This window comes from Jaculus jaculus, chromosome 12, assembly GCF_020740685.1.
Source record: "Jaculus jaculus isolate mJacJac1 chromosome 12, mJacJac1.mat.Y.cur, whole genome shotgun sequence".
NCBI classification, from domain to species: Eukaryota; Metazoa; Chordata; class Mammalia; order Rodentia; family Dipodidae; genus Jaculus; species Jaculus jaculus.
In genome coordinates, this window is record NC_059113.1 from 61,734,836 (window position 1) to 62,880,911 (window position 1,146,076).

A 1,146,076-nucleotide genomic window follows, 5' to 3' on the forward strand; every position below is an offset into this window, starting at 1 on the left:
CCCCAGTACCCACATAAGCGAGATGCACAAGGTGGTGCATGTGTCTGGCATTCGTTTGCAGCAGCTAGAGGCCCTATTCTCTATCTGCCTCTCTCAATCTCTGCTTCCTTCTCTCTGTCAAATAAATAAATATTTTTTAAAAAGCCAAAAACCAAAGCAAAACAAAAACCAGTCATTAAAAAAAAAAAAGTGCATGCTGGGGAGATGGCTTAGTGGTTAAGGCACTTGCCTGCTAAGCCTAAAGACACATATTCAACTCTCCAAGTCCCACATTAAGCCAGATGCACAGTGACACAAGTGCTCAAGGTTGCACCATACACACAAGTAGGCACACGCATCTGGAGTTTGATTGCAGTGGCTGGAGGTCTTGGCCTGCCAATTCTCTCTCACACTCTCATATATATAAAAAATAAATAAATAAAGGCATTCTGTTGAGCTTGCCTCAAAAAAAGGGGGGGGGCAGCTGGACATGGTGGTGTATACCTTTAGTCCCAGCACTTGGGAGGCAGAGGTAGGGGGATCACTGTGAGTTCTAGGTTACCCTGAGACTACAGTGAATTCCAGGTCAGCCTAGGCTAGAGTAAGACCCTACCTAAAAATGGGGGGTGGAAAAGTAAAGAAAATAAAAGGGCTAGAGAGATTGCTTAGTGGTTAAGGCACTTGCCTACAAAACCAAGGACCCTGGTTCAATTCCTCAGTACCTATATAAAGCCAGATGCACAAGGTGGCACATGCAATCAGGAGTTCATCTGCAGTGGTTAGAAGCCCTGGTGTGCCCATTCTCTCTTTTTTAAAAATAATGATTTAAAAAAGAAAACATACTTCAACTGCTGCCATGCTTATGGACAGAAAAGTACCCTTTATACACTGCTGGTGGGGATGTAAACTAGTCCAGATCATGGAAATTAGTGTAGAGGTTTCTCAAAAAATAAAAACCACACACTTGAAAAATATCTCTTGGGCTGGAGAGATGGCTTAGCAGTTAAGGCACCCATCCTCACTCTGTCTTCCTCACCCCTCTCTGTCCGTAATAAATAAATAAGAGTTAATCTTAAAAAAAAGCTCTTTAAAAAAAAAAAAGATCTATCAGCAGGGCATGATGACACATGTCTTTACTTCCAGCACTCACTAGGCTGAGGTAAGAGGTGGTCCAGACCAGCCTGGGCTACAGTGATATCCTATCTCAAAGAAAAATCATATGACACAGCTATAACATTCCTGGGCATTCACTTGAAAGACTCTAAGACAATATATCAGAGATCCTGAACACCATTCTTTTTTTTTTTTTTTTTTTTTTTCCGAGGTAGGGTCTCACTCTGGTCCAGGCTGACCTGGAATTAACTCTGTCATCTCAGGGTGGATTTGAACTCATGGCGATCCTCCTACCTCTGCCTCCCAAGTGCTGGGATTAAAGGCGTGTGCCACCACGCCCGGCTCTGAACACCATTCTTTATTATAGGAATATTCACAATTCCTAAGTTATGGAATTAACCTAGGTGAAAATGTGGCATATATACCCAATGATTTTTTTTTTTTTCCAGTCATTAGAAGAATGAAGTCAAGTCATTTTCAGGAAAATGGTTGCTAAAGGGGATAATTTCAGGCAATTCAAGCCAGTTTCAGAAAAACAAATTTTTTTTTCATTTGTGGTTCCTAGGTTTTACATACTCACATAAAATCATATGTATATGTAATCTGAAAGTGGAAATGAAATTTTCTAGGGGAATAAAGGGAAAAGGGGAGAGTCGAGAAGAGGAAGAGTAGGGAAAAGAGAGATGCTTAATTGCAATGCATACTTGTAAGGAAAAATTTTTAAAAATTTTTTTTAAGGAAGGTAAGAATGGTACAAAGCAGTCCCATTTGTCCTAGCAGCTGAGAGTCTGGGAGCAGGGACTTCTAGGACTGGAAAGCAAGCATGAGGCTTGGTAGCAGGCAGAGGCTACAAATCAGATGAAGGAATTTGGCTAATGTGCGGGACTTGGGTTTAATGGAGAGCGGGCGACCCCTGGGAGCAGGGCTCGGTAGTGATACTACAGGACTCAGATGGGGAGGGGAGGCTGTTTAAGATGGGAGTAGCTGGCCTGTCAGTTTTCTTTTTACAGAAGCTAACTGTCCGGCATGATGGATTCCTGGGATCCCAGAACGGCTAGGATGGAAGGGACCTCGAAAAAGGAACTACTGTCACGTGCCCAGTGCTACAGCTGAGTACAGTCGTGAACATTATCGTAACACTCCTAGCTCTGCTTCGAGGTAATATCCACTTTTCAGGTGAGAAAGCTGAGATCTGCTGACTTCCCGGGGCGGGAAGGGGATTCTGTCTATTCCAAAGCCTTTCTTCTGGGGTCTCAACGCCTGTAATACACAGATTCCCAGAGGTTTGGGAGAAGGAGCATCCGGCATGAGGGGACTTTCAGATGCGAACCACGCCTCCCTTTTTAGGATTGTCTTCCTTGAAAATATGCAATCCTCGCCACCCCGGAAGGATTCCTGGATGGCCCAGATGTTTCTCTTTCACCTGCACTGTCACTATTGGTGACATCCATTCTCCTCTCCTGGCGAGCCAAAGCTCGGGATACCATTTCCCTGCGGGACTTGCAGAAAGGGAGGCGCGGAGAGGAGCAAAGACTTTCCGTGGCCGCGGTATACTTCCACAGCCAGCACCCTTTCTCTGGCGAGCTCAGGAGGGGACTACGTACCCCAGCAGGCACTGTCACCGAGGGGGCTAGGTGGCCATCTCTCTTGTAGTCCTCTCCCCCATTCCTGCAGGGCATGGCCTTATTTTTTGGACTACAAATCCCATGAGGCCGCCCCACTCCTTCAGCCACCCTCTAGGCCGTAGTCCCCGCCCCGCTCCCTTCCATTGTCTGGACCGGCGATACCCGAGGGCAGTCGGGGAGACTACATTTCCCGGCAGGCTTTCGGCCACGAGTGCGGGATTTTGATAATTCAGGCGGGCGAGGTGCTCAAGGTGTTAGGATGAAGCGACCAGAGAAGGATAGGTAACCTGCCATTTTTATGGTAGTCCCTTTATCCTTCTGGCTGTTCCTTTCTTAAGGAACTCCGGAAGGCTAGGAAACTACTATTCCCATCGCACCTCATAAGCTCGATTTACCAGTCAGGTGTGCGGTCCTCTTCCGCCATCTTGCTTGTAGTCCTCGTTCCTTTTCACCTTTCCATTGTTCCTGACGAGTAGAAATGGCAGCGGGAAGGCAGCAGATGGACTGCGACTCCCGTCAGGTACCACACACGCGGAGGGTTGTGGACCGGAGGGCGTGTGAGTGCCTGGAAAGGAGGTCGGGTGGGGGGAACAGGGAGAAGGCCATCTTGTTTGTAGTCATCATTCCTGCTCCTGCTCTACGTTCTGCAATGGGGAGCCTCGGGGCCACCGGACTATAACTCCCGCCATGCTCGGCTCCGGTCGCGGCACGCCTTCTGCCATCTAGTTTGTAGTGTTCGCTGGCCCCAGCGTCTCATTGCTCCCTCTGTAGCTCCAGTGTCCGCGGGACTACAACTCCCATTGTGCTTTGCACGCGTTCGTCCTGGAAAGTCGAGGTGGTGGAGGAAAGGAGGGGATAGGGGGCGGGGTTCCTTTGGGAGAAGGAGGGAGTAAAACGGAGGAGGAGGAGGAGGGAAAGAGGGAAGGGAGGGGGAAGAGAGGAGGAAGGAGCTGAGGAGGGATGAGAGAAGCGATCAGGGCCCGGGGCCGAAGCAGCGCAGGGCCGGGGGACCAGGGGGGCTGAGACACCCCAATTGCCCCCTCCCCTTTCCTGCCTCCCCTCCATCCTTTCCTTCCACCCTCCCGCTTGAGGAGGGAGATTTATTCAAATTTTATTTAAATCCCTATCTCTCCAGGGTCGCGTGCTGGGGGGAGGGGGAGAGGGCGGGGGCGCGCACGAGCTGGGGGGGCGGGGCCGGAGCAGCTTCCTTCACCCCCCCTTTGCTCGCCCCGTAGCCGTAGGGCAGGGGGCCGCAGTACAGGGGCGGGCCCAGGGGAGGGGGGCAGGTTACCGCGACCCCCCCCCTCCCCGGGAACCGGCGGAGGGCGGGGCTTGAACCCCGGAAACGGTGGGGGGGCCCAGGCTTGTCCCTGGACCCCTGGGCAGTGGGAGCTGGGAAGGGGCCAGTTAAAGGGTCGGGGGCGCTGGGGAGTGGTGGGGGAGGGGAGCTGGGACTCGGACCCGGGACTGAGTGGGGCCCGGGCAGAAGCTGAGCACCCTGCGTCCGAGGAGCCCCCGTTGGCCTGGGGGGGCTGAGGGACTGAGCCCCCCAGAGCAGGACCTCCCCCTGGAAGGGCCGCGCCGCAGCCCGTGGGAGGGCCTCGCCCCCGGCGCTCCCCATCTCCACTCGCCACCGTCCCGGCCTCCGCCGGAGGGAGGGGCCGAGCGCCCTCGGGGGGCCGTGGACCCCGGCGTTCTGAGCGTTCCGCGCCCCGCGCCCCCCGGCCCCCCCGCCGCCGATGGCCGCCGACCCGCCGGGAGCTGCCGAGAAGGGAGAGATGGCTCCCGGGACACGTGTGAGGTGGGTTCATGCAGCTCCTCCTCACCCCCAGACCTGGGCAGCTCCCACTCCCATTCATCCTCAGCCCAGCCCAGCCTCTCCCTGCCTTCCCCGCCCCCAGCCTCACCCTCTCTTTGCTCCAAACTCATCTCCACCCTCCTCATAACCTCTCAACCCTGGGGACCTGGCCTTCCTTCCCAGACCCTGCTGCCCCTTGCAGATTTCCCCCCCCCCTCCTGCAGTCGCCGCCCTCTAGGCCCCTCCCCTGGAGCGCTGGAGGGCCCCTTACCCCATTGGATGGGTCTGGAAGTCCTTGGAAAGGGGGAAGCCGGTGTAAGATCTGACTGGGAAGAGACCCCTCCAGGCCTGCTGAGTCCGTGTGGGATCTTAGAGGATCTGGTTTCCATGGGCAGGGGAGCCCCAGGGATTCCATACAATTAGGGATGAAAAGCAGCCTGGTAAGCTTGGAGGGGTATAGGGGGAGAATCTAAAACTGAGCCATCCTGAATTTTATAGAGATGTCAGTCTGGATTCTAGGATCCAAGGGAACCTGGGAGATTGCCCAGGTTGCCTGAAGGATTCTAGAGGATGTCTTGGAGCAGAGGTACTTGTGTGGAGAGCAGTGGAGTTGAGATTTTGTGCTGAGGAGGGGCACTGAAGAAGCATTCCAGGGGTGTCATCACCGGGAAGTTGTGAGCACAGTGTCATTAGGGCTGGGGGCAGGATCGTATTGCATCTGGTGAGAGCCCAAGTTTGAAGGGATGAGAGGTTGGATGGCAATTACCTATGAGAAAGAGAAAAGAGGTAAAAAGGAGTCAGGTGCTTCCACCCTAGCATCTGAAGTTCAATCTGTGAATACCTGGGATGTTCTGTTTGTATAGATTACAACTAGAGTTGGGACTTGCTGAACGAAATGTTGCAGAAGAGGAGCCTGTGGCCTTTCCTAGGAGCTTTGGCTTGGAGATACTAGAGAGGCCTCAGTGCCCCTCTCTGAAGGAGTAATAGAGGAGAGAGATCAGAGGAGGCCTTGAGTAGTGGGAGTGGCCCTCCACCCTCTTTAAGACACACAGGAGGGGTTGATCTCTGTTTCCCTGGGAAGGAGGAAGGCAAACTCTGCCTGCCCAGGGTTTTGAGGAGCTTGCTGCCGGGATTCTCCCAGACCAGGTTCAGCGGACCTATCTGACCCTGCCGCTATCTGCTTACAGCCCTCGGCGTTGCTGACGCCCCCAATGTCGTCGAGCAGCCGGGGGCCGGGGGCCGGAGCGCGCCGACGCCGTACCCGCTGCCGCCGCTGCCGGGCCTGTGTGCGAACTGAGTGCGGGGACTGCCACTTCTGCCGAGACATGAAGAAGTTTGGGGGGCCCGGGCGCATGAAGCAGTCGTGCCTGCTTCGGCAGTGCACTGCGGTGAGTTCTACCCCTGGGGGGCATACTTCCCCAGCACAGCACCATCAGCACTGACCTAACTACTCTCCGGGTGCCTGGTGGATACTCCCTAAAGTGTCCCTACAGGTGCTGCTTGCCCCATTCACCTCCTGTCTTCCTTCACTAGTTTGTGTTGAAGTCTGCTTTTGTCCTTATCTCCAAGTTGGGTGGGGTAATGTCATGGTGCCTAAAGATCTGCCCCAGGACCACAGAAAGTCCAGCCCCTGCTGCACGCCCTTGCCTATCTCCAGACCTAGCTTCATGGAGTATCTCTTGCCATTCTCTGGCCTCTTTCTCATCCTCTATATCTTGGATTTGATGCCAGGCTTTTCTTTTGTGTGACCTTGAGCTAATAACTTTGAACTTTAGATACCTTCTCTGCAAAATGTTTCCTTTGTTGAGTTGCAAAGATTAAACTAAAGTGGATATGGATGGGCCCAGCACACAGTGGCTATTAGGAAAATATGGTTTCCTCCCCGCCTTCCTCATCGTTTGAGCAGACTTGAGTTCCAGAGAGGCCCTTCCACAGCAGTCATGAAGAGCCAGCTGCAACCCCTTCCCACACTACTGCCTTTCCTCCTTCAGTCATTCTTTCCATGTTGTACTTTCACCCCAAGGCCCTTTTTTCTTTTCCTTTGTTCCCAACCCCTTGTTTTGCTCTAGTCCAGGCTAACCTGGAATTCAGTATGTAGTCTTAGGGTGGTCTTGAACTCATGGTGATCTTACCTGCCTACCTCTGCCTCTCAAGTCCTGAGATAAATAGTGTGTGCTGCCACGCCTGGCTCTTTTTTTTTTTTGAGGTAGGGTCTCATTCTAGCTCCTGCTAACCTAGCATTCATTCTGTAGTCCCAGGTTGGTTGTAAACTTACAGAGCCAGGATCAGAGGTGTGACCCACTACACCCAGCTCTGATCCTCCTACCTTCTTCCTTGATCCCAACTCATAGCCTTCAGCATTCCTGGTGAAATTCAGTGTTACTATTGTCCTCCCCAAAGTCACATTGTCTGGAGACTGTTCCATTTCCCCTAGGACTAGGCAGCTGGCTTTGCTGTACCAGGAGTCTTGCCCAAACTGTGTCACTGTGGGATGTAGGCCCATCATTGGACTGCCCACTGGGCAACCTCAGAATCACCCAAGTGACTCCTGAGTCTTTTCTAGCCCACTCTGAGAACAGTCATTATTGCTTGAAGTCTCTTTCTCCAAGCCAGCTGTAATTTCAGTTCACTGGCCCTCAGTCTAGCAGTAGCAGTCAACACTGATAAGAGCTATGTACCTAATGCCCCTCATGCAGTGTCTTGTTCTTACAGCAGTTCTGCAAGGGAAATGTCCTTAGCCCTATTTTATAGATGTAGGAAGAAAGAATGAAGTTAAATTAGCCAAATTTAGTATTTGGCCCAGCTTTGCCTTTGGGTTTAGAACCTTATCTTGCAGTTAATTAGGGCTCCCAGAAGGAAGTCTTTTCCTTGCTGCTTTGTTTTGGGGTACCTAATGCCCCTTCTTTCTCAACAGCCCGTGCTCCCACACACAGCTGTATGCCTCTTGTGTGGAGAGGCTGGGAAGGAGGACACAGTGGAGGGAGAGGAAGAGAAGTTTGGTTTGAGCCTCATGGAGTGTACAATCTGCAATGAGATCGTCCACCCTGGCTGCCTGAAGGTGATAACATTGGGGACCCTGGAGCTCAGGCTGGGGCAAACTATCAGGGAGCAAGGGGGGCGGGCTACACTACATCCAGGCTTATACTGGCGCCCTCTATTGATCTCTGCTCTTTTGCCTACAGATGGGGAAGGCTGAGGGTGTCATCAATGCAGAGATTCCCAACTGTTGGGAGTGCCCCCGCTGCACCCAGGAAGGGCGCACCAGCAAGGTAGAACAAGACCTGGGCTAAGGGCAGGGTGGGGAGTCTGGAGCTAAGCTGCTTCACTATCCCCGCCCCCCCCCCCCCCAAAACTGCTTGCTCTCTCTAGGATGCAGGAGAAGGGCCAGGCCGCCGAAGGGCTGACAATGGTGAGGAAGGTGCTAGCTTAGGGAGTGGATGGAAACTGACAGAGGAGCCACCACCTCCACTACCCCCACCCAGACGAAAGGGGCCCCTCCCTGCTGGCCCTCCCCCTGAGGATGTGCCTGGGCCCCCCAAACGGAAGGAGAGGGAGGCAGGGAATGAGCCCCCCACCCCAAGGAAAAAGGTGAGTCCTAAGGAATGCTTGCTAGGTCCTGCCCAAGAGATTTTTTTTGAGAGTCCTATCTCTGGGGGTGGATTCCCTGGGAGGTTTGTGGGATATGTAGTTCAGGATTAGTTGTGGGGTGTGTATAGCGCATGCTCACTATGGAGCACTAGTGAGAGGTGAGTGAGCAGCTGGCACAGGTCAGGAGCCTTTGGGAGACCTGAGTGGGTTAGAGAGGAAGGACAGAGCATGCTCAAACTAACTGCTACAGAGGAGGAGGGAGGGGCTGGAAAGAGCCTGAAGGGGAAGAAAGAGGAGATGAGAGCATGCTCAGTGAGCCAAGACACTGGTTACAAGGTGAGCATGCCCAGAGTTCTCCCTGGGTTGGGGGGCTTCTGGGTTTTGTAGTCTTCTAAGTTTGGTGTATAGTAAGGTCCTTAATGGGGTCTCTTTCTTCCCCCATATCTCCTTCTTGCCATTGTAGGTGAAAGGAGGCAGAGAGAGGCACTTGAAGAAGGTGGGTGGAGATTCCTGCCTCCTCCGAGGAGTGGACCCAGGCAGCCCCGGCCTTCTGCCCCCCAGGGTTCTGAATCCGAGCCAGGCATTCTCATCCTGCCACCCCGGGCTCCCTCCCGACAACTGGGAGGTGTGCGGGGGACCTCCTCCCCCCCTTCCTTGCCCCACCCTCCATCATGGAGACCAAGTTCTTTCCCTTCCTGCTTACCTTGTCTTACCCTACCCCACACAGTCCCCATATATCTGAATCACTGGGAAGTGTTGGATGGGAGAGTGGGTTGGGTCCAGGTCACAGGACCTCCTGATTTCCAGGCAGCTTTTGGGGTGTCACCTGGCCTATTGGTTTCATTTTTCCAATCCTTAAGGGAAAAATAACTGAGTTTAAATTTCTGTCCAACCACTGCTTCCTGATAGTCTTGGCAGCTAATTACCTGCTCTGGGCCTCACTTTCCTCATTTGTGAAATGGAGATGAAACTCCCTACCTTATCCTCCTACCCCATAGCACCAGATAAGTCTTAGTCAAGAAATGGGCTTGCAAACTAAAATTTATCTAGGTTCAAGGAGAATGAGGCCCAGAGGTTAAAAGATACACTTGAGGTTATTTTGCACTGACAGTCTAAGCACAAGAGTCTGCTTGACTATGTTCCTCTGCCTTTTTTTTTTTTTTTCTTAGTTTTTTGAGGTAGGGTCTCAGTCTAGCTTAGGCTGACCTGGAATTCACTATGCAGTCTCAGGGTGGCTTCGAACTCACAGTGATCCGCCTACCTCTACCTCCCGAGTGCTGGAATTAAAGGCATGTGTCACCATACCCGGCTTCCTCTGCCATTTTTTGACTTGTTCTTGGGCAAGTCACTTAGTCTTTTTTGTTGTTTTGAGGTAGTGTCTCACTCTGGTCCAGGCTGACCTGGAATTAACTATATAGTCTCAGGGTGGCTTTGTACTCAAGGTGATCCTCCTACCTTTGCCTTCCCAGTGCTGGGATTTAAGGTGTGCACTTCCATGCCCAGCAGTTTTCTTTCTTTCTGTCTTTTTTTTTGGTCTTTCGAGGTAGGGTCTCACTCTAGCCCAGGCTGACATGGAATTCACTATGGAGTCTCAGGGTGGCCTCGAACTCATGGCAATCCTCCTACCTCTGCCTCCCGAGTGCTGGGATTAAAGGCGTGTGCCACCACGCCTGGCTTTTTTTTTTTTTTTTAATCTAAAAAGAGTGGCCTAACTATATTAGATTACTGTAGAGACATAAGCAATCAGTGGGCAGTGGTGGTCCACACACAAACAGATGATCCTTGTTACTCATTGTGGATTGTCTAGTCTAGCCATTCTGTGTTGTGGAAGATGAAGTGGTACCTTCCTCGTCAACACAGTTGAAAAGCACTTAACATAAGGTCTCTAGAAGGCTCATGAGCCATTGACTAACCCACCAGACTTGAAATTCCTTGAATTAGTACCTTCACATTGCTGACAGAGAAACTGAAATCCAGAAATGGACTAAAGTCTTACATTGTTCAAGAGCAATTTGGAAGTCAGGACTATGTCCCCTGGACTGTTTTGTCCCTGGTGGCTCCAAAGTGGTTGGGAAAGTGTATTCTAGGTCCTAGAATAGCCTCATTCTGTTTCCTTGCAGAAACCAAAGCCACCTTTGGCCTCCGCTGAGGGCCCAGCAGTGCCCTCTCCATCACCACAGAGGGAAAAACTGGAGCGTTTCAAGCGGATGTGCCAGCTGTTGGAGCGGGTGCCTGATACCTCTTCTTCCTCCTCGGACTCAGATTCTGACTCCGACTCATCAGGCACATCGCTGAGTGAGGAAGAGGCCCCTGGGGAGGCCCGGAATGGGCGCCGACCAGCCCGAGGCAGCTCTGGAGAGAAGGAGAACCGTGGGGGGCGGCGGGCTGTACGCCCTGGCAGTGGGGGGCCTTTGCTCAGCTGGCCCCTAGGCCCTGCCCCTCCACCACGGCCTCCACAGTTGGAGCGGCATGTGGTACGACCCCCGCCTCGAAGCCCTGAACCTGACACGCTGCCTTTGGCTGCTGGATCCGACCACCCCCTTCCCCGAGCCGCCTGGCTTCGTGTCTTCCAGCACCTTGGGCCTCGAGAGCTATGTGTCTGCATGCGAGTCTGCCGGACTTGGAGCCGCTGGTGAGTAGCTAGTCAGGCCTGAGTCTCATTGCTGCCATGCTTGTTGCTTGCTGGGTGACCCACAATAAGTCTCTCCCTGGTGTATCTCCATTGCAGTGCTATCCTTTCTTTGTTGCTGTGAGCTCATTTAACTCTCAGCAGTTCCATGAGGACCATATTATTCCCCCTTTCAGAAAAAGCTGAAGTCTAAGGTCACCTAGAGAGGAAGTGGTAGAACCAGGAATTTCCTTTTAGTGGTAGCTTTTAGGTATATTGAAGGTTAGTATATGTTAAGTATAGTTTTCTTATTTTATTATTATTGTTACTATTACTGGTTCTTTCAAGGTAAGGCCTCACTCTAGCTCAGGCTGACCTGAAGTTCACTCTTGTAGTCTCAGGGTAGCCTTGAACTCCTACCTCTGCCTCCCAAGTGCTGGGATTAGAGGTGTGCACCACCATGCCTAGCTCAGTTTTCTTACTTTTTATGCTCTCTCTTCTGAGGACAGTATTAACTGTTGGTCCAGTTTGCATATGAGAAAGTCTTGCTGGGGAGCCCCTGCAGAGGCTCCTTGAACTTCCTCATTCAGGCCATCCTCCTGTCTCCCTTTCGTCCACTGCCTCCTGAACCCTGAATAGAAATGCGGGTCATCTTCCCAAGCCTATCTTCCTCACTGATCCTCCCCCAGCAAGCTTCTTCCTCCTCCATTAAGCTCCCACAGCATGCTGTTCCCCTAATGGAGCACACAGAGGCCTTTGGCATGTTGACAAGCTTTCATTCATTTCATGTTCCCATCAGTTGCTGGGGTGGGGACACATACTGTGTATCGATTTTTATCTTCATGTCCCCAGCATGGAACAAAGGCAGTGTAGATATTCAAGAAATGTTTTACTAAATGAGTAAATTCAGGCTTTTTCCCAGGACTTGTTGTGGGCTGAGCTATTTCTGTTTTTTTTCAAGGTAGAGTCTCTAGCCTAGGCAAACCTGGAATTCACTTTGTAGTCTCAGGCTGGTCTCAAACTCAGAGCAATCATCCTACCTCTGCCTCCTGAGTGCTGGGATTAATGGTGTGCCACCATGCCCATGAGAACAGAGCTGCTTCTTTTTTTTTTTTTTTTTTTTTAACCTGGAATTCACTATGTAGTCTCAAGGTGGCCTCAACCTCATGATGATCCTCCTACCACTGCCTTCCAAATGCTGAGATTAAAGGCGTGTGCCACCTTTACATGTGCATTCCCAGCCCTCAGGAGGTTGAGGCAGGAGGATTGTGAGCTGAAGATCAGTGTTGGCTACATAATGAGATTTTTGTCTCAAAAAAAAAATTGTGATGCCGGGTGTGGTGGCGCACGCCTTTAATCCCAGCACTCGGGAGGCAGAGGTAGGAGGATTGCCATGAGTTCAAGGCCACCCTGAGATGACAGAGTTAATTCCAGGTCAGCCTGGACCAGAGTGAGACCCTACCTCGAAAAACCAAAAAAAAAAAAAAAAAAAAAAAAAAAATTGTGCAGCTGATTTTGTTCTTCATAATAGCAACAGTGTGAAGCTGCAGTACAAGATAGTAGCTGAGCTAAAACTCTTACTGACTTCTTTGGGACGCGGTGGTCTTAGAGGGCCGGTACTTGCTGCAGGTTCTCACAGGACCAGGGAGGCTATGTGCAGGTGCTGAGACAAATGCCTGCTATCGATGTGGTTTTCCTCTCATGAGTTAGGCCTGGGCTCGTTTCTTCTTTTTTTTTTTTGGTTTTTTGAGGTTGGGTCTCACTGTAGCCCAGGCTGACCTGGCAATCACTATGGAGTCTCAGGGTGGCCTTGAACTCACAGCGATCCTCCTACCTTTGCCTCCCGAATGCTGGGATTAAAGGCATGCACCACCACGTCTGGCTTTTTTTTTTTTTGAGGTAGGGTCTTGCTCTAGGGTCACCCGGAACTCAGTATGTAGCCCCAGGCTGGCCTTCAACTCATGGTGATGATTCTACCTCAGCCTACCAAGTGATGGGATTAAAGGCATGTGCCACCATGCCCTGTTGTCCTCCTCTTTAGTGCATGTGAGTGCATATGTGTGGAGGCTTGAGTACCACCTTAAGTGACAGCCTCAGGAAAAACTGTCTATGTCTTTTCTTTTTTCTTTGTTTGTTTCTTTCTTCCCTTTTTTTTTTGCCCAGAGCTCATCAATTTTGCCAGACTATCAGTAATCCTCCTTGTCTTCACCAACTCAGTGATGGTATTGCAGGCACATGTTAGTACTCCCCAGTATTTGAACTCAGGACTTCATGCTTGCAAGGCAAGCACTTTACTGACTTAGTTATCTCCCAAACCTCCTGGGCTGGTTTCTTCATTTTCCTATGTAGTTTCTTTCTTCTTTCCCCATCCCTGCTCTGTGCTGGGGATTACTGGGGATTGAACCTATGGCCTGGCATATGCTAGGCCAGTGCTCTACCACTGAGCTACTTTGTTTTTACTTATTACTTTTTTGGTGTCTGGTATATACACGTGTGTGTGCAGAATGTGCTTGTGTACATATGCCAGAGGTGCAGGTATACTCTCCCTCAATCTTTGAGATGGAATCTCTCATTGAGTCTGGGCTCATGCCATTATTTTCAGTTAGACTAGCAAGCCTAGCAGTTCTCCTGTCGTCCGTCCCCCTTTCTCCCCAGTTTATGGGCATGTGTGGCCGTGCCCTGCTGTTTACATGGGTGCTAGGGATCAAACTTAGGTCCTCATGCTTGCACAGCAAGTGCTCTTGACTGCTGGGCCATCTCCTTAACTCCATCTTATAGGTTTTGGGTTTTTTTTTGTTTGTTTCTTTGGTTTTAGAGGTAGGGTCTTGCTGTATCCCAGGCTGACCTGGAACTTACTCTGTAGTTCCAGGCCAGCCTCAAATTCACAGGGTTCCTCCTACCTCTGCTTCCCAAGTGCCACCATGCCTGGTCCTAGGTTTTATTTATTTGTTTATTTATTAGAGAGACAGAGAGAATGGGTGAACCAGGGCCTCTTGCTACTGCAAACAGATTCCAGACACATGCACCATGTGCATCTGGCTTCCATGGGACCTGGAGAATTGAACCTGGTCCTTAGGCTTCACAGGCAAGTGCCTTAACCACTAAGCCATCTTTCTCTTCAGCCCCCCTCTGCCCACTATTTTTTCTTTTATAAGGCCTTGCTAAATTACCAAGGCTGACCTTGAATTTACTAAGTTCAAGACCCATATATATCTTGAATTTGTGATCCTCTCAATGAATTTGTGATCCTCTCAACTTCCCAGGTGCCTAGGATTGTAGGCCTGGCCTCCGTTTCTTTTTCTAAAACTGGGATAGTTGTCATATCATAGTTTTTTGTTTTTGTTTGTTTGTTTGTTTTTGAGGTAGGGTCTCACTTTGGCCCAGGCTGACTTGGAATTCACTATGTAGTCACAAGCTGGCCTCCAACTCATGGCAATCCTCCTACCTCTGCCTCCCGATTGCTGGGATTAAAGGTGTGCACTACTACGCCTGTCTACACACATCATAGTTTGTTTATTTATTTATTTTTTTTGTTTTTTTGAGGTAGGGTCTCACTCTAGCTCAGGTAGACTTGGAATTCATTATGTAGTCTCAGGGTAGCAATCCTCCTACCTCAGCCTCCTGAGTGCTGAGATTAAAGGCGTACGCCACCATGCCCAGCACATCGTAGTTTTTGTAAACTCATACATATAAAGAACTGTGAAGAATTCTTGGCAAGCAGAAATAACAAATACTTATGGCAGACCTGTACTCTTGAAGTTCTGAGTGAGTTTGCAGCATATGTGGCAGTTACAAACGTTGGGATTGCTCTCCTTGAGGTATTTACTCACTGGTAACATGTTCGTTCATTCAGGCCTCCCTCTCAACCAGTTCTGTGCTTGGCATGTGGGACCCAACACTGAAAGGAAAGGACCAGGGAGAATACTATGGCTCAAATTGGCAAAAGGCTCTGGAGTCTAGGCTATGTCTTTTATCAACTGTGACTTTAGACCATATATTCTTTTAAGGCCACATATTTCTCACTTTAGTCCTCAGGACCTGAGGATTTTGGCTCTTAGGAAGTCTCTGCTCCAGGATACCAAAGTCCAGATGGTATAGTGTTTGCATATAATCCATGCGCATCTATAGTCTTTAATATCTAAAGCACTCATGGTTTTTATTTTTGTTTTTTTGAGGTAGGGTCTCAGTCTATCCCAGGCTGACCTGGAATTCACTATATACTCTCAGGGTGGCCTTGAACTCACAGTGATCCTTCTACCTCTGCCTCTGAAGTGTTGGGATTAAAGCGTGTGCCACCACACCCAGCTCTAGCTTGTTTATAATCCCTAGTACAATGTAAATGCAATGTGAATAGTTACTATACCATATGGGGAGTAACAAAAATCTACTTTCAATACAGAAGCAGTTTTTCTTTTTTACCTTTTTTTTCAGAAGCAGCTTTTGCTTTGAATATTTTCTATCTGTGGGTGGTTGAATCCTCAGATGCTGAAGCCAGGTCTATTTACCTGTGGGATTTAATGAGGTGGTTCCTACAGAGCACTCAACACAGTGCCTGAGGGTACCCAGCACTTGATAAAAGATGCCTGTAGGTGAGCAGGACCAGTGAAGGGCAGGCCTGGAAGGCCTGTGGTGATCACAGTGTGAGGGAAGCTCTGCCAGATCTGAACTCTGAAGCAGGAGAAGGAGGAATTCACGTTGAGACTTTGTGGTGGGGAGGGGGTGAGTGGGGAGATAAGGTCTTGCTGGGTAGCCCAGGTTGGCTTTGAACTCAGTCTTCCTGCTTCAGCCTCCTTATTAAAGACATTACACCATCATTGTTTGCTTAAGACCTTTTTATGAAAAGAATGGCAGCCGGGCCTGGGGCACAGTCCTGTAATTCTAGTCACCAGAGAGACTGAGGCAGGAGGATCACAAGTGTGAGGCCAGGTTGGGCAATTTATTGGAACCCTATCAAAAAATAAAAAGAAGACTAGGAGCCAGGTGTGGTGTTGCACATCTTTTAATCTCAGCACTCAGGAGGCAGAGATAGGTTTGTCATGAGTTCAAGGCCACCCTGAGACTGCATAATGAATTCCAGGTCAGCCTGGGCTAGAGCAAGACCCTACCTGGAAAAACAAAATGAGGAAGGAAAAAAAAAAAAAAGGATTAGGAATAAGGAATATGGCTCAGTGGTAGAGCATTTGCCTGTGCCAGAACCTGGGTTCAATTCTGCAAAAACTGAAGGGAGGCTGGAGAGATGGCTTAGCAGTTAAGGTGCTTGCTGGCAAAGCCAAAAGACACAGGTTTGATTCCCAGTACCCATGTAAGGCCATATGCATAAGGTGGCCCATGTGTCTGGAGTTCATTTGCAGTGGTGAGAGGCCCTAGCGTACCTTCTTATTCTCTCAAAAACAACTAAAGGGAACTAGTTAACTAGTTAGACTTGGTGACTCAGTGGCTATTGGGGCAACCTAGGAATCTGCATGGGCAATAGCACATCACAAAGGAAGAGCAGGTTCAGGAGACAGTGAAGAACTAAGATTTGACCTGCTTAGTCTGAAAGTGGGCCAGTCACACCACTGCTAGGATAGCAGCTGGGTCTGCTGGTCTAGTGCTCAGAGAAAGGTAGCAAGTTTGGAAGTTTTTAACCTATAGGTAGGTACAGCTTTGAAGAGAACAGAGAAGAATGTATGAGCTAGAAAAAGCAGAACTCAACAGAGATGAAGAAAGGAATTACGCCCTACAAAGAAGAGACAGAGGGAGGAAGGAATGATGAGCAGTGGGGTTGTTGATAAGACATTTCTAGGAGATTAAGCACCAATTGGTGGTAGTTGAACTTTACTATACAAAGGCCTTGAGGGGCATGGGGAGATAACCCATTTTGTTTAAAAATGCATGGCTTGCAAGCATGAGGACCTGAGTTCTGTTCCTAGTAGCTATGTAAAATGCTAGGAGTGGTGGTGGTTGAGTACCTGTAATCCCAGGGCTGGGAAGGCAGGGAGGATCCTTGGGGCTCCATAGCCAGCCAGACTAGCCTAACTGGTAAGCCAGGCCAGTGAGAAACGAGACCTTGTCTCAAAAGGAAGTAGATGGGGCTGGAGAGATGGCTTAGCAGTTAAGGAGCTTGCCTGCAAAGCTTAAGGACCCAAGTTTGATTCCCTAGTACCCACATAAGCCAGTTGCCTAAGGTGACACATGTGTCTGGAGCTTGTTTGCAGTGGCTAGAGGCCCTGGTCTCTCTCTCTCTCTCTCTCTCTCTCTCTCCACCTTTCCATTTGTCTCACAAATAAATTAAGAGAAAAAAAAAGTAGGTGGTGTACCTGAGTAATAACCTGAGGTTGTCCTCTGGCCTCCACAGTCAAGCACACACATGTACATCCCCCTATACACATGCAAAGAAAACAGTCTTAGCTGGGCGTGGTGGCACACACCTTTAATTCTAGCACTTGGAAGGCAGAGGTAGGTGGATCACCATGAGTTCGAGGCCACCCTGAGACTACATAGTAAATTCCAGGTCAGCCTGAGCTAGAGTGGAACCCTAACTCGAAAAACCAAAAAAAAAAAAAAAAGTCTTGGTGAACTGGGCTAGTAGTAGCTCAGTAGTAGAGGTGAGTGCTTGCTCACCTAACATTCAGGAGGCTCTAGGTTCCATCCTCAGAAAAACACACACATACACACATAGACCCACAAAAGGCCTTGGTGTCCTTGGACATCAGCTCCAAAGGAGGGACTTGATCCATTGATTCATTCTGATTTCTACGATGGCACCTGGAATTCACTAGGTACTATGACAGCATTGAAGAAGTGGACCTAAAAAAGGAAATCAGAATAGTGTGGAAAGAGGTGGAAGAGGGTGTAACTGGAGAGAAGCTTGTAGGTGGGAGAGCAGGATGTTTCAGGCTTTCCTGTCTGGTGACTTCCATCTTTTGGAACTGGGAGGCAAAGGGATCCAAGAGCCAGAGGAGAGAAGGGTGGGTAGAATGGGGTGGAGGTGTTGATGTGCAAGGAAGACAGTTGCAGTTTTCAAGAACATGAGAAAAGAAGGCAGTTATAAAGGGGGATGGAACACACAGTCAAGGTCAGTTGGGATGCTTGGAGATGGACAAATTGGAGGACACTTGTGTGAGGAATCACAGAGAGCTCTGGGGGAAGGACTAGTTGTAGCCAGTTCCCAGGAGGTAGTGAGTTTGCAGGAAGCACTTAGGGCTGGGCCAGGTCTATGTTCCCAGGGAATTGGAATGGAGGGTTTGCAGGTGGGTGTTGTGAGCTGATGGCTTAGGTTGGCTGGAGTCAAGGAAAACATGGATGGGAACTTGGACATCCTGGCCTGCCTGCCCAGCACACCAGTGCCCCTTGCTTCTAAGAGTGCTTCCTGCCACTTGTTTTCGTCTTGCTCTCCAGCTTGGAAAGACATTCATGGCTTTTTCCTGCCCTCAACAAAACTTCCAGTTCCTTTGGACATGAGCAGGGCCTGGTGACTGCACTGAGCCCTCTGCTGTGCCATTCCTTTGTCAGCAAGGCAAGTTCTGAAGAGCTCTCTCCTCCTATTCTATGGCTTGGGAATTGGAGGTCCCCAGAGAGCAACTGACTTGTGTGAGGTCTTCCCTAAGTGTGGAGGTGACAGAGGGTTTTATTTAGCTTGAAGCTTGGGTGAACACTTTCTAGGTCCTAAAATGTCACACCAGGGGCTTTGGAGTATGCCTGCTTTAAAGAAGTAGCTTCTAGGTAGCAACTCTTGGCTCTGTAGCCCAGGCTGTCCTGAACTCACTATATAGACCAGGTTGGCCTTGAATTCATGGTGAGCCACCTGCTTCAGCCTCCTGAGTATTAGGTTACAGGCATGAATCATTATTTGCTTTAGCCGAGGCTGACCTGGAATTCACTATGTAGTGTCAGGAGTCCTCAAACTCACTGTCATCCTTCTACCTTGGCCTCCCAAGTGCTGGGATTAAAGGTGTGTGCCACCATACCCAGCAAAAAAGCTTTTGTTAACCAAATTAAAAAAAAAAATACATACTTTATTTCTTGAGAGGAGAGAGAAAGAGAAGCAGCTAGAGAGAATGGGCATACCAAGTCCTCCAGCCACTGTAAATGAACTCCAGATGCATGTGCCACTTTGTGCATCTGGATTTATGTGAGTACTGGGGAATTGAACTTGGGTCCTTTGGCTTTACTGGCAAGCACCTTAATCTCTAAGTCATCACTCCAGACCTCAAATTATTTTTTAAAATATTTTATTGGCCGGGCATGGTGGCACATGTCTTTAGTCCCAGCATTTGGGAGGCAGAGGTAAGAGGATCACTGTGAGTTCGAGGCCACCCTGAGACTACATGGTGTATTCCAGGTCAGCCTGGACCATATATATATATAATTTATTTTGGGGGGAGCAGACAGAGAGAAAGAACAGGCACACCAGGGCCTCCAGCCACAGCAAACAAACTCCAGACACATGTGCCACCATGTGCATCTGGCTTATGTGGGTTCTGAGGGATTGAACTTGGGTCCTTGGGCTTCTCAAGCAAGTGCCTTAACTATGCCATTTCTCTAGCACTAATTTTATTTTATTTTTGGTTTATTTTTATTTATTTATTTGAGAGCGACAGACAGAGAAAGAGGCAGAGAGAGGGAGAGAGAGAATGGGTGCGCCAGGGCTTCCAGCCACTGCAGACGAATTCCAGATGTGTGCACCCCCTTGTGCATCTGGCTAACGTGGGTCCTGGGGAATCGAGCCGTGAACCGGGGTCCTTAGGCTTTACAGGCAAGTGCTTAACCGCTAAGCCATCTCTCCAGCCCTATTTTTTAAATTATATATTTGAGAGCAAGAAACAGATAGAGAATGGGTGCATCAGGGTCTCTAGCCATTGCAAATGAACTCCAGATGCATGTGCCACCTTGTGTATCTGGCTTTACCTGAGTACTGGGAATTGAACTGGGTCATTAGGCTTTGCAGCCAAATATCTCAATCACTGAGCTATCTTTCCAGCCACCCCAAAAGATGTTTTTTTTTTCTGTTTACTTATTTATTTACTTATGAGAGAGTGAAAGAAATGGGCACACCAGAGCTTCTAGCCACTACAAACTCCAGTTGCATGTGCTACTGTGTGCATCTGGCTTATGTGGGTTCTGGGGCATTGAACCTGAGTCCTTAGGCTTCACAGACAAATACCTTTTAACTGCTAAGCCATCTCTCCAGCCCTTATTTTGTTTGTTTGCTTGCCCAGGCTGACATGCATTTCAGTTTGTAGTCTCAGCGTGGTCCTGAACTCATGGCAGTCCTCCTACTTCTGCCTCCCAAATGCTGGGATTAAAGGTATATGCCACCAGGCCTAGCTCAAGAAAAGATTTTTATAAAATTATTGTTTTATATTTACTTATTTGCAATCAGAACGAGATAGAGAAGACACAAAGAATAGGCATGCCAGGGCTTCCAACTGCTGCAAATGAAGTCCAGATGCATGTGCAACCTTGTGCATCTGGCTTAACTTGCGCACTAGGGAATCAAACTCTGCTTGTTAGGCTTTGCAAGTAAGAGCTTTAACCACTAAGCAGTCTTTCCAGCCCTAAAAATCTTTTTATTTATTTATTTGCAAACAGAGATAGAAGAGAGACAGAATGGGCACACCAGATACTTAAGCCACTGCAAACAAACTCTAGATGCATGTGACACTTTGTGCATTTGGCTTTATGTGGATACTAGGGAATTGAACTTTGGTCATTAGGCTTTGCAGGCAAGTGCCTTAACCACTGAGCCATCTTCCAGCAACCCTTCCCCCCCCTCCATTTTTTCTTTTTTCTTTTTAGAGGTAGAGCCTTGCTCCAGCCCAGGCTGACCTGGAATTCACTATGTAGTCTCAGGGTGGCCTAGAACTCACAATGATCCTCCTCCCTCTACCTCCTGAGTGCTGCATTAAAGGCATGTGCCACCATACCTGTCTCCCTTGTTTTGTTTTTTTTTGCAGGAAGTTTTCACTCTAGCCCAGGATGACCTGGAACTCTGTAGCCCAAACTGGCCTCAAACTCAAGTTGATCCTTCTATCTCAGCCTCTTTTTTTTTCCTTTGAAGCAGGCTGACCTGGAATTCAGTATGTTGTCTCTGGGTGGCCTGAACTCATGGCGATCCTCCTTACCTGTGCCTCCCAAGTGCTGGGATCAAAGGCGTGTGCCATCATACCCGGCTATCTCAGCCTCTTGAATGCTGGGATCACAGGCATGAGCCTCCCACACCTGGTTTATTGGCTTTTTTGAGAGATTTCCTTCCTATGTTGCACAGGGTGGTGTCAGACTCTTATATGTGAATGTGTGTGCGCTTGTATGTGTTCAGAGGTCAGAGGACAACCTTGTATATCATTCTCAGGTGCTCTCCATCTTCTCTGAGACAAGGTCTCATTGACCTGGAGCTTTCCTAATTAGGCTAGACTGGCTGGCCAGAGAGCCCCAGGGATCCACTGTTGCTGCCACATCTCCAGCTGTGGGATGACAAAAGTGTACCACCCAGCTTTGTGGACTTTCTTCTTTGCAATGTAGAGCTCAGGTCATCATGCTTTGATGGCAGGCACTGTACCGACAGCAGATTATTTTCAGCCCTGGCTTGTTAAACAATACTTTTTGTTTGTTTGTTTGTTTTAGCAACAGGATCTCATGTACCTGAGGCTGGCCTTGAACTCCTGATCCTCCTGTCCCCATGCTGGGATTATAGGCATTTATCACCCCACACCCAGCATAAGCCGATCCTGGTTTTATGTGCAAAGAGGGAGTAATTTAAAGATAAAACTCATGTTAGTTGGGCGTGGTGGCGCATGCCTTTAATCCCAGCACTCGGGGAGGCAAAGGTAGGAGGATTGCCGTGAGTTCGAGGCCTCCCTGAGACTCCTTAGTGAATTGCAGGTCAGCCTGGGCTACAGTAAGACCCTACCTCAAAAAAAAAAAAAAAACACCTCATGTCTAGTATTGTGGTGCATGCCTGTAATCCCCGCATTCTGGAAGCTGAGGGTGACAGGTAGGAGGATCACCCTAAGTTCAAAGCTATATAGTTCCAGGCCAGCCTTTATTATAGTGTGAGGCATCTCAAACCAAAACAAATAAATAAAATCAACCCCAAAGGACAAACTCAAATTCTCTAGAGAAGTTGGCAGCAAAATGATTGGAATTTTCGAATGCTTTTCTTCCAACCCAGGGCTTTCTAGACCTCTTACTAAACTTCCCTGATTGTCTATCTAGTCCAGTGGGAAATTCTTAACTTTGAAAATACTGAACTAGAAAAAAAACTTCTAGCTGAATCCAGAAGAACTTTAGGGTACTACAAAGTGTTTATTTTATAGCTTATCTTTTTTTTTCTTTTCCTCTCTCTCTCAAGGTAGGCCTCACTGTAGCTCAGGCTGACTTGGAATTCACTGTGTAGTCTCAGGGTGGCCTTAAACTCACTGACATCCTCCTCATCCTACCTAGGCCTCCCAAGTGCTGACATTAAAGGTGTGCACCACCATGCCTGTCCTATAGCTTATTTTAAGAGAGGTGGGGAAGGGTTCCTTGATAAACTGGCTGGGAAGTCCTCCCATTTAGTGCACATTGGAGTTCTTGAAATTTTTGGAATGCTAGTGTCACTCTGCTTGTTTATCTTTGTTCACACTACATATACTAACATTTGTTGTCTTAATGGGACCCAGCAGGCCTTCCATAAACATTGAAAAATGCAGCCAGGTGTGGTGGTGCACAGCTTTAATCCTGGCACTCGGGATGCAGAGGTAGGAGGATTGCCATGAGTTCGAGGCCACCCTGAGATTATATAGTGAATTCTGAGACTATATAGTGAATTCCAGGTCAGCCTGGGCTAAAGTGAGACCTACCTGGAAAAACAAAACAATAAATAAATAAATAAATAAATAAAGATTGAATAAATGCAAAATGAAGTGTGAAAGGGGAGAGTGCTCAGTGGAAGCTTTAAGTGGTTCTGTCATTCAACATATGTGCAGCAACTAACCTGTACTTTGTTACCTGCCTGCAATATGTTGGAAACCGTGGGTTTAGAAATGAAAAGATTGTCCTTGTGGAGCTTACATTCTAGTGGGAGGAACCCCATAATCCAATAGTGAGAATGTACCAGGTCTTTAAGTCTAGCATTAAGAGGCTGACTACCTAGGTGGCAGAGTAGTAAAGATAAGAGGTGCCCCAGAACCACCATAATTGAGGTAGGGGCTGGGGGCCGCTTTCAGATTTCTTTGACTAGCTGTGCATGGTGGCTCACACCTCCAATCCCAGCACTCAGGAGAGGTAGGTAGGTGGATTGCCACGAGTTCAAGGTTAGCCTAGAGTGAGACCCTGCCTCAAAAACAAAAAAGATCTTTTGGCATTACATCAAATAGTGTGTATGGTGTTTGTGTAACTATTTGGCAAAATGCTTTCTAAGCTGTAAGGCACATGAACTGTAATTACCTCATTTGATCTTACAGTAGCCCTGTAGGCAGGCAGTCTTGATTCATTATCTCTACTTCATTACCTGGTCTTCTCCAGCCCAGGGAGAGGAATAGACTTGCCCAGGGTCTTGCACTGTTAGTGATGAGATGGGGTCTCAAATTCAGTGCCCCAGGCTAGAGGTCAGGAGCTTCTTGCCACCTAATTGTCTCTGTAGGACAGTAGAGAACTGGGATGAACTGTGGAGAAATGGGCATTGTAGATTCCCTGAGTTGAGGTTGAGGATGAGGATTCTGTCGCCTCCCTGCGGCCTGCAGGTGCTACGACAAGCGTCTGTGGCCTCGTATGGACCTGAGCCGAAGGAAGTCACTGACTCCACCCATGCTCAGTGGTGTGGTGCGTCGCCAGCCCCGGGCCCTGGACCTTAGCTGGACAGGTGTCTCCAAAAAGCAGCTCATGTGGCTTCTGAACCGACTGCAAGGTAGGGCCAGTGGTGAGTCAGGACTAATTAGAAATAGAGGCCAGCCTGGGATGAATTCCTAGCATCTACTTCCTACTGTCCCTTCTCCAAGGCTTGCAGGAGTTGGTGCTCTCTGGCTGCTCCTGGCTCTCCGTCTCTGCCCTGGGCTCAGCCCCACTGCCTGCACTGCGGCTCTTAGACCTCCGCTGGATCGAGGATGTTAAAGATTCCCAACTTCGGGAGCTGCTGCTGCCTCCACCAGACACTAAACCAGGTGTGGCCACCATGTTCTCATAGTGGATGTGTTGTCCCCTGAGGTCTCTTCTGACATATGCTGGATGTTAGAAAGTATTTGAAAAAAGGGAAGAACATGGGTTTGATTAGGAAGGCCCATGCTGGCTTTTTTTTTTTTTAAGTGTTTATTTTTATCTGAGAGAGAGAGAGGAGGGAGAGACTGGGCACACCAGTTGCTTTCAGCTGCTGCAAACGAACTCCAGATGTATGCATCACCATGTACACGTGGCTTATGTGGGACCTGGGGAGTCGAACCTGGGTTCTTTGGCTTTGCAGGCAAACACTTTAACTGCTAAGCCATGTCTCCAGCCCTCATACTGGCATTTTTTATTCTGCTGTGAGCTTTGAAGTGTCTTGTGTGTTTGTGGTTTGTTCATATATTTATGCATGTTTACATGTGTTTAGGTGCATATGTGTGCAGGTAGAGAGCAGTGCTTGACTTTGGTTGTCTTCATTTCCCTACCTTATTTACTGAGGCAGGGTCTCAATTGAACCCAGGCTCACAGCTTTAACTAGAGTAGTTAGCCAGTTTGCCCTGGGGATTCCCTGTCTTTGCCTGACTGTTGATATTACAGGTGTTCCCACTGTGCCCTTTATGTGGGTGCTGGGGACACGAAGACCCTGCTTCAGGAAAACAAACAAATAGACTGGATAGATGGCTTAGCAGTTCAGGCACTTGCAAGCAAGGCTCTCACATGGTCAAAGCTGGTATAGAGAGATAGTGAGGAATATGAGGGTAAAGTGCAGCAGTCTGGGGGTGGGAAGGACTGGAGTGTTGATTCTCCTCTGCCTGAGCAGGGCAAACAGAGAGCCGTGGTCGGCTGCAGGGGGTGGCAGAGCTGCGCCTGGCAGGCCTGGAGCTGACCGATGCCTCCTTGAGGCTCCTGCTGCGCCATGCTCCCCAGTTGAGTGCCCTGGACCTGAGCCATTGCGCCCATGTTGGAGACCCCAGTGTCCACCTCCTCACAGCTCCCACTTCCCCTCTCCGAGAAACCCTGGTGCACCTCAATCTTGCTGGTAAGCCTGGTTCCCTGTCCGTTTTGCTGGCCTGTTGCGTTTATGGCTAGTGCTTACTACTTGCTCACCTACCTGGTCTCAGCTCTCTACTCCACCCCTAGGTTGCCACCGCCTCACAGACCACTGCCTCCCACTGTTCCGCCGCTGCCCACGTCTACGCCGCCTTGACCTACGCTCCTGCCGTCAGCTCTCACCTGAAGCTTGTGCCCGGCTGGCAGCTGCCGGGCCCCCTGGCCCCTTTCGCTGCCCAGAGGAGAAGCTGCTTCTCAAGGACAGCTAGTTGGGTGCACCCCCTTTCCCCAGGACTTGCCTGGATTTCTGGCCTTCATTTCACTCCCTGCTGGGAGGCCAGGTTACCCTCCTTATGACTGGGACACCTAGGTTTTATATCTTGGGATTCCTGCCCAGGGACTCCAGCCAGCCTCCCTCTTCTCTTCCCCTGCACTGGTATCTCTAGGGGTCTTTTCTCTCCATCTCCTCCTCCTCCCGCCTGCTTCATTGTCCATCCCCTGGGGGAGTGGGTCAGAGGTACAAAGGGGTGCTGAGCCAGAGGGATGGTGGGAGGGGGGTTAAGGTGCAAGTCTTGAGTGGGGAAGATTGGGGGTGGAGAAGGGTATCTGCACCACAGGATACTGGAAACCCTCGGCTGAGGGAGGTGGAAGGATGGGTGGGGGGAGGGCAGAAAGCAGAACAACAAGGGGTCAGGGAAACAAAACAAGATACTTGGAGTGGGGGGTGGGGGTGGGAGCCAAAAAGGGAGCAGTTGGGGATCCAGGTGTCAGGTAGGGGTGAGTGGAGCCCAGGGCCCAGGAGGAGGCAGCAGTTGGCTGGCGTGGGGGCAGTAGTATCCCTCGGTGGGTTTACCCCTCTCTCTCCCTCTGCCCAGATTTAGTCTCTTTCCCCTCCCACCCTGACTCTTTGAACGTCACTGAAAATGGCAGCTATTGCTAGGAGTGGGGGGGGGCCACGGGCCTACCTGCTGTTCAGCTCGTGGCCCAGGGGAGTGGTGAGGGGTAACCCAGCCCCTGCCTGCCTCTCCGCACAATACTTGAACATTCATCTGTACTGAAGTGTTACTTGAACCGGGGGAACCTCGGACCTGGGGAGCCAGAGGGTGATGTGACGGGACCAGTCTGGATTGAGAGTGGACTGGGGGGGGCACCTAGTTTGGGTTGCCCCACCCTCCAGTTCTCTGCTTCACTGTCCTGAGCAATTTTGCCCCTCCTGATCGGAGTTGGAGGGGGGCCAGCCTAATGATGGGGAAGAGGAGGATGGGGTTCCTCCGGACTGGTTCTTCGCAAGTCTTTCGGCATGGAAACTTGTATCCCTATTTGCCCAGGGAACTGCCACTCCAGGTTGCCGTGGAAATAGCAGCCAATGGACACCTCCCAATGTCAGTGCTAGGCTGATATGGCCCCTCTTAGCTGTCATGGGAATTTAGTAACATACTCTCTGCGTCCTTACACATGCCCTGCCATCCTTTCCTCCAGCTTGGGGCTGGGGGTCTCAGGAGCCAAGGGGAGGAGTAGGGGCCAAGTGTCACCCAACCTAGGTCTCCAGGGAAGCGGATTGTACCTAGTAGGGGAGGGAGGGATCTATCCACATACCTCAGGTAACAGGAAGGTGCGCGGGTTGGGGATGGGGAAGGGACTGGGTGGACCAAAGGCCGAAGGGAGGGGGTTGCCTAGGGATGGCGAAAGGCTTGTGGAAGCTGGGAGGAGGCAGCCCGGCAGAGGGGCAAGTGGATCCAGCCGGGCTGGGCCCCTGGACCCCAAGTCTGTACAATATGGTTTGCTATAAAACTCAAAACCTTCCAGCCGGGTCACTGAGTTTGTGTATCTGTCTGTGGTGGTGGGGTGCGTGCCGCGGGCTCATTTGCGGCTCCTTGAGGTGCCTTTGGAGAAAGCAGTCACCTTTCCTGGATTAACTCTTCAGAGAGGGGCTTGGAAGTCTGGATGCCAAGTATATTTTGGAATAGCCGGGGTGTTTACATTGGTGACTCCAGAGCACCCTAATATTTCTGGTGAACTGGGGTTACAGGGGGATCCATTTCCTTCGGGCCAACGACTGCGGGGGTTCGAGTCTCCCGGCTCCACCCATCTTCTGGCCGTCCGGGCTCCGCCTCTGCCCTAGTTCCTGTTTCGGCCTCAGCTATCCCGCTTTGGCCCCCGGGGCTCCGCAGACTCCTTGTTCCCCCGCCGGGGCTGGCAGCGTGCTCGCGCGCTGCGCCTGGGGATGGGGTCTTTGCCGAAGTTAGGCCGGCCCTTCTGGGGTCTTCGAGGCGCCTCGGCCCCCCCGTGACCGCCCTGCGCGCTTGGTGCCGCTGTCCCCACAATGAAGGGCAGCGAAGGGGACACGGGCGAGCAGGCCCCGCTGAACCCGGAGGTGGATAGCCCGGCGGGTTCGGCCACGTACCGGGATTTCGTGCACCGCGGCTACCTGGACCTTATGGGGGCCAGCCAGCACTCCCTGCGGGCGCTCAGCTGGCGCCGCCTCTACCTCAGCCGGGCCAAGCTCAAAGCCTCCAGCCGCACGTCTGCCCTGCTGTCGGGCTTCGCCATGGTGAGGGGCGCATGGGGGCGGGAAGGGGGTTGTGAGAAAAGTAAATGGATCCCTAAGGACGATGGGGAGGAGAAAAGAAGGGATGGGTTTTTAAAAGAGGAAGGAAGAAAAATCCCAAGGGACTTGAAAAAGGTCCCTTTATACTGGCGGAGGGTTGTAGGCATGATTTAGGGATATACGCAGGACTGTGAGGAAGATTAGCTCTAAAGGTGGCATGCAGACGGAGGTAGAGCATTCAGTGAGAACAAGTATGCAATGAAGGGGAAACTGGTCGAAAAAAGTCGTATTCTGGCTCAACTAAATCTGGGAAGGGAGGGCTGTTATTCACTGGGTTAAGGGGCAGGGAGAGTAAACTGAATAGGAGAGTGGCCTAACTCCAGGAGGGCCCATTCCAAGGAAGGGAGCTCCCCTTTAAGGGGTTTTCGAAGAATGCTCAAATTGTCCCAGAACCGATGAGAAGACATGATGTCAGGAAGGAGGCCTCAGCCCAGGTCAAGAAGCTGATAAGCAACTGGCTGATAAACTAGGTGTGGGAGGATAATATCAGCTAACGGTCCCAGCAGTGGCTTCCGGAAGTGGGACTGAGGGAGATCCCTGGATGCAGTCACCTGACAAAAGTCCTGACTCCTCCTCACCTATGGATAGCTCTGTGACCCTGGACCAACTTTATTCCCGTGCCAGACAGTGAAAAGTTGTATGCTCATAAAGGTTGCATTCTCTCTTGTCTGCCCAGGAGGAGAGATGGTTCTTGACATCAGGAACCCAAGATCCAGGTGTGTCAGCAAGATCTACGTACCAGAGCAGGCTCAGACCAAAGTGATAACTAGATAGCTGTAGAAACTGATTCTCCGCCAAAGACTGAAGGGAAGGGTGTAGAATGAATCTTTGCCCAGAAGAAAGGAGAAAGTAGATATGGGGGAGGGGGTAGGATGTGGGCATCCTTTGGGAATTGGAGACCTTAAGTGGGGGTCATAGCACTAGGTGACTTGGGTTTGTACTCATTGTCTGTCTGTGCCACAGCCTCTGTATTTTAATGGAGTTTATAGCCCAGTTCCTAAATGAATGACACCCAGGGACAGGAAGTCCAGTGCCCCATCATTACCACAAAGGGTGTGTAAGCCATTCATGGACTTGGTTAAGAAAGACCAACTTTTGCTGGACCTGGTGGCCTTTAATCCCAGCACTTGGGAGGCAGAGGTAGGTGGATTGCTGTGAGTTCAAGGCTACCCTGAGACTACATAGTGAATTTCAGGTTGGCTGGGGCTAGAGTAAGACCCGGGGGGTGGAGGGAGCACACCTTTAATCCCAACACTCAGGAGGCTGAGGTAGGATCGCTGAGTTCAGCCTGAGACTACATAGTGAATTCCAGGTCAGCCTGGGCTGCAGCAAGACCCTACCTCAAAACACCAAAAGTGGGGCTGGAGAGATGGCTTAGCGGTTAAGCGCTTGCCTGTGAAGCCTAAGGACCCAATCTAGCCTGCTGCAGGACTTGTAGCTAGCTGGGTGACACTTTAAGAGCCAGAGCTTTTTTCCTAGGATCAACAGGCTGAATGTATAGGTTCTGGGGGAGTGGCTGGTCCCCGTCCTGGCAAGGAAGAAAGGTCTGGGCTAGGCCCTGGGAGAACCAAAACTAAACCTGACCCAGAGCCCTGTTTGTGGAAAACACTTGTTGATATCCGCCAAGGCCCAATTTCCCAAAAATACTCAGCCTTATCTTACCTCATGACCTTCCTGCACCTTCCTCTTAGCACCACGGCAATCTGATTGCATCTTCAAGAACCAGAAATGAGTGGGGCCTGGTGGCCATCCTGAGACTACGTAGTGAATTCCAGGTCAGCCTGAGCTAGGGTGAGACCCTACCTCAAAAAAACAAACAAACACAGAAATGGGTAAAATGCAGGTAGTCTGGATTATAATAACATTACCTACATTGTATCCATGTGTTATTAAGAAGCAAGAACTGTGCCTCCAGGCTTTTTATGTGCATCATTTTTTTCTATTTATGAAATTAGGTGCCACCATATGGCCATTTTGCTTTTTTTTTTTTTTTTGAGGTAGGGTCTCCCTGTTGCCCAGAGAACTCACCCTATAGTCCCCAGGCTGGCCTTGAATTTAGTGATCCTCTTACCTCTGCCTCCTACATGCTGGGATTAAAGGCGTGTGCCACCATGTCTAGTTTATTTGGCCATTTCCACAGATGAGAAAACCAAGGGCCCTTCTCAAGGTCACTTAGCAAGATAGTGAAGTATTTGAACTTAAACAGTTTAAATTTAGAGTCAAAATTAATTTAGTGGGTGTGTGCATGTACATATGCATCTGTGCATGTAGAGGCCAGAGTACATCTTCTCTGTCATCCTCAGGAATACCATCCACCTGGAACTCACCAGTTAGGCTAGATTGACTGCATAAACAGCCCCAGGGATGCTCTTGTTTTCCTTCCCAGTGCTGGGATTACAAGTGGTGCCTGGCATTTTCTGTGGATTCTGAGGATTGAATTTAGGTCATCATACTTCAAGGAAAGCACTTCACTTATTGAGCTGTCTCCTCAGCCCCTAGAGTGTAGATTTATACATGCCTAGAGTAGGGTCATCACTCAAATTTATAAAGGTCAGGCAGGTGACATGAATGCCAGGCTCACAGGTGAGGACATGTAATCAAGAGACACACACCCTGGGCTGGAGAGATTGCCTAGTGGTTAAGGAGTTTGCCTGCAAAGTCAAAGGATCCTGGTTTGACTCTCTAGGACCCATGTAAACCAGCTGCACAAGGGGCACAAGCATCTGGAGTTCAATTGCCATGGCTGGAGGCCCTGGGGTGCCCATTCTCTCTCCTTTCTGTCAAGTAAATAAATATTTTGAAAAGGAGATACACACTCCAATCTGTCCAAAGGGAACAACTATGATTAAGTTTTTATTTATTTATGAGAGAGAATGGGCACCCCAGTGCCTCTTGCCACTGCAAATAAACTTGAAGACACATGCACCACCATGTACATCGGGCTTATGTTGGTACTGGGGAGTTGAACCTGGGTCCTTAGGCTTCACAAGCACCTTGACCACTAAGCCATTTCTCCAGCTCTATGGATTTTTTTTATTGACAACTTCCATAATTGTAAACAATATCCCATGGTAATTCCCTCCCTCTGCCTACTTTCCTCTTTGAAGCTCCACTCTCTATCATATCCCCTTCCCTCTAATCAGTCTCTCTTTTATTTTGATGTCATCATCTTTTCCTCCTATTATGATAGTCTTGTGTAGGTAGTGTCAGGCACTCTGAGGCCATGGATATCCAGGCCATTTTGCATCTGGAGGAGCACGTTATAAGGAGTCCTACCCTTCCTTTGGCTCTTACATTCTTTCTGCCACCTCTTCCACAATGGACCCTGAGTCTTGGAAGGTGTGATTGAGATATTGAAGTGCTGAGTACTCCTCTGTCACTTCTCAGCACCATGGTACTTCCTGAGTCATCTGAAGGTCACTGGCATCTGAAAAGAGAAGGTTCTCTAACCAACAGTGAGAGTAGCATTAATATATGGGTATGAACATTAAGAGAAGTGCTTGCTGGGCAGTTTGGTGAGCACACTATATACATTTAGCCAGACAGCACCAGACATTACACCCCTAGGGCTCATGACTACCCCGTTGTAGGTTTTCCATATCAGGGATGTATTTCCTCCCATGGAGTAGGCCTTCAGTGTGCCACCCTTTGGTTCATTTGATATGGCTGGCCAAATATAAGGCTTGCAGTTGAATATCTTCACTGGTGATTTCTCTCTCTCCCATTGAACTGCATGCAGCATAGCTTTTTCGAGATTTCTGTAGCTCAGCTCCAGCCTATGACTGAGTTTTGATAGCTGCCATGTTCAAATATGGGTCTGGCATAATCAGATCTGCTAACTTTTCACAAGGAGGCAGAGATATTTATATGAAACTGATTTTTTGATTTTAAAGTTAGCAACTTGTTCAGTTTTTTAAAAAACATCGTGCAAGCCAAACAAAACATGAATGCAAACTGGCTTTGGTTCATGGTATGCTGTTTTGTGAACCCTGGTCTTGGACTTTAGCATCAATTATAATAGTGATGCAAACATTTACCTAGTGTTTAGCATGTGCTTGGACTGTTCTTAGGATTCCATGTGTGTCATCTCATTTTTTTCCCCAGTAACTTTATCATGCAGATAGGTGTTATTATCAATCCTTATTTTCCAGGCAGGAAATTGAAGCACAGAAATGGTGTAAGATTACACACCTGGCTGCTGGCTGGGTTTACTGGCACACACCTGTAATCCTAGCTACTTAGGACACTGAAGCAGGAAGATACTGAATTTGAGGTCAGTCTGGACTACATAGCAAGACACTGCCTAAAAATAATTACGCAGGGCTGGAGAGATGGCTTAGCGGTTAAGCGCTTGCCTGTGAAGCCTAAGGACCCCGGTTCGAGGCTCGGTTCCCCAGGTCCCACGTTAGCCAGATGCACAAGGGAGCGCACGCGTCTGGAGTTCGTTTGCAGAGGCTGGAAGCCCTGGCGCGCCAATTCTCTCTCTCTCCCTCTGTCTTTCTCTCTGTGTCTGTCGCTCTCAAATAAATAAATAAATAAATAAATTAAAAAAAAATAATAATTACGCAGATTGTAGTGCCAAGAAAAAGCCCAGGTGAAGCAAAGGTAGGAGGATCACCATGAGTTCAAGGCCACAAGGCCACCCTGAGACTACATAGTGAATTCCAAGTCAACCTTGGCTAGAGTGAGACCCTGGGGGTGGGTAGGGGGTGGGGGAGAGGAAGAACCCAGGCAGCTGAGTTTGTTTTCTCTGTGTGTGTGCGCATGCGCATATGATTCCACCAGCGTCTCTTGCCTCTGCAAATGAATGCTCATCCAGCTTTACATGGGTGGCTGGGGAATTGAATCTGGATGGGCAGGCTTTGTAAGCAATTGACTCTAGCCACTGAGCATCTTCCCAGTTTATTTTTGAGGAGAGAATGAGAATATGAATGGATTCATCTACTTAGGTACTGGAGATTTTTATTATTATTTTTGTCTTTTTGAGGTAGGGTCTCACTCTAGGTTAGGCTGACCTGAAACTCACTATGTAGTCTCAGTGTGGTCTCCAATTCACAGTGATCCTCCTACTTCTGCCTCCCAAGTGCTGGGATTACAGGCGTGCGCCACCACGCCCAGCCTAATTTTAATTTTCTTTTTATTGACAACTTCCCTAATTGTAAACAATATCCCATGCTAATTCTCTCCCTCCCCCCACTTTCCCCTTTGAAACTCCACTCCATCAGGTACTGGAGATTTGAACTCCAGGCCAGCACACCTTGCAAGCAAGTTTCTTTAACTGCTAAGATATCTTCCCAGTCCTGTTTTGTTTTCTTTTGTTTTGAGATAAGATCTCACAATCTAGCGTAGGTTGCCCTTCCAATTGAGATTCTTCTGCCTGAGTTACCCAAGTGCTAAGATTTATAGATATGTAAGTGTTTATATATGTCTTTATAGGATTTCTAGGTACCACACCCAGGCTGAGTATGTGCTTTTTGTTTGTTTTCGAGGTAGGGTCTCACTCTAGCCCTGGAATTCACTCTTTAGTCCCAGGCTGGCCTCAAACTCAGTGATCCTCCTACCTCTGCCTCCCAAATGCTAGGATTAAAGATGTGCACCACCATACCTGGCATCAATCCTCTTAATAGCTTGGTGGTGAAACCAAGGTCCAGGTCATAGCAGAACCTTTCATGCCTATAATCCCACTTCTCAGGAAGCTGAAACAGGAGGATCACAATTTCAAGGCCAGCCTGGACTACATAACGAATTTCAGGCAAGTCGGAACTATAGCATGAGACTTTCTTAAAGCCAAAACGGGAGGGAGGACTGGTACTGAGGAGATGGCTCTGTGGATAAAGAGTGGAAGAGAGCAGAGACCTGAGGTTGTCTTCAGACCTACACAGGTGTACATGGCATAGTAGGGCTGTACACATTCACACATAAAAGTTTTCTTTTCTTTTTTTAAAAATTTATTTATTTGAGAGCAACAGGCAGAGAGAGACAGAGAGAGAGAATGGGTGCACCACTGGGCTTCCGGCCACTGCAGACGAACTCCAGATGCGTGTGCCTCTTTGTGCATCTGGCTAACATGGGTCCTGGGGAATCAAGCCTCGAACTGGGGTCCTTAGGCTTCACAGGCAAGTGCTTAACCACTAAGTCATCTCTCCAGCGCTTTTTTTTTTTTTGAGGTAGGGTCTTGCTTTAACCCAGCCTGACCTGGAATTCACTATGTAGTCTCAAGGTGGCCTCAAACTACGGCAATCTTCCTACCTTATCTTCCCAAGTGCTGGGATTAAAGGCATGTGCCTCCATGCCTGGATCAATTTTTCTAAAAAAGCCCAAAGAAAGGCTGGAGGGATAGCTTAGTGGTTAAGGCATTTCCCTGCAAACCAAAGGACCCAGATTCAATCCCAGGACCCGCGTCAGCCAGATGCACAAGGGGGCGCACACATATGGAGTTTGTTTGCAGTGGCTGGAGGCCCTGGTGCACCCATTCTCTCTGTCAAATAAATAAATAAATAAATAAATAAATACTATCTTAAAAAGCCCAAAGAAAAGATCAAATATCTTCTTTCTACAAGGCACTATTCTACAGCTTAAATATACAACAATATGTCCAAATTTGCAAAATAAATAAAGTGACTGGGACTCACTTTATCCCTTCTTGTGCCCACAGGTGGCCATGGTGGAGGTACAGCTGGAGAGTGACTATGACTACCCACCAGGCCTGCTAGTGGCCTTTAGTGCCTGCACTACCGTGCTTGTAGCAGTGCACTTATTTGCACTCATGGTCTCCACATGTCTGCTGCCCCACATTGAAGCCGTGAGCAACATCCACAACCTCAATTCAGTCCACCAGTCACCACATCAGCGACTCCACCGTTATGTGGAATTGGCCTGGGGCTTCTCCACTGCCTTGGGAACATTTCTTTTCCTGGCTGAAGTTGTCCTGGTTGGCTGGGTCAAGTTTGTGCCCATTGGGGCTCCCATGGACACAATGGCTCCTGTAGTGTCTATGTCTCAAGTGCCACCAGCGACCTCCTTCACTCCAGCTGCCAACCTCCCACCATCCTCTGCTTCTGCAGCCCCATCAGGGCAGCCTACCAAGGCCTGCCCATCCTGGCAAGCATGCGGTAGTGGTGCCTATGGGCCAGGGTGGCAGGCAGCTATGGCTTCCACGGCAATCATGGTACCTGTGGGACTTGTGTTTATGGCCTTTGCCCTACATTTCTACCGCTCCTTGGTGGCCCACAAAACAGATCGCCACAAGCAGGAGCTGGAGGAGCTGAGTCGCCTGCAGGGGGAGCTGCAGGCTGTGTAAGCCTGGCTTTAGCCAGCTTCCCTCCCTGAGAAGCCCCAAGAGTCTATAGACATTTTATTCTCTGCCCCTTGGCTGGAGTCACTTACTGTGGTTATTCACAGGTAGAGTCCAGATTCCTGCCCAGTCCTACATTCCTAGGGATGTTCCCTGTCAGGGTGTCCCAGTGGGTTTTGTAAGCTTCACTCGATGTTGGCTGGAGGAAAAGGAAGTAGAATTTTGTCAATTTAAGGATACTGGGGTAAATGGACAAAGGAAAGGAGGCTCTCCAGGGATCTTTGGTGCTGACCTTCAGCTGTTTGTTGTTCTACATGAGGTCAGGCTAGTTACCTGCACAGCTGTGCCCCCCTCAAGGCAGTCAACCCTTGCTTCATTTGTGTAGAATTATTTTATAGTTGGGGGGATTTTCTGTCATAATTTTAGTGGATTTCACATTCTCTTTTGGCTGCTGTAGAGCATTTGGATGTTTCTACAGTAGGCATAGGTCCAGCCTTTCCTCGGAGCCCCTCCTCACTTAAGAGGCCCATGGTGGTGCTTGCCTCACTGACCTAGGCTTGCACACTTCTATACCTGGTTCTCACCCTCCTTGGCCTGTGCTGAGGATCTGTGCAGCTGGCTTGACTTTTTAGCAAGGGTTGGATGAGGAGATCTTGAGGTAGATCTAGCCCTTGGAGTTCTTCTGACACTGAATTTTTGATGCACCTTGTTTTGTATAATAAATTGTGTTTCACAGATGTTCCTGTAATTATGTAATTAAATGGGGTAAAGAGAAGACTTTTTGTCTCTAAGAGCCAGGTGGAGGCAAATGAATGGCTCTGGAGTGGTCCAGGCCTCATCCTCATCAGGTGCTGACAAGGGATAACAGCTTCTGAATGTGGAGACAGTTGTTCCAAGGGTAAGGCCTCTAAATTTTTGGTCCTGTGCTCAGGGTCTCTACTTCTTCCACTGAAGATTGTTTTGAGTGGCCACTGTATCCTAAAGGCTTTTCATCAGTGATCTCAGTCATCATAGCCACCTCAAGAGATGCTTGTCTAAACTGAGCATAGTGGCACATGCCTTTAATCCCAACACTCGGGAGCCAGAGGTATGAGGATCACTGCGAGTTCAAGGTCACTCTGAGACTAAATTCCAGGTTAGCCTAAGCTAGAGTGAGACCTTACCTCAAGAAAACAAAAACAAAAACAAAACAAAACAAAAAAAAAAAAAAAAAAGAGAGAGAGAGAGAGATGCTTGTCTTAAGATAGGGACAGGAAGCCCAGGAAGGTTCATGACCTTGCCCTTAGCCACACAATCAGTCAGTGATGCTGAACTTGGATTACAAAGGCATCTCTGATTAAAAAGAATCTGTACCTTTCAACTGTGACAAAAAGAAAGAAACATTTGCCCGCACACACCATTAATCCCAGCACTCAGGAGGCCATGGTAGAAGGGGCACTGTGAGTTGCTGTCAGTTTGAGGACAGCCTGATACTACATAGTGAGTTTTAGATCAATAGCCTGGGCTGAAGTGTGACCCTAGCCCAGGGAGTCGGGGGAGGTTATAGCTTCATTTAGATTTTTTTTCAGCCTTATTTACTTCATGATTTCTTTTGCTTAAGATGGTGAATTTGCATCAAGCAGACTGCAAATCTCTTTTGCACTGTTCTTAAGTCTTCATTAAGTCTTCTGTGATAAATTACCATTCATTCATTTGGAAAGAATCTTAGGGAGGTCATATAGTGAGGGACTGTTGTAGAAAGCCAATTTAGGGGATTCTCAACTCAAGACAGAGGGAGTGCCTGCGATCACACCAGATTACAAATGTGCTCAGCTTTAGGTTGACTGAGCTCCAGGTTCCCAAGTGAAGCCTGAGCTGGGACTGTCCTAAAGCTCATTGAAACCCAATGAATACAGGGAGCCCCCAGCTGAAGACAGCAGGAACTGGATTCTGGATGACTATTCCTGTCAGACCTTTAGTTAACTTAGAGGCAGGGTCTCACTTCTAGTCCAAGCTGACCTGGAACTCACTCTGTAACCACCCAGTGCTAAGATAATAGTCCTGAGACTATTCTCATCATTTTCTCTGCCATCATGGAGCTTCCATCTTGAGCCGATAAGCCAAAATAAATCCTCCCCCCCCAAAAAAAATAGTCCGCTGGACCTTTAACATTACAAGACCCACTTAAGGGCCTTTCAAAATAATTTGAGGAAGAAAGAGGCAGAGATAATGGGCGAGCCAGGGTCTCCAGCTACTGTAAATTAATTCCAGAGGCATGCGCCACCTTGCGCATCTGGGTTATAACCCATATATGGGTACTGGGGAATTGAACCTAGGTCCTTAGGCTTCAAAGACAAGCACCTTAACTGCTAAGTCATCTCTACAGACCCATAAGAGCCTTTTTTAAAAAAATTTATTTTATTTGAGAGCGACAGACAGAGAAAGACAGATAGAGGGAGAGAGAGAGAATGGGCGCGTCAGGGCCTCCAGCCACTGCAAACGAACTCCAGACGCGTGCGCCCCCTTGTGCATCTGGCTAACGTGGGACCTGGGGAACCGAGCCTCGAACCGGGGTCCTTAGGCTTCACAGGCAAGCGCTTAACCGCTAAGCCATCTCTCCAGCCCCCATAAGAGCCTTTTAAACCCCTTTAGGTTATCAGAGAGCCTTGAGACAACCTTAAATTTTAACAGCAGTGGTGGGCTGAACATGGCCGAACGCGGTGTCTCTTACTTTTTTTTAAATTTTTTACTGTGGGAAGGGTCGCCTTTTACACTCTTTACACTTTTATTTGTCAGATGGGTATCTTAAAACAGGTCCAAGGGGGATGTCTCTCGGTTGGTAGGGTGCTTGCTTAGCATGCACAAAGCTGGGTTCTACCCCAGCCACCGCATAAACCAGGTGTGGTAACACTCCTGTAACCCGCGGTGGAGACAGAACAAGGAGTTCAAAGCGATTCTCCTTTAAAACAGGTTCAGCCGGGCACGACTTTAATTTCAGCACTACGGAGACAGGATGGCTGTGAGTTCGAGGCCAGCCTGAAACTACAAAGTGAATTTCAGGTCAGTCTGGGCTAGAGCGAGACCCTACACCCAGAAAAACATACACACAAACAGGTCCAGGTAAAATAAGGGGAAGACACCGATTCCCCCTATTATATATGCATCTCCAGTTAAAGTGCCTGAGTCACCGCTCCAGGTCGTGTTTTTCACTCTCCAAGCCGTCCTGGATTCCGGTGGGTTCTACAGGAAGCTCCCCGCTAGACGCACACATATACACGCGCGTCCACGCCCCTTACGCAGGCTTTGGCCCCGCCAGATCAAGATCCGCAGATTCGCTACCCTGTCTTCTCAGGAATATCTGCGAGCTTTTCCTTGACTGGAAATTCTCATCGGACTCTGAAACTACTTTTAAGCTTCAGCCATTCCACCCTACGTCCAAGTGGGCCGCCCCTTGAGTTGTGCTAATAAGCTCTAGGAAAAGCGGCTGGATCTGCCAACGGGGCTTTAACGCAGGTGAAGAGGAGATGGCTGAAGTCTCGAACAGTGGCGAATCTGCAGAGTCTCAGATCATTGGGCTGCGCAAGAAAGGGGCAGGGTAAAGAAGCAAAGGAGCGCGCATCCTGTTCACCGAGTCGCCCCGCCCTCCTCGCGAATCTGCGTCTGTTCAACGCGCCACTCAGACCGTCCCAGCTTTGGCTGGCCTCCTCCCCTCAGCCCCGCCCCTTTTCCTCAGGGGTTTGTCGCAGTTTTTGTCGCCGCTGATTCGCCAAGAACCCCAGGTCGGAGCAGCTGGATAGGGGTGGTGAAGCCCACTCTCCGGGGGATGCAGCCCATCTCCACGCTCCCTGGGACACAACTCCCGAGGCTTATAAGGCGTTGGCCGAGGCAAAGCCACTACCTTTGGCCCCGAGGATCTCCCGTGAGCGTCGGTGGCGAAAGTGCGAATGCAGACGCTGTGCCCGCTGGGCCTTGTGCAGGTGGCGGTGGTGTTTGGTGCGCGCGCCGGGGAGGTGGTGGTGGTGGGGGGGCGCCGCCGCCGCCACCGCTGCGGGGCCGGGTCTCGCGCTGCCGCCGCCGCCGCCGCCGCCGCCTCACACCGCTGAGGTGCTGCGCGCGGTGGGGGGAGGGGGAGCCGCTCGCCACGAGCGGGTGAGTAGGGCTGTGGCGCGCGTGCGCGGAGGGGGGGTGTTACAGAACCCTCCCGGGCGGGAGGAGAGGGCAGCGGCGCGCGTTATCCCCCCCCCACCCCGCCCCGCCTAGATTCAGGGGCCGAGGCTGGGTCTCAGGCTCGGTCTCGCGGTGTTTTCAACGCCCCGAAGAGGTGCCACCTCTAGTCCAGAGGAGCGGGGCGCGGGGACGGGAGCGGCTGTGTGGGAGCGGGAGCCCGGCTCGGCCCGGGCCGCTGGCCGGTGAGGAGGCGGGAGGGGGCGGGGCCTGCAGGGGGCGGGGGAGGGGTCTTGCGCGGAGGCCAAGTGGGGCGCGCTAGGGAGAGCGGGAAGGTAAGGGGGCGCGAGATACGCCAGGGGCGGGAGGGCAGAAATGGGAGCTAGAGAGAGAAGGGAGTGTTGTCGTAAGCCACGGGACTTGAGGCCAAATCTGAGGGAGCTGTGGGTCAGGGTGAGGTGTGGAAACTGGAGTGATGAGAGAACCTGGAATCTGGGCTAGCCAATGAGGGGACAGCAAAGGAGTCAGGCCTAAGTCCTGGACCCCCATTGCGTATCTCTCTTCTCCTGACAGTGTAAATGAGCAAAGATGGACCAGGAAGGTGGGGGAGATGGGCAGAAGGCCCCGAGCTTCCAGTGGCGGAACTACAAGCTCATCGTGGATCCTGCCTTGGACCCTGCCTTGCGCAGGCCTTCTCAAAAGGTGTACCGCTATGATGGAGTCCACTTCAGTGTCAGTGTGAGTGCCCCGCATTGTTCCTTGCCTTTCATTGACCTCAAGGATCCCCTTCCCCTTTCGAGTCTTCCCCACCTAGACTTCCCATACTCAGAATTTGCTTTCTAGAAAACGAGCAAGCTTTCCCGCTTCTGCAAATGCTCTTCCACTGAGCCATACCCCTCTTTATCCCAGTCCTGCATGTGGGTCTTCACATGGGCTTCTTAGAGCTGATCAACCTGGTTTTGTTCTAAGGTTTTCATCCCGGTTTTGTCTCTTCCTTCTGTCTTTACTAGGACTCAAAGTATACACCAGTTGAAGACCTTCAAGACCCCCGTTGCCATGTCAGGTCCAAGAACAGAGACTTCTCCCTCCCAGTCCCTAAGTTTAAGGTAGGTGTCTGGTGGTCTCCTGGTATGGTGATCCTTGGAGAGTGTGAGGGTCCTGGCACTCTGATCTTCACATAGCCTGTTAACAAGAATGTTCTAGTGAAAGACTGACAGCCAGATCTAATAGCCTCTGGGTCTGTGAGACTATGCTTTGGACATGAAGTGTACTTGTGCAACTGAGATGTTTTCAGTATGTCCCTGGTGGCAAGTGTGTTGACTTCTTGAAGGATGAAGTAAAGACAGATTTAGCTGCCATATCCATCACTATGTAGTCTGAGACAGGGCAGAGCATGACAATGGGATATCTGTTCCATTCCCTTTTCAATAATGGACTGGCAAGGCCATTGCCTTCCTGGAGTCCTCTGTTTCTTACCTCTCATTTGGATATATGGTCCTCTATCTTGATTTCTAAGAGCATTCCATTTCCCAATCTATACAGGCTTTGGACTAAATCTAGAGAATTGATCTTAGTTTCTTTCACTAATTCTTGTTTTGATTTTATTATTCCTAAGTATTTATTTATTTGAGTGAGAGAGAATGATAATGGGCATTCTCGGACCTGTTGCCACTGTATGCAAACTCCGGACACATGTGTCACTTGTGCATCTGGCTTTACATAGGTACTGTGGAATTGAACCTGGTCTGGCAGGCTTGTAAATAAGCAATTTAACCACTGAACCATCTCTCCAGCCCCTTGATTTTATTTTTTAATTTTCAGTAATTCTTCTGAGTAGTTTGAGAGTCCTCTGTCCTTCAGTTTTTAAATTTTTATACTTTTCCTATACAGTTTTAGATCTACAGCTAACTTGCCTGGATGGTGATAACTTCCAAATACCTGTTTCCAGCCAATACAACATCTATTTCAAACTCCAGAGATTTCAGTGAATTGATTATTCCATCAATCCAATCCAATCCTGCTCCTCAAGACTCTTCTTTTTTTGGGGGTGGGGTGGGGGGAACGGCAGGGTTGGTCTCTAGCCCAGAATGGCCTCAAACTCAGTGACCTTACTTCATCCTCCTGAGTGCTGGAATTCAAGGCCTGAAGTACCTCGCCTGGATTTGCTGTCCTTTTTATTATTTTTTTTATTTCTTTCTACTAATAAATAGCATACAAGCTACTCAGGTGTATACATAGTATATAGGCTAGGAATCTAGGAATTAACCAGTGGTTTTGATTTACCTTTGTGTGTGTGGTGTAATGCATGTGCCTCGTTTGCATGTGTGTGTAGGCCAGAGAAGAACATCAACTGTCTTTTATTGCTTGCTTGCTTGCTTGCTTGCTTGCTTGCTTTCTTTCTTTCTCTCTCTCTCTCTCTCTCTCTCTCTCTCTCTCTCTCTCTTTCTTTCTTTCTTTCTTTCTTTCTTTCTTTCTTTCTTTCTTTCTTTCTTTCTTTTTTGGTTTTTGAGGTAGGGGTTTCACTCTAGTCCAGGCTGACCTGTAATTTACTATGTAGTCTCAGGGTGGTCTCAAACTCATGATGATGTTCCTACCTCTGCCTCCCGAGTGCTGGGATTAAAGACATGCGCCACTATGCCTGGCTTCTTCCACTTTTTAAAAGATATTCTCTCTCACTGAACCTGAAGCTGCACTTTTTGGCCAGACTGACCAGCCAGCCCTAGTGATCCTCCTGCCTCCTGTCTTCATACACACCCCCATCAGCACTGGGGTTACAAGGTATGCACAGCCTGGTCTTTTTCTTTTCTTTTCTTTTTTTCTTTTTTTTTGTTCTTGAGGTAGAGTCTTGTTCTAGCCTAGGCTGATCTGGAATTCACTATATAGTCTCAGGCTGGCCTTGAATTCACAGCAGTCCTCCTTTGGCCTCCTGAGTGCTGGGATTAAAGACAATCCTCCCCATGCCTGGCTTTGTTTTATTATTATTACTGACAACTTGCATAATTATAGACAGTAAACCATGATAATTCCCTTCCCCCCTACTTTGCTTTTTATTTACTTTGCAGTGGAAGGGAGGAGGAGAGAGAGAGAATGAATGAATGATAATTGGTGCACCATGGCCTCTTGCCACTGCAAATGAACTCCAGATGCATGTACATTATGCATCTTGCTTTACGTGGGTACTGGGGAATCAAACCCAGACACACATGCATTGCAAGCAGCACCTTTTATTGCTGAGCCATCTCCCTAGCCCTTGCCTGGATATTTTATATGGGTGTTGGGGATCAAATTTAGGTCTTTATACTTGTGCAGCAAGATCTCCAGCCCCTTTTTATCTATTCCCCTTGCCATTAACAAAGCTTTGTGTGTGTGTGTGTGTGTTTGCACAAATGCTCACTTTTGCCTGTGAAAATGAATACCCCTCTGGGTTTATGTGAGTGGATGGAGAATTGAACACAGGCTGGTAGGCTTGCAAGCAAGCACCTTTAACCACTGAGCTATATTTCCAGCCCCTCATGCTTTATCTTTGCTGTCATTTGTCTCTGGTTTTATTGTTTATTCCTAAGTCTATTTGTGGGCATGTGCACATGCATTTATTGATCTAGCCAAGCTTTATCACTGCCTTGATACAACATCCTTGTATTATATCCACATCATATCCTATGTAAATTTTAGAAAATACCAAATTGTATTTAGTTCCATGTCTTCTTAAAATTCTTGTTAGTGTGGTGAACTTCAAGCCCAGTAAGAATGATACCATCTTAAAAAAAAAAAAGTAGGGGGCTGAAGGGCTCAAAGAGGTACTTGCCAGTAAAGCCTAATGACCTGAGTTTGATTTCCCAGTACCCATGTAAAGCCAAAAGCACAAAGTGACACATGTATATGGAGTTCTTTTGCAGTGGTTAGAGGACCTGGCATGCCCATTCTGTCTTTTCTCTCCCTATCACTCTCTGTTTGCAAATAAATAAAAATAGAAAAGAACGATGGGCTGGAGAGATGTCTTAGGGATTAAGGTGCTTGCCTGTGAAGCCTAAGGGCCCATGTTCTACTCTTCAGATCCCACATAAGCCAGACACACAAGGTGATGCAAGCACACAAGGTCGTACATGTGCACATGGTGGTGCACATGTTTGGAGTTCGGTTGCAGTGACTTGAGGCCCTGGCGCACCATCTCTCTCACTCTCATTGAAAAAAAAAAAGGCCAGTCTGTTGGACTTGCCTCAAAAAAACAAACAAAACAAAACAAAAAAAAACCAGTTAAAAAGATAAAAAAAGAACGATATCATCCTTTTGAATTCTTCCCTGAGTTTGCTTTACGCAAAAGTATCCTTGACTTCTCAACATTTGGTCTTTATTTCTGATGACAATGTCACATTTCGATTCCATATATCTGGCTTGTTGAGTTGTTTTTCAAGATAGGGTCTCATATTGTGGTCCCAGGCTGGCCTTGAACTCATAGCAATCATACCTCAGTCTCCCCAGTGCTGGTATTAAAGGTGTGTGTCACCATGTCCAGCTTGTTTTACCTTATATTTTTACTTATTTGCATGCATGAGTGTGTGTGAATGTGACAGGGTCTCTTGCCACTGCTGCAAACAAACACCCAATGCTGTGCCATGTATTTTTATTTGTGAGGAGAGAGAGAGAGAGAGAGAATGAATATGAATGAGGATGAGTAATGGGCAAGTCAGGGCCTCTTGCAGGCTGCAAACAAACTCCAAATGGATGTGCTACTTTGTGTATCTATCTTCCAATGAGTACTGGGGGATTGAATCCAGGTTGGCCTTGAGCTGAGGATCCTCTTGCCTTAGTCTCCCAAGTGCTGGGTATGCATCTACCATGGCCAGCAACGTCAACTTTTCTAAATGGGAATCTCCTGTTTTTTGAGGTAGGGTCTTGCTGTAGCCCAGGCTGACTTCTGTAGTTTCAGGGCAGCCTCATACTCCTACCTCTGCCTCCTAAGTGCTGGGATTAAAGGTGTATGCCACCATGCCTGGCTCTTAGCTTTTTTTTTTTTTTTTTTTTAATTTTCCCCATCTTTATGTTTCTAGTGTATAACTATGGTAGTCAGAAGCTGAGCTCAGTGTATTATTTCCTTGCTGCTAACTTCCTGTTGGTTCTTCAGTTTTGTTTGTTTATTCTAGTTCTTGCTGTTTTGTGGTGAAAGAAATTGAAGGAAGGAGGGAGTCAAGACTGATAGAGCCCTTGTGACCCCTTTCCCTTGCCCAGTGGTTTCCCAAAACCTCTGTCTTGATTTCATGGCTCTTGCTTAAAATTTCCCAAAGGATAAGGAAACTCTGCTCATTATAGAAACACAAGACCAACTCTTGTCCTTTCCACAGCTGGATGAATTCTATATCGGACAGATCCCACTGAAGGAAGTGACTTTTGCAAGGCTCAATGACAACGTGCGGGAAACCTTCCTGAAGGATATGTGCCGAAAGTATGGTGAGGTGGAAGAGGTAGAGATCCTCCTTCACCCCCGTACTCGCAAGCACCTGGGTCTAGCCCGTGTGCTCTTTACCAGCACTCGGGGTGCCAAGGAAACTGTCAAAAACCTCCACCTTACCTCCGTCATGGGCAACATCATCCATGCCCAGCTTGATATCAAAGGTGAGGGCTCTCCTGCCTGCTGCTTAATGGTGCTCTCCAACATAGGTTGTACATACATGCTACTGAGCTCAGACAAGCAGTCAGGGTCATGATTCCTTATCTAAAACTCAGGGTCAGATGTGTTTACCTAAACTTAAAATTTTAGGGAAGAATTATGGTACTTTTTTTTTTGAGGTTGGATCTCTAGCCCAGGCTGGCCTTGAACTCACAGTGATCCTCCTACCTACTTCTGCCTCCCAAGTGCTGGGATTAAAAGCATGGGCCACCACTATGCTTGGCTTTAACATCTAATGTTTGTTTTTACTTTTAATATTTTCATTTATTTACAAGCAGAGAGAAGACAATGGGCCTGCCAGGGCCTCCAGCCATTGCAAACCCAAGATGCATGCACCACTTTGTACATCTGGCTTTACATGGGTTCTAGGGAATTGAACCCAAGTTATTAGGCTTTGCAGGCAAGCACCTTAAACTGCTGAGCCATCTCTCCAGCCCTCTAATGTTTTCATGCCATTGACAGCATTGTTGGGATAGCATCCTATAGTCAAGCACATGATTTTGTCCATAAAAACTTGTATGAAAGGGCTGGGTATAGTGGCAATATTTTTTAGTTTTTTTTTTTTTTTTTTTTTTTTTTCCGAGGTAGGGTCTCACTCTGGCTCAGGCTGACCTGGAATTCACTATGTAGTCTCAGGGTGGCCTCGAACTCTCGGCAATCCTCCTACCTCTGCCTCCCAAGTGCTGGGATTAAAGGCATGCGTTTTTTAGTTTTTTTTTTTTTTAGTGGCAATATTTTTAATCACAGTACTTGGGAGGCAGAAGTAGGAGGGTTGCTGGGAGTTCGAGGCCACTCTGAGACTATATAGAATTTTAGGGCTGCATAATGTGAAACCCTTTCTCAAGAACAAAGATAAATGGGACATCGTGGTGCATGTCTTTTATCCCAGCACTCAGGAGGCAGAAGTAGGAGGTCACCCTGAAACTGCATATTGAATTCTTGGTCTGCCTGGACTAGAGTGTGACCCTTTCTCAAAAAACCGAAAAATAAAAATAAGAAAGATAAATGAAGCAGTCATAAACTGCTTTCAAGGAATTACATGGTGAAGTTGGAATCTGTGACAAACTGTAGCTTACAGTGCCATCTAAAGGGGATAGCTGTTAGTTGGTGTTTGCAAGTGACAATGATTACAGGCATGCACCACCACACTTGTCCTTGTGTTGGTTTAATTTATATATATATATTTTTAAATTTATTTTAGACAAGGTCTCAGGTAGACCATGTTGACCTTGAACCTACTACACAACTGAGGGTGTTGAACTTCTGGTCCTCCTGCCTCTCAAGTGTTAGTACTACAGGCTTGTGCCACCACATCTCGTTTATGTGATGCTGGGGATTGAACCCAGTACCTGTGCATGCTACACAAGTACTCTACGAGTTAGGCTATATAGCCGTGGATGGCCTGACTTTCACTGAAGCCCAGTTTTTTGTTTTGTTTTGTTTTTTGTTGCTGGTGTTTTATTTTTAAGACGGGGTCTGGCATGTTTGGAACTCACTCTGTAGCCCTAGGTTGTCCTCAAACTCAGTTATCTTTCTATCTCAGCCTCCTGAGTGCTGGGATTAAAGTGTTGCCATGCCTGGCTCTCTTTTTAGTTTTTAAGTAGAACATCCCTCTAGGATCTTTTTGTTTGTTTTTTCAAGGTAAGGTTTTGCTCTATCCCAGGCTGACATGGAATTCACTATGTAGTCTCAGGGTATCCTCTAACTTATGGTGATCCTCCTACCTCTTCCTCCTGAGTGCTAGGATTAAAGCCTGTGTTTTTTTTTGGGGGGGGGGGGCTAGTTTTTTGAGGTAAGAGTCTCACTCTAGCCCAGGCTGACCTGGAATTCACTATGTAGTCTCAGGGTGGCCTTGAACTCACAGCAGTCCTACCTCTGCCTCCCAAATACTGGGATTAAAGGTATGTTCTACCACACCCGGCTTTTAGCTAGATTCTTTAAACAAGGCAAATCAGACCCAACTATATTCTAGATTTAGTTTTCAGGCTGCATTTCTCCAGCGTTAGTTTATAGGTTAAAAAACATGGAGGGGATTTAATGTCAGACAAAACTAGATCTGAATTCCAGTTCTTCAACTGACTGATTTTATGTCTTTTTTGCAGGTCAGTTTTGTTTATAAAATAGGGGTACTGATTTTTCTTTCATTGATTGCCCAGGGAAGTAGCATATGTATGCTTGTATGACACATGTGAAGTGTTGTAAAATATGGTGGTTATTTTTTTTTCTCATTTGGATTGGGCATTGAACCCAGGTCTAGCCAAGCACTGTACTACAGAGCCACATCCCCAGCAAGTGTGTGTGGGTGTATGTATGGGTGTATGTGTGTAGGCCAGATGACAACCTTGAGTGTCAGTCCTTAGGAATGTTGTCCACTTTGCTTTGACTCAGGGTCTCCCATTGGCCTGGAGCTTGCCAATTAGCAAGTGTACTATCATGCATGGCCTTATTACTTGGGTACTGGAGCTTGAACTCAGGTCCTTATGCTTGTAAGGCAAGCACTTTACTGACTGAGCTGTTACTCTAGCCCCAGGCTGACCTGGAATTCACTAGGTAGTCTCAGAGTGGCCTTGAACTCATGGTGATCCACCTACTTCTGCTGGGACTAAAGGTGTATATCACCATGCCCAGCTTTACCTAAATTTAAAAAAAAAAATCTTTATTTGTTTGTAGAGCAAGAGATAGAGACCAAGAAAGAGAGAATTGGTGTGCCAGGGATTCAGCCACTGAACTCAAGCTCCAGACCATTGCACCACCTAGTGGGCATGTGCAACCTTGTATTTACCTCGCCTTTGTGCATCTGGCTTATGTGGGATCTGGAAAGTCAAATGTGGGTACTTAGGCTTCATAGGCAAGTGCCCTAACTGCTAAGCCATCTCTCCAGCCCAGTTTTTAATTTTTTGAGACAAGGCCTTAATATGTAGAACAGGCCTCTAGCCTCTGCAAATAAACTCTAGATACATATACCACTTTGTGCATCTGGCTTTATGTGCACACTGAGGAGTTGAACCTGGGTCTATAGGCTCTGTAGGCAAGTGCCTTAACCTCCCAGTCATCTTTTCAACCCCTAAAGTGTTTTTCAGATTTTATTTATTTGAGCCAGGCATGGTGGCACATGCCTTTAATCCCAGCATTCAAGAGGCACAGGTAGGAGGTTGCCATGAATTCAAGGCCAGCCTGAGACTGCATAGTGCATTCCAGGTCAACCTGGGCTAGAGAGAGACCTGACCTAAAAAAAAAAAAAAATTTATTTAGAGAGAGAGGAGTCAGATAGAGAGAATGGGCACACCAGGGCCTCAAACCACTGCAAACAAACTCCAGAAGCATGTGCCCTCTTGTACATCTGGCTTATGTGGGTAGTGGGAAATTGAATCTGGGTCCTTAGGCTTCCCAGGCAAATGCCTTAACCACTAAGCTATCTCTCTGCCCTACCCCCCCAAGGTTTTTTTAAATAATAGTTAAGAGGTAGAGACATGATGGCACACACCTGTAATCTGAGCACTTGAGACAGGCTGAAGGATTAGTTTGAGGCCAACCTTGGCTGCATGGTTAAATCCTATCCCAAAAAATCCATAAAACCCAAGTGTCATGGTACACACCTATAGTCCCAGCACTTGGGAGGTGCAGGCAGAAAAGAGCTTCCTCAGCTACAGCTAGGCTGCATGAGACTCTTTTTTTTTTTTTTTCTTTTAATTTTTTTGAGAGAAAGAGAATGGGCATGCCAGGGCCTTCTGCCAATGTATATGAACTCCAGACACATGTTGTCCTTTGTGAGTCTGGTTTTACATGGGTTCTGTGGAATCAAACTTGGTTTGGCAGGCTTTGCAAAACACCTTTAACAGCGGTGAGCCATCTTTCCAGCCCAAGAGATTCATTCATTCTTTCTTTTTTTTGAATTTTTTTTTTTGGTTTTTCAAGGTAGGGTCTTACTCTAGCCCAGGCTGACCTGGAATTCACTATGGAGTCTCAGGGTGGCCTTGAACTCATTGCGATCCTCCTACCTCTGCCTCCCAAGTGCTGGGATTAAAGGCATGCCCCACCACGCCCGGTTCTTTCTTTTTTTAAAATTCATTTCTCTATGTATTATTTGAGAGAAAGAGGCAGATAGAAAGAGAATGGGTACACCAGAGCCTCTAGCCACTGCAATGAACAAACTCCAGATGCATGCGCCACCTTGTGCATCCAGCTTTATCTGGGTACTTGACAATTAAACCAGGGTCCATAGGCCTTGCTGGTAAATGCGTTAATTGTTGAGCTGTCTCTCTAACTCCCAAGAGATATTTCTTATTTTAAAAAAAAACAACAAAAAACAGGGGCTGGAGAGATGGCTCAGTGGATAAACTGTTTGCCACCCAAGTACACCCATCTAAATGTTGGGTGGGTATGGCAGCCCTTCTATGAACCCAGTACTTGGGAGGTTTTTTAATTTACTTACAAGTGGAGGAAGGGAAATGGAGAGATTGGGTATGCCAGGGCCTCTAGCTGCTGCAAACAAACTTCAGATGCATATGCCACTTTGTGCATCTGGTTTTTCATAGGTCCTGGGGAATCAAACCTGGGTTGTTAGGCTTTGCAGGCAGGTACCTTAACCATCTGAGCCATTTCTCTATCCCCATGGGACATTTTGACAAGATCCTTGGGGTAAGCTGACCAGTGTCTGTATTCAAGTGAGAGACCCTGCTTCACTAAATAAAGTGGAGAGCAGTCCAGGAAGACACTTGATGTCAACCTCTAACACACACACACTCACACACACACACACACACACACTTGTACATGTGTATGTGCATACCACACACGTGTGTAAAAAAGAAATCTATAAAAGAAACAAACAAGGATGTTTCCAAAGATAGAGATAAAGTAGGAGCTCTGAAATTCAAACCTAAGATTAAGACATGGGAAATGAGAAGATGCATGAAGCAAAAACAGGATCACTAAATCAGGAAAGAGCTGTTTTCTCTTTTCTGTTTTTCTTCAGGGCAGGGTCTCACTCTAGCCCAGGCTGACCTTGAACTTACTGCATTTCTACCTCAGCCTCCCAAGTGCTGAGACTAAAGGTGTGCACTATCACGCCTAGCCTGTTTTCTCCTTCTGACTGTTGATTCTCACTTCTTTCCTAGGACAACAGCGAATGAAGTACTATGAATTGATTGTCAATGGCTCCTACACCCCTCAGACTGTGCCCACTGGGGGCAAGGCCTTGAGTGAGAAGTTCCAGGGTTCTGGTGTTACAGTTGAGACGGTGAGAAGCTTGTGGCTGCCACAGCCCCAGCCATGTGAACACAGTGCCTGATCTTGAGGAGCAGGAGCCGTTCTGGGGAGGTTCTAGAATTCATTATCAAGTATAGGAAGAACAGAAAAAAGATGCTTAGATGTTTCTAAAAGATGAGGAACTAATAAGAATTTTGGGTAGGGGCAGGGCAGGGTTTCAAATGGTGCCTGATCTCTTTTCCTTTCTCCTTGCCCCACTCTCCCTCAGACTGATGTCCGCCGCCGCTCTTCCTCTGACACAGTTGCCTACCCAGCAGGCACTGCTGTGGGGAGCACCCCTGGCAATGGCACCCCTTGCTCCCAGGATACAAGCTTCTCTAGTCGACAAGATACCCCATCTTCCTTTGGCCAGTTCACCCCTCAGTCCTCCCAAGGAACCCCCTACACATCTCGGGGCAGTACACCCTACTCTCAGGACTCAGCCTACTCCAGCAGGTACACAGCACACCCCATCTGGGACCTTTGCCATCAAATTGTGGGAGCTGCCACTGAGAAACAGCCCAAAATCTCTGAGGGAGTTAGATAGAAACCATTTGTTTTAATCTCCCTGTGGATTCAGCCCAAAAATTACTGTGTTCAGGGACAATAGCTTAGAATCTGATGTTTTCTTGTTCTTTTGGGGGCAAATGTGGAGGGGCTCTTGATATGAGAATAGGACAGGTTTGGTCTTGTAGAGATGAGTCCAGCTAACTGCTTCTTTTTCTGCAGTACTACTTCAACCTCCTTCAAGCCCCGAAGATCAGAGAACAGCTACCAAGATTCCTTTTCTCGCCGCCATTTCTCTGCATCTTCAGCCCCCACAACTGCCTCTGTTGCCATCTCAGCCACCACAGCAGTCACTACTGCATCTTCCTCCTCTTCCTCCTCATTGTCCTCATCTTCCTCATCATCCTCTTCTTCCTCGGCTTCTCAGTTTCGTGGTTCTGACTCAAACTACCCATCATATTATGAAAGCTGGAATCGCTACCAGCGCCATACTTCATACCCACCCCGCCGGGCAACAAGGGAGGACCCCCCTGGGGCCCTTTTTGCTGAAAATACAGCTGAACGCTTCCCACCTTCCTACACCTCTTATTTACCCCCTGAGCCCAACCGGTCCACTGATCAAGACTACCGGCCTCCTGCTTCAGAGGCGCCACCCCCAGAACCTCCAGAACCTGGTGGAGGAGGTGGGGGGCCCAGCCCTGAGAGAGAAGAAGCCCGGACTTCCCCCCACCCAGTGTCACCAGCTCGTTCTGGCTCCCCAGCCCCAGAGACTACCAATGAAAGTGTGCCCTTTGCTCAGCACAGCAGCCTGGATTCCCGCATTGAAATGCTGCTAAAGGAACAGCGCTCTAAATTTTCTTTCCTGGCTTCTGACACAGAGGAGGAGGAAGAGAACAACAGTACAGGCCCTGGGGTTAGAGATGCAGGGAGTGAAGTGGTTTCTGGGTCAGGTCATGGTCCTTGCACGCCCCCTCCAGCTCCAGCTAATTTTGAAGATGTGGCACCAACAGGGAGTGGAGAACTGGGGGCTACCAGGGAGTCTCCTAAAGCCAATGGACAGAGCCAGGTGAGCTTGCGGCCAGTAGTAGGTGGTCTGGGATCCAGGAAGCAGGGTTATTATAGCTGGGGAAGAGGGAAGGGACTTTGTCAAGAACAAATTTGGAGGGGAAGCTCAGGGAGCACAAGCAGGAGCTGTCTATAACTCTCTTGCACTCCACAGGCTTCCCCATGTTCTTCTGGAGAGGATATGGAGATCTCTGATGATGACAGGGGTGGCTCACCCCCTCCGGCCCCAACACCTCCCCAGCAACCTCCACCACCGCCACCACCTCCTCCCCCTCCCTACCTTGCTTCCCTTCCCCTTGGTTATCCTCCCCATCAATCTGCCTACCTCCTTCCACCCCGTCCTGATGGGCCACCACCCCCTGAGTACCCACCCCCACCCCCACCACCACCCCACATCTATGACTTTGTGAACTCCCTGGAACTTATGGATCGACTTGGGGCTCAGTGGGGAGGGATGCCTATGTCCTTCCAGATGCAGACTCAGATGTTAACTCGGCTCCACCAGCTACGACAGGGCAAGGGATTGACTGCTGCCTCAGCTGGTCCTCCTGGTGGGGCCTTTGGCGAGGCCTTTCTTCCTTTCCCGCCCCCACAAGAAGCAACCTATGGCTTGCCCTATGCTCTGTACACACAAGGGCAAGAAGGCCGTGGAGCATACTCCCGAGAGGCCTATCACCTGCCTTTGCCCATGGCCGCTGAGCCTCTGCCCTCTTCAGTCTCGGGAGAAGAGGCACGGCTGCCTCTCAGGGAGGAAGCAGAGCAGGCAGAAGGCAAGACTCTACCATCAGCAGGCACTGTGGGCCGTGTGCTAGCTACCCTAGTACAAGAGATGAAGAGCATCATGCAGCGAGACCTCAACCGCAAGATGGTGGAGAATGTGGCCTTTGGAGCTTTTGACCAGTGGTGGGAAAGTAAGGAAGAGAAGGCGAAGGTAAGGAGGGCTAATGCTGGGAACTGTGGGGGGCTTTGCCAGAGGAGGTAGTCCCCTGGTTCCTCCAGGTTGCCCAGTTTAAATTAGGAAAGAACATGAAAGCAAGTGCAAAGTTAGGCTGTGGGCACATGAGCATGGGAGTTGGGAGGAGGAGGGGACAGAGCAAAGACAAGTATAGGTCTGAATTAGATCATTCTCCTGGCTCCTTTGCTTTCTTGCTGGGTGTAAGACCCTTAAGTCATTTGGGGCTTGTTTTCATTTCTACCATTTGCAAAGTAGGACACATAATAGCTGTTTCCTCACGTAGGATGGGCAGATTAAATGAGCACACCTTAGAAATACGGGGCTAGTAGGACAGAAATAAGGTTTAATAGAGGAGTAAGTTGATGGCCTTCTGTGTTCCTGGGGCCTAGAAGTGGTTTCTGGGATGTGGGTTCTGTGGCTTAATCCCCCTTATGTTTACAGCCATTTCAGAATGCAGCCAAACAGCAAGCTAAGGAGGAGGATAAAGAGAAGATGAAGCTCAAAGAGCCAGGCATGCTGTCCCTTGTAGACTGGGCCAAGAGTGGAGGTGCTACAGGCATAGAAGCCTTCACCTTTGGATCAGGGCTTCGAGGGGCTCTGCGGCTACCTTCTTTCAAGGTAACCAGGAATGTGGTCTTGCTCAGTAAGGTGAAGAAAGTTGGGGGGCCTCCCTTCCTTGGGGAAATGGTGGAGGATGGGCAAGTTCTAAATGGGCTTCGTTTATCTCTTCCCTACACCCAGGTAAAGCGGAAGGAACCATCAGAAATTTCAGAGGCTAGTGAGGAAAAGAGGCCCCGGCCCTCTACTCCAGCTGAGGAAGATGAAGATGGTGAGTGGGAAATCGGACAGTGTTACAGGAAGCAAAAGGCAGGCTGAAGTAGTCAGGGCGTCTTTAAGGGCCAGGCAGATAACTTCAGTATTTAGAAACAGACCTTCAAGGGTTCATCTACTCAAGTTTATCATCTAATGCTTTTGTTTTATAACCTTTGTCCTTAGTATGTCAAAGTCTGAGCTGTCTGCCTCAAAAAAGAAGGAAAAAAAAAAGAGAAAAGGATGAAAGATGAATGGGTGGGATGTATTACAGTTTGCATAAGATGTTAGGTGAATGTGTTCTTGTTTATGTACTGAGCTTCAGCTTCCAGTCTGGAAAGTAGGCAGTAGTATGTGTGAATATGGAATAGGAGAGCAGTAACTTTTGGTTGATGGTAACTACTCTGACTTCTTGCAGATCCTGAGCGAGAGAAGGAGGCTGGGGAATCAGGACGCCCGGGGACCAAGCCCCCAAAGAGAGATGAAGAGAGAGGCAAGACACAGGGCAAGCACCGGAAGGCCTTTGCTCTGGACAGTGAAGGGGAGGAAGCATCCCAGGAGTCTTCCTCAGATAAGGTAAGGAACCAGGTATGCTGCCTCTATCAGAAGTCTTTTTTTCCTGAACCTCTTTCCCCATAGCCAGCTTTCTGTCTGGTCTGGAGTCTTAGTAGAAGGAAGCAGTCCCCATTTGTCCTTAATTCTTTTTCTTTTTAAATATTATTTATTTATTTATTTGAGAGTGACAGACACAGAGAGAAAGACAGATAGAGGGAGAGAGAGAGAATGGGCGCGCCAGGGCTTCCAGCCTCTGCAAACGAACTCCAGACGTGTGCGCCCCCTTGTGCATCTGGCTAACGTGGGACCTGGGAAACCGAGCCTCGAACCGGGGTCCTTAGGCTTCACAGGCAAGCGCTTAACCGCTAAGCCATCTCTCCAGCCCTTAATTCTTTTTTTTTTAAATGTGTATATGTGTGGGTGTGTGTACATGCTGAGGACACACGTTAATGTTGATATCTTTTTCTATCATTCTCCACTTTGATTTTTTTTTTTTTTTTTTGCAGTAGGGTCTCCCTCACTCTATCCCAGGCTGACCTGTAACTTACTCTGTACTCCCAGGCTGTCTTTGAACTCAGTCTCCTGAGTGATGGGACTAAAGGTGTCCCACCATGACTACCTTACTATATCCTTTGAAAAAGCATCTTGTATCTTTCACTGAATTTAGAGCTAGGCAATTCAGCTAGACTAACTGGCCAATGAATCTCGGGGGTTCCCTAACTCCTCCCACCACTGGGATTGCAGGCACACACCACCATGTCTGCCATTCTTACGTGGGTGCTAGGAATCCAAACTCAGATTCTCATGTTTGCATGGCTAGCAATTTATCCACTGAGCTATCTCTCTAGTCCCCCATTTCTCCTTTTTTTTTAGGATGAGGAGGAGGATGAGGAAGATGAGGAAGATGAAGAGCAAGAGGAAGCTGTTGATGCCACCAAGAAGGAGACAGAGGCATCAGATGGTAAGTGCAGACACTTGGATAGAATGCTGGCTTGTGTCTATGGTCATACTACCCTGAATCCTGTCTGATCTTGGAAGGTAAGCAAGGTCAGGCCTGGTTAGTACTTGGATGTGAAAATTCTGGTTTGGGCAGGCATGGTGGCACATGCCTCTAATCCCAGCACTAAGGAGGCGGAGGTAGGATTGCTGTGAGTTTGAGTCCAGCCTGGGCTAGAGTAAGACCCTACCTCCAACCTCCCCCTTCCCCAAAGAAAAAGAACTCTGGTTTGGAAAGGAAGGCATTAGGCCACTTGCCGTTTTTTTCCTGAACTTAAATAATCTTCCTGCTACACCTCTGGCCACCCTTACCCTTTGCATTGAAAGATCTTATAGCCACATCCTTTAGAAACCTGGGCCCTGGGCTGGAGAGATGGCTTAGTGGTTAAAGCGTGTGCCTGCAAAGCTAAAGGACCCAGGGTCAATTACCCTGGATCTACGTCAATCACATGCACAAGGTGGCACATGCATCTGGAGTTTGTGTGCAGTGGCTGAAGGCTCTGATGCCTCTCTCTGTCTGTCTGTCTGTCTCTCAAATATTAAAAAAAAAAAAAAAAAAAGTGTAAAAAAAAAAGCTGGGGGCGTTGTGGCACACACCTTTGATCCCAGCGCTGGGGAGGTAGAGGTAGGAGGATCACCATGAGTTCGAGGCCACCCTGAGAATACATAGTGAGTTCCAGGTCAGCCTGAGTTAGATTGAGACCCTACACCTAACAACCAGAAAAGAAAAGAAACCTGGGCCCTTTGGAAGCATTAATCCCAGAACTCAGAATGCTTCCTTCTGCTTGCTTCTTTTGAAACAACTCTCCCCTACAAGCAGCTCAACAAAGACTTCTTTTCCCAAGTCCTAGAGAAGAGGGTTGTGTCTTCTCTGGCCCCTTAATGCTGCCAGGCTGGACCTTCCCCCATTGAGCACTGTTGTTTTATTAATATTATCGTTATTTTGGTTTTTTTGAGGCAGGGTCTCACCTTAGCTCAGGCTGACCTGGAATTCACTATGTAGTCTCAGGGTGGCCTTGAACTCATGACTATTCTCCTACCTCTGCCTCCCAAGTGCTGGGATCAAAGGTCTGTGCCACCAACACCTGTCTATTATTTATTTATTTATTTATTTTGAGGTAGGGTCTCACTCTAGCCCACGCTGACCTGGAATTCACTATATAGTCTCAGGTGGCCTCGAACACTCGGTGATCCTTCTACCTCTGCCTCCCGAATGCTGTGATTAAAGGTATGTGCCACCATGCCTGGATTTTTTTTTAATGAGAGAGAATTGTTGTGCCAGGGCCTCCAGCCATTATAATTGAACTCCAGACATGTGCATCACCTTGTGCCCATGTGCAACCTTGCGCACTTGAATCACCTTATGCATCTGGTTTATGTGGGATCTGGAGAGTTGAACATGGGTCATCAAGCTTTGCAGGCAAGCATCTTAACCACTAAGCCGTCTCTCCAGCCTCTTTATATATTTTATTATTATTTATTTTGAGAGAGAAAGAGGCATAGAGAGAGAGAGAGAATGGGTGTACCAGGGCCTTCGGCTGCCGCAAACAAACTCAGATATATGTTCCCCCTGTGGTGCGTGTGTAGTATTGTGTGCTTATGTCACTCTGTGTCTGGCTACATGGGACCTGGAGATTTTGGTCATGAGTTCTTAGGCTTCACAGGCAAGCACCTTAACTGCTAAGTCATCTCTCTAGCCGTCCCTTTATTTTTTTTATGAGAGAGAGAATTGGTGTGTCAGGGTCTCCAGCCACTTGCAGAGGCATGTGCCACTGTGTGTATGTATGGCCTTGCACTTGTGTCACTTTGTGCATCTGGCTTACATGGAATCTAGGGAGTTGAACATGGGTCCTTAGGCTTCTCAGGCAAATGCCTTAACTAGCAAACCATCTCTCTAGCCCTTGAGCACTATCCTTTAAGCATGCTCACCAAACTGTCTCTCCCTCTTCCTTTGTGAAGACAGTCTTCTGACCATTTGAAGACCTTTGGCTCCCATGTCCACTTGAGTTGTAGGTACATTCTTTCAGAAATAAATATTGAAGCTCCTATGTGCAGGTATTTTGTAGGAACTTAGAATGTGGTTCTTGGCTTTTGAGAGCTTGGTGGAGACTTGACAAACTAGTGAACAAATCCTATCATTTTAGATATAGAGTTTTGAAGAAATGAAATAGGGTAGTGGGGTAGAGTGGTAGGGTAGGCAACCTGAGAAAAGCTCGGGGTAGAGTGATAAGATGGGGGACCTGAAAAAAGAGTCAGTTTGCTACATGGTGGTCAGTGAATGTCTGAGGTACTCTTTTAGTAGAGGCCAGGATGATAAATGGACCTTGTTACTGAAGCAGAGGGCTGGATTATCTGCTAAGAATGAAAGCTACTCATATGTGCTCCTTTACTTTCATCCTATCAGCTGTACAGTTGTACTTCCTAGATGCCTTTCTTTTCTTTTCCTTTTTTTCCCCCCCTGTTGTTTTTTTGGAGGCAGGGTCTTATGCTGGCCCAGGCTAACCAGGAATTCCCTGGCTCAGGTTGATATCAAACTCATAACAATGCTCCTGTCTCACCCTTCTGAGTGTTGGGATTGTAGGTGTGAGCCTCCATGCTCAGTTGCCTTCCCTTGACTCCTGTGGAGCCCAAGCTGGCCTCACTTTCATGAGTCTTTTAGTACTAGGATTACACTTAGAACCCAATCTCTCATAGTATAGAACATGTAATGTTTTGGAGCCTTTTACAAATTATTTTTATCATACAAAGTAATAAATTTTATTGTAATGTTTTCATACATTTATCATATTAGATATTATTCTTATTTCCCCCACATTCCCCTTTCCCCCCTTATTGGTCCCCTTTCTCTCCCAACTAGTTCCTCCTGCTTTCATGTCCCATATATCCATTTCCACCCACCCTTTTAGGTCTCTCCTTCCCCTTTCATAGTCCCCTTTCTACTTTCAAAGCACATAATGTTCATTCTCCCCAGAAGCCTTTCTCAGAATTCATTGTCCATGTGATTCCTTAAGGACCTACCTTGGTCATCCAAGCAGACTGTTTGCCAGTCTCCAAGTCTTTATTCTCTTGCCTTTGACATTGTTGTTCAAACCCTATTTCTCTGTGCAGGGATCTTTTATTATTCTTTATGTCAGCATCTTCTTAAGGAGAGCTTCCCTCCTTTCCTCCTCTAGGCAGAATCCAGGGTTCCCTTTCACTATCCTCCCCAGCCACTCAGACTAATGTTTTTCACCTATGGACAGATTTTGCTTATCTAGCTCCTTGACATCTTAGATTTCCAACAGCTGGCCTAGACCCTAATATCCAGACTACTGAGTTAGTAAATGATTCCTCAGCTTGATCAAGTAAGGGTCTTCCCACCTTGCCTGATTGCCCCTTTGTATTTCTAGATGAGGAAAGCGATTCGTCCTCCAAATGTTCTCTGTATGCTGATTCAGATGGTGAAAATGGTAGCACGTCAGACTCTGAGAGCAGCAGTTCCTCCAACTCCTCGTCTTCGTCATCTTCCTCCTCATCCTCATCATCCTCTTCATCATCAGAGTCCTCCTCCTCCTCCTCTGAAGAAGAAGAAGAAGAAGAAGAGGAGGAAGAGGAGCATCCAGCAACCATTCCCTCAGCCTCATTGCCCTCTAGAGAAGTCCCGGAGCCCCTCCCAGCTCCTCCTGAGCAGCCTGAACCCAACAGGGGTGAAGGTTCCCCCATCACACCTCTCCCTGAAAAGGAGACCTCTCCAGCAAGGCCTACAGGTAGGTGGTATGGGCTAGTGACAGGATCTCCTTATGGTTTTTTGTCAGTGTCTGAGAGAATGGTGGAACCTGCATTAATTAATTTTATGTAAGGGTGTATGATGTTTTTTGGAAAAACATACAAAGAAAAAGACTATATATCTTTATGTTTGTTTGTTTTTTCAAGGTAGGGTCTCATTGTAGCCCAGGACAACCTGGAACTCACTTTGTAGTCCCAGGCTGGCCTTGAATTCACAGCTGTTCTCCTACCTCTGCCTTCTGAGTGCTGGGATTAAAAGTATGCACCAGGGCTGGAGAGATGGCTTAGCAGTTAAGCGTTTGCTTCTGAAGCCTAAGGACCCCGGTTCGAGGCTCGGTTTCCCAGGTCCCACGTTAGCCAGATGCACAAGGGGGCGCACGCGTCTGGAGTTCGTTTGCAGAGGCTGGAAGCCCTGGCGCGCCCATTCTCTCTCTTCCTCTATCTGTCTTTCTCTCTGTGTCTGTCGCTCTCAAATTAATAAATAAAAATTTAAAAAAAAAAAGTGTGCACCACCATGCCCAGCTACTGTGTATCTTTTAAAAATATTTCTAGGGCTGTAGAGATGGCTTAGCCGTTAAGGTTCTGTCCTGGGAAGTGGAAGCCTAAAGACCCAGATTTAATTTCCCCAGTACCCACAATAAGCCAGATGCACAGGTGGCATATGCATCTAGAATTTGTTTGCAGTAGGGCTGGAGAGATGGCTTAGTGGTTAAGGCACTTGGCCTGCAAAGCCTAAGGACCCATGATTGATATCTCTCCAGATCCCACGTAAGCTAGATGCACAGTGAGGCAAGTGCGTGCTTGCACATTCCTGCTGAGGCCCTGGTGTGCCAATTCTCTTTTTCCTCCCCCATCACTCTCATCCTGTCTTTCAAAAATTGTTTACAGTGGACAGAGAACCTGGCATACCCATTCTTTCTATCTGCTTGCTCCCCCTCAAATTAATAAAAATAACATATTTAAAATTATTTTTGTTTATTTGAGAGACACAGAGTGTGAATATGGGTGCTCCAAGGCCTCCTTCCTGCTGCAAACAAATTCCGGACATGTGTGTACTTAGTGCATTGGGCTTTACATGGGTCCTGGAGAATCAAACCTGGCTATCATGCTTTGCAAGCAAGTCTCTCTAACTGCTGTGTTGCCTATCTCTCCAGCTCAAGATTATTTACTTGAACTTTCCCCTTGAAGGCATTCCAGTCGTTAAGCCAGACTGCCAAGTGATTTACCTAGTAGACCTAGGTTTTTGTGTGCTAGTGAAGTAAAACATGTCTCCTCCCACACAAGTTAAAATAAAGATTCCTTAGTAAACTTAGCAAGCAGACTCCTCCTAGTTTTTTTAAGCTCATCCCTGAAGGTGTAGTGAATATGTATAAGCAATTAAATTGGCAGTTAATTAGCCCAGAACTTAGTTCTACCTTTGCTTTCCTTTGTAGATTGCACAGTCCCTTGTTCTATAGTACAGGCATATAACTGTACTGTTGTATGCAATAACTGTTTATTCATGCAGTAGTTTAATGAGCATTTACCAGTGCCAGGAGCAGGTGCCAGGATGATGGTATGTCCAGCAGGCACTGTTTTCACCCTGTAAAGCTTGCAGTTTACAGGTAAAGATGGGCCAGTTAGGGAGTAGATGCTTGAGAAAACCTGTAATTGCCAGTGAACACCATGAAGGAAAAATACAGAGTACTCAGAATCTTGAGGACATCCTGCTAGCCAGGCGTGGTGATGCACGCCTTTAATCCCAGCACTCAGGAGGCAGAGGTAGGAGGATCGCTGTGAGTTTGAGGCCACCCTGAGACTCCATAGTGAATTTCAGGTCAGCCTGGGCCAGAGGTGAGACCTGACCTTGCAAAGAAAGAAAAGAAAAAGAACATCCTGCTAAAGCACAAGGAGATGAGCATGTGCATCGCAGAAGAGAGGTGTTACATAGGCTGTACCTGAGGCAGGTAAACAACAGATAGGAAAACCTGAGAGAAAACTAACCTTTTAGTAGGCTGAGAGCTAAGATTGGTGGGTAGGGTGAAGGCCAGCTTATGCAAAATGCAAAGACTATGTTAATTTGGATTTTACTTGAGAGTAGGAGAAAGCCCTCTGAGGACCAAGACCACATTCCCTATTGAGAATGATGATGCAAGAAGGCTATTAAGACTGTGAAAAGAGGGAGGGACTTAGAGTATCCTTTAATAGAATCAAATTTCAGGGATTTTTGTTTGTTTGTTTTTGTTTTTCAAGGCTGGGTCTTGGTCTGGCTCAAGCTGACCTGGAATTCACTATGTATTCTCAGGGTTTGGTTTGGTTTGGTTTTGAGGCAGGGTCTCACTCTAGTCCAGGCTGTCCTAACTCATTCTGTAGCCCAGGATGCCCTGGAATTCATAGTGATCCTCCTATCTCGGCTTCCCAAGAGCTGGGCAACAGAAAGCCACAGGCCACCTAGAGGGCATCAATCTCTGTGAGGCAGGAAGGAGAGGGCTATGTCCACATGTGTACCTTTGTGGCAAGAAGAGATTTGGCAGAGGTAAGGGAAAAGGCAGGCTAGCAGTAGAAGGTGTGAAAGGATGCAGGTAAGGTAAAGTAGATGTTTAGAGTGATGGGCAGGGAGTGAAGTTAGGGTGAAGTCAAGACAGTGGATGACTTGCTAGCATTATTTGCCAGGAAAAGAAACAAGTGAAGCTGCGGTTAAGAAGGAAACTGCTGAGGTTAGTTTGCATTGAGTTTGAGATAGTCTGGACCTCCAGGTAGAAATACTGGCAATTGGGTCATAGGTCTGAAGCCTTGGAAAAACTGGCTGGAAATAGGTAGATGCATGTGATAAATGTCTGAAAGGGAGTGTAGATAAATGTGGATTCACTTGTATAAAACTTGAAGAATATATGGTATGGAGGTGGGTTGCAAAGCCTGGAAGCCCTGTCACAAGGATTTAGTGGGCAAAGAGAAGAGGTTGGAAAGGAAATGAGAAGAAGTGAGGAAGGATAAGTTTTGCACATCAGTTAAAGTGCTAGTTTAAAACGAAGAAGTAAAAACAATGTGTGGAGGTCTATGTCTCTGTAATCCTAGCCCTTGGGAAACAGAGGCTAGATGATCACAAATTCAAAGTCATCCTTAGCTATATAGTCAGTTCATGCCAGTCTGGGATATGTATGAGTCCTAATTACAAATAAACAAATAAGGGACTGGAGAGATGGCACAGCAATTAAAAGCATTTGATTGCAAAGCCTGATTATCTGGGTTTAATTTCCCAATACCTACGTAAAGCCAAATGCACTAGGTGATACATGCACCTAGAATTCATTTGCAGTGGCTGGAGGCCATGGTATGCCCATGCTAACTCACTGTCTGCTGCTTTCTGTCTGTCTCAAATAAATAAATAATATGAAAGGTTGGGGGAGGAAAGATTGCCAGGCTTGGTAGTGCACGCCTATAATCCCATCAGTGGGAGACAGAGGTAGGAGGATTGCCATGAGTTCAAGGCCAACCTGAGACCACTAGTGAATTTCAGGTCAGCCTGGGCTAGAGTGAGACCCTGCCTCAGTGGGGTGGGACGGTGGAGGGGGAGGGGGAGAAAGATTATCCTGGCATGATAGTCCCAGCTGCCTGAAGGCTAAGATAGGATCACTATTTGAGGTCAGCTTGGGCTATATGGTGAGTTCAAGACTAGCTTGCGCAACTTAGCAAGATTCACTGTCAAAATTTCAAAAAGGACTTGGGGAATAATTGTTCATTAGTAGCATTTGCCTAGCATGCATGAGGCTCTGGTTCAATCTCCAGGATCACAAAAATAGCTAAGTATATAAATGACAGAAATATATCTTGGATCTGATAGGTCATTGTAGTTATTGGTGACTTTACCAATTTCAGTTCAGTGGTTCAGACTGAAGCCAAGTGTTGAGGGATGAGGCAAGGTAACAAAGATAGCCAGTTTTCTGAAAGAGTAACCTGGATAGAAGGTTGCATGGCTGATGCTGAGAACCCATGAGAAGGCTTAGAAGGATAGCAAAGCACACACTCCCTCCAAAGATAATCAGCCTTGTAAATGGAAGCCTAATTAATGAAGGCTCATTTATTGTCTAGTTGACTCGAAGCCAACTCAGTTTAAATCAAAAAAAAAGAAAAGTTGGATATGGTAACATATGCCTGTAATGCCAGCACTTAGGAGACAGAGGCAGAAGAATCAGGGGTTCAGGGTCATCCTCAGCAATATAGTGAGTTTCAGGTCAGTCTGGGCTACATGAGACCTATCTTAACCATTGCCCACCCCACCTCCACCTCTCAAAAAAAAAATAGAAAATGGGATTTACGGATTCATTCCTGACCTATGCCTGTCTGGCAGTAGACCCCCAAAGACAGGGATTAGAACACTTGCCTTTCTTTTTCCTTTTGTGTGTGGTTTGTGTACCTGTGGTGTATTCATGTGTATGCAGATAAATGTGCCCTGTGCAACAGTACTCCTGCCTCCCTCCATGGCCCTCAACACTGGGGTTACAGGCCTGCACAGCCATGCCCACTTCAGGAGAGCAAACTCAGATCCTTACTCTGGTACTGCATGCACTCTTAAATGAGCCATCTCCTCAGCCCTGCTTGTCTTTCTTTTGTTTTCTAGTCTGGTTTATTCTCTTTTTGGTTTTTCGAGGTAGGGTCTCACTGTGGCCCAGGCTAACCTGGAATTCACCATGTAGTCTCAGGGTGGCCTCAAACTCGTGATGATCCTCCTACCTTTACCTCCAAGCAGAGCAGCTGGAGGCCTGGGCCAAGTCCCTGAGGCCTTCCAGGTATAGTTTTCCACTGTCTGAAACCCCAGGTGGTGTTCACAACCTAGGATTCAACAGGTTGAGGGTCTTGCTCAGGATTCCCAAGTTAGGAGCGTCAGCTTGGGCCATTGGCACAAACTGATCACTCTCTGCTCAGGCCAGGCTTAATACTGGCTGCTTTTTCATTCTGAAGTGGTAGGACCAGATATGAAACCTGAAGCCACAGTGTGTTCAGGGCAGTACTGGGCACCAAATTGAAGCATAAACTCCATCCAGATTGCCTGGGCACATATGACCTTGGGCAACTGAGGAATCTCTCTGTGGCTAACTTTCTAATTTGAGATAGGGTTGGTAGCCCCTCTCAGGGAACTACATTGTTGCATGTGAAAGGCTCAGTGTAAGGTGCACTTATGGTAGCCATTAATTTGCTGCAGCCACTTCAAGCTGGCATTTAAGAAGTGCCAGCCTTCTGCATCTGCAAGGAAAATATTACTAGTGAGGTAAGGCTTCATGAAGTCAGTGGCTTTAAGTTGAGAGTAGGAGTTGCATCATATCTTTGGGAGGTGAGCTGAGGGGGTTCAGCAGCAGTTCTCAAAGGCATGTCTCTACCTCAACCTACCGGTCATATTTTGGATCTGTTTCAGGCTGCTTTAGTGTAGACTTTCTTCTGACCTCAGCACTAAGTTTAGTGTTAGGAAAGGAGGAGGAAGGCAAGTTCCTTGTTGGTTTGACATGCCTTTGTGTGTAGAGTATGTGTGGTATGTGTGTGTGTGCGCACGCGTGTGTGCATGTGCAGATGCATGCACACACATGTAGAGGCTCGAGGAAAAGGTTGGATATTTTCTTTTCACTCACTTGTTTCCTTGAGATGGAGTCTCACTAAACCCAGATCTGGACATTTTTGCTATTCAGTCAGCAAGCCCCAGCAATACTCTGGCCTCTATCCCTCAGGATTGGGGTCAAATATGTGGTTATGCCCAGCTGTTTACATGGGTGCTGGAGAATTGAATTCAGGCAGTCTCAAGCCCTCTCATGCCTTCATGCTTGCGCAGCCAGTGCTGAGACATCTCCCAGCCTCCCCCACCTTCAAAACATTTTGTTACATGCAAGCAGGGGGTGGGGAGCAAATGAGAGGGGAATAGACGGGAGAGAATGAATGGGAGTACCAGGGTGTCCTGCCACTGCAAATAAGCTCCAAATGCATTTGCAACTTTGTACATCTCCCCAGCCTCCCACCCAACCCCCACCTTTTTGAGGCACTATAGCTTAGGTTGGTTGGTTTTGAATTCATAGGTGGTTCTAATACCTCTACCTCTGGAGTGCTGGAATTACAGGTGTGAGCCACCACACCTTGCTGGAAGAAAAAGGGGTTTTGTTTGTTTAATATACCCCAAGCCATCTCTCCAGCCGTTATAGGTTTATTTTTGTTGTTGTTGATGTTTGTTATTTGGAACTCATTCTGCAGCCCAAGCTGGCCTCAAACTCATGGTGATCCTCCTATCTCAAAACTTTTGATGGGATTAAACGAGTGCATCACCATGCCCAGCTTGAAGGCAAATGAACTCCAGATGGCATATACCACTTTATGCATCTGGCTTTATTTATAAGGGTATTAGGGAATTGAATCCAGGCGGTCAGACTTTGTAGGTAAGCACTTTAAGTACTGAGCCATCTCTCCAGCCCTGCAGACAAGTTTTTATAAAGCATTTAATATAGACTTCCAGCTTCTTATTTTAAAAGTTTTATTTTAGCCAGGTGTGGTGGCTCATGCCTTTAGTCCCAGCACTTGGAAGGCAGAAGTAGGAAGATCACCATAAGTTTGAGGCCACTCTAAGACTACATAGGGAATTCCACTACAGCCTGGACCAGAGGATCTCGCTGTAGCCCAGGCTGACCTGGAATTCCCTATGTAGCCTCAGGATGGCCTCAAACTCATGATGATCCTCCTACCTCTACCTCCCAAGACGTGCCTCACCACACCCTGTGACAGTTTTGTTGTGTATATAGAGTATGTATGTGTATGATGTCTGCACATGTGTGTGCAATATGCATACCCCATGCTGTGCTTGCAGAGGCCAGAGGAGAATATTTGCTGCTGTTTCTGATTGCTCATCTATGTATTTCCTTGAGAGGCAGTCTCCCCTCAATCCCAATCTGCTTTGGGTAAACAAGCCCCAACTGGTTTTTTCGTATTTTTTTTTTAATTAATTAATTTATTTATTTGAGAGCGACAGACACAGAAAGACAGATAGAGGGAGAGAGAATGGGTGCGCCAGGGCTTCCAGCCTCTGCAAACGAACTCCAGACACTTGCACCCCTTGTGCATCTAGCTAACGTGGGACCTGGGGAACCGAGCCTCAAACCGGGGTCCTTAGGCTTCACAGGCAAGCGCTTAACCACTAAACCATCTCTCCAGCCCCGTATTTTTTTTTTTTGTTTGTTTTGTTGTTGTTATTGTTTTTTTACCTGGGTTCTGGGGAGTCAAACTCTGTGTTCTCCAACCCAGAAAGGCTCTCAGGCTTATGTGGCAGTTGATCTAAAGTAAGCATCTTATTACTGTTGTTTCTGTTTCACCTAGACCAAAGAATGTTATAGTTGAAATAATGGATATTTTAATTCATTCTAACTAGTGCGTGTGTGTGTGTGTGTGTGTGTGTGTGTGTATATTTGTTGTTGTTGTTGTTATTCAAACTAGGGTCTCACTCTGGTCCAGGCTGATCTGGCATTCACTGTGTCGTCTCAAGGTGGCCTCGAACTCACAGCGATCCTCCTCTCTGTGTTTTCTGAGTGCTGGGATTAAAGGCATGCACCACCATGCCCAGCTTTAGTTAATAATTATAAAGTGCAGCCGACAAAAATTGTCTTGGTCTGTTTGCCTCGTTTTTGGATGTGGTTTTATCATCATCACCAGTCTACATTCAGACTACATTCTCAGTGTTTGTGGAAGCCCTTCCCTCTCAGTCTTGCAAGCTTGGCTGTGTATTTTATTTAGATGTTTTTCTTCCACGGGACAAAAGCTCCCTGAGGATGTTGGAAATATGTCTGTATGTCTGCTCAGCCAGTTTTCTTCATGCCTGGCATTGAGGTTCAGTCTGTACTTGTCACCTGGATGAATGAGCAGGTACAGAATCCCATCCTGCTCAGGGACACCACAGTTCTGACAATAGTATGAGTAGATAGGGAAAAGCAAGCAGAGTGTTCCCTGAGTAAGAAGTTTGTCTGCACATCAGCGTGAGTCTGCTAGGCAGAAGCTGAAGAAGGGGCACCCCCTGGTAAAGCGAGGCAGCTCCAGTGCAGCTGAGCCCAGGTCTTCTGCCCTGGATGACTGTCAGATGAGGTTGACATTCTGGCCTCTTCCCATGTTCTTTCCCAGGTCCCTCTGAAGAGCCACCACCCAGTATGCCCCAGCCTCCCCCAGAGCCACCAGCTGGACCCCCAGTCTCTACACCCCGCCCAGATGAGCGCCCTTCTTCCCCTATCCCTCTCCTGCCCCCACCCAAGAAACGCCGGAAAACTGTCTCCTTTTCTGCTGTGGAGGAGGTGCCAGCTCCAGAACCACCCCCTGCTGCCCCGGTACAGGCCAAGTCTCCTGGCCCAGTCTCTCGCAAAGTCCCCCGGGGCATGGAGCGGACCATTCGCAACCTGCCCCTGGACCATGCATCTCTGGTCAAGAGTTGGCCTGAGGAGGTGGCCCGAGGGGTTCGCAGCCGAGCTGGAGGCCGAAGCCGCTCCAATGAGGAGGAAGAAGCTGAGCCAGGGACAGAAGTTGACCTAGCGGTGCTGGCCGATTTGGCCCTGACCCCTGCCCGATGTAGGTTGACCTCTCTGCCTACTGGTGACGACTCAGAGGCCACTGAGACTTCAGATGAGGCTGAGCGCCCAAGCCTCCTGCTCAGCCACATCCTGCTGGAGCACAACTATGCCCTGGCCATCAAACCCCCATCTGCCTTGACAGCACCTCGGCCCTTGGAGCCATCTCCTGCCCCTGCCACGCTCTTCAGCTCCCCAGCTGATGAGGTCTTGGAAGCTCCTGAGGTGGTAGTGGCTGAGGCAGAGGAGCCAAAGCAGCTACAGCCACAGCTGCAGCAGCCAGAGGAGGAAGGGGGGGAGGAGGAGGAGGAGGAGGAGGAGTCTGAATCTTCAGAGAGTAGCAGCAGCAGTAGCAGTGAGGAAGAGGGAGCCATCCGGCGACGCAGCCTGCGTTCCCATACCCGGCGCCGGCGGCCACCCCTCCCACCCCCGCCACCTCCTTCCTTTGAGCCCCGAAGTGAGTTTGAGCAGATGACCATCTTATATGACATTTGGAACTCAGGCCTGGACTTGGAAGATATGAGTTACCTGAGGCTCACATATGAGCAGTTGCTGCAGCAGACCAGTGGTGCTGACTGGCTTAATGACACCCACTGGGTCCATCACACAAATATCCTGAGCTGCAGAGTTGGGTCTGCCTATGCCAGGGGGCTGGGGTGTGGGCACCTTCCCCAGGATCAGAGCAAGGTATATTATCTTCAGGTCACTCCTAGGGCTCTATTGACCTCCCTTTCACTCTAACTTGCTGTGCCTTTTCCAGCCTTTGGGGTCACCTCTGGCTGCCCAGCTCTCTTTTCTTCTGCCTTGTGTCTCTTGAGCTGGACTGTCTGATCTCATCTGACCCTTAACAGTATTCTCACTAGCTTGTATCCACTTCCCTTTCTTGTAGCGGGGTAGACAAGGTGGGGGCTTCAGGATATAGGCCAGTGAAGGATTTGTTCTCTTTAACACCCTGCACTCACCAACCTAAGCACTCCAAAGCGAAAGCGGCGACCCCAGGATGGCCCCCGTGAGCACCAGACTGGCTCTGCACGCAGTGAAGGCTATTACCCCATCAGTAAGAAAGAGAAAGACAAGTACTTGGACGTGTGCCCTGTCTCAGCCCGGCAGCTGGAAGGCGTGGACACTCAGGTAGGGCTCTGTCTGAGGTCTAGCCCACTCACTACCTCCTACCTATCCTGATGCTTACCTCCTCTCTGGTCATACTTTTTGCAGGGGACTAATCGGGTGCTTTCTGAGCGACGATCGGAGCAGCGGCGGCTGCTGAGTGCTATTGGCACTTCAGCCATCATGGATAGTGACTTGCTAAAGCTAAACCAGCTCAAGGTGAGGGTGAGGTGAGGTGGCCGGGTGAAGGCTGAAGCAAAGAGCTGCCCCTGACGGGATCCTGTGGTCCCCAGGGTGTGTGTGTGGGGGGAGGGGAGTAGACCTGGGAGGTCTGCAGGAAAGACAAGGAGCTGTGTTGTGTGAGGCGTTAGCAGTGCAGTCTTCCTTCTGCCTCCCTAGTTCCGAAAGAAGAAGCTCCGATTTGGCCGGAGCCGGATTCATGAGTGGGGTCTGTTTGCCATGGAGCCCATTGCAGCTGACGAGATGGTGATAGAATATGTGGGCCAGAACATCCGCCAGGTAAGGAAGGCTCCAGGCCCAACTGCTGATCTGATTAGCAGCGTGGATTTCACATGAAGACCCTTTGACCATTGGGACAAAGCCCACTCATCCCCATCCCAGTTCCAAGACCAGGTTTAAGTGGTTCTGGGTAGGACCCAGACTGCCTTCAAGTATGCAGGGAACACTGGACAGTAACAATGATACAGGGATGTTAAGGGAGGCAGAGGTTTGGGGACATAGGCCAGGGCCATAGGACCTCCCAGAGACAATGGTTTTCAAGGGGAGAGATTTGTGCTCCTGTTTTCAGGACAGCATGTGCAAAAGCCCAGAGCCAGCATGAGGTCGGTATGCCTGGTGAGGAAACCTTTAGGCCAGTGAAAGTCACATAGGCCTAAAGGTACAAAAGCTGACTCCTCAGAACCCATATTAGTCAGTGTGGTCCTATGGAAAGAAGCCTGAAAGCAGTCTACCAAGGACTTGAGAGGCTTCCTAATAGCCCAGTGGGACTGTGGCATATCTGGGTCAAGTTGTGGACTGCGCAGTAGCAGCAGAGGTGACAGGCTGTGGGCCCAAGGTGGTTGACAGTATCAGGTAGTGACTTGGCTATGCAGGCTGAAGGCAAAGGTACTGAGGCCCCCTTAGAACACCACCCTAGCAGCTAGGAGTGTGATGGGACCCCAGTGAGGTGGGAGAAGCAGAAAGAAGAGTGTGATTAAGATCCTGGCATGAGTTGGGCATGGTGGTGCACACCTATAATCCCAGCACTTGGAGGCAGAGGTAGGTGGATCACTGTGAGTTTGAGGCCACCCTGAGACTACATAGTGACTCCCAGTTCAGCTTGGGCTTAGAAAGTGAGAGCCTCCCTCACAGTGGGGGGGAGGGGGTGTCGTGGAAAGCCTGGCTTGGCCAATACGTTTAGTCACAGCCCTGGGAGGCTGAGGCAGAAGGCTCTCCATGTGTTCCAGGGAGGTCTGGGCTACTCAAGATTTGTTCCAGGGCAGATAGATGAGGTTCAAGTCCCTCAGAACACAGATGAAACCCAGTAATACCACTGGATGGGTGGACTGTGGCCGGGGATAGACACCTGGAAGAAGCTCTACTCAAGGGTAGGAGCTAGAGAAATGGCTCAGTGGTTGGGAGCACTTCCTGTGCTAGCCTGAAGGCCTAAGGAGGCCTGAGACACAGCTTGAGTTCAATACCCAGGACAGCTGGGCATGGCCAGCATGTGTCTGTAATCCCAGTCCCATAGGGGAGCAGAGACCCCAGTTATGTGGAAGAAGAAGAAAGAGGGGCTGGAGAAATGGCTTAGTGTTTAAGGAGCTTGCCTGCAAAGTCAAAGGACCCAGGTTCAATTCTCCAGTGCCCACATAAGACATATGCACAAGGGGGTGCACACATCTGGAGTTTGTTTGCAGCAGCTGGAGGCCCTGGTGCGCCCATTCTCTCTTCTCTCCCTCTGTCTCTCTGCAAATAAATAAAGAAAAACAGAGTATTTTTTAAAAAAAAGAAGAAAGAAAAACAGGAAGCTCAGTAAGAAATAAGAATGGTTGCAAGAGTGGTTGAGAGGGACACCCTACATTCTGTTGGGGTACTACCAGCGAGCACATGAGGTGCATATAAGATGCACCACATTACACACAAAAGTGGAGGGGAAAAAAAGCTTTAAAATAGTTTTTAAAAGCTAGCGGCTAGAACTCTACAAGGGGGTGAGGTCCCCCACAGCGTGCGTGCAGACACATTGCCTGCTTCCTCAGAATAAGATGCGCTTTCCCAAACAAGGCTGTGGTCCTGGCACAGATGACCTGCCATCTGCTCTCCCAGCTGCCCAGCAGGTGCCTGTTTGAGAGGGGTTATCCTAGGAGAGAAAAGTAGGATTCAGTTCTTGATGTGGCCATTGTCATTTCAGAAGCTGTCTCAGCCCCACAGTAGGCTGTGGGTTCCCCAGTTACTAGGCAGATGCTCTTGGAGAAGTTGTGGTGACTTTTCTGGGTTATGATGGTAGGAGCAGAAGGCAGAACTGCAGGCCCTTGGAGCTGGTGGGATGGGGCTGAGGTCTGTGAGCCATGTATCTCACCCTCCAGATGGTGGCTGACATGCGGGAGAAGCGCTATGTGCAGGAGGGTATTGGCAGCAGTTACCTGTTCCGGGTGGACCACGACACCATCATTGATGCCACCAAGTGTGGCAATCTTGCCAGGTTCATCAACCACTGTTGCACGGTGCGCTGAGGGCTGAGCCGAGGGTGGGCGGGAGGGGTGAGGGGGACTACAGCTCATACTGCGTCCTTCTGCAGCCCAACTGCTATGCCAAGGTGATCACCATTGAGTCTCAGAAGAAGATCGTGATCTACTCCAAGCAGCCCATCGGTGTGGATGAGGAGATCACCTATGACTACAAGTTCCCGTTGGAGGACAACAAGATACCCTGTCTGTGTGGCACTGAAAGCTGCCGAGGCTCCCTCAACTGAAGTGGGGCAGGACTGGTGCCCTCACTCCTATTTATTCCCCTTGGTGCCCTGAGCCCTAGCACCCCCAGCCTTAGTGGGCTCAGCCAGGCCCACATGCCCCCATCACCACATGTGAGATGGGGGGCTCTAAACCCAGCGAGGGAGCTTCAGTCCCTTGAGGCAATCTGCCTCTCCCATGTCCCTTCCCACACACCCTCATTTTTTCTTTGCGGAGAAGAAGCTGTAAATGTTTTGTAGCTGCCAGCAGCTGTTTCCTGTGGAAACCTGGGGTGCCGGCCTGTACAGATCCTATTCTTGAGGGGCTGCACAGCCCTCTACTTTGTGTTAACGGGGACATCCCCTTCTGCCCTATGTGCATCCTCCCCAGTTTAGGGGGTCTCTAGGGGCAGTGGCCATGTTCTCCCCCCAGGGGGGCCCTGGGCCCCCAGTCCTGGGGACTCTGTGCCTGGAACCCTGCCTCATCTTGTGTCCCTGCCAGACCCTGTGGGTCATCCTCACACCATGGTGTCTGGAGGCTCTGGCTCAACCAGGCTGGGGTGGGGATGGCCTTCTTGTTGGGCTGGAGTGTACATATGTTAATAGTGCAAACCCAACGCCACATTTTTATAATTGTGATTAAACTTTATTGTACAAAAGTCCTTGGTCAGTATCTTTGGGGAAGACCAGGCAAGGGTGAGGGGTTGATGGCTGGGTGAAGCAAGACAAAAAGCAAAAATGGGTGACCTTAAGTTCAGGGTGGGTAAGAGGGGTGACCTACAGACCCAACCAGCACTACTGCTAGGGACCAACCACCTAACAGGATGTGACAGCCTGGTCAGTAATGCCCCAACAGAAGCCAGCCAGAGTTGGGCTAAAGTCCGGTCTCCCTTCCCTTAGAACCACAGCTGCTGGTGGACCTCCAGCCTACTTGGAAACCATGCAGGAAGGAAGAACTGAGATCATGCAGCAGGGATGAGGTCACCCTGCTTGCCTGTGTCCTAAGGGCCCTAAATCTCTGCACCCACTGGGCAGGATTTGTCTTCTGCATCCTCTGCCATTGGAGGGCCAAGTGGCCACCAGGGGGCACCCTGTGGCAAGTGTACCCCACCTTTCCCCAGGGGTGGAGGCTGGGCTGGTGGCGTCCCTGGAATGGGCCAGCAGGGAGGAGGAGCAAACTGAAGAAAGGAAGTGCCTGTGTATCTGGCTGTCCAGCCCAGGACCAACCGTACAAACTTATCTGGTGGCCAGTTGGGGTTCCCTGGGACAGTGACTACAGGTAGGCAAAAGTGATACCAGGGGACCCTGCTCACCTTCCTTCTCCAGCTCTACTTCCTCACCCCCCCCCCACTTTGAGGCAGTCGCACTAGCCCAGGCTGGCCTTGAATTCCTTTTACCTCAGCCTCCCAAGTGCTGGCATTTAAAGGTGTGAGCCACCACACCCAGCTCTTTTTTAAATTTTTTTGTTAATTTTTGTGGGGTGGGGGTTCAAAGTAGGGTCTCGCTCTAGCCTAGGCTGACCTAGAATTCACTATGCAGTCTCAGGGTGGCTTCAAACTCACGGTGATCCTTCTACCTCTGCCTCCATGCCCAGCTTCTCTCCCTTTTTGTTCCCAGACCTTTCTCCGTCTACCTCAAACCTCAAACTCCTTTCTACACCCCAGCCCTTAGCCGTCCTAGTGACTCAGCAGTTGGCAGGGTCAGAGGGCAGGTAGCCTGACTGGCACCCACAGCTGCAGCCTACAGGCACTACTCCACCTACCCTACCCTTGTCAGTGTGCTTGCACCAGGCCCCTTCTAGGAAAAACAGGAACAGGTGGCAGCAGGCATTCTCTTCTCGCAGCTGGGCATGGCAGAATCTGCACCGGTCCCGAAGCTGGTATACCTGGTCACAGGTGGCTGTGGCTTCCTGGGGGAGCATGTAGTGCGAATGCTGCTGGAGCGGGAGCCAAGGCTCCGAGAGCTGCGGGTCTTTGACCTGCACCTGAGCCCCTGGCTGAAGGAGCTGAAGACCGGTGACTGGAGGGCATGGGGGCAGTGGCAGGAGGGTGTACTTACTGACCTAGCCCCTCCCAAACTGGGATGTCCCCTCTTTGTGGAAAAGATGCTTCCTGTTTATGTTCTTTAGTCCACATGGATGGGATAAGTGAGTCACTGGGAACACTTGGCTCCTGAGGGTATAGGGCCAATCCCAGCAGTGGCTGATTGGCCCAACTCTGAAACTGCCTCTGGCTTCTCTTCACCAGGGCCTGTTCAGGTGACTGCCATCCAGGGGGATGTGACTCAAGCCCATGAGGTGGCAGCAGCCATGGCTGGAACACATGTAGTCATCCACACAGCTGGGCTGGTGGATGTGTTTGGGAGGGCCAGTCCGGAAACCATCCATAAGGTCAACGTGCAGGGTGAGGTGCTCTCTACCTGTTCTGATCCCACACGTGACAACTATCATGTGTGTCCTGATCATGCCCATTTGTTGTCAACTCTGCACTTCTGTCATTTTCCCGTGACAACCTCTTTTACTGATAGTCCTGCCTCCACACCCCTGCTGTCCTGACCTCCCTCAGCCTGTGGTAGTTCTCATGGATCTGAAATGAAGAGGAGAACTATGCCGAGGGACTGAGTCACAACTTGCATCCACCCCTTTCTCCCACAGGCACAGAGAACGTGATTAAGGCTTGTGTGCAGACTGGAACACAGTTCCTGGTCTACACAAGCAGCATGGAAGTTGTGGGACCTAATGTCAAAGGCCACCCCTTCTACAGGTGAGTGAGCAAAGGCCCCTTCATTTAGAACCCACTTCTCAGCACTGACTTTCCTTCTTCCTACTAGGGGCAATGAGGACACTCCATATGAGGCAGTACATAGGCACCCCTATCCTCGCAGCAAAGCCCTAGCTGAGCGACTGGTCCTGGAGGCCAATGGAAGGAAGGTAAGACCCAGAAATGGGACTTGGGGTGCTGAAGAAAGCAGAGACAGAGTCTGACTCCTGGGTTTCTTTGCATCCCACTTCCAGCTCAAGGAGGCCAGGGTAGAGAGGTGTCTTAGCAACATGTGCATTTTGCCACCAGGTCCGCGGGGGGCTGCCTCTGGTGACATGTGCCCTTCGTCCCACGGGCATCTATGGTGAAGGTCATCAGATCATGAGGGACTTCTACCACCAGGGCCTGCGCCTTGGGGGTCGGCTCTTCCGGGCCATCCCAGCCTCTGTGGAGCATGGCCGGGTATATGTGGGTAAGGACAGGGGTAGGCAGGAGGACCTGCTCTGGCAGTGGGTGGGCTCTACGAGGGCAGATGATGATGATGTAGACATTATCTGCATGGGCACAGAGGAAAGAGACCCATGCACTTGGGAAGGCTGCCATAACACACACTTTGCCGAGCTTCAGCCTTAGGAGCAGCAGCTTTTCAGAGGAGGAAATGGGCTAGCTTACATACAGAGCCACCCAAAGCAAGGACAAGTTCCCCATGTAGCCAGTGGCCACAGGGTCTGAGGGTAAAGTAGCCTTGACCAGGCTGTATTGAGATGTGGCCCAAATAGGGGTGGTTAGTGCATGCACTGGACCATAAGACCTGTGTGTATATGGTCACAAGATCCCTGGGTGACATATCCCTCTTCCCCTGCTCTCTGACAGGCAATGTTGCTTGGATGCATGTGCTAGTGGCCAGGGAGCTGGGGCCGCGAGCAGCACTGATGGGCGGCCAAGTGTATTTCTGCTATGACAGGTCCCCATATAAGAGCTACGAAGACTTCAACATGGAGTTCCTGGGCCCCTGTGGGCTACGGCTGGTGGGCACCCACCCACTGCTGCCATACTGGCTGCTGGTACTGCTGGCTGCCCTCAACGCCCTACTGCAGTGGCTGCTGCGCCCGCTACTGCTCTATGCACCCCTGTTAAACCCCTACACACTGGCTGTGGCCAACACCACCTTCACCGTCAGCACCGACAAGGCGCAGCGCCATTTTGGCTATGAGCCCCTCTTCTCATGGGAGGATAGTAGGGCCCGCACCATTCTCTGGGTACAAGCCACAGAAGGTTTGGCTCAGTGATGGCAGGGCTGAGGCCTAGAGGCCACTGTGGCATATCCTCTGCATCCTGAGATCTCACTCTGGATGGGTAAAGATGGTTACTTTCCAGAGTTGGAGGCTCTGGTGCCCCGCTGGCTGACATGGAACCCTCCCAGACTAAGCCCACAAGCCTTGGGTTTTGTTCTGGTGCCTCCAAGTTCTAGGGCAGGGTTTGGGGACAGGAGCATCTTCAGTCTCAACCCAAGTGAGGAACTGATGCCCAGGTGGTCTCACTACCCTATCCCATTTTGACCTCAATCAGGAAGTAGCCAAAATTCCAGAGTCCCATACTGGTCTGGTGATATCTTCAGACCTGGCTCCTCCTACTTGTGCCTCTCCTAGGAGGCCCTACTTCCATTACTTAAAAAAAAAAAAAAAGTATCACCTTTAGATATTTATCTTTTAATTTGCCTTAAAGAAAGCTGAGGAAATCAGTTTGTGCCTTTCCATGTCTTGCCCCCTCTCCCAAGTTCAGCTCCTGCATTATTGTTGGCTCTCAGCCAGAGAATGCCAGTAATATTGTACTTGGCCAAGCCTGGATTAAACTCCTTTTCCAAGCCTGTGTTCACCACTGGTCCAGCTCCCTCCCTATGTGTCTCCCCTCACCAAGTCGGCGAGCCCCATGTGGGGACAGAAGGAAGTGAGCACACAGCAGGCCCGCTGTTGGATTGGTTGCTATTTCTCCCATCCCACAGGGCCCAACCTGGCCCAGGGTGGGGTTGGGGGGACTCTGGGGACAGGACATGCAGGGCTGGGGTGGGGGCAGAATTTCCTGTATTTTATCCATTTGCAACTTGGTCACCAATAGAGAGAAATGAGACTCTGAGGGCTAACAGGAGGGTGGCTAGGCTCTGGGCCCCCAGCCAGGTCCCAGGAGTCCTATCCCCTCTGGGGAGGGGAGGGAAAGAGCTTCTAGAAACCAGGAACAGAGGAGGGGGCAGGGGCTCATGTCAGCAAACACAGCTACATCACGTGACACGCCAGCGACACAGAAACACACGCCAACGCACACGGCTGCACAGCGGGGAAAGGGGCAGGTTGGGGAGAAGGGGATCAAGGGCCGTCCATCTTGTCCTCTGTGGGGGGGCTTGGGGGGACAGGGTGAATGCATAGAATACATCATGTATACACGCTCAAGGTATGGCAAGAGCGCACATTGACCCACAGGCACATGAGATGGACAGTGTGCTTGGAGGAGGAAGGGGAAGCCCTGGCTGGGCCTGGAACCGCCACAGGGCACACATGGGCTTGATGGCTGTAGGTATATGGAGGTCAGGCAGCACACACTTGTCTGAGAACATGCAAAAGACACCAGCCCCCAGACAACTCTCTTGGACACACATACAGACAGCAGCCAACAAGCTGTGTGGGACTTTTAGAAAGCTAGGGCGCACAGCAGCAGACCCTCAGAGACTCCTCATCCACCGAGACCCAGGGGTGGGCAACTATGGGCACAATGCCACTTGGAGGTAGGAGCAGCAAGCCAGTCATGGTCCTGTCCTCCTGTGAACAGCAAGGCTGGTGATGATGTTGGAAACACAGGCTGAAAGGAGAGGTCCTGGTTGGGCAGAAGGTAAGAAGAAGGGGGCTGGCTGCGGGGGCTTGCTCCAAAGTCTGGGACAGGAGCAGGACAGCTGTAGTCAGATTCCCTGTCCTGAAAAAGGGCATTCTGGAAATGGATAGGGAGGGTCTCTCCTCAGCACAGCTGGTGTGGGGTTACATATGTGTGACTACAGTGGTACACAGCACGATGGTCGGGACACAGACAGCCAGGCAGACATGAGGTCAGCCATTGGAGCTGGCTGAGATGGTGTCATGTTCTGAAGGACTGCACCTGCAGGGTCTCTCTCACATATACGAACACACACACTTCACGTGGCAAGGAGTTTGCGCACAGTACCAGTTCAAATGTATGCCCCACCTCAGGGCAGGGCACATTCATGCAACATGTTCCTAGGCCATCAGGTGAGGTACCTCTATAGCATTGTCTTTTGTCCCATGTACCTCCTACCTGCCACCAAACATGATCCACAGACCACATGGTTTAGTCGTTCCCACTCCTTTTCTGACCACTACAGAACAGGCCTGTCCGCGCCCTACCCTCTGTGTCACCACAGGATGGGAGTGGCTGTTTCAGCAGCAGAAGCATCCAAGGGATGGGCCCCAGGGTTAGCCCACCCTGAGTGGTCACTCTTTTATACCTGAAATCAAGTTGCCCAAGCCCAGTTTCCTGAGGAAGAGTTCAGAGCATCAAGGGAGCAGAAAGGACAAACACTGTATCACCTCATCAGTCTCATCCCTCCAACAGTCCTTCATGGGAGAGAGGTGAAAATGGAGGCTGGCCTGAGTGGGCACTATGCTACCAGTGTGCTTGTGCATGCCCAGCTAAGGCCACCTTCAATGAGACCTCCTCAGCCTTGGCATGCGTGAGCACACTGAGGCGTGCTAGCTGTCACAGGCTGGGTTCTGTTCTTGGGCAGAAACACAGAACAAGATAAGAATCTGGGCATATGTTCACAGGGCTGGAGCCGTGGTAGGGCAGAAAGCTCCACTCGCACGCTGTTCTTGTAGCAGTATGTCTGCTCCTACCAGACACTGGTCAGCTGCTCTGGGGGGAGGAGAGGGGCAACTAAACATGAATAAACAAACCTAAGTGGGCCACATGCCCTCAAAAGTTAAATGTGTATGATACACAGAAACACAGTATAGAAAGGCCTGAGAGATCCACAGGTACACACACACGCACTGCCATATTCCACGTAGCATAGAAACACAAGGATCTGTGCCCACCCAAAACTGGTATCTAGTCCACAGTGGGGAGGGCTCTGTTGGAGAAAAAAACCTAACAACACTTCACATACACCCACGCATACATGCACACACATATGTCTGTCACATAATCTACTGGGAAAAATACACATTTACACAGATTGAGCCAGGTCATTTACCCACATGCTTCCACTCTCCCCACTTGAACTCCACAGCCACACACACACAAACACACACGTGATGCAGCCGCCGGGGTGAGTCAGGAGAGTTTGTTCGGTATCACACAGGATGTGAGCTACAGTCTCTGGATCCTCCAAGGATGTGAACATCTCTGTACACACTTCCTGTCCCATTCGTAAGAGACAGGTGTCAATGGATGAATTACTGCTGCATTAGGTCAGTCACTCACACAGAGTTCCATGTACACAAATTGTATGGCCACAGATCTGAGACAAATACACACGTGCGCACACACACCACACGCTCACACTCACACACAAGACAGGTTGGGGCATGGTGAGCTGCTGTGTTACACTCGGCCACAGTCTACACAGCAGCCCAGGTGGAAGGGGAAGCTGAGACAACACAGAATGGAGGTGGCGGCAGGAAGAGTGACGCAGAGCATCTACATATCTACGCAAGTACACACACGCTGGGGTGTCCACACGTCTCGAGCATGTGCCGGCAGCATGCATGTTGGTGTGCATGTGTGATCACGCCTGCTGCTATCTGCGTGCGGGTGTAGGGAGGGTCCGTGGCAGGGCAAAGGCCAAAGGACTCCAGTTCTGCCATGGGAGGGGGGGGGGGCTGCCTGGGTTTGTTTTGGGAATGAGCTTGGAGCAGAGGATGGAGTGAAAGAGTGGTTGGGGGTATTGCTCCCAATGTGGGGGGAGGGACCTGGGAGAGTGAGGGCATGGGGCCTACAAGCCCAGCGTCCCCCCAATGGATGACGCCAAGACTACCCCCAGCACCACACAGCAAATGATGATCATAATTTTCTTCTGTATGTAGAAACATGTGGTGTTTGTGTGTGTGAGAGACAGACCAACAGACAGATGTGGTGTGTGTGTGAGAGATAGAGTAATATGGTGTATAAATGAGAAAGAGAGGGAGAGATGGGGGTGTGAAAGATAAAGATGTGGTGTGTGTACGTGAGAGAGATATGGTGCGTGTGAGAAAGACCAGACAGACAGCAGGTGTGGTATGTGTGTATGTGCATTAGAGAGAGAGAGAGAGAGAGAGAGAGAGAGAGAGAGAGACAGACCAACAGACAGACAGATGGGGAAGAGTTGGGGGTACAGGGTGTGAGGAAAAAGAGGGGAGAGAAAACAGAAACAGTAAGAGGTCAGAGCCAGAGATAAGGCCTCTCACCCATTTCATCACTGCCTGCCCCACCCTCTAGTTCCCCACCCCCATGAGGCCACTGGCCCTGGCTCACCCTCCGAGCCTTGCTCTGATATTTCACAGCTTTCTTGGTGTCGGACACAGCTCGCTCCACATAGTCCACGGAATGTTCCACATTATATTCAATGCGGTCGATCATCTCACCCTGCAGACAGAGGAAGAGGTGGGGGATGATCAGGAGAGAGGCAAACCGGGCCTCAGGGAGATGCGGGGGTGGTGGTCAGGACCCATACCTGGCTTTCCACAAGCATGGCCATGTCCACAAACATGTCATGCAGCTCACGGATGCTGGTTTCCAGCTTGATGATCTCATTGTGCCTCGTCTCAATCTCGTTTAGCGCCTGCTTTGTCATCTGTGAGTCCATTTTGATCTAGGGTGTTGGGAGGAGGGGAAGCTGTGATCACCCTTGCCAGATCAGAGCTTCAGCTCAGCAGCCAGAGGACATGAGTTCAAATCCAGATGTTATTTGCTAGCTGTAGCCTTGGGTAAATTATGTACCTTCTCTGGGTCTACTATCCCCACCTGGAAAACATGGATCATAACAGCGCCCACCTCGAAGGGCTGTGCAATTGAGTGAGTTGATCTATATTCCAATTGGGGCAGCCCCCTGGATACGCAAGCACTAAAGAGAAATTTGTTAAACTACAAGAAATAAAACTTGTACCTTGCCCGAGGGCTTCCTGTAACACACACACCAGGGAAGCCCAGGGCAGAGAGATGGTCAAAGGCAGACAGGGTGATGGAGGAGACACAGCAGGTAAGAAAGTAGCAAGCAGGCAGGGAAGCCCCGATGAGAAGGAAGTGTGCCCACAAGTTGCCCACAGCCTGCACGAGATGAGGCAGGGGATAAATAATAACAAAATGCAGCATCGTCTTCAAGAGTCAGGGGGAAGGGCTCACAATCACAACCCTCTCCTGCCCACAACTCCTAAGCTGGGTCACTTGCCCTCCACATTAAGCTATTCCTTCACCCTGAAGCTCACAGCCTCCCTAATACCCCAGGCTACACACTTTAACCGTAACAGTCAAGACTCAGTCTAACTTCCTGCCTATATCTGCTCTCACTGTCTGTGTCTGGTCAGTCCATCTTCCCACATCCAAAAGCTCTTTGCCTGTTAAAGTACATCTCAATGACACCTTCCCCAGGAAGTCTTCCTTGACTTCAGTATTAATAACCTTCAAGCAGCACCCAGGGTCTACCTGAAGTTTCCATAGTCCTCAGCCAGAAACAGGAATTGGTTTCTTTGCCATGATGGGGAGCCAGTTGCCAGGAGGTTAGCTCTTGTCACTGAAGCAGCCCTCTTGGAACTGCCCACTATGCTACCTGCCCTTTTCACGTAGAAAGACAGATGGCCTGGGCAGAGCTGTAGCAGTACAGTGGTGTCTTATCTAACTGGCCCACAGCCAATTTGCTCAAATTAATCCAACAATGATCAACTATTCAAATGCCAATTTACTGAAAACTATTAGTAACAGTGCACACTTTATACCTGGTCTAGACCCATTTTCCAGAGCCTCAGAGGTAGAAATGGAATCAGGTCTGGGCAGGCTGGGACAAAAGTCCACAAGGAGAAAGGAGAAGTTAGGTTCAGGGAAAGCCCATCCACTCACAGGGCACAGCAACGTGCAACACTTAAGTGAAATAAAAGTCTGTCTTTGTTTTTTTTTTAAGTCTTCAAAAATGAGTCATGCTGAATGACGTGCTTCAGGGAGGGGGCAGCAGGGAACTGAAGTACTGAAGGGTTCTGACTCAGAAATTACTTGGTGGGATCAAGTCGTTGGCTGACTATTTCACCTTCTGGCCCAGTTTTCCTCATCTGTGAAATGGGCTCCCTTGTGAAGGGGTGGGGAAGGTTAAATGAATTAATAGGTGAGTGACAACCAGGCATGGTGGCATATGCCTCTAACTCCAGCTTGAGACCAACCTGGGTTACATAGTAAAATCTTGTATAGATGAAAACAGAACAGCAAGTCTGGTGGCCCACGCCTTTAATTCCAACTCTAGGGAGGCAGAGGTAGGAAGATCACCGAGTTTGAGGCCCCCTGAGACTACATAGTGAATTCCAGGTCAGCCTGGGCTAGAGTGAAACCCTATCTTAAAACAACAACAACAACAACAACAACAACAAAAACCCACAAACAAAACCAGAAGGCCAGCAGTCATGGCACATGCCTTTAATCTCAGCACTCTGGAAGCTAAAGCAGAAAGGACTGGTGTGAGTTTCAGGCCAGGCTGGGGCTATAGAGTGAGATGTGCTTAAAAAAAGAAAGCCACTGTGGTACTGCGCGCCTGTCCCAGCACTCAGGGAAACAGAGGTAGGAGTACTGCGCTGAGTTCAAGGCCACCCTGAGACTACTTAGTGAATTCTACGTCAGCCTGGGCTAGAGCAAGACCCTACCTCAAAAAAACAAAACAGGGCTGGAGAGATGGCTTAGTGGTTAAGCGCTTGCCTGTGAAGCCTAAGGACCCCGGTTCGAGGCTCAGTTCCCCAGGTCCCACGTTAGCCAGATGCACAAGGGGGCGCACGCGTCTGGAGCTCGTTTGCAGAGGCTGGAAGCCCTGGTGCGCCCATTCTCTCTCTCCCTCTATCTGTCTTTCTCTCTGTGTCTGTCGCTCTCAAATAAATAAATTTAAAAAAATAAAAACCCCCAAATAAATAAATAAATATTTTTAAAGGGATGGCTTAGCAGTTAAGGCGCTTGCCTACAAAGCCAAAGAACCCAGGTTTGATTTCCCAGGACCCACATAAGCCAGATACACAAAGTGGCACATGCGTCTGGAGTTCCTTTGCAGTGGCTGGAGGCTCTGGCACAACCCTTCTCTCCCTCTCTCTCTCTCTCTCTCAAATAAATAAACAATAAAAATATTTTTTAAAAAAGGGGGGGCGGGCTGGAGAGATAGCTTAGCGGTTAAGCGCTTGACTGTGAAGCCTAAGGGTTCCAGGCTCCATTTCCCAGGACCCACGTTAACCAGATGCACAAGTGGGCACACGAGTAGTTCATTTGCAGTGGATGGAAGCCCTGGCGCGCCCATTCTCAATCTCTCTCTCTCTGTCTGTTGCTCTCAAATAAATAAATAAACAAACAATAACAAAAAAACCACATAAACTTTCTTAAGAATTCTGGAAAGGGTTAGAGATGGCTTAAAATGGTTAAGGTGTTTGCCTGCAAAGGCAAAGGACCCAGGTTTGATTCCGCAGAACCCAAGTAAGCCAGATGCAGGAGGTGGTGCATATGTTTGGAGTTCACTCATTCTCTCTCTGTCGCTCTCAAATAAATTATAAATAAACAAATTTAAAAAGAAAGAAAGAAAAGAGAGAAAGAGAGAAAGAGAGAAAGAGAGAAAGAAAGAAAGAAAGAAAGAAAGAAAGAAAGAAAGAAAGAAAGAAAGAAGGAAAGAAGGAAAGAAGGAAAGAAAAGCTGAAAGCCTTGTGATGTGCCCGGCACACACTGTTGCCATTTTAAAGAGGTGCCTTCCTACCCCGACCCTATGGAGTTCCTCAGATCCTGGTCCAGACTTCCCACTACCTTACTATAATTGCAGGGTGAACTTTGGAGCTTGGGGAGGAGAGGCACATCTTCCCCCAAGGATCCTGCCGCCCCGCCCCGCCCCGGGACTCACATCATCCGTGAAGATGGCCAGCTTCCCGCTCTCCAGCATGTCTTCCAGTTCTTCGTTGGTCGTGGTCCTGCCAGCTGTAGGGAGAAAGGACTCCTCACTCAGGGAGGAGCCTGAAGCGGGGGAAGTAGGGGATAGGGGTGCAGGACCCTGGGACCCACCCTCCCGCTGGCCTCGGGAGGCGTTGGATAGTCGGGGGAGGTTGGGGAGGTGAGGGGCACACGCACTGATTTCCAGCTGCCTTTGGATCCGGTCCTTGCAGCGGTCCCGGTACTTGGACTGGGTTGCGTTATACTCGGTCATTACCTCCACGAACTTCCGGGAGAGTGTGGAGTGCTGGGGAATGGGTGGGAGACAGGCACACCAGGGAGTCAGGGAGTGGAGGCCAGGAGAGGAGGCAGCGCACGGGCGGTGATGGAGAGTAGAATTACTTTACTCCTTCTGCTTGGCTGATGAAACCGCCCCCCAGCTCCGCCGCCACCCAATTCAATCCCCTATTTCCTAGAGCACAGCCTCACTCTAGGCAGGTACCCAAGGCCACCTAGACACGTCCAGGCCCCGCCCCACCCCGCGCCTTGGAGGCGGTCATCCACCCCTCTCCACCAGCCTACCTGGGTCTTGCGGATGCGCAGGTCCGCGGAGGAACGGTTCAGCCCTTCTTCTTGCTCAATGCTTTGCTCGATGGCTGCGAGAGAAAGGACGTAGTGACTGGAGACTTGGGGCCTATAGGGCAGGGGTCTGGGGCAGAGGAAGGTTCCAGGCCTGGGAAGAGATGCCATGCCCATGGAAGGGGCTAGCAGAAAATCCAGGGCGAGGTGTATTTGAAGGCCAACAAGTATACAAACGGAGTCCTGGAAGCAGGTAAGGGAAGACTGAGGGTCAAAGATCACTCGGTAGATGGGTGGAAGGATTTCGTCTCAGAAAGTGCCACCAGCCAGGAAGGAATGGATGTAAGCCAGCACACTGCTGGAGCGGGTTGGGGAGGCAGTCTCCGCTTCCTACAGCCTCCGAACAAGGGCAAAACCCACTTGCAGTGTTTTTGTTTTTTTCTTTTCGAGGTACAGTCTTGCTCTAGCCCAGGCTGACCTGTAATTCACTATGTAGTCTCAGGGTGGTCTCGAACTCACAGCAATCCTCCAACTTGTGCCTCCTACGCCCAGCTGTTTTGTTCAAGACAAGGCGGTGCTATGTTGCCTGGGACTTGTGGACTCAAGGATGCTCTCACCTCAGCTTTCCGAGGAGCTAAGACTACAGGCAAGCATCAAGACACTGCTACTCTGTGACTTTTTGGGTGGTCATTCTTGCCTTGGAGAATTCTAGAGCTGCCAGGCATGGTGGTGCACACTTTTAATCCCAGCACTAGGGAGGTAGAGTTAAGAGAATTAGAGAGTTTGAAGCCAGCCTGAGACCACATAGTGAATTCCAGATCAGCCTGGGCTAGAGCAAGACTCAACCTAGAAAGAACAAAAAACAAAAACAAAAATTCTACCTAGGCATAGTGGCACCTGACTTTAATCCCAGCACTTTGGAGGCAGAGGTAGGAGGATCACCATGAGTTCAAGGCCACTCAGAGTACAGAGTGAATTCCAGGTCAGCCTAGGCTAGAAAAAAAAAAAAAAAGAAGAATTCTAGAGCTAACAGAAGAATGTTTGAACAAAGAAAACAGCTCTCCTGACCTGCAAGGTGATTCCTGTTCTAGGAGTTCCCATTTCTTTTTATTTATTTACTAATTAATTTTTTGGGAGGGGTACGGTTTCAAGGTAGAGACTCCCTCTAACCCAGGCTGACCCAGAACTCACTCTGTAGTCCCAGGCTAGCCTTGAACTCACAGCAATTCTAACTCTGCCTTCCAAGTGCTGGGATTAAAAGCATGCGCCACCACACCCAGCCCAGGAGTCCCAATTTCTAAAAGGTGTTTTGAAAAGTGCACAGACTTGACAGGAGCTCCTGCTTGTGGGTCATGTACTCCTAACTCCATCATCCAGATTTTCTACTAAAGACTGAGGACACGTCAGATCAGAAAATGCAGCGGGGTGAATCAGCAGACCCACTCAGAACTCACAGGCCTCTGGGCCAGTCCTGAGTACATCACTTCTTTGTTCTGCTGGCCACAGGGGGTCTTTACTGTTTTTTTGTTGACTATTTTCAGTGAGAAATAGAGACGGTTTATTAAGAAAAGCACTTCGGGGCTGGAGGGATGGCTTAGTGGTTAAGGCGCTTGCCTCTGTGAAGCCTAAGGACCCAGGTTTGATTCCCCAGAACCTACATAAGCCAGATGCACATGGTGGCACATGTGTCTGGAGTTGGTCTGCAGTGGCTAGAGGCCCTAGTGTGCCCATTCTCTCTCCAATAAATAAATAAATAAATAAATAATAGAATGGAAGTGGGCAAGTGGTCCAAAGAGCTACAAAAGGTAAGGAGCTATGAAAGGTAAGAAGTTCTCATCTCTTGTAAACTTTTTTTTTTTTTTTTTTGGTTTTTTGAGGTAGGGTCTCACTCTGGCTCAGGCTGACCTGGAATTCGCCATGGAGTCTCAGGGTGGCCTCGAACTCTTGGTGATCCTCCTACCTCTGCCTCCCGAGTGCTGGGATTAAAGGCGTGCGCCACCACTCCCGGCTCTTGTAAACTTTTTAAAAATTTATTTGCGAGTCAGAAGGAGAAAATGGGCTTGCCAGGACCTTTGGCTGCTGCAAATCAACTCCAGACACATGTGCTACCTTGTACATCTGCCTTATGTAGGTCCTGGGGAGTCGAACCTGGGCCCTTTAGCTTTGCTGGCAAGCGCCTCAACAGCTAAGCCATCTCTCCAGCCCTCTTGTTAACTTTTTACAACAGTCCTGAGAAGTGAATAGTATCAACTGATGCTTTGAACTACAAATGGAGGTCCAAGTGGGTGAGCCAACTCACTCCAGGTCACACTCATGCCATCAGCTGGAAGAGGATGAAGAAGACAAGGATTTTATTTCCTGCTCAGTTGCTTCTTAAACTACTGACACTTTTATTTATTTACTATTATTATTTTTGGTATTTCAAGGTAGTGTCTTGCTCTAGCCCCGGCTGGCCTGGAATTCACTCTGTAGTCACAGGGTGGCCTCGAACTCACGGCAATCTTCCTACTTCAACCTCCTGAGTGCTGGGATTAAAGGCATGCACCATCACACCTGGCTAATTTTATTTATTTGAAAGAAAGAAGCAGTGAGGGAGAATGGATGTGCCAAGGCCTTCAGCCACTGCACACAAACTCCAGATGCATGTGCCACCTTGTGCATCTGGTTTATGTGGGTCATGAGGAATAGAACCTGGGTCCTTTTGACTTTGCAGGCAAACACCTTAATTGCTAAGCCAACTCTCCAGCCCTTTCTTTTTTCTTTTCTTCTTTCTTTCCTTCTTTTTGCTTTTTATTATGAAAATATTTTTTTCTTTTTTTTTCTTTCTTTCTTTCTTTCTTTCTTTTTTTTTTTTTGGTTTTTTGAGGTAGGGGTCTCACTCTAGCCCAGGCTGACCTGGAATTCACTATGTAGTTTCAGGGTGGCCTTGAACTCATGGTGATCATCCTACCTCTGCCTCCTGAGTGCTGGGATTCAAGGCGTGCGCCACCACGCCTGGCTCATGAGAACTTTTCTTTTTGGCAGTTTCATTATGAGTTCAGGCTGGCCTGGAACGTGTGCTCCTTCTGTCTCAGCCTCCCCAGTGCTGGGGTCACAGATATGCAACACAATGCCTGACTGCAGCCTTTTAAAAACTGTGTATGTGCATGCACATATGGCACATTATGTGTTCATTTGTGTGTGGCAAGTGTTCACACATGCATGTACAGGTTACAGAGCGACTTCAGGTGTCACCCTCCACTTTATGTATGTACTAAAATTTTTTTTTTCACATGTGTGTGTATGTGCTCCAGATACATGTGCCACTTATTTGGCTTTATGTAGGTAATGGGGAATTAAACCTAGACCAGTAGGCTTTACAAGCAAGTGCCTTTAACCACTGAGCCATTTCCCCAGCCTTACTTATTTGTTTGTTTGGTTGTTTTTTCAAGGCAGAGTCTCATTCTAGCTCAGGCTGACCTTGAACTCACAGTGATTCTCCTACCTCTGCCTCCCAAGTGTTGGGATTAAAGGCGTGTGCCACTATGGTTATTTATTTTTGAGATAGGATCTCACACTGAACCTAGAGTTCATCAGGTTAGCTTGACTAGCTAGTAAACAAACCTCAGGGACACCCAACATTTTACATGGGTGCTGGAAACTGAACTCAGGTCATCATGCTGAGCCATTTCTTGAGGCCCCAGCCTAATTTTTTTTTTAAAGATTTTTTAAAAAATTTTTTATTTATTTATTTATTTGAGAGCGACAGACACAGAGAGAAAGACAGATAGAGGGAGAGAGAGAGAATGGGCGCGCCAGGGCTTCCAGCCTCTGCAAACGAACTCCAGACGCGTGTGCCCCCTTGTGCATCTGGCTAACGTGGGACCTGGGGAACTGAGCCTCGAACCGGGGTCCTTAGGCTTCACAGGCAAGTGCTTAACCGCTAAACCATCTCTCCAGCCCTCCCAGCCTAATTTTTATAGTTTACATTTTAGGTTTTATTATTTATTTTGAGTTTTTTGAGGTCTGGTTTCACTCTAGTCCAGGCTGGCATGGAATTCACCATGTAGTCTCAGGGTGGCCTGGAACTCATGGTGATCTTCCTGCCTCTTCCTATCCCTGCCATGCCAGGTTTATTTATTTATTTTTTGTAAGACTTTATTTGGGGGAAAATATTCTGCTGTCAAGTAGAAAACTGCCAGGTGTGGTGGTACACACCTTTAATCCCAGCACAGGGAGGCAAAGGTAGGAAGAACGCCATGAGTGTGAGGCCAGCCTGAAACTACACAGTGAATTCCATGTCAGCCTGTGCTTGACAGAGACCCTTCCTCGAAAAACAAAAACAAACAAGCCAGTTTGCCATTGCTTCAATTTCTCTTCCTCTGCTGATGAGCAAGCTAAGGACAGGGGAGTTTTCACAGTGAGTTGAAAGTGGGGGTTGGGTTCCTCTGCATAGATTAGCACTATGATCCCAGGTTGGGATATTATCTATTACAACACACTCATCTGAGTGCAAAGGACTTGTTTTTACATGTCAGCACCAGAGGCTCACAGACAGCTTCCCAGGGAGTCTGCAGGACATGAAGCTTGTGTCCTCATCTTCCTGGGCCAAGGTCAGTGGTCTTGGGGACAGGCACCCAATAAAAGCTCCTTTCTCCAAAACCTTACAATGGGCACTGAATGATGGAGGTGTTTAGCAAATGTTTTCTGATGCTGACTTACCATGAGCACACCAAACAGCAGCTCATCAATATGCTCCCCCCGCCCCACCCCCACGCCAGCACTTGAGGAGGTTCCCGACCCACAATGCTCTGGGGGTAAGTGCTTGTTACCAGCACCCCCAAGTCCTTAAATTTGAGCAAATACATGAGCATTTGGCAAGGCCCTGCTGAAAGCATGCCAGCTCCTGATGGTCAGCCACACAACCAATCTGCCCCGAATGAAGGATACCAATTCAGAAGCATTTGCCAAGCCTACCTACTGGGCACTGAGCATTGTGCTAGGGACCCTGTTCAGGACAGACGAGGACTCAAGGAAACCAAGATGCCAGAAAGAGTATTTCCATCTTCCTGCTTGCCTTCCTTTTTTCTTTTCCTGCCTTCTGACTTTTTTTTTTTTTTTTTTTTTTTGTCTTTTGAGGCAGAGTCTCACTGTAGCCCAGGAGAGCCTGGAACTCACTCTGTAGTCTCAGGCTGGCCTCAAACTCATAGCAATTCTCCTACCTCTGCCTCTCAAGTGCTGGGATTAAAGGCGTGAGCCACCAAGCCGGGCTTAACTCTTTTTATTCTTTTTCTTTTTGTTGTGTGTTATGTGGTGTGTGTGCATATGTACATGTATGTTCATATGTGTGTGGGTATGTGTGCACCTGTGCATGCCTGTAGAGGCCAGAGATCTCCTTTGAATATCTTCCTTCATTGCTCTCAACCTTATTTTTTTTCTTCTGCTTAGTTGTTGCATATGTGATAAGTGCATGTTCATGTGTGTAAATGTGTGTTCCTGAGTGTGAGTCAGAGGACAACTTTCGGGTCAGTCCACCTTTGATGCAGGATCTTCATTCTTCTCCACTCCATTCTTTTGCAAGCTTTTGGGAAATTCTCCTATCCCTGTTCCCCAGATTTCAGAAATGCATCAGTTTCTGGCTTTTTACATAGGGTCTGGGGATTTGAACTCAGGTACTCAGGCAAGCATTTTATCCACTGAACTGTCTACTCAGCCCTTCCACCTTATTTAATTTTTCTTTTCCGAGGTAGGGTCCCACGCTAGCCCAGGCTGACCTGGAATTCACTCTGTAGTCTCAGGGTGGCTTTGAACTCACAGGTGATCCTCCTACCTCAGCCTCTGAAGTGCTGGGATTAAAGGCGTGCACCACCATGCCTAGCCCCTCCATCTTATTTTTGGGACAAGATCACTCACTGATTCACTCAGAGTAGCTATTCAATAAGCCCTAGGGGATGCTCTTGTCTCCTCCCAATTGCTGGGATGACAAGTGCACACCACCATGCCTGACTTTTTTGTTTTGTTTTCTGAGGTAGGGTCTCTATCACGGGCTGACCTGGAATTCACTATGTAGTCTCAGGCTAGCCTTTAACTCAAGGTGATCCTCCCATCTCAGCCTCTCGAGTGTTGGGATTAAAAGTGTGCACCACCACACCTTACTTTTTGAGTCAGGGTCTCACTGAACCTAGAGTCCACCAATTCAGCTTAGACAAGCTAGCCAGAAAACCCTGGGGATCTTCCTGTCTCTGCCTCCCCAGTGCTAAGATTACAGGGACAGGCCACCATCTCAGCTTCTTACATGGGTGCTAGAGATCTGAACTCAGATCCTTAGGCATGTGCAACAAGAACTTTACCTTCTGAGCAGTCTTCCCCGCCTCCATGCCTGGCTTCCTTATATGGCTTCTGGGGTCTGACCTCAGGTCTTAAGCACTTTACCCACTGAGTAATCTCCCCAGGTCCCTCCCACTGTTACTTTTTTCTTTTGCGGTAGGGTCTTGCTCTAGCCCAGGCTGACCAGGAATTCACTATGTACTCTCAGGGTGGCTTTGAATTCACAGTGATCCTCATACCTTGGACTCTTGAATGCTGGGATTAAAGGCATGTGCTACCACACCCTTGGCAATTTTGGGGGGGGGTTTCAAGGTAGAGTTTCACTTTAGCCCAGGCTGACTTAGAATTCACTACATAGTCTCGGGGTGGCCTTGAACTCATGGTAATCCTCCTACTTCTACCTCCTGAGTGCTGGGATTAAAGGAGGCATGCACCACCATGACTGGCCCTGGCAATTTTTTAAGACAGGTGTCTCCGTGTAGCCCACACTGGTGGAACTTTAGATCCTCCTGTTTTAGCATCCTGGAAGCTTGGATTACAGGTATATACCACCATTTTGGGCTGGACGTCTATATATTTGTGCGTGTGTGCGTGCATATGATGGGTGTATGTGGGGTGTGCACATGCCACTGCATGTGTGTGGAAGTCATAAGACAATTTTGGGTGTCAGTCCTCACTTTTCACCTTGTTTTGAGACTGTTCACCACTGTTCGGAGCAGACCCATGAGCTTCCTGAGGATTCCTCTGTCTCCACCTCACCTCACCCCGCTGTGCTGGGATTACGGACACTTATGCTAGGGTTGAGCCGCTCTCCGTGGGTGCTGGGGATCTGAGCTCAGGGACTCATGCTCTTGCAGTGAGTGCTTTATCCTCTGCGCCTTCTCCCCAGTCCCCGAGACCAGCAAAGCTCAGATGCAACTGGATGAAAACCCTCCTCCTCCTCAGTTTCATGATGTGCTTGTCTCCGAAGAGTCTGCTCAAGGAGGCAAACCTAGGTTTGGGTACTTTGTCACTGTTTAGGAGTCTGGCTCCCAGAAGCCTGGACACACTCCTTACAGAAAGCCTGTTTGGTCCAAGGGAAGGCAGATGTCTCTTTCTCTCCAGTTACAAGACTGAATTCCTCACCTTTCAACTTGGACCGGACCTTGTTTGCCGTCTTTTTGATGTCTGCCGTGAGGTCCTCCAACTCCTGCTTGGTCTCTGGGGAGAGGGTGAAGAGAGCAAATAAGAGGCCTAGAGAGGACCTAGGAGCCCTCCCCCCGACTCCCAGACACAGCACTCACTCTCGTCTGGGTTGGGGGCGGCCAGGATGGCGCTGTGCTGCTTTTTCACCTGCTCCACATCCTCTGACAGTTTCTCAATGCAGCCTCGGATCTCTTCCACCTGGAGCAGGAAGTTGGCTACAACTCAGCCAAATTGTTGGGCCAGGCGAGGGGAGCCAAGAGAAGTAGTTCATGGAAAAGACCCAGACCAGGAAAGGTTGATAAAAGGTCAAGGAAAGGACAGGAAAAAGGAACGCACAAGGAAAAGGAAGTTGTTGGTGAGGGGCCAGGCTCTGGGTCTAGGGCCGTGGGTGACTCATTACCTGTTCAAAGAACTCATCCATGAAGTGGTCTCGGTCCACATGGACCACCTCCTCTTCATCATCACTGTCTTTTGCCTGGGAAGCAAAGCAAGGCCCAATCCATAAGTAGTCCCAAAGGCTGCCTCTCTAGATCTCTGGTGTACTGCCTCATCTCTTGCAGAAAAGGGGTCTTGGGAAGGGTTCTAAGCAGGCTGGATGGCAAAGGCACCAACAGTCAGAATGAACACTGGGTATCTTGTGGAAGTAATGTCCTGGAGGCCAAAGTACCTGAGAGCCTAAAGGCTGCCTTGGAAGGAATCAGCCAAAGGGACCTTTTGGGATGGAAATGGCCTCATGGGTTCAGCTTCTCCTTAGAAAGATATGTCATTCAAGGCAGTTGCTACTGACCACTGGGCATCAATAAATTTCAAAATTTTAACAACCAGCTAAATGTCAGCCTTGTACTAATTGGCTCTGGGCTCCAAGAAGTGTTCTAGAATGGTGTCCCAGGAGCCTGAAAATCCTTCTACCCCTCAAGCAGCACCTGCTCAGGCCTCAATTTGCCCTCTTTTCTTCCCCCTGCTTTCACCCAGCCAGCCATGTCCCCTGTGGAAGGTCACCTCACTGCCAGTGCAGGCGCCAAGCTGAGCAAGCACTGTCACGTCTAGGGAAGGCTGAGCTTGTAGGCAGCACCCTAGCCCTCCTCCTTCCCGCACCTTCCTCCTCTCGCCCACTCTGCTAAGGCTCTGGGCGACTCTTCTTCCCTGTGCACTCACTTGTTTTCATCCAGCCCCTCCCAACTGTACGCCCACCTACTCTCCCTTGCTTGGATTTCCCAGTTGCAACTGCAGCTGCTCAGCCCTCCACCCTCAGTGCTTAGAGACACAAAGGGATTTACCCACCCACACTGCCGTCGCCCACGCCAGGCAGACCGGTGACACAGACAGAGGAGCTGACACACAGGCACACAGAAACAGGCCTCCCCCGACACCCACTCAGAGACACACTGACATGTTGATGTTCACAGCACACAGACCCACAGCAGAGCCTCACACTGACACGTGGACACACAGATCTATAGCCGTGCTCCCAGGGAGAGGAGAGAGGGCAATGCAGGCTTACTCGCCCAGCCTCTCTGGGCCTCAGGTCTGCATACTCATCCAGAGTGTGGTAGAGGGCACAGAGGACCCTGGCCACCCCAAGGGGACAGTTTGAGACCAGACAGCTTCATCGAGCCTGGATCCCTAACTCGCCAAAGTTGAAATTTTTTGAGTTCAGCCCAATTTCCAGAAAGAATGTAGTCAGAGCTCAGAATGTTTCCAGGAGAGCCTGAGTGAAATCCAGACAGGATCCAGACAGCAGCTACCTAGAAGTAGAGCCACTGGGACCTAAAGCGGAGAGCAGACAGAGACAGGCTCTCCCAGAAACCAGACAGGCTAGGAATGAACTAGGGAGGCTTAGGCACATCCCAGACAGCTCAGATCGAATCTAGACAGAGCCAGATGAGACCACAGTGACACCCAGACACCAGAGTCTTGGGGTCAGCAAAGACTACAGCTCTGAGAAAGCCAGTGCAGCCCAGAGACCTTCCACGCGAGCCAAGCCTGAAGCTACTGGCCTTCTTCCTACCGGGCTCCGCACAAACACAACTCCAGGGTCTCAGGGACTCTATTAGGACTTCTGACTCCTCAAGCCAGACCCAGGACTGCCCCAGGCACACGTTGACCCTCAAGAGCCCCTGGAATGCAAGGAGCCACTGGCTTCTACGGTGTTTTCCAACTTCTCTGTATTCCTACCCCTTCTGTGCTTTCTCCCACTCAGCCTCAACCAGTTCACACAGGGAACGAAACCCCCAGTGGCCCAGGTGCCTGGCAATCTTCCTCATGCCTCTTTCTCTTGCCCATGCCAACCAAGGAAGTCCTTCCTCAAGTCTAATTTCACTCTCTCCTGTTGGTCCCCAAGCCACTTCCTTACATTCTTCCTGGTGTGTCCAAACTACCTGTTTACTCATTCTTGGGAGAGGAAGAAAGGTAGAAGAGCCTAAGTAGGATAATAATTACAAAGAGAGCCGCGAGCTAATAACCCTCTACGTGTACAAACACCTTTACACTCATATCTCTTTTGATCCTGGCCACCATAGCCCAGTGAGAAAAGCTGAGCACATTGTGTCCCCATTTCACAGATGAGGGAACATTAGGAAAAGAGAGTGACATGCCCAAGGGCACAAGGCTGAACAGGGCATCCAAGACCTGCTTCCCCCAAGGCTCCAGGCTGGATTCCTCCCCCAGCTACTGTCTTCCACCACTTCCTTTCCCTTCCAAGCCAGCTTTCCCTCAGGTCTCTCAGTAAAGCACTGTGCCCTGAAAACCTAGCCAAAAAGTGGCATTGGTTAGTACCTTCTGAATGAGTCTTACAGTCTTGTTACGTGTGTGTGTGTGTGTGTGTGTGTGTGTGTGTGTGTGTGTGTGTGTGTTTGGGGGTAGGGTCTCACTTTAGCCCAGACTGACCTGGAATTCACTATGTAATCTCAGGGTGGCTTCGAACTCATGGTGATCCTCCTACCTCTGCCTCCTAAGTGCTGGGATTAAAGGCATGTGCCACCACGCCTGGTTCTTGTTATCTATTTTTTAAAACTTTATTTTTATTTATTTATTTATTTGTTTGAGAGAGAGAAAGAGATAAAAAGGCAGAGAGAGTGAGAGAAAGAATGGGCATGCCAGGGCCTCCAGCCACTGTAAATGCACTGTAAATGAACTCCAGACGCATGCGCCCTCTTGTGCATCTGGCTTACGTGGGTCCTTTGGCTTTGCAGGCAAATGCCTTAATTGCTAATCCATCTCTCCAGCCCCTTGTTATCTATTTTTTTTTAATTGTTTTATTTGGGGAAAGTGCTTCTTACAAAAGGGAAGCTGCAAAATACAGAGACCTCAGCCACAATTACTTGTTCTCTTAACATGGAAGAACAGGTAGGTTCCAAGGACTCGAAGCAGATGGGCAATCAGGAGTATTCCCAAGTTATTTTTAGGAAACAGCAATAAAATGCACCTTGTTATCTATTTTAATCTTCATCAGAATTCTGTAAGATGGCTCAAAGGTTAAAGGGACTTGTTTGCAAAGCTTGCAGGCCAGGGTTCAATTCACCAAGTATCCATGTAAAGCCAATTGCACAAAGTGGAAGATGCATCTGGAAATTGTTTGCATTGGCAAAAAGGCCCCAACACATCCATATTCTAACTCTCTCTCCACCTCCTGGAAAATAAATTTTAAAATATATACTTTAAATTTTATTTATTTATTTGTTTGTTTGAAAGGGGGAGAGAGAGGGTACAAATGAACTCCAGATCCATGTATCTGACTTTATGTGGGTACTAGGGAATTGAACCTGGGCTAGCAGGCTTTTCATTTATTTATTTGAGAGAGAGAGAGAGAGATAAAAAGGCAGAGAGAAGGAGAGAGAGAATGGGCACGCCAGGGCCTCCAGCCACTGTATGTGAACTCCAGACACATGCACCCCTTGAGCATTTGGCTTACTTGCCCAGTAAGCAAGCACCTCTAACCACTGAACCATCTCCCCAGCCATATACATATATGTGTGTGTGTGTGTGTGTGTGTGTGTGTACACACATATATATACTTTTTTTGTTTTTTTGAGGTGGGGTCTTACTGTGGCTCAGGCTAACCTGGAATTCACTATGTGTCTCAGGGTAGCCTCAAATTCATGGCAATCCTCCTACCTCTGCCTCCTTAGTGCTAAGATTAAAGGCATGCACCACCAGGCCTGGTCTATAAATACTTTTTTTGGTATTTTATTTATTTATTTGAAAGAGAATGAGAGAAAAAGGCAGATAAAGATAGAGAGAGAATGGACACACCAGGGCCTCCAGCCATTGCAAATGAACTCCAGACACATGTTCCACCTTATGCATCTGGCTTTATGTGGATAATGGGGAATCAAACTCTGACACCTAGGTTCCTAAGCTTTTCATGCAAGTGCCTTAACTGCTGAACCATCTCTCCAGCCCCTAAAAATATGTTTTTTTATTAATTCTGTAAGGAGGGCTGGAGAGATGGCTTAGCAGTTAAGGTGCTTGCCTACAAAGCCTAAGGACCCATGTTCAACTCTCCAGATCCCACATTAGCCAGATGTAAAGGTGAGGCAAGCACAAGGTCTCACATGCCCACTAGGTGGCACAAGCATCTGGAGTTCAATTTCAGTGGCTGAGGCCCTAGTGTGCCAATTCTTTCTCTAATAATAATTAAAATAATAATAATAATAATAAATTCTGTAAGGAGCTGAGCTTGTCTATGCATTCTGCATAGATTTATCCATTTAATTCCTGCTCTTCTTTTCTTCTTCTCTGTCTCTCTTTCCCTCTCTCCAGGGCCTTGTACATGCTCGGCAAGTCCTCTATCATTTTTTTGGGTGGGGGTTATTTTTGTTTTTCAAGGTAGGGTCTCACTCTAGCTCAGGCTGATCTGGAATTCTCCATGTAGACTCAGGGTGGCCTCAAACTCATGGTGATGTTCCTACCTCGGCCTCCAGTGCTGGGGTTAAAGGCGTGCACCATCATGCCTGGCCCCCAAGTCCTCTATCATTTAGTTATAGTCCTAGCTCTTGGTTTTCTGAAACAGGGTCTCACAGAAGCTCAAGGTGGCCTTGAACTTGGGATCCTCTTGCCTCTAGCTCTTGAGTGCTGAGATTACAGGACAATACTATAGGACTTATCAACTTAACGCTTATAACAGTTTCCTGAAGCAGATATTATAGCCCCCTTTTATAAATGGGGGAATAACAAAGAGAAGCCCGAGAACCTGCCCCAGGCCAGCATCTCGAAAGCCATGTGTTCTCTAGGCCCGTGTCAGTGGTTGCTGAATGGCAATCATGCCTCCCTCACATAGCAGAAAGAAGCAATGAGACAGGCAGGAAAAATGCCTAACACTGCAAGAGGGAGGATGAATATTTGGTGAGGGTTGATTTTTTGAACCCTTGTGTCTGCCATGCTATAGGTGAGGAGACAGGCTCAGAGAGGCTACTTAATCTTCACAGCACATACAGCAAGGAATGAAACCTGAATGTAGTCATATCCTAACATTGTTTCCATCCAAACTGCTGGCAGGACTATGTAACCTAAATTGGCTTCAAACTTGGGACAATCCTCCTACCTCAGCCTCTTTAATGCTGAGATTACAAGCATGAGCCACCATGCCCAGCTTGCAGTTTGTTTGTTTTTTAAGATCCTTTTTAATTTTTGTTTTCCAAGGTAGGTCTCACTGTAGCCCAAACTGATCTGAAATTCAATGTAATCTCGGGGTGGCCTTGAACTCAGGTATATGCTGCCACACATGGCCCTTTTTATTTTTACTTTTTATGAGGGAGAGAGAGAGCATTGGTGCACCCAGGCCTCCAGCCACTGCAATTGAACTCCAGACGCGTGCATCACCTTGTGTGCTTGTGCGACCTTGTACGTGTGTCATCTCGTGTGTCTGGCTTACATGGAATCTGGGGAGTCAAACATGGGTCCTTAGACATTGCAGGCAAATGCCTTAACTGCAAAGCCATCTCCTCAGCACCCCTTTATTTCAAACGTTTTTGTTGTTGTTGTTTTTATTTAGTTTTTTGAGGTAGAGTCTCACTCTAGTCCAGGCTGACCTGGAATTCACTATGTAGTCTCGGGGTAGCCTTGAACTCACAGCGATCCTCCTATCTCTGCCTCCCTAGTGCTGGGATTAAAGGTGTGCACCATCACACCCAGCTTTTAAAAAATAATTTAATTTAATTTATTTATTTGAGAGATAGAAAGAAGCAGATAGTGAGTGAGTATATACATGTCAGGGCTTCCTGCCACTGTAAACAAATTCCAGATCCATGCACCACTTTGTGCATCTGGATTTATGTGCATACTGGGGAAATGAATCCTGGTCATCAGACTTTGGTGAGCAAGTGCCTTTAACTGTTGAGTCATTTCCCAGCTCCCCACCTTTTAATTTTTTAAACTTATTTATTATGAGAGAGAATGAGTACAGGTATGCCAGGGCATCTTGCCATTGCAAATGGACTCCAGATGCATGTGTTACTTTGTGCATCTAGCTTTACCTGGATACTGGAGAATCAAACCCAGGCCAGCAAGCTTGCAAGGAAGTGTATTTTTGTTTGTTTTTGCGTTTTTGAAGTAGGTTCTCAATATTTATCACAGGCTGACCTGGAATTCACTGTGTAATCTCAGGTTGGCCTTAAACTCACATCAATTCTCTTACCTCTGCGTCCCAAGTGCTGGGATTAAAGACATGCGCCACCATGCCTGGCCTGCAAGCAAGTGCTTTTAACCACTGAGCCACCTCTCCAGACCTGTTTGTTTTTGTAGCACTGGGTCTCACACATGCTAGGCAAGTGCTCTGCTATTAAGCTACATCTCCAGTACTTTTTTGACTTTGGATTTTTTTTTGGGGGGGGGTGAGGTTTTTCAAGTCATCTCTCCAGTCTCTCTTTTTTGGAGGGGGTGGGTTTTGAGGTAGGGTCTGCTTCTAGCCCAAGCTGACATGGAATTCACTAAACAGTCTCAGGCTGGCCTCAGACTCATAGTGATCCTCTTACCTCAGCCTCTCGAGTGTTGGGATTAAAGATGTGCACCACCATGCCAGGCTCTTTTTTGAATTTTTTGTTTATTTTTAAGAAATATTTATTTATGCCGGTTGTGGTGGGGCATGCCTTTAATTCCAATACTTGGGAGGCAGAGTTAGGAGGATTGCTGTGAGTTCGAGGCCGCCCTGAAACTACATAGTTAATTACAGGTCAGCCTGGACTATCTTGAAAAAAACAAAACAAACTATATATATATTTGAGAGTGAGAGTGAGACAAAAAGGGAGAGAGAGAGAGAGAGAGAGAGAGAGAGAGAGAGAGAGAGAGAGAGAGAGAGAAGAATCCTAACCACTAGACCACCAGGAAGTGTGAGAGAGAGAGAGAGAGAATGGGCATGCCAGGGCCTCTAGCCATTGCAAATGAGCTCCAGACATAGGTATCACCTTGTGCAATTGGTTTAGCATGGGTGCTCGGGAATTGAACCTGGGTTGTTAGGCTTTGCAGATAAGCACCTTAAAGACTAAGTCATCTCCCCAGCCCTGGTATTTCTTATTTAGTCTTTATAACCACTCCATAAGTGAAACTGAGGCACAGAAAGATTATATAACTTGCCTAAGATTGTCCACTTAATGGGGTGCTGGTGAGTGATAGGGGATTTGAACCTGGGTGCTCTGCTTGTTATTGCCCACCATCTGCTAGCCACCCGGGAGGACTGGAGGGGACTGAGCAGAACTCCTGCCGCATTCTGGAGCTACCTTGGCCATGGGGACATCCAATCCAAGCCTTAAGCTTCTGTGTGGTCTCCTCATTCCACATCGGTAATACAAGGGCTCTAGTGTGTATGTGTGTGTGAGAGGGAGAGAGGGGGGCAGGAGAGATACAACAGGCAGATACATAACTGGAAGGAGAGGGACAATGTGGGCCAGCAAGTCAGTGACCAAAGAGACAGATGGCAAGGTGGTAACATAAACACAGTGGCAGAAAAGACTGGAATTGAGTGATGAAAGAGATGCATGCACGCCTGTGCACACTACCACACGGCCCACACAGGATCCTCAGGGTGCAAATGCCATGTCATCTGATATAGAGGCAGCACCCTCCACGCCCCTCCCACTCCTGCCCATCTGTCTCCCTAGTCTGGGCTTCTTTTCCTTCCCCTCTCCAATAGCCCAGCCTGGCCCGTCACCCCACCTCTTCCTCCACCTTCTCACCTGACCCACCCGGTCCCTTCCCCACCTTCCTGCTTCACGACCAAGCCACTCAGTCATCTAACGAATATGTCTGCTCTGGGCCAAGCTCACTTCTGAGAGGGTGAGGGCGGCTTACTCCAGAGAGGCGATGGTGCGGTGTGGGGAGGTCGACAATGAAAAATGGACAGGATGGTGCCTGAGCGTGAGAAATATCAGGATGGGGGATAAACAGGAAGATGTAGAAATATGTATGGGAGAGGCTTTATATAGGGTGGCCAGGGAGGTAGGTGGAGTCCTGAAATGGCCAAGTGAGCAATCATATGGAAGAAACTGGATTCGAGGCAGAAGGAACAGCAAGTCTTCTGGGGGAGATGAAACAATGTGCAAAGCAGGGGTACGTACACCTGATGTGCCTGAGCGACTGGAGTATGGGAACCCATCACCTGGGGGTCTCCCTCCATCTCTACCTACTCTCACAAGTTGGGGAGGCCTCAAATTCCAGCAGGTCTCCCTGTCCTCTCATCTCCCCCTCACCCTTCTTCCCACTCTCCATTTCCCTACCCTCCCACATGATGTCCCCACAACATGTCTCTCCTACCCCCCCAACCCTTTGTGCCACTTCCCTTACTCCTCACCTTCTGTTTCTCTTCTTTCTTTCTTTTTCTTTTTTTTTTTTTTTTTTTTTTTTTTGTTTTGTTTTTCAAGGTAGGGTTTCACTTTAGCCTAGCAGACCTGGAATTCACTATGTAGTCTCAAGGTGGTCTCGAACTCATGGTGATCCTCCTACCTCTGCCTCCCAGTGCTGGGTTTAAAGGTGTGTACCATCACGCCTGGCTCCTCACCTTCTTCCTTTTCTTTTATTTATTTGAGAGAGAGAGAGCATTCGAAAGAGGCAGATAGAGAAAGAATGAGCACGCCAGGGCCTCCATCCACTGTAAACAAACTCTAGACGCCTGCGTCACCTTGTGCATCTGGCTTATGCGGGTACTGGGGAATTGAACCTGGGACCTTGAACTTCGCAGTAAGTGCCTTAACTGTTAAACCATCTCTCTAGCCCTCCTCACCCTCTTTCTTAGGCCCTTCCTGACTCCCTCTTTGTATCCTAGGATACCTATACAGCTGAGGGACTCCCCACCATAAGTTCCCTCCATATCCAGCCCTGTACCCCTGAATTCCCAACCAAAGGTATTTGGTGAACCCACAACAGATAGACACCACCAGTTCTGTTATCAAGAATTATGTGACCTTTGGCAAGTCAGGATTTTTTTCCTCTGGTCCTCAGTTAACTCCAAAACAACTCCTAGGGGCTCTGCCCTGCCCATCTTGGAAGGCTCATTGTGATGCTCAGAGAAATGCACCCGCAGGGCGCTGTGCCGCCAGCACCGGACCTTCTACTCTTTTACACATTAACTACTTGTTGTTGTTGTTTTTTTGGTTTTTCAAGGTAGGGTCTCACTCTAGCCCGGGCTGACCTGGAATTCACTATGGAGTCTCTTGGTGGCCTTGAACTCACAGCAATCTCCTCCTACCTCTGCCTCCTGAGTGCTGGGAGTAAAGGTGTGCACCACTATGCCCAACCACATTAACTACTTTTAGTACTCAGGGTTTCCCTGTGAAACACACGGTAATACTCCCAGTTTTCTCATGAAGAAACTTAGGGTCTGGGGCAGCTGAGTGAAGAATGCCTTCCTATTGTGTGTGTCTGAAGCCCTGGGTTTGGCACCAGCACCACACACACACACACACACACACACAAACACAAAGGCAAACAAGCAAAAACGTGAAGACCAGACAGGTTAAGAAACTTGCCCAAGGTCACATGATGTGCAGTAACTAAGTTAGAATATGAGCCAAGACAGTCTGGCTTTCAAATCTGTGCCCTCAACGGCTGTACAACAGACAAGAACTCCCTGGGAACACTATGGAGCCCTAGAAAGACAATCAGGCCCTGGGACTAACGTCCCTGGTACCTCCCTTTCCCATGTCCCCAAGTCTTCCTGTGCTACTGAGCCTCTCCTGCCTTTCCACCACTTGGCTCTCGACTCTGACAGGGAGACCCTTATACCCCAGACCTCTGCTCCTGTGGACCACACCTGGCCCCTCCCATGTCCCCAGTTTCCCTAAGCAGTGACTAATGCCAAAGCTATCAGCATTCACTTAGCCTCCAATACCACTCACATCTAGCACCAGGATCCCCCAGCAGCCCAGCCACAGGTTTCCTCACGTCTAGGCCAGGAGCCCTGACTCACTCAGAGTAGCACTCCCCACTCATGTCTCTCCCTCCCTCTATTTAATTATACCACAATTCCACCCCTACCTCATCCCGACCCACTTCCCATTTCTCTGGGCTTGAGAGGCATGGGACGGTCTTCACTGCTGGGGATTTGAGCTCAGATTTGGCTTCTGTCCTTTCTGAACTGTGTGATCAAGACAAGTTCTTTAGTCCTTCTGGCTAGAAAACGAGGCAGCCTCTTTGGCTACCTTACCAAGAAGTTGGTGGGGATCTAAGGGGATCACCATGGCAACTGGTTTTGCAAACCACCTGGAGAGGAGTTTAGAGCACAATCCTGAAGCACTTGGTCTGGGTTTGAATCCTGCCTCTTTCTATCTATGTGACTTTGGGCAAGTTACTTGACCTCTCTGGGCCTTTGTTTCTTTATCTTTGAGATGAGATCATACTAGTACCAATCTCATAGGATTGCTGAAAAGATACAAACGATTTGGTATGTATAAAACAGTTAGAACTGGGCTAGAGAGATGGCTTAGTGGTTAAGGCGCATGCCTATGAAGCCTAAGGACTCAGTTTGATTATCTGGGTCCCACGTAAGCCAGATGCACATGGTGGCGCATGCATCTGGAGTTCGTTTGCAGTGGCTAGAGGCCCTGGCATGCCCATTCTCACTCTCTCTCTCCCTCTCTGTGTCTCTAATAAATAAATAAATAAAATATTTTAAAAATATATTTAAAAAGTTAGAATTAGTGTTGGTCATTGCCACTGCTGTTTTCCTCATACAGTAAGTAAGTCTTTAAATTCCTTTCCTCAATTGCCAACGTCTTCCACTTTCCCACTAGTGAACCTGTCTCTCAAGACAGTAGTCAGTTGCCCCTTCCCTGTGTCTCTCATAAGGCTGTGTCATTTCCCCTACCCCAGATGCCACCTTTGGGGGCTCTACAGAGATAGAGTTTTTCTTTTTACTTTTTTTCCTTTTCTTTACTCTCTTTCTCTTTCTCTTCTCTTCTTTTCTGTCTTTCTTTGTTTTTTTTTGTTTTTTTTGTTTTTTGTTGTTCCCAGTGGCAAGGCTTGTGTATTAGAGGCCAAGAAGCATAAACCCATGTCAACCTGGCAACAAGGAAGCCCAAATTCCTGTCTGACCCTCTCCTAATGCTTGCTTAATGACCTTGGGCAAATCCTTTCGCATTTCTGCACCTCAGTTTCCTCATCTGTCAAATGGAGGAACAGCCCCCTTAGACAACAATCCATAGGTTCCTGACATAACCTACTGCGTGAGGACACAGTGGCCACTAGCCAGGGCCAGTGCCTTTATCATATCACTGCCACCTCCACTTCCTTGGGCCCAAAGTCATGTCTCCAAATGTCTCAGCATCCTCCCTGTCCCCCAAACTATTTTCATTAGGCCCCATCCCAACTCCTCTAAAGAGCAGCCTTCTCTCCCAGATGTGCTGGTCAGCGTCCTGGAGCCTGGCCCCCAGGCAGCCTGCTCCCATGCCCCAGTTACCCCAGCACAGCAAGCTGGTGCCACACAACCCAATTCCTTAGCCCAGTGCGTGGATCCTCCTCTCCTCTCCCACCACTGGAGTCCCCCAGCTTGGGCCCTGGCCCTGGAACACGAGTCTCCCCAGCCACCCTTTCCCTATCTCTGAGTGGTACCCTCTCCCCATAGAGCAACACACACACACACACACACACACACACACACACACACACACACTACATTCACTGCCAGGTGTTGGCATCTAGTCTCAACCTGTGTCCTTTCCTAGAGCATCCCCCAAATCGGAATGCTGAGGGACCAGCCGAGCCAGTAGCCACCTCCATCTTTCTAATTTGGCAAATCTACTCCTGGGATGATGTTGTTCCCCAATCCTCTCTCGACATTCATCCTCTCCCACCCCCAGGTTAGACCCCAGGGCCTTTCTGGGCATGTGGGCTGCCCAGGCCCCTGAGATCTCTCCTGCCCCCTTGTGTCTTCATGGCCTCCAACCCCTTCCAGCCCTTGTCCCCTAGTTGCAGGTTCATTGGAGATATCAGGTGTCTGGAGATGTTGGGGTTCCCCGGCTTTTAACCTCCAGGCTCATCATTCACCCCCACGTCTGTCTTGCACCTCCCCCACCCCATCCTCAGGCGCCCCCCAAATATGGGGTCCCGCCCCCCCTTCTATCCCATCCCCATGCTCACACTCCGCAGCTCCTGAGTCCGATCCTTCATCCTGCGACGGCTCCTCCTCCTCCTCGTTGTAGTCCCCCTTGCTCCGCTGCTGCTCTCTGCCTCCCACCTCGGTGCTGGAGGCCGGGGTCTGGGGGTGCGGGGGGCTCCGGGCAGCCGAGGGGTCCTGCGGGCGGTGGGCACAGCCAGGGGAGGGGGACTGAGGCCAGGCAGGGGCAGGGGCCTGGGCCGGCTCGGCTCTGCCTGGGCTGCGGTGGCGATGCGGCACAGGGTTGGATGGAGGGATGCGGGAGTCGAAGCGCGGGGGAGGGGGGCGGAGGGAGGTAAGGAGGAAGGGAGGGAGGGGGGAGCCGAGAGGGGGCGGGGAGCAGGGGGCATGCGCAGCGCCCAGAGCTGGGGGCGCTTGGGGGTTGTAGTCCGGGGAGGGGGACCCACGGAAGGGGGGACTGGGGAGGCTGGGCGTGGGGGAGGGGGAGGAGAGGGGGAGGACAGAGCTCAAGAATCAGGGAGAGATGCGGAGGGAGACCTGGTGATGCGAGGCAGGGACTGAGATGCTGGGTGCTGGCGGGTGCGGGGGGAGGGGGAAATGGCAGAAAGATGGGCTAAGAGAATAACCCCGGTGAGGCGATGTGCATCCCTTCACCAAGAGACATAGTGTATGTGTAGTGTCTCTGTGTGAGTCTGCGCAGGACCACCTCCCTTGGTGTCTCTGTGGCCCTGCAGGAGACTCTTTAGACACTTGAAATAGCAAGCTTGACCCTGTGTGTGGCTTTTTTTTTATGTAAGGAATCAACCAAGCTCTTGCTTGCTGGGAGGGACATGGGGCTTGTTATACACACAGCTCCCCTCCCTACCAGTGAGAAGTGGTGGGGTTCATAACTCCTAAGACCTTCTGGCCTGGCTTTAGATAGCTGTGACTGATAAAAATGAAATTTGTCCTAGACTAGGATTTAATACAATTGTAGAGTGCTTGCCTAACATACCTGCAAAGCCCTGGGTTCCATCCCCAACACCAGAAAAAGAAGAGAGAGAGAGAGGGAATGAAGAAGAAAAAGGGAAATGTGTCTTTGTTGGGAAGGAAAATCTGGAACCCCAGCAGCCCCGAGGAACTATGCCCTCTGCTCTTTCGTGCCACCCTTCCCCTTTCCATCCGCTCCTCTGAACATCACATCAACTCTCATCTCCCCTGATGTGGGGCTTAAGCTCCCAATAGGGCCATGTTGACCCTGTTTTTGCGAATACCCAATGACCACCTTGATGCCAAACCATCAGCATGTCAGGGCCTTACCCTCTGTGACCTTCAGGAACACCTGAACCTGAAGACCTCCCTGTTGTGAAAACTTTCCCTTCCTTGACTCCCCGTCTGCCTCTCAAGCCCGCGCCCCATCTCCCGATCTCCTGATGCTGCTGTCTACCAGCCTTCTCTATGACTCTTCAACGTCAAAGTTCCCTGGGCACCATCTAAGGTTCTCATCTTTCTTGCTTTCTTTATTATATTATATTACAATATATTACATTATGTTACTATTTATTTGAGAGAGGAGACAAATAGGATGGGCACGCCAGGGCCTGCAGCCACTGCAAACTCCAGACACATGTACCACCCTGGGCATCTGGTTTCACATGGGTCCTGGGGAATTGAACACAGGTCCATTGGCTTTGCAGACAAATGCCTTAACCACCAAGCCATCTCTCCAGCCTGGTTCTCATCTTTTTTGCTCCACCTTTCTGTATCCTCAGCCTGTACTACCCACATCTGTACCTATGATCAGATGCCTCTGCTCAGAGAAAGGCCCACTATGTATATGAGTCTGACACCAAGAACACAGAGACAAGACATGTCAAAGATATGAGTAATCCGTCACTATAATGGGCAGTATAGTGAGGAAAACTAGGACTCTGATGACAGAACCAGTACATGTTGGTGGCCGCGCTCTCTCTGAAGTGCCTTGAACCTTTCTGTTTTCCATCAGAGGTGGCATCTCTACCATGCAGCCACTCAGTGCAGATAGAAAGCTGTCCTTGGCTTTCTCTCCTTCATAGACATGCTGCCATTTTCTGAACACCCACCATATCCTAGTCACTACATGGTGGCTCCTATGAGCTCTTAACCACTGGAGACTGGGCTTCAAAGGGCTAAGCAATGTGTCCAAATCCATAAGGTGGGCTCTTGTGGGTAGCTTTCTCTCCCTCTGGTGCTGTGGATGGAATGTAGGGCCTGTTGCCTGCTGAGTCTCAGCTCTTATTGGCAGCTTTTGATCTCAAAGCCCATTCTTGTAAAACCACAGTTCTTGGTCCTCTTTCACTTGCCACATCCAGAACTTTCTGGTGGACTCCATCTCCACCACTTCAGGTCATCTTGACCCTCCTGATCTTTCTTTCCAGGGAACTTCCTCACTGGTCTCACTTGAAGGCCTTTTCCTTCATGTCCCTCTTCCTTCCTGGTTACTGGCATGATTGTTCTCCCAAAAGTGCTAAAATCCCAACTCTCTGTACCAACATCTCTCATGACTCATGACTTCTGATAGTATACTCAAAAGCTATTCTAGGGCTGGAGAGATGGCTTAGCAGTTAAGGCATTTGCCTGGAAAGCCAAAGGAACCCAATTTGATTCCCCAGGATCCACGTAAGCCAGATGCACAAGGGGGTGCATGCGTCTGGAATTTGTTTGCAGTGGCTGGAGTCCCTGGAGTGCCCATTCTCTCTCTCTCTCTTCCTCTCTCTTAAATAAATAAATAAATAAATAAATAAATAAATAAATAAATAAATAAATTTTTAAAAGGTATTCTAAAAACTGACATGAGGGCTGGAGATATTGCCCAGTGGTTAAGGCGCTTGCCTGCAATGCCTAAAGACCCTGGTTTGATTCCCCAGTGCCCATGTAAGCCAGATGCACAAGGGGGTGCATGCGTCTGGAATTTGTTTGCAGTGGCTGGAGGCCCTGGCATTCCTATTCCCTGTCTGTCTTCTGTCTTTCTCTCTGCTTGCAAATAAATAAATAAATAAAAATATTTTAAAAGTCGGGCGTGGTGGTGCACGCCTTTAATCCCAGAACTTGGGAGCCAGAGGTAGAAGGATCACCATGAGTTTGAGGCCACCCTGAGACTATATAGCAGATTCCAGATCAGCCTGGATTAGAGTGAAACCCTACCTCGAAAAACCAAAAATAAATAAATAATAATAATAACTGGCATGAGGGCTGGAGAGATTGTTTAATGGTTAAGACACTTGCCTGCAAAGCCTAAGGATCCAGGTTCAATTCCCCAATACCCATGTAAGCCAGATGTACAAGGTGGTGCATGCATCTGGAGTTTGATTGCGGTGGCTAGAGGCCTTGGCATGCCCATTCTCTCTCTATCTGCCTCTTTGTCTCTCTCTCAAATAAATAAATACATATTTAAAAATAAATAAAATAAAAACTTAATTTTTTAAATTTATTTTTCCCCATTATTGTAAACAATATTCCACGGTAATTTCCTCCCTCCCCCACTTTCCCCTTTGAAACTCCACTCTCCATCATATCCCCTTCCCCTTTCAATCAATCTCTCTCTCATTTTGATGCCATGACCTTTTCCTCTTATTATGATGGTCTTGTGTAGGTAGTGTCAGGCACTGTGAGGTTATGGATATCCAGGCCATTTCAAGTCTTGGGGGAGCACGTTGTAAGGAGTCCTACCCTTCCTTTGGCTTTTACATTCTTTCTGCCACCTCTTCAGCAATGGACCCTGAGCCTTGGAAGGTGTGATTGAGATATTGCAGTGCTCAGTACTCCTCTGTCACTTCTCAACACCAATGTACCTTCTGAGTCATCCCAAAGTCACTGCCATCTGAAAAGAGAAGGCTTTCTAGCCAAAAGTAAGAGTAGCATTAATATATAAGTATGAACATTAAGAGAAGTGCTTATTAGGCAGTTTGATGAGCATAGTATATACATTTAGCCAGACAGCAGCAGACATTACACCCCTAGGGCTCATGACTACCCCTGTTGTAGGTTTTCAGTATTGGAGATGTATTCACTCCTATGAAGTGGGCCTCCAGCCAAATTAGAGGGTGGTTGGTTTCTCCCATAACATGTGCCACTATTGTACCCATTGGCTCATTTGGCATGGCTGGCCAAATATAAGGATTGCAGTGTCCACTGTTGGGATTGTTGTCACTGGTGATTTCTGTCTCCCATGGAACTTCATGCAGATGTGTGTGCCCCCTTGCGCATCTGGCTAGCGTGGGTCCTGGGGAATTGAACCTGGGTCCTTTGGATTTGCAGGCAAATGCCTTAACCACTAAGCAATCCTATATGGTGTATTTTAGAGAATGTTCCAAGTGCTGATGAAAAGAATGTATTCTGCAGCATTTGGATGAAATGTCCTGTATATATCTATTAGGTCCATTTGTTCTATGACCTCATTTAATCCAGATGCATCTCTGTTTATTTTTTTGCCAGGATGACCTGTCAGTTGATGAGTCAGGTGTCAAAGTCACCTACTACAATTGTGTTTGGTGTAATCTATGACCTTATTTCTAATCGCATTTGTTTGATGAAGTTGGGAGCTCCCATCTTAGGTGCATATATATTTAGGATTGTAATGTCCTCCTGTTGGGGTGTGCCTTTAATCAATATAAAGTGACCTTCCTTATCTTTCCTAACTAATGTTGGACTAAAGTCTGCCTTGTCCGATATTAGGATAGCAACCCCTGCTTGTTTTCTAGACCCATTTGCTTGAAACACTGATTTCCAATCTTCCACTGTAAGATAGTGTCCATCCTTTGTAGAAAGGTGAGTTTCTTGGAGGCAACAAACTGATGGATCCTGCTTTCTAACCAGTCTACAAACTTGTGTCTTTTGGTTGGGGCAATGAGGTCATTGATATTAAGTGTTATTATTGAAAGGTGTGTATTTATTTTTGCTATTTTTCTTGTTTTGTAGTTCTTCCAGTTTTACCTCTGCTTTCTTGTATTAACTAGTATTTGAGTATGGTTTGTTTTTTCCAGGTTCCTTATATGTGTGCTTTTCTTTCTCTTCAGCATGGAGGATCCTTTCAAGTATTTTCTGTAACGCTGGTTTTGTCTTCAAATATTCCTTTAGCCCACTTTTGTCATGGAATGTCCTTATTTATCCATCTGTTTGAATGGATAGCTTTGCAGGATAAAGTAACCTTGGTTGACAGGTGTTATCTTTCAGAACTTGGATAGATCATTGCAAGCCCTTCTGGCTTTTAAAGTTTGTGTTGAGTAAAATGCTGTAATTCTGATGGGCTTGCCTTTGTGTGTGACATGATTTTTCTCTCTAACTGCTTTCAATATGTTTTCTTTGGTTTGTAGTGTTTGGTAGTTCTATTATAATACGGTGAGGAGAGGTTATTTCCAGGTTTTGTTTGTTTGGTGTTCTAAAGGTTTCCTGTATCTGCACTGGTATCTCTTTGCCAATTTGGGGGAAGTTTTCTTCTATGATTTTGTTGAAAATGCCTACTATGCCTTTGGAGTATAATTCTTCTCCTTCTACTATACCCTGAATTCTTATATTTGATCTTTTCATAGTGTCCCAAATATCTTGAGATTCCCATTTATACTTTCCTACTAGCTTGCCCTTCTCTTTGTTGGACTGTATTAGATCTGCCACCTGGTCTTCTAGTTTAGATATTCTGTCCTCTCCTTCAGCCATTCTACTGGTGAGATTTTCTACAGAGTTTTTTATTTCATTGACTGTGTTTTTCATTGCTAGTAATTCTGACTGGTTTTCTTTATTATTTCTATCTCCTTATTTATGTCTTGTATTCACCTCCTTATTTCATTAAATGGGTTTCCTGTGTCTTCCTTCATTTCTTTTATTTCCTCTTTGATATCTTTAAACATATTTAGAATCATTCTTTTGAAATCTTTCTCAGGCATTTCCTCTAATTCAGTCTCACTGGAGGTCATTTCTGATGCATTAATAATTTTGATGGATTTATATTTCTAGATTTTTTTGCATTTCTTGTATTATAATGTACATATTTTTGCATATTGGATTAATTTAATGCTTGGATTTGCTAATTTTCTGTAGTATTATTAGATGTATCAATCAATCTGATGTTATATATCTTCAGGGTAGGAGCTTAAGGTGCTAGGTGTGACTCTTAAGACTCTCAGAGTAACTATAAAAGTGACCCTAGATGTTGGGTTTGCCTGCTATGAGAGTATTCAAGTAGGCTGGGTGGAACAAAATACAGGCAGATTCTAAAATTTAACAAAACAATGTACACTTTCAATGAAAAACAACACAGAGTTTTTATGCAAGAGTAGGTATTATGACAACCAGAGCTTCTAACAAACTCATAGTCCTTTAGGATGTGTGTTGCTCCCCCACCCTTAATCCTGTCAACTAGGAGGCTAAAATTTCTGGTCTGTTGAGGGTTCCAAGGCTGCTTGTGACCAAGTGAGACCCTTCCCTAATGAAAGACAGAAGGGGAAACAAAGGCACTATAAATCAGGAAGCTACAAATTACAAGCCCCAAATATAGCTTATTTAAGAATGGCAAATCCAACCATCCATCAGATTTAACATATAATTTATCCTGACATGGAAGGTGCAACTAGCACTTCCAATTCAAGCCTACATGCCAGGCTTATTTGGTGGGTACTGACTTGGTGTAAAACCAGTTACCTTTGGGGATGGTTTTGGTCTCAATTATGTGTGCTCCTGCTTGGGTCCTTCTTTGGTGCACTGTGGGCTCCGGTAGGCTGGCTGGCTTGCTGGATTGCTGCTCTCATCACCTGTGCCAGGTGCTGTGTAGGTGATCTCCTTTCCTCAGGTCTCTGGTGCTTGCTGGTGCTTGTGCTGGCAGTGAGGGAGGGGAGGCTCTGGATGGTGGCTGAAGTTCTCCCACTGGTCCTCTTCCTCACAAGCTGCTCCTTCATTCTCCCCTGCTGTCCTCCCTTCACATTTCTTTTTTTTTTTTTTTTTCGAGGTAGGGTCTCACTCTAGCCCAGGCTGACCTGGAATTCACTATGGAGTCTCAGGGTGGCCTCGAACTCACAGCGATCCTCCTACCTCTGCCTCCCAAGTGCTGGGATTAAAGGCATGCGCCACCACGCCCAGCCTCCCTTCACATTTCTTGAGTTTGCTCTGAGGCTGGTGTGTGGAGAATCCCCTCACCTGGCTGTTCCTGCAGCTCAGGCCAAGCCTAGTGGCTGTGGCCACACAGAGCTGGTTCTGCCACTGCTGGAGCTGCTTCTGCCTGCTTCTGTGGACTCTAGATGCTCTGGATCTCTCCTACTTCTCCGTTGCAATTGATTTTTTCTTTTACTCCTCCCTTTTTAGTAGAAGAGTGTATTTTACTGGGTTTATTTTTGGCTTTTTCTCCCCTAGGCTGCTTTGGCAAAGTCCAGACTGACCTTTGTTTTAATGTGAGCGAGTGAGAGAGAGAAAGAATTGGTGCTCCAGGACCTTCAGCCACTGTAATCAAACTCCATACATGTGCGCCAGCTTGGATGCATGTGTGACTTTGCAGGCTTGTGTCACCTTGTGTGTCTGGCTTGCATGGGATCTGGGGAGTCAAACATGGGCCCTTTAGCTTTGCAGGCAAGCACCTTGACTGCTAAGCCATCTCTCCAACCTTAATTATTTCTTTTTTTATAATTTATTTTTATTTATTTATGGAGGGGGAATGGGTACACCAGGGCCTCTAGCCACTGGAAACAAACTCCAGATGTATGCGCCACCATGAGGGTTCTGGGGAATCAAACCTGGGTCCTTAGCCTTCTCAGGCAAGTGCCTTAATTGTTAAGCCATCTCTCCATAATTATTTTATTTATTTATTTATTTATTTATTTATTTATTTATTTATTTATGTTTTTGGTTTTTCAAGGTAGGGTCTTACTTAAGGTAGGTTGACCTGGAATTCACCATGTAGTCTCAAGGTGGCCTCGAACTCATGGCGATCCTCCTACCTCTGCCTCCCGAGTGCTGGGATTAAAGGCGTGAACCACCACACTCCCTGAGTATCTCAATTTAAAAAGATATGCAGCTGTGTGTGGTGGTGCACGCTTTTAATCCTAGCACTCGGGAGGCAGAGGTAGGAGGATCGGCATGAGTTCGAGGCCACCTTAAGACTACATGGTGAATTCCAGGTCAGCATGGGATAGAGCGAAACCCTACCTCAAAAAATCACACACACTAAAAAAGTTAAAAAGACATAAAAGAACAATGTGGGGCTGAAGAGATGGTTCAATGGACAATGTGCTTGTTGGGCAAGCAGGAAAACCTGAGTTCTGGTCTCCAGAGTTTCACACCTGTAACTCCAGCACTTGGGAGGTACATCCCTGGGGTAAAGTGACTAGCTTCACTAGAATCTATGAGCTCTGGGCTCAGTGAGAGACCTTATCTCAATGGATAAGGTGGAATGCAGAACAGGACACCGATATTGACCTCTGACCTCCACATGCACATGCAATATGTGCACGCATGGATACACACTCATCCACACACATGTGCCCATCCACATATGAAATGCAAACACACATGCATGCACACACACCACATATGTACATATGCAGAAAAATGAAGATAATGATACTTGGTGTTATTCTGGTCCCTTCATCTGTCCTTCCCATCCTATTTCAAATTTTAAAAATTATGTATTTATTTGCAGGGAGAAAGAGAGAGAGAGAAGGAAAGAGACAGGAAGGAAGAGAAAGAAAGAAGGGATGGGAGAATGGGTGTGCCTTGCTCTATGTGGATCCTGGGAAATTGAAGCCAGGTCCATAGCCTTTGTAAACATTGCCTTTAACCACTGATCCATCTCTCAAGCCACTACTTCAAGTTTTATTCCATGAAGTCCTTAGGATTTGGTCACATGTTACTCATTATTCCCACTGCCTCATTGTGGTGGTTTGATTCAGGTGTCCCAAATAAACTTAGGTGTTTTTTTTTTTTAATTTTTTTTGTTCATTTTTATTTATTTATTTGAGCGTGACAGGACAGAAAGAGGCAGAAACTGAGAGAGAGAGAGAGAGAGAGAGAGAGAGAGAGAGAGAGAGAGAGAGAGAGAATGGGCATGCCAGGCCCTCCAGCCACTGCAAACAAACTCCAGATGCATGCGCCCCCTTGTGCATCTGGCTAACGTGGGTCCTGGGGGATTGAGCCTTGAACTGGTGTCCTTAGGCTTCACAGGCAAGTGCTTAACCACTAAGCCATCTCTCTAGCTCCTTAGGTGTTTTTTGTTTGTTTGTTTTTGGTTTTGTTTTTTGTTTTTTGAAGTAGGATTTCACTCTAGCTCAGGCTGACCTGGAATTCACTATGTAGTCTCAGGGTGGCCTTGAACTCACAGTGATCCTCCTACCTCTGCCTCCCAAGTGCTGGGATTAAAGATGTGCGCTACCATACCTGGCCTAATTTAGGAGTTTTGAATGCTAGGTCCCCAGCTGATGACAATTTGAAAATTAAAGCTTCCTGGAGGCAGTATATTGTTGTTGTGGGTGGGCTTATGGGTGTTATAACCAGCTTCCTCTTGCCAGTGTTTGGCACACTCTTCTGTTGCTGTTGTCCATCTGATGTTGGCCAGGAGGTAATGTCCACCCTCTGCTCATGCCATCATTTTCCCCTGCTATCATGGAGCTTCCTCTCGAGTCTGTAAGCCAAAATGAACCTCTTTTTTCCCACAAGCTGCTCTTGGTTGGGTGATTTCTGCCAGCAATATGAACCTTAGTGCAACACTCATCAAACACTCATGGGCCTATTTAGTGCCTATCATAGTAATGATGATCATTATATGCTAACTTAAAAGTTAAAAAAAATAGGGCTGGAGGGATGGCTTAGCAGTTAAGGCATTTGCCTGCAAAGCCAAAGCATCCAGGTTCAATTCCCCAGGACCTATGTTAGCCATCTGCACAAGGGGACGCATGCATCTGGGGTTCCTTTGCAGCAGCTGGAGGCCCTGGCATGCCCATTCTCTCCCTCTCTGTCTCTCTTTCTTTCTCTCTCTCTCCCTCTTTCTCTGTCAAATAAATGAATTTTTTAAAAGTTTAAAAAATAAAAAATAATGGCTGGAGAGATTGCCTAGCAGTTAAGGCTCTTGCATGTAAAGCCTAAGGACCCAGGTTTGAGTCCCCAGATCCCACATAAGCCAGATGCACAAAGTGGAACATGTGTCTGGAGTTCATTTGCAATGGCTAGTGGTCCTGGCACACCATTCTTTCTTTCTATATGCCTCTTCCTCTCTCTCAAATAAATCAATTAATTAAATATTTTTAAAGCCATGCTTTTAATCCCAGTACTTGGGAGGAAGAGGTAGGAGGATCACCATGAGTTTGAGGCCACTCTGAGACTACATTGTGAGTTCCAGATCAGCCTGGAATACAGTGAAACCCTACCTCGAAAAGAAACAAGAAAAAAATAAAAGGCTTAGCAGCTTGCCAGCAAAGCCAAAGGACTCAGGTTTGATTCTCTAGGACCCACATAAGCCAGATGCACAAGGTGGCACAAGCGTCTGGAGTTCGTTTGTGGTGGCTGGGGTCCCTGTCATGCCCATTGTCTCTCTCTCTCTCTCTCTCCTTGCAAATAAATAAATATAGATAAATTTTAAAACATTAATAAAAGGAATATTTACAAGTAATTGCCAGGCATGGTGGTACACACCACTCAGGAGGCAAAGGTACGAGGATCACCATGAGTTTGAGGCCACCCTGAGACTACATAGTGAATTCCAGATCAGCATGGGCTAGAGTGAGACTCTACCTCAAAAAACCAAAAAAAAAAAAAAAAAGAATATTTACAAATAATCATATATCACTTACATAGTCTTCATGGTATTCTAAGCTCTGTTTTGTAGGTACTAACTCATTCAATTTTCCCAATCAGTATCTGAGTCTTCTGCTATTATCTCCACTTATAGATGAAGAAACTGAAAAACAAAAAACTTTCTCAAGGCAGGAGCTGAGATTCAAAGCAGACAGAAATCCCCCAAAATGGTCCCCAGAGCCTTTGACCCTGCCCTTCGTCTCCAAGGAGCTCTGGGCACTCAGTGGCTCTTGGCCCGCTCTTCATCCCTGGGGATCTGGGCATACCAGCAAGCCTTTGGCATGCCCTTCTCTGTAGGAAGCTCTGTACACCCAATAGTTTTCAGCATGCCAGTCAACTCTGGTGAGCCAGGGGTGATGGTGCATGCCTTTAATCCCAGCACTGGAGGCAGAGGTAGGAGGATGGCCATGAATTTGAGGCCATCCTGAGACTACATAGTAAATTCCAGGTCAGCCTGGGCTAGAGCTAGACCCTTCCTTGGAAAAACCAAAAGAATGAAAATAAATAAATAAACGAACAAACAGGCTAGAGAGATTGCTCAGTGGTTAAGATGATTGCCTGCAAAGCCTGACAACCTAGGTTCAATTCCCTAGTATCCACATAAAGACAGATGCACGTGAATCTGGAGGTTCATTTGCAGTGGCTGGAGGCCCTGGCATGCCCATTCCCTCTCCGTGTATCTCTTTTCTTGCAAATAAATAAATAAAATACATTAATAAGTATCTGGGCATGATGGTTCATGCCTATAAACCTAGCACACAGGAAGCTGGGGTAGGAGGATTTTCATGAGTTTGAGGCCAGCCTGGACTATAGAATGAGTTCCAGCTCAGTCTGGGCTAGGGTGAGACCCAACTTCAAAACAAAACAAAACAAAACAAAAATTCTAGAAACAGAATCTAAAAGAATAGATATAAGTATATTCAGTCTAAGAAGAAAGCAAACTAAATGAATCCAGTGCAAACATTCAAATGACAGTTGCTCCAAATTAGGAAGGAGAGAAAAGATAGGAAAGAAGAATTAATAAGTAGCTAGGAATACTGGAGAAAATGAAACTGAAATACTGGAAATTAAAAGTACAATAAATCAAATAAAAAGCTCCATGGAGCCAGGTGTGATAGTGCATGCCTTTAATCCCAGCACTCTGGAAGCAGAGGTAGGAGAATAATGGTGAGTTCTAGGACAGTCTGAGACTACATAGTGAATTCCAGGTCAGCCTGGGCAAGACTCTACCTTGAAAAAATAAAAGTCTCGGGCTGGAGAGATGGCTTAGCGGTTAAGCGCTTGCCTGTGAAGCCTAAGGACCCCGGTTCAAGGCTTGGTTCCCCAGGTCCCACGTTAGCCAGATGCACAAGGGGGCACACGCGTCTGGAGTTCGTTTGCAGAGGCTGGAAGCCCTGGCGCGCCCATTCTCTCTCTCTCCCTCTATCTGTCTTTCTCTCTGTGTCTGTCGCTCTCAAATAAATAAATAAATAATTAAAAAAAAAATCTCCATGAGGGTCTGGAAAGATGGCTTACCAGGTAAGGTGCAAAGTCAAAGGACCCAGGTTCAACTTGCAAGGACCCATGTAAACCAGATGCACAAGGTGGCACATGCATATGGAGTTCGTTTGCAGCAGCTGGAAGCCCTGGTACACCCATTCGCTCTCTTCTTTCTCTCTCTCTTTCTCTCAAATAAATAAAAATAAAATATTATTTTAAAGTTCTTGGAAGGCTGGGCATGGTTGTGCACGCCTTTAATCCCAGCACTTGGGAGGCAGAGGTAGGAGGATCACCGTGAGTTCAAGGCCACCTTGAGACTCCATAGTGAATTCTAGGTCAGCCTGGGCTAGAGTGAGACCCTACCTCAAAAAAAAAAAAAATCAGAAAAAAATATACACTATTAAAAAAACCCAATACACTATTGAATGTTGAATGGGTGGTTGAAGAAATGAAAAAGGAAATCAAGAAATTCCTAGAAATGAGTTGGGCTTGGTGATGCACACTTTTAATCCCACTTGTGAGGCAGAGGCAGGAGGATCTCTGTGAGTTTACGGCCACCCTGAGACTACATAGTGAATTCCAGGTCAGCCTGGGCTCGAGTGAAACCCTACCTCAAAAAAAAAAAAAAAAAATTCCTAGAAATGGATGAAAACAAAAACATAGCATACTAAAATCTTATGCGAAGGGCTGGGGAGATAGCTTAGTAGTTAAGCCCTTGTCTGTGAAGCCTAAGGACCCCAGTTCAAGGCTCAATTCCCCAGGTCCCATGAAAGCCAGATGCACAAGGGGCATGTGCATCTGGTGTTCGTTTGCAGTGTCTGGAGGCCCTCACATGCTCATTGTCTGTCTGTATCTATCTCTTTCTCTCTCCCTCTACAAAATAAATGAATAGTGAATTCCAGGTCAGCCTGAGCTACAGTGAGACCCTACCTTGAAAAACAAAAAAATATTTATTTATTTATTTGTGAGAGAAAGAGAGAGAGAGAGAGAGAAGCAGATAGAGAGAAAGATAGTGGATACACCAGGACCTCCAGCTGTTGCAAATGAACTCCAGATGCATGTGCCATGTTGTGCATCTGGCTTATGTGGGTCCTAAGGAATCAAACCTAGGTCCTTTGGCTTTGCAGGCAAGCACCTTAACTGCTAAACCATCTCTCCAGCCCTGGCACGTGCCTTTAATTGCAGCACTGGGGAGGCAGAGGTAGGAGGATCACTATGAGTTTGAGGCTGGCCTGAGACCACATAGTGACCACATCCTGGGCTAGAGTGAAACCCTACCTCAAAAAAGACAAACAAACAAAACAAAACAAAACAAAACAAAACAAAACACCTGGCCAACAACTTTTATACTTAGAGACAATAAATCATGATATTTTCCTCCCCTCCCCCACCTTCCCCTTCACAGCTCTGCTCTCCATCATATCACCTCCCTCTCTCCATTAGTCTTTTAATTTAATGTCATCATATTTTTCCCCTATTATGAGGGTCTTATGAAGGTATTACTAACCATGGCAAGGTCATGGATATTGAGGCCAAGTTCTGTCTGGACAGTTGCATTGCAAGGAGTGGTACCCTTCCTTTGGCTCTTACATTCTTTCCACCATCTCTTCTGCAATGGACCCTGAGCCTTGGAGGGTGTGATAGAGATGTTTCAGTGCTGGACATTCCTCTGTCACTTCTCAGCACTATGTTGCCTTTTGAGTCATCCCAATGGTCACTGCCATCTGAAAAGAGAAGCTTCTCTAACCAAAAGTGAGAGTAGCATTAATATATGAATATGAACATTAAGTGTAGTGCTTTCAGAACAATTTGGTGAGCATAATGTATGTATTTATCCAGACAAGAGCAGGCTTTATACCCCTAAGGCTCATGGCCTCTCCTACCATAGGCTTTTGATTAGGTTTTCAGTATCAGGCATGTATTCCCTCCCATACAGTGGGCCTTCAGTTCAATTAGAGAGCAGTTGGTTTCCCCTAGAGCAGACTTGCCACTATTGCACTCGTTCAGTCATTTGGCCTTTCTGGCCAAACTTGGGGCTTCCAGTGTCCCCTGGTTTCACTGCTGATGACTTCTGTCTCCCATAGGGCTGCATACAGTGCAGCTTTTTCCAGCTTTCAGATGGATGGTCTACAGGGAGAAGGTTTTCTGCTTAGCACCAGCTTGAGTTTTCAGTGACTTCACATGCCTGAATGGCAAGCATGTGAAGTCTTCAGTAATAGGGTCTTACCGTCTCTTTCTCAAGGGAAACCAAGGGCCTTGGCAATAACCTGTAATGTTTTGGAGGCAACAGGGACCTCCCTGGACAACAACTCACTGGAAGGTACCCCATCCCAGGCACTGAAAGTTTTCTAGTAACAATCTATGGCTTCCGGATGTGCCATTATTCAAAAAAGTGGGTTTTCATATGTCTTATCAAGAATTGATTGACCTTCCCCCACCCTGCCCTTCCTTCATACAATCTCTTCCCCTGGCCTTGCTTAGGCCTTTCCCCTCCCTGTAATTTGTTCTTCTACTTACATACATACAATACCATCCTCTGAAACCCTTCCCTCTGCCCCCTCCCTCCCTCATAGCCTTTTTCAAGCTTATTGGCCTTTGCTACCGATTTTTTTTTTCAGCTCACACACAAGTCTATACATTTGCAGCTAGGATCCACATATGAGAGAGATGCAACAATTATGCTTCTGATCCCAGGTTACCTCACTAAGCATAATCCTTTCCAGATCCATCCATTTAATTTAATTTTTCTTTAGCACTGAATAGAACTCCATTGTGTAAATGTACTACATCGTTATTATCCATTCATCCATGGAGGGACATCTAGGCTGGTTCCATTTCCTAGCTATTGTGAATAGAGCAACAATAAAATGTGCAAGTATCTCTAAGGAAGTGAGAAGAGTCATTAGGATGTATGCCTAGGAGTGCTATAACTGGATCATATGGTAAATTGAGTTTTAGCTGTCTCAAGAACCTCCACACTAATTTCCACAATGGCTGTGCCAGATTACATTCCTACCAAGAGTGCATAAGGGTTCCCCTTTGTCTAAGACACATCCTCACCAATATTTTATTGTCATTTGTTTTCTTGATGTTAGCCATTCGGACAGGAGTGAGATAGAGTCTGAAAGTAGTTTTAATTTGTATTTCCCTGATGGCTAAAGACATAGAACACTTTTTTAGATGTTTATATGTCATCTGTATTTCTTCTGAGGAGAACTCTCTATTTAGTTCCATAGCCCATTTTGAAATGGGTTATTTGATTTCTTATTGTTCTTTTTTCTTCTTGTTTTTTTGAGTTCTTTGTATCCTCTGGATATTAGTCCCCTGTTAGATGTATAACTGGCAAAGATTTTCTCCCATTCTGTAGGTTGCCTCTTTGCTCTATTCAGTGTCCTTTGCTGTACAAAAGCTTTGTAATTTCATGAGATACCAGTGGTTGATTAATGGTTTTATATCTTGAGCAATTGGGGTTATATTCAGAAAGTCTTTGCCAAGACCAATGTGTTGAAGGGTTTCCCCTACCTTTTCCTCTAGCAGTTTCAGAGTTTCAGGTCTGATATTAAGGTCCCTGATCCACTTGAATTTAATGCTTATGCATGGAGAAAAACAAGGATTTATTTTCATCCTTATATATATAGATCCAGTTTTCCCAGCACCATTTGCTGAAGAGGCTATCTTTCCTCCAATGACTATTTTTGGCATTTTTGTCAAAAATCAGATGGCTATAGCTGCCTGGATTAACATCTGGGTCCTCTATTCTGTTCCATTGACCTACATGTCTGTCTTTGTGCCAATACCATGTGGTTTTTGTTACTATGGCTTTGCAATATAGCTTAATATCGGGTATGGTGATACCACCAGCCTTATTTTTGTTGCTCAAAAGTATTTTGGCTATTCGAGATTTTTTGTGCTTCCAAATGAATTTTAGGATTGTTTTTTCTATTTTTATGAAGAATGCCATTGGAATTTTAATGGGGATTGCATTAAATGTATAGATTGCTTTTGGCAAGATTGACATTTTTCAAAATATTGATTCTTCCAATCCAAGAAGATAGGGTGTCTTTTCATTTCCTGTGTCTTCTGAAATTTCTCACTTGAGCATTTTTTTTTTTTTCACTTGAGCATTTTTTTAAAAAATTATTTATATATTTATTTGAGAGAGGGAAAGAGGAAGAGAGAGAGAGAGAGAGAATGACCTCCAGACCCCACAAATGAACTCCAGACACATGTGCCACCTTGCGCATCTGACTTATGTGGGTCCTGGGGAATCGAACAGAGGTACTTTGGCATATTTTTTTAAATGTTTGTTTATTTTTATTTGAGAGCAACAGACAGGCAGAGAGAGAAAGAGGCTGAGAGAGAGAGAGAGAGAATGGGCGCACCAGGGCCTCAGCCACTGTAAATGAATTCCATCCAGATGCATGCACCACCTTGTTTATCTGGCTTACATGGGTATTGGGGAATTGAGCCTCGAACCGGGATCCTTAGACTTCACAGGCAAGCACTTAACCATTAAGCCATCTCTCCAGCCCCTAATAACATATTTTTTAAATTTATTTATTTGAGTGAGAGAGACAGAGGCAAACAGAGGAGAGAATGGGTATTTCATGGCCTCCTGCCACTGCAAATGAACTCCAGACACATGTGCCACTTTGTGCATCTGGCCTTACATGGGTACTGGGGAATTGAAGGTGGGCTATCAGGCTTTGCAAGTGAGCATTTTTAACTACTGAGCCATCTCTCAAGCTCCAATAACATATATATGTGTATATATATGTGTGTGTGTGTGTGTGTGTGTGTGTGTGTGTGTGTGTGTATATATATATATATATATATATATATATATATATATATATATATATATATATAAAATTTGAAATTCACTATGTAGTCTCAGTGTGGCCTTGAATTCATGGTGATCCTCTTACCTCTGCCTCCCCAGTGCTGGAATTAAAGGCATGCGCCACCACACCCGAACTACCAATAACATATTTAAGATTTTTTAAAACTGGTCGTGGTTGGTGCATGCTTTTAATCCCAGCACTCAGGAGGCAGAGGTAGGAGTGAAAAAACAAAAAATCAAAAGAAATAAAATAATTCTTTTGAGGATTGGACCTAGGCAAATGCTCTACTGAGCTGTGTCCCAGCTATAAAAGATTTATTCTTAGGCAACATATATTTTACTAAATTTTCAGTGTAATTTACTGTGTGATTTATGAAGACAATTTATTCTAAGATTGTTTTATTACTCCAGCAAAAAAATACATACATACATACATATATATATATATATATATATATATATATATATATATATATAGGCAAATATATATATGTTGGCAAACAGAATACAAGAATATATCAGAAAGATCATTCACCCTGACCAAGTAGTCTTTATCCCAGAGATGCAAGTAAAGAGAGAGAGGGGCACCAGGGCGTTTAACCACTGCAAATGAATGCCAGACACATGTGCCATCTTGTACATCTGGCATTATGTAGATACTGGGGAATCAAACTTGGGTCCTTAGGCTTTGCAGGCAAGTACCTTAACCACGGGGCCATCTCCCCAGCCCCAGGTCTTGTTTTTGTTTCATCTTGTTTTGGTTTGGTTTTTTAAGGTAGGGTCTCATTCTAGCCCAGGCTTACCTGGAATTCTCTATGCAGTCTCAGGGTGGCGTTGAACTCACAACGATCCTCCTACCTCTGTTTCCCAAGGGCTGAGATTGAAGACATGTGTCACCAGTCCAGCGTGTTTTGCTTTGTTTTTGAGGTAGGCTCTCACTTTAGCAGGCTGACCTGGAACTCCCTCTGTCGTCCCAGGCTGGTCTTGAACTCATAGCAATCTTCTATCTCTGCCTCCTGAGTGCTGGGATTAAAGGTGTGTGCCACCATGCCTGGCTTGTTTTGGGGGATTTATTTTTTTTCTTGAGATAGGGTCTCACTCTATTAAAGAAGTACACTATCACACCTGGCCCCAGAGACTTTTTGTAACTGCTTCTTGGTCAATGCCTTCAAAATAATATCCCAAAGTAGCCGGGCGTGGTGGCGCATGCCTTTAATCCCAGCACTTGGGAGGCAGAGGTAGGAGGATCGCTGTGAGTTCAAGGCCACCCTGAGACTCCATAGTGAATTCCAGGTCAGCCTGGGCTAGAGTGAGACCCTACCTCAAAAAACCAAAAAAAAAAAAAAAAAAAAAATCCCAAAGGGTGGCATATTCTGGTCTTCTATGGATGTTCAGATCAGGTTGCTTCTTTCCAAATGTAATGTCCATCAGTCTTTCATCATCTTATTCCTCTTAGCACATCTAGGCCTGGGAATGGGGTGGTGCAGGTTGTTAACAATGACAGGGAAATGCTCTTCCTGGGAGTATCAGGCATACAGCCTGGCCTACCTGGAATACTGACATTTTTTAAAATTTTTATTAACATTTTCCATGATTATAAAATATATCCCATGGTAATTCCCTCCCTCCCCACCCCCACACTTTCCCATTTGAAATTACATTCTTCATCATATTACCTCCCCATTACAATCATTGTAATTACATATATACAATATCAACCGATTAAGTATCCTCCTCCCTTCCTTTCTCTTCCCTTTATGTCTCCTTTTTACCTTACTGGCCTCTGCAACTAAGTATTTTCCTTCTCACGCAGAAGCCCAATCATCTGTAGCTAGGATCCACATATGAGAGAGAACATGTGGCTCTTGGCTTTCTGGGCCTGGGTTACCTCACTTAGTATAAACCTTTCCAGGTCCATCCATTTTTCTGCAAATTTCATAACTTCATTTTTCTTTACCACTGAGTATTTTTAAATATTTTATTTTTATTTATTTGAGAGAGACAGAGAGAAAGAAAAAGAGGCAGAAGGACAGAGATAGAGAGAATGGGCACACTTAGGCCTCCAGCCACTGAAAATGAACTCTAGATGCATATGCCACCTAATGCATCTGGTTTTTGTGGGTTCTGGGGACTTGAATTTGAGTCTTTAGGCTTCACAGGCAAGTGCCTTAACCACCAAGCTATCTCTCTAGTCCTCATTTTCTTTTTGGTATATGCTTGCATGTTCCCATATGTGAATGCTGCTGTACACATGCCACCGAGTATGTGTGGAGCTTAGAGGGCAACTTTTGGATGTTGGTCCTCACCTTCTACTTCATTTGGGGCAGGGGCTCTCATTATTCACTGTTTTGTGCATCAGGCTAATTGGTCTGCAAGCTCCTGGGAAATTCTCTTGTCTTCACCCCCCCCCATGTTACCTTAGATGTGCTGAGATTACAGAAGCCAGCCACAACCTCCATCTTTTATGTGGGACCTGGGGACCCAAACTCAGGTACCTGTGCTTGTATAGCAAAACTTTTAGCCACTAAGTAATCTCCCTAACCACACACTGTTTTCTTAAACAATAGTATGCTTATTGCTTTTCTGGAACTTATTATATGTGTCATATAAGAAATATTTAATAGAGGTCATAATTTTAAAATTATTATTATTGTTGTTTTTTGAGATAGTCTCACTCTAACTCAGGCTGACCTGGAATATTACTATGTAATATTACTATGTAATATCAGGGTGGCCTCGAACTCACAGTGATCCTCCTACCTCTGCCTTCCCAATGCTGGGATTAAAGGCGTGTGCCACCACACCTGGATTTCTTTCTTTCTTTTTTTTTTTTTTTGGTTTTTCGAGGTAGGGTCTCACTCTGGCTCAGGCTGACCTGGAATTCACTATGTAGTCTCAGGGTGGCTTCGAACTCATGGCAATCCTCCTACCTCTGCCTCCCGAGTGCTGGGATTAAAGGCGTGCGCCACCACGCCCGGCTTTGGATTTATTTATTTTTAAGACAGGAACTCATGTAGCCCAGGCTGGCCTGGAACTTACTATGTAGCCAAGGATGACTTTGAACAGATCTTGCTGCCTTGACCTCCCAAGTGCCTGGTTTACAGGCCTGTGATGACATGTTCAGCAGAGGCTCCTCATTAGCTAGAGAACTTCCCATCTACTGATGATCAAGTTCCTGATTTTCAATCAACAATGCAGATGAATATGTAGATGTACTGAGTTACATTCCATCTCTTTCTGGGCTCACTGGCACACACCTATGATTTAAGCACTTAGATCACGGAAGCACAAGGATCAAGAGTTCAAGGCCAGCTTGGGCTACAGGAGCCCCTGACTCCAAAAAGAAAGCAAAAATGAATAAGCCCAGGACTGGACAGATGGCTTAGTGGTTAAGATGCTTGCCTGTGAAGCCTAAGGACTGAGGTTTGATTCCCCAGTACCCACATAAAGCCAGAATCTTAAGGTGATACATGCATGTGGAGTTCATTTGCAATGGCTAAATGACCTGGCATGTCCATTCTATCTGCCTCTCTCTCTCTCTCCCTCTCACATAAATAAATCAAGTATTTTAAAATAAATAAACCTGGTTTATGGTCTATGTGGAGAGTTTTAGTACAGACAGGGATATATAGTGACATCTTGTCAGAAAATTAAAGCAGGGATGGAAAGATGGCTTAGCAGTTGAGGTGCTTGCCTATAAAGCTTTAGGACCCAGGTTCAATTCCTCAGTACTCATAACCCAGATGTGCAAGGTAGCTCATGCATCTGGTGTTCCTCTGCAGTGGCTGGAGGTCCTGGTGTGCCCATTCTCTTCATCTCTATCTGCCTCTTCCTCTCTCTCTCTCTGTCTCTTAAATATATAAATAAAAATAAAATATTAAAAAAATAAATTAGCTGGGTGTAATGGCACACAGCTTTAATCCCAGCTCTTGGCAGGTAGAGGTAGGAGGATTGCCATGAGTTCAAGGCCACCCTGAGACTACACAGTTAATTCCAGGCTAGCATGGGCCAGAGTGAGACCCTACCTGAAAAAAACAAAATAAATAAATAAATTAATAATAATAGCTGGGTGTGGTGGCGCACACCTTTAATCCCAGCACTCGGGAGGCAGAGGTAGGAGGATTGCTGTGAGTTTGAGGCTACCCTGAGACTCCATAGTGAATTTCAGGTCAGCCTGGACTAGAGTGAGACTGTACCTCAAAAACAACAACAACAACAACAAAATAATAAAATAATAAACTGGGCATGGTAGCACACACCTTTAATCCCAGCACTTGGGAGGCAGAGGTAAGAGGATTGCCATGAGTTCAAGGCCACCCTGAGACTATGTAGTAAGTTCCAAGTCAGCCTGAGACCATACCTCAAAACAAATTAGTTAATTAATAAAATAAATTCAGGACTGGACTTCTGGGAAAGATGTCTATGTAGTAGCCATGCCAAAGCAGCCTAGAAGAAAAATAAGCAAAAAAAAAAAAAAAAAAATAGCAAAATTAACTCTTCGACTGAAAAGTGAAGGTGTATGAGGAATTATCAACCACAGTAGAAAAGCAGGAGAGACCAAGATCTTCTGGAGGAAACTGGCCAGAATTCCACTGAGGCCCTAGTGGCCTGGTCTGCACTCTCACCTGGCCCACAGAGCCACAGGAGCAGAAACCAGGTAAAGGGATTTTCCACTCACATCAGCCTCCTCACAAATTCAAGAAACCTGAAGGGGAAGACAGCAGGGGCCAGCTGAGCAGCTGCTGAGGGAGAACACAAATGGGACCAGCTGAGCAGCTCCAGTACAACTCCAGGCATCCTGCACAGAGAGGGGCTGAGGTGGGCATTCAGCATAGGTGAGATTGGAAGCCATCCCAAAAGGTAACAGGGCCTAATTACACAAAATCAGGTATATAGGCCTACTCTGGAAGTGCTAATCTCACCTTCCATGTCAGGGCAGGTTATGTGTTAGATTAGTTGGATATATTCTTGGTCAGCTTTATCATTCTCAAATAAACTGTATTTTGATTTTGTTGCCTTTGATATTTCCTGATTTATAGGGCCTTTGGTTTTTTCATCTGTCATTATTGGGGGCAGGGTTTCACTTGGCCCCACACTAACCTGGAACCCATTTCAGACCAGAAATCTCAGCCTCTCAGTTGCCAGGATTAAGGATGTGGGACAGCACACACCCTTAGGGTCTTTGGCTTTATTAGATTATCTATTTGTTGTAATCCCAACTCTTGCATACTCTGTGCCAGTTTTGATTAAATGTGTATATTGCTCAGTTGGATATTAGAATTTGCCAGTAATTTGCCCCACCCAGCCTACTAGAATACTTGCATAGCAGGAAAACTCAACACCTAGGGCCACTTCTACTGTACTGTGGGAGTAGTATAAGAGCCACACCTGGCTCCTTAAACTCGTACCCTGAAGATAAAGTCAGCTTTACATGCCTAAGAATACTGCAGATAAGAAAAACAAAGCATCAAATTAACACAAAATGCAAAATTTTCTACATTATAATACAAGAAAATGCAAAAAATAAAGATAATTAAATTCCACCAAAAAATATAAATCCATCAAAAAATGACCTCTGGTGAGACTGACTTAGATGGAATGCCTGACAAATACTTTTATAAAATTATATTTATATTCAAAGAAATCAAAGACAAAAACAAACTACTAAAGGAATCCCAAAATAACACAAGAAACCAACTTAATGAAGCAAGGACATCAATACATGAATAAGAAAATAGAAATAATGAAAAAATACCTATCAAAAATACTAGAAATGTAAAACAGAGTAAGTCAAATAGAAAACTCTATAGAAAGTCTCACCAGTAGAATGGATCAAGGAGAGGACAGAATATCTAAACTGGAAAATCAGGTGGAAGATCTAATACAGTCTAACAAAGAGAAGGATAACCTAGGGCTGGAGGGATTGCTCAGCAGTTAAGGCACTATCCTGCAAAGCCAAAGGACCCAGGTACAATTCCCCAGGACCCATATAAGCCAGATGCACAAGGTGACGCGTGCATCTGGAGTTCATTTACAGTGGCTGGAGGCCCTGGTGCACACATTCCCCCCCCCCCTCCAGCTCTCTCTGTGTCTCTAATAAATAAATAAAAATAAATAAAAATTTAAAAAATATTTAAGCCAGGCGTGGTGGCACACACCTTTAAAACAAAAAGGAGAGAGAAGGACAAACTAATAGAAAAGCATGGATAGGAATTTCAAGGCATTTGGGACACTTTGAAGAGGTCAAACATAAGAATTCAGGGCATAGTAGAAGAATTTTACTCCAAAGGCAGAGTAGGTATTTTAAACAAAATCATAGAAGAAAGTTTCCCCCAAGTAGGGAAAGTGATGCCACTACAGATACAGGAAGTCTTTAGAAAGCCAAATTGACAAAATCAAGAAAGAACTTCTCACTGTCATATTATAATTAAACTACAAAACACATAAAACAAAGAAAATATATTTAAAGGAGTTAGAGTGAAACATCAAGTCACGCACAAAGGCAAGCCCATCAGGATCACAGTACATTACTCAACACAAACTTTAAAAACCAGAATGGCTTGGAATGATGTATTCCAAGTTCTGGAAGATAAGAACTATTAACCAAGGTTACTTTATCCTGCAAAACAATCCATCCAATTGATGCAGAAATAAGGACACAAAATACTTGAAGGGATCCTTCATGCTGAAGAGAAAGAAAAGCACATGCACGAGGAAAAAGGAAAAAAAAATAAACCATATTCAAACAATAGTTAATACAAGAGAGTAAAGGAAAAACCAGAAGAGCTAAAAAAAACAAGAATAGCAAGAATAAACACACACCTTTCAATAATAACTTTTTGTTTGTTGGTTTGTTTTTTCAAAGTAGAATTTCACTCTAGTCCAGGCTGACTTGGAATTCACTATGTGGTCTCAGGGTGGCTCATGCCTTTAATCCCAGCACATGGGAGGCAGAGATAGGAGAAGGCTATTCTAAAGCTACAGAATGAGACCCTGCCTCATAGAAACAAATGGGGGCTAGAGAGATGGCTTAGCAGTTAAGCACTTCCTTATGAAGCCTAAGGACCCTGGTTTGAGGCTCCATTCCCTAGTACCCATATAAGCCAGATGCGTAAAGTGGCACATGCATCTGGGGAGTTTGTTTGCAATGGCTGGAGGCTCTGATGCACCCATTCTCTCTCTCTCTCTGTATGTCTGTCCCTCTCAAATAAATAAATAAACAAAAATTTAAAAAATAACAACAACAACAAAAATAAGTGTGACCCTTCCATTTGTTGCCTCCAAGAAACTCACCTTTCTACAAAAGATAGGCACTATCTTAGGGTGAAAGGATGGAAAATGGTATTTCAAGCAAATGTGCCTAGAAAACAAGCAGATGTTGCTATCCTAATATCTGACAGGATAGACTTCAAACCAACATTAGTTAAGAGAGACAAAGAAGGTCACTTTATATTGATTAAAGGCACACTCCAACAGGAGGACATTACAATTCTAAACATGCATGCACCTAACATGGGACTCCCTATTTAATCAAACACTAAAGTCACAGATAACAGCAAACATAATTGTAGTAGGTGATTTCAATACCCCACTCTTATCAACTGACATGTCATCCCAGCAAAAAATAAACAGAGAAGCATCTGGATTAAATGAACTTGTACAACAAATAGACCTAACAGAAATCTATAGAACATTCCATCCAAATACTGCATTCTTTTCAGCAGCAGATAGAACATTATGTAAAATAGATCAAATATTAGGACACAAAGCAAATCATAACAAATACAGGAAAATTGAAATAATTCCATGTATTTTATCCGATCACAATGGGGTTAAACTACAAATCAATAGCAAGAAAGATTTGGGCTGGAGAGCTGGCTTAGTGGTTAAGCGGTTGCCTGTGAAGCCTAAGGACCCCGGTTCGAGGCTCGATTCCCCAGGATCCACGTTAGCCAGATGCACAAGGGGCGCACGTGTCTGGAGTTCGTTTTCAGTGGCTGGAGGCCCTGGCACGCCCATTCTCTCTCTCTCTCTCTCCCAATCTCTCTCTCTCTCTCTCTCTCTGCCTCTTTCTCTATCTGTTGCTCTCAAATAAATAAACAAAAAAAATTATAAAAAAAAGAAAGACTATAGAGTATACACAAAATCACGGAAACTCTCCATACACTAATAAATGATGAAGGGGTCAGTGAAGAAATCAAGAAGGAAAACAAAAAATTCAGAGAATCAAATGATAATGGGAATACAACATACCAAAACCTTTGGGACACAATGAAGGCAGTCCTAAAAGGAAAATTTATAGCTTTAAGTGCATATATTAAGAAATTAGAGGGCTGGAGAGATGGCTTAGCGGTTAAGCGCTTGCCTGTGAAGCCTAAGGACCCCGGTTCGAGGCTCGGTTCCCCAGGTCCCACGTTAGCCAGATGCACAAGGGGGCGCACACGGCTGGAGTTCGTTTGCAGAGGCTGGAAGCCCTGGCGCGCCCATTCTCTCTCTCTCTCCCTCTATCTGTCTTTCTCTCTGTCTCTGTCGCTCTCAAATAAATAAATAAAATATTAAAAAAAAAATTAGAAAGGTCACAAGGAAACAACTTAATGCTTCACCTTAAGGTAACAGGCAACAACAAGGCAAACCAGAAATCAGTAGACAGGAAAAATAATAAAGATTAGGGGAGAAATTAATGAACTAGAAATCCAAAAAGCAATCCAAAGAATCAATGACACAAAGAGTTGGTTTTTTTTTGAAAGGATAAACCCTTAGCAAATCTGACCAAAACAAAGAAATAAGAGATAACAACTTAATAAAATTAGAGATGCAAAGGCACTACCACAACTACTATCACAACAGTTACCAGAGAAATTTTAAAAAAATCATAGGGACATAGTACAATAACATATATTCCAGTTTCAAAATCTGAAAGAAATGACTTCCTTGATTTATATGACCTCCCAAAATTAAACCAAGATGAGATTAACCACTTAAGTAGACCTATAACATGTATAGAGATCCAAGCAGTTATAAAAAATATCCCAACTATGAGTTGGGCATGGTGACACACACCTTTAATCCCAGCACTTGGGAGGCAAAGGTAGGAAGATCACCATGAGTTTGAAGCCACCCTGAGACTACATAGTTAATTCCAGGTCAGCCTGGCCAGAGTGAGACCCTACCTCAAAAAAAAGAAAAAAAAACTACCAACTAAAAAGAGTCCAATAGCTGAGTATGGAGGCACACGCCTTTAATCCTAGCACTTGGGAGGCAGAGGTAGGAGGATTGCCCTGAGTTCGAGGCCACCCTGAGACTCCACAGTGAATTCCAGGTCAGCCTGGGCTAGAGTGAGATCCTACCTCAAAAAAAAACCAAAACAAAAAAAATCTCAAAAGAGTCCAAGTCCAGATGGATTCACTGGTGAATTTTATCAGACCTTCATGGAAGAACTAACACCAATTATTCTCAAAGTTTTCCATATAATAGAAAAAGAAAGAATCCTACTGAACTCCTTCTATGAAGCCAGCATCACCCTGATACCAAAACCAGGCAAAGATAGAACAAAAAAAGAAAATAACAGGGCTGGAGAGATGGCTTAGCAGTTAAGCGCTTGCCTGTGAAGCCTAAGGACCCCGGTTCGAGGCTCAGTTCCCCAGGTCCCACGTTAGCCAGATGCACAAGGGGGCGCACGCGTCTGGAGTTCGTTTGCAGAGGCTGGAAGCCCTGGTGTGCCCATTCTCTCTCTCTCCCTCTATCTGTCTTTCTCTCTGTGTCTGTCACTCTCAAATAAATAAATAAAAAATATTAAAAAAAAAAAAGAAAATAACAGACCAATCTCCCTCCTGAACAGAGATGCAAAAATTCTCAACAAAATTCTGGCAAACAGAATACAAGAATACATCAGAAAGATCATTCATCCAAACCAAATAGGCTTTATCCCAGAGATGCAGGGATGATTCAACATATGCAAATCGATAAATGTAATACATTATATAAATGGACTGAAGGACAAAAATCACATGATCATCTCATTAGATGTAGAAAAGGAATTTGACAAAATCCAACATCCCTTCATGATAAAAGTCCTACAGAGACTGGGAATAGAAGGAACATATCTCAACATAATAAAGGCTATATATGACAAAACTACAGCCATAATACTAAATGGGGAAGCATTTGAAGCTTTTCCACTAAAATCAGGAACAAGACAAGGGTGTCCACTGTTCCCACTTTTGTTTAATATAGTACTAGAAGTCTTAGCCATAGCAATAAGGCAAGAGACACACATAAAAGGGATATAAATTGGAAAGGAAGAGATCAAGTTATCATTATTTGCAGATGACATGATTTTATCCATAAAGGACCCTAAAGACTCTGTCAGCAAACTGTTAGAGCTGATAAACACCTATAGCCATGTAGCAGGATACAAAATAAACACACAAAATTAGTAGCTTTCCTATATGCTAACAACAAACACACAGAGAATGAAATCAGAATCACTCCCATTCCCAATTGCATCAAAAGAAAAAATAGGGCTGGAGAGGTGGCTTAGCAGTTAAGAACTTGCCTGTGAAGCCTAAGGACCCTAGTTCAAGGCTCAATTCCCCAGAACCCACATTAGCCAGATGCACAAAGGAGTGTATGTGTCTGGAGTTAGTTTGCAGTGGCTGGAGGCCCTGGCACACCCATTCTCTCTCCTCTCTCTCTCTCCCTCTTTCTCTGTCTGTCACTCTCAAATAAATAAAAAACTAAGCAAAAAATTTTAAAAATAATAAAGTACCTTGGAATAAACCTAACCAAGGAAGTGAAGGATCTCTACAATGAAAACTAAAACACTCAAGCGAGAAATTGCAGAAGACACTAGGAAATGGAAAGACATCCCTTGTTCTTGGATCAGGAGAATCAATTGTGAAAATGGCAATCTTACCAAAAGCAATCTACACATTTAATGCAATCCCCATTCCAATGGCATTCTTCACAAAAATAGAAAAAACAATCTAAAAATTTATTTGGCAGCACAAGGAAACCTCGAATATCTAAAACAAATTTAAGCAATAAAAATGAGGCTGGTGGTATCACCATACCTGAATTTAACCTATATTACACAGGGCTATTGTAACAAAAACAGCATGACAATGGCACAAAAGCAGACATGTAGATCAATGGAACAGAATAGAGGACCCAGATGTAAGTCCAGGTAGCTAGAGCCACCTGATCTTTGGCAAAAATGTCAAAAATACTCATTGGAGAAAAGACAGCCTTCAGCAAATGGTGCTGGGAAAACTGGATATGTATCTATAGAAGGATGAAAATAGATCCTTCTCTCTCTCCATGCACAAGAATTAAGTCCAAATGGATCAAAGACCTTAATATCAGGGCTGGAGAGATGGCTTAGCGGTCTTTAAGTGCTTGCCTGTGAAGCCTAAGGACCCTGGTTTGAGGCTTGATTCCCCAGGACCCATGTTAGCCGGATGCACAAGGGGGTGCACACATCTGGAGTTCGTTTGCAATGCCTGGAGACCCTGGCCCACCATTCTCCCTCTCTCTCCCTCTCTCTCTTTCTCCCTCTTTCTCTATCTGTCGCTCTCAAATAAATAAAAATAAAAACAAAAATAAAAACCTTAATATCAGCCCTGAAACTCTGAAACTGCTAGAGCAAAAAGTATGGGAAACTCTTCAACTAATTGGTATTGGCAAAGACTTTCTGAATATAACCCCGATTGTTCAGAAAATAAAACCACAGATTAACTGCTGGGACCTCATGAAATTACAAAGCTTTTGTACAGCAAAAGACACTGTTAATAGAGCAAACAGGCAACCTACAAAATGGGAGAAAATCTTTGCCAGCTATACATCTGATAAAGGATTAATATCTAGGATATACAAGGAACTCAAAAAATTAAATAATAAGAAATCAAACAACCCAATTAAAAATGGACTATGGAGGGCTGGAGATATGGCTTAGCGGTTAAGTGCTTGCCTGTGAAGCCTAAGGACCCTGGTTTGAGGCTCGACTCCCCAGGACCCATGTTAGCCAGATGCACAAGGGGGCGCATGCGTCTGGAGTTCGTTTGCAGTGGCTGGAGGCCCTGGCGCTCCCATTCTCTCTCCCTCTCCTTATCTGCCTCTTTCTGTCCCTCTCTGTCTCTCTCAAATAAATAAACAAAAATTACAAAAAAAAGGGCTATGGAACTAAATAGAGAGTTCTCAAGAGAAGAAATACAGATGATATATAAGCATCTAACAATGTTTTACATCCCTAGTCATCAGGGAAATGCAGATTGAAACTAAATTGAGATTCTATCTCACTCCTGTCAGATTGGCTACCATCATGAAAACAAATGACCATAAATGCTGGTGAGGATTCAGAAAAAGAGGAACCCTTCTACACTATTGGTGGGAATGCAATTTTGTCCAGCCACTGTGGAAATCAGTGTGGAGGTTCCTGAAACAGCTAAAAATAGATCTACCATATGACCCAGTTATAGCACTCCTAGGCATATATCCTAAGGTCTTCTCTCACTACCTTAGAGATACTTGCTCAACCATGTTTATTCCTGCTCTATTCACAATAGCTAGGAAATGGAACCAGCCTAGATGTCCCTCAACTGATGAATGGATAATGAAAATGTGGCACATTTACACAATGAAGTTCTATTCAGCAGTAAAGAAAAATGAAGTTATGAAATATGCAGGAAAATGGATGGATCTGGAAAGTATTATACTTAGAGGGAACCTGGACCCAGAAAGCCAAATGTCGCATGTTCTTTCTCATATGTGGATCCTAGCTACAGATGGTTGGACTTTTATGAGAGTAGCAATAAAACTTAGTAGCAGAGGCCAGTAAGCTAATAAGCAGATATAAAAGGAATAGAAAGGGGAGCTTAATAGGATGGTATTGTGTATATGTAAGTAGAAGAACAGATTAATGGGGGTGAAAAGGCCTAAGTGAGGTCAGGGGAAGAGATTGAATAAAGGAAAGGTGGAGGGAGGGCTAATCAAAATGGAAGAGGAGCCAGGCATCATGGTGCATGCCTTTAATCCCAGAACTTGGGAGGCAGAGGTAGGAGGATCGCCATGAGTTTGAGACCACCCTGAGACTAGTAGTGAAATTCAGGTCAGCCTGAGCTATAGTAAGACCCTACCTTGAAAAACTAAAAAAAAAAAAAAATAATAAAAATAAAAATAAAAAATCTAAGAGAGATAAATAAGTCACAGGGAAACCCACTTTTTTGGACAATGGAACAATCAGAATTCATAGATTGTTATCACAAAAATTTCAGTAAGTTGTTGGCCAGGGAGGTCCCTGGTGCCCCCAAAACATTACAGGCCATTGCTGAGGCCCTTGGTGTCACACCAGGAATAGATGGTAAGACCCTATTGCTGAAGACTCCACATACTTGGGCTGAAAGGCCACTGAGAAATCCTGCTGGAACTGAGCTGATAACCTCCTGCATGTAGACCAGCTGACAGAAAGCTGGAGAAAGCCACATTGCATGAAGTTCAATGGGAGAGACAGAAATCATCAGTGAAGATACTCAACAGTGGACTCTGCAAGCCTTAAATTTGTACAGCCAGGCCAAATGAGCCAACAGGTGCAATAGTGGCATGTCTGTTATGGTGGAAACCAACTGCCCTCTAATTTGACTGGAGGCCCGCTCCATGGGGGGGAATACATCCCTGACACTGAAAACCTACAACTGGGGTAGTCATGAGCCCTAGGGGATGTAACGTCTGCTGCTGTCTGGTTAAATGTATATACTATGCTCACCAAACTACCCAGTAAGCACTTCTCTTAATGTTCATACCCATATATTAATGCTACTCTCACTTTTGGTTAGATAACCTTCTCTTCTCAGATGGCAGTGCCCTTGGGATGACTCAGAAAGCACCATGGTGCTAAGAGGTGACAGAGGAGTGCTGAGCACTGCAGTATCTCTATCACACCTTCCAAGGCTCAGGGTCCGTTGCGGAAGAAGTGGCAGAAAGAATGTAAGAGCCAAAGGAAGGGTAGGCTTCTTTACAACATGCTCCTCCAGACACAAAATGCCCTGGATATCCATGACCTCACAGTGCCTGACACTGCCTGACACTACCTACACAAGACCATTATAATAGGAGGAAAAGGTAATGACATCCAAATAAAAGAGAGACTGATTGGGGCAGGGGATATGATGGAGAATGAAGTTTCAAAGGGGGAAGTGGGCAAAGGGAGGGAATTACCATGGGATATTGTTTATAATTATGGAAATTGTCAATAAAAAAAACAAAACAGGGCTGGAGAGATGGCTTAGCGGTTAAGCGCTTGCCTGTGAAGCCTAAGGACCCCGGTTCGAGGCTCGGTTCCCCAGGTCCCACGTTAGCCACATGCACAAGGGGGCGCACGCGTCTGGAGTTCGTTTGCAGAGGCTAGAAGCCCTGGCGCGCCCATTCTCTCTCTCTCCCTCTATCTGTCTTTCTCTCTGTGTCTGTTGCTCTCAAATAAATAAATAAAAAATTAAACAACAACAACAACAAAACATTAAGCCAGTCATGGTGGCGCACACCTTTAAATCCCCACACTTGGGAGGCAGAGGTAGGAGGATTGCCGTGAGGTCGAAGCCACCCTGAGACTCTGTAGTGAATTCCAGGTCAGCCTGGGCCAGTGTGAGAACCTACCTTGGAAAACAAACAAACAAAAACATTTAAAAAACGGGCTATGGAACTGAACAGAGAGGTCTCAAAAGCAGAAATACAAATGGCATATAAACATCTAAAATGTTTTATATCCTGAGTCATCAAGGAAATACAAATTAAAACTACTTTGAGATTCCATTTCACTCCAGTCTGAATGGCTGTCATCAAGAAAACAAATGATAAGCCCGGAGTGGTGGTGCATGTCTTTAATCCCAGCACTTGGGAGTCAGTGGTTGGAGGATCACCATGAGTTGAAGGCCAACCTGAGACTACACAGTGAATTCCAGGTCAACCTAAGCTAGACTGAGACCCGACCTCAGAAGGAGAAAGAGAAGGAGGAGGATGAGGAGGGGGAAAAGAAGAAATGCTGGTGAAGATGCAGAAAAAGAGGAACCTTCTACACTGTTGGTGGGAATGTAAACTGGTACAGCCATTGTGAAAATCAGTGTGAGTCAGATGTGGTGGTGCACGCCTTTAATCCCAGCACTCAGCAGGCAGAGGTAGGAGGATTGCCATGAGTTTGAGGCCACCCTAGACCACATAGTGAATTCCAGGTCAGCCTGGGCTATAGAGATACCCTACCTCAAAAAACAAACAAACAAACAAAAAACTTAAAGAGCATATGAATAAGCCATATGGAAACATACTTTTTTGAATGATGGTGCACCCAGAAGCCATAAATTGTTGCTAGAATAATTTCAGTGCCAAGGATGGGATAATTTCCAGTGAATTGTTGACTAGGGAGGTCCTTGATGCCCCCAGAACATTACAGGCCATTGGTTTCCCACCAGAAGTAGATGGTAAGACCCTATTGCTGAAGACTCCAAATGCTTTACGTTACCTCATGAGGAAAAGATGATGACATCAAAATAAAAGAGAAACTAGCAAGTCATGGTGGCACACACCTTTAATCTCACCAATTTGGGAGGCAGAGGTAAGAGGATCACCAAAAGTTTGAGGCCACCCTGAGACTACATAGTCAATTCCAGGTCACCCTGGGCTAGAATGAGACCTTATCTCAAAAAACCAAAATAAATAAATAAGAAAAGATAGACTAATTGAGAGGGGGAGAGAATATGATGAAGAGGAGATTTGTAAAGGGGAAAATGGGGGAGGAGAGGGAATTATCATGACTTATTGTCTATAATTATGGACATTGTCAATAAAAAAATCAGGGCTGGGGCTGAAGAGATGGCTTAGTAGTTAAGACGTTTGCCTGAAAAGCCAAAGGACCCCAGTTCAACTCTCCAGGACCCACGTAAGCCAGATGCACAAGGGAGCACATGCGTCTGGAGTTCATTTGCAGCAGCTGAAGGCCCTGGGGTGCCCATTCTCTGTCTCTCTCTCTGCCTCTTTCCCTATCTCTCTCACTCTCAAATAAATAAAGTTAAAAAAAAATCAAGGGAGGAGAGATGGCTTAGCTGTTAAGTGTTTGCCTGTGAAGCCTAAGGACCTGAGTTCGATCATTCAGTACATACATAAAGCCAGATACACAAGGTGGGTCTGTTTTTTTGTTGTTGTTGTTTGTTTGTAGTCTTAAGTAGGCCTCAAACTCACAGCAATCCTCCTACCTCTGCCTCCTGAGTTCTGGGATTAAAGGCATGTGCCACCACACCCGGCTATTTTTTGTTTGTTTGTTTTAGTTTGGGTTTTTTAAAATTTTTTTGTTTATTTATTTGAGAGCAACGGAAAGAGAAAGAGGCAAATAGACACAAAGAGAATGGGCACACCAAGGCCTCCAGCCACTGCAAACAAACTCCAGATGTATGTGCCACCTTGTGCATCTGGCTTACATGGGTCCTGGGGAATTGAGCCTCGAATCGGAATCCTTAGGCTTCACAGGCAAGTGCTTAACTGCTAAGACATCTCTCCAGCCCTTGGTTTTGTTTTTTTTTTGAGGTAGGGTCTCACTCTAGCCCAGGCTGACCTGGAATTCACTATGGAGTCTCAGGGTGGCCTCGAACTCATGGCAATCATCCTACCTCTGCCTCCCAAGTGCTGTGTGTTTTGGTTTTTAGAGGTAGAATCTCACTCTAGTCCAGGCTGACCTGGAATTCACTATGTAGTCTCAGGGTAGCCTTGAACTCATGGTGATCCTACTACCTCTGCCTCCCGAGTGCTGGGTTTAAAGGTGTGTACCACCATATCCACTGCGTCTGGAATTCTTTTGCAGTGGTTGGAGGACCTGGCGGGCCCATCCTCTCTCTATCTCTCTATTTTTTTTCTCTCTCTCAAGTAAATAAATAAAATAAATTTAAAGCCAGTTGTGGTAGCACACACCTTTAATCCCAGCACTCAAGAGGCTGAGGTAGGAGGATCACCATGAGCTTGAGGCCACCCTGAGACTATATAGTGAATTCCAGGTCAGCCTGGACTAGAGTGAGACCCTACCTCAAAAAAAAAAAAAAAAAGGAAAGGAAAGGAAATAAACCCACACTCCAAACAGTATAACACTAATACAAGCTGACCATAGCCTATGTGTAAAATATAAGACAACAAGCCAGGCATGGTGGTGCATGCCCTTAATCCCAGCACTCGGGAGGCAGAGGTAGAGGATCACTGTGAGTTCAAGGCCACCCTGAGACTACATAGTGAATTCCAGGTCAGCCTGAGCTAAAAGTGAGACCCTACCTCAAAAAAAAAAAAAAATGACAATGACACTTCTACGAGAAGCAAAAGAGAGGGCTGGAGCGAATGCTCAGCAGTTAAGGTGCTTGTCTGCAAAGCCTAAGGACCCAGGGTTCAATTCCCCAGTACCCATGTGAAGCCATATGCACAAAGTGGCACATGTATCTGGAGTTCATTTGCAGTGGCTGGAGGCCCTGGCACACTCATTCTCTCTCTCTCTCTTCCTCTCCCTTTGCAAATAAATAATTTTTTTTTTCAGAAAAAGAAGCATGCCAGGTGTTGTGGCGCATGCCATTAATCCCAGCATTTGGGAGGCAGAGGTAGGAAGATCACTGTTAGTTTGAGGCCACCCTTAGCCTACATAGTGCATTCCAGGTCAGCCTGGCTCTAGAGTGAGACTCTACCTTGAAAAAGAAAAACATCTATAAATAAATAAAATTGCATTTGTCATCAGGGCATGATGAGACATACCTTATGGTCTCAACAGTTGGGAGATTGAGGCAAGAAGATGACTGACTGGGCTACATAGGAGACCCTGTCTTTAAAAATATATATAATTCCATTTCTCCATCCTTTGAAATTAGTGTGGAATTGTAACTTGCTTTGAGTAAAATATGCTGGGAGCAATATACAGATCCAAGGCATGGAGTTAAGAGGCACTGCAGCCTCCATTTTCATCTTTGAAGAGACATGAAGTCATTCTTCTATGAATAAACCCAGGATGAAATGTCACATGGAGGGAGAAGCTTCTCTACCCAGCCAGCTTAGCCATCAGAACTATGATCTGACACAGGAGGATGAGTGAGCCTATCTTGGGTCATCTAGCCCTAGCAGAGATGCCTGATGACTATACCACTTGCATAATCAAAGCTAGGCTAGCAGAAACACCCCTCAGCCACCCTCAGAATCTGAAAAAACAATAAATGGTTGTTTCAGCTTGCTTCAAGTAAAGTAATTTCTGGGAGAAGTTTCTTATGCCACATATTTGCAGAACAGGAACTGCTTGTTCAAAATGTATATGGAGGCCAGGAGTGGTGGCACACACCTTTAATCCCAGCACGAGAGACAGGTAGGAGGATTGCCGTGAGTTCAGGGCCACCATGAAACTACATAGTGAATTCTAGGTCAGACTAGGCCAGAGTGAAACCCTACCTCAAAAAAACAAAAACAAAAAAACATAAACAAAACAAAATGTATATGGATTTATTATTTTATTTTATTTAAAAAATTTTTAGGGGAGGGGATATGATGGAGAATGGAATTTCAAAGGGGAAAGTGGGGAAAGTGAGGGTATTAACATGGGATAATTTTATAATCATGGAAAATGTTAATAAAAATTGAGAATAAAATAAATGAAAAGAAAAATATTTAAACATTATCTATTTTATGTATTTATTTGAGACAGAGAGAGAGGTACAATGAGAATGGGTGCACCAAGGCCTCCAGCCACGCAAACAAACTCCAGATGCATGCACCACCTTGTGCATCTGGCTTATGTGGGACCTGGAGAATTAAACCTGGGTCCTTAGGCTTCGTGGGCATATGACTTAACCTCTAATCCATCTCTCTAGCCTGGATTTACTATTTTAATAAATATTGTTTGATTTGTATCATTTTGTATTTCTACCAACAATGGGGTACCTGTTTCCTCAGTAGTCATAGTGCAAAAGTGTTAGCCAGGCATGGTGGCACCTATCTTTAATCCCAGCACTCAGGAGGCAAAAGTAGGAGGACTGCCATGAGTTTGAAGCTGCTATGAGACTATATAGTGAATTCCAGGTCAGCCTGGGCTAGAATGAGACCCTTATCTCAAAAAACAAACATAAAAAATGTTTAGTCAAACTTAGGAACTTAACCTAATGTAATAAAAAGTAATGTTTCAGTGTTGTTTTACTCCTACTTTTTGGTGCTTGGGATTGAGTTCAGAGCCTTGTGCATGCTAAGCAAGCACTGTTACTGCTCCAGTCTCTTGTTTGTTTATGTGAACTATGTTCTCCACGCTGGCCTAGAAGTCACCATCCTCTTGCCTCAGCCTTCAGAGTGTTAGTATTTCAGGCATGTGCTGCCTTCTTTTAGCTCTAGTTTTTATTTCTACAATCATGTATGTTTAAAGCCTTATGGAAAACTCTAAGTAGCAGGGAGATTGCCACTGATATAAAAATTATATATTTCCCAGTTTGTTGTTTTTTTTGATTTTTAAAAATATTTTATGCAGCTTCTGGTTAAGATGGTGGCATAGGAACCATGCCAAAGGGAAGAAAAAGCCAAAGAAAACCCAGCAACATACACACTTTTACTAAAAAGTGAGGTGTATAAAAAATTAAAATGGGGGCTGGAGAGATGGCTTAGCGGTTAAGCGCTTGCCTGTGAAGCCTAAGGACCCCAGTTCGAGGCTCGGTTCCCCAGGTCCCACGTTAGCCAGATGCACAAGGGGGCGCACGCGTCTGGAGTTCGTTTGCAGAGGCTGGAAGCCCTGGCGCGCCCATTCTCTCTCTCTCCCTCTATCTGTCTTTCTCTCTGTGTCTGTCGGTCTCAAATAAATAAATAAATAAAAATTAAAAAAAAAATGGCAGCAAGAAATAGGAGAGATCCAGACCATCCAGAGCCCACACAGGCAGGCAGAAGTGGATCTGGCAGCGGCGGCTCCAGCTCCAGCAGTGGCAGCAGTGGCAGTGGTAGCAGCAGCAGCAGTGGCAGAGAAAGCAGCGGTGGAAGCGGCAGCTCTGGCTCCGGTTCCAGCTCTGGCAGCAGCGGATCCAGCAGCAGCAGCAGCAGCTCCAGCAGCAGCAGCTCCAGCAGCGGCACTGCTGGTCGGCAGGGACACAGTTGCCAGGCTCGGTTTGCCCTGCAGGAAAAGCCAGTGCCCAGCTCCAGAAAACAGAACAGCAGTCCAGTGACCCAGTCAGCCTACTTGAACCCATAGGGCATCAAAGAGGGACACAAGCAGAGCACAGAATAACTGAGACCAAAATCATCCAAAAAGGTAACTGGGATTGTGCCAGGGAAGGGTCTTATTTGGTCACAAGCTGACTTGGAACCCTCAACAGACCAGAAATCTTAACCTCTTTGTTGATAGAGGATCTGGTTGTTATAATACTTACTTTTGCATAAATACTTGATGCTGTTTTTGATTGAATGTGTATATTGTTTAGTTAAATTTTAGAATCTATCTATATTTTATTCCACTCAGCCTACTTGAATACTCCCATAGCAGGCAAACCTAGCCCCTAGGAACACTTTTGTAGATACTCTGAGAGTGTTAAGAGCCATACCTAACATCTGAAGCTCCTACCCTGAAGATATATAACATCAGATCAATTGAATACCCAGCTAACTAGAAAATCCAAGCATTAACTTAATCCAAGATGCAAAAATATATACATTATAACACAGAAAACACCAAAAATCAAGACAATATAAATCCACCAAAAAGTATTAATGCATCAGAAATGACCTCCAATGAGAACAAGTTAGAAGAAATGCCTGAGAAAGATTTCAAAAGAATGATTGTAAATATGTTCAAAGAAGTCAAAGAAAGCAAAGGAAATCAAAGGAATCAAAGAGGAAATCAAAGGAGACACAGGATACCAATTTAATGAAGTAAAGAAGTCAATAAAAGACATAAATAAGGAAATAGAAATAATAAAGAAAAATGAGTCAGAATTACTAGCAATGAAGAACACAGTTAATGAAATAAAAAACTCTGTGGAAAATCTCACCAGTAGAATGCATGAAGGAGAGGACAGAATATCTAAGCTAAAAGATCAGGTAGCAGACCTAAGACAGTCCAACAAAGAGAAAGACAAACTAATAGAAAAGTGTGAATGGGAATTTCAAGATATTCGGGACACTATGAAAAGATCAAACATAAGAAATCAGGGGCTGAATTTTACCAGACCTTTAAGGAAGAGCTAACACCATTGCTTCTTAAGCTTTTCCAGGAAATAGAAAAATAAGGAATTCTACCAAACTCCTTCTATGAGGCCAGCATCACCCTGATACCAAAACAAGGCAAAGATAGAACAAAAAAAGAAAAGTACAGACCAATCTCCCTCATGAACATAAATGCAAAAATTCTCAACAAAATATTGGCAAACAGAATACTGGATTAAAAAGCAGAATCCTACAATTTTTTGTCTCCAAGAAACTCACCTTTCTACAAAGGATGGACATTATCTTAGGGTGAAAGGTTAGAAACTGGTGTTTCAAGCAAATGGGCCTAGAAAACAAGCAGGGGTTGCTATCCTTAATTATCTGACAAGGTAGACTTCAGTCCAATGTTAGTCAAGAAAGATAAGGAAGGGGCTGGAGAGATGGCTTAGTGGTTAAGCGCTTGCCTGTGAAGACTAAGGACCCCGGTTCGAGGCTCAACTCCCCAGGACCCACGTTAGCCAGATGCATAAGGGGGCGCATGCATCTGAGTTCTTCTGCAGTGGCTGGAGGCCCTGGCATGCCCATTCTCTCTCTCTCTACCTGCCTCTTTCTCTGTCTGTCACTCTCAGATAAATAAATAAAAATTTTTAAAAAAAATTAAAAAAAAAGAAAGATAAGGAAGGTCAGTTTATATTGATTAAGGGCACACTCCAACAGGAGGACATTACAATCCTAAACATATATGCACCTAACATGGGGGCTCCCAAATTCATCAAATGCTATTAGAACTAAAGTCACAGATAACACAAAATCAGTAGTAGTGGGTGACTTCAACACCCCACTCTCAACAATTGACAGGTCATCCCAGGAAAAAATAAACAGAGAGGCATCTGGACTAAATGAGGTCATAGAAAAAATGGACCCAACTGATATATACAGGACTTTTCATCCAAATGCTGCAGAATATACATTCTTTTCAGCAGCACATGGAACAGTCTTTAACATAGACCATATATTAGGACACAAAGCAAATCTTAACAAATACAGGAAAATTGAAATAATTCCTTGCATTCTATCTGACCACAATGGAATCAAACTACAAATCAATAGCAAGAAAGACTATAGAGCATACACAAAATCATGGAAATTAAACAACACACTACTAAATGATGAATGGGACAATGAAGAAATCAAGAAGGACATAAAAAATTTATAGAGTCAAACGATAATGAGAACACAACATACCAAAATCTCTGGGACACAATGAAGGCAGTTCTAAGAGGTAAATTTATAGCTTTAAGTGCTTATATTAAGAAATTAGAAAGGTCACAAGTAAATGATCTAGTGCTTCACCTTAAAACCTTGGAAAAAGAAGAAAGAGACAAACCAAAAATCAGTAGACAGGAAGAAATAATAAAGATTAGGGCAGAAATTCATGAAATAGAAACAAACAAACAAAAAAAAAAAGAATCAATGAAACAAAGAGTTGGTTCTTTGAAAGGATAAACAAGATTGAGAAACCCTTAGCAAATCTGACCAAAAGAAAGAGAGAAGAGACACAAATTAGTAAAATTAGAGATGAAAAAGGCAATATTACAACAGATACCATAAAAGTTCAAAAACTCATAGGGACATACTATAAAACATATACTCCACAAAGTATGAAAATCTGAAAGTCATGGATGATTTCCTTGATTTATATGACCTACCTAAATTAAATCAAGATGAGATTTATCACTTAAATAGACCTATAACAAGTATGGAGATCAAGCAGTTATCAAAAAACTCCCAACTAAAAAAAGTTCAGGCCCAGATGGATTCACTGCTGAATTTTACCAGACCTTCAGAGAAGAACTAAGACCATTGCTTCTTAAGATTTTCCAGGAAATAGAAAAATAAGGAATTCTACCAAACTCCTTCTATGAGGCCAGCATCACCCTGATACCAAAACAAGGCAAAGATAGAACAAAAAAGGAAAAGGACAGACCAATCTCCCTCATGAACATAAATGCAAAAATTCTCAACAAAATATTGGCAAACAGAATACAAGAGTATATCAAAAAGATCATTCACCCTGACCAAGTAGGCTTTATCCCAGAGATGCAGGGATGATTCAATATACGCAAATCTATAAATGTAATACATTATATAAATGGGTTGAAGGACAGAAATCACATGATCATCTCATTGGATGCAAGAGAAAGCATTTGACAAAATCCAACATCCCTTCATGATAAAAGTCCTACAGAGACTGGGAATAGAAGGAACATATCTCAATATAATAAAGGCTATTTATGACAAGCCTACAGCCAACATATTACTAAATGGGGGAAAACTGGAAGCTTTTCCACTAAAATCAGGAACAAGACAAGGGTGTCCACTGTCCCCACATTTTTAAAATATAGTACTGGAAGTCTTTGCCACAGCAATAAGGCAAGAGAGGTACATAAAAGGGATCCAAGTTGGAAAGGAAGAAATCAAGTTATCATTATTTGCAGATGACATGATTCTATAGATTAAGGACCCTAAAGACTCTACCAGCAAACTGTTAGAGCTGATAAACACCTAAAGCCATGTAGCAGGATACAAAATAAATATACAGAAATCAGTAGTATTCTTATATGCTAAAAACAAACATACAGAGGATGAAATCAGTGAATCACTCCCATTCACAATTACATAAATAAATAAATAAATAAATAAATAAATAAATAAATAAAGTACCTTGGAGTAAACCTAACCAAGCAAGTAAAGGATCTCTACAATGAAAACTATAAAACACTCAAGTGAGAAATGGCAGAAGACACTAGGAAATGGAAAAACATCCCTTGTTCCTGGCAGAAGACACTAGGAAATGGAAAAACATCCCTTGTTCCTGGATTGGAAGAATCAATATTGTGAAAATGGCAATCGTACCAAAAGCAATCTACACATTTAATGCAATGCCCATCAAAATTCCAAAGGCATTCTTTATGGAAATATTAAAAACAATCCAAAAATCCATTTGGAATCACAAAAATCCTCGAATATCTAAAATAATACTGAGCAACAAAAATAAGGCTGATGGTATCACCATACTTGATTTTAACCTATACTACAGAGCCATAGTAACAAAAACAGCATGGTACTGGCACAAAAGCAGACATGCAGATCAATGGAACAGAATAGAGGACCCAGATGCAAGTCCAGATAGCTATAGCCACCTTATATTCGATAAAAATTCCAACAATACTCATTGGAGAAAAGACAGCCTCTTCAGCAAATGGTGCTGGGAGAACTGGATATTTATCTGTAGAAAGATGAAAATAGATTCTTCTCTTTCTCCATGCACAAGAATTAAGTACAAATGGGTTAAAGACCTTAACATCAGGCCTGAAACTCTGAAACTGCTAAAGGAAAAAGTAGGGGTAACCCTTCAACATATTGGTCTTGGCGAAGACTTTCTGAATATAACCCCAATTGCTCAGGCAATAAAGCCACAGATTAACCACTGGGACCTCATGAAATTACAAAGATTCTGCACTGCAAAGGACACAGTGAAAAAAGCAAAGAGGTGACCTATAGAATGGGAAAAAGTCTTTGCCAGCTATACATCTGATAGAGGATTAATACCTAGGATATACAAAGAACTCAAAAAATTAAATAATAAGAAATCAAACAAGCCAATTAAAAAATGTGCTATGATTGGCCATCCAGGCCAAATGAACCAATGGGTGCAATAGTGGCATGTCTGTTATGGGGGAAACCAACTCCCCTCTAATTGGACTGGAGGCCTGCTCCATGGGAGGGAATACATCCCTGATACTGAAAACTTAAAACAGGGGTAGTCATGAGTCCTAGGGTTGTAACGTCTGCTGTTGTCTGGCTAAATGTTTATACTATGCTTATCAAACTGCCCAGTAAGCACTTCTGTTAATGTTCACACCCTTATATTAATGCTATTCTCACTTTTGGTAGAGAATCTTCTCTTTTCAGATGGTAGTGTTAGACGACTCAGAAGGTATCATGATGATGGAAAGAAATGACCACAGTGCTCAGTACTACAATATGTCAATCACAGCTTCCAAGGCTCAGGGTCTAATGCGGAAGAGGTAGCAGAAAGAATGTAAGAGCCAAAGGAAGGGCAGGACTCCATACAACATGCTCCCTCCAGACACAAAATGGCCTGGATATCCATGGCCTCACAGTGTCTGACACTACCTGCATAACACCATCATAAGAGGAAGAAAAGATTATGCCATCAAAAGTAACAGAGAGACTGACTGGGATGGGGAAGGGATATGGTGGAGAATGGAGTTTCAAAGGGGAAAGTTGGGGGAGGGAAGGTATTACCATGTGGTATTTTTTATAATCATGGAAGTTGTTAATAAAAATATTAAAAAGAAATATCTTATGCATTTATTTATTTATGAGCAAGAGAAATAAGTAGCTATATATGGAGAGAATGGGTATTCCAGATCATCTAGCCACTGCAAACAAACTCCAGATGCATGTACCTCCTTGTGCATCTGGCTTTATGTGGGTACTGGGGGATCAAACCTGTGTCCTTTGGCTTTGCTGGCATGTGCCTTAACTGCTGAGCCATCTCTCCAGACCCCTCCCTTGATTTTTAAAAAATATTTCTATATGAGAGAGAGAGAGAGATTGTACATGGATACAACAGAGCCTTTTGCTGCTGCAAAGGAACTCCAGATGCATGCACACTGTGAATCTGACTTTACATGGGTACTGGGAAATCAAACCTGGGATTTTTCAAACAAGTGCTTTTAAGTACCAAATCATCTCCTCAGCCCTTTCTCTTGATTTTTGTTTCTGATATTTTCCATGCATAATTTTTTCAAAGATATATGATCAAGAAATATAGCTGGGCCTTCACAAGACCTTCATAAGAGGAGGAAAAGATCACGACATCAAAATTAAAAGAGAGACTGATTGAGATGGGAAGGGGATATGATGGAGAATGGAGTCTAAAAGGGTATAGTGGGAGTGGGTGGGAGGGTATTACCATGGGATATTTTTTATAATCATGGAAGTTGTTAATAAAAATTTAGAAAATAAATAAATAAATAAATAAATGAAATTGATCTTTTTATAAGAAACCAACAATAATATATATATATAGGGGCTGGGATGTGGCACATGTCTTTAATCCCAGCCCTTGGGAGCAGAGGTAGGAGGATCACCATGAGTTCAAGACCACCCTGAGGCTACATAGTGAATTCCAGGTCAGCCTGGGCTAGAGTGAGACCCTATCTCTAAACAAATAAACAAAAGGATTTTACATTCCCCTCTTCTTCCTCACCCCTTTCTTCTGAGACAGGTCCTCACCATATAGCCCAGGCTGGCCTCAAAAGTGCAGTGAACTTTTTGCTTCAGCTTCTTGAATACTTGGATTTTGGATTCTAGCTATGCTAACCCATACCTAACTAGGATTTTGTCTTTTTTTTTTTTTTTTTTTTTGGTTTTTCGAGGTAGGGTCTCACTCTAGCTCAGGCTGACCTGGAATTCACTATGTAATCTCATGGTGGCCTCAAACTCACAGCAATCCTCCTACCTCTGCCTCCTGAGTGCTAGGATTAAAGGCATGCATCACCACACCCAGCAGATTTTGTCTTTCTTATAGTTTTTTAAAAAATATTTTTATTTATTTGAGAGAGAAAGAGGCAGATAGATAAAAAGAGAGAATGGATGTACCAGGGTCTCTAGCCCTGCAAACAAACTCTAGATGTATGTGTAACCATGTGCATCTGGCTTACATGGGTACTGAGGAACTGAACCTGGGTCCTTAGGTTTTGCAGGCAAGCGTCTTAACCATTAAGCCATCTCTACAGCCCTTTTATAGTGTTTTGATGGAAATTATCCTGAAAAATTATATGATCTATTAATTTTTTTGTAGTGTGGGGTATCACAGGACTTTTTACATGCTAGGCAAATACTGTACCCTGAGCTACACCCATCCCATCCATCACCTTTAGAATAAAGCAATAGGGGCTAAAGAATGGCTTACTGGTTAAGGCGCTTGGCTTAAGGACCCAGGTTCAATTCCTCAGTATCCACGTAAACCAGATGCATAAGATGGTGCATGTGTCTGGAGTTTGTTTGCAGTGACTAGAGGCCCTGGTGTGCCCATTCTCACTCTCAAATAAATAAATAAGTGAATAAATAAATAAAATAAATAAAATTTAAAGATAGAATAAAGGAATGGCTTAAGCAATTTAGTGTCACCCATGTGAAGAGCACACACATGAGGAAGACAAGCCAGTCTGGAAGCTCTTTATGGAGAAATTATGCTTACTGTTTGTTAGATGCTGGTCTTCAGGTGCTTGTAGGACCTCTAGAAGGGGACACCCAGCTCAGGACCCCAGGAGGCCAGCAGACGGATGTTACTTACAGCCACAGCTGATGTACATAACTGGAAGAGGAAAAGGTCTCAGATGCAACTAGGGGGTAGTCAAGTTCCATTCTCCAACACACTCATGAAGAGAGAAGTATAGGGGTTTCATCTCTGTGGCCCTGGTGTTAAGGAAGCAGCCTTGGCATCAGAGATTCCTCAGAGATTGCCATGATTGGGATGGGGAGGCTGCTAAGTGACACATGTGGTAAAGCAAACAGGGAGAGGGTGAAGGACCAACATCTGTCCCAGCAATCAGTCCTAAGAGAAAGAAAGAGCCTACACCAAGAAAGATGGGGCTCAGTCAGGTGTGTTGTCGGCCCCTTCCTTCATCAAACAATCCAAAGCAGGATATCAGTAAGTGGCAGCAAGTCCTTGGGAGCCAGCCCTGCTATTTTCTTTTCTCCCCTCCCCACTCTACCCAATCCCACCCTTCCCCTTAACACCCTTATCTTTTTAAACATATTTTTTATTATTTATTTGAGAGAGAGAGAAGCAGGGCGTGGTGGCACACGCCTTTAATTCCAGCAGTTGGGAGGCAGAGATAGGTGGATCATCATGAGTTAGAGGCCACCCTGAGACTACATAGTGAATTTCAGGTCAGTCTGGACTAGAGTGAGACATTACCTCAAAAAAAAACCAAAACAAACAAACAAAAAAGCTGGGCGTGGTGGTGCACGCCTTTAATCCCAGCACTCGGGAGGCAGAGGTAGGAGGATCGCCTGAGTTCGAGGCTACCCTGAGACTACATAGTGAATTCCAGGTCAGCCTGAGCCAGAGTGAGACCCTGCCTCGAAAAACCAAAAGAGAGAGAGAGAGAGAGAGAGAGAGAGAGAGAGAGAGAGAGATAAAGAATGAAAGAGTGAAAATGGGCATGCCAGGGCCTCCAGCCACTGCAAACAAATTGTAGACACATGTACCACTTTGTGCATCTGGATTATATGGGTAATGGGGAATTGAACCTGGGTCCTTAGGCTTAGTAACTGTTAAGCCATCACTCCAGCCCTTAACTCCCCTCTTTTATCCTTCCCTCTTTCCCCCTTCTGGATGTGCCAGGGATTGAACCAAGAGCTTTGTGCATGCTAGGCAAACACTCAACACTTGAGCTATAGTCCCATCCCCTAGCTGGAGGTCATGGTATAGTGGTTACAAATACAGACTCAAGTGCTGTACTATCTGCCTTCAAATCCTGACAATGTCATTTACTAGGGGCATAACCTTCAGCAAGTTACTTCACTGGGCTGCAGAGTACTAAGACTAAAACTGTGTGTCACTGTGCCCAGTTCAATGGATTTTTTTATTTGGTTGGTTTGTTGGTAGGTTTTTTTGAGGTAGGTTCTTGCTGTAGCCCAGGGTGACCTGGAATTCACTACGTAGTCTTAGGGTGGCCTTGAACTCATGGCAATCCTCCTACCTCTGCTCCTGAGTCCTGGGATTAAAGGTGTGCACCACCATGCCTGGCTAATGAATTTTTTTGAAACAGTCTCATATAGCCCAGGCTGACCACAAACTCATTATGTAGCAGAGAACTGACTTTGAGCTGCTGATCCTCTTTCCTCTGCCTCCTCCAGAGTTCTGGGATTACAGGTGTGTACTACTATACCTGATTTAGGGAATGTTGGGGTCCAGGGTTTCATGTATTCTAATCAACTGAGCTACATCCCCAGCCCTTATTTTATTTCTTGAGACAGGGTCCCGCATAGTCCAGGCTGACCTCAAACTTGATACATAGCTCAGGTTGGCCTGGAACTCCTGCTTCTCCTGCCTCTGCCTTTTTTTTCTCCCCACACTTTTTAATGTATGGTGTCACACTAGCCCAGTCTGATTGGAGTGCTGAAATCCTCAGAGTAACCACCACCATCACAAGATGGCAACAGACACTCATATGGCATCAGTCCATAGCAGGCACTGTTCACATAAACCATCTCATTTATTCCTCACAACAATAACACTAGGAGTCTGGTATTCTTCTTCCCATTTTTTTTTAAGGCAGGGTCTTACTTTAGCCCAGGCTGACCTGGAATTCACTATGTAGTCTCAGGCTGGCCTCAAACTCATTGCCTCCCAAGTGCTGGGATTAGAGATGTGTACCAATATGCCTGGTTCCCACTTTTCAGATGGGAACTGAAACACAGAGAGGTTAAATAATCTGCCCTGTAGAGGTGAATGAACAGGGATCCCCAGCTCAGGTCATGTAGCTCCAGTGTTAGTAGGACAGGTCCTGCAGGTAGACAGGACAGGACAGGTTGCTAAGCCTCAGGATCGGGCAGACTGGACTACGTAGAGACCAGAGGAATATGGGCGCCCAATAGCTACACACCCAAGACTCACTATACTCAGAGGGTTTGGGAGGAACAAGTGGCTCAATTGTGGAATGCTTCCTCCCCAAACCTAGTCTGTCCAAAGGTCTGTCTGCTCTACACATTAATCCACAAGGCTTTGAGTTCAGCCTTCTGGAACCCTGACTCATCCATGATGCCTAAGTTTGTGATTCCACAAATGAAATAATAACATAACCCTGAGATAAGCTAATAGAGGCCCCAACAACTCCATATTGCAGCTAAGGGCTTAAGAAAGCAAGTCATCAAGAGGTGAGAAACAGGCAAATGACACTAGATGGACCCAGAGAGAGCTGCAGTCCACAGAAGGAAAGCCTGAGAGGGGAAGCTCTCACCAAGTTAGAAGACCCTTCCTTCCTCGTCATTTTATTTTTTTGTTGGGGGGGGGGTGGAATTTGAAGTAGGGTCTCACTATAGCCCAGGCTGACCTGGAATTTACTATGTAATCTCAGGGTGGTCTTGAACTCATGGAGATCCTCTGCCTCTGCCTCCTGAGTGCTGAGATCAAAGGCATGTGCCACCATGCCCAGCCCACATCTTTCTTAACCTTGCTTTCCTTTTCCTCCCCCCCACCCCAGGTAGTGTCTTGGTCTAGCACAGGCTGACCTGGAATTCACTCTGTAGTCCCAGGCTGGCCCTGAACTTACCAATATGCCATGCCTGACTTAACCTTTCTTTCTTTTTTAAAAACATATTTTATTTATTTATTTGAGAGAAAGAAGGGGAGAGCGAGAAGAGAGAGTGAGAGAATGGGCGCACCAGGGCATCCAGCCACTGCAAACGAACTCCAGACACATGCACCTCCTTGTGCAGCTGCATATGTGGGTCCTGGAGAATCGAACCAGGATCCTTTGGCTTTGCAGGCAAATGCCTTAACCGCTAAGCCATCTCCCCTAACCTTTGTTTTTTAAAAAATATTTTTAGCCGGAGTGGTGACACATACTTTTAATCCCAGCACTTGGGAGGCAGAGTTAGGAGGATTGCCATGAGTTTGAGGCACCCTGAGACTACATAGTGAATTCCAGATCAGCCTGGGTTAGAGTGAGACCTTGCCTTGAAAAAACAAACAAACAAAAAATTATTTATTTGCAGCACACCAGGGCATCTTGCTACTGCAAACCAACTCCAAATGCATGTGTCACTTTGTGCATCTGGCTCTATGTGAGTACTAAGGAATCGAATCTGGACCTTCAGGCTTTGAAAGCATGCCTTTAACCTCTGAGCCATTTCTCTCAGCCCCCTTTCTTTCTTTTACCTATTTGTTTGTAAGGAGAGAGAGACAGGGAGAAAATGGGCATCTCAGGGCCTGTAGCCACTCCAAATGAACTCCAGATGCATGTGTGACCTTATGCATCTGGCTTTATTGTATTGGAGAATTGAACCTGGTCCTTAGGCTTTGCAGGCAAGTGCCTTAACCACTGAGCAATCTCTCTAGCCCCTTTTCTTTTTGTAAAACATATTTTTTAATTTATTTGCAAGCAGAGGAAGAGGGAGAGAAAGAGACACACAGAGAGAGGGGGGAGGGAGGGAGAAATGGTACTGTGGATATGCCAGGGCCTCCCACGACTGCAACTGAATTTCAGATGCACATGTGTTACTCTGTGCATCCGGTTTTACATGGTATTGGGGACTCAAACCCCGAGCATCATGCCTTGCAAGCAAGTACCCTTATCTGCTGAATCATCTCCCCATCCCTATACTCTTTTTTGATATTGTGTAAATTTTACTTTGGCAAGGCAGAAACTACCAGACCTGTTGTCAAAGGGGAATTAAGTTTCAGAGAGGAGCAATGAAGTTTTCAAGATCACATGCAGGACTAGGAGTCAGGTGCCCAAGTGCAGTTCCATTGTAGCACCCAGAGAGAAAGAGGGAAAAGGGACATGTGGGGGAGTAGGAAATAAGTGGCAGTTAAAGAGAGGTAGAAGCTGATATGGAAGACCCCAAAGCAGAGAAATTCCTCCTCATGAAATCTAGGAAACCTCACCAGGCAGAGGTGGGCCTCCTGAGAAGCCTTCCTTCTGGTGGGTTCATCAGCCTGGTGCCATCCTCACTTCCTCATTCTCAGCCAGAGCCAAGATGCATTCTAAAGGGAAAATGATCAAAGCCCCAAACACAGATCAGTTAGCATCTGACAGTTTCCCATCTTATAACCACAGAACTTCAGAGCAGATTATATTCATAAAGATAAGCTCACCCTCCTTCTGTCACCCATTGTACAGAGATGGGACATCAAGATTTAGAAGTAAGAAGTGACTCTCTAAAAGTCCATAGCAATTCAGGCTCAGGAATCTCAGCTTCCTGATTAGGGTGCATTAGACACGGGGCCCATTGCTTCCTTTGCTTAAAACTTCTCCCAAGAGACCTACTATTCGTTTTTGACTATGCTGACACTTGCTGAGAGACCTTGAGACTCCTCCTATACAGTGAGTCCCACAAGTGCAGGGGTTTTGCCCTTTGGTTCCTGTGTCTGGCCCATAAATAAGTATCAAATGAATACAAGCTAGAGTGCTGGGGTTAGAGAATGAAACGGTACAGTCAAAGAGGTTGAAGTCTTAAACGTCTGGGAGCCATGGGCCTTTATTTTCAGGCACATGAAAGGCTAAAATTCTGATCATGCCTTCTTGTGAGGGCCCATTATGTGTTAGGTAGGTACTGAACTTGCAACTTAGGATTCAGTTTAAGAACCTCGTGTGGGTGTAGGTGGCAGAGGGCAGCTCGCTGAACATAATACAGTTTCCTCAGCCTGAGCTGCCCTGGAATGGTCTCTGCAGGGCATCGGCCGCCCACCTGTCAGAGGCTGTGCCAGGAGGATGCGGAGAAGAGCTCTCTACCTCGGCTGAGGTCACTTTCCACCCCCAGATTCTCTTCTCTACGAAACCCTGCAATTATGTGCCGCTGAAGTCTCCGATCTCATTATTTACTGACTTTCAAGGCCCCATGATCCTATCAGCCTGAAATTCTTAAGTCCTCAGTCTGCCCACGCTCCTGGACCCCGAAAGAAAAAACCGAATTCTCCAAGGGTTCCCCCCCAGCCACTGCCTCAACAGGGCCCTGGGACAGGCAGTGCTCCTCTCCGCCCTCTCCGGACCCGCAGGGGTGTAGCTAGGACGCAGGGTGTCGGGGACGTGGAGGCTGGAGTCCCAGAGTCAGCGTGCACCCAGCCGGGACACGTGACAGTCTCGCACGGCCAGTGAGGCTGCGGCCGGCCCAGTCACGTGACAGGGGCGCCATGGGGTGATGTGAGGTGCGAGTCTCTCAGGTTACGTATGAATGACGCTTTCCCATCCATTTTGGCAACTAGATTTCCGTTCGAAGACTAGACGTTCGGGTAAAGGGGGCGGGCGCTCGCAGTCAGGCAGCTTCACTTCCGTTCGGGGAGCCCCAGCTTCCGACCTCCGCCTTTCCCTGGGGCGAGGAGGAGCCGAGGCCTCGCGCGCATGCGTGGATTCACCCCAGAGGGGCGGGGCCGAGGCTGCGGGAGCGGGGAGGGGGGGTCAGAAAAGGGAATTCCAGCCTGGGGAACTTTGGGGGTCCTGCGGCCCACGCCTTCCCCGCGCCTGTGGATGGTGCAAAGGGCGGCGCCTCTGCCAGCTCGGGGGCGGTGCTGGGGTCCGCGGGGTGAGGGAGGGCAGTGTCAATGCGCGTGGGACACGGGGCTTTCAGACTTAGGTCTTGAGGCCCTCGGGGCCCAAACTCCCCGGCCGGCATGCGCGACAGGACCCGCGAGCTGAGGCAGGTGAGAATTCGGGGCTGGGGGCGGGCGGACGGACGGGAATGAAGGAGTCCTGGTCTTCGGGTCTGGGAGGGGTGGCTGACAGCCAGAAAGGAAAGTCCCGGAAGCCTATGGGTCCTGCGGGGCGAGAACCGACGCGAAGAAGTGCCAATGACTCCGGCCCTGGCAGGGGGATCACAGCTCGGACGATGAGGACGAGGTGCGAGTCGCGCTGGTGGTGCAACCGGGTACCGCCCGGCTGGGGAGCCCGGACGACGAGTTCTTCCAGAAGGTAAGGGGCTGGCGTCCTGGCCTAAATTCTTGAGGGGACAATAAGGCCGAGGAATAGGGCAGACTGGAGTACTATATATCTCCTCAGCTGCCTGGGTCATCCCTAGGTCCAGACAATTCGGCAGACCATGGTCAAGTTGGAGAATAAAGTCCGGGAGTTGGAGAAACAGCAGGTCACCATTCTGGCCACGCCCCTTCCCGAAGAGAGTAAGCAAAACCCAGGCTCAACATGCTCAGCCCAGTGGATTTTGGGGGTTGTAGTTTCATATAGGAGGTGGCCAAGGTGTTTTTTAAGGTAGGCGCTTCCAGCTTTCCCTTGTTTAGGCATGAAGCAAGACCTGCAGAACCTGCGTGATGAGATCAAACAGCTGGGCAGAGAGATCCGGACACAGCTGAAAGGTGAGCTTCTAGGAGCTCAGACGGCTCATCCCCTCTGCTCCTGACCTGTTTGCGGTATATCTAGAAAGTATGTGGCCCAGAGAGGCCAGTGATATATCCAGATCGCACAACAGGCTTGGGTCTATAATCTCTGTCCCTGACGTTCCCTGACACCCACAGCAGGGAAAACCATAGCACATGCCTGCCTCCCAGGTTCATTTTACTTTATCTTATTTTTAATTTTTACTTATTTGCAAGTGGAGAGACATAGAAGAGAATGAATGAATAAATGGGCAGACAGGGCTTCTAGCCACTGTAAACGAACTCCAGGTGCATGTACCATTTTGTGCATCTGGCTTTACATGGGTACTGGGGAAGCGAAGCTGTGTCATTAGGCTTGCAGGCAAGTGCCTTAACCACCGAGCCATCTCTACAGCCCCTTATTTTATTATTTACAGTGAAATCATTTTTGCTATAGTTCTTGCAGCCCAGTATGTATTCTTTATTCTTTGGGTAGACAGATGGAGGTTTTGTTAGGAGGCCTATTCACACTTGTGGGAACCTCATCCCTTCTCTCCTCCTCATCCATTGTACACTGAGCTGTATCCTTGGCTCCTAGTCATTTGTAATAAAAATCTGTAGACAAGAACCTCCCTGTTACACACACATGGCTCTTGTTCTAGGTCAATATTATTTTAGAAGTCTTGGGTCAAACCTTCCCTTAGCCCCATCCTTGTATTTCCTCTACAGCCATAGAACCACAGAAGGAGGAAGCTGATGAGAATTATAACTCAGTTAACACAAGAATGAAAAAAACCCAGGTGAGCTTCATTATCCTCTAACTACATTTCAGCATGGTGTTCATAAATTATTAAATGGTGACATATGAAGCAAGGTCTTTTAGAGATCCTCAAATCCAGGATCCTAATGATTTTCTATTTTATTTTATTTTATTTTATTTTATTTTATTTTATTTTATTTTATTTTATTTTATTTTATTTTATTTATAAGCAGGAGGGGGCAGGAAAGACAATGGGCACACCAGGGCCTCTAGCCACTACAAATGAACTCCAGATGCATGTGCCACCTTGTGCATCTGGCTTATGTGGGTACTGGGGAACTGAACCTGAGTCCTTAGGCTTCACAGGCAAGCACCTTCTTTTTAAAAATTTTTGTTTATTTGTGAGTGACAGAGAGAGAGAGAGGCAGATAGAGAGAATGGGCGCGCCAGTGCAAGCGAGCTCCAGATGCATGTGCCACCTTGTACATCTGGCTTATGTGGGTCCTGGGGAATAGAGCCTTGAACCAGGGTCCTTTGGCTTCGCAGGCAAGTGCTTAACCACTAAGTCATCTCTCCAGCCCCTGATGATTTTCTAAATGGGAAAATTAATTCTTGGACAGAGGAAAAACTCCCTGAAGATGAAGAACTCTGATCTCCTAATGCTCAATTCATTATAACACCGCACTTCCTTCATTCAAAGATAATTATGTCCCAGATGTGATTTAAGCTTGGCCATGAGAAACCTTCTAAGAACTGAGATGGGGAATTTGGATTGAATAGGAGACAATGACTTATTTATTTATTTATTTTGGTTTTTTTGAGGTAGGCTGTCCTCTAACCCAGGCTGACCTGAAATGTAGTCTCAGGGTGACCTTAAACTCATGGCAATCCTCCTGCCTCAGCCTCCTGCGTGCTGGGATTAAAGGTATGCCCTACCACACCCGACCCGAACACAGACATTTTTTTGTGTGTAGGACTTGGTGCCTAATGGCTCTGCCCAGTGAAGTAGAGAGAGAAGTAAAAACTGACTGGTGGGCTGGAGAGATGGCTTAGCAGTTAAGCTGTTGCCTGTGAAGCCTAAGGACCCCGGTTCAAGGCTCGGTTCCCCAGGTCCCACGTTAGACAGATGCACAAGGGAGTGCACGCGTCTGGAGTTCGTTTGCAGAGGCTGGAAGCCCTGGTGCGCCCATTCTCTCTCTCTCTCCCTCTATCTGTCTTTCTCTCTGTGTCTATCGCTCTCAAATAAATAAATAAATAATTTAAAAAAAAAACTGACTGGTAAGAGATATTCTTGGTCCCTTGAATAGAATTAAAGAAATCAGGAAGAGGGGCTGGAGAGATAGCTTAGCAGTTAAAGTATTTGCCTGCAAAGCCAAAGGACCCAGGTTCAACTCCCCAGGACCCACATAAGCCAGATGCACAAGGGGGTGCACACATCTGGAGTTCCGTTGCAGTGGCTCTAAGCCCTGGCACACCCACTCCCCCCACCCTCTCTCTCTGCCTATTTCTGTCTTTCAAATAAATAAATAAAAATAAAATATTTTTTAAAAATTAAAAAATAAATCAGGAAGAGGAACTCGCCTGGGACAACATCTTAGTAAGGCAATTTGAAGTGATCTGAGTGGTTCTGTCTGGGTACTCAGTGAGAAATAGTTGGGGTTTTTGGAGGTCAGGGTTGGAATGGAGCTCATCAAAGATCCCAAGTAAGGTAGAGAGGTTTGAGCATCTTGAAAGAGTACAAGAGGATGAGATGAGAAAAGGTGAAGGGTGGAGAGGTAAGAGGAGAGAGGGGAGAGAGAAGAGGGTGTGCCCATCATGACACAAGAGAGCCAAAGAGAGCAAGTTGAAGGATTTTTTATTTATTATTTATTTATTTACTTATTTTTTGGATAGGGTTTCACTCTAGCTCAGGCTGACCTGGAATTCTCTATGTAATCTTAGGGTGGCCTCAAGCTCACTGCGATCCAACTACCTTTGCCTCCCAAGTGCTGAGACCTGGAATTCTCTATGTAATCTTAGGGTGGCCTCAAGCTCACTGCGATCCAACTACCTTTGCCTCCCAAGTGCTGAGAATAAAGGCATGTGTCACCATGCCTGGCTAGGAATTAATTTAAAAAAATATATATTTTAGTTTTATTTATTTATTTGACAGAAAGAGGCAGAGAGAAAAAGGGAATGGGCACACAGGGCCTCCAGCCACCACAAACAAACTCCAGACACGTGTGCCACTTTGTGCATCTGGCTTATGTGGGTCCTGAAGAATTGAATCTGGATCCTTTTGCTTTGTAGTCAAACACCTTAAGTGCTAAGCCATCCCTCCAGTCCTAGGAATTAATTTAAGTTTTGTTGTTGTTGTTGTTGTTGTTTTAATGAGAAAGAATAGACATGTCAAGGCTTCTAGCCACTACAAATGAACTCTAGAAGCATGCACCACCATGTGCTTCTTGCTTATGTGGGTTCTGGGGAGATGAACCTGGATCCTTAAGCTTTGTAGGCAAGCACCTTAACCGCTAAGCCATCTCTCCAGCCCTGAAGAAGAAATTCTTTAAAGGTGAAGCTTATTTAAGGCATCAGGAGAGGAACAAGAGGGCAAAACACCTCAGAGAGGGCACATGTGGTAGTTCCTAGTATGAGAGATGAAGTGCTCAGAGGGGCCTCATGGACCTGGACAGCATGATGACATCCAGGTATACAAGCTGTAAGGTATTCAACACATTGAATGCCTATGTGCCATTCTCTTTTAAACCAAAAATTCCTACCAGGTGGGGCAAGAAAATCACCAAGTAAGTAAATAATTTTAGGACATAATACGTGTTTTAAATATTTTACTTATTTATCTGAGAGAGAGAGAGGGAGGCACATAGAGAAAGAATGGGTTCCCTAAGGCCTGCTGCCACTGCAAATGAACTCCAGACATATGTGCCATGCGGCTGACAGCCTCAGGTCGCTGAAATGAACTTTCAAATCAGGCATAATTATGGAGGAAGGGATATTTATTGAAGCTTACCGGTTCAGGGGAAGTTCCATAATGGCAGAAGAAGCTGTCCCCCTTTCACAAGCTCAAGCAGAGAGAGAAACCAACACCATCATCAGCACAAGCAAGCACACTTCAGTAACTCCAGGCAGAGCTCAAGCACTCTGCATATCTTCAGGCTGGAATTCCAGATGCACCCCCACACCTTAGGGCTGGACCCTAAGATGTGCCCAATGATACCTCCTCCAGTCAGGTGGCTGCAGATCTAAATTTCAACCTTAATAAGATGCTGAATATACTAGGGGACATCCATTTAAACTATCACATACCACCTTGTGCATCTGGCTTTACATGGATATTGGGGAATACAACCTGGGTTCTTTGGCTTTGCAGGCAAACAAATGCCTTCTCCACCAGACCATCTCTCCAGCCCTGGACATAATAAATTTTAAGTAAATACTAGCAGGGAAAAGGGATGGAAAGTGTTGGGAAAGGACTGTCACTTAAATGAGAGTGATTGAAAGAATAAAGCTTTGTGGTTTAGTGTGTATAAGGCCCTGTCTTCAATAACTAACACTACAAAAAATTTTTTTATTTTGGTTTTTCGAGATAGGATCTCCCTCTAGCCCAGGCTGACCTGGAACTCACTATGTAGTCTCAGGGTGGCCTCAAACTCAGGGTGATTAAAGGCATGCACCACCATATCTGGCAATTTTTTTTTAAATAAGGAGCCAGGGGACTGGAGGGATGGTTTAACTGTTATGGTGTTTGCCTACAGAGCCAAAGGACCTAGGTTCGATTCCCCACTACCCACGTTAGCCAGATACACAAGGGGGTGCACGAGTCTGGAGTTCGTTTGCAGTGGCTAGAGGCCCTGGCATACCTGTTCTCTCTCTCTCTCCCTCCCTCATTTCTCTGTCAAATAAATAAAAATAAAATATTTAAAGTAAGGAGTCAGGTGTGGTGGCACATGCCTTAATCCCAGTGCTTAGGAGGCAGAGGTAGGAGGATTGTTGTGAGTTTGAAGCCACTCTGAGACTGCTTAGTGAATTTCAAGTCAGCCTGGGCTAGAGCAAGACCCTACCTGGAAAAAACAAAACAAAAAGAGAGGGTAAGGATTATGATCATGGTATATTTATGTTTATGGAAGTTGTTAATTAAAAAGCTTTAAAAAGCCAGGTGTGGTGGTGTTCGCCTTAAATCCCAGCACTCGCGAGGCAAAGATAGGAGGAAGATCATCATGAGTTGGAGGCCACCCTGAAACTACATAGTGAATTCCAGGTCAGCCTGAGCTAGAGCGAGACCCTACCTCAGAGAAACAAAAAACAAACAACAAAAAAATTTTTTTTTAAATAAGCAAGGGCTGAGGACATAACTGAGTTGGTAGAGTGCTTGCCTAGCATGCACAAAGCCACAGCACTGCATAGCCCTAGGCTTGGTGGTACTTACCTGTAATCCCAACACTTGGGATGTGGAGGCAGAAGATCAGGAGTTCAAGGTTTTCCTAAGCTCCTTTGCTACATAATGAGCTCAAGGCCAGCCTGGGTTACATGAGACCCTGTCTCAAAACCAACAAACAACTAAAAAATAAGGAAGGTGAAGAAAGGCTCATTCAGAAGATGACATGGTGGCACATGCTTATTAATTTCACCACTTGGAAGCAGAGGAAGGGGGATTCCCATGTCAAGCCAGCCAGGCCAGGGCTACATAGAAAGAGCATATCTCAGACAACAAGCAAGGTGACATTTGAACAAAGGCTTCAGGGTGTTTGTGGGTAATGAGTGTTCCAAGCAGAAGGAGCAAGGAGTGCAAACGGCTACAAGTGTGCTTTGTCCAGGGAACATTGAGGAGACCAGGAGGAAGAAAGAGAACAGTGTTAAGAGGTAAGGTTAGAAGGGTGATAGGGGCAGGAACAGAGCACATTAGAGTCATGTGGGCCCTGGTAAGTAAAGCCATTTGCTTTCACTCTGTGGAGTGAGGGAGCCTATCAAGGACATTATCAAAGGTGGTTATGGCAGTAGACATCCATGACACCTCCTGCTGTTGCTTATTGGACTCTGAGGATATCAAGGGCCAGATAGGCAGATAGCCTCCTGAGGTACTCAGGTGATTCTCTATCCCTAGCATGGGGTCCTGTCCCAGCAATTTGTGGAGCTCATCAACAAGTGTAATTCAATGCAGTCCGAGTACCGGGAGAAGAATGTGGAACGCATCCGGAGGCAGCTGAAGATCAGTGAGTTGGGGTTCCCTGTTCCATGGGCCTAAGGAACACTGACTTAGCCCTGAACTGGCCTTTTCTTGCTCAGCCAATGCTGGAATGGTATCTGATGAGGAGCTGGAGCAGATGCTGGACAGTGGGCAGAGCGAAGTGTTCGTGTCTAATGTGAGTGCCCACCACTAGCGTTTTTCCCTAGGTGTCCCATCTTTGAATCCTGGTGCCTTTGCATTGAGGGCAGACTAAGGCCCAGGAGGGAATGAATTGGCATGCCGGAACTCATTTGTCAGGGTCTGGCCTTACTGATAGGCCAGAAGGCTGCTCCAGAATCTCAACAGGAGCTTCAGACCTGCTGCTAATCTCCTTGTGACCTCTTTGCCCATTCTTATCCACCCCTCAGATACTGAAGGACACTCAAGTGACACGACAGGCCCTAAATGAGATCTCAGCTCGGCACAGTGAGATCCAGCAGCTTGAGCGCAGTATCCGTGAACTTCATGAGATCTTTACTTTCCTTGCTACTGAAGTAGAGATGCAGGTGGGTGCCCCAGGCAGCCCCCAGGGAGGAGGCTGTGCACAGTCCAAATCCCTAGCTATGATTGGGGGGTGAACTCCACCCTTGCACACTCTCCTGGGCTTTTCTGTTGTTTCAAGCTCAGCTGTGCCCCCAGGTTGCCTTTCGGTCCTTGGCCAAGTTCCTAGGATTGTGTCTACTTCCACACCTATTCAGACGACCACTCCTTTATTCATAGCATCCCTTCAACTTGAGCCTAATCCTGGTGTGGCCCTGATCATGGCTCCTTCTCTTCTGGCAGAATCCCCATTTAAGTTGTTAGAGTTCTAATGGAAGTTTTCTCTAGAGGGCCCACCTCCTAAAATCTCTCAAGGTTATGGTAGTGCTCCTTTGGGCCTGGTTGTGGTGGTGAGATAAGCGTCTCCCCCTGTTCTTGAGGACCTGAATTTAGCCATTTCCTTCTGCAACAGGGAGCCATGGGAAAGAGCGCTCTTTCAGTAAAAGTGCCAGGACCTTAGGCTGGTAGTGCCAGGAGGAGGCAGGGACAGAGAGGGAGACAGGCCTAGAAGAATGGGTGGATTCAGAAAGATTTGTGAGGGAACAAAAGTTCACCATTTATGAAAAAAGGTACTAACCAGATAACACCTTTTGCTGTAGGCCTCCACTGAAAACAGAGGTTATGTGTAACAAGGGAGAGATTACATGATAGAAAGGGGCCTGGAAGCCATTCTAGGAATCTGAACATTTGTCAGAACTGGTCCTGCTAGATCTTTGTTTATGTAGTTTTTGTTTTTTTTTTTCTGCCAGGAATGCCCATCAGTCATCTTGGGCTGGGATGGGCAAAGTAGCTGATAGCTCTCCCTGCCTGGTCTTCCTTGCCTGCCTGAAGTACCCCATTTTCTGAGCAGGGAGAGATGATCAACCGGATTGAAAAGAACATCCTGAGCTCAGCAGACTATGTGGAACGTGGACAGGAGCATGTCAAGACAGCCCTTGAGAACCAGAAGAAGGCGAGGAAGGTGAGCCTTCGACCCTGGCCCCAGCCTTGAGTGCTCTTGAATGACTTCCCATGACTCCTCCTCTCCCACAGAAAAAAGTCATGATTGCTATCTGTGTATCCATCACTGTCCTCATTTTGGCTGTCATCATTGGTGTCACCACAGCAGCTGGATAATGCCACGCATTCCTGGTGAGATATGGTAAGCCTGCCCCATCCCTAGCATCAGCCTTCCCTCCTCCCCTCAGACCTGTTTTTCTCTTGTTTCTTTACAGTGGGCGCACCAGGACCCAGAGCCTAGCCTTTCCTCTTGGCAGGTGCAGGGGCAAGGCCAAGCCTCCAGTGTGATGCTGTCCTTACACTGCCCCTGTGCAGAGGGGCAGATGGTTCTTCTGGGATTGTCGGCTGCTCCTCCATGGGGGTCTCCTTCAAGCCACAGTGCCTAGAAGAGAGCCTGCTGTGTCCTGTTTGGTTGGGACACATGGTTTTGTAAAAAAATTAAAGAAAAAAAAGTTTGGAGTCCCTGTGCCTATGTGTTCCTGGAAGGGCTGGCCTTCAGGTATCTATTCTGTCTACCTCCTGGCCATCCCTGGTCCAGGCCCAGCCCAGTCAGACTCAAATCAGGTTTCCCTAGGTATGTGACTGCAGTAGGCTGGCTCTGCCCAGTGGGTGGGGTAGGCTGAAAGAGATAACACCTACTGCTGGCTCCCAGTTCAGTGCTATCCTACCACTGGGTCCACATATCCCTGAAGCAGGTGTGCTATAATGTTGTCCTTTGAGAAGAACTGTCATCTTTGTCAGAAGCTGCTGGGACTCTTCATGTGAAACTCTAGAGATTTGGATCTATTGATATTCCCTTACAGAAGGGTGAGGGAAGATGCATCAGACCCTTGCTGATCTTGGGTGCCCTCTGTCACTTGTATGCCATGATGTACCAGATCTTCTGGCCCCAAGGAGATGGTACATATATAGGGTAGACTATCAGGTGATTGGGATCTCTATACTAGGATGAGACTTTTTAGAATATTTATTTATAGCCGGGTGTGGTGGCGCACACCTCTAATCCCAGTACTTGGGAGGCTGAGGTGGAAGGACTGCTATGACTTTAAGGCCTGTCTGGGGCTACAGAGGAAGTACAAGGTCAGCCTGGGCTGGAGTGAGACTCTTATCTCAAAAGGCAAATTTATTTATTTATTTACTTATGAGAAAGAGAGAATGGGTGCACCAGGGCCTCCTGCTACTGCAGATGAACTCCAGATGCAGGTGCCACTTTGTGCATTGGTTTTATGTGAGTACTGGGTAATTGGTAATCTGGACCATCAGGCTTTGCAGGTAATTACCTTTATTGAGCCATCTCTCCAGTCCTTAAGCTGAAACTTTTTTATGCTATGGCTACTTTGGGGTCACCTGTAAGGAACCCCTCATTTGCACTTTGTAAAGCCAAATAAACTCATTGGTTTGCCAGGTGGAATTGGACTTTAGTTTGTCATGGTTGTTTTACCTAGGGGAGCAAGTTTTTCTTGGTATCTCCCCAGAAAAATATACCAATACAACAGGCCAGGGCTGGAACATAGATGAGGTATATGTAAATAAGAGAGATCAGTGGCATTCCTGAGGTCAACAGGAAGAGGTATCATGAAAACGTCTTTGAGTAATTAAGGTTATTATTTTGAATATAGCAGACAGGGTCTAGTCTCAGGACATTTATTTGGAATATTAAATGCAGTACAAAAGGCAACATAATAAGACATCACCAGGCAGAGGGACCCAAGGCCCTGTGACCAGAGATGGGCACTGCTTTAGAAACTCGTAACCCCAGCATAGCGTGCCTGATTTATGGGGATTGTCCAGTACAAACAGGTAAAAGAGACAAAGGAGGCTAGACTCTATGGAAGGCATGTGAGCTGCAGGCTCTCATTCTAAATTTCTAGGGTTTTTAGCCCCCATGCCTAATTCCTGGAGAAATACGGTTCCTGTTTAGGACATCTGCTTCAAAAGGTAAGCTGCTTGTGGCTCATGTCTGTCTGGGAGTGGGTAATACTTGACTCATTACCTCAGGGTCTGGAGGTCACATTGCAGGCATCTGTCCCAATGTGTGGGTGTGGGTGTGTTTATTTACTTATTTGAGAGAGGCAGATAGAGAATGGGCATGCCAGGACCTCTAGCCACTGCAAACTCCAGATGCATGCATCACCATATGCATCTGGCTTAAGTGAGTACTGGGGAATCAAACCTGAGTCCTTAGGCTTCACAGACAAGCACCTTAACCACTAGGCCATCTCTCTAGCCCCACTGCTCAGGCTTCCCCATGGCTACTAAACCTCTCTGACTATAATATCAGTACTGTTTGCAGTGTCATGAGTCCTGGAAGGGGTGGATGTTGCTGGTACACTCTTGGATCAGTCCCTGGACATGGCTTAAGGGAGGGACAGGATGGGAATTGGGTCCCAGGACCTGACTAAGTGGACCTCTGTCTCCATCTGTGGCTGACAGCTAACTGCAGCACCTCCTCGTGGCTTTGGAGTAGCAGCTGACTACCTACATAGTTTAGAATTTGCCTGCTACTTGGCTGGCATTGTGTGGGGTGTGCCTTGGTCTGTATTGCTCAATGGATTTAGGTTGATGTGTTAGTTGCCCCTTCTCTCAATGTAAAGCAGCTTGTTAGCCAGCTAATATGGGCCAGGCCTCAAATTGGGACCTTAGAAGCCATTGAATCACTCTGATGGCTTGCTTTAGGTATTGGGCTGGCTCAGTAATTAGGGCTTTTTCTGTAGACTATGCAAACCCTTGGACATTTAAAAAAAATTTTTTTAAGTTTATTTACTTATTTAAGAGCATCAGAGAGAGACAGCCAGAATGGGTGCACAAGGGCCTCCAGCCACTGCAAATGAACTCTAGACGCATGTGCCACCTTGTGCATCTGGCTTACATGGGTCCAGGGGAATCAAACCTGGGTCCTTCGGCTTTGCAGGCAAACGCCTTAACCGCTAAGCCATCCCTTCAGCTCCCCTTGGACATTTGAAGAGTGGAGTCCCAAGTTTGGAACAGACTTAGCAGAGACGTGAACAAATGCAGTTGCACAGGGGTGTGCGTGGTTTCCTTTCCCTAGGAAGAATGACTTCAATGAGGAATCTTGGCTGGGCAGCAGTGAGCTCAGTTTGCAAGAAACAGAGTTTTGGTTAGCTGTGACCTTTTTTGTTGTTGTTTTGGAGGTGGGGTCTCTCTGTAGCCCAAGATAACCTGCAATTCACTGTGTAGTCTCAAGGTGGTCTTGAACTCACAGTGATCCTCCTACCTCTGCCAAGATTAAAGGCATGAGCCACCACACCTGGCTAGCTATGCCATTTTTCACATGTGCCTGTATTACAACCTGTCACTTCAGCTCACTCAAATGTTTTGTAGTTCAAAATCTCAAGAAAAGCTGTGTATGGTAGCACATGTCTGTAATCTCAGAAACCAAGAGGCTGTGAAAGGAAAACAAACAATGAATTCAAGGTGAGCCTGGGCTTCATAGTAGGCCCTGTCCAAAACCAAAAGCCGGGAGTGGTGGTGTGTGCCTTTAATCCCAGCACTCGGAAAGCAGAAGTAGGATCACTGTAAATTCGAGGCATCCCTAAGACTACATAGTGAATTCTAGGTCAGTCTGAGCTAGAGTAAGACCCTACCTTGAAAAAAACAAAACAAAACAAAAACAAAGCCGGGTGTGGTGGTACACACCTTTAATCCAAGCACTAGGGAAGCAGAGGTGGGAGGGTCACCTTAAATTCCAGGCCACAGTGAAACTACATAGTGAATTCCAGGTCAGCCTGGACTACAGTGAAACCCTACCTTGAAAAAACAAATTAAAAATAAAAATGTTTCAGAGATTGAATTTCTAATAGGTAATAAAGCTGAACTTGAGGCTGAAGAGATGGCTTGGTAGTTAAAGGCATTTGCTTGCAAAGCCTGATGGCTTGGGTTTGCTTTCCCAGTACACACATAAAGCCAGTTACGTAAAGTGGCTCATGCCCAAGAGGCCCTGGCATGCCCATCTCTCTTTCCTTGCAAATAATATTTTTAAAGCTGAACCAGCCAGGCAGTGGGGGGATAGGAGAGGCTGGGTGTAGTGACACATGCCTGTAATCCTAGCACTTGGGAGGTGGAGGCAGGAAAATCAGGGATTGAAGGCCAGCCTTGGGTTACATAGTGAGTTATAAACCAGCCTGGGTTATGTGACACTGTTGCAAAGCAATACAAAACCCTAGAATCCAGTCTGGCATGGACATGCCTTTAATCCCAGGAATTGGGAGGATTGCTGTGAGTTTGAGGCCAGCCTCAAACTACAAAATGAGTTCCAGTTCAGCCTGGGCTAGATCCTATATTGAGACCCTACTTTGAAATACCAAAACAGAGCCAGGCGTGGTAGGGCATGCCTTTAATCCCAGCACTTGGGAGGCAGAGGTAGGAGGAGGATCACCATGAGTTTGAGGCCACCCTGAGACTACAGAGTGAACTCCAGATCAGCTTGAGCTAGAGTGAGGCACTACCTTGAAAGAAAAACCAGATGCACAAAGTGGTGCATGCATCTAGAGTTCATTTGTGGTGGCTAGAGATCTCCTGGTGCAATCATTCTCTCTCTCAAATATATATATATGTATGTATATAGTATCTCAAATGTATACACACACACATATATATAGCTGAGAGTTTGAGCCACCCTGAGATTACATAGTAAATTCCAGATCAGCCTGAGCTACAGTGAGACCCTACCTCGAAAAAAAAAAAAAAAAGTTGAGCTGGAGAGATGGTTTAGTAGGTAAGACACTTGCCTGCAAAGCCTGAGGACCCAGGTTTGGTTCCACCATCACCCACATAAGCCAGATGCACATGGTGGTGCCTGAGTATGGAGTATATTTGCAGTGGCTAGAGGCCCTGGTGTGCCCATTCTCTCTCTTTCTATCTGCCTCTTTCTCTCTGAAAAAAACTATTAGAAGTTGGGAAATTGTGGCATGTTGGATAGTGGTAAAAATATCTGGTTAAACTGAAGGCTTGGAATAACTATAACAATGACCATATGAACTTTGGGGAAGAAAATATTAATAAATACCTTTGCTGCAATTTTGTGCATTTGACAACTTACTATAAGAAAAGGAACAGGGCTTGGTGGTACATACTTGTAATCACAACACTTGGGAGGCTCAGGATAATTGCCATGAGTTTGAGGTGAGCCTGTCCTACATAGCAAATACCAGGCTAACAAAAAATTGTGTGTGTGTGTGTATGGGTGGAGAGAGAGGGAGGGGGAGAGAGAGAGAGATGAGTATTGTGAAAGATGCCTGTAATCCTAGAACCAGGAAGGCTGAGGCAGAAGGATCACCATCAGTTTAGGCTACATAAGACCCTGTCTCAAACAACAAAACAAAGGCTGAAGAGATGGCTCAGAGGTTAAAAATGCTTGATAACAAAGCCTGCTGATTTGGGTTTGATTCTCCAGTACCCATATAAAGCCATATGCACAAAGAGGCCCTGGTGTATGCATGTTCTCTCTCTCCTCTCTCTGTCCTCCTCCCCTCTCACAAATTATATACATACATGCATATATATATATATATATATATATATATATATATATATATATATATTTTTTTTTTTTTTTTAAGGTAGAGTTTTCATTCTAGCCCATGCTGACCTGCATTCACTATGTAGTCTCAGGGTGTCCTCAAACTCACATCAATCCTACCTTGGCCTCCCAAGTGCTGGGATTAAAAGCGTACGCCACAATGCCCAGCTCTAAAATATTTTATTTATTGTTTGGTTTTCCGAGGTAGGTCTCACTCTAGCCCAGGCTGACCTGGAACTCACTATGTAGTCTCAGGGTGGTCTCAAACTCACAGCAATCCTCTTACTTCTACCTCCCGAGTGCTGGGATTAACGGTGTATGCCACCACACCTGGCTAAAAAAAAAAAATTTTTTTTGTTTTCTGAGGTAGGGTCTCGCTCTAGCCCAGGCTAACCTGGAATTCACTATGTAGTCTCAGGGTGGCCTGAAACTCATGGTGATCCTCCTACCTCTGCCTCCCAAGTGCTGGGATTAAAGGTGTGTACCACCATGCCTGGCGCTAAAAAATATTTTTGAAACAAGGAATAAGATGATAGAAAAATTGCTTAGTTTTAAAGCAGAAATTGAGAAGAGTAGAGAAACTCCAAGTGTGGCTTTTTTTTGTTTTGGTTTTGATTGTGTGTAGGCTGGTATATGTGCCCCAGAGGTGCCCCATGTACTCTGTGCATGCTTGCCTTTAGTGGCCAGAGCAGAACATCCTGTGTCCTGCTCCAGTGCTCTGTTCTGATTTGAACATAATCTCTAGTGATCCCAGAGCTTGCTGTTTTTCTCATGAGCTCCGGTGATTCCTGGATCTCTACTCTTCTTTGGGACTGAGGTCATAGTCATGCATAGCCATGTCCTATCTAGCTGGAGATTCAAATGGGCAGACTTGGGCCCTCATGCTTGTGCATGAAGTTCACTTAGCCTCTAAACCATCTCTCTAGCCCTCTCCCCCTTATTTTTTTGAGGCAGACTAGCCTAGGCTAACCTCAGACTCACTCTGTAGCTCAACCTGGTCTCAAACTCATAGCAGTCCTCCTATTTTAGCCTTCTGAGTGTTGTTACAAGCATGAGTCACAACAGAACTGTAAGCCTCTGCCTTTTTTTTTTTTTCCAAGTAGGATTTCTAGCCCAAGCTGGCCTGGAATTCACTCTGTCATCTCAGGGTGGCCTCAAACTCACAGCGATCCTTCTACCTCTGCCTCATGAGTGCTGGGATTAAAGGTGTGCATCACCATGCCCGGCTGTAACCATATCACATTTAAAAAAACATTTTATTGCCGGGCGTGGTGGCACACACCTTTTCCCAGCACTTGGGAGGCAGAGGTAGGAGGATCGCCATGAGTTCAAGGCCACCCTGAGACGACAGAGTGAATTCCAGGTCAGCCTGGACTAGTGTGAGACCCTACCTCGAAAAACGAAAAATAAAAATTAAAAAACATTTTATTGACAACTTCCATACATAATGGGCAATATACCAGGACCATAATCCCCTTTCACCACCTTCCCTTGTCCTCCTCCGGAAGTCCTCCATTGAATCCATTCTTTCCAACTACTCTCATTTACTTATTTATTATTTTGTTTTTTGAGGTACGGTCTCATTCTAGCCCTGGCTGACATGGAATTCACTATGTAGTCTCAGGGTGGCCTGAAACTCATGGTGATCCTCCTACCTCTGCCTCCCAAGTGCTGGGTTCAAGGTGTGCACCACCACGCCCAGCTTCTCTTTTATTTTGATGTCTTTTTTTTTCCCTCCATAATATTATGCAGGTCTTGTGTAGTAGGTAATGTCAGCCACTGTGAGGTCATGAATGCCATGTCCATTTTGTATCAAGCACTCTTTATCTTCTTTTGCTCTTTAATTCTTTCTGCCACCTCTTTTGCAGTGGTCCCTGAGTCTTGGAGGGTGTGACAGAGGTGTCTCATTTAGTGTTAAATACTCCTCTGTCACTTCTCAGCACTTTGGTGAATTTTGAGTGCCCACCATCTAAAAAAGAAGCTTCTCTAACCAAAAGTGAGAGTAGCATTAATATATAGGCATAAACATAAGTATTTAGATAAACTGGAGAGAAAACTTTATGTATTGGATGTTAAATGTTTGATGAAAAAGATTGTTAGAGAGTGGTTACATGGATTGTAAAGTAAAAGTATGTAGATGAGATGGGTAAGCTTAAACAGAAGGTTAAAGACAAAGTACTTAATCAGATCACAGACTTCTTGAGATATAAAACGACTATTAGCCTAGGGCTTGCATCAGACTAACAAAGCATGGCCCTGGCTGGTAGCAGGTTGCTATGGTATTCAGGTTCACTCATTGATGGTAATCTGGTCATCATATTGGTCATGAAGGACTAAATTTAGAGTAGCCAACCAAGTTAGCTGGATTCCTGTATTTGTCAACCTTTTAACTAAATCATAAGGTTAAAATTGACACAATAATATTTAATTCTTTCCTAAGGTTATTATATCTAAAACGCTCCCTCAAAAATAAAATAAAAATCTCACAGAGGAACTATTTACTTCCCCCCCCCCATTTTATAAGGTAAATAGACCACATTTGAAACATTAAAAAGTATTTATCTGTCACACACTTAGAATACTATTTACTTCATGGTGAACAATAAAAAAAAAATTCTAAGCTAAGTTCTGTTGTGATTTAAGATGTAATTCCTCAATTCCTCCAACAATCAGTCCTAATACTTTAGATTTAACTTACATCATTACTGAACAGGTTTACCAAAATATCACAGACAGAATTATAGAGTTGGTTAAGGTTCAAATACTTAAAGATTGTGTCATAAACTTTTGTGTTTGTTAAGAGATTAAAAATATTTCTTTTGGGCTCAACAGTTAAAGGTGCTTATTTGCAAAACCAGATGCACATAGTGCAACATACATTTAGAAATTGTTTTGGAAATTGTTTGCAGTGGCAAGTGGCCCTGGCATGCTCATTCCTTCTCTTTTCCATGAGACTTGTCTCCTTTTTTCATTAGGTCATGGCAATTTAATCCAATTCATCTATTCTTTGGGTATGTTAAATATAGCTAAATTAATAATCTTAAATTGCTGTTCTAGTTTTGGGGTAATTGGTACTTGCATTGGTATACAGACTAGCCAAAGTTGCTTTCAAACACAGATGCCAAGTTTTTATACTGTCTTGTTTATTTCCTGGCGCACAATTTCTAGATTAAACCAATTGCCTTAAAGTTATTGATAAAATATTGTTTTAAGGGCTACTAAAATGTTCTGCCTATACTTATAACTGACAGATGCTTAAAGGATAGAATGTAGGTGGGTGTGGTGGTGCACACCTTTAATCTCAGCACTCAGGAGGCAGAGATAGGAGGATCACCGTGAGTTCGAGGCCACCCTGAGACTACATAGTTATTTCCAGGTCAGCCTGGGCCACAGTGAAACCCTACCTCGAAAAACAAAATACAAAAACAAACAAAAAAGGATAGAATGTGTATGCTTTCTATGTCCCAGATATAGCTTACACTGTCACCTGACAACTAAACTTTAAACTATTGTGTCATTCTCTAACCAGATCTCCTTTGCTAATCAGATATGTACAGTCTCTTTGAGTAATTAGCCATATATAGAAGCCAAAATCAATTGGAAACATTGGAGTTAAAAGGATAACCAATCTTTTGGTTCTTGCTCCTGGGTCTAGAGACCACAGGAGATGATGGGACACTTAAAACTTCTAGCTGCTGGTAAATTACCTATCTTCTTGATCAGAGAGGATGTGGAGACCCAGAAATGAATTCCAAGTCAGTGTATCTGCAACAGGAGAGTCACAATGGAGGAAAATCAGTCCTCCAGACTTTTCAAAAGAGGGAGGACCACTTGGTCAGCACAGCCTTGACTTATCCTAGCAGATAACAATGCTAAGAGTCATAGAACTTTTCACAGGTCCCTGAAAGTCTCTCCTACAGAGCCATTATTGACCTCCAAAATATACAGTTAATTCTGGCAGCCTACATGGTCTTAAGCACCCAATTAGAAAAATATAACTACAATATAAACAATGATTTGGATTAATAGGCTCCTCTGTATGATGCTGACTTACAATTCTAAACTCTAACATTAGCTCATGCTTTCTGCCTCTACATGTCCCTGATTAACTTCACCTACCCTGACTCCAGCTCTTCCCACTTGCCTTAGCCAGAATCAGAGCTATTCCTTGGGCCCCCTCCTTCCTTAGCCCTTACCGTATCTCACGCAGGGATAAGTACACTGCCACCCCAATGGACACTCAAACTTAAACTCTCTTGTGTTCCTACTCTTCCCCTGATCCCCAAATGCCCTTCTGCCTCCTCTCTCTTTCCCCAAGCCCTGTCTCTATCCTTTATTTCTGAATGTTCATCCTCCTTTTATGCCTGGCATTTCGATGTTATAGCCGTTGACCAGGGTAACAACCTCCTTTATTCTCCCTCCTGCTTCTCACGGGGTACCCAGAGCCCATCGCCCTCACCTTCTCTATAACAGGTGTCTGCCAGCAACTGCCCCGAAGCCAGCACAATACAGGGATAGTATGAGAGAAGTCTTTGCTTTGCTCAGGACCAAGTCGTAACAACATGCTACACTGGCACTACCAATCTCACCACTCTGCCACCTCTAGCCACCATGAGACTGGATGCTTCTATCTCCCAAGTGCTGTGATTATAGGCATGACCCCACACAACTGACTGTGCTTTTAAATGACAGAATAGGCCAATTTATAGTTAGAAAGTAGCTCTGATTCATTACGGTTCAGAGGTTATTGCATGAATGCAAGGTGGGGGACAAAGTGACAGTCAGTGAGTTTAACTTGTTATAGAGGGATAATGTATTCTCTCTCTTTTTGAAGTAGTGTCTCTTGCTGTAGCCAGGCTGACCTGAAACTCTGTAGTACCAGGCTGGCCTTAAACTCAATATTCCTCCCACTTCAGCCTCCCATGTTTTAAGAGCACATATTCTAAAATTAGATTGTGATGGCTGCATAACCTTGTGAATAAACTAAAAATCAGAGTTGTACACATTAAACAAATAATTTTATAGTGCATGAATTACATCTTTTGGGTGTGTGTGTGTAGACACACATATGTATGTGCTAGAGTGAGACCCTACCTTGAAAACCCAAAATAAATAACGGCTTACCGGTTAAGCATTTGCCTGTGAAGCCTAAGGACCCTGGTTTGAGGCTCGATTCCCCAGGATCCATGTTAGCCAGATGCACAAGGGGGCACATACATCTGGAGTTTGTTTGCAGTGGTTGGAGGCCCTGGTGCACCCATTCTCTCCCTCTCTCTCTCCCTCTCTCTGCCTTTCTCTCTGTTGCTCTCAAATAAATAAATAAACAAAAATTAAAAAAAAATCTTAAAACGTTGGATTGAAAAAAAAAAAAACAAAACGTTGGATTGGACAGGCATGGTGGCTACCTCCGATCCTAGCACTCAGGAGGCTAAAGCCAGATTGCCGCAAATTTAAGGCCAGTTTGAGTGACAGAGTAATACCCTGTCTCAAACCAACCCATGTAATCAAAATAGACTCTTCAGGGTGCTCAGATTAGGATATGGGATACATGGAGCATCACAGAGGGAGGACCAAAGGATCTACTTTTGTCTGGACTCAAAGGACAGTGGATTTGCTGTACATACATGGGGCCCACTATTCTTTACTGTTGGATACCCAGTGGTATTTGTTGATTAGCATTTATGATATCTTTTTTTGTTTATTTTACTTATTTGAGAGTGACAGAGAAAGAGGCAGAGAGAGAGGAGAGAGGGAGGGAGGGAGGGAGGGGGAATATGAATGGGCACACCAGGGCCTTTAGCCACTGCAAATGAACTCCAGACGCATGTGCCCCCTTGTGTGCATCTGGCTAACGTGGGTCCTGGGGAATTGAGCCTCGAACCGGGGTCCTTAGGCTTCACAGGCAAGTGCTTAACCACTAAGCCATCACTCCAGCCTCATGATTCTTTTATTTCTGGGTTGGAGAGATGGATCAGTGGTTAAGGTGCTTACCTGCAAAGCCAAAGGATCCAGGTTTGATTCCCCAGGACCCGTGTAAGCCAGATGCTCAAGGTGGCACATATGTTTGGAGTTCGTTTGTAGTGGCAAGAGGTCCTGGAATGTACATTCTCTCTCTCTCTCTCAAAAAAAAAAATTAATAAAGATTCCTTTTTTCTTTTTGAGGTAGGGTCTCACTGTAGCTCAGGCTGCCTGGAATTCACTATGTAGTCTTAGGGTAGCATCAAAATCACTGTGATCCTCCTAGCTCTGCCTCCTGAGTGCTGCTAGGATTAAAGGCGTGCACCACCATGCCTGGCTTTTCTTTTACTTTTTTTGGTGGGATGAGGAAAAATTCCTTTTTTAAAAAGTATTTTAAAGGCTAGGCATAGTGGTATATGCTTTTTGTTTTGTTTTGTTTTTGAGGTAGGGTCTCACTCTAGCCCAGGCTGACCTGGAATTCACTATGGAGTCTCAGGGTAGCCTCGAACTCATGGCAATCCTCCTACCTCTGCCTCATGAGTGCTGGGATTAAAGGTATGCACCACCACACGTGTGTGTGTGTGTGTGTGTGTGTGTGTGTGTGGCAAGCTGAGAGAGGGGGAAGAGAGTGCAAGAAATAGAAAATGAGAATGGGTGCACCAACTTCTTGCCACTGCATATGAACTCCAGATGCATGTTCCACTTTGTGTCTGGCTTTATAAGAGTACTGGGGAATAAAACCTGGGTGGTAAAGCTTTGCAAGCAAGTGCCATTAACTGTGGAGCCATCTCTACTAGAGCCCATGCTGAACTGATCTGTAGTCCCAGGCTGGCCTCCAACTCGTAGAAATTCTCTTACCTCAGCTTCCAGAATACTGAGATTAAAGGGATCGGCCACCATGACCAGCTTTTTTTCCCCCCTTAACTTAAAAAATATATATTTTATTTATTTACTTTGAAAGATTATGGTCGCATCAGGACCTCCAGCCACTGCAAACAAACTCTAGATGTATGTGCCACCACGTGCTTCTGGCTTTACACGCATAATGGGGAATCAAACCTAAGTATTTCGGCTTTGCAGGCGTTTTAACCACTGAGCCATCTTTCTAGCCCCATACTGTTCTCCCCTACCCCCTAAATTTTGTCTGCACATCTTATCTTTTTTTGTTTGTTGGTTTTTCTACGGTCTCTCTCTCTAGCCCAGGTTGACCTGGAATTCACTATGTAGCCTCAGGGTGGCCTAGAACTCAGCTACCTCTGCCTCCCGAGTGCTGGGAGTAAAGGCTTGTGCCACCACACCCAGCAAATTTTACCCTTATTTTATGTTTTTCCTTTGACACTGTTTTTCTATACTCTAGGCTGGCCTTAAACTCCTGATCCTCCTGCCTCCACCTCCAAATGTTAGGGTTACAGGCATGTATTATTTGGCTGACACGTTTTTTTTTTTTTTGGTTTTTCGAGGTAGGGTCTCTCTGTAGCCCAGGGTGACCTGGAATTCACTATGGAGTCTCAGGGTGGCCTCGAACTCATGGCAATCCTCCTACCTCTGCCTCCCGAGTGCTGGGATTAAAGGCATGCTCCACCACGCCCATCTTTGGCTGACACATTTTTAGGAGGCATCTTTTTATTTTTTTTCCTGTGTATATGGTGCTGAGGATTGAATTCAGAGCCTCACACTTGTCATTTTGTTAAAGTTATATATTAGCCTTTTCCCCCCACTGATTTGAATAATCACATGAATCATAAAATGAATTTACAAAAGTTGGATGTATCCAGGCATGGTGATGCACGCCTTTAATCCCAACACTTGGGGAGGCAGAGGTAGGAGGACCACTGTGAGTTCGAGGCCACCCTGAGAATCCATAGTGAATTTCAGGTCAGCCTGGGCTAGAGTGAAACCCTACCTTGAAAAAAAAAAAAAAGTTGGATGTGGTGGTGCCTATACTTCCAGCACTTCAGAGGCAGTGAGTTCAAGGTCAACCTACCTATATAGCAAGACTCTTATCTGAATAGCAAAAGAACAATAGCTGGGTGTGGTGGCAAACCCCTTTAATCCCAGCATTTGGGAGGCAGAGGTAGGAAGATTGCTGAGAGTTGAGACTACCCTGAGACTACACAGTGAAGTCCAGGTCAGCCTAAGCTAGTGAGACCCTACCTTGGAAAACAAAAAACATCAGCAACAACATGGACTGGAGAGATGGCTTATCTGTTAAGGCACTTGCCTATGAAGCCTAAGCATCCAAATTTAACTCCCCAGAACCCACATGTCAGATGCATATAGAGGCACATTTGTCTGGAGTTTGTTTGCAATGGCTAGAGGACCTGGTGTGCCCATTCTCTCTAATAAATAATATAAAAAAAGATATTTTGGAAAACAAACAAAGAGTTCAAAACTTAACAGGCTACAGAGAGAGTTCAAGTGTAGTCAACTTAGCAAGACTTTCTCAAAATAAAAAAGGGAACCAGGCTGACCTAGAATTTACTATGTAGTATCAAGGTGGCCTCGAACTCATGGCGATCCTACCCTAGCCTCTTAAATGCTGGGATTAAAGGTGTGTGCCACCATGTCTGGTCCTGAAATATGGTTTCCAATTAGTATAATGTACAAGTAAGATATTCAGCCTCAGCTTATCTGTAAAAGTATAGAAGGGCTTACTACTCAGTAAAGTTTCCATGGTCCTAAGTGTGGAGTCAACAATGCTTAATAGATTTGTTCACAGAAGTATTTAATGCCTTTACTGTATCCTAATTTTTATTTTTTGTGTGGAGTATGTGTGCTGCGGCTATGTGCAGATGAGTGCACGTGGAGGCCAGAGGAGAATGTTCGAGAATTTCTATCACTCAGCATATTTCCTTGAGACCAAGTCTCTACTGAACCCAGAGCTGCCATTCTTTGATCAAATTGACTGACCAGCGATCCCTGGTCATTTTCTGGCCTCCATTCCCCATAGGACTGGGGCTACCGGTATGTATGGCCATGCCCAGCTATTCATCTGGGTACTAGGGAATCATCAAGAAGTACCAAGGACACAAAGGACTTCCTGTACTTACTTAGGAAGCATTCCATCCCAAGATCTTCCTAGGGGTTGGGCATGATGGTGCACACCTGCAATTCCAGCATTTGGGAGGCTGATACAGGAGAAGTATGAGTTCAAGGCCAGCCTGGGCTATAATATCCAGCCTCACAATACAAATAAACCCACCAAGTGCCTTCTGATTTCTAATGTGTTAATCTAGGTCTTCATTGAATCTTATATAGTGCCCAAACTCGCACCTACTCACCCCAATCAGAACACAGACAAGGACTCAGTGTCAAAAATGAATGCTTTAATGAGTGTGTCTCACAGCTCTTGCCAGCCTCCAATGTTCCTAGCTCTCTTACTTGAGTGACAGCTGAGCTAGCTGTCCAGGGTAGGACTTGTGGTCTAGATTGGGCTGGGTCAAAAAGCAGTTCAAACAAACCTGTGGGGGCTGGGCTCCCAGGAGTATAATGGAAGGGGATGCAAGGGATACGAGCTTCAGGCTGGCCCCTCTTCAGGCATTCCTAGCAAAGCCACAAGGGGCTCCAGGGGCATGGGGGTCCCAAGGGGCACTGGGTGGGTGCGTTCATGCTTGCGTAGGTCACTGGCACTCAGGAAAGCCTTGGGACAATGGGGGCAGGCGTAGGGGCGCACAGAGTTGTGGGTACGGCTATGCTTACGTAGCCCAGCCCGGTCTGAGAAGCTCTTACCGCACTGGGTACAAGGAAAGGGCCGGAGCTCTGGATGTGAGCGCTCATGCCTGCGCAGCAGTGTCAGTGTAGAGAAGGTCTCTTTGCATTCTCGACAGACAAACTGTGGGGGCTTCTCATCAACCTCCTCTGCCCCTCCCAAGGAACCAGGAGCCTCCCCAACGCCAGCATCCTGGCACTCCACATGCTCCACAGTCATGCCCACTACTTGCCACTGGGTGGCTATCACACCACCTGACTCAGGTGGTATCCCAAGCAGCCCTGCTGGAGCGTCTCCCAGCCCTGCACCTGCTACAGGGGCAACTGAGCCCTCACCTGCAATGCCCACAGGCAGCGCCAGCCCCACAACCAACTCGGGGTGGGGGGCAGCCCCTGTGGCCTCACTTCGATGGGTCCGCTCGTGCTTCCTGAGGCTTGACGACACCACAAAGGATTTTCCACAGGCATTGCAGTGGAAAGGGCGCTCACCCGAGTGCACGCGGCTGTGCTTTGTTAGGCTAGCACGCTCAGCGAAGGCTCGCCCGCACTCCTCACAGCGGAACGGCCTCTGGCCCGAGTGCACCAGCGCATGCCGCTTGAGATCCCAAGACGCCACAAACGTCTTGTCACACTGCAGGCACTTGAAGGGTCGGTCGCCCGTGTGCACCCGCCGGTGCATGGCCAGGTCCGCCGGCTGCCGGAAGTCCTTGCCACACTTCTCGCAGCGGTAGGGCTTCACACCCTCGTGTGCCCGCTGGTGGCGGCGGAAGCTTGAGGGGTCGGAAAACATGCGGCCACAGCGCGGGCACAGGAAGGGCTTCTCCCCGGAGTGCGTGCGCTCGTGGCTCTGGTAGGAGCTGAGCTGCGTGAAGCCCTTGCCGCAGGCTGGGCAGCGGTAGGGCTTCTGTGCCGCGTGGATACGCTGGTGGCACGTGAGCGAAGAGGACCGGGAGAAGCTTTTGCCGCACTCGGAGCAAAGGAAGGGACGCTCACCGGTGTGAGACCTGTAGAGGACCAGACATGAGGGTGGCAGCCCATGACAGGGACAGCCCAGCTGTCTGCCTGGGCTGTCATTTAAAGACCTAAACATCCGTGGAGGCCTCTGCACAATTTCCTAAGAGCCCGGGGCTGCACTCTAGGATAAGAAACCTTCAGCTAAGTAGTACCTTTGTACACACACCTGGGCAGACCATCAGGTCCAACCATACGCGGACCCACTGAGGACCCTGTGGGATGCCCTTTCTACTGGCATGACCTGCTCCCAGGGCTCCATCCCTGGGCCACGGCTGCTCCCACCAAGCTGACCACCCCTGAGGCTCTCAACTTTACCCATATGCCCAGCCCCTGACTCCCACCAGCCTATTTGGTGTTGGTTAAACCCCAGCTCTCACTGGTCAGAACAGCCCGGTTCCCGCTCAGCTCTCACCGCTCGTGGTTGCGCAGGTCCTTGAGCTCGGCATAGGCCTTTCCGCAGCGCTCGCAGCCGTAGGGCCGCAGTCCTGCGTGAGTGCGCCTGTGCTTGCGGAACACGGAAGGGTCGGCGAAGCTCTTGCCGCAGTCCGTACACACGTAGGGCCGCTCACCAGTGTGACCGCGCTGGTGGATCTTGAGCTTGGAGAGCGCACCATAGGCCTTGGGGCAGTGCGTGCATCGGAAGGGCAGCTCACCGGCGTGTGAGGCCAGGTGCACGCGCAAGCACACGGGCTGCATGAAGCGGCGGCCGCACTCCGGACAGGGAAAGGGTTTTTCACCCGTGTGGCTGCGCCCGTGGCTGCGCAACTCAGGGGCTGTCTTGTAAGCCTTGGGGCACAGGGGGCACACATACGGACGGGGCTTAGCCACTGAATCTGATACCTTGTCCTCACTGGCTTCCTCTGCCTTAGATTCTGAGTCCACCTTTAGTTGCGCCTCAGCCACCTCCTGTGTACAGTCTGCAGGTGTATGTGTGGCAGCATGACGGGCTGCCCTGGGAGCATTTGGAAATGTCTTGGTACAGGACAGGCACTTGTAACGCCGGCCAGAGCGTTTGTAGCCTGGGGCTTGGGACCTGGCTTCTGCAGCCTCCACCTCCATGACCTTGGAGAGCGGGCCTCCTCTGTAAGAGACACAAAATTAGAACAAAGCCACCTCCTTTGAAGCCCTTCTCTCTATAACCCTCTCAAAAGTAACCATATCTTATCTGCATTTCTTACCTGGGACTGCTCAGCTTAAACTATGGGACCTCCGAATTATCCTTCCTGCCAACTGTTCCCTGTTCAGATATCCCCTGTAATTGCTCATTGATAGTAGGAGTGAGCTATCTGGGGGACTTAGAAAGGCCATTAGAGGAAACAGGATTACCAAAGATCCACCTATACTTCATTCACCAGCCTCTCAGTTTTTCCAAACCCTCTAGCATTCCCTGAAAGCCTTCATTCCCATGGTATCACTTCACTTATCTTCCTCTGCTCTGTCCAATGACTGTCAGGACACAGGATAAGCAAAAAACTGCCAGGCTTAAAGGTCTCCAAATATCCAGGGAAGACAAACCTGGGACAAACCTGAAGGCGGAGGACCTATAGGGCTATAATGTGGTGGTAGGTGCTCTGTGGACGTAACAGATGCTTGTATATGTATGCTGCTTTCCCCTTCATTGGTCAACTTTAGAGAAGCAACTGTTCACAGAGAATTCTGACTTGCATAGCTGTAAGGGAGTCCACCTCACACAGGAATTGTGGTCCTCTGCTCTGGAATCTCTTAGCATTACCCTCAAAACTGGTGATGAAGAGCTCACTCAAGGCAGACTGAGCTTTTGCCTCTTTCTCAGTCACAACTGATATGTTTGTTCTAGTGAGACGGCCAGGGGCCCAAGCTCTAGTGAGGTCTCTACTTTCTGGTCCTGAGCCCAGACTTCATCCACACAGCTGCTCCTAGGATCATATTTGGGAAGAAATAGGATTAACAGCTGCATTAGTCTTAACACCAGCTCATCCTCCCAGGGGGATGAAGGGAAGAGGATTACAGCAGATCCACTTAAGGACAGCTCAGCAGCTACAAATGGAATGGATAAGTGAGGGGCAGAGTAAGGAGAGCCAGGTATGTCCAGAGAGGAGGCCCAGGTTCTATGTCCAGTCCTGTGGAACTTACTAGCTTTTTGTTTTGTTTTGTTTTTGTAAGGCAGGGTCTCACTCTATAGCCAGGCTGGTTGGGTTTGATCTCAAACTCATGGCAGTATGCCCCAGCCTCCAAAGTGCTGGGATTATAAACCAATACAATAGGCAATAATAAATATATATTTTTGTGGTGCTTGAGATCAAACTCAGGGCCTTGTGTATGAGAGGAAGAAAGAGGAGGAGGCAGCCCACATTTATTAAACACCTGCCACCTTCCAAGCAGCATCCTAAGCTTATTACATACATTAACTCACCCTTCACATCAACATAATGAAAAATGTTCTTTCAATGATAAAGGAAGCAAGGTCCAGAGAAACAGCACAGCATTGTGATTATAAGCATTCTGAAGGCACAATGCCCAGCTTCGAATCTTGTCTCCAGCACTTCCCTGCTGATGTCATCTTGTGCAACTTGAGGAACATCTTAGCACCTGTCTTCTCATCTGAAACATGGAGATAAACTATAGTAACTCACAGGTTAAAGGAGGAATGGATGGCCAAGATAATTGCTGTCTTCAATTAATGAATCTTCTCAGAGCCCAATATTTTGCTGAGTATGCTAAAATGGGAATTACTGGCCCCATTTTATAGATGAATAAATGGAAGTTTCAAGAGTGAAATGCTTGCCCAGTCACACAGCTAGTAACTCATGCAGCTAGACTTGACTCTAGGAGTTTAATTTGTTTTAGGGCCCTTGCTCAGAAGTCTAGGACCTTCCCCACAGAGCACAGAAAAGTCTGACTTCAGGTTGCACCTTGTTTTCTCTCACCCTTCTAGAACTGCTGAGACCAGACCCAGCACTCTGTCTCAAAAGGCTTACTAGTCTAGTTTTAAGCTCTGGCCCCTATTCTGGCCCTTGCAAGCTCTAGGCTGTCCTATTCCTATCTGTGAAATGGAAGCCAGGCTGCTGTAGGAGGAAATCCTTCCTAAGGTACTTCCCAGGAGAAATGGTAAGGGACTGCCTGGTAGGCACCCAGCCACATGAAGACAGGTAGGTGTTAGGTCAAACCTTACTGACTATTGGTTTACTAAATACTTTTCCATCCACCACTCCCCAAAATGATGTTTCTTGGGGCCTGAGAGATGGCCCAGCAGTTAAAGGCGCTTGCCTGCAAAGTCTAAGGACCCAGGTTTGATTCCCCAGTACCCCACATAAGCTGGATGCACAAGCTGGCGCATGTGTCTGGAGTTTGTTTGCAGTGGCTGGAGGCCCTAGTGCACCCAACTCTATCTGCCTCTCTCTCTCTTTCAAATAAGTAAATAAATAAATAAAAATATTTTTTAAAATGATGTTTCTTCAAGTGAGGTCTGCAAATACTCGCATCAGAATAATCATCTAAAAAAAATATGTGTAATCCCAACACTTTGGGCTCTGATGTAGAAGGATCATGAGTTCAAGACCAACCTGGGCAACACAGCAAAAGCTTGTCTCAGAAACTAAAAACAAAAGCAAAGTAAAGCAAACAAACAAGAATAATCAGCCATGGAACATGAGGTAGGACACTGCCTGAAAGATGTGAAACACTGGGCTCCATTCCCACCACAACCACATGGAAAACAACCACCACCAACCAAACATGCAAAAAACAAAAACAAAACCTTAGGGTTTCACATACTCCTTAGGAGGGGAACATTTTCATAACATCTTTTTAGATGTGATATAAAACCTCACAAGGCAAAAGTATACATATCTAATTAAGATGCCTAGAGTCAAACTCAAGCCTCCCATGCCCAGGGCTGGACTCTCTGTACTACTCTTGTATCCATTTTTTTCTTTTTTTCCAAAGTAGGGTCTCACTCTAGCTCAGGCTGACCTGGAATTTATTATGTAGTCTCAGGGTGGCCTTGAACTCACGGAAATCCTCTTACCTCTGCCTCCTTGTGCTGGGATTAAAGGTGTGCACCACCACACCCAGCTTTTTTGTTTTGTTTTGGTTTTGGGTTTTTGTTTGTTTGTTTTTTTTTAATTTTTTTTTTTTTTTTATTTGAGAGTGACAGACACAGAGAGAAAGACAGATAGAGGGAGAGAGAGTGGGTGCGCCAGAGCTTCCAGCCTCTGCAAACGAACTCCAGACGCGTGCGCCCCCTTGTGTATCTGGCTAACGTGGGACCTGGGGAACTGAGCCTCGAACCGGGGTCCTTAGGCTTCACAGGCAAGCGCTTAACCGCTAAGCCATCTCTCCAGCCCGGGTTTTTGTTTTTTGAGGTAGGGTTTCACTCTAATCCAGGCTGACCTGGAACTCACTATGTAGTCTCAAAGTGGCCTCAAACTCACAATGATCCTCCTACCTCTGCCTCCCGAGTGCTGTTTATTTTAATTTTATTTTTTATTTGAGAAAGAGGCAGAGAGAGAAAGAGGGAGAGAATGGACACACCAGGGCCTCTAGCCACTGCAGACAAACTCCAGATGTCTGTGCCCCCTTGTGTATCTGACTTACGTGGGTTCTGGAGAATCTTACCGGGATCCTTTGCAGGCAAACGCCTTAACTGCTAAGCCATCTCTCCAGCTCCGTTTTTTTTGTTTGTTTGTTTTTGTTTTTGTTTTTGTTTTAGTAGGGTCTCACTCTAGTCCAGAGCAGACAGGGAATCCACCATGTAGTCTCACACTGGCCTCAAACTCAACTTATGTCCATTTTTATTTTATTTCTTTATTTACTAATTTATTTATTTTTATTTAGAGAGAGAGAGGGGCAGATAGAGAATGGACATGCCAGGGCCTTCATCCACTGCAAGCAAATTCCAGATGCATGCACCACCCTGTGCATCTAGCTTACATGGGCTCTAGGTAGGGAATTGAACCTGGGTCCTTTGGCTTTGCAGGCAAGTGCCTTAACTGCTGAGCCATCTCTCCAGCCCCTTATTTATTTAGTTAGTTATTTGCAAGCAGACAGAGATAGAGAGAAAAGAGATAGTCAACAGAAAATGGGCATGCCAGGGCCTTCAACTGTTACAAACAAACTCCAGATGCATGGGCCACTTTGTACATCTGGCTTACATAGGTACTGGGGAATCAAACCTGGGTCCTTGCAGGCAAGCACCTTAAGCACTGAGCCACCTCTCAAGCCCTGTGTCACTCTGTGTTACTCAAGGTTCTTAATCCAAATCAAGGCACGAAGACTAGTAAAGCCAGGTGTGGTGGTGGTGGTACATGCCTTTAATCCCAGTAATCTGGAGGCAGAGGTAGCAGGGTTGGTATGAGTGGCCACCCTGAGACTACATAGTGAATTCCAGGTCAGCTGGCGCTACAGTGAGAGAAAAAAAAAAAAAAAAGACTAGTATTATTCTGTGATAAAACAAGGCCTCAATCTAAGCCCCTACCTATCTCTCTGGAACTCCTCACCCCCTATCACTAGGCTCCACCCAGCCAGGACTCCAGTCTTCATCTCAAAGACCTCAATGCCTTTCCACCTCTAGGTATTTGCACTCGTAGTTCTCTGTGTATACCTCCAACATATCTTTACTTTACTTTTTTTTTTTTTTTTTTTTTTTGAGGTAGGGTCTCACTCTAGCCCAGGCTGACCTGGAATTCACTATGTAGTCTCAGGGTGGCCTTGAACTCACGATGATGATCCTCCTACCTCGATAATCCTCCTACCTCGGCCTCCCCGGTGCTGGGATTAAAGGCGTGCACCACTACTCCCACCTCTGTGCTTCTGTGTAGCTGTCTGACTCTTGGACTGTTTTTGGGTTTTAGCTCCCAGGCACTTCCTCTATGAAGGCTTTCTTAGCCACCTTTCTTTTTGGCTAGGGCTTAGTCTCTAGCTCAGGCTAGCTTCATATCCTCCTGCTTCAGCCTCCCCAGGTTTATGGGAATGTACCCCAACATGTCAGGGTGGCCTTGAACTCACAGTGATCCTCCTACCTCTGCCTCAGAGTGCTGGGATTAAAGGCGTGTGCCACCACACCCGGATATAGATATAGATAGATATAGATATATCTATATATATGAATGAAAGAGAGCAGGAGAAACAGTGAGAGAGAGTAGAGAGAGAACTGTCATGCCAGGGCCTCCAGCCAGCCACATACATCATCTTGTGTGTCTGGCTTATGTGGGATCTGGGGAGCTGAACATGGGTTCTTAGCCTTTACAGGCAAGTGCCTTAACCACTAGGCCATTTCTCTTTATTGTTTTGTTTTTCGAGGTAGGGTCTTTCTTTAGCCCGGGCTGACCTGGAATTCACTATGTAGTCTCAGGCTGTCTTGAATTCAGTGATCCTCCTACCTCAGTCTCTCTAGTGCTGGGATTAAAGGTAAGCACCAATATACCTGGCTGATTGCCTTTCTTTCTTTCGTTTTTAAATATATTTTATTTATTTATTTTGAGAGAGAGAAAGAAGAAGAGGGGGAGAGAGAGAGAGTGAGAGAGAGAATGGGCTTGCCAGGGCCTCCAGCCACTGCAAATCAACTCCAGATGCATGCTCCCCCTTATGCTTTGGCTTATGTGGGTTCTGGAGAATCGAACCTGGATCCTTTGGCTTGCAGGCAAATGCCTTAAACGCTAAACCAATTTTCTACTACTCCCTGACTGCCTTTTTAAATAATGCTATCTGCTAGCCTGGAGAGATGGCTCAGCAGTTTAGGTGTTTGCTTGCAAAGCCTAAAGGCCTGGGTTTGATTCCCTACTACCCACATAAAGCCAGATGCAGAGGGACGCATGCATCTAGAGTTCATTTGCAGTGGCAGGAGGTCGTGGCATGCCCCTTTTCTTTGTCTCTCTCTGCTTGCAAATAAACAGATTTAAAAAAAATGCTATCGGTACCCCTACTAATTAATCTTTTACCCTCCTCTTTAATTAAAAAAATTTTTTTAATTTATTTGAGAGAAAATGGGCGCACCAGGATCTCTAACCACTGCAAATGGACATGCCACCCTGTGCATCTGGCTTCACATGGGTACTAGGGAATTGAATCTGGGTCCTTTGGCTTTGCCAGCAAGCACCTTAACTTCTAAGTCATCTCTCCAGCCCTCTTTAATTCTTTACCTTTAAAAAAAATACTTTATTTATTTATTTGACAGAGAAAGTGGGAAGGGGAGAGAAAGAGAGAATGGGTGAGCCAGGGCCTCCAGCCACTGCAGACAAACTCCAGACATGTGAGCCCCTTGTGCATCTGGCTAACGCAGGTCCTGGAGAATCAAACCTGGGTCCTTTGGCTTTGAGGGCAAACGCCTTAACCACTAAGCCATTCCTCCAGCCCAAATTCTTTAACCCCCACCCGCTTTTTTTTTTGTTTTTTCTCACTGTAGCTCAGACCTGGAATTCACTATGTAATCTCAGGGTGGCCTCAAACTCATGGTGCTCCTCCTACCTCTGCCTCCCAAGTGCTGGGATTAAAGGTGTGCGCCACCATAACTGGCTTTACCTTTTTTCAAAAAAAAAAAAAAAATTTACTTATTTGCAAGCAAAGAATGACAGAAAGAAGAAAGAATGGACATGCCAGGGCCACTTGCCACAGCAAATAAACTCCAGATGAATGTGCCACTTTTGCATCTGGCTTTACATGGGTAATGGACAAATGCTTTTAATCACTGAGCCATCTCTCCAGCACCATCTTTAAATTGTTTTATAGTGTCATCAGATTTTACTCATAGGTTTAGTACCGTGGGCCAAGTATCATCCCTAGCATTTTGTACATATTATTTAAGCTAAACTTGCTTAGAAGCTTGTTATGGGCTAAATGTGTTCTTCCAAAAAATTGTATATTGAAACTCTAATTCTCACTGTGACTATATTTGCCTTTATGGAAGCAACTAAGATGCGTAATGGTGCATGTCTTTAATCTTAACACTCAGGAGGCAAAGGTAGGAAGATTACTGTGAGTTTGGGGCTAGCCTGGGACTACTACAGAGTGAGTTTCAGGTCAACCTGGCTTACAGTAAGACCCTACCTTGAAATCAAAAAAACAAACAAGCCGGGCGTGGTGGCGCATGCCTTTAATCCCAGCACTCGGGAGGCAGAGGTAGGAGGATTGCCGAGAGTTCGAGGCCACCCTGAGACTACATAGTGAATTCCAGGTCAGCCTGAGCCAGAGTGAGACCCTACCTCGAAAAAAAAAAAAAAAAAAAAAAACAAGAAACAAGAAAGAGTAAGTGATAGTGCACACCTTTGGTCCCAGCACTTGGGAGGCAGAAGTAGGAGGATCACCATGAGTTCAAGACCACCCTAAGGCTACATAGTGAACTCCAGGTCAGCCTGGGCTAGAGCAAGACCCTACCTCAAAAAACAAAACAAGAGTTGGAGAGATGGATTAGTGGTTAAGGTGCTTGCCTGGAAAGCCTAAGGACTCAGGTTTGATTCCCCAGTATCCACACAAGCCAGATAAATAAGGTGGCACATGCTTCTAGAATTTATTTGCAGTGGATAGAGGCCCTAGCATGCCCATTCTTTCTTTATGTGCCTCTTTTGCTATCTCTCTCAAACAAATAAGTAAATAAAACATAAAAAGAAGATGGGTTAGGGAGATGGCTTAGTGGTTAAGGTTAAGGTTTTGCCTGCAAAACCAAAGGACCTCGGTTTGATTCTCCAAGACCCACGTAAGCCGGACGCACAAGGAGGCATATGTTTAAAGAGTTCTTCTGCAGTGGCTGGAGGTCCTAGTGAACCCATTCTCTCTCTCCCTGTTGGCCTTTCTCTCCCTCACTCTCTCAAATAAAAAATAATTAATTAATTTAAAAAAAAAGAACCTGGCATGGTGCACACCTTTCATCCCACAGCACTCAGGAGGCAGAGGTAGGAGGATTGCCATGAGTTTGAGGCCACCCTAAGACTACATGGTGAATGCCAGGACAGCCTGGGCTACAGTGAGACCCTACTTTGAAAAACAAAAACAAACAAAAAAAAGGGTAAGACTTTGGTGTAATAACAGTGTTATAAGAAGTGCTGGAGAGATGGCTTAGCGATTAAGTGCTTGCCTGTGAAGCCTAAGGACCCCGGTTCGAGACTTGATTCCCCAGGACCCACGTTAGCCAGATGCACAAGGGGGCGCATGTGTCTGGAGTTTGTTTGCAGTGGCTGGAAGCCCTGGCACACCCATTCTCTCTCTCTCTCCCTCTGTCTGTCACTCTCAAATAAATAAATAATAAAAAAAAGAAGTGACACAATAGGGCTGGAGAGATGGCTCAGCAGTTAAGGCCCTTGCCTGCAAAGCCTAAGGACCCAGGTTTGATTCCCCAATACCCACATAAAGCCAGATACACAAAGTGGCACATGCCTCAGCTAGGCGTGGTGGCACATGCCTTTAATCCCAGCACTAGGGAGGCAGAATTCAAGGCCACCCTGAGACTACATAGTGTATTCCAGGTCAGCTTGGGCTAGAGTGAGACCCTACAACAACAACGAAACAAAAAATAAAATAAAATAAAAATAAAAATAAAAATGAGTATTTGAGGGCTGGAGATGCAGTTAAGGCACTTGCCTGCAAAGCAAAAGGACCCACATCGATTCCCCAGCACCCAAGTAAGCCAGATGCACAAGGTGGCACATGCGTCTGGAGTTTGTTTGCATGCCCATTCTCTGTCTCTTTCGCTCTTTTTCAAATAAATAGAATTTTTTTTAAAAAAGATCAGTATTTAGCCAGGCGTGGCGGCACATGCATTTCATTCCAGCACTCGGGAGGCAGAGGTAGGAGGATCACCGTGAGTTCAAGGCCATCCTGAGACTACATAGTGAATTCTAGGTCAGCCTGAGCTAGAGTGAGACCCTACCTTGAAAAACAGGAGGAAAAAAAAAAAAAAAGATCAGTATTTGAAGCCAGGTGTTGAGATTCCCCAATTTCTTACTGTCTGTCTCTCTGACCTGGTTAGCATTTACACATTTTATTACTTGGTTGCTAATTCTCTGTCTCCAGAACCAGGGTCCAGGCTGGTGAAGAACCAGGGAACTTGACTATCTGCATCCTTTATGCCCAAAGCTGATTGGTCACCCAAAGCAAACAATGAATCTAATTTTATATGGAATTCAAGCCTCCATCTTCTCTACAGTAAGCGTTTGTGATACTCAATCAATAGTTAAAGCTGGGGGTGGGGGAGGTTGTGTGATAACAGGACAGGGGTCAGCAGGTGAAGTCAACAAGGAAGCACCTAAATCTCATCTTTTGAAGTCAACCCATAAGCTTCACAGACATTGAGATATTTGGTGAATTGACAGAACTGTGTAGGGATGAACGCTTAATCATATCCTAGGCCTAACACTAACACAACATGATCCCCATTTACGTTCCCAGCCTCAATATCAATGGTAGTATCCCTCTGGTCATCAACCTGAACTCCAACCACAATTTGCAAACTTTACCACCTCCATATGCAATTCCTTCTGCTCTGGAGCCCTCGTTTGTCTTCTTTCTCCCAGGGGAAAATTCTTTGAATCCTTTCAATACTCTCTTCCCCACTGCCCTCAAGAATATTTCCTGGGCAGTAGAGGTAAGGGTCCACAGCGTTCTGGGCCTCAGTTTCTTCAGTGAAATGGGGCCCATGCATCATATGAGAGTTTGCAGGGTGTTAGGGCCTACCAGACGCTCTGAGGAGTGGCCGAGAGCTGCACAAAGCCAGCGCTCTTCGCTCTCAGCAACCGTCTATGAGTGAGTATGCTCGCTAGACAGGTTGACCCGCAGGGCGAAGCCCCAGGCTGACTCATTTCGAAATAAAACCATGGAAAACGTAGCTTTCTCAAGACAAAGTGAACAAAGAATGAAGGAATGAACAAATGAATGGACAGAGGGTCCAGAGCGGGACAAAGGCCTGCAAGATGGCGTTCTTTAGGACCGCGGGAGGGGCGCCCAGGGCCTCCGAGAGGGAGGGGGTCCACAAACGCCCTGGACTTCCCCGGGCTGGCTACGCCACAGAGACAAAAGCTCGAAACATAGCGGGCTCTAGGACCCCTGGGCCCGCACGGAGCAAGGCCGACAATCCTATCTGGAGAGCCTAGGCGTCCACAGCAGCTGACCGGCGGGTTCTAGGACCTGCTGGTCCGGGAGCCTCTCCCTGCTCGCCCCGCCCGCGCGGCTCACTCCGGGCCAACTCAGTCGTCCCTCGGCGCCCATGGGGAAACTGAGTCCAGCTGAGGTCGTGTCCATGCAAAGGCTGTCGGGGCCCTTACCATTTCCTGCAGTCGTCTCTTACCTAGTCAGACTTGGGATCGTTCCGTAGCGTCGGCATGGGCCCCCAGGACTGACGGAGCTCCGGAACCTGCCGGAGCGGGTAGGCGCTAGGACCCTGCGGGGGCCAGGGGAGGCGGGGCCGCGAGCCAGCGGAAGTGGAAGGGAGCTCTCCGGTGTAGGGAAAGGAAAAGCTCTACGAACACCTCCAAGCCTCCTGGAGTCAGGAAATAGCTTGCGAGCAGTAACGTCAGGCAGATAGATGGCATCCAGCCGCCAGATGACCAGAAGCGCCTCCTAGGCCCGTTTATATTCCACGTTAATGAAGATTCTCCCGGCGGCCTTTGGAAGTCTTGCAGGGGGCCTCTTGAAAAGTGTCACCAATATAATATGGCCCGAAATGCACCATCCCCCTCCCTTCTGCGCTTAATATTCACCGGAACGACTTTAGTAGTTGGGGACGGAAATGTGGCTTACGCTAGTACGTAAAGACGGTGCTGTGACCTGCATGGGCGGAGCCAGGGTTGCTCCCACTGCAGAGCATGGGACCCACGCTTTTACTTCCAAGCACTCGGAAGGCTGAAGCAGGAGGAGTGCCGCGGACAGTCTGTGATACTTAATGCAACGCTGCCTCAAACCATCACCAACGTAAACGAGAGTTGTGCCTACCCACAACCTATTGCCGGAACAGTGTGTTGTAGGACGGATGTTTGCAGGAGGGACAGGAAGTGTTAGCAAGGCGGAAGTTTCCGGGGGAAGCTTTTGCACCTAGGACACTTCCTGTTTCCTACTAACAATAGGAAGTATCCTCGGAGCTTGGGGTAGAATAGCTGTTCCCTGTCCCCTCTACCTCTTTCCCCTTTCCCCTTCTTCAGTCCCTTTTCCCCTCCTCTACCACTCCCGGGAACCCTGGCCGAGTGTGCGTGTGTGGGAGCGCGGGCGCACCTCAGGGAGCGCGACTGCAGTTAGGTGAAGGGTCCCAGTGCGCAGGCGCGCTCCCGTTCGCGCTCCCCAACGGACGCGCCCGCGGCGGGAACCAGAAGGGGCTGCTGGTGAGAGGTAGGGGTCCTGGAAGGAAATTGGCAGGAGAGAGGAGTTACGTTAAGAAGACCCTGTTAGTGGCTTAATAGGGAAGGGGGACTAGGTGAGTATTCTGGGGCCAGGGTCAGTGAGAAGGGTTAGAGTCGGAAATAGGAGTTGTATTGGGGTCCCATGGGACTCAAGAGTCGGCGAAAGCTCAGATGTGGGAGGCATGAAGGGCTGCTACTAGGAAATCAAGGACTTTGGAATGAAGACTGCCTTTGTCATTAGGTTTGTTCATGTGTGAACAGGGGTGATGGAGGCATTGCAGGATTGTGAGAATTTAGTGACAGACATGATTTACTTACAGTGCTACTTGGCACTTCGTGATGCTCAGCATGAGTTACTATCAGTATTAAGAGAGATAGTAGGAGAGAAAATGAGAAATGATGGTGACAGTAAGGTAAGCCAAATGTGGAATAAAAAACGGTAGGGGATGAAATGAAATAAATACCAACATGAAACGGGATTGGACATTCAGATTGGAAGATAATTTCCGTTCAAGAGAAGTAGGTAAATGAAGTGCCCTACACATTGTTTTAGAAAGGAGTGTGACACTGAAAACAGGCTAGTGGAATAGAGGGGAAAGCCACCCCTTTCAAATGAACTGCTAGCTACCCTGTATACCTGCAGCTATCAGCTAGAGAAAGTAACTACTTTTTTCTGTGTTTTCAGGCTGTTCTATTTCTTTTGTTGCAAAGCCTGGCTGGGCATGGTGGCTTACTCTTGTAATCTCAGCACTGGGAGCCTGAGGTAGGAAGACTGTCATGAGTTCAAGGCCAGCCTCAGCTACATTCCTAGTCAGCCTGGCTTACAGCCTTGTCTCAAAACAAAAAACCTAGGAATAGGTATGGTTTCCTTTTAAGATGTCACAGGTTTTTGTTAGTTTTAGAATTAGAACAGAGGATTAGGAACATAAGATCTTACTGGATGTGGTCTGAAAAACAAAGTAGGTCTGCAATCAGAAGTAAGTTAGATCTCTTCAGACTTTGTTTCCTTATCTGTACTTCTAGAGATGGCTACCCAGGTGTGTTTGGCTTGCCTCCTGCAGGCTGCATGCATCCCAAGATAGCTATGAATATGGCACAACACATTTGTAGATGACAATGCCATGTCACAGTGTCAAATAGTTGGACATCCCTGACTGTCTTTTAAGCCTAGAAAGAACCTTTTTTAAGAATTTGGATTCTGGGTGAGGAGGGGCACACCTTTAACTCCCATACTGGGGAGGCTGAAGTAGGTGGATTACAGTGAGTTCAAGTCCAGCCTGGACCACAGAAGGAGTTCCAGGTCAGCCTGGGTGAAAGTGGGACCCTGGTCAAAAAAAAAACAAAAACAAAAAACAGTAGCTGGATGTGGTGGCCTATACCTTTAATCCCAGCACTCTGAGGCAGAGATAGGATGTTTGCTCAGAATTTGAGGCCACTCTGAGACTACATAGTAAATTCCAGGTAGGCCTGAGCTAGAGTAAGACCCTACTTCAGCCAGGCGTGGTGGCGCACACCTTTAATCCCAGCACTCAGGAGGCAGAGATAGGAGGATCGCCATGAGTTTGAGGCCACCCTGAGACTACATAGTGATTTCCAGGGCAGCCTGGGCTAGAGCAAAACCCTACCTCAAAAAAAAAAAAAAAATTCTAATTAAAAAAAAAGAATTTGGGAAGTTTCTGTCTAGTGAGATTTCTAATGATGGTTAGAAAGCAGGTCCTTAGGTATTGATGGTTAGGGAACTTCTCAGTTACCTTTGCTGAGTTTGTTGCTCCTAGAGCAAAAAGCAAAGTCAACTCAGGCTTTCCTTTTGACCACTGCCCGCTCTTCCTAGGCCTTGGCCCTCTACCAAAGGAAGATGCTGATACAAGCTGTCTATTCCTCCTGACCATCCAATTTCTGCCACATTGCTCCATGGAGGACACACCCCTCTCATTCAGCTGCTCAGACTGTCAGTGCCACTTTCCTAGCCTCCCAGAATTGTCACAGCACCGAGAACTGCTCCATCTCTCTCCCAAACAGGACAGTGAGGAGGCTGACAGTATTCCTCGCCCTTACCGCTGTCAGCAATGTGGGCGTTGCTACCGTCACCCAGGGAGCTTGGTCAACCACCGCCGGACCCATGAGACTGGCCTGTTCCCCTGTACCATCTGTGGCAAGGACTTTACCAATCCCATGGCTCTCAAGAGCCACATGAGGACTCATGTTCCTGAAGGCCGCCGCAGAAGCAGGCCTTTACCCCCCAAGGAAATCACTCCCCACATGCAGAGTGAGACAATGTCTCACAGGCTTGGCCCTGGGGAAGGGCAGCAAAATAAGACAAAGCATGCAGGAGAGATACCCAAATGTGAATCTGGAGCTGAGTTCAGGGCAGCTTCAGGCCCTTGGGAAGATACACCCAAAAGACAAAGACAAGTCTTAGAAAGCCATCCAGGTCCTGAGGCAGGTGGAAAGCAACAGGGGCTCACCACTGACTCTGCCCCAGCCCAGCCTCTTCCTGCTCCCGTCAGCAGCCTCCTTAGCAATTTGGAACAGTATTTGGCTGAATCAGTAGTGAACTTCACAGAGGGTCAGGAATCTACTCATTCCCCTCCTGCAGAAGAGGAGCGAAGGTACAAGTGCAGCCAATGTGGCAAGACGTACAAGCATGCTGGGAGCCTCACCAACCACCGCCAGAGCCATACCTTGGGTATCTACCCTTGTGCCATCTGCTTTAAGGAGTTCTCTAACCTTATGGCTCTGAAGAACCACTCTCGACTCCATGCCCAATATCGGCCTTACCACTGTCCCCATTGCCCTCGTGCCTTCCGGCTCCCCCGGGATCTGCTAGAACATCAGCAATCTCATGAGGTAGAAAGGCAGGAGAGGCCATGGGAAGAGAGAGAGATGCCCACTACCAACGGGCACACAGATGAGAGGAGTTGGGACCAATTACCTAAAACACACATGCTGAATGGCTCTGGGGAGCTAGAAGGTAGCATGGAGGAGTACCGGCCTTTCTGTTGTGGGGACTGTGGCCGTACTTACCGCCATGCTGGGAGCCTCATTAACCATCGAAAGAGCCACCAAATAGGAATCTACCCTTGCTCAGTCTGTTCTAAACAGTTGTTCAATGCAGCTGCTCTAAAAAATCATGTTCGAGCTCATCACAGACCCCGGCAAGGAGCCGAGGAAGATGGGCAGTCATCAGAGCCACCAGCTCCCCTGATGTTGGCCAAGACCACCCATAAAGAAGAGGAGCTCCCCTCTACCACCCTGGACCATCGCCCCTATAAGTGCAATGAGTGTGGTCGGGCCTACCGCCACAAGGGGAGCTTGGTGAACCACCGCCACAGCCATCAGACAGGAGAATACCAGTGCTCACTCTGTCCCTGCAAGTACCCCAACCTCATGGCCCTGCGAAACCATGTGCAGACACATTGTAAGAATGCTTGCCGAAATACAGACCCGGGGACTGAGGGTTCTCCCTGCCATATCAAGGAGGATCTGCCACCTGACCCAGTGGGAACAGAAGCTGCACACCACACAGATGAGGGGCATGGGTACAAACATGAAGAGGAGGCCACCAGTAATACCCCAGTAGGTACAATAGCACCACAGAGATGTAGCATCTGTGAGATGTTCTTTGAAGATCCTGAGAGTCTTGAACGTCATGGCCTGACCCACAGGGCAGGAGAAGGGGGAAATAAGACAGAGACCACAGCATCACCTCCTAGAGCATTTGCCTGTCGCGATTGTGGAAAAAGCTATCGCCACTCAGGTAGCCTTATCAACCACAGGCAGACCCACCAGACAGGGGATTTCAGTTGTGGGACCTGTGCCAAGCATTTCCACACCATGGCTGCCATGAAGAGCCATTTGCGACGTCATAGTCGGCGGTGGAGCAGGCATCAGAAGTGGACTGGCAATACTGGTGGAGAAGAGGCCAAACTGAAACCTGGGCTGTCCTGGGCTGCAAAGTTAGAAGATAATGAGGGCCTGGATTCTTCCCAAAACCCTTCAGGAGAAAGTCCTTGTGTGACTGAAGGCACCTTGGAAAGTCATGGGAACTGTTTGCAGACTGCATATGGAAGCAACAAATGTGAACTTGAGAGGGACGAGTCCTGTTTCCAGGGTGATACAGAGAGCAGAGGCACTGAGAAAGGACTAGAAAGGAAGGAGGCCTGTTTACTTGACAGCTTCCTAGGTGATGAGGAAAATGGTGAGATTCGTTTTTGTGATAGTCTCCATGAGGTGGACAGTGACCAGAAACCAGCTACTTGCCAACCCACCTCCTCTTCCCACCCTGCTGAAACTGCTACTGACTGGAAGGCTGAAGATGCTCATACCTGCTACGATTGTGGCCATTCTTTTCCCCATGTCACTGGCCTGCTGAGCCATAGGCCCTGCCATCAACCAGGCATCTATCAGTGCTCTCTCTGTCCAAAGGAGTTTGACTCTTTGCCTGCCCTGCGCAGTCACTTCCAGACCCACAAACCAGGGGAGGCAGCCTCAGCAAAGCCTTTCCTCTGCTGCCTGTGTGGTATGATCTTCCCTGGGCGTGCTGGCTATAAGCTTCACTTACGCCAGGCTCACAGAGCTGCAGGCATGACTGAGTGTTCAGAGGAGGAAGGGGAAGAAGAAGGGGGAACAGAAGCAGTCTCCACCCATAGCCCTCCCCTGCAGGTCTCAGAAGCAGAGCTGCTGAATCAGCTGCAGCGGGAGGTGGAGGCACTGGATGGAGCAGGTTATGGGCATATTTGTGGCTGCTGTGGCCAGACTTATGATGACTTGGGGAGCCTGGAACGTCACCACCAAAGTCAAAATTCCAGCAAGACCACAGATGAGGCTCCTAGTTACTTGGAAGCATCAGGTGATGCCATGGAAATAGTTGCAGATAGTGCTTTTGAGGGCACGGTGACTTCTGTCTCTGAAGAGGGTAGAGACACAAAGTCTGAAGAAGGAGTAGGTAGTACAATTGGAGACAGCCTTTGCATGCAAGTTGGTGAAACTTTTCTCAAGCCCCACCCTCGCCCCTTCCGTTGCAATCAGTGTGGCAAGACCTACCGCCATGGAGGCAGCCTGGTGAACCACCGCAAGATTCACCAGACTGGAGACTTCACCTGCCCTGTCTGTTCTCGCTGCTACCCCAACCTGGCTGCCTACCGGAATCATCTGCGGAACCACCCTCGCTGCAAAGGCTCAGAGCCCCAAGTAGGGCCCATCCCAGAGGCAGGAGGCAGCAATGAGCCTCAGAATGTGGTAGAGGAGGGGCTGGAACAAGCAGGAGTGGGGCAACTCCAAGAAGAATTTAAAGTGGATCCCCTGGGGGAGGTAGCAAAGGTGAAAGAAGAGGTTTGGGAAGAGACCACTGTGAAAGGGGAGGACCTGGAGCAGAGGTTGGAGACAGCAGAGAAAGGCTGTCAGACTGAGGCTAGTTCTGAGCGACCCTTCAGCTGTGAGGTGTGTGGCCGTTCCTATAAGCACGCAGGCAGCCTAATCAATCACAGGCAGAGCCATCAGACTGGCCACTTTGGCTGCCAGGCCTGCTCCAAGGGATTCTCAAACCTCATGTCCCTTAAGAACCATCGACGCATCCATGCAGACCCTCGGCGTTTCCGCTGCAGTGAATGTGGAAAAGCCTTTCGCCTGCGGAAGCAGCTAGCTAGCCACCAGCGGGTCCACACAGAACGACGGGGGGAGAACAACCAAAAGCAGATTCGGGATGATCGGCCCTTCCGGTGCGGGCAGTGTGGCCGGACCTACCGCCATGCCGGCAGCCTCCTGAACCACCGGCACAGTCATGAAACGGGCCAGTACAGCTGTCCCTCCTGTCCCAAGACCTATTTTAACCGCATGGCCCTGAAGGACCATCAGAGACTGCATTCTGACAGTCGGAGGCGGCGAGCAGGACGTTCCCGGTGGGCACCAGTGCGCTGTACCCTCTGTAGCCAAGGCTTTCCTGGCAGGGGATCTTTGGAGCGGCATCTGCAGGAGCATAGGGAGACCAAACTCGAGCTGGCCAGTCTCCAGGGAAGCCCACATGGCACAGAGGGCAGTGAGAGGAATCAGGCTGACAACCAGAAACTAGAGAGCAGACCAGTTGGTGTTGAATCAGTTCCCCAGTTGGAGCCCAGTCAGAGCCCCAACAGAGCTGTAGGTTCAAATTGGGGGGTGGGGAAGGTAGATGGGTGGCAAGAAGAGGGGGGACCAGTGAATCACAGCGGTGGCTGGGTTCCTCAGGATCAAGTATTAACCAAGCCAGAAGACAAGTTGAGGGGGTATAGCTCAGGGGTAGAGCATTTAACTGCAGAAGACAAGTTGGAAGACAGTGTCCCCAGCAATCCTTGTCACCTTTCCAACAGCCAGTCTAGTGGTTCTGTTTTGAGCTACATTGATAGCTGGGACAATGGAGGTGGCAGCAGCTCTCAGCTCCAGTCAGAGAGTCAGTACTTTCACTGCAGCCAGTGTGGCAAAACATGTTGCCAGCCAGGTAGCCTCTTGAATTCCAACATTCACAAGCCGGATTGCCACTACTGCCTACTCTGCTCCAAGGAGTCCTTGAATCCTGTGACCACTGAGGGCCACCACCACATGACATCCCAGACTTTTGCTTGCCCTAATTGTGGCAAGGCTTTTCAGTCCCACTATGAACTGGTCACACACCTGCAAACTCATGCTGGGGACCATAGTCAAGTGTTGCATCAAATAGAGAAGGTCCAAGGTTTCCAAACTGGGAGTGTGGAAGATAAGATGGGTCTCTCTGGTCCAGAGGAAGCTCAGGAAACCCCATCAGAGCCTCTCAGAGCTTCAGAAGAGAATGGTGAGCCAGCCAGTGGAGGGCAAGGAGTAAATACCACAGCATGTAAAAACGAGGAACGGCCCTTCCGCTGTGCTCAGTGTGGGCGTTCCTATCGCCATGCTGGCAGCCTGCTGAACCACCAGAAGGCCCACACCACTGGCCTCTACCCCTGCTCCCTGTGTCCCAAACTTCTACCCAATCTGTTGGCTCTCAAGAACCATGGCAGGACCCATACAGATCCCAAACGCTACTGTTGCAGTGTCTGTGGCAAGGCTTTCCGAACAGCTGCCAGGCTGCAGGGCCATGAGCGGGTCCATGCACGCCAGGAGGGGCCTTTCACTTGCCCCCATTGTCCTCGCCACTTCCGCCGCCGAATCAACTTCCTACAACACCAGAAGCAGCAGCACCAGGAGTGGACAGTGACTAGCTCTGGTATGAGGGATGAATGGGCTGGGCAGAGAATTGTGGAATCCCAGAAGGAGGTGGGCGTAAAATGGAAAGAGAAATTGGAATCCAGGGTAGGTGAGGAAAGCAAGGATTGAGAGGCAAGGGACACATGGAGTCCAAGAGGTGGCAGAGGACCTGGACATGGAGAGACATACAATTAAGAATTTTAAGCTGCTGAGATCTGAATCCTGGACCAGGAAAAATGTACATTGGTGGGTTGGGCAGTGTAAGGGGCAGAGGCAGCTGTATGGACTCCTCTTGTAGCCAAGGGAGAATGGCCTTTTTCAGTTGTGTGGGGGGGGGGCAGATAGCTGGATGTCATTTGGCTGCCACATCAGGAAACTCTCCTGATTCAGCTAATGATTTCCAGAAGAGATGAAGCCATTGGTTGTGTTTAGGTTCAGAGCTTTCTTGGAATGGGCAAGGAGGCATAACAGTAGGGTGGATCCTGGGTAGGTGGTGACCTCCACCTGGGTTGCTTTATTCTTTCATTGCTGACTTAGTGGAAACTGTGTCACTGGTCAGTATTCCCTTGTTCCTTTTCCCTTATAGTTTGTCTTTGCTCCTTTTTTCTTGGAAATGAGACTTCTGGTCTTTTCCTATGATTATTGCCCCACAGCTCTTTCTCCCTCTGCAATAGAGCTTTTTAGGATCCAACCAAATCTCCCTCTCTGCCAGCATCTCCCCCTCCCCCACGCACCCACACACACTGAACTGAAGGACTGAGTCACAGATAATTATTCCTTTGAAGCCAAGTCCAGCTGAGCAACACCAGTTATTAACCCCTATCTCTCATTCTCTGTCAGAGCAGATCTCAGTGTAGATTGGCCCCCACCCAGCCCATCAAAGGATGGGACAGCCTGTTTCCTCAATAAGCTGTGAGTTCATGCTGTACTTCTAGAAAGAAGGACCCATTACATCTATTGGCCACCAAGAGTGCTTTTTTTTTTTTTTTTTTTTTTTTTTTTTTTGCAAACTGAGAAGCCCTTGACCAGAGCTTGTCAGAGAAGGAGAGGATGGTGGATGATAGAAGGTCCCTGAAAACTGAAGGAATGGCGCTCAGGATAAAAGATTTCTTGTAACTTTAAGGGAAATGAGTGAGAAACCAATTAGTCATGGCTGAGGAAATAATTGGGGAGATGTAAGGTTCCTGAGGGTGTGTGTGTTGCTGGGCACAGAACCCAGGGCTTCATATATGCTAGGTAAGTGCTCTATTACTAAGCTGTATATCCCAGCCTCTTGTACTCAGTGTGCCTCCTAGGAGGACCATGTGGGTGGAGGGTGACCTGCAAAGTTGGAGAGGTTGGTTCTTCCCCCTCAACCAGTGACCTCCTCTCCTCTTCCTAGGAGCCTCAGTGGCACCAGCAACTGGCAGAGAGGACTCATCTTTGCCCCTTCCACCTACTCCTCCAGCCTCGCTCCTGGACCCTTCACCCCAGTGGCCTGCAGACATCAGCTTCTCCCCCTGAACTTTGTCTCCAAAGAATAGTATGTTGGAGAGGTTGCTGTAGGCAAAGAGGGACTTGATCTCCACATTTTACTCAGGAGTAGCTTGGGCATCCCCACCTCTCTCATCTCCTCACTAAAGGGACCCTGACCTGACTTCTTTCCCAAAATGGACATGGGATAGTCCTCATGTACCTGTTCTGGAAGGACCTCCTTTCCCAGCCTTTGTCACATACTGTCCAGGGCCACCCTCACTGGCAGGTTCAGGGGGAGGCAGATTCAGAGAGCACCACAGGTGAAATAGTTGCCTGTGGAAGAGCAGCCTTTTGCTACAGTTTGTAACTTATTTTTTAAAATCTATTTTGTAACAATTTATTTAAGTTTTAAAAAAAATTGCTTCCTTCTCCCCCAAAATTCACAACAGGTGGCTGGTGTGCTTGTGTCTGAGGGATGGAGGATAGGGAGAGCTAGGGACACCTCTGTTAGGGAGAATTGCTGCGTGGGAGCATCCATGAGTGACATCCCTGTCCTGCAGGGTGGGCATTCAGGGTAGCTTCTGGCCTATGGCAGGCTTCTTCCCAGCCAAACAAGCTGGTGGGCCTACCCCAGGGTTAAGAACCACAAGACAGGGAGGAGAAGGGCAGGGGTGTTGACATGGAAGTTGCTTCACTTTTCTGGCGTCCTGTGAGTAAACTATAGAGTCAACAGTCGACAGCTGGCTGGTTGGCCTGTCAAGAACAGGAATAAGGGTGAGGTTGGCCCCATCCTCTGCTTTGCAACTGCCCTTGAAGGAGCAGAATCCATCTTGGCCCCTGTGGTCTATGGGAAAATTGAAACTCAAAGAGGTCAGGACTTCTCCCTATAGCCTATGTAGGTCTGTCCCCTGCTGCTATCCACCTTAGGCAGGTAGACACAGGTCAGAGCAGCACTGTCCATAGTTGGAGAGAAGTGGAGAGAGAGTGAGCAGGGTTGCCCCAGGAACACATACTTGAATTGGCTAGGCAGCTTTCAGCCTCAGGTTCTGGCTCTTCAGCAAAGTAGACCTGCCAGTCCAAATTGCTAACCCAGTCCTCATAGGCAGGGAGTGCTGCAAAAGCTGCAGGCCTTGCAGGGCCTTGGCAGGTGTCTCCAAAGCTGTGCAGTCCAGCCAGGAACCATGTACCCCTAATCTCATGTACCAGTGGTGCCCCAGACAGGCCCTGTCAGGGGAGGTGACATTGGATGACTTCCTTTCCTCTTGGGCCCCTCCAGGAGGTGGAAGGAACTAGGCTGTGGGAGCTGAAACTTGGGCGGGTTGAGGGCAGCTAGCAGAAAGGGTTAGTTTCAGGTAAGAGAGAGGGCTAGCAGGCAAGCCTGGCAGAAAGTTTGCTCATGAACTGTTGTATTGAGAGAATGCTAGGGATCTTCTGGGTAGGGTTTGGGAAATGAACTCACCTCACAGGGTGGTAGCTCACCCACAACACTGGCACATACCATCCCGGGCAGAATGGGAACACCATCACCTCCAGCAGCTGCATGTAGCCGGTTACAGGCCATTGGTCCCAGGAGTGTCACAGGCACTGCCTGGGGGTAGCTGATACCTGAAAGGCAAAGACACCCAGCTTCCCCAGTGGCCTTCAAGCTGAATGGACAGTGGCAGGTGGCCTTGTCCTACATACCTGCTCCTTGGTGGGCCAACCCCAAAACCCAGCCATGTTCACCATCAGGCAGGTGATGGTCAGCATAAGGCAAGCAAAGGGGCCTTATGCTAGGGCCCAGTGCCACAGGCTGAGCCAGCAGCAATAGTGCTATATCATAGCCACCCTCTGGGTGGGTGTAGGCCCCATGAAGAATGAGTTGCTTCAGGCTCTGTTCCTCTGGTCCAGCACCCAGTCCTACACGCCATTCTTCCAGGGTCTGGCGCCTGTTTAGAGGCAGCATTGTTAGATAGCACCGAGTGACAAGACTAGGGCAAAGGGCATAAAGGAGAGGGACCTAGGGCTCACCCGATGAAACAATGAGCAGCAGCCAGCACCACCCCCTCTGACACCAGGGCTCCACCACAGGCCAGCCTCCCTTGGTATTTCAGCCTGACATCCCAGGGCCATGGGGAGAGGCCTCCTGTCTGGGGTCCTTCACTCCTCAAGGAGCCGCATGCTGAAACAGGTAAATTACATCACCTGAATTGTTAGGTGCTCATTTTATACCAGGCCCTATGCTTAGTGCTTCCTATATGCTAACAAATCTAATGTCCTTGTCTAAGTTGACTTTTATTACTCATTACCAAAGTCTTATTACCATATAGATTAAATTGCATAGCTCTCTAACCAAAAGCAAGTAGCCAAGTTGTATTCCAGTCAGGCCTACATTTAAACCGAGATGGTCTTAACAACACTGCCCCAGCCTTTTAGAAAGTCTCTGATCCACTTCCTTCACCCCACCCACCTGCATTTCTTCAGACCTGGACTGGCTCCAGAATGCCTAGCTCACAAGTGCCTCTCTGAACATCCAGAACTAGCTTCCTTCCCAGGAATGATTTTGCATGCAATTTGCATTCAGTTTCTATCTTTTTGGTTTTTCAAGGAGGATCTAAGTCTAGCTCAGGCTGACCTGGAATTCACTATGTAGTCTCAGGCTGCCCTCGAGCTCAGGGTGATCCTCCTACCTCTGCCTCCCAAGTGCTGGGATTAAAGGCATGTGCCACCATGCCCCGTGGCATTCAGTTTCTTAATGCCAGAATTGAGTGGGAGCCTTGCTTTGTCTCATTTCATTAGGTTTCTGCCTGGGAATTTGCAGTTTTTTCCCCCAAAACCAGTCAGGTCTCAAAGATATTCTTTCATGAACCCAAATTTGTAAAGCTTTGAAGTATCTACCCCTCAGCCCCAGTGGGCAGTATCCATCACAGAGGCAGACAGGGCCTTAAAACAACCTTTAGCAAGCAGTATTTGAGCTAGTTTGCTTCCCTGTAGCTTCCATCACTACCCAGAAGTCCTCGTGCAGACTTGACATCTCCACACACTCCACCCCTATACTCCCTCTTCATACCTACACAGCTGTCCTCATCACTGGTCTCCATAATCCCTGGATCCTGGACCAGGAAAGCTGCCCCCTGAGCTCGGGACTGCAGCCAGGAGCTGTGAGCAGTCATATCAGTCAGCAGCACAGGGGTGTCCTCTTGGGCACATCTTGATGTGAAGCTGATGATCCCAACTTGGACCCAGTGTCCATCAGGTTCACGGCACAACACAGGGCCACCAGAATCCCCCTGGGGCCACGCAAGAGAGCCAAAGACATGAGCCCTAGCCCTGGCCAAACACACTCTGGCTGTAGCACTGCCACCCTTGTCTGAATTGAGCCCTCAGCCCAAAACCAGATCTTCCCTTCCTCTGCTCCCCATCACACCTGGCAGGGTCCCTGCACCCCAGGCTGGGCACCCCCACACAGCATCCCAGGCCTGGCTGGGCTGGCCAGTAGCCGCTGGTGCAGGCGGTTGTATAGACAGTTACATGTGGGGCGACTGATGAGACGCAGGCGCAAATTCCGTAGGGTCCTGGGAGCTAGCAAGAGATGAGAAGCTGAGTCTGGCTTGGAAGCAAGGGAGACTGGGGTTCAGAACAGTTGGGAGCTGAACTTGTGTTTCCCTGAGCAAGAAGAATGCCTGACTGGGCTTCTGTCTTGCAGTGCTTACCATCACTGGTATCCTGATCCCAGCCAGTGGCCCAGCAAGAGGATCCAAAGGGGAAGCGATGGGTGGGTTGGGGCAGGCAGAGGGTTGTGTGGGTTGAGGGATGGGTGAGCTGGAGTAGGGCCAGGTCTGAGCCCTGGGTGTAGTGGTTATAGGCCTTAGGCAACTGCACGGCAGCAACCCCCACCTCCTCAGCCCCTGGGCTCAGCTCCTCCTGCTGCAGAGAACCCAGGACCACGGACCAGGAGCTCAGTTCTGTTGCAGGCACCCTGGAATAGGAAGGGTAAGGCCCAGAATGCTAAATGCAAGCGGAGACAGTGACAACTTTGAAAATAGCACAGGTAGGTGGAAGATGAGTAGATACCACTCCATGCCTTTAAGCATAGTCTTTCCCTTCTTTCAGTCTCAGCATACTCATTTGTAAAGCTTCTACCATTAAAGGTTAAGATTAACCTGGTAACATGTACCTGGTACATGACACATTTTATATAAATGATACATTATTCAAGGGGTGGGGAACAGTCTTGGGCTTGTGAATAGATCCACCCCCAAAGCCAGAGACCCTGTCTGACCCCATGCATGACTCACTTTTCAAAGCAGTGGGCAGCAGTAAGGACCCAGGTTTCAGCCACCAGGGAGCCACTGCAAATATGCACTCCCTGCCTCCTCACGCTGGCCTGCCAAGGCCATTCATTAGGTGCTGTGTTGCCCTCCTGAGGCTCAGGGGGACCAGGGCCACGCTGACCACAGGCTGTGGAGATATGAGTCCTGCTGTCTGCAGACCCCTGTCCTCTCACCCCAGGCCCCATGTCCCCATAGCTTACCATGATGAGTTTCTTGAAGACCTGGAAAAAGAAAGACATAGGTAAAATGTAGAGGTGCCCTTAACTGCTAGGTCCAGGTTTGAAGGATGGGATTGAGTTGAGGAACAGGTCCTGGGTCTTTACCTAGGACTGCCTACCTCACCAGCCCATCCCAGAATGAAAATATTTATATGAGGTCAAAATGCAGCTTTTATTGGTGCTCATTCAGAGTGTACACTCAGCCACTAATTCTCTGAGCTGTGCTCAGCACTCCTAGGCCTGAGGAGCAAGGCCTGGGGTTTACCTTGGGACCAGGCCAACTTTCCTCCAGGTTTCTGAACCCCTAACTCCTGCCCCCACCACTGAGTAGGGAGGTGGCCTATATATGTAAAGAGTATTAGCTTAATTGTTCTTCAGCTGTGGAGGTCTAAGAGCATGGATTAGAGGACTATGTCATGTCCAAGTGGGGTAGGGTCCTGAGGTGAGATCTACTTACCCATCCTAACAATCCAGATTGCCCACCTTCCTAGAGGCCACCAGAACACCTACCAGAGGGTCCCTCTCCTGCCTTTTCCCCATCCTGAGTTCACTGTCTATTTAGCCAGAGAGCCAAGTTGGCATGGGGAAAAGACAGACCTAAGCCAGTGGGGCCAGAACATGTTTGAAGTCACTGACAAGGGCATGATACACACAAAGGCAGGACCACAGACGATTACAATCACTGCAGATACAGACTGATTCCTGACAGAAAATCCCACCTATTTTGACAAGTGGCCCCAGAAAAGCCAGAGGATATCCATAAGTAGACTGGCCCCTCATGCACACCAAGTTACAGGTTGCTGAAATGTAGACCACCATGCCACTCTCCCTCACACATGGGTATCTTACCTTCTATGAGGACCACAGCTCCCAGGATGAGCAGCTCTGGTCCCCAGTTTTGCTTCATGCTGCTCCAGGCCACTCTGGCACCTGTCCCTTGGTGCTCAGAGAGGCCACCCTGGTCTCCCTGACTCCACCTCAGCTCCACCCTCTGCCAGGTAGTAGTCAGGTGTTATTTCTCCTAAGCTAAAAAGAAGTTAACAGCTTTTAGCTTGGGGGTTGGGATTGTGTGACCCTGGATCCCTCTTTGGGCCTCCATCAAGGGGCCCAAGGGCCCCAGTTCAAACCCAGTTCCTTCACTTCAAGTGACCTTGAACAATTAACTTGTGTCTTGTCTAAGTTGTTGAGTATAAAACTGCTTAGAAGCTCAGTGTAGTAGTGGATATCTGTGATACCAGCACTTACAGGCAGAGATGGGATAGTGGGGAATGAGGCCAATCTGGACATATTCCAGGCCAGCCTGGGCTATACAGAATATACAGGATGATCACTGTGCGTCCAAAGCCAATGTGTTTGGGTGAGCCTGGGCTAGACTAAGATCCTGCATTAAAAACACACACACATACACAAAGCCAGGTGTGGTGGTGCACACCTTTAGTCCCAGCACTCAGGAGGCAGAGGTGGTAGGATCGCTGTGAGTTCAAGGCCAGCCTGAGACTACATAGTGAATTCCAGGTTAGCCTGGGCTATAGTGAGATCCTACCTTAAAAAAGCAAACAAACTGTGTGTGTGGAAGAGAGCCTGCCTTCTAGGCAAGTTGTTCCCAGCATGGAGATATCATCTGTGAAGAGAACATTGGGCAGACCACCCTACATTCCACCTTTCATTTCAGCTTTGCTGTCTTTTAGGCCAAGGCCAGGTAGGTTTCTTCCTCTTCAGATCTGCTTCAGAGGCAGCATGTATAGGGTTTAGGTGTTAAGGGATGGGTTTCTTTGCTACTTGGTAGCCATGAACATTTGGCCAAATCTCAGCATATCTGGGCCTGCTGTGTTCCCAGAAAATAGTCATAGTATTGCCCTCCTTCCTTGAAAATGCTGGAAGTCTTGGGAGGGAAGAGCACAAACACTTAGGGTACATCCTGTTTGCCTTCCAACTCCTCAGGCCAGCCCAGACCATTCAGGAATCTGAACCCAACACAAAGACAACCTTGCATGAATAAGTAGTTTGCAGCAAAGATTTTGGAGCCAAATGACCCAGGTAAATTCAGATTCTGAGATGGGGATGTATGTAGCTCAGTGTTAATGCATTTGTCTTATTATTATTACACTGATTACAAAAATAAACACACACAAAGCTGGGCATGGTGGCACATGCCTTTAATCCCAGCACTCAGGAGGCAGAGGTAGGAGGATCACCGTGAGTTCAAGGCCACCCTGAGATTACCTAGTGAATCTCAGGTCAGGCTGGACTACAGTGAGACCCTATATCGAAAAAAAAACAATAAAATAATTTAAAAAAACACAAAACAAATACAAACTAAGATCTCCATCTCCTTTATTCCTTCCCAACACTAGATATAATTTTAGCATCTCAATCTCATCAAGATAAGAACAGTGGCAATACCTAATATGAGAATTAAGTATAATAACATGAGTTCTTAATGTACATGTAGGCAAAGGCTGGACTACAGAAAGAAATTTCAAAGAAGCTTGTCCTCCAGGTATGTGCCAGGCTCCCCATGGGCAGCAGGGCAGGCTGCCAGCTTGTTTCCCGGGGGTGGAAGCTGATGATGTGCTAGACTTTGCTGACTCAACGTGCTGGAGATGACACCACAGCAACCCTTCCCAGACAAGCCCGCCCCTCTCCTTCTGACTCACCCACTTTCAGAGAAGACAACACTAGGGGAAGCCCAAACCCCCAGGGTCCTTGGCAGATAGGTGGTTTAGACTTGGAAAACTCCTTTAAGAAATTTTATTGCTCAGAACCTCTCCTTCCTGGGCAATGGAAAAGCAGCCCTGAAGTCAGAACTAGAGGCACATTTGGCTCACTGTCTTGTAGTGTTCTGAAAGAGATTGAGGAAAGGATACAGGGCTTCCTAGGTACCCAGACAGCAACTTTTTGGGTAAGCATTTTTGCTTCATGTGCTGAAGCAAAGCAGGTGAGGTCAGCCTGGCATGGGGCAGGAGCTCATTGCTTCTTGGCTTTGGGTTCTGACACCTCCTGGAAGCTGAGCAACATCAGCCCCACATTGATGGCATAGGTGGTAATGCAAACGATGCAGAGGTCATAGAGCACAAAGAACAGGATCCAGGCCAAGTAGACAGAACCAATGAGGGACAGGAGGGAACTCAGCACCAGTAAGGTAGAGGCCCACCGTTCCCGCAGGCAACCTGTAGAATAAAAGAGGATCTGTAATGACTTCCCAGTGCCACCAGACAAGTGCACATGGGGAAAGATAGGCTCTGGTAGGCCTCCACCAAGACCTTGGTTCTCCAGTTTAACCCTCGGGCCCCAAGTAATTCTGCTGAGTTCTACATGAGAAAAACAAAGGTCATCCTTATACTCCCCTCAAAGAGAAATTCCCAAGCTGAATGTGCTGGCACATATCTATAATCCCAGCACTTGGGAGGTCGACAGACAGAAGAATCAGGAGTTCAAGGACAGCCTAAACTACATACATGAGACCTTGTCAAAAAGAAAAATCTGAAATAGCATGGAGGCATACGCCTTTAATCCCAGCACTTGGGAGGCAGAGGTAGGATCATGATTTCGAGGCTGCCCTGAAACTACATAGTGAATTATATATCAGCCTGGGCTAGAGTGAAACCCTGCCTCAAACAAAAAAAAAAAAAAAAGCCACACACAAAGAAAAACAAAATAAAACAAAAAGATCTGGGCTGGAGAAATGGCTTAACAGTTAAAGAGCTTGCCTATAAAGCCCAAGGACCCAGGTTCAATTTCCCAAAACCCACATAGGTCAGATGCACATGGTAGTGCAGGTGTCTGGAGTTCATGTGCACTGGCTAAAGGCCCTGGCATGCATGTATGTATGTATGTATATGTGTATGTGTGTGTGTATATGTGTATATATATATATATATATATATATATATATATATATATATATATATATATATATTTTCTTTTTTAAGAGATCTGGGCATATTGGTGCACACCTTGGAAGCTGAGGTAGGAGGATTTCTGAGTTTGAGGCCAAATTGGGTTACAGAGTGAGTTAGCCTGGCTAGAGTGAGATCTTGCCTCAGGAAAACAAAAGGACAACAACAAAATCGTGAATATTTTCAACAAAATTAGGACCCTGGAAAGTCTTTAAGGGCCCTTCAGCCTGTAACTCCCTAAACTCTTGTTAGTGCCCTCCCTGTCTGCCAGGGGGATGCTCAGTGATGAACAGCTGGTGGTCAACTGAGTAGGTCACCAAGACATTGGGTGGGGCTGAGCAGGACCGCGGAAGAAGTGGGGCCAACTCACCTAACAACAGTTGTAGAGTGTAGAAAATGCAGCCAAATACGCTGTTTGATTGGTTGAGGACGCTGTCTGCTCCCAGCACTTGCTCCACCAGCCCAAAGCCCCGGCCCCACCTGCTGGAGATAGGAGGACACAGCAGTGTCAACCTAGGATTTTGGACTCTGTCCTGAAGGGTGATTTGCAAGAAGCCACTGGAGCTATCCCCCTTCCAAGCCCACCCAGAATCCAAAGGTTGATGACCTCCTGGCCTTTGGCTACATCAGGAGTCACTGCCCATGTCATCATGCCATCAATGACTTTACTTGGCAACGGTTGATCCTGCTTAACTGCGTTACCGAAACTGGAAAATTTGGGGCACGTTCTTTTTTCTCTGAACACACAAATCTTCCTAATCACCCACTTCCTTTCTCCATATTCCGTTATCCTGTTAACCATTAACACGTAGCCTTCAAGCGCTGCCAGAGTAGCCAGCTTGTCCTCAAGCATGGCAATGCTCCACTACCTCCTCTCAACACATGCTTAATCCTGACCAACGTTAGTGTTTCCCTTTCCCGGTCAGTTATTTCTTGCCATCCGCAGAATGTCGCCAGCTCGCAGCATATCTGCCCCTTTCCCCTGCCCCGCACTGATTTGGTTCATGAGTATGTCTGGGTGGTCCAGCCCCTGGGCCGGCCCTCAGGGTCCATTCCCCCGACACCGCGACCCCAGACTCCCCAAATCATGTAGCAACCTGGCCCCCCCTCCCCCGGACCCTTTGCTTTCCTTTTCCACGCACCGAGAGGAGAAGACGCGCGAACAGCTGATTGCAGCGCCCACGTCGCAGAAGGCGCGGTAGTCGCGGTCGCGGGCGCGCGCCGCCTTCACGTGCAGCGCGTAAAGGGAGAGCGCGAAACCCGCGACGCACAGCGCCAGCCGCACCCAGCCCGGGCGCCTCCAGGTGAGGCCCATGGCTACCACCCCGCCCCCAGCGGCCGAGAACCCGCCACGGGGCAGGGGCGGGGCCAGCCTCAGTCACGCCCCCCCCCGGCCCGCTATTGGCCCGCCTCCTTCGGTAGTCCCGGATCCAATTGGTTGTTCTTGGCTGGCAAGTTCTGAATACAGCGAGGAATGCTGGACTGGGAAACTGGATCGAAGGACCTTAAGGCGTCTGTTCGGCATGATGGGAGTTGTAGTTGGAGAGGCTGCAAGCCATCAAGGGAAATGGAGTCTTTAGCGCTCTGAGAATGATGTTAAAATGATTAATGGACTAGGGCTCGGTGTTGGAGCGCTCGCCACGCTGTAGTTCTGATCCCAGAACCCACGTGCAGCTGAGCGCTGTGGTCCGGTCTCTGTGGGCGAAGACGTGAGAATCGCAGAAAGCAGCGGCCAGCTAGCTTGGCAAAACAAATGGAGTGGTGATCATGCAAGGACCGGCGCCCCCAAATTGTCCTCTGACCTCCTGCAATGCACTCACGCCCTTCCACACACACGTCCTACCACTGCACTCTCGCGCTTAACACCCACACACAATGTCTCTCTGACCTGCGACTGCACTCACGCACTTACACACGCCTTCTACCACCACACTCAAGCTCTTACACACACACTCTGACCTCCTACCACTGCATTCACGTGCTTAACATCCACACACACGCTCCCTGACCTGTAACCGCACTCATGAACTTATACACACACACCTCCTACCACTGCATTCACGTGCTTTACACACACTCTGACCTGTGACCACACTCATGCACTTAAACACACAGACCACCTACCACCGTACTTGTGCTCACACACACAGATTCTGACCTACCACCAATCACATGCTTACACACACACTGCCCTCCTACCACCGAACTCACTCGCACACACACTGACCTCCTGTGACTGCATTCACACACTGTCATACACACACACACTCTGACTTCTTGCGACCATACATGTTTACACATACACTTGCTGACCGTGCAACCACTCACACACATACACACATTCTGATCTCCTGTGATTGCATTCACACACTTACATGCACACTCTCTAACCTCCTGCAACCAAACTCCTGCTTACACACACTCTCTCTGAATTGTGACCACACTCACACGCACACAGACCTCCTGCAACCACACTCATGCACTTACACACACTCTGACGTGTGACTTATATATGCCCTGACTTCCTGAGACTGTACTCATGCACTTACACACATACACACACTCTGACTTCTTGAAACCACACCCACATGCTCACACACACACATTCTGACCTCTTGCAACCACACCCATGCACTTCTACACACACTGATCTCCTGTGGACCACACCCATGCACTTAAAAACATACACACTCTGACCTCCTGGATAGCACTCACATGCTTACATGCTGACCTCCTATGACTACACCCATGCACTTCCACATACATGCACACTCTGACATCCTGACCACACTTACATGCTTACACACATACCCTAACTTCCTCTGACAGAACTTATACACATACACACTCTAACTTCCTCCTACAACTACATTCATGTGTTTATACATATACACACACACTCTGACCTCCTGTGACCACATGCACATACTTACACACACACTCTGATCTCCTGTGACTGCACACGCACACACACACACTGACCTCCTATAACCACACTCACACCTTTACACACATACACTCTGACCTCCTGCAACCACACTCATGCATTTACACACACTTTGACTTCATGTGACCACACTTAACACACATACACACACTTTCTAACCTCCTATAGCCACACTAACACACTTACACACACTCTTACCTTGCAACCACACTCACATGCTTACACATGCACTCTGACCTCCTGTGACCGCACACACACATCTACACATATGTAAACACTCTGACTTCCTGAAACTGAATTCATGTACTTACACATGTACAGACACTCTGACCTCCTGCAGCTGCAGTCACATACTTACACACAAACACACACTGACCTCCTGTGATTGCACTCACATGTGTTTACACACACTCTTTCTCTGACCTCCTGCAACCACTCTCACACACACACTGACTTCCTGTAACCACCCTCATGTGCTTACACACATACACACTGACCTCTTGCGACTGCACTCAAGCACTTACACACACATATATATACTGTCACCTTTTGCAACAACACTCACATGCTTACACACATACACTCTGAGCTCCTGTGACCACACTCATGCACTTAGACACACACACATACAAACACACACAGACAGGTGCAACCATCAGTGTTTAGGGCTGCCAAGCCTCATTCTAAGCATCCTGGACCTTACAGAGTCCAGGAAATACTGTGATGCAATTCAGGAAGCAAGTATTTCCCCTGAAATTATTTCAGACATAATTACCAGGTTGATCAGCCACCCCTCCTTCATAAGAGGATTGCTGTTTGAGTTTGAGGCCAGGCTGGGGCTACAAACAGAGTTCCAGGTTAGCCTGGGATAGAGTGAGACCCTACCTCAAAAAAAAAAAAAAAAAAAGGGCTGAAGAGTTTGCTCAGTGGTTAAAGGCTCTTGTTTTCAAGGCCTGATGACCTGTGTTTGACTGCCCATACCCACAAAAGCCAAATGCACAAAGTGGTACATATTGTTCATAGTGGCAAGAAGCCCTGATGTGCCCATATTTTTTAATTTTCTCTCTTCCTCTTTTCTTCTCTCCCTCCCTCCCTCCCCCTTTCTCTCTGTCTCAAACAGATAAAATATGTAAAAATTACTTTAAAGAATATTTTAGCTGGTTGTGGTAGCACACACTTTAATGAACATAGATACAAAAATTCTCAACCAGAATACAAGAATGTATCAGAGAGCTGGAGAGATGGCTTAGCAGTTAAGCCTTGCCTGTGAAGCCTAAGGACCCCTGTTAAAGGCTCAATTCCCCAGGACCCACAATAGTCAGATGCACAAGGGGGCGCATGCATCTGGAGTTCCTTTGCAGTAGCTGGAGGCCCATTCTCTCTTTCTCTCTATCTGCCTTTCACTCTGTCTCTTATTCTCAAATAAATAAACAAAAAATTTAGAAAAAACAATATATCAGAAAGATCATTCATCCTGACCAAGTAGGCTTTATTCCAGAGATGCAGGGATGGTTCAACATATGCAAATCAAATAATGTAATACATTGAATAAGGGGACTAAATGACAAAAATCACATGATCATTTCATTAGATGCAGAAAAAGCATTTGACAAAATCCAACATCCCTTCATGATAAAAGTCCTCCAGACACTGGGACTAGAAGGAACATATCTCAACCATAGCAAAGGCTATTTATGACAAACCTCCAGCCAACATAATACTAAGTGGAGAAAAACTTGAAGCTTTTCCACTAAAATCAGGAACAAGACAAGGGTGTCCACTGTCCCACCTTTAATATAGTACTGGAAGTCTTAGCCATAGCAATAAGGCAAGAGACGCACATAAAAGGGATACAAATTGGAAAGGAAGAGATCAAGTTATCAATATTTGCAGATGACATGATTCTATACATAAAGGACCCTAAAGACTCTATCAGCAAACTGTTAGATCTGATAAACACCTATAGCCATGTAGCAGGATACAAAAGAAACACATAGAGATCAGTAGCCTTCATATATGCTAACAACAAACACACAGAGGATGAAATCAGAGAATCACTCCCATTCACAATTGCATCAAAAAAATAAAGTACCTTGGAAGTGAAGGATCTCTACAATGAAAACTTTAAAAAACACTCAAGGGCTGGAGAGATAGCTTAGTGGTTAAGCGCTTGCCTGTGAAGCCTAAGGACCCCGGTTCGAGGCTTGGTTCCCCAGGTCCCACGTTAGCCAGATGCACAAGGGGGTGCATGCATCTGGGAGTTTGTTTGCAGAGGCTGGAAGCCCTGGCGCGCCCATTCTCTCTCTCTCCCTCTATCTGTCTTCCTCTCTGTGTCTGTCACTCTCAAATAAATAAATAAATAATTTTAAAAAAAGAAGTCAATTAAAAAAAAAAAACACTCAAGCAAGAAATTGCAGAAGACACTAGGTAATGGAAAGACATCCCTTGTTCTGAGATCAGAAGAACCAATATTGTGAAAATGGCAATGTTACCAAAAGCAATCCACATATTTATTGCAATCCTCATCAAAATTCCAATTGCATTCTTCACAGAAATATAAAAAACAATCCAAAACTTAATTTGGAAGCACAAAAAACCTCAAATATCTAAAACAATTTTGAGCAAAAAAAAATAAAGTTGGTGGTATCAACATACCTGATTTTAACCTATACTACAGAGCCATAGTAACAAAAACAGTATGGTGCTGGCACAAAAGCAGACATGTAGATCCATGGAACAGAATAGAGGACCCAGATGTAAGTCTGAGTAGCTATAGCCATCTGATATTGGACAAAAATGCCAAAAATACCTGTGGTGGTTTGATTCAGGTGTCCCCCATAAACTTAGGTGTTGTGAATGCTAGATCCCCAGCTGATGGAGATTTGAAAATTAATGCCTCCTGGAGGGAGTGTATTGTTGGGGGTGGGCTTATGGGTGTTATAGCCAGTTTCCCCATGCCAATGTTTGGCACACTCTCCAGCTGCTATTGTCCAGCTTGTGTTCGCCAGGGGGTGATGTCCAACCTCTGCTCATGCCGTCATTTCCCCCTGCCATTGTGGAGCTTCCCCTCAAGTCTGTAAGCCAAAATAAATCTTTTTTTCCCAGAAGCTGCTCTTGGTTGGGTGATTTCTACCAGCAATGTGAACCAGACTGCAACAATACTCACTGGAGAAAATACAGCCTCTTCAGCAAATGGAGCTGGGAAAACAGGATAGGTATCCGTAGAAGGATGAAAATAGATCCTTATCTCTCTCCATGCACAAAAATTAAGTCCAAATGGACCAAAGACTTTAATATCAGACCTGCAACTCTGAAAATGCTAGGGGGAAACGTAGGGGAAACCTTTCAACATATTGGTCTTGGCAAGGACTTTCTGAATATAACCCCAGTTGCTCAGGCTCTAAAACCACAGATTAACTGCTGGGACCTCATGAAATTACAAAGCTTTTGTACAGCAAAGGACACTGTGAATAGAGCAAAGAGGCAACCTACAGAATGTGAGAAAATATTTGCCAGCTATACATCTGATAGAGGATTGATATCTAGGATATACTAGGAACTCAAAAAATTAAGTAATAAGAAATCAAACAACCCAGTTAAAAATGGGCTATGGCAGTAAGCACTTCTCTTAATGTTCATACCCTTATATTAATGCTGCTCTCACTTTGGTAGAAAATCTTTTCTTTTCAGATGGCAGTGACCTTGGGATGACTCAGATGGTATCATGGTGCTGGAAAGAAGTAACAGAGGAGTGCTCAGCACTGCAATATTTCAACACCTTCCAAGGCTTAGGCTCTATTGTGGAAGAGGTAGCAGAAATGATGTAAGAGCCAAAGGAAGGGTAGGACTCCTTACAACATGCTCCCCTCAGACACAAAATGGCCTGGATATCCATGAGCTCACAGTGTCTGACACTACCTACACAAGACCATCATAATAGGAGGAAAATATCACGACATCAAAATAAAAGAGAGACTGATTGAGAGGGGGAGGGGATATGATGGAAAGTTGAGTTTCAAAGAGGAAAGTGGGGGGAGGGAGGGCATTACCATGGGATGTTGTTTACAATCATGGAAGCTGTTAATAAAATATATATATATAAGCCTGGTGTGGTGGCACACGCCTTTAATCCCAGCACTCGGGAAGCAGAGGTAGGAGGATCACTATGAGTTTGAGGCCACCCTGAGACTACATAGTGAATTCCAGGTAAAATGGCCTGGCTATTCATGACCTCACAGTGCCTGACACTACCTACACAAGACCATCATAATTGGAGGAAAAAAATCATGACATCAAAATAAAAGAGAGGAGGTGGCTCTCGTGGAGTCAGCTAGCGCGAGGCTGGGGAGTGCTGAGCCGTGCGTCGTGCCCTGCGCTGCCCAGACGAGCGAACGATACAGTCAGGATGGCTACAGGTGACCCCAAGAAGCCAAAGGGCAAGATGTCTGCCTATGCCTTCTTTGTGCAGACTTGCAGAGAAGAACATAAGAAGAAAAACCCAGAGGTCCCTGTCAATTTTGCAGAGTTTTCCAAGAAGTGCTCTGAGAGGTGGAAGACAATGTCCAGCAAGGAAAAGTCCAAGTTTGATGAAATGGCGAAGGCGGATAAAGTGTGCTATGATCAAGAAATGAAAGATTATGGACCAGCTAAAGGAGGCAAGAAGAAAGAGGACCCCAATGCCCCCAAAAGACCACTGTCTAGATTTTTCTTATTCTGTTCGGAATTCCACCCCAAGATCAAGTCTACAAACCCTTGGTGTACAGTCTGAATCAGGAGAGTCACAATTGAGGAGCAATCAGTCCTCCTGACTTCCCAAAGAAGGGAAAACTACTTGGCCAGCATGGCCCTGACTCATCCTAACAGACAAAAGACATCAGTAAGCTATGGGGCTACTTCTGTGTCCCTAAAGTCTCTTTGGAGAGCCATTAGTGACCTCCAAAACTAATCCTTAATTAAATGTGGCTATCTACATGGTCTTAAACACTCAGAGAGAAATGTATAACCAAAGATAAAAAAATACCTTATATATATAAATGGCCTATTAAGTAAAACAAGAGCTTTCCAAGAGGGGAAACAAACATTAAGACATCTTGTCCCCATAGTTTTAATTCTATAATAAAGAAAAACAAATAGAGATGTTCAAAGGGTTATTTTCAAATCTAAAATATGTAAATATGTAAAATATATAAATAATCTGGGAGACTGGGTGTCGCCATCACCGCAAGACACTGGAACCCCGCCGGAAGGGATTCTACGTCTTCATCCTGACCACACCTACCACCATGAAGATGGACGGAATTGCCACTTGGATTCATCACACTCACATCCGACCAGCAGATCCACTAGCTGAACCTGAGGACTATTGGTCACAATGGAAACGCAGCACCCCACTCAAGCTTCAACTCAAATGCTCCTGATCCTGACTGTGCTCCTAACTGTATGTATTATGGCAGCTACTCCCCACCAAGTTTATAATCTGACCTGGCTAATAACCAACACTGCCACGGGGGAAATTCTTGCCCCACAGGGAACCTGGTTTCCTGATTTGATCTTCGACCTCCATCAACTAATGGGTGACTCATGGGACTCTGTGGCGAATCAGGAAATTTCTTATTTCTATGTAGTCCCTGGGCCCTTAGGGAAAGCAAGAATCAAAGGGGGCTGTGGGGAATCTAAGGCCTTCTACTGTGCTGGCTGGCAATGTGTATCTACAGAAAGGGTATATTGGAAGCTGCCTACTAAGGGGGACCTTATCACCATGACACAGAACCAGACCAGGGACCAAAATGGACCATGTTACCGCCCTCCCTTGAAAGGCAATGAGACCTGTAATTTTGTTTCTCTCAAGCTTACAGAAAAAAGGGAGACAGGTGTCCTGGGATAATGGAAAGACCTGGGGAATAAGACTGGATGTTACTGGGTATGATCCCGGTGCCTTATTTACTGTCCAGTCGATGACAACATTTCCCAATGCAGGCCTGGTAGGGGTAAGAACAGGCATTGCGGCACTCACCCTTCAAGGAAAACATCAAGTATAGACTTAGACATTCAGAGGCTGGAAACATCCATTACTCACTTAGAGAAAAATGTAGATTCCTTAGCTGAAGTTGTATTAGAGAATAGACAGGGATTGGACTTATTATTCCTCCAGCAACGGGGACTATGTGTGGCCTTAAGGGAAGAATATTGTTTTTATGTCAACCATTCAGGTATAATTAGAGACTGGCGAAGGTACAAGAGAATTTGAAAAACAAAAGAAAAAAAAATGCTGATAGAGGATGGTTTGAGTTATGTATGGTTCAGTCATTCCCCATGGTTGACAACTCTGCTGTCTGCTTTAGCAGGGCCATTACTTTTATTTTTGTTACTAATCACAATGGGACCTTACATTATTAATAGATTAGTTGCTTTTGTTAGGGAACGCATTAATACAGTACAGCTTATGGTTTTAAGATCACAGTATATACCACTAGACTCCACTCAGTAATTCAATTGGGACCCAAGATTGGTTCCTCATGGTACAAAGAGAGGGGGGAATGAAAGACTCAGGAACCAGATGGACACCATGACAGGCTTCAGAGTCCTCAGTAGGCCTAAGTTTCTGTTTCCTGGCAAGATCTAAGGGTGGGTTTAACAGTTACTGGAAACTGATTATGCCATAAGATAAGTTTAATTCCACTAGCTCCAGCCCACCAACTTTGCCTGCCAAAATCCTAAGCCAACCAGAAGAGTGCACTGTTTAAATCAACCCATCATGTACCCATCCCCTTTTTCTATGGTCAAATCCCTATAAAAACCCTACCCTCCCACTACTCGGGGCTCTTGTATGGATCCACTGCATTGGTGAAATCAAGAGACCAAGCTTAAGCCTGAATTAAAAGCACCTTGTCCTTGCATACGTGTTTGGTTCTCCTTGGTGGTCACTGGGGGTGCCGAGAACTGGGCATAACACAAGCACCTTAACCTTTAAGCCATCTCTCAAGCCCTTGTTAGGGTGCCACCTTACAAGTGCATTGTCCAGCACCTCAAGCCTTCTGATCCCTGCAGATGTGATTCTCCTGGCTGCACCTCATGAGAGACCTTAAACCAGGATTGCCCAGTTCATTGTTCCAGATTCCTGACTGAAGAAACAGTGCAGGTCATGAATGTTTGTTTTAAGATGTTGTGTTTTGGGGATAATTTATTATCTGTATAGACAATATGGGCCAATCTAGCTGCTCACAAGGCAGTTGAGGACTCCAGCACATGGGCACCAGGAAGGTGAGTAGAAGCTGCCTCTTTTTTTTTTTTTTTCTTTTTGAAGTAGGGTCTCACTCTAGTCCAGGCTGATCTGAAACTCACTCTAGTTCCAGGTTGGCCTTGAACTCACAGCAATCCCCCTATCTCTGCTTGGGATTAAAGGCTTACACTACCACTCCTGGCCAAAGATGCATCAGTTTTATTTATTTTTAGAGAGAGAAAGACACAGATGGGGCAGGGGGGGAGAAAGAGTCTCCAGCCACTGCAAATGAACTCCAGACACATGAGCCATCTTGTGCATCCGGTTTACGTAGGTATAGGAGAGTTGAACTTGGGTCCTTTGGCTTTGTAGGCACTAAGCCATCTCTCCAGCCCAGCTGCATCACTTTTTATGGACTAGTCTTAGAAGTCATGCTGTATCCCTGTCACTCTAATCACAAACCAGTCCATTTCCAGGGAAGATACAGGAACTCACTTCCACTCCCCGCCCCACCCCCAGGTAGGGTCTTGCTCTAGCCCAAGCTGACCTCGAATTCCCTATGTATTCTCAGGCTGCCTTCAAACTCATAGTGGTCCTCCTACCTCTGTCTCCTAAATGCTGGGATTAAAGGTGTGCGCCACCACACCTGCAAAACTCTCTCTTTTTTTTCGAGGTAGGGTTTTGCTCTAGTCCAGGCTGACCTGGAATTCACTATGTAGTCTCAGGGTGGCTTTGAACTCACAGCAATCCTCCTACCTCTGCCTCCTCAGTGCTAGTACTTGAAATAAAGGCATGTGCCACCCCACCTGGCTGCTCATTTCTTGATGCAAGTAGTGTTAGAGTTGTGTTGTAAAGAGTTCGTGTAAAGGGACGGGGTAGATGGCTCAGAGGTTAGAGTCACTTGCTTGTAAAGCCTGTCAGTCCAGGTTCAATTACCCAGCACCCATGTAAAGCCTGATGCAAAGTGGTGCGTGTGTGGTACACATGTGCCCACATAACATAGACAGATAAATAAACAGGAATGATGTACAAAAGAAGTTCATGTGAGAGGGGCCAGTTTTGGCAAGTATAACCAGTCACATTGGGCAACATTATTTCTTCCATATCTTCTCTTACTACCTGCAGGACATGCCTTCCAAGCTGTGATCTGAGTTAAGTTCTCTCCGAGTCCAAACCCCACAGTAGAACCCCCTCCTGGTTGTCATCACTGGGATATCTCACAGGCCTATTAAGTGCAGCACACTGAAAGTGAACCCCTGACTTTGCCCATTTATTCCTCCTCTTGGGTTTCCTATTTTAGGAATGGCCCCTTCATCCACCCACGTCACCCTTCCTGGATTCTTACTCCTAAAGCAGCATCATTTCCCACCTAGACTAGTAGCAGTGGCTTCAACATTGTTCTCTCACATACTTGTCATTGCCCCAGGCTTCATTCTCCACAAGAAAAGTAGCATGGTGCTGAGGTGTGGCTCAGTGGTAGTGTACTTGCCTAGCATGTACAAGGGTTTGGGTTCAATCCTCAGTACCACAAAAAAATAAAGCATACTTTTGCCAGACTTGGTGGTGCATTCCTTTAATCCCAGCATTTAAGAGGCTGAGGTAGGTGAATCAGAATGAATGAGTCTGAGGCCAGTCTGGCACTACAGAGTGATTTCCAGGTCAGCCTGGGCTGGAGTGAGACCCTACCTCAAAAATAAGGGGCTGGACAGATGGCTCAGCAGTTAAGGCACTTGTCTGTAAAGGCTAACAACCCAGATTTTGTTCCCCAGTATTCATGTAAAGCCAGATGCACAAAGTGGCTCATGTATCTGTAGTTTGATTGTAGTGGCTAGTGGTGCTGGCCCAGTAATTCTGTCTGTCTATCTGTGTGTGTGTGTGTGTGTGTGTGTGTGTGAGAGAGAGAGAGAGAGAGAGAGAGAGAGAGAGAGAGAGAGAGAGAGAATGTTTCTCTGCTTGAAAATAAATAAAACATTTTAGGGAGTCAGGCATGGTGGTGCATGCCTTTAATCCCAGCACTGAGGGGGTAGAGGGAGGAGGAACACAGTGAGTTTGAGGTCAACCCAACACTGCATAATGACTTCCAGTTCAGTCTGGGCTAGAGCAATACCTTACCTCAAAAAACCAAAAAGAGGGCTGGAGGGATGCCTTGCCTTAGTGGTTCAGGTGTCTGCCTGCAAAGCCAAAGGACCCAGGTTTGATTCCCCAGAACCCATGTTAGCCAGATGCACAAGGGGGTGCACACATCTGGAGTTTGCAGTGGCTGGAGGCCCTGGCATGCCCATTCTCTCCCTCCCTCCCTGTTTCTCTGTCAAATAAATAAATGAAAATAAAATATTTAGAAAAAAAAAAACCAACCAAATTTAGGAGCTAGAGTGCTGACTTAATGGTTAAGGCACTTGCCTGCAAAGCCTAAGGACTGGAGTTCAATTCCCCACTACCCACATAGAGCCAGATGCACAAGGCGGTGCATATATCTGGAGTTCCTTTGGCAGTGGCTGGAGGTCCTAGCATGCTCATTCTCTCCCCCTTCTCTCTCCCTCCCTTTTCTTCTTTTTTTTTCTCTCTGTCTCTCACCTTTAATCCCAGCACTCAGGAAGCAGAGATAGGAGGATCACTGTGAGTTCGAGGCCACCCAAAGACTACATGAATTCCAGGTCAGCTTGGGCTAGATAGAGTGAGATGAGTCTCACTCTATCCCAAGCTGACCTGGAACTCATTATGTAGAAAAAAAAAAGTTAATCAAAAGGAAGTAGAGCTGTAGTACTGCAATATCTCTATCACACCTTCCAAGGCTCAGGGTCTAATGCGGAAGAGGTGATGGAAAGAATGTAAGAGCCGGGCTGGAGAGATGCTTAGTGGTTAAGCACTTGCCTATGAAGCCTAAGGACCCCGGTTCAGGGTTCAATTCCCCAGGACCCATGTAAGTCAGATGCATAATGTGGCGCATGCTTCTGGAGTTCGTTTGCAGTGGCTGGAGGCCCTGGCACACCCATTCTCTCTCTCTCTATCTGCTTCTTTCTGTCTCTGTCTGTCTCTCTCAAATAAATAAAAATAAACAAAAATTTTTTTTTTAATTTTTATTAGCATTTTCCATGATTATAAAAAAAAATCCTATGGTAATTCCCTCCCCCCCCCACTTTCCTCTTTGAAATTCCATTCTCCATCATATTACCTCCCCATCTCAATCTAAAAAAAATTGTTTTAAAAAAAGAATGTAAGAGATGCTGGGCGTGGTGGTGCATGCCTTTAATCCCAGCACTCGGGAGGCAGAAGTAGGAGGATTGCCATGAGTTCAAGCCCACCCTGAGATGACAGAGTTAATCCCAGGTCAGCCTGGACCAGAGTGAGACCCTACCTCGAAAAACCAAAAAACAAAAAAAGAATGTAAGAGCCAAAGGAAGGGTAGGACTCCATACAACGTGCTCCTTCCAGACACAAAATAGTCTGGATATCCATGACCTCATAGTGCCTGACACTACCTACACAAAACCATCATAAGAGTAAAAGATCATGACATCAAAATTAAAAGAGAGACTGATTGAGATGGGGAGGGGACACAATGGAGAATGGAGTTTCAAAGGGGAAAGTGAGGGGAGGGAGGGTATTACCATGGGGTATTTTTTATAATCATGGTAGATGTTAATAAAAATTTGAAAAAAAAGTAGAGCAGTTAAAGCTCTTGCCTGCAAAGCCAAAGGACTCAGGTTCATTTCTCTAGGACCCACGTAAACCAGATGCACAAGGTGGTAAGGTGGTGCATGCATCTGGGGTTCATTTCCAGCAGCTGGAGGCCCTGGTATGCCCGCTTTTTTTCTATCTCTCTCAAACAAACAAACAAACATATATATATGTGTGTGTGTGTGTGTGTGTGTGTGTGTGTGTGTGTGTGTGTATACATGTAAAAGGAGGAGCAGTAGGAGGAGAGGGAAAGAAAAGTAAGGACTGTGGAGCTGGCTAGGGGCTTAAAGGTGCCAGCGCAGCCTCTATTCACCAGCATCCACATAAAGCCAGACCCGAAGTGGTGCATTCTTGTGGCACTCATTTGCAGTGTCAAGAAACCCTGTCGTACAGGCACATATACACTCCCCCACACACACATGAAAATAGATAAATGAAATTTTATTTCTGTTTTGTCTTCTTTTTTTTTTTTGAGGTCAGGTCTCACTGTAGCTCAGGCCAACCTGGAATTCACTATGGAGTCTCAGGGTGGCCTCGAACTCATTGTGATTCACCTACCTCTGCCTCTCGAGTGCTGGGATTCATTTACAGTACCACCATGCCTGGCAATAAAATTTTATTTTAAAAGGAGTAGAGAGACTCGGTCCTCCAGCCCGAGGCTCTGCGACGTGAAGCCGAGGGGGCCGCGAAGTTGATATTGTATATATGTAATTACAATGATTGTAATGGGGAGGTAATATGATGGAGAATGGAATTTCAAACGGGAAAGTGTGGGGGTGGGGAGGGAGGGAATTACCATGGGATATATTTTATAATCATGAAAAATGTTAATAAAAATTAAAAAAAAAAAAAGTGTGCACCACATCATGGCAAGCCACTTCCCCATCTGCCATCTTCCCACAGCATCCAAGACCTGAGACAGCAACAGCCTGCCCAAACTCCCTCCCCTTGCGTTGGCAGGGTTGGTCATGCACCTAGGCCCTGGTGAGGGGCAGGTCGTTGGCCCTGAGTCTGGGAGTTAAGGCACTACCAGAAGAGAAGGCTGCCCAGCCCTCCTCCAGCCTGGACCCCAGGGCTCACTGTTGCTGAGCCCATGTCAAACTTGTTCCATGTTTTTGTTTAGTTCCTTTGTAGCTCCCCCACCCTTTCTGGTGATTGATGTAGAAAAGAAAGCTAGCTGTTCAGAGCCCTTGGAAGTAGGGAGGGGAAGTCAAGGTAAGGCTGGAGGGGCAGGGTTTGCCAAAGGCCTGGGCAGCGTCTTCAGATCATCTGGCACCCTCTGGATGGGAGCCCCAAGGAAGCCTCCTGTGCAGGGTCCCTGGGCTCTGCTAGTCCCACCCTCTCCTCAGCCGAGGTGATGGCAGAGGCAGAACAGAACTGCAGCCCGCTTCTCACTGGAGAGGAAAACTTGTGATCGGCTTTGCGGAGAAGGTTCCACCTTACGCTCGTAGTACATTATCTTACCATGTGCTAGGATATCACATTCAAAAGGACAAAAAAAAAAATGTAAAATACTTAAAAGGAGTAGAGAGATGTACAAGGTGGCACAGGCATCTGGAGTTTGTTTAGAGTGGCTAGAGGCCCTGATGTCCACATTCTCGCTTCTCTATCTCTTTCTCTCTCTCAAATAAATATAAAAAATGTTAGTCAGGCATGGTGGCACACACCTTTAATCCCAGCACTCAGGAGGCAGAGGTAGGAGGACTGCTGTCAGTTCGAGGCCACCCTGAGACTCCATAGTGAATTCCGGTCAGCCTGGGCTAGAGTGAGACCCTACCTCGAAAAACCAAAAAAAAAAAAAAAATTAATAAATTAATAAATACAAATAAAATGTTCTATTTTATTTGTATTTATTTATTTGAGGGAGAGAAAGAGGCAGATGGATAGATAGATAGATAGATAGATAATAGATCAATAGATAGAGATGGAGAGAATATGCATGCCAGGACCTCCAGCCATGGCAAACAAACTCCAGATGCATACATCACCTTGTACATCAGGCTTATGTGGGTCCTGGGGAATTGAACCTGGGTCCTTTGGCTTTGCAGGCAAGAGCCTTAACTGCTAAGCCATATCTCCAGCCCAAAATATTCTTTCTTTCTTTTTATTTATTTCTTTTTATTTTTATTTTTTTTTTAAATTTTTTATTTATTTGAGAGCAACAGACACAGAGAGAAAGACAAATAGAGAGAGAGAGAGAGAGAGAATGGGTTAATGTGAGTTACCTGGGGAACCGAGCCTCGAACCAGGGTCCTTAGGCTTCACAGGCAAGCGCTTAACCGCTAAGCCAGCTCTCCAGCCCTTATTTTTATTTTTATTTTTTGGTTTTTCGAGGTAAGGTCTCACTCTGGTTCAGGCTGACCTGGAATTCACTCTGTAGTCTCAGGGTGGCCTTGAACTCATGGTGATCTTCCTACCTCTGACTCCTGAGTGCTGGGATTAAAGATGTACACCACCACACCTGGCCCAAAATATTATTTTTTAAAAAATTTTTATTAGCATTTTCCATGATTATATAAAAAAAATCCCATGGTTATTCCCTCCCTCCCTCCCTTCACTTTCCCCTTTGACCAAAATATTCTTTAAAAAAAGAGAAAGTGGGCTGGAGAGATGGTTTAGCGGTTAAGCACTTGCCTGTGAAGCCTAAGGATGCCGGTTCGAGGCTCGGTTCCCCAGGTCCCACATTAGCCAGATGCACAAGGGGGCACATGCATCTGGAGTTCGTTTGCAGAGGCTGGAAGCCCTGGCATGCCCATTCTCTCTCTCTTCCTCTATCTGTCTTTCTCTCTGTGTCTGTCACTCTCAAATAAATAAATAAATAATTTAAAAAAAATTTAAAAAAAGGAGAAAGTTTTTCGGCCAAGCATGGTAGCTCATGCCTTTAATTCTAGCACTTGGGAGGCAGAGGTAGGAGGATTGCCGTGAGTTTGAGGCCACCCTGATACTACATAGTGAATTCCAGGTCACCCCGGGCTAGAGCAAGACCCTACCTCAAAAAAACAAAAGAGAAGTTTGGAGGGCTGGAGAGATGGCTTAGCAGTTAAGTGCTTGCCTATGAATCCTAAGGACCCCGGTTCAAGGCTTGATTCCCCAGGATCCATGTTAGCCAGATGCACAAAGGGGCATATGCATCTAGAATTCGCAGTGGCTGGAGGCCCTGGCATGCCCATTCTCTCTCTTTTATCTGCCTCTTTCTCTCTCTGTCGCTCTCAACTACATAAATAAAAATGAACAAAAAAATTAGTTAAAAAAGAGAGGTTGGAGAGATTGCTTACTGGTTAAGGTACTTCCCAACAAGCAAAAGGACCCAGGTTTGATTCCCCAGTACCTACCTAAAGCCAGATGCCCAAGATAGCACATGTGTATGGAGTTCATTTGCAGTGGTTAGAGTATCTGGCATGCCCATTCTTTCTCTCTCAAATATATATATTTAAAGGGAGTAGAGCTAGAGAGATGGCTTAGCAGTTAAGGCTCTTGTCTGAGAAGCCTAAGGTCCCAGGTTCGGTTCCTCAGTACCCACATAAACCAGATACACAAGGTGGTGTAGTTGTCTGAAATTCATTTGCAGTATCTGGAGGCTTTGGCATGTCCATTCTGCCTATCTGCCTCTTTTTATCTCTCTCTCCTTTCAACAAATAAATAAATAGCCTGGTGTGGTGGCGCATGCCTTTAATCCCAGCACTCAGGAGGCAAAGGTAGGAGGATTGCCATGAGTTCAAAGCCACCGTGAGACTACACAGTGAATTCCAGGTTAGCCTGGGCTAGAGTGAAACCCTACCTCAAACTCCCCCCTCCAATAAATAAATAAATAAAGCATTTAAAAATATTTATTAGGGCTGGAGAGATGGCTTAGCGGTTAAGTGTTTGCCTGTGAAGTCTAAGGACCCCGGTTCCAGGCTCAGTTCCCTAGGTCCCACGTTAGCCAGATGCACAAGGGGGCGCACGCGTCTGGAGTTCGTTTGCAGAGGCTGGAAGCCCTGGCGCACCCATTCTCTCTCTCTCCCTCTATCTGTCTTTCTCTCTGTGTCTGTCGCTCTCAAATAAAAAAAAATTAAAAATAAATAAATAAAAATATTTATTAGCCAGGGCGTGGTGGTACACACCTTTAATCCCAGCACTGGGGAGGCAGAGGTAGGACTGCTGTGAGTTAGAGGCCAGCCTGAGACTACATACTGAATTCCAGGTCAGCCTGGGCTGGAGCAAAACCCTACCTTGAAAAAAACAAACAAACAAACAAAAAAAAATTGATTGATTTGAGAGAGAAAGAGAAGCAGATCAAGAGAGAGAAAGGGCACACCAGGGCCTCCAGTCACTATAAATAAACTCCAGACGCATGTGCCACTTTACACATCTGGCTTAAGTGGGCAATGGGGAATTAAGCCTAGGTCCTTAGACTTTACAGGCAAGCGCCTTAATGGCCATCTCTCCAGTCCCTTTAAAAATTTTTGTATTTATTTATTTATTTATTTTTGTTTGTTTTTCCAAGTAGGGTTTCACTTAACCCAGGCTGACCTGGAATTCACTATATAGTCTCAGGGTGGCCTCAGTCTCACAGCAATTCTTCTACCACTGCCTTCCAACTTCTGGGATTAAATGTGTGTGCCACATGCCTGGAAATTCTTTTTTTTTTTTGGTTTTGTTTTTTTGTTTTTTGTTTTTAGAGGTAGGGTCTCACTCTAGCCTAGGCTGACCTGGAATTTACTATGAAATCTCAGGGTGGCCTCGAACACAGAGCTGCATATCCACTCTAGGTCGCCAGGGGCAGCATAGAGTTCAGACTCACCATTGTGCATGAGCGTCGGGTTAAATGAGGTGAGGAGGTTGCCAGAGGCCTTCTGTCCTAGTGGCAGCTGTAGCCGCCGCCTCCCACGACTCCTGTCCAAGCAGCAGTCACATGAATACCAGCTCCTGGCACGCAACACACACTCAAGAGTCCTTTGCTTTACCCAGAGGCAGTCCTCCTCTCCAGGAACACCCTTCCCTCTTCCTTCTTTCATGAGGTAAAGCTGTGCCTGCCTCCAAAGCTGAGTGGCCTCCTGCCTTTGCATCAGGATATTGCCATCAATTTGTAAAAGAAAGTGAAACCCAGAGATTCTAGCAGTCTCCGAAAGTGCCTATCCAGTCTTTCCCCCAAGTTCGTTAGGCAGATCATGGTGAGGCATTCTATCTCCAAGTTTACAGAAGACTGGACATTCTCCAAGGATGCCCCCTGCTGCTTCTTTTAACTCTTTAATTTTTTAAAAAATCTTTTAAAATAGTTTCTTTATTATTATTTATTTACAAGGGGAGAAGGAGGGAAAGAATGGGCAAGTCAGGGCTTCTAGCCACTGGAAACAAACTGCAGATGCATTTGCCACCACGTGAGTATTGCGGAACTGAACATGGATGGCAGACAGGTGCCTTAACAGCTGAGCCATCTCTCTAGCACTCTTATTTATTTAATTAATTTATTATTTGTTTTTTCGAGGTAGGGTCTCACTCTAGCTCAGGCTGACCTGGAATTCACTATGTAGTCTCAGGGTGGCCTCGAACTCATGGCAATCCTCCTACGTTTGCCTCCCAAGTGCTGGGATTGAAGGGGTGCACCACCACACGTGGCCTTTTTAAAATTATTTATTTATTTATTGTTGTTTTTTTTAATTTTTATTAACATTTTCCATGATTATAAAATATATCCTATGGTAATTCCCTCCCTCCCCACCCCCACACTTTCCCATTTGAAATTCCATTCTCCATCATATTACCTCCCCATTACAATCATTGTAATTACATATATACAATATCAACCTATTAAGTACCCTCCTCCCTTCCTTTCTCTTCCCTTTATGTCTCCTTTTCAACTTACTGGCCTCTGCTACTAAGTATTTTCATTCTCACGCAGAAGCCCAGTCATCTGTAGCTAGGATCCACATATGAGAGAGAACATGTGGCGCTTGGCTTTCTGGGCCTAGGTTACCTCACTTAGTATAATACTTTCCAGGTCCATCCATTTTTCTGCAAATTTCATAACTTCATTTTTCTTTACCGCTGAGTAGAACTCCATTGTATAAATGTACCACATCTGCATTATCCACTCATCTGTTGAGGGACATCTAGGCTGGTTCCATTTCCCAGCTATTATAAATTGAGCAGCAATAAACATGGTTGAGCATGTACTTCTAAGGAAATGAGATGAGTCCTTTGGATATATGCCTAGGAGCGCTATAGCTGGGTCATATGGTAGATCAATCTCTAGCTGTTTTAGGAACCTCCACACTGTTTTCCACAAGGGCTGGACCACATTGCATTCCCACCAGCAGTGCAGAAGGGTTCCTTTTTTTCCACATCCCCGCCAACATTTATGATCATTTGTTTTCATGATGGTGGCCAATCTGACAGGAGTGAGATGGAATCTCAATGTAGTTTTAATCTGCATTTCCCTGATGACTAGTGACGTAGAACATTTTTTTAGATGCTTATATGCCATTCGTATTTCTTCCTTTGAGAACTCTCTATTTAGCTCCATAGCCCATTTTTTGATTGGCTTGTTTGATTCCTTATTATTTAACTTTTTTGAGTTCTTTGTATATCCTAGATATTAATCCTCTATCAGATATATAGCTGGCGAAGATTTTTTCCCATTCTGCAGGTTGCCTCTTTGCTTTTTTCACTGTGTCCTTTGCGGTGCAAAATCTTTGTAATTTCATTAGGTCCCAGTGGTTAATCTGTGGTTTTATTGCCTGAGCAATTGGGGTTGTATTCAGAAAGTCTTTGCCAAGACCAATATGTTGAAGGGTTTCCCCTACTTTTTCCTCTAGCAGTTTCAAAGTTTCCGGTCTGATGTTAAGGTCTTTAATCCATTTGGACTTAATTCTTGTGCATGGTGAGAGAGAAGAATCTATTTTCATCCTTCTGCAGATATTTATCCAGTTTTCAAAACACCATTTGCTGAAGAGGCTGTCTCTTCTCCAATGAGTATTTTTGGCATTTTTATCGAATATCAGGTGGCTATAGCTACTTGGGCTTACATCTGGGTCCTCTATTCTGTTCCACTGATCTACATGTCTGTTTTTGTGCCAGTACCATGCTGTTTTTGTTACTATGGCTCTGTAGTATAGGTTAAAATCAGGTATGGTGATACCACCAGCCTCTTTTTTGTTGCTCAGTATTATTTTAGATATTCAAGGTTTTTTGTGATTCCAAATGAATTTTTGGATTGTTTTTTCTATTTCCATGAAGAAAGCCTTTGGAATTTTGATAGGGATTGCATTAAATGTGTAGATTGCTTTAGGTAAGATTGCCATTTTCACGATATTGATTCTTCCAATCCAGGAACAAGGGATGTTTCTCCATTTTCTAGTGTCTTCTGCAATTTCTCGCTTGAGTGTTTTAAAGTTCTCATTGTATAGATTCTTTACTTCCTTGGTTAGGTTTATTCCAAGGTATTTTATTTTTTTTGATGCAATTGTGAATGGGAGTGATTCTCTGATTTCATCCTATGTGTGTTTGTTGTTAGCATATATGAAGGCTACTGATTTCTGTGTATTTATTTTGTATCCTGCTACATTGCTGTAGGTTTTGATCAGCTCTAACAACTTGCTAGTAGAGTCTTTAGGGTCCTTTATGTATAGAGTCATGTCATCTGCAAATAATGATAACTTGATTTCTTCCTTTCCAATTTGTATCCCTTTTATGTGTGTCTCTTGCCTTATTGCTATGGCTAAGACTTCCAAAACTATATTAAATAGAAGTGGGGACAGTGGACACCCTTGTCTTTTTCCTGATTTTAGTGGAAAAGCTTCCAGTTTTTCCCCATTTAGTATTATGTTGGCTGTAGGCTTGTCATAAATAGCCTTTATTATATTGAGATATGTTCCTTCTATTCCCAGTCTCTGTAGGACTTTTATCATGAAGGGATGTTGGATTTTGTCAAATGCTTTCTCTGCATCTAATGAGATGATCATGTGATTTTTGTCTTTCAACCCGTTTATGTAATGTATTACATTTATAGATTTGCGTATGTTGAACCATCCCTGCATCTCTGGGATAAAGCCTACTTGGTCAGGGTGAATGATCTTTTTGATATACTCTTGTATTCTGTTTGCCAATATTTTGTTGAGAATTTTTGCATCTATGTTCATGAGGGAGATTGGTCTGTAATTTTCTTTTTTTGTTCTATCTTTGCCTGGTTTTGGTATCAGGGTGATGCTGGCCTCATAGAAGGAGTTTGGTAGAATTCCTTCTTTTTCTATTTCCTGGAAAAGCTTAAGAAGCAATGGTGTTAGCTCTTCCTTAAAAGTCTGGTAAAATTCAGCAGTGAATCCATCCGGGCCTGGGCTTTTTTTAGTTGGGAGATTATTGATAACTGTTCTGATTTCCATGTTTGTTATAGGTCTATTTAAGTGATTAATCCCATTTTGATTTAATTTAGGTAGGTCATATAGATCAAGGAAATCATCCATTTCTTTCAGATTTTCATACTTTGTAGAGTATATGCTTTTATAGTATGTCCCTATGATTTTTTGAATTTCTCTGGAATCTGTTGTGATGTTACCTTGTTCATCTCTGATTTTATTAATTTGTGTCTCTTCTCTCTTTCTTTTGGTCAGATTTGCTAAGGGTTTATCAATCTTGTTTATCCTTTCAAAGAACCAACTCTTTGTTTCATTAATTCTTTGGATTGTTCTTTTTGTTTCTATTTCATTAATTTCTGCCCTAATCTTTATTATTTCTTCCCATCTACTGATTTTTGGTTTGCCTTGTTCTTCTTTTTCCAAGGCTTTAAGGTGAAGCATTAGGTCATTTACTTGCGACCTTTCTAATTTCTTAATATAGGCACTTAAGGCTATAAATTTACCTCTTAGAACTGCCTTCATTGTGTCCCAGAGATTTTGGTATGTTGTGTTCTCATTATCATTTGACTCTATAAATTTTTTGATTTCCTTTTTGATTTCTTCATTGACCCACTCATCATTTAGTAGTGTATTGTTTAGTTTCCATGATTTTGTGTATGCTCTATAGCCTTTCTTGCTACTGATTTGTAGTTTAATTCCATTGTGGTCAGATAGAATGCAAGGAATTATTTCAATTTTCCTGAATTTGTTAAGATTTGCTTTGTGTCCTAATATATGGTCTATTTTAGAGAATGTTCCATGTGCTGCTGAAAAGAATGTATATTCTGCAGCCTTTGGATGAAATGTCCTGTATATATCTGTTAGGTCCATTCCTTCTATGACCTCATTTAGTCCAGATGCCTCTCTGTTTATTCTTTCCCTGGATGACCTGTCAATTGATGAGAGTGGGGTGTTAAAGTCACCCACCACCACTGTGTTTGGTGTTATCTGTGACCTTAGTTCTAATAGTGTTTGTTTGACGAATTTGGGAGCCCCCATGTTAGGTGCATATATGTTTAGGATTGTAACGTCCTCCTGTTGGAGTGTGCCCTTAATCAATATAAAGTGACCTTCCTTATCTTTCTTGACTAACGTCGGACTAAAGTCTACCCTGTCTGATATTAGGATAGCAACCCCTGCTTGTTTTCTAGGCCCATTTGCTTGAAACACCGTCTTCCAACCTTTCACCCTAAGATAATGTCTATCCTTTGTAGAAAGGTGAGTTTCTTGGAGACAACAAATTGTAGGATCCTGCTTTTTAACCCAGTCTGCAAATCTATGTCTTTTCGTTGGGGCATTGAGACTGTTGATATTAAGAGATATTATTGAAAGGTGTGTATTTATGTTTGCCTTTTTTTTTTTGTGTGTGTGTGTGTTTCTGGTTCTACCTGTGCTCTCTTCTGTTAACTGGTATTTGAGTATAGCTTGTTTTTTCTAGGTTCCTTATATGTGTGCTTTTCCTTTTGTTCAGCATGGAGGATTCTATCAAGTATTTTCTGTAGAGCTGGTTTTGTCTTCAAATACTCCTTTAACCTGCTTTTGTCATGGAATGTCTTTATTTCTCCATCTATTTGAATGGATAACTTTGCAGGATAAAGTAACCTTGGTTGACAGTTGTTATCTTTCAGAACTTGGAATATATCACTCCAAGCCCTTCTGGCTTTAAAAGTTTGTGTTGAATAATCTGCTGTAATCCTGATGGGCTTGCTTTTGTAGGTAACTTGATTTTTCTCTCTAACTGCTTTCAATATTTTTTCTTTGGTGTGTGTGTTTGGAAGTTTGATTATAATATGGCGAGGAGAGGTTCTTTCTGGGTTTTGTCTGGCTGGGGTTCTAAAGGCTTCCTGTATCTGTATTGGCACCTCTTTCCCAATTTGGGGGAAATTTTCCTCTATGATTTTGTTGAAGATGCCTACTATGCCTCTGGAGTGGAGTTCTTCTCCTTCTACTATGCCCTGAGTTCTTATATTGGATCTTTTCGTAGTGTCTCGAATATCTTGAAATTCCCACTCATACTTTTCTATAAGTTTGTCTTTCTCTTTGTTGGACTGCATTAGGTCTGCCACCTGGTCTTCTAGCTTAGATATTCTGTCCTCTCCCTCATCCATCCTACTGGTGAGATTTTCTACAGAGTTTTTTATTTCATTAACTGTGTTCTGACTGGTTTTTCTTTATTATTTCTATTTCCCTATTTATGTCTTGTATTGCCTTCTTTATTTCATTAAATTGGTGTCCTGCCTCTTCTTTGATTCCTTTGATTTCCTCTTTGATTTCTTCTTTGATTGTTTTCATGTGTTCTTTGACCTCTTTGAACATATTTATAATTATTCTTTTGAACTCTTTCTCAGGCATTTCCTCTAACTCTTTCTCACTGGAGGACATTTCTGATGCATTAATACTTTTAGGTGGATTTATATTGTCTTGCTTTTTAGTGTTTCTTGTGTTATAATGTATATATTTTTGCATCTTGGATTAAGTTAATGCTTGGATTTTCTAGCTAGCTGTGTATTCTTAGCTGTATCAATTGATTTGATGTAATATATTTTCAGGGTAGGACCTTACGGTATTAGGTGTGGCTCTTAAGACTCTCAGAGTATCTACAGAGATGTTCTTAGGGGTTGAGTTTCCCTGCTATAGGAGTATTCAAGCAGGCTGAGTGGAATAAAATACAGGTAGATTCTAAAATTTAACTAAACACTTTACACATTCAATCAAAAACAGCCCCGAGTATGTATGCAAGAGTAGTTATTATAATGACCAGATCCTCTATCAACAAAGAGGTTTAGATTTCTGGTCTGTTGAGGGATCCAAGTCAGCTTGTGACCAAGTGAGACCCTTCCCTGGTGCAATCCCAGTTACCTTGGGTGATTTTGGTCTCAGTCAAGTTGCTGCCTGGGTCGTCGGGATGCTGTTCTGATTTCTGGAGTTGGGCACTTGCTTTTCCTACGGGGCAACCTGAGCCGCTGCTGCTGCCTCTGCTGCTGCTGTAGCTGCCACTGCTGGAGCCACCACTGCTGCTGAAGCTGCTGCTGCTGTGTCCACTGCCGCTGCTCCCCCTGAAGCTGCTGCTGCAGGATCTGCTGCTGCTGCCGCTCCTGGGTCTGCTGCTGCTGGGGCTGCTGGTACCGGTGCTGGAGCCGCTGATTTTGCTCCCGAACTCTGCTCCTGCTTGGGTCCCGTTGTCAGCCCAAGTTGGCGTGGCCGGGTCCCAGGCCGCTGCTCTGTTCGCTGGAGCTGGGCTCAGGCGGTGGGGGAGGGGAGGGAGCCGCGGCTGCTCTGGTTGTCTCGCTGCTCCACGTGTTCTTCTACCTCGCGGTCTGCTCCTCACTGCTCACTGCCGCTCTCCCCTCACGTTTCCCGAGTTGCGGAGAGCGCGGTGTGAGGGGAAAATCCCGCACCTGGCTTTTCCTGGGCTCGAGCCGAGTCTGGCGGTTTTCTGCCGTGCCGCGGCTGCGGCGGTTGGCCGAGCTACCGGAGCCGCTTTTCCCGCCTGTGCAGGCTCTGGATGCTCTATAACTCTTCTACTTCTCCACTGCCGCTTCAATTTCCTATACACCTCACTTTTTAGTAAAAGTGTGTATTTTGCTGAGTTTTTTTTGGTCTTTTTCCCCCCTAGGCAGCTTTGGCGTGGTACCTACGCCGCCATCTTAACCGGAAGTCTCTAAGATTCAGTTTTTAAATCTAGTAAGTTCCTTATTTCTTCATGTTTATCAAATGAGGAAACAAAGAATGCAGAAACAATAAAAATCGAGTCTATTATTGTTTTTTTTGAGGTAGGGTCTCCCTCTGGGTCCAGGCTGACTTGGAATTAACTATGTATTCTCAGGGTGGCCTTGAACTCACAGCAATCCTCCTCTGCTTCCTGAATGCTGGGATTAAAGGCATGCGCCACCTTGCCAGGCTTCTTTTTTTATTTTTTAAAATTGAAATGCTAGCCAGGCGTGGTGGCACATGCCTTTAATCTCAGCATTTGGGAGGCAGAGGTAGGACCCTGAGACTACATAGTGAATTCCAGGTCAGTCTGGACTAGAGCAAAGCACTTTCTCAAAAAACCAAAAAGGACTAAAGAGATGGTTTAGTGGCAAACAGCTAAAGGCATGCGCCACCACGCCTGGCTTTTTTTTTTCATTATTTTTTTTTTAATTGAAATACTAGTTGGGCTTGGTGGCGCATGCCTTTAATCCCAGCATTTTAGGAGGCAGAAGTAGGAGGACTGAAGTGAGTTTGAGGCCACCCTGAGACTGCATAATGAATTCCAGGTCAGCCTGAGCTAGAGAGACACTACCTCGAAAAATAAAAAACACAAACAAGGGCTGGAGAGATGGCTTAGCGGTTAAGCGCTTGCCTGTGAAGCCTAAGGACCCCGGTTTGAGGCTCGGTTCCCCAGGTCCCACGTTAGCCAGATGCACAAGGGGGCGCACGCGTCTGGAGTTCGTTTGCAGAGGCTGGAAGCCCTGGCGCGCCCATTCTCTCTCCCTCCCTCTATCTGTCTTTCTCTCTGTGTCTGTCGCTCTCAAATAAATAAATAAAAAATAAAAAAAAACACAAACAAACGACAACAAAAACAGCGTTGGAGAACTAATGACTTAGCCTTTAAAGGCAATTGCTTGCAAAGCCTGACAGCCTGGGTTCGATTTTCCACTACTTACTTAGAACCTGATGTACAAAGGGGCACATGTGTCTGGAGTTCATTTACAGAGGCAGGAGGCCCTAGTGCGCCCATACTCTCTCTCTCTCCCCCTTGCTCTCTCAACAAATAAATAAATAAATAATAAAATACTAAGCCAAGATATAACAAAACAAAGCAAAAAAAGGGGGGGCTGGAGAGATGGTTTAGCAGTTAAGGCATTCGCCTGCAATGCCAAAGGATCCCGCCTTGACTCCCCAGAACCCACATAAGCCAGATGCACAAGGGGGCACATGAATCTGGAGTGTGTTTGCCATAGCTGGAGGCCCTGGTAGGCCCGTTCTCTCTATTTCTCTCTCTCAAATAAATAGATAAAATATATTTGAAAAAAAAAAAAAAAGCCCTTCAGTGGTTCCTAACTCCCCCAGGGCAAATGCGGATGTTTTGACTCTCAGGAGCTGCAGGTCTCATTGAATTCCCTCCCAGATATCCTGTAGCTACTGCCTTAGGAGGATATCCTTCAATAGATCATCCCTGCTGCTCTCCGTCCTGTCCCGTTCTTCTTGAGCTGCACCAGTGCTCAGTCCTTACCTGTTGCTTGCACAGACTGTAGCACCCAGCCATGGTAACTTCCAGGCAGGCATGAGTAATACCTAAACGTGTTAATCCCAAGTCTGACACTGCTCTAGGCAGTTTGCAGACATAATTCATATAATCCATACAATTCGAAGATTAATGCTTCCTCATTTTTTACCAGTACCAAAATTAAAGCACCTACATGTCAGCTAACTTGCTTCAATGTTTAAAGGGCTAAACTAGAGTTTGAAGCTGGCAGTCTAGTTTCCAGCTAAGAGATGAAGCAGGAGGATGGGATCTCGGAGGAAGACTCAGTTTGCTCGGTATACTTTACATCTAAGGGGGTTTCCCCGATCTAGCGTTTTGCTCTTAGGGAGTTCATCTCCTAGAGGTCATGGATAATTTCGGGAGCCGTGGGGGAGGAGAGGAGAGGGGAGGGGAGGGGAGGGAGGGGAGGAGAAGAGAGCGGAGGAGGAAGGGAGGGGAGGAGGAAGAGAGGGGAGGTGAGGGAGAGGGTTGAGAGCAGGGGCTTGGCCAGGATGGGCTGGAGTCTCGGGAGTCAAACTACAACTCCCAGGAGGCACTGGGAGCCCACGGCCCGCGCGACATTACAACGGGAGAGGGCGCAGTCGGGCTCGGGCCGCCGGGCGGGTGGACGGCTTGGGCGGCTCCGCTCGGACCCGGGTCCAGGCTCTGGCTCGAGGTGAGTACTCAGTCACCCGCAGACCCGGGCCGACGCTCGGCCGCGCAGTCCGCATCCGCCACCTCTGCGCTGAGTGCGCATGGGCGCGGGGAGGGGCCTGGCATCCACCATATGGGGGACCCAGGCCGGACTCTGGGACACCGCGGAGGGAGCGCTCACGTGGGAACCGCGGGCCGCATCGCTCGCACGCTGCTCTCCGGAGCACGGCGCTGTGAGTCGCACGTCCGCAGACCAGACAGGCTTCAGGGTTCGGGATCTCACATCTCTGAGTAGGGGTCAGACCCGCCCCCTAAACGAGGGTGCCCAAGAACAAGGCAGACCCGCTAGATGTACCTGAGGACCCTTCCGCCCTCCCCGCAAGCCACTAGGTAGAAAGGAGAGCTGTTGTCCAGGCTTGGCCTGTGTGTTTGGGAAGGTAGTTTAAGGGAGAAGAGGTTGCCCAGGGCTGAGGATTCTGGTGTCCACGTGGAGAGGTGGTACAGGCCATCTGAATTTGGATCCTTTCAACTCCATCCTCTGCCTCTCCAATAGATGGGAGCAACTCTCACTGGACTGAGCTTGTCAGCAGCATCTTTTGCTGACCGTCAGCCTTGAAGTCCTCGAAGAATTCCTGACCGATCACACTCTTCTTGCCCTGCCTTGAGATCGCCTCTGTGTCGGGTCCTCAGCCCCAGTGGCTGCCCAATCCAACGAAGGAGCGGGACCATGATACTGACTTTGATGCTGGGCTGCAGTCCTCGGGGCGGGCCTTCACTTCGACCCCTCTTGGGGACCTCACTGTCACTCCGGGCCCGCTCAACATCAGCTACGGACACCCACCATGTGGAGCTGGCACGAGAGCGCTCCAAGACTGTCACTTCCTTTTACAACCAATCTGCCATCGACGTGGCTGCAGAGAAGGTGCGTTGCCGGGCTGGACAGCAGGGTCAGGAACTGGATGGAGTGTGTTCAGGGAAAGGGTAGAAATAATGTGTTTGGGTTGGGGTATAGGAGGTCTTTTGCTCAAGGTCCATCTACCCTTTCAGCCTTCAGTCCGCCTTACTCCCACCATGATGCTATATTCAGGCCGCTCACAGGACGGCAGCCACCTTCTGGTAAGGCTCCCATTCCTTTCTTCGCCTCTCCTACAGGTGCTCTAGCCAGCTGCTCAGGCCCTTGCCTTTTTTTGTTACAGAAAAGTGGTCGCTATCTGCAGCAGGAGCTGCCAGTGAGGATCGCTCACCGCATCAAGGGCTTCCGTAGCCTTCCTTTCATTATTGGTTGCAACCCTACCATACTACATGTGGTAAGGTAGAGGGGACCTTCAGTCTGTGCACACTGCCCACGATGTAAGTGAGGAGCCCAAGCCCAGAGTGGCACAGACTTACCTGCCAAGGTGTCAAGGATGCATGGAACTGAGCCCCAAGCCTTCAAAGGCCAAGGCTACATATTCATGGAGGCTGAAAAAAAGTGGGGGTGTGCATTGGGTTGGGTGGTGATTCCCCCAGAAATAGGTATGGGTGCCTGTTTTCTACCTAGTGCAATTCTTATACTTCTTCCACACAGCATGAGCTATACATTCGGGCCTTCCAGAAGCTTACAGACTTCCCACCGGTGAGGATGGGCTGAGCAGAGTGAGGGGCTGAGAAGTCAGGGTTGGACCACCTGTGCTCATGACTCTATGCTCTGCAGATAAAAGACCAGGCAGATGAAGCCCAGTATTGCCAGCTGGTGCGACAGCTGCTAGATGACCACAAGGATGTTGTGACCCTCCTAGCTGAGGGCCTTCGTGAAAGCCGGAAGCACATACAGGTTAGGGGCGGCAAGGATAGGCTTGGTGAAGTTAGGGGGCTGAAAAGGACACAGGTTTCTGAGGTTCTACTCTTTACAGGATGAAAAGCTTGTTCGTTACTTTTTGGACAAGACGCTGACTTCAAGGCTTGGTATCCGCATGTTGGCCACTCACCACCTGGCACTGCATGAGGATAAGGTGGGACTCCGAGACCTGAGAGCAGCCTAAGAACGTTAAACGTGTAAAGAAAACTGAGCCATGCCCCATTTAGGCTGGGCATCAGCTTCGAGGCATTTGGCGGCTGAGGTGGGGTGGAGGTGTTGCTAGTCCTGACTTTCTTTCTCCTGCCAGCCTGACTTTGTTGGCATCATCTGCACTCGTCTCTCACCAAAGAAGATTATTGAGAAATGGGTGGATTTTGCCAGGTGAGGCTGGAATGGTGCCAGGTATAGATATCTGGGGGCAGAAGGTTTCTGTCAGAGTACTTGCTTGGGACAGGGTTTCTTTTATGTTTTGGTTTGGTTTTTTTGAAAAAGGGTCTTACCCAGGTGCCCAGGTTAGCTCAGGACTTTTTTGATTCTCCTGCTTTAACCTCCCTAAAGCTGGGATTATAGGGTTAAAGTTTCTCAACATTAGCATCTTAAGTCAAGGTGATGTTTTTCTAGCACATGGCTGTCCTCTGTATTTTAAGCTGTTTAGCAGGATCTTTGGCTTCTATTTACTTGATGCCAGAAATGCTCCTCAGTGTGACAAGCAAATACATTGCCAAGTGTCCCTTAGCAGAGCAGAATCATCTCCACTTGAGACCTACTACTCTAGGGGCATTTGCCTGAACCCTTCTATCCACAGACGCCTGTGTGAACACAAGTATGGCAATGCTCCCCGTGTTCGCATCAATGGACATGTGGCTGCCCGCTTCCCCTTCATCCCTATGCCACTAGACTACATTCTTCCTGAGCTGCTCAAGAATGCCATGAGGTGGGCAGGCTGCATGTGTTGGGTGGGGGTGGAAGGGATATAGGAACTGGGCTGCTACCACTACTTCTTTCCCTCCTGTGTAGAGCCACAATGGAGAGTCATCTAGATACTCCCTACAATGTTCCAGATGTGGTTATCACCATCGCCAACAATGATATTGATCTGGTCATCAGGTTTGCCCAAGTGGAGCTGGGCTGGGTTGATGGGTGTTTTGGGCACTATTTATAACTTGCTGTGTAGGACCTTGAGCCAGTACCTTGAAGTATGGTCAGAAAAGATATTCTCTAGTCCTGAGATTGCTAGAAGATGGACAGTAATGGATCTGGAGTTTGGTGAGGGGCCTGGAGTTGAGAAACCAGTCTTTTTTTTTTTTTTTTTTTTTTTTTTTTTGAGGTAAGGTCTCACTCTAGCTCAGGCTGACCTGGAATTCGCTATGTAGTCTGAGGGTGGCCTCGAACTCACGGCGATCCTCCTACCTCTGCCTCCCAAGTGCTGGGATTAAAGGCGTGCGCCACCATGCTCAGTGGGAAACCAGTCTTTGATAAGAATAAATGTCAATAATACTAATAAAAGAATAAATGTCAAGTCCTGTGAAAAGATATAAGCAAGCTGTTACCTAGATACAGGTGAGACTGTAGAACAGTAGATTAAACAAAGCATGCTCAAGGGTTTGTTTTGGGTGGACTACATTCTATTTTTGGATGGAAGGAACAAGAAATAAGACTGCTCTGGCTAATCGGGGGCAGTGAGACTTAATCAAACCTCATCAAGCCCATGTTGTTGACATCCTGCCAGGATTTCAGACCGGGGTGGAGGAATTGCTCATAAAGACTTGGATCGTGTCATGGATTACCACTTCACCACAGCTGAGTCCAGCACCCAGGACCCCCGGATCAGCCCACTTTTTGGCCACCTGGATATGCACAGTAGCAGCCAGTCAGGACCCATGCATGGGTGAGACCCCACCTGGCCCAGATTGCGGGGGGGGGGGGTGTTGGCCAGGACACTCAAGCCTCTGAGGCACCTATCCTATCCTCCTGCCTGCCCCTAGTTTTGGCTTCGGGTTGCCCACATCGCGGGCCTATGCGGAGTACCTCGGTGGCTCCCTGCAGCTGCAGTCCCTGCAGGGCATTGGTACAGACGTCTATCTGCGGCTCCGCCACATCGATGGCCGGGAGGAAAGCTTCCGAATCTGACTCCATGGCTTTGGCCTGCTTGTCTGCTGTACCTCCTGCCAGGACCATCTGGGGCCAGCAGGATGCCACTCTGTTCCAATCACTACTGCATCTTGGGTCTTAGGGCCCCAGACAGATGGACTTACATGGAGCTGGGCACCACTCCTCCTTAGAAGGGCCCATTGCTTCCTTACCTCCAGGCCTTGGAGGGAAGGAAGCTGGGGCCTCTGAGGCCTCTAGCTTCAGCTCCTCTGTCCTCAGTCCTGGGGAACTCCTACTCTGACCTGCTGTTTATTATTAAAGTTTGCATTTTGAATGCCCCCTGGGGCCTGTGTGTGAGAAGGGCAGAGCTACTTTTTTGGCCCCTTCTTGGGTTTCCTGGGCCATAGGATGTAAGCTGGTTCTTGTCCTAGTCTCTAACTATCCTGCCACCCTGGCAGACGGGAAAATTGGCCCCAAGGTTCTTGCCTGTTTGATTTGGCAGGAGTGGGGGCCAGTTTGGATGCTTCTGCTCATTTAACAAATAATTGTGGGCTGCAGACAATATTAGAGGCCCAGGTAGTTCTGACTCTTCCTTTCCTGGCAGTCACAGGTTTTAAAGGTGAAGGTCACCAGATTGAGTAGCCACCTGAGCCTGAGTGAGGTTAAAAATACTGTCTGCTAGCTCTGTGGCCAAGACAAGGAATAAGGTTGTACGCCAGCAGGCTACCAACAGAGACCTGGATGTCGCACCACAGAGAGAGGACTCTTCTAGGGAGGGCCAGGGGCTTGGGCAGAAAGGACTCTAGCTAGCAAACTTAAACAGAACTTCCTATGTGGAATTGAACTTCTGATGAAGTCTCAATTGAAAACACCCTATTCACTTTTTTTTTTTCCCCCCAAGGTAGGGTTTCACTCTAGCCCAGGATGACCTGGAATTCACTGTGTAGTCTCAGGCTGGCCTCGAACTCATGGTGATCCTTCAACTTCTGCCTCCCAAGTGCTGGGACTAAAGGCGTGCACCACCGCATTGGGTTTACTTCTAGTTTTATGCGTTGTTGAGGATCCATGTTTAATTTGGTGTGTGTATCATATGTGGTGTGTGTACAGATGCACGTGCTGTATGCATGTGTGTAGAGGTGAGGACTGTGTGTCCTTTCCTATCACTCTTCTACCTCATTTCTTTGAGACAGTCTCTCACTCAACCTGGTGCTCACTGGTTTTCAGCTATACTGGCTGACCAGCAGGCCCCAGTGATCCTCCTGTCTCTGTCCTACCCAGTGCTGGGGTTTCAGGCAAGTATGGCCGTGCCCTTCTTTTTCTTTCCTTCCTTCTTTCTTTTTTTTTAGGTAGGCTTTCACTCTAATTCACGCTGACCTGAAATTCACTATGTGATCTCAGGGTGGCCTTCAACTCATGGTGATCCTATTTCTGCCTCCCAAGTGCTGGGATTAAAGGTGTGCACTACCACGTCCGGCTCTTTTTCTTTCTTTGTTAAACGTGGGTGCTGGGGATCTAACACGGGTCCTCATGCTTGTGCAGCAAGTGCTCTTGCCCATGAGCCATCTCCCTGTTGCTGGGGATTACATGCTAGACAAGCACTCTACTAACTGAGCTACATGCTATATCTCTAGTTTCTGTTTTTCCCTTTATTATTATTATTTTTGAGGTAGGGTCTTGCTTTAGCCTCGACTGGAATTTACTATGTCATTTCAGGGTGGCCTCAAACTCATGGCGATCCTCCTAGCTATGCCTCCTAAGTTCTGGGATTAAAGTCATGTGCCACCACGCCCACCCTAATTTATCGTATTTTTACTCATTTGTAAGCAGAGGAAACAGAATCAACATGCCACAGCTTCTAGCCGCTGCCAACAAATTCTGATACATGTGCCACTTTCTTCATCTGGCTTCACTTGAATACTTGGGCTGTTAGGCTTTGCAGGCAAGTCCCTTAACCACTGAGCCATCTCTCCAGCCCCTCCCCCTTTTTTCCTAAAGGTTTTTTTAAATTTTATTCATTTGAAAGAGAGAAACAGGCAGAGAGAGAGAGAAAGAGAATGGGTGCGCCAGGGCCAAACGCACGTGCCACCTTGTGCATCTGGCTTCCTTTTATTTTGAGATAGAGTCGCATGGTGTAGCCCTGGATAGCTTGAAACTCACTATATAGACCAGGCTAGCCTTGAACTTGCTCTGATCCCTCTTGGCTCTACCTCCTGAGTGCTGTTAGGACAGACCTCTGTCTCTTGATTTCATGCCTGAGTCCTGACAGTTCACTTGAAGCTTGTAGGCTGATACCATCTGCTCCCTCTTTCAGATGGAATAGTTGGGTTGAATAGAGATAGGAAATTGTATCTGGAGGGCAAATGGCAAGTAGTAGGAAGCCACAATGAGAAAAGCTGAAGAGGCAGCGGCAGCCAGGAGAGATGGAGCTTGCAGCACAGGCCTTAGCCTGGGAGCAGTAGGAAAGGGATGGTAAAGCTGAAGTCCCTAGGAACTGACCCAGAAAAGGTTTGTGTCCAAATGATTTGTTTATAAAGAGGCTGGTGGCGGTGGGGAGGGGGCGCATGAGGGAGATCCCCTTCTGCACTGAAAGCAAAAGGTGCTTTCAAAAGGGTAGAGGAGCCGGGCATGGTGGCGCACACCTTTAATCCCAGCACTCGGGAAGCAGATGTAGGATTGCTGTGAGTTTGAGGCCACGCTGAAACTACATAGTGAATTCCAGGTCAGCCTGGCCAGAGTGAGATCCTACCTCGAAAAAAAAAAAAAAGAAAGAAACTAAAAGGGTAGAGGGAAGTAGGTAGGGAAGAAGGCAAAAGTTCAGAGCTAGTAAACTATTCCTCAAAGGAATATTAGGCTCCAGGTCATTGATTAATTCCTTCATTTGACAGTTAATTGTGAAAGTTTGTATTGGGAGATGGGGATGGAAAAGTACTTAAATAGGCTCAAATCTGTTTTCAGCTTTTTCAAGCAGAGCCCGGTGTGATGGTACACGCCTGAAACCCCAGCACTCCTAAGGTTGAAGCAGGAGAATCCTGAGTTCAAGGCTAACCTAGGGTATAAGTCCAGATCTTGTCTCAGTAATGACAAACACCCTTAGCCAAGTGTCAAAGAAGAGTCTCAGGTGCTGGCCTTAGAATGTGCTGACAGGCAATCGAAGTGCACAAGAACAGCACAAAAGGATCTGGTGCAATCCCTACATAGTTCTAGAAGTTGTAAGATGTTATAAGTCGCTATTTGATTGGAGGAGACACAGTAAGGTTGATGCATGCAGTAACTCTGGTCCTTAATCAGGAAGACCATAATTGATAACTGAAATGTCAGGTAAAGTGTCAAGTGAGGTATCTGCATCTTGAAGCTAACAATTCTGAAAATGGGTTGGGAGAGAAGGCATTACTTTGTTTTCAAGGTAAGGTCTCGCTCTAGCCCAGGCTGGCCTGGAATTCACTATGTAGTCTCAGGGTGGCCCTGAACTCACTGTGATCCTCCTACCTCTGCCTCCCAAGTGCTGGGATTAAGGGTGTTCTCCACCACACTGGGCTCATTTGTTTTTTTTTTGAGGTAGGATCTCACTCTAACCCAGGCTGACTTGGGACTCACTGAGATCCTGCAACCCCTGCCTTCCAAGTGCTGGGATTAAAGGCATGCATCACAACACCCAGCTAAGGCACTTCAATTTTGTTGCCTGTCTTATTTTTTTTTCTGTTTCTTATGCTGCTAGAACCCTAGTGTTCACTGAAGCTCCCACAGTCCTTCCCAGTGTTCTGTCCCAGTGATACCTAGCTGTCAGATTTCCTGAGCTGTAATCTTTTTTTTTTTTTTTTTTTTTTTTTTTTTAGGCTGAGAAAACTGACTTTATTTGTATTCCACCTTTTGCTAGCTTCCCACAGCCATATCCACATGGACAAGGAGCCCGAGGGTAGTGCCTATTTCTAGATTTTGGTGCCTAAAAGATATTTGCAAACATGTGCTCTGCAAATGCTTTTTTCATTTAATATGTTGATCCATTTGGAACAATCAGTTTTGTAGGTAAAAAATAATGATCAAATATTGACAGCTTTAATGCCCAAAATAATATAATATGCTTTTCTCTCTGTATGGTCATTCTGTGTTCTACTTTCTGATCAGAAAGCCTTTTGTCCTACTCGATATTTATAATATTTCTTCCCTGAACATTTATGACAACCACTCACCCCCAAGCATTTTCTAGCTAGTGTCTCTGTGAGTCTTCTATTAAATTCAAGGCATACTATCTTTCTCTTGTTCTGAGCTGTAATCTTTAAGCCCCGTCCTCAAGCCTTTTGGATCTCTTTTGGATTTTTTTTTCCCCCCTGAGGTAGGGTCTAACCCAGGTTGACTTTGAATCAATTTGTAGTCTCAGGTTGGCCTCAAACTCACATCAATCCTCCTACCTCAGCCTCCGGAGCGCTGGGATTAAAGTTGTGCATCACCATGCCGAGCAAAAGGATTTTTTTTTTTTCCTCCAGACAGGGTCTCACTGTAGCCTAGGTTGACCTGGAACTCACTTTGCAATTCCAGGTTGGCCTCAAACTCAGAGATTCTCCTAATTCTGCCTCCCAAGTGCTGGGATTGAGGGTGTACACCACCACATCCAGATGGAGAGTTGTTTTGAAGCCCAATAGCCTAATTATAAATCAAAGAACTGCCATAAAATGGCTAAAGTGGATGTTTATTGAGTACCTATTCTGCCTGGTACTGTGCTGGTGCTGTTATATACTATCAGCACAGGCTGGGTCTGCTTACCACATGGCAGAAGCCAATCAACAGGTGAGGTGGGGGTAAAGAACTTTATTAATTTAATCAATCAGTGAGTGAGGTGGTGGTCAAGAACACTTTATTCCTCAAAGATAGCTGATGAGAAGTTGGCAGAAATTTAAAAAAAATTATTGACAACTTCCATAATTGTAGACAATAACCTATGGTAATTCCCTTCCTCCTCCCACTTTCCCCATTGCAACTCCACTTTCCATCATACCCCTTCCTCAGTCTCTTATTTTGATGTCATGATCTTTTTCTCCTATTATGATGGTCTTGTGTAGGTATTGTCAGACACTGAGAGGTCATGGATATCCAGGCCATTTTGTATCTAGAGGAGCGCTTTGTAAGGAGTCCTACCCTTCCTTTGGCTCTTACATTCCTTCCACCACCTCTTCTGCAATGGACCCTGAACCTTGGAAGGTGAGAGAGATTTCAGTGCTGAGCACTCCTCTGTCACTTCTTCTCAGCACTATTGTGTCTTCTGAGTCATCCCAAGGTCACTGCCATCTGACAAGAGAAGTTTCTCTAATCAAAAGTGAGAGTAGCATTAATATATGGGTATGAACATTAAGAGAAGTGCTTACTGGGCAGTTTGGTGAGCATAATATATACATTTAGCCAGAGAGCAGCAGATGTTACACCCCCTAGGGCTCATGACTACCCCTGTTGTAGGTTTTCTGTTTCAGAGATGTATTCCCTCTCATAGAACGGGCCACTAGTCCAATTAGAGAGATGTTGGTTTCCCCCATAACAGATGTGCCACTGTTGTACCCCTTGGTTCATTTGGCCTGGCTGGTCAAATTTAAAGCTTGCAGTGTTCACTGTTGAGTATCTTCACTGGTGATTTCTTTTTCACATTAAACCACATGCTGCATAGTTTTTTCCAGCTGTCAGCTGTTTTACATGGAAGTTTTCAGCTTAGCTGCAGCAGGATTTTTCAGTTACCTTGCAGCCCAAATTTGTGGAGTCTTCTGCAATAGGGTCTTACCATCTATTTCTGGTGGGAAACCAAGAGCCTCAGCAATGGCCTGTAATATTTGGGGGCAACAGTGACCTCTCTGGCCAACAACTCACTAACAGCCTACAATGTCCCATTGTCCAAAAAAGTAGGTTTCCATATAACTTATTCATAACCTGTTAGATTTTGATTAGCCGTCCCTCCACTTTTCCTTTACTGTCTCTTTCCCTGATCTTCCTTAGGCCTTTCCACCCCCATTTATCTGTTGTTCTACTTACATATATACAATACCATCCTATTAAATCCCCCCTCCCTCCCTTTCTATTCCCTTTATATCTCTTTTCTAGTTTACTGGCCTCTGCTACTGAGTTTTCTTCCTACTCACACAGAGGTCTAGTCATTTGTAGTTAGGTTCCACTTATGAGACAAATGTGACATTTGGCCTTCTGGGCCTGGGTTACCTAAGTGTAATGCTTTCCAGGTCCACCTTTTTCATTTTGCTTTATTGCTGAGTAGAATTCAATTGTATAAATGAGCCACATCTTCATTATCCACTCATCAAGTCGAGGGACATCTAGGCTGGTTCCATTTCCTAGCAATAAACATGGTCGAGCAAGTAACTCTAAGGTAGTAAGATAAGTCCTTAGGATATATGCTGAGTCATATCATAAATCTTTTCTTAGATGTCTCCAGAACTTCCACACTGATTTCCACAATGGCTGGACCAGATTGCATTTCTATCAACAGTGTAGAAGGGCTCTTCTTTTTCTGAATCCTCACCAGCGTTTGTTGTCATTTGTTTTCATGATGGTTGCCATTCTGGTGGGAATAAATGGAATCTCAATGTAGTTTTAATCTGCATTTCCCTGATGACTAGGGATGTAGAACAATTTTTTAGATACTTATATGCCATCTGTATTCTTTTGAGAACTCTATTTAGTTCCATAGCCCATTTTTTGTTATTTACTTTTTTTTTTATTAACAACTTCCATAATTGTAAACAATATCCCATGGTAATTCCCTCTCGCCCCCCACTTTAGCTTTTGAAACTCCACTCTTCATCATACCCCTTCCCCCCTCTCAGTCTGTCTTTATTTTGATATCATCATCTTTTCCTCCTGTTATGATGGTCTTGTGTAGGTGGTGTCAGGCACTGAGGTCATTGATATCCAGGCCATTTATGTCTGGAGAAGCATGTTGTAAGGACTCCTACCCTTCCTTTGGCTCTTACATTCTTCCTGCCATCTCTTCTACAATGGACCCTGAGCTTTGGATGGTGTGAGAGAGATATTTCAGTGCTGAGCACTCCTTTGTCACTTCTCAGCACCATTATGCCTTCTGAGTCATCCCAAGGTCACTGCTATCTGAAAAAAGAAGATTCTCTAACCAAAAGTGACAGTAGCATTGATATGTGGGTATGAACATTAAGAGAAGTATTACTGCATAGCCCAGTTTTAAAAATATTTTTTATTTTTATTTGAGAGAGGGAGAGAGGCAGAGTGAGAAAGAATGAGTGTGTCAGGGCTTCAAGCCACTGCCAGTGAATTCCAGACGTATGCACCACCTTGTGCATCTGGCTTACATGGGTCCTGGGGAATCAAACCAAGTTCCTTTAGCTCTACAGGCCAGTGCCTTAACTACTAAGCCATCTCTCAGCCCAGTAGCCCTTTTTTTTTCTTTAAAAAATTTTTTATTTATTTATGTTTAGTTTTTCAAGATAGGAGTTCCCTCAAGTTCAGGCTGAACTGGTATTCACTATGTAGTCTCAGGGTGATCCTCCTACCTCTGCCTCCTGCCAATAGCCCATTTTTAAAATTGGATTGTTATTCCTTTTTTGAGTTCTTTGTATATTTCATATATTAATCCTTTGTCAGATGTGTAGGTAGCAAAGATTTTCTCCCATTCTGTAGGTTGCCACTTTGCTCTATTCACAGTGCTTTTGCTGTACAAAACCAGTTCAGTAGGCTTTACAGGCAAGTGCCTTAACCAATGAGTTCTCTCTCCAGCCCTCCCAGTTTATTTTACTTATTTATTTTGATTTCACTCTAGCTCAGGCTTACCTGGAATTTACTGGGTAGTCTCAGGCTGGCCAGGAACTCATAGCGATCCTCCTAACTCTGCCTCCTAAGTGCTGGGATTAAAGGTGTGCACCACCATGCTCAGCTATTTTTAAAATTTATTTTTTTATTTACATGAGAAAGGGAAAGAGGCAGAGAGAGAGAAAGACAATGGGTTTTGTTTATCTATTTATTTTTCTGAGGTAGGGCCTCACTCTACCCCATGTTGACCTGGAATTCACTATGCAGTCTCAGGGTGGCCTCGAACTCACGGTGATCCTCCTACCTCTGCCTCCCAAGTGCTGGGATTAAAGGCAATGTGCCACCACACCTAGCTAAATATATCTTTTTAAGTTTTATTTTTATTTATTTGAGACAGAGAGTGAGAATAGGCGCATGAGGGCCACTAGCCACTGCAAAGGAAGTCCAGACACATGAGCCACCGTGTGCATCTGGTTTAAGTGGGATGTGGAGAATCAAACCTGGATCCTTAGACTTACCAGGCAAGCGCATTAGTCACTAAGCCATTTCTCCAGCCCCCTCCCCCCCCCCTTTTTTTTGTTGTTTAAATGGGCCCACCAGGCCTCTAGCTTCTGCAAAGGAACTCCATCTTGTGCATCTGCTTTACGTGGTCCTGGGTAATCAAACTTGAGTCCTTTGGCTTTGCAGGCAAGTGTCTTAACTGCTAAGACATCTCCAGCCCCTTAAATATTTATCTGAAAAAAAAAATTTTTATCTGAGAGAGAGAAAAGGCTGAGAATGGACACACCAGGGCCTCTAGCCACTGCAAACGAATTCCAGACCCATGCTGGCATACTTGGGTACTGGGGAATGAACCTGGGTGTTTAAGCTTCACCGGCAAGTGCCTTAACCGCTAAGCCATCTCTCCAACTCCAAACTGCAGCTTTAATAAGAAACTCAGGAAATAAAGGCAAACTAATAGAGTACACCTGACATCAGATGTAAATTTCAGTTCAGCTGGTAGCGTGCCTGTTGGCAGGTATGAAGTCCTAGGTTCCACGCAGAAAGCAGACGCAGTGGTGAATGTTGTAATTCCAGCAGTTGGAAGATAGAGGCAGGAGGATCAGCAGTTCAAGGTTGTGCTCTGATACACAGTTCAAGGCCATCCCCGGATACAGGAGACCTTGTCTCAAGAAGAAAAAAAAAGCTGGGTGTGGTGGCACACGCCTTTAATCCCAGCGTTTAGGAGGCAGAGGTAGAATCGCCATGAGTTCTAGGGCCAGCCTGAGACTTACAGAGTCCATTCCAGGTCAGCCTGCGCTAGAGTCGATTCCTCCCCCCCGCAAAAAAAAAAAAAAGTGCGGCTCGTGGTGCACGCGTTTAATCCCAGCACTCAGGAAGAATCCTCTGGGCGATAGACCCTGTCGCAAAGTAAACAAAAACAACCCACAATCAGGATCGAACCGGTCCCCGCATCAAGCGTCCAGCCAGTAGCGGTGATACTGACTCGGCCGCACGACACAATAAGTTCCTGCCGAGTCACAGCCTGCGTCACCGCTGCCCGCGCTGCTGACCCGGAGCTAAAAGGCACGGGCGCCACGCTCTTACGTCAGTTCCGGCACGGCAATGGCGGCGCAGGGAGCAGCGGCGGCGGTTGCAGCAGCGACTTCGGGGATTGTGGGGGAGGGCGACCCCGGACATGGGGAGAATGTGGCAGTCGAGGGGACTGCTCCGTCCCCCGGCCGCGTCTCTCCGCCGACCCAGGCGCGTGGCGAACCGGAAGTCACTGTGGAGATCGGAGAAACTTACCTGTGCCGGCGGCCGGATAGCACCTGGCGTGAGGGCTGGCTCCAGGGCCTGAGGGCGGGGTTTAGGGAGGGGAAGGGCCCGGAGTTCGCGCTCCCTGGGGCCCAGAGGTGGGGCCGGACGTAAGGTCTCAGAGATGTCTTCCCCAGAGAAACCCAGCCCAGTAAAGGGGCTATCACCCCATTATGGGATTATGCCCAGTGCCTACATTTCAGATTGTTAGTGTGTTACTGAGGACTCTTCTTGCCCAGGATCAAGCCTCATTTCTTTCTTAAAATTCTTTTCTTTTTGTAGACTTTATTTTTATTTACTTATTTGAGAGAGAAAGAGGCAGAAAGGTAAAGAGAGAATGGGTGTGCCAGGCCCTCCAGCCACTTCAAACGAACTCCAGACACATACGCCCCTTGTGCATCTGGCTTACGTCGGTCCTGGAGAGTCGAACCGGGTTCCTTTGGCTTTACAGGCAAACACCTTAACCACTAAGCAATTTCTCAAGCCCTCCTGTCTTTTTTTAAAAAAATATTTTATTGGGCTGGAGAGATGGCTTAGCGGTTAAGCGCTTGCCTGTGAAGCGTAAGGACCCCAGTTCGAGGCTCGGTTCCCCAGGTCCCACGTTAGCCAGATGTACAAGGGGGCGCACGCGTCTGGAGTTCGTTTGCAGAGGCTGAAAGCCCTGGCGCGCCCATTCTCTCTCTCTCCCTCTATCTGTCTTTCTCTCTGTGTCTGTCGCTCTCAAATAAATAAATTAAAAAAAAAATAAACTGCCTTACTTTAAAAAATATATATACATTATTTACTTATTTTGAGAGAGAGAGAGAGACAGGCAGAGAGATTGGGCACGTCAGGGCCTCCAGCCATTGCAAACGAACTCCCAACGAAATCCCCACTTTGTGCATCTGGCTTATGTGGGATCTGGGGAGTGGAGCATAGGCCCTTAGGCTTCGCAGGCTAGCACCTTAACTGCTAATCCATCCCTCCGGCCTTCATTTCTTTCTCTCCCCCTTCCTCTCTTTTTGTTGTTAAGTATATTTTATTATTTAAGAGAGAGAACAGGCGGGCTAGGGCCTCCAGCCACTGCAGACAAACTCCAGATTCATGTGCCCCTTGTGCATCTGTCTTAAGTGGGTCCTGGAGAGTCGAACTGGCATCCTTTGGCTTTGGGCTTTGCAGGCAAACACCTTAACTGCTAAGCCATCTCTCTAGCCCCTTTTTCTTTATTTTTTAAAATATGTATGCGTGTGTGTATATATTATTATTTTATTGTATTGTATTTGGTTTTTCAAGGTAGAGTCTTACTCTGGCCCAGGGTGACCTAGAATTAACTATGTAGTCTTAGAGTGTCCTTGAACTCACTGCAATCTGCCTACCTATTCCTCCCAAGTGCTGGGATTAATGGTGTGTGCCATCATGCCCAGCTAATGTATGTGTGTGTGTGTGTGTATTTTTTTTTTTTTTTTGAGGGCAACAGAGATAGAAAGAGGCAGATAGATAGAGAATGGGCACACCAGGGCCTCCAGCCACTGCAAACGATCTCCAAATGCATGTGCTGCCTTGTCTATCTGGCTGATGTGGGTCCTGGGGAATCAAGCCTCAAACCAGGGTCCTTAGGCTTCACATGCAAGCGCTTAACCATCTCTCTGGCCCTAATGTAAAACTTTTTATTGACAACTTGTATCCTTACAGACAATAAACCATGATAACTCCCTCCACTTTCCCCTTCACAACTCCACTTTCCATCATATGCCCTCCCTCTCTCCATTAGTCTCTTTTATTCTGATGTCATTGTCTTTCTTCTATTATGAGGGTCTTGTGAAGGTATTGGTAGGCACTGCGAGTTCGTAGATATTGAGGCCAATTTGTATCTGGACAGTTGCATTGTAAAGAGTGGTACCCTTCCTTTGGCTCTTAGATTCTTTCCGCCACCTTTTCTGCAATGGACCCTGAGCCTTGGAGGGTGTGATAGAGATGATTCAGTACTGCTCTCTCCTCCACTTCTTCTCAGCATTATGTTGCCTTTTGGGTCATACCAATGGTCACTGCCATTTGAAAAGAGAAGCTTCTCTAACCAAAAGTGAGAGTAGTGTTAATATGTGAATACAAACATTAAGTATAGTGATTTTGGAGCAGTTTGGTGAGCATAATATATGCATTTAGCCAGACAAGGGCAAGCTTTGCATCCCTAACACTCATGACCTCCACTGCCATAGGGTTTTGATTAGGCTTTCAGTACCATGCATGTATTCCCTCCCATAGAGTAGGCCTCCAATCCAATTAGAGAGCAGTTGTTTTCCCCCATAATAGACATGCCACTATTGTACCTGTTTAGTCATTTGGCCTGTCTGGCCTTTTTCTTGCTGACTTTTTTTTTTCTTTGCATTATATCATGCCAGCAAAGAAGACCTGGACCACAACAGGACATTTCCTTTTAATGTTTCATTTCCTTTTTTCATTCCCAAACCCCTTAGAATGGTAGTGATTTTTGTGACCTCTCCATTGACACCCCTAGCAAAGGCCATTGCTAGGCTAGGCCTTATGCCTCTGATTCCCTGTGCCCTCTATTTGGAACATGCTGACCTTCCTTTCTCATGCTCACCTGGCTGTCTTTTATCACCTGTCATCCCATTCTTAACTTCCTCAGGCAGGGTTGTTGCCCTCCACATGTTCCCGCAGTAGTTTTTCAAACCTCTGCCAATGGTATATGTAACAGGTTGTAATTTTCTGTCTCCCTCTATGGAGTTGGGAACTTCTAAAAGGATGTAGATATTTTGTGATTAAAAAATGTGTCTTGTCCTCTCTGTCTAGCAACAGTATAACAGAGCCAGGCATGCAGTAGTTGAATAGTTTGCTGGTTGCCTGCACCATGATAAGATTTTGAAGCTTTTTTTCTGTCAGAGGTAGACACTCCTGTTTTCCAGGAGAAGAAATTTAAAGAGATTTAAAGGCAAAATAGCTTGAATCAGTTACATGCAGCTAGAAAATTGGTAGCCAGAATTATATATAAATGTCTATTGTCTTGTGCCCCAAATGAATGGATGAATAAAGTGAGCATTAAATTTGGAGTCAGGCTTACACTCAGTTAAATACCAGCTTTAAAAAAAAAAACAAATAGAAGAAAAAAATAAATATCAGCTTTTTATCACTTTTCAGCCCTGTGATCCTCTGTAAGCCTTATAAATTTTTCTCATCTGTAAAATAGTAACTGCCAACCTGGCCTACCTCACTGGGTTGTGGCAGTGAATTAGTGCAATAATGGTTGTAGACAGATGGATCTGGAAATTACCCTTCAGTCATATCCCACCTCTTTATTTTGAGGAAGGGTCAGACTTCTAGCCCACTAGTCCAGGTTGGCCTTGAACTCATGGTGATTCTCCTTCCTCAGTCTCCTGAATGCTGGGATCAAAGATGTTAATCACCAGAGTCTAGCTTAATCACAAACTTATTTTCCTTCACAGATTCTGCAGAAGTGATCCAGTCTCGAGTGAATGACCAAGAGGGCCGAGAGGAATTCTATGTACACTATGTGGGCTGTGAGTGTTTGGGGCCCCTGAGCCTGTGTGGGAGGAGGAGGGAGCAGGTCAGTACCCTCATGGCCCATCCTAACAGTTAACAGGCGACTGGATGAATGGGTAGACAAGAACCGGCTGGCGCTGACCAAGACAGTGAAGGATGCCGTGCAGAAGAACTCTGAGAAGTACCTGAGTGAGCTGGCTGAGCAGCCTGAGCGCAAGATAACTCGAAACCAGAAGCGCAAGCATGATGAGATCAACCACGTGCAGAAGGTCCAGGCCCCTTTCCTTCCCAAAGGCCCAGGCACTTCTGCCAAACCCCTTAGGTTTCTTGGGCTCCATTGTCAAAATGACACCAACTCCTTCTTAAGCTCTTGGAGTATGCCAGTTTCCTCAGAAAACTGAGGCTCAGGAAAAAGGCTTGTTTGCTGTCTCACAGCAAGGAAATGGCATGGCTGGAACTGGTCTCTGATAGCCTCTTTTGTCCCCTACTGGCTTTGTCGTATTATACAAAACAGTATGAAGCCCAAAAGGAAGGAAAAGAATCATTTTGATCACTTGGGTACAGCCAAGCACTATGCTGAATACTGGACATGTTTGAGCTCCTCCCTGATGGTCCAGCACAATAGGGAAAATTATTTCTCATCACTCAGAAAGTTAAGTAACATGCCAAGGTCCCACTGCTAGTAAAATGAAGAACTGGAGTTAGAATAATTATTCCAATTGTTATTAATTTGTGATCCAAAATATTAGAGTAAATATACTTTAGTACATGATCTCAACCATGTTTTAACTGCCCTGTGAAATAAGCATTATTTTCAGTTTACAGAGACAGCACCAATAGGTTTAGGAACCTCAGTACCTTAAATACGATTATTTTATTTGTGCACATGTGTGTATGAATGGATGTGCAAGGACCTCTTGACACTAAATATATGCCAGACAGATGCCTACACCACTTTTTTTTGGGGGGAAAGGGGGGTTTGAGGTAGGTTCTCGCTTTAGCTCATGTTAACCTAGAATTCACTGTGTAGTCTCAGGGTGGCCTCGAACTCACAATGATACTCCTACCACTGCCTCCCAAGTGCTGGAATTAAAGGCACATGCCACCACACCCTGGCTTTACGTGGGTGGCTGGAGAGTTGAACTTGGATTGGCAGACTTTGTAAGAAAACACCTTTAACCTCTGAACCATCTCCCCATGCCCCCTATTGATTTTTTTTTTTTTTTTTTTTTTGTTTTTCGAGGTAGGGTCTCGCTCTAGCCCAGGCTGACCTGCAATTCACTGTGGAGTCTCAGGGTGGCCTCAAACTCATGGTAATCCTTCTACCTCTGCCTCCCAAATGCTGGGATTAAAGGTGTGTGCCAGCATGCTCGGCTGAAACTTTTTTTTTTTTTTTTTTTTTTGAGGTAGGGTTTCACCATAGCTCAGGCTGACCTGGAATTCACTATGTAGTCTCAGAGTAGACTTGAACTCACGGTGATCCTCCTACTTCTGCCTCCCGAGTGCTAGCATTAAAGGCATGCGCCACCACGTTGGGCTCCCCTATTGATTTTGACATCTTGTAGATACTCATCCAAAACCAGAGTTGTTTTGTTCTGTTTTTTTTTAATTTGTTTATTTGTATGTGCACATATGTGTATAGATGCACCAGGGCCTCTTGCAGCTCTCGTGCAGCTGCAAGAATGCCAAATACTTATGCCACTTTTTGCATATGTGGTTGACTTGGGAATTGAACCAGGGCAAGTGCCTTTAACCTCAGCCTCCTTATTTTTTTTTCTTCAATTTTTAATTTAAATTTTATTTATTTGCAAGGAGAGAGAGGGAGGGAGGAAAGAATGGGTGTGCCAGGGCCTCTTGCGGCTGCAAACAAACTCTAGATGGTATTCATCTGCCTTTACATGGGAACTGGGGAATTGAATCTGGGTCACCAGATTGCAAGCAAGTGCCTTTAACTGCTAACCATCTCCTCAGCCCTGTTTTTCTTTTTTTTTTGTTTTGGGTTTTTGAGGTAGGGTCTCATCTAGCCCAGGCTGACCTGGAATTCACTATGGAGTCTCAGGGTGGCACCGAACTCACTGTGCTCCTCCTACCTCTGCCTCCCAAGGGCTTGGGATTAAAGGTGTGCACCACCACACCTGGCTTCTGTTTTTATTTTATTTTTAAAAAATATTTAAGGTATTTATTTGAGAGAGATAGGAAGAGAATGGGCATGCCAGAGCCTCTAGCCACTGCAAACAAACCCCAGATGCACGTGCCACCTTGTGCAACTGACTTACATGAGTACTAGGGCTCAAACCTGGGTCATTAGGCTTCACAGGCAAGTGTCTTGCTTTTTGAGACAGGGTTTTATGCCCTGCAAGCTGGCCTTAAGTTCCCTTTGTAGTAGAGGATAGCCTTGAATTCCTTATACTCCTGTGTCTACTTCTCGAGGACTGGGATTACAACTGAACTACCATACCTAGCATTCTTTTTGTTATTTTGAGGCATGGTCTCATTATGTAGCTTAGGTTGGCCTTGAACACTTGTCACCAAATTAGACTTCCCCTGGGGGTTACTTTCCTCTCACTCTGAGCCTCCATTTCTCCAGCCCAAGAATTAAATTTTTAATGACTTTGAATTTAAACATTCATATATGACTAGGGACTGTTGGGTAGTGTAGGTTGTTCCTCGGCTTGAAAAAAGATGTGCCTCTGCTGGTAATTGTAGATAGTAATGGATGGACTGAGCACTGGTGATAGTAGGTAGGTTATAAAATGATAGCAAGATCCTTCAGAGCCTAATTAATGACTTTGGGTTTAAGCTGGTCTCAAACTCAATATGTAGCCAAAGATGATGTTGAATTTCTGATCCTCCTGCCTCTACCCCCAAGTGCTGAGACCATAAGGTGTATGCCACCCATACCTAACTCTTAATTTATTATAAATAAATTGTAGCATTTAAGGAAAACAAGTGTTTTGTAGTTCTTTAATATATTTGCAGAAGAGGATTGTGCATTGTCTTTTGTTCTTGTCTTTGTAGGAATTGGACAGATTTGGGGTACTCTGCTGAGTACCAGTTCTGTGACCTCAGGCCTCTTGGTGCCTCAGTTTCCTCTTGTACAGTGGAAATGATGAGGACTAAATAAAATAATACCTGTGGAGTGCTTATCACTTGGACTAACTGGTGGCTGTCAAGTAACCTCCACTCCTCCCCTTCCACTGTTTCCTACTGTGTGAAATTAAATAAAAATGCTTTAGCAAGGCCATGCCTGGTGGCACATACTGAGGTAGGGAGAATTTCTAGTCAGTTTGGAGTTCAAGGCCAGTGTGGGCCTCATACATCCTCTCTCAACCCCCCCCCCAACAGAAGAATCTAGTTAAATATTCTGGGTGGGGAGGAGGTGGGAAGAATGTTGGACCTTTCAGGACAGGAATGCTCACACAGCAGTGTTCCACATGATGGCTCACAAGGATGCACTCCTGATCTGGGCTCACCTAATTTGTGTTTTCTGCCAGGTTGAGGTGAGCACTTCCTAGCAGCACGTGTGGAAGCCTTAAGTCTGGGAAAGGAATTTTATAGCTATGAATCTGAGGGGGCTGAGATGAGGCATAGAGTCTGAGGATGTCTAGTCAATTGTCTAGACCTAAGATGGTGGCTGTGATTAGAGTGGGTCAGGGAATTCCACAGGAACTGATTCCAGAGATGGGGAGATAAGAGTTGACATCACCATTAGGATTTGGTCGCTGGTTATACCAGTCTGAGGGAAGAGTCTTAAGAGCAGTCTCTGGAAAAAAAAAAAAAAAAAATACTGTGTGCCAGGCATGGTGGCACATGCCTTAATCCCAGAACTCGGGAGGCAGAGGTAGGAGGATCACTGAGTTCAAGGCCACCCTGAGACTACATAGTGAATTCCAGGTCAGCCTGGGCTAGAGTGAAACCCTACCTCAAAAAAAAAAAAAAAAAAAAAATCTGTTATCAGTTGCAGGCAGTAATGGCCCCAGTAGGATGGGGACCTTCAGTGGGAAGGAACTCCAGAAGCAGAAGCAGTCCCACCAAGGCCTAGTGTTAGGTAGGGAAATCCAAGTCAGCAGCAGTACCTTCTTTGGGCTTGGAGGGTAAAATCTTCCAATTGCAGTAGAGCCACATGGTCCCAGTGCACAGCTGAAGTTCTTAATCCAACTGAAGCCAGTCCTGATTCTAGTCCTGTTCATTTGGCAAGAGGCCCAAATTTGGGTAGTGGAATTTTGGGGGTACACAAGCAGATAGAAGAGTAACTCAGACTAGTCAGGCTCACAACTAAGAAACAAAGTTAGCAGTTTGTGTGACTATTGTCATTTGTTGATTTATAAAATTTTTTTGGTTTTTCAAGGTAGAGTCTCACTCTAGCGCAGGCTGACCTGGAATTGAACTCACGACTGTCCTACCTCTGCCTCTTGAGTGCTGGGATTAAAGGTGTGTGCCACCACGCCTCCTGCCCTGCAAATGAACTCCAGATTCATGGGGCATTTGTGTATCTGGCTTTACATGGGCACTGGAGAATTGAACCCAGGTCATCAGTTCTTATACGCAAGCACCTTTAACCACTTAGTCATCTCTCCTGCCCAACTATTGTCATTTAGAGATGAGGTCTGGAAGAGAGTAAGGAAACATTGTGGGTTCTGGGACAGGAGGTGTGGCCTGACCTTGTTCATTCATCTATATCCACTTCTTGCTCAGACCTATGCAGAGATGGACCCCACCACAGCAGCCTTGGAGAAGGAACATGAGGCGGTAAGCAGGGGCTGAGGAGCTGACTGAGTCATTCCCTACCCTCCTTTGTTTCTCTTGAGAGCTATGCACTGCCCCCTGTCTACAGATCACCAAGGTGAAGTATGTGGACAAGATCCATATTGGGAACTATGAAATTGATGCCTGGTACTTCTCACCTTTCCCTGAGGACTACGGAAAGCAGCCCAAGCTTTGGCTTTGCGAGTATTGCCTCAAGTACATGAAATATGAGAAGAGCTATCGCTTCCACCTGGTGAGGATCAGCTTGCCTGGGGAGAAAGGCAGGCGCAAGGCCCAGGGCAGAAGGGATGGTCCAAAGGAGGGAGTACAAGGAGGAGCTGCCCAGGGGTCTAGAGACTTGGATTTTGCTGGGTGCATAGTGACACATGAGTGTAATTGAGCACTTGGGAGATGGAGGTAGGAGGGTCAGTAGTTCAGAGTTGTCTTTTGCTACAGAGCCAGTTTGAAGCCAGTTAGGGATATATGAGATCTTGTGTCAGACAACAAAATACAGAGACTTGGATACTGGGCCTGGCTTTACCAGTGCTGGTAGGGTGACCTTGGCCAACCTAACAGCCCCTCCAAGATTTCAGTTTTTCTTCTCATATTGAATGGGGCAGAAGTCACTCAAGTTCCTTGCCCTTTACCACATATTTATCAGCCTGCTACTGGCCTCTATGCAAAGGAGGAAACGCCATATAAAGCCTGAAACACAGGTGTTACATGCGTCTGGAGTTTGTTTGCAGTGGTTGGAGACCCTGGCATACCCCTATTCATTCATTCATTCTTTCTCTCTGCTTGAAAATAAATTTTTAATTTTTTTGTTTGTGTTTTGTTTTCCAAGATAGGGTCTCACTCTAGCCCAGGCAGACCTGGAACTCACTATGTAGCCTCAGGGTAGCCTTGAACTCATGGCAGTCCTACTTCTGCCTTCCAAGGGCTGGGATTAAGGGCATGAGCCACCTTGCCTGACATTCTTTTTTGTTTGTTTTTTCGAGGTAGGGTCTCACTGTAGTGCTGGCTGACCTGGAATTCACTGTGTAGTGTCAGTATGGCTTCAAACTCACAGCAATCCTCGTACCTCTACCTCCTGAGTGTCGGGATTAAAGGTGTGTCCCTTCTCCCCATCTTCTAGGGCCAGTGTCAGTGGCGGCAGCCCCCAGGGAAGGAGATCTATCGTAAAAGCAACATTTCTGTGTACGAGGTGGATGGCAAAGACCATAAGGTGAGCTCTAGTCACTTTCTAGATGATCCTCTCCACTAGGTGGAGGCCTGCCCTCAGCATTTGCTCACTGTTGGCCAGTGAGGTCTTGTGATGCCTGGTGCTTACTGAACACAGCTGAGTGGTGCTCACTTCAGGTCTGCTCTCTCTGTCTCTAAGGGCTTCTCTTCTGATGTGAGTACTTCACGTTTGGGTAGTTCTGGATCCCGAGGTGGAGCTGGTTTTGTCTGTGGTTGCTCTTTTTTATTTTTTTGGTTTTTCGAGGTAGGGTCTCACTCTGGTCCAGGCTGGCCTGGAATTAACTCTGTAGCGATCCTCCTACCTCTGCCTTCGAGTGCTGGGATTAAAGGCATAGTCACCACGCCCAGCTATTATTTATTATTATTATTATTATTTTGTTTTATCTTTATAAACAGTCTTCTCTTTGTGACAGATGTTTGGTTCTGCCTGGAAAGGAACTGCTTTGTTACAGATTAGTACTCAGTGCTACTGTTAGCCGAGTTCCTTATTCCTGGCAGAATGACTTCAGTGGGGCAGGGAGGGGCCTTTGGGACCTGTTCTTTGCCATTGTTGAGACTTAGCCTTTGCTTGCTCAGTCTGCAAAGGTCTCAGCAAGTGTCTCAGCTTCCCTTGGAAGGGCCTCGTATGCATAGTACAAAAAGAAGAGGGCAGGCTTCTCAGTGGCTTGTGTGGTTTTATTTTATTCATTTATTTGACAGGGAGAGAGAGAGAACGGGTGTGCCAGGGCCTCCACTGCGAAAGAACTCCAGATGCATGCACCACCTTGTGCATCTGGCTAACGTGGGTCCTGGGGAATAGAACCTGGGTCCGTTGGCTTTGCAGGCCAATGTCGTAACCACTAAGCCATCCCTCCAGCCCGGATTGTGGTTTTATATCACCTGGTGACTTCCTGGCTGGCTTTAGAGAAGTTATTTAACCTTGTTTTGTTCCTGCTTCCTCATGCATAAGACAAGAGTCATAATTATTTACCTAACCTGTTCATTGGAATAAATGAAACCTTAAATGTTAGGTATGTAGCATGTTCCTGGCATGTAGAAAGCACTTAGTAAACAAGATCTTTGTTATTAGTGATTTGTTGCCTGTTGGGTAGCTTTGTGCTAAGGGAATACTCTGAGCCTGGCCCTTGCCTGCTGCTCTGCCTTCCTAAGTGGCAGAATGGGTGGAGTGGCAGAAGATGGCCCTGTTGGAAACCAATGGAGTTTTGAGGCCTCAGAGCAACTGGCAGTAGTGGGCTCACACAGCAACCTTGTGCTTGCCTCACCTTTGTGCATCTGGCTTACATGGGATCTGGAGTGGGATCCAACCTGGTTTCTTAGGCTTCATAGGCAAGCACCGTAACCACTATGCAATCTCTCTATCCTCTTTTCTTTTTTAAAAAATTTTATTTTTTTGAAAGCGACAGACAGAGAAGGAGGCAGATATATAGATAGAGAGAGAGAGAGAATAGGAGCACCAGAGTCTTCAGCCACTGCAAACGAACTGGCTAACATGGGTCCTGGGGAATCGAGTCTCAAACTGGGGTTCCTTAGGGTTCACAGGCAAGTGCTTAACTGCTAAGCCATCTCTCTAGCTCTCTTTTTCATTTTTTGAGGTAGGGTTTCACTCTAGCCCAGGCTGACCTGGAACTCAGGTCATTTCAGGTAATCTCAGGGTGGCTTTGAACTCATGGCGATCTTCCTACCTCTGCCTCCCTAGTGTTGGGATTAAAGGCTTGTGCCACTATGCCCAGCTCCCACTTACCTTTCTGGGCTTCATAAACACATTTGTGTTCTGAAACACAAGTCTGAAAGCTTGAACCCACTTATGTCTGTGAACCCCCTGGCCTTTATCCGACACTCAGTCCAGCTCTGTGCTAATGGCTTATTTATTAGCCTCTTAAGACTCCAGTTCTAAATCATGTGTTCCTGGGAGGAGCCTCGTTCCTCCACTGCTATCTGGAGTCAGCCAGGCACTTGCAGAGATGTTTAGTGGCTGCTCATTCCTAGGCTGGGTGAAAGTCTTATACTTGCTTGCTAAGCCTGTTTCCATCTCTCACCCATCAGATTTATTGTCAGAACCTGTGTCTGTTGGCCAAGCTTTTTCTGGACCACAAGACATTGTACTTCGATGTGGAGCCCTTCGTCTTTTACATCTTGACAGAGGTAGACAGGCAAGGAGCACACATTGTTGGCTACTTCTCTAAGGTACTAGATCAGAAAGTCTGTGGGGGGAGGTTACAAACTACAGTGGGGGCCAAACCCCTAAGGTCCTGAGCACCTCATGGCTCCCATAGGAAAAAGAGTCCCCAGATGGAAACAATGTGGCTTGCATTTTGACACTGCCCCCCTACCAGCGCCGTGGTTATGGGAAGTTTCTCATTGCTTTCAGTGAGTAACTGCTGGTCTGTCTAGGTGTGTGTGTGGGGGGGGGGGGTTGGCGGTGGCTGTGGTTGGAGGTGCTGGGCAGGTGTGGGAGTAGTAGATCCTTAGGATCCTCTTTTTTTCACTGCCAGGTTATGAACTCTCTAAGCTAGAGAGTACTGTAGGCTCCCCAGAGAAACCACTATCTGACCTGGGCAAACTTAGCTACCGCAGCTACTGGTCCTGGGTTCTGCTAGAGATCCTGCGAGACTTCAGAGGCACACTGTCCATCAAAGACCTTAGGTAAGGAACTTAGTCTCCAACCGGGTCCAGGGCACACTGTCCAACAGTGACCTTGTAAGGGGATCCCTAGAGTCCTCTAGGTCTGGGTTCCCTTAACATTAGCTATGGAACCTCTCTCCTGTCCCTTTTACTGTCTCCAGCATCTGCTCTAATCCCTCTCTATAGCCAGATGACCAGTATCACCCAGAATGACATCATCAGTACCCTGCAGTCCCTCAACATGGTCAAGTACTGGAAGGGCCAGCATGTGATCTGTGTCACACCGAAGCTAGTAGAAGAACACCTTAAAAGTGCCCAGTATAAGAAACCACCCATCACAGGTGGGTGGGGGAAGGGCCTCTGTGTGTGTGTGTGTGTGTGTGTGTGTGTGTGTGTGTGTGTGTGTGTGGCTGTTGAGGGTGGCAGTGAAGGCTACTAGAAGCCTAGGCCTCTTTTTTGCTGTCATATGATCCAAAACCAGTCAGACCAGCTCCCAGTATTACAGCCTGGGGCAGGCTACTCATTCCTAGGTTTCCCTCCTCCTCCCCAGGACTCAGGATGTCCTTTTGTTCTAACCTGAAAGTGGTGAAACCTGGCCTGGGCCCAGAGAGCACCCAGGTGTGAACAGACCTGGGCCAGAGGTCCTGCTTGCCTCTCATGCCCCTTCTCCCCACAGTGGACTCTGTCTGCCTCAAGTGGGCACCCCCCAAGCACAAGCAAGTCAAACTCTCCAAGAAGTGAGTGGCCTGTGTCCTGCTGCCGGATCGTGCTTCCTTGCATCTAGCCTGTAAATATGTACAGACCTGTTTCATCCTTTTTTAATAAAGTAAATTCTGCTGGTGACTCAGTTTTCAGAGGTGAGAAGGACATGAAAAGAAGCAACAGAGACAAGAGGTGAATCTTCATTTCACACACAGCCAGTTGTGTTCAAAACATTTACTCCTTGTTCCTTTATCCCTCACTCTGATCCAACCCCATTGGAGCTCCAGTGGGGGCTCAGTCCTCCGAAGTTCAGGAGTTGGGCTTAAGGGGGCCTTGGCAGCCAATGGGACAAGGTTGGGGTCTTTTCTGTCTCAAATCCAGGCAAACTCAGAAGTCAGGAAGAAGGCAAAGTGAAAGGCTCATCAGGCAGGGTAGTGAAGACCTTGAGCTAGCCTTTTGCAGCAGCCATTGAGGCAGCTGCTCAGACTTCCAGAAATAGGTAGATGTCAGGGCTCATCTTCATAGCTGAGGCTTCTTAAGAGCTCCATAGGAGCACAGCAATAAGCTGCAGACAGTAGGTGGAGGTGACCAGAAGTACTGGTCCTGTTTCACAGGCTTTAAGCCTTTTGGTCCTAGATTATAGTTCCAAAGAGCAAATCTAGAAGAATGGGCTCAAAGATCAGAGTGGTGCTCTGACCTCCCACAGAGTCTCGGGCTAAGCCAGACCAAAAGTTACTGCTGGGGCCAGGAAGGCCAGGAACTTTCTAGAAAACAGGCATAGGTTCTTGGTTGAGTGTACTGTCCTGGAAGCATGGCAACTTTCAGAGTGAGCAGTTCAGTGCTCATGCCAAGGGCAGAAGAGGACCAAGGACAGAGCCAGTGGTAGGAGGAGGTTGGGCCTTAGCAAACCCTGGGCTGGAGCTGAGTTGAAGGCCAGATTGCCTTTGTTGCACAGGTGACTGTCAGGCTGGGACTCCAGGGTTTGGGGTACTACACGAGGCTGAAGTTCTGCCACATGGTGGTGGATCCAGGAAGCATAGCTAGATGTCATGGTGTACACACCAGGCCTGTTGGGGGCTCCACAGGCATCACCCCAGCTCACAATGCCTGCCAGGTACCAGAGGCCCTCTACAGGGCAGGAGAGAGGGCCCCCAGAGTCACCCTGTGGAGAAAAGCCACAAAACAGCTAACAGGACCAGACTTGTGGACAGCAGTCATCTATGCCAGCTCCCAAGATACACTTGTCCTCTCTATTTCCTGGGCCCCTTGCACTTACCTGACAGGCATCCTTGCCCCCCTTCACATAGCCAGCACACAGCATGTCCTGCTGGATAGTGTGGGGTTCTGCAGGCTTAGCATTGATATTGTATAGGCAGCTACAAGTCTCACGGCTGATCAAGGGCACTTCAAGCTGCTGCAGGGGCCTGGGGCTCTGGAGGCTCACTGTGAGGACAAAAAGTGCTTTACTCAGGGTCCCTACCCTCAACCTCCTCACACTGCCTCTAGGTATCCAGCGCCCCACCTCACCTGAGGGGGCCACATGACCCCAACCTGTGACAGTACAGTTGAGGCCATTGGGAAAAGAGGCGTTGGCTGCAGGGAGACAGATGGGCTGGATAGAGCGGGAGAAGGTGATGGGGCTGTTGAGGCGGAGGAGTGCAATGTCTCCCTGGGAACCTTCCTGGCGGTAGCTGGGGTGAGAGATGACCTCGGCCACAGTACGGACCACAGTGTCACTACTGAAGGTGTCTAGTTGGTGAGCTCCCAGCTTCACCTCATAGTCTTCTTTGTAGTGTTCTCTGAAGGCAGAGAGGCAAAGGTTAGGACCTGGGAGACTACTTTTTGTTCCCTCCTTCCTGCTGCATTATGGGGTCTTTCCCCAGGTTCTGGTCCCAGACAGTATTTTTAAGGCCTAGTTTTATCCTATGACCTTAACCCTTCACCTTTACCTCTGACTGGTCCTTTTAGATTTTATTGAGATTCTTAACCCAATCCAGGAACCCCAACTTCTGACCTGGACTAACCCATGAACTTTGATCTCTAGCCCACTTTCTAACCTCCCCTTGCCCCTCAACCCGGCTAGTACCTGGGAAAGCAGTGAGCAGCAGACAGCACCCACTGCTCAGACACGAGGGACCCGCCACACACATGGACGCCATCGTAGGTGATGCTGACCTGCCAAGGCCACTGACTGGGGTTTGCACTGTTACCACCTGTGATGCGTGCCTGGATGATTATGCCACAGCGGGCTGCTCAGAGAGGAAGGGAAAGTGGGGTCAGGCCCTTCTGTGGACCCTACACCAGGTCCTTAGTCCTACCATTCTGTCATATCTGGGGAGGCCTGGTTTAGAGCTTGGGAAGTGGGTTCAGATTCAGCCACCTTTTTGAGGTAGGGTCTCGCTCTGGCCCCGGCTGACCTGAAATTCACTATGTAGTCTTAAGTTGACCTTGAACTCACAGCAATCATCCTGCCTCTACCTCCCAAATTCTGGGATTAAAGGCATGTGCCACATCTGGCTTCAGCCACCTTTTTGTCCCTGCTCCATGGCTCACAAGTGTAAGTGGTTCTGCCCTTTGCAGTTTACTACCCATTACACTGTTGAGGTCTTAGGGCAGCCTGCTTTCTATCCAATCCACTCCTTACAGATACGAAGATCTTCAGGAACCACATGTCTGGCCAAGTCACAGCCCTGCTATGCCTTTCTACAACTCCACACTGACCGACCTTAAGATGTATTCCAGGCCTGGAGAGATGGCTCAGCAGTTAAAGGCACTTGCTTGCAAATCCTGATGGCCCTGGCTTAATTTCCCAGTAAATGCATAAGGCCAGATGCACAAAGTAGCACATGCATCTGGAGTTCATTTGTAGTGGGTGGAGGCCCTGGTGTGCCCATATTCACTCTCTGCCTCTTTTTGTCTCTCAAAGTCAATATATATATATATATATATATTATTTATTTATTTCTTTTGAGGTAGAGTTTCACTCTAGCCCAGGAATTCACTATGTAGTCTCAGGGTGGCCTCGAACTCTCAGCAATCCTCCTACTTCTGCCTCCCGAGTACTGATATTAAAGATGTGCACAACCACACCCAGCTAATCAAAATATTGTTTAAAGGATGCATTCCAGGGCTGGAGAGATGGCTTAGCCTATGAAGCCTAGTGACCCAGGTTTGACTCCCCAGAACCCATATAAACCAGATGTACAAGGTGGCATACACATCTGGAGTTGGTTTGCAGTAGCTAGAGGCCCTGATGCACCCATTATCTAAAGTAATAAAATATTAAGGTCGAAGCCGGGCATGGCGGCACACACACTTAGTCCCAGCACTCGGGAGGCAGAGGTAGGAGGATCGCTGTGAGTTCAAGGCCACCCTAGGCCAGAGTGAGACCCTACCTCAAAAAAACAAACAAAAAAAATATATACACATATATGTATATTATATATATTAAGGCCAGATATGGTGACACACACCTTTAATCCTAGCACTCAGGAGGCTGAGGTAGGAGGACTGCTATGAATTTGAGGCCATCTTGAGACCACATAGTGAATTCCAGGTCAGCCTGGGCTGAAGAGAGATCTTACCTCAAAAGATGAAAAAAATGCATATGTAACAAAATATAAGTTTTTCAAAAAGTAAAAAGATGATGCCAGACATGGTGGCACACATGCCTTTAATCCCAACACTCGAGAGGCAGAGGTAGGAGGATCACCCTGAGTTCGAGGCCACCCTGAGACTACATAGTGAATTCCAGGTCAGCCTGGGCTAGAGTGAAACTACCTTGACAAAGCAAACAAACAAAAAAAGCCAGGTGTGGTGGCACATGTCTTTAATCCCAGCACTTGGGAGGCAGAGGTAGGAGGATCGCTGTGAGTTCGAGGCTACCCTGAGACTACATAGTGAATTCCAGATCAGCCTGGGCTAGAAAAAGGAAAAAGATAGGGCTGGAGAGATAGCTTAGTGGTTAAGGCACTTGCCTTCAAAGCCAAAGGACCTTGGTAAGCCAGATGCACAAGGTGGTGCATGCATTTGGAGTTTGCAGTAGCTGGAGGAGGACTTAGCACGCCCATTCTCTCTCTCTCAAAATAAATAAATAAAAAGATGCATTCCAGATAGCCCATGGCACTACCATTTATTTCATCCATCCTTCTGGACACTACATGTCATGTACAGTGGTCCATAAACTGCTCAGCTCTTGATCTTTGCTCACCCATGACCTTCTATTTTGAATGTCTTTCCTATCCTTCTCAGCTGGTCTGTGGAGACCATGCAAAGGGCAGTCCCTCCACAGTCTGTCCTGTCCTAGCCAGCTGAATCAGGTGCATTCCTCTAAGCTGCCAGGGCCCCATGTTTCCCCCACAGTGCTCAGACAACAGTTCCTGGATCTGACTTCTAACTACAACAACCTGGGTGTTTCCAGGGACATCCCCCGCCGCCTTCCTCATGCTGGGCACATAGAGCTATGGATATAGCTGAAAAAATTCACGGGACTCTGGTCACGTGGAGGGCAACTTTCCAGGAAAACCTCAGCCTGCTGAGGCCACAGTTTGGAGTAGAGCCTGAAAGCTGTTTCATAAAGTCACCTTCCTCAAAGCAAAGAAAATAGCCATCCAGACTTCACTTCCTCATAATCATGACAATGACTACCATTTAGTGAATGTTGCTTTTTTGAGTCCAGGCCCCAAAGGTGCTTTTACTACATTTAATCTAGAATCTTCAGGATATCCCTAGGAGATAAAACTGAAGGCTTTTTGTTTTTCAAGGTAGGGAGTCTATCTTAGGCTGACCTGGAATTCACTATATAGTTTCAGGGTGGCCTCAAAGTCGTGGGGATCCTCCTACCTCTTCCTCCTGGATGCTAGGATTAAAGGCCCTATTTCTGGTGCCGGGATTAAAGGTGTGCTGGTATGTGCCACCACACTGGGCCTGATGACTGTTTTTGAAGTAACAAAAAAAAAAAAAAAAAGGCTGGAGAGATGGCGTAGCAGTTAAGGCGCTTGCCTGCAAAGCCAAAGGACCTCAGTTTGATTCCCCAGGACCCATGTAAACCAGATGCACAGGGTGGTGCATGCATCTGGAGTTCATTTGCAGTGGCTGGAGGCCCTGGCATGCCCATTCTCTCTCTCTTTTCCTCTGCCTTATTCTCTCTCTCAAATAAATATAAAGTTTAAAAATTATTAAAAAACAATTGTGGTGGCACATGCCTTTAATCCCAGCACTCAGGTGGCTGAGGTAGGAGGATCACTGTTCAAGGCCACCCTGAGAATACATAGTGAATTCCAGGTCAGCCTGGGCTAGAGAGTGAGACCCTACCTCGAAAACAAACAAAAAAATTAGAGGTTAAAAAAAACTGGAGCTTTGAAAAGTGAGTGGACATGGTTACTAAATGGTACTGCCCAAACTGAAAACTAGCCTGCCTCAAAGCTGGCTTGTATGGTCTGTTTCCCTCAGAACCATCTCAAGTACCTATTCTGGGAGTCAGACTTCAACTTAATAGCTGCATGCCCTTGGACAACTCACTGCTTCCCTACACTTCAGTGCCTTCATCCATAAACTGAGGGCCATAACCCCACAGAGCTGCTAGGACATTTAAAAGAATATAGGTGGGTGAGCAAGTTCAACAGGGTTTCAGAAACTCCTAAAACCCACCAGGGAACTCTGAATCAGGGTCCCAGTGCTTCCCCATTTCCCATTTTTCCAGTAAGCCTCACCTTCAGCCCCATCAGCTCCTGGAAAGAGAAAGAAGAAGGTGTAAGCAAGAAGGCCAGAACTCCCAAACCCCTTGGTACCTGCCACTTCCCTTTTCCGGCCTCTTAGGGTTTGTTGGGAGAGGAGGATAAGGGGTAGAGAAGCCACAACTTAAAATACGATAAGGAATGGCCTTCATAAGAAAGATATGCCTATTCCTCACCAAACACAACCCCTCCACAGTCCCACTCCCTGCTCATCTGTACTCACCCATCCCAGACTGGAACAATCCAAGAAAGAGCAGAATGGCCCAAACTTCCAACTGCCCAGGCCCCAGGCCCGCCCTCTGGGCCATAGCCCAGGACAAGGGCCCCTAGGGGACACCAGATAGACAGGTTTGAAAAGGCAGGATCTGGATGTGAGCTCAGAAGTAAGGAATCCCAGGATCCAGGCTGGGAAGTTGAAACAAATGTCTGCAGCTGGCTTCTCAGGCAGGAAATGGCCACGGGTTGGGGGGTGGGGGCGACACACGCTTAGAGTCTCTGTAGTGACCAGTAAGGACGTGTCTCCCACATAGCCTGGCTGAGAAGAGCCCTCCCTAGAGTTTCTGCGCCTAGGTGGAAGGCACCTACCTGCAGGCTCCTCCCTCGGCCCCGCCTTCCTGGCTCAGCACTGCTGGCTTTTCTGGCTTCTGAAGTGTGGAGTCCATTCAGATCCCCAGGCAATGGGAGGGTGGGGTGGGACTAGACTAGATGCCGGTCAGTCAGACTGCAGCCTAAGGCAGAGAGCTGGAAATCTTGAGGGCTGTTCTCAGGTCTTTCTGGTCTCTTGAACCAGTTATGTCCCCCAGGGCCTAACCTATCCTTTGTCATTGTGGGGCCACAGCCATTGCTCCCGAGCTTAGGCCAGATGGGTGCCCCAGGCCAAGGCTATTCCATGCCCTCTCTGTAAGGCCTGTAACTTTCCTGCAGAGGGTTAACATGTTTGGCTACTGAGAATCATCCAACAAGTATTTCTTGAGTGCCTACTGTATCTCCACACACAAGGGGCAAAACTGATATCATCTGTGACCTCCCTGAGCTTATGGTAAAGTAAGGATGACAGACTTAGATCAAATAATCACAAGCAATTATAAAATAATTTCAAACTAGGAGTTGTGACATGAAGGAAGTGGAAGGGTAGATTCTTATATTTGCACTGTAGATGCAAAGGTCCTACAGGGATAACTTTTGAGAACTGAGCCTCAATAGGGTTTGAAATGATGCTAACAAAAGTAAAGCTGAGGAACTCTAGAGAAGGAAACGTTCTGGAGTAGAGGGCACCAGTGGCAGAAATTCAGGGAAAGTAGGCCTGTGTGACTGGGGTCATGTCCATCCCCTGCCAGTATGAAACTGTGGCACTTGGAATATATGTTGGGTCCAAGCTTGAGAAAACTGTCCCTAGCTGGACATGATGGTGCATACCTTTAGTCTCAGCACTATGAATTCGAGGCCACCCTGAGGACTACATAGTGAATTCCAGGTCAGCCTGGGCTACAGTGAAACCCTACCTCAAAAAAGAAAAACAAACAACAACAAAAACAGAAGAAAAAAGAAAATAGACCCTTTGTTCCCTATCCTCTTCCCAAAAGCCTGGGCCTCTGGCCTAGGCTGAAGATCAGAGAATTCTTTTTTTTTTGTTTGTTCATTTTTTATTTATTTATTTGAGAGTGGCAGACACAGGGAGAAAGACAGATAGAGGGAGAGAGAGAAAATGGGCGCACCAGGGCTTCCAGCCACTGCAAACGAACTCCAGACGCGTGCGCCCCCTTGTGCATCTGGCTAACGTGGGTCCTGGGGAACTGAGCCTCGAACCAAGGTCCTTAGGCTTCACAGGCAAGCACTTAACCGCTAAGCCATCTCTCCAGCCCTCAGAGAATTCTTAAAGGGGGTGGGTGTGAGGTGTCAAGTTGAAAGGGAGGGGCAGAACATTGAGGGTCTTGGTTGAGTTTAGGGAGAGGACAGAGCAGTTTCAATGTGGGGGAGGCATCTGGGTGTAGAGAACAGGTGGGTACGTACTCCCCTGGGGGCCATCTGGGGAAATATTACTATGGTATCTGGCAGCTGAAGAAAAGCCTACTCCTCTAGTAATTTCTACCCTTCTCAGCCTCCCAGTGCAAACTTCCAATTTACCTCCAGGTCTCCCACCCCATCCTCTTCCTATACAGCTTTGATGTTGGTACTCCAGCATTAGAAGTGGTCCCTCTAGGTAAACTTTTCTTCTCCAAGCACCCCCTCCTTTTTAAGTTTAGGAAGATTTTATTATGTGGCTTAAGAAAATGAAAGAAAACAGCTTTTGCAAAACAGGAACGGGGAGTGTCCCCAGAAATGAGAAAACTTCTGCCCTTTTTTCTGTACTTAAATATCACTTATTCTAAGATTTCCTGATCCCTTGCTAACAGTGTCCATGTGTATTTCCCAGTGGACTGGGAGTACTTGGTAGGCTTATGTTCCAAACTCCAGTTGTCAAGCCTTGCTAGTTAGCAGGGAATATGGGTTGAATCAATGTAGGGAGGAGCACAGATTAAGTGATAGGTAGGTACAGTGGAGGGATTTACATGTAAGCGACCCAAATCCTGGGCTCACAGGTAGGATATATACACGTGTGGTCCCTTGAAGGGTGCAATGGTCATGAGTGTGTGCTGAGGACTATAGGGTTGTGCATCATACATTAGGGAATATATTTGAGGCTAGACCTCATATCCCAAGTCTCTCCTGGACTAGTGGGTGGGGCAGCAGGGTTCAGAGCCAGGACTGAGGTATGGTGCAGGTGTTGGGGACACTAATTCTAATGGTAAGGTGACACGCAATCAGCTGGCCATGTAACCGCCCCCGCCCAGAGGTAGGAATGAGGGAATAGTTGCCACGTTATCAGGGACACATTTCCTGGGAGCCCAAGGCCTGACTCACCAGGAAGGAGGGGCCCTTATCCCTGGGGCTTCCCCTTTAGTGCAGAGGTGTTCCAGCCCCTCAGACACTCCAGGAATGCCACACAAGACCACGTGTCTGTATTTACACCTTTATTGTGGGCTCCTCCCCCACCCCCAAAGATTTCCTGGCCCAAGATACCCAGCACTGAGGTACAATTAGCTGAAAGCTGTTGCAGTCTAAGTGAATGAGGGAGGCCCTCTCCAGGCCTGGGAGCTGCCTGGTTGAGCCACATTCCACCCTCCTGGGTGGTGGGAAGGAGTATCTGAGAATCCAGATTTTCTCACCCCTGGATCAGGACAGCCAGTAACAGCAGGAACAGAGGAGTAGCCTTAGGAGAGCCAGAGTCCCCTGCCAAGTCTGGGGGGCAGAGGTCACTGCCTCCAGGAGGCCAGTAAGGAGAGCCACCAGGGTTCAGGAAGTGCGCCTCTCCCACAGTTTGGGAGATCCAGGCCTCTTCAGGGCCAATGGCTGTGAACAGCTCACGGCTCCCACGAACAGCCATACCCATGAGGACCCAGTGACCTCCTTCAGTCTGGCACAGGAGAGGTGGTGCTGAAGTCACCTGTAGAATTGAAGCCAAGGCTCAATGGGTCTGTTACCCTTCCATCTGGTCCCCTACACCTTCCCCAGGGTCTGACCACAAGCACTGCTGTCTCTACCCTTAGACACCCTGGGCCATGGTCTCTTCAAGGTCTAGCCCAGAAATACTTCCCATTTGGAACCCAATGGCAAGAATTTCATTCTAGGGTCGAGTTGTCCAGCACTGCCTCTCCCTTCCCTGGACCAGGATGCCCAGGCCCCTGTACCTCACACCTGTCCTCTTGCCCCTCAGCATAGAGGACGCAGAAGGTTCCAGGGGGAAGAATGCCCTGATAGAGGCAACGACATAGTCGTGGTGTCAAGATGGAGACAGTAGCAGCTACAGGGACTAGAGGGAGGAAAAAGCGAGTTGTCCCAGGGTTCTGGCCTCAGGTCACTCCTCATTCCCTTGTCCCAGGGCTCTTACCTCGGTCTTGTGAGTTCTTCCAGCCCAGTACCCAGCAGCTGTCCCTTGGGGGGACACCCCCTGGGTGTAGACAGACAGGTAGAGCTGATGGAGAGGGTTCTATCCGAGAGCTCAGCTCCAGGAGAGCCAGAGGGGGCCCAAGTCCCAAGTGCCTGGGCAGACGTATGCTGATAACCAACCGGGATACCTGGTGGCCCTGTGGCAGGGGACTGGCCTCTGACCGTCCCAGATACACTTCAATGTAAGGTACTGTTGTAGCGCCTAGTCTGCTGGAACAAGAACAGTATTAGCTCCAGTTTTTCCTATTGCTGGTAAAGTCCGTCCCAGTGCAGGAGAAAGGACAGAATAGGCTTCTACAGTTGTACTAGTTGCTTCATGATTCTTCTTCTGTTTCAAACGTACACACACACACACCCACAGTGTGCTATATGACCCCCGAGGAGGGGGAATTCACAGACCATTCTCCCACCTTTTTTGCCTCTTGAAAAGAGAAAAGACCCACCTGAGGATACAGTGAGTGGCTGCTAGGACCCAGCCTGGAGCCACCAGGATTCCAGTGCAGACTCGGCCACCAGTCACATGGACCTCTGCCAGCCAGGGCCATAGCACACCAGCTGCAATGGCCTTAGGCCTTAGGCCACAGGCTAGGGAAAGGAGGCGACCACTTCAGCAGGCTCTTCACCGCTGTCCCCTGAAAGCCCTTCCATGGATCTAAGTGTCTCCAGAAGCTTCTAAAGCCCCCCAAGACCTCTGCTCACCACCATGCTCAGTGTGTGGGGGACAAGTCTGTGTCTCAGTTTCATCCCCCTCAGGGCCCCAGTCCCAAATTAGCTGGTCCTCCAGGTAGGCTCCCTGAGTCACATGGCTGATCCAAGGGCCATGGGTCTGCAGTGGGGAGAAGGCTCGAGGGCGGAGACAGCCACTTGGGAAGTCTCTGATTCCAGCCAGGAACCACGTCCCTTCCTCGCGGCACAGAAGGCTCCAACTCGAACCATTCTGCAGCAAGAACAGTACGAATGTAAGCGCCGGCTACATCGGGGCTCCCGGGCCTTTCCTGAACTCCCGGATTCTCTTCTCGCTGACACGTCCTCCCTCCTCCGGGCCAAGCTCCGCCACACTCATTTGTGTCGTCCTCTAACCGTCACTTCAGGGTTCTCCTTAAACCTAAAGGAGAGAAGCCCTCACCCCTGCCCAGCATCCCCCTCCACCTAAAATTCCTCGGGGCCAGGCTCCGCCCCAAGGAGCGCACGGCTCCCGACCCCGGCGTCCCCGCCTCTCCGGACCGAGCAGGACGCGGCTTCCACAGGCCCGCCCCTGCCGCTCACCCAGCAGCGGCCCGCTTCCTCCTCCTCCCGGTAGGTGGGGCAGAGCGCGTGCGGCGGGTCTCCGGGCGGCGGCACCGACGCCCCCCGGCGGCCGTACAGGCAGTGACACCACCAGCCGCTCAGCAGCTCCGCCTCCAGCTGCGCGCCGGGAGCAGGCGCGGGTTCTGCGCATGACACAGCGAGCTCAGGCTCGGTGGAGCCCGCCCCGCGCGCCCCCGCCGCCCGCGCGCCCCCGCCGCCCGCGCGCCCCCGCCGCCCGCGCGCCCCCGCCGCCCGCGCGCCCCCGCCGCCCGCGCGCCCCCGCCGCCCGCGCACCCCCGCGGCCCCAGCGAGCCAGGCGGCAGCGGCTCCCGGGCAGGAAGTAGTGGTCGGGGTGGGGCAGGCACACGGCGCGCGGGGCCGCGCTCAGGTTCACGGGCGCGCTCAGCTGCAGCAGCACCAGGCCCGAGGCGTCGTCCCACGAGGCGTTTTCGTGAGCCACGAAGTGCGCTACCCGCTCCGGCCCGGGACGCGAGGGCAGGAACACCCTCCAGGCTTCGAGGTCGAGGGGTGGGCTGTCGGAGGTGATCCGGCTGTGGGATGGGGAAACTGGGGACGTGTGCTGCTGCAAACCCGGACCTCTGGTTTAGTCTGCACCTCCAGGGCTGGAACTTTCATCCTGGGCTGGATCCTGGGTCCCCCAGACTCCCCGCACTCTGGAGCGAACCTATATTATCCCTGTACTCGCCCTCCCCAGGGCCCTCATTTTGTACCGGTTCCTACAACCTTCGAATGCGGACCCCGCACTCCAGACTGGTACCTCCCCCAGCCTAGAGGAAGGGCTGAGTCAGGCAGGTAGTTTCTCAGGCTGATGCGAAGGGGGGCTACAATGTGCCTGAGACCTGGATTCTCACTCACTCCAGAAAGCAGCTGGCGGGTGCCAAGACCCAGCTTTCAGACACCAGCGCCCCATGACAGGGTCTGGAGCCTGGCACCATCACCTGGGCTTCCCAGGGCCAGGTCCCGGGCCGTGGAGCCTTCCCACACTCTGAGAAAGGAGAGGCCTGGGGTCAGGAGGTCTGCAGTCTCTACAGTAAGAATTTAACCAGTCCTCTTCATGCGCGGGGTTCCTGACCTCACCTGGCAGAGCAATAGTGCAGTTCTCCCTGGGCTCCTGTGGGCCTGCCTGGGACTTCTGGGCCTGGCTCAGGAAGGCAGGTCCAGGCTCCGAACCCATCACTTGTTCCTGTATCCATGCCTCAAATGGAGCCACAGCAGTGAAGACCCCAGGGCGGTTCCTTCGGCCACAGCCAAAGCCAAAACTAGTGATTCCCACCTGGAACCAGCGGCCACCATCTTCACAGACCAGAGGTCCTCCTGAGTCACCCTAATGGTAGATAATGTGTCAGTGTATCAGCCCACCAGTTCATATTGGCCTCCTTGAAAAGATTCTACACTTCGTTTTGGCCCAAAATACAGCCACCTTCTCGAAACCTTCCTTGGCTGGGCCTTGTCCTCCTCAGTATTCCATACAATTCTAGGCAAGAAAGCCTAGTAAAGGAGAACCACTGAGCAGCCAGGGTCAAGAGCAACCAGCCAATGCGTCAAAGAGAACCCAGCTGGTCTCCTTCAGAGGCGAATGATCTTTCCGAGTAAATAGCTAAAATAAAATCTGTCTCTGGGGCTGAGAGATGGCTTAATGGTTAAGGCACTTGGCTACAAAGCCAAAAGACCCACGTTCGATTCCCCAGGTCCCACTTAAGCATAAGGTGGGGCAGGTATCTGGAATTTGTTTGCAGTGGCTAGAGGCCCTGGAATGGAGTGCCCATTCTTTCTATCGGCCTCTCTCTGGTGGCAGCAGAGGCAGTGGGTTTGTTTCTACAAACACTCATACTCCAAGGGTTAGCTTTCCTTTCAGGCTCTGCTCTAAAAGTAGCTAGCTTACTCATGGGCAAACAAATCTAAGAGTTTCTGTAACTCCAAGACCATGCCCCACAGCAGGGCAAGATTCTGCTTCCAATTAAAAAAAAATAGACAAAAATTAAAATCTGTCATTAATTTCTAATGTTTTTTGTTTGTTTGTTTTTTTGAGGTAGGATCTGACTCTAGCTCAGGCTGACCTGGAATTCACCATGTAGTCTTAGGGTGGCCTTGAACTCACAGTGATCTAATCCTACTTCAGCCTCCCATATTCTGGGATTAAAGGTGTGTGCCACCACGCCTGGCAATTCTAATTTCTTTTTTTTTTTTTAATTAATTATTTATTTATTTGAGAGCAACAGACACAGAGAGAAAGAAAGATAGAAGAAGAGAGAGAGAATGGGCACGCCAGGGCCTCCAGCCTCTGCAAACGAACTCCAGACGCTTGCGCCCCCTTGTGCATCTGGCTAACGTGGGACCTGGGGAACCGAGCCTCGAACCGGGGTCCTTAGGCTTCACAGGCAAGCGCTTAACCGCTAAGCCATCTCCCCAGCCCGCAATTCTAATTTCTAATGTTTCCAGATCATACCTCCAAATTTTTGTTTTGAGCTGGGCTTGAGCCCAGGTCCTTTACTCTTTGGATAAGCTTTCTGTTTGGTTTTGTCTTGTTTTGTGACAGGGCCTCATGTATTCAAAGTTGGCATTGAATTCTATTTTTAAAAAATTTTTCAAGGTAGGGTCTCACTCTAGCCCAGGCTGACCTAGAAGTTACTATATAGTCTTAGGGTGGCCTTGAACTCACGGCAATCCAAAGTGCTGGGATTAAAGGCATGTGCCCCCCCCCCAAAAAAAAAAATGTGTGTGCCACCACGCCTGTTTCCCTTCTTTCCCTTTCTTACCAGTGTCTCACATATCCTAGGCTGGCCTCAAACCTGCTGTGTAGCTATGTAGCTGAGGATCATCTTGAATTCCTGATCCTCCTGCCTCCATTTCTACAGTATTTAAATTCTAGGTGTGCACCACCACCACATCTGGCTTATGCAGTGCTGGGAATCTTGAACCCAGGGCTTTTTATTTTTATTTTTGTTTTTTTGAAGTAGGGTCTCACTCTAGTTCAGGCTGACCTGTAATTCACTATGTAGTCTCAGGGTGGCCTCAAACTCTGTGCCTCCTGAGTGCTGGGATTAAAGGCATGCATCACCATGCCCAGCTTCCAGTTTTCTTTTTAATCTGTGTGTGTGTGTATGTGTATACATACATGTGTATATGTATCAGAAGACAACCTTGGGTGTCATCCTCAGGAATGTCATTCACCTTTTCTTTCTTTTTAGGTAGGGTCTTGCTGATCTGAAATTGCTGTGTAGTCTTCTCAGGGTGGCCTTTGAGAGAGAGGCAGATATATATAGAGAGAGTGGGCGTGCCAGGTTTCTCAGCTACTGAAAACACTCCAGGTGCATTCACCACCTTGTGCTTCTGGTTTACCTGGGTACAGGGGAATCAAACCTGTAGGCAAGCACCCTAGCCACTAAGCCATCTTTCCAGCCCCTCATCCACCTTTGGATACAGGGTCTCTCACTGCGCTGGAGAGCATCAATTAGGCTAGACAGTGAACTCCAGAGATCCTCTTGTCTCCACCTCCTCTGCTGGGATTACAGGTGTATGCCACTACACCTGGGTTCTGGGAGTTGAACTCAGGTCCTAATGTTTACTTGGCAAACACTTTACCCACGGAACCATGTCCCCCAGCTTGCTTGTTAGCTTTTATTTTCTCTCCCCCTCTGCCTGTCTTTGATGTTTTCATTCCCTCTTTCTTTCTTTCCTTCTTTTTTTTTCTTTGAGGTAGGGTCTCACTCTAGCCCAGGCTGACCTGGAATTCACTATGGGGTCTCAGGGTGGCCGTGAACTCACAGTGATCCTCCTACCTCTGCCTCCGGAGTACTGGGATCAAAGGCATGCGCCACCATGCCCGGCTCCCTTTTTTTTAAGTAGGGTCTTGATCTAGCCCAGGCTGACCTGGAATTCACTATATAGTCTCAGGGTGACCTTGAACTCACACTGATCCTCCAACCTCTGCCTTCTGAGTGCTAGGATTAAAGGCATGCATCATCAAGCCCGGCTTGTCTTTGATCTTTCTTTCTTTCTTTCTCCCTTCCTTCCTTCCTTCCTTCCTTCCTTCCTTCCTTCCTTCCTTCCTTCCTTCCTTCCTTCCTTCCTTTCTTTCTTTCCTTTCTTTCCTTCCTTCCTTCCTTCTTTCTCTCTCTCTCTCTCTTTCTTCCTTCCTTCCTTCCTTCTTCCCCTCCCCTCCCCTCCCCTCCCCTCCCCTCCCCTCCCCTCCCCTCCCCTCCCCTCCCCTCCCCTCCCCTCCCCTCCCCTCCCCTCCCCTCCCCTCCCCTCCCCTCCCCTCCCCTCCCCTCCCCTCCCCTCCCCTCCCCTCCCCTCCCCTCCTCTTTCTTTCTTTCTTTCTTTCCTTCTTTCTTTCTTTCTTTCTTTCTTTCTTTCTTTCTTTCTTTCTTTCTTCCTTTTTTGGTTTTTCAAGGTAGGCTTTCACTCTAGTCCAGGCTGACCTGGAACTTACTATGTAGTCTCAGGGTGGCCTTGAACTCATGGCGATCCTCCTGCTTCTATGTCCAAAGTGCTGGGATGAAAGGCATGTGCCATCATGCCCAGCTATTGACTTTGATGTTGCTGAGGCAGGGTCTAACTCTTGTCCAGGCTGGCCTTGAACTTACAGGTGTCCTCCTATCTCAGCCTCCCAAGTTCTAGAATTAAAAGCATGCACCACTATGCCTGCTTTGCCTTCCTTCCTTCCCTCTTTTTTTTTTAAATAAAATATTTCATTTATTTATTTATTTGAGAGAAAGAGAGAGAGGATGTCACACCAGGGCCTCCAGCCACTGCTAATGAACTTCAGACACATGTGCCACCTTGTGCATCTGGTTTTACATGGGTCCTAGGGAATCAAACCTGGTCTTTTGGCTTTGCAGGCAAGTACCTTAACCACTAAGCCATCTCTCCCAGCTCTTCTTTTTCTTTTTAACCCCAAGGTGGAGTCTCATTCTAGCCCAAACTGACTTGGAATTCATCCTTGGGATGACTCAGAAGGCACCATGGCTCTGAGAAGAAGTGACAGAAGAGTGCTCAACACTGCAATATCTCTATCATACCTTCCAAGGCTCAGGGTCCATTGCAGAGAGGTGGTGGAAAGAATGTAAGAGGCAAAGAAAGGGTAGGACTCCTTACAACATGCTTCTCCAGACACAAAATGGCCTGCATATCCATGACCTCACTGTGCCTGACACTACCTACACAAGACCATCATAATAGGAGGAAAAGATCATGGCATCAAAATAAAAGAGAGACTGATTGAGAGGGTGAGGGGATGTGATGGAGTGTCAAAGGGGAAAATGGGGGTAGGGAGGGAATTACCATGGGATATTGTTTGCAATTATGGAAGTTGTCAACAATAAATAAATAATTAAAAAACATACACCACCACACCTGGCTTTCCCCTTCCTCCCTTTCTCCTTCCCTCCCACAAGAGGCTGGCCTTGAACTCATGATTCTCCTGCCTCAGCCTTCTGGATCCTGATATAGGCACATGTCACCATGCCTGGCTTCACACATTATTCCTATTTATTTATTTTATTTTATTTATTTTTTGTTTATTTATTTATTTAAGAGCGGCAGACAAAGAGGCAGATAGAGACAGACAGAGAATGGGCGCGCCAGGGCTTCCAGCCACTGCAAACAAACTCCAGACGCATATGCCCCCTTGTGCATCTGGCTAACATGGGTCCTGGGGAATTGAGCCTTGAACCGGGGCCCTTAGGCTTCACAGGCAAGCGCTTAACTGCTAAGCCATTTCTCCAGCCCTATTTATTTTATTTTTGAGAGAGAGAGATGGAGAAAGGGAGAAAGAGGCAGACAGAGAGAGAAAGAGAAAAAGAGAATGGGTATACCAGAGTCTTTCAGCCATTGTGGATGAACTCCAGATGTGTGTGCCCCCTTGTACGCATGTACAACATTGCATGCTTACATCACTTGCATCAGGCTATACATGGGAACTGGAGATTTGAACAAGCATTCTTAGGCTTTGCAGGCAAGTGCCTTAACCACTAAGCCATCTCTCCAGCCCCATTTATTACCATTAAAAGATATTCATAGGCCGGGCGTGGTGGTGCACGCCTTTAATTCCAGCACTCGGGAGGCAGAGGTAGGAGGATTGCTGTGAGTTCGAGGCCACCCTGAGACTCCATAGTGAATTCCAGGTCAGCCTGGGCTAGAGTGAGACCCTACCTCAAAAACCAAAAAAATAAAAAATAAAAATAAAAGATATTCATGTAATTATTTATGTATTGAGGCAGAGTTTCACTCTATCCCAGACTGATCTGGAATTTACTCTGTAGCTCAAGCTAGCCTTAAATTGGCAATGTTCTTTCTATCTCAGTCTCCTAAGTACTGGGATTATGGGCATGAGCCACCACACTTGGACTTTTAAAAAATATTTTTTATTTATTTATTTGACAGAGGAAGAGGGAGAGGGCGAGAATGGGCACACCAGGGCCTCCAGCCATTGCAAACAAACTCTAGATGTGTGTGAACCCTTGTGCATCTGGCTAATGTGGGTCCTGGGGAATAGAAGCTGTGTCCTTTGGCTCTGCAGGCAAACGTCTTAACTGCTAAAACATTCCTCCAGCCTTTTTTTTCTTTTTTAAATATTTGATTTTTATTTACTTGAGACAGAGAAAGAGAATGATAAAGGGGGAGAGAGAGAATGGGCACACTAGGGAATCCAGCTGCTGCAAACAAACTCCAGATGCATGTGCAACCTTGTACATCTGGCTTACGTGGATTCTGGGGAATTGAACCTGCGTCCTTTAGCTTTGCAGGCAAACATCTTAATCGCTAAGCCATCTCTCTAGCTCGGATTTGCTTTGTTTTAAAAAAATATATTTTTAGGGCTGGGGGGATGGCTTAGCAGTTAAGGCATTTGCCTGCAAAGCCAAAGGACCCTGGTTCAATTCCCCAGGACCCACGTTAGCCAGAGGTGCAAGGGGGTGTACATGTTTGGAGTTCATTTGCAGTGGCTGGAGTCCCTGGCATGCCCATTCTCTCTCTTCCTGTTTCTCTGTCAGATATATATATATATATTAGTGGCTGAAGAGATGGCTTAGTGGTTAAGGCATTATTTGTCTGCAAAGCCAAAGGAACCAGGCTCGATTACCCAGAACCCACATAAGCCAGATGCAGAAGGTGACACATGTATCTAGAGTTCTTTTGCAGTGACTAGAGGCCCTGGAGTGCCCATTCTCTATCTCTCTCTGCTTGCAAATAAATGAATAAATACAAAAATAAGTGTTTTTTGTTTGTTTGTTTGTTTTTGTTTTTCGGTGGTAGAGTCTCATTCTAGCCCAGGCTGACCTGGAATTCACTATTCAGGGTGGCCTCAAACTCATGGTGATCCTCCTACTTCTGCCTCCTAGGTGCTAGAATTAAAAGTGTGCACCACCACACCCAGTCCATAAATTTATTTATTTGCAAGGATAAAGAAAAAGAGAGAGACAGAATATGAATGAGCATGCCAGGGCTTCTAGTTGCTGCAAACAAACTCCAGATGCATAGATGCATGTTACTCTTTGTACATCTGGCTTTATGTGGGTTCTGGGGAATTGAACCTGAGCCATTAGGCTTTGCAAGCAAGCACTTAATCTCTGAGCTGAGCCATCTCTTCAGCCCTGTTTTTTGTTTTTAAACACTGGCCACATTTCAAATGTTCAGTAGCCATATGACTAGCAGCCATCATACTGGACAGTACAGATACAGAATATTCCTATCACTACAGGAAGTTCTATTGGATATTATAATCTGGAGGAAGAATTTGTATGGCTTGTAATCCTATTTGAAAAAATAGGGGATTTGGCAGGCCATGGTGGTGGTGTACGCCTTTAATCCCAGCCCTCGGGAGGCAGAGTAGGTGAATCACAGTGAGTTTGAGGCCGTCCAGGGACTACAGAGTGAATTCCATGTCAGCCTGGGCTAGAGTGAGTCACTCCCTGCCTCAAACAAACAACAAAAAAAGTAGGGGATTATGTTCATGGGTTTCTGGAAACTCAGAATTGGGAAGGACATTGAAGACCATCTACTTTAAATTCCACCAACTCCCATGAATGCTAGGGTGCTTTCAAAAATGTGTTGGCACATGCCTTTCATCCCAGCACTTGGGAGCAGAACTAGAAGGATTGCTGTGAGTTCAAGATCACCTTGAGACTACATTGTGAATTACAGGTGAGCTTGGGCTAGAGTGAGACCCTCGAAAAAAAAAAGGTATGTTGGGGATGGGTCAGAGGTTAAATGTGCTTGTGTGCAAAGCCTTCTGGCCTAGGTTTGGTTCCTTAGCACCCATGTTAAGCCGGATTAAAGGCATTTGCTTGCAAACCCTGTTGACCTGGGCTCAACTCCCCTGCACCCATGTAAAGCCAAAAGCAAAGTGGTACATGTATCTGGAGTTTGTTTGCAGCAGCAAGGGACCCTGGTATATCTGTACACACATACAAAACCAAGCTGAACTGGAATTCACTATGTGGTCTCAGGGTGGCCTCGAACTCATGGCAATCCTCCTACCTCTGCCTCCCAAGTGCTGGGATTAAAGGCCTGCACCACCATGCCAGCTCTATAAAATTATTTTTCTAGGTATACGTCATTAAAGGAGAGTTTCTGGACAAAATGCTTCAAATATACTATGTTTTGACCTTCAACAAGCTATCTGGAAAATTCTCTCTGTGAAGGATTCACTCATTTTCCCAAAAACTATTTGTTGAGTATCTATTAAGTAACAGGTGCTATGCTATGGGCTAATATTAATAATAGCAATACTTATTCAGCCTCCCCCTTTTTTTTTTTTTTTTTTTTTGGTTTGTTGAGGTAGAGTCTCACTCTGGCCCAGGCTGACCTGGAATTCACTGTGTAGTCTCATGGTGGCCTCAAACTCCCCCCTTTTTTTTCCAAGGGGGTCTCACTCTAGCTCAGGCTGATCTGGAATTCACTATGTAGTCTCAGGGAGCCTTGAGCTCTTGATGATTCTCCTACCTCTGCCTCCCAAATGCTGTGATTAAAGGCATGTGCCACCATGCCCGGTTTATTAAGCTCTTACTAAGGACCAGGTATTATAGTAAATGTGATGATACCATGAAACAGATTCCACTATCATCTCCATCTTCCCAAATGAAGTGAGCACATGGAAGTTAAGTAACCTGGCTGAAGCCACACAGTTAATAGATGGTGGCACTGGTGTCCTGGGCCTATGACCTATACTCTGGTTCTTTGCTAAATTATGCAGCTATGAGTAGTTGTGTACATGTCTTCAGTGCCAGCTTTTATCTATCTATATATAGTCCTTGTGTCAGTCCCACCCATTGACAATGTTTTGAGCTTTTTTTTTTCGAGATAGGGTCTTATGTAGCTCAGTCTGGTCTCAAACTTGCTATATAGTTGTGACTGGCTTTAACTTCCTGATCCTCCTGCCTCCTTCTCTCAAGTGCTGGGATTATAGGTGCCACAATACCAGGCTCCACTGACAATCTTTATATATATATATGTATATATATATGTGTGTATGTATGTATTTTGTAGCACCAGAGGTTGAATCCAGAGCCTCCCACATGCTAGGCATGCAGTGGACTACTGAGCTACTATGCCCTCCAGCCATGGTTCTAGGCTTTTTTGCAGATGAGGCTCAGATGTTTGTCTGCCTCCTCCCTGCCTCCTATGGGTTAGGGACCTGGCCCTGCCAGGTAGCTGCAAAATCCTCTCCTCACCTGGCAGGTGTCCTTGCGTCCCTCTGGATAGCCAGCACACAGCATTCCTGGCAATAGCTGGAAAGTCAGGTTGAAGGGTCCAGGCCGACTGTAAAGACACTGACAGGCAGCCTCTCCCAGCAGCCTTAACTCTACTTCCTGTAGCACCCAGGGGAGAGGCAGAGGGTCTGAGGAAAGAACCAGAGAGCAGATACTATGTGAGGCAGGTATGGAATGCCCAATCTCTAGGGCTCAGCTTTGCCCCCTTCACCTGCCTCCTGTGTATCTCCATGCCCCCTATAGAAGCTGGGGATGGAGCTCTGTTGGTAATGTTTGCCTAGCATGCTGGGTTTAATTCCCATCCACACATGGTGACACACCTGTATTCCAGCACTCTGGAGACATAAATAAGAGGATCAGTGATTCAAGGTAGGGGCTTCCCTTTCATGCCCAAGACCCAGGGGTCAACCCCTGGTGCACGTGCGTGCACACACACACACATGCACAAGAAATTCAAGGTCAAACTCCATATGCCTCTTTGGCTTTGACCTACCATCTCATTTATCACATCTCCTCTTGCTCCTATCTGTTTTCTTTCTGTGTCCTCATCTCAGATTTGGACTCAGCAAGCAACCAATGAGGGCTGATCATAAAGGTTGCGCAGTGCATGAGAGTCCCCATCCAATAAAGATACATGTAGAAGCTAAAATCAATAAGCTCTCAACCCTGCTATAGAGCTGTATTGGTCCACAGTGAGAATCTTTTCCACAAATGTGCCATATACAGCAGATAAACTATTATATCGAATTCAAGGCATTCTATCTGAGCTTTAGGATAAAAATCTGGCTCTCATTTCTGACTCACTTCTCAACTTTCCTTCTCCAATTGTTTCCCAATTCATGTGTGGCTTTTCAGTATTCTTATTACAATGCTCCTAGTACAGGCAGCATATTCTTGGATGTGGATAATTAACCCAGCCTCTTGACTTGTCTCTTGCCTAAGCAACACTGCACTTGCTATTTCCTGCTAGCTCCTTCTAAAATCAGAGTTCAGCTCTGACTTTACAAAGAGCATCAAGTGGGTTCTGCGGTCTTAACCTCGGGCCTCTGTGCATTGGATCAAACTTTTCATCCTCTTGGGATTATAGGCATATACCACTATGTCTGGTTACTATCCTATGTTAGATGGAAACAAAGTCTATGCAGCCAGAAAGGGGTAGAAAAAGGCACAGAGGGCTGGAGAGATGATGGCTCAGCAGTTTAAGTGCTTGCCTGTAAAACTTAGTGAGCTGAGTTAGAGTCCCCAGCACCCACATAAAGCCAGATGCACAAAGTAGCACATGCATCTAGAGTTCATTTGCAGTGGCTAGAGGTCCTGGCACACCTGTTATCTCTCTGCTTAATATTAAAAAAAAAAAAAAAAAAAAGGCTGAGTGTGGTGGTGGCACATGCCTTTAATCCCAGCATTCGGGAGCAGAGGGAAGGAGGATCGCTGTGAGTTTGAGGCCACCCTGAGACTACATAGTGAATTCCAAGTCCGCCTGGGCTAGAGGGAGGCCCTATCTTGAAAAAGAAAAAAGGAAAAAAAAAAAAAAAAAAAAGACCAGACAATTAAAAGGCATAAAGAGGTTCTTCTTCCAGACCTACCCAGAATACTGTGGGGACAAACCGTGGCTGAACTTGTCCTTGGAACTCAGTCAGGAAAAGTTTGTGGGTTGTGCTGGGGTCCCTAAGCTAATGGGTGACTCTGTCCCTCATGTGACCTTAAGTCCTTCAAAGTCCAGCCTCAGCATCCTTGAGAGTGTATGCCCTAATGCTCCCACCTGGTATCTGGCCTTTCTCCAGGGCCTCAGGCTGGCCTTTGTCTTTCCCCTCTTGCTGCACTATATCCTCTCTGCACAAAACCTGCCCAGATGGGCTGGAGAGATGGCTCAGGTGTTAAGGCACTTGCCTGCAAAGCCTAGTGAACCAGGTTCGATTCCCCAGTACCCACATAAAGCCAGATGCACAATGTGACACACATCTAGAGTTCCTTAGAAAATCAAACAAGGGCTGGAGAGATGGCTTAGCGGTTAAGCGCTTGCCTGTGAAGCCTAAGGACCCCGGTTCGAGGCTCGGTTCTCCAGGTCCCACGTTAGCCAGATGCACAAGGGGGCACACGCGTCTGGAGTTCGTTTGCAGAGGCTGGAAGCCCTGGCGTGCCCATTCTCTCTCTCTCCCTCTATCTGTCTTTCTCTCTATGTCTGTCGCTCTCAATTAAAAAAAAAAAAAAAATCAAACAAAAAAAAACCACCTCTCCAGAAATCTGTTTTAGGGGCCAGTGTCAGGATGCTCTGCCCCTCCACCTTCTTCCTATGTACTTACAACGACTCTTCTCTGCCACCTGTTAACTTGATGGAAGAGCAGGGCCTGTGGCATCTCCTTCACCAGACACCCTCCAAAGCCCCCAATCCCAGAAGCTGATTGGAGCTTATGTAGAATATTAGTGGGTAATATTTACTAGCATGACAAGGTAACACTAGGTGACGGAAGTAATGGAGAATGGAAAAATGGTCTGTTTTCCCTTACACCTTCTAACACAGTATTTTCTGAGTTTATTGTTTGCCTGCTTAGTATGATGCAATCTCTGAGAATTTGGGCATTTTTTTCATTACATTCACTGCTGTATCTCTCGTGTCTAACACAGCGCCAGACACATATCCAGTGAAAGAATGACAATGAATGGGGTGAGTAGGAAGAGAAGGAGATGAGGAGGGTGGTTAGCATGGGAGAAGAGGGGATGGAAGAAAAAGAAGATGGGAACACATCAACACGTACTATGCCAGGTGTTGGGTTAGTGGCCTCACACGGATTGCTGAAGGTAAAAGTACCTAAATGCAGTAGTTATGGCTATGCTAGGCACTGTTCCATAAGCTTGGGAGTTTTCTCATTTAATCCCCATGAAGTGGACACTACTATTTCCCTCATTTTACAGGAAAGGAAATGTAAGGGTGAAATGTTTGGTCTCGAATAGCATAGCTTAGGGCTTGCCTGTGAAGCCTAAGGACCCCGGTTCGAGGTTCCATTCCCCAGTACTCACGAAAGCCAAATGCACAAGGTGGCTCATGCATCTGGAGTTCATTTGCAGTGGCTGAAGGCCCTGGTGAGCCCACATTCTCTCTCTCTCTCTGCCTCTTTCTTTGTCAGTCTCAAATAAATAAATAATAAAAATAGCATAGCTTGGAGGTGGGAGGCCGACCTAAATCCACAAAAGAAAGAAGCTGGGAGGTTAGGTAAGAGGTGTGTGGCTGGAGGGCCCCTGGGGAGGAGGATAACTGGAAGAAGAGGCAGCATTTTCCAGTGGCCCATCAGAACTTAATTTCCCATGTTCTAACTGGTCCCCACCCCCTGCCCGAACCCCAATCGGAGGCAAATGCAGAACTCCCTTCTGGTGACAGCTTACTGAGGGGCCCAGCCCTTAGGACTCATGCCCATGGCTGCAACATCTTAACACCCGGGAACTGTCCCCGGGGTTGGAGCATGCCCGACTCACCCGCCTCTTGAACATCTCCCCAGCCCGTGGCCCGACAGGTCTTGCCGTGAGCGAAGTGGTGCGAGGCGCGGGGAAGACAGACGGGCCTGACCCCTGGGCCCAGCCTGGCGGGCGAGGCCAGGCGCAGCAGGGCCAAGTCGGAGCCCAATTCCACTCTGCTGTAGTTATCGGGCACCAGGATGGCAGCCACAGCGTGGACTTGAATGTTGTCCAGGGGCCCGTCATGGGAGTGCACCCCCAGGAAGACTGACCACTCGGCGGCGGGCTCCAAGGTCCCATTCCTGTTCCCCGGGCCAGGCCAGGGCGGGATGGGGACTAAGTTGGCTCAGTAGAGGGGCACACCCTCCTGGGGTTGTGGAATCAGAGCCAAGGGGAGAGGCGGGGTCAGTAAGAACCCAGGGTCCTTAATCAGTGAGGTTGAGACTAAATCCCAAAGGGGAAGGGAAATCCGATTTGGAGATGGAGGTGGAGATATTTAGCCTCAGGAGTGGTGGGAGGAAACCTCACCGAGCACCTAGCATGAACCCGGGGGCAGGAAGCCGAAGTCAGAGAGGCTCAGCTCCAAATTAGCTTGAGAAGGGACAGAGGCAGGAGTCCAACTGAGGTGTGGGGTTGGCCTTTGAAGAAGGGTGGACAAGGGTTGTACTCACCTTATGAAGCAGTGAGCTGCAGAGAGGACCCAGGAGGGGGCGATGAGGGAACCCCCACAAATGTGGCCTCCGCCTTGATGCAGGCTCACCTGCCATGGCCAGCTGCCTGGCTGCACATCTGAGCCCCCCACGATGCGGGAAGAGGGCTCAGGGAGGCCACAGTCTGGAATGGAAGTCAGTGCCGTACTTGGGTTCCACAGGCCCAGGTAACTCAGGGCAAAGCCCTTTCTCCACATGGCTTCAGTTTGTCTCCCTGAATATGACCTCGGCCCTGCTCAATTTCTGTGCACGTCCACCTCCCTCATGGCCCAGGCAGCCTGAACCTCCTTTAAATGCGCAGGTGGCCCATGCTTCTTCCTCACCTAGGTCTGCAGGATTTTCCTGGGTAGGGCTGACATCTGGGAGCCAGAGGGCCGGGAGAGAACAATGCTAGTCACTTTTGAGTCCTGAGATTGTCCAGCCCCAACTTCCCTGCCCTTTACCCACCCCTGCCTTCCCAATTTCCAGTCCTTTCAGTTCTGCCACCCTGCCCACACCCAGGCTCTGGGGCCTAACTCTCTTTGACTATGCACATAACTTTCCCCAACCCAGCTGCCTACCTGAATGCTGGAAGCCTCCTGGGAGGGGGCTGATGGCTGGGAAGACAGAGAGAGGTGGGAGAAGGCACTTAGGCGTGGCCCTGACTCCATCCTCTCAATTTTACAGTTACTCTGTCTCTCCATAGCACCTAGGCTCCCTTTTCCCTTCTTCTGATACATGAGTCCCCGCTCTCCTGACACCTCCCTTCCCTCCTTCGGACACCCTCTCCATTTCCTCCTCTGACACTCCACTTCCTTTTCCCTCTGACAACCCATCCCTGACCCCCCCCCCCAAAAAAAAAACCTCCAGCAAAGGACTTAGGCATCCTGCTTTTCAGCTCACTAGAGACTGCCATCCAGTTTCCTTGCAGCCCTATCCCCTGAGGTTACCGACAATCACAAGTGACAGGAACAGGTGCTGGGACATGGCCCCCAAGTCAGCTGGAGACCCAGAGGTGGGTGAAAGGCTGCTTCCTGCCACCACTCTGTCACTGTCCAGATAGTAGCTAGTGACTCGTGATAGTCCCAAGAGCAGCCCCACCCTCCCTGGCTAGAGCCTATCTGTGGGAATCTGAGAGGATCTGGGGCTGGAAGGGGGAAGAAGGGAGCCTGAAGGCTCCACCCAGAGCCCCAATGCATCTCACATCTCTGGAGGTGCAGAGGGGAGGGGGACTGCGGGTTGGGGTGAGTAGGGGAGGTGCCTTAGCTCTAGGACACCTGTTGAATGTGGGATAGAAGAGTAGAGAACCCTGAGTGGGAAAACCAAGAGAACAGCTGGGGCACTAGGAGTTTGTGCTTGGAAAAGCAAGGCTGGCCTGAGCAGCGACCTTTGGGGACAGGTGAAGTGGCCCCTCATTGGCATGACTCACCAGAGACCTCACCTCTGTTTGGGGTGTGGCTGCCCCAGTGGCTTAGCCTTTTCTTCTCACACAGCTCTGGTTACTGGAGTGGCTGGCCAGGGCTGGGACAGGCACTCTAGGGAATTCAATTCCATCCCAACAAAGGGATCACAGATGCCAGCTGGTTGGTCAAAGTCCCCAGGTGCTGGAGGTGGCTGGGCTGACTGGGAAGGCTGAAAAAATTCTACTTTCCTCTGCCAGGGTGGAGGATTGTCAGGATTGTCATATGCTCTTTGTGTGAGTGAGAAAGTCTCTTGGTGTACTGCATATCATTAGGAGCCCATTTGAAAAACCAGATCAGCAGGTGTGGTAGTGCACATCTGTAGCCATAGTGCAAGAGGTCCTATCTTAGCACATTTTAGGTTGCTAGAACGAAATGCAGCAGAATGGGCTGTGTAGAAAGAAAGAAATTTACATCTTACAGCTCTCAGGCTGGGAGCCTGTTACCAAGGTGACCAGAAGGGGCGAATTTTTGTTTTTTTTCAAGGTAGGGTCTCAGTCTAGCTCAGGCTGACCTGGAATTCACTATGTGGTCTCAGGGTGGCCTCAAACTCATGGCAATCCTCCTACCTCTGCCTCCCAAATGCTGGGATTAAAGGCGTACGCCCCCACGCCCAGCTGATTTTTTTTTTTTTTTTTTTTGAGCTAGGGTCTCATAGCCTAGGCTGGCCTTGAACTGGTTGAAGATGACCTTAAACATCTGATCCTCCACCTCCTGAGTGCTTGGATTATAGAAATGCACCACCATTCTTGATTTTAATATTTTTTAAATTGAAAGATTTTTTAAGTTTATTTGAAAGCAGAGATAGAGAATGGATGCACCAGGGCCTCTAGCTATTGCAACTAAAAACAGATGCATGAGCCACTTTGTGCATCTGGCTTTACATGGGTACTGGGGAATTGAACCTGGGTTGTTAGGCTTTGCAGGTAAATGCCTTAACTGCTAAGCCATCTTTCCAACCTATATGTATATATTAACAAGATCTTGCTATGTTATATAGGTCAAGCTAGCTATATGTCCTAGGCTGGCCTTGAACTTGAGATCCTCCACTCTCACTCAGCCTTCCAAAGTGCTGGGATTAGAATCTTGTGCAACTACAGTCAGCTTCCCTCCACCCTCCTCCCTTTCCCTTCTTGGTGACTTCTTATGTTGCCCCATCACCATGGAATAGAATGTAGGCTGGATTTCGACCCAAGTGATGATCACCCTGAGTAGCTGGCATTACAGGTGTGGGGGCTATTGTAACTAGCTCCACGTTTTCTTTTACTATTATTGGCATGGTGGGGCAGGGCTCCGCTGGGAACCTATCTCAGTTGTTAAAGTGCTTGCCTTACTAGTATGAGGACCTGAGTTTGATCATCAGACCCCACGTAAAAATGCTGGTCATGGTGGTATTTGCTTGTGATGCTAAGGGGTAGGGTGGAGATAGGAGAAATATTGGAGCTCACTGGCCAGCTAGTGTAGCCTAATTCATGAGCTCCAGGCCAGTGAGAGACCTTGTCTCAAAAAATTGTGGACTGAGCCGGGCGCGGTGGCGCACGCCTTTAATCCCAGCACTTGGGAGGCAGAGGTAGGAGGATCGTGTGAGTTTGAGGCCACCCTGAGATTATATAGTAAATTCCAGGTCAGCCTGAGCTAGAGTGAAACCCTACCTTGAAAACAAAACAAAAAATGATTGTGGACTGTGTTTCTAAGGAATGACACTGGAGGTTGTCCTCCAGACTCTATACATACATGCACACATATGCACTTGCATACTCATGAACATGCACACACATATACATACATAAAAAATGCTGAGGGGAGCAGGGCATGGTGGCATATGCCTTTAATCCCAACACCCAGAAAGCTGAGGCAGGAGGATCACTATGAGTTTGAGGCCAGCTTGGAGCTACAGAGTGAATTCCTGGGCTAGAGTGAGACCCTACCTTGAAAAAAACAAAAATTGGAGGGGTGTGGTGGCGCACATCTTTAATCCCAGCAGTCAGGAGGCAGAAGTAGGAGGATCACTGTGAGTTCAAGGTCAGCCTGAGACTATATAGTGAATTAATAAATTTCAGGTCAGCCTGGGCTAGAGGGAGATCCCACCTCAAAAAACAAACAAGGCAGGCGTGGTGACGCACACCTTTAATTCCAGCACTGGGGAGGCAGGAGGATTGCCATGAGTTCGAGGCCACCCTGATACTCCATAGTGAATTCCAGGTCAGACTGGGCTAGAGTGAGACACTACCTCAAAAAAAAAAAAAAGTTGGTGGTTTGCTGGGTGTGGTGGCACACGCCTTTAATCCCACCCAGCACTCAGGATGCAGATGTAGGTGGATCACTATGAGTTCAAGGCCACCTTGAGACTACATAGTGAATTCCAGGTCAGCTAGAGTGAGACCCTACCTCAAAACCACCCCCCTAAAAAAATAAGTTGGTGGTGCTCTGTTGTCCAGGCTGACCCTAGATTCCTGGCCAAATTATTCAGTGTCCTCAGATTCCCGAGTAGCTGCCACCTTGCCTAACTGGGTTCCACTTAATCACATTATTGCATCCGGTATTAAGTTTCCAATATTGTAACTTTAAACAAGCACCTGTAAGTACTGAACCATCTCCCCAGCCTTGAGGGACCCATTCAAACCATAGAAGACCCATGATGTGCTCTCAGATAGAAAAGGGTGGAGAGTGGAAATGGAGTGTCAAACCACAAACTATCCACATGTATCTATCGTATGCATGGATTATGGGTATGTGTGCCGCTGAGCCCACCTCCACAGTCAGTCCCTATTGTTTTTCCCTAGGTGCCACTCTAGCCCAGGCTGGCCTGGGACTCACTCTATAGTCTTTAGCTCTCGGCTTCTATTTTTTTCCTTCTTTTTAAAAGAAAATATTTATTTATTTATTTAACAGAGAAAGGCAGATAGAGAGAGAGAATGGGTACACCAGGGCATTTAGCCACTGCAAAAAAATTCCAGATGCATGTGCCACCTTGTGTAACTGGCTTATGTGGGTACTAGACAATCGAGCCTGGGTCCTTAGGCTTTACAGGCAAGTGCCTTAACGGCTAAGCCATGTCTACAGTCCCCTATTTTTTTTCTTTCTTTAGCTTCTATTTTCTTTTTATTTTTCAGGCAGGGACTCACTGTAATCCAGGCTGACCTGGAACTTATTCTATAACCCAGGCTGATCTTGAGCTCAGTGATCCTCTTATGCCTTAATTTCTATTATTTATTTATTTATTTTGGTTTTTCAAAATAGGGTCTCACTTTAGCTTAGGCTGACCTGGAATTCACTATGTAGTCTCAGGTTGGCCTCAAACTCATGGTGATCCTTCTACCTCTATCTCCTGAGTGCTAGGATTAAAGGTGTGCCCACCACACTCAGATCTAGTTTCTTTTCTTTCCTTCTTTCTTTCTTTCCTTCCTTCCTTCCTTCCTTCCTTCCTTCCTTCCTTCCTCCTCCTCCTCTTCCTTCCTTCTTCTCTCCCTCCCTCTTTCTTTCTTCTTTCTTTCTTTCTTTCTTTCTTTCTTTCTTTCTTTCTTTCTTTCTTTCTTTCTTTCTTTCCTTCCTTCCTTCCTTCCTTCCTTCCTTCCTTCCTTCCTTCCTTCTTTCTTTCTTTCTTTCTTTCTTGTTTGTTTTTCGAGGTAGGGTCTCACTCTGGTCCAGGCTGACCTGGAATTAACTCTGTCATCTCAGGGTGGCCTTGAACTCATGGCAATCCTCCTACCTCTACCTCCTGAGTGCTGGGATTAAAGGTGTGCGCCACCATGCCCGGCTCTCTATTTTTTTTTTAATATTTTAGTTTTATTTATTTTTTTATTAGAGAGAGAGAGAGAGAGAGGGAGGGAGAGAGAGAAAGAGGAAGATAGACAAAGAGAGAATAGGCATGCTAGGGCCTCTAGCCACTGCAAATGAATTCCAGACTGTGGTGGTTTGATTCAGGTGTCCCTCATAAACTTAGGTGTTCTGAATGCTAGGCTCCCAGCTGACGGAGATTTGGAAATTAATGCCTCCTAGAGGGAGTGTATTGTTGGGGGCGGGCTTGTGAGTGTTATAGCCAGTTTTCCCATGCCAGTGTTTGCCACACTCTCCTGTTGCTGTTGTCCACCTGATGTTGGCCAGGGGGTGACGTCCACCCACTGCTCATGCCATCATTTCCCCCTGCCATCATGGAGCTTCCCCTTGATTCTATAAGCCAAAATAAACCTTTTTTCCCAAAGACTGCTCTTGGTAGGGTGATTTCTGCAGCAATGTGAACCTGACTGCAACATGGTACATGCGCTACCCTGTGCATCTGGTTTATGTGGGTTCTGGGAAATTGAACGTGGGTCCTTTGGTTTTGCAGGCAGGTGCCTTAACTACTAAGCCATCTCTCTAGCTCCAGTTTCTACTTTTCGGTGGATTTTTTTTTTTTTCCTGTTTTGTGGGGGGGTGGAGGATGTGTTGCAGATGGAACACAAGTGGTAGGAAACATTGAGCTACATCCCCAGCCTCCCAGCCTTGTATATCTGTTTTCTTTCTTTTCTCTCTTTTTTTTGAGGTAGGGTCTCACTCTAGCTCAGGCTGACCTTAAATTCACTCTGTAGTTCAGCATGGCCTCGAACTCACAACAATCTTCCTACCTCTGCCTCCCGAATGTCTTTTTTTTATTTTTTTTTCCGAGGTAGGGTTTCACTCTAGCTCAGGCTGACCTTAAATTCACTCTGTAGTCTCAGGGTGGCCTTGAACTCACAGCAATCCTCCTATCTCTGCCTTCTGAGTGCTGGGAATAAAGGTGTGCACCACCACACCTCGCTGCTTTCTTTTGTTTTTAAATATAATTTTATTTTTAAATTTAATTTTTATTTATTTTTTTGTTTTTCAAGATAGGGTCTCACTGTAGCTCAGGCTGTCCTGGAATTCACTATGTAGTCTCAGGGTGGCCTCAAACTCATGGTGATCCTCCTGCCTCTGCCTCCAGAGTGCTAGGATTAAAGGTGTGAGCCACCATGCCTGGCTAATTTTATTTTTTAAATGTATTTATTTGAAAAGGGAGAGAGAGAGAGAGAGAGAGAATGGGCACACCAGGGCCTCCAGCTGCTGCAAATGAACTCCAGATGCATGCGCCTCCTTGTGCATCTGGTTTATGTGGATCCTGGGGAATCGAACCTTGTTTCTTTGGCTTTGCAAGCAAGTGCCTTAATCACTAAGCCATCTCTCCAGCCCTCTGAACATTTTTGAAAGGGCTAAGGGCATAACTCAGACCATTTATGACCATTCATGAAGCCTTGAAAAGTTCCATCCCCAGCACCTACATACATACCCACCTCCACACACCATATATGGTCTATGAACATTGAGTTTTCCTGTGTCTGCCTTTCCTCTTGCTATCACTGTGCTAGGATTATAGAAGCCCACAAGGGCTTCCAGTGCTTCTGGCTTTGTTTATTTTTGTTTTTTTCTTCCAGGTAGGGTTTCACTCTAGCCCAGGCTAACCTGTACTTATTCTGTAGTCCCAGGTTGGACTCCAACTCAGCCAATCCTCCTACCTCTGCCTGAGTACATCACCACACCCAGACCCCTCCTTTTAAAAATGTATTTATGGGCTGGAGAGATGGCTTAGCAGTTACATGCTTGCCTGTGAAGCCTAAGGACCCCGGTTCGAGGCTCGGTTCCCCAGGACCCACGTTAGCCAGATGCACAAGGGGGTGCATGCATCTGGAGTTCATTTGCAGTGGCTGGAGGCCCTGGCGCACCCATTCTCCCTCTCTCTCTCTATCTGTCTCTTTCTCTCTCTGACTGTTGCTCTCAAATAAATAAATAAAAATTAAATTAAAAAAGGTATTTATTTTTAAAAAACATTTTATTTTTTTAATTTATCTGAGAAAAAGAGAGAAAGAATGGGTATGCCAGAGCCTCCAGCCACTGCAAAGGAACTCCAGACCTATGTGCCACCTTGTGCATCTGGCTTACATGGGTTCTGGGGAATTGAACCTGGGTCCTTTGACTTTACAGGCAAATGCCTTAACTGCTAAGCCATCTCCAGCTCTTTCTCTCTCTCTCCCCCCTTTCTCTCTCCCTCTCTCTCTCTCTCCCCTTCCTCCCCCTCTCCTTCTCCCTCTCTCTCTCTCCCTCCTCCCCCTCTCCCTCTCTCTCTCCCTCTCTCCCTCCCTCCCTCCCTCTCTCTCTCTCTCTCTCTCTCTCTCTCTCTCTCTCTTTCTTTCTCTCTGTGTATGTGTGGGGGTGGGTGCTCTAGGGTTTCTTGCCACTACAAATGAATGCCAGATTCACCATTTTTGCATCCAGCTTTATGTGGGTGGTTGGGAAGTTGAATCTGGACGTGCAGGCTTTGCATTTTGCAAGCAAGTCCCTTTAACCTCTGAACCATTTCCCCAGCCTTCCCTCTTTTTTTTTTTTTTTCAAGGTAGGGTCTCACTTTAGCCCAGGCTGACCTGGAATGCACTCTATATTTTCAGGGTGGCCTCGAACTCATGGTGATCCTCCTACCTCTGTCTCCCAAGTGGGATTAAGGGAGTGCGCCACCACTCCTGGTTTACTTTCTTTCTTTTTTAATGAGGTAGGGTCTTGCTCTAGCCCAGGCTGACCTGGAACTTCCTCCTATCTCAGCCTCAGAGTACTAGGACTAAAAGGCATGCTCCACCATGCCCAACACCCCCTCACTTTTTTTTATTTTAATTTTTTTGAGGGTCATAGGGTCTCCCTATGGCCTAGGCTGACCTGGAACTCATTATGTAGTCTCAGGGTGACCTTAAACTCACAGCAATCCTCTACCTCTGCCTCCTGAGTGCTGGGATTAAAGGTGTACACCACCATGCCCTGCATTTTTCCCACCTTTTTTAAAAATTTTATTTATTTACTTTATTTATTTGAGAGAGAAAGGGAGAGAGAGAGCTCCAGATACATGTGCCACCTTGTGCATCTGACTTACGTGGGTCCTGGGGAATAGAACCAAGGTCCTTTGGCTTTGCAGGCAAGCACCTCAACCACCAAGCCATCTCTCCAGCCCATCCCTCACCTTTTATAAAAGACAGGATCTTGTTTGTAGTCCAGGCTGTCCTCAAATATCTTCCTGTCCCCATCTAGTAACAATGATTCTTAACCCTTTCCCTACCCTCAATAGATCTGGAGAGTAGTCCAATTCCTGTATCTTGCCGACTCACTGGATTTGAATTGTTTTGCTTGTCCTCTGTTTAAAACTTTTATTATTTATTATCTTAGAGAGACAGAGAAAGAAGTATAGAGAGAGAGAGAGAGAGAGAGAGAGAGAGAGAGAGAGAGAGAGAGAGAGAGGGAATGTACATGCCAGGGCCTAGCCACTGCAAACAAAATCCAGATGCATGCACCCTTATGCATCTGGTTTACCTGAGTTCTGGGGAATTGAGCCTGGGTCCTTAGGCTTTGCAGGCAAGTACTTTAACTGCTAATCCATCTCTCCAGACCATTGTTTGCCTTTTTTGTTTTGTCTTTTTTTAAACTGAGTGTCATGTAGCCCAGGCTAGAACCTGCTATATAATCCAGGGAGATTTTGAAGACCTTTTTCTCCTGCTTCTATCTCTCAAGTGCCAGGATTAGCAGGCAATTTACTTAGTGTTAGGTCAGGACAATATGGAGTCACTGAAGACAGCAAGAGGGCGACAGATACCAGGGAGTGGTCATCCACTTTCTTCAAGGAGCCACCCAGCCATCATGCCTTCCTTGCCTAACAATGCCCAAGGTCTAGGTTTTCTGCTCCCTTATCTCTCAGGTCACCTGGTTACTGTTCTGGTGTCACACCCTGCCTATTTTAGATCTCCCCTAAAGAAATCTTTTTTCTTTTTACTTCTCCCTTCCTCATCTTCCCCCAACTGATATAGCCCAATATCTGTAATTGCAAGTTGACTGCTCCCTCTGCTCTTGAGAGTCAGTCCTGGCAGCCCCCTCCGCCCCACCGCCCACCAATAAAACCTTCCACCTTTGCCTCAGAGTGGTCTGTGTGGTCTTGGTCACTCCTGAACCTTACACTTAGAAAGATGTAAAATGAAAACTGATAGTGTGTATGTCATTGTTACAAAACCAGGAGCTGAGATTACAGGCATGAGCCACACTCCCCCAAAGCCTGATTTTTGTGGGAGGGAGTGGCACACATCCACCTCAGGAGACATATTGGAAAGCAAATGCTTCCCCGGTGATTCTGATTTCTGTCACCCCACAGTGCTCTAGCGTGAGAGGCACTGCGGTCAGCTTCCTTCCAGATTGATTTTCATGGGCTGCTTAACGTCAACCAGTGAGACACCATAATCAAACCACTCACACAAAATCAAACCAGGAGTGGTAGCACATGCCTTTAATTCCAGGACTTGGGAGCCGGAGGTAGGAGGATTGCTGTGAGTTTGGGGCCAGCGTGAGACTACAGAGTGAGTACTGGGTCAGCCTGGACTAGAGTGAGACCCCACCTGGGAAAAAAGTCATAAATTATGACTCAGCAGTTAAGTGTGCTTCCTGCACTCGCATGAGGACCTGAGGGCCAGAGACCACCAGAGTGCGAGTCTCCAGATCCTTGTAAACATGGGGACATGGCCACAGGAACCTGCCACCTGTCCCACAGGGGAACAGAGATTCAAGAGTGCAGCGCTATCAGAGCCCTGGGAGCTCTGAAATCAGTAAAGACACTCTGGCAAACAAGACCTCCTGCAAAAGTATGGCGAGAGGGCCGGAGAGGTTGCTTAATGGCTAAGGCACTGCCTGCAAAGCCTAAGGACCCAGCTTCAATTGCCCAGTACCCACATAAACCAGATGCACAAAGTGGCACATGTGTCTGGAGTTTGTTTGCAGTGGCTAGAGGATCTGGTGTGCCCATTCTCATTCTCATTTTTTTCTCTCTGTCTCTTCCTCTCTCTGTCTTAAATAAATAAATAAAATTTTAAAGTATGGAGTGAGGCACCAGTCATTCTGCTTCAGCCATTGAAGGCAAGACTCCCCCCCACCCCCCGCAGGCAAGGATATGGGACCATACCACACACTGCACTATATACACACAAGTGAAAAATAAAAGTAAATCACGGGGCTAGGGATTTATCTCAGTTAATAAAGTGCTTGCAAAACTCTGAGTTCCATCCCCAGCCCCCCATAAATGGGGCATGGTGGTATGGTAGAAAAGAAGCTAAAAGTTTAACTGATTCATTGAGTTACTTTAAGAATTAGTTGCTGAGGAGCTAAAACTTATCTTTGTCAGCAGATAGAAAAATCCCAAAGAAGAAACTGTCCAGAAAGAGACCAAAGGGATGATAAAGAAAGACAGTTTAGACGAAAACAAAGTAAAATGGAGTTCATTGTTTGGGTGGCCTGACTACAGAAATGATTGATATGCAAATTGCCACATCTTGTTTGTTCACTTACCACTTGGCTATGAAAACTATATAATGGAAATAAATTCTTAGCTCCAGCCAGAGCTTCTTTGGAGGGCGACCTCAAGCTCCTTGGCCCCCCCCCCAGTAATAGACTCCTCCACTTTCATTCATACTCGCTTTGGAGTGATCTTTTCAGAGAATTTCTATGACTCATGAGGTGAAGGGCTACATGTGTAAGGTCTTCCTGAACTACATTCCGAGTTTGAGGCTACATAGAAAGTACAAGGCCAGCATGGGTTACATGAGAACCTGGGTCAAAATAATCACATATGAGCTGGGCGTGGCAGCACATGCCTTTAATCCCAGCACTCGGGGAGTCAGAGGTATGAGGATCGCCATGAGTTCGAGGCCACCCTGAGAGTACCCCCAACCCCACCCCCCAAAAAAAAGAAGACAAAAAAAAGAGAGAAAGAGAAAAGAGGAAGAAAGGAAAAAGGAGAAGGAGAAAGGAGAAAGGAGAAGAAACTTGTGGGAGGTGCCTCTGGCTAAAAGAGGCTGTATACAGTTCTCTGTTGGCTTGATTAATGGAAGGGGAAAATATAAACCAGCTGATGTGTTGAGCTCTGAAAAGCCCAGGCGTGAGGTCTAGTGGAACTTCCTGAGCCTAGCTAAAGTTTGGCCACCTGTCTCTGGCCAGCTAGGACTCAGCAAGACTCCTAATGGCTTCTGGCCTGCCACCTCCGCATGGCAATTGTAATTACCATTTCAATAGTTACAGTTTACTATTGGCACTTACCTCTACCTCCCCATCCTAAAATCCCCGCCTTTGTCCCCAACATGACATAGGCAACTGCTCAGAGTAATAAAGCAAGTTTTTTCTGCGAGTTCCTACATCGAAAAGACTCCCGACTCAGTGTGGTTTTTCTCCGGTGGTCAGGAGAGGTCTGGGTCGTCCGATGCTCATCATCCCCTCAACCCCTAGGGAGGAACCAGCAGGCCTGGTCCTTCCCTCGGCACTACCTGTCTGCCCGGCATGATGTATGTATTTTCTAATGTAGCTATAATACATTATCAAGTGGCTTAAAGTAACACAAATTTTTTATTTATTAATATGGTTTGTTTTTTGTTTGTTTTTTCCAAAGTAGGGTTACACTGTAGCCCAGGCTGACCTGGAATTCATTATGTATTCTCAGGGTAGCACTGACCTCATGGGGACCCTGCTATGTCTGCCTCCCAAAAAGGCATGCACTACCATGCCTGGCTTAGTCTCAGAATTTTTTTTTTTTTGTTTGTTTGTTTTGTTTTTTCAAGGAAGGGTCTCACTGTAGCCCAGGCTGACCTGAAATTCACTATTTAGTCTCAGGGTGGCCTTGAACTCACAGCGATCATCCTACCTCTGTCTCCCAACTGCTGGGATTAAAGGTATGCGCCACCATACCAGGCTTTTTTTTTTTTTTAATGTCCTTTTGTTTATTTTTATTTATTTATTTGAGAGAGACAGACAGAGAAAGCAGCAGACAGAGGGAGAGAGAATGGGTGTGCTAGGGCCTCCAGCCATTGCAAAGGAACTCCAAATGGGCCACCTTGTGTATGTGACTTACATGGGTATGGGGGAATTGAGCCTCAAAGCAGGGTTCTTAGGCTTCACAGGCAAGCGCTTAACCGCTAAGCCATCTCTCCAACTCCTTTGTTTTTGTTCTTTGAGGTAAGGTCTCTGTTGCCCAGGCTAACCTAGAATACCAGATCAGCCTGAGCTAAAGTGAGACCTTACCTTGAAAAACCAAAAAAAAAAAAATTTTTTTTTATTTTGCATGCCTGTATATGTGTTTGGATACATGTTCACATGTGTGTGCATACATGTGGAGGCCACAGGTTGGTGTTGGATATCTTCCTCAGTTGCTTTTAGGAGGTGGAGGCAGGAGGATTAGGAGTCATCCTTGACTACTTAGTGAGTTTGAGACCAGCCTGGGCTATATGAGTTTTCTCAAAACAGAAAAAAAAAAAAAAGGGCCTTTAATCCCAGCACTCAGGAGGCAGAGGTAGGAGAATTGCCTTGAGTTTGAAGCCATCCTGAGACTACATAGTGAATTCTAAGTCAGCCTAGGCTAGAATGAGACCCTACCTTGAAAAACCAAAAAAATTTATTCTAGAGAAGGTGTGGCGGTGCATGCATTTAATCCTAGTATTTCTGAGGCAGAGGTAGGAGGATTGCTGAGTTTGAGGCTACCCTGAGACTACATAGTAAATTCCAGGTCAACATGGACTAGAGCAAGACACTACCTTGAAAAAAAAAAGGCAAACCATTACATCAGATATACCAAGAAATTCCTGTTATGCAGCTTCTGAAATCTCAGCCAAAGTACTGATAACTTTTAACATGTGGAAAAACAAAAGCATACTTTAGCAAATTTTTTGATATTGCATTTACTGATAAAAAATAGTACAGATAGTTTCTTTTTTAAAAAATGTAATAGGTTACATTTTTTTCTGGATTAAATTTCCTAATAAAAACACTGATGATTATCACTGACCTAGAAAAAAGGTATTCTTAGCCAGGCATGGTGGCATGCTTTTAATGCCAGCACTCATGAGGCTGAAGTAGGAGGATCCTGTGAGTTTGAAGCAAAACCAGAACACTCTGGTTTCTAAAACTGTTAAAGTCCCTGGAGGATGTACCGTGTAAAGTAGTGGATACTCAGTTAAATTGGAAGTTTGTTTGGTTTCATTTGTTTTGTTTTTTTTGAGGTAAGTGCTGGGATTAAAGGTGTGTGCCACCACACCTGGCTTAATTTAATTTAATTTAATTTATTTACTTGATTTATTTTTATTTTTTTGGTTTTTCGAGGTAGGGTCTCACTCTAGCCCAGGCTTACCTGGAATTCACTATGGAGTCTCAGGGTGGCCTCGAACTCATGGCAATCCTCCTACCTCTACCTCCCAAGTGCTGGGATTTAAAGGCGTGCGCCACCACGCCCGGCTAATTTATTTACTTGAAAGAAAGAGGCAAATATATATAGAGAGAATGGGCATATCAGACCTCTAGGCACTGCAAATTAACTCCAGACACATGTGCTCCTTTGTGCATCTGGTTTATGTGGGTACTGAGTCCTTAGGCTTCACAGGCAAGCACCTTAACTGCTAAATTATCTTTGCAGCCCTTATTTTATTTTAGTTTTTATGTTTTTTCAAGGCAGGGTCTCACTGTAGCTCAGGCAATCCTCCTACCTATGCCTCCCTAGTGCTAGGATTAATGCCTGGCTATTTTATTTTTTTGAGGCAAGCCCAACAGACTGGCTTTTTTTTTTTTTAATGAAACAGAGTAAGGGGGAGAGAGAGAGAGAGAGAATGGCACACCAGGGCCATTGCAATCGAACTCCAGACGCATCACCTTGTGCACATGCGCTGTTGTCTGGCTTATGTGGGACCTGGAAAGTTGAACATGGGTCCTTAAGCTTCCCAGGCAAGCGCCTTACCACTAGGCCATCTCTCCAGCCCCCTTATTTTATTTTATTTATTAATTATTATTATTTTGTTTTTTTGAAGTAGGGGCTCACTGTAGCCTAGGCTAACCTGGAATTCACTACATAGTCTCAGGGTGGCCTTGAACTCACGGTGATCCTCCTGCTTCCTACCACGCCCGGCCTCATTTTTTTTTTAAAGCAGGGTCTCACTCTAGACCAGGCTAACCTGGAACTCACTCTGTAGTTTAGGCTGGCCTGTAATTCAGATCCTCCTACCTCAGTTGTTAGGCTTTACAGGCAAGTGCCTTAACCATTTGACCATCTCTCCAGCTCTGATTTTTTAAATTAAATTATTATATTTATTGAGGGAAGTATAGAGCCAAGGAAAGGCACCCACATAGCTAAGGAACCCATGTGGAAGGCCTGGAAAATAATTTTTTTTCTTTTGGTTCTTCAAGGTAGGGTTTTACTCTAGTCCAGGCTGACCTGGAATTCACTCTTCACTCTGTATTCTCAGAGTGGCCTCCAACTACTCACTGGCGATCCTCCTACTTCTGCCTCCCAAGTGCTAGGATTCAAGCTTGCACCACCATGCCTGGTTTAATTTTTTTTTTTTTTTTTTTTGAGGCAAGGTCTTAAATATCCATGGCTGGCTTCAAGCTCCATATGTAGTCAAGGATGACCTTGAAAGTCAGGTGTGGTGGTGCTCGTCTTTAATCCCAGGAATTGCTATGAGTTGAGATTACATATTTAGTCTGGACTACAGTGAAACCCTACCCCGGGGGGGGGGGGGGAGAATGACCTTGAATATTTGATCCTCCTGCGTCTACCTCCCAAGTGTTTGTTCAAGTGCTGGATTATAGCTTTTTTTGTTGTTGTTTGTTTTTTCAAGGTAGGGTCTCACTCTAGCCCAGGCTGACCTGAAATTTACTTTGTATTCTCAGGGTGGCCTCGAACTCACAGTGATCCTCCTACCTCTGCCTCCTGAGTGCTGGGATTAAAGATGTGTACCACCATGCCCGGCTAAGTCCTGGATTATAGATATGTGCTGTGCCACCACACCAAATATTATTTATTTATTTATTTGAGAGAGGGGAGAGGGCCAACCAGGGCCTCCAGCCACTGTAAATGAACTCCAGACGCGTGCACCTCTTTGTGCATCTGGCTACTGTGGGCTAACTTGGGTCCTGGAGAACAGAACAGGGATCCTTTAGTTTTGCAGGCAAATGCCTTAACCACTAAGCCATCTCCCCAGCCCTCTTTCTTTCTTTTTTTTTTTTTTTTTAGGTACGGTTTCACTCTAGCCCAGGCTAATCTGGAATTTACTATGGAGACTCAGGGTGGTCTCAAACTCAACGATCCTCCTACCTCTGCCTCCGGAGTGCTGGGATTAAAGGCGTGTACCACCATACCTAACTACACCAGTTTTACACAGTGCTGTAGAACCAATTCAAGGCTTCCTATTTGTTAAGCAAGCACTCTACCAACTGAGCTATATCCTCAGCCCTTTTCTGTTTGTTTGTCTGAAGCTGATTTTTAAACTTTTTGTTTGATTTTTCACTGTAGGCCAAGCTGGCCTGAAATTTACTATGTAGTCTCAGGGTGGCCTTGAACTGGTGATCCTCCTGCTACTGCCTTCTAAGTGCTAGGATTTAAGGCATGCGCCACCACACCTGGCTGGAAATCATTCTGTAGTCCAGACTGATCTTGAATTCACAATAAATCTCCTACTTCAGCCTTCAGAGTGCTGGGAATAAAGGCATGAGACATCACTCTCAGCCTGATGTTGGTTGGATTTTTTTTTTTTTTCGTGGTAAACTGGGTTTTCAGGTAAGCAAATAATTTTTAGTATATGTCTAAACTGTTTCATGAAATGCAGTTATATAAACACAGATGAGCCAGGCTTGGTGGCGCACACCTTTAATCCCAGCACTTGGGAGGCAGAGGTAGGAGGATCACCATGTGGAGGCCACCCTGAGACTGAATTCCAGGTGCGCTAGAGCAAGACCCAACCTCAAAAACCAACCAACCAAACAACAACAAAAAAAAAACAGATAGCTGTGAGTACAAAATGACATAGTGAATTACAGGTCAGCCTGAACTAGAGGGAGACACTACCTCTGTGAAAAACTAAAAAAAAAAAGAAAAAGAAAATTCAAATTTAAAGCCAGAAGTGGTGGCTTCTCCCTTTAATCCCATCTCTGTCATGTCTCCATTGTATTTACTTATTTAGTTTTATTTGAGACAGAGAGACAGGGAGAGAATGGGCACTCAGGGCTTCTAGCCACTGCAAACGAACTCCAGATGCATGCACCACCATGTGCATCTGCTTTACATAGGACCAGGAGAATCGAACCTGGGTCCATAGGCATCGCAGGCAAGTGCATTAACAGATAAGCCATTTCTCCAGCCCCATTTAACCTATGCTCTGTGTCATGTAGTGGCACAAAACTTTAATCCCAGCACTCTGAAGGCAGAGGTAGGAGGATCGCTGTGAGCTCAAGGCCAGGCTGGAATTCCAGGTCAGTCTGGCCTAGAGTGAGACCCTACCTCAGGGAAAAAAAAAAAAAAAAAAAAAAGAGAGAGAGAGAGAGACTCGCCTCGCCTCGCCATGCAGGGTGGGTGCCCGCGCCGGCAGCGAGCGTCCGTCCGCGGGGGCGGCGCAGCCTCAGCCCCCGGCCCCAGGGCCTTTCCACGGCGGCCCAGCGGCTCGCCTGCGCTGCGGTCCGTCGGGGACTCGAGTCCCATAGAAGTCTCCACTTCCTGGAGCTGTGGAGCTAGAATGGAATCACCATAATATATAATTGAAAACAGAAGAAGAAAGTCCTTTGAAAAGAATTCTAAAGTTCCTGTTGTTTCAGACAATGGATGAGCATGCAAGGGCCACCTGTTCCTCAGTTTCAACCACAGAAGGCCTTTCAACCGGATACGGGCTACAATACATTAGCCAACTTCCGAATAGAAAAGAAAATTGGTCGTGGACAATTCAGTGAAGTTTATAGAGCAACCTGTCTCTTGAATGGAGTATCAGTAGCTTAAAAAAAAGTGCAGCTATTTGATTTAATGGATGCCAAAGCACGTGCTGACTGTATCAAAGAAATAGACCTCTTAAAGCAATTGAACCATCCAAATGTAATTAAATATTATGCATCATTCATTGAAGATAACGAATTAAACATAGTTTTGGAATTGGCAGATGCTGGTGATCTCTCCAGAATGATAAAGCATTTTAAGAAACAGAAGATGCTGATTCCTGAAAGAACTGTCTGGAAGTACTTCGTTCAGCTGTGCAGTGCATTGGAGCACATGCACTCTCGGAGAGTCATGCATAGAGATATAAAACCAGCTAATGTGTCCATTACAGCCGCTGGAGTGGTTAAACTTGGAGATCTTGGTGTTGGTCGGTTTTTCAGCTCAAACACTACAGCTGCACATTCTCTAGTGGGTACACCTTATTACATGTCTCCCGAGAGAATACATGAAAATAGATACAACTTCAAGTCTGACATCTGGTTCCTTGGCTGTCTACTGTATGAGATGGCTGCATTACAAAGTCCTTTCTATGGTGACAAGATGAATTTATACTCATTGTGTAAGAAGATAGAGCAGTGTGACTACCCACCACTCCCTTCAGATCACTACTCAGAGGAACTACCCCAGTTAATGTGTGCATCAACCTAGATCCTGAGAAGCGACCAGACATCACCTATGTTTATGATGTAGCAAAAAGGATTCACACATGCACTGCAAGCAGCTAAACTCTCAAGATCATGAAGAACAAAACCAAAATAATTTAAAGTATTTTTGTGCAAATCATGCCTCCCCAATATTGTCTGGGTGTTACAATGAATATTTCAGAGCTCATGTGCTTTGAATCCTTAACCAGTTTTCATATAAGCTTCATTTTTTAAAAAATTTTATTTATTTATTTATTTGAGAGCGACAGACACAGAGAGAAAGACAGATAGAGGGAGAGAGAGAGAATGGGCATGCCAGGGCTTCCAGCCTCTGCAAACGAACTCCAGACGCGTGCGCCCCCTTGTGCATCTGGCTAACGTGGGACCTGGAGAACCGAGCCTCGAACCGGGGTCCTTAGGCTTCACAGGCAAGCGCTTAACCGCTAAGCCATCTCTCCAGCCCGAGCTTCATTTTTCTACCAGTCTGAACCACCTTGCAAACCCAAACAAATGACTTTGATATAATTATATTGCATGTTAGAATGACAAATGTAACATGATAGTTCTCAGTGGCTAAAGATTTTAGAATTATTTGGAGTTTTCTGCTGATGAATTGTGTTCTGATGTACTGTCAATGTCAAATATTGAAGCTCCACCTCAACACATAGAGATGCAGACCTGAGGAAAGACACCCTTTGGCTTGTTGGCTTTTAGTCAGATTGAAATGAACACAATTGTGAGCTTTTGTGGACTTTCTTTCTTTCTTTCTTTCTTTTTGTTGGAGGGCAGGGGTTGAGGGATATGTTTTAGTTCTTAGCATTATACCTTTCACAGGTAATTCTTATGTATACATAAACTATTTGTGAAACACTTATTTGTGAAATTCTTAGTTGATACATTCAAAATTCAATGATTAAGTGTGAAAAGATAAGGCTACAAAGTGTAAGTAAGACACTGAAAAGTCATGTGTTTTAATATCTTTGATATTCTCTTTGCATTCAAATGGTATACATGAACCCATTTAAAAAGTGGTTAAGGATTTGTTGGGTTGGTGTGGTAGCAATTTTTAAAGTTGAACATTGCCCAAGGCTTTTTTGTGTGTTTTTATTATTTGTACATTTGAAAAATATTCTTGGAATAATCTTGCAGTACTATACTTCAGTTTCTTTATAAATATAAGTGCATTTTAACTTATAAGTGTACACTATACTGTAAGCATATGTTTTTATTCATAGATCTTTATTGAAGGTTTGATTGGTCCCCTACAGAAATTTTTTTATATTCAAGTTACTTTCTTATTTATATTGTGTGTGCACTTTATTCATTAATGTTTCTAATTTCCCGAGAACATAATTCTTTTAAAAGATATTTGATATGTCAACACTTTTCTCGGATTGAAACATTCTTTTTTAACTTTAAAATTTGGGTCACTCTGTATGTTTGTATTTTGTCTTGTCAGAGAGGGAAAAGGGATGTATGTTAAAATGTGCCTGTGAATGTTGAGAGTTTTGTCATTCGATAAGGTTATAGTTTTAGAATATGTGTAAGGACATGAAACCTGGGCATTACTGCATCTAGAATTGTTCTAAAAACAACATTTCTTTTGAGAGGCTTTGGAGCAAAGTCCTGGGTCTGTGCATGAAGAGGACAGTGGTAAGAAATCTTATTTTAGTTGAAGGAAATGGGCAGAGTCTAGTGAATGCTCTTATGGAGATAAGTTTTCCGTAGATGCCTTCATATTAATAGCAACGCGTTTCCTCACAGAAGCATGAAGCCAAAAGGCTGAGTGGTAGTCACTGCTACAGAACACTGTGTGTGTCATGATAGGACCTTGGGATGGCTTAGCCTGCCAATTTCGAAACCTCACATTTAGAGAATATCTGCTGTACTAGATGTAAGTTGTGGTTTTGATTTTTCACATACTTTTATTACTACATTTATTTGAATACTTTTAAATAATTTGGAAACTTTCAAAATGCTCATGCGTTTTTAAATTTTAATTGTTATGTGTGATATCTGAAGGGTAATCTCATCTTGGAATAAACAAAAGAAATGTGGTTGATTTTGTTAATAAAGGCTGGATGCGCCGGGCGTGGTGGCGCACGCCTTTAATCCCAGCACTCGGGAGGCAGAGGTAGGAGGATCACCGAGAGTTCGAGGCCACCCTGAGACTCCATGGCGAATTCCAGGTCAGCCTGAGCCAGAGTGAGACCCTACCTCGGAAAAAAAAAAGGCTGGATGCATCCCAGATTTTACATTTTCACTGAACATCAGTGGGCTATCCCAGAAGTATGAGTAGAGTTACATGTATTGACCATTTGTGTCATTTTATTTTAGTGTAATAGAATTAGCTGAGGTGAAATGTCCTCTACTTGGAACAGGGAGTCTTCTTTGTCTTGCCCCCATTAAGAACATGTGGATCTAGTATTCATTAGCTTAACCCCTCACAGTGACTTCAAAGTAAGGAGTAAAGCTCTTCTTAGTAAAACTGTCCACTAAAAAGCAATAGCTGAAGAAGTTAATGGTCTGGAAATCCATTATTATTTCCTACATGTGGAAACTTTATTTTAGCTATATCTTTTTAATTCAAGTTCATATTTTTTCTTAAGAAACCGCTGTGTAAAACCAAATTCAGCTTTGAATGGGATTATTTCAAAGAATTATGGCAATAATTAGAAGTTCTAATCTTTATAATCACCAATATTCCCCTTATATTTCTACTTATAAGTAAATTTTATATTAAGTAAACATTTGATTTGAGTGGCAGGTAAGACAAAACGTTCCACTTATTCTAGACCTTATTCAAACATTGGTACCAGGTAACCAGGAGAAAATGTGGAGTAACTTTGTTTTGTATGCTGAGATTTAGAGGTTGTTGAACAAAGGGTATCCCTGTATAAACAAAGTGCTAAACAGTGTGCAATGAGTGTAAATTTAGTAAGAAGGCTGGAGAGATGTAAAATACTGCAGCCATCTCATGAATGCTCTGCCATCCTACATAGTATCTATTACAAAGCACCTTTCTTGTATCCACACATTGCTGTCAACATTTACTATATTCATTATAACCAAAATGCTGTTATTCACATTAAATGTTTATTCTTTAAAATGAATGTATTGTTTATAACTCACAAAAGCATACTCTATGCCTTATATCTCAATAGTACTGTAATATGAACTTCTTTTGTGAAATACTTTTATTTTCTTATGCTTTAAATACACGTACAGAAAGATTCAGTTGTTAGCTTTGAAAGCTGTACAATATCATAATATAAATATATAAGAATAAAAAATGAATACTAAAAAAAAAAGAGCTTGTTGACTGGTAGAGCAAGACATCTCTGGAGCTTCCCACTGTGCATGGAAGAGTATGCTTCTCTCCCCTAGAAGCTGCCTGAAGGGTCTACTGCCTACTTCAGTTGCCTGCTCTCCAGAGATCAGGCTGGCACCAGGTCACCACCTGTACATCTTATGATCAGTGACCACCTACTGGAACCAGAAATTGTCCCAAGAGGGGTAGTCTTCCTATAGCCCAGGCTGACCTGGAATTCACTATGTAGTCTCAGGGCCTTATTCTAATTGTAAAAATGATTGTAAAAAAAAGATTGTTATATATAATGAAATTATATCCAAGTAAAAAATTCATATGGATTCTTCCACCAGTTAGTACTTTTCAACAAGCATGTGGGTTCACCCCTTGTAGGCACTGGCAGGACAGCACTTCCTGCCCCCTTGTGGTTGGAGAGAGCTATGAATTTGGGAGTATTTTGAATTTAATTTTTTTGAAGCAGGTACTGACTGTAACCCAGGCTGACCTGGAACTCTACTCTGTAGCCCAGTCGGGCATCAAACTCATGGTGACCCTTTTACCTCAGCCCCCTGAGTTCTGAAATTAATGGTGTGAGCCACAATGACAGACTCCAACATTTGTGTTTTTCATTTTTTAAACAGTTTATTTATTAACCAGACGTGGTTGTCCACACTTTTAATCCCAGCACTCAGGAGGCAGAGGTAGGAGTTCAAGGTCACCCTAAGACTACATAGTGAATTCCAGGTCAGCCTGAGCTAGAGTGAGACCTTACCTCAAAACAGGTGGGAAAAAAGGGGGGGGGATTTATTTATTTATTTGAGAGAGAGAGAAAGGGAGAAAGAATGGGTGTGCCAGGGCCTCCAGCCACTACAAACACACTCCAGACTCATGTGCCACCTTGTGCATCTGGCTTATGTGGGTCCTGGGGAATTGAACCAGTGTACTTTGGCTTTGCAGGCAAAGGCCTTAACCGCTAAGCCACCCCTCTAGCCCTGTGTTTTTCATTTTTTAAAAAAGATTTTATTGGCTGGCATGGTAGCCAATGCCTTTAATCCCAGCACTCAGGAGGCAGAGGTAGGAAGATCCCCATGAATTCGAGGCCACCCTGAGACTACATAGTGAATTCCAAGTCAGCCTGAGCTAGAGTGACACCCTACCTCGAAAAAAAAAGAAAAAAAGATTTTATTTTTACTTATTAATTACAATAATGGAGAGAGAGGGAGGGAGGGAGGGCAAGAGAGAGAATGGGCACACCAGGGCTTCCAGCCATGTACGTGCCTCCATGTGCATCTGGCTTATGTGGGACCTGGAGAATCGCACCTGGGTTCTTAGGCTTCACAAGCATGTGCCTTAACCACTAAGCCATCTCTCCAGCCAGTGTTTTACATTTTTTATTAAAAATAATAGCCAGGTGCCCAAAACATTATAGGCCATTGCCAAGGCCCTTGGTTTCCCACCAGGAATCGATGGTAAGACCCTATTGCTGGAGACTCCACACATACTTGGGTTGCAAGCCCACTGAAAAATCCTGTTGGAACTGAGCTGATAACCTCCTCCATGTAGACCAGCTGACAGAAAGCTGGAAGAAGCCATTCTACAGGTAGTTCAATAGGAGAAAGAGATACCACCAGTGAAGATACTCAACAGTGGACACTGCAAGCCTTATAATTGGCCAGCCAAGGCAAATGAGGCAATGGGTGCAATAGTGGCATGTCTGTCATGGTGGAAACCAACTGCCCTCCAATTGGACTGGAGGCCCTCTCCATGGGGGTGACTACATCCCTGATACTGAAAACTTAAAACAGGGGTAGTCATGAGCTCTAGGGTTGTAACATCTGCTGACGTCTGGATAAGTGTATATACTATGCTTATCAAACTCCCCAGTAAACACTTCTCTTAATATTTATACCCTTATATTAACGCTGCTTTCACTTTTGGTAGAGAATCTTCTCTTTTCAGATAGCAGTGACCTTGGGATGACTCAGAAGGTATCATAGTGCTGGAAAGAAGTGACTGGAGTACTGAGTAACATCTCGATCACACCTTCCAATGCTTAGGGTCTAATGCGGGAGAGGTGGCAGAAAGAATGTAAGAGCTAAAGGAAGGGTAGAACTCCTTACAACATGCTCCTCCAGACACAAAATGGCCTCAATATCCATGACCTCACTGTGCCTGACACTACCTACACAAGATCATCATAAGATACGAAGTACTAGAAACGGGACTTGGCCATGACAAGGTTGGGCGCAAAGATGCGCTTTCGGTAGACGGGCGGAGTGCGGCCCTTGGGCACGGGCAGACAGTGCCCCACTACCTTGGACAGAAAACAAACAACAACAACAAAAATAGCCATGCATGGTGGTGCATGCCTTTAATGCCAGCCCCGGAGAGGGGGGCAGGGGTAGGGGTAGAAGGATCACTATGAATTCGAGGCCATCCTGAGGCTACATAGCAAATTTCAGGTCAGCCTGGATTAGAGTGAAACCCTACTTCCAAAAACAAAACAAAACAAAACAACAAAAATATTATTATTGAGCTAGGTATGGTGGCACACGCTTTTAATCCTAGCACTTGGGAGGCAGAGGTAGGAGGGTCACCGTGAGTTCAAGACCACCCTGACACTACATAGTGAATTCCAGGTCAGCCTGGACTAGAGTGAAACAAAAATATATTTTTTTTGAGTGAGGTGGGTGCATGCCTTTAATCCCAGTACTTGGGAGGTAGAGGTAGGGGGATCTCCATGAGTTCGAGACCACCCTGAGGGATGGCTAAATGGCTTAGGTGCTTGCTTGCAAAGCCTAATGGCCAGGGTTCAATTTCCAGTACTCATGAAAAACCAGGTGCACAAAGTGGTACATGTGTAGGTTATTTGTAGTGGCAAAAGGCCCTGGTGCATATAGTTTTTTGAGGTAGTGTCTCACTCTAGCCCAGGCTGACCTGGAATTCACTATGTAGTCTCAGGGTGGCCTCGAACTCTTGGTGATCCCCCTACCTCTGTCTCCTGAGTGCTGGGATTAAAGGCATGTACCATTATGCCCAGCTGCAAATAGTCATTTTTAAATTAAAAAATATTTTTTAAAAAAATTATATCTTATCCATAGAGCAGCATCCCTTCTCACCTCATTTTGGGCTTTAGGCATGTTGATATAATTTACAGAGCATAGGTGGCTTGTGCATTCACTAAAGCAAGGAGGCTGTTCTGCTTGTACTTCCCTCCCTGTACCTTTTCCCCTTCCCCTTTCTGCAGCAGACACAACCAAAAATAGTCTCTGAAGTTTATGGCTCCCAGAGGGGTCCCAGCTTACACCGGTCTACACAGCTGGAATCTTTGCTGTTGGGACTTATTTTTTGTATCATCACATTTATGAAGCTTAGAGTTAGCTTCCTTTATCTTTGTTAAGGGAGACCTCTCTCTCTCTCCCCCCTCTCTCTCTTTCTCTCTCTCCCTCCCTCTCTCTCTCTCTCTTTCCCTATCTACCTACCTATCTATCTATCTATCTATCTATCTATTTGTTTTGTTTCTTCGAGGTAGGGTCTTACTCTAGCCCAGGCTGACCTGGCATTCACTATGTGGTCTATGGGTGGCCTCATACAGCGATCCTCCTACCTGTGCCTCCTGACTGCTGGGATTAAAGGTGTGGGAAACCACAACCAGCTTGGACTTCTTTTTATAAAATACAACGTTTAGGAGAATAAATGAGAGGGGGAGGAGAGAAAAGAAGGGGAAGAGAGGAAAAATGAAACAAAGAAACCAAGAGAAAAAAAATATGATTGAGGCAAAGTAAAAATCTGGATAATAAGTGGAGGGGCTCACGAGGCCCAACCCCCCTCCAAGGATCTATAGACATTTCATGGCTGCTGGGAGCAGAGAGACATTTTTTTTATTCAGTGGTGTGGCCACTGCCAAGTTGCCCATGCTCCCATAAGAAACCCTAAATAAGCATGTTGGATCACTGTTCTAGCCAGTCTCAATTGTCAACTTGACTGTGTTAGGATTCAACTAAGAAACACTGGGCCAGTCTGTGCCATCGTTTAGGACTAATTGAAGGATGAACACCTACCCCAGAGTGCGCAGCCCTTTTGGCTGCAGCTGAGGTATCCAGAGGTGTGCCAGAAACTCAGGGCTGCTTTTGGCTGCCTGTCTGCTCCTTGCTGGTGTGTGCAGTCCCCTGTTGCCTCCATCCTTCACAGACACCCTAACACAGCTTCTTCAACCTCCCCATGTGGACTGAAGACCATGGGCTGTCCAGGAACCCGCCACCCTTCACTGCTAGATTGGGAGTGTTAAGGCATCCAGTCTGGTGGACTGAGAAGCTCCTGGATTCTCAGCCTCTCCACTGTGCAAACATCAAAGGACTACCCAGCTCATCTTGTGTCATCCCATCTAATAAACTCATTTTGTAATGTGTACTCCTTCCCTTGATTATGTTCCTCTAGAGAACTGACTAATAAAGTCACCAGAGCCAAAACAAAAGAAAAACTAGTCATGAAGACATTAGGTTGACTAGCTGGAAAGAAGGGGGTCAGTGGGAATGGAGGATAAGAGAGGGTAATGGGCTGTATAGATAATCACAACACATTATATACTTGTATGAAAATATCATAGTGAAATAATAATAATTACTACTATTATCCTCTTTTGCACCCCCCCCCCCCGAGGCTGAACTGGAATTCAAGGGTGGCCTTGAACTCATGGTGAGCCTCCTACCTCTGCCTCCCGAGTTCTGGGATTAAAGGCATGCACCACCACGCCTGGCCTTTTTTTGATTTTTTGAGTTGGAGTCTCACTCTAGCCCAGACTGACCTGGCACTCATCCTATAGCTCCAGGCTGACCTTGAATTTATGGTGGTCCTCCTACTCCTTCTTCCCAAGAGCTGGGATTAAAAGTGTGAGTGGAGAATCAGTTTATTTTCACAACAGCATGGACCCAGGGGTATCTGTTTCAAAGCCTGGACCCTGATTTTTGGTGGCTTATCTTGGGCTATTTTTATTATTGTTAATTTTTAGAGTTTAGAGTTCAGAGCTTGGTCCTAGTGCCAGAAACCTTGAGTATGTGATAGGCAAGTTTTACATAAATAGGGTTGGGGTTAATTAGCAGACTGATGCCTGCAGCTGTACTATGGAGATAAAAAGGAAACACAAAGCTGGGCATGGTGGCCCACACCTCTAATCTCTGTGCTAGGGAGGCAGAGATAGAAGGATCAGCGTATGTTCAAGGCCACCCTGAGACTACATAGTGAAGTCCAGGTCAGCCTGGGCTACAGTAAGACCCTATCCCAAACCGTCCCCCCCACCTGCCAAAAAAAGAGGAAATACAAGATGATTTACAATATGAGCAGCAATTCAGAAATAGTACCAAAACCATAGTGTCAGTATAAGACCATGCAGTACAGGACATAGCTTTGGGGGTAGGGACTTCTAAATTTCCTTTCTCCAACTTCCACCTCACAACCCCTGAGCCATCTCCTCAGCCTGACCTTGAGCTTCTGATCCTCCTGAGATTCCAGAGTGCTGCTGGGATTGCAGGCATGAGTCACCATGCCTGTTTTAAGTGGTGTTGGGAATCAAACTCAGGACATTGTGCATGGTAGGCAAGTACTCTACCAATTGATCCACATTCTTAGACCCTGTTTTTGTTGTTTTGAGACAGTATTTCCCTACGTACCCAGGCTGGCTTTGATCTTGCTGTGATCCTCCCCCTTCTGCCCCTGTCTCTTAAGTGCAGGGATAAGGGATGTGTGCCTCCATCTCAGGCCAGACTGGATTATTTGAACCATTTCAATGTCAATATGATTTCTTTTAAGCCAGAAAAGAGCAGTTCTGAAGTACAACCCCTATGAATTACAACTCCATAATTTCTCTGCATATATAGATACATATAGACATAGACAACATATGTAATATATTTTATATTCAGACTATTTTAAGATTGCTTAATAGGATTTTGCATATTGTGAAATAATTATTTTATTTTTCTTTTTAGGCTTATTTTTCACTTTTTTTTTTTTTTTTTTTTTTTACAAATAACTACTTCCCTGAGTCTGCTGCCTCCATCTGCAGGTCTTGCCAACCTGTTCCTCCTCTCTCCTCCCCTCCTTTTCTTCCTCTTCCTTGTTCTCTTCCTCCCTTTTGCTCTTTTAGCTTCCCCCACTGCCAGGCCCCCAGTGCCAAGACTGGGTGAGGATTTTTCTCCTGGAGGCAATTAGCACTCTGACTTTTCTTCACTTTTTTTAATTAACAACTTCCATGACTATAAAAAAATACCCCATAGTAATACCCTTCCTCCCTCCACTTACCCCTTTGAAACTCCATTCTCCATCATACCCCCTTTCCATCTCAATCAGTCTCTCTTTTACTTTTTTTTTTTTTTATTAATTTTTTTTTATTTATTTGAGAGAGACAGACACAGAGAGAAAGACAGATAGAGGGAGAGAGATAGAATGGGCGCGCCAGGGCTTCCAGCCTCTGCAAACGAACTCCAGACGCGTGCGCCCCCTTGTGCATCTGGCTAACGTGGGACCTGGGGAACCGAGCCTCGAAACGGGGTCCTTAGGCTTCACAGGCAAGCGCTTAACCGCTACGCCATCTCTCCAGCCCTCTCTTTTACTTTTGATGTCATGATCTTTTCCTCCTCTTATGATGGTTTTATGCAGGTAGTGTCAGGCACTGTGAGGCCATGGATATCCAGGCCATTTTGTGTCTGGAGGGAGCATGTTGTATGGAGTCCTGCCCTTTCTTTGGCTCTTACATTCTTTCTGCCACCTCTTCTGCATTAGACCCTGAGCCTTGGAAGCTGTGATTGAGATATTGCAGTACTGAGCACTGAGGTCATTTCTTTCCATCACCATGATACCTTCTGAGTCGTCCCAAGGTCGCTGCCATCTGAAAAGAGAAGATTCTCTACCAAAAGTGAGAGTAGCATTAATATAAGGGTGTGAACATTAACAGAAGTGCTTACTGGGCAGTTTGGTAAGCATAGTATATACATTTAGCCAGACAACAGCAAACGTTACACCCCTAGGGATCATGACTACCCCTGTTTTAAGTTTTCAGTATCAGGAATGTATTTCCTCCCATGGAGAGGGCCTCCAGTCCAATTGGAGAGCAGTTGGTTTCCACCATGACAGATGTGCCACTATTGCACCCGTTGGCTCATTGGCCTGGCTGGCCAATTATAAGGCTTGCAGTGTCCACTGTTGAATATCTTCACTGGTGATTTCTCTCTTTCCCATTGAGCTGCATGCAGAATGACTTCTTCCAGCTTTCTGTCAGCTATTTTTCACTTTTTATTTATTTATTTATTTTGGGTTTTTCAAGGTAGGGTCTCACTCTGGCCCAGGCTGACCTGGAATTCACTATGTAGTCTCAGGCTGGCCTCAAATTCATAGTGATCCTCCTACCTCGGCCTCCTTAGTGTTGTGATTAAAGGTGTGAGTAACCATGTCTAGCCTATTTTTGGCTTTTGAGGCAGGGTCTCATTCTAGCTAAGGCTGACCTGAAACTAAATCTGTAACCAAGACTGGACTCAAATTTATGGCAATCTTCCTACCTCAGCCTCCCAAGTGCTTGGATTAAAGGTGTGCCTGGCCAGTTAATAATTTTAAAGAGCCACATAACTATTGCCCATGGGATAAAATAAACTATGCCTCTCTCTCTGATTTTATACTATGCTATTTTTTAGTGGCTTTTTTTTCTCTCTTTTTTGGTGGTACTATGGAAAGTCTGAGGGCCCTGTGGATGCTAGGCAAGTGCTCTACCACTACACTACAACTTTCATCCCCCTTTTTACCTTATGTTATTTTTATTTATTTGACAGAGAAGGAAGGGGAGGGTGATGAGAAAGAGAGAGAGAGAATGGGCACACTAGGGCCTCCAGTCATTGCAAACGAACTCCAGACGCGTGCGCCCCCTTGTACATCTGGCTAACGTGGATCCTGGAGAATTGAGCCTTGAACCGGGGTCCTCAGGCTTCACAGGCAAGCGCTTAACCACTAAGCCATCTCTCCAGCCTGCCAACAAAATCATTTTTTAAAAAATATCTTTGTCAGACATTTCATCTAAAACAGTCTCACTAGGGGTCACTTCTGATGGCTTTATAATTTTTGGTGTGATTGTATTGTCTTGATTGTTTGTGTTTCTTTTATTATAGTTGTATTAGTCAGGGTTCTCTAGAGGAACAGAACTGCTAGAATAAATTATTTTAAAAGGGGAATTTATTGGATTAGTTTACGGTAGTCCAATAGCAGTTGCAGGCCAGAGAATCACAGAACCTGGTAGCTGCTCAGTATTCGTGTCCAGATGCCTCAGCCATCCCGACCCGGCACTGCAGATGGCGCTGGAAAAGCCTGGAGGCTTCCTGAGGAGCGGCTGAGTTTCAATCCATGTGGGTCTTTAGTTGATGCTGGTCTTCAGTCCGCTCTGGTCTTCAATCCACGCTGGAAGGCAGCAAGCAGCTCCAGCAGCCAAGTGGAAGGAAGGAAGTGGCTCTTTCAACCAGAGCTTTCTTATATGAAGTCCCCCTCTGAGAGGGGCCTCCCAATCTGGGTAAGGGCTCACTCTGGGGCTCACTTTGGGGGAAAGACTTCCTCCTTTAGTTGATCCTTCCTGGAAGCAACCTCCAAGACCCACCTGAAAGGGATTTCTGTGGATTACTAAACAGATCAATTGGACAACACCTTAACTATCACAGTAATGTAGAGATTTTTGCATCTTGAGTTAATTTGATGCTTGGGTTTTCTAATTATCTACAGTGTTCTTAGTCATGTAAATCCAACTTTATATACATTCAAGGCAGGAGTTTAAGGAGCCAAGTGTAGCTCTTGTACTCCAAGAAAACAAGAGAGCCGGGTGTGGTGGCACACGCCTTTAATCCTAGCACCTTGGAAGGCACAGGTATAAGGATTGCCATGAGTTTGAGGCCACCGTGATACTACACAGTGAATTCCATGTCGGCCTGAGCTACAGTCAGACCCTTCTCAAACAAACAAAGAAATAAAGAAAGAATGAAATAAACACATAAACAAACAGCAAAAGTAACCCTACGTGTTGAGTTTGTCCCCTGCTATTCAAGTATTCTAGCAGACAGGGTGGAGCAATTTACTGGTAAACTGTAAAGTTCAACTGAGCAATACAGATATTCGATCAAATTCAGCACAGAATATTTATGCAAGAGTGGGCATGGAAACAGATAACTGCATAAAGCCAAAGTCCCTAAGGGTGTGTACTGTTCTACGCCTGTAATCTTGTCAATTGGGAGGTTGATATTTCTGTTCTGAAATGGGTTCTGGTCAGTCTGGGTCTGAATCAGACCCTGTCCCAGTAATGACAGAAGCAAAAGACAAATCATATAAATCATGACACAGCCTTGAAAGATCTGGAAACAGTAAAAAGAGAAACTCTGGCTCCAAGTAAAAGCAGGGGGCTGAAGAGATGGCTGTGGTTAAGGCACTTGCCTAACGACCTATGTTTGATTTCTCCGTACCCATATAAAGCTTGATGCATACATGTAGAGTTTGGTTGCAGCAGCCTGATGCACTCATTCTTTCTCTCTGCTTATAAATAAATAAAATATTTTAAAAAAGAGAGCAGGGCTGGGTGTGGTGGCTCACACCTTTAATCCCCGCACTCAGGGGAGGCAGAGGTAAGAGGATTGCCGTGAGGGCACCCTGAGACTACATAGTGAATTCCAGGTCAGCAGCCTAGACTAGAGTAAGACCCTACCTTGAATAACAAAACAAAAAACAAAAACAAAACAAAAAAAAAAAACACAAAAAACAAACCAGCGTGTGTTAGTGGGAGACCCTATCTCAAAAAACCAAAAAATATTTAAAAAAATCTTTTTTTTCTTTGAGTCAAGGTCTTGCTCTGGTCCAGATTGATTGGTCTCAAACTCACAGTAATCCTCCTACCCCAGCCTCTTGAATGCTGGGATTACAAGTGTGCACTACCATGCCTGGCTCAAAAATGCCATGACTTTATGCTGCCTTTAGTTGCCTTTTTGCTTTGGAAGTTTGAACTCACAGCAATCCTACCTCTGCCTCCTAAGTGCTGGGATTAAAGGCATGTGCCACCACACCAGATTTAGTTGCTTTTTTTTTTTTTTTTTTTCGTTTTTTCAAGATAGGTTTGTGTTCTAGCCCAAGTTGATCTTGGATTCAGTATGTAGTCTCAGGCTGGCCATGAACTTGCAGTGATCCATCTACCGCTGCTTCTCAAGTGGAGGATTGCGGTGGGTTTGAGGCCACTCTGAGACTACATAGTAAATTCCAGGCCAGCCTGAGCTAGAGCGAAACAAACAAAAGTGTGTACCACTATGCCTGGCTTAATTGCTTTTTAGTTTGTTTGTTGTTCCAGGTGGTGTCTCACTCTAGCCCAGCCTGACCTGGAATTCACTGTGTAGTCTCAGGCTGGCCTCAAACTCACTGCAATCCTCCTACCTCTGCCTCTGCTGGGATTAAAGGTGTGCAGCACTGTAAGACCCCCAAAACGAGGACCCCACGCTCTGCCCGGATACGGCGACACCCCAAATCACTCACGAGAAGCGGTCTTGATGCAAACTGCAAGAGGATTTTATTCCAAGCGTGCTGGGGCCCACAGTCGTACACTGCGCAGGGGTAGAGGACTGCAGAGCGCCGAATGCAGGAACGGGACAGTTTTTACAGGGTTTCTAACAAAGCCTGTGCATTAGACCAATCATTTTTTTAATATCAGGAGCCCGCGGGGTGCGAGCCAGTCAGTTTGTGCCACTCCATAGTTTCTAAGCCAATTAGTTTAATTTGTTCAAGCCCCTCGTGGACCAATCAGTCTCCTATGACCTTGGTGGTCAGCATTTGCGCAGGTCCTTGGGTGGGGGTAGCAGAGTGTGGTATCAGTCTCCTATGACCTTGGTGGTCTGAGGCAGGCTGCTACGGCTTATGGTGCGGGCTACTAAGGCTTACAGTGTGGGCTATTAAGGCTTATGGTGCAGGCTATTTACAGAAACCAAATAAGTGCTTTACTTTATTACTCATTTCCCATCCTTGAGGGCTATCTCATGCCATTTTTACCTTGTTTTATATTAGGAGCAGGCTCTGATATAATGGGGAGAGGGATTCTTTACTTGCTTCCAACAGAGAGTAAAGCCTGTAGTTTGAGGTATGCAGGGGCCCGCTTAAGCTCCCTTTGGAGCGTGATAGTATTTCTGGGCTTCTCAATTCTTGGGCCTTTCAGCACCACGCCCGTCTGGGGTTTAATTGCTTTAAAAAAAATTTATTTATTTATTTGAGAGAGAGAGAGAGAGAGAGAGAGAGAGAGAGAGAGAGAGAGAAGGGGAGAGAATGAGAGAGAAAAAGTAGAACATGTGTCCTTAGGCTTTGCAGGTAAGTGCCTTAACAGCTAAGCCATGTTGTTCATTCTTATTTATTTGAGAGTGACAGAGAGAGGGGGAGGGGTGGGAAGGGGCGCGCCAGGGCCTCCAGCCACTGCATACGAACTCCAGACTCATGTGCCCCCTTGTGCATCTGGCTAACATGGGTCCCGGGGAACCGAGCCTCGAACTGGGGTTCTTAGGCTTCACAGGCAAGCGCTTAACAGCTAAGCCATCTCTCCAGCCCGCTGAATTTTTATTGTTTTCTTTTCTTTTTTTTCTAGGTAGGGTCTTACTCTGGCCCAGGTTGACCTGGAATTTACTATGGAGTCTCAGGGTGGCCTTGAATTCACGGCAATCCTCCTACCTCTGCCTCCCGAGTGCTGGGATTAAAAGCGTGCGCCACCACACCCGGCTCCCTAGCTCTGATTTTTAAAAAAATATTCTTATTTATTTGAGAGGAAGAAAGAAGCAGAGAGGAGAGAATGGCCTGCAGCCACTGCTAACGAACTCCAGATGCATGCGGCTCCTTGTGCATCTGCTTACATAGGTCCTGGAGAGTCGAACCGGGATTCTGTGGCTTTGCAGGCAAATGCCTTAACCACTAGGCCAACTCTCCAGGCCTGATTTTTTTTTTTTTTTTTTTTTTGTTTTTTCGAGGTAGGGACTCACTCTGGTCCGGGCTGACCTGGAATTAACTCTGTCATTTCAGGGTGGCCTTGAACTCATGGCAATCCTCATACCTCTGCCTCCCGAGTGCTGGATTAAAGGTGCGCCACCGCGCCCGGCTTTTTTTTTTTTTTTTTTAATGAGAGAAATGAATTGCTGCCCACTGCACTCAAACTCCAGATGCGTGCGCCACCTTGTGCACGTGCATGGACTTTCTCATGCATCACCTTGTGTGTCTGGTTTATTTAAATTTATTAGCAAAGGATTATTGCCAGGGCAGTTTGGCTTGTACTTAAAAAAGCTATAACGCTTAAAGTCATGCCACCACTCAGTTAACTAGATCTGTTTTGCTAAAAGCAACGGTGACCAGTTGTGCTCTGTATCCACCCTTTACTTGAAGACTGTTGTAACTGTCCTTCTGGGTGCTCATATTGGCTTCTTTTGGAAAAGCAGATTTGCCGAAAGTTCATTTGAATTTCACTTTTTGTTACTGCTCTCACAGAAAGTAGATAGCCTTTAACACTGTAAAGCCATCATATAACCAACAAAAGAAGAATTTTGCACTCTTATTGACCTGGATTTGAGATACCAGCCTTGTTATGATCATGCATCCTTACTTTGGGTATTTTCTTATTTCTAAAAATGTTGACTTCATTTAAAGGTGAAAGTGGGGGGAGTGAGGGCATTGCCATGAGATATTTCTTATAATCACGGAAGGTGTTAATAAAAATTGTTTTTGGAAAAATAAATAAATAAAAAAGAAATTTAAAAAATTTAAAAAAAAATGTTGACTTCACCAACCGCTGCAGACTGACTGAGGACTCTTGGTCCCCACAATGAATACCAATAATCCCAGTGAAGAAGACCATCAGCAGAATTGGTGTGTAGGAGAGAGGTGTCTAAGAGTACATTTTATAAAACTCAGTAAATATTAAAATTAACAATAAATATGTAAAAACTGTTGCCACCATTTTTTTTCTTTGGTGGTACTGGGGATAGAACTCAGGACCTTAACAAGCAAGGTACGGGTTTTATCACTAAGCTTTTATCCTCAGCTCTCATAAAATGGAGATACTCTTCCCTTCTTCACAACACTATGATGGGGAAAGTGGGCTGCCTGTCATCCAGGAATGTGGAGGCTGAGAACAGGAGGATCAGAAATTCGAGGTCAGCATGAGCTACACAAAAGCACTGTCGTCTCAAAAAACAACAACAAAAAAAGGTCCAAGCAATCAATTGTCAGCCCTTTTTGGGGCCCAAGACGGGGTTGAACTAGTGAGGGTTTGGCGGGAGACCAGTGCTGGTCTACACTCCGGCCCAAGGAAAAGCCCATCCATTCCTTCAGGTCAGGTCAGAATGCACACGCCCGTCCATCTCTAACCCTAACCCTCCAAGGGCAGTGACCTCAACGCTGCCAGGAAAACCCAGCCGAAGGGCGGTGGTGGGATGTCCGCCGTCCTAGCGTCCGGCGGGCGGGCGGGCGGCGGGAAGGAAGGAGGACCGAGCGCGCCCTCGCGCGGGAGTGAAAGTGGAAATCCCGGTTCCCACACCAGGACTTCGGACCTCACACTAATTCCGCATGGGAACACTCGGCCACCACGTCCCGCCCTCGGCGGGTACTTCGACTATACCATGTGTCTCCAAAGGGGTGAACGTGAGCCGACGCCTAGTCCTATAGAACGAATGAGGATTATTTATCAGAAGAATGACCATGTATTATAGGCCATCGTGTCTGTTAGTACTTATTTTTTTCTTGTTGTTAGCCTGGATTTTTATGTTCTTTGGAAATCTTAGTACTCAGGATCTTCCTCCCCCTTTCTTTTCCCAGGTGGTCCGTCCCGAGTGCTGACGTAGCGGGGAGGCGTCCATAAAGCGGGACGCAGGAGGCGGAGCTGTTCACTTCTCGCCGCGTCCGTGCCTGCTCGCTCCGAGTCTTCTTGCTGGGGGGCCTGCGCGCGCGTGCGCGGACATGGCTTCAAACGGTATGTAGAGACGCGCGGCGGCGAGGGCCTGCCGATCCGGTGCCTCTTTTTCTCGTCCTAGGAGCTTTGATCTTCCTTGGGTCTTTGGCTGGGGCCGGGTCGGGCTCTGGCGGGAAGCTGCGGGGAGGAAAGCCAGGGGCAGCGATGTCGCCATTTTGTTTCGTTCCCCTGACACCTTTGGCGCCGAGCCCGAGGTCCTTCTTTGACAGTGCATATACTTGTGAGTGTTGAGGGCGAAATTCGTGATCGTTAGAAGCGTGAGGGAGCGTGGAAACGCTCTGTCCCCTCCGCCCAGCCCCCTCCCAGCCCCACGCTCAGGCCCGCTTTGTCGCAGTGCTGCATCCGGGCACTCGGCGCGCGCACGCGCGCTGTAGGCCCCTCCCCCTCCCTGCGCGGATCCCCGGGCCCGCCTCGTGTTGCCTGGGCTTTTTGTCGCGAGACCCTCTGCGGAAGCTCGGTTAGCACTGCTCTGGTTTTTGCCTCCTCGCTCCCTATTCCCTCGGGAAGGGGCGGGATGTTGCTGTTCCCGCCTCTGTTTCCACGAGGCCGTGGGCGGAGGCTCTGGCTCGGGTTTGGGTGCAGCAGAATGGTTTCGGAGATGGGGCAGGAGGATTGACCTGGACACTTGTGCATTTACCACTTAAATTTTACTTTTGAAGGTAGAAATTCAAAGGAATGGCCCCCGGAGGCCACACCTTCTCGATGGCGTTTGGCTTTATGCGGGGGTAGTGCCTCCTCTTCCTGTTGTAAGCTGATCTTATCTTTCCCCAGTGCGACTTTAAAGTGTTGTGTTAAAGTGCGTTCTGAGCCGGTCGTGGTGGCGTATGCCTTTAATCCCAGCAATCAATTCGGAGGCAGAGGTAGTGGTAGGAGGATTGCCGTGAGTTCGAGGCCACCCTGAGACTACATAGTGAATTCCAGTCAGCCTGAGCTAGAGTGAGACCCTGCCTTAGGGAAAAAACATCAGCAGCAAATAAAAAAGAAAAAAAAAAAAACCAATTACTTGAAGCCCCAGATCTGGAGACTTGAATGGCAAGTTGAATATAACCTCCTGAGGCCAAAAGGATTCCTTGGCTTTATATTTAAAACTCCTCTTTGCTTTAAGCGCTCCACTGTTAGCTGCTGGCTGGATAATGGCTTTTAAAAAGAATGTTTTTATTTGACAGGGAAGGGGAGGGGGGGAGAGAACGAATGGGCACACCAGAGCCTCTAGTCTAGCCACTGCACACGACCTCCAGACCAATGCGCCCTCCTGTGCATCTGGGTCCTGGCAAATCGTACGTGGGTTCTTTAACTATGCAGGCAAACACCTTAACTATAAGCCATCCCACCAGCTTTACTTATTTGAGTGCGAGAGAGAACGGGTGTGCCAGGTCCACCAGCCACTGTAAACTCCAGATGCATGCGCCACCTTGTGCAACAGGCTTACATGGGGCCTGGATTATCAAACCTGGATCCTTAGGCTTTGTAGGCCTTGGCTGCTGAACCATCTCTCCAGCCTGGATAATGACTTTTTTAGGGATAGAGAGTTTGGTGCTGAAAAGTGTAATATTCTGAACACTGCTGCTGTTAGGTACCTCTGACTTAGAAAGGTACAGTACTCTTATACCTGGTAATAATGACTTTCCTATAGAGCGGGTGTGAAATGAAATGTGTAAGTCAGAGTGTGGTGTTGCAGGCCTGAGTCTTTGAGCTTTCCGGTCCCCCCCCCTTTTTTTTTGAGATGGACTTTACTAGTCCAAGACAGGGTCTTAGCCTAGGCTAAGTAGCTGAGGTTGACTTTGTACTTTTGAGACTCCTGAGAGCTAGCATTACTGCATGACACCACGACTATCAGTTCATGCGTGTCTTCTTGGCAACTGAGGTAATTCCTTGTCCCCGTTTTTTGCAGTGAAGTTTTGTTTCCTAGGTTTTATTTCATCTGAAGGCTCCCAGTATGAAAGTTGATGGACTTAGCTTTATTCCATTGAGTATCAACTACAGTTAATTCTTTGTATTTTCCTTTTTCAGACTATACTCAACAAGCAACCCAAAGGTAAGTGCTATTTCTGGGCTTCTCAGACTTTGTAGAGGGCAAGAGTGGTTGCTAAACTTTTAGTTTTCCGAGGTAGGGTCTTGCTGTAGCTCAGATCTTACCTGGAATTCACTGTTTTTTTTTAATATATGCTTTTGTTTTTTCTTTTTCTTATTGCCCTGTTTTCCTCTCCTAGCTATGGGGCCTATCCCACACAGCCTGGGCAGGGCTACTCTCAGCAGAGCAATCAGCCTTATGGACAGCAGAGTTACAGTGGTTATGGCCAGTCAGCAGATACTTCAGGATATGGCCAGAGCAGCTATGGTTCTTCTTATGGACAGACCCAGAACAGTAAGTCCCTATTAGTGAATCATGCTATTTCTACTTTCTCTTTCTAAATATATTTTGTTTATTTTATTTGAGGAGAGAATGAGAATGGATATGTCAGGGCCTCTAGCTGCTATAAATGAACTCCAGATGGATGCATGTACACCACCTTGTACCTCTGCTTTCATGTGGGTACTGGAGAATCGAACCTAGGTCCTTTAGCTTTTCAGTGCCAAGTTTTTCATCGTTTTATTCTCCCTTGCTTAATCTGTAAATTTTAATTCACTTTTTTCTAAGGTAGGCTCTCATTCTAGATCAGGCTGACCTGGAATTCACTATGTAGTGTCAGGGTGGCCTCGAACTCATGTCAATCCTTCTACCTCTGCCTCCCAAGTGCTGGGATTAAAGGGGTGTGCCACCATGCCCTGCTTACTCCCCCCCCCCCCCCACAGGTAGGGTTTCACTCTAGCTCAGGCTGACCTGGAATTCACTATGTAGTCTCAGGGTGGCCTCAAACTCATGGTAATCCTCCTACCTCTGCCTCCTGAGTGATGGGATTATAGACATGTACCACCACGCCCAGCTTTTTTTAAAAAAAAATTATTTATTTGAGAAAGAGGCAGAGAGGGGGCGTGCCAGGGCCTCCAGCCACTGCAAACGAACTCCAGACGCATGTGTCCCCTTTGTGCATCAGGTTTACATGAGTCTTGGAGAATCAAACCGGGATCCTTTGGCTTTGCATGCAAATGCCTTAACTGCTAAGCCATCTCTTCAGCCCTCTGCTTAGTCTTTAAATTCTTTGAAGTCATGGTTTCTCCCACCCCAGGGTCTCACAGTGATTCTCCTACCCCTGCCTTTTGAGTGCTGGAGTTAATGGTGTGTTCCACCACAGCTTTGTTTGACTTTACTTTTTATAGTGGACTTTTTCCTATTCTTCCACCCCCCCCCTTTTTTTTTTAAAGGTAGGGTCTCTATCCCAGGTTGACCTGGAATTCACTATGTAGTCTCAGGGGACCCTTGAACTGATGTTGCTCTTCCTACCTGTGCCTCCCAAGTGCTGGGATTAGAGGCATGCACCATCACACCTGGTTTAGAAATTTTGCTCTTTAAGGGAAAGGACATTCTGTTTATGAGTGACAGACAGTGAAAGGCAGAGAGAGAATGGGCGAGCCAGGGCCTCCAGCCACTGCAAAGGAACTCCAGATTCATGCACCATCTTGTGCATCTGGCTTATGTGGGTACTGGGAATCTCCTCAAACCGGGGTCCTTAGGCGGCCTTGAACTACGTCTGCCACCTGAGTTCTGGGATTAAACGCATGCACCGCCATGCCCAACCTGGCTTAGAAATTTCTAAAAAAAAAAAAAAATTAGGGTTGGGAAAATGATGCTTGCTTACAAGCCTGCCAGCCTTGGTTTGATTCTCCAGTATCCACATAAATCCAGGCACACAATGTATGTATCTGGAGTTTGTTTGAAGGGGCAAGTTGCCCTGGTGCACTTATTCTATCCTCTCTTCTCCTCTGCAAATAAATATAATATTAAAAATCCTGACTGAAATTTTTTTCCCTTTTGTTGACAGTTTCCATAATTATAGACAATAAACCATCATGGTAATTCCTTCCCTCCCCCGACTTGCCCTTTTGAAACTCCATTCTCCATCACATCCCCTCCCTCTCTTAATCAGTCTCTCTTATTTTGATGTCATGATCTTTTCCTCCTATTATGATGGTCTTGTGTAGGTAGCATCAGACACTGCAAGGTCATTTGTATCTGGAGGAGCACATTCTAAGGAGTCCCACTCTTCCTTTGGCTCTTAAATTTTTTCCGCCACCTCTTCCACAATGGACTCTCAGCCTTGGAAGGTGTGATAGAGATGTTGCATTGCCGAGCACTTCTCTGCCACTTCTCAGCACTCTGGTGCATTTTGAGTCATCCCAAGCTCATTGCAATCTGAAACTTCTCTAAATAAAAATGAGAGTAGCATTAATATATGGGTATGAACATTAAGAGAAGTGCTTACTGGGCAGTTTGGTGAGTATACTGTATTTGTCCAGACTCCAGCAGATGTTATGCCTCCTAGGGCTCATGACCACCCATTGCAGATTTTCAGTATCAGGGATGTATTCCCTCCCATGGAGTGGGCCAATTAGTGGTGGTTTTCCCCATGACAGACATGCCACTGTTGTACCCATTGACTCATTAAATTTAAGGCTTGGGCTGGAGAAATGGCTTAGTGGTTATGAGCTTGCCTGTGAAGCCTAAGGATCCTGGTTCTAGGCTCGATTCCCCAGGACCCACGTTAGCCAGATGCACAAGGGGTCACACGCATCTGGAGTTCATTTGCAGTGGCTGGTGGCCCTGGTGTGCCCATTCTCTCTCTCTCTCTCTGCCTCTTTCTCTGTTGCTCTCAAATAAATAAATCAAAATGAACAAAAAATTAAAAAAAATAAATTTAAGGCTTGGAGTGTTCTGTGTTGAGTATCTCCACTGGTGATTTCTCTCCCACTGAACTGCATGCAGTGTAGCTTTTTTTTTTTTAAATTTTTTGGCTCATTTATATTTATTTATTTGAGAGCAACAGGGAGAGAATGGGCACACCAGCTCAGTTCCAGCAGGATTTCTCAGTGACATTGCAGTCGCAATTATATGGAGTCTTCCCATCTATTCTTGGTGGGAAACCAAGAGCCTCAGCTATATCCTATGTTTTGGGGGCATCAGGGACATCCTTGGCCAAAAACTCGCTGGAAGGTATCCCATCCCTGGCACTGAATTTTCTAGTAAGTCTTATGGGTTCTGGGTGGGTCACTGTCCAAAAAAAAGGTTTCCATTTTACTCAGTCATACTCATAGATTTTCATTAACGTTCCCTACACCTTTCCTTTACTTAGTACTAACTCTTGCTTAAATATTTATTTGAGCCAGAAGTGGTGGAATATGCCTTGAATTGCAGCACTCAGGAGGTGGATCAGTAGGATCTCTGTGTTAGAAGCCAGCCTGAGACTATGTGGTGAATTTGGTCAGCCTGGGCTAGATTGAGGCCCTACCTTAAAGAAATATTTGAGAGGAAGACCGAGGCATATAGAATAGGCATGCCAGGACCTCAGATCACTACAAACAAACTGCAGATGAATGTACCACTTTGTGCATCTTCCTTTATGTGGGTGCTGGGGAAATTGAACCTGGGGCATTGGGCTTTGCAAGCATCTTTATTTTTATTTTTGTAAAATTTATTTATTTTAAAGGCATGCACCACCATGCTTGACTTCTACCAGCAACTATCTTTAATTGCTAAACATCTCTTCAGTCTCCAGGTCGTGTTTTCTTTTTCTTTTTCTTTTTTTGTTTCTGTTTTTTTGAGGTATAGGCTCTCCCTGTAGCCCAGGCTGATCTGGCACTCTAGTCCCAGGCTGGTCTTGTACTCACAGTGATACTCCAACCTCTGCCTCCTAGCTGCTCAGATTAAAGGCGTTTGCTACCATGACTGCCTACCAGTTTTTTATTTTGCTATGTGAGTAGGGCATGCATGTTTGTGTGCAGACAGGCACTTGTGAACTGTCTTCCTCTTGGAGGAAGATTCTCATGTATCCCCCTCCAGGTTGGTATCAAATACCATCAAGCAGAGGATGAACTTGAAGTTGTGATCCTCCAGAAAGAAAAGGTTCTCTAACCAAAAGTGAGAGTAGCATTAATATATGGATATGAACATTAAGAGAAGTGCTTACTGGGCTGTTTGATGAGCATAGTATATGCATTTAACTAGACAGCAGCAGACATTATATCCCCTAGGGCTCATGACTATCCCCGTTGTAGGATTTTAGTATCAGGGATGTATTCCTTCCCATGGAGCAGGCCTCCAGTCAAATTAGAGGGTGGTTGGTTTCTCTCATCACAGATGTGCCACTTTTTCGCCTATTTCCTCATTTGGCCTGACTGGCCAAATATCAGGCTTGCAGTGTACACTTGCTGGATATTTTCACTGATGATTTCTCTCCCATTGAACTGCTTGCAGCATGGCTTTTTCCAGCTTTCTGTCAGCTGGTTTTTTGGGGTAAGGTTTCACTCTAGCTAAAGTTGACCTGGAATTCACTATGGAGTCTCAGTAGCCTCAAATTTAGGGCAATCCCCCTACCTCTGCCTCCCAAGTGCTGGGATTAAATGTGTGCATCACTGTGCCCAGCTGGCGGCTGCTTCTTCTTTTTTTTTTTTTAAGTTTATTTGCAGGGGGAGAGAGACAGATAGACTGGGCATGTCAGGGGCCTCTAGCCACTGCAAATGAACTCCAGATGCATGCATCACTTTACATCTGGCTTTTTGTGGGTACTGGGGAATCAAACCCGGGTCGTTAGGCTTTGGCAGGCAAACACTTTAACCACTGAGCCATCTCTGCAGCCCATCTTTTGGCTTTTATGTGACATTTGAGATCTGAACTTTTTGTCCACTGGGCCATCTTCCCTTGCCCTAAGGCCCAAACTTGTACTTCTAAGCTGATATGAGTGAACATCGAGAAATGTTTTCTTCATTCCCTACTGTTTGTCTTAAAACATTGGTGATTCTTGATTTCTCTGTAGCAGGTTATGGCACTCAGTCAGCCCCCCAGGGATATGGTTCCACTGGTGGATATGGCAGTAGCCAGAGTTCCCAATCTTATGGGCAGCAGTCCTCATACCCTGGCTATGGCCAGCAGCCAGCTCCTAGCAGCACCTCAGGAAGGTAAGGTGTTAGGGGTGAAATAACTGTTCTAAAGAGATTGGATGGACTAACAGTGAAAGTGCCTGGACATTTAGGGTTTTGATTATGAATTTCTTTTTCTCTCCTTAGTTATGGTGGCAGTTCTCAGAGCAGCAGCTATGGGCAGCCTCAGAGTGGGGGCTATGGCCAACAGTCTGGGTATGGCGGACAGCAACAAAGCTATGGACAGCAGCAAAGTTCCTATAACCCCCCCCAGGGCTATGGACAGCAGAACCAGTACAACAGTAGCAGTGGAGGTGGTGGAGGGGGTGGTGGAGGTAAGAAAGTCTCTTCAGCTTATATCCTGTAAGGTTTTGCCTTCTATTTGGCCAATATCCTAAAATGGTGGCTTTATTTGCTAGATCTCTTCCTGTATTCTTTTTATTTTCTGACATTTTTGAGCCTTTTATAGCCCACCCTCCCCGTCCTTTATTGCTGAGAATTGAACCTAGCAATTTGTGTATGCTAAGCATGATAAATTTTTTGTTTGGTTTCTTGAGGTAGTGTCTTGCTGTAGCCCAGGCTGGCTTTGAATTCACTGTGTAGTTTCAGGGTAGCATTGAATTCAAGGTGATCCTCGTACCTCTCCGCCTCCCAAGTGCTAGGATTAAAGGCATGCACCATGACAACTGGCCATTACTAAGCATTTTTTTTTTTAAAAAAAAAAAACATTCTTGGGCTGGGCATTGTGGTGCATGCCTTTAATTCCAGCACATAGGAAGCAGAGAGAGGTAGGAGGATCATCGTGAGTTTGAGGCCACCCTGAGACTACATAGTGAATGCCAGGTCAGCCTGGGTCAGAGTGAGGCCCTAACCTTGAAAAAACCCCCAAAACAATTCAAAACAAAAAATCCCATTCTTGCTTTCTTTACAGGCAACTATGGTCAAGATCAGTCCTCCATGAGTGGTGGCAGTGGTGGTTATGGCAATCAAGACCAGAGTGGTGGCAGCAGTGGTGGCTACGGGGGAGGACAACAGGACCGTGGGGGTCGTGGCAGGGGCGGTGGAGGTGGTTACAACCGCAGCAGTGGTGGCTATGAACCCAGAGGTCGTGGAGGTGGTCGTGGAGGCAGAGGCGGCATGGGGTAGGTGTCTCGTGTGCCAGGGAGTACTTCTGGGTAGCGTGGAGGGTTGCATGGATCTCCCAAGTCAGTCCCTAGTGCATGGTTTATATTGTTGTTCTTTGGGTTTATGTAAGGGCTTCAGTTTGTGGGCAGTGACTGTTTCTTTGTACATCCCCGTTACATTTTTTGTGAGAACTTGGAAGCCTAACCATCTACACCTTGAGTAGAGATTTGAGTATTGATGCTTCTGTTTCTAATGGAGTCATTGATAATTATAGGCAAGAAACATGGACATAATGACATCTCTGCAGGGGAAACTGATGATCCCACTTCTGGGATAAATGTTAGGGAAATTTGTGTATTTATATGTGTCCTCAAGGGAGTTGGTAATGATTAACCTGACTTTAGCTTCTAGGCTGTATTCTGTAGTCATTTGAATCCACGAGTTTGATTTGCACTAATTTGACTGACTGATGTGTGTGACTTGATTATGGAGTCCTCTGACTGAACGGTGCACTCTGATTGTATGGTGCAGACCTTTGGGGCAAAGACAATTGACAGTGGTTTCCACATATTTGTTCCACTGTCTGCCTTTCCTTGGTTAGTTAAAAACATAGCTTGACCAACTGGATCTTTCTTTCTCATTGAAGTAAAACCTTAGATTTGATGTTAAAGCATTGTCAAATCTGTTGATATACAAAATTTAAAGGACACTACTCTTGTCTCCCTTGAAAAGGGGAGGAATGTAGTTGATGCTCCTTTTCTTTGGAGAAAGGTTTTTAAGAATTTGTGCATGGTAAGTATGGAAGTGGGTGGGGGCAGTCTCAAGAAAACACAAAAATAAGGTAAACTGTGTGTGTGTGTTTAATGCAAAACTTGAAAAAGAAAAACAACTGTTATGTGACTGTTAACTTGCTCTGCATTTTATGTGCCACAGGTATGAAAGGTGACATTGCAAAATACTCGGCTCTTCTCACAGTGTAGAAGGGGTGACCCCAGGGGGTATAGGGTGATCAAAACCAGCTCAATAGTTAGGATAGGGCTTAGCTAAGTTTGTCTTGCTTTAAGGGGAAATTGCCTTTGGTTATGACTTTTTATGGAATGGGGTTGGGTCTGCTTGCTGCTTTCAAAGCAAAAACCACAAAAAATGTGTTCAGGGCTACCCCAGCTTGGTGTGAATTGTCTTCTGGGTAAATTGGGGGTAGAGGTACTGGGTTGTCCACACCTTGCAACAAGAGGAAAAAAACATCTACGTCGGAAGAACAACCAAGGAAAAATGGGTCATTTTTTTTCCAGAGGATATAGATAATACAACTTTTAAAGCAAATTCTTAATTGTGTCTGAGAAATTGCACACGTGTGTGTGATATACTCAAAGGTCAGACCAAGGGGTGGTCAGGTAGGGATGTATTTTAGTAGACACTTGTATCTTTCCCAAAACACCTACCCATGTTTGGGGATTGTTAAAACAAAACAAAAAACCAACAAAAAAACAAAAACAAAAACACCCTTTCGTAGCCGTTGGAAGCTTCATGTCCTTTCTTCTAACTTGTCTTCTCCAGCGGAAGTGACCGAGGTGGCTTCAATAAATTTGGTGGTAAGTGAACAGAGTTTCCAAAATTCCCAACTCTCAGCAATGCTTTGTCTGATTGTTCATTTGCAGATGTCTTAGCGTGTTAGCTTTAAGTGTCAAAGGTTTTGGAAGTGTTCTGAAGTGTCCATAACCACCTCCAGAAGGGGATGGGGTGGGTAGTATACCAACTACTGTCAGAAGTGTGCTAACCTGGGGGTACCCAGGGTTAAGCTTCATAGTCATCTGCTACCAAATTGGTTTGACTCAGGTGAATAGAAGTATCTACTTTGACCGGTGTTGCCTTGCTTGGCACTTAGTGACCACCATCATTAGCCAATTGGAGAAGAGTGTGTTGGAATATGTGGTTCCAACTTGGCTTTAGGATCCTTTTGATAAAGTGTGTCCAAGGCTAGTGTGAATGTGTGTGTGTGTATGTGTGTGTTTGTGTTAACAACCTCCAAGTATTTTCATTCTGGGAAAGGGATATGAAATGCCTTTCCCTGAGGATGATGAAGACGGTATATATTAAGTATTGAGTGTTGTCAATGCAATTCTACATACGTACTCAGATGGGCAAATAGAAACTAGATCTGGGAAGGAAGGTGTGGACTACTTCAAAAAAGATTGGGAGCATGTGTGGCTCATGGGAAATAACCAGGTCTTATACAGCATAAACTGAATTCATGGAAAAATTAGAATTTGAGAAGTCTCCCAGTAAGCTGGAACTTTTCTGGTTTGGTTAACAAAAAGGTTTCTTGATTTGTTCAACATTTAAAGCCAAAGGCTTGGGTTCATGACTTAGGTGTCATTGTGTACAGATATAATATTTATATATGATGAATTTAGTTAAACATTGGTTAAAGATGTCTCTGGAAAAAAAAATAGAGGCTGCATTATGGAAATTAAGATTTCTGGTCTGTTCCCTGGGACATGCTTTAAAAAAATATAATAGCTATTATGTGTCTTATTTTCATGTGGCTTTGGGGAAACTTAACATGGTTTTAAGAATGGTTTCTAAAGATGACATTAAAAATTGTTACACAAGGGTTAAGTGTCTTTGGTATTAAAAGTTTGGAGAAACTGGATGAATGCACATCACATTGCTGGTGGTGAGCCCATGTCTCTCTGGTGAGAGAAGAGGGACAATCTATACAGTAGGCTGGTTGACTTAAATGGGTATTATTACAGATCCCCTCCAATCTGTGCTGAGGACATTTCCCAGCCTGTACTGGGGGAGACAGTCTTCTGAACTGGAGTTTTTCCTTTGGGGACTCAAAATAACAGATCTTAAGGCTTGTTTCTTCCCTTTACCTGTGTAGGCTGTTCTCTTCTGGGCAGGTCCCAGGATAGGGTTTGGAGTAAGGCTGGGAACACTTTAATCTGGTATATTGTAAGAATTTGAATTCAGTATTAATTTGTTTGTTTGTCCTTTCCTGTTGGCTAACAGCTCCTTTTCCTTGTTTTTGTTTTTTGTTCTTTTTTTTTTATGTCATTAAGGCCCTCGGGATCAAGGATCACGTCATGATTCTGGTGAGTCCACTGTTGGCAAAATCGAGTCTAGACTTTATCTAGCTGTTTGTTGAAACTAAAAAGTAACTGAAAGAGAGCAAAGGTAGAAAAGGGAAGGGAGATTAATATACATAGTCATCAGTGGCAACAAGTATGTATCAGAAGTACTTGATAAATAACTGGGTTCCTCTCCACCAATTTAGATCTGAGAATTTGCATTTCCCAGGGATGCTACTGCATCTGTAGATAACTTTGCTCATTTACAGCAGTGCTGTAAGTTTGCCACCTTGTGCATCTGGCTTACATGGGTCCCGGGGAATCGAACCCAGGTACTTTGGCTTTGCAGGTTAGCGCGTTAATTGCTAAGCCATCTTCTCAGCCCGGTGCTCTTTTTTTGTATGTGTGCTTGTATGAACACATCCAAATTGTTGAACAAATTCCAGTAGACAGAAGACCTGATTATGTCTTATATAAAGGGAAGCATTTAATGTTACGACTGTATTTGTACTTACATACTTTTAATTCCAGTTTTTTAAAACTTTTTTTATTTGAGAGAAATGGCGGGATGGGGGACAGTGGGCACGCTAGGGCCTCCAGTCACTGCAAATGAACCCCAGAAGCATGTGCCAATTTGTCCATCTGGTGTGTGTTGGTAATAGAGAATTGAACCTGGGTCCTTAGGTTTCACAGGCTAGTGCCTTAACTAAGCCATTTCTCTAGCCCAGTATATACCCCCCCCAAAGGTAGTGTCTCACTATAGCCCAGGGAGACCTTGAACTCACTGTAGTTCCAGGCTGGCCTTGAACTCAGCAATCTTCATAACTCTGCCTCCCAAGGGGTGGGATTAAAGGTGTTTGCCATCACACCTGGCTATGGGTACCCTGTGTCTTGGGTGAAAGTTAACAAAACCAAGTGCTGGTGGTCTTAAGGAACTAACGCCTGAGCATTTGGTTTTCTGTATTAGTAAGAAAGGATAGTTGTAAGGCTAAATATAAAGTACGTGGCAGTAAATGAAGACACAGGTACTAAAAATTTTGTGGGGGAGGTTGTCTAGCCAAAATATTTAACTGTATGGCTTACCCTGAATCTCCTGAAAATGTCCCTTGTAAACTTTAATATCAAGTACTCGAAGTTAGATAATTGAGTCAGTTTGGTATGTATCTTTTTCAAACTTTGTTTTTCCTTCTAACCCTTTCCTCTTGTGTTAAATAAACAGAACAGGATAATTCAGACAACAACACCATCTTTGTGCAAGGCCTGGGAGAGAATGTTACAATTGAATCCGTAGCTGATTACTTCAAGCAGATTGGAATTATTAAGGTACTTGTGGTATAGACGATTTACTTTAAAATACATGGGACATAGAAAGAAGTCACCAGGAAGAGGGGAGCTGAGAGTTGGGAATGGTAAACCTCAGTATTGTACAGAGTGCACAGGTAAATTGTGAACCAATCTCAAACCAAATATTTTTTGGGGGAAAATGCATCTGTGCTGAACTTGTCTAGATTCATTTTTCTTAAAATTATTTATATATATATATATATATATATATATATATATAAAATTTCAGAGAGGGAAAGAGGTAGAGAGAGAGAAAGGAAGAGAATGGCACGCCAGGGCCTCCGGCCAGTGCAAATGAACGCCAGATACAAGTGGGCCCCCCCCATGCATCTGACATACTTAGGTCCTGGAGAACTGAACTGGGATCCTTTGGCTTTGCAGACAAACGCCTAAACCGCTAAGCCTTATTGCCCCTTTTTTTCCTGAGGTAGTAGTGTCTATATCCTAGGCTGACTTGGAAACTTGGAATTCACCATGTACTCAGGGTGGCTTGGTATCATGGTGATCCTACTACCTATGCCTCCCGAGTGCTGAGGTTAAACCTTAGACTCATCTTTTTTATTAAAAAAATTTATTTATTTTAAGAGATGGGGGAGAGTCATGCCAAGGCCTCCAGCTGCTGTAAACGAACTCCAGATGTGTGTGCCCCCTTGTGTGTCTGGCTTACATGGGTCCTGGGGAATTGAACCTGGGTTCTTTGGCTTTGTAGCCAAGGGCCTTAACCACCAAGCTATTTTTTCCAACCCCTTAGACTCTTTGTTTTTTCGAGGCAGGGTCTCACTCTAGTTCAGGCTGACCTGGAATTCACTATGTAGTCTCAGGGTGGTCTCAAAGAATTTACATCAAATATTACAAGCAGTTTGCAAAACTTTCCTCTCATTGGAGGTTGAACCCCCTGTGCCCTTGTGATTGTTGGGAAAACTCTTTACTATTGCAATATACACCTCTAGCCTTTTGGGATTACTTAGAGTGTATACAGGAGGTTTTATGTAGGTAATGTGCAAATATTAAATCAACTTCATTTTGCTTTATTCAGACAAATAAGAAAACTGGACAGCCCATGATTAATTTGTACACAGACAGGGAAACTGGCAAGCTTAAGGGAGAGGCAACAGTTTCATTTGATGACCCACCTTCTGCTAAAGCAGCTATTGACTGGTTTGATGGTAAGTCTAAAAAAGCTGGTGGAGGGGATAAGGGTAACTTGCAGGCTCCATTTTGTGAGATTCTTTTGAATCTTCTAGGTTTTGTTATATATGTAATTTCTGTATAATCTTCTGCATATATTCTTTTTCAGGAAGAAAGTCCTATTATAGCAAATGATTTTTGTGTCTACAGTTCCTTGAGTCAAAATTTTTTTTTTTTGCAGTGGGGGGAGGTTGAAGGTAGGGTCTCACTCTAGCTTTGGCTGACCTGGAATTTACTATGTAGTCTCAGGGTGGCCTCAAACTCCTCACTCCTACCTCTGCTTCCCAAGTGTTGGGGTTAAAGGCATGTACCACCATGTCCGTCTATGTTAAATGTGTATGGGTGTCAAACCTTAGGTCTCACAAATCTTAGGCTTTCTACTACTGAGCAACATCTCAGGCTCAAAAAATCTTTATTTATATAGTGTTTTTGAGGTAAGAACTCATTGGTGCATGCTTACCTAGAACTCACTAGCTCCAGTCCTGCCTTCCGAGTGTTGGGATTAAAGGGATTCACTGCCACACCTATCAAAAATCTTTTAATACTTCATTTTTCCAGGTAAAGAATTTTCTGGGAATCCTATCAAGGTCTCATTTGCTACTCGCCGAGCAGATTTTAACCGAGGTGGTGGAAATGGTCGTGGAGGCCGAGGGCGCGGAGGTGAGCTACTTACTTATATCTGCTGATAAAAAGGTGATTGGACTAAGATGGAAAGGGTAGGCTAACCAAATTATGGGAAATAAGATACATATTTGTATTTGTCTTAGGACCCATGGGCCGTGGAGGTTATGGAGGAGGTGGCAGTGGTGGCGGTGGTCGAGGAGGATTTCCCAGTGGAGGTGGTGGTGGTGGAGGACAGCAACGAGCTGGGGACTGGAAGTGTCCTAATCCGTGAGTGAAACTTTTTTTATAACTGTGCCTTTTGATTATAGAGTAGACCTAATATGGTTGTTTTCTAAGTTAATGAATATCAAAGCCACACTGTTGATGGAATATTGAGTTCATAGTTTTCTTAGGTAAGGTTGGTTTTTATGTAGTCCTCTCCTGGGGTGTGCTGTCTAAGACACCCATTGAGTGTCTGGAACCTTGGATAGTGCAGAGCCAACCCTGTGTGTTTGAATAAGCACTATGATGCTGAGATAGTAGGTCTGCAGCAGACACACCAAGTAATATGTGTAGCAATGAATTCATGTTGTGGACATGATGGAGTGGGGACTACTGTGAAATTTAAAACCAATGAGTTTTTTCTAGTTTCTTTTTGTAAACTGGTTGAACTGTGGGAAACAAGCCATGGAAAGGGAGGGAGGAGGACTATTGTAGTGGGGAGAGGTAATGGATAGCTTCAGTAATCATTAGTTGTTCCTGAGAAGTAAGCCTTTGAAGTCTGTTGTGAATCCTAGGTCTTAACTACTTGTTCCATCAAACTAATTGTCTTCTTTCCTTAGTACATGTGAGAACATGAATTTCTCTTGGAGAAATGAATGCAACCAGTGTAAGGCCCCTAAACCAGATGGCCCAGGAGGGGGACCAGGAGGCTCTCATATGGGTAAGAAAAGAGGCAGACATGGTATTAAGGACCAATAAAAAACCTTTGTTTTCAGTTTATGAGATTAGGAGGTAGGTAGATACGTGGATAAAGATATAATCATATTTCTTTTGTTTTAGGCGGCAACTATGGAGATGACCGACGTGGTGGCAGAGGAGGCTACGATCGAGGCGGCTACCGGGGCCGTGGCGGGGACCGTGGGGGCTTCAGAGGGGGCCGGGGTGGTGGGGACAGAGGTGGCTTTGGCCCTGGCAAGATGGATTCTAGGTGAGTAAGTCCCTAATTGAAACAAAATAGAGAAATTGGACACAAGTCATCAAAGTTATTATTTATTTTTGGTTTTTCGAGGTATGGTCTTACTATATAGCTCAGGCTGATGTGGAATTCATAATGTAGTCTCAGGGCGTCCTCCAACTCAGGGTGATCCTCCTACCTCTGCCTCCTGAGTGCTGGGATTATAAAGACATGTGCCACTATGCCTGGCATAAAAGGTTTTTTAAAAAATACTTAGAGTGAGAGAGAATGAATGAATAAGCATGCACACACAGGGCCTCTAGCCATGCTGAACTCTGGATGCATGAACCACCTTGTGCATCTGACCAACTTAAGTTGGTCCTTGGGCGTCAAACCTGGGTTCTTTGGCTTTATAGGCAAGTGCCTCAACCACTAAGTTATTTCTTCAGCCCCTCATGAAAGGTTTTTATTGAGAATGTGGTTCCTTTTGGAAAAGACTTGATTGTAACTTTGAGTAAGGAGGGAAGAAAGAAAATTAGGAGGGACTAGTCTTTTTTTTAGTTTTGTTTGGTAGGAGGAGCAAATAGGATATTTTGGGGTTGTGAGTGGATGTGCTGGAGACAGGAATTCTAATCAATACTTTTGTTTTCCTCATGCAGGGGTGAGCACAGACAGGATCGCAGGGAGAGGCCATATTAGCCTGGCTCCTGAAGTTCTGAGCAGCTTTTCCTCTTCCCAGTGTTACCCTTGTTATTTTGTAACCTTCCAACTCTTGTTCACCCATGGATTTTTTTTGTGTGTGTGTGTGTGTGCGCGCGTGCGTGTTGGACTACCGCAATTGTAACCATACCTCTGGGTCTCATTAAAAACCATCATTTTAGTTAAAATTTTGTTTCTTCCCCACTCTTCACTTTGTGAAGGATGTGTGTGTACATCAGGAATGGATGGAATATCCGGAAGTGGAGTAACCTGTTTTTGCCCAGCAGGGACTAGAAAAAAGTGATCTATTATTACAGAAGGGAAAGAAGGACATGTATTCTTGAGTAGGTTGCTGGGCAGAAGGTGAGTGACATTTGTTTTCAAGGAAAAGAGTGTAGGTGCCTTCAGAGGCACAGTGATTAAATACTGCCTGAATCCAGAGGTCTTGAGTGTATTGTTATTCTGAGGGTTTTTTTTTTTTTTTTGTTGCTGTTGAAGAAAAAAAGAAAAAAAGAAAAGGCCTGGAGGGATAGCTCTACACAGTTAAGGCATTTGCCTGCAAAGCCAAAGGACCCACGTTCGATTCCCATGGTAGACAGGGGAACGTACACGTCTGGAGCTCATTTGCAGTGACTGGAGGCTCTGGTGTGCCCATTCTCTCTCTCCCTCTTCCTCTGTCAAATAAATCAAAATATTTTTTAAAAATTAAAAAGATGAAGATTGGGTACACTAGGATCTCCTGTCATTGCAAACAAATTCTAGGCACATGTAGCTGGATTTACGTGGGTACTAATCATACCTTGGCTGGCACGCTTTGCAGGCAAGAGCTTTTAACCTCTGAGTCATTTCTTCAGCCTTCCCCTACCTTTTTTTCTTTGAGGTGGTGTTTTTCTTGTCTGCATGCTTCAGTTTCCTGTGTGTTAGGATTACAGGTATGAGCCACTAACCTGGTTGGAATCTAAGATATCATGCATTATTCCCTCTTACGGTTCTGAGATTTCTTGCTATGTATTCCAGGCTACTTTGTTTTTGTTTTTAGTGGTAGGTCTCACTCTACTTCAGCCTGACCTGGAATTTGCTATGTAGTCTCAGGGTGGCCTCAAACTCATGGCGATCCTCCTACTTCTGCCTCCCGAGTGCTGGGATTAAAGGTGTGCACTACCACACCTGGCTTCCAGGATACTTTTAACTTGTAGCATATATGGCACATGTGCTTCAGTCTCCTGAGGGCTGGGGTTATGTACAGGTCTGCCATCATGCCTGGTAAAGGATGTCTTTTCAAGGAGATGGTAAGGAAAGGTAGGGTCATTGAGTTAAAACAGTGCCCTCAAAATTCTGCATCTGTAATGTTTAGTAAATGTTCTTGCCAATCATTTGTTGAATATTCATTCAGAATATAGAACTGAAAATTAGCCAGTCATACTGCTTTATGTTGTTACCAGCACTGAGGGGTTGATGGATTGAGTTGAAGCCCAGCCTGGGCTGTATAGTGAAAAACCCTGTCTCAGAATAAACCAAAAAAAGCAAAAGAAACCCAAACCAGACATAGTGGCAAATGTCTTTAGTCCATAAATTCAGCTTGGGACTACAGAGTGCGTTCTAGACCAACCCTACCTAGAAAACAGCAGCAAAAAAAGTTGTTGGGCGGGATTGGGGAGATGGCTTAGTGGTTAAGCGATTGTCTGTGAAGCCTAAGAGATGACTTAAGATGGCTTAAGGTCCTTGGCTGGAAAGCCGAAAGACCCAGGTTTGATTCTCCAGGACCCATGTAAGCCAGAAGCACAAGGTGGCACATGCATCTGGAGTTCGTTTGCAGTGGCTAGAGGCCCTAGCACACCCATTCTCTATCTGCCTCTTTGTCACTCTCAAGTAAATAATAAAAATAAACAAAAAAATTAAAAGATTTATAAATTAAAAAAATGTTGGGCATGATGGAGGAAGATCAGGAGTTAAGGTCATCTCAGCCTGTAGTCTCAGGCTGATCTCAGTGATCCTTCTACCTCACCTTCCAAGTGCTGGGATTAAAGGCTTGTGTCAGTCACCATGCCCAGCCCCACAGTCTTGATTATATTTTTGATCCATAGTCCCACTGGAAGGGTCTTGCAAACCTGGTACTGTGCAGCCCAGGCTGGCCTTGAGCTTGCATGAATTGTGCTTTTAACTTCTCAAGTGCTGATAGGACATCCATGCACTACTAAGCACAAAGTAGGATTGGGTCATGGCACTTGGTAACAGGCAATTACCATAAGCATAGCTTGCCTTGCAAATGTGCAGAGACACAACCTAGGAAGCACTTTCTTAAAAGTTTTTATTGTACTAGGGATCATAATTGGTCTTGTACATGAGCACCCAAGAACATGTATGAAAGGTAAAAATTGGGCTGACATAGCTATGAAGGGCTGGGAAGCAGTTAAATGCGATTGCTTGGAAAAGCTCAGTAAATAAGTATGCAAACCTAAAACCAGTAGTCCTGGCTCAGCCTCCTCCTGAGTGCAGTTACAGAGGTGGGCCATCTTGCCTGTGTTTAACCAAACCTTCCTCTAAAAATTTGGGAGAAAGAGCACTGCAAACAGACTTGAATGTGCCACTATGTGCATCTGGCTTATGTGGGTACTGGGGAATTAAATCCTGGGTCCTCAATAGCTAAGCCATATTTCTAGCCCCCCCCCCCCCTTTTTTTGAGGTGGGGTCTATCTCTAGCCCAAGTTGACCTGAAATACACTATGTAGTTTCAGACTGGTCTTGAACTCACAGCAATTCTCCTACCTTTGCCTCCTGAGTGCTGGGATTAAAGGTGTGCACCACCATGACTGGCCTTTTCCTTCCTCCCCTCCCCTCCCCTCCCCTCCCCTCCCCTCCCCTCCCCTCCCCTCCCCTCCCCTCTCCCCCCCTCCCCTCCCCTCCCCTCTTCCCTTTCCCTTTTTATTTTTCTTTCTTGTCTTAAATGCAAGTTGTATAAGACCTCAAGCATGGGAAGGTCTGTGTCCCTCCCAAGCCTCTAACTTATCAGTGCCTGGTTTTGGTACTGTAGTATTTAAAAGGCTGCCTTGCCCCCCCTTTTTTTTTTTGGTTTCTGAAGTTTCTGAAGTTCTGGTCTTGAGCGCAGCTATGTAGATGACCTTGAATTTCTGCTCCTCCATTTCTCAAGTTCTTGGGTTATAGGCATTACAAGCACATACCACTATGTATGGATACTTTTTAAAATTTTACTCAATTTATTAGAGGCAGAGAGAGGGTGGGCATGCTAGGGCCTCTAGTTGCTGCAAACGAACTCCAGATGCATGTGTCACCTTGTGCATCTGGCTTACGTGGGTCCTGGAGAATTGGACCTGGGTCATTTGCAAGCAGGGAGAATGAGCGCATCAGGGCATTTTTGCCACTGCTATTAAACTCCAGATGCATGCACCACTTTTTCACCATGGGTGCTGGGGATCTAAACCCCAGGCTGAGGCTTTGCAAGCAAGCACCTGTAACGCTGAGTCATCTTCAGCTGTCATGGTGGTTCTCGTAGCAGACCTTAGGCTTTTTGGTGGTTAGCAGCCAGAGGGTTAGACAACATGTGGAGTTGCTAGTATTTGGGGGGGGCAGGATCCACTTGGAGGAAGGCAGTTTTGATGAGGTGTAACTGGAATGTGTCTTTAGCTTAGATTGTAGTGTTGGTTTTGGATCTTGGAGCTCTGTCAGAAGGAAGGGCTTTAGGTGGGAATAATTGAGGGCTTTTGTCTGGCTAAGCACAATGAAGGAATATGAACTATTATTGGAATGAATGGTATTCAATGGTATGGAGCTTGGCATCTTTTTTTAATTTTAATTTTTTTTTAAACACAAAGGTGGGCTTACATCCCCTCTACCCAGTCCCATTTTCCCTGAGTGAGGGCTGTCCTCAGTGATGGTGGTGGTATTGATGTTGACTGTTAGGTAATTAAGGTCTAAGTCAGTCACTGTTGTAGAGGGTATATCTTTGAGGCAGGGTTTCAAGTTAGCTGAGGTTGCCCTGGAACATTAGCTCAGGCTGGCCTCAAAGAGATAATATAGCTGGAAATGGCCTTGGGTTTCCTGCCCACCCTTTCCCCTCACCCCAAGGCAGGTACTATGGCCCAAGCTGACCTCAAATTCATGGTTTTCCTACTTCAGCCTCTGCTGAAATTTAGGTGTAAGCCACCATGCTTAGGTGGAGAACAGTTCAAGGGTTGGGTTTTGGAGTGTTAGAAGATGAGTTGAATGCTGGTGAGATGGCTTAGTGGTTAAGGAGGGTGCCTGCAAAGGACCCAGGTTTCATTCCTCGGGTCGCACATAAGCCAGATGCACAAGGTGGTACATGCCTCTGGAATTAAGTTTCAGCTGCTAGAGGCCCTGGTGTACCCATTCTCGCCCTCTTTCTCAAATCTTTAAAACAAAATTGAAAATAGGATAAGATGAAACCGTTTCTAGATGGCAGTCTGTCCATCTAAACCTCCAAGGGGTGGCAGTGTTGCACAAGTGGAAGTGCTGCTGCTCCTTTGGAGTCTCTTAGGGCTTTACAGAAACTTAGTCTGTTCATCAGTTTAATGGGGCTTTTTTGTTTAGCTTTGGTTTTTCTGGACGTTGAGGAAAATCTGGTCCATCTTAGATACTTCCTGCAAATCTGTCAGAAATGGCCTAAACCAAATCCTTTCTAGGTTGAGTATCTTAAATTACTAATTACTGATTTAGGGAGGATTTTGTGAATGGTGAGTTTTATTTAGGGGAAATTGGTATATAGACATAGCAGCTCTTCAAATAAGAGACCAGAGAGGATTGAGAAGTAGTGAAGGACCTTGAGATCAAAGATAAGTCATACATGCAGTCAAGGTGAGGTGTCTCAACATTAATCAGGAGGCAAACAATAAAATGCCAGGCTGATATAAGTTATCTCCCTTTCCCAGCTAGGCTGGGAAGGAGAGACATTGGGTATTCAGGCCAGGTCACAGGGTAAAAGCTGCAATTAATTGAGTATCTTATCCAGAATACTTGGCAATTCACTTTTTTGTTTTTGAGGTCGGGAGGGTCTCTAGACAAGCCTGAGCTTCTAGTTCCAGGCTAGTCTTGAATCGACAGCTAGCCTCCTTTGTCTCTCGACTGCTGGGATTAAAGGTTTGTGCCACTATGGTTGGCTCAAAATAATGCATTTTTTTTGGTAACTAAATTTTTTTTTAAAAAATTTTTATTAGCATTTTCCATGATTATAAAAAAAATCCCATGGTAATACCCTCCCCCTCACTTTCCGCTTTGAAATTCCATTCTCCATCATATTACCTCCCCATATAAATGCATTTTTAATGTGTGTCTGTATATATCTGCATAAAAATGTGTATTTTCCTTAATTTGAATCATGTGACAGTCCTATTAAACAGAAGTGTAATTCAGGTCCAGGTGAGGCCAAGCTGTCATTCTAATATATATTTTTCTGATTGTGCTGATTGAGTAGCTCAGACCTACACTGCAGAGTTGGCAGCTTAGTTCCTGCTCAGTTCTCCCCATCCTCTAAAAAGGAGGAGAATTGACACAAACCTTTAAATAAACCGTGGAACTAAGGAGGGAAGGCTGGGTCTTAAATATGGGTTCTTGAAATTGGCACAAGCCTAACCAGTGCTGGCTTAAATCTGCTTGCTTCAAATACTTCAGAAACTTGAATGGAAGGTTTGAGCAAGGAGTGTTTAAAAGTGTTTAAAAGCTAGGCTGGTCACACCTGTAATCTAAGTACTTAGAAGATATTGGGGGAGAGAGAATTGGCATATAACCGCTGCAAACGAACTCCAGATGCATCTATTGGATGAGTCCTTTATGGAAATAGACTACAACACTAGTTTGCATTGTCCCAGAGACACTAAAACTGAGCCAGAAAGAAGACTTGGTTTGAGCATTCTGGGGCAAGTAGATTTCAAGGCTGTCCAGAGCTGGACTGAGTGTGTGGTGCCACAAGTGAGCACGGGGTGTGAGTAGATACAGGTGGGATATTGTAAGGTATGAGTGGAAGGGTAGGAGAAGGGAAATTAGATAGGATCAAGGACTGGGCTGGAAAAAGTTTAGATGCCATACTGTTTTAAGTGAGATGGTCAGTTCCCATTACCATTTTTTGCTTCCCTAGCTTAGAGGTAGGTTAGAGGCAGAGAGGAGCAGTTAAGAGGCCTGTAGCAGGCAAGAAGCCTAAGCCTGGTGGATGTTGGAAAATGGGTTGAAATATCTGCCTTCTTTGTATCTGCTGGGTGCTTTGCAAATCCTCTTCTTCAAGGTCAGAAATGGTTGTGTACAAAGTACTCGGGATATGTCACTAGGACATTGCATCTCTGCCACTTGGGAAAGTCCTTTTATATTTCCTGAGAGAAATGTGCATGTCCTTATGTAGGCAAAAATGCTATCAAGAGTAGTTGCTACCAAATCTCGTTTACTGGAAGTTTCTGTGGTTGGCATATTTTTTTTCTGGCCAGAGTGTAAACTGTACTTCGCTTTTGCATGACATGGGCCGGAAGAAGCACTGAAGGCTGTCAGTGCCATGAGGAAACCCAGAATTATACTTTTATGATGGTTTGTGTTCTTTGTTCCTGAGTTAAGATGGTGTTCTACCTCTTTCCTGAAAATAGGTGGGTGTCTGGGAGATAGCTCAGTTGGTGAGTTATTTTCTGGAAAGCACAAGGACCTGAATTCCATTCCCAATATTCGTGTTAGAGGTGGGGAGGGCTGGGGAAATAGTTTAGTGGTTAAGGCTCTTGCCTGGGAAACCTAAGGGCTGAGCTTCTATTCTCCAGTACCCATGTAAGCCAGATGAACAAGCTGGTCCATGCCTCTGGAGTTTGTTTGCAGTGGTTGGATGCCCTGGTGCACCCATTCTCTCTTTCTCTCTCTCACCCTTTATCTCAAAAAGAAAAAAGCTCAGGCTGAAGAGATGGTACAGTGGTTAAGGCATTTGATTGCAAAGCCTAATGGTTAAGGTTCAGTTCCCCCAGTACCCATGTAAAGCCAGATGCATGAAGTGGTGCATGTATCTGAAGCTCATTTGCAGCTGCTAGAGGCCCTGGTACACCTATTCTGTCCCTGCTGGTGGTACATCCCTTTAATCCCAGCACTTGGGAGGTAGGAGGATTGCTGTGAGTTCGAGGCCACCCTGAGACTCCATGGTGAATTCCAGGTCAGCCTGGGCTAGAGTGAGACCCTACCTCAAAAAAAATTTTTTTTAATTTTAAAATTGGCACACCAGGGCTTCAGCCACTGTACTTGAACTCCAGACGCTTGCACCAACTAGTGGGCATGTGTGACCTTGTGCTTGCTTCATCTTTGTGTGCCTGGCCTATGTGGGTTCTGGAGCATTATACATGTGCCCTTAGGTTTTGTAGGCATGCACCTTAACGGCTAAGTCATCTCTTTTAGTCCTTTTTTTTTTTTTTTTTTTTTTTAAAGCTGTGATTTCCAGTGCTAGAGAGGCAGACATAGGTTCCCTGGGACTTACTGGTCATCCAGTCTAGCCTACCTTACTGGTAAGCTCCAAACCAATGAGAGTCCCTGTCTCAAAAAAGTGAAGGACACAATATTTCTGAAGGTAATGCCTGAAGTGGTACTCTGACCTCTACCTGCACATAGATAAATGTGCATGTGCACACATGTATTAAAATTAACACTTTTCTTTCTTTGTGAAGAAAAGTTGAAGGTGTAGCAAATCTTAGGTAGGCTGATGTACTTGCAAATACCTTAGGCAGAATTGTCCCACACAGTTGCAAGTGCCTGTGTAAATGACGCTGTTACAAATTTTACCTGTTACAGAGTTGTTAGTAGCTCCTTGAGATAATAGGAAGAGACTCCAAGAATATCTTGGAGAGGATTTTCTTTCTTTTGAGTCCTAGGCTGGCCTCAAACTCAGCAATCCTACCTCAGCCTCCCTGCTCAAGCCACCACACCTGCTCATTTTGGGAATCTAATGCACTAGTAACAGTGTGAACAGAATTTAACTTGAGCCTGTGTGGCATTCTGGTGTTGGAAATTGAACGCCAACAGTCTTGGGGCTTGATAAGCATGTAGTCCACCACTGAGCTACACCTTCCGTCCAATGTAGCTTCCCTTAGAACGTGCCTCCATGTGCAGCTGGGGAGTAGGAAAGACAAGCACAAAGTTTTAACATGGTATTGTTTATATGTGCACAATGTGGGGGCTCTTGTTGGAGACATCTCAGCTCTGTTCCAGGTCAGCCACCAGGTAGGGCTGGGTGTCCCGCAGGGCCTGGAGGAGCAGGTCCTTGCAGGTCAGGTTCCAGGCTGGAGCAAAGCTGAAGAGCCTCCTCATTTTGGTTGGATTGGTGGTCTCAGACCGCACTGCCTGGTACTGTTCCTCAGTAAGCACCTTGCCATATAGGGCATCCAACACACCGTCGATGTCTGTGACCCGGACAATGAGTGCTTGCCGGTGCTGGTCCACGAAGTGTGGTGCTGAGGGCCAGAAGAACTTGCTAAGTACTGCTTCAGAGATTACTGAATGCAGTCTGAAGGGGGGAGGTCAGGGGAGGCCACCTACCAGAACTACTGGTACTCTACAGATTGGTGAAGCAGGCTCCCTCCCAGAGTGGAGTGGGTAGGTGGGGTTAACCCAGCCTGTTTTGGCCTTGGGATAACAGAATTGTGTACGGGTGTGGTGCACTGGGCTTGGAGGGGAGGCCTCACCTGGCCGGGCTGCCATCTGTGAAGGCACACTGATTGCAGCTGGTACAACCCCAGAACCTGTAAAGAAGGTAGGTTACAGCGTTTCTAAGCTGGGGGCCTCATTGCTCAGGTTGCCAAATTCAAGACCGCACTGGGAAGCTTTGCAAGACAACAAAAAAAAACCCAGCAGAGGTGCTTTTTTGGGGGCGGGGCGGGTAGGAGGAAGAGAAAGAAAGAGCCCTGGGACAAGCTTGCACGTTGGGGGGTGGGGTGGGGTGGGGGAAGTGGAGGGTAGTTGACACTCACTCCGGACAATGACTGTCTGCAGCTGCTCCGCCATCTCCTGCATGCCCATGTCTCGCAGTACAGTTGCTGTGAGCTCTGTGCTATAAGCCTCTAGATAGAAGCTGACGAGCTTATCCGTGAGGTCCACGGCGTCCATCTGCTGCAGGGCCCCCCGTGGTAAGCGTCCATAGCCGGCCCGCAGTGGAACCGACAGCAGCTTCAGCTTGAACTTCTTGAGCTCGTCGGTGGTCAGGTCTTCAAGCGCGTTCAGGATGGCATCACGGGCCCACCCCATGGCTCAGGGGCTCCAGGCCACTTTCGCCTCTCAGTGGTTACTGCCTGCCGACCAGGAAGACTGGTTCTGCTGGGCGGGACCTGGGACTCCCTACCCTCGCCCCCACTCCTGGCTCCACCCCAGCAGGCGACTAACTTGTTGGTTCTTGATCTCTAAAGCTTCCTGTATTGGTTCCTTGGCTTTGCCAGGGATGCTAAAGTTGGAGTTTTCTGAATGGTTTGGGAAGTGGGGCCTGGGAGATGCCAGAAGTAGGTGGTTCTTATCTTTTTGAGCTTGCATTAGCTGACACAAACCAGGAATCTACTTGCTCTGAGTTTAGAATCCTGGAAATGGCAATTCCATGGACCTTTGGGTCCTCTCCTATGTAAGAGTTTTAGAATCATAATAGAGCCAGTAAGTCCTCAAATTCCACATACTTGGGAGAAATGTGCAAAAAAGTAGCTGTTTTTATTTAAAAACCTTTTTTATGAGGGGGGGTGGGTAGGGTCTCACTCTAGCTCAGACTGACCTGGAATTCACTATATGGAGTCTCAGGGTGGCCTTGAACTCACAGTAATCCTCCTACCTCTGCCTCCTGAGTGCTGGGATTAAAGGCGTGCGACACCACGCCCAGCAAAACTTTTTTTTTTGTTTGTTTTGTTTTTGACGCAGGGTCTCACTCTAGTCCAGACTGACCTGGAACTCAGTGATCCTCCTCCTATTCCTGTTGGGATCAAAAACATAGCTGTTTTATGTCTTGGCCTTAGTTTCCATCTGAAATGAATTACTCAGCTATTTAAATGTGCCATTCTTCATCCCATCTTTCAGGTCCTACAGATCAGCTGGAGGGATCCATTTTGAAATCCCTCAAGGAGTGGAGTTTGGAGGTTCTGATGGGTTGTAGAGACAAGTGCATCCTGAAACTTTACCACATGCTTCCTGAGAGTCAGCATTTGCTCTCAGGAATTAAATTTCTTGGGAAGCCATAGCTGAGAAAACCAACTATAGGGAGACCTGGATGGGCAACCATACACTCTGGAATGTGACCCAGAAGACCAAGTGCTTGGATGGCATTGGAGTCTGCACTTTACACAGAATTCTGTCATGGATGTGGGAGGGGCTTATATGCTCCCACCCCTCCTGGAATGTGCTCTTAACATGGCCAGGAAAATGCTGCTGGCCCAGCACCTGTAAAACCTGCCAGCTTTGTTTTATACTTTCCCTCTGTCTCCAAGCTCCAGCCACACTGGCCTCAGTTTCTCATATGTATCAGGCTCAGTTACCTCTCCAAGTCTTTGTACAAGTTGTTCCCTCAACCTTGAAATCTCTTACCTCTGTACCTAACTTGGGCTTCAGATTAAATGCCACTTCCTTTTGGAGATCAGGCTTGAGTCCTTCCCAGTGTAGGTTCACAGTACTAGTTAGTATTGTACTAACTATATATAGTTATATATATATTGTACTAACTAAATATAGTACTTGTAGCTGTTCTAGCAGTTTTTGCTAGTGCTGGGGATTGTACCCAGGATCTTACCCACACTAGACAGCACTCTATTATTATTTTAAATAGGGTGTCACTATGTTGCCTATGCTAATCCCGAATTTGTGATCTTCCTGCTCCAACCAATGCTGGAATTGCAGGAATGTGTCAGGAACACCTGGTTTAAGGTTCTGCTTTTATTCAATTTTTTTTGACAATGTCATATATGTGTACAATATACTTTTAAAACATTATTATTTTTTTATTGTTTTTTGAGGTAGGGTCTCACTCTAGCCCAGGCTGACCTGGAATTCACTATGGAGTCTCAGGGTGGCTTTGAACTCACAGCAATCCTCCTACCTTTGCCTCCCGAGTGCTGGGATTAAAGGTTTGCGCCACCATGCCTGGCAAATATATTTTATTTTTAGTAATTAGTTTTATATTCAGTGAATACAGTCAGTTTGGTACCAATATGAGGCTCATCTGTGACTTACCCCCTCCCCTTGGCCCCTCTTTGTTGAGGTATATGGGTCATGAATTCTGGAGTTAGCTCACAGTTATGTGTAGGATAAATATCTCTGCATATTATGACCCAACATGTGGCTCTGAATTCTTTCTGCCCCCTCTTCTACAAAATTTCCCTGAGCCATGTTGGGTTCACTTTTGGTCTGCTTCAATGATGAGATGTTCCCTCAATCTTGAAATCTCTTACCTCTGTACCTGACATGGGCTTCAGATTAAATGCCTCTTCCTTTTGGAGATCAGGCTTGAGTCCTTCACTTCCTTCTGTGTCTGGATCTCTCTGATTTGGTAGGAGTTGATTTTTCTCTGTGGTGATCTCCTTCACCCTTGTACTGGTACCTGGTTCACCAAGAAAACAACACCCTTGCTTGTTTCACCAATTATTCTTAGTTTCAGCTGGGGTCCTTCCTACACCTATTAAATTCTCTATTAAAAAAAGTAAGGGGGTTGCCTGAATAAACTGCTGTAAGAAGAACTGGTGGTTGTGTCTTCCTTGCTGGTTGAGGTGGACGCGACAAGTGGTGGCCCGTACGGGGAACCCGACTCCCCCACCGAAGAGTTCAGAACTTACAACAGTCAGGGGTGTGCGCAGGATTGGCAGAATGGAGCATATTCCTCTTCGGAATGTGGTTCTTCAAGGTTGTTTGTACTTTGAATGTCTTCAAATTCTTCCACAGTCATATGAATGATCTGTGAATGACATTACTAATGCAGCATCATTACCACCACTGTCCTCGATGCCAGCAATGATGTGGTTTATATCCACAATGAGTTGTTGATCAGAGATTTACAAGATCTCCCAAAACAAACAAGACAGACTGCTGCCAGTGCACTTGATTATCCACCAGAGATTAATGGTTAGATCCTACTGCTGAAGACACTGTACACCATCAGCATGGCCATGGAGAGACCTGGGTGGAATCTGGAAGAGAGCCAGTCCCTGGAATATTAGTGCTGCTGGAAGGTGCTGTATGAGCTACAGATGTTTAACTTCTGTCTAAGCAAGTCTAAGCGATTCAGAAGCAAACAATCTGCCTGACATGATGCTTGGTCAAGTACAATAGTGGCACACAGCCATGGTGATTAACCAATTGCTCCTGGATTGGCTAACAGATCAGCTCAATGGAAAGGAAACCATATCTGGAACTGGGAAACAAGTCAGAATCATATAAGATAATGATTCTGCTTTCCAGTGTCAAGCTACCATAACCTTGGGCTATAAGAGAGTCTACCCCCTTTAAATTCTCTCTAAATCAATAATGGCTATCCCATTTATCCAGTGCTGACTTCACTCTCCACTGGAGAATCTGCTTCTCTTATTCAGATGGGAGCTGGATCTGAGGAGACAATTGAACCAGTGCACTCCATCCCGGCCCCAGCTGAAACCATAGAGGAACTGGGGAAATGAGCAAGAGTGCTGCTTTCTTAGTGATCTGATATCAGCACAAGGGTGATGGAGAAAGACACTGGGGACTCTCAACACCTAAAAAACCAGAGATCCAGAGGCTCCTAAGTGCCTATCACTGAAGTAGACTTAAAATGCTCCCAGCATGGCTCAGGGAATTTTGTGGAAGAGGGGGTGGAAAGATTGTTAGAGTCACAAGTTGGGACATTTTGCAAGAGACATTGTCTCCCCCCCATCCCAAATTGCATGACTCACAATCCTCATGGGGTTGACCTGCATCCCCAAAGAGGAAGGCCTTTTCAGAAAAGTGACATGGTGGATGGAAAGGATGGTACAAACAAAAATGTTGCTTACATACTAAATATGTCCCTGTCTAATAAAAATTGAAGAAAAAGGTGTTTCTTTTCCCAAATTACATTTGTAAATTGTCCTGAAGAACATCATGCTGATACTGGGAAGAGCTGAGTACTATCTCCATGATAATTGGAGCTCCACTGTCTTGAATGTTGGTGAAGTTCTGACCCAGAATGTATTTGAGTCTAGTCTCCACTTAGAACACTTTTCTCCTGTTTCCTTTGATTCTTAGCCACATTTCATTACCATCAATTTTGTCACATTTTATCTGAGTCTAAGAATTGTTCTGCAATGCCAACTAATTTGTAGAATTAAAAATCCAAAATGATATTAGTCCAAGCTTCCTTAGAATGTAACCTAGGCTGTCAACTCTGACTCCAAAGACCTTTGAAGGCTTCTGTAGCTGTTGCTTGGTGTGACAGAACACTTATACGCATAACTGAGAAATTATGAGTTGGCATTGTCATTTTTAGAAGTATTTACATATTAGGCTAGAGGAATACAACTCAGTCCTGTATGTATTAGTTTCTTTTTTTTTTTTTTGTTTTTCAAGGTAGGGTCTCACTCTGGTCCAGGCTGACCTGGAATTAACTCTGTCATCTCAGGGTGGCCTTGAACTTATGGCAATCCTCCTACCTCTGCCTCCCGAGTGCTGGGATTAAAGGCGTGTGCCACCACGCCTGGCTCTTAATATTTTTTTTTTAATTGGGAACTTCAATATATAAACATATTCCAAGATGCTTCATTTAGAAAAAAAGAACATAAGCCCCAGAATTTCTTTGCTATTCATTATCACCTTGTATGTGGCTTACCTTCATGCATGTAAGTAAAAGTCATAATATGCCCAACTCATAAGCTGAGATATAATTTTCTAGTTGACTGATCTGACAACATAATATAGAGATATATTGGGATGTACAGATATTTGATAGGAATATAATAATTAAATAAGATATAGTTTTAAGTAATCTTTTTGTAGGGAAAGAATATGTTTTTACTTTTAGTATCCTTGAGTGTATTTAATTCGAACCATGTTTACTGGCAGTTGACAATAAACTAAGCCCAGATCCATGGTCATTGGTACATTGTGCATTTGCATCTGTTTTCAGGTAAACAGACTTGTAATTTGAGCCTTAAGAGCCTGGGTTCCTTTATCCATCTCTGAGTCTTCAGTGTTTATCGTAGCCCCACACCTTTAAATTTTTTAAGGTATTTATTTGAGAGAGCAAGAGAGGGAGAAAGAGAGAGACAGAGACAGAGAGAAAGAATGGGCATGCCAGGACCTCCAGCCATTGCAAATGTATTCCAGACACAGGCACCACTTTGTGCATGTAGTGGGTACTGGGGAAATCAAACCTGGGTCCTTAGGCTTCACAGGCAAGCATCTTAACTGCTCAGCCATCTTTCCAGCCCCCAGACCTAGGCTTTTTGAATAATCTATGGGTTAGATTTAATCAAATACACATGCACATACACATACGCACACACACACACTCCTTTACACATTCTCTGTGATTTCTAATTTTTGCTTTTCTTTGAAGCAAAATGTAGAAAAATTGATAATCTAAGGCACTGTAGGGCCCTCATACCTCATCACTATGCAGGGCACTTTGTCCTACTTACAGAATAGTTATTATGTGAGTTTCATATCTGGTGTGTGTGCTATTTTGTCTTTGTGCAAGTGTTTCAGTGTGTGTTTTGTTTGTTTTCTAAATAGTTAAAAAATAACAAGATTCAGTGTTAGAAATGTCTAGGAAATCTTCTGTCATTTATTTTCTACGTGATTTGTAGTGAATTAAACAGTGTCCAACATTAATTCACCAAGAGTAAAGGAGAGCTACTAAATTTCTGTTGAAAAGTTTTGTGCACAACTTAATACTGGAAGAAGGCCATGACTTAAAAAATCGTGAGTGAAAAGTTCTGTGTTCATGAGAGATATTCCCAGTGAAATGCTTGTGGAGTTTGGAAGAGGCAGAGATTAAATACACAAGAGTCCATGGATTGAGATGTATGAAGTTAAAGATTACTATGCTTCTTTAAGGTACTAAAAATAAAATATGGCTTTAAGGTGTTTTAGACCATTAATACAGGGACCCTGGACCTCCACAAAAGTGGTCTTATTATAATTACAAGTAAAAATGGGCTGTCATACCAGCATAAAGAAGGATAATGTGTTACTTTGTATGGTATCCTGTCTGAAATGGAAGTCCATGACAAATTCCTTAGAGTGTATCTATGTGTTTTGTTATGCTATCTTTCTGAAAATTGTCTCCCTTGATTTATCATGTTTTATTCTTCTCAGCTGAGCATTCAAAAAATGGAGGTAAGAGATTAATAAAGGGTAGGATATAGTGCAAGAACTTGTGCTAGGGAGGCTCAGATGAGTGATGTTCTATGTCTCTGGAGGTTCTGATAATAGATTGACCATTCGTAATAATGCTAAATACTTGGTTGCTCTCATGAAGTGGTTCCCACCTAGAATTTATATAACAGTAAAGAGTGCTGGACAAACATAGAAAATGTGCTTATATATAATTGAAAAATGTTCATTAGTTGACTTCTTTTTTCTTGCCTTTTTGTGCTAAGGGCTTGTTGTAACAGTACTAAGATTCTGAATTGTATTTAGTAGTGTAAATAATTTTATAGGGGGCTGGAGAGATGGCTTGGCGGTTAAGCTATTTCCTGTGAAGCCTAAGGACCCCGGTTCAAGGCTCTATTCCCCAAGACCCATGTAAGCCAGATGCACATGGTGGCGCACACGTCTGGCGTTTGTTTGCAGTGGCTGGAGGCCCTGGTGTGCACATTCTCTCTCTCTCTCTCTCTCTCCGTCTGTCTGTCGCTCTCAAATAAGTAAATAAAAATAAACAAAAAAAAACAATAACTTTATAATTGTACAGATAAAATCAATTCAAACTAAAACAATTTCAGCGCCTAGAATAGTGGTTGGAATTAAAGCAGGACCAGGAGCAAGATGGATTTTCTTACAGCCTCCAGCCCGGGACAGAGGTCCAGAGAGGACATGGACATCACCCTGTCTGTCATTGACCCACTGTCATCCAAGATGGCTGCAAGCACACTTTCCAGCAGCATCTTTCTGTTTTGTCCTCAGCTTAGCACACCCAGAAGGACTGGCTCCTCCTGAGTCAGCCTCTCCAGTCCCAACCAACCAATCTGTTATCTCCCTTACATGTCTAGTCTGATGAAGAGACTCAGCCTAATTTGAAATTTGATCCATAGCAAGAAGCTTTCCCAGCTGCAGGAGAATATTTTGCCTGGGTATTTTCCCACTTACTTTCTACATGTATTTTGTTTCTTGATGTTTTCCTATTTCACTGTGTGTGTGATCTCTCTTTAAGCCCTGAGTACTTTACTATCTTTTGTTTTAGTCTTTTCTGACCCCTATGTGAATGAAAAGGTGAAAGGGATTTTTTTGGCTTAAGGTTTCATCTTTTGCGCTCTCTCTCTCTCTTTGTGTGTGTGTGTGTGTGATCACCAGAGGTATTTTTCTATATGAAGGTGATTCTTTCCATCTTTCCTCCCCTTTGGAAAGTGGGCAAAGGGGAGAATTCCCTTCCATCTTGAAGCCTTTCAGCTAGCCTTCCCTCTGCATCCTAATTCTCCCTAAAATAAACCTCATATTTCACAATTAAAAAAAAAAAAAGTAAGGGAAGCCAGGTGTGGTGGCGCACGCCTTTAATCCTCCCAGCACTTGGGAGGCAGAGGTAGGTGGATCACCATGAGTTTGAGGCCACCCTGAGACTATGTAGTGAATTCCAGGTCAATCTGGACTACAGTGAGACCCTACCTCGAAAACCAAAAAGTAAGGGTAATCTCATTAGTCTGGTGCTAATTTACTCTCTGTTGGAGAATCTGCTTCTCTTTTTCAGATAGATGTAGATCCTAAGGAGAGAGCCACCCCATCATACCTGCCTCCCACTCCTGCTGAACCCTTTCTTTTGAATTAGTCCCCTCCTATTTTCATTTTTTTTTCCTTTGACCCACTGGGTTTAATTGGGGGTGGGGTTATTTACCAAAGCATGGGCAACTTTCCAGTGACTATACCACTGGAAGAAATGACTCCCCTTCCTCTGGCAACCACTAGCTGAGAAGGCAGCAACTACTCATGGATGGTTGGGCCTTATGAGTCCCTCCCTTATCCATGATGGAACGTTGATGGCTCCAATATATTTTTCTTTTTTTTTTTCCTTTAAAGATTTATTTATTTATTATTTATTTACTTAAAGACAGAGAGGGAACAAGAGAAAGAGAGAGAGTGGGAATGGGCATGTCAGGGACTCCTAGCCATTGCAAACGAACTCCAGACGCATGTGCCACCATGTGCTTCTGGCTTACATGGGACCTGGAGAATCGAATCTGGGTCCTTAGGCTTCTCAAACATGCACCTTAACCACTAAACCATCTCTCTAGCCTGATGGCCCCAATCTAATGCAGGTAACTGCAGTGAGTTCATGAATGCAATGACCATGGCATCGCCAGAAGAGTACTCATAGCACTCCTCCCCATCCTCTGGGCTTTTAACACTCTTACCTGCTCTCCCATGATGTTCCCTAGGCCTCGGAGAGAGTATAAGTGTTCTGTTTAGGGCTGAACCCTCAATAGTCACTTATCAATAATGACCAGTCATGAATTTATTAACTACCACCTCATTACAAAAAGAAGCTTCTCTAACTAAGACTGAGAGCAGCACCAATCTATGAGTATAGAAGACAGTCTGATAACCTCTTAATTTAACAAAAGAACAGTAGTGATTCCCTCCTGGGACCCAGGACCTCCCTAGCCAAAACCTTTTGATAATATAGTACCAGGCATCACGAACCCTTCCTGTGGAGCAGGCCTCAAACCTAATCAGAAAGTACTTGTTACCTTCATAATAGTCATGCTACTGTTTTGCCAATGGGCATATCTTGCTTGGTAGGTTGGTATTGTAGCACACCAAGTCCACAGCTGAGTAAGACAGTTGACTTTTCTCCCCCCAGCAGCCTGCATACCACCTTCCAGCACTATGAAAGCTAGCCAGCAGGGACAGAAGCTTCTAGCTCAGCTACTTCTTGTTTTCTTTATGGTCTGCAGCCAAAGTATGTGGCTTCTTTAGCAATAGGGGCTTACCATCTAGTTCTGGAGGGCAACCAAGACCAATGGTAGTAGTCTGTATTAATTTGGGGGTCTTTGGAGCCTGCGTGATCCATGTGATTCCTATAGTAGCTGTACTAGTTCATACCAACAGTGAATAAGGTTTTCCCTTCCTCTAATCCTTACCAGCATTTGTTGTCTTTTTTTTTTTTTTTTTTCTGAGCTAGAGTCTCACTCTAGCCCAGGCTGACCTGGAATTCACTATGTAGTCTCAGGCTGGCCTCAAAACTCACAGCAATCCTACCTCTACCTCCTGAGTGCTGGGATTAAAGACATTTGCCACCATGCCAAGCATTTGTTCTCACTTTGTTTTATTGTGTTATTATTATTATTATTTTTTGAAGTAGAGTCTCACTTTACCCCAGGCTGACCTGGAATTTGCTATGTAGTCTCAGGGTGACCTAGAAGTCTTGGTGATCCTCCTACCTTTGCCTCCCAAGTGCTGGGATTAAAGAAAGACATGAACCACCACACCCAGTGACCTAATAATTCTTTTTTTTTTTTTCCAATTATTTTGTGTGTGTGTGTGTGTGTGTGTGTGTGTGTGTGTGAGAGAGAGAGAGAGAGAGAGAGAGAGAGAGAGAGAGAGAGAGAGATGGAGGGAGGGAGAGAATTGGCCTACCAGGGCCTCTAGCCACCATAATCAAACTCCAGACATGTGTGCCACCTTGTGTGTCTGGCTTATGTGGGGTCTGGTTAGTTTAACATGGGTTCTTAGGCTTTGCAGGCAAGCACCTTAACTGCTAAGCCATCTCTCCAGGCCTAAAAAAGTGTTTTTTTTTGTGTGTTTATATTCCAGGTCTCTTGCTGCTGCAAACAAATGCCTGTCTGGCTTTATGTGGGTGGCTGGGGAATTGAACCTGGGTTGGTAGGATTTACAGTAAGTGCTTTAAACCACTGAGCCATCTCCTCAGTCTCCTGTTTTTGTTTTAATTTATTTTTTATATTTTTTACTCCAGACACTGCCTTGTGCATCTGGTTTATGTGGGTCTTAGGGAATCAAAGTAGGGTCATTTGGCTTCACAGGCAAATGCCTTAACTGTTAAGCCATCTCTCTAGTCTCCCCCTTTTTTTTGAGGTAGGGCCTCACTCTAGCCCAGGCTTAGCTGGAACTCGCTATGTAGTCTCAGTGTGGTCTTGAACTCATGGCAGTCCTCCTACCTCTGCCTTCTGAGTGCTGGGATTAAAGGCATGTGCCACCATGCCTGGCTCCCATTTTCTCTTTTAAAAAAATTTTAAATACTATGTTTGTGTTATGTATATGGGTGCTGTGTGCTATGGTGTGTGCATGTAGAGGTCAGAGGATAACCTTCATGTGTTGGTGCTCTCCACCTTATCTCCCAGTGGGAAGGCCAAACTAGCTGGCCTATGAGCTTTGGGATTGTTGACCTGCTTTCCATTGCTGAAGGTATATTGGGATTACAAATATGTGCATCACCTTGTGCCTGGCTTTCTGTGGGTGCTGGGGCCCAAACTCCACAGTTTCCAGCTTTATATAGCAAGTACCTTTAATCACTGAGCCTCCTGTCTAGCACTCATTAGGCTTTTTCTTTTGTGTATAGCCATTCTAACTGGAGTGATATAAAATCTCAAAGAAGTTTTAATTTGCATTTCCCTGATAAATAAGGGTGTTGTAAAATGGGAGGAGGTAGGGAATTACCATGGGCCATTTATTAGCTACTTATGTTTCTCCTCTTCTTTTATTTTTATTTATTTATTTATTTTGGTTTTTTGAGGTAGAGTCTCACTATAGCCCAGACTGACCTGGAATTCCTTATGTAATCTCAGGGTGGTCTCAAACTCATGGTGATCCTTCTACCTCTGCTACCCTGAGTGCTAGGATTAAGGCATGCGCCATCGTGCCTGGCTTCCTTTTTTTAAAAGCAGGGTCTTACAGGAGCTCAGGCTGACCTCTAACTCACTCTTTAGCCCAGGCTTGAACTCATTCTCCTACCTTAGCCCCTCCAGTGCTGGGATTAAAGGCATGTCCACCACACCTTGCTCATATTTCTTCTTTTGAAAACTGTTCACTTCCACAGCTCATACTTGCTTTTTATATCCTTTTTTTAAAATTAATTTATTTTCTATTAACAGCTTCCATGATTGTAAACAATATCCTATGGTATTGTTCTCCTTCCCCCCACTTTCCCCTTTGAAACTCTACTCTCCATCATATGCCCTCCCCCTCTCAATCAGTCTCTCTTTTATTTTGATGTCATGATCTTTTACCATCCTATTATGATGGTCTTCTGTAGGTAGTGTCAGGCACTGTGAGGTCATGGCTATCCAGGCCATTTTGTGTCTGGAGGAGCACATTGTCAGGAGCCCTACCCTTCCTTTGGCTCTTACATTCTTTCTGCTACCTCTTCTACAATGGACCCTGAGCCTTGGAAGTTGTGATAGAGGTATTGCAGTGTTGAGCACTCCTCTGTCACTTCTTCCCAGAACCATGATGCCTTCTGAGTCATCCCAAGGTCACTGCCATTTGAAAAGAGAAGATTCTCTACCAAAAGTGAGAGTAGCATTAATATATGGGTATGAACATTAAGAGAAGTGCTTACTGGGCAGTTTGATGAGCATAGTATATCATTTAGCCAGACAGCAGCAGATGTTACACCCCTAGGGCTCATGGCTACCACTGTTGTAGATTTTCAGTATCAGGGATGTATACCCTCTCATGGAGTGGGCCTCCAGTCCAATTAGAGGGCAGTTGGTTTCCACCATGACAGATGTGCCACTATTGCACCCGTTGGCCCATTTGGCCTGGCTGGCCGAATATAAGGTTTGCAGTGTCCACTGCAGAGTATCTTCATTGGTGATTTCTCTTTCTCCCAATGACTTCTTCCAGCTCTTTGTCAGCTGGTCCTCATACCTGTTTTTGTAAAGGAAACTGAAAGTTAATAATTTTCTATTTGGAGGAAAAGCTATGAGCTAGTCAAGGAAATTGGAAATAAATTCTTTTTTTTTTTTTTTTTGTTTTTTCGAGGTTAGGTCTCACTCTGGTCCAGGCTGACCTTGTCATCTCAGGGTGGCCTTGAACTCATGGCGATCCTCCTACCTCTGCCTCCTGAGTGCTGGGATTACAGGCGTGCGCCACCATGCCTGGCTTAAATTCTGTTTTGAAACAAAATCAAAAGACAAAACAAAAGAAGAACAGAAACAAACAAAATTTCAGGGCTGGAGATGGCTCAGTGGTTAAGTGTGCTTCTGTACAAGTATGAGGGCCTGTGGAGTCCTGAAACTGCCGAGTTCCAATCTCCAGACTGCACGTAAACAGGGGGCCATGGCCGTGTAGCCCTGCTCCCACAGAACTGCAAAGACCCAAGGATCATCAGAGCCTAATAGTTCTAGAATTAGTAAAAATGGAGCTTGGGCCACAACAAGTCCACTGATGTTCTACTCCAGTCATGACATGTGAGCAACCCCACTGCGGGTGAGCTATGGGATGCCTCAAGGACACATACATGTGGATACACCACACACACACACGAGCAATAAGTAAATAAACATAATTTTTTTTTTTTTTTTTTTGGTTTTTCAAGGTAGACTCTGACTGTAGCCCAGGCTGACCTAGAATTCACTATGTTGTCTCAGGCTGGCCTCAAACTCACAGCGATCCTACTACCTCTGCCTCCTAAATGCTGAGATTAAATGTGTGCACCACCATACCTGGCTCTGTTTTTTTTTTGTTTTTTTTTTTAAGAGGCAGAGTGAGACACAGGGAGAAAGAGAGAGAAAGAATGGATGCGTCAGGGCCTCCAGTCACTGCAAACAAACTCCAGATGCATGCATTATCTTGTGCATCTGGTTTATGTGGGTCCTGGGGAATTTGAACCTGGGACTCTTGGCTTTGCAGGCAAGTACCTTAACCACTAAGCAATCTCTCCAGGCCTGATAAACAAAATTTTAACTTTTAGCTATGTGTGGTTCCACACCCATATTCAATCCCACCACTCAGAAGGCTGAGGTAGGAGGATTGCCAGAAATTCAAGACTGGGCTACAGAGTGAGTTTCAGGTCAGCCTGTATTAGAGTGAGATCTTGTCTCAAAAAGACCAGGAGGGGCTGGAGAGATGGCTTAGCGCTTGTCTGTGAAGCCTAAGGACCCCAGTTTGAGGCTCGATTCTCCAGGACCCACGTTAGCCAGATGCACAAGGGGGAACATGCGTCTTGAGTTCCTTTGCAGTGGCTGGAGGCCCTGGCACACCCATCCTCTTTCTCCTCTCTTTCTCTCTCTATCTGCTTCTTTCTCTTTCTGTCACTCTCAAATAAATAAATAAAAAGTAACAACAACAACAAAAAAGACCAGGAGGCACTGGTGCACCAATTCTCCCTCTCTCCCTTCCTCTCTCAAATAATTCAAAAAGGAACAGAAAGGGAGAGATGGCTCAGAAGTTAAGGCATTTGCTTGGGTTCGATTCCCCAGTATCCATGTAAAGCCCGATGCACAAGATGGTCCATGTGTTGGCAGCATGAGGCCCTGGTGAGTCTATTCTCTCTCTTTCTCTCCTTGCAAATAAATAAACAAACAATAAAAATATTTTAAAGCCAGGTGTGGTGATGCATGCCTTTAATCCCAGCACTTGGGATGCAGAGGTAGGATACTTGCTGTGAGTTTGAAGCCATCCTGAGAGGACATAGTGAATTCCATGTCAGCTTGAGCTAGAGTGAAACCCTACTTTGAAAAACTAGAAAACCAAACAACATATGTATATGTATATACATTTAAAAAAGGAAAAACAAGCCGGGCGTGGTGGCGCACGCCTTTAATCCCAGCACTTGGGAGGCAGAGGTAGGAGGATCGCTGAGAGTTCGAGGCCACCCTGAGACTACATAGTGAATTCCAGGTCAGCCTGAGCCAGAGTGAGACCCTAACTCGAAAAACCAAAAAAAAAAAAAAAAAAAAAAAAGGAAAAACAAAATACCTCTTCCTCAAATAAATACCTCTTCCTCAAATGTGAATTGAATATCCTGGTTCTGCACCTTGAGGGGTGTGAGGTACATGAAGGAAGAACTGTATTTGCATAAATTACAGCATAGCTTCTAGTTTTACCAATCATCAGGCCTTATTTAAATGAGGACCAACCACAGGCCTCATGGTTGTTTCTCTTGCTCTTTTTTTTGTTATTATTATTATTATTTTTGTTATTATTATTATTATTTTTGTTTTATTTTTTATTTTATTTTATTTCTTTTCATTATTTTTATTAAAATTTTCCATGATCACAAAAAATATCCCATGGCAATACCCTCCCTCCCCCTCTCTTGCTCTTGATACAAGAAGTTCTTTTTAAAAAGAATGGAAGGAGCTGGGTATGGTGGCACATGCCATATGGTGGCAGAGGTAGGAGGATCGCTGTGAGTTCGAGGTCACCCTGAGACTACATAGTGAATTCTAGGTCAGCCTGAGCTAGAGTGAGACCCTGCCTTGAAAAACCAAAAAAAAAAAAAAAAAAAAAAAAAAGTAATGTTTAAAAAAGTTATATGCTTACCTGGCAGAGAATATGCCATGGTCACGAAGGTGGTTTTCCCAGGGCGAGGCTTATCCATTGCACTCTGCATGTGCTGACCCCTGTGATTTCCCTAAATGTGGAAACTTGACTGCATAATTTGTGGCAGTGGGGAACTGCACTTGTGCTCTTCCCTTTAAAAAAAAGTTATTTAAAATATTTTATTTTTATTTATTTATTAGAGAGAGGAAGAGGGAAAGAGGCAGGTAGAGAGAAAGAGAGAATGGGCATGCTAGGGTATCCCCCCACTGCAAATGAATTCCAGATGTTTGGAGCACCTTGTGCATGTAGTTTACATGCGTCTTGGGGAATCGAACCTGGTTCCTTTGATTTTGCAGGCAAGTGCTTAATCACTAAGCCATCTCTTCAGCCCATAGAAAGTTATTTTGATTTTCATGTATTTGTTGAGACTGCTTTGTGTGTTAATATGTTATCTATTTTAGAGAAAGTTCTATGGGCTGCTTTGGAGAATGTATATTCTATAGTGTTTAGGTAGAATATTATACAGATATGTTTAGTCTGCTATGTGATGTCATTTAAAACCAATGTCCCGCTGTTCGATACATGCATACATACATGTATCAGAGAAAGAGTGAATATGGCCTCACCAGGACCTGCCATCCCGCATCTGGCTTTATACAGGGGTTGAGGAATCAAATCTAGGCTATCAGGCTTTGCAAGCAAGTAAGCGCTTTTAATTGCAAAGCCATCTCTCTAGCCCATTTCTGTTTATTTTATGTCTGGATGACTTTCTATTGGCGAGAATGGGGTACCGAAGTCACCTATTACTGTGTTGGGGTTAATCTGTGACTTTATATCTGGTAGTATATGTTGTATTAAATTGGGTGCACCCGTGGTTGTGTGTTTAGAATTGTAATGTTCTCTTGGTGGATTTTCCCCTTAATCCACGTTTTGGATTTACTTAAAAAAATTTTTTTTATACTTTATTTATTTATTTATTTTTGGTTTTTCGAGGTAGGGTCTCGCTCTGGCCCAGACTGACCTGGAATTCACTATGTAGTCTCAGGGTGCCCTTGAACTCATGGTGATCCTCCTACCTCTGCCTCCTGAGTGCTGGGATTAAAGGCGTGCGCCACCATGCCTGGCTCTATACTTTATTTATATGGGGAGGGGTAGAGGGAATGGGTGCTGCAAATGTACTCCAGATGCATTCACCACCTGTGCATATAGCTTAGGTGGGTACTGGGGAATCAAACCTGGATCCTTAGGCTTCACAGGCAAGTGCCTTAACTTCTAAGCCATCTCTCCAGTCTGACTTTATTATTATTATTATTATTTTAATATTTTTTGTTCCTTTTTTATTTATTTATTTGAGAGCGACAGACACAGAGAGAAAGACAGATAGAGGGAGAGAGAGAGAATGGGCACGCCAGGGCTTCCAGACACTGCAAACGAACTCCAGACGCGTGCGCCCCTTGTGCATCTAGCTAACATGGGACCTGGGGAACCGAGCCTCGAACCCGGGTCCTTAGGCTTCACAGGCGAGCGCTTAACCTCTAAGCCATCTCTCCAGCCCTTATTATTATTATTATTATTATTATTATTTTTTGAGGTAGGGTCTCACTCTAGCCCAGTCTGACCTCTGACTCTGTAGTTGTAGGCTGGCCTGAAACACACGGCGGCCCTCCTACCCTGACTCTGAGCGCTGGGATTCAAGGTGTGTGCCACTATGCCCAGCTTTTGACTACATCTCTTGAGCCTTTATTTGGGATAGAATAGTCTTTTCTGTAAGTAAAACCAATAGAACACACTTAACTGAAACTTTGGAGCTGCAGAAAAACACGCTGAAAGAGGGAGAGAGAGAGAATAGGGAGAACATGTTGGATGTCTTGGAAAGCAGTGGGTTGTGCCTCACACTCAGTTCTTGGTGTTCAAGGAGGGAAGAATATGGGTTAGGGTGGTGGTGCAGAACTTTTCTGAACAGATTACTCCAACGCCAACTAGAGTGAAAGTGGAGGAGTTTTCCTTCCTGGGGAACGAAGTTGGGATCGCTCTCCAAAGTAACTTTGGTATTAAACAGATTTTACTTTCATTTTATAGTGTTCTTAGCCAAGGGGAGGGGTTTGCAAGCAAGCGGGCAGCTTGTTTACAGAAGGAGGATGTGACAGTTAGCTTGTCTGTATGGTTCAAAACAATTTTTTAAATATTTATTTATTTATTTTTATTTATATATTTGAGAGCGACAGACAAAGAGGAGAGAGAGAATGCATGCAGCAGGGATTCCAGCCACTGCAAACGAACTCCAGATGAATGAGCCACTTTGTGCATCTGGCTTATGTGGGTCCTGGGGAATCAAGCCTTGAACAGGGGTCCTTAGGCTTCACAGACAAGCACTTAACTGCTAAGCCATCCTTCCAGCCCTCAAAACAACTTTAAAAAATCTACCTATGAATCAGCATGCATATGGATCATGTAGTTGGGTCACCCTAACCATGAGCTCTGTTTCACTCTATTTTAGTCTAAACTGTCCTTCCCTCTTATCATCTCTCCGGGTTCTCCCCTAGACAATTCTCTCATTGGAATTCCTTCAGCTACTGACAGAGATAAGTTCTGCTCCTTAGCAGTTATCTCTTACAGTGGCTTAGAGCATCAGTCCAACTTTCAGTTATAGTGGTGTGATGCATGTTCCTTCCCCGATTTTGGGGCACCGTAACTAGGATCTTTTTGTGTGCAAATAGCATCCGACTACTTACATCTAACTCCCACATGCATTCAAAATGAGACATGGAAGGCTGGAGAGATAGCTCAGCAGTTAAGGCACTTGCTTGCAAAGACCCAGGTTTGATTCCCCAGCACTCATGTAAAGCCAGATGCACAAAGTGGCACATACATCTGGAGTTCATTTGCACTAGCAGGAGTCCCTGGCACACCCTTTCTCACTCTTTCTCTCATGTATATTCACTCTTTTTCTGCTTAAAAATAAATAGGGGGCCGGGCGTGGTGGCGCACACCTTTAATCCTAGCATGTGGGAGGCAGAGGTAGGAGGATCGCCATGAGTTCGAGGCCACCCTGAGACTACATAGTGAATTCCAGGTCAGCCTGAGCTGGAGTGAGACCCTACCTCAAAATATTAAGACAAAACCAAAAAAAAAAAAAAAGGGGTTGGGCTGGAGAGATGATTTAGTGGTTAAGGCACATCCCTGGGAAGCCTAAGGACCCAGTTCGATTCTCCAGGTCCCACATAGGCCAGATGCACATGGTGGTACATGCATCTGGAGTTTGTTTGCAGTGAGTGGTTAGAGGCCCTGGTGAGCCCATTCTTTTTCCCTCTCTCTGTCTCAAATAAATAATATCTTAAAAAAAATAAAAATTTAAAAACAATGTAACATTCTTTAAACAAATGAGACATGGTAACTCCTGGCTGGGATGGTCACCTGGCATCTCAGGTTGATTTAGTACTTTGGTGAGATGTGACAGAGAAAGAAGGAATGGAGGGATTGGGAAAATGACACTATTGCTGTTACAAAGCTGAAAGCATCAATTCTGAAGCAATGTTAGGCTGGGTCTCAACAGGAACTAGTGATATCTTAGTGCATGTGTTGTATGGCCACACTGCAGAGTATGAATTGAGGAGAGAACAGTTCTGGAGGACCTATTTTATTTGGAAAAGATGTAGTAAGGGCCTCCTAAATGAACAATCCCATTGTAATTACTTTTCTGTTATCAAGCTTCCATTTAAAAAAAGTATTTTATTTATTTGCATGGAGAGAGGAAGGAGAGAGAGAGAGAATATGGGAGCACCAGGGCCACTAGCCACTGCAAATTAATTCCAGATTCATGTGCCACTTTGAACCTGGATCATTAGGCTTTATAGGCAAGTGGTTTAACCATTGAGCAATCTTTTCAGCCCAAGCTTCAGGTTGTTTTGAATCTTAACTGTTTTTTAGGCATTGTGCTAAGCACTTAAAATGTGAAAGCTCACTTACTCTCCCAGAAACCTCATGAGGCTTGTGTATTTCCCCCTTCCTTACAGGGGGGAAGACAGGCTCTTCGAAGTTGCTCTGAAAGCCCATTTCTGACAAATGGTGAAATACAAGTTGAAATCCTGTCAATGTGTCACCTAAGCTCAGATTCCACACAACATCCCCAGGTCCTACTCTGTCCTAAAACTTGACATATTGCTTGGAGAGATTATGCATACAGGAAGTAAATGACTCAGACTCTCCGGAAATATCATGTTGCAATAATGTAATGATGGTATTAACTTCTTATTTGAAGAATGCTCTAGAATTTACAAGACATATTCAGAAGATATAGAATGGCAGGGAAAACAGGAATTGAGGGACATTAGTCTCACTCAGATTTGTTGCCGAGACCTTCTGTTTCCTTGCTATGTGATTTAGAGAAGTAATGGCTTCTCGGTTGTATCCTGTGCCAGTGTGTTTTGCTCACTAACTTCTAGGGAAGCCCATGCAGTGAGAGGGGCTGGGACTTGCCTGCTGTCCCCTAGGAGACAGAGGACAAGCTTATGTCCCTTTAGACTGCTAGCGTGGCTTCCACTTGGGGAAGTAGAAATGTGAGCCTTGGTGCTGGAGAGATGGCTTAGTGGTTAAGACACTTGCCTGTGAAGGCTAAGGGCCCAATTTTGATTCCCCAGTACCTATGTAAACCAGCTTCACAAGGTGGTGCACGTGTATGGAGTTTGTTTGTAGTGGCTAGAAGCCCTGGTGTATCCATTCTCTCTCTCACATAAATAAATAAAATATTTATTTATATATTTTTGTGGTAGGGTCTCAGTTTAGCCCAGGCTGACCTGGAATTCACTATGTAGTCTCATGGTGGCCTCAATCTCATGGCAATCCTTCCACCTCTGCCTCCCAAATGCTGGGATTAAAGGCATGTACCACCATGCCTGGCCTTAAATTTTTTTTTTTTTTTTTTTTTTGTTTTTTCAAGGTAGGGTCTCACTTTAGCCCAAGCTGACTGGGATTCACTATGTAGTCTCAGGGTGGCCTTGAACTCATGGTGAACCTTCTACCTCTGCCTCTTGAGTGCTGGGATTAAGGGCATGTGCCACCACGTCCAGTTTAAATGACTTTTTTTTTTTTTTTTGGTTTTTCAAGGTAGGGTCTTATTCTGGCCCAGGCTGACCTGGAATTCACTATGTAGTCTCAGGCTGGCCTCGAACTCACAGCAATTTTACTTCTGCCTCTTGAGTTCTGGGATTAAAGGCGTGTGCCACCACGACCGGCTTTTTTTTTTTTTTTTTTTTTTTTTACAGAAATGTGAGCCTTGAAGAAACTACAATGCTCACTTCTTGGACCCCACCTCCCACCTCATCTTTTTGGATTAGGTCCTCACAGAAGTGAGCTTTGACCCTTGGCAGAAAAGAACCTCCTGATCTTGGCTCAGGCTCACCCTAGCCCTCTTGGATGAGAGCCAGAATAGTTGGGGAAGTAAAATGCCTCCTGGGAGTGGGGCATGGTGGCTCACATCTTTAATCCCAGCATTTAGGAGGCAGAGGTAGGAGGATCGCAGCAAATTCAAGGACACCCTGAGACTACATAGCAAATTCCTGGGCTAGAATGTGACCTTGAGCCTCCCCCCATAAAAAAGCTTTCTGGGTTTTTCAACTGCATCCTCTAACCCACCCATGGTCCTGCCCAGTAGAGTAACTCTACTAGAGCCTGGGTGCTTCTCCTGGGGCCAGAAGGACCACACACTTCCAGGACATCAGACAAGTTACTTAACTTCTCTGTCTTATTGGTTCTCTGTAAGATAGGAGGAGGGGTTGTTACAAGCTAAGTGAGGTAGGGTTGTTAGAATATCTAAATAAATTAGAATTGTGAAATGCTTGGAACAGGCCTGGTATGGAATTTCTGAGCCTCAGTTTTCCATTCTGTTAAGTGGGGATAATGTAAGTGAACTTATAATGTCGTAAGGAAGATGCATTAGAAAAATTAGTGAGAATAATTAAAATAATACCAACCTCCAACAATTGTTGAACATTGAAAGGTGTTTGTCATGGTTCTTTTTTTTTTTTGGCATGGTTCTTTTAAGCTCTTTGGTTGTCATGTGTGATGTCCCACTTCTGTGATCCTTGCCAGGCTGATGGAGAAGGATCTCAAATCTGAGGCTGGTTGAGGCTGCATAGACAGTTCTAGGCCACATAGGGATACTGTATATCAGACAAACAAACAAAAACCAAAGATGAGGGCTGGAGAGATGGCTTAGTGGTTAAAGCAAAGCCAAATGACCTCAGTTCAATTTCACAGGACCCATGTAAGCCAGATGCTCAAGGTGGCACATGCATCTGGAGTTGGTTTGCAGGGGCTAGAAGCCCTGGCATGCCCATTCTCTCTCAACAAAACAAAACAAAACAAAACAAAACAAAACAAAACAAAACAAAACAAAACAAAACAAAACAAAAACACCCAAATACGAGACCCTGTCTTAAAGACCCAACCTGTTAAACCAAAGAACTAGTTGTTTGAATCTTCATGATAATCCAATAATCATTTTTTTTTCTTTTTCAGAATTTTATTTTTTTAATTTTTATTTTTTGGTTTTTCGAGGTAGGGTCTCACTGTGGTCCAGGCTGACCTGGAATTAACTCTGTCATCTCAGGGTGGCCTTGAACTCATGGCAATCCTCCTACCTCTGCCTCCTGAGTGCTGGGATTAAAGGTGTGAGCCACCACGCCCGGCCAGAATTTAATTTTTTTATTAACAACTTCCATGACTAAACAATATCCCATGGTAATTCCCTTACCACCCTGACACTTTCCCCTTTGAAATTCCATTCGCCATCATATTACCTCCCCATCTCAATCATTGTACTTACATATATACAATATCAACCAACTAGGTACCCTCCTCCCTTCCTTTCTCTTCCCTTTATATCTCCTTTTTAACTTACTGGCCTCTGCTACTAAGTATTTTCATTCTCACGCAGAAGCCCAATCATCTGTAGCTAGGATCCACATATGAGAGAGAACATGTGGCGCTTGGCTTTCTGGGCCTGGGTTACCTCACTTAGTATAATACTTTCCAGGTCCATCCATTTTTCTGCAAATTTCATAACTTCATTTTTCTTTACCGCTGAGTAGAACTCCATTGTATAAATGTACCACATCTGCATTATCCACTCATCTGTTGAGGGACATCTAGGCTGGTTCCATTTCCCAGCTATTATAAATTGAGCAGCAATAAACATGGTTGAGCATGTACTTCTAAGGAAATGAGATGAGTCCTTTGGATATATGTCTAGGAGTGCTATAGCTGGGTCATATGGTAGATCAATCTCTAGCTGTTTTAGGAACCTCCACACTGTTTTCCACAAGGGCTGGACCAGATTGCATTCCCACCAGCAGTGCAGAAGGGTTCCTCTTTTTCCACATCCCCGCCAACATTTATGATCATTTGTTTTCATGATGGTGGCCAATCTGACAGGAGTGAGATGGAATCTCAATGTAGTTTTAATCTGCATTTCCCTGATGACTAGTGACGTAGAACATTTTTTTAGATGCTTATATGCCATTCGTATTTCTTCCTTTGAGAATGCTCTATTTACCTTCATATTCATTTTTTGATTGGCTTGTTTGATTCCTTATTATTTAACTTTTTGAGTTCTTTGTATATCCTAGATATTAATCCTCTATCAGATCTATAGCTGGCGAAGATTTTTTCCCATTCTGTAGGTTGCCTCTTTGCTTTTTTCACTGTGTCCTTTGCAGTGCAAAATGCTTTTAATTTCATGAGGTCCCAGTGATTAATCTGTGGTTTTATTGCCTGAGCAATTGGGGTTGTATTCAGAAAGTCTTTGCCAAGACCAATATGTTGAAGGGTTTCCCCTACTTTTTCCTCTAGCAGTTTCAGAGTTTCAGGTTTGATGTTAAGGTCTTTAATCCTTTTGGACTTAATTCTTGTGCATGGCGAGAGAAAAGAATCTATTTTCATCCCTCTGCAGATATATATCCAGTTTTTAAAACACCATTTGCTGAAGAGGCTGTCTCTTCTCCAATGAGTATTTTTGGCATTTTTATTGAATATCAGGTGGCTATAGCTACATGGACTTACATCTGGGTCCTCTATTCTGTTCCACTGATCTACATGTCTGTTTTTGTGCCAGTACCATGCTGTTTGTGTTACTATGGCTCTGTAGTATAGGTTAAAATCAGGTATGGTGATACCACCAGCCTTATTTTTGTTGCTCAGTATTATTTTAGGTATTCGAGATTTTTTGTGATTCCAAATGAATTTTTAGATTGTTTTTTCTATTTCCATGAAGAAAGCCTTTGGAATTTTGATAGGGATTGCATTAAATGTGTAGATTGCTTTAGGTAAGATCGCTATTTTCACAATATTGATTCTTCCAATCCAGGAACAAGGGATGTTTCTCCACTTTCTAGTGTCTTATGCAATTTCTCGCTTGAGTGTTTTAAAGTTCTCATTGTAGAGATTCTTTACTTCCTTGGTTAGGTTTATTCCAAGGTACTTTATTTTTTTTTGATGCAATTGTGAATGGAGTGATTCTCTGATTTTATCCTCTGTGTGTTTGTTGTTAGCATATATGAAGGCTGCTGATTTCTGTGTATTTATTTTGTATCCTGCTACATTGCTGTAGGTTTTGATCAGCTGTAACAGTTTGCTAGTAGAGTCTTTAGGGTCCTTTATGTATAGAATCATGTCATCTGCAAATAATGATAACTTGATCTCTTCCTTTCCAATTTGTCTCCCTTTTATGTGTGTCTCTTGCCTTATTGCTATGGCTAAGACTTCCAAAACTATATTAACTAAAAGTGGGAACAGTGGACACCCTTGTCTTGTTCCTGATTTTAATGGAAAAGCTTCCAGTTTTTCCCCACTTAGTAATATGTTGGCTATAGGCTTGTCATAAATAGCTTTTATTATATTGAGATATCTTCCTTCTATTCTCAGTCTCTGTAGGACTTTTATCATGAAGGGATGTTGGATTTTGTCAAATTCTCTGCGTCTAATGAGATGATCATGTGCTTTTTGTCCTTCAACCCGTTTATATAATGTATTACATTTATAGATTTGCGTATATTGAACCATCCCTGCATCTCTGGGATAAACCAAAGAACTAGTTGTTTGAATCTTCATGATAATCCAATAATCTTTTTTTTAAAAATATTTTTGTTTTATTTAGATGACAGAGAAAGAGAGAGAGAGGGAGGGAGAGAGAGAGGGAAAATGGTGCCAGGGTCTCTAGCCACTGCAAACAAACTCCAGATGCATGTGCCACCTTGTGCATCTGGCTTATGTGTCCTGGGAAATTGAACTGAGGTCCTTCGTCTTTGTAGATAAACACCTTAACCACTAAGCCATCCCTCCAGCCCAACCTAATAATCTTTATAATAACACATGATCACTCTTTAAAAATATTTATTTGAGCTGGGCGTGGTGGCGCACGCCTTTAATCCCAGCACTCGGGAGGCAGAGGTAGGAGGAGCGCCGTGAGATCGAGGCCACCCTGAGATGACAGAGTTAATTCCAGGTCAGCCTGGACCAGAGTGAGACCCTACCTTGAAAAAACAAAACAAAACAAAACAAAAAGTATTTATTTGAGAGATACAGAAACAAAGAGGCAGACAGAAAGAGAATGAATATAGATAGGTGTGTCAGGGCCTCCTACTACTGCAAATGAACTCCAGAAGCATCTGCCACTTGGTGCATCTCACTTTGTGTGGATACTGGGTAATCTAACTAGGGCTGTCAGGTTTTGCAAAGTAGAGCCTTTAGCGCTAAGCTATCTCTCCAGTCCTGACCTCCATTTGATATTAAGAAGAAAATCATGATTTGTGTACAAGATCACAAAACAAGGAAATGAAACTCAGTATTTGAAGGTAATAGTGTTAGTTTATACTTCCTATGCCATTGTATGTCACACACTGTCCCTGTTTATGTGGAACTTTGATTCTCGAATTCTCATGACAGTCTCACTGGCCTGGTGATGTACTTATACTTTAAAAATTTTATTTTTATTTATTTGCAAGGAGAGAGAGAGGGAGAGAGAGAGAGAGAGAGAGAGAGAGAGAGAGAGAGAAAAGAAAACTGGAATTAGGGCCTTTTGGTGCTGTAAACAAACTTCAGACACATGTACCACTTTGTGCATCTGGCTTTATGTGGGTACTGGGGAACTAAACCTGAGTCCTTTGGCTTTTCCAGCAAACACCTAAACCACTGAGCCTTCTCTCCAGCCCTGGTTTTTTTTTTCGAGGCAGGGTCTTACTCTGGAGCTCAGGCTGGCCTTGAACTTGTGGCAATCCTCCTGCTCCAGTCTCCCTGGTACTAGGACTACAGATGTGAGCTACTGCACCTGGCTTACTCATGACATTTCTTTTTCTGGGGTGGGTGGGGGAGGGATGAAGAGCGGGGGTTGAGGTAGGGTCTCGCTCTAGCCCAGTCTGATGTGGAATTCACTATGTAGTCTCAGGGTGGCCTTGAACTCACGGTGATCCTCCTGCCTCTGCATCCAGAGTGCTGGGATTAAAGGTGTGTGCCACTGTGCCCTGCTTCATGACATTTCTTGCTCCAGCTATTGAGAAATTTTCCTTTGGGATAAATTGATACTTCTGAGTTCTGTGGACCCAGGGACCTAGTCTCAGGGTTAGCAGCACTGTTTCCCCAGCTGCCCCTTCATCTTGTCCTGCTACCTGCTTCAAACAGTGTTCATTCCATGGGTCAGAGGACAGATTTGGGTATGTCAGAGAGGGATTGAATTGACTGTCACTTCTCTGTCTGGAGGCCCATTCTTGTGAATGAGGCGTTCAAGTCTAGAACTTTTCAGCTTCAACTTGGCAAAGGTGAAAACATTATATGGGATCAAATTACAGATGCTGTGTTTGAAGCTAAATCAAGTGGCTTGTGTTTTCAGAGACCAGCTCTAAACAATGCCCTTGTTCCCATAGCCTCCCTGTTATAATCCCAAGGACAAGTTTAATCTGTCAAAAATGTTAGTGAAGGCAGGTATGGTGGCTCATAACTTTAATCCCAGTCCTTTGAGACTGAGGTAAGAGAATTGCCATAAATTCAAGACTAGCCTGGGCTACAGATTGAGCTCCAATTTAGCCTGGTATAGAGTGAGAACTCAATTAAAGAGACAAAAATAAAGTTAGAAGAAAGAAGAAGTCAAAGACATAAAGATAGAGTAGGGGAAATAAATTTTTTGTGGATTTTTTCAGTGTCATGGTAGAGAACACTAGTTTCAATCAGATGTGGGTTTATAGAACACTAAAAGCCCAGCATGGCAGAATAAGGCAAAGAGTCCAAAGTTGGAGATAAGAATTGGATATTTGTAGTGGGTGACTTCAACACCCCACTTGCATCAATTGACAGGTCATCTGGGCAAAAATTAAACAGAGAGGCATCTGGATTAAATGAGGTCATAGAACATATGCACCTAACAGATATCTACAGAACATTCCATCCAAATGCTTCAGAATACACATTCTTTTCAGTGGCACATGGAACATTCTCTAAATAGACCATATATTAAGACACAAAGCAAATCTTAACAAATACAGGAAAATTGAAATAATTCCTTGCACTCTGTCTGATCATAATGGGATCAAACTACAAAGTAATAGCAAGAGCAGCCATAGAGCATACACAAGATCATGGAAACTAAACAATGCACTATTAAATGATAAATAAATAAATAAATAAATAAATAAATAAACAAACAATAAAGAAATCGAGAAGGAAATAAAAAAATTCATAGAGTCAAATGATAATGAGAACACAATATACCAAAACTTTTGGGACACAATGAAGGTAGTCCTAAGAGGGAAATTTATAGCTTTAATTGCCTATATTAAGAAATTAGAAAGGTTGCAAGTAAACAGCTTAGTGCTTCACTTTAAGGCCATGGAAAAACAAGAACAAGGCAAACTGAAAATCAGTGCATGGAAAGAAATAATAAAGATTAGGGCAGAAATTAATGAAATAGAAACCAAAAAAATCCAAAGAATCAATGAAACAACAAGTTGGTTCTTTGAAAGGATACACAAGATTGATAAACCCTTAGCAAATCTGACCAAAAGAAAGAGAGAAGAGACACAAATTAATAAAATTAAAGATAAAAAAGGCACCATCACAACAGATACCAGAGAAATTAAAAAATCATAGGGACTATAAGAACATATGCTCCACCAAGTTTGAAAATCTGAAATGGATGATTACCTTGATTTATGTGATTTACCATATTTAAATCAAGATGAGGTTAACCACTTAAACAGACCTATAACAAGTACAGAGATCCAAGAAGTTATCAAAAATCTCCCAACTAAAAAAAGCCCAGGCCCAAATGGATTCACAGGTGAATTTTACCAGACTTTCAGGGAAGAACTAACACCAATGCTTCTCAAACTTTTTCATAAAATAGAAAAGGAAGGAATCCTACCAAACTCCTTCTAAGAAGCCAGCATCACCCTGATACTAAAACCAAAGATAGAACAAAAAAAAAAAAAAAAAAAAAAAAAGAAATGACAAACCAATCTTCCTCATGAACATAGATGCAAAAATTCTCAACAAAATCTTGGCAAACAGAATACAGGGACATATCAGAACGATCATCCACCCTGACCAAGTAGGCTTTATCCCAGAGATGTAGGAACGTTTCAACATATGCAAATCAATAAACGTAATGCATTATATAAATGGACCGAAGGACAAAAGTCACATGATCATCTCATTAGATGCAGAAAAGCATGATTAAAGTCCTACAGAGACTGGGAATACAAGGAACATATCTCAATATAATAAAGGCTATTCATGACAAAGCTACAGCCAACATAATACTAAATGGAGAAAAACTTGAAGCTTTTCCACTAAAATCAGGAACAAGACAAGGGTGTCCACTGTCCCCACTTTTATTTAATATAGTACTGGAAGTTTTAGCCATAGCAATAAGACAAGAGACACACATAAAAGGGACATATATTGGAAAGGAAGAGATCAAGTTATTATTATTTGCAGATGACATGATTCTGTGCATAAAGGACCATAAAGACTCTACTTGCGAACTGTTAAAGCTGATAAACACTTATAGCCATGTAGCAGGATACAAAATAAACACACAGAAATCAGTAGTCTTCCTGTATGCTAACAACAAACACACAGAGGATGAAATCAGAGAATCATTCCCATTCATAATTGCATAAAAAAAAAAGTACCTTGGAAGGGAAGGATCTCTACATGAAAACCTTAAAACACTCAAGACAGAAATTGCAGCAGACACTAGAAAATGGAATGACATCCTTTGTTCTTGAATTGGAAGTAGCAATATTGTGAAAATGGCAATCTTAGTAAAGGCAATCTACACATTTAATGCAATCCCTATCAAAATTCCAGTGACATTCTTCATGGAAATAGAAAAAAAAAACAATCCAAAAATTAATTTGGAAACACAGATCCATTTTAAATATCTAAAACAATTTTGAGCAACAAAAATAAGGCTGGTGGTATCACCATACCTGATTTTAGCCTACATTACAGAGCCACAGTAACAAAAACAAAATGGTACTGGCATAAAAACAAACATGTAGATCAATGGAACAGAATAGAGGACCCACATATAAGTCCGAGTAGCTACGGCCACTCGATATTTGACAAAAATGCCAAAAATACTCATTGGAGAAAAGAGATCTTCTTCAGCAAATGGTTCTGGGAAAACTGGACATGTGTCTCTAGATGGATGAAAATCGATCCTCATCTCTCTCTATGCACAGTAATTGAGTCCACATGGATCAAAGATCTTAATAACAGACCTGAAAAACTGCTAGAGGCAAAAGTAGGAGAAACACTTCAACATATTGGCCTTGGCAAAGACTTTCTGAATACAACCCCAGTTGCTCAGGAAATAAAACCACTGATCAAAGGCTGGGACCTGTTGAAATTACAAAGCTTTTGTATAGCAAAGTACATTGTGAACAGAGCAAAGAGACAACCTACAGAATGGGAGAAAATCTTTGCCAGCTACACATCTGACAGAGGATTAATGCGTAGAATATACAAAGAACTCGAAAAATTAAATAATTAAAAATCAAACAACCCAATTAAAAATGGGCTATGGAACTCAATAAAGAAGAAATACAGATGGAATTTAAACATCTAAAAAAATGTTCTACACTCCTAGCTATCAGGGAAATGCAAATTAAAACTACATTGAGATTCCATCTCTCTCCTGTCAGAATGGCTACCATCATGAACTAATGACTAATGCTGGCGAGGATGTGGAAAATGAGGAACCCTTCTACACTGTTGGTGGGAATGCAATTTGGTCCAGCCATTGTGGAAATCAGTGTGGAGTTTCCTGAGAGAGCTAAAAATAGATTTACCATATGATCCAGTTATACCACTCCTAGGCATATATCCTAAGGACTTGTCTCACTACCTTAGAGATACCTGCTCAGTCATGTTTATTGCCACTGTATTCACAATAGTTAGGAAATGAAACCAGCATAGATGTCCCTCAACTGATTAGTCGATAATGAAGATGTGACACATTTGTACAACGGAGTTCTACTCAGCGGTAAAGAAAGATGAAATTCGCAGGAAAATGAGTGGGTCTGGAGAGGATTATATTAAGTGAGGTAACCCAGGCCCAGAAAGCCAAACATCACATGTCTTCTCTTATATGTGAATCCTAGCTACAAATGATTGGACTTTTATATGTATGTTGAAATAAAACTAAGTAGCAGAGGCCAGTAAACTATAAAGGGAGGGAGGAGAAGAGGGGACTTCATAGGATGATATTGTACTTATGTAAGTAGAAGAACAGCTTAATGGGGGTGAAAAGGCTTAAGTGAGGTCAGGGGAAGAGACTGAGTAAAGAAAAGGTGGAGGGGGGTAGTCAAAATATAAGAAGATATGAATAAATTATATGGAAATATACTTTTCTGGACAATGGCACACCTAGAAGCCATAGATTATTATTATAAAATTTTCAGTGCCAGGAATGGGATACCTTCCAGTGAGTTGTTGGCCAGGGAGGTGACTGATGCCCCCAAAATATTATAGGCTATTAATGAAGCTCTACGTTTCCCACCAGGAATAGATGGTAAGACCCTATTGCTGAAGAGTCCACATACCTGTGCTGTAAGGTCACTGAGTGAAGCTGGAGTTGAGTTGAAAGCCTCCTCCATGTAGACCCACTGACAGAAAGCTGAAAAAGGCTACACTTCATGCAGTTCAATGGGAGAGAGAGAAATCACCAGTGAAAATACTCAACAGTAGACACTGCAAGCCTTATATTTGGCCAGCCAGGCCAAATGAGCCAACAGGTATAGTGGCAAGTCTGTCATGGTGGAAACCAACTGCCCTCTAATTGGACGGGAGGCCCGCTCCATGGGAGGGAATACATCTCTGATATGGAAACCTACAAAAGGGGAAGTCATGAGCCCTAGGGGTGCAATGTCTGCTGCTGTCTGGCTAAATGTACATACTATGCTCACCATACTACCTGGTAAGCACCTCTCTTAATATTCATATCCATATATTAATGTTACTCTCACTTTTGGTTAGAGAACCTTCTCTTTTCAGATGGCTATGACCTTGGGGTGACTCAGAAGGCATCATGGTGCTGAGAAGAAGTGACAGAGGAGTGCTCAGCACTGAAATATCTCGATCACACCTTCCAAGGCTCAGGGTCTGTTGGGGAAGAGGTGGTAGAAAAAAATGTAAGAGCTAAAGGAAGGGTAGGACTCCTCACAACGTGCTCCTCCAGAGGCAAAATGGCCTTGATATCCAAGAGCTCACAGTGCCTGACACTACTTATACAAGACCATCATAATAGGCAAATATGATGACATCAAAATAAAAGAAAGACTGATTGAGAGGGGAAAGAGGTATGATGGACAGTGGAGTTTCAAAGGGAACAGTCGGGGGAGGGAGGGAATAACCATGGGTCATTATCAACAATTATGGAAGTTGTCAATAAAAAAATAATAAAAAAAGAATTGGGAACTGGAGAGATGGCTTAGCGGTTAAGGTGCTTGCCTGCAAAGCCAAAAGACCTTGGTTCGATTCCCCAGGACCCACGTAAGCCAGATGCACAAGGTGGCGCTTGTATCTGGAGAGATTGCTCAGTGGTTAAAGCCACTTGCTTGCTAAGCCTGATGGCCTGGTTATGATTCCTCAGTACCCATGTGGGTACGGATGCAGAAAGCACCACATGCATTTTGAATTTGTTTCCTGGGTTGGGAGCCTTCATATACCCATTTCTCTCTCTCTCTCCTTGCAAATAAATAAGTAAAATATTTTTAAAATAAAAAATAAAAAGAATTTGAAACATGGGCTCGGTATATAGCTCAGTGATTAAGGCACTTGTCTGCAAAGTCTTACAACTCAGGTTTTATTCCCCAGTACCCAGGGAAAGCCAGGTGCACAAAATGGTGCATACTGGGCGTGGTGGCAGAGGTAAGATCACCATGAATTCAAGGCCAGCCTGAGACTATATAATGAATTCCAGGTCAGCCTGGGCTAGAGTGAGACCTTCTGTTGAAAATGCAAAATAACAAAAAAACAGACAAAAAACCCACAGGATTGGAGAGATGGCTTAGCGGTTAAGGCATTTACCTGAAAAGCCTAAGGATCCAGGTTCAGTTTCCCAGTACCCATATAATCCAGATGTGCAAGGTGTCATATGTGTCTGAAATTCGTTTGCAGTGACTAGAAACCCTGGTGTGCCCATTCTCTCTCTCCCCCGCCTCTTTCTGTCAAATAAGTAAATAAATAAATTAATGAGCTACTTAAAAAAACAAAACAAAATGATACATTCATCTGGAATTTATTTGCAATGGCATTACGCCATGGTGTACCCATTCTCTATCTCTCTCTCAAATAAATAAATAAAAATAAAATAAAATACAAGGCTAAAGCCAGGCATGGCAGCACATGCCTTTAATCCCAACACTTGGGAGGCATAGGTAGGAGAACTGCTGTGAGTTCGAGGCAACCCTGAGACTACATAGTTAATTCCAGGTCAGCCTGAGCTAGAATGAGACCCTACCTTGAAAAACAAAAACAAAAACAAAACAAAACCAAAACATACAAGGCTGGCAGCAGGCATGGTGGTGCACACCTTTAATCCCAGTTCTATAGAGGGTGAGGTAGGAGGATTGCTGTGAGTTTCAAGTCAGTCTGGGTTAGAATCAAACTCTGCTTTAAAAAAGAAAACCAAGAAGTTAGCTGGGAGTGGTGACATATGCCTTTAATTCCAACACTTGGCAGGCAGAGGTAAGAGGATTGTTGTGACTTCCACATCACCCTGAGCCTAGTGAATTTCTGGTTAGCCTGGGTGAGAGTGAGACCCTACCTTGAGAAACAAAAACAAAAAACAAACAACCCCCCCACCCAAGAAATTAAGAAAAATAACAAAACAAAAACAAGAGTCTGGCAAGATAGATTGCTTAGTGGTTATAAGCACTTGCTTGTAAAGGCTGATCTCCTGGGTTCGAGTCCCCATTATCTATGTAAAACCAGATGCACAAAGTGGTACATGCATCCAGAGTTCATTTGTAGTGTCAGGAGGCCGTGGAGCACCCATTTTTTCTCTCTCTCAAATAAATTAATAAAAATAAAGCAAGAAATGCCATTAATTATAAACTAGCTAGAGGTGGTTCTGTTGAATTGACAAAATTTGTATCTGACTTGTGGGAAGCATTGTAGATTTACTCATTTATTTTGCATGTATATGATTTCACTTGCAAAAATATGAAGAGTGGGATTTTTTCCTTCAACTTCAGTATCATTATTACTTAAATAAAACATATAGTTTAGGGCTGGAGAGATGGCTTAGTGGTTAAGGTGCTTGTCTGCAAAGCCAAAGGACCCAGGTTCAATTCCCCAGTACCCATCCAGATAAACAAGGTGAAGCATGTGCCTGGAGTTCATTTGCAGTAGTTGGAGGCCCAGGAGTGCTCAGTCTTTCTCTCTATCTGATTCCCTCCCATCTGCTCTCCCAAATAAATAAATAAATATTAAGAAAACATATCATTTCCATTTCATTTGATTTTCTTAGAATACAGTTTTTTCCCCTTGTGTGTGTGCATGCGTGCATGTGTGTGTGTGTGCATGCAGATGGTGTGGTGTGGCATCCCATATGATTGCATACAGCAGGTGTGTGTGGGGGAATGTCACTTGCCTACAGTGGCAGGAGAATGGCAACAGGATCCATTGGTCTGCCTGAGGGTTCTTGGATCTCTGAGCCCCCCACCCTCAGGGTTCTGGGGTTACAGGAGCATGTGGCCATGTCAGCTGATTATGTGGGGTCAGATTTTAGGCAATCCTGAGACTTCTCAGGCCCTCATGCTTGCACTTAACCACTGAACCATTTCTTCAGCTCTGTTATTTTTATTTATTTATTTTTGTTTGTTCGAGGTAGGGTCTCATTCTAGCTCAGGCTGACTTGGAATTCACTATGTAATCTCAGGGTGGCCTCGAACTCATGGTGATCCTCCTATCTCTGCCTCCTGAGCGCTGGGATTAAAGGTATGTGTCACCACACCTGGCTTGCTCTTTCTTTCTTTCTTCTTTCTTTCTCCTTCCTTCCTTCTTTCCTTCTTTCCTCCCTCCCTCCCTCCTTCCCTCCTTCTTTCTTTCTTTCTTTCTTTTGATGCAGAGTTTCAACTCTAGCACAGGCTTATGGTGATCTTGGCACCACAGCCTCCTAAGTGCTAAGAGTAGAGGTGTGCACCAGCAGGCCCTGGGGAAGAGTAAATCCTTTACATGGACTGTGGGGGCTTCACGAGATTCCCCATCATCCTGCTGTGAAGGGCAGCTCACACAGCAGCAACAGAAATTGGGAAAGACTCAAGTGTAGATACACTTGTTTTGGAAATGTCCTCTACCATGTTCCGAGTGTCAGATTAAAAAAAAAAATTATTTATTTATGAGAGAGAGAGAGAATGGGTGCACTAAGGCCTCTAGCCACTGCAAACAAACTCCAGATGCATGCACCCCCTGGGCATCTGGCTTACGTGGGACCTGGAGAATTGAACCAGGATCCTTTGGCTTTTCAGGCAAATACCGCTAAGCCATCTCTCCAGCCCCAAATTCTTTTTTTTTTTTTTTAATTGACAACTTCCATAATTGTACACAATATCCCATGGTAATTCCCTCCCTTCTCCCACTTTCCTCTTTGAAACTCCACTCTCCATCATATCCCCTCCCCCTCTCAATCAGTCTCTCTTTTATTTTGATGCCATTATCTTTTCCTCCTATTATGATGGTCTTGTGTAGGTAGTGTTAGGCACTCTGAAGTCATGGATATCCAGGCCATTTTGTGTCTGGAAGAGCACGTTGTAAGGAGTCCTACCCTTCCTTGGCTATTAACATTCTTACCCCTACCTATTCCACAATGGACCCTGAGCCTTGGAAGGTGTGATAGATAGGTGTGATGGGTATTGCATTAAATGTGTAGATTGCTTTTGGTAAGATTGTCATCTTCACAATGTTGATTCTTCCCATCCAAGAACAAGGGATGTCTTTCCATTTCCTAGTATCTGCAATTTCTGTCTTGAGTGCTGGGATGAAAGATATGTACCACCATGCTTGGCTTCTTCTTTTTTTTAAAAATTTTATTTATTTATTTGAGAGAGAGAGAGGAAGAGAGAGAATGGGCATACCAGAGCCTCTAGCCACTGCAAACAAACTTCCAGATGCAAATGCCCCTTGTACATCTGCTTATATGGGTCCTGTGCCAGAACCTGCTGGCTGAAAAGGTTCGAACCTGATGGGGAGTGAGGATTAAAGAAAGACAGGAGAAAGAATGAAAGCAAGGACTCAAGTCCAGCACTGAAGCACCGTCTATTTCTCAGCAATCCTTTTTAATATCTTCTTACAGTTTGCCCATGTACAAAAATTCCATGACTTTCACACAAGTTTCTATCAAAACAACTTCTTTCTGTTACAGAGTTATGCACCTCGACCACTTCTCAGTACAAAAAAATTATTCCAAGGTTGGGAGAGAAACAAACCCTCTGTTCCCAGCAATACAAGCATAAAGGTTCAAGGAACGGTCAGCTCTTGCCAGTAACACTGAATGTACATAATCTTGCTTACTTGCAGATGCAAAAGTCTTGTTGCCAAACAGCCCAAGGCTACAGATTCAAGACCCTCCCAGTGGCCCCCAACAGTCCTGGGGAATTGAACTTGGGCCCTTAGGTTTCACAGGCAAGCGCCTTAACTGCTAAGCCATCTCTGCAGCCCTCCTGTCAGTTCTTCTCAGCACTCTGGTGTCTTTTGAGTCATCCCAGTGGAGTGACAGATTTCTTAGTGGCTTTGTCTTAGAGTACAGACAAGGTGTAGTTCCTGCAGCACGTAGACTGAATGTGGTCGTGGCCTTTTTATGACAAGACTGTTGTTCCTTCTTGCATTTATTTATTATTTATTTTTATTTTTTACATTTTGGTTTTTCGAGATAGGGTCTCACCTGAGCCCAGACTGACCTGGGATTCACTATGTAGTCTCAGGGTGGCCTTGAACTCCTGGTGATCCTCCTACCTCTGTGTTGCAGTCCGGTTCGCATTGCTAGTAGAAACCACCCAACCAAGAGAAGCTTCTTGGAAAAAGAAGTTTATTTTGGCTTATAGGATTGAAGGGAAGCTCCATGATGGCAGGGAAAATGATGACATGAACAGAGGGTGGACATCACCCCCTGGCCAACAGAAGGTGGGCCATAGCAACAGGAGATTGTGCCAAACACTGGCATGGGGAAACTGGCTATAACACCAATAAGCCTGCCCCAACAATACACTCCCTCCGGGAGTCATTAATTCCCAAATCTCTGTCAGCTGGGAATCTAGTATCTAGAACACCTCTTTATGGGGGACACCTGAATCCAACCACTACATTCTGCCCCTGGCTCCCATAAACTGATAACCATACATGATATAAAATACAATGCATTCAGTATGATTTTAAGAGTCTCCATAGTTTTTATCAATTCTAGTGATGTTCAAACATCCCCATAATCCAAGATTTTCCAACTGAGTCATAATACCAAAAAATAACTTCAAAAACCCATACTGGCACAAAATAAACACACTGCAAAAGATGGCATTGGGCATAGCAAAGAAATATTCATGCAATACATGATTTAAAACAACCAGGGCAAATACCAAACTCTGCAGCTCCAAGTCCAACAACTCTAGCCAGTGACAAATCTCCAAGTCCGATAATTCTAACCAGCAACAAGTCTCTGGCATTCCAATTCTGCCCCTCCAGCTAGGCTACTCACAGCCCTTTAATCCCAGCGCTTGGGAGGCAGAGATAGGAGGGTCACAATGAGTTCAAGTTCACCCTGAGACTACATAGTGAATTCCAGGTCAGCCTGGACTAGAGTGAAACCCTACCTAGAAAAACCAAAAACAACAACAACAACAACAACAAATCCAAAAGAAAAAAAAAACCCAATCCCCCAAACACGCACATATATAAATGCCAATTATTTGTGAAGGATGTGTTTAAAATGATTTTAAATGTGTTTTTATTTGCAACACTTTATTAATAAACCTGTTATCATGGTTGTTCCAGTCTGGTGACAAAGAAACTCCTAAAAGGACTGGAGAAATGGCTTAGTGGTTAAGGCACTTGCCTGCAAAGCCAAAGAACCATGGTTCAATTCCCCAGGACACACGTAAGCCAGATGCACAAGGTGGCGCATGCATCTGGAGTTTGTTTACAGTGGCTGGAGGCCCTATTGCACCCATTCTCTCTCTCTGTCTCTCTCTCCCTATCTGCCTCTCTCTAGAATAAATAAATAAATAAATAAATAAATAAAGTCTCACTTTAGTAGGGTGTATGTCTATTTGCCTATGAATTTACTAAGTTTAGTCATGGTGGTGCACATCTGTAGTTCCAGCAATTGGGAAGCTGAGGTGGGAGAACCCCAAGTTCAAACCTGGGATAATAGCAAGACTCAAACAACAACTAACCAACAAGTGCCAACACTTTAGATCAAGACAGAATGAGAGAATTGTGTAGCCATCCTGCTGCTCCTGTAGTGTGATAATGAAACTCTGAGATTAAAACAAACCAAGAAGCTTGGAAAGGAGTCACTGAGATCATGGCATTGAGCATAGATCTGAGGAGGAAGGGGAGTGAGCCATGCATATCTGGGGTGAAAGGGCATTCTAGGCAGGGATGGTGGTGTCAGGTGCAAAGTTTCTAAGGAAAAAGGGGGGATGGGGTGAAAAACAGGTCAGAGCAATGAATTGGGCCAGATAGGATAGAACCTTATAGGCCACAAGGAGGACTTTGGTTTTTATTCTGAATTAAATTTAAACTGACATTTGAAAGATAAGCATATAATGGCTTAAGGCTCCCAGGGTAGAACTGAACTCTGGGCTGCAGACTCGGGATTTGGTTCATTTATTTATTGAACTATCTGCCATCATTCTCTAAACATTTAGAGAGGCACTTTGCGCCAGGGCTTATTGCTAGGAGCTAGGGAGAAAATATGGTCCCCTTAGCTCTGGGCGAAAAAACAAAATAAAAAAACCTTTCAGGGTTTGAAGAATTCCTGCCTTCTCAGGTGGGGATATTACTGCCAATGTGACTTGATGGGTGACCTTGGGAAATGAGTTAGTGACTAACCACAGACAAGAAAGAAGGAAGCCAGAGAGTATGGAGGAGAAAGTAAGAAGAGGGAAGCCTATCCCCATTTGATTTTGCATGTATTCATGTGTGTGTGTGTGTGTGTGGCTATATGTGCATGTGTGTACATATGGAGCCAGAGGTTGATGCAGGGTGCTTTCCTCAATCAAGTTTGTGTGTGTGTGTGTGTGTGTGTGTGTGTGAATAAAAACAAAAACAAAAACAGCTAAGTATGGTAGTACATGCCTTTAATTCCAGCACTCAGGAGGCAGAGGTAGGAGGATCACCATGAGTTCGAGGCCACCCTGAGACTACATACTGAATTCCAGGTCAGAAGTGCTCACTTGGCAAAGCCTGTTAGCCCAGGTTCAATTCCCCAGTACCCATGTAAAGCCAGACATATAAAGTGGTGCATGCATCTGGAGTTCTTTTGCAGTGGCAAGAGACCCTGACACACCCATACTTTCTCTCTCAAATAAGGAAATAAAATTTTTTGGGGTGTGTGTGTGTGCATGCAAGTACACACATGCCATGTCCATGTGTGTGGAGGACAGATGAAAATGTTGGCTGTCTTCCTCTATCACTCTTTCACCTTCTTTCCCTGAGACAGAGTCTCTCATTGATCTTGATCATCATTCTTAGTTAGCATGACTGAACGGGAAATTTTAGCAATCCTTTTATTTCTGCACTCTCAGTACTGGGGTTACAGACATGTGTGACCATGCATGGGGATCAAACTCAGATTCTCATGCTAGTATTCTTACACACTAGCCAGCTTTCCACATTAATTATTATTATTACTATTTTGGTTTTTGGAGGTAGGGTCTCACTCTAGCCCAGGCTGACCTGGAATTCACTATGTAGTCTCAGGGTGGCCTCGAACTCACCGCGATCCTCCTACTTCTGCCTCCAGAGTGCTGGGATTAAAGGTGTGTGCCACCATGCCTGGCCTGTTATTTATTTACAAGGAGAGAGAGAGAGAGAGAGAGAGAAAGAGAGAAAGAGGAGGAGAAGAGAAGAGAGACAGAGATAATGGGCATGTCAGGGCTGCCAGCCACTGCAAATGAACTCCAGACATATGTGCCACTTTGTGCATCTGGCTTTATGTGGGTACTGGAAACCTGTGTTATTCGGTTTTGCAGACAAGTGCCTTAACCATTGAACCATCTCTTCAGCCCTGTTTTTTTAAATACTTTATTTATTTATTTTTATTTTTTATTTTTTTGTTTTTTTGAGGTAGGGTCTCACTCTAGCCCAGGCTGACCTGGAATTCACTATGGAGTCTCTCAGGGTGGCCTTGAACTCACAGCAATCCTCCTACCTCTGCCTCCCGAGTGCTGGGATTAAAGGCATGCGCCACCACGCCTGGCTACTTTATTTATTTATGTATTTATTTGAGAGAGAAAAGGGAAGATTGAAAGAGAGAGAGAGAAAGAGAGAGAGAGAGAGAGAGGGAGGGAGCGAGGGAGGGAGAGAACGGTGACTCTAGGGCCTCTAGCCACTGCAAATGAATTCCAGACACATGCTCCACCTTGTACATCTGGCTTTATGTGGGTACTATGGAACTGAACCTGGGTCCTTTGCTTTGCTGGCAAGTGCCTTAACTGCTAAGCCATCTCTTCAGCCCACTTATTTTATTTTATTTTAGAGAGAGGGAGGGATAGATAGAGAGAGAGAGCAAGAGAGAGAGTGAGAGAGAGAAAGGAAGGAAAGATAGAGAATTGGCATACTAGGGCCTCAGTCACTGCGATCAAGCTCCAGACACTTGCGCCACCTTGTAGGCTTGTGTGACCTTGTGCGACCTTGTGCTTGCCTCACCTTTGTGGATATGGCTAACAAATCTGGAGAGCAGAACATGGGTCCTTGGGCTTTGCAGGCAAGTGCCTTTAACCTCTCCAGTTCCCTCTTTTTTTTGAGACAGCATCTCACTTTGTAACTTAGCTCTCCTGAACTCATTCTGTAGCCCAAGCTGGTTTTGAAGTCATGGCAATCTGTCTGCCTCAGCTTCCTGAGTGCTAGGATTACAGGCGTGAGCCACCATGCCCAGCCTCCTTCACCTTGTGTGTGTGTGGGGTGTGTGGTGTGTGGGTATAGTGTTTGCATGTGTGTACCCCATCTGCACCCCTGCAGAGACCAAAGGGGAATGTCTGGTGTTCTTTATTTCCTTAGATGGAGTCTTTCATTGAATTGGAGTTACAATTTTCAATCAACCCTACCTGATGTACATGTGGCCACACCAAGCTTTTTACATGGATGCTGGAGATGGAGCTCAGGCCCTCTTGGGCCCTCTTGCCTCTGCAGCAAGCAGTATTGACTGCTGAACCATCTCCCCAGTCCCAACTTATTTTTTTTTCAAAGTAGGGTTTCTCTCTTGCCCAGGCTCACTATGTAGTCTCAGAGTGGCCTTGAACTCATGGGGATCCTCTTACCTCTGCCTCCCAAGTGCTGGGATTAAAGGTGTACGCCAACATGCCTGGACCCACTTGCTTTTTGTTTTTGTTTTCCCCACTTCCTTTTTTGAGACAAGGTCTCTCATCTAACTCAGAGCTCACTGATTTGGCTAGGCTAGCTAGCCAGCAAGCCCCAAGGATCTTTCCATTTCTGTATCCTCAGAGGCGCACACCACTGTGCCTTACTTTTATGTGGGTGATTTTGAGGCAAAGACTTTACCAAAACTGAGCCACCTGGACATCACCCTGATTTTCTGCATTCTCTGTGGTGTAGGAGTCTCTGTCTCTCCACCAACATTAAGCTCTGGCTCCAGCCTAGCCTGGAGAGAGGACAGTGGATGGGCCAGAACAGGTGGCCTGGACTTGAGCTGTCTGTCTACTGACTACTCAGTACTCATTTTTAGAACAGTTTCCAGAAATGATGGGAGGAGATGGGCAGGACGGCTAAATATAGCTCCGGGGCCTGTGCATTATCTGGAAAGGTCTGCCCTCTGATATGTGCCTCGCAGTCGTGCTGTTCACCCACTGCCAGCTGCCCCTGAGTCCAGCTGTCCTTGCCCTGAGCCGCCGCTTGTTTCTTGCTTGCATGTGGACACAACTGTGAACCCCTGTTCCTGACTGGTCTTCCTGGGCATTTCTTGGATCTAAGATCTCCCACCAGACCTGTAAGTCCATGGGCCTGGCTAAACGGGGAAGGGGAAGAAGGCTGGGGATGCTCTAGAGTTCAGTGAGAAGAGGGCTGGGATTTGGGCTTCTAGATAATTGGGGTCTGTGGTTGAGGTCAAGATGTAGGGAAGAAGCTGAGGCCTGGGGCTAAGACCGGGTCAAGTACAGTGGGCCAGACGGTAATCTCCACATATGTTTAGGAAATGGGGGTAAACAAAGGTCCCATGGAGCCATATTTTTGTTGGAGACCTAGTTTTGGTGGTGAGGGCAGTAGATACTACCTTTAGGACTAAGACTTAGTCTCCCCTTGCCTCGCGGTCATAACCAAAATCCCCTCCAGTACAGGATGTGAGATCTACATAGGCTCATGGCTATGTGGTCACAGACCTGTTTGGGATTAAGTCGTAGCTCAGTCCTCTGGTCTGACCTTCCTCCTTCTCCCAGGCTCACCATGTCCGCTGCACCGGGCCTCCTGCACCAGGAGCTGTCTTGCCCGCTGTGTCTGCAGCTATTTGACGCGCCCGTCACCGCCGAGTGTGGCCACACTTTCTGCCGCGCCTGCCTGGACCGCATGGGGGGCGAGCCTGGGGCGGATGGCACGGTGCCTTGTCCCTGCTGCCAGGCGCCCACGCGGCCTCAGGCGCTCAGCACTAACCTGCAGCTGGCGCGCCTGGTGGAGGGCCTGGCGCAGGTGCCCCAGGGCCACTGCGAGGAGCACCTGGACCCTCTGAGCATCTACTGCGAGCAGGACCGCGCCCTCGTGTGCGGTGTGTGCGCCTCTCTCGGTTCGCACCGCGGTCACCGTCTGCTGCCCGCCGCCGAGGCCCACATGCGCTTCAAGGTGCGGGACCTCCCCCAGCAGGGGTCAGGGTGGGCTGGGGTTGCTGGACAGAGCGGGCCCCGTCCCTAGGGAGGTCGCTGTGTTGAGGATCGTGGGTGCTCAGGGTGGCTAGAGAGAGTGGGAAGCCTAGGTGGCCAGGCAAAGGAAGAAGTCCGGAGGAGCCGCGCCGGGGCGGGCTGGGATCCTGCGAAGCTGGATTTGCCCTTCGCAATCGCTCCAGCAAGTCTGGAAATAAGGGGGCAGCGTCTCTTGAACCACCCTTCCCGAGTCTGGCGAATCAAACCGGGACTGAGTCACTGGCTTTTTCACCGCGAGAGGGACGCTGCCTGCCTGGGGTGAAGTACCTCCGAGGCTCCCAAACTTGCGCTGGCCTGAGGCAGCCAGAGGATCCCCAGTGGACAGGGGAAAGCAAGAAGAGAGGCCAAGGCTCTCGACACTCCAGCTCAGGCTGTTTTCTGGTGGGATCTGGAAGTCCCGAAACTCTCAGCCTTTACACAGATGTTCTTTTCAATATTGCGACCCTGAGCGAGGCCAGGAGGATGGATACACAGACATAAATTCTTACATGTCATGAATGTGACAAATCACACGCAGCAGATGTGTGTGCAACTGCTATGAAATATCTGTTGGTCTGTGGAGTAGCAAACAACAGGTGCAGGGGCGAGGGGAGGGACGTGGGATAGTCTGGAGGCCAGAAGCGGCCTTCCTGTCCTGCCGTTGTCTTGTGCAGCTGCTGGACATGCAGATGGGGCGTCATCAGCGCCCAGTCTCCTAGACAGGTTAGACTTCCTCGGGTCTATATTAAAGTCCCTCCCCCATTTTCTCCCACTCTATTCTTAAGTGCAGCCCAGTACTGGCTGTGACCCCCCCCCCCCCCCCCCCCCCCCCCCCCCCGCCAGCCTAGGGCAGGGCACTTCTGCCCAGAGCCTGCCCAACCCAGGTTCCCAGAACTCTCAATCCTGCTCATCTTTATCTGTGAAGAGAGAACAGACCAGATTGAGTGATCCGCATCAGCTAGCACCAAGCCTCAGGAGTCTGAAGGGGGTCCAAAGGAGTTTGGAGGAGGAAGGAGACAGGAATGCTTTGGGGCATAGGCAAGCTAGAGCGGTTGGGTCGGTTCCCACATACCAGATTCGGAGTGATTGAATGGGGTCGTGGGTGTTGGGGCCTCACGAAGCATCTCCCCCAGTTCCTACATGCCCATGTCGTGTGGCATGGCTGTCGCGAGTTCAGCTCCGTAGTCCTCACAGTAGAAAGCCACCAGCTTGTGGGTGAGGGTCATGATGTCCAGCGCCCTGAGCACCCCCCCCCCGCCGCGGAACGTGCCTCCCCCAGCTTCAGCTTGAACTTCTTTCTTTTTCCTTCTCCTCCTCCTTCTGGTTTTCGAGGTAGGGTCTCACTCTGGCCCAGGCTGACCTGGAATTCACTATGTAGTCTCGGGGTGGCCTGGAACTCACTGGCGAGCCTCCCACTTCTGCTTCCCGAGTGCTGGGATTAAAGGCGTGAGCCGGGTTTGATCTTCTTGAGCTTGTCTTTTGTCAGAACCACCGCCAAGAGCCCTCCAGGAGGAGACTGATCTGGCAGCCCAGTCCTGTGGTTTCCCCTAGATGGGAACACCACCGAGTGGCCCCCAGTTTCTCCTAGCGTGGGGCAGAGGGTGCCAATTGATTAAGGCAGGGGCCACTGCCATTGTGCAGAGGAGGACACTGAAGTGGGGAGTCAAGGAGGCAGGAAGGCAGAGGACGCTTTGGCTGGATCCCTTAGAGCTAGCTCCCCATGCTTGCATTTTATTTTTCTCAATTTTTATTAACATTTTCCATGGTTATAAAAAAAAAAACCTCATGGTAATATCCTCCCTCCCTACCCCCACTTTCCCCTTTGAAATTCCATTCTCCATCATATCCCCTCCCCATCTCAATCAGTCTCTCTTTTATTTTGATGTCATGATCTTTTCCTCCTCTTATGATGGTCTTGTGTAGGGAGTGTCAGGCACGGTGAGGTCATGGATATCCAGGCCATTTTGTGCCTGGAAGAGCATGTTGTAAGGAGTCCTACCCTTCCTTTGGCTCTTACATTCTCTCTGCCACCTCTTCTGCATTAGACCCTGAGCCTTGAAAGGTGTGATCAAGATGTTACTCAGTACTACAGTCACTTATTTTCAGCACTATGATACCTTCTGAGTCATCCCAAGGTCACTGCCATCTGAAAAGAGAAGATTCTTTACCCAAAGTGAGAGTACATGCTTGCATTTTAAGAACTCCAAACCAACAGTCCACAGATAGGCTTATTGATCAACGCAGTGGATATATATATAAAATTGCTTGTCCCCTGAGCTGTCAGTGGCGTACAGAGGCTAACAAGCCCAGCAAGAGGGGAAAGTCGTTACCATCGCACCGCCCCTGCCTCCTCCTCCCTCATTCTTTTCAACAGGGTTTCCTTGTATATAAGGCTGGCATGGAACCTACTATGTAGAACAAGCTGGTCTTGACTTTGTGATCCCCTTGCCTCAACTGCCCCAGTGCTGGGGTTACAAACATGCACCAACCCCACCTAACATCATTTCCTTTTTTTCACCCATCTCTCTCCTGGAAGCCTGCTGTGTGCCAAATGTCATATGTCTGTCTGATGGGCAGGGTTGGGGGAGCAAAGTGCATTTATGTTATCCTTGTAAACATCTGCATCGGGGATGACTGCTGAGGGATGGGATGTGGAAAGTAAGGCCAAAGAAGAGTTAAAGAACTAGATCATGGGAAGAGAGGGTACCCAGACCTTAGGGAGAAGTATGGTCAGGGACTGGAGGTATGCAAATGGATCTGGGTCTGGGAAAATGGCTGGAGGAGTTTTTGACATTGAGAATAAACTACGGAGGGCAGGATTAGGGGGAGATATGTGGAAGTTTGGGAAGAATCTTGTCATTTCTTATGCCTTGCCCTGCCTCCACCCCCAGGCACAGCTCCCACAGCAGAAGATGCAGCTGCATGAGGCCTGTATGCACAAGGAGAAGAGCCTGGCTGTGCTAGAGCACCAGTTAACGGAGGTGGAGGTGAGGGGCTGGCATGGTGGAGCCTCAGGACTGTGGGTCCAGGCTGAGGGTCCCCAGTCAAGGATCTTTCTTCATCCTCACCTCAGGAGACAGTGCGTCAATTCCGAGGAGCTGTTGGGGATCAACTGGGGAAAATGAGGGTGTTCCTGGCTGCACTAGAAGGCTCTTTGGACCGTGAGGCAGAACGAGTTCGGGGAGAGGCTGGTGTGGCCTTGCGGCGGGAGATGGCAGGCCTGAACTCTTATCTGGAGCAGCTGCGGCAGATGGAAAAGGTGCTAGAAGAGGTGGCCGACAAACCACAGACTGAGTTCCTTATGGTGAGCACTGAGTGACCTCCTCACCCTGCCTCTTGTCCATGACTGAGGCTCCAGGGACCACTTTCCATTGTCAGATGGACCCTGAGGCCCAGAGAAGTGAAGGGATAGGCTAGGGTTTCATCTCCAGTGGGCCTCTGTTTGGACACTGCATAAGGATGATATATCTAAATGGGCACCATTCATATCACAGACATTATAGGCTTGTGTATTTAGTAGGACAATCTTCTAACAGGTGTATTTGAGCTTCTGTGATAGGGGTGGGGCACCTTTTCCTACTTTGCATGAAAGTACTTGTCCAGGGTTGGGGAGATGTCTCAGAGGATCAAGGCATTTGCTTGCAAAGCCTATCAGCTCAGGTTCAACTCCCTAGTACCCACATAGAGCCAGATGCAGAAAGTAGCACATGTGTCTGGAATTTGTAGCAGCAAGAGGCCCTGTTGCTCCTGTACTTTCTCATTCTCACATAAAATAATAAAGAAAGAAAGAAAAGAAGAATAAGTAATGTCCAGAGGTAGACTTTTTTTTTTTCTGGTCTTTTTGATCCCCTGCTTAGCATTCTCAGTTGTCCACCCCATCCTCAAGTGTCTCCAGAGTCCACTCTGCCTCATTTACCTCCTTTCTTTTTTTCTTCCTCCAGAAATATTGTCTGGTGACCAGCAGGTAAGACCAACTTGGCTCTGTTCCTTTGCCCAGCTTATCCTAGCTGGCTCACCCTCAGCTCACCATGAGCCTTTGCTGACAACCATCTCTGTGCACTTTATGTTGAACACAGAAATGAGACAGACCTGTGGGCCTCATAAACTGGCACCACAGTGCAGTTGTGGGCACATCATAGGTGTCATTTCAAGGCTGCTGGGGAGGAAAAGGGATGGCCAGGACAGAGAAGTAGACACTGGAGTTGGGTCCTGTAGGAATGGCCAGGAGCTGGGAGATAGCTCTGTACTATAGACTAGTAGAAGAGCTCAGCCTGGCCTTGAACTCACTAATTAGCCCAGGCAGGCTTAGAACCAGAGATTCTTAGCCTCTCAAACTTGGGGATTATTGGCATGTACCACCACATCTGGCTTCAAACATTTTCAAATGTACATTTTATGTTCAGTTGTACTAAATACATTCAGAATGTATAGCCATCACCTTCATCCATATCCAGAACCTTTCCAAATTCCCAAATTGTGACTCTTATGGACAAGTTAAGGCAAGAATGTGATGTGGGGGGAGTCCCCCACCTCCCACTCATCTCTCTACCTCCAGGCTGCAGAAGATCCTGTCAGAGTCACCACCACCCGCACGTCTGGACATCCAGCTGCCTATCATTTCAGATGACTTCAAATTCCAGGTGTGGAAGAAGATGTTCCGGGCTCTGATGCCAGGTACTAGGAGGGACAGCTCTGGGTGTAACTGTGGGGTTGGTGGGAAGCCTGAGACATAGAGAGGCCTTCTAACTCCAACTCAGAAAGCCATGAGGTTGGGGACATGGCTCAGTGGGTAAGAGTGCTTGCTATACAAGCATGAAGGCCTGAGAAGGCCTCAGACTTCCTGAGGGCTCATGTAAATAGCTGGGTATGGCCATGTATGCCTATAACCCCAGTCCTTTGGGGAGCAGAGACCAGAGAATTGTTGGGGCTTGCTGGCCAAGTAGTTTAACCAAAAACAGCTGGTCTTGGTTCAGAGAGACATGCACATGGATGAGCAATAGAGGACCCCTGACATTCTCCTCTGGCCATTGCCCATGGAGCATACATATCTGCACACACACATGCATACACCCCACACACATGCAAAAAGGAAAAAAAGAAGAAACAAACAAAAAAGCTATGGAAGAAGTTGCCCTTTACCTCTGGGGGTTCCTTCTTGCAGTTTTCTAACCCAGCCTGGAGGCCTTTGGGAGATGCAGGAGTGGCATGGGGAGAAGACTGCTTAGCTCAGGAGTGCTGCTATGATGGGTCTAAGCCACGACTCCCTGTCCCTCTCTGGCCACTGAGATGATTCTTGCTAATTGGGGGCTGAGGTTCTGTAGAGCTCCTGGAACTCTGGGAACTGGCCTGAGTCAAACACTGATTTAGGTCTATGTGACTGGGGAGCTCAGGGCTCAGCCCTCCCTCCCAAGGGCTGGAGCACATCTGGGTGCTGCAGCCTATGGGACATGCACTCATCGATGTTCAGCCCTTACTGCTTCTTGGCTGGCTGGGGTAGGAATGGAGGGAACCCCTGTTCTAAGGTCCAAAAATCAGATCAAGACTGGCCCACTGTCCTGCTCCATAACCTTGGGCCTTCTCTGGGTCTCAGATTACCATCACCTATCTTATACCAGTCCTGCCCACCACCATGAAGAGACCTAATTATGGGCTCCTTGTGCAGTGAGCAAGGGGAAGCCCGGAGAGGTGTGGTCTTTGGCAAAAAAAAAAAAAAAAAAAAAAAAAAAAAAAAAGGAAGAAGAGGGAGCTGAAGCTGAGGGAAGGCTCCGCAGGCTGGCCTGACTCTTGTCTCTCTGGCAGCGCTGGAAGAGCTGACTTTCGACCCCAGCTCTGCGCACCCGAGCCTGGTGGTGTCCCCGTCGGGCCGCCGCGTGGAGTGCTCCGAGCAGAAGGCCCCGCCCGTGGGAGACGACTCGCGGCAGTTCGACAAGGCGGTGGCGGTGGTGGCCCAGCAGCAGCTGGCGGCCGGCGAGCACTACTGGGAGGTGGAGGTGGGCGACAAGCCGCGCTGGGCCCTGGGCGTGATGGCGGCCGACGCGCCGCGCCGCGGCCGGCTGCACGCCGTGCCCTCGCAGGGCCTGTGGCTGCTGGGGCTGCGCGACGGCAAGGTCCTGGAGGCCCACGTGGAGGCCAAGGAGCCGCGGGCCCTGCGAGCCCCCGAGCGGCGGCCGGCCCGCGTGGGCCTCTACCTCAGCTTCTCGGACGGCGTGCTCGCCTTCTACGACGCCAGCGACGCGGACGCGCTGGAGCCGCTCTTCGCCTTCCACGAGCGCCTGCCCGGGCCCGTGTTCCCGTTCTTCGACGTGTGCTGGCACGACAAGGGCAAGAACGCGCAGCCGCTGCTGCTCGTGGGGCCTGGCGGCGAGGAGGCCTGAGCCCGGGCGCCTGGGGAGAGGCGTGGGTGGGCGGGGGGGGCTCGGTTCCCCGAGTCAGGCCCCGCGGGAGGCGGTTGTGGGGCTGGGCACGGGGCTGAGGGGGAGAGGTGTGCAGGCTGGGAAGGACAGGGCGGGGCTAGCGAGCGGTCAGCTCCACGTCACTGTGCGCAGTATCCACAGCGAGGGAAGACGCAAGGCAGGTCAGCGAGGAGCTCTCAGTCAGCGTCCAGCGGCTCCCGGACGAAGCTGGGTTGAGGGAGGGAAGAACGAGGGGTCAGGTTCTGCGAGGACTAAGGGGAGGGGCTTGGGAAGGGTGACAGGCTGTACAATCTGTGACTGTGACCCACATGGGCCACAAGCATGCCAGAATACGCACAAATGTGGCGCAACACATTTGTAGGTGACTAGGACATATCTATCTCAATTTCAAAAGGCTGGACACCCTGCTTTGAGAGCTAGGAGTCTCTTCAGCTCCACAACCCTACTCCTCCTTATCAGTGCAGTTTCTGCTTGCATCAGATTGCCTCGGTGCACCCCTATAATCCCAGTACTCAGGAGGTTGAGGCAGGAAGGTGGTGAGTTGAAGGCTCACTGGGGCTACATTGCAGACCTGTCACAAGCAAGCAAGCACAGAACAGGGACTTGATAAAACACTTGTGTTTCTGGTACAATATATCTAGGGCAGGTCAAAGATGGTCATTTTGGGGCTGGAGAGATGGCTCAGGTTAAAGGCACTTTCTAGCAAACCCTAATGGCCTAGGTTTGATTCCCCAGTGCTCACATAAAACCACATGCACAAAGTGGCACATGCATGGGGAGTTCGTTTATAGTGGCAGGAGGCCCTGGCATGCCCATACTCTCTCTATCTGCCTTTTTCCTTTCTCTGTCTCTCTCTGTCTCAAATAAATAAACCAAATATTTTAACAAAAAGATGGTCATTTTCTTCTTTACATTTTGAACATGGCCTTACTATGTGGCCCGGGTTGGCTTTGATTTCATTATGTAGTCCAAACTGGCTTCAAATTCTTGTTCCTCTCTCTCAGCCTCTGGAATGCTGGAATTAAAGGTCTCAGTCCCATCATCTAGTAAGGATGATCACTAACAAATTTGTAGGTGTTCCTGATTTTGCTGGCACCAGGGGGATCACACTGTATACCACTAGCAGGCAGTGAAAATGGAGGCGCGAAGCCAAAACATATCCCTCTAGTCAGCCAACATTTAGCCTCTTTTTCTTTCCCCCGAGGTAGGGTCTCACTCTGTACTCTCAGGGCAGTCTTGAACTCACGGCGATTCTCCTACCTCTCCCTCCCGAGTGCTGGGATTAAAGGTGTGCACCGTCATGCTCAGCCTCAACATTTAAACTCTCATGGAGAAAATCAACTCTCCTTGCCTCTGGAATATGTTTTCTGAGCATTCTGGACACTGAGGGAATCTCTTGTGTTTCCCACTAGGAGGAAGAGCCTGATGCTAACCCCTGTGGGCTGCTGCTTGGGGAGACTAGAAGGCTCCTTCTAGGGCTCCCAGAATTGGCTTTTACTGTCTTCCTGCTGTTTCATACTCTCTTTGGTTTTCAAATCAAATCCAAGGCCCATTTCTTGGACTCTGGCGAGACCACTGAGGCCCAGAATGACCATTCCTGCTCAGTGCAGGCAGGAGAGGCCTGTGGGGCCTTTGCTTACCTTCTTTCCTACTTCCTCCTGGAAGTAATTGAGGGTCTCTAAACTCTCAGGGTGGGCCTGTTACTGTGTGTGAAAGGCCTAAAGTCCCTTGACAAACTGGTACCCATGGAAGATTTTCTTCAGGGGTGGTGGGTATGGGACTTAGAAGACCAAAGGATGATTGTTGGCATAAGAAAGACTTAAAATCTGACTGGAGAAGGGGGCAGGCTTGAGTGTGTCTTCCAGACAAAAGCTTGTCAGAGTCTGGCTTCAGGAGACAAAGGAAGGATTAATTTCAGCAGCTCTTTTATGCTGGCAAAGAAAATAATAAAGTTAAAGGATAATTTAGTTGCAAAATTCTGGTACCATTAAGAAACTATTGGAAAAAAGAGAAAAGAGCTATTATAATCTGACTCTATTAAATCTATGTGAAGAGACAAGTAATTATTAGACAAGTGTCCTCTTAATTTTCTATGTTGACTCATCTATTTTATTTTTCCTAAAAATACTTATGTTCAGTTCCCATCGTGAGGGTGGGAACAAAAACAAAAATCTCAGCCACAAATTTACTTAGGTGAAACTGATAAGATTTGGTGTGTTCAGGTTGGTATGGACATAGTAGGTGAAACTTGTACTCAAAGCTTGCAATAACTCCTTGCTGTCTATATGGAAAAGCCCATCTTTGACTTGACATCCAAGATGCCCTGCCAGTGTATGGGCATTTGGCCCCACTGAAGCCTGGTGGTCCCAACACTCCCTGTCTATATCATGGAACTCTGGTATAAAGGCCTCTCATACCACTTATCTTTTGACACTTCTGAGATGACTTCTGCATTATTAGTCTGAGGTCTCTAGAGGATGAGAACCCATAGAATGGATATTTGTTATAAAGAATATTTGTTAGATTAGCCCGGTATGGTGTGTACACCTTTAATCTCAGCATTTAGGAGGAGGCAGAGGTAGGTGGATCACCAGGAGTTCTAGGCCACCCTGAGAGTACATAGTGAATTCCAGGTCAGCCTGGACTAGAGCATGACTCTACCTTGAAAAACCAAAAAAAAAAAAAAAAAAAAAAAAAGAATATTTTTTATTTTGATTTGGCAGTCCAACAATGGCTGTCTGCTATCTGGAGAATCTGAGAATCTGGTAGCTGCTTAGTCCATCAAGCTGGATGATTCTGCAATCCCACTCTGCCACTGAAGGCCTGGAGGATTCTTGGAGACTTTCCAATATACATTGGAACATTGGAAGGTTGAAGAAGCTGGTTCCAGTGTCTGCAAAGGGTGGCTGCAACAGGATAGATGCATGCAGTAGCAATTAGCAAGGGCAGCGAGGCAAAAGGCACTGTCACCAGGTGTAGTGGTGCATGCCTTTAGTCACAGCACTTGGGAGGCTAACGTGGGAGGATTGCTGAGTTCAAGGCCAGTCATTCCAGGTCGGCCTGGGTTAGAGGGAAACCTTATCTCTCCCTCCTGAAAAAAAAAGGCACTGTCATTTCCTAGCGCCTGCTTATATATAAGCAGCCACCTGAGGGGCTGCCACTCTGGAGGAAGGTCTTTCTCCCTCAATTAATACTTCCTGGAAACACCCTCACAGACCTGCCCAGGAAATGTGGTGTCTCTTTCTTGATTACTGTTCTATCAAGTTGACAACAGAAATTTATGACCATAGTTTTTCTTATTCCGCTTGAAAATTAATAATAAAATTTTTGTGGGTGTGGTGGTACACTTCTTTAATCCCAGCACTTGGGAGGCAGAGGTAGGATTGCCATGAGTTCAAGGTCACCCTGAGACAACATAGTGGATTATTTTTTCTGAGGTAGGGTCTCACTCTAGCCCACGCTGACCTGGAATTCACTATGTAGTCTCAGGGTGGCCTGGAACTCATGGTGAGGTCCACGTTTGTTTACATGGGCTCCTGTGCCACTTTGTGCATCTGGTTTTACATGGGTACTGGGAAATTGAACTCAGGTCCTTAGGCTTTGCAGGAAAGTGCTGAACCATTTATCTAGCCCCTCTAAAAGGTTCTTTTTTTTTTTTTTGAGGTAGGGTCTAACTCTAGCTCAGGCTGACCTGGAAATCACTGTGTTGTCTCAGGGTGGCCTTGAACTCACGGCGATCCTCCTACCTCCACCTCCCGAGTGCTGGGATTAAAGGCTTGTGCCACTATGCCCAGTGGGTTTTTTTTTTAAATGTATTTATTTATTTGGCAGAGAAAGACGTAGGAGGAGAGAGAGAGAATGGGCGTGCCAGGGCCTCCAGCCACTGCAAATGAACTCCAGACGCGTGCACCCCCTTGTGCATCTGGCTAGTGTGGGTCCTGGGGTAATCAAACCTAGGTCTTTGGATTTGCAGGCAAAGGCCTTAACCACTAAGCTATCTCTCCAGCCTCTAAAAGGTGTTTTGAATGATGAGAGTGCCAGCCTCATGAAGGTATTAATTACTTCCCTCAAGACTGGATAAATTTCTCTCTTCTCTCTCTGTACTTACAGAGTCACAGGTTGATGTTGGATGTCTTCCTAAATTGCTGTTTACCTTATTATTATTATTATTATTTTTTCATTTTTGAGGTAGGGTCTCACTCTAGCCCAGGCTGACCTGGAATTCACTATGTAGTCTTAGGGTGGCCTCAAACTCATGGTGATCCTCCTACCTTTGCCTCCCAAGTGCTGGGATTAAAGGCATGCACCACCACACCTGGTTTACTTTATTCTTTGAGGCAGGGTTTTTTTTTTTTTTTTTTTTTTTTTTTTTTCCTGAACCTAGAGCTCACAATTCAGCTAGATTAGCTAGCCAGTAATTCCCAGGGCTTCCCTGTCTCTTCCTCCCTGGGATTACAGGTACCCTTCCCACCACCTTGTCAGGCATTTTACATGGATCCAAACTCAGGTCCTGCTCTATGAACGTTTCCTGGGGAGAAGTAGACAAGTATCTGCTCTCTCAAATAGTGCACCAATGACAGACCAAAGCAACAATTCTACCCAGTGAGCTTGGGGACCCAGTAACTTTATTGGGCTTACTTACAGACATGGTAAAGAGTCACTTACAGAGCATGAATGACCCCAAAGCAGCCATAGCACTGAAAGATCTCACCCCAGCATGGATGACAATGTCCCCATAGCTGCATAGATGGAGTAGTCCTTCTTCAAACCTGACCAGAAGAAAGAGAGAAGAGACACAAATTAATAAATTTTGAGATAAAAAGGCACCATTACAACAGATACCAAAGAAATTCAGAAAATCACAAGGACAAACTTTAAGAACATAATACTCCACTAAGTTTGAAAATCTAAGAGAAATGGATTATTTCCTAGGTTTATATGACCCACAAACACTAAATCAAGGTGATATAAGCCATTAAAATAGACCTATAGCAAAGTACAGAGATCAAGCAGTTATAAAAAAAAAAATCTCCCAACTGAAAAAAGTCCAGGCCCAGATGGACTCACTGGTGAATTTTACCAGATCTTCACAGAACTAACACCAAAGCTTCTCAAAGTTTTCCATAAAATAGAAAAGGAAGGTATACTACCAAACTTCTACAAAGCCAGCATCACCTTGATACCCAAACCAGACAAAGACAGAACACAAAAAAGAAAGTTACAGACCAATCTCCTTCATGAACATACATGCAAAAATTCTCAACAAAATATTGGCAAACAGAATACAAGAATATATCAGAAAGATCATTCACCCTGACCAAGTAGGCTTTATCCCAGAGATGCAGGGAAGGTTCAATAAATGCAAATTGATAAATGTAATACAATATATAAACAAACTGAAGGACAAAAATCACATGATCATCTCAGTAGATGCAGAAAAGGCATTTGACAAACTCCCATGGTAAAAGTCCTAATGAAACTGGGATTAGAAGGAATATATCTCAACATAATAAAGGCTATTTATGACAAACCTACAGCTCACATAATACTAAATGGGGAAAAACTTGAAGTTTTTCCACCAAAGTCAGGAACAAAACAAGGGTGTCTACTGTCCCTGCTTTTATTTAATAAAATACTGGAAGTTTTAGCTATAGAATAAGGCAAGAGACACACATAAAAGGGATACACATTAGAAAAGAAGAGATCAAATTATCATTATTTGAAGATGATATGATTCTATACATCAAGGACCCTAAAGACTACCAGAAAACTGTTAGAGTTGATAAACACTTGTAGCAACATAGCAGGACACAAAATAAACAGAGGAATCAGTATTCTTCCTACATGCTAATAACAAACATGCTGAGGATGAAATCAGGGTATCACTTCCATTGATAATTGCCTCAAAAAAATATAAAGCACTTCAGAATAAACCTAACCAAGGAATTAAAGGATCTCTATAATGAAAACTTTAAAACACTCAAGAGAGAAATTGCAGAAGACACTTGGAAATGGAAAGACATCCCTTGTTTTTGGGTGGGAAGAGTTAATGTTGTGAAAATATCAATCTTACCAAAAACAATCTCACATTTAATGCAATCCCCATCAAAATTCCAATGGCATTCTTCATGGAAATAGAGAAAACAGTCCTAAAATTCATTTGGAAGCACAAAAAAAAACCTTGAATAGCTAAAACATTTTTTTTTAAGCCAAAAAGTTTTGAGCAACAAAAATAAGGCCAGCAGAAGAGATTGAGTAAAAGAAGGGTGGTGGGAAGATTAATCAAAATTTAAGATGTTATGAAAAAGCCATGTGGAAACCTCCTTTTCTGGATAATGACACATCCAAAAGCCATCAACTGTTACTGGAAAAATTTCAGTGCCAGTGATGGGATACCTTCCAGTGAGTTGTTGGCCAGGGAGAATTCCTACTGCCCTCAAAATATTACAGACCATTGCCAAGGCTCTTGGTTTCCCATCATAAATAGATGGTAAGACCATATTGCTGAAGACTCCACATACTTTGGCTGCAAGGTCAGTGAGAAATCAAGCAGGAGCTAAGCTGAAAACCTCCTTCCTGTAGACCAGCTGACAGAAATCTGGGAAACGCTATGCTGCATGCAGCCCTATAAGAGAGAGAAGTCATCAGCAGTATTAACAGCGGACACTGCAAGCCTTAAGTTTGGCCAGCCAGGCCAAATGAGCTAATGGGTGTAATAGTGGTGTGTCTCTTATGGGAGAAACCAACCACTGTCTAATTGGACTGGAGGCCTGCTCCATGGGAGGAAATACATGTCTGACACTGAAAACCAAATCAAAAGCCTATAGTGGGGAGGTCCTGGGTCCTGGGGGTGTAATGTTTGTTCTTGTCTGGATAAGCTCTTGTCTGGCTAAATACATACTGCTCACCAAACTGCCCTGTAATTACTTTTCTTATCCATATATTAATGCTACTCTCACTATTGTTTAGAGAAGCTTCTCTTTTCAGATGGCATTGACCACTGGGATTATTCAAAAGGCACATTAATGCTGAGAAGAAGTGAAGAGGCGTGTTCAACACTGAAACATCTCTATCACACTCTCCAAGGCTCACAGGGTCCATTGCTGAAGTGGTGACAGAAAGAATGTTAAGAACCAAAGGAAGGGTAGGACTGCATACAATGCAATCTTCCAGACACAATTTGGCCTTGATATCCATGACCTCAGAGTGCCTAGTACTACCTATACAAGACCGTCATAATAGCAGGAAAAGATGATGAAATCAACGTAAAAGAGAGACAAATGGGGATATGATGGAGAGCAGAGTTGTGAAGGGGAAAGTGGGGCGGGAATAATCATGGTTTATTGTCTACAATTATGGAAGTTGTCAATAAAAATTTTTAATAAAATAAAATAAAATTATTATAAAAAAGAAACTGGACAGAATATGAGGGAGGGTACAGTTAGGGTGACTTTTTACCCTGAAGGTAAAAAGGGCAGGAAAATTTGCGCTTGCTAGAAATCAAAGATGATCTGATTTATTATCTCTCTTACAGAGTTCCCCAGACATGTTTTTCTACAAACAGTCAGGACCCCTCCTGGGAGGGAGGTCTTTCATAGGATTTAAACATTGTGGTTGGTCAAGTTCAGCCTCTGGATCTTGGTGCCAGGGCGAGCCTCTTCCTGAGACAGCCCCTAACCCTAACCAACCAGCTGGCCCTCTGGTTCACCTGAGCTGGAAGATAGCCCAGCTCCACAAAAGGTTATAAATATCTTTGCAAGGGGAAGGCAGGCTCTCTGACCACTTGGGAACGTCCAGCTGTGGGTGAGTTTTTCTCTTGGCTGGGCCTGGGCTGGCCTTTACTCTGCACATGGGCTCCTTTATCCTCTCCAGCTCCCCACATGGCAGGAGCTCCTTGAACTTTCTTTTTCTTTCCATGCTTTTTTCCAGGCCCTCCACCTAGGATATGTAGCCACATGGGTGCCTTTCTTTGGCTCTTTACTTCCCTCAGTAAAGATAACAATTTAATAATTATCCTTCTCACCCTTCTTTTTAATTTTTTAAATATATTATATTATATTGTATTATATTATTTATTTATGATAGCGAGAAAGAGGTAGAGACAGACTGGGTGTGCCAGGGCCTCTAGCCATTATAAACGAACTCCAGATGCATGCGTCCCCTTGTGCGTCTGGCTTACGTAGGTCCTGAGGAATGGAACCAGGGTCCTTTGGCTTTGCAGTCAAGAGACTTATCCACTAAGCCATCTTCTCCAGCCCATCTGTCTTATTTTTTATTTTTTTATTTTTTGGTTTTTCAAGGTAGGGTCTCACTCTAGCCCAGGCTGACCTGGAATTCACTCTGTAGTCTCAGGGTGGTCTTGAACTCACAGCAATCCCCCTACCTCTGCCTCCTGAGTGCTGGGATTAAAGGTGTGCACCACCATGCCTGGCTACCATCTGTCTTTGTTTTTTTGTTCAATTCTTTGATTAAAATTAGAAGTGAGACTGGGGTTTGGGGTCCAAGGACTTTCCTGAACCCCTAGCATCCCATTACAAATATATTTTGTTTACATTTAAAACTGTTAGAATTAAATATACATGTTTTCAGACATAGCTTTCTAAATTTTCAAAGACTAGAGAGATGAAGGAGCAATTAAGAGTGCTGTGCTTAAGCATGAGCCTGGGATGCCCTAGCCACCGGAGTTAGATTCTTCCAAAACTCACATAAAAAGCTGGGTGTGGTCATGAATGTCTGTTGAGGTCAGGGTGGGGCAGAGACAAGAGAATCACTGGAGCTCAGTGATAGGAAAAGCATCAACTGCAGGTGGAGGAAGAGACCATACGAAGGAATATTCCTTGAGCAATGGGGAATGGCACCCAAAGTTCTCTTCTGACCACAACAAACATGCACACTGCTCACATCTGCACGTGCATGTGCATACATCACACATAACACACCACACACACACACACACACACACACACACACACACACACACACACAAGTGCATGCACGCGTGCCTAAAAATGTTTTAATTATAGTTTTCTGGGTTTTCATTTAAAAGAAATATAAAAGATACAATATATTTATTTTTTCTATTTTTTATTGACCAGTTCTGCGTGTGTGTGTGTGTGTGTGTGTATCATGATCACAATCCCCTCCAGCTGTCTTCCCCCTCCATCCCAAATCCCCCATCCACTGAATACCTTCTTTCCAACAGCTATGGGAAATTTGGGTAAATCAAGTCAATGAGGCTAATCAGGCAGATCCACTCGAGAGAGGAGAGAGCTTTCTCTTTATCCCATAGACTCCTGTTGGCTAGTGCCAGAAGAGACAGAAGCCAGGAGCACTGGCTATACTGGGGTCTTACACCTCTTATAACTTCAAGGTTTTTCCCATTCTTACCTGATGGTCAGTAATCAGGTCTTACGACTACATGAGGAAGAGCCTCCCTGAGATTTATGATCTTTAGGTAAACAGTTAAGACATTTCTTTCTGACAAGAGCAAGACCAATTACACATTACTCTTTTCCCAAGATAAGGTACTTTCAATCTGGTTCAAAAGGGTTAGGCTCTGAGAGTCAGTTTCTACTTATACATTAAAAGTGAAACCATCTGTTTTAACACTATTGTCACAAGTTCCTGTTATCTGTTAGCTTTTTTGATCTTGTAACAAATTGTTAGAGAACCTCTCCAGATGCATGTAAGAGTCAGCCTGTTTGACAAAAAGTCTTGAGATGCATGTTTTTATAGATATATGGCTTAGTATATTTCTTTTTAAAATATATTTTACTTAATTTATTTATCTAGTTATGAGAGAGAGAGAGAGAGAGAGAGAGGGAAAGAGGTAGATAGAGACAGAAAGAATGGGCATGCCATGGCCTCTAGCTACTGTAAACGAACTCCAGCCGCTTGCACCACCTTGTGCATCTGGCTTTACGTGGGTCCTTTGGCTTTGTAGGCAACTGCCTTAACATCTCTCCATTTCCTTTCCTTATTTTTTAGGTCTTTCTTTCTTTCTTTCTTTCTTTCTTTCTTTTTTTTTTTTGGTTTTTCGAGGTAGTGTTTCACTCTAGCCCAGGCTGACCTGGAATTCACTATGTAGTCTCAGGGCAGCCTTGAACTCACGATGATCCTCCTACCTCTGTCTCCTGAGTGCTGGGATTAAAGGCATGTGCTACCACGCTTGGATTTTTTAGGTTTTTCGTGGTAGGGTTTCACTCTAGCCCAGACTGACCTGGAATTTACTATGTAATCTCAGGGTGGCCTTGAACTCATGACAATCCTCCTGCCTCTACCTCCCAAGTGCTGGGATTAAAAGCATGTGCCACCACACCTGGTTTTCCATTTTCAATTAATATATTTCTTACAGATATATAGATTACAAAATTAATACAGGCTGGGAACATCATAAGTAGCCAATATTTCTTCATTACAACTAGTTTTTCTTTTATTTTGAGGTCATCAGTTTTTCCTCTTCTAGTATGCAGGTCTTGTGTAGGTGGTTTCAGCCACTGTGAGGTATGAGTGCCACAGCCACTTTGTGTCTGGAAGACAGTGTTGCAATGCCCTCCTCCCCTTCCTTTGGCTCTTATGTTCTTTCAGCCACCTTTTCTGCAATGTTCCCTGAGGCTTGGAAGGTGTGATAGTGATGTCATACTTGGTGCTGAACACTCCATTGTCTCTTCTTCTCAGCACTTTGGTGAGTTTTGAGTGCCCCTGTGGTCACCACCATCTTAAAATAAAACCCAAAACAAAAAATAAACCTTCTCTAACCAAAAGTGAGAGTAGCATTAATATATGGGCATAAACACAAGTATTTAGAGGGTAATTTGATGGACACAATATATGTGCTTAGAAAACAGTAGTAGACCCCCCCCCCAGGGCTTATGATCTCCTCAGCCATAGACTTTAAAAAAGTTTTTTTTTTTTTTAAATTGAAAACTTCCGTAGTTATAGACAATAAACCATGGTAATTTCCTCTCCCCACTTTACCCTTTTCAACTCCATTCTCCATCATTTCCTCTCCCCCCTCAATTAGTCTCTCATTTATTTTGATGACATCATCGTTTCCTCCTAAGTCATAAACTTAAGTTTTTCGTATTTAGTTGCAAGCAGAGAGGGAGAGAGAGAGAGAGAGAGAAAGAAAGAGAGAATAAGAGCATACCAGGGCCTCCTGCCACTGCAAAAAAAACTCCTGATGCATGTGCCATTTTGTGCATCTGGCTTTACCTGGGTACTGGGGAATCAAACCTGGGTCATTAAGTATTGTAAGCAAGATTTTAACCTTTAACCTTTGAGCCATCTCTCCAGCCCACCATAGGCTTTTGATTAGATTTTTGGTACCAGGCATGAATTCTCTCCCATGGAGTGGGCCTCAAGTTCAATCAGAGAGCAGATGGTATCCCCCATAATCATTGCACCAATTGGCACGTTTGGCCTGGCTTGTCAGCTGTCATATTTGCAGTCATAAAACACTGCTGATTAAGGCCATTTATGACTTTTCTCGCCAACTAGGCTGCATAGCTCTTCCCAGCATCCTGAGAGCTGGTCAACAGTCAGAGGGCATTCCACTTAGTTCCAGCTTGACTTTGCTGTGTTTTGAAGCCCAGGCATGTGGTACCTTCAGCAATAGTGTCTTAAAAAGATAAAATATATTTCTAATAAAAGGCTATATTAAAGGTTACTGGGGGCTAGAGAGAGAGAGCTCAGAGGTAAAGGTGCTTGCCTGAAAAGCCTAATGACCTGGGTTTGATTCCCCTGCATCCAGATAAAGCCAGGTACACAAAGCACACAAAGGTTGATGCATCTGAAGTTTGTTTGCAATGGCTAGAAGCCCTGGCACATCTGTTCTCTCTCTTTCTCCTTGCAAATAAATAAAATAAAAAATAAAAATGGTTGCTTAATTTATGATTACTTAATAAATAAAAATAAAATAAATAAAAAATAAATAAAAATAAAAAATGGTTGCTTAATTTCTGATAACTAAATATAGTTAAACTTTTTTTGCATATGTGTGTTGTGTGCAACCACGTCCAGCTAGGCTAGTCTTTTTTTTTAATGTGAAAGTGAGAGAGAGTGCAAGACGGAGACAGAGAGAGAGAATTGGCATGCCAGGGCTTCTAGCCACTGTAATCAAACTCCAGATGTATGCACCACCTTGTGTGTGTATGTGACTTGCATCACCTTGTGTGTCTGGCTTCCAGGGGATCTGGAGTCGAACGTGGATCCTTAGGCTTTGCAGGCAAGCACCTTAATCGCTAAGCCATCTCTCCAGCCCATGAACAGTTTTTGATTTAGCTTTATGTGTATAGTTGGGGACTTGAGCCCAGGCCAACAGGCTTTTCAAGCAAGTGCCACTGACCACTGAACCATCTTCCCAGCCCACTTTAAGATTTTTTTTAAATTTGCAAGCAGAGAGATAGATAGATAGATAAAGAGAGAGAGAGAGAGAGAGTGAGCGAGCACAAGAATAGGCTCACCAGGGCCTCCTGCCACTGCAAATGAGCTCCGGATGCATGGAATGACTTTGTGCATCAATCAAGGCCTTACATGGGTACTATGTAATTGAACCTGGGCTGTCAGGCTTGCAAGCAAGTGCCTTAACCTCTGAGCCATCTCTCCAGCCTCATTTCTTCCTGCTGAGGTAGAGTCACACTTTAGCCCAGGCTGACCTGGAATTCACCATGTAGTCTCAGTGTGGCCTCAAACTCATGACAATCCTATCTCTCTGCCTCTTAAGTGCTGGGATTAAAGGCGTGTGCCACCAAGCCAGGCTTGTTTTGCTTTTAAGTAGGGTCTTACTCTAGCCCAGGCTGACCTAGATCTCATTCTGTAGCCAGGCTGGCCTTGAACTCATGGCGATCCTCCTACTTCTACCTCCCAAGTGCTGGGATTAAAGATGTGTGCCATCACACCTGGCAAGGTATATTTTTTTTTAAAGGCTATGAGTTAAACTAAAAAAAATGACAATTATATTATTAAAAAACTATTTATTCATTAGGGAGAAAGAAAGAGGGAGATAGATAGATAGAGAGAGAGAGAGAAAGCAAGCACACCAGGGCCTCTAGCCACTACAAATGAACTCCAGATGCATGTGTCCCCTTGTGCACCTGGCTAATGTGAGTACTGGGGAATGGAGCCTGGGTCCTTAGACTTTGCAGGCAAGTGCCTTAACTACTAAGCCATCACTCCAGCCCAGTTATATTATTAATGGAAACTAAATTTGTAAGATTAAAATGTAAGATTTCCTAAATACTGTTCTATTTCTGATTATGGAGAAGATAATAATAAATTGTTAAGATTCGTCAAAGCTTTGAGCATTTTCAGTTTGACACACTTTCATTAGACTAAAAAAAAAAATCCAAGACTTCCTTTACTCTCTATACCAAATAAGTAAAAACTTTGAGCCATCTCTATTAAAGACTATTGGCTGGGCTGGAGGGATGGCTCAGCAGTTAAAGGTTCTTATTTGCGAAACCTATTGCCCAGCAAAGTGGAGCATGCATCTGGAGTTTGGCTATAGCATCAAGAGGCTCTAGAGCACCCATTTATTCTCTTCCTCTCCATATCAAATAAGTAAGTAAGTAAGTAAATAAATAAATATGAGAAACAAAAATTAAAAGCAATTATTTGTGAGGACAGAGAGAGAGAGAGAGAGGGAGAGAGAGGAAGAGAGAGAGAGAGAGAGAGAGAGAGAGAGAGAGAGAGAGAGAGAGAGCAGGTGAGCAAGAGTGAGCTTGGGTGCACCAGAGCCTCTTGCCACTGCAAATGAACTCTAGGTGCATGCATCACTTTTTTTTATGATGGCTCTGTAGACTAAATTACATCTCTCCGGTGCTGGAAAGGTGGCTCAGAAATGAAAGGTGCTTGCTTGCAAAGCATGACTGTCCAGGTTCAATTCTCCAGTACCTACTTAAAGACAGTCTGGAGTTTGTTTGGAGTGCCAAGATGCCCTGTGTGTGTGTGTGTGTGTGTGTGTGTGTGTGTGTGTGTGTGTGTGTGTTTCTAGCTCTCTGCTTGCAAATAAATGAAGGAAAAAAGTACTTAAAATTCTCTCTCTCCCCAAAGACATGCCTTCCTAAGCCTATTCAGTCTCATGTAGGAGTAAGCCTCCTGGCAACACGGGGCACAGTGTGATGTCATGTTTGGCCAGAAGGGCTCCAAAGGCTGCAGTTCCCAGAAGCCACTCCTGTCATTGGAATTTTGGTGATTGTGGAGGTTAAGAGCCAAAATTATCTTGGGCTGTATTAGCCTTTTAAAATAGTCAACATGTTATCTTTTGTGTGTGTGTGTGTGTGTATGCTTTGACATCTCTATGACCACTCTTTATTCTGGGTTATGATTCATCTAGGCATACTTTATTCCCCTCCTCCTTCCCTTCTCCTCTGCCTCCTATTCCCCTTCTTTTCTCCTCTTTCTCTTCCCCCTCTTCTTCTTTCCCCTCTTTTTCTCCCCCTTCCTCCCCATCCACTACTTCTCCTGCTCCTCTCTCCTTCTCCTCTTCTTCTTTCTCCTCCTCCTTTCGAGACAAGTTCTCACTGTAGTCTAGGCTGACCTGGAACTCAATTCTACAGAACTCAAACTGGTGTTGATCCTCTGACCTCAATTGGGATTAAAGGTGTATGCCGCCATACCTGGCTTGGTGGATCATACTTCTTTTTTTGTTTTTTGGTTTTTTGAGATAGGGTCTTGCTCTAGCCCAGGCTGATCTGGAATCACTATGTAGTCTCAGGGCAGCCTCAAACTCACAGTGATCCTCCTATCTCTACCTGGGATTAAACATGTGCATGACTACACCTGGCTTTTTCCTTTTAAACTTTTTTTTTTATTGACAACTCCCATAATTATAGACAACAAACCATAATTACCTCCCCTCTCCCACTTTCCCTTTCACAAATCAACTCTTCATCATATCCCCTCCCTCTTAATTAGTCTGTCTTTAATTTTGGTGTCATTATCTTTTCCTCCCATTATAAGGATCTTGTGTAGGTAGTAGAAGTCACTGTAAAGTCATGTATATTGAGGCCAAATAGTGTCTGGAAGATTACATTGTAAGCAGTCTTAACCTTTCTTTGGCTCTTAACATTCTTTTTTTTTTTTTTTTTTGGTTTTTTCGAGGTAGGGTCTCACTTTAGCTCAGGCTGACCTGGAATTCTCTATGTAGTCTCAGGGTGACCTCAAACTCACGGTGATCCTTCTACCTCTGCTGGGATTAAAGGCATGAATCACCATGCCTGGCTTTAACATTTTTGCTGTCACCTCATCTTCAATGGACCTTGAGCCTTGGAGGATGTGATAGAGATGTCTCAGTGCTGAATACTTCTTTTCAGCACTATGATGCCTTTGAGTCATTCCAGTGGTCAACTACCATCTGGAAAGAGAAACTTCTCTAACCAAAAGTCAGAGTAACATTAGTATGTGTGGGAAAGTTAAGAAAAGTGCTTACAGGACATTTTGGTGAGCATAATATATATATTTAGCTAGACAACAGTAGGCATTCCACCCGTAGGGCTCATAACCTCCCCTGCAATAGGCTTTTGATTTGGTCTTCAGTACCAGCCATGTATTCTTGAAGAGCCAACCTGACAGCATTTTAACAGTAGGAGACATTTTGATATAGTGACTAGGTTAAGTTTCTGTTTCTCTAAGTTTCTATGTTGGAGCTAGGGCCACAAATTGTTCCCTGATTACTGTTCCCAGGATTGTGTAGTCATAACATTCCTGAAAGTAGTTTAACTGTAACGGCTGGTCTGCGTCTGTCACTACGCTTGCTTGCCTCTGAAACCCCCTTACCCTGTGATTTCTATGGTTTTTCCCTATAAAAAGAACCCAAGAAGCTGACTTAGGGCTGCTCTATACACCCCCGCCTTAGAGAGGCAGCTGCCGGACCAACTCTATTGTGCACAATTAAAAGCTTGCTTCAATTTGGCCATAATTTGTGGTTGGTGGTCTTCTTGCAAATTCTGGGTTAACATTCTCTCCCATGGAGAGAGCCTCCAGCCTCATAAGAGAGTGGTAGGTTTCCCCCATAAAAGACATGCCATTATCGCATCCATTGGCTCATTTGGCCTGGCTGGTCAAACTTAAGGCTTGCAGTGTTCACTATTATTTATCGCCACTGATAACTTCTCTCTCCCATAGGGCTGCATGCAGCATAGGTTTGTCCAGATTTCTGTCAGCTGGTCTACAGGGAGGAGGTTTCCAGTTCAGCTTAGCTTGATTTTTCAGTGACCTTGCAGCCCCACCATGTGGAGTATTCAGCAACAGGGGTTTACCATCTATTTCTGGTGGGAAACCAAGGGCCTTTGCAATGACCTGTAATGTTTTTGGGGTACCAGGGAACCTCCCTGACCAACAACTCACTGGAAGGTATCCCATACCTAGCACTGAAATTTGTCTAGTAACGATCTATGGCTTCTGGGTGAGCCATTATCCAAAGAAGTAGGTTTCAACATGGCTTATTCATACCCTTTTAAATTTTGATTAACCTTCTCCCACCCTTTCTTTATTCAGTCTCTTCCCCTGACCTCACTTAGTCCGTTCCATCCCTAGTAATCTGTTCATCTAATTACATATATACAATACCATCTCCTTAAGTCCTCCCCTCTCCTCCCTCCCTTATAGCCCCTTTCTAGCTTACTGGCCTCTACTGCTGATTTTTATTTCAACTCACATACAAGTCTATACATTTGTAGCTAGGATCCATGAGAGAGAACATGTGGTGCTTGGCTTTCTGGGCCTGAGTTACCTCACTTAGTATAATCCTTTCCAGATCCATCCATTTCCCTGAACATTTTGTAATTTCATTTTTCCTTACCACTGAATAGAACTCCATTGTATAAATGTACCACATCTTCATTATACATTCATCAGGCTGCTTCCATTTCTAGCTATTGTGAATAGATCAGGAAAAAAACATGGACGACCAAGTATCTCTTAGGTAGTGAGAAGAATTCTTAAGATATATGCCTAGGAGTGGTATAGCTTGGTCATATGGTAAATCTATTTTTAGCTGTCTCAGGAACCTCCACACTGATGTCCACAATGGCTGTACCAGTTTACATTCCCACTAACAATGTAGAAGGGTTCCTCTTTTTCAACATCCTCACCAGTATTTATTGTCATTTGTTGTCTTGATGATAGCCATTCTGACAGGAGTGAAATGGAATCTCAAAGTAGTTTTAATTTGCATGTTCCTGATGGCTAAGAATGTAGAACATATTTTATTTTATTTTATTTTTTTGGTTTTTCGAGGTAGAGTCTCACTCTGGTCCAGGCTGACCTGGAATTAACTCTGTCATCTCAGGGTGGCCTTGAACTCATGGCAATCCTCCTACCTCTGCCTCCCGAGTGCTGGGATTAAAGGCCTGTGCCACCACGCCTGGCTTTAGAACATATTTTAGATGCCATCTATATTTCTTCTTTTGAGAATTCTCTATTTAGTTTCATAGCCCATTTTGATTGGGTTGTTTGATTTCTTTCCATTTAGTTTTTTGAGTTTTTTGTATATCCTGGATATTAATTCTCTGTAAGATGTATAGCTGACAAAGATTTTCTCCTATTCTGTAGGTGGCCTGTTTTCTCTATTCACAGTGTTCTTTGCTGCACAAAACCTTTTTAATTTCATGAGGTCCCATTGTTTGATTAGTGGCTTTATTCCTGAGCCACTGGGGTTATATTCAGGAAATCATTGCCTATGCCAATATGTTGAAGGGTTTCCTCTACTTTTTCCTCTAGCAGTTTCAGAGTGTCAGGTCTGATATTAAGATATTTGATCTATTTAGACTTGATTCTTGTACATGGAAAGAGAGAAGGCTTTATTTTCATCCTTCTACATATAGATATCAAGTTTTCCCAGAACCATTTGTTAAAGAGGCTATCTTTTCTCCAATGAATATTTTTGGAATTTTTGTTAAAAATCAGATGGCTATAGCTCTAACAATTTGCTGGTAGAGTCTTTAGGGTCGTTTATGTATAGAATCATATCATCTGCAAATAATGATAATTTGATATTTTCTTTTCCAATTTGTGTCCCTTTTATGTATGTCTCTTGCCTTATTGCTGTAGCTAAAACTTCCAGTAGTATATTAAATAAAAGTGGGGGGCCAGAGAGATGGCTTAGCGGTTAAGCGCTTGTCTGTGAAGCCTAAAGAGCCCAGTTCGAGGCTCGATTCCCCAGGACCCCTGTTAGCCAGATGCACGAGGGGGCGCACATGTCTGGAGTTTGTGAGGGGGCGCACATGTCTGGAGTTTGTTTGCAGTGGCTGGAAGTCCTGGCATGCCCATTTTCTCTCTCTCTGTCTATCTGCCTATTTCTCTCTCTCTCTCTCTGTCACTCTCAAAAAAAAAAAAAAAAGTGGGGACAGTGGTCAACTTTGTCTTGTTCTTAATTTTAGTGGAAAAGCTTCAATTATTTCCCAATTAGTATTAGATTGGCTATTGGTTTGTCATAAATAGTCTTTATTATGTTAAGATATGTTCCTTTTTTTTTTTTTCCCCCTGAGGTAGGGTTTCACTTTTGTCCAGCCTGACCTGGAATTCACTATGTAGTTTCAGGGTGACCTCGAACTCATTGTGATCCTCCTACCTCTGCCTCCTGAGTGCTGGGAGAGATATTTTCTTTCTAATCCTAGTTTCTTTAGGACTTTTACCATGAAGGATGTTGGGTTTTGTCAAATGCCTTTTCTGCATCTATTGAGATGATAATGTGATTTTTGTCCTGCAGTCCATTTATATAGTGTATTACATTTATTGATTTGCATAAGTTCAACCATCCCTGCATCTCTGGGATAAAGCCTACTTGGTCGGAGTGAATAATCTTTCTGATATATTCTTGTATTCTGTTTGCCAATATTTTGTTGAGAATTTTTGTATCTATGTTTATGAGGGAGATTTGGTCTGTATTTTTCTTTTCTTGTTCTATCTTTACCTGGTTTGGGTATCAGGGTGATACTGGCTTTGTAGAAGTTTGGTAGTATTCCTTCCTTTTCTATTTTATGGAAAACTTTGAGAAGCATTGGTGTTAGTTCTTCCGTGAGGGTCTGGTAAAATTCACCAGTGAGTCCATCTGGGCCTGGACCTTTTTTTTAGATGGGAGATCTTTTTTTTTTTTTCTTTTGAGATTTTTTTTTTATAACTGTTTGTTCTCTGTAATTGTTATAAATATCTTTAAATGGTTTATCTCATTTATCTCATCTTGATTTAGTTTTGGTAGGTCATATAAACCTAGAAAATCATCCATTTATCTCAGATTTTCAAACTTAGTGGAGCATATGTTCTTAAAGCATGTCCTTATGATTTTCTGAATTTCGTTGGTATCTGCTGTAATGGTGCCCTTTTCATCTCAAATTTTATTAATTTGTGTCTCTTCTCTCTTTCTTCCATTCAGATTTGGTAAGGGTTTATTCAACTTGTTTATTCTTTCAGAGGACTAACTCTTTGTTTCAGTGATTCTTTGTATTTTTTTTTTTTTTTTTGGTTTCTATTTGGTTAATTCTTGCCCTAATCTTTATTATTTCTTTCCATCTACTGATTTTTGGTTTGTCTTGTTCTTCTTTTTCTAAGTCCTTAAGGTGAAGCATTAAGTTGTTTACTTTTGACATTTTTATTTCTTTTTTTAAATTTTATTTTATTTGCAAGGAGAGAGAGAAAGAGAGAATGGGTGTACCTAAGATCATAAACAAACTCCAGATGCATGTGCCACTTTGTGCAACTGGCTTTATGTGGGTATTGGTGAATAGAACCCAGATCATTAGGCTTTCTAGGCAAGCACCTTAACTACTGAGCTACCTCTCTAGCCCTCCCATTTTCTTCTTCTTCTTTTTTTTTTTTTTCCTAGCTAGTGTCTCACTGTGGCTCAGCCTGACCTGGAATTCACTATGTATCTCAGGGTGGCCTCTAACTCTCAGCGATCTTCCTACCTCTGCCTTCCAAGTGCTGGGATTAAAGGCATGTGCCACCATGCCCAGCTCCTTTTTAAATATTTTATTTATTTATCAGACAGAAAGAGAGAGAGAGAGAGAAGAAGAAGACGAGAGAAAGGAGCAGATAGAAAGAGAGAATAGGCTCACCAGGGCCTGTAGCCACTGCAAACAAACTTCAGATGCACGTGCCCCTTTGTGCATCTAGTTTATGTGGGTATTGGAAAATTGAACCTAGATCCTTAGGCTTCACAGGTAAGTGGTTTAACCCCTAAACCATTTCTCCAGCCCTCTAATTTCTTAGTATAGGCTCTTAAAGCTATAAATTTCCCTCTTAGGACTGTCTTCATTGTGTCCCAAAGGTTTTGTTATGCTGTATTGTCATTATCATTTGATTCTATGAATTTTTTGATTTCTTCAATGACCCATTCATCATACAGTAGTGTACTGTCTAGTTTCCATGATTTAGTGTATGCACTATCATTATTCTTGTTATTTATTTGTAGTTTAATTTCACTGTGATCACACAGAGTACAAGGAATTATTTTAATTTTCCCATATTTGTTAAGATTTGCTTTGTGCAGTGACACATGGTCTATTTTGGAAAATGTTCCATGTGCTTCTGAAAAGAATGTATATCCTGCAGTATTTGGATGGAATGTTCTGCAGGTATCTGTTAGGTCCATTTGTTTCTATGACATCATTTAATCTAGATGCCTTTCTATTTATTTTTTGCCAGGATGAGAGTGGGGTGATGAAATCACCCACTAAAATTGTGTTTGGTGTTAACTGTGACCTTAAATCTAATAGTGTTTATTTGATGAAATTGGGAGCATCCATGTTGGGGGTATACATGTTTTAGAATTGTAATGTCCTCCAGTTGAATTGTTCCTATAATCAATAAAGTGATCTTTCTTTTTCTTTTCTTTGTTTGTTGTTTATTTTTATTTATTTGAGAGCAACAGACAGAGAAAGAGGCAGACAGAGAATGGGCATGCCAGGGCCTCCAGCCACTGCAAATGAACTCCAGAGGCATGTGCCCTCTTCTGCATCTGGCTTAACATGGGTCCTGGGGAATAGAGCCTCAAACCTGGGTCCTTAGGCTTCACAGGCAAGAGCTTAACTGCTAAGCCATCTCTCCAGCCCTGCTTTATTTTTCTTAATTAATGTTGGTTTGAACTCTATCCTGCCAGATATTAGGATAGCAACACCTGCTTGTTTCCCAGGCCCATTTCCTTGAAATACCATCTTCCATCCTTTCACCCTAAGATAGTGTCTGTGTGATCTTGCACTTGTGTCATCTTTGTGCATCTGGCTTATGTGGGATCTGGAGAGTTGAACACAGGCCCTTAGGCTTCCTAGGCAAGTGCCTTAACTGCTAAGCCTTCTCCCTATCCCTTTCTTGTTTGTTTTTTTTTTTTAAATTTGGAGAGAGACAGAAACAGAATCTTTTAAAAATATTTTATTTAGTTAGTTATTTTTATTTATTTATTTGAGAGAGAGAGACAGAAATAGGGAGAGAGAGAGAGAGAGAGAGAGAGAGAGGGAGAGAGGAAGAGAGAGAGAGAGAGAGGGCGCACACCAGGGCCTCCAGCTACTGCAAAAGAACTCCAGATGCACGTACCCTCTTGTGCATCTGGCTTATGTGGGTTCTGGGGAATCAAAGTTGGGTCCTTTGGCTTTGCAGGCAAGCCTTTAATCACTAAGCCATCTCTCCAGCCCTTAAGATATTTTAATTTTTTTTGGTTTTTCAAGGTAGGGTCTCACTCTGGCCCAGACTGACCTGGAATTCACTATGGAGTCTCAGGGTGGCCTTGAACTCACGGCGATCCTCCTACCTCTGCCTCCCGAATGCTGGGATTAAAGGCATGTGCCACCAAGTCTGGCTCTATTTTCTTTTTCTTTCTTTTTTATTTTTTGTGTTGAGTAGTTTAATCATAATATGGTGAGAAGAGTTTCTTTCCTGGTTTTGTCTGTTTGATATTACAAATGCATCCTATATCTGTACTGGCTTCTCTTTTCCTATTTGCAGAAAAATTTTCTCCATGATTTTGTTGAAAATACCTACTATACCTTTAGGGTGAAATTCTCCTTCTACTATACCCTGAATTCTGTTTTACTTTTATTTTATTTATTTTTTGCTTGTTTGTTTATGTTTTTCAAGGTAGGGTCTTGCTCCAGCCCAAGCTGACCTGGAACTTACTATGTAGTCTCAGGGTGTCCTTGAGCTCACGGAAATTCTCCTACCTCTGCCTCCTGAGTGTTGGAATTAAAGGCATGTGCCACCATGCCTGGCTCTGAATTTTTATGTTTCATCTCTTCATACTGTTCTGCATGTCTTGAAATTTCCATTCATACTTTCCTATAAGTTTGTCTTTCTCTTTGCTGGACTGTATTAGATCTGCCACCTGGTCTTCTAGTTTAGATATTCTGTTCTTGCCTTGATCCATTCTATTGGTGAGATTTTCTACAGAGCTTTTTATTTGACTTACTATATTTTTCATTTCTAGTATTTCTGATTGGTTTTTCTTCAGTATTTCTATTTCCTTACTCGTGTCTTGTATTGACCTCCTTATTTCATTAAGTTGGTTTCCTGTGTTCTCCTTCAGGAGTTTATTTTCTTCTTTGATTTGTTCTTTGCTTTCTTTGAACATAGTTATAATCATTCTTTTGAAATTTTTGTCAGGCATTTCTTCTAAATTAGTCACACTGGAGGTCACTTCTGATGGATTTATAATTTTTGGTGGACTTATATTGCCTAGAGTTTTTTGTGTGTCTTGTATTGTAATGTAGAGAATTTTGCATCTTAGGTTATTTTGATGGCTGGGTTATCTACAGTGTTCTTAGATGTGTAAGTCTGACGTTATATACCTTCAGTGTAGTTGCTTATGTTGCCACTTGCCACTTAGATTACTCTTTGAGTAACAGCAGAAGTGACTCTAGGTATTGTGTTTGCCTGATATGCAAGTATTATATCTAGCAGGCTGAGTGGGGCAAAATACAGGCAAATTCTAAAATTCAACTGAGCAATATACACATTCAATCAAAAATAGCTCAGAATATTTATGTAAGAGTGGATAAACAGAAAGTCCAACAAAGTCAAAGTCCCTAAGGGTGTGTATTGTCAAACATCCTCAATCCTGTCAACTGGGAGGCTGAGATTTCTGGTCTATAAAGGGTTCCAGGTCAGCCTAGAGCCCAGTGAGACCCTGCCCCAATGAATGACAGAAGAAGGAGACAAAAGCAGTATGAATCAGGTAGTAACCAAAGGCAACCCCAAAATACAGCATATTTAGGAATGGTAAAGCCTACCACCCATCAAATCAAACACATAACCTGCCTTGACATGGAAAGGTTTGATTACCACTTCCACTACTAGGCTTTGTGGCAGGTACTGACCTGGTGTGAATAGGCTGTTACCTTTTGGGATGGCTTTGGTCTCACTTAGGCTGTGTGCTCACTTGGGTCCCTCTTTACTGTGCTGTGGGCTCAGCTTGGCTGGCTGGGTCTGTAAGTCCACTGCTCTGATCACCTGTGCTGGGTGCTGTTGTAGCTGAGTTCCCTTCTCCAGGTCTCCAGTGGTTGCCGGCATTGGCGATTGGGGGAGGGGAAGTTGTGCAGGGTGTTTGAAGTTGTACTGGAGCTGCGTAGCTGGTCCCTATGAGCCTCTTCCTCACAAGCTGTTCCACTGATCCTTGCTGACTTCTTTTCTTTGTAGATTTTTGACTTTGTGAGGAGGCTGGTGTGACCAGAGAGTGGCCGTACCTGAGTTCTGCTCCTGCTGCTGAGGCATAGCTCTTCTCCTGGACATACTTCTTTTTAAGATAGATTTATTCATGAGACCTTGCATGTTCCTTTGTGGTAACATAATGCTTTTGAATGCCAGTGTTCACATTTGCTGAGATTTTTCTACTTTCCAACATTATGAGTATGTATACGTCTCTGACCATGCCAGATCAGTCCTTACTTTGCCTATTTTTTCAGTTTAAAAATTTTTTTATTTTTTTATTTTATTTTTTTTAAATTTTTATTTATTTATTTGAGAGCGACAGACACAGAGAGAAAGACAGATAGAGGGAGAGAGAGAGAATGGGCACGCCAGGGCTTCCAGCCTCTGCAAACGAACTCCAGACGCGTGCGCCCCCTTGTGCATCTGGCTAACGTGGGACCTGGGAAACTGAGCCTCGAACTGGGGTCCTTAGGCTTCACAGGCAAGCGTTTAACCGCTAAGCCATCTCTCCAGCCCAATTTTTTTTATTTTTATTTATTTATTTGAAAGAGAGAAAGAGGCAGAGAGAGGGTAAGGGGGAGAGACACAAAGAGAGAATGGATGCACCAGTGCAACCAGCTACTGCAAATGAACTCCAGATGCATGCGCCACCCTGTGCATCTGGTTTACATGGGTCCTGGGGAATCAAACCTGGGTCCTTTGGCTTTGCAGGAAAATGCCTTAACCACTAAACCCACCTCTCCAGCCAAAATTTTGCCTACCTAACATAGCCAATTTATCTCAACAGATCTATTTCCAAAAAGCATTTTGATTCTTATATTCACAGGCCCCTCTCTTGTATCTGCATACTTGACTCATCTAGATCACCCCCGCCAACAGACTTCCTTGTCCTTCTAGTGAAAGAAAACATTACGGACTTGTGACTCAGACACCCTGAAATGGGGAAGTGTCATGACCCTGTGATGCCGATCCAGCCAGAAGTAGTCATAGATGTGATCATGACCTCCCAAGCCTTCCCTCCTCTCCCTTTCCTATAAAATTGCCTCTCTGTTCTGTTTTATGTAAACTAAAAGGCTAGAAGGTATGCACCCCAAAGTCCTCTCCCTCCTCCCGTCTGGACATACTCAGACTAGGTATGAATTTTGGAACCACCTCCTGTTATGGCAACTGAAGATACCTTTGGGCTGAGAAAATAATTCCCTCTTCCCTCTTCCCATACATCGCCCAAGGCCCCTCCCTTGAAGGGCAGTTTCCTTCCTCTTCAATCTCTTTCCCTTTTGGCTTTTCTTCTCAGTGGTGCATACTCCTTTATCTCCCTATTTCTTTCTCTCCTTCTCTTGGGCCCTGTTGCTCCTTTCTTGGTGCATGCCCCCTCTCTTTCCTCTATCTCTCTCTCCTACCTGTTCATTCTGTCTTTCTCTCTCCCTCTCTATATTTCTCTCTCATCCATTACAATAAAGTCTCAAGAAGCTCAATTACTACTAATTATAGGTGATTGATTGCAGAGGGATGTTTTACAAAGAAAGTGGGAAGAGAGCACACATAGGAATGTATACTTTAGGGGACATATAGAGTTTTGCAACATGGATATGAAAGCAGGAAAGAAAATAAGGAGAGACACATCCATCAACAATTAAGTGAGCTTTCATCATGGTCATGAGGAGGATATCCAGAGTGGACACCTCCGGCATAAATGCTGAGCCCCAGACTTCCAAATTCCCATAGCATCCCTGCTGTCCAGTAACAGACTGCATATTGTTGACAACCATGCCTTTAAATTGTTTATGAAACAACGGGTCTAGTAGTTTAGTCTCCCTTCTCCCCAGGGACATGCGCACGCCCCCCCCCCCCCGCCCCGAGGAGAGGACGCCTGTGATTTCAGAGTCTTCCATCCCTCCAGACACTGTATGTCTCCCTCTCCTCCAGCATCGCTGCCTCCGGGTCCAGAGCTAGTATGCCTGGCCTGGTTTCATTCTCTAGTCTTGTCTTTGCACCACTCCTCTGGTAGTTTTTGGATATTGTTAAGCAAATCAATGTCTATCTGAACACAAGGTCTGTGAGTCAGCCTGATAAAATAAAATAATAAAGGTAGTGAAACAAACAAACAAAAAAAGACTCAAGAAGCTATTTGTCTTGGTGCCTGTATCCCAACTCCACAATCTAACTGTATTTTTTCTTTTTTTCCTTTCTTTCTCTCTCTCTCTTTCTTTTTTGATGTTTTGTTTGTTTTTCAAAGTAGGGTCTCACTCTAGCCCAGGCTGACCTGAACTTCACTATGTAGTCTCAGTTGGCCTCAAACTTATGGTGATCCTCCTACCTCTGCCTCCCAAGTGCTGGGATTAAAGGCATGCACCACCATGCCTGGCCACTTTTTTTTTTTTTAAATTTTTAGGATGAATTCCAAGCATTTTTAAGGTACTAACAACATTTTAAGAATTCTTATTTATTTATTTGAGAGACAGAGAGAAAGAGGGAGACAGAGAGAGAGAGAGAGAGTGAGAGAGAGCAAGTAAGTATGGGCATGCCAGGGCCTCTTGCCACTGTAAATGAACTCCATAAGCATATGCCACTTTATGCATCTGGCTTTATGTAGGTACTTGGGAATTGAACCCAGGCCATCAGATTTTGAATGCAGTGCCTTTAACTGCTGAGCCATATATTCAGCCCCTTTAAAAATTATTTATTTATTTATTTGCAAGCAGAAGGAAGAAAGAGAAAATGAGGGAGAGAGAGAGAAAGAGAATGAGCAGGGTAGGTCCTCTAGCTACTGCAAATGAACTCCAGATGCATGTGCCACTTTGTGCATCTGGCTTTATGTGGGTACTGGGGAATGGAACCGGATTGTCAGGCTTTACAAGCAAACCCTTTTAACCACTGAGCCATCTCTCCAGACCCCCAAGTATATTTTTATTTATTTATGAGAGGGAGGGATGGAAAGGAGGGAAGAGAGAGAGAGAGAGAGAGAGAGAGAGAGAGGGAGGGAGGAATGAATGGGCACAACAGGGCCCCTTGCTGTGCACACAAATCCATGCTGAGATTTCAGTTGTGGGCCATCATGCCTGGCTCTTCTTTTTTGAGTTCTATGGGTCAGGAAATCAATGATTGTTAGGATTCTATGGTCAGATGTCAGTTAGAGCCACCTGAAGGCTTGGCTGGGGCTGTAGGATCCAATTTTAAGTTGGCTCACTCACATGGTGGGTGACTTGACTTCCTTTCAGCGTCCTCATGGAATGGTGGCAGGCTTCTTTTCGCTTTCAGAGAGCATGACCCAAGGACACCAAAACACCTTCGTAACCTAGTTGTGACAGTCACACATACTCACTGCTGATGTCTTCTACTGTCATATAATCAGTCATGATTCAGTGTGACATGGATGAATATCATGAGAGGAAAAATGTTAAGGGGCCATTTTGGATGCTGGCTATACCATAGGGAATGGAATTCAATATGCTTGGTCTTTGAAAGGTAAATGTAGTGCTAAAACATCAATTATGGATTAAATTGACAAGAGGTGAGGAGGTAAGACTTAAATTGTAGTGGCATTTTTTTTTTTTTTTTTCTGAGACACAGTCTAACGTAAGGTCTAACATAGTCCAGGCTGACATCAAACTCAGTATGTACTCAAGGCTGGTATTGAATTCCTGATCTTCCTATGTTCACTTCCCAAGTTCTGGGGTAACAGGAATGCACCACCACGTCTGGCTTCTGAAATGTTAGGTTTTTTTTTTTTTTTTTTTTTTTTTTTCTATTTTGTTTATTTTTCAAGGTAGGGTCTAACTCTAGCCCAGGCTGACCTGGCACTCACTCTGTAGTTCTGGGCTAGCCTCAAACTCACAGAAATTCTACCTCTGCCTCTTGAGTGCTGAGATTAAAGGTGTGCACCATTGCACCTGGCTTTTTTTTTCCCTCTTGAGATAGTGTCTCACTCTCGCCCAAGCTGACCTGAAATTCACCATGTAGTTTCACAGTAGCTTGGAACTCATGGCAATCCTCCTACCTCTGCCTCCCAAGGGTTAGGATTAAAGGTGTGTGCCACCATGCCTGGCCTTGTTTATTTATTTATTTATTTTTTAAAAAATTTATGAGCCAGGCATGGTGGTGCACGCCTTTAATCCCAGCACTCAGGAGGCAGAGGTAGGAGGATCACCTTGAGTTCAAGGCCACCCTGAGACTACATAGTGAATTCCAGGTCAGTCTGGGCTAGAGTGAGATCCTACCTCGAAATCCCCCCCCCCCAAAAAAAAATGTATGTGTGTGTGTGAGAGAGAGAGAGTGAAAGAGCAAATTGGTGCACCAGGGCCTTAGCCACTGAAAATCAACTCCAGATACATGTGCCACCTTGTGTGCATGCACCACCTGTGCACATGTGTTACCTGGAAGAGAGAGAATGGGAGTGCCAGGGCCTCTAGCCACTGCAAATGAACTCCAGATACACATGCCACCTTGTGCATCTGGCTTACATGGGTCCTGGGGAATTGAACCTGGGTCCTTTGGATTTAAGGCAAACACCTTAACCACCAAGCCATCTCTCCAGCCCCACAGCTTAATTTCTTAACTTCCATGTGAAGGCTCAGGGCAGGTCCTGTGCCTCCCACATGAGTGTATGTTTCTTCTAAATCTCTCCACATGACTCTCTGCTTGAAAATAAACAAATAAGGGGCTAGAGAGATGCCTTAGCAGTTAAGGTGCTTGCCAGCAAAGCCTAACAATCCTGGTCCAAATTCCTAGTACCCACATAAAGCCAGATGCACAAAGTGGCACATGTATCTGGAGTTCGTTTACAGCATCTAAAAGCCCTGACATACCCATTGTCTCTGTCTCTCTTTTTATATTTTAATTAATTATTTTTTATTGACAACTTCCATAATTGTAAACAACACTATCCCATGGTAATTCCTTCCCTCCTCCCACTTGCCCCTTTGAAACTCTACTCTCCATCACATCCCCTCCCCCTCTCACTTCCCACACATTCTGGAAGAGTACCCTGCCGCTGGGCTGGTTTTGCATCTGGAGTAGAAGGTCAGCACCCCCGCACTTCTCGTTGGCCAACTCTCGGAAGAAGTGGCCCACACCGGGCAGAGTGACATCATCTCAGTGGAAACAGTAGCCCAGAGAGAGGGAGGTGTAGGAGGCCCGCAGGTGCAAGTTGACCAGGCAGTTGATGGCAGCCTCCACCTCAGTGGAATAATTTTGATGAATCTGGGAGGATGTGGCTGGTCTGGCAATAAGGAATTAGAAGGTTCTGGATGGCCCCGGAAGATGTAGACAGCAAGGAGATGGTCCCAGTGGTGATGACTGGAGAGATTGGAAGGTAGTGGGCAATGGGGGGGGGGGATAAAAGGAGGATGTCCCCAGGTCTGTTCTGTCCAAACCCTGTTGAAGCAAGACAGTCGCAGGTGTCCTCGGGTGTGCCTAGGATCCTTCTTCTTTTTTTTTTTTTTTTTCGATGTAAGATCATCTCACTTTAGCTCAGGCTGACCTGGAATTCACTACATAGTTTCAGGGTGGCCTCGAACTTGCGGTTATCCTCCTACCTCTGCCTCCCAAGTGCTGGGATTAAAGGCGTGCACCACTATGACTGGCAGTATCCTGGTTTTTAACCCAGTCTGCAAACCTATGTATTTTGCTTGGGGTATTGAGGCCACTGATATTAAGACTTGTTATTGAAAGGTGTGTATTTATTTTTTTCTATTTTTCTTGTTTTGTAGTTCTTCCTGTTTTGTCTTTGCTCTCTTGTATTTATTAGTATTTGAGTGTGGTTTGTTTTTTCCAGGTTCCTTAGATGTGTGCTTTTCTTTCTTTTCAGCATGGAGAATCCTTTCAAGTATTTTCTGTAGAGCTGGTTTTGTCTTCAAATATTCCTTTAGCCTGCTTTTGTTGTGGAATGTCTTTATTTCTGTGTCTATTTGAATGGATAGCTTTGCAGGTAAAGTTACCTTGGTTGACAGTTGTTATCTTTCAGAACTTGGAATATATTGTTCCAAGCCCTCTGTATTTTAATGATTGTGTTGAGTAATCTGCTGTTATCCTGATGGGCTTGTCTTTGTATGTGACTTGATTTTTCTGTCTAACTGCTTTCAGTATATTTTCTTTAGCTTGTATATTTGGTAGTTTAATTATAATATGGCGAGGAGAGGTTCTTTCCAGGTTTTGTTTGTTTGGTGTTCTAAAGGATTCCTGTATCTGCATTGGCATCTCTTTCCCAATTTAGGGGAAGTTTTCTTCTATGATTTTGTTGAATATGCCTACTATGCCTTTGGAGTGAAGTTCTTCTCCTTCTACTATACCCTGAATTCTTATGATCTTTTTATAGTGCCCCAAATATCTTGAAATTCCCAATCATATCTTCCTATTAGTTTGTCTTTCTCTTTGTTGGACTGTATTAGATCTGCCACCTGGTCTTCTAGTTTAGATATTCTGTTCTCTCCTTCATCCATTCTACTGGTGATGTTTTCTCCAGTTTTTTAGTTCACTGACTGTGTCCTTCTTTGCTAATATTTCTGACTGGTTTTTCTTTATTATTTCTATTTCCTTATTTTTGTCATATATTATCCTTCTTATTTCATTAAATTGATTTCCTGTGTCTTCTTTTATTTTCATTTATTTATTTCTTTGAGAGAGAAAGAAGGGAGGAGAGAGAGAGAGAGGGAGAGAATGTGCATGCCAGGGCCTCCAGCCAGTGCAAACAAACTCCAGGTGCATGTGCTCCCTTTTGCATCTGGCTAACATGGGTCCTGGAGAATTGAACCTGGGTCCTTTGGATTTGCAGGCAAATGCCTTAATTGCTAAGCCATCTGTAGCAGACAGATTCAGGTTTGGTGAGATGAACTTCCAGACCAGGCACAGTTATGGTGGAAGGGATATTTATTGAAGCTTACAGATCCAGGGGAAGTTCCATAATGGCAGAAGAAGCTGGCCTGTCTTCACAGGCCCAAGCAGAGAGAGAGAGAAGCACAAGCTTAAAAGCCAAAAGCCATAGCACACTTCAGGAACTCCAGCTAAGCAAACTTTGCATATCTTTAGATTGAAATCTGAAACCCACCACCACAGCTTAAGATCACCCAGTGACATTGCCTCTAGCCAGGTGGCTACAGATGCAAACTACAAACAATAAAAAACTGAATATATTGGGGACCATCTATTCAAACCATCACACCATCCCTCCAGCTCTCCTGTGCCTTCTTTGATTCCTTTGATTTCCTTTTTGATTTCTTTGAACATATTTATAATTATTCTTTTTTTTTTATTTGGTTTTTCGAGGTAGGGTCTCACTCTAGCCCAGGCTGACCTGGAATTCACTATGGAGTCTCAGGGTGGCCTCAAACTCACGGCGATCCTCCTACCTCTGCCTCCCGAGTGCTGGGATTAAAGGCGTGTGCCACCACGCCCGGCAGGACTATAATTATTCTTTTGAAATCTTTCTCAGGCAATTCCTCTAAATCAGTCTCACTGGGGGTCATTTTTGATGCATTAATACTTTTTGGTGGATTTATATTGTCTTGATTTTTTTTGTGTGTTTCTTGTATTATAATGAAGAGATTTTTCATCTTGGATCAATTTAATGCTTGGATTTTCTAATTATCTGCAGAATTATTAGATGCATCAATCAATCTGATGTTATGTATCTTCAGGAGCTTAAGGCGCTAGGCATGGCTCTTGAGACTCTCAGAGTAACCACAAAAGTGACCCTAGGTGTTGGGTTTGCATCCTATGAGAGTATTCAAGTAGGCTGAGTGGAACAAAATACAGGCAGATTCTAAAATTTAACTAAACAATGTATACATTCAATGAAAAACAGCAGAGTATTTATGCAAGAGTAGGTATTATGATAACCAGATCCTCTAACAAAGTCACAGTCCCTAAGGATGTATATTGTCCCACACCCTTTCCTATGATCTGGGAGGCTAAGATTTCCGGTCTGTAGAGGGCTCCAAGTCAGCTTGTGACCAAGTGAGACCCTTCCTCAAATGAATGACAGAAGAGGAAGCAAAGACACCACAAATCAGGATGCAACAAATGAGCAGCTCAAAATATAGCTTATTTAAGAATGGCAAATCCAACCATCCATTAGATTTAACATATAATTTACCCTGACATGGTAGGTGAAATTAGCACTTCTGATGCAAATCTATATGCCAGGCTATTTGGTGGGTGCTGACCTGGTGCAATTCCAGTTACCTTTTGGGATGGCTTTGGTCTTGGCTATGCTGTGCACCTGCTTGGGTCCCTCTTTGCTGTGCTGTGGGCTCAGGTATGCTTGTTGGGTCGCTGGATTGCTGCTCTGATCACCTGTCCTGGGTGCTGTGTAGGTGAGCTCCCTTCCCCAGGTCTCTGGTGCTTGTTGGTGCTTGAGTTGGTGGTGGGGGAGAGTAGGCTGTGGATGGTGGCTAAAGTTCTCCCTCTGGTCCTTGTGATCCTCTTCCTCAGAAGCCCCTCCGTTGGTCCCTGCTGTCTTCCCTTCACATGTCTTGAGTTTGTGAGGAGGCCAGTGTGATTGGAATATCCTCTCACTTGGCTTTTCCTGTGGCTCAGGCTGAGCCTGGCGGCTGCAGCTGTGCAGACCTGGTGTCAGAGAGACTTCTCCGGAGATCTGGAAGATTCTAACCCTGAAATGAGACACAGACAGCTATTTGATGCAACTGACAGCTTTATTCTGCAGTCACACAGTTTTCATAGAGAGATCAGAATTATACATTAGTTACTAAGTAAGATGTTTAAGAGAAAAAAACATGTTTATGCTCTAAGTACAAGGCGACCATGACTGGGGCCTTCAGTAAGAACACATGTCTGGGAGAATGGGCATAAAGACTAAACAGCAAGGTAAAGATTAACAGGTCAGCTAAAGCCAGGATGGAGATTCGGCCTCTTTTGAACAACTGCCCAGGGCTCTTGGCCTTTCGCCATCATCCTTGGAGGACCTTCTCCTCCTCAGACTGGTGTTCTCAAGTTACCTTCACATCTGGTATTGCCACTGCTGGAGCTGCTTCTGCCTGCTTCTGTGGTCTCTAGACGCTCTGGATCTCTCCTACTTCTCTGCTGTGGTTGATAATTTATTATACACCTTCCCTTTTTAGTAGAAGAGTGTATATTGCTGGATTTTTTGGGCTTTTTCTCCTCTAAGCTCCTTGGCATGGTTTCTACGCCACCATCTTAACTGGAAGCCTCTGTCTCTCTTCTCTCTCTCTCTGCTTTCAAATAAATAAATAAGTAAATAAATAAATAACAAATAAATCTCTCCACATGAGCTTTTAGAGCCAGTCTGCTACATGCTTGTGACTTTGCTCCAGCCTTATCCTAGATCCCAGTTTTCCTTAAATTGAATCTCACAATTTATAATTTCTCCTTAAATAAACTCAACAATTCATAATTTTCTAAAAAAAAAAAAAAACAACAACTTAACATTTGGAGCTGGAGATATGGCTCAGCAGTTAAAGGCTCTTGCTTACAAAGCCTGAAGGCCTAGGTTCAGTTTCCCAGTACCCATGTAGAGCCAGATGTACAAGGTGGTATATGTATTTGGATTTCATTTGCAGTGGCTAGAGGCCCTGGTGTGCCTGTTCTCATTCTCTCTTGCTCTCTAATAGATAAATAAAATAAAATCCATTGCTTTTAAAAAGATTTTAAGGGCTAGAGAGATGGCTTAGTGGTTAAGGCACTTGCCTGCAAAGCCAAAGGACCTAGGTTTGATTCTCTAGGACCCACGTAAGCCAGATACACAAGGTGGCACATGCATCTGGTATTTGTTTGCAGTGGCTAGAGGCCCTGAGCCTGCCCATTCTCTCTCTCTCTCTCTCTCTTTATCTGCCTCTTTCTTGCTCTCTTTCAAATTGTATTCATTATTTATTTATTTATTTGAGAGAGAGATATAGAAATAGGTAGGCGGAGAAAGAAAGAAAGAAAGAGGCAGAGAATGGGTACACCAAGGTTTCCAGCTATAGTAAAAAAACTCCAGATGCTTGTGCCCCCTTGTGCATCTGGCTTATGTGGGTCCTGGGGAATTGAACTTGGGTCCTTTGGCTTTTCTGGCAAGTTCCTTAACTGCTAAGCCATCTCTCTAGCCCATAAAAAATATATGTTTTTTTTTTTTTTTTAAAGAAATTAAGCAGTAATGACAGGCAAAATCCTGAGACTACATAGTGAATTCCAGGTCAGCCTGGGCTAGAGTGAGACCCTACCTTGAAAGACACAAAAGACAAAAAACAAAAAGCAAAAACAAAAACAAAAGCTTTTAAACACCAAAGGAGAGCCAAGCACTGTAGTGACACACACCTTTAATTTTAGCACTTGGGAAGCAGAGGTAGAGGGCCACTGTGAGTTCAAGGCCACCCTGAGACTACATAGTGAATTCCAGGTCAGCCTGGGCTAGAATGAGACCTTACCAAAGAAACAACAGCAACAAATCCTAGTACTTGGGAGGCTGAGATTGAAGAATTGCAATGAGTTCAAGACTAGCCTGGTCTACATAGTGAATTACAGGTCAGTGTAGGCTAGAGTGAGACCTTGCCTCAAAAAAAAAAAAAACCAAAAAAAAACCCTAGAAAAACAAAAACAAACAAACAATACAAAAAACAAAAATAGGATCCATGAAGGTGGAAGCTACAGTTCCCAGGGGTCTCTAAGGAACAATCTGGAGAAATATGCAAAACAAAACAAAACAAAACAAAAGGATCATTCTCAATCACTGGAAACAAAGCCCCACCCAGGACAGCAGCAATAGCAGAAAGAGAAGTCAGATAAAACCTGCCCCCTCGTTGCTGGGTGCTTGGCTCTGGCAATCCACAGAGCAGAAGTAGGCTGCCACTTTAAAGATTTCTGCTGTGGCAGCAGCTCTGGGAGCCGCACGACTGCGCTGACCTGACCAGCAGGTCCTCACGGTTCTTAGTTACTTCTGGTATAAATACCTGACCAAAAGCAGCTTAGGGAAGGAAGAGTGTTCAATTTGGCTTATATTTTCGATAAAAGAGTTCCATCCTGGAAGGCATGGCAGGCGGGAGCAAGAAGCTGGTATTGCACTGCAGCCTAGCCAGGAAGCAGAAAAAGAACAGGATGCGGAACCTATGAGGGGACATTTTACATTCAATCCACCACACACGTTAGCTTCTGTACAGGCACCAAACCACACTCAGGACATTGCAAGAGCCGCACAGGGCGGGGCCAGCCAGAGTCCTGCAGGAATCCACAAAGCTACGACTCCACCTCGGAAGCTTGTCCCAGACTTGGACAACACTGGCAAACCAGTGATCCAGTGGAAGTCTCAGAAGGGAATGGTGGAGGAGTCAGCACTCCAGCAGCTGGGGAAGGAGTGCAAGAGTCCAGATAAGAGCCAACAATCAGGCCAGCCAGTTTTCATGCCTTGTATCTCGGCTGTGCTCTCTCTCCCTCTATACCTATCCTGTATTTAATACCCAGCATCACCTTAGCAGGCCTGCTTGGCCCACTCTGCTCTTGCCATTTATTGCTTCTTTGTCTTTCAAAATATTATTGCAGAGAGATGGGGGAGAGAGAGAGAGAGAGATCACCAATCTAATGTGCAAGTCCCAGTACAAATAACATGAAAACCAAGACAACATATCATCTTCCAAATCTACCAATCCCTGGTGAGACAGATTTAGGTGAAATTCCAGTCAATAAATTCAAAAGAATGGTGCGGAGTATGTTCAAAGAAATTTAAGAGGCCAGACATGGTGGCACATGCCTTTAATCACAGCACTTGAGAAGCTGAGGTAGAGGATCACTGTGAGTTTGAGGCCCCCCTGAGACTATAGAGTGAATTTGAGATAAGCCTGGGCTAGAGCAAGACCCTATCTCAAAAATCCAAAAAATACCATATCTCAAAAAAGAAAAACCAACCAAACAAACAAAACAAAAGACACAGACTAGCAGATTAGATTAGAAAGCAGAATCCACAGGGCTGGAGAGATTCTTCAGTGGTTAAAGGTACTTGCTTGCAAAGCCTGATGGCCTGGGCTCAACTCCCTATTACCCACATAAAGCCAAATGCACAAAGTGATACATGCCTCTACAGTTCATCTGTAAAGGAAGAGGTCCTGACTGGTCCACACACACTCTCTCTCAACTAAATAAAGAAAGAATAAAGAATAAATAAAGAAAGAAATGGGATTCACACCTCACAATAAAAGTACACTATCTTAAAGTGAAAGGGTGGAACAAGGTATTTTAAATAAATGAAACCAGGAAATAAACAGGTATCACTACTCTAATATCTAACAAAATAGACTTCAACTAAAGTTAATCAGAAGAGATGAAGAAGGTCACTTCATACTGATTAAGGGAACAATCTTTCAAGAGGACATTACAATTCTAAGCATATATCACTTAACACAGGTGCACTTAATTTCATAAAATAAATGCTACTAGATAGAAAGAGATTAATCTCAGCACAGTGATAGTTACTTTAATACCCCATTCTCACCAATAGATAGATAATATAGACAAAAACTAAACACACAAAACTAGTAGCATTTTTTACATACCAATGACAAACTCACTGAGAAATAAATCCTGGAAGCAATCCCATTTACAATATCTTCAGAGAAAAAAATAAAATACCTAGCCAGGCATGGTGGTGCATGCCTTTAATCCTAGCACTTGGGAGGCAGAGGTAGGAGGAGTGCAGTGAGTTCAAGGCCACCATGAAATTACATAGTGAATTCCAGGTCAGCCTGGGCTAGAGTGAAACCCTACCCTGAAAAACCAAAAAATAAAATAAAATAGCTTACGGGGCTGAGAAGATAGCTCAGTGTCTAAAGGCACTTGCTTGCAAAGCCTGCCAGTGCAATTTCAGTTTCCAAGTCACTCACGTAAGCTGTATGCAAAAATTCATTCTGCAGCAATAGCAAGAGGTCCTGGTGCATGTGAGTACATGCTCACATACACATGTGCAAATAAATAAATAAAAATTAAAAATAGTGCTGGAGAGATTGCTCAATGGTTAAGGTGCTTGCCTGCAAAGTTCAAGCCAGGCTCAATTCCCCAATACTCATGTAGGGCCAGATGCACAATGTGGTATATATATCTGGATTTCATTTGCAGTTGTGTCTATTCTCATTCTTTCTTTCAAGTAAATAAATAAAGTGAAATCCATTGCTTAAAAAAAAAATTCAAGGGCTAGGGAGATTGCTTAGTGGTTAAGGCACTTGCCTGCAAGGCCAAAAGACCCAGGTTTTATTCTTCAGGCCCCACATAAGCCAGATGCACAAGGTGATGCATACATCTGGAGTTTGTTTGCAGTGTCTGGAGTCCCTAATGTGTCCATTCTCTCTCTTTCTCTCTGTGCCTCTTTCTCTCTCAAATAAATAAAAGAACAGGAGAAGGTATATTTAATTTTTTAAAAAATTAATAGAATACTTCAGTGAACCTAACCTAAGTGAAAGACTTCTACAATGAAACAGTGAAGAAAGAAACTGAGGAAGACACGAGAAGATGGAAAGACCTTCCATAATCATGGATTAAAAAAATTAATATTGTGAAAATAAGCATCCTACCACAAACAAACAACCTACAGCTTCAGTACAATTTCAACTAATATTCTAGCACCAGTATTCACAGAAATAGAAAAAACAATCTAAAAACTTATGTGAAAGGACAAAAGATCCAGGACAACCAAAATCAATCCTGAACAAAAAGAATACTTGGGCTGGAGAGATGGCTTAGCGGTTAAGCGCTTGCCTGTGAAGCCTAAGGACCCCGGTTTGAGGCTCAGTTCCCCAGGTCCCATGTTAGCCAGATGCACAAGGGGGCGCACGCGTCTGGAGTTCGTTTGCAGAGGCTGGAAGCCCTGGTGCGCCCATTCTCTCTCTCTCCCTCTATCTGTCTTTCTCTCTGTGTCTGTCGCTCTCAAATAAATAAATAAAAAATTAAAAAAAAGAAGCACATATTTATATGGTGTTTCTTAAAAAAAATAAAAATAAAAATAAAGAATACTGCTGGAGGTATTACTATATCTGATTTCAAGTTATTCTACAGGACCACAGTAACAAGAACGTCATGGTACTGGCACAAAAACAGACATGTGGATCAATGGAACAGAATAGAAGATCCAGATGTAAATCCATGCAGCTACAGTTACCTGGGTTTTTAGAAAAAGATAAGAAATTATGCATTGGAAAAAAGACACCATCTTCAACAAATGGTACCAGGAAAACATGGAAATCTACACATGGTAGAATAAAGCTAAATGAAGTCCAACATCTGTAACCAGTGACAAAGTCTCTGGGTTTCCAACTCCCCCCTCCAGCTGGGCTGCTTACAGCCTGGGGAACAAACCATCCCACACCGGCAGCTCTCCTTGGCAGCTGTTCCATGGTCCTGGCTCGGACCTCCACTGCGGCTCACAGTTCATACTCATGGCTTCACTGGGATCTCCAACAACCCTGCCTTATATCACACAATGGCCATTTCCAAAAAACAAACCACATTACAAATCCATCTGTTCTTTCCTGCATTTGTTATACTTCCATAGTACCAGTTGGGCTACCACTTTTTGTTAACCCAGGGGGACTAAAGGCAACTTTGGAGAGCAAGAAAGTCCTTTAATATTTAGGCCCCTATTTTCATTTTTTAATATTTTAGTTTATTTATTTATTTATTATTGTTGTTGTTTTGTTTTTTGAGGTAGGATCTCATTCTAGCCCAGGCTGAGCTGGAATTCACTATGTAGTCTCAGGATGGCCTGGAACTCATGGTGGTCCACCTGCCTCTGCCTCCCAAGTGCTGGGATTAAAGACATGTGCCACCACACCCAGCTATTTGATAGAGAGAGAGAGAGAGAGAGAGAGAGAGAGAGAGAGAGAGAGAGAGAGAATGAACATGCCAGGGCTTCCAACCACTGCAAATGAACTCCAGACATGTGTACCCCTGTGCATCTGGCTAACTTCGGTCCTGGGGTATCAAACCTGGGTCCTTTGGCTTTGCAGGCAAATGCCTTAACTGCTAAGCCAGCCCTCTAGCCATTATTTATTTATTTGAGAGTGAGAGGAGAGAGAAAAAGGGAGTAGAGAGTGTCAGGGCTTGTAGCTACTGCAAACAAACTCTAGATGCATGCCCGCCCTTGTGCATCTGGCTTATGTGGATCCTGGGGAGTTGAACCTGGGTCCTTTGACTTTGCAGGCAAATACCTTAACTATTAAGCAATCTCTCCAGCCCTAGGCCCATATTTTCTTTTCTTTTTTTAAAAAAGAATAAATAGGTCTTACTTACTTTATTTATTTATTTTAAAAAATATTTTATTTTTATTTATGTATTAACTTGACAGAGAAAGAGGGAGAGAGAGTGAGAGAATGGGCATTCCAGGGCCTCTAGCCACTGCAAACGAACTCCAGACACATGTGCCCCATTGTGCATCTGGCTAATGTGGGTCCTGGGGAATCGAACCGGGGTCCTTTGCCTTTGCAGGCTAATGCCTTAATGGCTAAGCCATCTCTCCAGCCCTTTTTTTTTTTTAATTGACAACTGCCATAATTACAGACAATAAACCATGGTAAGTCCTTCCCCTGATTTTCCCCTTTGCAACTCCACTCTCCATCATACCCCTTCTCCCTCTCAGTCAGTGTCTCTTTTATTTTGATGTCATCATCTTTTCCTTCTATTATGATGGTCTTTTGTAGGTAGTGTCAGGCACTGTGAGGTCATGGCTATCCAGGTTGTTTTGTGTCTGAAGGAGTGAGTTGTAAGGAGTCATATCCTTCCTTTGGCTTTTACATTTTTTTCTTCCCCCTCTTCTGCAGTGGACCCGGAGTCTTGGAAGGTGTGATAGAGATGTTTCCGTGCTGAGCACTCCTTTGTCACTTCTCAGCACTGTGGTGCCTTCTGAGTCATCCAAAGTCACCACCATCTGAAAGAGAAGCTTCTCTAACCAAAAGTGAGAGTAGCATTAATATATGGGTGTGAACATCAAAAGAAGTGCTTACCAGGCATTTTGGTGAGCATAGTATGTATATTTAGCCAGACACCAGCAGAACTCTAGGGCTCATGATTTCCTGTTGTAGGTTTTTGGTCTTAGGCTTGTATTCCCTTCCATGGAGCAGGTCTCCAGTCCAAGTAGAGAGTGGTTGGTTTCTCCCATAACAGACATGGCACTATTGCATCCATTGGCTCACTTGGCCTGTCTGGCCAAATTTAAGGCTTTCAGTGTCCACTGTTGTTTATCTCCACTGTTGATTTCTCTCTCTCCCATGATAGGCCTCTGCTTTCAACACAGTCAGCCTTCTTCCTGCTGTCCCAATGCAGAACAGGTGGCTCAGTCTCAATTGTGACAATCCCTCAAACAATTGCAGCTGAAACAGGCTGATATCTTTTGACCAACTTTCACTTTTTTTTGTTTTTTTTTTTTTGAGGTATGGTCTCACCCTACTCCAGGCTGACAAAGCTCTTTCTTTCTCTTGTAAGCCAAGTCTCACAGTTCTTTCTCTGTTTAGGTCTCTCAATCTCTGACCATAGTGGTCCATAAAACTCTGGTTATAGAATTCCAAGGTGTCTCTTAGGTTTCAAATCCTTCCACATTACTCCTGCAGATTTGTTCCAAAAGGCCAAAGACACACAGTCAGATTTCTAGCAGCAACAACCCTACCCTCTGGTGTCATTTTGTTTTTTTGAGGCAAGCCAAAAAGACTGGCCTTAAATTTTTTTTTAAATTTATTTTATTTCACTTTACAAACAGAGAGAGAGAAAATTGGCATACCAGGGCCTCCAGATGCTGTAACTGAACGCCAGACATGTGTGTCCCCTGTGTGCATGTGCAACCTTGTATCACCTTGTATATCTGGCTTACATGGGCTCTGAAGAGTCTAACATGAGTCTTTAGGCTTTGCAGGGAAGTGCCTTAACCACTAAGCCATTTCTCCAGCCCAGGTGCCTTTTTTTTTTTTTTTTTTTTTTTTTTTTTTGTAGTAATCTGCTTGTTGCTGGGATAAAGCATCTGACCTAAAGCAGCTGATGTGAGAAAATTATTTTTCTTTGACTTACTATCTTGAGGGGAAGCTCCATGATGGCAGGGGAATGCATGGCATGAGCAGAGGCTGGACATTGCCTCTGCTCATGCCATTCACACCCCTAGGCCCACCCCCACAACAATACACCTCCTTTAGCAAGGCTCCACCTCCTAAATTGCCATCAATTGGGAACCAAAAATTCAAAACATATGAGTTTATGAGGGGTATCTGCTCCAAACTACCACATTCTTCTTTCTTACTATTCACAAAAATAAATTCCAAATGGATTAAGAACCTCAGTGTAAGATCTGAAAGTCTGAAACTGCTACAAGAAAAAGTAGGGCATATACTATATGATATAGGTATAGGTAAAGACTTTCTGAATAGGACTTTGGTGTCATAGGAAATAAGGTATATGTGCTTCAGATAGCCACCCAGTGGTCTCTGGTTGTATAAATTAGCTTGTGGTACCAGAAGATCCCATTCTCCAGTTGATCTTGATTGCTTGAGTCCAACAACATGGAACAGAAATTGTGAGAACAGCTGTAATCACTGTCTAATAGGTATAAATGTGTGTTCAAATTTCTTCCAGAAAATGGGAGTTCAGCTCTGGGAAGTGTGTGGTCTGAACTGAAATTGGAAGGTGCTCATGGAGCCTGAGGCTGCTCCTAGTGTGACTCTCCACTTCCTGAGAGACTGCGAGTCTCCCTCACGGTCTGTCTTTCTGACATTTCTGAATAGACTCCAGTGCCTTCTTGGTACCTCTGCTCTTTCAAACTTGGTTTGCTCCTGGCAATATTTCCACACTCTCCATAGAAGCTGTCAGCCTCTGCTTATTAGCATTTCCCTGAAGCCCTTGCATACTGCTTGTTACATCTCATTGGTCAGAATGGAAGCGAGGCAGTTTAGGGTGACTGGGTCCTGAAAACAAAAAGCAGGAATGTCCTTGGGCTTGCCCTTAGGAGTTTCCACTTTGCTAGAGATCAGAGAAGAGTTGGTTTCTCCTTACTTCTTTCCCAAAGGAGTTCCTAGACCTGTTTTTCTACAAATAACCTGAGCCCTTCCCTGGTGAGGAGTGTTCCCGGAAGGTTTAAATCTGATCCTGATATTGTGATTGGTTAAACTTAGCTCCAAAATGTGGCATCATGGCTGGTTAGCTCAGCCCCCATTCTGAATCTATAAATGACCCCAATTTGGGTCACAGGGTGGGCTTTATCCTCTCTCACCTCCCTCATGGTGGGAGCTCTCTATACTTCCTCCTTGTCTCTCATAAAATTGCTCTAATCCTTACCCTCTGGCCTATGGATTTTATTTTATTTTAGCTTTTTTTTTTTTTTTTTTTCGAGGTAGGGTCTCATTCTAGCTCAGGCTGACCTGGAATTCACTCTGTAGTCTCAGGGTGGCCTTGAACGTTCAGTGATCCTCCTACCTCTGCCTCCAGAGTGCTGGGATTAAAGGCATGCGCAACCACGCCCAGCTTATTTTAGTTTTTTTTTAATATATATTTTTTGAGGCAGGGTCTCGCTCTAGCCCAGGCTGACCTGGAATTCACTATGTAGTCTCAGGCTGGCCTTGAATTCACAGTGTTCCTCCTAGTTCTACCTCTGAGTGCTGGGATTAAAGGCGTGCACCACCACCACACCAGGCTGGCCTATGGACTTTTTTTTTTTTTTTTAGATTTTATTTTTATTTATTAGAGACAAGAGAGAGAGAGAGAGAGAGAGAGAGAGAGAGAGAGAGAGAGAGAGAAAGAATGGGCATGCCAGGGCCTCTAGCCACTCCAAATGAACTCCAGATGCATGTGCCACCATGTGCATCTGGCTTATGTGAGACCTGGAGAATCAAACCTGGGTCCTTAGGCTTCACAGGCATGCCCCTTAATTGCTAAACCATCTCTCCAGCCCTGTCCTATGGATTTTAATTTTTTGCATTCATAAGACAAGAACCTGGGGTACCCTAATTTTGTTGGTGCATTGGAGTATATGTGTATTAACAAGGAACCCCAAAATTACCATTTCAGTAGCACATGGCCACTCTTAGCTGCAAGGCTGGCTGAGAAGCCTGTAGGTAGTTTTCCAGTGTTTCTATAGGAATGAGGTACAGGAGGGAGAGTTGGAGTTAATCCATTACAGTATCTTCCCCAGAAAGTGGAGGTCGTATCTGTAAGGTTCAAGGTTCAAGAACAGAAGACTGGGGCTGGAGAGATGGTTTAGTGGTTAAAGCATATTCTTGCAAAGCCCAAAGACCCATATTCAACTCCCCTGATCCCACTTAAGCCAGATGCATTAGGTGATGTATGCACAAGGTTGTGCACGTGCACAAAGTGGCCCTTGTGTCTGAAGTTTGAATGCAGTGGCTGGAGGCCCTGATGTGCCACTTCTCTCTCTCTCTCTCTTGCTTTCTCTCTTTGTCATAAAAAGAGTAGAAGAACAGAGATGAACTGTTTCTTGGGACCAAGATTTTATTTAATGTTACACAAGAGAATGGTGGGATCCAGAGTGAAAGGGAAGAGGCTTAGGAACTCAGAGTAAGGGGAAGAAGGAGGTTTGTTAAGGCTTTCCGGGAGGGAGGGGCAGGGGATGTTGCACGATGAGGGTGGGTCTTCCATGGAACGTGGAGGATATGAAGCAGGGTGGTGGCTAGGGGAGGTAGCATTCCTTCCAGTAGCCCTGGGGTTGTGAGCCTTGGTCAATTTCCACAACAGTAGGGATTCCAAAGTCCTAGACCTGGTCACTTGGGGCGTGTTGCATGTTCCAGTTGTGGAAAGGGGAAAAGAGAGGCCACTTTCTTAAAATCTAACAATATTAATAATCTGCTACAGTGGTTGAGATGAATACGTGGATTGGGAGAAGGCTCAGTGGTTAACGGCACTTGCTTTCAAACCGTGATGGCTCAGGTTGGATTCCTCAGTATCCATGTAAAGCCAGACACATAAAGTGGCATGGATCTGGAGTTCATTTGCAGCGGCAGGAGGCCCTGGCACGCCCACACATGCATTCTCTCTCTCCTTCCCTCTCATAAATAAATAATTTTTTGTTTTTTTGGTTTTTCAAGGTAGGGTTACACTCTAACCCAGTCTGACCTGGAATTTATTATGGAGTCTCAGGGTAGTCTCGAACTCACAGCGATCCTTCTACCTCTGCCTCCCAAGTGCTGGGATTAAAGGTGTGTGCCACCATGCCCGGCTCGAAAATAAATATTTTTTTAAAAAGGCAAAGGCTGGAGAGATGGCTTAGTGGTTAAGGTGCTTGCCTACACAGCTGAAGGACCTAGGTTCAATTCTTCAGGACCAATGTAAGCAAGATGCACAAGGTGGCACATGTGTCTGGAGTTAGTTTGCAGTGGCTGGAGGCCCTCATGTGTCCATTATCTCTCTCTCTCTCTCTCTCTCTCTCTTTCTCAGATAAATAAATAAAAATAAAGCTAGATGCTTAAAGAGGCACATGCATCTGGAGTTTGTTTGCAGTGGTTGGAGGCCCTGGCATGCTCATTTTCTCTCTCTCTTTCTCTGCTTGCAAATAAATAAATAGAATATTTTTAAAAAGATAAAAAAGGTTGGGCGTGGTGGCAGAGGTAGGAGGATTGCCATGAGTTCGAGGCCACCCTTAGACTACATAGTGAATTCCAGGTCAGCCTAAGATAGAGTGAGACCCTACCTCAAAAAAACTTAAAAAAAAAAAAAAAAGATAAAATAGCCAGGCATGGTGGCACATGCCTTTAATCCCAGAGGTAGGCAGATCATTGTGAGTTCAAGAACAGCCTGGGAATACAGAGTGAGTGCCAGGTCAGCCTAGGCTAGAGTGATATCCTACCTCAAAAACAAACAAAGGTAAAATGTATGCACATATGTGTGGAAAGTCATTTGCTACTGAGTATGGAAGGTCTCATAGAGTACATATCTAATTTGTCCCACTTCATTTTCTTTACTTTTCTTTTTTTCTTTTTATTTTTATTAACATTTTCCATGATTATAAAAAAAAATATCCCATGGTAATTCTCTCTCCCCACCCGAGACTTTCCCCTTTGAAATTCCACTCTCCATCATATTACCTCCCCATCTCAATCATTGTACTTACATATATATAATATCAACCTATTAAGTACCCTCCTCCCTTTTTCTTCCCTTTATATCTCCTTTTTAACTTACTGGCCTCTCCTACTAAGTATTTTCCTTCTCACGCAGAAGCCCAATCATCTGTAGCTGGGATCCACATATGAGGGAGAACATGTGGTGCTTGGCTTTCTGGGCCCGGGTTACCTCATTAGTATAATCCTTTCCAGATCCATCCATTTTTCTGCAAATTTAATAACTTCATTTTTCTTTACCGCTGAGTAGAAATCCTTGTATAAATGTGCCACATCTTCATTATCCACTCATCAGTTGAGGGACATCTAGGCTGGTTCCATTTCCCAGCTATTATAAATTGAGCAGCAATAAATATGGTTGAGCACATACTTCTAAGGAAATGAGATGATTCTTTATGATATATGCCTAGGAGTGCTATAGATGGGTCATATAGTAGAGTAATCTTTAGCTGTTTTAGGAACCTCCACACTGATTTCCACAATGGCTGGACCAGATTGCATTCCCACCAGCAGTTTAGAAGGGTTCCTCTTTATCCACATCCCCGTCAACATTTATGATCATTTGTTTTCAAGATGGTACCCAATCTGACAGGAGTGAGATGGAAACTCAATGTAGTTTTAATCTGCATTTCCCTGATGACTAGTGACATAGAACATTTTTTTAGATGCTTATATGCCATTCGTATTTCTTCATATTTTTTGAGAATGCCTTATTTAGCTCCATAGCCCATTTTTAATTGGGTTGTTTGATTCCTTATTATTTAAGTTGTTGAGTTTTTTGTATATCCTAGATATTAATCCTCTATCAGATCTATAGCTGGCGAAGATTTTTTTCCCATTCTGTAGGTTGCCTCTTTGCTTTTTTCACTGTGTCCTTTGCAGTGCAAAATCTTTGCAATTTCATGAGGTCCCAGTGATCATCTGTGGTTTTATTGCCTGAGCAATTGGGGTTGTATTCAGAAAGTCTTTGCCAAGAACAACATGTTGAAGGGTTTCCCCTACTTTTTCCTCTAGCAGTTTCAGAGTCTCAGGTCTGATGTTAAGGTCTTTAATCCATTTGGACTTAATTCTTGTGCATGGCGAGAGAGAAGAATCTATTTTCATCCTTCTGCAGATATTTATCCAGTTTTCAAAACAGCATTTGCTGAAGAGGCTGTCTCTTTTCCAATGAGTATTTTTGGCATTTTTATTGAATATCAGGTGGCTATAGCTACCTGGACATTCATCTGGGTCCTCTATTCTGTTCCACTGATCTACATGTCTGTTTTTGTGCCAGTACCATGCTGTTTGTGTTACTATGGCTCTGTAGTATAGATTAAAATTAGGTATGGTGATACCACCAGCCTTATTTTTGTTGCTCAGTATTATTTTAGATATTCGAGATTTTTTGTGATTCCAAATGAATTTTTTGATTGTTTTTTCTATTTCCATGAAGAATGCCTTTGGAATTTTGATAGGGATTGCATTAAATGTGTAGATTGCTTTAGGTAAGATTGCCATTTTCACAATATTGATTCTCCCAATCCAGGAACAAGGGATGTTTCTCCACTTTCTAGTGTCTTCTGCAATTTCTCGCTTGAGTGTTTTAAAGTTCTCATTGTAGAGATTCTTTACTTTCTTGGGTAGGTTTATTCCAAGGTACTTTTTTTTTTTTTTGATGCAATTGTGAATGGGAGCTATTCTCTGATTTCATCCTCTGTGTGTTTGTTGTTAGCATATATGAAGACTACTGATTTCTGTGTATTTATTTTGTATTCTGCTACATGGCTGTAGGTTTTTATCAGCTCTAACAGTTTGCTAGTAGAGTCTTTAGGGTCCTTTATGTATAGAATCATGTCATCTGCAAATAATGATAACTTGATCTCTTCCTTTCCAATTTGTATACCTTTTATGTGTGTCTCTTGCCTTATTGCTATGGCTAAGACTTCCAAAAGTATATTAAATAAAAGTGGGGACAGTGGACACCCTTGTCTTGTTCCTGATTTTAGTGGAAAAGCTTCCAGTTTTTCCCCATTTAGTAATATGTTGGCTGTAGACTTGTCATAAATAGCTTTTATTATATTGAGATATGTTCCTTCTATTCCCAGACTCTGTAGGACTTTTATCATGAAGGGATGTTAGATTTTGTCAAATGCTTTCTCTGCATCCAATGAGATGTTCATGTGGTTTTTGTCCTTCAACCCGTTTATATAATGTATTACATTTATAGATTTGTGTATATTGAACCATCCCTGCATCTCTGAGATAAAGCCTACTTGGTCAGGGTGAATGATCTTTTTGATATACTCTTGTATTCTGTTTGCCAATATTTTGTTGAGAATTTTTGCATCTATGTTCATGAGGGCGATTGGTCTGTAATATTCTTTTTTTGTTCTATCTTTGCCTGGTTTTGGTATCAGGGTGATGCTGGCCTCATAGAAGGAGTTTGGTAGAATTCCTTCTTTTTCTATTTCCTGGAGAAGCTTAAGAAGCAATGGTGTTAGCTTTTCCTTAAAGGTCTGGTAAAATTCAGCAGTGAATCCATCTGGGCCTGGGCTTTTTTTAGTTGGGAGATTATTCATAACTGTTCTGATTTCCATGTTTGTTATAGGTCTATTTAAGTGATTAATCTCATTTTGATTTAATTTAGGTAGGTCATATAAATCAAGGAAATCATCCATTTCTTTCAGATTTTCATACTTTGTGGAGTATATGCTTTTATAGTATGTCCCTGTGATTTTTTTGAATTTCTCTTGAATCTGTTGTGATGTTACCTTTTTCATGTCTGATTTTATTAATTTGTGTCTCTTCTCTCCTTCTTTTGGTCAGATTTGCTAAGGGTTTATCAATCTTGCTTATCCTTTCAAAGAACCAACTCTTTTTTTCATTAATTCTTTGGATTGTTCTTTTTGTTTCTATTTCATTAATTTCTGCCCTAATCTTTATTATTTCTTCCCGTCTACTGATTTTTGGTTTGTCTTGTTCTTCTTTTTCCAAGGCTTTAAGGTGAAGCATAAGGTCGTTTACTTGCGACCTTTCTAATTTCTTACCACTTCATTTTCTTTGTTATTTTTCTTAAGTATTTTATTTACTCATTTGCCAGAAGAGAGAGAGAGGGAGAGAGAGAGAGAGAGAGAGAGAGAGAGAGAGAGAGAGAGCGCACACCAGGGCCTTCTGCCCCTGCAAGTGAACTCCAGATGCATGTGCCACTTTGTGCATCAGTCTTGACATGGTGTTGCAGTCAGCTTTGTATTGCTGGCAGAAAACACAAAACTAAGGGCAGTTTATAGGAGAAAAGGGTTTATTTTGGCTTATAGATTTAAGGGGAAGCTTCATGATGGAAGGGAAAATGATGGCATAAGCAGAGGGTGGACATTGCCTCCTGAGCAATATCAGGTGGACAACAATACTGGCCAAATACTGGCAAGGGGAAGCTGGCTGTAACATCCATAAGCCTACCCCTGAACAGTATTCTGCCTCCAGGAGGATCCAATTCCCCAATTGCCACGAGCTGGGGACGTAGAATTCAGAACACATGTTTGTGGGGGACACCTGAATGAAACCACCACATTCTGCTCCTGACCTCCATAAACTGAGAAGTAAAATGCAATGCATTCACCCCAACTTTACAGTCCTCACCAGTTATTGTCAATCCCAATAATATTTAAATATTCCCATAGTCCTAGGTCTTTAACTGAGCCAAAAAAACCCCAACAAAAACAAAACAAAACAAACAAGCAAGCAAGCAAGCAAGCAAACAAACAAACAAAACCAAAACCCTTAGTGGCATGGAACAAACATGCCCACTGCAAAAGATGGCATTGGGTATAGCAAAGAAATATTCACTCAATACAACATTTAAAGCATACAGGGCAAACATCACACTCTAGCGCCAAGTCTGGCAACTCTTACCAGTGACAAGTCTCCAAGTTTGATAATTCTAATGAGTGATGAGTCTCTGGAGTTCCAATTCCGCCTGCCCAGCTAGGCTACTCACAGTCCCAGAAAACGTCCTCTGGTGCCTCCAGCTCTACCTGGCAGTCATCCTGTGGATCCCTGGGTCTTCGGGGGCCACCTGCAGTTCCCCCAAAGATGTCCAGGCAACCATGGTGAGCATGATGATGAAAGACTCACTTTCGGGAGACAGTCTCTGTGAACAGCTTGCTTTCATCAATAAGGAAATGGATTTGTAAGCAGTTGAGGGTCCTAAGGGGATTGGATGTACAAGGTTGTTTGCTGATGCCTAATTAGCATATGGGGACATTCATTCTAGCATGTAAGCAATGGTAGGGTATAAGGGGATGGGCTGTGTAAAGGTTGCTGGCTGATACCATATAAGGAGTTTCCTAGGCAACTGGCCGGAAGTCACAGGGCAAAGCCTAAGTTCAGGTGTGCCGGGCTTGGAGAGGGAGTGGCTTCCTGTAGCCTGGGGGGTCCTTAGCTTTACCTAGCAGCTCAGGCCATCTAGTGAAGACTCCAGCCTGTGCCTGGCAGTGCCCAACATCATCCCATAGCCCTGGCCTGGGTCTCTAGTGCAACCTGTGGTTCATCCACATGACTCCATCAGACCTCTGCACAGTCACTCCAACAATCCTGCTAATATTCACAACACATAACTTTATGGGGGACACCTGAATCACACATGGATACTGAGGAATTGAACCTAGGCTATCAGGCTTGACAGCTGTTGCAGTTAGGTTCTTATTGCTGGTAGAAACCACCCAACCAAGAGCATCTTGTGGGAGAAAGAGGTTTATTTTGGCTTACATGCTTAAGGGGAGGTTCCACGATGGCAGGGGAAAACAATGGCATGAGCAGAGGGTGGACATCACTCCTTGGGCCACATAAGGTGGACAACAGGAACAGGAGACTGTGCCAAACACTAGCAAGGGGAAAGTAGCTATAACACCCATAATCCTGCCTCCGACAATACACTGCCTCCAGGAGGCTTTAATTTCCAATTGCCATCAGCTGGGGAACCTAGCATTCAGAACATCTAGGTTTATGGGGGACACCTGACTCAAACCACCATATCCCGCCCCTGGTCCCCATAAACTGGTAACCATACACGGTGTAAAATGCAATGCATTCATCCAACTTTAAACATCCCCATAGTTTGTTTTTTTTTTATCAATTCCAATGATGTTCATACGTCCCCATAGTGCAAGATCTTTTAACTGAGCCATAATACCAAAATATCCCCCCCCCCCAAGCCCATAATGGCACAGAATACACATTCACACTGCAAAAGATGGCATGGGGCATAGCAAAGAAATACTCAAGCAATACATGATTTAAACAGGGCAAACACTAAATTCTGTAGCTCCAAGTCCAACAACTCTAGCCACTGACAAGTCTCAGGAGTTCCAATTCTGCCCTTCTAGCTAGGCTACTCACAGTCCTGGAAAACTTCATCTGGGGCCAGCAGCTCTCCTTGACAGCCATCTTGTGGTCCTGGCATCTACACTGTAATCCACAGTTCATCCTCACGGCTCCATCTGGTCTCCATGCAGACATCCAGTAAATCTGCTTCACACTGCTTATGCCATTTCCAAAATACGGGACCATATTGCAAACTCAATGACCCTCTCTTTCCTGCATTTCTTATACTCCACAATACCAGGTAGGGTGCCAATTTGTTAACCCGGGGCAGTGTGTGTGGGGGAGCAGGTGGATAAAGCAGACTTTGAAGAACAGGACACTCCTTGAGCACTGAGGCCCCTTCAAAAGAGTCTACATTCTTCCCGTTGTCCCAGTGCAGTTCAGCTGGCCCAATCTCAAAGGTTGTAATCTCTCAATTGCAGCTAAACATGCAGCAGTTCACCCAAAGATTTTGTTTTTCTGTGCCATATCCCTCTGCTCACACCAGTTCATTTCTAAGCAACCCTGTACAACTTCTCAGGACATGGGCATAGCAGCAAGCCTCACACAGACTGCTAGTCCAGTCCAAGCAAAGCCTTTTCACCCTCATAAGCCAAACCTCACAGTCCATAGTTCTTACTGCATTTCAGGTTTTTCAACTCTGACTGGAATAGTCCATCAAGCTGTACTCAGAACTGCAAGGCATCTCTTAGGCCAAGGTTTCAAATCCTTCCACATTCCTCTTGAAAATCAGCTCCAAAAGACTGAAGCCACACAGTCAGGTGTCTAGCAGCAATCCCACTCCTCAGTACCACATTACTGTTGCAGTCAGTTTGCATTGCTGGTAGAAATCACCAGATCAAGAGCAGCTTGTGAACAAAAGAGGTTTATTTTGGCTTACAGCCTTGAGGGGAAGCTCCACAATGGCAGGGGAAAACGATTGCATGAGCAGAAGGTAGACATCACCCCCTGGCCCACATAAGGTGGACCACAGGAACAGGAGACTGTGCCAAACACTAGCAAGGGGAAAGTGGATATAACACCCATAAGCCTACCTCCAACAATACACTGATTTCAGGAGGCTTTAATTTCCAATTGCCATCAGCTGGGGAACCTAGCATCCAGAACACTTAAGTTTATGGGGGAAACCTCACTTAAACCACTGCAGCAACCAAGTGCTTTTAACTATAGAGCCACCTCCTCTTCAGCACTGTTTTGTGTTTTGTTTTTTTATTAATGCAGGGCCTCATTCTAGCTCAGGCTGACATAGAACTCACTGTGTAGTCCAGACTGGCCTTAAACACATGGTGATCCTGCTACCTCAGCCTCCCAAGTGCTGGGATTTAAAGAATGAGCCACCACTCTTGGCCCATTCAGTTTGAAGGAGAAAGATGACTTTTTATTGGCAGTCAGCCCAGGATAAAGGCCCACAGAGAACATGGATGCCACCTTGCCTGCCCTGGCAGGACTAGAACCTGTGTTTGATAATTTTTTATCCAAGATGGCTACAAACAACACTCCTTGGCACAAATTTCATGCTTCCTGTTCAGCTCAGTACACCTGGGTGGGGGGATTCCTCCTGAGTCAGCCTCTTGAGTCTACCAACCAATCAGGTCTCTCCCTAACACATAAAAATGATGGCCAAGCTCATCCTAATTGGATGTCTGACCCATCCAAAAGCGCACGGCACATGTGTCTAACTCTCTGTTGACCATTTATTCTCCTGGTTTTTGCTTTAGTAAGCCTATCTGGGAAGGGAGTAAAATTTCTTGACTAGGCACTTTACTGTGTTTTTGGTGCTTTCTGTTTTGTAATATGTATGATCTTTATCTTCTCTCTCTCTCTCTCTCTCTCCATATATATATATATATATATATATACACACACACACACACATATACATATACATATACATATATATATATGTATTTTTTAATTAAGTAGAAACTGTATGGACATATCATGTTAGTACCCTCATTTCCTTCCTACCTTCCCCCACTCCACTGAGGCGCTCCCCCTTAGTTGGATTGCTGGTATTCTCCATGGGGTTGTGGGTTATGAGTTGTGAGAGCAGCGGTCTGTCATTGTATAGGGGGCAATACATCTGTATATTCCCTCCCAGTCTGTGGCTCTTACAATCTTTCTTCACACTCTTCCACAAAGTTTCCTGAGCCATGGTGTGTGTGTGTGTGTGTGTGTGTGTGTTTTAAAAAATATTTTATTTATTTGAGAGAGAGAGAGAAAGAGAGGGAAATATATAGAGAGAAACAGTGGGCATGACAGGACAGCCAGCCACTGCAAACAAACTCCAGATGCATGCACCACCTGTGCATCTGGCTTACCTCAGTACTGGGGAATCAAACCTTGATCTTTAGGCTTTTCATGCAAGTGCCTTAACCTCTAAGTCATATCTCCAGTCCTGAGTGTATTTTAAGTCTACTTCAGTGTTGAACTGTCAACACCTTCTGGATTTCTTTTCTTTTCCTTTTTAAACTATTTTTTAAGGACAACATCCATAATTATAGAAAATAAACCATGATAATGCCCGCCCCTAGCCCACTTTGCTTTTCACAAACCTACTCTCCATCATATCCCTCCCTCTTTCAATTAGTATCTTTTATTTTGATGTCATCATCTTTTCCTCCTATTAAGAGGGTCTTGTGAAGCTGGTGCTAGGCCCTGCAAGGTCATGGATATTGAGACCAGTTTCTGTGTGAATGATTGCATTGGAAGCAGTCCTACACTTCCTTTGGTTCTTACATTCTTTCTGCCATCTCTTCCTCAAGTGACATTGAACCTGGGAAGGTGTGATAGAGATGTTTCAGTGCTGACCACTCCTCTGTCTCTTCTTCTCAGCACTATGGTGCCTTTTGGGTCATTCCAGTGATCACTGCCATCTGAAAAGAGGAGCTTCTTTACCCAAAAGTGAAGCCAGACATGGTGGCACATGCCTTTATTCACAGTACTCAGGAGACAGAGGTGGGAGGATCTCTGTGAGTTCAAAGCCAGCCCGGGACTGCAGAGTAAGTTTCAGGTTAGCCTGGGCTAGAGTGAGACCCTATCTTGGAGTGGGGGAAGCAAAAGCAAAAGTGAGAGTAGCATTAATATATGGATATGAATGTTTAGAAAAGCATAATATATGCATTTAGCCAGACAAGAGCAGGTATTACATTCCTAGAGCTCAGGATCTCCCCTGCCATAGGCTTCTTATCAGCTTTTCCGCACCAGGAATGTATTTCCTCACATAGAGCGGGCCTCTAATCTAATTAGACAGCAATTGGCTTCCCCATAACAGTAATGCCACTATTGCATCCATTTGGCCATTTGGCTTGGTTGGCCAAACTTAAGGCTTGCAGCATCCACTGTTATCACTGATGACTTTTCTTTCCAATAGGGCTGAATACAGCGTACCTTTTTTCCAGCTTTCTGTCAGCTGGTCAACAGGGAGGAGGTTTTCAGCTCAGCTCCAGCTTGATTTCTCAGTGACCTTGCAGCCAGAGCTGTGGAGTCTTCATCAGTAGGATCCTACCATCTACTTCTGGTGGGAAACTAGGGTCTTAGCAATGACATGTAATATTTTGGGGACATCAGGGGCCTCCCTGGCCAACAACTCACTGAAGGTATCCTATACCTGGCACTGAAATTTTTCTAGTAACATTATATGGCTTCTGGGTGTGCCATTATCCAAAATAGTAGGTTTCCATATGGCTTATTCATACCTTCTTAAATTTTGATTAATCCTCCCCCTGCCCTTCATTTCTTCAATCTCTTCTCCTGACATCACTTAGGCCATTACATCCCCAATAATCTGTTCATCTAATTACATATATCCTTAAGTCCTCCTTTTCTCCTCCCTCCCTTATCACCCCTTTCTAGTTTGCTGGCCTCCTCTACTGAGTTTTACTCCAACTCACATACAAGTCTAAACATATGTAGCCAGAATCCACATATGAGAGGGAACATGCAATGTTTAGCTTTCTGGGCCTTACCTCACTTAGTATAATCCTTTCAAGATTCATTTATTTCCCTAAAAATTTCTTTTTTCTTTGCCACTAAATTTCTTTACCACTCTATTGTATAAATGTCCCACATCTTTTTAATCCATTCATTAGTTGAGGAGCATCTAGGTTGGTTCCATTTCTTAGCTATTCTGAATAGAATGGCAATAAACATGGTTGAGCAAGTATCTCAAGGTAGTGAGATGAGTCCTTAGGATATATGCATGGGAGTGGTATAGCTAGGTCATATGGTAAACCCACTTGAGCTTTCTAAGGAACCACCACACTGATTTCCACAATGGCTCTACCAGATTACATTCCCACCAACAGTGTAGAAGGGTTCCTCTTTTTCAGAATCCTTATCAGCATTTTTTGTCATCTGTTGTCTTGATGGTAGCCATTGTGACAGGAGTGAGATGGAATGTCAAAGTAGTTTTAATTTGCATTTCCCTGATGGATATTGATGTAGAACACTTTTTAGATGTTTTTATGCCATCTGTATTTCTTCTTTTGAGAACTCTCTATTTAGTTCCATAACCCATTTTTAATTGGGTTGTTTAATTTCTTATTATTTAGTTGTTTGAGTTCTTTGTATATCCTAGATATTAATCCACTGTCAGATGCATAGCTGGCAAGGATTTTCTCCCATTCTATACGTTTCCTCTTCACTTTATTCAGTGTCCTTTGCTTTGTCATTTCATGAGGTCCCAGTGGTTGATTAGTGGTTTTATTTCCTGAGCAAGTGGGGTTATATTCAGAAAGTCATTGCCCTCTAGCAGTTTCAGTTTTAGGTCTGATATTCAGGTCTTTGATCCATTTGGACTTGATTCTTATGCACGTGGAGAGATGAGGATCTATTTTCATCCTTTTAGCTATAGATAACAAGTTTCTCCAGCACCATTTATTAAAAAGGCTGTCTTTTATCATTTTTGCTGAAAATCAGATGGCTATGGCTTCCTGGATTTACATCTGGGTCCTCTATTCTGTGCCATTGGTCTGTGGGTCTGTCTTTGTGCCAGTACCATGCTACTTTTGTTGCTCTGCCTTATAATATAGCTTAAAATCAAGTATGGTGATACCACAAGCCTTATTCTTGTTGCTCAAAATTGTTTTGTCTATTCGAGGCTTTTTTCAAATGAATGTTAGGATTGTCTTATTCTATTTCTTTTTTTAAATTTTTTTAAACTGATTTTTATTTACCTATTTGAGAGTGGCAGACAGAGAAAGAGGCAGATAGAAAGAAAGAGAATGGGCGCGCCAGGGCCTCCAGCCACTGCAAACAAACTCCAGATGCGAGCGCCCCTTGTGCATCTGGCTAATGTGGGTCCTGGGGAATTGAGCCTTGGACCGGGGTCCTTAGGTTTCACAGGCAAGCACTTAACCACTAAGCCATCTCTCCAGCCCTGTCTTATTCTATGTCCATGAAGAATGCCATTGGAATTTTGATGGGTATTGCATTGAATGTATCAATTGCTTTTGTTAAGATTGACATTTTCACAATATTGATTCTTCCAATCCAAGAACATGGGATGTCTTTCCATTCCCTAGTGTCTTCTGCAATTTCTGTCTTGAGTGTTTCATAGTTTTAATTGTAGAGATCCTTCATTCCCTAGGTTAGGTTTATTCCAAGGTTCGTCCTTCCTCCCTCCCTCCCTCCCTCCCTCCCTCCCTCCCTCCCTCCCTCCCTCCCTCCCTCCCTCCCTCCCTCCCTTTCTCTCTCTCTCTCTCTCTCTCTCTCTCTCTCTCTCTCCCTCTTTCTTTTTTTCTTTGTTGAGGCAATTGTGAATGGAAGTGATTCCCCAGTTGCATCCTCAGCATGTTAGTATGTAGGAAGGCTACTGATGTCTGTGTGTTTATTTTGTATCCTGCTTTGTTGCTAAAAATGTTTATAAGCTCTAACAGTTTGCTGGTAGAGTCTTTAGGATCCTATATATATATAGAATCATATCATCTGCAAATAATAATCTGATCTCTTCCTTTATAATTTGTATCCCTTTAATGTGTGTCACTTGCCAAACTGTTACAGCTAAGACTTCTAGTACTACATTAAATAAATGTGGGGACAGTGGACTCCCCTGTCTTGTTCCTGATTTTAGTGGAAAAGCTTCAAGTTTTTCCTTAATTAGTATTGTGTTGACTGTATGCTTGTCATAAATAGCCTTGATTATGTTGAGATACTTCTATACCCAGCTTCTTTAGGCCTTTTTTTTCTGAAACATGCACAGAGTCTTATTTATCATGAACGTTAATGCTAATGTTTACTGCAGAACAGAGTAACAGAAGAGAGTGCAGGCAGGGTATTAGTAGGGTTCAAGGGTCTAGCATATGTAGTACACAGTAGGTTGTTCAGGAAGGACTTGTCATGTCTCAGAAACCAACTTTTGGTACAGTAGATTCTCAATGAGTCGTTTTTATACAGATGTCTCCTTTGTATTGTCATTCTACATTTTGGCAGAGATATTACTCCATCATTAGAGGGTAGGTAATTGGTAGGGGTCCCCTACCCCCTGAAATAGAATAGTATTCTTATTAGAATTTCCTGATACTGGGCATTTCCAGTGTGCAAACTGATAGGGCATGGTTGGGAAGATGAGAAACTGTGGTCATCATGTAGTGGGGATAATAGATTCCATCGTTGTTGCTCCTTGCAGCCTGGGGGTTCTCTTCATCACCCTCTCCATTAAACCCCTTAACATGCAGAATCCTCATTCGCTACACAACGGTGCTTTTACCAGATTCTCCAGCACCTCCACGGCCTGCCCTCCAACACCAGTTGTTCACAGGAGGGGGGAGGCTGGTCGATGGAGAAAGGGCTTTGGGGCCCACGGACAGGTGCTCAGGTTTGGTTTTTGGGATTTCTGGCCTCCATCAGCGCCTGCAGGCAAGTGGTGATAGCCAAGGCTGTCTCCTGGCAGTGGGCAATGACTGGGGTAAGGTCCCACTGCCCCAAATTGGCCGTCTTTGACCTGGGCTCCAGGTTCAGAGCCTTGGAGTGCTGTGCACGCTTGCAACTTCCTCAGGAGCAGTCTCTTTTTTAAGGACTTTTATCATGAAGGGATGTTGGATTTTTGTCAAATGCCTTTTCTACATCTATTGAGATCATCATATGATTTTCGTCTTACAGTCTATATATATAGTATACTACACTTATTGATTTGCATATGTTGAAGCATCCCTGAATTTCTGGAATAAAGCCTACTTGGTTGGAGCGAATGATCTTTTTGATATATTTTTGTATTCTGCTTGTCAATATTTCTTTTGTTGACAGTTTCCGTAGCTATAAATAGACCATGTCAATTCTTTCCCCTCCCCCTTTCCCCTTTTGCAACCCCACTCTCCATTATACCCCTTTTCCCTCTTAATCAGTCTCTCTTTTATTTTGATGTCATCATCTTTTCCTTCTGTTATGATGTTATGTTATGTGGAAGGTGTGATAGAGAGAGATTTCAGTGCTGAACACTCCTGTCTCACCTCTTCTCAACACTATGGTGCCTTCTGAGTCATTCCAAAGTCACTGCCATCTGAAAAGAGAAGCTTCTCTAACTAAAAATGAGAGTAGCATTAATATATGGGTATGAACATTAAGAGAAGTGCTTACTGGGCAGTTTGGTGAGCATAGTATACACATTGAGCCAGACAGCAGCAAACGTTACACCCCTAGGGCTCATGACTACCCCTGTTGTATGTTTTCAGTATTTGGCATGTATTCACTCCTGTGGAGCGGGTCTCCAGGCCAATTCGAGAGTGGTTGGTTTCCCTCATAACAAACATGCCACTATTGTGAGTATTGGCTCATTTGGCCTGGCTGGCCAAACTTAAGGCTTGCAGTGTTCACTGTTGTTTATGTTCAGTGGAGATTTCTTTTTTCCATGAAATTGCATGTAGCATAGCTTTTTTCCAGCTTTCTGTCAGCTGGTCTATACAGAGGTAGTTTTCAGCTCAACTCCAGCAAGGTTTCTCAGTGACCTTACAGCCCAAGTAGGTGGAGTCTTCAGCAATATGGTCTTAATATCTATTCCTGGTGGGAAACCAGGGTCTTGGCAATGGCCTGTATTGTTTTGGGGGCATCAGAGACCTCCCTGGCCAACAACTCCTTAGAAGGTATCCCATCCCTGGCACTTAAAATTTTCTAGTAACCATATATGGATTTTGGGTATACCATTGTCCAAAAAAGTAGATTTCCATATGACTTACTCATACTCTCTTAGATTTTGATTAGTCCTCCCTCACCTTCTTTATTCAATCTCTACCTCTGACCTCACTTAAGCCTTTCCACCCCTAGTAGTCTGTTCTTCTACTAACATAAACAATACCATCCTCTTAAGTCCCCCTCATCCCTCCTTTTGTATTTCCTTTGTATCCCCTTTGTATCTTACTGGCCTTGGCTACTAAGTTTTATTCCAACTCACATAGAAGTCCAAATGTTTGTAGCTAGGATCCACATATGAGAGAGAACATGTGATGTTTGACTGTCTGGGCCTTATACACACTAAGTATAATCCTTTTCAAGTTCATTCATTTCCCTGAAAATTTCATTTTTATTTACCACTGAACAGAACTCCACTGTATAAATGTACCACATCTTCAATATCCACTCATCAGTTGAGATATATCTAGGGTGGTTCCATTTCCTAGCTATTGTGAATAAAGCAGCAATAAACAGTGTTGATCAAGTATCTCTAAGCTAATGAGATGAGTCTTTAGGATGTTTGCCAATATTTTGTTGAGAATTTTTGCATCTATGTTCATAAGAGAGATTGGTCTGTATTTTTTTTTTTTTTTTTGTTCTGTCTTTGTCTGGTTTTTGTATCAGGGTGATACTTCATAGAACAAGTTTGGTAGTATTTCTTCTTTTCCTATTTTATGGAACAGTTTGAGAAGCATTGGTGTTATTTCTTTTGTGAAGCTCTGGCAAAATTCACCTGTGAATCCATCTCAGCCTGGACTTTTTTCAATTGGGAGTTTTTTTTTTTAATAACTGCTTTGATTTCTGTGCTTATTATAGTTCTATTTAAATGTTTTTTCTCATCTTGATTTAATTTGGTAGTCATATAAATCAAGGAAATCATTCATTTCTTTCAGATTTTCAAACTCAGTAGAATATATGTTTTTAAAGTATGTCCTTCTGATTTTCTGAATTTCTTTGGTATCTGTTGTAATGGTGTCTTTTACATCTGTAATATTATAATTTGTCTCTCTATCTCTTTTTTATTATTATTGACAATTTCTATAGTTACAGACAATAAACCATGATAATTTCCTCCCTCCTCACTTTTGCCTATACAACTCTACTCTCTATCATATCCCCTCCCCCTTTCAATCAGTCTCTCTTTTATTTTGATGCCATCGTCTTTTCCTCCTATTATGATAGTCTTGTGTAGATAGTGCTAGGCACTGTGAAGTCATGGATATCCAGGCCATTTTGTGTCTGAAAGAGTACACTGTAAGGCTCCTAACCTTCCTTTGGCTCTTATATTCTTTCCTCCACCTCTTCCTCAGTGGACCCAGAGCCTTGGAAGATATGATAGAGATGTTTCAATGCTGAGCACTCCTCTGTCACTTCTGAGCACTATGGTGCCTTTAGAGTCATCCCAGTGGTCTACCATCTGAAAAGAGAAGGTTCTCTAACCAAAAGTGAGAATAGCATTAATATGTGGGTATGAACATTAAGAGAAGTGCTTACCAGTTGATTTGGTGAGCATAATATATGCATTTAGCCAGACACCAGCAGGCATTACACCTCTAGGGCTCATGACTTCCTCCATCACAAGTTTTTCAGTATCAGGCATGTATTCCCTCCCATGGAGTGGGCCTCCATTCCAAGTAGAGAGTGGCTGGTTTCCCCCATAACAGCCATTCCACTATTGCACCCATTGGCTCATTTGGCCTGGCTGGCCAAATTTCAGGTCTGCAGTGTCTACTGTTGTTTATCTCCACTGATGACTTTCTCTCTCCAAATGGAGCTGCATGCAGCATAGCTTTTTCCAGCTTTCTGTCAGCTGGTATACACACAGGTAGTTTTCAGCTCAGCTCCAGAAGATTTCTCAATGACCTTGCAGCCCAACCATGTGGAGCTTTCAGCAATACAGTCTTAATATCAATTCCTGGTAGGAAACCAAGAACCTCAGCAATGGCCTGTAATGTTTTGGGGGCATCAGGGACCTCCTTGGCCAGCAACTCACTGGCACTGAAATTTTTCTAGTAAGAATCTGTGGTTTCTGGGTATGCCATTGTTCAAAAAGTTGGTTTCCATATGAGTTATTCATACCCTCTTACATTTTCTTTGTTTTTTTTTTTTTTTTTTTTTCAAGGTAGGGTCTCACTCTAGCCCAGGCTGACCTGGAATTCACTATGGAGTCTCAGGGTGGCCTCGAACTCATGGCAATCCTCCTACCTCTGCCTCCTGAGTGCTGGGATTAAAGGCGGTGTGCGCCACCACAACGGTTTCTTTGTTTTGTTTTTCAAGGTAGGGTTTCACTGTAGTCTAGGCTGATCTGGAATTCACTATATAGTTTCAATGTGGTGTTGAACTCATGGCGATCCTCCTACCTCTGCTTCCCAAGTGCTGGGATTAAAGGCATGCACCACCATACTGGGCTCCCTGCTAGATTTTGATTAACCCTCCCTCCACCCTTCCTTTACTCAATCTCTTTTTCTGACCTCACTTAGGCCTTTCCACCCCCAGTAATCTATTCTATTTACATATGTATAGTACCATTCCCTTAACTCCTCCCCTCTCCTCTCTTCTTTATAACCCCTTTCTAGTTTACTGGCCTCTGCTACTGAGTTTTATTTCAACTCATATATACATCAAATGTCTGTAGCTAGAATCCACATATGAGAAAGAACATGTGACATTTGACTTTCTAGGCCTGGGTTAACTCACTAAGTATAATCTTTTCCAGGTCTATCCATTTCCCTGAAAATTCCATGATTTCATTTTTCTTTACCACTGAATAGAACTCCATTGTATAAATGTACCACATCTTCATTATTCACTCATCAGTTGAGGGACATCTAGGCTCATTCCATTTCCTAGCTATTGTGAATAGAGTGGCAATAAACATGGATGTGCCAGTATCTCTAAAGTAGTGCAATGAGTCTTTAGGATATAAGCTTAGGAGTGGTATACCTGGGTCATATGTTAAATCTATTTTGAGCATTCTAAGGAATCTCCACACTGATTCCACAATGGCTATACCAGATTACATCCCCACCAACAATGTAGAAGGGTTAGTCTTTTTCCACATCTGCACCACCATTTATTATCATTTGTTGTCTTGATGATGGCCATTCTGACAGTAGTGAGATGGAATCTCAGAATAATTTTAATTTGCATTTCCCTGATTGCTAAGTATGTAGAACATTTTTTAGATGTTTATATGCCATCTGTATTTTTTTCTTTTGAGAACTCTATTTAGTTCAATAGCCTATTTTTAAACTGGGTTGTTTGATGTCTTAATATATAGTTTTTAAAGTTCTTTGAATATCCTGGATATTAGTCCTCTTTTAGATGTATAGCTGGCAATGATTTTCTCCCATTCTGTAGGTTGTCTCTTTGCTCTGTTCATGGTGTCCTTCTGCACAAAAGCTTTGTAATTTCATGAGGTCCCAGTGATTGGTTAGTGGTTTTATTTCCTGAGCAACTGAGGTTACATTCAGAAAGTCATTGCCTATCCCAATATGTTGAAGGGTTTCTCCTACTTTTTCCTGTAGCAATTTCGGAGTTTCAGGTGAGATATTAAGGTCTTTGATCCATTTGGACTTAATTCTTATGCATGGAGAGAGATAAGGATCTATTTTCATCCTTCTAGAGATACATATCCAGTTTACCAGCACCATTTGTTAAAGAGGCTGTCTTTTCTCCAATGAGTAATTTTGGCATTTTTGTCAAATATCAGGTGGCTGTAGCTGCCTGGACTCACATCTAGGTCCTTTATTCTGTATCACTGGTCTACATGTCTGTTTTTGTACCAATGCCATGCTGTTTTTGCTACTATGGCTCTATAATATATCTTAAAATTGGGTATGGTGATACTGCCAGCCTTATTTTTGTTGCTCAAAGTTGCTTTGGCTATTAGAGGGTTTTTTTTGTGCTTCCAAATAAATTTTAGTTTTTTTTTTTCCTATTTCTGTGAAGAATGCCATTGAAATGTTGATGGGGATTGCATTAAATGTGTAGTTACCTTTGTTAGGATTGACATTTTCATAATATCGGTTCTTCCTATCCAAGAACATGAGATGTCTTTCATTTTACTAGTGTCTTCTGCAATTTGTATCTTGAGTGTTTTAAAGTTTTCATTGTAGAGATTCTTCTTTTTTTTTTTTTTTAAAGAAAGGAAAGAGGTTTTTTTCCGATTTATAGTTTCAAAGGGATATGTTGCATCATGGTAGGGAAAGCATGGTGGCAGGGGCAGGAAGAAGAGCTGGTCACATTGCACCCACAGTCAGAAAGAGAGAAAGAAAAGGAAGAGGACTATAAAACCTCAAGACACATGCACCCCCAATGAACTACTCTCTCTAGCAAGGCCCAGTGTCCTGATTCCACACTTTTACCAGATAACACCACTAGCTGGGAACCAAGAGTTAAACACATGAGCCTACAGGAAACATCTCACAGTCAAACTCCAACTTTCTGCCATTAGACCCTGTATAATCATTATCATCTCATGATGCAAAATGCATTTAGTTCAACTTCAAAAGTCTTCATAGGTACGTCTTTAATCCCAGAACTCAGGGGGCAGAGGTAGGAGGATTGCCTTGAGTTTGAGGCCACCTGAAAACACAGAGTGAATTCCAGGTCAGTCTGGGCTACAGTGAGACCCTACCTAGAAAAAAAAAAAAAATCAAAAGTCTCCATAGCCTTTTACACTCCAAATACTTTTCAAAAGTCCATACTATCTTCTGAGACTCAGGCCATTCTCTCTTTTTCTCTCTCTTTTTTCTTTTCAAAAAATTTTTATTTTTTTTAATTTTTTTAAATTTTTATTAACATTTTCCATGATTATAAAATATATACCATGGTAATTCCCTCCCTCCCCACCCCCACACTTTCCCATTTGAAATTCCATTCTCCATCATATTACCTCCCCATTACAATCATTGTAATTACATATATACAATATCAACCTATTAAGTAGCCTCCTCCCTTCCTTTCTCCACCCTTTATGTCTCCTTTTCAACTTACTGGCCTCTGCTACTAAGTATTTTCATTCTCACACAGAAGCCCAGTCATCTGTAGCTAGGATCCACATATGAGAGAGAACATGTGGTGCTTGGCTTTCTGGGCCTGGGTTACCTGACTTAGTATAATACTTTCCAGGTCCATCCATTTTTCTGCAAATTTCATAACTTCATTTTTCTTTACCGCTGAGTAGAACTCCATTGTATAAATGTACCACATCTTCATTATCCACTCATCTGTTGAGGGACATCTAGGCTGGTTCCATTCCCCAGCTATTATAAATTGAGCAGCAATAAACATGGTTGAGCACGTACTTCTAAGGAAATGAGATGAGTCCTTCGGATATATGCCTAGAAGTGCTATAGCTGGGTAGATCAATCTTTAGCTGTTTTAGGAACCTCCACACTGATTTCCCCAATGGCTGGACCAGATTGCAGTCCCACCAGCAGTTTAGAAGGGTTCCTCTTTTTCCACATCCCCGCCAACATTTATGATCATTTGTTTTCATGATGGTGGCCAATCTGACAGGAGTGAGATGGAATCTCAATGTAGTTTTAATCTGCATTTCCCTGATGACTAGTGACATAGAACATTTTTTTAGATGCTTATATGCCATTCGTATTTCTTCCTTTGAGAATGCTCTATTTACCTTCATATTCATTTTTTGATTGGCTTGTTTGATTCCTTATTATTTAACTTTTTGAGTTCTTTGTATATCCTAGATATTAATCCTCTATCAGATCTATAGCTGGCGAAGATTTTTTCCCATTCTGTAGGTTGCCTCTTTGCTTTTTTCACTGTGTCCTTTGCGGTGCAAAATCTTTGTAATTTCATTAGGTCCCAGTGGTTAATCTGTGGTTTTATTGCCTGAGCAATTGGGGTTGTATTCAGAAAGTCTTTGCCAAGACCAATATGTTGAAGGGTTTCCCCTACTTTTTCCTCTAGCAGTTTCAAAGTTTCCGGTCTGATGTTAAGGTCTTTAATCCATTTGGACTTAATTCTTGTGCATGGCGAGAGAAAAGAATCTATTTTCATCCCTCTGCAGATATATATCCAGTTTTTAAAACACCATTTGCTGAAGAGGCTGTCTCTTCTCCAATGAGTATTTTTGGCATTTTTATTGAATATCAGGTGGCTATAGCTACATGGACTTACATCTGGGTCCTCTATTCTGTTCCACTGATCTACATGTCTGTTTTTGTGCCAGTACCATGCTGTTTGTGTTACTATGGCTCTGTAGTATAGGTTAAAATCAGGTATGGTGATACCACCAGCCTTATTTTTGTTGCTCAGTATTATTTTAGATATTCGAGATTTTTTTGTGATTCCAAATGAATTTTTAGATTGTTTTTTCTATTTCCATGAAGAAAGCCTTTGGAATTTTGATAGGGATTGCATTAAATGTGTAGATTGCTTTAGGTAAGATCGCTATTTTCACAATATTGATTCTTCCAATCCAGGAACAAGGGATGTTTCTCCACTTTCTAGTGTCTTCTGCAATTTCTCGCTTGAGTGTTTTAAAGTTCTCATTGTATAGATTCTTTACTTCCTTGGTTAGGTTTATTCCAAGGTATTTTATTTTTTTTGATGCAATTGTGAATGGGAGTGATTCTCTGATTTCATCCTCTGTGTGTTTGTTGTTAGTATATATGAAGGCTACTGATTTCTGTGTATTTATTTTGTATCCTGCTACATTGCTGTAGGTTTTGATCAGCTCTAACAGCTTGCTAGTAGAGTCTTTAGGGTCCTTTATGTATAGAATCATGTCATCTGCAAATAATGATAACTTGATCTCTTCCTTTCCAATTTGTATCCCTTTTATGTGTGTCTCTTGCCTTATTGCTATGGCTAAGACTTCCAATACTATATTAAATAGAAGTGGGGACAGTGGACACCCTTGTCTTGTTCCTGATTTTAGTGGAAAAGCTTCCAGTTTTTCCCCATTTAGTAATATGTTGGCTGTAGGCTTGTCATAAATAGCCTTTATTATATTGAGATATGTTCCTTCTATTCCCAGTCTCTGTAGGACTTTTATCATGAAGGGATGTTGGATTTTGTCAAATGCTTTCTCTGCATCTAATGAGATGATCATGTGATTTTTGTCCTTCAACCCGTTTATGTAATGTATTACATTTATAGATTTGTGTATGTTGAACCATCCCTGCATCTCTGGGATAAAGCCTACTTGGTCAGGGTGAATGATCTTTTTGATATACTCTTGTATTCTGTTTGCCAATATTTTGTTGAGAATTTTTGCATCTATGTTCATGAGGGAGATTGGTCTGTAATTTTCTTTTTTTGTTCTATCTTTGCCTGGTTTTGGTATCAGGGTGATGCTGGCCTCATAGAAGGAGTTTGGTAGAATTCCTTCTTTTTCTATTTCCTGGAAAAGCTTGAGAAGCAATGGTGTTAGCTCTTCCTTAAAAGTCTGGTAAAATTCAGCAGTGAATCCATCCGGGCCTGGGCTTTTTTTAGTTGGGAGATTATTGATAACTGCTCGGATCTCCATGTTTGTTATAGGTCTATTTAAGTGATTAATCTCATTTTGATTTAATTTAGGTAGGTCATATAGATCAAGGAAATCATCCATTTCTTTCAGATTTTCATACTTTGTGGAGTATATGCTTTTATAGTATGTCCCTGTGATTTTTTGAATTTCTCTGGAATCTGTTGTGATGTTACCTTGTTCATCTCTGATTTTATTAATTGGTGTCTCTTCTCTCTTTCTTTTGGTCAGATTTGCTAAGGGTTTATCAATCTTGTTTATCCTTTCAAAGAACCAACTCTTTGTTTCATTAATTCTTTGGATTGTTCTTTTTGTTTCTATTTCATTAATTTCTGCCCTAATCTTTATTATTTCTTCCCGTCTACTACTTTTTGGTTTGCCTTGTTCTTCTTTTTCCAAGGCTTTAAGGCGAAGCATTAGGTCGTTTACCTGTGACCTTTCTAATTTCTTAATATAGGCACTTAAGGCTATAAATTTACCTCTTAGAACTGCCTTCATTGTGTCCCAGAGATTTTGGTATGTTGTGTTCTCATTATCATTTGACTCTATAAATTTTTTGATTTCCTTTTTGATTTCTTCATTGACCCACTCATAATTTAGTAGTGTATTGTTTAGTTTCCATGATTTTGTGTATGCTCTATAGCCTTTCTTGCTACTGATTTGTAGTTTAATTCCATTGTGGTCAGATAGAATGCAAGGAATTATTTCAATTTTCCTGAATTTGTTAAGATATGCTTTGTGTCCTAATATATGGTCTATTTTAGAAAATGTTCCATGTGCTGCTGAAAAGAATGTATATCCTGCAGCCTTTGGATGAAATGTCCTGTATATATCTGTTAGGTCCATTCCTTCTATGACCTCATTTAGTCCAGATGCCTCTCTGTTTATTCTTTCCCTGGATGACCTGTCAATTGATGAGAGTGGGGTGTTAAAGTCACCCACCACCACTGTGTTTGGTGTTATCTGTGACCTTAGTTCTAATAGTGTTTGTTTGACGAATTTGGGAGCCCCCATGTTAGGTGCATATATGTTTAGGATTGTAATGTCCTCCTGTTGGAGTGTGCCCTTAATCAATATAAAGTGACCTTCCTTATCTTTCTTGACTAATGTCGGACTAAAGTCTACCCTGTCTGATATTAGGATAGCAACCCCTGCTTGTTTTCTAGGCCCATTTGCTTGAAACACCGTCTTCCAACCTTTCACCCTAAGATAATGTCTATCCTTTGTAGAAAGGTGAGTTTCTTGTAGACAACAAATTGTAGGATCCTGCTTTTTACCCCAGTCTGCAAACCTATGTCTTTTCGTTGGGACATTGAGGCCATTGATATTAAGAGATATTATTGAAAGGTGTGTATTTTTGTTTCCTTTTTTTTTTTTTTTTGTGGTTCCAGTTCTACCTGTGCTCTTTTGTGTTAACTAGTATTTGAGTATTGCTTGTTTTTTCTAGGTTCCTTATATGTGTGCTTTTCATTTTCTTCAGCACGGAGGATTCTATCAAGTATTTTCTGTAGAGCTGGTTTTGTCTTCAAATACTCCTTTAACCTGCTTTTGTCATGGAATGTCTTTATTTCTCCATCTATTTGAATGGATAACTTTGCAGGATAAAGTAACCTTGGTTGACAGTTGTTATCTTTCAGAACTTGGAATATATCACTCCAAGCCCTTCTGGCTTTAAAAGTTTGTGTTGAATAATCTGCTGTAATCCTGATGGGCTTGCTTTTGTAGGTAACTTGATTTTTCTCTCTAACTGCTTTCAATATTTTTTCTTTGGTGTGTGTGTTTGGAAGTTTGATTATAATATGGCGAGGAGAGGTTCTTTCTGGGTTTTGTCTGGCTGGGGTTCTAAAGGCTTCCTGTATCTGTATTGGCACCTCTTTCCCAATTTGGGGGAAATTTTCCTTTATGATTTTGTTGAAGATGCCTACTATGCCTCTGGAGTGGAGTTCTTCTCCTTCTACTATGCCCTGAATTCTTATATTGGATCTTTTCATAGTGTCCCGAATATCTTGAAATTCCCACTCATACTTTTCTATAAGTTTGTCTTTCTCTTTGTTGGACTGCATTAGGTCTGCCACCTGGTCTTCTAGCTTAGATATTCTGTCCTCTCCCTCATCCATTCTACTGGTGAGATTTTCTACAGAGTTTTTTATTTCATTAACTGTGTTCTTCATTGCTAGTAATTCTGACTGGTTTTTCTTTATTATTTCTATTTCCCTATTTATGTCTTGTATTGCCTTCTTTATTTCATTAAATTGGTGTCCTGCCTCTTTTTTGATTCCTTTGATTTCCTCTTTGATTTCCTCTTTGATTTCTTCTTTGATTGTTTTCATGTGTTCTTTGACCTCTTTGAACATATTTATAATTATTCTTTTGAACTCTTTCTCAGGCATTTCCTCTAACTCTTTCTCACTGGAGGACATTTCTGATACATTAATACTTTTAGGTGGATTTATATCATCTTGCTTTTTAGTGTTTCTTGTGTTATAATGTATATATTTTTGCATCTTGGATTAAGTTAATGCTTGGATTTTATAGCTAGCTGTGTATTCTTAGCTGTATCAATTGATTTGATGTAATATATTTTCAGGGTAGGACCTTACGGTATTAGGTGTGGCTCTTAAGACTCTCAGAGTATCTACAAAGATATTCTTAGGGGTTGAGTTTCCCTGCTATAGGAGTATTCAAGCAGGCTGAGTGGAATAAAATACAGGTAGATTCTAAAATTTAACTAAACACTGTACACATTCAATCAAAAACAGCCCCGAGTATGTATGCCAGAGTAGTTATTATAATGACCAGATCTTCTATCAACAAAGAGGTTTAGATTTCTGGTCTGTTGAGGGATCCAAGGCAGCTTGTGACCAAGTGAGACCCTTCCCTGGTGCAATCCCAGTTACCTTGGGTGATTTTGGTCTCAGTCAAGTTGCTGCCTGGGTCGTCGGGCTGCTGTTCTGATTTCTGGAGCTGGGCACTTGCTTTTACTACGGGGCAAATGAGCCGCTGGTGCTGCCTCTGCTGCTGTTGTAGCTGCCACCACCGGAGCCACCACCGCTGCTGAAGCTGCCGCTGCCGTGAGCACCGCCGCTGCTCCCCCCGAAGCCGCTGCTGCGGGATCTGCCACCGCTGCCGCTCCTGGGTCCGCTGCTGCTGGGGCCGCTGGTACCGGTGCTGGAGCCGCTGAAGTTGCTGCCGAACTCTGCTCCTGCTTGGGTCCCGCTGTCAGCCCAAGTTGGCGTGGCCGGGTCCCGGGCCGCTGCTGTGTTCGCTGGAGCTGGGCTCAGGCGGTGGGGGAGGGGAGGGAGCCGCGGCTGCTCTGGTTCTCTCGCTGCTCCAGGTGTTCTTCTACCTTGCGGTCTGCTCCTCCGCTGCTCGCTGCCGCTCTCCCCTCACGTTTCCCAAGTTGCGGAGAGCGCGGTGTGAGGGGAAAATCCTGCACCTGGCTTTTCCTGCGGCTCAAGCCAAGAGACTGGCGGCTTTCTGCTGCGCCGTGGCTGCGGCGGTCTAATTGATTTTTTTTATTGACAACTTCCATAATTGTAGACAATAGCCCATGGTAACTCCCTCCCTCCCCCCACTTTTCCCTTTGAAACTCCACTCTCTATCATATCCCTTCCCCCTCTCAATCAGTCTCTCTTTTATTTTGATGTCATGATTTTTTCTTCCTATTATGATGGTCTTTTGTAGGTAGTGTCAGGCACTGTGAGGTCATGGATATCCAGGCCATTTTGTGCCTGGAGGAGCACATTATAAGGAGTCCTACCCTTTCTTTGGCTCTTACATTCTTTCTGCCACCTCTTCTGCAGTGGGCCCTGAGCCTTGCAAGATGTGATAGAGATATTTCAGTACTGAGCCCTTCTTCTCAGGACTGTCACTTTTTCTGAGCACCATGGTACCTTTTGAGTCATCCCAAGGTCACTGCCATCTGAAAGTAGAAGCTTCTCTAAACGAAAGTGAGAGTAGCATTAATATATGGGTATAGAAACATTAAGAAAAATGCTTACTGAGAAGTTTGATGAGCATAGTATACAAGCTTTGAATTTTTTCAGTCTTTCCTTGGATCCTAACTCACCCTGAAATAAACCTCATAACTCATAATTTACCTTTCTCAGAGTCAGATTTTTTCAATTCTTTCATAATTAGTTAAGGATCCAAAAGTTGGGGTTTACAGGCTTGAGATCTCCTGCATCTTTATGGAATCTCTTCTTGGACACAAAAATCCTACATAAACTTAATTTTAAAAGTGCCATCTGAGGCTGGGCATGCCTTTAATCCCAGCACTGGAGAGGCAGAGGTAGGAGGATTGCCAGGAGTTTGAGGTTACCTTGAGACTACATAGTAAATTCCAGGTCAGCCTGAGCTAGAGTGAGACCCTATCTTGAAAAATAAAAGTGCCATCTGAGTCAGGTATGGTGGTACATACCTTTAATCTCAACATTCAGGACACAGAGAGGTAGGAGGATCACTTAGAATTCGAGACTAGCTTGAAACTACATTATGAATTCCAGGTCACCTGGACTACAGTAAGAGCCTACCCTGAAAAACAAACAACATAAAAAGTGTCATATGGTGGCTCACACCTGTTATCTCAGCAATTGGGAGGCTGAGGCAGATGGATTACTGTGGGTGACTCACACCTTTAATCCCAGCACTTGGGAGGTAGAGAGAGGAAGATCACTGTGAGGTCCTGGTTAGCTTGGGCTAGAGTGAAACCCTACCTCAGGAAAAAAGAAAAAGAGATAGAGAGAGAAAGGCATCTAGAGAAAATAATTTTAAAAAACAAAAGATAGGCTGGAGGGATTAAAAAAGCAAAAATTGGGGCTGGAGAGATGGTGTTGCATTCCGGTTCACATTGCTGGTAGAAATCACCCAACCAAGAGCAGCTTCTGGGAAAAAGAGATTTATTTTGGCTTATAGGCTCGAGGGGAAGCTTCACGATGGCAGGGAAAAACGATGACATGAGCAGAGGGTGGACATCACCCCCTGGCCAACATAAGGTGGACCACAGCAACAGGAGGGTGTGCCAAACACTGGCATGGGGAAACTGGCTTTAATACCCATAAGCCCGCCCCCAACAATACACTCCCTCCAGGAGGTGTTCATTCCCAAATCTCCATCAGCTGGGAACCTAGGATTCAGAACACCTAAGTTTATGGGGGACACCTGAATCAAACCACCACAGATGGCTTAGTAGATAAGGTACTTACCTATGAAGCCTAAAAACTCATATTCCAATCTCCAGGTCCCATGTAAGCCAGACACACAGTCATGCAAGTGTGCAATGTCGCACAAGGGGGCACATATGTCTAGAGTTCCTTTTCACTAAGTAGTCTTAGGGTGGCCTTGAACTCATGGTGATCCTCCTACTTCTGCTTCCCAAGTGCTGGGATTAAAGGCATGTGCCACCATACTCGGCATATATATATTATTTTTTTTTGTTTTTTTTTTTTGAGGCAGGGTCTCGCTCTAGCTCAGGCTGACCTGGAATTCACTATGTAATCTCAGGGTGGCCTCGAATTTACAGTGATCCTCCTACCTCTGCCTCCTGAGTGCTGGGATTAAAGGCATGCACCACCACGCCCAGGAATATATTTTTTCAATGTAAAAAAAAAGCTGGGTTTGATGATGCATATCTTTAATCCCAGCATTCAGGAGGCAGTCTAGGAAGATTACTGTGAATTTAAGATAACCCTGAGACTACATAGTGAATTCCAGGTCAGCCTGGGCTAGCGTGAGACCCTACCTTGAAAAACCAAAAAGGAAAAACAAGCAGAAAGCTATGATGTAGAAAATTATCTAATGCTGCATTGTCTAAAATAGTAAAATACTATTTTTTTTAGCTTAGTTAATTATTTTTTTGCCCATTGAAATATGATTATGAATCTTTTTATTTATTTATTTGCAAGCAGAGAAGAGAGACTGACAGAGAGAGAATGGGCATGCCAGGACCTCTTGCCAGTGCAAATGAACTCCAGACGCATGTGCTCCTTGTGCATCTGGCTTATGTGGGACCTGGAGAATTGAACCTGGGCCCTTAGGTTCACAGGCAAGTGCCTTAACCACTAAGCAATCTCTCCAGCCCTCTTATTTTATCTAATATTGTCATAATACTATTTGTGTAATGAATACAATCAGGACAAAGATGTAGTTAAAATGCCTTTTTATGGCATTGGAAAGATGGCTCAGTCAGTAAAGTGCTTTCCACACAAGCATGAGGACCTGAGTTAGGATCTCTAGTACCCACATAAAGGCTGAGCATCGTTGCATGTTCTAGGAAACCCTGTACTAGGGAGGCAGAGATGAGAAGATCTCTAGGGCTCATTGGCTAACTAGTCTAGCCAAATTAGTGAGCTTCCGGATCAGTAAGAGACCTTGTATCAAAAATAAGGTAAAGGGGTCTGGAGAGATGGTTTAGCAGTTAAGGTGATGCCTGGGAAGCCTAAGGACATAGGTTTGATTCTCCAGGTCCCATGTAAGCCATATGCACAAGGGGGCACATGCATCTGGAGTTTGTTTGCAGTGGCTGGAGGCTCTGGCATGCCCATTCTCTCTCTCTTCCTCCCTCTCTAATAAATTAATAAAATTAAAATCTTAAAAAAAATAAGGTCAAGGGCTGGAGAGATGGCTTAGCAGTTTGGCCTGCAAAGCCAAAGGATCCAGGTTTGGTTCTCCAATACCCACATAAAGCCAGATGCATGAGGTGGCACATGTGTCTGGAGTTTGCAGTGGCTAGAGGCCCTGGTGTGCCTATTCTCTTTCTATATATATCTGCCCCCCCCCCTGTCAAGTAAATAGTAAAATATTAAAAAAAAAATAAGGTAGGGCTGGAGAGATGGCTTAGAGATTAAGGTATATGCCTGTGAATCTAAGGACTCAGGTTTGATTTTCCAGGTCCCATGTAAGCCAGATGCACAATGTGGCACATGTGTCTGGAGTTAGTTTGCAGTGGCTGGAGGCCCTGGCTGTGCCCATTTTCACTCTTTCTCTCTCCCTCTCTCTGTCTCAAATAAATAAATAAAATGTAAGAAAAACAAGGTAGAAAGTGATTGAGGAAGACCTAACATTGACCTCTGGTCTCCATGTGCACATAAATGTGTACATACATGTATGTGTGCGTGCGCATGCCCACACACATACACAGAGCTCTTTAGGCCAGGCTCAGTCTCTTAAGAATGGAGCATGGTTAACATGTTGGGCCACACTTGATCCGTTCTCCACAAATAACTTCTTCTCTGGAGTTGGGAGTTGTTCCTTGACAGATACATCTATGCAAATGAATGCACGCAAAACATGCGTGGTTCTGATTCCTCAACTAGTGCAACTTCCTTCCAACCCTGTTAGCCAGTTTGCCCCATGTCTTGTTCAGGTCATACCCTGAACTACTTCTGCTTTCTAAAGTAGGAGGCAGGAGGAACTATTTCAGAGGTGGTGCAATGCTCTGAAAGTAACTGCTAGCCAACCATGCTTAGTTAGTGTGCCCTTAGGAAACTGCTGAAACTTCTATGAAGTTCATGGCATAGAGAATGTGTTTCAAAGGCTTTGCATATCACAGAGGACCAGAAAGGAGAGAGATTGGGCAAGGATAACATATTCCCTAAGGGCCTGACCTTACTGATCTGCTTTGTCCAGCTACGCCCAACTCCAAAGTTCCACAGCCTTCTAAAATAGCACTACTAGGAGCCAGGGTGTGGTGGCACATGCCTTTAATCCCAGCACTTGGGAGGTTGGAGTAGGAGGAGGATCTCCAGGAGTTCAAGGTCAGCCTGGGGCTACAGAGTGAGCTCCATCCAGATCAGCCTGGGCTCAAGGGAGATCTTACCTGGGAAAAAAAATAATAGCACTACTTGCTGGAGAAAAAGTGTTCAAAAAGTGATTATGTGGGAGACAATTCACAGAGCACACTGCAAATACTTAACCTATTGGCTGAGGATGTGTGAGGCAGAGACTTTCCTGGAAATATGATGTCAGTGAATTGTTTCAGGAGAGTGTACCCCATGTGACATGTTTCCTCAAATGTGATTGGAAGGGTTCAAATATAGATAATTTGTTCACACAAATGACCTGTTTGATGTACAGAACAAGAACCATTAGGGACTTCAATTGTCTCTGTAGTAGACTGTTGCAAAGAATGGTCTGTTGCATCTTTACTGGTCAAATCATTCATCCCTGGCTGGTGTGGCTTTGTCTGTGTGTTTGATGCCATGGTGGACAGGCTGAAGTGGGCAAGATTGGGAGAGATCAGCAGTTCAGTGTTAGATAAACTTGATTTGAGATACCTGTTAGACATCTAGTGGGCAGGTGAGCACCTGGGTCTGGCACTCAGGTGGAAGGTCTGAGATGACCCAATAAGTCTGAGAATCACCAAGAAGGAGGGACTATGATGGTGGAGGGGTGTTGGGGCACCAGAGACCAAATTTACACATTTGTTCAAGGAAGTAGTGGTCACATGTCAAAAGCTATTGCTGAGTCACTAAAGATAAAGGCTGCGAATTGATCTGTGGAGTTAGCTAAGTTGCTTGGCGACTTTGATGAAACTGTTTTGTTGGAGTGGGGCACTAAGATGGGGCAAGATCTTGGTTTGGGAATGGTTTCAAAGGGAAAATGGGAAAACAAGACATAGTAACATAGACAGCTGCTTTGGAGAAGTTTTGTAAAAGAGAAGAAAAAAAAAAACAGGGCAATGGTTGATGGAGGAAGTAGAATCAAAGAAAGACTTCTTTTCATTAAGAGAAGTATTATTTCTGATGGTAATGTATTTTCTCAATCTTTCTGGCTATCATGTATCCTAGGCTAGTCTTGAGCTCACTAAAAATGTCTAAAGATGACCTTAAACTCCTGATCCTCTTGCCTCTACCTCCCAAGTTCTGAGATTACAAACATGTACCCCTCTGCCCAGTTTATGTGGTGCTGAGGATGAAACTCAGGGCTTCACACATGCCAGGCAAATACTTTGCCAACTGAGCTACATCGCAGCCTCCCCCTCTTCTTTTCTTTTGGATTTTTGAGACAGGATCTCACTGTGTTGCCTGACTGGCCTTGACTGTGGCTGTATAGACCAGGATGGCCTCAAACTTGTGGCAATCCTCCTGCTTCTGCTTCCTGTGTGCTGGGATTCCAGATGTGTACCACCATGCATGGTGCCAAGACCACAATTTTTATTAAAAAAAAATTTTTTTTTTTTGGTTTTTTGAGGTAGGGTCTCACTGTAGACCAGGTTTACCTGAAATTCACTATGGAGTCTCAGGGTGGCCTCGAACTCATGGCAAGCCTCCTACCTCTGCCTCCCGAGTGCTGGGATTAAAGGCATGCACCACCATGCTCGGCTAAAAAATTTAATTTTTAAAAATGTATTTACTAGAGGGAGAGAGAGAAGAGAGAGGAACAGAGAGAAATATAGAATATGAATATGGGCATGCCAGGGCCTCCAGTCACTGCAAATGAACTCCAGATATATGCAACACCTTGTGCATCTGGCTTCTGAGGGTACTGTGGAATTGAACCTGGGTCCTCTCACTTTGCAGGCAAACACCTTAACCATTAAGCTATTTCTCCAGCCTCCCAAGACCACTTTTTTTTTTATTGTATAATAGTTTTATTTTTCTCATTTACTATTTTTACATTTTATGCACAAATATTTTTATCTGAGTAAAAATAGAAAATAACTGTTTTATGTAAAATTACAAAAAACACAAAGAAATACATAATTGTTATAATGACAGTATAAGTGTCTTTATTTAAAGAGTAAAAATGTATGCAAAAATCCTCCTCCCTTTTACAAAAGATTTTTTTTTCCTGGGAATAAGTGAAATATTGAAGTATCAATATTTTTAAGTCCATTAGATCTGAAGACATTGAGTTAGTCAAAGCTTTCACAATTATGAATTTTGCATTTTTGTGCTATTCCAAAGACAGACTAGTTCTTTATAAAAGGCAGTAGCATAAAATGATAAATGCAGAAAATGACCTCACCAAAATGTTTTGAAGGTGCAACCCTTTAAAAGAAATATCACACTTGAACATCACTATTATAGAGAAGCGGCAGCCAGGGCTACAGCTGTGACTGGCTGGGCAATTCCATGGAGTTGCATCTTTGCAAGTTTCTTTTGTTCACATTCTGTGACCAGACGGTTCAGTTCTGCTGCACTGTACCCAATAAGAGTCTTCAAGTCACAAACAAACTTGTACACAAATCTCTTGCCTTGAACTTTACAAATCATGTCCCCATCATGATAATACCGTAATGCACGACTGAGTTTCTCATAGTTCATTGTAGGCTTGTTTTTACGTTGACCCCATTTTTGTGCAACCAGTTCAGGCTGGTTTAGCTTAAACTCTTCTTCATCGCCAACCCAGGAAATACAGTCTCGAGCACCCTTGTCAGTGAGAAGTTCCAGCAAAAATTGCCACAGCTGGATTTGACCATTGTTTCCTGTTCTGTTCCCTGGTGAACTTCGATCTTCTGAAATCCTTGGGGCTCTCTGTACCTTAGCTGCCTTTGCACTACTGTTTATAACCTTTATGGTGGTTGGGGTAGCAGACTGCACTGAGGCTGGGATAATCTGCACAGGTTGATCAATTGTAACTATCTCATTCATCTGCTGCTCTTGGCTTGCCAAGACATATTTTCGAAGAAGCTCCAGATGACTCCAGAGAATTTCTCCCCGAGGGACCCGCTGAAAAAAATCTTCTTGGTTGAGACTACATAATTCTCTTCCCGAAATGTTGAGTGTGGTGAGGTCTATATCAGTCATGCTGAACTCCTTCATTACCCAAACCACCCAATGCAGGACTTGGTCTGTGGACCACTATATAGGATCATAGGGTATCCCAAGGCGCTCCTGTTCTTTCCTATACCCTTCCAGAGCAGCAGCCCATCTTGTCACTTGCTCTGAGGTTTCATCTGAAATGGTTGTAATGTGTTTTGTGCCATCAAGAGTTATCACTTGGGCTTCTTCAACGAGATGTGCTTCTGCTTCTGCATGGTGGGCATCGGGATCAATTACCACTTCAACAGTTTCTGCAGTTTTCACAATTTCAAGAATGTTTAGCTTTGGCTCAATTCCTTGGTAAGAAATGACCTGTACACTAAGCTGTACAGTCCCATCTGTTTTTACTCCCTGGTCAAACAAGCTTCGTTCTGGATCCAGCTGGATATCTTGCAGACAAATTTCATGAGCATCCAAAGAACACTGAAGTCTTGGTTCTAGCAATTTCTTTAAATTGCCTATGGGCTCATTGATGTCTATGGCCTGACTTACACATTCAGCTGGGGTGTAGGTCTGTTCCACAATACTCTCCTCTGTGCACTCTGGCTTCTCAGTTCCATCGATCTCAATTTCTATCAGCTCTTCTGCTTCTCTTTTAGTCATGGCTGAAGTATTTTAGAAGCTTAGTCCCTCTACTTCCTCCTCCTGTTTGGCTTCTGTGTCACTTACAGGCGTCCAGTCGCAGACTCTTCGAGGCCCCAAGACCACTTTTAATACCACCTGTAATTCCTACAGCTGCCTGATCTTTAGCCTTCAGAAAGAGACTAAGTTTACCAAGTCTCCCCATTAGGAATTTACCAACCATCTCATGAAAATCCACACCAGAGTTTCCATGCAGAGAAGCCAGGCTTCAGTTGTGGCTATAACACTTTTTTCTTTTTTGAGATAGGGTCTCACTATGTAATCCAAAATATACAAAACAGAAACAAGCAGAGAAATGGTTGTACAATAATTGTTGAGGGTATTAGTATTCTATCCACAATCACGATAGAAAAGCCAAACAGAAGCCAGGCATGGTAGCACATACCTTTAATCCCAGCACTCAGGAAGCAGAGGTAGGAGAATGTAAATTTGAGGCCAGCCTCAGACTACAGAATGCGGAACTATAGGTCAGCCTGGGCAGAAGAGACACACAAGGAACTGAGCATGGTGGCTCATGCTTGTAACTGAGGTAGCAGGATTGCTACAAGAACAAGGCCATCCCTGGCTACATACTGAAACCTTGTCTCAAAATACAATGAAGGGACTGGAAAGATGGTACAGCAGTTACAGATGAGTAACATTACCAAAAGTTATGGGATGCTGGCCAAATTTAAGACTTGCAGTGTCCACTGTTGAGTATCTCCAATGGTGATTTCTCTCTTTCCCATGGCACTGCATGCAGCATAGCTTTTTCCATATTTCTATCAGCTAGTCTACATGGTTTTCAGCTCAGTTCCAGCAGGATTTCTCAGTGAGCTTGCAGCCCAAGCATGTGTAGTCTTCAACAATATCTTACAATAAACTCTTGGCAGTAAGAATCCTCAGGCAATGGGTTTTAAATCTTTTTTCTTTGTTTGTTTGTTTCTTTTCTGAGGTAGGGTCTTCTCTAGCTCAGAGCTGACCTGGAAACCAGGAATATAGTCTCAGGGTGGCTTAAATCTTATTTATTTATTTTGTGTTTTTTTTTTTTTGTTTGTTTGTTTTATGAGGTAGGGTCTCACTGTAGACCAGGCTGACCTGGAATTCACTAAGTAGTCTCATGGTGGCCTTGAACTCATGGTGATCCCTGTTGCCCTTGCCTCCTGAGTGCTGGGATTAAAGGCATGCACCACCGTGCCCCACTTGAACTTATTATTATTATTATTATTATTATTATTATTATTATTATTTTTCTGATACTTCCTTAAATTTTTATTAACTTCAATAGTAACACGTATTTTTCATTTATTAGCATTTTTGAAAAGCACACATGCATACAATTAATTATAACATTTTCATACTTGTATCCAATGTAATTAGATTTACCCCTCATACCCTCTTTTCCCTCCTCCCATCCTCTCCCTTTCTTTTCCCAAAGAGCTCCCTAATTTTAACTTTCACATTTGTGGAATTTTGACAATGTTTTATAAGTTATTGATTCTCACCTCATCCCAAATTGGGCTAACAGGGACCCAATTCTCTTAAATTCGATTTAAAAGGCCCAGCGATTTTTCAGTTTCCCTAATTTATGTTTTTTTTTTTTTTTTACATAAATGGTACATATTTTGCCAGGTGTGGTGGGCGCAGGCCTTTAATCCCAGTATTCGGGAGGCAGAGATAGGAAGATCACTTGAGGCCAACCTGAGACTACATAGTGAATTCCAGGTCAGCCTGAGCTAGAGTGAGACCTAACTAAAAACCTAAAAAAATAAAATAAAATGCTACATATTTTGCATAAACTTTTGGAGCCCGTCATGGTGGCAAACGCCTTTAAACCCAGCACTCAGGAGGCAGAGATAGGATCACTGTGAGTTAGAGGCCAGCCTGGGACTACAGAATGAGTTTTGGGTGAACCTGGGCTGGAGTAAAAACAAAAACAAAAAGAAGGGGCTGGCGGGATGGCTTAGTGGTTAAGGTGTTTGCCTGCAAAGCCAAAGGACCCTGGTTTGATTCCCCAGGACCCACGTTAGCCAGATGCACAAGGTGGCGCATGCATCTGGCGTTCGTTTGGTGGCTGGAGGCCCTGGAGTACCCATTTTCTCTCTCCCTTCTCTCAAATAAAAAAATTAAAAAAAAAATTTTTAAAAATCAGCATAACGGGCTGGAGAGATGGCTTAGTGGTTTAGCGCTTGCCTGTGAAGCCTAAGGACCCCGGTTCGAGGCTTGGTTCCCCAGGTCCCACGTTAGCCAGATGCACAAAGGGGGCACACGCATCTGGAGTTCGTTTGCAGTTGCTGGAAGCCCTGGCTTGCCCATTCTCTCTCTCTCCCTCTATCTGTCTTTCTCTCTGTCTGTCACACTCGAACTTATTATTTTTTAGATAAGATCTTGCTATATATCTGAGGTTCACCTGGAATTTGTGATCCTCCTGTGTGCTGGCATCACAGGAGTGTACCACCATGCTGGACCTTGGGCTGCATTAATCTTTAGGACATACACAGAGGAAAGCAAACCCTAAGGCTGTTTAGGTTATTGTTCATAATACTCTGGACAATCCCAGAAGTCAATTGCTCCTTTCGGATGGTGACTTTGATGACTTGGGGCAGCAGTCAAGGAGGCAAGGGAGGCAGGCCGTGTTGTGCCAGGGGGCAGGCAAGCAGGGCGGGTGCTTGCTGAGCCTCCACCTTCTTTCTTTGAACGTCTTACAGCATCTGCCTCTCACTTCTCTTTTACTGCTCTTCCTGGCTTTGGTGGCTTCCTTGCAGTGGCTCAGTGGTGCCTGCAACTCTGTTGGTCATACTTCTTCCAGGTTCCTTCTCCTTTCAGCCATGGCTTTTAAAGTTCTTCTGTTAACAGGTACACAAGGGTCTTTGGGAGGAACTGTCGGGTGGAGAAGAGGGGAAGGTTTGGGCCTGAGACTGGAAAGAAAGGGTACAGAGTATGAAAGAATTAGACAGGAGAGGCAAAGAGGTTTGGGGAAGAATAAAATATTTAAGGAGAAGCAGAAAGTAGACAAGAGATGAACAACTAACTTCTTTGTGTCTGCAAGACTGTTTGGCCTCCCTTCACTTCCCAGATGAGGCCGCTGAGGCCCAGAGAGGAGAGTGATAGGACCAAGGTGCACAGAAGGTCTGACTCCCTTCTGAGAGTGTTTCCTCTTGGGTTCTATCTTACTATCAGGGCTAGTTAACAAGGACCAGGTGTAAATGCTTGTCGACTGACTAAGTGATTTTAGCTTGTTTCCTTTCGTGTCTAGTTTGTGGAGAATAAGTCAAAAAGGGAAGGAAATGCTTGAGAGTTGCATAGGAAGGAAGGTTTCTGAGTTCATAGGAACTTGATTGTTGGGTAAATCATTGTGGTTTTAACAGTGGAAGAAGAGGAGGGCACTGTGGGCTCAGATGGGGATGAGCTGCATCTCATGTGAGGTCTTTTGGCAATGAGTTAGCAAATATGGCCTGTAGTTTAGATATGGCCACAACCTGTTGTTGGTTTAACCTGCAAAACATATTGAAGATGGGTATTGATCATCAGCTTGATGACAGAGGACACGAAGTTTGAGTCCTGGCTAAGTGAAATGCCACTCAAACAATTGTCTCATTAGTGAGCCTGTATTACAAAAATTGTGATTAGTAACTATATTCTGAATTCAGTTTATGAAAAATTGGTAGAAACGGACGCTGGGGATGTAGCTAAGTTGGTAGAGTACTTGTGCAGTATGCATGTGGTCCTGGATTCAATCCCTAGGGCCCTATAAACGGGACATGATGACACATGCCTGTAATCTGAACACTCAGAAGGATCAAGAGTTCAAGGTCATCCTAGACCACATTTTGAGTTTGAGGCCAGTCTGGGCTATATGAAACTCTGTCTCAAAAAAATAAGGGGAAACGTATTTCTCTTGTTATATAAACACCTATGTAATGTACCTTATTTGTTTGTCTGCAAAGCTTGAAGTATTAATTATGTGGTTCTTTCCCCTTGATTATTTTGTTTGCAACATCTTCCATTGTTGAAAGTTTTTTTTTCTCTCTCTCTTTCTTGTGTTTTTTGAGACAAAGTCTTACATGTAGCTCTGACTTTTCTAAAATTTATTGTCACTATGCCTCTGCCTCCCAAATACTGATATTATAGATATGTGCACCATATAATCCTCTATTGAGTGCACTGGCTCCAGGAGGCATGGTCCCATGCCTGTAATCTCAGTACTTAGGAGGTAGGATGATCCGAGTTCAAGATCATTATCCACAGCTATGTAGCAGTGTTCTAGGCCAGCTTGGGATATATTAAAACCCTAACATCAAAATAGAAAAGAGATGGAAAGAAGAAGGGATTCAATGAAGGTTGGATTGGGGAGGGAAAAGTGGGAGCGGTGAGAGGGAATTATCACGTTTATTGTCTATACTTGTGGAAACTGTCAATAAAAAGTTCAGTAAAGCAAAAATGTTGTCAAAAACAAAACAGAACAAAAGAAGCTGGATGTGGTGGTGCACCTCTTTAACCCTAGCACTCGGGAGGCAGAGGCAGGAGGATCGCTGTGAGTTTGAAGCCAGACTGAGACTACATAGTAAACTATAGGTCAGCCTGTACTAGGAGACCCTACCTAGAAAAACAACAACAATAACAAAAAACCCAAGAAAACAAAACAAGACAACAAAAAACAGAGAGAGAGAGAGAGAGAGTTGGGGGGGGAGAGAGAGAGAGAGAGAGAGAGAGAGAGAGAGAGAGAGAGAGAGAGAGAGGGAGAATGTGTGTTAGCTAGCACCTGTGCCAGGACTCAGGAAGCCAGGAGGCAGGCAAGCAGATGGGCCGTTGGCTTCTGGTGAATGCTGGCAGGGATGACGGTGAGCAGGAAGGTGCCCTGCTTTCTTAACTGCGTTGGCCGCTACTTGACCCTTATCTCTTGTTCTCCCTTCAGTCTTGACTTCATGTCATGGGTTCAACCTGGACACTGAAAATCCTGTGATGTTCCAACAGAGTGCGAGGGGCTTTGGACAGAGTGTGGTCCAGGTTGGTGAATCCCGGTAAGAGCCTCAGGGGCAGCGTCCTGTCTCATGCGCTTTCCTAAGCGTAAGCTGGTAAAAGTAGTTTCCGGTATTGATTTTTTTTTTTTTTTTTTTGCAACACTGGGGGTCAAATCAAGGCCTCCACAGGCTAGGCCAGCGGTCTATCCCGAAGTGACACCCTATTGCTTGATTGGGTCAGTAATGAACTTCTAGGGTTCCTAATTCCAGAGTTGCAAGAGGGGGTCAGAGCCAAACTCTCTACTTCCCTCCCTAGAAGGGACCCTGGCAAATGGTTTCTTGTTGTTTCAAAGTACAGATTTTTAAAAGTTTTATTTATTATTATTTAATTTTTTATTAGAGAGGAGGGGGAAGAAAACAAGACAATTGATACACCAGGGCCTCAGCCAGTACAATTGAACTTCAGAGACTTGTGTCACCTAGTGGGCATGTGTAACCTTGCTTGCCTCACCTTTGTGCAGAGGCTTATGTGGGATCTGAAGAGTCAAGCATGGGTCCTTAGGCTTCAGAGCAAGCATCTTAACCGCTGAGCCATCTCTCCAGCCCTAGTTTTATTTTTTAAAATATTTTATTTCTATTGATTTATTGGTTAGCTGGTGGGGTGTGGTGGCACACGCCTTTAATCCCAGCACTCCGGAGGCAGAGGTAGGAGGATCACTGTGAGATTACATAGTGATTTCCAGGTCAGCCTTGGCTAGAGTGAGACCTTGCCTCAGAAAAAAAAAAAAAAAAAAAAAAAAAGGCCTAAAAAAACCAAAAAAAAAAAAAAAAAGTATTTATTGATTAGCGAAGAGAGAGAGAAAGAGAGAAAGAATGGGCATGCCAGAGCCTCCAGCCATTGCAAACGAACTCCAGGTGCATGCACTATTTTGTGCATCTGGCTTATATGGATCCAGGGAATCAAACCTGGGTCCTTAGCCTTTGCAGGCAAACACCTCAACCACTAAGCTATCTCTCCAGCCTCAAAGTACAGATTTTTTAAAAATGTTTTTTATTCATTTTTATTTATTTATTTGAGAGTGACAGGCAGAGAGAGAGAGAGAGAGAAAGAGAGGGGAGAAATGGGTGCACCAGGGCCTCCAGCCACTGCAAACAAACTCCAGACATGTGTGGAATCGAGCTTTGAACTGGGGTCCTTAGGCTTCACAGGCAAGCGCTTAACCACTAAACCATCTCTCCAGCCCAAAGCACAGACTTTTTTAAAAAATCTGTATTTATATCTATCCTGTAACTACTACTTCCATCCTCTGATAGCATGAGTTCTGCTCAAATTATGGCCTACTTGAAAATGACATTGTAAATAAATTTCACTGAATACAATTCTGTCCTTTCACCATCCACAGACTAAACAGCTGTGGCACTGTATGATCCACAAAGTCTAAAACATCTACTTTTACAGAAATATTTATGAATAATCTTTTCAGAAGAAGTAACCAGCTTGCTTCAGGGATTGGTTCCCTGTCACTGTCTTCTGTGCCCAACATATGCATGGATGCTGGGGACCCGAACTCAGGCCAGCAAGCACTGTCTCTCCTGAGCTAGCCCCACTCCTCCAACTCTTAATACAACCTCATGATTATACCAGATAAACACTCTCTCCTTCCTCCTCCTCCTCCTCCTTCTCTCTCTCTCTCTTTTGAGATAGGGTCTTGCTCTAGTGCAGGCTGACATGTAATTCACTATGTAGTCCCAGGATTTTTTTTTTTTTTTTTTTGTGAGATGGACTCCTTATACAGCCCTGACTGGCCTCAAACTCAAGACCCTCCTACCTCAGCCTTCTGAGTGCTGGGATTACAGATTACCACTGCATCTCATTTACTTGTTGTTACATGTTTGCAACATATTCCATTGTTGAAAAGCACTGCAATTTATCTTATTCCCCCCCACCTTTTTTTTTGGTTTTTCGAGGTAGGGTCTCGCTCTAGCCCAGGCTGACCTGGAATTCACTATGTAGTCTCAGGATGGCCTCGAACTCATGGCAATCCTCCTACTTCTGCCTCCCGAGTGCTGGGATTAAAGGCATGTGCCACCACACCCGGCTATGAGTTCATTCTTTATGGCATATTCAACTCCATTGTGTATATATGCCACATTTAGGTGTATCTAGATGCCAGCCTAGATGTTGGTTCTGTATGATGGCTATTATATGTAATGCTATAATAAACATGGCATTCAGGCATTTCTGTTGTATGCTGATTTTGATTCTGTCAGGTATATACTTTAGAATGGCATAGCTGGATAATAAGATAGCTATAATTTTAGTACTTTGAGGAAATTATATTGATTTATATAGTGGCTTGACTAATTTACATTTCTACCAACATATGTAATGGTTCCTTTTCTCCTGTGTCCTTGCTAACATTTTTGTATTTTCATAATGATAGCCATTCAGACTGGGATGAGCTGGAGTTTCCATGTAGTTTTGATTTGTACTTCCCTTAAAAGGGCTGAATATTTCTTTGTATATTTATTGGCCTCTTCTCCCTCCCCTCCTCCGATCTTCTTCCTGTTTTTCTTCTTCCTTCTCCTGACAAGGTCTCTTGTAGCCCAGTCTGGACTGAAACTTGCTGGGTAGCTGAGAATGACCTTTAACTTCTGATCCTTCTGCCTCCACCTCTGCAATGCTGGGATTGAAAGCATGTGCACCACAGCCTGATTATGTCAGTGCTAGGGATTGAACCCAGGGCTTGCCAGGCAAGCATTCTACAAACTGAGCTACATACCCAGCTCCTTTCTCTAACTTATTTGTGCAGAGCAGCCACAGTAATACTTCAATTTAGCATTGATTAAGTCACTGTGGTTCCAGACCTCATGGGGTTTATGAGTGCCTCCATGCTTGAAGACACATAGAGGTAACTACAGTCCAGGGGAACAGCTGCAGACAGCAGTGCTGGGAGAAAGGAGTCTGCAGACCTCCCTTATTTAAGTAGGGTTCAGGACATACTTACTTTTGTCTGTGTACTTTGTGTGGTGTAATATGTAGCGTATGAACATGTATATGCAGAGGCATTCACCCCATATAGCACACAAGCAGAGGCCAGAGAAGAATGTACTGTGTCTTCCTCTATTGTTCTTTTCTTGAGACCAACTCTCTCACTGAACCTAGGGCTGCAGTTTCTTCCCTCTCCCCCATCCCATGTCAGATGGGCTGACCAGTGAACCCCAATGACTTTCCTGTCTGCACCATCCACAGGACCAGGGTTACATGCATGCATGGCCACACCCAGTTTTTTATGTGGCTATTGAGGATTGAAATCGAGTTCAATTATTCTTTTTTTTTTTTTTTGGTTTTATGACGTAGGGTCTCACTGTATCCCAGGCTGACCTGGAATTCACTCTGTAGTCTCAGGGTGGCCTCAAACTCACAGCAATCCTCCTACCTCTGCCTCCCGAGTGCTGGGATTAAAGGCGTGTGCCACCACACCCGGCTAAGTTCAATTATTCTTAACTCATAAAGTCATCTCTCTACCTGATAATTTACTTTTACTTTGCATTTGTATCAGAAATTTGTGGAGTTGATTGAGCCCAATCATATACATACCACTTCCACTTGATGATGGACTGCTGCTGCGTACATCCAACTTTATGGCCTGCTGCGTCCGACAGCACACAACCCATAATGGGCTGCTCAGGTCTTACAGTAACTTGATGGCCCATTGTCGTCTGTTCAGTTTCCACTAAGACCCAGTTGCAGTCAAGGAGCTGTCTCTCAAAGGCAGAATAATTGTCTGCAAATGACTGCAGGGCCTTTCTCCAAAACCCCAAAAGCCCCTCCTGTGATTCTCTTATGGGGGCTTGCCAAAGTCTCTATACAGCATTCCTATCTGCCACTGACACCTCATGTACCACTAATTCTTCTGGGTCATATGGCCCAAGTGGCAGAGTAGCCTCACCTGTGGAGAGCTTTCTCATTTTCTGGACCCCACTAAAAACTAGCAGATTTCTGAGTCACTTGGTATATGAGACAGATGAACATACCCAAAAGTTCAGAGGTAGGATACCTTTACATAACACACACACACACACACACACACACACACATATATTTAATTTTTTTGTTCATTTTCATTTATTTATTTGAGAGTGACAGAGAGAGAAAGAGACAGATAGAGAGAGATTGAGAATGGGCGCGCCAGGGCTTCCAGCCACTGCAAATGAACTCCAGATGCATGCGCCCCCTTGCGCATCTGGCTAACGTGGGTCCTGGGGAATCAAGCTTCGAACCGGGGTCCTTAGGCTTCACAGGCAAGCGCTTAACCACTAAGCCATCTCTCCAGCCCTACACACACACACATATATGTATATATATATAAAATTTCTTTTTTTGCTTTTTCGAGGTAGGGTCTCACTCTGGTCCAGGCTGACCTGGAATTAACTCTGTCATCTCAGGGTGGCCTTGAACTCATGGCGATCCTCCTACCTCTGCCTCCCGAGTGCTGGGATTAAAGGCATGCGCCACCACGCCTGGCCCTATATATATTTTTTAATGAGGAGATTTAGCAGTTTTAAAAGCTAAATAAGATGTCCATCCAATCTATAAGCCGGTTTTTGAAATTACTTTAGCTATATTTAACATACTCAAAGAGCAGAGGAACTGGATTAAACTGTCATGATCTAATGAAAAAAGGAGACAAGTTTCATGGAAAAGAGAGGGAATGAGCATGTCAGGATCACTTGCCATTGCAAACAATTTCCAAATGTATGTTCCACTATGTACATTGGGCTTTGCAAATAAGCACCTTTACTTGCTGAGCCAAAAAAGAAATATTTTTAATCTCTTAACATACACAAAATTTTATGACACAATCTTTAAGTATTTGAACCTTAACCAGCTCTATGATTCTGCCTGTGGTAAAACTTGTTCAGTAATGACATAAGTTAAATCTAAAGTATTAGGACTGATTGTTGGAGGAAGTGAGGAATTAGATCTTAAATCACAACATAACTTTGTTTAGAATTTTTCTTTTTACTGTTCAACATAAAGTGAATAGTTTTCAAATATGTGACAGATAAATACGATACTGTTTAATGTTTCAAATGTGGTCTATTTACTTTATAAAATAGAAAAAAAAGTAAATAGATCCTCTGTGAGATTGTTTTTGAGGCAGCGTTTATTTTTTTGTTCATTATTTATTTATTTATTTGGGAGCGACAGACACAGGGAGAAAGACAGATAGAGGGAGAGGGAGAGAATGGGCGCGCCAGGGCTTCCAGCCTCTGCAAACGAACTCCAGACACGTCCGCCCCCTTGGCCATCTGGCTAACGTGGGACCTGGGGAACCGAGCCTCGAACCGGGGTCCTTAGGCTCCACAGGCAAGCGCTTAACCGCTACGCCATCTCTCCAGCCCTGAGGCAGCGTTTTAGATATAATAACCTTAGGAAAGAATTAAATATTATTGTGTCAATTTTAACCTTAAGACTTAGTTATAAGGTTGAAAAATAGAGGAATGTAGTTAACTTGGTTGGGTACTCTAAATTCAGTCCATCACAACCATTATTATGACCAGATTACCATCAATGAGTTAAAGTTAAGTTTACAACCTGAATACCGTAGCCACCTGCTACCAGCCAGGGCCATGCTTTGTTAGTCTGATGCAAGCCCTAGGCTAATGATAGTCTTATATCTCAAGACGTCTCTTAAATACTTTGATTATGTACTTTGTCTTTAACCTTCTGTCTAAGCTTACTCATATCTTCATCTGCATACTTTACTCATACCTTCATCTACATAATTTTATTTTACTTATTTATTTATTTTTAAAGCATTTTTGTACATTTTTATTTATTTATTTGAGAGCAACAGACAGACAAAGAGGCAGGTAGAGAGAGAGAGAGAGAGAATGGGCACACCAGGGCTTCCAGCCACTGCAAACGAACCCCCTTGTGCATCTGGCTAACTTGGGTCCTGGGGAACCGAGCCTTGAACTGGGGTCCTTAGGCTTCACAGGCAAGTGCTTAACTGCTAAGCCATCTCTCCAGCCCATAATTTTACTTTATAATCTATGTAGCCACTCTGTAACAATCTTTTTCATTAAACATTTAACATTCAGCATTTAAAGTTTCCTCTCCAGTTTAATCAGTTCATCTCATAACTACCAACAAAAACTTTTATTGTCCTTACCATAACACTTTTAATATGACAATTTTTTCCCCTCAAAAGGCCCTTTGAAATAACTTTTTAAAGAAAGAGTAGATCTGCCGGGCATGGTGGCACACACCTTTAATCCCAGAACTCAAGAGGCAGAGAGGTAGGAGTATCACCATGAGTTTGAGGCCACCCTGAGACTCCATAGTGAATTCCAGGTCAGCCTGACCTAGAGTGAGACCTTACCTCAAAAAAAAAAAAAAAAAAAAAAAAAAAAAAAGGAAAAGAGAAAGAAAAAGAAAAAGAGTGGATCAGATTTGACTTATGCAATTTACCCAGAATAAACATAGGAGCTTTGTTTCTTTTTTTTTTTTTTGGTTTATTTATTTATTTATTTTTGTTTTTTCGAGGGTAACCAGAAGCCTCCTATCCAAGTCATGAGCACCAGGTGTAAGGTTCAGGAGTGACCAAGACCATGGAGGCCACTCTGAGGCAAAGATGGAAGCTTTTATTCAGGAAAAACATCTCTCCAGTCTAAGATAGAGGTGTTTTTTTTTTTTTTTTTATTGTTGTTGTTGTTTTGTTTTTTCAAGGTAGGCTTTCACTGTAGCTCATCAAGCTGACCTGGAATTCACTATGTAGTCTCAGGGTAGCCTCGAACTCACGGTGATCCTCCTACCTCTGCCTCCTGAGTGCTGTGACTAAAGGCATGCACCATTATGCCTACCTCCAAGTTAGAGTTTTAATAAAATATTAGAGTCTGTTGAACATAAATTCAGACTATCTTAACTGCTAAGCCATCTCTCCAGACCCTTCTTTTTTTTTTTTTAATTTTTATTTATTTATTTGAGAGTGACAGACACAGAGAGAAAGACAGATAGAGGGAGAGAGAGAGAATGGGCGTGCCAGGGCTTCCAGCCTCTGCAAACGAACTCCAGACGTGTGCGCCCCCTTGTGCATCTGGCTAACGTGGGACCTGGGGAACTGAGCCTCGAACTGGGGTCCTTAGGCTTCACAGGCAAGCGCTTAACCGCTAAGCCATCTCTCCAGCCCCAGACCCTTCTTTTTTATACAGATATTACTAGCTAGTGAAGAAGTAGGTTTCCATATGGCTTATTCATAACATCTTAAATTTTGATTAACCCTCTTCCCACTCCATCCTCTCCTCCACCTCCTCATCTTATTCTTTTCCTTTGTTACTTTATCCAAAGTTTCTTGAAGCAACTGACTATCATCATTGTATTTCTTTTTTCTAAAATATTTTAGCCAGGCATGGTGGATCATGTCTTTAATCTCAGCACTTGGGAGACTGAAGTAGAAGGATCAGTGTGAGTTTGATGCCAACTTGAGACTACATAGTAAAATCCAGGTCAGTCTAGGCAAGAGCAAGACCCTTCTTTGAAAAAAAAAAGAAAGAAAAAAGATTTCTATTTATTTATTTGAGAGTGAGAGTGTATGGGTGTACCAGGGTCTTTCACCACTGCAAACAAACTCCACACACATACATACTTTGTGCATCTGGCTTTAGGTGGGTATTGGGGAATTGAACCTGAGCTAGCAGGCTTTGTAACCAAGTGTCTTTAACTGCTGAGCCATCTTCCCAGCATCATTATATTACTTTCCCACAAACATTCAAAAGTTTTATATTCAGAGTCACTAAATTCCTTGCTCCTCACAAAAGGTGAATCAAGGGCTGGAGAGATGGCTTAGCGGTTAAGCGCTTGCCTGTGAAGCCAGATTCTCCCAAAGCCACATAAAGCCGGACATGGCAGTCGATGCCTATCACACTAGTGCACTTGCAGCAAGGTGGGAGGCAGAGACAGGAGAATGCCCAGAAGCTGGCTGGCCTGCTGGCTTGATATGTGCGGCGGGGAGCAAGAGGCCCTACCTTAGACCAGGTAGTGTGGGGGGCACGCACTGACACTTGAGGTGGCCCTTTGCACTCCACATACATGCTGAAGCATGTGTGCTTGTGTTCACACACATGACCATGCACACACATACACATATCACATACATGGCCATGCATGCACACACATACATCATACACACTACACACAAGAAATTAAAAACAGGTAAGGTGGCTGGCATTCCTAAGAAATGACACTCAAGGTTGTCCTCTGACCTCCAAATGCATATACACAAGTGTACACATGCAGCTACACACATATGTGCACCTCCCACATGAACATGCATATACACACATATAAAAACAGAAAATAGATGGTTTAGTAGTTAAAGCACTTGCCTGTGAAGCCTAAGGACCCAGGTTTGATTCCCCAGTACACATGTAAGACAAATGCACAAAGTGTCTCATGCATCTGGAATTTGTTTGCAGCAGTAGGAGACCCCAACATGCCCATTCTCTCTCACTCTCTCCCCCTTTCTCTCTCAAATAAGTAAATCAATAAAATGAAAAATATTTAAGCTGGGCGTGGTGGCGCACGCCTTTAATCCCAGCACTTGGGAGGCAGAGGTAGGAGGATTGCCATGAGTTCGAGGCTACCCTGAGACGACATAGTGAATTCCAGGTCGGCCTGGGCCAGAGTGAGACTACCTTGAAAAACCAAAATAAATAAATAAATAAATAAAATCAATAAAAAATTAAAATGACTATGTATGAAGTCTAAATCTTTTTTAATACTGGGAATTGAACCCAGGGCCATAAGCATGCTAAGTAAGCACTATACCACTGAGCTATTGTATCCTCAGCTCTGAATATCCATCTTGTTGTGGTTTTATGTCACTCTTAGAAAGAGCTTTCCCATTTTATGATATAAATTTCCTCCATTTCCCCCCCCTTTTTTTTTTAAATTTTTTTATTTATTTATTTGAGAGTGACAGACATAGAGAGAAAGACAGATAGAGGGAGAGAGAGAGAATGGGCGCGCCAGGGCTTCCAGCCTCTGCAAACGAACTCCAGACGCGTGCGCCCCCTTGTGCATCTGGCTAACGTGGGACCTGGGGAACTGAGCCTCGAACCGGGGTCCTTAGGCTTCACAGGCAAGCGCTTAACCGCTAAGCCATCTCTCCAGCCCCCCCCCCCCTTTTTTTGAGGTAGGATCTCACTCTAGCCCAGGTTGACCTGGAATTCACTATGTAGTCTCAGGGTGGCCTTGAATTCATGGCAATCCTCCTACCTCTGCCTCCCGAGTGCTGGGATTAAAGGTGTGCACCTCCACATCCAGCTCATTTTTTCTTTCCTACTTATAGGATGGAAGAATCCATGTGAGGGTCCCACATTTCTCTGGGTGGTAGAACTTCATATGACATTCTTTATTTTTTAAAAAAATTGTCTGAGAAAGAGAGAGAGACAGTGAGAGGGAGAGAGGGAGGGAGAGAGAGAAAGAGAGAGAGAGAGAGAGAGAGAGAATGGGTGCACTAAAGCCTCTTGTCACTGCACACAAACTCCAAACACGTGCCCCACGTAGTGCATCTGGCTTTACATGTGTATCAAGGAATTGAACCATGACTGGCAGGCTTGCAAACAAGCATCTGTAATTGCTGAGTCATCTCTCCAGCCCCCAGAACTTTCTTTTTATTTCCCTCTCTTTCCCCAGGGTGGTTGTTGGAGCCCCCCAGGAGACAAAGGTTGCTAACCAAACAGGTGGCCTGTACCAGTGTGACTACAGCACCAACAGGTGTGAACCCATCCACCTGCAGGGTGAGTCATGGCTCTGCTTGGGGCCCCAGGTCAGGAGTCTACCTGTGGACACACGTGTATTTGTCAGGCATTCCTGTGTCTGGGGGATTTGTGGTAGACAAAGAGCATGTGGCTCCCTAGCCTCTGCTTTATCTGTAGCTCAAACCACTTCAGACAGCCCCTTTATGCATGTTTCTAATGATCTGAGTGCTTCTTGACCAGTCAGACTTATGTCCACCAGGCTGAAGTGAGGGCGGCTCCATTCTTAAAAAAAAAATCAGTGTATATTGTCAAAAGAATGGGTGTTATTATGACATTTTAATAATGTGTAGAATGCACTTTAATCCCTTCTCCCTCCTTAATTCTCGATTGTCTCCTCCCTCGTCTTTCTAGGCTCCACTTCAATTAGTCTTCCCTTTAAAGTCTAGATTCCTTATATGAAAGAAAACATGCAGTATTTGTCTTTCTGAGTCTGACTTGCTTGGCTTAATATGATGATCTTCAGTTCCACCCACTTTCCTATAAATAACATAATATCCTTCCTTGTGGCTGAATAAAACTCCGTTGTGGGGCTGGAGGGATGGCTTAGCAATTAAGGCGTTTGCCTACAAAGCCAAAGGACCCAGGTTTGATTTCCTAGGACCCACGTTACTCAGATGCACAAGGGGGCGCATGCATCTGGAGTTCGTTTGCAGTGGCTGGAGGCCCTGGCACGCCCATATTCTCTCTCTTTCTTTCCTTCTTTCTCTGTCAAATAAATAAAATAGAACATTAAAAAACCCCTTCATTGTGTAATATGCCACATATCCTTTATCCATTCACCTGTTACCTAGCATCTAGGCAGATTCCTAAGATCTTGGCTATTGTGAATATGGGTGTGCAAGTATCTATCATATGCCTGCCCAGCTTTTACACAGCCCCTCACATTGTGCTGATTATGACCATGCAATATCTCTTCAGTACCCCCAGAGGCTGTGAATATGTCCTTGGGCCTGTCCTTGGCTGCAGCGACCAACCCCTCCCAGTTGCTTGTGAGTTGCTCTGGGTCATAAGAAGATGTTGGGGGACCTGAGGGCTGATGGGCTGGGGCTCTTATGGAAGGTAGAAGTGCTGGATTGGGAAGGCAGGAGGAAGGAGGGCCGCTTCCACTGCTATTTTTCCCTTAGGCCTGTGGCCCCACTGTGCACCAAGCATGTAAGGAGAACATGTACGTGAATGGCTTCTGCTTCCTGTTTGGCTCCAACCTGCGGCAGCAGCCTCAGCAGTTCCCACGGTTCCTCAGAGGTAGGTCCCTTTTGACAGAGAGTACAGGGTGGGCAGGACTGGAACGGTGGCTGCTCATGGTCTATGGGGTAACTCAGGGCCTGGGTAAAGGAGGATGAGGAAACCTGGGTCCTTTGAGGAGAGAGTTTAAGGGAAGTGTATTTTTTAAAAAAATGCCTCATTAGCCACTCAATTCTGGGGAAGAAAAAGGATCAGGCCACCTGACTTCATAGATATAGCAGCCAGTGTCCTTAGAGCAAGTGCCCAGATCTCCCGGGTACAGCATTTGGTGGTGCAGATGTATAGTTCCTGATTACTTCCTCAATTCCCCTCCATCCGTTCTGCCTGCCATAGGCTCTGGCTCCGTCAAGTCCTTCCTGCTGCCTCTTCTCCATGCATTCTACCAAGCTGTCCTTGGGGATGTTGCACTGGCGATTCCTTTATCCTGGGAGACCCTTTTCTCAAATCTCAGCTGACATCCCATCATTATCACCCGTGTTCTATCTTCCCAGATGTGCATGGTTCATGCATGTAAACTCAGCACCTGTGGCTGAGGCAGGAAGAGTGGACTCAAGGCCAGTCTGAGCTATATAGCAAGACTGTCTCAAAACAAGATCACCTCAGGGCTGGAGAGATGGCCTAGTGGTTAAGGAACTTGCCTGAGAAATCTAAGGACCTAGGTTCAACTCCCCAGGACCCACACACGTCAGATGCACAAGGTGGTGAATGCATTTAGAGTTCGTTTGCAGTGGTTGGAGGCCCTGGCATGGCTCTTCTCTCTCTCTCTCTCTTCTTTTTATTTGCCTCTTTCTCTGACTCACTCTCTCTCTCCTCTTTATTTGCCTTTCTCTCCCTCTCTCTCTCTTCCTCTCTTTATTTGCCTCTTTCTCTCTCTCTTAAATAAATAAATAAAATATTAGACTGAAGTTTTTTTAAAGCTCACCCCTTGAAGGCCTTTCTGATCATCCCACCATTACTCCTCACTACAACGTCCTGTGCTGCCATCTCACGCGGACTCTCAGTTTACCTATTTGTTATCGTTCCTTTCTTCTGTAAGGCAGGCTGCATGAGAGCAAGAATACTGTCCAACGTGTTCAATAGGCCCTTGTATCTATTGCTGTTGGACAAATTTAGCAGTTTAAAACCACAAACACCATCTTAAAATTTTGGTGAGTCAGGAATCTGGGGATGTCTTAGCCATTGCCCCTGAGTCTCTCATGAAATTGAAGTCAAGTTGTTCTACTAGGGCTTTGGTCTCATTTGAAGGTTTGACTTTGGAAATGTCTACTTCCAAGTTCATGTCCATCACTGCTGAACCCAGGACCTTGGTTTCTGTGGGCTGTTGGTTAGAGAGACTCCCTCAGCTGCCCGTCACACGGGCTATTCCATACTGTAGCTTACAAAATGTCATCTGGGCTCTCCTTAGAGCCAAGGAGAAGGGGATGCAGTGGGGTTTGGGAGAGGGCAGAGAAAGAAGGAAGAGAAACAAGAAGAGGGGATGGGACAAGAAGAGAGAAGAAGGGTGAAAAGGAGGGATATAGGAAGAAGGAGAAGGAAGGAAGGCAGGGAGACAGAATCCATGACAGAACTCTTATCTTTTTCTCCCCGATCTCAGAATTAACATCTCATTATTTCTGCAGCATTCTGTTCCTTTGAAGTGAATAAAAAATATAGCTTAAGGGCTGGAGAGATGGCTTATTGGTTAAAGTACTGCCTGCAAACCTAAGGACCAAGGTTTGATTCCCCAGTACCCATGTAAGCCAGATGCACATGGTGGCAAATGAACCTGGTGTTCATTTGCAGTGGCTGGAGGCCCTGGCATGCTCACTCTCTCTCTGTTCCTTTCTCCCTCCATCTCAAGTAAATAGAAAAAATAAAATAAAATACAGTTTAGCCGAAGTGTGGGGGTGCATATCTGTAATCCTAGTATGTGGGAGGTGAAGGTAGGAGGATTAGAAGCTCATGGTCATCTTTAGCTACATAGTGAATTTGAGGCCAGCCTGGTGTACATGAAACTTTATCTCAAAAAAATAAAACAACCAAATAAACCAAAAAGTATATCACATACTTAGGGGAAGGGGACTATATAAGTGTGTTATTATTAGAGGTAGAAATCATAGGGAGTTTGGTGGTTGCCTGCCACACCCCTGTTCCCTAAACATTTTCTTTTTTAAAAAATATTTTATTTATTTATTACAGTGAGAGAGAGAGAGAGAGAGACAGACAGACAGAGAGAAAGAGAGGGAGGGAGTGAGGGAGAGAGAGAGAGAGAGAGACTGGGCATGCCAGAGCTTCTAGCCACTGTAGACAAACTCCAGATGCATGTGCCACTATTAGCATTCGGCTTATGTGGGACTTGGAGGATTGAACCTGGGTCCTTAGGCTCCGCAAGCATGCTCCTTGACCATTAAGCCATCTCCCCAGTCCCATCCTAAACATTTTCTGATTGAAAGAGAATGAGGATTGAATACCTACTTCAAGCTGCTTTCCTCCAGTGCTTGGCCAGTTTTCAAGTTGATTGTGGAGCCAAAGGTGTATATATCTTTTTTAAAAAAGTTTTTATTTATTTATTAGAGAGAGAGACAGAGAGAGTGGGCATGCCAGGGCCTCTAGCCACTGCAAATGAACTCCAAATGCATGTGTCCCCTTGTGCATCTGGCTTACATGGGTCCTGGGGAAATCGAACCTGGGTCCTTTGGCTTTGCAGGCAAATGCCTTAATCACTAAGCCATCTCTCCAGCTCCCCCCTTTTTTGAGGCAAGGTCTGTCTTGCTCTAGCCCAGGCTGACTTGTAATTCATTATGTAATCTCAGGCTGGCCTCAAATTCACAGCAACCCTCCTACCTCAGCCTTCTGAGTGCTGGGATTAAAGGGATGTGCCACCACACCTAGCTCTTTCTTTTTTAAAAAACTTATTTATTTATTTATTTGAAAGCAAAGGGGATAGGTACACCAGAGCCTCCTGCTATTGCAAATGAACTCCAGAGGTATATACCACTTTTGTATCTGACTTTATATGGATACTGGGGAGTTGAACCCAGGCCATCCGGCTTTAAAAGCAAGTGCCGTTAACTGCTGAACCACTTATCCAGCCCCAAAAGCAGATATTTCTTCCTTTTATTTTTCCTTCTCAAACTCTTTGATAATCATCCTTCCCTCTCATAGAAAAACAAAATCTCTCATTCATTTTCCACATTTCCATAATGGCTCCATCCTTGGAAGTATTCCACTGGTTTCAAAGAAAGATCAGTTTCTTCTTTTGCCGTAACAGATTCCCCCACTCTAGCTTTGAGACTCCCTCAGGCCTCAGCTAAGGAGTCCACATTTCTAATCCTGTTGTCAGGGGCTCTCCATATCTTTTATGCTTGCAGACATGCACAGGAGATGACCCAGACTAAGGTCAATGAAGCCAATTTCCTCCTATCCAGGCCCTTCCTCACCTTCTGCCATCTCTGTTCTCTTTCAGCACTAAATTTCTTTTCTTTTTTTATTTTTATTAACATTTTCCATGATTATAAAAAAATATCCCATGGTAATTCCCACCTCCCCACCCCCACACTTTCCCCTTTGAAATTCCATTCTCCATCATATTACCTCCCCATTACAATCATTGTACTTACATATATACAATATCAACCTATTAAGTATCCTCCTCCCTTCCTTTCTCTTCCCTTTATGTCTCCTTTTTACCTTACTGGCCTCTGCTACCAAGTATTTTCCTTCTCACGCAGAAGCCCAGTCATCTGTATCTAGGATCCACATATGAGAGAGAACATGCAGCACTAAATTTCTTGAAAGGCTTCTTTGGCCTTGTTTCTCATGCAGCCTACTGTAGTGGGTCCTTCCAGCACCAATCTGGCTTCTTTTCATTGGTTATTCAGGGTTCTTTATAGATATCATCACTTTAACAAGAATCTCTCTCAGAAGGGTAGGCAGACAAGCTTCAGTCATTGGGTTTTAGAGCTGTCTGTGTCATGTAGGTGTCCAGCTCAGCATTCAGGCGTCCTTAATTGCTGACATATGTGCATCCATTTGGTTGCCCCTCTGCTCCTTGTTTACACCGCAGCTTCAACCTCCATGCTTTCTCTCTTTCTGACCTGTCATATCCTGACCTCTACCACTGACTCTGCCAAGACCCATGGCTCTACCTACCTCCACTGTAGCCTTTCCTAGAGCCTCCATTACCCCAAATGCCACCTTTTAAACGGAGAGCTACAGTTTGGGAGCTATAGTTCACCTACCTTAGAGCAATGTTCATCCCTTGATCAGGGTTCTGCTGGCATGACCCCTTATGTAGTCCTTCTCTAGGCAAGCCTCTTGAAATTGTGGACTGGCTAACTCCTCCTTGTTGACCTGGCCAGGGTCTCAGTGGTTTGGCCTAGCTGTGCCTGGATGTTACTCTCATCTGGGGTGTCTTAGAACTCTTCTGCGTAACACTGCAAAAGGTTCTTTCTCTACCTTCTGGTCCATGTTCCATTTCTGGCATTGGGTCGCTACTGCTGTCGCTGTTAGATCTGAAGCCTGAACACTTGGTGGCAGTGGTTGTTCCTCAGGATGTTAGTAAAGTGCTTGTTTAGAGACATTTTGGTGGTGTTTTTATCATGACTTTGGTTCTGACTGTGCAGCCATCTTCAGATGCTGAACAACTAAGGAAATGATGCCAATGTACCTCTTGGGGCTTCTATCTCAGCTGTAGCAGGCTGCTAGATCTGATGAGCCGGCTCCTGGAGGCACCAAATTGGGCTCCCAGGAGAAGGGTGCAGCCACCACCTGGCTTGGGGATGGTGGATCACGAGGTGGGCAGCAGTTCAACCTCAGTGGTGGGAGGATGCCAGTCAGCCCTGGAACAGAACATACACTTGCAGGCATTGGCTTCTTCTCTGGGGGAGCAGAGTCATGTGATTCCAGCAGCTCCTTCAGCTGGACTTAGTGCCTGTGAGGACTGTGGGTGTCCAAGGTGGTGGTAGCTGACAGCATCTTCTTACAGAGCTCACTCCACCCCCAGGGAGAAGTCCCAGATAGTTCCACACTGATCTTGGCTGGGGTCTGAGGAGTGGGGCTCAGGTGTGCCCTTCCATTCTCTGTGTAGCAAGCCTGGGATTCTGTGCTTTCCAGAGTGTCTGTCATATTGATGCACTCTGGCACCCGCTTTTACTTTCATCCAAATTTGGTGTTTGTGGCTCTGGCCTTTTTTGTGTGTGGTGAAGGAGAACTAGGAGCTTCTAATCAGTCATCTGGCTGATGTTCAAGAAATCTGTTCATGATTTTATCTTGGTACCTTGTCCACCTGAGAGCTGACATGAAAGATGCATTTCTAATTACTTAATTAATTCACACATTTTTTTTTTTCTTGCCTAGAATGTCCTCAGCAGGAGAGTGACATTGCCTTCTTGATTGATGGTTCTGGTAGCATCAACCCCAGTGATTTTCAGAAGATGAAGGAGTTTGTCTCAACTGTGATGGACCAGTTCAGAAAGTCCAAAACCTTGGTGAGGGCCAATGGATAGGTTAAGGAATATGTTAAATAAGACTGTCAAATGCATGTCAACCAGGTATTAGAGACATTGCCAAATTCACAATCAGTTGCTATGTTATTTCATGATTTTTTTTTCTGTTTTTTAAAAAAAATATCTAAAAAACTTTCTTGCCAGGGCCTCTTACTACTGTAAACAAACTCCAGACACATGGGCCACTTTGTGCATCTGGCTTTGCATGAGTACTCAGGAATTGAATCCAGGCCACAGGCTTTGCAAGGAAGCGTCTTTAATAGCTGAGCCGTTATCCCAGCCCCTGTCTGTTTTGTTTGCATGCAGCATCAGCATGCTTTTACCTCTGTTAAAGCCGGGGTTCTGACTAATTGATAGGGATGGGCCTGGGCCATGAAGTCCACATAAGGCTGGAGCTGAGGAGGACTTTGGAAATGGGGCTATTTCACGGTTTGAGCGGCACGCGTCAGGAGGCATCTTCCCCGGCATAATGCCAGTGTCCTGTCCCCAGTTCGCCCTGATGCAGTACTCCGAAGACTTCCGGACTCACTTCACCTTCAGCAAATTCAAGAAAAACCCTAGCCCAGGGTCACTGGTGACCCCAATAGAACAGCTGTTTGGGAGGACACACACTGCCACGGGGATCCACAAAGTAGTGTAAGTTCTTCCCACTTTAATTTAAAAAGTTATTTATTTATGAGAGAGAGATGGAGAATTGGTGTGCTAATGCCTTCTCCTGTTGCAAACTGACTCCAGATGCATGTGCAGTTTGTGCATCTGACCTGATGTGGGCACTGGGGAATAGAACCTGGGGACATCAGGCTTTGCAAGCAAGTACCTTTAACCACTGAGAAATCTCCCCAGTCCTCTCGTTGCTTTTTTATTTTGGCATTTTTTTTTATGAGAGCGAGAGAGAGAGAGAGAGTGAGTGAGAGAGAATGAGGAAGAGAGAGAGAGAGAGAGAGAGAGAGAGAGAGAATTGGCATACCAGGGCCTCCAGCTACTACAATCGAACTCCAGATGCATGCAACATTTTGTGTACATGTGTGACCTTGTATGCTTGAGTCACCTTGTGTGTCTGGCTTATGTGGGACCTGGGGAATAGAACGTGGGTCCTTAGGCTATGCAGGCAAGCACCTTAACTGCTAAGCCATCTCCAACCCCCCCTTTTTTTGTTTCTTTGAGCTAGGGTCTCACTATAGCCCAGGCTGACCTGGAATTCACTGTGTAGTTTCAGGGTGACCTTGAACTCACAGTGATCCTCCTACCTCTGCCTCCCAAGTGCTGGGATTAAAGGTGTGTGCCATTACGCCTGGCTCCCACTTTACTTTTGGTGGAAGAAGGAGGAGGATATTAAGGCTGAGAGGAATTGCTGACAGGGGTGGGGTAAAGTATTCTCCAGTGGGGGACCAGCAAGGGAAAAAGTTTGAGGGGAAGACTATTTGCAGAATGTTTATGAAAATACAGGTTGAGAGTAAAAGTGGCAGTGAAAAGGAGGCAGCAAGGGAAAAGCCTCTGAAGGGAGAGGTTGGAGGGATGGGTTGAGTCTATTGTAGAGATGTGGCTCAAGGGTAGAGTGCTGGCTCCTCATGTGCGAGGCCCTGGGTTTGATCCCTAGCAAGGTAAGAACAAAACAAAATAGAACAAACAAAAAAAGCAAGCAAATAAAAATGGCTGAGTCCAAGCTGCCAAAGCCACCCTTGTAGCTGATGTGGATCTATGGTGGATCGTAAGGCAGGGACACCCCATATCTCTTTTTAAAGTTTGCTCTGCTTTGGATATACAGGTAAAAGTGGCTGTAGGGTTTGGACAAGAGTGTATAGGAAGATGAGCTAGAAATCTGGTCAAGTATTCTGGGAGAGGTTTGGTGAAGATCAAACAAGTCGATTTCCTTGCATGTTTTTCTAAATGAGTGGGCTGGATGTGATACTGTATGTCTGTAATTCCACCATTTTGTAGGTGGAGATATGAGAATGGCTTGAGGTCTGTCAAGACTGCCACAGACAAGCAATAACTCAGGGCCACATAAGGCCCAGCTACATCTGTGTCTGTCGCTCATGACATCTTCTCCCTCATGTTCATAGATTTCTGTGTAGTTGTGCCTGACTTTGTTGTTCTCTTCTGTCTTCTATCCATAGAACAGAACTTTTTCAGAGTACCAGTGGAGCCCGAGAGAATGCTGTTAAGATCCTAGTTGTCATCACAGATGGAGAAAAGTTTGGCGATCCCTTGGACTATGTGGATGTCATCCCTCAGGCAGACAGAGCTGGGGTCATTCGCTATGTCATTGGGGTAGGAAATGGTTCTGAGATGGGTTCTGTTTTGATGTGCCCTCCCTTCAGTGCGTAAATATTAGTAATTAAAGGGTCATTTCTAGCCCACATATCCCACTGTCACATAGTGTGGTGGTTTGATTGAATGTGAAGGTGACTGCAACATGAATCTATTGTCACAATGCTGTATGTGTAGCATATGATCCCCAAGATTCATTAGTTTAATAGAATATCACCTATGGGTTGCCTGGTAATTTTTCTGGTCTCAATTACACATCTGTAATCAATAGAGATTAGTGACCCGATGTGCTATCTTGCCTGGACCCTCTCCATTTCTAGTTGCTAGTTCTGCTTGTCTGTTGGACAGATGGCTTTGATGAGAATAAATGGGGTAACTCGGCTCTTTGCTCCCAGGGTTCATTCTCCAGTAGACTAGCCTGAGCATTCTTTAAGATGAAGACAGAGAAGTAAGAAATGGGAAATGTTGTAGATGCTTTTGCAAGTCTCTGTTTTCATCATATCTGATAATAATCATGGCAAAGATTGGGAAGAGGCTTGGGTACAGGAAGAGGTCAAGCATGAGGATCAAGTGTGTTGTCTACCTTCCACAGCACAGTATATGACACAGAGAAAGGTACCATCATAAGTACATAGTTTGGCATAGAAGTGCCTTTAGGTTTTCCTTTCTCTGGTGGCGGGTGGGGGCTGGGGAGACAGACATTACACCAGGAAGCCTGGTATAGCAAACGGGTCAAACGCTGTGAATCTTTCCCTGTACCTTGTACCACCTGTCCAACTACCCCTGGTGGCCCTTTGTAGTGGTCTTCTGGTGAGCAATCATATGACAGTGTTTCAGATTTTTCCCTAGGGGATTTTCTTTGCTAGATGATACTCCTTCCCCGAAGAGTGTCTGATTTGACTTGTGTTCCTTGGTAACAGGTCGGAGATGCCTTCAACAGTGACAGATCCCGCCAAGAGCTTAATGCCATTGCATCTAAGCCAGCTCGTGATTATGTGTTCCGGGTAAACAACTTTGAAGCTCTGAAGACCATTCAGAGCCAGCTTCAGGAAAAGATCTTTGCAATTGAAGGCGAGTCAGACATCCGTGTTCCCAGAGTAGCTTGCCGTGCAGATTAGACCTTCCTACTTGATGTCTTGACCCTGGGTGCCAGTTCTTTCCAAGCCACTTGGGGCAAACTTGGTCCATTCCTTTGAAACAAGTGACGTTAGGTTTTTTTGTTTTGTTTTGTCTCACTCTATCTCAGGCTGACCTGGAATTCATTCTGTAGTCTCAATCCTCCTACCTTTGCCTCAAGTGCTGGGATTAAAGGTGTGCACCACCATGCCTGGCTTGAAGCTAGATTTTTGTCTCTAGTTTTTCAGGTCCAAGCTGTAAGATGCTGAATTGTAATGTAGTGGAGTCAAATTCTATACAATATTTTCCTCAAAATTTGAATGTTGTCAACATTGTTTGGTGTATCGTTGCATTCCCTTTGCCTGGAATATTACCTGCTGCATAGAAGGTGCCTAATAAATGTTATTTATTTATTTAAGAGACAGAGAGGGAGGAGCAGAGACAAAGAGAATGGGTGTGCCAGGGCCTCCAGCCGCTGCAAACAAACTACAGACACATGTGCCGCCTTGTGCATCTGGCTTACGTGGGTCCTGGGGAATTGAACCTGGATCTTTTAGCTCTGCAGGAAAGCCCCTTAACTGCTAAACCATCCCTCCAGCCTTGATAAATGCTTTTTGAATCATTTTACAAATTAGAGAATTTTGTTGTTCTTAGTTTTTTTGCGAGTATGTTTTATTTTGAGGCAGGGTCTCACTCTAGCCCCAGTTGATCTGGAACTCACTTTGTAACCCAAGTTGGTCTTGAACTTATGTTGATCCTCCTATCTCAGGTTCTTGAGGGATGGGACTAAAAGATATATGCCACCATACCCAGATGGGGCATGTTTTTGAGACAAGGTCTCATTTTGTAGCCCAGGCTGACTTCAAACTTTCGGCAGTTCTCCTGCTTCAGTCTTCTGAGTGCTGGGATTACAAATTATAAATCAATGACTTGCCAAATTATGAAATACCAGATATAATCTGGATTTATGGCTTCTATTGAAAAGTTGCAAGGTTAGTCACCCTCGGGACCATATTCTCATTTGTGAAAAGGTAGCTGGAGCTGCAAAGCTGCTATCCCTTTAAGGACTATCTGCTTTCCAGTTCAACAACAGACCTTGTCTGAGCCTGTTTCTCTGGCAGCACTGAGTTCTGGCGTCTGTTCTATGGTCTTGTGGTTGTTTTCATGTAGAAAACTGTTCTCCTTACAGGTACACAGACAGGAAGTACCAGCTCCTTTGAGCATGAGATGTCACAGGAGGGCTTCAGTGCTGCCATCACTTCTGTAAGTGGTCTTCCACTAGACAGGGGATAGGGATGTGGGCAACAAGAGAGAAGAGGTTTGGGAGCTTCTCTGTGATGGGTTCTTGTAGGGCAGTTCCTTTTTTCTTATGCATGTGTGTGGGTGCATGTTTGTGAGTGTATGGATGAATGTGTATATGTGTGCCTGAGAGGCCATAGGACAACTCAGATGTTGACCTTTAGGAACAGTCTTCCTTTTATTTTATTATTTGAGACAGACAGACAGACAGAGAGAGAGAGAGAGAGAGAGAGAGAGAGAGAGAGAGAGAGAGAAAGGGAGGGAGGGAGGGGGAGAGAGAGAGAGAATGAGTGGGTGCGCCAGGGCTTCTAGCCACTGCAAATAAACTCTAGATGCATGTGTCACTTTGTGCATCTGGCTAACATGAGTATTGGGGAATTGAACCTGGATCCTTAGACTTCCCAGGCAAGTGCCTTAACCACTAAGCCATGTCTCCAGCCTCCCCCCCTTTTGTTTTGGCTCTAGCCCAGGCTGACTTGGAACTCACTCTGTAGTCCAGGCTGATCTTGAACTCATGGTGATCCTCATACCTCTGCCTACTGAGTGCTGAGACTAAAGGCTTGTGCCACCATGCATGTCTGGCTTGCAATTGTGATCTTACTTTTTTTTTCCGAGGTAGGGTCTCACTCTAGCCTAGGTTGACCTGGAACTCACTATATAGTCTCTGGGTGGCCTTGAACTCATAGCGATCCTTCTATCTGTGCCTCCCAAGTTCTGGGATTAAAGGCATGTGCCACCATGCCTGGCTTGTGATCTTCCTTTTTTGAGACAGGATTTCTCTTATCAGTTTGCTGGTGATTTAGTGACAGGATTTTTCATTGTCCTGGTGCTTGCCAATTAGGTTACTGTGATCTACCTACCCATTGCTGGGCTTACAAACATGTGTCACCATGCCTGGCATTTTTGCATGGATTCTGGAGATTCTGGAGACTTCAGATTGTCATGCTTGGCAGGCAAGCTTTTTCCTGACTGAGCCATATCCCCAGCCAAGGAGTTTCCTTTCTGACTGGCAGCCATAGTCTCTTCTTTCCTCTCAACCCTGTTCTTCCTCAGAATGGTCTCTTGCTGGGCTCTGTGGGGAGCTTTGACTGGGCAGGTGGAGCCTTTCTCCATACATCAAAGGATGGAGTCACCTTCATCAACACCACCAGAGTGGATTCAGACATGAATGATGCTTACCTGGGTAAGTAGGGAGGGCAGGGGTCGCTCAGAAGGGGTTGGAATGCCATGTAATTCAACTAGCATAGATGCTATTGGATCTTTCATTGGTCCCTGGGGTAGCTACAAAAGCAAAAAAGATCAAATTTAATCTTAGGTGCATCCATAAACAGGGCGTAGTTACCCAAACCACCAGGCATGGGACTGCACTACTGTTGCTATTCAAGGGTGGGCCTGCATAGTGTAAGGGGAGGAGTGGAAAGGTCTGCCTGGAAAGCACTTTTCTTTTCTTTTCTTCTTTTTTTGTTTTTATTTATTTATTTGACAGCGACAGACAGAGAGAGAAAGAGGGAAGGAGGGAGGGAGGGAGAGAGAGGGAGAGGGAGAGAGAATGGGCGCACCAGGGCCTCTAGCCACTGCAAACAAACTCCAGATGCATGTTCCCCCGTGTGCATCTGGCTAACATGGGTCCTGGGGAATCGAGCCTTGAACCAGGGTCCTTAGGCTTCACAGGTAAGTGCTTAATTCCAACATGAAAGCACTTTTCTTATTAAGGCACCATTTTTAGGTTATGCTTCTGCAGTCATCTTGAGGAACCGAATCCAAAGTCTGGTTCTGGGAGCACCTCGGTACCAGCACACTGGCTTGGTGGTGATGTTCAGACAAAATTCTGGTATCTGGGAGCCTCACACTAATATCAAAGGCATCCAGGTAAGTAGAGAGAGTGAAAAGTGGAGCAGCAATGACCAAGGACCCAGGGGCTGAGCTGGTCCTGGGCGGGCGCTGCTGGATGTTATGGAGGCAGCTTTCAGAGGCTTCCAGCTGGACAGTCCCAGGATCTGCTTGACATTGAGAATATTGTGTCTTGTCTTTTTTTTAAAGTTATTTAATTTTATTTATTTACAAGGGGGAGGAGAGAGAGGGAGGGAGAAAGAATGGGCATGCCTGGGCCTCCAGCCATTGCAAACCAACTCCAGACAAATGTACCACCATGTGCATCTGGCTTACGTGAGCTCTAGCTAATTGAACCTGGGTCTTTAGGCATTGCAAGCAAGTGCCTTACCACTAAGCCATCTCTCTAGCTCAACTTTTCTAATAATAAATAGTACATTTGACCCACACAGAACTATTGATGACTCTTGCTGTATCTAGAGCTGGCATTTAACCATACATAACCAATATAGACATATTAGTTACTAAAATAATGAAATAATTATATCTATTGTTAAATGGCTGCTTCTCTAAGATGCCCCAAATAGAAAGGCTCATGTTAAAGTTCATATGGAAATGTAAGAAACCTATTCACTTTTGGGGTTCTGTTATCCTGACTGCCTAGCCAATTTCTGTCTCCTGTCAGAGGTAGGAGGATTGCTGTGAGTTTGAGGCCAACCTGAGACTACAATGTTACAGGTCAGCCTGGGCTCAAGTGAGAACCTCTGGGTGTTGGAGTGTCTTTCTATACTGTTGGCATTAGGAGCTATGCCTTAAACACATATAAGGGAGTATTAGTAACAGTTTTTAATAAAAATTGAGGTTTACAGGGATGGTCTGTAGCCATATTCAAAGTGCCAAGTGATCAGCTTCTTTAAGGTTCCCATTAATATATACTGTCAGAGGGTAATCCCAGGGACTTGGGCAGATGGAGTCAGACTGTTCTAGGACTATCTGAGCATGGACTGACTGTAGATGAGAGAAGATAAAGTCAACATAACAATAAAGCACATGCTCTAAAAATCAACAGAAGTTTTTACTATCAGAAATTATTCCTACCAGAAATGAAAGGCATAATTCTCCTTTACCATGAAAGTCTAGAAATCTATTTTTGGAACTATTTACCAAATGGCACAGTGGTGTCTGATGTGGTCTGAACCTGTTTTTATAGATAATGTAAAAGAGATGAGACATTACCAGAATTATCATAACAAGTAAACTTGATAATGGCATAGATGTTGCTGAGTTATTGTGAACACCTCCATCCAAAGTTACAGTCACACTGATTTGTACAGTTGTCATTATTATTATTATTTTCATTTTTAGTTCTGTCCATGAAAGGCTGGGTTGTCATGCAGTACACAGTTAGAGTAATTTTATTTGGTTAGTTTGTTTGAACTTGTAAAACAGGAGAGCCTAGATGTTGAGCTGGATCCCTGGAAACACAGAATTGTTTTTCCCCTCCACTGGAGCAAGAGTTCTTCAGATAGAGACCCTTTGCTTTATTTCAGTAAGTCCCATTATGAACCCACTTGTTAGGAAGGGAAGCTGAGCTGCCACCTCCTGGGGAAACAAGAATGTTTCTAGGAGATGTAGAAATTCTTTAGAATGCCTAGTTGAAGTTCCTGAAGTGGTTAACAAACCCCCTCCACACCACTTTTCTTTCTTCCTTTCTTTTTTTTGGATTATCCTGGACAGAAGAACCACTTTAGTCTATGAGGTTTAAAAAATCAGCGAAGCCGGGCATGGTGGTGCACACCTTTAATCCCAGCCCTTGGGAGGCAGAGGTAGGAGGATCGTGGTGAGTTCAAGGCCACCCTGAGAGTAGATAGTGAATTCCAGGTCAGCCTGAGCTAGAGTGAGACTGTACCTCGAAAAAAAAAAGTCAGCCAAAAGGAATGCAGGTCAGGGCAGCGCAGTGCAAGCAAGAGCTGCACTCCTGTCTCCGTCATTGCAGACAGTTTCACTTCCGGTTTTCTTTAGTAATTCTTCCTGAAATGGCTCAGGAATAGTTTTTGCAAGTGCCCATGTGGAAAGTCTAGTAATAGAGACCTGTTCGTTTTGTCTTTGTGCCTTTTAAGATACATCTGTACTTGCTCCTACATTTCAATATCTAGAACACCCTCTTCAGGGAAACATGGACAAACCCTAATTACCCAACCCAGCATATGATATAAAGTATCTTGTAAAACCTGTGTGTCCACCTCTATTAGCAAGAATTTTAAAATAGAAACAGAATGCTAATGTGAAGTAGCTTGATCCATTTGTTACCCAACCTTGAAAAATGACCTTTTCAAGCTCATCACAACCTTAGCGGCTAAAAGGATAAAAAGGGACTTACCAATGGCATCTTTATTTGAGAGTCCAGAGTTCAAGTCCCTGTTCAGGCACCACTTGTCTCAGACAACATGCTTGCCTTTGGCCAGCACGGGGGTGGGCAGGAGAGGAGAACTGGTCCCAGTTCCTTGAAGACACATGCCTCTGGAGCAGAAAGGCTGGCTGGGGAGAAGACATTGTCGGGTAATGCACGGCCTCCCAGCCCCAGCATGGTGCTTTTATTAAGAGAAATATCTTTTCTCTTGATAGTAAGAAGACAATGAAATGTGCACTACTTGATATATATAATTGTTTTTTGTTGTTATTTGTTTGAAGTGGGATCTCACTCTATTCCAGACTGATCTGGAACTCACTATGTAGTCCCAGGCTGGCCTTGAACTCATGGTGATTCTCCTGCCTTTGCTTCCCGGGTGTGGAATTAAAGATATATAAAAATATATTTTATTTAGTTGTAAGGAGAAAGAGGGGAAGAGGACAGGTAGGGGGAGAGAGAGAACATGCCAGTACCTCTTGCAACTGTAAATGAACTCCAGATGCATGCATCACTTTGTGTATCTGACTTTATATGGGAACTGGGGAATCAAACCTGGGCTGCCAGGCTTTGTAAGTAAGTGTCTTTAACTGCTAAGCCATCTCCCCGGCTATGTACACACACACACATACAGAGAGAGAGAGGGAGGGAGGGAGAGACTTTTTGAGGTAGGGTCTTGCTGTAGCCCAGACTGATCTAGAATTTACTATATAGTCTCAGGGTGACCTTGAACTCATGGTGATCCTCCTACCACTGCCTCTTCAGTTCTGGGATTAAAGGCATGTGCCACCATACCCAGCCCCTATATTTTTTTTAAATGATAGAAATTGGTGTTGGTTTAAATTTCTTTTGCATGAGTGTGTGTAGTATGTGTCGTGTGGTGTATGGGCAGACATGTGTGCCCCATGAGCATGTGTGTAGAGGCCAGAGGAGAACGCTGGGTGTCTTTATCAGTCATCTGCATATTTCCTTGAAACAGAGTCTGTTTTTCTCTGTTAACCTGGAGCTGCTATTTTCATGATCCCCAGTGATTCTCCAGTTTCTGCTGTCCACAGAACTGGGGCTGCAGGTATGCGTGGGCATGGCCAGCTTGTTATGTGGGGGCTGAGGAATCAGACTCAGGGCAAATCAAGCCCTCTTAGTCCTTCACGCTTGCACAGCAAGCACTCTTTATCCATTGAACCATCTCCTCAGCCCCAATTTTAAAAATGCATTATTTATTTGTTTTTGTGTATGTGTAGGTATTCATGTGTGTACATGCACATATGTGGGTGGGTGCATGTGTGTGGAGGCAGAGGTCAATGTTGAGTATCTTCCTTAATTGCTTTCTACCTTGTTTATTTATTTTTCTTAATTTTTAAATTTTTATTAACATTTTCCATGAACCTTGTTTATTTATTTAGTTTTTTGAAGTAGGGTCTCACTCTAGTGCTGGTTGACCTGGAACTCATTCTGTGTCTCAGGCTGGCCTTGAACTCATGATGATCCTCCTATCTCTGCCTCCCAAGTGCTAGGATTAAAGGCATGTAACACCACGCCTGGGTCACCTTATTTTTTTGATAAAAGGTCTGTTACTGAACATAGAGTTAATTAATTTGGCCAGACTAGTGGGATCCTCCTGTCTGCCTTTCCTGCTCTGGGATTACAGGTGTGTGTATCAAGGCATCTGGCTTTTTAAAAATTTATTAATTAGCTTTGTACCCAGCGAATAAGGTCAATTTGTACCATTATTAGGCTAATCAATGACCTACCTCCTCCCCTGGCCCCTCCTTGTTGAGGTATATGGGTCATACATTCTGGAGTTAGCCCACAGTTATGGGTAGGATAAATGTCTCTGCATATCATGACCCAATATGTGGCTCTGACTTTCTTTCCACCCCCTTTTCCACAAAATTTCCCTGGGTTCATTTTTGGTCTGCTTCAGTGATGAGGTTTTGGGGGCCTCTGGGTCTCTGGATCTCTGATTTGGTAGGAGTTGATTATTTTCTGTGTTGATCTCCTTCACCCTGTGCTGGTATCCAGTTCATCAGGAAAGCAGCACCCTTGTTTGTTTCGCTAATTTTTCTTAGTTTCAGCTGGGGCCCTTTTGAGGTATGATGGGGTGACTCTCTCCTTAGAATCTTCATCTATCTGAAAAAGAGAAGCAGATTCTACAATGGAGAGTAAGTTAACACCAGACAAATGAGATAGCCCTTACATTTTATAGAGAATTTAATAGGTGTAGGCCCTCTTATAGCCCATGATTGGTGGTAGCTTGATAATGGAGAGCAGGCTCAAGTTTGGATATGGTTCCGACTTGTTTCCCAGTTCCAGCTATGGGTCCTGTACCACTGAGGGGATCAGTTAGCCAAATCAAGATCAGTTGGTTCCCCACCATGGCTGTGTGCCACTATAGCACTGTGTGAGCATAACGACAGGTTATTTGCTGCTAAGTAGGTTAGACCATGAGTTGCTTGGACAGATATTGGTCATTTTCCCCCAGTTGCCCATGTAGCACCTTCTGGCACTAGACGTGCTGACTGTCTGAGGACTGACTCTATTCCAGCTTCCAGCCATGCCAATCCATTTTATGTGTCAACCACATAAGGTGTCTTCAGCAGTTGGTCTTACCACTAACCTTTGGTAGGTCATCAAGTACTCTGACAGAAATCTGTCTTTCTTTTAGTAAACCTTGTAGGTCTCTGATCAAAAGCTCATTGTGGATGATAGCCACATGCTGGTACTGGGAGTTGCAGGTCAGTGCCCACTAAGAAAAGGAATAAAAAGATAATTAACAATAAAGAGTCGGAGAGAAGAGAGAGAGAGAGAGAGAGGCTGTAGAAGATTAAGGTCAGTCTTCATCATACCCCCTCCAGTGTCTTGTGGTTCAGGTATTCCCTCTAAGGGCCTGGTGAAGGTTCAGCCATTTGGTCTGCGTTTTAGGATGTAGAATTTTCTGGTACCATTGCCGTTTGGGTCTAAATTTGTGTTTCCCACCTCCTCCATTGCCCTCCCCTCCCACCCCACCCATCCTATTGTTTAGTCCACGAGATGCTTGCTGGGTATGTAAGGCATCTTGGGTAGATTCAGGTTAGGTGCTGTAGATGAGTGAGACTATGTGGTGATTTTTTTTTTTTTTTTTTCCTGTGATTGGGTAAGTTCACTGAGAATGATCTATTCCAGGTTCAACCATTTTTCCTCAAATTTCATTGTGTCACTCTTTCTTACTGCTGTATAGAATTCCATTGTGTAGATATACCATATCTTAGTTATCCATTCTTCTAGTGATGGACATCTGGGTTGATTCCAGTTCTTAGCTATTACGAATTGAGCCACTACAAACACGGTTGAGCAAATCTCTCTGGCCTGTGGTTTGAAGGTTTTAGGGTAGATGCCCAGTAAGGGAATAACTGGATCTGTTGGTATCTCTATAGTCAGCTTTTTCAGGAGTCTCCATATTGTTTCCAAAGTGGTTGTAACATCTTACATTCCCACCAACAGTGGATGAGTGTTCCTACTTCTCCACATCCTCACCAGCATTTATTTTCATTTTATTTTTTTAAATATTTTTTTATTAATTAGTTTTGTATTCAGCAAATACAGTCCATTTGGTACCATTATTAGGCTCATCTGTGACCTACCCCCTCCCCATTGGCCCCTCCTTGCTGAGGTATATGGGTTATGCATTGTGGAGTTAGCCCACAGTTACGGGTAAGATAAATGTCTCTGCTGCATATCATGACCCAACATGTGGCTCTGACATTCTTTCTGCCCCATCTTCTGCAAAATTTCCCTGAGCCACATTGTGTTCATTTTTTTTTTTTTTTTTGGTTTTTTGAGGTAGGGTCTCACTCTAGCCCAGGCTGACCTGGAATTCACTATGGAGTCTCAGGGTGGCCTCGAACTCACAATGATTCTCCTACCTCTGCTTCCCAAGTGCTGGGATTAAAGGCGTGCGCCACCACGCCGGGCTCTGGGTTCATTTTTGGTTTGCTTCAGTGATGAGGTGTTGGGGGCCTCTGAGGCTCTGGCTCTTTGATTTTTTGATTTCATTTGATTTTTTGATGTTTGCTGTCCTTACTGGGGTAAGGTGGAATCTCATAGTTGTTTTAATTTGAATTTCCCTGATGATTTGGGAGATTAACATTTTCTTAAGTGTGTGTTTGCCATTTGTATTTCTTCCTCTGTGAACTGCCTGTTCAGCTCTTTGCCCCACTTTGTGGTGTGTGGCTTTTTACTGTTTAGATTTTTAGTTCTTTGTAGATTCTAGAGATTAGGCCTCTGTCAGTTGGATAACCAGCAAATATTTTCTCCCATTATGTGGGAAATCTATTGGCTTTGCTTATTGTATGCTTGTCTGTAAAGAAACTCTTCAGCTTCATGTGATCCCATTGGTTGAATGACAATTTAAGATCGTGAGCTACTGGGGTTTGTTCAGGAACTCTTTTTCCATTCCTATATCATGGAACGTTCTTCATATATTTTCTTCCAGTAGTAGCTGAGTTTCTGGTCTTATATTGAGGTCTTTGATCCATTTGGACTTGAGTGTAGTGCATGGCGAAATGTGTGGGTCAAGTTTCAATTTCCTGCATATGGTTATCCAGTTTGTCCAGCACCATTTATTGAAGATGCTGCCTTTCTTCCAGCCTGTATTGTTAGGGCCTTTGTCAAATATCAAGTAGCTATAATTGCTTGACCCAAAGTCTGGGTCCTCAAGTCTATTCCATTGGTCTATACTACAGTTTTTATGCCAGTACCATGCTGTTTTTATTACTATGACTTTGTAATATAGCTTTAGATCAGGTATGGTGATGCCTCCAGAGGTATTTCTTTTGCTGAGGATATGTTTGGATATGCGAGGCCTTCTGCCTTTCCATATGAAATTTGAGATAATTTTTTCTATCTCTGTGAAGAACACTGTTGGGATTTTAATTGGAATTTCAATAAATCTGTATATTGCCTTTGGTAGGATTGCCATCTTCACAATGTTAATTCTGCCTATCCAGGAGCATGGGAGGTGTTTCCATTTTCTCAAGTCCTCCTCAATTTCTTTTTTGAGTGTTTTTATGTTTTCATTGTATAGATCTTCCACTTCCTTGGTTAACGTTATTCCAAGGAATCTGTCTTTTTTACATAGTTCTGGGGAGCTAAACAGGTCCTCATACTTGTGTGGCAATCACTGTATTGATTGTGCTATCTTCCCAGTCAAGTCAGTTTTAAATTATAACTTATGTCTTTAATTGATGCATAATAATTGTACATCTATCTATACACAGTACAAAGTGATATTTTGAAATTTGTATATAATGTGTAATGATCAAGTCAGGATTATTTGTACTTCTCTCATCTTAAACATTTAGCATTTCTTTTCTAAAAAAATTTTTATTTATTTGAGAGAGAAAGAGGCAGAGAGAGAGAGAGAGAGAGAGAGAGAAAGAGAGAGAGAGAATGGGTGAGCCAGGACCTCCAGCCACTGCAAATGAACTTCAGATGCATGTGCCCCCTTGTGTGTCTGGTTTACGTGGGTCCTAAGGAATCAAACCTGGGTCCTTTGGTTTTGTAGGCATGTGCCTTAACTGTTAAGCCACCCCTCCAACCCACATTTATTATTTCTTTGTGCTTCAGATCCATCTACGTTGCTGAAAATGTCAGTATAACATTCCAGTGTGCATATGCACCACATTTTATTTGTGCATCAATCACTGACGGGCACTATGCTAGTGACTTTCTTGTTGCTGTGACAAAATACCCGAGCAGAAGCAGCTTAGGGAAGGAAAGGGGTTAGTTAGGTTTGTGGTTTCTACAAGGTATATTCCATCATGATAGGGGAGGCATGTCAGGAGCAGAAGCCACTCAGTGGAGTCAAGATGCTGAAGCGCAAGAAGTGGGACTCAGCTACCAAGCCTCCAGGCCTGCCCACAGTGACCCACTTCTTCCAACAATGTTCCACCCAGTGGTTCCTCAGGCTTCCCAAACAGTGCCACCAGCTGGGGACCAAGTGTTCAAATTCAAACACACGAGTCTCTGGGGGACATTTTACATAAAAACCACATCACACAGCTTGGCTGATCCCATCCATATTTTGGCTACTCTAATAGTAAATATGGAATGTAAATGTTCCTCAAAATACTGACTTTTGGGGGCTGGAGAGATAGCTTAGCAATGAAGTGCTTCTCTGGGAAGCCCAAGGACCTCTGTTCCAGCCAGATGCACAAGGTAGCGTATGCATCTGGAGTTCGTTTGCACTGGCTGGAGGCCCTGGCATGCCCATTCTCTCTCTGTCTCTATGTGCCTCTTTTTCTTTGTCTGTTGCTCTCAAATAAAAAAAATAAAAAGGAACAAAAAATATTTAAATAAAAATACTGACTTTTTTTTGAGTATATTTCTAGTAGTAGGATTGCAGGATTGATAGTTCTGTTGTGTGTGTGCTGTGTGGTGGTGGTATGTGGTGTATGCACGTGTGTGTGCAGATGTGTGTGCCTGTGCACCTGCAGAGGCCAGAAGTAAACATCAGATGTCCCTCCTCCATTGCTCATTGGGTGTTCACTGGAGATAGTGAATCTTATACTGATTCCAGAATTTGAGGTTTTTGTAAGTCTCAGTAATTTTTTTTAGTCTCCCCACACACTGGGGTTACAGATGTGCAAGGACACACCCAGCTGTTTATGTGAGTGGCTGGGGAATTGAACTCAAGCAGTTTCAAGCCCCACCTCAGGCTCTCATGTTTACACCAGATACTTCCTTAGCCACTGAGTCATCTCTCCAGCCTGGTTTTAGTTTTGTTTCTTTGAAGAGCCTCCATATTGTTTCCCACAATCACTGCTCTGATTAATGTTCCTCCAGCAGTGAATAAGAGTTTCTCTTTCTCCACAGCCTCCCAGGGCTTGTTCTCTAGGCTGACCTGGAATTCACTATGTAGTCTCAGGGTGGCCTTGAACTCATGGCAACCCTCCTACCTCTACCTCCCGAGTGCTGCTTTTTGTCTTTTTGATAAGTTATTGCTAAGGCAAGATGACATCTCATTGTGATTTAACCTACATTTTCCTGATGATTAGTGTTGAGGGTTTTTTCATAGGCTTGTTAGTCATCTGTATTAACTTCTTTAAATAGATGCCAGTTCAGATCATTAGCCAATTTATAGACGAATTATAGTTATGTTGTTGACTTGCTTGAACTCACTATGCAGTGCCAGGCTGGCCTTGAACTCACAGTGATCCTCCTACCTCTGCCTACTCTGCCTACCAGTGCTGGGATTAAAGGCATGCACCATCATGCCTATCTTAGGTGGTTTTTTTTTTTTTTTTTTTTTTGCTATCCTTCAATTTGTAATCCTATTGCCTTAGTTTCCCAAGTGTTGGGACTACAGGTTTGTGCCATCACACATAGCTGTGATAGCTTTGTAGTATTTGTTTTATTTAAATTCTAAATTTTTAAATTCTAAATTTTATTTACTTACTTCTGTGTGTATGTGTGCATGTATGGCATGGTTTCTTTTTAAAAAATGTTTGATTTAATTATTTATTTATTTGACAGAGAAAGAAGGAGAGAGAGAAAGAGAGAGAGAGAGAGAGAGAGAGAGAGAGAGGGAGAGAGGGAGAGAGGGAGAGAATGGGTGTGCCAGGGCCTTCAGCCACTGCAAATGATCTCCAGACGTGTGCGCCCCCTTGTGTATCTGGCTAACATGGGTCCTGGGGAATTGAACCTGGGTCCTTTGGCTTTGCAGGCAAACACCTTAAGCACTAAGCCATCCCTCCAGCCCTGCCATAGTCTCTTGACACTGTAAACAAACACTAGACACTTGAGTGATTTTTGTGTCTGGCTTATGTGGGTGGCTGGGGAATTGAACCCCAGTTAGTAGGCTTTGCAAGGATTTATAACCCCTGAGTTACCTCCCAGCCCCTGTGGTATGTTTTGAAGCCAAGTATTGTGATGTTCTCATCTTTTTTTCTTTTTGCTCAGGATTGTTTCACTATTTGGGGTCTTTTTTCTTCCATATGATTTTTAGGATTAAAAATTTTTATGAAGTTTATCAATGGTGTTTTAATGTAGATTTATTCTTCTAATTTATAATATGAAGATATTTTAGTTAAATTTATTACTTGGTGACTTTATCATTAAAATATTTGTATTCATTTATGAGAGACATATATAGAGAGAGACAAAGAGAAGAATGTGAACACTCCAGGGCCTCTTACTGCTACAAACAAAAATCCAAATGCATGCACCACTTTGTGCATCTGGCTTTAAGTGGGGACTGGGGAATTGAACCTGGGCCAGCAGGCTTTGCAAGTAAGCACCTTTAACTGCTGAGTCATCTCTCCAGTTCAACTTTATTACTTCTCATAGCTATTCCAAATGCTATTTGTTTCTCCATGCTTTGTTCTGCTCATCTATTGTTGGTGCATAGGAATGCTACAGAGGTTTGTATGTTGATTTTGTGTCCTGTAACTTTACTGAATTAATTTATGTGTTCTAACAGTATTTTTGGTGGTGTCTTTAGGTTTTTCTCTACATAAGATAATATCAACTACAGATTTGACTTCCTCCCCACCCAAATTTGGATGCCCTTTGTTTATATTTTTTGCTTAAACTCTCTGGCTAGGACTCCTCATACTATGATGAATGGGAATGGTGACAGTATTCACTCTTGTTACGTTCAGATCTTAAAGGAAACATTTTCAACTTTTTTTTCCGTTCAGTATGACATTTGCTATGTGCTTGTCATAGCTTTTGTTGTATTGAGATTTTTATTTTTATTTTACTTACGATAGAGAGGAAGGGAGGAGGGAGAGAATGGGCACGCCAGGGCCTCTAGCCATCGCACACAAGCTTCAGATGCATGCACCACCTTGTGTGCCTGGCTTTACGTGCTAGGGAATCAAACCCAGGCCATCAGGCTTTCCAAGCAAGCCTTTAGCTGTTGAGCCATCTCTGCAGCCCAAGATACTTAAAAAAATATTTATTTATTTATTTGAGAGAGAGAGAGAGAGAGAGAGAGAGAGAGAGAGAGAGAGAAAATGTGTGCACTGACCCTCTAGCCACTGTACATGAAATCCAGACACAAATGCCACTTTGTACATCTATCTGGCTTATGTGGGTCCTGGAGAATTGAACCTGGGTGCTTAGGCTACATAGTCAAGCATCTTAACCACTTAGCCATCTCTCCAGCCCCCAAGATATTTTTTATAGCTAATTCATTGAGAGTTTTATTATGAGGGAATGTTGAATCTTATCAGATGGTTTTCCTGCATGTATTGAAATGACTTATTTATTCTCCTTCCCTCCCTTCTTTCCTCCCTTCCTGCCCACCTTCCTTCCTTCCCTTTCTCCTCCTCCTTCCTTTCCCCTTTCTCCTGGGGAATGCTTCCATTTTTCTGAGATGGTGTCTCTCATTGGCCTGGGAGTCATCTGTGAAGCTGGGCTGGCTGGCCAGAGAGTCCCAGAGATCTGCATGCTTCCACCTCCTCAGCACTGAGATTACAAGGTGCATCACAATACCTGGCTTTGGTTTGAAACCTGGGTACTTGGGATCCAGCTTGGGTTCTCGTGCTTGTGAGGCAAGCGCTTTACCCATGAGCTGTCTCCCCTGCCCCTGTAAGACTTATTACTGATCAGTCTCACCACTACATTATTGGTCTCTTCTGCAATATGATGAGTTGAGACTTCAATACTCCCTTTTCAACCATGCACAGGTCATTCAGAGAGAAAAATCAACAAAGGGATATTATAGTTAGGTTGTATTATAAACCAAATAAACCTAATTGATGCTTACAGAAGAGAGACAGGACATAAGCATGCACTTATTTCAGGGAAGAGCTGGAAAGAGATAGAGTGAGGGATGTCTGGGGAGCGGGAACTGCCCCTGAGGGGCGGGCCTTGGGAGATGTGTGGAGGTGTGGGCTGGTGCTGGGGAAGGAGCCAGGCTGACTAGACCCTGTTGAGACCTTTGAAATCCTGATTTGGCCGTTTGTGAGTGAGAGGAGCTCTGAGACCCTAACAGACTTCACAGGGGCCAGGGGTGGCAGCACGGAGGCTCCTTCTGCAAGCACCTAGCGATCAGCAGATCCTCCACCTTCATGCAAATATCACGGATCTTCACTGGGAAGGACTGTTTTCTTTTCCAAGACCATTTGTTATAGGTAATTACTATAATCAGACTGTGGGCTCACAACACACAAATCAAGTGGGCTGTTGCTTCAAGGGTGTCCACAGCCTGACATTCTTACTAGGTGAGGTACTTCTCTTAAGACATAGTTTTTCTTGAACTATACAAATATGTTTGTCAGAGAGCTTCATTCGCCACTTCTAGTCCTCTGGCTCCTCTCCAGTACTTTTAATTATTTGAGGAAATGACACTTTGAAGCTTCCGTGTCCAATTCTCATCATTTAAGGAAGTCCTTATGACTGCTGACTATGGGGTTTGGTGGCTTCCTGTAGTGATAAGGTTTGATCTTCCTCCCTTCCTTCCTTCTTTTCTTTCTATTAAAAAATTTTTTTTGTTCATTCTTATTTATTTATTTGAGAGTGACACACAGAGAGAAAGACGGAGAGAGAGACAGAGAGAGAAAGAGAGAGAGAGAGAGAATGGGCTTTCCAGGGCCTCCAGCAACTGCAAGCGAACTCCAGACATATGCGCCCCCTTGTGCATCTGGCCAACGTGGGTCCTGAGGAACCAAGCCTCGAACCGGGGTCCTTTGGCTTCACAGGCAAGTGCTTAACTGCTAAGCCATCTCTCCCGCCCTTCTTTCTATTTTTTTTATTGTTAGTCTTTTTTTTTTTTTTTTTTTTTTTTTTTTTTTTTTAGGTAAGGTCTTGCTCTAGCCCAGGCTGAAGGCTGACCTGGAACTCATTCTGTAATCCCAGGCTAGCTTTGAACTCACAGTGCTCTTCCTACCTCTGCCTCCCAAGTGCTGGGATTAAAGGTATATACCACCATGAGAGGGTTATTTATTTATTTATTGTGAGAGAGAGAATGAATGGGCACATAAGGACTTCTTGCCACTGCAAATGAATTCCAGATGCATGGTGGTGACTTGGTGCTTCTGGCTTACAAGACCCAATTTCTTTTTTTTTTTTTTTAAGATTTATTTTTACTTATTTATTTATTTTTAATTTTTTGTTTAGTTTTATTTATTTGGGAGTAACGGGCAGAGAAAGAGGCAGAGAAACAGGCAGAATGGGCTCACCAGGCTCACTGCAAACAAACTTCAGATGCATGAGTCACCTTGTGCATCTGGCTTACATGGGTACTGGGGAGTCAAGCCTTGAACCAGGGTCCTTAGGTTTCACAAGCCAGCGCTTAACCACTAAGCCATCTCTCTAGCCTCAATTATTAGAGACAGAGAGAGATAGAAGGAGAATGGGTACACCAGGGCCTCTAGCTACTGCAAGTGAACTCTAGATGCATGCACCACCATGTGCATCTGGCTTATGTGGGACCTGGAGAATCGAACCTGGGTCCTTAGGTTTCACAGGCATATGCCTTAACCACTAACCATCTCTCCAGCCCACAAAATCCAAATTTTTTTAAGATTTAACAATTACTAAAGCACCAATACAACAATTACTAGAGCAACCAATACAATGCAACTGCTAGATATTTATTCAAGAGAAATGAACACAGATATGTGAAAACCTCTATACAAATGTTTGTGATAGCTCTATTATTAATCATCCCAAAGTAGAAACAATCTACATGTTTTTCAGTGAGGGACTGGATAAACACACCTATATAATAAAATACTAGCCGGGCATGGTGGCGCACGCCTTTAATCCCAGCACTTGGGAGGCAGAGGTGGGAGGATTGCCGTGAGTTCGAGGCCACCCTGAGACTCCATAATGAATTCCAGATCAGCCTGGGCTGCAGTGAGACCCTACCTTGAAAAACCAAAAAAGATAAATAAATAAAAATAAATAAATAAAAATAAAAATAAAATACTAGTCAGCAGTAAAAAGGGGTATATTATTTATACATGTAGCAACATTAGGTAGATTTTAAGGCAAAACATAGGTAGATTTCTAGGCAAAAGAAGCCAGCCTCTAAAATATATGCATCAAATAATTCCCCTCATACAACAATCTAGAAAAGAATAATCTGCTTTGCAGGGAAGGAAACAGGTCAGTGGCTGGCTGATTTCAGAGACAGCTAGTCATGAGGAGAGGTTGACTGTGAAGGGATAGTTTGGAGATGAAATAATTTTATATCTCGTCTATGGTAGTGGTTATATAATTTATATGTTTGTCAAAATCCTAAAACTATATACTAAGACAGCTGAATTTTATTGTAGACAAAATTGAAACCAGCAAGCATGACCTCATGATGAAGCTTAAATGCCTATTTTGAGTTGTGTTCTCCTGCAAGGAGATGTGAGGCAGAGATTGAGATGTCATAAGCATGACATCCCTCTAGGATTCCTTTTTGTTGTTGTTATTGTTGTTTTTTATTAATTTTTTGTTCATTTTTATTTATTTATTTGAGAGTGACAGAGAGAGAAAGAGGAATGGGGCATGCCAGGGCTTCCAGCCACTGCAAACGAACTCCAGACGCGTGCACCCCCTTGTGCATCTGGCTAACGTGGGTCCTGGAGAATCGATCCTCGAACCGGGGTCCTTAGGCTTCACAGGCAAGCGCTTAACCGCTAAGCCATCTCTCTAGCCCTTTTTTTTGTTTTTTTGAGGTAGGCTCTCACTCTAGCTCAGGCTGACCTGGAATTCACTATGTAGTCTCAGGGTGGCTCAAACTCACCGCGATCCTTCTACCTCTGCTTCCTAAATGCTGGGATTAAAGGCGTGTGCCACCTCACCTGGCTCACCACTTAACCTTTTCTTGCTCTCCTTCCTTCCACACAGCTTCCCCCAGAGCAGTACCATGCTTCTAGTACTAAGCAACGACCAAATCTTTGTTGAATAGATGGATGGGCAACTAAATGGAGGGATTTAGTAAATGAGTCCTGCATGTTTACATTGAATATATTAAAACCATTTTACTAGTAGGTTGGCATTTTTTTTCTCAGTGTCACACAAAAATTCTCAGGTGGCAATTTCTTTTTCAGTACAAGGTATTCAAAATTGCTAGGCAAGTGCTCTGTCATGCAACTCTATTCCAGCCCTACAGCTGCTCTTTCTAATGCAATCAAGTTGATCCCTTATTGTCCAGACCATCAACTAGAACTTTTTATCCTTTATTCACCACAAAGACTTCTAATATGTGGGCTTTTATATCTTATATTTCTTCTTTAAAATATTTTTATTTATATTATTTATGTAGGGCTATTTATTTAGTCAGAGAGTGGTGTGTGTGTGTGGGGGGGTATATCAGGGCCTCTTGCCACTGCAAACAAACTCCAGATGTATACTTTACATAACTGGCTTTATGTGGGTACTGGAGTATTGAACCTGGGCTATCAGGCTTTGCCAGCAAGTGCCTTTAACCACTGAGCAATCTTTCCAGCCATATCTTATATTTTCAAATCGAACATTTTTTGTTGCCTTAATCTCCATGGAATATCATTTGGAATAAATGTGACCTTACTGTCCACTGACTCTGTAATCAGCACCTCTAGCTAGTAGCACATTCAAATCATTCATTGTGCTAGAATGTGGTCTTCAGTTCTATCATCTTTATCATCATTATCATCATCACCACCACCACCACCACACACACAAATGAAAAGGCTTTCCTCCAGCAGGCATGACTTTTCTTTTTCTCTTCCTCCTTCCACCTCCTCTTTTTTTTGGAGACAGTCTCACTGTGTAGCCCAGCTAGGCTTTGAACTCAATCCTCTGCCTCCTGAGTGCTGGGGTTATAGACATTAGCCACCACACCTGTTATAAGTTCTTCACAGGAGAAAACCTTTACATCTTCTGTAAGATAGGAGGAGGTATATGATCCTGGGTGCATCTTTTTCAGATTGGCTCCTACTTTGGGGCCTCCTTGTGCTCTGTAGACATGGATGGAGATGGCAGCACTGACCTGATTCTCATTGGAGCCCCCCATTACTACGATAAGACCCGAGGGGGGCACGTGTCTGTGTGTCCCTTGCCCAAGGGGGTAAGTGGCACATTGGGATTGAGTGGTGGGTGTGGATGTGGGATGGAGGGTTGCCTAGGTTTCAACCTTCATTGTTTCTGTTCAGCAGAGGGCTCGGTGGCAGTGTGAGGCTGTGCTCCGTGGTGAGCAGGGCCACCCCTGGGGCCGCTTTGGGATGGCTCTGACAGTGCTGGGAGATGTGAACGGAGACAAGTTGACAGATGTGGCCATTGGAGCCCCAGGAGAGCAGGAGAACCGGGGTGCTGTCTACATTTTTCATGGGACATCAGTTGCCAGCATCAGCCACTCCCATAGCCAGGTAAGGCTTGATCATTGATCCGGCATTACATTAACTTCTTTGCTCATCAGTCCCCTTTGATTCAATATTCCCACAAATGCCAGGTCAGTTTTTCTTATTCCCCTTTTGGAACCTTCAAAAATAGTAACACCTTTCACAGACACCTCAAATGCTATATGCTTTCTCTCTGCAACAGCAAGAGGTGCTTGGGGCATGCTCACTCCAACTTTATAGATGAGGACATAGAAACCTAGAGACAAAATATAGCAGTCTAGAGAGGTATTATGATGTAAACCCCTGGCTATGGAGTTCCACTTATACCAGATAAATCAACTCTAAAAATCTGTTGCCATTCTTGTGAATCTCAGTCCTTACTGGGTGACTAAGAGTCCTGGTTTCCCCATATCTGTCCCAATTTTAGTATTGAAAGTGCTCTATCATAGAAAACCCATGCAGTTTTATACTTAAAGGACTTTACTGCTTCATGGGTGGATTTTTTGGAGTGGGGGAAGGTCTCATGCTTGATTTAAAATTCTGCTATTGGTTTGGAGAAATATCAGTGAAGATACTTGCCTGAAAAGTCTAGAGGCCTGGGTTCGGTTCTCCCATACTTATGTAAAGCTAGATGCACAAAACGGCGCATGTATCTGGAGTTCTTTTGCAGTAGCTGGAGGCCCTGTGTAGTAGACAGCCTCATGTTGCTGAGGTAAGTTTCCAGCTACAGAGGAAGTGGTTTACTGAAGACAGAGGAGAAGTTTCACAATGGCCAAAGAACCTGGCCCACTTTTACAGGTCCAAGCAGAGAGAGAAAAGCCCCCACCAGCAAACAAGCACACTTCAGGATCTCTGGGCAGAGCTCAGGCACTTTGCATATCTTTAGGCTAGGATTCCAAGTCCACCACTGCACCTTAGGGCTGGACCCTGAGATCCAACCAGTGACATCTCTTCCAGATCTAAATTATAAACTTTAATAAAATTCTGAGTTTTATTCCAACTCACATAGAAGTTCAATCATTTGTAGTTGGATCTATATATTGGGAACGATCCATTCAAACTACCACATCCTGACAAGCCCATATTCTCTCCCTCTCTGTCTCTCTTCTCTCTGTCTCTGGGGTGGGCTTTTTTTTTTTTTTTTTTTTTAAACTGGAGCACTTTTGAAGAAAGTGACCTTCCATCCCCAAGCAATCATTAATTGTCAGTTGTTCCTAAGGGAACAGTGAGGCTTCATGAGCCCCTCCCTCATCCATGATGAGATGCTGACAGGTCCAGTCTTATGCAGGTAACCACAGCTGCCATGAGTTCAAAGCAACAGCCATGTCATGTCCAGAAGACAGCGTTTCACAGCTCCCCTTCCCATCCTTCAACCATTACTTTTCTTCTACCCTCTCATCCACAATGTTCCTTGAACCTTGGATGGGGTGACATAGATGTGCCTTGTATGGCTAAGCCTTCAACAGCCACTTGTTCTCAACAGTTTGATCAGTTATGAGTCTTTGTATTTGCTGCTGCCCACTTCAAAAAAAATGTTTCTCTAACCAAGGCTGAGAATGGCACTCATCTATGGGCATAAACATAAACATTTAGAAAGCATTTCAACAATGATCATTTAGCCAAACAGTAACAATAACTTTACACCTAGGGCTCATGGCCTCTTTAGCTATAAGCTTTTTTGAGACAAGGTCTTGCTATGTAGCCCACATTGGCCTTGAACTCACTATGTGGCTCAGGCTGACTGGAGCTTGTCATTCTGCTACCTCAGACTACTGTGTGCTAGAAGTGAGGATGAGAGCTGTCATACTTAGCCCTTGATAATGTTTGGACAAGGGAATCCAGCATTTTTCTTTTTGTACTTGGTCTTGCAGTGCCCTTGACCTGCGGGGCCAATGTTACGCGGGGTGGTCGAGGAGGGCTGCAACCTGAAAGAACGGGCGGGAAAGAAGAAGGAGACCAAGCGGAGGTTTTGTCAAGGTCTCGTTTAATGTTGGATTTTTTAGCCTTTTTATAATCAGTCAGCAGGCAGGGGGGTCAAGCAGGGGGCACAAGGAGGTAGGGCCACCTGGCCGTAATCTTTTTGGATCATCTTGGAATGGAACGTCTTGTGACATTTTCCCGGAGCTGTTGTTTGCCCTCGGGGAGGGGCCATATGAAGTCTGTTAGTTCTTCTTTTGTCCTAGGGCAGTGAGGGGCCATATGAAGGCTGTTAGTTCTTCTTTTGTCCTAGGGCAGTCAGGTCATGGTCTCTGACATTGCAGACTACATGCACACCCTGATAAGTGATCATCCTAAATTCTGGCCTCAACAACTGTTGTTCTCTCTACAAGGCTCTATTTTCTTTTTCTTTAAAAAAAATTGTTTGAGAGAGAAAAAGAAATTGCAAGGTATATAGAGAGATAAAGAATGGGTGCACCAGGTCCTCTAGCCACTGCGAATGAACTCCAGACACATGAGCCACTTTGTGCTTCTGGCTTTACGTGGGAACTGGAGGATCAAATTCAGGTTTAGGATTTGGATTTGCAGGCAAGAACCTCAACCACTGAGCCATCTCTCTCCAGTCTTTTTTTTTTTTTTTTTTGGCTCTGGCTCAGGCTGACCTGGAATTAACTATGTAGTCTCAGAGTGGACTTGAACTTATGGCAGTTCTCCTACCTCTGCCTCCCGAGTGCTGGGATTAAAGGCGTGCGCCACCATGCCCAGCTTAGCCTTCTTTTCTTTTAAAAAGTATTTATTTACTTGCAAGACATTAAAGGGATGGAGGGGTGGACAGAGGGAGAGAATGAGAATGAGAGAGAGAGGGAATGGGCACACCAGGGCTTATTGTCCTAAAAACAAACTCCAGATGCATGTACCATTTTGTGCATTTGGCTTTATGTGGGTACTGGGGAATTGAACCTGGGTCACTAGGCTTTGCAAGAAAATGTCTTTAGCTGATGAGTTATCTCCCCAGTCTGGTAATTTTTTTTTTAAACCTACAAAATAAACCTCAATATCCACACACTTATACAAGCACATGGAAACAAGCAGGAGAGCACTCTATGTGTGGCCCTCATGCACATGTAGGTGGAACCGTGGCCTGACTGTTGAACAACCTCCCAAGCAGAAAATGCCCAGAACTTCCCTGAAAAATCTCACCCACTTGTACTCAGAGTGCCCCTGTTCCACTGCTCCATTGATTATATGTCAAGGTTGTTCCTTCAAACATGTGGTGGAAGGTCCTCTAGAGGTGGTAGCAGTCAACAAGACAGGAGAGTTGTATGACTGGGCATCTCTGTATAGGTTTGGGGAGTCAGACCTGGTCTTTCAGGCTTTGTAAGCAACAGCCTTTACGTGCTGAGCTCTCTCTCCAGCCCCAAGGCTTTCTTTCCTACCAAATGCAGCTCCCTGTCTGGAGGGATCCTCACAGTCTTGTCCTATCTCACCTGTGTTGCCATCTTCTCTCCACCTCCAACTAGCTGAGCCCTCTGGTCTAGTCTGATTTCTTACTCTTTTCTAGCTTCGTATCTTCCTTTCTTTCTCTAAATGTTTTTTTTTTTAATATTTTTATTTATTTGCAAGGGGAGAGAGAAAAAAATGTGTGTGCACATGCGCGAGAGAGAATGAATATAGGTATGCTAGGTCCTCTTGCCACTGAAAACTCCAGAGGCATGTACCACTTTGTGTCTCTGGCTTTAAATGACTACTAAAGAATCAAACCTTGGGGCTGGAGAGATGGCTTCATGGTTAAGGCATATGCCTGCAAAGCCAAAGGACCCAGGTTCAATTCTCCAGGTCCCATGTAAGCCAGATGCACATGGTGGCACATGCATCTGGAGTCCGTTTGCAGTGGCTAGGGGCCCTGGTATGCCCATTCTTTCTCTCTCCCCTCCCACCTGTGTCTCCAATAAATAAAAATAAATCTTTTTTTTTTTTTTTTTTTTTTTTAAAGAATCAAACCTGGGCCCACAAGATTTTCAAGCAAGTGCCTTTAGCTGTTGAGCCATCTCCCCAGCCCTAAATGTTTTTATTATGGTAAGAATGCTCAACATATGGCCTATCCTCTTAACAGATTTGAAGTATACTATATAGTATTGTTAGCTGTTCGCACAGTGTTGAGCATGTGGTAATGTAGAGCAGTGGTAATCCTCCCAGCTTTGGTCTTTTCTCAAAATTAACTCCAGTCTTCATAGTTATACATAAATGTTATTATTACAACTTGGTCTATTGAGACAGAATTTTACTAGCCCAGGCTATACTTAAATTTGCAATTTTCCTGCCTCACCCTTCTGACTGTTCTCCATAAATTCATGTGTTCTGAATGCTGTGTCCCCACTTCATGGCAATTTGGGAATTGGGACCCTGCTGGAGGAGGTGTATTGTCGGGGTGGGCTTAGGGGTGCTCTAGCTAGCTTCCCTTTGCTAGTGTTCAGCTCACTCTCCAGCTGCTACATGCCACCTGCTGTGGTAAGAAGGTGATATCCAGCGCCTGCTTGACTATCTTTCCCCTGCCATCATGGAGTGTGTCCTTAAGACTGTAAGCTAAAATAAATAACTTCCCTTCCATCAGCTGCTTTTTGGTGGGTGCTTTATGCCAGCAATGAGAGGTAACTGCAATACTCAGCAACCATTAGCGCCTCAGGGAGGAAAGGGTTTATTTCAGGCTTACAGATTCCAGGGGAAGCCTCTTCATGGCAGACGAGGCTGGCTCACTGCATACATCCACAGCAAAGAGGCAGAACCAATAGCTAGCACTCAAGCTGGCTCTCTACATACCTTAGTGGGGTATGACTTACGATCCACCCCCCAGTGACACACCTCCTCCAGCAGCGCTCTGCCTCTGAAGACTAAATAAGAAGCTTAATTTTTTCTTTCTTTTTTGGTTTGTCGAGGTAGGGTCTCACTCTAGCTCAGGCTGATCTGGAATTCACTATGTAGTCTCAGGGTGGCCTCGAACTCATGGTGATCCTCCTACCTCTGCTGCCTGAGTGCTGGGATGGCCACCACACCCAGCAGGAAACTTAATCTTAATCAGAAACACCTCAGGCTATGGGGACATACATCTACATTCAAATCGCCACAGGGAGGTATTCTTCATCATGTTAATGGGCTCAGTATTGTGCAGGTCTCATGCAGGTTACAACCGTCACCATGAGAACATGAATGCAATGGCTACTTCCTGTCCATAAGACATCATTTCAAAGCCCTCCTTCCCATCCTCTGGCTCTTACAATCTTTCAGCCCCTTCCTATGCACTATTCTCTAAGCCTTGGAAGAGGTGGTGTAGCTACTTCATTTAGTGCTGAGACTCCACAGTCACTTATTCTCAGCCATTTGGCCGGTTTGAGTCTCGCTAGTAGTCACTGCCTACTGCAAAAAGAAGCTTGTCTAACCAAAAGTGAGCACATTTTACTCATTTATTTTAACTTTTTGTTGACAACCTCCATAAATACAGACAATAGACCATGATCATAATCTCCTCCCACCACTCTTTCTTTTCCCCTCCCAAATCTCCTCTCCACTAAATCCCTTCTTCTTTTTAGTCTCTCTTCTATTTTGATGTCATTTCCCCCTCCTGTTATTCAGGCCTTGTCTAGGTAGCATCAGCCACTGTGAGGTCATAAATACCATGTCCATGTTGTGTCTGGAATATAGTATTGTAAGCACTCCACCCCTTCCTTTGGCTTTTACATCCTTTCTGCCACCTCTTCCTCAATGGTTCCTGATACAGGCATCTCAGTGCTGAACACCTACTGTCTCTTCTCTGCACTTTGGGGAGTTTTGAGTTTCCCCAGTGGCCACTGCTATGTGAGAAGTGAAGCATCTCTAACCAAAAGTGAGAGTAGCGTTAATATATGGGCATAAACCTAAGGATTTAAAGGGCAGTTTGGTGGGCATAATATATCCATTTAATCAGACAACAATAGCAGTTTTCTCCTGAGGGCTTATGGTGTTCCCAACTATAGGCTTTTGGTTAGGTTTTCCATGCTAGGTATTAACTGCTTCCCATGGAGCAGACCTCAAGTCCAATGAAAGCAGTTGGTTTTTCTCATAATAAACATGCTGCCATTGTGCCAGTTGGTACATTTGACCTGTTTGGCCAGCCAGAGAACTTGCAGGACCCACTGGTTAACACTGTTGATGACTTTTTCTCTTTCTTTTCTTTTCTTTCTTTCTTTTCTTTTTTTTTTTGGTTTTCTGAGGCAGGATCTCACTCTAGTCCAGGCTGACCTGGAATTCATTTTATATTCTCAGCCTTGAACTCATGGCAATCCTCTTACCTCTGCCTCCTGAGTACAGGGATTAAAGGAATGTGCCACCATGCGCAACCTAACGCTGCTGATGACTTTTGTCCCAATCGTCTGCTTAGGTCTTTCCAGGATCTTGACAGCTGGTCAACAGGGAGGGGGTTTCCAGCTTAGCTCCAGCTTGATTTCTGTGTCCTGGAGCCCAAGCATGTTGAGTCTTCAGCAATAGGGTCTTATCATCTAGTTCTGGAGGGCAGCCAGAGCCTTGGCAATGGCTGTAATGTTTTGGGGGTATCAGGGACCTCCCTGACCAACAACTGAAAGATACCCTACCCCTGGCAGTGAAATGTTCTTGTAACAATCTATGGCTTCTGGGAACACAATATTATCCACCTGCACAGGGTACTTCTGTCCAAATTTTCTCTTTACAACACACACATATATATATTATTAGCTAGCAAAGAAGTAGGTTTCCATATGGATTATTCATAACATCTTTAATTTTGATTAGCCCTGTCCCACACTATCCTCTCCTCCCCTGATCCCACTTTACCATTCTACCCCCAGTATTTTGTCCTCTACTTACACATTTACAAACCATCCCCTGACCCCTTGCCTCATGGGGCCTCCTTTTGCTCATTTGTTTTTTAATTTAATTTATTAGTTTTCTTTTCAGTAAATACAGGCAGTTTGGTACCATTATTTAGGCTCATCTGTGATCTACCCCCTCCCATTAGACCCTCCTTGTTAATGAAAATGGGTCGTGCATTGTGGAGTTAGCACCCAGTTATTAGTATGACAAATGTCTCTGCAAGTCATGACCCAACATGTAACTCTGACATTCTTTCCGCCCCCTCTTCCGCAAGATTTCCCTGAGCCATGTTGGGTTCATTTTTGGTCTGCTTCAGTGCTGAGGTGTTGGGGGCCTCTCAGGCTTTGGCTCTCTGATTTGGTAGGAGTTGATTTTTCTCTGCGTTGATCTCCTTCCCCTTTGTGCTGGTATCCGGTTCACAGGAAGACATCACCCTTGCTTATTTCGCCAGTTGTCCTTAGTTTCAGTTGGGCCCTTTTTGAGGTATGTTGGGGCAGCTCTCTTCTTAGGATCTGCATCTATCTTTTTTTTCCCTTGTTGTTTGTAGTGCAGCTAGGCGGTCGCCATCTTGACCGGAAGTCCCCTTTTGCTCATTTTAAATTATGTTTTCTTGCTGTTTAATGATGTGACTTCCTTTTATATTTTATTTTATTTTTGTTTTGTGTTTTGAGGTATGGTTCCTCTCTAGACAAGACTACCCTGGAACTCACTTTTAGCCCATGCTGGCATCAAACTCATGGTGATTCTCCTAACTTAGCCTTCCGAGTTCTGGAATTAAAGATGTGCACCACCACACTTGGCTTTCCTTATACATCTTAGATATTAATTTTTTTTTTTTTTGTTTTTCAAGGTAGGGTCTCACTCTAGCCCAGGCTGACCTGGAATTCACTAGGGAGTCTCAGGGTGGCCTCGAACTCACGGCAATCTTCCTACCTCTGCCTCCTGAATGCTGGGATTAAAGGTATGCACCACCATAAGCCCGGCTTAGATATTAATTGTGATTGCAGAAGCCTATCACTTCTTCTGGCTTTTTATCTGGGGTTTGGGGATGAACTTGGGTACTCAGGCTTGAGTGGCAGGTACTGTATCTGGTGAGCCATTTCCTCAGTTCTGTTTATTTTTCATGAGAGTGTCTATCATGTGCTTTGATGCTATTCCCTCCCCACTATGCTCTCCTTTCGCCTCCTGCTGGTTGCTTTTCTTCCTATTCCCAAATTCACCCCCTCTGCTTCCCAGTCATGTTTATATTAAGCCTAGATTCTGCATGTGAGAGAAAACATGTAATATTTCTCTTCCTTGGCTTGACTCATTTCACTTACTACAATGATCTCTATTTCTATCCATTTCCCTGCAAATGATAATGTTTATTCTTAATAGCTGAATAATATTCTACTGTGTGTGAAGATGTGTAATATGTCATATTATCATCATCCATCTGTCTGCTGATGAGCATCTAAGCTGGTCCTGCGTCTACCTGTGCAGGTTTCTGTGGAGTGCTGGTTTGTATTCCTTCAGCTAGATATCCAGTGGTGTTGTACCTGGATCACATGATAGCTGCACTTTCAGCTTATTTTTCTTTTTGTTTGAGGTAGGATCTTACTGTAGTCCAGGCTGACCTGGAACTCATCCTGTAGTCCCAGGCTGACCTCGAACTCACAGCAATCCTCCTACCTCCGTCTCCTAAATGCTAGGATTACAGGCGTGTGCCACCTTACCCCCCAGCTGTCTTCAGTGTATCAAGGAACCTCCACACCAATTTCAACAGTGGCTGCGCTAATTCACACTCCCACCAACTGTGTATAAAGTTGATTTTTTTTCCCACATCCTGCCTAGCATTTGTTGTTATGTGATTTCTTGATAATTCTGACTAGAGTGAGAAGAAATCTCAATATAGTTTTTTTTTTTTTCAAGGTAAGGTCATCTTACTGTATCTCAGGGTGGCCTAGAACTCACTGTGATCCTCCTATCTTTGCCTCTCAAGTGCTGGGATTAAAGGTGTACACCACCATACCCAGCACTAATTTTTATTTATGTATTTACTTGAGAGAGAGAGAGAAAAAATACACGCCAGGGCTTCCAGCCGCTGCAAATGAACTCAAGATGTATGTGCCACCTTGGGCATCTGGCTTATGTGTCCTGGGTATTTGAACCTAGGTCTTTAGGCTTTTCAGGCAAATTCCTCAACTGATAAGCTGTCACTCCAATCCTCAATGTAGTTTTAATTTGCTTTTCCTAATTGTGGAAGATGTTGAATGTTTTTTCATATTTATTGGGCATTTGTAATTCTTTTGTATTTTTAAAAATTTTTTGTCGCCTAGACTGACCTGGAACTCACACTGTAGTCCCAGACTGGCCTTGAACTCACAGTGATTCTCTTATGTTTCTGCCTTCTTAGTCCTGGGATTAAAGGCATCCAGCTATATGCCTGGGTTAATTCTTCTTTTGATAATGTCTGCTCAGTTTATTAACTCATTTATTTCTGAGCCCATTAATTGGGTTATTTGATTCTTTTGGCATTCAATTATTTTTTATGTGTACATGCATGTTTGGTGTGCATGTTTGTATGCATGTTCACATGTGTGTGGGCATACATGTGTACACATGCATGTGAAAGCCAGAGGTTGATGTCTGGTACTTTCCTCCATCTCTCTCCACCTTATTGTTTGAGACAGAGTCTCTCACTGAACCTGGAGCTCACTGATTCAGCTAGACTAGCTAGTCAGCAAGCCTATTAGATCTCTTGTCTCTGCCTCCCACAGTTGGGATTACAAGCAGTTCCTGGCTTTTACATGGGTGTTTGGGATCTGAACTCAGATCTCTTCATGCTTGTGTGGCAAACACTTTACTGACTGAACCATATTTCCAGACCTCAATTTTTTTTTTTTCAAGGCAGGGTCTCATTCTAACCTCCAAAGTGTTGGGCATGTATTATCATGCCCAGCTAGACCTCAATTTTTTAAAAATATAGTCTGGATTTTAATCTACTATCAAATGAACATCTAGCAAAGATTTTCTCCTATTCTGCCTCCTCGGTCTGTTTCCTTTGCTGTGTAGAAGCCCTTTAACTTCATGCAGTTCTGTTTGCCAGTTCTCGTTCTTCTCTTGGGCTACCATTGTCCTGTTGGGGGAGTCATGCCTAGACTAACATACTGAAGCACTTTTCCTGTGTTTTCGTCTACTAGTTTCACATTTTCAATTCATAAATTAAGGTCTTTGACATAATTTTAGTTGAAATTTGTCATGGTGAGAGAAGGATCTAGCTTTATTCATTTGCATCTGACTACCCAATTTTTCTAGCACCATTTGTTGAAATGATTGTTGTTTCTCCAATGTATGCTTCTGGCATTAAAAAACAACTTTTTGAGGCAAGCCCAGCAGACTACCTTTTTTTTTTTTTAATGTGTGTGTAAGAGAGAGAGAGAGAGAGAGAGGGAAAAAGAGAGAGAGAATTAGTGTGCCAGGGCCTCCAGCCACTGCAATTGAACTCCAGCCCTGTGCGCCCCTTGTGCACATGTGCGACCTTGCGTGCTTGTGTCACCGTGTGTCTGGCTTATGTGGGACCTGGAGAGTTGAACATGAGCCCTTAGGCTTTGCAGGCAAGTGCCTTAACTGCTAAGCCATCTCTCCAGCCCTGTTCCTGGCATTTTTGTTGAAAAATGATGGCTCTAGCTGCATGGCTTGTTTCTGGGCCCTCTATTCTACTCCATTGGTCCTTGTGTCTTTGTCCTAGTACCATGCTATTTTTATTATTGGACTATGTAATTTTCTTTATGTGTGTGTGTGTGTGTGTGTGTGTGTGTGTAATATGGTGGGGTATGTGTGTATTGTGTGTGTATGTACCCATTTGGCAGCCCATGCACTCACCTGTGGTGGTATATGCTCACCTGCAGGGCTGGAGGGGAATGTCTAACGTCCTTCTTCATCACTCTTCTGCCTGTTCTTTCCTCACTGGAGTCTCTTACTGACCCTGGAGCTTACTGTTTTTTTTTTAAATATTTTATTATTTATTTATGAGATGTATATATAGAGAAAGAGAGAGAAAGAAGGACAGAGAGAGAATGGGTACACCAGGGCCTCTAGACACTGCAAATGAACTCCAGATGCATGTGCATCTTGCTTAAATGGGTTCTAGGGAATTGAACCTGGGTCCTTAGGCTTCATAAACAAATGCCTTAACCACTAAGCCATCTCTTCAGCCTGAGCTTGCTGTTTTATCACAAGACCTGGCAATGCTGTAGTCTCTACTTCCCACAGGACTGAAATTACAGATGTGCATGGCTATGCCCAGATGTTAAAGTGTGTTCTAGGGATTATGTACTCTCTCAGGACTCCTCCAGCTCTTGTGCTTGGACAGGAAGTGCTCTTGACCACTGAGCCACCTCTGTAGCCCTGTGGTATTATAGGTATGCAGTCTCTTGTTGCTGAGAACTACTTTAACTACTTGGGGTATTTTGGAGTTCTCTGTGTGGTGCTGTGCTGGCTTGGCAGAGGGCAGTGTGGTCAAAGAGAAACCTGCCTTTTTTCTTTAAAAAAATATATGTGTGTGTGCGTATGATGTGTGTATTTGTGTGTGGGGGCTCATGTGCTATGGTTTGTATGTGGAGATCAAGCAAGTGTGCTTTTAACCACTGAGCCATCCCTTCAGCCCATATATATGGAGATCAGAGAACACCTTCGGGTGTTGGTCCTCGCCTTCCACCTTGTTTGAGGCAGATCTCTTGTTGTACTGCTGCATATGCCAGGTTTAGCTGGCCTGCAATCTCATAGGTACCCTCTTGTCTCTGCCTCCCATCTTGTTGTGCTACTACAGATGCGTACAAATTCCATACTTAGGTCCTCATGCTTCTGTGGCAAGTACTTCGTCCACTGAGCATCCCCCCAGCCCGATTGTATTTTACAAAATTCTTTAGGAATAGCCAAGCCTAAGAAACATTTATTTTATGTAATTCTCCTGCCACTGTAAACAAACTCCAGACAAATGTACTACTTTATGTGTCTGGCTTTATATGGGTACTGGGGAATTGAACCCAGGCTGGCAGGCTTTGTTAGCAAGTGCCTTTAATTGCTGTACCATCTCCCTAACCCCATGCTTTACAAAAATCTCTATCACAAGAGATCTCCTTTTTACAATTATATGAATACTGGAGTACTGTTTACTTGCATTGCTACTTGTTTCTCTATGTAGATGAATTTGAAGGCTTTAGTTTTAAAATTTTAGTTTAATTTAATTTTTTTGAGGCAAGCTCAACAGACTGGCCATTTCTTTTTTTTTTTTAAATTAATTATTTATTTATTTGAGAGCAACAGACACAGAGAGAAAGACAGATAGAGGGAGAGAGAGAGAATGGGCGCGCCAGGGCTTCCAGCCTCTGCAAACGAACTCCAGACGCGTGCGCCCCCTTGTGCATCTGGCTAACGTGGGACCTGGGGAACCAAGCCTCGAACTGGGGTCCTTAGGCTTCACAGGCAAGTGCTTAACCACTAAGCCATCTCTCCAGCCCCTGGCCATTTCTTTCTTATACAAGAAAGCAAGAGTGATCAAGACAGAGAGAGAGAGAGAGAGAAAGAGAGAGAATCGGCACATCAGGGCCTCCAGCCACTGTAATTGAACTTCAGATGTGTGTGCCACCTTGAGCACATGTGCAACTTTGCACACTTGCATCACCTTGTGCTTCTAGCTTATGTGGGACCTGAAGAGTTGAACATGATGGGTCCTTAGACTTTGCAGGCAAGTGCCTTAGCTGCTAAACTATCTCCTCAGCCCTTACTTTTATTTTTATTAGAAAAGCTCTATTAGTTTGTCATGTAAATTTATAAGTCTAAAGTGAACAGTGAATGGCTTAATTCCTCCCTTCAAGGATTCTTTATATGTGAATGTGAGCATATGTGTACATATGTTATGTGTGTTCATGTGTGTATACTGCACATGTATTTGGAAGCCAGAGGACAATGTCAGGCCTCCTTAGGAATGCGATTCACCTCCTTTTACACAGGGTCTCTGTGGTAGTTTGAATGTATGGCCCCTAATATATTCAGGATTTTACTAAAGTTTGTAACTTAGATCTGCAGCCACCAGGCTGGAGGACATATCATTGGGCAGATCCTAGGTTCCAGTCCTAAGGCATGGAGGTGGATTTGGAATTCCAGTCTAAAGATACGCAAAGTACCTGGGCTTTATCAGGAATTCCTAAGTATGCTATGTGGTGTGGCTTTTGAGTTTTTAGCTTTTGGCTTTTCTCTCTCTCTGCTTAGACCTGTGGAAACAGGTCAACTTCTTCTGCAACTATGGAACCTCTCCTGGATTTGTAAGCATCAAATAAATATCCCTTCCTCCATAACTGTCCACGACTTAGAAGTTCATTCCAGTGACCTGAGCCTGTCTGCTTCAGTCTCTCACTGGCCTGGAGGTCACCAATCAAGTGAAATTAATAAGGGGGTCCTCCTGTCTTCACTTTCCCAGCACTGGGATTAACATGCACCATTTCATCCAGCATTTTCACATAAGGTCCGGGGGTCAAACTCAGTACAAGGCAAGCTCTTTATCAATTGAGTTGTCTCTCCAGCTCTCTAGTCTATATCTTGAAGTGGTTACCCTACCTTCTCCTATAGTAGTTTCAGGCCTTACATTAAGGTCTTTGATTCATTTGGAGTATATTTTAAAGGCCAGGTATGGTGGTGCACACCTTTAATCCTAGCACTTGGGAGGCTGAGGGAGGAGTATCAGATGAGTTGGAAAGTTTGAGGCAAGCCTGAAGCTACAGTGAGTCCCAGGTCAGTCTGGATTAGAGTGAGACCTTGCCTTGAAAACACAACAAAAAATTCTGGAGTGTATTTTTTGCAGAGTGAGATATGGGGATCTAGTTTTATGATTCTACAGATGGATATCCAGTTTTTCTAGTACCTTTAGTTGAAAAAGATGTCACTTCTCAAGTGACTATTTTTGGAATATTTTGAGTCTGGCTTATGTGGGCAGCTTAATAATTGAACCCAGTCAGACAGGCTTTGCAAGCATATGTCTTTAACCAATGAGCACTCTTTCCAGCCCGATCTTTGGCATCCTTGTCAAAAGTCAGGAGGCTGTAGCTGTGTGTGTGTGTGTGTGTGTGTGTGTGTGTGTGTGTGTGTGTGTATTAGTCTTTTATTCTATCACATTGATCTATGTGTCTGCTTTGTGCCAAGATGAGGCTGCTATTGTTATTATGGCTTATGCAGTTGTAACATTTGAATAGCTGTTCAGCTTCACCAGCCATCAGAGAAATAGGACTCAAAACCACTTTGAAATTTCATGTCTGCAGGCATAATGGCAGTTGGTTATTAAGGAAACCAATAACAAATGTTGGCAAAATTGTGGACCAGAGGGAACCCTTATACACTGTTGATGGGAATGTAAACTGGTCTAGCAATTATAAAAGTTAGTATGGGGGTCTTTCAAAAAATTAACAATAGATCTTTTATAGGACCCAGCTATACCATTTCTGGACATATACCCAAAAGTCTCCAAGTTGACTTATCACAGAGATTTTGTTTATCAGTTTATTTCAGCACTATACATAATAGCTAAATTATGGATTCAACATAGGTGTCCAACACAGAGGAAAGGATAAGGAAAATGTGATATATAATGGAAGTCCCACTGTCTCATCCTGTGATCTCTCTACTGGGTATACATTCAAATTAAATAAGATCATTTTACCAGAAAGGCTGGCACTTCCATGTTATTTGCAATATTATTTATAATAGCCAAGAGATGAATTCATTGGTGGGTGGAATGAATACAAAAGGGTTAGCTGGGTTGTAGAGACTGCTCAGTGGTTAGGTGTGCATCCTGCACAAGTATGAGAGCTCGAGGCAGAAGAGCAATGGGGAAGGACACCCAGTGCTCCACTCCAGCCTCTGTAAGCAAGCCGCCACACTACAGGAGAGTGTATAGGGTGCCATAAGGGCACATAACTTGCACACACCATACCACACAACACACACTACATTACACACATGCACATGCAAAAAATATTTTAAAAAAGGTTTGTTACGCCGGGCGTGGTGGTTCACGCCTTTAATCCCAGCACTCGGGAGGCAGAGGTAGGAGGATTGCCATGAGTTCAAGGCCACCCTGAGATGACAGAGTTAATTCCAGGTCAGCCTGGACCAGAGTGAGTCCCTACCTCGAAAAAAAAAAAAGTTTGTTACTTTTTGCTTGACTTTCCTGGGGAGAGATATAAACAAATGTCTGTTGATCCATACAGGGCACTGATGATAGACTAGAGGAATGATTTCACCCATCTAACTTGTCTGTTGACCCCAGATAGGGCACTGACAACAGACCAAAGGAATGATTCTATTCTTTTAACTTGGCTATTGACCCAGATAGGGTGCTGATGATAGACTAAAGAAATGATGGTGAATGAGTTTATTGAACTTACTTACAGGAGCATGTGGTGAATGGTTACTTAGTAGAGTGTGGGTGACCCCTAAATAGCTGTACCACCAAAAAGTGAGCAGTGGCTCTTCTTTATTCTACCAAGACAGGTTCTCTCACGCAAGCCTAGAGCTTGCTAACTCAGCTGGTTTAGCTAGCTAGCTTCTCCTGGAGATCCCCCATCTCTGTCTGCCTCCTGTGCACTGGGATTATAGGTAGCTACTATACCCATCCAGCATTTATATGGGTTCTTGGGGTCAAAAGTCTGGTCCTCAAACTTGCATGGCAAGCAGTTTATTCAATGAGCCATATTACTAGCCCTTTATTCTTGATATTTTCATACATGTACATAATGTGTTTTGATCACATTTTCCTTCATTACACTGTCTTATTCCCCTTCTATTCCCACTTCCCAACTAGCTTGGGTATCATCTTGAGGTTGATAAGTTCTAAGTTACTTGAATTCCTTCAAAAGTCATGGGAGATGAACTAGAGTAAAGCCCAAAGCATCTCTGCTCTGGCCACCTTGGGTGACTAAATCATATACTTGCCTACTATTTCTCTCCTTTTCTTTCCTCCCCTTAGCGGATTGCAGGCTCCCAGCTTTCCCCCAGGCTCCAGTACTTTGGTCAATCCCTGAGTGGGGGCCAGGATCTCACAATGGATGGACTAACAGACTTGACTGTGGGGGCTCAGGGAAACATACTACTGCTCAGGTGAGAATACTGTTTTGTTTTTTTGGTTTTTTTTTTTTTTTTTTTTTAGTTTCTTGAGGTAGGGTCTCACTCTAGCCCAGGCTGACCTAGAATTCACTATGTGGACTCAAGTTGGTCTTGAACTCACAGTGATTCTCCTACCTCTGCCTCCAGAGTGCTGGGATTAAAGGTGTGTGTCACCATGCCCAGTGAGAACACTTTTGAAGCACACCATGTATTTCCTCTCAGAAGAGCTTCCTTGTTGCCTGATGTTTCCTGATGACCCTCTGTTGTCCCTCTAGGGCCCGGCCTGTGCTAAGACTTGAGGCCACCATGAATTTCACTCCCAGCAAAGTGGCCAGGAGTGTATTTGAGTGTCAAGAACAGGTGGCAGGAATCAAAGCTGCTGGGGAGGTCAGAGTCTGCCTCCGTGTCCGCAAGAAGACGCGGGATCGACTGAGAGAAGGTGAGGAATGGGGGTAAGTCTCCAGGTTAAATGATGGATGGCACTGGTGGATGGCTCATCCTGGTCTGCCAGCCTTCAGGCAGAACATTCTGACCGGTGCTTGCAGACTTCTTTAAGCTTGCCTAAAGTGAGCAGCCTACTCCTCTTGGTGGGTGGGGGCAGCAAACCTTATCAGAGTCTACCCACATGGCACTTCCTTATTCTGCAGCTCTACAAAGAGGCAAGGAAGGGCCCTAGGCCCATAAAGAAACTAGGTTCATTTTCAAATGAGCGAGAACTCAGTGGATTGAATTAAATACAAATTCACAAAGCATTCAGCTCTGTGTTTATGTCACCAGTGTCCTTGTCTCTGTTCTTTTTTTATTATTTATTTTGCATATGTGTGTATACACATGCATGTGTTTGTGTGTGTATGAGAGTACAGGTACATGTGTAGGCATGCATGCCATGGCACACATGTGGAGGTCAGGTTGTTCTTGCCACTATACCTCATTTGAAGCCACCTTTCTCTCGATCTCATTCTGCCGTTGTTCTCTTTGCTGCACTTGCAAAGAGCGTCTGCAAAATTCTCTGTCACTCTATATCTTGCTTTTGGAGTTCTGGGATTACAGAAAACTGCTTTGGTCTCCAACTTTTTCCTTTCTTTTTCTCTGTGTACAGCACAGTGCCGTGTCTGACGTGTGGCCTGTGCACATGTATGTGCGTGCCCGTGTGCTGCTCCTTGCGCTTGAATCCTGCAGGGTGCACTCACCTGTGGTGGCCAGAGGGGTGTACAGTGTCTGCTCCATCACTCTTCCACCCTTCTTACTGGAGCTGTAGTTTCTTTTGTTTTAATTTTTAAAATTTTTATTTATTTACTTTATATAGAGAGAAAGAGAGAATAGGTGTATCAGGGCCTCTAGCCACTGTAAACAAACTCCAGATGCAGGCACCACCTATGCATCTGGCTTACGTGGGTCCTGGGGAATTGAATCTGAGTCCTTTGGCTTTGCAGGCAAATGCCTTAACTGCTAAGCCATCTCCCCAGCCCTTGAGCTGTAATTTCTTACTGATCCTGGAGGTTGACATTTTTTTAATGAGCCCCAGTGATTCGGCCATCTCTACTCCCTATGGGACTGGGGGTACAGATGTGCACAGGCACCCCAGTTGTTTTTTATTAAGTTTTTATTTTATTTTATTTATTTGAGGGAGAGAAAAAGAGGCAGATACCTTTATAGAGAGAGAGGGAGAATGGGCATGCCAGGGCCTTCAGCCACTGCAAACAAACTCCAGATGCAGGTGCCACCTTGTACATCTGGTTTAGGTGGATCCTGGGGAATCGAACCTGAGTCCGCTGGCTTTACAGGCAAATGCCTTAACTGCTAAGCCTACTCTCCAGTCTACCCCCAGTTGTTTAAATGGGTCCTGGGGATAGAACTCCAGGGGTCTCTTTGGTCTCTTCAGGCCCTTATGTTTACACAGAAAGTGTTCAAAACCACTGAGCCATCTCTGTAGCCCCAGTTTCCATCTTTTTAAAAAAGTTTTTGTTCATTTTTATTTATTTATTTGAGGGCAACAGAGAGAGAAAGAGGCAGATAAAGAGAGAGAGAATGGGCGTGCCAGGACCTCCAGCCACTGCAAATGAACTCCAGATGCATATGCCCCTTTATGTATCTGGCTAACGTGGGTTCTGGGGAATCAAGCCTTGAACTGGGATCCTTAGGCTTCACAGGCAAGTGCTTAACCATTAAGCAATCTTTCCAGCCCAGCTTCCATCTTTGTACATGGAGTCTAAGGATCAAACTCAGGTACTCAGGGTTAGACAGGAAGCACTTTTTCCACTGAACCATCTTACTCCTTGTCTGTACTATATTATTGAAAAGTAGAATTATGCTTTGGATGGGAGAATAGTAATGACAATACTAGAAAGGAGCGAGTGGAGAAAAAAAAATTCCTAGTATAAGTTTTAACTGTTCTGAAAAAGTTAGGCCTACCAACATGGCTAACAATAGGGATATTTTGGAGAGTAGAGAATTGTAGAGCAGGCAGCCCAAAATCCACTTAGAAATTCCATGTCACTGTCTGGCTCCTAAGCTCTGAATCCCCAAGTCAATACTTTAGACAACCTAATAGCAGAATGGTTACTGGGGCTGTAGCTCAGCAGTAGAGTAACTGCCTAGCATTAGGAAGACTTTGGGTTTGATCCCCAGCACCACAAAAACAAACAACACCCACCTCTCCAAACCCAAGAACCAGTAGAAAATAAAACTGAAAAGCTAATGAGCTGAGCATAGAGCAAAGATCTCTGGTGTGCAGAGTCAGAAATTTAAGGGGGATTTTTATAAATACCTTGGTTTGTCCATCTAGACTGACCATCAAACAAGAGAAATACATAAAGACATGGGTAGTTAACTCATAAATTAGAGAGTCCTGAGATGAATAAAATAAAAACTATAATTAACATTCAGGAAAACAGGAAAGGATGGAGAACTTGAGTAAAGACTTGGAATTCATAAAATAGTTAAAGTGAAAATCTAGCATTGAAAAATACAAAGATTGAAATGAAGAATTTATAGATTAATAGTTGATTGCAGAATAAAATCATAAGCTTGGACTTAGAGGTTAATGTACTTGATGGCAAAGCCAAAGTTTGATTCCCCAGTACCCATGTAAAGCCAGATGCACAAGGTGGCACATGCATCTGGAGTTTATTTACAATGGCCAGGAGGCTCTGGTGTGCCCATTCTCTCTCTCTCTCCAATAAATAAATAAATAAATAATATTTTTAAAATCATAAGCTATGTATGAGATATATGTAGGATAAGATATATATGGGGTATAGTACAAGATTTAGCAAACATAATTGGAGAGAGAGAAAGAGGACAAGGGGGTGAGTGATGAAGATGTGAATAAGAACTAAACAGTGGTTAAGAATTTTCCAAAACGGATTCTTTACAAAACCAAACAGGATAAATATAAAGGGAACCATAACAAAATACATTGTAGTCAAATTGTTAAATAACAAAGACAAAGCAAGAGAAAAAGAAAAACAGGTAGAAAGACAAAATAACTTCCTGGTCACTAACTTCATAAGCACTATGTCATTTCTTTTTCACCACTGGAGATATACGGCTATTACTTTTACTTTGAAAATAAGGAGTTAAGACTCAAGAGAGGTCACATAATGTCAGAATCATACAACTGGGACTAGAGAGATGGACCAGGCATCCCTGCCTGCCCGACTTACTGCTAGCTACCCTTCCCACAGGTGATATCCAGAGCATCATCACTTATGACCTAGCCCTGGACCACAGCCGGCCCAAGGCCCGTGCCATCTTTGAAGAGACAAAGAACAGCACACGCAGACATACACAGACCATTGGGCTGGCACAGACGTGTGAGACCTTGAAGCTGCAGTTACCGGTGAGCAGAAGAATGGCAAATCCCTGGGCTGATCATGGGTGGCCCTGTGATGCTGAAGAGGGCAGATTCCCAAGTTCCTACTATCTCCCAGGGTTGTGTGAACAACTCTGTGAACCCCATTATCCTGCGACTCAACTATACTCTGGAGGGGAGGCCCTTGTCCTCTTTTGGTGACCTTCGGCCAGTTCTAGCCATGGATGCTCAGAAATCCTTCACAGCCCTGGTGAGTCTGGGAGCTAGGACCCTGCAGGGGCATGGAAGAAGCCTGTGTGTGTGTTTGTGTGTGTGTGTGTGTGTGTATTGCTAAAGCTTATTTCTAGCCCAGGCTGACCTAGAATTCACTATGTAGTCTCAGGGTGGCCTTGAACTCATGGCGATCCTCCTACCTCTGCCTCCTGAGTGCTGGGATAAAAGGTGTGTGCCACCACACCAGACTTGCTAAAGCTTGTTTGATTTTTATGTCATTCTACTTAAACATTTTATTTTGTTGCTTTGTTTCATGATTTCTGTTCCTTTCATTAATGGTGCCACATTTTAATTTTAGTTTCCCTTTGAGAAGAATTGTGGCAATGACAGCATTTGCCAGGATGACCTCAGCATCACCTTCAGTTTCATGGGGTGAGTCTCTTTTCCTCATTCAAACCTGAACTACCACGTGCTCTTCTATTCGTTTCCTAGTCCCTGAGCCTGCCCAGGGAAGCTCCTTCAATGATGTTTGCATGTCACAAGGGGACTGCTCCTTTGGCTGTCACCTTGCCCCAAGTGCTTGTGTCCTCTTTCCACGAAAGCAGACTTATTGCAGGAGCCACTTGGCACCTTATGGCCTGTCTTATTTTTTAAAATATATTATTATTATTATGTTACTTAGTTCTTTGCAAGCAGAGAGATAGAAAAAAAGTAGAAGAGATATAGTCAGAAACAATGGGTGACCTACACAAGACCATCATAAGAGGAGGAAAAGATCATGGCATCAAAATAAAAGAGAGACTGATTGAGATGAGGAGGCTTTATGATGGAGAATGGAGTTTCAAAGGGGAAAGTGGGGGAAGATAGGGTATTACCATGGGATATTTTTTATAATCATGGAAGTTGTTAATAAAAATTTGAAAACAAAAACAAAAACACCCCAAACAAACAAACAAAAAGAATGGGTGTACCAGGGCTTCCAGCCATTGCAAACAAACTCCAGATAATGCACCACTTTGTGCATATAGCTTTATGTGGGTCCTAGGGAATCAAACCTCAGTCCTTTAGCTTTGCAAGCAAGTGCCTTAAATGCTAAGCCATCTCCCCAGCCCTGGCCTGTCTTATTGCTCTCATAGCTTGGATACTTTGGTGGTGGGAGACTCCCAAGACTTCAACATAAAGGTGACTGTAAGAAATGAGGGTGAGGACTCCTATGGGACTCAAGTCACCATCTACTTTCCACCTGACTTGGACTTCCGGAAGGCATCAGTGGTCCAGGTAGCCAAATCCTCATCTCTCTGACCTCCTCATCTCTATGGCTAGAAGTTGACAATACCACGTTTGTCTCCCTTGCTTCCAGAACCAGCACTCACAGAGACCTTGGCACCTGGGCTGTGGGTCTAGCTCTTCCCCTGAAGGGCAGAGGACTTTGAACAGCATCACTTGTAGTATCAACAAACCCATCTTCCCTGGTAACTCACAGGTCTGTGCCCCAGCTCCGGCTTGTTTTTTTTTTTTTTTTTTTCCTGTCTTCTTGTAGAATTTTCCTCTTCTTCTTCCCTCTCTTCCTATACTTCTTCCTTTTAAGAACAATAAGCTCCTGATTATAAGCCAGCTTTTTAAGGCTCATCTATTTAAAGTACTGCTCTGTGACTTTTAGTATACTTAGAAAGTTGTAACTGTCATCCTGATTGATTTGAGACCTTGCTAATGAGCCCCAAGTCCTTCCCCAGCTCTGGGCAAGCTCTACTCTACTTTGTCTTGGATGCCTCCTAATATAGAAATATACAGTACGTGGTCTTCTGTGATGGATGTCTTTCAGTGAACACCATGTTTTCAAGAGTCATTCACCTATCAGTCGTTCATTTCAGAACAATGCTTTATTGTTGTCTGAGCCATATTTGTGCATTCATTGGTTGGTGAACAATTATGTTATTTCTTCTCATCTGTTTTATTATTGTTTTCATTTTATAACTGTAGATCACCTTTAATGTCACATTTAATGTGGACACTGATGCTTCCCTTGGACACAAACTGCTCCTCAAGGCCAATGTGACCAGGTGCCTATTTATGACCTTCCAGTCATCCTGCTTTTTGAGGCTCTGTCCCTGCTCAGGGTGGATCTTTCGCTTCCACATATAGTTTTGTGTTCAGAGACTCATTTAATTAAACACTACATGCCTCCATGTAGAGGACATGTGGGGGACAGTGGTAGCTAAGACAGCTATGATTCTTGCCCTGATGAAGGTTATAATTAGTTAAACAGACAGACAAGGAAGCATGGTTATAATAGAGTGTGAATAAATTATCAAGTTGGTAGGGACATACCCATTGTTGTAGAAAACTTGGTATTCAGAGAGGACTCCTGAAGAAAATATATGTAAGTTTTGAGTCAGCCAAATAAAGGCATGCACAGAGGGTGGACATGAAGACAGAAAGAAGGAAGCACACTCTAGACAGAAAGAAGGAAGCACGCTGGGCAAAACCTGGAGCTTTACAAATGCTTAAGAATGGCCCAGGCATATGCTTAAGGAGTTAATAGTGGTTAGGTACAGGCCATGACACAGAATGACTGGTGAGTGCTCGTAGTGAGTTTTCAGTCTAACCTGTAGGAGTGACATGACTGTATTTATTTGCACATTAGAAAGACTACTCTCTAGGAGGCTGGGGACTAGAGAGGGAGCAATTAGAAGGCTGCTGTAGCCATTGGAGTGAGTAGGGATGGGCCTGGTAAAGCAGGGTCAGGAAGGTAAAGAACTGTGGGTCTGAGACTGATTGGAAGTGGAGGGAGGGTGAAGGAAGGGCCGAATCTCAGTTCTCAGAGCCAGTTAAGCTCTCTCTTTCCCTTCAGTGAGAACAACGTGTCCAGGACCCACAAAACTGAGTTCCAACTGGAGCTTCCTGTGAAGTATGCTGTGCACATGGTCATCACCAGGTGCTTCTCGCCCGGAGTCCTCCACATAGGCTGGACACAGCCAGCTGTGTTATCTGTGTTCATGAGGTTGCTTGTGCTTGTGCTTGCGTGTGTATGTGTGTGTACATGTGTGTCTGTGTGGAAAACCTATGTGTGTGCATGTATTTGTACATGCATGGTATGCTTGTGTGAGGAGAACAAACCCACCACACTATATGTATGACAAATATAGCCCACGCACCATTCCACACCATCCCCTGCCCATGTTCCTATTGCCTCTTTACTGCTCAGTCCAAGACTCCTGCTTAGGACGCTGTTATGTTCCATCACCTTCTGTCTCTTGTTTCTTCTGTAGCAGTGAGATTTCTACCAGATACCTCAACTTCACAGCCTCAGAGATGAGCAGTCAGTTTATACAGCATCAATATGAGGTGAGGAGCAGTCAGTTTATACAGCATCAATATGAAGTGGGGATCAGGGGGAGCCTGGGTCCTGAGGGGCTACCTGGGAAAGGAGTTGATGTGATGAGTATGCAGAAAGTAGTTGTAGGAAGTATGCATATAATGTCATCTCCAAGATTACTACACACACACACACTTGCACTCATGAGCAAGGAACTTATTTTCCCTCCATAAGGACTCTGAAAGGCACAATTTCTATCCCTCATTTACAGATGGAAAAACTGAGGAGCAGAGTTGTTGATAAAATATGTCTAAGCCCTCCTAAATAACAAGTGAAAAAGTCAGAACTTAAGATGATCCTGTCTTTCTTGAATGTGTGTTTAGTGGCTACTCTCTCTGGTCTCCAGAAGAGGCAGGATGCTTGGGACTTACTCAGGTGTCCTGGGCTGTAGGGAGTAAGGAGCTGATTGCAAGGGCTGGCGTGGGCACAAGACCAGAGCCCTGAGCTCCTCCCCCTTCCTGGTATAGTTCAATAACCTCGGCCAGAGAAGCCTCCCAATCAGTGTGGTTTTCTGGATTCCTGTGCAGCTGAACCAGGCGTCCATATGGGACCACCCCCAGGTCATCTTCTCCCAGGTGAGTCCTGCTGAGCCTGCAAGGTGAGTGCAACTCCTTTCTCAATGGCCCAGGTCTTTTCTAAGATTTCTGTTTCCTACATTGGATTGTTGAGCCTCCTCAGGCCCTCCCCTGGGCCTGTGCTCTCAGTCTCCTGAGAACAGACTCAGAGCCCTCATTTCTCTCTCCTTAGTGTCTCTCTTTCCTCAGAACCTCTCTAGTGCATGTCACACTGAAGAGAAATTACCTCTGCGCTCTGACTTTCTGGATGAGTTTAAGAAAACTGCTGTGCTGGTAAGAAGGAGTTGGGGAGATGGCTCAGCAATTAAAGGTGCTTGCTTGCAAACCTGTTGGCACCAGCACCCACATCAAGCTGGATGCAAAAGTGATGTAATCCCAACATGCCTGTTGGAATGAGAGGCAGAGTCAGGAGAATCCTGAAACTTTCACTGCAGCCAGACTGGAGCATGTAGCCTCCAAACACAAGACCCGATCTCAAAGAAGGAAGGAGAGGACAAACATACTGAGGTTGTCAAACATACATACACACATGCATAAATTTTAAAAAAGAAGACACTTCACTCTACCCTTATGACACCCACCATAGTCTGCCAGCTTCCTTGATCATCTGCCTCCCTCCTCCCTTCTCCAGAACTGCTCCATTGCTGTCTGTAAGAGAATCCAGTGTGACATCCCATTTTTTGGCATGTGGGAAAAATTCAGTGTCACCCTCAAAGGCAACCTCTCGTTTGACTGGTATTCCAAGGTACGCAGGGTTCTGAGGCCTTCCTGCGCATGGGCGTGATGCTTCAGATCCCCAGCCTGCCTGCCACTCTGCTCTCTCCACAGACTTCCTATAACCACTTTCTGGTGGTGAGCACAGCCGAGATCTTGTTTGACAACTCTGTGTTTGCCCTGCTCTCAGGACAGGGGGTATTTGTGAAGTCCCAGGTACGGTCTCGGCCATGGAGTGTCTGTTGGAAGGAGGTGGAAGCTGGACTTGTGGAGATCATCACTGGGGGGGGGGGGGGAGAGAAGCAGATGGGGAGGGGAGTGACGGCTGGAGTGTTGGGGGTCACAAGAAGTGGTTAGTCCTTGAGTTCAGGGAAGCACAGATCTGATTAGAAAGCTGGAGTGTGTCTTCCCTGATGTGCCTCTATTCTCCTCTTTTTTAGACAGAAACTAAAGTGGAGCCATACAGAGTTCACAACCTTGTACCACTCATTGTGGGCAGCTCCATTGCAGGGCTGGTGCTCCTGGCCCTTATCACTGCTGGACTGTACAAGGTAACCCTGGCTGGCCCTCTCTCTGCCCTCCCCTCCCCCTTCTTGTTCAGTAGCTTCATTATTGAGTTGGACTCTCAGTATTGCTGCTGGCTTCATGACCCTGGGCAAGTCAGGACTCCCTACAATTCATTATCCTCAGTTGTAAAATAATCATATCAATTCCATTTTTCAAGGAAAATTGGTTCAATATATGTAGAGCAACTTAATGGCTCTGGTACAGAATGACCACATATAATTCTTTTATGTTATATTTTGTATTTCTTTCCTGGCCCTGGCATTGATGCAGTTTATTTCTCTACATCACTTTCCCCAGGTCCTTTTATACTCTGTTCCATTTTTAAAAATGTATTTCTGTGTGTGTGTGTGTGTGTGTGTGTGTGTGTGTGTGTGTTTCAAATGAACTCCAGATACATGTGCCACTTTGTGCTTCTAGCTTTATGTGGGCACTGGGAAATAGGAGTTTTGCAGGCAAGCTTCTTTAACCACTGAGCCATCTCCCCAATCCCAAATTAGTTTTGACTTTTATTTTCTTTCTTTTTTAAAAAATTCATTTATGCCCTGTTAATTTGTGCCCTTTTGGGGCCTTTTGTCTTCCTCTTGCTCTGCATGGCCTTCACCTGGCCCCTGTGGCTCTTTCCCTCTGTTTTTGCCTCAACAGCTTGGCTTCTTCAAACGGCAGTATAAGGACATGATGAATGAAGCTGATCCTCAAGCAGCCCCACCTCAGTAATGACCTCATCTCCATGGAGTGGCCGCTCCAACAGCAAGCAGGACTTTGGTCAGACCAACATTCTGGTCTCTAGGCTGCTGGACAGACAGTCCTTTAGGAGACTGGGGAAGTGATGCCTCATGCAGGAGAGACCTGTTCAGGTCCTTCGTCTCCCCTCTCCCTCCCTCCCCCCCCCCCTCTTTCTCTGGTTTTATGAGGCTGGGACATTTCTTGCATGTAAGCAATGGATTTATTACAACCTCTTAGGGAGAAGGGGCTTTCTTAAGCTTCCTTGTGTGTGAGGACATGCTGATGGGCCCTCTCCTGAGAGAGGCACTGGCAGCCCTTGTGGGTGAGCAAAGGGAAATGATATGGCTGCTGCCCTTGCTGAAGGAAGTGAGACGTCCTTGCATGGGTGATCCATAGATGTTCAGGAGCTCAAGCAGCCAATACTAAGAGACAGAAGAAGCCAAGCAAACAACAGAGAAGTGGTAAACAGCTTATCCAAGTGCATTTCACACTAGAGCTAATGGGCCCAATAAAGAAGTCCAGTGAAAAATAGCATTCTCCCTTCACCTATTCATTTGTTATTTAGTGTTACTTTTAACTTTTGAATCAATAAACCTGTCCATAGTCTAAAATTCAAGAGCATATTGTGGAAAGCTAAGATGTAGATAAGTGGTAGAGCACTTGCTAGGGTGTGCAAGGCCTCAGATGCATTCTCTACCACCGTAAAACAAAAATAAGGCAAAACAAAACCCCCACAAGAATGTATGGTGGAAAAATAATCTCCCTTCCTGGTTATTCAAGTCCTTTTCTTAGGGGTAATCAAGGCTATACATTGGGTCTCTTTCTGAAAGATTTTAAATATTTATGAACACACACACACACACATGCTATTTCATATAAATGGTAAAACATTTTATACTGTTACATATCTTGTCTTTTCATTAATAGGCTGAAAGTATTTCACATCAAGACACACATTACTTTTTTCATCCTTTACTATAGTTGTATAATATTCTGTTTTGTGAATATACCATATTTTGATCCATTCTCCCTTGGTTATATCACTTCCAGTTTCTTGCTGTTAAAAGACAATGTTGAATTAATAAATTGAGCATACCTCATTATTACATATGTGTAAAGGTACTTTATTAGATATATTCCTAGAAGTTTGGTATCTACCTGAAACAAACCCAAAACATGGGTTTGAGAGGAAGCCAGGTGGTACAGGACTTTAATCTCTTCTCTTATGAGGCAGAGGCAGAAGGGTTGTGAGCATAAGGCTGCCTGAGTAGCAGGATGAGCTCAAGGCCAACTTGAGTAACGTAGCAAGATTCTGCCTAAAACATATTAATTATTTAATTTTGGTGGCTGTAGCTCAGTGGTAGAGCACTTACCTAGCATGCATGAGACATTAGGCTTTATCCTCAGTGCTCCCACAAAATGCCCCATAGGTAGGGGCAATGATCTGGGGAAGGAAAGGCAGCTGGTGGGCTGGAGTGATGCCTTAGTGGTTAAGGCTTCTGCCTGCAAAGCTAAAGGACCCAGGTTCAGTTCCCCAGGACCCATGTAAAGCCAGATGCACAAAGTGGTGCATGTGTTTGGAGTTCATTTGTAGTGGCTAAGGGCCCTGGCGTGCCATTCTCTTCCACCCTCCTTCCTGTTCCCTCTCTAAAACAAATAGAAAGATATAATATTTAAAAAGAAGTAAAGGAAGGAAGAAAGAGAGAGAGAGAGAGAGAGAGAGAGAGAGAGAGAGAGAGAGAGAGAGAAGGAAAGAAAGAAAGAAAGAAAGAAAGAAAGAAAGAAAGAAAGAAAGAAAGAAAGAAAGAAGGAAAGAAAGGCAGGCAGGCAGCTGGTAATGGTATATTACCTGTGGAATGCCCCTGTGAGGCCCTAGTATTTAATCCCACTGGGAAGTTCTGGAAGACTGTGAAGAACCTCAGTATTACCCCAGGGCAGAAGGAAGTGGACTACATACATACTACATTTACACATAGTTATTAAGCATTGCTGCTGGTGGGGAGCAGTGTTCATCCTCTGACCCTTTTTACCTGCAACAAATGTGAACACAGCAGACTAGTGGACAGGAGTGAGACAGAGGTGCTACTAGCTGGAATTCTGATGAAGTAAGAGCCCAGACTTACCTGGAGCTACCTCTGTAGCCCCAGCCTGGCCTTGAACTCACTGGAATCCTTCTACCTCAGGCTCCGCAGTGCTGAGGCTAAAGGGATGTGCCACCATGTGTGGTTTTGTGTTGTATAGCAAATTCTTCTGAATTAAGAAAGTCCCTTTGAAGGGAGGAGGAAGTCAAGAGGCCAACAAATCTGGGAGAACTGACGCTTAAAAGGTCATGGGTTATAGAAGCCATAAACAATTTTCTTTGAATTGAAGCACTCCCTCCTGTGGGAAAGAGGGAGGCTGAGGGAGGGGGTCAAGTCTGGGGGAAAGGTCATAAGACCCCTCCATAAGGTGATATACAGATTAAACAACTGCTTGGGGAAAGATACTCTCCCATCTGCCCTGCCAAGCTGCCTGCCAGTAGTGTAGTGTGCTGGAGACTCCACCAGTGGAACTGCCTGAAGGTTGTGTAGTGTGTTCAAGAGACACAGCTTCCATGAGTCGCCACTTGTGCTGGGGTGGAGTTTGGGGTATGCAGCTGCTTTTGAGTCATGGACTCCTATAAGCAACCCCACAGTCTGCTCTGTCAGTCACCCCAACTGTGCCCTACCTGGGGTGAATATGTAAGGGTCCAAGAATCGCTGAAGAACGACCCCAGACTCAAATAGTATGTAAAAGCAAAGAGCCTTTATTCTGCAGAATCAGCCAGCATGCAGGGGTTGACCATTCATTCAAAATGGCAACCCCAAGAGAAGCCCTCAGGCTCCTTTAAGCACAACTAAGGAAGGTTTTGGCAGGCAATTAGTCCTACCGTTTGATTGGCTAATTTGAACAAGGGTTGCATTTGATTGGTTCTAAGATCTTTGAGCCTGGGTTTTAAGGGGAATTCCCAGTAGGTGAGGTAACCCTTATTATGATTGGTCTACAATTACATCTATACATCCTTGATTGGTTGGGGCCAAGAGGCCTTGAATTTCCGGGAAGTGACTCAGCTTTTCTCCAGCCAGGACAGTCACTGATTAATGGCCTTTTGTTCTAATTTTAGGCCTAGGGAGGTGTTTTGCTAAAGCCTATTATGGCATTGATTTAGTTCTTTCATTTCCCTCCTTGAGTATGGTCTCATCTCAAATCCTTGAGCTGTTTCCAGAGGTTGATATTGTCACCTTAGGACCATTAGTTGTACTGTGGCTAAGCATTCTTTAACACATTTAATTAATGCATTGATGATACATGGTCTACAAGTAAGAGTGAGCAACAGGAGAATAAGTGGGCCCATTAGGGAGAAGATCAGGGTTGTTAGCCAGGGGGACCACTTGAATAGTGACTTATACCAGCTTTGGTTTTCTTGTCCTTTTTTTGGTCCTTTCTTTTAGTCTCTTCTGGACTATGGCAAGGCTATCCCTAATAACACCTGAATTGTTGACATAGAAACAACATTGCACTCCTAAAGCCTGACAGAGTCCCCCTTGCTGTAGGAAAAGTGTAGTCCCCTTCTGTTTTGTAGTACCACCTCAGCCAGTGAATCCAGGGACCAACTGTTGTGAGTGATGGACTGACTTTTCTAATTGGGCAAGATCAGAATCTATTAGGTTAGTTAAGGCCTGATAAGTCTGGTCTGCTTTAATTAAGGCTGTAGTACCAGTACCAATCCCTGCATCTATACCAGTCCCTACCAAAGATGTAAGAAGGATTGCTGATATTCCAAAATCACATTTCTATCTATAATGATGATATTCTAGGGTTTCTATATAATCATCAAAGGGGAGGTGGTAAACCTGCAGAAACAGAGTAACTAGGATACATAGATCAGTAGTGTTTTGAAGGATCTGCAGGTGAATACAAGGAGTTAGTCCCATAGTGCATGCAAACCAAGTTCCATTAGGGGGCAGCAGATAGGAGTTACCAGTGTCTGCAGTAACAGTGTGATTACAGAGATGTTTGAGTTGGGCAAAGTTATCCAGTTTTCTTCCTGCACCTAGTACACATAGTCCTTTCCCAGTGACAGAGTGTAGGGTAAGGACTGGGGATTTCCCCATGAACATCATGGTGGGCCTCTCACTGGGGTTGACAGAATTCCTGTAGTGGCCCAGCCAGTACAGTCAGGGGGTCGTGGGTCTAAGCAAAGCCAACAGTCCTCCCTAGTGAGGTTAGTAGTGGAGTTAAGGAACCCATAAGTGAAGTTGGGTTACTGTAACTCAAATGCCGGGAAGCATCTGAAACCTTGGGAGGTGGCATAGCCAAGGGCATATTGGTGCTCCTGGCAATAGAACCATCAAGGATTGGGGAAGATAACGTGAGCTGTTGTGGGATGGGAGGTAAGGTCAAAACAGGATTTGGTCCAACAGGTACTACAGCAGCCTGGGTGGTCTCTAATGGTTGGACATGAAGTTGTAGGGTGACTAATGTCCCTGGCTCCTTTCCTGATATGTATAACATTAATCCCCAGTTTTTATCAAGTTCCCATTTAGTGGTAATTTCCCCCTTATCAGTAAATGTAATCAGTAGCTTATTACATCATTGGGATAGCAAGAGATCCTAATAACAGTGATGTGATGTCTTTATGGGGGGGGGCAATAGATAGTTCCCGTGGAGTCACATCCTCATGAGCCACAGTAATATGATTCTGTGCCACCACAATTAGCTTGTTGCTCGGGGTTTCTATCATGACCAGGGCATACATAGAAAACCTGTCCTTTCATATTAGTTCAGGTATCAGGTGAGTTACATCCATAGGCTGGGGAGGTATCGAGTTCCCCACCATCAGCTATGTATGCATAATCCCAGGAGTCTCCTACTAGGTCACATAAATCAAATATCAAATTGGGAAACCAGGTTCCAGGAGGTGCTAAATGGGAAGTAGAGTTGACTATTTTCCCTGTGTCCATTAGTGAGCATCCATGTGAGATTATAGGGTTGATGTGGGTTTACAACAATAGAGGTTATTAAACAACAAGAGATTATCATTACATGAAAAGATTTAGCCATCATTAAGTCTTAGTTTCTAGCTTATGAATCCTTAGTTTGAGTGGGTCTTGTGAATGTGCAACGGAACACCACAGTCCAGGCTTTTCTTCAAGGGTGCAGTCATCTGGGTGGTTTGCCTGTGGGTCAATAGGCTTCATGTGAGAGTGGTGTATCCAGGTAGGAACTCCGTCCACTTTGATTGCAGTTGGAGTGGTCAGGACCACAGTGTACAGTCCTTTCCAGCCAGGTTCAAAAGTCTCTCTCTCTGGTGTCTCTTGGTGAGCACTAGATTTCCTGGCTTGAATCCATGGGATGTGGGTGAAGGTGTCTTCTCATAAATGGCCTGTAGCTGAGGCCAGAGTTGTTCTTGTACCTGGAATAAAGCTTGTAAGGAGGAGAGGAATCTCTTGTCATCAAATTCAGTTAACATTTCTGCTTTTATATTTGGTAACAAGGGTGGAGGTCTTGCATACATGATTTCAAAGGGAGTCAGCCCCATGGTATAGGGGGAGTTTCAAACTCAGAAAAGGGCAAAGGGAAGGAGACATTCCCAGTCACTTCCAGTTTCAAGGGTTAATTTAGTTAGGGTCTCCTTTAAGGTCCGATTCATTCTTTCTACCTGTCCTGAACTCTGGGGACAATACACACAATGAAGCTTCCAATTAGTCCCCACAATTTTAACTGCATCCTGGGTTACCTGCGAGATGAAGGCTGGCCTATTGTCTGATCCCAAAAGAACAAGTAAACCATACCTTGGAATGATGTCATCTAATAGTCTTTTAGCCACAGTTGAAGCTGGTTTGGAAAGGCTTCAGTCCAACCTGAAAAGGTGTCTATAAACACTAGTAAATACCTGTACTTGTACAAACCAGTTTTTATTTCTGTAAAGTCAATTTCCAAGTTTATTCCTGGCCGGGTCCCCCTTTCCCTAGTTCCTGACTGAGAAACTAAGCTTTGTGCATTTACCAGGCAGCAGGCATGGCATCAGGCTATGGCTTCTGTTGTTTTTTGTCTCAAGTCAAAAACTTTAAGGTGGGCCCGTCTAAGTAAGTCCTCAATCTTCTGTCATCCTAGATGAGTACTCTGATATATTTGTCTGATGAGTTGGCTATCAAAGTCTGACGGGAGGATAATCCTTCCATCAAGAATTTTATGCCATCCTTGTTCTTTATAGGCTGCTGTGCAAGTCTCAGTCCTCCATAGATCTGAATCAGTGTGGGTTGGTTAGCAGACAGATTCAGGTTCGCTGAGATAAACTTCCAGATCAGGCACAGTTATGGAGGAAGGGATTTATTAAAGCTTACACATCCAGGGGAAGTTCCATAATGGCAGAAGAAGCTGGCCTGTCTTCACAGGCCCAAACAGAGAGCATGAAGTACAAGCTTAAAGGTCAAAAGCCACGGCACTCTTCAGGAATTCTAGCTAGGCACACTTTGCATATCTTTAGATTGAAATCTGAAACCCACCACCACACCTTAAGATCACCCAGTGACATTGCCTCCAGCCAGGTAGCCAGCAGATGCAAACTACAAACAATAAAGAACTGAATATATCGGGGGCCATCTATTCAAACCACCACAGTTGGCATTTCTGGCAAGGTGGGTGCCACCACTGGAGGTAATTTTGCCACTAGGGAAGTAGCAACCTGGAGGGCTGCCTCTCATGCTACGTTGTCAGCTGTGTTGTTCCCTTTGGAAACAGGATTCTCCCCTTTCTGGTGACCAGGGCAGTGCATGATTGTTATTGCTCTGGGGAGCCATATAACCCACAAGAGGTCCAGAATTTCCTGTTTATTTTTAATGGTTTTTCCTTCTGCTGTCAATACTCCTCTTTTTTTTTTTTTTTTTTAATAAATGGCACCATGAACAAGTACCATTGCAAAAGCATAATGGCTGTCAGTATAGATATTAAGTCTCTTTCCATGGCCTAGTTGCAATGCCTTGGTCAGGGCTATCAGTTCAGCTTTCTGTGAAGATGTACCTGGAGGGAGGGCTTCTGACCATAAAGTTGTTTCTTTCATTGTCACTGCAGCTCCTGCATACCAGACACCATCCTTAAGGAAGCTGCTTCCAACTGTATACCAGGTCAGCCCTGCCCCTTGAAGGGGAATGTCTTTGAGATCTGTTTGGGTCCCTTGTAAACTGCTCAAGATCTCCAAGCAGTCATGTATGGGACTGTCTAGATCTGGGTCAGGTAACAGCATTTTGGGATTGAGGGCCTGACTGATGGCAAATTGAACCTGTGGGGGGGTTGAGAAGAAGAGCCTGATAATGAGTCAGTCTGGCATTGGTCAGCCCCTTGTCAGGGGGCTGCTTTAGCACTCCTTCAATAGTGTGAGGAGTAGTCACATTAGAGGGAGAAGTGTAGAGTTTATATTCTTCCTCCAGTGACATAGTTAACACATGTATAGGACCATTCTGGTTAAGAACCTGTACTCCCTCAGGGTTGAAATGGATTTGTGCCCCCATTTTAGTCAAGAGGTCTGGCCCCAAGAGTGGATATGGGCACCCAGGGATGACCATGAATGAATGGGTTACCTGTCCCATTCCTAAGTCCACTTTTCTTCAGGTAGTCCATGAGTATTCATTTGTCCCAGTGGCCCCCTAGACCCATGTCTTTTTGGTGGACAAGGGTCCCATGGGCTGTTTCAGAATCAAATGTTGGGCCCCAGCGTCAACTAAAAAATCTACTGGTTTCCCCTCCACCTTCAAGGTTACCCAGGGCTCATGGAGGGGCGTGAACCCTGACACCCTCAGTCACTGAGTTCTCCTATCTCCCAAACTTTAGGACTCTTTGTCTTTCTTTTGTGGACATTCATTTTTCCAATGTCCCATCTCTTTACAATAAGCACATTGGTCCTTTTGGAGATGGGGTCAGTATGACCCTTCCCCTCTTGATTAGGGTGTTGGTCTGCCCCTGTTTCTCCCATAAGCCATGTTCTTCAATTCCCTTGGGTCAGAATTTCCTGTGGCAGCCAATAATATTTTGGCCAGGCTTGTCTTCTGGAGTCTCCCTGTTATTATAAACTTTTTCTGCTATTGCTACTAGCTCTGACACTTTCTTACCCACAAAACCATCCAGTCGTTGGAGCTTTCTGTGGATGTCTGTCACTGCCTGGTTGACAAAAGGCATGTTAACGGCAGACTATTTTTCTCTTGCTTCCGGGTCCAGAGGTGTATAGGTCCGGTAGGCTTCTAGTAGCCTCTCTAAAATGGCCCCCAGTCACAGGTGGCTTCTCTCCACAGGAGTCAATTTGCTCAAAATTATGTGGATTTCATGACAGAATAAAAGGAAAACAGAGTGTTTTAAAAATAAATAAATAAATAAAAATAAAAAGCTTCCTCCATACTTTGTATAACCTGTCCTACCTTAAATAAATTTATGGGCTTCCTAGCAGGCTCTCGTTGACCCCCCATTAGAGTTTGGTGGTAGGCTTTGAGTCTCTCCTTACTTTCAAGGCTGTTGGAGTCCCAGTCAGGGTAGGTCAGGGGAAAAGCCACATCTATGATGGCCTTCATGACTGTGGGTTGACTGTTAAGTCCAGGAACTAGCTTGTGAGAGGTGGCTAGAATTAGCTCTCTTTCCTCTGTTGTAGAGAGAACCTGAAAAAGCTGTTGACAATTGTCTCAAGTGGGCTGGGGAGTTATCATTATAGAATTTAACAAGTCTAAGAGGGCCAAGGGTTTCTCAGAAAATTTTGGATTCTGCATCTTCCACTTATACAGGTCACTGGTAGAAAAAGGAATATAAGTCACAAACTGTTGGCTGTCCTAATTTTTTTTGGGGGGGGGGCGAGGGGTTGTTGCTTGCAAAGGCAGTGCGACCACAGTGGAGTCTGCCTGTCTTGCAGCTGGAGCTCGTGTGTGGGGAGGACTGATCATGTTTCCTCCTTCTTCCCCAGGACCCTGATCAGCAGCTTTCGCTTATGGTACAGGCGGTGCGGGGGCAGATACATAGAGAGGCTGGTAGAGATCCTCCTCGGGGACAAAGGGAGGCAGGACTGCCGGATTATGATCTACCAGCAGTTTTGGTTGCCTGATAGGCAGTATGGCTGGGGCTGGCAGAAAAGCATACTTACAATCATTCTTATGAATTCCCTGTCTAGCATTTCATTAATTCAGTCTAAGTTGTGGTCATTACTTTTGGATAAGTTATATTGTTTTCATTGTTTGTGTTTCTTATATTCCTGAATTAAAATTTTTCCCATCTTGGGTTACTTCATTGTTTGGATTTTTTTTTAAATTTATTTATTTATTTGAGAGCGACAGACACAGAGAGAAAGACAGATAGAGGGAGAGAGAGAGAGAGAGAATGGGCGCGCCAGGGCTTCCAGCCTCTGCAAACGAGCTCCAGACACGTGCGCCTCCTAGTGCATCTGGCTAACGTGGGACCTGGGGAACTGAGCCTCGAACCTGGGTCCTTAGGCTTCACAGGCAAGCGCTTAACCGCTAAGCCATCTCTCCAGCCCTGGATTTTTTTTTTTTAATCAACTGTGTTTTCAGACATGTAGGTCCAAAATTACATCTTCAGAGTAGGAGATCAAGGTGCCAAATATGGCTTATATTTTAATTCCAGAGCAACAGTAATAGTGACCCCAGCTGGTGGATATGCCTGAAATGCAAATATCTTCATAGAGAAATAACAACAGTGAGCTGATGGGTAAAGGAGCAAGGCTGATGTGAAATCTGCTGGAGTTTGGGTTACATAGAAGTGGGAGGGGTATAGAGTTAGGATGAGGATTAGTATTAGCTTTGAAAAAGATGGCACAAGTGTCTAGTTGGAATACTGTTTGGTGCTATAGGTTTTATTTTTAAAAACATTCAATATTTACTTATTTGAGAGAGAGAGAGAATGGATGCACCAGGGCCTCTAACCACTGCAAATGAACTCCAGATGCATGTGCCACCTTGTGCATCTGGCTTACGTGGGCACTGGGGAATTGAACCCAGGTCCTTAGGCTTTGCAAGCTCTCCAGCCCCTACTGTAGATTTTAAAGGTTGTTGAGGCTATGGAAGGTTGAAGTTATGGAAAATAAATAGGGGAAGATAAGGAGGAGAAAATGTGGAAAAGATGTTGGAGAGAGAGGGAAAATATATAAATTGTATGTGCGAAGAGTAATAGAGACATCCAAGTGATAGACTGGGTGAAGAAAAATACAGAACAAATTTGAAACCCAACTGAACAACATACAAACACCAACAAAACAAGCATGGAATATGCATAAGCTCAAGGCTGTCCTGAACTGCAGTGCCTTCTAGGTCAGCCTGAGCTAGTGAGATTGTGCCTCAAAAATAAATAAATAAATAAATAAAGACACTAAAATTAAGAAATAGCAAAAGTGAGGGCTGGAGAGATGGCTTAGCTGTTAAGCACTTGCCTGTGAAGCCTATGGACCCCAGTTCGAGGCTTGATTCCCTAGGACCCACATTAGCCAGATGCACAAGGGGCACACACGTCTGGAGTTCGTGTGCAGTGGCTGGAGGCCCTGGCACACCCATTCTCTCTCTCTCTTTCTATCTGACTCTTTCTCTCTGTCTGTCATTCTCAAAAAAATAAATAAACAAAAAAAATTTTTTAAGATTTTTTTTTTTTTTTTTTTGCTGATTGCTGGATTGCAAAGGTTCCTAAGGGAGATCACAAATGACTTAAATAGGGCAGATAGTTTCCAGACAGAGAGTGACAAAGGTAAGGCTGACAGAGAGGACAGAGGCATTTTGTAAGTCAGGGTGGAGAATTTCAGTTTTATTCAACATGCAAGCAGAAGTTATTGACGACTGATGAGCCTTTGGTCCCTTGTAGTCTTAAGATGCCCCACATAAGGTCCCTGATTTATTTTTATTTTTGGTGTTTATATATGTATTCATGTGTATGATTCCATGTCTGCACATTCCATGGCATGTATGTTGTCAGAGGACAACTTCAGGTGTTGGTCCTCACTTTCCACCCTTTTTGAGGCAGATTCTTTCATTGTTCACTACTGTGTTACCAGGCTAGCTGGCCTGTGGGCTTCTGGTCAGTTCTGTGTCTATCTTTCTTCTGATTGTAGGTGTGATGGGATCACAGAAGTCTGTGCTACAGAATCCAGCTTTTTATGTGGGTTCTGGGGATCTGAATTCAGGTTCCCATGCTCCTGAGCCATATCCTTAACCCAAAGTCACTTTTTCTTTTGAGGAAGCCCAACAAACTGGCCTTTTATTATTACTAATTGTTTTATTATTTTATGAGAGAGGGAGAGAATTGGTGTGCCAGGGCCTCTAGCCACTGCACCCAAACTCCAGACACATGTGCCACCTAGTGTGTATGAGTGACCTTGCACTTGCATCACCTTGTGCACCTGGCTTACATAGGATCTGGAGAATTGAACATGTATCCTTAGGAAGCACAGGCAAGCACCTTAACCACTGGGCAACTTCTCCAGCCCAATCTTTTTTAAGTATTTTATTTATTTGAGAGAGAGAAAGAGAGGGGGGGATGGGCACACCAGGACCTCCAGACACTGCAAACGAACTCCAGATGCATGCGCCCCTTTGTGCAGCTGGCTTATGTGAGTCCTGAAGAGTAGAACCAGGATCGTTTGGCTTTGCAGGCAAATGCTTTAACCACTAAGCCATCTTTCCAGCCCAGCCCTTCTTTTTTTAATGAGAGCAAGCAAGTGCAAGACAGAGAAAGAGAATGAGTGTGCCAGGGCCTCCAGCCACTGCACTCGAACTCCAGATGCATGTGCCCCCTTGTGTGCATGTGCACCCTTGTGCATGCATCACCTTGTGAGTCTGGCTTACGTAGGATCTGGGGAGTCAAACATGGGTCCTTAGGCTTTGCAGGCAAACACCTTAATTGCTAACCCATCTCTCCAGCCCCCAAAGTCACTTCTTGATAGCTTTATACAATTTTATTCCTGGCCTAAAATCTGTTAACATTTTTCTCCTTAAATATGAAAGTCTTCCAAGCTTCAAGTCTTTATAACTGATCCAGGAAGGGAGAGTGCCTCTGGATCTGTGGTAACCTGTATTGCTCAGGTAACTGAGGTCCTTTAGCCTTGAGATCCACATTAGCATTGTTGGGTTAGAAGTGTTTGCTGAATTCAACAGGATAGATGCTTTGGGAAAGGTTGGGAAATCAAATCCATTCAAGCATTAATTACACCAGTATGACCACAAAATTACTAACAAAATAGGTCACAAGCAGGTCACGGTGGCACATGCCTATGATTCCAGCCCTCGAGAAGCTAAAGTAGGAGGATTACAAGTTCAAGACCAGTCTGAACCACAGAGTGAGACCTTGTCTCAAAAAATGAAGAGCTGCCTGGCATGATGGTGCATGCCTTTAATCTCAGCACTCAGGAGGCAGAGGTAGGAGGATTGCCATGAGTTCGAGGCCACCCTGAGACTACATAGTGAATCCCAAGTCAGCCTGAGCTAGAGTGAAACCCTACCTTGAAAAACTGAAAAAAAAAAAGAAGAGCTACTGGGCATGGTGGTGCACACCTTGATCCCAGCACTTGGGAGGCAGAAGTAGGAAGATTGCCATGAATTTGAGACCACCCTAATACTACATAGTGAATTCCAGGTTATCCTGGGCTAGAGTGAAATTTCTGCCTTGAAGGAAAACATACACACGCACACACATGCTAGGGCTACAATGCAAGGCTCTGGGTTCCATCCCTAGTACCACACACACAATAAAAGGCCATTAATGCCTTGTGATAAGCAGGGTAAGCCAGAAAGCACTATTGCTTTTATTTTGGGAGATTTTTCCACTTCATAATAAATGAATCCCTTCGGTATTTATCTTCTTTTTCTTAGTAGTAGAATTCATATGTCAGCCACCACAGAAGATTGATATAATTCCCTGAGTTTTGGCTGCTATCTTTTGCAGTGTGACGTTGCTGATTCTTTCATAGAGTGGTGGAGTCTATTTCTCTACTGCTGTGAGTCCAGGCTGGTCTTGTGGGAGATGTGGGAGATGATAGATCCTGGAGAAATGCTACAGCTTCTGACATCACACTCTGGGAACACTGAGACCATAATACCATGATCTGTTCTGCCTACTGGAGAGCAGGTGGCCACATAGAGAGGTAGATGACAGGTATTACAAATGACCATATGTCAGGATATCATCACACCTTAGCTTCTAACAGTGGTCACAACTACGAGATGCACGTGTGAGGCCATTGTGGACCTTGCAGTCCAGTCCAGTCATCTGAAAACCTAAGCTGTGGGGAAGCCCCTTGGAACTCCTTACGTTGTCATCTCACAGAACTGTGATGAGTGGCACAACACCAGGGTCTCGGTTTTCTGCGTTTTGGAGTGGTTTCTTATGCCAGAATGGATAATTCACATGGCCACCTAACTTCACAGCATCTTTCCTGGCTTTCATTGCTGTTGGGGTGGACAGATATCTAGGCTCTGGCTATAGGGATGTGAGTGGACATGAGTGAGAGACTCTGGGTTCAGGCTCTTTGAGATAAGGAGCTTATTTACCATATTGCCAGCAGTTGAAAAGCAGCATCATGGTGTGTCATTTTGAAGCCAATAATGCCAGAGTGAGACAAAATGAATCCAGATCCTCATTATGAGGAGCTATGAGCAACTACCTTGTTAGCTCCAGGCCATATATAGGAAATCATAAAATAAACACTGCAGTAGTAAACTAAACTTACATACTTACATACTTGATTCCTTACATAACAAACCAAGTCTGACAATACATGGGACTTATAAAAACCTAACTTAAAAGTACATTTTTGGGCTGGAAGCCACTCCCGCGAGGTCCCGGGCCCCAGGGTGCTCGCTCAGGTAAATATTTCCATAACCTTATGGAGAGAAAGGACAAAGAGACATGGCTTGATAACATTTCTGTTACATTTCTTTCTTGAAGGACTTGCACAGAAATGAAACTCTGGATCACCTGATTAGTCTGAGTGGGGCAGTCCAGCTCAGACATCTCTCCAATAACCTGGAGACTCTCCTCAAGCGGGACTTCCTCAAACTCCTTCCCTTGGAGCTCAGTTTTTATTTGTTAAAGTGGCTCCATCCTCGGACTTTACTCACGTGCTGCCTCATCTCTAAGCAGTGGAATAAGGTGATAAATGCTGTACAGAGGTGTGGCAGACTGCGTGTAGAAATTTGGGCTGGCAGACAGATGATTCTGTTCAGGACGCTTGGCACTGGAAGAAGGTTTATTTGACGGCTATTCTGAGAATGAAGCAACTTGAGGACCATGAAGCCTTTGAGACCTCATCATTAATTGGACATAGTGCCAGAGTGTATACACTTTCCTACAAAGATGGACTTCCCTATACAGGGTCAGATGACTTGTCTGCAAAACTATGGGATGTAAGCACAGGGCAGTGCATTTATGGTATCCAGACCCACACTTGTGCAGCGGTGAAGTTCGATGAACAGAAGCTTGTGACAGGCTCCTGACTGGCCTGCTGGGAATGGAGTACCGGAGCCAGGACCCAGCACTTTCGGGGCCACACCCAGGCAGTGTTTAGTGTGGACAACAATGATGAACTGGGTATCTTGGTGAGTGGCTCTGCAGACTTCACTGTGAAAGTATGGGCTTTATCTTCTGGGGCATCCCTGAACACACTCACTGGGCATTTGAAGTGGGTCACCAAGGTGGTTTTGCAGAGGTGCAAAGTCAAATCTCTCCTGCATAGTCCTGGGGATTATATTCTCTTAAGTGCACACAAACATGAAATCAAGATTTGGCCAGTTGGGAGAGAAATCAATTGCAAGTGCTTAAAGACGTTGTCTGTCTCTGAAGATAGAAGTATCCGCCTGCAGCCAAGACTTCATTTTGATGGCAAATACATTGTCTGCAGTTCGGCCCTTGGTCTCTACCAGTGGGACTTTGCCAGTTATATTCTTAGGGTCATCAAGACACCTGAGGTAGCAAATTTGGCCTTGGTTGGCTTTGGAGATGTCTTTGCCTTGCTGTTTGACAACCGCTACCTGTACATCATGGACTTGAGGACAGAGAGCCTGATTAGCCGCTGGCCTCTGCCGGAGTACAGGAAATCAAAGAGAGGCTCCAGCTTCCTGGCAGGCGAAGCGTCCTGGCTGAATGGACTGGACGGGCACAATGTCACCGGCTCGGTTTTTGCCACCAGCATGCCTGACCACAGTATTCACCTGGTGTTGTGGAAGGAGCACGGCTGACACCATGAGCCATTGCCACTGACTGACTTTGGATGCCAGGGCTGTGGGTTTTGGGTGCAACCTCTGTGGCAGCCGACTGCATGAACCAAAGTTCTCACCTAATGGTATCATCACGCAGTGCACAATCATTTACTGATGTTATCCAGGGGCCAGGGCTTGGGTGGGGAGGGCTTGTTTTATTGACATACACCGCAGCTTGCTAATGGGGCACACCGTTGACTTCATTTGTACTTAGTTATGTTGGTCAGTATAAGAGGAAACATTTTAGGGTTTGTCATTCTTGAGTGGAATACTAGTTTTAAGTAAAGAAAGTTAAATGATTCATTAATCTGCTAACTGGTTGCCTATGAAATCACAGTCTCTTATTAAAAGCTTTTTACCATAAAAAAAGTACATTTTTGTAGCCAGGGATGGTGGTACACACCATTAATCCCAGCACTCAGGAGGCAGAGGTAGGAGGACCTCCATAAGTTCAAGGCCGCCCTGTGACTACATAGTGAATTCCAGGTCAGCCTGGGCTACAGTGAGACCTTACCTCAAACAAACAAACAAAGTACATTTTTGTAACAAGGCTTTATGATGGTGTTGCTACCACCAAACGCTACCATTGAAATGTTAACATTTCAATCCCCTCCCTGTTATCACTATTTATGATGTGACCAGAACCCCAAGTGGAGGGTCTGGGAGTGTTTCCCTCCATCCATAATGGATGGATGACCATAGGCTGCTGGGCTGTTTTCTCCTTTGGAAAGTATTAGTCACTTTTCTTGTCACTGTAACACAATATCTGACAGAAACAACTTGAGGGGAAATGACTTTATTTTTGCTCCTGGTTTCTGGAATGTCTGTCATGGCATAGATGACATCCAGAGCAGAGAAGGTCACATATGGTGGCTAGAGAAGAGACGGGGGTGCTGTTGTTCTGTTCTTAGTTACCCTGGTGCTATTCCAGGCCCCCAGCATGTGGGCAGTGTGCCCACGCTCAGTGTCTCCCCACTCTCAGTTAGTCATCTCACAGACATCCCACAGTGTGCCTCACCAATCTTCTGGTGAGTCTAAATGTAGTCACATGTACAATGAAGATTAACCATAGACTTCACTTGATCACCAAAGTTTATCCTTAATAAACTTTCTTTTTTATTTTTGGTTTTTCAAGGTAGGGTCTCACTCTAACTCAGGCTGACCTAAAATTCACTATGGAGTCTCAGGGTGGCCTCGAAGTCACAGCGATCCTCCTACCTCTGCCTCCCTAGTGCTGGGATTAAAGGTGTGCACCACCACGCCCAGCTCTTAGTAAACTTTGATAAAAGAGCATTATGGGGTAGGCCCTACACCTTTTCTTTTTTATCCACCTGCTTACAGAATTTCCTGATAGAGAATTTAACTGTGATCCTATGGCCATATCACCCTGAACGTGCCAGGACTCATCTGAGCTTGAAAGCTAAGCAGGGCCAGGCCTTGTTAGTTCTTGGATGGGAGAAATTAACTGTGACCTGTTTCCCTGTAGATGTGGGTGAAAGCTGATACAGGTGAAAACACTGGCTTTGCTTTTGCAAATTCTTAGCTCTTATCCACTTACAGCTTAGGAAGGAGATTTTGATGTGGCAACTCCTGGGCCCCTCTTTGAAGAGCTGTCTTGTCTGAATGGGAGAGACTTCTGTCCCTGGATGGTGGGGTGGGTAGGAGAGACGTGGGAGTGTAGTTAGGGTTAGTGACCGGCAAGCACAGGTAGTACTAATAGCTGGACTCTAGTCTCAAAGTGGGAACCAGTCTATGTGATTCATGTTCCCCAGCCTCCCGTTGGGATCAGGCTAAAGTAAGATTGTGGTGGAGACCTCACCGTTACTTTGCTTACTTCCTTGCTCTATTCTTTGTCTCTCACTTCCATCTCCTAAGAGCCTCCATCAATGAACTACCATTCAAATTCTCATCTCAGATTCCATATCTAGAAAGCCAGGCCCAGGAGATTGAAGAGAGCTCTGGCCCATCTGTCTTTTTCTTTTTCTTTTTCTTTTTTTTTAAATTTGAGAGTGACAGACACAGGGAGAAAGACAGATAGAGGGAGAGAGAGAGAATGGGCGCGCCAGGGCTTCCAGCCACTGCAAACGAACTCCAGACGCGTGCGCCCCCTTGTGCATCTGGCTAACGTGGGACCTGGGGAACCGAGCCTCGAACCGGGGTCCTTAGGCTTCACAGGCAAGCGCTTAACCGCTAAGCCATCTCTCCAGCCCCCATCTGTCTTTTTCTATATAGCTCATATCACAGTTTGAAAAAAGTTCAAGTTCATTTATTTCATTGCACTGGCTACATGATCAAGCCCTTGAGGGCAAGAGTGTCTGCTTTGTTCACTATTGTATTTGTAGGTCTTGGGCTGTGCCTAGCATCGGACAGGAACTCAATGGATACTTGTTAAATGAGTGAAGATTGTGACAAGATGAGTCAGCTAATTATAAGAAAGTGATTGGGGGCTGGAGGGATGGCTTAGTGGTTAAGCACTTGCCTGTGAAGCCTAAGGACCCTGGTTCGAGGCTTAATTCCCCAGGACCCACGTTGGCCAGATGAACAAGGGGGTGCATACATCTGGAGTACGTTTGCAGTGGCTGGAGGCCCTGGCGCACCCATTCTCTCTCTCTATGTGCCTCTTCCTCTGTCTGTTACTCTCAAATAAATAAATAAATAAATAATAAACATAAATTTTTTTAAAAGAAAGTGATTGGAAAAGGTAAGAAGGAAACTAATGGAAGATAAAGTTTATAGTTCTTTGTACAGATTCATCTCAGTATTGACTTATTTCTCTTTGTCTCTCAAATAAATCGATATTATTAAAAATGGACAATAGACCTGAGTAGACATTTCTCACAAAGAAGGTATACAAATGACCAGTGGAATATGAAACCATGTTTAATACCACTAATAGGAAAACAAATCAAAACCACAATGAAAGGAAGGAAGAAGGATGGTGGATTAAAGGACCCAGTGCTCTCCTAAATCTCTTGAGAGCCAACCAACATAGCAGTGTATAATGCTGAAATGCAACATTTCAAAGTTAGTGATGAGATAAAGCCTGGAATTATTAGATTTTAGAATTAGAAGAGAAATACTGATTCCAAACACTGACTGTTCCATGGCATTGGGGTGGGGGGGAGAGCTTCCCCATCAGTAGGTCTATGTCTCCAGTCTCCACAAGAACAGAACAAAGTGCCATACAAACACAATGCAAGAAGACAGGAGACCTGATGTCTTTGAGTAAACTTGCATCAGAGAACAGGTTTGCTGCAGTTTCTAGCATATTTATGCACTGTTGTAACGGGAGCCATCTTAAGAAGGGTCTTGTAATCCGACTTGACTATAGGAGCTCAGAAACCCTGCATTTTTGTATCTCCGAAGTCCCACCACATCTCTTCTGTATTGGTTCAGCTTGCAGCTACCTCAAGACAGTGTGGAGTCAAGTGATTGTGACCTTGACACAAGGTCATAGAGAATCCATGTGGTTGGAAGTAGCTGCCATTTTGAGAGAAACAGAAGAGCATTCCACTTACAATAATGGCCAACCCTGTGAAGTGGGGCTAGAGCAGCTGGGTGTGGATTCAGCTTTGCAGGAGCTGCACAATGCTGCCTCTGAGAGCACCAGGGTGGGGCTGACTGATCTCTGGCTTCTAATAGTCACCCTCACAGTGCAGGCTTGAAAGGAACCAAGCAGAGATCTTGGAAATGAAAAGCTCAATGAATTGAATAATAAGCCAGCTGAAAACTTCACCAATAGACTAGATACAGTGACATGAAAAGCTAGGCTTGAAGACAAGATTGACATTCAGACATCACTAAAGAACAAAAGCAGCTGGGCATGGTGGTGCACGCCTTTAATCTCAGCACTCAGGAGGCAGAGGTAGGAGGATCATTGTGAGTCTGTGGACACCTGCAGACTGCATAGTGAATTCCAGGTCAACCTGGACTAGAGCAAGACCCTATCTTGAAAAACAAACAAACAAAAAGACCAGAACATAGAAGATTTTGGACACAATTCAGGGTTTGGGCATAGAATAATAGGTCTACATGAGGGAGTTGAGATACAGGCTATAGTCATAGGAAACCTACTTAGTGAAACAATGTCAGAAAAAAACAAATCTTAGGAAATGTATGGACATTCAAGTACAAGAGGCAAAAAAAAAAATATTTTATTTAGCCAGGCATGGTGATACATGCTATTAATCCCAGCATTTGGAAGGCAGAGGTAGGAGGATTGCCATGGATTTGAGGCTACCCTGAGACTACCTAGTGAATTCCAGGACAGCCTGAACTAGAGTGAGATCCTACCTCAAAAAAAATTTATTTCGACTTCCGGTTAAGATGGCGGCGTAGGTACCACACCAAAGCGCCTGGGGGGAAAAAAGACCAAAAAACCTCAGCAAAATACACACTTTTACTAAATGTGAGGTGTATAGGAAACTGAAGCGGCAGCGGAGAAGTAGGAGAGATCCAGAGCATCCAGAGACCGCACAGGCCGGCAAAAGTGGCCCCAGCAGCTCCGCCAACCACGGCGGCGGCAGCGCACCAGAAAGCCACCAGACTTGGCTCCAGCCACAGGAAAAGCCAGGTGCGGGAGCTTCCCCTCACACCGCCCTCTCCGCAACTCAGGAAATGTGAGGGGAGAGCGGCAGTGAGCAGCGGAGGAGCAGACCGTGAGGTAGAAGAACACATGGAGCAGCGAGAGAACCAGAGCAGCTGCAGCTCCCTCCCCTCCCCCACTGCCTGAGCCCAGCTCCAGCGAACACAGCAGGGGTCCTGGGACCTGGCCACGCCAACTTGAGCCGACAGCGGGACCCAAGCAGGAGCAGAGTTTGGCAGCAACATCAGCAGCTCTGGAACTGGTACCAGCGGCCCCAGCAGCAACAGACCCAGGAGTGGCAGCAACGGCAGACCCAGGAGTGGCAAAAACAGCAGACCCAGAAGCAGCAGCAGTTCCAGCAGCGGGGGTGCTGATCTGCAGGGTTACAGTTGCCAGGCTTGGTTTGCCCCGCAGGAAAAGCCAGTGCCCAGCTCCAGAAATCAGAACAGCAGCCCGACAACCCAGGCAGCAACTTGACTGAGACCAAACTCATCCAAGGTAACTGGGTTTGCACCAGGGAAGGGTCTCACTTGGTTACAAGCTGACTGAGATTCCTCAACAGACCAGAAATCTTAACCTCTGTGTTGATAGAGGATCTGGTTGTTATAATAACTACTCTGGCATACATACTTGGGGCTGTTTTTGACTGAATGGGTACAGTGTTTAGTTAACTTTTAGAATCTACAGGTGTTTTATTCCACTCAGCCTACTTCAATACTCCCATAGCAGGAAAACTCAACCCCTAGGAGCACCTTTGTAGATACTCTCAGAGTCTTAAGAGCCACAGCTAACACCTTAAGCTCCTATCCTGAAAATAAATAACATCAAATCAATTGATACAGCTAAGAATACCCAGCTAGCTAGAAAATCCAAGCATTAACATAATCCAAGATGCAAAAATATATACATTATAACACAAGAAACACTAAAAAGCAAGACAATATAAATCCACCTAAAAGTATTAATGCATCAGAAATGACCTCCAGTGAGAACGAGTTAGAGGAAATGCCTGAAAAAGAGTTCAAAAGAATGATTGTAAATATGTTCAAAGAAGTCAGAGAACAAATCAAAGGAGTCAAAGAGGAACTTAAAGAGGAAATCAAAGGAATCAAAGAAGATGCAGGACACCAATTTCATGAAATAAAGAAGGCAATACAAGACATAAATAAGGAAATAGAAACAATAAAGAAAAACCAGTGAGAATTACTAGCAATGAAGAACACAGTTAATGAAATAAAAAACTCTGTAGAAAATCTCACCAGTAGAATGGATGAAGGAGAGGACAGAATATCTAAGCTAGAAGACCAGGTGGCAGATCTAATACAGGCCAACAAAGAGAAAGACAAACTTATAGAAAAGTATGAGTGGGAATTTCAAGATATTCGGGACACTATGAAAAGATCAAATATTAGAATTCAGGGCATAGTAGAAGGAGAAGAATTTCAATCAAAAGTCATAGTAGGTGTTTTCAACAAAATCATAGAACAAAATTTCCCCCAAATTGGGAAAGAGGTGCCAATGCAGATACAGGAAGCCTTTAGAACACCAGCCAGACAAAACCCAGAAAGAACCTCTCCTCGCCATATTATAATCAAACTTCCAAACACACAAACCAAAGAAAAAATATTGAAAGCAGTTAGACAGAAAAATCAAGTTACCTACAAAAGTAAGCCCATCAGGATTACAGCAGATTATTCAACACAAACTTTTAAAGCCAAAAGGGTTTGGGGTGATATATTCCAAGTTCTGAAAGATAACAATTGTCAACCAAGGTTACTTTATCCTGCAAAGCTATCCATTCAAAGAGATGGAGAAATAAGGACATTCCATGACAAAAGCAGGTTAAAGGAGTATTTGAAGACAAAACCAGCTCTACAGAAAATACTTGATAGAATCCTCCATGCTGAAGAAAAGGAAAAGCACACATATAAGGAACCTAGAAAAAACAAGCAATACTCAAATACTAGTTAACAGAAGAGAGCACAGGTAGAACCAGAACCACAAAAAAAAAAAAAAAAAAAAAAGGCAAACATAAATACACACCTTTCAATAATATCTCTTAATATCAACGGCCTCAATGCCCCAATGAAAAGACATAGGTTCACAGACTGGGTTAAAAAGCAGGATCCTACAATTTGTTGTCTCCAAGAAAATCACCTTTCTACAAAGGCTAGACATTACCTTAGGTGAAAGGTTGGAAGACGGTGTTTCAAGCAAATGGGCCTAGAAAACAAGCAGGGGTTGCTATCCTAATATCAGACAGGGTAGACTTTAGTCCGACGTTAGTCAAGAAAGATAAGGAAGGTCACTTTATATTGATTAAGGGCACACTCCAACAGGAGGACATTACAAGCCTAAACATATATGCACCTAACATGGGGGCTCCCAAATTCGTCAAACAAACACTATTAGAACTAAGGTCACAGATAACACCAAACACAGTGGTGGTGGGTGACTTTAACACCCCACTCTCATCAATTGACAGGTCATCCGGGGAAAAAATAAACAGAGAGGCATCTGGACTAAATGAGGTCATAGAAGGAATGGACTTAACAGATATATACAGGACATTTCATCCAAAGGCTGCAGAATATACATTCTTTTCAGTAGCACATGGAACATTCTCTAAAATAGACCATATGTTAGGACACAAAGAAAATCTTAACAAATTCAGGAAAATTGAAATAATTCCTTGCATTCTATCTGACCACAATGGAATTAAACTACAAATCAGTAGCAAGAAAGGCTATAGAGCATACACAAAATCATGGAAACTAAACAATACAATACTAAATGATGAATGGGTCAATGAAGAAATCAAAAAGGAAATCAAAAAATTTATAGAGTCAAATGATAATGAGAACACAACAAACCAAAATCTCTGGGACACAATGAAGGCAGTTCTAAGATGTAAATTTATAGCGTTAAGTGCCTATATTAAGAAATTAGAAAGGTCACAAGTAAACGACCTAATGCTTCGCCTTAAAGCTTTGGAAAAAGAAGAACAAGGCAAACCAAAAGTCAGTAGATGGGAAGAAATAATAAAGATTAGGGCAGAAATTAATGAAATAGAAACAAAAAGAACAATCCAAAGAATTAATGAAACAAAGAGTTGGTTCTTTGAAAGGATAAACAAGATTGATAAACCCTTAGCAAATCTGACCAAAAGAAAGAGAGAAGAGACACAAATTAATAAAATCAGAGATGAACAAGGTAACATCACAACAGATTCCAGAGAAATTCAAAAAATCATAGGGACATACTATAAAAGCATATACTCCACAAAGTATGAAAATCTGAAAGAAATGGATGATTTCCTTGATCTATATGACCTACCTAAATTAAATCAAAATGAGATTAATCACTTAAATAGACCTATAACAAACATGGAGATCCGAACAGTTATCAATAATCTCCCAACTAAAAAAAGCCCAGGCCTGGATGGATTCACTGCGGAATTTTACCAGACTTTTAAGGAAGAGCTAACACCATTGCTTCTTAAGCTTTTCCAGGAAATAGAAAAAGAAGGAATTCTACCAAACTCCTTCTATGAGGCCAGCATCACCCTGACACCAAAACCAGGCAAAGATAGAACAAAAAAGAAAATTATAGACCAATCTCCCTCATGAACATAGATGCAAAAATTCTCAACAAAATATTGGCAAACAGAATACAAGAATATATCAAAAAGATCATTCACCCTGACCAAGTAGGCTTTATCCCAGAGATGCAGGGATGGTTCAAAATACGCAAATCTATAAATGTAATACATTACATAAACGGGTTGAAGGACAAAAATCACATGATCATCTCATTAGACGCAGAGAAAGCATTTGACAAAATCCAACATCCCTTCATGATAAAAGTCCTACAGAGACTGGGAATAGAAGGAACATATCTCAATATAATAAAGGCTATTTATGACAAGCCTACAGCCAACATATTACTAAATGGGGAAAAACTGGAAGCTTTTCCACTAAAATCAGGAACAAGACAAGGGTGTCCACTGTCCCCACTTTTATTTAATATAGTTTTGGAAGTCTTAGCCATAGCAATAAGGCAAGAGACACACATAAAAGGGATACAAATTGGAAAGGAAGAGATCAAGTTATCATTATTTGCAGTTGACATGATTCTATACATAAAGGACCCTAAAGACAAAACCTACAGCAATGTAGCAGGATACAAAATAAACACACAGAAATCAGTAGTCTTCATATATGCTAACAACAAACACACAGAGGATGAAATCACAGAATCACTCCCGTTCATAATTGCATCAAAAAAAAATAAAGTACCTTGGAATAAACCTAACCAAGGAAGTAAAGAATCTCTACAATGAGAACGTTAAAACAGTCAAGCGAGAAATTGCAGAAGACACTAGAAAGTGGAAAAACATCCCTTGTTCCTGGATTGGAAGAATCAATATTGTGAAAATGGCAATCCTACCTAAAGCAATCTACACATTTAATGCAATCCCTATCAAAATTCCAAAGGCTTTCTTCATGGAAATAGAAAAAACAATCCAAAAATTCATTTGGAATCACAAAAAACCTCAATATCTAAAATAATACTGAGCAACAAAAATGAGGCTGGTGGTATCACCATACCTGATTTTAACCTATACTACAGAGCCATAGTAACAAAAACAGCATGGTACTGGCACAAAAACAGACATGTAGATCAGTGGAACAGAATAGAGGACCCAGATGTAAGCCCATGTAGCTATAGCCACCTGATATTCGATAAAAATGCCAAAAATACTCATTGGAGAAGAGACAGCCTCTTCAGCAAATGGTGTTTTGAAAACTGGATATATAATCTGCAGAAGGATGAAGGTAGATTATTCTCTCTCTCCATGCACAAGAATTAAGTCCAAATGGATTAAAGACCTTAACATCAGACCTGAAACTCTGAAACTGCTAGAGGAAAAAGTAGGGGAAACCCTTCAACATATTGGTCTTGGCAAAGACTTTCTGAATACAACCCCAATTGCTCAGGCAATAAAACCACAGATTAATCACTGGGACCTCGAAATTACAAAGATTTTGCACTGCAAAGGACACAGTGAAAAAAGCAAAGAGGCAACCTACAGAATGGGAAAAAATCTTTGCCAGCTATATATCTGATAGAGGATTAATATCTAGGATATACAAAGAACTCAAAAAGTTAAATAATAAGGAATCAAACAAGCCAATCAAAAAAAATGGGCTATGGAGCTAAATAGAGAGTTCTCAAAGGAAGAAATACGAATGGCATATAAGCATCAAAAAAAATGTTCTACATCACTAGTCATCAGGGAAATGCAGATTAAAACTACATTGAGATTCCATCTCACTCCTGTCAGATTGGCCACCATAATGAAAACAAATGACCATAAATGTTGGCGGGGATGTGGAAAAAAAGAAACCCTTCTACACTGCTGGTGGGAATGTAATCTGGTCCAGCCATTGTGGAAAACAGTGTCGAGGTTCCTAAAACAGCTAAAGATTGATCTACCATATGACCCAGCTATAGCACTCCTAGGCATATATCCAAAGGACTCATCTCATTTCCTTAGAAGTACATGCTTAACCATGTTTATTGCTGCTCAATTTATAATAGCTGGGAAATGGAACCAGCCTAGATGTCCCTCAACAAATGAATGGATAAGGAAGATGTGGCACATTTATACAATGGAGTTCTACTCAGCGGTAAAGAAAAATGAAGTTATGAAATTTGCAGAAAAATGGATGGACCTGGAAAGTATTATACTAAGTGAGGTAACCCAGGCCCAGAAAGCCAAGCTCCAAATGTTCTCTCTCATATGTGGATCCTAGCTACAGATGATTGGGCTTCTGCGTGAGAATGAAAATACTCAGTAGCATAGGCCAGTAAGTTAAAAAGGAGACATAAAGGGTAGAGAAAGGAAGGGAGGTGGATACTAAATGGTTGATATTGTATATATGTAATTACAATGATTGTAATGGGGGGGGGTAATGTGATGGAGAATGGAATTTCAAATGGGAAAGTGTGGGGGTGGGGAGGGAGGGAATTACCATGGGATATATTTTATAATCATGGAAAACGTTAATAAAAATTTTTAATTAAAAAAATTTATTTATTTTCAAGCAGAGAGCTAGAGAGAAAGAGAGAGAATGGGTATGCTAGGGCCTCTTAGCCACAGCAAATGAACTCCACATGCATGCACCACTTTGTGCATCTGGCTCAATATGGGTACTGGGGAATTTAACCTGGGTCATTAAGCTTTGCAGGCAAGTGCCTTAACCACTAAGAAATCGCTCCAGTCTTGCTTTGCCTATATCTTGAAGTGTTTTCCCTATGCTTATCCACTAGCAGTTTCAGATATTAAGGTCTTTGATCCATTTGGAATTGATTTCTGTGTAGGGTGAGAGATAAGCATCTAATTTCATTCTTCTACATGTAGATAACCATTTTTCCAGCACCACTTGCTAGAGGCTGGCTTCTCTCTGCTGTGTACTTTTGACATTTTTGTCAAAAACCATGTGGCTGTAGCTGCAAGGATTTTATCTGGCTCTTCTATTATGTTCCATTGCTCTACATGTCTGTTTTTGTGCCAGTGCCATGCTGGTTTTGTTACTATTGCTCTGTAATATACCTTGAAATGAGGTATGGTGATTCCTCCAGACTTATTTCTTTTGCTTTGAATACTTAAGGTCTTTTGTGCTTCCAAATAAATGTTAAGTCTTTTCTTTCTATTTATGTAAAGAATAGTATTAGAATTTTGATAGAATTTAGATTAAGTTTGCAGACTGCTTTTGGTAAGAGACCCATTGTTTTTACAATATTGATTTTTCCAATCTATGAGCATGGAAAGTTTCTTTACTGAGTGACTTAAAATTTTCATTTTACAGTTCTTTCGCTCCCTAACCTAGATTTATCTCAAGTCATTTTTTAAAAATATTTTTCATTTTTATTTATTTATTTGACAAAGAGAAAGAGGGGAAGAGATAGAGAGAGAGGGTGAATGGGTGCACCAGGGCCTCCAGCCACAGCAAATGAACTCCAGACACATGTACCACCTTGTGCATCTGGATAACATGGGATGTGGAATCGAACCTGGGTCCTTTGGCTTTGCAGGCAAATACCTGAACTGCTAAGCCATCTCTCCAGCCTTATCTCAAGGCATTTTAAAAAAATATTTTATTTTTATTTATTTATTTGTGAGAGGGAGAGAGAGAGATACAGAAATAGGAAGGTAGTCAGAGAGAATGGGCATGCCAGGGCTTCCAGCCACTGCAAACGAACTCCAGACACGTGCGCCCCCTTGTGCATCTGGATAATGTGGGTCCTAGGGAATTGAGCCTTGAACCACGGTCCTTAGACTTCACAGGCAAGCGCCTAACTGCTAAGCTATCTCTCCAGCCCTCAAGGCATTTTTTTGAGACATTTGTGAATTAGATTGTTTCCTTGATTTTCATCCTCAGCATGTTTGTTATTGGTTATAAGAGGCATACTTAGTTTTGTGTGGTAATTTTGTATCCTAACATTTTGCTGAAAGTATTTATCAACTCTAAAAGTTGTCTTTAGGCTCTCATGTATAGAATCATATCATCTGAAAATAAGGATAATTTGACTTTTTTTTCTCTTTGTATCCTTTTATTTGTGTATATTATCTTACTGCTCTAGCCAAGACTTCTAGCAAGACTTCTACTAAGAGTGGATAAGTGGATATTCTTTTTTCTTATTCCTGACTTCAATGTAAATTCATTGAGATTTTTCCATTTAATATAATGTTGGCTGTAGGTTTATCATGTATAGCTATTTATTATGTTGAAATACATTACTTATATTAATGTTTTCTTTGGAACTTTTATCAGGAAGGGATGTTGGATTTTGCCAACAGTCTTTCTGCATTCAATGAGATGATCATATGATTCTTGTTCTTGATTCTATTTGTATAATCCTCTATCAGATATATAGCCATATATATATATATGCATCTGGCTCAATATGGGTACTGGGGAATCTAACCTGGGTCATTAAGCTGTGCAGGCAAGTGCCTTAACCACTAAGAAATCGCTCCAGTCTTGCTTTGCCTGTATCTTGAAGATTTTAGTATATATCTTGAATGATATATATATATATATATATATATATATATATATATATATATATATATATATATATATATATATCTATATCTTCCCATTCTGTAGGTTGCATCTTTGCTTTATTCACAGTGTCCTTTGCAGTACAAAATCTTTGTAATTTCATGACATCCCAGTGGTTAATCTGTGGTTTTATTGCCTGAACAATTGGGGTTGTATTCAGAAAGTCTTTGCGAAGGCCAATATGTTGAAGGGTTTCCCCTACTTTTTCCTCTAGCAGTTTCAGAGTTTCAGGTCTGATGTTAAGGTTTTTAATCCATTTGGACTTAATTCTTGTAAATGGAGAAAGAGAGAATCTATTTTCATTCTTCTACAGATACATATCCAGTTTTTCCAACACCATTTGCTAAAGAGGCTGTCTTTTCTCCAATGAGTATTTTTGGCATTTATTGAATATCAGGTGGCTATAGCTACCCAGACTTATATCTGGGTCCTCTATTCTGTTCCATTGATCTACATGTCTGCTTTTGTGCCAGTACCACGCTGTTTTTTGTTATTATGGCTCTGTAGTATAGGTTAAAATCAGGTATGGTGATACCACCAGCATTATTTTTGTTGCTCAGTATTATTTTAGATATTCAAGGTTTTTTGTGATTCCAAATGAATTTTTGGATTGTTGTTTCTATTTCCATGAAGAATGCCTTTGGAATTTTGATAGGGATTGTATTAAATGTGTAGATTGCTTTAGGTAAGATTGCTATTATCACAATACTGATTCTTCCAATCCAGGAACAAGGGATGTTTTTCTGTTTCCTATTGTCTTCTGCAATTTCTCACTTGAGTGTTTTAAAGTTCTCATTGTAGAGATTCTTTACTTCCTTTGTTAGGTTTATTCCAAGGTCCTTTATTATTATTATATTTTTGATGCAATTGTGAATGGGAATGATTCCCTGATTTCATCCTCTTGTGTGTTTGTTGTTAGCATATAGGAAGGCTACTGATTTCTGTGTATTTCTTTTGGATCCTGCTACATGGTTTTAGGTTTTGATCAGCTCTAACAGTTTGCTAGTAGAGTCTTTAGGATCCTTTATATATAGAATCATGTCATCTGGAAATAATGATAACTTGATCTCTTCCTTTCCAATTTGTATCCCTTTTATGTGTGTCTCTTGCCTTATTGCTATGGCTAAGACTTCCAAAACTATATTAAATAAAAGTGGGGACAGTGGACACCCTTGTCTTGTTCCTGATTTTAGTGGAAAAGCTTCCAGATTTTCCCCACTTAGTAATATGTTGGCTGTAGGCTTGTCAAAAATAGCCTTTATTATATTGATATATGTTCCTTCTATTCCCAGTCTCTGTAGGACTTTTATCATGAAGGGGTGTTGGATTTTGTCAAATGCTTTCTCTTCATCTAACGAGATGATCATGTGGTTTTTGTCCTTCAATCCATTTATATAATGTATTACATTTATAGATTTTCATGTATTGAACCATCCTTGCATCTCTTGGATAAAGCCTACTTGATCAGGGTGAATGATCTTTCTGATATATTCTTGTATTTTGTTTGCCAATATTTTGTTGAGAATTTTTGCATCTATGTTCATGAGGGAGTTTGGTCTGTAATTTTCTTTTTTTGTTCTATCTTTGCCTGTTTTGCTATCAGGGTGATGCTAGCTTCATAGAAGGAGTTTGATAGAATTCCTTCTTTTGCTATTTTATGGAAAAACTTAAGAAGGAATTGTGTTAGCTCTACCCTGAAGGTCTAGTAAAATTCAGCAGTGAATCCATCTGGGCCTGGGCTTTTTTTGTTTGGGAGATTTTTGATAACTGTTCAGATCTCCATGGTTGTTATAGGTCTATTTAAGTGATTAATCTTATCTTGATTTAATTTAGGTAGATCATATAAATCAAGGAAATCATCCATTTCTTTCAGATTTTCATACTTTGTGGAGTATATGCTTTTATAGTATGTTCCTATGATTTTTTGACCTTCTCTGGCATCTGTTGTTTTCATCTCTAATTTTATTAATTTGTGTCTCTTCTCTCTTTCTTTTGGTCAGATTTGATAAGGGTTTATCAATCTTGTTTATCCTTTCAAAGAACCAACTCTTTGTTTCATTGATTATTTGGTTTTTTTTTTTTTTTTTTTTTTGGTTTCTATTTCATTAATTTCCTCCCTAATCTTTATTATTTCTTCCCATCTACTGAATTTTGGTTTGCTTTGTTCTTCTTTTTCCAAGGCTTTCAGGTGAAGCATTAGGTCGTTTACTTGTGACCTTTCTAATTTCTTAATATAGGCACTTAAAGCTATAAATTTACCTCTATAACTGCCTTCATTGTGTCCCAGAGATTTTTGGTATGTTGTGTTCTCATTATCGTTTGACTCTATAAATTTTTTGATTTCCTCTTGATTTCTTCATTGACCCATTCATCATTTAGTAGTGTATTGCTTAGTTTCCATGATTTTCTTGCTATTGATTTGTAGTTTGATTCCATTGTGGTCAGATAGAATGCAAGGAATTATTTCAATTTTCCTGAATTCATTAAGATTTGCTTTGTGTCCTAACATGGTCTATTTTAGAGAATGTTCCATGTGCTGCTGAAAAGAATGTATATTCTGCAGCCTTTGGATGAAATGCCCTGTATATATCTGTTAGGTCCATTCCTTCTATGACCTCGTTTAGTCCAGATGCCTCTCTGTTTAATTATATGCGGATGACCTGTCAATTGATGAGAGTGGGGTGTTGAAGTCACCCACTATCACTGTGTTTGGTGTTATCTGTGACATTACTTCTAATTGTGTTTGTTTGATGAATTTGGGAGCCCCCATTTTAGGTGCATGTATGTTTAGGATTGTAATGTCCTCCTGTTGGAATGTGCCCTTAATCAATATAAAATGACCTTCCTTATCTTTCTTGATTAATATTGGACTGAGTCTACCTTGTGAGATATTATGATAGCAACCTCTGCTTGTTTTCTAGGCCCATTTCCTTGAAATACTGTTTTCCAACCTTTCACCCTAAGATAATGTCCATCCTTTGTAGAAAGGTGTGTTTCTTGGAGACAATAAATTGTAGGATTCTGCTTCTTAATCCAGTCTGCAAACCTATGTCTGTTGGTTGGGGCATTGAGGCCGTTGATATTAAGAGATATTATTAAAAGGTGTGTATTTATGTTTGCCATTTTTTTTGTGTGTGTATGTGTGTGGTTCTGGTTCTACCTTTGCTCTCTTGTGTTAACTAGTATTTGAGTATTGTTTGTTTTTTCTAGGTTCATTATATGTGAGCTTTTCCTTCTCTTCGGCATGGAGGATTCTATCAAGTATTTTCTGTAGAACTGGTTTTGTCTTCAAATACTCCTTTAGCCTGCTTTTGTCATGGAATGTCCTTATTTCTCCATCTGTTTGAATGGATAACTTTTCAGGATAAAGTAACCTTGGTTGACAGTTGTTATCTTTCAGAATTTGGAATACATTACTCCAAGCCCTTCTGGGTTTTAAATTTTGTGTTGAGTAATCTGCTGTAATCCTGATGGGCTTGCCTTTGTAGGTAACTTGATTTTTCTGTCTAACTGCTTTCAATATTTTTTCTTTGGATTGTGTTTGGTAGTTTGATTATAATATGGTGAGGAGAGGTTCTTTCCAGGTTTTGTCTGGCTGGTGTTCTAAAGGCTTCCTGTATCTGCATTGGCACCTCTTTCCCAATTTGGGGGAAGTTTTCTTCTATGATATTATTGAGGATGCCTACTATGCCTTTGGAATGAAATTCTTCTCCTTCTACTATGCCTTAAATTCTTCTGTTTGTTCTTTTCATAGTGTCCTGAATATCTTGAAATTCCCATTCATACTTTTCTATTAGTTTGTCTTTCTCTTTGTTGGCCTGTATTAGATCTGCCACCTGGTCTTCTATCTTAGATATTCTGTCCTCTCCTTCATCCATCCTACTGGTGAGATTTTCTACAGAGTTTTTTATTTCATTAACTGTGTTCTTCATTGCTAGTAATTCTGACTGGTTTTTCTTTATTATTTCTATTTCCTTACTTATGTCTTTTATTGACTTCTTTATGTTGTTAAATTGGTGTCCTGTGTCTTCTTTGAATCCTTTGATTTCCTCTTTGATTCCTTTGATTTCTTGTTTGACTTCTTTGAACATATTTACCATCATTCTTTTGAAATCTTTCTCAGGCATTTCCTCTAACTTGTTCTCACTGGAGGTCATTTCTGATGCATTAATACTTTTTGGTGGATTTATATTGTCTTGATTTTTGGTGTTTCTTGTGTTATAATGTATATATTTTTGCATCTTGGATTATGTTAATGCTTGGATTTTCTAGTTAGCTGGCTATTCTTAGCTGTATCAATTGATCTGATGTTATATATTTTCAGGGTAGGAGACTAAGATGTTAGGTGTAGCTCTTAACACTCTCAGAGTATCTACAAAAGTGTTTCTACGGGTTGAGTTTGCCTGCTATGGGAGTATTCAAGTAGGCTAAGTGGGACAAAATACAGGTAGATTCTAAAATTTAAGTAAATACTGTACACATTCAATCAAAAACAGCACCGAATGTTTATGCAAGAGTTGGTTTTATAACAACCAGATCCTCTATCAACAAAGAGTTAAGATTTCTGGTCTGCTGATGGTTCCAAGTCAGCTTGTGACCAAGTGAGACCCTTCCCTGGTGCAATTCCAGTTACCTTTTTGGATGATTTTGGTCTCAGTCAAGTAGGCTGGCTGGGTTGCTGGACCACTGTTATGTTTTCTGGAGCTGGGCACTGGCTTTTCCTGCAGGGCAAGCTGAGCCTGGAAACTGTGGCCCTGCAGACTGGCACTGCCACTGCTGGAACTGCTGCTGCTGAAGCTGCCACTGCTGGATCTGCCATTGCTGGAGCTGCTGTTGCAGGTGCCAGAGCCACTGCTGCTGCTGCTGGAGCCAGAGCTGCCGCTTCCACCACAGCTTCCACTGCCAGAGCTGGAGCCACCACTGCCAGAGCTGCTTTGTCCTGCCTGTGTGGGTTCTGGATGCTCTGGTTCTCTCCTACTTCTCAGCTGCCGTTTTAATTTCACATACACCTCACTTTTTAGCAAAAGTGTGTATTTTGCTGGGTTTTCTTTGGCTTTTTCTGCCCTAGGATGCTTTGGCATGGTTCCTATGCTGCCATCTTAACAGAAGTTCAAATCTTAATAAATACAAGAAAATTGAATAATTCCTTGCACTATCTGATCACAATGAGCTTAAACTACAAGCTATAGAGTCTCTGACCATTTGGAAACTTCCATATCTGGGTGAGTTTTTCTTTCAGCTGGGCCTGGTCTGTCTTGCTATAGTCCAGGCTGACCTGAAATTCACTATGTAATCTCAGGCTGGCCTCAAATTTATGGCAGTTTTCTTAACTTTGCTTCCTGTGTGCTGGGATTAAAGGCGTGTACTACTTTTTTAGGGGGGGGGGTTCTGATACAATCTTGAAAAGGAAAATTATGATTATTATATTAGGGGAGAAGATGAGAAGCATGTTTTCTGGCTGTGAGCATGAGTTGGGGGTATTTCTACTGCTTCTCCCCACTTTGGAGAAAACTGGCTTGCTTTCTCTTTTTGCTGGAGGTTAGGATCACTATCTCTGGTTAAACTGAGGGGAATGAATGACATTTCCAGGCAGGCAGACAGGCCTCCTTTGGGACTGGTCACTGTTATGCCCAGTTCTCGGCACCCCCAGTGACCACAAAAAAGAACCAAACATGTATGCACAAAAAGGGGGGGAGGGCAAGGAGCTTTATTTCAGGCTTAAGCTCAGTCTCTTAACTTCACCAACACAGTGGATCCATACAAGAGCCCTGAGTAGTGGGAGGTTAGGGTTTTTATAGGGATTTGAACATAGAAGAAGGGGATGGATACATGATTGGCTGGTTTAAACAGTGTACTCTTCTGATTGGCTTAGGATATTGGAAGGCTGGGGCTAGGGGAATTGAACTTATCAATGACTACAGGAATGTATGGCATAATCAGTTTCCAATGAGTGTTAAACCCACCTGTACCAGAAAATAAAAACTTAGACCTTGCCAGGAAACAGAAACTTAGACCTACTGAGGACTCTGATGCCTGTCATGGCATCCATCTGGTTGCTGAGTCCTTCAGTCACCTTTCTCCCCTTGGCTCCTCTGCCTAACCTGCTGCCTGCTGCATGGATTGGAGCCCTATTGAAATGTGTTATCACCTGATCCAAACTGGGATGGTGCCAGGCAGGGCTCTTTTGTAAAGGTGACAACTTTTGAAGGGAGATGCATTTGGTTGAACTTCTCCAACCTCCAGGCCCAAGGCTAAACTCCTCTGGAGCTTGGGAACTGGTTCTGCTGAGAGACCAAGAAGAAGTAACATGCTGCATCTGGCTTCTGTGACCTCTCTTAATGGCTGGACAGTGGTGCTGTCATTTTAAATCAGACAGCCATTTTGAGTAAATAAAGAGCCCAGGCCTGACTCAGATGAGAAACTAGCTGACTAATGTGCTATTTTTGCTTCTGTATCCATGCTTGCTTAGCTATAGCCCCCCCACCCCCGGGAAGCCTCCACCCAAGGACATTCCAGAGATACCTAGCCATGGAGGCCCTGGCCTCTTGCAAAAGATACATTCTGCAAACAAGTTACTGACCTAAGATAAGTAGATTGGAGTTCCTGTGTGCACCCTGTCTGACATTCCCACGTGCACCCTCTTACAACCAATCATTTAAAAAGTCACAATATGATGTAACCTCGGTGGTCTTTTTCCTTTATAAAAACCCCTTCCCTCTGAGGGTCAGGGCTTTCTCCCTCACTACTGCTGTGCTGTTGGGAGCCATGAACCAAACCTGGGCCATGTTAACAGAGACTGCCATATAACAAGTTAAAGTTTCTACTTCCTCACCTAACTCACCTAATACTCAACTACCAGAAACAAAGACTGCCATATAGCAAGTTAAGCTTCTACTTCCTCACCTAATATTCAACTACCAGAAACAATGGGATCGTACACCTGGCCAAACATTCCCCCATCCTGCTGGTAGCTAATGAAGAAACAAAGGCATTGCGGTTTAACCAGTAACTCTGTGATCTTTGCCCTAACTATGTCCCCTTCCCCCTACAACTCCTTGCCCTGACCACGTCCCCTTCCCCCTACAACCCTATATAAACCTACATGTAAGAATAAACTCTTGAGGCCGTGACAAACATCTAGCATGGTCTCCTTCTTGTGTCTGTTTGCCTACTTTCATTCAGGTTGATTTTCACCTTGCTTCTTTGTTCGACTCCCCGCTGGCCGGGGCAAGTGGCGCCCGAACATGAGGCCCAAAGAAAGACCTGAATGTCGCTCCAGTGGACGGTCGTCCCAACCATTAGACCGCCACCCCACCGGAGGGGTGAGTGAAGATCTGCATAGAGGTCACTACAGGCAATACACCTGTAAAACAGACCTGCACTGTGATCGACGCAGAAAAAGCCCGCCTGTGAAACTGATCCGTTTGAGGTAAGTGACGAATTTTAGGCAATTAAAGTGAAGACTATTGAGTCTTTTTTTTTCCAGGCACAAGAACTGCGGGACTTCCTTTTTTCAGTTCTTTTCCTCCTTTTATTTTTGGTTGGTGCCATCGCGTGGAATTGCAACACAGCGACAGGGCAACTGAAGCCTCTTGGCCAGGGCTACCCTCTGGCATTGGCTGAAGGCCCCTAGCTCCCTGTGCAAATCCTGACAGCCCATGCGGGTGTTGGCAAAGACCTCCTATCTAGCCTCTCTTCCTATCAACAAAACTGGGTACGCAACAGCCAGTAAATGCTCTTAGAGTGGCTGCCAGCTCTTAACATTGTGGTTAGGCTCACTGTAGGCCCACTGGGGAACCCCCCTGTGCCAGTTCTCTGACCGGGAACGTTGCCCTTTGGTCTTGCCATTTCTCCTCTTTCCCTTTCTATCATGGGACAGATCCTAAGTAAACAGGAACTTTTTATCCAGGGACTTAAACACTCCCTTAAGACTCGTGGGGTAAAGGTTAAGAAAAAAGATCTTGTTTGCTTTTTCCTCTTCTTAGAAAATTTATGTCCATGGTTTCCCCAGGAAGGTACCATTGATGAAAAAAGGTGGAAGAGAGTGGGAGATTGTTTAAAAGATTATTATAGAACTTTTGGCCCTGAGAAAGTCCTGGTTCAGATCTTCTCATATTGGAACTTAGTAAATGATGTTCTCCAAGTTTACCGGAGTCAACTGGACGTTACTAAAGTTGTTAGGGATGGAGAATTCTTTCTTAAAAGTAATCTTAAAACTAGCCAGATCCCTTCCACTCATAAACTAACTTCCCACCCTCAGGATTCCCGCATGGCTGCAGCAGAGGCAGCTACAGCTCCCTCCCCCGAAATGCCTTGTCTGCCAGGCAGCAGCAGCCCTGAGGCAAAGGCGCTGGGCGGGACAAATGGTCCCCCTGCGCAGAGCCCTTCTGTCATTGCTCCTACATCTGAGGATGATCCACCTGTCCCTAAATCTACTTATCCTATTCTCTCCAAATCTAATATTACCCCCCCCCCATGTACCTCCTTCCCTAGATGAGGAATCAGAGTCAGAGGGTGAAGCCGCCAAGTATCATAACTCTGACTGGTCACCTCCTACATCCCCCATAGCAGACCCCCCCCCCACTCATCTTCGCATACCCGAGCCACATCAGCCTTGTGCCCCTGTAACCCTTGACTGTGATTTAGAAGCAATAACTCGACAGGCGTTCCACCAACTCTCCCGGGAAGCCCAATCACTAAAACCCTCCTTGCAGTTAAAAAAGAAAAGGCCACCTTACTTAAACAACTCCATGACTTAGACTTAGAAATCTGCCCCTGCTCCCGTCCCCATCCAACAACAAAGACTAAGATCAAACCTCTTAAGATCCTTCATGCATTTCCTATAACATGTGCTCAAGCTAAAACAAAAAGCAATTCCTTAGGCAGCCTACCACCTGAATCAAGCGGGGCTAAATCTGGATCAGAGGAAAAAGAATCTGAAAAAGAGGAACCCTCTGAACAATCTTCCTGTTCAGATGCGGACAGTGAGCCACCTACTGGCAAAAATATTGTTATTAAGCCCCAACAGTATCACTCTTTAAAATTTAAACATATCAAGGAACTAAAAAATGCTGTTTCCCCTATGGACCTACTGCTCCCTTTATCATGTCCTTACTAGAGGCCCTTAGTGATGATTGGTTTTTGGTAAAGGATTGAAAAATACTTGCCAAGGCTGTCCTGACATGAGGAGATTTCCTCCTGTGGCAGACTGATTATACTGAGAGATGTCGGGATACTGCCTGCCACAACGCGTCTGCTGGATCCTCTCTAAGTCCTGGACGCTAGATAAACTTTTGGGCAATGCTCCTTATGATACTAATCAGGACCAGGCAAAATTCTCCCCTGGGTTACTCTCACAAATCCAACATGCTGCCCTTAAGGTGTGGCAAAATCTCCCATCTAAAGGAACTATGACTTCCTTGACCAGAGTAAAACAAGGAGCCAATGAGCCATATAGCGACTTTGTCGGGAGGCTCACTGAGGCTGCAGAACAGCTTATGGGAAGGGGAGAAACAGATAATGAATTCATAAGACATCTCGCCTTTGAAAATGCCAATTCAGCCTGCCAGGCAGCCATCCGCCCCTCCTGCTGTGGTAAAAGTATCTCTGACTTTATCCAATTATGTGCAGATGTGGACCCTACTTCTCGCAGCATTGGGTTAGCGATAGGAGCTGCCCTGAAAGGTTTCACACAGGGAAACAACAATAAAACTTGCTTTAAATGTAAAATGCCAGGTCATTTTTCCAGAGAATGTACCACCCCTAGGGCTATATGCCTGCCTCCTTCCTCCCTCTGTCCACGCTGTAAGCGTGGCAAACATTGGGCCTCTGAGTGTCATTCTAAAACAAATATCCAGGGAAACCCCTTACCACAAAAGCAGGGAAACTTAACACAGGGCCTACCCCAGGGCCCCAGGATGATCCCCGGACAGAACCCTGGGGCTATCAGGTTCGTCCCCCAGTCTACCCAAAGTGTGACATCTCCGCCCTCTCCCAGGCAACTGCTGGCAGTGCAGGACTGGACCTCTGTTCCGCCTCCAGAACAATACTAATGCCAGAGGGGCGTACTCAGGTCTTGGCCCCAGGAGTTTTTGGTCCCTTGCCAAAAAACACTTTTGGCCTTATCTTGGGACGTGCCAGTTCAACCATTCAGGGCCTTGCCATTTCTCCAGGGGTCGTTGATAATGATTATACTGGGGAAATTAAACTCATGGCCACCGCCCTTCAGGAGACTATTATCATTCTTCCTGGACAACAAATTGCTCAGTTAATACTATTGCCCCTCAATAATAAAGCACCCTGCCAGAAACAAAAGAGAGGTCCCTATGGGTTTGAGTCATCAGACATTTATTGGGCACAAGAGGTCACTCAAGCAAGGCCCCTTCTTAAATTAAAGTTAAAAGGAAAAACCTTCGAAGGTCTTATAGACACCGGTGCAGATGCCACAATTATTTCCAGTAAAAATTGGCCTGCATCTTGGCCTCTCACTGCTTCCATGACTCATCTCAAAGGAATCAGACAGGCCTCTAACCCCTTACAAAGCTCTGAAGTCATTCAATGGGAGGATGAGGAAGGAAACCGAGGCACTGTTCAGCCTTATGTGGTTACAGGCCTCTGGAGCTGAGACATCCTCTCTCAAATGAAACTTATTATGTGCAGCCCTAATGAGTTAGTAGCTCACCAAATGCTTAACCAAGGCTTCTGCCCAGGACAGGGACTGGGCAAACATTCACAGGGAACAAAAGAGCCAATACCAGTTACTATAAAGACTGATCGTGCTGGAATAAGCTATAAAAACTTATCCTAATGGCTGTTGACATGCCTGTACCCCATGCAGATAAAATATCTTGGAAAACAACAAAGCCTGTCTGGGTTGCTCAATGGCCTTTGGCCTCTGAAAAATTAACTGCAGCCACGATGTTAGTGCAGGAACAACTTGCTGCAGGCCATATTGAACCTACTACCTCTCCTTGGAATACTCCTATCTTCGTTATAAAGAAAAAGTCTGGAAAATGGAGATTGCTCCAGGACCTCAGAGAAATTAATAAGGCCATGGTACCTATGGGGGCCCTACAACCAGGCCTCCCCATCCCAGTAGCAATTTCTGCAGGATATTGTAAAATCATTATTGACCTAAAGGATTGCTTTTTTATAATTCCCCTGCACCCTGAAGATCAACAGCATTTTGCATTTAGTTTACCTGTGGTAAATTTTAGAGGCCCTATGCAGAGATTCCAATGGAAAGTGTTGCCCCAAGGGATGGCTAACAGCCCTACGCTGTGTCAAAAATTTGTGGCCCAAATTATAGATCCATTTTGACATAAATGGCCTTCTTTATATATAATTCATTATATGGATGACATCCTGTTGGCCGGTCCTGATCCCACTGAACTCCTTATTTGCTCTCAAGAGCTTTCTGAGGCCCTTACCGGGGCTGGTCTTCAGATAGCTCCTGATAAAATTCAATTAAAACCCCCTTACTTATTCTTAGGCTTTGAACTTTTTCATAACAAAATTCTTTCACAAAAGATTCAACTTAGGACTAACCATCTAAAAACTTTAAATGATTAACTAGGTTCCTCTATTTGTCAACCTTTTAACTAATTCTTAAGGTTAAAATTAACTCATTAATATTCTCTCCTAAGGTTAGTATATCTAAAACCTTGCCTCAAAAAAAAAAAAAATCACAGAAAAATTATTTACTCTTCCCTCCCCTTTTATAAGGTAAATAGACCACATTTGAAACATTAAACAGTATTTATCTGTCACACACTTGAAAACTATTTACTTCATGGTGAGCAGTAAAAGAAAGTTCTAAACAAAGTTATGTTGTGATTTAAGATGTAACTCCTCACTTCCTCCAACAATCAGTCTTAATACTTTAGATTTAACTTACATCATTACTGAACAAGTTTACCAAAGTACCACAGACAGAATTATAGAGTTGATTAAGGTTTGAATAGTTTTAGATTGTGTCATAAAATTTTCTGTATGTTTGGAATTCAATATAGTTCTACAAAATTTATTTAGAAGACATTCAAAATATTTCTTTTTTGGATCAGTAGGTTTGATTCCCCAGAACCCAAGTTAGCCAGATGCACATGGTGGAACATGTGTCTGGAGTTCATTTGCAGTGGCTAGAGGCCCTGGCACACCCATTCTCTCTCTCTCTTTCCCTCTTTCTCTCTGTCAAATTAATTAATTAATTTTCAAAAAGATAGAATGTGTATGCTTTCTATATCCCAAATATAGCTTACACTGTCACCTGACAACTAAATTTAAATGTTAATATAAATATTAATCAGAATGATTTTAAACTATTGTGTCATTTTCTAACCAGATCTACTTTGCTAACCAGATATGTTCTGCACACTTTTAACTAATCTGTTTTGCTAATCAGATAGGTACAGACTCTCTGAGTGAGTAATAACCATATGTAGAAGCCAAAATCAATTGGAAACATTGGAGTTAAAAGAATAACCAATATTTTGGTTCTTGCTCCCAGGTCAAAAAGCCACAGGAAGATGATGGACACTTGAACTTCTAGCCTCTGGTAAGTTACCTATCTTCTTGATTAGAGAGGATGTGGAGACCCAGAAATGAATTCCAAGTCAGTGTATCTGCAACAGAAGAGTCACATTGGAGGAAAATCAATCCTCCAGGCTTCCCAAAAGAGGGAGGACCACTTGGTCGGCACAGCCTTGACTTATCCTTGCAGATAGAATTCCTCACAGGTCCCTAAAAGTCTCCCTATTGACCTCCAACATATACAGTTAATTCTGGCAGCATATATGGTCTTACTCACCCAATGAGAAAAATGTAACTATAACCTATAACTACAATATAAATAGTGATTCAAACTAATAGGCTCCCCTGTCTGATGCTGACTTACAATACTAAACTCTAACATTAACTCTTGCCTTCTCCCTCTGCCTATCCCTGATTAACTTCGCCTACCCTGACCCTAGTTCCTCCCACTTGCCTTAGCCAGAATCTGAGCTATTCCTTTGGCCCCCTCTTTCCTTAGCCCTTACCCTATCATCCAGGGATAAAGTACATCACTACCCCAATGGGCACTCTCAAACTTAGACTTTCTTGTGTTCCTACTCTTTCCCTGATCCCAAAATTACACTCTGCCTCCTTTCTTGCCCCAAGCACTCTATCCCTTGCCTCCGAATGCTCATCCTCCCTTTCCACCTGGTGTTTTGATGTCTTAGCTGTTGACAAGAATAACAAGCTCCTTTATTCTCCCTTCTGTCTTCTCACAGGGTGCACAGAGGTCATCTCCCTCACCTTTTGTATAACAAGTGTCTGCCAGCAACTGCCCTGAAGCCAGCTCAATACAGGGATGGGATGAGAGAAGTCTCTGCTTCACTCAGGGCCGAGACTAACAACACGCTACACTGGTGCTATCTATCTCACCACTCTGCCACCTCTAGCCACCATGAAACTGTCTCCTTATCACCTTCCCTGAAGAGAGACCCATCAACTGCATTATCCAGCCTCTCCCATAAGAACTCATCACCCTTACAGTCAGCATGAAAAAAATTAAACGTTCTTCTCTTATCATTAACAAAAGGCTGGAATGTTAGGTCAGGACAAAATGGAGTCACTGAGGACAGCAGGAAGGCTACAGAGTCATAAGAAATGGGTAATCCACAATTCCTCAGGGAACTGCCCAACCATTATCCCTTCCTTGCCTAACAATGCCCCAGGTTTAGGTTTCCTGCCTCCTTATCTCCCACCTGGTCACTTCTGGTATCATATCCTGTGGCTAATGTAAAGAACAAAGGAATTCTTTTCACTTCCTTACCTTCCCCCAACTGAAAAGCTCTATATAGCCCACTATCTGTAATCTCAATGTTGACTGTGCTCCCTGCTCTTGAGAATCAGTCCTGGAAGCTTGTGTTTTCCTCGAATAAAAGCTTCCATCTTTGCCTCAGAGTGGTCTCATGGTCTTGGTCACTCCTAATGTTTACACTGTCCTATTCAATTGGAGACTTGAGACCCCACCTCCTGAGAAGAGGGAGCCACCAGCCAGAGACTGTGGGTCTCTGGCCACCTAAATGAGGCAGAGACTGAAACTGTTCCAGCCAAGCCCAGAGCCTAGGCACTTGGCAGTGTCACGAGCACTCTCAAAGATGATTGGTTGAGAGGATTCTGCCAGCGAAGGCCAATGATACTCAGACAGTGGTATACTTGCAAAGGAGTTTACTGGGATGAAAGCCACGCACAAGCAAGTCCAAACTATCACAAATAATATTATAGCTAATATAATATATAACCAAGGTATATTCATCGCTACATTACTAACACAAGAATATTTCTAACGAGTCTAACATGTATACGACCTGACAACGCGAGATTTGAGTTGCGACGTTTTACAACGTTTTATGAACTGACCAACGCGAGGTTCGAGCTGCGACGTTTTACTTTTGGTTTGCTGTGCTTCAAGCCGAGTCTTGGTCCGCTGGCGTAAGATAGTGCTCTGGCTTATGGATGATCATTCGGACAGAGTGTCGGGCTGATGAATTCGGATCGGTGATGTTTCTCGCGGGGGTCTCAGTCAGGACTGCTGAGTAACCTTTCAGTCAGTCATAGTGTCGGGGAGACTGAGACAATGGTTGCTGAGCAGCTGGGGTTTTTATACCTTCCAATGCTTATCTAATAGTTTCACACACACATCTGCTAATCTCTACTATGTCACTGCACACAGAGTTTTGCTTACAAGCTTTGACTTTGCATGTTTTACTCTCACAACAAACTTGTTTATCCTAAACTGGCCCTGGACCATATGCTGGTCCTTACATGCTCATAACATTCCACCCCCTGACACCTGAAATGTAATCAACATGAAAGGTGTCATGTACTGGTTATCCGCTTTGAATAGGATACCAGAGTTGTCTCACAGGACTGGGGTTTACAGAGTCATACGGTCGTCTATCTGATGAGCTTGTAATGTTATCAAAGGGTCTGTATAATTTTATTGGTAAAGCAAGCATTTTCATTCCTTATTTCATTAATTCCTAGAATGTTAGAGGGCGCTGTTAAGCTTGCAGCTTCTATATCTATAAGCTTATCATCAACTTGCAAAAACACATTTATTAGTGGTGCATCTCTATGAGAATTTTCTCCTTGTATAGAAATATATTTTTTTAGCTTTTTCTTGATTAGGGTGACTAGTAATTATACTAATCTGGCTACCGGTATCTAGTAGCCACTTGGTAGGTATTAGTTTATTTTTTAATTTTATGGGAATTTTTACAAACGGTCTGCTGTCATAGTTTCCTAGATTTATCTGGAAAACCTTGGTTGGCGGGGTTGGAAATTCGCACGGTTTGTTATTTGTCTGTGCGGATTCTGCCCAGCAGGGGGCCCTGATGGGCCCCGTCATCCTAAAAAAGGTCTAGAATAATTTGGTCTACCACAGGGATAGTTTCTTTGGCCAAAAACACGGCGAAAGGGGCCCGTGGGTCCCTTAGGCCTTATAGGCATTGTATTTCTATTTCCAAAGGGTCTTATTTTAATATTAAAATAAGGTTTGGGTCTGTCCTTGTTCCCATTAAACCTCTTCCTGGGAAGTGTCCGTGCCTTAACTTGAAAGGACACTACATTTTCTGCTTCAAGTTCTCTAAATCCCTTAAAGAACTGAATAGCATCAGCTATAGTTTCTGCACCTTGTAAGTTACCTACAAGACTCATTTTTAAATGTTGTGGGGCGCTCTTAATGATGAGCCTTCTAAAAGCAGGTAATAAAGGTGAGGCTTGTGGTGTCTCTGCCTGATTATACACATGATATAATACTCCCAGTTTTCTACAAATTTGTATTGCGTCTGAATATGAATTCCACCTTCCTGCAGTTTCAAATTGAGTTAAATCCAAAGAGGGGAAAGCTAATCTCCAAGCTGCAGTTAGCCAGTCTATCAGGGAATGGGTGTCACCCTTTGAAGTTTCCAAAACATATTCTAAAGCTTCATGAATGGAGGAGTTTTCAATAATACCTCTAATTTTTCTCATTTCTGTTTCATGAAACATCACTGTGTCTGCCCCCTTTTCCCATAATTTTACTAAATATTGGGCATCCTTTAGTCCATTCTGTGCATAATCCCTCCTTAAATCAGACAATTCTTGGGGACTAAAGGTTCTGGACTCCTCTATGCAAGTTCCCGGTTTAGTGGGGGCTTTAGACCAATTAGGAGCTAATCTTTTTATAGCTCTACCCATGGGAGTACTTTTCATAGTAGTAGTAACCAGGAAGGAGTAAGAAGCACCAGAAGGGTTGATCAGGTCCTTCTGATTCTTCACAATATTCATAGCTAGCCTTTTGCCCATTATTCTGTCCTTGTCTAAATCTTGCACAGATTTCATTAATACTGCCGGCACCTGTTTTTTAGAAACTGATTCCACAAAGGGTTTTATCCAAATCAATATTAATTGGCTCCATTCCTATCCTAGACTGTACTGCTTCAGGAGTAGTTCTCCATTTGTCTTCCTCTTCTGAGGAGGGAGGTTCTCCTGTGACTGTAGAAACCTTTATTCCCTTCAGCTTTTGGATTAGGGAATTCATATCCACAATAGGTCTGATAACCAATAAAGAAAATTAACTTCTCGTTTGCGAATATACCAGGTCAAATTCAATGGATTTTCTAGCCTTATTAACTGTTCAAATTTTAAATCAGCTCTTCTTTCAACCCTTTTGCTTAGAAATCTCTACATAAATTCTGACTAGTGACTCAGTTCCAATGCGCATCAACCCGCTCTTCCCCAGTTTCCTGGGTTGGCTTTGTGGCGTCGAGTTAATGGTACTTCCGCACCCTTAGGGAGGGTGGTGTTTTCCCGGTCGGGTTTTCCCAGCACCAATACCTGCTCTTCCTCCTGTTACAGAGTTGGCTTCGTGGTGGTTGATACTAACCTGTCGGTCACTCAGTCATACACTTAGTTTCAATTTCAAAGCTAGGATTTCTAGAAGCTATAATTTGAGATTGACCTTCTAATTATGGCGGATCTTGCCGACTACGCCAACTGTCGCGAGCACTCTCAAAGATGATTGGTTGAGAGGATTCTGCCAGCGAAGGCCAATGATACTCAGACACTGGTATACTTGCAAAGGAGTTTACTGGGATGAAAGCCACGCACAAGCAAGTCCAAACTATCACAAATAATATTGTAGCTAATATAATATATAACCAAGGTATATTCATCGCTACATTACTAACACAAGAATATTTCTAACGAGTCTAACATGTATACGACCTGACAACGCGAGATTTGAGTTGCGACGTTTTACAACGTTTTATGAACTGACCAACGCGAGGTTCGAGCTGCGACGTTTTACTTTTGGTTTGCTGTGCTTCAAGCCGAGTCTTGGTCCGCTGGCGTAAGATAGTGCTCTGGCTTACGGATGATCATTCGGACAGAGTGTCGGGCTGATGAATTCGGATCGGTGATGTTTCTCGCGGGGGTCTCAGTCAGACTGATGAGTAACCTTTCAGTCAGTCATAGTGCCGGGGAGACTGAGACAATGGTTGCTGAGCAGCTGGGGGTTTTATACCTTCCAATGCTTGTCTAATAGTTTCACACACACATCTGCTAATCTCTACTACGTCACTGCACACAGAGTTTTGCTTACAAGCTTTGACTTTGCATTTTTTACTCTCACAACAAACTTGTTTATCCTAAACTGGCCCTGGACCATATGCTGGTCCTTACATGCTCATAACAGGCAGGAAAGGTGTTTTCAGCAGGCCTGGGTTCCACATGCCTCCTCCCACAAGTTGAGTTGAGGTCTATGGCTGTGTAAACTGGGCGGGGAAGGTAACCATGCTGTTCCTCAGGAAATACAGGGACACAAACGGAAAGACATGCATGTGATGGTGCTTGCTAACTGCCATGATTTTCTGCTAAATTGATCTATGACAAATATATCCTTTTTTTTTTTTTTTTTTTGGTTTCTCAGGGTAGGCCCAGGCTGGTCCAGGCTGACCTGGAATTAACTCTGTCATCTCAGGGTGACCTTGAACTCATGGCGATCCTCGTACCTCTGCCTCCTAAATGCTGGGATTAAAGGTGTGCCCCACCATGCCCTGCTGACAAATATATCTGTATATAACTGTAAATCATTTATTCATACAGGTATTCACAGTAAAATCGGCTAGGCCTGGTGCCACAGATCTATTATCCTAGCGATTTAAGAGGCTGAGACAAGAGGATTTCCAATTAAATGCTTAATCTCACATTTGAAAACCATGTGATTTTTAAGTTGTTTGGTAAATATAAGTACATAATTCTGAAACAATCTCTGGTGAATAGGGAAGCCCTCTTAGGCCACTCAACCATCTTGACATTCTCCAGGAGCTTTAAGAGAATAAAGATTAACATAAAGGAGCTGGGCGTGGTGGCGCACGCCTTTAATCCCAGCACTTGGGAGGCAGAGGTAGGAGGATTGCCGAGAGTTCGAGGCCACCCTGAGACTACATAGTGAATTCCAGGTCAGCCTGAGCCAGAGTGAGACCCTACCCTGAAAAACAAAACAAAACAAAAAAAAAAAAAAAAAAAAAAAAAAGATTAACATAGAGCAGTAACTATGAGCCTGAGGGCATGATTCCAGTTTTGACGTCTATTGTTAGTCTTGCCTTGAGGTCAAGGTGCCTAGCTACTCCATACCAACTTCATTTGGTGTTTGGTCATGTCCTGCCCTTATCTGGTGCTCTGCCCAAATTCTGCTTTTGTAAATTGTGCTTGCTTGCTCTTGCAAAAGATAATGGGGTAGGGGGATGACTGAAGAGTGGGATGTAGGGCATTGTAAAGAAATGTGGATTTTGCCTTTAAAAACTCACTGCAGAGGAAGGATGGGGCTGCTCTCCTCCTTGATGTGATGGGACAGATGCCAGATGGCTTAATAAAGACTCTCGTTTTTAATTTTATTCTGGTTGTCTTCTGTTCATTTCTGGTCTGGAACTCACTATAATTCTAATTTGAAAAAAGAAAAAAAAGCTATAGAACATACAGAAAATCATGGAAACTAAACACTACACTACTAAATGATCAATGAAGAAATCAAGAAGGAAATTTAAAAATTCATAGAATCAAATGTTAATGAGAACAAAACACCCCAAAACCTTTGGGACACAATGAAGGCAATAAGAAGTAAATTTATAGAGTTAGATGCATATATTAAGAAATTAGGGGGGAGGGAGGGTATTACCATGGGATATTTTTTATAATCATGGAAAATGTTAATAAAAATTGTGCAAAGAAAAATAAAATAAAACAACAGGGCTGGAGAGATGGCTTAGTGTTAAGCACTTGCCTGTGAAGCCTAAGGGCCCTGGTTCAAGGTTCGATTCCCCAGGACCCACGTAAGCCTGGTGTACCCATTCTCTCTCTCTCTCTGCCTTTTTCTCTGTCTGTCGCTCTCAAATAAATAAATAAAAATAAACAAAACATTTTTAAAAAATAAAACAACAAAAAAAAAAGCCAGACAATGAGATAAAAAAAAAAAAATTAAAGCCAGACATATGGCACATGCCTTTAATCCCAGCACTTGGGAGGCTGAGGTAGGAGGATCACTGTGAATTTGAGGCCGCCCTGAAAATACAGAGTGAATTCCAGGCCAGCCTAGGTTAGAGTGAGGCCCTACTTTGAAAAATGAAAAAAAGAAAGAAAGAAATTAAAAAGGTCACAAGTAAACAACTTAATGATTCACCTTAAGGCCTTGGAAAAAGAAGAACAAGGCAAACCAAAAATCAGTAGATGGGGGACTTCCGGCCAAGATGGCGACTGCCTAGCTGCACTACAGACAACAAGGAAAAAAAAGGCAAGTAGTCAAGGGAAATTAGAAATTTTTTGCAAGAGGGAGGGCACAGATTGGGGTAAAAGAGGGAAGCACACAACCCCGCGCCCCACGCCCCACCACCCCGCCCACTGCGACCCGCCGCATCGGCGCAGCCCAGCGCCCCAGCGGCCCTGCGCGCACAAAGCCCCATACGAGCCGGTGGCCCCGCGTGCCCCACAACCCCCGCGCCCCACGCCCACGCACACCCCCCACCCACCCGCCCCACACGCCCCTCCCCCCCGTGCGCCCCACGCTCCCTATCCACATGCAGCAGGTGCGCCCCGAGTGCTACGCAGCCTCCCGTGTCCCGGGCGCCCAGGCGTGCCCTGCGCCGCCCACCCCCCACGCGCCCTGAGACCCCGGCACCCCACCCCCGCACGCCTCGAGCCCCACCCCCACCACGCGCCCCACGGGCCCTATCCACATGCGGCAGGTGCGCCCCGAGCGCCCCACAGCATCCCGTGCCCCGGGCGCCAGGCGTGCCCTGCGTCCCTGAGCCCCCCGCACGCCCCGAGACCCCCGCGCCCCACCCCCGTGCTCCTCGAGCCCCCCCACCCCCCACGCATCCAGAGCGCCCCGCAGCATGCCGCGCCCCGTCTTACGACCCGCAACCCTCTCCCCCGCGCGACCTGCCCGCACGAGTCCAGAGCACCCCGCAGCGTCCTGCGCCCCCCGTGCGCCCCGCCCTCCCCACACACCCGTGCTCCTAGCTGCCCCACCGCGTGCCGCCCCCCAGCGCAACCCACGCCCCCACCACCACGCGCCCCGGGGCATCCAGCACACCCCGAACCCCATGAGCCCCCGTGGCGCCCCCTGACCCCCCGCACCCCGCCCCGGCGGCTCCCGCCCCCCTCCACTCTGCGCACCCCTCATCCCCCCACCGCACACAGCCCGCATGCCCCCACGCATCCTGAGCGCGCCCCTGCGTGCCTAGGTGTGCCCCGCGCCATCCCCCGCGTGCCCCGCTACCCCCACGCCACACCCCAGCACGCCTCGCGCCCCCCCCGCCCCCCCCCCCCGCGTGTCCTGCGCCCCAGTGTGCCTCAGCGTGCCCCGCCCCCCTCCACGCCCTGCACCGCCTGTGCGACCTCCGCGACCCCCCCCACGCGCCCCGCCCCCCCCACGTGTCCAGAGCACCCCGCGGCGTCCTGTGGCCTCCCGCACCCCGGTGTGCCCTGTGCCCCCTCCCCCGTGCAACCCGCGCCCCCCCCACGCGCCCTGCACCCCTAGCCCCCCGCACACCATGGTGTCCCATGTGTCCTGTGCCTCCCACACGCTCCCCCGCGCCCCCCTGCGCGCCACGTGCCCCCCCGCGTGCCCCACACCCCCCCTGCGCTCCCCAGGCGCCCTGCGCCCCCCCGTGCCCCACACAACCCCCTGCATGTACACCCCCCATGCCCATGGTGCGCCCCTTGCCCCCCCCAGACAAACCAGAGCTCCCCACGCCCCACGCCCCTCCAGGGCACCCCACCCCACACCCCCTGAGCCCTGCCGCCTCCCGCACGCCCCACCCTGATTGTCCGGTGCATTCCGCGCCCCCCCCCCACTGCATGTCCCACTCGCTCCATACACCCTGTCGCACCCTGCGCCCCCCGTCCTCCCACCCGCCCACGCACCCTCCGCCCATCCTGCGTGCCTGTGCTCTGATTGGGCACCCATCAGTCACGCCTGCCAGCCTGCTGTACTAAAGCTGAGGCCTCCTACCTCGCCCTTGTTCTCTGATCCTGTGAGTAGACCAGCCACGTGGTGCTCGGTTCGCAGGCCTGTGGGGACCACCCCTGCCGTGAATAGGTGGCTGCCAGATCCCCTGCTGTTGTGCTCACATCACTTGCTGCCAGTCATCCTCTGCTGTGTCCTGATTCCGTACCCACATCATCTGCCTCTGCACTACAATTGCACGTGCAGCAGGCCCACTCCCACAGCAAGAACCACACAAGTCCACACTGAGTCACTAGCGCCAGCGCAGGTGCCATCCCCTACCTGTACATCACCACCCATCCCCCATTCCCCTGAGGCGGGAGAGCACAGACTGTTTACAGACCCCAGTGTACCCAGCCAGAGACTGGGCACCTTCAGGGCTTGCTACCTCAGTCCCCTTTCAAGCTCAAAGGTAGGCAGCTTAGGTGCATTACTGGGTGAGAATTTAGGCAACTTTGGTGCCCCTGTCAGGCTATAGATAGGCGGCTTTGGCAAGAGTGAGCAAAAACCCAAGCTGCTTGCAACTGCCCCAGGCTGCCTTGGATTTGCATTAAGCTAGATCCCAGGCTGCTCCACCCTCCTACCTGCCCATACACTGACATGGGTAGACCACAGCGCAAAAGAAATAACACGAAAAATAAAATGGAAGAAAATCCAGACAGATCACCCAGTCCAACAAGGATCACAACTAACCAAAACACAAATAACCAAAACATAGAAGAGTGTTTAGGATCAGAACATCAAGTGGAAGCAATGAACAATGCAACCCTGACCAAACTACTGCTAGAACTGACAGGAAAGCCACAAAGGATAGATAATCGTATGGATGCTACCATCACTAAGCTAGAGCAATATGATAAGACACTGGAAGGAATTCAAAGAGAGCTAAGAGAGTTGAGGGAGAGTGAAAAAAAAGAGGACCTTAAAAATTATCTGGCCACACTAAATGAAAATATAAAGAAATGCAAGGATGATTTCCAAGAATCATCAAGAAAATCAGAAAATGAGACAAAAAGGGAGCTGGACAAAGCGATGGAAGTGATACATAGGAAAGTAGTAGAAAATGCAAACTTAATTGAACAAGTCCAAAACTCACTAGAGGCTCTCAAGAATAGAGTCAGTGAAGTGGAAGATAGAAATTCTGATCTGGAAGACAGGATGGAAGAAACAGTTCGAGAGTCCAAAAATTTCACTAAGTTCAAAAGTTCCTGTGAACAGAACATGAGAGAATTGTGGGATACACTTAAACGTCCTAATATCAGAATCATTGGAATACCAGAAGGAGAAGAATTTCAGACCAAAGGCATGGAGAACTTATTTAACACAATAATTGAAGAAAACTTCCCCCGTCTCTTAAAAGAAAGGCCCATCAAGACTCAAGAAGCAAACAAAACTCCTAACCGACTAGACCAAAGGAGAAACTCCCCAAGACATATTATCATTAAGACTCTAAACATTGACACCAAGGAAAAAATCCTAAAAGCAGCTAGGGAAAAACAGCACACCACTTTCAAAGGAAACCCCATCAGAATTACTTCAGACTTCTCAATGGAAACCCTGAAAGCTAGAAGGGCCTGGAATGAAACTCTCCAAACTCTAAGAAACTATGGCTTCCAACCCAAACTACTCTACCCGGCAAAAGTCTCCCTTATAATAGATGGTGAAAGGAAAAATTTCCATGACAAAACTCAGCTTTACAATTATATGAACACAAAACCAAACCTACAGAAAGTACTCCAGGAAATTCTCCACAGAGAAGAAACAAATAACCAAACACAAATGCCTACAAGAAGCAGATCACACCAACCAAACCCAGAGTAGATAGAAAAAAAAAAAATTAAATTCCATGGAAATGCCAACACACCTCTACCACCACAACATGATAGGGATCAAATCAAATCTCACAGTCATCACCCTAAACATTAATGACCTTAATTCACCCATCAAGAGACACAGGCTAACAGGGTGGATCAAAAAATTAGACCCCTCAATCTGCTGCCTTCAAGAAACCCACCTTACCACTAAAGACAGAAACCTCCTCAGGGTGAAAGGGTGGAAAACAATATTCCAGGCAAATGGGAATAAGAAACAAGCAGGTGTAGTTATATTAATATCAGATAAAGTTGACTTCAAACCAAAAACAATCAAAAAATACAAAGAAGGCTACTTCCTACTTATAAAGGGAACAATCCATCAAGAGGATATTACAATCATAAATCTGTATACACCAAACACAGGGGCACCACAGTTCATAAAAAAAAAAAACATACTTGACAATAAAAGAGAAATAACCACCAACACCATCATAGCTGGGGACTTTAACACACCATTATCAGTAATAGACAGATCATCCAAACAGAAGCTCAACAGGGAAGTAAGAGAGCTCAACAAAACCATAGAGCACTTAGACCTAACAGACATCTACAGAACTTTCCATCTCAAATCCACACACTAAACATTCTTCTCAGCAGCCCATGGAACATTCTCTAAAATAGACCATATACTGGGTCACAAAGGTAGCCTCCACATATTTAGGAAAATCGACATAATTCCCTGCATGATATCAGATCATAATGCTATATTCCTAGAAATAAACAACAAAAAAAACCAACTAGAACCCCAACGACAACTGGAAACTGAATAGCACACTCTTAAACAATAAATGGATAGTGGATGAAATAAAAAATGAAATTGCAAAATTCTTGGAATTGAATGACAATGAGAACACATCATACCAAAACTTATGGGAAACAATGAAGGCAGTCCTCAGGGGAAAATTCATAGCACTCAATGCCTTCATAAAAAAGACAGAAAGATCCCAAATCAATAGCCTAACCATCCACCTAAAGGCATTGGAAAAACAAGAAAAATCCAACCCAAAGAGCTCCAGAAGGAAAGAAATAATTAAAATCAGAGAAGAAATTAATGAATTGGAAACCAAGGAAACAATTAAGGCAATTGACAAAACAAAGAGCTGGTTCTTTGAAAAAATAAACAAGATTGACAAACCTCTGGCCAATTTGATCAAGCAAAAAAAGGAGAGACTCCAAATTAACAAAATTCAAAATGAAAAAGGAGAGATCACAACAGACATAAGTGAAATCGGCAGAATCATCAGGACTTATTTCAAAAACCTCTACTCCACAAAACTGGAAAATGTGGAGGAGATGGATAAATTCCTGGATGCATATCATCTACCAAAGCTAAACTCAGAGCAGATCAACCACCTCAATGAACCCATCACACTCATGGAGATTGAAAAAGTAATAAAAAACCTCCCAAAAAAGAAGAGTCCAGGACCAGATGGATTCCCAGCCAAATTTTATCAAACCTTCATGGAAGAACTCAAACCAATCTTCCTAAAACTGTGCCACACAATTGAAGAACAGGGAAAGCTACCCAACTCCTTCTATGAAGCTAGTATCACCCTAATCCCAAAACCAGGCAGAGATGCCACAAGAAAAGAAAACTATCGGCCTATTTCCCTAATGAACATAGACACAAAGATCCTCAACAAAATACTCGCAAACCGAATCCAACAACACATCAAAAGCATTATCCACCTTGACCAAGTGGGATTTATCCCAGGAACACAAGGGTGGTTCAACATACGAAAATCTGTCAATGTAATACACCACATAAACAAGCTTAAACATAAAAATCACATGATCATTTCGATAGATGCAGAAAAGGCCTTTGACAAGATACAACATCACTTCATGATCAAAACATTGGAGAGAATTGGCATGGCCGGTTCACATCTTACCATAATAAAGGCAATATACAAAGCTCCAAAGGCCCAAATAATACTTAATGGAGAGAGACTGGAGGAATTCCCATTGAGATCAGGAACAAGACAGGGATGTCCTCTCTCACCTCTGCTTTTCAACATAGTTCTGGAAGTCCTAGCCCAAGCAATAAGGCAGGAGAAGGAAATAAAAGGGATACAATTTGGAAAGGAAGAAGTTAAGTTAGCTCTATTTGCTGATGACATGATTGTATATGTAAGAGACCCAAGAGACTCCATCCCAAAACTCCTGAAGGTGATTAACTCCTATAGCAAAGTAGCAGGATACAAATCAACACACAAAAATCGGTAGCATTTCTGTATGCAAATGACAAAGACACAGAAAAAGAAATAAAGGACATAGTCCCATTTTCAATAGCAACAAAAAATAAAAAATAAAATACCTTGTAATAACGTTAACCAAGGAAGTAAAAGAACTATACAACGAAAATATAAAAACTCTCAAAAAAGAAATTGAGGAGGACTTGAAAAGATGGAAAGACCTCCCATGCTCCTGGATAGGCAGAATTAACATTGTGAAGATGACAATCCTACCAAAGGCAATATATAGATTTAACGCAATTCCAATTAAAATCCCTACAGTGTTCTTCACAGAGATAGAAAAAATGATCTCAAATTTCATATGGAAAGGCAGAAGGCCTCGCATATCCAAACATATCCTCAGCAAAAGAAATACCTCTGGTGGCATCACCATACCCGATATAAAGCTATATTACAAAGCCATAGTAATAAAAACAGCATGGTACTGGCATAAAAACAGGAGTATAGACCAATGGAATAGACTTGAGGACCCGGATTTTGGGCCAAGCAACTATAGCTACTTGATATTCAACAAAGGCCCAAACAATATAGACTGGAAAAAAGATAGCATCTTCAACAAATCGTGCTGGACAAACTGGATAACCACATGCAGGAAACTAAAACTTGATTCACACATTTCACCATGCACAACACTCAAATCAAAATGGATCAAAGACCTCAACATAAGACCAGAAACTCAAAAACTACTGGAAGAAAATTTAGGAAGTACTTTCCATGATATAGGAATGGAAAAAGACTTCCTGAATAAAACCCCAGTGGCTCAAGTTCTTAAACAGTCACTCAACCATTGGGATCATATGAAGCTGAAGAGTTTCTTTACAGACAAGCATATAATAAGCAAAGCCAATAGAATACCCACAGAATGGGAGAAAATATTTGCAGGTTATCCAACTGATAGAGACCTAGAATTTGCAAAGAACTCAATAGTCTAAACAATAAGAAGACAAATACCCCACTCACAAAATGGGGCACAGAGTTAAAAAGGCAATTCACAGAGGAAGAGATACAAATGGCAAACACACACCTAAGAAAATGTTCATCATCCCTAATCATCAGAGAAATGCAAATTAAAACAATTATGAGATTCCACCTTACCCCAATAAGGATAGCCAACATCAAAAGGTCAAATGAAAATAAATGCCGGCGAGGATGTGGAGAAGCAGGAACACTCATTCACTGTTGGTGGGAATGCAGGATGGTACAACCACTTTGGAAAGCAATATGGAGACTCCTGAAAAAGCTGGCTATGGAAATACCAACAGACCCAGTTATACCATTACTGGGCATCTACCCTAAAACCTTCAAACCAAAAGCCAGATAGATTTGCTCAACCATGTTTGTATCAGCTCAATTCATAATAGCTAAAAGCTGGAATCAACCCAGATGTCCATCATTAGAAGAATGGATAACAAAGATGTGGTATATCTACACAATGGAATTCTATACAGCAGTAAGAAAAAACGACATAAAGAAATTTGAGGAAAAATGGTTGAACCTGGAACAGATCTTTCTCAGCGCTTACGCAATCACAGAAAAAAAATCGACACATAGTCTCACTCATCTGCAACACCTAACCTGAATCTACCCAAGATGCCTTACATACCCAGCAAGCACCTCATGGACTAGACAATAAGATGATGGGAGCGCGGGGAGGGAATCAAAGGGTGGAAAACAGTAATCTGGACCCAAACAGCATTGGTACCATAAAATTCTACTTCCTAAAAGACAGACCAAATGGCTGAACCTTCACTAGTCCCTTATAGGAAACACCTGAACCACAAGACACTGGAGAGGGTAGGATCAAAACTGACCTAAATCTCCTACATCTTCCCTCCCTCCCTCTCCCCCTCTCCCCTCTATCTCTCTCCTCTCTAACTCTTGTATATTAGTTATCTTTTTCCTCAATATCTTAGTGGACACTGACCTGTAACCCCCACTTCCAGCTTGGGCCTACCATCCACAATGAGCTTTTGATCAGAGAAACCTACAAGGTTTCCCAAAACAATGACAGACTTCTGTCAGAGTACTTGATGACCCACCAAAGGCCAGTGGTAAGACCCTATTGCTGAAGACTCCATACGCAGCTGACGCGTAAAATGGAATGACATGGCTGGAAGCCAGGAGAGAGTCAGTCCCCAGACAGTCAGCGTGTCTAGTGCCAGAAGGCACTACATAGGCAACTGGGGGAAATGACCAAGAGCTGTCCAAGCAACACATTGTTTAACCTAATTAGCAACAAATAACTGGATGTGATGCCCACACAAGTGCAATAGTGGTACACAGCCATGGTGAGGAATCAATTGCTCTTGATTTGGCTAACTGATCCACTCAGTGGTACTAGACCCATAGCTGGAGCTGAGAAACAAGTCAGAACCATACCCAAACACAAGCCCACTCTACAACATCAAGCTACCATCAATCACGGGGTATAAGAGGGCCTACACCTATCAAACTGTCTATCAAAAAAGTAAGTGTTATCTCAATTTTCCGGGTGCTAACTTACTCTCCATTGGAGAATCTGCTTCTCTTTTCCAGATAGATGCACATCCTAAGAAGAGAGCTGCCCCAACATACCTCAAAAGGGGCCCAACTGAAACTAAGGACAACTGGCGAAATAAGCAAGGGTGATGTTTTCCTGTGAACTGGATACCAGCACAAAGGGGAAGGAGATCAACGCAGAGAAAAATCAACTCCTACCAAATCAGAGAGCCAGAGCCTCAGAGGCCCCCACCACCTCAGCACTGAAGCAGACCAAAATGAACCCAACATGGCTCAGGGAAATTTTGCGGAAGAGGGGGCAGAAAGAATGTCAGAGTCACATGTTGGGTCATGATTGCAGAGACATTTATCATACCAATAACTGGGGGCTAACTCCACAATGCACGACCCATTTTCATTAACAAGGAGGGTCTAATGGGAGAGGGTAGATCACAGATGAGCCTAAATAATGGTACCAAACTGCCTGTATTTACTGAAAAGAAAACTAATAAATTAAATTTTAAAAAAATCAGTAGATGGGAAGAAATAATAAATGTTAGAGCATAACTGCAAAGGACACAGTGAAAAAAGCAAAGAGGCAACCTACATAATGGGAAAATTCTTTGCCAGCTATATATCTGATAGAGGATTAATATCTAGGATATACAAAGAATTCAAAAAGTTAAATAATAAGGAAGCAAACAAGCCAATCAAAAAATGGGCTATGGAGCTAAATAGAGCATTCTCAAAGGAAGAAATACGAATGGCATATAAACATCTAAAATATGTTCTATGTTACTAGTCATCAGGGACATGCAGATTAAAACTACATTGAGATTCCATCTCACTCCTGTCAGATTGGCTACCATCATGAAAACAAGTGATCATAATTATTGGTGGGGATGTGGAAAAAGAGGAACTCTTCTACACTGCTGGTAGGAATGCAATCTGGTCCAGCCATTGTGGAAATCAGTGTGGAGGTTCCTAAAACAGCTAAAGATTGATCTACCATATGACCCAGCTATAGCGCTCCTAGGCATATATCCGAAGGACTCATCTCATTTCCTTAGAAGTACGTGCTCAACCATGTTTATTGCGGCTATGGTGGTTTGATTCAGGTGTCCCCATAAACTTAAGTGTTCTGAATGCTAGGTTCCCAGCTGATGGAGATTTGGGAATTAACACCTCCTGGAGGCAGTGTATTGTTTGGGGGCGGGTTTATGGGTATTATAGCCAGTTTCCCCTTGCCAGTGTTTGGCACGCTCTCCTGTTGCTATTGTCCACCTTATGTTGGCCAGGGGGTGATGTTCACTCTCTGCTCATGCCATCGTTTTCTCCTGCCATCATGGAGCTTCCCCTTGAGTCTATAAGCCAAAATAACTGCCCCCCCCCAAAAAAAAATCTGCTCTTGGTTGGGTGATTTCTGCCAACGATGTGAACCTGACTGCAACACGGGCTATACATCTGACAGAGGATTAATATTCAGGATATACAAATAACTCAAAAAATTAAATAAGTAAACAACCCACTTAAAAAATGGGCTATGCGTGCCTTTAATCTCAGCACTTGGGAGGCAGAAGTAGGAGGATCATTGTGAGTTTGAGGCTACTCTGAGACTACATAGAGAATTCCAGGTCAACCTGGACTAGAGTGAAACCCTACCTCAAAAAAACAAAAAAAAAGGGGGGGGGTGGTTGTGGAACTAAATAGAATGTTCTCAAAGGAAAAAATACAGATGGCATGTAAACATCTGAAAAATGTTGTACATCCTTAGCCATCAGGGAAATGCAACTTAAAGCTACTTTGAGATTCCATGTCATTCCTATGAGAATGGCTATCATCAAGAAAACAAATATATGCATATATATATATGACAATATATGCTGGTGAGGATGCAAAAAAAGAGGAACCTTCTACACTGTTGGTGGGAATGTAAACTGGGATAGCCATTGTGGAAATCAGTGCTCAACATAGATATAACCCAGCTATAACACTCTTACGTATATATCCTAAGGACTCACCTCACTACCTTAGAGATACTTGCACATCCATATTCATGCAGCAGCTCTATTCACAATAGTTAGGAAATGGAACCAGTCTAGATATCTCTCAACAGATGAATGGATAATGAAGATGTGGCACATTTATGCAATGGAGTTCTATTCACAGTAAAGAAAATTGAAATTATGAAATTTGCAGGGAAATGGATGGATTTGGAAAGGATTATTCTAAGTGAGGTAACCCAGGCCCAGAAAGCCAAATACCACGTTTTCTCTTATATGTGGATCCTAGCTACAAATGTTTAGACTTCTATATGAGTTGGGGTAAAAGTCAGTAGCAGAGTCCAGTAAGCTAGAAAGGGGCTAAAGGGAGGGAGAAAGGGAAGGATTGTATATATGTAAATAGATGAATAGATTGCTGGGGGTGGAATGGCCTATGTGAAGTCAGGGGAAGAGATTGGTTGCTGAAGACTCCACATGCTTGTGTGCAAGTTCACTGAGAAATCAAGCTGGAGCTGAGCTGAAAACCTCTTCTGTGTAGACCAGCTGACAGAAAGCTGGAAAAAGCAATACTGCTTGCAGTTCCATGAAAGAGAGAAGTCATCAATGGAGATAAACAACAGTGGACACTGCAAGCATCAAGTTTGGCCAGCCAGATCAAATGAACAATGAGTACAGTGGTGGCAAGTCTGTTATGAGGAAACCCTCCACTCTATAATTGGACAGTAGGCCCACTCCACAGGAGGCAATATATGCCTTGTACTGAAAACCTATGATGAGAGAGGTCATGAGCCCTAAGGGTGTAACACCTTATGGTGTCTGGTTAAATGCACATACTATGCTTACCAAACTGCCTAGAAAGTACTTCTCTTAATGTTTATACACATATATTAAAGCTACTCTTATTTTTTGTTAGAGAAGCTTCTGTTCAGATGGCAGTAACCTCTGGGATGACTCAAAAGTCACCCTAGTGCTGAGAAGAAGTGACAGAGGAGTGCTCAGCACTGAAACATCTCTATGACACCCTCCAAGGCTCAGAGACCATTGCAGAGGAGGTGGCAGAAAGAATGTAAGAGCCAAAGGAAGGGTAGGACTGCTTACAATGCAATCTTCCATACACAGCATGGCCTGGATGTCCATGACCTTGCAATGCCTGGTACTACATTCATAGAACCCTCATAATAGGAGGAAAACATGATGACATTAAAATAAAAGAGAGACTACCTGAGAGGGGGAGGGGATATGGTGGAGAGTGGATTTGTAAGGGGAAAGAAGTAGAGGGGAGGGAATTATCATGGTTTATTGTCTATAATTATGGAAGTTGTCAATTTAAAATGTTTAAAAAAGAAAAACAAAACAAATAGATCTATCAAAAATTAAAAAGAAAGAACTGTAGAGATGGCTTAGCGGTTAAGGCACTTGTCTTCAAAGCCAAAGGACTCAGGTTCAATTCCCCAGTGCCCACATAAGCCAGATACACAAAGTGACACATGCATCTGGAGTTCATTTGCAGTGGCAAGAAGTTCTGGCATGTTCATACTCTCCCCCCTCCCCACATCCCTCTCTGCTTGCAAATAAATAAATAAATAAATAATAAAAAATAGACAGATATTAGGCTGGTGAGCTGGCCCAGTGGTTATAGGTGCTTGCTTGCAAATCCTGCTGCTGGCCAGGGTTCAATTCCCAGTACAACCGAGGGGGTAAGGTCATGATGGGGATCCAAAGCAGACCAAGATAGCTGCTTGCATTAGGAACAGAGACTGATCACCTCCAGGGGAGCTGCTCTAAATTAGCCCAGCAGGGAGCCATTAAGGGGATTTTGACAGCCAGGGAGTTCCCATAAGGGGGAAGGAAGTTGAAATTTTAACCTCTGTGTGGATATGTGAGTGAGCGGGCAACTCAGTTTGCTTGTGCTCTGAGTTTGAGTTTGTAGTCCTACAGCTGGGCATCCTTAAGATACCCACTAAGGCCACAAGATTTGAATGGCCAGTGGCATAAGGTCTCATGGTGGGATTTGAATAGATTCCAATATATGCACAAGGCGATGCATGCATCTGGAGTTTGCTTGCAGTGGCTGGAGGTCCTGAAATGCCTATGTTAAGAAAAAAAAAAAAGGCCGGGCATGGTGGTGCACACCTTTAATCCCAGCACTTGGGAGGCAGAGGTAGGATTACTGTGAGTTTGAAGCCACCCTGAGACGACATGGTGAATTCCAGGTCAGCCTGAGCTAGAGTGAGACCCTACCTCAAAAAACCAAAAATCAAAATGTAAAATAAACAAACAACAGCAACAACAACAACAAAAAACCCTACACTGAATAGCCAAGTGTGGTGGTACACACCTTTAATCCCAGCACTCAGCAGGCTGAAGTAGGAGGATCACCATGAGCTAGAGGCCAACTTGGGCTAGAGTGAGACCCTGCTTCAAAACAAAACTAAAAACCAAAACAAACAAACAAACAAACAAACAAAACCCAGTATTAAGGCTAGTGATGTGATTCATTGACAGGGTGCTTGCCTAGCATGCACAAAGCTGTGTTCCATGCTGGGACCAAAGCAGCACTCAGGAGTTGGAGGCAGGAGGATCAAGATTTTTTTTTTTTTTTAAAGTTTATTTTTATGTATTAGAGACACAGGGAAAGAGAGAGAGAGTGAGAAGGATGGGCCATGGCCTCTAGCCACTGCAAATGAACTCATCACTATGCCACTATGTACTTGTGGCTTATGTGTGACCTGGAAAATTGAACCTGGGTGCTTTGGCTTTGCAGGCAAGATCCTTAACTGCTAAGCCATCTCGCCAGCCTAGGATCAGGATTTTTAAGGCCATCCTCAACTATGTAGCAAGTTTAAAGTCAGCCTGGGCCACATGAGAGACACTGATTCAAAACCAAAAAACCTACATTGAGATTCCAGTCAGAATGGTGTCAGTAAGAAACCTTTACACTCTGTGGGAAGACAAATTAGTCCAGCCATAAGGAAGTCAGTGTGGCAGTTCCTCAAGAAACAAAAAAATAGAACTACTGAAGGAGGATAGGAGAAAGCTAGCTTTAAATATATATATTTTATTTATTTATTTTTAATTAATTTATTTATTTGAGAGTGACAGAGAAACAGGCAGATAGATAGATAGATAGAGAGACAGAGAGAGAATGGGCATGCCAGGGCCTCCAGCCATTGCAAATGAACTCCAGAAGCATGTACCCCCTGGTCCATATGGTGAACATGAGTCCTGGGGAATTGAGCCTCGAACCAGAGTCCTTAGGCTTCACAGACAAGTGCTTAACCACTAAGTCATCTCTCCAGCCCTATATTTATTGATTGATTGATTGATTGATTTGACAGAGAAAGAGGGAGAGACAGAGGAAGAGAATGCGCATGCCAGGGCCTCCAGCCACTGCAAACAAACTCCAGATGCATGCGCCCCTTGTGCATCTAGTTCTGGGGAAACGAACCTAGGTCCTTTGGCTCTGTAGGCAAATGCCTTAACCACTAAGCCATCCCTCCAGCCCAAGAGAAAGGCATGCACCACCATGCCCAGCAAAGCTAGCTTTTTAAAAGTGGTTTCAGTCAGGGATTGAGGCCTGAAGAGAATTAGGAGATGCCACCCCTCATGCCACCACACCCTGGCACCAGAACTAAACTCTTGACCAAAATAGAACTCTGTCTGATCAAGACTGATATACAGTGCTCCCTGCTGCCCACAGTCTAGCATGCTACCTGGAAGGGCTGACCAGGTGGGCCAACTCTAGGATCCAACCACAAAAACTAGAAACCAATCTGGTCTTCCCCTTGCATATCTGCATCCGATGCTGTGCTGGTTTGATAAGGTGTCCCCCATAAACTTAGTTGTTTGGAATGCTAGGTTCCCAGCTGATGGAGATTTGGGAATTAACACCTCCTGGAAGGCGTATATTGTTGGGGGCAGACTTGTGGGCATTATAGCCAGTTTCCCCTTGCCAGTGTTTGGCACACTCTATTGTGCACCTTATGTTGGCCAGGGGGTCATGTCCACCCTCTCTGCTCATGCCATCGTTTTCTCCTGCCATCATGGAGCTTCCCCCTTGAGTCTATAAGCCAAAATAAACCTTTTTTTTTTCCCCTACTGCTCTTGGTTGAGTGATTTCTACCAGCAATGTGAACCTGACTGCAACAGATGCTATAAAAGCTACTGCCTTTCGGGCTCTCCCTCTCTCCTGACACAACCCCTGGTATGTGTGTCATATTGTTTGCTGTCGCTGGATTCTCTCTCATTTCTGTTTGGCTACACGGTGGTGACTTCCCCTCTCACTGAGCCTGGCTGGATGTGTGTGAGGGGAAACAGAATCTTGTTTCTTGGTCTGGATGGTTTTTCTGCTTGCCTGTGTTGTATAGTTTGGGGTAACTTCTCACTTTGATTACTTGGATTTCCCCCACGTCCCTAATCTACCATGGGGGTACTCTTACTAACTCGAGGCCTGCTACCTGGGTAGTTTCCTTAAACTCGGAGTAACCAAGAATGTAATTCTCTTCATTACTCATTTCTCTTCCAAATTGCTTGGTCTCTGCTTTGAGATTTTCCCTGGTGGATGCCGTGTGTGTTCTCAGTCTCCTGCATACACATGTAAGTTCTACCCTCCATTTGCTTGCCACTGGACTCCAGTTTTTGCCTCAAAACTTCAATTTCTCGTAAGTGAAGCTTATAAACTATACAGTATTTCCACATGAGAGCATGTTTCCTAAATCACATAATTTATGATTTCTCCTTTAAATAAATCCCATAATTTGTGATTTCCCCCTAAATAAACTTAGTAATTCACAATTTATCCTTCTTGAGTCCATCTTTATTAATTCTTTATTAAATGTAGGACAGAACCCAAAACAATGCTGAAAGACCCTCCCTGAACCCCCAAATCCTGCATCACTACATCCCTTGCTTCTGGGAATGATGTAGTTAAGAAACACTATGTGGCTGCCTTGGAGGCTGAGAACTACATGGATGACTGAGAGGGCTCTGGGAATTCAGCCAGAAGAAAACATATTGCTGGGAAAATCCAGTTACAGTTGGCTGCTTCTAGTACATCTCTGCTCTGAGCTTGCAGGTCAGACTCACCTGTTCTTTCAATCTTGTTGTTTCAATAGAATTCTAAGTTATAACTAAATTTTCAATAGGCAATTAGTTTAGGAAACTCAATTATGGAGACAGTCCAAACATAGTTAATCCCCCCAAATCCAGCCTTCATTTGAATTTCCCATTTTTGGGTCTCCCACCTATTTTCCTGATTAGGTGCTGTTCTTGTTTGTGATTAAGCCTACCTGATTGTTTTTCTCTTTGCTATACTTCTGGCTCCCACACAATGAAGCTTGTTGCATATGTCCACTTACTCTCTCCTACTGGGTTTTTAATGGTCTCCTCTTGGCTTGGAGACAGCAACTCTAAGTAATAATCCAAATCAGCAGAGAGGAGCTGTTCTATAAAGGTTAAAGCTATGCTATGATACCAACACATGACCCATCCATATAAAGTTTCTACTTAATGAAAAAAAAAATGAACTTGCACATAAAGAATTGAACTCTCATTAAAAAAAAAAAAATCTATGCTATTTTCATGAAAATTAATAGGACTGGATGGACTTCCGGTTAAGATGGTGGCGTAGATACCACGCCAAAGCAGCCTAGGGGGGAAAAAGACCAAAAAAACTCAGCAAAATACACACTTTTACTAAAAAGTGAGGTGTATAGGAAATTGAAGCGGCAGCGGAGAAGTAGAAGAGTTCCAGAGCATCCAGAGCCTGCACAGGCGGGAAAAGCGGCTCCGGCAGCTCGGCCAACTGCTGCGGCTGTGGCGCATCAGAAAGCCGCCAGACTCGGCTCCAGCCGCAGGAAAAGCCAGGTGCGGGAGCTTCCCCTCACACCGTGCTCCCCGCAACTCAGGACACGTGAGGGGAGAGCAGCAGTGAGCAACAGAGGAGCAGACTGCGAGGTAGAAGAACGCTTGGAGCAGTGAGAGAACCAGAGCAGCTGTGGCTCCCTCCCCTCCCCCACCGCCTGAGCCCAGCTCCGGCGAACAGAGCAGCGGCCCGGGACCCGGCCACGCCAACTTGGGCTGACAGCTGGACCCAAGCAGGAGCAGAGTTCGGCAGCAACATCAGCGGCTCCAGCACCGGTAACAGCGGCCCCAGCAGCAGCAGACCCAGGAGTGGCAGCAGCGGCAGACTCGGCAGCAGCAGCGTCAGGGGGAGCAGCGGCAGTGGACACAGCAGCAGCAGCTTCAGCAGCAGTGGTGGCTCCAGCAGTGGCAGCTCCAGCAGCAGCAGAGGCAGCAGCAGCGGCTCGGTTTGCCCCGCAGGAAAAGCAAGTGCCCAGCTCCAGAAATCAGAACAGCAGCCTGACGACCCAGGCAGCAACTTGACTGAGACCAAAATCATCCAAGGTAACTGGGATTGCACCAGGGAAGGGTCTCACTTGGTCGCAAGCTGACTTGGATCCCTCAACAGACCAGAAATCTTAACCTCTTTGTTGATAGAGGATCTGGTCATTATAATAACTACTCTTGCATACATACTCGGGGCTGTTTTTGATTGAATGTGTACAGTGTTTAGTTAAATTTTAGAATCTACCTGTATTTTATTCCACTCAGCCTGCTTGAATACTCCTATAGCAGGGAAACTCAACCCCTAAGAACATCTTTGTAGATACTCTGAGAGTCTTAAGAGCCACACCTAACACCTTAAGGTCCTACCCTGAAAATATATTACATCAAATCAATTGATACAGCTAAGAATACACAGCTAGCTATAAAATCCAAGCATTAACTTAATCCAAGATGCAAAAATATATACATTATAACACAAGAAACACTAAAAAGCAAGACAATATAAATCCACCTAAAAGTATTAATGCATCAGAAATGTCCTCCAGTGAGAAAGAGTTAGAGGAAATGCCTGAGAAAGAGTTCAAAGGAATGATTATAAATATGTTCAAAGAGGTCAAAGAACACATCAAAACAATCAAAGAAGAAATCAGAGAGGAAATCAAAGAGGAAATCAAAGGAATCAAAGAAGATGCAGGACACCAATTTAATGAAATAAAGAAGGTAATACAAGACATAAATAAGGAAATAGAAATAATAAAGAAAAACCAGTCAGAAAAGTATGAAAATCTGAAAGAAATGGATGACTTCCTTGATCTATATGACCTACCTAAATTAAATCAAAATGAGATTAATCACTTAAATAGACCTATAACAAATATGGAGATCCGAACAGTTATCAATAATCTCCCAACTAAAAAAAGCCCAGGCCCGGATGGATTCACTGCTGAATATTAACAGACTTTTAAGGAAGAGCTAACACCATTGCTTCTTAAGCTTTTCCAGGAAATAGAAAAAGAAGGAATTCTACCAAACTCCTTCTATGAGGCCAGCATCACCCTGATACCAAAACCGGGCAAAGATAGAACAAAAAAAGAAAATTATAGACCAATCTCCCTCATGAACATAGATGCAAAAATTCTCAACAAAATATTGGCAAACAGAATACAAGAGTATATCAAAAAGATCATTCACCCTGACCAAGTAGGCTTTATCCCAGAGATGCAGGGATGGTTCAACATACACAAATCTATAAATGTAATACATTACATAAACGGGTTGAATGACAAAAATCACATGATCATCTCATTAGACGCAGAGAAGGCATTTGACAAAATCCAACATCCTTTCATGATAAAGTCCTACAGAGACTGGGAATAGAAGGAACATATCTCAATATAATAAAGGCTATTTATGACAAGCCTACAGCCAACATATTACTAAATGGGGAAAAACTGGAAGCTTTTCCACTAAAATCAGGAACAAGACAAGGGTGTCCACTGTTCCCACTTTTATATAATATAGTTTTGGAAGTCTTAGCCATAGCAATAAGGCAAGAGACACAAATAAAAGGGATACAAATTGGAAGAGATCAAGTTATCATTATTTGCAGATGACATGATTCTATACATAAAGGACCCTAAAGACTCTACTAGCAAGCTGTTAGAGTTGATCAAAACCTACAGCAATGTAGCAGGATACAAAATAAATACACAGAAATCAGTAGCCTTCATATATGCTAACAACAAACACACAGAGGATGAAATCAGAGAATCACTCCCATTCACAATTGCATCAAAAAAAATAAAGTACCTTGGAATAAACCTAACCAAGGAAGTAAAGAATCTATACAATGAGAACTTTAAAACACTCAAGCGAGAAATTGCAGAAGACACTAGAAAGTGGAGAAACATCCCTTGTTCCTGGATTGGAAGAATCAATATTGTGAAAATAGCAATCCTACCTAAAGCAATCTACACATTTAATGCAATCCCTATCAAAATTCCAAAGGCTTTCTTCATGGAAATAGAAAAAACAATCCAAAAATTCATTTGGAATCACAAAAAACCTCGAATATCTAAAATAATACTGAGCAACAAAAAAGAGGCTGGTGGTATCACCATACCTGATTTTAACCTATACTACAGAGCCATAGTAACAAAAACAGCATGGTACTGGCACAAAAACAGACATGTAGATCAATGGAACAGAATAGAGGACCCAGATGTAAGCCCAAGTAGCTATAGCCACCTGATATTCGATAAAAATGCCAAAAATACTCATTGGAGAAGAGACAGCCTCTTCAGCAAATGGTGTTTTGAAAACTGGATATATATCTGCAGAAGGATGAAAATAGATTCTTCTCTCTCGCCATGCACAAGAATTAAGTCCAAATGGATTAAAGACCTTAACATCAGACCTGAAACTCTGAAACTGCTAGAGGAAAAAGTAGGGGAAACCCTTCAACATATTGGTCTTGGCAAAGACTTTCTGAATACAACCCCAATTGCTCAGGCAATAAAACCACAGATTAGCCACTGGGACCTAATGAAATTACAAAGATTTTGCACCGCAAAGGACACAGTGAAAAAAGCAAAGAGGCAACCTACAGAATGGGAAAAAATCTTCGCCAGCTATATATCTGATAAAGGATTAATATCTGGGATATACAAAGAACTCAAAAAGTTAAATAATAAGGAATCAAACAAGCCAATCAAAAAATGGGCTATGGAGCTAAATAGAGAGTTCTCAAAGGAAGAAATACGAATGGCATATAAGCATCTAAAAAATTGTTCTACGTCACTAGTCATCAGGGAAATGCAGATTAAAACTACATTGAGATTCCATCTCACTCCTGTCAGATTGGCCACCATCATGAAAACAAATGATCATAAATGTTGGCGGGGATGTGGAAAAAAAGGAACCCTTCTGCACTGCTGGTGGGAATGCAATCTGGTCCAGCCATTGTGGAAAACAGTGTGGAGGTTCCTAAAACAGCTAGAGATTGATCTACCATATGACCCAGCTATAGCACTCCTAGGCATATATCCAAAGGACTCATCTCATTTCCTTAGAAGTACGTGCTCAACCATGTTTATTGCTGCTCAATTTATAATAGCTGGGAAATGGAACCAGCCTAGATGTCCCTCAACAGATGAGTGGATAATGAAGATGTGGCACATTTATACAATGGAGTTCTACTCAGTGGTAAAGAAAAATGAAGTTATGAAATTTGCAGAAAAATGGATGGACCTGGAAAGTATTATACTAAGTGAGGTAACCCAGGCCCAGAAAGCCAAGCGCCACATGTTCTCTCTCATATGTGGATCCTAGCTACAGATGACTGGGCTTCTGCGTGAGAATGAAAATACTTGGTAGCAGAGGCCAGTAAGTTAAAAAGGAGACATAAAGGGTAGAGAAAGGAAGGGAGGAGGATACTTAATAGGTTGATATTGTATATATGTAATTACAATGATTGTAATGGGGAGGTAATATGATGGAGAATGGAATTTCAAATGGGAAAGTGTGGGGGTGGGGAGGGAGGGAAGTACCATGGGATATATTTTATAATCATGGAAAATGTTAATAAAAATTAAAAAAAAAAAAGAAAATTAATAGGACTGGAGAACATTATGTTCAGTGAAATAAGCCAGGCTCATTTCAGCAGGGTGTGGAGGCACATGCCTTTGATCCCAGCACTTGGGAGGCTCAGGTAGGAGGATCACCATGAGTTGAGGCCACCCTGAGACTATATAGTGAATTCCAGGGCAGCCTGGGCTAGAGGATGACCCTACCTCACAAAAAGGAGGGGGGCTGGAGGGATGGCTTAGCAGTTAAGGAGCTTCCCTGAAAAGCCAAAGGACCCAGGTTCAACTCCCCAGGACCCATGTAAGCCAGATGCACAAGGGGCACATGCATCTGGAGTTCATTTGCCGTGGCTGGAAGCCCTGAAGTACCCATTCTGTCTTTCTTTCTCTCTCTCCCTCACTCTCCACTTGCCTATTTCTGTACCTCTCTCAAATAAATAAATAAAAACAAAATATTAAAAATGACAAGTATCAAATGTTTCCTCTTACACTGGAATCTAGGTAAAAGATGTATGAAAATGAAAGGGAAGCTATTAGAGAGGGAGAGGGCGATCAAGGAGAGGGGTGAGCAAAGGGGCATCATTAAAAGATGGATACATTCAATAGTATGTTATAAGAGTTATGAAAATGTCACAATAAAACTCATTATTCCACATTATTAATACGTGCCAATAAAAAAATATGATAAGATGTCATCTGACTCCAGATAGAATGACTGTTATCAAAAAGACAATAGAGGGCTGGGAAGATGGCTCAGCAGTCAATGGTACTTGCTTGCAAAGCCTGAAGTCCAAGGTTCAATCCCCCAGTACCCACATAAAGCCAAGTGCACAAAGTGGTACATGCTTCTGGAGTTCATTCACAGCAGCAACAGACCTTGGTGTGCCCATTTTCTCTCTCTCCCGCTATCTCATCAAGTAAATGAATTTTTTAAGAAAGACAAAAGCACTGGCAAGTCTACAGCAAAAAGTGAGCTTTCATCATTGTTGGGAATGTAAACTAGTATAGCCTTTTTTTTTTGTTGTTGTTTGTTTGTTTGTTTGAGGTAGGGTTTCACTGTAGCCCAGGCTGACCCGGAATTCACTATGTAGTCTCAGGGTGGCCTCGAACTCATGGTGATCCACCTACCTCTGCCTCCCAAGTGCTGGGACTAAAGGCATGTGCCACCATGCTCAGATTTAAATTTTTATTTATTTATTTGCATGTGTGAGTGCAAAGGTTTCTTGTTGAGCACATTTGGCTTTGTGTGCGTGCTGGAGAATTGAACCTGGTCCACCAGACTTTGTAAGCAAGTGTCTCTAACTGCAAAGCCATTTCTCTAGCTCCTACTTTAAAATATTATAGAAGCCAGGCATGGTAGCGCATGCCTTTAATCCCAGCCCTTGGGAGGCAGAGGTAGGAGGATGGCCGTGAGTTCGAAGCCACCCTGAGACTACATAGTGAGTTCCAGGTTAGCCTGGGCTAGAGTGAGACCCTATCTCCAAAAACCAAAAAAAAAAAAAAAAAAAAGCAAAGTTAAAATATAGAAGTCCCTCCCCTCCAGTCAAAATAGAACCATAACCTGATCTAGCAAATCCACTGCTGGGCACACAGCCAAAGGAAAAGAAATTAGTATGTTGCAGATATTCACTATCCCATGTTCATTGCAGCACTATTCACAACATCCAATAATTGGAAATGACAAGCAAAAAAAGGAAATCTGACACATATGGTGGAATACTAACAACCATAAAAACTCTATCATTTGTGATAATGTGGATAGAAATGAAGGTCACTATGTTAGATGAAATAAACCAAGCATAGAAAGCAAATATCACATAATTTCATTCATATGTCAAATCTGTGAAAACTTATCTCAGAAGCTCAAAGGAGAACGGTGGTTTTGGAGGCTGGGGACAATAGAGAAGGAATTGGGAAAGGTTAATCAATAGCCACAGTTATAATTAGACAGGAAAAATAGTTCTGGTGTTGTTTCATAGGAGAGTGACTATAAATAATAACGGGCTGTGCATGTATGTATGTGTGTGCATATGTATTGATTTAGTGAAATAGGGTCTCACTATGCAGCATAGACTAGCTTCAAAATCATGATCTTCTTGCTTCAGCTCTCAAAGCACTTGATAACAAGCATGAGATACCAGGCCTAACTTGTACTGTACATCTTCACAAAGCTAAAAGAAATGGACTTAAGAGAGATGGTTTAGTGGTTAAGGCACATGCCTGTAAAGTCAAAGGACCCAGGGTTGATTCCTTAGGACCCATGTAAGCCAGCTCCACAAATGACACATGCATCTGGAGTTCATTTGCAATAGCTGAAGGCCCTGATGTGCCCATTCTCTTTCTCCATCTGCCTCCTCTGCCCCTCTGTCTCTCAAATAAACAAATAAGTTTTTTAAAGAGTTTAAAAATCTATGGGCTGGAGAGATGGCTTAGCAGTTAAGCGCTTGCCTGTGAAGCCTAAGGACCCTGGTTCGAGGCTTGATTCCCCAGGACCCACATTAGCCAGATGCATAAGGGGGCGCATGCATCTGGAGTTCATTTGAAGTGGCTGGAGTCTCTGGCACGCCCATTCTCTATCTATCTATCTGCCTCTTTCTCTCTCTGTCGCTTTCAAATAAATAAAAATAAACAAAAAATTTAAAAATCTAAAAGAGGACTGGAGAGATTGTTCAGTGGTTAATGGTGTTTTCTGAGAAAACCTGGTGGCTAGGGTTCAATTCCTCAGTACCCACGTGAGGCCAGATGCATAACACAGTGCATGGGTCCAGCGTTCATTTGTAGTGGCAAGAGGTCCTGGCATGCTCATATCCCCATGCCAGGGCCTTGAGCCACTGAAAATGAACTCCAGACCTATGTATCACCTTGTGCATCTATCTGGCTTACAAGAATACTAGGGAATCAAACCTGGGTCCTTGGGCTTCCCAAGCAAGCGCCTTAACTACTAAGCCATCTCTCAAGCCTCAGGGTATTTTTTGAAACAGGATCTCAAGTAGCCCATTCTGGCCTTCAACTTACTATGTAGTCAAGGCTGGCCTTGGACTCTTTTTTTTATTTTAAAATATATGTATTTGTTTATTTGAGAGAGAGAAAGAGGCAGACAGAGAGTGAGTATGGGTGCACCAGGGCCTCCTGCCACTGCAAATGAACTCCAGATGCGTGCACCACTTTGTGCATCTGGCTTTACAAGGTTACTGGGGAATTGAATCCAGGCCATCAGGCTTTGTAAGCAAGTGCCTTTAACTGCTAAGCCATCTCTTCAGCCATGGTCTTGAACACTTGATTCTCATGCCTCTACCTCCAAAATCCTGTGATTACAACTGTGTGCTACCATGCCAAGCTAGAATGATTTACTTTTTTAGAGCGAGGGAGAGAGAGAGAGAGAGACAGAATTGGCATGCCAGGGCCTCAGACACTACAATCGAACTCCAAACACTTGTGCCACCTAGTGGGCACGTGTGACCTTGTGCTTACCTTGCCTGTGTGTGTCTGGCTTACATGAGATCTGGAGAGCAGAACATGGGTCCTTAGGCTTCACAGGCAAGTGCCTTAACCTAAGCCATCTCTCCAGCTCTAGAATGATTTTTGTTTTAAGAAAATTCTGGGTATAGAGTTTCTCTTCAAAGATAGAGAAGTGAGGCGTTGCGTGTGGCAAGAGGAGTATTTAAAACTTAAGGGAACTAGATTCAGATACAGTTGGCAAACATGAAGTAGAAGTGGAAAAGTGAGAAATCCAGCCCCAGGATTCTGCCCACCAGGTTTCTGTTCAGAAAATAAATCACCAAGTAGGCAGACTCAACAGTTTTTGGTTTCACTTAACTAAGCAAAGTTAGACTTGAACCTAAATAGCAGCAGTATTGACCTGATTCCTCCACCCTCATGGGGTCCCCCCAAATGCCATGGCAGACACCTATAGGAGCCTTCTTCACCAGATCATCTGAACTTAGGGACACAGTCAAAACACAGAGCATTAGGAACGCCAGCAGTGGGAAGGCCTGGCTGTTCTCCAAACCCTCCAGGTGTTTTCTCTGCCCTGGGTTTTTGTCACAGGCTCAACCTGGATCTGAACACCCACAGTTCAAGGTATACTTAACTAGGTATGGCTAACTCCTAGCCCCATAGTGCCAGGAAGATGAAAACTTGGACAGCTAGCCATTTCTTCCTTATGCAAAACCACCTATGCCCATCTTTCTCTGAAAATGTCATGATGAGTCTCTGAAAGAAAGCTGTAAGTTTCAGATACTCTAATGTTCTAATTGTATGCTCACTGCTCTCATCTGTAAAATGGGTGAGTTGGATTAAGCACTTGTTCTACACTTTCATGATATTGGCAAAAGTGAGCTCTTATTTTCAAAAAAAGTATTTTATTTATTTATTTGAAAGCAGAGAGGTACACACACACACCAGACACACAGAGAGACACAGGATGAGTATGGATGTACCAGGGCCTCCTGCCACTGCAAATGAACTCCAGATGCATGTGACACTTTGTGCATCAGATTTACATGGGTACTTGGGAACTGAACCCAGTTCGTTAGGCTTTGCAAGCAAGCCATCTCTACAGCCCCAAAGTGAGCTATTTTACCTTAACTTTTCTCCACTTAGCATTCACCCTGAGTGATCATGAAGCATCACGGACATATGTTGGGTTGCTTATGAGAAGAGGTAGGGTCTTAATCTTTTATGTCTCCTCTCTGAAGAGAGGGATCAAGAGAAACACTGGGTTTTGTGGTGTCTTTGAAGGCTGGGGCCTATCTTACATGCTCCAGCTCACAAGACCAGCTCAGAGTCTCCAAACCTTTTTTGGTCTTAAGCCATTTCTATTTGCCTAGAATTTGGACCATGTATCATTTCTCTCCAGTGGCCTTTACTGTTCCCTTTTCCTTCCTGGAACTCAGTCCTTCACCTGTTTCTTTTCTTCAGCTCAATGAAGACCTTCTCATAGCCGAAGTGTTTTGAAGTCTCTGCAGCTGCTCACCTCTAGGTGACACCATCCATATTCCTGATCCTTAGTCTTGGTCATCCTTGGTCACCTTGTCCCCATCCTGTCCTGGCATGGCCTACTCCAGAACTTTATGAACTGAAGCTTTCAGGGAAAAAGCCACACTTATGTTAACAGTTCTCCAAGGCTGAATGACTTAGGCCTTCATGAATGTAAAGAGTTCGAATGTTGTTGCTCCAGAGTCAAATGATTTGGGGCTATTATTAGTTCAAGTAATAGCCATTCGTTGCTCACCTTTGTGTCTGAGCTACAATCCTGTGACTATTACTTGAAATCCTTGAAATGTATTAACAGCTTCCACCAACCCAAAAGCTAAGAATGTCATCAGACAGCATCTGCAACTGGCATAGCTTTGTTGTAACCTGCCCACCAGATGTTTCCATCAAGGGATTTGAAAAGTCCCTTGATTTATGACTTCATTTTGTCCCATAACTGTAGAAACCCAATGTAACTGGGACATGTTAGCTGGGGCAAACGGAGCCTGGGTTCCTCTGCCATGGCCACTCATATTTGGCTTATTCCCTTTGAAGGGAGAGCTATGCTTGCATTGACAGTCTGCTGCATGAGACAGGAACTTCTTAATTTCCTCCCTCACCTGACACCTGGCAGCAAGTCACAGCTTTACCCTTCTTTGCTCCAGTTGCTCTTTCATGATGCTCTTTTTTCTTCTGTGCTTCCACTTCTCCCACCCTGTAATGACTGCTCCTCTCTCCATGGGTTCTTCATATGTGGACACAGCTGGTTTTTCCATGAGACTCATTGCAGACACATCTTTTTCCTACCTCCTTCCTCATACTCTCACCAGAATTTCCACTTAAGCTGATGGATCCAACATGCTCTCTCCTGAGGTTCACATCCACATGTCAGGTGTGTCTCCTGGGGGCTACACTCACCTGTCACATAGTCATTATGATGCAGGGATGAGAAGACATAGCCAAGAGAACTCTTGTGCACTCTTCTATGCCTCTCAAACTTCCCCCTGTTGTAGCACAGCTTCTTCATTTGTGCATAATGATCATCCCACTGGCCATCCTGGGGCAGAGATAACCTTCCCCTCAGAGCCCTGGCAGTGAAATAAGCCAAACAATACAATGATAGCCACATTTATGTTAATGGTAATGGGGCTGTTAACACACTCTAGTAGCAGAAGGGAGGTTAGCAGAACTTGGCCTGGGATTCACCCTCCAGCTGCTCACGGTGCTGGTAGACTTGGTAGTATATACAGGAGGAGGAAGTCGACTAAAGGTAACTGTGTTCTGGGAATACAAATTTAAAGTTCTATATTTTATTTTTATTTATTAATTTGAGAGAGAGATACAGAATTAGGCAGGTAGAGAGAGAGAGAGAATTGGTATACCAGGGCGTCAAGCCACTGCAAACAAACTCCAGATGCATGTGCCCCTGTCGGGAGCCATTTTGGCTGGACTTGTATCCATAGCTCTGGGCTTCTGGCAGCAAGACCTTAGCAAAACTATAGCACCTACATGTAAGCAAGATCATGCATATTCAGTGTCGGAAGCCATTTGGCTGGCCTTAATAGTCTTTTGTACTGAGAAGTGATTGAAGTGCAAAAACTCTGTAACAGGAAGTTTTTTTTTTTTCTTTTGATAGAAACTTGTGTGGGACTTATGGAACTTTTGTCCATGGAAAAACTGTTTGTAAGAAGATATAAAAAGAAATGCTGTGAAGTAAACCTTGCTTCAGTCCTGGCTTGAGTCCTTGCTTCAGCCCTGGACTGGAGTCCTTGCTTTCAGTCTTTCTTCTGTCTTTCCTTAATCCTCACTCCTCATCAGGCTCAAACCTTTTCTGCCAGCAGGCTACAGCATGCCCCCTTGTACATGTGGCTTACATGGGTCCTGGGGAGTTGAACCTGGGTCCTTTGGCTTTGCAGACAAGCACCTGAACCAGTAAGCCATCTCTCTAGCCCAAATACAGATCTAGATTACCCCAAATGCCATGTTCCAATGTGGTAACAGTTTTATGAAGTTTATGAAGTAAAAGAACAAAGAAAATCATAACACAATACACAGAAAACCATGACAACACAATAATTTCAAATACTTTAGTGGAATCATCAGGTAGGTGGATCACAACAAAGTGAAGAAATCTCTGGTAAGGGCCTCAGATGCTAGCTGATGACATTATTAGCCTTCCGGTTGATGGAATCCAGGGATCTATCTATCTTTATATTCCAAATGGGTTTGCCTAATAGTCACAAGTATAGGTGAGACACAAAGGTGGGAAGATAATGGCTATTTAAGGGGACTAAAATAGCCTGGATCTGTGACATTCTCTCCTCCTTCAGTGCTATCTAGTGCAGGGACAATCACCACCATCCTATCTCAATGAATAGCCCTCCCTGTCCACTAACCCACCCACAGGTTAGAATCCCTCTCCTGGATAATCTGTCTTTAGTAATGTGGAGATCAAGTTAATTGGTAAAAGGGTAATCTTTGCACAGGCTAAGCCTGGGGACATGGAAAACTAGGAGCCTGAGCGTGGGTGGGGCTCCTTGAAGATGGGAAACTCACAGCTTCCCCAATGATTTCCTGATGAAATAAACCGAAACAAACAACTCATGATCTGATCTGATACAAACTCGTGATCCTTCTTATGCTCAGACTCTCCGTTGCTATGCCTGCCTGAATCTGAATAAAAGCTGCAAACACAGTCAGTTCAGGGAGCTCGGGAGTGCATCCCCTGACCCTCCACTAAATCATATTTTGGGGGCTGGCGAGATGGCTTAGCAGTTAAAGTATTTGTCTGCAAAGCCAAAACCAGGTTACCCAGGTCCAATTCCCCAGGACCCACATAAGCCAGATGCATAAGGTGGCACATGTGTTTGGAGTCCGTTTGCAGTGGCTGGAGGCCCTGGCACATGCCCTCCCTTTCTCTCTCTCTCTCTCTTTCTCTTTCTCTCACTCAAATCAATAAAATAAGTAACATTTTAAGAAAGCTAAATCATATTTTGTCTGGTGTGTATTCATTTCACATTTATTCAAACACCACTAGACAATGTCGCAGCAAGTGACACTTGAACAGGGACAGGATAATTTCAGGAGGTGTGAAATCCAAGGAAATAGAGAATACCATAAAATAAATAAAACAAAGGGGAGCTCCACAGCAGAACCATTAATAATGGGGGGTTTCTGCCTGTCCTTGGGAAGTGTGGATCAGTCATAACATGGGCAGTCATTATCCACAGATTAGAAAGGATGTATTAAGATGGTTTAACACTTGTTGACATCCTCCAGGGCCCAAGTCTCAGAGGAGCAGCTCTTGAAGCTGCTGGAGACAGTAGTTAAAATTAATTTTGGAGGACTGGAGAAATGGCTTAGCAGTTAAGGCGCTTGCCTGCAACGCCTAGGGACCCAGGCCTGATTCTCCCGGTCCCATGTAAGCCAGATGCATATGGTGGTGCATATATCTGGAATTCATTTGCAGTGCCCAGAAGACCTGGCACATCCATTCTGTCTCTCCTTCCCTCCCTTTCTCCCTCCCTCTCTTTCTCTCTCTCTTCCCCTCTGTTTCTAATAAATAAATAAATAAATTTTAAAAATAGATTAATTTTTGGTTTCTGGACAATGGCACAGTAGATCTAGCATTGTGGGCTCAAGTAGAGATAGAGTATGAGATGGGCCCATGATAAGGGAAACCTCCAATGTCATCCCTCTCTGTCAGCTCTGCTCTCAGACCCAGGTCCTCCTGGTATGTGTGGGGGAACAACCTTCTCTTCTTCCCATTAAAGTCACTATTAGTCAGGTCTCCCCACCTTGCCTGGGCCCAAGACAGTAACCAAGTCCTCCTTCACTGTGCCACAGCAAATAGAAATACCTTTCTTTTTCTTTCAAACCTGTCTTGGATAATGTTGCTTACCTCTTTCGACAGTGCACACCTGGCTTTTCTGATGGGATATTATGCAGGCTGATTCTCAAAATATTCTAACCACTTTCCCACTCTCAAGAGAGCAACTGGAAATACCGTGGGAGAGCTCCTCTTAAAACAGAACATTCTGGATTCAAAATATTTTTAAAAATTGGCTTTCTTCTAAATTTCTCTGCTTCTTAAGAACCTGATAAGCCTTTAAATCTGGTTTCTTACTAGGTGCTTGAAAGACTTTCCCTAGCTTTCAAGGAGAGAATAAAAGGATATAAAGCTTTGACCTAAAATGTTTAAAAATATTTTTTCTTTTTTTTTTGGTGGGGGGGTTTCAAGGTAGGGTCTCACTTTAGCTCAGGCTGACCTGGAATTCTCTAAGTAGTCTCAGAGTAACCTCGAACTCACGTTGATCCTCCTACCTCTTTCATTTTTACAGTAGGGTCTCCATCTAGCCCAGGTTGACTCTGTAGCTCAGGATGGCTTTGAACTCAGGGCCATTCTCTGACCTCAGCCTCCCAAGTGTTGGGATTAAAGGTGTGTGCCACCATGCCCAGCATTGCCTTTTTTTAAAAGGACCACAAGGCAAGGTAGTACAAACCTATAACCTGGTATTAAGGAAGTATAGCCAGGCACGGTGGTGCACACCTTTAATACCTGCATTTGGTAGTCAAAGGTAGGAGGATCACTGTGAGTTCAAGGCCACCCTGAGACTGCATAGTGAATTCCAGGTCAGCCTGGGCTACAGCATCTCCAGACACTACCTCAAAAAGAAACACACACACACACACACACACAAGCATAATCAGGAGGATCAGGACTTCAAGGCCATCCTCAGTTACATGAGATCCTATCTCCAAATAAACTGTTAAGGGACTCTTTTTCTTTCTTTTTCTTTTTGCAGGCAGTCTTGCTTCTACCCAAGGCTGGCCTCAAACTCATGGTGACACTCCCTCAGCTTAAGTGCTGGAACTGGAGGCATTTTTACAGGCTCAATGCTTTTTGTTTGTTTGTTTGTTTTTGTTTTTTTCAGAAGTAGAGTTTTACTCTAGTCCAGGTTGACCTAGAACTCACCATGGAGTCTCAGGGAGGCCTTGAACTCACAGTGATCCTCCTACCTCTGCCTCCCAAGTGCAGGGGTTAAAGGCATGCATCACCACACCCAGCTCAATTTTTAAAAAATGTTTATTTATTTATTTATTTGGTTTTGTGTTTTTGAGGTAGGGTTTCACTCTAGCTCAGGCTGACCTAGAATTCACCATGTAGTCTCAGGGTGGCCTCGAACTCACAGTGATCCTCCTACCTCTGCCTCCTGAGTGCTGGGATTAAAGGCGTGCGCCACCACACCCAGCTAACTTGTTCAGATTTTTATGTTAAATTTCCACAGTGGAGATTACGAAAGATGCCACTCCAGAAAACAATGACATTCAAGAATCTGGGTAAACCTATTGATACACAAATGATGGCTTTGTTGCTAGCTCTTAAACTAATGTTTTATATTTTTAAATCAATTTTAACTTACAGTGTAACATTAAAATATGAAGATTATTGCCTGTTTATCTGTGCGTTCCTCCTTCAAAACAGTTTTGGCTGTGGTCTAAATCTTCTGTTTTATTTCTATTAAAAAATACCTGCTTAAGGTATACATTTAAGATTAAAATTGAAAAAACTAGCCAAACTTACAGGGTGTGGTGACATAAGGCTGTAATACCTACTTTTGAAAGACAAAAGTAAAAAGATTTCTCTGAACTCGAGGCAGGCCAAATTGATTTTCAGGTCAACCTGGGATAGAGTTAGATCCTACCTCAAGTTTCAACAAGTTTGTAGTTGGAGACTGGAAAAGACAAAAAAAAAAAAAAAAAAAAATTACATTTAACCTATACATTTTTGCCAGGCCATATTGAGTTGTTTTACTACTAGAGACATTAGAAACTAACTATATAAAAGAACCAGTTTTAAAAGCATTCTGTAAGCTACATCATTTCTGTAATTGTATAACGTGGGGTTTTTTTTGTGGTTTTGAATGATAGCCATTAAGTTAACAAACATAAGACAATTTCAATAGGAATTGCATTGCCCTTTTTAGTTCCTTAATTTAGGAGAATTATTTTGAAAGGCAGGATGGAAAATTTTAAAGTAAACTTAGTGAAGAAATAGCTGGTTGCTACAGGTAGGGGACAGCCTGAACTGTATATTCAGAAGTAAATCAAAAATAGGCTAAAAGATAGGCTGCGGATGGCCCAAGATATGGGTTGGCCGGGTCAACCTAAACTTTATGTCCCGGGAAGAGGATAAACAAAAATACAGTTTTGAGAAAAACCAAAATAATAAAATAGTTTCCCAAGACAGCCAGACTAAGGACTCTGGTTATGCACAAATAAGATATGTAGACATAACTGTATAAGCTTGGCAAATACCCTTGTGAGACCCCCTCCCCTTTCCCTTCCTTGCTAAAAGCCCTATAAAAAGAAACACCCAATAGGGCTCAGGGTCGACTCCTCTGTCTCCTACATGAGATACGTGTCGACCCCAGAGCTCTGGTTTCCCAAATAAAGCCTCATGCTTTTGCAGCAAGTTGGGTCTCCCGTGTGTCTTTGGGTGCGTGCTATCTCGAGACTTGAGTGAAGGTCTCCCTCTGGGGGTCTTTCAATTTTACTTCCATGAGTACAGATTTTTTCAAAAATTTGTGTGTAGGTTTTTCATTCATAATTGGTTTAATTTAAAATAGTTAGGCTTATTGGACTTTCATAAATTAAATACAATCTTTATGCCAAACTTCCTGCTACAATAACAAATGGCTTATTAAACTACCTACAAACAACATACAATGTTGCACCAATATTTAAAAACAAGAATTATGGCAATATATCCATAATGTTTTCCAGTTAACTGTTAAACTCTTGTCCAATAACAAGTTGGTTTATATGGGCAGTATGATTTATTATTTATTTTTAAAAATAAAAAGTCATAGATAAAGCTGTTAATTTGGCTCAAACTCTTTTTAAAACATAATGTAATTAAAAATTTAAGCAACAAGAGTAATTAATCTTAATTGAGATTTTATTCTATAAATTACTATCTCAATTTTAATTTCGCAAAAAGTCCTTATTGCTTAGGCTGGCTCTTAGAACATGGCTTCTGCTTCAAGATTTTATTCTCTAGCTGGGCGTGGTGGCACATTCCTTTAATCCCAGCACTCAGGAGGCAGAGGTAGGAGGGTCGCCATGAGTTTGAGGTCAGCCTGAGACTACATAGTGAATTCCAGGTTAGCCTGAGGTTGAGTGAGACCCTACCTCAAAAAACAAAACAAAACAAAACAAACAAACAAAAAAAGATTTTATTCCCTCATAGACAAATGTCTTCACCCAGAGGGTGTTATATGACATTTTATTTTTTCTCTAGATATAACATAAAGCCATCTTGAGGTAGAAAATACCTTGGCCAGGTAGCTACTAGAACATTAACACAAAACAATACAGTGATACAAGGTCTTTAGTAATTAGTAATGGAAGTAGAACTATTGACAACTCCATACTGGATGGAGAAAGGGGATCAGCAGACCCTCACCTGAGTTACAATTGTTCCCTCCCATCTGCCCTCCCTCAATGTCAGAGTTTTACAAAAGACTTCTAACTTCTTATAGCTGATGCCCTATCTTTAAGATTACTGAATGCTATAAAAATCATAATAATTAAGGTAATTATTTAATTTTAAAACTGACTCATGAAAAATTTTAAAACTACATAGTTTATTTGGCCTTTGCAGTGGTCTTTGTGGTTAAGGGTGATGTACATTGTCTATACTACTGATGTAGTAACATTGACTCACAAGTGAGTACTCATATACATTAAATATCAGTTAGATTCTTTGTCACCAGCCACTTGTTATACTGTTCTGTGTTTATGTTTTATGTAGTTTGTCTTTTATTTATTTTTTTATTAACAACTTCCCCATGACTATAAAACATATCCCATGGTAATACCCTCCCTCCCCCCACTTTCCCTTTTGAAACTTCATTCTCCATCATGCCCCCTCCCCCTCTCAATCAGTCTCTCTTTTATTTTGATGTCATGATCTTTTCCTCCTATTTTGATGGTCTTGTGTAGGTAGTGTCAGGCACTGTGAGGTCATGGATATCCAGGCCATTTTGTGTCTGAAGGAGCACGTTGTAAGGAGTCCTACCTTTCCTTTGGCTCTTACATTCTTTTTGCCACCTCTTTTGCATTAGACCCTGAGCCTTGGAATCTGTGATAGAGATATTGCAGTGCTGAGCACTCCTCTGTCACTTCTTACCAGAACCATGATGCCTTCTGAGTCATCCCAAGGTCGCTGCCATCTGAAAAAAGAAGGTTCTCTACCAAAAGTGAGAGTAGCATTAATATATAGGTATGAACATTAACAGAAGTGCTTACTGGGCAGTTTGATGAGTATAGTGTATACATTTAGCCAGACAGCAGCACACGTTGCACCTCTAGGACTCATGACTACCCCTGTTGTATTTTCAGTATCAGGGATGTATTCCCTCCCATGGAGCAGGCCTCCAGTCCAATTAGAGGGCAATTGGTTTCCACCATGACAGACTTGCCACTGTTGTACCTGTTGGCTCATTTGGCCTGGCTGGTAAAATATGAGGCTTGCAGTGTCCACTGTTGAGTATCTTCATTGGTGATTTCTCTCTCTCCCATTGAACTGCATGCAGAATGGCTACTTCCAGCTTTCTGTCAGCTGCTCTACATGGAGGAAGTTTTCAGCTCAGTTCCAACAGGATTTTTCAGTGGCCTTGCAGCCCAACTATGTGGAGTCTTCATCATTAGGGTCTTACCATCTATTCCTGGTTGGAAACCAAGGACCTTGGCAATGGCCTGTAATGTTTTGGGGGCATCAGGGACCTCCATGGTCAGCAACTCTCTGGAAGGCATCTCATCCCTGGCACTGAAAATTTTCTAGCAACAATCTATGGCTCTTGAGTGTTCCATTGTCCAAAAATGTAGGTTTCCATATGACTTACTTATGTCCTCTTAGATTTTGATTAGCCCTCCCTCTGCCTTTCCTTTACTCAGTCTCTTCCCCTGACCTTACTTGGGCCTTTCCACCCCCATTAATCTATCCTTCTACTTACATATATACAATACCATCCTATTAAGTACTCCCCCTCCTTACTTCCTTTCTCTTGACTTTATATCTCTTTTCTAGCTTACTGGCTTTTGCTACTGAATTTCCTTTGTACTCACGCAGAAGTCCAATCATCTGTAGCTATGATCCACATATGAGAGAGAACGTGCGATGCTTGGCTTTCTGGGCCTAGGTTACCTCACTTAATATAAACCTTTCCAGATCCATCCATTTTCCTGTGGATTTCATAACTTCATTTTTCTTTACTGCTGAGTAGAACTCCATTGTATAAATGTGCCATGTCTTCATTATCCACTCATCAATTGAGAGACATCTAGGCTGGTTCCATTTCCCAGCTATTGTGAATTGAGCGTCATTAAACATGGTTGAGCAAGTATTTCAAAGGTAATGAGATGAGTCCTTAGGATATATGCCTAGGAGTGCTATAGCTGGGTCATAAGGTAGAAAACAGACCACGCAAAAATATAATTTAAAAAGACATGTTTAGGGCTGGAGAGATGGCTTAGCTGTTAAGCGCTTGCCTGTGAAGCCTAAAGACCCCAGTTCGAGGCTCGGTTCCCCAGGTCCCACATTAGCCAGATGCACAAGGGGGCGCACACATCTGGAGTTCGTTTGCAGAGGCTGGAAGCCCTGGCGCGCCCATTCTCTCTCTCTCCCTCTATCTGTCTTTCTCTCTGTGTCTGTCTCTCTCAAATAAATAAATAAATAAATAAATAATAAAAAAAATCTATTTATAAAAAGACATGTTTAGATCAAAAAGGACACATGGTATATTAAACAAACATGTTATTTAAACAAAAAAAAGGGGGAATAAGGGCTAAGGCCCTAGCCACCCATGACTAAGCTACATGCTACATGTTAGATTGGGATGGGCTCCCAAAATGGAGTCACCACAGTCAGCAGAATGGTTTTCTGTTGACAGTGACAGAAGTCACTCAATCTACTCTGTACAATTAATATATGCCTCCCCCCCACAAAAGAAGATAATGGGGCTGGAGATATGGCTAAGTGGTTAAGACATTTGCTTGAACAGCCTAACGACCTGAGTTATGGGCTGGGGAGATGGCTTAGTGCTTGCCTGCAAAACCAAAGGACCTAGGTTTGGTTCCCCAGGACCCATGTAAGTCAGATACACAAGGTGGCACATGCATCTGGAGTTCCTTTGCAGTGGCTGAAGGCCCTGGCATCCCCATTTTCTCTCTATATATATCTGCCTCTCTGTATCACTATCTCTCAAATAAATAAATAAGTAAAATAAATAAATTAATTAATATTTTAAAATATATTTTGACACCAGGATCTCGCCAACAATATGTCTTGGCTTAATCCATCTTCCTGGTTTTCAAATACTTGGCCTTCCACTTTGGTGGCCATTGGATTAATTATCTGTACTTTGTTCTTTGTACAGTTGGAGGGATCAACTTAAAAAATACTTACTTGCGAAAAAAAAAAAAGAAGGCTGGAGAGATGGCTTAACAGTTAAGCGCTTGCCTGTGAAGCCTAAGGACCCCAGTTAGAGGCTCGATTCCCTGGGACCCACGTTAGCCAGATGCACAAGGTGGCACATGCATCAGGAATTCTTTTGCAGTGGCTGGAGGCCCTGGTGCGCCCATTCTCTCTTTCTCTCTCTCTCCCTTTCTCTCGCTCTCTCCCTCTTTGTCTCTCTGTCTGTTGTTCTCAAATAAATAAATAAAAATAAACAAAAAAAGAACACTTACTTTCCAGCAACTACAATATGTCTGGTTCATCAGACTGCTTTTAGAAGAAAAAGAAAAGGGAAATGTGGAAATCAAGTTAATTGGCAAAAAGCTAATCTTTGCATAGGCCAAGCCTGGGTACATGGAAGACTGTGAGCTTTGGATGGAGCTTCTTGAAGATGAAAAACTCACAGCCTCTCCAAAGATTTCCTGATGAGGGCTGCAGAGATGGCTTAAGGTGCTTGCCTGCAAAGCCTAAGGAGCCAGGTTCGATTTCCCAATCCCCACATAAGCCAGCTGCACAAAGTGACACATGCATCGTTTTTAGTGGTTATAGGTCCTGGTGCACTTTCTCTCCCTCCCTCTCCCTCTCTCAAATAAATAAATAAATAAAATATTTTTTTTTTAAATTTTTATTTATTTATTTATTTGAGAGTGACAGACACAGAGAGAAGGACAGATAGAGGAAGAGAGAGAGAATGGGCGCGCCAGGGCTTCCAGCCTCTGCAAACGAACTCCAGACGCGTGCGCCCCCTTGTGCATCTGGCTAACGTGGGACCTGGGGAACTGAGCCTCGAACCGGGGTCCTTAGGCTTCACAAGCAAGCGTTTAACCGCTAAGCCATCTCTCCAGCCCAATAAAATATTTTAAAAAGATTTTCTGATAAAATATACCTAAGCAAACAAATTATGATCTGGTCTGATGCAAATTCATGATCCATCTTATGCTCAGACGCCCCATTGCTTTGCCTGCCTGAATCTGAATGAAAGCTATGAGTAAGTACATGGGCTGGAGAGATGGCTTAGCGGTTAAGCACTTGCCTGTGAAGCCTAAGGACCCCGGTTCGAGGCTCAATTCCCCAGGACCCATGTTAGCCAGATGCACGAGGGGAGCACGTGTCTGGAGTTTGTTTGCAGTGGCTGGAGGCCCTGGTACACCCATTCTCTCTCTGTCTCTGCCTCTTTCTCTGTCTGTCTGTTGCTCTCAAATAAATAAAAAATAGACAAAAAAAAGCTATGAGTACAATCAGGGGGGAGAGTGCTCAAATACATCTCCCTGACCCTCCATTAAATCATATTTTGCCTGGTGTGTGTTCATTTCTTGTTTATCCAAGAAATTGCTGGGCGGTATTACAGCAAGCAGCTTCATTTTCTAACTCCTTCTCTCCCACCTATCTTCTTTTTAAAAATATTTTTTATTTATTTGCAAGCAGAGAGAGATGGAATGAAGAGACAGAGAGAGAGAGAGAGAGAGAGAGAGAGAGAGAGAGACAGAATGGGTGTGCCAGGGCCTCCAGCCTCTGCAAAAAAAACTGTATATGTATGTGCCACTTTGTGTATCTGGCTTTATGTGGGTACTGGGAAACTGAACCCAGGTCACTGGACTTTGCAGGAAAGAACCTTAACCATGAACCATCTCTCCAGACCTCCCACCAGTACTTTTTTTTTTTTTTTTTTTTGGTTTTCTGAGGTAGGGTCTCGCTCAGGCTGACCTGGAATTCACTATGTAGTCTCAGGGTAGCCTCGAACTCATGGCAGTCCTCCCACCTCTGCCTCCTGAATGCTGGGATTAAAGGCATGCACCACCATGCCCGGCACCCCCCACTTTTTTGAGGTAGGGTCCCTCTCTGGCCCAGGCTGACCTGGAATTCACTATGTAGTCTCAGGCTGGCCTAGAACTCATGTGCTCCACCCCACCCAGGGGGACAGAGAGAGAAAATGGGCATGCCAGGAACTCTAACAGCTGCCATTGAACTCAAGACACATGTGCCACTTTGTGCATCTAGCTTTATGTGGGTACTGGGGAAATCAAACTCAGGTCATTAGGCTTTGCAAGCAAATGTCTTAGTCACTGAGCCATCTCTCCAGGCCCATTATCTTCTTTGGGGGGGGATATATTAATTGTACAAAGAAGTAGACTTCATTATGACATCTGCATTCTTTGGTTATATTCATTTTCTTTGTTATCCTCTTATACCCACCACCTCCTTTCCCCTTTCCACAAACCTATCACCTCTGCTTCCTCCATAAATTTGCATGTAAGAGAAAAGGAGAGGATACTGCCTTCTCAGTTTGGTTTATTTTGTTTGACATGATGGTATCCAGTTCCATACACATTCTGACAAAAAAAAGATATGATTTCATTCATCTCCACAGCTGAATAAAATTGCACTGTGGGGCTGGAGAGATGGCTTAGCAGTTAAGGCTTTTGCCTGCAAAGCCAAAGGATCCGGATTCAATTCTCCAGGACCCACATAAGCCAGATGCACAAAGGGGCGCATGCATCTGGAGTTCCTTTGCAGTGGCTGGAAGCCTTGGCACGCCCATTTTCTCTCTTTCTCTCTCTCTCTCCCTTTCTCAATCTGTCTGTCACTCTCAAATAAATAAAAAATGAACAAAAAAATTAAAAAAATTCCACTGCGTACATATGCCACCTTTTCTTTATCCATATGTCCAGGTGATTGGCTAATTCCATAATTTTGCTACTGTGAATGACGTTACAGTTTTCTCACTCCTCAGGCAGTCTCTTGAGTACTCGCCTCTGCCTTCAGGATGAAATCTTGTTTTAATTAAGGGGACTTCCAGGTCCCAGGGCCTACTTCCTCTTCCTCCCTTGCCCACAGCCTCATCTATCACACCCACCTCCCACTCTCACAGTTCCCACCACTGATCTCACAAACAGGCCCTCTGGGTCTCCTCCCTCCCCCACAAGGGGCTCTCCCTTCTGAAACCCACTTGCATGCGCCTCTCCACTTCAGTTGCCTAGAAGACTCAACTTAAGTGCTGTAATTACCGATTTTCAGGGTCAAGCTCGTTGTCCCTGGATCATGATGAGTGATGGGGGAGGGCAGTTGAAGGACCGGCAAGCAAAGGAAAACGCTCCGTGGGGGGATGGGTCCCATCCTGGGAAAATGGGCGGCTGGTCAGTATTCTGGACTAAGACTTTTATGCCCTAAGAAGGTCTTTGACTGGTCTGTGCCTAGATGTAAATCAGGCATCGAGTTAACATGATTTTTTTGGTTAAATTTAAGTTATGTAGAGACCTTGGTTGATGGGTTGGTGGGTGAGGGAGAAAAGCTAAGACTTGTAAAAGCCCCACCAAAAAATTCTTAAAGGAAAAACGAAGTAAAGAGAACCGAAGTCTGCCCCTGATTGCCATCTTGGTCAGCCAGGTTTGGGTTTGGGCTGGAGTTACCCTCAAGCCTCTCCAGGGCGGTTGACATCTTTTGAACCTGTTCCCTAACTGGCAGCTGACAAAAAAGCCTATCTTACTCATAATCTCTATTATTTCCTTCTCCCAACAGGCAAGCCCTAAAGGAAATGGGAAGGTGACTGCTCTTTTTTCAAACTGAATAGGGTCACAGGCTGTAACAGCTAAGATTTCCTTGAAGGAAAGTTTTTTCTATTTTCCATTTTGGTCCAATGTCTTATCCCGACCTCTGTGTAGGCCTTTTTCTTTGGTCTTTTCCTTTTGAACCTGAGGTAACATTTGCAGGAGATAAACAGTAAAAACATTGTGGTTATTATTAAGACATTAAAGAACACTATGCGCCCCAAAGAAGTTAAAGTATTATATGAGGGAAACATACATTTTAGTCAGCCAAAGCTTGAAGCTTAACTAAGCTGTCTCTTAGTTGTTTATAAGTTGAATTCTTTTCCTGTGGACAGGCTAAGGCAGGTGGCTCCAACAAAGCCTAGTTTAGCTATTTAAAGGCTAATCTGTGTTCTGGGTCCCAGATAAGAGATTTGGGGTTCTTTTACCAATTGGTATAGGGGTCTGGCAACTTAGTGATGTCCAGGAATCCTCTGAGCTGTATGGGGGTCCTAGGTAAAGAATAAGAAAAAATGGACCCAATTATTTCTTCTCCTCATTGTTTAGTCCCTTCAGCTAGTATCAGAGTAGGTAAAAGGCATACAGAGCTGAGCTTTAGATGTTGAAACCTTGTGTTCCTTGTCAGCAAAGAAGTTTAGGAGGGACCGGGTTCCATTCTGTGAGCTGTCTTCAGTTTGGACACAAAGGAAGATGTCATTTGTATGTTTTAAAAACTTGAACCTCTGAATAAACAAACTAAACAAGTTTCTGTGAAAGGACTTTGCCAAATATGTGAGGATGGTCCTAAATCCTTGTGGTAACACAGTCCAGTGGATTGGTCTAATGGTTCTTCAAAGGCTAATAGATATTGTAAGTTTGTGTCCAATAGAAACCAAAAAAAAAAAAAAAAAAAAAAGCATTCTTCAGATTAGGAACAGTGCACAAATTTGTTTCTTAAGGAATTTGAGCTAATAATGTATAAAGATTAAGTGCTATTGGAAGACTGAGCATTACAGCCTCATTAATGAGACAGAGATCTTGTGCTAACCTCCATATACCATTAGGCTTTTGGACTCCTAATATCAGGCTACTTCATGATGCTAAAAGACCTTGAGATTTAAATTTTTCTGTTATTGGTATCAGGTCTTTAAGGGCTCCTGGTCTTTAAAATTATCCCACACAGTGAAAAATAGTCTCTCTAGGAAGACATCTCAAACTTGTTGCCACCAGAGATGATCAGAGAGCCCAGAAGATGGAGAGGAAGCCCTGCCATCCAGCAAGGAAGGGCTCAGGAAGTCCTGTAGAGAGAACAGAAAAGGCAGTTGTGGTATCCTTGCTGAGACTAGTCATTGTCTGTCAGGATAATGAGATTATGCTCCAGTGGGACCTCATCTTCCACATACTGTGACAGTGCACATGGCAGCCAAGAAGAGACATTTCTTTCTGTATGTCAAGGGTAAGATCTTGCCAGGTACCGTCTTCAGGAGATAGAACCCAAGGGATAATCTACCTCTTCAGAGTGGGGTCTGTCCACACATTCGTCACCCTATTTCCTCATGTACATCAAGAACACTTAAGGGATCTGGGACCTACAGTCTTCTTGAACACCACTGTTTCTCTTCCCCATTTCACACCACTTAACACTAGAGGGAAAGTACTATGGACTAAAGAAGTGTAGCATCCCAGTGATGACCAGGGAGGAAGAAAAGATCACCAAGACTTTCCCTCAACTCATTGCCAACTTCAACACACTTCTTCCAAGTCTGCTCCAGTGACTCTTGACAGAGATGTCAGAGATGTCTTGGGGGAAATTGTCATTATCTCCTGAGGACATACTCCAATTTGATAGGAAAAGAGACTTGTTCCAGTACCAGACATCTAGTCAGGCTGTTGGGGCCTGGCTTCTACCAAGAGACCTTTGGGAAACCCATGAGGGGTAACGTTAGCTACCTTCATGGCTTTCCCTCGGGCCTGTACATCTGGGGGTCATTCTGCAAGTAGTCTGGATCCTCTTCCTGGCCAACATTCCAGACTCCAAATGGGGTATGGGGATCCCCCAAGGAGAATTCTAGGGAAGCTCACACCTGAGTCTTTGAGATTGGCAGTCGTGATAATCACATTTGTCTGGCTTATGGGCACCTGAAGTGGTAGTGAAAGACATTACTTATAAGGACAACTTAAAAGATTGTAGATTTAGCAAATTACAGATTTCAGTGGAACCTCACAAATATGCATGTTACTGATTTCCAGGGTTGAGTTCATCGTGCCTAGATCATGATGGATGAGGACATCAAAGGGCAACATGCAAAGTTGTACTGAAAGCGGAAGTTAAACATGCGCTCAGCAGCAGAGAGGGTGTCCTGGGACAAATGGGTGGCTGGCCAGAATTCTGGAATAGTTTTATGTACTAAGGAGCTTGGTCTATTCCTATGTGTAAATTGACATCCAGTTGAGATGAGATTTATTGGTTAAGTTTAAATGTATATAGGAACTTTGATTGGTTGGTGGGTCCTGGAGAAAAGCTCAGGCTCAGAAACAGCCCTCCTGTGGGAAAAAGACTCACCAAAAAACTCCTAGAAGGAGGAAGAAACAGGAAGTAAAGAGCACAGAAGGCTTCCCCTGGTGTGTGAGTCAGGTTTAGGTTTAGACTGGAGTTGCCTTCTAGTCTTGCCAGAGCAGGTTGACATTCATATTCTTTGGGACCCATGTCTCTAAGTAACTTCCTACAAAAGAAAGCTACTTTGCTCCTAATCTCTGTCCCTCCCTCCTCCAGGCCTTTCCGGACCCTCTCCGCCTAGTGTATCGTCCTCTTGTCTCCGTGCCTCCCTTCTCCTAGCAACCACCTTGCTGTTTATCCATCCATCTGGCTTCTGTGTTGATCTCCAGGGATAGGGCTTATAGCTTTGTTTTCTTTTCTACCTAGCAAAGGTTTCATGTAATCAGCCTGCAATTAGGCTTGTTAAGTGATGAATAAATAGCTGAATGAATTAAGAAATACCTACTCCATGCTCCTCTTAGGGGTCAGTTGCTCACTTCTTAGCCAGACCAGAGTAGAGAACTCCCATTAGGGTCCTGAAGAGATGGTATCTGCTCCCCTGTTTTCTAGGCTTGCTGAAATTTCAAAATCAGAGGGAAGCTTCTGCCAATGGAAAAGGGAACTGAGAGGGGTAAACAGGGCAGGAGGAGATTTTTACCCACTTAGGCAAACATTGACAGGACCAGAGAAGTGGGCTAAGTCATTTCTAATTAGAAAAACCACTGGGAGTATATGGGCTGCCTCAGTCCCTTTCTTTGCCCATTTGGGCTATAATCTCCCCCTCCCTGTGAGTCATGCTGACAACTTCCCTTCTGGCCTCTGACCACCTTTCTGCTCACTTGCTTCTTTGGTGCCTTGGTCTGGCTGTTCCTGAAAGAACTCAAGAGTCCTGTGTCTGGCCTCTAGTCATGAGTAACACCTGCATACTCTTCCTTCTACTGATGGGTGAGCCTGAGTCCTGAAGATATGTGGGGGGTGAGGTCCTGGTTTTAGAGAGATGGGGGATCTGTAGCTGGGTGTTGTGGCATACGTCTTTAATGCCAGCAATTGGGAGGCTGAGGTAGTCGGATGACTGTGAGCTCTTGGTTAGCCGGGGACTAATTCCAGGTCAGCTTGGGTTAGAGCAAGACCATACCTCAAAAAAAACCAAACCAAAATAAAAAATTAGATATATGGATCTGGATAAGATATAAGGGTCTGGGTAGGGAGAGAGAATTGAAATTAGCAGGGAGGCTGAGACAGAGTTTGGGACCTGGAGTTTGTGGAAGGAAAAGATGTGACCCAGCTATACCATCCTATAGGACTGTATGACCTACCACTAGAGATACTTGCACATCCATGTTTATTGCCTCATTATTCACAGCAGCAATGAAATGGAACCAGCCTTGATGTCCATCAACTGATGAATGGATAATGAAAATGTATGCACAATATGTACAAGGGAATTTTATTTTGCTATAAAGAGAAATGAAATGATGAAAATTGCAGGAAATGGATGGTCCAGGAAGTATATTAAGTGATATGAAAGAATGAAACTCAGAAAGACAAAAATCACATTCTTTCTCATACGCAGATCCTACCTTTTAATAGTTTATGTGTGTGCATATAAATGGGTGTGAGTGTGGGTAAAGGCTATGAAACTAGAAAGGAGACCATGAGAGGGGGAAAAAGAGATGCTGAGGAAGGGGAGAGGGCAATAGAACCTGTGACATGAAAGTTGAAATGAAGTGGACAGGGTACAAGGGGGTAAGGGATGGGAGAGAAGAGGAAGGAAAGGCAACAAAAACAAATTTTGTTGAAAATGTTGTAGTGAGGCCTAACACTGTGTATGCTAATTAAAATAAAAAGAATCAACTTGGGGAGGATTGAAGGGATCCAGGTTGGCCTAATAATCCACAGATTTCTAAAGTAAGCAGAACAGTCAGCTTCTTCCTGCTGTGTACATGTCTCTTAAGTTTTCTTAGACTCTCCCTCAGGAAGCCCCAGCAGTAGAGTTGGGGAAAGGTTATCTTCAGAGCTTGAGAGTCACTCTGAAGGAACAGGGGACTGTGTGCTCTATGGAGGACAGAAGTCTCTGCCCAGGGATATTGGGCCTAGAAGAGAGACACGGGAGCCTCTGAGGAGTCTGTTAGGGTGAGGCGGTGGTCACACAAGAAGAGCTCTTCCCCAAAGTTTCTTTTCTTCCCCAGCCTTCTCTTCTTCTCTTGCCTTCAACTTGGACACAGAACAGCTGATAAACTTCCACATGGATAGCAATGGGTTTGGACACAGCGTGGTCCAGTATGACAACTCCTGGTGAGGACTGGGTAGCACGTGATCTTTGGCTCTCATCCCTGCTCATCCCCGTCCTTCTCCAGCCTCATGTCCCTGCGGCATGATCTGCACATTTTTATTCTGTTGGGTATGGCAGCTTATATTGTTGAGAGGGAGAGCAGGCCAGTTCCCTGAGAGGCTCAGAATAAATGCCCTTTTAGAAGTGGAGCTTCATTAGGAGAGTTAGTATACCATAGAGGAACAGACAGAGCCTCCAAAGCCAAAAAGACAGCAGCTTTCTCTGGTTTCTAAAGAACAAAATGAATTATTTTACTTTTATAGAGTTCTTGAAGGAAGAGGAAGTTCTATGCCAGGTGACTCAGCCTACCATGTTAGGAGCTGCAGAGGCAATATTAAAGAAAGAAAGAGAGAAAGAGAGAAAGAGAGAAAGAGAGAAAGAAAGAAAGAAAGAAAGAAAGAAAGAAAGAAAGAAAGAAAGAAAGAAAGAAAGAAAGAAAGAAAGAAAGACTGGTCCTTAAGGTCTTTAAAAGGTTGTTCTGCTGCCCTGTTCCTGTTCACATCATGGCAGGGGTGGGAAAAATTGGGGCTGGAGAGATGGCTCAGCAGTTGAAGGCACTTGCTTACAAAGCTTGACCACCTGGTTTGATACCTCAGTACCTACGTATAGCCACATACACAAAGTGGCTCCTTTGCAATGTCAACAGGCCCTGGCACACCCATTCTTATTCTCTCTCTCTCTCTCTTGCACACATGCTCTTTCTCTCTCTCTCAAGTAAATAAATAAAAATTTAAAGAGAGTATATTATATTATAATAGATATATTATAATTTATATGAAAGTTGTCTCAGTTGGGACAAGAGAGTTTCTTGGAGTTTTTGTTTTTGTTTTTCAAGGTAGGGTCTCACTGTAGCCCAGACTCACCTGGAATTCGCTATGTAGTTTCAGGCTGGCCTGGAACTCACAATGATCTTCCTACTCTGCCTACTGAGTGCTAGGATTAAAGGCGTGCACCACCATCCCCAGCCTCTTAAAGGGTCACATCTATGTTCTAATAGCAACTTTCTCCATATTATGAATATATAGACTGAAAATAGGCACTATTTTGCTATTAAATAATTGTGAACACTTACTAAATGTCAGACACTGTGACCTGCATGTCATAAGTAGGCATTAATTTAGTTTTATAATACCCTTATACAGAATAGGCCAGCCAGCAAATATTTATTCAGTGCCTACTCTATGTCATAGATGTTGGGTGTATGTCAGAGAATAAAGCAGAGCAAAGCCCCACCCACACAGAATTTATTTATTTTTATTTTTTATTTTTTGAGGTAGGCTCTCACTCTGGTCCTGGCTGACCTGGAATTAACTCTGTAGTCTCAGGGTGGCCTTGAACTCACGGCGATCCTCCTACCTCTGCCTCCCAAGTGCTGGGATTAAAGGCGTCCGCCACCACACCCATCCCCACACAGAATTTAAATGTTTATGAATCCCCATCTCTCACAGAGGTGAGCTGACTGGAGCTGCTTTGAGCTCTAGCCTCTGTGCTCTTAACTGCAGTATTCCTTGTTTCCCTACAGGGTGGTGGTTGGAGCCCCCAATGAGATAACGGCCACCAACCAAATGGGTGGCCTGTACAAGTGTGGCTATCTCACTGGCAGGTGTGAGCCCATCCGCCTGCAGGGTGAGTCACTAACCTGCCCACAGCCTGATGCTGAACTCGCCTGCCCTGGGCCCTGGGCAGAGCCCAGTAATCCCACTTGCCAGCTGCGGTCTGTCTGCAGACCTAGGCCTCTGGCAGGTTTTTCCACCCCTCTTTGGCTCCCCTGCCTGTTCCAGCCCTGCATGCTCCCAGCTCCTGGGTGCTTCCTTATTCCCCAGGTGGAGGTGAGCCTCCCAGCTCTTACACAGTCTCCCCTGTTCTCTGAGGGTGACCATGCACATGTCTGTCTCATTAGTGCCTCCAGAGGCTGTAAACATGTCCCTAGGCCTGTCCCTGGCCGCTGCTGCCAAGCCCTCCAGGCTGCTGGTGAGTCTCCCTGGATCACAGAAGGGTCTTGAGGGAAAGAGCGGGGATTTGAGGCTGGTGGGCCTGGAGTCTTGTAGAGTGTGGACCTGTTGGGATGGAAGGGTGGGTCAGAACCTAGGAGGCCCCTACCATTAACTTTCTCTGTCCCAAGGCCTGTGGTCCCAGGGTGCACCATGCATGCAAAGAGAACACCTACTTAACTGGATTCTGCTTCCTGCTGGGCTCGTCCTTCCTGCAGGATCAAAGGTTCCCAGCTGCCCTGCAGGGTGAGTGTTGAGGGCCACCTGCTTCTTTGGGATGCCTACACCCACCCAACTGGGGGTGCAATGGGATCACACGCTTTTGCCAAAATGGATAAAAGAGAAGTACTGGGGGAAAAAATGTTGCTGGGTGGCGTAAGAGCTGCAAACACAGCAGAGAGCCACTGCCGGCTTGAGCCTCTCCTGCTCCTACCCTGTTCTCCTGGAAACCTTCCCTATAAAGTTACCCTCTCTGTCAGTCTGTTCATCTGTCAAATGGGGTTCGTAATATACTCAAATGTGAAATTAACACAAGTTGACCCATGACCAGAGTCTGGTATAGTGCCTGGGATTAGTTGAGAGTTCCATTAATACAAGATGTGATTACTTCTAGAATGAAAATAAAGGGGGTTAATTTTCCTTCAATGATTATAGCACTCTGGGTAGGACTGAAGTTGTGTATATGTATCTTTGCATCTGTATATGTTTGTGTATGTCTATGAGTATGCATATGTGTACATGTGCGTGTGTGCGTGTGTGTGTGCGTGTGTGCGCGCGCTTGGGCAGGTTGAAGGAACAGGGCTTGGCTTCTCTGGTGCCCATGGAGATGAAAGATAAGGATGTGGAAGTGAGCTTTTCAGACCCACCCCACAATAGACTGAGGGCACTCCCTGGTTTCACATTCACCTTGAAGCCCTTGAGGAAATGGATGGGTGTGCTTCCAGCACATTCCTGGGCCTAGACTCCATCCACAGGTACTATCAGAATACTAGTCTCTATTCTGGAAGACCCTGGGACAGAAATTGTAAGCTGGGAAGAATGGGATAAGCTGGAAGATTCTGCTTTTATCCAGGAAGGGGAGCAGGGCCCATATTGAAGCTGGTGCCAGAAGACAGCCAGTGTGGGGCTCTTAAAATACTGAACAAAAGTACAGTTCTGCACGGACCAGTGAGGAAGGACACTGTGAGGACCAAGGTTATCAATTTCCCCAGAGTGTGCAAAGCAGGATCAGGACATCGTTTTCTTGATTGACGGCTCGGGCAGCATATTGCCCAATGATTTTGAAACAATGAAGCACTTTGTGAAAGCGGTGATGAGCCAGTTCCAGAGACCTAGTACCCAGGTGAGTTCCTGGAGAAGGGAGGCAAGTCTCCCAGATCTGCTGCTGGGAGGCTTCTGGGGACGCACTAGGAGTCTGGAGGAAGAGTAGTTGCAGCCCCAACCCCATACTGTTCTCCTAGTTCTCGCTGATGCAGTTCTCCGACAAGTTCCAGACACACTTCACCTTCAATGACTTCATCTCCAGTTCTAACCCTTTAAACCTGCTGAATTCCGTACTCCAGCTGAAAGGGTCCACACACACGGCCACAGCCATCCAACAGGTCATGTGAGTGCAGACTTCCCACACACCCTTTCCAAGAGCACCCAGGTCTCCCCTGGGCTATATCTGCCTCCCCAAGAAAAGAACAGCAGAGCCTGAAGTGCCACTCACGCTGCCCTGGCCCACTGGGGGTAGTTGAGCGGGACTGGGGCCTCCCAGGAGGAGGAAGAAGTCCTCATTTGCACAAAACATCAGAAATAAACGTAGTTTTCACCACAGGCTTTTGGACCTTCTTCTTTCTTGTCAGAAAACACCTGTTCACTGCCCGCAGTGGAGCCCGGAAAGATGCCACCAAGATCCTCATTGTCATCACCGATGGGAGGAAAGAACGTGACCGACTGAATTATAAGGATGTCATTCCCGTGGCAGAGGCAGCAGGCATCATCCGCTATGCAATTGGGGTAGGGCAGGAAGATGAGCACCCATTATGCCCTCTCATCACTTACTTCCTCTGGAGACTGTTCTCAAGGGTAGAAAGCCCTGGCTCTCTCATTCGCTGGCTTCAGATGAAAACTCTGGGAAGTCTAGGAGCTATGGTCCCTTTCCTTGAACCCCTTGATGCTTTCTTTGAAGACATCTGTTTTAAGACTAACTCTGCAGTGTTCTTGGAGGAGATCAGCAGATGTACTGTATTATTCTTCTCATCACTGACCAAAATAACTGGCAGAAACAATTTGATGAAGGACCATTTACTTTAGCTCACCCTTTCAGAGGGTCTCCACCAGGTCTTGATGGAGAAGGAAGAATGGAGTCCAGAGTGGTAGGCGTGTGGGGTCACAGCTCTTCATATTGTGACAGACCAGGAAGCAGAGGAAGTAGTCCAGAATGGGGTGGGGCAATATAACCTTCAAAAGCTCCCCATAATGTCCTAGTTCTGCAGCTAGGCCCTACTTTCTAAAGGCTCTACAGCCTTCAAAATAGCTCCACAAGTCAAGGACCAAAATATGAGCCTGAAAAGGGCATTTCAGACCCATACCATAATTATATATGGAATAATACACTTTTCATGTTCACCAAGTTGATCTTTGTTGTGGACAGGTAGGAAAAGCTTTTCATAGTTCATATTCTTGGCAAGAACTAATGGACATTGCATCGATGCCCTCCCGCGAGTATGTATTTAATGTGAAAAACTTTGGTGCCTTGAGGGATATTCAAAACAAGCTGAAGGAGAAGATCTTTGCCATTGAGGGTAAGTCAGCAATGGAGTGTCAGAAATCCTCAGCCATCAGGCCTTTTCCTTTCTGAACCTAGACCCCCATGTGCTAGGCTCTAACCTTTAATGCAGGCACTGGTCTCTGATCTTAGAGTCTTCTAAGAAGCCTTCTCTCTTAAACCCAAGAATCATGCTTTCCTCAGGTACAGAGACAGTTAGCAGCAGTTCCTTTGAATTGGAGATGTCCCAGGAGGGCTTCAGTGCTGCCTTCACACCTGTGAGTGGGGCCTCTTCACAGGACGGCATACGATGAGGGAGAAGAGGGAACAGTGTGGGGCAGGTGGCCATTGAGTAGCTGTGAGAAGCAGGCCTCCCTCAGGTTAGGCTGACATCCTGCTCAAGCCTGCTCAGCCCTGGAATCCTTTCTCCTAGGATGGGCCAGTTCTGGGGACCGTGGGGAGCTTCAGCTGGTCTGGAGGTGCCTTCCTATACCCTCCAAATACGAGACCCACCTTCATCAACATGTCTCAGGAAAATGTGGACATGAGGGATGCTTACCTGGGTGAGAAGAGGCCAAGGGGTGGGAACAAACTGCCTGGGAATGGTTGGAGAAGCCTTGGAACTGAGGCCTGGACTCCTCAGGTTACTCCAGCGAGCTGGCCTTCTGGAAGGGGGTCCAGAGCCTGATCCTGGGGGCCCCTCGCTACCAGCACACCGGGAAGGTCATCATCTTCACCCAAGAATCCAAGCGATGGAGGCCAAAATTCGAAGTCAGAGGGACGCAGGTTGGTGTGGAGGGAGCCAGAGTAGAGGATGGGGGTGGGTGGGCAGTGTGGCCAGGGGTGGAGAAGGAGATGAGGGGGCTTTGGGGTCCACAAGGGAGGTCCTGGTGCTGGGAGAGAGGCGGAACCTGGTCCAGAGGGGGCATCTGGCAGGGCAAATGGATGACTTCAGCTCTGCCCTCCAGATCGGCTCCTACTTCGGGGCCTCCCTCTGCTCCATGGACATGGACAGCGATGGCAACACTGATCTGGTTCTCATTGGAGTCCCCCATTACTATGAGCAGACCCGAGGGGGGCAGGTGTCCGTGTGTCCAATGCCCGCGGGGGTGAGTGGCTGGGGGTCGTGGCCTGGGCCGTGTCAGGGTATGGGCTGGGGAATGGCTCAGGTCGGGCCTGACACTGACGTTGTTCTTCAGAGGAGCAGGTGGCAGTGTGAGGCCATTCTCCATGGGGAGCACGGCCATCCTTGGGCCCGCTTTGGGGCAGCTCTGACAGTGCTGGGAGATGTGAATGGAGACCATGTGACAGATGTGGCCATCGGGGCGCCTGGGGAGCAGGATAACCAGGGTGCTGTTTACGTATTTCATGGCGTCTCAAGACTGACCATCAGCCCCTTGCCTAGCCAGGTGAGGCCGCGCCACTGTTTTCTACTACTGTGGCAGCATCCTCTTGTTTTTCTCCTTCTTCCACACTGACAGCTGGATAGTTCTCCTCTGTGACTTTGACTTCTTTGCCAAGCACTAGGTATATAAAACTTGTAGAACTAAGAAATGGAAAGATGTCTGGTACATATCCTGCTTTGCACTGAGACTTGAGCAGTTTCTCAGCCAATTTTACAAGGTACACAGCCCATGTAGGAACTCATTTTTTTTTAATATATTTATTTATTTATTTATTTCTTTGAGAGAGACAGACACAGAGAGAGAGACAGATAGAGGGAGAGAGAGAGAATGGGCGCGCCAGGGCTTCCAGCCTCTGCAAACGAACTCCAGATGCATGCACCCCCTTGTGCATCTGGCTAACGTGGGACCTGGGGAACCGAGCCTCGAACCGGGGTCCTTAGGCTTCACAGGCAAGCGCTTAACCGCTACGCCATCTCTCCAGCCCTAGGAACTCATTTTTAAAAAAAAAACATCCTACTATTGTTCTTTATTTGTCTGCTCTATGTTTTTATTTTATTTATTTATTTATGAGAGAGAGGCACAGATAGGGAGAGAATAGGCATGACAGGGCCTCCAGCCACTGCAAAGGAACTCCAGACAAATGTGCCACCATTTGTGGATTCTGGGAAATTAGACCTGGGTCCTTTGGCTTTGCTGGCAAATGCCTTAACCACTAAGCCATCTCTCTAGCCTGAGAAACCCATTTTATACCTGTGACTTGACCAGTGTAAGGTTAAAGGTGGATTGATCTGGAATTGTGATGAAGGTTGTTTTCAGTCTTGTGACTTCAAACACAGTGCTCAGTCTTAGTGTCCCTGTTGCTCATCAGGTCAGGTCTAGTTTCTAGCTGTCTGAGTCTCCTGGTCCTCCTACCCCTTCACTTTTCTGGATTGTATATAGTTTTGCTTGTTGTCAGTGATCCTTCCAAACAACTATCTAGGCAGGAGTCCTCCACACAGTGGAGCAAAGTTTCATGAGAAGGAAGGGTTACTTTCCTTGGCAAATGTCAAGAAAGCCAAGTGGAGAAATAACTCAATAGACATTTCTCCAAGAAGATTGCCAGGAGGCTAATAAGCACATGGAAAGGCAAATGTTCAACATCATTAGTCATCAGGCATCAATCAATCAGAACTATGGTGAAGTACAACTTCATGCTCATTGGGATAGCTAGAATTAAGAAGGATAGGGGCTGGAGAGATGGCTTAGAGGTTAAGCGCTTGCCTGTGAAGCCTAAGGACCCCGGTTCGAGGCTCGGTTCCCCAGGTCCCACGTTAGCCAGATGCACAAGGGGCGCACGCGTCTGGAGTTCGTTTGCAGAGGCTGGAAGCCTTGGCGCGCCCATTCTCTCTCTCTCCCTCTATCTGTCTTTCTCTCTGTGTCTGTCGCTCTCAAATAAATAAAAAATGAACAAAAAATATTAAAAAAAAAGAAGGATAGGCTGGAGAGATGACTCAGCAGTTAAGTTGTTTGCCTGCAAAACTTAAGGACTCAGACTCAACTCCCCAGAGCCTACATAAGCCAGATACACATAGTGGCACACACATCTGGAGTTGGTTTGCAGTGGCAGGAGGCTCTGGCATGCTCTCTCTCTCTCTTATGCTCTCTTTCTCAAATAAATAAATAATATTTAAGAAGGATGATTGTGTTGGTGGGTACCCACATACACTGCTGGTGGAAATGTAAAAATGGTATAACTACTTTGGGAAACAATGTGTCAGTTTCTCAAAAGATTAATTATAGAGTTGTCATGTGATCCAAAAATTTTACTTTCAAATAATCAAAACCATATCTTCAGCATTCTTTATAATAGTCAAAAGGTAAGAACAACCCAAATGTCTGTCAATGACAATCTGATAAATTAAAAGTTTACCCAAGCAGTGGCATATTGTTCTACCATAAAATGAGGTTCTGATACAGGCATGGCCTGACGAACCTGAAAACCCCATGTTAAGTGGGAGAAACCCATCACAATGATCACATATTAGATGGTTACCTTTACATAAAGTGTCCAGAACAGGCAACTCTATAGACGTAGAAAGTAGATTTGTGGCTGCCTACGTTGGATATAGGGGAAATAAGGGTATGGGGTGGCTGTTAACAGGTGTTGAGTCTTTAGGAGAGGTAATGAAAATGTTCTAAAATTATGGTAATGATTTCACATCTCTGAATATAGAAAAACCACTGAGTTGTATATGTTAAAGGAGGGAATTGTATGGTGTGTGAATGATAGCTCAAAAAGGCTGTTACTTCCCCCTTCAAAAAAGTATAAGGAAGGTCTCTATAATTCTGTCAGTGCTTGTATCTGTGCAATGCTGGCCAGGCCTCTCGTCATGATGGTTAATCTTGATTAAAGTGTGTGTGTGTGTGTGCACGTGCGCGCATGTGCGCATATCTCTCTATTCTCTGTCTCTTCCTCCCTCCCTCCCTCCCTCCCTCCCTCCCTCCCTCCCTCCCTCCCTCCCTCCCTCTTTCCTGGATGCCATCTTGTGAGAGGCTGTGCTCTGCCGTGCCTTTCCTACCAGGTTGGACTCCTTCCTCCTTGAAGTTGTTTCATCAGTGAGAAAAGTGACAAGTCCACTTACTTCTGTGCTCCATTTCATCGTCTGTAAAATAGTAATTATAATAGAACTAACCTCATCCAGCTGCTGCTGTGAAAATGAAATGGGTTCTTAGAACAGTACTTACTGTATAATAGACATGATAGATTATTGTTAAAATTATTAATAGCTTAACAACTAAAAGGGATCTAAAGAAGGTGAGAAACCTTGATGAGAATGACATGAAAATACATTCATTCCATGAAAACTTGTTTAGTTTCCCCTTTCCAAATGGTTTAGAGGTATATCTGGGTAGACCCTTGATTATAGACATCACTAGGGTTCTACCCATAGGTCTGACTTGAAGAGGAAGCCTTTCTGGATTCACTGATCCACCATGAATTTTCCCTTCTTCCTATGCCAACACATGTTCCATCATATACTTCATTTTGTCCTCCACAGGTTCATACACTAAACATGAGCATATAGCCGTAAGGTTAGTGTTCCTGTGTGGACTTTGGTGTTGACTGCTTGACTGTACTGTGCTATTTCTATTTCCATCAATCCTTTCTAGATTCCCTCAGCAATTGGTAATTTCTTGTTTTTATTTTTTGATAATTACTCGTAATATCTGCTAGTTTCAACAGTGCCAGAATCTTAGTGCATATTCTCTGATGGATTAGGAATTACAAGAGTAATGGAAATAAAAGGGAATGGACCCACCGGGAGTAATGACACCTTAGGAAGGTAGAATCTTCCTCTAGGCATAGTCACTGCCCATCCCACCTGTGTCCCTCGTTGTCCTTTGAAAATATAGCCAAAAGCAACTTGGGATTGCAGTCAGAGGATCTAATTTCCTGTTTGAAGACAGCTTCTAAAAGGCTATGTGAGGTTGGCAAGCCCCTCAACTTCTCTCCTTTCTCTGTGAAATGAGAGAAGGGACAAGATGAGCCCCGAGATCCCTTCTAACCTTTATACCCATCGCAATATGTTATCAACTCTTGACCAGGCTCAGGTGCTAATCTAAGAACTATATGAGTGAACTTATCTAATGCTTGTAATCTTAGGTTGTTATCTTCCCATGTTAAAGATGAGAGAATTGAGGCATAGGACAGTTGAATCCTTGCCCAAGGCCTCCTGGATCATAAGTTAATTGAAACCAGGGACTAACTAAATGAATAAATGAAACTCAGGTCACCACACAGCCTTATAATCTCCCTTTTCTTCACTTACTTTTAGCCCCTTATTTTTCCAGTTCTCATGTCCCCAGCATGATCTCTGCTTTTCAGGCCCTTCTCTGTGACCTCTTCTCACCACTTTCCCCCTCTTTCTGTGCTCACATTTTTATTTCCTTGTTTCTCTTGTTGCTTACTTTAAACTTGACCTTCATCTTTTTAAAAATATTTTTTTTGTTTATTTATTTAGTTGAGAGCGACAGAGAGAGAGAAAGAAGCAGAGAGAGAGAGAGGCTTCACAGGCAAGCGCTTAACCGCTAAGCCATCTCTCCAGCCCTTGTCCTTCATCTTGTTTGTGTTTACCTAACTCACAGTTCTGTAGACTAAGTCAAACAGCATGGTGATGGTTCTCACAGCAGGCAGTCATGGCAGAGGGTATCATGGTAGGAGCATGTGGGGCAAGGAGAGATGACATGGAAAGGCAGGAAGCTAGAGATACAGGAGCAAGACCAGTCTTGTTTTGTTTTGGTACAGGCTGTCACTATGTAGACCATCTGGCCTCAAACTAGTACTCTTTCTGCCTCTGCCTCTTAAGTGCTGGTCTTTTAGACATGTGTCCCCACCCCAGAGGCATCTTCTAGGAACTTACTGGGATTGCATTAAAAACTACTCACTCTCTCTGAGGGAAATGGCCTCAATGACCCAATCCTACTAGACCCCTCCAGGTTCTGTGAAGCCTGCAGGACTCATTTCTTAGGGAACAAACCACATGTAAACCTTAGCATTCCTTCCCATAACTCACCATGACTTGTCTTCTTTTCTGGACAGAGGATTGCAGGATCTCAGCTCTCCTCTGGGCTTCAATATTTTGGGCAGTCACTAAGTGGGGGTCAGGACCTCACCCAGGATGGACTGGTGGACTTGGCCGTGGGATCCCGTGGACATGTGCTACTGCTAAGGTGAGAATAGCTTTCCTCGGACACTCTCCATCGATCCCAGGTCCAGATTAGTAACCCCTTCCCAATTGCAGGCTGTGCTCCCAGGAGCCAAAGGTCTCTCCTCAGCTCAGTGTTCTGCCAGCAGGACCAGACCGCTCCTCAGAGTGTCGGTGACCATGCACTTTACACCCTCAGAGATTGCCAGGTCTGTGTTTGAGTGTCAGGAACAAGTGAACTCTGACCAGGAACTGGGTGATGCCACTGTCTGCCTTCATATTTATAAAAACCCAGAGAACCATCTAAGTGAGTCCTCTTCCCTTTGACCCTACTTCTGGAAGTCTCCAACCCAGGACTGTTGTTGGGTGCCTTGTCCTTTGGCTACTGAGCAATATCCGTCTCTTTCAACCCTCCCTGTGCCCTATTTCCTTGCAGGTAATCTCCAAAGCTCTGTGACTTTTGACTTGGCCCTTGACCCTGGCCGCCTGAGTCCCCGTGCCATCTTCAAGGAGACGAAGACCCGGACTCTGATTTGAGACAAAGTTCTTGGTCTGAACCGACACTGTGAAGCTGTGAAGCTGCTTCTCTCAGTGAGGGAGCTGCAGGGCTTGTGGGGGTGGCTGTGGGTGGGAGGCCCTTTGGAGCTAGAAGAAGGCTAGACAGAGAAAGAACAGGGCATGTTCTGAGCTTTCCTGTAGCTCAGCCTTAGCTCAGGATCTGGCTTTCAGGTGGTGCTTAATACATGCTGATTGAATGAGTGAATGAATGACATGGTTGGCTGCGACTGCAAGGGGTCACCCAGCTGGATTTCAGGAAAGAAAATAGGGCTGCTTGGGAGAACTGCACAACTTCAGACTGATTTGTTGAGGCATTTCTTGAGCTCTGCTCTTCTGAGACTGGCCTACAGCAGGAGACAAGACCCTCATTGTCCATGGGGAGTTCCTTGGTGATGGAAGGAGACTCAAAGCGTACATGTTTGTAGGTAATGGATGTCAGGAAGGGATAAATGCTAGGAAGAAAGATAAAACCAGAGAAGAGAGCTGGAGGCCTCTTGGAGGAGTGCAGAGTAAGAAGACACTAAGTAACGTGATGGAGCTATACTGGAAGTACAGGGCAGAGGTTGTGCATGACGGCATGCTAGCAAGAAGAGACACTGGGACTGGACCAGACAGTAACTTTGTGAAGGGCTTTCTTTAACACCTTCTCCTCAATGCCTCTCCTATAGGCCTGTGTGGAGGACTCCGTGACCCCCATCACCTTGCACCTCAACTTCTCTCTCGTGGGCATGCCCATCTCTTCCTTCCAAAACCTCCGGCCTATGCTGTCTGCAGATGCCCAAACATACTTCATGGCCTCTGTGAGTCAGCCTTCTATGGTACTGGGGCCTCCCATAGGGGTTGTGTGGGCTCTGAATCTCCAGAAATCCCCCATGTCGCCCTTTCCTCAGCTTCCTTTTGAAAAGAACTGTGGAGCTGACCACATCTGCCAGGATGACCTAGGCATCACCTTTGGCTTCTCAGGGTGAGATTCCAGCCCCTGGATCAGCCCATGGGGCCCCAGCCTCTCTCCCAGGACCTGGAACTCCTGCCTCTGGCTCCCTAACACTCCTACCTGAGGCTTAGAATCCAGGTAAACTGCTCCCTCTCTGTTTCTTCCACTCATTCAGAGAATTATGCCTTCCTCCCACCCCATACCCAGCTTGAAGACCTTGGTGGTGGGAAGTAATCTGGAGCTGAATGTAGATGTGACAGTGTCCAATAATGGGGAAGATTCCTATGGAACCACAGTCACCTTCTTCTACCCAGCAGGGCTGTCCTATCGAAGGGTAACAGGAAATCAGGTATTGTTTCTGAGGAAGGAAAGTGTGGGTGGGTCGAAAATTAGCATCAGCCTGTCTTAAGTCCCAAGTCCAAGCTAAGGCTTGTCCCTGCATATGTGATGTTCTCCTTTGGGCATTTCATTTAGAAGATATTATCAGAAATGAGTTCCTTGAAGGCCAGTATTATAGAAAGAAAGAGTACCTAACTTGAACTTCTTTTATGCCATATCAAATCAATATTTCTCTTTTTTTTTCATTTATTTATTTGAGAGAGAGAGAAACAGGCAGATAGAGAAAAAGAGAGCGAGAACGGGAGTGCCAGGGTTTACAACTTCTGCAAATGAACTCCAGACACATGCACAACCTTGTGTATCCGGCTTACATGGGCCCTGGGGAATCGAACCTGGGTCCTTTGGCTTTATAGGCAAGCACCTTAACCACTAAGCAATTTCTCCAGCCCCTATATTTCTCTTTTAAAGAACAACCTATCTCAACCTTCACACATTGTATTGTATTTTAAACTATTTAATTTAATTATTTTATTTAAGTTTTTTTGGTTTTTCGAGGTAGGGTCTCTCTCTGCCCAGACTGACCTGGAATTCATGTGTAGTCTCAGAGTGGTCTCAAACTCTAATTTTATTTTTTTTATATTTTTAAATTTATTTATTTGAGAGCGACAGACACAGAGAGAAAGACAGATAGAGGGAGAGAGAGGAAATGGGCGCGCCAGGGCTTCCAGCCTCTGCAAACGAACTCCAGATGCGTGCGCCCCCTTGTGCATCTGGCTAATGTGGGACCTGGGGAACCGAGCCTCGAACCAGGGCCCTTAGGCTTCACAGGCAAGCGCTTAACTGCTAAGCCATCTCTCCAGCCCTAATTTTATTTTTTGAGAAAAGTTCTTGCTGGCTTGGAACTCACTATGTAGCCCAGATTGCCCTCAAAACTCATAATCCTTGTACTTTGACCTTGTAAGTACTGGTACTAAATGCATAAGCCACTTAATTTAACTTAATTTATTGGTTATTCTGACTTGGGGCTTGCCAAGTTTTTCTATAAAGGGCTAGAGAGAAATATGTTAGTTATGTGAACCATATAGTTTCTGTGATAGCTTCTCAACTCTGCACTTGTTCTATGAAGCAGCCATTGATGTGAATGTACATAGCTTTAATCTAGTAAAATTTTATTTATAAAAATAGATGTTGAAAAAAATAGATGATGAGCCAAGCTCTGTTATAGAAAACAGAACTATGACCACAAGAAGTACAAGAGAAAGTTTTCTACAATTTTATTATGAAAAAAAGTTTACTGCTGGGTGTGGTAGTGCACACCTTTAATCCCTGCATGTGGGAGGGAAAAAGGATTGCCATGAGTTTGAAGCCAGCCTGAGTCTACATAGTGAATTTAGGCCATCTTGGGCTACAGAGAGACTCTACCTCAATAAACCAAAAAAAAAAAAACGTTTTGGGTCTAGGAAGATGGCTTAGCAGTTGAAGGAGCTTGCTTGCAAAGCCTACTGTTCTGGATTCAGTTCCCAAGCCACTCAGAAAGCCAAATGCAAAATGTGGTGAAAAAAAAGTGGCACAAGTGTTTGGTATTCATTTATTTTGGCAAAAGGCCCTGGCATTCCTATACACATGCATGCACACATGCAAGACATGCATACACACAAATAGGTAAATAAAATTTACATTTTAAAAGCATTCACTAAAATGTAGACTAGTTCAACCAACCTAAAAACATGGTAGTGTTTCAACAACGACACTCATCAGCATTTTGACCCATTTGCTCCATCTCTGTTTTTCTCTTTTTGTTCTTTTTATTTTATTCTTTTGAGATAGGGTCTCATATAACCTAGGCTAGCCTTGACCATACTATGTAGACAAGGCTGGTCTTGAATTCCTGATCTTCCTGCCTCAGCCTCCCAAGTGCTAGGATTATAGATATACACCATTGTTGCACTCAGGTTCACACTGCTTGTAGAAATCATCCAACCAAGAGCAGCTTGTGGGAAAATGAGATCTATTTTGGCTTACAGGCTTGAGGGGAAGCTCCACGATGGCAGGGGGAAATGATGGCATGAGCAGAGGGTGGACATCACCCTCTGGCCCACATAAAGGGGACAATAGGAGCAAGAGAGTGTGCCAAACACTGGCAAGGGGAAATTGGCTATAACACCCATAAGCCTGGCCCCAACAATACACTCTGTCCAGAAGGTATTAGAGCCAGGTGTGGTTGCACATGCCTTTAATCCCAGCACTCAGGAGGCAGAGGCAGGAGGATTGCCATGATTTTGAGTCCACCCTGAGAATACAGAGTGAATTCCAGGTCAGCCTGAGCTAGAGTGAGACCCTACCTCAAAAAACAAACAAAAAAATAAGTGGTTGGTTACTCCTATGCATATCTCTTTTTTAATATTTTATTTATTTGACAGAGAGAAAGAGGGAGAGAGAGAGAATGGGTGCACAGAGACTTCAGCCACTTCAAAAGAACTCCAGACTCATGCACCACCATGTGCATCTGGCTAACATGGGTCCTGGGAAATTGAACCTGGGCCCTTTGGCTTTGTGAGCAAACACCTTAACCACTAAGCCATCCCTTCACCCCCCAATAAGCACATATTTCCAGAAGAGTTGAGTCCTCAGCTGGGTAGGATTGTTGATGATTTTTCTCCCCTAGAAGTTTTCATAGCATCTTCCAGTAACATGAAAGCTACCAAGCAAAGAGGAAGATTCCAGCTCAATTCCAGCTTGATTTCCCCATGTCCTATAATGGAAGTATATGGTAGCTTCAGCAATAGAGACTTACCATCTAGTTTTGGCGGGAACCAAGAGTCATGGTAATAGCTGTTGTTTTAAGAACCTCTGCAACCTCTCTGACCAACAACTCACTGGGAAGTATTGTAAGGAAAGTGTAAGAGAGAAGCAAAAGAGAACACTGGACTTATCTCTACAGACTGTTTGAGGTACAGCAAGGGGCAGCAGCCTTCACCCCAGGGATGAAGGCTAGAGCACTGAGCCAGGCTGAGATTCAAGCTTTTAAGGAGGATCCTAAGAAAAAAAAAGAGTGGACCAGGTACAGTAGTTAAGGAACTTGTAGCTGTTTGTGTCCTTGCTCAGAACAGGCTTCTTCAGCAAGAATTGTCTAGGGAGGATACCCCAGATGGTGTCTGTTCCTTCAAGGCCTCTGAGCTAAGGGAGTACATCAGTCAAGGAAGTGTCAGGTTTGTCTGGGGCTGAATGCCTCTGACGTTTCTTTAAGGCCTTCTAGTCTTAGGGATAGTTATTAACTCTTTAGTTCCCTCTGGTTTTCAGGGAATCCTTTTTCAAGGAACATTTCAGGTATCTCATCCCTGGTATTATAATGTTTGATTAACAGCCTATAGTTTTTGGAAGCCACATTATCCTTCCAGATAGGATACCTACATTTAAACATTAAAACTGGGGCTGGAGAGATGGCTTAGTGGTTAAGGCACTTGCCTGTAAAGCCTGAGGACCCATGTTTGACTCTCCAGATCCCACCAGATAAACAAGGTGACACAAGTGTGCAAGGTTGCACATGTGCACATGGTGGTGCACATTTCTGGAGTTCAATTACAGTAGCTGGAGGCCCTGGTGTACCAATTTTCTCTCTCTCACTCTTACTCTCTCAAATAAAAAAGGGCTAGTCTGTTGGGCTTTCCATCCAAAAAGAATAAAAAAGAAAAGAAACATTCAAAATTTTTGTTTATTTTTGCTTTTTGTTTTTGGTTTTTGAGGTAGAAAGAGTCACACTCTAGCCCAGGCTGACCTGGAATTCACTGTGTAGTCTCAGGGTAGCCTTGAACTCACAGCAATCCTACCTCTGCCTCCCAAGTGCTGGGATTAAAGGCATGTGCCACCACGCCTGGCTAAAATTTTATATTTTAAATTGGCTTGTCATGTAGTAAGTAGGTTTATATAGTTTATTCATATGTCCTTAGGTTTTGTTAATCTTTTCTCCACCCCATCCCTGCTTAAATCTTTTCTCTCTATTTCCCCCTCTACTTTCATATCACATGGATTCCATTATCCATCTGCTAAACCTCTTTTCCACCTCCACTCCCATGTCTTCTCTCTACCTTCCTGGTCTCCATACTCACTGTACTTATACACACACATCTAGAAGTTCGATGCCAGGATCCACATATGACAAAGAATATATAGAGTTCTGTCTTTCTGGGCCTGGGTACCTCACTCCATATAATATTTACCAGTTCCAACTATTTTCCTGCAAATATTTCATTTATCTGAACAAAACTCTAATACCCATTCATCAGTTGATGGTGCATCTGGGCAGATTCCATTTCCCAGCTGTTGTGAACAGCTCTCTCAGCAGCCATCTTGTTTACTCATCTGGCTTCTCCATAGAGCCCAGGGACAAAGCCTGTGGTTTCATGTTTTCTTCCCTGTCTAACATAGGGCTATATAATCAGCCCTCAATTGGGCTTGTTCAATCAATGATGAATAAACAACTGAGTGAATTAACAAATGCCTGCTCCATGCTCCTCCCAGGGGCCAGCTGTGAGAGAGACAAAGAAGAAGCCACAGGAAATGCTGCCCAGGCCAAGAGGGCTTAGAAGGCTTCCTGGAGGAAGTAGCTCTTGAGTTGAGTCTTGAAGTGCTGGAGTGCAGAGACTTCAGGAATGCATTAGCTGCTGTGGGTCTGAGAGGAAAGAAAAAGAAGGAAGAGCACTGTAGAACAAGTGGTTGGCACTGGGTGGGGTGAGGAAAATAAGGAGGGGCGTGACTAGGAAGGGGGATCTGTAAGAGGAAAAAGTTGCAGAAGGATGAGCGAATGTTGGCTAAAGGTAAACTAGAGAGAGATGGGTGAGAATGTGCTATCAGAATGTTGAATAGCCTTGTCTCTCAGACAGCCAAGGCTCAGAGTCCCTGCAAGCCAAAAGGGTTATGTTCTTTAGGACAGAAAAATGCAGAAGGAAAGAGTAAGTAGAAAAAAGAAAACTGAACAAAGCAAGAAACAACACACATGAAACAAAAATAAAACATACATACACACACACAGATAATAGAGGCAAGAGTAGTGTATGGTGAAGCTGGCCTGCTAAAATGACATTGGGTGTTAAAAACAGGATAGGTAACCAGGTATGGTGTGGTGCATGTGTTTTATCCCAGCACTCGGGAGGCAGAGGTAGGAGGATCACTGTAAGTTTGAAGCCAGCCTGAGACTACATAATGAATTCCAGGTCAGTCTGGGCTAGAGTGAGATCCTACCTCGAAAAACAAAAAACAAACCAACAAAAGAATAGGATAGGTGAGGCTGGAGAGATGACTCAACTGTTAAGTGAGCTTCCTGCACAAGCATGAGGGCCTAGGGGTACTGACACAACCTGAGTTCAAATTTCCAGAATACATTTAAACAGCTGAGCGTGGCCACACACATTTGTAGCCTTAGTTCTGTTGGGAGTGGAGACCAGAGAATCATGAACAGCAAGCTCCAGAATCAGTAAGGAAAAAGACAGGTGGGTGATTGCTGAGGGACACCTGATACTCTCTCTGGCCACTGAAGGTGAGTGCATGAGATGCCATGACACAACACATGCACACGCATACATCACACATTACACCAAACCCCATACAACCTACCGCATACATCATACTACACATCACACCCCACCCCACACCACACACATCACACTACACACCATGCCACATATCATACCACACATCATACCATGCATCAAACCACCATCACATCACACCATACATCACACCACATATCACACACATCACACCACACCCCACACCAAACATCACATTAAACCACACATCACACACACGACACTCCACACCACACACATGCAAAAAATAGAGCCAGGATAAGTGTAGAGGGAGAGAGAGATGGGTGAAGATGTAGGATTTGATAAACAACTGGCCTGATTACTAGCTTTCATCTGAACTGTCTGGAGTTCCTTGCTCAGCTCTTGGAAGGCTTTCTCCTCTCTGGTACTTCCTGTGGGATAGGCAGTTCCCTTGAGTCTCCAAAGTCTTAGTTCTGCAGATAGGACACTGCCCTGAGTTCTGTTACAAATTTCCATGGCCTGGTTGGGTGGCCATGTGTCTCTTGGATTCAGAAGTCCTTACCACACCACAGCTAACACCACATTCTGTGTGTCTCGGGCCTGCCCTCACTACTTCCTGTGGGTCTAAGCACACTAGCATGGATAGAGAGGGTGATGTGTGCCACCGAGTTTCCCAACTTTAGGGTCACTCACCTTTTCTCTGGAGCCCAGTCCTTGCGTGGTAGGTCCATGGTAGTCTTCGTGTTATACTTTGGTCCATTCCCTTAGTGCTTTCTCTGGTGGGCTGTGGCAGGGCAGGAGATGAGGACTTTGTGCACTGGAAGTCCCTTGATTTTAAATTTCCAAACCGCTCATCTGATGCTTGCCTGAGCTCTTCTGAGAACTTTCCAAGTTTAGGTTTGTATTTCCAATACCTCCAGGCACTGGAGTCCCTTGGCATTTTGTTCTGCAGCCAAGGGTTCAAAGCTGCTGTAAAACATATATCGGCTATTGGGTCATGGCCTGTCTCCTTACTTCACTCTGTAGTGAACAGTGAGGACATCGTATGTGTTCCAAAGCCATCATCTCACCCAATGAAATGAACTTGTCTCCTTCGGCTTATTTGACCCAGGATATAAACTAGGCCCACACGTTACATTTGTCTCTTAGGTATGCCATGCCTTTTATCAGCATCCCTAGCAGAAGCACATTTAAGTTAACATATGAAAGAATGTACTCAAAAAGCAATTACTAGAGTGTGAGGGTCTGAAGAGATGGCTCAGCAGTTAAGATGCTTGACTGCAAAGCCTAAGGATCCAGGTTAAATTTCCCAATGCCCACATAAAGCCAGATGGACAACATGGTTCATGCATCCGAGGCTCATTTGCAGTGGCTGGAGACCCTGGTGCACCCATTCTGTCTGTCTCTCTACTCTTTCTTTGCTTGCAAATAAAACATTTAAAAAATTCTCTTAGAGTGTGAGGGCTGATTGCTTCCTCGTGGAGGATCATTGTGAATTTGAGGCTAGCCTGGGCTGCATACCAAGTTCCAAGTCAGCCTGGGATATAGCATGAGACCCTATCTCAAAGAAACAAAAACAGCCCGGCATGGTGGTGCACACCTTTAATCCCAGAATTCGGGAGGCAGAGGTACAGGGATTGCTGAGTTCAAGGCCAGCTACATGGTGAATTCCAGATCATCCTGGGCTAGGGAGAGACCCTGTCTTGAAAAACCAAAAGGAAAAGAAACAAAAACAAAATGACAAAGAATTAACAAGGAAGGAAAGGGAGGAAGCTCTAATAATTACAGATTTCCACAGTGACAGGAAATTTGACCAGGCAGTGTCTAAGGCAAACACATCTTTAAGGTAGATGTCAAGAAACTATCCTTGTATCACAGAATCTTTTTGAAACACCAATAAATACTCATCTGCTTCTCTTTGCCTAGAACCAGCTGCAGAGGCACCCCCTGCTTCTCACGTGTGACAGTGTGCTATCTAGGACCCAGGGGACCTGGAGCACCAGCTGCAGCATCAACCACATCATCTTCCGAGAAGGCACACAGGTCAAGCTGGCTTCTGCCCACCTGTCACCTGTCCCCATCCTGCGTCAGTCCCCCACAACCTTTTCATTTCCCTCTCTCCTCAGATCGCATTCCTAGCTACTTTTGATGTCTCCCCAGATGCGGTGCTGGGAGACCGGCTGCTTCTGACGGCCAATGTGAGCAGGTGAGCTAGACCAGGCCCGGGGGTGGCCTCGTTCTTACACCCCACCTTCTCTGAATGAGTCTTTCCTCTGACCCCAGTGAGAATAACACACCCAAGACCAACAGAACCACCTTCCAGCTGGAGATCCCAGTGAAGTATGCTGTCCACATGGTGATCCGCAGGTACACACCCTGGGAACTCAGAAGTACTCTTCGCCTTCACTCTAACGGGAAGCAGGGGGAGGCAACAACCAACAGTGACCACCTGGGACAATTTCTGCTTTATTTCCTTCTTTCCAGTAGTAGGTGATATTGATAACCACTTGCTGATGCATGCTTATTGTGGGCTGTAACACCGTTATCATTATACCCTGCAGCTAGTGTAGGTTAAAGCTCAGAAGGCTTTCTGAAAATTTCCAAGATTCCCTAGGACACATAAAACATACGCTGTCTTTTTTATTAAGTGCTCAATATATATATGTTGAGTAGGTACAGAAAATTTCTGTAAACTGTTACTGTTTTCTCTCTATTTCAAAATTGTATGTACTTAGTTTTGGTTGACAGCCCCTCTGCTTTAGCCTCTCCCTGTCCCGTTCTCACTCCCGCCACAGTACTTTCACTGTGAGATCATGGAAGTCCGTCTACCTTTCCTACTCCGCTCCCTTGAAGCCTCTTTTAAAAGAAAACGTTTTTAAACTAAAAGTTTTTATTAACTGATTGTTGTCGGGGGGAAGGGGTGAGTGTAGCATGGCACATATGTGGAGGTCAGGGGATATCCTTAACGTGTCTGTGCTCCGTCTCTTTTGTTTGTTTGTTTGTTTGAGGTAAGGTCTCACTCTGGCTCAGGCTGACCTGGAATTCAGTAGGTGCTCCATTTTTCTACAACCAGAAGCATCGAATTGCATCTGGCTTTATGTGGATGCTTTGCAAGCAAGCACCTCTAATTGTATAAGCACCTCCCCAGCCCCTGAAACCTCTCTTGTTATTTACTGCTACTTGTTTTCCTTTTCTAACATTTCATTGACAATTTTCATATGTGTACATAATTTATTTTGATCATGATCCCTTCCCATTTTGCTTTATTTTGTCTCACCTCCTCGATCTCGTTTCTACTGAACTTACAGAGCTCCTTTCCAGCAGTCCCTTTAAAACTTCTAAAAATTATTTTCTTGATGATAGTTATTCTGACCCAGGCAAGATGGAATCTCAAAGTGATTTTAATTTGCATTTCTCTGATGGCTGAGGAGATTGAGTACTTTTAAAAATACTTATTGACTATTTTTATTTCTTCTTTTGAGAATTCTGTTCAGTTCCTTAAGACTGCTTTTGATTGAGATATTTGTTTTGGAGTTGTTTAGGGTTTTTTGTTTTGTTTTGTTTTAGTTCTTTGTATATTTTAGGAATTAATCCTCTGTGAGATGTATAGCTGGCAAATTTTCTCCCATTCTCTAGTCTGCTTCTTCACTTGGTTGACTGTTTCCCTTGCTGAGACAGAAGGGTTTATTTTATTTTATGAAGTTTCATTGATCAATTGTTGCTCCTACTTCCTAAGTGACCAGAGTCCCACTCAGAAAGTCCTTCCCTGTTATTATATTTTGAAGTATTTCCCCTACATCTTCCTCTAGCAGTTTCAGAGTTTCAGGTCTCACATAAAGACCTGAAGATCTTAATTAAGGTTTGTGATCCATTTGGAGTTGATTTTTGTGCAGAGCGAGAGACAAGGATCTAGTTTAATTCTTCTATATGTGGATATCCAGTTTTTACAGCACCATTTGCTAGAGGCTGTCTTCTCTCCAATATATATTTTTGTCAAAAATCAGGTACCTAAGCCAGGCATGGTGGCACACACCTTTAATTCCAGCACTTGGGAGGCAGAGGTAGGAGGATCTCCATGAGTTCAAGGCCACCCTGAGACTAGTGAGACCATACCTAAAAAAACAACAACAACAAAGTCAGATAGCAGGAGCTGCATGGGTTTGTTTCGTTGATCTACATGTCTGTTTTGTGATGGTACTGTGCTATTTTTGTGACAATGCTTCTGTAATATACCTTGGTATCAAGTATGGTGATACCTGCCATCATAAATTTTTTACTCAGGAATTACTATGTCTATCTGAAAGCCTTTTGTACTTCCAAGTGAACTTTAAGATTTTTTTTCTATTTCTGTGAAGAATTGCATTTGAACTTTGATAAGGGGCTATATTAAATCTGCAGGTTTCCATTTTCACAATATTAATTCTTTCAGTCTATGAGTTTGGGAGGTCTTTCCATCTTCTAGTGCCTTCCTTAAGTTCTCCCATAAGTGTTTGACAGTTTTCATTTGAGGTCATTCACTTGCTTGGTTTATTTCAAGGTATTTTTTAGGGAATTGTAAATGGGGTTGTTTCTCTGATTTCTTTTCAGCTTGTCTGCTATTGGTATATGGAAATATTATAGATTTTTGTATGTTAATTTGTATCCTGCCACTTTACTGATGGAATATTTGTGGTTTCTTATGTATATAATCATATTACATGCAAATAAGGATACTTTGACTCCTTCCTTATTTGCATTTTATTTCCTTTTCTTGTCTTGTTGTTCTAGCTAAACCTTAGACCAGTATATCGAATAAGAGTGGAGAAAGTGGACACCCTGTCTTCTTCCCTGACTTTGGTGGGAGTGCTTTGAGGTTCTCCTCACTTGGTGTACTGTTGGCTATAGGTTTGTCATTTGTAACTTTTATTATGTTTAGATATGTTCCTTCTATTACAAGTTTTTCAGAACTTTTATCACAAAGGGATGTTGAGTTTTGTCAAATGTCTTCTCTACGTCAATCAAGATGATCATGTGATTTCTGTCTTGAATCTATTTATATGATGAATTACATTTATTGGTTTGTATATTGAATTATCCTTACTTTTCTTGACTTTATTATGATAATGATATTTTTGATGTATTCTTACATTCTGTAAGCAAGTATTTCATTGAGAATTTTTGCAACTACATTCATCAGAGACATTCATCAGAGAGATTGCTCTCTACTGTTCTTTTTTTTTTTTTTAAATTTCTTAATTTTTTTTTTATTTATTTATTTGAGAGCGACAGACAGAGAGAAAGACAGATAGAGGGAGAGAGAGGGAATGGGCGCGCCAGGGCTTCCAGCCTCTGCAAACGAACTCCAGATGCGTGCGCCCCCTTGTGCATCTGGCTAACGTGGGACCTGGGGAACCGAGCCTCGAACCGGGGTCCTTAGGCTTCATAGGCAAGCGCTTAACCGCTAAGCCATCTCTCCAGCCCTCTCTACTGTTCTTTTTTGGTTGTGTCTTTACTTAGTTTGTCAGGATAATGCTGGTTTTTGTAAAAGAGATTAGGTTTGTTCCTTTTTTTTTGTTTGTTTTTTTTGTTTTTCAAGGTTCAAGGTAGGGTCTCACTATGGCCCAGGCTGACCTGGAATTCACTCTGTAGTCTCAGGGTGGCCTCAAACTCATAGTGATCCTCCTACCTCTGCCTCCCAAGTGCTGGCCACCATGCCCCGCTAAACTATTTCTTAAACTAGGAAAGAAAGGAACATAGCCAAGCTTGGTGGCGCACGCCTTTAATCCAGCACTTGGGAGGCAAAGATAGGAAGATCACCATGAGTGATCACCAGATTAGCCTGGGCTAGAGTGAGACCCTACCTTGAAAAACAAAACAAAACAAAACAAAAAGAAAGTGTAAGGGCTGGAGAGATGGCTTAGCAATTAAGTTGCTTGCCTGCAAAGCTTAAATTCAATTCCCCAGTACCAACATAAGCCAGATGCACAAGGTGGCACATGCATCTAGAGTTCATTTGCAGTGGCTGGAGGCCCTGGTGTACCCATTGTATCTCTCTCTCTCTCTCTCTCCCTGCCTCTTTCCCTATCTCTCTCTCAAATAAATAAGATATTGTTTTTTAAAAAGCAATACTTTTAGAAGCATCAGTGTGAGTCTTTGATGATCAAGTGGAAGTCAGCAGTGATCCATCTGGCCTTTTTTGTTGTGAGATGTTTATGGTTGCTTCACTTTCACTGCTTGTTATAGAGCTAATATAAATTACCTTTAAACATCTATAAATTCAGTTCAGTTTTAGAATTGCCAGTTTTGTGGGATATGTTTTAAAGGTATTGCTGTAGGCAGCTCCACATTGCTGGGATGAATATTCAACCAAACACAGTTTTATGGGAGGAATGGGTTTCTTTCAAGCTTGCAGATCCTGGGGAAGTTCCATCTATGATGGAAGAAGATGTTTCCACTCATAAATCCAAGGAGAGAGAGAGAGGCCACCACCAGCCAGCAAACAACAGAAAAAGGAGAAAGCCCACAAAAATCTGCCAGAGCTCAAACTGCCCTGCACACCTCTGGGCTAGAATCATGAATCATGTCTGTCCCCAAACACACCTTTGGGCTGGACCCCAGGATCTGCCTGGGGAGATACCTCCTCCAGCCAGGCAGCTGGAGACCCAAGTTATAAGCTTTAATAAAACACCTGAGTCTATGGGAGACATTCATTCAAACTACCACAGGTATGTCTTAGTGGTTTTCTAAATTTTATTACTATCTGTCTTTATGACCCCCTTTTCTTTTTTCTTTTTTTTTTGAGGTAGGGTCTTGCTCCAGCCCAGCCTGACCTGGAATTTACTATATATTCACTTATGCTGGCCTCTAATTCACAGTGATCTTCCTACTTGTGCCTCCCGAGTGCTGAAAGATGTGTGCCTCTACACCCAGCTCCCCTTTTCTTTTTCTTTTTTTTTTTTTAATATTTTATTTATTTATTTGGGAGAGAGGAAGAGGCAGATAGAAAGAGTGAATGGGCACACCAGGGCCTCTAGCCACTGCAAACAAACTACAGATGCATGTTCCCCCTTGTGAATTTGGCTAACGTGGGTCCTGGGGAATCAAACCAGGGTCCTTAGGCTTCACAGACAAATGCCTTAATCACTAAGCCATTTCCCCAGTCCCCCCTTCTTTTTTTTTTTTTTAAAAAATTTATTTATTATTTGAGAGAGAGAATGAGCACACCAGGGCCTTCACTGCCAATGCAAATGAACTCCAGACAAATGAGCCACTATGTACATCTGGTTTTACATGGGTACTGGGGAATTGAACCCAGACCATCAGGATTTGCAAGCAAGCATCTTTAACTGTTGAGCCATCTCTCCAGTCCCCCTCGCTTTCATCTCTAATTTTTTTAACTTGGCTTGTCTCTTTCTTCCAGTTTCTTTTGGCTAAGGGAATATATCCTGTTATCTTTTCAAAGAACCAACTCTTTGTTTCATTTATTATTTCTATCAATTTTCATTTCTATTCATTTCTTTCTGCCCTGATCTTATTTCTTTCTACCTACTGATTTGGGGGTTGGCTTGTTCTTGTTTTTTCCGTGTCCCTAAGGTGAATCATTTAAGTTAGTCATTTGAGATTCTCACTTATTCCTTTGGGGGGGGGAGCATATGTGCATGCATGTGTGTATGTATGTATATACATGTATGTGGGCACCAATGTGTGTATGCAGATTGTGTGCATGTAGAAGCCAGTGGTTGATGTCATGTGTGCTTCTCTGTCACTCTCCTCTCTGCTATCACTGAGGCAGTGTCTCTCACTGGAGACCTGAGCTCATGGATTTGGTTAGTCTAGGTGACCAGTTTGTCCCAGGGATTTCTTGTCTCTACCTCCTGTGTGCTGGGATTATAGGCAGCTGCCACAGCCACCCAACATTTATGTTGGTGCTAGAGATATGAACCTTGGTTCTCACACTTGAATAAAAAGCAGTTTACCAACTGAGCTATCACCTCAGTCTTCTCTGATTTCCTTTTCTAAAATATTTTATTTTATTTATTTATTTTTGTTCATTTTTTATTTATTTGAGAGAAAAGCAGAGAGAGAGAGAGAGAGAGAGAGAGAGAGAGAGAAAGACAGAGAATGGGTGCGCCAGGGCCTCCAGCCACTGCAAACGAACTCCAGACACATAAGCCCCTTTGTACGTCTGGCTAATGTGGGTCCTGGGGAATCGAGCCTTGAACCAGTGTCCTTAGGCTTCACAGGCAAACGCTTAACCGCTAAGCCATCTCTCCAGCCCTATTTTATTTATTTATGAGAGAGAGAGAGAGAGAATGAGCACTCAGGGCCTCCAGCCACTGCAAGTGAACTCCAGATGCATGCACCACCATCTGGCTTATATGGGAACTAAGGAATCAAACCTGGGTCCTTAGGCTTTGCAAGCAAGTACCCTAACCACTAAACCAACTCTCTAGTCCCTGATTTCCTTTTAAATTTTTTTTTTTTTTGATTTTTCAAGATGGGTTCTCACTGTAGCTCAGGCTGACTTGGAATTCTATGTATATATGTAATACTATGTGTATATATGTAATACTGTGTAGTCTCACAGTGGCTTGAACTCATAGCAGTTCTCCTCCTTCTGCCTCCCAAGTGCTGAAATTAAAGGCATGTGCTACCACACTCAGCTTAATTTTTTTTTTTATTTGTGTGCATGTATGTATGTTTGTGCCAGGGTCTCTTGCCCCTGCAAGCAAACTCCAGACAAATAAGCCACTTTATGTATGGCTTTATGTGGGTGCTGGGGAATCAAACCTGGGCTTGCAGACTTTGCAAGCAAGCACCTTTAACTGCTGAACAATTTCCCCAGCCCATGATTTCTTAATGTAGGGAGTTTAGAGTTATAATCATCCTTCTCAGACGGCTTTCATGGTACCCCATAGATGTTGGTATGTTGTATTTTCATTTTCATTTGTTTCTGGAAAGTTCTCCATTTCCTTCTTGCGTTCTTCAGGGATCCATTCATCATTCAATAGTGTGTTAATCTCTATTAATATGTTCTATAGTTCCTCATATTATTGAGTTATAGTTTTATTCCTTGGTAATCAAATAGAATAGAAGGACTATTTCAGTTTTCCCATATTTACTAACTTGTTTTGTGTCTTAATATATAATTTATATTAGAGCAAGTTCCATGGGCTACTGAAGAATGTGAAGAATGTGTTTGCATGGAATGTTCTGCAGAATGTCTGTTAAGTCCATTTGATCCATAGATCAAATGCCATTTAATTCCGATAGTTCGCTATTTATTTTTTGCCTGGGTGACCTGTTGGTGAGAGTGAAGTATTGAAGCCATCCTTTGTTGTTGTGCTAGGGTTTACCTGTAACTTTACCTCTAATCCTATACATCTTATGAAACTGGTGTGCTCATGTTTAGTGTGTGTACCTTAGGATGATAATGTGGACTACTAGCAGTATTCAGCGACACTCTATATAATCTTCTGCCTAGCTTTGGTTTAGGATTGATTTTAGCCGATCTTAAAACAGGGACCCCAGGCATGGTGGTGCATGCCTTTAATCCCAGCACTCTAGAAGCTGGCATAGAAGGATTGCTGTGAGCTTGAGGCTAGCCTGGGCTACAGATTAAGCTCCAGGTAGCCTAGGCTAGAGTGAGACCCTGTCTTTAAGAGAGGTGGGGGAGGGGGGATACCTGCCTGTTTCCTAGTGTCATTTGCTTGGAAAATGTTTCCCATTCTTTCACCCCAAGAGCACATCTGTCCTTATGGTGAGGTGCAATTCTTGGAGATATCAGACAGGTCCTGCTAATGTGTGTCTTTTGGATGGAAAACTTGAGGACATTAAAATTCTGAGTTATGGGCTGGGGAGATTGCTTAGTGGTTAAGGTACTTGTCTGCAAAGCCAAAGGACCCAGGTTTGATTCCCCAGGACCCACATAAGCCAAATGCACAAAGTGGCACATGTATCTGGAGTTTGTTTGCAGTGGCTGGAGACCCTAATGTGCCCATTCTCTCTCTCTCCCTCTCTCTCTTTCTCTCTCTCTCTCCCTTCCTCTCTCTCTTTCTCTCTCAAATAAATTAAAAAACATATAAATATAAATAAATAAATAAAATTCTGAGTTATTATTAAAATGTTTGAATTATTTCCCATCATTTTGTTGATTTTATAGTGTTTGGGGTTTCCCTATTCTTCTCTTGCTTAGCTATTATTCAATCCTGCTTTGTTCTTCCCTGTGGCATCATGGATGTTTTGTCTTTCTCTTCAGTCTAGAGAATTCCTTCAGGTATTCTGCAGTGCTACATTTGTGGACATGAATTCCTTGAGCCTGTTCTTATCAAGGAGTTTTCCTTTCTCCTTCAGTTATGCTGAAGAGTTTGCTGGGTATCAAAGTGTAAGTTGTCAGTTATTAATCAAAACCAAATACATCATTCTAAGCCCTTCTTAAATAGCTTATTTATTTATTTGAGAGAGAGAGAGAGAGAAAAAAAAATGTGTGTGCCAGGGCCTCCAGCCATTGGAAACTCCAGACATATACGCCATCTTGTGCATCTGGCTTATATGGATACTGGAGAATTGAACCAGGGGCCTTAGGCTTCAGAGGCAAGCACCTTAACCACTAAGCCATCTCTCCAGCCAAGTTCTAAGTTCTTTTTAGCTTAAAGTTTCTGCTGAGAAATCTCTTCTTGTGACGGGCCTTTCTGTGAGTTGGTGTTTCTGTCTCGCTACTTTCTATATCCTTTCTTTGTTCTGAATTTTAGTAGTTTAATTATGATGAGGGGAAGTTCTTTTCTGGGTTTATCTATTTGGGGTTCTAATGCCTCCTAGGCCTGGATTGGCATCTCATTCCCTAATTTAGGTGAGAACGTTTTCTATGCCTTTGGACTATAACTCTACCTGCTTTTATGCCCACAGTTCTTAAGCGTGGTCTTTTCACGGTATTGGGAATATCTGGAAAGTCCTGTTCATGCCTTCTTTTCACTTATCTTTGTCCTTGTGAGAATGTTCCAATTCCTTCATATTGTCTTCCAGTTCAGATATTCTATCTCTTCTTTGATTCTATCAGTGAGACTTTCCAAAGAGCTTTTTATTTAACTTGTGTTTCATTTCTAGTACTTGAGTTTGCTCTCCCTCTCCCCCCCCCACTCCACCTATTACATATGTATGAATATGTGCATTTGTATTTGGAGGTCAGAAGATAACCTCAGGGTGTCAGTCCTTACCTTCCACCTCATTTGAGACTTGGGCTGAGCCATGCTGCCAACTTTCCTGGTTTTCTAGCTTGGAGAAACTTGTTTTCTGGCCCACAAGCATCAGGAGTCTCCAGACTCTGCCTCCCATTGCTGTAGGTGTGTGGTAATGACACACTTATATGTTACTTGTGTCCAGCATTTTTATACTTTTGTTGTTTTATTCATTTGTGAGAGAGAGAAAAAGAGACAGAAAGAGAGAGAGAGAATGGGAATACCAGGGCCTCTAGCCACTGCAAACAAACTCCAGAAGCATGTGCCACCTTGTGCATCTGGCTTACATGGGTAATGGGGAACTGAACCTGGATCCTTAGGTATCACAGGCAAATGCCTTAACTGCTAAGCTATCTCTCCAGCTATAAACATTATAAACTTTCATAATTATAGACAATAAACCATTATATTCCCTCCCCTCTCCCACTTCCCTTCAAAAATCCACTCTCTATCATATTCCCTTCTCCTCTCAATTAGTCTCTTTCATTTTTAAACTTTTTTATTGACAACTTCCATAATTATACACAACAAACCATGATAATTCCTTTTCCTCCCCCACTTTCCCCTTCACAAATCCACTCTCCATCATATTTCCTTCTCTCAATTAGTCTCTCTTTTATTTCGATGTCATCCTCTTTTCCTCTTATTATGGGGGACTTGTGTACCAGGCACTGCGAGGTCATGGATATCTAGTCCATTTTGCATCTGGAAGGCTGCATTAGAAACAGTCCTACCCTTCCTTTGGCTCTTACATTGTTTCTTCCACCTCTTCTACAATGGACCCTGAGCCTTGTAAGGTGTGATAGAAATGTTTCAGTAATGAACACTCCTTTGTCACTTCTCAGCACTATGTTGCCTTTGGAGTCATCTCAGTGGTCACTGCCATCTAGAAAAAGTATGTCTTACCAAAAGTGAGAGTAGCATTAATATATGGATATGAACATTAAGAAAAGTGTTTACAGAGCAGTTTGGTGAGCATAATATATGCATTTATCCAGACACTGGCAGGCATTACAACCCTAGGGCATATATTTCCTCCCATGGAGTTGGCCTCCAGTCCAATTAGAGAGCCATTGGTTTTCCCTATAACAGACATGCCACTATTGCATCCATTGGCTCATTTAGCCTGACTGGCCAGACTTAAGGCTTGCAGTGTCCACTGTTGTTTATCTCCACTGATGACTTCTCTCTTCATAGGGCTGCATGCAGTGTTTTGTCCAGCTTTCTATCAGCTTGTCTATAGAAAGGAGCTCAGCTCCAGCTTGATTTCTCAGTGACCTTGCAGCCCAAGCATGTGGAATCTTCAGCCATATGGTCTTATCATCTATTCCTGGTGGAAAACCAAGAGACTTGGTAATGATCTGTAATGTTTTGAAGGTATCAAGGACCTCCAGGGTATCTCATCCCTGGCACTGAAATTTTTCTTGTAATAATCTATGGCTTCTGGGTGTGCCATTGTCCAAAAAAGGAGGTTTCCATATGGCTTATTCATAACATTTTAAATTTTGATTAACTCTCCCCCCTTCCTTTACTCAGTCTCTTCCCCTGACCTCACTTAGGGTATCTAATTTTATTTGGGTTGAGAATCTATGCTCTGGTCATCAGGCTTGAACAGCAAGTGCTTTTAACCACTGAGCCATTTCCTCAGTTGTTTCATTTTTATTCACTATTTCTATTTCTTCATTGAATTATTCTTTCATATTTTATTTTAATTACTTCCTTATTTCAATCAGCTATCTGTGTTCTCATGAGATTCATTCAGGAGTTTGTTTTCTTCTTTGATTTCTTTGAACAGACTTAGAATGATTCTTCTGAGGTCTGTTTCTAAGCTTTCATCACTGAAGGCCATTTCTACAGGAGAGAGAATTTTTTGGAGAATCATGTTGCCTTGATTTTTCATGTTACATATATTTGGTGTTGCAACCATACAGTTTGCCTCCTTTTTTTCCATTTGTCTGTCCAGCCTGCCTCAAGGATTAGAGTGGTGAGCTTGAATTTGGAATATGTACACAAAAAATAGGTACCAAGGAATGGGACGTTGAGGGGAGAAGTATTATCAACTATCACATAAAGAGCTTTTGGCCACTGAGTCTCCAGGCTTGGGCCCAAATAGGTCTCAGGACTTGTGACACTGAGACCCAATAATCTGTTACTTGCCCCCTCCAAGCCCAGGCCAGGAAAAGCCAAGAACAGAAAAGAAGGGTTCCGTGGAAGGGAGTTGAGAAGGAGCAGGGAGTATAGTCAGTTGTATCTCAACCCAGGAAGGACTGAGGGAAAACCTGGCTGTAGCTTGACACTGAATGTGGCCCTGCTCTCCCAGTGAACCATGCATGGCTCCTAAGTCCTTTCGCTGTAACTATTCAACCCCCACCCCACACAGCCCCAGCTCTGTCTCCTACGGGTGGTTCCTGAATGCTCCTGATTCCTACCTTGAAACTGGTGCTAATCCCTACTCCCTCCTTTAATGCAACTCAGCCACATACCTCATTCAATGCCCTTCCAAGACCCCATCTGCCCCATCTGCCAGAGCTAGTTCTTCCTCAGAAGTCCCAGTGGGGACTTCATGCTACTTCTCTCTCCAGCCATGAACAATCCACCCCTTGGTACCAAGTTTTGTAGCAGACAGCTTCAGGTTCACTGAGATGAACTTTAAGACCAGGCACAGTTATGGAGGAAGGGATATTTATTGAAGCTTACAGATCCAGGGGAAGTTCCATAAATGGCAGAAGAAGCTGGCCTGACTTCACAGGACCAAGCAGAGAGAGAGAAGCACAAGCCACAAGCCAAAAGCCACACAGCATACTTCTGGAACTCCAGCTAGGCACACTTTGCATATCTTTAGATTGAAATCCGAAACCCACCACCACACCTTAAGATTCACCCAGTGACACTGCCTCCAGCCAGGTGGCTAAAGATGCAAACTACAAACAAATAAACAACTGAGTATATTGGGGGCCATCTATTCAATTCAAACCACCACAGCTAGTTCTTCCTCAGAAGTCCCAGCGGGGACTTCATGCTACTTCTCTCTCCAGCCATGAACAATCCACCAAATACCTCAACTTCTCAGCCTCAGAGGAAGCAGGGAGTGGTGTGGCTGAGCATAGATACCAGGCAAGTGTGGAGACCCAGGAACTTGGGCTGGGGCTGGGGCAAGGAAACTAGAGAGTAGGGACAGATAAGCTTGGCGTGGGATTCTCCCTCACTGTCCTTGGTACAGGTGAATAACTTGGGACAGAGAGACCTTCCAGCCAGCATCAACTTCTGGGTGCCTGTGGAGCTGAAGGGAGAAGCTGTGTGGACAGTGGTGGTTTTCCACTCCCAGGTACTCCAGGCTGTGTATGGATCCTCAACTAATGCCCCTCATTCATGTCACCTGTGTCCCTCTTGAATGTCTGATATTATGACTGAGATATTGTTCTCTTCTAGAACCTGTCCATTCAGTGCTCTTCAGAGAGACTAGTCCCCTCACAGCCTGACATCCTGACTCACATGCAGGGGAGTCCTGTTCTGGTGAGGATGGCTCTGTGTTGTTTCTCGTATAGGACATATTATAGGACTTTATCTCACCTTTTGAATGTCAGGTGATACCTGCTGAATGGCCAGCTTCTATTCAGAAGTTGCTTCTCTCAAATCTTACATGCTCTCAACTGCCCTTAGACTCACCTTCCTCTGATCTAATTCTATTTCTCCGTCCCCAGGACTGCTCCATCGCTGACTGCCTGCACTTCCACTGTGACATCCCCTCCTTTGGCATCCAGGAGGAGCTGGACTTCATTCTGAAGGGCAACCTCAGCTTCAGCTGGGTCAGCCAGGTGTGTGGCCACAGCAGAGTCCCTCCACTGGCCCATGTGTCTGATGGGTCTGTTGCTTCCTTAGGCCAGGACATTTCTGGACCTCTGAGCTCCCCCTAGATCCAGTCCCAACTCTACCCACCTCTTTCTTTCACAGACATTTCAGAAGAAGGTGTTGGTCAAGAGTGTGGCAGAAATCACATTCAGCACATCTGTGTATTCCCAGCTTCCAGGACAGGCGGCATTTCTGAGAGCCCAGGTAATGACCATGTGGAAGGTAGTGTCCAGATGGATAAGAGGGCTCCTGATGTTCAATCTGTGCTGATGGCTAGGCAATTAGTAAGCCTGAAGGGAGGAGGGATGAAGGTCCCTGGGCAGGACAGTATCCCCAGGGCTAAGAGTGCTTCTGTATGTCACCCCAGGAGCTGGCCTGGGCAAGGAGGGGAGGGCATTAAAGGCTGGGACCTGAGGGGACAGTGAGGCAGGGTGAGACCTGATGCTTTCTGGTGATGGGCCACCTTCACTTCAGTTGGAGACAGTGCTGGAGAAGTACAAGGTCCACAGTCCTAGGCTCCTCATCATGGGCAGCTCAGTGGGAGGGCTGCTGCTGCTGGCCGTCATCACAGCCTCCCTGTACAAGGTGAGCGTTTTATCTTTACCCTAGTAGCAGAATTCAACCTGCTCTTCCTACAGGACAAAAAGCTCATTCTGGATCATGAGACACATTCTCACAACTGAGCTTCATGTGAGAAACTCCATGCCCCTATGAGATCACCATCTGCACTTACCCCTCCTATTTGTGCTTCCCTATGACTCTCAGACCCCTCCTCTTCTCTCCCTCCCTCCCTCCCTCCCTCTCTTATCTCTGTGTGTTCCCTTGCCAGTAGACCGTAACATAAAGCACAGGCCAGAGTTTGAATGTTGACACCAGCACAAAATCTGCTGTAGATCTTGATTGTTTTTAGTGTAAGGCTCACAGAATGTCTGTTTCTAAATTATACAATATACACAGGTTAATAATGGTGTGCTTTGAAAGTGGTGGAGGCTCCAGAAATGGCAGCCCATTTCTCTCCCCCATTCATTTCTTTTCCTATTCTCTGTCCATTTCTTTATCCTAGATTTCTTCTCCTTCTTTTCTACAGGTTGGCTTCTTCAAACGCCAATACAAAGAAATGATAGAGGAAGTAAACGGACAGATTGCCTCAGAAAATGGAGCATCAGACCCCCAAGTAGCACAATGAGAACCTACTTTCTCTTCTCCTTTGGACCTGCTCTTAGCTCTTGTATTCTCCCATAAGTCAGGCATAAAAGGAAAGAAATATTCTACACACTGGGGCTGGGGAGATGAGTTAAAGGCACTTGCTTGCAAAGCCTGCTGGCCTGGATTCAATTTTCCAGTTCCCATGTAAAGCCAAATGCACAAAGTGTCACATGTGTCTGAATTCCTAGAGGCAAGAGGCCCTGATGTTTCCATTCTTCCTCTCTCTCCCTCTCTCCCTCTCTCCCTCTTTCTAATAATAAAAATATTTTTAAAAAAATACTTCACACAAGTAAGGCTGAGACCAGACTGCCTTTGCTCTTGCATCTTGTGTGGTGTAAAGGGCCTCTTTTTGTTTGTTTGTTTGTTTTGTTTTGTTTTTGTCAAGGTTTCAAATGAAAATCCTGAGGATTGTGTTCCTGCCATGGCCCAGAGAACTTCACGTGGAGTTTCTAGTTGAGAAAATATAGACTCGAGTTCCTATTCCCAAATCTCCCTTCCTCCACTCGGCTTTGTTCATTGCAGACTTGAATAAGTCACTCGTCCCCATCTATCCTCAGTGGCTGTCTCATACTCTCAAGATAAGTCTCATCTTCGCAGGAGGAGTCTCATGTGCTCATGGTAATTCTCATATGCTCAGCATAAGCCTGAGTTCCATCTCCAGAAGGTGGGCTTCAGAGCAGAGCATGAGATGCTCTCTGGGTTTCCTTATGCTCATTTCTAGTAAAATACTGTCAGCTTCTCTTTGATAATCTCAGTTAATCTTTCTTAAACTGAATTGATAATATGCACCTAGTAATTTGTAGACCTGGTTTCCAGCATTAGTGCTGCTGGCTAAAAGGGACAAGTGTCCTGTCCATTCAGAAGAGACACTGTCCCAATACTATTCACTTACCTAGATCCAAACCAAAGGTGCCCCATGCTACTTTTTTGTATGCCTTTTCCTGGGGAAACATAAACAAACGTCTGTTCACCACAGATGGGACATTGGTGGCAGACAAAAGAAAGGATTCCACCCTTGTCTAGTGTGGTGGTTTGATTCAGGTGTCCCCATAAACTTAGGTGTTCTGAATGCTATGTTCCCACACGATTTGGGAATGAACACATCCTGGAGGCAGAGTATTGTTGGGGGTGGGCTTCTGGGTGTTATAGCCAGTTTTCCTTTACCAGTGTTTGGCACACTCTCCTATTACTATTGTCCACCTGATGTTGACCAGGAGGTGATGTCCATCCTCTTCTCATGCCATCGTTCTCCCCTGCCATCATAGGGCTTTCCCTCGAGTCTGTAAGCCAAAATAAACCTTTTCTCCCACAAGCTGCTCTTGGTTCGGTGATATCTGCCAGCAATGCCTACCTGACTACATCTAAATTACTGAACCAGCGATTTACTTTGGTTACTTTAAGGCAGATGATAAGGTATTACTTAAGAACTTTAGTGACTGCAAGTCAGCTGCATCACCAAAAAGCCCTGGATGGATGACACCTTAGGAAAGTTGCATTTCTGGAGCTTCCTGCCCAACTTGCAGGCAGCTCCAGAAGTTTCCTCCCCAGTAATTGTTTACTTATTGTAAAATCTTGGCTCTGGGGAGCCTCATGAGTCTGGTAACTTTCTGAGCTTTCATGTAAGTTTCATGAGCTTCCTGAGTCTCCTTATTTTTGTTGGTTTCCTGGTCATAGGAGACTACCTCTTCTTCCTTGCTCCAAGAGAGAAAGCTTTAATTTGCAGGTAATAGCTGCCCCAAACACCCTCCTTGCCCCAAATTCTCAATTCTTTCCAGTTCTACTTCTTTGATGTCTCCTGAGCTTTAGAGAATATGGTGTAAATGAATTATTTTTTTTTCCTTTTGCCATTTATAGCAGAGCATGGGGCTGCTACAGTAGTCACTTATTCTGAATAGCTGGACCAGTTATGAGTCTCTACAGTAACCACTACCCACTGTAAAAAAGAAGCTTCCCACTACAGCTGAGGCTGACAGCAACAGTATTCTATGGGCATCAACAAATATTTAGAAAGCAATTCAATAGGCACATCACATCTGTTTAACAAAACAGTAGCAGTGGTCTCCCTACTGTGGCCAACTATGAGCTCCTCAGTCACATGTTTTTGCCTTGGCTTATAGTACCAACTATAGATTCCCTCCATGCTAGGTCTTATATCTGATCATCAAGGAGTTCTAACGTTGAACCCATAACAGCTGTGTCCCTGTTGTAGAAATTCTCTGGAAAGATCACTCCAAGGCCAGTGAGAGTGAAAGTAGAGGAGTTTGTTTCCCAGGGGCACAGGAGCTCGAGGCCACCCTCCAAGTCTGGCCTGAGCTGAGACTTTATGTCCATTTTGTACTTTTCAGAGCCAAGGGGAGGGGTAAGTGAACAAACGAGATGTGGCAATTTGCATATCAATCATTTCTGTAGTCAGGCCACCCTAACAATGAACTACATTTTATTTTACTTTGTTTTAGCCTAAACTGTCTTCCCTTCTTATCGTCCCTTTGGGCCCTTTCTGGACAGTTCTTTCTTTGGGATTTTTCCATCTGCTGATAAAGATAAGCTTTAGCTCCTCAGCAATTAGCTTTTACAGTAACTCAGTGAATCAGTTCAACTTTTAGCTTCTTTTCATCACCATTGCACCAGTGGGAACATCTTGCCTGGTATGTTGATAGTGTAGCATGCAGAGTATGTCACTGAAAGAACTATTGGTGACAGTTCTCCCCCGCCCCCCAGCAGCCTGCGTAGCCAGCATTACAAAAACTAGCCAGCAGTGGGGTAGAGGGGGGCTTCCAGCTCACTCCCAGCTTGAGTTCTTCACATCCTCCAACCAATGTGCAATGTCATTAACAATCGAGACTTATCTAATTCTGGCACGCAATCAACAACAAAGCCTCTATGATTTGTGAGGCATCAGGAGCCTCCAGAGCTAACAACTTATAGGGAGGTAGTCTATCCCTGACACTGGGATTTTTTTTTAACCCAATAATGTTATGGCTCCTGAGAGTGTCCACCACCCCTATGCAATGAGCCTTCATTCAAATTCTTTAACTGCTGTTACTACTGCCCTTCCAGGTGCCTTTCCAAATCTAGAAGACACTCAAGGGTGAATATTACTTGATAAAATTTTTATTAATCTCTGAAGGCCCAGTGACATCTATATCAAGAAAATTGCCAGTTGGTCTTGAGATTTGAGCAGCTGAGGGTGTGACAAGATGAAATGATTCCCCAGTACTCATGTAAAGCCAGGCGCGTGCACCTGTAATTGTGTGCAGCCGCAAGTGGCCTGGCACACCCGTTCATTCGTATCCCCTTGCTCTTTCTCTCTCCAGCACACATGCAAGTAAATAACATTTAGAAGATAACAAATCAGGAAAAAATAAAAGGTGATGGAGATAGCAGCAAATGGATCCTAGTTCTAATTTAGATCACTTTTATTATACTAAACAATACATTATTTGTCTTCCTGATGAGTAAAAAGCACTTGCAGGTCAGTGAAAGTTTGTGGCTCACATTTTATCTGAAAATCTAGAACGACTCTACACAACTGCCCAAATGTCCTGAAAAAGCAAGAGAATGGATAGTTACATAACAAGAGAAAATATTTGCACACTGTTCATCCAACAAGAGACTAATATGCAGAATATGTAATCTCAACACCACAAAAAAAAAAAAAGATCTGATGAAGGGAAAACAAATGGATTGAAGGAGTCCTTCTCAGAAGAAGACAAACAACAGCTAATGAGAATGTGGAGAAACGGGGAAACTGCTGGTGCAGTGTTTGCCATGAAAAACAATGAGACTTCAACCAGCCACAAATAGAACTACCATATGATCAGCATTCCGCTCCTGATGCCAACTCACAGGGTGTGAAACAATTACATGGAATAAATACCTGCATTCCTACATTCACAATAGTCAAAAATGGAATTGAGAGCTGGAGAGATAACTCAGCAATTAAAGGTGCTTGCTTGCAAAATCTGATGGCTCAGGTTCAATTCCCCAGTCCCCATATAAGACCATATGCACAAAGTGATATATGTTCCTGGAGTTTCTTTGCAGTGGCAGGACACTCTGGAGTGCCCATTCCCCACTCCCTCCCTCTTTTCATTCTCTTCTTTTTATCTGCTTGCAAATGAATATATAAATAAATAAAATCTAGATATTTTTAAATGGAATCAACTAAGGTTTCCATAAACAGATGAGTCAGCACAAAATACACACTGCACTTTTGCTTAGCAATAAAATGAATGTATTCCTGTTGGTGGCAATATGTATGGAACTAGAGGATATCAGATTAAGTGAAATAGACCAAATACATACAAAAAAATATTGCTTATTCACACCGATTTATGGAAGCTAGAAAAACTGACTATATAGAAAGAGAGAATGTAAGAGTGGCCACTAGCAGCTAAGAAAAAGAAAAATCAAGAAACTATGTCCCCCTGTGCCAGAGGGAGCACACTGGAGTGAGTATGCCATAGCTCTCAGTTCATTCTGTACCTCCCAGTTGCCTGGAAACCAGTACCTCTGCTGCTGGCATTGAGCTGCCTGAATCCTGTGAGAAGGCTACAGGTGCCTTTTGCACCTGACTTCTGATGGGCTCCTGGGTCCCCAGTTCCCTGCTTCCCTGTGCCAGAGGGTGTGCACTGGGTAAACCAGAACTCCCAGTTCATTCCCCAATTCTCTGTTCCCTTGTCCTGGAGGGTGCTCACCACTATGGGAACTGGCCTTTAGCTCCTGGCCCCCTCATTTCCTGGTTCCTGGTTCCCCAACCCATGGTTCCTCTATGCTGAAGAGTGCACACAAATTCAGTGAGTAGGCCCCAAATCCCCATTTCCCACCTTCTAGTTCACCAGGTACCCCTGTTGTATTTGCAACCTCCACAACCTGCACATCTGTGATTATAACCCCATCCTACTCCAGTGTGGTAAACCTAAAACAGAACTCTCACTAAACAGCCTACAAGGACAAATCCTTGCTTTTTCCTTAATAAGACTTTTACCCTGAGGTGGGTAGATCACAATACACTCACACACACACACACACACACACACACACACACACACACACACACACACTGTGGTGGTTTGATTCAGGTGTCCCCCATAAACTTAGGAGTTCTGAATGCTAGCTCCCCAGCTGATGGATATTTGGGAATTAATGCCTCCTGGAGGGAGTGTATTGTTAGGGGCGGGCTTATGGGCTTTATAGCCAGTTTCCCCTTGCCAGTGTTTGGCACACCCTTCTGTTGCTGTGGTCCATCTTATGTTGGCCAGGGGGTGATGTCCACCCTCTGCTCATGCCATCGTTTTCCCCTGCCATCGTGGAACTTCCCCTCGAGCCTGTAAGCCAAAATAAAACTCTTTCACAGAAGCTGCTCTTGGTTGGGTGATTTCTACCAGCAATGCGAACCGGACTGCAACACACACACACACACACAGAGAACAGAAAACAAAAATCAAATAGAGCTCTTAAAAACTTCTCTATAATCCCTCACTAAGTGAGTCAATCATGTGGAGAACAGAACCTCTGAGCTGAAAGACAAGACAGAAAAAATTGATTGGGAGTCCAGAAACTTTGCTAAGTTCTAAAAAATCATGCATTCACAAGAGAACTTTGGAATACCCCTAAAATGACCAAAAATCCAGATCATGGGTATACAAGGCAGGGAAGAAATCTGGACCAGCAGCATAGAGAAAATATTCAACAAAATTATTAAAGAAAATTTTCCCAATCTCAGAAAAGAGAGACCCATCCAGATACAGGACACTACACAAATAGTTCTAAAGAAAAAACTCTCCAAGGCACATCCTAGTTAAAATTCTAAACAATGAAAACAAAGTCAGAGTGCTAAAAGCAGCAAGAGAAAAACAACTCATTACATACAAAGGCAATCCATCAGAATCTCCTCAGGTTTTTCAGTGGAAACCATGAAAGCCAGAAGGGCCTGGAATGGAACACTTCAAAGCCTAAAAAGCTATGGTTTCCAACCCAAAATAGTGTACCCAGTGAAAGTATCCCTTACAGGGCTGGAGAGATAGTTTAGTGGCTAAGCCCTTGCCTGTGAAACCTAAGGACCCTGGTTCAAGGCTCGATTCCCCAGGACCCACGATACCCAGATGCACAAGGGGGTGCACGCGTCTGGAGTTCATTTGCAGTGGCTGGAAGCCCTGACACACCCATTCTCTCTGTCTACCTGCCTATTTCTGTATCTCTCTCTCTCTCTCAAATAAATAAATAAAAATAAAATATTTTTAAAAGTATCCCTTACAATAAATGGAGAAAGGAAAACTTTCCATGGCTAAAGCCAGCTCTATGATTATATGAACACAAAGCCAAACATACAGAGAATACTTCAAGAAATATTCCACACAATAGGGTCAACCTACCAACCTCAAGAGCCTACAAGAGGACAAACATGGGGCTTGAGAAATGGCTTAGCGGTTAAGCGCTTGCCTGTGCAGCCTAAGGATCCTGGTTCAAGGCTTGATTCCCCAGGACCCACATTAGCCAGATGCACAAGGGGTGCACATGTCTTTGCAGTGGCTGGGGCCTTGGTGTGCTCATCTTCATTCTCTCTCTCTCTCTCTCTCTGCCCCTTTCTCTCTCTGTCTATTGCTCTGAAATAAATAAAAATAAACAAAAAAATTAAAAAAACAAGAAGACAAACATGATAACCAAAACTAGAGCAATCATGTACAAAAAAAAAAAGAAAGTACAATGCACCAAACCCCATAAACCCTCCAGCATGGCGGGGATTAAATCATACCTCACAGTTATAACTTTAAATATTAATAGACTTAACTCACCCACAAAAAGACAAAAGTTAACAGGGTGGCTAAGACATCAGTGAAACTGGAAGAATCATGAAAACAGATTTCCAAAACCTTTATTCCACAAAATTGGATAATCTGGAGGAAACAGACCAATTGATGCACATACCACCTACCAAAACTCAGTCCAGAGCAGTTCGATCTCCTAAACAAACCCATTACATCCATTGAGGTTGAAAATGTAATCAAAAACCTCCCCAAAAGAAAAAGTCCAGGACCTGATGGATTTTCAGCCAAATTCTACCAACCCCCTTTTTCTCAAGGTATTTCACATAATCAGAGAATAAGGAACCCTTCCCAGCTCCTTATATAAAGCTATTATCACCTTAATATCAAAACCAGAGACACAATAAGAAAAGTATGAACTTGAAACTTCCGGTTAAGATGGCGGCGTAGGTACCACGCCAAAATAGCCTGGGGGGGGAAGACCAAAAAAAACTCAGCAAAATACACACTTTTACTAAAAAGTGAGGTGTATAGGAAGTTGAGGCGGCAGCGGAGAAGTGGAAGAGTTATAGAGCATCCGGAGCCTGCACAGGCGAGAACAGCGGCCTGGGGCGGCTCAGCTACCCGCCGCAACCGCGGAGCGGCAGAAAACCGCCGGACCCTTGGCTCGAGCCGCAGGACAAGCCAGGTGCGGGAATTTCCCCTCACACCGCGCTCTCCGCAACTCGGGAAACGTGAGGGGAGAGTGGCAGTGAGCAACGGAGGGAGGAGCAGACCGCGAGGTAAAAGCACACGATACAACCAGAACAGCCGCGGCTCCCTCCCCTCCCCTGCCGCCTGAACCCAGCTCCAGCGAACACAGCAGCGGCCCGGGACCCGGCCACGCCAACTTGGGCTGACGGCGGGACCCAAGCAGGAGCAGAATTTGGCAGCAACTTCAGCGGCTCCAGCACCGGTACCAGTGGCCCCAGCAGCAGCGGACCCAGGAGAGCAGCGGCTTCGGGGTGAGCAGCAGCGGTGGACACAACAACGGCAGCTTCAGCAGTGGTGGGGGCTCCGGCGGTGACATCTACAACAGCTGCAGAGGCGGCGGCAGCGACTCAGTTTGCCCCGTAGGAAAAGCAAGTGCCCAGCTCCAGAAATCAGAACAGCAACCCGACGACCCAGGCAGCAACTTGACTGAGACCACAATCACCCAAGGTAACTGGGATTGCACCAGGGAAGGGTCTCACCTGGTCACAAGCTGACTTGGATACCTCAACAGACCAGAAATCTAAACCTCTTTGTTGATAGAGGATCTGGTCATTATAATAACTACTCTTGCATACATACTCGGGGCTGTTTTTGATGGAATGGGTACAGTGTTTAGCTAAATTTTAGAATCTACCAGTATATTATTCCACTCAGCCTGCTTGAATACTCCTATAGCAGGGAAACTCAACCCCTAAGAACATCTTTGTAGATACTCTGAGAGTCTTAAGAGCCACACCTAATACCTTAAGGTCCTACCCTGAAAATATTTTACACCAAATCAATTGATACAGCTAAGAATACACAGCTAGCTAGAAAATCCAAGCATTAACTTAATCCAAGATGCAAAAATATATACATTATAACACAAGAAACACTAAAAAGCAAGACGATATAAATCTACCTAAAAGTATTAATGCATCAGAAATGTCCTCCAGTGAGAAAGAGTTAGAGGAAATGCCTGAGAAAGAGTTCAAAAGAATAATTATAAATATGTTCAAAGAGGTCAAAGACCACATGAAAACAATCAAAGAAGAAATCAAAGAGGAAATCAAAGAGGAAATCAAAGGAATCAAAGAAGAGGCAGGACACCAATTTAATGAAATAAAGAAGGCAATACAAGACATAAATAGAGAAATAGAAATAATAAAGAAAAACCAGTCAGAATTACTAGCAATGAAGAACACAGTTAATGAAATAAAAAACTCTGTAGAAAATCTCACCAGTAGGATGGATGAGGGAGAGGACAGAATATCTAAGCTAGAAGATCAGGTGGCAGACCTAATGCAGTCCAACAAAGAGAAAAACAAACTTATAGAAAAGTATGAGTGGGAATTTCAAGATATTCGGGACACTATGAAAAGATCCAATATAAGAATTCAGGGCATAGTAGAAGGAGAAGAATTCCACTCCAGAGGCATAGTAGGCATCTTCAACAAAATCATAGAGGAAAATTTTCCCCAAATTGGGAAAGAGGTGCCAATACAGATACAGGAAGCCTTTAGAACCCCAGCCAGACAAAACCCAGAAAGAAACTCTCCTCGCCACATTATACTCAAACTTCCAAACACACAAACCAAAGAAAAAATATTGAAAGCAGTTAGAGAGAAAAATCAAGTTACCTACAAAAGCAAGCCCATCAGGATTACAGCAGATTATTCAACACAAACTTTTAAAGCCAGAAGGGCCTGGAGTGATATATTCCAAGTTCTGAAAGATAACAACTGTCAACCAAGGTTACTTTATCCTGCAAAGTTATCCATCCAAATAGATGGAGAAATAAAGACATTCCATGACAAAAGCAGGTTAAAGGAATATCTGAAGACAAAACCAGCTCTACAGAAAATACTTGATAGAATCCTCCATGCTGAACAAAAGGAAAAGCACACATATAAGGAACCTAGAAAAAACCAGCCATACTCAAATACCAGTTAACAGAAGAGAGCACAGGTAGAACCAGTAACACACACACACACACACAAAAATGGCAAACATAAATACACACATTTCAATAATATCTCTCAATATCAACGGTCTCAATGCCCCAACGAAAAGACATAGATTTGCAGACTGGGTTAAAAAGCAGGATCCTACAATTTGTTGTCTTCAAGAAACTCACCTTTCTACAAAGGATAGACATTATCTTAGGGTGAAAGGTTGGAAGACGGTGTTTCAAGCAAATGGGCCTAGAAAACAAGCAGGGGTTGCTATCCTAATATCAGACAGGGTGGACTTTAGTCCGAAGTTAGTCAAAAAAGATAAGGAAGGTCACTTTATATTGATTAAGGGCACACTCCAACAGGAGGACATTACAATCCTAAACATATATGCACCTAACATGGGGGCTCCCAAATTCGTCAAACAAACACTATTAGAACTAAGGTCACAGATAACACCAAACACGGTGGTGGTGGGTGACTTTAACACCCCACTCTCATCAATTGACAGGTCATCCAGGGAAAGAATAAACAGAGAGGCATCTGGACTAAATGAGGTCATAGAAGATATGGACCTAACAGATATATACAGGACATTTCATCCAAAGGCTGCAGAATATACATTCTTTTCAGCAGCACATGGAACATTCTCTAAAATAGACCATATATTAGGACACAAAGCAAATCTTAACAAATTCAGGAAAATTGAAATAATTCCTTGCATTCTATCTGACCACAATGGAATTAAACTACAAATCAGTAGCAAGAAAGGCTATAGAGCATACACAAAATCATGGAAGCTAAACAATACACTACTAAATGATGAGTGGGTCAATGAAGAAATCAAAAAGGAAATCAAAAAATTTATAGAGTCAAATGATAATGAGAACACAACATACCAAAATCTCTGGGACACAATGAAGGCAGTTCTAAGAGGTAAATTTATAGCCTTAAGTGCCTATATTAAGAAATTAGAAAGGTCACAAGTAAACGACCTAATGCTTCGTCTTAAAGCCTTGGAAAAAGAAGAACAAGGCAAACCAAAAAGTAGTAGACGGGAAGAAATAATAAAGATTAGGGCAGAAATTAATGAAATAGAAACAAAAAGAACAATCCAAAGAATTAATGAAACAAAGAGTTGGTTCTTTGAAAGGATAAACAAGATTGATAAACCCTTAGCAAATCTGACCAAAAGAAAGAGAGAAGAGACACAAATTAATAAAATCAGAGATGAACAAGGTAACATCACAACAGATTCCAGAGAAATTCAAAAAATTATAGGGACATACTATAAAAGCATATACTCCACCAAGTATGAAAATCTGAAAGAAATGGATGATTTCCTTGATCTATATGACCTACCTAAATTAAATCAAAATGAGATTAATCACTTAAATAGACCTATAACAAACATGGAGATCCGAGCAGTTATCAATAATCTCCCAACTAAAAAAAGCCCAGGCCCGGATGGATTCACTGCTGAATTTTACCAGACTTTTAAGGAAGAGCTAACACCATTGCTTCTTAAGCTTTTCCAGGAAATAGAAAAAGAAGGAATCCTACCAAACTCCTTCTATGAGGCCAGCATCACCCTGATACCAAAACCAGGCAAAGATAGAACAAAAAAAGAAAATTACAGACCAATCTCCCTCATGAACATAGATGCAAAAATTCTCAACAAAATATTGGCAAACAGAATACAAGAGTATATCAAAAAGATCATTCACCCTGACCAAGTAGGCTTTATCCCAGAGATGCAGGGATGGTTCAACATACGCAAATCTATAAATGTAATACATTACATAAATGGGTTGAAGGACAAAAATCACATGATCATCTCATTAGATGCAGAGAAAGCATTTGACAAAATCCAACATCCCTTCATGATAAAAGTCCTACAGAGACTGGGAATAGAAGGAACATATCTCAATATAATAAAGGCTATTTATGACAAGCCTACAGCCAACATATTACTAAATGGGGAAAAACTGGAAGCTTTTCCACTAAAATCAGGAACAAGACAAGGGTGTCCACTGTCTCCACTTCTATTTAATATAGTTTTGGAAGTCTTAGCCATAGCAATAAGGCAAGAGACACACATAAAAGGGATACAAATTGGAAAGGAAGAAATCAAGCTATCATTATTTGCAGATGACATGATTCTATACATAAAGGACCCTAAAGACTCTACTAGCAAGCTGTTAGAGCTAATCAAAACCTACAGCAATGTAGCAGGATACAAAATAAATACACAGAAATCAGTAGCCTTCATATATGCTAACAACAAACACACAGAGGATGAAATCAGAGAATCACTCCCATTCACAATTGCATCAAAAAAAATAAAATACCTTGGAATAAACCTAACTAAGGAAGTAAAGAATCTATACAATGAGAACTTTAAGACACTCAAGCGAGAAATTGCAGAAGACACTAGAAAGTGGAGAAACATCCCTTGTTCCTGGCTTGGAAGAATCAATATAGTGAAAATGGCAATCTTACCTAAAGCAATCTACACATTTAATGCAATCCCTATCAAAATTCCAAAGGCTTTCTTCATGGAAATAGAAAAAACAATCCAAAAATTCATTTGGAATCATAAAAAACCTCGAATATCTAAAATAATACTGAGCAACAAAAAAGAGGCTGGTGGTATCACCATACCTGATTTTAACCTATACTACAGAGCCATAGTAACAAAAACAGCATGGTACTGGCACAAAAACAGACATGTAGATCAGTGGAACAGAATAGAGGACCCAGATGTAAGCCCAAGTAGCTATAGCCACCTGATATTCGATAAAAATGCCAAAAATACTCATTGGAGAAGAGACAGCCTCTTCAGCAAATGGTGTTTTGAAAACTGGATAAATATCTGCAGAAGGATGAAAATAGATTCTTCTCTCTCGCCATGCACAAGAATTAAGTCCAAATGGATTAAAGACCTTAACATCAGACCGGAAACTTTGAAACTGCTAGAGGAAAAAGTTGGGGAAACCCTCCAACATATTGGTCTTGGCAAAGACTTTCTAAATACAACCCCAATTGCTCAGGCAATAAAACCACAGATTAACCACTGGGACCTAATGAAATTACAAAGATTTTGCACCGCAAAGGACACAGTGAAAAAAGCAAAGAGGCAACCTACAGAATGGGAAAAAATCTTCGCCAGCTATATATCTGATAAAGGATTAATATCTAGGATATACAAAGAACTCAAAAAGATATCTAATAAGGAATCAAACAGGCCAATCAAAAAATGGGCTAAGGAGCTAAATAGAGAGTTCTCAAAGGAAGAAATACGAATGGCATATAAGCACCTAAAAAAATGTTCTACGTCACTAGTCATCAGGGAAATGCAGATTAAAACTACATTGAGATTCCATCTCACTCCTGTCAGATTGGCCACCATCATGAAAACAAATGATCATAAATGTTGGCGGGGATGTGGAAAAAAAGGAACCCTTCTGCACTGCTGGTGGGAATGCAATCTGGTCCAGCCATTGTGGAAAACAGTGTGGAGGTTCCTAAAGCAGCTAGAGATTGATCTACCATATGACCCAGCTATAGCACTCCTAGGCATATATCCAAAGGATTCATCTCATTTCCTTAGAAGTACATGCTCAACCATGTTTATTGCTGCTCAATTTATAATAGCTGGGAAATGGAACCAGCCTAGATGTCCCTCAACAGATGAGTGGATAATGAAGATGTGGTACATTTATACAATGGAGTTCTACTCAGCGGTAAAGAAAAATGAAGTTATGAAATTTGCAGAAAAATGGATGGACCTGGAAAGTATTATACTAAGTCAGGTAACCCAGGCCCAGAAAGCCAAGCGCCACATGTTCTCCCTCATATGGGGATCCTAGCTACAGATGACTGGGCTTCTGTGTGAGAATGAAAATACTTAGTAGCAGAGGCCAGTAAGTTGAAAAGGAGACATAAAGGGTGGAGAAAGGAAGGGAGGAGGATACTTAATAGGTTGATATTGTATATATGTAATTACAATGATTGTAATGGGGAGGTAATATGATTGAGAATGGAATTTCAAACGGGAAAGTGTGGGGGTGGGGAGGGAGGGAATTACCATGGGATATATTTTATAATCATGGAAAATGTTAATAAAAATTAAAAAAAAAAAAAAAAAAAAAAAAAAGTGACAAGACACACAAAAAAAAAAAAAAAAAAAAAAAAAGAAAAGTATGAACTTGAATGCAAAAATCTTGAACAAAACTTCCAGGTAAGATGGTGGCAGAGGAGCCATACTAAACCAGCCCACAGAGGGATTTAAGCAAAACCACAGCAAAATACTCTCTTGTTCTGAAAAGTGAAGGAGTGTGGGTTATTCTTAGACTTAGCAGGGAAGCAGGAGAGACCAAGATGCACCAGAAAGGAGGAAAATGGCCAGAATCACACTGAGGCACTCACAGCCCACCAATCCATGCGACCCCCGCACCCTCCTGCCAGGCACCGCCCCATCTGGCCACCAAGCTGCATCAGTAGAGACCACAGGAGGGGATTCTCAACCTCATCAGCCTCCTTGCAAAGCCTAGAAATCTGAAGGAAAGACAGCCGAGATCAACTCAGGAGCTACTGACAGGGACGCAGGCGGGACTCTGTGAGCGACTCCAGGCTCCTGCCTCTCCCCTCCTCCAACGTCAGAACCACGGACCTCCAGCATGCGGACCCTGGTGGCGGTGTGTGCGTCACAACTGGTCAGACTCCAGCTCCACAGCACCACACGGAGGGATTGAGGTGGGCACTCAGCATTGGTGAGACTGGAAGCCACCCCAGAAGGTAATGAGGCCAACTGACAAGAAAAACGGCGACAAAGGCCTGCATTGGAAGAGCTAATCTCTCTTTCCATGTCAGGAGAGGTTATGGGTTTTGGGTTACATATTCTTGGTTGGCTTTACCATTTTCAAATAACCTGTACTTGGGGGTTGAATAGTGTTGCCTTTTATGCTTTCAGATTTATAGGGCCCTTGTCTTTTGCTTCTGTCATTATAGGAGGCAGGGTCTGATTTAGATCCAGGATGACCTGGAACCCACTTCACAACAGAAATCTCTACCTCCCAGCTGACAAGATTAAGGGTATAGACATGATGTCTTCTGCTATGTTTCTTGAAGCCTTTTTGTTGATGTTTTGTTTTTGAGTCAGTGTCTCACTCTGGCTCAGGCCGACCTGGAATTCACCCAGTAGCCCAGGCTCACTTCAATCACGGTAATCCTCCTTCCTTGGCCCCCCAAGTGCTAGAATTAAAGGTGTAAGCCACTATACCCAAACCATTGTTGAATATTAACGTTTATGAATTACTGTTATAGTGTTTAAACTTGGATATGGACTTGTAAATTTGTCTTAGTATTGTCATTTGGTGGCAGCTTCACATATTGGAATTTGCGTGCATTCTTTGAAGCCATTTAAAATATTAATTTAATGCTAAAAAAAATTAAGGGTATATGACAACACACACCCTTAGGGATTTTGCCTTTATAAGACTATCTGTTTGTTTGAATCCCCACAATTGCATACTCTGTGCTGGTTTTTATTGAATGTGTATATTGCTCAGTTGAAGTTTAGAACTTGCCAGGAAATTGTTCTACCCAGTCCACTAGAATACTTGCTTAGCAAGCAAACTCAACATCTAGGATTACTTCTGCAGTTGGATTGGAATACGAGAGTTACACCTGGCACCTTAAACTCATACCCTGAAAGTATGTAAAGGTAGATTGCCACATCTAAGAACACTGCAGATAAGTAGAAAACCCAAGCATCAAATCAATTCAGTATACAAAAGTCGCTACATTATAATACAAGAAACACAAATAATCAAGACAATACAATCCCACCAAAAATTATAAATCCATCAGAAATGATCACCAGTGAATGCTTGACAAAGATTTTTTTAAAAAATGAATGTATCTATACACAAAGAAGAAATGAAAGGAATCAAAAAAGAAAACAGGGGCTGGAGAGATGGCTTAGCAGTTAAGGCATTTGCCTGCAAAGCCAAAGGACCTAGGTTTGACTACCCAGGACCCACATAAGCCAGATGCAGAAGGGGAGCATATGCATCTGGAGTTCATTTTCAGTGGCTAGAGGCCCTGGTGCTCCCATTCTCTCCCCCCACCCCTTTCCTTGAGTATTTCTGTATATCTCTCTCTCAAATAAATAAATAAAATTTAAAAAAGGAAACAAAGGAATTAAAGAAGAAAACAAACTCCTGAAAGAGAACACAGGAAACAAGCTTAATGAAATGAGGTCATTACAAGACATGAGTAAAGAAATAGAAATACTGAAGAAAAACCAGGCTGAAATTCTAGCTTTGAAGAACACAGTCAAATAAAAAACTCTGGAAAGTCTCACCAGTATAATGGCTGAAGGAGAGAACTGAATATCTAAACTAGAAGACCAGGTGGCAGACCTAATACAGCCCAACAAAGAGAAAGACAAACTAATAGGAAGGTATGGGTATAAGGCCTACTCTCATCTGGATAAATGCATATATTATTCTCACCAAATTGTCCTGAAAGCACTGTGCTTAATGTTCATATTCATATATTAATGGTACTCTCACTTTTAGTTAGAGAAGCTTCTTTTTTTTCAGATAGTGGTGACCACTGGGATGACCCAAAAGGCAACATAGCGCTGAGAAGTGACAGAGCGGTGTCCAGCGCAGAAGCATCCCTATCACACCTTCCAAGGCTCAGGGTCCATTGCAGAAGAGGTGGTAGAAAGAATGTAAGAGCCAAAGGAAGGGTACTACTCCTTACAATGCAACTGTCTGGACAGAAATTGGCCTCGATATCCATGACCTTGCAGTGCCTAGCAATACCTTCATAAGACCCTTTAATCCTAGCACTCAGGAGGCAGAGGTAGGAGGATGGCTGTGAGTTCAAGGCCAGCCTGAGACTACATAGTGAATTGCAGGACAGCCTGGGCTAGAGTGAGACTCTACCTTGAAAAACCAAAAAGAAAAAAAATTGTGGGCTATGTGCTGGAGAGATGGCTTAGTGGTTAAGTGCTTGCCTGTAAAGCCTAAGGAACCCAGTTCGAGGCTCGATTCCCCAGGACCCACATTAGCCAGATGCACAAGGGGACGCATGTGTCTGGAGTTCATTCGCAGTAGCTGGAGGCCCTGGCGCGCCCCCCCCTCTCTGCCTCTTTCTCTGTCTGTTGCTCTCAAATAAATAAAAACAAACAATAAAAAAATAAAAATAAAAAATTGTGGGCTGGAGAGATGGCTTAGCAGTTAAGGTGCTTGCTTGCAAAGCCAAAGTACCCAGGTTCCATTCCCCAGGACCCATGTAAAGCTGGATGCACAAGGTGACACATAAATCTAGAGTTTGTTTGCAATGGCTAGAGGTCCTGGCGTGCCCATTCTCTCTCTTTCTCTCTCTCCCTCTTGTGTGCTACCTGAAATAAATAAAAGTTTGTTGAGGTAGTGGAGATTGAGCCCAGGGTCTTGTGCATGGTGGGAAAGTTCCCTACCACTGAGTAAACCCTCAGCACTTGGTTTTTCTAAGACAGTGTGTCCCAATTTCTTATGTATTCCAAGATGGCTTTGAATTGGTGATCCTCCTGCTTCAGTGTCCTGAGTGGTGGGATTCCACCATGGCTCTGGTAGGTCTGGAGCCTCCTGAAGTCCCCTGAGGATGCTCAGAGTTTGAGGAGCATCAGCACAGCTGTAGTAGGAGAGCAAATCTTAGCAACTTTGCACTGGAAGGAGGGTCTGGAAGGAAAGTGTTTACAGGGCAGTGTGTGGTGTTAGCAAGGATCTGACTCCTACTGCATTTGGCTCTTGTTCTTTAAAAATTATGGGAAATGAGTCACTTTTGCTGAGACAAGTGATAATTTAATCAAGGCAAAGTTGGAAACTTGTATATTTGTTGAAATCAGCAAAACGTTGGCCTCAAGCAAGAGGAAGGCCAAGTTAAAGATGGTATGTGAAATGGGATGTTATTCAAGATTGGGTCGCAAAGATAAGATGTGGTGAAAATGGAGGAAATTAAAAACACCTTAAATTTTCTCATTAAAGAGAATCATGGGAAATTCATGTTATCGTTCCAAAGAAGTACAGTCACCCACAGAGCCAGTGCTGCGGCCTGCCAGCTGCAGGTGCTTGGCAAAAGCAAGGGGGCGGGGAGAAAGCCTGCTGCCCTGACATTCTGCGGAGGAGTTAGTAAATCAGCTTCTGGGGCAGCAGCCCTGGCTCTTGCAGGTTCCTGCAAGAGCATCTTTCACACAGGGATATCAATCAATAATCAGTTTATTCTGTGTGCTAAGTCTAAGCTCAAGACAATTAAGGTAAAGCCTTTGTTTAGAAAACTGATCCCCAGGGCTGCAGAGATGGCATAGAGGTTAAGGCTCTTAGCTGCAAAGCCTCAGGACCCAAGTTTGATTCTCCAGGCCCCATGTAGACCAGATGCAAAAGGTGGTGCACGCGTCTGAAGTTCGTTTGCAGTGGCTAGAGGACTTGGTGTGCCCATTTTCTCTCCCTCTCCCTCCCTCTAATAAATAAAAACTTTAAAAAGAAAATGACCCCCAGGTTGGGGCCTGGAGAGATGGCTCAGCAGTTAAACGGTGCTTGCTTGTGACATCAAACAGCCTGGGTTTGATTCCCCAGTACCCACGTAAAGACATGCACGAAATGGCACATGGGGTGGGAGGCCCTGGCGTACTCATACTCATGCTCTCTGCCTTCTCCCTCAAATAAAAATAAGATAAAATAAAAAGAAAGATGATCTTGGGGCTGAAGATAGAGCTCAGTTGGTAGAAGACATGCATGAGGTCATAGACTAAATCCTTAGCACAACAAAGCAAACAAGACCAGAATACAATTTTACATTGTGTATATTTGATATTAAAATAGATGTTGTATTGTACCATGCACCTTATGCTGTGGGTAGAGATTTTGTCATAGATTATTGACCCTTAATATCTGTTTCTGAGCTTTTCCATACAGGGCTTTTTCTCGTGTCTTTGAAAAACATTTACTTACTTGTGCTTAATTTTGGTACATTTTGGACATGCAGAGAATTTCAGAGGATAAATAATTCATTTCTCCACCTGCCATATTCTTCCCCATTTAAAAAATGTTCACATTACTGCAAGGAGAGGCGCAGTGGTCTCTCCTGAGCATGAAGCCGACACTGGGTGCTGGCTTGTGCGAGTGCCGTCGCCACTGATGATTGCTCCTCTCCCCTGGCAGAGTGGGAGAGGACGCAGTCTGAATGGAAAAGGAAGAGGAGAAAAAGAAAAGGAGGGGAAAAAGTATTAACATTTTAAGTGTTAATCACTAGATTCAACAAGTGTTAAACAAAAAACTCCCTCATGTCACCATGAGGTAACTCCTCATCTGATTTCTAGCTTCATTGATTAGATTTAGATTTTCCATTCTTCACCTTTCTATGAAAGGAATCCTGCATTGTATATTTGAGTTCATCTGCTGCACATTTATGTGGTCTGTTCTCACTGCTATGTCTGTTGTATGAACTTATCACTTTGGTTATACATTCTCCTGTTTTATTTCCCTTTTTTGTTTGTTTGTTTTTGTTTGTTTTGTTTTGTTTTCTGAGATAGGGTCTCACTGTAGCCCAGGCTGACCTGGAATTCGTTATGTAGTCTCAGGCTGGCCTCGAACTCACAGCGATCCACCTATCTCTGCCTCTCAAGTGCTGGGATTAGAGGCATGCACCACCACACCCTGCTTTTTTCCTATTTTGAAACATTTTGTTGTGTAATCCAAACTGATCTAGAATTCACTATATAGCCCATGCTGGCCTCAAACTTATGATCCTCCTGTCCCAGTCTCCCAGAGTGCTGGGATTTCAGGTGGGACTACCATAGCCAGCCAAGGGTGGGGTCCACTTTTTAAACCAACACCCTGATCTAAGGTAGACTACCTCTACCTCCCACACCTTTAGCCCTCTGTGCTGTGCTCTCCAGGTCCCACTCAGCTTCAGCCTCTATCCATCTGTCCAGCTTCCTCTTCTACTTCCAGGCTGCCAGGGAGTCCAGAGTCCACAGAGAATATGTGTACCCTTCCTCCCAACTAGTACTAGCTGGCTCACTACAGCTGGAGGAGAGTGGTCTCCTCAGAGAAAAACTCCACTTCCTATAAGTAAGTGGTGGCAGAGAAAGTGTGAGGCATTTCTTCCCAGAGTGTCTTTGGCCTTTGCCCTTACATCTGTTCTATGATAACCAAAGCCATGTTCCCCACCATGCCCCTCCTCCTGCCCCTTTAAGGCCCTGAGTCATTATTTTAACTCCCTGCCCCCAGGCGGCCAAGAACCCTTGCAGCCCGCTGTGGTCCTTGGCAGCCCTCTACTTTCTCCCAGGGCACTGCCCAGCCATGGACAGCAGAATGGTGCTCCTCCTGAGTGGTGAGTGGGGTACTCAGAGCTAGGAAGAGGCTTTGCAGAGGAGGTCTTGGGGTACAATGGGATGCTATGGATTATCTCCTATAGCTCTCAGGAGGAACCAAAGGCAGGACAGGGACCTAGTGTCAGTGTGCCTTGTGAGGAGGCATGGCTTGGAATCTGGAGGGATGTGACCTGAATGAAGCTGAAGGGAGATGGATTCAGAGTTATGCCTGTGTGCAGAAGGAACTGACACTCTAAAGAGCCATGTTTTCCAAATCCTCCCATTCATACAGAACATGGTATGAGAGGGAAGGCCACAGAAGCCACCAATTTGGAGCAGGGATGGTCAGATACCACTTCTCTGTGTCTAGATGTCCCAGCAAATCCTGATCCATAATTTGAAATCTGTGTTGAGCTCACTGTCCTGTAGTATTTAAAACTCAAAGCCACACAAAACCAGACTTTTGCGTATCTTTAGAAAATGCAGATCTAATGGCTCTGAGCACTGGGCTTGCTCACGGTTCCCCTCTTTGAGTTAGCATAGCTCTAAGAGTCCTCCATTCCCTGATGCTCACTTTCACCCACTGCTATTACTGCCGTCCCCAGGCATTTGAATCTGGACTCCTTCATATCCTTCCACTTCTCAGGTCATAGTTGCAGCTTCAGACTCAGAAACCAAGTCACTTGAAAGAGGAAGGTGTGTATGTGAGGATCCTGGACATCTGATTGTAGTAGAGTCACAGCTCTTTCTGTCACCTGACCAGACACATAACGGTTTTAGAGTTTCCCTGTTCTTATGGTTGATGTGTTGACTCTTAGTGGAATGGGGAAGAAAGATAGTTGCTTCCGGGTGGGAGGAGGCCTTTGAAAGGTAAGGACACCCCCCCCCCCGGAGGCTTTGGGGTTTTGTCTTGAGGGACTAAGGGAAGTGACCTGAATGATCAGGAAAACAGGCTGTGATGCTGTCTGCACTAGTGAGTTGTGTTATCCAGGGTCAGTCAACAAACAGTAATGAGCTGCTAGAGGCCAGGCCCTACACTAGACAGTGAAGGACAAGATGAAATCGTTCCTCCTTAGATAACCAGGCAGGAACATGGAAATTATACAATTATAACTAATTCCTGACTTCTAAGTCTGTTCCCCAACCTGGATCTTGTCTATGTATAACAAGAAGACAGGGCAGGACAGTCTTTAGGTTGGTACCTATATGCTCTGGATCAGTGTTTGATATAATTTTAATAATGTTCTTTCACTTTTGGGAGATCTCAGTTTAGACAATAAGTTTTATGGTCACCCTCTCACTAAGGGCCATTCCTAGCTGAGCCTGGGGAAATAAGTCTATAATTCCAGATACTCACAAAGCTTGGTATGAGGACCAAGGCCTGCCTGGGGCAGAGTGAGTTCAAGGCCTGTTTTGGCAACTTAGTGACAGGATGTCTCAAAATATTTTTAAAAGGGATAGAGATTTTTAAAGAGATAGTTCAATGATAGCATATGTGCCTAGCAAGCCCAAGGCCCGAGGTTCAGTGCCAGTACTACACAAAGGAGGGGTATTCCTTATCTAACATATCAGGAGGCATCGGCCCAATTCTAGACCCTGGATGTCCTCTAAACTGTCTTTGAGAGGACATTTTCCTGGATGCTACATTTGCATTGAGTTTTCTTTGGTTTTGAGACAGTCTTTTTTTTTTTTTTTTTTTTTAGTAGGAAAGGAGTCTTTATTAGCCAGCCAGCAACCACATCCAGGACTTGGGAGCCTGAATGCAGTACCAGGCTGCCCTTCAGGGCTCCTTGTTTTAGGAGAAATCCATAAGATTGTACATCTTACTTTCACAGTTCAGTAATCATAATCACAATCAAGAGTTACTTTCAGTTGAGTTTAGAAAAAAACAGAAACTTTTCCAGAATCTTCTCTCCCTGTATTTTCCCTCTCCTGCAACCACAAGCAAGCAGCAGTTAATACAGAAGCTAAACATTTAAAAACATCTTGTCTTGTGGTGCAATTATTATGTCAAAGCAAGCCAAGCATAAAGTACAAGTGCAGGTGAGACCATATCCTAAGGTCCCAGCTAAACTGAACTTCCTCATATATGTTCCCAATATGGAGTCACTTCGAGACAGTCTTACATGTAGCCCTGGCTGGCTTAAAACTCACTATGTAGACTAGGACAGCCTCAAACTTGCAACAATCCTCTTGCCTCTGCCTCCAGAGTGCTGGGATTACAGGCATGTGCCACCATATCCATCGATTTTGGTTATTTTTGAGGAAGGAATGGAAGGAGGCAGGGAAGGGAAGAAGGACCACATAGATAAAAACCAGGAAGCACAGTGGAAACACAGCAGAAGAAAAGGGATCAGTTGGTATTTTGGGGCACATAGCAACTGAGGCTGGTATCAAAAAGTCAGGGGCTGATCGTGCATGGTGGTACACACCGTTAATCCCAACATTCAGGAGGCAGAGGTAGGAGGATCGCCATGAGTTCGAGGCCATCCTGAGACTACATAGTGAATTCCAGATCAGCCTGGGCTACAGTGAGACTCTACCTTCAAAAACAAAACAAAACAAAAGTCAGGGGGCCAGAGGGAGTGTGACTTCTCTGATAACCTCCAACCCCACCACACCCTATTTTCCTCAGTCCTGGCTTCTTGTCATGGGTTCAACCTGGATGTGGAGGACCCCTTGATCATCAGAAAGAATGCAGCTGGCTTTGGGCAGACCGTGGTGCCATTTGGCAGCTCTAGGTAGGAACCCCTTACCTGCTCCCCACCCCAACCCCCTTTTAGTCCTGCAGGCAGGTGACTACTGGTGGTACCTGGGAGAAAGTGTGGTCTAAAGCTGGCCATGTTGGAGCACGCCTTTAATCCCAGTACTCGGAGGCAGAGGTAGGATGATTGCTGTGAGTTCGAGGCCACCCTGAGACTACATAGTGAATTCCAGGTCAGCCTGGGCTACAGTGAGATCCTACCTCAAAAAAATAAAATAAAAATGTGGTCTGCATGAGAAGTCTTACCATGTCTTTTCTGAGGCTCCATGCACTACTTTCATTATTAATGTAATCCCAGGAAAAACTATAAAACAACCCTGGGAAAGACCTGTCCTTGAAAGGGTACCTTGAACCTACCCTCCACATTGGAGGCTTCTTGGCATGTAACCAGGGTAGTTGCACAGAGCCCATATCATTAAATGTATGCTTTAACGTTGTGCTCTCAGGCTTTTGAAATTCTTAAGGATTTTATCTTTGCATTTGTATTTGGTAACAAAAGAAGGATGGGAGGATGGACATGTGCTCGGGGCTTGGGTCTCTGGCTCATGATCTGCCTATGGCCCAGAACCTCTCTGGGAAGCTCCCTTATCCCTGTCTACTGGCTGCTTGCTCTCTTCCGGTGCACAAACTGGGCAAGGCCAAGGTCGGGTGCACTCACCCCATGAGTATGCTTGAGCTTGAAGGAGTGAACACTACAAGAGACGGGAATAGACCCCCAACTCCAAAAAGCCCCACCTTGCTATTTTTACCCACAAACTATATACATGGCACTGCCTCCAAGAGCTCCCATTTACAGATGGGGACCCAAAGAGTTCAAGTCACAAGTGACCAATTTAATCAACATGTGAGAGACACAAGAAGAGAGAGGACAAACCCCCAAGAGGAAGTCCAGGAGGCTCCATGGAGGGGTGGTATTGGCAGGGAGCCTCAGAAGACAGGGTTCAGCTGGCCAGCTGAGATCCCCAGAAGCCACTGGATTCTAAACACACAGCCACCTCTTCCTCCAGCTGACAAGCTGAAGAGATGGAAGCAGATGCCATATGCTAGGTCCCAAAATATTTTTTAAATATTTATTTTTAGTTTTATTTATTTGAGAGAGAGGCAGACAGAGAGATAGAGAAAATAGGTGTGCCAGGGCCTCCTGCCACTGCAAACAAACTCCAGACACACGCACCACCTTGCACATCTGACCAAGATGGGTCCTGGGGAATTGAACCTGGGTCCTTTGGCTTTGCAGGCAAGCACCTTAACTGTTATGCCATCTCTCCAGCCCTTGTTTTTAAAATGTTAACACATAAAACTGTAGTACAAAAGCCTGAAGAGTCCAACTAAGTGATGTTTTCGTATACATGTGTGCTGGGGTGTCTGCTGCTGGGATCAGGACCTGCCCCAGTTTACCTGGCCCTGCCTTGCCTAGCCAGCAACCTTCAAGCAATTTGAATTTGAAGGTAATCACTGTTTCCACATCCACCACCATCAGTTTGTTTTCAAGTTCCATTAGCAAAATGAAATATAGCCAGACATACTGGCAGAGGACGATAATCTGAGCACTGAGGAAGCTGAGACAGGAGGATCATGAGTTCAAGGCCAGTCTGCGCTATGTAGTGAATTCAAGGTTTTTAGATCACATAGGCCAGTCTATGCCATATACTGAGAATCTGAATAAACAAACTGGATAAAGCTGTTCATTGATTACTGTTTGCCAATAATTATATTAAATAATATATAGTTGGAAATATTCTAATTTTTACAGAGTTACTGTTTGTCTGGATTTCTTTTGAGTCATAATTGAAATGCTGAAAAGTGGAATTACATGTGAGGAATGAGTTGGGAAAAGAAAAGCCATTCAGACTGGTAGTTCACTTTGCTCTCCATTTGGGCCAGCAGGTCCTGCCACCCCATCCAGGCAGGTTTTCCTCAGCACAGTCTTGGACAACTCATGAATCATGATATACAGCAGGACTGCAACTTTCGGGAAAGCATTGGCTTTCTAGAAAGAACCCTTAAATGCTCATTGAAGTAAGGAAGCCTTGCCTGGCTGATTAAAACGTATAGTATTTCTCTAGCTTTCTGGTAGTGGTGAGGAGTTTGTTGGTATTATAAAATATTTTGAACTTTTTTGTTTTAAATTTCCTTTTAAGGGTCTGGGAAGATGGCTCAGTGGGTTAGAGCCCTTGTCACACTGAGAGAGCCTTATTTGCCCTGAGTTTGATTCCCCAGCACCCACATTAATAGCTGGGCATGGCCGTATGTGCCTGTAACTCCAGTGGGAATGAAAGCACCAACCAGAGAGGCACTGGTCAGCCAATCAGCCTGAAAATGGCAGCTGCAGATTCAGTGAGAGCCTCTGTCTTCAGGAAACTGAGTGGAAGCAGGCTAAGGAAGGACACCCAGTGCTCTCTGGCATGAGTGCTCCCGGGGTGGGGGCATGTGCGCCCGTGCACACCACACTACATGCACGCTTACACATACCACCACCACACAGTACTACACACACACACATACGCGTATGTGCACATACACAAAAATTATTTCCTTTTAGGGAGTTTTGCAAGTAAACTATTTGCATTTATCTGATGCAAATATGGATTCTGCCTTAAATTTTCCAACTCAAATTGCTTACATTATATTTAAATTTGTCCAATTAATTACAGAATTACTTCTTTCCACATAAGGCCATTTTCATGCAAGTATATAGTGTGCTTTGAATAAACTGATCCCTATATCACACTATCATCCCTCTCACTCCTCCCATGGCTCCCCTTTATTGTACAGATAACTTCACGTCTACCTTCATGATGCCAGCACAAGCAGAAAATCATCTGTTTTAAAATTTATGACTTCAGAAAAAAAAAACTATGACTTCAGGAAACTGCTCCATTGAACTTGAGGTCAATTATTTCCCGGGTGGCTCAAAATGGCAGACTCTTAGAAACACAGTGTGTTTCCTTGATGGGGAGAATAGCATCTTGAATCTTTTGGTGTGAAATGTTTTTTTGGTAAATATTTTTCTATTTAAAACAAAATATATTTAATTTATTTGTGAAGAAGGAGCGATATGGGCATGCCAGGGCCTCTTGGCACTACAAAGGAACTAGAGACACATGCTCCACTTTGTACATCTAGCTTTACATGAGTACTGGAGAACTGAACTTGGGCTACCCTGCTTTGCAAGTAAGTACCTTTAACCACTGAACCATCTCTCCAGTCTGGTAAATGTTTTTCAAAAAAACACAAAATATACCCAATACACACCTATCTATACAACCACATGAAAACAAGCAAGCGAGCACCCCAATGTGGCCCTTATGCACATGTGGGTGGAATTTTGTTTTTTTCAATATAGGGTGTCTCTGTAGCTCAGACTGACCTGAAATTCACTATGTAGTCTCAGGGTGACCTTGAACTCACGACAATCCTCCTACCTCTACCTCCCAAGTGCTGGGATTAAAGGTGTGCGCCACCACGCCCAGCTTGACCTAATATTTTAATAGTCTCTAGAGTAACAAATGCCAAGAACTTCCCTGCAAGTCTCACCTACTTGTACCCAGAGTGCCCCTGTTCCTAGTGCTCCACTGATTGTATGTCATGGTTGTTCCTGCAGACTCGTAGTCGGAGCCCCTCTCGAGGTGGTAGCAGTCAACCAAACAGGACGGTTGTACGACTGTTCACCTGCCACTGGCATGTGCCAACCCATCTTGCTGCACAGTGAGTGACTTATTCCAGGCATTAGAACCCTCAGCTCTCCTGACGTGCCACCCTCTCCACCTCCAGTAGCTCCCAGTTGAGCTTAAACCCTTTCAGTGCAAGTGTGCACTTCAGTGTGACCATGTGTGTCTGCCCTTTCAGTCCCCCCAGAGGCTGTGAACATGTCCCTGGGCCTGTCCCTGGTGACTGCCACCAACTTCTCCCAGTTGCTGGTAAGGTCTCTGGGTCATAGGAGGATCATGAGAATCACGACCGGGATGGAAGAGGATGGGGTAGAGACGGAGGTAAAAAAGGAGAGGGCACTGGGGGCCCCGTGTTCATACACCAAGCCTCTATCTCCAGGCCTGTGGCCCCACTGTGCACAGGAGGTGTGGGGAGAACACATATGCAAAAGGATCCTGCCTCCTGCTGGGCTCCCGCATGCAGTTCATCCGGACAGTCCCTGTTGCCCTGCCAGGTAGGTGTTTGACAAGGACTCCAGGGAGAACACACTAGCACTGTGTGGGCAGAGCACCCGACCTCCTCTGAGAGCAAGCCTGGGAGTGGCTGGCAGCATGCTCTAGCGTGGCACGAAGGAGCCTTGGGTTCTGGCTGGGCCAGAGGAGCACCCATGCACTGGCTACGGGAGGTAGGGCGGTCTCCGTTGCTATAAGTGCCTAGACATTTCTTGGATGTCAGAGGATAGACTTTTGATGACAAATTCACGAAGGTGGTAGGTTTTAGTGGTTTATGGCTGCCAAGATGCTCCAAACAAACTCTGTCCCTTCTAAGGAGGTCAAATGTCAAAGTTGCAGAAAGTGTGGAGCACAATGTGTCCATGTCAGTACCTTCCCCACAGAACGAGCCTAGGAACACCATAGTCCCGTCTCTTTCAGAGTCATTCTACATAATGGTTGTGTCTAGATTCAAGTTTTCCATGTATTTGGGTAAAACTTTCATTCTCTGGACTTCAGCTTCTTCACTGGTAAAATGAGCTTAATGCTTATGTATTATACAGATTGGAGGGTTTAATTATATGAAGAGCTTAGGCCTCTGCCTAGCAATAATCAGTGACAGTTTTCATGAATAATCTTTTGGCAAAGGACTGAGTGTTTGAACTGAGTGATGGGTACAGATAGACCGCCTCATCTTTGGCCTAAGAAGGGAAAAGGGGCCCCGCAGAATGCTGACTGAGAGCAATGCTTTAGACTAGAGGTTTTGGTGCAAGATGTAGTGAGTGTTTACTAGAAGTAGCGGCAGCACCACCCCCAGACCAAACTGTGAGAGCAGAATCTCCACAGGAAACAGAGAAGGGGTGGCCAGAGCTCCGAGGAGTGGGACAGACTATGTCCAGACTGAATAGGTAAATTTCTTCTCACATATGTCTCTGGAAGTCACAAGGTGGGGTGCGAAATGAAAGTGAATCCAGGATGTACTGTGTCATTGCTGAAACAAACACCTGGCCAGAAGCAGCTTATGGTTAGGAAAGGGTTTATTTTTGGCCTCCAGCTTCGAAGGGAAGCTTTATAATGGCAGGGAAAGCTTGGCAGAGCAGGCAGCTGGGCATTGCATCTTGTCTCACCAACAGGAAGGAAGTAGTCTGAATCTGCTAGCTAGTGCTGGCTGGGCTAATAAACCTCAAGGTCTGCCCTCAGTGACACCCCTCCTCCAGCAAGTGCCTACCTCCTAGAGGCTCGACAACCTTCCCAAATTGCCACCAGCACTCAAAATACATGAGGCTTAGGGGGACATTTCACATTCATACCACCACACAGGAGCAAAACCTGGTGCAGGAAAGGCAGGTAAGGGCAGAAAGACTAGGAGTCTGCTGAGTTCAGGAAGTGCTGGGTGCCTGGGAGGCATCCCCTCATTGCATCCCAGGTAGTGGGCAAGTTGTTCCCATTTAACAGACAAGAAAACTATGGACACTGGATGAAAGAGGCTGAGTCCAGAACTTGAGTCAACCTTACCTGGATGGTTTATTGTTTTCTATAAGGTGCTTAGCTCCATCCAAGTACTTGCAACAGCCTACTGAACCAATAAAAGGGGCAATGAACAGAGGAGACATTATAAGAGAACTTGTCATAGACCTTGCCTGACAGAGAATGAGAATGGTGATTTTGTTTTGCAGTTGGAAAAATGAGTAGAAATGCAAAATATCAGCTTCCCAGGTGTGGGCAGGGTAATGGATAAGACGGGAGCTCCTGAGGGTTCCCAGCCTGCCGTGTGGACGGCTGGTCTTTGTGGTTCTTGCAGAAGCAAGAAGAAGAGCAGTGGGTCCCTGCTTCTCCTCGGACTCTCAAAGCCCTAGTTGGTTGATCAGGCAGCGTGGGAGGGGAAGAGGTGAGAGGACAAGGCTTTCTTACTTCGGTGAGCAACAAACAAGTTGCAGCTCTGAGCCACCTTGGGGCTGTGGTGTGACTCTTGCGAGTGGTAGTCAGCTGTCTTTCAGTGTCAGGATCACACAGGATGTGGCACTGGTGGAGGCAGCAACAGCCTCCTGCACACAGCCTACAAGCCTGGGGACAATCCGAAATGCCTTGTCTATGTGCATGCGAGGTGTCTTTCCTATTACAGTGTCAAGTCCATGAAGGAAGAGGTGGTATATTTTTGAAAGCTAGGGTTGTGTGGCCAAAGTTCCCAGAAAAAAAAAAAGTGATTTTGGCATTCTTATAGGAATATTCTCAAGAGCAGTGCCTGTGAACCCGAGGGAAGTGGGCTGGGCAGAAGGCAAGACGAACACTCATGCAATTCTTCCAGAAGCTGCCCGGGCTCCATGCAGCTGGAAGTGACTGCCTCAGTGTTGAAAGGGGATAGATCTGGGTGACGCACCCTGCATTCACTGCAGGTGTGTCCCACAGGCCTAGATATTGCCTGGCATGTGTGATGATGGTGACAGCAGCTAGCCCTTACAGAGGGCAGGCCCTGTATTAAGCGCCTTATATACTTTTTATAGCATGATGTGATAGGCACTCTTTTTATTTTCATCCTACAGACAGGAAAACTAAAGTCCAGAGAAACCCAGCAACTTGCCTGATTTCACCCACTGAGAAGTGGCAGAGCTTGGGTTCAAGGCCAGCCACTCTGGCTCCATAATTACACTTGAAACCATTTTGCTAAACTGCCTTCTGTGTGTTCTGCGACATCTAGAGTGTGTGTTTTATAAGGATTTGTTGACTGGACGAATGCAGAGCCAACCTGGCCCCTGGCCACTACTCCCTCCCCTACCAGAGATTCCACGGAGGGGAAAAGAAGCAGGGGCAGCAGATTTGGGCCTCCTTGGTGGCGGGGTCAGAAATGGATGGAAATACCAAGTCTGGGCCCCTGACTCTGCTGAGGAGAAAGGGTGCTGGGCCACAGGCGATGGTGGGGCCCACACATGTGACTCTGGTTCCGCTTTTCTTCACTGCAGAGTGCCCAGAGCAAGACATAGACATTGTCTTCCTGATTGACGGCTCTGGCAGCATTGACCAAAATGACTTTAGACAGATGAAGGACTTCGTCACAGCCATGATGGTCCAGTTCAATGACACCAACACCATGGTGACTACTGAGCACTGGGCACTGTGCGTGTGTGTGTGTGCGTGTGTGTGTGTGTGTGTGTGTGTGTGTGTGTGTGTGTTGCCAGGTGGGCAGGTGGCACAGAACTGAGAAGGATGCCTGGCACCACTGGTCAGGAAAGGTAGTTCACGGGAAAAATTCAAGGTCAAAGTACTAGTGCAGATTCCACTTGAGCCCTGACCTAGGAAGTCTTTCTATGGCATTTCATTTGTACCCACAGGTCATATACTGTTTAAAAATACTGGGAAAAGTTGGGCATGGATTATGGTGCCTGCTTGCAATCTCAGCATGGGGAGGCTGAGGCAGGAGGATTGTGAGTTTGAGGCCAGCTAGTCTACACAACAAGACCCTGTCTCAAAAGAACAGCATTTAAGGCTTTTAAAACAATTTTTCTATGAAGCCTCTCTGACAGTAACACAAGCAAGTGAATGCAGTTGGTTTTTTTTTTAATTTTTATTAGCATTTTCCATTATTATAAAAAAAATCCCATGGTAATTCCCTCCCTCCCCCACCCCACTGTTTTTTTTTTTTCTAAATAATACATGCCTTTTGTAAAAATCACAAAACACAAGCAAAAAAAAAAATAGAAAGTTCACTAAAAATAACAGGCTGGTGGATATAGCTCAATGGTAGAGTACTTGCCTAACATGCACAAAGCTCTGTGTTTAATCGCCAGCACTGGACAAATAAAAGGAAAGAAGGGAGAGAGGAAGAGAGGGAATGGGGGAGGGAATGGGGGAGGGAAGGAAACAGGACCATCCCATGTACTGAGCCCAGGCTTTCCTCCTTGGTCTTTGCAGTTCTCCCTGATGCAGTACTCAAACATTCTGCAGACTCACTTCACCTTCTCTGAATTCTGGAACAGCCTGAGACCTCAGAGCCTGGTGGATCCCATCATCCAGCTGAAAGGCCTGACATTCACAGCCACTGGCATCCAGCAAGTGGTGTAAGATCCCCTTCCTTCTTGCTGTTGATCTTGAACTTGGTGGACACAGCACCTCCTAATGCCGAGTCAGCATAGTTCTTCCCAAAGACCGTGGTAGGCTCTGGGGAAGGGCCAAAGGGTGGGAGAGGCTTTAGGCAATCCTAGGGTTTATTTCCTAGGTATAGGACTGGACTCCTGTGCTGGACCCTAGGAACCCATCTGCAGCAGCCACAGGGCTAGGCTTTGCTTCAGACACACCTAGGTGACCATCCTCACACCTCATTTGCTACTTGAGTAACCCTGGGTATGACTGACACTGTCAGCCAATTTTCCAAGGATGGTAAACTCACATCTTGCTTGTGAAGATTCAGTGGGTGCTTGGGTGAGAAGTGCTCAAGCCAAGGCATACAGGAGGCACTACATAAATAAAGACAGAGCTCAGAGATCGTTTCCAACTATAGTCTTTACATCTTGTCCCCTATTTGCCAAGCTCAACACCTTCTTTTCTCATTCATGCATGCTGTCTGTGTTAATGGGACACTCTGTGTCCACCTACCCCTGACACCATGGGGTCCCTGTAGAACTGCCTTAAGGTGGTAAGACTAACAGAGGATGTGGTTCTCCTGGGGAGGAGCTTGGCTCCTCGGCTTCCTGCACCACCCTTGGTGCTTGAGTGGAATGTGGGAGGTGTCACCCCACACAAGATACTGCAGCTGAACATACCCTCTTTGCTGTGGGGTAGCTCCTTTGCCTTGAACACTAGCCCCTGGGAAATGAAAAACCTGGCAGGTTTAAAGTCACACAGGACCACTCCTTCTTGGAGCCCCTTCCTACATCCTCTGAGTTTTCCCACATGTGGACCTGGGAGGATAAATGAGGCAGGGTGAGAGAGTGGCTCTTAACCAACCTGAGGCCTACTTCCCATATCCCAGAATGCACTGTGTCTCCCAGCAGCCTTGCTAGATCCTAGAGACAAACCCATCTTAGGGCTAGACTCAGCCACTGCTGACATGATAGAAATTTAAGTATTACCCACCCTCCCTAGATTAGACCACCTTATACTATTTTATCAACAAGAGGTATTATATGCCAGTAAACCACAGGGCATTTCCATCCTCGCTTTTATTCAGACTGTGTATGTGATCACAATCAGGGCAGAAACTAGTTTCATCACCATCTACCCCCCTCCTTTTTAAAATCTTGGTCTATACCCTGTTCCATATTTTTGCTACTGTTTTTATTTGAAATGGCTTTGTACTTTTTAACAAAGGGTTGAAAGAGCTGTGTTATGGTTTACTAAGTGCCTACTCTCATGTGGTGCACTTAAGTTCTTTCCAGTATCACATTTAGCATGTGTGTTGTTGGGGGTGTGTGTGCGCGTGTGTGTGTTCTGAATATACACAGCTATGAGAACTATAGTTCTGATATTAACTAATGCTCACCTGTAGGTCATTCAATGTTAACGTGATCTTTCAAATAATTGGATGTTATTTGTTACCTATTGCTGCTTGACAATCCTTTATCAAATTGGTAGCTTAAACAGCACAGTATTTCCATAGTTCCAGAAGAGGCTGGTAGGTCTGCAAAGGGTCTCTCGTGCAGCTGTGGCTGATGCTTGAGGCTAGCAGAACTGGCTGGACAGCTGGACTCAGCTGGAGGAGCTAGACCTATCTCTCTGCATAGCATCTTTCTGTGTAGCTGCTGCAGGTTCCAAAAGGTAGCCAGAGCTCTCTCACTGGGGTGTAGAGGCTCTCCAAAGTGTAAAAGTGTGGCTAGGGATCTAGTTCAGTGGTTGAATGCCTGCCTAGCATGCCCAATCCTCTAGGCTCAGTCCCCAAAATCCTACTGCATACTACAGATGAGTGAGTCATAGGCCAGGCCAGGGTCCCTGTGGGAAGAAGATCAGCTATGATTCAGTTGTAGACAATTGTAGAAACCAGCTTTGGCACAATTATTATCCTCAGCTTGCATGGGAGAAGCAGAGGTTCAGAGAAGTTAAATAATATGCACTGTCTGACTTCAAAGCTTCTATTTTAAGCCATACTGCCTCTTCCTTGGGATAAACATCAATGGCAGAATTTTAGGAAAAATATTGCTAATACCTTTATTATGGGTCTTTTTAAAATTTTTTTAATTTGTATTCATTTATTTATTGAGAGAGAAAGAGAGAAAGATAGAGAGAGAATGGGGGCACCAGGGCTTCTAACTACTGCAAACAAACTCCAGATGCATGCACTACCATATGCATGCCAATACGTGGGTTGTGGGGAATTGAACCTGGGTCTTTAGGCTTCACAGGCAAATGCCTTAACCACTAAATCATCTCTCCAGCCCTATTATGGATCTTTATAGTCATTACAACTTTTCCAAAGGGGAATGCTTTTCCTTATTTTTTTTCCTTTTCTATTTTCTTTCTTCCCTGCCTTTTTTGGGGAGAGGGGGAGCAGGTATGCGCATGTGCTCGTGTGTGTGATTGTGTGTGTGAGACATGTCTCACCATGTAGCCTAGCCAGTCCTGGAACACATGATCTCCTATAACAGTCTCCTGAGTGCTGCAGTCACAGGCCTTCATCACCATACCCAACTCTGAATCACTTTTACACTATGCCTGATAGCCTGGCATGTCCTGGTATCAGAACTTTCCAAACTATCCAGATGGGCTTCTGGTTTTGGAAATGGTCTTTCCAATACCCGTTGTGTCTCAATAGTAATTTCCCTTAACTTCCTGACAGGAAAGAGCTATTTCATAGCAAAAATGGTGCACGCAAAAGTGCCAAGAAGATCCTAATTGTCATCACTGATGGGCAGAAGTACAGAGATCCCCTGGAATACAGTGATGTCATCCCCCAGGCAGAGAAAGCTGGCATCATTCGCTATGCCATTGGGGTACAGCCTCTTCCTCATCATTTCCCCAGATCCAGCATGCCCCTTACTCAGGTGAAGGGCTGGTGGGCTTATCCCTCTCTGCAGGTGGGAGATGCCTTCCAGGAACCCTCTGCCCAGCAGGAGCTGAACACTATTGGCTCAGCGCCACCGCAGGACCATGTGTTCAAGGTGGACAACTTTGCAGCACTTGGCAGCATTCAGAAGCAGCTTCAGGAGAAAATATTTGCCATTGAGGGTAAGAGGAGACAAGCTTGATCCTTGGAGTCAACGAAATCTACCACAGTCTTGAAGGGTTGTTCCTACCCAAGATTACTCCTCAAAAATTGTGGCTAGACCTGTTCTCCCCACTCTCCTTGGAGTTCATATGCTTAGAACCTAAGTGCCATGTCTCCCCACAGGAACCCAGTCAAGAACAAGTAGCAGCTTTCAGCATGAGATGTCACAAGAAGGTTTCAGTTCAGTTCTCACAATGGTGGGTGATGTGTGAACCTGACAAATAAGCATCAACTCTGGGCCTGCTGTGCATGGAGAAATGTGACCCCAAAGTGGACAGAAACAGATCCTGACCTCAAGCTCACTCTCTGATCAAGCAGGGACATTAGACAGTGCTTTGAGTGCTGGAAACAGAATGGAGCCAGACATGGCTCCGACTGTCATGGAGCACATTAGTCAAGTTGTAGAGACAACATACAAGACACTTTGGGATTATACCAAGTATTTGAATAGAGAAAAAGGGTAAGGTGAAGCTGAATGAGAAAGGGCCAACTTTGGACAAATCTGGGGAAAGATTGCTCTACTTAGAGGAAAGAGCAAGTGTCAAGGTCCTGGGGCAGCAACAACACTACTGTGTTAGAGAAAGAAGGGCTTACACAGCAAAAGCAGAGAGCAAGGAGCAGCAAAGAAGGACCAGAGGAAAACAATGCAACAGAACTTATCTGAAAGTACATGCATGGTCAAAGCATCCAGGGGCATTTGCTTTCAGATAATTTGGGAAGGAGTAAGGTGTGGTAGAAATACAATCATATTGGTTATTATTACTTGGTCACTGGAGCTAACTCAGAGGTACTTGGAAGTTCATTAGACATTTCTTTCCATTTTGTATATTTCTAAGTTCTCAATAAAGTTTGAAGACATAATAACCAAGATCTATTAGGGGGCTAGAAAGGTGGCTTAGCAGTTAAGGTGCTTGCCTACAAAGGCTAAGGACCCATGTTCATCTCAGATCCCACATAAGCCAGGTGCACAAAGATGAGGCAAGCACAAGGTTGCCCACTAGGTGGCACAAGCGTCTGGAGTTTGTCTTCAGTGGCTGAGGCCCTGGCATGCCAATTCTCTCTCTCTCTCAAAAATAATTTTTTAAAAAAAGACCTACTGGGGAGGACTAAATATTGTTCCCTGAAGATGCCATGGAAGACCTCAAAAGGAAGTGGTTAACTTGATGTTGACTTTTCCAGAATGGAGCTGAGAGAGGGGCGACAGGTAGCCAGGCCAAAGGCTGTCTTTGGAAATGGAAGATAACTGCATAAGTTCAGCTGGGAAAGGACCTAGATGACATCTCAAGGGATTTGGTTGTCCAGGAGAATGGTACTGACACACTGGGTTCCAGGAACCCTATGCTAGGGTGGAATAGATGCCAGAAGGGTAGAAGGAGGCAGAATGCACCATGGGTGAAGGTGATGGGGTTGACAGGGGCAGTGAACCAAGAGATCTTAGAAGTTAGGGTATAGTACGCTGCTGGTAAAAACTAGAGAAGAAGAAAAATCCAAATAATGAAAAGTATTACGGGCAGGCCTCCCTCGGATTAGGCTGACATCCTGCTCAAGCCTGCTCAGCCCTGGAATCCTTTCTCCTAGGATGGGCCAGTTCTGGGGACCGTGGGGAGCTTCAGCTGGTCTGGAGGTGCCTTCCTATACCCTCCAAATACGAGACCCACCTTCATCAACATGTCTCAGGAAAATGTGGACATGAGGGATGCTTACCTGGGTGAGAAGAGGCCAAGGGGTGGGAACAAACTGCCTGGGAATGGTTGGAGAAGCCTTGGAACTGAGGCCTGGGCTCCTCAGGTTACTCCAGCGAGCTGGCCTTCTGGAAGGGGGTCCAGAGCCTGATCCTGGGGGCCCCTCGCTACCAGCACACCGGGAAGGTCGTCATCTTCACCCAAGAATCCAAGCGATGGAGGCCAAAATTCGAAGTCAGAGGGACGCAGGTTGGTGTGGAGGGAGCCAGAGTAGAGGATGGGGGTGGGTGGGCAGTGTGGCCAGGGGTGGAGAAGGAGATGAGGGGGCTTTGGGGTCCACAAGGGAGGTCCTGGTGCTGGGAGAGAGGCGGAACCTGGTCCAGAGGGGGCATCTGGCAGGGCAAATGGATGACTTCAGCTCTGCCCTCCAGATCGGCTCCTACTTCGGGGCCTCCCTCTGCTCCATGGACATGGACAGCGATGGCAACACTGATCTGGTTCTCATTGGAGTCCCCCATTACTATGAGCAGACCCGAGGGGGGCAGGTGTCCGTGTGTCCAATGCCCGCGGGGGTGAGTGGCTGGGGGTCGTGGCCTGGGCCGTGTCAGGGTATGGGCTGGGGAATTGCTCAGGTCGGGCCTGACACTGACGTTGTTCTTCAGAGGAGCAGGTGGCAGTGTGAGGCCATTCTCCATGGGGAGCACGGCCATCCTTGGGCCCGCTTTGGGGCAGCTCTGACAGTGCTGGGAGATGTGAATGGAGACCATGTGACAGATGTGGCCATCGGGGCGCCTGGGGAGCAGGATAACCAGGGTGCTGTTTACGTATTTCATGGCGTCTCAAGACTGACCATCAGCCCCTTGCCTAGCCAGGTGAGGCCCCCCATCTTTAGTCTTCATTCTATTGTTGACAGACATATGGGTGAGAGAGACTCAGCCTTGAGGTCAGCCCCTAGTTGTATTAGCAGTCACTTGCTGTGTATCCTTAGGCAAGTGACTGACGCAAACTTGGTGATCCTCAGGTTTTTTTTAAAAAAAATTTCTTTGAAACATAGAAATGATCAAGCCAAGTTTCTTGTGAGAGATAGCACAGTGAGCAATAAGCACTTCATTCATCAACTATTTGTGGATGACCATGACAAGTGATCAGTAAGTGAATCTGTTACAGTCCTAAAGTGATGTGGTGTTTTTGTTTTGTTTTGCTTGTTTTGTTTTGATTTTTTGAGTGAGGCAGAGTCTCACTTAAGCACAGGCTGACTTGGAACTAACTCTGTCACCCAGACTGATTTCAAACTCATAGTGATCCTCTTACCTCAGGCTCCCAACTGCTAAGATTAAAGGAATGTGCTACCTTGCCTCTTTAAATTGCTGCTTTCTCTTCATTGTTAACCTAATGAATTTGACCAAAAGAGTCTCCTCCCCCATACCTTCACCTCACCTTTTCCTTTTTGTTTTTGGTTTTTCGAGGTAGGGTTTCACTCTAGCTCAGGCTGACCTGGAATTTACTATGTAATCTCAGGGTGGCCTCGAACTCACAGCAATCCTCCTACCTCTGCCTTCCAAGTGCCCAGCCACCTCATCTTTTCATTCAGATATGCTTTCCCTACAGACTCTTTCTAAATATCTTTTCTCAACCTTTTGTAACCAGCTGTTTTAGAGGGAAATGTGGATAGGGGTTAAGACATGGGGTCATTATTTAGTCCAGGCTGCCCTGAAACTCTCCACCCTCCTAGCTCAGCCTCTCAAGCACTGGAATTACAGCTTCAGCTACTCATTTCCACTTTCCCTTTCCTCCCTAAACAGCGGGTCCCTGGCTCCCAGCTCTCCTCTGGGCTCCAATATTTTGGGCAGTCACTGAGTGGAGGCCAGGACTTCACCCAGGATGGACTGGTAGACCTGGCTGTGGGGGCCCAGGGACATGTGCTGCTGCTCAGGTGACAACTCCCCTACATGCCATCCTTACCCAGTGTGCATCTGAGTCATCAGTGCCACTCCCCACTCTCCTCCCAGAGGTCAGTGTCCTGCCCACAGCCCCTGCTTATGTCTCTCAGGAGTCTACCTGTGCTGAAAGTGGGGATATCCATTAGATTTGCTCCTATGGAGGTGACAAAGTCTGTGTACCAGTGCTGGAAAGAGGTGCCCATTGCCCTGGAAGCTGGGAAGGCCACTGTCTGTTTCACTATCCAGAGAGGCTCTCTTGGCCAGCTAGGTGAGTTTCTTCCTAAACTTAGTAGGTCCATTCTCACCCCTTATAAGCTGCTAAGGTTTTGGACAGGACAGAGTGAGCCCAGGAATCCACATCTCCCCTCATCCTCACTCAGCTGTCTGAGTCAGAAGCCTAGATCCTTCTCTCACCTCCTTCCCACATCCAGGCCTGTAAGTTCCTGTTCAGGAAGATCTGGAGCCTCTCCAGCATGCCCACCTTCCCTTGAGCTATCTGTCTCTTGTTTCCTACACCAAAGCAATGACACTGTGGGTGGCTCCCATATCCATTCTTACAACCTCTCACCCATTATCCACATAGGAACTAGACTTGATTGATCCTAAAATGCAAAACTGAGGATCTTTGCCTTGCATTTATAAAAAGCCAAATACTTCCTTCTGCCATCCTAGGTCTCACTCATCCCACTCCTATCCCCCCAAATGCTCTGTAAATGTGCCAGTCTTCCTCTCCCATGAGGTCTTAGGTGTTCTTTCTCTTCTTTATTCAATTCTTGCTAAACCTCCAGGTCCCAGCTGATCAAGTCTGAGCTGGTATGCTTTCTAGTTCCACCAGGAGAGCCTACCATGTTGTGACATTGTGGCCCATGTGTTTGGGCTCCTTTCCTAGACTGTGATCTTTATGAGAGCAGGGAACGTATCTATTGTCTGTCTACCTATATCTACTTAGCTATCTATCTAATCTATTTTATATATCTGTCTATCTTCTATCAATTGTGTAATCCCAGAACACAGAAACAAATACATGTATACAGAACATTCTAGACTCTCTTTGCTTTTCCATTTTTATTCTCCCTCCACTTTAGGTGACATCCAAGGTTCTGTCAGGTATGATCTGGCACTGGACCCAGGCCGTCTGATTTCTCGTGCCATTTTTGATGAGAGCAAGAACAGGACTTTGACTAGAAGAAAAACGCTGGGGCTGGGGGATCACTGTGAAACAATGAGGCTGCTTTTGCCAGTGAGAAATTTGGGTTTGGGAAAGGGGAGAGGGAAGATGAGCCCAAGACTAGCCCCTGCTCTCTACTGTGTGTGGTGGGAAGGGTCAGGATCCTGGGGCTGGAGAGAGGAAGGCTGTGGGTAGGAAATGTGGCTTCATAACAGATGGGACACAGTCAAGGATGCTCTGGTGATGGGAGTAAGAAGGACAGTGGTTTTTGGAAAATCCATTCTCTTTCAGGACTGTGTGGAGGATGTGCTGAGCCCCATCATCCTGCGCCTCAACTTCTCCCTGGTGAGAGATCCTGCCTCACCTAGGAACCTGCGCTCTGTGTTGGCAATGGGCTCACAAGACCTCTTCACAGCTTCTGTGAGTCTTCTAATGGACTTCCAGGGATATGATAGCTTCACTGTGTCTCCATGTTCTTAGGAACCCATAATAGCCCCCAGCTGCCCACCAACCACATCCAATCCAAAATGCTTCCACTCAGCTTCCCAAGCCCTGCCTAGCTTGTACATTTGTGCACAGCCCAGCTGGTTACCCATTCTTCCCTGATATAAACTCTCTACTTCATGCTCTGCAAAGCCCTCTCAGCTTCTCTCATTCTTATCTAAGAGCTTGTGTCTTTCTTGTAATTCCCATTTGAAAAGCATTTCCTTCTACCACCTGAAGAAAGCTGCCATCCCATCTCCCTCTTTTTTTTTTTTTTTTTTTTTTTTTTTTTGAGATAGGGTTTCATTGTAGCCCAGGCTGACCTGGAATTTTCTATGTAGTCTATAGTCTTATGGCCTTAAAAATCACAGTGATCCACCTACCTCAGCTTCCCAAGTGCTAGAATTAAAGGTGTGTGTCATCTCTCCCTCTTGAAAACCATACTCAGGAACTCCTAGATCCCACTTTCCCTGGCCCCCAAGTATACTATGATCATGCCTGATCGAGAATCAAAACAACCTGCATCTGTATTTGTGGCTTTGTTGGGGACTGTGTATTTCCTGAACACAATAGCCATATCTAATTCACCTGTGGTTTCACTTGCCCCGAACTGCCACTCAGCCAAAAATTGTCCCATTACTGTCACTCAGTAATGTTTGCTGTATAATCGCTTCAGTGTGCATTGAATTTGGCTCAACTAAACTTGTTCTCTGAATCCAAGATTGTGTTTATCATTCTTTATATTCCAATTTCCAAACCCACCTTTGTTCCTGGGGGCAGAGGCTTGCTGATAGTCAATGTTGACGAGGGCTTCCAATGAGGGGTCAGGAGAAAGGTTAGAACCAGGGATGAGAAGAGAGCAAGCTGTTTCACTGCAGCTTCCCTTTGAGAAGAGCTGTGGGCAAGATCACCTGTGTGAGGGCGGTGTGAGCATCAGCTTCAGCTTCTCGGGGTAAGTGTTCTTTCTCCCCTTTCATATGGACACACCTGAGTCCTACATCCTCACAGGTGGACAGTGCTTGTGATCCTCTTTGGTGTTCTAATAAAATGAATTTGGTTGGACTTTGGTTAGTTTATGATTCATGAGTTCCCACCATCCTGCCCCTGATCCAATTCCAACCTGTTTCCAATGAAGTCATCCTCTCTGGCTTGAATTTCCCTGCTCAGCCTGCAGACCCTGTTGGTGGGGAGCTCCCTGGAACTCAATGTGACAGTGACTGTGTGGAATGAAGGGGAGGACTCCTATGGAACTGTGGTCAACTTCTACTACCCAGCTGGACTGTCCTATCAACGAGTGTCAGGAACACAGGTAAAGAGCTCCCTCGGGATCTAGTTGGCAGGGGCCTTGTGTTAGTCTATTTTCCATTGCCAATAACAAAATAACACAAACTGAGTTATAAAGAAAAGATGACGATTTTGGCTCACTGGTCTTAGAAGTGGTACTATCAGACTTTGAATTGTCAGTCTGGTGGTCACAGTACTTCCTTTGTTTAAACTTGTTACTCTACTGAGGCTGCACAGCTTTGTACATACTTCCTGGTCCTCTGTGTCTTTTGGGAAGGGTCTATACACATGCCTATATATTAAAAATTGACTTGTGTGCTGGGGAGATGGTTCAATGGTTAAAGGCACTTGCTTACAGGGTGTAGCAGACAAGCTTCAGGTTGCTGAGATGAACTTCCAGACCAGGCACAGTTATGGAGGAAGGGGTATTTATTGAAGCTTACAGATCCAGGGGAAGTTCCATAATGGCAGAAGAAACTGGCTTGCCTTCATGTCCAAGCAAAGAGAGAAATACAAGCCTAAAAGCCACATTGCACAGCACACTTTAGGAACTCCTTCTAGGCACACTTTGCATATCTTTACATTTGAATCTTAAACCCACCACCACACCTTAAGACCCGCCCAGTGACACCGCTTCTGCCAGATAGCTACACATGCAAACTACAAACTAATAAAACAGTGAACATTTTGGGGGCCATCTATTCAAACTATCACACAAGGTTTGATTCTTCAGTACCCACATAAAGCCAAATCATAAAGTGGAACATGTGTCTGGAGTTGGGTTGCAATGGCAAGAGGCCCTGGCATGCCCATAGTCAGTCTCTCTTCCCTGACTCCCTCTCTTTCCCAGAAATAAGTATTTTAAAATTTGATTTGTAAGAGTTCTTTACATAATCTAGTTATTAATCTTATTCTAATTTGTGCAAATAACTAATCACCTGCTTGTTTTCTCTTTTCTAAAGGATGTCCTAATTTGAATGTGGGTGATTTTATCCATCTTTTCTTTTGTATTAAGTATTTTGTGTGTGAGTTGTATTTAAGAATTAAGAAGGGCTGGAGAGATGGCTTAGTGGTTAAGCGCTTGCCTGTGAAGCCTAAGGACCCCGGTTCGAGGCTCGGTTCCCCAGGTCCCACGTTAGCCAGATGCACAAGGGGGCGCACGCGTCTGGAGTTCGTTTGCAGAGGCTGGAAGCCCTGGCGCACCCATTCTCTCTCTTCCTCTATCTGCCTTTCTCTCTGTGTCTGTCGCTCTCAAATAAATAAATAAATAATTTAAAAAAAAAAAAGAATTAAGAAATATTTCCTGGGACAGGGGTCTAGTAGAACAATTTGTCCAGCATGTATGAGTAAGTGAGGTCCTAGTTTCATTTCCCAATCTGAGAGACAAAGAGCCTCCCTACCCCAAGGATATGAAAACAGTGATACTACCTTTTAAGAGCTTTGTAGTTTGTTTGTTTGTTTTTTTCTCCACATGCAAGTCTTTAAGCCAGCTGGAATTTATTTTAGTGTATGTGTAAGGTAGAGACTTTTTTGGTGTGGGGTGGCTTGTTCGCAGCATCATTTACTGACTGTCTTTCCCTGCTGCTCTGCAGTGCCGCCGCCGTGGCATGCCAACCCTGCATATGCACAGGTGTAACTTGTTTGAATTCATTCTCCTCCTTGCAAGCAACCTCGTGAGCGCCCCCTGCGCCTGGCATGTGAGGCGAAGCCCGCGGAGGACGAGGACCTGAGGAGCTGCAGCTGCAGCATAAACCACCCGGTCTTCGAAGAAGGCTCGGAGGTCGGCGCCCTCCCAAAGCCCCAGCCCTCACCGCTGCTTCTCCTCGAGCTGACCTGCTCTTGTCTCTCACTCCTCCATGACCTTCTCCATCTCCCTTCCCCTTTCTTCTTCCCTCAGGGCACCTTCGTAATAACATTTGATGTATCTTTCAAGGCCACCCTGGGAGACAGGTTGCTTGTGAGGGCCAATGTGAGCAGGTGAGCCCAGGTCAGCTTTGGTGTGTCTCTCACCCTCCAGTCTCAGCCCCCGCCCCCATAATCACCTCCTGGATCTCTTCACAATTGCGGTCCTCTTTCTCTCTCCAGTGAAAATAATAACCCTGCAACAAGCAAGACTACTTTCCAACTGGAGCTTCCAGTGAAATACATGCTGTACACAGTGATCAGCAGGTGCCTAATCCTTAGTCCTTCTCTTGGACCTTGACCTTCATCTAAGCCTGTCACATCCCACCCCCACCCAGCCCAGCCTACTCTCTTTGTGAGGAGCATCTGGACTAGCCTGTTTTACCATGCTGGGCGACCTGAGGCAGGTCCTTATAAAGGAACAACGTTTACTTAGCTCACAGTTCTGGAGGCTGACAGTTGAAACAGCATAGTGCCAGGTCTGGCAAGGGTCCTCGTGACTATATCACCTGATGGCAGATGGCACTCTAGTGGCAGAACTGTGGGCTACGGGGTGAGGTCATATGGCTAAGACAGGAAGGCAGAGTAAGTGAAATGGGCCAGTCTTGCAACTTCTCAGTAGACCCTGCCTCTTAAAGGTTACACCACTTGCCAACATCTTCATACTGAGTGCATGCCAAGCTCCCAACATGTGAACCCTTTGGAGAATAAACTCAGATCATGTCCAAACTATAGCACTATAGGACTTCTGCTTCCTCCCATAGAAATTCCTGTGTGGGTTCCCAGCCATATTTATACCACAGCATGATAAGACCATAGAATTCTTGTTTCTTCTCTGACAAACCGGCCTGCTGGTGGGAATATGTACCTTGTCATCACCATGCACATCCTCCCCTTGCCCCAGTATTCCTTTCCCACGAAGTTAGTCCTGTCCTTGGTACTAATCATGACCACACTAAGTGCAGCTACTAGACTGAGATCGAGCCTTTTCTGGGCACTCTGCAATGGAAAGCTTAAGCCCAAAAGGATATGATCTATCACCACATAAAGGCAAGGAGCTGGTCATGGTTTAATTCCAGTTCTTTGGAGGCATAAGTTGGAGGATGGCTGAGTTTGAGTGCAGTCTAGACTACTGAGCAAGTTCCAGGTCAGCCTAGGCTAGAGTAAGACCCCACCTCAAAAATAAATAAATAGGTCTTGCCGGCCAGGCTGGGAGGGAGCTGTGGAGCGGCGGGACGCTTGCAAGGTGTCATTCTCCGATTGTCACCCTCCCCATCCTCCGGCATTGCCCAGGTAAACAGGCCAGTGGCAGGCCGGGACAGGTGGGGGCTGGCGCTAGGCGAGGAAGGGCCGTGGAAAAGGAGCAGCCAGCTGCAGCAGCGCCCAGGCAGAGAACCCACACCCTAAGGGTGCAGGCCGGCTGGGGCAGGGCAGTGCCAAAGCCCAGTATGCAGCCTGCACGAATTGCACTGGAAGAAGGGCACTGAAGGCCATGTCCTAACTAACAGCTATGGTACACTGACAACAGGCTTGAAATGGGTCTTTGTTGACAGGTCTTCATTTGAAGACCACTCTGCAGGACGGGCCAAAGAGACCAGCCAGGTGTGGTAGCTTAAGACTTTAGTACTGAGCCAGAAGGCTGGCTGTGAGTTTGAGGGCAGCCTGAGATAGAGGAAGACCCTGTTCACCCACCCCCACCCAACAAAAAAGAGAGAGAGAAAAAAAAACTGAGACCCTCTTACAGAGATGATAACAGGGGGGTGAAACTATGCAAAGAATGTCTTTTTAGTCAAAGAACTTTGAGGTGTTTTTCCTTTAATTTTACTTTTAAGTCACGCCTGTAATACGAGCACTTGGGAGGCAGATGTAGGAGGATCACTGTGAGTGCAAGGCCACCCTGAGACTACATGGTGAATTCCAGGTCAGCCTGAGCTAGAGTGAGACCTTGCCTTAAAAAATCAAAATAAGTAAATAAATAAATAGCCAGAAGTGGTGGTGCATGCCTTTAATCCCAACATCTGAGAGGCAAAGATAGGAGGATCACTGTAAATTCAAAGCCACCCTTAGACTATGTAGTGAATTCCAGGTCAGTCTGGGCTAGAGTGCGACCTTATCTTGAAAGACCAAACATAAATAAATGAAATTAATTAATTAATTAAAGGAAAGGTCAGAGAAGAAGATAGCTATGAAAACCTGCTCTGAAGTCCTCTAAGAGCCCAAGGCTGTGGCTGACCACAGGAGAGTCAAGTGCAATGCTGCTGCTATGGGTTCTGAAGGCGGGCGGGTAAGCAGGGACAGGTTAAGATGGCTCTGCCAAGGGCTTGTTCACATGACTGTATGCTGTATGCCTCTTTGAAGACTAAGGAAGGCTGGGTGGTTTGCTTATATTTGAAAAGAGGTTTAGAACTGGAAGACTGTTTGGTAAGTAAATAGAAGAGCAAAGAAAAAGGGGGTTGTGTGGGGACCAGAGAAGAGTTCTGGTGAGCACACTAAGAATAAACCCTAGCATTTGCAGAAAATTCACATACCACTACACCACAGCTCTATCACAAGTCGTCACTGTTATTAGCATGTCTATTTCAAGGAGGAAAAATCTATAGTACTCTAGTAAGATTAAATTTCTTGTCTCAAGTTACTTTTTTTTGGTAGGAAATGGTAAACTTGAGATATGAACTCACGCAATCTGTCTCCAGTACCTCTGTGTCCTGAGGCTGGAACCCAGTGTCCAGTGCATGCTAAGCAAGTGCTCTACCACATCCTCAACCCCTCTGTGTTCCTCATCATCAAGCTGATAAACTGCTGGGGCACACAGAGTTTCCTGGGTGGCTTATCTGGCTTCTGGGTGCTAGTGAAAATTACAGGTCCTTCTTGTCTGCTTGATTCTACTGAGGTTTTAGACATGAAGCTCTGAGCAGGCAGGTATTATGGCTGAAATATTGAACTTCCAGGGCCATCAGATAGCCTGGTATATGGCAAATGTTTGCTGAAAAGAGCCATGACTATGCTAGATGTGTTGGTTTACACCTGTAATCCCAGTGCTTGGAAGGCTGAGGCAGGAAGATTGCTGTATGTTGGTGGCTAGTCTAGGCTATACAGTGAGTTCCAAGCCATCCTGAGCTACCTTGTGAGACCATAGCTCCAAGAAAAATCCATACATGGATAGATACATGGTTGGAACCCTCTTGTGGCCTGAAATATTGTCCCCTCTTGGCTGGAGTTGATGTACTTTCTTCCTGTTATTTACTTGCCCCAGTATGACCACATCTATTTTCGTCATTGCTGTCACTTCATAGAGTAAGTACCTTTAGGCTTGGGCTTACTTGTTCTGGCAGAAGACTGAAAGAATTTTGTGAGGCCAACCATGTGCCTACTAGAAAAAGTAGTATGAATGCTTTTTCCCATTGGAAAATGTGAAATTTTATGAGCGATGCTGTTTAAATTGGATCTCTAAGTGAAAATTCCCAGAATGGGAGAAAGGATATTCCAAGCAGAAGAAAGAGCCTAGGCAAAGCCATGGGAATAAAAGAGCCAGGGGCATGAAGAGAAGAACAGGTAGTTCTGGGTGACTGGGGCAAGGGACACTGTAGTAAGCTGGCATGGAGGCTGCAGAGGTACATAGAAACCATTATTTCTCTGGGTCATCTGTTGGGTCCAAAGGAGCTCTCTGCAGCAGGCTTGGGCCCAGCTGGAGATGGTCTTAGGGCTGCTTTTCACCAGCATGTTCCTTCTCTCCAGGCAGGAAGATTACACCAAGTACATCAACTTTTCATCTTCTGATGGGAAAAGCAGGAAAGAGGTCGAACATCGGTATCATGTGAGAAGTTAGGGGATATTTATGTCAGGCTCAGCTCAAGATGGAGAAGACCAGAGGGCTACATGGAGGAAAGATATAGGATTAGGGATGCTCTAGGAACTGCAAATAATGTTTTGTCTTGATTTCCTGCAGGTAAACAACCTGAGTCAGCGGGAACTGGCCATCAGCATTAACTTCTGGGTGCCCACCATGCTAAACGGTGTGGCTGTGTGGGATGTGACTGTGGAGGCTCCTTCACAGGTGCCAGCCTGTATTTTCTCTCCCCAGTATCTCTTTCCACAGCACCACCACTCTCTTTCAGGGAAATTTCCATCCTTATGTGGCTAAGACTCCCCCCCCCCACCTCTCTCCTAGAGTCTCCCCTGTGTGTCAGAGAGGGAACCTCCCCAGTGTTATGACTTCCTGATCCGGATTCCAGGGAGTTCTGTACTGGTGAGAAAGACCCTCATGACCACTGCAGGTCCAGCCTACACTGGGGGATGAAGGCTTTTGTAGGCATATTGTCATTGTGCATATTTCCTGCCCCATATTGGACAGCTTTTGTTTTCTCTTTTGGTCCTACCTAAATGAAGATCCCCCTCACCTTCCTTGCCCTCCTGTCCCCAGGACTGCTCCATCGCTGACTGCCTGCACTTCCGCTGTGACATCCCCTCTTTTGGCATCCAGGAGGAGCTGGACTTCATTCTGAAGGGCAACCTCAGCTTCAGCTGGGTCAGCCAGGTGTGTGGCCAGCAGCAGAGGCCCTCCACTGGCCTATGTGTCCGATGGGTCTGTTGCTTCCTTAGTCCAGGACATTTCTGGACCCCTGAGCTCCCTCTAGATCCAGTCCCAACTCTACCCACCTCTCTCTTTCACAGACATTGCAGAAGAAGGTGTTGGTCAAGAGTGTGGCAGAAATCACATTCAGCACATCTGTGTATTCCCAGCTTCCAGGACAGGAGGCATTTCTGAGAGCCCAGGTAGTGGCCATGTGGAAGGTGGTGTCCAGGTGGATAAGAGGGCTCCTGATGTTCAATCTGTGCTGATGGCTAGGCAATTAGTAAGCCTGAAGGGAGGAGAGATGAAGGTCCCTGGGCAGGACAGTATCCCCGGGGCTAAGAGTGCTTCTGTATGTCACCCCAGGAGCTGGCCTGGGCAAGGAGGGGAGGGCATTAAAGGCTGGGACCTGAGGGGACAGTGAGGCAGTGTGAGATCTGATGCTTTCTGGCCTCTAAATCAGATGGAGACGGTGCTAGAAGAATATGAGGTCTATGATTTCATCTTCCTTGTGGTGGGCAGCTCAGTGGGAGGTCTGCTACTGCTGGCTGTTATCACAGCCATCCTGTACAAGGTGAGCGTTTTATCCCTTTCCTCGCCACCAGCATTCCTCCCCCGACTGCGAGATAGGGTGGTATAGTGAGAACCTGACTGTGGTATCAGGCAGGCCTAGGCACACCTACACTTATACTTACACTCTGTCACTTACAGCTTAATTTTAGGGAAGTTGTTTGACCTCTCTTGGCCTGTTTCTCATTTTTGAAATGATTATAAGTCTTACCTCACAGTTTGTCTACTGTGGGACCAAAATGAAGCTATGGTATGTGTGTAAATCTGTCTGGCTATGAATCTGCTTGTCTCCAACAGACTGGATGCTTAATTAATGACTGCTTGGCACACAATTTCTCTCAATCTATGACAGTTGTTCACATGAATGTTCTGGTAAACAAACAAGTTTGCTTCTTTCCCTTCTCTTCTCTTTTAGCTGCTTCTTCCCCTCAGCTCTCTTCCCTGCCCTCTTACTCACTTTCCTGATTTACCACTTCTCATAGCTTGGCTTCTTCAAACGTCGGTACAGAGGAATGCTGGGTGGTAAACCTGAAGACCCTTTCCTAGCCAGTGGAGTGGATTTCAGCGGTGAGACCCCACATTTGCCTACACCTTAGCAACCCACCTTCCTGCATATCTCCACCTCCAAGAGCCAGTCTTGGGTCTGCCTGCAGCTCTTCCCATGGAAAGAAAACTTCTGCATAGATCTGGACTCACCTGGGTGACCTGTCAGATGCTATGCCACCAACTGAGGAATTGAAAGACTTCTGTGCTAAACTTCTTTAGTGCTCATTCACTTTTCTCAGGAACAAGCATGGTGTCAGCTTAAATTTCCTTTCCTTTTTTTTCCAGGTAGGTTCTCACTCTGTAGTCCCATGCTGGTCTTAAGCTCACAGTGATCCTCTTACTTCTGCCTCATAAATTTTCAATAGATAACAAATGTTATGAAACTAAAATGTTTATTTGTATGAATATTATAAAGTACATAAATAAAAATAAAAATGTTACCTAATGAATGGGATGATCCCTCTGTGCAATGTACATGACTTCTCTGTATCTTTGTTTCTAAATATCTTTGTGATTGCATAGCATAGAATGTTTCTTGCCTCAGTTCCCCCTATGTGACCTATGTAACCTTGTGACTTCTTATAATAACCTTCCCCCTTGCTTAACAGTATGTATTTTGGGGTTTAACTCCAACTCCTGTTTTTACTATAAACATCATGTGGTTATTTCCAATAAAAGCTGACTCTCAAAACAGATCAGGGCTGCATCTTGAGATCCCAAACTCTGGGATGCAGACCTGGTGCACCAGCTTTCTTCTTTTTCTCTCTTTTTACCCAATAAAACTTTGCCTCACAAAAAATAAAGAAAAAGAAAAAGAAAGTTCAGGGGAAAAAAAAATACTTCACATTTTCCTTGTAATGGGAGAGGTTGAGCCCAGAGACAAAGTTCTAAGAATACATGGGGGACCTACTTGGGTGTATAGAAAAAAGAAAAGTCACTTACTTCCTTAGGTACCTGGGACCTGAGGGTATCTTTTCCTTTCTTTTCTATTTTATTTATTCACAATTTTCATACAAGTATATAATGTATTTTGATCATGCTCCTTTCCTTCTTCTCTTCCTCGGAATCCCTTCTTTCCAACCAGTCCCTTGCCTACTTTGATGCCTTTGTGTGTGTGATTGTGCCTATGTGTGTGAGAGACAGACTCACTGAGTTTAATTAAGGATGCCTGTGTAGACATGGTGAGGAGTTATTTACCAGAGCACTGTGGCTACACCACTGAAGAAAATGTTTGGCCGGTCGTGGTGGCACACGCCTTTAGTCCCAGCACTCGGGAGGCAGAGGTAGGAGGATCACTGTGAATTCGAGGCCACCCTGAGACTCTATAGTGAATTCCAGGTCAGCCTGAGCTAGAGTGAGACCCTACCTCGAAAAACCAAAAAAAAAAAAAAAAAAAAAGAAAGAAAATGTTAGCCTCCCCTAGTAACCATTAGTGGACAATCAACTCCTCAGGGAGGGACAGGGGATCATGCTTAAGGCATTTTTTTTTTTTTCCTTTGCGGTAGGGTCTCTCACTCTAGCCCAGGCTGACCTGGAATTTACTATGGAGTCTCAGAGTGGCCTCAAATTCACAGTGATCCTCCTACCTCTGCCTCCTGAGTGCTGGGATTAAAGGTGTGGCCTGGCTCCGGCCTCTTTTCTTCTTTTAATATTTTATTTTATTTATTAAGAGGGAGAGAGAAAGAGGCAGAAAGGGAGATAATGGGTACTCCAGGGTCTCTAGCCACTGCAAACAAACTCCAGGCATATGTGCCACCTTGTGTATCTGGTTTACATGGGTCCTGGGGAATAAAACATGGATCCTTTGGCTTTGCCAGCAAGTACCTTAACAACTAAGCCATCTCTCCAGCCCTGGCCTGTTTTCTTGATGACAGTGAAAGCAGTATTGGGGGAGGGTACAAGAAAGTGTGTGTGTGTGTGTGTGTGTGTGTGTGTGTGTTGCTCATGGGTTATTTGGGTCCTAGGAGGTGAATGAAATGTCTAGAGCTCATTTAACAACAATGTCCTCTTGAATGATCTCCATAATCCAGGAGAGACAGTCTCCAGAAAGAAGAGTCTGATCTCCACAATAACAACGCAGAAGACTCCTTAAAGGTCATCACAGAAGACGACCAAACTACACCAAATCCAGTACTAATTCCAGAACTTCATACAGGGTCTGTTGGGATTAGGGTAACCCCAGGCAGCCAGCATCCATAGAAGCTTTCACTTAGGGCTGAGCATATCAAGAGAGAAGCTATTTTGGAATATGCAGCCTTGGGTTCCCGGGGGCCTCCACTCAGCTGTCTGAACTTGAGTATGTCATTTAACGACTGAAAATCTCTTGGAGCCAGGATTCTATCTTGCGCACAGTTCCCGAGATACAGGGTAGCCTAGAGATCTCTTTGTTAACAAGTGGAAGAAGGGGCGGGACATCCTACCTACCAGTTCAGGAAGGAAGTCCTTTGAGCATTTTGCTTCTCAGCTACTGGGGACCCGTTTGTGTGACCTGCATGCCACCCCTGTACACATGCCCCTGCGTGGTCCTGTCCTGCCCGTGGTCCCCAGGAGTCCAAGAACACGAAAGTTCCATGCCTTTATTGAGTTTGGGGTACTGCACTGGGGCTTCAGCGGTGCTCATAGCCAGTGGGCAAAGGGTTGACATGGGGATTGTGGAAGAGCGTGTGGTTGCCGTCCCCCCAGGAGTAGGGCTGTGGAGAGAGGGCAGACAGGGAAGTCAGTGCAATTCCTCCTGGGGACCCCCTGCACCCCCAGACCCATCCATCCAAGGTCACTGCAGTTTCTTTTGGGGGACCCCTCCACCACTGGTCTCATCCCGTCAAGGTCAACAGAGTCCTCCCTGGGTGGGGTCTGAACCCTTTGGCTCATCCCCCGGAGGTCCTGTGGACTGCCTGGTCCATCAGGTAGGTACCTTAGTGCGGATGCGGAGGTGGTGATAGGGGATGAACTCGGGACGCTCACGGTGGCCTGCGTGCAGCCAGCAGTTGAGTGTGCACAGGGCCACTCCAGGGAGCGCCAGCACGAAGGTCAGCAGGCGCCAGGTGCCAGCTGTGGGGAGCAAAAGCGAGGGTGAACAAGAAGCAACCATTGGGCCTAGAGGTCTGGTTGGGGGGCGGGGGACTGATGGCAGGTAAAGAGTGTCTCCAGCAGGGGCAGGGGGAGGCGAGAGGACGTTAAGAGAACAAATAGCAGAGACAGTAAGTCACAGAGTCAGGCCCAGGCCTCACTCACCTCCTGCTCCTCCATGGTCTCCTTTGGCTGCGCTGGCCAAGCCCCGGCTCAAGAATCTCAGAGGCAGAGCCATTGCAAACGGAAGCTGAGATGGCATTGTCCTTTCGCTCTCCTTCACCTAGGCCTAAAGTCTCCTCCCTTCTTTCTGAGCCAATCACCTGTTGAGTCTGGAACATGGATGCTATTTTTAGGGGTATTCTGTATCTAAAATAGGCCTTGGCTGGAAGGAGAGCTATCCAGACAGCTGATATGCTGGGGCTTTTATTTTGGCAAGGGAACATTTAAAGTAAAACACACGCCTGGCATGGTGGCACATTCCTGTAATCCCAGCACTTAGGAGGTATAAACAGAAGAATCAGAGTTCAGGGCTGGAGAGATGCCTTAAAGATTAAGACACATGCTTGTGAAGCCTAAGGACCCAGGTTCAGTTCTCCAAGTCCCACATAAGCCAGATGTACATGGTGGCACAAGTGTCTGGGGTTTGTTTGCAGTGGCTAGAGGCCCTGGTGTACCCATTCCTTCTCTCTCTTTCTCTCCCTATCTCCAATAAATAAATAAAAATAAAAACTTTTTTAAAAAATCAGAGTTCAAGGCAAGCTTAGTGAGTTCCAGAAGGCCAGCCTGGGGTACACGAGACCCTGCCTTCAAAGAGCAAAATAAATAAGTAAAATATGGTATTCTCTTTTTTCTTTTTAAAGTATTTATTTAGGAGAAAGAGAAAGAGACAGTATGGCTGCACCAGGACCTCTTGCTGCTGCAAATGAACTTCAGATGCATGCTTCACTTCATGCATCTGGCTTTATGTAGGTACTAGGAAATTTAACCCAGGTTGTCAGGCTTTGCAAGCAAGCACCTTTAACTGTTAAGCCATTTCTCCAGCCCTATTTAAAAAAAAAATATTTTAGCTGGGCATGGTAGCACACACTTTTAATTCCAACACTAGACCTACACTAGGAATGGTTTTTTGAGATAGGATCTCTCTCTGGCTCAGGCTGACCTGGAATTAACTATGTAGTCTTAGCGTGGTCTCAAACTCACAGTGATCCTCCTACCTATGCCTCCCAGGTGCTGGGATTAAAGGCATGTGCCACCACACCCGGCTTCCAAAATATATTTTTTAATTGTGTGTGTGTGTGTGTGTGTGTGTGTGTGTGTAGACATGCCAGTGTCTCATGCCTGCAAACAAATGCCAGACACATTCACCACTCTTTGAATCTGACTTTATGCGAGTGCTTGGGAATCAAACCCCAGCCATCAGGCTTTGCAAGTGCCTTTAACCACTGAGCCATCACCTCAGCCCACTATTCTTTTAAAATTTTTTAAATTAATTTATTTGAGAGGGTGGGGGAAAGAAACATATAGAGAGAATGGGCACTCCAGAGCCTCTAGCCACTGAAAATGAACTCCAGACTCATGTGCCACCTTGTGCATCTGGCTTTATGTGAGTACTGGGGAGTTGAACCTGGGTCCTTTGGCTTTGCAGGCAGCCCCTTTTAAATTTAGTTATTTATTTACAAGCAGAGAGAAAGAGAGAGAGGGAATGAGAATGACAGGGACTCTAGCCACTGCAAATGAACTCCAGACACATGCACCACTTTGTGCATCTGGCTTTATGTGGGTATTGGGGAATCAAACTCAGGCCTAGAAGCTTTGTAAGCAGCACCTTTAATGGCTGAGCCATCTCTCCAGCACACTCCCCCCCCCCCGTTCTTTTTAATAATGGCATGGTGGTGTATGCCTGAAATCTCAGCACTTGGAAATTAGAAGCAGAATAACCATGAATTAAGATGCTGAGGCAGGAGGCTTTGATGAAGGATTTGGGGTCCAAAGAGACATTAAATTCCATAAAGATGCAAGAGATTCCTGGCCTGTGGAGCCCAACTTTTGGGTCCTTATCCAAGTGAGCAAAGACTTGAAAACATGAACTCTGAGAAGGGTAAATTATGAAATATGAGATTTATTGTAGAAAGACTTAGGATCCAAGGCTGGAGGGATGGCTTAGTGGTTAAGGCGTTTGCCTGCAAAGCCAAAGGACCCAGCTTCAATATTCCATAACCCACATTAGCCAGATGCACAAAGTGGTGCATGTGTCTGGAGTTTGTTTGCAGTCGCTGGAGGCCCTAGCATACCCATTCCCCCCCCCTTGCTGTCAAATAATTAAATGGAAAATAAATTTTTAAAAATGAGTTGGGATCCAGAGGGAAAGATAGTAGAAAGCCTCAACCAAAAAGATTCTCCCCCTTACTAACCTGGGAAGGGGAAATGGAGAACAATCTTCCTCAAATAGGGAAAAGTTTGGGTAAAAAAAGAAAGAAAAGAAAAAGAAAGTCTGTTCAGTGCCAGGGATGGGATACCTTCCAGTGAATTGTTGGCCAGGGAGGTCCCTGATGGCCCCACAACATTACAGGCCATTGCCGAGGCCCTTAGTTTCTCACCAGGATTAGATGGTAAGACCCTATTGCTGAAGACTGCAAATACTTAGGCTGCAAGGTAACTGAAAAATCCTGCAGGAGCTGAGCTGAAAACCTCCTTCATGTACACCTGACAGAAAGCTGGAAAAAGCCACATCACATGCAGTTAGTTCAATGGGAGAGAGAGAAATCACCAGTGAAGATACTCAACAGTAGACACTGCAAGCCTTATATTTGGTCAGCCAGGCCAAATGAGCCCACAAGTGCATTACTGGCATGTCTGTTATGGGGAAAACCAACTGCCCTCTAATTTGACTAGAGGGTTAGTCAAATTCCATGGGAGGGAATACATCCCTGATACTGAAAACCTACAACAGGGGTAGTCATGAGCTCTAGCAGTGTAACGTCTGCTGCTATCTGGCTAAATGTATGTACTATGCTCACCAAACTGCCCAGTAAGCACTTCTCTTAATGTTCACACCCATATATTAATGCTACTCTCACTTTTGGTTAGAGAACCTTCTCTTTTCAGGTGGCAGTGACTTTGGGATGAGTTAGAATGCACCATGGTGCTGAGAAGTGACAGAGGAGTGCTCAGCACTGAAATATCTCTATCACACCTTCTAAGGCTCAAGGTCCATTGCAAAAGAGGTGGTGGAAAGAATGCAAGAGCCAAATGAAGGGTAGGACTCCTTACAATATGTTCCTCCAGACTCAAAATGGCCTGGATATCCATGACCTCACAGTGCCTGACACTACTTACACAAGACCATTATAATAGGAGGAAAAGATTATGACATCAAAATAAAAGTGAGACTGAGTTTCAAAGGGGAAAGTGGGGGGAGGAAGGAATTACCATGGGATATTGTTTACAATTATGGAAGTTGTCAATAAAAGAAAGAAAGAAAGGAAGAGAGAGAGAGAGATGGAAGAAGGAAGGAAGGAAGGAAGGAAGGAAGGAAGGAAGGAAGGAAGGAAGGAAGGAAGGAAGGAAGGAAAGATGGAAGAAAAGGATGAAGAAAGGAAGGAAAGAAAGAAAGTCTGGTATACTAGGTCTGCACCCCAGAGGTAATATCAGAGGGGCAGCAGCCCTGAACTGTTTGGAGTGTCAGCTTTTATTGTAAATAACCACATGATGTTAGAAAAAAAGCAGGATGGTAGTTAAACCACAAATCACAATTTACAGGTAACAATAACAGCCATAAAAGTAAAAAAAGAAAAGGAACTTGTAAACAGATCTGTTGGTCAGTTACAGGTAGTACCATCTGGGTTTTGGGGGGATGAAAGGTAGGCCTGTGACCAGGAGTCACACTATCTTAAGGAGTTTGCTCAACAATGCAGGCCCCAGGAAATGCTATGCATCCCAGCCGAGCCTCTTGTTTACCTGCCATTAGTGGAGCCTCCTACAGAGAAGGGACTTCTAGATTTCTCTAGGCTATGTATAAAGAAATGTAGAGAAATATAACATTTTGCTCTCTTTATACCACAATAGTCACTTAGTCTCAGGAGCTTGACCAGTTCAGTCTCTGTAGTAGACCTTTCATTTTAAGAAGTGCTCTTCCAGAGCTGGAGAGATGGCTTAGCGGTTAAGCGCTTGCCTGTGAAGCCTAAGGACCCCAGTTCGAGGCTCGGTTCCCCAGGTCCCACGTTAGCCAGATGCACAAGGGGCGCACGCGTCTGGAGTTCGTTTGCAGAGGCTGGAAGCCCTGGCGCGCCCATTCTCTCTCTCCCCCTCTATCTGTCTTTCTCTCTATGTCTGTCGCTCTCAAATAAATAAATAAATAATTAAAAAAAAAAAAGAAGTTCTCTTCCATAACCAAGGCAGAAAACAGCAGTAATAGTAGCAATACTCCACGGGTGCAAGCACAGGTGTTTATAAATCAATCTGATAGGTACATCATATTCATTCACAAAACAGTAGCTGTTGCTTCCCTGTTTGCCCAGCTCTGCCGGCAGACAGGTAGTGCTGAGGAAGGACCAGGCCTGCTGGTTCCTCTCAAGGGGCTGAGGAAGAGGGTGGATGTCGGACGACCCAGAATCTCTCCTAGTCACCAGGGAAAAACCACACTGAGTCAGGAGTCTTGTCAAAACAGAAACTCACAGGAACTCGCTTTATTGTTAAAAGCAGTTGCCTATATCATATTGGGCACGAAGGCAGGGATTTTAGGATGGGGGAAGAGGTAAGGGCCAATAGTAAACTGTGACTATTGAAATGATAATTCCAACTCCTGAGCAGAAGTAGCAGGCCAGAAGCCATTAGGCGTCTTGCTGAGTCATAGCTGGCCAGAGACAGGTTGCCAAACTTTAGCTAAGCTCAGGAAGTTCCACTAGGCCTCACGCCTGGGCCTTTTAGGGCCCAACATCTCCCCCTTTTGTCTTTGTAAGAGCATTAGCCACCATGGCCCCTGTCTTAGGTTGTCCCCCTCTGGGGATCTTACCGGTCACTGGGTACAATGTGTTTAGCTCACTGAGAACCCACTCCATGGCCTGTCGTAGGTTGTTTCAGTCAGTCTGAGATCTTACCTGTCATTGGTCACATGGAGGGCAGAGGAGGTGGCAGTGGGTCATCTGAGGAACTTAATTCCTGAGTTGCCAGCCTGTGTGGTAATGTATCTCAACCTGATGGAGTTTTATTACCTCTAGCCACTGGTGAATGAATTGTGTAATTTTGTTAATTACACAAGGCCCAACGGTGAGGGTAAGAAGAAGGGGAAGGAGGGCCCTAAGATAAGGGAGGATGTAGGGTAAGAGGCCATGTAAACCCATCCACAGTGGGCTGTCCTGGGGATCTCCAAGTCTTCCTGGAGCCTCTTAATCTTGTCCTGGATGATTCCTGATTTATTGGCATAAAAGCAGCATTTTTCCTGTAAAAACAAGTATATACCTCCCTTTTCAGCCATTAGTAGGTCTAATACCCTCCTGTTTTGTAGGACTACCTCAGACAGGGAATCTAACTTCCAGGAATGATATCTACATCTGGCATTAAGGTGGCTAGGGCACAAAGGCCCGTCCAATTGGTGGGCAGAAAGTCATAGGCCATCCCACCTCCACAAACATAAACCATTCCAGATGGCGGGCAGCATTGAGCACTGGGCTCAGTTGTGTTAAAAGTACAGAAGGAAGGATGAATGTATCCCACATCTATACTGGAAATATTAGGGGAGGACCAAAAACACTCAGCAAAATACAAACTTTTACTAAAAAGCGAGGTGTATAGGAAATTGAAGCAGCAGCGGTGAAGTCCAGAGCATCCAGAACCCACACAGGCCGGCAAAAGCGGCTCCGGCAGCTCGGCCAACCGCCGTGGCGGCAGTGCACCAGAAAGCCGCCAAGCTCGGCTTCAGCCACGGGAAAAGCCAGGTGCAGGAGCTTCCCCTCACACTGCGCTCTCTGCAACTTAGGAAACCTGAAGGGAGAGTGGCAGTGAGCAACGGAGGAGCAGACCGCAAGGTAGAAGAACACGTGGAGCAGTGAGAGAACCAGAGCAGCTGCAGCTCTCTCCCCTCCCCCACCGCCTGAGCCCAGCTCCGGTGAACAGAGCAGTGGTCCCGGGACCCAGCCACACCAACTTGAGCCGACAGTGGGACCCAAGCAGGAGCAGAGTTTGGCAGCAACATCAGTGGCTCTGGCACCAGTAACAGTGGCCCCAGCAGTAGCAGCTCCAGTCACAGCAGCAGCGGCAGACCCAGCAGAAGCAGACTCAAGAGCGCCAGCAGCAGCAGACTCAGCAGCAGCAGCTTCAGTGGGAGCAGCGGCAGTGGACACAGCAGCAGCAGCTTCAGCAGCAGGGGTGGCTCCAGCAGTGGCAGCTACAGCAGCGGCAGAGGCAGCAGCAGCGGTGGGTCCAGCAGCAGCACCTTCAGTTACAGGCTACAGCAGCGGCAGCTTGAGCAGCAGCAGTTCCAGCAGCAGGGGTGCAGATCTGCAGGGCCACACTTGCCAGGCTCCATTTGCCCCGCAGGAAAAGCAAGTGCCCAGCTCCAGAAATCAGAACTGATGACCCAGGCACCAACTTGACTGAGACCAAAATCATCCAAGGTAACTGGGATTGCACCAGGGAAGGGTCTCACTTGGTCGCAAGCTGACTTGGATCCCTCAACAGACCAGAAATCTTAACCTCTTTGTTGATAGAGGATCTGGTCATTATAATAACTACTCTTGCATATATACTCGGGGCTGTTTTTGATTGAATGTGTACAGTGTTTAGTTAAACTTTAGAAACTACCCATATTTTATTCCACTCAGCCTGCTTGAATACTCCTATAGCAGGGAAACTCAACCCCTAAGAACATCTTTGTAGATACTCTGAGAGTCTTAAGAGCCACACCTAACACCTTAAGCTCCTACCCTGAAAATATATTATATCAAATCAATTGATACAGCTAAGAATACCCAGCTAGCTAGAAAATCCAAGCATTAACATAATCCAAGATGCAAAAATATATACATTATAACACAAGAAACACTAAAAAGCAAGACAATATAAATCCACCTAAAAGTATTAATGCATCAGAAATGTCCTCCAGTGAGAAAGAGCTAGAGGAAATGCCTGAGAAAGAGTTCAAAAGAATGATTATAAATATGTTCAAAGAGGTCAAAGAACACATCAAAAGAATCAAAGAAGAAATCAAAGAGGAAATCAAAGGAATCAAAGAAGATGCAGGACACCAATTTCATGAAATAAAGAAGGCAATACAAGACATAAATAAGGAAATAGAAATAATAAAGAAAAACCAGTCAGAATTACTAGCAATGAAGAACACAGTTAATGAAATAAAAAACTCTGTAGAAAATCTCACCAGTAGGATGGATGAGGGAGAGGACAGAATATCTAAGCTAGAAGACCAGGTGGCAGACCTAATACAGTCCAACAAAGAGAAAGACAAACTTATAGAAAAGTATGAGTGGGAATTTCAAGATATTCGGGACACTATGAAAAGATCCAATATGAGAATTCAGGGCATAGTAGAAGGAGAAGAACTCCACTCCAAAGGCATAGTAGGCGTCTTCAACAAAATCATAGAAGAAAATTTTCCCCAAATTGGGAAAGAGGTGCCAATGCAGATACAGGAAGCCTTTAGAACCCCAGCCATACAAAACCTGGAAAGAACCTCTCCTCGCCATATTATAATCAAACTTCCAAACACACACACCAAAGAAAAAATATTGAAAGCAGTTGGAATTATTAGGGGAAGGCGGGGCCCAAATGCCCAGAGGAGACATTGGGAAAAGCTGGATGAGGGAGAGGAAGGTGGTTGAGCAAGTTTTTAAGGTCGTATGGGCAACTGTACTGCAAGCAGCCGGAGGGGCCCAGATTGGAGGCAAAGCCAGCAATCCTCCACAAGGGAGGGAGTTATTTAGTTTAGCAGAGTGAAGGACCATTTTAGAAACAGTCCTCAGGGGTGGGACACTCCCTAGAGAAGTGATTGTCAGTGTCCCCTTGCTGGGACAAATATTTTAGGTCTCTCGCTGGTACCCAAATGGGTCTTTTTTCATCTTGAGGGAAGACACATCCAAACCCTCTCCCTGCTGTGAGGAGTGGATCAGGCCCTCTCCAGGCCCCAGTCAATGGGTCCCTCCATCTTACCCAGATAGAACTGTAGCTAACGGATGAGGACCAATGATTTTGAAAAGGGGATAATTGTTCATCTTCTTTAGAAAAATTTAATATTTAGGGTAAATAATGCCTTTTTTAGTTGGTGTGTAGGGGTAAGGATTCCCCCTTTTGTTTTTGTAATTGAGACTTGAGAGTATGATTATATCTTTCAACGATAGCCTGGCCCCGGAAGTTGTATGGGATGCCTGTGGAATGTGAGATTTTGCAGGTCTGGAGAAAATCTATAAAGGCCTTGCTTACGAAGCAGGGGCCATTATCTGTTTTAATATATCAAGCAGCCCAAAAGTGGCAAAACATTGAAGCATATGACTAATGGCATGTTTAGATTTTTCCCTGGCATGTGCTGATGCCCAGCAGGCACGGGAAAAGGTATCGACTGAAAGAAAAATATATTTAAGCTTTCCAAATGGAGAATAGTGTGTAACATCAATTTGCCAAAGATGATTAGGGCAGAACCCTTGAGGATTGCTTCCTGTAGTTTGAAGGAGGGGCACTTGGAGGAAAGTCTGACAGGACTTACAAGTCCAGACAATTGTTTAAGGTCCTTGACTGGTACCTGTGGAAACCTGTGCTTGAGACCTCTCCAGTTGACATGGGTCAATAAGTGGAAGCATGTAGCTTCTACAATAGTATTACACTGAAGCATTGAAGTCATTTTATCAGCCAAATTGTTTCCTTTAGAGAGAAATCCCAGTAAGTTTTGATGACCCCTGAGATGTTGAAGAAAAATGGGGTTAGTTCTTTGAGTAGGGAACGAGCTTGAATCATCAGAGATATAGGGTTGGAGTCCAGTCTAATATGGGCCTCAACCAGGTTGGGTAATAAATTAGCAACATAAAAGCTGTCAGAAAATAAGTTAAATGGCTCTTGAATAGTGTCCAAAGCTAGAACGACAGCAAATAGTTATTTGAATTGTGCTGACCCCTCAACTTCATGGGAGACTGACTTCATGGGCATAGGCTCTTTTTCCTGTTTTAAGGGAGGGTAAACGACTAGGGAAGCCCCCAGGCACCCTCCATTGGTAAACACGGTAAGAAAGTCAGGCTTAGGTTGAGACAGAAAAAATTTAGAAGGCTTCCATTCTAACCTGGAGAAAGAACTCATCCATTTGTAGGGGCCATAATGGCAATCAATTTTACCTAGAAACCCTCGAGGGCTGTAGCAACTCTGTTATTATTTATCTGAAGCCAGGTGAAATCAGTTATCTTAAAGGGAGTGACAGTAAGGTGAAGTTCTGTGCCAAACAACTGGACAGAGGTGTCTCTGCCCTTGATAAGGCAATCAGAAACCTGGTTAGTTATAGAATAAACTCTGGGGACCCCACCAATTGAGAGGTGGACCCATGGATGGGCTCACCTTCCTGGGCCAACAGTGCGGTGCATAATGTTTCCCCAGAGAAAATGTAGAGGGAGATGGGCAAATCAGGATTGAACCTCTTTAGGGTCACAATATTTATAGCCTGTTGTACCTTATGAAAGATTTGTTGATGACAAGGAGACAAAATTACCTGAGAGGAGTAGTTAAGATCCTTTAGGAGGTCAAACAAAGGGGATGGCTCTTCAGTAGTTATGGGTATCCAAGGCCTCATCCAGTTAATTTCTCCCAAGAGTTTCTGGAGTTGAGGCAAGGTGTAAGGATCCTGAATATAAAGTTGTGGTTTAACAGGTGAAACTGTATCTAGGGTAAGGATTGAGCCCAAGATCTTAAAGGGAGGTACAGTTTGAACTTTCTCAGGAGCTACTTTAAAGCTGTGAGTATGAAGGATAGTTAGACATTGGTGGGTAAGGTCTTGGAGTGTGGAGGAATCTAGGCACCCAAGAATAATATCATCTATGTAAATATAAAACAGGGTATTGGGGAGATTGATAAGAGAAGAGAAAATGGATGACAGGTAATATTGACAAATGGGTGGGCTATTAGCCATGCCCTGAGGTAAGACAGACCATTCAAATCTCCTATCTGTGCCATTAAAATTAATTGCGGGTATAGAGAATGCAAATTTTTCCATGTCTCCTTGATGAAGAGGGATAGAGAAAAAGCAATCTTTAATGTCAATGATAGTAATATGGTATATATATTGGGAATAGCTGGGATCCATCCATAGGAGTCCCCTCTGGGGGATTCCGAAGGGGATCATGCGTTCATTGATCTTTCTTAAATCATGTAAAAATCTCCAGGACCCATTAGGCTTTTTTATGACAAAGACAGGAGAGTTTCAGGGACTAGTGGAGGGATGGATATGTCTGGCCTCCAACTGTTGATCAATAAGTATGTGGAGTTGGTGTAACTTAGAAGAAGGGAGAGGCCACTGCTCAACCCATATAGGATCGCCCAGTCTCCACTGGATTTTAAATGGGGGGGAGCTGTGCAGTGGCCCTTAGAATTGGGGGTGTTCATTGGACTAATTGGGGTGACATTTCCTCCCTTCCTCAAACTATTGTTGATTTTTTTTTAATCTAACAAATCATTATAAAAGGCCTTATGGTCAGTAGTGATGAAAGCCTTGGCAGCTCCAAGGATGTCTTGCCCCAGTAACTTAGCAGTGAGCCCAGTCACCACAAGAGGGCAGACTTTTCCCCTGTCCCCACCTGGGTCAGTCCAAGGGAGCCACGTGGCAGTCTCCTAGGAGGTGGACTGCCCGCCAACTCCCAGTAGGGGAGGGCCAGGCACAAGCTTCCAGGAGAGGGGCACTTCCTCCTTTCTCAGGACTGTTTGGTTTGCTCCAGTGTCGATGAGAAGTTTGAATTTTTTATTGCCAATATTTAAAATAATTTTGGGTCTAAGGCCAGGGACCAGGGGGATGGTCCAATGGGCTTTGATAGTCTCTTTCCCCTTATTTAACAGGGCTGGGGGGAGCTCCGGGAGGAGTTTAAAGGCTTTCCCTGTATGTCAAACTTTGACCAACACTCCCTAGCCCAATGAAACCCCTTATTGCATTTAGGGCAGTGGGTGCGAGGGGTGCTGGTCATCTCCCCAGAGGGCGGAGGAGGCTTTGTCTTGTTGGGGCACTCCTTTTTAATGTGGCCCTCGTCCCTGCACCCAAAACATGTTGAGTTTTTAGGATTTAATTGTAATGCGCAGATCGTAGTGGCCAAATCTCTGTTTACTTTCCTGAAGGGTGGCAGCCATGGCCCTAACCTGATGGGAAATAGTGCCAACATCCTTGGTGGCTATAATCCATCTACTCATGGAGTTGTCCCTGATACCTGCACAGGCGAGGCGGTGATCGGCTGTCATCCCTTCCCAGACCAACATTTAGTAAATTGATCCCATAATGCCCTGGGGGAAATTTTCTTTGGTGCCTTTTTTCCACCCTATCTATAAATGTAGCCAAGTCCTCAGATGGTTTTTGAGTAATACTCATAATGGGGGTTTCAGAGGGTCCCTCATCAAGCCTTTTCCATGCTACCAAGCCCAGTGTCCTGACCTGGTCCCTATACGGGTCAGGGATAGCCGCCTGTTGAGTGCCTGTAGCATATTGATCAGAGGTACCGGAGAGCATCCTAAAAGTTATTGGCACAGGGGGGGATGTAGACTTTGCTTTCATTATGCCTGTGTATGGCACTCATCTCTAAAAAAGGCACACCACTTAATGTATAGGGGACCCGACAAGACAGCCCTGACTAGATTTTTCCAATCTTGGGTTGTACAAGTTTGATGGGCAAGTCCCATCTTGGGTGTCAGCCCAAGTAGTGTTGGGTCCATCCTCCAAAACCACCTTTTTAAGCTCCTTAAGGTCCTGAGCTTCCCACAGATACCAGGCAGCAGGGTGATTGCCCGCAGGATTTAGATTGATGGGAAATAAAAAAGTAGTTTTATTTTCTGGCTGCTTGGCGGCCAAATATGAAGGAGGGGCTGAGGGGGTCTTGGCGGCTCAATATGAAGGGGCACCAGAAAGGGTTAATCAATGGAGGAGGTGGAGGAGGTCCCCTGGAAGGCCAAGAAGCACTCTCAAAGGGATCAAGTGAGGAGTATAAAGATGTATCCTTTTTCGGGGGTTTTAAAGCTGTATCTCCAGGAGGAGTAGCCAAATCAGGCTCTTCTGTCTTTTGTTTATGTTTGGTTGCCCTTGGAGGGAAACAGTCCTTGAGGGCCAAGATCGTAGGGAGGACCCCTGAGGGGGCTATTTGACGCTTCTCCACATGTGCCTGCCAAACAAGGGCCTCTACCCTATCCCACGTGTCCTAATCAAAGAGATTTACTTCCAGCAGCCATGGCGCCAGCTTGAGAAGGCAATCCTAGGTCTGTCGAGCCTGATTGTCAGTCAAATTAAGCCCTCTACTCTTTAAGAGTGCCCTGAGAGATTCTTAGGCATGATTGGATTTAGAGGTAGACTGTCTCTTATTATAAAGTTGAGAGAGAAATGTCCATAAAATTAGGGCAATAGCAACCCACAGATACACGAGTACAACACAACCACAAGGATCCAAAAGATAGGTAAACATGTTGTACAAAAGCCGCAGATGCAGCTCTAGGCATTTGGGGCCCACCTTTCAGGGCCCAACAACTATTGGGGCCTATGATCTCCTCAGCCACAGACTTTTGACTGGGTTTATAATACTAGATATAAGCTCGTGCAGAGTGGGCCTTGAATCCAATCAGAAAGCTGTGGTGCCACGACTGCATCAGCAAGCACCTTTTGCCTGGCATGTTGATAATGCAACTTAGCAGGACCATCTGGGACAATTCTCCCCCAGCAGCCTGTATAACAACCTCAGGCACTATGAGAGCCAGCCAGTGAAAGAGGAGCTTCCAGTTCAGTCCAAGCCTGATTTCTCTGTGTCCAACAGCCAAGCATACAGTATCATCAGTAATAGGGTCTTACTATCTAGTCTAGGATGCAAACAACAGCAGTGTCAATAGCCTTTATCATTTTGGGGTCTCAAGGGCCTCCTTGGTCAACAGCTTTTAGGGAGATAGCCCATCCCTGGCACTGTGATCTTTATTTAGCAAGCTTATGGCATCTGGGTATGTATTTTCTCACCCATGTAGGAATTCTAGGTAAGAATGCCTGCAAAGCCCAATACAAGATGAAAAGATTCTACTGCCTGCATCAACTGTTTTCTCAAAAGAGCAATGTTAGGGTGGCAACATAACTAGGAGGCACTACCTTCCTATCTGGTTTTCCATAATCCCATTTTCCATAAACTCCGCCGCTTCCTTACTCTTATTTCTATGGGACTGCCTTGCATTTCTCCACCCCTGGGGGCTTGTTGGGGCCCATTCAAACTGCTTGGCCCAACCCAGTGCCAAAGGAGAGTGAAGCCACTCTTTAGCCTGCTGCTGAGCCTACCCTACATGTTGGTTTCTACTATTTGACAGGCTTTGAAGGGCCAGTACTGTGGGCAAAGCCTTGGTTATTGTCTCTCCCTCAAGCCACACCTGATTGCTGTGACCTCAGACTAGGTGAGCAATTTCCACCCCCAGCATACCCTTTTTCAAAATAGAAATGCACATGGCTCGCTCTGGGAGCATAACTTCCCACTCCTGGGTCAAGCTTAGTCTTTTTCACCTGCACTGGTCTATCATTTATGCCTTCTGAGAACTATTCTGCTGGCTTTTAAAGTCTTCCAGGAGCTCACTAGCACTGGATTCAGATTTCTGTCAATTTTATCTTTAAGAACTCCAGCTTGGGCTGGAGAGATGACTTAGGGCTTAAGGTGCTTGCCTGGAAAGCCTAAGGACCCAGGCTTGTTTTTGTTGTTTTTTTTTTTTAATTTTTATTAGCATTTATTTCCATGATTATTAAAAAAATCCCATGGTAATTCCCTCCCTCCCCCTCCCACACTTTCCCCTTTGAAATTCCATTCTCCATCATATTACCTCCCCATAACAATCATTGTACTTACATATATATAATATCAACCTATTAAGTACCCTCCTCCCTTCCTTTCTCTTCCATTTATGTCTCCTTTTTGACTTACTGGCCCCTGCTACTAAGTATTTTCATTGTCACGCAGAAGCCCAATCATCTGTAGCTAGTATCCACATATGAGAGAGAACATGTGGTGCTTGGCTTTCTGGGCCTGGGTTACCTCACTTAGTATAATCCTTTCCAGGTCCATCCATTTTTCTGCAATGAGATGATTCCTTCGGATATATGCCTAGGAGTGCTATAGCTGGGTCATATGGTAGATCAATCTTTAGCTGTTTTAGGAATCTCCACACTGATTTCCACAATGGCTGGACCAGATTGCATTCCCACAGCAGTGTGGAAGGGCTACTCTTTTTCCACATCCCCACCAACATTTATGATCATTTGTTTTCATGATGGTGGCCAATCTGACAGGAGTGAGATGGAATCTCAATGTAGTTTTAATCTGCATTTCCCTGATGGCTAGTGATGTAGAACATTTTTTTAGATGCTTATATGCCATTCGTATTTCTTCCTTTGAGAATGCTCTATTTCGCTCCATAGCCCCCCCCTTTTTTTTCAGAATAATTTAACTTTATATAAACCACTGTTTCAAAGACCAGATTCAAACAGGCAGGAAATTTACACTGAGCCACAATCATAAGACAGGTTTCAATGTATCAAAAGCATACTTAGCACAATTATCAGCATGACTGTTTCTTAGTAATAACATTTTCATGTACCCAGATAAAGTTAAGTTCAGACATGGAAGTCCGACATACAAACACATTAAATGTACTGGCATTAAGTCCCCAACCTAAAATAAAGCCTTCTCCAAAAAAGCTCCCACAAGAAAAGTTTTAGTCAATATATCACTACTTTTAAGAGAATTCCTCTGATAATCACTCTTATTTTTAAGATACTGTTTGAAGAACTTTATCTTTCTAAAAACATAATGAAATCACAAATAGCAAATTAAATAGCAGTCAGAGACCAACCCCCCACAGAAGGCATGAACCACTGGATAACATGCACTGATTCCTCAGTGAATCATGCTGAGCACTAGTCTAAGAACTTGCCTCATCTCTCTATTTTCCTACACAGTGTCTTATTACTGTATAGCCTATGCATAGCCCATTTTTTGATTGTCTTGTTTGGTTCCTTATTATTTAACTTTTTGAGTTCTTTGTATATCTTAGATATTAATCCTCTATCAGATATATAGCTGGTGAAGATTTTTTCCCATTCTGTAGGTTGCCTCTTTGCTTTTTTCACTGTGTCCTTTGCAGTGCAAAATCTTTGTAATTTCATGAGGTTCCAGTGATTAATCTGTGCTTTTATTGCCTGAGCAATTGGGGTTGTATTCAGAAAGTCTTTGCCAAGACCAATATCTTGAAGGATTTCCCCTACTTTTTCCTCTACCAGTTTCAGAGTTTCAGGTCTGATGTTAAGGTCTTTAATCCATTTGGACTTAATCTTTTTTTTTTTTTTTTTTTTTTTTTTGGTTTTTCGAGATAGGGTCTCACTCTGGCTCAGGCTGACCTGGAATTCACTATGGAGTCTCAAGGTGGCCTCGAACTCATGACGATCCTCCTACCTCTGCCTTCCGTGCACTGGGATTAAAGGCGTGTGCCACCACGCCTGGCCATTTGGACTTAATTCTTGTGCATGGCAAGAGAGAAGAATCTATTTTCATCCTTCTGCAGATATTTATCCAGTTTTCAAAACACCATTTGCTGAAGAGGCTGTCTCTTCTCCAATGAGTATTTTTGGCATTTTTATCGAATATCAGGTGGCTATAGCTACCTGGACATTCATCTGGGTCCTCTATTCTGTTCCACTGATCTACATGTCTGTTTTTGTGCCAGTACCACGCTGTTTTTGTTACTATGGCTCTGTAGTATAGGTTAAAATCAGGTATGGTGATACCACCAGCCTTATTTTTGTTGCTCAGTATTATTTTAGATATTCGAGGTTTTTTGTGATTCCAAATGAATTTTTGAATTATTTTTTCTATTTCCATGAAGAATGCCTTTGGAATTTTGATAGGGATTGCATTAAATGTGTAGATTGCTTTTGGTAAAATTGCCATTTTCACAATTTGATTCTTCCAATCCAGGAACAGGGGATATTTCTCCACTTTCTAGTGTCTTCTGCAATTTCTCGCTTGAGTGTTTTAAAGTTCTCATTGTATAGATTCTTTACTTCCTTGGTTAGGTTTATTCCAAGGTACTTTATTTATTTATTTATTTATTTATTTATTTATTTATTTATTTATTTTATGTAACTGTGAATGGGAGCTATTCTCTGATTTCATCCTCTGTGTGTTTGTTGTTAGCATATATGACGGCTACTGATTTCTGTGTATTTATTTTGTATCCTGCTACATGGCTGTAGGTTTTGATCAGCTCTAACAGTTTGTTAGTAGAGTTTTTAGGGTCCTTTATGTATAGAATCATGTCATCTACAAATAATGATAACTTGATTTCTTCCTTTCCAATTTGTATACCTTTTATGTGTGTCTCTTGCCTTATTGCTATGGCTAAGACTTCCAAAACTATATTAAATAACAGTGGGGACAGTGGACACCCTTATCTTGTTCCTGATTTTAGTGGAAAAGCTTCCAGTTTTTCCCCATTTAGTAATATGTTGGCTGTAGGCTTGTCATAAATAGCTTTTATTATATTGAGATATGTTCCTTCATTTCCCAGTCTCTGTAGGACTTTTATCATGAAGGGATGTTAGATTTTGTCAAATGCTTTTTTGCGAGGACCCAGGTTTTGATTGCCCAGTACCCACATAAGCCAGATGCACAAGGTAGCACATGTGTCTGGAGTTCATATGCAGTGGCTAGAAGACCTAAATTGCCATTCTCATTCTCTCTCTCTCTCTCTCTCTCTCTCTCTCTCTCTCTCTCTCCCTCTCCCTCTCCCTCTCCCTCTCCCTCTCCCTCCCTCCCTCCCTCCCTTCCTCCCTCTTTCTCTCTCTCAAATAAAATAAATAAAAAGAACTCCAGCTGGACACAAATCTTGCCACGTTTTCCTATGAGTGAGCCAAACTGACTCCTTTGTCTGCTGGGCTTTTCTTTCATCTCCTCTAGGTTACATAGGTTAAATTCCAGCACCTTTACCTCACCCACTCTTTTATCAAATTTATGTGCCACATCAGAAACTAATACTGAAGATGCCACATGTCCTTTTCCCTTTGAAGCTCTATTTTTATTTTTATTTTTTTATTTACTTTTGGATTTTTGAGGTAGGGTCTCACTCTAGCCTAGGCTGACCTGAAATTCACTATGTAGTCTCACAGTTATCCTCCTACTTCTGCCTCTTGGGTACTGGGATTAAAGGTAAGCTCTTTTAAGTTTCCTTTGCACAGCTAGGCCAAATGATCCAATGGGTACAGTAGTGGCACATCTGTCATGGTGAAAACCAACTGCCCTCTAATTGGACTGGAGGCCCACTCCATGGGAGGGAATATACCCCTGATACTGAAAACCTATGACAGGGCTAGTCATGAGCCCTAGGTGTGTAATGTCTGCTGCTGTCTAGCTAAATATATATACTATGCTCATCAAACTGCCCAATAAGCACTTCTGTTAATGTTCATACCCATATATTAATGCTACTCTTACTTTTGGTAGAGAACCTTCTCTTCAGATGGCATTGACCTTGGGATGACTCAGAAGGCCTCATGGTGCTGAGAAGAAATGACAGAGGAGTGCTCAGAACTGCAATATCTCTATTACCTTCCACAGGTCAGGGTCCATTGCGGACGAGGTGAAGGAAAGAATGTAAGAGCCAAAGGAAAGGAAGGGTGGGACTCCTTACAACGTGCTCCTCCAGACACAAAGTGGCCTGGGTATCTATATCCTCACTGTGCCTGACACTACTTATACAGGACCATCATAATAGGAGGGAAAGATCATGACACCAAAATAAGAGACTGATTGAGAGGGGGAGGGGATATGATGGAGAGTGGAGCTTCAAAGGGGAAAGTGGGGGGAGGGAGGGAATTGCCATGGGATATTGTTTATAATTATGGAAGTTGTCAATAAAAATATTTTTTAAAAAAGGCATGTAGGTGCATGCTTTTAATCCCAGCACCCGTGAGGCAGAGGTAGGAGGATCACTGTGAGTTCAAGGCCACCCTGAGAATACAGAGTGAATTACAGGTCAACCTGGGCAAGAGTAAGACCCTACCTTGAAAAACAAAAATAAATAAATAAATAAAAGAGAGACTGATTGAGATGGGAAGTGATATGATGGAGAGCGGAGTTGTGAAGGGAAAAATGAGGGGAGGGAGGGAATTATTATGGCTTATTGTCTATAATCATGGAAGTTGTCAAAAAAATTAAAAAGTCAAAAACATAAAATAAGTAGCTGGAACTTATTCAGGTGTGTACACACCTGTAATCTTACCATTGAGAAAGCCAAGGAAGGCTGATCACAGGAGAAAGGGTCAGCCTGGGATACACAATGAGAACCTGTCTTGAAAAAATATAAACAAAAACCAAACAAGGGCTGGGGCAATGGCTTAGTGGTTAAAGACATTTGCTTGCAATGTCTGCCATGTTGGGTTCAATTCCCCAGTACCCACATTGAGCAAGATTCACAAAATGGCACGTGTCTGGAGTTCATTTGCAGGAACAAGAGTGCCCATACTTTCTCTGTCTTATAAATGACTTTTTTTTTTTTCAAGGTAGGGTTTCACTCTAACCCGGGCTGACCTGGAATTCACTATGTAGTCTCAAGCTTGCCTCAAACTCACAGCAACCCTCCTACCTCTGCCTCCCCAGTGCTGGGATTAAAGGCATGTGCCACCACACCGAGCTCTATAAATGAGTATTAAAAATTTTTTTTTTTTTTTTTTTTTAGTGCTACATGCTGGGTACTGCTCTAAGATGTCCACATATTTATTAAACCTCACAACAGTTTTCCAAAGATAGGTACTTTTCTCAGTTATGAGCCTTTGCTCATTATTCATGTTTTCACAGCAAAGCATAGTTTAATGGCTACATATATTTTTTTAATTAAAATACCCTATTTTGTTCATTTTTATTGTTATAAGGTATCATTAGTACAGATAATGCCATAGTGAGCATTTTTATGGCATATTTTCCTCCTGTGAAATCTTTTGGGCAAGAATTATTCTCAAGTAAAGCTCTTTTTAACAGTACAGATGGGTGAACCCTGGTCTGTTCATGGTTTCCAGAACCTTCAGAAGACCCAGGCAAGGCTGAACTCTCCTCTGGGAGTCAGTTGGGACTTTGAGTGAATTCAGCCTGTGTCAAGGGCCATAGGCTTCCAAAACCTTTACTCTAGTTGGCCATCATCCACCCCTCATTCTTTCTATACTATCCCAGACATTCCCTCTTACCTTCCTTGCAACGAATCCAGCCCAGGCTTTCCTTACTGCTTCCCTAGATTACTGTGTTTTCCCCTTGACTGTTTGTAGTTTGCTCTTTTCTGTTATCTTACACAAGTTCTCAGACCTGTTTGTTACTGTAGTTTGTACTTCTTGTTTCCACAACATGGACCACCAAGAAACTATCCCAGCTTGGGCAGTGCACTGGATAAATGATCAGCTTGAGGTGCTCCAGCTAGTCCTTTGGGTTTCCTAGGCCCTACCTACCTACCCTAGTTAAAGCAGCGGTTCTCAACCCTGATTGTACAGTAACATTCCCTGGGACCTAAAAGCAAAATTTTTTTTTTAGGGGGAAGGGGCATTTCTAGGTAGGGTCTCGCTCTAGCCCAAGCTGACCTGGAATTCACTAGTAGTCTCAGGATGGCCTGGAACTCACAGTGACCTTACACCTGCTTCCTGAGTGCTGGGATTAAAGGTGTGGGCTACCAAGTCTGGCCTTAAAATTCCAGCTACACCAACTGTAATCAGCTAAGGTTGAGAAACAGCAAACTAAAGGACTCAAGTTTACCCTTTATACCATCTCTGTAGTGAGGAACAGGCCTAGGGTATTATATTAATAAACCAATGAAGATCAAGATCCTGAACTACTGAGAGGTGTTCAAGCTCAATGTCAGAGGACAATTTTTTTTTTCTTTTTTGGTTTTTCGAGGTAGGGTCTCATTCTAGCTCAGGTTAGCCATGAAGTCACAGCAATCCTCCTACCTCTGCCCGTGCTAGGCTGTACTGTACTTAGCAACAGTAGGTGATGCAGTGGAAAATTCTGAGAAAAGGTTGCACCTGGCTGGAGAGCAGGATGGTGCTTATTGCCAGTATGTATGTGGGTGGAAGCAGTGGGGTGAAGGGTCTGGTCCAATGGAGAAGTTAGGAACTGTTGGGCTCCTTCCCGCACAGGTAGTGCTGAAGGAAGAACCAAGCCTGCTGATTCCTCCCTAGAGGTTGAGGGGATGATGAGCGTCGGATGACCCAGCATCCTCTCCTGGCCACTGGAGAAAAACCATGCTGAGTCGGGAGTCCTTTCAAAGCAGGAACTCACTTTATTGTTACAGGCGGGTGTTTATATAATGTTGAGAACGAAGGCAGAGACTTTAGGGTGGGGTGAGATGTAAGGGCCAATAGCATACTGTGACCTTTGAGATGATTGGTTCTAAGTACGCATGAGTGGGGGACTCTAACTTCCTGTGCGGAAGTGGCAGGCCAGAGGCCATTTGGCCCCCTGCTGAGTTCTAAGTGCCCATGGGCAGGAATTCTAATTTCCTGTGTGGAAGTAGCAGGCAAAAGGCCATTTGGCCCCCTGCTGAGTTATAGCTGGGCAGAGGCAGTTAGGCTTAGGAAGTTCCACTAGGCCTCACATCCGGGCCTCTGAAGGCCCAACATCTCCCCCTTTTGTTTTTGTAAGAGCATTAGTCACCATGGCCCCTGTCTTAGGTTGTCCCCTTCTGGGGATCTTACCAGTCATTGGGTACCATGTGTTTAGCTCGTTGAGAACCCACTCCATGGACTGTCTTAGGTTGTTCCCCTCTGGGGAATCTTACCCATCATTGGTCACATGGAGGGCAGAGAAGGTGGCAGTGGGTCGTCTGAGGAACTTAATTCCTGAGTTGCCTGCCCGTGATAATGTATTTCGGCCTGATGAAGTTTTATTGTCTCTAGCCACTGGTGAATAAATTGTGTAATTTTGTTAAATACACAAGGCCCAACAGCAAGAAAAAGGAAAGGAGAAGGAGGGGAAGGGGTTCAGGTAGAGGGAGAAGGTAGGGTTAGAAGTCATGTAAGCCCGTCTGCAGCGAGTTGTCCTGGAGGTCCCGTTGCCTCCTCTCCAAGTCTTCCTGGAGCTTCTTAATCTTGTCCTGGATGATTCCCAATTTATTGGCGTAAAAGCGGCATTTTCCTGTAAAAACAAACATATACCTCCTTTTCAGCTGTTAGTAGGTCTAGTCCCCTCCTATTTTGTAGGACTACCTCAGCCAGGAATCTAGCTTCCAGGAATGATATCTACATCTGGGATTAAGGTGGCTGGGGCACAAAGGCCCATCCAATTTGTGGGCAGAGAGTCATAGGCCATCCCGCCTCTGAAACATAAACCATACCAGCAGGCGGGCAGCATTGAGCACTGGGCTCAGTTGTGTTAAAAGTACAGAAGGAGGGAGGAATGTATCTCACATCTATACTGGAATTATTAGGGGAAGGTGGGGCCCAAATGCCCAGAGGAAACATTGGGAAAAGCAGACGGGGATGGGGAAGGTGGCTGAGCAGTTTTTTAAGGTCGTAGGGACAACTGTACTGTAATTAGCCAGAGAGGCCCAGATCGGAGGCAAACCCAGCAACCTCCACAAGGGAGGGAGTTATTTAGTTTAGCAGGGTGAAGGACCATTTTAGAGACAGTCCTCAGGGGTGGGACACTCCCTAGAGAAGTGATTGTCAGTGTCCCCTTGTTGGGACAAATATTTTAGGTCTCTCGCTGGTACCCAAATGGGTCTTTTTTCATCTTGAGGGAAGACACATCCAAACCCTCTCCCTGCTGTGAGGAGTGGATCAGGCCCTCTCCAGGCCCCAGTCAATGGGTCCCTCCATCTTACCCAGATAGAACTGTAGCTAACGGATGAGGACCAATGTTTTTGAAAAGGGGATAATTGTTCATCTTCTTTAGAAAAGTTTAAAATGTTTAGGGTAAATAATGCCTTTTTTAGCTGGTCATATGGGGGTAAGGATTTCCCCTTTTGTTTTTGTAATTGAGTCTTGAGAGTTTGATTATATCTTTTAACTATAGCTTGGCCCTGGGGGTTGTATGGGATGCCTGTGGAATGTGAGATTTTGCAGGTCTGGAGAAAGTCTATAAAGGCCTTGTTTATGAAGCAGGGGCCATTATCTGTTTCAATTTGATCAGGCAGCCCAAGAGTGGCAAAACATTGAAGCATATGACTAATGGCATGTTTAGATTTTTCCCTGGCATGTGCTGATGTCCAGCAGGCGCAGGAGAAGGTATCGACTGAAAGATATATTTAAGTTTTCCAAATGGAGAATAGTGTGTGACATCAATTTGCCAAAGATGATTAGGGCAGAGCACTCAAGGATATTTTTTTGTATTTTGAAGGGGGGGTACATGGACAAAGGATGACAGGACTTACAAGTCCGGACAATTTTTTTAAGGTTCTTGACTGGTACCTGTGGAAACCTGTGATTGAGACCTCTCCAGTTGACATGGGTCAATAAGTGGAAGCGTGTAGCTTTGGTAATAGTATTACATTGAGGCATAGAAGCCATTTTATTAGCCAAATTGTTTCCTTGAGAGAGAAATCCCGGTAAGTTTTGATGACCCCTGAGATGTTGAAGAAAAATGGGATTGATTCTTGGTTTGAGTAGGGAACGAACTTGAATCATCAAAGGAGATATAGGGTTGGAGTACGGTCTAATATGGGCAACCAGATTGGGTAATAAATTAGCAACATAAAGGCTGTCAGAAAATAAGATAAATGGCTCTTGAATAGTGTCCAAAGCCAGAACGACAGCAAATAGATCTTTGAATTGTGCTGACCCCTCAACTTCATGGGAGACTGTTTTTATGGGGATAGGCTCTTTGTTTTGTTTTAAGGGAGGGTAAACGATTAGGGAAGCCCCCAGGCACCCTCCATTGTAAACATGGTAAGAAAGTCAGGGTCAGGTTGAGACAGGAAAAGCCTGGGGGGCTTCCATTCTAACCTGGAGAAAGAACTCATCCATTTGTGGGGGCCATAATGGCAATCAATTTTACCTAGAAACCCCTTGAGAGCCGTAGCAACTCTGTTATTATTTCTCTGAAGCCAGGTGAAATCAGTTATCTTAAAGGGAGTGACAATAAGGTGAGGTTCTATGCCAAACAACCGGACAGAGGTGTCTCTGCCCTTGATAATGCAATCAGCAACCTGGTTGGTTATAGAATAAACTCTGGGGATTCCACAGATTGAGAGGTTGATTCATTGGATGGGTTCACTTTCCTGGGCCAACAGTGCGGTGCATAATGTTTCCCCAGAGAAAATGTAGAGGGAGATGGGCAAATTAGGATTGAACCTCTTTAAGGTTGCAGTATTTATAGCCTGTTGTACCTTATAAAAAATTTGCTGATGACAAGGGGACAAAATTACCTGAGAGGAGAAGTTAAGATCCTTTAGGAGGTCAAACAAAGGGGAAAGCTTTTCAGTAGTTATGGGAATCCAAGGCCTCATCCAGTTAATTTCTCCCAAGAGCTTCTGGAGTTGAGGCAAGGTGTAAGAATCCTGAATATAAAGTTGTGGTTTAACAGGTGAAACTATCTAGGGTAAGGATCAAACCCAAGATTTTAAAGGGAGGCACGGTTTGAACTTTCTCAAGAGCTACTTTAAAGCAGTGAGTATGAAGGATAGTTAGACATTGGTGGGTAAAGTCTTGGAGTGTGGAGGAATCTAGGCACCCAAGAATAATATCATCCATGTAGATATAAAGCAGGGTATTGAGGAGATTGATAGGAGAAGAGAAAATGGATGACAGGTAATATTGACAAATGGGTGGGCTATTAGCCATGCCCTGAGGTAACACAGTCCATTCAAATCTCCTATCTGTGCCATGAAAATTAATAGCGGGTACACAGAATGCAAATTTTTCCATGTCTCCTTGATGGAGAGGGATAGAGAAAAAGCAATCTTTAATGTCAATGATAGTAATATGGTATATATATTGGGAATAGCTGGGATCTATGGGAGTCCCCTCTGGGGGATTCCGAAGGGGATCATGTGTTCATTAATCTTTCTTAAATCATGTAAAAATCTCCAGGACCCATTAGGCTTTTTTATGACAAAGACAGGAGAGTTCCAGGGACTAGTGGAGGGACGGATATGTCTGGCCTCCAACTGTTGATCAATAAGTATGTGGAGTTGGTATAACTTAGAAGAAGGGAGGGCAGCAGCCATGGCCCTAGCCTGATGGGAGATAGTGCCAACATCCTTGGTGGCTACAATCCATCTACTCATGGAGTTGTCCTTGAGACCCGCATAGGCGAGGCGGTGTCGGCCGTCATCCCTTCCCAGACCAACATTTTAGTAAATTGATCTCGTAATGCCCCTGGGGGAAATTTTCTTTGGAGACTTTTTTCCACCCTATCCATAAATGTGGCCAAGTCCTCGGATGGTTTTTGAGTAATACTCTTAAGGGGGGTTTCAGAGGGTCCCTCATCAAGCTTTTTCCATGCTGCCAAGCCCAGTGCCCTGACCTGGTCCCTATATGGGTCAGGTATAGCCGCCTGTTGAGTACCTGTAGCATATTGATCAGAGATACCAGAGAGCATCCCAAAAGTTACTGGCTCAGGGGGCTGTTGGTTTTGGTTTTGTTCTGCCTGTGCATGGCACTCATCTCTAAAATAGGCACACCACTTAAGGTATAGGGGACCTGACAAGACAGCCCTGACTAGATTTTTCCAATTTTGGGTTGTACAAGGTTGATGGGCAAGTCCATGTAATAGGGTCTCAGCCCAAGGAGAGTTGGGTCCATCCTCTGAGACTGCCTTTTTAAGCTCCTTAGGGTCCTGAGCTTCCCATGGACACCAAGCAACAGGGCAATTGCCCCCAGGATTTAGATTAACGGGAAATAAAAAAGTAGCTTTATTTTCTGGCAGCTTGGCAGCTGAATATGAAGAAGGGGCCAAGGGGGTCCAGAAAGGGTTAGTCGATGGAGGAGGTCCCCCAGAAGGCCAGGGAGCACTCTCAAAGAGATTGAGTGAGTAGTATAAAGATGTATTGTCTTTCGGGGTTTTTATAGCTGTAGCTCCAGGAGGAGTATCCAGATCAGGCTGTATATAATCTTTTCCTTCTGTCTTTTGTTTATGTTTGGTTAGTCTTGGAGGGAAGCAGCCCTTGAGGTCCGAGATTGTAGGGAGGACCTCAGGCGAGTATTTGACCCTTCTCCACATGTGCCCGACAAACAAGGGTCTCTACCCTATCCCATGTGTCCCAATCAAAGAGATTTTTCTGGCAGCCATGGAGCCATCTTGAAAAGGCAATCCCAGGTCTGTGGAGCCTGATTATCAGTCAAATTAAGTCCTCTACTCTTTAGGAGTGCCCTGAGAGATTCTAAGGCAGGATTGGATTTAGAGGAAGACTGTCCCATATTATAAAGTTGAGAGAGAGAGATGTCCATAAAACTAGGGCAACAGCAACCCACATACACACGAGTATAACACAACCGCAAGGATCCAAAAGATAGGTAAACATGTTGTACAAAAGCCGCAGATGCAGCTTGTCTGTAAAATGAAAGTGAAAGGAAAGAGAAAGAGAATGAAGAGATGTCGACAAGTAACTACAGGTTGTAGAAGCAAAGTTTAGTGCAGTAAATATGAAGACTACCTCATAACTTATGAGGGTACACTCACCCGCACACACCAGTTACCTCCTCAACGACTGCCTCTCACGGGGTGCACTAGTCTGTCAGGGGTCCCACAGCCCCACGTTGGGCACCAGATGTTGGGCTCCTTCCTGCACAGGTACTGCTGAGGGAAGAACCAGGCCTGCCTGTTCCTCCCTAAGGGTTAAGGGGATGATGAGCTTAGGACCACCCAGAAACCTCTCCTGGCCACCAGAGGAAAACCACACTGACTGAGTCAGGAGTCCTTCCAAAGCAGGAACTCACTTTATTGTTACAGGCGGGTGTTTATATAATGTTGAGAATGAAGGCGGAGACTTTAGGGTGGGTGAGATGTAAGGGCCAATAGCATACTGCAACCTTTGAGATGATTGGTTTTAAGCACACAGGAGCTTAGACTTAGGGACTCTAACTTCCTGTGCGGAAGTGGCAGGCTAGAAGCCATTTGGCCCCCTGCTGAGTTCTAAGTGCCCATGGGCAGGAATTCTAATGTGGAAGGAGCAGGCCAGAGGCCATTTGGCCCCCCTGCTGAGTCATAGCTGGGCGGAGGCAGTTAGGCTCAGGAAGTTCCACTAGGCCTCAAGTCCGGGCCTCTCAAGGCCCAACAAGGAACCTTGTGGAAGGTCTGGATTCCAAGACCAGTTGGGGTGTGCTAGATACAGGCAGCTGTGTTGCTTGAGGTTACAGCAGGGAAAGTGGCTATCTTGGAATATGAAGAGAGGCCTTAGGATGCCACACCTATCTCAACTGGCCCCACGTGCGCCAGTAGCGTTTTTTCAGATGGTTCTTCTTTTATTACTATCTTCACTTTTGGTCCTTGAAAACACACGTTTTTAAAATTCCCTTTCACGTTATTTTCTAAGATCTGATCACATGGGCTTTTGGGCTCCAAGTGGTGTACTTTTATTTTCCCTACTTTTATCTCCCCTTACCTCTCAGCCTTCCCCTTTCCCAACTCCTTTGTAAAATCTAAATGCAATATGGTATGGTATTTAAAAAAAAAAATTCTCTTAAATCTGGAACTGCCAATTCTTCGGTGAGTTTACAGATAATGGGCTTGGGGTTACAGAAAGCACCCCAGAACCCTAATTCCCCCATTCCAGGAAGGCTGAAAATGGTCGAGACGCTTGTCCTGCTCCTTCCACTCCAAATGTTTGCGAAACCTTCTAGGGACCGGCAAAGGCATGTGTTCCGGAACACCTTCTCTGGGGCCCAGAGCCCCAAGTCCGCTGGGTGGCCGCTGGGGTGCAGCCCACCTGGGGAGCCACTCCTAGCGAAGGGCCCGCGGTTCCCGCCCGCTGCGGAAGGAGACGCCAACAGCGCCCTCAGCCACCACCCAGGGCTGGTGGCAACTGCGGTCCCTCAGGGGGCCGGAGCGCGGACGGGCGCGGGCCGGTGCCGGAGGCCACCCCACGGCAGACCTCACAGCTCCGGGTCAGCCTCGCCGCGGGCACCGCCGCTCCGGGACCACCCCGCTTGCGGGTCTCCGCTGCCCACGAAGAGGTGGCAGCGAGCGCGCGCCGCCCTCGCCGGAAAGGAGGGCGTGGCAAGGCTCAGCCACGTCGGCCGGCGTCTGCCACGTAGCTGCGGCCGTCACGTCACACGCAAGCGTGCCGCCGCCGCCGCCCGGAGCGCGCTCCACCCCTGGCGCTCGCGTCTCCCGGGAACGGAGAGAACTCAGTGTCGGGTCAAGGCCAGGGTCCCCCCCCTCCCCAGGGGCCTGGGGAGCAAGGGGAAACGGCGTGGAAGACCCCCGCCGAGGGAGGAACGCTGTGATTAGGAAGAGAAAAGTGAGGTCCTGGGCTCTGACACAGAAGTCAGTATGGGAAAACTAAGCATAGGATTAGAGAGACGCCTCAGCAGTTACAGGTACTTGCTTGCTAAGCCTGCTAGGCCAGGTTTGATTCCCCAGTACCCACGTAAAGCCAGATGCAGTAAGTGGAGCATGCGTCTTGAGTTTGCAAGAGACCCTGGCATACCCATAGGCCTTACTTCCTGCTCAGTAAATTAAAAAAATTTTTATAGTAATCAGGATAACATTTTTAAAAAAATTTTTTGTTCATTTTTTATTTATTTATTTGAGAGTGACAAAGAGAAAGACAGATAGAGGGAGAGAGAGAGAATGGGCGAGCCAGGGCTTCCAGCCTCTGCAAACGAACTCCAGACGCGTGCGCCCCCTTGTGCATCTGGCTAACGTGGGACCTGGGGAACCGAGCCTCGAACCGGGGTCCTTAGGCTTCACAGGCAAGCGCTTAACCGCTAAGCCATCTCTCCAGCCCCAGGATAACATTTTAATCCGATCATTCAGAATCAGAGTTAATGCAAGAAATCTAAATGAACAAAATTCCCATATTTTTCCTACATTTAAATAGGGACATATTTCTTCTTCCTTTTCCTCTTTTAAAATTATTTTTTAGAATCTATCTTATTTGGGCAACCAAGATAATTGGCCTGTGTTGTTTTGTGGGTCTGCTGACCAACAGCTCACTGGGAGGTATCCTATAATAACCTATGGCTTCTGAGGGTAGCATTATCCACCAGTGGAGGGTATTTCTGCTCCAACTTAATTTTTTTTTTTTTTTTTTGCTTGTGTTGTGTGTGTATGTGTTTGATGTATGCACGGTTATGTGCCAATGCAGCACCCCAGTGCACTCACTTGCACCTGGGTGCACTAACCTATGGTGGTCTGAGCTGAATGGGAGCTGAGTGTCCTGCTCCATGACTCGTCCACAAGTTCTTATTTGAGCCAGAGTTCTCACTGACCCTGGAGCTTGCCATTCCTCCTACCACCCCAGCTCCAGTGATTCTAGGGTATCTGCTCCCTACAGGACTGGGGTTACAGACCCATGGTAGTCATGCCCCACTGTTTATATGGATCCTAGGGATCACTCCTCAAGCCCTCATGCTTACACAGAAAGTACACTTTACGCCAAGCCATTTTGCAAGCCTTTATTTTTATTTATTTATTTTTATTTTTTTTAATTATTTATTTATTTATTTGAGAGCGACAGACATAGAGAGAAAGATAGATAGAGGGAGAGAGAGAATGGGCGCGCCAGGGCTTCCAGCCTCTGCAAACGAACTCCACCCCCTTGTGCATCTGGCTAACGTGGGACCTGGAGAACCGAGCCTCTAACCGGGGTCCTTAGGCTTCACAGGCAAGCACTTAACCGCTAAGCCATCTCTCCAGCCCTTTATTTTTATTTTTAAATAGCAAACAAGGAAGTATGTTTCCATATGGCTTATTTTTACCCTTGGGGCAGGGTCGTATTCTAGCCCAGGCTGGCCTTGAACTCTCAGTCTCCCTACTGCTGGAGTTAAAGGCATGAGACATCACACTGTAGTAGAAATCCCCTGGAAAGATCACTCCAAGGCCAGTATGAGTGATAGTAGAGGAGTTTATTACCTTGGGGCCAAAAAGCTTGAGGCCACTCTCCAAAGAAGCTTTGGCCGGGAGCGGAGATTTTCTTTCCATTTCATAGCCAAGGAGAAGGGTAAGTGAACAACAAGCTGTGACAATTTGCTCTCGGTCATTTTTGTAGTCAGGCCACCCTAACAATGATCTCCATTTTATTTTGTTTTAGTCTAAACTGTCTTTCCTTTCCTTTTTTTTTTTTTTTTTTCTTTTTTTTGTTTGTTTTTCGAGGTAGGGTCTCACTCTAGCTCAGGCTGACCTGGAATTCACTATGTAGTCTCAGGGACGCCTCAAACTCTCTGTGATCCTCTACCTCTGCCTTCCAAGTGCTGGGAATGTGCATGTGCCACCAAGCCCAGCTCTGTTTTTCCTTCCTATCGTCCCTTTGTGCCCTTTCTGGACAGTTCCTTCTTTGGAATTTTTCCATCTGCTGACAAAGATAAGTTTTAGCTCCTCAGCAATTACCTCTTACAGTAACTCAGTAAATCAGTTCAACTTTTAGCTTCTTTTCTACCACACCACCTAGTTCCATATGACTTTTTCTTGTTTTAAAAATTTTGTTGTTGTCGTTCATTTTTATTTATTTATTTGATGCGTATGCTCCCTTGTGCATCTGGCTAACATGGGTACTGGAGAATCGAGCCTCAAATTGTGGTCCTTAGGCTTCACAGGCAAGCGCTTAACCGCAAAGCCATCTCTCCAGACCGCCGTATGACTTTTTCATAGATCTTTAATTTTGGTTAACTTTCTCTCTCCATACCCCCCTCACCTCGATCCCCCACCTCTACTCCCACTTAAACCTTTCTAACCCCCAGTATTCTGTCCCTCCACTTTCATTTCACATATTCTACTATCCCCTTTCCCTTTTTCCCTCCTCTTTAAAAAATATTTTTATTTACTTTTAGAGTGAAAATGAGAGAGAGTCTGGGTTCACTAGAGCCTCCTGCCACTATAAATGAACACCAGATACATGCACCCTTTGTGCATGGCTTTACAAGCAAGTGCCTTTAACCACTGGGCCATCCCCCAGCCCTAGACTGACTTTTAATTTTTAAGGCTTTTACTAAGGTTATTTATTTTTATTTGAGAGAGAGAAGCAGATACAGAGAGAGAGAATGGGCATGCCAGGGCCTTCAGCCACTGAAAATGAACTCCAGATGCATGTACCACCATGAACATCTGGCCTACATGGGTCCTGGAGGACTGAATCTGGGTCCTTTGGCTTTGCAGTCAGGTACCTTAACTGCTAAACCTTCACTCCAACCCTGCTAGACTGACTTTAAAAAAAATTACCCAGTGTGGTGGTGCACACCTTTAGTTCCAGCCCTCTGGAGGCTGAAGTAAGAGGATGGATGTAAGTTTGAAGCCAACCTGGATCTACCAGAATGAGTTCCAAGTCAGCCGGGCTAGAGTGAGACCTTGCTTTGGACAAAACAAAAATTTAAAAATTCTTGCTGGGTGTACCAGTGCACGCCTTTAATCCCAGCACTTGGGAGGAAGAGGTAGGAGGAACTCCGAGTTCATGGTCCCCCTAAAACTACCTAGTTAATTCCAGGTCAGCCTGTGCCAGAGTGAGACCCTATTTCAAAAAGCAAAACAACAACAAAAAAACTCTTTTGAAACAGAAAACTCCAAAAATGTTGAAAGTCCAGTGCAACAACTTTTCTCTCGACTATTTGAGAATAAATTTAAGTCTGAATACATTATCTCTGAACACTATTATGTATTTCCTACATACAAGACCATTCTCTCACTTAACTACAATACAACTGTTGAAATCAGAAAGTTAACTGCCGTCAAGACCTCAGACCCTACTCAAGCTTTGCCAGTTAATCCAAACATAGTCTTTATAGGAAAAAGATCCAATTCAGAAGTGTACATTGTATTTAATTGTCATGTCTCTTTTGTCTTCATTCTAGACCAATACATCAGCTTTGTCCTGATTTTCATTACCTTAAATTGAAACTTCTGTTACTGGGATGGTACTGCTCCAATGCTTTCCAGAGCTACAGAGTATATAAAAATAGGCACATACGTGCCTATATTTATATACATTTACTGAAAATCCTATCTTTAGTTCTAGTCCAGTACAAGGTCCACCAAGTTTTCTCCTTTTTCTTATGTTTCCCTTCTCTCTCAGGAAAAACTAGCTCTCATTATTCTTGATGATATACTTATTCGTGAGATCAGTGGCCAGTAACACAGTATCTTATTGCTATTGCCATTTCATTTTCTTCTTTGGTTGATGTTCTCCTATCCCTGTGCCAGCCCTGTGCTTCTCATGCGGATGAACATCCTCTTCATCCTGCTGGGCTTTGACACTGCTCTGGCCTGTGAGGTCACAGTGACCGCAGCAGATACCTACATTGCTGTCTTTCCCTAGATGCTGGCAGGGGAGGTGAAACAAGTAGGGGAGGAGACTGGGAAGAGCAGGTTCCCTTTAAAGATTTTTCTTCCTAACTTGCTATTCATAGTTTATATTCATATTCATTGGTTAATAACTAGATTCACCTTCATTCACTTGTTCATAACACATTTTTCTTTTTAAATGGGAATGAGGTTTTTCCTGAGAATTGAGTGCATGAGCTTGGGGTCATGTACTTGGAGAATTCTCATTTTTGAACATCCAGAGAAGAGGTCTTCTTTTTCTTTTGATTATTTACTTATTTGCACAGTATTGGAGGGGTGGCAAGCCAGGGTCTCATTCTACTGCCAACAAATTCCTCATCCAGCTGTATGTGGGTGGCAGGGAATTGAACCTGGGCCAGTAGATGTTGCACACAAGTGCGTTTAGATCCCCAATCTCTTGCTTTTGGCTTTTTGCTGTTGTTGTTTGTTTTCGAGGTAGGGTCTCACTCTAGCTCACGCTGACCTGGAATTCACTATGTAGTCTCAGGGTGGCCTTGAACTCTCCATGATCCTCCTACCTCTGCCTCCCAAGTGCTGAGATTAAAGGCATGCACCACCACGCCTGGCTTTTTTCCCCCTTTTTAAAATATTTTATTAGCTATAGACATACTTAGTATGTAAACAGCCCATGTTGGTACCATCCTTTCCCTCATCCCTGCCCCTTTTCTGGAGGGACCCTCCACGTTGTTGATGCAGATCATCCCCATGTGAATTGTGGGTCATGTATTGTGGGGCAGCAGTCAGTTATGGGGAAGAGGCAATGTCTCTGTGCCTAATGTCCCAACTTGTGGCTCTAACAATCTTTCTGCCCCCTCTTCTGCAAAATTCCCTGAGCTATGTTGGGTGCGTTTTAAGTCTACCTCAGTGATGGGCTCATAGGAGCCTGTGGATCTCTGGTTTCGTAGGAATTGAGTGTCCTCAGTGTCTATCTCCTTCACCCTTGTGCTGATATCAGGTTCATAGAGATAGCAGCACTCTTGCTCATTTCCCCAATTCCTCTGTGGTTTCATCTGGGGCCATGGTGAAGTGCACTAGTTCATTTCTCTCCTTAGGTCCCCCTCCTATCTGGTATTACCCCGGAAGCTGAAGGTGGTTAGGTAAACACCATCTTCCCCTCTTGTTTTTGGTTTTTGTTTTGCTTGTCTGTGCCTATATGTGTGTTTGTATGTATGGGTGTACATATACATGTGTGCACCCATGCATGTGGAAGACAGAGTCAATGTTGGATCTATTCCTCAATCATTCTTGCACCTTAATTTTTTAGTTATTGGTTAACTGAATTCATATTCATATTTGCAGAGAGCAAGCAGGCAAGTATGGGTGCACCAGGGCCTCAAGCTGCTGCAGAAAAACTCCACCTATGTGTGCTACTTTGTGCATCTGGCTTGACATGGGTACTGGGGAATCAAACCTGGTTCATTAGGTTTTGCAGGCAAGTGCCTCAACCACTGAGCCATCTCTCCAGCCTCCCCCTAACACCTTTTTGTGGAGGGGGAGTCCAAGTTAGGGTCTCACTCTAGCCCAGGCTGACCTGGAATTCACTACGTAGTCTCAGGGTGGCCTTGAACTCATGGCGATCCTTCTACCTCTGCCTCCCAAGTGCTGAGATTAAAGGCTTGTATCAACAGGCCTGGCTCTACCTTTTTTAAAAAATAGGGTTTATCACTGAACCTGGGACTCATCAACTTAGCTAGACTAGCTAGCTAGCAAGTCCTAGAGATCCTCCTGTCTCTACCTCTCCAGCTCTGGGATTACAGGTGTGCACCACACCCAGCATTTACATGGGTTCTAGGGATCTGAACTCAGGTCCTCATGCTTGCACAGCAAGTACTTTACCTATTGAGCCATCTCCCCAGGCCCAAAGGAGCATCTTAATCTATTTCTGGAGTTCATGGAAGGTTGGCAAGCCTTAGAGAGACCACACATGGAAAACAGGACTCTAGTCTGTCTCCCCTCACTTAGGGATCCCCTAAATGTCACAGAGAGTTTGTGATCAGCTCAGAGAGCTGACATTCATGGAAATAGGTTATGTGGGTGGAATCTATGGTATCCAGGAAAGGGGCCTGGACTTATCTGAGGACAGGTTTTCTGAGCTAAAGGATACTGGAATCCTAACTCTGGCTTCTTATAATTAATACTACAGGAAAACACTCTGAGCCCCTGGGAGAGCTCAGGGATGCTGGGTGCCCAGGGTGGTGGTCACTCTCCTTCACCTTAACCATGAGGATGAGAATTTCCATCCGAGGTGAAGGAGAGTGACCACCATCCCAGGCACTCAGCATCCCTGAGCTCTCACACAGGGGCTCCATTTGAGGATGTCCCTTCAACTCTGAGCAGCTGTAGCACAGGGCTGGGACTGAGGGAGGTAAGAAGTAACATGTCCATGACCACAAGCTATGTAGGGAAGCAGTATGAAAGGAGACTCAGGGCATTTCCCAGGATCTAGAACCATAAACCTTGAGGTCCAGCCCTAAGCCAGAACCTACATCAGACATTCTTAGAGATCTTCATAGGCAGCAGGCAGGCAGGAGCTAGGAGTGTCCTACTAGACCACTGCGTTTATCAAGTTACTGGACTCATTGCCAAGGACTTTCTCTTCCCTACTGTATTAGTCAGGACCCTCTGGAGGAACAGAATCAATTGAATGAATATATTACAAAGGGGATTTATTACACTGGCTTATACAATACAGGGCGGCAGTTCAACAGTGGTTACCTACTGGAGAGGCTGAGAATCCAATAGCTATTTAGTCCATGAAGCTGGATGCCCCAGCAGTCCTGATCTGGTGCTAAAGGCTTGGAGGATTCCTGGAGAACCACTGGTCTTTGGTCCATTTTGGAATGTCAAAGAAGCCGAGTTCTGATGGCAGCAACAGGGTAGATGAACTTGCCAGCAAGGAGCAAGGGCAGCCAGGAAAAAGCACTGCATTTTCCTCTTCACATACAGACTGCTGCTGAAAGGGCAGCCCACTCTGAGGAGCTGAGGGCCTCGCCACTCAGCTACTCCTCCCTGGTAATGCCCAAGAGGTGTATCTCTTACTTGATTCTTGATCCAAGCAAACTGACAACAGAGATTAACTGTCAAACCAACTGGGGACAGGAAACCTTGAAACTCTTCCTTTGCTGGGCTTGGATCTCGCCACTCACTGCCAACCATCCTATTTCCAATTGTTCCCCTGGTCTCTGCTCTTGTCCATGGGTTCACCTATCCCCACATCTACTGAAACCTTCAACCCTGAAGGCGAGCTAGGGTAGGAGGTGGGCAGGTCTGCCTTGAGTAGTTCACCATCCTCATTCACTCCTTGAAATGTCTCCTTCACCTTTGGGGAATGGATGGAGATCTCCGGAAAGAACACTGCAAATCACTAGACTGCAACCTGGCCTTTCTCAGTACTATGTCTGCCCCATGGTGGGACTTAGCAGGAACCATACAAGGCATAAGCTTTGTCCTTCCAGAGCATGCTTGGAGAATGTCCTGGGAAGAGACTGACTATGCCAAGTATTCCTCCAAGTCTTGCCAAATCAAGTGAGCTTACAGGTGGTTGGGACTCCAGTTAACAAACACTGCCACACCAATCACACAGCACAGACATCTTCATGACCCACGAGGATCAGATGGGAGGATATGGATTCTGGCATCCTGGTGGCACTTCATTCAATCTCACGTCCAGAATTAGACAGGAGTCAGGCCATCCCAGGGGAGACTTGTCACCCACTCCGCCTATCCCTGGTCCACCTAAGTCCTTAGCATTTACAAAGTGCTTCCATACTTGCTTCATTCCCACAACTTAGTGGTGAATGTCAGGGATCAATACTCTGACCTCTAACCAAGGCATATAGGAATCGGCCTATATGCCCTTAATCCCAGCACTCAAGAGGCAGAGGTAGGAGGATTTTTGAGTTTGAGGTCAGCCTGGAACTAGAGAGTTCACTCCAGGGCTACAATAAGACCCTACCTCAAAAATAAAAAAGATCCCCCAGTGTGGGCCTAGGACGATTTCTCAGTGGTTAAAGGAACTTGCTTGAAAAGCCTGTCCACTAAGGTTCAATTCCCAAGCCACCATGTAAGTCAGACACAAAAAGTGGCACAAGTGTCTGGTGTTCATTTGCAGACACAAGCGGCCCTAGAGTGCTCCCTCCAACACATGCATATGTGGAAATATTTTTTTTAAATGATGCCCAGTCCTGATGACTCAAAAGTCACCATAGTACTGGGAAAAAATGACAGTGAAGTGTTCAGCACTGAGACATGTCTATCACACCTTCCAAGACTCAGGGTCCATTGTGGAAGAGCTGGCGGAAAGAATGTAAGAGCCAAAGGAAGGGTAGGACTGCTTACAATGCAATCTTCCAGACACAAAATGGCCTGGATGTCCATGACCTCACAGTGTCTGGCACTATCAACACAAGATCCTCATAATAGGAGGAAAAGAGGATAACATCAAAATAAAGAGAGAGACTAATTGAGAGGGGGCAGAGATATGATGGAGGATTTGTAAGAGGGAAAGTGGGAGTGTGGAGGGAATTATAGTTTGTTGCTTATAATTATGGACTCTGTCAATAAAAAAGTTTTTTTTTTTTAATTCTCCAGTCATATAAAATGCCTTGTGTGATGCCAGACTCGGTGGTGCACGCCTTTAATCCTAGCACTCAGGAGGCAGAAGTAGGAGGATCACTGTGAGCTCGAGGCCACCCTGAGACTAAAGCCAGGTCAGCCTAGGCTAGAATGAGACCCTAGCCTCGCAAAACAAAAAACAAAACAAAGCAAAAGCCTTATGTGGTAATGTTGTACCAGTAATCTCAGTGCTGGAGAGGCAGAGGGAGTTCCTAGGGTGTGTTAGCTGAGTTCTAGTTTCAGAGAAACTCTATCAAAAAACAAAGTGGAAAGTGAGTGAAGAAGACCCCCCCCCCCATGTCGACTTCTGGTCTCCACACACGTGTGCCCATGTGAACACACACACATATACATGAAAAACAAAGCTCAGCTCTTGCCACAGAAAGGCCCCACTTCCAAGGCTATGTCTCTACCAGCAACTTTTATAAACATGTGGGTTCTCCACTTTGTGTTTGGCTGTGTCTGTGGTCACTCCATGTGGGGATGGAGTCTCTGATTTGGTGGGTAGAGGTTCTTGAGACATGTTGATGGCATAAAGATGTCAGGTGTTGTGGAGGGAGTTTTGTCCTTCCATGCTTGTTATTGATAGCTCCTCAATGATTAATTCAGTAGCAGTGGTTTCCTACTCAGTTGTCAATTTTTCACCAAAATGTTACAATTTGTAATAAAATGCAGGGGAAAAAAAGAGAAAGAACCCTTTCTTTCATCACTTACCCCTGTGTGGGGGCATTTGTTCCAGCTCGAGGAGTAATCACTGTTCATTAGATGTCACCTGGGTGAAGCCATCTAGATCTTTGCCAGAGGACACCCTTTCTCCAGTGCCAGCATCATTCTGTGTTGTTCCTGGTCCTGAATGCACTGCCTTCATAGGACAGGCTATCTATGGCCAGGACTGTTGGTAACCTTAGAGAGAAGCTGTTGCATGAGCTGTCGTGATGCTTTTTGTCTGTCACCTGACAGGGTTCTAGACTTGAGGAAGAGAGGAACTGAGGCATAAAGAGTATTCCTCTGGCACTTTGTGCATGTAGATGTACCCATGGGATCTTGACCACAGGCTGGTGAGGTAGCCCTCATCATGTTTTATTTATTTATTTACAGGGAGAGAATAAGTGTGCCAAGGCCTCTTGCTGATCACTGCAAATGCACTCCAGATGCATGTGGCACTTTGTGCATCGGGCTTTACATGGGCACTGGGGACTTGAACTCAGGATAGCAGGCTTTTGTTTGTAAGTGGTTTTAACCACTGAGCCATCTTCCCAGCCCCTATTATCAGTTTTACAGATGAAGAAACAGACCCAAAAGGGCATATAGTTAGGAAGAGACAAACCTGGACACTGTTAGAAGCTGAGGGTGGCTAAATTCATGTTCTTTCCTTTTAGTATTAACTCTATGTGAACACAGTCCTAAACGCAGCATGCCTTTAAAAGGCAACAAAACTGGAGACCACCAAGTGCCAGGGTTAAGGATAAAAGGACCGTCACAGGAATGGGTTATCAGGTTTTTGAAACAGACAACACCTCAAAAGAGTTAGACCATGCCTCTCAGGACACAGACAGCTATGGGGAAGTGTTGGACATAGGCAGGGCCCTGGGTTAAAGCAAACCTAAGCTGTCTGACACGAAGGCCCCAGGCTATGAAGAGGTCGCAGTAGCCTGAACCACTGGTCATATCTCGGGTACCAGACTGGCAGGGGAGCTCCTTCCCCCATTCTCAGGGGTTCCAGCTGGGATCTTCAACCCATTCTTGGGGGTCTCAGTGAGCCTGGACCCCCCCAGACAAAAATCTCAGACCCAGAGATCAGCAGGAAGTAAGGCCACTGTCTCTCCAGGGATACCTGGACATTCAGATAAGACTTAGGCTTTGCCCATAACCCTGTGGCCTTTGGCCAGTTGCCTAGGAAACTCCTTATATGGTATCAGCCAGCACCTTTGCAAAGCCCATTCCCCTGTACCCTATACCTTCCCTCTGCCATTGCCTACATGCTGGAATGAATGTCCCCATATGCTAATTAGGCATCAGCAAGCAACCTTGTACATCCAATCCCATTAGGACCCTCAACTGCTTATAAACCCATTTCCCTGACAATAAACTGAAAACTGTTCATAGGAACTGTCTCCTGAAAGTCATTACTTTTGCACGCTCACCACCACAGTTGCCTGGACGCCTTCAGTGGAACCGTGGCTGGACTCCAGAGGACACAGGAACCCACAGGGAAGAGCCTCATTTTTTGGACTCTGCTCTGAATACATATTATGTAGTGCTTTGGGAAACCCCCTTAACTCCCATAAGTACTAGATTTTACTGGAAATACATTTATGTGGCCAACCCTCCATGCCAGAAAAATAGGCCCCAATGTCTGGGCACAAGTAAATTGGTCACTTTTTCCTCTACTGATAGAAAGATTAAACCAAAAAAAGGCTAGAGGAATTTGCAAGGGAAGGGGTTGAAGATGAGAGAGGGGCAGATGATAAATCCAGACCTTTGCCTAGGATTAGAAAATTCCATAAAGCATCCCTGAACAATTGTCTGTCCCTTTGATTGAGCCTGAGCCCCACCATCCAAATCAACAGTAAAAACAGCATGTGATGAGGTCTTTTTAAATATTTTATTTACTTACTTGAAAGAGAGCGACCGAGAAAATGGGTGTGCCAGAGCCTCCAGCCATTACAAACAACTCGCTGCATGCACTACCTTGTGCATCTGGCTTTGTGTGGGTACTGGGGAATCGAACCTGGGTCTTCTGGCTTTGCTGGCAAGCACCTTAAACATTAAGCTGTCATGCCAATGAGAGGTCTTTTTAAAAATATTTTTATTTATTTATTTGGAGAGAATGGACACACCAGGGCCTCCAGCCACTGCAGAATTCCAGATACATGTGCCACCTTGTGCATCTGGCTTTATGTGGCTACTGGGGAATCAAATCTGGGCCCTTAGGCTTTGAAGGCAACCGCTTAACCACTGAGCCATATCTCCAACCTGAGAGGTCTTTTAATGCAAGCAAAAACCCCAGAGCTTGTATAACAATTCCAAATTCAAAACCTCTGGTCCTTCTGCCACAACACAACCTTAATGATGCATTCTGGTCAGAAATGCCCACCTCCAACCTCACCACTGTAGTGCTCACAGGGGCTTGCCTGGTGGTCTCCTTCCTCTGGGAAAAGGTAGTGATTGCTTTTGGTGTGGTAACCCCATTTCTCTCTAGGGCTGTGATGAGATTGGCTTGGCAGCTGCAAGACATGTCCACATCTGGAAACAACTGGACCAGGGATGGATGGCTCTTACTATCCAAATACTATCCCTCTAGCTGGTAGACATTCTGTAGCCTCAAAGAACGAGCCTTTTCTTTTTCTTTCTCTTCTTTCTTCTTTTTAATCTTGAAGGGCTCTTTGAAGGCAGTGACTACAGTTCTGGTGCTGTTCCTCCAAACATCAGCCCCAAATCAGTAGCCTTACAAGTGCAGAAAGGAGGTGTGGTCCCTCCCGCTTCTTGAGGACTGAGCCAAAGCCAGGGATGAAGTTTAAACTAAAATTGAAGCCAGGGGTATGTGCAGAGGGTACCACTGTGGTACATCTGGTGGTGCTAGTCCAGACTGGAGCTGTGGGCAAAGGCCTTGCCCCATTGCAGGCGAATGAAAGGCTTCTTTCCACTCTGGGTCACATGGTAGGTCTCTGGCTGAAGCTCTGCCACACTCTCGGGGACAGTGTAAGTTTTGGGCCTATGTGAATGTGCTGGTGCTGCCATCAGAGCACTTGTAGGGCTTTTCAAAACCCAGTGTGTCAATGTGAGTATTTAAGGAGCTTGGAGCTAGGTAGAAGCTTTGGCCACATTCTGGAAAAGTACAGAATCATTCACCAAAATGGATGCACTGGTGTTCAGTGAACATGTTGTGCTCACTAAAGCCACGCCCACATTCAGGACACCTAAAGGGTGGCTCTTCATTGTGGGTGCGCTGGTGCCTTAGGCAGTTAGAGCTGTTGGTGAAGTTCTTGCCACACTCACAGCAATTGTAGGGCTTCTCACCAGTGTGTGAACGCTGGTGATCAAGCAGATAGGAACTGCGCCCAAAGCTGTCTCCACACCAAGCACAGAAATAGGGTTTTTCACCTGTATGACAGCGCTGGTGCTGCAGCAGATAGAGCTAAGACTGAAACTCTTGCCACAGAGCCCACAGGGATAGGGCTTCTCCCGTGTGCGTGCGCTGGAGTTGGACCAGATTAGAGCTAACCCTGAAAGTCTTACCACACTCGGCACATGTGTAGGGCTTCTCCCCTGCGTGCACCCCCTGGTGTTTACCTAGGTCCCAGTTGCGACCAAAGGCCTCCCCACACTCCATGCACTTGTGGGGCCGGAAACCTGAGTGGGCCCGGAAACCTGAGTGGGCCCGACGGTGTTTGATGAGGTTAGAACTGAGGTTGAAGCAACGACCACATTCTGGGCACGGGTACGGTTTCTCACCAGTGTGTAGCCGGTAGTACTTAACTAGATCTGAGCCACGTCTGAAGCTCTTGTCACACTCTGGACAGCTGTAAGGTTTGTCACCGCCGTGACTGCTTTGATGACAAATGAAGTCAGGAAGGCTGAAGTCACTCCACAGTTTCGGCATTTGAAAGCTTTGGGGACTGTAGGGCAACTGGTTTTAGCAGAGGCTTCTTTTCCCTTGGGGCCAGAGCTTGTCCTATGTACGACCTGCAGGCCCAGCAGCATCTCCCGGGCGGCGGCAGCGGGCTGGCCCGGCTTGCTACGAACACACCCGGAAGGAGCGCGCATGCGGCACAACCTCACAATCCGGGGACGACCTGGGGGCTCCAGACGTCCCGTTTCCCTGCAGCCCCGCCCCGTCCAGATCCTCCCTCGCCACTTCAGGTGGTGCAGATTCCATTGAGGGAGAAAAGTGCCGGGGAACCTAGATGCCACTCACTTAGGACGACCAGACCAAAGAGTCTGAGCGCCGGAAACGGGAAGCTCTACAAGCCCGTGCCGCTCTAGGAAGGGCTAGCGAACTTTCTCGGTTGGCTTAACTCTCTCTTCCACCTGCTTTCTAAGTACAGCTGCTGTCAGGAACTTGACACTTTTGACCAGCCTCCGGGTTCTGCGAATTGGTCAGCCTGGACTTCCGGGCCGGACCACTGCTTGGGGGGTAGCCAGGCGGGTCTGAGCGAGGAGAGGCGGCCGCTGACAAGGACATGCCGGGCCCAGAGTAGCTAAGTCACCCTGGGCAGGGCAACACAGCACAACAATAAGATCCCGTGGTGGGACGTCTGGATCTCGGCAGCACTTGCCTACTCCGAGGCCCTGGGAAGTTTTCCATCCGTCTATACACCGCGCTGACCTACGCGCTGACTACATGTCCCAGCATGCATTGCACGCACCCCTTGGGCTCGCGCAATTAGAAAAATACCATTCTGGCCATGTCCTCTGCGACCGTGCAAGTACCAGAGTTGCAGACTCTAGAACTACAACTTCCGGCTCGCACAATCATCGCCACCGCGCTAGGTAAGAAGCGTCAGAGAGGAGCACCCTCGTCACGCCCCGCTCGTCCAGTGCCGCTCTCTCTCAGGGAAGTAGCCGGACGCGGGGCGGAGCCTCCGGCCCGGGCCAAGATGGCGGCTGCGAAACCATCCCTCACGGACTCGCTCTCGTTTTGCCTCGCGCAACTCACGGCGGCGGCCGGGGAGGGGCCAGGTGGGGGAAAGGACCCAGCTACCAACGAGCCGCCCCTGGGCCGCGCGCTCTTAGCTCTTCGCACGCGCCACATCAAGGCAGCCGAGGGAATCGAGCGCTTCCGGGCACGCGGCGGGCTCCGCCCCCTTCTCGCACTGCTCCGGCGAACGGCTGCAGCGGACCCCACCCCGTCCCAAGCCGGCTCTGCCTCCGCCCCCTCGCCGTGTGCGTCAGCTGATTCGTCCCCTGGCCCCGCCCCTGCCGCCGAGGCCCCTTCGCCGCCAGTGCGCTTGCGCAAGACGTTGGACTTGGCGCTCAGCATTCTAGCTAACTGCTGTACCGAAGGGGCGTGCCGAGCTGAAGTGCGCAGACTCGGAGGCATTCTCCCTTTGGGTAAGTGCCCCGCCCCATCTCCTAGAAAGGTTCTACTCCCACCTCTGTCAGGATCTGCCCATCGCAATGTAGTTCTGCAATGGAGTGATGTGCAGCCATCTCCCAGGCGGCACGCTACAGGCCGTCACTTGCCCGTAGAGTACATGACCCCTCCCAGATCAGATTGGTATTGGCCGTCCCCTCGCAGCATTTGAGCACGTGGAAGCCAGTGTGTTACTTGGTGACTTTGAATACTTCCTACCTTACATTTATAGTGTTCACAGCTGACAGGGCCTTACAAGGCCCCGCTTGGGTTAGTTGGAAGCCAGATGTGTAGTAGTTTTAAAAAGTTCAGAAAGTGGCCTTAAAAGTAGTGCAGCTAGTCGCCAAACCCTGCCAAAGGTAGGATTCTCGTAAGATGGTATGATAATGACCATCTCCAAAATTGTAGTGGGGATAAAATGAAATACGAATATAGAACGGACAGACCTGGCGGGGGGTGGGGCGTTGTAGTGTAGGCTGAATACTTAAAAATTCTTTCCAGTGGGAAAGAATTCTGGCAAAAAAAAAAAAAAAACCTAGCTGAATTGGCGCCTCCTACTGACAACATTGTGAACAAAGAGTACGGATTTTCAGACTACTGAGATGTCTTCTGAAATTATGCCAGTTTTGACAAAAATCTTAATGTTTTTGTTTTTGCAACATGGTCTCCTCACTCTAGCCCAGGCTGACCTTGAACTCTTGCTGATCCTCCCACCTCAGCCTTCTGAGTGCTGGGATTAAAGGCTTGGACCTCCATACCTGGGCACTGGACAATTTTTTTTTAAGTGAAGCATTGGGTTGGAGAAATGGCTCAGCAGTTAAGGTGCCTGCCTGCAAAGCCTAATGACTGGATATTCCCAGTACCCATGTAAGCCAGATGCACAAAGTGGCACATGTACCTAGAGTTTGAATTGGCTAGAGGCCATGGTACACCCATATTCTCAGTCTCTCTCTCTCACTCTCTCCTTGCACATAAACAAAATATTAAAAAGTGAAGCATGGCCAGGTGTGGTGGTGCATGCATTTAATTCTAACACTCAGGAGGCTGAGGCAGGAGGATGGACATGAGTTCAAGGCCACCCTGAGACTATATTTAATTATATATTTAAAATTTACATAGAATGCATCTGTGCCACAATGAATTGGGCAAGCAGCCAGACAAAAGCAAGATTCTCCTTACTCTAGCCCAGTCCTCAATAGATGATAGGTTTAGTGATTACTAACCTTCAGAGTTCTGTCTCTATTTTGTATTTTAAATATCTCTTGAATCCATACACTTCTTTGAAACCCTGCTTCTTCCACCATGTGTTCAGAGAATTGGTTCAGGCCATTATCCTGAACTACTTACCTGACAGAATCATCCATTTCCCCTGCCCTAATCTGTTCTCCTGTAGTACATTCCTTCCAAGCTTGTCAGATTATGTCATATCACTTCCCTTCTTAAAACCCCAGTGTGGGAACTAGAGAGATGACTTAGTGGTATTACTTAAGGTATTTGCCTACCAAACCTAAAGACCAGGTTCGATTCCCCAGTACTCACATAACCCAGTTGCACAAGGTGGTGTATGCATCTAGAGTTCATTTGCAGTGGCTGGAGAACCTGGTATGCCAATTGTCTATGTGCGTGCATGCATGCAAGCATCTCCAAAAAAAATCTGTGTGGCCCCAGTGGATTTACACTTAAGTCCTGACCCCTAGGACAGGTACTTGAGGGCTTCTGTGAGATCGTAGCATAGACACTGGCTGTTACCTCAGGGCATTTAGAAAGGCTGCTCCAAACATGAAATGCCCTCTAATATCCCCATCCACCATACTTCTAACAAATACCTATTTAGCTTTCCAGCTCCTACTCACTCAGGATAATCTCAAGTAACATTATTTTTTATGTTTATTTTATTTATTTATTTATTTGAGAGCTACAGACAGAAAGAGAACGAGGCAGAGAGAGAGAGAGAATGGGCGCGCCAGGGCTTCCAGCCACTGCCAACAAACTCCAGACGTGTGTGCCCCTTGTGCATCTGGCTAACGTGGTTCCTGGGGAATCAAGCCTCGAACTGGGGTCCTTAGGCTTCACAGGCAAGTGCTTAACCGCTAAGCCATCTCTCCAGCCCTGAAGTAACATTCTTATTGTTTCTTTCTTGTGATGCTGGGAATTGAACCCAGGGCTTTGTGCATGCTAGGCAAGTAGTCTACCACTGAGCTACATCTCCAGAACTTTAGCCACATTCTTGGCATAATTTTTTTGTTTGTTTTTCAAGGTAGGGTATCACTCTGGCACAGGCCAACCTGTAGTCCCAGACTGGCCTTGAACTCACAGTGATCATCCTGTGCCTCCCAAGTGCTAGGATTAAAGGTGTGCACTACCACACCCAGTGCTTGAAGTAATTTAGTAGAGACAAATGAGGGGTTGACTCCTCAAGAGGCACTGTCCTTGCAGTAACCATTCTTCAGTGTGTGAAGACAGACAGTATCCAGAACCGGACAGCTCGTGCTCTGGGGAACTTAGCCATGGAACCTGAGTGCTGTGGGGACATACACTCTGCTGGTGAGGCTATAAAGTGTGGGGTTAGCTGGGGCTTGGGGTGGAGGAGAGCTTGGGACACCTTGCTCATCTTCTGTCTTGTGCTTTCCTCTCTAGGTGCTGTTCCCTTGCTTGTTGAGAGCCTGACAGCCTGCCAGGACTCACAGTGCCTCCAGAGTGTGGTGCGTGCCCTTCGCAACTTAGCTGACTCACCTCAGCACCGCCTAGCCCTGGCACAACAGGGAGCAGTGCGCCCACTGGCTGAGCTTCTGGCTGCTGCTCCAGACCCTTCACTGACCTCAGCCCTAGTTCGGGCCCTCCTGGAACTCAGCCGAGGCTGTTCCCGGGCCTGTGCTGAGCAGCTAAGTCTGGGTGGGGGGCTGGGCCCACTTGTCAACCTAGCATCTCACCCCAAACGGACAATACGTGAAGCAGCCATCCTGATCCTTGCCAACCTGTGTGCACAGGGCCTGGTGCGGCCTGCACTGGGCAATGCTGGTGGTGTGGAGGTGTTACTAGGTGAGCTCCGTAGGCGCCGGGGTACCAACGGGGCCAGTCCAGCTTCCCAGCAGCCCCTAGTGCGGGCTGTGTGCCTCCTATGCCGGGAGGCTATCAACCGGGCCAGACTGCGGGATGCTGGTGGTTTAGAGCTGCTGATGGGTCTGCTGCGGGACCCTTGTGCCAGTGCCTGGCATCCACGAGTTGTGGCTGCACTTGTGGGCTTCTTTTATGATACTGGGGCCCTGGGCAGGCTGCAGGCTCTAGGACTGGTACCTCTCCTGGCTGGGCAGCTGTGTGGGGAGGCTGGTGAGGAGGAAGAAGAAGGAATAGAAGCTGCTTCCTGGGACTTCCCTGAGGAGCGGACCCCTGAGCAGGCAGAGGCAGGAAGCTTCCGAAGCCTTAGGTGAGTGCTCATATCAGGGCCTGGGAAGGTGACTGATGCTCTGGGGAGGGGGTTTGTGCTCTGGTCCTCTTTTCCACCTCCACCTTTGTTCTGTCTTAGTAAGACTTTTGTTGACTCTTTTTAAAATTTATTTATTTATTTATTTGTAAGTAGGAGAGAGACAGAATGGAGCCACTATAAATGAATACCAGATGCATGTGTCACTTTGTGCATCTGGCTTTACATAGGCACTGGGAATCAGGTCGTTAGACTTTGCAGGCAAATGCCTTAACTGAGCTGTCTCTCCAGCCCCAGACTTTTTTTTTTTTTTTTAATTTTATTTGAGAGAGAGAGAATGAGTGCACCAGGGCCTCCAGCCACTGCAGACGAACTCCAGATGTGTGCGCCACCATGTGGGTCCTGGGGAATTGAACCTGGGTCCTTTGGCTTTGTAGGCAAGTGCTTTAAGCACTAAGCCATCTTTCCAGCCCCAGACTTTTGTTGACTTAAAAAAAAAAGATTTTATTTTCATTTATTTATTTATTAGAGACAGAAAGAAGGAGGGAGAGACAAAAAAAAGAATGGGCATGCCAGGGCCCCTAGCTACTGCAAACAAACTCCAGATACATGTGATACCATGTGTATCTGGCTTACGTGGGACTTGGAGAATTGAACCTGGGTCCTTAGGCTGCACAGCCATATACCTTAACCACTAAACCATCTCTCCAGCTCTTTTGTTGACTCTTAATTCATGATTCTTTGTTCTTCCCTGATATGACCCACTTCAATGCACTGTCTCTCCCTTGGATTTGCCTTTTGACCCTGACTCCACCCCATCACCCAGAACTCTGGCCCCAGACAAGTTTGTTAAATGGCTGATGCACTGGTTACTTACTTATAGTGGTTTGCTGTGGAGCCCAAGTTTTTAATATATGTTTTTTATTTCTTTACGTATTTTTTAACTATTTTTTTTCTTTTTTATTCATTTATTTGCAAGCAGAGAGAGACAGAGAGAATGGGCATGCCAGATCTCCAGCCTCTGCAAACAAACCCCATATGCATGCTCCACTTTGTGTATCTGGCTTTATGTGGGTTCTGGGGACTCCAACCCAGATTGTTAAATTTTACAGGCAAGTGCCTTAACTGCTGAGCCATTGCTCTAGCCCTTTAAACCATTTTGACTTATTTACTTGAAAGAGAGAGAATGAGTGCTCCAGGGCTTCTTGCCTCTGCAAATGAACTCCACACACATGCACCACTTTGTACATCTGACTTTACCTGGATATTGGAGAATCAAACTCAGGCCTGCAGGCTTTGCAGTCAAGCAGTTTTAACCACTAAGCCATCTCTCCAGTCCTATTTATTTATATATTATTTATAAAAATAACTTTTAAAAATACTTTATTTATTTGGGGGGGGTGTTGCAGTCAGGTTTGCATTGCTGGTAGAAATCACCTGACCAAGAGCAGCTTGTGGGAAAAAGAGGTTTATTTTGGCTTACAGGCTTGAGAAGCTCTATGATGGCAGAGGAAAACAATGGCATGAGCAGAGGGTGGACATCATCCCCTGGCCAACATAAGGTGGACAATAGCAACAGGAGAGTGTGCCAAACACTGGCTTGGGGAAATTGGCTATAATACCCATAAGCCCGCCCCTAATAATACACTCCCTCTAGGAGTGTATTAATTCCCAAACTTTCCATCAGCTGGGAACCTAGCATTCAGAACACCTAAGTTTATGGGGGACACCTAAATGAAACCACCACAGGAGGGCAGAGAGAGAGAGAGAGAATGAGTATGCCAGGGCCTCCAGCCACTGCAAATGAACTCAAGACACATGTGCCACCTTGTGCATCTGGCTTACATGGGTCCTGGGGAATTGAACTGAGGTCTTTTGGCTTTGAAGGCAAATGCCTTAACTGCTAACCCATCTCTCCAGCCCCCCCCCATTTATTTATTTATTTAGAGATAGGATCTCACTTTGTAGTCTAGGCTGCCACTGTCTCTCTTTGTGACCCATGCAGCAGTCCTCCTACCTGCCTCAGCCTCCAGAGTGCTGAGATTACTGTGCCTGGCCCAATGTTTTAGTCTGTTAACCATCACTTACAAACTGAAACTTAATGAGAGTGCTAATTGATTTCTCTGCACCACTGATTTCTTATGTATGGAATGGAGAAGAATACATGTATATGGGCAGGGTTGTTGCAAAGATTGCGTCGACTCATCCTGTACCTGGTACACAACAGTGTTCAGTAAATGTCAGCCTCTTGTGAGCTCTGCTTGCGTCTGCAGCCATGTCCTGATGGTCTGTGCTATAGTTGCTAAACATAACAGGAAGGTGCCATTTGAGAGCCCTTTGGTTGCTGTTGTCTCTCTTCTCTTCTTCATTCTATACACCTTCATCTCTCATCTCCTTCAGGACTTTGTTTTCTCAAGACAGGGTCTCACTCTACCCCAGGCTGGCCTGAACTCTTACCTGAACATCCCTAGTGCTGGGACTAAAAGGCTTGCACCACCACACCTAGCAGTCTTTCAAGTCTTTTGTTCAGTTCTTACCAACTTTGTGGAGGATCATGTTCACCTTATTTAAAATTTCACCTCTCTTTGGCCTGAGGAGATGGCTTAGTAGTCAGAAGCACTTGCATGTAAAGCCTGTCAGCTCAGGTTCAATTCCCCAGGCACCCTTGTAAAGCTGTTTGCAGCAGCAAGACATCCTGGCATGCATTAATTCCCAAAATTTCCATCAGCTAGGTACCTAGCATTCAGAACACCTAAGTTTTTGGGGAACACCTGAATCAAACTACCATGGGGGCCAGGGCAGAGAGAGAGAGAATGAGTATGCCAGGGTCTCCAGCCACTGCAAATGAATTCCAAACATAAAATTTCACCTCTCCCTGTCTCCCTCCTCTTTCATTATCCTTTTCTTTTTCTGTGTTAACATTTCAGACTAACAATAAGGTTTTTTGTTGTTTGTTTTTTCAAGGTAGCATCTCAGTCTAGCTCAGGCTGACCCGGAATTCACTATGTAGTCTCTGGGTGGCCTTGAACTCATGGTGATACTCCTACGTCTGCCTCCCAAGTGCTGGGATTAAAGGTGTACACCACCATGCCCGACTTTTTTTTTTTTTTTTTTTTTTTTTTTACAGGTAGGGTCTCACTCTAGCCCAGGCTGACCTGGAATGTACTATGTCATCTCAGGGTGGCCTTGAACTCATGGCCTATAAGGGCCTATAAGGGCGTGCGCTACCACACCTGGCTTTTTGTTTTGTTTTGTTTTGATTTAATGACAGGATGTAATTTTGTAGTTGAGACAGGTCTCAAACTCACCGTGTTCCTACTTCAGCCTTCTGAGTGCTGGCATCACTGGCATGTGCCACCATGTCTGGCCATACTGTGTGGTTTACATGCCTGTGTTGTTTACCTTTAGTAGAACACAGACTTTTGGATTAGCAGTGTTTTGTTCATATCTTCCTACAGCGCCTACAGCAGGGCTTTGTACATGAGGTCAACATCAGTAGTGCTAAATGAATGCTCTACCTCACCTGACTGTGTCACTACATACTCCCTTTAGATGCCCTTCTTTCTCAGAACTCCCCCACACTTTTTTTTTTTTTTTTTGAGACAGGGTCTCACTCTGTAGCTGGTCTTGAACTTGTAATGCAGGACTGTCTTTTTTACTTTATTCCTGTAGTAGACAACTTCCTGTTGCTGGGATGAACATCCAAACCAGAGACAGTTCAGGGGAAGAAGGAATTTATTTCAGGCTTACAGTTCCAGGAGAAATTCCATTATTGGTGGAAGAAGCTGGCTGCCTTTCACAGATCCAAGCAGAGAAAAACAACCAAACAGCCAGAAAACCTCAAAAAAAAAAAAAAAAAGCAAGCAGGGAGACCCTGCCAGAGCTCACACTTGTCTGCATATATTAGGCTGGAATTCAGATCTAACCCTGGTGATGTGCCCCCTTGAGCAGGAATTTGCCTGCTAGGGGCTAAAACTGCAAACTTGATTTTAATAAAACACCTGAGTCTATGGGCCATCCGTTCCAACTACCCCAATTCCCTTCTCTTGGCTCTGGTTCAGTCTCCTTTTCTTCCTGCCCTCTGCAGGTTGTGGCTGATTTCTGAGGGCTATGCAGCAGGCCCTGGAGATATCTCCCCAGACTGGTCTCCTGAGCGATGTCCGCTGCCAGAGCCATCTGAGCCAGTCAGTCCCACTCCTGGCCAGATCTCACTGCGGACACCCCGCACACTGCACAGGCCGGGCCGAAGCCCTGCTGCCACTGCTGAAGAGCCTTGGGGCCAAGAGGGGCCAGCACTGCTGCTGCTGTCACGCTTCTCTCAGGCTCCTGACCCAAGTGGGGCCCTTGTGACTGGTCCAGCACTGTGCGGCCTGCTGGCCTATGTGACAGGTGCACCAGGCCCGCCAAGCCCACGTGCACTGCGCATCCTGGCACGACTCACCTGTAACCCTGCCTGCCTTGAGGCCTTTGTACGCAGCTATGGTGCAGCACTGCTGCGTGCCTGGCTGGTTCTTGGTGTCTCGCCAGATGACTGGCCTGCACCACGTGTCCGGCCTACACGCCGAAGCCAGCACCGAGAGCTGGGTATGTCTCCCCTTGTCCTGCCCACGTGAGAGGCCCATTTTCTCCCATATCTTCTGTGGATCCAGGTCTAACTTCCTGCTGATTTGGCCTCTCATTGTTCTCTCCAGCCCACTATCCAAGCCACCTAGCCCCTAGGTGTCAGGCGTGTGAGGCAAACTCTCCCTTCTACTCTACCATCCCAGCATGACCATGACAGACTTCTATTATCTGTTCAAACCTTGGGGCTCAGATAACCTGGCACCAAGTTTGGCTCTCAACAATCTACCATGTTGCCTATCTGCCTTTCTTTACCCATTTTCCTCTTGGTTCTGCATTGTCCTGTTTCCACTGTGACTTACAAACTAAGGTTCTGCCACCATTTCTGGTACTGCCAAGGGACTGCTCTGTTTTCTGTGCCCTGACTGTAGACTGTTTCCAAGTCCCTCATGTGCTATTGCCCTTGATTTTTAGTTCCTGGTGCTTAACCTCATCCTCTTAGGGCCAGTTATCCCTTTCCTCTGCTGATTTCTTGCCTTGAGGTTTGACCCTCCCTTCGTTTAAGGGCCCAAAGTCTTATCTTGCCCATCATAGCCCATTCTTTCATGCAGACTCCCAACCTGACCCTCACTGCCCATTCCCGCAGGTGAGATGCTGCTGCAGAACCTGACTGTCCAGGCCGAATCACCCTTTGGAGTAGGTGCCCTCACTCACCTGCTACTCTCTGGGAGTCCTGAGGACCGTGTAGCCTGTGCACTCACCCTGCCCTTCATCTGCCGGTGAGGGGGAGAGCAGTGTGTTATAGGGGTTGAGAACAAGATTGCTGTTACCCAGTGTGGTCCTTGTCTCCTTTCTGAAAGAATCCCTTTTTCCCTATAGGAAGCCCTCTCTATGTCGCCGGCTACTTCTGGATCAAGGTGGCCTCCGTCTCCTCCTCGCAGCACTAACTCAGCCAGTTCCACACCCACTCTTCCTCTTCTTTGCAGCGGATTCCCTTTCCTGCCTCCAAGGCCTACTGACTCCCACTGTGACCCCAGTTGTTCCTCCTGATATGCCCTTGGGCCTACACCCACCTTCCCCTTGCCTCTATGAACCTCTTCTGGGTCCAGCCCCTGTCCCAGCTCCTGATCTGCACTTCCTCCTGGACTCAGGCTTACAGCTTCCAGCTCAGCGGGCTGCATCAGCCACTGCCTCTCCCTTCTTCCGGGCCCTGCTATCTGGCAGTTTTGCTGAAGCCCAGATGGACTTGGTGCCGCTGCGAGGCCTGTCGCCCAGTGCAGCTTGGCCTGTCCTGCATCATCTGCATGGTTGCCGGGGTTGTGGGGCTGCTCTGGGGCCTGTACCCCCACCTGGCCAGCCCCTCCTGGGCTCCAAGGCTGAGGAGGCCTTAGAGGCTGCCAGTCGTTTCTTGCTGCCTGGGCTGGAGGAGGAACTGGAAGAAGCTGTGGGCCACATCCACTTGGGTCCCCGGGGAGGCCCTGAGTCGGTGGGTGAGGTATTCCGTTTGGGCCGGCCCCGGCTAGCTGCCCACTGTGCACGCTGGACACTGGGACCAGGGCAGTGCCCAAGGAAGCGGGCCCTGGCCCTCATGGGGCTTGTGGAAGCAGCCAGTGAGGAGGCAGGGCTTCTGACTGAGGCTTTACTGGCTGTGGTGATTGGGACTGAGTCAGAGCACAAAGGCCCCAGGCTGGACTGTTGACATCCCTGGGACCCAAAGATGGCATTGGCTATAAAAGAGGCTTCCCTCGGAGTGGCATAAGAGAAGGCTGTGCAGAAGAAATCATCCTCAAGGACAGAAGAGAGGATGGAAATGAACCTCAGGATGATGCTGTGAAGACCCATGACTGAAAAGCCAAGGCCAGGGTCTAGGCATGAAATTCAAGAGAACAGGCCAAGACCCCAGAAACTTGCCTAGCCCAGCCCTATGGAGTCGAGATTAAAAACTTGGGACTTGAATACTGCTGTTGAATGGTGTTTCTGCGTACTTTCCTCTGGGGACTCGATTCTTCCATCTGTGAACCTGTCAAGTAGGATCCCATCCAGATCTCTGTGTCTTGATATAGGCCATCCTTGATATAAGAGTCTAATAATTGTCAAGCGGTTCCTGGAGCAGGGGTGTCTTTTTCTGGGATGTGTTTTGAGACCCTAGGGGAGGCCTGCTTCCTATTCACAGGCCTCATAGCTTAAATAAGACATCTAACTGGACACAATTCGGCCAGGGCTGAGAGAGTAACAACGGGGAACACTGAATGTGGTGGCAGGGATTGATATCTAACATGCCTCTGACTCCCTTTATCCCATATTGGATGATCAGTCTCTTGAGCCAAGTTTCCTTTTTTTAATAAATATTTTATTATTTATTTATTTGATTGGTGGGGGGAATGGGCACGCCAGGGCCTCCAGCAACTGCAAATGAATTCTAGGCGCCTGCACCCCCTTGTGCATCTGGCTAGTGTGCATTCTGGGGAATCAAACCTAGGTCCTTTGGCTTTGTAGGCAAACACCTAACTGCTAAGCCATCCCTCCAGCCCTTGAGCCAAGTTTCTTAATGTCATCTACCAGAGGGAAGACCTGCTGTGTTCCTGGGGTCTCTGAGGCCTTGCCTTGGTCACCTGCAGAGACAGCTAAAGTCCAAACAAAGGACTTCTACCACTGGGCTCCATATCCCTGACCACCTGCATGGCAGTCAGACTGAGGAGAGCTCTAGACTGGGCTTGCCAGGGTCTATTTCTGGGGAGCTAAGGTTGTCACTTGCTGTCCCTGAATCTTTGTGTGTTTGTCCAAGTCCTGGTTCAGGCTGGGCATTGCAACTACATGGATACGTTTTAAAGATACCTGATGTCTTGGACCCTTTCTGATTGAATTAGGCTAGAAGTGGGGAGGTGGTATGCCCTGGGCTTCAGTGTTTTTACGAAGTTCCCCAGGTTTTTGACTTGCTTATGGGTTGACATCAAGTCTGTTTCCCATAGTGACTATAAGACAGCTGTCTACCCATGCTCATGTTCAACTGCCACAGTGCTACCTTGGTAACAGTTACTTGTTGCTGCAACCAAGTACCTGACAAAAGCAGTTTAAAGAAGAGAGGGTTTCTTTTTTCTTTTTCTTTTTTGGCTTTCCAAGGCAGGGTCTCACTCTAGCTCAGGTTGACCTGGAATTCCCTATGTAGTCTCAGGGTGGCCTTGAACTCTCAGCGATCCTCCTACCTATGCCTCCTGAGTGAAGAGAGGATTTTTTTTTGTCACACAGGCTCCATTATAGCAGAGACAGCATGGTGGCAGAACCCTCAGCCAGCTGCTCACATTGCTGCACTCAGGAAGCAGAGGAAGGTGACCGCTAATACTCCGTTCACTTTCTCCTTCCACAGCCCATGAAATGGAGCTCCACTTAGGGAGTGTCTTCCACATCAATTAATCTAATCTAGAAACTCCCTCACAAACAAACCCATTTTCTCCATTGTGATTCTAAATGTTATCAAGCTGACAAGATTAACCATCCCGTTAACTGGGGCGGCTTGTCATTCTATGTTACTTTCATCAATACCTTGGTGGGGGGAACTATTTTGGAAAGGGCCCAAATCAAGCTTTCGGCCACCTGGGAGTTTGCATTGAATTTGGCTCTGTGTTTTGCTTTGCTTGTTCTGTACGTCTATTTCCAGTAGATCTTGGAGAGGGAATCCTACCATAGGATCTGTAGTGGCTTGTTGTGACTGTCCTGTGAGTGAAGGATGTTCTATGTACTCTGCATGGTTGTCAGGGTCTCTAAACCTAGGGTCTAACATCTTTAGAACAGCACTCCTGTTCCTAACTCAAAAATTTACCCAGGGACAAGTTTCTTAGGAATGCCTTAAGTGAAAGGGGAGCACTGCCTAGGATCTCAGTGTGTTTCTGAGACTCCCTTAGGCAGTGCTCTGGGGTTTGCTACAGCAACTTCAGCCGCCTGGGGCTCCCTGCAACTAAGGCGAAGACTGGGGTGTGGCCTCCTCCGCGCAGGCCAGCAGGCTGGGTTAGGGTGGGCCCTGGTGCTGTCTTTCTTCCATGTCCCCACCCGGGTCTCCCTCCCCCTTCGCCTCCCCCCCCCCCCTGCCATCCCAGCGGGTCTTGGCTTCCATACATGGTCACGGCCCTGCTCCCAGCTCCCGGACGTCCCCCGCCCCCGCCCCACCGGACACAGCCCCCGCCCTGCTCGCCCCGTGCTGCCTGCCCGCACACCGCCATGGAGGACCTGGGTGAGTGGGGCCAGACCCTCGGGACCCCCGGCTCTCACCGCTGTCTGCATCCTCCTCTTCCTCGCACTCACACTCCCCACATCTCTCCGTCCCAGTTTTCTCGCTCTCGCTTCTTGTCACTGCCCGCGCCTCCTTCCCAAATCCACGTACCCCTTCCTGCCTCTACTGGGTCTACCCCCTCCTCTCCTTCCATCCCGGCTTGGGCGAGGGACGGAACCGGCGAAGAAGCGCCCGAGGGCTCGGGAAGGGAGGGGTTAAAGGGACTGGAAAAATAGACGGGTGAGGAGAGCATGACATAAGTTCCAGAGAGGAAAGGAGCCAGCTGGCCTGCGGAGGGTTTCGGAAAGAGAACAGTTAAGGGCTCCCAAGTATAGCAGAGGTCAAGACATTAGGGCAAAAAAGACGATAAGAGGATATGCCAAGATGCTAGAGAGAAGAGTGACAGGTCACGGACGCATAGGTTCAAAGCACTGAGCCTTGAGGTTTGGGGGTCATTGGACATTTGGGGGCAAGAAGGAGGACCCAGGCGTTTTGTCCCCGCATTTGCTGAGACAAGCTGAAGGCTGTGCCCTCCCTGGGAGAAGTTCCAGCACCCTGCAGTAGAGGGTGCTCTTCAGTAATGGTACACGGAAAAGAAACTAACCAGAAAGTCGGTCCTGGCAAGTTTACCCACAAAGAGCACAGGGTGGGACTTCAGTGGGACCAAGCTGGGCTGGATCTGTTTAGGTAGGCGAAGGAATTCATGTGGCAAAGAGAGTATCTAATCAGGAAGTTGGGTGCTAGGCTCATAGCCAATTGAGCAATTTGGAGTGGATCCGATTTGGGCTTCAGTCAAGAGCCAGTTATGACTGCATCGGGAAATATGGGGAGAATAAAGGAGTCAAGAACCTGGTTTGGACTTCACTCCCAGGATGAGTCAGTGGGTATGTCTGCTCATAAATATCCCTGCTACCATTCCGCTTCTATGCCTTGGTTTGGTCCTGGATTTCTTTTTGTTTTTCGACCTCTGCCCTTAATACTGGCTTCTGTCCTTTTCAAAAAATGCCCACTTGGAACCTTTTCTTCCCTAATCACTTAAGGCCCATCTCCACCCTAACCCTGACCCCTCGACCCTCTCACCCTGAGGGCCTCTCCCTGCAGATGCCTTGCTCTCTGACCTGGAGACCACCACCTCACACATATCAAGGTCAGGGGCTCCAAAAGAGCGCCCCCCAGAGACACTCACACCTCCCCCACCCTATGGCCACCAGTCACAGGTGAGATGAGATTCTGGGGCCTGGGACAGCCACTGGGACCAAAGTTGGCCTGGTCTACGGGAATCAGTCTGAGTGGGGAAAAGGATGTGCCTTACCCTTCACACATATCTCTTTGCTCCATAGACAGGGTCTGGGGAATCTTTGGGAACCTCTGGGGACAAGGACCATCTATACAGGTGAGGAGCCTGAGGATTGAGATATGGGGATGGGGAAGTCAACTGAGGCTGAGGTGTAGGGGCTTGGATGCTTGGATTCCCCACTTAAATCCTGTACCCCATCCTTTCTTCCTCAGCACAGTATGCAAGCCTCGATCCCCAAAGCCTGTGGCCCCTGTGGCCCCTCCATTCTCTTCTTCCAGTGGAGTCTTGGGAACTGGACTCTGTGAGCTAGACCGTTTGCTTCAGGAACTTAATGCCACCCAGTTCAACATTACAGGTACTAGAGGAAAAGGGCCAAACAGGGCAGAGACAAAGGGACACAGATCTCCCAGAGGAACACTTAAAGGAGCCTAAAAGCCTTAACTGGGAGGGTAAACATGGCTTCATGTCCAGTATTCTTCTCTCATCTCTCCAGATGAAATAATGTCTCAGTTCCCATCTAGTAAGGTGACTGCAGAGGAACAGAAAGAAGACCAACCTGAAGACAAAAACAGACCCAACGTGTGAGTTTTGCGTAGTTGGTAATGTTGAGTGGTGATGGTCCTAGATGTCTGAGTTACTGGAGGGGGTGTTCCCCTGGAAGGCTCTGAGATTATATAAACTGTGTTCTTCACAGTACTTGCAGCCCCTCCCCTGTCCTCCCCAAGCCTTCAGCCACCTCAGCCACTCTGGAGCTGGATAGACTGATGGCGTCACTCTCTGACTTCCGTGTCCAGAACCACGTGAGTCAGGCAGGGTTTGGACTGGTGTCATTTTGTGGTTCCCAAACCCACTCTTCCACTCTGCTGTTATGTTGACTCAATTTTCATGTCCTCTCCACTGTAGCTTCCAGCCTCAGGCCCAACCCAGCCACCCACATTGAGCTCCACCACTGAGGGCTCCCCATCTCCGCCAGGACCTACTAACAAGGGCAGCCTGGACACTATGCTTGGGCTGCTGCAGTCCGACCTCAGCCGCCGTGGTGTTCCCACCCAGGCCAAGGGCCTCTGTGGTTCCTGCAATAAACCTATTGCTGGGCAAGTAAGTGGAGCCCTGAGAGTAAAGGCAGATGTCCACATGGTCTGTCTTTGAGAACCAGACTTTGTACTTTCCCATTTTAATGAATAACTATCAAGTGGAAATATTTATTTTTTTGTGCTGAGGACCAATACCCAGGCTGTTGTACATACTAGCAAGCCTCCTTTTACTAAGCTATATCCCTAAGCCTTGGAAATTTTTTTTCTTTGAGACAGGTTCTCACATATCTCAGGCTGGTCTTGAATTCACTTGGAGCCAAAGGTGACCTTGAACTCTTGTCTCCTCCTACCAAGTGCTGGGATTATAGGTTTGCACTACTATGCATGGTTTTATGTGGTTCTGGGAATAGAACCCAGTTAGTCTTGCACTGAACTTTATCTCCAGCCCAACTTTTGGTATTTTGAGACAGGCTTACTATGTAACTCTGGTTTTCCTTGAACTTATGATCCTCCTGCTTCCTCCTTCCAAGTCTTTTTATTTTTTCTTTTTTTCGAGGTAGGGTCTCACTCTAGTCCAGGCTGACCTGGAATTCGCTATGTAGTCTCAGAGTGGTCTCGAACTCATAGTGATCCTCCTACCTCTGCTTCCTGAGTTCTGGGATTAAAGGCATGCGCCACCATACCCAGGTCAAAGTCCTTTTATTAATAACATGTGCCATCATGCCCAGCTAAAGAGAACATTATATTTTATGGGGGTTTTGCATGTGTATGTGTGTATGTGTGCATGTTCATGGGTATGAGTGCAGGTCAGAGGTCCACACTGGGTGTTTTCCTCATTTGCTATTCTCCACTTTATGTTCTGAGACAGGCTCTTGCTGAACCTAGAGCTCATTGATTAGGATAGACTAGCTAACCAGTGAACTCTAGAGATCCTCCTGTCTCTACCTCCCCAGCACAGAGATTGCAGTCCATCTTGTGGGTACAGGGATCCCAACTCAGATCCTTCTGTTTGTATGGCAAACACTTTACCCACTGAGCCATCACTCCAGTCCCAGTAATTTTTTTTTTTTTTTTTTTGAGGTAGAGTCTCACTCTGGTCTAGGCTGACCTGGAATTAACTGTGTAATCTCAGGATGGCCTCATACTCACAGCAGTCCTCCTACTTCTGCCTCCCGAGTGCTGAAATTAAAAGTGTGCGCCATCACACCCAGCTAGTCCCAGTAATTTTTGTTTGTTTGTTTGTTTTTGAGGTAGGGTCTCACTTTAGGCAGGCTGGTCTCGAACTCACAGCAGTTATACCTCTGCTTCCAAACTGCTGGGATTAAAGGTGTGCACCACCACACCTAGCTCCAGTTATGTTTTTTTTTTTATTTTAAAAAAAGTGATGTGTGTGCTAAAGATTGAACCCATGGCTTTTGTCTATGCTAAACAATCTACCACTAAGCTATACCCTGAGCATATCGTTTATATTTATGGATGGAGAAGCTTATATTGTGACTCACAAGTGACAGGGAGAGAATTCCAACCTGGTTACTGTGTATTGTGGCCTAACTGTGTGCCAAGCACTGTGCTAGTCCCTTTTCAGACCCTTCCAGTTCATCTTCACAGCTCATTAGCTCTGCTTCATAGCTCTCAGTCATCTATAAAGGCTGTCTCTTCCTTTTCAAAGTCTGGCCTCAAGCTCTGGTTCTTGGATTATGGATCAAGTGGATGTGATTGACCACAGCTGTGCCCAATTGACCTAGACCCTTCTGCTAGATTAAGTGCTTGCTTCCATCCCAAAATGGCCAGTCTCAGCATAGTAGGATGGTATGACATTTATGAGCTCTAGGTACTTTTGTTTTCATTTGTCTCTTTCTCTGTTCAAATAATAAAAACAAATTGTTGGTTGCGAGTTGTGGTGGCGCATGCCTCTAATCCCAGCACTAGAGGCAGAAGTAGGATTGTTGTGAGCTCGAGACCAGCCTGGAACTAAAGAGTTCCAGGTCAGCCTGGGCTACAGAGACTTTACCTCAAAAAGAAAAAAAAAATGTTGGTAAGGAAGATGACTATATTGCCCGACATGGTATATGCCTCAATCCCAGCACTCTGCAGGTTAAAACATAATTGAGATTTCAGGGGCTGGAGAGAAAACTAAGTGGTTAAGGCACTTGCCTGCAAAGACTAAAGATCCAGGTTCGATTCTCCAGAATTCATGTAAACCAGCCACACAAGGTCATGCATGCACACAAGGTGCCAAGCACACAAGGTGGTGCACACACCTGGAGCTCAACTGTAGTGGTTAAAGACCCTGGTGCACCCATTTTCTCTCTCTATTGTGTGTTCTCACTCTCTTGCTCTCCCATTACAAAAAAGAAAAAGAATTAAACTGGGCGTGGTGGCAGAGGTAGGCCTTGTGAGTTCAAGGCCACCCTGAGACTACATAGTGAATTCCAGGTCAGCCTGGGCTAGAGTGAAACCCTACCTCGAGAAACGGGGAGAGGAGGGGAGAGAGAGAGAGAGAGAGTTCAAAGCCAACCTAAGACACAGTGCATGTGAAGCCAGCCAGCCTAGGCAACTTATACAAGACCTTGTGTTTCAAAAGAACAACAGCTCCCAAAAACAACCCTGATTTTTTAAAAGGAATTAAAACCTCTTCATGAGTCCCCTGAAGGTAAAGTGGGCCCTATGTACTGTGTATTATTACATATCATGGAATGTATTATGTATTATTATGTACTATGGCTCCTGTGTTTCGTGATTAAGTCGATCCTGGAGTCAAGCTGGAAGTCCTCACTTACAGGCTGCATGACCTTGGACATTAAAATGTTCATGCTCACTGAGTATCTGGCACTCTGTGAATCACTCTAAGAGCTTCCTGCTCCCACACTCTGAAACTCACAGGTGGTGACCGCTCTGGGCCGAGCCTGGCACCCTGAGCACTTCCTTTGCAGTGGCTGCTCCACAACCCTGGGAGGCAGCAGCTTCTTTGAGAAGGACGGCGCGCCCTTTTGCCCAGAGTGCTACTTTGAGCGCTTCTCCCCACGATGTGGCTTCTGCAAGCAACCCATTCGACATGTAAGCCTACCAGGCCCCACAGACTCGCCAAGAGTGCCTGTGACATGGGCCACATCCAGACCTGTTGCACCTACCTAGTGGGTGGCTATACCTGCCCCTCTGTTCTACCGCTTTAATCCCAAATTTCCAGTTAGATATTTCCCCGCTCTGACACATACTGCAGATGGCAGCCAGAGGGAAGAAAAGACAAAAGGCCACAGTGAGTGTCCCCTTTGATTTATTGATTTATTTATTTGCAGAAAATGGTTACCGCTTTAGGTACTCACTGGCACCCAGAGCATTTCTGCTGCGTCAGCTGTGGGGAGCCCTTTGGAGATGAGGGTGAGCTAACACTTAAAAACTGCAGGTCCCTTCCACATCTCCGTGCGTCTCGCCGAGCCACGCTTTTTCTCCTTTCCCCTTCTGGCCCTCCCCTTGGGTTCCCATCGCAACCCCTCCCGTCTTTTCTCGGGCAGACCTCGTTCCTCCCTCCCTACCGCTCACGATCCTAGTGGCGACGGTCCCCAGTCTCGCCACACCCTTTCTTTCAGTCCCCTCGGTTCCCGCCCCTAGGCTTCCACGAGCGTGAGGGCCGCCCCTACTGCCGCCAGGACTTCCTGCAGCTGTTCGCCCCGCGCTGCCAGGGCTGCCAAGGCCCCATTCTGGACAACTACATCTCCGCGCTCAGCGCGCTCTGGCACCCGGACTGCTTCGTCTGCAGGGTGCGCGGGGCGGGCCGGGCCGGGCCGGGCCGTTGAGGCCCTGGGGACTGCAGGGAGCGAGGTCCTGGGGCGGGGGAGGCGGGACCGGGAGCTCTCGTGGGGCGGTTATCCTCTGCGGGCTGGCGTCCGTGGCGGGGCCGTGGGCAGCAAGGTGGGTTAACCATGAACTTGGGGTGTCTGGTCCTGGTCTTCGCTCATGGTTCACGGCCGCCTTTCCCAGGAATGCTTCGCGCCCTTCTCTGGAGGCAGCTTTTTCGAGCACGAGGGCCGCCCGCTGTGCGAAAACCATTTCCACGCGCAGCGCGGCTCGCTGTGTGCCACCTGCGGCCTCCCGGTGACCGGCCGCTGCGTGTCCGCGCTGGGCCGCCGCTTCCACCCGGATCACTTCACCTGCACTTTCTGCCTGCGCCCCCTCACCAAGGGCTCCTTCCAGGAGCGTGCCAGCAAGCCCTACTGCCAGCCTTGCTTCCAGAAGCTGTTCGGCTGACGTCCACCGCGCCTCCCAACAGCCCTCTCGCCCCCCCCACCCCCTGCCTTCCCCCCGTCCCCCCTCCCTTCCCTCCCCCCTCCCCCGTTCAAAAGACCCAGTGCTTCTGACCTTTGTGTACTGCTCTTTGAGCTGGGGCTGCACACAGCATCCTCCATGGCTTCCCTGCCCCAACCCCGCTCCTAAGGTACTCTATGTTCTCGGTTGTGGAGTTCAGAAAAGGTTCCACAAACCCAGAAAGTAGATCGGTGTAAGTGAGGTCTTTACACAGGCTTCAAGGGAGCCTCCTGATTGGCGTAGGTCCTTACAATTCCAACCAGTCAGAAGCAGGATGTCCCCACTCCCTGCGCCCTCACTTTTCTGTGCACTTTTTTTCTAACGGCATAAAACACATTCCACATCTCATGGTGCCATGTCTCTATGTCAGATAACCTTACTGTCTTATGCCACACCCCTTGGACAGGCTTTGTCCCCTGTAGATTCTTGGGCCACATTCCTGTGGCAGATGCAGAAACTGCAGTCTTGTCACGCCACGCCATTGACCACTTCTGATGCCAGGCGTGGTGGTACACTTTGGAGACAAGGCAAAAAGATCAGACTTCAAAGCCATCCTCTGCTATATAGCAAGTTGGAGGCCAACCTGGGCAGGAAAGATACCGCCCTGCTTATGGTTTATTCCTGTAATCTCAGCACTTGAAAGGCCAAAGCAAGAAAAGTGCAGCAAGCATAGTGAGTTTTAGGCAAGCCTGGTTTGCAGACGAGTCTATCTTCAAAAAAGAGGAGCTAGGCTGTTAAAGGGCGCGGCGGGGGCGGGGGGAGGGGGAAGGAGATGGCTCCGCGGTTAAGGTGCTTGTTTGCAAAGCCTGCTCAGATTCAATCCTCCAGTACCCACATAAAGCCAGATGCACAAGGTGGCACATGTGTCTGGAGTTGGTTTGCAGTGGTAAGAGGGCCTGGCATGCCTATTCCCTCCCCATTTTTCCCTCTCTTTCAATTAAATAAGAATATTTTGAAACAAAGGAAAGGGAAGGAAAAACAGATGAGCACCAGGCTGAGTAGGGTACCCACCTGCACAGGATTATGCAGATAGTGGTGGAGCCAGGACAAGAGCAGAATATGGGCGTTACTGAACCTTCTTGGCTCCACTCTCCTTTTTTCCAGCTCCCCATATCACTGAAATAAGTTTTTAGACTGCTTCCTTTCTTGTCCTGCCTTGTTTGGTTCCCAGATTTTACATCCCCCTTAAAGGACTCGCAGGTGGGCTCCATGAAAAAGTGTACATTTAAGCCCCCTCCCCCCAAATCTGGACATTAAGATACAAGCTTCTCTCTTACTGGTATTGACCCATATTTGAGTCACTTGTAGGTTTCTTGAAAGCATGGCCCCAGCCTACCTCTTTCTCTCCCTCCATACTGTGCCACCTCAAAGGAGGGAAGTTGGCATGTCCAGGGTCATTATTTACTTTTCCCTGTTGGTTCATTAGTAATTCCCTGAGACTTGTCCTGACCCAGTGCTAGTGTTAAGCCCACAGAGATGAATCATTGCAGTTGTCACTGCTCTGAGCCTTCAGCTGGTGGAGAGGATGGATAGTGATGGCACAGGATGACACTTGGTGTGACCAGGATAGTGACTACAGGAAGCTCCAGGGGATGTTGAACTGGAAGAAGGTGTCTATTCAGACTAGAAGTCAAGAGATGTTTCTGAGAGGAGGTGGCATTTGAGCTAAATTAGAGCAGAGAAGGGCCAAGTCAGGGCTCCATCTGAATCCCCAAATCTCAAGGGCCTAAGAACTTTCACTTTGGATCCTGAAGTTCCCTAGGGGGAGGTGCTTGGACTCCTGGGTGTAGACTGCAGGAAATGTTTCTCTGCGTACCCCCCTACCAGCTAACCAGCAGAAGCTAGTGGCAAAGTGTAATGTGTGGGCAAGAGACACCAGTGAGGGCTTTCTGTCCCTGCAGACCCACAGATCTTTTCCCTGCTAGACTCCTCTCACTGCCTTTTCCACATACCCTCTCTGGGCCACACTGTCCACCTCTTGGTGTATAACTGCCTGTCTTGATGATGCTCCAGTTGGACATATTTAGCGACAACTGTGCCAGTGTGGGGGTAGTGCAATAGGGAACTAATAAGTCATGCTCCTTGCTCTCAAAAAAAAAAAAAAAAAAAAAAAAAAGGCAATGAAAAAGAAGTAGACTTATGACTAGGGTGATGAAGGAACAGTGCCTTTCTCCACTATCTAGGTAGTCAGCCCTTTTTCCAGTGGTCATCCTAGGGCACCTCCCTAGTTCTTTCATAGTGTATGTCACTATTATGATTTTTTGGGTGCTGAGCACTGAACCCAAGGCCTTGTGCAACACTACTGTGAATAGATGCCACACAAAAGTTCCTCAGAGCTGGCAACATGCTTCTTTGTGTCCTCTTCCAGTGTGGAATGCAGTTTGTGCTTATTAATGAAGGAAGGAACAAGAAACAGAGGGGAAAGTGAGAAAGCTTAAAAAAGAAAAAAGAAAAAGAAAGGGAAGGTGGGAAAGGAGCCAGGTACTCACAGATGGTCTCTGTGAAATTGTAAAATTTAAGGTGCAACTTGAAGGTTGAGTCTTCCAAGCAGAGCACTGTAGACAAACAGCTCAGACAGAGGAAGCAGCAAGTGCAAAGACCCAGTGGCAGAAAAGAGCTAGTAAGACTGAAAGGCCAATGTGTCCGAAGTAGAGTGAGCTATGGAGAGAATCATGAGTAATGGGGTTAAATAGAAAATAGATGTTATGTAATGAAAGGTTTTCAGGCCATGTCCTTCAGAGTTACACGAGGCCACTTCCCAGTCACCTAGGCTCGTTGTTGCTCCCCGAGTTTCTTATCTGAGAATACTTCTTGGAGGAGGGAGTTTGTTCCATGTACTCAGCAGGTTTGAGGGGTGTGAGCCTGTGTATGTGTGTGTGCGCACAACTGTGTGTGTTTTGAAACTAACTCCCTGAGAGACAGGAATTAGTGAATAAATACCACAGCTCCCTAGCCGTTAAGGGTTCATTCTGAGGTATATTCTTCAGTCTCAGCCCTCAGGCTGGGTTCCCTCTGCTCAAAGGTAATGTGTAAAACAGGGCTGGAGTGATGGCTTAGCGATTAAGACATTTGCCTGCAAAGCCAAAGGATCTTGGTTTGACTCTCCAGGACCCATGTAAACCAGATGCACAAGGGGGTGCATGCATCTGGAGTTCATTTACAGTGGTTGGAGGCCCTGGTGAGCCCATTCTCTCTCTCTCTCTCTCTGCCTCTTTCTGTGAAATTAATTAATTAATTATATTTTAAAATGTGTAAAACAAGCTGGGCACGGTGGCACACACCTTTAATCCCAACACTCAGGAGGCAGAGGTAGGAGGATCGCCATGCTGAGATTACATAGTGAATTCCAGGTCAGCCTGAGCTAGAGTGAGACCCTACCTCAGAAAATAAAACAAAAAAATGTGCAAAACAACACAGCATTTGCTGTCCTTTCTCCTTTCATGGTCTTACTTCCCCACTCCTTCACAGTTGCTCCTCTGTGGGTTTCACACCTGTGGGCTCAACTAGCCACCCATCAAATACATGTGCAGAAAGAATATTGTTCTGATGGTTTACACCTGAAATCTCAGCACATGTGCATGTGAAGACAGCCTGGACTACAGAGTGAGTTCCAGGTCAGCCTGGGCTAGGTAGAGTAAGAGCATGTCTCAAAAACCAAGCGGCGGGGGGGGGGGGGAGAAACAAAACAAGAGGCTGAAGAGATGGCTTAGCAGTTAAAGGTGCTTGCTTGCAAAGCCCTGACAGCCCAGGTTTGATTCCCCAGTACCCACATAAAGCCATATGCACAAAGTGGTACATGCATCTGGAGTTTGTTTGCAATGGCAGGAGCCCTGGCATGCCCTATTCACCCACTCTCTCTGTCTGCCTCTGCCTCTCAAATCAATATATTTTAAAATAAAATAAAATGTAAAAAGAGAAAATTGCTTCTGTACTAAAAATATGCAAACTTTGTGACCATTCTTCTTTAAAGAATATGGTATAACAACTACTTATATAGCATTTACATCATTTTAGGTATTATAAGTAATCTAGAGATAAAAATGTGTGGGAGACTATGTATGTAAATTATATGCAATGCTAAAACAAGTGGCTGAGGAGATGTCTCAGTGGTTAAAGGGGCTTGCTTGCAAAGTCTGTAGTCCTGGGTTCAGTTTCCCAGTATCTACATAAAATCAGATGCAGGGCTGGAGAGATGGCTTAGTGGTTAAGGCAATGCCTGTGAAGCCTAAGGACCCAGGTTCGATTCTCCAGGTCCCACATAAGCCAGTGGCACATGCATCTGCAGTTCGTTTGCAGTGGCTAGAGCCCTGGTATGCCCATTCTCCCTCTCTCCTCCTCTCTCTGTCTGTAATAAGTAAATAAAAATGAAAATAAAAGCTTTTAAAATCAGATGCACAAAGTGGCACAGGAGGCTGGAGAGGCCCTGGCACACCCATTTTCTCTCTTTCTCTCAAATAAATAAATTTATAAAACTACTACATCATTGTGATGGCTAATCTCGGATTATCAACCTTACAGAATTTAGAATCACTATGGAAACAATCTCTGGGAATGTCTGGGAGGGATTTTTTAGATTAGGTTAATTGAAGTAGGAGGATCCATCTCAACTGCAGACCCCATATGCTGGGGTCCTGGACTGAATAAAAAGAAGAAAGTGGGGTTGGAGAGATTTCTCAGTGGTTATAGGTATTTACTTGTAAAGCCTGATGGTCTGGGTTTGATTTCCCAGTACTCACATAAAGCCAGCTGTAAAAAAGTGGTGCACGTGTAGTTTGTTTGCAGTGGCAGGAGGCCCTGGCATGCCTATTCTCTCTCTGTGTCTCTATCAAAAAAGTAACTAAAAATATTTGTTTTATAAAAGGGAGGAAGCAGACTGGATATCTTAGTGGTTAAGGCACTTGCCTTCAAAGCCTAAGGACCCAGGTTCAACTCCCTAGAATTCATATAAGCCAGATGCACATGCATCTGGAGTTTGTTTGCAGTGGCTAGAGGTCTTGGTGTGCCCATTCTCCCTCTCTTAGTAAATAATTTATAAAAGAAGATGGTTTAAACAAAAAGGGAGAAAGCTGGGCAGGAGAGATGGCTCAGCAGTTAAAGTGTTTGCCTGCAAAGCCTAATGGCCCAGGTTCAGTTCCCCTGTACCCATGTCAAGCCAGATGCACAAGGTAGCATATGCATCTAGAGTTCATTTGCAGTGGCTAGAGGCCCTGACACACCAATTTTCACTCTATCTGCCTCTTTCTGTCATAAATAAATAAATAAAATGAAAAATACATACATTATATGCATATATGTATATATGTTTTGGTTTTTCAAGGTAGGGTCTCACACTAGCCCAGGCTGACCTGGAATTCACTATGTAGTCTTAGGCTGGCCTCAAACTCACAGTGATCATCTTACCTCTGTCTTCCAAGTGCTGGGATTCAAGGCATGTGCCACCACATCAGGCTAATTTTTTTTAAAGGGAGGGCTGGAGAGATGGCTTAATGGTTAAGGTGCTTGCCTGCAAAGCCAAAGAACCCAGGTTTGATTACCCAGGACCCACATAAGCCAGATGCACAAAGTGGCACATGCATCTGGAGTTTGTTTGCAGTGGCTAGAGGCCAATCTCTCTCAGATAAGTAAGTAAGTAAATAAATAAATAAATAACTAAGGGGTCTGAGGAGATGGCTTAACAGTTAAGGCACTTGCCCGTGAAGCTCAAGGACCCCAGGTTCAGTTCACCAGTACTCATGTAAAGCCAGATGTACAAGGTAGCACATGCATCTGGAGTTAGTTTGCAGTGGCTTAGAGGCTCTGGCATGTCCATTCTCTCTCTGTACCTGCCTCTCTCCCTCATTCATAAATAAATAAACAAATACAATAACGATATTTTAAAAAATATTAGATGAGTTCCAGGCTGAAAATGGTGGTGACCTGTGCAAAACTGTACACATGCTGGTGCCAGGGCAGAAACTCAAGCTGGAACCACAGAACCTTCATCCATTCCTCTCTCTTCAGCTCCCTGTATCCTGAAATTTATGCTTGATTTACTTTCTCTCTCATGTCCTGCCTTTGGTTCTCAGACTTTTTTCTCTCATATTAAGGTCTGATTTTGAAACACTAAGGTATTCTCATATTTACATAAAATATTTTTCTGTTTCCATCTCAAGGATGTTTGCATCTGCCATGGTCAGATAGGAGGCCAATGACTCAGGGCATCATTTCCTGACTGTGAGGCTGGTCAATTCTAGAAAAGTAAAAAAAAAAAAAAAAAAGTACAGATATTTACCACCCCTTCCTGCATCCAAACTTATGCAATAGGCTTTCATTTATTTATTTGCAAGCAGAGAGATAGATGAGGGGCAGAGAGAATGGAAGTGCTACAGATGAACTCCAAATGCACGTGCCACTTTATGCATATGGCTTTATATGGGTACTGGGGAATCAAATTCAGGTCATTAGGCTTTGCAGGCAAATGCCTTAACTGCGAAGCCATCTCTTCAGTCTGCAATGGACTTCTAGATCTGTTCTTCCTCTTTTTTTATATTTTATTTTTCTTTATTTATTTAAGAGAGAAAGAGAGAAATAGGCAGGGGGAGAGAGAGAGATTGGGAGAGAGAGAGAGAATGGATGTGCCAGGGCCTCCAGCCACTGCAAACGAACTCCAGATGTGTTTGCCCTCTTGTGCATCTGGCTTATGCAGATACTGGGGAATCGAACCTGGGTCCTTTGGCTTTGCAGGCAGGCACTTTAAACACTAAGCCATTTCTCCAGCCTTGTTCTTGCTCTTGAGGACTAGTCAGCTGGGAAGACAGACCTGGACCTAGACAAGGACCACAAAAGGTATTCAGAGCTATATCAGAAGTCAAAAAGTCTGCCTTCCCACTCTGTTTCATCTGCCCCCCATCTCTCTTCAGTGCTGGGGATCAAACCCAGGACCTTTGTACATGTTAAGCAAGTATTGTACTACTGTATTAATTACTTTCACACTGTGGTGACAAAAATTCCTGACAGAACAACTTAAAGGGAAGAACCCTAACCCTATGACTTACAGTTCCAGAGGGTTTGTCATTGTGGTTGGGAAGGCCTGGCAGGGTCTCTCAATTCATGGTGGTGGGAGCATATGGTAGGGGCTCTCTACAGCACAGTGGGCCTTAAGCAGAGAGAAAGGGAGGAAGTAGGAGCCAAGATCACCTTCAAAGATTTCTGGTAAACTACTTCCTCCAGCCAGGCCCCACCTCCTAAAGGTTCTACAGCCTTCCAAAATAGTATCACTAGCTGGGAAGCAAACATTCAAAATATGAGTCTGTGAGGAATATTTCATATTGATACCATGAGAACCATTGAGTTACATGCACAGTCCTTGGATTTCTGACATAGGCTGGTATTGGAACTTGCTATATATCCCAGGCTGATCTTGAATTCAGGATCTTTTTGTGTCCATGTACTGAGTACTGGGATTACAAGCAGGTACTACCATGCCTAGCTGACAAATCTTCCTTGAAGAGATGTCATAGACTAGGTACTGAAGACAGGTGAGAATTGCTCATTTTGGAATTGTGCTAACTAGAAGGCATAACATAAGCAAGAGTCTGTTGAATATGAACAAGACAGAAAAAAAATACAAGAGAGGGCTGGAGAGATGGCTTAGTGGTTAAGCGCTTGCCTGTGAAGCCTAAGGACCCCTGTTTGAGGTTCCATTCCCCAGGACGCACATTAGCCAGAGGCACAAGGGGGCACATGTGACTGGAGTTTGTTTGCAGTGGCTGGAGACCCTGGTGCACCCACTCTCTCTCTTCCTATCTGCCTCTTTTTCTCTGTCACTCTCAAATAAATAAATTAAAACAAAAAAAAACAATTAAAACAAATTAAATTAAAACAAAAAAAGTACAAAAGTGGGGCTGGTAGAGATGGCTTAGTGGTTTAGACACTTGCCTACAAATCAAAGGACCCAAGTTTGATTCCTCAGTACCCACATAAGCCAGATGCACAAGGTGGCACATGCATCTGGAGTTCGTTTGCAGTGGCTGAAGGCCCTGGCACGCCCATTCTCTCTCTCTCTAATAGATAAATTAATTAATAAATAAATTATTTTTTAAAAAATGAAAAAGAAAGTATCTAGGTTGGGTAGAGAAAGTGGTAAGGAAATGTAATTTCATTCCAGGTCTGGTATTGGACAACAACAGAGAGGGTGGTCAGCCTGGCCGGACAACCAGGCTGAGGAGGGCAGCTTCCTCTTGAAGGGCACAAGGAGATGTGGAGGACTTCTGAGAAGGGAAGTGACGTTGTCAGGCTTTGATCATAGATGATCCCTCCAGACTAGCAGAACCTGGGGTCTGGCTGAGCCAGACTGGAAGGGATTTATTTTCTGGTGGGGCAAGAGGTGGCTTTGAGCCTGGAGCACTAAGGAGGGAAACAGAGGCTAAGCCCAGGAAGGATTGTTCCTGAATTTCAAAGAGACCAGCTCTCCAGAACAAGCCTTCGGCCTTGATAGGACCTGATTCAGCTAAATAAAGCTGGGGAGGGGGGATGAAACCTGGGGGACTTGTCGGCTCACTGCTCCTGAGGTAACCATTAATCTTTCCCCTGGGGGAATCCAGGGACTGGCCCCTTGAAGGGCAGATCCTGGACAGAATGGAGGAACATACAGAGGCAGGCTCTGAAGTGGGGCTGGGGGCACATAAGGCCCTAATCGACAATCCTGCTGACATCTTGGTCATTGCTGCTTATTTCCTGCTGGTCATTGGTGTTGGTTTGTGGGTGAGAAGCGGAGAGGGTTTTGCTAGGGATTTGCTTCTGGGACCCTGGGGAAGAGATTTAGGAATACCTCAGAGAGGGATGGGAGATGCTTGGATCTTTGAAGGAGAAATGCAGAGCATAGGAGGCAAGCAACTTAATTCTTTGTCTTCCCACCTTTGAACTGTGCTGGTTGAGGGGGTCAGAGGATTTTCTTGAAGCTCATATCTCTAAATAAGGTTCCTCTTCCTGTCTGCTGTGTGGTAAACAGCATCCCATATCCCAAGCTCCAGGTAAGTAAGATTAAATCAACCACACTCAGGCTTCAGTAGTGAGATACTGGAGGAGTTGAAGCTGGGTTTTTCTGGATGTCTGGGAAGATGTTGGGGGTGGGGATACAAACAATCTGGGGAGCCAAGCGCTGGTTAATCTTCAGCCTACAACAAGGCTGAGGAATGTGTTGAGGAGTCTAATGAAATCCAAAGATGTGCCCCAATCTGTCTAACCTTACTTCTGTTTCCCAGTCTATGTGCAGAACCAACAGAGGCACAGTTGGTGGCTACTTCCTGGCAGGACGAAGCATGGTGTGGTGGCCGGTAAGAGGGATTGGGCCATGAAATGGAAGGGGCTCTCAGAGGAGCAGCTTGGCTCACCCTCTCTTCTGGCTACGCAGGTTGGAGCCTCTCTCTTCGCCAGCAACATTGGCAGTGGCCACTTTGTGGGTCTGGCAGGGACCGGTGCTGCAAGCGGCTTGGCTGTGGCTGGATTTGAGTGGAATGTGAGGCTTTCTTTTTCCATAAGAACCCACATGGGAACTCCTGGAAATATCACACTTTGGGGAGGTCTTGGCATGGGGTTGTAGCCTTGCAACTGTGGGGAAGCTTGGGTGTGGAGTAAGAGTAGAAACCCAGTTTGGAGGCAGGAGAATGCATGAGATACCCACACTAGTGGTCAGAGGCAGGTCCTGGCTTTCTATATAAGCCAGAGTTAGACACTGTCTTCACATGCTCCTCTCGGAAGTGGAGCAGGCAGCTCAGAGACGGAGAAGCACTCGCTCTGATGCTCTCTAAAACTGGCAGTGAAGCTTTCTGGGCCGAATTAAAGTCCTTGGCAGAAGCCAAAGAGGGATGAAGTTGTAGGACAGAGCTTACCTTGGAGGGTTGGAGAGATCATGGCTTGAGCTCACTTCCTGGAGAAGGCCCCTGAACTGAGCCTTGAGGGATAAAAGGTTTGGGTGGGTGAAGGAGAGGTAGCCTGGTCTGGCAGATGCTGAGGTCTATCGAAAGGGACAGTGTTTGGGTTCACATGCTAGAGAAGTCATAGGGAAGGGCATAAGGGTGCTCTTGGGAGGGACCTGTCAGGGGTGATGGCCTGAAAAGTACAGAAAGGGCCTGGTTTGGCTTCTGCAGTTGTCCTCTGAGCCTCAGGTGACCCTTCCCAAGGTCACCTGCTTTGGAGGTGATGAGGTCTGTCAGATCTGTTAGGGGTGAGGACAGACCCGTGGCAGGATGGTAGACATGAGTCACATTGTTTCCACAGGCACTGTTCGTGGTGCTGCTACTCGGCTGGCTCTTTGCTCCTGTGTACCTGACTGCAGGTGTCATTACAATGCCACAGTACCTGCGCAAGCGCTTTGGTGGCCATCGTATCCGTCTCTACCTGTCTGTGCTCTCACTTTTTTTGTATATCTTCACCAAGATCTCGGTGCGCATGAACAGTGGGCAGAACAGGCACCTAAAAAGGTGGAGCCACCTAGTGAGATCTTTAGAGAGCTCCCAAGTTGGTGGGGCCAAGGAGAAATGCAGAGGTAACCATGGAGACCAGGCTTGGAAGGAGTAGGTCTCTAGGGCCTCAGGCACACTGGATGGGACCTGGAAAGGCCAAGTCACTAGAAAATGAGCAACGCAGGATGGTTGCCTGGGTAGCAAATAGACCTGGGCCACTGTCCTTGACCCTGGGTGTTGACCTGAGTAATTACTCTCTTCCCGAAGGTGGACATGTTCTCTGGGGCAGTATTCATCCAGCAGGCTCTGGGTTGGAACATCTACGCATCTGTCATTGCACTCCTGGGCATCACCATGATTTACACCGTGACAGGTGGCTGCAGGAGGGGCTTGGGAAAGTGACCCAGAACATGAGCCAGGAATTGGGGTTGTGGTTAGGTGAGCCAGTACAGTACAGTGAGATGGAGAGGTTTGGAAGTATCCTGTGGTCCAGGTAGAAGGAACTAAATCTTTGGAAAACAAGCTCACCTTTTCCCTATGTCCCTTTGGATTGGAAATTCAACACCCAGCTGGGGCTGAATGGGCCTTAATAGTGGGGGCTGGGGAAAGGTGATTTTGCAGCTCCGGCCCTTCTTGAATGCCTGAAGGGCAGTTCCACAAATCCCAAGGTGGGGCCACAGGCCAGACGCTGAGCAGAGGGGGCAGAGTTTGGTGCTAAGCTGGCCTTCAGGACCTGCCGTGGGATAAAATAGAACCTACGATCCAGATGGGGATCTGGGGCCAAGAAGAAGCCAATGGTGAGGATCCTGCACCACACCCCACCTGACCAAGAAGGAATCAGTGGAGCCCAAAACTCAGCCACACTATTCAACCAAGCTCTGCCTCCTGTTACCCCAGTGCATGAGCCAGGAGAATGGGCTATAAAATTTGCTCCTTAGAATATACCTCAAATTCTGAAAAAGGGCCAGGCATGGCGGCACACACCTTTAATCCCAGCACTCAGGAGACTGAGGTAGGAGGATCGCTGTGAGTTCAAGGACACCCTGAGACTACATAGTGAATTCCAGTCCAGCCTGGGCTAGATCAAGACCCTACCTCAAAAAAAAAAAAAAAAAAAAAAAAACTTCTGGGACAGTCTCCATCGGTATTGATTGGGGTCAGGAGCTGTGTTGTCTCTATTGATTCAGGCCTTTTGCAGGAGGGCTGGCAGCACTGATGTACACGGACACTGTGCAGACCTTTGTCATCCTCGCTGGGGCCTTTATCCTCACTGGTTACGGTATGGGACTCTGCCAGTGGGAGAAGGGCTCAGAGGTCGACTGTCGGAGAGCCCTTAACCTAGGATTTGGGACCTTCCTGGTGTCTGACATGAGAGTTTGGAGGAGGGCCTCAGCACTGGGGTGTAGTCCTCTGATGACCTTCCCTACACAGCTTTCCATGAGGTGGGCGGGTATTCTGGTCTCTTCGACAAGTACCTGAAAGCAGTGACAACGCTGACGGTGTCTGAGGATCCAGCTGTAGGCAATATCTCCAGCTCCTGCTACCAACCAAGGCCTGACTCCTACCATCTGCTCCGGGACCCTGTGACAGGAGACCTGCCATGGCCTGCACTGCTCCTGGGACTTACCATTGTCTCTGGCTGGTATTGGTGCAGCGACCAGGTACACAGTCAAGGTTTGGCCTGGGATGATCCAGGGAAAAGCCCTAAATACCCTATGCCAGCTGAGATAGGAAGGTCCTGACAGCCCTTCAGGGTTGTAGTTGGGACCTGAGATGACAGAGAACCAGGCCAGGGCACAGCCAACTTCTAGTGGCAAGATCTCGAATGGAAATGTATAAAGGGCTCTCCAGAGGCAGAGGCTGGGCACAAATCAGAGCGAGGACAGCTGCTGGGGGTAAGGGGTGGCAGGTGGGGGTAAGGCCTGAAGTACGGAGTACCAAGATGGCCTGCGGTAGTTCAGTGTTCCTCATCACAGGTCATCGTGCAACGCTGCCTGGCAGGAAAGAACCTGACCCACATCAAGGCAGGTTGCATACTGTGTGGCTACCTGAAGCTGATGCCCATGTTTCTCATGGTCATGCCAGGAATGATCAGCCGCATCCTTTACCCAGGTACTGTATGCATTCCCATCGAGTTCACCATTCCTGTGCTCCATCTGACCCTTTTCTTGTGCGAAGATCCAAGTGCTTATCAGTTTCTGTGACCTTCCTAAGACTTGGGAATCTGGCATCCCATTGTTTCCCACTAGGAGTCCCATCTCTTCCCTGCTAGGATTTCCAGTCCCTAACAAGCTGACCCAGTAACCGCAGATTCCAGAGCAGGCTGTTTCCTATGCAACCTGCGTCTTTCTTGCAGATGAAGTGGCATGTGTGGTGCCTGAGGTGTGCAAGCGAGTGTGCGGCACCGAGGTGGGCTGTTCAAACATCGCCTACCCACGGCTTGTTGTAAAGCTCATGCCCAATGGTGAGGGCGACCAACCTGGGTCAGCCCCCCTGCCCATACCTGTGGGGCCAGCCAATGGGTGGGTCACTCCTTGTCAAGCCTTCACTGCCTCAAACAGGCGGGTGGCCCTGGCCTGACAGCACTTGTTGATGCCACAGGTCTGCGTGGCCTCATGCTGGCAGTTATGCTTGCTGCCCTCATGTCTTCACTAGCATCGATCTTCAACAGCAGCAGCACACTTTTCACCATGGACATCTACACCCGTCTGCGGCCTCGTGCAGGTGATAGGGAGCTGCTGCTGGTTGGAAGGTGTGGCCCAGGTCCTCCAACCCCTGCTCCACAAATGAACCTGTGGTGTGGGCACGGATCATGGTGGGTCCTAGGTAAACTGATGATCTTCAACCGTAGGCTCTGGGTAGTGTTTATTGTGGCAGTGTCCGTGGCCTGGCTACCAGTCGTGCAGGCAGCACAGGGTGGGCAGCTCTTTGATTACATTCAGTCCATCTCCAGCTACTTGGCACCACCTGTGTCTGCGGTCTTCATGCTTGCGCTCTTCGTGCCCCGGGTGAACGAGAAGGTAAGTAGGGAACAAATGCACATGAGCTTTGGGAGGGGCTTGCGCACCCTGTGCGAGTTAATGCTGTTTCTCCTGCAGGGTGCCTTCTGGGGACTGATTGGGGGCCTGCTCATGGGGCTAGCACGCCTCATTCCTGAGTTCTCCTTTGGCACGGGCAGCTGTGTGAGACCCTCAGCGTGCCCCGCCCTCATCTGCCGGGTGCACTACTTGTATTTTGCCATCGTGCTCTTTGTCTGCTCTGGATTCCTCACCCTTGTCATCTCCCTGTGCACGGCGCCCATCCCACAGAAGCATGTAAGTGCTGGCCTTCAGGGGACTGGATGACCACATCAACCATTTCCACCCCTTGTGCCAGTCTGCTTCAAAGAATGGCCACCGAAGAGGACTCAAATTTCTACACTGAGTGTTGGAAGGAGTGGGAGTCCAGTCTGAAGTTGTATTTCAACAGCAAACACATTTATTTAAACAACACTTACTTAACATTTAGTTTATAGGGAGGAGAGGGGAACCATTTGGAACATGAGTGATTATAAAGTTCCTAAAGCCAGTCCCTAGCATGGCACAACACAGGTATGCCTGGGCTAAAAGGACAGTGTCACATTTGAAGTCCACAAAAGGTGCAGCCTTGCTGCTGCAGAACAGGTGCTCTGGAGCAGGGGTGACTGGGGGAGGGGCAGGACAGGAGCAGCACTTAGGACAGCAGAGTTCCACAGCAGCTCAGACACCGAGCGAGCGGGAATGCAACACCAACCTGAAGAACTACGATTCTGGGTGGTACACAGGAAACTGGGGTGAGATGGGAGCTGAGTGGACCAATACCTTTAAAACTTAACTATCTGAGGAGCTTGTGTGAGCTGAGCCTGAGCTTGGTGTGCAAACGTGACAGGAGGTGACAGGGAGGTAAGGGAAGGCCAGTACCTGGGCTGGTGTGACAGTACAGACTTGGGGGAGAACACTTGGTTCCTACTCTTCTGCTTCCCAGCTTCACCGCCTGGTTTTCAGTCTCCGGCACAGCAAGGAGGCGCGGGAGGACCTGGATGCCGACGAGCCGGGAGAGCCAACGTCTCCTCCAGTGCAGAATGGGTGCCAGGAGCTTGCAGGGCAGATGCATGCAGTGGAGATGGAAGGTAAGACATGCACAAAGATGTGGTGAGCCTGGGATGTCAACTTCCTTCAAACTAACTGTAGGGCCTCATTTCCCCTAGAGCCTCAGTCTGCAGCACCAAGTGTGCTCCGCCGGTGCCTGCTCTGGTTCTGTGGAATGAGCAGGGGTGGGTCAGGAAGCCCTCCACCCCCTACTGAGGAGGAGGTGGCCGCAGCAGCCAGGCAGGTGGAAGACATCAGTGAGGACCCCAGCTGGGCCCGCGTGGTCAACCTCAATGCCCTGCTCATGATGACTGTGGCCATGTTCCTCTGGGGCTTTTATGCATAAGGTCAAGTGTGCTGGATGCTATGAGCTGCAACCAGAGAATGGCTCAGCCTCACACACAGTGGGGGTGGGAAGCATGGAATAGATTCCACAAAAGGGGAAAAAAATGAGGCAGAAAGGCAATAGCTCCCTTTTATCTGTCTGAGGTCTAGTCTATCTGACTGGTAGTCACTTCCAATAAGGTGGTGGCCAAATAAAAGTTTTCCCCACACGCCTAAGTGTCCTTGCTCCAGGATCTTGTCCTGCGTCCTGGGTCCTGGGCTGCTCACACAACCTTCTTTTCTGGAGACAGAGGCCACATGGCCCTCCACTCATCCACCTCTAGGTGATGTTTTTCAGTCTTCCAGCCAGCAGCCTGCAGTCCTGGGGAGAGATCACAAGCTGATGCTGGGGGGAGACCTGGGGCTGACCCTAGGGATCAGATAAGAGACACAGGCTGGGCACGGCCTTTGCACTACTTGGGCTCTTTTGTGGGATTATCTGTGGCAGAAAATGGGGCTAAAGCTTCATTTAGCTGAGTTAGAAATCAGACACAGCACATGGAAAAGGAGCAGAATGAAGTAAACCCTAGTAAAAGATAAGCTTTAGTAAATGGGACTGCTCTCACCCCATCCCACCTGGGATTACAGACTGTCAACCCTGACTAAATCCCAACCTCCTGTCCTACAGATGTGGGAACTGAGTCTTAAGATCACACAGCGAAACTAGGTTCTTTATGTTCTGGGTGACAGTGTGGACCGAGGACAGACAGGGCCCAAGGTTGAAGGTTTCAGGGGCCAAGAAGCCAAGGTGACAATGTTACCTTTCAAGAACTTCGGGAAAAGTGTGTCCAACACTTGGTGTGTCTCCCTGACAATGACCCAGCTCTCTTTCTCAGGACCTGAGTGGGTACAGAAGCAGAAGCTCTCATGTCCTCACAGGACACATGCTCCATCCCTTTCCAGCCTATGGGGACCAGCAGTCCAGTCTATGAGGGTCTTACCAGCCTGAATCTGGTTTCTCAGCTCTGCCAGCTCTCTTGGAAGGGGGCCCTCTTCCTTAAGGGCTCCAAGTACCAACCCATGTGTGGCAGCCCTTAAGATAGTTTCAGGGCCCGCTGTCTGGCCCAGAACCACTTGTACCTGGTCTGGAGAGACCCAAGGGACAATTAGGAAGGAGTCATAAATGCCTTCAACTGATTTCCATTGCTTCGCTTATCAGTCCCAGGCTATTTCAAGGCATGGAAAGCCCTTTCCCCACTCTTCCCTTTCCAATACCATCTCCTGCTGCTTCCCAATGCTGTAGCCAAAGCAAAACATTTAATTGCCAAGAATGACCATCTGATCAGTAGTCAATTTCCACAAGGTGGTGGCCAACTGACCATAACAGTATGCTTATACAAAAATAAAGCTGTCATTCCCACCCTCTACTGTGGTGGCCTGAGTGTCCTTGCCCCAGGCTCCCATCCTGAGTCCTGGCTTCTACCTGGGCTGCTCACACAGCCTTCTTTTCTGGAGATATGATGTAGACCTCCACTCATCCACCTATAGGTGGTGGGCTTTTTTTTTTTTTTTTTGGTCACTGTTGAAAATTAATGTCATTCTAACATGCCAACAACAATCACTATCTTAATGACTTATGTCCCTAAGGAATAACTCAGGATAAGAGACAAAGAAGTCCAGAAGGACAGGCAAAGCCAGTCTTATCTGAGTGTGCTGTGATGTGCAAAGCGCTTCTACACAATCACCTTGTTTGATCCCCAGAAAACCACCATAGGTAATAAAGCAGCTGCAACAGCTTCATTCGCTGTTTACTTTTGTTGTTGGTGTTTTGTTTTGAGACAGGGTCTTGAAACTTACTCTGTAGCATAGGCTGGCCTTGAGCTTATGGCAATCCTCTGACCTCAGTCTCTGGGATTAAAAACATGAGTTACCATGCCCAGCTAGTACCTTCCTTTTATAGAGCTTTCAGTAAAGTGAATTTCACTGGGACATCCAACTATTATTTAGTCTACAGTACCCTCCCAGGACACAGTTGAGCGACAGGGGAACTAGAGCTGAGGAACTAATTTCAGGAGAATAAGCCTAAGTGTGGGACAATGTGGCACACTTACTTCGTGACTGGTTCCAGCATAGGAGGTAGGGTTCTTTGTGCCCCTCAACCAGTCGCTGCAGCTCAGGGACACTGATGGAAAGAAGAGTGTGGTGGGGTATGCAGCCCTTCACTTTCCCCATCTACCAACATTCCTTCATCTATCAATATATTTCATCTTTATTCTGTTCTATACCCTGCTGACCCCAAGGCTATACAGTACAAATGAGAAACCTGTAACAGGAAAGTGGATCCCAGTCAGAAGAGGCCAGTGTGTTGAACAAGGAGCATGTATGGGAAGTACAGGGGGCAACAATGTAGTGGGAGGTATTAGGTACTTACCTGGAGACCAAGCAATGTAAGGGGACACCCAGGGACAGAGAGAAAGATGGCCAGTAACCTGCAGGAAGCTGGAGTCAGACAAATAGGGAGAGGCTAGAGAGACAGGGGCACAAGAGCAAGGGGCTGGGTCACCTGTCCACAGTGGCTCCATCTTATTGGCTGAGGCAGGCTCAAGGATTTCTCCCTTCTGAAGAAAGTGCTTTAGGACTAGATGGAGCCGGCTTTCATTCAAGGTCTCCAGGATGAGAGCCCGGACTGCCCGATAGTTGGCATAGATGTGGAGGGCAGTGAGGAGGAAGAAACATCCAAGGCTGAAGCTGGGGCAAGAGAGTGAGGTGGTCAACAGAGGTAGAGGCCCAGCTGGGCATCTCCATCCCAGTCTTGTTCATGGCTTACCTTGGCCAACCTGGTATCAGAGGAAGCATCAAAAGGCTGACTAGGAGCCCTGCTAGGTTCACCAGAGTCTCCTGGAAAAGAGCAGAGGGATTGAGAGTTGAGTACTATCAGACCAGATGGAATGGCCTTCAGTGATTTTCACCTCAATCCATACAACTCCAGAACCACCCAGGGCTCTCTACTCTGACGGGGGTGCTATTGTGGTCTGAATATAAAGTTCCCCTCACTGGCTTATGTTTAAACACTTGGTCCCCAGCTGATGTGCTGTTTGAGAAGGTTGTGGAACCTTTAGGGGGTAGTCTTGTTGGAAGACATGAGTCAATGAGGGTGAGCCTTGAGGTTTTATAGCCCAGCCTTTCTGTTCCTCCTCTCATTTCTTTGCTTAATTTTTTTTTTTTTTTTTTTTTTTTTTACTTATTTGCAAGCAGAGAGATAGAGAAAAGACAGAGTGAAAATAGGGGTACCAGGGCCTGTAGCCACTGCAAACGAACTCCAGATGCATGCACTCCATTGTGTAGCTGGCTTATATAGGTACTGGGGAATAGAACATGGACCCTTTGGCTCCACAGGCAAGTGCCTTAACCACTAAGCCATCTCTCCAGACCCCTCCTCTGATTCCTGCCACCATGTTTTCCCTGGCATGATGGAACGTAACTACCCCCAACTGTAAGCAGATTAAACCCTTTCATTCCTTAAATAGCTTCTGTCAGGTGTTTTGTCAAAGTAATGACAAAGTAACTGATACAGAAAACTGCTACTAAGAAGTGAGGTTGTTGCTGTGCTTTGGCCTTTGGAACTGTTTTGCGGGAAGAATGTAGAAGAGTCCCTCACAGGCTCATGTATTTGAATACTTGGTCCCCAGTTGGTAGTGCTATTTGGGAAGGTTATGGAACCTTTAAGAACTGGAGCTTTGCTGGAAGAAATGAGTCACTCGAGGTGGGCCTTGAGGTTTCCTAGTCTGGTCCCACTTCCTGTTTCTCATCTGATTACTGACTGCAATGTGAAGAGCTGCTCCCTGTTCCTGCCACCATGCCTTCTCTGTAAGATGGAATGTATCTTGTGGAACTATAAGCCAAATTATGCTTTCCTTTCTTAAGCTGCGTCTGCAAGGTATTTGATTATAGCAACAGGAAGGTAGCTGATGCAGATGCCAAGTGCATTATTAATGATTGTCTGAATGTGCTGCTACATGTCTTCCTTGTTTTACAAGAATCACCTAAGTAGACACTTGGGACATTTCTGGCTGTATTGGGAACCTAGTTTTCTACCATGGTTGAAAATGAAGGATCCCTTACACCCCTTGGTATGTAACAACTGGCAAACAAATTTGCACAGGGGTCAAGAAACCACACAGGAAGGAAAGGAACAAGCTGTAAACCTCTTTGTGAACCAGTGTAATCAGAGCCCTCTGGTGGCCACACTGAACACACACTCGAAAGGAAAGGACCCCAGGCTGCTTGCCCTCACTGTGTCACTCACAAGGACTCCCTGGGTTCTAAGGATAGCTGGTCTTAGAACAACAGAGGGAGGGGTCTTGAAGCTTCAGAGCTTGTTCAACCCCTAGCCCTCCTGGAAAAGAGATGGATTGTGGGAATAAAGGCAGTACATGAGGCAGTGAACTGGGGGTTGAGAACCCTAGGGGCTCAGGAACAAAAAGACCTCAATTTTGTAGGTAGGGAAGCAGTCACTTGAAAACAGTTCCAGCTGCCATGTAGGTAGTGACAAAGTGCCATTAGCTGAAAGCAGGGAGCTGCTGTGGGAGTGAGCACATGGCCTGTGTTGCTCTGTGATGTGCTGCTGCCTCATTGAGGAAGTCCTGAAACCTTGAAAACACCGTGCTGAGGCTGGGGCTGGGTTTAAGGCCAGTGAGAGAGCAGGCATAAAACTGGGTGGTGCTAGAGGAAAAGGTCTCCCTATATTGTACCTATTTTTTCCACTTTAGCAACCTGTAGATCTGCAAAAGGCCATGGGAAAGACCTAGTTCAACCACTTCCTAAGAGCATCTAGGTGGATTGGACCTCTCTATGTTTTGTTTCTTTAGCTGTCAAACAGCCATAATGAGTACTGGGTGCACAGAAACACTCTGTAAGGATTCGGAGAGTTTATATCAAGGAAATACTTAGTGTGTGGTTAATGCTCTACAAATATTAGCTTGTTAGTAATAGTGAGCAAAATAATTTAAAAGAAGGCTGGAAAAGGACCCAACCAAGGTTTCTAAGTTGCTTCAGGGTCAACAAAACAAAACAAAACACACTTTATACTTCTGGGAACCCGCCCCCAGGCTTTATTTTCCCTATCTGTGAAATTGGGATAATAATAGTATCTACCTTACATGACTGGTGTGAGTTAAAGGACACAATTAACATAAACACTTGGGCACAGGCTTGAGGGTATTTAATACCTTTAGAGTTCAGTCTTAGGACTGTCTTTACTGCCCCATCTTGTTCCAGTACACAAGTAGAATGGGTCTGGGCCAGAACGACCAAACTGCTCAGTGAGGCTGGTGATCCTAACAACCCCACATGCTATATACCTCAACCTGCCAAGTGCCTTGTATGATCAGGACCTCCAGCCCCTACGGTGTGAAAAGGGTGAGTGGGCAGGGTTTGGGATCAACTTGAACTTGGTATCAGAGCTTTGCTTTAAGATCTGACCATACAACCTCAGAGTCCTGAATGGGAACACTGATGTTTTTCCTGTGTGTTCTCCATCCATCTCCTTCCCCTTCCCAGGGGCATTCCAGGCTTCTTTCTTTCTTTCTTTTTTGTTTTTGGATGTAGGGTCTTACTCTAGCCCAGGCTGACCTGGAATTCACTACCAAGGGTGACCTTGAACTCATGGTGATCCCCCTATCTCTGCATCCTATATGCTGGGATTAAAGGTATGTGCCACCACACCCGGCCTTTCTATACTTCCAAACTGGCCTGTTCCCTCCCCGGTCTATACCATCCCCCAGTTCTAGCTGCTCACCTGGCTACTGTCCTTGGCAGACACATCAGCCATGTTGTTTCTCCGAGCCTGGTGTACAGTCAGTGCAGCCCGAGTGGCTCCACCAGCTACACTCACAATGCACTGAATGGGGAGAAAAGAAAAGTCAAGTCAGTATAGCTGTGATCTGTGACAATACAGACCCTTCTGTGGGCGAGTCAGTAAGTAACTCACACCAGCCTGAGAAAGCCAGGTCTCAGGATGCAAAACCCTGGATCTGGAATCTAGTTTTCACTCTGTGGACTGGCTGTGGAAAATTCAATTTCCTTCTCCAAGGCAAGGCCCAAAGATCATTCCCCACCCCCCATTGGAATTAGGGCCTTGCTATGTAGCCCAAACTGCTCTTGAACTTGCTATCTTCCTACCTTAACTAGCTCTCCAGAGTGCTAGAATTACAGGAAAGGGCCACCAATCATACTCAGCTCTGTAGAGCTTTCTTTTGTATGTGTGTGGGAGGGTGGTGGTGCATGTCTGTGGAGGGATGCTGCGTATCCTCCTGAACAGCTCTTTGTTTTTGCAGGTATATGGAATGAGTATGTGTTAATATACATGTTCATATGCATGTGTGGAGCATGTCTGTGTATGTGTGTACAGGCTACAAGTTGACACAATTGGAGTTGGATATCTTCCTCAATTGTTCTTCCACCTTTATTTACTTGAGGGAGAGACAGGAGGAGAAGGCAGACAGAGAGAATGGGCACACCAGGACCTCCACCCACTGCAAGTGAACTCCAGATGCATGGGCCACCTTGTGCATCTGGCTCATGTGAGTACTGGGGAATTGAACCTGGGTCCTTAGGCTTCACAGGCAAGCACCTTAATTGCTAAGCCATCTCTCCTGCCCAATCTTCTTTAAAGATGTTTCCCTTAAAGAAACATATTTTACTTATTTTAAAGAAAGAGAATGGGTGCACCAGAGTCTCCTGCCACTAAGACAAACTACAGACACATGGGCCACTGTGCATCTGGTTTTACATAGTACTGGAGAATCAAACCTGAGCCATCAGGCTTTGCAAGCAAACACCTTAACCACTGGGCAATCTCTCCAGCCCCTCTTCCACCACATACATACATACATACTTTTTTATTTTGAGGTGGGGTTTCACTCTAGCCCAGGCTGTCCTGGAATTCACTATGTAGTCTTAGAGTGACCTTGAATTTACAGTGATTCTCCTACCACTGTCTCCCAAGTGCTGGGATTAAATTTATTTATATACAAAGAGAGAGAGTATGAATATGAATGGATGAGTATGGGCATGGTAGGGCCTCCAGCCACTACAAACATACTCCAGATGCATGCTCCACTTTGTGTATCTGGTTTTATGTGGGTACTGGAAAATCAAACCTGGGTCATTAGGCTTCGCAGGCAAGCACCTTAACTGGTGAGCCATCTCTGCAGCCCTCATCTTATTTATTTTTGGTTTTTTGAGGTAGAGTCTCAGTCTAGCTCAGGCTGACCTGGGATTCACTATGTAGTCTCAGGGTGGTCTTGAACTCACAGCGATCCTCCTACCTCTGCCTCCCAAGTGCTGGGATTAAAGGCATGTGCCACCACACCCAGTGCCCCCACCTTATTTATTTTTTAAATATTTTTTGTTCATTTTTATTTATTTATTTGAGAGTGAGAGAGGGAGAGAAAGAGACAGAGAGGGAATGGGGGCGCCAGGGCTTCCAGCCACTGCAAATGAACTCCAGATACATACGCCCCCTTGTGCATCTGGCTAACGTGAGTCATGGGGATTTGAGCCTCAAACCGGGGTCCTTAGGCTTCACAGAAAAGCGCTTAACCACTCAGCCATCTCTCTAGCCCCCACCTCCCTTATTTTTGAGACAGGGTTTATTTCATTGAACTCAGAACCCAGAGCTCACTGGTTCAGCTAGATTGGCTAGTTAGCAGACCCCGAGGATTCTCCCGCCTCTGCCATTGTGCCTGGTATCTTTTGCAGACTAAGGGGATCCAAACTCAGGTCTTTGTACTGGTTCAGTAAGTGCTTTACTGACTTGAGGCATCTCCCCAGCTCTCCACCTTTTTATTTCCCCCTCCCTGAAATAGGGTCCCTCACTGAACCTGGAGCTCAGCTAGATAACTGGCCAACCATGCTTTAGGTGCCTTATGGGTTCTCCTGTTTCTGCCTCCCTAGCACTGGGATTTCAGGTATGTACCACTATGCATGGCATTTTTATGTGGGCACTTGGAATTTGAACTCAGGTCCTCAGGCTTGTGCAGCAAGCGCTTTATCTTCTAAAGATTTTTCTTTTTTTTCGAGGTAGGGTTTCACTCTGGCCCAGGCTGACCTGGAATTAACTAGGTAGTCTCAGGGTGGCCTTGAACTCACTGTAATCCTATCTCTGCCTCCCAAGTGCTGGGATTAAAGGCGTGCGCCACCACGCCCAGCTGAGCAGGTTTTTTATTTTTAATTCTTTTGAGTCAGGGTTTCACTTTAGCCCAAGCTGATCTTGAACTCACTTTGTGGCCCAACCTGACCTCAAACTGATGGTGATCCTTCTACCTCAGCCTCCTAAATACTGGGATTAAAGGCATGAACCAACTCATCTGGCTTAACAAAGGGACCTAGAGGATATGTTCACAGGCCTGTTTTATTCCAATATTTGGAAGATGCAGAGACGGGGGATCTCAAAAGCGGAATTATGTGCAAAATTTAAAATACAGGCAAGAAATCACAATCCTTGGTCCACAGCTAGGACATTGTTTTCTCTAGAGTTTCCTACCCTGGATATAAAAGTAGGGGTGATAAATGGGGGACTCACAACATTCATTGCTTGTCCTTTACCACAAAGAACTGTTCCACCCAAAATGCCAAAAGTGCCTTGTGGAGAAATATGCTTGCGTGTGATGTTAACAGATACAGGCCTTTGAAATGGGTCTGCTACTGATTTGGGGGCTTTACTGTATTCTAGGTACTTTACTGTGGGGAGGATATGCTAGGTTCTTTCCTGAATTTGGTTAAGTCCCCGTTTCCTCATCTGGATAAAGCCAGTCTGAAGGAATTCTGAGCGCAAGTGAAAGCCCTGGTAGAGAGAGAGGCCTGAGTTTGCTCCCCTGGCCTCTCTAGCCTTACTGGGTACTGACCTGTGCTGTTACTTTTGCCTAGAACACCCAACTTGCATCTTACACTCACTTCTCAGGACTCAGTGCCACAGGCAGCCTTTCTACATCCCCAGATTATATCCCACCTGGGATGCTTGGAGCTCTAATTCCATATGGAGTTACATGTAGTTTCCTATCAAAGATGGGAGACTCTCTGTGCTCTGCTAAGCACTAAAGGAAGCACTAAAAAGATGTTTCACTGAAGAATGAAAAGTAGCCAGGATGTTAGTCTCCCAGTGTTTCATCTTTCAGCTCAAAGCTCCCTCACCAGTCCTGTGGTTCTGAATTCTGCCTCAGACCGGCTGGCTGAGGCACTAGGGGCTGTGCAACCAAAGAAGGAATCAGAAAACATGGCTGCGTTGAGTAGAAATGTAAGTGCCTTGAGCACAGGACCCAGGTTAGCCACATACAGCATCATTAGGATAGGGATCTCAGGCACAGGATGCTCCAAAGATGGGTACCTTTGCGAGGTTGCTGGCACTGACAATCATGGTGAAGCTGACTGCATATATGGGAGCCATAATCTCAAGGAACATGGCTGTATCATTAAGGATGTCGGCAAAGAGCCTAGGAGAAGGATCAGAGGTTAAACATCAGAAACAAGAGCCTTCATGAGTCCACTCAATCCCCCACCCCCACCCTTCTCACCTCCATTGCTTTGCATTACAGTCCAGTTTGCTCCTGTTGGGGATGAGAGGTTGTTTCAATTTAGTACAAAGACAAAACACTGTGAGCTGTGCAGGGAAATCCTACACTATGTTGAAGTTCTAAAGGAGTCAGGTGTCTTCAGAAGTCACCTGTCCTCTTATCCTGTCACTGTTGCCTGAAACAAGACTATTAGCTAGAAGGACGCACAACTGTTTCCATGACTTACCAAGGAAAAACCTGACTGCTTATTCTGCTACCCTATGGCCAATCTTAAGGTTGTTCCTGGCTCCCTCCATCTTTCTCTTCCTCTTACTTGAGGACACACAGCAAAAACTCCATATATTTGGGACTAGTAACCATTAAGTTTAGTAGTATAACTGCATGTTTCCTGGGTTTCCCTGGGTCACATAGATATTGGTAGACTGGGGAGGGGAGAGACCAACAGAAAGGACTAAGCTCAAATATCCAGGCCTAGGATACTTCTGATACATAACATTGTGGATAGCTGGCTCCTCTGTCCCTGGGACAAAGAATTACTCTTAGGCTGGAGCATAAACATATGGGGCATTTGTCTAAGACCTCAGTGCCAGGGTACAACAGCCCTCAGTGCAGCTCAGAATATTCATCATTAGCCTGGAGCCTGAATTTGAAATCCCCAGAAAAGGGAAAGGAAATACTCTTGGGTGGGGTATATCATAGACTCAGAGGAGCTCCTGAACACATAGCATTCAGCCCAATTAATTAGCTTGATAGCAGGCAAAAAGTACAGGCTTCAGGCTCAAATTCTGCCTCAATAATCACAGATTGTGTGGCTTGGGCAAATATTTCCCCAATTCTTAGTTTTATATCATTAGCAAAGTCTTTCTTCTTCAGTGCTGGGAACTGAACCCAGGGCCTTTTATACATAAGGCAAGTCCTCTACCCTTGAGCTTTATTCCCAGCCCCACAGCTCTACACATTCAACACTACCCTACACGGTTAGAGGATTAGACAATACAAAGTGTTTTGCATAGATTACTCACTGAACCTTCACTAACAATGAACGGCTGATATCATTACTATGGTTATTACCACCACTATGGAGTATTGCCAGAGGTCAGCTGGCTGGGAAAAGGAACTCACCCTTTCCACCAGGCAAAGATGATTCGGCCCAGCATGCCAGTTGAATCTAGCGATGAGAAGAAAGCACTGGTAAGGATAAGGAAGACACTTGGGAGCTGCAGGACAAGGTAGCTGCTGGCACTGAACTGGCCAATTCACCCCTAGGTCACATCACTCTTGGGAGGGCAGTTGCTGTAACAAGTTCTAGACAGATGGTGTCAGAAGTGCCTAGACCTAGCAGTTTCTCAGTATGTCCTTGTGTTTTGATTATAAAAGTACCCTATGACCTCAAGTGTTTGTGTATAAGCGTCCTACTCAGTCTCCAGCAGGTGGAGCTCTGCTCCAGTAGATGTGTCACTGGGGGCAGGTCATGATTTGAGCTTAAGTGTTCACGGTCAGCTCTTGTTTGCTATTCTCTTTTTGCTGGGGATGTGTGATGCTGTGAATCAGTTGCTTTTTCTCCATGATGAAGCTTCACCTCGAAACTGTAAGCCTGAAATAAACCCTTTCCTCCTGTAAGCTCCTTTTTGTCAGGTGTTTTGTTCCAGCAACAAGAATGTAACTGTTACAGTACTCAAGAGAACTATGTAGCCATGTACAGCCAGAGACAGCACAGAAATGTTCTTTACTATATTGTTAATAAGAGTAAGAAAAACTGGGATAATGCAAATGCTCACTGACAAGAGAATGCATAGAGAACTATGTGGACATATATACAGCCAGAGACAGAACAGAAATGTTCTTTACTACACCGTTAATAAGAGCAAGAAAAACTGGGACACCAAAAAAAAAAAATTTTTTTTTAGAGGTAGGAGAATCGTTGTGAGTTCGAGGCCACCCTGAGACTACATAGCTAGAGTGAGATCCTACCTTGAAAAAAAGAAAGAAAGAACAAAGAAAAGAAAAACTGGCATAATGCAAATGCAAACTGACAAGTTGATGCATAAATCCTGGTGAATTCCACAGTGGCAGAGTAAACAGCAGCAATCCACATACATGAATACTTGTATTATAACCCTGTCTGAAAGATGAACTCATGGAGACCACAAACACACAGCACAATATGCTTTTCTTCTTTTTATTTATTTGCATGTGTGTATACATGTGTATGATATTAAAATAGACGAGGAATGAGTTGGAAAGAAAAGGGTGATCAGTAGAGAAAGGATCGTTAAGGGGCATAAAGGAGGGTGACGAGAGAGGGATTATGATCAGGGTACATTATATATATGCACAGAGGTAGAAAAGAGAAAAAAAAGGAGTAAATAATGCTATGTTTAAAAAGAGAAAAATTTAATTATAAAATATGTAGGAAAATGGATGGATCTGGAAAAGATTATACTGAGGTAATCCAGGCTCAGAAAAATCAAATATACTTACATATTTCTTTAACTACGAAATGACCATATCTGTCTCACAGCTACCATGAAGACTGAATCAATGAATACAAAAACTGACAATAAATCAACAGCCAGCATGAACATTTACCCTAGGAGGCATGGTAAAAATTATCTGGTGGTTTTAGAAAAAGCTGTACACACTCAACAAGCTATGGTCATTGTAATTACAACTTACGGCATTGTCTACTATCCTAGGGCAGTCATAGTATCTCATCATTTCCAGAACCTCCTTTCATTTATGATTAACTACAACCCATCGTTGGCATTTTTACTTAATTCCATTTCGGCGCAATCCTGCATATGTTAGGACTAACGGGGCGGGAACAGTTAATTGAGGGATCAGTGGAGACTGACTAACTCAGGAATTACGCAGTTTGCATAGGGAACACGTGCATCTTGTAGGTTAGCTCACAAAGAAGAGGTATTCTACGTGGGCAATAAGACAGGCATAAAATGCCGCTCTAGCCACTAGAACACTTGGCTCCGGGGTAGAACCTAACCAGGCAGCAGTTCATAAATACACACCCACCAGGGGCAGGACACGGTTACAAGTGGAAAGGAGGAATGGAGGAAAAAAAAAAAAGAGGCCAGAGAGGTCAAGACCGAGCGTAACAGGTGACACTCCCAGGGTCCGGCTCACCTTTCACGAGCCAGGTGGCCGTGGCAGCTGAAACAGAGGCTTTTGAGTTCCCCACCCCTAAGCCCAGCAAGACCGCGTGGGTGGCCAGGGAGCCGGAGAGGCTGGAAGCAAAGGCCTGGAGAAGAGAGAGCGGTGAGGCCAGGGTGGCAGGGCACGCGAGTCTCCAGGTACCACCAGCTGCCATGGCGGGTGACCTTCCCCGCACTGTGCGGTGGTCCCCAGCCATAAGCCGCCCCTGCAGCAGACGGCCGGGCTGACCTGCACGGAATCCCACAGCTGGTAGGGCAGGTAATCCGGGCTGACGCTATCAGGGAAGCCCTGAGGCAAGAACACGGCCTGAAGACCCGAGAGAGGCGGCAGAGCGGCCCGGGGAGACCCCCTTCCACCCCCATCTGGTCCTTCGGGCTTCGCGGTGAAGAGCCGGGAGAGCCTCCACCAGCGCCACTCGCCAGCCTCCCACTGCAGGCTCCCGTCGGCGGTGGCGTGGCAGCCCCGGGGGGCTCCGGAGCCGAACTGCTCCGCGCACAGCGGAGACAAAACATCGGTCTCGGCCGCCATCCTAAATCTCAATGTCCACGTCCAACCTGGAGCAAAGACTACACTTCCGGCTTGGCTACGGCGGCTGCAGAGGGGCAATCTTCCCTTACCAAAGGGCAGCAGGCCTCTACAGCTTATATAGTTTGGAACAGAAACCTTTGCTTCCTCTACCTTCCAGACCAGGCTGGAACATCCTAGGATTACTCTGATGCTTTTGGGGCCTGGGTACCTCACTTGGTATAATCTTTTCCAGTTCCATCCATTTTCCTGAAATTTTCACAATTTCATTTTCCTTATAGCTGAACAAAATTCCATTTTGTATATGTACATTTTCATTATCCAGATACCTAGATACCCATTGATGGGTATCTAGGCTGATTTCATATCCTAGCTATTGTGAATAGAGCAGCAATAAACATGGATGTACAAGTATCTGTGGTGGGATATAGAGTCTTTTGGGTATACGCCCAGGAGTACTATAGCTGAATAATATGGTAATTCAATTTTTTAGCTTTTTAAGAAACTGCTACATCATTGATTTCCATAATGGCTGCACCAGTTTATACTACCACCAACAGTAAATAAGGGTTCCCTTTTCCCCAAGTCTTCACTAGTATTTGTTGTTGTTTGTTTTCTTTATAGCCTTTTTGTCTGGAGTGAGATGTAATCTCAAAGTCGTTTTAATTTGCATTTTCTGATGGCTAAGAATATTGAACATTTTTATAACAAATGTGTTTCTTCCTTTGAGAACTGTCTGTCCATTTCATTAGCCTATTTATTGATTGTCAGTTTTTTTCTTGGGGGGGGGATGGAGAAGTGGGGGATGAGGTAAGGTCTCACTTTAGCCCAGGATGACCTGGATCTCACTCTGTAGTTCCAGGCTGCCCTCAAACTCACAGCAATCCTCCTAAGTCTGCCTCCCAAGTGCTGGAATTAAAGGTGTGGCCACCACACCAGATGGCAGGTTTTTTGTTTTTAATGTTTAGTGTTTGCACTTAGAAGTTGGTATCTTGACTGTATAAAGAACTGCAAACATTAAACATACAAAGGTTTTTGAAAATCCAGATTGCCCATGTGCATCTCTTCATTGGAAAATTCATTCTACTCTGCTCTAGAGGTTTCCTGATTTACATAGTTAACAATGCTAATAGTTTCTTCATTCCAATGCTTGCTTTACCAGTGAGATTTATTCTTTCACATCTTGATTGTATTCATCTTTCTTTATGTGTGTACCATTCCTTTAGCATTTTCTGCAATGGTGTCTTAGTACAGACAGGGTGATTTAGTTTGTTTATCATGGAAAGTCATTAATTTTTAAGTGTTTATTTACATATTTGCATGTGTGTGTGTGTTGTGTACACACCTTCTAGGCATCCTGCCTCTGCAAATGAATACTAGATGCTTTTTGCACCTGGCTTACATGAGTGGCTTGGAAATAAGCAAGCACCTTTAATCACTGAGCAATCTTCCCAGGCCCTGAATCTCTAATTTTATTTTATTTTATTTTCACTTTTTTCAAAAAAATTATTTAAAACGATTATTTTTATTTGAGAAAGAAAGGGAGAGAGAGAATAGGCGCACTAGGGCCTTTAGCCACTGCAAATGAACCCCAGACACATGCATCTGGAGAATCAAACCTGGGCCCTTAGGCTTCACAGGCAAGCACACCTTAACCACTAAGCAATCTCTCCAGCCTGTTTTTATTTTTAATTTTTTTATTTTTATCTTTGGTTTTCTGAGGTAGGATCGCATGCTAGCTCAGGCTGACCTGGAATTCACTATGTAGACTCAAAGTGACCTCAAACACTTGGTGATCCTCCTATGTTGGGCCTTGAGAGGCCCAGGCGTGAGGCCTAGTGGAACTTCCTGAGCATAGCTAAAGTTTGGTGATCTACCTCTGGCCAGCTATGACTCAGCAAGACGCCTAATGGCTTCTGGCCTGTCACTTCTGCGTAGGAGTTGGGATTCCCATCATCTCAAAAATCACGGTTTACTATTGGCCCTTACCGCTCCCCCCATCCTAGAATCCCAGCCTTCGTTCCCAACATCATATAGGCAACTGCCTGTAACAATAAAGCGAGTTTCTGCTTCGACAAGACTCCCGACTCAGTATGGTTTTTCTCCGGTGGCCAGGAGAGGTTTCTGAGTCGTGGTTCGCTCATCATCCTTCTCAACCCCTAGGGAGGAACCAGCTGGCTACCCGCTGGGGAGGAGCCCTCTGCCCAGCACTCCTAACCTCTGCCTCCCAAGTACTGGGATCAAAGGTGAGCACCACCACACCTGGCTGTTTTTTTTTGTTGTTGTTGTTGTTTGTTTTTGTTTTTTGAGGCAGGGTCTCACTATAGCCCAGTCTTGCCTCAAACTCACTGTGATCTTACCTCTGCCTTCCAAGTGCTGGCATTAAAGACATGTTTCACCACATCCTGAAAATTCTCTAATGGACAACTTTGCTGTATTGAGTAATCTTGATTGACAGCTCATTTGTTTTAGTGCTTGAAATAATATGAGCCCATGCATTCTGGTACTTGGGGGTTTTGCTAAGTGACCTATTATAATAATAGGCTTTCTTTCATATATAACTAAACATTTCTCTCTTGTCACTTTGAGTATTCTGTCTTTATTCTGTACTCTGCAGTTTTACTATAGTCACCTTTGAGAATCTTCATGGATCGAGGCAATTTGTAGTTTTAAATGCCTGCCATTCCTGGATGGGTGGTTTTTTTTCTTGCATAGCTCTGTGTAGGTCCCGACTACAACTTCATGAAACATGTTTCTGTGTCTCTAGTCTCCCTCTTACTACCTTGTTCTTTCCCACTGAGTCACAGGTAATTTTTCTAATCATACACAAAGGGTTTTAAATGTTGGGGACATAACTACTCCTTGTACTTTCTGTTTTGTTGTTTGATTGTGATGCTTGCTCAGCCTCTCTTCAGTCACCCGGATTTACCCTTCCACATTGTCTACTTCATTGCTCTTTTCCAATATTGTATACTTATTGGTCCTTTCTTTTCTAAGATCTGGTATGAGTATGTGTATATAGTATGTGTGGTGTGATATATAGTGTATGCACATCTCTGCTTCCCATAAGACTGGGCTTACAGGTGTGTAGGGCTATGCCCAGCTGTTTACACTGGTGCTAGGGAATTGAACTCAGGTGGTCTCAGGTCCTCATGCTTGTGTGGCAAGTGGCCTTACCTGCTAAGCCATTTCAGCCTCTCATTGCTAAGATTTCTGTTATATTTTCTTTCAGAATCTGTCTTTGGCACATAAGATGATGAATATCTCATGGAGGTATTAAATCAACCCTTTATTTCAATCACCGAATGAATTTTTGGATGAGTGAGTTTATTTGAATAATGCTTTAGGTCAATGATTACTACCAAAACTAGAGGAAGGGAGAGAAAGAGAGAGAGAGGGAGGGAAGGAGGGAGGGAGAGAATGGGTACACCAGGGCCTCTAGCAACTGCAAACAAACTTCAGACACATGCACTACCATGTGCATCTGGCCTACATGGGACCTGGAGAATCAGACCTGGGTCTTTAGGCTTCACAGGCATGCACCTTAACTGCTAACCATCTCTCCAGCCCTAAAGTTTTCATTTTGAGACAGAGTCTCATGTAGTTCAGGCTCACCTCGAACTTTCTAGGTAGTCAAAGCATGACCTTGAATTCTTGATCCTCATTCCTCCATCCATGTCCTGGGATTTCAGGCATGCAGGTATTGAAAGAACATGCCAACAATTAAAAAAAAAAAAAACAAGCAAACAACCTAGGGCTTCAGAGATGGCTTAGTGGTTAAGTGCTTGCCTGTGAAGGCTAAGGACCCAGGTTCAAGGCTTGATTCCCCAGGACCCATGTATGCCAGATACACAAGATGGTGCATGCATCTGGAGTTCATTTGCAGTGGTTGGAGACCCTGGCATGCCCATTCTCTTTCTATCTATCTGCCTCTTTTTCTCTCTGTCTGTCACTCTGAAATAAATAAATAAATAATTTAAAAAGAAAACCTATATAATTACAAAAAACAAGAATTCAAGAAAGAAAAGTGAAAATTTAAGCACAATTTTAAAGCAACGAACACATATCAGACTACATAGGGATTGAATTCTGGGTCTATCAACAGCAGAAATAGGAAGGTATGTTGACATGGTGAAGTGTCTTTGAAAACTGCATAAAACAGGAGTCAAATTCACATAACTAGCTGTCTACAGGACTGGGATTCGATAAAAGTTGGTGAAAACAGCTCAACATGACCAAGATCTGATAAGCTTTCTTGCTGTGCTGATGCCTCTTGCCCAGTGTGCACTCACTCTCCCAGAGCTCCAAAGTGAGGCTTCTGCTATGCACCTGGCTCAGATCCATGCTCCTACTAGCAGAATGACATTGGTTTAGTCAGGCAGTGCCCAAGAACATCGGGCTGTTGAGATTCTCCAGCATCACATCCCTGTAGAGGATTCTGAGCAGTATCCAGGTCCTGCCACTCTGCCAGGTGAAATTTACAGCCACATGTCCAAATGATACCAACCCCTTTATGACTTTACACACATCTAGAACCCTTGCACAGATATTCCCATACCACCATGACATAGGGCAACAGAGGGCACAGCAGTCTTCTATGCTTTCTGCACATAGGTAGAGTAGGCGGCAGATCCCAATATGGTGGGCAGGTGGTGGATTCCACTTATATTTAAAGTCATTAATTTTTTATTGATTTATTTGAGAAGAGAGAATGAGCACACTAGGGCCTCTTGCTACTGTAATTAAGCTCCAGACACATGTGCCTCTTTGTGCATCTGGCTCTATGTGGGCACTGGAGCATCAAACCTGGGCTTTCAGCTTTTCAAGTAAGTGCCTTTAACCACTGAGCAATCTCTCCAGCCCTACATTTAAAGTTATTAATGAGGGGCTGGAAAGATGTGCATCTACACAAGTTGGCACATTTGTCTGGAGTTTGCAGCAGCTAGAGGCCCTGGCATGCCCATTCCTCTATCAAATAAATAAAAATAAAAATTAAAGTTAGCTAGTAGCAGAGGCCAGTAAGTTAAAAAGGAGACATAGAGGGTAGAGAAAGGAAGGGAGGAGGATACTTAATTGGTTGATATTGTATATATGTAATTACAATGATTGTAATGGGGAGGTAATATGATGGAGAATGGAATTTCAAATGGGAAAGTGTGGGGGTGGGGAGGGAGGGAATTACCATGGGATATATTTTATAATCATGGAAAATATTAATAAAAAAAAAGAAAAAAAAATTAAAGTTAGCAGTGCAAGTTCTTCCTTATTGTTTTGTTAGGTAATGGCTGCTTGCCTAGCACGTTGGTACTTCTTTTCCTCCTTTTCTGTTGGTTTTGAGAGCTTGCTGGCTTGCTGTGTTGGATATTGTTGATTCTTTTCCCTTTCTTTTTATTCTGTTCATTTCTTGGCTGTATTCTTACATGTGTTCTCATGATTACAACTGTTTTTCTTTTTCATCCCAATATAGTATTTCTTTAGGAATTTTCTGTGGTGTTGGTTTGGTTGCCATGAATTGCCTTAATTTGTGTTTGTCTTGCAATATGCTTGTTTTTCCATCAATTTTGAAATATGACTTTGCTGAATATGACATTCTTTATTGGCAGTTATTTATTTTCAGGGCTTGAAATATATCATGCCATGCTTTTCTGGCTTTCTGGGCTGCTGATGAAAGATCTAAAGTTATTCTGATGTTCTTACCTTTGTATGTGAGTTGGTGTTTTTTCCTTTTCATATTGATTCTTTGTTTTGTATTTCTGACATATTGACAATGACATGTCATAGACAGGCCCTTCTCTGGAGTGTGTTTGGGGTTCTAAATGTCTCTTTTATTTTATTTTGAGATATGTTCCCTCTATTCCCACTTTTCCAGGATGTCCATCACGAAGTCATGTTAGACTTTGTCAAATGCTTTCCCTGCATTTATTGTGACAATCACATGATTTTTTTGGTCCTGGAGTTCATTTGTATACTGTATCATATTTATTGATGTATCTTGAACCAATCTTGTATCCCTGATATAAAGTCCAAGAACACATTAAGATCATTCATCATGACCAAGTGGGTTTCATACCAGAGATGCAATTCAAAACAATGAAAGTCATATATAACAAGCCCATAGCCAACATTACACTAAATGGAGAAAAACAGACCATTTTCTATAAAATTATGGCTGAGACAAGGATTACCTCTCTCACTGTTTCTTTATATATATATATTTGGTTTATGCAACTTCATTGAAGAAAAATAAATCAATTACTAGCAGAGCTATTAGTTGATCACTCATCCATTGACAACTTGCATCATGTATTCAGTGCTATATTAAACAGTGTATTGGAAGATAGATTAACTAATAGCTCCAAGCCTCCTAACAATTTTAAATGAGAATTACAAAATGTTTTTTTTCCATTATTTTATATTTATCCTGAAACTTCTAGTTACAGTTACAGCAGAAAAAAACAGTAAGAAGCCGGTTTATACTCTAATGACTTGCTGGTTCTACTTTAAACAAGAGGTGCATATAAAGTACTTAGAGCCCTAGACAACAAATGTCACTCTGAGGTAGACACTATCACTTCTCCACATTTCACATTTAATATCAACAAAATATAATATAGTGACAAGCTGTTCAGTAACAAAGCCAACATTCTGGATGCAGTACAAAAGTTAAATTAGTCATTGATACATAACTCAAACAAATTTTTAATTTATTTTTAACAACAGAATAGTAGCAGTAACAAAGTAACTTAGCCATCAGCAGAGCAAAACAAGGACAAAACTAATGAACAGGCGTTAGTCAGCTCAAATTAGTCATCACCTTTAAGTAGGAAAAACTATCATTGGTCTAGTGGTTCCCAGCCCTGTCTGCACATTAGAGAAACGAAGGAGAGGACTGGTGTGTGAAGTGTCAGCATGTAAGGCCCACTTCCAGAAGATTAAATGAAATGTCTTGAATGGGGCTCATGTAAAGGCTTTTAAAGTGTTGAGAACTACAGGTCTAAAGTAGTAACAAAAATGTCCTCAAAGTAATTAAAGTCAATAAACTGATCATAGAATAAATTCTTTTCTTTTTATCTTAGAAGGGGGAGGGGCAGGCACCCACTTCCCATTGTTTTGATTGCCATAGCAGTTTAACAGACATCAAATATCGAAAGTTAAAATGCTTCCCAAATTGAAATTCTCACGAGTTCAATTTACAAAGTTATTTTAGAACATTATCAGCTTTCAGAAAGTATCTCCCACATGGTAATTTTGCATAGATATTCAAGTCACCGATTTGTTCAGCTGAGTCAGTAGATGTACTAGAAAATATTTTAATACTAGTTCTATAAAATGATATTCACTGCATATTCCACAAACTTTATCAGTGCAAAGATTTGACAGAGGAAGACAGGTAGGTGTGCTTCCCATCTATTTCTACAACTGCCATACTCCTTTCTGTAAGACTAGTGTATCTTCACAGTTAAATCTCAAACAAAACTATCTTCATTAAAAAACATGTACAGAAAATATTTCACCTATAACTCTACCATATCCTTGATAAATCCCCACTGGGAGTTCCGTAGTAACTATAGTTAATTATTGTCAAAATAGTTTTTACTTATTTTCAGGTCTAGAAACAATGTCAAGTATGGAAAGTCACTTTTTCCTTAGGACTCTGCAAATTTAGTGAATTCTATTTTGTCAGCAGTTCTTGTCGAGACTCCACGCCGATCTCAGCCACTCCGTTCTTGTCCTGAAGTGTTGCCGGCCATGCTGGCTTCACTCGCTCCCTGGACACCTGCCCGGTCCATAGGCGGTACAGGATTCCTCCACACCGGAATGTATTACACTGCCAAACTCTTCCTTGGACTGGCGCCCGGCGGGGCCCCGCCCGTGAGCGGCCCGGCGTCGCGGGGCTCCTCCCCGGCCGGGCTGCGCGGGCGGCGGCGGCGGCGTCCCGCCGGCCCCGGCCAGGGCTCTCGGGCTCCTCGCCGTCCGCGCTGCGCCGCTTGCAGGGCACGTGCAGCGCCAGCCGAGAATTACAAAATGTTTTGAGCCCTATTTTGGAATACAAAGGGTGTTTGACTTCCAATTTCCATTCTCTGTAGAACAAGAACAGGTCATTCCTTTATTGACATGCATAAGATACATCGCATTTTCTGTTCTGTTGATGCTATAAATTCATTACCAATTCTCCAGACACATCATTTATGAGCATAAAGTATATCATGTAACCTCAAATCTAACAGTGGAAGGCTTAAAAACAAGAATAGATGCTGCAAGAATGCTTCCTTTGATGTGACAGCATCCATCGCCCTCCCCCTCAGATGACTTCTTCAACAAGTTAGAGCAGTGAGGAATGGTTTAGTCTCATAACCAAGTTAGAGTGAAGACATTGGCCACATAATACACATGCTCCATTGTTTGAAAAATTTCTGAATCTTGGGCATCTGTTCTCTTGTGACTCCAGTTTCTAAAAGCAGTTATTGTCCAAAGCTGGAAGAACTTACGTCTTCTCAGATGAGCATGTGAATGAGTGGAGGGAGGTCAACAAAAAATAAAATTAAAAAAGATGAGGTCTGATAGGGGAGCAGCCGGATAAGAAAATCAAAAAAGGAACAGTAATTTAAAGTTTATTCCAGCTCTAATGCAGGTTATTCTGACTTGAAGGTAGCATCACGTGGCGTACTTCTGAGTCTGTTCCCAAGATCTTCTGTTGTACTTATCTGTTTTATAGATCCGTGCAATCTCTGGCACTAGGGGGTCATCTGGGTTTGGATCACATAGCAGTGAACAAATGGATAAAAGAACTTTAGAAATAGTTAAAGCCGGAGACCACTGTGATCTTAGAATATCAAGACAAATGCTGCCATTACTATTAATATTTGGATGATAAATTCTGGTTGTAAATGCAACCTTAGGTGGTTTGAAGGGGTAGTCTGTAGGAAAATGAATTGTCAAAAAGAATACACCGCCTTGATATGGTCCCATAATTGTGGCTTGCCAATGAAACATATCATCCCCAACTGGACCTGCAGAACATTGTGCTGGAGGGTCACGGGCCAAATCACTAAGTTCCTTATTAATCCGTTTCAGCGCCATAGTCGGTGCTTCTGCCTGGGTCCTCACTGTCTCCACGCGTGCTCAAAGGTCCGGCCAAAACTCTTGATTATCCAGGCAACGAGGAAGGATTGTCTTTTCGTCTCACAAGGGCTCTGCCAGACACAGGCGCAGAGGGCCGGGGCCTCCCTTGAGTTGTGGCCTCGCCCGACTCCCTGCGCGGCAGCTGGTGCCTCCCCGGCCCTACTAAAATATATTTTTATTTATTTATTTGAGAGTGAGAGGGGGAGAGAGAGAGGGCCTTCAGCCACTGTAAATGAACTCCAGATGCATGTGCCCCCTTGTGCATCTGGTTTATGTGGGTCCTGGAGAGTCAAACGGGATCCTCTGGCTTTGCAGGCAAATGCCTTAACCACTTAGTCATCTCTTCAGCCCCCTCTCTCACTATTTCTATTCAACATAGTGCTCAAAGTCATATCTAGAGCAATCAGACAAGAAGTAGCCATAAAAGGAATAAAAATAAGAAAGGAAGAAGTCAAACTACCCCTATTTGAAGATGGCACAATTCTATACTTAAAAGATCCTCTACAATCTACCAGAAAATCTCCTTGATCTAATAAACACTTAGTAAAATTCTATGATACAAAATCAACACACAAAAATCTGTAGTTTTCAGCTGGGTGTGGTGACATGCACCATTAATCCCAGCACTCGGGAGGTAGACGTCGGAGGATGGCTGTGAGTTCCAGGCCACCCTGAGACTACATAGGTCAGCTCGGGCTAGAGTGTGACACTATCTTGAAAAACAGGAATAAATCTAACAACAACAAAAAAAAATGTGAAAGATCTCTACAGTGAAAATTGCAAGACATTAAAAAAAAAAAAAAGAAATCAAAGAAGATAGATGAAGGAAAGACTTTCCATTCTCTTTATTGGCAGAATTAACATTGTGGAAATGGCTATATTAGCACGAGTAATCTACAGAGTCAGTGCAATCCCTGTCCAAATTCCAGTAATGTTCTCACTGAACTGGAAAAATCGATTCAAGAATTCATATATAAACACAAAGGACTACAAATAGTAAAAGGAATCCTAAGGAGAAAGAATGTAGCTGGAGGTATCACAATACCTGATCTCAAGTAATACCACAGAGCAAGAGTGACAAAGGCAGCATGGTAATGGCACCAGAATAGGGATGTAGACCATTGGGACAGAATGGAAAGCACCGAAATAAATCCAAAGTGCTTTGGCCACCTAATCTTTGACAAAAGAGCCACAAACATTCAAGGGGGTGGGGGAAAGACAGCCTATTCAACAAATGGTGCTGTCAAAAGTGGATATCCACCCACAGAAGATCCTTATCTTTCACCTTGTACAGTTATCAATTCTACATGGATCAAAGACCTTAATCTGAAACGTAAAATGCTGAAACTACTAGAGGAAAACTTAAGGAAGGAATACAGTTCAAAATACAGGCACAGGCAAGAATTTTCTGAATAGGACTCCAACAGCTCAGGAAATAGCTCCAATAATCAACAAATAGAAGTACATAAAATTAGTTTCTGCACACCAAAAAAAAAAAAAAAAAAATTGCCAGGCGTGGTGACACACACCTTTAATCCCAGCACTTGGGAAGCAGTGGTAGGAGGACTGCAGTGAGTTAGAGGCCACCCTGAGATTACCTAGTGAATTCCAGATCAGCCTGGGCTAGAGTGAGACCCTACCTCGAAAAAAAAAAAAAAATCGACAAAACAAATACTCAGCCTACAGAATGGGAGAAAATTTTTGCCAGCTATACTTCATACAGGGGACCAGTAATGCGATTTTATAAAGTATTACAAAATTGAAACACCCCCCCCCCCAAAAAAAAAAAAACTTGAGGGCTAAGGAGATGGCTCAGTTGTTAAAGGTGCTTTCTTGCAATGCTTGCTGGACAGGTGTGATTTACCCAGTACTCACATAAAGCCAGATATCCAAATGTGGCATATGTATTTGAAATTCATTTGCAACAGCAAGAGGATCTAGTGCACCCACATACTCTCTCTTTCGGTCTCTCTCAAATAAATAAATTATAAAAGTATAAAATTTCTAATCTCCAAATGGGCTAACAAAATGAACAGACAGTTCACAAAAGAAGAAATGCAAATATCCAAAAATATTTTTAAAATGTTCAGCATCACTACCATCAGGGAAATGCAAATTAATACTACTTTGAAATTATATCTTAATCTAGTCAGAAAGTCTATAATCAAACCTTTAATCTCAGCACTTGGGAGGCAGAGGTAGGAAGATCACTGTAAGTTTGAGGCCAGCCTGAGACTACATAGTGAATAGTGAATTCCAGGTCAGCTTGGGCTAGACTGAAACCCTACCTTGAAAAAACAACAAACAACAACAGAAAAAGTATGTCATCAAGAAATCTGACAGCAAATGCTGGCAAGGGTGTGGGGCAAGAGGAACCCTTATTCACTGCTGATGGGAGTGCAATCTGGCACAGCCATTATGGAAATCAGTATGGAGCTTTCTCAAAGAATTAAAACTAGACCTTTCATAAGACCCAGCTATACCACCCCTGGGCATATACTCTAAGAACTCCACATTGTACTACAGGGGTACTTGTATATTCATGGTGTTTTTTAAAATTTTTATTAACATTTTCCAAGATTATAAAAAAATATCCCATGGTAATTCCCTCCCTCCCCACCCCCACACTTTCCCCTTTGAAATTCCATTCTCCATCATATTACCTCCCCATTACAATCATTGTAATTACATATATACAATATCAACCTATTAAGTATACTCCTCCCTTCCTTTCTCTTCCCTTTATGTCTCCTTTTTAACTTACTGGCCTCTGCTACCAAGTATTTTCATTCTCACGCAGAAGCCCAATCATCTGTAGCTAGGATCCACATATGAGAGAGAACATGTGGCGCTTGGCTTTCTGGGCCTGGGTTACCTCACTTAGTATAATCCTTTCCAGGTCCATCCATTTTTCTGGAAATTTCATAACTTCATTTTTCTTTACCACTGAGTAGAACTCCATTGTATAAATGTGCCACATCTTCATTATCCACTCATCTGTTGAGGGACATCTAGGCTGGTTCCATTTCCCAGCTATTATAAACTGAGCAGCAATAAACATGGTTGAGCATGTACTTCTAAGGAAATGAGATGAGTCCTTTGGATATATGCCTAGGAGTGCTATAGCTGGGTCATATGGTAGATCAATCTTTAGCTGTTTTAGGAACCTCCACACTGTTTTCCACAATGGCTGGACCAGATTGCATTCCCACCAGCAGTGTAGAAGGGTTCCTCTTTTTCCACATCCCTGCCAACATTTATGATCATTTGTTTTCATGATGGTGGCCAAACTGACAGGAGTGAGATGGAATCTCAATGTAGTTTTAATCTGCATTTCCCTGATGACTAGTGACGTAGAACATTTTTTTAGATGTTTATATGCCATTCGTATTTCTTCCTTTGAGAATGCTCTATTTAGCTCCATAGCCCATTTTTGGATTGGCTTGTTTGATTCCTTATTATTTAACTTTTTGAGTTCTTTGTATATCCTAGATATTAATCCTCTATCAGATATACAGCTGGCAAAGATTTTTTCCCATTCTGTAGGTTGCCTCTTTGCTTTTTTCACTGTGTCCTTTGCAGTGCAAAATCTTTGTAATTTCATGAGGTCCCAGTGGTTAATCTATGGTTTTATTGCCTGAGCAATTGGGGTTGTATTCAGAAAGTCTTTGCCAAGACCAATATCTTGAAGGATTTCCCCTACTTTTTCCTCTAGCAGTTTCAGAGTTTCAGGTCTGATGTTAAGGTCTTTAATCCATTTGGACTTAATTCTTGTGCGTGGCAAGAGAGAAGAATCTATTTTCATCCTTCTGCAGATATATATCCAGTTTTCAAAACACCATTTGCTGAAGAGGTTGTCTCTTCTCCAATGAGTATTTTTGGCATTTTTATCGAATATCAGGTGGCTATAGCTACTTGGGCTTACATCTGGGTCCTCTATTCTGTTCCAGTGATCTACATGTCTGTTTTTGTGCCAGTACCATGCTGTTACTATGGCTCTGTAGTATAGGCTAAAATCAGGTATGGTGATACCACCAGCCTCTTTTTTGTTGCTCAGTATTATTTTAGATATTCGAGGGTTTTTGTGATTCCAAATGAATTTTTGTATTGTTTTTTCTATTTCCATGAAGAAAGCCTTTGGAATTTTGATAGGGATTGCATTAAATGTGTCGATTGCTTTAACTAAGATTGCCATTTTCACAATATTGATTCTTCCAATCCAGGAACAAGGGATGTTTCTCCACTTTCTAGTGTCTTTTGTAATTTCTCGCATGAGTGTTTTAAAGTTCTCATTGTAGAGATTCTTTACTTCCTTGGTTAGGTTTATTCCAAGGTACTTTATTTTTTTTGATAACAATTGTGAATGGGAGTGATTCTGTGATTTCATCCTCTGTGTGTTTGTTGTTAGCTTATATGAAGGCTACTGATTTCTGTGTATTTATTTTGTATCATGCTACATTGCTGTAGGTTTTGATCAGCTGTAACAGTTTGCTAGTAGAGTCTTTAGGGTCCTTTAGGTATAGAATCATGTCATCTGCAAATAATGATAACTTGATCTTTTCCTTTCCAATTTGTATCACTTTTATGTGTGTCTCTTGCCTTATTGCTATGGCTAAGACTTCCAAAACTATATTAAATAAAAGTGGGGACAGTGGACACCCTTGTCTTGTTCCTGATTTTAGTGGAAAAGCTTCCAGTTTTTCCCCATTTAGTAATATGTTGGCTGTAGGCTTGTCATAAATAGCCTTTATTATATTGAGATATGTTCCTTCTATTCCCAGTCTCTGTAGGACTTTTATCCTGAAGGGATGTTGGATTTTGTCAAATGCTTTCTCTGCGTCTAATGAGATGATCATGTGATTTTTGTCCTTCAACCCGTTTATGCAATGTATTACATTTATAGATTTGCATATGTTGAACCATCCCTGCATCTCTGGGATAAAGCCTACTTGGTCAGGGTGAATGATCTTTTTGATATACTCTTGTATTCTGTTTGCCAATATTTTGTTGAGAATTTTTGCATCTATGTTCATGAGGGAGATTGGTCTATAATTTTATTTTTTTTTTGTTCTATATTTGCCTGGTTTTGGTATCAGGGTGATGCTAGCCTCATTGAAGGGGTTTGGTAGAATTCCTTCTTTTCCTATTTCCTGGAAAAGCTTAAGAAGCAATGGTGTTAGCTCTTCCTTAAAAGTCTGGTAAAATTCAGCAGTGAATCCATCTGGGCCTGGGCTGTTTTTAGTTGGGAGATTATTGATACCTGTTCGGATCTCCATGTTTGTTATAGGTCTATTTAAGTGATCAATCTCATTTTGATTTAATTTAGGTAGGTCATATAAATCAAGAAAATCATCCATTTCTTTCAGATTTTCATACTTTTTGGAGTATATGCTTTTATAGTATGTCCCTATGACTTTTTGAATTTCTCTGGAATCTGTTGTGATGTTACCTTGTTCATCTCTGATTTTATTAATTTGTGTCTCTTCTCTCTTTCTTTTGGTCAGATTTGCTAAGGGTTTATCAATCTTGTTTATCCTTTCAAAGAACCAACTCTTTGTTTCATTAATTCTTTGGATTGTTCTTTTTGTTTCTATTTCATTAATTTCTGCCCTACTCTTTGTTATTTCTTCCTGTCTACTGATTATTGGTTTGCCTTGTTCTTCTTTTTCCAAGGCTTTAAGGTGAAGCATTAGGTCATTTACTTGCGACCTTTCTAATTTCTTAATATAAGCACTTAAGGCTATAAATTTACCTCTTAGAACTCCTTCATTGTGTCCCAGAGATTTTGGTATGTTGTGTTCTCATTATCATTTGACTCTATAAATTTTTTGACTTCCTTCTTGATGTCTTCATTGACCCATTCATCATTTAGTAGTGTATTGTTTAGTTTCCATTATTTTGTGTATGTTCTATAGCCTTTCTTGCTACGGATATGTAGTTTAATTCCATTGTGGTCAGATAGAATGCAAGGAATTATTTCAATTTTCCTGAATTTGTTAAGATTTGCTTTGTGGGGAAAGTGTGGGGGTGGGGAGGGAGGGATTTACCATGGGACGTTTTTTATAATCATGGAAAGTGCTAATAAAAATTTTAAATTTTAAAAATTAAAATTAAAAAAAAAGATTTGCTTTGTGTCCTAATTGGTCTATTTTAGAGAATGTTCCATGTGCTGCTGAAAAGAATGTATATTCTGCAGCCTTTGGATGGAATGTCCTGTATATATCTGTTAGGTCCATTCCTTCTATGACCTCATTTAGTCCAGATGCCTCTCTGTTTATTTTTTCCTGGGATGACCTGTCAATTGATGAGAGTGGGGTGTTAAAGTCACCCACCACCACTGTGTTTGGTGTTATCTGTGACCTTAGTTCTAATTGTTTGTTTAGTTCTAAGTGTTTGTTTGACGAATTTGGGAGCCCCCATGTTAGGTGCATGTATGTTTAGGATTGTAATGTCCTCCTGTTGGAGTGTGCCCTTAATCAATATAAAGTGACCTTCCTTATCTTTCTTGACTAACGTTGGACTGAAGTCTACCTTGTCAGATATTAGGATAGCAACCCCTGCTTGTTTTCTAGGCCCATTTGCTTGAAACACCATCTTCCAACCTTTCACCCTAAGATAATGTCTATCCTTTGTAGAAAGGTGAGTTTCTTGGAGACAACAAATTGTAGCATCCTGCTTTTTAATCCAGTCTGCAAACCTATGTCTTTTCGTTGGGACATTGAGACCGTTGATATTAAAAGATATTATTGAAAGGTGTGTGTTTATGTTTGTCTTTTTTTTTTTTTTTTGTGGTTCCAGTTCTACCTGTGCTCTCTTCTGTTAACTAGTATTTGAGTATTGCTTGTTTTTTCTAGGTTCCTTAAATGTGTGCTTTTCCTTTTCTTCAGCATGGAGGATTCTATCAAGTATTTTCTGTAGAGCTGGTTTTGTCTTCAAATACTCCTTTAACCTGCTTTTGTCATGGAATGTCCTTATTTCTCCGTCTATTTGAATGGATAACTTTGCAGGATAAAGTAACCTTGGTTGACAGCTGTTATCTTTCAGAACTTAGAATATATCACTCCAAGCCCTTCTGGCTTTAAAAGTTTGTGTTGAATAATCTGCTGTAATCTTGATGGGCTTGCTTTTGTAGGTAACTTGGTTTTTCTCTCTAACTGCTTTCAATATTTTTTCTTTGGTGTGTGTGTTTGGAAGTTTGATTATAATATGGTGAGGAGAGGTTCTTTCCAGGTTTTGTCTGGCTGGGGTTCTAAAGGCTTCCTGTATCTGCATTGGCACCTCTTTCCCAATTTGGGGGAAATTTTCTTCTATGATTTTGTTGAAGATGCCTACTATGCCTTTGGAGTGGAATTCTTCTCCTTCTACTATGCCCTGAATTCTTATATTGGATCTTTTCATAGTGTCCCGAATATCTTGAAATTCCCACTCATACTTTTCTATAAGTTTGTCTTTCTCTGTGTTGGACTGTATTAGATCTGCCACCTGGTCTTCTAGCTTAGATATTCTGTTCTCTCCCTCTTCCATCCTACTGGTGAGATTTTCTACAGAGTTTTTTATTTCATTAACTGTGTTCTTCATTGCTAGTAATTCTGACTGGTTTTTCTTTATTATTTCTATTTCCCTATTTATGTCTTGTATTGCCTTGTTTATTTCATTAAATTGGTGTCCTGTGTCTTCTTTGATTCCTTTGATTTCCTCTTTGATTTCTTCTTTGATTCTTTTGATTTGTTCTTTGACCTCTTTGAACATATTTATAATCATTCTTTTGAACTCTTTCTCAGGCATTTCCTCTAACTCATTCTCACTGGAGGACATTTCGGATGCATTAATACTTTTAGGTGGATTTATATCGTCTTGCCTTTTAGTGTTTCTTGTGTTATAATGTATATATTTTTGCATCTTGGATTAAGTTAATGCTTGGATTTTCTAGCTAGCTGGGTATTCTTAGCTGTATCAATTGATTTGATGTTATATATTTTCAGGGTAGGAGCTTAAGGTGTTAGCTATGGCTCTTAAGACTCTCAGAGTTTCTACAAAGATGTTCCTAGGGGTTGAGTTTCCCTGCTATGGGAGTATTCAAGCAGGCTGAGTGGAGTAAAATACAGGTAGATTCTAAAATTTAACTAAACACTGTACACATTCAATCAAAACCAGCCCCAAGTATGTATGCAAGAGTAGTCATTTTAATGGCCAGATCCTCTATCAACAAAGAGGTTAAGATTTCTGGTCTGGACTTCTGGTTAAGATGGTGGCACAGGTACCATGCCAACGCAGCCTAGGGAGGAAAAAGTAAAAACAAACAACAACAACAAAAAAAAAAAACAACAAAGTGCACACTTACTAAAAAGTGAGGTCTATAGGAAATTGAAACAGCAGTGGAGAAGTTGGAGAGATCCAGAGCATCCAGAGCCCACATGGGGCCGGCAGAAGCGCTTCCAGCAGGGCAGGTCAAGACCACAGTGGTGGCACACCAGAAAGCTGCCAGGCTTGATGTGAGTCGCAGGAAAAGCCAGGCGAGGGGATTTTCCACATACACCAGAGCTCTCCGCAAACTCAAGAAACGTGAAGGGAGAACGGCAGTGAACAACGGAGGAGCAGACCACAAGGTAGAAAAATGCGTGGAACATGTGGGCGAACTAGAGCAGCACCGGCTCCCTCCCCTTCCCACTGCCAGTGCCCAGCCCTGAGGAACAGAGCAGCGGTCCAGGGACCCGGCCACGCCAACTTGAACTGACAGAGCACCAAAGAGGGACCCAATCAAGAGCACAACTGAGACCAAAATCATCCCAAAAGAAGCTGCTCTTGGTTGGGTGATTTCTACCAGCAATGAGAACCGGACTGTAACAGTAAAGTGGTACCAAGGAATGGGATTCCTGCTAGACACCTGACTGTGTGGCTTTGGCCTTTTGGAGCTGATTTTCAAGAGGAATGTGGGAGGATTTGAAACCTTGGCCTAAGAGATGCCTTGCAGTGCTGTAAGAACAGCTTGATGGACTATTCTGGTCAGAGCCGAAAGACCTGAATGCAGTAAGAACTATGGACTGTGAGGTTTGGCTTGAGGGTGAGAAACAGCTTTGCTTCAACTGGGCTAGCAGTTTGTGTGAGAAGCTTGCTCTTATGCCCATGTCCTGAGAAGTTGTGCAGGGTTGCTTGGCGTAGAAGTGAACTGGTGTGTGCAGAGGAATATGGCACAGAAAGAAAAATCTTTGGGTGAACTGTTGCCCATTCAGCTGCAACTGAAAGATTACGACCTTTGAGACTGGGCTAGCTGACCTGCGCTAGGGTAACAGGAAGAATGTAGACTCTTTTGAAAGGGCCTGGGTGCTCAAGGAGTGTCCTGTTCTTAAAAGTCTGCTTTATCCCCCCCGGATTAACAAATTGGCACCCTACCTGGTATCGTGGAATATAAGAAATGCTAGAAAGAGGGTCATTGAGTTTGCAACATGGTCTTGTGTTTTGGAAATGGCCATGGGCAGTGTGAAGAGGGTTTGCTGGTTGCCTGCATAGAGACCCCATGGGGCCATGAGGATGAACCGTGGCTTGCAGTGGAGACCCAGTGGAGATGCCGGGACCTTGAGATGGCTGCCAAGGAGCTGCCGGCCCCCATGAAGTTTCCCAGGACTGTGAGTAGCCTAGCTGGAGGGGTGGAATTGGAATGTCAGAGACTTGTTGCTGGTTAGAATTATTGGACTTGAAGATTTGTCACTGGCTAGAGTTGCTGGACTTGAAGCTACAGAGTTTGAAATTTGCCCTGGTTGTTTTAAATCTTGTATTGGTTGAATGTTTCTTTGCTATGCCCAATGCCATCTTTTTCAGTGAATATTTATTCTGTGCCATTATGCGTTTTTTTGGGGGGGGGTTATTTTTTGTTATTATGGCTCAGTTAAAAGATCTGGAACTATGGGGATGTATGAACATCATTGGAATTGATAAAAACTTAGGGACTTTTAAAGTTAGAAGAATGCATTGCATTTTACATCATGTATGGTTATCAGTTTATGGGGGCCAGGGGCGGAATGTGGTGGTTTGATTCAGGTGTCCCCCATAAACTGAGGTGTTCTGAATGCTAGGTTCCCAGCTGATGACAATTTGGGAATTAACCCCTTCAGGAGGCAGAGTATTGCTGGGGGTGGGCTTATGGGTTTTATAGCCAGTTTCCCTGTGCCAGTGTTTGACACACCCTCCTGTTGCTGTGGTCCACCTTATGTTGGCCAGGAGGAGATGTCCACCCTCTGCTCATGCCATCATTTTCCCCGGCCATCATGGAGCTTCCCCTCGAGCCTGTAAGCCAAAATAAACCTGTTTTTTCCCAGAAGCTGCTCCTGGTTGGGTGATTTCTACCAGCAATGCGAACTGGACTGCAACAAGTGGTCACTACAAGCCTTATAATTGGCCAGCCAGGCCAAATGAGCCAAGGGGTGCAATAGTGGCACGTCAGTCATGTGGAAACCAACTGCTGTCCAGTTGGACTGGAGGCCCACTCCAAGGGAGGGAATATATCCCTGATACTGAAAACTTAAAACAGGGGTAATCATGAGCCCTAGGGGTGTAACATCTACTGATGTCTAGATATTCTATGCTTATCAAACTGCCCAGTAAGCACTTCTGTTAATGTTCATACCCTTATATTAATGCTACTCTCACTTTGGGTAGAGAATCTTCTCTTTTCAGATGGCAGTGACCTTGGGACGACTCAGAAGGTATCATGGTGCTGGAAAGAAGTGACTAGAGTACTGAGTAACTTCTTGATCACACTTTCCAAGGCTCAGGGTCTAATGCGGAAGAGGTGGTGGAAAGAATGTAAGAGCCAAAGGAAGGGTAGGACTCCTTAAAACATGCTCCTCCAGACACAAAATGGCCTGGATATCTATGACCTCACCATGCCTGACACTATCTACACAAGACCACCATAAGAGGAGGAAAAGATCATGACATCAAAATAAAAGAGAGACTGACTGAGATGGGGAGGGGATATGATAGAGAATGGAATTTCAAAGGGGAAAGTGGAGGGAGGAAGTGTATTATCGTGGGATATTTTTTATAATCATGGAAAATGTTTTAAAAAATTGAGAAAAAAAAATAAGAAAAAAAAAAGATTTCTGGTCTGTTGAGGGATCCAAGTCAGCTTGCGACCAAGTAAGACCCTTCCCTGGTGCAATCCCAGTTACCTTGGATGATTTTTGTCTCAGTCAAGTTGCTGCCTGGGCCGTCGGGCTGCTGTTCTGATTTCTGGAGCTGGGCACTGGCTTTTCCTTCAGGGCAAACTGAGCCTGGCTAGTGTGGCCCTGCAGATCAGCACCCCTGCTGCTGGAACTGCTACTGCTAAAGCTGCCGCTGCTGGGTCTGTTGCCGCTGCTGCTGAAGCTGCTGCTGCTGGACCCACCGCTGCTGCTGCTGTAGCTGCCACTGCTGGAGCCACCACTGCTGCTGAAGCTGCTGCTGCTGGGTCCACTGCCGCTGCTGCCACTGAAGCTGCTGCTGCAGGGTCTGCTGCTGCTGCCGCGACTGGAGCTGCTACTGCCGGGGCTGCTGTTACCGGTGCCGGAGCCACTGATGTTGCTGCTGAACTCTGCTCCTGCTTGGGTCCCGCTGTCAGCTCAAGTTGGCGTGGCCGGGTCCTGGGACTGCTGCTCTGTTCGCTGGAGCTGGGCTCAGGCAGTGAGGGAGGGGAGGGAGCCACAGCTGCTCTGGTTCTCTCGCTGTTCCAAGTGTTCTTCTACCTCGTGGTCTGCTCCTCTGTTATTCACTGCCGCTCTCCCTTCCCGTTTCCTGAGTTGCGGAGAGCGCGGTTTGAGGGGAAGCTCCTGCACCTGGCTTTTCCTGCGGCTGGAGCTGAGCCTGGCCACTTTCTGTTGCGCTGCTGCCGCTGGGGTTGGCAGAGCTGCCAGAGCTGCTTTTCCAGCCTGTGCAGGCTCTGGATGCTCTGGATCTCTCCTACTTCTCTGCTGCCGCTTCAATTTCCTATACACCTCACTCTTTAGTAAAAGTGTGTATTTTGCTGAGTTCTTTTGGTCTTTTCCCCCCTAGGCTGCTTTGGCGTGGTACCTACGCCGCCATCTTAACCGGAAGTCCTATTCATGTTTTTTGCTTCTGTATTTACAATAGCCAAGAAGTGGAATCAGCCTAGATGTCCATTGACAGATGAATGGATAGTGCAAATGCGATACATATACACAATGGAATTTTATTCCAAGTACAGAAAAATGAAATTATGAAGTTCACAGGAAAATAGATAGTTCTGAAAAGAATTATATAAAGCAAACTGCCCCAAACTCAGAAAGACCAAAACCACAAGTTCTTTCTATATGTGGATCCTGGCTTATAATATCTATATTCGTGTTTATATGGGGAGGGCAAACTTGGGTAAAACTTACAAATCTAGAATGGTAACTAACAGCACGTATGAAGCAATGACTAGGAAGGGTGTGGTGGTTTGATTCAGGTGTCCCCCATAAACTTAGGTGTTCTGAATGCTAGGTTCCCAGCTGATGGATATTTGGGAATTAAGCCCTCCTGGAGGGAGTGTTTTGTTGGGGGCAGGCTTAGGGGCTTTATAGCCAGTTTCCCTGTGCCAGTGTTTGGCATACCCTCCTGTTGCTGTGGTCCATCTTATGTTGGCCAGGGAGTGATGTCCACCCTCTGCTCATGCCATCGTTTTCCCCTGCCATTGTGAAGCTTCCCCTCAAGCCTATAAGCCAAAATAAACCTCTTTTTCCCAGAAGCTACTCTTGGTTGGGTGATTTCTACCAGCAATGCGAACCGGATTGCAACAAAGGGGGTGAAGGAAGGGTGAAAGACGTGTGACATGTAAGCAGAAAGGGGAGGCTATGGGAGGAAGAGAAGTACTGGGGAGAAGAAAGGGGAAGACAATCAACTATAACAAATTGTATTTGAAAATTCCAGAATGGGGCTGGAAAGATGGCTCAGCAGTTAAAGGCACTTACTTGCAAAACCTGATGACCTGGATCCAATTCTCCAGAGCCCACATAAAACCAGATGCAAAGTGGTATATATGTCTAACATTAGTTTGTAGCAGCAAGAGACCTTGGCATATACACACACACAAATAAAACTTTTTAAAAGAAAAATGCCAGAATGATACATAAGACTCTGCATACTAATTAAAAAAGTAAATAAGGAAAATGAGAGAGCCTCTCATAGTCTGGCTTGTGAGGGCTGTGGGCCATGGAGGCATATGGGGACAGTTGGAGTGCTGTGAAAGTAGAGAAACTGAGGAATATAACTACCCATCCCCCCTTTAAGACAAAGGTTTCAAAATCTGAATGAGGGAAATCATTCCCTGACGGACTGGCTCATACAAGCCATTAGGGACATTTGGTTGTATCCAGCTGAGGTCTCCATGACAATAGAGGAAGGGCAGACATTGCTGAGGGAACTAGGCATGAGGGACATGGGATTTGATGTCTGTGGTAGTTTGATTCAGGTGTCCCCCATAAACATAGGTGTTTGTAAAGCTAGGTACCCAGCTGATGGAGATTTGGGAATTAACGCCTCCTGGAGGGAATGTATTGTTGGTGGCGGGCTTATGGGTGTTATAGCTAGTTTCCCATGCCAGTGTTTAGCACACACTCCTGTTCCTGTTGTCCACCTTATGTGGGCCAGGGGGTGATGTCCACCTTCTGCTCATGCCATCATTTTCCCCTGCCATCGTGGAGCTTCCCCTCAAGTCTCTAAGCCAAAATAAACCTCTTTTTTTCCCACAAGCTGCTTTTGGTTGAGTGATTTCTACCAGCAATGTGAACCTGACTGCAACAATGTCCAGTTCACTGGACCAGATAAAACTGTTCATAGAAGAGTCAAAGAAGAAGTTGATTCAGCAGACACCTCAGGACTGGTATGAGGCTTTAGTGTCTTTGCTGAGCTCCATGTTGGGACATAAACTTTACAATGTTGGACTATGGAAAATCTGAATTATTTAGACTAGCATGTAGATATGAGCTAAAGCAATCAAGTGGGGATGAGAAACAAGAAAAAGCAGATAAAAGGGGCCTATCTGAATTACTTGGAAGCAAATATGGCGAGATATATGTCAAGTTGGAATTTGTTTGTTGTGTTTTTGAGGTTGGGTTTCACTCTAGCCCAGACTGACCTGGAATTCAACATGGTGTCTCAGGGTGGCCTCAAACTCACAGCAATCCTCCTACCTCAGCCTCCCAAGTGCCAGGACTAAAGGCGTGCACCACCATGCCCGGCTCAAGCTGGAATTTCTAAGAATAAAGTTGATAGCCACATGAAGCACATGTGAGCCTCTGAAAGGCTTTAAAGCTTGAGCAAAAGCTTAATGAAGGTGTAAGTGATAGACCAGTATAGGTGAAAAACACTAAGCTTGGACTGGAGAGATGCTCAGCGGTTAAGGTGCTTGTCTGCAAAGCCTAAGGACCTAGGTTTGATTCTCCAGTACACATGTAAGCCAGAGCATGCATCTGGAGTTCATTTGCAGTGGCTGGAGGCCCTGGAGTGTCCATTCTCTCTATCTGTCTCTTTCCCTCTCTCCCCCTTCCTCTCATAAATAAATAGACTAAGCTTGTCTCAAGGGTGGGCAGTTATCCTCCCAAAGTAAGCTGTGCACACTTCTCTCCTACAAGAGAGCATACTGGTGAGAGGGTACCAGCCCAGGGCCCTCTCAGCAGCCAGGTAAGGCCAACAAAAGAGGCAATATCCAGCTGTAGTTGAGACCCAGATATCATCAGACCCAGGGAGCTTGTCATAGTAGGTGAGGGCATGGCTATTCTCTTCCTTGGCCTTAGGCAGGTCAGAGTCAGCCTCAGGTCCACCAAGCTTGTTGGATATGCATGGCAGCACTCTGCAGGCCCCCAGGGTAAGGAGGTAGCAGAGCTCACAGAGAACGACTTTGAGTTGTGAGGGCTAAGTAATGCCTCCCACTCACACAGCTGTGCCCAACATTTATCATTACAGGAAGCAACTTATATAAATGATGAAATTATTTCATGCTGTACTATACCTTGCTAACATATTTTTAGTATCCTCTTATCTGCTGACTCCTGAGATCAACTGGCACTTTCTTAGAATGGTGGGTGGTGAACTAGCAGAGAGCCATCCCACCCCCTGCAAAGATGATAGCATGCCAAGCTCACAGTGTTTTAGAGCATTAGAACAATATCAGAGGGGCTGGGGAAATGGATCAGCAGTTAAAGATGCTTATTTGCAAAGCCTGATGGCCCAGGTTCAATTCACCAGCTATCCACATAAAGCTGGATGTAAAACATGGCACAAAGGCCAGGCACGGTGGCGCACGCCTTTAATCCCAGCCCTCGGGAGGCAGAGGTGGGAGAATCGCCAAGAGTTTGAGGCCACCCTGAGACTACACAGTGAATTCCAGGTCAGCCTGGACCTACCTCAAAAAAAAAAGAGAACAAAACAAATAAACAAAAAAACATGGCACAAGGGTCTGTGTTTGTTTGCAGCAACAAGAGACCCTGGTACTGCCCCCACCACCAGTGTAAATAAATAAATAAGTAGTATTTATAAAATTTACAAAATCAAAGACGGACTATTCAGAAAGAAGGGGTTCATGGAGGGGCGATGGATGGGGAGATAACAAAGTAATGGGTGAGAATTATGATCAAAATACATTATATACATTTTTGAAAATTGCCAATAAAAAGTTTACAAAAAGATCTGGGGCTCTAGTCAAATGGAGAGTCAATTGCAGGGTCATGATAAGCATGAGGTTTGCTCTGAGGTTCAGCATCATACTCATGGACATAGTGAGGGTCAGTCATGGTCATAGTTAGGGTAGGGTAATAAGTGTTAATTTCAGGGTAATGGTTAAAGAAAGAAGTTGAGCATCAGAATCAGAATAAAAGTCAGGCTTACTTCACGGCAGAATCAGCGTGAGAGTGAGAGCAAGAGAAAATGTCAGTGTGCAATTCAGAATCATCGTGAGGTTAGTCAGGGTGAAGGTTCAGGTGGAGCAGGATAAATGTCAGAGCTGAAGATGAACTTAAAGGTGAAGTTCAAGGGGACCTAATAAATGTCTTATCAGTTAAAGGCACTTGCTTGCAAAGCTGATGGCCCGAGTTCCATTCCCCAATACCCACATAAAGCACACATATCTGAAGTTCATTTTCAGTCACAGGAAGACCTGGCATGTCCATACTCTCTCAAAAAAATAAAAAATAAATAAAGCTGGGTATGATGGTGTACACCTTTAACCCCAGCACTTGGGAGACTGAGGTAGGGAGGTTAGCTGTGAGTTTGAGGCCAGCCTGAAACTTCATAGTGAATTCCATGTCAGCCTGGGCTAGAGTGAGACCCTACCTTGAAAAACAATAAAATAAATGTATAAAATATTTATTAAAAGGTGAGGCTCAAGTTCAGGGTTAGCCCCAGATCAGGGTCATTGTCACAGTCAGGGTAAGGTAGGGCTGTAGCTTTAAGAGTTCACCTATTGTTTACAGCCTTATTTTTACCATTGTTCCTGGCACTACTAAAGTAATAAAAGAAGCTTTAACCCTTTTACTATATTCTGATTATTTTCTCTTTAGGAAGAGTAGTAGATTTTGGGTATTTACCATTTCAGTAACTCTTATTTTATTTTATTTTTTGGTTTTTCAAGGTAGGGTCCCACTCTAGTCCAGGCTGACCTAGAATTCACTATGTAGTCTCAGTGTGGCCTCAAACTCATGGTGATCCTCCTACCTCTGCCTCCCAAGTGCTGGGATTAAAGGCATGCGCCACCAAGCCTGGCTACTAACTCTCATTTTTATTATTTTGGACCCTCAGATCCTGATAGTTCATGCTACCATTTCTTTAAAAAACAACAAGCTGGAGCTGGGGAGATAGTTTAGCAGCTAAAGGCATTTGCTATAAAGCCTGCCATCCCAGGTCCAATTCCCCAGGGCTATATTCTCCAACCATCCACATAAAGCCAGACAGCTATTCAGTTACAGTGGAAGAGACTCTGGTGCACACACCAGACACAAATAAATAAAAGCATTTGAGATTTTACTTCTAGACAAACTTGTGACTAGATATGTAGATGATAGAAATGTAAGAACCTGAGTGTCATTAGAAGGTCTTTCTGTCCTGAAAATTTTTTTGCACCTCCTTAATTTCATACAGTTGATGGAATGTCTGGAGTTTAACTGTTCAACTTTCCACCCCTGTAAGAATCTTTCCTAGGGCTGGAGAGATGGTTCAGCAGTTAAGGTGCTTGCCTGTAATGCCTAAGGACCTGGGTTTGATTCCCCAGTACCCATGTAAAGCACAATGCACAAAGTGGCGCACACGTCTGGTTCATTTGCAGTGGCAAGAGGCCCTGGTATGCTCATTCTGTGTGTCTCTCTGTCAAATAAATAAATAAAAAATGTTTTTTAAAGGATCTTTCCTACCACACACCTGTTACTGTATAACCTTCATTGACTTGAGCACTTGGGGAATGACTAGTTAAATAGCTTCTCAAGGCTAGATAGTTAATTTATGGGAAGATTGTCTTTGTGAATTGAGGAAAAATAGCTTTTGGCTAGTCTTTTCAGCAACACAGTGCACTGGAACACTGTAAGCCCAGTAACTTTCTCATGCATTCCTCAGCCTCTTTCCCATCCATGCACTAGACCAGGTCTTATTGCAAAAGTGAAGCTGTGTACTTGGTACATGTACCAGCACTGGGCTCCCATTAACACACAGAGATTTGCTCAGGAGTTCAGGGAAGAGGTTTGGCTGCTGAGAGAGCAAAAACCTCCCCACTCTCACTGAGTCTGGGGCTTCCTCACACCCCTAAGGATGGAAGGAGGCCTGGGGGCTCCCTTTTTACCAAACTACAGACACATACACACTCCCAACTCAGAGGTGGGGGTTCACAGGCCCGAAGAGAAAGTTTGTTGGTGACAGAAACTAGGGAAGAATCCCTCTTAGTCCCAAACTTTTCCCACTGAAGAGAAAACAGAAAATAACATGGAAGTGCTTGACCTCCTCACCTGGCTCCTCTCTTCCCCTTGTGTTGTTAGACAGAAAACTGCACTATGGTCTTAGAACCTTCATTTCATTTTTTTAAAAAGCATGTGTGTGTGTGTGTGTGTGTGTGTGTGTGTGTGTGTGAGAGAGAGAGAGAGAGAGAGAGAGAGAGAGAGAGAGAGAGAGAGGGAGAGAGAGAGAGAGAGAGAGAGAGAGATGTGCGGACTAAGGTCTCTTGCCACTGCAAATGAATGCCCATCTGGCTATATGTGGATGGCTGGGCAACTGAAGTTGGACAGGCTTTACAAGCAAGTTCCTTTAACCACAGAGCCATCTCCCCTGCCCTTTAGTCTCATTTTTTTTTTCTTAAAAAACTAGAGAGCCTGGTTGGACTCTGGTTCCACCCTGGAACTCCAGAGTTTGGAGCTCTGAGAGGACTCTGGCTGTGTAGTCTAGGGGTGATAAGAGAAGGTTGGGACAAGAAGGAAGGCTGGCTGCCACTGCAGTCCCAGGATCTGTACTGAGGGATGGTGGAGATAAAGGCAAGGGGTTTTGTGTGTGAAATATAAGGGACCTGCTGAATGGTTCCCAAGATCCTTTCGATCTCCAAATTCCCATCTTCTCCTGGGAGTGCCCTGGAAGCTTGCTGTGGTAGACAAGCCAGAAGATCTAGAACGTGGTCAAGCTGGTGCTGAGGGCAGGTGAGTGAGACACTGAGGCAGCAGACCTGGTGGAGGTTTCCTTCTGGTCACAGGAACATAATTTCTAGAGGACTTCTAACCCCCTTTCTTTATTCTGCCCACTCCCTCACTTAAACACTTTCTCTTTAATCTCTGGCAGAACATCCAGCCTTATAGCCCTGCCCAGTGTTTACTTAAAGCTGCCAACCTCTGTTGTACTGAATGAACTCTCCAGTACTGAAGAAAAAGGACAAAATGCCCCCACAATCCAGGGACAACAGGAAGAGTCAGGAGCCCACAAAACCAGTATTGATGTTTATTGGGGTGTCAAGGTACAGTAGTAAAGGAACACAGCTCAAGGAAATGAAGAACACTGCCAAGATCTAAGGATTTCTTAGACTGGAAGCCATGTGCCTCTTGGCTACAAAGAGGGCACTGCACAATCTGAGGGCCCATGAGACTCCAGGAAGACCCTATATTTGGCCAGGAAATGGTTGCTTAAAGTGTTCAGCTCTTGCTGGAGCTCTTGAAGAGCACTGTCTTGCTGTTGCTGCTCCCCCGTCATGTGCTTCCTGTAATAGTTGAGGTACAACTTCACCCAGTCACCAACCATGATCTCCATGTCTTCATCAGAGACAAGAGGTTCATTAAAGACCTGGGGAGGGGGTAGAATGGAGGAATTGGCAAGGGAGAATGTGGTCAGCAAAGTAGAACACCCAAATAGCCTTCTTTTCCTGGATTTGTGTTCCCCATCTTTAGATGTTACCATCAACTCCACCATGCCCACACAGCTTCTCTGCCCTTGCCCTCCACACATTCTAGTCTGTCCTCTGACAGTACCTGGGCTTACCTGCTGACTCAGCAGAACATTAAATTCCTTTACACCTCTAGAAATTAGATCTTTATTAGTCCGAAAAACGTCCATCTGTCAGAGAAAGAAGTAGAATTTATCCATTTCCTTCATGTTTAAGTATCTCCCCCAATTCTACTTCCCTTAAAGATGACTCATGCTCTTCCAAAACCTTTCAAATCCTGCTCTGCTCTAAGGTCACATTTCTCCCAAGCTGGGCTTACCTTCAGGTTCAGTAGTGCTGGTTCCCCTTGCCCACACTCTTCAGAGTACGTGTGTCCTGTGAGCTAAGTTAGATGTAGGCAAGGAGTCGAGGGTTAGCTTAAGAAGGAAACGCCCTGCATTGAGGTCCTGAAGGAGAGTGATAGGTCATCCTGGGGTGGAGAAGGTGGGAGGTGGGTGGTAAGGCTTTCCTGGAGTTAGAAAGATAGAGAAGTCAAGAAAAAAAAAAATAGATAAATGAAGACACACAGAAAATGCCAGAACAAAACCAGGGACATATGCTTGCCCTCTCCCAGAACATAATGTCCAGGCTCTAAATCCAAAGGAAACTAACATTTACAGCCCATCACCTGACAGGCAGTTTTGCACTATTTACAATGTGGTAATCATTTTCCCACTGCCAGGCTGGAATCCCAGCATTCAGGAGACAGAGGGAGGAGGTATCACAAGCTTGAGGCCAATCCAAGACTGTATCAAAACAAGACTTTGTCTCAAGAAATTCTATTACTTATTCATTTCTTTCAGGCACTGTTCCAAGTTTGTATTATTTATCCTAATTAAAATCCTTTTAGACCATGTGGGACAACGTCAGGCATGGTTGTGCTTACCTTTAACCCTATCACTTGGGAGGCTGGGGTGAGGATCACGATGAGTTTGAGGCCAGGCTGGGCCACAGACTGAGTTCCAGGTTATCCTAGAATAGAGTGAGACCCTACCTCCCCAAAAAAGTGTGGGATATATACCTAACAAATGTTTTTTTTTTATCAGCTGTAAAGAGAGCAAAATGGATAGAAATGGAAATAATAATGCTGAGACACTAACAAATATGACATTTTCTTTCACATGCAGAATATAGGCTTAAATATATATAGTGGAATGGAAACTGTGTGAGGGGAAGGGGGTTTAAAAGAGGATGAAAGGGAACAAGGAGGGTAATGAGGAAAAGATAAATATGTTTGCATTTATTTATTTAGTGGTTTTTCGATTTTTTGAAGTAGGGTCTCAATCTAGTCCAAACTGACCTGGAATTCACTATGGAGTCTCAGGGTGGCCTCAAACTCACGGCAATCCTCCTACCTATGCCTCCCAAGTGCTAGGATTAAAGGCGTGTGCCACCACGTCCGGCCTATATGTTTGCATTTATACGTGGAATCTAGATATATGAGTGAGTGTGTGTGTGTGTGTGTGTGTGTGTGCATGCGTGCGTAGATATTATAATTTGGAAGCAGAGGGAGATAGTTGAAAGGAGAAAGGGGAGGAGAGGAAGACCAAGGGAGGGTAACAGTGTGGCAAATATACAATGAACAAAGAACAGTGATATATATGCTTATGAAAATCTCATAATGAGAGAGCTGGAGAAATGGCTCAGTGGATAAGAGCGCTGGCTATACAAGCATGAGGACCCTAGCTCAATCATCAGCACCCACGTGAAAAGCCAGGCATGGCCCTAAATGCCTGTAACTCAACTGTGGTTTCTTGGTCAACCAATCTAACCAAAAACCAGCAAGCTCTAAGTTTGACAGACTTGGTCTTGGGGAAATAAGACAGAGGAGCAATAGAGGAGGACAGCCGATGTCTTCCTCTGAACTCTACAGCATATGTGTGGGGCACATGCATATGCACAGTGTATGTGTGTATATACCACACACACCACAGATACTACATAGACCAAAAAAGAAAATGCCATAATAAAATTGGTTATTTTGTATGTCAATTAGAATAATTTTTAAAAAAGAAAAAAATCCTTTTTGTTACTTTTTTTATTTTCAAGGTAAAGTCTTACTTTAGCCCAAGCTAACTTGGAATTCACTATGTAGTCTCACGCAACTTTGAACTCATGGAGACTCTCCTACCTCTGCCTCCTGAGTGTTGCAATTAAAGGTGTGCACCACCAGGTCCCACTAAATAAATCCTTTTAACTGTATCTTACATATGAATATCTATGAGATATGGGGACTGCACTCTACCAGAATATGAACCACATGAGTAGAAATGTCATGTTTGGGCATGGTGGCACAAGTTTGTAAGCCTAGTACTGGGGAGGGGTATGGCAGGAGGATCACCAAGCAGAGGCTGCCTAACTTACATAGGCCCTGCGTCTCAAGAAAAAGAGTAGAAGCCGGGCGTGGTGGCGCACGCCTTTAATCCCAGCACTCAGGAGGCAGAGGTAGGAGGATCGCCGAGAGTTCGAGGCCACCCTGAGACTACATAGTGAATTCCAGGTCAGCCTGGGCCAGAGTGAGACCCTACCTCAAAAAACCAAAAAAAAAAAAAAAAAGAAAAAGAGTAGAGATCCATTTGTCTTATATTACCACTAATCAATTATAGTGGCAGAAAGTGTATCAATGATTGGAATACAAGTGTGAGGATTAAAATGCAAGTGTAGCTGATAAAAGTACTTTTCTTTATTTGTGAAGAGAGAGAGAGAATGAGTGCCTGGGACCTCTTGCCACTGCAAACAAGCTCCAGATATATACACTGCTTTGTACATCTGGCTCTATGTGGATACCAGGGAATTAAACCTGGGCCAGCAGACTTTGTGAGCAAGTGTGCTTATCTGCTAATCCATTTCCCTAGCCCTTGAATTTATTTATTTATTTTGGTTTTTCGAGGTAGGGTCTCACTCTAGCCCAGGCTGACCTGGATTCACTATGGAGTCTCAGGGTGGCCTCGAACTCGCAATGATCCTCCTTTCTCTGCCTCCCAGTGCTGGGATTAAAGGCATGTGCCACCAAGTCCAGCTTAGCCCTTGAATTTTTTGATGCTAGAAATATATATTTGATGATGACAAGCATTTTATTTATGTATTTATTTATTGGTTTTTTGAGGTAGGTTCTCACTCTAGCTCAGGCTGACCTGGAGTTCACTATGTAATCTCAGAGTGGCCTCGAACTCGTGGTGGTCTTCCTACCTCTGCCTCCCAGTGCTGGGATTAAAGGCATGCACCACCACACCCGGCTAATTTTATTTATTTGAATGAGAGAGAAAGAGGGAGAGAATGGGCATGTCAGGGCTTTCAGATGCTGCAAACAAACTCCAGATGCATGTGCCACCTTCTGGCTTATGTTGGTCCTGGGGAATTGAATCTGGGTCCTTTGGCTTTGCAGGCATGCGTCTTAACCACTAAGCCATCTTTCTAGCCCCATTGCAAGCATTTTATACACAGTCACAAGGAGTGTAAATTGGAAAAACTTTTAAATTGGATACTTTAAAAAACTTAAAATATTTATTTATTTACAAGCAGAGAGAGAGAAAAGAGAGACAGAGAGAATAGGCACACCAGGACTCCCAGCCACTGCAAACGGATGCCAGACACATGTGCCAATTTATACATTTGGCTTTATGTGGGTACTGGAGACTTGAACTGCAGTTATTAGGCTTTACAGGCAAAGCCAGTGAGCCATCTCTCCAGCCCTGAAATGGATACTTTTATATGATTATTCAAAGTAAAATACACATATCCTTCATAATAATGATTTTACATTAGACTCCATTTTAAGGAAATATTCATATTCAATATACAAAAAGGCATATATAGGAAACTTACCATGAGTTTATAGTAATCAAAACTATGACATGACATACAATAATGAGGCAGTTACATATGTGTTGATCTGAAATATCTCTAAGAAAATATTAAATGAACTATAGATAGAATAGGCCACACCAGGCCAGTAGTACTAAAATAGGGAACTGAATGCAAAAAGTGTGTGTGTGTGTGTGTGTGTGTGTGTGTGTGTGTGTGTGTGTGTGTTAATGATAGACTGCTTATTTCTGAGGGTGGACTGGCATTATTTAGCAATGTCCTCTAAAAAGAAAAACTCCATCCTGGCTCATAATACTTAAAAAGTAAATAAAACTCATAAGTCTCAGGGAGCCCCTAAAACAAGATTCACAAGGGCCTTCTCCGGGGCTATACATGTGGTTAATAATTGCTGGGGAGAGGAGAACCCTATTTGCCCAAGCTGCCTGCAAGACATGTAGGGAGCTCCAGATGCACCTTTCAGAAGCCATCACCATGCTGGGGGGGGAGGCTTTAAGTGATGCAGCTGTTTTTGAATCACTCATGGTAACCCCTCACCCATCTGCCTGCAAAGTAACCCCAATACACTCATTGGTTCACCAAGTTGAACTTTGATGGGATCATTACTTTGGTCTGTCATTGGTGCCCTATCTCCCTAGGAAAAGTTAACATGTTGGTGCCTGAACAGGGACAAATAGAACCAAAGATGAGTTGGGGAGGAATGGCTGCACAGCCAATGCAGTGGTTGCTGAGACATGCAACTGGGGCTAAACAGCCTGAGGGGAGCATCCTTGGGGACAACCCCCACATAATCATCCTTTCTCATGTGGTATGTGATATGGCAGCAGTTGTATGGACCTTTGATGAACAGTAACACTTGGACTTAAGACTGAGCTATCTGGCAGTGGAATGTTCATGGAAGGAAGGCCAAGGGTGATAGTCTTCTTCCATATGGCAGAGTATCCACCTGCTTGATGGATGGTGCCCACTAAATGACTGTCAGGATGCACTGAAAATGGCTGAAGGACTAGGGTGAACATACATTGCATTTCTTTTTTAAGTTTTTTTATTGACAACTTCCATAATTATAGACAATGAACTATGGTAATTCCCTCCCCCACACTTTCCTCTTCACAACTCCACTCTCCATCATACCCCTTCCCCTTCTCAGTGAGCCTCTATTTTATTTTGATGTCATGATCTTTTCCTCCTATTATGATGGTCTTGTGTAGGTAGTGTCAGGCACTGCAAGGTCATGGATATCCAAGCCATTTTCGGTCTGGAAGAGTGTGTTGTAAGGAGTCCTACCCTTCCTTTGGCTCTGACATTCTTTTTTTTTACTTTTTTAATTTAAAAAAAATCATTTTAATTTATTTATTTGAGAGCGACAGACAGAGAGAGAATGAATGGGCGCGCCAGGGCCTCCAGCCACTGCAAACGAACTCCAGACGCATGCGCCCCCTGTGCATCTGGCTAACATGGGTCCTGGGGAATCGAGCCTTAAACCGGGGTCCTTAGGCCTCACAGGCAAGTGCTTAACTGCTAAGCCATCTCTCCAGCCCATGGCTCTGACTTTCTTTTCACCATCTCTTCCACAATGGACCCTTATCCTTGGAAGGTGTGATGGAAATGTTTCAGTGCTGAGCACTCCTCTGTCACTTCTTCATAGCACTATGGTACATTATGAGTCATCCTAAGGTCACTGCCATCTGAAAAGAGAAGCTTCTCTAAACAAAAGTGAGATTAGCATTAATATATGGATATGAACATTAAGAGAAGTGCTTACTGGGCAGTTTGGTGAGCATAGTATATACCTTCAGCCAGACAGCAGCAGATGATATACCCCTAGGGCTCATGACTTCCCCTGACACAGGTTTTCAATATCAGGCCTGTGTTCCCTCCCATGGAGAGGGCCTCCAGTCCAATTAGAGGGTAGATGGTTTCCAACATAACAGACATGCCACCATTGCACCTGTTGGCTCACTTGGCCTGGTTGGCCAAATTTAAGGCTTGCAGTGTCCACTGTTTTTTATCTCCATTGGTGACTTCTCTCTCTCCCATGGAACTGCATGCAGCGTAGCTTTTTCCAGCTTTCTGTCAGCTAGTCTATACAGAGAAGGTTTTCAGCTCAGCTCCAGCAGGATTTCTCAGTGACCTTGCAGCCCAAGCATGTGAGTCTTCAGCAATAGGGTCTTACCATCTATTCCTAATGGGAAACCAAGAACCTCGGTAATGGCCTGTAACATACATTGCATTTCTTGAGAGAATCATACATGAGGTAGGATTGCCAGCAGGCCATCATGGCAGTTGTGAGGCCAAGATGGCTACCCAGTTGGAACTTGCTTGAGTAAAGGAGGGTTATAAAGGAAGAGGGGCATGCACCTGGTGCTCTCTGTGTTAGCCTCTGATTTGGCAGGTAAATTGAATAAAAGGATGAGATGGAGGTGCTAGTTTGCTATTTCTCACAACTGGCAAGATGCAAGGAAAAGAGCACAAGTCAGATCTGTACTGAAGAACCTTTGCTGGGATGGAAATACCTGGAACCCATGGAAGAATCAGACAGGGAGGAGGTAGAAAATGAGGGAGAAGTGACAGCAGATCACCCTCAGATCAAGAAGGGAAAAACTCATGGTCTAGTATGCAGACCAGGGCCTTAATATTGGCCTGGTGCAGGAGACAATGATAGGGAGTATTCCGCCTCTGAACTGCTTTGGCTGGGAAGGGCTTTTAAGCAAAGTGGAAGAACCTCTTCAATTATGATTCATAATATTGTGGACCATGGGGGCAGATGGCTGAGTGCTCTAGAAGCAGAGAAACTGAGTAATGCAAGTATTCTTCCCTCCTTGAGACAAAGGTGCATAGCCTGAGGAAATATGAGGGGAAATTAGTCTATGATAAGCTGGCTCATGTGAGCCATTAAGGACACTGGTTATCACTAGCTGAGGTCCTCATGAATATCAGAGATTGGACAACTGAGAAAATGGCACGAGAGAGGTGGCATTTGGTGCCAAGTTCACAGGCCAGATAGAACTGTGTTCACAGGAGGTTAAAAGCAGGTTGATTGGTCTGGAGAGATGATGTAGCCATTAAGGTGCTTGCCTACAAATCCTTAAGACCCAGGTTTGATTCCCTCATACCCATGTAAGCCAGATGTACATGGTGGCACACGTCTGGCGTTTGTTTATAGTGGCTAGATGCCCTGGCTCGCTTCCACTCTCTCTCTCTAATAACTAAATAAAAATAAAGTTTTTCTTAAAGAAAGTTTGATTCAACAGGTGCCTTGGGACCGACATGGGGCTCTAGTGGCTTTGCTGAGCCCCATAGTATGAGGTAGGAGAGGCTTTGTTGGCCTGGACTGGCATATAAATCAGGAGTGGTAAAGAAGTCTAGAGGAATGAGAGAAGGGCAGACAAAGGACTTCTCAAACTCATGTGGAAATACATGTGGAAAATTGTGGAAATACTTGTGTTAAGTCAGAGTTCCTAAGAAAAAAATTGACAGAAAGCCAAATGCTGTGCTAGTAATATTCTGGAAGGCTTTAAGGCCCGAAAAAAAGTTCATGAAAAAAGTTTGACCTAGAAGTGGGCAGTTATCCCCAAAGAGAACATAGTGTACCTTTCTCTCCTGTAAAAAAAGTATACTGGAAACAGAGATTGTTCCTCTAGTTCTGAGCCCTTTCATAACCATGTATAGCTGCTGTCAAAGCAAGGAGCACAGTGCTGGACCAGAGCCTGTCAGGGCCAGGAAGCTGGCCCCAACAGCAGGCACATCAGGTAAGAGTGTCCCTGTATCCCCTTGAGCCTTTACCAAGCCAAGCAGCAAGGGCCAGTTCTGTTAAGACCACCGGGGGTGGAGAGATGCAGAGTGGCCCTGTGGCATCAGCAGCTCAGGATGAGCAGGCATTTGGCTCATGGAAAACACTATGGCTTGTGAAGGGCTAGATGGGGAGCATCTCAACCCTGCCATGGTAACTACCCAGTACTGTTTTTTGTTTGATGAGCAATTAAAACTGATTATCTCCTTTCATAGTATATTGGACCTTGCTAGCACTTCCTTTTTAGTACCCCTGTTGCAACCCAAGACCAACTGACACCAATTTGGGATGGATGATGGTGGCCACTGTAAAGGAATTCTAGATGCATGTGCCACCATGTGCATCTGGTGTATGTGGGTACTGGGGAATTGAATGTGGATCCGTAGGCTTCACAGGCTAGCACCTTAACCACTAAGCCATCTCTAGCTTGTTTGCTTCCTTCCTTCCCTTCCCCTTCCCCCCTTCCTTCCTGTTTTGTTTTGTTTTGTTTTTCCAGGTAGGTTTTCACTCCAGCTCAGGCTGACCTGTACTTCACTGTGTAGTCTCAGGGTGTCCTCAAACTCATGGCAATCCTCCTACCTCTGCCTCCTGAGTGCTGAAATTAAAGGCATGTGCCACCACACCTAGCTTCTTCTTTCCTTTCTTTTTTTATTATTTTAAATATTTTTTGTTTATTTTTATTTATTTGAGAGTGACAGACAGAGAGGAAGAGGAGGAAGAGAAAGAGAGAGAGAGAGAGAGAATGGGCGCGCCAGGGCTTCCAGCCACTGCAAACGAACTCCAGATGCGTGCGCCCCCTTGTGCATCTGGCTAACGTGGGTCCTAGGGAATCAAGCCTCGAACCGGGGTCCTTAGGCTTCACAGGCAAGCGCTTAACCACTAAGCCATCTCTCCAGCCCTTTTTTTTTTTTTTAATTTTGTTTATCAAAATAAAACCTTTTTTTTTTTTTTTTTGAGGTAGGGTCTCGCTCTAACTCAGGCTGACCTGGAATTCACTATGTAGTCTCAGGGTGGCTTTGAACTCATGGCAATCCTCCTACCTCTGCCTCCTGAGTGCTGGGATTAAAGGCGTGCGCCACCACCACGCCCTTCTTTCCTTTTCATATTTTATTTATTAATTTACAAAAGAGAGAGAATGGGTGCACCAGGGCTGCTTGCCCCTGCAAATGAACTACAGATTCATGCACCACTTTGTGCACCCAGCTTTCTGTGGGTCCTGGACAATTGAAACCAGGCGGTTAGGCTTTTAAGCAAGTGCCTTTAACTGTGGAGGCATCTCTCCAGCTTTTGTTTTTCTCTCTCTCTTTTTTTTTTTTCTTGAGGTCGGGTCTCGCTGTAGCCCAGGTTGACCTTGAGTTCACTATATAGTCTCAGGCTGGCCTCAAACTCAAAGTGATCCTCCTATCACTACCTCCTCCTGAGTGCTGGAGTTAAAGGTGTGTACCAAATGAAAAAGATTGTTTTGATTTTATTTACCTATATTGACTGAGTTAGGTTGTAACAAGAATGTATCTTTTTTTTTTTTTTTGAGCTGGGAAGATAGCACAATAGTTAGAGGCACTGGTTTGGCTTTTTGTTGTTGTTGTTGATTTGTTTTTTTGTTTTCCGAGGTAGGGTCTCACTCTGGCCCAGGCTGACATGGAATTCACTCTGTAGTCTCAGGGTGGCCTCGAACTCACAGTGATCCTCCTACCTCTGCTTCCCGAATGCTGGGATTAAAGGCATGCGCCACCATGCTCGGCTTGATTTTTTTTTAAAATAATTTTATTTTATTATTTATTTGAAAGCGAGGGATGAAGGGAGCGTGTGACAGAGAGAATGGGCACTCCAGGGTCTTTAGCCACTGCAAATGAACTCCAGGTGCAGGTGCCACAATGTGCATCTGGCTTATGTGGGACCTGAAGAAAATCGAACCTAGGTCCTTAGGCTTTGCAGGCATGTGCCTTAACTGCTAAGCCATCTCTCCAGCCCCCCTTTCTAATTTTTTTTTGGGGGGGGAACTGAGCAATTTTTATTCTTTTTATTTTACCTTTACATTTTTTAAATTAATTAATTAATTTTTTTATTTTCACTACTTTTATTAACATTTTCCATAATTATAAAAAATATCCCATGGTACTACCTCCCCCCGCTGCACTTTCCCCTTTGAAATTCCATTCTTAATCATATTACCTCCCCATCTCAATCATTGTGCTTACATATATACAATACCAACCTATTAAGTACCCTCCTCCCTTCCTTTCTCTTCCCTTTATATCTCCTTTTTAACTTACTGGCCTCTGCTACTTAGGCTTTGCAGGCATGTGCCTTAACTGCTAAGCCATCTGTCCAGCCACCCTTTCTAATTTTTTTAAATTTAATTAATTTATTTATTTGAGAGTAACAGAGAGAGAGAAAGAGACAGAGAGAGAGAGAGATTGAGAATGGGTGCGCCAGGGCCTCCAGCCACTGCAATTGAACTCCAGACGCGTGCGCCCCCTTGTGCATCTGGCTAACGTGGGTCCTGGGGAATCGAGCCTCGAACCAGGGTCCTTAGGCTTCACAGGCAAGCGCTTAACCGCTAAGCCATTTCTCCAGCCCCCTTTCTAATTTTTAAAAAGAGTACAAAGCCAGAAAGTAAAAAGATTCTGAAGGGCTGGAGAGACTGCTCAGCAGTCAAGACACTTGCCTGCAAAGCCTGACCACCTGAATTTGGTTTTCTTTTTTTTTTTTCTCAATTTTTATTAACATTTTCCATGATTATAAAAACTGTCCCATGGTACTACCCTCCCTCCCCACCCTCACGTTTCCCTTTGAAATTCCATTCTCCATCATATCCCCTCCCCATATCAATCAGTCTCTCTTTTATTTTGTTGTCATGATCTTTTCCTCCAATTATGATGGTCTTGTGTAGGTAGTGTCAGGCACTGTGAAGTCATGGATATGCAGGCCATTTTGTGTCTGGAGGGAGCACATTGTAAGGAGTCCTACCCTTCCTTTGGCTCTTACATTCTTTTTTTTTATTTTTTTTATTTTTTTTAATTTTTATTAACATTTTCCATGATTATAAAATATATCCCATGGTAATTCCCTCCCTCCCCACCCCTGAATTTGGTTTTCTAGTTCACTTACAGTGTCTCAAGGCCCTTGTGCACATGCTCTCTCTCTCTCTCCTTGCAAATAAATAAACAATTTTTTTTTGTTTGTTTTTTTGAGGTAATGTCTTGCTCTAGCCCAGGCTGACCTGGAATTCACTATGTAGTCAAAGGATAGCCTGGCTAATAAAAATGTTTTCTTCTTCTTCTTTTTTTTTTTTTTTTAATAAAAAAGATAGTGTAGGGATGGAGAGATGGCTTAGCAGTTAAGGTGTTTGCCTGAAAAGCCAAAGGATCCCAATTCGACTCTCCAGGACCCATGTAAGCCAGATGCACAAGAGGGCACATGCATCTGGCGTTTGTTTGCAGTGGCTATAGACCCCTGGTGTGCCCATTTTCTCCCCCACTTCAAATATGTAAAAAAAAATTTTTTTTAAAGATATTGTAGTTCTAAAATTATTAACCTCAAATTTGAATCCTGCTTTAGCGCCTAGTAGATTAATAGCTATTCACTAAATATTTACTGAATGAATGAATGAACAGATGAATGTTGTCACTTTTTGGCTCTGTGACCTTGGTGAATTTAACTTTTATATATAAGTCTCCAAACCCTTGTCTGTGAAGAAATAAGAATAATATTGTGCCTATAGAGAAAATAAATTCATTAATTCAACAAATAGGCAATTGTCCCAGGCACTGGTACAATTCATTGGAAATATCTCAGTGCAAAAGTTGACCTTCCTTTCCTCCTTGGGCATATTATATTGTAGTGGTGAGACAAAAAGTATGAATGGTAACTGGGGAAGTCTGAAAGATTGGGCAGGGTCTGATCGTAGAGCTGTGTGTGGACCATGGCAAGAGGTTAGGATTTTCTTTTCTTTTTTTTTTTTTCGAGGTAGGGTCTCACTCTAGCCCAGGCTGACCTGGAATTCACTATGGTGTCTCAGGGTGGCCTTGAACTCACGGCGATCCTCCTACCTCTGCCTCCCAAGTGCTGGGATTAAAGGCGTGCGCCACCACGCCCAGCTAGGATTTTACTTTCAATTGTGAAGAGACTGAAGGGCTTCAGTATGACCATCTTCTCCAGTGAGTACTGAAAAGCCATTGAAAGGTTTTGAACAGGGGAGTTATAAACTGTGGAGAGTGGATGGCACAGGAGTGGAGGTGGGCGATCAATGAGAGGAAAGCCTAGAGGAGGGGCTCTCCCGTGGCTCTGTTGAGTGCATGACTTACTCACTGTTGGGCGCCAGACCTCGAGGCAGGCTACCAAGAGTTACAGAAGGGGAAATTTACATTCACTTTTCAAGTCCTCAATCTGCACCCTTGAGTCTGGAGAAGTACATGATGGGTCCTTGTCCTCAAGGAATATCTAACATTTAAATGTATGTACTCTGGGTCAAGTCTGACTTAAGAACTTTACATATATGAGTCATTTATTCCCATCCCCAGCCTATGTGGTATGTAGTATTATTTCCATTTTTAAAATGAAAAAACTAAAGGCAAAGAAATAAGTAACTTTTTCAAAATCCCACAAACCTGCATTCAAAGAAAGATACTCCGATGGAATTTATTCATAGAAGTTGGCTTCAAAGTTTACTATGCCCATGGGAGCTAGCGTTAAAATATAACACAATGTTAGTAAATTTAATTTGTCAAGCTACCAGGAAACTCAAAATAAAAAAAAAAAAGTACCAGACTTTATCTCAGCCTCTGAGAGACACTGTGTGGGTTCGATAAGGTGAAGTGGATCAGAAGGGTGTCCAGGCCACAGTTCGGGGACAGGCTGATAGTCTGTGAGAATCTGAAGTTTCCAGCAGGGAGTTGTCAGCTGGGGTCAAGCCTGGGGGGGAGGGAGACCCAATATGCCAGGCTAAGGAACCAGAATATTTTCTTTTCTCCCCTCTCCCTCTCTCTCTCTCCCTCCCTCCCCCCTCCCTCCCTCCCTCTCTCTTTCTTTCTTTCTTTGTTTCTTTCTCTTTTTGTTTTGGTTTTTTGAGGTAGGGTCTCACTCTAGCCCAGGCTGATCTGAATTCACTACATAGTCTCAGGGTGGCCTCAAACTCAGGGTGATTCTCTTACCTCCGCCTTGGATTAAAGGCGTGTGCCACCACTCCCGGTTTATTTCCTTATTTCTTGAAAAAGATCCTTTTTAGCAAATGTCTACTTTAGGTCCAGTTCACTGTGCTAGATGGTAAGGAGAAAGAGGGAAAGAAGAAAAAGGAGAATTTGGAGAGAAACAGTGTCTTCAGATTCTCTTCCCAAATGTATTCATTCACCTTCCTCCAAATTAACACTGGGGAACTTCCTGCCTGCGTCTATTTTCTGGCAGTGTTGTAATCCCTTGTTTCCTTTCAAAAAAAAAAATAACATCCTCCCAGTCAGGTAAGGCTGAAAGGATGACAGGGCACTTTATAGTCTACATGCTAAGAGCACACTGTAGGGAGGAATCTGTATGCGTACCTTGGAGACGGCTCAGCTCATACTCACTGGTATGGTTGGTTGGTTCCAAGTAAATCTTAAATGTAGATATCATCCAAGTGGTGGCTCAGGAGGGAATGCAAGACCCAGTGGCCTTGGCGTATGTGAACCTTCCCTCCTCGACACTGAGAGACATGGTAATGAGGGAAGGCAGAATCTTAGAGACAAGACCCTGGCAGCTTCCCCCCTTCCCGCATTGCCAGCTCTCTGAATAAAACATGGCTTAAAGATTCAACTCCAGGCTGCAGACTGCTTATAGGACAGAGGCTCTCTAGTCCTGGCTAAGGTTTGTCAAGGTTAAGTGTTTGCTTATCACATAATGACTCAAGGAAAAGCACAGGAGCAAGTAAAACAGATTTATTTGGCAAGCTACAAAATTCAATAAAAGCCATCCTAGAGATGTCAGGTATGTGAGGAAAAATTAAACAACAAAAAATTGATGACTGGAGATTTTGTCATGCTGCTCCAGTGGCCTTAGTTGTCTTAGTTTCTTTTATCTTGGTGTCTTTGTCCTTGTAAAGGAGGGGAGAAGTGAGGCAAGTTCAAGTCAAACTAACTTCTTAGTGTAGTTCCAGACAAAACTGATAAAAGGCAGAGTGGGAGGGAGAGCAACGGGCTGGTTCAATGAGAGGCAGCTGAGACATACTCTTTTTTTTTTAAAATTTTTATTTATTTATTTATTTGAGAGTGAGAGAGAGAGAGAGAGAGAGAGAGAGAGAGAGAGAGAGAGAGGCAGATAGAGAAAGAGAGAAAGAGAGAAAGAGAATGGGCACACCAGGGCTTCCAGCCACTGCAAACGAACTCCAGACGTGTGCGCCCCCTTGTGCATCTGGCTAATGTGGGTCCTGGGGAATTGAGCCTCGAACTGGGGTCCTTAGGCTTCACAGGCAAGCGCTTAACCGCTAAGCCATCTTTCCAGCCCCCCCTTTTTTAAAAAAAACCACACAAAGTAACTTTGATTTTGAAAAGAAATACAACATAATTTTATTTTATTTTATTTTTTTTTTGTTTTTCGAGGTAGGGTCTCACTGTAGCCCAGGCTGACCTGGAATTCACTATGGAGTCTCAGGGTGGCCTCAAACTCACAATCCTCCCACCTCTGCCTCCCGAGTGCTGGGATTAAAGGTGTGTGCTACCACGCCCGGCTCAACAACATAATTTTATAAGATCCATAAACTACAAGAAAGTTCAGGTCACTTTTTTTGTTTATTTTGTTTTAGGTTAAAAATATTTATTGCAAGCAGACTCCTTTCCCCCATATTAAAAAGAAAATGTATGACTGGGAACATTCAGCAACTGGAAAGCAGTGAGACCAGTTCCCAAGTTTATTATGAAATGAGGTGCTATAACAGAAAGAAGACACATTTTGGAACTTAATTTATACACTGAGAAAGAAAAAAGAACAACAAAAAAATCAAACTGATCCTTAACATTTTGCATCTTTAATTAAGCACATAAAACTGCACTACTTAATGTATTTCTCCATGAACTTTTTGTGAAATTCAGATTGCAGTGTATCATTCACAAATCTTTTGTCTTTCTTCTGATCATCTACACCTTTTGCACAGTCCTTGAAGACATCATCATCCCATCTTCTTTTAACTTTGAAGTTGGCCTGAGGCTGGGATGGGCCAGTGAGATTAAGGAGAGGGTTTCCACTTAGAATGTTTTCCATCCGAATTCTTTCTTCCTCTGCTTTTTGTTCTTGTTCCTTCCTGGCCTGTTCTTCAGCTCTTTCCTTTTTAATATTTTCCAGTTCTGCAAGAAGAGCTGCAGTGTCATCATCATCCCTCTCCTCTTCATAATCTTCATCTTCCTCATCTGTCAGAGGATCATCTGCATCCAGGTTGGCAGCAGGGATCTCATCTAAGCTGGGCTTTTTTGACACTGATGAAGTTGTGTGTTCTCGGGTTGGACGATCTCTGTTTTTTTCCCTAGCAGCCGCTCTCTCCCTCTCTTCCAACTCTCTCCTGAAATCACGGTTACGAACCTCTTCAGGGGCATCCTGAGTAGTTTGTCTGTATTTTATCTTTGTATGAGAGGGAAGGTCTCTGCTTGAATACTGTTTTGACAGTTGGGAGGGGGAGGGGGAGGGGGAGGGAGAGGGAGCGAGCCATGAGAGGGAAGTCACAGAGGCAAGGGAAGAGACAGATTTTTTTTAAAAGGTCTCTAGACCTTCAAGGTCTGTAAGAAGAGTGGCTGTTCTGTTGCCATCTGCTCTTAGATAGGACTCAAGGTCATAACCCAGATGATTTTGTCTCCCTGGCAACAAGGCGCTGGTTATCACTTTCCTTCCTCATTCTGGTTGTGGGCAGCAGGGGCCTCTTAAAGTGTTCACATCTATTTTCTAACAAAAACATTTCTGAAAGGATTGATATGTCTGTATGCAAGGTTGAGTAGAAATACACAGATCAGGATAAAAGTAGCAAAGGAGACATGTATAGGATGAAGGCAAGGACGATGCTGCTACTGGGTCTTGCTCTTGTCTTTCCTTGCCTCCTTAATCCTTGTGTTCTCCTCTGCAGGAAATCAGTCCAGGCACACAGAACATGCTGTAGAAAATATATTTTATTACAAAGGGTGGCGCACACATTTAATTCCAGCACTCAGGAGGCAGAGGTAGGAGGATCGCTGGGAATTTGAGGCCACCCTCAGACTCCATAGTGAATTCCTGGTCAGCCTGGGCTAGAGCGAGACCTTACCTTGCCCCCCCACCAAAAAAAAGAAAAAAATAATAAGGGATGTGAGTGGACAATGGCCAAAGGGATTATTGTGGAGGGGACACTTTCAAGGGATGAAAGTAGACAATGATGAGAGACAATTGTGCCAATTTACATGTTTAGGCAGGCTTTATACTATTTTTTTTTTTTTTGAAGTCCCTGGACAGTCTTGCAGATGAGTGATTTCCCATCTGGGAGACTGACAGTCCCATTTGGATTAACTCTTTCTTTTTTTCAGTTAGCATACAAAGTTTTAGGTATAATTCTGGCATTTTCAAGTTTAATTGTTTTAGCTTAGTCCCTCCTCTCCCTCCTCCCTCCAGATGCTCCCCCTTTGTTTGCATGTCACTTATGTCCTTCCACTCTTCCCCTTCCTCCCTTTCCTAATCATTGCTTTACAGACTTAGTTACCATTCTAGCTTTATAACTCTTCCATGCCTGCTTCCCCTCTCCTCTGTATATCAATATTAAAAGCCAGTATTCTCATGTGAGAGAAAATATAGTCTTGGTCTCTCTGCGTTTGGGTCACTTCACCTAATATAATTCTTTCCAGATCCATCCATTTCCTGCAACTTTCGTTTTTTTGTACTACTGAGTGAAATTCCATTGTGTATGTATACCACATTTTCATTATCCACTCATTTGTTGATGGACATCTAGGCTGATTCCATTTCTTAGCTATTGTAAATAGAGCCACAATAAACATGGATGTGCAAGTATTTCCATAGTAAAGAAATATATGTTCAGGAGTACATATGTAGTAGGGTATATATGCCCAGAAGTAGTATAGCTGGGTCATATGGAAGTTTTATTTCTAATTTTTTACAGTTTTTATATTTTATTTTATTTTATTTATTTGCAAGCAGAGAGAGTAGAAGAGAGACAGAAAGAATGAGAATTGGAGCACCAGGGCCTCCATCCATTGCAAACAAACTCCAGATGCATGTGCCACCTTGTGCATCTGGCTTATGTGTGTACTGGGGAATCATACCTGGGTCCTTAGTTAAGGCACTTGCCTATGAAGCCTATTTCTAATTTTTTTTTTTTTTTGAGATGTCTCCACACTGATTTCCACTATGGTTTGCATTCCCATCAGTAGTGAATAGAAGTTCCACCCCAATCTTTATTATTTATTGCCATTTACTGGGTTTGGAATTGGCTTCTTATTATTTTTCTAAAACCTTGAGGAGACATTATGTTGTTTGAGATCTCTCTCTCTCTCTCTTTTGAGGTAGGGTTACATGTGAGGTAGGAGTTCACTCTAGTCCAGACTGATCTGGAACTCATTCTGTAGCTACAGGCTGGCCTTGAGCTCATGGTGATCATCTTACCTCAGCCTCCCAAGATCTGGGACTAAAAGCATGAGCCTCCATGTCCAGTTATATGACTGATTTTGTAGAAGGCTGAATATGCTATGTCTATAGCAGTCCATGATCCCCTCTTTCATTTTTCATGCCTTCAAAACCATTAACATATGGACAATGCTGATAAATTCTCCTTCCAGCTTGAGATGAGGTCTGGCTTTGGATCACAGTTGTCGTGGTCTCTGCATGTTCATCCTATGGTCTGAGACCTCCGTCAGCATTCTCCCCTTAAGCTTTGTCCTTTCAAAACAGTTCACATTCTTTCTTTTCTTTTGTTTTTGTCAAGGTAGGGTCTCACTCTATCCCAGGCTGACCTGGAACTCTGTAGTCCCAGCCTGGCCTTGAACGCACAGGGATCGTTCTACCTCTGCCTCCGGAGTGCGGGGAGTGAATGCATGCGCTACCATGCCTGGCACTCACATTTTTTTTTTCTTCTATGTTTAGGCTTTAATGGATTAGATCTTTGCCCTCAGGGCAACTTTCCAGTTGTCCCAGAACATAACAGATTTCCCTTTAATCATAATAATCGCTTTAACAATTATAGCCCAAGTTTCTGTGCCTGTGATTCTTTTTTTTTTTTTTCTTCAAGTTTTTGAGGTAGGGTCTCACTCTGGCCCAGGCTAACCTGGAATTTGCTATGTAGTCTCAGGGTGGCCTTGAACTCATGGTGATCCTCCTACCTCTGCCTCCCCAGTACCCTGGGATTTAAAACTTTCTTATATTTATTTGTGGGACAAACCTTATATTTTTCCATATATTTCTCTGAGTACTTTCTTCACTTTCATAGTAGATCCGAACTAGGACAGCTAAAAGAATCCATGTCTGGCTGCTGACATAGCTCAGCAGTTAAGGCTTACAAGGCCTGATTGCCCAGGTTTAAATCCCAGGTACCCATAAAAAGCCAAATGCACAGAGTGGCATATATGTCTGGGGTTTGGTTGCAGTGGCAAGAGGCCCTGGCATTCCCATTTCTCTCCTCTCTCTCTCTCTCTCTCTTCTAAACACACACACCAAATACTAATGCACCTAATTTATATAAAATAAATCCTACTACATGTAAAGTCAGAGGAAACCCCCACACTCACACAGTAATAGTGAATGACTTCAATACTCCACTCACACCAATAGACGGGTCATCCAGACAGAAAATAAGTAGAATGCTGAAGAGAGAGTTCTGTGGTTAAGGGCACTTGCTTGCAAAGCCTAAAAGTCTGGGATCATTTTCTCAGTTCCCATGTAAAGCTAGATGTACAAAGTGGCATATGTGTCTGGAGTTCATTTGCTGCAGCACTAGGCCCTGGTACACACATTCTCGTTCCCATTCTCTCTCTCTTCCCTTGCAAATAAATGAATAAAAATATTTTTAAAATAAGTAGAGAAACATTAGAGTTAAATGAAATAATAGATCTAATAGACCTAACAAGCATTCACAGAATATTGCTTCACTTACTAGAGAATACATATTCTTCTTAGCAGCCTGTGGAGCTTTTACTAAAATAGATCACATAATATGACACAAAGCAAGACTCAACAAATTTAGGAAATCTGAGAATTGACCCAGGCTGGCAGGCTTTGTAAATAAGTGCCTTTAACAATCGAGTATCTTCTCAGCCCAAAACTTAGGAAAATTGAAATAACACCTTGTACTTTATCTGACAACAATGCCAAAAAGTAGCAATTAACAAGAAAAACTACAGCAAATATACAAACTCCTGAAGCTAGAACAAGACTACTGAATAATGAATGAATTATCAAGGATGTCAAGAAAGAAGCTGGGCATGGTGGCACACACTTTTTTTTTTTAATTTTTATTAACATTTTCCATGATTATAAAATATATCCCATTGTTATTCCCTCCCTCCCCACCCCCACACTTTCCCGTTTGAAATTCCATTCTCCATCATATTACCTCCCCATTACAATCATTGTAATTACATATATACAATATCAACCTATTAAGTATCCTCCTCCCTTCCTTTCTCCACCCTTTATGTCTCCTTTTCAACTTACTGGCCTCTGCTACTAAGTATTTTCATTCTCACGCAGAAGCCCAGTCATCTGTAGCTAGGATCCACATATGAGAGAGAACATGTGGCGCTTGGCTTTCTGGGCCTGGGTTACCTGACTTAGTATAATACTTTCCAAGTCCATCCATTTTTCTGCAAATTTCATAACTTCATTTTTCTTTACCGCTGAGTAGAACTCCATTGTATAAATGTACCACATCTTCATTATCCACTCATCTGTTGAGGGACATCTAGGCTGGTTCCATTTCCCAGCTATTATAAATTGAGCAGCAATAAACATGGTTGAGCATGTACTTCTAAGGAAATGAGATGAGTCCTTTGGATATATGCCTAGGAGCGCTATAGCTGGGTCATATGGTAGATCAATCTCTAGCTGTTTTAGGAACCTCCACACTGTTTTCCACAATGGCTGGACCAGATTGCATTCCCACCAGCAGTGCAGAAGGGTTCCTTTTTTTCCACATCCCCGCCAACATTTATGATCATTTGTTTTCATGATGGTGGCCAATCTGACAGGAGTGAGATGGAATCTCAATGTTGTTTTAATCTGCATTTCCCTGATGACTAGTGACGTAGAACATTTTTTTAGATGCTTATATGCCATTCGTATTTCTTCCTTTGAGAACTATTTAGCTCCATAGCCCATTTTTTGATTGGCTTGTTTGATTCCTTATTATTTAACTTTTTGAGTTCTTTGTATATCCTAGATATTAATCTTCTATCAGATATATAGCTGGCGAAGATTTTTTCCCATTCTGTAGGTTGCCTCTTTGCTTTTTTCACTGTGTCCTTTGCGGTGCAAAACCTTTGTAATTTCATTAGGTCCCAGTGGTTAATCTGTGGTTTTATTGCCTGAGCAATTGGGGTTGTATTCAGAAAGTCTTAGTGGCACACACTTTTAATCCCAGCACTTGGGAGGCAGAGGTAGGAGGATCACTGAGAGTTTGAGGCCACCCTGAGACTACATAGTGAATTCCAGTTCAGCCTGGACTAGAGTGAAACCCTACCTTGAAAAACCAAAGAAATACCAAACAACAACAAACAACAAAAAACCCCCAAAACAACAACAACAAAAACAAGAAAAAGTGGCTGGAGAGAGTGCTTAGTGGTTAAGACACTTACCTGCAAAGTCTAAGTACCCAGGTTCAATTCCCTAGAACTCATGTAAGCACATGGTGGCACATGTATCTGGAGTTCATTTGCAGCAGCTAAAGGCCCTGGCACACCCATTCTCTCTCTTTTTCTCATAAATAAATAATATCTTTTTAAAAAAATAAATAAATCAAGGGCTGGAGGGGCTGGAGAGATAGCTTAGTGGTAAAGGTATTTGCTTGCAAATCTGATAGACCAGGTTCAATTACCCAGTACCCAGGTAAAGCCAGATGCACAAAGTGGTGAATGCATCTGGAGGTCTGGAGTTTGTTTACAGTGGCAGGAGACCCTGGTGTGCCCATGCTCTGTGTCTGCCTCTTTCTGTTGTTTCTCTCTGTCTCAAATAAAATAAATAAAAGTATTTTGCAAAGCACACTGGCCTGGGTTCAATTCCACAGTACCAATGTAAAGCCAGATACACAAAGTGGCACACATATCTGAGTTTATTAGCAGAGGCAACAGGCCCTGGTATGCCCATTATTCCTGTCTGTTTCTCATTTCTGATAGCAAAGAGATAAATAAAAATAGTTTTAAAAAAAAGTTCTTATAACTCAATTAAAATAAATGTACAACATATCAAAACTTATGGAACACAGTGAAGGCAGTTCTAAGAGGGAAGTGTATAGCAGTAGATGCCTACATTACAATAACAGAGAGCTCAAATAAATAACTTGATGCACCCGAAGGCCTTGGAAAAACAACATACACTGGAAGTTACAGGTATAGATATAGGCTAGAACTTTCTTTTTTTGTAATTTTTTTGTTTTGTTTTTTAAAAATTTTTATTTATTTATTTCTCAATTTTTATTAACATTTTCCATGTTTATAAGAAGTATCCCATGGTAATACCCTCCCTACCCCCTCCCCCACTTTCCCCTTTGAAATTCCATTCTCCATTATACCCCTCCCCATCTCAATCAGTCTTTCTTTTATTTTGATGTCATAGTCTTTTCCTCCTCTTATGATGGTATTGTATAGGGAGTGTCAGGCATTATGAAGTCATAAATATCGAGGCCATTTTATGTTTGGAGGGAGCACGTTGTAAGGAGTTCTACCTTTCCCTTGGCTCTTACATTCTTTCCACCACCTCTTTCGCAACAGACCCTGAGCCTTGGAAGGTGTGATTGAGATGTTACTCCATACTCCAGTCACTTCTTTCCAGCACTATGATACCTTCTGAGTCATCCCGAAGTCACTGCCATCTGAAAAGAGATTATCTACCCAAAGTGAGAGTAGTGTTAATATAAGGGTATAAATATTAACAGAAGTGCTTACTGGACAGTTAGATAACCATACTATATACATTTTTCTAGACATCAGCAGATGTTACATTCCTAGGGCTCAAGACTACCCCTGTTTTAAGTTTTCAGTATCAGGGATATGTTGAGAATTTTTGCATCTATGTTCATGAGGGAGATTGGTCTGTAATTTTCTTTTTTGTTCTATCTTTGCCTAGTTTTAGTATCAGGATGATGCTGGCTTCATAGAAGGAATTTGGTAGGATTCCTTCTTTTTATATTTTATGGAAAAGCTTAAGAAGCAATGGCATTAGTACTTCCCTGAAGGTCTGGTAAAATTCAGCAGTGAATCCATCTGGGCCTGGGCATTTTTTAGTTGGGAGATTTTTGATACCCGTTCGGATCTCCATGCTTGTTATTGGTCTGTTTAAGTGATTAATCTCATCTTGATTTAATTTAGGTAGGTCATATAAATCAAGAAAATCTTCCATTTCTTTCAGATTTTCATACTTTGTGGAGTATATGCTTTTATACTATGTCCCTATGATTTTTTGAATTTCTCTGGCATCTGTTGTGATGTTACCTTTTTCATCTCTGATTTTATTAATTTGTGTCTCTTTCTTTCTTTTGGTCAGATTTGCTAAGGGTTTATCAATCTTGTTTATCCTTTCAAAGAACCAACTCTTTGTTTCATTGATTCTTTGGATTTTTTTTTTTTTTTTGGTTTCTATTTCATTAATTTCTGCCCTAATCTTTATTATTTCTTCCCATCTACTGATTTTTGGTTTGTCTTGTTCTTCTTTTTCCAAGGCTTTAAGGTGAAGCATTAAGTCGTTTACTTGCGACCTTTCTAATTTCTTAATATAGGCACTTAAAGCTATAAATTTACCTTTTAGGACTGCCTTCACTGTGTATTTTGTGTTCTCATTATAGTTTGACTCTATAAATTTTTTTAATTTCCTTCTTGATTTCTTCATAGACCCATTCATCATTTAGTAGTGTGTGTTAATTTCCATGATTTTGTGTAATGCTCTGTAGCCTTTCTTGCTATTGATCTGTCATTTGATTCCATTGTGGTCAGATAGAATGCAGGGAATTATTTCAATTTTCCTGTATTTGTTAAGATTTGTTTTGTGTCCCAATATATGGTCTATTTTAGAGAATGTTCCAAGTGCTGCTGAAAAGAATGTATATTCTACAGCATTTGGATGAAATGTCCTATATATATCTGTTAGGTCCATTCCTTCTATGACCTCATTTAGTCCAGATGACTCTGTTTATTTTTTCCCAGGATGACCTGTCAATTGATGAGAGTGGGGTGTTAAAGTCACCCACTACCACTGTGTTTGGTGTTATCTGTGACCTTAGTTCAAGTAGCATTTGCTTGATGAATCTGGGGTACCCCATGTTAGGTGCATATATGTTTAGGATTGTAATGTCCTGTTGGAGGGTGACTTTAATCAATATATAGTGACCTTCCTTATGTTTCTTAACTAATGTTGGACTGAAGTCTACCTTGACAGATATTAAGATAGCAACCCCTGCTTGTTTTCTAGGTCCATTTGCTTGAAACACCATTTTCCAACCTTTCACCCTAAGATAATGTCCATCCTTTGTGGAAAGGTAGGTTTCTTAGCGGCAACAAACTGAAGGATACTGCTTTTTAACCCAGCCTGTCAACCTATGCCTTTTGGTTGGGACATTGAGGCCATTGATATTAAGAGATAATATTGAAAGGTGTGTATTCATTTTTTCCATTTTTTGTAGTTCTTCCGGTTTTATCCTTGCTTGCTCTTGTGTTAACTAGTATTTGAGTATTGTTTGTTTTTGCCCAGCTCCTTATATGTGTGCTTTTCTTTTTCTTTATCATGGAGAATTCTCTCAAGTATTTTCTGTAGAGTTGGTTTTGTCTTCAAATACTCCTTTAGCTTGCTTTTGTCGTGGAATGTCCTTATTTATCCATCTATTTGGATGGATAGTTTTGCAGGATAAAGTAACCTTGGTTGACGGTTGTTATCTTTCAGGACTTGGAATACATCACTCCATGCCCTTCTGCCTTTTAAAGTTTGTGTTGAGTAATCTGCTGTCATCCTGATGGGCTTGCCTTGTAGGTAACTTGATTTTTCTCTCTGACTGCTTTCAATATTTTTTCTTTGGCTTGTATGTTTGGTAGTTTGATTATAATACGGCGAGGAGAGGTTCTTTCCAGGTTTTGTCTGGCTGGTATTCTAAAGGATTCCCGTATCTGCATTGACACCTCTTTCCCAATATGGGGGAAGTTTTCTTCTATGATTTTGTTGAAGACACCTAATATGCCTTTGGAGTGAAATTCTTCTCTTTCTTCTATGCCCTGAATTCTTATGTTTGATCTTTTATAGTGTCCTGAATATCTTGAAATTCCCACTCATACTTTTCTATAAGTTTGTCTTTCTCTTTGTTGGACTGTATTAGATCTGCCACCTGGTCTTCTAGCTTAGATATTCTGTCCTCTCCTTTATCCATTCTACTGGTGAGATTTTCTACAGACTTTATTTCACTGTGTTCTTCATTGCTAGTAATTCTGATTTTTCATTATTTCTATTTCCTTATTTATGTCTAGTATTGACCTCTTTATTTCATTAAATTGGTGTCCTATGTTTTCTTTGATTCCTTTGATTTCTTCTTTGACTTCTTTGAACATATTTATAATCATTCTTTTGAAATCTTTCTCAGGCATTTCCTCTAACTCATTCTCACTGGAGGTCATTTCTGATGTATTAATACTTTTTGGTGGATTTATATTGTCATGATTTTTGGTGTTTCTTGTGTTATAATGTATATATTTTTGCACCTTGGATTATTTAATTTTTCTAGTTAGCTGGGTATTATTAGATGTCTCAGACAATCTGATGTTATTTAACTTCAGTGTAGGAGTTTAAGGCATTAGGTGTGCCTCTTAAGACTCATAGTATTTATCCAAGAGTAGGTATTATGACAACCATATCCTCTAACTGTCCCTTAGGGTGTGTGGTGCCCCACCAACACCCTTAATCCTGACAACAAGGAGGTTAAGATTTCTGATCTGTTGAGGATTCCAAGTCAGCTTGTGACCAGGTGAGAACCTTCCCTGGTGTAATCCCAGTTACCTCTGCTCCTGCTTGGGTCCTGCTGTCAGTTCAAGTAGGTGTGGCTGGGTCCCTGGACCACTGCTCTGTTTGCTGGAGCTGGGCACTGTTGGTGGGTGTTGCAGTCTGGTTCGCAGCTGGTAGAAATCACCCAACCAAGAGCAGCTTCTGGGAAAAAGAGATTTATTTTGGCTTACAGGCTCAAGGGGAAGCTCCACGATGGCAGGGAAAAATGGTGGCATGAGCAGAGGGTGGACATCACCCCCTGGCCAACATAAGTTGGGACACAGCAACAGGAGGGTGTGCCAAACACTGGCATGGGGAAACTGGCTATAAAGCCCATAAGCCTGCCCCCAACAATCCACTCCCTCCAGGAGGCACTAATTCCCAAATCTCCATCAGCTGGGAACCTAGCATTCAGAACACCTAAGTTTATGGGGGACACCTGAATCAAACCACCACAGTGGGGGAGGGGAGGCTGCTGATGCTGCTCTAGTTCTCTCGCTGTTCCATGTGTTCTTCTACCTTGTGATCTGCTCCTCCGTTGTTCACTGCCGCTCTCCCTTAATGTTTCTTGAGTCTGTGGAGAGCTCTGGTGTGAGTGGAAAATCCCCTTGCCTGGCTTTTCCTGCGGCTCAAGCCGAGCCTGGCGGCTTTGTTGTGCGCTGCTGCCATGCCATGATTGGCAAACCTGCCGGAGCTGCTTCTGCCGGTCCATGCAGGCTCTGGATGCTCTGGATCTCTCCTACTTCTCTGCTGCCAGTTAAATTTCCTATACACCTCACTTTTTAGTAAAAGTGTGTATTTGCTGAGGTTTTTTTTGCCCCCCCCCCCCCCCTGCTGGCTGCTTTGGCGTGGTACCTATGCCGCCATCTTAACCAGAAGCCTTTTTTCTGTTTTCAAGGTAGGGTCTCACTCTAGCCCAGGCTGACCTTGAATTCACTATGTAGTCTCAGGATGGCCTTGAACTCACAGTGATTCTCCTACCTCTGCCTCCCAAGTGCTGGGGTTAAAGGTGTATATACCACCTTACCCAGCTTGAATAATACATGTAATTTTTTAAAGGCTGTTCTTAGCTGGACATGTGTGGTAGTTTGAATAGATGGCCCCCAATATATTCAGTGTTTTATTAGTTTGTAGTTTGCATCTGCAGCCACCTGGCTGGAGGCGGTGTCACCGGGCAGATCTTAAGTTGTGGTGGTGGGTTTGAGATTAAGAGATATGCAAAGTGTGACTAGCTGGAGTTCCTGAAGTGTGCTGTGCTGTGTGGCTTTTGGCTTTCAGGCTTATTCTGTGTTTGATCCTGTGAAAGCAGGCCAGCTTCTCCTCCATTATGGAATTTCTGCTGGATCTGTAAGCTTCAATAAATATTGCTTCCTCCACAACTGTGCCTGGTCTGGAAATTCATCTCAGTGAACAGGAAGCTGTTTTCTACAACATGGTAGCATATACTTCTATTTATTTATTTATTGTTTTTTTGAGGCAGGGTCTCACTCTGGCCCAGGCTGACCTGGAATTCACTATGTCGTTTCAGGATGGCCTAGAACTCATAGTGGTCCTCCTACCTCTGCCTCCCGAGTGCTGGGGTTAAAGGCATGCACCACCACACCCAGCCTTTTGTAATATATTTTTATGGGAGAGAGAGAATTGGCATGCCAGGGCCTTCAGCCACTGCAATAAAACAACAGACACATGTGTCACCTTGTGCATCTGGCTTACACAGGATCTGGAGAGTCAAACATGGGTCCTTAGGCTTTGCAAGCAAGCACCTTAACTGCTAAGACATGTCCCCGGTCCTCCTTAAAAAATATTTTATTGCCAGGCATGGTGGTGCATGCCTTTAATCACAGCACTTGGGAGGCAGAGGTAGGAGCATCACTGTGAGTTCGAGGCCAACCTGAGACTCCATAGTGAATTCCAGGTCAGCCTGGGCTAGAGTGAGACCCACCTCAAAAAAAAAAAAAAATATATTTATTTATTTATTTGAGAGAGAGAAAAAGAGGCAGATAGAGAGACAGATCATTCTTTAGAGAACTCTAGTAACACAGGAAATGGCCCCAAGAATCAACAAATGGACTCTGTGAAATGGAGAAGCTTCTTCACAGCAAAGGAACCTGTCAGCAGGGGGAACAGGAAGCCTTCAGAATGGGAGAAGGTTGTCGAGAACCTATAAAGAATGGCCCCAAATACCTGCCAATCAATAATGAGCTAATGAAATGAATAGAGAAACAAATAGCCAATAGATTTTTTTGTGTGTGTGTTTGGTGGTAGGGGTTTCACTCTGGCCTAGGCTGACCTGGAATTAACTACTTAGTCTCAGGGTGGCCTCAAACTCACGGCAATCCTCCTACCTCTTCCTTCTGAGTGCTGGGATTAAAAGCGTGTGCTACCACGCCCGGCCCAATAGATATTTTAAAAAGTGTTCAAGGGCTGGAGAAATGGCTTAGCGGTTAAAATGCTTGCCTGCAAAGTGAAAGGACCCAGGTTCAATTCCCCAGAGCCCATGTAAGCCAGATGCACATGGTGGCACATGTGTCTAGAGTTCATTTGTAGTTACTGGAGACCCTGGTGTGCCCATTCTCTTCCTCTCTCTGTCATAAAAAATATTTTTTTAAAGTTCAACATTCGTAGCCATCAGGAAAATGCAGATTGTTGAAACATGTGAGATGTCATCTCTCCCCAGTCAGAATTATTATCAAGAAAACTCATGACAACAAATGCTGGTAAGGATATGGACAGAAAGAGAAATCTTCCCCACTGTTGATGGGGGTGTAAACTGATACAGCCACTATGTATATATATGTGTATATATATATATATATATATATATATATATATATATACACATATATATATGTATATATTTGTTTGATATGATGATGACATCATATATATATATCTCCAGAGCACTTACTCCCACCACAGAGGTACTTGTACATCCATGTTTATTCTGCTTTATTCATAAGAGCTAGGGAATGGAATCACAATTTAATAATAAAAAGGTGGTATATATACACAGTGAAGTGTTTGTTATTCAGCTGTAAAAAATAAACAAAAATGAAGTTATGAAATTTGCAGGAAAATGAATGGAATTGGAAAGAATTATACTAATGAGGCAACCCAAGCCCAGAAACACGAAAGTGCATGTTCTCTCTTATTTGTGGACCCTAACTTAATATATGTGTATGTATATAAATAAAGGGATGTAATGCTTGGATTGCAAGTCACCGAGAAACCAAGCTGCAGCTGAGCTGGAAATTTCCTCCCTCTTGACTAGCTGTCAGATAGCTGTTAAGAGCTTATGCTTCATGCAGCCCTGTGGGAGAGAGAGAGACATCATCAATGTTGTTAAGCAGCAGTGGACCCTGCAAGCCTTAAGATTGGCCAGCCAGGCCAAATGTGCCAACTGGTATAATGGTGGCATGTCTGCTATGAGGGAAACCAACTGCTCTCTGATTGGACTTGAGGCCCACTGTCAGGGAGAGAAAACATGTCTAGTACTGAAAACCTAGTCAAAAGCCTATGGCTGGGGAGGTCATGAGCCTTAGGGAAGTAACATCTACTGATGTCTGGCTTAATGTACATACTATGACCACCAAACTGACCTTAAGCACTTTTAAAAATGTCTATACCCATATATTAATAGGAGGAAAAGATGGTGACATCAATATAGAAGAGAGACTAATTGGAAAGAAGGATTCAATGGAGAGTGGATTTGAGAGGGGGAGAAAAGGGGAAGGGGAGAAATTATGGTTTATTGTCTATACTTATAGAAACAGTCAATAAAAGGTTTAAAAAATAAGGGATGTAAGATAAAGTATGAGCTATGATTTGAGACAGGAGAGCATGAGAGGGGAATTAGAGGTAACAAGAAGGGGAAGGGACAAAAGGAAACCTGAAAGCAGAAAGGATACTAAGTTTGGGGGGGGTGCAGGGAGAAAGGAAGGGATGGCTTAGTGGTTAAGCACTTGCCTGTAAAGCCTAAGGACGCCGGTTCGAGGCTCGATTCCCCAGGACCCACGTTAGCCAGATGCACAAGGGGGCGCACGCGTCTGGAGTTCGTTTGCAGAGGCTGGAGGCCCTGGTGCACCCATTCTCTCTCTCTCTCTCTGCCTCTTTCTCTATCTGTCTCTTTCTCTCTGCTGCTCTCAAATAAATAAATAAAAATAAACAAAATATTTAAAAAATTTGTTTGAAAACACTATAATGAAACCCAACTGTCTGCTAATAAATAAATTTTAAAAATATTTTTTGAATTATTTATTTATTTATTTGAGAGTGACACAGAGAGAAAGACAGATAGAGAGAGAGAATGGGCGCACCAGGGCTTCCAGCCTCTGCAAACGAACTCCAGACGCGTGCGCCCTCTTGTGCATCTGGCTAACGTGGGACCTGGGGAACCGAGCCTTGAACCGGGGTCCTTAGGCTTCACAGGCAAGCGCTTAACCACTAAGCCATCTCTCCAGCCCTAAAAATATTTTTAGTTACTTGCAGGGGGGGGGAGGGAGGGAGGGAGAAAATAGGCACACTAGGGCCTTTTGCCACTGAAAATGAACTACAGATCCATGTGCCACTTTGTGTATCTGGCTTTAAAAAAATTTTTTTTTGTTTAGTTTTATTTATTTATTTGAGAGTGACAGACAGAAAGAGAAAGGCAAAGAGAAAGAGAGAGAGAGAGAATGGGTGTGCCAGGGCCTCCAGCCACTGGGAACAAACTCCAGATGTGTGTGCCCCCTTATGCAACTGGCTAACGTGGGTCCTGGGGAACCACGCCTTGAACCAGGGTCCTTAGGCTTCGCAGGCAAGTGCTTAACCGCTAAGCCATCTCTCCAGCCCTGCATATCTGGCTTTAAGTGGGTACTGTGGAATCAAACCTGGACCATCAAGCTTTGCAAGCAAGTGCCCTTAACTGCTGAGTCACCTTTCTAGCTCAATAAATAAATTTTTAAAAATTTCCCAGCACCCAGGAGGCAGGGATAGGAGGATAGCTGTGAGTTTGAGGCCAGCGTGGGATTACAGAGTGAGACCCAACCTCAAAAAAAGAAAAAAGAACAAAAGAAAAGCAACACATACATACAAAAAGAACAAACCAAATCTAAAAGAAATAATTAAGATCAGGGAAGAAATTAATGAACTAGCAATAAAAAAAAAGAATTTATGAAACAAAAGAGTTGGTTCTTGGGCTGGGGAGAAGGCTAAGTGGTTCAAGGCATTTGCTTGTAAAGCCTGAAGCCCAGGCTCAACTCCCAACGCCCATATAAAGTCAGACGAACAAAGTAACACATGTGTTTGGAGGTTGTTTTGCAGTGGCAGGAGGCCCTGGTGCAACCATACTTTCTTTTTCTCTCTCTCTTTTTCTTTTCTTTTTCTTTTTTTTTTTTTTTTTGAGGCAAGCCCAACAGACTAACCTTTTTTATGTGAACCAGAGTGGGAGCAAGAGAGAGAGAGAGAGACAGAAAGAGAGAGAAAATTGGCATGTCAGGGTCTCCAACCACTGTAATCAAAATCCAGACGCGTGTGCCACCTACTGTGCATGTGCAAACTTGCACACTTGTGCCACCTTGTGTCTGGTTTAGGTGGGACCTGAAGAGTTGAACATGGGTCCTTAGGCTTTGCCAGCAAATGCCTTAACTGCTAAGCCATCTCTCCAGTCCTCTTTCCCTCTCTTAAACATTTTTTTAATTTATTTACATGCAAGCCTAAAGAGAATGTAGGTGCTCTCTTTCTGCCTCTTTCTCTCTCTCACTAATAAATTTTAAATATTTTAAAAATATTTATTTATTTTGTGTGTGTGTGCAAGAGAGAGAGAGAGAGGGAGGGAGGGAGGGAGGGAAAGAATGGGTGCACCAGGGCCTTCAGCTGTTGCAAACAAACTCCAGATGCATGCACCACCTTGTGTATCTGGCTTATGTGAGTCCTAGGGAATTGAACCCAGGTCCTTTGGCTTTATAGGCAAACACCTTAACTGCTAAGCAATCTCTCCAGCCCTAAAATACTTTAAAAGTATTTATTAATTTGAGGTACCTCGTTAGTGCAGCAGGTAGCATATCAGTCTCATAAAATATTTATTAATTTGAGAGGGAGGGAGAGACAGAGAGTGAAAGAGAATGGGTGTACCAGGGCTTCTAACCAGTGCAACAAACGAACTTCAGATGCATGTGCCACCTTGTACATCTGGCTTTATGTGCATACTGGGGAATCACACCAGGATCCTTAGGCTTTGCAGGCAAGTGCCATAACTGCTGAACCATCTCTCTAGTCCATAAGATATTTTTAAAAATATTTTTATTTATTTGCAAGCAGAGAGAGATAGAGAGAAGAGAGACAGAATTGGTGCACCAAGGTTTCCAGCCACTGCAAATGAACTCCGGATGCATGTACCCCTTTGTGCCTCTGGCTTTACATGGGTACTGGAAAATTGAACCTCGGCTGTTAGGCTTTTCAGGCAAGCACCTGAGCCATTGAACCATCTTTCCAGCCCTAATGTTTTTTTTTTTTTTTGAGGTAGGGTCTCACTCTAGCTCAGGCTGACCTGGAATTTATTATGTAGTCTCAGGGTGGCCTTGAACTCACAGCAATCCTCCTACTTCTGCCTCCCAAGTTCTGGGATTAAAGGCATGTGCTACTGCACCCATCTTATTTTTAAAATTTAAAAAATTGGTTCTGGCTAGAGAGATGGCTTAGCAGTTACAGCACTTGCCTGTGAAGCCTAAGGACCCAGATTCGATTCCCCAGTACCCACATAAGCACATGGTGGTGTGTGCATCTGGAGTTTGTTTGCAGTGGCTAGAAGCCCTGGTGTGCCCATTCCCTCTCTCTCTCATAAATAAATAAATTTTTTTCAAAAGTTGATTCTTTGTATATATAAACAAGATGGACAAACTCTGTGTTGCAGTCAGGCTCACACTGCTGGTAGAAATCACCCAACCAAGAGCAGCTTGTGGGAAAAAGAGATTTCTTTTGGCTTATAGGCTCAAGGGGGAAGCTCCATGATGGCAGGAAAGACGATGACATGAGCAGAGGGTGGGCATCATTCCCTGGCCAACATCAGGTGGACAATAGTAACAAGAGAGTATGCCAAACACTGGCAAGGGGACACTGGCTATAATACCCATAAGCCCGCCCCCAACAATACACTGCCTCCAGGAGGTATTAATTCCCAAATCTTCATCAGCTGGGAACCTAGCATTCAGAACACCTAAGTTTCTGGGGGCACCTGAATCAATCCACCACAATGTTTTCAAGAAACAAATGAACACAGACACTTATTTCAAAACACTTGTTTTTCACTGACTCTAGCATGTGACCTTTTGGTTGAGTAAACAGGATTTGTAAGTACTCAGAAATATGTACCCACAAAAAACATTGCCTTCATTCTGAAATAAAGATTCACCAGAGATTAACTTCTCTCATTATGTTCCAGAAAAGAAGACAACCTTAGCCAGCTGGTAGTGTTACTTTGTACACTGTAGAGCAGTCCCCTCAGCACGCAGTGTCTATCATGGAAAGAGGCATTAAGACCCAGGTACTTACTGGACCAGGTGTACTGAGGCTTCTTGTGACAACTATCACAATTCTTTCCAGGTAGATGAGACATGAGCACAGCTCCCAGCTCTGAGCATGACTTCCTTTCCTCTCAGAAAACTGTGGTTATAACCATTACGGACTGATGCTAATTATAATGTTGTGGATACAGAAGGAAGACTGGTCCAAGATTATCTTCTCTAATGGTCTGAAGAAAGAAAAGACAATCTTGGGTTTCTGGATCATTGTATATACATGAAGGTCTAAAATTAGCTTTTCTCTGACAATGTTCTTGGAAGAATTGCTAGGGCCCTTGTGAATAAGGAAGAACTTGTACTGACTTTTCATTTAAGCTCCATCACAAACCCAGTCCTTTGAAAACAAGAAAGAGATAAAGTTACGGTCCTTTCAATTTGTTTTCTGGGAGGAGTGGCAGCAGAACCTTTTGCTGTCACCAACACCAGATGTTCGTAACACTTTTTGTGGTGGGCTTAGGAATTGAACCCAGGCTGAAAGGCTTTGCAAGCAAGTGCCTTTAACCACTGAGCAATCTCCTCAGACTCAGTTAAAGTCTTTTGAAGAGTTTATACTTTCAGGAGCTCTAACACATTCCTTAAACTCGCATATACTGTGTGTTTCAACATTAAAATACATGTTCTCAGGAGATAGAATATCCTGGAAGAAAGATTCGCCTCACCTTAGAACCTGCCCCATAATGGAAGGAGAAAAGACAACCCTCACCTCCAGAGAGTGTGTCATCTTTTCTCATAGTTAAAAGACATCTTTGAAGACCACATAGCATACCTCACAAATGAGTGTTTTTAAAGAGTGCCAGTACTAACACAACCCATGTGTTACAGTCAGGTTCACATTGTTGGTAGAAATCACCCAACCAAGAGCAGCTTGTGGGAAAAAGAGGTTTATTTTGGCTTGCACGCTTGAGGGGAAGCTCCACGATGGCAGGGGAAACAATGTCATGAGCAGAGGGTGGACATCACCCCTTAGCCCACATAAGGTGGACAACAGGAACAGGAGAGTATACCAAACACTGGCAAGGGGCCATTGGCTATAACACCCATAAACCTGCCCCCAACAATACACTCCCTCCAGGAGGTGTTATTTCCCAAATCTCTTTCTCTGGGAACCTAGCATTCAGAACACCTAAGTTTATGGGGGACACCTGAATCCAACCACCACACTATGCCATAAAACACTTTGTTGTTTCTTCATGGGCTCTAGCGTATTTCTTTTCAACTGAGAAAACATTTGCAAACATTAGGGAAAATGTACGTGGGAGAAAGAATGTCTTGATCCTGGAAGGGACTTCCTTCTTTGCATTTTGGAATAAAAGAAAACCTTGACCAACAGCAGATGTTGTTTGTAAAAGTGTGAGACATGCCTCTTCTCACACAGTGTTTGCCATGGCTGGAAGTACTAACACCCAGATGTTATTGAACAAGTCTGCTGAAATTCTTGAGAGAGCCAACACAATCCTGTTCTTTGAAAGAAAGCAAGAGATGAATTCACTCACAGGCTCTGAACACTGCTCCCGTGTTAAAGTGTCACGTTTCTTTTTCTTCCAGAGAAGGGTACTTACAAACATCAAGGGACAGGCGCTTAGGGAAAGACTCTGTAGATGTTAAAAAGACAAAAGCCAGTTGTGGGATTCGGGGATATTTATCAACCCAAACTTCTAGATCCTTGTCCATTTTATCAAAGAATTGAGGAGATGATGGAGAATGGAATTTCAAAGGGGAAAGTGTAGGGGGGGAGGGAGGGAATTAACATGGGATTTTTTTATAATCATGGAAAATACTAATAAAAATTAAAAAAAAAAAAAGAATTGAGGAGACGGACTCAGAAAGTTAAATTGTTAATTGTGAGGTTTCTTTAGAGAAAATTGGTACCCAGGGAAAGGCAGGACCCGTTACCCAAGCACATGTGGTGGGCAGGATCTGAGCCCATGTGGGAATCTAAGCATGGGAGTAGAAGGAAATGTGAAGCAGATTTTCAGGGAAATTGAAAAAGGGCCAGAACTTTAAAGGAACACACACACACGCACACACACACCCTGGAAGTAGAGCAAAGGAGAGTAGAGGCTCTCTTCTTCACATTAGGAAAAAGGGAAGCTAAGAAATCAGTTATCAAAGGTCCTGCTGAGATGAGAACAGGAACCCTGAGGTTCAGGCATCAGAAGGAGACATGAACAGCCAAGCCCCTTGCCCACCTGGCAAGCCTCTCCTACAGCTTATTGGGGCAAGCTTTACCATAAGCCTATGGTGAGTACGGGAGAGAGCTGATTAGTTTCTTTGGACTCAAAGGGCTGGCTCAAGAGGGGCCAATATACCCAAGTCTATCAGATTGGGCAAGAAGTGGGGGAGGGAGAGCTTGCTGTCACTGAGGAATGAATCCAGATCAGATCACAGAGTTCCAGTTCTGTAAGGAATGTGAGGTGACATACCCTGTTAACTGTCTTTGGGCCTTTCCTAGCTGGCTGTTTATCCAAGACCACCTTCCTGATTTCTCCCTCAAGACCACCTTCTCTCATGGTTTAAAAGAAGGAAAGAGCATCTCAGGTTCCTGGAGCATTGTGTATATAAAGGCCTAAAATTAGCTCCTACTCACTAGTAACTATCCTTGCAAGAATCCCTAGTGCACAAAGAAAGAAGCTTTTATTGACTTTCCATGTGTCACCACACACCAAGTTTCTTTGCAGTAGCAAGAGACCCTGTCTCAAAGACAATGGAGCAGAGGTTATCCTCTGACCTCCATGATGCACATGCATCTATACACACATGTACAAATTTAAAAACTTAAAGTTTGTACCTTTACCAGCTCTCTCCTGTTCCCGTACGCTTCTGTACACATTGTGTTTAAACATTAAATACGTGGTTTCAGGGCTGGAGGGGTGGCTTAATGGTTAAGGTGTTTGCCTGTGGAGCCAAAGAACCCAGGTTCAACTCCCTAAGACCCACATTAGCCAGATGCACAAGGGGCGCAAGCATCTGGAGTTCATTTGCGGTGGCTGGAGGCCCTGGTGTGCCCATTCTCTCTCTCTCTCCCTCTTTCTCTGTCAAATAAATAAATAATAAAATTTAAGAAATACATGTTCTCAGAAGACGGAGTATCTTTATCTTATTCACCCTCACCTTACAACCTACCATTTAATGGAAGAAGAAATGATGATCCTAAGGCCCCAGAAATTTACTCTGTAAAGGACAACAGAGGCCTCCTGTCACATAGAGAGTATCTTCGGAGAACACCTCCTCTGGTTGAGTAGAACACAGAGTGCTGAAAAGTTCCACATAGGGCTAGAGAGATGGCTCAGTGGTTGAAGGTGCTCACTTGCAAAGTCTGACTGGGTTCAATTCCCTAATGCGTATCTAGCATCACCTATAATTACCCTAAGAGTAAGCCACATGCGACAACAAAAGCTTGCCATACACACAAAGTATAATGTGTTTGGCAAAAAGGAACCCAAAAACTGTGGCTCCCAGAAGCCACACCAATGTCACTTGAACAGCTATTGTGTGGTCAGTTACATGTTAGAGGTCCACAGTCCAAATTATCTTGGGCTATATTAACCGGTTTTTTGGGGGGGGAGGGAGGGAACAAGCAAGAAAGAGAGAGAGAGAGAGAGAGAGAGAGAGAGAGAGAGAGAGAGAGGAAGGAAGGAAGGAAGGAAGGAAAGAGAGAAAGAGCTCACCAGGGCCTTCAGCCACTGAAACAAACTGCAGACACATGGGCCACCATGTGCATCTGGCTCATGTGAGTACTGGGAGATGAGCCTGAGTCCATGGACTTAGCAGACAAACACCTCAATCGCTGAGCCATCTCTCCAGCCTAAAATTAGCATTTTAAAATAGTCATCTTAGCCAGGTATGGTGCACACACCTTTAATCCAAGCACCTGAGGGGCAGAGGTAGGATGACTGCAGCACAATCTTGCTCAGTCTGCAGTCCCTCTGTGATTTCACCTGGGCCCTAGCTGATCTGATGTATGAGGGGTGGTTTGTCTCCTGCCAGAGAATCAGCTATCCTTGTGTGTGTGTGTGTGTGGAGGGGGGTTCGAGGTAGGATCTCACTGTAGCACCAGGTTGACCTGGAATTTGCTAAGCAGTCTCAGGATGGCCTTGAACTCACAGTGATCCTCCTACCTCTGCCTCCCAAGCGCTGGGATTAAAGGTGTGTGCCACCATGCCTGGCTCTATTCTTTATTTTTTTTCTTTTATGAGCAAGAGAAAGAAAGAGAGAGAGAATTGGCACACCAGGACCTCTAGCCATGACAACCTAACTCTAGATGCATGAGTCGCCTTGTGTGCATGCATCACCTTGTGCATCTGGCTTATATGGGTTCTGAGAAGTCAAACCCGGGTCTTTTGGCTTTGCAGGTAAGCACCTTAACCACTGAGCTATTTCTCCAGCTTATCTTCTTGATAGATTTTGGTTGTCCTCAGTTTTCACTGCTTTCTGAAAAAAGAAAAACAAATTCTCCAATGGACAGTGAGATCAGCATAGGTCAAATGGGATAAGCAATGTTAGAGAGCTTTTGATGGGTGTGGCCTCATTTTTGGCCAGACTACTGGGAGCTTCTCATGGAGTCCATAATCTTGGTCTCCATAGGATTCTGACTTGGTTCCCAGTTCCAGCTATGGGTTCCTTTCCACTGGGTGGATCTCATAGCAATTGGTTACTCACCTAGGCTGGGTGGCACTACTGCAGAGGTGTGCACATCTTGTCAGGCTGGTGGCTTTCTTATAGCAGTGTCCCCTGCTTGCTTACAATGTTGTCCATTTTCCCTCAGCAGCTCATGGAGCGCTTTTCAGGACTGTACAAGCTAACCATGTGAAAACTGCCTTCCTTCCAGATTCAGCCAGATTTCTTTAAATATATTTTATTTATTTGTTTATTTGAGAGAGAGAAAGAGGTGAGAAAATGAGAGAGAGAGAATGGGTGCACCAGGGCCTCCAGTCAGTGCAAACAAACTCCAGATACATGCACCTCCTTGTGCATCTGGCTTACATGGGTCCTGGGGAAGTGAACCAAGGTCCTTTGGCTTTGCAGGCAAACGCCTTAACTGCTAACCCAACATCTCCAGCCCCTCAACCAGAGATATCTTGATGTTCTGTGACAGCAGTATGTAGTGTCTTCAGCAATGGGGTCTTACCTTTTACCTTAAGTACACACCCAGATTTTTATGTAATTAAAAATTTTTTGTCTTTTTTTTATGGAGGAAGGAATATTTATTGAAGCTTACAGATCCAGGGGAAGTTCCATAATGGCAGAAGAAGCTGGTCTGCTTTCACAGAACCAAACACACACACACACAGAGAGAGAGAGGCATAAGCCTAAAAACCAAAAGCCGGAAGCCACACAGCACAGCACACATCAAGAACTCCAGCTAGGTACTCTTTGCATATCTTTAGATTGAAATCTGAAACCCATCACCACATCATAAGATCCACCCAGTGACACTGCCTCCAGCCAGGTGGCTGCAGATGCAAACTACCAACAAATAAAAAACTGAATATATTGTTTTTTTGTTTTTTTTGGTTTTTCAAGGTAGGCTTGCACTCTAGCCCAGGCTGACCTGGAATTCACTCTGTAGTCTCAGGGTGGACTTGAACTCACAGTAATCCTCCTACCTCTGCCTCCCGAGTGCTGGGATTAAAGGCGTGCTCCACCATGTCTGGCTCGATTTTTTGTTTTTTTGAGGTAGGGTTTCAATCCAGCCCAGGCTGACCTAGAAATCACTATGTAGTCTTACGCTGGTCTCACAGCAATCCCGAGTTCTGGGGTTAAAGGCGTGTGCCACCACGCCTAGCTAATTTTTTTATTTTTATTTTTGAGAGAGAGAGAGAGAGAATGGGCATGCCAGGACCTTCAGCCTGCTGTGAATGAACTCCAGATGTGTGCACCCCCTTGTGGCGCATGTGTGATATTGCCTGCTTGCTTCACTGTACTTGTGGCTAGGTGGGACCTGGAGATTTGAACATGAGTTCTTAGGCTTTGCAGGCAAGTTCCTTAACTGCTAAGTCATCTCTCCAGACCGTAAGTGGGATTTTGTGTGGTCTCCCAAGCCTTTATGGTTAAGCACTAAGTGCTCTTAACTGCTGAGCTACCTCCCAGCTCCTCACTTACATGCTCTTTCTGAGCATGTAACAGAGAGGCAGGACTTCAAGGCTTGCAGCAGGAAGCTGTATTTGTCTGTGCCTGCAGGGGACCAGTGGACTCACATCCAGAGGCCAAGATCCAGGCACAGTGAGGCCTTGCCTTTTATACCATGTGCCCCATACATTTCAGCCTCTTTCTCTCCCCTATGCAATAACATATATTCTGATTGGTTGTCCTATGCTACCAAGTTGCTACATGCACATTCTTGGTTTCAAGGTCTATAGGTGCACACAAATACATAATTGCTTTCCCTTTGTTCTGGGAGGGTTCTTATCACAAGTACCTTTCTTCCTCTCTACTCTAATGCTTAAAACCTGTATTAAAAGATCTTAGCCGGGCATGGTGGTACACACCTTTAATCTTAGCACTGGGGAGGCAAAGGTAGGATTGCTGTGAGTTCGAGGCTACACTGAGATAATATAGTGAATTCCAGGTCAGCCTGATCTAGACTGAGACCCTACCTTGAAAAACCATAAAAAGACCTTAGGGGTTGAGAAAGGGCTCAGTGTTAAAGGCAAAGCCTGATGGCCCAGGTTTGATTCCCCAGTACCCACATAAAGCCATACACACCAAATGGTGCATATATCTGAAATCTGTTTGCAGTGGCAAGAGGCCCTGGCATGCCCATTCTCTGTCTGCCTCTTCTTGCAAATAAACATATCTTTAGAGCTGGGCATGGTGGCGCACGCCTTTAATCCCAGCATTTGGGAGGCAGAGGTAGGAGGATTGCCATGAGTTCAAGGCCACCCTGAGACTACACAGTGAATTCCAGGTCAGCCTGAGCTAGAGTGAGACCTCAGAAAAAAAAAAAGAAAAAAAAAACCTATCTTCAGGCTGGGGAAATAGCTCAGTAGTGACAGTGTGTGTTGCAGAAGCACAAGGACTTGAGTTGGCTCCCCAGCACCTATGTAAAAGCCAGGGATGAAGCCAGGTGTGGTGGTGCACGCCTTTAATCACAGCACTTGGGAGGTAGAAGTAGGAGGATCACTGTAAGTTCAAGGCCAGCCTGGGACTACAGAGTGAGTTCTAGATCATCCTGGGCCACAGTGAGATCCTACCTCAAAAAAAAAAAAAAAAAAGTCATGGATAACTGATGACCATTATGCTGCAACCCCAGTCTGAGCAGCAGAGACAGGACAGCTAGAGCTCACTGTTCATCCAGTCTAATCTAAAAATAGTGAGCTCTGGGTTCAGTGAGAGACTCAGGAAATAAGGTATATATAGAGAGGAAAAACTCCAACTCTCACCTCTGGTCTTTGCATGTATGTGCATGGGGCATGTTCACTTACATGCATACATGCCTACACTCCACATACCCACACCTACTGATGCATGATTTGGGAGGTTTGAAGGAGTCTCCCAAACTTGTGGACCCCAATTTTTTAACATCAAAATGCAAAATTTGCATTTTGATGTTAAAAAAGTTATTCTGAGAATCCAGGAATAGAGACAGGGCCATCTAAGGAACACGATCACATTGGTCTGTGGAAGAAATGCTCTCTCTTATGGAATTATGCCTTCGTCAAGGTTCTGAAGAAAAACAGTCAAAAGGACATAAAAGAGGGTGTTTATTTTGAGGGTTGAATCTCATGAGATTTATTTAGGGAAAATTGGTATCTAGACTAAGGCTGGAGCAGACACTGACATACACATGGAAAACAAGACCTAGAAGCCTATGCAAAAAAGTTGAGAAAAAACGCACTCATGTGGGGGCAAAGCATAAAAGCATCAGCCCTGAGCCTCTGCATGAGGGAAAGCTAACAGGTTAAGTAGGGGAACAGAGGAAAACACAGCTGAAATTAGTTTGGAGAAAATTATCCATGTGATAGATCCAGAGTTTCAAAGAAAAATCATCCATGTAGCTGGGTGTGGTGGCGCACACCTTTAATCCCAGCACTTGGGAGGCAAAGGTAGGAGGATCACTGTGAGTTCGAGGCCACCCTGACACTACAGAGTGAATTCCAGGTCAGCCTGGGCTAGAGTGAAACCCTACCTAAAAAAAAAAAAAAAAAAAATCAGCTGGGTGTGGCGGCATATGCCTTTAATCCCAGCATTTGGGAGGCAGAGGTAGGAGGATCACCATGAGTTCAAGGCCACCCTGAGACTACATAGCGAATTCCAGCAGCCTGAGCTAGAGTGAAACCCTACCTTGGAAAAAAAAAATCATTTATGTAACCTAACTAAGAACATTCCAAAGCCAGACAAGATGCAGGTAGAAGGCAAGCAGGGATATACCCAGACCAAGAAGTCCTCTCCCCTTCTCAGCATGACTGAGAACTCCCTGCATGGCTGAGAAGGGGACAGGCCGACTTACATGCATGTTCAGGGGAGAGAGGAAGAAGTTAGCAAGGACAAGCCTTTATAGTCATTTAGGATGGACTTCTGTCATCACACTCAGGTAGGCAGGGGAGAGACCTGGCTGGCAGTGGCCTCAAGGGACTAACCCATAGACTAACCCACCTAGGTAGTATGCTTGATGGGATGCGGAGGGAGTGCTGTAGCCATTGTGAATGAGACTGGATCAAATCCTGAATTCCAGTTGTCAAAGCCATCCAGGTGACATGTTGGGGTTGTGGGGTGGCACCTTCCAGTTCTGCTTTGGGCCTCTGTTCCTCACTAAGCTGTATTTTAAAAGTCATCTTTCTCCTGTCTCCAATACAAACATTTTACACCCCCCCAAAACATATACTTAAGCACATAATACAGTATGAAATAGAGATAAAATATATGAGTAAAAGTAATATAGTATTGAGATGAAAATGAGGTAAGGAAATTTAGAAGTCCCGGCCCCAAAGTTATGCCCTGTACTGTAATAAACTTTTTTTTCTTTTTCTCTTAGTTTTTCAAAGTGGGGCCACCCTGTAGCCCAAGCTGACCTGGAATCCTGAAATTCACTATGTAGTCTCAGGGTGGTCTCAAACTCATAGCAATCCTCTGCCTCTGCCTCCCAGGTGCTGGGATTAAAAGCAAGTGCTACCACACCCGGCATTGTAATAGCCTTTTGTACTGGTTATGTCTTGTACTGTGTAGTCTTCTGTGCTGGTTAAGCCTAACACTGTAGTCTTTTTATTGTTTCAAGGCCATGACCTGGCCTGCTGCTTCTATCCTGAACTACAAATCATCTTGTGTTTCCTTTTCATCTCCATAGCACAGCCGCAGGCATTTGCCTGCTAAGTAACTATTTTTTCTTTTCTGTAAAACTTTCCTATTTCAGACTCAAGATCTCTTTCTGTCATCACACTCAGGTATGCAGGGAAGGGACCTGGTTGGCAGTGGGCTCAGCAGGCCAGGGCTTTGAGCTCTGATTAGACCAGTCCACGATAAAGTGTATAAATTCTGAACCACCCAGAATCAGGGTTCAGGCTTTGGAAGAGATTCCCCTGGGTCCACACTGGTATGAAGATAAACTGATTCTCCATTCAGTTTCTGGTGCCAGTTCTGTGAGCCTTAGTTTTCTACATCAGCCTATATAACTATTTGTATTTAAAACAACTAAGCCAGACATAGTGGCACATGCCTTTGATCCAAGCAATTGGAGAAAAAGTAGGAGAATAACTATGAGTTTAAAGCCAGCCTGGGACTGCAGAGTGAAGTCCAGGGTAACCTGCAGTGAGCTCCCACTTCAAAAGGAAACAACAAAAAAAACAAAGCAAACAAAGGCAAGAGAGTCAGGCGTGACGATGCAGTCTTTAACTCCAGCTGGGAGGCTGATAAGAGGGTTACTCTGAGTTCTAAGCCAGTCTGAGACTACTTAGTGTACAGACTGAATTTCACGTTAGCCTGGGCTAGAGCAAGACCCTACCTCAAAACAAAACAAATCAGCAAGACAAAACAAATATTTATTTAATATATATATTGTGTGTAGTGAAGAGTTAATAAAGTTCTAAAGTTGCTGAGACAAGCCTGCCCCCAAGCAGAAGCTTGTAAATGAAGGTCAAATTTTTATCCTCAGACCTTGGGCGGCAAAAAGAAAACCTGCTCAATAGGAAGTTACTGTTAACACAATAAAGTATTCATACAGTTTAATTTTAAAAGTTGTGACTGTCTCGTCAACAAGGGAAATGGCCTTGTTTTCCTGTACTCACATCCTTGCTTACTTCACTTACTTTGCATAAACGTCAGTTCAGCTGTAAACATGCCAGGGCTGCCTCAAGCCCGAGAAGAGGTATTGCAGTCCTTCAGTGCTTGACTCCAGTTACGCAGCCTATAGTCGCTTGCAGTCTGGTGTCCTTTCTCATTCACGTCGCCCCAGTCGGGTCTGATCCCCACTCAGACCTAACATGTATCCTAAATAAAATCGCCACCTCTGCTTCATCCTAGCTCGTCCTGAGTTCTTTCCAAGGTCGAAGCCGAGAATCCTTGCTTTGCCTGAGATGAGGCACGTACAACATCAAGGGACCTCTCAGGCTGAGAGTGACAGCGTGGAGTCGTGCCTCTGGCCCCGCACAGCTGAGACCCACAACCTCCACCTGCCTGGTGTTTTCAGAGCCCACGTCATCCGAGCTGCAGTGCCCTCTAGCGCAACCGGAGCCTGGCAGAGCGCAGGCCCGCAGGCGTGCCTGCTGGGGGAGAGGCGCAGCAGAGTCCAGGGAGTCCAAGGCAGCGGCACGAAGTCCATCACGCTTGCCTCGGACTTCCGCCAGTTCCCCGGCGGTTTGGTCAACCGTGCAGGTGGGGGAGCAGAGCACCAGACGGCGGAGCCGGTCCGCGATGGCGGCACCCGACGCGCTGCTGCTGATGGGCGTGAGCGGCTCGGGGAAGTAGGTCCGGCGGGGGCGGGAGGCGAGGAGCCGGCGTGGAGCACGGGAGGCGAGGAGCGGGCGGGAGGAGAGGAGCGGGCGGGAGGAGAGGAGAGGAGAGGAGCGGGCGGGAGGAGAGGAGAGGAGAGGAGCGGGCGGGAAGAGGAGCGGGCGGGAGGAGAGGAGAGGAGAGGAGCGGGCGGGAAGAGAGGAGCGGGCGGGAGGAGCGGGGAGGAGCGGGCGGGAAGAGAGGAGAGGAGAGGAGAGGAGCGGGCGGGAAGAGGAGCGGGCGGGAGGAGAGGAGAGGAGAGGAGAGGAGCGGGCGGGAAGAGGAGCGGGCGGGAGGAGAGGAGAGGAGAGGAGAGGAGCGGGCGGGAAGAGGAGCGGGCGGGAAGAGGAGCGGGCGGGAGGAGAGGAGAGGAGAGGAGCGGGCGGGAGGAGAGGAGCGGGCGGGAGGAGCGGGCGGGAAGAGGAGCGGGCGGGAGGAGAGGAGCGGGCGGGAGGAGCGGGGAGGAGCGGGCGGCGGGCGCCGAGCGCGGGAGGAGAGGAGCAGGGAGGAAACAGGAGCTAGAGCCCCACGCGGGGCGGAAACAGGGCGGATCAAACGCCGGGGCCGCTTCCACGGTGGCCCACGTCAGCCAGGCAGTTTCTTGCAAAGGTCGCTGGGGCCAAGAGGACGTGTCTGCGCTGGGAGGTTCCCTAATGGAATCAGGTGGGAAGGCGCAGAGCCCAGAGCCAGCAGACCTTGCCCAGACCTTCTCACACTTGTCGGCCTGTCCTCTTAGGTCACTTCACGGGTTTTTCCGGTGAGATTATGGGGGAGGGGGAGAAGCATAGAACCAGATGCAACAGATCTCACTAAAGTGTCATGAGTTCCCAAGGCCTACAGTAACCCTTCTAGGGATTTTCTGAATCACTGGCAAGTTGTCTGGTTGCCAGATGTTAAAAAGACTTGTTAATCCAGAAAGGTAGTTATATCTTTTCACAATTATTGTGATTTTTTTTTTAGCCTCAAAGACAGGACTTTCTCCTCCTCCTTCCTTCTTTTTCGAGGTACGATCTCACTCTAGCCCAGGCTGACCTGGAATTCACTATGCAGTCCCAGGGTAGCCTTGAACTCACAGCGATCCTCCTACCTCTGCCACCCGAGTGCTGGCATTAACGGCGTGTGCCACCACATCCAGCTAAAAGCATGGCTTTCTTTTTTTAAAAACAAGATGTTTGTTTATTTATAGAATGAGAGTGGGCATACCAGGGTTTTTTGCTGCTGCAAGTGAACTCCAGGTTTATGCTCCACTTTTTGTTGTAGTGGGGTCCATTGTCGCACCAACAAGACCTCTGACTGATAAAGTTCTGGGAGTGAACCCACATGCCTGGGCTCACATCACAGTGTAGAATCTCTGAGAGCAGCTCAGAAGAGTGTCAGCTTTTATTGAGAAAAAAACAAACAAACAAACAACAAACTACAAAATGTTTATCACAAAAACAGGATGGGAGTTAAACCATAAATCACAATTCACATGTGACAGTTACAGACATAAAAGCAATTTTAAATATAGTGGGGAATTTGGTGCATCATAGAAGATGATAGGGAAGAAGGAAAAAGGGATTTGTGAACTGCTCTGTTTATCAGTTACGGGAGGCACCTGGGGGCGTGTGAGGTAGGTCTGTCACCTGTAGTCTCCCATTACCCAGTTTATCTGCCCTTAAGGAGTTTGCTTAACAATGCTGTTGAAACCAGCAGAGTCTCCTGCTTACCTGCCATTTGCTTTTTATAAGGAAGTGACTTCTATTTTTCTCTAGGCTAGGTATAAAGAAATGTAGAAAAATATAACATTTTGCTCTCTTTACGCTGTCTTAGGCTATATACGGGTACTGGGGAACTGAACCAAGGCAGTAGTCTTTGCAAGCAAGCATTTTAACCATTGAGCCATTCCTCTAGCCAAAAAAAAAAATCAGGACTTTCAAATGTGATGCATTTACTTTGAGACAGATTTTGATATGTAATCCAATCTGGCCTCAGCCTCTGAACCACTGGCCACCAGTGCTTCAAAAACAAGAAATTGAAAACTGAAATTGAAACAGGGAGACAAGAGCTGGGTGTGTAGCTATCATGCCCAGAGTTCAATCCTAGCACCGCAAAATAAACAACATAGAACCTGAAAGTTTCTGTCAATTTGAAGAGATTGGAAAATGTCAGCCTGTTGCCATGGTGTGATGTAGCAAGAGTTGAGTCTTAGGTCTTAGTGCTAATGCTTCCTGTCTCTGTGTTTGGGAAGTTTATTACCTTTGTTAATCTTAGATCATAAGAATGAGGTCTAAACCATATTATTTACAGATTATAATACTCATTAATGCAATAGCTATTGAGCTCAGTCCTTTCTCAGTGTAATAGTAAACACGACATATAAAATCCCTGTCCTCAAAACACTCTAGTATAGCAGAGAGTAAATGACTAAATACATACACCATGTGTTACCTGGTGATAGATACAATTAGAATAAAACAAGAACAAGTGGAGCAAGAAGTCCAAATAAGAAGGTCAAAGAGCCTGCTGTGAAGAAATGGCATTTTAACAAATCCTCACTAGAAAGTGAGGCAAAAAGCAATGGAAAGATAGCTGTGGGAAGGACACTGTAGGCGAAGGGAATGGCAGGAGCAAGGATCCTGAGGCATGGCTGCTTCCAAGCCTAGTAAGATAGCTCTTGTGTGCACTTTCTCTCTCCCCATCTCTCTCTTAAAAAAAAAAACACAAAAATTAGCCAGGCATGGTGGTGCACACCTTTAATCCCAGCACTTAGGTGGCAGAGGTAGGAGGATTGCCATGAGTTTGAGGCCACCCTGAGACTACAGTGTGAATTCCAGGTCAGCCTAAACTAGAGTGAGACCCTACTTCAAAACAAAAACAAAAACCCACAAAAATTAAAAAAAAATAAAAACACACACTCTTTCCCTACAAAACATACACACATAAAAGAAACCCACAAAAATTTAAAAAATTTAAAATTCTAAAAAAACAAAAATTAAGCCAGGCATGGTGGTGCACACCTTTAATCCCAGCACTCGTGAGGCAGAGGTAGGAGGATTATTGTGAGTTTGAGGTCACCCTGAGACTACATAGTGAATTCCAGGTCAGCCTGAGCTAGAGTGAAACTCTACCTCAAAAAACCAATAATAATAATTATAAACAAAAATTAAATTTATAAAACTTTCTCTCTAAAAAACAAAAATTAAAAAAATTTCAAAACTCTCTCTCACTCTCTAAAAACAATTAAGATAGCTATTGTGATTCAGAGAAGGGGATGAGCTCAGAAGAAAATTGTAGAAATTGGGCTGGAGAGATGGCTTTGTAGTTAGGTGCTTACCCATGAGCCTAAGGACTCATGTTTGATTTTCCAAATCCCATGTAAGCCAGATGCACAAACTGTCACTGCACACAAGGGAGCACACTGCCTGGAGCTGGGTTGTAGAGGCTGGAGGCCCTGGTGTGCCAATTATCCCTCTCTCCCCCTCTCCCTATCTTGCATTAAAAGAAAGAAATTAAGTGGTCATATATTTGGAGATAATTTGAAGGGAGAGTCAAAAAATGTGGCTATAGACTGGACATGAGGTAATTGGGTGAGGGGAGTCAAGATGAGTGAAGATTTGAGGCCTGAGTAATTGGACGAAGGGAGGTACTGCAGACAGCTAGGAAAAAAGGCAAAGTAGGTGTAGACAACCTGTTCACTATGTGCATCGCCTCTCCTCCCCCACAGACTAAGCAGTCGGTTTCTCTTGGGTTCACACCAGTGCCTAGCCCATAGGTGCTCTGTGAATATTTGCTGAGTGAATGAGGGAGCCATATGAGTTGCAGCAGTGTTTGTTTCCTTATAGTGAAGCCATCCTCACCAGGCTGCCTTCTGCTGTGAATGAAGCAAGCTTCAACTCTACTGCTGTTCACTCTCTTATTTCCCTCTCCCCCACTGGCCCGCTGTCTTGAAGTGACCAGCCTGCTGGGAGACATGATGCCCTGAAGTTTGGTTTGTAATGCTTAGATCTACCTGTTGTCTGTGAACCCAGTACTGTGACATTCCTGCCTGGGTACCTGGTGCATGCTCAGGAGTCCAGGTGTGGTGGTTTGATTCAGGTGTCCCCCATAAGCTGAGGTGTTCTGAATGTTAGGTTTCCAGCTGATGGAAATTGGGGAATGAACATCTCTAGGAGGTGGTGTATCTTTTTTTTTTAAATTATTACTTATTTGAGAGCAACAGACACAGAGAGAAAGACAGATAGAGGGAGAGAGAGAATGGGCGCACCAGGGCCTCCAGCCTCTGCAAACGAACTCCAGACGCGTGCGCCCCCTTGTGCATCTGGCTAACGTGGGACCTGGGGAACCGAGCCTCGAACCGGGGTCCTTAGGCTTCACAGGCAAGCGCTTAACTGCTAAGCCATCTCTCCAGCCCGGTGGTGTATCTTTGAGGGCAGGCTTATGGCGTATTAAAGCCAGCTCCCTCTTGCTAGTGTTTAGCACACTCTCCTGTTGCCATTGTCCAACTGATGTTGGCGAGGAGGTGATGGCTGTGGCCTAGGGCTCCCCTTTGGGGACCTTGTCCCTGAGTGCTTCTCAGTAGCACATATGTAAACAGAGAACACAAGTGCCATCTTAACAAGTGCTGGCCATTCTTCAGTCATTGGCTCATGACCTTTTTTTTTTGGTTATAAAGTGTTATTCATATATTACAAAAGAAAAGCATTAGTCACAATATGAACTACTTACTAGATATAGTCACATCAGCAGTAAACTGCTTGCTGATCCCTAACAATATATAACGTCTTTTATAACCATGATGGAAGTTTACAGTTTGAATACAAAATGTTCTATACATCAAAGTACACATTAACAAAAATAAGTTCTAGAAAGCATATAGCCTCTAAGACTAGTGAAAATGTCTTTAGCAGAAAATTTAAATTTTTTTTCTAATATTCATTTGATAAATATTTTGTAGAATTTAAAATGAGATTTCTCTTCTTTTGAACAATATTCCCGTTGTCAACCAATTCTGCAGATGAACGTCAAAACAGTTATTTCTAAAATGCAACCACATTGGAAATGCCCAATGGAATTTCTTTTCAAAATATAAGTCTAGCCTTTACTTGAATTTCAACAAATTGTAGTTATATACATTAGTAAAATTTGATATAAAATTATTCCATTGATATTTTCACAGTTTCTTAAAAAATATTAGTGGAGATAAATTATCTACCAATTTAAAAAATCCAAACATGTCCACTGAACAAAAATAAGTTTAGCTTTAGAACATTGCATGTTAACAGCAAAGTACTGTAAGTAGTCATGTTAAAGTTTTCTCAATTTCTATAAAATATTAGGCTAAAAATAAAATGGGGAACATATTCAATGTGTACAGGAAGATTCCAGGACTGGAGGAATGGCTTAGCAGTTAAGGTGCATGCTTGTATAGAAAGTGTCTAATATCTTTCCTAGTAAAGAATTTAACTGAGGACATTTAACTAAAATCAGAAGTTTTTAAAAGTACAATTTCAAAAAAAGTAAGTTTCTAAGGTAGATTTGCTTCAAAAATGTTATTGCATTTAGAAACATTTGTAGCTTTAAGCATCAATACTTCTGGAATACCAACTGTGCTCTTAAATTATTAGAAAATTAGAATTTTTCTTCTAGTTTATAATTATGTAAAATCTTTTCCATCTTTAAAGTGAAATGTACCTTTGAAACATTCATCCTTAGTTATTAGGGAAAACTAAAAAAGAAAATGTACTGGTTACTGTCTGGCTCAGAATATACAGATAGTAAGCTGGTTTCAAGGAGAGCTGAGGACTCATTACTAGCTCATGACATTTTTTTTTTTTTTTTTTAGGTAGAGTTTTACTCTAGCCTAGGCTGATCTGGAATTCTCTACGTAGTCTCAGGGTGGCCTCAAACTCATGGTGATCCTCCTACCTCTGCCTTCTGAGTGTTGGGAATAAAGGCGTGTGCCACCACACCTGGCTATTTTTATTTATTTATTTATTTGAGACAGAGAGAGGAGGGAGAGGGAGAAAATGGGTGTGCCAGGGCCTCTAGCCACTGCAAACAAGCTCCAGATGCATTCACCATCTGTGCATCTGGTTTACATGGGACCTGGAGAATCGAACCTGGGTCCTTAGGTTTAGCAGGCAAGTGCCTTAGCTGCTAAACCATCTCTCCACCCCAGCTTATGACTGAAAAAAAAATTTTTTTGTTGTTATTTTTATATTAGAGAAAGACAGAGAATTGAGAATTGGTGCCTAAAGCCTCAGCCACTGCAATCAGACTCCAGACACTTGTGTCACCTAGTGGGCATGTATGACCTTGTGTTTGCCTTACCTTTGAACATCTGGCTTACGTGGGATCTGGAGAGAGATCGAACATGGGTCCTTAGGCTTCACAGGCAAGTGCCTGAACTTTTAAGCTATCTCTCCAGCCTGGCTCATGACTTTTTTGTTGTTGTTGTTTGTTTTTTCGAGGTAAGGTCTCATTCTAGCTCAGGCTGACCTGGAATTCACTATGTAGTCTCAGGGGCCTCACACTCATGGTGATCCTCCTACCTCTGCCTCCTGAGTGCTGGGATTAAAGGCGTGCACCACCACACCCGGCTGGCTCATGATTTTTAAGTGTATCGCTTACATTCCTAATAGCACCTTAATGCTTTGACCGGCTGTGCTGGACATTAGCACTCTCTTCAAACCCTTCTCTCCTGTGACTTCAATAGAGCACTGTGATTTTATTCATTCCATATTTTTTCTCAAAAGACAAACATTCTGGGCATGTTGGCACACACCTTTAATCCCAGCACTCAGGAGGCAGAAGTAGGAAGATTGTTGTGAATTCAAGGCCAGCCTGGGACTACAAAGTGAGTTTCAGGTCAACCTGGGCTAGAGTGAATCACTACCTCAAAAAAAAAAAAAAAAAAAAAAAGATAAACATCTACACAATAGAGATGAAAGTACTTATTTTATTATTATTACTATCATCATCTTTATTTATTTATTTGAAGAGCAAGAAAGAGACACACACACATATACAGAGAGAGAGAGAGAGAGAGAGAGAGAGAGAGAGAGAATGGGCATGTCAGGGCCTCCAGCAAACAAACTCCAGACGCATGCACCACCTTGTGCCTCTAGTTTATGTGGGTACTGGGGAATCAAACTTGAGTTCTTAGGCTTTGCAGGCAAGTGCCTTAACCACTAAGCCATCTCTCCAGCCCTTAAAAAATATTTTTATTAGTTATATATTTGCAAGGAAAGAGAGACATGAGCATGTGCACACTAGGGCTTATTGTCACTGCAAACAAACTCCAGATGGATGTGCCCACCACTTTGTGCATCTGGCTTTGCATGGGTACTGAACATGGGCTGTTAGGCTTTGCAAGCAAGCACTTCTAATCACTGAGACATCTCTCTAGCCCCCTATCTTGCTGTTTTAACTTGGTTACTCCGGCTGACCCAGAACTGTCTGTCTTGCTTCCATCTTCCATGTGCTGGAATAGTAGGTATGTGCCACCATGCTCAGCTCCAAAACACTGATCATTGAAGAAAAAACCTCAGGGTTTTAATGAAAAAGAAATAGTGACGGGCTGGAGAGATGGCTTAGCGGTTAAGCGCTTGCCTGTGAAGCCTAAGGACCCCGGTTCGAGGCTCGATTCCCAGGACCCACGTTAGCCAGCTGCACCAGGGGGCGCACGCGTCTGGAGTTCGTTTGCAGTGGCTGGAAGCCCTGGCATGCCCATTCTCTCTCTATCTGTCTCTCTCTCCCTCTCTCTCTGTCCCTCTCAAATAAGTAAATAAAAATGAACAAAAAATATTTTAAAAAAAAAGAAAAAGAAAAAGAAATAGTGGCAACTGCCTAGTCATGAATCCATAGACATGTCTGGAGGACAGTGGAGGTCAGTCTCTCAACTCCCAGGTCAGGGCCTCATTGCTTCAAGGCTCAGACAAGTACCCATATTTGAATGCTAGCTGGGGCAATCTTCTGTTTCCCAGGCTCCTTTTGAGAAAGGAGGCACTTCACAGGTTGGGCAAGGACATTAATGGGAACTTCTATATCCTCTCCACAGATCCACCGTGGGCACCATGCTGGCCTCCAAGGTATTGGTTCTAAGGCCCTGAAATTGCCTGTCCCATGGTATTCTTGTCTTGCTTTCTTGCTTTTCTCTGGCTTCTAGTATTTGTGTAGACATCTCAACAAAGGTTTTAAAACCATTGGAGCAATTCAGATTTCTTCTTGATGGTCATAAATAGTGACAATGAGAAAGGTGGCTGCCTCAGCCCAGTGATTGTAATTTTTAAATATTTTTTATTTATTTGCAAGCATATATATATATATATATATATATATATATATATATGTATATATATATACATATATATATATATATGCATGCATATGTGTGTGTGTGTGTGTGTGTGTGTGTGTATATATAATGTTGATAGATAGAGAATGGGTATGCCAGGGTCTCCAGCCACTGCAAATGAACTCCAGACACATGTGCCACCTTGTGCATCTGGGTACTGGGGAATTGAATCTAGGTCCTCAGCCTTCAGAGGCAAATGCCTTAACTACTAAACAATCTCTCTAGCCCAATATTTGTAGTTTTTTGAGGCAGAGTCTTACCATAGCCTAGGATAATCTGGAACTCACTCTCTAGCCAGGCTGGCCTTGAACTCATGGCAATCCTCCTGCCTCAACCTCCCTAGGGGTGGGATTATTGGGTGTGACCCACTGTGCCTGGCTTGGTAGTGATATTTTTTCTACACCTGCCTAGTAGTACCTTCCCCGTGACTATCATATTGGCTGTGCTGTCTGACACATGTACCTTTTCTTTTCCCTTTTTTCCTAAAGCTGGGGTGGAAATTTTATGATGCAGATGACTACCACTCACAGGAAAATCGAATGAAGATGGGAAAAGGGATACCACTAACTGACCAGGTAACAGTGGCCGCCAGTGCCCAATACACCTACCTGGGTGATATAGGTTGAGATCTCTGTACCGCTTGCTGTGGTAGAGTTCCTGATCCAGCACCAGGGACCCTCTGAGCTAGGTGCACAATAGTCCTGCATAGTTAGTTTAGGCCTGCAGCTTTCTTATGAACGTAGCCCCAGGAACAAGCCACCCTTAGCTGCCTTAGCTGGCACATAGCTGCCACCCTTTGTAGCAGGACCTTTATCTCACCCTTGAGTGGCAGGACTCCCCTGTGCCTCATAATCAGGGAAGTTTATCACCTTCCAGGTCCTGTCAGCCTCCCCATCATGGCTACAGTGACCTTGCAAACTCAGATGTGACATGCCATCCATGCCTGAGACCTTTGAGGCTTCTCACTCAGCTCAGGATCAAGGCTAAACATGAACGTTCCTAAACATGACATCTAGCCTCTAGGCCACCCATATTGAGTCTTGTTTAGAAATGTTGTGTGTTCCTGTATCTCCATGGGAGCCACCTGGGCCCTCTTTGTCCCTCCTGTGACCATTATCCTGCCCATAGGACCTTTGCGTCCACTGTTCCCCTGATCCTGGGGATGTGCTTCCTTTCTCCTTCCTCCAGCAAATTTTGTTTCTCCTCCATACCTCAGCACCTGAGGCCACTTCTGCAGGGAAACCCACCCACAGGTCTCACGTTCTCTTCCTATTCTGTGAAAGGCATTGGTGATCACCAAGTGAAGGACTCACCAGAGCTGAGTCAAAGCAGCTGAAATCGAAAGAGAAGGGTTAATTGGGGGGGGGGGGGTGCAAAGGGATGCATTCCAATGTAGGAGCCGAAACAGCTGACATTTGGGACTTCAAGCTTGAACCACCCTGTTCTGTTATAGCCTTCTGCCTGAGGACACACTTTAGAAACTATACTCAGGAAGAAAAAACAAAAAGAAAATGTTATAAATGGCAGTATTATTATTATTTGATTTTTTGAGGTAGGCTCTCACTCTAGCTCAGGCTGACCTGGAATTTACTATGTAGTCTCAGGGTGGCCTCGAACTCACAGTGATCCTCCTACTTCTGCCTCCAAAGTGCTGGGATTAAAGGTGTGCACCACCACACCAGCCTGGCAGTATTACTTTTAGCTCCACTAATACATTAATGTGGTAGGTAAGCTTAGCTGATTGCAAGGCAAATGCAGGAGTCTTTGGAAAGATAAGTTCAGAGGTGGGGAGTACTGCATGCCTTTAATTCCAACACTCAGGAGGCTGGGGTCAGAGGTTTGCCATGAGTTCAAGGCCAGCCTGTGCTACAGAGTGAGTTTCGGGTTAGCCTAGATTAGAGTGAGACCCGTCCTCAAAAACAAAAGAAAGATGAGTTTAAATGGTACATTAGATATTAAGGGCTGGGGTGGAGCCTAGTTGTAGATCACACGCTTAGCATGCACATGGTCTAGGTTCTGAGATCACAGGCATTGAAGGAATGTGTACAGTACAGTCAGAGGCTTGCAAACATCAGTACCAGGGGAAGCATACACAGTGAAAGCATCAGGGAGGGTAACATACTGCTGCCCTGTCGTGACCACCTCGACCAGCAAGAATGACACGACCTGAGAGCTCTTCTTTAAGCAGTTTATTCAGGAACCTTGAACAATCTTCTGACCCCGGGGAGAGCCGACCCACAAGCTAAGTAGTCCTGCGCTAGCCAACCCTAGTGAGCCACGTGGCCCATGCAGATAGGTCCACGATTAAGGAAGCAGAATTAGTTAAGCAGCCTCAGCCAAATAAGGACTTGTTTATCCCAGAGAGCGCTCGCTATCGGGCTAGCGGAAGGCGGAAGCCGACGCCATCTTTAGGGCGCGGCACATCGCAGCTCTCCACAGTTCCCCCTTTTTGTTTTAAATGAAACAGGTGAGAGTAGAGGTCTGAGCTCTGTAGTGAAATCCAGTACCGATTTTTCCAGAGGCGGGAGTGAGGATGGATATTATGGGGAAAGGACGGTACTAACCCGCTTTCTCTCACACATGCTCTCCTCTAGGCTGCTAACTGCAGGCGGCATACCTAGAGTGCAGTGCTTTGCCTCGCAACCTGAACATGCTGAGTATTCTAGCTCTTCATGACAGCAAGCCATGCATAAGGGGACTGTCCTGCCTCAATGGCTGTAAAGGCCTGAATAATCATAGCCGCATTCCTTTGCTGTGTGACCCTCATCTTGCATAGACACCACAGGCCCACCAAAAAGACCAGCACCAGGAGACCAGCCATCACTCCCAATAGCACCATGACAAAAGGGAGCCCACCTAGGCTGAGGGGGAATATCCATGCCATGTCCATAACTCTGAGGCCATCGACCACTAATCCAGGAGGCATTAACTGAAAATTGGCCTGGGCTCCAAGGGGCTTCCATCCAGGCAGCAGACTGATTATAAAGCATCACACACGGGCTTATTTGACTAATATTACTTACCAGCAAAAAGCACAAACTTCCCACTAGTGGTACACTAACATTGCCTTCAACGGGACTAATTTCCACATCCAAGGGCAAATAGGAGAGACGTAAACTTTTATTGCTAGCAAAAAAGCGAGGGAAAATTTGGGCATTATATTGAACCAGAAGAGGCTTTGGAAACACCGACAAGATCCCCCATCGAGGTTCCGCCTGAGTCAGACTCCATCTCAGGCCTATCAGCATCCATAGCGGAAGGATCTTCATGTTGGACTTTTCTGGTCAGTCTCTCGGGCACCCACACTGGATCCTGATGATCCTGCGGAAAAACGCAAACAGACCCTCTTGTCCACATCAATATAGGATCAGGGCCATGCCACGTTCCCGTGAGCACATCTTTCCATTTAACATATCCTTTCAGGGATCCACCTTGACGTTGATGACGATCTGCCGCGGAAAGGCCATCCTCGTCCAAATTTTAAAAATTAAGAGTAAAAAGAGCTAGAGATATTCTTTCCTTGGGGGTGTAGCCTTGGCTTATTCCCCCTTTTTGTTTTTGTAAGCATTCTTTTAAGGTGCGATGAGCACTTTCCACAATTCCTTGTCCTTGAGGATTATAGGGTAATCCATGATTAAGCTGTTTGCAGAAGGAGGTAAAAGTCTGAGCCGTGTAGGCTGGTCCATTATCTGTTTTTAGTTGTTGTGGCTTCCCCCATGCCACCTAGGCTCCCAAGCAATGTTCTATGATATTGCGAGCTTTTTCTCCACTCAAGGGGGTAGCATAAATGACACCTGAACAGGTGTCCACAGAAACATGAACATATCTTAAAGTTCCAAATTCTGAAATATGTGTTACATCCATCTGCCAGATCTTAAGCGGCATCAACCCTCTAGGATTTACCCCTACACTGGGAGGATGATGGTGAATCACACATTGAGGGCAATCTAAAACTACCTGTTTGGCATCCGCTCAAGACAGATGAAATTTCATTTGTAAGGTCTTAGCGTTGACATGGAAAGTCTAATGAAATTGTTTGGCTTGATCTAAAGACGAACTCAAAAAAATACATTCTATCCTGGTCCATTGGTCAACATCATCATTTCCTTTATTTAATGGTCCAGGCAATCCTGTATGCGCTCTAATATGTTGAATATAAAAGCAATGTTTTCTATGCCAAATCAAATTTTGTAACTCTTGTAATAAGGCATATACAGTACTGTTATTCTTTATAGGGCCTGCTATTTCTAAAATTTTTATTGCATTAACTACAAATGCTGAATCTGAAATCAAATTAAATGCAAATTGACAATTTTTAAATATTTCTAAAATGATTTTCAATTCCACAATTTGAGGAGAGCCTGGTTGAAACAGGCATAACACAAGTTCCTGTTTCTCTACCATATAAGCCCCACAACCTGTCTTTGAATCATCAGTAAATATATTTGGTGCTCCCTTAAGGGGAGATATGGAAGTGATTTTAGGAAAGATTACAGGTTGTTCCTTGAAAAATGATAATAAAGGATGTTTTGGATAATGATTATCTATCACTCCATCAAAATTACACTGTAAAATTGTCCAGTCATCTACAGTGCCACATAAGATCTTAATTTGATGACTAGAATAGGGCACTATAATCATGGCAGGGGCAACTCCAAAAAACTGCAAACATTGTTGTATACCATTTAAAGCTAGAGCAGCAACCGCAGTGGGATAATGTTCTATGGATTTAACTGGGGAAACTTTTGGATATATCCATAATAATGGTCCATCCTGCCATAATAAACCTGTAGGTTTACTATAGGTGGAAAATATACATAATGTAATGGGCTTACCTTCTTGCCATCTTTGTAAAAAGGCACTTTGTAACCTTTCTTCAACCTTCTGTAAGGCTTGTCTAGCTTCTTCTGTTAATTGTCTAGGGGAATCCAGTGCCGAATCGCCCACCAATGTATTATAAAGCAGCCTTAATTCATAATTTGGCAACTTTAAATAACTTCGGACCCAATTAATGTCTCCCAATAATTTTTGAAAATCATTTAACGTTTTTAAATTATCTTTTCTCAAATCAACCTTTTGTGGGACTATTTGATTTTTATCAATTTTGGCTCCTAAGTAATTCACAACCTCATCCTTTTGTACCTTCTCAGGAGCAATATGTAGGCCTTTCTTCAACAATTCGATTAATTTTATATATGCATTATCTAAAACCTTTTCATCTTTTGCAGCAAGCAAAATGTCATCCATATAATGGACACATTTAATTGCGGGAAACTCCTGCCTTAAAGGTTGGATGGCGGAACCTTTATACAATTGACACATGGTAGGACTATTAGCCATGCCCTGTGGTAAAACAACCCATTCATATCTTTGATCTGGTTCTTCATGATTGCAGGATGGCACAGTAAATGCAAACCTTTCACTATCTTGTTGACACAGAGGAATGGAGAAAAAACAATCTTTAATATCAATAACAATTATAGGCCAGGAAGCCGGCAATGATGATAACAATGGCAACCTTCGTTGTACTGGGCCCATAATCTGCATTTGTTGATTAATAGCTCTCAAATCATGCAGCAAACGCCATTTACCAGATTTCTTTTTAATCACAAATATGGGTGTATTCCATGGTGACATTGAAGGTTTTATATGTTTTAAAATTAATTGCTTTGCCACTAATTCCTTAGCAGCACTTAATTTTTCAGAGGAGAGTGGCCACTGAGGAACCCACATTGCCCCCTCTGTCTTCCAAGTGATGGGAATCCCTTCCTCAGTGGCCCCTATGAAAAACCCAGACCTTGCTTGGGGCTTCTCTGTTGAGTGGTAATTGGACTTTTATGTCCTTGTAGGTATTTCTTCATCCCATACCCTGGATGGTACCCCATATCCTGCATAATCTTTTGGGAAATTTCTGAGTATTCATTACTTAACTTAAAACCCATGTCTTTTAGTAGGTCTCTTCCCCAAAGGGAAATAGGAAGTTCTAGCATATATGGTTGCATGACCCCAGAATGTCCCTCCTGATTTTGCCATTTTAACTGTCTTGCATTCATATCTGGAGTTTTTGCATAACCTAGGCCTTGAAAAGTTTGAGAAGAAGCCTGTATTGGCCAATTGGATGGCCAGTCTCTTTTTGAAATAATACTTTTATCTGCCCCGGTATCCAGAAGCCCAAGAATTTCTTTGCCTTCAACCCTTAATTTTAATGTGGGTCTCTGCTCAAGATCCAGGGATAAAAATGTTAAATCATTCCCTATGGACCCAAATCCTTTATCTCCTCTCTCTCATAAATTAGCAGTAAATCTTTCATGAAGGCTGGGTAAAATGAGTAACTGGGCTATATGATCTCCGGGGGAAATGGCCACAATCCCTCGAGGGGAAGACACCATGATCTTAACTACACCGGTAAAATCTGGATCAATCACACCTGGATGAACTATCAGGCCTCGTAGGGCTGACGATGATCTTCCTAGCAACAAACCAACTGTACCCAGTGCTAGGGGTCCTTTAAAATCAGTATCCACCACCTGGACCCCCATGCGAGGAGTTAATACGAGTCTGATGGTGGCATGGAGGTCCAATCCTGCTGAGCCTGCAGTGGCTCTCCGGGGTCCCTCGGACAACGGAGGCTGGGCCATCTCTCCACTTCCTGGTTGTTGTTCTGACTCTCTACTGCCCCATATATTTGCGGGCCCTGGTGGCGTGGGCCCTGCTGTCCATTTTTTGGACAGGCTCCACCATAACCTGGACTAAGAAGTTGCCCATTAATATCCTTCACAGATCGGCATTCATTAGCCCAGTTGTTCCCCTTTTTACATTTCGGACATAGTCCAGGCTGCCTGGGGCATAGGCTGTTTCCTGTATTTGGTGTATTTTCCCTCTCAGGACATTGCCTTTTAAGGTGTCCCATCTTGCCACATCTAAAGCAAGCCTTTGAACCTCCTCTCTTGTTTTGAGACAGCTGTATCACAGCCGCTGCAAGACCAGCATTTGTCAGGGGTCCTCCTAGTTCTCTACAAACTTTCATCCAAGCCTCCAGTCCCTTGCTTTTATATGGGGTAATAGCAGCTCTACATTCTTTTGTACATTGCTCATAAACTAACTGTTTTATAAGGGGCATAGCAGCATCAGGATCCCCCAAAATCCTTCCTGCCGCTTCTACCATTCTTGCCGCAAAGTCAGAGAATGGCTCCATGGGTCCTTGTAAAATCGTCTTCTCCTTTGTTTGGCAAGGATTTCCATGCCTTAATGGCAATCTGATTGACCTGTCCATAAACCTGTACAGGATATCCTGTCTGCTGGTTGGCAAACCTTCCCTGTCCTAGCAACATATCTCTGTCCCAGACGGGATTTCCATCCCTAGCATTGACAGCAGCCTGCTCTGTAGCAAATTCAATTGTAAAGGCTCTCCAATCTAAATATTGTCCTGGACTCAAGCAGGCTTGGGCTAGTCCACCCCAATCATTTGGGGTCATGCAGTGCCTGTTCAATGACTCTACTTGGGCTATGGTGAATGCAGCAGTTATGCCATTTGTTCTTACTGACTCAGCTAGGGACTTGATGACCATAAAATCAAGAGGCTCCTCATAGCGGTTACCCTGAGCATCTTGAAAAACTGGACAAGCAAGTTGTAGCTCTGATCTTACAGCTCACCACACTTCCGGGCAAAAGGAACGTCCTGAACCTCCCGAGGGAGCTGGGTTGCCCGACTCATCATACAATGGCGGAGCAGAAGGGATCTTGTTCAGCTGTCCCACCGTACTATCGGGCCCTGACTTTTCTTTTTCCTTTTTATCCTTCAAAGAATGTTTTCCCATCCTCTCTACTAAAGCTTGCAGCTCCTCATCTGTATCAGAGCAGTCCGTGTCTGTTGTTTCCCTTTCTCCTGACTTCTCTGATCTTTCTTCCTTTAACATTTCTAAAACTGTTTGTCCTTCCTCCACTGCTCTGCAGTACCTCTGGTCCTCGAGACAGCGTCTAATCAGCTTCCAGATTGGTCTAACTCCTGCCTTTAAAGTTTCCTGATCCCAAGCGAAGTCCAGATCCCTCCCTAACTTATCCCAGCACTCGACCGTTAGGTTACCTGACATCGCAAACCAGGGGGCAACAGTATCGCACTCATTCAAAAATCTCTCTAGGGTACTTTTCTTAACTTTTAAATTCTTTGACAAAAGCAGCTCCTGAAGAGCCAAAAAAATTGGGTGCGAATGAGAAGCGCCCATAGTTACTTTTACCTTTAACTCTGCTCACTGGTCCGCAGTGACTTTACTTTCGGTTCGCTATCACCGCGAACTCTTCTTCGCTCTCCTTTTATCTACAGAGTAGAGCACAAGTTGTCGCTTCCCCGCAATCTTTATTGTCCCACCTTACCTTAGGGAACTTAACAGCGCTGCCCTGACTGCAAAAAGTTCTGAGCCTCCTTTGAGAGAGAGGTTCCCCGACGGGCCACCACTTGTCGCGACCACCTCGACCAGCAAGAATGATGTGACCTGAGAGCTCTTCTTTAAGCAGTTTATTCAGGAACCTTGAACAATCTTCTGACCCCGGGGAGAGCCGACCCACAAGCTAAGTAGTCCTGCACTAGCCAACCCTAGTGAGCCACGTGGCCCATGCAGATAGGTCCACGATTAAGGAAGCAGAATTAGTTAAGCAGCCTCAGCCAAATAAGGACTTGTTTATCCCAGAGAGCGCTCGCTCTCAGGCTAGCGGAAGGCGGAAGCCAATGCCATCTTTAGGGCGCGGCACATCGCAGCTCTCCACAGTTCCAAGGTGGTTGTGTTAGTATGAAAAGAGCCTGAAGACACCTGAACCAAGAAAATGTTTCCATGGTTATGGACCTAGAGACTCTGCTGCTCAGCCTTGTTGTCAACTTAGAGAACACAGCTGTCACCTGAGTGGGAATAAGAGATAGTTCATTGTACAGCCAAATGTGAACACAGATTTAGGTTACCCCAGGTTTCATGCTCAAACATGTTAACAGTTTCATGAGGCTTTATAATAACAGAACAAGGAAGACATAACTCAAAATGCATTAAATACACTGGTGGGATACCAGGTAGGCAGGTGGCAGCAGAGCTGAGAAGTCTCCGCTACAGGCCTCAGATGCTGTCTGATGACATTCTTAGCTTTTGGGTTCTGGACCCTAGGGTATGTCTGTACGTTCCCAAATGATTCATCTAATATTCACAAGGATGTTAGGTCACACACAGAAGTGGAAAGTAAGTGGCTAGCATAAATTTGCTCTACACCTACAACATTCCAACTACTCCAATAATCGAAGCTCTAATCAGTCATTTGCCTTGTAGGATGTTTGATGTAGGTAAAGTTTCTTTCTGGGCATTTTATTTTTTAACTTTTTGTTGACAACCTCCATACATGTAGACAATGTACCATCATCTTGTTTCCATCCTGCAAACCCCCTTTTCCCCCTCCCAAGTCCCCCTCCACTGAACCCCTTCTTTCCAACTAGTTTCACTTCTACTTTGATGTTAATAATGTTTTTTTAACCTCCTATTATATAGGTCTTGTATAGGTAGTGTCAGCCACTGTGAGGTCATGAATATCAAGGCCACTGTGTCTGGAAGATAGCATTGCAAAACACCCCTTCTCTTCTTTTAGCCCTTACATTCTTTCTACTACCTCTTCCTCAATGGTCCCTGAGCCTTGGAGAGTACAATAGAGATATATTGGTGCTAAACACACTACTGTCATTTCTTCTCAGAACTTTGGTAAGTTTTGAGTCTCTTCAATAGTCATCACCATCTAAAAAGAGATGTTTCATAACCAAAAGTGAGAGTAACATTAATATATGGCCATAAACATAAGTATTTAGAGGACAGTTTAGTGGACATAAGATATCCATTTAGCCAGACAACAGTAGTAGTTTCCCATCTAGGGCTTATGACCTCCCCAGCTTTTGATTAGGTTTTCAGTATTGGGCAAGAAGTCCCTCCAGTAGACCAGGCCTCAAATCCAATCAAAGAGCAGTTGTTTCCCCCATAATGGACATTCCACTACTGTACCCATTGGTATATATGGTCTGCATGTCCAGTTTTAAAGCTTATGGGGGCCTCTGCTGGTTAAGACCATTAGTGAGTTTTCACCCCAACAGGCTGCATAGCTCTTTCCAGCATCTTAACAGCTAGTCAACAGCTTCTAGTTCAGCTCCAACTTGATTTCTCAGTGACCTGCAGCCCACACATATGGTGTCTTCAGCAATAGAGTCTTACCATCTAGTTCTGGTGGGCAACAAAGAGCCTTGGCAGTAGCCTGTAATGTTTGGGGGCCCATCAGGAACTTCCCTGGCCAATAACTTGCTGGAAAGTATCCCATCCTTGGCACTGAATTTTTTTTTTTTTTTAAACAATCTATGGCTTTTTCTTCTTCCTTCTTTTCCTTTCTTCTTTTAAATTTTTTTTTTTTTTTTTTTTTTTTTGGTTTTTTGAGGGGTCTCACTGTAGCCCACACTGACCTGGAATTCACTCTGTAGTATCATGGTGGCCTCAAACTCATGGCAATCCTCCTATCTCTGCCTCCCAAGTACTGGGATTAAAGGTGTGCGCCAACCACAGCCAGCTCCTTTCTTCTTCTTTTAAAAAAAAAAAATCTGTGGCTTCTGTGTACAGCATTATCCACCTCACAGGGTATTTCTGCCCAAACACTCTTTTTGTAACATATATATTATTTTCTTTTGATTTATTTATTATTAATTTGAGACGGAGAAAGAAAGATGGAGAGAGAAAGAAAGAGAGAGAGATGAAGATGGAATGGGTACACCAGGGCCTCCAGCCTCTGCAAATGAACTCCAGATGCATGTGCCACCTTGTATATCTGGCTTATGTGGGTCCTGTGAAATTGAACCTGGGTCCTTTGGCTTTGTAGGCAAACACCTTGACTACTAAGCCATCTCTCCAACCCTACACATATATTATTTAGCTAGTGAAGAAGTAATTTTCCATTTTGCTTATTAATAACATTGTCAATTTTGATTAATCCCCCTCTTATTCCTTCCTCTTTTCCATTACTTCCCCTGACCCCACTTAGTTCATTTCACCCCCTTTTCTAGATATTTTAGTTTACTATGCGTGGCTTGCTTCTCAAAGCCACTAAGCGCTCTCAGGAATAAACATTTGTGGATATGGTGCAACTATGTTCTGTACAAAAAATACCTGGGAAAGTCACTTTGTGTCCACTCTAATTTCAGGACAGATTTCCATGGCTCTGCAGCTTACATGACATTTTACTAAGGTAAGAAGAGACCATTGGACCTTGCCATAAACTATTAGGTAAAAAAAAGAAGAAGAAGAAGAAAAGAAAGGGAGAAAGAAAAATCTCGTCAGAAAATACAGGAGGAAAGAGAGTCCTGGTTGAAGCCACAGCTGACTGATGAGGAAGGGTGGGAGGAGAGCGCGCCCCTGTCAAGTGAGCGTCACTGATTGGAAGCAGCCACACACAGTCCATAGCACAGTTGGGCTTTGCAGACAAATCGCTTCCGCGATGACTAGCTGGGAGTGCTTTGTTTCTCTTTCCCTCAGCTGACATGAATCCAGAGCCTTGTACATGCTGGGCATGTGGCTTAGTGGAGCCACATCCCCCCAGAGTCTTGATGAGCCATGTGGTTTCCATAAGGTCAGTTCTTCATCTGGAAAAAGGAAATAAGAGTTCTTCCTCACAGGTTATTACGAGGAATAATTGGGGTTACACTTAGAACAGTGACTAATATTCAGCCCTCAAAGAAAGTTAACTGAAGGCCGGGGGTAGAGCTCAGTGGTACTTATGTAGAATATTCAAGGTTCTGTGGTTGGTAGCCAGTAACAAAAAGGAGAGAAAACAAGGGCTGGAGAGATGACTTAGCGGTTAAGCGCTTGGCTGTGAAGCCTAAGGACCCCGGTTCAAGTCTCGATTCCCCAGGACCCATGTTAGCCAGACGCACAAGGGGGCGCATGCGTCTGGAGTTCGTTTGCAGAGGCTGGAAGCCCTGGTGTGCCCATTCTCTCTCTCTGTCTTCCTCCCTCTTTCTCTCTCTGTCTGTAGCTCTCAAATAAATAAATAAAATAAACAAAAAAAATTTTTTTAAAGAAAGAAAACAAGGTAGCCATGCATGTTTTAGCCTACCTGACTCCTCATTTTTGTTCTTCTTTCAAGCTATGAATGAGGAAGCTTTGGGTCATTTGTAGGTGAACAGGATTAGAGTCCTGCATGGTCTGGCTCTGTAGCATGCCTCTAAACTAACAGCAACCCCACCCAGCTGCCAGTCTAGAAATCTGGTTGGGACTGGAGAATAAAAAGGAGACAGGATGGGTTATAATTCTTTCTAACATAAAGTCATATTTTGTCATACTTGAACCAGGTGGGCCATGGAAAGTTAAAATATAATTTAAAATACAGCACGGATAGGCATGGTGGCACATGCCTTTAATCTCAGCACTTGGGAGGCTAAGGTCCAAGGATGCTGTGAGTTCAAGGCCAGCCTTGGCTACAGAGTGAGTTCCAGGTCTGCCTGGACTAGGTGAGATCCTGCTTAAGTAAATAAATAAATACACAGTTTGCTTTTTTTTTTTTTTTTTCCTTTTTCATCTTCTTGACATGGCTAACAACCCTGTCTTTACATGGGTTTGGTTTTGGTTTAGGAGTTTTGGATTTCAGGGTTTGAAAATTCCTGCCCTCCCAGGTCTCTGACATGAAGACTCATCAAAGTCTATAGTACAAAAGTAGGCAGTAATATAAGCAGAGATGAGCCTATCTAGTGTGGTAGAGACCCAACCTCTAGACCCAAAATAAATAAGCTTTGTTTATTTGAGGCCTAGTCTAACTTGGCTATAAGATCAAACTCAGTTCTGAAAACCTTCTACCAAATGTTCAAGCCAATGTTGACCTTGTGCCTCTTAGCTGAAGTCCCTTGCTGGCCCACAGATGGCTGTCAGTCACACACTGCCGCTGGATGGATGTCCTTGTGTGGTCTCTGGCCACATAGGTTCCTGCTTACGGGTGTTCAGTCATGCTGCCTGTCTACGGCTCTCCTCAGCACATAACAGGGTACTTCTCACATCCTGTTCATCTTGCTCGCACAGGGACTGTACTCCCCCCATTTCTCCAGTTTCACATTGACAAATCCCCCCCCCCACTTTGCTACCACACTGCAGAAGCCAGTTCTATAATGCAGATCACTAAGCATCTTGCCATGGATCTGAGCTGTTCTGTTTGCATGGTGCAGGTGCACGTCAGGGACCCCTTGTGTCCCACACACTGAGTTGGAGCCATATCTTGCATCCATAGGAGGAAGGAAGTATGTCTGCATATCAGGTGTGTCAGTTAGTGCTGTCCTTAGGGATAGCACCATAAAAAATTTTTATTTTATTTATTTATTTGAGAGCGACACAGAGAGAGAGAGACAGAGAGAGAGAGAGAGAGAGAATGGGTGCACCAGGGCCTCCAGCCACTGCAAACGAACTCCAGACATGTGCACCCCTTGTGCATCTGGCTAATGTGGGTCCTGGGAAATTGAGCCTCGAACTGGGGTCCTTAGGCTTCACAGGCAAGCACTTAACCGCTAAGCCATCTCTCCAGCCCAATAGCACCATTTTAAACATGATGAACCAGTGTCTAAGATTGCTTAGTTTACAGTGAAAGATCTTTACCTCCAAGTTAGGAGTGCTCAATTCTTCACCTCTGTTTTCAATTAACACTTCACTGGCAGAGATTGTAATCCTCCACCTAGAATCAACTCCATTGTTTTAAATGTTCTTATTTTCTCCCTCTCTCTTTCCTTCTCTCCTTTCCCTCCAAACAGAGAGGTAGCCTCTGGACAGCGTATCATTCTAGCCTGTTCAGCACTGAAAAAAATGTACAGAGACATCTTAATACGAGGAAATACTAATCAACCTCTGAAATGTGGGGCACCGGGAGTGGAAGAAAAGCCGGCTGAGATACAGCTCATGGTTGTCCACCTGAGTGGGTCATTTGAAATCATCTCCGGACGCTTACTGCAAAGAAAAGGGCACTTTATGCCCCCTGAGCTGTTGCAGTCCCAGCTTAATACCCTGGAGCCTCCATCAGCTCCAGAAAATTTCATCCAAATCAGTGTGGACAGAAATCTTACAGAGATTGTTGCAACAATTATGGAAGTTCTAAAAATGAAATAATATTTTCACACCTGTGGTTTCTGATCAATCAATCTGTCACCATCCCAAACTTTGCTCCTGTATCCAGCCTGGGATGTATTATAAATTTTTAATTTAGGCCAAACCATAATGTACTGAGATATTTATTTGATATTGGTAGGGACTTGTCATGTGCTGTACCATATGCTGGAGAAAGGAAAGGAACTTTGAAAGTTAAGCTCAAATTAAAGTTCAAATTCATGGGGCTGGGAGATGGCTTGGCACTTAAAGATAGGGGCTTGCAAAGCCTGTTGGCATGGGTTTGATTCCCCAATACCCACATAGAGCCAGCTGCATAACATAATGCAGGCATCTGGAATTCATTTGTAGTGGCAAGAGTTTTCCCCCCATTCTCTCATAAACAAATAAACACAATTGTTTAAGAACATTAAGTTCAAGCTGGGCACGGTGGTACATGCCTTTAATCCCAGAACTCAGAAGGCAGAGGTAGGAGGATCACTGTGAGTTCGAGACCACCCTGAGACTACATAGTGAATTCCAGGTCAGCCTGGGCTAGAGTGAGACCCTACCTCAAAAAAGAAAAAAGAAAGTCAACAAAACATTAAGTTCATATATATTGCAATAACTGATCAGAAGAAAATCTGTAATCAATGCTGGAAATGATTACCTTTCCAAGAACTTTTTTTTTTAATTAATTAATTTTTTTTTTTAGGTAGGGTTTTGCTTTACTCCAGGCTTGCTTGGAATGCATGACAATCCTCCTATCTATGCTTCCCCAGTGTTGGGATTAAAGGTATGCACTGCCAAGTCTGGCATCCTAGAACTTTTTTTGCTCATGCCTATGTTTGACCCCCAAAAGTAAACTTTGCTAGTTTTTTTTAAATTTTTTTTTAATTTTTATTAGCATTTTCCATGATTATAAAAAAAATCCCATGGTAATTCCCTCCCTCCCCCCCCCACACACTTTCCCCTTTGAAATTCCATTCTCCATCATATTACCTCCCCATCACAATCATTGTACTTACATATATACAATAAACTTTGCGAGTTTAAATTGGACTCAAGAATAAAAATTTGTTCAAGCTGGGCGTGATGGCACACCCCCTTAATCCCAGCACTTGGGAGGCAGATGTAGGAGGATCACTGTGAGTTTGAGGCCACCTTGAGAATACAGTGAATTCCAGGTTAGCCTGGACTAGACTGAAACGCTACCTCAAAAAAACAAAAACAAGACAAAAAAAAACTTGTTCAAAATCATCTACCCTCTAGCAAGGTGTTTCACACTGTACACTAATACATAGTGGCTCCTTTCCCCACTTTTTTCTTTTAATAATGTTTTATCTTTGTGTGTGTACATTGTGTGTGCATGTGGGGGGGCATGTACATCCCATGGCAGAAATGTGGAGGTCAGAGCACATTCTTGGATGTCAGCCCTCGCATTACATCTTGTTGGATACTGGTCTGTTGTCCACCACTGCATATGTCAGCTAGAGACCCTGTGAGCTGCCGGGGATTCTTCTGTATCCAGCTCTCATCGTGTTACAGGAGTGTGGGATTACAGATGTGCACTACCATGTGCAGCTTTATGTGGGTTCTGGGGATCTGAACTCGCCTTCGCACACTTGCATGGCAAGCACGTGACCCAGAGTCACCTCCCCAGCCCCTCTTTTAGTAACTGCTTCAGCTTAGCATACAAAGTAATGTAGTGTTTTTTTTTTTTCTCGAGGTAGGGTCTCACTCTAGCCCAGGCTGACCTGGAATTCACTATGTAGTCTCAGGGGCCTCACACTCATGGTGATCCTCCTACCTCTGCCTCCTGAGTGCTGGGATTTAAGGCGTGTGCCACCACACCCGACTCAAAGTAATGTTTTATGATGGCATATTTCATCATACTTTCCGATTCTTTCACCTTCCTCATTGTCCTCCCTCGTGTTCCTTCTCCCTTCTGGCTAGTTGCCTTCTTTCCCCCCAACAGAGTCACTCATCCACTTTCATGTCATGGAATCCCATTACCCTCTTTTCCCCTCCTCCCTTAGGAACGCTTCCTCTCCTCTAATCCCTGTTGCAGTCAGGTTCACATTGCTGGCAGAAGTCACCTGACCATGAGTAGATTGTGGGTAAAAAAGGCTTATTTTGGTTATACACTAGAGGGGAAGCTCCATGATAGCAGGGGAAATGATGGCACAAGCAGAAGGTGGACATCACCTCCATTGGGTAGACAATAGCAACAGGCGAGTGTGCCAAACACTGGCAAGGGAAAGCTGGCTATAACACCCATAAGCCTGCTCCCAACAATACGCTGCCTCCAAGAAGCATTAATTCCCAAATCTCCATCAGCTGGGAACCTAGCATTCCGAACACCTAAGATTATGGAGGACATCTGAATCAAACCACCACAATCCCCTTTCTAATTTCATGACCTGTGTACACATGCACACATACAGACTTGTAAATCTAGGTTCTGCACATGAGAGAAAGCATGGTATTTGTCTTTCCAAGTATGGCTTATTTCATTTAACATCATGACTTCCAGTTGTGTCCATTTTCCTGCAAATGTCTTGATTCTATTTATGATTGCATATTTACACATTTTCTTCATCCATTCACTGCTGATGGACATCTAGGCTGATTTCATTTACTAGCTGTTGTGCATATTGCAGTAGCAGCATGCATGGTAAGTACCTTTGTGGTATGTTGACATAGAGTCCTTCAGGTATGTACTCAAGAGTGGCATAGCTGGGTCATATGATAGTTCTACTTACAATTTGTTGGGGAACCTCCATACTGTTTTCCATAATGCCTGTACAAGTTTATAACTCCACAAGCAATGAATAAGAGTTCCTCTTTCCCATATCCTCACCAGTCTCTGTTGTATTTTTTTTAATTTTTAAAAATTTTATTTATTTTGGGGGGGGGGCAGTAGAGAAAATGGGCATGCCACGGTCTTCAGCATGTGCAATTGTGTGCATCTGAATTGAACCTGGGTCCTTTGACTTTGCAAGGCAGATCCTTCCAGCCTTGTATTTCTTAAATTATTTATTTGCAAGGGGAGAGGGAGAGAGAGAGAGAGACAGACAGAGAGACAGATTGGGTGCTTACCTGCAAAACCAAATGACCCAGGTTCAACTCCCTAGTACCCACATAAAGCCAGATGCACAAGGTGGCATATATGCCTAGAGTCTGTTCATGTACAGTGGCTGGATGACCTGGTGCACCTATTCTCTTTTTCTCTCTGCCTCTCTCTATATATGTATATCTCAGATAAATAACTAAAATAAAGAAATTTGCTAAGCCCTAAAGCAGTAGATGGAAAGACAAAAACAATTAGGATAGATATTAATGGAGACTAAAAGGACATTATAAAGAATGAAAAAAGGGTTGGTTCTTTGAAAAAAATGAATAGCAAACTTTTTTAATTTTATTTTTTATAATTAACAACTTCCATGATTGTAAATAATATCCTATTGTAATTCCCACCCTCCCCCACTTTCCCCTTTGAACCTCCATTCTCCATCATGTCCCCTCCCCCTCTCAGTCTCTCTTTTATTTTGATATCATCATCTTTTCCTCCTATTATGATGGTCTTGTGTAGGTAGTGTCAGGCACTGTGAGGTCATGGATATCCAGGCCATTTTGTGTCTGGAGGTGCATGTTGAAAGGAGTTCTACCCTTCCTTTGGCTCTTACATTCTTTCTGCCACCTCTTCTGCAATGGACCATGAGCCTTGGAAGGTGTGATAGAGATGTTTCAGTGCTGAGCACTCCTATGTCACTTCTCAGCACCGAGATGCCTTCTGAGTCATCCCAAGGTCACTGCCAACTGAAAAGAGAAAATTCTCTAACAAAAAAGTAAGAGTAGCATTAATATATGGGTATGAACATTAAGAGATGTCCCGTCCCGCGGGACCTAGTTATTCATGGGGGCGAGGAGGACCCTAACCTGAAATAAGATGGGTGAGAGAGAGGAAGAGACTCAAGCAAATGTACACTTGTCAAGAGTCCAATTTTATTGAGCCACAGCGGCCTTTTTAAGGGTTAGGGTTAGGGTTAGGGTTTTGGGTGAGGGGGCTGCTGGAGGAGGCAGGTGGTGGAAAGTTACAGAATCTTCTTAGCCTTTGGCCTAGGACAGTTTGCAGTTATTCCAAAAATTCATGGTACAGTTCTCACATCTCTGCAGTTGCCAGGCAGGGTGTTAATTAGTTAGGTGTGGCGGAGTGGGGGGATGGAATCAGTTAGGTGTGGCAGGGTGGGGGGATGAGGAAAGGTCAGAAGTTGCTCAGGGCAGAAGTTGCTCAGGACAGAGGTTATCTCAGGGCAAAGGTCTGTTCAGGGCTCATCTCCTCGTCTCCAACATCTCCCCCTCTTCTGTATACAAGGACCAGGATAGGGAGGTTACCGCGACCCCTTAATGATGTCCCAAAGAAGGGCTTGTTTTGGTGGCCAATTATTTTTGTTTAAGAGTAGAAATGGATCCAGAGGAGCAACCTGACAGCAACCTGACATTAGAGAGGTGAACGTTCCCCAGAGTAGGTTGAGCACTGTTACTCATAGGCCATTGATTTCGATAAAGTCATTTGGATTGACCTTAGAACAAGGGGCACAAATGGGGTCTGAGCCTGTTAGAAGGGCAGTGCTGGACCCTTACCCGTCATTGGATTGGCCTCCTCTCGGCAAGGTCGTCCTGTCTTAGGCGGGTTGAGACTTAGCCACCCGTTCCGTCGCTGACTTACCAGACCACTCACTTTGTGGAAATGTAACGCATTTTGCTCTCAACAAGACCATCAAAACCCCATAAGGATCCTGGAGGAAATATGTTTGGTAGCCAATTAGTATGAGGGGTCACGGAGACCTGAGTTATTATTCGGAGGGGCGGGACCAAAATTTCCACCCCAGGGTGGATCTTTGCAGGGAGGTAAAGTCTAAGGGTCAAGATGGGGGGTTGTCTTGTTCTTTTGGCGGGTCAGTGGCAGATGTTTCTTCTGTGGCAAGGCGATGGTAGTGGACTTCCACCGGCTTGATTGCAGAGTCTACCTGACTCTTAATGAAACTGGTTAGTCGTCTGAAGGCCCAGGGGCCAAAGGAGATAAGCAAAAGGAATCCAACAAAAGGGCCTAAAAGACTGGGAAGCAAAGTAGTTAGCCAGGGAGATGTGGAAAACCAATTTTTATACCAAGATTCTTGTTGTTCTCGAGTCCTTTTTCTATCATCTAGATTTCTTTTAACTTTATCAAGGCTATTTTGTACTAGCCCAGTCTTATCTGAGTAGAAACAGCATTCTTCTTTGAGGGCTACACAGAGTCCCCCTTCTTTAAGGAAGACTAGATTTAATCCTCTCCGATTTTGAAGAACTACCTCAGAAAGGGAAGCTAACGAATCTTTAAGATCTTGTATTCCCTCCTGTATGAGGCTGAGATCTCTATCCACTAAGGCACTGAGATGTGAAAAATGTTGTTGGGAGGTAACCATTGAGGCAATACCTGTCCCGGCCCCTGCAGCACTAAGCCCCAGGAGCACAGTCAGGGTAATAGCAGTTAAAGGCTCTCTTTTTTGTCTGATGGAGATACCCTGATCCAGAGTGGATAAAAATTCTTCTGGATTATGGACAAGGAATCGCGGTAGTACAATAACTACAATGCAGTAATCTTTATTATTAATAAAATCCTTATTGACTATAAAAGGAGTCAGACCCAAGGAGCAAGCAAAGTAGGTGTTATTAGGGGCTTTAGTATAGGTGGAAGTTTCATTGACAATAGCAGTCTGATTACAGACCGATATGAGTGAATGGGGGGCAACATTTTAGGGCCAACAAGACAGAGTCCAATACCTGAAATGGAACTAAGAGTAAGGCCTCCATCTGGGGCATCATGCCAGGATAGGCCATCTGTATCATTGGTGAATATAGGGGCCATAAGCATCACAACACCCTCATAAAAGGGAGGTGTAGGAGAAAAGCAAATCCAGCATTCTTGATAATCGGGATTGCTAGTATTATGAATAGCTTCTAGGGAGGCATTTATTAAAGAAACAATGAGATCAGCTGAACTTGGGGGTCCCTCGGGGATGGTGGGTTGGAACAAGGTATATTTTTGAGATAACTGAGTGACAATAGGGGGTGTGGTAGACCCAATAGTTAATTTGGGTCTGGCTGGCTTAAGTAAGATGGGGTTTGGTCCCATGGCTGCAGAATTTTTATTGGGAATAGACTTAAGTAATCTGATTCTAAAAGTAAGTCCAATATCTTTTCCTTCTTGATAGACTCTGAGCCCCCATTCAAATCCCCGACCGGTCCAATCTTGTTGTTTGGCCTGAGGGGTGAATTGAATTAACAGGGGGTTGCACCATCCACCTGTAGAGGAGTGGGCAGTATTACAGAGTCGTCTTACATCCTGGGGGGAATGGTTAGGTGTCGCCTGAGGATGTTTCCACTTTCGTTTGACAGTAATGTAGTCCCAGGAGGAAGAAGGCTTCCAATAGGCGTCCCCAGTAGTTTCGCAACCCCAGGAGGCACAAAAATAGTCATTAGCCCAGCCATACTTGTAATTAAGGGACTTATCTCGGTGGGCTCCTGGGGAGACATAAACACCTTCCGCTGCACCATGAAGGTGGCTTCTTTCACCAGTGTTTCTACAGCCGGGGGAATCAAGGCTGCATCTGGCCAATTCAGGTGCCTTGTTGTTGGGCTGAGGCCATAGTTGCTCTGCCGTGCCCCAATCAGGGTGTGCTCCAAGGGCAAGGGCGCAGAGATCCTCTTCTAGATCTGGCCATTGGGGCTGGGATCCGACCGAAGAGCTAGAGTTAACAATATCTCCAGCCTGGTTTTCAATGATCCAAGTGTAGTTATAAGTTTGATAAGGGGAGGGGGCACTTACCACCAGCCGGGCTGCAATTAGAAATGAAAGAATGGCAAGGCCGAGCATCTTTCTGTAACTAAGCACAATTAAAATCTTTCTCAGGGGTTTCCCTGGGAGAATTAATCAATTTTATTAGCCTCTCTGGGAGCCATGTAGCATTTTGTTCTTTAGAGTCATATATGCAAGCATGTCCTTTCCCCAGATTAACACAGGATCTGGGCCTGACCATTTGTGAGTTAATGGATCCTTCCATAATGCTTGAGCATAATTATTTGATGTGGAGGGGTGCGAGAACCTATCTGCTGCAGCTTTGCCTTCTTTATCTAAAGTTAAGAAATTTAAGACAAGCAGGGCATGGTTTAATAATGTTTTCAGGTTTCTTGCTGGGCAGTAAAATATTCCCCCCGAATGTTGCACCTTAAAGAGCATGTTTTTAAGAGTTTGATGTGCTCTTTCTACTATACCTTGTCCCTGTGGATTATAGGGAATACCAGTAAGATGTTTTATTTTTAATTGAGCACAGAATTGTTTAAAGCTAGTGCTGGTATACCCAGGGCCATTGTCTGTTTTGATGACTTTTGGCAATGGCATAAAGGCAGAGCAAGCAAATATATGATTAGTAACATTTTTAGTAGCTTCTCCCATCTGAAGGGAAGCACAAATAAATCCACTAAAGGTATCTATAGACACATGAATATATTTTATTTTGCCAAAAGGCGAATAATGGGTAACATCCATTTGCCATAATTCCCCTGGTGTAAGACCACGAGGATTAACTCCCAAGTGTGGCTCAGGCAAAAATGTTATACAGCCCTGGCACTGGCGGACTATCTGTTGGGCTTGTTCTTGGGTGATAGAGAACATCTGTCGGAGAGTTTGGGCATTAAGATGGTGTAACCGATGTGTCTCTTGTGCCTGGGATATGGGGTCAGGTGGGGCAACCATGCCAGTTAGGACAACAGAACTATTTTGAGTTGCCTGATCCACAAGGTCATTTCCTTTACTTAAGGGTCCAGGAAGACCAGAATGTGCTCGAATATGTCCTACAAAGAAAGAGTGAGTTCTGGCCAGGATTAGTTGTTGAAGTTTAGCAAAAAGAGGGGAAGCATTGGTAGAGGGAAGGATGTAAGGGACCGTCTCAAGCAAAGGGATTGAGCTGGCTACATAGGCGCTGTCAGTATAAAGGTTAAATGGGTGATTGGAGAGAGTCTCAAAGACCTGTATAACAGCAACCAATTCCACAAGCTGTGCCGAAGAAAGTTTACTTTGGACCTTGGAGATTTTTCCATTGATGTTAAAGGCTTCAATTCCAGATGAAGAACCATCAGTAAAAACTAACATGGCTCCAGGAATGGGAGAGCTTTTAGTCTGTTTTGGGAAAACAATGGACTGTCTATAAAGGAATTGAATTAGTCTGTCTGAAGGATAATGATTATCTATTTTGCCTTGGAAGGAAACACAATCATCAGAAGACTGTACTAGCCATTGAACCTGGGAGGCGCTATAAGGCACACTAATGGTGTCTGGGTCTTTTCCAAAAAGTTTAAGGGAACTTTCTCTCCCAAGTTTTAAAACCTGGGCAACCAGGGAGGGGTAGGTAGGCAGAATTTTTTTGGGGGGGTAGCAGGTAAATGGATCCAATATAAAGGCTTAGTTTGCCATAAAAGACCGGTGGGTGTAAACGTTGTAGGGAGAATAAGTAACCATAATGGGGAGGTGGGAGAGAAGTATCCAATCTTTTGTGCCTGAATGGCCTTTTCAACAATTTGTAAGGAATTTTTAGCCTCTGTAGTAAGCTCTCGAGCAGAGGAAGGGTCAGAATCCCCTTGCAAAATATCAAACAAGGGTTTAAGTTCTCCAGTAGTTAATTTCAAATAAGGTCGTAACCAATTAATGTCCCCCAAGAGCCGCTGGAAATTGTTAAGTGTTTTTAAAGAATCTTTTCTTAACTGGATTTTTTGAGATAGGATTTTATTGGAGTGTAATTCAAATCCAAGGAAAAGGTGGGGAAGATGGATTTGAACCTTCTCTGGGACTATTTGTAGTCCAAATTTTTGGAGTATAAGGATTAATTCTTGTCCCACCTCATATAATTTTGTTGTCTCTGAGCCTGCTAATAAAATATCATCCATGTAATGAATGATATATAAATTATGATATTTAAGCTGAAAGGGATCTACTGCTTGGGCGACAAATTTTTGACAGAGGGTAGGGCTATTGGCCATCCCCTGCGGCAAAACTTTCCATTGGAAGCAGGGAGATGGACCGAGACAATTAACAATAGGGAGGCTGAAGGCAAAACGTTTGCAATCCTCTGGGTGGAGGGGAATGCAAAAGAAGCAATCTTTAAGATCTATGACTAATTTAGTATAGCCCTTAGGAATGGCTACTGGTGATGGGAGGCCAGGCTGAAGGGCCCCCATCAGAACCATGGTCTTGTTAATTTCTCTTAGATCTTGGAGTAATCTCCATTTTCCCCCTTTTTTTGTATAACAAAGATGGGTGTATTCCAGGGGGAGGTGGAGGGTAAAGTTGGGGAAGATTCAAAGGGTCAGAAGTATTAGAGTCAGAAACATCAACGAGAGAAAAGGAGTGAGAGAAAAGGAGTCTGAAGCTCGAGAGGGGGGACGCGAAGGGCAGTGGGAGCCAGGCTGTGAAGACGAGAGACAATATTCAGCCACAGAGATAGTGGCGTTTACCGGAGTCATTATTTGCTTCCTCGACAATGTCTTGAATAAGCCCCAGAAAGAGAAAATAGTTGGGGATAGTGCATCATTGCCCTCCTCAGTGAGTTTCTGATTTAATTCTCTACCTACTCTTTGCCACTTTTTGGGATGAATATTAGGTCCATCAATCATCAACCATGGACATGTCTTGTCAACAAAAATAAAAAACTGTATAAGATCCTTTTTCTTTACCCGTATTCCTCACTCTCTGAGAGAGGCTTTTAAATCCTTTATGAAAGAAGCCTCTTTAGACAATGAATGGCCCATCTCGATGGGACGGAATGAAGAGGGAAAACTTACCAGGTCTTGCCGTCTTCTTGGGCAGAGAAGCGGTGACCATTCAGGAACACTCCGGAGATCATGTGCTGGGGGGTCTCCGTCCGGCAGGGGTCTGTGCCTCGAGCCCCACGTTGGGCGCCATGTGTCCCGTCCCACGGGACCTAGTTATTCATGGGGGCGAGGAGGACCCTAACCTGAAATAAGATGGGTGAGAGAGAGGAAGAGACTCAAGCAGATGTACACTTGTCAAGAGTCCAATTTTATTGAGCCACAGCGGCCTTTTTAAGGGTTAGGGTTAGGGTTTTGGGTGAGGGGGGCACTGGAGGAGGCAGGTGGTGGAAAGTTACAGAATCTTCTTGGCCTTTGGCCTAGGACAGTTTGCGGTTATTCCAAAAATTCATGGTACAGTTCTCACGTCTCTGCAGTTGCCAGGCAGGGTGTTAATTAGTTAGGTGTGGCGAAGTGGGGGGATGGAATCAGTTAGGTGTGGCAGGGTGGGGGGATGAGGAAAGGTCAGAAGTTGCTCAGGGCAGAAGTTGCTCAGGACAGAGGTTATCTCAGGGCAAAGGTCTGTTCAGGGCTCATCTCCAACAAAGAGAAGTGATTACTGGGCAGTTTGATAAGCATAGTATATACATTTAGCCAGACAGCAGCAGACGTCACACCAGTATGGCTTATGATTACCCCTGTTGTAGGTTGTCAGTTTCAGGGATGTATTCCATCCCATGGAGCAGGCCTCCAATCAAATAAGAGGGCAGTTGGTTTCCCCTATAACAGATGTGCCACTAATGCACCTGGTGGCTCATTTGGCTTGGTTGGCCAAATATAAGGCTTACCGAGTCCATTGTAGAGTATCTTCACTGGGGATTGCTGTCTTTCCCATTGAGCTGTATGCAGTGTGTCTTTTTCCAGCTTTCTGTCAGCTGGTCTACATGGAAGAGGTTTTTAGCTCAATTCCAGCAGGATTTCTCAGTGACCTTGCAACCCAAGGATGTGGAATCTTCAGCAATAGGGTCTTACCATTGATGCCTGGTGGGAAACCAAGGGACTCAGCAATGGCCTATAATGTTTTGGGGGCATCAGGGACCTCCCTGGCCATCAACTCACTGGAAGTTACCCCATCCCTGTCACTGAAATTTTTCTAGTAACAATCTATGGCTCCTGAGTGTTCCATTGCTCAAAAAAAAAGTTTCCATATGATTTATTTATATCCTTTTAGATTTTGATTAGTTCTCCCTCCATCTTTCCTGTACTCAGTCTCTTCCCCTAACTTCACTTTTCACCCCCTTTAATCTGTTCTTCTACTTACATATATACAATACCATCCTCTTAAGTCCCTGCCCTTTCCTATTCCCTTTATATCTTCTTTCTAGGTTACTGACCTCTGCTACTGAGTTTTTTTCCTACTCACACAGAAGTCCAATAATTTGTAGCTAGGATCCACACATGAGAGAGAACATGTGACATTTGGCTTTCTGGGCCTGGGTTACCTACCTAACTTAGTATAATCCTTTCCAGATCCATCCATTTTCCAGCAAATTTCATAACTTCATTTTTCTTTACTGCTGAGTGAACTCCGTTGTGTAAATGTGCCACATCTTCATTATCCACTCATCAGTTGAGGGACATCTAGGCTGGTTCCATTTCCCAGCTATTGTAAATTGAGCAGCAATAAACATGGTTCAGGTGGTGAGATGAGTCCTTAGGTTATATGCCTAGGAGTGCTATAGCTGGGTCATATGGTACATCAATATTTAGCTGTCTTAGGAACCTCCACACTGATTTCCACAATGGCTAGACCAGATTGTATTCCCACCAACAATGTAGAAGGGCTCCTCTTTTTCCACATCCTCGCCAGCATTTATGGTCAATTGTTTTCATGTGGTAGCTAATCTGACAGGCCTGAGATGGAATATTAACGTAGTTTTAATCTGCATTTCCCTGATAGCTAGGGATGTAGAACATTTTTTTAGATGTTTATATGTCATCTGTATTTCTTCTTTGAGAACTCTATTTAGTTCCATAGCCCATTTTTAATTAGGTTGTTTGGTTTCTTATTTAGTTTTTTGAGTTCCTTGTATATTCTGGATATTAATGCTCTGTCAGATGTATAGCTGTCAAAGATTTTCTCCAATTCTGTAGGTTGTCTCTTTACTCTATTCAATGTCCTTTGCTGTACAAAAGCTTTGTAATTTCATGAGGTCCCAGCAGTGAATCTGTAGTTTTATTGCCAGAGCAATTGGGGTTATATTCAGAAAGTCTTTCCCAAGACCAATATGTTGAAGGGTTTCCCCTACTTTTTCCTCCAGCAGTTTCAGAGTTTCAGGTCTGATGCTAAGGTCTTGAATCCATTTGGACTTAATTCTTGTGCATGAAGAGAGAGAGAAGAATCCATTTTCATCCTTCTACAGATACATATCCAGTTTTCACAGCACTATTTGCTGATGAGGTTGTCTTTTCTCCAATGAGTATTTTTGGCATTTATTGAATATCAGGTGGCTCTAGCTACCCGGGCTTACATCTGGGTCCTCTGTTCTGTTCCGTTGATCTACATGTCTGCTTTTGTGCCAGTACCACGCTGTTTTTGTGACTATGGCTCTGTGGTATAGAATCAGGTATGGTGATATCACCAGTCTTATTTTTGTTGCTCAAAATTATTTTAGATATTTGAGAATTTTTGTGCGTCCAAATGAATTTTTGGATTGATTTTTCTATTTCCTTGAAGGAAGCTGTATTAGTCAGGGTTCTCTAGAGGAACAGAACTGCTAGAATGAGTTATTTAAAAAGGGAATTTATTGGATAAGTTTACATTAGTCCAATAGCAGTTGCAGGCCCGAGAATCACCGAACCTGGTAGCTGCTCAGTCCTTGTGTCCAGAAGCCTCAGCAGTCTCGACCCGGCACTGCAGATGGTGCGGGGAAGCCTGGAGGTTTCGATCCACACAGGTCTTCAGTCTTCAGTCTCCAGTCTGCACTGGTCTTCAATCCATGCTGGAAGGTAGCGAGCAGCTCTGGCAGCCAAGAGGAAGGGAGGAAAGAAGGAACTCTTTTTACCCAGAGCTTCCTTATATCAAGTCCCCCTCTGAGCAGGGTGCCCACTCTGGGGGAAGGGCTCACCCTGGGGGAAAGACCTCCTTTAGTTGAGCCTTCCTAGAAGCAACCTATGGATTACTAAACAGATCAAGTTGACAACACCTTAACTATCACAGATGCTATTGGCATTTTGATGGAGATTGCATTAAATGTGTAGATTGCTTTTGGTAAGATTGCCATTTTCACAATATTAATTCTTCTGATCCAAGAACAAGGGATGCTTTTCCATTTCTTAGTGTCTTCCTCAATTTCTCATTTGAGTGTTCTAAAGTTTTCATTGTAGAGATTGTTGACTTCCTTAGTTAGGTTTATTCCAGTGTACATTATTTATTTATTTTTTTATTCAATTGTGAATGGGAGTGATTCTCTGATTTCACCCTCTGTCTTTGTTGTTAGCATATAGGAAGGCTACTGATTTCCAAGTGTTTATTTTGTATCCTGCTACATGGCTTTAGGTGTTTATCACCTCTAACAGTTTGCTGGTAGAGTCTTTAGGGTTTTTTATGTATAGAATCATGTCATCTGCAAATAATGATAACTTGACCCCTTCCTTTCCAATTTGCATCCCTTTTTTGTGTGTCTCTTGCCTTATTGCTATGGCTAAGACTTCCAGTACTATATTAAGTAAAAGTGGGGACAGTGAACACCCTTGTCTTGTTCCTGATTTTAGTGGAAAAGCTTACGCTTTTTTCCATTTAGTAATATGTTGGCTGTAAACTTGTTATAAATAGTCTTTATTATGTTGAGATATGATCCTTCTATTCCCAGTCTCTATAGGGATGTTGGATTTTGTCAAATGCTTTCTCTATATCTAATGAGATGATAATGTGACTTTTGTCCTTCAGTCCATTTATATAATATATTTATTGATTTGTGTATGTTGAAACATCCTGGGATAAAGCCTATTTGGTCAGGGTGAATAATCTTCCTGATATATTCTTGTATTCTGTTTGCCAATATTTTTCATCTATGTTCATGACAGAGATTGGTCTGTAATTTTCTTTTTTTGTGTTCTGTCTTTGCCTGGTTTTGGTGTGAGGGTAACGCTGGCTTCGTAGAAGGGATTTGGTAAGATTCCTTCTTTTCCTATTTTATGGAAAAGTTTAAGAAGCATTGGTGTTAGTTCTTCCATAAAAGTCTGGTAAAATTCAGCAGTGATTCCATCAGGGCCTGGACTTTTTTAAGTTGCAAGATTTTTTTTTTTAACTTCTTTCATAATACAAGTTTTATTCTAGACAACTGCAAATCATTCAAGGGGACATTCACACATGACCCAGGAGCCCACTCTTACCCCTTCCCCCAACAACAGTGGGGCAGGTACTCAACACTGAGTCCTGAGACAAGCATCTGTGCTTTTTCTCCATCACCTCTGGGACACACATTGGAAAGTGTAATCTGAACAACTTCAAGTGACAACTGGTGCAACAGGATCAAACTCAAATAGCCGCTGGCATAAGCTGAGCAACCTCAAGTGAAAGTGTTATCTTCCACCCCACAGGATGCAGAAACACTGCAGAGAAGGGTTGGCCGAGAGGGTGGCATAAGACCAGAACTTTCAGAACTGAACATAGGAGTCTTTACACTTGGCAGGGGCTTCAGGGTCTCCTTCACTTCCTCTTGGTCCTCCAGAGAATCAGCCTCATCTGAGAGCCTTAGCTCCCCCACCAAGGGAGCCCAGTATTGTTCTGGCTCTCTGGCCCAACTGTGGGTGGGCTATAAGAGCCCCATAAACAATTCCCTCCCAGAGGGTAGACCCAGTTCCCATGTTAGGAACAACTTCTACAACTCTTGAAATTTAAAAAACAAGTTTTGAGCTAAATATATTTTTTAAATCAACAAGAAAATAACAAAAAAACAAAACAAAACAAAACAAAACAGGTCTTTAGAGCAGGGTAAGCAGATCATTTAAATTATTTCCTCTACTTGTTATTGAGAAAGAGACTACAAGAGAAAGGGAAGTGGAGGTTACACTCCCAGAACTCTGCCAGCATCTGCTCTCCTGTGTGCCCAATTCAACTGTGGGCCCTGGATATGGTCACCTGTACCAACCCTACTCTCTATGTATCAGGAAAGACAAGACACCCAGAGACCCAAAGGGGCCAAGGAGATGGCAAACCCAGTGGCAGAGTCGGGTGTCAGGGAAAGGATGGGCCTACATGCCTTTCTCCTGCATTTCAGATCAGCCTTTGGGCTTGGCCAGGGGAAGGGAATTGCAAAAGCAATTCTCCTCAGGAAGAAAGCCAGCCTGACTCCACATTGTCTTTTCGGGGGACTAATGCCACTCCCCTCCGCCCTCGGACAGTGAGGGGAGGCACCCTTAAAGCAGGCCATTGGGCCTTCCGGGCTCAGGAGCCAGCCCACCCCTCTCCCGCTGGTGGATTTTCTGGTGCTGCAGGAGGTGCTGCTTCTGGACAAAGCTCTTCTCACACTCTGGGCAGCGGTAGGGCCGTTCACCAGTGTGGATGCGCTGGTGCCTCACGACATCAGACAGGTGGCTGAAGTTCTTGCCACAGTACCCACAAATGAGGGAGCTCCGGCTTTTCCTCCAAGGGATATGGCCAGGCAGGGCAACTAGGCTGTTAGGTGAGAATCTCTCCTGGATGCGTGGGCCACTGCTGGGGCCCTCCTGCAGGTGGCAGCGCTGGTGGGTTACCAGGCTGACCTTTGCAACTGAAGCTCCTCTGACACACGTCACATTGATGTACCTTTGCCTTTCTGGCCTGTGGTTTCAGCCGTGGCCTGGGCCTAAAGCTCTCTTCTGGTTCTGTGGTGGGGAATGCCTCCCAAATTGAGTGGCTCTGCAGATGTGTGGCCAGCTGGTGCTTGTAGCAGAAACTTAAATCACATGCAGAACACTCATAGGGGCTGGAAGTGTCCCTTTTCAGCTTCAAGTCTTGCTCACACTCCTGGCCCAATTGTACCTGCCTGTGTGACTTTTGCTTCTGGAGGCGGTCTGGAGTTCTGCCAAGGGCAGAGTCTCCACTGCTCTCAGATACCTCAAGGTTCGAGTCTCCAGGGCCTGATTCCAAGAAGGCAGAATCACTTGGACCATCCCAGAATTCAGCCTGCTCTGGGACTAGGAAAGCTTGCTGTTCAGCAGCGCCAGAAAACATACCAGGAAGCCCCGCATAATCATCTTGTCTGTACAGCACCTCCTGTTGGACCACGGCCCCATCTGAGTGGGCACCATGAGGGCCTCCTTTCAAGTCACCCAGCATCTCTGCACCCAACTCCGCTTCTCCCTCTGGTTGGCCAAGGACCTTCAAAGAGACTAATGTCTCATAGTTGCTCTGCATGACGTTTCTGTAAAGCTCCTTCTGCCAGTCCTCCAGGTTCTCCCACTCCTGCTCCGAGAAACAGACCTTATCGTTCTCCAGGGACCTGGACACCTTGGGGACCTCGCCCTTGCTGCCGGGGGGGGGGGGCAGCCGCAGGACCCAGAAGTTCCTGTTGCGCAGCAGGTTCTCCACGTTCACGAGCCGCCGCTGCAGCAGCCCGTACTCCTGCAGCAGGGTGCCCAGCACGGCCCACTTGCCCTCCAGCTGGTTGCCAACTCCACGGCTGTCTTCTCAAAGTCAGCCAGCTTCTTCTCAGCTGTCCCTGTGCGCCCCTCCAGGCTTCATAGGTGGGCAGCCTAGGACTCCATCTTCCTCTCCACAGTCTGAATAGCAGCCACCACCATCCAGAGTGAGACCTCTGGGCTTTTTTCTGCTGTCTGGGAAGGTGGTGTGGAAGAAGCTAAAGGCGTGGAACGCCGTTTTCTCCTGTGCCGTGCAGGCGACGACTCCGCCATGGTTACAATCGTCCTTCGACAGCCGGACTCCAGCTGGATGGCCTGCGGGCTGCGCAGCCGCAGCCGTGTTGATACAAAGTACATTGTGAGGTTGCAAGATTTTTGATAACTGCTTGGATCTCCATACTTGTTATAGGTCTGTTTAAATGATCAATCTCATCTTGATTTGATTTAGGTAGGTCATATAAATCAAGGACATCATCCATTTCTTTCAGATTTTCAAACTTAGTGGAGTATATGTTCTTTTAGTATGTCCCTATAATTTTTTGAATTTCTCTGGTATCTGTTGTGATGTTGCCTTTTTCAACTCTAATGCTATTAATTTGTGTCTTTCTTTTGGTCCCATTTGCTAAGGGTTTAATAATCTTGTTTATCCTTCCAAAGAACCAACTCTTTGTTTCATTGATTCTTTGGATTGTTTTTTGGGTTTCTATTTCATAAATTTCTGCCCTAATCTTTATTATTTCTTCCTAGCTACAGATTTTTGGTTTGCCTTGCTCTTCTTTTTCCAAGGCTTTAAAAAGGTGAAGCATTAAGTTGTTCACTTGTGACCTTTCTAATTTCTTTTTTTTTTTTTCTTTTGGTTTTTCGAGGTAGGGTCTCACTCTAGCCCAGGCTGACCTGGAATTCACTATGAAGTCTCAGGGTGGCCTCGAACTCATGGCAATCCTCCTACCTCTGCCTCCCGAGTGCTGGGATTAAAGGCATGTGCCACCACGCCCGGCTATCTAATTTCTTAATATATGTACTTAAAGGTATAAATTTGCTTCTTAGGACTGCCTTTATTGTGTCCCTAAGGTTTTGGTATGTTGTGTTCTCATTATCATTTGACTCTATGAAGTTTTTGATTTCCTTCTTGATTTCTTCACTGACCCATCCATCATTTAGTAGTGTATTATTTAGTTTCCATGATTTTGTGTATGCTCTGTAGCTTTTTTTGCTATTGATTTGTAGTTTGATTACATTGTGGTCAGATAGAATGCAAGGAATTATTTCAATTTTCCTGTATTTGTTAAGATTTGCTTTGTATCCTAATATATGGTCTATTTTAGAGAATGTTCCATGTGCTGGTGAAAAGAATGTGCATTCTGCAGCATTTGGCTGAAATTTTTTGTATATATGTGTTAGGTCCATTTGTTCTATGGCCTCATTTAATCCAGATGCCTCCCTGTTTATTTCTTTTGCCAGGATGACCTGTCAATTGATGAGAATGGGGTATTGAAGTAACCAAATACCACTGTGTTTGGTGTTATCTGTGACCTTAGTTATAATAGCATTTGTTTGATGAAGTTGGGAGCCCCCATGTTAGGTGCATGTATGTTTAGGATTGTCCTCCTGTTGGAGTGTGCCTTTAATCAATGTAAAATGACATTCCTTATCTTTATCTTTTCTAACTAACGTTGGACTGAAGTCTACCTTGTCAGATATTAGGATAGCAACCCCTGCTTGTTTTCTAGGCTCATTTGCTTGAAACACCATATTCCAACCTTTCACCCTAAAGGTGAGTTTCTTGGAGGGAATAAATTGAAGGATCTTGCTGTTTAATGCAGTCTGCAAACCTATGTCTTTTGGTTGGGGCCATTGAGGCTGTTGACATTAAGAGTTATTATTGTAAGGTGTATATTTATTTTTGCCATTTTTTTTTGTTTTGTTTTGTAGTTCTTCTGGTTTTACCTTTGCTCTCTTGTATTAACTAGTACTTCAATATGGTTTGTTTTTTCCCGGTTCCTTATATGTTTGCTTTTCCTTCTCTTCAGCATGGAGGATCCTTTCCAGTATTTTCTGTAGAGCTAGTTTTGTCTTAAAATATTCCTTCAGCCTGTTTTTGTTGTGGAATGTCCTTATTTCTCTATCTACAGCTTTGCAGGATAAAGTGACCTTGGTTGACAGTTGTTATCCTTTAGAAGTTGGAATACATCATTCCAGACCCTTCTGGCTTTTAAAATTTGTGTTGAGTAATCTGCTGTGATCCTGATGGGCTTGCTTTTATATGTGACTTGATTTTTCTCTCTAACTGCTTTCAATATATTTTCTTTGATTTGTATATTTGGTAATTTAATTATAATATGGTGAGGAGAGGTTCTTTCCAGGTTTTGTCTAGTTGGTGTTCTAAAGACTTCCTGTATCTGCATTGGCACCTCTTTCCCAATTTGGGGGAAGTTTCCTTCTATGATTTTGTTGAAGATGCCTACTATGCCTTTGGAGTGGAATTATTCTCCTTCTACTATGCCCTGAATTCTTTTTTTTTTTTTTCTTTTAATCTGAGAGCAACAGACAGAGAGAGGAAGAGGGAAAGAGAGAGGGAGAGAGAGAGAGAGAGAGAGAGAGAGAGAGAGAGAGAGAGAGAGAGAGAGAGAGAGAGAGAATGGGTGTGGCAGGGTCTCCAGCCACTGCAAACAAATTCCAGATGCGTGCACCCCCTTGTGCATCTGCTTAACATGGGTCCTGGGGAATAGAGCCTCGAATCATGGTCCTTAGGCTTCATAGGCCAGTACGTAACCACTAAGTCATCTCTCCAGCCCATATACCCTGAATTCTTATGTTTGATCTTTTCATAGTGTCCCGAATATCTTGAAATTCCCATTCATACTTTCCTATTAGTTTGTCTTTCTCTTTGTTGGACTGTATTAGATCTGCCACCTGATTTTCTAGTTTAGATATTCTGTCCTCTCCTTCATCCATTCTACTGGTGAGATTTTCTACAGAGTTTTTTATTTCATTGACTGTGTCCTTCATTTCTTGTAATTCTGATTGGGTTTTCTTTATTATTTCTATTTCCTTATTTATGTCTTGTACTGACCTCCTTATTTCATAAAATTGGTTTCCTGTGTCTTCTTTCATTTCTTTGAACATATTTATAATCATTCTTTTGAAATCTTTCTCAGGCATTTTCTCTAAATCCATCTCACTTGAGGTCATTTCTGATGCTTTAATACTTTTATTGGATTTATATTGTCTAGATTTTTCATGTTTCTTGTGTTATAATGTATATATTTTTACATCTTAGATTAATTTAATGTTGGGATTTTCTAATTATCTGTAATTTTATCAGATGTATCAATCAATCTGATGTTATATATCTTCATGATGGGAGCTTAAGGTGCTAGGTGTGGCTCTTAAGACTCTCAGAGTATCTACCAAAGTGGCCCTAGATGTTGGGTTTGCCTGCTATGAGAATATTCAAGTAGGCTGAGTAGAGCAAACTTCAGAAAGATTCTAAAATTTAACTAAATAATGTACACATTCATTGAAAAAAGTACAGAGTATTTATGTAAGAGTAGGTATTATGACAACCAGATCCTTTAACAAAGTCACAGTCCCTTAGGATGTGTGTTGCCCCACACCCTTAAACCTATCAACTCAGAGGCTAAGATTTCTGATCTGTTGAGGGTTCCAAATCAGCTTGTAACCAAGTGAGACCCTTCTCCAATGAACAACATAAGAGGAAACAAAGGCACTGTAAATCAGGAAGCAACGAATGACAAGCCCAAAATATAGCTTATTTAAGAATGGCAGATCTGTCCAGCCATTGTGGAAATCATTGTGGAGGTTCCTAAAACAGCTAAAGATTGATCTTCCATATGACCCAGCTATAGCACTGCTAGGCATATATCCGAAGGACTCATCTCTCTTCCTTAGAAGTACGTGCTCAACCATGTTTATTGCTGCCTAACTTATAATAGCTAGGAAATGGAACCAGCCTAGATGTCCCTCAACTGATGAGTGGATAATGAAAATGTGGCACATTTATACAATGGAGTTCTACTCAGCGGTAAAGAAAAATGAAGTTATGAAATTTGTAGAAAAATGGATGGATCTGGAAAGGATTATACTAAGTGAGGTAACCCAGGCCCAGAAAGCCAAGCGCCACATGTTCTCCCTCATATGTGTATCCTAGCTACAGATGATTGGGCTTCTGCGGGAGAAGGAAAATACTTAGTAGCAGAGGCTAGTAAGTTAAAAAGGAGATATAAAGGGAAGAGAAAGGAAGGGAGGAGGGTACTTAATAGGTTGATTGTATATATGTAAGTACAATGATTGTAATGGGGAGGTAATATGATGAAGAATGGAATTTCAAAGGGGAAAGTGCCCAGGGGGGCATGGAGGTATTACCATGGGATATTTATTATAATTATGGAAAATATTAATAAAAATTGTGAAAATAAAAAAATTAATTAATTAAAAAACCCATAATCAAAACAAAACAACAAAAAAGAATGGCAGATCTGACCATCCATTAGATTTAACATATAATTTATTCTGACATGGAAGATGCCATTAGCACTTTTGATTCAAGCCTATACACCAGGCTTATTTGGCAGGTACTGACCTGGTGTAATCCCAGTTACCTTTTGGGATTGTTTGGGTCTCAGTTATGCTGCACTCCCACTTGAGTTCCTCTTTGCTGTGCTGTGGGCTCAGCTAGGCTGGCTGGGTCGCTGGATCGCTGCTCTGGTTGCCTGTGCCAGGTGCTGTGTAGGTGAGCTCCCTTCCCAGTTCTCTGGTACTTGCTGGCACTTGTGCCAGCAATGGGGTGAGGGAGAGGCTGTGGATGGTGGCTATAATTCTCCTGCTGGTCTGTGTGTTCCTCTACCTCACAAGCAGCTCTTCCATTGGTCCCTGCCGTCTTCCCTTCATGTTTCTTGAGTTTGCAAGGAGTTCTGGTGTGAGTGGAGAATCCCCTCACCTGGCTTTTCCTGTGGCTCAGGCCAAGCCTTGTGGCTGTGGCCATACAGACCTGGTTCTGCCACTTGCTGAAGCCTGCTTTTTTTTTTTTTTTTTTGCCTGCTTCTGTGGGCTCTAGATGCTCTGGATATCTCCTACTTCTCTGATATAGTTGGTAGTTTCTTATACACCTCACTTTTTAGTAGAAGAGTGTATATTGCTATTTTTTGTTTTCTCTCCCCTAGGCTGCTTTGATGTGGTTCCTACACTGCCATCTTAACTGTAAGCGAATGAGAAACTTTTAACCAAAGCAAAAGAAAGAGAAAACTCAGTAAATTAAGAGGTGAACAAGGGATCCCAAAGGATCTTTAGAGAATACTTTAAAAACTTATATTCTAAAAATCTGGAAACATCTAGACAAATGATAATTCCTAGCTACACATGGCCTACCAACATGAAATAAGGATATCAACAACTTAAAACAGTCCTTTAATGAACAGTGAAAAATAGTAATGAGGTACCTGCCATCAATGAAGTCTTTCTCCTACATTTTGAAGCAGAGCACCAATGTTCTTCAAGCTACTAAGTAGAAAGGGAAGACACTCTACCAAACTCATTCTGTGAAGTCTCATCCAAAAACCAGAAAAAGACCCAACCAAAAAAAAAAAAAAAAAAAAAAAAACAAGAAAAGGACAACTTTACTGATGAACATAAGCCCGAAAGTTCTCACTAAAATATTTGCAAAACAAATTCAACAACACATTAAAAATAGTCATAAACCATGATCAAGTTGGTTTCACACCAAGGGTGCAAAAGTGGCTCAACACAGACAAGTCAATAAAAGTACCATGGACCATGAGTAGCCTCAAGGTCAGAAGTTACAGGATCATCTCCAGAAACATAGAAAAGGTTTCTGCCAAAATTAAACATCCCTTAATAATAAAAGCTACAATGTAACCAAGGATCAAAGAAACACATCTCAACATAATAAAGGATCTATGACAAAAATATAGCAATCAAATAATAAATGGGGGCTGGAGAGATGGCTTATTGGTTAAAGCACTGGCCTGCAAAGCCTAAGGCTCATGTTTGACTCTCCAAGTTCCACATAAGCCAGACACACAAAGTGACACAGGTGCAAGGTCACACATGTGCACAAGGGGACACATGCATCTGGATTGCAGTAGCTAAAGGCCCGGGCATGCCAATTCTCTCTCTTTCTCACATTAAAAAAAGGCCAGTCTGTTGGCTTGCCTAAAAGTAAATAAATAAATCGGAGAAGTGAAAGTACTTCCTCCAAGTGACAGCCACTGGGAAATGCTTCTCACCCCACCCTACTGGAGCCACCAAGAGCACTGGAAATGACTAGGAAGGGATTCTCCCTCTCACACATGCCCTGCAACATCAAAAGAACCTGAAGTAAAAGACAACAGGCACCAGCTGATCATTACCAGACAGTATCCTACAACCTCCCTTCTTCCACATGCTAGGACCAGGAACACCACTGAAAATCACAGGACACCAAGGGATCGCTAGTCACCCCTCCCCCAAACAGCTGATCTGAAGGGCTGATTGACCTAACCAGCAGAGATCTATAGTGCATCAAAGAGGGACCCAGCTTTACAATTCAATGTAGATTAGATAAAAAGTCAACTCCAAAAGGTAACCAACTGAGCAACTTTACACTGGGGAATGTATTCCCCAAAGATGGTTGCGATGGTTTGATTCAGGCATCCCCCATAAACTTAAGTGTTCTGAATCCTCAGCTCCCAGCTGGTAGGAAGTTGGGAATTAATGGCTCCTGGAGGGAGTATATTGTTGGGGGCAGGCTTATGGGTAGCATAGCTAGTGTCCCTTTGCCAGTGCCTGGCACACTCTCCTGTTGCTATTGTCCACCTGATGTTGGCCAGGGGGTGATATCCACCCTCTGCTCATGCCATTGATTTCCCTGCCATCATGGAGCTTCCTCCCTCTGTAAGCCTGGAAGTCAAAATAAGCCCCTTTTCCCAAAAGCTGCCTTGGTCGAGTGTTTTCTGGTAGCAATGCAAACCTGACTGCAACAGTAAAGTGGTACTGAGGAGTGAGATTGCTGGTAGGCACCTGACTGTGTGGCTTTGGCCTTTTGGAGCTGATTTTCAAGAGGAATGTGGAAGGATTTGAAACCTTGGCCTAAGATACGCTTTGCAGTGCTGTAAGTACAGCTTGATGAACTATTCTGGTCAGAGTTTAAAGACCTGAATGCAGTAAGAACTATGGACTGTGGGGTTTGGCTTATGAGGGTGAGAAAGAGCTTTCTTTGGCCTGGGCTAGCAGTTTGTATGAGAACCTTGCTGTTCTGCCCATGCCCTGAGAATTCATGCAGGGAAGCTTTGCATAGAAATAAATTGGTGTGAGCAGAGGGCTATGGCATAGGGGAAAAAAAAAATCTTTGGCTGAACTGCTACTGATTCAGCTGCAGTTGAGAGATTACCACTATTGAGATTGGTCCAGCTGACCTGCACTGGGGCAACAAGAAGAATGTAAACTCTTTTGAAGGGGCCTGAGTGGTCAAGGAGTGTCCTGTTCTTCAAAGTCTGCTTTATTCTCCCCTGGATTAACAAATGTGCCTCATACCGGGTATTGTAGAGTATAAGAAGTGCAGGAAAGAGAGGGTCATTGAATTTGCAACATGATCTTGTGTTTTTGAAATGGCCATGGGCAGTGTGAAGCAGGTTTTCTGGATGCCTGCATGGAGACCCTATGGAGCCATGAGGATGAACCATGGGTTGCAGTAGAGATGCCAGGACCATGAGATGACTGCCAAGGTAAACTGCCAGCTCCAGATTAAGTTTTCTAGGACTGTGTATAGCCTAGCTGGAGCAGTGGAATTGGAACTCCAGAGACTTTTTGCCAGTTGGGATTATTGGACTTGGAGACTTGTTGCTGACTAGAGTTGTTGGTCTTGGAACTGCAGAATTTGATGTTTTCCTTGTTTTAAATCTTGTCTTGGTTGAATATTTCTTTGCTATGCCCATCTTTTGCAATGTGAGTGTTTATTCTGTGTCATTATGGTTTTGGGGGGGATTTTTTTGTATTGTGGCTCAGTTAAAAGATCTTGGACTATGGGGATGTATAAACATCATTGGAATTGATAAAAACTATAGAGACTTTAAAGTTAGATGAATGCATTGTATTTAATATCATGTATGGTTATAAGTTTATGGAGGCCAGTGGAATATGGTGGCTTGATTTAGGTGTCCCTCATAAAATTAGGTGTTCTGAATTCTAGGTTCCTGGCTGATGGAAATTTGGGAATTAATGCTCCTGGAGGGAGTGTATTGTTGGGGGTGGGCTTATGGGTATTATAGTGCCTGGCACACTCTCCTGTTGCTATTGTCCATCTTATGTTGGCCAGAGGGTGTTGTCCACCCTCTGCTCACGCCATCATTTTCCCTGCCATAATGGAGTTTCCCCCTTGATCCTGTTAGCCAAAATAAACCCTTTTACTCAAAAGCTGCCTTAGTGGTTTCTAGCAGCAATGCAAGCTTGACTGTAGCAATGGTATATAGGTTTGAACTGGAAGTCCCAATTGCACCTCCCATATCAGGGCAGGTTGCTTAAAAACAAGAGTTCACTTCCCTTCCTCCTTCCTTCTTCCAGACAGGGTCACATGTCTCGTGCTGTAGTTCAGGATAGTCTCAAACTCACAGGAATTCTACTTTTCCAGCCTCCTATGTGCTGTGGTTGCAGTCATAATATGCTATGTTCAGCTTGGATCTTCCTTTTCTTAAGAGACAATTTGTGGGCTAGGAAGATGGCTCAGCAGATAATACTGCTTGCTATATGACATGAGGACCTAATGGCCTTATTCATCCAGAGTTTGATTCTCCAGCACCCATATAACTATCTGGGTATGGCTATGAATGTTCTAACCCCAGTCTTTGGAGGAGTGAAGACAGGAAAAACGCTGGGGTTGCCTGGTCGGCCAGTTTGACTGAAAATTCAGCTCCAGATTCAAAGCTCAAGAACACATGGATAAGCAATAGAGGACATTTTACATCCTCCTTTGTCCTGCGCATCTACGAATACACATGCAACACCGCATCCACATCACACCACACCATACACACGTCATCCCACACATACTACATATACATGATGAAAGGTGTTTTTCTTATGTAATAAACTCTGCAATATATGATCTCTTTTCTTATTCCCATTAGTTTTTTTTTTTATTTATAATGTTGAGTTGTTTAACTTTTTCTACCGAGGCCTTATCCCGTATTAGTTTATGTCAAAGGATCCGGGTTTTTACTTGTAGAGAGATCCACAGGAATTATTGTGATTCATGATGTTAGGCTAACAATTTATTTTCCTTGTAAAAACTATTTTCTTATTACTGTTAAGTCCACATAAACAACCTATAAATGTTATACAACTTATTTTAAAATATCCAAATTAAGTAATTATAATTATTTATATAAAAAAACCCAAAAGTTCAGGGAGGGAAAGAATTCAAAACCCAGCCCACTAGGGTAGAAGTACTGAGTGGTTAGAGCTGATGTACATTTAGCATACTTTGCCTTTTGTAAATAACGTCTGTCAGGGTTAACTTTTTTTTTTTAGATAGAAATATCAACATGAGATAATGATTTTATAGGGAGATTAATATGTAGAAACATGCAATAATATTTACATGATGTATTAGTATATTTCATTTTTTTCCAATAAGGAAGCCTACAACAAGTCAACCTTATAGCAATAAATATCTTGATCTCTACAAATAGGTCTCTTAATTCAGTTGTACAATAATAAAATGTGAGAGCATAATGAATACAATATGTAATGGGAAAATTATAAATTTTCTGGAGAGGAAACATAGTAAATACCATCTTAAAAAATGATCAATGCAATGGAGACATGGCTTCATGGTTAAGGTGGTTGCCTGCAAAGCCTGAGGACCCAGGTTAAATTCCCCAGTACCTATGTAAGCCAGATACACAAGGTGGCACATGCATCTGGAGTTGTTTGCAGTGGCTGGAGGCCCTGGTGTGCCAATTCTCTCTCTCAAATAAATAAAATACTTTTTTTTTTTTAAATGAGATAGTCAAAAGGGCCCTGGCTGAAACTAAGAAAAATTGGTGAAACAAGCAAGGATGCTGTTTTCCTCATGAATTGGATACCAGCACAAGGGGGAAGGAGATCAACACAGAGAAAAATCAACTCCTACCAAAGCAGAGAGCCAGAGACCCAGAGGCCCCCAAAACCTCATCACTGAAGCAGACCAAAAATGAACCCAACATGGCTCAGGGAAATTTTGTGGAAGAGGGAGCAGAAAGAATGTCAGAGCCACATGTTGGGTCATGATATGCAGAGACATTTATCTTACCCATAACTGTGGGCTAAGTCCACAATGTATGACCCATATACCTCAACAAGGAGGGGCCAAGGGGAGGGGGCAGGTCACAGATGAGCCTAATAATGTTACCAAACTGATTGCATTTGCTGAATATAAAACTAATTAATAAAAAAACTTTTTTTTAATGAGGTAGGGTCTCACTGTAGCCCAGGCTGACCTGGAATTCACTATGTAGTCTCAGGGTGGTCTTGAATTTATAGTGATCCTCCTACCTCTGCCTCTCAAATGCTAGGATAAAAGGTGTGTGCCACCACATCCAGCTTCCCTCTCTCTCTTTTTAAAAATATTATATTTATGTATTATTGGCAAGCAGAGAGAGAAAGAGAGAAAGAAAAGAGAGGCAGAGAAATGGGTGTGCCAGGACCTCTAGCCATTGCAAACAAACTCCAGATGTATGTGGTACTTTGTGCATCTGGCTTCATGTGGTTACTGGGGAATTAAACGTGGGTTGTTAGGCTTTGCAGGCAAGAGCCTTAATCGCTGAGCCATCTCCCCAGCCCCAGGAAAGAGTCTCTATTTGTTATATAATTAAACTACTAAATACACTCACCAAAGAAATAACTTGAAAAGAATAAGATTGAAGCACCTAGTCACCCCTGTAGGCAAGCCTGTCAGAAGAACAACGGATTAATCCACAGAAACCTTAACACACCTTACACACGTCATCCCACACATACTACATATACATGATGAAAGGTGTTTTTCTTATGTAATAAACTCTGCAATATATGATCTCTTTTCTTATTCCCATTAGTTTTTTTTTTATTTATAATGTTGAGTTGTTTAACTTTTTCTACCGAGGCCTTATCCCGTATTAGAGCATGCAATGATATAGTCTGAGTTCTGAAACACACTGCCAACTCAAACTACTATATCAAAAAAAGTTACCCATCAGAATCAGAGAAAGAAGAACAGTTCATGATGAAAACAAGCTAAGTGAAAATGTGACCAGGACTGGAGAAATGACTCAGCGATTAAAGATGTTTCCTTGCAAATCCTGACAGTCTCAGTTTGACTTGTTATCACCCATGTAAAGCCAGATACACAAAGTGGTGCATGCATCTGGAGTTTGTTTGCAGTGGCAGGAGGTCCTGACATGCTGTGATGGTTAAGTTTGTGTCAACTTGATCTGTTTGGGAATCCCCAGACATTCCTCATATATGAGTCTCTGAGGTCGCTTCTAGGAAGGATTAACTAAAGGAGGAATCCTTCCCCCAGGGTTATCACTGCCCTCAGAGTGGGAGGCCCCGGGAGGGGGGGGGGAGGCTTTATCTAAGAAAGCTCCGTGAAGGAAAGTATTCCTTCCTTCCACCTGGCTGCTGGTGCTGCTTTCCAGTGTGGACTGAAGACCAGCATCTCTCCAGAATGCCTTCAGGCCTTCAGTGCTGGGTTGGGACTGCTGAGGCATCCAGCCTAGTGGACTGAGTGACTATCAGGTTCCTTGACTGTCAGGCCTGCAACCTGCTATTGTTGGACTGCTGTAAAATAATCTAATAAATTCCCTGTTAATACAATTAATTATATCAGTTCTGTTCCTCTGGAGAACCCTAACTAGTACAGATTGTGGTACCAGGAGTGGTTCTAGAGAAAGAGAACTGTAAGGATGGATTTCCCTAGTGGGCTTAGTGCTCTCTGGAGTTGCTTCTCCAACTTTAGTACCACTAAAGGCTCTACCGGTAATAAAGAGAGTGCTTTTTCTGGTCATAAGGAAAGCATTTTTTTACTGGTAATAAGGAGGGCACTAACAATCCATGGTGTAAACTATTTAAAGAACTCCATGAGACAGATATATTTGGTGATCCTGAGTCTTATCTTGTGAAGAGTAAGGAATTTAGTTATTTTGTATATAGAATTTTTGAATATTTGTGGAAAAGTAAGAAATGATGATGCTGGATGGTTACTTCTAGCATCTCTGGATAAAGTATTGAGAGAAAAGCAGAAGCTCAGAAAGGAAATTTCCAGGCTTAAGACCCACATACATGATCTGAAGGTTTCTAAGAGAACCCTGGAGGAGTCTCCTCTCTAGCCAGAACAGGGATCAAACTGCAGAAACCAATCCCAAACTTTCATTGTAAGATTAGCTAATCTGTAACTGTAAGCTCAATGCCCAGCCTCACAGGAAGAAGTTAAAGTGAGGGCACTGATTGGAAAAGAATGGGATCCTACGACTTGGGATGGGGATATGTGGGAAGACCCTGGAGAATCTGGGGACATTGAACTCTCAGATTCTGAAGAAGCTGTTTTGCATGAAAATGTGGCCTCCTCTACTTTAGGGGCAGTTGCATCCCACCCCTGCACCCTAAAGTATTTCCCTCTCTGCCCTTGCCTGAGAATACTCCTTATTTGTCTGAGGAAACAGCAGGAGGTGCTGATGCCTCTCAATGCCCAGCCATCTTTGCCTCTAGGCCTATAACAAGGCAGAAGGATAAACAAGCCCCTAAAGGTGAGATAGAAAGTATGGCTCAAGAGGAGGTGAGGTACACCCCTAAAGAACTTCAGGAGCTTTCTAATTTGTACAGGCAGAAGCATGGGGAATGTGTGTGGGAATGGATTTTAAGGGTTTGGGATGATGGAGGAAAGAATATAAGATTATATCAGGCTGAATTTATTGAAATGGGCCCACTGAGCAGAGATTTTAGATTTAACACTGCAGCTCATGCAGTTGGAAGAGTTTCCAAGAGTTTATTTGACTGGTTGGCTGAAGTATGGATCCCAAGATGACTTACTGTGAATGAGCTTGAGCTGCCTGATATCCCTTAGCTTAATGTTGATGAAGGGATTAAAAGGCTCAGAGAACTTGGAATGCTGGAGTGGATTTGCCATGTAAACTCATCTTTGCCCCACAATGGGAGCATCCAGAAGATGTGCCCTTCATTAAGACTATAAGAAACAGATTTGTGAAGACAGTCCTAGCATACTTAAAGTTGCCAGTAGTTGCCATAATGTGTAAAGAAGACATCACAGTGGGAGCCACACTTGCTGCATTAGGTGACTTAGATGCAATGGGTCTAAATGGATCTCAGAGTATCAAGGGCCAAGTATCAGCACTGAATAGCCAAAGGCAAGGTGAGCATTATTACCATAATAGACAATGTAGGCAAAACAATGCTCATAACAGTATTATGACTCCTGTAGACCTTTGGTATTGGCTAATTAATCATGATGTTCCCAGAAGTGAAATAGATACAAAGCCTACTAAGTTCCTGCTTGATCTGTGTAAGGTTCAAGAATGACCAAGACCATGGAGACCACTTTGAGGCAAAGATGGAAGTTTTTGTTTGGGAAAAACATGAGCTGCCAGGACTGACTCTCAAGAGCAGAGCAGTCAATTTGGGATTACAGATAGGGGGCTATATAGAGCTCTTCAGCTGGGAGAAGGTGAGGAAGGGGGAAGAAAAATTAAGGTCTCTTTAGGGGAGATCTAAGATAACCAGAGTGTGACACCAGAACAGTAACCTGGTGTCCTGAGAGATAAGGGGGCAGGACACCTAGACCTGAGGCAGTTAGGCAAGGAAGGGATGATGGCTGAGTGGTTCCTTGAGGAATTTGGATGGCCCATTTCCTGGTGTCTGTCACCCACCCTTCTGCTGTCCTCAGTGACTCCATTTTGTCCTGACCAAACATTCCAGCCTTTTGTTAGTAATAAGAGTCACAGATTAATTTTTTTATGTTGACCCTAAGGGCAATGGAGTTCTTATGCTTGGAGAGGCTGGATAATGCAGTTGATGGGTAGCTCTTCAGGGAAGGTGATGCAGAGGCAGTGTCATGGTGGCTAGAGGTGGCAGAGTGGTGAGATCGATAGTGCCAGTGTAGCATATAATTATGACTTGGTCCTGAATGAAACAGAAACGTCTCTCATACCATCCCTGTATTAAGCTGGTTTAAAGGCAGTTACTGGCAGACACCTGTTAGAGAGAAGGTGAGGGATATGGGCTCTGTGTACCCCATGAGAAGACAGAAGGGAAAATAAAGGAGCTTATTACTCTTGTCAAAATGCCATGTATAAAAGGAGGATGAGCATTCCGAGGCAAGAGATACAGGACTTGAGGCAAGAGAGAGGAGGCAGAGGGGCATTTTGGGATCAGGGGAAGAGTAGTAACACAAGAGAGTTTAAGTTTGAGAGTTCCCATTGGGGTGGCAGTGTACTTATCCCTGGATGAGATAGGGTAAGGGCTAAGGAAAGATGGGGCCTGAAGAATAGCAAGTGGGAGGAGCTAGGATCAGAGTAGGTGAAGTTATTCAGGGACAGGCAGAGGCAGAAGTCATGGGTTAATGTTCAAGTCTAATTTTGTAAGTCAGCCTTAGACAGGGGAATCTATTAGTCTGAATTTTTTATATTGTAGTTATATTTTTCTCATTGGATAATTAAGACTATGTAGGCTGCTAGGATTAACTGTATATTTTGGGAGGTCAATAATGGTGCTGTAGGAGAGACTTTCAGGGACCTGTGAGGAGTTCTATGGCTCTCAGCATTGTCATCTGCTGGGATAAGTGAAAGGCCATGCTAATCAGGTGGCCCTCCCTCTTTTGATAAGCCTGGAGGACTGATTTTCCTCCAGTGTTCAGATGCACTGACTTGGAACTTGTTTATGGGTCTCCACATCCTCTCTGATCAAGAAGATAGGTAACTTACCAGAGGCTAGAAGCTCAAGTGTCCCTTCATCTTCTGTGGCCTTTTGACCCAGGAGCAGGAAACAAAATATTGGTTATCCTTTTAACTCAAATGTTTCCAATTAATTTTGGCTTCTACATATGGTTATTACTTACTCAGAGAGACTGTGCATATCTGATTAGCAAAATAGATTAGTATCTGGTCAGCAAAGCAGATCTGATTAGAGAATGACTGTGAGGCTCCTTCCCGGTCAGGTAGGTAGTGCCAAGGGAAGAAACCGGCCTGCTGGTTCTTCCCTAGGGGTCGAGAAGGATGATGATTGTCAGACGACCCAGATCTCTCCTGGCCACCGGAGAAAAACCACAGTGAGTCAGGAGTCTTTTTGATGTAGGAACTCACAGAAAAAAACTCGCTTTATTACTCTGAGCAGTTGCCTATATCATGTTGGGGAAGAAGGTGGAGATTTTAGGATGGGGGAAGAGGTAAGGGCCAATAGTAAACTATTGAAATGGTAATTACAATTGCCGTGTGGAGGTGGCAGGCCAGAAGCCATTAGGCATCTTGCTGAGTCCTAGCTGGCCAGAGACAGGTCGCCAAACTTTAGCTAGGCTCAGGAAGTTCCACTAGGCCTCATGCCTGGGCCTTTCAGAGCCCAACATCTCCCCCTTTTGTTTTTGTAAGAGCATTAGTCACCATGGCCCCTGTCTTAGGTTGTCCCCCTCTGAGGATCTTATCTGTCATTGAGTACCAGGTGTTTAGCTTGCTGAGAAGCCACTCCATGGCCTGTCTTAGGTTGTCCTCCTCTGGGGATCTTACCCATCATTGGTCACATGGAGGTCAGGGAGGTGGCAGTGGGTCATCTGAGGAACTTAATTCCTGAGTTGCCAGCCTGTGATAATGTATCTCGACCTGATGAAGTTTTATTGTCTCTAGCTGCTGGTGAATAAATTGTGTAATTTTGTTAATTACACAAGGCCAACAGTGAGGATAAGGAGGAGGGGAAAGAGTGGGAGGGGGAGGGTTCCAGGTAGAGGGAGGAGGTAGGGTAAGAAGTCATGTAATCCCGTCCACAGTGGGTTGTCCTGGGGGTCCTGTCACCTCCTCTCCAAGTCTTCCTGGAGCCTCTTAATCTTGTCCTGGACAATTCCTGATTTATTGGTGTAAAAGCGGCATTTTTCCTGTAAAAACAAACATACGCCTCCCTTTTCAGCCGTTAGTAGGTCTAGTCCTCTTCTGTTTTGTAGGACTATCTTAGCCAAGGAATCTAGCTTCCAGGAATGATATTTACACCTGGGATTAAGGTGGCTGGGGCACAAAGGCCCATCCAATTGGTGAGCAGAAAGTTATGCCCCTAAAGGTGAGATAGAAAGTATGGCTCAAGAGGAGGTGAGGTACACCCCTAAAGAACTTCAGGAGCTTTCTAACTTGTACAGGCAGAAGCATGGGGAATGTGTGTGGGAATGGATTTTAAGGGTGTGGAATGATGGTGGAAGGAATATAAGATTATATCAGGCTGAATTTATTGAGGCATCCTGCCTCCACAAACAAACCATTCCAGAAGGCGGGCAGCATTGAGCACTGGGCTCAGTTGTGTTAAAAGTACAGAAGGAAGGATGAATGTATCTCACATCTATACTGGAATTATTAGGGGAAGGCGGGGCCCAAATGCCCAGAGGAGACATTGGGAAAAGCTGGACGGAGATGGGAAAGGTGACTGAGCAGATTTTTAAGGTCGTACGGGCAACTGTACTGCAAGCAGCCGGAGAGGCCCAGATCGGAGGCAAAGCCAGCAATCCTCCACAAGAGAGGAAGTTATTTAGTTTAGCAGGGTGAAGGACCATTTTTGGAACAGTCCTCAGGTGTGGGACACTCCCTAGAGAAGTGATTGTCAGTGTCCCCTTGTTGGGACAAATATTTTAGGTCTCTCACTGGTACCCAAATGGGTCTTTTTTCTTTTTACAAAGTTTTTCCATGGACAAAAATTCCATGAGCTTCATATAAGTTTTTATCAAAAAACTCCTTTTTGTTATAGAGTTTTTGTACTTTAATCACTTCTTAGTATAAAGGTTGGGAAACAAAAAAACCCTTTGATCTTAATATAAACATATATATAAAGGAATGGCCAGCTCTTCTCAGTAACACTGAATGTGTATAATCTTGTTTACATGTAGGTGCTAAAGTCTTGCTGTCAAATGGCCCAGAGCTATGGATACAAGTCCCAGCCAAATGGCTCCCGACATTCCCCCCCCCCCTTTTTTAAATCATTTTTTATGAACCAGGCTCCTCTGGGCCTTGATGCAGAAAGACTGTGCCTGTCTTAGGTTGTTCTCTATGATATTTAGGCCTTACCCGTCATCAGTACATGAATTCCATCATTCATGCCCTGTCTTAGGTTGACCTAACTCAAGAGAATCTTACCTGTCTTTGACTACCAGCCTCTGCAGGGGCTTTAAGATAATGTCTCAGGAAGCCGGGGTCGGGTCATAGCTGTATTCCATGTATTTCTGTATGGATATCCATAAAGGATCTTAAAAGGCATTTAACGAGTATGGGCAGCAGACACAGAATGAGTAAAAGACAAACACCTGTAGCAGCAAAGCTTCCTATGCAAGAAATGAGAGAATTCCATCCAGGCAAGGCAGACTTAAAAGCAGATATTAAGTCATCAGCAGCTTTAGCTGCATCAAAAGTAAGATGATTATTTTGTAAAGACAAAATCTCTGAATGTAACTGAATCAGATCTAAGGAAATATTATCATTATGTCAAATATTTCTTAAATGCATTTTTCCAATGCTGTTGACTGTTATTATATTTTTTAGAAGTAACACAAATCCATCAAAAATCTACATGACACTCCAAATGAGTTCTAACTTTTAACCCTAGTATATAGAGCATCTAACAGGTGAAACTGTATCTATGGTAAGGATCAAGCCCAAGATCTTAAAGGGAGGTACAGTTTGAACTTTCTTAGGAGCTACTTTAAAGCTGTGATTATGAAGGATACTTAGACATTAAAAGTATAAGCCTAAAGCCACAGCACACTTTAGGAACTCCTGTTAGTCACACTTTGTATATCTTTAGATTGAAATCTGAAACCCACCATCACACCTTAAGATCAACAATTGAATATATTGGGGGCCATTTATTTAAATTATCACATTCTGCCCCTGGAGCCCAATAGATTTATAACCATCACACATTATAAATTGTTAGAAAAATTCAAAAATATTTAGGGTAAATAAGGACTTTTTTAGTTGATTGTGTGGGGGTAAGAATTCCCCCTTTTGTTTTTGTAATTGAGACTTGAGAGTTTGATTATATCTTTTAATGAGAGCCTGGCCCTGGGAGTTGTATGGAATGCCTGTGCAATGTGAGATTTTTCAGGTCTGGAGAAAATCTATAAAGGCCTTGTTTATGAAGTAGGGGCCATTATCTGTTTTAATTTGATCAGGCAGCCCAAGAGTGGCAAAACATTGAAGCATATGACTAATGGCATGTTTAGATTTTTTCCAGCTTGTGCCAATGCCTAGTAGGTGCAGGCAAAGGTCAGTGAGCCCAGTCATCATGAGAGGGCAGACTTCTCCCCTGTCCCCACCTGAGTCAGTCCAAGGGGGCCACGTGGTAGTCTCCCAGGAGGTGGATTGCCCTCCATTTTCCAGTAGGGGAGGGTTGGGCACAAGCTGCCAGGAGGGGGGGCGTCTATTTAAATTATCAAACTCTGCCCCTGGCTCCCAATAGATTTATAACTATCATATATTACAAATTGTACTCAGTTTAATTTGAAAGGTCTCCATAGTCTTGAATAATTTAAGATATCAAAATCTGTAAAATTAAACAAGTTAAACATTTTTAACATATAAAGCCATAGAGTAAACATTTTTAACTGGTATAAGGTATAGTAAGGAGAGACTAAAACAATGTATATTGAACCATCATAACCTAACATTAGTCTCAGTGTTTGTAATTTTAACTTGCTTGAGGTTTTTTAGCTTAAAATCTTAAATCTCAGCCAGGCGTGGTGGTGTATGCCTTTAATCCCAGCAATTGGGAGGCAGAGGTAGGAGGATTACCATGAGTTTTAGGCCACCCTGAGGCTCCATAGGGAATTCCAGGTCAGCCTGGGCTAGAGTGAAATCCTACCTCAAAAAACCAAAACAAAGAAAAAAACAAATCTTAATTTTTTTTAATCCAATATCTCTAGCTAAGCATATCAGTCTATTACAAATTTAACCCTGATTAAACTCTTTGGGTCTGGGCAGCAGGACACAGCCAGCCCTTATGCCAGTAGCCCAGTTCCAACGAAGTTCCCTGTAGTCTTTCTTTCCTCTTAGAAAGCTTATAAGCGAAGCCTTGAAGTTTAATGCTGTCTGTATTTAGAATTTTTAAATTTGTATCTGAATAGTCCATAAAATTTGGCTTACCACTCCAGAAGACACCTTTAGTTGTAAGTATCAAGTTTATGTCTAATTCTTTAAAACAAAGGTTAAAAAAGATTAACATCCACATGGTCAGGTTTATCTCAGCTCAATAGACAGCTTTAGGTACTTCCAGACCAGGTACAGTTATGGAGGAAGGAATATTTATTGAAGCTTACAGATCCAGGGGAAGTTCCGTAATGGCAGAAAAAGCTGGCCTGCCTTCACAGGCCCAAGCAGAGAGAGAGAGAAACACAAGCCTTTAGAAATATAAAAGCCGCAGATGTAGCTTGCTAGGCCCCGTTCAGAAATATAAAAGCCACCAGCGAACCGAAGGTGAAGGGAAAGAGAAAAGGAATGAAGAGATGTCGACAAGTAAGTACAGGTGATAGAAGCAAAGTTTCGTGCACTAAATATGAAGACTGCCTCATAGCTCATGAGGGTACGCTCACCCGCACACACTGATTACCTCAACGACTGCCTCTCACAGGGGCCACTAGTCTGCCGGGGTCCCAGAGCCCCACATTGGGCACCAGATGCAGGGCGCCTTCCTAGTCAGGTAGGTAGTGCCGAGGGAAGGACCAGGCCTGCTGGTTCCTCCCTAGGGGTTGAGGGGATGATGAGCGTCGGACAGCCCAGGACCTCTCCTGGCCACCGGAGAAAAACCACACTGAGTCAGGAGTCTTGTCGAAGCAGGAACTCACAGGAACTTGCATTATTGTTGTAAGCAGTTGCCTATATCATGTTGGGGACGCAGGCACGGATTTTAGGATGGGGAGGTAGAGGTAAGGGCCAATAGTAAACTGTAACTATTGAAATGGTAATTACAATTGCCGCTGAGGTGGCAGGCCAGAAGCCATTAGGCGGCTTGCTGAGTCCTAGCTGGCCAGAGACAGGTGGCCAAACTTTAGCTAGGCTCAGGAAGTTCCACTAGACCTTACGCCTGGGCCTTTCAGAGTCCAACAAATGACACAATAGTTTAAAATCATTCTGATTAATATTTAAGTTTAATTGTCAGGTGACAGTGAAAGCTATACCTGGGACATAGAAAGCATACACATTCTATCTTTTAAGTATCTGTCAGTATAAGTATAGGCAGAATATCTTAGTAGCCCTAAAAACATTCTTATCAATTATTTTATCAGTAACTTTAAGACAATTGATTGAATCTAGAAATTATGTGCCAGGAAAAAGACAAGACAGTATAACAACTTAGCATCTGTGTTTGAAAACAACTGGCTATTCTGCATACCAATGTAAGTACCAATTGTCCCCCAAAGTGGAAATAGAACAGCAATTTAAGAATTTTTTTTTTAGGGCAGGAAACATGTGTTAAGTATCAATTTCTATAAGAATGAACTTAAGATACCAGAAATGAGACAATTAATTAAGTGAAACCTTGACTGAGAGTGATTATACATAGCTCAAAAATAAAATAAAATTTGGTCATTGTTGTATTACATTAGACACAATATGACAAACACAAAGCAATTTTTTAAATGAGTACCTTTTACCATTGAACAATTTTAAGGCTTAACTAAAGAAATATGACTGTTACATGAAGCTTAGACAAGCTATATTAACACTGTTTGTATTTCCATGTCTTAAGTATCAATATCTCTATAAGCAATGAATTTAAGATATCAGAAATGAGACAATTAATTAAATGAAACTTTTACTGATACTGATTATACGTAGCTCAAGAATAAAATAAAAGTTGGTCACTGTTGAGTTATATTAGACCCACTATGACAGACATGAAGCAATTTCTTAAATAAGTACCTTTTGTTATTGAACAATTTTCTTAAGACATGGGGAGCTTTTTTAGTTTTTGTAAGAACAAAAATCATAATGTCACTTTTTATAAGACTTAAAATATAACCTCAGTGATAATCATTTAGCAAAAGCAGCTTGAATAAGACAAGAACCATCATAAAATCAGAGTTTTAGTCAGGCATAGTGATGCATGCTTACTGATAACTGAACATTATGGACTTTGTATAAAGCTAATTATAATATTTTGACATCTGGAAAAGTCTGATATTAACAAAAAGTAGAGTTTACATATACAAGGCACAGGAGGCTACAAAGAGTAAACCATGAACAAAAGATCTGCTGACAGAATTTAAAATAAACAAGAAATCTATATTATGTAGTAACATTTTGGCTTAAATATGAAGACATGAAAATTTTTATAATTTTTAAAGTTCATCAGAGGTGGAATACCTTTATATAACATATATTTTTATGAGATTTAGCACTTTTAAAAACTAAATAAGGTGTCCATCTAATCTATAAGTCAGTTTTTGAAATTAATTTAGCTCTATTTAACATACCCAAAGAATAGAGGAACTGGATTAAACTGCCATGATCTAATAAAAAAGGAGACAAGTCTCATGTAAGAGAGAGGGCATGGGCATGCCACAGCCACTTGCCACTGCAAACAATTTCCAAATGTATGTTCCACTCTGTGCATCTGGCTTTGCAAGTAAGCACCTTTAACTGATGAGCCAAGAAGAATATTTTTAATCTCTTAACATACACAAAGGTTTTATGACACAATCTTTAACTATCTGAGCCTTAATCAACTCTATAATTCTGTCTGTAGTATTTTAGTAAAATTGTTCAGTAATGACGTAAGTTAAAGTATTAAGACTGATTGTTGGAGGAAAATAGGGGGAAAAAGAGTAAATATTTCCTCTGTGAGATTTTTTTTTTTTTTTGAGGCAGGGTTTTAGATATAAACCTTAGAAGAGAATTAAATATGAATGAGTCAATTTTAACCTTAAGATTTAGTTAATAGCTAGGCATGGGGGTGCACGCCCTTAATCCCAGCACTCAGGAGGCAGAGATAGGAGGATTGCCGTGAGTTTGAGGCCCCCTGAGACTACACAGTGAATTCCAGGTCAGCCTGGACCACAGTGATACCCTACCTCAAAAAAAAAAAAAAAAATTAGTTAAAAAGTTCACGAATAGAGGAACCTTATTAACTTGGTTGGGTACTCTAAATTCAGTCTTGCATGACCATTATGACCAGATTAACATCAGTGAGTTAAAGTTAAGTTTACAACCTGAATACCATAGCAACCTGCTACCAGCCAGGGCCATACTTTGTTAGTCTGATGCAAGCCCTAGGCTAATTAATAGTCATTTTATATTTCAAGAAGACCATAATCTGATTAAACTTTTATTGTCCTTATAAGACTTAAAAAAAATTTTTTTTTGTTCATTTTTATTTATTTGAGAGTGACAGAGAGAGAGAAAGAGGCAGATAGATAGAGAGAGAGAATGGGTGCGCCAGGGCTTCCAGCCACTGCAAACGAACTCCAGACACATGCGCCCCCTTGTGCATCTGGCTAACGTGGGTCCTGGAGAATCGAGCTTTGAACCGGGGTCCTTAGGCTTCACAGGCAAGTGCTTAACCACTAAGCCATCTCTCCAGTCCCTTATAAGACTTTTAATGTGACCATCTTTTTTTCTCAAAAGGCCTTTTGAAATAACTTTTTTGTTGTTGTTGTTTATTCTTATTTATTTGAGAGTGACAGACAGAGAAACAGGGAGAGAGAAAGAGAGAATGGACGTGCCAGGGCTTCCAGCCACTGTAAACAAACTCCAGATGAGTGCGCCCCCTTGTGCATCTGGTTAATGTGGGTCCTGGGAAATAGAGCCTCGAACCGGGGTCCTTAGGCTTCATAGGCAAGTGCTTAACCACTAAGCCATCTCTCCAGCCCTGAAATAACTTTTTAAAGAAAGAGTAAATCAGATTTCACTTATGTTGTTTACACAGAATAAACATATTTATTTTGGAGCCGGGCATGGTGGGGCACACCTTTAATCCCAGCATTCAGGAGGCAGAGGCAGGAGGATCGCCAAGAGTTCAAGGCCACCCTGAGACTGCATAGTGAATTCCAGGTCAGCCTGAGCTAGAGTGAGACCCTACCTTGAAAAAGAAAAGAAAAACAACATATAGATTTTGGAAGTTTGTTTCTTATAGCTTTCCTGAAACACATTAAAAAATATATATGAAAGCTGATTTGAACATTACTAGGAATTTTCGAATTATTTTTTACACATTCAGTATCAAGTGCTTCTAAATTTAAACATAAATCTTGAGGCTGCTGTCTGTCAGTGTTCCATAGAAGCATAGAAAGATAAAATAAATGTAAAAACAGTTACAAATTTATTCTAAGAAGTCATCATCATGTTGGGGCCAGGTTTCCGAGATTCGCTGTGCTTGCAGCCCCCTGGCTCTGCAAGGCAGGGAAGCTAAGAAAGAGCCATATTTTCCCTCTAAATTCCAGGAAGAGTTCCCTCAGGGCTATAGACTGCTTTCCAATCCTGCCATTTTACAACTCTTTAAGAGTAAGGGAATTTTGTATTTTTTGTCTATGATCTTAATTACTTTTAGTTTTTCTACTGGGGGACACTCAATAGTAAAAGTTGGCTTTGCCATCTTGTACAGTGGGCTTGGTGGAAAACATCCCCACAATGAAATGGCACTGCTCAGAACAGAAATCATTCTGCAGCCTTAGGGCTGTGAGCCCCATACATACTCACACACATTCATTTTTTTCCATGATTATAAAAAAATATCCCATGGTAATTCCCTCCCTCCCCCCTGACACTTTCCCCTTTGAAATTCCATTCTCCATCATATTACCTCCCCATCTCAATCATTGTACTTACATATATACAATATCAACCTATTAAGTACCCTCCTCCCTTCCTTTCTCTTCTCTTTATGCCTCCTTTTTAACTTACTGGCCTCTGCTACTAAGTATTTTCATTCCCATGCAGAAGCCCAATCATCTGTAGCTAGGATCCACATATGAGAGAGAACATGTGGCGCTTGGCTTTCTGGGCCTGGGTTACCTCACTTAGTATAATCCTTTCCAGGTCCATCCATTTTTCTGCAAATTAAGTGCACTTTTCATATAGACTCTAAACAACCATTTCCCCTTCACATATTCATTCATTCATTATTTTAAATTTAAATTTTTATTCTATTTACAACTCTGGAGACTAAAATCAAACCTGTTACCAGGCAGGGCATCAGGAGAGGCCAAGGGAGCTGGAGAAGCCAGAGGAGCTGTTGGAGCAAGGTCCTCTATGGCATCAGGGTTAAAAGCAGAGGGTGAGGATGAGTTTAGGGGAGGGGCTAGAAGGACCTGGTAAGAAAAGCAGGTAGGGCAGAGAGAAAGCCTTGCAAGCAGAGTGAAAAATAGGTATTTCGGACCATTTGCCTGTATATTGGCAGAAGTTTTTTAAATCGGTGAGAAATTGGAAATCAAAAGTATCATTCTCAGGCTGGAGAGATGGCTTAGTGGTTAAGCACTTGCATGTGAAGCATAAGGACCCTGGTTCAAGGTTCGATTCCCCAGGACCCATCTTAGCCAGATGCACAAGGGGGCGCACATGTCTGGAGTTTGTTTGCCGTGGCTGGAGGCCCTGGCATGTCCATTCTCTCTCTCTCTCTCTGCCTCTTTCTCTCTCTGTCTGTCGCTCTCAAATAAATAAATAAAAATGAATAAAAAAAATTTTTTAAGTACCATTCTCAGGCCATTTGGACCCATTGTCCAGCTTATGGATGTGGCAAAGCAGAGTTGCAGAAAAAGATAAGATGTCATTCAAGAGTCGTAAAGTCTTAAGATCTTAAGGAGACAGGGAAAGAGCAAAACAAGGGTGAGAGAAAAATAAACCAAAGCTTAAGCTGGGTTTACACAGAACACCAATCTGACCCCCTGGCCTCTTAGGGTGAACAGGTCCTGCACCTCCCACGTGGGCAGAGGCCTTACAGGTCACAAGTGTCGGTTTTTTAGCCTGTTAGTGGGTGAGGAGGGCGACTGTGCTCCCGATGCCTAAAGCGGCTGGCTGTGGAAGATGAAAGTGGCTGGCAATGGAAGATGAGAGCTCAGGAGGGAGGAGAGGAAGGAGGGAGAAAGGTGTTCGAGAGAGCAATAGACCCAAGGTTTCGAGAGTGCCTCTTTCTCGAGACCTGGCCTAGCAGCTGAGGGGTGTAGCCTGGCTTGCTGGCACGACTTCCACAAGGAGGGGTGAACCCTGAGAGTAGGCCAACCCAAGAGAGAGGAGGAGGGAGGAGATGGACAAGGGAAGAACAGTGAGGCTGAATCATGGTGGGTGTGAGAGCCTGTATCAGACAGAGATGGTCTGAGGCCTTCAGAAGGTCGAATGGCAGCTTGGTGGTCTGGTCAGGGGAAAGGAGGCCTGGCCACCCAAGAGGACAACCAGGAGCCTCCTCCAAGTCAGGCCACCAGATGGAAGGTTCAGGAGTGACCAAGACCACATAGACCACTCTGAGGCAAAGATGGAAGCTTTTATTCTGGAAAACATGAGCTGCCAGGACTGACTCTCAAGACCGGAGCAGTCAATTTAGGAGTACAGATAGGGGGCTAAATAGAGCTTTTCAGTTGGGGGAAGGTGAGGAAGGGAGAACTAAAAGAAAGGTCTCTTTAGGGGAGATCCTAGATACCCAGGGTGTGACACCAGAACAGTAACCTGGTGTCCTGAGAGATAAGGGGGCAGGACACCTAGACCTGAGGCATTGTTAGGCAAGCAAGGGATGATGGCTGAGTGGTTCCTTGAGGAATTTGGATGGCCCATTTTCTGGTATCTGTCACCCTTCTGCTGTCCTCAATGACTCCATTTTGTCATGACCTAACAATCTGTATAATCAGAAAAGTTCCAGAGCAAAGGACCAAGAGGCCACTTTGAATTAAAGCAACAGAGAATCAAGGCCTCTTAACCAGCTTCCAGACTTGAGCCAGTTGACAGATCCTGAGCTCCTTGATTGAAGGGGTGGCTAGGTCCCCCTGAGGAAGTACCCTCCCACAATCCCCAAAAGTGTGAATATTAAGCTTAGTCCTATCCTTCCTCAGAGGGACCTGCAGCCTTTTGCTAGGATAACTGTACACTGGGGGAAAGGAAATAATCAGACCTTTTGGGGTCTACTAGACACTAGCTCTGAATTGACATTGATTCAGGAGATCCCAAACACACTGTGGCCCTCTAGTTATAAAGTAGGTGCTTATGGAGGTCAGGTGATCAATGGAGTTTTAGCAAATGTTAAACTGACAGTGGGTCCAGTGGGTCCCCAAACTCATCCTGTGGTTATTTCCCTAGTCCCAGAATGCATAATTGGAATAGATATACTTAGGAGTTGACAGAACCCCCACATTGGTTCTCTGGCTTGTGGAGTGAAGGCTATTCTGGTTAGAAGGCCAAATGGAAGCCATTGGAGCCCTCTCCACCAGGGTAAATAGTGAATCAAAAACAGTATTGCATCCCTGGAGGAATTGTAGAAATTAATGCCACTATAAAGGACTTGAAGGATGCAGGGGTGGTGGTTCCCACCACATCTCCCTTTAATTCTCCTATTTGGTCTCTTAACAAGACAGATGGCTCCTGGAAAATTACAGTGGATTATTGAAAACTTAATCAGGTGGTGACTCCAATTGCAGCTGCTATACCAGATATGCTTTCTTTACTTGAGCAGATTTACACATCTCCTGGTTCCTGGTGTACAGCTATTGTTCTTGTGAATGCCTTCTCCATACCTGTTCATAAGGACCACCAGAAGCAATTTGCCTTCAGCTGGTAAGATCAGCAGTACATGTTTACTGTTTTACCTCAAGGTTATATTAACTCCCCAGTCCTGAGTCATAGCTTAGTTCACAAGGATCTTGATCACCTGTTCCTTCCACAAGGTGTCAACGTTGGTTCATTATATTGATGACTTTATGCTGATTGCATCAAATGAGCAGGAGGGGGCAACCACTCTATAGTTGCTGGTACAGCATATGTGTATCAGGGGATGGGAAATAAATTCATCCCAAATCAAGGACCTTCTATCTTTCTAGTAGCTCAGTGGTGTGGGATTGTTTGGATTTTGGAGACAGCACATTCCTCACTTGGGTGTGTTACTCCATCCCATATACCAAGTGACTCAGAAAACTACTAGTTTTCAGTGGGGCCCAGAACAAGAGAAGGCTCTTCAACAGGTCCAGGCTGCTGTGCAGGCTGCTCTGCCACTTGGGCCATATGATCCACTAGATCCAATGGTACTTGAGGTGTCAGTGGCAGATACAGATGCCATTTGGAGCCTTGTTCAGGCCCCCATTAGGTGAATCACAGTGGAGGCCCTTGGGATTCTGGAGCAAGGCCCTGCTGTTATCTGCAGACAATTATTCTGCTTTTGAGAGACAGCTCTTGGCCTGCTATTGGTCCTTAGTAGAAACTGAATGCTTGACAATGGGCCATCAAGTTAGTATGCAATCTGAGTTGCTCATTATGAGCTGGGTATTATCTGACCCACCAGCAACAGCAGCAGTCCATCATCAAGTGGAAATGGTATATCTGTGATGAGGCTCAAGCAGGCCCTGAAGGTACAAATAAGTTATATTAGGAAGTTGCCCAAATGCCTGTGGTTGCTACTCCTGTTACAATGCCTTCTGTCCCCAAGCATACACCAATGGCATCATGGGGTTGCCCTATGATCAGCTGACTGAAAAGGAGAAGGCTAGGGCATGGTTTACAGATAGTTCAGCACATTATGCAGGCACCTCCTGGAAGTGGACAGCTACAGCATTACAGCCCCTTTCTGGGACAACTCTGAAGGACTGTGGTGAAGGTAAGTCTTCGCAATGGGCAGAACTTGGGGCAGTACACATGGTTGTGCATTTTTCTTGGAAGGAAAAATAGCCAGATATGTGGTTATACACTGATTCATGGGCTGTGGCCAATGGTTTGGCTGGATGATCCAGGACTTGGAAGGAACACAATTAGAAAATTGGTGAGAAGGACATTTGGGGAAGGTGTATGTGGACAGAACTCTCTGAAAGGGCAAAGAATATAAATATACTTGTGTACCATGTTAATGCTCATCAGAAGGTGACCTCATCAGAGGATGACTTTAATAATCACGTAGATAAGTTGACCCCCTCTGTGGATAGTGGTCAACCTCTTTCCTCTGCCACCCCTATCACTGCCCAATGGGCACATAAACAAAGTGGCCATGGTGGTAGGGATGCAGGTTATGCATGGGCCCAACACCATGGACTTTCACTAAGGCTGACCTGGCTATGGCTGCTACTGACTGCCAAGTCTGCCAGCAGCAGAGACCAACTTTGGGCCCTCGATATGGTAGCATTCCTCAGGGTGACCAGCCAGCAACTTGGTGGCAAGTTGACTACACTGGACCTCTTCCATCATGGAAAGAGCAGCGTTTTGTCCTTATTGGAATAGACATTTATTCTGGGTATGCATTTGCTTTTCCTGCATATAATGCTTCTGGGCTTACAGAATGTCTTATCCACCATCATGGTATTCCACACAGCATTGCTTCTGACCAAGGAACTCACTTCATAGCCAAGTAAGTATGGTAGTGAGTTCATAATTGTGGGAAGCCATGCTGGCTTTATCAGGCTTTGCTGTGTCAGCTACTGTGGGAAGCCATGCTGGCTTTATCAGGCTTTGCTGTGTCAGCTTGTTTACTGCTTTTGTATCCTAATTGTCTGTGCATGAGCACATGATGTTATCCTAACATGGCTGCTCACCTATCCCGATTGGGTGATGCATAGTCAGCTGATGAGACTTAAGCCAATCAGACGACACTGCACAATCATCTGACCACTAGTATATAAGCTTGGGGCTCTGTAGGGTCAGGGTCCTTCTCTCTTTCAGTCTGGAGCTCCCAATAAAGTGTGCTTGAGAAGAATCCTGTTGTTGTTGTTCTTCCTGCTGGCGGGAGGGGCGCAACAAGTGGTGCCGAAACCCGGGAACTTGTCAACAAACGGCCAATTGAGAGGACCCCTGAGGATACTTCCGAGGGAGGATTCAGAACTCAACATACGGAGCGGCGGTACCGGTAAGTTCCCCTGGTGCTATATGATAAGTTTTGGCCTGTAACTGATCTCTAAGTAACATACATAAGGTTGCAAAATGGGACAACACCACTCCACCTTTTTGGAGCCACTTCAGGAAGTACTAACACAACGTAGACTTAAGATTTCAGATAAAACTCTTAAAGGGTTTTTGGAAGAAGTGGCTATGATAGCGCCTTGGTTTGAGCTGACTGGAGGTTTAAATTTGACCTGCTGGGATAAATTAGGCAGAGACATTGACCGTGAGTCAGAAACGTGAAAGTTGCGCGCAGGTACACAGCCCTTATGGCGTTTGGTGCGATCCTGTTTGGAGGACAAACATTGTGAAGAAGTGATCAGGGAAGGTCAACGCATATTAGCACATCATCAAGATAGTATGTCAGAGTCTGAAGAAAGTAAAAGGGGAAAACAAAAAAAGGTTAAAATAAAAAGAGAACCTAGGTTTCAAATAGAACAGAATAAAAGTGCGCAGAATAAAAATGAATCACAAAAGGAAGGGCCAAATTCAGGTCCTAAGTTATATCCAGATTTAATGGAACTTGCAAATTTATATATAGAAAGTTCTAGTGAATCTGAGGGAGAAGAATTAACTCCAGAGGAAGAACAGGATTTTGAGGAAGTAGAGACTGAATGTGGTCGGGAGTGTTCTAGACCCAGACAAGATGGCGTCTTTGCTTCTCCTCCAGCTTATGCTTCTATGAGTAAAAAGTGTAAACAACAAGATGGCCGACTTCCGTTTGGGGCACGTCCTTCGTCCGGATGTAGTCTGATAAAACCAGATACTTGGAAAAAGCTGGCTAGTGCTTATCCAGTCTTTGAGGATCCTAATACCAATAATAGATATCATGAAGCTATAGGATATAAGGAACTCAAGGATCTTGCAGAAGCTGCTAGAACTTATGGGATAAATGCTTCTTTTACGATGGCTTTGTTAGAACGTCTTGCTAACAATTGTATGACTCCGGCAGATTGGTTTGGAGTATCAAAGGCTTGTTTAAGCCTAGGACAATATTTAGACTGGAAATCTCTATATACTGATGCTGCTCAAAGTCAAGCTAGAATAAATGCAGCAAATAATCAGCCAGTATGGAATTATGATATGCTTATGGGACAAGGACAATGGGCTAATAATCAGATTGCCTATCCTCTTCAAGTTTATCAGCAAATAAATGCCATTGCTCTCAGAGCCTGGAGGGCATTGCCAAATAGAGGGGAAGTATCAGGCAACCTTACTAAAATTATTCAGGGAGCTACTGAACCATTTTCAGACTTTGTAGCTCGCATGATGGAAGCCGCTGGTCGTATTTTTGGTGATGCTGATCAAGCCATGCCACTTGTGGAACAACTAATTTATGAGCAATGCACTAAAGATTGTAGACGGGCAATTACGCCCTGGAAAGGAAAAGGACTTCAGGCTTGGATGAAAGCCTGTAGAGAAGTTGGCGGTCCATTATCTAATGCAGGGCTTGCTGCAGCAGTCTTGGCTGCCACTAGAGGGCACAGAGGAACTTCTTCATGCTTTAAATGTGGGAAGACTGGCCATTTTAGAAAACAATGTCCTCAAAATAATTCTAGAATGCAGGGTCAGGTGCGTTTGCCTGGCTTATGCCCTAAATGTAAAAAGGGAAAGCATTGGGCAAATGAGTGTCGCTCTATTAAAGATATCAATGGACGACCAATTAACCATGGACAATCAATTAACCAGTCAACAGCTAATACAAAAAACAGGGTCAGGGGCCCCCGACCTCAGGGCCCACAAATATATGGGGCACTTCAGAATCCATCTCTCCGCCCTCCAGCAAAATCAGACGAGCAACTCCAGGTTCCGCAGGATTGGACGTCTGTGCCACCACCAGACTCATATTAACACCCCAAATGGGAGTGCAACCTGTGGAGTCAGATTTTCAAGGTCCATTACCCCCTAATACTGTAGGTTTATTGCTTGGTAGATCTTCCTCAGCATTGAGAGGATTGACTATTACTCCAGGAGTCATCGATTCTGATCATACAGGCACTGTAAAAGTGCTTTGTTCATCTCAGAAAGGAATTGTTGCTATTTCACCTGGGGATAGGATAGCTCAGTTATTGGTTATTCCTAGCCTCCATAAGCAATTCCCTTCTGGTGAGAAAATTAGAGGGAACAAAGGACTTGGCTCTACAGGAGTTGATTTGACATATTTATCCATGGAATTAGATGAAAGACCAATTCTACAGCTTACTATTGAGGGAATAAATTTTCAAGGATTGCTGGATACAGGAGCTGACCGAAGTATTATTGCAAGTAAGTACTGGCCCAAGAACTGGCCTAAACAATCATCTTCACAAACTTTACAAGGTTTGGGGTATGCTCATACTCCAGCTATTAGTTCTCGGGAACTTACATGGTCTACCTCTGAGGGACAGAAAGGTAAAGTTAGTCCTTATATAGTAGATATTCCTATTACTTTATGGGGCAGAGATGTTTTGGCACAAATGAATCTAAAATTAACTAATGAGTATTCTCCTCAGAGTCAATCTATTATGAAAATGATGGGTCATATACCAGGTAGAGGACTAGGAAAAAAATTACAGGGGCAGGTGGATCCTCTTGTGGCTTCTAGTAATCCAGGCACACGAGGATTGGGTTTTTCCTAGGGGCCACTGAGGATGCGATTCCCATTCCTTGGAAAACAGCTGAACCAGTCTGGGTACCTCAGTGGCCCCTTTCCTTAGAAAAACTCCTAGCAGCAAAAGACTTAATACAAGAACAATTGTCATTGGGTCATTTAGAAACCTCTCAATCTCCTTGGAATACTCCTATTTTTGTTATTAAAAAGAAATCTGGAAAATGGCGCCTACTTCATGATCTCCGAGCTGTGAATGCGCAAATGCACCTTATGGGACCGATTCAGCGAGGTCTCCCTTTGTTATCTAGTTTACCAGATGGCTGGCCTCTTATTATTATTGACATAAAAGACTGTTTCTTCTCTATTCCTTTGGCTTTGGAAGATTGTAAAAGATTCGCCTTTACTCTACCAGCTATCAATCATGAGGAACCTGATCAACGGTTTCAATGGAGAGTTCTCCCACAAGGGATGGCCAACAGTCCTACTATCTGTCAATATTATGTTAGCCTAGCAATAGCACCTACTAGAAAACGATTCCCGAAATTGAGGATTTGCCACTATATGGACGATATCCTCTTGGTGGCTCCCGTGCAGGACATTCTGTCAAAAGCATTTCTATCTCTCAAAAAGGATCTTGAAGCCTATGGATTACATATAGCTAGTGAAAAGGTACAGGAAGGAGAGGTAGGTAAGTTCCTTGGAGCAACTATTACAACTCATATTATTAGACCTCAAAAATTACAAATTAGAACGGATACATTGCAGACATTAAATGATTTTCAAAAGTTATTAGGAGATATAAATTGGATTAGACCATATCTAAAGATTCCTACTCATGAACTGAGACCCCTATTTCAAATATTGGAAGGTGATTCACATATTTCTTCATTTAGAGCTTTAACTCCAGCTGCACGAGTAGCTATTTTTAAAGTAGAGCAAGCGTTACAGTCTGCACAGTTATGCAAAATAGTCCCTGGACAACCTATTTTATTGTGTATTCTTGCTACGCCAGAAACTCCTACAGGAGTCTTATGGCAACACGGTCCTTTGCTTTGGATACATTCCCATTCTTCTCCTAAAAAATGCATAGAGCATTATCCTACTATGGTAGCCACCCTTGCTCTTCAAGGTATAAAGTTATCTTTGATGCATTTCGGTGTGGCACCTGATACTTTGATAACCCCTTATAACTCTGAACAGGTACGTATTTTAGCTGCTACTACTGATAATTGGGCTATACTTATATGTGCTTTCTCTGGCAAATTAGATAATCATTTGCCCAGAGATCCGTTATTGCATTTTGTTTCGCTACATCCTATTATATTTCCAAAGATTACCTCGCAATCACCTATTGTTGGTGCTTTAGATATCTATACTGATGGCTCTAAGACGGGTCTTGGAGCTTATGTTATTCAGGGACAACAACCAGTTACTGTACAATTTGAACCGAATACTGCTCAACTAGTAGAATGTCAAATTGTGTGTCATGTATTTGCACTTTTCAGTGAATCCTTTAATCTAATTTCTGATTCTCAATATGTAGTTAATGCTGTTAAAAATTTAGAAGTAGCAGGTCTTATTAAGGATACTAGTCCTGTTGCTGTACATTTATCACAGCTGCAACGTTTAATTTGGTCTCGAACTAACCCATTTTTTATTCAACATATTAGAGCTCATTCTATGCTTTCTGGTCCCATGGCTGTTGGCAATGATCTTGCTGACAAAGCCACCAGAGCCTTTTTTTTATTCTCTTCCGATACATTGTCTAAGGCTCGTGATTTTCATAATTTGTATCATGTATCTTCTGCAGTATTACGCAAAAAATTTCATATCTCTCGGGCCATGGCACGTGACATTGTAGTTAACTGTCCTGCTTGCGTCCCTTTCTTGCATTCTCCTCATGTTGGTATTAATCCCCGAGGACTACGTTCAGGAGAAATTTGGTAAATGGATGTTACTCATATCTCATCTTTTGGTAAATTGCAATATGTACATGTGTCTATTGATACTTGTTCAGGAATTGTTCATGCTTCTCCCCTTGCTGGTGAACGTACTCACCATGTTATCACTCACTGTCTGGAGGCCTGGGCAGCTTGGGGTAAGCCCCGGGCATTGAAGACGGATAATGGCCCTGCTTATACTGCTAAAAGTTTTCGCCACTTTTGTGATGCTATGGGAGTAGTTCATACTACTGGCCTTCCTTATAATCCACAAGGGCAGGGCATTGTTGAACGAGCCCATCGTTCTCTTAAGGAATACTTACAAAAACAAAAAAGGGGAATAGGCCAAGGCCACACCCCAAAGAATAAATTATCTCTAGTACTTTTTACTTTGAATTTTCTGACAATTGATGCTGCGGGTCTGACGGCAGCTGATCGTCATGTGACCCAATCCCCTCCTTGTTACGAAGATGCAAAATGGAAGGATGTACTTGAAAATGTCTGGAAAGGCCCGGATCCAGTTATAGCCAGATCCAGGGGAGCTGTTTGTGTTTTTCCACAGGGCCAAGCTGATCCTATCTGGGTGCCAGAGCGGTTGACTCGAATCGTGCGTCATGAGACAACAAGGAATGACAACCTCCGTATTACTACTGATGATCCTGAGCCTGTTCCTGCCGATGATGATAAAGGGAATTAAGATGCAGTTTTGGGCTGTGGCCAGAACATGGCCTGTCCCTATGCCAGTTCATTCATATTCTAGTGTCTTACCTACTCTATTTTCCACATCTTGCCAAGGGGAAATGCCTTGCATCAGGGATCCTATGCAAACACCAACAATTTATAATCAAACTTCTTTTCATCTGAATGGCACTTTGTGTTTTTTCCAGGGTAATAAGAACCTAGCTCCCCCATGTATTGTATTACAAAAACAAAATCTTAGTGCTTGGCAGGACCCATTAGAAAAGTCTAAAGTTGATATGAGTATAATACTTGCAACTTTAACTCAGATTACTAAGGAAAAACAAAATGGGTCAGGAGAGGGAGGTAATGTTACAAATGTTAATATTACCACATTATTGATACAGAGTGAAGTGACTGTCCCTTCTAGACAGCCCAATCTTAAGATAAATGCTAGTAATGTAAAAGGTGCTCCCTGGTGTGAACCTAATTATGCATTTCCTCCGATTTTTACTCCATGTCAGAGTTCAGATAAAATCCAGAAACAGATCTTACAGGGATTTCAAATGACCCCTCCATTAAGGCGTTACCAATTTAAAAGTAAAGGAGATGATACTCTTAGTAATAGTGCTGGTTGGCCCTGGTATAAATGGCTTCTGTCCAATGAGGCCGGTGCAATGGCAGATGTGTCAGCTTTAGCAGGATTATTGGGAACTAAACATGCATTATGGAATGTTTCAGCAGTTAGAGTTAATATAAATGATAAAATTTATATTAAAGACATAAATAAAAATCACCAATGGATTAATAGTAGCTTTAATCCAGCCTCAATTTGTGTACAAGCTCCATTCTTTTTTCTGACAGCAAATGTTAGCACTAACATCTCTTTGATAGATTGTAGAAATATCACATGTTGGCTTGCAGAGTGCTGGAATGCTAGAGTTAATCTAGCTTTAATAGTAAAATTACCTACTTTTGTCCCCATTCCAGTAGAGGCGGATCCAAATACCTTTCCTTTAGTAGGACTTATTCGTCATAAAAGAGATTTTGGTATTACTGCAGCAATCATTTCCGCCATCGTCATTTCAGCTGCAGCAGCAACTACTGCTGCTATTGCCATGACATCTCAGGCCCAAACTGTGGAAGTTGTTAATAATATAGTAGAAAAGACTTCTACAGCATTAGAAACACAAGAAGCAATTAATACACACCTTCTTGCTGGTATTCATCTAGTCAATCAAAGAGTAGATTTGGTGCAGAATCAAGTAGAGGAATTATATAAAATAATACAACTTGGATGTGTGTCTCAGTATCAACATTTGTGTATTACTCCTTTGCAATTTAATTTTACTGCTTCTTTTAATCAGAGTCGCAAGCTAGCTGAATTTTTGGCAGGAAACTGGACGCGTGAAGGAGAGCAGCTATCTCGGAAGTTACTGTTCCAGATTGTACAGCTGAATGGAACTCATTTGGAGCCAATCTCTTTGGGAGATTTTACTTCTTGGTTATCTTCTGCATTTTCTTTCTTTAAGGAATGGGTGGGGGTGGCTATGTTTGGAGCAGCCCTTTTGTGTGGTATGGTGTTCTGTCTCTGGCTTATCTGTCGAATCAGACGACAACGTCACCAGGATAACATAAAGATTGTTCAGGCACTTATAGCTTTGGATCAAGGAGCATCTCCACAAGTGTGGCTGGCAAGCCTGCAATATGGTTAGTTCCACCCTGCTTACTGTAAGGCCTTTGCACACCAAGTGACCTTGTTGTCATTGCACCTTGGAAGGCTTACATTCCTGCATGAGCAGCCTTTGCACCCTGAAGGGATTTTTCCATTGCACTCGGGAAGGTGCTGAAGCAGGCTTTTGGTCTTGGGCTCTACCCTTGATCGGACTGGCCATCATGAGGGCTGGTCCTGGATCGGGTATCCTGAGGTTCAAAACAATTTTTAAAGGGGGAACTGTGGGAAGCCATGCTGGCTTTATCAGGCTTTGCTGTGTCAGCTACTGTGGGAAGCCATGCTGGCTTTATCAGGCTTTGCTGTGTCAGCTTGTTTACTGCTTTTGTATCCTAATTGTCTGTGCATGAGCACATGATGTTATCCTAACATGGCTGCTCACCTATCCCGATTGGGTGATGCATAGTCAGCTGATGAGACTTAAGCCAATCAGACGACACTGCACAATCATCTGACCACTAGTATATAAGCTTGGGGCTCTGTAGGGTCAGGGTCCTTCTCTCTTTCAGTCTGGAGCTCCCAATAAAGTGTGCTTGAGAAGAATCCTGTTGTTGTTGTTCTTCCTGCTGGCGGGAGGGGCGCAACACATAATCATGGAATTCACTGGTCTTACCATGTGCTCCATCACCCTGAAGCAGCTGGCTTGATAGAACAGTGGAATGGCCTTTTAAAGAAAGCTACTGTGCCAACTAGATGGCAATAGCTTGGAGGGTTGGGGGACTGTCCTCCAGCAGGCTGTATATGCTCTGAATCAGTGTTCTATATATGGTGCTGTTTCTTCTATAGTCCAGATTTATGGGACCAGGAATCAAGGGATGGAAATGGGAATGGTACCACTTATCATCACCCCAAGTGACCCATTACCCAAATATTTGCTTCCTGTTCCCACAACCTTACACTCTGCTGGCCTAGAGGTCTTGGTTCCAGAGGGAGGAATGCTTTTGCCAGGAGGCACAAAGAACATTCCACTGAACTGGAAGCTAAGACTTCCCCTGGACACTTTTGGTTCCTGATGCCCTTGAGTGAACAGGCTGAGAAAGGAGATACAGTGGTAGCAGGGGTGATTGATCCAGATTACCAGGGGGGGGGATTGAACTGCTCCTCCACAGTGGAGATAATTAAAAGTATGTCTGGAGTGTAGGAGATCCTTTAGGGCATCTCTTGGTGTTACCATGTCTTGTTATCAAAGTCAGTGGACAACTGCAACAACCCAATCAAAGCAGTGTGATAAATGGCCAGATCCTTCAGGAATGAAGGTATGTGTCACCCCTCCAGGTAAAGAACCTGCTGAGGTGCTTGCTGAAGGTGGAGGAAATACAGAATAGGTAGTAGAAGAAGGCAGTTACAAATACTAGCTAAGGCCACATGACCAGTTACAAAAATGTGGACTGTAATTGCCATGAGTGTTTGTTTTACCTTCTTAAGAGTGTGTGTACATATCTACACCAATATTAAGATGCTTTTATTCTTCTTCTATTTCTCTACTAGGTAATTATTACTGATTAAGATCATGTCACTAGTTAGACACTGTTGAATTTATATTTGACTTATTATATTAGAGACTAAGCATTCTTCAAGGAATCTTGCTTTGTATGGGGTGGAAGATTCTGCATTTCTGATTGTACGAGGGATAGTTATATCATAAGCACAATTATGACCTTGGTACTATCTTCATTTGGAAATTAAGTATGATGTAAGGAGATATTGTTTGGTGTCAAGTTGACAAGGGGTGGACTTGTGATGGTTAAGTTTGTGTCCACTTGATCTGTTTAGGAATCCATAGACATTCCTCATAAGTGGATCTCTGAGCTTGCTTCTAGGAAAGATTGAAGGAGGAATCCTTCCCCCTGGGTAAATCCCCCAGAGTGGGAGGCCCATCTCTGAGAGGGGCTTTATCTAAAGAAGCTCTAGGAAGGAAAGTGTCCCCTCCTCCCACCTGGCTGCTGGTGCTGCTTGCTGCTTACTGCTTTCCAGTGTGGACTGAAGACCAGCGTGGACTGAAGAGCAGCAGCTCTCCAGGAAACCTCCAGGCCTTCAGTGCCGGATTGGGACTTCTGAAGCATCCAGCCTCATGGACTGAGCAGCTACTGGGTTCCTTGATTCCCAGGTCTGCCACCTGCTATTGTTGGACTGCTGTAGCTAATCCAATAAATTCCCCCCACCTTTTTTGGTCATTTTTCTAGGTAGGGTTTCACTCTAGCTCAGGCTGACCTGGAATTCACTATGTAGTTTCATTCTCAGGATGGCCTGAAACTCATGGTGATCCTCTTACCTCTGTCTCCTGACTGCTGGGATTGAAGGTGCACCACCACGCCTGGTTAAATTCCCTTTTAATACAATTCATTCTATTGGTTCTGATCCTCTAGAAAACCCTGACTAATACACATGCCCATTCTCTGTCTCTCTCCTTCTATTGTCTTTCAAAGAACACATGACCACTAAGAACACATGACCACTAAGCCAGCTCTATAGAAAATACTTAAAAGAATCCTTTGGACCAAAGAAAAGGAAAAGTATATACAAGAGTCCACAGGAAAGAGTAAATCATGTTTGAATACTTTATGCAAGAGAGGAATAAGACAGTAAGCACTACAAAAATGAGAATGACAAGAACACATGCCTTTCAATAATAATTCTGGATATCAATTGTCTCAATATTACAAACATAAGACAGACTTCCAAAATGGATTAAAAGGCAGGATTGAGCTGGAGAGATGGCTCAGCAGTTAAGGCACCTGCCTGCAAAGCCTAAGGATGCACGTTCAATTCCCCAGTACCCACATAAACCAGATGCACAAGATGGTGCATGTGTCTGAAGTTTGTTTGCAGTGGCTAGAGGCCCTGGTGCACCCATTCTCCCCCCCCTCCCCAACTAGAATAAAAAGGGCAGGATCCTTCTCTTTGTTGCCTCCAAGAAACTGAATTCTCCTTCAAAGATGGTCACTATCTTAGAATGAAAGGATATAAAATAGTATTGCAAGCAAATGGGTCTAGGAAAGAAGTTGGTATTACTGTTCTTATATCTGACAGGACAGACTTCAAACCAACATTAGTCAGAAGAGATAAAGAAGGCCACTTTTTAATGATAAAGGGAACAATCTATCAAGAACACATAACAATTCTAAACACATGTGCACTGAACACGAATATACCCAGTCTCATTAAACAAATACTACTAGAAATAAAGTCAGAGATTAACCCAAGCACAATACTATTGAATGACTTCAATTCCCCACTCACACCAATATACAGATCATCCCAGCAATAAAGAAATAGAGAAGCATCTGGGTTAAATAACATCATAAAACAAATAGACCTAAAAGACATCTTGAGAACATTCCATCCAAATGCTGCAGAATACACATTCTTTTCAGCAACACATGAAACATACTCTAAAATAGACTACATATTAGGACATCTTAACAAACATAGAAAATTGAAATAATTTCTTGACTCTATCTGATCACAATGGGTTAAAACTAAGTCAACAGCATGAGTGCCTATAAAATATGTACAAACTCATAGAAATTAAACAATACACTGTTTTTTAAATTATTTATTTATTTATTTATTTATTGAGGTAGCCCAAGCTGACCTGGTACTCACTGTGTAGCCACAGGCTGGCCTCAAACTCACAGGAATCCTCCTACCTCTGCCTCCTGAGTGCTGGGATTAAAACTGTGTGCCACCATGGCCAATCCAACAATACACTAGTGAAGAATGAATGGGTCATGAAAGGAATCAAGAAGGAAATTTTAAAAATTCTAGAATCAATTGATAATAAAAATACAACATATCAAAATCTATGGGATATAATGAAGGCAGTCCTAAGGGAAATTTATAGCTTAAGTGCCTGCATTAAATTCTAGGAAGTCGGGGATATGGCTCTGTGGTTAAAGGCAGTAGCTTGCAAAGTCTGAGGCCTGGGTTTGATTCCCCAACACCCACGTGAAACCAGATGCACAAAGTGAAGCATACATCTGAAATTTGTTTCTAGTGGCAAGAGGCCCTAACACTCATACAGTCTCTTGTTCTCAAGAAATGTAATAAAAATATTTGAAAAATAAACTAGAGAGCTGGAGAGAGTACTCAGTGGTAAAGCACTTGCTGGCAAAGCCTGATGGTCCAGGTTCAAGTCCTGAGTTGCTATGTAAAGCCAGATGCACAAAGTGGTGTGTGCATTTGGAACTCATTTGAAGTGGCAAGAGGTCTTAGTACATCCATTCTCTCTTTCTCTCTGCAAATAAATTCTTTTAAAAATTAAAGAGATTAGAGAGGTGACAGATTTTTTGAAGTCTAATTGCATGTGTGTGTTGCTATTGCTGAGAGGAGATGCTTGTGCATCTGGCTTTAGGTGGGTGCTGGGGAATTGAACTAGGGTCAGCAAGCTTTGCAAGGAGGCACCTTTAACCACCGAGCAATATCCCCATTCCCAGTCAGGAACTTTTGGGGTTTTGTTTCTTAGTATTTAAAAAGAGTAAAGTTTAGCCGGGTGTGGTGGTGCATGCCTTTAATCCCAGCACTCGGGAGGCAGAGGTAGGAGGATTATCGTGAGTTTGAGGCCATCCTGAGACTACATAGTGAATTCCAGGTCAGCCTTGGCTAGAGTGAGACCTTAACTTGAAAAACAAAAACAAACAAACAAAAAAATAGAGTAAAGTTTATTTTAAAGTAAAGAAAGTAGAGAGAGCATGGACTATTCATGGACAAGGGGACTCCAGAGCTGGAGGATCTACCACTTCAGTGGGAGCCCAGGCTCTTTTAGTAAATGAGGGAAGCCCTCCTAGCCAGAGTTCATGATTGGTCAGCTTAAATAAAGACAAAGGCATTGGTTGTTCCATGATGAATGCAGCACTGCATAGGCCCCAGAAGGCCTGCCAAGTGAGCCTGTCAGTGAGAAAATTCACTTAGGCGGGGAAGAAGAAGGGAAACCAAAAGCACAGGATGACACAGCATAAACAGCAAAATATGGCACTGGGCATAGCAAGGACAGATTGAACCAACACAAGATTTAAAACAATAGGGCAAATATCAAATTATTTTTAAAAATATTATTTATTTAAAAGCAAAGAGATAAAAAAGAGACAGAGAGAATAGATGTGCCAGAGACTCCAGCCACTGCAAATGAACTCCAGATGCATTTGCCACATTGTGCATCTGGCTTTACATGGATACTGGGGAATTGAACCCAGGATGTTAGGCTTTGCAGGCAAGTGCCTTAACTGCTAAGCCATCTCTCCAGCCCTCAAATTCTTTTTTTTAATCTATTGATTTATTTGAGAGAGAGAAAGAGAGAAGAGAAAGAGGCAGATAGAGAATGGGTGCTCCAGGGCCTCTAGCCACTGCAACTGAACTCTAGATGCATGTGCCACCTTGTACATCTGGTTTATGTGGGTACTTTGGAATCAAACCTGGGCTCTTTGGCTTTGCAGACAAGCACCTTAGCCATTAAGGCATCTCTTCAGCCAAAACATCAAATTCTTTAGCTCTTTGTCCAACATCTGTAAGCAATGACAAAGTATCTAGGGATCCAATTTCACCCCTCCAACTGGGCTACTTACAGCCTAGGGAAAACTCCATCCTGAGCCTCAAGCTCTCCTTGGCAGCCATCTCACAATCCTGGCATCTCAAAATGTCCTAGGGGGTCTCCACTGCAGCCCACAGTTCATCCTCATGCCTTCATCAAGCATCTAAAGAGGGACACCAACAACCCGGCCTCACTCACATCACCAGTGATCATTTCTAAAAAAATAGTTGCAAATCCAAGAATCCCAGCTTTCTTGCATTTGTTATACTCCATATTATAAGTCATAGTACCAAATCCAGGGACTGGCTTTAAAACAGGAAAACTTCAACATTTAGGCCTCTTACATTCAAAGGAGTCAGCATTCTTTCTGTTGTCCCAAAACAGCTGTCCCAATCTCAATGGTGGTAACTTCTCAAATAATTGTGGCTAAAGTGGGGTTGCTGTCTCCTGCCTAGCCCAGGCAGATGTGGAACTCATTCTGTACAGAACTTTTATTTGCTTGTCATAGCCATCTGCTCACACCAGTCCATTTCTTCTGAACTCAAGTCTTCTCAAATTCTAAGAATATGAGCAGAACATAGATAACGTCTCACACAAACTGGTTCTAGCCAAGTCCAGACTTAGGCCTTTCTTCCCCTTTCAGACCAAACCTTACAGTCCACAGTTCTTAGTGCAGTTAAATCTTTCACTTCTGACCAGAATGGCCCATGAAACTCTGCCTTCAGTACTACAGGCTTAAAATCCTTCCAACTTCCTCTTGCAAATCAGTTCAAAAAAAAAGAAAAGCCACACAGACAGTTTTCTAGCAGTAATGACCCCACTTCTCTGGTACCAATTTTTTGTTGTAGTTACTTTCTTGTTGGAAAGAAAGCATCAGACCAAAAGCAGCTGATGGGAAGAACTTTTTTTTAATAAAACAAGTCTATTTTATTAGCAGTTTAATAACTGTTGCCTTAAAATCAATAATTTCATTATCCAAACCAATGAGAAAATTTATAGGAGGGTTTTTTAACAGGGATTGCTGAAACTAGTAATATAAGAAGTTGTATTCTGAATTAACCTTTTATTACACAATTAAAACTTCAAATTACTTAGCACATAATGACAAATACTGTGAGGGGTCTATGCTGTAATCCCACTGTGAGTCTTAATGTAACTGACTTTCTTTGTTTGTTTTGCTTTTTGAGGTAGGGTCTCACTCTAGCCCAGGCTGACCCGGAATTCACAATGTAGTCTCAGGGTGGCCTTGAACTCATGGCAATCCTCCTACCTCTGCCTCCCAAATGCTGGGATTAAAGGCATGTGCCATCATGCCGGGCCTGACATTCTTCTTCTTTTTTTTTTTTTTTCTCAAGTTTTTATTAACATTTTCCATGACTATAAAAAATATCCCATGGTAATACCCTCCCCCCCCACTTTCCCCTTGAAATTCCATTCTCCATCATATCCCCTCCCAATTTCAATCAGTCTCTCTTTTATTTTGATGTCATGATCTTTTCCTCCTCTTATGATGGTCTTGTGTAGGGAGTGTCAGGCACTGTGAGGTCATGGATATCCAGGCAATTTTATGTCTGGAGGGAGCACGTTTTAAGGAGTCCTACCCTTCCTTTGGCTCTTATATTCTTTCCGCCACCTCTTTTCCACATTAGACCCTGAGCGTTGGAAGGTGTGATTGAGATGTTACTCAGTACTCCAGTCACTTCTTTCCAGCACTATGATACCTTCTGAGTCATCCCAAGGTCACTGCCATCTGAAAAGAGAAGATTCTCTACCCAAAGTGAGAGTAACGTTAATATAAGGGTATAAATGTTAAGAGAAGCATTTATTGGGCAGTTTTATAAGCATAGTATATACATTTTTCCAGACATCAGCAGATGTTACATGCCTAGGGCTCATGTCTACCCTGTTTTAAGTTTTCAGTATCAGGGATGTGTTCCCCCCATGGAGCAGGCCTCCAGTCCAATTGGAGGGCAGTTGGTTTCTACCATGACATACGTGCCACTATTGCACCCATTGGCTCATTGGGCCTGGCTGACCAATTATAAGGCTTGCAGTGTCCATTGTTACGTATCTTCACTGGTGGTATCTCTTTCTCCCACTGAACTACATGTAGAATGGCTTCTTCTAGCTTTCTGTCAGCTGGTCTACATGGAGGAGGTTATCAGCTCAGTTCCAGCAAGATTTCTCAGTGGCCTTGCAGACCAAGTATGTGGAGTCTTCAGCAATAGGGTCTTACCATTGATTCCTGGTGGGAAAACAAGGGCCTTGGCAAGGGCCTACAATGTTTTGGGGGCATCAGGGATCTCTCTGGCCAACAGCTCACTGGAGGTATCCTACCCCTGGCACTGAAGATTTTCTAACAATGATCTATAGCTCCAGAGTGTTCCACTGTCTGAAACCAGAGGATTCCATATGATTTATTTGCATCCTCTTAGATTTTGATTAGCCCTCCCTCCACGTTTCCTTTACTCAGTCTCTTCCCCTGACCTCACTATGGGCCATTTCACCCCCGTTAATCTATTCTTCTACTTACATATATACAATACCAACCTATTAAGTACCCTTGTCCCTTCCTTTCTCTTCCCTTTATATCTCCTTTTTAACTTACTGGCCTCTGCTATTGAGTTTTTTCCTTCTCACACAGAAGCCCAATCATCTGTAGCTAGGATCCACATATGAGGGAGAACGTGTGGCACTTGGCTTTCTGGGCCTGGGTTACCTCACTTAGTATAATTCTTTCCAGATCCATCCATTTTTCTGCAAATTTTATAACTTCATTTTTCTGTACCGCTGAGTAGAACTCCATTGTATAAATGTGCCACATCTTCATTATCCACTCATCAGTTGAGGGACATCTAGGCTGGTTCCATTTCCCAGCTATTATGAATTGAGCAGCATTAAACATGGTTGAGCACGTACTTCTAAGGAAATGAGATGAGTCCTTAGGATATATTCCTAGGAGTGCTATAGCTGGGTCATATGGTAGATCAATTTTTAGCTGTCTTAGGAACCTCCACAATGGCTGGACCAGATTGCATTCCCACCAACAGTGTAGAAGGGTTCCTCTTTTTCCACATCCCCACCAGGATTTATGATCATTTGTTTTCATGTTGATAGCCAATCTGACAGCAGTGAGATGGAATATCAATGTAGTTTTAATCTGCATTTCCCTGGTGACTAGTGACATAGAACATTTTTTATAATCTTATATGCCATCCATATTTCTTCTTTTGAGAACTCTCTATTTAGCTCCATAGCCCATTTTTTAATTGGCTTGTTTAACTTTTTATTATTTAACTTTTTGACTTCTTTGTATATCCTAGATATTAATCCTCTATCAGATATATAACTGGCAACGATTTTTTCCCATTCTGTAGGTTGCCTCTTTGCTTTATTCACAGTGTCCTTTGCAGTACAAAATCTTTGTAATTTCATGAGGTCCCAGTGGTTACTCTGTGTTTTATTGCCTGATCAATTGGGGTTATATTCAGAAAGTCTTTGCCAAGACCAATATGCTGAAGGGTTTCACCTACTTTTTCCTTTAGCAATTTCAGAGTTTCGGGTCTGAAGTTAAGGTCTTTAGTCCATTGGATTTAATTCTTGTGCATGGAGAGAGAGAAGAATCTATTTTTATCTTTCTACAGATACATATCCAATTTTTCCAGAACCATTTGCTGAAGAGGCTGTCTTTTCTCCAATGAGTATTTTTGGCATTTTTATCAAATATCAGGTGGCTATAGCTACCTGGACTTATATCTGGGTCCTCTATTCTGTTCCATTGATCTACATATCTGCTTTTGTGCCAGTACTATGCTGTTTTTGTTACTATGGCTCTGTAGTATAGGTTAAAATCAGATATGGTGATATGTCCCAACATATTTTTGTTGCTCAGTATTATTTTAGATATTCAAAGTTTTTTGTGATTCCAAATGAAAATTTTGGATTATTTTTTCTATTTCCATGAAGAATGCTTTTGGAATTTTGATTGGGATTCTCCTTCTACCATACCCTGTATTCTTATGTTTGATCTTTTTATAGTGTCCTGAATATCTTAAAATTTACACTCATACTTTTCTATTAGTTTGTCTTTCTCTTTGTTGGACTGTATTAGATCTACCACCTCGTCTTCTAGGTTAGATATTCTTTCCTTCATCCATTATACTGGTGAGATTTTTCTACAGAGTTTTTTATTTCATTAACTCTGTTCTTCATTGCTAGTAATTCTGACTGATTTTCCTTTATTTTTTCTATTTTCTTATTTATGTCTAGTATTGGCTTCTTTATTTCGTTAAATTGTTGTCTGTGTTTTCTTTGATTCCTTTGATTTCCTCTTTCCTTTGGTTTATTCTTTGACTTCTTTGAATATATTTATAATCATACTTTTGAAATCTTTCTCAGGCATTTCTTCTAACTCATTCTCGCTGGAGGTCATTTCTGATGTATTAATACTTTTTGGTGGATATATTGTCTTGATTTTTGGTGTTTCTGGTGTTATAATTTATATATTTTTGCATCCTAGATTATTTAGTGATTGGATTTTATAGTTAGCTGGGTATTATTAGATGTATCAGACAATCTGATGTTGTATAACTTCAGGGTAGGAGCTTAAGGCATTAGCTGTGTCTCTCAAGACTCTCAGAGTATCTACAAAAGTGACCCTAGGTGTTGGGTTTGCCTGCTATGAGAGTATTCAAGTAAGCTGAGTGGAACAAAATACAGGCGGATTCTAAAATTTAACTAAACAATGTACACTTTCAATGAAAAACAACTCAGAGTATTTATCCAAGAGTAGGTATTATGACAACCAGATCCTCTAACTGTCCCTTAGGGTGTGTGGTGCCCCACCCACACCCTTAATCCTGACAACAAGGAGGCTAAGATTTCTGATCTGTTGAGGTTCCAAGTCAGCTTGTGACCAGGTGAGACCCTTTCCTGGTGTAATCCCAGTTACCTCTGCTCCTGCTTGGGTCCCGCTGTTGGTTCAAGTAGGCATGGCTGGGTCCCTGGACTGCTGCTCTGTTCCCTGGAGCTGGGCACTGGTGGTCGGGGAGAGGAGGCCGATGCTGCTCTAGTTCTCTCGCTGTTCCATGTGTTCTACCTTGTGATCTGCTCCTCCGTTGTTCACTGCTGCTCTCCTTTCATGTTTCTTGAGTTTGTGGAGAGCTCTGGTGTGAGTGGAAAATCCCCTCACCTGGCTTTTCCTGCAGCTCAAGCTGAGCCTGGCAGCTTTCTGGTGTACCACCAACAATGCCGAGGTCAGTGGACCTGCTAGAGCTGCTTCTGCCTGCCTGTGTGGGCTCTGGATGCTCTGGATCTCTCCTATTTCTCTGCTGCCGTTTCAATTTCCTATACAACTCACTTTTTAGTAAAAGTGTGTATTTTGCTGAGGTTTCTTTTGGCTTTTTCCTCCGTAGGCTGCTTTGGTGTGGTACCTATGCCACCATCTTAACCAGAAGATCCTGACTTTCTTTTAAACAGAAGGCAACTTCAGGCATTAGTAGGACTCTGAAGAACCATTATAACTGAATTCTGACATGATTATCTGGAATCTGGTCTTCATTTTCTTTTTCATAGTCTTACTTAGCTGTAATAATTGATTTCTACAGTGTACGACAGAGGATACTGAAAGCAATTTTTTAGGTGGTAAACATAAAATGGTAAACTAAATCCAGGCTAACAACAGGGTTGTTTATGCATTAAATGGCAGTAAGCAGAACCCATTGTTGAAAATGAGGATCAGACACATTGTTCCACAGACATCAAGGGAGGATTGATAGACTCAAAACCTTCAAATTCAGACTGATAAATCTTCCTCACAATGTCATCATTGTCTGGAGTGGGCTGGACTGGTTCATTAGTAAACTGAGAATCAAAGTTATCCAAACAAAATTCTCCAGAAATATTTGGCTTAAAGGGAAGCACCACCTGGTTTTGTTCCATCATATCCCAGTCAATGTTTTGAGAGAATGGGTGACCTTGAATGTCAGCAAATCCTATTTGTGGATGACAACCCAATTGTTACTTTGGATCTTTCAGAAAACTCTTCAGGACAGTTGTTGCTTTTATGGATAGAGAACGTGGAATGCAAATTTGCTTTTCCAAAATAACTTGGAAGACATAATCCTCTGTGTTCTGATTATCTGGTAATCAGAGCTCCCAACAATATCAAATGGAGACCTTCCCATTATCTTCTCCAACATCAGCACACCAAGAGCCCACCAGTCAACACTGAAGCCATACTCTTCTCCTGTCAAAATTTCAGGAGCAATGTAGTTAGAAAGTGCTGCTTGTATCTCCAGGCCACAGTCCTTCCTTACACATGCCAAAGTCAATGAGCTTAATGTGTCCTTTAGAGTCCAGTAGCACATTGTCCAGTTTCAAATCTCTATAAATTATCCCTCATTCATGAAGGTAATTTAAAGCTAGACTGATTTCTGTAGAGTAAAACCTGGCATGTTCCTCAGGAAGCTTTCTTTGTCGATGCATATGAAACATCAGATCTCCACCATTTACATATTCTATAACAAAGAGCAACCTGCTTTCCTTCTGTAAGCAAGAATGCAGCCCAACAAGGAAAGGATGATTGCAACCCTGCTCAAAAACATGTTCTCTGTCTGCATCCAGTCAATATCCTCCTTTTCCTCACCAACTTGGTCTAAACTCTCATAACTTGAAGGATCATATGGAACCACTGTTTGTGAATGATCTGTGTGCATGGATGACTAATCCATTGGCATTATTGGTTCCGCAGGCAAAGAACACCACCCATACGCAACTGTGACAAGTCTGTGGCACTTCTTGTGATCCCAGAGTTTGCAGTTGATGCACTTATCTCCCTGGAGCCCAAGTGCCCATGTTCTGCCTGTGCAGGTGGCACAGTGAGCACGCCCATTGAAACGTTTAGCTTCTCCTCCCTTTTCCCTCCCGCCCTTGATGCCGCAGGTGGAGCTGCCCGGACCACGAGCCGCGCACCGCTGGTGGGAGAGCTGCGGCGGCTTCCCTCTCGCCCACCTGGGTGCTCGCCAAAGGCTCTCCTCACCGGGCAACCGGAACTGCGCCTCTGGGAGGAACATTTTTTATTTTGGAATTCAGTCTGAAGGGGACGCTTCATTATAGCAAGAGAAAGTATGATATGAGCAGCAGCCTGATGTCACCTCTGCCACAGCAGGCAGAAAACAGCATCAGAAAAGTGCGCCAGATTCCAACAATATTCTGGCTATTACACCTGTAAGCCCGCCGCCAACAACATACCTCCTCCAGCAAGTCTCCACCTCCCCAAATTGCCCTCAGCTGAGGACCAAGCATTGAGAACACACGACTTTATCTGTGGTCTTGTGAAACCAAATCCTGGATGGAATCCCCCCAAAAGATATTATTGTCTAAGGGTTGGGCTTTGTTTTCACTGCCAATTAAGAGATTAAAGTGCAAGAGAGTGTTAAAAAGAGTAGAGCCTATTTTAAAGTAAAAAAATAAAGAAAGCAGAGAGAACAGATTCAGAGCTGTAGGAGTCCCTGTTTTTTTTTTTTTTGTTGTTGTTCTGTTTTTTTGAGGCAGGGTCTCATTGTCACCCAGGTTGGCCTTGGACCCACAGCAACCCTACCTCAACTTCCAGAGTGCTGGGATTATAGACTTGGGCTTCTGTGCCCACCCCTACAAATAAATTACCTAATGCTACACCTTAAGGCATTGGAAAACTAAGTACAAGCCAACCAAAATTAGTAAATGGAAAGAAAGAATGAAGATCATGATAGAAATAAATGAAACAGAAATCAAAAACAATACAAAGAATCAGTGAAACAAAGACTTGGGTCTCTGGAAGGAAAAACAAGATTGCTAAACCCTTAGCAGAACTGACCAAAAGAGAGAGAAGAACCTGGAGATATGGCTCAGTGGTTAAGGTGCTTGACATCAAAGCCTAACCACCCAGGTTCAATTCCCAGGTACCCATGTAAGGCCAGATGCACAAAGTAGCATATGTATCTGGTGTTTATTTGCAGTGGCTTGAGTCCTTAGTGTGTGCCCATTCTCTTTCCCCCTTTTCTCTCTATCTCTCTCTAATTGTAAATAAATAAATAAATAAAATATTCTTAAAGAGAGAGAGAAGACCCCTGGGTGTGATGGCACATGCCTTTAATCCCTGCACTCAGGAGGCAGAGGTAGGAGGATCACCAAGAGTTCAAGGCCTTCCTTGAGAATACAGAGTGAATTCCAGGTCAGCCTTGGCTACAGTGAGACCCTACTTCAAAAAACCAAAAGAAAAAAAAAAAGTTAATAAAATTAGAGAAGAAAGGACACCATTATAACAGGTACAAATAAAATTCATAAAATCATAAGAACCCACCTTAAAAACAGGCACCACTAAAATTGGAAATTTTAACAGAAGAGCATGAATTTCTAGATATATATGATCTACCAAAATTAAAGCAAGATATGATAAACCTCTTAAACTAACCTATAACAATAATTGAGATCAAAACAGAATTTTAAAAAAATCTCCCAACTGGGGGCTTGAGCAATGGCTTAGTGATTAAAGTGCTTGCCTACAAAGCCAAAGGACCCAGGTTCAATTCCCCAGTACCCATATAAGGCCATATGCACAAGGTAACACAAGCATCTGGAGTTCTTTGGCAATGGCTGGAAGCCCTGGCATGTCCATTTTTTTTTCTCTCTCTCTCTATCCCTCTCTCTGAAATAAATTTTTAAAAATGTTTTTCTTTTTTTTTTTTTAAATCTCCCAACTAAAAACAGTTCAGGCCTATGTGGATTCATGAGTTAATGTTACCAGAAATTCACAATAGAACTGATACCAATGCTTCTGAAACTATTCCATAAAACAGAACAGGAAGGAACACTACCAAATTCCTTCTATAAAGTCAGTATGACCCTGATACCAAAACCAAATAGTCACAACAAAAAAAAGAAAATTACAGACCAATCTCTCTTATAAGCATTAATGCAAACATTTTAACAAAATACTGTTGGACAGGCTGGGCATGCACATCATTAATCCCAGCATTTGGAAGGCTGAAGTAGGAGATATTTGTGAGTTCAAGGCCAGCCTAGGCTACAGAATGAGTTCCAGGTCAGCATGGTCTATAATGAGGCCTTGCTGCAAAGAAAAAAAGAAAGAGAGAGAGAGAGAAGAAGAAGGAGGAGGAGGAGGAAGGGGAGGAAGAGAAGGAGGAGAAAGAATGAATGAGAGAATGAACCAGCCCAGCCTCCAAGACTATGCTTATTAGGGACAACTAGATTAGATCCTCCCTGACCTGGCCACACTCTAGCCCAAACCTGTGTCAAGACTGCCCAGGCACCGAGTAGGTAGACTCCAGTGAAAATTACTTAGACAAAACTCCAGTCAAAGAATTCCAAAATTCAATTACAATAAGCACATTCAACAAATTTAATGAGGCCATGAATAAATGACTGAATGAAGTGGAAGAGAATCAACAAAAAGAACTCAATTGGCAGTGGAATGCAATGAGAAAGTCAAACCAAGAAATGAAAACGACACAATAAAGATATAGAAATGCTGGAGAAAAGCCTATTGGAAATCCAAAATGAAATAATTAAGAGGAGGAGAAAAATATTATTGATCATTAAAAAGACTAATACAGCCCAAAATATTATTGGCTCTGAAATAATACTGTTGCAGTCCATCACTGAAGTTTCAGTCACACAGGTGTGGCTTTTGGGATTGTCCAAAACCACTTTTTACTCTGTGTATATGTTGTCCCACATGGCTAAGAGGCTTTCTCTTAAAGTCTTATAGATGAGGCTGAATCAAGCATGAAGGCAGTTTCTTCAGGTCAGTGATATTAATCAGAGCCATTACAAAAGAAACTCCTAGATCATGTTAAATCTATTAGCCATTATTATCTGGTCATCATGTATCTATATAATTTTTTTGTATATGACATAAATATTATATCTAGGGTTGAAAATGATAGCATAGGAAGTAAGGAGACAAGGAATGCTGTCTGTAGAAGGAAGAAAAGTTTGTTGAAATTTTTGTAAGATGGAGGTGGGAGTATAAGGAATATTTGGAATAAGAAATTTAGTTTTTACTTACTTGGTCCGGGATTCAAAAGGTCTTAGCTTTAGAAGAACTAATGAAAGTATGTTAAATTTGATTAACCTTGATAATTTATTTTCAATGGTTTATTTTACAGGCACAGTGAAATTTTATAGAATTAGGTCCAGTTTAAAAAAATTTTTTTTTAAAATTTTTATTTATTTATTTGAGAGCGACAGACACAGAGAGAAGGACAGATAGAGGGAGAGAGAGGGAATGGGCGCGCCAGGGCCTCCAGCCTCTGCAAACGAACTCCAGACGCGTGCGCCCCCTTGTGCATCTGGCTAACGTGGGACCTGGGGAACTGAGCCTCGAACCGGGGTCCTTAGGCTTCACAGGCAAGCGCTTAACCGCTAAGCCATCTCTCCAGCCCTAGGTCCAGTTTTATATAACTAGAATAAGTTTATAGCATACAAATAAAAGTTTTACCCAATGGGAAAATATATGATTAGGGGCCTGGAGAGATGGCTCAGCAAACCCAGAGGATCCAGGTTCAATTCTCCAGAACCCACATAAGCCAGATGCACAGGGTGGCACATGTGTCTGGAGTTCCTTTGCAGTGGCTATAGGCCCTGGAACAACCATTCTCTCTCCTTTTACTCTCTGCTTGCAAAAAAATAAGTAAGTAAGTAAGTAAATAAATAAATAAAATATATGAGTAGAACATTTAAGAAATCTATTATTGTAAACAGATGTTTTATTAAACAAAGTAAAGCCTTTATCAGATGGAAAACATATAAGTTTAGTATGTGTATATAACTTAATTATAAGTTTTAAGTATTTCCTTTTATACAAAATTTGTTTGTAAACCATTTTGTGAACATTAGTAAGAGTAGAGTAGCCAGGCGTGGTGGCACACGTCTTTAATCCCAGCACTCAAGAGGCAGAGGTAGGAGGATTGTTGTGAGTTCAAGGCCACCCTGAGACTACATCTTGAGTTCAGCCTGGGTTAAAGCAAGATGCTACTTCAAAAAAAAAAAAAAAAAGTAGAGGTACTATATATGACATCTATTGTTATAGCAGAATTAGGCACTATATAAACATGGTAAGAGTAGAACTGTATTTAAGACAACTTGAATTTTTATTATTTAATAATATATTCAGTCAGAAACCTAATAACCTTTTTACAACCCTTTTAATTTATTAGCACACATTATATATTCTACATCCTATTCAGGATCAGACGTCTGGTCAGAAGGCAATGCCTTTTTCCTTATTTTTTCTGTTTATTTATTATTTATTTATTTATTTGAGAGCAACAGGCAGAGAAATAGGCAAAGAGAGAGAGAGAGAGAGAGAGAGAATGGGCGTGTCAGGGCCTCTAGCCACTGCAAACGAACTCCAGACGCTTGCGCCCCCTTGTGCATCTGGCTAATGTGGGTCCTAGGGAATTGAACCAGTGTCCTTAGGCTTCACAGGCAAGTGCTTAACCGCTAAGTCATCTCTCCAGCCCGCCTTTTTTCTTTTAATGTTACCAGGGACAAAGGAAATTTAATGGCCTCCAAGTTTAATGTTAGTGGACAGAGACCAATTTTTGGGAGATAGGCACTGGTTTGAATCTGACTTTTTATTTATTTATACATTTTTAAAAATATTTTTTGTTTATTTTTATTTATTTATTTGAAAGTGACAGAGAGAGAGGGAATGGGCGCGCCAGGGCTTCCAGCCACTGCAAACGAACTCCAGACGCATGCGCCCCCTTGTGCATTTGGCTAACTTGGGTCCTGGGGAAACGAGCCTTGAACCAGGGTCCTCAGGCTTCACAGGCAAGCACTTAACCGCTAAGCCATCTCTCCAGCCCTTTATTTATTTATTTATTTTATTATTATTTTTTAATATTTTTGAGGTAGGGTTTCATTCTCACTCAGGCTGACCTGGAAATCACTATGTATTCTCAGGGAAGCCTTGATCTCATGGAGATCCTCTTCCCTCTGCCTCCTTAGTGCTGGGTTTAAAGGTGTGTGCCACCACACCTGGCTTGAATCTGACTCTTTCAAGCTGAAGTGTGAAAATGGGTGAAAAAAAAAATTGGGACAGGGTCTTTTCTCTTCTTGATTTTTAGACTTGGAGGACAATCTAAAAGGGCCCAGATAGATGGAGTTAGTCTGTTATAGGACCCTTTGAGGTGAACTGGTGGAACAGTAGAGGTCTAGAAGGTCCTTTACATTAATCTTGTACTTTTGACTTATGTCACATTTAGATTAAGCTTAAACAAAGCTAGATAAAATATCTTGATTTTGTTAAGGACTCAGTTTTTTTCAGTAGTCAAAGCTTAACATAGGAGATCTATATACATAGATTTGGTACCACATGATAAAATAAGAGCTGTGTGGGCCTTCATTTACCAGCCATAAACACAATTTTAGGGCTGAGAGATGGTTTAGCAGTTAAAACATTTGCCTGTGAAGACTAAGGACCCAGGTTTGATTCCCCAGTACCCATGTAAGGCAGATGCACAAGGAGGCACAGGCATCTGGAGTTTGTTTGCAGTGACTAGAGGCCCTGGTATGCCTATTCTTTCTCTCTCTCTTTCTCTTTTTATCATCCTATTTATCTCTCTAAAATAATAAAATAAGTAAAAGAAAAATATATTTAAAGCAGGGTGTGGTGGCACACAATTTTAATCCCAGCACTAGGGAGACAGAGGTAGAAGGATTGCCATGAGAGTTTGAGGCCAGCCTGAGACTACATAGTGAATTGCAGGTCACTCTGAGGTAGAGCAAGACACTACCTCCAAAAACAAACAAACAAACAAAAATTGAAAGAATAGAAAAGAAACAAAAAAAGAACATTTTAAAAATACCTGAATTTTAACCTTGATATGAGACAAATTTATCAACTTATTATAAAGACTTAAGTTTGAATTATATAAACAGTTAAAGTGAGAGAGATACAAACAACTTTTTATGTTAACACATTTTATCTTAACTGAAAGCACACTTTATAATCATTATCTTGATGGCCCTGTCTGTATTTTATTATTATAAACATTTAGAAATTAACCTTAAAACTAAGGAAGCTGTGGGTCAACAGAAAGGATGTATATTGCATCTTAACAGCTATAAACCAAATTAATCACTTTTTTAAAAAATTAAGGATTTAAATCATAGTAAACATTCAGAAGGTAATGTTAGGAGCAGGATTAAACTTTGGTGTATAACCATGTCTATCATGAATAAGCATAAAGCCAAAAGTCCAGAAGGAACTTATTTTAAATATATTATAAATCTGTTTTTAGCAACTTAACATCATCTTAGAATATACCTATGAGCATCCAAACTCTTAATGATCATAAATAAGCACTAGAACAATTACTAATCATAATTTGGTTATACATAAAGACAGACTACCTGGAACATAGAACACATGGCCAGTATCAGACAAGACAAAGAAAGACGTTTTTTGCAAGATTTTAGTTATACTTCAAATTAATGAGAACTTAAGTTAATTTGATTTTTTTCCTCATTTTTTGAGGTAGGGTCTTGCTCTAGCCCAGGCTGTCCTGGAATTCACTATGTAGTCTCAGGGTGGCCTCGAACTCTCTGCCATCCTCCTAGCTCTGCCACCCAAGTGCTGTGATTAAAGTCATGTGCCACCACACCCGGCAATATTTTATTTGAAATATATGTTGTTGGGTTTAAAATTTTTTAATTTATTTTATTTGAGAGGAACAAAGAAAGAAGCGCAGGGAGAGAGAGAGAGAGAGAGAGGGAGAGAATGGGCACACTAGGGTCTCTAGCCACTGCAAATGAAGTCCAGATGTATGTGCTACCTTGTGCATCTGGTTTATGTGGGAACTGGGGAATCAAGCCTCAAACTGGGATCCTTAGGCTTCACAGGCAAGTGCTTAACCACTAAGCCATCTTTCCAGCCCCACCTAGCAATGTTTTAAAATTTGAGTACTCATATGTGAGCCAATGTTTCCATGTCAGCAAATATAGATAATATATTTTAAGTAACAGATGCTTTGTGGTTTGAATTTAAAATCAACACTTTATTTCTGAGAAGAGTGGCATGTATGCCCTGGGGAAGGCATGGTGTTACAAAGAACAACTTATGTGGCCAGTGTTTATGGCTGGTAAATAAAGGCCCACACAGCTCTTATTTTATCATGTGGTACCAAATTTTAGGACAGGAGCATTGTCACTGAGATGTGAGTGACAGCGGGGCAGTAAGGCGGATATTGTGCCCATTTTGGAGTTTTTAGATAGAGGATAAGACTACCTTTGTCTCTGAGACAAAGGTGGTCTGAAAGACACATTTGCTGCTGACCTGGGCATTTGAAGATGTGGGTGAGGCTTCTGGTCAGCACCAGAAGATGTGAGTCTCCCACATTTGAGAGATGGTATGAAGACCCCAGGGGTCTATGAAGTTGAAGTAGTGAAATGAGACCCCCTGGGGTCTGTTAAGTGAAATCAAAGTCTTAGTCATGCACTAGGAAATCAATTGTGACTGTATCTTCTAGACAATACCAGAAGATGTGAGTCTCCCACAGTTGGAGATGATGAAATTGAAAGAGCTAAGATATTACCATCCTGTCTTAACTAGACCCTGACTCCATTTATTGGGGGAATAAAATAGCTAAGTTAACACTTATCTGCTAGAGCATCTTTCAGTTGCAAACTCCCTAACTGCCCGGGAGCACCATATATGCATTGTAAACATTCTCAGGACTCCTCATGACTCCTAAGTGTGACCCAGGTGTTTAAACTCAAGGTAATTCCAGAATAGTGGAATGCCTGAAAGTCCAAAGATACCCTGACCTACATCTGGTACCAATGCCCTTGTAATTTTTTTTTTAATATTTTTTGTTCATTTTTTATTTATTTATTTGAGAGCAACAGACACAGAGAGAAAGACAGATAGAGGGAGAGAGAGAGAATGGGCACGCCAGGGCTTCCAGCCACTGCAAACGAACTCCAGACACGTGCGCCCCCTTGTGCATCTGGCTAACGTGGGACCTGGGGAACCCAGCCTCGAACCGGGGTCCATAGGCTTCACAGGCGAGCGCGTAACTGCTAAGCCATCTCTCCAGCCCCCCTTGTAATTTTTTTAATCATCTTTTGCCTTTAAAATGCTGTAACCCTGAGCTTCAGCACCGAGAGTATTTTCTGGCATGAGCTCTCTTCAGTCACTGGCTTTTAAAAAAAAAATATTTATTTATTTAATTTTTATTAGCATTTTCCATGATTATAAAAAAATATCCCACGGAAATTCCCTCCCTCCCCCCCCACACTTTCCCCTTTGAAATTCCATTCTCCATCATATTACCTCCCCATCTCAATCATTGTACTTACATATATACAATATTAACCTATTAAGTACCCTCCTCCCTTCCTTTCTCTTCCCTTTATGTCTCCTTTTTAACTTACTGGCCTCTGCTACTAAGTATTTTTATTCCCATGCAGAAGCCCAATCGTCTGTAGCTAGGATCCACATATGAGAGAGAACATGTGGCGCTTGGCTTTCTGGGCCTGGGTTACCTCACTTAGTATAATCCTTTCCAGGTCCATCCATTTTTCTGCAAATTTCATAACTTCATTTTTCTTTACCGCTGAGTAGAACTCCATTGTATAAATGTGCCACATCTTCATTATCCACTCATCAGTTGAGGGACATCTAGGCTGGTTCCATTTCCCAGCTATTATAAATTGAGCAGCAATAAACATGGTTGAGCACGTACTTCTAAGGAAATGAGATGATTCCTTAGGATATATGCCTAGGAGTGCTATTGCTGGGCCATATGGTAGATCAATCTTTATCTGTTTTAGGAACTGCCACACTGATTTCCACAATGGCTGGACCAGATTGCATTCCCACCAGCAGTGTAGAAGGATTCCTCTTTTTCCATATCCCTGCCAACATTTATGATCATTTGTTTTCATGATGGTGGCCAATCTGACAGGAGTGAGATGGAATCTCAATGTCGTTTTAATCTGTATTTCCCTAATGACTAGTGACGTAGAACATTTTTTTGGATGCTTGTATGCCATTCATATTTCTTCCTTTGAGAATGCTCTATTTAGCTCCATAGCCCATTTTTTGATTGGCTTGTTTGATTCCTTATTATTTAATTTTTTGAGTTCTTTGTATACCCTAGATATTAATCCTCTATCAGATATATAGCTGGCGAAGATTTTTTCCCATTCTGTAGGTTGCCTCTTTGCTTTTTTGACTGTGTCCTTTGCAGTGCAAAATCTTTGTAATTTCATGAGATCCCAGTGATTAATCTGTGATTTTATTGCCTGAGCAATTGGGGTTGTATTCAGAAAGTCTTTGCCAAGACCAATATGTTGAAGCGTTTCCCCTACTTTTTCCTCTAGCAGTTTCAGAGTTTCAGGTCTGATGTTAAGGTCTTTAATCCATTTGGACTTAATTCTTGTGCATGGCGAGAGACAGTCACTGGCTTAATAAAAAGGACTCTCAATTGGCTACAAAAGTGTGTTGGTCTGTAATTCTCTCATGTGGACTATAATATTTGGAGGCCCCAGAGAGATCTCCCTTTGCCCATGGGACTCAGCCTCATTCTGGACTTTTCCAGTCTGTGGGTGGTTACAGGAGAGGTGTCCCTGAAGAATTTCAGGGGTCCCATGCCTCCCAATGAGTCTAGAGAGGTCTGGAATGACTTTTGTTTTCTCAGACACAAAAACAGATTGAGTCCTTCGAAGTTCTCCAATTTAAATTTATACACTGACATCAGTTCTTGTTTCAGGTGAAGGACAGACCTTCCCGGGAACCTTTCTATGAGCTAGGAAGAACAGGCCCCTCAGGGAACCTTATTAAGTTTAAGAAGGATGGGCCTTGTGGGGAACATTCATATGAGCTAGGAAGGACAGGCCCCATGGGGAACCTTCTTAAGTGTGGGGGAGAGAAAAGGGCTGATAAGGAGCCTTACCTTGTCCTCTAGCATTATATTGGGATGCCAGTAGCAGAGAACCTGGTTTTCTGATTCTGTCTCTCATGGAAGACCTGGGTTTGGTTCTGTTTGAGTGCATGGCTAGCCGAATTACTATAATTACTGTATGAATGATAGGTGCATCTAAAATTTCGTATCTATTCTCATGGAATGGTTGTGTGTGAGTCTGAGTGTGTGCATGAGCAGTCCAGCTTACCAGTTTTCTGGTTGCAGACTGGACTGCAGGTCTCACAACTTGAGCTGGGAATCCAGTGAGAGTAATGGGGTCTGATTGGATCCAAAACCAGTTGTAGTGACTTCTTATGGCTTAGTGGTAGCATTTCCAAATCAATTTATGCTTAGAAGCACTAAGTTCCCTCCCACCTCAGGGCCAGAGGAGCAACCTAGCAGGCGAAGCAAGTTCTGTTCAGGATGGTGTTTGTCATGGGGTATTTCCCTTTCTGTATTCTTCTGCCTTGTTGTTCTCTCTTGTATTTTTGTCTGTCTTGAGGACAGAAGAACTGGACTGTCCTCAGCTGACTTTGGCTTAACCATGACTGAAAGCTGATTTGGGGTAGTCCCCTCTTCCTGTGGGGAGAGTTCCACTGCCATGGTCACCTATGCTACATGAGTGGTGCCAATTCCTTTTTGGAAGTTCCAGTGAACTCCTCCCTCTGAGCTTGTTTGTTGTTTGTTCTTTCTTTTGTCAGGGGATTCCCAAAATGTCCCCTTTACTCCTTGATTAACTCCTTCTGCTTGGGAATCTATAGCAGTCATTGTAACTGCTCAGTTAGGTCACCTCAGGGGGAGATGGCTGTCTGGAGTCTATATGAAAAATGTTCTTGATATGAATGTGTGTGTCCCAGTATGTATGTGGCTCATAGTCCTAAGGCTGCAGTGATTTTTGTCCCAAACAGTGCACGCTCAGGAAGGCTTTGTCTTTGTCTGTTCTGAAGCACCAACACAGTGGGAAATTCATTGTGGAAGGAGTCCTCCACCAAGCCCACTGTTCTAGACCACATGATCAAAAATAAACCATACTTCAAAAGAGGTTATTCAGGAGATTATAATACTAATATGACATCAGGAAAGTTAAAGACTTCTGTGAATTAGGATGGCCAGCTGTTAATCTTGAATGTCCCCAGAGAAAACACTGAAAGTAACTAAGGTCATAGGGAAAATTCAAGACTCTATTACTCTTAAAATTTATAAAATGACAAGATCAGATAGCTGCCCTGTAACTCTGAGAGAAATCCAAAACTCTCACTGGAGTTTAGAAAAGAGGGGGAGAGAGAGGAGAGGGAAAGGGGGAGGGAGGGAGGGAAGGAGGGAGGGGGGAGAGAGAGACAGGGAGGGAAAACAGAACTCAGCAAGAGTCAGACCAGAAGCTTTAAGGCTGGCGATAGCCCTGCCCACCCACCACCACCACAGCTGTCTCCAAACACTGTCTAGTAATGATGGCTAACCCCAAGCTTATGAAAAGGTTGGTAAAGGAAAACAGCAAACAAAAATAATTAGGAAAATCCACTTCAGAGAGAGGGGGGAAAAAAAAAACTTTTACACAGAAGCTGCAGTTTTATCTTTTACAGTCCTGTGTTTAAATTCTCCTTATCATTATATAGTCTGTAAATATAGAGCTAACATTCCTTTCTGTCAAATCAGATTAACTACATGTTGTTGTCTCCCAAGGTAAGGTAGTCACACATTGTCTAAAAAGTGTCAAGCCTAGAGTCAGTTCCTGTCTGCCTAACTTTAGCTGTATGGTCACAAAATTCATGTTATCTGTTAGTATATTGACTTTTACAATAAATTGTTTAAAACTATCCAGGCCAACATATGCTAGAAACACTAGTCATATAACATTTCCTCAATGTTTGGGCAACTTGGGAATTCTACCACTTATGGCCTGACAGTGGGAAAGGGACTAAATGATAAAAGGAGACAAACTGAGGTTGAAGTCTCTTTGCAACTTCATAAAAACTCATCTGAGCTAAATGTGAGTGAGATGCTTAGGCAGGTCTGAGGAGTCTCCCATGCTAGACTGCTTCTGGCTCCATGCTAATGCCAAGACTTCCAGCCTTAGTTTTCCCATGTTTTGGCTCTGAATGAAATGCTGTATCTATTTCAAAGTTTCTTTTGTTTCCCTTGTTCTGTACAAATGGACAATGGGGAAGGGGCTGAGAAAAGCTGCAGTGCAGATCTCACTGTGGGGGAGGTTATGCTGTCCCCTTGTGCTCCCCAATGGCTGAGCGCTGTCAGAAAAAGTTGGACACCAGGTGGACACAAGAGACCAGAGAAGACTGAATGGTGCTTGTGGTGGTTTGATTCAGGTGTCCCCCATAAACTTAGGTGTTCTGGATGCTAGTTTCCCCAGTTGATGACAATTGGAAATTAAAGCCTCCTGGAGGTGGTGTATTGTTGGGGGTGGGCTTATGGGTGTTATAGCCAGTTTCCCCCTTGCCAATGTTTGGCAAACTCTCCTGTTGCTATTGTCCATCTGATTTTGGCCAGTGGGTGATGTCCACCCTCTGCTCATGTCATCCTTTTCTCTGCCATCATAGGGCTTCTCCCTCGAACCTATAAGGCAAAACAAACCTCTTTTTCCCACAATCTGTTCTTGGTTGGGTGATTTCTACCAGCAATGTGAACCTGACTGCAACAGTAAAGTGGTACTGAGGAGTGGGATTATTGGTAGACACCTGTGTGGCTTTGGCCTTTTTGAGCTGATTTTCAAGAAGAATGTGGGAGGATTAGAAACGTTGGCCCAAGAGACACCTTGCAGTGCTGTAAGTACAGCTTGATGGACTGTTCTTGTCAGAGTTGAAAGACCTGAATCAGTAAGAACTGTAGACTGTGAGGTTTGGCTTATAAGGGTGAGAAAGAACTTTGCTCGGACTGGACTAGAGGCAGTTTATGTGAGAAGCTTCCTCTTATGCCCATGTTCTGAGAAGTTGTGCAGGGTTGCTTTGCATAGAAATGAACTGGTATGCTGGGTGTGGTGGCGCACGCCTTTAATCCCAGCACTTGAGAGGCAGAGGTAGGAGGATCACCGTGAGTTCAAGGCCACCCTGAGACTACAGAGTTAATTCCAGGTCAGCCTGAACCAGAGTGAGACCCTACCTCAAAAAACAACAACAAAACAACAACAACAACAACAACAAAAAAGAACTGGTATGAGCAGAGGGATATGGCACAGTAAAAATGAAATCTTTGGGCCTAAACCACTGCCCACTCACCTGCAAATTGTTTGAGAGATAACCACCATTGAGATTGGGCCATCTAACCTGCACTGGGGCAACAGGAAGAATGTAGACTCTTTTGAAGGGACCTGAGTGCTCAAGGAGTGTCCTATTCTTCAAAATCTGCTTTATTCCCCCCTGAATTAACAAATTGGTACCCTACCTGGTACTGTGGAGTGTAAGAAATGCAGGAAAGAGAGGGTCATTTAGTTTGCAACACATCTTGTGTTTTAGGTCATGGGCAGTGTGAAGCAGGTTTGCTAAATGCCTGCATGGAGACCCCATGGGGGATGAACCGTAGTGGAGACCCAGTGGAGATGCTGAGACCATGAGACAGCTGCTACTGAGACCTGCTGGCCCCAGATGAAGTTTTCCAGGACTGTGAGTAGCCTTGCTGAAGGGGGGAATTGGAACTCCATAGACTTGTTGCTTGTTAGAATTATCAGACTTGGAGATTTGTATCTGGCTAGAGTTGTTGGACTTGGAGCTACAGAGTTTGGTGTTTGCCCTGTTTAAATCATGTATTGCTTGAATATTTCTTTGCTATGCCCAATGCCATCTTTTGCAGTGTGAGTGTTTGTTTATTCTGTGCCATTATGGGTTTTTTTGGTTGGGGGATTTTTTTTTGGCATATGGCTCAGGTAAAAGATCTTGGACTATGGGGATGTTTGAACGTCACTGGGATTGATAAAGACTATGGGGACTTTTAAAGTTGGACTGGATGCATTGTATTTTACATCATATATAAATATCAGTTTATGGGGGCCAGGGTTGGAATGTAGTAGTTTGATTCAGATGTCCCCCATAAACTTAGGTGTTCTGGATGCTAGTTTCCCCAGCTGATGACAATTGGAAATTAAGCCCTCTTGGAGGCAGTGTATAACCATGGGTGTTATAGCCAGTTTCCCCTTGCCAATGTTTGGTACACTCTCCTGTTGCTATTGACCATCTGATGTTGGCTAGGGGGTGATGTCCACTCTCTTCTCATGCCATCATTTTCCCTGCCATCATGGGGCTTCCCTCTTGAGCCTGTAAGGCAAACTAAACCTCTTTTTTCCCACAAGCTGCTCTTGGTTGGGTGATTTCTACAGCAATGCGAACCGGACTGGAATAGTGCTCCTATTGGGATCGCTCCAGAGTTCCAGCTGCTGCTGTGGCTGCTGCCTTTTCCTCAGTATACCTCACTGTTCAGGTGGTGAATGTGGGACCCCTTTGCTCTCAGGCCCAGAGCCCAACCCTGGAAATACCCCAGATGGCTCTAATTTGTTGGCTTCCCTGCCTTGCAGAGCCAGGGAGGCTTCAGGCATGGAAAATCTCAGGGTCCTGGCCCCACGATGATGATGGGTGAGTCCCAAGTTGCTGCAGACACATGGAGACTCCTTAAAATTTTTTTTATTGTAACTGCTTTAAAATTTACTTTATCCCCTATGCTTCTATGAAAGTGCTAACAGACAACAACCTCAAAATTATCTGATGCTCAGATTCAAGAATACCCACTACTAAGTGTCAGAAATTCTCTAGTAATGTTCTAAACGGCTTTCATACTTTTTTAAAACTTTTTCCCCCAATTTTATTTATTTATTTATCTGACAGAGAAAGAGGGAGGGAGAGAGACACAGAATGGGTGACAGGGCCTCCAGCCACTGCAAATGAACTCCAGATGCATGTGCCCTCTTGTGCATTTGGCTGATGTGGGTCCTGGGGAATCGAACCTGGGTCCTTCAGCTTTGCAGGCAAATGCCTTAACAGCTAAGCCATCTCTCCAGCCTGCCTTTCATACTTTTAAAAACATGTTCCACGGGCTGGAGAGATGGCTTAGCGGTTAAGTGCTTGCCTGTGAAGCCTAAGGACCCCGGTTCGAGGCTCGACTCCCCAGGACCCACGTTAGCCAGATGCACAAGGGGGCACATGTGTCTGGAGTTCGTTTGCAGTGGCTGGAGGCCCTGGCGTGCCCATTCTCTCTCACTCTCTCTCTCTCTCTCTCTGCCTCTTTCTCTGTCTGTCACTTTCAAATAAATAAATAAACATAAAACAAAAAAAAAATTAAAAATAAAAAAATAAAAACATGTTCCAGAAAGCTTATTAAAAAAGAGGCTCCAATATCAATCAATCAAACATATATAATAGTGTATATATATATATATATATATATATATATATATATATATCTGATATATATATCTGATATATATATAAATATCATAAACTGATATATATATAATAGTATAATTCAAGTCTGATCTACTCTTTTACAAAAGATTATTTCAAATAGTCTTTTAAGGACAATAGAGAAAAACAAGTGGTAATATCAAAAAGTCTTATGGTAAGGACAATGAAAGTTTTTGTTGGTAGTTATAATTAGATAAGCTGACTATAAGGTATAAATTGGAGAGGAAACCTTAAATGTTGTATATTAAATGTTTGATAGAGATTGTTACAGAATGGTTACATAGATTGTAAAATAAAAGTATATAAATAAATTTTAAAAAGATTTAAAGACAAAGTTGATTAACTAAGTCTTAAAGTACTTGATCAAATTATAGACTCCTTGAAATATATAATAGGACTGTTAGCCTAAGGCTTACATCAGACTAACGAAGGATGACCCTGGCTGGTTGAAGTACGTTATGGTATTCAGGTTGTAAACTTAAAACTTTTTAACTCACTGATGTTAACTTGGTTATGAAAACAGTTGTAAAATACTGGCCTTAGAATATGTGACCAAGTTTAGCTCCTGTATGAAATTGGGACTAACTGCCAATGGGTTTTTTTCTGACTGGGATAATAGAAATGTTCTGGAATTGTATAGCAGTGATGTTTGCACAACACTATGTTGGGAGCTATGAACCAAACCTCGGCCATGTTGATAGAAACTGCCATATAGCAAGTTAAGTTGCTATTTCCTCACCTAATGATCTATTACCAGAAATGAAGAAGCTGTTACACCTGGGTGATAGCCTCTCCTGGTGCTGCCGGTAATTGATGAAGAAACAAAGAAATTGCATTTAGCCAGTAACCCTGTGATCTCTGGCCTGAATATGACTCCTTCCCCCTACAACCTTATATAAACATACATGTAAAAATAAAATCTCGAGGCCTTGACAAATACCTAGCTTGGTCTCCTTCTTGTGTCTGTTTGCCTTCTCCCATTCAGGTTAACTTCCCCTCGGGTCCTTGTTCGACTCCCCACTGGCCGGGGCAACACAAGAGAGGGTACTGAAGACAAGTGGCATGGGCTTTGAAATGGTAGCTTTGATGCTGTATGAGTTATCTGCCTTGCTAACATACCAGCCTGTAAGAAGGTCACGTGACCACTCAGGTGCAGCACAATCACACTTAGAGAAAGTCTAGGCCGGGACACTTCTGGCTAGAATCCTCTCACATGACTGAGTTTAAAGCTGTAACATTGTGAACTTGGTCCCTCAGAGCAAGCCAGCCACTTCTCTTCACTCCCTCTCATTTGTTCCAGCACTGAAGCAAAAGGCTGTGGGACTTAGACAGCAGCGGGTGGTGCTCTGTCTCCATTTTCTTTTAAGAATATTTTTATTTATTTGAGAGAAAAACAAAGAGGAACACACATACACACACAGAAGCAATATGGTTGTGCTAGGGTCTCTTGCCATGGCAAATGACTTCTGACATAGGCACCATTTTGTGCATCTGGCTTTACATGGGTACTGAGGAATCAAACAATAGCCATTAGGCATTTCCAGAAAAATGCCATTAACTGCTGAGCCATCTCTCCAGTTCCTACTTTTCCTTTATCTTAGAGTTAAGGCACTAATTTTATTGTTTACTTAGGTAAGTTTTTATTTTATTTTTATTGATTTTTTTTTTAAATAAAAAGTTGTAGCCGGGCATGGTGGCACATGCCTTTATTTTTTTTTTATTTTTTTTTATTTATTTATTTATTCATTTATTTGAGAGCCACAGACAGAGAGAGAGAGGGAGAGAGAATGGGCACGCCAGGGTCTCCAGCCACTGCAAACGGACTCCAGACACGTGCGCCCCCTTGTGCATCTGGCTAATGTGGGTCCTGGAGAATCAAGCCTTGAACCGGGGTCCTTAGGCTTCACAGGCAAGCATTTAACCACTAAGCCATCTCTCCAGCCCGGCACACACCTTTAATCCCAGCACTCAGGAGGCAGAGGTAGGAGGATTGCCGTGAGTTCGAGGCCACCCTGAGACTCCATAGTGAATTACAGGTCAGCCTGGGCTAGAGTGAGACCCTACCTTGAAAAACTAAAAAAATAAAATAAAATAAATAAAATAAACAATAAAAAGTTGTACTGTTATATCACCACTTCAATTCTGCTTAGTGTTTTCCTCCGTGGGATTATTGGTATTCATTGTAGGGACCAAAGGACAGACATCAGTCTCTGCAGTGGAGGGGAACATGGTGCCTCAGCCTATTCCCACCCACCCTGAGGCTCTTACAATCTTCCTGCACCCTCTGCCATACTGTCTAAGCCTTGGCAGGCAAGATAGAGATCTGATTTAGTGTGGAGTTCTTTGTAGTTTCTGGATCTCTGTTTTGATGAAGTTCGAGTCACCATAGTGTCTGTCACCATCTCCCTGGAACTAGTTTTCAGGCCATTCCTGAGGGCAGCATTCATGTCATCCCTTCTGCAGTCACCTCTGGGTCTGGGTGGAGCAGGGCCATATGCTTCATCTCATGATAGACAGTTGGCTATTTTTGGTATATTGATGGATCCTAGTCCTCCCCAGCATTCTTCAGCATCTGTAAGATAGAATAGATTTTCCAATCAAAAGAGAGAGCAGGGCTGGAAAGATGGCTTGGAGTGTAAGGCACTTGCCTGCAAAGCCAAAGGACCCAGTTTCAATTCCCCAGGACCTATGTAAGCCAAATGCACAAGGTTCATTTGCTGAAGACCCTAGCATTCCCATTCTCTCTCTCTGAAATAATTTTTTTTTTAAGTGAGAGCAGTGTGAATTAAAGGGGATAAGCCTAGTTATTAGAGGGACTTATTGATGTGTCTGTCCACTCTTCTTAGTAAAAGAGCAGTGAAGGTTCTCTCTGGATCCTATTGGTTTGGTTCTCAGAGCCAGAAGTGTGTTCTCCCCAGCAAGTGTGTCTCATGCCGCAGTGGTGTGTATTGCTTGGCTGGCTTATTTTGTATTTGGCAGGATTCCCTGCTTATTGAATTGGTTGGCAACCATTATTCTCCAGCAGTTCTCATAGCACTTTCCAGCACAATGAGGGGTAGCTGGAGGGAACCTGATTTCTTTTCAGTTTCAGCATCACTTGATGGCCTCTAGCTGTGGTGCCTTCAGCAGTAGGAACTTACCTTTAGCTCTTGCAGGTGATCAAATGTTTTGGCAATGGCCTATATTAATTTGGGAATCTCATGTATCTCCCTGACCAACAGCCCACTGTGGGGGTGGGGGCAATCCAATTCTGCCCTGAGATTTAATAGCCAAAGCCCATGGTTTTAGGGTTATGATTTCTCTACCTTCTATGGGGCTCTTCTGTCTGGGTCCTCTCTCCACCTTGTTGAGGGTAATGACTTGTAGAATGGTATACAGGAGGAAGGTTTCTCTGGAGCTGATTTGTGTTGCCATTAGTTTTGTGTATTTCCCCCATTTTCCCCTGCCCCTACACCTTTCCACTCCCTCCTTTCTTTTCTTCCTTTCTTTTTATAGCCCTCTCTCCCTGAGCTTCCTTTTCTTCCCATTCCTTGCTTAATTTTAATACTATGTCTGGTGTTCATTTGCATCAAGATAAGCACACACACATGCACACATACAAATACATAAATTAAAACAGCCTGGAGACAGCTCAGATATTAAAGGCACTTGCTTGCAAAACCTCACAGGCTGGATTCCATTCCCCAGATGCACAAAGCCAGATGCACTTGTTGATACTTATTATGGCATACAACTAACTGAAGCTGATTCAGGTTGGGAACCACGTATGAGAGAGAACATGTGGCATTTGTCTTTCTGAACCTGTGTGACCTTCTTAGCAAGTTAGGTAAGTTTTTTAAAAAATAGTTTTTTAGGGCTGGAGGGATGGCTTAATGGTTAAGGTGCTTGTCTGCAAAGCCAAAGGACCCAGGTTCCATTCCCATGACCCACCATAAGCCAGATGCACAAGGTAGTGCATGGATCTGGAGTTTGTTTGCAGTTGCTGAAGGTCTTGGCACACCCGTTCTCTCTCTCAAATAAATAAAATAAATTTAAAAATATTTTATTTGAGACAGAGAAATAGGCAGTCATGAAGAAAAGGAGAGAGAGAGAGAAGGAGAGAGGGAGAGAGTATGAGGATGCCAGGGCCTCTTGCCACTGCAAACAAACTCCAGACTCAGGCACCATTTTGTGCATCTGGCTTTATATTTGTGGCTGGAGGCAATGTCACTGGGTGGATCTTAAGGTGTGGTGGGTTTCAGATTTCAATCTAAAGATATGCAAAGTGTGCCTAGCTGGAGTTCCTGAAGTGTGCTGTTGTGGCTTTTGGCTTTTGGCTTGTGTTTCTCTCTCTCTGCTTGGTCCTATGAAGGCAGGCCAGCTTCTTCTGCCATTTATGGAACTTCCCCTGGATCTGTAGGCTTCAATAAATATCTCTTCCTCCATAACTGTGCCTGGTCTGGAAGTTCATCTCAGCAAACCTGAAGCTGTCTGCTATACCCTCTGATATGACACTAAGTCAAATCCTTGACTCCTGAAGAACAGTGTCTAGGGTGTTTTCATCTAGGGGGGTGTATTGCAGCCACAATACCATGAGTTTAACAGAACTTATTCTATTTTTTTTTTTTTTTTTTTTTTTTTTTTTTTTTGGTTTTGTGAGGTAGGGTCCCACTCTAGCCCAGGCTGACCTGGAATTCACTATGTAGTCTCAGGGTGGCCTTGAGCTCATGATGATCCTCCTACCTCTGCCTCCTGAGTGCTGGGATTAAAGGTGAGCACCACCATGCCTGGCTTACTCTATTGATATATGTACTGAGAGCATTAATAATGCAGGGTCCTACGGTAAGGCCTAAAAGCAGTAAATCAGGGGGCCAGCAATAGAAGAGACAAGGGAAGTTTGCCATGGAGACCAATTAAACACAGACTGAAACCAATTACTAGTGGCCTGTCTCTGAAGTTCTCTTTCTTAAAGATTTCCTGACTAAAGCCAGTGTATTTTGAATTATTCCTGGCTGATTGGCATAAAAGCAACAAATTTCACCTAAAGCCATACATAGGCCCCCTTGTTTCATAAAAAGTTTCGTAAAATCCTCTTCTATTTGTAGCACTACTTCTGCTGAAGAATCAACTTGTTCCAGATGGCTAATGGAGCTTCCTAGGTGTTCTAAGCCCTGGTCACGAAGCACTCTAAGACTTTTGTCTCCTACCACCAGCGAGCCAGTGCCTAATACAACAGACCCAGAAATACTGGCTCCTATCAGTAGCAGCACTTGTATTGCAGCAGCTCTCTTGGCTCTTCCTGCCAAGGTGGTGATTATGCCCATATGTTCTCTGCCTGATGTTCCATCATATAAGAAGACCTGGAGGCTAACATGAGTTAGTATACATAAATTTTTGGTCTTTAAAAATTCCAGACTTATACAAAGTGTGAGGCCGACTGTACAAGCAAACCAGGTAGTAGGTGGACTTTTAAGAAGGGCGTATTCATTTTCTTCTGGCTTTATTTCCAGGGATATTTCATGGTTTTCTTGGAAAGGGGAGGAATGCAGAGGATAGGTTGGGGATGTGAGACATAGTCTTCTTCCTCTAATGTCCCCCAGAGTTATTAACAGCTTAGGTCCTCCCCAAGGGCATTCTTTTTCTGCCCTGGTATAATCGATTTTCCTTATCTGTAGTTCTTCTTCCCCTACTCTACTGTAGGCACTTATTCTTACATAATAGGGAGGTTTAGGGTTTATATTTTTTATTTTTATTTATTTAAGAGAGAGAGATATACAGAAATAGGCAGGTACAGAGAGAGAGGGAGAGAGAGAGGGAGAGAATGGGCGCACCAGGACCTCCAGCCACTGCAAATGGAACTCCAGACACATGTGCCCCCTTATGCATCTGGCTTACATGGGTCCTGGGGAGTTGAACCTGAGTCCTTTGGCTTTGAAGACAAGCGCCTTAATTGCTAAACAATCTCTCCAGCCCAGGTTTAGGGTTTAAACAGAACCAGCAGTCATTAGTTAAGTTTGAATTAGTTGCTTTAATAAAGGAGTGCATTGTGTCTAGCATAGAGAAAATAGGATCTGTAGGTGTTCCTGAGGCAGGGACAGAAGTTGGATTGCTTTTATATTATCAACTGAACTCAGAGTCTTTTCTGGTTTAGGAGGACCAGGATTAACTTTGTGGGTGGGGTTAAGAGTGCATCCTTGTTGGGTCCTATGGGCTGTACCAGGGGAACTGCTTTTACTCTTTGGATGGTAAATTTAGTTCCTAGGTCTCTTCCCCATTTATACATCTGGATTCCCCATGTTCTCCCTGTGTCCCATTGCCCAGTCAGGGAAAAGGGGTCTTAATTGCGGAGGGTGATAGGATTACAATGTCCAGGAGCTCTGCAACCATCATTAGACTGTATCTTAAGGGATATGAATGGATCTTTGTCTATCTAAGGCGCTATGGTTTCACATCCCCAACTCCCACAATGATATTGGTCTTCTCCCTGACAGGATGGTCTCCCATTAGCAGGACATACATAGTATTCAGCTCCTGTTATGGACTCTTCAAAGGAAAGGTCACCACACTCATGACAGAATACTGAGTAGGCCCCCCTGACTTCCCTGTGTACTCCGTTCATGTAGTTGTCCAGTGTTGGCCATAATTGGCACAGGTCAAGTTTAAATACCAGGGGAGCAATGAGGGTTGTCTCTGTTGATTTGGTCCTTAATTTCCCTGTTTGGGAATCCTTTAATTCCCATTCCCAGGTCCTAGAGAGGTAAGGGTTTTCCTGGGTGGTAGACTTTAAATAATGCAACAATAGTAAGTCTATGAATAAAAGAATCTTAGCTCTAGTGGATCCTCTGGATGTTCTAGGACTCACCATCTCTTGTCTCCTTTCAGTCCTTCCAAAGAGTCCTCAGGAGTTGTTGCCTTCTTTACTTGAGAGTGGTGAAGCCAGGTGCATATTCCACCCACTTTCATGGACATTGGAGTTGTCAAGATAACCTAGTGGGGATCCTTTCAACAAGGGTCCAAATTCCCAGCCCTTCAAAGTCTGATTCATCCTTTCTACCTGTACTGAACTTTGGGGATGATAGGTGCAATGTAATTTCCAATTAATTCCCAGCATCTTAGTCAATTCCTTAGTGATTTTTGACATAAAGGCAGGCCCATAATCTGATCCTATTTTGAGGGGAAACCCATAGTGGGGAATTATCTCTTCTAACAATTTCTTAGTCACTACTGGGACTGTCTCAGACTTGGTTGGAAAAGCTTCCACCCATCCTGAAAAGCTATCAATATAAACAAGTAAATATCCATATCCATACTGACCTGGCTTTACCTCTGTGCAATCCACTTCCCAATATCTACCTGGCTCTGTTCCCCACTCTTGCCCCCATTGGTGGTACCTTACCAGAGGAGGTGTTCGTCTGTTGGCAGACCTGACAGTGGGTGGTAGTGTCCTTGATGATTGAATCTATACCTGGGAAGAAAAACTCTTTCCTTATTAGTTCTAATAGCTTGTTGCTTCCAAAGTGAATTTCTTCATATAGTTGTTTAGCTAGTCTCTGCCCTAGGCTCTGGGGGAGCAACAGCCACTTGGTACCATCCTTGTAGAGTCTGTTCCTTTATCAGATGAGAGGTGAGAGATGGGCTGTAGGACCTGTTCCATGTATGTTGGCCTCTCAGGAAGAGTAGGTGCTGGGAGGGTGACCAGAAAATCTGATGGATGCTGAAAGGCAGCACTCTTTGCTGCTAGGTCTGCCAGTCTCTTTCCTCTTGATTCTGTGGTCCCCCCTTTCTGATGACCCAGACAATGGATTATAGCCACTCTAACAGGCACCCAGATGGCAGCCAATCAGTTCAGAATTTCATCTTTATTTTTAATGTCTTTACCTCCTGCTGTTAATAGCCCTTTCTCCCAGTATATGGCCCTGTGCACATGTGCTGTGGCAAAGGTATAATGGCTGTGTGTGTAGATATTCACTGTCTTGTCTTTTCCCACTATCAGAGCCTTGGTCAGTGTGATCAGTTCAGCTTTCTGAGCTGATGTACCCCTAGGCAGGGTCTCAGCCCACAGGGTTTCTCCCATTATCACCACAGCCACCCCTGCATACCTGATTTCATCCAGGACAAAGCTTCTGCCATCAGAATACATCACCAGATCAGGGTCTGGCCAAGCCACATCTGTCAGATTCGGGTGGAGTCTGTGGAAGGCAGAGGTGATCTCTAGGCAGTCATGCAGAGGGGTTGATACCTCATCAGTTTCTGGCAGGAGGGAGGCTAGGTTCAGAGCCTCGGTCCAGCAAAATTGTATACTTGGTTGATCTAAGAGCAAGGCCTGATAGGGGTTATGCAGGAGTTGTAGAGCCATTGGTTAGGAGGACTTTTTAGAAGAGTCGCTATTGCATGTGGGGTTGTAATCGATAAAGTCTGTCCCAAGGTTAGTTTGTCAGTATCCTTTGTCAGAATAGCAGCAGCTGCAATAGCCCAGAGACAAGGGGGTCAACCAGTGGCTACTGGGTCTAACTACTTTGACAAGTAGGCCACTGGGCAATGCCATGGCTCCAGTCTCTGGGTTAGGACACCCCTGGTTGTCCCCTTCTTTTCATCCATGTACAAGTGGAAGGGTTTGTTAAGTCTGGGAGCACCAGGGCAGGGGCTGATATTAAGCTGATGTTAGAACTTTAATTCTTGGAATGCTTATTCCTCATTTTCAGTCCAATTAAAATTTTTTTCTTGCCCTTTTGTGGCCTCATATAGAGGCTTGGCTAATTCAGCATATCTTGGGATCCAAATTCTTCAATACCTCACAGTTCTGAGGAATTTTCAGATCTGTCTCTTAATCTGAGGTGTGGGGATCTGGATAATGGCCTGAATTTTAGAGGCTGACAGCATCCTCTTATCTTCTTTGAGTTCATATCCCAAGTAGGTTGCCTTACATTCACACAGCTGAGCCTTCCTGGCTAATACATGACAGTCCAGATCTTGTAAGTTGTCCAGAAGATGCTCTGTGGCAGAGAGACATTCCTTTTCTGTTTCTGAAGGTAGGAGGAGATCATCCATGTACTGCAAGAGAGTTGCCACAGGTGTCTCGTTGCAGAAAGCCTGCAAGTCCTTATGGAAATCCTCATCAAAGAGGGTGGGGAAATTTTTAAATCCCTGTGGAAACCTAGTCCAGGTTAATTGCCTGCTAGTACCTTTCTCCACATCTGTCCATTCAAAGGCAAAAATGGGTTGAGTTCCCTTTGCCAATGGCATACTAAAGAAAGCATCCTTTAAGTCCAGCACAGTATAAATTTGCCTTTCTAGTGGAATCATACAAAGAAAAGTATAAGAATTGGGAACAGTGGGATGTACATTTTGCACTTATTTATTTACTTCTCTCAGATCTTAGACTGGTTGATATTCTCAAATTCCTGGCTTCTTTACTGGCAAGAGGAGGGGTGTTCCAGGATGACTGGCAAAATACTAAAACACCAGCCTCCAATAATCTATCTGTTTCTTTATATCCTGCTTTGTTCCTAGAGGCATAGGACATTGTTTGACTTGTACTGGAGTTGCCATACTTTTTATGACTGGTACTTGGTGTGCTGCCAGACCAGGGCTATTGTTTTCAGCCCATACCTTTGGAAACTTGTTTTGCAAGATAGTCAGGAGGTCTGATTTTTTTCTGTGATGGGGCTCTATAAATAAAGATATTCTTCTTGGCTTCCAGGTAAGATGGTGGCATAGGAGCCATGCCAAACCAGCCTAGGGAGGAATTTAAGCAAAACCCTAGCAAGATACACTCTTCTGAAAAGTGAAGGAGTATAGGTTATTCTTAGACACAGTGGAGAGCTGGAGAGACCAAGATCCACCAGAAAGGAGGAAAATGGCCTGACCCCACACCCGCCTGGCACCGCCCCACCAGGTGCACCAGGCAGCGGCAGCAGCAGAAACCAAACAAGGGGATTTTTCAATTTCATCAGCCTCCTTGCAAAGTTAAGAAAACAGAAGTCGCCGGGCATGGTGGTGCACACCTTTAATCCCAGCACTTGGGAGGCAGAGGTAGGAGGATCACCATGAGTTCGAGGCTGCCCTGAGACTACGTAGTGAATTCCAGTCATCCTGGGCTAGAGTGAGACCCTACCTTGAAAAACCAAAAAGCAAACAAACAAAAACAAACAAACAAACAAAAAAAAAAAAAAAACAAAAACAGAGGAAAGTAAGCTGAGGTCAACCAAATAGCTACTGAAAGGGATACAGGTGGAACTGCATGAGCAACTCCAAAAGTCTGAGCTCCCCCATCCCCCACCATCAGAACCGGGAACCTCCAGCATTCAGCCCCCAGTGGCAGCGGAGCCAACTCAGCTGGTCAGAGCTCAAGCTCCACAACATGGAGGGATCAAGGTGGCACTCAGCAATGGAGATTGGAAGTCACCCCAAAAGGTAATGAGGACGACTAACAAGACAAAACAAAACAAAATAACAACAAAAAAATAAAACAGGTAGGCCTGCATTGAAAGAGCTAATCTCCCTTTCCTTGTCTGGGTAGAATATGGGTTATATATTCTTGGTTGGCTTTACCATTTTCAAATAACCTTATCTGGGGGTTGAATATTGTTGCCTTTGATGCTTTCAGATTTATAGGGCCTTTGTCTTTTGCTTCTGTCATTATTAGGGGCAGGACCTGATCCAGATCCAGGTTGACCTGGAACCCAATTCAGAACAGAAATCTCTACCTCCCAGCTGACAAGATTAAGGGTATAGAACAACACACACCCTTAGGGAATTTGGCCTTATAAGACTATCTGTTTTAATCCCTACAATTGCATACTTTGTGCTGGTTTTTATTGATTGTGTATGTTGCTCAATTGAAGGTTAGAATTTGCCAAGTAAATTGTTTCACCCCGTCCACTAGAATATTTGCTTAGCAAGCAAACTCAACACCTAGGATTAGATTACTTCTGCAGCTGGATTAGGGTACAAAAGCAACACCTGGCACCTTGAACTCATATCCTGAAGGTATATAGAGGTAGATTGCCACATCTGGGAACACTGCAGATAAGTAGAAAACCCACACATCAAATCAATTCAGGATGCAAAAGCCACTACATTATAATACAAGAAACTCAAAGAATCAAGACAATACAGTACCACCAAAAATTATAAATCCAACAGAAATGAACACCAATGAGACTAAAATGCCTGACAAGGATTTCAAGAAAATGATGGTATTTATGCTCAAAGAAATCAGAGAAGAAATGAGGGGATTCAAAGAAGAAAACAAAGGGATTAAAAAAGAAAACAAACTTCTGAAAGAGAACACAGGAAACCAATTTAGTGAAATGAGGTCATTACAAGACATTAGTAAGGAAATAGAAATACTGAAGAAAAATCAGGCTGAAATCCTAGCTCTGAAGAATACACTCACTGAAATAAAAAAAATTAAAAAAATAAAAAAATAAAAAAACTGTATGGAAAGTCTCACTAGTAGAATGGATAAAGGAGAGAACAGAATATCTAAATTAGAAGATCAGGTGGCAGACCCAAAACAGCCCAACAAAGAGAAAGATAAGCTAATAGCAAAGTATGAATAGGAATTTCAAGATATCCAGGACACTATGAAAAGATCAAACCTAAGAATTCAGGGCATAATAGAAAGAGAAGACTTTCAATCCAGGGGCTTAGTAGGTGTTTTCAACAAACTCACAGAAGAAAAATTTCTCCAAACTGGGAAAGAAATGCCAATGCAGATACAAGAAACTTTCAGAACAACTAATAGACAAAACCTGGAAAGAACCTCTCCTTGCCATGTTATAATTAAACTACTAAACATACAAACCAAAGAAAATATATTAAAAGCAGTTAGAGAGAAGAAGCAATACCATCGGAATAACTATAGATTACTCAACACAAACTTTAAAATCCAGAAGGGTTTGGAATGATATATTCCAAGATCTGAAAGATAACTGTCAACCAAGATTACTTTATCCTGCAAAGCTATCTATCCAAATTGATGGATAAATAAGGACAATCCACAATAAGGCAGGCTAAAGGAATTTATGACAACTAAACCAGCTATACAGAAAATACTTGAAGGAATTCTTTTTAAAAAAAAAATTTTTTAATCTTATTTTATTTTTTCTGAATTTTTAAAAACATTTTCCATGATTATAAAAAATATCCCATGGTAACACCCTTCCTTCCCCCCTTTTCCCCTTTTAAATTCCATCATATCCCCTCCCCATCTAAATAAGTCTCTCTTTTATTTTGATGTCGTGATCTTTCCCTCCTCTTATGATAGTCTTGTGTAGGTAGTGTCAGGCACTATGAGGTCATGGATATCCAGGCCATTTTATGTATGGAGGGAGCACATTGTAAGGAGTCCTATCCTTCCTTCCAGTACTATTTTAAAGAAAAGTCAGGCTGGGCGTGGTGGCGCACGCCTTTAATCCCAGCACTTGGGAGGCAGAGGTAGGAGGATCGCTGTGAGTTCAAGGCCACCCTAAGACTCCATAGTGAATTCCAGGTCAGCCTGGGCTAGAGTGAGACCTTACCTCGAAAAAACAAAAAAATAAAAATAAAAAAGAAAAGTCAGGACATACACCCTTGTCTTGTTCCTGATTATAGTGGAAAAGCTTCTAGTTTTTCCCCATTTAGTAATATGTTGGCTGTAGGCTTGTCATAAATAGCCTTTATTATATTGAGATATGTTCCTTCTATTCCCAGTCTCTGTAGGACTTTTATCATGAAGGGATGTTGGATTTTGTCAAATGCTTTCTCTGCGTCTAATGAGATGATCATGTGATTTTTGTCCTTCAATCCATTTATATAATGTATTATATTTATCGATTTGCCTATTTTGAACCATCCCTGCACCTCTGTGATAAAGCCTACTTGGTTAGGGTGAATGATCTTTCTGATATATTCTTGTATTCTGTTTGCCAATATTTTGTTGAGAATTTTTGCCTCTATGTTCATGAGGGAGATTGGTCTGTAATTTTCTTTTTTTGTTCTATCTTTGCCTGGTTTTGGTATCAGGGTGATGCTGGCTTCATAGAAAGAGTTTGGTAGAATTCCTTCTTTTTCTATTTTATGGAAAAGATTAAGAAGCAATGGTGTTAGATCCTCCCTGAAGGTCTGGTAAAATTCAGCAGTGAATCCATCTGGGCCTGGGCTGTTTTTAGTTGGGAGATTATTGATACATGTTCGGATCTCCATGCTTGTTATAGGTCTATTTAAGTGATTAATCTCATCTTGATTTAATTTAGGTAGGTCATATAAATCAAGAAAATCTTCCATTTCTTTCAGATTTTCATACTTTGTGGAGTATATGCTTTTACACTATGTCCCTATGATTTTTTGAATTTCTCTGGCATCTGTTGTGATGTTACCTTGTTCATCTCTGATTTTATTAATTGTGTCTCTTTCTTTCTTTTGGTCAGATTTGCTAAGGGTTTATCAATCTTGTTTATCCTTTCAAAGAACCAACTCGTAGTTTCATTGATTCTTTGGATTTTTTTTTTTTTTTTTTTTTTTGGTTTCTATTTAATTAATTTCTGCCCTAATCTTTATTATTTCTTCCCATCTACTGATTTTTGGTTTGTCTTGTTCTTCTTTTTCCAAGGCTTTAAGGTGAAGCATTAGGTCGTTTACTTGTGACCTTTCTAATTTCTTAATATAGGCACTTAAAGCTATAAATTTACCTCTTAGGACTGCCTTCATTGTGTCCCAGAGATTTTGGTATGTTGTGTTCTCAGTATCGTTTGACTCTATGAATTTTTTGATCTCCTTCTTGATTTCTTCATTGACCCATTCATCATTTAGTAGTGTATTGTTTAGTTTCCATGATTTTGTGTATGATTTATATAGCTTTTCTTGCTATTGATTTGTAGTTTGATTGCATTGTGGTCAGATAGAATGCAAGGAATTATTTCAATTTTCTGTATTTGTTAAGATTTGCTTTGTGTCCTAATATACGGTCTATTTAGAGAATGTTCCATGTGCTGCTGAAAAGAATGTATATTCTGCAGCATTTGGATGAAATGTCCTGTATATATCTGTTAGCTCCATTCTTTCTATGATCTCATTTAGTCCAGATGCCTCTCTGTTTATTTTTTTTCTGGATGACCTGTCAATTGATGAAAGTGGTGTTGAAATCCCCTACTACCACTGTGTTTGGTATTATCTGTGACCTTAATTCTAATAGTGTTTGTTTGATGAATTTGTGAACCCCCATGTTAGGTGCATATATGTTTAGGATTGTAATGTCCTCCTGTTGGAGGGTGCCTTTAATCAATATATGTGACCTTCCTTATCTTTCTTGACTAACGTTGGACTGAAGTCTACCTTGTCAGATATTAGGATAGCAACCCCTGCTTGTTTTCTAGGCCCATTGCTTGAAACACTGTTTTCCAACCTTTCACCCTAAGATAATGTCCATCCTTTGTGGAAAGGTGAGTTTCTTGGAGACAACAAATTGTAGGATCCTACTTTTTTTTCATTTTTTTAAATTTTTAAATTTTTATTAACATTTTCCATGATTATAAAAAAATATCCCATGGTAATTCCCTCCCTCCCCACCCCCACACTTTCCCCTTTGAAATTCCATTCTCCATCATATTACCTCCCCATTACAATCATTGTACTTACATATATACAATATCAACCTATTAAGTATCCTCCTCCTTTCCTTTCTCTTCCCTTTATTTCTCCTTTTCAACTTACTGGCCTCTGCTACCAAGTATTTTCCTTCTCAGGCAGAAGCCCAATCATCTGTAGCTAGGATCCACATATGAGAGAGAACATGTGACGCTTGGCTCTCTGGGCAGAATCCTACTTTTTAACCCAGTTTACAAACCTATGTCTTTTGGTTGGGGCATTGAGGCCATTGACATTAAGAGATATTGAAAGGTGTTTATTTATATTTGCCTTTTTTTTTTTTTTTTTGTAGTTCTGGTTCTACTTTTGCTCTCTTGTGTTAACTAGTATTTGAGTATTGTTTGTTTTTTCCAGGTTCCTTGTATGTGTACTTGTCCTTCTCTTCGGCTTGGAGGATTCTTTCAAGTATTTTCTGTAGAACTGGTTTTGTCTTCAAATACTCCTTTAGCCTGCTTTTGTCATGGAATGTCCTCATTTTTCCGCCTATTTGAATGGATAACTTTGCAGGATAAAGTAACCTTGGTTGACAGTTGTTATCTCTCAGAACTTGGAATACATCACTCCAAGCCCTTCTGGCTTTTAAAGTTTGTGTTGAGTAATCTGCTGTACCCTGATGGGCTTGCCTTTGTAGGTAACTTGATTTTTCTCTCTTAACTGTTTTCAATATTTTTTTCTTTGGATTGTGTGTTTGGTAGTTTGATTATAGTATGGCAAGGAGAAGTTCTTTCCAGGTTTTGTCTGGCTGGTGTTCTATGATTTTGTTGAAGACACCTACTATGCCTTTGGAGTGAAATTCTTCTCCTTCTACTATGCCCTGAATTCTTATGTTTGATCTTTTCATAGTGTCCCTAATATCTTGAAATTCCCATTCATACTTTTCTATTAGTTGGTCTTTCTCTTTGTTGGACTATATTAGATCTGCCACCTGATCTTCTAGCTCAGATATTCTGTCCTTTCCTTCATCCATTCTACTGGTGAGATTTTCTACAGAGTTTTTTATTTCATTAACTGTGTTCTTCATTGCTAGTAATTCTGACTGATTTTTCTTTATGATTTTTATTTCCTTATTTATGTCTTGTATTGACTTCTTTATTTCATTAAATTGGTGTCCTGTGTTTTCTTTGATTCACTTGATTTCTTCTTTGATTCCTTTGATTTGTTCTTTGACTTCTTTGATCATATTTACAATCATTCTTTTGAAATTTTTCTCAGGCATTTCCTCTAACTCGTTCTCACTGGAGGTCATTTCTGATGCATTAATACTTTTTGGTAGATTTATATTGTCTTGATTTTTGGTGTTTCTTGTGTTATAATGTATATTTTTTTGCATCTTCGATTAAGTTACTGCTTGGATTTTCTAGCTAGCTGGGTATTCTTAGCCATATCAATTGATCTGATGTTATATATCTTCAGGGTAGGAGCTTAAGGTGTTAGGTGTGGCTCTTAAGACTCTCAGAGTATCTACAAAGGTGTTCCTAGGGGTTGGGCTTGCCTGGTATGGGAGTATTAAAGTAGGCTGAGTGGAACAAAATACAGATAGATTCTCAAATATAACTAAACCATATACACATTCAATGAAAGACAGCCCAGAGTATTTATGCAAGAGTAGTTATTATAATAACCAGATCCTCTATCATCAAAGAGGTTAAGATTTCTGGCCTGCTGATGGTTCCAAGTCAGCTTGTGACCAAGTGAGACCCTTTCCTGGTGCAATGCCAGTTAACTTTTTGGATGATTTTGGTCTCAGTTATGCATCCCTCTTTGGCACCCTGTGGGTTCAAGTAAGCTGGCTGGATCGCTGGACTGCTGTTCTGTTTTCTGGAGCTGGGCACTGGCTTTTCCAGTGGGGCAAGCCAAGCCTGGCAGTTGTTGCCCTACAGTCCTGGCACAACTGCTGCCGGAGTTGCCACTGCTGGAGCCGCTGTTGCTGGAGCTGCCAGTGCTGCTGCTGGATCTGCTGCTCCCAGAGGTGTTGCTGCTGCTGGAGCTGGAGCTGCCGCTTCCACTGCCGCTGCCAGAGAAGCTACTGCTGAGGCTGGAGCCGCCACTGACGGAGCTGGAGCCGGTACCACCACTCCCGGAGCTGCTTAGGCCTCCCTGTGTGGGCTCTGGATGCCCTGGATCTGTCCTACTTCTCTACTACCATTTTAATTTCTTATACACCTCATTTTTTAAGTAAAAATGTGTATTTTGCTGGGTATTCTTTGGCTTTTTCTACCCTAGGCTGCTTTGGTGTGGTTCCTAAGCCGCTATCCTAGCCAGAAGTCATAAGACTGTTTTTAATGGCAAAAATTTAGCTAGTTGACAGGAAGTTCCTTCACAACTGGGCACAACTGGGCATTGTGGACCTGCCACAGTCTATAGGCATTGTGATGTCAGGTAGCAAGAGCCCCACCTGGCAGATCCTTGAAGGAATTCTTAATGCTGAAGAGAAAACAAAGGCAAACAGGAAGAAATAGGAAAAAATAAACCACACTCAAATAACAGTTAAAACGAACAAGTAAAAGGAAAACAGGAAACACTACAAAAAAGAATGGTGAGAATAAATGCATATCTTTCAATAATAACTCTTAATATCAATGGCCTCAATGCAGCAGCCACAAGACACAGGCTTTCAGACTGGATTAAAAGGCAGGATCCTTCCATTTACTGCCTCCAGGAAACTCATCTCTCAATAAAAAATAGGTGAAAGGATGGGAAATGATATTACAAGCAAACTGGGCTAAGCAATAAGCAGGGGTTGCTATCCTAATATCTGACAGGATAGACTTCTAACCAACATTAGTGAGGAAAGATAAAGATGGTCATTTTATACTGATTAAAGAAACACTCTGGCAGGAAGACATTACAATCCTAAACATATATGCACCTAAAATGGGGGCTCCCAGTTTCATCAAACAAACACTATTAGACTTAAGGTGAGATAACATCAAATGCAATTGTAGTGGGAGACTTCAATACCCCACTCTCATCAATTGGCAGGTCATCCCAGCAAAAAATACAGAGACATCTGAGTTAAATGATTTCATGGAACAAATGGACCTAACAGGTATCTACAGAACATTCCATCTAAATGCTCTAAAATAGACCATATATTAGGACACAAAGCAAATCTCCACAAATATAGGAAAATGGAATAATCCCTTGTACTCCATCTGACCACAATGGGATTAAACTGCAAATCAGCAACAAGAAAAGCTGCAGAGCATACAGAAATTCATGGAAACTAGACAGTACACTATTTAACAATCAATGGGTCATTGAAGAAATCAAAAAGGAAATCAATAAATTCATAGAATCAAATGATACCAAAACTTCTGGGACACAATGAAGGCAGTCCTAAGAGGGAAATTTATAGGTCTAAGTGCCTATATTAAGAAAATAGGGAGTTCACAAGTAAATAATTTCATGCTTCACCTTAAGGCCTTGGAAAAGAAGAACAAGGCAAACCAAAAATCACTAGATGAGAAGAAATCATAAAGATTAGGGCAGAAACTAATGAAATAGAAACCACAAAAAAACAATCCAAAGAATCAATGAAACAAAGACTTGGTTCTTTGAAAGGATAAACAAGATTGATAAATACTTAGCAAATTTGACCAGAAGAAAGAGAGCAGAGACAAAAATTAATAAAATTAGAGATGAAAAAGGCACCATTACAACAGATACCAAAGAAATTCAGACAATTATAATGGCATACTTTAAGAATATATGTGCCTGTAAGTTTGAAAATCTGAAAGAAATGGATGATTTCCTTGATTCATATGACTTACCAAAATTAAATAAAGATGAGATAAACAATTTAAATAGACCTATAACTAGTGCAGAGATCCAAGCAGTTATAAAAAGTCTCCCAACTAAAAAAAGCCCAGGTCCAGATGGATTCACTGATGAATTTTACCAAACCTTCATGGAAGAACTAACACCAATGCTTCTCAAATTTTTCCATAAAATAGGGCTGGAGAGATGGCTTAGTGGTTAAGCACTTGCCTGTGAAGCCTAAGGACCCCGGTTCGAGGCTCGGTTCCCCAGGTCCCACTTTAGCCAGATGCACAAGGGGGCGCACGCATCTGGAGTTCATTTGCAGTGGCTGGAAGCCCTGGCGCGCCCATTCTCTCTCTCTCTCCCTCTATCTGTCTTTCTCCCTGTGTCTGTTGCTCTCAAATAAATAAATAAATAATGAACAAAAAATTTTAAAAAAAAATTTTTTTTCCATAAAACAGAAAAGCAAGGAATTCTACCAAACTCCTATGAAGCCAGCATCACCCTCATCCCCCAAACCAGGCAAAGATAAGAATATATCAAAAATATATCAAAAAGACCAAGTTGGCTTTATCCCAGGGATGCAGGGATGGTTCAACATACACAAATCAATACATGTAATACATCATATAAATGGTCTGAAGGACAAAAATCACAAGACCATCTCAATAGATAAAGAAAAGGCAATTGACAAAATCCAACATCCTTTCATGGTAAAAGTATTACAGAAAGTGGGAATAGAAGGAACATATCTTAACATAATAAAAAGCCATTTATGAAAAACCTACAGCCAACATAATACAAAATGGAGAAACACTTGAACAAAACAAGGTGTCCACTGTGCCCAGTTTCATTTAGTATAGTACTGGAAGTCTTAGCTATAGTAATAAAGGAAGAGAATCTCACAAAATGGATACAAACTAGAAAGGCAGAGATGAAATTATCACTATTTTTGGATGATACAATTCTATACATAAAAGACCCTAAGAACTCTACCAGCAAACTTTTAGAGTTGATAAATACTTTCAGCAACATAGCAGGATACAAAATAAATACACAGAAATCAGAAGCTTTCCTACATACTAACAACAAACGTGTGGAGAATGAAATCAGGGAATCTCTCCCATTCAAAATTGCTTAAAAATAAACAATAAAGTACCTTGGAATAAACTTAAATAAGGAAGTGAAGAGCTCTACACTGAGAACTTTAAAATACTCAAGTGAAAGCCGGGCATGGTGGTGCATGCTTTTACTCCCAACACTCAGAAGGCAGAGGTAGGAGGATCGCCATGAGTTCGAGGCCACCCTAAGATTACATAGTGAATTCCAGGTCAGCCTGGGCCAGAGTGAGACCCTACCTCGAAAAACCAAAAACCAAAAACAAAACCCACTCAAGTGAGAAATTGCAGAACACACACACACAAAATAAATGGAAAGATATCCCATGTTTTTGGATTGGAAGAATCAATATTATGAAAATGTCAATCTTACCCAAAGCAATCTACACATTTAATGCAATTCCCATTAAAATTCCAATGGCATTCTTCACAGGAATACGAAAAAAAAAAATCCTAAATTGCATTTGGACGCACAGAAAACTTAAAATAGCCAAAACGATTTTGAGCAACAAAAATAAGTAGTATCACCATACCTGATTTTAAGCTATATTACAAAAACAGCATGTTATTGGCACAAAGACAAACATGTAGATCAATGAAACAGAATAGAGGACCTAGATGTTAACCTAGGCAGCTACAGCCATCTGATTTTTGACAAAAAGCCCCAAAATATTCAATGGAGAAAAGACAGCCTCTTCAATAAGTGGTGCTGGGAAAATGGATGTCTATATGTAGAAGGATGAAAATAGATCCTTGTCTTTCTCCATGCACAATAATCAAACCCAAGTGGATCAGGGACCTTAATATCAGGCCTGAAACTTTGAAATTGCTAGAGGAAAAGGTAGGGGAAACCCTTCAACATATTGGCATAGCTAATGACTTTCTGAACATAACCCCAATTGCTCAGAAAATAAAACCACTAGACTTCCGGTTAAGATGGCGGTGTAGGTACCACGCCAAAGCAGCCTAGGGGGGAAAAAGACCAAAGAAACTCAGCAAAATACACACTTTTACTAAAAAGTGAGGTGTATAGGAAATTGAAGCGGCAGCGGAGAAGTAGAAGAGTTATAGAGCATCCAGAGCCTGCACAGGCGGGAAAAGTGGCTCCGGCAGCTCGGCCAACCGCCGCGGCCGCGGCACAGCAGAAAACCACCAGACTCAGCTCGAGCCGCAGGAAAAGCCAGGTGCGGGATTTTCCCCTCACACCGCGCTCTCCGCAACTCGGGAAACGTGAGGGGAGAGCAGCAGCGAGCAACGGAGGAGCAGACCGCGAGGTAGAAGAACACGTGGAACAGCAAGACAACCAGAGCAGCCGCGGCTCCCTCCCCTCCCCCACCGCCTGAACCCAGCTCCAGCGAACAGAGCAGCGGCCCGGGACCCAGCCACGCCAACTTGGGCTGACAACGGGACCCAAGCAGGAGCAGAGTTCGGGAGCAACATCAGCGGCTCCAGCACTGTTACCAGCGGCCCCAGCAGCAGCAGACCCAGGAGCGGCAGCAGCGGCAGATCCCGCAGCAGCAGCTTCAGGGGGAGCAGCAGCAGTGGACACAGCAGCAGCAGCTTCAGCAGCAGTGGCGGCTCCAGCAGCGGCTACAGAAGAAGCAGAGGCAGCAGCAGCGGCTCACTTTGCCCCATAGGAAAAGCAAGTGCCCAGCTCCAGAAATCAGAACAGCAGCCCGACAACCCAGGCAGCAACTTGACTGAGACCAAAATCACCCAAGGTAACTGGGATCGCACCAGGTAAGGGTCTCACTTGGTCACAAGCTGACTTGGATCCCTCAACAGACCAGAAATCTAAACCTCTTTGTTGATAGAGGATCTGGTCATTATAATAACTACTCTTGCATACATACTCGGGGCTGTTTTTGATTGAATGTGTACAGTGTTTAGTTAAATTTTAGAATCTACCTGTATTTTATTCCACTCAGCCTGCTTGAATACTCCTATAGCAGGGAAACTCAACCCCTAAGAACATCTTTGTAGATACTCTGAGAGTCTCAAGAGCCACACCTAACACCTTAAGCTCCTACCCTGAAAATATATTACATCAAATCAATTGATACAGCTAAGAATACACAGCTAGCTAGAAAATCCAAGCATTAACTTAATCCAAGATGCAAAAATATATACATTATAACACAAGAAACACTAAAAAGCAAGACGATATAAATCCACCTAAAAGTATTAATGCATCAGAAATGTCCTCCAGTGAGAAAGACTTAGAGGAAATGCCTGAGAAAGAGTTCAAAAGAATAATTATAAATATGTTCAAAGAGGTCAAAGAACACATGAAAACAATCAAAGAAGAAATCAAAGAGGAAATCAAAGAGGAAATCAAAGGAATCAAAGAAGAGGCAGGACACCAATTTAATGAAATAAAGAAGGCAATACAAGACATAAATAGGGAAATAGAAATAATAAAGAAAAACCAGTCAGAATTACTAGCAATGAAGAACACAGTTAATGAAATAAAAAACTCTGTAGAAAATCTCACCAGTAGGATGGATGAGGGAGAGGACAGAATATCTAAGCTAGAAGACCAGGTGGCAGACCTAATGCAGTCCAACAAAGAGAAAGACAAACTTAAAGAAAAGTATGAGTGGGAATTTCAAGATATTCGGGACACTATGAAAAGATCCAATATAAGAATTCAGGGCATAGTAGAAGGAGAAGAACTCCACTCCAGAGGCATAGTAGGCATCTTCAACAAAATCATAGAGGAAAATTTCCCCCAAATTGGGAAAGAGGTGCCAATACAGATACAGGAAGCCTTTAGAACCCCAGCCAGACAAAACCCAGAAAGAAACTCTCCTCGCCATATTATAATCAAACTTCCAAACACACACACCAAAGAAAAAATATTGAAAGCAGTTAGAGAGAAAAATCAAGTTACCTACAAAAGCAAACCCATCAGGATTACAGCAGATTATTCAACACAAACTTTTAAAGCCAGAAGGGCTTGGAGTGATATATTCCAAGTTCTGAAAGATAACAACTGTCAACAAAGGTTACTTTATCCTGCAACGTTATCCATTCAAATAGATGGAGAAATAAAGACATTCCATGACAAAAGCAGGTTAAAGGAGTATTTGAAGACAAAACCAGCTCTACAGAAAATACTTGATAGAATCCTCCATGCTGAAGAAAAGGAAAAGCACACATATAAGGAACCTAGAAAAAACAAGCTATACTCAAATACCAGTTAACAGAAGAGAGCACAGGTAGAACCAGAAACACACACACACAAAAAAATGGCAAACATAAATACACACCTTTCAATAATATCTCTTAATATCAGCGGTCTCAATGCCCCAATGAAAAGACATAGATTTGCAGACTGGGTTAAAAAGCAGGATCCTACAATTTGTTGTCTCCAAGAAACTCACCTTTCTACAAAGGATAGACATTATCTTAGGGTGAAAGGTTGGAAGACGGTGTTTCAAGCAAATGGGCCTAGAAAACAAGCAGGGGTTGCTATCCTAATATCAGACAGGGTAGACTTTAGTCCGACGTTAGTCAAGAAAGATAAGGAAGGTCACTTTATATTGATTAAGGGCACACTCCAACAGGAGGACATTACAATCCTAAACATATATGCACCTAACATGGGGGCTCCCAAATTCGTCAAACAAACACTATTAGAACTAAGGTCACAGATAACACCAAACACAGTGGTGGTGGGTGACTTTAACACCCCACTCTCATCAATTGACAGGTCATCCAGGGAAAGAATAAACAAGAGAGGCATCTGGACTAAATGAGGTCATAGAAGGAATGGACCTAACAGATATATACAGGACATTTCATCCAAAGGCTGCAGAATATACATTCTTTTCAGCGGCACATGGAACATTCTCTAAAATAGACCATATATTAGGACACAAAGCAAATCTTAACAAATTCAGGAAAATTGAAATAATTCCTTGCATTCTATCTGACCACAATGGAATTAAACTACAAATCAGTAGCAAGAAAGGCTATAGAGCATACACAAAATCATGGAAACTAAACAATACACTACTAAATGATGAGTGGGTCAATGAAGAAATCAAAAAGGAAATCAAAAAATTTATAGAGTCAAATGATAATGAGAACACAACATACCAAAATCTCTGGGACACAATGAAGGCAGTTCTAAGAGGTAAATTTATAGCCTTAAGTGCCTATATTAAGAAATTAGGAAGGTCGCAAGTAAATGACCTAATGCTTCGCCTTAAAGCCTTGGAAAAAGAAGAACAAGGCAAACCAAAAATCAGTGGACAGGAAGAAATAATAAAGATTAGGGCAGAAATTAATGAAATAGAAACAAAAAGAACAATCCAAAGAATTAATGAAACAAAGAGTTGGTTCTTTGAAAGGATAAACAAGATTGATAAACCCTTAGCAAATCTGACCAAAAGAAAGAGAGAAGAGACACAAATTAATAAAATCAGAGATGAACAAGGTAACATCACAACAGATTCCAGAGAAATTCAAAAAATCATAGGGACATACTATAAAAGCATATACTCCACAAAGTATGAAAATCTGAAAGAAATGGATGATTTCCTTGATCTATATGACCTACCTAAATTAAATCAAAATGAGAATAATCACTTAAATAGACCTATAACAAATATGGAGATCCGAACAGTTATCAATAATCTCCCAACTAAAAAAAGCCCAGGCCCAGATGGATTCACGGCTGAATTTTACCAAACTTTTAAGGAAGAGCTAACACCATTGCTTCTTAAGCTTTTCCAGGAAATAGAAAAAGAAGGAATTCTACCAAATTCCTTCTATGAGGCCAGCATCACCCTGATACCAAAAACAGGCAAAGATAGAACAAAAAAAGAAAATTACAGACCAATCTCCCTCATGAACATAGATGCAAAAATTCTCAACAAAATATTGGCAAACAGAATACAAGAGTATATCAAAAAGATCATTCACCCTGACCAAGTAGGCTTTATCCCAGAGATGCAGGGATGGTTCAACATACACAAATCTATAAATGTAATACATTACATAAACGGGTTGAAGGACAAAAATCACATGATCATCTCATTAGATGCAGAGAAAGCATTTGACAAAATCCAACATCCCTTCATGATAAAAGTCCTACAGAGACTGGGAATAGAAGGAACATATCTCAATATAATAAAGGCTATTTATGACAAGCCTACAGCCAACATATTACTAAATGGGGAAAAACTGGAAGCTTTTCCACTAAAATCAGGAACAAGACAAGGGTGTCCACTGTCCCCACTTCTATTTAATATAGTTTTGGAAGTCTTAGCCATAGCAATAAGGCAAGAGACACACATAAAAGGGATACAAATTGGAAAGGAAGAAATCAAGTTATCATTATTTGCAGATGACATGATTCTATACATAAAGGACCCTAAAGACTCTACTAGCAAGCTGTTAGAGCTGATCAAAACCTACAGCAATGTAGCAGGATACAAAATAAATACACAGAAATCAGTAGCCTTCATATATGTTAACAACAAACACACAGAGGATGAAATCAGAGAATCACTCCCATTCACAATTGCATCAAAAAAAATAAAATAACTTGGAATAAACCTAACCAAGGAAGTAAAGAATCTATACAATGAGAACTTTAAAACACTCAAACAAGAAATTGCAGAAGACACTAGAAAGTGGAGAAACATCCCTTGTTCCTGGATTGGAAGAATCAATATCGTGAAAATGGCAATCTTACCTAAAGCAATCTACACATTTAATGCAATCCCTATCAAAATTCCAAAGGCTTTCTTCATGGAAATAGAAAAAACAATCCAAAAATTCATTTGGAATCACAAAAAACATTGAATATCTAAAATAATACTGAGCAACAAAAAAGAGGCTGGTGGTATCACCATACCTGATTTTAGCCTATACTACAGAGCCATAGTAACAAAAACAGCATGGTACTGGCACAAAAACAGACATGTAGATCAGTGGAACAGAATAGAGGACCCAGATGTAAGCCCAAGTAGCTATAGCCACCTGATATTTGATAAAAATGCCAAAAATACTCATTGGAGAAGAGACAGCCTCTTCAGCAAATGGTGTTTTGAAAACTGGATAAATATCTGCAGAAGGATGAAAATAGATTCTTCTCTCTCGCCATGCACAAGAATTAAGTCCAAATGGATTAAAGACCTTAACATCAGACCAGAAACTTTGAAACTGCTAGAGGAAAAAGTAGGGGAAACCCTTCAACATATTGGTCTTGGCAAAGACTTTCTGAATACAACCCCAATTGCTCAGGCACTAAAACCATAGATTAACCACTGGGACCTAATGAAATTACAAAGGTTTTGCACCGCAAAGGACACAGTGAAAAAAGCAAAGAGGCAACCTACAGAATGGGAAAAAATCTTCGCCAGCTATATATCTGATAGAGGATTAATATCTAGGATATACAAAGAACTCAAAAAGTTAAATAATAAGGAATCAAACAAGCCAATCAAAAAATGGGCTCTGGAGCTAAATAGAGAGTTCTCAAAGGAAGAAATACGAATGGCATATAAGCAACTAAAAAAATGTTCTACGTCACTAGTCATCAGGGAAATGCAGATTAAAACTACATTGAGATTCCATCTCACTCCTGTTAGATTGGCCACCATCATGAAAATGATCATAAATGTTGGCGGGGATGTGGAAAAAAAGGAACCCTTCTGCACTGCTGGTGGGAATGCAATCTGGTCCAGCCATTGTGGAAAACAGTGTGGAGGTTCCTAAAACAGCTAGAGATTGATCTACCATATGACCCAGCTATAGCACTCCTAGGCATATATCCAAAGGACTCATCTCATTTCCTTAGAAGTACATGCTCAACCATGTTTATTGCTGCTCAATTTATAATAGCTGGGAAATGGAACCAGCCTAGATGTCCCTCAACTGATGAGTGGATAATGAAGATGTGGCACATTTATACAATGGAGTTCTACTCAGCGGTAAAGAAAACTGAAGTCATGAAATTTGCAGAAAAATGGATGGACCTGGAAAGTATTATACTAAGTCAGGTAACCCAGGCCCAGAAAGCCAATCGCCACATGTTCTCCCTCATATGTGGATCCTAGCTACAGATGACTGGGCTTCTGTGTGAGAATGAAAATACTTAGTAGCAGAGGCCAGTAAGTTGAAAAGGAGACATAAAGGGTGGAGAAAGGAAGGGAGGAGGATACTTAATAGGTTGATATTGTATATATGTAATTACAATGTTTGTAACGGGGAGGTAATATGATGGAGAATGGAATTTCAAATGGGAAAGTGTGGGGGTGGGGAGGGAGGGAATTACCATGGGATATATTTTATAATCATGGAAAATGTTAATAAAAATTTAAAAAAAAAAAAGAAAGAAAAGAAAACCACTAATCAACTACTGGGATCTCATGAAATTACAAAGCTTTTATACAGCAAAGCACACTGTGAATAGAGCAAATAGACAACATACAGAATGGGAGAAAATCTTTGCCAGTTACATATTTGACAGAGGATTAATATCCACAATATAAAAAGAACTCAAAAAAGAAAAACCACAGAACAATAGGAAATCAAACCACCCTATCAAAAAATGGGCTAAGGAACTAAATAGAGAGCTCTTATCAGAAGAAATACAGATGGCATATAAACATCTAAAAAAGTGTTCTACATCTTAGCCATCAGGAAAACGCAAATTTAAACTACCTTGAGATTCCATCTCTCTCCAGTCAGAATGGCTAACATCAAGAAAACAAATGACAATAAATGTTGGATGTAGTAAAAGGGGAACCCTTTTGCACTGCTGATGGGAATGTAATCTGGTACAGCCATTCTGGAAATCAGTGTGGAGGTTCTTGAGACAGCTAATAGATTTGCCATATGATTCAGCTATAGCACTCCTAGGCATATATCCTAAGGACTGTTCTCACTACATTAGAAATACTTGCACAACCATGCTTATTATTGCTTTATTCACAATAGCTAGAAAATGGAACCAGCCTAGATATCCATCCACAGATGAATGGATAATAAAGATGTGGTATATCTACACAGTGGAGTTCTATTCAATGGTAAAGAAACATGAAATTATGAAATTTGCAGGGAAATGAATAGATCTGGAAAAGATTATACTAGGTGAGGTAACCCAGGCCTAGAAAGCCAAACATCATAAGTTCTCTCTCATATGTGGATCCTAGCTACAAATGTATAGACTGTGTGTTATCTAGAACCAAAATCAGTAGCAGAGGCCCATAAGCTAGAAAAAGGCTATAGGAGAGGAAGGAGAGGGAAGGTCTTAAGAGGATGGTATTGTATATATGTAGTAGAACAGATTTCAGGGAGGGGAAAGGCCTAAGTGAGGTCAGGGTTAGAGATTGTATAAAAGAAGGATGGGTGGGGGAGGGTCAATCAAAATTCAAGATATAAGATATATGAAAATCTACTTTCTTAAATAATGGTACATCCAGAAGCCATACATTGTTACTAGAAAAAATTTTCAGTGCCTGGGATGGGATACCTTCTAGTGAGTCATTGGCCAGGGAGGTCCCTGTTGCCTCCAAAATGTTACAAGGTATTGCCAAGGTCCTTGGTTCCCCATGAGAAAGAGATGGTAAGACCCTATTGCTGAAGACTTCACATGCTTGAGGGGCAAAGTCAAGGAGAAATCAAGTTGGTGCTGAGCAGAAAACCTTCCTGTAGCCAAGCCAACTGATAGCTGGAAAAAGCTACACTGTATGCAGTCTTATGGGAGAAAGAAGTCATCAGCAGTGAAAACAATGGACACTGGAAGCCTCAAGTTTGGCCAAATAGGCCAAATGACTGAAAGTGTGCAATAGTGGCATGTCTGCTCTGGGGGAAACCAACTGCTCTCTAATTGGACTGAAGGCCCACTCTATGGGACAGAATATGTGCCTGGTACTGAAAACCTAATCAAAAGCCTAGGGGAGGTCATGAGCCTTAAGGGAATAAAGTCTGCTCTTGTCTGGATAAATGCATATATTACTGTCACCAAATTGCCCTGAAAGCACTACACTTAATGTTCATATTCATATATTAATGTTAATCTCACTTCTGGTTAGAGAAGCTTCTCTTTTCAGATGGTGATGACCACTGGGATGACCCAAAAGGCAACATAGTGCTGAGAAGAAGGGACAGAGGACTGTCCAGCACTGAAACATCTCACACCCTCCAGGGCTCTGGGTCCATTGCAATAGAGGTTGTGGAAAGAATGTAAGAGCCAAAGGAAGAGTGCCACTCCTTACATACAACTGTCTGGACAGAAATTGGCCTTGATCTCCAAGACCTCGTTGTGTCTAGCAATATCTATATAAGACCCCCATAATAGGAGAAAAAGATGATGACATCAAATTAAAAGATAGACTAATGGAGAGAGAGAGGGTATATGACAGAAAGCAGAGTTGAGAAGGGGAAAGCAGGGGAGGGAAATGCTATTGTTTGTTGTCTGTAAGTATAGAAGTTGTCAATAAAACACACACACACACATATATACATACACATATATATACATATATATGTGTATATATATATACACACATACATACATATTCTTCTCCCAGTGACCTAGTCAGTAAAATTTCTGGCTTGTCAATAGACATACTTATGTCCAACCTCCCAAATTGAATTTTTGCTTTCAGTTTATGTAGTAAGTTGCTCTCCAACAGTGGACATAGGCACTCTGGGATAACAAGGAAGGAATGTATCATAATACCTTCTCTGAGGTTCATTTATTCTTGGCGGTCCAGGAGTAAAGTTTTGATCTAGTTGCACCCTGGACCAAGGTCTGTTCTCCTGAGTGGGAACTGTTGGCTTTCTGAAGAACCAAAAATGCACCCCAGTATCAACTGGGAACCTGACTGGTTTTCCCCCCACTTGTAGGGTTAGCCTGGGCTCAGAGAGGGACTTCAAGCCCTAACCCCCTCAGTCTGTTAATTCCAAGATGGCTGTAGTCTTTTGACCTCATTGGGGACATTCATTCTTCCAATGGTCCATTTTATTTTTACAATATGCGCATTGAACCTTCTTAAGTGACGGTTTTGTCCTGCCCTCCTGGGGTCCCCCAGCATTTTCTCTTTGGTTCTGAAAGGGCTGTCTCATGAGGTACTATGCCTTCTGGAAGGTAGCCACCATAACCTTAGCCATTTTCTTAGCCTATCTTCTGGAATGTCTCTATTATTATATACCCTGGCAGCAATCTCAACTAACTCTGAAAGAAGTTTACCCTCAAAGCCTTCTATTTTCTGAATCTTCTTTCTAATATCTGGTGTAGACTGAGTAACACAAGCAATGTTAATAGCTCACCTAATCTCAGGGGCCTTAGGATCTATGGGGTGTATGTCCTATATGCTTCCTTGCAGCCTTCCTAGGAAAGCAGTGGGGGATTCTGTGGGCCCTTGAGTTACTTCACTCACCTCAGCCAAATATATAGAGTGCCAAGCCTGGAGAGCACCCATCAGAGTCCAGCAAAAGAGGTTAAGGGACGCCCTACCTTCAGCGGTGTTGGGATACCACTCCAGATATGTGGAAGGAAAAACTTCGTCGTTAACATTGGGTTTCTCCGTAGAGGGGCCACTAGTTTCTTGGCTTCCCTTCTCATTCTTTCATGTTCTTCTGTGGTGAAGGGGGTCTGCAAGAGTTGCTGACAGTCCTCCCATGCAGGCTGGTGGGTATAAAAGACTGTCTTGAGAAGGGATATCAGATTCTGGGGATTTTCTGAAAAAGAGGGATTCTGATTCTTCCAATTATACAAATCACTAGTGGAAAGAGGAGTATAAACCACAAACATGTTGGGGGCCACACCAGGTGGCAGATTTGTCATCGGGGGAGCTTGTCAGAGGGACAGGATGGGAGCAACAGCCCCAAGCGTTTCAGGAGGGTTGAAAAGGATAGACTGAGAGGGGGATTGGTATTGGGAACTGCTGTGCGAACGGGGAGGGCTGAGAAGGGGGTCCTGCAGGTGGGAATATGGCTGCAGCATTTCTTCCACAAGATAGTGCCATGTGACAATGCATGGAACCTGGTTTGAGTGACCTGAGAGAAAATCCGTTTATTTGTACCGAGTAAATTATAAGTTAAAGGTGCCCTCTGGTGGCCACCCTACATTAAATGCTAGCCAATTAATTGAACAGTAAGTATTTAGTTTTCCAGGAAAAACTTGGTCACCTAATTCTGATGACCCTTTCTGAAAATCTTTAAAGTGCTTTCTGACTAATTCCAAAGGAAATATTTCAACAGACTGATTTTGACCCATATCTCTGAAGACAAGGACACGACACACAGACACAACACCAAACACAAATATGTTAGCAATTCTGGCTTTCCTGGCACTGCCACACCATTGCCAAACTGAAACTGAACTAGGAACAGACCTCCGTTTGAAATTTCTAAATGGAGCCAGAGAAGGACAAGGGCGGCCCTTTGATTCCTCATACAGAGGAATTAATGCTGCATCTAGCTTCCTTCTTGGACCCAGAACAGAAAAGTACACAAAACTAGAAAACCGGAAAAAAAAAAAAAAAAGCAAAGGAAGGGAGCAATTGTCCTGGGAGAAAGCTCCCCGTGTCCAGCTTGCTACCAGCTCCAACACCAAGAACACACAGACTAACGAAGATCCAGCTCTTGGGCCAAGATTGGGGTCTTTCCCCAGTCTGGTTGTACCAACGGTTGAGAGGGGGCCAGGTCATGAAATGTGGATCCTGGACAAGCCCCCAAGATTTTGTGGGGTACAGTGTTGTACAAGTAAGACCACTGACTCACAGAATGCTGGGTAAGAGATGATGCACCAGGGCTACACTCTAGAGGTCAGGATCTCTCAGTGCAGTCTCAAACTGCTGGTGTAGGAAAAAACCCCCACAGGGGGTCCCCACGCTCTGCCCGGATAAGGCGACACCCCAAATCACTCACTCACGAGAAGCGGTCTTGATGCAAACTGCAAGAGGATTTTATTCCAAGCGCGCTGGGGCCCACAGTCGTACACCGCACAGGGGTAGAGGACTGCAGAGCCCTGAATGCAGGAACAGGACAGTTTTTATAGGGTTCTAACAAAGCCTGTGCCTTAGACCAATCATTTTCTAATATTAGGAGCCCCGCAGGGTGTTAGCCAGTCAGTTGGTGCCACCCCATAGTTTCTAAGCCAATTAGTTTATGACCTTGGTGGTCAGCATTTGCGCAGGTCCTTGGGTGGGAGTAGCAGAGTGTGGTATCAGTCTCCTGTGACCTTGGAGGTCAGCACTTGTGCAATTCCTTAGGTGGGGGTAACAGAGTATGGTATCAGCCTCCTATGACCTTGGTGGTCTGAGGCAGGCTGCTACAGCCTATGGTGCAAGTTACTAAGGCTTACAGTGTAGGCTACTAAGGCTTACAGTGTGGGCTATTAAGGCTTATGGTGCAGGCTATTTACAGAAACCAAATAAGTGGTTCACTTCATTACTCATTTCCCATCCTTGAGGGCTATCTCATGCCCTTTTACCTAGTTTTATATTAGGAGTGGGCTCTGATACAATGAGAAGAGGGATTCTTTACTTGCTTCTGACAGAGAGTAAAACCTGGAGTTTGAGGTATGCAGGTGGCCCGCTTAAGCTCCCTTTGGAGCGTGATAGTATTTCTGAGCTTCTGAATTCTTGGGCCTTTCATTTCCCACTTTTTCTCTTGTCAATAGTTCTAATCCTAGAACTTAGAAAGACTAGACATAATCTTCCTCTCTGCTGCCTTGAAGGCCCTTATATTGTTGTCTAAGTACCATGATCTGGACCGCACTCACTCGTTCTCTAACAAAAGTAAAAATCTTATTAAGTATGCAAGGCCCAACTGAAAGCATCAGGAGCAAAACCATTAGGGGTCCCATCAGGGTGGAAAGCAGAGTAGTTATCCAGGAGGACTTGTTAAACCATCCCTCAAACCATCCTTGGTCAGTTTCCCTCTCCCTTTGACGCTTTTTTAGTCTTTCCCTGAGCTTGCTCATGGAGTCTCTGATAGCTCCTGAGTGATCTACATAAAAGTAATATTTTTTTTTAAGGCTGCACATAATCCGCCTTCTTTTAGGAACAGTAAGTCTAATCCCCTCCAGTTTTGTAAGGCCACTTCAGATAAGGAGGTCAGGGACTCCTCTAGATTACTAACAGATTTCTCTAAAGCTTGGAGATCCTCATTTATGACAGCATGTAGTTCACCAAGCCCTCTTTCTAATTGTTGTGGTCCCGTGACCAGGGCTGTGGTCCCCGTCCCCACACCGGCAGCTATCCCTAAGCCAAGTATGACTGCTAGGGTAAGGGTTACAGGCTCCCTTTTGGATCGGGCGGGATGGTAGTCATATTCATCGATGACTACTTCCTCAGGATGGTAGTAAACCCGGGGGACAAGCTGGACCATAATACAGAAATTTTTGGATGGGTTAAAAACTGAAGTAGAAACACAGGGAGTCAGCCCAGTATCATATGCCCACCACCTGTTATACCCTGGCACTAAATATTGGTTGTCTGAAGTCTGTCTATAGGTCAGAGTAACATTACAAAGGTGTTGGTGGGATGGGGGGCCTTTTTTTTATATATATCCCCCTTCCTGAGACCTCAGGGATAGTCAACTTGTTTTTGGTCCCCCATGAACACCGGCTATCATGTTCTTTAGTTATATTAAACTCTCCCATAGTCGCCATCCCCTCATAGTAGGGTGGTCCTGAGGATAAACAAAGCCAGCAAGTAGAGGTAATGTTGGGGTTGGTGGCGTTTATGGCGAGGAAGGCCCCTTGGATTAGGCTAAAGAGCCTCTGTCCTGTCCCATGTGGGGCTTCCGAGAGTGGGCTAGTCAAAGGGGTTCTAGCAGTTATTATGTGATGGGTCTTAGTTGCCACTGTGGGTGGGAGCTTGGGTAATGTCATTTTAGGGGATCCCTGTTTTACTAGAACTTTATTAGGTCTTACTGGTCTTGGGGTGGGAGGCTTTATCTTAAGTTGTATAGTAAAGGTTAGGCCCGTATCCCATCCTGTCATATAAAACCTGAGTCCCCAAGTTTTTTCTTTTATCCAGTCTCTGGACTCTCGACCTTGGGGGGTGAAAGAGATGCTGAGAGGAACTGCTTTTTTTCCCATATAATCCTTCCTGCACAGTAATCAGGTCCCAGGAGGAAGCTGGGTGCCAGTAGGTATTACCTGTAGTTTGACAACCCCAGTGTTTACAGTAGAACTCTTTTGTCCCTCCATAACTTCGTTTAGAAGTTCGGGGGCAGACATAAAATGGGGTATGCTGCATCTTACGTTGGGTTGGCCCAGAGCTGCACCCCGGGTTGTCTGCCATATATTGACCTTGGGAGATGACCCCTTGTGTGAGTGCCTGCTTTGCCACATGAGAGTGGACTTCTATAGAGACCTTCTCTGGGGTGAGCTCTGGGATATCCCAAAATTTTATCCCGGCTACCAGGGCACAGATGTCTGGGGTCAGGACAGGCCATCAAGTTCAGGGGGGCGCTTCCCTAGTTGTAGTCTATATTATATCCCCCATTTGAGAAAGCACTTGTCAAGTCAACTTTTGGGGGGCATGGGGATTGGAGGCATCACCTAGCTGGAGAAGGAGAAGCCACACGGCGAAGCCTGAGTTTAAGGGGATTGTCTGTCCTCTCGGCTTGACATTTGGGGCCCGGTGGCAGAGCAGGCTTGACGTGAGATGAATGGATCCAGGCGGGTATTCCTTCAACTTTTACGGCCGTTGGAGTGGTCAGTAGGACGAGGTAGGGGCCCTTCCATCGAGTCTCAAGGTTTCCTGCGCGGTGACGTCTGACAAAGACCGAATCTCCCACCTGGAAGCGATGTGGGACCTGTAAGTCTCCTTCTCCTGAGTAAGCCTCCCGGAGTCGCTTCCACGCTCGTTGTCTCACCCACCCGAGCGCCTTGGGCCTAGAGAACAGAGGCTGGGAAAGTGGCACATCAATACTATGTATAGAGGTTATTTCTACCAGTGGAGGAGGCCCCCCATATAGCAATTCATAGGGGGTCAGTCCAAATTGTCCAGGTGTGTTTCTAACCCTAAAGAGCACAAAGGGTAGGAGAGCTATCCAATCATTAGCGCCAGTCTCTGCGGTCAATTTGGTGAGGGTCTCTTTAATGGTTCTATTTATCCTTTCTACCTGTCCTGAGCTTTGGGGTCTGTATGCACAATGTAATTTCCAATCAATCCCCAATACTTTGGCCAGTCCCTGACTTACCTGGGCAACAAAGGCTGGACCGTTGTCTGATCCTATTACCTTGGGTATCCCAAATGTTGGGAAAATTTCTTCCAGTATTTTCTTAGCCATCACGGTTGAGGTTTTTTTTCTTGGTAGGATAAGCCTCTACCCATCCTGAAAAAGTGTCTACAAAAACTAGTAAATACTTATTACCATACTTAGCCGGTTTTACCTCGGTGAAGTCCACTTCCCAGTGAGCACCTGGGCTGTCTCCCCTTAGCCTCTTCCCAGGAGGCATTCTTGAGGGATTAGTATTGACCATCTGGCAAGGTACACAATGCTTGACTACTAAGCCAGCTATCTCTGGCAACCTCAGAATATGGTAAGGAGACGTCTGTAGCAGTTTTTGTAGATGTTTGGCTCCCAGATGGGTTAGGCGGTGTATTTGTTGAACGTACTGTAGTCCCTTTGCTTGAGGTAGAATCTCTTTTCCCTCTGAGGTAAAACAGGCCCCCTCTGGAGTTTTAGAGAATTGGCCCAACTTTCTGACTTCTTGCCAGTCACTTGGGGTATATCGTTGCTCACTTTTTTGGTTCTTTGGTTTCTCAATTATGGGCAGAAGGTTGACCCCCTGGGCAGCCTGCTTGGCCGCTTGGTCAGCCATCTGGTTTCCTTTTGAGATAAAATCTTTGGCTTTTTGGTGGCCAGGGCAATGCATAATGGCCAGTCTTTTGGGTAGATGTAGGGCTTCTAGCAAACTTAGAATTTTTTCTTTGTTTTTAATTTCTTTCCCTGCTGAGGTAAGTAGCCCTCTCTGTTTGTAGATGGCCCCGTGTATGTGTGCAGTAGCAAAAGCATACCTGCTGTTCGTGTAGATGTTCATAGACTTTCCTTCAGCTAGTCGTAAGGCCTGTGTGAGGGCCATGAGCTCAGCTTTTTGTGCTGAAGTTCCTTCTGGCAGACTGCTGGCCCAGACTGTTTGTGTTCCGTCTACTATCGCCGCCCCAGCCATCCTCTTACCTTCTACAATGTAATTGTTTCCATCTGTGAACCAGGTTAATGTTCCTCTGGTCAGTGGGACATCTGTAAGATTCTTTCGGATCCCAGTTTCCTCAATCAGCAGTTGATGACAGTCATGAGTCACTGTCTCATCAGTTTCTTCAGGCAGAAGAGTAGCGGGGTTGAGGATGGCAGGAGAGGCAAACGTTATCCTGTCGGTGAGGAGCAGGCTCTACCAGGGATGAGTATAATCGATACTCATCATCTAGCTGGAGGGTCAACACGGTGATGGGTCGACCTCCAGCAGACACTTCTGGTTTTTCTGATTTGAAAGAAATTTGAACACCCATCTTGGTTAATAAGTCCCTTCCAAGGAGGGGCGCTGGACATTCAGGAATGACTAAGAATGAGTGGGTTACCCGTCCCACTCCCAGGTCAACAGTTCTTCGGGTAGTCCATGAATATTGCCATTGTCCAGTAGCACCCAGAGCCCAGGATTTTTTATCTTTTAGCCCTCCCATTGGTTCCAAAAGCACTGAATGTTCAGCGCCAGTGTCCACGAGAAATCTGACTGGCTTCCCCTCCACCTTTAGAGTTACCCTGGGCTTGGGGAGGGGCTCCGAGCCCTGTCCTCCCTAGATTGAATCTTCTCCAAGGGTTAGGACCCTAGGTCTTTTGCTGTTCTTCTTAGGGCAGTCTCTTGCCCAGTGTCCTTTCTCCTTGCAGTAGGCACATTGATCTCTATCAAGTTGGGTCCTGTTGCCCAGGTTCCCTATCTGCCTAGGGCCTGTTCTAAACTTGTGAAAATTTCTCTTCCTTTTTCCTTTTTCTCTACCACTGTGGCCAGGATCCTGGTCAGATTTTTCTCTTGTCGTCTATTGCGCCTATCCTTTCTTTTTTGTCTTTCTCATGTCTCTCTTTACGTTCTTCTCTCTCTCTTTCTCTCCTTTGCTCCTTTTTCTCTTCTGTCTCCCTTTTGTAATATACCTTTTCTGCCTCTTTTACTAAATCACGTAGCTCAACTTCCTGTAATCCCTCCAATCTCTGAAGTTTCCTTCTGATATCAGGAGCTGACTGTCCTATGAAAGCTAATGTTACTGAGCCTTTTTGAATCTCAGAGGTGGGGTCAAAGGGTGTGAACCTCCTAAATGCTTTCATGAGCCTTTCAAGAAACATTGAGGGAGACTCCGTTGACCCCTGCATCACCTCTCTTACCTTGGCCAAATTGGTGGGCCTTCTGGAGGCACCTCGGAGACCCGCCACCAGAGCCTGGCGATAGATTTTTAAGCTCTCCCTACCTTCAGCCGTATTGTGGTCCCAAACAGGGCGAGTCAGAGGGAACCCCATGTGTATCTCATGCTGCAGCTGCGTGGGCCACCTGTTGGCCCCAGGGACATTTTTTTTGGCCTCTATTAAAATTTTCTCTCGTTCCTCGGTTGTGAAGAGAGTCTGCAACAGCTGTTGGCAATCATCCCAGGTGGGCTGATGAGAAAACATAAGAGATTCTATCAGCCTCGTGAAGCGTTGGGGTTCCTCTGAAAAAAGGGGGATGGTTAGCTTTCCAGTTATAAAGATCTGCAGAGGAAAAAGGCCAATATTGGAGGGGTTGTAGTTGGCCCCCCAGCATGGGAGGATCTGCCTCGTGTAGCGGCAGTGTTACAATTCCATTCGCTCCCTCTGGGGTAGCATCTCTCCGGCTCTGCATCCTTGCAGTTGGCCCTCCCATTTCTAGGAGCTCGGGAGGGGCAGGCTGAGTCTCCGGCTAAGCCCGGACAAGCTTGGGGGCGGAGGCTCTGGGAGGAAGGGGGGCGGAGGCTTGGGAAGGGTGGAGGGCGGAGTTTCGGGAGGGGCGAGGGGCGGAGCAGTCACGCCAGAGCGTGGAGCTTCGGGAGGGGCGAGAGGCCCTCTCTCAGCTCCCGGGACTAGATAAGGGGGGGGAAGGGGCAGGCTGAGTCTCCGGCCAAGCCGGAGGAGGTTCCTCGATCTCAGGGTAGATGCGAGGGGGAGGAGAGGGTTTTTTTTTTTTGTTTTTTTTTTTTTCATTTTGCATTCTCAAGACTCAGGACTCTGGAGCTTGAGTTCCTGGGTTTATTCAGCCACGGCCTGACCCACGGTGGGGGGTTGTCCATCAAATCCTTCCAGGTGAGGATATAAGCCTCTTGGTTGGGACGGGAGCCTGGTCCACTCTGAAAAAAAATATCTTTAACGGCCAGAATAGTCTCAGAATTACAGGTTCCTTCTGGTGGCCATCCGACCTCATAAGTTGGCCACTCAGAGGCACAAAACGTTTGCCAGGGTCTCCTTCTAACCTCAACTGACAAATTATGGGCCCTAGTTTTAACTTCAGTCCAGTGGTCAAGAGTCAAGCTAAGGGGCGTCGTCACCGTCTGTCCCATCTTAGAACTATAGACAAAGACACAAAGAACAACAACAACAACACACACAACTGAGACCAACAAATCCAGATACCAGCGACCCGTCCGCGTCTTCCACAAGCAGGCAAAAGAATCGGACGGCCGCGGAGGAGGAAGCCTCCGCTCTAATAACAGCACCCGGTCTTCTGACTGGGTATAAGAGACTGCCAGGCGTCCCTGGGTCTCCTCACCTCCCAGGGCGTCCCCCAGGGTGGCAGCCTGTGATCCTCCTAGCACGTCTGCTGATCACGGTCCTCTGGTCCTTTACGGCCCTAGAGGACGGCTGCAAATCAGACTGAGCCAAAAGCGCGCGTCCCAGAAACCAGAGGCTCAGAACACAAACACCGGCCGGCACAAAGCGCGCGTCCCAGAAACCAGATACTCAGAACACAAACACCGGCCGGCACACACTCACTCCAGAAGGGGCCCCCTTACCTCCAAGTCGGTTCTCGGGTGTGTGTGGGGGCCTTCACATCCCGGACGAGCCCCCAATGTAGGAAAAAACCCCCACAGGGGGTCCCCACGCTCTGCCCGGATAAGGCGACACCCCAAATCACTCACTCACGAGAAGCGGTCTTGATGCAAACTGCAAGAGGATTTTATTCCAAGCGCGCTGGGGCCCATAGTCGTACACCGCACAGGGGTAGAGGACTGCAGAGCCCTGAATGCAGGAACAGGACAGTTTTTATAGGGTTCTAACAAAGCCTGTGCCTTAGACCAATCATTTTCTAATATTAGGAGCCCCGCAGGGTGTTAGCCAGTCAGTTGGTGCCACCCCATAGTTTCTAAGCCAATTAGTTTATGACCTTGGTGGTCAGCGTTTGCGCAGGTCCTTGGGTGGGAGTAGCAGAGTGTGGTATCAGTCTCCTGTGACCTTGGAGGTCAGCACTTGTGCAATTCCTTAGGTGGGGGTAACAGAGTATGGTATCAGCCTCCTATGACCTTGGTGGTCTGAGGCAGGCTGCTACAGCCTATGGTGCGAGTTACTAAGGCTTACAGTGTAGGCTACTAAGGCTTACAGTGTGGGCTATTAAGGCTTATGGTGCAGGCTATTTACAGAAACCAAATAAGTGGTTCACTTCATTACTCATTTCCCATCCTTGAGGGCTATCTCATGCCCTTTTACCTAGTTTTATATTAGGAGTGGGCTCTGATACAATGAGAAGAGGGATTCTTTACTTGCTTCTGACAGAGAGTAAAACCTGGAGTTTGAGGTATGCAGGTGGCCCGCTTAAGCTCCCTTTGGAGCGTGATAGTATTTCTGAGCTTCTGAATTCTTGGGCCTTTCACTTGGAGTGTCAGCTTTTTTTTTTTTTTAATTTTTGTTTATTTTTATTTATTTATGTGAAAGTGACAGAGAGAGAAAGAGGCAGATAAGGCCAGAGAGAGAGAGAATAGGCGCGCCAGGGCCTCCAGCCACTGCAAACGAACTCCAGACTCGTGCGCCCCCTTGTGCATCTGGCTAATGTGGGTCCTGGGGAATCAAGCCTCGAACTGGGGTCCTTAGGCTTCACAGGCAAGCACTTAACTGCTAAGCCTTCTCTCCAGCCCTAAACATCTATTTTTAAAAAATATTTTATGTATTTATTTGCAAGCAGAAGGAGAAAGAGGCAGATACAGAGAGAGACAGAATGGGCATACCAGGGCCTCTAGCCAGTGCAAAAGAACCCCAGATGCATGTGCCACGTTCTGCATCTGGCTTACTTGGGTCCTGGGGAATCAAACCTGGGCCATGAGACTTTGCAAGCATGTGCCTTTAACCACTGAACCATCTTTTCAAGCCCCCAAACATCAACCTTTTTTCTGAGGTAAGGTCTCATTCTATCCTAGGCTGACCTGGAATTCACTATGGAGCCTCAGGGTGGCCTCGAACTCACGGAGATCCTCCTACCTCTGCCTCCCAAGTGCTGGGATTAAAGGCATGCGCCACCACGCCCGGCTCAAAGACAATTATTATTTCCTTGCTTGGATACTGAGAACTTGTTCATGAATAATTTCCAGCTTTGGGTTTTTAGATAACAAAATGATCCCATCTTTAAGTGAAGTTTACATTTGGCCTTGAATTTGCTCTATGTATGTATGTATGTATGTATGTATGTATGTATGTATACATGCATGTATTTATTCTCTTAAGGTTGAGCTGGCCAGGGCAGATGGCTCAGTGGTGCAAGGCACTTCTTTGCTGTGGCAGTCAGCTTCGTGTTGCTGGAACAATCCACCCCACCAAGAGCATGTTGGGGCAGGAAAGGATTTATTTTGCTTTACAGACATCAGGGGAGGGAGGTTCCACGATGGCAGGGGAAACGTGGCATGAGCAGAGGGTGGACGTCACCTCCTGGCCAACATCAGCATGGCTCCAATATCTGTGTCTGGTTCTCGGCTCTTCATGGCCTCTTAAGTTGCGGGGCGCGGATGTTCTAATACTGAGGGGGTGTGAGTGCGTGTGTGGAGGTCACAGGACAGCTTTCCCGGGGGTCCTTCCCCTTCACCTTCTGAAATGGGCTCTCGTGATCATAGTTCCACCGGCTGCCGGGAAATTCTGTCTCCATCTCAACATCTCCCTTCTGTCGGTTCTCTTTGTAGGGATTTCAGAAACCCTCCAGGGCTGGCTGGCATCCATGGGGTCTGGGCATCCAAGTCTGAGTGGAGTGTCAGCTTTTATTGGAGAAAACTACAAGATGTTCATTGCAAAAACAGGATGGGAGTTAAGCCACAAAGTTACATTGTTACTGTTAAATAAGAGGAGCCATTACAAAAGTCACAAGGTATTCATTACATAGGTCATGTAGGAAGAACTGAGGCAAGAAACATTCTGTGCTATGTAAACACAAAGTTATTTAGGAACAGAAAGGTACAGGAAGGTCATGGTACCTTGCATGAGGGGGTGGGGTGTCATCCCATTCCTTACAAAGCAGAAAACACCTGCATTTTGCAATAAGGCCTCTGGTAATGATTCCTGAAACCTCTCGTTTATCTGTCAGGAAGATCAACTTGGGTGGTGACCTCCATTATGTGTGTCTAAAGGGAAGGGCTGCACAGGGGGATGTTTAACCAGGTCTATTGTGTCCCCTTACATTCTTTTCCAACTCCCACCCTGGGTATGGTCCTGTCACCAGAGAAGCTCTGGCTGGGTAAGCGGCCGTGCCCCGACCACTTTACCTTTTTCTTGGCTGCAGCCAATTTGCCCTGCCTGGTTTCTTGTGACATCCCAGGAGGGTAAGGAGGAAGCGGGTGTGTGCTTGGGGGGGTGGTTGGGGGGGAGGTTGAGGGGGCGGGCATCACCACAATCCCTGCAGCCACCATTGAACTGCTCTGGTCACATGACCAACTTTTTTCCTTTCTTTTCTTTTTCTGTTTATTTTTATTTATTTATTTGAGAGTGGCAGAGAGAGAGAGAAAGAGGCAGAGAGAGAGAGAGGGAGAATGGGCACGCTAGGGCCTCCAGCCATTCCAAACGAACTCCCGATGCATGCGCCCCCTGTGCATCTGGCTAACATGGGTCTTGGGGAATCGAGCCTTGAACCGGGGTCCTTAGGCTTCACAGGCAAGCGCCTAACCTCTAAGCCATCTCTCCAGCACCTCCCCCCCCCTTTTTTTTTTGTTTTTGGAGGTAGTTTTTCCTCTAGCCCTAGCTGACCTGGAATTCACTATGTAGTCTCAGGGTGGCCTCAAACTCAGGGAGATCCTCCTCCCTCTGCTGGGATTAAAGACTTGCATCACCATGCCCTGCTTCACATGCAGATTTAACAGCTATGGGTATAAGCCACCTTGAAAGAAGTCTTAATTTCCAGGTGCAAGCAAGTCACTTCAGCTGCATTCACCACACTGTGCTCAAATAGCTTTCATGGGTAAAGTAAATGTGTGGGTAATTTGTTAGGCAGCATTGGATTAGCATTCTGTAATTTAGGAAGTAGAAGAAATGAAGTATATGTTTGAATATATTTTGAGTCTAGTCTGAATGCACCAATGAAACTTTATAGCCTATCAAATAACTTGGCTCCACATTCAGTTATCCTCACAGCCTTTTGAGGGGAATTGTACAAGTTTCTACCCAGTCCTAGCCCCATTCTGAGGCACAGTAGGAGAGCAAGAGTAGTTGAGTAAGTCCAGGCAGCTTACATTGTAGCTGGAAAGTAAGAAACACACTGTCAGCATACAGAGACTGGGATTACAAACCAAAGGTGTTTTTCATCACTGCCCCAGCTATAGAGAAAAATCTCAATTCGATTCAATTTTACCCCAAAATGAATTTGCAAGGGGATGTGATGGATATGTGGGCTACACAAGTGGCACTTTCTGCTGGCAACAGCTCACAGACCCAGTTCAGGAAAATGGCTGGAAGAAAAACCATCTCATACCTTAGGCCATAAAAATTTTTCAAAATCTATCCTGTGATTCAAAAGCTAGCAACAACTCCTTTCTCTCTGTACCTGCTAGAGAACAACTACAAGTGATTCTACATACATACTCCCTCCCATTAGAATGTAAACGTGCTACAATATTAAAGTAGAAGAGGGAACTACTGGGGGTGCAAAAGTTCAAGTGAGGATGGGGGTGAGAGCACAAGGGAGATTAGGGTTGAGGGGCTAACTAAACCTAAGGATATATGAAAAAGGGAGAAATTAAGGTGCTTGCTTGCAAGGCCTGATGGCCCAGGTTTGATTTCCCAGTACCCACATAAAACCAGGTACACAAAGTGCTGCAATGTGTCTGGATTTTGTTTGCAGTGGCACAAGGCCCTGTCAGCCCATTTTCTCTCCTTCTCAAATGATACTTTTAGGCGTCTAGAAGAGATAGCTGAGCGGTTAAGGTGCTTGTTGGCAAAGCCTAACAACCTGGGTTCAATTCCCTAGCATCCATGTAGAGCCAAATGAACAAATCTGGAGTTCATTTGCAGTGGCTAGAGGCCCTGGTGTACTCTTTCTCCTTCCTTCTCTGTCTGCTTGCAAATAAATATTGAAGGGGCTGGAGAGATGACTGAGTGGCGAAAGTGCTTGCTTGTGAAGCCTAAGAACCAGGTTTGGTTCCCTAGCACCCATGTAAACCAGATGCACAAGGTGACACATGCATCTGGAGTTCATTTGCAGTGGCTAGAGGCCCTGCCTGACATGCCCATTCTCTCCCTCTTAAATAAATAAATAAAAATATTTTTTAAAAAGTCATATGGAAACTTAGTACTTTAAGCTAATTAAAAAGAAATATTTTGCCAGGTGTGTGGTGCACACTGAGATTACAGAATGAGTTCTAGGTTATCCTAGGCTACAGTGAGACCCTGCCATTGAAAAAAAAAACAATTTCTTTTTGTTTTAAAAAAAGTTTGAATGGAGGCACCCTAGTATGGTGGATAAGGCTGCTCTCACAGGCCATAAGTTAACAAATGAAAATCGTAGTGTGAGACATCAAAGTAGAGGGATAAGTTGAAAGAGGAAGTAAAGTGGAAGAGGGGTGGGGAGGAGAGACAAGGCAATGGAAGGGAAGTATAATCAAAATACATTAGATCCACATATAAAAAGTTGTCCAATAAAAAGTAAATAAATACAAATGCAACAGGGTGGGAAACAATCCCAGTGCTGGAGGTGGGCTAACTCTGTATGAGTTCAACTCATGGTCAGGAAGCACCCAAAACAATACAGGTTATGGCTACTGCTCTTGGTTGTCCACCAGTAGATAGTAAGACCTTGGTGCTGAAGATACCACATGCTTAGGTGGTAGGACATAGAGAAATAAGCTGGAATTCAGCTGAGAGTTTCCTCTCCGCTAGCTATCTTTCCTAGTGCCAGAAGGCTATGCAGGTTGCTGGTATAGAAAAGTCAAGTCTTACCCAGCTGTGGACCCTGCTTTCTATAGTCAACCTGACAGGCACTATGTGCCCACAGATACAGTGGTGGCATGACTGTTACAGGCATAACCAACTTTCTCATTGGATTTGAGGCCCAATCCGTGGGCTGGTATTGTAAACCTGGTCAAAAGTCGATGGCCGAAGAAAACCTACTACTGTTGTTATGCTAGTTTGCCAAAATACCTTGTAAATACTTGTTTATTCCCATAGATCAGCACTGCTCTTGGCTTCACAGAAGTTTCTTCTTAAGCCGGGCGTGGTGGCGCACGCCTTTAATCCCAGCACTCGGGAGGCAGAGGTAGGAGGATCGCCGTGAGTTCGAGGCCACCCTGAGACTACATAGTGAATTCCAGGTCAGCTTGAGCCAGAGTGAGACCCTACCTTAAAAAAAAAAAAAAAAAAAAAAAAGAAGTTTCTTCTTGTCGTGGGCAAAGGCTAATAAAAATGCATAGCTGTTGAAAATGCTGACTATTGTGTGCTCAGTCATAAATGGGACGTATGTTATCACCCTCTCCAAGGCTCAGGGAACATCATAGAAGAGGGGGCAAAACCAGTACAAGCCAGGGGATGGGGAGGAGTGCTGTAGAGTGCTATTTTCTAGGTAGGACATGGTGATTATACTCATGAGCTCACAGCAGCTATGGTTTCCTGCACAAGATTGGGTCTGTCAACATTCCATCATGGTTAGGGGAGGGGCTAGTGAGATCACCCCCTCTCCCTTAGGACTATCGGCAGTTAATGATTGTTTGGGGTGTGGGGAGTCATGTGCTTCTGTGGTATAGCCACACTCCAGTGCAACCCCCCCACCACCATGCTCATGAAAACAACCCTAACTCAGGTGACACACAACACTAAAGTAGGCAGGGTAGTTGGAAGGGCTTAGGGGGAGTAGGGGAAGAGATGGTAATGTGTGAATATGATAAATGTATTATGAAATTGTCAAAGGTATAAATGGAAAAAGCATAAACACCCTTAATTTCCCGTTACCAACCATACCCTTCCTATCGATTGGTTGATAATTTTTTTTTTGAGAGGCGGGGGTTATGGGGTGGGTGGGAAGAGGGAATGAGCATGCCAAAACTAGCCACTGCAAATGGACTCCAGTCGCATCCACCACCTCGTGCACCTGGCTTATGTGGTTTCTGGGGAATCGAACCTGGGTCCTTAGGTTTCCCAGGCAAGCACCTTAACTACTAAACTGTATCTCCAGTCTTCATATTGCCATTTCTGATCATCCCGGAATCTTCTCAGTTAGCTACAACCACATTCTGATCTCACCCTTTGTGGCCATCAGGATACTTCCTCCACTTTACTAAATCCAAAGGTTAACATTTGCTCTATGGCACTTAAATGTCTATTCCATGCACCTTCTCATGATTAAGGCTCTTCACACGTTTCCAGGACCTCTCAGTTAGCAGTAACTGCTTTGCAGCTTTTCTAATTGTTTTCAAAATCGTCATTCACGTCCAACTAAGACCATGCAACTTGTTTTACATTCTGCTTCTCATTTCCTCACATAACTTGCTTGACATAACTAGCCTAGTGCAGGACTTTTAACATGGCAGTATTGTATATTACCAGACTGGGCAAAGATGAAAATTCAAAATATGAAATCCAGTTTCTACACAGTATATGGCTTTTACATGTACTCAGTATATGACAAAGGCGAACATTTCAAAGGGAGTGTAGCAGTCACCTTCTTGTTGCTGGTACAAAACATCAGACTAGAAATAGCTTATGGAAGAAAAGTTTCTTGTTCAGAGTTTCAAGAGGACATTTTATCACTGTGGAGAAAGCCTGGTAGAGGCACACAAGCAGGGCATCACATCTCCGTATCAGCAGGAAGTAGAGTAAGCCAAATGCAGCAAGCAGGGTAGGACTACAATACCCCAAGGCCTGGCCCCAGCAACACAACTCCTCCAGCAAGGTCCCACTTCCCAAAGGCTCCACTAGCTGGGACTAAAGTCTGACACAATCACAAATACATGAGATCATGGGTGATACTTTATATATAAAGCAACACATCCCACCCCTGGCCTCATAGACTCATGGCCATCTCATGGTGCAAAGTGCATTTAGTCCAATTTTAAATGGCCCCATTCTTTACCAATCCCAATACTCACTAAAATTCTGAAGTCTCTCTCATCCAGGCGTGGTGGCACATGCCTTTAATCCCAGCACTCAGGAGGCAGAGGTAGGAGGATCACTGTAAATTTGAAGCCAGGCTGGCACTGCAGAGTGAATTCTAGCCTGGGCTAGTGTGAGACCTTACCTCAAAACAAAACAAAAACAAAACAAAAAAGCCGCCTGAAGTCTCAGACACAAGGCTATGAGCTCTGTAATCAAAACACAGGTTACAAACTTCCAACACATAATGGTAGAGTGGAAATTCCAAAAGGAAAAAAGAAGGCATAACAAGGAAAGACTGCATCCACGAAAGACTGAAAAACAGGAGGGCAAACATCAAGTTCTGCAGCTCCATGTTTAGCACCTGGGACCGATGAGGAAATAATCAACACCTTGAACCTTCCAGCTGTGCTGCCTGCAGCCCTTTTGGCAACATCTACCCAGAGCCAGCAGCTTTCCTTGACAGCTGTCCCATAGTACTGGCATCTGTCTCCACTGTGACCTATGGTTGGTTCATCCTTAGGTCACACAATGGCCTCACAGGGCCTCCTCGCAAGGACTTTGAACTTTCCTCACACTGCTTGGCTTCAATGGCTTCCTGGAACTATAGCTCACTCTATGACCCTCAGATTCCTGCACCATTTTATTTTTTATGCATGTGTGTGTGTGTCTGGGTATACTAGGGCCTCTAGCTGGGGATTAATTATGAAACTTGACTATAAACATATGATGTTATGGTTGGTTTTTCACATTCAAACCATCAAAGAGCATCTGTACTTTGAACCCTTAAGACAAATGTTTAGATCTAAGATAAATAACTCATGCCTCTGTAGAGGTTTATAGGTACTTTAAGAAATTGCCCAATCTACTGTCCCCAGTAAGCCTAACCATGTCTTTTTCTGTTAATATTTAGCTATTTATTTACAAGAGAATGAGACTATAAATAATGAATATGGGCACAAGAGGGATTCCTGCCACAGCAAAATCATTCCAGATGTATGCACCACTGTATCTTGCTTTACATGGGTACTGGGGAACTGAATCTGGGCATCAGGCTTTTGCAAGCAAGCACCTTTAACCGCTGAGTCATCTCTCCAACAACCCCCTTATTTTTATAGAAAAAACATTATCTTCAAAATCATTGATAAAAAAAACAAGTGGCAGGCTGGAAAGAAGGCTTAGCAGGTAAGGTATTTACCTGCAAAACTAAAGGACCCAGGTTCAACTCCCCAGGATCCATGTAAACCAGATACACAAGACAGCACATGAGTCTGGAGTTCATGTGCAGTGGGGGAGGCCCTGAGGTGTCCATTCTCTATCTGCCTCTTTCTCCCTCAATTAAAAAAAAAATTTAAAAAAATAAGTAATGCCTAGATCACAACCCTTCCCAGTCTTTTTAACATATTCTAGCACATTTCAATTGAGGAAGCCTGAAAAATTACTAAAGAATCATCTAAATTGTAAGCTGCTAATGGTGGCTCATGTCTGTTATCCCAGCACTCAGGATACTAAGGCAGGAGGATTGCTGTGGATCAAGATCTGTTTGGGCTGCCGCAGACAACAAACAATAATCTAAATTGTGAGATGATGTAGGTTAAACCAAATCCACCAGTTTTTATAAGACATGCTTACAGAAAGTAAAATGAAGGCATATTTTTTTCTACAAAAGAGGCCAGACAAACCAGATTTAAAAGCTAGAGATTTATTGTTATCTGGTGATTAATAAATCAAATTAGCTATGACACTGTCCCACACTATATATTGCCATTCATCAGCACCAGACAGACTGAGGCATGAGGCAGGACAAGCAGAGACACATGAATACCATTCCTAGCAAGCTCCTCAGCCATGCCTCCACTCTGACCTTTGTACATGTTTTCCTCCTGGGCAAAGTGTCAGAACAGTGCACGGACTGGTTGGCAAGCAGTCTCTTGACCTTTTAATAGCAAGCAACTTATAGTAGTAATGGAATTCATCTTGTATTTTCCTTGATTTTGTTGGTCTGAACTCACTTCAGGTTATTTTAACATTATAATTTCCTGTTAACTGTACATGAGAATATAATGACCTAAGAGAATACTGAACCAGAGTTAGCCAAATATATCACTGACCCTTAAGTTATGTTTTAATTGGTCCTAAAGGAATGTATCACCCCAATAGTTTGAGAGTTAGGCAAATAGAACTTCTTTGGGGAGAGAAGAAAAAAGCTGTGAAACAGCCAAATGTACTCAAAATTGTTAAAACGGCTCTTTATTTTTCATCCCAAGTAATACTACACTATATGCACAGACATCCGAACAGAATCTTGGCTGCCAGTATTACTAAGTTTAGGCTGGCCCAATCCAAGGTTGATTCTGTCGCAACCCTCCCACATTCCCCTTTCTCTGAGGCTCTGAAAAACTTTTTAAATAGAACTATCCAAATACTTCAGAAACAAGTGACTCACAAATCATTTTAAATTTGGGTACTGTCTATATATGAGAAAACTGGTAAAACCCAACAGATAGTTCTGCTTTTATATAATGTTTTACAACTGAAACATAAATACTTTTGGTGAAAGCAACATTTCAATTACAAAATGTAATGCCTGTTAAAGTACTTACGGGAAAAGCTGACAAGTCATAAGCAAAGGCATTTTAGAGTATACTACAGTGCTTTTTTGGTGTACATAAAATTGAAAGGTAATTTACAGTCAGTATGTAAATGCTGAGACATTGTTACATTATGTTGTCTGTACAATTAAATGTCCTCAGATAACCAGAATCAATTCTCTGTATTTTTGATGAACCTAACCAAATGGCCCTTCTGCTGAGACGACTATCAAAGCTGCTGTCAGAGACTATACTGAGCTGTATGAGTACCTCCATCTGTTTACTTTTTGGTAAGAGGTGTTTTTGCTCAGATGACTATCACAGTATTTTTCTAGTAATGCAGTCCCAAATGTGCACACACTGTATTGTGTACAAATACAGCAAAGATTGTTGGGAGTATAAATCTTACAGCATTATTTGCAAAACTACATGCTATCATCACAGTAAGCAATAATGTAAAACAAATTATAGAGCGCAAATGATTTGCTTTTTAATGCTTTTATTCTACATAAATTACTACTATAGGCTAATGTTTAATAAGCAAATAAGCTGGACATATGTAGGACAAAATCTGTTCACCCAATTAGAAAAGGTGATTTAAAAAAATTACAATAAATGCAGAAGCGTATGGTGCATGCAGTAGCTTTGCATGAAGAACATTGATTCCCACTGTTCCAGAACAGAAAACCATAAACCCACACATCTTACTGCACTCCACCTCAAAATGCTTCATACTGGTTTTGTTATAACAGCACAGACTTCCAAGAGTTAAAATGAAATAAAGCAAGTATTTTAAAGATTTAAGAGCCGTTATCAAAAATAAATTACATTTTTTCAGGATAGAGAAATGCTATGATGGTTGGGAGCCCAATAGCCTTTCAATAGCTGCATTTATATCCCCTCCTGTTGCTATCAGTGCTTGCAAGTTTGCTTCACGGTTCAAAAATCCCATTGCACTGAGTTGTTCCAGTTGCTGCTGAAATCTGACTTCTGGATTCTGTAGTTGCTAAAAAGAAACAAAAAAGATAGTATTTTAAGGACAGCCAGTTCACGTTACACCTTTTGAATTTAAAAAAAAATTAGCTTCATTTTAAATAATGTATGCTGGTCTACTGAGCTTTCTTATCAAATAGAAAACATAATTCTGCCTTTAAAACAGGGTAGGGAGCCGAGGAGATGACTCAGTGGATAATACACTCACTGTTCAAGCAGTACTGCTTGAATTTAATTGCCAGACCCCATGTAGAAGGCTGGAAGCCAAGGCAGGCTTCTATTATCCCAGCACACTAACACTGATAGCAAGATTCCCAGGAGACAGGAGAATCCTGGCAGTTTACGGCAAGCGCAACAAAGAATACAAGTGAGGATCCAAAGGGAGAAATCTTGCCTCAAATAATGTACACAGGTGAGAACCAACTTTCAAGTTGTCCTCTGACCTATACATGTGTTGTGGCATAGGTGCCTCTCTCTCACACAAACACACTTAACTCCAGACACACATGCCATGTTGTGAATCTGACTTTACCTGGGTACTGGGGTGTCAAACCCCAGTCATTAGGCTTTCCAAGTAAGTGCTTTTAACCACTAAGCCATCTCTCCAGCCCCCAAATCATTTTCTTTTTTTTTTTTCCTTTGAGGTAGGATCTCACTCTAATCCAGGCTTACCTGGAACTCGCTGTATAGTTCCAGGCTGGCCTCAAACTCAGCAATCCTCCTACCTCTGCCTCCTGAGTGCTGGGATTAAAGGCATGCACCACCATGCTTGGCCTTTTTTTTCAAGGTAGGGTCTCACCCTTGCCCACATTGACCTGGAATTCACTATGTAGTCTCAGGCTGGCCTCAAACTCATAGTGATCCTCCTACCACTGCCTCCCAAGTGTTGGGACTAAAGACATGCACCATCACACCTGGCAATTTTTTTTTTTTTAAAGAAGAGCTTACAGGCTGGGGATAAGAATAAGACCTCTTTGGTTTGATATCCAGGAACTCCCTCCCCCTTAAAAAAACAGAAGGAAAAAAAGCTTAACAAAATCCACATCTTTAGAAACTCATGATCATATAGTAATATTTTTTTTTCTAAGCAGAGAGTATGAAAATGCACACCAGGGCCTCTTGCCACTGCAAATGAACTTCAGACACATGTACCACTTTGTGCATCTTTACATGGGTACCAGGGAATCAGACTTGGGTCAACTCAGGCCTACAGGCTTTGCAAGCAAGTGCCTTCAACTGCCAAACCATTTCCCCAGCCCCCCCCCCAAAACTTTTAAAAGCCTATGTGCCAATAGTTCAGAATTAGTGATTTCTTTAGCACTGAACTGGCAACCATCTTTCTTTATTGGTACACTCTTAGCAAAGCCAATGAATGTTGACAGATTCAAGAACATCATTAAGAGACTCCATAGTTCTTCAGTGGACATATGTAATACACATTACCACAGGTGGTAGGGCAGTGGGTAAGGATTAGAATTTTTTCAAACTAAAAACAAAATTAAACAAAAATCCCCTGGGTGTGGAGAGAGAGAGAGAGAGAGAGACAGACACACACACACACACACACGAGGATTGCTGGGAGCTTGAGGTCAGCCTGGCTTAGAGTAAGATCCTACCTCAAAAAACCAAAAACAAACCACAAATATATAGTTGTCCTGGAGATACTGAGGATAAGTTGCTCTATGACCAGCTTTTATAAAACAAAACTTTGTATTTTTTAACTTCCTTTACTCCTTTCCAAATCTTCCCTCCACTGAATCCCTTCTTTTCAGTAAGTCTCTCTTCTGTTTTTGTGTCAGTGTTTTCCCCTTCCTGTTATGCAGATCTTGTGTAGATAGTATTAGCAATGTGCTAAGCACCATGAATATCACTGCCACTTTGGAAGTAAGTAATGTAGGTATTCCTTCCCTTCCTTTGGCTTTTAACAGTCTTTCTACTACCTCTTCTGCAATGGACCCTGAGCCTTGGAGGGTGTGACATAGATGTTCAAATGATTTGTTTTTGGTTTTTCAAGGTAGGGTCTCACTAGCCCAGGCTGACCTGGAATTCACTATATAGTCTCAGGCTAGCCTCAAACTTACAGCAATCCTCCTACCTCTGTCTCTCAAGTGCTGAGATTAAATGTGTATACACCACCACCATACCTGGCCTGAAATGATTTAAATAAACATAAATAGATGTGTGTGTACACATACACAGATATATAATAAAATAAACAACAGTGCTGGAGAGATGGCTTAGTGGTTAAGGCACTTGCCTGCAAAGCCAAAGGACCCAGGTTCAACTCCCCAGGACCCATGTAAGCCAGATGCACAAGGGGGTGCATGCCCCTGGAGTTCATATGCGGTGGCTAGAGGCCCTGGCACACCCTTTCTCTCTCTACCTGCCTATTTCTGTATTTCCCTCTTTCAAATAAATAAATAAAATATCTTATGAACTTTACAATAGGAACATATTACATACTGGTCATATTCCCACTGGGTGATAAGTCTCATATTCCCTCTTCTCTACCTCAATTCCACTGACTGCCTTTCTCAGTGGGTTATTGGTATTTACTGTGGAGTCATGAATGCACCAGTCTGGGGGTGGGGGAAAGAGAGCCTCAGGACATTCCTTCCCATCTTCATGGTTCTTAGAATCTACCCACCCCCTCTACTGAAATGTTCCCTGAGCCTTGGAAAGGCAGGATTTTTGGTCTCCTTGAGTGTTGAGCTCTCTGAATCCTCTGAATTTCTGCTTTGATGAGTTTTGAGTCTCCTCAGTGTTTATCATCATTTCCGGGAGCAAACTAACTCTCAGGCTAGCAGTGAGAGTAGCACTTCCTCTGTAGTGACTTGTGGGCCCTGGCAGATGTGACAGAGATAACATTTTTCCTTCATCGATGGATTCTGAGCCCTGACCACCCAGTGCTACTCACTGCCCCAGGCTTGGGAGTGAGATCAGCTCCAGAATCCCTGATGATGGAGGTGGAGGCTCTCAAATGATTTTTTAAGGAGGGATGCACGAGACAGGGAGGGAGAGAGAGTGTGTGTGTGGTGATGTTCAATTGGCATGCTAGGGCCTTCCAGCCACTGCAATCAAACTTCAGATGCATGCGCCACCTTGTGTGTTTGGCTTATGGGGAATCTGGGGAGTCCAACATGGGTTATTGGACTTCGCAGGCAAGAGCCTTAACTGCTAAGCCATCTCTACAGCACTCTCAAATGATTTTTAATAAAGGATTTCAAGTTGGGTAGATGGATCAGTGGTTAAAGGCGCTTGCTTGCTGCTTGCCAAGACTGCAGTTTAATACCCCAGTACCCACATAAAACTGATACACAAAGTGGCTCATGATTCCGGACTTCATTTGCAGGAGCAGGAGACCCTAGAGCACACTCGCTCTCTCAAGTAAAATTTTTTTTTTTTGAGAAAAGACCTTAAAAACTGCATTAAAAATTGCTACTGAGAGACAGCTTAGTGGTTTAGGTAGTTGCTTACGAAGCCTAAGGATCCAGGTTCGATTCCCTAGTATCAATGTAAGCCAAATGGACATGTGGGCATAAATGTCTGGAGTTCGTTTGCAGTGGCTAGAGGTCCTGTTGTGCCCATTTCCCCCCCACCCTCTCTCCCTCTCAAACAAAATATTAAAAAAAAATTTTTTTTTAAAGAAAAAAAAAAGCTACTTCAGTGGTATGTAACTTTAATCTAGCACTTGAGAGAGGGGCGGGGGTAGGATGATTGCTGTGAGTTTTAGGCCAGCCTGACACTACATAATGAATTCCAGATCAGCCTGGACTGGAGTGAGACCCTACCTTGAAAAAACAAAAACAAAACTAAACAAAAAAGCTCCTTTTGGGGTTGGGGGTAGAGAGAGGCAGAATGGGTAAAGTGCTTGCTGTTTAAGCATGAGCACCTGAGTTCAGATCCCCAGCAACTACTTAAAACAGTGGGCATGGCAGCAGGCAGCTATAATCCCAGTACTGGGGAAAAAGACACAGGACAGTGCCAAGGATTTCCTGGATAACTAGTCTAGCTGAATTGCTGATGTCAACCTCTTGTCCTTCACATGAATGAACACACATCGCATGTAACCACACATAAACACACATCTACTGTGAAAACACATACACATGCATGTATGTGCGGCTACTTCTAAATATTATGGAATAAGATTTGAAGCATTCTTCCCCAGAAGTTTAACTATGTTTCCTTTACTATCTGATAGCACAAAAATTAATAACTTCTGTAATACCTGTTTATAGATTTAATATCCTTGAAACTGTAGTTTTCATTAGTCTGATACTAAATGGCTGCCACTCCCCATCCCTCTTTTTAGAAACTTCTAACATTAAGGAATGTAAAACTTGAGCAGAAAAAAACTGTTACCTGAGGATTCACACCAGCAAGCGCCTGTAGCATCTGCTGAATAAACTGCTGGTGTGCACTTTCAGCATTTCCTGCTGCGGGGTTTGTGTTTTCACTGGGTGAAGTGCTAGAGACATTAGCTCCTGAAGAGCCTCCAGTGTTTCCTGCTGCTGCCCCCAAACCAGGAGTAAACCTGGGGAAAGCAAAGATAAGTCACAAACCTAAGTTCTTGTGAAACTAAAAGTCAGGCCTGACAGTGTGACAAATCAATTGCATGTCAACATAATACAAAGTTATTCTTTTAAAGATAAGCATTTGTAATGCTGGAAATTGACTAATCCCCCCTCCCCCATCTCAAGAAGATGGACTTAAATTAAATTTAAAAATCTCAGATAAAGAAACCATTGTGCATTTTCAAATATGCTCCAAGTCAGCATACCCTGGGATGAGGCCGGGGGCTTCTGTTGCTAGTGTCTGCAAACCCTGCTGAATTTGTAACAAGGCCTGCATTGCTCTAGGGTTTGACATTGCTGAGAGTGTATCAGGGTTCTGCATCTAGAGAAGAAGGAAAATCAGTGGTTACAATGGAATGAAACAAAGCAAAACATTTTTATTAACTTTTTCTTTCTATTATTTTTGAAGAAAAAGCTAAATCTTTACTCCCAGACATCAGTAATCCAAATTTCTTCCAAAAAACACAAAGTCTCCTCTTTGACTACAAACCTAGTACACAAATCATTACTTGACTTGTTCCCAAGCCCACCATAAAAGCCATTTTCTTAATAAAAACTACTGGGAACTATTCTAGAAGCCAAACTCTTTTCTCCAACAGGAAATAGTGTTATTTCTAAGAAACAATCTGCAAATGCATGATACATTGAATATGGTAATATGATGACAGCCCCATATTCCTCCTGACCAAGTGTGCTGTTACTAATGTAACAAACACTATTACCAATAATGTATGCTCTAAGACAATAGCTCCAAGCTTAAAGTTAATGAACGTGTCCTGAGTTTACCTTCACTACTTCCAACACACATATACCCCACAAGATTTACAACAATACAATAGAGCTAGGACCATACCATATCCCTGATGCTGACCAACAGGCTTGAGTCATTTGATTATTACATGAAAGCCCTAAAATGAACTACCAGTTTCAAAAACACCAAGACTGTGACTTTATCTTTTTAATAAAATGCCATGACAAGTCTAGGTACTTTTAAAAATAACAAAATATTCCTCATATGACAACACTGACTAATTTAATCTTATGAATTCTGAGGAATTTAAATCTACCCCTTAGAACACAAACATCCTACTAATTAGGAAGAAATTGAAATATAACAAAACCCAACCTGTAAAATAGGACAGAGTTGCTCTATCCTGTTACTTGAGATCGGCAACAAAGTGTATATGACACAAGGAAGCACTTCAAAGACAGTAAAATAAAAGGCAATGACTTGTAGTAACCAAAGCCTTCAAAATCCTACATCCTCAAAAGCAAAGGCAAAATAGTTCTCTCTTCAGAATTTAAAGTTTAGGAATAAAAGCAAAAGGCTGATCATGAAATGAGGCTCAAGGAGGGCCAAGGTGACCTGTCTGTAAACTCTGCAGCATTATCATACTGGAGTCTGTGTTCTGCGAACAGCCAAAGAGCAAGGAAATGTTCAAACTTTGTATGCAATCATTACCCAAGACAGCTAGCATCTTTTCTTACTCACTTGTTGGAGGAAAGTTGGGAGCTGTTGTCTCATTTGTTCTTGAAGCTGAGGGTTTCCAGCAAATAGGGGGTTATTCAGCATCATCTATGGGGCAAGTGTTCAAACAATTTTAACTGGAAATATCTGAAACATGTAATGTACCTTGTTTAATATTCTACCTTCCTCCAAATGCCCAAGTTAGCACTTGAAAGGGAGAAAGGTAGAACATCAATAAAAAAGGGAAAATACTATCCACAAGAAGGAGCTCAAAAAAAGGCATTTCTCTCAGCAAGAATGCCAAATATGATGACATGTCATATCCTAAAAGAAAAGAGCAATCACTTTTGTAGGTTTTCCTTTGCACAAAGGAGAATTTCTACCTTTGAAAAAGCCAAATGGGGGTAACTGGCTCTCATGAGGATATACTTTATACTCTGCTAACAGAATAAGCATGAACATCAACACATAAAACACATATGGCTTGCTCAGAAACCTCAACACAAAATGGCAAGCAAAGAGAAAATCCAGGTCTGGAGTCATTCTACCTACTTGCCATCTACAAAACAGCTAATATTCGGTCCAGGGAAAACCACAAAGCAGCAACCAACTTGCCAGAGAAATGGAGCTGCTAGGTGAAAATCAAGCCAAAACTAGCACCAACAGTCCTCTGGGAAAGTGTTAAAATAAGATGCAAATCCGTTGGAGAACACCAAGATTAACATCTCTATTATCACCTCACTAGCACCATAAATGTTACCAATTTACAGAGCTAATATTAACATGATGTTGAATACCTAAAGATTACAATACACAATCAGCAAGACCAGAAACTAGTAAGTCGTCTTAGCTTCCAAAGAGGCAAATTTTATATCACTTTTCCCAAACTGAAAAGTCAGCCAGCAATGATTTACTGATATCCTATTTACCTTTTCAAAGTCTGGGGAGGAAAAGATGCTTGCTCTCAATTAATTAACCATATTTAAGAGTAACTGCATGCTGGAGTTGAAAGAACAGAATTGACCCTCACTCCTTTAGTTATATCTACTGATACAAAATGGATCATTTAATTTCAACATAATAACCAAAGCAGATGTTCAATATATAATGTAGTATTTATTTCAGTCATCAATAAGATCACAGAAAATAAAGCAATACCGTATTTGAGGTCAACATACCTGTTTCTGTACTGGTTCCAGTCAAATACTTTATTACGAACATATTAATGAAGTGCCACGTTAGTTTTCATTTTTAAATTGCTGTTATTGGGGCTGGAGTGATGGCTTAGTGGTTAAAGGCGCTTGCTTGCAAAGCCTGAAAGCCAAGGCTCTATTCCCTAGTACCTACACAGAGCAAGATCTCCAAGTAGCACACACATCTGAAGCTCATTTGTGGTGGCAAAAGGCCCTGGTGTATCCATACCCACTTTCTCTCTGTTTGCCCCTCTCTCAACTAAATAAAAATTTACTGTTATCTCAACTAATCTACAAAAAGCTCACCACCATAAACTTTCTCATTTTCTCTCAGAAATCATCTTTCCCTCTATTATATTTCTCCTAACTTACCTTACTTCATACCACAACTACGTTTTTATACTGAAATCATCTTTAATATTCAAAAATCTCAAGGGGGCTGGGAGTAGTGGTGCACGCCTTTAATCCCAGCACTTGCGAGGCTAAGGTAAGAGGATGGCTGTGAGTTGGAGGCAGCCTGAGACTAATAGCATTGCCAATTTTGTATTGTACCAAAAAAAAAAACCTGTAAGTGAAAAGCTGTTCAGCTCATTTTTCATTTATAATGCAAAATTATACATAGCTAGAAATATGCCTGTTATAGGTAAATTTTAAAAACAAGATGTAAACTCTATACGAAGTGTGTTTAGTTAATGACAGTAACAGTATCAGTATCACCCTACATTATTTCCCTCATTTTAGCTATACTCAAATGTAAAAACCGCTTCTGAATATGTTAAAATCAAAGCAGTTAATGCTAGTAACTTACCTAGTTTTGATAATATTCATAAAATATAATATGCAAATTTTTAAAAATGAAAATGATCCTAAAACTTAATTATTTATCGTTCCATAAGTTGTTATTGAGAATTACAACTCAAAGATACCTGCTATGTACTTGTATTAGCACAGTCCTACAGATTTATCAATAAAACCCATTTCAGCAGACATAATGAAACTATGTTAAAACTTTTAAGAAATGATGGGCTGGAGAGATGGCTTAGTGACTAAGGCACTTGCCTACAAAGCCAAAGGACCTACGTTCAATTCCCCAGGACCTAGGTAAGCCAGATGGACAAGGTGGCACAAGCATCTGGAGTTTGTGTGCAGCAGTTGGAAGGGAAGATTGTTGTGTGTTCAAGGCTAGCCTGAGGTACAGTTAATTCCAGGTCAGCTTGGGCTAGAGTGAAAACTTGCCTCTAAAAAGCCAGTAGAAAAGGAGAGAATAAAAAAAGAAAGGAGGTAATTATGAAGAAAAGCACTCCAAGCCAGGTGTGGTGGCGCACGCCTTTAATACCAGCACTTGGAATGGTAGAGGTAGGAGGATCGCTGTTGAGTTCGAGGCCACCCTGAGAGTACATAGTGAATTCCAGGTCAGCCTGAGTTAGAACAATACCCTACCTCGAAACACACACACACACACAAAAGCATCCCACATTCATAGCACTAAACAGTAGCTTTTGTTTTGTGTGTTTTATTTGCCCTGAGGTAGAGTCTCACTCTGACCCAAGTGCTGGTATTAAAGGGGTGCACCACCATGTCTGGCTAACAGTAGCTATTTTTAATAAATAAGTATAAACTTTGGATGATCAAGGTTTATTCTATAACCTCTACATTTTTATCAAGCCTAGTGGTGTTTTATGTAGGTGGTGTATCAGGATTATAGAGGGAATTTGAGGGACCCCAAATCCCAAAGAGTAAGCCCCAATGCAAGCTTATCTAATTACCTGAGCATCTATATTGTTTTTACAGCTCCTTAAGTGATCAGCCAGTGTTAAGACTTACTGTCTCTTCAGAAACAACTAGAAAATGAATAAATTCATAAAAGACTAGTGTAGTAGGGGGCACATCTATATATGGAAAGAAAGAAGAGAATATTGTTCTTTTTTGCTTTTTTTTTGGCAAGTGCATAGTACTATGTGTTGTGCAGTGTGCATACAGTGCATACATATCACATGAAGGTCAGAGGAGAATGTTTGATGCCCTCCTCTATCCCTCATCTGTGTTTACTTTAGGACAGAGTCTCTCAATGGGCCTAGTTAGTTACTATTTTCAGCCAGACAGGTTAACCATTGAGCCTCGGGAATTCTCCTGTCTCTGCCCTCCACATGACTAGGAATGCAGGCAGGCATGACAACGCCCAGCTTTTTACATGGGTGCAACAGCCCTCATGCTTGGCAAGCACTCTTACCACTGGGCCATCCTCTTCTACTATTATACCATTGCTGTGTTTACTGTGTCTATTACCATCCAATAAAAGCAATTATTCCAAGCATTCTGAATATATGGTTCTGAACTGCCTTCAAGACACACATTTCGACTGGGCATGCCTTTAGTCCCAGCCCTTGGGAGGCAAGGGTAGGAGAAGGATCACTTTGAGTTCAAGGCCAGCCTGGAGCTACAGAGTGAGTTCTAGGTCAGCCTGGGCTGGAGTGAGACCCTACCTTAAAAGAACAAAAAGACACATATTTCACAAGTGTCTTATCTTCGGGAGCAAGCAATCCAAAACTTTTGTACTTATCTCCTAACTTAGTAGCATAGGTGTACAATGGCATGTGTGTACTTGCATTTCCTTCTAGTCAATAAACAGCAAAAAATGAGATTGTTTCAAGTACATTAAGTAAACTGCCTGCCTTTAGTATGTTAAAAAAGAACACAAACACAAAGGTGTCCAAATCAAATTAAGACTATTCTTCACACTGCAATCACTTTGAATACAATTTCTAACTCACCTGTGCAGCAAGGTCAGGGTTCTGGCTCAGTGACTGCATCATGCTTCTCATGTATGGGGCAGACAACATGTTTTGCATAAGCTGTGGGTTTTCAGTTATTTGTTGCAACAAGCTTTGCATTCCTGGTGTGTTGAACATGCTAGCTGAAAGTTTATTTAAGAAAAAAAACCCACAAAACTATGCATTAAAGATGGCATACATTAACATTTTAAATACAACATACAGTACTTATAGTTTAGTAACTACAGCTTAGTACAGTCATTTTTCTTTAGCAACAGATGCACTTTATGTAGTTTGATACCCATTAGTCACAATCCCAAACTATTTAATTAAAAATTTCTCAAATCAACAGTTCCTAAGTTTGAAATTGTATCCTGTTTAGAGTAGCATGATGAAATGTCATGTCATTCTATTCTAGACTTTTATCTACCCATCTACACTTATGCTACCCACCCATTAGTCACCTCGCTCAGTTTTCAGATCAACCCAGACATTAGTCCTTAAGAGATGCAAAGCACAAGAGAGCTGTGACACTGGCACTTCCCAACTACAAAGGAGAGCTGTAAGTGTGTGCTTTAAGTGAAATGAATGGTTTTGACTTACTATGAAAAACAAAATCATATGCAATGGTTGCTAAGACCTATACTAAGACAAAGTCCTATAGCCCATGAAAATTGTAAGGGAAAGGGGAAAGAAGTTTATATATAGGGTTTTTTTTTTTTGCTGTTGTTCTTCAATCCATATCTCTTATGGTCAACTTGTGGTAGGTAAGTGCTTAGGTTAAGGTAAAAATGTCCCTTAATGTGCAAATGTATTTATATGGAAACTAACAGGGCATTAGGGATCCTGCAGCTTAAGACATCTACTGGGGGGAATCTTGAAGCATATACCCCAACCCCCCACTGAGATAAGGAAGAAGACTACTGTGTAGATATTGTGTACCAACTTAACTAAGAAAGGCAAATATGTGATAAACATACCAGAGTAAAAGATGATTTTTATAGGCCTGGGGAGATGGCTCAGTGGTTAAAGGCCCTTGTTTACAAAGCTTGCCCATCTGGATTTGGCCTGGGTTCAAATCTCTAGTCCCCACATACAAGCCAGATGCACGAAGTGAGACATGTGTCTAAATGGTGCATGCAGCAGTGAGAGGCCCTGTGCACCTATATTCCTATGTTCTCTCCCTCCCTTCCAGCAACAAAAAAAATGTTTTTATAATTCAGGGTGCATTTACAGCAAAATCACATCTAATGTCAGGATCAGGTTCCAGATTCAACTTAAGGCAAAATTAGATATGTTCAAATTACTGTATCATTAAGTTAAGTCTGAGCCAAAATTTCCTCCAGGACTGCAAAAGACCATTTAATTAAGAATTCTAGCATTAATCCCAGCACTTGGGAGGTAGAGGTAGGAGGATCGCCGTGAGTTTGAGGCCACCCTGAGCCAGAGTGAGACCCTACCTCAAAAAACCAACATAGTGCTGAGAAGAGACAGAGGAGTGTCCAGCACTGAAACATTTCACACCCACCAAGACTCAGGGTCCATTACAGAAGAGGTGGCAGAAAGAATGTAAGAGCCAAAGGAAGGATACCACTCCTTACTACAACTGTCCGGACAGAATTTGGCCTTGATATTCAAGACCTCACAGTGTCTAGTAATACCCACACAAGACCCTCATAATAGGAAAAAAAGATGATATCAAATTAAGAGAGAGACTAATGGAGAGAGGGAGGGGATATGATAGAGAGCAGAGTTATGAAGGAGAAAGTAAGGGAAGGGAGGGAAATACCATGGTTTGTTCTCTGTAAGTACAGAAGTTGTCAATAAAATATATATGTATGTATGTATGTATGTATGTATGTATGTATGTATGTATGTATGTATGTATGTAATTTTGGACTGGAGAGATGGCTTAGTGGTTAAGTGCTTGCTTGTGATGCCTGAGTACCCCAGTTCGAGGCTCAATTCCCCAGAACCCACATTAGCCAGATGCACAAGGGGGTGCATGCGTCTAGAGTTCGTTTATAGTGGCTGGAGGCCCTGTCGCACCCATTCTATCTGTCTCTTTCTTTTCTTTTCTTTTCTTTTTTTTTTTGGAGGTAGCATCTCACTCTGGTCCAGGCGACCTGGAATTAACTCTGTGGTCTCAGGGTGGCCTTGAATTCATGGCGATACTCCTATCTCTACCTCCCGAGTGCTGGGATTAAAGACGTGCGCCACCATGCCCAGCTATCTATCTGCCTCTTTCACTGTCTGTTGCTCTCAAATAAATAAAATAAACAAAAAAAATTAAAAAAAGAATCTATATATATTAAAAAAAGAGAGGCTGGGGATATGATGGAGAGGGGAAAGTAGGGGAGGGAATTATCATGGTTTATTGTCTATAAATATGGCAGTTGTCATTTAAAAAGTTTTAAAAAATAACAAAAAAGAACCCCCCCTAGGGCTGAAGAGATGGCTCAGTGGTTAAGGCACTTGCCTGCGAAGCCTAAGGACCCAGGCTTGATTCCTCAGCACCCACATAAGTCAGATACACAACACAAGGTGGCACATGCATCTGGAGTTCATTTGCAGTGGCTAGAGATCCTGGCATTTCCATTCTCTAATAAATACATGAATAAATACATGAGATGGCTTGGCACTTAAAAGGCATTTGCAGGCTGGAGAGATGGCTTAGCAGTTAAGCGTTTGCCTGTGACACCTAAGGACCCCGTTCGGGGCTCAATTCCCCAGGACCCACGTTAGCCAGATGCACAAGGGGGCTCAAGCATCTGAAGTTCGTTTGCAGTGGCTGGAGGCCCCGGTGAGCCCATTCTCTCTCTCTATCTGTTGCTCTCAAATAAACAAACAAAAAAAAAATTTTTTTTTTTAAAAGGCATTTGCTTACAAAGTCTGCTAGCCTGGGGAATCCTAGTACCCAAATAAAGGCAGATGCACAAGTGGCTCATGCATGCTTTCTCTACCTCTCAAATAAATATTAAAAATGAATTCTATTCAGTATTCAATATACTCACGTTGAAAAATAAAGGAAACCTCCAGAAATAGTAATTGTGAAGCCTCTACCCTATTTTTACTTACAAGGGGCACAATGATTGAGGAAAGTATCTGGAACAGATTTACCTGGGCTCAAATCTGCTCTAACCTTTGCTAGTTATTTAGCCTCTTCCCACTTCTGCTTCCCCACCTGTAAATGGAGAACTAGTATCTACTTCACAGGACAGCTATGACAAGTTATTAATGTATGAAGTACTAGCTGTAATTATTATCACCTCTTTTTGCCAAAAGCTAAGAGCTAAATTTATGAGAAAATTGAATATGATCACCATTTATATAGGCAAATTTGTTTTATTTTTATTTATGTGTGTGTGAGAGAGAGAATATGGGTGCTCCAGGGCTTCCAGCCACACTGCAAACGAACTCCAGATGCCTATGCCACCTTGTACATCTGGCTTATGTGGGTCCTGGGGAATCGAACCTGGGTTCTTTGGCTTTGCAGGCAAATCCCTTAACTGCTAAACCATCTCTCCAGCCTGCAAATTTTTAGTTTTGACAGCTGGATGTGGTGGTGCATGCCTTTAACCCCAGAGGTAGAAGGATTGCTGTGAACTCAAGGCCACCTTAAGACTTCATACTGAATTCCAGGTAAGCCTGAGCTAGAGTGAGACCTTACCTCAAACAAAACAAAACAACAAAAAACGACAACAAACAAGTTTTGATCTATTCCCAGTATTCTAAAAATTATGCCAACTGAATTCATTTTAATTTCTATTCTGTTCTTCCACCTAATGTACTATCAGGCTTGAAACACTTGACTCTTCCCACCTATCTTTCTAGTTTCTAGCTTGTTATGATTCTAATGTTCATATCACAAATTGTGGTTTTCATATTAGCTCAAGTTGGAAGTTCTTTTTAAAAAAATATTTTTTTTAAAGAGAGACAAGGACAGAGCATTGGTGTGCTAGGGCAACTGAACTCCAGAAGCTTTCGCCACCTAATGGGCATGTGCAACGTTGTACTTGCTTCACCTTTGTGGGTCTGGCTTATGTGGAGGTTCTGGAGTGTCAAACATGGGTCCTTAGGCTTTGCAGGCAAGTGCCTTAACCTAAGCCATCTCTCCAGCCCTCAAGTTGGAAGTTCTGATTTAGTGTCATCCCCCCCCAATCTAGAGACCAAGATCACCCTAAAACAGACTGGCAAACTACAGCCTATAGAACAAACTGGGTTTATAATCGATCTTTTATATAACCCATAAAGGGAGAAATTTTATACAATTTTAAGTGGCTAAAGGAGAAACTGATACTGAAGATAAGCATTTTTGAAATTTTGTAGAAACTATTTGAATTCAAAGCTCAGTGTGAATAAATACGATTTTCTCAACTGTCATACTGACCCTGCTGTCAAGTGCTTTATATATTAGGTGATCAGAGCTGGGGTACCTACAAAAGACTGTGTCACACTGCCATTCAGGGTACCACAAACCACAAGTTACACTGAATCCATTATAACTAATGCAAGTAAAATCACTCTAGCATCTTGTTTTTCTTAATGACCAGTGTACAACTGCTAAATAAATATGGGCTAGGCATAACACAGGTTTTAGTTAAAAGCAGGGTAAATTAAATGAGATGAAAAGACAATGCTGTGTATTAAGGAATACAACCTATAAAAATACTGCCAGGCTAAGCACTTGCAGTCTGGGAAACACAGTGAGGTGCTGTCTCAAGAAACAAAACCCAGCTGGGCATCATGGCATATGCCTTTAATCCCAGCACTCAGCAGAGGTAGGAAGATTCCTGAGTGCGAGGCCAGCCTAACATTGATTCCAGGTCAGCCTGCAAAACCCTATCTCAGAAAACAAACAAACAAACAAGATAACAAAAAACTGACGAAGTACCACTTTTAGTACAATCTGAAATAAAATCTGCTGAGAAAAGCTACCCCTGATGCTGATAAAAATGTATGTGGAGGGCTGGAGAGATGGCTTAGTGGTTAAGCACTTGTCTGAGAAGCCTAAGGACCCAGGTTCGAGGCTAGATTCCTCAGGATGCACAAGGTGGCACATGCATCTGGAGTTCATTTGCAGTGGCTAGAGGCCCTGGCATGCCCATTCTCTATCTGCCTCTTTCTCTGTCACTTTCAAATAAATAAATAAAAACAAAAAAAAATTTTAAAAATATATGTGAACTAGAAATTAGTTGGACTAATTTGTAACAATTTAAAAAATATAAGGTCCTGGGCTGGAAGGATGGCTCAGTAGTTAAGGTACTTGCCTGCAGAGCCTAAGGACCCAGGTTTGATTTCCCAGTACCCACAGGTAAGCCAGCTGCACAAGGTAGCACATGTGTTTGAAGTTTGTCTGCAGTGGCTGGAGGCCCTGGTGTGCCCATTCTCCCTGCCCCTTGCCTGCCTCTCTCTCAAATAAATAGATAAATAAAATATTTTAAATGAATACACACACACACACACACACACACACACACACACACACGCATGCAAGGCTGGATGTGGTGGTGCACACCTTTAATTCAAGCAATTGGGAGGCAGAGGTGGGACGATCGCCATGAGTTTGAGGCCACCCTGAGACTCCATAGTGAAATCCAGGTCAGCCTGGGGTAGAGTCCCTACCTAAAAAACCACCCAACCAACCAACCAAACAAAACAAAACCCTCCCCCCACAAAACAAAAAAAAAAAAATGATTGTCAGCCAGTACAAAGGTTTAATCTATAATTGTGCCAATAAGAATACTGAAGAGTTATCATTTACTCTTAGAAATTCATGGCCTTTTTATAAATTTTTTTTTATTCTTTTTACATTATGTACAACAGCCATGTTGGTACCATCAGTAGCCTCCTCCCTGTCCTCCCCTCTCTGAAGGGACCCTCCTTATAGGGGATTGTGGGCAGTGCATTATGGGGGTAGCCATCTGTTATGGGGAAGAAGAACTGTCTCTGTACATAAAGTCCCAACTTGTGTCTCTAACAATCTTTCCACCCCCTCCTTTTCTTCCTTTCTCAACACCTACAGAATAAGTTTTGGCTATAAGAATTTCTCTTGACATGGCATGCATGTTGTAATATTTTGTGTCCAGGACTGTTGCTAGGACAACCATGGCTATTCTTTGGTAAATGGCCCTTATCAAGATGTGGGACTTTGTGAGATTTTTTTTTTTCTTAGTTTACAATCTTACATAAAATACAAAGACAAAGCATAAAGGTGTAGATGCCTCAATCTTAGATGGGATATCTAGAACTATACTCAATGCACGTTTAGAAAAGAATATGTTGACTATGGTGAAATTAGCTACTGGACCAAGCTTTAAGTCTGCAGTTGCTTACAGATCTCCATTGCTGAGCCTGCCTGCTTTCTGAGCTCTAACTCAAAAAATTTAACTTGCCCTTTTCTCCTTTCTGTTTCTTCTTTGGATGCTGGCCAAAGTCCTTAGCATGTCTGCCCAGTGAAGCTTTTTCACCTCTCTTCAGTAAGTCTCCTTAAGTTTCCTTTGCTTTACTTACCCCTTGTCATCTGTGTGCGCAACTTTTTGTGGCTTTGTGACAAATGACCTAACAGTAAGAGAATCTTTCTGAAAGCCCCACTGAAATACTGCACAAGTCAGTATAGTAGTAACCCTACTTTGTCTAACTCCTCTTGCCCTTCTTTTGCTCTGCTTCCTGTCCCAATGATCTAAACTCTCAAGAATTTTCTAAAGTGATCCAGAGACTTTTTCACTTGTCTCTCTGTTCCACCTCTGTCCAGAGCTCCATTTTTCCCCCTCCTAGCATGCACATGTGACTTTCTTTCTATGGTTGTGTTGCCATCCATCTACAGCCACTGACCACATGGTAGAATATACACAGCACTAAGTCTAACACTCTCTTCCCTCCCTGGGTGCCAGGACTCTTCTTTCCCTCACCTCTACCAATTCCTTCAGAGCCAGAGAGACTCAGAATGAAATGCAAGGGAGGTGAGAGAAACAAAGTGGGAAGAGACTGGTCTAAGTTGGTGCTGGCAGATTTTAAGTGCACAAGGTCTGACCAAAAGGGACACCTTGGACCACTTGCCCATAAGGTGTGACTCCCAAAGTCCCCAGGGGGTCCCCACTTTCTTGTCTCCCTGATAACCTTATCAGGAAAACATCACAATAGCATCTCCACACGATTTAAAATACCATACAAAAGGGAGGAGGGTGCAGGTATCAGGGTTATGGTCCTCTTCCTTAAGATTTAATCCAACTGAGCCTGTCAATTACTCACCTGATCAAGAAACCACCCCTCACCTAAAGACATGCTAAGGGGATGGGAGCAATAATTAACCCTTAATGAGATCACTGAAGTATGCTCCACTCCCAAAGCTCTTCCTGTGGTGCAGTTGCTTGCAGATCTTTACTGCTGACCCTGCCTGCTGCTCGTTGGAGTTCTAACTCAAAAAGTGTAACTTTTCCATTGTCTCCTAAACACATTTGCCCTGACTCTCTAAGGCTCCCCCCTCCCACAACAAATCCTATCAGAACTGCTGTGGGGGCTGGAGAGATGGCTTAGTGGTTAAGCGCTTGCCTGTGAAGCCTAAGGACCCCGGTTCAAGGCTCGATTCCCCAGGACCCACATTAGCCAGATGCACAAGGGGGTGCAGGGGTCTGGAGTTCGTTTGCAGTGGCTGGAAGCCCTGGCGTGCCCATTCTCTCTCTCTCTCACTCTCAAATAACAAAAAAAACCCAAAAAAACAAAAACAAAACAAAAAACTGCTGTGGGTATTCCTGTGATTACCCAAAGAATGCATGGCAGCCTCTGAAGGCTGTTCAAGCACTCCAAGAAGGTTCACATTAAGCTGCTTCTCACAAGAGCTAGAATGCAAGCAGAACTCCTTTGCCCTCTGAGAAAACCATTATTTGCTAGATGACTGGATGCCTTTCCTCCACTAAAGATGATTCTGGAATCAATACCAAATGTAGTCTACAAGGGAATGGTAGATAAAATAATTCAGAAATCCACAGTACCATGATAACTGTAGCATCTGCTATTTTACTGTTAGAATATCACTGTTGGCATGAGCAACTTAGTTCTAAGCTATAAAGAAAGGCTATTGCTTACAGTACTTTTTGACAATACAAGATGCTGTGTAATTGTTTTAATACAGCAACTAGTGATTCTTCAAATCTTGATGCTTTGACATTAAGCAGTAAGAACTGCAACATGTAAAGAACTGACTCAAACAATGACTAAGATTTATTTCAATTACTTGGGGCAGAAGAATGAATGGCATATAGGGCCTCTCACCACTGCAAACGAACTCCAGACATACGCACTTTACATGGGTTCTGGGGAAATGATCCTACATTCTTTGGCTTTTCCAGCAAGTGCCTTAACTGCTGAGCCATCTCTCCAGCCCCAATGACTAATATTTATACACAAAGAAGTTTTAGAACACATTGGTGCTGCTATTCAGACTGGTGAAATGAACAAATGACTGTTACAGTTAAGCTATTACTGATGAAATCCTGCTATTATAAAAGCCTATATTTATGCATGTTTTTTCAAACTAAACTAGTATACCTGCTTTTTGGATAGCTCTAAAAATACAAAGAATTATTACTCAGAGCTCAGCCCATTTCAATGTTTTCCATTATAATTTAAAAAAAAACTGTTCATTTTTATTTATTTATTTGAGAGTGACAGACAAAGAGAAAGGTAGATACTCGAGGGGGGGAGGAGAATGAGAATGGGCACACCAGGGCCTCCAGCCACTGCAAACGAACTGCAGACATGTGCACCCCCTTGTGTATCTGGCTAACATGGGTCCTGGGGAATTGAGCCTCGAACTGGGGTCCTTAGGCTTTACAGGCAAGCACTTAACCATTAAGCCGTCTCTCCAACCCTAAACTGGGTATCTTTTGATGGGCTCTTATACAAATTTATTTTTTATTTTTATTTTTCGAGGTACGCTCTCACTCCAGCTCAGGCTGACCTGGAATTCACTTTCTAGTCTCAGGGTGGTGATCCTCCTATCTCTGCCTCCCAAGTGCTTGGATTAAAGCTGTGTGCCACCATGCCCAGCTTATACAAAATTTTGACAAATGGTGGGCAGCAGCCTTATACAGTACTTTCGTTTCCAGCACCGAAGTTGTGGGAACTATTATTGTAAAGCTGCTGAAAATCTCAGGTCTATCTTGTCTTTGTGCTCCTACAAGCCTCATGACCCAAAAATACTTTAAACTTTTAAAGTCGTTTCATTTATTTACAAGGGGTAGGGGAATTAATGGGTGTGCCAGGGACTCCAGCTGCTGCAAACCAACTCTAGATGCATATACCACTTTGCACCTGGCTTTACATGGGTTCTGGGGAACTGAACATGGGTCCTTAGGCTTTGCAGGCAAGTACCTTAACCACTAAGCCATCTCAATTTTTTGTGAGGCTACCAAATTTGACTTGCAAAAACACTAACTTTGTGATACAAACAGGCATAAAACAATGAATTAAGTGCTTTGTATTCTGAAAGTATGAACTGCCTTTGCAATTTGTCAGTATTACTGGCATTTATCAACAGAGAATAATTTTCTCCTGAAGTAGGCGGGGACACCCAGTTCCCTTATGGGAGGAGGCAAAAACAGAAGCCACTTCTAAAAGTAAGCCACACAAAAGTTGAACAGTCCCACTCTTAGGATAGTTCTTGGTGAGGTAATGATTCCTTCAGCGTACCTCTGTGATATGGTTTCCATACTCCTAACATACCTGGAAAACACTTCCCAGCTGAAACAGTAGCTGCCCTGTAACCTCCTGGCAGGAACGAAGACATTCTAGAGACATTTGTGTCCCTCCCCCTTTGGTCTGCCAGACCATTCAAAAAAAAATAAAAATTAAAATTAAAATTAAAAAAAAAAAAAAAGAAATTCAAGTTTGCCCAAGCATCTCATACTGAGAAAAGGTATCTGGAATCAGCAAGAGGGAGAAGCTTGTCTTCTGGAACACAACATTCTGGCAATCAGACCACTTTACAAGGGTCTAGAACCAACATAATGATGGGCAGGGCCACACCTTGACCAGGAGTGCTTAGGTATGCATAATTTTATTTCAATCAAAACTTCATATTGAGACCATAAAGACAGATTTGGGGAACCAATGAGCTTTGTTGCTCTTCGGCTACATTGAATAAATCTACTTTTCCTATCACTTGTTTTGTTTAATTGGCTTGTTGAGGAGGAGCAGTCAAACTTGGCTTGTTAGGGGCAGTCAGAGCCCAGGCTGTCTCTAACTCAGATAACAACCCCAAGCTTCCCAGGAAATCCTGCAGGCCTTCAGTGCTGATTGGGAATGCTAAGACATCTAGCCACATGGTCTGAGCAGTAACCCAGTTCCCTGATGTTCAAGCCTAGACACAGCTATTGTTGGACTTGATGTAAGCTAACCCAGTAACTTCCTTTTTTAATACTGTAGTGGTTTGATTCAGGGCCCCCCCATAAACTTGTGTTCTGAATGCTAGGTCCCCAGCTGATGACAATTTGGGAACTGCATCCTGGAGGCAGTGTATTGTTTGGGGTGGGTTTATGGGTGTTAGAGCCAGCTTCCCCTTGCCAGTGTTTAGCACACTCTCCTGCTACTGATATTGGCCGGGAGGTGATGTCCACCCTTTACTCATGCCACTGTTCCCCTCTGCCATCATGGAGCTTCACCTTAAGTCTGTAAGCCACAAGTTCCTCTTGGGTGTTTTCTGCCAGCAACATGAAGCTGACTGCAACAAATACCAATTCATTTGATCAGATGTGGTCCTCTAAACACTGAGTAATACAGCATATTTTTTCTCGTTGCGGAGTAAGATTAAATTTATTTTATTTTGACTTCTGAGTAAGATGGTGGCATAGGAGCTACGCCAAACCAGCCTAGGGAGGGATCTAAGCAAAACCACAGCAAAATACACTCTTCTGAAAAGTGAAGGAGTATAGGTTATTCTTGAACACAGAGGAGAAGCAAGGGAGACCAAGATCCACCAGAAAGGAGGAAAATGGCCAGAATCACACTGAAGTGCTTATGGTCCACAGATCCTAGTAATCTGCACACTGGCCAAGTAGTGCCCTGCCAGGTGCACCATGTGGCAGCAGCAACAGCAAAGACCACACAAGGGGATTGTGGTGGGATTGTATTGTCTTGATTCTTTGTGTTTCTTGTATTAGATAATATAGTGACTTTTACATCCTGAATTGATTTGATGCTTGGGTTTTCTACTTACCTGCCATGTTCTTAGATGGGACGATTTCAAGATGTGAGTTTAAGATGCCAAGTGTAGCTCTTATACCCCAGCCCAATAGCAGAAGTAATCCTAGGTGTTGTTTGCAACAGAGACCAACCTCATCAGCCCCCTTGCAAAGTCAAGAAATCAGAAGGAAAGACAGCTGAGATCAACTAAAGAGCTACTGAAAGGGATACAGGCAGGATTGTATGAGCAACTCCAGGCTTTCTGTACTCTCCCATCCACCAACCTTCAGAACTGTGAACCTGTGGCATTCAGCCCCAAGTGGCAGCACATGCAGCACAGCTGATCAGAACTCCAGCTCCACAGCACAACATGGAGGGATTGAGGTGGGCACTCAGCATTGGTGAGGTAACCACCCCAAAAGGTAATGAGGCTGACAAACAAACAAAAAGACCAGATACATAGACCTGCACTGGAAGAGCTACTCTCTCTTTCCATGTCAGGGCAGGTTATGGGTTACATATTCTTGGTTGGCTTTATCATTTTCAAATAAGCTGTATTTAGGGGTTGAATCTTGTTGCCTTTGATGCTTTTAGATTTATAGGGCCTTTGTCTTTTGCTTCTGTCATTATTGGGGGAAGGGTCTGATTCAGATCCAGGTTGACCTGGAACCCAATTCAGAATTCTCTATCTCCCAGCTGACAAGGTTAAGGGTATAGAACAACACACACCCTTAGGAATTTTGGCTTTATAAGACTATCTTTTGTTTTAATCCCCACAACTGCATACTCTGTGCTGGTTTTATTGAATGTATATACTGCTCAGTTGAAGTTTAGAATTTACCAGTAAAATGTTCCACCCAGTCCACTAGAATATTTGCTTAGCTAGCAAACACCACCTAGGATTACTTCTGCTATTGGGCTGGGGTATAAGAGCTACACTTGGCATCTTAAACTCATACCCTGAAATCGTCCCATCTAAGAACACGGCAGATAAGTAGAAAACCCAAGCATCAAATCAATTCAGGATGTAAAAGTCACTGTATTTATTTAATACAAGAAACACAAAGAATCAAGACAATATAATCCCACCAAAAATTATAAATCTGTCAGAAATTATCACCAGTGAGACTGTTTTAGATGAAATGCCTGGCAAAGATTTCAAAACAATGATTGTATCTATATTCCAAGAAATTAAAGGAATCAAAGAAAATAAAGGAATTAAATAAGAAAACAAACTCCTGAAAGAGAACACAAGAAACCAGCTTAATGAAATAAGGAGGTTATTACAAGAAGTGAGTATGGAAATAGAAATACTGAAAAACCAGGCTGAAATTCTAGCTCTGAAGAACAGAGTCAAACAAAAAACTCTGTGGAAAGTCTCACCAATAGAATGGATGAAGGAGAGAACAAAATATCTAAACTAGAAGACCAGGTGGTAGACCTAATACAGTCCAACAAAGAGAAAGATAAGCTAATAGGAAGGTATGAATGGGAATTTCCAGATTATCTGGGTCACTATGAAAAGATCAAACATAACAATTTAGGGTGTAACAAAAGGAAAAGAATTTCAATCCAGAGGTTTAGTAGGCGTTTTAAACAAAACCACAGAAGAAAATTTTCACCCACTTGGGAAAGAAATGTCAATGCAAATATAAGAAGCTTTAGAACACCAACAGACAAAACCTGGAAAGAACCTCTCCTCACCATGTTATAATTAAACTACTAAACACACAAACCCAAGAAAATATATTAAAAGCAGAGAAAAAAAGCAAGTCACCTACAAAGGCAAGCCCATCAGAATAACTGCAGATTACTTAACACAAACTTTAAAAGCCACAAGGCTTTGAATGACATATTCCAAGTTCTGAAAGATAACAACTGCCAACCAAGATTATCTTCTCCTGCAAAGCAATCTATCCAAACTGATGAAGAAATAAAGACATTCCGTAACAAAAACAGGCTAAAGGAATTTAATGACAACTAAACCAGCTCTACATAAAATACTTGAAGGAATCCTTCATGCTGAAGAGAAAGCAAAACACACACAAGGAGGAAATAGGAAAAACTAAACCACACTCAAGTAACAGTTAAAACAAGCGAGTAAAAGGAAAACAGGAATCACTACAAAATAAGAATGGTGAGAAAAAATATTTACCTTTCACTAATTCCTTTTTTTTTTTTTTTCAAGGTAGGGTCTCACTACACCCCAGGCTGACCTGGAATTCACTATGGAGTCTCAGGGTGGCCCCAAACTCACAGCAATCCTACCTCTGCCTCCCGAGTGCTGGGATTAAAGGCGTGCACCACCACGCCCAGCTTAACCTTTCACTAATGACTCTTATTATCAATGGCCTCAGTGCCCCAACCAAAAGACACAGGCTTCCAGACTGGATTAAAAGGCAGGATCCTGCCATTTGTTGCCTCCAGGAAATTCATTTCTCAATAAAAGATAGACACTGTCTTAGTGTGAAAGGATGGAAAATGGTATGTCAAACAAATGGGCCTAGGAAACAAGCAGGGGTTGCTATCCTAATATCTGACAGGATAGACTTCGAACCAACATTAGTGAGGAAAGGTAAAGAAGTCATTTTATACCGATTAAAGGAACACTCCAGCAGGAGGACATTACAATCCTAAACATATATGCACCTAAATGGAGGCTCCCAGTTTCATTCAAACAAACATTATTATTAGATTTAAGGTCACAGATAACATCAAATGCAATTGTAGTGGGAGACTTCAATACCCCACTCTCATCAACTGGCAGGTCATCTTGGCAAAAAATAGAGACATCTGAATTAAATTATGTCATGGAACAAATGGACCTAACAGATATCTACAGAACATTTCATCTAAATGCTACAGAATGTACATTTTTCTCAGCAGTACATGGAACATTCTCTAAAATAGTCCATATGTTAGGACACAAAGCAAATCTTCACAAATATAGAAAATTGGAATAATCTCTTGTACTCTATCTGACCACAATGGTATTAAACTAAAAATCAGCAACAAGAAAACCTACAGAGCATACAGAAATTCATGGAGACTAAATAGTACACTATTGAATGATCAATGCGTCACTGAAGAAATCAGAAAGAAAATCAATAAATTCAAAGACTCAAATGATGATGATAATAAAACATACCAAAACCTTTGGGACACGATGAAGGCAGTCCTAGGAGGGAAATTTATAGCTCTAAGTGCCTATATTAAGAAATTAGAGAGATCACAAGTAAACAATTTAATGCTTCACCTTACGGCCTTGGAAAAAGAAGAACAAGGCAAACCAACAATCAGCAGATGGGAAGAAAGAATAAAGATTAGGGCAGAAATTAATGAAATAGAAACAAACAAAAATCAATGAAACAAAGAGTTGGTTCTTTGAAAGGATAAACAAGATTCATAAACCCTTAGCAAATTTGACCAGAAGAGAAACAAATTGATAAAATTAGAGATGAAAAAGGCACAGATACCAAAGAAATTCAAAAAATCATAATGACATACTTTAAGAATATATATGCTTCTAAGTTTGAAAATCTGAAAGAAATGGATGATTTATTTGATCCATATGACCTACCAAAATTAAATCAAGATGCGATAAACTATTTAAATAGACCTATAACAACTATGTAAATGCAAGCAGTAATAATATGTCTCCCAACTAAAAAAAGGGCATGGCCAGATGGAGTCACTGGTGAATTTTACCAGATCTTCATGGAAGAACTAACACCACTGCTTCTCAAACTTTTCCATAAAATAGGAAAGGAAGGAATTCTACCGAACTCCTTCTATGAAGCATCACCCTTATACCAAACCAAAACCAAAACCAGACAAACACAGAACTAAAAAAGAAAATTACAGACCAATCTCCCTCATGAACATAGATGGAAAAATTCTGAACAAAATATAGGCAAACAGAATACAAGAATTTATCAGTAAGACTATTCACCCCAAGTTGGCTTTATCCCAAGGATGCAGGGATAGTTCAACATAATGCAAATCGATAAATGTAATACATCATATAAATGGTCTGAGGACAAAAATCACAAGATCATCTCAATAGATAAAGAAAAGCCAACTGACAAAATCCAACATCCTTTCATGGTAAAAGTATTACAGAAACTGGAAATAGAAGGAACATATCTCAACATAATGAAAGCTATTTATGACAAACCTACAGCCAACATTATATTAAATGGAGAAAAACTCAAGGCTTTTCCACTAAATTCAGGAACAAGACTAGAGTTTCCACTGTCCCCACTTATTATTAATATAGTACTATAAGTCTTAGCTATAGTAATAAGGCAAGAGACAGTCATAAAAGGGATACAAATTGGAAAGGAAGAAATCAAATTATCATTATTTGCAGATGATATGATTCTATACATAAAAGACCCTAAAGACTCTATCAGCAAACTGTTAGAGCTGATAAACACTTATAGCAGTGTGGCAGGACACAAAATAAACACACAGAAATCAGTAGCTTTCCTATGTATTAATGACAAACATACTGAGGATAAAATCAGGGAATCTCTCCCATTCACAATTGCCTCAAAAAAAAAAAAATAAAGTACCTTGGAATACACTTAAAAAAGGAAGTGAAGGATCTCTATAAATAAAAACTTTGAAACACTCAAGTGAGAAATTGTATAAGACACAAGGAAATGTTCTTGGATTGGGAGAATCAATACTGTTGAAAAGGTCAATCTTAACAAAAGAAATCTACACAATTAATGTAATCCCCATTAAAATTCCAATGGCGCTTTTTGTTCGGTTGGGGGGAGGAGGTTAGGCCTTTGGTATGCTGCTTCATTGAGGGGCTTGGTGGCTTTCCTGGGTGCCAATCCCTCTGTCCTCCCTATGCAACGTCAACGTGCTAGCAAGTGATTCTCCAGGGACGCGGGCGCTGCTGAGAGCAGCATCACCCTTTACACTACAAAGCTGGCGGGCCTATGGGGAAAAAACAAAACAAGAATGAAGTGCTTGAAGAAGAGGAAGAGGAATATGTGGTGGAAAAAGTTCTCGATCGACGAGTTGTCAAGGGAAAAGTAGAATATCTTCTAAAGTGGAAGGGTTTCTCAGAGGAGGGCAATAGGTGGGAGCCAGAAGAGAACCTGGATTGCCCTGACCTGATTGCTGAGTTTCTACAGTCACAGAAAACAGCACATGAGACAGATACATCAGAGGGAGGCAAGCGAAAAGCCAACTCTGACTCTGAAGATAAGGGAGAGAGCAAACCAAAGAAGAAAAAAGAAAGAAAAAAAAAAAGAAAAGAAAAAAGAAGTCAGAAAAGCTTTCGGGCTTTGCCTGAAGTTTGGAGCCAGAGCGGATTATTGGAACTACAAACTCCAGTGGAGAGCTCATGTTCCTGATGAAATGGAAAAACTGATGAGGCTGACCTGGTCCCTGCCAAGGAAACCAATGTCAAGTGCCCACAGGTTGTCATATCGTTCTTATGAGGAAAGGCTGACATGGCATTCCTACCCCTCAGAGGATGGTGACAAAAAGACGACAAGAATTAACTCTCTTGAGTATCAAGAAGCCCCTGTCACCTCTTGACTGTGGGCTTCAAGGGGGGAGGGAAGGAATTCTACTTGTCTTCACACCATAAAGGTGGCTTGAGAAGATGTCCTTTCAAGAGCCAGCATAGTTTCTGTGCCCTGCAACAACCCAAGTGCTTTAAAGCTGTTCCAAGCTGTGTAGTTTGTATGCCCGTCCCAGTGGAGGGGAAAGGGTAAGTGTTTCAAGGCAACCCATTCTGCACTTTGCTGAGAAAGGTAAAGGGCCTTCTATGAAGGACAAAACCTGCAGAACTGGGTGTGTGGGAGAGCAAAAAAGATACTGTTGATCTTCAGAGAGCATCTTCACAACCCACAGCCTTCTTCCCAATAATGTTAACTGCATTTTTACAGAGTAGCATGTGTGTAGTTTTTGGCTATTACTGGTGTATTAATGGGGGGGATGGGACAGGGAGGAGATGGACAGGATGATTGTGGTTAAAATTAGGGGCCTGACTGGGGAAATGGTGAAGCAATGGAAAGAACAGCTAACTGATGATTTGGTTCTAGGTTAAAAATACTTTACCTTTTCAAAATATTTCATTGGCACCAAAAAGGTGGACAGTGGGAGGCTTCAAACCTGTGACATTTCCTTCCTGAGCATCGTGTTGCCCATAAAGGAGAAAGCCAGTTCCTACATTAACCAAAGCTGACATTTTAAAGATGGAAACTGGGGCTGGAGAGATGGCTTAGCGGTTAAGCGCTTGCCTGTGAAGCCTAAGGACCCCGGTTCGAGGCTAGGTTCCCCAGGTCCCACGTTAGCCAGATGCACAAGGGGGCGCACGCGTCTGGAGTTCGTTTGCAGAGGCTGGAAGCCCTGGCGCGCCCATTCTCTCTCTCTCCCTCTATCTGTCTTTCTCTCTGTGTCTGTCGCTCTCAAATAAATAAAAATAAATAAATAAATAAATAAATAAATAAATAAATAAATAAATAAAGATGGAAACTGAAGCAGGATAAGTTTTAAATGGAGAGTATATTCAGGCAGATCATTTTGCCTCAGTGGTGCTAATATTGAAGTTAGGAGGAGAAAACAAAAAGACCCTTCGTTTCCAATCATGGAGTTATAAATAGCAGTTTTTAAACCACTGGCTGAAGCATTGTGGGAAGGGCGGAGGGTGGCACAGGAGATAGGAAAACACTTGGAGCCTGTTTTTTTCAACTTTGAACTCTGAAACTTAGTGGCAGGGTTCAGTAACTAACAGCACAAATTTCATTGAGTCAATTCAAGGGTTGAATACTTCAAAAAGCCCTAGTCTCAGGAGACAAACAGTTTTCATATTGGGGTATAGACTGACTTGAAAACACAAAATAAAACCTAAAGATTAACATACTCAAAATGCTCTGTCTTGAATCATAAGACCCATCAATTCTTGCTATTGTCTAGACCTACATCTAGAGCTACACTGTTAAATCATTTTAGGCATGTGTTAGATGTCTGAAAATTTTGTTTAAATGTAAACTTCATACCATACTGTCAGTTTGTCTTAATAAAACTATAGATTTATAAAAAAAATTCCAATGGCATTCCTCACAGATAAAACAATCCAAAAATTCATTTGGAAGCACAAAAAAAACCTCAAATAGCCAAAACAAGTTTGACTACAAAAATAAAGCTGGTGCTATCACCATGCCTAATTCTAAGCTATATTACAAAGCCACAGTAACAAAAACAAAGACAAAAAAAAAAAAATAACTGGCACAAAGACAGACATGCAGATCAATGGAACAGAATAGAGGACCCAGATGTTAATCCAGGCAGCTATAGCCATCTGATTTTTAACAAAAATGCCAAAAAATATTCACTGGAGAAAAGATAACCTCTTCAAAAGGTGGTGCTGGGAAAACTTGGTATTAATATGTAGAAGGATGAAAATAGATCTTTGTCTTTCTCCATATACAATAATCAAATCTAAATGGATCAGGGACCTTAGTATTAGACCTGAAAATCTGAAACTGCTAGAGGAAAAGGTAGGGGAAACTCTTCAACATACTGCATATGCAATGACTTTCTGCATATTACCACAATTGCTCAGGAAATAAAACCGCAAATCAAACATTGGGATCTCATTAAATGACAAAGTTTTAGTACAGCGAAGGACACTGTGAACAGAAAGGGACAATCTACAGAATGGGAGAAAATCTTTGCCAGCTACACATCTGACAGAGTCCAGAATATATAAAGAAGTCAAAAAGCAGAACAATAAGAAATCAAACAACTCAATTAAAAAATGTGCTATGTAACTAAGTAGTGTTTTCTTACTGGAAGAAATACAGATGATATATAAACACCTAAAAAAGTGTTCTACCATCCTTAGCCATCAGGGAACTGCAAATTAAAACTACTTTGAGATTCCATCACACTCCTGTCAGAATGGCTATCAAGAAACAAATGACAATAAATGTTGGCGAGGATGAGGAAAAAGGAGACCCCTTTACACTGTTGGTGGGAAAGTAATCTGGTATAGCCATTGTGGAAATCAGTGTGGAGGTTCTTGGGACAGCTAAAAACAGATTTACCATGTGATCCAGCTATAGCATTCCTAGGGTTATATCCTAAGGACTCTTCTCACTACCTTAGAGATACCTGCACAACCATGTTTACTGCTGCCCTACTCACAACAGCTAGGAGTTGGAACCAGCCTAGATATCCCTCCAGATGGATGGGTTATAAAGATGTGGCACATTTACACAATAGAGCTCTATTCAGCAGTAAAGAAAATGAAATTATGAAAGTTGCAAGGAAATAGATGAATCTGGAAAGGATTATACTAAGTGAGGTAACGCAGGCCCAGAAAGGCTCACATGTTCTCTCTCGTATGTGGATCCTAGCCAGAAATGTATACACTTGTGTGTGAGCTGGAACCAACGGTAGCAGAGGCCAGTAAGCTAGAAAAAGGCTTTAAGAGAGGGATGAGAAGGAAGGACTTAAGGGGATGGCATTGTATATACGTAAGTAGAAGAACAGATTACAGGGAGGGGAAAGGCCTAAGGGAGGCCAGGGGAAGAGATTGTATAAAAGAAGGGTAAGTGAGGGCCAGTTAAAATTCAAGATGTTCTGAATAAGACATATGAAAACCTACCTTTTTGAATAATGGCACATACAAAAGTCATAGACTGTTACTAGAAAATTTTCAGTGCCAGGGATGAGATACCTTTCAGTGAGTTGGCTATTGCCAAGGCCCTTGATTTCCCTTGAGAAACAGATGGTAAGACCCTATTAGTGCTGAAGACTACAGATGACTGTGCAGCAAAGTCACTGAGAAATCAAGCTGGTGCTGAGCAGACAACCTTCTCCCTGTAGCCTAGCCAACTGAAAGCTGGAAAAAGCTGTACTGTATGCAGCCCTATGGGAGACATAAGTCATCAGCAGTGAAAACAGTGGACACTGGAAGCCTCAAGTTTGGCCAAACAGGCCAAATGATTGAATGAGTGCAATAGTGGCATGTCTGCTCTAGGGAAAACTACTGCTCTCTAGTTGGACTGAAGGCCCACTCTATGGGAGGGAATACATGACTGGTACTGAAACCTAATCAAAACTGTATGGCAGGGAGATCATGAGCCTTAGGGGTATAAAGCCTGCTCTTGTCTGGATAAAGGTATACATTACTCTCACCAAACTGCCCTGAAAGCACTACACTTAATGTTCATTTTCATGTATCAATGCTATTCTCACTTCTAACTAGAGAAGATTCTCTTTTCAGACAGTGATGACCACTGGGATGACCCAAAAGGCAACATAGTACTGAGAAGAAGGGACAGAAGAGTGTCCAGCACTGAAACATCTCTATCTCACCCTCCAAGGCTCAAGGTACATTGTGGAAGAGGTGGCAGAAAGAATTTAAGAGACAAAGAAGGGTACCACTCCTTACAATGCCTCAAGATCCATGACCTCGCAGTGCCTAACAATACCTAACCAAGACCCTCATAATAGAAGATAAAGATGATGACATCAAATTAAAAGAGAATAATGGAGTGAATGAGGGGATATGATTGAAAGCAGAGTTGTGAAGGGGAAAGTGGGAGAGGGGAGAGAAATATCATGCTTTATTGTCTATAAGTATCGAAGTTGCCAATTAAAAAAATAAAGAAAAAAATTATATTTTATTTCTTTATTTAAGGGAAAGCCAGATAACAAGAGGCAGACAGAGAACAAGAGAGTATGAGCATGCCAGGGCCTCCAGATGCATGTGTCATTTTGTACATCTGGCTTTATATGGTACTGGGGAAGTGAACCCAGGTCATCAAGCTTTGCAAGCATGCACCTTTAACTGCTGAGCCATCTCTCCAGCCCCACTTAAAAAATTGTGTGTGTGTGTGTGTGTGTGTGTGTGTGTGTGTGATTACCAGTGCATGCAGGTCATGAAATTGCAAAGGAGATCAAGAGAGAGGAGGAAGAGATCATAACCTAAGTGGAGAAAAGTGGAATACATGTAGTAATAATAAAATGTTGGGACTAACTGTGGAAAGAAAGGGGAAAAAGGATCATGAGGAAACAAAGGAGAAAAAAATACAATGACACATATTCTGAAAGATGTCACAATGAAACCCACTGCTTGTATGTTACCTAAAAAACAATAAATTAAAATAAAGCCCACAGATCTTAAACCTTACCAGGAAAAAGGTCTGACATTTAGACTTAAGAAAGAACCCTGATTACTGGAAGATGGAGGGAGTTCACTATCTTGCCCAGGCTGGTCTTGAGCTCCCAGACTGAAATATTTTTTCCCACTTCAGTTTCCCAAGTAGCCGGTCTAGGGACCTGCTGATGTGCCTTGCTGTAGAAACCTGACTTTTAAATGGGCAGGTGCTTTGCTGGATCTATTTTAGTCCTGGCCTTCAGAGTGTGCTTTAGAATCCATGTATCTGGTGTGAGACCAGACCAAATCCAGATAATAACAGTACCATTAACTGTGTTCCCTCTGCACTTAAAAGTTATCTATTGTTAAGACCCTATTGCTGAAGACTCCACATTCTTAGGCTGTAAGGTCACTGAAAATATCCTACTGGAACTGAGCTAATAACCTCCTCCATATAGACCAGCTGACAGAAAGCTGGAAGAAGTTATTCTACATGCAGTTCAATGGGAGAGAGAGAAATCACCAGTGAAGATACTCAACAGTAAACACTTCAAGCCTTATATTTTGCCAGCCAAGCCAAATGAGCCAAGGGTGCAATAGTGGCACATCTGTGATGGTGAAAACCAACTGCCCTCTAACTGGACTAGAGTCCCACTCCATGGGATGGAATACATCCATGATACTGAAAACCTAAAACAGGGGTAGTCATTAGCCCTAGGGGTGTAACATCTGCTGCTGTCTGGCTAAATGTATATACTATACTCATTAAGTTGCCCAGTAAGTACTTCTCACTGCAATATCTCTGTCACACCTTCCAGACGCAAAATGGCCTGGATATCCATGACCTCACAGTGCCTGACGCTACTTACACAAGACCACCATTAACAGGGGAAAATGATGATGACATCAAAATAAGAGACACTGATTGAGAGGAGGGGATATGATGGAGAATGGAGTTTCAAAGGGGAAAGGGGGGGGGTGAAGGAAGACATTACCATGGGATATTTATAATTATGGAAGTTGTTAATAAAAAAATAAATACAAAAAGTTATCTACTGTTAATTGCTGTTGAAATGAGGCCACCATCAATTTCTTTCAACACTGTTATGAAGACATGAAAACAAAACTGCTTCTAGAAATCTTTAGTAACCAGTGCCATGATAATGGCTACATATAGTTAAGTATTAAATTTTAAATTTCCTTTAGACAACCAAAACCTTCTGCTTGTCAGTGGACATGAACACAGAAAGAACACATCTGGATTATAAGAAATGAAGACTTAAGAAGAATACTATGTCCACTGAGAAACAAGGAAAGACTTAAAGCATCTTAACACCCAAATCCTAGCCTTTAGAAAGGAGTGGCCTTAAAAATAGACACACATGCCGGGCGTGGTGGCGCACGCCTTTAATCCCAGCACTCGGGAGGCAGAGGTAGGAGGATCGCCGTGAGTTCGAAGCCACCCTGAGACTCCATAGTGAATTCCAGGTCAGCCTGGGCTAGAGTGAGACCTTACCTCGAAAAACCAAAAAAAAAAAAAAAAAAAAAAAAAAAGACACACATCCATAGTACTTTTGCAGGTTTGTTTTGAGAGGCCCAGAGTGAAACTTAAAACAGCAAAATGCAGACATATTCAGCAAGAGAAAGCCCGGGCTGGAGAAATGGCTCAGCAGTTAAGGTGCTTGCCTGAAAAACCTATCTTGTTTCAAATCCCCCAGTACTCTATAAAACCTGATACACAAAGTGGCTCATTTATCTGGAGTTTGTTTGCAGCAGCTGAAGGCCCTGGCACACCCCCCACCCTCGTAAATAAATAAACAATTAAATAAAATATTTTTAAAAAATTTTTAAGAAAAAGCCCTACAACAGCAATTACCTATGGATGAAGTCAAGACCAATCCTTCCAGAGAAATTTAGACATACCATATAAATACCTTAAATTATGTTACACTGGAGCCTTAATTTATACAGATCATATGACACACACATTCAAACAAACTTACCAGATTGCCTCATGTGTGTGCATGCGCACATGAGCACCTATGTACAAGTGCATATGAAGGCCAGAGGACCTTGGGCGTCATTCTCAGGAATGCCATCCACTTCCTCTGAAACAATCACTCATTGGCCTGGAATTCACCAGTTAAGGCTAGACTGGCTGACTAGCAAGTTCAAGGGATCCCCTTGTCTCTACCTTCCCACTGCTGTTACTACAGGAAAGCCCATACTAGGCATTGTATGTAGGTACTAGGAACTGAACGCAAGTCCTCATGCTTGCAAAGATGAGTACTTTACCAAGTAAGCTATCTCCCCTTACAGATGCCCCAATTTTGAAGTCCCCACAAACCACTGCTGAGCTTAAGACAGTCCATTTTTGCCTCTGCTAAGACCCTACTACACTACCTTTGTTTATCTCATTTGGAATCTCAAAGTTTGTTCTCCAAATCTCAAGTCTAATGCTTTGGCTCTTCATTTCCACACAGTACAGAGAAACTAGGTTTAAATAAAAAGGAACAAAAAAAAGAAGTCACACATATTGTAATGATACTGATAATAAGGGAATGCTTTTAATATAAGTAACAAACTAAAGATATATACAACATGAATGGGTTTCAAAAACAATGGGTGAGGGCTGGGGAAATGGATCAGTGGTTAAAAGCGCCTGCTTGCAAAGCCTGTGTCAGCCCAAGTTCAATCCCCAGTACCCACATAAAAAGCCAGATATAGAAAGTGGCACAAGGACTGGAGAGATGGCTTAGCAGTTACGGCACCTACCTGCAAAGCCAAAGGACTCAGATTTGATCCTTGGGACCACCATAAGTCAGATGTACAAGGTAGCACAGGTGTCTGGAGTTTTTATGCAGTGGCCAGAGGTCCTGGCATGCCCCATCTCATTCTATCTGCCACCCCGCCCCCGCTCATTCAATTAAATAATAAAGGAAATCTCTTTTTTTTTTAAAGTGGCACAAGTACCTGGGATTTGTTTGCAACAGTAGGAGATCCTGATGTGTCCGTGCATACACAAATAAGTGAGTGAAAAAGAGACAAAAAAACTACATACTGTGCAATTCCATTTTTATAAATACCCCAAGCATAAAAGGAAATCTACAGTGGCACAAGGTAAGTAGCCTCCCCTGCACTAGCCAGACTGAATAAAAAGAGGCATGAAATAAATTTATTGGAGTGATGAAAATGTTCCTTTTCTTCATTAGGGTGGCAATAACCTGAGTGAATTAACTTCAGTGAAACATGGATACCTGGACAATTAAATCTGTATCTATCTAATTTATTTATTTGACAGAGAAAGAGAGAGAAAGAGAAGGGAGGAGGGGAGAGAAAGAATGGGAGTGCTAGGGTCTCCAAACTAACTCTGCATGTGTGCACCCCCTTGGGCATCTGGCTAACGTGGGTCCTGGGGAATCAAACCTAGGTCCTTTGGCTTTGCAGGCAAATGCCTTAACTGCTAAACCATCACTCTAGCCCAAAATCTATACTTTATGTGAATAAAAGTGTATCTTATAAAAAAAATGTGAGTTCAAGACTACATAGTGAATTCCAGGCCAGCCTGAGCTAGAGTGAAAACCTACTTCAGAAAACAAAAAAAAAAAAAGAAAAAAGAAATTTATTCCTAGGTATTTTTCCCAATGATAGCAAAAATTTATTTATAGAACTTAAGAGAAGGAAAGGCAGAGCCCCTGTACAAAAGGAGGGAGCCCCAAGAAGGAAACCCTGTTTTTTGTTTCTTGATGCAACTGGGAATGAAGCTGTTTCCCCAATTTTTAGCTCAACTTGTTTGTTACTGGTATATTGGAAAACTACAGACTTGTTAATTTTGTAACCTGCCACTTTGCTGAAAGCTTAACAGTTCTAAGAGTTTGGTGGTACAGTTACTAAGGTCTCTTATGTATAAAGTCATGTCATCTGCAAATAAGAATACATTGACTTCTTCCTTTCCTATTTATAGCTTTTCATCTACTGCTCCAGCTAAGACTTCTGGCACTATTATATTAAGTAAGAGTTTGGAAAGTGGACATCCTTGTCTTGTTCCTGATTTTAGCGGAAATGCTTTCCAGGCCCCCCCCCCCCATTTAGTGTAAGTCCCTTACATTAATTTTTGTGTCCACCAACATATTAGTTGTAGTCATATAACTGTGACAAGATACCTAATAATTTAAAAGAGGATAATGGCTTATTGTTTCAGAAATGTAAGTATATCGTGGTATAAAAAACACATCCATGGGCTGGAGAGATGGCTTAGCGGTTAAGCGCTTGCCTGTGAAGCCTAAGGACCCTGGTTCAAGGCTTGGTTCCCCAGGACCCACGTTATCCAGATGCACAAGGGGGCGCACGCATCTGGAGTTCGTTTGCAGTGGCTGGAAGCCCTGGCGCGCCCATTCTCAATCTCTTTGTCTCTTTCTCTCTCTGTCACTCTCAAATGAATAAATGAACAAAAAGAAAATTTTTTTTTAAAAACACATCCAAGCACATGTGACAGTTCAAATCGGCATCCAGAAAGCAGAGAAAGAGATGGGACTAGGACAAGGACAAGATATACCTAAAGATCTATATTTCCTTTAGCTAGGTGCCACCTCTTGAAGTTTCCAAACTTTCCAAAATTGTGCTAAGGATCTAGGCTTTAATATGAGCCCATGAAGATCATTTCATTAGGATTCTAAGATCCAATATGTTCTTCAAATGGTAATCAGGGTAATCCCATGGAGCAGTTCTTTGGGGGTATTTTTAAAATATTTATTTGTAGAGAGGAAGGGAGAGAGATACAGAGAGGAAGAGGGAGAGAAAATGGGCATGCCAGGGCCTCCAGTTGCTACAAAACACATTGCAGGTGCAGGTGCCACTTTGTGCATCTAGGTTTATGTGGGTTAACTGGGGAGCCAAAATCAGGTCATTAGGCTTTTCAGGCAAATTCCTTAACCACTGAGTCATCTCTCCAGTCCAGGTTGACTTGGAATTCACTCTGTAATCACAGGCAGGCCTAAAACTCACAGGAATTCTCCTATTTCTGCCTTGAGTGCTGGGGATTAAAGGCATGTGCCAACACACTTGGCTTGTAATCTAATTTTTATTAAAAAAATTTTGTTATGTCTCTGCCTAAAATTTTCTCAGGAACGAGTTCTAGATATCTTCTGTATAACAGTGACTACAATTAATAATGTAAACTGTAGTTGACAATCACTAAGAAGAGAATACACATTCTTTTCTGTCCACAAAGTACTTCAAGTAATAATGCTAATAAGTTTCTTTCAGTCATTTCATAATGCATAGATACATCAAAACATGTTGTACTCCATAAATATATTCAATTTTGAATTTTCTCCTCAAGCAATTCCATAAAACCTGCAATGTAAGGATACTTCATGAAAGGTATACACTACACATGCATACGAAAGTATTTCATCAGTCATGTGATAACAATGAAAAGCGTATGACTTAGGTAAACATACCTCCTACTCCAGTTACCAGATTTGGTCCCGTGGTGCTCTGCCCAGCAGGAACACTGGTAGCGCTTCCAGCAGAGCCACTCACAGTGCTGGTGTTGCCACTAGAAGCTGATGAACTCTGTGAAGCCTGTGGAGCCCATGGATTGGGTAAGGGATCTCTATTTTCTGTACGAGAAGGTTGACTACCTTCACCTGAGGTTGTACTGCTCACTAAGGAAGCAAATGGGTTACCACCAAACTGTAATAAAAACACATACACACAAACACACACACACAAAAAAAATCATAAATAAGCTTTAAGGATACAAACTATTTTTTAATGAAATCACATTCCCTATCACACACATATTTCGTAGACAGAAACTACTCCTAGGCCCCAGCCTCAGGGCCAGTGGATTACCTGTTCTTGTGCGGCACTCAGCATTGGTTCCTGAATATCTGTATACATGCGTCGTAAAGCATTGTAGCCCCCAGGAATACTTTCTAGGTTGCTCAAGGCTCTATCCTGGTTTCTCATCATTTCCTGCATCATTGCTGGATTCCTGGCAAGCTCCAGTGTCTAGGAAAAATAAAATCCTGTTTGAAATACACATGACCCTAGCATGCCCATTCTCATTTCCTCTCTCTCTATGCTTGAAAATAAACTTAAATCAATATTTAAAAACAAAAACTAGCCTGTAGTTCCAGCCCTGAGGACTGAGGTAGGAGAAATGTCTTGAGTTTGAGGCCAGCCTGAGACTACAGAATGAGATCCAGGTCAGCCTGGGCTACAGTGAGACCCTGCCTATTATATAAACAAACTATCAAAACAGAAAATTTGGCCGGAGAGATGGCTTAATGATTAAGGCGCTTGCCTGCAGAGCCAAAGGACCCCGATTTGATTGCCCAAGACCCATGTACAAGGTGATGCATATGTCTGGAGTTCGTTTGCAATGGCTGGATGCCCTGGCACACATACACTCCTATCTTCCTCTTTTGCTCTCTCAAATAAATAAATAAAAGTCTTAATAAACAACAACAAAAAATTCTAGTCAATCTTCAGATAGTATATAGTAACTCTGCTAGAACATAACTTTGCAACAACCTATCTACTTTTTGTTGTTTCAATTTTCTTGTCCTTTTCTACCTGCTACAAGCCTGACTTCACCTGCTTGGTTCACGGGACAACTAATTCTATTTTACAGAATGAAATGACATCTAATTCTAAAATCAGAAAAATTAAGAATTTTAAACCAAATTTGCTGTAGTATTTAAATCACAATAACTTAAGACTTCTGATGGATACCACTTCAAACAAGCCAACATTCATAACATCAACAAAGTAATCTGTTATGAATTGCCCATCTCTAGAAAGACTGTTTCTTAATCCTTCAAACTGTTAAAAAAAAAAAAAAAAAAACTACCAGGCACAGCAGAAAATAATCCAAATTAGTTCACTGTTGAGTTTTCCTAAAATTTAACTAGGTTTCTCTTTAGTAGCACTATATACGATGACATTTTCATAAGCTACAGAAAAAAATATATAGAATAATATAGGAAAAATTAGATACATGCAATTTTTTTGCTACTAAATAAACTTTAGCAAGTGTCTACATACTTGTCGCATTATATCTGGATTATTGAGCATATGACTAATTTCTGGATTTCTTTGTATCAATTGCTGCATTTGTGGATTGGCCATAATCAATTGCCTCATCAGGTCAGGATTTGAGAGCATGCTCTGGACGAAGGGATTTTCCATTATCTGGACCATCATTTCAGGGTTGGACAATAGTTGTCGTTGCATTTGGCTCTGTAGTTCGGAGAAGTTGGTTGTATTCAAACCCAAACTACTCAGGCCTGCAAGTCCTCCAAGTCCACCTTAGAGGAAACAAAGACAGAAAAAAAGACATACAAATAAACTTTATTATTACCATATTTGTGCTCAAGTATGAAGATACAAACCATTAACTCAATAGTTCATCATTTTAAAAAAACCTTTTTTTTTTTTTTTTTTTTGTTTTTATGAGGCAGGGTCTCACTCTAGGCCAGGCTGACGTAGAACTCAACTGTGTAGTCCCTGGCTGACCTTAAACTCACAGCAATCCTCCTACCTCTGCCTCCTGTGGGAAGGAGGGAGAAGAGAGGGAGGATGGGTGCATCAGGGCCCCTAGCTGCTGCAAACAAACTATAGGTGCACGGTAACTTCAGATGCACGTGCCACTTTATGCATCTGATTTTACAAGGGTACTGGGGAATCGGACTTGGATCATTAGGTATTATATGGGCAAGTTCCTTAACCACTCCCATGGAACCCCCCCCAAATTTGTTTTTAAATATTTTATTTATTTATTTGAGAGAGAGAGAAAAGGAGGGGGAGAGACAGAGACAAAGAGAATGAGAATGGTTGTGCCAGGGCCTCCAACCACTGCAAACGAACTCCAGGTACATGTGCCCCCTTGTGCATCTGGCTTACGTGGGTTCTGGAGAGTCAAACTGGGACCCTTTGGCTTTGCAGGCAAATGCCTTAACCACTAAGCCATCTGTCCAGCCCCCCAATATTTTTTAAAACAATAAAAAGACAAGTATGCTTATATGCTTAATTCCTTTCATGTAAGTTGGATATGAAGTGTTCCACCAAAGGCCTGACTCCCAATTGGTGACACTGATGAGAAGCGATTAAATAATGAGGCTGCTAACTTCATCTATGACTTAACCAACTGTTGAGTTCAGAGTTGCAGTATACCTGAAGAAGTGAGTCACTGGGGGATTGGCTTTGAAGGGTAGTATCTTTATTTCCAGATTTCCTGCATCTATTGATGGGAGACATAAGGGAAGGATAGGGCATTTTTCTATTCTATATTATAAAGACACATTTAAAAAATATTTTTACTTATTTGCAAGGAGAGAGAGAGAGAGAGAAAGGGGAGGGAGGGAGGGAGAGAAAAAATATACACAGAGAGAATAGGCATCCTAGGGCCTCCAACCACTGCAAACCAACTCTAGATGCATATGCCATTATATATCCAGCTTTACATGGGTCCTGGGGAATCTAACTTAGGTGGTTAGGCTTTGCAGACAGGATCCTTACTGCTGAGCTATCTCCCCAGCCCTAAAGACATTTGTATCCCATATTGTAGAAAGGAATCTGCATGTATACTGTTCCTCACCTCCTCCAAGATAGGTCTCACCTTAGCCATGGCTGACCTGGAACTCACTCTGTAGACCAAGGCTGGCCTCAAACTCACAGAGATCCTCCTACCTCTGCCTCCTGAGTGCTGGGTTAAAGATGTGCACCACCATGCCCAGATCTGTACTACACATTGTTAAAGGTTGGTTTGTTCTGAGTTAAACTACTTCTTAGGTCAGATGCCCTTGGAGGAATACTGGCAGACACTAACTATACTAAGCCTAGAGATCCAGAGACTGAGGGAGAAATATAAGAGCTGATAAGGGGCTGGGGAGATGGTTTAGTGGTTAAGGCACTTGCCTGAGAAGCCTAAGGACCCAGGTTTGATTTCTTAGTACTCATGTAAGTCAGATGCACAAGTGGCACATGCCATCTAGACTTTGTATGCAATGGCTAGAGGCCCTGGGGTACCCATTCTCTCTTTTTCTCATAAACAAACAAATAAATAAAAATATTAACCAGGTGTGATGGCACACACCTTCATTAAAAAAGAGAGATGATAAGGACAGAGTCAAGGTAGTCACAAGTTCCAGAAATGTGGCTAACACTTGACCAAAGGGGTAAACCCAAATTATGTAATGACTATTTCTGCCCACCTTTCTAATCTGCTGACTAGAGATGAGAGATAGGCGGACATTTTCTTTTTGTGTGTGCATGTGGAGGTCACAGGATAACTTCAGATAACATTGCTTAGCCATTCTTTATTCCATCTTTTCCAGTCAAGGTCTTTCACTGGCCTGTGATTTACATAATTAGCCCCAGGGACCCACCTGTCTCCAGACCTGTCATAGTTTAAATCTATGTCCCTCTTAGATTCGGGCATTTTATTAAACCTTGTAATTTGAGTCTCCAGCTGCCTGGTTGGAGGAGGTGTCACTAGGTCTAGCCCACAGGTGTGTTTTGGAGAAAGATCTGATTTCCAGCCCAAGATACTCACAGAGGTTTTGAGCTGGTAGGGTCCCTGCTGTTTGTTGCCAGTTTTGGTGTTTGCTGGCTGGTGACGGTTTCTCTCTGCTTGGAAGCAGCTGCTTCTGCCACTGATGGGCCAACCCCCCCCCCCCCCACACACACACACTGGATCTGTAAGCCTGAAATAAATCCCTTCCTCCTCTAAATTGTGCCTGGTTTGGATGTCCCAGTAATGTGGAGCTGTCTACACCACCACCTCCCTAGCACTGGGATTATAGGTACCCTGGCTTTTTTTTTGGTTTTTCGAGGTAGGGTCTCACTCTAGACCAGGCTGACCTGGAATTCACTATGAAGTCTCAGGGTGGCCTTCAACTCACAATAATCCTCCTACCTCTGCCTCCAGAGTGCTGGGATTAAAGGCCAGTGCTGGGATTAAAAGCGTGCACCACCACGCCTGTTTCTACCATGGCTTTTGAAGACAGTTTTAAAGTAGTACTCTTCTGGACTCTCAGATCAGGGGCTCTCAATAAAGTAAACCCTAAGGGTCCAATTCCTGTCTCTGCTCAGACCTTTGCAGTGACAGGCAGCACAATCTCTGGTTTCCAGGTTACACTAATGAGGTAAGCAGCTCTACCATGGTCAGCTCTGTCACAGGGCCACACAGAGCACCAGCGGATCATGGCTGACCATGTATCAAAATAAGCCTTTTCTCTTTTAAACTGTTTCTCTCAAGTATTTTGTCACAACAGCAAAAAGCCAAGCACATCCTAAAATTGAAGTTAGCCAAAAATTTATACTTTGATATTTGAATCTAAATAACAAAACCAACTAAAGGACTGGAGATGGCTTGGCTGTTAAGGTGCTTGCCAATTAAGCTTACCGTAAAGGTTCCACAATCTTCCCAAACAGCTGGGGATTAAGTATTCAAACACATAAGCCTATGGGAGTGGGGAGGGTATCTGATATTTAAACCACCATAGGAACTGACATTGAAGTTAATTTTTTAAAATTATTGTATTTATTAAGGGAAGGACAGAACCAAGGAAAGGTACCCACATGGCCAGAGATCCTACAAGGAGGCCTGGAAAAATCACGGAGAGAGAAAAGAAAGTTCAAGGAGCTCCTGCCATATGAGGAGTTGGAGGGGATACAGAACCCATGTAGAGAGTTGGGCTATGGGCCAAGCCAGCCCAGGCCCAGCCAAGGGCAAAACTCATAGCTAGAAGTTACCAAGTGGTCAGAGCTGAAATTAAGATTTAAATAGAAGACATGAGGTTTGTATAATCAAGCAGTCTTTGTCCAACTGTGGTCCCACTCATCATGGTCTTTGTAATCCAGGAAGTTGTCAAAACCATAGGAAATTAGGAGGTAGGTTCTTACTATGGCTGGCACCAGGGCATCAGACACTTTCCCTTTCCCATGCATTCTTTGGAGTTCATTGTTTCAATAGTATCATGTCCAAAGGAAAGGGCACAAATATCTTTTGGAGTATCGCTTGTCACATCAGGATGATGAAAATACCTTGCCTATTCACCTCTTCAAAGCACTGGTCTGTAAGTAATATCCTTTATAATAAACAAACAAATGTCAGCGAAGTGTTTTCCTGAGTTCTTGAAAGCCTTTCTGGAAAAATTTTAAGCTGAGGATAGAGGGCCAAAAGGAGCCCCAATATGTAACTGGTTGGTCAGAAGTACAAATGGACACATAACATGTAAGAAAGCTTTGTAGCAAGAAATTAAGTGGTGATGTAGTAAGCCACAGAATTTCAGATCATTTATTATCTATTATTACCAGACAGCTGATCATGACTAGGGAAAAAAAAAAAAAGAGTTGAAAAGTAGACATGGGCTCAAACTTGAAAATTCCTCAAGAGACTTAAGAGTATTTGAAACAAAATACTCACTTAAAATGTTATTTTACTTGGGCTCAGTGACCCATAATGCAATCCAGAACTCAAGAGGCTTAGGCAGTAGTCGCATGGCAGGTTTGAGGTAGAGCTACATATAGCCAGTCCTTGTTTTAAAAGTTCCCTCCAGGGCTGGAGAGATGGCTTAGCGGTTAAGCGCTTGCCTGTGAAGTCTAAGGACCCCGGTTTGAGGCTCGGTTCCCTAGGTCCCACGTTAGCCAGATGCACAGGGGGCGCACGTGTCTGGAGTTCGTTTGCAGAGGCTGGAAGCCCTGGCGCGCCCATTGTCTCTCTCTCCCTCTATCTGTCTTTCTCTCTGTGTCTGTCGCTCTCAAATAAAATAAAATAAAATAAATTTAAAAAAAAAAGAAGCATTCTGAGTTTCAGGCCAGCCTGAGCTACAAGACTACCAAAAAAAAAAAAAAAAAAAGTTCCCTCCAGAAAATGACATTCTATTTTAAAAGCGCTGTGAGAACAAATGAGAGCAAATATAGATGGAAACCAAAAAGTCTGAGGGACTTTAACCTTTATAATCCTAGCACTCGGGAGGCTGAGGAAGGAGAATCATTGAGTTCAAGGACAGCTTGGGCTAGAGAAAGAGTCTACTTTGAAAAAATAACAACAAGAGAAGAGATTACGTACCAAGAGACTCTCTCTTTGGGAGGGGGGCATAGCAATTTGAGAGGCAAGATGGCTAAGTTAAAAAAAAAAATGGGGGCTGGAGAGATGGCTTAGTGGTTAAGGCACTTGCCTGTAAAACCAAAGGATCCAGGTTAGATTCCCAGAACCCACATAAACCACATGCACAAAGTGACACATGTCTGGAGTTAGCTTGCAGTGGCTGGAAGCCCTAATGTGCCCATTCATACTCTCTCTCTCAAATATTTTTTAAAAAGTTAAAAAATAAATGGGGGGCCAGGCATGGTGGCCCACGCCTTTAATCCCAGCACCTGGGAGGCATAGGCAACAGTATCACAGTGAGTTCAAGGCCAGTCTGAGCTGCAGTGTGACCCTACCTCAAAAACCAAAGCAAGGGCTGGAAAGATGGCCTAGCAGTTAAGGCACTTGTGAAGCCTTAGGAGCCAGGTTTGATTTCCTAGGATCTGAGTAAGCCAGAGGCACAAAGTGGAGCATACGTCTGGAATTCATTTGCAGCGGCTTCCTGGCATGCCCATTCTATCTACCTGCCTCTTTTTTTCCTCTCTCTCATTCTCTCTCAAATAAATAAAATTAAAACAAAATAAGGGCTGGAGAGACGGCTTTTAAGCAGTTACGGCACTTGCCTGTGAAGCCTAAGGACCCAGGTTCCATTCCCCAGTACTCACCATAAGCCAGATGCACAAGGTGGTGCATGCGTCTCAATTTCATTTGCAACCCTGGCATGTCCATTCCCTCTCTCTTTCTCTGCCTGCCTCAAATAAAAAAGCTGAGTGCCATGCACACTGTAACCTACGTTTCGTGTGTCCATGTGTGGAAGGGTAGGGGAGGTAGAGACAGGAGAACTGCTGGGGTTCATTGGTCAGCAAGTCTGACTGAACATGGCAGCTCCTGGTTTGCAGTGTGTGTATGTGTGTGGGGGGGAGAGATGAGACTTGCTGGGGCTTAATGGTCAACCAGTCTGCCTGAACATGGCAGCTCCAGGTTCTCAAGGAAATAATGTGGAAGAACAGAGGAGGACACCTAATGTTCCCCACTAGCCTGGACATATACATGCCAACATAAAAAAGCACAGGAAAAAAAAGAAACCCGTAAATAAGATAGGAAAAAAGGTTAGAAAGTTAACTAGGCTGAAAACAAACAGAAACAGGTATCAGGCTGGGTGTCATGTTGGGCCCTTCATTGACAGCTACCTACTTCCAACCAAAGCAGGAATGAGCCTTTGCCTGTTACTTGGTAGTTAATAGTGTACACCATCAACTATAGCTCCAAGCTTAATTATGTGCTGGGGGATTAGGGTCCTGGTGATAAACACCTTCCAGGTTATAGGCTCTGCCTATTGTCCAGGGGAAGTCATTTGTATCCTGTATGCCAGCAACACAGTGGCCACCTCCATGCACCTGCATCCTCCATGAGTTTGCAGGTACCCACTTCAAGATGCATTGCTTCCTAGTTTCTAGGTTGTTTTTTGGGGAGGGGGGCATGATGTATGTGGGTGTGGTGTGCATGTATGTTACTATTTGTGTGGGAGCACAAGTATATGAGGCGCATACATGTATATGGAAGCCAGAGGTCAATTATCAGATGTCTTCCTTAATCACTTTCTACTTTATTTTTTTAATTTGTTTATTTAAGGAATACACACACACACACACACACACACACACACACATTTACTTGCAAGCAGAGAGAGATTAACAGAGAGACAGACAGAATGGGTGCACCAGGGCCTCCAGCTACTACAAATGGACCACTTTGTGCATCTGTGGGTATTGAGGTCGACAAGCTTCATAGGCAAACACCTTAAGTGCTGAGCCATCTCTCCAGCCCATCCACTTTAGTTTTTGAGACAGGGGAATCTCATTAAACCTTAAGCTACCACACAAGCTAGACTACCTAACCTGCATATGCCTCAAGGATCCTCCAGTCTCCACCTCCCCAGCACTGTGACTTCACACACACACCACCATAAACAGCTTTTAGGTGGGTAATGGGGGTCTGAACTAAGGTCCTGACTGAGCTATCTCCTCAGCCCTGTTAATTCCTCTTGAAGAACCTGCGCTGAGGTAACTAAACCTGCAGCCCAGCAATCAAATCCAGATGCAGAAACAGCAAAACAAAGTCAGTGTGCTCAACTAGTTCTCAGGCAAGTCAGGCTGGCTGCAGAAGAAGCCAGAAAAACCTAATGAGCTTTCCTCCAGCCTCCCCCTATTGAGCTACCTAGACGGCCTCTGGAGGACACTCCTGAAGACCCCAAGAGCCCAGAAAAAGATGCAATGGTGAAAGGGGTGCAAGAACAGGCTAAGGCTTCAAAGATCTTGTTCTGGAAATCTATGCTAGGCCAATGGGGGACCTGGCCATGCCCTTATGAGGAGGCCGCATGTTGAGTACTGCAAAGATGTGAAAACTTAACTTGGGTACTCCATCTCTACATGTACCCCAAAGTAGTCATAGTGACCTCTCTAGGTTACTACTTTTTCCTCTAGAGCAGACCCAACCAAATCTACCAAAGGCTAGGGATATCTGACATGGTCACCCCTACAAGGTCTGATGCCAACTTCCCTCCTCCTAAGTTGTCAGTGTTGCCTTCTCTCCAAGGCTTCCTTCCCTCTTCCTCTACTTTCTTTCCCCTCATTTTCTTTTTTCCTTCTCTTCTGCCCAGGCACTACTCCCTTCCTCTCCTTTTCTTCTTTCTCTTAGGCCCAGGCCTCTCTTTTTTTCTTGTCTCAATCTTCCTTGTTGGTGGTGAGCTCTTTGTACTTTAATGCTGTGACCCAGACTTCCAGTCTACCTTCCTGTCAAAGTGCACAAAGAAACCAACTGCTCAGGAAGTTGTGATTTTAAACTCTTTCTGAAAAAATATATTCTTTGTTTCAGTGTATAAAAAAGAAAAGTATTCTGTGTGAGAAGGAAGAAACTCAGTAGCAGAGGCTAGTAAGCTAAAAAAGAGATATAAAAGGAAGAGAAAGGAAGGGAGGAGGGTACTTAATAGGATGGTATTGTATATATATGTTAGTAGAAGAATAGGTTAATGGGGGTGAAAAGGCCCAAAGTGAAATCAGGGGAAGAGATTGAGTGAAGGAAAGGTGGAGGGAGGGCTAATCAAAATCCAAAAGGATATAAATAAATCATATGGAATCCTCCAGTTTTGGACAATGGAACACTCAGGAGCCGTAGATTGTTGCTAGAAATTTTTCAGTTCCAGTGAGTTTTTGGTCAGGGAGGTCCTGGATGCCCCCATAACATTATAGGCCATTGCCGAGGCCCTTGGTTTCCCACCAGGAATAGATGGTAAGACCCTACTGCTGAAGACTCCACATACTTGGGCTGCAAGGCCACTGAGAAATCCTGCTGGAACTGAGCTGATAACCTCCTCCATGTAGACCAGCTGACAGAAAGCTAGAAGAAGCCATTCTACATGCAGGTCAATGGGAGAAAGAGATACCATCAGTGAAGATAACCAACAGTAGACACTGCAAGCCTTGTAATTGGCCAGCCAGGCCAAATAAGCCAACGGGTGCAATAGTGGCGTGTCTATCATGGTAGAAACCAACTGCCCTCTAAATGGATTGGAGGCCTGCTCCATGGGAGGGAATACATTCCTGATACTGAAAACTTCAAATGGGGAGTCATGAACCCTAGGGGTGTAATGTCTGCTGATGTCTGGATAAGTGTATATACTATGCTTATCAAACTGCCCAGCAAGCACTTCTCTTATTATTTATACCCTTATGTTAATGCTACTCTCACTTTGGGTAGAGAATCTTCTCTTTTCAGAGGGCAGTGACCTTGGAATGACTCAGAAAGCATCATGGTGCTGGAAAGAAGTGACTAGAATACCAAGTAACATCTCAATCACACCTTCCAAGGCTCAGGGTATTTGTTGGAGAGTTGGCAGGAAGAATGTAAGAGTTAAAGGAAGGGTAGGACTTCTTACAACATGCTACCTTCAGACATAAAATGGCCTGGATATCCATGACCTCACTGTGCCTGACACTACCTACACAAGACCATCATAAGAGGAGGAAAAGATCATGACATCAAAATAAAAGAGAGACTGATTGAGATGGGGAGGGGATGTGATGGACAGTAGAATTTCAAAGGGTAAAGTAGGGGGAGGGAGGGAATTACCATAGGATATTTTTTATAATCATGGAAGATGTTAATAAAAATTGAGAGAGGAAAAAAAGTAATGCCATTTCTGGTACTGTTCTAGTTACATAACTTAAAAACTAAAGATTTAAGCCATGCCATCTATTTAGTTCCACTTTTGTAGCTTCAGGGTACTCCCCCCCCCCAACAGAACCTCAATATAAGAAACCAAATCAAAGCCGGGCGTGGTGGTGCACGCCTTAATCCCAGCACTCGGGAGGCAGAGGTAGGAGGACTGCCGTGAGTTCGAGGCCACCCTGAGACTCCATAGTGAATTCCAGGTCAGCCTGGGCTAGAGTGAGACCCTACCTTGAAAAACAAAACACACACACACACACACACACACACACACACACACACACACACAAAAGAAACCAAATCAAGACAAGGGATTTAGGGGTCTGAGGAGATGACTCTGATTAAAGGAGTTTGCTTGCAAAGCCTACCAGCCTGGGTTAGATTCCCCAGTAGCTACATAAATCCCAGTGCACAACGTGGCACATACATCTAGAGTCTGTTTGCAGCAATAAGAGCCCTGCCATGTCTACTCCCTCCTCATGTAAATATATAAGATTGTTGGGTTTTTTTCCCCCCTAAGTGCTTTGGGATGATACAGAAGACACTTAACCACTAGGCTTGCTTTCAGGCCACAGTCCTTCCATGTATTCAGGACAATTTCAATATAGATCAAGTGTGGCAGTGCATGCATATAATCTTTACAGTCAAAAGGCCAAGGTCAGAAGAATGCAGACTTCCAGGCTAGCTTGGGCTGTCTGGCAAGACCTTGTCTCAGAAAGTGAGAAAAAGACAAGTGCTGCAGTCTATTAAACTACTCTTTATTAATAAGTACAGAATAATTATTTTCCTGACCAGAGTTTATGACCAGTCAACTAAACAACTTCAGATGCTATTATGTGGTAGTCAGATCAGGTGCATAAATATTGCACCTCTTTCATCTTTTATTATTTAACAAGATGACAGTAACCATTAACTAAATTTAAGTGTAAGTTTATTTATAAAGAAGATCAACATCCCAAACTACTTCCTTAATATCAACTATTATTAAAGTTAGTGTTTTAAAAAAATATCATTTGATATAAACTACCCTTACAAGAGGATTCTTTTTCTTTCCACCCCTATTAAACTGACTAAAAAGACACTTACCTACACCAAAAGGACTGTTGGTAGCAGAACCTGATGCAGGGTTACTGTTTGGAGCTGATGAATTATTAGCATTGCCTCCAGTGGTATTTGTTTGCGGAGCTGGGTTATCTTGTGGCCTAGAGAAAGTAAATCACAATGTAAGTAGTGGAGCTAATTAATTTTAAAAGAACTTCTATGGGGGGCTGGAAAGATGGTGCAGTGGTTAAGGGTAGGGGTGGTTGCTTTCAAGGCCTGATGGTCTGGATTTGATTTCTCAGTACTCATGTAAAACCAGATGCACAGGGTGGTACATGAACCTGAGTTTGGTTGCAATGGCAAGAAGCCCCTCCCCACTTGCAAATGAATAAGTAAAAACATTAAAAAAAAAAAATGAACTTTGGGGCTGGAGCGATGGCTCAGTTTAAGTGCTTACCTGCAAAGCTTAATGACCCAAGTTTGATTCCCCAGTACCCACATAAGCCAAATGCACAAATATTAAAGTCCCATATGTACCCTCTAAAATCCCAAACAGCCATAAATAAGGAAAAGCCATAGATAAAGGGTATGCTTTTCATAAGTACTCTGAGACAACTAAGCTTTAGGAACAAAGGTTAGAAACATAGTAATAAAACCTTATAAATTACAATATCACTGCTGTGTATAATATGCACATAAATATTTCATTACTTTCAATCATATGCTGATTACATAGGAAAGGAAAACAGGCTGAGGTGGTGGCTCAGTTGGTAAACTACTTGCCATTCAAGCATGAATCCTCCGAAATCACAGAAATGGCAGATGTTGAAATTGTACCTATAATCCCACCACTCAAGAAGTGGGGACAGGCAGATCCCTGACTAACTTTGCTGTCCAAACTAAAGAGCTCTGGGTTCAGTGAGACCCTGTTTCAATAAATAAGGAGCAAAGTGATAAAGGGAGACACCTGGTGTTTACCTCTGGCCTCCACACACACTCATGCGCACACATATATATACACATATATGTACACATATCCATAAAGCTTGACTGCACAATTTTCTATCCTAGAGGCATAGGGACAAGTTTTACTTAGATCCCTGAAACTGTTAAATTGATATTTTCCCAGGTGGTCTCATGCTGGGAGAAGGAAAAAGCTGAAGCCTGGTGCTAGCCAGAGGGAACTAGTCTCCTACAACAACATTTCAGTGTTTGTAACTTGTTAGTTCATCTTGCCAGGCAGACTGTAGCCAAAACAATGATGGGTTAATGAGGGTAGGACCACACCTTGATCAAGACTGCTCAGTTATGTGCACTTCTTACCCTCAGCCTCATGCTGGGAATGGCAGGATCTCACTAGATCTCTCTGTTCCTCTTTCCAATATGGTCACATGAAAATCAATGTTATTTTCCTCTGCTTTTCACTACTACTACCTGCCTGATTAACTGGTGAGCAAGCATACCTGATTAGGGTTGTCAAAGCTCAGACTTGACTGACACTCCAGAAACACATTACTCAGTATTCTTAAATCAAGCAAAAGACTTTACTAGTAAACTCTCATTTGATACCAGTTAAGAGTCTGAATCTCACTGTTTCAAAGGTTCAGTGATCTTAAAGTCTAAGATTTTTGCTTTTGGTCTCTCTGAAATAAGGATCTGTCTTACAATTGTTTGACAGCCAGTCATCAACTGTAATGCATATGATCTATAGAATTACAGCTAAATTACTGAATTCATTATTGTATTATACAGTGAGTGTAATTACAAACATCCTCAGTAAAATTATCATTAATTGTCATAAGAGATGTATATACATACATATGCATACATAAAAGGAATTTTCTTTCAGTACAGTATTTCCTCTCGGGGAAATAACAACACAAAAATGGCTGAGCAGAAAATCCTAGCACAAGCACAAAGATTGTAGCAAGTTTTTAAGCAATGCTTCACTACTAATGCTCGTAACGTAGCATAGATTTGTATTACAGAAAAGCATGGCCACTGAAGCCAAAGTCAAAAAGGAGTTCAAATGAATCAGCACTGTACATGGTTCTATTAATGTATGATCTCAATACTTGGGACAGAAGGAGCAAGTTCAAGGTCAGCCTGGAATACACAAGTGACACACACCTGATATTCCAGCACTCAGGTTGCTGAGGCAGGAAGATCACACAGGGTCAAGGCAAGCTTATGCTATATAGCAAGACCTAGTCTCAAAAACAAAACCAAAAATGTATTATCAAAATCAGTGTAAAGGAGTTTGGGAAGTCTTTTGTCAATTCACTTCATTTCTTTCTTTTTCATTTTTCTCTTATTTATGAGAGGGGGGGAGGGAGGGAGAGGAGAGAGATAAAATGGGCACACTAGGGCCTCCAGACCCAGCAAATGAACTCCAGATATACACACCACCTTATTTATGCATCTGGCTTTACATGGGTCCTGGGGAACAGAACCTTGATCCTTTGGCTTTTCAGGCAAGCACCTTAATCGCTGAGCCATCTCTCCAGCACCCCCTCCCTTTAAATAAGACGTTTATTTAAACAACACGCTTAAAGGGAAAACTACCTAGGATTAATTTTTTGAGTAATTTATCTCTAAAGACAGATTGCCCTACATGTAACAGCTACATACAAAAGTTATAAAATTGTCCTTGGTTTTACAATGATAAATGAAATATATTAAAATTCTTCAATCTAACAAGGTATGTGATGTTTTTATGTTATTGGGTTTTTATGGCTGTTAAAACAATGAGAGTAAAAGAACTTACTGGGATATTAAAAATACTGAGAAGGAGCCGGGCGTGGTGGCGCACGCCTTTAATCCCAGCACTCAGGAGGCAGAGGTAGGAGGATTGCCGTGAGTTCAAGGCCACCCTGAGACTCCATAGTGAATTCCAGGTCAGCCTGGACAAGAGTGAGACCCTACCTCGAAAAACCAAAAAAAAAAAAAAAAAAAAATACTGAGAAGGGCTGGATGTGATGGCACATGCCTTTAACCCTAGCACTCGGGAGGGAGAGGTAGGAGGATCGCCATGAGTTCGAGGCCACCCTGAGAATACAGAGTGAATTCCAGATCAGCCTGGGCTAGAGACCCTACCTCGAAAAAACAAAATAAAACAAACAAACAGGACTGGAATATAAAGGTAAGAGCTGAATGACCATGAAACTAATGGAGAAAGGAGTATTTTCACAGAACCAGTACTTTCCCCCCATATCATCTCCATTTGGTAACAACCAAAACATTGGCCATTTAGTTTAAAACAGTGACTTTATGTACAGTAAAGGAATAGGGAAAGATATAATGAAATAGAAAAAAACTATACTAAAGTAGTCAGAAAAAAAAAAGAAAGTAGTCAGGATGTGGTGGAACCAAATTGTGGCTTTCTAATTTAGAATGCATTCTTGGTCTATAACAAAATCATGGAGTAAAGTAGCAAATTTCCTATTTAGTAAACACCTCCTGGTTGGTGCTGGAACATATCAATTGTATCTTCATCTTCCATTTCCAACTGTGGAAGTGTGTCTGTTTCATTGACTGGCTGCCTGTCAGGTTGGAATCTGATCTGCCTCACTGATGAACCTGTTGTTCACAACAGGCTTCATTTTAGTTTACTAAGTAGTGTATGCTTTGTAATCTTAAACTGCACCATAGAACCATCCTGCCCTGCAACCTTCAAATTAATGATTGTTGTTCGGTCTTTATTCCTTCTGTGGGTTTTTGTCAGCCACAGTGAGCACTGGAGTCTCCTCAACTGCCGCTTCAAAAAACAGTTTGCACTGAAGGAACACCTTACTTCACTTCTTATTGCACTGTGCTTTCTTAGGTATGTGCATATGAGTGATATGTAATAAAATCTCATACCCAAATAAATCTAAAGCTCTTTTATTAAGGATAAAATAAAATTAGATAAGGCCATGTGGTGGCATACACCGTTAATCCCATCAGAGGAAGGAAGAACACCATGAGTTTAGAGTCAGCCTGGGCTATAGTAGGATCCTACCTCAAACAAACAAACAAAAAAAGATGACAAGAAAATATGAGTTTGAGCCAGGCATGGTGGCACACACCTTTGATCCCAGCACTTGGGAGGCAGAAATATGATAGCCCTAAGTTCAAGACCAGTCTGGGTTAGAGTGAGATCCTACCTGTGGGAGGAAGGAGCAACATGAGTTTCATTAGGAAGGAGTATTCTTTTTCAGTAAGTAACAAAATAAAGGTTTCTCTTAAAACAACGGCACATTAATTTAGTAAGTTATAGCCGGATGTGGTGGCACTTGGAAGGCAGAAGTAGGATTGCCATGAGTTCAAGGCCACCCTGAGACTACATAGTGAATTCCAGGTCAGCCTAAACTAGAGCGAAACCCTACCTCAAAAAACTAAGAAACAAAAAGAAAGTAAATTATGGGGTAGGTCACGAAGATCTATGTCTGTTAACTTTCCCTAAAGCAAAAAGAACAGCTAAAAATGTGTTACAAATTTGTTTTTTCACTCAAATAATATAGAAGAATGAACTGCTAACCCTTCCACAGTGTTGAATGTGGGGCTGCTGAGCTTGTAGGTTAGAACACCTGTCCAGGATGACTGAGGCCCTACATCTGCTTCTAGGCAATGCACTCCCCCAAGAGAGAAGAAAAACAATGGTTGTCTAACAAATGTATAAGCATTAATATAGAATTACTGTTTGTTTTACAGCCAGGGTCTCACTCTAGACCATACTAGACCATCCCTAAGTAGCCCTGGCTATCTCTGAATTCAGTGATTCTCCTGCCTCAGCCCACAATAGGTTGTTTTCCCCCCAAACATTTTGCTACCAAAAAGTAACAAGGTATTTTAGCCATTTAAATAATAACAAAGAAAAGCCCCTTTAAAGCCAAGCCTGGTTATTTAAAAAAAGATAAATATAGGGGCTGGGGAGATGCCTCAGTCAATGAAGTGTTAAGCACAAAGACCTAAGTTCCAATCTCCAGCACTTATGTAAAAGCTGAACAAGATTGCATGGCCCTGTGATCATGACTCTAACAAAGTAGAGATAGAAAGATCCCTTGTCTCAAAAACTTCGGTGCAGTGATTGAAGAAAGCACTACTATCCTCCACACTCATGAAACCCCCAACACCACATACACAAAAGACAATATAAACACTTACTATAGTTAACATGTCTGTCTTCTAAAACCATACCTGTTTTGTGTTTTGATGACAAGGTGAACAGTAAGTCCATCATGGATTCCATGCTGACTCAAAGTATCTTGATCTTTTAAAATTTTTCCAGCAAATATCAACACAAGTTGGTCAGTATGCGATTTGAATCGTTTAGAGATTTCTTCTTTGAACTGAGTAAGATAAAAATAAGTACAAATTATAGGTGTTTGGCACCATCCAAAGTGGTATCCAGAAATATCTCAGAGGTCCCTACTACAGATATCACAACCTAATGTTACCAATGCATTCTTTGTGTCGATAGCAAGCATTCAAACACAAGTCTATAGGGGACATTTCATAGCCAAACCACCAAGCCTAGTGGGCTGTTTGTAAGACTGTGTGGAACCTTAAGCCTTGCTGGAGGAAGAGTGACCCTGCATGTGGTACTTGAAGTGTTCTAGTCCAGTCCCTCTTGGTCCCCACCAATGTGAAGATGTGGTACTCAGATATTTGCCCTTGTCGTGTTTCCCCCAACCCCTCAAAACCTGAAGCCTTCAAACACCTTCCTTTCATAAGCTGCTTCTAGTCTAGTAGTTTGTCCCAGCAATGAGAAAGTAACTGATATACTAGGGAACAAAGTAACATGCAGAAACAGAAAAGAAGGGCTGTGGACATGGCTCAGCAGTTAAGGTACTTGTCTGCAAAGCCTAAGGACTCCAGTTCCCCAGTATCCATGTAAAGCCAAATGCACAAGGTGGCAAATGCTTCTGGAGTTCATTTGCAGCGGCTAGAAGCTCTGGGGTGTCCATTCTCTATCTGCCTCTTTCTTGTGCTCTCTCTCTCTCAAAGAAATAAAATCCTTTTTTGAAAGAAGGAGAAAAACATGACAGTGTAAACAGGAAAGAGAAAAATCATTCCAAACCACAATGGAATTGATAAAACTTCTAGCTTACTTGACGAAGGAAATAACAGAGAAGACATAAACTAAAGAACAGAAAGAAACACTCCTCTGGCTTTGAAAAGAATAAAGGGACTGTGAAGACTTTCAGCTGTTAAAGGTGCTTTCTTCAGAAGTCTGCTGACCCAGGTTTGATTCCCTAGCCATAAAGCCATGCATCAGGGGGATTTGTCTTCAGCACCTGGAGACCTGGGCACGCACATGAACAGACTAAGTAAATAAATTAAAAAAAAAATTTTAAGGAGGGGGGGCTGGAGAGATGGCTTGGCACTTGCCAAAGAAGCTGGGTATGGTGGCATATGCCTTTAATCCTGTATATGCTTAAAAAAACAACAACAACAAACTATCAGTTCTTGTCTAGCTAACAGTTCTTCTCTTTCAAATTTGCTATTGTTGGGCTGGCATAGTGGTGCACGGCTTTAATCCCAGCACTTGGGAAGGCAGAGGTAGGAAGACCACTGTGAGTTCGAGGTCACCCTGAGAATACAGAGTGAAATCCTGGTCAGCCTGAGCTAAAGTAAGACCCTACCTCGAAAAACAAAAACAAAACAAACAAACAAAAAAAAAAAAATTAGCCGGGCGTGGTGGCGCACGCCTTTAATCCCAGCTCTTGGGAGGCAGAGGTAGGAGGATCGCCATGAGTTCGAGGCCACCCTGAGACTCCATAGTGAATTCCAGGTCAGCCTGGGCTAGAGTGAGACTCTACCTCGAAAAAACAAAAAACAAACAAAAAAAGAGGTTGAAGAATTCAGGAGGTAGAGGGAGAAGAATTGCTGTGAGTTCAAGGTCAGCCTGGGCTAGAGTGAGACCCTATGTCAGAAAAACAAAACACACCCTATGGAAACCTACTTTTTTGGACAATGGCACACTCAGAAGCCATAGATTCTTACTAGAAAAATTTTGGTACCAAAGGTGGGATACCTTCCAGTGAGTTGTTGGTCAGGGAGGCCCCCTGAAACCACCAAAACATTACAGGCCATTGCCAAGGCTCTTGGTTTCCCACCAGGAACAGACGGTTAAGACCCTATTGCTGAAGATTCCACATGCTTATGCTGCAATGTCACTGAGAAATCTTGCTGGAGCTGAGCTGAAAAACTCCCTGTAGACCACCTAACAGAAAGCTGGAAAAAGCTACACTGCATGGAGCCCTATGGGAGAGAAAAGCTACCAGCGGAGATAAACAACAGTGAACACTGAAAGCCTCAAGTTTGGCCAGCCAGGCCAAATGAGGGAACGGGTGCAATAGTGGCATGTGTGTTATGGGGTAAACCAAATGCTCACTAATTGAACTGGAGGCCTGCTCCACTGGAGGAAATATAGTCTGATACTGAAAACCTATTGACAGGGGAAGTCATGAGCCCCAGGGGTATAATGCCTGCTGGTGACTGGCTAAATGTATATATTATGCTCACCAAACTGCCTGGGGTAAGCTCTTCTCTTAATGTTCATATCCATATATTAGTGCTACTCTCACTTTTGGATTAGAGAAGCTTCTCTGATTTTCAGATGGTGATGACCTATGGGATGACTCAAAAGGCACCACAGTCCTGAGAAATAACAGAGGAGTGTTCGTTCAGTCACACCCGCCAAGGCTCAGGGTCCTTCGTGGAAGTGGTAGTGGAAAAAATCTAATAGCCAAAGGAAGGGTAGGACTACTCACAATGCAGTGTTCCAGACACAAAATGGCCTGGATATCCATGACCTCAAAATGCCTGGTACTACCTACACAGGACCTTCACAAAAGAAGGAAAAGAAGATGCTATCAAAATAAAAAGGGAAATTAATTGAGAAGGGGAGGGAGGGGATTTGGAGAGTGGATTTGTTAAGGAAAAAGTGGGGGACGGAGTTATCATGGTTTATTGTCTATAATTATGGAAGCTGTCAAAAAAAAAAAAAAAAACAGAACAGGGGCTGATGGAGAGATAGCTTAGTAGTTAAGGCACTTGCCTGTGAAGCCTAAAGACTCAGGTTCAAGTCCCTAGTATCCACATAAGCCAGATATACAAGGTGGTGCATGTGTTTGGAGTTTGTCTACAGTGGCTAGAGGCCCTGGTGTGCCCATTCTCTATCTGCTTCTCTCATAAATAAATAAATAAAATATTTTAAAACAACAAGGAAAAAAACAGGTATTTAATCTGAAGGACTAATGGCAGGAGAATTATCATCATCCTTTCCCCTTTCTCAAAAATTAATCACCAAGCCACAACAGTAAGCTCTATAAAAGTACTAGTGGAATGAATTCCACATGCAAAGACTACTAAGATACTACAAAGCAAAGAGTAAACTAAAGAGAACTGTGAATATTGATTCAACTTGCTTAACAGGAAGAAACAATTATTTTTCCTCATCAGGCCCTGTTTTAACCATTTCTCCATTATTTGAATTTCCTAACTTTAAAGGAATTACAAGCATAGTATATATATTTTAATACTTATTTATTTGGGTGGGGGATAGGTACACCAGGCCCTTCAGCCACTGCAAAGGAACATCAGATGCACATGGTACCTTGTTCATTTGGCTTTATGTGGGTTCTGGGGAATCGAGCACCTTAACCTCTAAGCCGCCTCTCCAGTCCCCAAGCATAATATATTTTTCTTTGCATTCTGTTCAAAAATATAATAGCTCTATCCTTTGGGAAAACTACAATTAACACATCTGTTCTAATCATTCAAGGTAAGGGATACCTTCATTTTCAAAACAGGCTCGTGTGGACTGAAGAGAGGGCTTAGCAGTCAAGGCGCCTGCCTGCAAAGCCTAATGACCCAAGTTTGATTCTCCAGTACCCATGTAAAGCCAGATGCACAAGGTAGTACATGTGTCTGGAGTTCCCTTGCAATGGCTGGAGGTCTTGGCACATCCATACTCTCTCTCCTTATCTGCTTGCAAATAAACACATGAAAATATTTTTAGGACTGGGGAGATGGCTTAGCAGTTAAGCCTGCAAAGCCATGATTCCCCAGGACCAACGTCAACCAGATGTACAGGGTGGCGCAGGTGTCTGTTCATTTGCAGCAGCTGGGGGCCTGGTGTACCCATTCTCTCTCTCTCAAAAGATAAAATATGAACATATAAATTAAAAAAAAAACTAGGGGTAGCCATGAGCCCTAGGGGTGTAACATCTGCTGATGTCTGGATAAGTGTATATTCTATGCTTATCAAACTGCCCAGTAAGCACTTCTCTTAATATTCATAACCTTATATTAATGCTACTCTCACTTTGGATAGAGAATCTTCTCTTTTCAGATGGCAGTGACCTTGGGACAACTCAGAAGGTATCATGGTGCTGGAAAGAAGTAACTAGAGTACCGAGTAACATCTTGATGACACCTTCCAAGGCTCAGGGTCTAATGCGGAAGAGGCGGCAGAGAGAATGTAACAGCCAAAAGAAGGGTTGGACTCCTTACGAAGTGCTCCCTCCAGACAAAAATTTGGCCTCGATATCCATGACCTCATAGTGCCTGACACTACCTACACAAGACCATCATATGAGGGGGGAAGGTTCATGGCATCCAAATAGAGGAGAGACTTATTGAGATGGGGAGTGGATATGATGGAGAATGGAATTTCAAAGGGGAAAGGGGGGAAGGGAGGGTATTACTATGGGATATTTTTTATAATCATGGAAAATGTTTTAATAAAGTTGATACAAAAAAGGCACAAAAAATTACTGAAATGTGGAAAAAAAAAACTAACAGAAATTGTCTTAAGCAAAAACTAAATTAAATGGCTGGGCATGATGGCGCACGCCTTTAATCCCAGCACTCGGAAGGTAGAGGTAGGAGGATCACCATGAGTTCGAGACCACCCTGAGACTACACAGTGAATTCCATGTCAGCCTGGACTAGAGTGAGACCCTACTTAGGAAGAAAAAAAACACATACACACACACACCAAAAAAAGTGGGGCACCAGCATGTATATATTTCCTGGTTGTGACAAGTGGCCTCATGCTCAACCATTACTATACCATAAGGGACTGCACTCTCAAGCTGTGAGCCAAAATAAACCCTTTCTTACGTTTCTTAAAGTTATTAATACAGTTAATAATGCTCAACATAAAGTTTGGGGGTCTCGGGTGATGGCTCAGTAAATAGTTTGTTGCTCAAACACAAGGACCCAAATTTGAATTTCCAGCACCCACATAAATGGTAAGTAGGTGTGGTAGCCACCAGCATGTGGCAGGCAGAGACAGGGAATCCCTGGGACAAGCTGGCTAGCTAAACTAGCTCAATTAGCAAGCTTCAAACTCAAGTCAGAGTCTGCTCAGTAAAAAGATAATGCACCACCATGTCCTAATCAGCCTGAAACTAACATTACAGTGATTACATAATTATCATTGGCAACATTTATAAAGGCCCAAAACTGAGATAAAAGGCTCTAGTGATTAGGGGGGAAACATCACAAGTGGCTAAAATTAAGGAAGAAAGGAGAAAAGGTAGGGAGGGAGCTGATTCTGAAAGCTTTATTAGCGGTGCCACACACAGCTACTGAACATGTGAAACACAGCTGCCTAAACTGAGAGGTGTTCGAAGCATCAAGCACACAGAAAAGTTTACACAGTATAAAAATGGAAAATATTTCATAACTTTTTATACTAATTATCTCTCAAAATGATTCTGGCATATTATAAATTAACTAAAACATTAAAAGCCAAAACCAGTAACAAATGGAGAAACATAATATAGTATACATGCACAAGAAAATTTGGTTTTAAAAACTTTTTGTTTATTGGTTTTAAAATTACCTTTATATATTTATTTATTTGCAAGTGAGGAGGGGGGACACAGAAAGAATGAGCATGCCAAAGACTACAGCCACTGCAAACCAACTCCAGATGCATGCACGGCTTTGTGCATCTAGCTTTACGTGGGTCATTAGGCTTTGCAGGGAAGCACTTTAACCACAGAGCCATTTCTCCAGACCCTATTTGTTTGCTTTTTGAAACAGTCTCACTATGTAATCCTTGGCTGGCCTCCGTCTCACTACGCAGACCAGGATAGCCTCAAATTTGTGGTGATGGTGTTGTCTTTGCCTCTAGAGTGCTGGGATTTTACCTAGCAGAAGAGAAGTTAAATTCTGACATGGTACAACATAGGTAAGTCCAATTAAGTAAAAAAAAAAAAAGCCAATTATGCAAGGTCTAATATTGTATAATTCCATTTATGTGAAATATCTTGGGTAGTTAAATAGAATAGAAGCTTCCAAGGACCAGTGGGGATGGAAGAATGACAAGTTACTGATTAATGGCTGCAGGTTTCAGTTCTGCCAGGTAAGAATTCCAAAAAGGGACAGTGGTGCTAGTTGCACAACAATGTACATATACTTAATGTCTCTGAACTATATGTTTAACATCAGTTAAGATGATATGTTGTTTTGTACATTTTTACCAAAATTTTTAAATAATTTCAGTTATTAATAAGTGGCTACTAAGAAAACTGCATTTGTTGCTCATACTGCTACATAGTAAAAGGTTCCACAGAATTGAAATTTTAATTTCACCATCACAGAAAAACATCTTAAAGATGCCATAAGCACATTTTTTCTATCTATAAAATACTATTTCTAATATGTGGAAGCAGTGAGGATACAGCAATCATAGAAAGTATCGCTATCAAATCCTAGTGGGGATGTAAAGCAACAGGAATTGGATGGACTGTGAAAAGAGTACATTTTTTAAAAAGTTTCTCATAAAACTAATCAGAACTATTCTAAATATTTGATAGAGATAAAGGTGTATAAGTCTCAAAATAGTACAAACCAGGCGTGGTGCACCAGGGAGGCAGAGACAGGAGGATCACCATGAGTTTGAGGCCACCCTGAGATCACGCAGTTGAATTCCAGGTCTGCCTGGACTAGGGTGAGATCCTACCTCGAAAAAAAAATAATTGTACAAGATTGTTCACATGAACTGGAAAGAAGTGACTCTCAATGAACAGATTATAATCATCATCATACAGTGGAAAACTACACAATAACAGAGGTGTACTGGTTGGGAATACAGCTCAGTTGTAGATTGCAGCCCTTGCTTTGCAGCAAATGGTGTGCGGTCAGGGGGTTCCTAACAGAGAACCTCAAAAAAATACACTAGTTGTACGTGTGTGTGTATGTGGGGGGGGGGGGTGTTTGACCCAAAAGACTGCATACTGCCAGGCCTAGTGGCACAGGCCTTTAATCCCAGCACTCAGGAGGCAGAGGTAGGAGGATTGCTATGAGCTCCAGGCCACCCTGAGACTACATAGTGAATTCCAGGTCAGCCTGAGCTGGAGTGAGACCCTGCCTCGAAAAACCAAAAGACCGCATATTATATGACTCTCCTTGTGTGACGTTCTAGCAGAGGCAATACTAATCTCTGGTGAAAAACTTTCTAAATATTATATTCTACATCTTGTTACAGGCTTGGCAGAAGCATGTGTAAACTTGTGACAATTCATGAAATGGCAAACACTTGCATGACAAATTTATCCTGGAAAAAAAGTCTTAAAAAGTTGACACCTGGGGTTGGAAAGATGGCTTAGTAATTAAGGTGCTTGCCTACAACGCCTAATGACCCAGGCTGGATTCCCCTGTACCCACATAAAGCCAGATGCATAAGGTGGCACATGAGTCTCGTTTGAAGTGGCTAGAGGCCCTGGCCCCTCTCTATCTGCTGCTTTCTCTCTCTAATAAATAAAATATTTTAAAAAGTTAAGATTATGCATGACCCCACAGTGATTACCAATACCCTCACCTAGGAGGGTCCTAGGATGAGACCCTGTTTAATACTAAAAATAAATATATAATACAAAAAATACAAGAAACTGCCAACTATAACCGATGTATATAGACACTCACTGTATAACTCAACTTCGTATGCTGAAAGATTTAAAACCGTTAAAGAAAATTTTTATAAGAGCATTAAAAAACAAGGGGTGATGGGTCAACTGAAAAAGTTTTTCTCTACTGGGGCTATACAACCTCCTTCTTCAGAAAACATCACCTTTGGAACTAGATAAACCTTAGGGAAACTAGACAGGTAAATTCCAATACTTATTGCTTCCTCGAAAAAAAGTGCTCACAGTGTTTGAAACTGTCAACAATCACTCAATTATTTACAGTACTCTAGAAAGTGTCCAAAGTACTTTTCTACCAAGAGCGTTAATTAACTACAAATTTTATTTTCTTGAACTCTCTAATGTTTGGTAAGATTCCCTATTAATACTGATTTTGTTTTATTCGTTTGCAACCACTAATATTCAAGTATCATTTTCATCTCTAAAAATCAAACAAAATCTACCCAACAGTAATATGTAACAGATAACACATATAATAACAGAAAAATAGAAAAAAAATAGAAACTACAAGTATCAATCCACGAAAGTCATTAGCTTTTGTACTTAAGCTTTGTGCTGTATTAAAATGCGGCTGAAAACGTTGTAATGTTTTCACAAAAAGTAGGAAGATGGGACAGATTTCAGTACTCAAAACCTAGAATTTAAATGTCCACGCGCAACTCATCCAAAATATAACACGGAAGCCGGTATAACAATGACCCACCCCCCCAGTTTTATTTACAAAGTAAATAGCAGCCGAGCCCAAATCGATTCGGCCCCCGGCCCAGCCAGCCAGTGGGCGCCACTCCTTTGTGACGAGCAGCGGTGAGGGTGGCCGCGGGCTGGGGTCCCACCTGCACAGTCGTCTCCCACAAACCTGTGTCATCTAGGTGGAACGAGATCCCGAACGAGGCCGTGGGCGACTCCAGGAGCCGGCCCGTCGCCGCCACCCCCACACAGGCCCGAGCGACCGGCGGCCTCACCTGCTGGACCGAGCTGTTCTCGGGCACCGCGAACTCCTCCTTCTCCTTCGGGGTCTTCACCGTGACTTTCATGATCTTGGGCTCGCTCGAGGGAGCGGCCCCGGATGCGCCGGCACCGTCGGCCGCGGGGGCGCCGTCCTGGGAGCCCGGAGGGCCGCCGCTCTCTCCACTCTCGGCCATGGCGGCAGCGGCGGTGACTCAGGCGAGCAGAAGGGAAGGGACGAGCTAGAACGAGCCGGGGCAGCCGGAGTCGGGTCGGCCGAGAGCGCAGGTCACGCAGCCTGCGGGACGACAAGTCGCGGGGCCGCGGGCGTGGGCTGCAGGAGCAGGCCCGCAGCTCGGGCCTCGCGTGGGGACGCCGAACGCTCCCTCACAGCAGCACCGCAGCCGCCGCTTCCTCCTCCGCCCCTCCCCCAGGCCCCGGCGCGGGGCACGCCGGGTAACGCGGTGCGTCACCACACGGCGCCCCCCGCGCGCCCGAGGCTCGGCTTGCGCCCCTCTCTCTCTCTCTCTCTCTCTCTCTCTCTCTCTCTCTCTCTCTCTCTCTCTCTCTCTCTCTCTCTCTCTCTCTCTCTCTCTCTCTCTCTTCTCTCTCTGTCCCTCAGTCCGGACCGTGTGAAGGGCGAGAAGCGAAACAGAATTTTTTTTCTCCGCCACTTTTCACTAAGAAAATTAAGCGGGGTTTGTGGGAGGCATCATGATGGCGCACTAGGATGGCGTCACGGGAGCGAAATTACTAGAAAAGAGCTCGTCCACTGGGCGCCAAGAACGCGGATGCGCCTGCGTGGTTGCGGCCCAGGAAATTTTCCCCACTCCCCCCTCCTGGGAGCTGCTTAGTAGTTCCCGGAGGCTGCTCTGCTTACAAAATACGGTCTAGTCATTTTATTTCACTATGCCTACTGTTTGTTCGCGGAAGGCTTCACTGCTTTCTTCTTCCTGACCTGTACGCAGGAATTGGAAAATGTCAGTGGAGAAGAAAGGTCCTTAAGGATCCCGGAATAAAAGCCTATGCTCACACTTGCACTATCGCGCCCAATCAAGGCCAGAGCCTCCAGTCCTTGAATTAAATTTGTTTGGTCACAATATCGGGCAACAAGGATTGACGGTCTCCCAAAATGTGTGGGGCAGAAACTGGATGCTCAGAAGTGTCCACCCGATAGAATTTAGTATATTGTGCATTTTATACTGTCACATTGTTATTGAACAAGTTTGCTTCAACTTCTTTTTGTTTTGTTTTGTGTTTTTAAAGGTAGAATCACACTCTAATCCAGGCTGACCTGGAATTTGCTATGTAGTCTCAGGCTGGCCTCTAACTCGCACAGATCGTCCTTCCTCTGCCTCCCGGGCGCTGGAATTAAAGGCGTACGCAACCACGCCGGGCTTTATTGCACAAGTTTGGAGGAGGTGTCATCAAGGATAAGTGTTCGAGAAGTATTTTCAGCATACTATAAGTATAGATAAGAAAGAAAAAACTACTTGTGAATCCTACATTGTAAAAGACGTTCTTAAACCTTACTTGCAATACAACCCAGTGCGTTTTATAATCAGTATTGCACAAGTATAAACTGACAACGCACTGTGACTCAACTAGGCAAAGGCATTCCATGGTTTCCCTTTTAATACTGTTCTAGGATTAACTGCTGTTGCACAAACACTATTTAGGCAGAGACTCCTTGGAATCTGGGTCAGAATTCTGAAAATATAAACTGCAATACGAAACATTTGAAATTTAAATATCTGTGGAATTGTTCAATAATAGGAAGAAATACTGAGAGATAATGGTATAATTTTGGAATTTTCTTCCGTATATTAAAAAACTCTTCCCAATTTCATTAGCTCTGTATTGGCTGATTTCATCTCCTGCCGTCTATTGCCTGTATACTTTGCCTGCACTGGGTTTTCTACCTGTGATGACCTTCACCCTGCCTTCAATTGCCTAACTTATTTTCCTACATCCTACAGTATCTACTGCCATCCCTTTGAGACCTGATGTCCCTCCTTGTGCTATAATAAATATGCATATTACCTCTAACATTGTGCTTATGGAATGACCTTGTAATTAAATGTATTTCTAAAACTTTCGAGGTATATAGTACAATTTATGAAATAATGTAATTTGTGCATTACTTTTATCTTAGCTGTGATCAAATTTACCTGAAAAAAAGCACCTTAAGGTAGGAAGGGCTTGTTTGGGCTCATACTTTGAGGAGATAGAGTCCATTGCTATAGACAAGGCATGGCAGTGGGATTGGCTTGTATATGTGACTATGGAAACATGAGGCTGTTTGCTAAAATCTTGGTGGACCAGGAGACACAGCTAGGGAATGCCAGTACTAAGCTAGTTTTCTATATTCCTCCTTTTTAAAAAAAAAAAACTTTTTTGTTGTTGTTTATTCTTATTTATTTGAGTGCGACAGAGAGATAAAGAGGCAGAGAGAGAGAGAAAGAAGAGAGAGAATGGACGCGCCAGGGCCTCCAGCCATTGCAAACGAACTCCAGACATGTGCGCCCCCTTGTGCATCTGGCTAATGTGGGTCCTGGGGAATCGAGCCTCTAACTGGGGTCCTTAGGCTTCATAGGCAAGCGCTTAACCACTAAGCCATCTCTCCAGCCCCTATTTCCCCCTTTTTTATTCAGTCCAGTACTCCAGCCCACTGGATAATGCTACCTATCCAGAGTGAGTTTTTCCTTTTCAAAAAAGAAAAGAAAAGAAAAAAACCTCATGAATACACCTAACAGTGGGTCTTTTTAATCCCCTAGCTGTTCATTAATCCAATAAAAAGGATACATGTCGACGTTAATTCCCCTCTTGCTAGGACAACAAGAAACAGCTTTTGGGAGGAAAGGATTTATTTCAGGCTTAAAATTTTTCAAGGAAAGGCTCATCATATTGAAGAAAACATGGTAATCAGCTCACAACTTTGTGTGTGTGTGTGTGTGTGTGTGTGAGAGAGAGAGAGAGAGAGAGAGAGAGAGAGAGAGAGAGAGCGCGAGAGCAACAGCCAGTTATCTCTGAACCTCCAGTGGGCTAGACTATTCAACCCTAGGGTTCACCCCCCAACAATACACCCCCCTCCACCAAGGTTCAAACTTTTAAAGGCTCCACTAGCTAGGGTTAACTAAGTAAGAAACTTAATCAAAAACATTTGAGGGGCTGGAGAGAGTCCTGATTTGCCTGCGAAGCCAAAGAACTCACGTTCAAATCTCCAGGTCCCACTAACCAGATGCACACTGACACAAGCACACAATGTTGCACATGCCCACAAGGGGGGCACATGCATCTGGAGTTCGTTTGCAGTGGCTGAAGGCCCTGGTGCACCCATTCTCTCTTTAAAAATAAATAATAAAAAAAATTTAAAAACATTTGAGGTTATGGGAGACATTTTACATTCAAACCATCACATTTCACTCTGGTCCTTATTGACTCATGACCATCTCATAATGCAAAATGCACTCAGTCCAACTTTAAAAGTCTTCATAGGCACTGGGGAAATGGTTCAGTGGTTAAAGATACTTTTTTTACAAAGCTTGATAGCCTGGGTTTAATTCACCAGTACCCATGTAACACAAAGTGATACATGCTTCTGGAGTTTGTTTCCAGCTGCTCTCTGTCTCCTCTCTGATTACAAATAAGTAAATAATTTTTTTTCTTTTTAAAAAAAAATTTTTATTTATTTATTTATTTGAGAGTGACAAACTCAGAGAGAAAGACAGATAGAGGGAGAGAGAGAGAATGGGCACGCCAGGGCCTCCAGCCTCTGCAAACGAACTCCAGACGCGTGCGCCCCCTTGTGCATCTGGCTAACGTGGGACCTGGGGAACCAAGCCTCGAACCAGGGTCCTTAGGCTTCACAGGCAAGCGCTTAACCGCTAAGCCATCTCTTCAGCCCAATTTTTTAAAGTCTTCACAGTGTGCACCAATCCTTAGGAGGTTCAAAAGCCCAAAGTCATCTGAAATTGTGAGCCCTGTAAAATAAAAGCAAAAAATTACATGCTTCCAACACATACTGACAAAGAGTAAATATTCCCATTGCAAAAAGAAGAAATAACAAGAAGAGACTAGACCAATGCAAGATAGAAAACAAGCAGAATAAATATTAAATCCTGTAGCTCCACATCTGGTATCTGGGACCCATAATGTCCTTTGGCTCCAAAAGTCACAATTCTACTGCCCTCTACTGTGCCATTTTCTTTCTTGGAAGATCCTCCTCAAGCCAGAGCAAGAAACTTTACTTGGAGACCATCCCAAAATTCTGGCATCTCAAAATCCTGGGGTATCCATAGAAACTCAGTTCATTCACAGCTCCATGCTATGGACCACAGGACCTCCATCCATAGACTATAAATCCCCTTCACATTGCTACATCTCAGCATCTCCTGGAATGATGGTTGCTCTTCATACTAGTTTCTTCATTTGTCATGCTCTGAAACCAGTATCAGGTAAACATTACCATCATACTTGTAAATCCAGATGGAGAGCAAGTTTGATCTTGAAAAGCAAAAACCTCCTTCAGTACTGTGCCATTAGGCCTCCTCTTAAAAGGCTTTCCATTCTTACTAGTTTGAGCTTTTTTGTTTTTTGATGGATTAGGGTTCACCCTCAGGTTATCTTTCCCATTGTACCAGTGCAGAACAGTTGGCCCATTTGCAATGTTGGTAATCTTTTTAACAATAGCAGCTTAAGTGGCTTAAAAATCACTGTCCAAGAACTTCAAACTTGCTTACATTTATTTTTGTGTCAAACTTCACACCTTTTATATTTTATTTATTAAAGAGAGAGAGAAAGAGAGAGAATGACAGAGAGAATGTGCATGCCAGGACCTCTAGCCACTGCAGACGAACTGCAGACACATGGACCATCTTGTGCCTCTGGCTTATGTAGGTCCTGGGGAATCAAATCTGGGTCCTTAAGTTTTGCAGGTAAGGGCCTTAGCTGCTAAGCTATCTCTCCAGCCCCTTTCATAGATTTTTGCTCTGTAATTTTGTTGTGTAGCAGATTCCTCTGAATTGAAGAGATGAACTCTGATTCAGGAAGTCAAGTGTAGAAGAGCTGAAATTTAAAGGTCACTAAAACACTCTCTAAAGCTATGTTAATTAGAACCTGAAACATTCTTTCCTGAAGGAATATAAGTTCCAGAAACTCAGGAATTCAACAAGTCTGGGATAGGGTTGCAAGACCCCACATTAAGGCTAGATAAAGGCAAAACACCTGCTTGGAGACTCTTGGATTGAGCTTCCTACAAGAAGTGAAGCGTGCTTGAGACTCCCATTGCCAGCAAGTCATGTAGTTTGCTCCAGACTCTGACCAGCTTCTGGGCTTTCATGAGTCATCACCTGTGCTGGCATGGGCTTTTCAGTGATGCAGCTGCTTTTAAGCCATGTATTTCTCCTGTAAGCAGCCACTCACCCTGCTCTCTAAGTAACCTTGATAAATTAATTGGTTCAACAAAACTGGTTTTGGCATAAATCCTTTGGTCTGTCATCTGTGCCCTATTTGGGAGGAATAAGGATGATCACAGCACTCCACAGAAATACGTCAGTCCATTACTGTTAAATTTTATTCAAAGTCTCAGTACATTGACAGAATGTAGCCAGCCTTTTGGTCAGGCCTGACAGAGTCCTTTTTCCCCTCTGAAACCTCTTGAGCCAAACATTCACAGTCCGTACTTCTCTTTGCATTTAGGTCTTTCAAACACCAGAATGTCCCATAAAGCTCTGCTTACAACACTGCAAGCCTTCTCTCTAATCTGAAGCACAAAATCATTCCACATTCCTCCCTCTCTCAAAATGGTTCCAAAAGACCAAAAAGCACATGGTCAGGTTCATCACAAACTTCTGGTACCAATTTTATTTTCTTTTTTAAACATTATAGTTGGAAATCTTAGTAAAATGATCCTAAGTTTCTATGCCCAAGTGGCAAGGGACATAAGAAGGGGACATTTTTTGCTACAATGGAACACTGTTTTCAAGATAATGGTGTGCTTGTGGAGGTCAGAGGACAACCTCATGATGTTCGTCCTCTTCTTCCACTTTCTTTTTGAGCCAGGGTCTCCATGTTGCCACTGTGTGTGCCAGGATACCTAACCTATGAGTTTCTGGATTCTCCTGGCTCCACCTCCCATATATTGCTATAAATAGTTACGGAAACATACAGCTAGTACCAATTTTTAATACCAGTTATCTTCTCATTGCTGGGGGAAAAACATCCAACCAGAAGGAACTCAGGAGGAAATGGTTTATTTTAGGCTTATAATTTCAATAGGCTGAAGCAAAGTTTCATTATAGTGTAGAAAACATAGCAACCAGCTCACATCTTCCTACATCAGTGGGAGGGAAGATATCTGTCCATCCAGTGGGCCAGACTAATCAATTCCAAGGTACAACCCAGCTACATACCTCCAACAAGGCTCTACCTTCTACTAGCTGAGCACTAAGTAATGAGCTTCATCACAAACACTTGAGGCTATGGGGAACATTTTACATTCAAACCATCACAATATGGGATGACTAATTGTCCATTATTATTAGACATATTATTATATTAGACATAATCCTTATCTGTAAGGCACAATTGCCAGAGAGCAGAGGAATTGCCTCGATCAAGGATCTCCAAACATTTTCTAAGAGCTAGATAGTAAAATATTTTGGATTCAGGAGTCCATAAAGTCTCTCTGTCTAAAAGTCTCAGTTCTAGGCTGGGAAGATAGTTAAGCATTTAAAAGCTCTTGCTTGCACAGCATGCCAACCCAGGTTCAATTCCCAAGCTGACCATGTAAGCCATACACAAAAACTATTAAAAAAAAAAAAAAAGGAAAGAAAAGGCACAAATAAACATAAAACTTTAAACAGAAAACAAAAGTCTCAGTTTTACTCTTGTATCACAAAGCAATTTACAGACAATGCATACTTTAAAAAAATTTTTTTTGGTTTATTTTTATTTATTTATCTGAGAGCGACAGACAGAGAATGAGGCAGAGACAGAGAGAGAATGGGTGCACTAGGGCTTCCAGCCACTGCAGACGAATTCCAGATGTGTGTGCCCCCTTGTGAATCTGGCTAATGTGGGTCCTGGGGAATCGAGCCTCAAACCGGGATTCTTAGGCTTCACAGGCAAGCGCTTAACCACTAAGCCATCTCTCCAGCCCAGACAATACATACCTGAATTAGCCCAAGAGTGTTTCTTAAAAACATTGCTTACAAGATGTGGTAGTTTCAATTAGATATTCCCCATAAACTCAAGTGTTTTGAATGCTTGGTCACCATGTGATGGCAATTTGGGAGGTGTAGCCTTGCTGGAGGAGTTGTGTAATTGGGGGGAAGATGTAAGAGTGTTACTCCCAGCTCTCCCTTTCCCAGAGATTGGCTCACTCTCATGCTGCTGATTACCATCTGCTGTGACAGGGATAAGATGCTCAGCCCTGCTCATGCCATGCTATCCCCTGCCATGATGCCATCATGAAGTTTCTACTTGAGACAGTAAGTTAAATAAAAACATTTCCTCCCATGAGCTGCTTTTGATTGGGTACTTTGTCCCTGAAACAAAAAGGTAACTTCAACACAAGGCCATAACTGACATGAGAATCTGACATGGCTCACAGGGTGAATCCCTAGTCTAGATGTCTATTTGAGGCATTTTTTTCTGAATGGACTTTAATAAAGGATTGATCAGGAGGCTATTATAAGAATATATTTCAGCAGGGTGTTGTGATTTATAAGCCTTTAATTCCAGCACTCAGGAGGCGGAGAGAGGTGGATTTCTGTGAGTCTGAGGCCAATCTCAGACTACATAGTGGATTCCAGGTCAGCCCTGGGCTAGAGCAAGACCCCAACTAGGAAAAAAAAAGGGGCGGGAATATATTTTAAAAATATTTTTTATCCATTTTTATTTTTTAGGTTCCGAGAGGTTTTCATTAGATTACAAAAGGGAAAGAATATGAAGAACTCCTGCCCATGAGGAGGCTGGAGGGGGTAAAGGCCACCTAGAGACCTAAATTGGGATAATTTACAGGTTCTGAATGGAGGCTGAGCAAACCAACCACAATGCCAGGTTCAAGTTTAATTCTTTCAGGAATCTTATTCCCAGGTGTTGCAATCAGGTTCATATTGCTGGTATAGATCGCCCAACCAAGAGGAGCTTGTAGAGAAAAAAAGAGGTTTATTTTGGCTTACAGGCTCTAGAGGAAGCTCCACAATGGCAGGGGGGAATGATGCCATGATCAGAGGGTGGACATCACCCTCTGGCCAACATCAGGTGGACAACAGGAACAGGAGACTGCCAAAAGCTTGCAAGGGGAAACTAGCTATAATACCCATAATCCCACCCCCAACAATATACTGCCTCCAGGAAGCAGTGATTCCCAAATGTCCATCAGCTGGGAACCTAGCATTCAGAACACTTAAGTTTATGGGGGACACCTGAATCAAACCACCACATGCTGACCTGGGCCCCATAAAGGGATATTCATACATGCTATAAAATACAATGCATTCAGTCCAACTTTAAAAGTCCCGATAGTTTTTTGTTTTGTTTTGTTTTGTTTTTTGGTTTTTTGAGGTAGGGTCTCACTCTGGCTCAGGCTGACCTGGAGTTCACTATGTAGTTTCAGGGTGGCCTCGAACTCTCGGCGATCCTCCTACCTCTGCCTCCCGAGTGCTGGGATTAAAGGCATGTGCCACCACACCTGGCTCTGATAGTTATTTTTTATCAACCCTAATGATGTTTAAACATCCCCACAATCCAAGATCTTTTAAATTGAGCTATAATATACATATACATATATATACATATACATATACCTACACACACATATCTATGTGTGTGTATATGTGTATGTGTATATATATATATATATATATATATATGTATGTATATATATACCCCACCCCAAACCTTTAATGGCAGAGAATAAACATTCACACTGCAAAAGATGGCACTGGTCATAGCAAAGAAATATTCAACCAATACAAGATTTAAAACAGGGCAAACATCAAACTCTGTAGCTCCAAGTCCAACAATTCTAGCCAGTGACAAGGCTCCAATTTCAATAATTCTAAACAGCAACAGGTCTCTGGAGTTCCAATTCTGCCCCTCCAGCCAGGCTACTTACAGTTCTGGAAAACTTCATCTGGGGCTGGCAGCTCTCCTTGGCAGCCATATCATGGTCCCGGCATCTCCACTGGGTCTCCACTGGAATCCACAGTTCATCCTTACAGCTCCATGGGGGTCTCCATGCAGCCATCCAGCAAACCTGCTTCACACTGCCCATGGCCATTTCCAAAACACAAGACCATGTTGCAAACTCAATGACCCTCTCTTTCCTGCATTTCTTATACTCTACAATACCAGGTAGGGTGCCAATTTCTTATTCCAGGGGGGAATAATGCAAACTTTGAAGAACAGGACACTTCTTGAGCACTCAGACCCCTTCAAAAGTCTACATTCTTCCTGTTGCCTCAGTGCATGTCAGCTGGTCCAATCTCAAAGGCTGTAATCTCTCATAAAATCGCAGTTGAACAGGCAGCAGTTTCAGCCTAAAAATTTCTTTCTTTGCCATATCCCTCTGCTCACACCAGTCCATTTCTACACAATGAAATCCAGCACAAATTCTCAGGACACAGGCATAACAGCTATCCTCTCACATAAACTGTTTCTAGGCCAGCCCAGGTAAAGCTCTTTCTCACCCTTACAAGTCAAACTTCACAGTCCATAGTTCTTATTGCATTCAGGTCTTTCAACTCTGACCAGAATAGTCGATCAAGCTGTACTTACATTATTGCAAGGGATCTCTTAGGCCAAGGTTTCAAATCCTTCCATATTCCTCTTAAAAATCAGCTCCAAAAGGCCAAATTCACACAGTCAGGTGTCTATCAGCAAATGACACCACTCCTTAGCACCAACATTACTGTTGCAGTCAGGTTCACATTGCTGGTATAAATCACCCAATGAAGAGCAGCTGTGGGGAAAAATAGATTTATTTTTGATTACAGGCTCAAGGGGAAGCTCCATGATGGCAGGGAAAAATGATGGCACAAACAGAAGGTGGACATCATCCTCTGGCCAATATCAGGTGGACAACAGGAACAGGAGAGTGTACCAAACACTGGCAAGGGGGAAACTGGATATAATCCCTATAAGCCCATCCCCAACAATACACTGCCTCCAAGAAGCATTAACTCCCAAATGTCTATCACCTGGGAACCTAGCATTCAGAACACTTAAGTTTATAGAGGACACCTAAATCAAACCACCATACTAGGAAAGGGTAATTCCTGCCTAGGAAGGAACTCTGGAATGTTTATAGGAAAACAGACCTAGGAAACTCTTTTAGGAATCAAGGGATAAGAGGAACCCAGATCTTTCTCCGACATCTAGCAAAGTGAATACTGGAAGGGCATGCTCAAAGACATTTCTTTTACTTTCAGAAGGGGGGGGGCTGTTATCCTAAACTGCTCAAATCCCCCTTATGAAGATGCAACCCTAACTGCCATTAAGAAATTGGAATAACGGACAATCTCAAAATTATTTGAGTTGAGTGGGGTCATTGGATATAGCAGTTGGGAAACCTATAGTGAGTCTATCTAAGGGACCCCTAAAATGCACTGGCAGAGTTCAGGAAGTCAGTCCTGGAAGAGAATGTTGGGGTGAAAGAATAAAATAAGAGAAGTGAAGGGAATGTGGACACTGAGAAACTAGGGACTCCCTAGGTTTCCCATTCTTGTAAACTTTCAGGTCTTGGAGGGCAATTGAGGGGACCCAGGCAAATGGAGTTAGATTGTTGCAAGGCCATCTTAAGAGTGAGCTGACTATAAACAAGGCCCTCAAATTAACAGAATTACTATTACCAGAAATGATAAGCATAGTTCTTTTTCACTATAAAGATCTAGAAATTTATTTCTAAAGCTATTCACCAAATAGCATGATGGTGTCTGGCATGGTCAATACCTGTAATTGTAGATTTTATAAAGCAGATGAGACATCAGCACAATTATTGGTAGCAATTAACTTTGATAATGGCACAAGTGTTCCTCTGACTAAGTACTTTACTCCAAGGCTATACATTTCTTGTTGGATTCTTCTTTTTTAATATTTTTTGTTCATTTTTATTTATTTATTTGAGAGTGACAGAGAGAGAGGGGGGGAGAGAGAGACACAGATAGAGAGAGAATGAGCACGCCAGGGCTTCCAGCCACTGCAAACGAATTCCAGATGCGTGCACCCCCTTGTGCATCTGGCTAACGTGGGTCCTGGGGAATCGAGCCTCGAACTGGGGTCCTTAGGCTTCACAGGCAAGCGTTTAACCTCTAAGCCATCTCTCCAGCCCTCTTGTTGGATTCTTAAGACAAAGTAGGTAGTCAAAATTTAATTCTTCATATATTTTCTTATTATTTATTTATTTTTTATTGACAACTGCCATGATTGTAAACAATATCCCATGGTAATTCCCTCCCTCTTCCCACTTTCCCCTTCGAAACTCCACTCTTCATCATATCCCCTCTCCCTCTCAATCAGTCTGTCTTTTATTTTGATGTCATGATCTTTTCTTCCTATTATGATGGTTTTGTGTAGGTAGTATCAGGCACTGTGAGGTCATGGATAACCAGGCAATTTTGTGTCTGGAGGAGCACGTTGTAAAGAATCTTCCCCTTCCTTTGGCTCTTACATTCTTTCTGTCACCTCTTCCACAATGGACCCTGAGCCTTGGAAGGTGTGATAGAGATATTTCAGTGCTGAGCACACCTCTGTCACTACTTCTAAGCACCATGGTGCCTTCTGAGTCATCCCAAGGTCACTTCCATCTGAAAAGAGAAGGTTCTCTAACCAAAAGTAAGAGTAGCATTAATATATGGGCATGAACATTAAGAGAAGTGCTTAGGGCAGTTTGATGAGCATAGTATATACTTTTAGTCAGAAAGCAGCAGACATTACACCCCTAGGGCTCATGACTACACCTGTTGTAGGTTTTCAGTACCAGGGATATATTACCTCCTTTAGAGCAGGCCTCCAGTCAAATTAGAGGGTAGATGGCTTCCCCCATAACAGATGTGCCACTATTGCACCCATTGGCTCATCTGGCCTGGCTTGCAGTGTCCACTGTTGAGTATCTTCACTGGTGATTTTTCTCTCTCTCTCCCATTGAAGTGCATGAAGCCTGGCTTTTTCCATTGTTCTTTTAGCTAGTCTACATGGAATAGGTTTTCAGCTCAGCTCCAGCAGGATTTCTCAGTGACCTTGCAGCCCAAGTATATGGAGTCCTCAACAATAGGGTCTTACCATCTATTCCTGGTGGGAAACCACGGGCCTCAGCAATGGCCTGTAATGTGTTGGAGAAAACAGGGACCTCCCTGGCCAACAACTCACTGGAAGGTATCCCATCCCTGGCACTGAAATTTTCTAGTAACAATCTATGACTCCTGAGTGTTCCACTGCTCCAAAAAGTAGGTTTCCATATGACTTATTTATATCCTCTTAGATTTTGATTAGCCCTCCCTCTACCTTTCCTTTACTCAGTCTCTTCCCTGATCTCACTTAGGCCTTTTCACCCCTATTAATCTGTTCTTCTACTTATATATATACAATACCATCCTATTAAGTCCCATTCTCATTCCCTCCCTTTCTTTTTTTTAAAGTTTTTTTTTTATTGTTTATTTATTTGAGAGTGACAGACACAGAGAGAAAGGCAGATAGAGAGAGAGAGAGAATGGGCATGCCAGGGCCTCCAGCCACTGCAAATGAACTCCAGATGCATGCGCCCCTTGTGTATCTGGCTAATGTGGGTCCTGGGGAATTGAGCCTCAAACCGGGGTCCTTGGGCTTCATAGGCAAGCACTTAATTGCTAAGCCATCTCTCCAACCCCCTTTCTTTTCTTTCTTTCTTTCTTCTTTTTTTTTTTTTTTTTTTTGGTTTTTCAAGGGAGGGTGTTGCTCTAGCCAAGGCTGATCTGGAATTCAGTCTCAGGCTGGCCTTGAATTCACAGTGTGTAAAACCCATGGAAAAATACCAGGAGCCAAAAACAGCCCCCAGATGCAGACAGGCAAACAATCTTGTGACCATAGCATGACCATTGACCCCACCTAATGTACTATAGATAACCCTGACAGGATGTTTCCGAGAAGAAAACAAAGAAAGATCCCCACCGACCCCAAGTCTATTAATAAGTAACCAGTGCTGGGACTGTAACCATGCTTCTGCTTCTGTAAACCTGCTTCTGCTCTCCCTAACCCTATAAAAAGAGACCCTTCCCCTTGCCCAGCGCGCTCAGTCTCTCGAAGGACTGGAGTGCCCGCAGGCGCCTGCGTGAACAATAAAGCTTCCTCTTGCCTTTGCATCCAGTGGCTCGGTCTTGGTTCTTGGGCATGGGTCTCCCACCACGGAAGATTCCCCCCCGCCCCCCGGGAATCTTACAACTGGGGGCTTGTCCGGGATAGAGAGACCCCCCTGCCCAAACCAACTACTGCCCACCGGAAGGTAAGCGATTGATTTGGTGCACCATTCTGTCTGTCTACGTCTGGTTTCGTTTTTGACTGTTTGCGCTGCGTTAGAAAATCAGCTCGGATCCGATGTCGTTTTGTATCTGGGCGGCCTGAGAAGGAGCTGACGGGCTCGGACTTCTCCCCCACCACCCTGGAGGACGCTCCAGGGAATCTGGGAGCCCGATTTTTCGGGGCTCAACAAGTATCCGAGGGATACGTTAGTCTGTTGGGTGGACAAACAGTCCTCCCGTCTGAATCTGCATTTTCAGTTTGTTACCGAAGCCGCGCTGCGCGTCTCTGTGCTGGCTGTCTCTCTGTTGTCTTAGTCCTTGGTGTTTGTTTAGTGTTGTCTCTTGACAAAATGGGTCAAAAAGTTGTGACCCCCCTGAGTTTAACCCTAGATCATTGGAAAGACGTTCGGAAGATTGCCTCCAACCAGTCAGTAAACGTCAAAAAGGAAAAATGGCAAACTTTCTGCTCCGCAGAATGGCCCACTTTCAATGTGGGCTGGCCAAGGGATGGAACTTTTAACCTCTCTACTATTTTACAGGTGAAAGCTAAAGTGTTTGATCGTGGCCCACACGGACACCCAGATCAGGTCCCCTATATAGTTACCTGGGAGAGTCTGACAGTCGACCCGCCACCCTGGGTTATTCCTTTCATTCCTCCTCAACCTACCCCACCGCTGCCTATCCCTGCCCTTACCTCCTCCTCTTGTTGTCCAGTTGATACCAAGAAGCCCCTAAAACCAGTACTTCCCCCGGGCCCCAACACCCCCCTTATAGACCTCCTCTCGGAGAAGCCCCCTCCCTATAGATCTCAGACCCAAGATACCCCTAGTCACCAGCCACTGGCCCCTTCGGTCCCACCCGAGCTCCCTTCCCCAGTGGCTGGACGTCTGAGGAGCCACCGAGAGCAGCCACCTAAGAAGGAGACTTCACAAGCCTTTCCCTTGAGGCAGGGGCCAGGGGAACAGGTTCAATATTGGCCCTTCTCTGCCTCAGACTTATATAATTGGCGGACCCACAACCCGCCTTTCTCCAAAGACCCTACTGCCTTGACTAACCTGATTGGATCTATCTTAGTTACCCATCAACCCACGTGGGATGATTGCCAACAACTCTTACAGGCTCTTCTTACATCAGAAGAAAAGCAGAGAGTCTTTCTGGAAGCCCGAAAAAATGTTCCAGGCGATAATGGGAGACCTACCCAGATACTAGATGAGATTAATGATGCTTTTCCTTTGACCCGCCCTGACTGGGATCACACCTCAGCAGACGGTAGGGGCACCTACACCTTTATCACCAGTTGGAAGATCCAGATCAGGGGGTAAATGTATCCATGACTTTTATTTGGCAGTCCACCCCAGATATTAGAAATAAACTCCAGAGATTAGACAATTTACAGGGACAGACTCTCCAGGATTTATTAAAGGAAGCAGAGAGGATTTTTAATAAACGGGAGACAGCAGAAGAGAGAGAGGACCGCCTACGCAGGGAGGCAGAGGATAGAGAAGACAAGCTTAGAAAAGAAGCAGAAGAAAGGAAAAATGCTAGGGAACGCAAGAGAAGCAGAGAATTGAGCCGCCTCTTGGCCACTGTAGTACAGAACAATGATAAGACTAATAGGTTGGGAGACCAAGGGAGACCCAGACCCAGAGTGGACCGGGGACTATCGCCCTGACCAAGTCCTTAGGGAAGTTAACAAAAGGGTGGAAGATATCCACCCCACTGTGCCTAATCCTTATAACCTGCTGAGTTCTTTACCTCCCTCTCATCAGTGGTATTCAATCTTGGATTTAAAGGATGCCTTTTTCTGCCTGAGACTGGCTCCCCAGAGTCAGCCACTGTTTGCATTCGAATGGAAGGACCCTGACTTCGGAATCTCAGAGCAATTAACATGGACAAGACTTCCCCAGGGATTTAAAAACAGTCCCACCCTCTTTGATGAAGCCTTACACTGGGACCTGGCTGACTTTTGAGTCCAGCACCCATCTTTAATTCTGCTCCAATATGTGGATGATCTCCTGCTCGCGGCCTCCTCACATCAGGACTGTCATACAGGTACCGGGGCCCTGCTTGAGACTCTGGGACGCTTGGGCTATAGAGCTTCTGCTAAGAAGGCCCAAATCTGTCAACGAGAGGTCACCTACTTGGGGTACAAATTAAGAAATGGCCAACGCTGGTTAACACTGGCCCGCATAGACACTGTAGCTCGCATTCCTGTCCCCCAGAACCATAGACAACTCAGAGAGTTCTTGGGGACCGCCGGGTTCTGTCACCTATGGATACCAGGGTTTGCTGAAATGGCAGCCCCCCTTTACCCCTTGACTAAACAAGGAACCCCCTTCAATTGGACTAAGCCACAGCAAGAGGCTTTTGACAAAATTGAACACTCTCTCCTCTCTCCTCCGGCTTTGGGCTTGCCTGACATCACCAAGCCCTTCAAGCTATTCATAGATGAAAGACAGGGGTTTGCGAAGGGGGTGCTAACTCAGAGGCTTGGACCATGGAGGCGCCGAGTTGCATATCTCTCAAAAAAGTTAGAGCCAGTGGCCTCAGGCTGGCCACCATGCCTAAGAATGATCGCTGCAGTTGCAGTCTTAACCAAGGATGCAAGTAAACTAACCCTGGGGAAACCTCTGACTGTGCTAACGCCACATGCCATTGAGTCTATCGTGAGACAGCCCCCAGATCGCTGGCTGTCTAATACACGTATGACTCATTACCAATCCTTGCTTCTTGACAAAGATCGTGTGCAATTTGGTCCAATAGTGGCCCTAAACCCGGCCACCCTGTTGCCCCTCCCTGAGGGGCCAGAGACTCATAATTGCCAGCAGATTCTTGCAGAGGTACATGGAACCAGGAAGGATCTCACTGACCAGCTGCTGCAGGATGCAGATTTCACCTGGTACACGGACGGTAGCAGCTTCCTACTGAATGGTGAGAGGCGGGCCAGGGCTGCAGTGACCACCAGAGACCAAGTAGTCTGGGCTAGCACCCTGCCTGGAGGGACCTCAGCACAAAAAGCGGAACTCATTGCCTTGACTCAAGCCCGCCACCGCCCACATACATGGGGAAATTTACAAAAGAAGGGGCCTGCTGACTTCAGAGGGAAAAGAAATCAAAAATAAGACTGAGATATTGGCCCTCCTCAAGGCTCTGTACTTACCCCAGAAGCTCAGCATTATACACTGTCCAGGCCACCAGAAAGGAAACAGCCCCGAGGCCATAGGGAACAGGTTCGCTGATAAAGCCACCTGTGAGGCAGCTCTGGGACCCCAACTCTTGATTTTGATGGCCACTGAGGAGGGGACTCCTAAAGCAGCATCTCCTACTCTGGGATGGGAATACACGAATGAGGACTTGGACTTAATTCAGAAACTGGGGGCATCATATGATGCTGCCCACGGCAAATGGACTTACCTAGAAAAGACTATTGTACCTCAAAAGATTACAGCCCTCCTCATTAAGCAACTTCACAGGCTAACCCACATGAGCGCTCAGAAGATGAATACTCTACTAGAACAAAAAGAAACAGAACATCTTTTTCTAAACAAAGGTTCAATCCTAAAAGAAATTGCAAACACTTGCAAAGTATGTGCTCAGGTAAATGCTGGACGAGCCCAGATGGCCCTTGGGTCCTGCCTGAGGGGACACCAACCCGGGGCTTGCTGGGAACTCGACTTCACTGAGGTAAAACCGGGTATGTATGGTTACAAATATCTCCTAGTTTTTGTAGACACTTTTTCAGGATGGGTAGAAGCATTTCCCACCAAGCATGAAACTGCCAGGATGGTAACCAAGAAATTACTAGATGATATCTTTCCTCGGTATGGAATGCCACAGGCACTTGGGTCAGATAATGGGCCTGCCTTTGTCTCCCAGGTAAGTCAGTCAGTGGCCAAGGCACTGGGGATCAATTGGAAGTTACACTGTGCATACAGACCCCAAAGTTCAGGTCAGGTAGAAAGGATGAATAGAACAATTAAAGAGGCTTTATCTAAATTAACGCTTGCAACTGGCTCAAAGGATTGGGTACAACTCCTACCCCTGGCCCTCTACAAGGCCCGAAACACCCCAGGCCCTCATGGCCTAACCCCCTTTGAAATCCTCTATGGCAGTCCCCCGCCAGCTGTCACTTTCATGCTTACAGAAATTTCTAATTTTACTGATACCCCCACCCTACAGGCTCACTTGAAGGCCCTACAGTTGGTACACCAGGAAGTTTGGAAACCTCTAGCAGCTGCCTATAAAGAGGCGACTAATAAACCGCTAATCCCCCATTCATTCCAGATAGGGGACTCGGTTTGGGTCCATCGACATCAGACCAAGAATCTGGAACCTCACTGGAAAGGACCTTACGCTGTGCTCCTGACAACTCCCACGGCCTTAAAGGTAGACGGAATCGCCACTTGGATCCACGCCTCCCACATCAAAGCTGCCCTGACAGAATACCCAGACAGCACACCACCAAACCCCGCATCATGGAAAGCACATCGCACTCCAAATCCCCTAAAGATAAGACTCTCTCGATCTTAACATGCCTCTTCTTAACTTTCAGTTTTGTGAGTAATGTCTCTGCTAGTCCTCACCTTCCCTTATCCTTGACCTGGCTAGTCATTTCTGAGGAAGGACAAATTATTTGGTCTACTACCTCCCCTGCCCCATTATGGACATGGTGGCCCTCCTTAACCCCCAATCTGTGCACCTTGACCGCCCATAGAAAACCTTTTGAAGAGACTCTAAAAAGGGCCCATCGGAGGAGACACAACCCTCCTGTTAGCCCAGGATGTTACTCCAAACCTGCCAGGCAGTTGTTAAACTCCACTCTATATGTTTGCCCCCAACATGCCTAGGCATCAGACTGTGGGACTAGATTGGACTATTATTGTAAAAACTGGGGATGTGAAACCACTGGAAATGTATACTGGCAACCCAAATCCTCCTGGGATTTTATTACTGTAACTCGCCTAAATCAGGGTAACAAGATGCTTCTAAACATTACTTTCACCTCTCCCGGCAAGGCAGATAGGACATGGCTCAAAGGCCACACTTGGGGGGGGGTCCGTTTTTACATAGATGGGCCAGACCCAGGTTTCCTCCTTACCATTAAGCTCCAATTATCGACTGACATAAGTCCAATAGGCCCCAACCCAGTCCTACCAGATCAAAAACCTATCCCCCGACTCCCACTTTCCTTGGCTCCGCCTCCTAAACCTACCAATGTTATAATTCCCCCTTCTAAAAGGCCAACCACTCAACCCTATAAACCGCAGGGAACAGGTGATCGACTTTTTAGTCTAATACAGGGGGCTTATCTCTCTCTATAGCCTCTAACAGTAATTATGCCCAAGACTGCTGGCTCTGTTTAACTGCTGACCCTCCTTACTATGAAGGTATAGCCTTACCAGGAAATTTTGCCAATTCCACTAATATTCCTACTCGATGTCTTGCTGTTGCGTCCCATGAATTAACTCTTGCAGAAGTAACTGGCCAGGGCTCCTGTATCGGGACCATACCCACTACCCTTCAACATTTATATAACAAAACTACTCCTGTGTTCCCTGGATCTTACTACTTAGAATCTCCAAATGGAACCTATTGGGCCTGTAATACAGGACTGGCTCCTTGCGTTTCTGCTACTGTCCTTAATTCTACTGCTGATTACTGTGTCCTAGTCCAGTTATGGCCACTCATTACCTACCATAGATCAGAATTCATTCTTCAGGTATTTGAAAATAGACCTAGGCGGGAGCCCATATTCCTTACCATCACCCTCCTTTTGGGAGCAGGAGGAATCTTAGTGGGAATAGGAACTGGAACAACTGCCCTCGTACACTCTGAGCAGACCCGAGCCCTACAAGAAGTGATAACCACAGACCTGCAGGCCATAGAAAAATCTATTTCTGCCCTAGAAACTTCCCTTACTTCCCTTTCAGAGGTAGTATTACAAAATAGAAGAGGCCTAGACTTGTTGTTTCTAAAAGAAGGGGGCCTCTGTGCTGCCCTTAAGGAAGAATGCTGTTTTTATGCTGACCACACGGGCATAGTCCGGGAATCTATGGAAATGCTCAGAGAAAGACTAGCCCAAAGGCAGAGATTGCTAGAGTCACGACAAGGCTGGTTCGAAGGTTGGTTTCATAAATCCCCTTGATTCACCACCCTCCTATCCACCCTCCTGGGTCCTTTGCTCATTCTTGTACTCCTATTAACCTTTGGTCCATGTATTCTTAATAGGCTGGTACAGTTTATACGGGATAGGCTCTCAGTTATCCAGGCGTTCGTCCTCACTAGTCAGTATCAGTCATTAAGCCAAAATGATATAGGATTATAAGTAAAAGATTTTACTTAGTTCCAAGAGAAATGGCGGAATGTAAAACCCATGGAAAATTACCAGGAGCCAAAAACAGCCCCCAGATGCAGACAGGCAAACAATCTTGTGACCATAGCATGACCATTGACCCCACCTAATGTACTATAGATAACCCTGACAGGATGTTTCCGAGAAGAAAACAAAGAAAGATCCCCACCGACCCCAAGTCTATTAATAAGTAACCAGTGCTGGGACTGTAACCATGCTTCTGCTTCTGTAAACCTGCTTCTGCTCTCCCTAAACCCTATAAAAAGAGACCCTTCCCCTTGCCCGGCGTGCTCAGTCTCTCGAAGGACTGGAGTGCCCGCAGGCGCCTGCGTGAACAATAAAGCTTCCTCTTGCCTTTGCATCCAGTGGCTCGGTCTTGGTTCTTGGGCATGGGTCTCCCACCACGGAAGATTCCCCCCCCCCCCCCGGGAATCTTACAAGTGATCCTCCTACCTCTGCCTCCTGAGTGCTGGGATTAAAGGCATGGATTTATAAACACAGGCAAAATATAACAGCCTTGGAGATAATTCTTACCAATGAATTTGAAACAACTGAAAATGGTTTTGTTAAAAAAGCAACTAAAGCTGAATAAAGTCTGATACCTTTGTTTTAAGATATCATGAAAAATGTCCCCAAACTTAATTTGGTAGCCTCAGGGATTAGGAAAGCACCTATTGTTGCTGGGAAGGTCTCTAACTCCTAAATCTGCTGCCACCAGCTCTCAAGTGCTGGGATTCCAGGTGTGGACCATCCCACCCAGTAGAACCTTGTGACTACCAATAATCTCCTAAAATGTCTGGTGCTGGGATTAAAGGTGTAATCCACTATACCTGGTAGAATCTTATCACTCTCAATAACCTGTAAACTGCTTGGGAGGCTTAGGGGGTGGATAGGAGACAAATGTTGGACTTGGGAGAACCTCAGCCCATTTGGAGTTCTCTTATGGGTCCAGGTTTCCTTATCTCCCTAAGGGTATTTTGCCTAGGATAAGAAAAAATAGGGGAATGCCCTTTGAAGGGCTGTGCAGACTTTAGTGACTTAATTTTGTTAAACCATCCTCCATTTTGTTCATATATTCTTGTTGACCTCCAGTTCCAGGAATAACCACAAGGTATTTTCCCATAACCAAGCCAACCAATAAGAAATCAGATCCCCTCTCAGAACACCCTCTAAGCTTGCCATCATCTTGAAACCAGAGCAACTAGTTCCTTAACTACAATTACATAGTTACAAAGTATCACCCTACCTGGAGTCCACCAATCTGTTAAAGGCCACCCAACTCCTCCCTGAAACTGTTACTTTGTTTGCCCAGCACCTGGTTGTGGCTTTTTTCTTTAAAAAGCCTGTGAGCCACTCCTTAGGTGTTGCAGTTCCAGCTCCTGAGTTTGGCTACATCATTGATTGATCTGCTTTGTCTTGCCTTGGCTGTAATAAACTTCTTTCTGGTTTTTGTTGAGCTCAAGCAGTCTCTGTCTCATTATTAGCACGACCCCTGACCCAACATTTTTGGGGCTCATCTGGGATTGCACAACTTGAGGCACAGGATCCTTGGTTCCAGGCCAGCCAGTAAGTCTATTTTGATTTTCTGGTTTTCTGGTGTCTAGACAACCTGGGGCTCACAGGAAAACAGGTGGACATGCTATTGGTCTCAAGAGTTGGAGGGGACCAGGGAATGCCTTGACCCCTCCACTGGCCACTGGGTTGTCCACTTGTGACCCTTTGGATTGGTGACCCCCCCATGCAGTACTCTCCCTTCTGTGTCCAACTTGTCTTCTTGTTACTTTCATTTCATTGCTGTCATCTTTGCCATTGTCCTTTGTTTTTCTGCGTCCCTCAACTTTATTTTACCCATAGTACATTCTTCCTCTCAGCCCTCAACCTCCCACCCTTGATCTTGTTCTCTCCCACTTTAAGGATTTTCAGGAAGCTGCAGCAGTCTCAGCAGCCAAAGTGAAACCTGGAAAACTCTGGACCTTCTGCTGCCTTGAGTGGACTGCCTTCTAGGTTGGCTGTCCACCACAGGGAACTTTTGACTTGAACCTGATTCTTAAAACCCAGACAGTCATTTTGGGTCACCCCAGCCACCCAGACCATATACTATATAATGTGGCTTGGTGCTACCTCCTCTTTGATCCCCCTTCCTGGTTTAAACCTCTGGTTCCTTCTACTAACAAGTCCACCATCCTCTCGCTCTTACCCAGGGGGAATGAGAAGAAAAGTCAGCCTCCAAAAGTACTCCCTCCTTCAGGCTCTCCTGAGGGAGAACTCCCCCCTCCTTAGAATCCATGGGAAGGCTCCTCCAGGGCTGAGCTGAGCCTATCTCCTCAGCCCTCATCTTCCATTCCTACAACCCTGGCTCCCATCAGGGATCCCTCCATACCCTCCATACCCATTCAGGAAAACCCCATCCCCTGATGACATTGGCCCTTCCTCTGCAAGATACTGGTCCACCTGATGATGATGGGAATCAGTCCCTCACTTATTTTCCCTTTTCTACCAGTGACATGTATAACTAGAAACTTCAAAACCCTTCTTTTACAGAGAAACTCCAGGACCTCATAGACCTCCTTGACACTGTCTTCTTTACTCACCAACCCACCTGGGAGGACTGCCAACAGCTCCTCCAGATTTTGTTTACCACAGAGGAAAGGTACTGTATTTGGAGAGAGTGCTGGAAACTGGTCCCAGGGCAAAATTGACATCCGACCACTTATGAAGACCACATTAATGCTGCTTTTCCTGACCACTCTCCCAGACCCAAGAGAATGGGATCCTAACTCACCTGAAGGTAGGGAATGGCTAAAAGTCTACTGCCAGGTTCTAATGGGTGGTCTCTAGGCTGCTTCTAAGTGGCCCACAAATTTGTCAAAGGTTAGTCATGTAATCCAGGGGAAGGATGAGTCTCCTGGTGCCTTCCTGGAAACAAAACCTACACTCCTCTGGATCTGGAGGCACCAGAAAATCATATGGCCGTCAATATGGCCCTTGTTAGCCAGGCTGCCCCGGATATTAAAACTCCAGCATCTAGATGGATTTGAAGGTAAAAAACTCACTGAATTAGTTGTAGTGGCTACTAATATCAGGAATGACAGACCAAGGGTCTGGGAACCCACCAGAGGTCCTAGAACTGGCTGTACTGGATGACTGAGGCCAACAGGGCTCACCTCCCCTCCTTGAGCCTTGGGTAAAGTAGAGGGGCAACTGGTCAACTTCCTGGTGGATATAGGGTCTCATCATTCTGCTCTAAAATCATCCATGGGACCCCTGTTGGGGAAAGACACCTGGATCCAAGGAGCAACAGGCACCAACCTATGCCTTTGGACCAAATACTCAGTGGATCTAGGAAGAGGTATGGTAAGGTCTCTCACTCCTTTATGGTTATCTCTGATTGCTCCTACCTACTTCTGGGAAGAGACATGTTGAGCAAAATAAAGGCCAAAATTCACTTCACTGGGAAGGGGGTGATGATCTCCCCACAGCCCAAAGTTTTTTGTATCATGGAGGTCGATATGGAGGAAGAGTATCGTCTCTTCTCCAACACATTGACTGGCAAGCCCCAGGCCTTTTTGCCTGATCTAAAGCAGCAAATTCCTGAAGTTTGGGCTGAATCCAACCCCCTGGGGTTGGCAATTCATCAAGCCACTGTGACTGTGATCCTTACGCCTTCAGCCTTTCCTGTCCAAATAAAACAATACCCAGTGACCCCAGAAGCCCATCAGGGATTCACAAGCATATAGATATACTGAGACACCATGGTATTCTGATCCCCTGCAAGTCCTCTTGGAACACACCTCTCCTCCCATTCAGGAAACCCAGGGACAATGGATTGTAGACCAGTACAAGATTTGAGGGAAATTAATAAGAGAGTTGAAGATATTCACCCTACAGTGCCTAACCCATATACAGTCCTGAGCTTACTCCCTCCAGAATTACAGGTCTACACTGTCCTAGACCTAAAGGATGTCTTTTTTTTAGCCTGCCGCTGGCTAAAGAGAGGCAACTACTCTTTGCATTTGAATGGCAAGACCCTGAACAGAGTTTCAGTGGCCAATTGACATGGACTTGTCTCCCTCAAGGATTCAAAAACTCACCTGCAATATTTGATGAGGCCCTACACTGGGACCTGAGTGAGTACTGTCTCTCCCACACTAAGGTGAGTCTCCTCCTATACGTTGATGATTTCTTGCTGGCTGGTAAAGACCAAGAAACTTGCTTTCAGGTCACTAAAGACTTACTGCAAACTTTGGCCACCTTAGGCTACAAGGTGTCTGTCAAAAAGGCTCAAATTTGTGCCTTAGAAGTTATCTACCTAGGTTACATATTAAAGGAAGGCAAACAGTGGCTGTCCCCAGTTCGCAAATAGACCGTCCTTGTGATCCTGATCCCAAGGACATGAAGACAATTATGTGAGTTTCTAGGTTCAGCCACCTTCTGTAGACTTTGGATACCTGGTTTTGCAGAAATGGTCCAACCTCTTTATGAAGCCACTCAGGGTAATGAGAGCTCTTTTGCTTGGGATGAGGCTCAAGATCAGTCTTTCCAGGCTACTAAAAAGGCTCTCCTTGAGGCACCTTCCCTTGCCTTTCCAGATGTCCACAGACCCTTCTAGCTCTTTGTGCATGAGCAGATAGGAGTGGCTAAAGGGGTACTGACTCAACAACTTGGCCCCTGGAAAAGACCTGTGGCCTATCTCTTTAAGAGACTGGACTCAGTGGCCACTGGCTGGCCAGGTTGCTTACACATCACTGCTGTCACTACCCTTTTGGTAAAAGATGCAGATAAACTGACTCTGGGACAGCCATTGACTGTCACCACCCCCCCCACTCTGTTGAAGGGGTTCTCAAAAACCCCCCAAACAGGTGGATGACAAATGCCAGACTAACTCACTACCAAGCCTTGTTACTCAATCTCTGGAGGATAACTTTTCAGCCTTCATCCACCCTTAACCTGGCTATCTTGCTGCCCAACCCTGACTTTGAGAAACTGCATGATTGCACAGAAGTACTTCAACAAGTCCAAGGAACTAGACCAGACCTGACAGATGTCCCCTGGAAAGACCTGGACATGGAGGTTTTCTTTACAGATGGAAGCAGCCTCATTCAGGATGGAACAGGGTATGCCAGGGCAGCTGTGGTGACACTAGAGGAGAAACCCCCCGCCCCCCCCCCCACCGCCACAAACCTGAAGACCTGGTTTGGGTCAAGAAACAACACAAGGAAAACCTTGGCCTACAGTGGAAAGGACCACACACTGTCATCCTCACTACTCCAACAGCAATCAAGGTTGACTGCATCCGGACTTTGATTCACGACTCCCACATCAAGCCCTTGCCAGATGGAAGATAGGACAACTCCAGATGGTGAGCTCAATGACATCCAGCCAACCTCCTACAAGTCAAATTGGTTCGTTAGCCATTGTGACTTTAATTTTTTGTCTCCTTCTACTACCTTCTTTATCTTCCAGGTGTCCAGATCTCGAGGCACCCCATACAGGGCCCCCAACTTGTGACTAGAGGTTACCTAATATGAAAACAGGGAAGGTACTATCTAGCTTCTCTGCCAGAGATGTAAACCACCAACCTACCCTTCAGGTAGACCTTGTAACCTCTGGGGAAATCCTTCATGTGGCAACTGACAACTCTTGGTGAACTGAGAGCACCTTGAGTATTCAACCTACTCCAAAACACTTAATACCTGTGCCCCATGAGTTGATATGTGGGCATTCATCCCTGTACTGAGTGGACTGATTTCTGTGTAAAATGGGGTTGTGAGTCCGAGACATTAAGGCTGGGAAAATGGAAGGTCACCGACCCTGATCCTAACCTCATTGTTTCCCTTTCTTGCACCTGATCCTGTAATTCAAACCATGCCCATTGTCACCTCTTAATTATAACCATAACCCCCCGCACCCCCGAGCCTGGGCAGACAAGGAAAATCTGGGGGCTGAAAGCTTATGTGGTCGGCTCAGACCCTGGAATCTCTTTTAACATCCAGTGTGTGCCACAGAAGGAATCCATCCTCAATCTCCCTGTCAGACTCCTAGCCTCTCCAACCATAGCCCCCAGGTCTTCCCCAGGCCAAACAAAACCCGGGACCAAACTAACATGTCCTTCAAATCAGACAATACTCTTGCCCTCTCTCCTGAACCCTCCCCTAAACCTAGTCTCTCCCTCTGTTGCTACCCTATTGGACCTAGTTAACGCCACATAAGCATTCCTAAATTCTAGCACCCCCAACACCACTAAAGATTGCTGGCTCTGCCTGGACCCTAGATCCCCCTACTACATAGGGGTGGCCTTTCAGGACCCCCTTCCATTTTCCAAACTAAAAACTGTTCCCTCCAATGACTCCTACTCATGCCCCTGGTCATCCTCCATCACTGTGTGTGACATCTCGTGGAATGGTATCTGCTTTCACTCTGACAACTATAAGCTAGAGGATTCCCCCTAATCATCACTATGCCACCCTCCTTCACCCATGTTGTTTGAGTCCCCAGCTCCTGGGGAGGATTAGGTGAATATACTCTATTAGCTGTCCCTCGATGGGTCATACTTTGCTTGCACCCTAGGGCTGACACCATGCCTCTCAGTATTCTTTTTCACAAGGAAAAAAATAGCCCTGAACCCTGTATTTTAATAACTGTTGTACCCAGGATATTCTATAACAGAGGGGAAGTGGGCTGTCAACATCTAATGCCTTCTCTTGGCCCCTACCATCCTAATCCCTGCCTTAGTGGAAATAGGGATAGCAGGGTCTACTGCCATCTCGTTGGTCCTCAGAGTCTCTAGTCATTAACAGCTCACTGAAGTGGTAAACCGGGACTTAATGAGACTTTGTGAGACAACAGGCTTATTAGAAAGCCAAGTTGATTCCTTGGCTGAAGTAGTCCTTCAAAACAGAAGGTGGGGGTGCTGGAGAGATGGCTTAGTGGTTAAGCGTTTGCCTGTGAAGCCTAAGGACCCTGGCTCGAGGCTTAATTCCCCAGGACCCATGTTATCCAGATGCACAAGGGGGTGCACACATCTGGAATTCGTTTGCAATGGCTGGAGGCCCTGGGGCGCCCATTCTCTCTTTCTCTGAGCCTTTTTCTATCTCTGTCTGTCGCTCTCAAATAAATAAATAAAAATTTAAAAATTAAAAAAAAAACCAGAAGAGGGTTAGAACTCTTGTTCCTTAAGGAAGGGGGAACTATGTGCAGCATTAGGAGAAACCTGCTGTTTTTATGCTAATCGTTCAGGAGTCATCAGGCAGACCCTAGAATTCCTAAAAACAGACAGAGAAAGCAGAAAACAAGACAATGAATGGTCATGGTCTTGACTTCATAAAATGTTCTACTGGTCCTCTTGGCTAACTACCCTGATTACTGCCCTCACCGGTTCATTCGTTCTCCTACTGTTAGGATTAATCATAGGACCTTGCATACTTAATTGGTTGATCCAATTTGTTAAATAAAGGGTTTCTTCTGCAAAACTCATGGTGCTCAAAACCCAATATGACACCCTGGTCACAGGCTTAGCTGAGGGACATGATTTTGAATCAAAGGTTTGATTCAGTCACAAGTCAAAGGGGAAATGAAGGGCTTTGGAGACTATAGTGACTCCATTTTGTTAAACCATCCTCCATTTTGTTCATGTAGTCTTGTTGACCTCCAGTTCCAGGAATAACCACAAGGTATTTTCCTTTAACTGAGCCAACCAATAAGAAATCAGATCCCCTCTCAGACTACCCCCTACCCTTGCCAACATTCTGAAACCAAAACAACTAGTTCCTTAACTACTGTTACATAGTTATACAGTATCTCTCCACCTGGAGCTCACCAATCCTGTTAAAGGTCACCCACCCAACTCCTCTCTGAAACTGTTACTTTGTTTGCCCAGCACCTGGTTGTGTTTTTTTTGTTTTTGTTTTTGTTTTTCTTTAAAAAGCCTGTGAACCACCAGGGTCGCAGTTCCAGCTCCAAGTCTGGCTATGTCCCTGATCAATCAGCTTTGTCTTGCCTTAGCTGTAATAAACTTTTTTATGGTTTTCATTGAGCTCAAGCACTCTCTGCCTCATTATTTGTGTGACCCCTGACCCAACACACTTGTCTCTCATTTATAACTCTAATACCTCTGATAAATTCATTTTAACTCAGGAATTATGAATTTCTCAAAAACTGAGAAAGTACACAGGTTATCAGAATATGGGGGAGAATTTCTTGCCTCATTAAGCACAAAAGTTATAATAGATGAAGTTAGATTATTACTTTTTTTTTGGTTTTTCGAGGTAGGGTCTCACTGTAGACCAGGCTGACCTGGAATTCACTATGGAGTCTCAGGGTGGCCTCGAACTCATGGCAATCCTCCTATCTCTACCTCCCGAGTGCTGGGATTAAAGGCGTACACCACCACGCCCTGCTAGATTATTACTTTTATAGAACCTGAATCATAAACCCAGCAATGGCAAATCTGAATTGCAATTATGGTATCATGTAACAAAATAAGATTACCTGTTTATGTGTTGTTAAACCATAAATTTTAAGCTCACTGTAGCCTTAGTTAAATCTGGTTGTCACTTGCTTTTTATCTTTCTTTTTCTGTCTCAGAAAAGTCAGAGAAGTACATGCAAACAAAGATTTAGTACTATTAGATGAGAGAAAATATATAGAGAAAACCAAAACTATATCCTGTTTGTCATTCTCCATTTTCTTGTCACAGAGATAAGTGGCCATTGTGACTCAGGACAAAGTTTGGAGGGCCCTTGGTTTAAATTTGTTTGGGGTATGAGACAAAGGTGGGTGACCAGCCTGTTCTCAGAAACCAGCTTAGTATGAACTTAAACAGCACATGACAGTTTCTTAGTATGATTTATATTCCAGTGAGGTAGAAAAAGTAAGAGAGTTAAAATTACAATACGTTGACATTGACCTAAAGTCTCAATACCCTTTTATGGCTCTGTTATTTAGTTAGCAAAGCAAGTTCCTGGGGAAGGGGATCTCAAAATCATGCCCCCAGCAAGGGCACACATGGTTCCTTGGCAGCCAAGAATGCCATAGTACATAGCATTTTAGAGCAAAGAGAGCCTACAAACAAGGCACTTTCAAGATTGTTCTTGGAAGTTTAGGGACTACATATTTAAATCCTTATTGATGGAACCCCAAATAAGCCTAGGGTCTATGGATTTAGACTTTTACCTATGGGATCTGCAATCTACAGGTCTAAAGAAAAATACAATCCCAAGCTACCCTATCCAAATGTCTCCAGCAGGGACCCAGCTCCTGTAGAAATAGATGTCTGTCTTCACACACTGTACCTGTTCCTTCAGCCAGGGAACAGGATCTTAAAAGGTCTGTCTGGATTGGAGCTGCTGTACCCGAGTGAACTTGCAATGTGTTTGTCACAGTCAGCTTCACACTGTTGGGATGAACATCCAACTAGACACAGTATATGGGAGGAAGGAATTTATATTAGGCTTACAAAATCCAGAGGAAGCTACTTATTTTCATAGGCCAAAGCAGAAAAACAACTGCAGTGAGCAAAAATCAATACCAACAAGCACACACTGCCAGAGCTGAAATTGCTCTTTCCACACCTTTGGGTTGGAATTCAGCTCTGTCTCCAAACGCACCTTAAGGCTGGACTCCAAATTTCACCCCTAGTGATACCTCTTCTCCAGTGGGGTTCCAACTACTGGATCTCAAAACTCAAGCCTAAATCTATGGGGCCATATATTCAAACTACCACAGTTAACACTCATTTTTCTGCTCCCTGAGGTCTATGAATTACTAATGGAACACTAAACCTAGTCGATGGGTTTAGATGCTTAACTGATGGGACCCTAAGGATCTATGTATTTAGATCCTTAATGATGGGACCCAAAATGGTCTATGGATTTATATCCTTACTGATAGGGACTCTCAATAGGGTATATGGACTTAGATTCTTTTTTTTTTTTATTTTTTGTTTTTTCGAGGTAGGGTCTCACTCTAGCCCAGGCTGACCTGGAATTCGCTATGGAGTCTCAGGGTGGCCTCGAACTCACAGCAATCCTCCTACCTCTGCCTCCCGAGTGCTGGGATTAAAGGTGTGTGCCACCACGCCTGGCTAGATTCTTATTGTTGAAAGTGTGTGCCACCACACCTAGCTTCTAAAAAATATTTCTGTTTATTAATGTGGGACACAGAAAGAAGCAGAGAAAAGAGAATGAGTATGAGCATGACAGGGCCTCCTGCCACTGTAAATGAACTCCAGACAGGTGATACTTTGTGCATCTGGCTTTACATGGATACTGGGGAATCAAACCTGGGCCATCAGGGCTTTCTATCAAGTGTATTAAGCCACTGAGCTGTCTCTTCAGCCCAGGATTTAGATCCTTACCAATGTGACTCTGAATTTCTTACAATCTAGATTCACCTGGATGATGGCCTGCCTGTGTAAGATCTGTGACTTATAGCAAACCTCAGTCACACATTCACACAGTTAGCCACTCAGAAAGCTTCAGCCTGAAGCACTCTTGACAAACAAACAAAAACAAAACAAAACAAAAAACCCTTCTGGAGTCAATCAGAAGGAAGCATGATAGCATGATAAGTGAATTCCTCATTTAAATCTGTCTGGGTGAAGAAAGCCATACTCTAATTTACCACAAATTTATGCAATACAGGAACCAAAAAGTGTTTACAGGTAAAACCTCTTATTTCCTTTAAAACCAGAAGTAAATCAGAAAATACCAGACTGACGCAGTCACTAGCAAGTGTCTCTAACCACGCCTCTCAGTTCCCAGATGGAAAATATCTAAAAAGTGAGAACAGAAAACATCAGCCAAATTACTCTTTTAACACTTCTGTCAAAGCCAGCTGGTTCCTGCCTCTGTGGAATGGCTGTAGTGTGCCACCCTATCACCATTTGCCACCTAGTATGGGTCACAGCCCTGTGAAGTCTGGGCACTCCATGGAATTCCCCCTACTGAGAAAAAGGTTTTGCCCATGTAAGCCCCAGTCCATGAACATTACATGAATCCTGGACCACTGGATGAGTACATTCTATCTAGATCTCTGAGGAAATTTTACCATTTCTTCTGGTAACTGTAAGGGCTGCTGCTTATGCCCAGCAAAGGAGGAGACTTACAAAAAGGGGGAAAGGGGCTGGGGAGACTAAAGGCTCTTGCTTGATAATGGCCAGGGTATGATTCCTCAGTAGCCAGTAGTACCAAGAAGCTCTTGCATCTGGAGTTCATTTGCAATGGGAAAAAGCCCTGGCATGCCCATTCATTCTCTCTCGGTGTCCTCTCGTGAATAAATAAGTAAAAGTTTTTAAAGTGTGTTGGGGGGATGGGGAAAGAAAACCAGCTTGAGGAGTCTGCTGTTGGTTAAGATTGAAGATGACCTTTATCTCCCAATAACTTGGTAGCTAGTCCACAGGGAGGAGACTTCCATCTCAGTTTCAGCTTGATTTCTCAGTGAACTCCAGCCCAAGCATATGAAGTCTTCAGCAATAGGGTCTTACAATCTAGTTCTGGTGGGCAACCAAGAATCTTGGCAATGGCCTATAATGTTTTGGGGGCATAAGGGATCTGGCCAACAATTCACTAGAAGATATCTCATTTCTACAATGAAATTTTTCTAATAACAATCTATGGCTTTGAGTACACCATTATCCATGTCCATAGGATACTTTTTCTCTCTCTCTCTCCTTGTAAATGAAGTAATAAATAAATAGACTGTCATTTCCATACAGACCTTAGAGAGGGTGGCGGAATGGGCATGCCAGGGCCTTCGGAAACTGCAGATGAACTCTAGTCACATGCGTCACTGTGCATCTAGCTTTATGTGAGTACTGGGGAATCAAACCCAGGTTGTAAGGCTTTGCAGGCAATCACCTTAACCAGTGAGACAGCTCTCCAGCCCCTCTGTTTTAAACATATATATATTCAGCTAGCAAAGAAGTATGTTTCCATACAGCTTATTCATAACATTTTAATTTTTTCAGATTTATGGAGGCTTTATTAGGTTAAGAGAAGAAAATGAAGACAGGTCCTGCCATGTGGAGAGCTAATGTGGGAGTAAGGGTCCCTTCCATCTCAGCCAAGCAGGATGGAGACCAGGGTGGCTTACCAGAACAAGGAGCTGGAGGTTCAGGAAAGGTGAAAAGTCAAAAAGAGCAACATCTTAAATTTTGGTTAACCCTACTCCCACCCTTTCTTCACTTAGACCATTCTATCGCCCCATAATCAGACCCTCTACGTACATGTCTACTATATCCTCTTCTGAAGCCCTCCTCTCCCCTTCCCCCTTATGGCCTCTTATAGCTAGAAGCTTCCTTACGTCTATTACTGATTTTTACTCCAAATCACTTACACATGTAAACATGCAATGTTTGGCTTTTCTGAGCCTGCTTGTCACTTCTACTCAGCACTGTGGCACCTTTCATTTATTTTTATTTATTTATTTGAGAGCAACAGACAGAGAGAGAAATAAGGAGAGAGAGAGGGAGATAATGGGCACACCAGGGCCTCCAGCCGCAGAAAACAAACTCCAGTTGCATGCACCACCTTGTGCATCTGGTTTATGTGGGTCCTGGGGAATCAAGCCTCGAACTGGGATCCTTAGGCTTCACAGACAAGCATTTAACTACTAAACCATCTCTCCAGCCCCTGTGGTGCCTTCTGAGTCATCTCAGACTAAAAAGAGAAGCTTCTCTAACCAAAAGTGAGAGTAGTATTAATAGGTGGATATAAACGTTAAGAAAGGTGCTTATTGGGCAGTTTGGAGGGCATAATATATGTGTTCATCCAGAGAACAGCAGGCATTACTTCCCTAGGGCTCATGACATCCCCTGCCATAGGCTTTTTTAAAAATTATTTTTATTTATTTATTTGAGAGTGACAGACAGAGAAAGAGGCAGATAGAGAGAGAGAGAGAGAGAGAGGGAGAGAGAGAGAGAGAGAGAGAATGGGCACGCCAGGGCCTCCAGCCACTGCAGACGAACTCCAGATGTGTGTGCCCCCTTGTGCATCTGGCTAATGTGGGTCCTGGGGAATTGAGTCTCGAACCAGGGTCCTTAGGCTTCACAGGCAAGCGCTTAACTGCTAAGCCATCTCTCCAGCCCTGCTATAGGCTTTTGACTAGGTTTTCAGTACTAGGCATGTGGCCCCTCCCATGGAGCAGGCCTCTAGTCTAATTAGAGAACACTTGGTATCCCCCATAACAGACATGCTATTATTGCACCAGTTGACACATTTGGCATCACTGGCCAATCTAAAGGCTTGCAGAGCCCACTGCTGTTTACCACCATTAATGACTTCTCTTTCCCATAGGGCTCTATGCAGTATATCTTTTTCCAGCTTTCTGTGAGGTGGCCCACAGGGAGAAGGTTTTCAGTTCAGCTCCAGCTTGATTTTTCAGCGACCTTGAAGCCCAACTATGTGGAGTCTTCAGCAGTTGGCTGTTACCATTTATTTCTGGTGGGAAACCAAGCACCTTGGGAGCATCAGGGATCTCCCTGGCCAGCAACTCATTCAAAGGTCTCTCATCCCTAGCACTGAAATTTTTTTAGTAACAATCTATGGCTTCTGGGTGTGCCTTTATCCAAAGAAGTAGGTTTTCATATGGTTTATTCATAACACCTTAAATTTTGATTAACCCTCTTCCCACCCTTCTTTTAGTCAATCTCTTCCCCTGACCTCACTTAGACTATTATACCTATAGTAATCTGTTCATTTACTTACATATGTACAATACTCTCTACCCTCTTTTCCCTCCTTTATATCCCCTTTCTACCTTGGTGACCTCTGCTACTGACTTTTACTCCAAATCACATAAAAATCTAAACATTTGTAGATAGGATCCACATATGAGGTAGAACATGGGGTGTTTGGCTTTCTGAGCCAGGGTTACCTCACTTAGCATAATCCGTTTCAGATCTATCCATTTCCCTAAAAATTTCATGATTTCATTTTTCTTTACCACTGAAAGTGAACCACATCATCATTGTCCATTCATCCATTGAGGGACATCTAGGCTGGTTCCATTTACTAGCTATTGTGAATAGAGCCACAATAAACATGAATGAGTAAGTATCTCTAAGGTAGTGAGTAGAATCTTCAGCATATATGCCAAGGAGTGGTATAGTGGGTCATATGGTAAATCTACTTTTAGCTGTCTCAGGAACCTCCGCACTGATTTCCACAATGGCTGGACCAGTTTACATTTGTACCAATAGTGTAAAAGGGTTCCTCTTTTTCTATACATCCTCACCAGCATATTGTCATGTCTACTATATCCTCTTCTGAAGCCCTCCCTAGTGAATTTGTTTTCTTGACATAGCCATTCTGAGAGGAGTGAGATGGAATCTCAAAGTCGTTTTAATTTGCATTTCCCTAATGGCTAAAGATGTATAATATGTTTTTAGATGTTTATAGGCCATCTGTATTTCTTCTTTTGAGAACTCTCTACTTAGTTCTATATCCCATTTTTTGACTGGGTAGTTTGATTTCTTATTTAGTATTTTTAGTTCTTCATATATCCTGGATATTAATCCTCTGTTAGATGTATATCACTAGCAAAGATTTTCTCCCATTCTGTAGGTTGCCTCTTTGCATTTTTACAGTGTCTTTTGCTATACAAAAGCTTTTGAATTTTATGAGTTCCCAATGGTTGATTAATCATTTTACTTCTTGAGTGACTAGTGCTATATTCAATAAGCCTATGTCAATATATTGAAACACTTGCCTAATTTTTCCTCTTAGCACTTTCAAAGTTTCGGGTCTGCAATTAAGGTCTTTGATACAATTGGACTTGATTCTTGTTCATGGAGAGAGATTTATATTTTCTTCCTTCCACATGTAGATATCCAGTTCCCTAGTACCATTTGTTAAAGAGGTTATCTCCCCAGTGAATATTTTTGGCATTTTTGTCAAAAATCAGATGGCTATAGCTGTGTGGGTTTACATCTCAGTCCTCTATTCTGTTCCATTGTACTATGTGTCTATTTTTGTACCAGTACCATGCTGTTTTGTTATTATGGTTCTATAATATATGTTCAAATAAGTATGGTGATACTGCTAGCCTTATTTTTGTTGCTTGGAATTGTTTTGGCTATTGGAGTTTTTTGTGCTTCCCAATGAATTTTAATATTTTTTTTTTTATTTATTTTTTGCGACAGACACAGAGAGAAAGACAGATAGAGGAGAGAGAGAGAATGGGCGCGCCAGGGCTTCCAGCCTCTGCAAACGAACTCCAGACGCGTGCGCCCCCTTGTGCATCTGGCTAACGTGGGACCTGGGGAACCGAGCCTCGAACCGGGGTCCTTAGGCTTCACAGGCAAGCACTTAACCGCTAAGCCATCTCTCCAGCCCTTAACATTATTTTTAATTCAGTGAAGAATGCTATTAGAATTTTGATGAGGATTGCATTAAATGTGTAGATTGCTTTTTGGTAAGATTAACATTTTCACAATCTTCTAATCCATGAATATGGGATGTGTTTCCATTTTCTAGTGTTTTCTGCACTTTCTCTTTGAGTATCTTAAAGTTTTAATTGGAGATTTCTTTTACCTGCTTGGCTAGGTTCATTCCAAGGTACTTATTTATTTTTGAGGCAATTGTGAATGGGAATGTTTCTCTGATTTCATCCTTAGCATATTTGTTGTTGGAAGGCCACTGATTTCTGTGTGGTAATTTTGTAACCTGCCACATTTCTAAAGGCATTTATCAGTTCTAACAGTTTGGTGGTAGAGTATTTAGGGTTCCTTATGTATGGAATCATATCATCTGCAAATAATGCAGATGCAAATGACTTTTTCCTTTCCAATTTGTATCCCTTTTATGTGTGTCTCTTGCCTTATTGCTATAGCTAAGACTTCCAGTACTATGTTAAATAAAAGTGAGGACATTGAACACCCATGTCTAGCTTCTGATTTTAGTGGAAATGCTTCAAGTTTTTGGCTATGAGTTTGTCATAAATAGACTTTACTATGCGGAGATTTTTTAATTTCCAGTTTCTTTAGGACTTTTTATCATGAAGGAATGTTGAATTTTGTCAAATGTGTTTTCTGCATTTGTTGAGATGATCATGTGATTTTTGTCCTTCAGTCCGTTTATATAGTATATTATTGTGGTGGTTTGATTCAGATGTCCCTCATAAACTTATGTGTTCTGAATTCTAAGTCCTCAGCCTATAGCAATTTGGGAATTGAAGCCTCCTGGAGGCAGTGTATTGTTGGGGGTGGGCTTATGGGTATTATAGCCAGCTTCCCCTTGCCAGTGTTTGGCACATTCTCCTGCTGATGTTGTCCACCTCATCGCCAGGAGGTGATGTCCACCCTCTGCTCATGCCATAATTTCTCAGAATATCATGGAATTTTCTCTGAATATGTAAGTCAAAATAAACTCTATCCTTTCACAAGTCACTCTTGGTCAGGTGCTTTTTACCAGCAATGAGAAGTTGACTGCAACAATTTACATTTATCGAATTGTGTATGTTGAACAATCCCTGGATCTCTGGGATAAAACCTATTTGGTCAATGTGAATGATCATTTATTTATTTATTTATTTATTTATTTATTTATTTATTTATTTATTTGAGAGAGAGTCAGAGATAGATATAGAAAGAGAGAGAGAGTGGTGGGGGGGGGAGGGAGATAATGGGCACACCAGGGCCTCTAGCTGCTGCAAATGAACTCCAGATGCATGTGCCACCTTGTGCATCTGACTGACATGGGTCCTGGGGAATTGAACCTAGGTCCTCTGGCTTTGTAGACAAGTGCCTTAACCACTAAACATTCTCTCCAGCCCTGAATGATCTTTTCTATGTATTCTTGTATTGTTTACCATTATTTTGTATCTATGTTCATGAAATTCTTTTTATGTTGTATCTTTGTTAGGTTTTGGTATCAGGATCATGCTGGTTTCATAAAAGGAGTTTAGTAGTATTCCTCCTCTTCTATTTTATGGAAAAGTTTGGGAAGCATTGGTATTAGTTCTTTAGTGAAGATCTGGTATAATTCACCAGTGAATCTATCTAGGCCTGGACTTTTTAAAGTTAGATTTTTCTTTGATCTCAGTGCTTGTTATAGGTATGTTTCAATGGTTTATTTCATCTTGCTTTAATTTTAGTAGGTCATATATATCTAGAAAATTTTCCATTTTTTCCAAACTTAGTTAGGAACATGTTTTTAAGGTATATCTTGGTGATTTTCTGAATTTCATTGATATCTGTTATAATGGGGCCTTTTTCATCTCTAATTACAAAATATTATTTAGGGGCCAGACAGATTGCTTAGTGGTTAAGGCACTCAACTGCAAAGCCAAAGGACCCAGTTTTGATTTCTCAGGACCCATGTAAGCCAGATTCACAAGGGGGTATATGTGTCTGGAGTTCATTTGCAGTGGCTGAAGGCCCTGGTGTTCCCATTCTCTCTCTCTCTCTCTCTCTCTCTCTGCCTTTCTTTCTCTTTCTCTCAAATAAATAAAATAAAACTTTAAAAAATTGGAAATGGCTCTATTAAAAATATTTATTATTTATTAGAGAGAGGGAGAGAGAATGAGAATGGGCACATCAGGGCCTCTAGCCACTGCAAGGAACAAACTCCAGATGCATGCACCACCTTGAGTTTCTGGTTTTATGTGAATACTGGGGAATTGAAACAGGGTCCTTAGGCTTTGTAGGCAAGCACCTTAACTTCTGAACCATCTTTCCAGCCCCCTTTTTTCTAATTTTATTAATTTGCATCTGTTATCTTTCTTTTGGTTAGTTTTGCTAAGGGTTTATCAATCTTGTTTACCCTTTCAAAGAACCAATTCTTTGTTTCATTGATTCTTTGTATTGTTTTGTGGTTTCTATTTCATTAATTTCTGTCCTGATCTTGCCTTGTTTTTCTTTTTTCAAGGCTTTATGGTGAATTATTAAGTTATTTATTTACAACTTCTCTAATTTTTTAAAATTTCTGTTTATTTTTATTTATTTATATGAGAGTGACAGAGAGAGAAAGAGGCAGAGAGAGAGGGAGAAAGAGGGGGAGGGAGGGAGAGAATGGGTGTGCCAGGGCTTCCAGCCACTGCAAACGAACTCCATTGTGCCCCCTTGTGCATTTGGATAACATGGGTCCTGGGGAATCGAGCCTTGAACCAGGGTCCTTAAGCTTCACAGGCAAGTGCTTAACCGCTAAGCCATTTCTCCAGCCCTCTAATTTTTTTTTTTTAAATATAGGCACTTACAGCTATAAATTTCTCTCTTAGGACTGTCTTCATTGTATCTCATAGGTGTTGGTATGTTGTTTTTATTGTTACTTGATTCTATGAATTTTTAATTTGCCTTTTGATTTCTAAAATGACCCAATTCATCATTCAGAAGTGTAGTTTAGTTTCCATGAGTTTGTGCTTGTTCTATAGTCTTTCTTGCTGCTTAATTATAGTTTAATACCATTGTGATCAAAGTTCAAGAAATTATTTCAATTTTCTGTATTTGTCAAAATTTTATTTGTGTCCTAATGTATAATCCATTTTACAGAATGTTCCATGTGCTGATGAAAAGAATGTGTATTCTGCAGTGTTTGAATGGAATGTTCTATAGAAGTCTGTTAGGTCCATTTGTTCTATGATATCATTTAATCCAAATGCTAGGATGAACTGTCAGTGGTGAGAGTGGGGTATTGAAGTCACCCACCAATTGTGCTTGGTATTATCTGTGACCTTAAGTCTAGTAGTGTTTGTTTAATAAAATTGGGAACATCCGTGTTAGGTATATATATGTTAAAAATTGTAATGTCCACCTGTTGAATTGTTACTTTAATCAAGATAAAGTGATCTTTATTTTTTCTAATGAATGTGGATTTGAAATCCAGGATAGTATAGTAATACCTGCTTGTTTCCTAGGCCCTTTGGCTTGAAATCCCATTTTTTATCTTTTTCACGCTAAAGTAGTGTCTGTTTTTTATGGAGGCAACAAACAGAAGGATCTTGCCTTTGTCTTTTCAAGGTAGGGTCTCACTCTAGCCCAGGCTGACCTGGAATTTACTATGTAGTTTCAGGGTAGCCTCTACCTCCTGAGTGCTAGAATTATAGGCATGTGGGATCCTGCCTTTTATTGACTTTATTTTATTTTTTAAATTTTATCTATTTATTTTTAATTAATTTTTTTATTGACAACTTCCATAATTATAAACAATATCCTATGGTAATTCCCCCCCACTTTCTCCTTTGAAACTCCACTCTCCATCATATTCCCTCTCCCTCTCAATCAGTCTATCTCTTATTTTGATGTCATCATCTTTTCTTCCTATTATGATTGCCTTGTATAGCTACGTAGTGTCAGGCACTGTAACATCATGGATATCCAGGTCATTTTGTGTCTGGAGGAGCACATTATAAGGAGTCCTACTCTTCCTTTGGCATTAACATTCTTTCTGCAATGGATCCTGAACCATGGAAGGTGTGATTGAGATATTTCAGTGCTGAGCACTCTGTCATTTCTTCTTAGCACCATGGTGCCTTCTGAGTCATCCCAAGGTCACTTCCATCTGAAAAGAGAAGGTTCTCTAACAAAAAGTGAGAATAGTGTTAATATATGGGTATGAACATTAAGAGAAGTGCTTACTGGGCATTTTGGTGAGCATAGTATATACTTTTAGCCAGACAGCAGCAGACATTACACCTAGGGCTCATGACTACACCTGTTTTAAGTTTTCAGTATCAGGGATGTATTCCCTCCTATGGAGTGGGCCTCCAATCAAATTAGAGGGCAGATGGTTTTCCTATAACAGATGTGCCACTATGCATCCATTGGCTCATCTGGCCTGGCTGGCCAAATATAAGGTTTGCAGTGTCCACTGATGGGTATCTTCACTGGTGATTTCTCTCTCTCCCATTAAACTGCATACAGCATGGCTTTTTCCAGCTTTCTCTCAGCTAGTCTACATGGAATAGGTTTTCAGCTCAGTTCCAGCAGGGTTTCTCAGTGACCTTGCAGCCCAAGTATGTGGAGTCTTCAGCAATATGGTCTACCATCTATTCCTGGTGGGAAACCAAGGGCCTCAGGAATGGCCTGTAATGTTTTGGGGGCATTGTGGACCTTCCTGGCCAACAACTCACTGGACGGTATCCAATCCCTGGCACTGAAAAATTTCTAGCAACAATCTATGGCTCCTGAGTGTTCCATTGTCCAAAAACGTAGGTTTCCATATGACTTATTTATATCCTCTTAGATTTTGATTAGCCCTCCCCCACCTTTTCTTTACTCAATTTCTTCCCCTGACCTCACTTGGGCCTTTTCATCCCCAGTAATCTATTCTTTTACTTACACATATACAATACCATCCTATTAAGTACCCCCTCCCTTCCTTTCTCTTCCCTTTATATCTCTTTTCTATCTTAATGGCCTTTGCTACTGAGTTTTCTTCCTACTCACACAGAAGTCCATTCATCTGTAGCTAGGATCCACATAAGAAAGAACATGCAACATTTGGCTTTCTGGGCCTGGGTTACCTCAGTATAGTCCTTTCTAGATCTATCCATTTTCCTGCAAATTTCATAACTTCACTTTTCTTTACTGCTGAGTAGAACTCTATTGTATAAATGTGCCATATCTTCATTATCCACTCATCATCAGTTGAGGGACATCTAGGCTTGCTCATCTCATTACCTTAGAGATACTTGCTTAACCATGTTTATTGCTGCTCAATTCACAATAGTTGGGAAGTGGAACCAGCCTAGATGTTCCTTTTAGATTTTGATTAGCCCTTCCTCCAATTTTCCTTACTCAATCTCTTCCCCTGACCTCACTTAGGCCTTTTCAACCCCATTAATCTGTTCTTCTACTTACATATACAATACCATCCTATTAGGTCTCCCCCCCTTCAATTCCCTTTATATCTCCTTTCTAGTTTACCAGCCTAGGCTGCTGAGTTTTCTTCCTACTCACACAGAAGTCCAGTCATTTGTACTTATGATCCACATATGAAGAACATGCGATGTTTGGTTTTCTGGGCCTGGGTTACCTCAAGTAGTATAATTCTTTGCAGATCCATCCATTCTCTTGCAAATTTCATAACTTCATTTTTCTTTACCACCAAGTAGAACTCCATTCTATAAATGTGCCATATCTTTATTATCCACTTATCAGTTGAGGGACATCTATGCTGGTTCCATTTCCTAGATTTTGTGAATAGAGCAGCAATAAATGTGGTTGAGCAAGGATCTCTAAGGTAGTGAGATGAGTCCTTAGGATAAATGCCTAGGAGTGGTATAGCTGGGTTATATGGCAGATCCATTTTTAGCTGTCTCGGGAACCTCCACACTGGTTTCCACAATGGCTCAACCAGATTGCATTGTCACCAACAATGTAGAAGGGCTCCTTCTTTCTTCTGCATCCTCACCAGCATTTATGGTCATTTGTTTTCAAGATGGTAGCCAATCTGACAAGAGTGAGATGGAATCTCAACATAGCTTTAATCTGCTTTTCCCTGATGACTGGGAATGTCGAACATTTTTTTTAGATGTTTATATGCTATCTGTGTTTCTTCTTTTGAGAACTCTCTATTTAGTTCCATAGCCCATTTTTTAGTTGCGTTGTTTGAAATCTTATTATTTTTTGAGCTATTTGTATATCCTAGCTCTATCAGATGAATCGCTGGCAAAGATTTTCTCCAATTCTGTAGGTTGCCCCAGTGTCTTTTGCAGTACAAAAGGGTTGTAATTTCATTAGGTCCCAGCAGTTAATCTGTGGTTCTATTGCCTGAGTGAGCAATTGGGATTTATTCAGAAAGTTCTTGCCAAGACCAGTATATTGAAGGGTTTCCCCTACTTCTTCCTGTAGCAGTTTCAGAGTTTCAGGCCTGATATTACAGTCTTTGATCCATTTGAACTTAATTCTTGTGCATGGAGAGAGATAAGGATCTATTTTCATCCTTCTACATATAAATCTCCAGTTTTTAACAGCACCATTTTTTAAAGAGGCTGTCTCTTTTCCAATGCATGTTTTTGGCATTTTTGTCAAAAATTGAATGGCTATAGACGGCTGGATTTTCATCTGGATCTTCTATTCTGTTCCATTGATCTACATGTCTACTTTTGTGCCAGTTCCATGCTGTTTTTGTTACTATGGCTCTGTAGTATAGGTTAAAATCAGGTATGGTGATACCACCAGCCTTATTTTTGTTGCTCAAAATTGTTTTAGATATTTGAGGGTCTTTTTTCTGCTTCAAAATGAATTTTTGAATTATTTTTTCTATTTGCATGAAGAATGTCATTGGCATTGTGATGGGGATTGCATTAAATGTGTAGATTGCTTTTGGTAAGATTGCCATTTTTTATTTTATTTTATTTTTATTTTTTTGTTTATTATTTTTATTTATTTATTTGAGAGTGATAGAGAAAGAGGCAGATAGAGAGAGAGAGAGAGAATGGGCACACCAGGGCCTCCAGCCATTGCAGACGAACTCCAGATGTGTGCGCCTCCTTGTGCATCTGGCTAACGTGGGTCCTGGGGAATCGAGCCTCGAACCGGGGTCCTTACGCTTCACAGGCAAGCGCTTAACCGCTAAGCCATCTCTCCAGCCCAACATTGCCATTTTCACAATATTGATTCTTTTGATCCAAAAACAAGGGATGTCTTTCCATTTCCTACTGTCTTCGGCAATTTTTTGGTTGAGTGTTTTAAAGTGTTCATTGTAGAGATGCTTCACTTCCTTGGTTAGTCTTATTCCAAGGTACATCATATAAATCAAGAAAATCATCCATTTTTTTTCAGATTTTCAAGCTTAGTGGAGTATATGTTCTTATAGCATGAATTTTTGAATTTAATAATTTTATTAATCTGTATCTCTTCTCTCTTTCTTTTGGTCTGCTTTCAATATTTTTTCTTTGGTTTGTATGTTTTGTAGTTTAATTATAATATGGTGAGGAGAGGTTCCTTCCAGGTTTTGTCTGTTTGATGTTCTATAGACTTTCTGTACCTGCATTGGCATTTCTTTCCCAATTTGGGGGAAGTTTTCTTCTTTGATTTTGTTGAAAACGCCCACTATGCCTTTGGAGTGCAACTCCTCTCCTTCTACAATACCCTGAATTCTTATGTTTGATCTTTTCATAGTGTCCCAAATATCTTGAAATTCCCATTCATACTTTCCTACTAGTCTGTCTTTCTCTTTGTTGGACTGTATTAGATCTGCCACCTGGTCTTCTTGTTTAGATATTCTGTCCTCTCCTTCATCCATTCTACTGGTGATTTTCTACAGAGTTTTTTTTATTTCATTGAATGTGTTCTTCATTGCTAGTCATTCTGAATGGTTTTTCTTTATTAGTTCCATTTCCTTATTTATGTCTTGTATTGACCTCCTCATTTCATTAAATTGGTTTCCTGTGTCTTCTTTGATTTCCTCTTTCATTCCTTTGATTGTCTCAAACATATTTATAATTATTATTTTGAAATCTTTCGAGGTCATTTCTGATGCACTAATACTTTTTGGTGGATTTATATTGTCTTGATTTTTTTCTGTTTCTTGTGTTATAATGTCCATATTTTTGCATCTTGGATTAATTTAATGCTTGGATTTTCTAATTATCTGCAGTATTATTAGATGCATCAATCAATCTGATGTTACATATCTTCAGTGTAGGAGCTTAAGGTGCTATGTGTGGTTCCTAAGACTTTCAGAGTAACTACAAAAGTGACCCTAGATATTGGGCTTGCTGCCATGAGAGTATTCAAGAATTCTGAGTGGACCAAAATGCAGCCAAATTCTAAAATTTAACTGAACAATGTACACATTCAATGAAAAACAGCACAGAGTATTTATGCAAAAGTAGCTATTATGACTGCCAGATCCTCAAACAAAGCCACAGTCCTTTAGGGTGTGTGTTGCCCTATACCCTTAATCCTGTCAATTAGGAGGCTAAGATTTCTGGTCTGTTGAGGGTTCCAAGTCAGCTTGTGACTATGTGAGACCCTTCTCTAATGAACAACAGAAGAGGAAACAAAGGCACTCTAAATCAGGAAGCAACAAATGACAAGCCCAAAATACAGCTTATTTAAGAATGGCAATTCCAACCATCCCTCTGATTTAACATATAGTTTATCCTGACATGGAAGGTGCCATTAGCACTTCTGATTGAAACCCATATATCAGGCTTATTTGGTGGGTACTGACCTGGTGTTGTCCCAGTTACCTTTTGGTTTCAATTATACTACGCTCCTGCTTGGGTCCCACTTTGTTGTGCTATGGGCTCAGGTAGGCTGGCTGGGTTGCTGGGTCACTGCTCTGATTGCCTGTGCCAGTCGCTGTGTAGGTGAGCTCTCTTCCCTAGGTCTCTGGTGGTGCTTATGCTGGTGGTGGGGCAGGAGAGGCTGTGGATGGTGGCTGATGTTTCCCACTGATCTTCTCAATTGTCTTCTTCAGGAGCTGCTCTTCTGTTCTTCCCTGCCATCCTCTGTTTATGTTTCTTGAGTTTGTGAATAGCTCTGGTGTGAGTGGAAAGTCTCCTCACCTGGTTTTTCCTCTGGCTCAGGCCAAGCCTTATGGCTGTGGCCATGTGGACCTGATTCCGCTGCTACTGGAGCTGCTTCTGCTTACTTCTGTGGGCTCTAGACTCTCTGGATCTCTCCTACTTCTTTGCTGCAGTTGATAATTTCTTACATACCTCACTTTTTAATAGAAGAGTGTATTTTGCTGGTTTTTTTTCTTTTTCTCTCCTAGGCTGCTTTCATGTGATTTTCTATGCCACCATCTTAACCAGAACTCCCTGATTTTTATTTATTTTAAAGAGAGAAGGGGAGAGACACAGAGAGAGAATGGGCATGCTAAAACCTCCAGCCACTGGAAACAAACTCTAGACACATGTGCCACCTTGTGCATCTGGCTTATGTGGATCCTGGGGAATTGAATCTGGGTCCTTTGGCTTTGCAGGCAAGTGCCTTAACTTCTAAGTCATCTCTCCAGCCACCCCCGTCCAAGTCTTTTTTTTCCCCCTAGTTAGTGTCTCTCTATCCCAGGGTCACCTGCAACTCATTCTATAGTCCCAGGGTGGCCTGAAGCTAACAGTAATCCTCTTACTTCGGCCTCCCAAGTGCTGGGATTAAAGGTATGTGCCAATCTGGCTATTTCTAGTATTTCTGATTGATATTTCTTTAAAATTTTTATTTACTTATTGTTATCTTGTACTGACCTCCTTATTTCTTTATGTTGGTTTCCTGTGTTCTTTTTCAAATATTTTTACTTGTTTATTTACAAGGAGAGAGAAATAGATAGAACATGAGAATATGCATGCTAGGACCTCAAGCTGCTGCAAACTACCTCCAAATGCATGTGCCACTTTGTACATGCGGCTTTATTGGGAAATCAAACTTGGGTTGATAGGCTTTGCAGACAAAGGCCTTAACCATTTAGCAATCTCTTTAGCCCCTCATATGTTCTTCTTAAGGAGTTTCTTGTCTTCTTTGATTTCTTTGAACATATTCATAATCATTCTTTTGTATTATTTGACATTTTATCTAAATCAGTCTCACTGGATTGAAAGGCACCTTTAGAATGGGATGTAACAAAAGTAGTAAGTCATTTAACACGGTCTGTTCCTTTTCCCCTTTCTGAGGTGTTGTTTAAATAGTCTGGAGAGGGCTGGAGAGATGACTTAGCAGTTAAGGCACTTGTCTGTGAAGCCTAAGGATCCAGGTTTGACTCCTAGAACCCATGGTATCCAGAAGCACAAGATAATGTAACACACAAGGTGGTACATGCATCTGGAGTTCAATTTCAGTGGCTAGAGGTCTTAGAGCACCAACTCACTCTCCCTCTCTCTCACACACACACATAAAAATAAAATAAAAAATAAATTCTCTATCTGCCTCTTTCTCTAATAAATAAATGAAATATTTTTAAAAAGAAAGTTAGAAAAGGGATGGAGAGATGGCTTAGTTGTTAAGGCATTTCCCTGTGAAGCATGAGGACCCAGGTTTGAATACCTGGTACCCATGTAAGCCAGATGCACAATGTGGCACATCCATCTGGAGCTCATTTTCAGTGGTTACAGGCCCTGGCACACCCATTCTCTCTCCCTCTTTCTTTCTCATAAATAAATAAATTAATTAGTTAAAACTATTTAAGACAGAAGAAAATAAAAATCAACATAGATTAAGAAATATCAAACATAACTAGCCAGATGTGGTGGTAAGAAAATGGAAGGACTTCAAAGACAGTTAAGTGATATGAGTGAGAGTGAAAAAAAAAGAGGACCTCAAAAATCAGCTGGTGATACTAAATAAAGACATAAAGAATTGCAAGGATGAATTCCAAGAAGCATGAAGAAAATCAGAAAATTATGTGAAAAGAGAGCTTGTCAGAGGAATGGAAATTATACATAGAAAAGTAGTAGAAAATGCAGACCTAATGGGACAAGTCTAGAAGCTCTCAAGAATAGAGTCAGCCATGTGGAGGATAGAAACTCTGATCTGGAAGAAAGATGGAAGAAACAGTTTGAGAGTTCAAAAATTTCAGTAAGTCCATGAGGGAATTGTGGACTACACTTAAACATCCTAATATCAGGATCATTGGAATACCAGAAGGAGGAAAAGAAGTTCAGACCAAAGGCATGGAGAACTTATTTAACAAAATAATTGAAGAAAACTTCCCCAGTCTCTTAAAAGAAAGGCCCATCAAGATACAAGAAGCCAACAGAACTCCAAACAGACTGGACCAAAGGAGAAACTCTCCCAGACATATTGTCATTAAGACTCTAAACATTGACACCAAAGAGAAAATCCTAAAAGCAGCTAGGGAAAAGCAGCACACCACTTTTAAAGGTAACCCCATAAGAATTATTCCAGACTTTTCAATGGAAACCCTGAAAGCTAGAAGGGCCTGGAATGAAACACTGCAAAGTCTAAGAACCTATGGCTTCCAACCCAAACTACTCTACCCAGCAAAAGTATCCCTCATAATAGATGGTGAAAGAAAAACTTTCCATGACAAAACTCAGCTTTACAATTACATGAACACAAAACCAAACCTACAGAGAGTATTTCAGGAAATACTCCACAGAGAAGAAACAAATAATCAAACTCAAATGTCTATAGGAAGCAGATTACAATAACCAAACTCAGAGTAGGCACAAAAAACTTCAAAGTCCATGACAACAGCCACCCCACATATACCATCACAATATGGCAGGTATCAAATCAAATCTCATGGTCATTACCCTAAATATTAATGGCCTTAATTCACCCATCAAGAGACACAAGCTAACAGGATGGATCAAAAAATTAGACCCCTCAATCTGTTGTCTTCAAGAAACCCACCTCACCAAAAACAAGACACCTCCTCAGGGTGAAAGAATGGAAAACAATATTCCAGGCAAATGGGAGTAAGAAACAAGCAGGCATAGCTATACTAATATTGGATAAAATACACTTCAAACCCAAAAATAATCAAAAAAGACAAAGGAGGCCACTTCCTGCTTATCAAGGGAATGACCCATCAATCCATCAAGAGAATATTACAATCATAAATCTGTATGCACCAAACACAGGGGCACCACAGTTCATAAACCGAAACCTACTTGACAATAAAACAGAAATAACCACCCACAGAACTCAACAGGGAAGTAAGAGAGCTCAACAAAACCATAGATCACTTAGACCTAAAAGACATCTACAGAACTTTCCATCCCAAATCCATAGACTACATATTCTTCTCAGCAGCCCATGGAACATTCTCTAAAATAGACCATATACTGGGTCACAAAGACTACCTCCACATATTTAGGAAGATTGACATAATTACCTGCATGATATCAGATCACAATGCTATATTGCTAGAAATCAACAATAAAAGACCCACCGAGAATCCCAATGGCACCTGGAAACTGAACAGCACACTTTTAAACAAAAAATGGATAGTGGATGAAATAAAAAATGAAATTGCAAAATTTCTAGAATTGAATGACAATGACACCACATCAAACTAAAACTTATGGGACACAATGAAGGCGGTTCTCAGGGGAAAATTCATAGCACTTAATGCTTTCATAAAATAGACAGAGATCACAAATCAATAACCTAATCGTCCACCTAAAGGCACTGAAAAAGCAAGAAAAATCCAACCCAAAGAGCTCCAGAAGGAAAGAAATAATTAAGATCAGAGCAGAAATTAATGAATTGGAAACTAAGAAAACAATTAAGACAATTGACAAAACAAAGAGCTGGTTCTTTGAAAAAATAAAGAAGATTGACAAACCCCTGGCCAATTTGATCAAGCAAAAAAAGAGATGCTTCAAATTAACAAAATTCAAAATGAAAAAGGAGGGATCACAACAGATATAAGTGAAATTGGGAGAATCATTAGGACTTATTTCAAAAACCTCTACTCCACAAAATTGGATAATGTAGAGGAGATGGATAAATTACTGGACGCATACCATCTATTAAAGCTAAATGCAGAGCAGATTAATCACCTCAACGAACCTATCACACTCATGGAGATTGAAAAAGTAATAAAAAAAAAACTTCCCTGAAAAGAAGAGTCCAGGAACAGATGGCTTCTCAGCTGAATTTTATCAAACCTTCATGGAAGAACTCAAACCAATCTTCCTCAAACTGTGCCACACTATTGGAGAACAGGGAAAGCTACCCAACTCCTTTTATGAAGGTAGTATCACCCTAATTCCAAAACCAGGCAGAGATGCCACAAGAAAAGAAAACTATTGGCCTATTTCCCTGATGAACTTATATACAAAGATCCTGAACAAAATCCTCGCAAACAGAATCCAACAACACATCAAAAGCATTATCCACCTTGACCAAGTGTGATTCATCCCAGGAACACAGGGATAACATAAGGAAAACATAAAAAAAATAAGGAAATATGTCAGTGTAATATACCACATAAACAAGGTTAAGCACAAAAACCACATGATCATTTCAATAGATGCAGAAAAGGCCTTTGACAAGATACAACATCACTTCATGATCAAAAAATTGAAAAGAATTGGCATGATTGGTTCATATCTTAACATAATAAAGGCAATATACAAAGCTCCTAAGGCCCAAATAATACTTAATGGAGAGAGACTGGAGGAATTCCCATTAAGATCAGGAACAAGACAGGGTTGTCCACTCTCACCTCTGCTTTTCAATATAGTA

At 44.3% G+C, this 1,146,076-nt stretch overlaps 32 protein-coding genes, 1 non-coding gene and 8 pseudogenes across 75 annotated transcripts; 24 read left to right on the forward strand and 17 right to left on the reverse strand.

Moving 5' to 3' along the window:
* Positions 1-5,711: 5,711 nt before the first annotated feature.
* Positions 5,712-26,691, forward strand: Fbxl19 (F-box and leucine rich repeat protein 19). Of its 2 annotated transcripts, none has more exons than XM_004671056.2 (10): positions 5,712-5,903; positions 7,430-7,573; positions 7,698-7,784; positions 7,885-8,103; positions 8,567-8,728; positions 10,224-10,735; positions 23,416-23,579; positions 23,671-23,832; positions 24,651-24,869; positions 24,971-26,691. In XM_004671056.2, the coding sequence occupies exons 1-10, from the start codon at positions 5,727-5,729 to the stop codon at positions 25,147-25,149; spliced, it is 2,025 nt and encodes a 674-aa protein (XP_004671113.1). In that variant the 5' UTR covers positions 5,712-5,726; the 3' UTR covers positions 25,150-26,691. The 2 variants fall into 2 exon arrangements, with proteins under 2 accessions (XP_004671113.1, XP_044987193.1); XM_045131258.1 differs by having other exon boundaries at positions 8,567-8,599.
* A 319-nt stretch (positions 26,692-27,010) lies between these two features.
* On the forward strand, positions 27,011-35,519 carry Orai3 (ORAI calcium release-activated calcium modulator 3). 3 transcript variants are annotated; one of them, XM_045131155.1, is made up of 3 exons: positions 28,473-28,628; positions 33,181-33,240; positions 34,144-35,519. In XM_045131155.1, exons 1-3 carry the CDS (start codon positions 28,494-28,496, stop codon positions 34,786-34,788), a joined length of 840 nt encoding a protein of 279 aa, XP_044987090.1. In that variant the 5' UTR covers positions 28,473-28,493; the 3' UTR covers positions 34,789-35,519. The 3 variants fall into 3 exon arrangements, with proteins under 3 accessions (XP_004671111.1, XP_044987090.1, XP_044987091.1); XM_004671054.2 differs by lacking the exons at positions 28,473-28,628; positions 33,181-33,240 and adding an exon at positions 27,011-27,431; XM_045131156.1 differs by lacking the exon at positions 33,181-33,240 and having other exon boundaries at positions 28,475-28,628.
* A 3,017-nt stretch (positions 35,520-38,536) lies between these two features.
* Positions 38,537-71,755, forward strand: Setd1a (SET domain containing 1A, histone lysine methyltransferase). Its single transcript, XM_045130991.1, has 19 exons — positions 38,537-38,738; positions 39,499-39,663; positions 39,936-40,031; positions 44,265-44,535; positions 49,708-49,829; positions 50,067-50,293; positions 50,567-51,410; positions 51,564-52,340; positions 52,806-52,982; positions 53,106-53,193; positions 53,593-53,750; positions 54,603-54,690; positions 58,115-58,471; positions 66,609-67,655; positions 68,004-68,176; positions 68,261-68,371; positions 68,552-68,671; positions 70,735-70,872; positions 70,947-71,755. Exons 2-19 carry the CDS (start codon positions 39,514-39,516, stop codon positions 71,118-71,120), a joined length of 5,118 nt encoding a protein of 1,705 aa, XP_044986926.1. The 5' UTR covers positions 38,537-38,738; positions 39,499-39,513; the 3' UTR covers positions 71,121-71,755.
* A 212-nt stretch (positions 71,756-71,967) lies between these two features.
* Positions 71,968-75,730, forward strand: Hsd3b7 (hydroxy-delta-5-steroid dehydrogenase, 3 beta- and steroid delta-isomerase 7). Of its 3 annotated transcripts, XM_004671052.2 has the most exons (7): positions 71,979-72,375; positions 72,940-73,111; positions 73,343-73,498; positions 73,750-73,858; positions 73,926-74,025; positions 74,165-74,327; positions 74,729-75,730. In XM_004671052.2, exons 2-7 carry the CDS (start codon positions 72,946-72,948, stop codon positions 75,142-75,144), a joined length of 1,110 nt encoding a protein of 369 aa, XP_004671109.1. In that variant the 5' UTR covers positions 71,979-72,375; positions 72,940-72,945; the 3' UTR covers positions 75,145-75,730. The 3 variants fall into 3 exon arrangements, with proteins under 3 accessions (XP_044986927.1, XP_044986928.1, XP_004671109.1); XM_045130992.1 differs by lacking the exon at positions 73,343-73,498 and having other exon boundaries at positions 71,968-72,375; XM_045130993.1 differs by lacking the exon at positions 74,165-74,327 and having other exon boundaries at positions 71,972-72,375; positions 74,729-74,881.
* Positions 75,544-103,837, reverse strand: Stx1b (syntaxin 1B). Its single transcript, XM_004671051.2, has 10 exons — positions 103,619-103,837; positions 91,455-91,529; positions 91,153-91,252; positions 90,995-91,069; positions 83,567-83,640; positions 83,183-83,291; positions 82,959-83,032; positions 79,569-79,706; positions 79,370-79,480; positions 75,544-78,932 (listed from the first exon to the last, which is right to left on the reverse strand). The coding sequence occupies exons 1-10, from the start codon at positions 103,646-103,648 to the stop codon at positions 78,852-78,854; spliced, it is 867 nt and encodes a 288-aa protein (XP_004671108.1). The 5' UTR covers positions 103,649-103,837; the 3' UTR covers positions 75,544-78,851.
* A 50,283-nt stretch (positions 103,838-154,120) lies between these two features.
* Positions 154,121-162,978, forward strand: Stx4 (syntaxin 4). Its single transcript, XM_004671050.2, has 11 exons — positions 154,121-154,333; positions 154,500-154,601; positions 154,708-154,807; positions 154,925-154,999; positions 155,729-155,799; positions 160,858-160,966; positions 161,040-161,116; positions 161,349-161,486; positions 162,371-162,481; positions 162,553-162,651; positions 162,735-162,978. Exons 1-10 carry the CDS (start codon positions 154,304-154,306, stop codon positions 162,634-162,636), a joined length of 897 nt encoding a protein of 298 aa, XP_004671107.1. The 5' UTR covers positions 154,121-154,303; the 3' UTR covers positions 162,637-162,651; positions 162,735-162,978.
* A 14,343-nt stretch (positions 162,979-177,321) lies between these two features.
* On the reverse strand, positions 177,322-881,342 carry Znf668 (zinc finger protein 668). Of its 4 annotated transcripts, none has more exons than XM_045131599.1 (4): positions 881,236-881,342; positions 181,131-181,318; positions 179,151-179,819; positions 177,322-178,728 (listed from the first exon to the last, which is right to left on the reverse strand). In XM_045131599.1, the coding sequence occupies exons 3-4, from the start codon at positions 179,795-179,797 to the stop codon at positions 177,534-177,536; spliced, it is 1,842 nt and encodes a 613-aa protein (XP_044987534.1). In that variant the 5' UTR covers positions 179,798-179,819; positions 181,131-181,318; positions 881,236-881,342; the 3' UTR covers positions 177,322-177,533. The 4 variants fall into 4 exon arrangements, with proteins under 4 accessions (XP_044987534.1, XP_044987531.1, XP_044987533.1 ...); XM_045131596.1 differs by lacking the exon at positions 881,236-881,342 and adding an exon at positions 189,990-190,616; XM_045131598.1 differs by lacking the exon at positions 881,236-881,342 and adding an exon at positions 189,380-189,766.
* On the forward strand, positions 189,769-203,826 carry Znf646 (zinc finger protein 646). 8 transcript variants are annotated; one of them, XM_045131581.1, is made up of 4 exons: positions 189,769-191,275; positions 191,720-191,797; positions 192,866-198,244; positions 199,607-203,826. In XM_045131581.1, the coding sequence occupies exons 3-4, from the start codon at positions 192,946-192,948 to the stop codon at positions 199,726-199,728; spliced, it is 5,421 nt and encodes a 1,806-aa protein (XP_044987516.1). In that variant the 5' UTR covers positions 189,769-191,275; positions 191,720-191,797; positions 192,866-192,945; the 3' UTR covers positions 199,729-203,826. The 8 variants fall into 8 exon arrangements, with proteins under 8 accessions (XP_044987516.1, XP_044987517.1, XP_004671066.2 ...); XM_045131582.1 differs by lacking the exon at positions 191,720-191,797; XM_004671009.2 differs by lacking the exon at positions 191,720-191,797 and having other exon boundaries at positions 189,769-191,108.
* Prss53 (serine protease 53) lies at positions 200,064-206,299 on the reverse strand. 6 transcript variants are annotated; one of them, XM_045131602.1, is made up of 10 exons: positions 205,061-206,299; positions 204,194-204,214; positions 203,958-204,120; positions 203,373-203,638; positions 203,087-203,241; positions 202,730-202,949; positions 201,691-201,841; positions 201,364-201,608; positions 201,140-201,285; positions 200,064-200,904 (listed from the first exon to the last, which is right to left on the reverse strand). In XM_045131602.1, exons 1-10 carry the CDS (start codon positions 205,116-205,118, stop codon positions 200,623-200,625), a joined length of 1,707 nt encoding a protein of 568 aa, XP_044987537.1. In that variant the 5' UTR covers positions 205,119-206,299; the 3' UTR covers positions 200,064-200,622. The 6 variants fall into 6 exon arrangements, with proteins under 6 accessions (XP_044987537.1, XP_044987535.1, XP_044987536.1 ...); XM_045131600.1 differs by having other exon boundaries at positions 203,958-205,237; positions 205,872-206,299; XM_045131601.1 differs by having other exon boundaries at positions 203,958-205,237; positions 205,755-206,299.
* On the reverse strand, positions 206,529-209,445 carry Vkorc1 (vitamin K epoxide reductase complex subunit 1). Of its 2 annotated transcripts, XM_045131617.1 has the most exons (3): positions 209,253-209,440; positions 208,481-208,590; positions 206,529-207,381 (listed from the first exon to the last, which is right to left on the reverse strand). In XM_045131617.1, the coding sequence occupies exons 1-3, from the start codon at positions 209,423-209,425 to the stop codon at positions 207,179-207,181; spliced, it is 486 nt and encodes a 161-aa protein (XP_044987552.1). In that variant the 5' UTR covers positions 209,426-209,440; the 3' UTR covers positions 206,529-207,178. The 2 variants fall into 2 exon arrangements, with proteins under 2 accessions (XP_044987552.1, XP_004671105.1); XM_004671048.2 differs by lacking the exon at positions 208,481-208,590 and having other exon boundaries at positions 207,276-207,381; positions 209,253-209,445.
* Positions 215,450-215,825, forward strand: LOC101598551 (high mobility group protein B3-like). The gene has a single exon (XM_045130619.1). It carries the CDS (start codon positions 215,463-215,465, stop codon positions 215,823-215,825), a length of 363 nt encoding a protein of 120 aa, XP_044986554.1. The 5' UTR covers positions 215,450-215,462.
* Positions 236,324-240,476, forward strand: Bckdk (branched chain keto acid dehydrogenase kinase). The gene is made up of 12 exons (XM_004671046.2): positions 236,324-236,443; positions 236,764-237,132; positions 237,258-237,326; positions 237,407-237,517; positions 237,778-237,825; positions 237,904-238,023; positions 238,103-238,201; positions 238,355-238,428; positions 238,853-238,981; positions 239,065-239,154; positions 239,777-239,935; positions 240,033-240,476. Exons 2-12 carry the CDS (start codon positions 236,938-236,940, stop codon positions 240,175-240,177), a joined length of 1,239 nt encoding a protein of 412 aa, XP_004671103.1. The 5' UTR covers positions 236,324-236,443; positions 236,764-236,937; the 3' UTR covers positions 240,178-240,476.
* Kat8 (lysine acetyltransferase 8) lies at positions 249,502-262,656 on the forward strand. Of its 3 annotated transcripts, none has more exons than XM_045131609.1 (11): positions 249,502-249,724; positions 253,146-253,220; positions 253,297-253,472; positions 257,899-257,952; positions 258,038-258,202; positions 259,085-259,174; positions 261,235-261,375; positions 261,465-261,558; positions 261,684-261,834; positions 262,000-262,154; positions 262,364-262,656. In XM_045131609.1, exons 1-11 carry the CDS (start codon positions 249,514-249,516, stop codon positions 262,435-262,437), a joined length of 1,386 nt encoding a protein of 461 aa, XP_044987544.1. In that variant the 5' UTR covers positions 249,502-249,513; the 3' UTR covers positions 262,438-262,656. The 3 variants fall into 3 exon arrangements, with proteins under 3 accessions (XP_044987544.1, XP_004671101.1, XP_044987545.1); XM_004671044.2 differs by having other exon boundaries at positions 262,490-262,656; XM_045131610.1 differs by lacking the exon at positions 262,000-262,154 and having other exon boundaries at positions 262,490-262,656.
* Positions 262,735-268,803, reverse strand: Prss8 (serine protease 8). Its single transcript, XM_045131611.1, has 6 exons — positions 268,474-268,803; positions 268,227-268,244; positions 264,602-264,764; positions 264,043-264,314; positions 263,792-263,958; positions 262,735-263,677 (listed from the first exon to the last, which is right to left on the reverse strand). The coding sequence occupies exons 1-6, from the start codon at positions 268,556-268,558 to the stop codon at positions 263,351-263,353; spliced, it is 1,032 nt and encodes a 343-aa protein (XP_044987546.1). The 5' UTR covers positions 268,559-268,803; the 3' UTR covers positions 262,735-263,350.
* On the reverse strand, positions 271,247-288,381 carry Prss36 (serine protease 36). 4 transcript variants are annotated; one of them, XM_045131591.1, is made up of 15 exons: positions 288,345-288,381; positions 287,976-288,011; positions 287,739-287,774; positions 287,377-287,539; positions 286,727-287,007; positions 283,217-283,383; positions 274,623-274,869; positions 274,401-274,530; positions 273,819-274,057; positions 273,504-273,667; positions 272,937-273,174; positions 272,681-272,822; positions 272,179-272,444; positions 271,979-272,100; positions 271,247-271,734 (listed from the first exon to the last, which is right to left on the reverse strand). In XM_045131591.1, exons 1-15 carry the CDS (start codon positions 288,379-288,381, stop codon positions 271,453-271,455), a joined length of 2,550 nt encoding a protein of 849 aa, XP_044987526.1. In that variant the 3' UTR covers positions 271,247-271,452. The 4 variants fall into 4 exon arrangements, with proteins under 4 accessions (XP_044987526.1, XP_044987527.1, XP_004671064.2 ...); XM_045131592.1 differs by having other exon boundaries at positions 273,519-273,667; positions 273,819-274,075; XM_004671007.2 differs by having other exon boundaries at positions 273,819-274,075.
* On the forward strand, positions 304,498-305,381 carry LOC123453747 (annotated as a pseudogene).
* Positions 322,498-339,015, forward strand: Fus (FUS RNA binding protein). 2 transcript variants are annotated; one of them, XM_004671042.3, is made up of 15 exons: positions 322,498-322,606; positions 324,617-324,641; positions 324,817-324,971; positions 329,515-329,656; positions 329,765-329,952; positions 330,549-330,759; positions 332,300-332,334; positions 333,808-333,840; positions 335,036-335,139; positions 336,197-336,326; positions 336,907-337,008; positions 337,116-337,239; positions 337,794-337,894; positions 338,014-338,161; positions 338,788-339,015. In XM_004671042.3, the coding sequence occupies exons 1-15, from the start codon at positions 322,594-322,596 to the stop codon at positions 338,825-338,827; spliced, it is 1,551 nt and encodes a 516-aa protein (XP_004671099.1). In that variant the 5' UTR covers positions 322,498-322,593; the 3' UTR covers positions 338,828-339,015. The 2 variants fall into 2 exon arrangements, with proteins under 2 accessions (XP_004671099.1, XP_004671100.1); XM_004671043.2 differs by having other exon boundaries at positions 322,555-322,606; positions 329,518-329,656.
* On the reverse strand, positions 346,967-348,090 carry LOC101608666 (apoptosis-associated speck-like protein containing a CARD). Of its 2 annotated transcripts, XM_004671040.2 has the most exons (3): positions 347,776-348,090; positions 347,491-347,547; positions 346,967-347,259 (listed from the first exon to the last, which is right to left on the reverse strand). In XM_004671040.2, the coding sequence occupies exons 1-3, from the start codon at positions 348,047-348,049 to the stop codon at positions 347,003-347,005; spliced, it is 588 nt and encodes a 195-aa protein (XP_004671097.1). In that variant the 5' UTR covers positions 348,050-348,090; the 3' UTR covers positions 346,967-347,002. The 2 variants fall into 2 exon arrangements, with proteins under 2 accessions (XP_004671097.1, XP_004671098.1); XM_004671041.2 differs by lacking the exon at positions 347,491-347,547.
* Positions 362,424-362,586, forward strand: LOC123453947. The gene has a single exon (XR_006633112.1). It is a non-coding gene; the product is annotated as a U1 spliceosomal RNA (small nuclear RNA).
* Trim72 (tripartite motif containing 72) lies at positions 388,601-395,420 on the forward strand. The gene is made up of 6 exons (XM_004671038.2): positions 388,601-388,990; positions 391,938-392,033; positions 392,120-392,350; positions 392,988-393,010; positions 393,602-393,720; positions 394,846-395,420. The coding sequence occupies exons 1-6, from the start codon at positions 388,601-388,603 to the stop codon at positions 395,418-395,420; spliced, it is 1,434 nt and encodes a 477-aa protein (XP_004671095.1).
* LOC123453745 lies at positions 471,179-472,551 on the reverse strand (annotated as a pseudogene).
* Itgam (integrin subunit alpha M) lies at positions 475,299-543,833 on the forward strand. 3 transcript variants are annotated; one of them, XM_004671036.2, is made up of 30 exons: positions 475,299-475,396; positions 477,456-477,561; positions 487,208-487,311; positions 488,251-488,321; positions 488,457-488,574; positions 493,912-494,042; positions 494,551-494,696; positions 496,178-496,331; positions 497,252-497,402; positions 498,637-498,710; positions 499,800-499,929; positions 500,473-500,615; positions 516,872-517,012; positions 517,098-517,310; positions 533,104-533,234; positions 533,516-533,679; positions 536,927-537,081; positions 537,173-537,304; positions 537,626-537,699; positions 538,404-538,545; positions 538,628-538,750; positions 539,248-539,327; positions 540,119-540,202; positions 540,537-540,612; positions 541,111-541,218; positions 541,408-541,491; positions 541,850-541,963; positions 542,047-542,148; positions 542,373-542,483; positions 543,142-543,833. In XM_004671036.2, exons 1-30 carry the CDS (start codon positions 475,369-475,371, stop codon positions 543,211-543,213), a joined length of 3,462 nt encoding a protein of 1,153 aa, XP_004671093.2. In that variant the 5' UTR covers positions 475,299-475,368; the 3' UTR covers positions 543,214-543,833. The 3 variants fall into 3 exon arrangements, with proteins under 3 accessions (XP_004671093.2, XP_044987523.1, XP_004671094.2); XM_045131588.1 differs by having other exon boundaries at positions 541,171-541,218; XM_004671037.2 differs by having other exon boundaries at positions 517,101-517,310.
* LOC101607619 lies at positions 557,099-558,585 on the forward strand (annotated as a pseudogene).
* On the forward strand, positions 633,696-669,767 carry LOC101607319 (integrin alpha-X). Its single transcript, XM_045131589.1, is given in 30 exon segments — positions 633,696-633,762; positions 635,007-635,112; positions 636,672-636,775; positions 637,050-637,120; positions 637,272-637,386; positions 638,352-638,482; positions 638,601-638,746; positions 638,988-639,141; positions 639,779-639,929; positions 640,097-640,170; positions 640,326-640,455; positions 640,536-640,678; positions 640,861-641,001; positions 641,092-641,301; positions 645,878-646,008; positions 646,133-646,290; positions 646,420-646,574; positions 647,210-647,341; positions 647,432-647,505; positions 647,683-647,824; positions 655,287-655,403; positions 655,487-655,566; positions 655,644-655,727; positions 667,609-667,687; positions 667,794-667,898; positions 668,003-668,086; positions 668,275-668,388; positions 668,525-668,626; positions 668,897-669,007; positions 669,510-669,767. Coding segments are annotated over 30 exon segments (3,480 nt in total). The 5' UTR covers positions 633,696-633,725; the 3' UTR covers positions 669,609-669,767.
* Positions 686,698-717,741, forward strand: Itgad (integrin subunit alpha D). Its single transcript, XM_045130620.1, has 31 exons — positions 686,698-686,706; positions 689,366-689,468; positions 692,084-692,189; positions 695,817-695,920; positions 696,062-696,132; positions 696,263-696,377; positions 699,312-699,442; positions 700,261-700,406; positions 703,118-703,271; positions 703,356-703,506; positions 703,670-703,743; positions 705,125-705,254; positions 705,335-705,477; positions 705,660-705,800; positions 705,891-706,100; positions 707,031-707,161; positions 707,279-707,436; positions 708,254-708,408; positions 708,628-708,756; positions 709,698-709,771; positions 709,987-710,128; positions 711,770-711,883; positions 712,001-712,080; positions 712,189-712,272; positions 715,741-715,819; positions 715,952-716,059; positions 716,174-716,251; positions 716,426-716,539; positions 716,677-716,778; positions 717,039-717,149; positions 717,628-717,741. Exons 1-31 carry the CDS (start codon positions 686,698-686,700, stop codon positions 717,739-717,741), a joined length of 3,561 nt encoding a protein of 1,186 aa, XP_044986555.1.
* Positions 688,128-688,321, forward strand: LOC123453988 (annotated as a pseudogene).
* On the reverse strand, positions 720,298-720,995 carry LOC101597669 (cytochrome c oxidase subunit 6A2, mitochondrial). The gene is made up of 3 exons (XM_004671005.2): positions 720,923-720,995; positions 720,603-720,739; positions 720,298-720,381 (listed from the first exon to the last, which is right to left on the reverse strand). The coding sequence occupies exons 1-3, from the start codon at positions 720,993-720,995 to the stop codon at positions 720,298-720,300; spliced, it is 294 nt and encodes a 97-aa protein (XP_004671062.2).
* On the reverse strand, positions 759,891-762,808 carry LOC101597373 (annotated as a pseudogene).
* On the forward strand, positions 761,052-773,045 carry Armc5 (armadillo repeat containing 5). The gene is made up of 6 exons (XM_004671034.2): positions 761,052-763,086; positions 765,545-765,652; positions 765,746-766,532; positions 770,617-771,113; positions 771,736-771,868; positions 771,969-773,045. Exons 1-6 carry the CDS (start codon positions 762,441-762,443, stop codon positions 772,786-772,788), a joined length of 2,991 nt encoding a protein of 996 aa, XP_004671091.2. The 5' UTR covers positions 761,052-762,440; the 3' UTR covers positions 772,789-773,045.
* On the forward strand, positions 775,256-781,980 carry Tgfb1i1 (transforming growth factor beta 1 induced transcript 1). Of its 3 annotated transcripts, none has more exons than XM_004671032.3 (11): positions 775,256-775,314; positions 776,455-776,570; positions 776,694-776,746; positions 776,863-777,005; positions 777,144-777,231; positions 777,345-777,450; positions 777,554-777,748; positions 780,568-780,741; positions 780,981-781,062; positions 781,294-781,442; positions 781,663-781,980. In XM_004671032.3, the coding sequence occupies exons 1-11, from the start codon at positions 775,302-775,304 to the stop codon at positions 781,927-781,929; spliced, it is 1,386 nt and encodes a 461-aa protein (XP_004671089.3). In that variant the 5' UTR covers positions 775,256-775,301; the 3' UTR covers positions 781,930-781,980. The 3 variants fall into 3 exon arrangements, with proteins under 3 accessions (XP_004671089.3, XP_044987541.1, XP_044987542.1); XM_045131606.1 differs by lacking the exon at positions 775,256-775,314 and adding an exon at positions 775,657-776,237 and having other exon boundaries at positions 776,440-776,570; XM_045131607.1 differs by lacking the exon at positions 775,256-775,314 and adding an exon at positions 775,658-776,237.
* On the forward strand, positions 790,574-797,088 carry Slc5a2 (solute carrier family 5 member 2). Of its 3 annotated transcripts, XM_004671030.2 has the most exons (14): positions 790,574-790,728; positions 791,229-791,300; positions 791,378-791,482; positions 792,244-792,408; positions 792,696-792,801; positions 793,627-793,707; positions 793,860-794,089; positions 794,405-794,540; positions 794,785-794,892; positions 795,030-795,180; positions 795,280-795,448; positions 795,527-795,742; positions 796,431-796,575; positions 796,654-797,088. In XM_004671030.2, exons 1-14 carry the CDS (start codon positions 790,603-790,605, stop codon positions 796,878-796,880), a joined length of 2,037 nt encoding a protein of 678 aa, XP_004671087.2. In that variant the 5' UTR covers positions 790,574-790,602; the 3' UTR covers positions 796,881-797,088. The 3 variants fall into 3 exon arrangements, with proteins under 3 accessions (XP_004671087.2, XP_044987529.1, XP_044987530.1); XM_045131594.1 differs by having other exon boundaries at positions 795,030-795,448; XM_045131595.1 differs by lacking the exon at positions 792,696-792,801 and having other exon boundaries at positions 792,244-792,511; positions 795,030-795,448.
* On the reverse strand, positions 795,883-810,149 carry Rusf1 (RUS family member 1). 2 transcript variants are annotated; one of them, XR_006632946.1, is made up of 14 exons: positions 809,830-810,149; positions 809,572-809,686; positions 807,553-807,598; positions 806,431-806,463; positions 806,244-806,349; positions 802,656-802,757; positions 799,686-799,756; positions 799,422-799,606; positions 799,290-799,347; positions 798,970-799,040; positions 797,860-798,003; positions 797,680-797,757; positions 796,367-797,240; positions 795,883-796,215 (listed from the first exon to the last, which is right to left on the reverse strand). XR_006632946.1 is itself a non-coding variant. In XM_004671029.2 (13 exons), the coding sequence occupies exons 1-13, from the start codon at positions 810,127-810,129 to the stop codon at positions 797,143-797,145; spliced, it is 1,407 nt and encodes a 468-aa protein (XP_004671086.1). In that variant the 5' UTR covers positions 810,130-810,149; the 3' UTR covers positions 795,883-797,142. The 2 variants fall into 2 exon arrangements, 1 of the variants encoding a protein (XP_004671086.1); XM_004671029.2 differs by having other exon boundaries at positions 795,883-797,240.
* Positions 818,782-819,229, reverse strand: LOC123453748 (ubiquitin-conjugating enzyme E2 D3-like). The gene has a single exon (XM_045131619.1). It carries the CDS (start codon positions 819,205-819,207, stop codon positions 818,782-818,784), a length of 426 nt encoding a protein of 141 aa, XP_044987554.1. The 5' UTR covers positions 819,208-819,229.
* On the reverse strand, positions 838,169-881,372 carry LOC101597087 (alpha hemoglobin stabilizing protein). 3 transcript variants are annotated; one of them, XM_045131618.1, is made up of 6 exons: positions 881,236-881,340; positions 872,488-872,586; positions 870,966-871,164; positions 838,941-839,129; positions 838,717-838,791; positions 838,169-838,521 (listed from the first exon to the last, which is right to left on the reverse strand). In XM_045131618.1, exons 5-6 carry the CDS (start codon positions 838,789-838,791, stop codon positions 838,288-838,290), a joined length of 309 nt encoding a protein of 102 aa, XP_044987553.1. In that variant the 5' UTR covers positions 838,941-839,129; positions 870,966-871,164; positions 872,488-872,586; positions 881,236-881,340; the 3' UTR covers positions 838,169-838,287. The 3 variants fall into 3 exon arrangements, 2 of the variants coding, with proteins under 2 accessions (XP_044987553.1, XP_004671061.2); XM_004671004.2 differs by lacking the exon at positions 872,488-872,586 and having other exon boundaries at positions 881,236-881,372; XR_006632947.1 differs by lacking the exons at positions 838,169-838,521; positions 838,717-838,791; positions 838,941-839,129; positions 872,488-872,586 and adding an exon at positions 866,382-866,748 and having other exon boundaries at positions 881,236-881,372.
* LOC123453600 (spliceosome-associated protein CWC15 homolog) lies at positions 853,254-853,910 on the reverse strand (the record flags this gene model as incomplete). Its single annotated transcript, XM_045130621.1, has 1 exon — positions 853,254-853,910. A coding segment is annotated over one exon (618 nt), but the record flags the coding sequence as incomplete, so codon positions are not given.
* Positions 881,373-881,593: 221 nt separating the features above from the next.
* On the forward strand, positions 881,594-904,619 carry Idnk (IDNK gluconokinase). Of its 5 annotated transcripts, XM_045131612.1 has the most exons (6): positions 881,813-881,889; positions 885,742-885,887; positions 889,959-889,989; positions 890,744-890,830; positions 901,459-901,502; positions 904,045-904,619. In XM_045131612.1, exons 3-6 carry the CDS (start codon positions 889,975-889,977, stop codon positions 904,394-904,396), a joined length of 498 nt encoding a protein of 165 aa, XP_044987547.1. In that variant the 5' UTR covers positions 881,813-881,889; positions 885,742-885,887; positions 889,959-889,974; the 3' UTR covers positions 904,397-904,619. The 5 variants fall into 5 exon arrangements, with proteins under 5 accessions (XP_044987549.1, XP_004671085.1, XP_044987548.1 ...); XM_004671028.2 differs by lacking the exon at positions 885,742-885,887 and having other exon boundaries at positions 881,602-881,889; XM_045131613.1 differs by lacking the exon at positions 885,742-885,887 and having other exon boundaries at positions 881,643-881,872.
* Positions 904,620-919,547: 14,928 nt separating this feature from the next.
* Positions 919,548-921,127, reverse strand: LOC101596788 (annotated as a pseudogene).
* A 47,197-nt stretch (positions 921,128-968,324) lies between these two features.
* On the reverse strand, positions 968,325-969,304 carry LOC101596494 (annotated as a pseudogene).
* Positions 969,305-1,032,659: 63,355 nt separating this feature from the next.
* On the reverse strand, positions 1,032,660-1,097,461 carry Ubqln1 (ubiquilin 1). Of its 2 annotated transcripts, XM_045131110.1 has the most exons (11): positions 1,097,145-1,097,459; positions 1,088,435-1,088,586; positions 1,083,302-1,083,417; positions 1,072,942-1,073,204; positions 1,071,745-1,071,903; positions 1,071,348-1,071,582; positions 1,044,567-1,044,709; positions 1,040,627-1,040,710; positions 1,039,341-1,039,456; positions 1,038,923-1,039,094; positions 1,032,660-1,034,570 (listed from the first exon to the last, which is right to left on the reverse strand). In XM_045131110.1, the coding sequence occupies exons 1-11, from the start codon at positions 1,097,322-1,097,324 to the stop codon at positions 1,034,415-1,034,417; spliced, it is 1,776 nt and encodes a 591-aa protein (XP_044987045.1). In that variant the 5' UTR covers positions 1,097,325-1,097,459; the 3' UTR covers positions 1,032,660-1,034,414. The 2 variants fall into 2 exon arrangements, with proteins under 2 accessions (XP_044987045.1, XP_044987046.1); XM_045131111.1 differs by lacking the exon at positions 1,040,627-1,040,710 and having other exon boundaries at positions 1,097,145-1,097,461.
* LOC105944947 lies at positions 1,060,703-1,061,309 on the forward strand (annotated as a pseudogene).
* Positions 1,097,462-1,110,976: 13,515 nt separating the features above from the next.
* Positions 1,110,977-1,118,982, forward strand: LOC123453601. Its single transcript, XM_045130622.1, is given in 3 exon segments — positions 1,110,977-1,111,898; positions 1,111,901-1,112,217; positions 1,118,893-1,118,982. Coding segments are annotated over 3 exon segments (1,329 nt in total).
* The last annotated feature ends 27,094 nt before the right edge of the window (positions 1,118,983-1,146,076 follow it).

What these genes read in the sequence shown, in the direction of transcription:
- Prss8 (XM_045131611.1), bottom strand. Translation starts at nt 268,558, where the DNA reads ATGGCCCAGAGGGCGGGCCTGGGGCCTGGGCAGTTGGAAGTTTGGGCC. An exon ending in GCTGCTCACTGCTTTCCCAG is followed by an intron (nt 264,315 to 264,601) that starts GTACTAGCCGGG and finishes CTCTGCCTTCAG; the next exon opens with AGAACACTACAAAGAAGACT. An exon ending in GGGGCAAGGATGCCTGTCAG is followed by an intron (nt 263,678 to 263,791) that starts GTAAGTGCAAGG and finishes TTTTCTCCACAG; the next exon opens with GGTGACTCTGGGGGCCCTCT.
- Prss53 (XM_045131600.1), bottom strand. Translation starts at nt 204,232, where the DNA reads ATGTCTTTCTTTTTCCAGGTCTTCAAGAAACTCATCATGGTAAGCTAT. An exon ending in TGATGAGGACAGCTGTGTAG is followed by an intron (nt 201,842 to 202,729) that starts GTATGAAGAGGG and finishes TACCTGTTTCAG; the next exon opens with CATGCGGCTCCTTGAGGAGT. An exon ending in GTGAGCTACCACCCTGTGAG is followed by an intron (nt 200,905 to 201,139) that starts GTGAGTTCATTT and finishes CTCCCCTGACAG; the next exon opens with GGCCTGTCTGGGGCACCACT.
- Hsd3b7 (XM_004671052.2), top strand. Translation starts at nt 72,946, where the DNA reads ATGGCAGAATCTGCACCGGTCCCGAAGCTGGTATACCTGGTCACAGGT. An exon ending in CCATAAGGTCAACGTGCAGG is followed by an intron (nt 73,499 to 73,749) that starts GTGAGGTGCTCT and finishes TTTCTCCCACAG; the next exon opens with GCACAGAGAACGTGATTAAG. An exon ending in GCATGGCCGGGTATATGTGG is followed by an intron (nt 74,328 to 74,728) that starts GTAAGGACAGGG and finishes GCTCTCTGACAG; the next exon opens with GCAATGTTGCTTGGATGCAT.
- LOC101608666 (XM_004671040.2), bottom strand. Translation starts at nt 348,049, where the DNA reads ATGGGGTGGGCCCGTGATGCCATCCTGAACGCGCTTGAAGACCTGACC. An exon ending in GCAGACAGTCATTGTCCGGA is followed by an intron (nt 347,548 to 347,775) that starts GTGAGTGTCAAC and finishes CCTTCTTTACAG; the next exon opens with GTTCTGGGGTTGTACCAGCT. An exon ending in ACAGATGGCAGCCCGGCCAG is followed by an intron (nt 347,260 to 347,490) that starts GTGAGGCCTCCC and finishes TCTGGCCCTCAG; the next exon opens with CACCACACTTCGTGGACCAG.
- Trim72 (XM_004671038.2), top strand. Translation starts at nt 388,601, where the DNA reads ATGTCCGCTGCACCGGGCCTCCTGCACCAGGAGCTGTCTTGCCCGCTG. An exon ending in AGGCCCACATGCGCTTCAAG is followed by an intron (nt 388,991 to 391,937) that starts GTGCGGGACCTC and finishes CTCCACCCCCAG; the next exon opens with GCACAGCTCCCACAGCAGAA. An exon ending in GTTCCGGGCTCTGATGCCAG is followed by an intron (nt 393,721 to 394,845) that starts GTACTAGGAGGG and finishes TCTCTCTGGCAG; the next exon opens with CGCTGGAAGAGCTGACTTTC.
- Prss36 (XM_004671007.2), bottom strand. Translation starts at nt 288,381, where the DNA reads ATGTCCCAGCACCTGTTCCTGTCACTTGTGATTGTCG. An exon ending in GCAGCTCACTGCTTCATAAG is followed by an intron (nt 287,008 to 287,376) that starts GTGAGTACAACC and finishes CCCGGGGAACAG; the next exon opens with GAATGGGACCTTGGAGCCCG. An exon ending in GGGAGATGTTCAAGAGGCGG is followed by an intron (nt 283,384 to 286,726) that starts GTGAGTCGGGCA and finishes TTCTTTCCTCAG; the next exon opens with ACCCTCTGCCTCTCCCCTGG.
- LOC101597669 (XM_004671005.2), bottom strand. Translation starts at nt 720,995, where the DNA reads ATGGCTCTGCCTCTGAGATTCTTGAGCCGGGGCTTGGCCAGCGCAGCC. An exon ending in AGACCATGGAGGAGCAGGAG is followed by an intron (nt 720,740 to 720,922) that starts GTGAGTGAGGCC and finishes TGCTCCCCACAG; the next exon opens with CTGGCACCTGGCGCCTGCTG. An exon ending in ACCTCCGCATCCGCACTAAG is followed by an intron (nt 720,382 to 720,602) that starts GTACCTACCTGA and finishes CTCTCTCCACAG; the next exon opens with CCCTACTCCTGGGGGGACGG.
- Vkorc1 (XM_045131617.1), bottom strand. Translation starts at nt 209,425, where the DNA reads ATGGGCCTCACCTGGAGGCGCCCGGGCTGGGTGCGGCTGGCGCTGTGC. An exon ending in TCGCGCGTCTTCTCCTCTCG is followed by an intron (nt 208,591 to 209,252) that starts GTGCGTGGAAAA and finishes TATCTCCAGCAG; the next exon opens with GTGGGGCCGGGGCTTTGGGC. An exon ending in CACTCTACAACTGTTGTTAG is followed by an intron (nt 207,382 to 208,480) that starts GTGAGTTGGCCC and finishes TTTATTCTACAG; the next exon opens with GTTGCCTGCGGGAACGGTGG.
- Kat8 (XM_045131609.1), top strand. Translation starts at nt 249,514, where the DNA reads ATGGCGGCGCAGGGAGCAGCGGCGGCGGTTGCAGCAGCGACTTCGGGG. An exon ending in GCGGCCGGATAGCACCTGGC is followed by an intron (nt 249,725 to 253,145) that starts GTGAGGGCTGGC and finishes TTTCCTTCACAG; the next exon opens with ATTCTGCAGAAGTGATCCAG. An exon ending in GAAGTTTCTCATTGCTTTCA is followed by an intron (nt 261,559 to 261,683) that starts GTGAGTAACTGC and finishes TTTCACTGCCAG; the next exon opens with GTTATGAACTCTCTAAGCTA.
- Tgfb1i1 (XM_045131606.1), top strand. Translation starts at nt 776,159, where the DNA reads ATGACTGCATCGGGAAATATGGGGAGAATAAAGGAGTCAAGAACCTGG. An exon ending in ATAAACCTATTGCTGGGCAA is followed by an intron (nt 777,749 to 780,567) that starts GTAAGTGGAGCC and finishes TGAAACTCACAG; the next exon opens with GTGGTGACCGCTCTGGGCCG. An exon ending in GCAAGCAACCCATTCGACAT is followed by an intron (nt 780,742 to 780,980) that starts GTAAGCCTACCA and finishes ATTTATTTGCAG; the next exon opens with AAAATGGTTACCGCTTTAGG.
- LOC101598551 (XM_045130619.1), top strand. Translation starts at nt 215,463, where the DNA reads ATGGCTACAGGTGACCCCAAGAAGCCAAAGGGCAAGATGTCTGCCTAT.
- Znf646 (XM_045131580.1), top strand. Translation starts at nt 191,503, where the DNA reads ATGAAACGGGATTGGACATTCAGATTGGAAGATAATTTCCGTTCAAGA. An exon ending in TTTCCGTTCAAGAGAAGTAG is followed by an intron (nt 191,558 to 192,865) that starts GTAAATGAAGTG and finishes CGCTCTTCCTAG; the next exon opens with GCCTTGGCCCTCTACCAAAG. An exon ending in GTGGACAGTGACTAGCTCTG is followed by an intron (nt 198,245 to 199,606) that starts GTATGAGGGATG and finishes TCCTCTTCCTAG; the next exon opens with GAGCCTCAGTGGCACCAGCA.
- Itgad (XM_045130620.1), top strand. An exon ending in TCATTCGCTATGCCATTGGG is followed by an intron (nt 703,272 to 703,355) that starts GTACAGCCTCTT and finishes CCCTCTCTGCAG; the next exon opens with GTGGGAGATGCCTTCCAGGA. An exon ending in AGGTCGAACATCGGTATCAT is followed by an intron (nt 715,820 to 715,951) that starts GTGAGAAGTTAG and finishes GATTTCCTGCAG; the next exon opens with GTAAACAACCTGAGTCAGCG.
- Ubqln1 (XM_045131110.1), bottom strand. Translation starts at nt 1,097,324, where the DNA reads ATGGCCGAGAGTGGAGAGAGCGGCGGCCCTCCGGGCTCCCAGGACGGC. An exon ending in GTCATCAAAACACAAAACAG is followed by an intron (nt 1,083,418 to 1,088,434) that starts GTATGGTTTTAG and finishes TACTTTCTCTAG; the next exon opens with GCCACAAGATAACCCAGCTC. An exon ending in TGAGTGCCGCACAAGAACAG is followed by an intron (nt 1,071,583 to 1,071,744) that starts GTAATCCACTGG and finishes TTTTTATTACAG; the next exon opens with TTTGGTGGTAACCCATTTGC.
- Idnk (XM_004671028.2), top strand. Translation starts at nt 881,840, where the DNA reads ATGGCGGCACCCGACGCGCTGCTGCTGATGGGCGTGAGCGGCTCGGGG. An exon ending in GCACCATGCTGGCCTCCAAG is followed by an intron (nt 889,990 to 890,743) that starts GTATTGGTTCTA and finishes TTTTTCCTAAAG; the next exon opens with CTGGGGTGGAAATTTTATGA. An exon ending in GGATACCACTAACTGACCAG is followed by an intron (nt 890,831 to 901,458) that starts GTAACAGTGGCC and finishes CTCTAATTTCAG; the next exon opens with GACAGATTTCCATGGCTCTG.
- Fus (XM_004671042.3), top strand. An exon ending in ACTCAACAAGCAACCCAAAG is followed by an intron (nt 324,642 to 324,816) that starts GTAAGTGCTATT and finishes TTCCTCTCCTAG; the next exon opens with CTATGGGGCCTATCCCACAC. An exon ending in TGGCTTCAATAAATTTGGTG is followed by an intron (nt 332,335 to 333,807) that starts GTAAGTGAACAG and finishes TATGTCATTAAG; the next exon opens with GCCCTCGGGATCAAGGATCA.
- LOC123453748 (XM_045131619.1), bottom strand. Translation starts at nt 819,207, where the DNA reads ATGGCGCTGAAACGGATTAATAAGGAACTTAGTGATTTGGCCCGTGAC.
- Stx4 (XM_004671050.2), top strand. Translation starts at nt 154,304, where the DNA reads ATGCGCGACAGGACCCGCGAGCTGAGGCAG. An exon ending in GATCCGGACACAGCTGAAAG is followed by an intron (nt 155,000 to 155,728) that starts GTGAGCTTCTAG and finishes TTTCCTCTACAG; the next exon opens with CCATAGAACCACAGAAGGAG. An exon ending in CAAGAATGAAAAAAACCCAG is followed by an intron (nt 155,800 to 160,857) that starts GTGAGCTTCATT and finishes CTCTATCCCTAG; the next exon opens with CATGGGGTCCTGTCCCAGCA.
- Stx1b (XM_004671051.2), bottom strand. Translation starts at nt 103,648, where the DNA reads ATGAAGGATCGGACTCAGGAGCTGCGGAGT. An exon ending in GGACTCAGGAGCTGCGGAGT is followed by an intron (nt 91,530 to 103,618) that starts GTGAGCATGGGG and finishes TTTGCTTCCCAG; the next exon opens with GCAAAAGACAGTGATGATGA. An exon ending in TGGATGAGTTCTTTGAACAG is followed by an intron (nt 91,253 to 91,454) that starts GTAATGAGTCAC and finishes TTCCTGCTCCAG; the next exon opens with GTGGAAGAGATCCGAGGCTG.
- Rusf1 (XM_004671029.2), bottom strand. Translation starts at nt 810,129, where the DNA reads ATGGCGGCCGAGACCGATGTTTTGTCTCCGCTGTGCGCGGAGCAGTTC. An exon ending in TGTAATGCAAAGCAATGGAG is followed by an intron (nt 806,350 to 806,430) that starts GTGAGAAGGGTG and finishes TCCTTCTCCTAG; the next exon opens with GCTCTTTGCCGACATCCTTA. An exon ending in GTGCCAGCAACCTCGCAAAG is followed by an intron (nt 802,758 to 806,243) that starts GTACCCATCTTT and finishes CTCCCCATTCAG; the next exon opens with TGCATTGTGAGTGTAGCTGG.
- Setd1a (XM_045130991.1), top strand. Translation starts at nt 39,514, where the DNA reads ATGGACCAGGAAGGTGGGGGAGATGGGCAGAAGGCCCCGAGCTTCCAG. An exon ending in GTAAGGAAGAGAAGGCGAAG is followed by an intron (nt 52,341 to 52,805) that starts GTAAGGAGGGCT and finishes TTATGTTTACAG; the next exon opens with CCATTTCAGAATGCAGCCAA. An exon ending in CTCTCCAGCAAGGCCTACAG is followed by an intron (nt 58,472 to 66,608) that starts GTAGGTGGTATG and finishes GTTCTTTCCCAG; the next exon opens with GTCCCTCTGAAGAGCCACCA.
- Itgam (XM_004671036.2), top strand. Translation starts at nt 475,369, where the DNA reads ATGGCTTTTAAAGTTCTTCTGTTAACAG. An exon ending in TCAGAAAGTCCAAAACCTTG is followed by an intron (nt 494,043 to 494,550) that starts GTGAGGGCCAAT and finishes TCCTGTCCCCAG; the next exon opens with TTCGCCCTGATGCAGTACTC. An exon ending in TCAGTGCTGCCATCACTTCT is followed by an intron (nt 498,711 to 499,799) that starts GTAAGTGGTCTT and finishes GTTCTTCCTCAG; the next exon opens with AATGGTCTCTTGCTGGGCTC.
- Bckdk (XM_004671046.2), top strand. Translation starts at nt 236,938, where the DNA reads ATGATACTGACTTTGATGCTGGGCTGCAGTCCTCGGGGCGGGCCTTCA. An exon ending in ACCCTACCATACTACATGTG is followed by an intron (nt 237,518 to 237,777) that starts GTAAGGTAGAGG and finishes TCTTCCACACAG; the next exon opens with CATGAGCTATACATTCGGGC. An exon ending in TGGCACTGCATGAGGATAAG is followed by an intron (nt 238,202 to 238,354) that starts GTGGGACTCCGA and finishes TTCTCCTGCCAG; the next exon opens with CCTGACTTTGTTGGCATCAT.
- Armc5 (XM_004671034.2), top strand. Translation starts at nt 762,441, where the DNA reads ATGTCCTCTGCGACCGTGCAAGTACCAGAGTTGCAGACTCTAGAACTA. An exon ending in TGGGGACATACACTCTGCTG is followed by an intron (nt 765,653 to 765,745) that starts GTGAGGCTATAA and finishes TTTCCTCTCTAG; the next exon opens with GTGCTGTTCCCTTGCTTGTT. An exon ending in AAGCCAGCACCGAGAGCTGG is followed by an intron (nt 771,114 to 771,735) that starts GTATGTCTCCCC and finishes CCATTCCCGCAG; the next exon opens with GTGAGATGCTGCTGCAGAAC.
- Znf668 (XM_045131599.1), bottom strand. Translation starts at nt 179,797, where the DNA reads ATGGAGGTGGAGGCTGCAGAAGCCAGGTCCCAAGCCCCAGGCTACAAA. An exon ending in GACCTGCGCAACCACGAGCG is followed by an intron (nt 178,729 to 179,150) that starts GTGAGAGCTGAG and finishes GGTCCTCTACAG; the next exon opens with GTCTCACACCGGTGAGCGTC.
- Orai3 (XM_004671054.2), top strand. Translation starts at nt 27,204, where the DNA reads ATGAAGGGCAGCGAAGGGGACACGGGCGAGCAGGCCCCGCTGAACCCG. An exon ending in TGCTGTCGGGCTTCGCCATG is followed by an intron (nt 27,432 to 34,143) that starts GTGAGGGGCGCA and finishes TTGTGCCCACAG; the next exon opens with GTGGCCATGGTGGAGGTACA.
- Slc5a2 (XM_045131594.1), top strand. Translation starts at nt 790,603, where the DNA reads ATGGAGGAACATACAGAGGCAGGCTCTGAAGTGGGGCTGGGGGCACAT. An exon ending in GAAGCATGGTGTGGTGGCCG is followed by an intron (nt 791,301 to 791,377) that starts GTAAGAGGGATT and finishes CTGGCTACGCAG; the next exon opens with GTTGGAGCCTCTCTCTTCGC. An exon ending in CGCCCATCCCACAGAAGCAT is followed by an intron (nt 795,743 to 796,430) that starts GTAAGTGCTGGC and finishes TCTGCTTCCCAG; the next exon opens with CTTCACCGCCTGGTTTTCAG.
- LOC101597087 (XM_004671004.2), bottom strand. Translation starts at nt 838,791, where the DNA reads ATGGACGTTTTTCGGACTAATAAAGATCTAATTTCTAGAGGTGTAAAG. An exon ending in ATGTTCTGCTGAGTCAGCAG is followed by an intron (nt 838,522 to 838,716) that starts GTAAGCCCAGGT and finishes CCCCCTCCCCAG; the next exon opens with GTCTTTAATGAACCTCTTGT.
- Fbxl19 (XM_004671056.2), top strand. Translation starts at nt 5,727, where the DNA reads ATGTCGTCGAGCAGCCGGGGGCCGGGGGCCGGAGCGCGCCGACGCCGT. An exon ending in TGCTTCGGCAGTGCACTGCG is followed by an intron (nt 5,904 to 7,429) that starts GTGAGTTCTACC and finishes CTTTCTCAACAG; the next exon opens with CCCGTGCTCCCACACACAGC. An exon ending in AGGAAGGGCGCACCAGCAAG is followed by an intron (nt 7,785 to 7,884) that starts GTAGAACAAGAC and finishes TGCTCTCTCTAG; the next exon opens with GATGCAGGAGAAGGGCCAGG.